Genomic DNA, 982,096 nt, shown 5'->3' with positions numbered 1-982,096 from the left:
CTAATTTATAATAAATAAATAATTTATTATTATTAAACGGATAATTTACTTCGCTAAAGTAGTCTCCTTCGTATTTAATTTTACTATAGCGGGCGTAAATATTATTTTAATAGTAAAATTTTATTATATATCTAATTCCCTAATATTTAAAGTATTATTAAATATTATTCGAAATTTAGAACAGTTCGTATAGGTATACGCCGCCGTCCTAGAGAAAGAAGTTATTCTAAAGGAAGTATACCGCTAATATAATAATAACTTCTATAAAAAGTAAGCTTCTACTCTCTCTATCTCTTCTCTTCTATAGCCGAACTCTAATAATAAATACCTCCGGATTCCTCTCCTTTACTATATTTGAAATAGCTTTTACTATAGTATAATTATTAATATTATTCTAAAGTACGCCCCGAATTAATATACTTATAGTATTTATAATAATAAAAATATTGGGGCCGAAAACTTCTTTAGCCTATATTTAATTTTACTAATATTAAGTACGTATAGATTCGTTGAATATAATTATATAGTTTCTAGTTGTTAGTATTTTAATAGTTGTACGGATTATTAAATTAAATTTCTTCTTATTTAAATAAATAGTTAGGGTCGTTTTTATATCTTCGTTCGAATAATTTATAAATTTAATAGTAATTATCGCTCCCTTAATAGTAAATTACTATTCGAAATTGGAGGGGACAAACTTCTTAATAATAGTAGGTAATTATTGGAGGGTAGTACCGATTTTACTCGGGTTAACTTTTACTATAATATTGGCCTAATACTTCGGTACTTTTTAGGCGCCCTTCTTAATTTCTTTTAAAATATCCTTCTTTAAATTATTGAAATCCTTCCTAGTAATAAATTAGTCGGTTTTAACCTTATTAGCTTCGGGTTGCGTAAATCTATTTTTTCTAACGCGTACCTTTACGAATTCGAGAAATAGTTTTCGAATTTAATAATAATCTTCGGTTGAGATAGTATTGTAATTTATAAATTTATTTACTTTAGCGATGAACTTCTTTAATATTTCGTTGTCTTCTTCTATTTTATCTAAGGTCTTCGTAGTAAGTACGGCTTCGGGATTATTATATATTGAGATTTCCGCGAGCGGGTTGTAGACGCTATTTTCGAGTTTACGAGTACCGCTATCGATAGCTATCGGCAATAACAATACAATACTATCGCTGCGCTCGTCGCAGGATATTGTAAGGGACGTAAACAACCCTCCTGAGTCGATTACCGTTATTAGTTTTCGTTTTGGAGTACTCCTCGACTAGAAATCGGCGTTTCCGGTTTCAAAGCAGTTTTTTATATTTGATTATAATTCGGTAGAGAAAGTTAATGTAGAATTTAAGAAATTTACTATAAAGACTATAGAGCGCTTCTAAAATTTTAAAGTTAATTTCGTCCGATTGGCTAAATAAATTGGCGCTCTCTATTACTATTAGAAACTAATCTTAAAGCCCAAACTCCCTTCGCGCTTTCGTAATCCTACTACGTTAACTTACTTAAATCCTAAGAAAACGTTCGAATAGTATTATACTTTTATTTAATTTTTAAATAAGAGTTATTAGTTAAATTCTTCTATTTCTAATAATTATTTAAAGAAGTTATACTATAGCGAATTCCTAAGCTATAAGTTAACTCTTACTATAATTTGCAACCAATTCTTAGGAAATTTATTTTTTTATAAGAAGTTAACTTTAGAGGAGTCCTATAAATTATAAGTAGAAGGTAAATACTTTATTTATTTCTAGGAGGAATATTATATAGTAGAGTACTTTCGGCGCCCTTAAGTCGAAAAGGTTATAGAGAAGTATAAAGTAGCCTAATTGAATATATATTTATTTACCCTCCTAGATATCTCCAATGGTATAATAATCGAGGATTCCGATTTAGAGAATTCCTTGGAGGATAATAAGGATAGCGATGCCGAAATTGATACGTTTAATAATAAAACGAAAAACTAGTACCCCTAGGGAAAGTTACTTCTATCTTAGGAAAAATATTAATTTATAATATATAAAAGGAAAACCTAATATTTATTTTTATATAATTAACCTTCCGGTTAAGGAATTACCTAAGTAATGGAATATCCTTTTTAACCTAATATATTATAGTTTAAAATAGATTATTAATTTCTATTAAATAAGCCCTAATTAATATAGGAATAGATATATATCTTATTGTAAGTGATATTTTCGTAGAAAAATTATAGTACTTATAGTTTGAAATCTATAATAATTTTAAGCCTAGTTATATAACCCCCTATTGTAATATAAAATCTAACGTTATTAACCGAGCTTTTAAAGGCTATATCTGAATTTAAGGGTATAAATTCTTTAATAAATAGATAATTATTTTACTTAGAATGAAAAAAGATATAATTGTGGGACGAATATAGCTAGCCTATTACTACGTGCTATTCGATTATTATAATTGGATATTGTAGTTTTTAGACTCCTTAATCCTAGACCTATATATTTGCAATTTATTAATAAAACTAATTAAGTTATTAAGCAATCCGGACTTTTAGTGAGATATAGAATAGTACGAAGCGCTAATAGAAAAGGAGGATAAGTAGTAGGCTAACGGAGTATTGTTTTAAGTCTGCTATTTGGTTCTGTAAATTGTTGTTTTTAAAGGAGTAGAGGAATTCGATAAGGAATTAGAGGAGTTAAAAAGCGAAGGAATAGAGGAAGGTGCTATAAAGATTGGTTTAAGAAATGCTTTGTTGGAGGAACGAGCTTTATAGGTACGAATTATTAAATTAGAAAATATATTAAATGTTAATTAGTTAGAATGGTTGATTATATTATTTAATAACCTTCTAGTAGACTAGTGTTTTAAAGTATTATATTTTATAAAGTATAAAATTTGAGGTATAATAATATTCCTAATTAAGTAGATAGATTGGGAGTTATTTAATAGAATTAAGTACAAATATACGTCCGAAGAGGAAGTGGGCTAGATAGAGTACGAAGCGCGAAAATATTAAGTAATAGGATAAGACCCTTCGATATTTCTATTCTCTAACAACTAAGGATTTTATTAGTTACACTAAATATTTAGCTAGGTAAAGGAGCGCTCTAAGGATATAGCTATTATTAATACGGTTATTTTTAATTATTATATTTACTATAGTACGAAGGTCGAATTTACTAACTTATATAAAATTAATAGTCTAATTTCTAGTATGAAGGAATAAGCCGACGTCTTGCCTATAGACGATGAGGAGTATAGAGCCTTAATATTAGAACGGCTTCCTTAGAAATATTATATTTATATTAATATTTTTAGTAAATTCGATTCCGATACTTTACTAGAATATTAAGATAAAGTAGATTATAGAATCCTTTTCGAAGATAGTAAATTACTTAAAAACCTAGGGTACAATTCGTTATATAAAATAATTTTAAAGGAGCTAGAGGAATATAGGAAATATATTACCGATAACCTATAGAAAGGTTTTATTAAGGCTAACTTAGCGCCTTAGGTAATACTAGTATTATTTATACTTAAGGCTAACGGCGGCCTACGCTTTTGCGTAGATTATTGGAAATTAAACGCTTTATTTCAAAAAGACCGATACCCCTTACTATTAATCGACGAAATTCTTGTTCGTATTAGTTAAATTAAGGTATTTACTAAAATCGATATTCAATAAACTTTCTATTATATTCGCATATACCTAAATTACGAAGATTTAACGACGTTTAGGACCCGATACGGTACCTATAAATATAAGGTCCTACTGTTCGGTTTAATAGGCGGCCTATCCTCTTTCTAACAATTTATTAATAAGATTTTAATTAATTATTTAAATATATTTTATAGTATATATATTAATAATATTCTAATTTACCTAGAAAATTTGGAAGACTACGATAATTATATCCGTAAGGTACTTAATTAATTGCGAAACGCCGGCCTCCAAATTAATATTAAGAAATGTAAATTCGGCGTTACTAAAATAAAATTCCTCAGCTTTATTATTAGTACTGACGGGATTTCAATCGACCCTAAGAAAATCTCGGCTATAAAGGATTAAAAGTAGTTAATAACAGTAAAAAGAATATAGGCCTTTTTAAATTTCTATAATTTTTATTGGAAATTTATTAAAGAATTTAATTATATAGCCCGGCCGTTAATTAACCTTATAAAAAAGGATTTACTATTCCAATAGATAGACTAATATTAAGAAGCGTTTGGAAAGTTTAAAGAATCCCTTTTAAACGCCCCCGTACTCTCCTACTTCAATTACAATCGAAAAATAAAGGTCGAGACGGACGCTTCTAATAGAGTATATACTAGAGTAATGAACTAGAAGTAGGAAGATGGAGAATAGTATTTAATTACTTTCTATTCTAAAACGATAATTCTAATTAAATTAAATTACCCTATTTACAATAAGGAATTATTAGTAGTAATAAGAGCCTTCGAACAATAGCGCCCGGAATTAAAAAGGGTAATTCCGTTTATAGTAATTACCGACTATTAAACTTTAAAATATTTTAGGAATAAAAGGGTACTAAATAGGCGGTAGGTAAAGTGGTTGGAGATCCTCTTAGAATATTAATTTCGTATAACGTACCAATTAAAAAAGGAGAATATTATTACCGACGCCCTTTCCCGCAAATTAGAGGATTTAAAAATTATTAAAGCGAAAAAGGAAGATTAATATACACTACGAATATTAAAGCCTAATAAAGAAGGATTCCTAGTATTTATAAGGGATAAGGAAAATACTAATCCAACGGAACTATACGCATTACTAACCGCAAATATAGCTACTATTAAAGGGGTTATTATAATTAGGGTAGTGCCTATTAAAGAATCTTTAGGACTAATAAGGACTTTAATAGGTATTACCTTAATTAATAAATTATTAACGCTAAATTAGGAAATAGTATTACTAACTATATATAGGGAAAAGGCCGTACAGCCCGGTATATTATTTAATTTAAATAACGAACTCCTATACTATAAGGGAAAATTAGTTGTCCCGGAAAACGAAAATATCTGTATGTATTTTATTAAGAATATTCACTCCTAAATACCCGTTACCTACTTAAGTAAAGTAAAGATAAGGAAGTTAGTATAGAAGTAATATTAGTAGCTAGTAATAATATCTAATATCAACCGGTATATAGTTAATTATTGGGATTGTAGAGTATTTAAGTACCTTCGAAATAAAACGCTAAGATAATTATATTTAATACCTATTAGGGATATTAGGCCGTAGTAAAGTATAGTAATTAATTTTAAATTAATGCCGGTAGATAAAAGGGGGTATAATAATATATTAGTAATAATCGATCATTTCTCTAAAATATTATAGTATATCCCTTATAAGGATATAGTAATTACTAAATAAATTACTACTATATACTACTATAGACTATACTAAATCTTTAGCTACTTTAAAGAGGTTATTAACGACTAAAGATTTTAATTTATTTTTAATTTTATATAAGAATTAGCCAAATTGCTAGGAATAATTTAGAAGCTCAATACCCCAAGTTATTCCTAAACAACAGGCTAAACGGAAATTATAAATTAGTATATCGATTAACAACTTCGTTTATTTATTAATTATAATTAAAATAATTAATTTACAATTTTACTAACGTTAAACTCTACTTAAGTAATACTACTCTATAAAAATTTAGATAGATTATTTTCCTATAAAGTAGTTATAGGGTATTTAATACCTATATTATTTAATTAGTAGAGCCGCACCCGCTTAGTAGGATTACCTACTTACGAACGATTTAATAGGATAGAAGCCTAAATAATAGTTAAACGTTTAGAAAACCTAAGGAAAATAGTGTTGGAGGCTATTAATAAGGTATAAGAATATTAAACAACCCAAACTAATAGGTATTATTACGTCCTAGATTTTAGTATAGGGAATAGGGTTTTTATTATTAAAAAGAACTAGTCAACGGACCGCCCTAACAATAAATTTAATTTTCTATAAACCCGAATCCTATATTTAATTAAAGTAATAAAAAATTATTTATACAAATTAAATTTCTCCGTATTATAGCGCAGGAGGAAAGTTTTCTATGTAGAAAGGCTGCGAAAGGATATAAATAACCTATTGCCCAATTAAATTTAAAAGAACCTAATAAGAGAAACTTTTACCGAAGATAGATAAGAGGAGTAAGAAGTATATAAAGTACTATCTTCGAAAGTAATTAATAGTAAGTTATAGTATTAGGTGGAGTAGCGAAGTTAGAATTCCGACCCTAAATAGTATTTTGTAAAAGGATTTAAGATTATTATAGAAACCCTATAGGAATTCTATAATAAATACCCGGATAAACTTAACCCCCCAAAGAAATTATAGTAATAGTTATAAGGCTGTATAATAGACTATAAGGATAATAATATTCTTATAATTATAAGGAAGATAATAAGGAGGAAATATATTTAACGACTAATTATTTCTATAGAAAGAAGGGAAGTATAAAATAAATGGAATTATAAATAATATATTAGTAGAATATTTCTAATAATTAAGTTAGTAACGATCGTAGGACTGGTAGGATAGTATAGTAGTAGTTATAATACTCCCTACCCCGAGGGTATTGCTACACTTGGAAAGTAATACGTTGTAGGTTTAAAATAGGCTTATATTAAAATTTTTATACTTTTACTTCGGCTCTAGGGCTAAGCCTTTAATTAGGGAGGGGGTAATGTTATAGCCCGCACTATAATTGCCCATGGCCCGCACTATAACTATCCAGAAGCTGCACGGGTTGTAGTTACGTGACGGCGCGCCGCCTTCGCAGTACGCTATACCCGATTAAATAAGGCTGCACGTACGCACCTATTTAATTGCGTGCAACCTTCCGACCTTTGTACTTTTCCTCTTTCTTTCTTTAGCTTTAATTTTATATTTAATTTGCGTTACGATCCTCCTTGAGCTGGCTTTCTCTTGTGATTGTGCGTGCCCTCACAAGCGACGCCGGGAATCCTAAAGGAATATTAATATTGGACGATGTTTGGGAGGATTTAGTTAATTACTTCGAGGATATATAGTACGCTTTCTCCGAAGCCTAAATGGATCCTAAGCTTTATAAGGAATATATAGCCGCTTACGTATTAAATAAGAAGTTTATAAAAATTTTGGAATATTTAAAATAGTGTAGGAAGGTTATTAAGGACGGCGATATTGTTTTTTCTAAGTCCGGCTACCCCTTCTTCTTACGTAATAGCCTTATTTATAATTAGTAGGCCGATGTAATTAAGAATTTTTATATCCCCTATAAGTTTATAAAAAGTATATTAGAGGTAGTTTATGACGAGAAGTATTACTTTGGGAGAAATCGAATAATATATAATTTATAAGGTATTTTATTCCCTAATAAAACTAGATTGGTTAGGTAATATTTGGAATATTATTCGGCGTATTAATTTAATTAGACCGATCGTAATTTACTTATTAGGGATTATTAATTTATTAAATTAAAAGAAGTACTCCTTATATATATTATTTTAATTAATTCTATTATTAGTTTGCCGGAAGTGTCTTTAATAGATACCCTATAGTAAATATACAACTATAGTATATTTAACGTATTAATACCTATTACTAATAAAATATTTAAATAATTTCTATTTATCCTTAGCTATAAGAAATATACGGTTATAGAATAAGGTATTATTACTATCCGGATGTTTTTAATATATAATTGGGGATTTCTAATTGGTATTATTTCTAATTATAACTAAAAGTTCACTTTAGTTTATTAGTGTAGAATGTAGACGGCTATAGGTACTAAGCTTCTTATAATTATAATATATTATCCCCCCGGAAACGGCGCTGCTGAATGAAAAAACTAAATTATTAAAATCGCTATTAGATTTTATACTTTCTATTATAATTTCGGATATAATTAGTTCCTAATTATTCTATTATTTTAATAGAATTTTAATAGTATATTTATTAAAGGATTTAAGGCGTCCCTTTACAAATACCTTTTCAGCTATAAATTGTTAGGACCCTTAGATATTATTATAAATATTTATAGCTCCTTTTATTTGTTTAAAAATAACCCGGCCGTTCGAGACTATATTTGTTAGGAAGCTTAATTAGCTATAGACTTCGCTATTGCGGACGTTAAAATTTGCTATAATTCTAGTTATTATTAAATCGATTTAAATGTAGGAAATAAAGTATTTCTAAAATTTAATTATAATTATTATTTATTAGGTCGCCCTTTTCGTAAGACTTCGTAATAGCGCTCCAGTTTGTTTACGATTATTTAGAAGGTTGGCCGCTTAGTATATAAATTTGATTTACTTTCGAATATAAAGATTTATCCTATTATTTCCGTTATTTACTTTAAACTAACCCCTAAGGATAACGACCTATTTGGCCGAATAATACCCCCGCCGGGTCCGGTAGAGGATTTGTAAAGTAACTTTAATTCAGGTCCCCGATACGAATTTGAGAAGATCGTTACTTATAAATAGGTCGATAGCAAAATTTGGTATTATGTTAAATGGAAAGGATATAGTTATTACGATAACTATTGGAAGGATATTAAGGATTTAAATAATACGAAGGAATTGGTAGAGGACTACTAGAGGTATTACCCTAATAAGTATAAGCCTAGAGCCCCTTACTTCTATATTAATAGTTAACGAAAGGTTAAATTTATAAATAAAAAGAATTAAAAGGAATCCGAGAAGCTTAAGCGTTCGCTTAGAAGGAAATAAGGCTATTAAGGACAATAGTGTTCTCTTTATAGCGCCGGGACTTAATGCGGGAAGTATCCTATATATAATTAATTTAATTAACTAAAATAGATTGGGTATAGCTCTCGATATACCCACCCCCGATGGAGGTACTAGTATGCCTAGGTACGTGCCTAAGTACGTGCCTGGCTCGCCCAGTCGTAGGATCTGTATGTAGGCCAGCGATAAGATAAGGGAATTCCTATAAAGGGATTCCCGCGCTGGGCGGCCTTCGGCTACGCCTTTCTTCCTCCATTATCTTCTTCTTTTACTTCTAATACTACGTATGGCACCCATTGCATCGTGGTATCTGGAAGCACCCAGGTTACCCTATCAACCAGGCACCCTATGGCCTTATCTAATCTATATACAATGATACGGCTGTCCGGTATTATATAGGATATATAGAGTTTTCTTTTATTTGTTATATTCAATACATATTAAAATAATATAATAAACTTAATTAATAAAAACAATTAAGGTATAACAAACAGAAAGAATTTTGAACTTATATATCTTTTATAATATTTACATTCTTACTAAGTCCCAAAGTACAATTAGTATACCTACAATTTCAATCAAATCGATTAAAGTTTTATCTTTCTTATCTTATTAGGCATCTATAATCTTGAAGCCTACGTTGACTCTCTTTGTTCTTGTTATCTTCTGTTATATTTCAGCGCGATCCAAGCTGTGCGTCGCGCTCTTTGTTCCTGACGCAAACATATTCGTCAACCTCGCTCTCCCTTGAAAGTTTTAATCACAACTTTATTCATCTCCGACAAGGTGTTCCTCGACTTCACTTACGCGCACACCTGCAGTCTCATCGTCTTCTTACCGCACTGATTCGCCACCCTCCATGTTTATATACCTGCCTGTGGGAGTATCAAACTGATCCTTCACCTAAACAACGGTCGCTTCGAGCACCTATTCTTATTCCTTCAACTCTCGTAGCGCTTCGGTGCGATTGCCTCATCTTCACTAGTGGCTCACTGCGGAGTGTAATGTCTCCTTGTCGGCTTCGAGCTACATTAGGCACAATTACTCTGACAGACGGCCAGGACACCAGTTCACTGTGCCATGATACATGACCCTGCATATATGTCAATACCAAGCGGTTGAGCCCTCGGGGTGTGACTGAATTGGGTCTCATCCCGGGTATCCAACTACCATGTGCGTGGGAAACACTGTAGGGTCATATCAAGTGGAACATACAAGTGTGCTACTTTTCCAAGGTCATAGCGCGACTGGAAAGCCCTTGCGCACTGTCAAAGATGAAGGGTATCGTACCCCCTTTATATCTCGGGCCGTGTCATAGCAACCTAGGAGGCATACACACGGCTAGGCAGCCACGACATCTACTTTACACTAGGCCTGCTTGAGTAACGCATGGCAGATGGACCCTTTCAACAGATTCCCGTTAATCCGTCACATATAGAATTGGAGTATTTACGCATCAACCTCGCGATGCCATACCATGCTACAGCCGCCGGAGATCTGGAAGCTCCAAGTGAGTGATGATCCATCCGACAGTATCGGATGTCGGCTCAGTTTGGCGATGACCAACGTATTTCTGGCTCACGTTCTTTTGTTGATCAAGAGACGAAGAGCCTGCACTCGGAACTACATTCTGCTTTGAGAAAAAAAAAATCGTGACAGTAGTCGGGACCCCCAACCGCATGTGAGAGCCTTTGCCTCATCCGCTTTCGGGAGAGGCGATTGCACCATAATTGTGATGGTCCCAGTCTAGTGCTGGTTGTGCGATAGCTTGGTTTCGGCCGAAACGATCTGCATGACTCTGAGGCCGCAGACAAAGAAAGGGAATGCTTTGTTTTGTGCCAAAGCTCCTTGGAATGCAATGACTCCAGCCGATTGTTATTAGGCCTTGGTGTTCAGGAAAAAAACACACAAAGGTCATCAATTGACATCCAAGAACATCCCGAGGTCCCCATAAACAAATCCGCCGAGAGATTACGATATCGGCCAGTACGTACTTGCGTTCGATATGTCATACAGTAGACATTCATCGCAGAGGGGCTTACTGCTGGAACTTGGGCTCAACCAATCAGACATCTAAATGTTTGATTCGGTACCTTATTTCCCGATATCTGGATGTCAAATATGTTGAGCCGTTCCAATCAATCAATTATGTGACCCACGGACCTTGACCGTCGCTAGTCATGCATAACAATCTACAACAGAGCCTCTCTTTGGCCGCTTCCCGCCTTCGATAGGACCAGTCACCACAAAATTGAACCAGGACTAGCACGGTTGTCAACATATCCCACTCAAGACGAGTAACCCCGATGCTCATACTTCGTAGTGTCACTTGCATGGTCACGATAATACGGCTTCTCAGGTTTTCGAAAACGTGTCCCGGTCCACCTCCGTCCTCCAGTAGGTTCCCTCCGAAGGGATGGAATAGGGTCATGAGTATCGTGGGGGTAAAATCCGGGGTTTGGCGGAGGCGGTGTCCACCAGTAAGACGGGTGTAACGTCTTCAAAGGGATAAAGCCGTTGGTGTTGGTCATCGTCGGTCTTGGCTAGCTTCTTTGAGCGTGGTTCTCCCGTGGTTGCGCTTTTCAGTTCATCAGAGTCCTGATCAGTCCCTTGTGCTCCCGCCGCCCCTTTCTCTGATCAGCACGGCGAACTGCCGAAACGACTCGACTCTTGGATGACATGTCCCCCAACCCGTCGCTTTCACATTTGAAGTTGGAGAAAGAGACGAAAGCCTACAAGCGCACCTATCATGGCCCCGGACCGTCTCCGCATCCCCGCATCCCCGCACCCCGCAATTCTCGTCTTGCGGCCCTGCTTCCGGTCGGCTAACCATGCTCGAAGGGCAGGGTGGCCTGGACTCACATGCCCTTGATTGGAGGAACATCCAACTTCCTCTCCTGTCTCTTACAACGACAGTGACCAGCGACCAGCCGCCTTGGCTTGTCTTACAGTCTCACACAACCTTCCCACTGCCTTTTACTGCCGCCGTACTACTTGCCCCCTTCCTTCGGTCCAATCGAACCAATATCTTCTCGGCCCTACCAGCGCCAGAACACAGCATGGACCCCACTTCCCCGGTTCCATTGCAGGCCAAACTCAACCCCCTTCCGGGGATGCTTGCATCCTTCGCGCGAGTGATGCAACATGGAAACGATTCCAGGCTGACGGTCCTCCTGGGATGGGGACTTGCTGGTTCTGTCTCGGGGAAATCATATGTATAAGGGGGGGCTCCCAGTTCTCTCGCAGGATGGAAGAGACCAGCGTCTCTGTTCCAGGCTTTGTTTCTCTTCAACTCCTCGAGATATCCGTAGTCAGCGCAACTGCTACGGCAAACAGTCAGGATGGGGCTCGGGCTTAAGCTACCGACAATCTACAATGTCCACCTTGTGGCTATCATTGCCACCTTGGGTGGTGCACTGTAAGTTTTATCCCAATCTTTCTTCTACCCAACTGGGCTGTCTGGCTACACACAAGAAAACAAAGGAAGAAATGACTAGATGGATGCTGACCACTCTTGATACTCCAGCTTCGGCTTTGATATCTCCTCCATGTCCGCCATCGTCGTGACCGACCAATACCTCACCTACTTCAACAACCCCCATGATATCATCCAAGGAGCCATCGGCTCTGCCCTTGCTGCTGGCTCCGTCGTCGGTTCCGCCATCGCCGGTCCTCTTTCCGACAAGATCGGTCGTCGTGACTCCATCTTTTTCGCCTGCTTCTTCTGGCTCATTGGTACCTCCGTCCAGGTTGCCTGCAAGAACTATGGCCAGCTCATCGCCGGCCGTGTGCTCAACGGCTTTACCGTCGGCATCACTTCCTCCCAGGTTCCCGTGTACCTTGCCGAGATCGCCAAGGCAGAGAAGCGTGGTTCCTTGGTCATCATCCAGCAACTCGCCATCGAGTTTGGTATCTTGATCATGTACTTTATCGGCTACGGCTGTGCGTCGATCGAGGGCCCTGCTTCGTTCCGGACCGCTTGGGGCATTCAGTTTATCCCTTGCTTTTTCCTCATGGTCGGTCTTCCCTTCTTGCCTAGGTCGCCCAGATGGCTGGCCAAGGTCGGTAGGGACCAGGAGGCCATTGCTGTCCTGGCTAACATCCAGGCTGATGGCAACGTTGATGACCCGAGAGTCGTTGCTGAGTGGGAGGAGATTGTCACCGTTATGAACGCCGAGCGTGAGGCCGGTAAGGGATGGAGGAAGTTTGTCAAGAACGGCATGTGGAAGCGAACCATGGCTGGCATGACTGTACAGGCTTGGCAGGTACGTTCTTCTCTGTTTTCCCCTATTTCCTGTCCCAACATTATCACCAACAAGTGCACTAACATCCTCTCTCTTTTTCTCTCAACAGCAACTCGCCGGCGCCAACGTAATCGTCTACTACCTAACCTACATCGCCCAAATGGCCGGACTCACAGGCAACGTCGCCATGGTAACCTCGGGCATCCAATACGCCGTTTTCATCATCTTCACCGGCGTCATGTGGCTCTTCATCGACAAGACCGGTCGTCGCACCCTTTTAGTTTACGGCGCCTTGGGAATGGCCTTCTGCCACTTTGTCGTCGGCGGCGTCATGGGCGCGCACCACGACAACGTTCCGGACGGCGTCGGCGGCAACGCCAACATTGTCATTAGCGTGCACAAGGGCGCGCCCGCCAACACGGTCATCCTGTTCTCGTACCTGCTCATTGTCGTCTACGCCTTGACGCTCGCTCCCGTCTGCTGGATCTACGCCGCCGAGGTCTGGTCGTTGGGCACTCGCGCTACGGGCATGTCCATGGCTGCCATGTCCAACTGGGTGTTCAACTTTGCGCTGGGCATGTTCACGCCGCCGGCGTTTGTCAATATTACGTGGAAGCTGTTTATCATTTTCGGGGTGCTTTGCGTCACGGCGGCGGTCTGGTTCTGGTTGTTTTACCCGGAGACGTGTGGTAAGACGCTGGAGGAGATTGAGATCCTGTTTGGTGATCAGGGTCCTAAGCCGTGGAAGACGAAGAAGGGCGAGTCGAGACTTACGGCGGAGATTGAGGCTGTCAAGGCGAGGAAGACGGTGGAGCACGAGATTGAGGTGCATGAGCATGAGAAGGTTTAGAGTGTGGAGGAGTCTGCAAAGTGTGGTGGTGATGTAGTGTTTGAGGGTGAGGTGGGGGGAGCAAATGTCAATGTGGTTGGTTTTTCGTTAGTTAGCAAGATACCCGGAGCAGAGTTATGGTTAATGCGAACTATACGCATACATGTCAGCACAATTTCACCAGTGTCTTGCCACTGAATCGTTGATTGTCGAAATCAGTTACTTCCTTGCTTTACTACGCATACATCTACTGTTGCCGCTGCCATGCTTTCATCACTACCTTGGGGGATTGTCAACGGCATGTAAGCCACTGTCTGCTGCACGTTCAAGTGATAAACCCATATGATGCCTCCATGTGGCCAGGGCCGTCATAAGTCGTGCTGAATATATTTCTAGGTGACTACCCCCATTGAAGGGCACTCCCAGGCACTGGGCTGTGACCTCAAAAAGAGTTGATCCAAAGCAACTGGATGTTTCGTTCACTAGTCATAATCTCATACCAGCCCTCTAAAGAAAGGAAATTAAAAGATGTGTAGCCGCCGTTACCCCCACCAACTCCCACCTCCAACCGTGACCACTATAGTGCGCTCAGTGCAACCGGAGACGTCCCTTCCGCACTACTTCAGCCGCCGTGCGGTATGAGATCGAGGTTCACGGCACTCAATGCAACTGATGTACGTTCCATGTCATTGCACGAACGAAGGACCAGTGTACAGAAAAATGTAGTCGCGGCTGACGAATAGGTTAGGAGGCCGGGGGACGATGAAACCTTCCGTGCGGAATGAGTGATGAGACTGCGGTGTCAGTCTATCAGTCGACAGTTTGCAAGTTCCTGTCAGATCTGTGACGCGCCCTTCAACACAGCGAGCCGGCAGGGTAGCCGAGAAGGAACGAAAGTGCAACCATTCCATCGTTTTTTCTCACGATTAGTTGCGGTGATTACCACCATGGCCCAAGTGACTTGACTGTCAGAGTGATGGCAATGGTAACTGCTCAGCTGCAGGTACTTAACGTTGTACTGTTGAGGTTGCCGCTTGTTGGAGAACCAGAATTGCTCAGGTGCGACTCAGGTGCGAGTTTGGATTCCGTGCTCGTCCTCCGGTTATTAACACGGCACAATACGGAGAGGCTAAAATAAGAAGTCGGGATAATCTAGGGTAGGTAACCAGTGAATGACCGGCAGATTAATTTCATGGATGGGTTTTACCGTCGTTGACTTTGGAACGATCAAGTGTTTTGATCCGCGTATTGAAAGTTTATCGGCAGAAATTGTCCGTCAGACATCAGAAGAATCTCAGAGAGAAGCTTTAAAATCCTCAGGTTAGCCGCAGAACTGACTGTATTACACAATCGACTTCTTTCCACTGCATCCACCGCTACCCGTCCATCAATCCAAAAGAGTGAAATCCCATTTTACACTCGCCCAAAATGCTCTCCCCTCCCCTCCTCACCATAACTGCTCTCCTCGCCAGCCTCACCACTTTAACCACCTCCTCCCCCGTGCCCCAAAACAGTCCCCCGCCCATGGCCACCTCCATCCCCACCCCCATCACCTTACAACCCGGCGCCTACTGGATCCGCGCCGTCGTCCCGCCCAACTACCACAAATACCTCCAAACCAAACCCGCCAACCTGCCCGGCACCGCCATCCTCGACTCGTACACCACAGCAGGGCAGTTCAACATTGTCGATGGGCAGCTGGTCAACAAAGTGTCCAACCCGCCTCTGTATCTGTGGGTGGAGGAGCCGCCGGCCGACGGCAAGACCAATCCGCCGCCAAGGACGCTGGCGACGTGGTTCAATACCACCAGGAACCCCTTCGGTACGTTTGCCTGGCAGGGGGACACGCTGACGTGGAGCGTGGCGAGCATAAAGAGGCAGAATGTCGCGGCTTGGTTGGTGTGTGATAAAAAGGATCAAGGCGCGCTGTTTGTGAATACGGGCGCTTATGGGTATCAGACGCCGAGCGGGTGTGCGGATCAGACGGTAGGTTTCGAGATTATTCTTCTTTTAATCTTTTTTTTCCCCAGACACTCTCTTGCTCGATGCATGATCGTTGTTAAACGTGAGTGGATAGGGCGGCTAACAGATGGAATAGATACACTACTACAACGACAAAACTGCCAACAACTAGGAGACGGCAAAGGAATAAAAGGACTTGTGTATGTATGGTGGTGGGAGATGAACGCAATTTTTTAAGACTTTTGGAATATTTCGTAACCATGCCACACCAGATGTAATTATCACTGCCTCAACCTTCAGTTGACGTGACTTCAATAGGTGAAGAACCAGAGGACAGGCCTCCATCTCCTCCGCCTATTGATACTAGCCGATGTCCAACAGGCTAAGGATTGGACTTTGGATAAGTTTCAACAGAAAAGGGTCAACTATTCCTTTCCTTCGACTCGAACACTCCCGCAGTCAGTGATGTGCGTAAGACAACTCATCTTCGATGGGTACTAATGAAAGGGTAGAGGTAATGCTGAATTTCATTGCAATGTGAGAAACTGTCACGTTTGTTCGGTTGGAAGAAGGATGTCTCGAATCGATTCCCTCGAAGCAGAGAATCCTGCAACATGCACACCCCCTCTCCCTCCCCCAACAATGTACATTCTCTCAGTTGAATCGCGACTTTCTCAAGATGGGAAATAAAAAAGCACAAATTAGGAGCCATCAGTCGAACAAATGTAACACAAAACATCAGAGTCCATTGGTCAGGTCCGATGAGTTTACGATCAACACGGTATAATTTTGATATGCCTTTATGACCTTTTTAATTGTGATGTCGGCTATGTTCACGAACCGCACGAACAGACTCTCTGTAGATTTGTTATTCATAGCGCATGACAACCCCCAATACTACTACCCAAACGCCGACGCTCCATATATCCTGCAACCCAAAAGAAAATGACAAAAAAAAAAACACCAACGACATCAAACCATGAACATGCTCCAAATGAATGCCCCACACAATCAACAGTACCCCAAAGGTGTAACGCCCAGCCTAAATGGCCTCTGCGCTTTCTTGATCCTCTCCAAATCCGGCTTCCACACCCCCTTCGTCCGTTCACTAAGCAACTTCAGCCCCGTCCCCTCCGTTAACCGATGAAAGACCTCATGTTCCTCGGGCTGCACGCTCTTGAAGAACAGAGGCTCCCACACAATCCCCCTCTCCTTCTCCTCAACCCTCATCCTCCTCTGCGCTTGCTCGATCCTCGTCTTCTCATTCAACACCATGCGCATATCCCCCTCCGCCATGCCCCTGAACACGCCGTCCCACGCCCTCCTCGACTCCCACGGGTCCTGCTCGGCCAGTGAATCAACCACAATCGGCACCGGCTGGTTCTCGGGCGCATCGATATCATACACCTCGACCGTCTCGCCCATGCGCGGATCGCGCACCGTCCACCCTCCTTCGCTCCAGCACCCCTTGACTTCATACAGCGTCTGTTTCGAGGGATCATCTCTATGGAACACGCGCGCTTCAAACGAGTTGCGCTTCCCCCGAATCATGCCCTCCCCTGTAAACTTGACCTCGGCCTGGTACCCGCTGCTGCCAATAATGGAATACGTGCCCAGCACCTCCGGGTACATGCACCCGGACAGGATCCCGCGGACCTTGGCGTCCAGCAGCGGGATCAGGTAATCCTCGTCAAACCGATCGATGTGCAGCACGGCGTTGCCGACCTGGCGGATGTTGACGGTGCCATTGAACGTCATTTCGACGCGCGCGTACCCCGTCGAGCGGATGCCGTGCTCGGCGTCGCTGACGTGCATGGCGGTGATGGGCGGGTGGTGGCTGACTTGCTCCGAGACGAGCGTGGTGGTGCATTTCTTCTCGGCGTCGGTCCAGGACGCCAAGAAGAGCTCCCCCAAAAAGGCGTTGAGCGGTTTGCGGATGCTGCTGCTCTTGGAGCCAGTAGAGCCGATGTAGAGCTGGCTACGCAGGGCGATGAGGAACCAGCGCAGGACGAGGAGCATGCGCTTTTCGGGGTCGGACTCGAGCGAGGGCGCGGCGAAGACGGAGGGCCGTTGGGCCCAGCAGTGGCCTACTTCGACGACGGAGGATGGGGCGAGAAGGTGCGGCGGGCCGGTGATGTTGGAGAGGTCGCCTTTGACTGTTGATAGGAACTGGAGTGGAAAAAAGGGTGTGTGTTAGTGATGGTGGCGTTGGAACAAACAGTGCTGGCAAGCAGGTGGGTAGAGAGAGGGTGGGAAGAAGTGGAGGAATGCGTACCTTGGCAAGGTCTCGTACTCGAGACGAGACGGATTTGTGATCCATGGCGAATAATTGAAGTTTTGAGGGTAGGTTGATTACTAGGCGTTATGGTGCGCAGCACAAAGGAATTGTTAGGTTCGATGGGGTTTATATTAAATCAAGTGATCGGCTCGTCGTTGACGTGTTGTATTCTTCTTCTTCCACTTGGGCCTGCCAAGAGTTATCGCCTGCGCTTGTCAAGTGATCTTGATGGCTTAGCCCCGATCTTATTGTGCTTGTTGATTGCTATGGTATCGGTTGGCGGAAACGGTACAGTGTGGACGAATTAATGTCCAGAGAATGGTGCTATGAGTTGATGTCGTCTTCGTTCAGTTGCTGGTGATTCGCCAAGACAGCATGTGTAAGTGATGTGCAAGTCGATCTTGGCAGCTATTCCCGATTTTGGTGTAAGTGCGGGTGGTGATGCATCGACGTTGGTGCGAAAATCGAAGGAGTCGGCTGCTCAGCAGAATTGCAGAGAAACAACACACCAAAGACAACAGAACTAAAGAGAAACAAGCGCTGTGATTTTTTTGAAGACAAGTCTCTCGAACAAAAATCAGTCCAGAAAGAGTTTCAACGTAGAAATATGAGATCTAGCTAGGTAACTTTGCTCCTTGGCGACTCGTGGCTAAGGGGGATCAGATCGAGCTTGTTTCACATCTGTCGCGACATCTGTCGCAGCTCGGACACACGACAGTAAGGAATTCCGTTGTACCGACCTCGAGATACTTTTTGAGAGATCGGGATCCCTAGCCAAACAGTTCAATATCTAAGCGTTTCGTCTTTTGCGTTGTCATTTATACACTGCAGTAGGGTGCGTAACGGTCATCCATAGTCTTTGATCATTTGAAGTCCAGATGACTTATGCTAACAGTGACAACGATCCGATCTCGACATATGTACTATATGTACCTAGGCATATTGCCTTCAACATGACACAACCGTCGGCATATCGCTTATTCTCCTGCTCTCTGTACCATGCGCTGTGGTATTTTGACAGGCGCCCGAACGTGTTTCGGAAACCGTTTTGCAACCTTTCCCGGATCGTGGGAATTCCGGGCGCATCGTGCAGATGTTGTGGTTGCTGATAAGATACACTGCATCCATGCATGCATGGCATGCACCACTGATATGAGTGCCGCATGGGCTCTCGCTTGTGTGGTGGTGGCCTGTACACTACATATGATACGAGAGAAGCACCTCGGGTCACTTTATGAAGAATGAAAAAGGGTTCAAGATGCACTCATCGTATTCTGAAGCGATTCCTTTTATCGGTTCATCAATGTTGTTTTAGGCTGTCTTAAACCCCCGGCGAACGGCGCCCCCGATAGGTGTAGTAGGTATTCGGTACATTGGCTTAGTTGTGCCGGTCCGGGCGTGATACATCCGCCGTCATCCATCCAGAGCGAAGATCTCCGGAATTGACGTCATCAAGGTTGGACCCTGACTCCCCCAAAAGCTTGAACGGAACCATTTAAGCCCCTGAACGCTAGGAACTAGACGTACACCATGCGACAAGTCCATTCAGTTGCTACGCCTCAGGGGCAGAGGGACACCGACCGACCCGAGCACAACTTGAAGCTCGAGAACAACCTCGAGGAAACGGAACACGGGAGTTTAACGCTGAAACAACAGCTTCACCATGTCGTGGGTGGGGAAGTCGACCAAAGTAGGGAGCACAAACCCATAGTACAAGAACTATGTAACGAGTTTTGTTATTGTTTGTACTTGGGTGATTCCGAGGATCCAAAGGCAACTTTGTTCGTTCGATTCACCAGCCGCCATCCGGATGCTCCGGACATATGTCGTTGTTTGCGTTCATAAGGTCGACTAGTAGCTGTGGTTTCTGACGGTGCCCATCTCGCTAATCGTGTTGGTTCAATCTCATCCCCAACCGCCCGCCCGCCCGCTCGCCTGTTTGGGGCCGCATATTGAATAACCACCCTGATCGTCTAACCTAATATAAAATGATTCGGCACTGTCATCATTGCTTGGTGTTCTTCAAGTGGAAGAAGAATCAGGAAAAAAAAAAAAGAAGATGTTGTTGAACATCGGGAATTGAGCCCGACGTGGGGGTCGAACCCACAACCTTGAGATTAAGAGTCTCACGCTCTACCGATTGAGCTAGCCGGGCAGCTGCGAGCTGCCATTGGATGTTGACATCCTGCCCAGTCGTACTCCTTAAGAACCAGAGACAGCCTCAGTCGGTTCTACTTGGATGTCAATTGAAATAACACGACTGGACCTTAGAGATGATTAGTGTATGATTATGAACAAGTTTATTGGTTCCAACGATCTTTTGATTATCGTCATCGTAATGCAGATGTGTCCGACGATGCGCTATATCCGCTTGTGCTATCCGCTTTCCCATGGTAAGAGTAACCCCCCAAAAGCACCATAACGCCCTCTATCCCTCTTGTCCATGATCTCCCAAGTCCAAGCCAAGTATTACACATTCGAAAAATCCTTTTCATGCCCAGATTATCCCAATCCGATAGTGTTATAAGCGGACTTCTTCCTTACTTGAGCAAGTATACCTTAACGACGCTCGTGATCCACATTGTTATGCAACTGCTGCGGACCAAGTTCCAACACCCATTCTTTTCGAAGGTTGCTTCATAATAACCAGTTGCTTGGTACCGCCACATTGTAAAGGATACCCGACGTCGAGATCAAACCAACCATAATTGTCGATACCCTTCAAGTGCAACATCCGAGGAATGTTGTGCATGTGCTTGCGCGCCTTCGCACCCGAGAAATGCGTGTGTGGAGTGACGGCCACTGAAAGCCAGCTTGACGCAGGTCATGGGGCGATGGCCGCTATGATTCAAGTATGATGCTGTTTTTTTTTTGGTTTTTTGCTTCGAATGTGCCCATTTAGCTAGAGAGGTTCGGCCACTGGATCTTGTCGCAGACCTTCTCCCTTTCGGTCCACTCCTTGATCTTTTCAACATCCCAACCACTGATGCTTTGCTTGGCCCCTTCTTTCTTCGGTACCGGCTTCCCCAGAATGAAGGATCTGTGCATGGCGCACTTTCCATCCTCGTACTTGTATTGCACGCAGTCATCGGGAGGCAAGCTCTTGCACGCCGCTTCGCAGTCGGAGGCTGATCGGTGGGCGACCTTTTCGAGCTCGTTGTATTCGTTCGCCGGCTTCATGCGATGGAGGGTGCCCTCGTCCCATTGTTTTGCGGAAATGTCGACATAGAAACGGTCGTCGGACTTGTTATCCCAGTCAAGCTGCTCGCGCTTGAGCTTGGGTTCGAGATATTCGTGGTAGATGTCCTTGATGAGAAGGGGTCGCGGCTTTCCTGATGCAATTTGCTCTCTGCGGAAGCGGCGCTCAAACTCCCAAAACGTGTTGATCTCTTCGCTGTTCATGTGATGCATCGTCACGATAGGGTGGCACCAATGCCAGGGACCAAACGGGAGCGTTGCGGGCTTCTCGCCGTTGATGGTCGGCCACTGTGAAACACCTTGGTTAGTACATTGAATCTGTTCTCAATTCGCACGCACAGAGAAACTCACCATTTGTTCGACAGAGACATCAGCGTTATCTTTGAGCGCCAAGGCAAAAACGTAGTCTCCGCAGCATTCACGCTTCGCGCGCAAGTCGTACTTTTGTGCCACGCCCGGATTCCCGTCGACGAGCGCCTTCATCGACGCCTTGCTGACGATATAACCCGACCCGCCATGACCGAATCTGAAGCCCTGAATCAAGGTGACACTGCCAAGGTAGTGCTTCTTGTTCGGGTTCAGTTTGCCTAGCCAATGTACCAGGTTGGGCCACAGGACATATGTGTCGGCGTCTACGAAGACGTACCAGTCGTAGCCTGGGCGCATCTTGTACGTTTGCTCCGCCATGTGGACATTTTTATACTTGTCGAGATTCCAGCCTTCGGTCGCGGGGTTGCCCTGCTTGTTGCAGCCCTCGACATCAACAGGGCACGCCTTTTGGCGACGGTACAGGTCAAAGTCCGAGTTCCCCTCCATGGCCTCGGCTGACACGTTGGACAAGCTGTCGTACACGGGGTATCCGCCAATCTTCTGTTCCATATCGCTAAAGATGAGGAAGTCGGGTACACATTTGAGCACCGTCATAAGTTGAGTGGGCACGCGGTTGAAGGATTCCGACGCGCCAGTCTTCATGATGACCAGAATGTTGTCGGGAATCGGGTAACCGGCGCAGTCTGGGTTCTCGGAGGGATGTGGCCTGGGGCCAGGACCATTGTGTCCCGGCGGTGGGGGAGGGTGGTGACCATGGCCACCAGACTGGTAGAGAGGGTCATCAATGGCAGTCCAGCCGCCAAGACGTCTCGAGGAGGCCAGAAGAAGAAGCAGACTGATTGCCGCACATAGGGCGATGGTGATGGATTTGCGCGTGAACATCCTGGGCAGCGTGGGGATGAAGCAGAGGCTGTCTTGGCCACGACGGGGCGACTTGATCATTTGAAGGGAAACAGTTCAGGTCGCAGGCGTAGAAAAAGAAAGATTCATTCGCGATCAAGAGAGAGTGCAGACGTCATGCCACTCTCGGGTTCCCCATGGAGCTGAATGATCCACCAGGTTCGACGATCGCCTGGAGAATCACGAAGAGGTGGGTGGAGGTGTATCTTTAGTGCCTGGAGTGGAGGGCAGCAGGGGCAGCGAGTGGAATCGGGATCAAGTCAGTCTCCTGTGATCGCGTAAGCCAGGGATCCCTCAGGTGGGCTCGGCAAGGTTCAAACCTCTGCGCCGGACTCGCGGAATGCAGGGTTGGTTGCAGGGCGGCTAAAATAAGGAATGGAGAAGCGTGGGAAAAGGTGGCAGGGTAGACGCTAGACAGGGCTGAAAGAGGAATTAATGAGCGACTAGAGGTACCAAATACGAGCCCACCATACCGGGACCCGTTCCTGAGTGGTAGCAAACGTTGGGGATATCAATGGCTCAAAGACACCAGCTAAACGGATGGGGAAAAAAGAAAAGTCCAATGTTAGGGGCTTTCACTCATGCCGCCATGTTGCTTGTTCGAGATGGCAAACCAAACAAATGTCAATCGGTAAGGCACCTAGCTATCTACCTCAGGTAGGTGAAGCAGACTCGCAGGTACATAGAAGGACCTGCAACGGAGGAGGAGGCAAAGGAGTGGAGGGAGGGGAGGGAGGGGCGGTGTCGACTCGAAAGGGCTCTGACATGTCATGTCTCTAATCGGAGGTTGAATGGAGCACACGGTAGAGTAAATGAATCAAGGTGTTTTTGTTCTGTCTCATCGCATTGGGTCGTGGTATGGTGGCTCTTCCCTGCTAAAGCCTGAACGGGAATCCCAGGGCAGCACGGGACGCCATGAGATGGGATGAGTCGTCCTTAGCTATCGAACCGACTCGCCGGTACGTCTTGCCCGGTCTGTGGAAGATAATGCGCACTGGAGGCTTCGTTGCGATAACCCGATCGTGACTTACCTCTACCTACCTACTCGGAGATTCTTGGTTCTACAATAGTGTACTACCTATCGTGTTCTGGTCAATTTGTTGAGAAATTGTAGTAGTGAAGGGAACGACTGAAGATGGAACTGGAATCTCAGCATGGGCGGGCGTGGGATTGAGCCGAGGTACCTCTACTACCTAGGTAGCTAGACTAATGCCGCAGCATTGCCAATCAAGGCATGGGCAGCAATGTGGCTGCCGTTTACTGCTATGATTCGCATGCAATCGCCAGATACTTGGATGATCCCCTCTCGATCCACCAGAATTCCCGGGCAGACTCTCAGGGGAAAGCAAGGCAAGATGAAGATCCCGATGCCGTTTTAAACCGAGTGCTTGTTTCAGGACGAATGTAACTGTTGATCGTGTTGATGCTCATCAACTCGATGTTACACTCTTTCATTTAGAATGACAATTGCGCGATAAACCGACCTGATGATATTCAGGGAGCTCATATTCCATCCTCTTCGTCCCTTCTCTCTTTTGGAGATTGCCCTGCCCTGGTGCAATGGAGATGGATGTTCCAACGCAGATGCAACCGTTCCTCGGCAGGCCCAGGGTCCACACCCACCCCGCGGCCACTCCTGCCAAGCAAGCCGCCAAGCTGTCAGACATCCGTGGGTTTCTTTTCCACTTCAGGAACGACCCAAGAAGGGAACTTGGTATCCATATCGTATTCCGAGACAACTACGAGTCCAGAAGAGCATGAAAAGAGGTCTTAAGACATGATACTCTTCAACTTGAGACAAACATGATGCCTTGATCAACGCTTTGCGTTATGTGAGTGTCTTCCAGCTTCGATAATTTCCACACCAGACATTTGTGAGGGAATATCCCTGCAATTGGCCAAAGCCGGAGAAGGTCTGGACTGCACCAAAAAGGGGGCACATATGCGCCATCATCTTGATGGTCTCAAGTGGCTGCTTCTTCCATCCATCACAATCACAGGACGCTACCTAGGCCTAGAGGTAGTCCAGTCAGGATGCGATACCATCCTCACAAGAATACATACATTAGTAGGTAGGTATGTACGAGCGGTAGAAGCACAACAACGATCAACAAGTTTCCACCCACATCAGCGAGGTTCATCGCCATCAAAACCTGTCGTCTGCAAGAAGGGATTGGGAGGCCGTGTCAACAACCTCCAAAGACAAAGGCGGGCGCTAAGCTGCATCAAGTTGGATACCAACACAACTTCATGACCACCGCCGCCGCCATGCTTTTGAGATCGATGTTGGAGCGGCTTGGCCAGGCAGCCACATCTCCCGTCGAGACAGTGAGGAACCAACTGATTGGAAGAGGCCCGTGCTAGGTACCTAACCGAACTCGTTAGTGGGCAGCCTAGACCGTCATGGCCCCAAGCTTCAGGGCAACGCTAGTGACGCTGGGCAACTCTAAAATCCCACACCCCAACGACACTTCTTGGCTTTATCCGGTGACCATGATGAGGATGTGATCCAAGCAATGGATTCCTAACCTGTTTTCTATGCTGTGCAGAAAATGGTTTCCCAAAGAGTTAGAGGGTTTGGGCGAAGATTGTCCTTTGTTGTATCGTCGAAGCAGCATTTGCAGAATGACCGACGGTCCCTGATGCGCCAGCTAACCACATCCCGCGACAGCAATGACAACGAGGACGGCGACAAAATAGAAGAACATGAATCGACACTACTTATCACCATCACAATCACACTCCTTGGTTTGCCTTACAAGCAATAGCTGAGCAGCGTCGAGATTCCATTCCACCCATGTAAGCCCGGTCTTGGGTCATCGAACTACAAATCGATTTAGATGGCGGTTACAACACCCGTCAAGACAAGGGCAACTATCAAAGCCCACATAGACTTTCCCCTGCCCATTCCTGCATTCTTCGCAGCTATCCAATTCGTATTGTTCGGCGCCTTAACGCAAGACAGCCAGCCAGCGCTATCATGAACCTCACCGCTAGAAGAGAAGTGTGTCCACGTTATCACCACCGGCCATACCACGCGCTCCATAGCCACAAGCGCCGAGGCGTTGTCTTTGCCAGCTGGAGCCGAAGCCCCCGCAAAGAAGGAATATCGTCGATTGCTTTGATCAAAGTTGCTGCTATCGATCTCTTTCGTCATGTTAGCACAAAATCAGCATCTAGTATAGTCCATGGTATATCTCTCGACGCGCACCACCAGGTCCACACCAGTGGACATCAAGCACATCATCCTGAGATGGAAAACTCACCATACCCAACCCCGATCGTCCCCCCAAAGTACTCCAAACACGCATCAGGAACCGCCAAACTCCCACACGCCCCTAGATCATCCTTGTCCTTCCCGGTGTTATTTGCAACGCTATTGATCTGTAGCCCCTGAATACACTCACTCGGCAACAACGCCGCACAAGTGCCGTCCAACCTCGCCGTCTGCGCCGTCTCCGTCGTCTCATCCGATAACCCCGCGGTAAACACGATGGCGCACACCCTCCAGCTTTCGGCGTCTAAGTATAGCCCTTCCTGTCGGTGGGTAGACGTAGAGGGAGGCACAAGCGATAGGACTGCCGCCTGGGTGAATTTGCTCTTCTTGTCTCTTGCCGATATGGAGGATGCGTTGGTCAAGGGTATGTTGGCTGCCACGCTGATGGAGAGATACCACCCGGGAATTTCACTGCCGGTGGCGTCGGCGGGGCCGGCGGGGATGGAGGTGTTGTAGCCTGTGGTTGGAAACGAGGCGTTCGAGACGGGGTGTGCGATGGCGAGGGCGAAGTCGGAAGGGGGAAGGCCGAAGGGGGGGTGGGAGGGGGAGCCGATGGTGAGGGATTGGGCTGATGATGATGATGCCACGGCCATGGAGACGTCGAAAAGGCCCAGGCTGAAGTTCAAGAGGTTCCTAGTGGCCATTTTGTGCCAAGACAGAGTTTGTGATCTTAGATGTTCGTTGACATTTTCTTGCAAAGGTATCGTGGCCCGAAATGTGTCCTGGCGGGGACAAGGCAGATTGAGGAGGTAGGTAATCACGAACGTGAGGGAGGAAATGCAAGGCGCACGCAACTAACCAGGCAAGCTTCCATAGGTAAGCTCCGTCGTGCCTGCTAGAAGCATACCTACTGCATCCCCAAGGCAGCTCACCTCGTCTGTTTTTCATACTAGACCAATGAGATGGACCCAGGATGGAACTATTTTTGGCGTTTGATGACAGAACCCGTTTATCCAAAGGGGGAAAAGGATGCGAGCTTTCTAGAACAGAGCTTTGAAATAGGAGGGTCGATAGATGCGATTGACGGAAATCCCACCTGCGAGCACATATTAGGGGTTTTCCAAGGACAGAAGGCTTGACTTATGACTGGAGTAAGTTACCAAAGATGATACGGGGCCAAGCTAGTGCTCGGTACAGCTCCGTACTCCGGGCTCCATATCCTCCGATCTCCGCTTGCACTGGTGGTCCCCACCTCTTTCTGAAATGCGAAATCCGGATCCGGAGCCGGTGCCGAATGCGGATCCATGTCTTGGCTTGATGAGACTCCGTTCCAACTCAGCCTCAAATGTCTGAAAACCTTCGACTTTGTTTTTCTTCAAGGAGACATGTTTGACCAGTTGAGATGTTCGATGTCGTCTGGTCTCCAGTTGGAAAAGAGCTAGTTGTAGCGAATCAGCCATCATTACTTACTTATGCTCAGTCTTCTTTTTCGGATCCTGTGAGAGTTGGGATACTCCCAATGTTGAAAGATGAATGACAACGCTGATCCGGTAGGCAGGTAGGTACCACAACGCAACGGAAGATACTTGGCAAATCACCTTGTATATCTTTTTAATCGTTCTCGTTCCTGTTTAGTCTCTATTTTCTCCGTTCATCTTCTCATTGTCATGTGCTGTACATATTTTCCCTTGTGTCATCACTCGGCGTATGCTTGGTGCTCCAGCCGTACGTAGATGAACAAGAGTAACAGAGCTAGCGGAGATTGGAGGTATTTGAAGATATAGGGCAGCTTTTCCAGCAACAATGTATCAATAACCAACCAGCGCCAGTGGTTTAGTGGTAAAATCCATCGTTGCCATCGATGGGCCCCGCGTTCGATTCGCGGCTGGCGCATATCTTTTGCAGTTTTTTTCTTCCTTTTTGATTTCTTCTTTCTTATCCGTATTGATTGATATATACCACCTCGTCTGATTTGCATAGATAGCATGGTACGAGTGAAAAGGAAGTCTCAAGTTTTTGTCGTGTTTTTTTTTCCTGTTGTTTACTTTCAGTTCAAAGATACATTGTAGCAAGATAATCACCTACGTATCATCTAGTATGCTTTGACATTTGGTTTATCACTCTTCAGAATTGCCAGAAATCGGACGGATGACAACTCCGTCCGCTAGCTTGAGCCACCGCCCGAGCATCTCGGAACGAACCGTTTTGTTGTGCATTGACGTTTGACATCATCATGGAGCAGTAGCTAGCATCTTGGTGTTTCCGGAGAGCGGAGGAGAGCACCGAATCACGATGACACCTGAGCTTGAGATGATGGTGTGTCTCTGTCCCAATGCAGGCAGACCATCGTGCAAACATGAAACGGTTCAGTACATGATTAATTTAGGTAATATCAAAGTGATTTTATTCATGGCCGTTTTGCTTGCGATTCCAGCGCCGAATTCTAGAAGCCCACACCCGAAAACTAGTCTATCTGGTCTTCTATAGTAGCCACCAACCGAATTCGATTGAATAGCTTTTCTTGTTCGTTTACCACTTGTCTTTGTATAGATTTTAACCAAAACCGGGTGGGACAGAGACATGAATGAGGAGAGAGAGATATATAGAAATTGAGATGAGATGAACGATCTATGAGAAAGCCTAAAAGGAAAACAAAACATTTATTGACATGACAAAAACTTGAAGCCCCGTTTGACCTTTTTCCATACACTATATCGTGGCCCATTGTCTACCACCACCTCGGCCGCCGCCGCCGCCGTTGTATCTTTGATAATACTATCATTTGGTATCACATCCGTCATTTCAACATGCCTATCCACATTAGCATCTTCCTTACTCCTGCACCGACATGTTGCGGGGAGGCCTCGCATTCGCAGCAGCCACGTAATGACCCCAGGTGATGAGCTCCTTACTGCAGTCATCCTGATCAATCGTGCACTCGATCAGCGTAGGACCCTCCTTGTGGCTCTCAGCCACCTTGATAGCGTCAGCGAGCTCGCCGGCCGTGTTGGCCAGCAGGCCCTTTGCGTGGCCGTCGGTGCTGTTGAAGGCCTCCACCAACATGGCGTAGTCCCAGTTCTTGATCTTGTTGTAGGAACCGTCGTGGATCTCGACCTCGATCGTGTAGCCGCGGTTGTTGATGAGCATGATGGTGATGGGTACCTTGAAGCGCACCATCTGCGACACCTCCTGGGCCGTCACCTGGAAAGATCCGTCGCCGACCAGCACAATGGTGTGCCTGTCAGGGTGGCGCAAGGCGTAGCCAAAGGCCGCAGGGATCGACCAGCCGATGTGGCCCCATTGCATCTCGATCTCGAACTTGGCGCCAGGAGGAAGCTTCAGCTGGATGCCGTTGAACCACGAGTCGCCCGTGTCGACGAACAGGCTGGTCTTGTCTGTCAACATCTCCTGCACCTGTCGCGAGATCTCCTTGCGCGAGAGCGGCTCCTCGCGTTCGGCCGTGTGCACGTGCGGGGGGTCGGGCTTGAGGCGCTTGTACTCGATCATGGTGGAGTCGTTGAAGGTGACCTGGGTGGCCAGGTGGCTGAGGAATTCGCACATCCGGACGCGGCTGAAGTGTGCGCCGGGGAAGGTGACATGATCCATATCGACGGTCATGAGCGGGATGTTGGGCACGGCAGTCCATCCGACCGTGCTGTAGTCGTTAAAGACGGCGCCGACGCAAATCATGGCGTCGGCCCAGTGCACCATGGCGTCTGCGGCATCGGAGCTAACTTGTCCCCAGAAGATGCCGACGAACTGCTTGTGGTCTTCGGGGAACATGCCCTTGGCGGCAGGTTGCAGGGCAACAGCACAGCCCATGGCCTCGGCGAACTCGATGAGCTCTTTCTCGGAACCGGCACGGCCAGCTTTGGGGCCAACCAGGATGACGGGCTTGAGCTTGCCGTCGAGATACTCGGCAGCGCACTTGGCGGCGGCCTCAAGAGCGCTCTTGTCGCTGGTGATGGGGTCGGTGATGGCGCTGATGGGGCCGGGGCGCACGCAGGTAGCTCCGGCGAGGTTGGTGGGGATCTCGATGTAGCAGGGCTTCCGGGCAAGGATGGCGGCGCGGAGGGCACGGTCGATCAGGCGGGGTGCATCGATGGCGCGGGGAATGGCCACAGCGCAGCAGGTAATCTTCTTGGCCATCTCATACTGGTAGGTGTAGTCCGGGTGGCCGAGGGTATGGTGAAGGATGTGATATTGACTGGGGTCGTTGGTGTTGGGCGAGCCGCTGATGAGGACCAAGGGGAGGTTCTCTGCGTAGGCACTGCCGGTGCCGTTGAAGGCCGAGAGGGCACCAACGCTGTAAGTGACAACGCAGGCGGAGATGCCGTTGGCACGGGCATAGCCTTCGGCGGCAAGAGAGCAGTTGAGCTCGTTGGCGCAACCAACCTCTTTGAGATCCGGGTGAGCTTGTAGCTTGTCGAGGAGGATGAGGTTGTAGTCGCCGGGGACGACAAAGTGGTGGCGGACGCCGACCTGAGCAAGACGCTCGGCGAGGTAGTCGCCCACCGTGAACTTTCCTTGTTGTTGGGCTACCATGATGCTCTCTCTTTAGGGTGAGATCTGGTGGTGAAGAAGTGTCAAAGACTGGAGGTGGTAGTAGTAGTGGTAGTGTCGAAGCTGTACTTTCATGACCATGCAGAAGTCCGGTACCCAAGAGGACGGCGGGCTGCGAGAAGCCTTTTATTGTCCTGTGTTGACCACGGTGATGTGATGATTGGCTCAGAGAGCTTGTCCCGATGGCCTGCCTGCTACAGGATTGCCATCGATGGCTTGAGGCCATCTCCGCGATGACATGTCCCCGAAGACGCTCCGGGCGTCTCGCCATGGGCCAAGGGACAAGGAAGGTGTGCTGATGCATGGCTGCATGGTGTCGTTCGTTGGGAGCAATGGCCAGACGGTCGCCAGTTGCTTGGACAGGGGGCCATCAGGACCAAGCGCAACCACGGTCGGCTGGTGGTGTGAACATTCTGTTACGAGGTTGTGAAGTCAGAGCATGCGGGCAATGCATCATAGACAGGAGTGGGGGACCATGGATTACGACGTTGCACAGGGCCATCCGCTGCTGGGCTCCGGTTGTTCGACGTCGGTCGAGATGAAGTGTTGTAGGGAAAGATAAGCGGCCTCGTTCGGTCCGATATGCAGCGAGCATTCGACGATTTGATCAGACCACCGCCGCAATCCAGGCACTCGCACCCAAGCCACACCGGCCCTTCCCATTGGCGGCTGGTGGGGTTGCGCCCCAGAAAAGCGGACCTTAACCGCGTCGGCGACATGCCAGACACAGATCGCCTCAGGCTGGCCTTCCGAGACGGCACCATCCGGCGGTAAATTTTCAAAACAGTCAGCACGATTCGGCTCCGTCTGCCGAATGGCAACGTGGGCTGAGCTCATGTCGGTTGTTCTGTTTGTTGAGGTTTGAGGTCGATGTGGTCAATGCTCGGCGTTGACATGAGTTCGATCACTGAAGCTATGCCTAGGTCCCCTGAGGGTGGTGGGTGCGCTCTTGAGTCTGAGTGCCAAGGGCATGAGGATAGAAAATATGGAACATGTTTTTAGTGAGGGGCGGATAGTCAGAAACGCAACCCAAGTGCTGGGAAGCCTGTTAACCAACAGACCACCAAGCTCCATTCAACCACTTCTTTGTTGTTATTTTTGAAAATTCCAAGAAACTTAAGATAAGAGCAGAAGATTCAGAAGAAAAGAGTTTGCACATCGTATCATGTCAAAGTTGTCTGACTTGGAAATGAGGATTCGCCCTACTGCGACCTAACACTTTCACCTCTGTCCCTCGGAAGTGCCGCCTCAACCAAGGCAACGGAGATGAGGGCGGCTGCTTCTTTACCAAATAGAATCCAAACAAGATCATTTGAGCTTAGGACGAGAGCTGATCATTGGAACCTCCGTCCTTGAAAAGTCAATGAGAATATAGATATTCCTGGTACAAGTTTCGTCGATGAAAGGTTTGGCGTAAGGTTGTATTTATAGTACCAAATGAGCCTATTGAGTTAAACACATGTGCCATATCTGCTATGGAGAGAGGGGTGGAAAAGCCTTGGCGCCCAGCCAACAAAAGGCACCCACCACCCCTCGTGTACCCATTTACTTTTCTGTCTGCTCAACCTCCTCCCACAACCGCGAGATGTGACAGAATGACGACCATGAGATTGACCACTTTGTTGCCTTTTGGCCTGCTCCCCGATATGCTTGTTCTACCATGACGCGCACTGTTATTCTGAGTGGGAGGCCGCGGATTGACCGAATCACCTCGCCGTCCTACGAACCAAAGCTGATGTCCCGAGACTGAACACTTTGTCTGCCTTGTCTCCTCACTTCCTCTCTGTCTTGTACCAGCGTTGGGATAACTCGCCCTTCCTTGCCTGTCAGAAGCCAGTGCAGTTCTGGTTGTTCATTGATGGCTGATAGCCAGGCGCATAGCTCGATACAGATGAGGGGGACGGTTGTGGCAGAGCCGTTCAATGGGAATACTTCGGTTCGGCATGGCATTCGCGACTGGTCAAATGGGAAGCATCCGCGGTTCAGCCCTCTGGAAATCGGGCACTATTCAGCACCGCCGCAGCCCAACAATTGGCTGACCAGATGAGTGAAATCCTAAGCCTTCGCTCACAACCGAATAAGTGTGCTGGCCGAAGTATTATCTATCGCTACCATCGCACTTTATCAGTTCGTCAACCCAGTCGATGCTCTCCTCGCTCATTCCGCTCGTCACGTCTTCCTTATGGATCCATTATCGTTCACGGCTAGCCTCGTTGCCGTAGTAGGCCTAGCAGGAGAGGTTGCAAAGACCTGCAAAAGCTACATTGACGGCATCAAGAACCATCCGCGCGAAATCCGAGTCATCTTCATCGAACTTACCTCGCTCACCTCAGTATTAGAAGGATTGAAGATACTACGCGAAGAGGATTTCGAAGACGCACAAATCATCAGACAACTGAGAGGACATGATGGACCAATACAAGGGTGTCAAGAAACGATTCGCAACTTACACGGTCTTCTCAACCTGAACTCGGCCTCTGGCACAGCTGCACCTGGAGGCAGTCGTTCTAAGCGCAGACGGTTGCAGGCGAGGCTGCCAACTCTGGATGAACTCGCCTGGCCTTTCAGAAGAGACGAAGCAGTGGCCTTACTGAAGGCGATCGCAACACACAAGCAGACCATCGGTGCAGCTCTCACTGCATCTGTATTGTACGTATATCATAATTGCAGTTATATATATGGTAATATCTAACTCGGATGAACAGATCCGAGGTTCAGTCGATGAAAGCGAAGCTCGATCGAGCGGAACAGGACAGACTGCATGCCTGGCTCGTCCAAATCAACCCTTCTTCAAATCACAACACCGCAAACAGCCTCTATGAGACGGGAACCGGTGACTGGATCTTCCGCTCCCAAGAGTGGAACCTTTGGGTGAACAAACAGTCCAAGGAACGCTCTCTTTGGATACACGGCATCCCCGGGGCAGGGAAGACCATCCTTACCTCTCATATCATCGAGCACCTCACAAATACCAAATGTTCGGGCAAAGTGGCACTCGTCTACTATTACTGCTATTACGGCCACAACCAGGATGAAACCTTTTCCTTCCTCCGATGGCTTATCAGCCAACTCTGTCGGAAGTCTGACACGGTCTCGAGCTTGACCTACGGTATTTACCGAAGCGGTCAAGATCCCAACATAACCAAACTCCTCTCAGCGCTCCTTGCGCAACTTGACAGTTTGGACACGGTATATGTCGCGGTCGATGCCTTGGATGAGAGTCAACAGCCACGAGATAGGATGCTCGATGTTCTTCGTACACTGGCTACCGATTCGCGATTCCGGAAGATCCGACTGTTGACCACTAGCCGTGAATATGCCGACATTGAGCGAGTCATGGCACCCGTCTCCCTTTCCGTGCCTACTTCACATGAGGAGGTGGAAAAGGATATTCGAGTCTTTGTCGAAGGAAGCATCAGTCGAAGCAACAGTTTCAAGCACTGGCCCGACGATCTGAAGCTTGAGGTGGTTGATGCACTTGCCAAAGGAGCAAAAGGCATGTTTCGTTGGGCGGTCTGCCAGTTGGATATTCTTCGTCGCCTCAACTGCGCAACGCACGAAGACGTCAGGGAAATGATCAAAACTCTCCCCAAGGACTTGGACGAAACCTACATGAGGATCTTGAATCTTATTCATCCAGATGATCTCGAACTTGTCCGATTCACCATCCATTGGATCATCTACACGGAAAATCTGCGCGGCTACAATCTAATTACGCTAGATGTTACCGAGGTCTTAGGTGCCTTTGCGTTGCATAGTTCAGGATCCTCAGAACGGGCTAACCAAATCTCTATCCCTTGTGACCCCGACAGGCTTAAAGATTGCTGTGGTTGCCTTGTTTCTTTTTTTGAACCCTTCGATGAGGTTTATTGCGATCTCTCCCACTACACCATTAAAGAATTCCTCACTTCCAATCGATTCAAGCCATCAGACCAGCTCAAGTGTCTCGACCTTGCAACGATGAAGACTTATCTGCCCAATGCCATTCTCCGATGGCAAATTGATCGCATCAAATGCAATGCAGAAGGCTATATAAATATTTTCAGTTATGAGTGCTTAGCCCGACAAGTTTTGTCCGCTGAAGAATTCTTGGATTACCAGCTGGCAATCCGTTTCTTCCTGATAAATGTGGCCCCAGACACCGACATACCTTATATTTCCAGCGATTCCCGGCGTCTAGTCATGTCGGTTATATATGGAATTGAGTGGGTTGGGGATAGACCGTCAGACGAAATCATTGTTTTACTCCGTCTTTTAGTCGTGGGGGCCTTCCATTTATCTCGATCTCTGCTTGAAACTGTCGGCAGTCACCTTCTTTGCTCATCCTTGGACTTGATATGGTATGACTATCACGTGTGCGGCAGCAAAGACAACCCGAAAAAGATGAAATTCGTGGGCAATGTTGTCGAGTTTCTAGCTACCATTTTCTTGACTTCACCTGCTGCGTTGTTGTTTCTACTGGAAAACTACTATGACGACTTTGTACAATCTGTCGATCTGAGTGGAATATTGCAATCTTTTCAAACCGGCCGCAGAGAAAGCCTTGACTGGTTGAGAAAAGAAAAACCATGTAACTATAGCAAATTCATCGAGGAGGAGGAGGAGGTCGCTGCGAAGGTAGTTCAGAAGCTTCAGAATATGGGCGCGGTTTCGATGAATGAGGATCCAGAGTCAGACTTGGAACCAAACGCCGATTCAACGACAGAACCGACAGTAGTAGAATCAGGCATGGAGTCGCGTTATCGGCCAAAAAGGTGGCTTGATGTTGTTTTGAGAAATGAGAGCAAAGAGGAAGTTGGGTCATGAGGTGACTGTCACCCTTCTACAGCGCAACACACCAAGAGACTGGTCAATAGGGCACACAAGATTTGAACAGAATATACCCATCAACACAGCTCAGTAATGTTTCTTCACTTCTCTACATCCTGGCCATCTCTTCCTAGCGGTACTTCATCCGCCGAAGTTGGCTTTTTTTCGTCCGAACCGCCGTCACTTCCAACCGAGCCGCGATGTGGACGAATCGTGGAGTCATCCAACGGGCGACCAACAGCATCGTGCGTGGCATCCCACTCAGACAACTTAGCAACTGGTACCTTGACAAGTCTGTGACTCTGCGCACCATCATCAAGTCGCAGAACCTCCTGACGAATGCGATAGCCCCGCAGCTTCGGGATCACGGAGATCCAGAGGTAGTAGTAGATGGCGCATGCGATCAAGCTGGTACCTGCGTCAGTTGACCACTCATTTGCTTCAAACCGCGGCGCCTTTACGAAATGAAAAGGGAAACCGAAAAACCTGGACTTACATTCCGATACCCGTGACCACATAGGTCCCGTACCAAAAGCTGACATCTCCCGCGTACGCTCCTCCCGCGGGTGGATACCACGGCATGACGATTAGGTACAGCTGCACCAAGATGTTGAACACGACTACAAGGTCCCAGGCTTTGAACTCAGGGCGGGGAAGGTTGAGCCGAGACCGTCGGTACCGGACGACGTACAGACCTATTCCCATGATCAACTGAAAGAAGGCCGAAGGCAGGACTTGGAGATCGGTAATGAAGTTGAAGGCGTCACCAGCGGGAGGCGCCAAAATCATGAGGATGGTCAGCGCCCATTTGACGAAGTACGGTCCAAGCGGAGTGCCAAAGGGGCGGGTAGAAGCCCAAAACCGTGGGAAGGGGAGCACGCCTTGCCTGTCATCACCGAAAGAACATGTGTCAGCAATTACCATAAACATGACCGGTAATCAGATTCCTCGAGACTCACCTCCCGCACTCCCTAATCAACCTCGACGACCCAATCAACACAGCAATCAGATTCCCAAACGAGCTCAAGGCAATCAGGAAATTCAGCCCTCTCACCGCACCACTCGACCCAAACACCTTGGTAAAGAACAGGCTCGCCGCAATCTGCTGGCTCTGCACCAGCTCATCCTTTGGCACGGCGGCAAAGTACGCCACATTCGCCAAGATGTACAGAACTGCGACGATGAGCAGCGCGACAAATCCGTTCCTTCTGATCTGCTTCACGGGGCTCTTCACCTCGTTGACGACGTTAAAGGCATTTTCAAACCCGGCGTACGAGAAGATGATTTTGTACAGCGCATTGGTGACACCATAGGGCGTTGCTTGACCGGAAAAGGCGTCGCGGAAGTTGATACGGGGGTCGGGGATCCGAGTGGTGGAGACATGCCCGCCTAGCACAACCAGGCCGGTTATGGAAATGAAGATGAGGGTGAGGACTTTGATGATGCCGATGCCGTTGGCGAAGAGGTAGGAGAGGCGGGTGTGGAAGGACACGACTGAAAAATAAAAGGGAGTGAGTTAGCAATGAGAGAGTGGCATAGACGTAAGAGTGGAAAGAGACGTACACAAAGCGGCGACGGTGTACCCGGCTACAGCTACGCCTTTGAGTTCCCAAGCTGTTGGAGAGTGGCCGTTTATTCTGAACAAGTACTGTGCAAGGACTGCGCGTTGTTCGCATTAGTCAGTCCAACCATTTTTTTCCCTGAAAGCTTCGGAGATGGAACAAGCAAATCACTTACCGATAGCATTACTGCTACTAAACGACAACGCCACCGACTGAAACGCAAACGCCGTCGGGAACAGCCATCTCGGTCTTGGGTACGCCTGTTCCAGGTACACCACCTCAGACCCCGATCGATTCGGGAAGTATGCCGCATATTCGAGATACACCGAGAGATTCGCAACCGACGTCAAGAAGCCGAGAGCCCAGAAGATCATGGATAGGCCCACGGATCCGGTACCTCGAAGAATGTTTGATGCTGTATAACCGTTTCCCGAGAGAACAAGATCGAGATGGGACGTAATTAACACCAGCCCATGATAGCACGGACGGAAAACGCAGAAGAAGAAGGGAAAAACTTGAGGGGTGGCTCACGAGTCGAATACACGCCTGTGCCAATCATCTTGCCGATGTTGAGCATGATGATGGACAAAGGGCCGACGGAGTATCCCAGCGGAGAGTTGACTTCGACCGGCGCGCCCGTGGCTTCTTGGTAGGCAGGCGGAGAGTCGTTGCCGCCTTTTTCGACGGTGTATTTGAGACTGCCGTCGCTGACGGTGCCGCCATCGCCGTCGATGGGCCCATTGGGTCGATAGTGGGATTCGCTTTTAGCAAGATCATCGCCTTGCCGGCGAGTGAAGGGCCGTCGCCAGTTGAAGGCCATTGGGATGTTTGGGTGTGAATACTGGAACGAATGCAAAGAAAGACTTGGGCGGTGTTGTGTTACGGCATGAAAGACAAGATAAAACCAGGAACCTGTTCTTATTGTGAAGAAAGCATCAGAACAGCCATTGGATCCATATATGAATCCCGATACTTCCAACAGTCCCATTCCTTTTTTCTTCTCGCCCCACGCTCTGGATACCTTCACACGCCTTCTCTGCCTCAAGCACTTTCGAAGCGTTGAGTGTGTGGTGGTTGAGTGCCTTCGCTCGTGATAAATGGTCGATATTGCATGTCCTTGGCGGCGGCTTGTATGGACGGTTATGGCTAGCAAAACCGACTTGCCATTATTGTTATCACATCAATCCAATCCCACGCCTGCCGGACGAGGAAGGTCATCACCTGCAGAGTCACAATGAGAAACATGGCCAAGGGCAGCGGCAGACAGCCAAAGGTGGTGGAGGTAACACTCGTCATCTTGCCTCATCGCTTTATCATTGGCAGGCTTTTGGTATTTTTGGTGTAGTTCACAGCATGTTAAACTCTCGGTGATTGTCGTGTTTTGGAAATGGGGGGTTCGAATGGCACCATTATGGCGCATATGGTGCTATAAGTGCGAGAAAACCCCACGCCGCGTTAACAGTGTGGCTTGATGGCGACATTAAAGGCGAATTTTTCCGTCTCGAGAGTATCACTTTCATGGGAAAGCCACATATGGTAGCCTTTCCATCGACGACCTCAAGGACATTCGAGAACAATTCTATCCGGTTGAACAACAGCCTTCACATCTAAAGACTACACATTAACTCGAAGAATCTAATGCCATTCAAGATCTGCTTACATTGCACACAACAAACTACCCAGATATTCAAGTCGTCTAATAAAGCTACACTCAGAATCGACGCCTCACAACCTCCCACATCAATACCCTCCCCCACCCTGCGTCCCCACGCTCTCCCCCTTACTCGCGCTCCTAATCTGCGGCTCAAGCGGAAACACCTCCCTCTCCGGACTCACCCCGCCATACACGCGTTCCCACCGTTCCTTCAACGCCTCGGGCGTCTCCCACGCATTCTCCGGATCTCTCAACCACAACCTAACCAAATGCCTCTGCTTCTCCCCCTCATCTCTAAACCCCGCCCTCGAATGGAACACACTCAAGTTATTCACAAACTGGACATCCCCCTGCCTGAAATCCAGCGCCACCGCGTACTTCTCCGCCGTAAAGTGCAGCGCATCCAACGCCTCCGCCTGCGCCTCCGTAATGGGCGGGATATCCGCCGACCTCGGTAATCCCCAATACCCCGTAAACGTGCGGCGGGCGTACTGGATGATGAGCCGTTCAGACTCGGGCTTTGCTTCCCTAGAAGCAGCAGCAGCAGTAGACTGAAAATGCAAAAGCGGTCGCACAGAAAACTTCCTCCCTTCCTTGCCAAACTCGTCCGCCACCCACGGCTCCGCCAGCGTGCGAACCAGATCGGGCCGAGTGGCTGCCAGCTCGTTGTACACCTTCCAGCTGCTGGACAGGTAACTCTGTCCGCCCTCGGCGGCCTCTCCCAAGCAAAAGAGGGCGACGATGTCGCCTGCGTCGGTGTGGAAGACTTGTTTCTCGGTGGTGTAGGCGGGTGCACCGATTTTGCTCACGTCAGAAACAGTCGTGGACAGGTCTTTGATGTGTGCTAGGACTACGTCGGCTGGGTGGCCGTTGTGCTGGTTGTCCTGGCGGCCGCGGATAGGAGCGACATGCGAGGAGACGCCGGCGTAGATGATGATGTTTTCCTCGCGTGTATGGGAGGTGACGGGGAGCCCGCGGAGGACTTTGAAGCCGTGGCCGTGGTGGAGCTCGTGGGAGAGGGAGCGGAGAGTGTGGTGTAGGCGGGGAAGGGGGAAGGTTTCTTGGTTGATGTAGCCTAGGGGCTTGTTGAGGCCTGTCATGCGGTGATGGTTAGTTGATGGCTTGATGCCCAAGGACAGGAAGGAGAGATTCTGTACTAACTCTTAAAATGACGAAGCGCGGCCTCGATTTCATCAATGGCCTCTTCTGTCAGTCTGTAGGTCCAGTCGTACGTCTCGGCGAGGGTGTTGCCGTCCCACACAAGGTCCGAGTCTAGTCTTCGAGGGAAACCTGGCGGAAGAGACGACTCCAGCTTCTCGTTTTCTCGTCGTCTTTTGACTCTTGCGAGGTACTTGTCGTGGTCAGGAGCGTACCCGATATCTGGTTGTCCAACCGGAGCTGGGACTGAAACCTGAACCGCTGCCGTGGCCATGTTGCGATGATTGGAGGCTTGATCCGGAGAAGTTGGGGTTTGATCTGTTTAGAAAGGAAGGCTTTTGTTTGGAAACTTCGGGGGTGTCGAGGGAATTGACGTTTTTGCGCTTTTCACCCGCATCCGAGGAGAACCTCTTTACATTTATGAGGTCGCTGTGGACAAGTTGGCGATGACCTCATGTTTGTGCTATTTGGCGTGATGGTGGAATGGTGGTGATGGTAGGTGACCAGCCGTGCGAAGGAGCGGGGAAGACGCATCTCACTCGCGCAATGCATTTCTCATATGTCGCCATTCCACCATCCTCCATGCCATCATAGTCTTCAAAGTTGAGGTGTTGCTCAAACCGCCATCTATTTACCACTTCAATACCTTAGCTATTGTTAACTGTTTTTCTTTGGCCTTGGTCATTTGGTCATGCAGTGGCATGAGACACTACGAACCATCTCAACATGCAACACAACCCAACTCATTAAGGTTTAGTATTCACTACCTGCGATGATTTGCATTGGCGATTTGGATGAGCGGCCCGAAGAAGTTGACGAGATTCGTAAAGGAAGCAAAGAAATAAGGAAAAAATAAGGGCAAAAAAAAGAACAACTTTCCCCTCGACCGGAATCGAGCCGGTGACCTTTCGGTATACAATCTCGCAATTACAGCCGAACGTGATATCCAACTACACCACAAGGGGATTACTTGTTGTTATTGTTAGAGTTAGCGAGTCAATTGTCAAAACTATAAGCAACAGGATATATTGTTGTTTTGCGTAATCATTTCTGTACGGTGATTGTGAAGGCTTTTTGCACACAGTATGAACCCGAACAAAATAATATCTGAAAGTGATGGCCCACAAGCCAGCCAGCTCCTTGTCAGTGGCAGGTGGGGCTTCTTGAAAGCATGACAGCTGGTTTGAGGCCGTTATGGGATTAAGGGGTAAGTAAACAAATGATTACACTGGTATCGTCGAGGACATGGCGAAGATTCACAATAGACAGATCGTAAGCTTGATTTGAACTGCAGCTTGAATATTCCCAGCTAAGAGTTTCAGAAATACCTCAAAACCAGGAGTTTGCAACCTCCCTTAGGGCAACGCAAACCTAGTTTGGTCCAAAGAATGAGGTGGTCGAAGACTTTGTAAAGGTTGTTGTGGCGCAAGCTTTCCGTAGTGGGAAAATCTGTTTCCAGACATGCATTGTAGTTATTGGACAATAACCACAATCATTGTTTAAAAAACAATGCATGTTTCTTCTAGGGGGTAAGCGCTGTAATATAGTGTCCTTGGTTTTGGAGCCGGGTCGGGTCCAAATTTCGAAATTTCTCAAAGTCTCAAAGTGTTGGTGGGTCCCGGGCATTCACTGGGCTGAGCCATTCACTGGACTAGGTACAACCCAGTCCCCACTCTGTGCCCTGCCCAGACCGCACCATATCTAGCCTTCCAGACTTTACCAGTCTCCCTCTTTCTCCTCGATAGCACACTCAATAAACCACATTCAACTACTTAATTGCATTAGTAATCCCACAAGTTATAAACCCTTTCTAACCTTCCCTATAATCGCATTTAATAAGCAATAAACGTATCCTTAAAGCACATCGTCGGCTTCAACCGCCAACTTCAATAAAGCGCTGTAGCACCGGGTTAAAAGAAGCAACACGACCTTCGTTAATTTAACGACTCGCCCACTCGCCCACAAGCTACGCAGTCTCGCCACATAAAGATTCTCACTAATACTTATTGTATAGCGACCCCTCCTTCGAATTAGTTATCGGTTTATTTATTATTGAATTAAGCGATTCAAATAATTCTATTATCGAATTACTTAAATTAATTAACAGTTAGTCTAGCGACTACTAATTTCCTTCTTTTTAATATATCCAACCCTCCTATACCTACAACGACTACTAATTCGTCGCTAATTCCCCTCCTCGGCGACTAGAATATCGCCGACTAGTAATAGGGACTTATAGCCGAATTCGATTGCTTTTAATTCGCTAATTACGTCTTTAAAATAATCCCGGAGCTCAATAAAGCGACTAAGCCCGAAAAATACAATACTTAGTAGATTAGACGTATTAACGCTAATAAAATTCTACTCTTTACCCTTAAGAATACTAATATTACTACTATTTTAAATATTAATAACTAGGATAAAACCGGTAGAGACCCTAAGGTTACATATAATTTTATTTAGTCCTATATCGCCCGTATTACTAAAGAAGCTTATAGCAAAGTTTTCGCCGAATATTTCGCTATTAAGTATACTAACTTTAATACTATAATTTCCTTTCTCAACCGCTATACTATACTCCGCAAGCGTATTAAGGATACCAAATTCACAATCAACAGTAACTTCGAAATTACTTTTCTTTATAATACTATAAAGACCGTCTACCCTATTAACGCTAAATATTAAGCAACTGCTTTAGAAGCTAATAAGATAAATATCGGCTCTTTCTTAACTAAACTCAATAATATTAGCAACGTAGAGTCCTATACTAATATTAATATTAATATCCAGAAGTCGGCCAATAATAACAATAGTACCAATAAAAATAATAATAATAGTGGTTCGATTAATAAGAAGAAGGATAATAGTAAAAGAATCGACTATACTAATTGCGATAAGAAGATTTACCCTACCTAGAAGTACGTTTCCTATAGTTATTATATTAGTAAGAAGGTTAATATCTATTGGGTTTACTTCCTTAAGAAGGCGCCTAATACTTGGAAGCCCAAGAAGGAGATTATAGCTAAGAAGGTAGCCAACACTAGTATTAGTACCTTCGCTAATAATGCTTCAACTAATTTCACTACTCCCACTACTACTATTAATTCTATTTTATTATATAGAAGTAGAATATTTATAGGTATATCGGGTATAGGTAGTAGTATAGATTTTTACTAGAGCCTTTAGCCGACGCCGTTGAGTGTGTTGACTGTATTTAAAGTAGTAGTCAATTAATCGATTATTCTCAATTATAACTTCAATATACCTATAATAATTCAATTAAAGACCAATAGGCTCTGAAGTAATATCGATAGCTAGATAGTATTCGAGATCTAGTTATTTATAACTCTAGTTGTGTAAGTAATATCTTTAATTACCTTAAATAGTTTATAGATATATAGCCACTTCCTTATCTAACAATTTATACTATCGGTGACGGGACCTTGACTTATACTTACTATATTGGTACCGTCGAATTAATTATAGCTACCCTAAATAATATAATTGTTAAAATTAGAATTAAGGACTGTATTTATAGTCCCTCTATACTAGCAAATCTATTAACTACAAGAGGTCTTTTCGATAATAGTATAGTTTAGGATATAAAGTCCAACTAGATATCTATATATAGTAAAGTTATAATACAATATAAATAGATTAATGGCCTTCCAATCCTCCTAATATTTGCCTAACTAAACTTCCCCTAAGACGTTCGCTATACTATAATAGTTTTAATTAATTACTTAATAATGTACTATCGCCTTATATATATAGGCAAAGACTAAGTTTTTAAAATTTACGAAGCGGCCGGTATTAAGTTAAATAATATTTAAGATTACTTCTATAAAGCCTATATCAAAGCGAAGGCATACAATATTATCCCCAAAATTGCTAATAAAGTTACAACTCAATTATTAGCATATATCTACATCGATATTGTTTCCTATACTTTACCTAGCTACAAAGGATATCGGTATATAATCTACTTTATTAATTAAGTTACCAACTTCTATTAGGCGAGGTTTATAATTAATAAGGGTAATACCTTCGTATAGATTAAAGAGTTTAAGAAGTGGGTTGAGCTTTAAAGTAATAGATTTAAAATTAGGGTATTTAGTCTTGACGGCGGTTTAGAATTTAGCTTCAATACTAAAGAATTTCAATGTAGCAAAATCGTTGACTAGGTACGTATAGAAGGCATCGAGCTTCTAAAGTCAATACCCTACACCCTATAGATATAAGGAAAGATCGAGAGAGCTAGCGCTATTATTATACAACGGGCTAAAGCTTTAATAATAGATCTCAATATCCTAGAGCATTTATAGCTATTTATAATAGACTATATCGTTAGAATTCTCAACCTTCTACCTTCAAAAGCTTGTAATAGTAAAAGCTTATAGGAGTTACTCGCTAATATAGCCAACTTCCCGGACGAAATTAAGAAGCTATATTTCAAATATTTAAAGTCTTACTTCTATACGGCTTACTACTTTATTAAGTTAGAAAAGCAACTACAAAGCGATAAATTTCGCGCTAGAGTTCAGAAGGGCTATTTTATTAGTTTTAATAATATTTATAGTCGTATTGTATTTATTTAGAATCCCTATACTAGCGAGATCGTTAAAACTAGCGTAGTAACCTTCCTTAAAGAAGACCCGGTTAATTATAAGGATTTAGTACGTAGCAGTAATAGTAATATTATTAAATATTATATTATCTTTTTAAATTAAATAGTCGATGAAATTAATAAGGTAGTAGATAGCGGCTACTAGATCTGGGTTAAAGTGGACGGTATAGTCCTACAGTTATATTTATAGAAGGCAGTAGGATTAACTTAATAAGTAACCGAATTATCTAAGTAGGAAGCTAAAATATAGGAGACAATAATTATACTACTACTATCGCTAGAGGTTATACCAACACCCTCAACTACTCTAGTTACTACGACTACGTCGATTATTGCGACCGTTCTAGTAACTACGATAGCTCCCCTGAATATTCTAATTAATACGGCGCCGCCGGTTTCACCGTTACCGATACTAACTCTGTTACTAATAACGACCCCGGCTCTAGAGACCTCACTAGTATACTCATTGCTAAATCCGCTATAATGTTAATTATTAAGCTCGCTAGTTAGGGAGATTATCGAGTACGACGATAACGACCTTCTTAATTTTAAAGATTTTAATAAAGAAGACCCTATACCCTGTAATTAATGTAACTAATGCGATTCTAATGAAATAACTGTATATACTACTCTAAGCACTCCGTTACCCAATAGTCTTTAATAACTAGCTTTAGTAGTTCGATTGCTGCTAATAGGCATACCGAACCCCGCTCGTACGCGATAATATACCCCGTCGCTAGCATTACGAGTTAGTAAGCTACAGCTTCAATTGAAGAATTAAGAGTAATAAGCCTCGAATTTGCAATAGGCCATCCCGAATTCGGACCCTTCGAACCCGAATTCGGAGTTCTCGACTTCGAATTCGGGCCTTCCGATCTCGAATTCGGACCCTACAACAATTCCGCTAGACCCTATAAACTAATAATTTACATAGGTACAACTAGGATAGGGAAGCCAGCCCTCTGAGTTTAGTCTATAATTAAATATAGAGGTAAGTGAAGGTAGACCTCGTTGTACTACGGTTAAATTAGTAGATTTTAAATATAGTATTTAAAGGGTAAAAGATAGTAATAGTAATATTATTCAAAATTCGGTAGATTTACCCAATAATTTTTACGGTATAATAGAGGGACGTTTCGTTAGACGTATACCTATTTACTATTTTACTACCGTTAAAGTTAATTACGATATAGCAATTATTGTTATTAATAAGGTTTAACGGTTTATACTAAAGAATTATCGAGTTGTACGTAGATAAGGCAATTTTGAATTATACTAGTTACCGGCTATAGAAAAGTAAATAAAAGTATTCGAAGATAGGGGAATCTATACCTTAGTCCCTAGATCTCTAGATATAGAAGTTCTACCTAGTAAATAGGTATATAATGAGAAGTATAATATCGATACTAAAGATTAAAAAGCTAAAGTTAGATAGGTAATTTATAATAATTTCGAATAAGGCAATTGGGTAGTACAAAATATCTATACAATAGTAGCCCACTCGGTTAGTATTAAATTATTCTTAGTAATTATAATTATAAACGACTATAAGTACTACCAATTTAATTTCAATACTACTTTCTTAAATGCTTCTATTCCCAACGACACTTAGTATTACGTTAAGTAGCCGACAGTACTTAAGAAGCCTATACCTAGTTATAATAAAGAAAACGTAGTATACTAGCTTACTAAGGTATTCTATAGTCTTAAACATTCCCTACTTTACTAATTTAATACTTTCGTACCAGTATTAAAGTAAACTAGCTTTATACTAATCTCTACAAACTCCTACTTACTTACTAACAAAATACTAGACGTACTACTAATTCTATATATTAATAACCTCCTCGTCGCTGCACCGACCGTAGTTATTGTTAATCAAATTAAAGACTAGTTGGCTAACTACTTTAAACTCAAAGAGTTAGGACAAGTCCGTACCTTTCTAAGCTATAACATTATAAAGGATTATTAAACTCGTACAATCTTTATATCCTAATAATAATATACTAAATCAATTATTGCTAAGTTCAATAACAATAGTAAGCTCTATAGTATTAAAACACTATAGCTACCGGACTATAAGATCTATAGGGGTAATAATATATTACTAAAAGAGGCCAAGTCTTACTCTAAAAAGATTAGCTCCTTAAATTAAATTTCGATAAATACCCGGCTAAATATCGCCTTTACTATTAATAAATTCTTAGAGAGTATTAAGAAGCCTACTAACCGTTACTTTGTTATTATAAAGTATTTATAATAATATTTATCCGAGTACCCCGATTTAGGTATTGAATTAGGAAGTATATTCTCGCCGTTAATAGCCCCGTCCTTCTACGTATATACAAACGCCTCCTTTACCAACAACATCCCTTTAAGGAAGAATATAGTTAGTTATATTGTATTTTTTACCTACAGCCCCATCCTATAGAAGTCTAAACGTTAGGATCTTATTACAACCAACACAATAGAAGTAGAGTTTACTAATTTAGTGCCTACGGCTAAGGCTCTCGATTGGGTGGGTGGTATATTTAATGATTTGAATGTAAATCTAGGTTTTTACAAAATTAATAAGATTCTTTATATAGATAGTAACAACGTTAAAGACTAGATTCTTAACCCTAATTTACCTGCTAGAAATAGATATATCGATATATAATATAAATGGTTGATTCAAGAGGTGGATAGGAAGGCATTCACAATCGAGTACTTACTGGGTAACGAGATGCTAGCCGACGGTCTGACAAAGCCGTTGAAACCGGATAAGTACGCCAAATTCGTTAAATTAATCGGTATAGTTCAAAAGAAGGTTCCCTGGGCCTAATCAACACCATGAAAGATATCACAATGTAAATAGTATATAGAGGTTTAGATACTCTTTGGCAGTCTTCCAATCTATGGGGGTATGTTGGTAGGTCCCGGGCATTCACTGGGCTGAGCCATTCACTGGACTGGGCACAACCCAGTCCCCACTCTGTGCCCTGCCCAGACCGCACCATATCTAGCCTTCCAGACTTTGCTAGTCTCCCTCTTTCTCCTCGATAGCACACTCAATAAACCACATTCAACTGCTTGATTGCGTTGGTGATCCCACACAAAGTCCTACCTTCCTTCACGACCTTTATTAACGGAAAGAACTAAGCATTCTTGCAGAAATAACCATTTGGCTCAGTAGCCAAGTGGTTAATGAAGTAGTTCTTTATTTTCATTCTTGTTCGTAACCTTTATTTGATTCCTATTCGTAACTAACTTTTTGAATCTATTCCGGAAGACCTTTAAATTCAAATACCGCCCTTCACCTTAAAAGGTCACTATTAAGGCCACTAGAGAATAGAAGGTTATACCCTATACTAAGCCTTATACTTTTGAATTCTAGGGGTTTGGAAGACAATCAATGTTTGGAAGACAATTAATGTCTGAAAAACAGTTACTGTTTTCTAAACATTGATTGTCTGTCAGACAACGCTTGTTGCGACTCAGGGTTTCCCGCTTCGGTTGTCCCGCACACAACCATAATGGGTGTTTGCAAAATCGAAAAGAAAATGAGAAAGATGGAAGTTCCTGCTGGCCAGGCGGGAAAAGAAAACAGATAACCGGACACTCAATCCAATACCAATGAAACAAAAGATCCGTCAAGAGCTCAAGATCATCCTTCACCTCACCCCCTTACCTGCCCGTCCGCCCCGTCCGCCACGCACCTTTCCGCTCTCTCCTTTCCCGACAACTATCCGTCCCGCCCCATCCCATCCCATCCCATCCCTCAGCCCAGCATCAAGCCCCTCACAAGTTTCAATGCTTATGTCCCCTCCGGCATGCACCACAAACCCCAGCCAAGTCCACCTGCTTTCAAAAGTTTAGGTTGACTCTCTCCCAGGTCCCAATGTCCAAATCCCCCGTAAGATAGGCAATGCTCTTCGTGGGCCCTAAACCCAATCCCAACTCCCCTGCACCACCCCCACACTCGTGCTCGCCAACACCGAAAACGCCGCCGGACTCAAATCCAATCCACCATACGGACACTGCGTACACCGATCGACCAGCGTAACCGTGACGCTCCTGCCGTTGGCATTGACTCTAATCCGGCGGCCGCACAGCGAGTTGCGGTTCGGGTTGCCGTTGGGCGTGGACGGGTCGAATTGGTCGTGGTTCAGCGCGACAACGAGCTGGCCGTCGTTGGAATAAGTGCCACAGGCGCCGAGGCCGGTGTTGTACCAGGTTATGCGGGAGGAGAAGGAGCGGGGGTCGAGGGTTTCGGTGGTTGAGACTTCGCGGATGGCGATAGGGGTGCCAGGAGCGGGAGCTGGCGCGGCAAAAGTGAAGCCGAAGGAGAGGACGAGAAGGGAGAGGGCGCTAGTCAGGATGGGTTGGAAGAGCATTTTGACCTTGCTTAAGAGTGCTTGGCTGCTTGAGAGAGACTTGGTGTTGGTGGATCAGAGTTGCTCTTTTGGCTTCACCTTCAGGAGCAGGCTGAACTTGGCTCTGGAGGTGTGTGCCTGTTTTTGGAGCTCGAGTTGAGAGACTCTGGGTGAGGTCATCGTCATGGCTTTATATGCATCTTGAAAGCACTTCGACTACGACTCATCGACAGTGTCGTTACCCGAGAGAGTGTAGTCGTGATAGCTTGAGCTTTCAAGATCCAAGCCACGAAACAGTCTGTCAACGCCGGACGGCACAAGGTGAGGGGGGGAAGAAAGGGGTTTTCGACCGTCATCACCAACGAGCCGCGCAAATATCGTTTCCCGAAGCTGCACATTGTTTAATAGCACGGCTGAGAGCGGAATCTACCTAGCTTGAAACGCCGTCGAGAAGTTGGATATTAAGAAGAGGGGGAAGTGTTCCGCAATTCTACATCACATTCCTTTCCCCGGATGCGAGAGTAATCCATGCTTGCTCACATGGGTGGTTTCTATGCATCGCCGGGCGTCTTGGGCCGCGGCACGGGTGGCCATTCAATGCGGCCGGTAACTGGTTGAGCTTAAGATACCTAAGGAACAAAAGCGGCATGTTTGCATCTCGTGATTGACAATAAGCACTGTGGACGATGTCAGTCTCCAACTTACACTTAGATGAGCAGCAGCAAAGAATACCTGTAAATGTGAATGACTGCCCGATTGTTAGCCAAGATGTGAGCTTCTAAAATCACAAGACGGAATTGGGAAGCCTGCTGCTTGGTAATGGGCTAGGATCTGTATGGGTCCAAAGGTGTTTGTTGAAAGAGAGAACAGGGTCATACCATGAGCAGGGTGGCTCGAAGTGTGTATGGAGAGCGGCAAACGTTCATAAACATCAGGCATTACAGTCCCTGACCAGGAGCGGGAGCTACATCAAAGGGCTTCTTGACTTGGGGAGACTAGACGTTTTGAGGAGTTTGTGCATAATAATTGGCATCAGCCGCCTTTTCGAGTTAACACTATTGAGACAGAGGAAGGGGAGAGCGAGAAAAAAGCAACCGAGGGCGTGGCCATGTGCCACATATCCGACTAAAACATAAATGTGACTGACCATGCGAAATGGACTCGGGAATTTCCCCTTCGGTGTACAAGTACGGTTCTCTTGATTAGGGTAAAACTGCAGACATACTACAACCTCATAACCATCACTCAGCGCGCCTCAACCCTTCCTTTGTTCATGGTGCCTAGCCACATGCCTCAGTTCTAAACTTTCTCAGCCCAACCAAGCGTGCTACTCTTAGCATTCCAACCCGTGTAATAAGCCTTGATTAAAGGGCTTCCAAACAACCACACCCGACGGCCCTCAATGGGCTCAACCAAGGGAGGATCCCAATGAGAAAACGCCGCCTGACAGACCCCCTTTCTGCCAGGATACTCACCCAGGTTGAATGCACTCTTCGGTATAGTCACTTCAATCACCTCGCCTCTGGTCTTCGTCCCGATAGTGAACGTGATGTCCGTCGCCACTTCATCCAGCGTAGCACAACTCGCACCCCATGATCCCCTATCATTGAGGGGGACGATGTCCTTGGAAATGCCCGAGTAGAGATTCTCGGCTGCTTGTTGGTCAGGAGCCAGCATGTAGGCGGTTCCTGAGTCGATGTAAGCAACCCCCGGCACGAGTGGCTTGTTGCCGTTGGTTGAGTTGGGCCATACTCGCTTGTTATTTCCGGAGCCGACGTAGGCAGCTTGTACATCTAGTGTAAACACACCCGAGAGAGTGGTGAGCATTTCATCGACACTGACGTTCTTGATACGGCCATGATAGCGCGCATCGTCGACGCCGCCGATGGAGGCTTCAGGACCGCGCTGTTGCTGGTTCTGGCCACCATACCCGAGGGCAAGACCAACAATCCTGTTTGAAAGCTGCCCCTCACTAACGAGGTTGGGGAGAAAGGGGAGATAGGTATAGTTCCCGCTTTCGTCCCAAGTCGAGATGTCAGCAGGACCAATGCCGAGGATTCCGTCGGCAAGTTGGGAAGACAGAGTCTCGCCGTAGCTATGACAAAGCAAGAACTCCTGTTTGGGGGCAGAAAGACCCTGTATCGAAACAGTGTCGGTGACGACTTCGCATTCTGCTCGGCCGGTTTGATTGAGTGGGATAGTGTCTGCACCAGTGCCGTACTCAATAGGACGAAAAAGTGCAGGTTGGGGCAAAAATGATGTGGATTTGGATGGGTTAAAGAGCGAGTGTTTGCCGCAGTTGGTGCAGTTGTTACGAGGAAGGACAAGAGCAGTTAATCCAGTGTCTACAACGACTTTGCTATGGATGGTGACGTTAGTTGTTCCCTTGTTCTGCAGAGGGATGCTGTGTTAACTTACAACGTCTGAGGAGGGGTGCCGACCGTGATGGTTGCCATCCATTGGAGTTCGGTTTTTCCGTTATTCCTCGAGTCAACTTCCAACGGTACTCTTGTTAGGCCTTTCTTCCCGGTCTCTTGTCGACGGTCTGACGAGCGATGCTTGAGACCTCCCTCGAGATGGCCAGTGACTGGCTGGCTAGGGCGGAAAGCCGTTGTGCTTGTGAACAGCAAGCTGGCTATAAGTGGCATCAGGGACTTCATGATGATGGAATGGAAGGATAGTATCAATAAAGATGATGTGAATAAACGTAGGAGGGGATTGATAATAACTCGATGAAATGATCAAATAGAAAGTTTGTGCTCTTTTTATTCTTAGTCTCACATCTCTTTAGTCTCAGCGTAACTGAGAACTTGATGTTGATGGGATGGGACAGAAATGAGGAAACAGCGCGATCATGACTATTGCCAATCGTAAAAGCTTGCCACGTCGTGTTGGTGAAACAAGCAGCCAGGACCCGAAGCTACTGGCTAAGCCATGGCAGCAGTCAGGTTGAGTTTAGACATACCTATGGAGCAGCATGAACCATGGCGGCGATGTCGGTACCTGTGGAGCTGCCTCCTTCCTAACATGAATCAGATTGACCATGGATATCTTCTGTTGTTGGTAACCAACGGTGGTCTCGTTACTTCATTGCAGAGACCACTTTCTGCCAGTCTCGAGTAGGGATGTTGTGTGTGATGAGGCGTACACATCTCGGCTCGGGCAGCTGCGCCTTGGGGGAACCATAGTTACCGCCAAATACCAACGATCTTACCGAAGGCCAGCTCGTATGTGTAAACAGTTGGTTGTGCCGTGCCATGACTACCTAAAGGCGTCACGCCAAGGCATGTGAGCGATTATGTACGAATAATCTCTGAGTCCTGGTACGCTGTTAGTCCGAACTGAGCCGTCAGAACAAGCACGCTTAGGCGTCCGGTCAGATGGGGAAATTGTTGGGAAAGGGTTGGCTGGGAAGGCTCGTTGAAAATATTGTCTCCGCTCACTTTGTGTAAGCTAGTCGAGCAACTGAGGTTCAAGTCTTCACTTTGTGTCGGATGACCTGGATCAGTGAACATGGAAATAGAAGGCGAGGAGGGGAAATGTGACCGAGTGAAAACCGTACTTTCCTTACCTTGATCCAATCCAAGGTCTAGGCTTGGAAAGTTTGAACACCGCAACGGAAGAGAGAGAGAGAAAATCATCATGGTGGGCGACAATCTCCATCCGAACTTTGAAGCATCTACCCGAATAGTTTGGCTCCGTGCTGCCTTCCATGTTGGTGGCAATGGCGGATCACCGAGGTTCTCGACCATTCAAACACCACAAACTCTCTTGCCGTCTTGACCAAGTCACGGTCATACTGTCACACAACTCCCCCACGACAATTACAACTCACTAGTCGTACTTGCTCGCTCGGAAACAAGGTGAGGACGTCGACACCGAGAATGGCAGGTCTGACCGGTGAGAGAGGAGCCTTAAGAACAGGCTGTCGGCTTCGGTTGAAAGTTCAGAGCCCGGATCCGTGAACTTGGTATCCCGCATTGTTCGGTGCCGAACCTGATTCTCAGCAAGCCGGAAACATGATCATGAAGATTTGCCTCTACTGGTGTGTGCTGCTTCTTGTCAGCTCTACGTCCGCCTTCGTGGATCGGGATTTGAAGTTGGGCAATCAGGACCCATCGTCGTAAGTCGCTACTCTCCACGTTCGAACCCAAAGAATACCTGGGTCATCCGCTAACCAACACTTCGAGTAGGCCAGCTAATCTCGCTCCTCCGGTCCTCACATCGACCATAACCGTGACTCCGACCGTCATTGCCACATCCTTGGTGCAAAACATCTTGCCAACCACCATCACCGTCACATCGGGTGTCAGCAACATCATCCCCAACATCCCGCTCCCTTCTTCCTCCTCAGCCGGCACTCAGCAACAACCATCACCAGTCCCACCGAGCAGTCCCTCCCACGGGCCTCCCTCTCCCCAGTCTCCCGTTCAAAACGCCCTGCCCATCCCTTACAACTGTGCCAGCCCCGTGCCCGGCCTCTCCCCCCAGGACTGCACCTACCTTTCCACCATCGGCATCATCTCGCAGGGACAAAACGCCCTTTCGGCCGCCTCAGGGACCGCGGGCATCTACCTCGGCATCAACGGCCCCAACACCTTCTCCTTCATCAACGGGGCCTCGGTGCCTTTGATCCTGGTGGTCTGGTACAACCCCGTAGAAGACGCACAGTCCTCGTTCATGGACGCGCGCACCCCCAAGATCACGTACTCGCTCCCTGCGCAGGGCAACGCGGTGGTGGTGTCGATGGATAACGAGGTTCCCGGCGGCTGGTCGACGCTGTACAACTATACGACGACACTGACGGAGTACGGGCAGGTGAACAATACGTTTGGCGAATTCAACACGGGCTTGTTTGCCACGACGGATGTAAGTCGACTGGTGAACATGCAAGGACATCCGATGACGGTGGTGGTCCGGGGGAGCGGGTGTCGGTCGGACATGCAGACTTGTGTGTACACGTGCAGTGAGCCGGGGGCCGTTACATGCGGGAGGCAAAGGAGTTATATATTGGAGAACTGCCAGGGCCAGCCGGGGGCGGTGGTGAGTAATGATGCAAATGGGAATCCGACGGGTGGATGTCAGGGCTGGAGTAATGGAGGGCATGTTGATGTCATTTTCACTTGATGTGCCAGCGGAAGAGGGACGAAGTAGGGGAAAGAACTGTGAAATGTTAGACGAAGCTTCATGCCATGTAAGAAGGAGGGAAAGGTATCGGCGTATATAATGGTTGATGGGTCCAGTTAGCATGACGGGATGTCCCATACCCAGAGAAACGTTGATTTACCGTGAAAGATGGAGATGTCCCAAGTAGACTGCATCTGTCAGACATGCATTAACAGTGCATACCCGGTCCCTGCATGTAACTGAAGTCTCGTCTCGATATGGTCCACCCTCTGATCCCGTCGTCCTCCATCACTTCCATTGCACCTCACACTTAAGAGAACTAAAGGCTGAACTCCAGCCTATTCCCCGCATAGTCCCTCGCAAAGAATCTCTTTGGGTACTCAACCCCCTGGTGACCTACAACTGCGTTAGCATGAGCCCAAATACTCACCACCCCTCAAGTCAGAGAAAAAGAAAATAGATAACTCACCACTCCCCACCGTCCCCGGCTCATCACACTCCATCGGCGCCCCATCTCCTCCCCGCTTATAATGCTCCCAAATCCTCTCCTGCAGTTCCTTCAGCTTCTCCGCGTTCCCCACTCGGAAACAAGGATGTCTATCGGCTTTTCTGGCCTCGGGCGTGAAATCGATGTCGGGTCGACCTAGCGCAACATGCAGCTGTTGACCTGACTCATCCTCGGAAAAATCGAACCAAGCCAAGGTGCCTTGTTGCAAAGCCGGGACGGGCCGGGGAATGAGGCCGAGGGTGGTTCCGTAGAAAGCGGTGGCGAGGTGGAGGGTGGAAGGGGGGACGAGGATGTTTACCTATGATACTGATTGTCAGATGGAGGGGTGTTGTGAATAAGGGGGATGGGATGGGATGGGATAGTGGGAGACACGAACGTGATGGAGTCCGGTAATCATTGTGGCGGATTTGATTTGGAGAGTGTCTTCAGTTTTAGTTTAAAGGGCGAGGTTGCTGTTTGCTTAGATGAAGTTTGTATGTCAAGGAGGGAATGAATGGTAGCAAGTTGTGTTATTTTTGTGAAAGCATACAACGACCACATGGATGTCGAGGAGTGATGGTGATGAAGATGAAGATGGTGATGATGATGGATAAAGGTATCCGATTTCAGCTTCAGGTTGGACAGAGTCACACTGCGGGGTCCTCATCGCCATTGGAGAGACCTGCGTCGTGCTTTGGATCTGCACACTAGGATAATGCACGATATGATGGTGCACTACAGTCGTGGTGAGTATCACAGCGTTGGGTTACCTCCGAAGCCTTGCTTGGTTGAGAAGACATGGAAATTTGTGTTGGTGTGACCGCCCCAGGTTCGGAAACAAAGGCCTCTTTGACCTGTTTTGAAATCTCTACCTACGCTGCTAAAACGGTTTTTGGGCCCATACTGCCGGTATTAGTGAGATGTCGCCATTAGTTCTAGTAAGAGAAAGAAAAGATGCCTATAAGATAGGCAGTAAAGCGTGAAACATTAGTAACGAAGACAAGCAGCATGGTCGGACATGTCACAGACTTTTCCCTCCCTCTTTTCGCTTCATACGTTTTGCCCAGACCAGCAACACGTTCATCATCAAACATTCTTGGTCGCCGCATTACCTTTATAACGGGACCTTACGTGACAATAGGTGCTTTGCCCAGTGTCTTCAAGTCCGCGCCCTTGCCACCGTACTCAGCAGGGAGCTTGTCGCCCAACCCGTCAACCTTGGTGTTGACAAATTCCTTTGCAAGGTTTGTGCCGCTAGACATGGGATGGAACTTATTCAACGTCTTCTTGGAGACAAACATCTTCATGAGGCCGTAGAAGAAGCCCATGATGGCAGGGATGTTAAGGAAGAACTTTTCCTTGAGCAGCTCGGGGTAGTTGTCGCCCAACACCTTGATACACTCTTTGCTGGCCGCCTTGGCCACGTCGGTTTGACGCAAGAAACTGATGCCCTTGTAGTCATGAACCTGAGTCATCTTGTAGGGGTCGTAGTCGGCCGTGATGGGCTTGATGGCCCCCCCAATGTTGATTTCCATAAGACCAAGCTCCATGAGGGCAACACGCCACTCCACAAACCTTTGGAGCACCAAGCGTGAGCGACATGACAAGCGTAAAGCAGACAGCAGGGATGGAGAAAGTGGGTATGAGACTTACTCTTGAAGGTTGCCAAAGGTCTCGTCAAGAGACTTGACACTGCCGTAGAGGTTCCAAGTGAAAACCTCCTTTTGCTCGGGCTCGTCAACAGCAGGCTCGTCGCCGGCTGTGTAGGTGGTGACGTAGCCCAGACCATCAAACTTGGCCTTGGAAAACATCTTCCGGAGCAGCTGCTGAGGCTGTGTCTTTTGGCGCCAGTCGAGCGTCTTGAGCAGCTGATCCTTGGCCTTTTCGACTTGTCCCTCGTTGGCATTCAGGAATTTCTGGAAAATGATCTGGGTCGGGATGTGTCTCTCGGGGTCCGAGAGGGGGACGCCCCAAATCTCGAAATGGGCATGGCCCTCGGCGGCCTTCCACAGCTGGGCGAGGGGAGAAAGCTCACCCGCTGTTGTTGACACCGAGTCCTTGATATCGGCGGGAGAGTCGGCCTCTTGAGCGGGGGCAGCGGCGGGTTTGGGCTCGTTGTCGACTGGTGCTGTCGGCTGGGGTTCAGTGGGATTGACTACTTTCGGTTCCTCTTCGGCGTGTTTAGCAGCATCTGGTTCGGATCCGGGGACCGTTGGTGTATTCTCGACGCCGGCGTAAGTGCTGACGGCAGCCGGAGCGGCTCCTGGCTCCGCACTGTCCGAGGGTTGGGTACTCATCGTGATTGTGGATGAGATGGAGACCGATGACGTCGAGCTATTGTTGAATAACGAGCTGGCCAGAACCTCTTTTGATATTGAGAGGTGATGAGGGCGAGCCGGAGACTCGAGAGCGCGCCAAAGTTCGTGGCGTAATCACTTGAAGTTTGTGTGCTTCCGTTTGATGAATGATGTTTGAAGGGGAAAGATTGGGGGTTACTTATCGTTGGACGAAACAGGAGATAAGGTAAGCAGCAACCTCAACATGGAGGGAAAACGTGCTTCACGTGGGGGGTTGGGGGGCTACGCGGCGGTTGTTGATCACCTCTAGGAACTGTGCGGGGGAGTAACGGGCCTAGCCGCCGTTAGTTTCAGGGCAGCGCCACACTGTCACTCAGTGGGCTAGGCAGTGGCTGATGGCCTGGCCTGGGTTCCTTCCCGCCGTCTCATTCCATGTCCCAACTGCCACTTCACTTCCTCTTCCTCTTCCTCTTCCACCGTCACATTGAAAATATCACCGACCCTTCATTCTTCGCCCATCCGCACTTATATTCGTCTCGCTGGCTTCGAACGAGGCAGTGTCCCGGTGACTGACTGTTCATCTTATGCTAAAGGGCCCAGCTCCCTGACTTATCCTTCCATGTCCGCCTCAGCTGTTTCGCTTATTCAATCCAAGGCGCTGTGAGTACCTCTACGTCACCCCATACATTCTGCCAGACTAAGAAAGTCCATCAGGCTAACGACTTTTATAGTCATCTGAGCTCGGGTGATGTCTACCGGCAATGAGACCCCCGCCCTCTTACCCGACGTCTGTCTACGCTCCATCTCCGACGTCCTGTCTGTCCTGTGGGTGGCTGAAGCACATCCGACTGCATTTCACCGGACCATGACCTGTTGATACGTGCTTCTCCAAAGGCTTCCGAGCATAGAAATCGTCTGAGCCATCTCATGCATAGCCACGTTTCGGACGTCTCCGAGTTCATGACTTGAGCTGGTGACATGTGTTCGGATGATGAAGGAAAGGGCTGGCAACGCAGGGTTAAAGGCCTGCCAGTTGCATTAACAAGCACATACATACGGCCGAACGCCTATAGCAGACTTCCAGCCCTGCGTTGCCGGACCGTTCCTCGTTTTCAAGCCGAGATTTTCTTTGGTAGGTCAGAGTTACGCAAAACTCCGGTTTCGTGATCCGTCAGAATCCACCAGTGTCAAGCGAATCCAGCATCGCAAACTGATCACCACCAAACCCAAACCAAAACCCTTCTAGGTTACCTTCATGACATTATCATTGTTTGAGGCTGACAGCCTTTGCCAGATCGCGAGACCGAGTTTTGATTTACACGGCACACGTGAACAACAACTCCAGGCTGCTCAACACCCGTTGTTGTCGCGAACCCTCTTTCCTCGAGCTTCACTCGCCTGTGATGTGTATGCGACCTGATTGGCTTCGCCCCAGGGTCATGGTACAGCCTTCTCGTTCCCTGCGCCCACTATCTAAGCCTCAAGAGTGGCGTCACACCTCGTCGCCCTTGGAATCATTCTCACGAAAGAGTGCATGTCAAGAGTCACATATATTGCCCCGCTATGCCCTCCCGATGCCTTTCTCCTCGGATCAACCACTCGGTTTTCCACTCAGACGGACCAAAGGCTCCAGCAAGCGTGCGAGCTCTACTCTAGCACACAATGGCCAGGCGTCTAACTAATGTCGAGACTCGCTAGCGACCCGAACTAACACACAAGTCGGCAGATGAAGGTCCAGATGTCGCGAGGTACATGGCCCTACGTGCACTTGGTTGCATGGCCTTCGAAACGGAGCACTTCGGTAGACATCCATAAGTCAAGCTCTCATTTTGGAAATACTAGGCATACCGTGCCAATTATCAGAGCGAGCTGTCTCATGAGTGCCCGTCTCTGCACAAGTCCTTCCCAACATCACTTGAAAGCTCGGGTCCGCCACGCATTGGTCAGACATCGTGGTTTTGAAGGCACCGGCCGTTCCTTCACCGGGCTGCGCAATTCATCAACTGTCCGCGCTAGAGCAAGTCATGGTTCGCGTAGTTTCGCCGCCCTCCTGGTCACCTCGCCTTATTATGACACATGATGCGCAAATCACGCACTGGTGAGGGTAGACTGCAGGAAACAACGACCCCCTGAGTCTTGCGGAAGCGATCTCGAGTTATATGGGCTAGTTATAAACAATCCATGGGTGTTGAGCTCACTGATCCTCATGTCTCGTCCCTGTTGGTTGGTATCCATGTTACCCGCCGGGTTTGTTATATGCCTGGTGATCCTCTCCCTATCCCAGGCCCTCACCTTCAACCGACGCATCCTCCAGCAAAGCCACTATCCGCATTTTCTTACATTACGGGATGAAGTCAGCGCTTGGTTGCGTGTTCAGTGCCCTTGCGGCGAGTGTGTCTTCCTCCTCTCTCCATGCTCTACGGCAAACACCACCACAACTCGACTACAACCTCCTTCCTCGGGCCGCCTGTGACAACACAAACAAATCACGAAGCTGCTGGGGAAACTACTCCATCGATACGAACTATTATGATGAAACGCCGGACACGGGAGTCACTCGTGAGTATTGGTTGTCGGTAGAGGAAGGAGATTGTGCGCCAGATGGCTATGCTCGCCAATGTCAAACGATCAATGGGACGGTTCCGGGTCCTACCATTTTTGCCGACTGGGGTGACAGTCTGATCATCCATGTCACCAACAACTTAAAGTCCAACGGCACAGGCATCCATTGGCATGGTCTTCGTCAATCTGGTAGCAACATCTACGATGGCGTTCCAGGGATCACTCAATGCGCCATTGCCATCGGGCAGTCCATGACTTACAGGTTCAAAGTTAGCCAGTACGGGTCAACCTGGTACCACAGTCACTTCAGTCTACAGTACGCCAACGGTGTTTTCGGTGGCATGATCTTCAACGGACCCGCGACTGCCAATTACGACGAGGACCTGGGCCATCTCTTTCTCTCCGACTGGTCCCATGTTGATGTCTTTACTCGGTGGTTTGCCGCCCGGAACGGTCAGCCTCCAGCCCTGGAAAGTGGTCTCATCAACGGAACCAACAAATTCGACTGCAGTACATCATCAACGGACCCGAACTGTACCGGACGTGGAGTCAAGTTAACAACTGTGGTTGAGAAGGGCAAGAAGTATCGTCTTCGCTTGGTAAATGCGGCTGTCGATGGTGTGTTCCAGTTCAGCATTGACAAGCACAAGTTGAAGGTTATCGCTGCTGATCTTGTTCCCATCAAGCCCTACAGCACCTCTAGCTTGAAACTCACAGAGGGCCAGCGGTACGATATCATCTTCCATGCCAACCAGGCAGTGGACAACTACTGGGTACGTGCCGGGTGGTTGAACGCCTGCCAGCCAAATGTAAACCCGGACAGCATCACCTCGGTCCTTCGATATAATGCCAGCAGCACGTTGGACCCGACCTCGACCAGTGATGTCACCGTCAGCAGCGATTGCCTTGATGAACCTCTGGCATCGCTTGTCCCCCATCTCAAGATGGATGTCACCAATATCCAAAAGAGCTTTGACACGTACTTGAATATTTCAACGACAAATTACGTTCACTGGACCATCAACACAAGCAGTTTGCTCATCGACTGGAACAATCCGACCTTGAAACAAGTGTTTAACGGCGAGAGCCTGTTTCCAACCGACTACAACGTTCTCGCCATCAATGTAAGCCGCTTCCTTGTTACTTTCCATCTCTCCCTCCCATCGGACACAAAACCCCGACTAACCTATCCCCTCTTTTCCAAAGAAAACCACCACCGACGACGAATGGATCGTGCTCGTCATCCAAGACCAATCCAACCTCGGTCTCGAACACCCCATCCACCTACACGGCCACGACTTTTGGATCCTCGACCAATCCACCGGCACCTTTGACGCCGCCACCTCTCCGCAGAGCTTCAAGACCAAGAACCCCCCGCGCCGCGACGTCGCCGCCCTCCCCGGCAACGGCTACCTCGCCATCGCCTTCATGCCCGACAACCCCGGCGCGTGGCTCTGTCACTGCCACATTGCCTGGCACGCCAGCGAAGGGCTGAGCCTAGAGTTCCTCGAGCGCGAGGCGGACATCCAGGCGGACGTGAGCGATTCCGATCGGACGCAGTTCAATGACATTTGTCAGACTTGGTCGGATAACGTGGGCACGCAGGCTTTCCCGCAGGAGGATTCGGGGATTTGAGAAAAGTGGGAGGTCGGAGGGGGGGGAATGAAAAAAAAAAAAAAATTGAAAATGAAAATGCGATATCGAGGTACCTGGCGGGGACCAGTCAGTTAGTCAGTCGATGTTTGAGTAAAATTATTATCAATCTTTCCTTTCTTTTCTTTTTTTTCTTCTTTCTTCAAAGGGAATCCAAATATGAGTATTACTAGGCTGCAGCCCGGGGGGGGGGGGGGGGGGGGGGGGAGGAGCCAAAAAGGAACTTGACTTGACTTGTGCCACCGTGGCCTGTCTTGTATCTAGCAAAGGCAGAGTAACGGGACAGTAGCACCAATGGGAGTTTCATAATGAAAACAGCTGTAGGATTGGGTTCTGGTAATAATAATAATAATGAAAATAATCGTATTCCCTTGCTATGTATGTATCCATAGCGCCTTATTGGCATGGGGGTCCTTCTCCAGGTTTCTCCAGAGGGGAAAACTGTACGGCGTTAAAGCGCCGCCGGATGGAAACCTCCAGCTTTATCTCGGTCGTGGTCATTGGGTTGTGGAGGTAGCCGAACCCAGTTGGGGTATGCTAAGTAGCGATACCGGGAGGGTAATGGGCGAGGGAGAAGGGGGAGGCAAGAGGAGCATCACCTACTTGCCTTGTATCTATAGGCAGGCTTTGGATACAAAACAATCACATACGACCATACCCACTGGAAAACTCGGGATCCCGTCCGCTCTCCCATAGATAAGCCAGTGAGGGCCAGACTAGTAGTTGGGTCGGTGACGACCAGCGAATCCCTGGTGTTGTATGTTTTTATATTACTTTTTTCCTATCTTTTCCTTTCTTTTCCTTTTTCTCTTCCTTTCGTACGCTGTCTTTCATGAGAAGCAATAAGACCTTAACATGGAAAAGAAGAAAAGGAAGAGTCGTGTGCCTACGAGGTAAGTAAGACTTGGTATTGATAGTGGTAGTAATATGGGGGTGGACGGGGATAAGGAGAATTTTCCGAACCAAACGTATACTTGAGGGTCTGGGTCGAAGGGTCCCGAAGGTCTGCATACTTGACTGTCGTCGGTACCTGATGCGAAATGCTTTCAGGGGCGAAAGGCCAGCTACGGAGGGAAGGGTTGATGTACGACGCATGGGAGACTGGAAGGATATCTTTTAGAAAAAGCATGTATATTGGCAAATGCGCTGAAAGCAATACAAGCACAGTCAAGAAACAAAATACACATCCGCTATAACCCAGCTGGTTCATAGTACTCCTTGAATCGATCCGATTCCTCCAGCTCAAGATCCGCAATCACTTCCCAGCATTTGATCAAAAGGTTGGGAAAGCGAGTCGTAAAGAAACCGAGGTATCCTTCCGGCAACGGCCCGACCATCTTCCTAAGCTGGGGAGTAAGGTCCTCGTAGTGGTTCTTCTTGTTGCGTAGCGCCCGCAGGAGATCAAGCATACGATTGCCTGTATACTTGCGCTGTTTGCCCAGTGATTCAACAAACTCCCTGGGCAAGGTCTTGAGGAAATCACCGTTGGTAATCACGCAAGAGCTCTGGTCCTCTAGCAACGCAAGTGCTGGCGAAGGAGGATCACGAGGTTCCTTTTCAAAGTGATCCGAGACGTCGCAAAGGAAATTGAGGCGCTTCCTAGGACTCCAGAAGAAGGGATGAGCCATGACGCCGATCGCAGTGGGCCGTTTCTTGGGGTTGCTGTTCAGCATGCTCTCAATGAGATCTTTGGCATCATGAGCGTAGTCGCCGAGGACTTCAAGGAGTTGCAAGTCATATTTGCCTTTGCGAATGTTCGACTCGCGCATATACCGATCACCAAGGTCAAAGGGGTGATGTCCCTTGGTGAGGACATAGAAGAAGACCAAACCAAGAGAAAAGATGTCGATCGCTCGGGTGACGCGGCGCACATTGACACCAGCTCCCACAACTCCAGAACCTGTACCGGAAGCACTGTGCATGCTGGAACCAGGGTCGGTAAAAGTCATCGTGGCACCTGGTCCGGGGCCTCCATCGTCGTCAAGCAACAGTTCCGGGGCACGCCAGCCTGTTGTACCAGCCGCGTGGGCGGTAGTAGCGCCAAACGACGACTGTCCACCTTCCAGCTTCTTGCAAAGGCCAAAGTCAGAAACGAGAATGCGCGGGCGACCATCTTTACCCATGTTGACAAGGATGTTCTGGGGCTTGAGGTCACGATGAACGATCCGAAGACTGTGCAGATGGCTCAACCCCTTGGCGACCTGGTACAAAACTCCCGGCATGTCGCGCTCACCCGCCTGAGCAAGTTCACGGAACATACTGGGCCGCTGGATGACATCTGCGAGGGACGCCTGGCAAAGTTCGAGAGCAATGTATAGGAATCCGGCAGACTGTTGTTGAGCAAAATAACGGATGACTGCGACAGTTAGTAAGGGTGACATGACCGATCAAGTTCACATGCTGATACCACTCACCGTTCGGATGATCGTCACTCTCTCTCAGCAACTTGGTTTCCTGGCTGGCAATCTCATTGAATTGGACCAGCATGCGCTTCACGGCAACATCACGTCCATCCCACTTTCCGGCGAAAACGATGGTACCGTTGCTTCCTATGCCGAGCTGTTGCTCCTGGTTGACCTCCAGACTGCCCATCTTCAGAATAGGACCAGAAACATTATCGACACCGTTTGGAATGGTTATGACGTCTGGCTCCAACTTTGGCTGTTGGCCAATCTCTTGAGCCTTTTTGACGACTTCGTCCACAGTGGGCTCAGGGGGTTCGTCATCACGGGACTGGGTGTTCTCATTTCTAGGACCCTTTCGGTGCTTGATACCGCCGCGGCGACCTCTGTGAGCCTTCCTCTTCGGCTTGACAACTTCAGCAGGAGCGTCAGTGGTATCAACGGGCGGTGGCGTCTCAGATGATTTAGGAAGGTCGGCAAACGTCACTTCCTTCTTTGCCAGCCCTTCATCTGAGCCAGAATCCCCGGCGGACGAGTCTGCCAAGGAGGCATCGGGCTTACTGCTTTCCTCCTTAGCCGCCTCCAAGCGAGGCGTGATATCAGTCACGGTTGGTGTCGGCTCTGTACGAACAACGTGAATCCTGAAGCGCGTGAGGTCCACAACCTTCCTCCCGAGCGTTCTCATAAAATCCAGGAACCCTTCCAAGGAGTAGCCTTTCTTGGATGACTGAGGTATCCAGGCCCTTGTCCACACGGCAATGACAATCACGATTCCAACCAGAAGAGTAAAGGGGTTGAGGAAAAAGTCAGAGGCTTGCACAGGCAGTGCCGTAGCAGTATCCGGTGCTGGTAGGCCGGGCAGTGCCCCTGCTGACGAAGGAACCGTGGGGTTACCAGTAATAACGGCGTCTCCGGCGGGAGGAGGAGGCGCATCCAAAAGTGGCACTAGGCGGTTGATTTCCTTGGGGATTCGCCAGTCAGGCAGATCATGAGTGCCGACGAGTGCTTCGGACAATTTGTCCTCGTTCAAACTTTCCAGCGGCCAAAACTTGTGGATGGGGGCAGGTGGGGCATGGAGGATGAGGGGATACTGGGTTCCCGAAAGAGCATACCAGCTACCCTCCTCAGTATGGTTGACGAAAACCTTTGCGCTGCGAAGGCGTGAAATTGCGGGATTAACAGGGAAAAGAGGCTGGGGAAGGATGATCAAGTCGGTGTCGCTGCTGCCGGTCGGATTCCACTGGCGACGCAGGACATCAAAGACGCGAGCAACAGGGGAAGTGAGCTGGTGGGAGAAGAGCGGCCGGTCACCATTCTCCCGATCAAGGCCAAAGCCAAAGAAGGTTCCGTCTGGTTTGCCAGTGATATAGCGCTTGTCTGGTGTAGCTGAATGTTGCTGGCCCAGGTCGCCGTCCAACACATTGGGGGCCCACTCGGAATACTTGAGGGATGCAATGGGGCTGCCGTCGGTGCGATACACACCAACAATGTATTCGGTACGGCCGAGGGTGATGGTTTCTCTGTTGCTGCACTCGCTGGTGATGCTGTTTCCAAGGGCGTATTCTCTAAGACATCGCTCGGACTCGACCTTGTTGATGTTGACACCTCTGGGGCCCAAGTTCTTGATCATGGCGCCGGTCGCGGCGTTGAGAGTCACCATGTTGGTCCTCTTCTCGCCCGTGTAAACGATCCCGTTCATATGGAGGCCGCTGTAGGTTTCGACCAGCTGTTTCATGGTCATGGTCATTTTGGTCAGCTGGGGACCCGAGTCGCTCGGTCTCCAGATGTATATCTCGCCGTCTCGTGTGGGCTCCACTATCCAGATCCAGTGATCCATCTCGTGGAAGTCCTCATCGACGGGAGAGCGAGAGGTTCGGAAGTGCCGAGTTTCCACCATGGGGTGGTCGGCCTTGAAGTGCCAGCGCACCTCGCCACGAACACGGTCGGTGGCATACAGATCTCCGTCAACGGTCGCCAGAAGCACAAAGTCTTCCACTTCCCAATCCTCCAAGCTCCGCGCAATCTGATGCTGCGAGAGCTCGGCCCCCAAGGAGCCGACCTTGTTGGATTGGGTCAGAGGTGCTCGAACGGACGAGTCCGGAGCAAGAGCGTTGGCGCGCACATTGTTAGAAATCAAGTCGGCGTGGTTGTTGTTGTTGGTGTTGTCGGATTGGGCATGGTAGCTCAATCGGATAGATTCGGTTTTGGGCCCGTCGGCGATCTCGACTACGGTCCGCTTGCCACGGCCGTGAGTTCGGGGCGTCTCGATGACGGGTTGGGGGCGACCTCCTGTCAGGGTGGACAAGGTAGCAATGTTGGGGACGGCATGATCGTCGTCCTCGCGGGGGGACCTCGCATGATGGTGCGGCTGAGCATCAACGAGTTGGAGCCATTGCAAGTTAACTAGGAGGAAAGCGAACGCCAGGAGGACTTCGGGCCGGCAAGCGACGTGGCCGGACGGCCGTCGCAACATCTTGGGGACAACAATGCGGATACTGATAGTGGTAAGGCCGAAGCAGACCTAGGAGTACATCCAAGGCAAGGTATGTCTATAGTCTTTGTGGTGGTGTTTTTTCTTCTTTTTTTTCTTCTGGTGTGTGTGCGCGCGCGTAGAAATATGCAAGTCGCGGGGTGTGTTTCGGTGCGTGGAAGCCGTCGGTCGGTCGTGTTGGGGAGTGCGGTCTAGATATGTAAAGGCAGGCGGTGTCGGGTGGTTGCCGTGGAGTCCGTATGCGTGCGTCTGCTGGGCTGCGTGTGTTGGTGGGTAGAGTCTTGGTAGATAAATAATACCGGGTAGAGCTACCTCTATGTATGTACGTATTGCTTGTGGATGTTGGTTCCCTTTGGCGGAGTCGAGTTTGGTTAGGTTCGGTTGTGCGGTCTTGGCGCGGTCCAGAGCTCAGACCAAGTGTGGGTTTGTTTTGGCGGTGGGAAGAGTTGGGGGAAGAAGAGAGAGAAAGATGGTGAAAGACCAATGGAGGAAAGGGTGGCAGATGGATTTGTATGGAAGCAGCTGGATTCCGGCCCCTTTGTTTAGGTGTGCCCGTGTGTGTGACTTGTAGAAATCGGGTGGAAGGGAAGGGTTGCATGCAGTACAGGACATCCGATCATGTACATAGTACCTTTTGGCATGTTTTATACTAGCGAGATACTTCTGGCCGTGACGTCCTGCAGCGATGGGGCGGGTGAAAGGGAGAGAGGGGGTGGCTGAATAGCTAGGTGGCCGTTGAATAAGTAGATCACCCCATGCTTATAACGGAACAGATGGATGATGGATGGAATGGCTCCGATATAAAAAGCGACAATTCAACCACCATCTCCAACTTGACTCCCCACAATCACGTTCCGACTGCAGTGCCTCAAAGTTCGCTCCCGGTGCTGCCTGTGCCCTGATTACGCAGCGCAAACGACGACTTAGTTGTAAGGGAGTCCTTGATAGCGAGCCATGTGTCCGGGCAATCCGTGGATCCCTTGGTGCCTTTCCTTCGCCAGGGGACCCCTTCGAACCCCCCCATCCAGCCTACGATTGAGACCCCATCTCGGATCGGCCCCAGCTATTGAAAACAATACGACAACGAGGTTTATCATCTACACTCGTTATTCCGCGTACGTATTAAATCCATAGGGTGTCATAAGCGGCACTCAGTAATAGAGTACACGATAACCAATTTTCTCGAGGCTTCAGAGGTCACCAAGATACTAAACGGCTGATCCGCAACCTCCCGTTTCGAAAATCACCGACGGCTGGCTGGACAGAGCATCAAGATGCGCCATGTATCACACTCCTGAGGATACTGACCTATTGTGCTCTTACTGCTTGTATCCGCACATTGCCCTATGTAATAGATCTTGATTCTCTCTCAACCACAGAAAAGCAGAGAATTAAACGATGCCTGCATGACCATTTCTAAAAATTTGTGATCGATACCTAGAACTAGTTTTGCAGCTCCTGTTAACGACAAAGAGCCGAGGGCGGGATGGTGGGATGAAACGTCATTGCCCTGCCCTTGACGGAGGAGTGGTCCGGCGTACCTACAGCTGAGGCCTACCTAGGACCACAGTGAGAGGATTCGAGCTACATATCTACTACCTAAAAAAGAACAGAACGAAATCACTGCAAAGACGGGACACTGACCGCCTGAACCCCCCGCCCTCAAGTTCCCAAACCGCCGGTCCTCCGTTTTGAGTTGCGTAAGCCGGGCACTCGGCACCTTTCCCACCTTACAACTAAATCCCAGAAAATGTATCAGGTATTGATTGACTTCAAAGACAACACACATTGCACGTGGGTGTGTCAGACATATCTTTTTTTGCTTTTCAGTATTATTAAGCTACCTCTAGCCCGGTTTTCTTGATCTTCAGTTCGCAATTCATCACTCACATATTGCAGTCCCGTCAACAGTTCGTCCAAGCACCGTGACCCGACGCAGCGGGTAAGTAACAAGCACTGCAAGAACTCGGACGGTGCCCGAGCTTTTGACGGGAACGGGAGCGGGAAACGGCTGAGGAAGGAAAAAACGGGGAAACGGCTCCACAGGGAGGTTCTTTGAAAACGACCTAGATCCGGGCCGGGGACGTCGAACCCCTCGCTCTCAGACCCTCTCAACCCTTTTTCGAGTTTTGGACGGTTAGGTCGTCGACTTCTGACAGTACACAGGTTCTAGGGCAAAGGCCCGGTCGGCCACCTGGGAGGGGGAGGCTACTTATTCAACGAATCATGATCCTTCTTTTTTTTCTCCCACTTCCGACGAGACAAGGGACGAGTCGTCATCACGAAACCTCAAGCTCAAGCCCTTGCTTGCCCTTGCTCTTGTCTTTGAGTTTGCTAACTTGCAACTGCTGAGACACAGTGACCCCTAGTGACAGTTTGATGGTTTTAGTTGTAGGTGTGAGCTGTTGATCCTCACCATAACCGTTCACTCACTCTTCACCCGGGTTATTTATTCTTTGTGTTTAGCGGCCAGATATCATCATCATACCTAGCTAGATACCGTTGGGTACGTACATACACACACATACACACACACAAAGATATGTAATCTTGCAAAACTCGGAGCCATGCTCCAGTTTGTTCGTCCACTCTCTATCGAACACGCATATCAAGCGACGTTCTGCAGGTTTTAGTCTTATATGTAGCCCCGTCGAAGAATGGGAAGCGGGTCACATGTCTCATGCACATGGATGTTTACCTACCTACACCTCCTTTTCTTCTTTCGGCCTTCAGCTTTCAACTGGGCCAAGCACTTGGAACTGAGCTACACTACCTGTGTGCATGTTAGAGAGAATTGTTGAGATGCAAGACAATGAATGGCCAACCAACCAACTAAACTACCCAAACACACATGACTGAAAAAAAAAAAGCATGACTGTAAACCAATGTAGGTAGTCCCAATGACGTGACCTTTGCTTTGCTTTGATTTACTTTTGGCCCGCCCATGCTTTTAGGTACCAAAGTCGGAGAATTTCTTTTTTCTTTTCTTTATTCCGACTTGCCAGTTCGATTCCGAGACCGCTCTACCATCACAAACATTGCATCAAGCATCAAGCAGAAGCACAAGCAGTCACAAACACATGCATACCTACCTAGAGCATATACATATCATATGCTTGTTAGTAGGTGGTCACCCCACTTGAAGTATTCTTGTACCTACTTTTCACATTGCATTCATCCCATCCTCTTTTCATTCACTCATTTATTCAGTCATCCCATCCCAATTCGCTTCCTAGTCTCTTGGTTTTCTTTTCTTCTTGTCTCGCCAGTAATCGGGTCATCCAATACCACCAGGCAACACTCCACTCCACATCATTGACAATCATGATATCTTCCTAAAACGGGGAACATTTTCCATCCGATCTGATCTGATCCATCTGATCTGATTTCGACCACACACACACTCCCTGCGTTCCCTTGTCCCGATGATGAACGAAAATGTCTACATACAACTATCAATAGATGCACTATAGGTAACCTGACATTTTCCCCCCCATGCCGCCGTTTCCCCATATTCCCCTTTCCCGTCTTCCGAAACGGAAACGAAAACCTCAAATCATGGCTGATATCCCGTCCTCAAACCCTCCCCTTACACATGCCGCATAAACATACCTATCAATAACTGGCACACAATAGAAGTGAGGCATGACTCCCGAGGATCTTAGATCATATAGCGTATCGGTGTAAACAGAACGCAACACAACGCAACGGAAGTGGCTCGGGCTTAGTAGGCAGCCAAAAACTGGAAAGACCCCTCTGCTTATTTGAGGAACAAAACACACATACATACCTATCACTATTGGCGACAGTGACGTTGTGTGGTGTGACTTGACTCGATGCCCAGAGGTTGTTGGGTGGTACAACATAGTTCAAGAAAGACAGCTGTCAAGTTCTTCCTCTCCATGATCTCTCTCTCTTGTTCCCTACACTACCTTACTTACCTACCTACCTACCTACCTACCTACTTGCGTACCTACATGGGCAGACAGACAGACAGACAGACGCGCGTGTTGCATACGTATGACTGTCACCCGTCATTAAACTCGTTCCTGCATTCGTGTAATCGTAGATCCGTCATCCCTCACTTCAGTTCTTGGCAATAACGCGGTGGCCATTTCACAAGGAAAAAAAAAAAAAAAAAAAAAAAAAAAAAAAACATTACGGGGTACATCGTCGTCGGTACTATGCGGCAAAATGATTTCGTTCGCTACATGGTCCCCCGCTATGAATGGTTCTTCTTTGTTTCAAAGCTACCTATCGATGTAGGCCCTGGTTTTTGAAAACCTCCTCCGCTTCCTATACATATGTCACGTATTCCTCCAGAGTGTATGTGGTCTCAGTCTGCTTTATTGTAATATCTCCAATCGATGATACTTTGGACATCGCTTTGCTATCGGGAGTATGTATGCCTCAACCTTGAATGCATCCTCCCACTACATAGCCACTCAATCACTACCAACATTCATATCTTATCCTTCCTAAGTCTGAGGAACTTAACCCCACTGCACCAAAACCTGCTTCTTCTGCTTCTTCTTGCCCTTCCCACCACCAGCGCCATCTGCGTCGCCTTCACCACCAGCCTGTTGAGCCGAAGACGAGCCTGACGCACCGCCGCTTCCGCCTCCAGCGCTCCAGTTGAATCCCGTCTCCTTGGGCTGACCAAAGTTTCTCCGTACCGCACCTCTGCCGTACCCGAACAGAGTAGTGGTAGGCTTGGGCGCCGCAGGAAGTGCCGGGAAGGCGTCCTCGTTTCCGGGCTTCTGCATGCTGCCACTGCCGCCGGCCACCTTCCTGGCGATGGTGGTCGCCGTGCTGCCGCTGCTTCGCGAAGCAGAAGGGACAGTGACGGGAGCGGGACGAGATGATGAGGACCCACCGGCTGCGGCCGCAGTGAAGCCTGACAAGCCTGATGTGGTGGCGGGCTTCTTGGCTCCTGGAAGAGCAGGGAATGCCGCCGAGTTGTTCACGGTGGGACGAACCTGGGCGGCGTAGGCGTTGGTACCGGGCACGAGTCTGCTCGAGCTGCTGCTACTCGATCCGCCGGCCTGGAGAGAGGCGACTGTTCGCTCCAGGCCACGCTCGCTAGCGCCACCTATCCTGGTGCTATTCTTGAGCTTCAACACGTGGTTAGAATGTCGTGACTGGGCGTTTGCTAGACCTCCGTTGGAGTGTAAAGTAACTGGGGTCGCCGATGCGGCGGCCGCCCATCCGCTGCTTGCTGTTGTAGCTCCGTGCATACCACCAAGGCCAGGAAGACTGGGGTAGTCCTCGTTGATGGTGCGGTGGTTTTGCCATGCTCGGTTGAGAGATGCGCCCTTGTTCTTGTCATCGAAGAGCTCAGAAACCTCGCGCACTAGAGTACCTAGTGCATTGGATGAGGTCTCAGAGAAGAGGGCGAAGAAGGCATCGATCAGCTGATCAGCAGTCATCGAGCCCTTGTTGAAATTCGAGATATAAGATCGAAACTGGTTGATCTTGGTGGCGTCGTTGCCAAGGAGGTTCGAAGCACGTTCAATCACCGCACCGTGCCGCGTAAGACTAGCGCGCTGCTCAGGAGTAAGAGACGAGAGTTCGGAAACGCTAAGGTTTTGCATGGCATCAATAATAGGCTGTTGCTGTTGCTGTTGCTGCTGCTCCCGTTGCTGTTGGGGTCTGGATGGTCGTGACTGAACCACAGATGTCTGTCCGGCTGGACGAGTGCCGGAAGAAGGACCCGCGCTCGGACGAGCAGAGGATGCTGACTGGGCAATAGCCATTTGCCGCTGGAAAGCAAGCTCGTCTCTTCGTAGAGGCTGAGCAGTACTGACGGGCAACGCCTCGGCATTAGGATCCCGACCGCGTGCGCCTCGTCCGTCTCTTCCCCCGCGACCTCTGCCGCCACTGCTGCTGCCGCCACGCTCCTCCTGGTATGAAGACCTAAAGTCGAAGCCAGAGATATCGACCACGCGTGCGTCTCTCCTTACGTCCTTGGACAACGAGTTACCGTGCTCGCTAAGCTGGTGAGCCTTCAGATCCAGCTCGCTGTCAAAAACGACAAACTTCTTTTCCAGACATTCCCGTTCCTGGCAAATATAATGATCCTGCTTGAAATGCTCCTCCAAAGCATCGTAGTTCCGGTAGTAATGCGGTTGGCGAGAGTCGCGACGGTCACAAATGAAGCATCTCTCATGCTTGCTGCGGCAATGTTCGTAAAGCTTGTCGTTATCATAGAATCTTTCGCCGCAGAAGCCGCAGAGCGGATGTCCCTTGAATCCAGTCTGGTCAACAGCACCAGGCTTATCGTCGCCGCGGCTCATGTGGTCGCGTAGCTCCTTATCGGTAAACATTTCGTGCTCGTGCGTGAAGACCTTCTTGTTCCTCGTACACAGGTCACAAAGCTTCTTGTGGTGAACAGAGCGCACATGGCGATGCAGATCGGGCCAACCAAGACCGGCAAAGTCACACTCTCCGCCGGGGCAGTTGTACCGCAGGAGAAGGACAGTATCCCCAACAATGTGCTCGCCCGCGTACTTGATCCCGATGTTGTCATCCGTACTTGTGATCTCCTTGCTCGTGTACTCTTCAAAGCGTTTATTGGGGTCGTCGGTAAAGATAACGAAGGGAGCGGCAGTCTGGACGTTTACGCATGTCAGCAGCTACCCAAAGCAAACGGGACCTAATGTGTCTCTCGAACGACTATACTCACTCGGCAATGCGGGCAATCCTTGTTCTTATAAAGTGCCCTTAGTCGCAGGGCGCAAAGATGGCATGTCGAATGGCCGCAAGGGGCAACAGAGTGGTGGGTGATGGGGTTGGCACAGATAAAGCAGACCTCGGCGTCGTCGTCGTCTTGTGCTTCCTGCTGCTGTTGTGTCTTCCACTGGGTGGGGTTGCTGTCGCCGGATGAGCTATCCTGCGCAGGTGTAGGTGCCGCACCCTGTTGTCCTCCACCTCTGCTCTTTCCACGGCCAGCGCCACCGCGACCAGCACCATCACCACCACCACCCCGATTACGGTTGCCTCGAGCTGCTCCGCGTCCTCGGCCTCTATCCCGGTTGCTGTCGCCTCTAGGTCCCTGAGGGGTTGCTTGCTCCGCTGAAGACATGATTTCGAGAGCTTTCGACCGATTGAGAAAAAAGAAAATTCGTCACTGCTACCCTGTTGTGGTGATGGTATGCTTAGAAATGGCTCGCTGTTGGAAACTCGTTGGTATGAAGGGGGCTCTAGGATTTCTGCAGTCTTCGTGGGGGGAAGAGGCTTGCGAGATACTGTGAGAGGAAGAACAAATCCCTACAACTGTTTTTGAATAGGGATGATGTAACGATTGGGGGACAGTTGGGCCAACTTGGGTCGGTAGCAGAGAGAAGGGCCGGAATGATTGAATTGAAAGTGTTGACGTTGATGGTGGGGTCCGGGAGCTTCCAGCATTTATTCGCTTACCTAGCAAACCGCCGTGGCCCGATAATTTTTTGTAGCGCCTCCCCTCAAGTGCCGCCCTGCGCAAACCAAAACTCGTGCAAATTGCCGGGGAGTGCGACTCCGTCATCATCACAGCCGCGTACACAGTACCCCGAAAAAGCCAACATCCATGCCTCCCGTCGCGTTGCCTCCACGATGCTCGGTTCGTACCGGATACCAATCCTACCAGAAAACAAACAGTGGCTGGGCAGGGGTTGAGTTAGCGTATAGTATCTGTTTGGCGATCTTCAGGTCCATGACGGAGTGGCTCAGCTTCGATGGCATTGGCCGATTCGATCGAGACTACACTGCTCGGCAACGAGCGTCGGGGAGTCACTCCCCGGATTTGCATTATCTGGTCTCTCGCATGGAGAATGATTCATTCTGATTTATGCCGTAAATGTAACGGCGGTGCCGACATTTTGTTTCTGGCTTGGCATGCCTGACTATGGCGACCGTATAGGGGCAATCAGTACATAACATACATACCCTGTCGTCCCCTTTTTAAAGTGACTAGCTATCGGCTTCAGCCTTATGGTGGTGTTGGAAGTGCATGTGAGAAGGACTGCTGTATTTCTCAAGTACGAACACAACAAAGGAGAAAGATCGCTGATGTCTCGCCATGCCTGTTTTCCCGTTCCCTATGGTAGGTCACCATGATACTAAACACCACCATAAAATGCTAAGAGATGAGCTGATGAGGATATGCACCTCCATTCTCCAGAAAAAAGTTTGACACCAGGACGAGCAGCCCTACCCAGCCGTCGACCGCCGGTGATAGGCATGACTCAAACTCGGTCACTGTTCTTCCTATTCCTACTTGTCGGTTAGGTGCACGCTATAAGCGAGGCACGTTAACCTAACCGACGAGTAACCCTTCCGACTTACTCATAACCTGTATCTGCCTCCAAATTGGTATGACTGGGGTAAGAGAAACCCCCCTTGCGCCCCTGAGAAAGTCTCAAAGACAAACCCCAGCAAATAGCAAAACCCGAGAAAATGCGCTATCCCTTTCATACACCTCTCCTATCAACCCTCAAACCATGAAAACGAGACGTATTGTGGTATACTAGTAGTTCCGAAGCCCCAGAGATTTTCCAATGACGCCATGCACGCCCAGCCTACTGCCTAGTCCCCAATGACCCAATACCAACGTGAGGAGCCCTTTCATCCCAGATCAGAACGTGGAATTCTACTCTTCAATCGGATACAGCTGGTTGCCGAGGAGCTTGTTCATTTGGAACATGTTGATTGAGCTCTGCTTGAATACCGCCTGAAGTTTTTCGTCGCAAATAATCTGTCTCTTGTCGCTGGGATCCTGCAACTCGTTCGCTTTGATATGCTCCCAGAGCTTCTTGACTACCTGTGGGCGTGAGAGCTGTGATGGGGTTAGTTTTCGGTTCACGGCCTATTGGACAATGACCACCAACCTGAGCTTCTCCGCAAACTTCCTGGAGAGGGTAACTTAGGTTGAAGGGCTTCTGGAAACCGCCACCGGCCTTGCGCTTTTTGGTCCCTTCCACCTCTTCGGGCTCCATGTCACTATCATCGTCCGACTTGACCCGTGTTGCGCTCTTCTTCTTTGGTGTCTTGGCCTTGGGTTTGGACTTCTTGGTCACCTTGGCTGCGCCTCCACCTCGTGTTCGGGGTCCGCGAGAGAGCTTATTCTCCTGCGCTTGGAGTTCGGCAGCCAGGCGAGCGTCGGCATCCTCTGAGCTCTCGCGCTTTTGTTGCTTCTTAGGCCGGACCTCGATCTCGCCATCGGTAGCAGCGTCATCTTCGTCGCTGTCAGGAGTCGCCTCGGGAGTCGCCTCTTCGGGTGTTGGCTCTTGGGCAGCCTTGCGTGCTTGCGCGGCGTCGAATCGGGCTTCTATCAAGCCTTTGATGGCATGCTATACGGAGTCCAGAACTGTCAGCAGGTGATCGAACAACCGAAACCGGGGAGGGTGCTAGGAGAGCATTGGGGTTTCTATTAGAAGCAGCAAGCCAATGCAGCAGACAAGGCGGGCTTTAGCACCGACTGACCTTTTGGTCACTTAGATCCTTGTTTATGGCCGCTTCCATTTTCTGCCGAATGGCCTTGCGAGAAATTGTATCGAGGTCGGCAGTTTCGAGAATTTCATCGATGACGCGGGCGTAGGTCGCCTCCTCCTCGGGAGTAACTAGACCGAGTTAGCATAGTTTCATTCGGTAGGGGAGACCAGCTTGGGCAATGTTCCTACATTGCGCGGCCATGTTGCCGGTGGTGTAGCACAATACACCCACTGACGGGAGAAATTGGGGATGATTGGGTGCGGTGTCCACTAGAACCTTGTGGTGTTCTAAACTGAAGCTGGGCTGGCAGATGATGTAAGGGCTGGTAGCTTCAGTGGATGGAATAGCTTGCGCCCTGACGAAAAGTCCGGGTAGGAATAATTCTTGGGTGAAGGAAAGTAAACAGCTGCGATTAACAGGTCGCCGACTGTGGCCTAGTTGAACAAAGCAGGAAGTTTGCGGGCGCGACAGCTGACTTTGTTTCAACGCGACAACAGAATGGCCGTTCTTTGCTGTCCGAATTTGGACTTGAAAGACAGGATGCGTATGGGCCGCTGTTTGAACAGCCGGGGGGTCAGGACGCTCAAGATACCGGACAAGAAGCGCAAAGTAGCAGGTTAGGTTTGTCGCTCAAGTAGGGGCGCTTGGAGCAAAAGCCGGTGAAGATGATGATACGCTACGAGATGGTCGCGAAAAGGGAAAGGATGAGTGACCGATCAATGATGGATGATCGAATCATCCAAGACACGACAGAATTGGGTCAACCCTTGGGTGTTGGAGCTGGAGGGAAGAAGGAAAAAAAAGAAATATAAAAAAAAAGACCACGTCCTGCCGGCTCAATTGTGTCGAGTATGCCGGGTGCCCTGATGTGACAGGTATAGATAGAGTAGGGATGCTGCGATGCGATGCGGTTGTGTGATGCCTGCGATCGCGTACGGTGGAGAGAAGGTGTTGAGTTGAGCCTCGAGACGTGTAGGCGCACAAGCAGCGAATTGCAGATTCAGCAGTTTCTTCTTCTGATGCAGATGGCCAGCCCAAGCATGGAACGAAGCGCACGATGACCTCAGGTACCTGAACAAGTTCTGGACGGGAGTGGAGTACTAGCTGAGAGATGCGATTCCTTCAGTTTACCGTGACATTGCCGTCGCGGTCTTCTGTTCAGTTCATTGCAGGCAGTGTCTTGCGTTGCGGCGGCGTCCGGGAGTCTCAGTCCAGTGAGGTCGGTCGCGGTGTTGGTGGTCCACGGTCCGCCAACTGTCCGCCAAAACCGGAAGAAGTGAGGCTGCTTTGTGGCTGATTTGCGACGGTGATTGGTTCCACACTTGGCTTCAAGGGCCCCACCTACGGTTCCGTCTGCCGTCCCGGCTCGTCTGAGATGGAAGGAAAGTGGGGTGGTGTTCAGAGCGGCGATCCCATTTCTAGCCAATCAACGGACCGAATTGCCTACCACTTGCTCTCAGGGCAGTTCACGCTGCCGCAAATCTCCACGCCGGTGGCCGATGGCCGGAATGCGGGCAGCCACGTGATGCGGAAGCCAGTGTTCAATGCCGCCGGAGGACCCTTCGTCTTACAACTCCCAAGACTTTCCTCTTTCGTCCAACTTACACACTCGAGGGAGAGTCGACTTGATCATGTGTGATCACTCTACTAACAATGTCGATTTGGATGGCACCATGGGATGATAGGGACGAGAGATGCTATAAAACCCCTTCTCCTACGTGATTTGGTCTACCTAGCCTTTGTATCGCCCTCGTTCGTCCATTGCTGTTTTGGACGATTCATGGTCAGTTGTGGGAAGAGAATCCGAAGGGACTCCCATTTGCCAACCCCGGGCATCCGTCTATTCAAGTCGGTTAACCCACCACGCCTATCCACTCTCTTGGGATGAATATCGACGTCACCCACCACCTTTGCTCAGTTGGCACTCGACAATCCGCATCAACCAGACCACCTAGGCATATCGCAAAGTTTACGCCAAGAATAAGAAAGAGCATCGTTACCAAGTGGCCCGTCGTACGCGAAAGGCTCCAAGATGTAAAGTGGACTGGAATGTTAGATGGCCAAGTCTAGATGCAGGGACGAGTGTTGATTCAGAACTCCAATACCGAGGTGAATGTGTACGATATGCTGGAACATCCCCAGTTCAGTGCGGCGTGGGATATTCAAAACAATGTCTTGCGTTGAGGAAGGAGGGTAGGAAGAGACAAGAGAAAGCTATCCTGGAACTCTTCGCAGAGCGTGGACGGTGATGCAGTAATATATCCGTGTAGAGGTACCTATCAGCAAGGCTGCAAATACAAGAATTCTCATAGAGGAGAGGAAGAGGTTAGGAACGACCTGCATGATGCACTCCCATGACATCAAGTTGTCGTGTTCAGTTCTTGTTGCTAAACAAATGCGGTACCAAGAGTCCACATGTAGGTCAAAAGACGAGTGGCATTCCAGACAAGTTCATCTCAGCTGGAAACCCTTTCCACCTATGTACTACTGGAGGACTTTTAGCCAGTCTTTCCTCGCTTGATGCGACACGAGCCTCATGTCCTACTTACTACGAGAATGGGCGTGGATAGCCACCATCTCGGGACCGAGCCTGGTCGCCAATGAGATGCCAAACAACCCGAGCAGGAAGAGACGGAAGGAAGACTTCTTCTCTGCGTCCTTGTAGAAAGTGTTTCCATCTCCCTCACCCGAAATCCCGAATTGGTACATTTGAGCTGACATTGTCACATTATTCCGTGCAAGACTGGATCCGCGCGCTCGTCTAATACGCCGTCCCTTTATCACAAAACTCTATTAATACTCGAGCATATTTTGCGGTGAATCTTCGCACAACATAGCCATGTTTCACATACAGGTCCTCCAGTCGGTGTCAAGGACAATTCGTCCACCATTTGACTATACGGCCCGTATGCATCCAAATTACACAAGAAGACCGGAATCAATTCTAGAAGACAAGGATTTCCACGACTTACGCGGCTTCAGGCGACTAAACAATGCTGTGTCTCCGGACTCCCGAATTCATTAGCGGATTACCCCACGGCACGACGAACTCAAGGCGAGGCGTGGTATCTCAAGGGAAGAGAACAATTGGTAGTCTTGTTCGTGACTACTACTACGGCGCAGCAATCTGCCTTCCGTTCGGTGACGAGGTCTTGATGAAGCTCCGGGCTGGGCCTCCTCCATGCCGGTCCCCGGAATCATCCCATCGTCCCGATTCGGTCTTCATCATGTCCCGCTCTCCGCCAAACCAAAGGTTTCGAACCTTCCCCAAAAATACTACTGAAGCAGCCAAGCAATTCGCAGTACCTGTAAGTGAGTAGCATTTGCTGTCTAAGACAATTTGTTGCAGCTGTTTCCTTGGTCCGGGACTTCGGTCACCGGTGACAATCGTTACAGATTGTCCGACATACACAACGACGGGAACGACGACGGCTTTCCAAGCCTCACTTCAATACAACTGGAAGGAGAGCTCCAGTCATGGTCAGAAATGGCTCTCGAGTAAAGCAACGAGATATATGAATCCCCACGATACTACTATCCCAAGTACCAAGGCTTGCCCATCTTCTCTAGCAGTCAAAGCATAGAATTATAGGAACAATCCCACCAACCTAAAGCTATACCCCCAAGTGCAACTCACTACTTAGCTATCATCATGTCCACCGCCGCCGCAATCCCCATCGCTTCCTTCGGCAACAACCCCGAGGTCGCTCAAGCCATTCGCGAAAAGCTCCTTCCAGAATATGACGGTTCGTCCATCCCTTTCTCCTTTCCACTACGTTCACACCCATTCCCCATTAGTATATCTACATCCACCTTCCACGTAATTACTCACCCAAACTAACCTCCCCGTTCCCCTCCCCTACTAGTCGTCCACACAACCCTCACCCTCTCCACCTCCCTCTCGGAACTCCCCCCTCTCTGCACCGGCACCTTCTCCCACCTCCCCTCGTCAAACCTCGGCTCCAACGCCACGGCCGCCACCCCAGCCGACCTCAAGGTGCCCAAGGCCATCATCTTCGGCGGCGGCGTGTCCCCCTCGGACGCCGAGCAAGTCAAAGAAGCGGTGCTGGCCAAGAACCCAGACATCAAGTTCGTCCGACTCACGCGGGAGGATATGGTCGCCGCGGGGGCCGAGGGGCCGGATCCCGAGGTGATTGGACGCTTGTTGAAGGAGAGGTTGGCCGAGGCTTTGGCTTGAGGCTTGAGGCTTGGGGAAAACAACTGAACCTAAGTACTTGGCTCGTGTTTGGTGTAGTTCGGGATGGGGCTTGCTAGTATGCTGGATATGATGAAGGAGGATGGAATGCTCTTCAGTGGGAGTTTTTATTTCAAAGGGTATAGGTGACTAGGTCAGGTTGGGATGAAGTGTTTGAAAGGGGGGTCGAATGAAGGATTGGAGGGAGGTTTCCTACCAGAAGCTGTAGGAAGTGTGTTCCTAACGTTGACAGTCATGAAAATATGACACTCCTTCCCTGATGTTTCGTCGAATAACGTTGAATGAGGTAATATCGGCATGCATCTGAATGGACGATTGGTGGATCTCTCTCCGACACAGAAAAAGGTAGAATATTACATACACGATGAAAGGCTGGCTAGTCAAGTTAGGCGGCAGACATGAGATGGCGTGGTTATTAGTTTTGGGTCTCTGCTATATCAGTTGTGGCATCATTTGGCGCACGGCATGACATCGTGGTCTGACATCAACAAGAATCAAAGGTCGGGCTAGTATTGGGACGGCGAGACCACACACCATCAAGCATTCAGCACTGCTATGCTCAAGGTCATTTACATAGTCTGCTCTCCACCAACTCTCCTCGTCCATCAAAAAGTACGAGTTTAGTGCCTCTCCCGCCTCCTGGGGGCCGCTCTTATTATGTCGTCCACACGCAAAAGCAACTATTCACGATGGTTAGCATGCTCAAAGCCGTATTCAGCATTGAAATAGGGGTTACATACCTCAGCGGCTTCACTGGCCGAAGAAACAACAGCCTTCTTGAGCTTGTAACTCTCAATAACACCCAAGTCTCTCATATCGGCAATACCGCCGCCTGGTGTCATGAGATCCAAACCATAGGTGGTCAGACCGTCATAGATAGCCTTGCGCAAACGGGCAACAAGGTCGCCAGAATCGAGACCAGCGTTGTCAGCCAGGATGGTAGGCAGTTGCCTGAGAGCAGTGGCGAAGGCAGACACAGCGGTCTGTTTCTTGCCCTCAACCCGAGTAGCAGCACCCTCAACAGCCTTGGCCATAACCATCTCAGCGCATCCACCACCCAGTGTTGTCCTGGACTCCTTAACGGTCTGTGAAAGAACGGCAAGAGCGTCGTGCAAACTTCTCTCGGCTTCGTCAAGCAACTGATCGGTAGCACCGCGGAGAACGACAGTGCAAGCCTGGCCGGCAGCCGTGCCGGAGAATCTGATAAGGGTATCCTCGCCAATAATAATCTCCTCAATCAAGTCGGCATATCCAAGCTTGACCTGCTCCGGGTGGTCGAAGGTAGAAGCGATTTCACCGCCGGTAACGAGAGCAAGGCGCTCAATGCCATCGAAATCGGCATGCTCGATCGACATGATGCCGGCATCGGTGAACAGCTGCTCGGGCCAGTTGTAAATCAACTGCCTGTTGATGAAGCAGTTAATGCCGTGCGCCTTGATCTTCTCAACCTTGGCCTTCATCTTCTCCTTCTCGGCCTTCTCAAGCTCGGCGAGCTTGCTGGTAGAGTTGACCTTGACGCGCGCACCAAAGATCTTGACCTTGTCGGTATCCATCGATGTGTTGGCAATAAGGATCTTGGCCTTCTCGAGGCGCTTGGGCTGATTGACACCGATCTTCTTGTCGAGAATAAAGCCATCGTCGAGATATGATTCGCTGAGCTTGCCACCGGACTTCTTGATGATCTGGATGTGGCTAAGGTCGGCGGAACCCTTCAGGCGCAGAATGGCCTCGGTCGCGAGCTCGGCAAAGTGGTCTCTGTCTTGGGCAAGAATCTTGGAGCTGAGTGTCGTGCGCGCGATGGCGACAAGGTCTTTCCTGAACGCCTCGGGGTTGCTGCTGTGGTCAACGGCAGAGTCCTCGAGGGCCTTGAGCGCAGCCTGGCTAGCTATCCGGTAACCCTCGATGATAGTCTGAGGGTGGATCTTCTTGTCGACAAGCTTCTCGGCCTCGCGCAAGAGCTCGGCGGCAAGGACGGCAACCGAGGTGGTGCCATCACCGACTTCGTCGTCCTGGACCTTGGAGATGTTTACGAGGACCTTGGCAGCGGCGTTGTCGAGAGCGATAGACTTGAGGATAGTAGCACCGTCGTTTGTTACTAGAATCTCACCGGTCGAGCTGGATGTTGTGATGGTGCGGTCAGCACATGACGGCGGCGTGTCAAGCATGTAGGCGGGGGGTTTGGTGAACAAGCATACGCAGACTGGAGGATCTTGTCCATGCCCTTGGGACCAAGGGTGCTCTTGACGAGGTCGCCAACAGCAATGGCGCCGACGAAGGCGCTGAGACGGGCATTCTCTCCCTTCTCTTCTGTGGTGCCCTCCTCGAAGATCTGGGTGGGGCTAAACGAGGCCTGGAGATGGTCAGGCGGTTGGTTAGTTACGGTGAGCTCGGAAAGATGCCCAAAGTGATGTACAAATCAACTTGCCATGATGTAGAAGAAGCTTAAGTATTAGACAAAAGGTCGGGGATACGGGGTGCACAGGGGGTTGAGGTTGGAAGAGAAGAAGAAGCAATTGAAGCTTGGTAGTACTATATTTTGGGTGGACGTTATGGATACCCTGAACGCGAAGCCTCCTTTCTACAACAATCTGCCAGCAGCGGGACGGATGATGCTCTTCTGAATTCCAGGCACTTTTTGGACGGCAGGCCACGGCAAAATTCCAGAGCTTCCTGTTCCTCCTTTACCTCACCGCCTGCGACAGGTGGCATAAAATGCTTGTCACTCGCATGCCAGGCCGTCTGCCCCTCCTTTGACAGACAAAATGTCCACTTGAGGTGAGTGGGCAGCAGGGGACCCCACTTGGACGTCTTCCGTGGGGAAGGAAGAAAGGGGGGGGGAGGGGAGCTTTGGGCTGGCAGCGGCGGCGGCGGCGGTGGATAGTGGTGGACAGCGCAGCCAGCACTTTGAGAAGCGAGGAGCCCAGGGGACTACCGTCGAGGCTCAAAGCCAAGAGGAAAGGGAACCTGAGTCGGTGCAACGAACGAACCGCAACCTTCAGTCCACTTCTTGACTTCAAAGTGATGGCAACTTGAAACCTGTAAACTCTGCTGAAAGCGGACAGACGTTGCCATGGTCAATATTGGTTCCGTGCACAAACGAACAATGCTTAGCCCACTGCCTGCCGCCATCATTTTGTTAAAAAGAAAGGAAACCGAAAAAGTTGTAGTTGATGAAGAATAGAGACAGCATCGAGAACTTGACTTTCCCAGGCTGAGTGTTCATTGCGACTGTGCAATATCCATGATATCTGAGGCTCCGTCTTCTTTAACCTCCAAACTATCCACCCCATCATTGCATTCACTGACATAAATTCCCATTTTGGCGATTCCAGAGAGAGGGGATCTGGTAGGGTAGCCAATCAACGTGCATTATTGCCTCCTAAAGTGGGGCATTCCCTTCACTGTCTTCCCTGGTTCTCTGGCCGTTCTCACTGAACCCCACCACAATCTGCGCGCTGCGCACAAATTCTCACAATAATCCTGACGACCGCATAAGCCAGCACGTTGTTCCGCCCGCGGCATCGCAGAAAAAATCCGAAGCGGCCAGCCCAGAATCCCGTCATCCACCAAGTCCAACCACCACCACCACCACCAGAGGCGCCTTCCCGACCCGTACATCGCCAGCTACCACTAATCCCCGGCACCCACCAAGCATAACAGACTGCCGATTAATTGCCCAGCATGGCGCCCTCTTTCGACCACCTCCGCGACGAGGACCTCGACGAGGATGACTTCGATGTTGATGAGGTCGACATTTCCGATATCCGCGAGAAGTACGAGGTTCAGCTTGAGCAGGGCTACGATGCCTTTGTCGTTGTCGACGGCCTCCCCGAGGTCAACGAGGAGCAAAAACCCAAGCTCGTCAAGTTCCTGTTGAAGAAGCTCAACACGGTTGGCAAGACCCGGGAGGACCTCATCTTCATGCCCATGGGCGAGGATGGAAAGTCGCTGAGGTATGCAACACAGCCGCCGCCTTCAAAATGATGCGCATCTACAGACCGGCCATCCATCGCCGCGCCCGAACCGCGATGTGTCCCTATGCTGTGCATGTTGGCTCCCCGACCAGGCCACTGATATGAATTCTGTAGGTTCGCCTTTGTCGAGTACTCGTCGCCCGCCGAGGCCGCTGCCGCCTGCAGACAGCTCGACCTCGTCCCCCTCGACAAGAAGCACACCCTCCGCGTCAACAAGCTTACCGATGTCGACCGCTATGGTCGCGAGGGCCGTATCGATGACGAGTACACTCCTCCCAAGATCGAGGAGTTCCAGGAGAAGGAGCACCTCCGCTCCTTCATGGCCGACCCCAGCGGCCGCGGCAGAGATCAGTTTGTCATGTTCAGGGGAGAGTCCGTTGGTGTCTTCTGGAACAACGAGAAGGATACGCCCGAGAATATTGTTGACCGCCAACACTGGACCGAGACCTTTGTGCAGTGGTCGCCCCTCGGTACCTACCTTACCTCCGTCCACGCCCAGGGTGTTCAGCTTTGGGGTGGTCCCTCGTGGACCAGGCAAAGGCGTTTTGCCCATCCTTTTGTCAACCTTGTCGCCTTCTCTCCCAACGAAAAGTACCTTGTCACCTGGTCCAACAGGCCGATTTCGATTCCTGAGGAGGGTCACCCCGCTCTTTCTGTAGAAGACGACGGCAAGAACTACGTTATCTGGGATATCGAGACCTCCAAGCCCCTTCGTTCTTTCGCCCAGCTCGACACCCCCGCCGCCGCCGAGGGCGAGGCTCCCAAGAAGGCCCCCAAGTTCCCCTGGCCCGCCTTCAAGTGGTCTGCCGATGACAAGTACGTCGCCAGGCTGAACCCCGGCCAGTCTATTTCCGTCTACGAGCTTCCGAGGATGAACTTGTTGGACAAGACCGCCATCAAGATCGAGGGCGTTGTGGACTTTGACTGGGCTCCCGCCACCGTGCAGCGCGACGGTGTCAAGTCCTACGAGCAACTTTTCTGCTTCTGGACCCCTGAGATTGGCAGCAACCCCGCCAGAGTCGGCTTGATGAGCATCCCCTCCAAGCAAGTTGTCAGGTCACTGAACCTCTTCAGCGTCTCGGATGCCAAGCTCCACTGGCAGTCCGAGGGTGCTTATCTGTGCGTCAAGGTTGACCGTCACTCCAAGTCCAAAAAGTCTCAGGCTACCACTCTTGAGATTTTCCGTGTCAAGGAGAAGGGAGTCCCTGTGGAAGTTGTCGACACCATCAAGGATACCGTAATAAACTTTGCCTGGGAGCCCAAGGGCGACAGGTTCGTTATCATCACCACCACCGAGCCTGTCGGTGCCACCGCGGTTCCCCCCAAGACGTCGGTCGCTTTCTTCTGCCCTGAGAAGGCCAAGGGCAATGCTGTTGGAAACTTCAAGCACCTCCGCACTCTCGAGAAGAAGAACAGCAATGCCATCTACTGGTCGCCTAAGGGACGCTTTGTGGTCGTTGCCACTGTTGCCAACACTCAGAGCTCTGATCTCGACTTTTACGACCTCGACTTTGAGGGCGAGAAGCCCGAGTCCGACAAGGACCTTACCGCCAACCTTCAGCTTATGAACACCGCTGACCACTACGGTGTCACCGACGTTGAGTGGGACCCCTCGGGTCGCTTCGTTGCCACCTGGGCTTCCGCGTGGAAGCACTCTGTAAGTATCATTGGTATTAAATCAAGATGACGTGCAGCAGAAATCGCTAACGTGAAACAAAAACAGATGGAGAACGGATATCATCTGTATGACTTCAAGGGTGAGCAGCTGCGCGAGGAGGCTATCGAGAAGTTCAAGCAGTTCCAGTGGAGGCCGCGCCCCGCTACCCTCCTTAGCAAGGAGGAGCAGAAGGCCATCCGCCGCAACCTCCGCGAGTACTCGAGGATCTTCGAGCAGGAAGACGCCGAGCGCATCAGCAGCGCCGACGTTGCCGTTGTCGAGGCCCGCCGCCGCCTCCTCGAGGAGTGGTTCGCTTGGCGCGAGGCCATCAGGCAGGAGGTTGCCGAGGAGCGCGAGATCTACGGCCTTCCGGCGGATCCCGTTGCCGACCTCATCAAGGCCAAGACCCCCGAGCTCGCCACCGACCAGGAGGAGCAGGTCATCGAGGAGATCATGGAGGAGGTGTTGGAGGAGACCGAGGAGATCGTTCAGTAAATGTGCGAATAGGCGGCGGCAGTAGTTTGATATGTTGTGAAGTTACATGGCGTACCGTTTTTTCCCCGTTTTTCGAAAAGGTCATCTGAGGGTACAGTGAATAAAATGAACTGGGTTCTTTCATATCTCTGGGCCTCATTTTATTTTGTTTTTGCTCTCTTCCTTCTACGTTGTACCTGTCTGGTTGTTATAAAAGCGGTGCATGCGTAGACTAGGCGGTGGATTCCAAAAGAGCTGTTTGGTAGGCGCTTTAGTATCATTCTGGTTTTCGTAGATCGGAGTCAGACTTCTTCTAATGACCGAAAATCCCTCCTGCTTAAGTGATGGAGGGTTCGATATTTAAAAGACTATGTAACTGGTCTACCAACCACATTGCGAGATGCCTCTACACAGCAACATCAAGACCGATCCTTTGCATGTCTATCCGGGTACCACCAAGGATCGAACCCAAAGAGATCTAATGCAGGGAAGCATATGATATCTTGTCCAACTAGCCTCGCTGAACACCACAAGTCAGAGCAGCAAATGAAGACAAAAACAATCAACAGCTTGACTCGCATCCAAATACCGAGCCAAGATGCAGACCCGATACGCACGCGGCTTGGTTGTCCAACAAGCCCCCTGTGATCATGATTTTCTTGAATCCCAACGGGTAGACATAACTGTGGTGCGTATGGTAAGCAGGGGCAAAAGAAAGTGGAAGCCCAACCATCATGTCGTACTATCGATCTAATCTTGTCCTTGCACTGCATTGCCTATCTACGATGTCTAGAGCCGTATGACATTGGCGTTGTGCTGTTCTTGAACCAAAATAAAAATAAAAATAAAAATAAAAATAAAAATAAAAATAAAAATAAAAATAAGAACAAGTGAAAAAAGATTTTCATAAATTAAGAAGAATATGAGTTTGACGTTTTCCAACGGCATTTGCCATCCAACGTTCTTGGGAGGTCGCTCATTTACATTGTGCCCAAAAGAGTATGTAGAGTGGAATGATTGGAATACTTGTATCAAGGCGAGTGAGTGTCTATGTACTGTACCGACTAGTGTTTGATGAAGCGGGCCTACTAACGTACAATCATTCATCAACTGGAAGAAACGGGGGAAATGAAAGAAAATGGGAGCATAGCATCGATCTCTTCTTCAGTTGTGTGTGTGTGTGTGTGTTTTTTTTTTTTTTTTTTTCTGTCTGTGGTCCGTGTGGAAAACAACTTCCAATCTTGAGGAGTTTGGCGAAGTTAAAAAAAATGAAGCCAACGTAAACACTCCTTCCGCGTCCACTGCTTGAAGCACTTTAAGCAAAAAAGTACGCGTACGCATATTATTATTCACGCCGCGAAGGTTCGCTGTTTTCTCTATGGAAAGATGGTCCAAGTCATGGGTAGTATCTTGTTGGAAGTAACATCAAAGGGAAAGACAGCCTGAGTACCGCTTATATATATCTCTTGGATCTACGTATGATGGCTTGTCTCGTGATTTATAGGCTGGGCTATGAAACGGCAGAAGCGAACATGGGATCAAGGTCCGGGCTGCAAGAGTACTGTACTGATTTGCGTGGGTCGTTTTCGGTTGCGACACTCGCGAACCCGAGGCATCACACAGTAAAAACATCATCATCACCACCTCATGGCGTGAGCGACGGACTTTCGAGTCCTGCTTGCTGGGATCGGTCTGAGAACGAGGACATGGGTAGTGGTATCCATGGTCTTACGCTAGAGGACTGGAATAAAAGTGCGCAGGAGGGCCACGGAAAAGAAGTCGAAGATAACACGGTGATCTGGCGATATCAAGTCCATTCAAGTGGTTCGATCGTGTGATTCTGTGGCTCTTCAAGGTGATCTCGGAGCGACAAATCCCGGCAACGAGCCGTATCCGGACTGGAGGCCGGACCTCGTTCGGGGTTTCTTGTGGGGGAAAGCCGTGGGGATTGGTGACAGACAGGCCGGACGGCGTGGACGGAAGTGGTCAAATGAGCCGGGACCGCCGCCGGGTCTGCAAGTGGGTGGAGCTTTTCACAAGCCCTGGGTAAAAACGACGTGGACGAATCTCGTTGCAACTTTATCGGCTTTTGCCTCTTGTGTGGGTGTGTGTGGATGGTAACAGAAACTGAAAGCATGTACACAGTGGTACGTACAAACCTCGGGAACTGTTTTGCCCAACAAAAAGAAAAATAAGAAACGAAGGAGCTCTCCGTTCCGAGAATTCCCAACAGAAATTTGAGCGCCGACTCCGATAAATCTGTCTTGTCGCCTGAGGATGAGCGGCGCGCGACAAGCACCAAACCGTCCAATGCCATTTGGCCATCGCATCATGGCATGAACCCAAAAATGCAACCCCCACTCTGTGTGTTCCCTTCCAGCCGACGACCCGCATGAAACCTCCCCTTGCACCCAAACCTGGGAGCGGGTGGCTTGGGGGACCCTGATGGTGTGAAAAAAAAAAAAAAAAAAAAAAAGAGAAAAAAACACCATGTGAAGCCAACGTCTACAGGACGGGGAATTCATGCTAACCATCTGGGATTCAGTCAAAGGAACGAGCAACTAGTATGCTCAGACTTGTGAAAATTGAAAGGCCTTCCGTTGTTGACAGGGGCAATGGTTGAAGCGCACGTCCAGGTACGATGAAACACCCAGCCCTGTCCGAGTTGAAGTGAAGATGGCAAAACGAAGGCCAGCTCAGACGAGTCCAAGTGCTCGTCCTCTCAGTCTAGCTACCCCGCGCAATGCTACGCTGTACGAGACTAGGACCTCCACCCATCCTTGTATCACCTTATCTTGGCCTCACAGCCCCCCCGCCCAGGCATCCAAGTGGAATCCAGCCCAGCCCTGAGTGCTTATCGATAAAGCTTCTTCTTTCGTGTTGGAGACGGACGGCATCTTGAAACGATTTCGTCTGAGCACTGAAATCGAAGGCGGGAATCTCATGAGCACATGACATGCTCCTAGGCCGGGGCTGGCTGGCCTCGAACAATTGTTGTCGTCTAATCGAATATCGGATTTGACAGTGACCGGAGGAAGCAACGGAAAATTCAGCGCGCGAGATAGCTGCAGAATATGCCGAGCTAGGTGGAACGCAACATGGACGATCTCTCTCCAGCCAACCAGCCAGCCAGTGAAGTCGCTTTGCCCATGTTCTCCAAGCTTCCCGTTTTCGCCCCTCCCAGGGGAATACCCTCGACGCGACAACAAATGCTCTGCTTGTCACATGTGAAGGGCAATCAATGCATCTGCGTGTCTCTCTTTTCGTCAAAAACCGTCGTTGGCCAGTTTGTCGCTCAACCCTTTTCTCAGCTGGGTGCAAATCCCCTCAACCAACCGGACCTTTGTTTCAGCTCACAGGCTAGCATGTGAATGTGAAGGTATCTTTAGTTGGAGGCCTGTACAATAGTATCAGATACTCTGTACTTTGAACTCTACTGGCCGTCAGATTGCCATATAATGTATTGCCCGGTTTGGACCTCAATGCATCCCGATAACATTTCCTATTAGGTGTGCAGTGTGTGTAGCTTCCTACAGTGCAGTCATAAATGGTAGACACGATGCACAATAGGCAGACAGACATAACTCAACTGCATCAATGCATTGGCAGTCAGAGCCCACCAGTTTCGTTAGGTTTATCGTCGGGTCTCAATTGTTTTGAAAAGAAAAGTGCGAATGGTTCCTGGTGGTGGCCAAAAGCGGGAGGCGGTCCCTGTCCCTACTCGTTTGCCTGGACGCGTCTCGATCTTGCCTCATTGTATCCGCAGTCTGGGTGCTGCAACACTGAAGCGAGTGCATGGACACCGAAATTGGGGCGACTTTGGTTTGCTACCAAATTCTGCTGGCATCCAAGGTATCGTCGATCTTCAGGAATCGCATCTCCAATGGTTTGGAAGGTCAACGAGTCGGTAGTCTACATATATAAAACCGAGAAACAATCGGCCTCTTCAAACCCAAACGAACCCTTTCCTCTCCAGTGCCAGTCTCCAGGTTACATTCCCCCAATCCCGGACCGAGCCCCGTACCATCGGGAATCCCAACAAATCATCCCCCGGGCATAAACAATCGACCCACGTCTAGCACCCCATTTTTCCCGGGGTCTCTGCGAGACAACAAAGATCAGATTGATATAGATATTTTTTTTTTTTCTTTCTTTCTTTCTTTTCCACGCATTCTCCTTCCTAAAAGATTGGGTTTACCACCAACCTCCTCTTCCCTGTGTGTATACTCCTGTTTCGGTTGTGTCTCCAACAAGCCCTTGACGGTAAGCTTTTGCTCCATGCATTCCTTCCCGGTATCTTCCATGCACTCCTCCAGCCTCTTCCTTGAAGAGTCGACCAACACCCCGACTGTACCCACCTCGACCATTATCAACCACAAAAGAAAGACAACTTAATGAACAAAACAAAAAACCGCGAGTCTTCTTTGCTGACGCTTCTCTGATTCAGTCTGCTTTGTGACACCAGGCAGATAAAGGTTGTTGTTGTTGTTGGGATTCGTCTCGACTATCCTATTCGGTTCCTCTCCCCCCACCGATCAATTCCACCTCGCAAGATGGCGTCCGTCTCCTCTGCCCTTCCCGAGGGCAACAAGCCTGCCCTGCGCAGGACCCAAACCGAGGCCACCTCCGACTCATACCCTGGTACCGCTGATGCCTCTCCCTTCGACTCTCCCCTTGAGCGCTCGGCCTCCAACACCTCGCTTTCTTCCCAGGCCTCTGACAACGTCAAGACCGACAAGGCCGAGTTCGGCAAGCTGCTCGACACGTATGGCAACGAGTTCGAGGTCCCCGACTTCACCATCAAGGACATCCGCGATGCCATCCCCGCCCACTGCTTTGAGCGTTCGGCTCTTCACAGCTTGGCGCACGTCGTCCGCGACATCATTTACCTCACCGTCACTTTTTACGTCTGGAACAAGTATGTCACTCCCGAGTACATCCCCATGAAGGCTGCCCGTGTCGTCCTCTGGGGTCTGTACACCTTCATGCAGGGCCTTTTCGGCACCGGTCTCTGGGTTCTTGCCCATGAGTGCGGTCACCAGGCTTTCTCCCCGTCCAGGTTGATCAACGACACCGTCGGCTGGGTCCTCCACTCTGCCCTTCTCGTCCCCTACTTCTCGTGGAAGTTCTCCCACAGCAAGCACCACAAGGCCACCGGCAACATCGAGCGTGACATGGTCTTCGTTCCTCGGACCCGCGAGCAGTTTGCGTCTCGCATCGGCCGTTTCGTCCATGAGATTTCCGAGTTGACCGAGGAGACCCCCATCTACACCTTGATCCACCTTATCGGTCAGCAGCTCATCGGCTGGCCCAACTACCTCATGACCAACGTCACCGGCCACAACTTCCACGAGAGGCAGCGCGAGGGTCGTGGCAAGGGCAAGAAGAACGGCTGGTTCACTGGTGTCAACCACTTCAACCCCAGCTCTCCCCTCTATGAGGAGCGTGAGGCCCCCTGGATCATCGTCTCCGACATCGGTATCGCTATCGCCGCCACCGCCCTCATCTACCTCGGCAACACCTTCGGCTGGTCCAACATGTTCGTCTGGTACTTCCTTCCCTACCTCTGGGTCAACCACTGGCTTGTTGCCATCACCTACCTCCAGCACACCGACCCCTCGCTCCCCCACTACACCCCTGATCAGTGGAACTTTGTCCGTGGTGCCGCCGCGACTATTGACCGCGAGTTCGGCTTCATCGGCCGTCACCTCCTCCACGGCATTATCGAGACCCACGTTCTCCACCACTACGTCAGCACCATTCCCTTTTACCACGCCGACGAGGCCTCCGAGGCCATCAAGAAGGTCATGGGCCGTCACTACCGCGCTGACGTCCAAGATGGCCCCATCGGTTTCATCAAGGCCATGTGGAAGGCTGCTCGTTGGTGCCAGTGGGTTGAGCCTACCGAGGGCGCTGAGGGTAAGGGCAAGGGCGTCTTGTTCTACCGCAACCAGAACGGTCTCGGTGTCAAGCCTGCCAAGCTCCCCAAAACCAACTAAGTATTTGAAGGAAACGATAGATGGATAAAAGTTTAAAAGACCCAGGTCGAGAAAGGAGGTCGACTTGAGGCAGTGATAAGATTTTGATCGGTTCGGCATAGCCTGGTCACGCTCAGAACTACGTCCCCACAGGGGACATGCACGGATTGCTTTAGAAATCTGGAAAAGTATCATATCAACATGTTTCCAGGAAACCAACAAAAAATGAGCGGTTTGGGTCTTTGTCATATCGATATGAGGGAATGGGAATAGGAATGGGAACGGGAACCGATGGTTATAAAATCGAATCGGAAAAAAGGATACCAATCAATGACGAGATGTTTGCAAGTTTAGTGAAGACATCGTTTTCTTTCTCTCTTTTTTGCCTGTATAGACGTGAACTGCATAGAGAGTAGTAGAAAGAAATAAACCTAGAGAGAGGTCTGATGGTCTGAAATGATAAGAAACAGAAGAAGAATTATCAAGTACTTGATGATTATGAAATTCGCAGTGTCGCGTGGGTATTGGTTTATTCTTAGAATCATCGAGTATGGATGGCATTGTAAGGCATCATTGTTGGGTGATAAAGGGAAGTAGATGAAGGATAGAATTTGGATTGTTAACATTATGGAGCTGTCTGATACAGCACAGAAGTTTCGGTTGAAAAGAGAGGGAGAACAAATATGTAGTGTACATATATTTTACAACTCATGATCTTTGCTTGGCCGTTGTCATCACTTGATCACAACGAACCTCTCAACTTCAACCGGCAGAGTATTCTGGTCAAGCTGGCACGGCTGGTTATAATTTCTCGCTCACGTAATTCCAGGCGATCCGATTGGATGATTGGAGGGAGGAGGGATGGGATCACCCAAACACCACCTGAACCAAGCCCAAGCTCCAAGTAAGTCACTGGTTTTTCTTCGCTACGACTACACTACACTACACCACACTACACTACAACTACAACATTTCTTACTGGATCCCCTCGCTATGACTCTTAATTAAAAGAATAAAGTGGTGTCGTTCCCACGCTCTCCTTTGTCGCTTTGCTTGTTACTCAACGATGATTTCCCAAGTGTGTAAATCAATCAGTGCGGGGTGTGATGTCGTCCTGTATAGGTAGTGTAAAGTGGAAACCATCCAACCATCCATCCATCCATCCATCCATTTCCATCCATCTATGACCCGTCCGTCCAGTATGCCGCCGTCAAATGTTCATCATGTGACACCAGGACACCACACAAGCACAACGAAGCACAACACACAAGGACACAGACACAGACACAGGCACAGACACAGACACAGACTCGCAGATAACGACGGACTCTCAGCACACACACACCACAAACACACACCACCGGTTTGGTTGTAGGGGATTACAGTAACCTAGGTAAAGAATGGTTACATAACGTACTGGGAAATCAAGGTGATGACATTATTCCACCAAGCAGGAGAAAAATACGTAGACCTAGGTTCTAGGTTCTAGCCCAATTGCATACTGTGCCATACATACGTAGTGGGCTGTACATTACTACATACATACCATACGTTTTAGTTTTTTCTCTAGGTAAAAAAATCTATCACATTGTATCGCTATATTTATTTTGGAGAACCTGGAAATTCGCGAGTGAATACCTACCTACCTACCTACCTACCTACCTCTGGTATAACTAACATCTAGAAAGGTGACAAGGAGGGGGTTGATTACAAAGTTAGCAGTAGCTCGTACTGAACTTACAATGATTATTGGCATTGACTTGAAGAAGAGATCGGATAGACCAACCAACATCGCACACACACACCTGATTGGGCTGATACTCGATATTTCACAGATTCTCAGAATGGAAGAAGGTAGCAAGCAGCTTGTTTATTTCATTGCTCATAACCAAAGAAGTTTTCGACTCCTACTTTTTCTGCTTCTCCTGAGCCACGTCGTTCTTATTTAAGTTCGTCATTGCTATCTATGTATGGTGAGAACATACTACAAATAAAGTTTCATTCGTATTCAAATCTTAAGAAATGATTGCGAGATGAGCACGATTTGCCCAGCATGCAGCATACGCGGAGAGGTATAAACGACCATATTTATAGAACAAGGAAACGTCCTAAGTTCATGCAAAATTTCATGATATACCGCTCCAACTAAATGGGTACATGAAGATGCCTCCATTGATATTCACAGGCAGACAAAGTCAATGATCCGTAGACACACACTCACACACAGATGAAAACCAAGTATAGTCAAATCATCACCACTTTCATATTCTATTCCGCCCCATTGATGCCTGACTGGCTGGCATTCGAAAATTGTCCAAAAAAAATATTAAATATACACAATACTCAAAACCGAGGTTTTGTGGTTGTTGTTTTGTACACAAGGTACCAAAATTACTTCGAAACTGTGCCGAAGATGAGCGAGAAAGAGAGGAAAAACAAGAGGCCAGTTCCCCAGACGGTGTTGACAAGCCGGCGCAGCGCTATCCAACCTGGAGAAAAATTAAGAATTGAACAGTGAACAGAAACGCCGGTGGCCGCTGAAAAGTGGTTGGTGATGGTAAGTGGTGGTGGTGGTGGTGGTGGTTGCTTGTATGTGCGTATCGTTGTTGGGTATGTGACATGAGTAAAGACATGGTTGCTTTCTTTGTATGGTGACTTGCTTTCATGACGTATTTGCGTGCAGTTGGTCTTATGTTTCCCTCTCCTTGTGTGAAAATCCCTTCCCACCGCTTTATTCCCAAGACAAGGAAACGAAATATATATATCCGCTCTTTTTGTATGTTTGATGTTCTTTTTTTCTTCTTGTTTCTTCATCGCTCTTCAAGCTTGCGCTTTCCCGGCTTCTCTTACAGCGCGCATCCAGCGATCTTCCTCGCCAGTGCTGCGAAGAATGGGTGCCGACCTCAAAACGCCGTCAGATGAGTTGTTCATGATGGCCCTGACCTCGTGAATAGTCTTGGTACCCATAAGGGACATGCCCTTCTGTAGCAGAAGAGCAATGCCTGCACGAACGAGGACGGCGTCGCCTTCGAAAACGTACACATCCCAGAGTCGGGTGGCCTCATCCAGAGCGAGGTGGCGAGTGAAGAGGCCAGTGAAGATGTCGCCCAAGTAGAGATCGGGATTATGGTCGGGCAACTTGATCAGGTGTTCATGAAGGCTGGGCGACTTGTGTTGGAGGGTTTGGAGTAGCAGGTTGTAGGCCGAAGACATGGCGGTTCTGTCGCACGTGTGGAAGCTCAGCGGCAAGGAACGGTTCAGGACGTTGGCAAGCGCAATGAACGCGTCGGTGGCGGAGGGAAGGTTGAGAAGCAGAATAGCAGCAATTGTCTTGTTGGTCTGTTAGTGTCTTTCCTTCACACGGAATACTTGTCAGAGAACTTACATTGCAGCCCGGAACATATCCGATATCACTCCGATACATGCAGTATGCGCTGAGAACATCGACCAGGCTTTGGTGGAGGGGCCCTCCAGTCTGGAAGATGCGAAGATCCGGGAAGGTATACTCTTCCACGTCCTTCTTGATGTCGTCAAACCATGCCGCAGCGTAGGAATCGTCGGTGCTGCCTTGTCCGTCGTTCACTCTTTTCTGGGCATCATTGGCCCGCTTCAGGGCAGCCCTGAATGAAGCATCAGAAAGTGCGAGCCCGTTGCCGATCGCCTTGCTCCACACAGCACCTCGACTGCGCGGCGCAATACCACGCCACCATAGCTCTCGTGTCCTGCGCTCACGGATGGCCTCGTCCCAGCGAGGGATGATGTTCTCCTCCCAAATATGCATCAGATTGTCGGCTCTGGTATCACGGCCTTCGATCCGGGCCTTCTTCGTTGCCTCCCGTCTACGCTCGGCCTCGAGGCTCTGAGCCATCATCCTCTGGTACTCCTTCAGATGGCGACGTTCCTCGGCGGGATCCTTTGGCGGGAGCCAGGAAGGACGAGTGCGGGACAAGACAGCTTCCTTTTCCTTGGACGGCGGTAGAGGGTCGATCATGACATTAGACTTGCGAAGCGGCGGAAGCTCAGGAAGCCCCGATTTTACACGGGGCTTCCCGTCAGAATTTCTGCGGACAGACGGCGTACTGGACCGTACGCCCTTTGCTTCCAACTCTTCGGCGTGTTCCTCTAGCTTTTCCGTGAGCTCCTTGGCATCGGAGTTGAGTTCAGCCAAGGCGGCAGACCAGCTCTTGGACCTGGCGAGTTCCAGAGGGGTAACAATGGTGGAAGCAATGCTGGCTCTAGTAGGCACCGCGGTATCGGACTTCCATGTCGGCGATTTAAGGGATCCCTGGGCTACTGCCACTGGTGGAGTGCCATTTCCCACACTTCGTACTCTTTTCTCAGGAGGAGCGCGTTCTGGTGAAGGGGCTTTGGAAGAAGGTTGGCTTATTGTTCGTTCCGAGGGTGGCCTAGGCGAGATTGGCACATTATCAAGCACAAGCCCGTCAGGGATGTCGTCTCCGTCATCTTCGTCGCACTCTCTTTCCAACTGTCTGGCTGTCTTTCGCTCCCGGCTCGATTGCCAGCTACTCCTCCGTGGCTTCATGGGAAAGCTGGTCTGAAGGTTGGGGCTAATACTGCGTTGTCGTGTCGAGGAGGGCGATCGGTTTCCAAGGGAGCGCATAGGAAGAGGGGCAGTGTGCAGCTCGGGGGTAAGCCCCAAGCTCGCAACTCGGCCATTGACAGGTCGTAGATGACTCTGGATATTCGGGAGGGTCGGTCGGACTTTGCCCGTTGATGAGACATCCCGCTTCTGGCGGGTTTTGGACGGACTGCGGGAAGATCGACTGCTCTTGGAGGGTACTCGCAATTCGGAGGAAGGGTTAGAACTATACAGCATGGGCGAAGGCTTCAGGTTCTTGGTTAGCCCTCGAACATCGACATGGGATTCATCCTGGAGCCCAATGTCTTCAAAGTGGCTAGCATCAGCAAGCACGCTGTCATCATCTGAAGGTACCGAGTTCAAGGATGAAGACTTGGAAGACTTGGAATGCGTCAAGCCTGGCGGAGAGCTGGGGCCGGGGAGATCATGAACGGATCGCTCGTATAACATCATCTTTGCCACATATATTTGCGAACAAAAGCTGATAATGTGTAACGGGTTGTAGGAGGTGAGATTTGCTTCTTAGGGCGGGCCCTAGTATAGCTGGGAAGGGTCCTTGGTCCCAAGTGGCCTGGTTCAAAATGCTGCAGAAGGCGGATTGATGCAAAGCGCAGCGCAAGCGCACGTTTTTGGAGATTGAGTTATCGTCGGGGAGCTGCAGGGCTGGCTGGCAGCCGTTGGTTGGCTTACAGACGCGCGCACTTGAGGCTGGGCGGCAATTGGAGAAGAGGCGCCCCTGGAACAGACGTCGAATGTCTCAACTGATGCCGATGGTTTCGCAAAGCAATGGCCAGTTGGAGCGAGCGGGACAAAAGATGGCCTCGGGATGTTTGGATAAGAGATATAAAGTGTTGTATCTCTACAGATGAGTTCTCGGAAATAACTATGCCTCTTGGGTCATGAACGATGGTGATGGTTGTCGTCGTTATCAGAAGCGAGGGTTGAGTCGGCGGTAGTGGTGGTGTGATTATTGATGATGATGTAACGAATGTGAGGTTGAGGGGATGAATGGTTGTTTGGTGGTATTCTGGAGATGGAATAGGCAGAGGGAGGAGAAGGTGCGAACTAGCAAAAGCGAATGAAGAGTCCGACACGGAGGAGATATCCGATCGATGAAGATGGATGACGACGGTGGTCGAATGCGGTCAAGAGCGAGAGTGGTCGTGGTTGGGTTGAAAGAAAAACGAGTGTAAGGCAGTGTGAAATTGAACACACAGGCCGTGGATGTGCGACAAGGAAGACGCGAATCAATACAGGTCCCGAAGCCGAGATTGATGATGGATGATGAAAGACCAGAACGAATGACGGAAGAGACGTGGGCGGATAAGGGAAAGGAGATGCAGGCCTGCAGGATGGCTGGCAACTAGCAGGTCGGCATCGAACAGGAATCCAAGGAAGAGACGGACAAGGTGAGGTTGTGATTTGTGAGAATTGGACGAGGAAATAGCACCAGCGATGCGTTGAAGTGGGAAAATCAAGGCACGGACCATTTTTCCCTTGTTTCCCCCCTTGGCCCGCCTGCCGCTAAGAGGTTCCCAGGTTCCGCTCCAAGGCCCGCTTACACCACTGCTGCTAAAGCAGCGACAGTTCACCAACCATCCATTGCAGCTGCCGGGCGTTGCAGGCCTGCCGCCCTGGCAGTAAGTCCACTTTCCTCCACTTCTGCAAGCAGAAAAAAAAAAAAGACTCGGTCGAACTGGGACCCAAATTGGCCATTGGACCCGCGAAATGGAGCTCACCACGTTGGATCCACCTCTTTAGCTGCTTCGAGATTCGAGCCAAGTTCGATCTAGGGAGAAGTGTAGTTTGCTGTACCGAAAATATCCATAGCAAAGGAGAAGGAAGTGAGGAATATCCAAACGAGATTCCCTTCTCCATCAATGGAATTCAACCCATTCGCTCCCGGGATCTCTGTCCCGCTGTCCGGCCACTCCGGCGCATCTTGACCAAGTTGACGACTGCAGCCGTTAATTGCAAGATAACGAGATTTCTCTAGATAATTGATTAATCCCGTGGCCAGCGTTACCAACACCAGGGCCGGAGCTGCACTCCTGTCCCGGCACTGTTTGCGATAAATATGGTTCCCGATTGCAAGCAGGCTTTCCCTCTTGCCACCATTCATCATCGAGCAAGCGGCCAGCGGACGGGAGCGAGCATGAGTCGTGCTAGAACGCTAAAGATTGCAGGATCATGACAGAACCCCATCACTCTACAGAGCTCTCTCCAGGTCTCCGAGTCTGGCCCTTTGAAAAGAGACGGCAAACAAGTCTTGTCCCTGTCTAGCTGGCTAGTTGAGGAGTTGTCGGATATAAAACCAACAAGATAATGCACGTAGTGTAGATGAGGGAGGAGGATGACAAATGAGCTACAGGCTTGTTTGGCTCGATATCGTTGTGCATGTACATAACGCATACACGAGCGGTAAAAGCCAATCATGAACTTTCCTCCTCTTGTATCACCCATCGCCATCTCAGTTGCCATTATCATCCTTACAAGGAGAGGGGAGATAACGAAGCCGGAAAAACATGTCGGTTAGGCCAACTCAAAATCAAGTCATCACGGTCAGAACTCTATTCTACCACTGCTAAGAAGGCATTGAGCATTTATTCCAAGTGGGCGCCAGAAAAGATGCTTGAAGTTCAAGTTCGTAGAGCCAGCCAGCTGACCAATCAGAAACCAGCTCCCTGATGTTAATGCTTATGCCAGCGACGGGAAATGAGATGGTGGGGGCAACCGTCAATTAAATGCGGAGAACTCCTGTTTTAGATTTTCATCGTCAATGGAGCTTGCCGTTCGCCATCGCCCGGCGGCGGGATATTCACGGGAGCTGGAACCACCCCCTGGAATCTGGAATTCCATCGTGGATTCCCAAGACCACTGCCGAAAAGAAGGTCCAGCGATCCTTCGAGAAGCACCAGAAGCACCACAAGGAATGACCCAAATGTAGGGCAACTGGGACTCGTAGGGAAGAAAGCCAAGACTGGCCAAGGCGAGCCAACATCAGACAAGCCCTTTAGCCCAGGGGTCGACGACATTGGATCGAGGTGAACCTCCACGGGGGTCTGCCACGAGGGAGGCCGGCTTGGCTATGGCCTCACGTTGGGGGCGGTCCGCTGGTAGCGGTGCGGGCCATCAGGGTCACTTCAGTTGGGCAGGTCGTTTGTCGATCCATCAAGTCTCAATTATCCTCTGGCTCTTTCATTCTCCTCGATCCTCCTCACAGGCTGCCTCCTTCTGATACCTAGTCTGACGGATACCCAACATACAGTTGGCAAGATGGAATGCTTGAGCAATTCCCCAATACCTCCATAACACTCGTCATGTCACATCGAACAACGGGACGAAATGCTCCCAGTAACGCCATATTGTTTGAAACTTGAGGCCGATGAGGATGCTTATCCCCTTCGGTCATTGTGTTTTAGTCGAAGGAACAGTATGCTGGACAGTAGCATTCCATCCATGAGACAAGATCCCGCAACCGCAATCCCGCGTCCACATGGCTCTAGCCTGTTACTGTCGAGCTGTCAAAGAGATGTCCTGCCCAAGAAGACATCACAAATATAGGTACATATGATGGCAAATCTATGAACAACCTACACTTAACAAGGAGGTAATACTTACCCTGCGAGTCACTCAGACTCCAATCGCGGATCTTCCTTTCTGGTGTATCTCCTCGTCAGCTTTTGTTTCAAAGTGGCCTCAATCATAGTCTTAGTCTCGCTCACTGTCCTCCCTGCCACTCGCCGCATGGAGCTTTCTTTCCCCAGGTTTCTCAGATCGCGGGGGGAATATCTCCTGTTGCACAGGAACAGTCAGTCTTTTGCTTTTCTTGCTCTCTCGAGACGGGAGTCCTGTTACCCAAAAGCTTGCTTCGACAAACACGATATCACGCCGCTGTTATCTTCTTCGTTGAAACACTAGCTGATGATGCATTTCCTCAAATGAACAAAACAAACAAGTATCGTCATGACGTGCCTCCTTCCAGGGGAAAAGGGTGTATAGGCTGAAGTAGGTCGTCTGTAGTGCAGACAGCTTGGCTGTGACGTGACGTCTACTGGTCTCGATTCTATTTCGAGACATTGTATCCGTCTTCGTGAGACTGCATAGTATCGTCCGAAGATGTAAAATCTGACGCTGACTGACTTTGATACTATTCTCATAGTCTAGCCGGCAAGAGCAAACGAACCAGGCGCCTTCCATTCTAGGTAGACGGGCACAGACAAAAACTATCAAGGTTCTCACTCGAGAGTTTCGCCAATCCACAGGGCAGACAGCACCAAGTGCGACACCCTCCTTCATTCCTTCAGCACAATGGAGTGAAAGATAGAGCTCATCGATATCTCGCAACAGATTTTCAAAATCTTCACATACAAGTGGAAGCAACATCACGAAGTCGATATCCATCTCTCCATTTCTTCTTCAGCAATCCGTCTACAACCAACCAAGATCTCAGTCACCATCATCACATCACCATTGACGAGATCTCATCAACAACTTCCACAACCCAAACAAACATACAAACAAACAATCACCAAAAATGCATGAACTCTCCATCCTCTCCGCCCTCGGCATCTCTCTCCTCGCCTCCTTCTCCTTTCCCCTCGCCCTCACCCACCCCACAGCTTCAGCTTCAGCATCTCCAAATTCAATCGCCACACTCTCCAGGTCCTCCCTAGTCACTCCCCCCCTCTCTCTCGCTCTAACTCCCCCTCTCCCTCACAACAACAACGACCACAGCAACGACAACAATGAAATGATGATAACCGGCAACTTCTCCCGCTCCTGCGCCCAAATCACCCTCATGAACGGGTACTTCCTTGCCGCGACTTGTCGGCCTATCGAGCCGGCCGACGACGTCTTTGGTGGCCCAGAGGAAGAACATGAACAAGTGGAAGGGAATCAATCCCCAGAGGAGGAAGAGTTCAACCAGCTCGACCTAAATCTGTGTATCGGGTTCGACCAGGGGAGTGGTGGCTATATCCCTGGGAAGTTAATCTGGCAGGTTTTGTAAGTCCTTCTTTTTTTTTTTTTTTTTTTTTTTTTTTTTTTTTTTTTTTTTTTTTTTTCTTTTTTCTCTTCTTCTTTTTTCCATTCCTTTACTTCATCTCATCTTCTTCTCTTTTCTTTCTTCCATTTATGATTCTTTTTTTCCGTTTTATGAGCGCAATAGCTGCTGCATTAAAGGAAATACCTACAGGCAATAAAGCTGACAAGTCTTGAATTTCACTTACAACCACAGAGGCAAATTCGCAAACTACTGCACTGATTGTAACCTCACAACAACAACTGTCGGCCTTCCGGTGCGCCTGTCTGAACTCAAGTGTAGCTGTGTCCCGATGACGGCGGCGGCGGCGGTGGGTTCTGATGCTACTGTTATTACCGTCTTGGACCTTGGTATGTTTTTGCTTTTCCTCCTCTTTCCCTCTCATACACACACACACATATATACCGAGGACAGCTTACGTTAGTTTGATAAAAAAAGAGAAAAGAAAGTAAAGGGCTGACGACGATATTGGTCTTTGTAGACGAAGGCGTGGAAAACAGAAATGGTACACTCGTTTGCCGTGGCGGAATGGGGTCAGGAATCGGTCCTGGTCCTTTTCCTGCCTATGACCGAGGATCAGACTGAGGAGGGAAAAGTGTGGGAAGAGAGCGAGACGGACGGATCCTTCTGCCGGTTGTACCTGTGACGCAGGCGATGCAAGTTCAAACTTCTCCAGTGCATCGCGAGTCAAAGCACATTATATGCACACACACTACACAGTAGTGAGCTCCTTGAATTTTGGCGTAACGTCAGTCCTGACTAGGATCAACTCTCGAAAAGACCATTTCTGGGTCATCAACCCATCTGCAAGGTGTTGTCTACATTTACATTGAAACAAAACAATCCGTCGAACGCCGCCTTCCATGATATGATGTAGCCGTTCGGCATACCCAATGCCGCCATTCCCAACCAACCCAATGATGCCAAGCCAGCCGGCTTAATGAATTGAAATCCCGATTAATGCGTAGCCCCCAAAACTGAAAATGTACAGTCCTTCTAGATGTTGTAGAGATGAGATATCGTCTTCATATCGACCTCAAACCTCCCAAACCAACTCAATCACCTCATCCATGCTCTCGCCCACCGCCGGTCCAGCAGCTTTGTGCACATAAATCTGTCTGAACCTCTTCTTACCCTTCCTTGGTGATATCCATGCTCTGCCTTCCTTTGGCCCTCCGCCCTCTTTCTTATTGGTCGTAGACTGTGATGGTGGCTTTGACGGTGATGATGATGAATCCTCCTCCCCAACATCAACATCTACCAATCTCCAACTCTTCTTCTCCTTATTCACCTGCAACTTCCTCCTGACCGGACCATAACTAAACGCCCACTTCTCCTTCCGTTCCGCCTCCTTCCACGTTCCCTCCACCCTTGAGAGGTCAATGTCGTCGAGCCCATTGGCAAGGCCAGGGTATTGCGTAATCGAATACCCCAGACTCAGCAGACTTTCCTCCTCTTTCCTTTTCTTGTTGTCTTTAGAAGAAGAAGAAGAAGAACCAGTCCCGAACCGAACCCTCATCAAAAAACAATCTCCACAAACCTCCTTGGCCACCCTCGCCATCTTGGCCACCGGCGCGTGGTACCAACTCTTCCAATGATGCAGACTCAGCACCGGCCAGATGCCGCTCTCAAAGAAACCTGAGGGGTCCCCTTTGATATCATGCTGGTTCAGCCCCTCCACCAGCGTCAGTCGGGTTCGTGTGTGCGAGTAGATGCAATCCCGCAAGATTCCGTCGCCGGTTTGGACCGAGGCGGTGGTGATGCATTGCTCCAAGTGGGGTGCCAGTTGTCGCGCTAGGGGCAAAGACAAAAAGGAGCCGGCGCCGCCAAAGGCCATGAAGCCCCAGGCTTGCACGGCCATGAAGTCATCGGATAGAGCGCCGAGCCAGGCGGGACGGGTGTGGTCGTATCGCGAAAGGGTTTGGGAGAGAGGGGAAAGGGAGGGGAAGAAGGTGTCGTCGTCTAGGATGGCGAGCCACTGCGGAGGCTGGGGTGACTGGGACGAGTCGATGACGGAGAGGAGTTCCTTGATGACGAGAAAGTGGTGGTGCTCGACGGGCACGGGACGAGGGTCGGGTTTGCCGTCTTTGAGGTTGAGACGCTTGAAGACCTTGGGAGGGACGAAGGTGGCGATGATGCCTGCGGCGCGGTATTCCTCTTCAAGTAAGGTTAGGTTGAACGAGTTTCGGGTGCTGTCGTCTTGGTGCTCGGGAGGAATGGCGTCGGCGATGGTGCCGACCAGACGGGCGCCCGTGCCGGCTAGCCAGTGGGCGAAGGCCGGAATGGCTTCGCGCATGCGCTGATACTTGGAGGCGACGCCGAAAAGCAGGTGCGGGTACTGGGCGTCCTTGGGGTAGGGCATAGGCACCTCGAGGGCAAGCGGCTCGCAGGGGATGGGCTCATCGTGGGAGCACGAGGTGAGATCGAGGGAGGTGGTGTTGGTGACGAGTGGCCCGGCGACGTTGGTGATGGCGCTGCGGTCGAAATTGGCCTTGTAGACGGGCTTTATGCAGCGGCGCGAGTAGAGGATGTTGTCGGTTAAGCCAAGCTCGGGGCGACGTAGGAACTCGAGGTCCTTGGGACACTGGCCTGGTTCGAGCTTGGGTCTGTAAGGTCGTTGTGCGCCTTTCAGAGTGGTCTGGTCTGCTGGTGTCGGCGGGTTGCTCCCTCCTCTTCCTCTTCCTCCTCCTCCTCCTCCTCCTCCTCCTTGCCCTTTCCACTCCCCTATGCCTCCCCACTTGTCAAAGGTGGTCGGTAGTAGAGAGCCATGATGACGTAGTCGGGCGATGCTCCACAGAACAACGATGAAGACGAGGGTGACGATGATGGAGAAACCCCGAGTTGGACGCTGGAATAGTAGTACCTTCATGGTCATGGTTTCGACATTTGAACTTCCAGTGACATGAACCCCCAGTGATGTCGAGGAGTGTCGAGTCTTGAAGATGCAAGAGTGAGCGAGCGAAGCAGTCGTAACCAAGGAACGTTGGGTTCACGCAGAGGCGCGATCTTGAGCTGCAAGTAAGTAGGGTAGGGTCTGGGGTGCCTTTTGCCTTGGCAGAGGAAGGAGATAACGAAGGAAGATTAAAAGAAAAAAAAGGAATGGAATATCGGGGATGAACAGAGAAAGAACAAGAAAAAGGGAAAGGAGGAGAAAAAGGCAGGAACCCTCTACACGGACTGGTAAAGGTGTAACGGACGGTATCGGTTACAAGTCACGGTGATCCCTTTCCCATGCGGGCTTCCGTACCTACCACTTTCTCATCGTTCGTCATTCGTTCCGTCCCGCAGTTCGTATATCAGTCAACTTTAGTGTTGGTGGAGTTCAAGTTCCTTGCGTGCGAGAACAGACCTTGTCCCCTTTTCCTCCTCCCGCCTCTCAGCTTCTTGAACGCAGCACCGTTCCAGTTTCGAGCCGGGAACTTGGGATGCATTTGGCGGCAAAAAACAGGGATGGGAGGTTGAGAAACATTAGATTTGAGACAGCAGCAACAGATCCCCGGAACTCTTGCGACTCCACAAAACCTCCAGACGACGTTGCAAACCCGTTCCAGTGTGACTTGCAGTGCGTTGCATTTGCTACTTTCAACCGCCAGTCGGCCGATCGCGAACATGGGAGTGGTGGACTGGTGGACCTGGCACTTGCTGATCTGTCATATCGTGGTGCTTTAACCCTTCGATTTCCTGTTCCTGGTCAGCACCTTTTTCTATCCTCTTCCAAGGAAGATGGATGGGGATCGTTGGAGACTTGAGAGCCACTCGACTTGATAAGTTGCAATATCCACACCGCCGATCAGATCATTATCGTTAACAATTCCTGAAACAAAATCTGTTGCGCTTTCTGGAGCTCCTTCTTCCGCCATCATCTCTGGATGGTATTCAGAGAGATGAAAATGATTTTAACTGCAAACGGTCTTCTTGGTTCGGTAGCCGTTGGAAAACCCCAGATAAGCATTTCCAGGGTGACAACGGCTGTTCTTTGATGCATAGAAGTGGACTAGTATACCTAACAGCTTTACATATGAGCCACTAAGCGAGTCAGTTAGTGCATCCATCGTCCCCTCTAGGTGAACCCGCTTTTCCTTCCGCCTCCCCCACAAAGCCAAGTCCAAAGCCAAGTCGGCCAAGAAAGACGACAAAGTCCAAGGGACCGACCTCTCTGTTTTTTCACCACTCAAGGAAATGAATGAGAAAGATGATTTTTGCACACATGATAAATCCCTCAAGATAGTTGCAATATAAGGGGCTTCTTGCTCACGTCGTCAACGAGAATTACGCCCCACCCCAAGCATTATACCGGTCCTCATCCACACCACCAATGGCCGGGGGCATATAAAAAAAAAAGGGGGTGATCGACGTTACCACACCACTGCCACAAGATCAACCATGAACACTCAGAACACTACGGTGTTTACTAACCAGAATAGTCGAAAAGCCGTTTTGTAAAAGAGGTACAGTTCAAGCCTGGGAAAGCATAAACAAAGTGCTGAAGAAGATTTGCGCAGTATCCATCAGAGGTATACCGTATAGAGTAAGCCGGGAATTTAGAAAAAGGTATAGTCAGGAGAGAGAGAGAGGATGCCATTGTTGTTGCTGTTGTTATCTAAACTTCTGCAAGAGGTCCTTCTACTAGAAGGGATGATCCTGTCCCGCGTCCTTTCACCCATGTTTTGCATTCTTCGGGAATAAAACCGAAGTGGTCGTAATGATGAACCGATCGATCATGGACTGTCCAATACGGTTTGCGTTGTTTGAGAAAAGACCGCGACGAAACAATGCTGGGGACTACAGAAGATCTGGATCGCATCGGACAGAGTCCATTAGAGATTCGTTCCATTTAAAAGCTGCCTCGAATTTATAAGCTTCAAGGGTAGAGCAAAGGTGATAGATGCGTGAACGAGTGTATCCAAGATGTGTATCGTAATGTATTCGGGTCAATTTCTTTAATTTTTTTTACGACCATTCGCCTACCTATCTGATACTTACAGTCAACCTAGGATGAGGATGGGTTCAGTTCAGTTGATGGTGACATGAAATGCCTAGTCTCATTTCACTTAATCCCCGTCGTTGCAGACGGGAATCAATTTAGGTGCAACAAGAGAAGGATCTCCAAGAGAAGGAAGCAAGCTGTCTGTCAATGCTCAACCCATCCATCATCAGAAGATTTGGGTTGGTTACTACTCTCTCACCTCATCGGGTACAGCATCCCATCCCATCCGTCAGTTCGTCCGTCTGTATCAAATTACCTTGTATTTACCTACTGCCACTGCCGTGTCATTTGTCTTTGTACAACCGCTGGCTGTGTCATCTGCCCGTGTCAAACGCATGTATCTACCCGCTCCCGCTCCCGCTTCAAGTAATAATTTCGAGACAGAGAGAGAGAGAGAGAGCACAGCAATACGGAAATAAAGTAGGTATCACGACCAAAACCCAGCCAGTTAGTCGATATAACAAATATCCCGAGTGAAGCGTCAACAGTTCGTTCGTTTATTTCGTGTGTCCTATTCTAGTATCGTAGAGCACCAGCTCGGAACATGAATAGCACAATCCCTCTCTCCCTCTCTCTCCCGTCCCCTCTGCGGTTTCAACGTCCAGTTTTTTTTTTTTTTTTTTTTTTTTCCTTCTTTGGACCTCCTCCGCTGCGCCAAAAAATTTTTTCGAAACAAATCAAAAGTAATTAGCCAAATCTATATGCCCATCCGTCTCCAACAACGGAAACAGATTGAGCGCTCCAAACGTCTGATCCGCATCCGAGTCCAGCGAGCCGCCCATGATGGAGAACTCGGGCGTGCGAGGAAGGGACTCGGTCAGGCCGAGAAAAGTGGTTGCTGTTGTTGATGTTGACTCGTGTCCGCCGAAAAAGTCAAAGTGGTGATTCATGTTGTTGTGGTTGCTGTTGAAGCGGCTGACGACGGGGGAGAAGACGGTGGATGATGGTGTGTGTGTATGGGCATGGGCATGGGCATGGGCATGGGGATGATGATGGTGGTGGTGGAGGAGGTAATTGTGATGATTGTGTGAGTTGTGGTGTGTTCCAATGTGATATGATGAAGGTTTGGGTGGTGGTGGTTGTTGTTGGTGTCTGTGAGTACTACCATCGCCGCGAAGACTTCCAGGTATACCACCGAATTGTCCTCCTACTGAGGGGTTTGTGTGCTGGATGCTTCGTTGGTAGTGGGATTGTTGGTCGTATTGATGTGGATGGGAAGTGGGGGAGGTGTCTCTGAGATTTTCGTGGCCGTTGGTGATGTTGTTGTTGTTGTTGTGGTTGTCATCTGTAGTGTTGTCCCTGGAGTTTCGACGAGGTATAAGACCAAATAGTTGAGAAGAGCTCTCCGTTCTTCGAAGTCGGTCTTGCATCTCCCTCTTTTCTAAATAGACCAAGGCCGTGTTGAGCAGAGACTTGGCGATAAGTGAGTACTGCACGGCGTGAGCATCGGCTTCGGCAAAGTACTCCAGCGCTGCGATGGAGGCACGGCAGTACTTTTCGATGATACGACCAAAGCCTCCCAGAAGGCCTAGGCCCAAGACAAGCGAAGAGGCAAAGAGCCATGACCTAGATTGGGGGGTTAAGATACATAAGAGCAAATGATACAAGAGAACAAGGGCCGAGGAGGTTGGAGAAATAATACGGAAACTTACACAATCACGGGCGCCCGCCGAGCCATCAAACCTCTTTCAATCAGATCCTGGATCGGATCAACCATCAAACTAGCAGCATCAATGCAAGCATCCGCAAGTTTGGATTTGCCCGATGTCACCAGCCCATCTCTTGCTGTGGATGCTTCCGCCGGATACCCCTCGGCCAGCCTTCGCCTCAGTTCAACCATGAGGAACGGCCTCGACACCAGGATCACTGCATAATAATACGAGGCAAGCACCTGACAAGCTCCATTAACAACCATTGCCTCTGATCCCGCTACCGTCGTCAGTAGCGGCGTCTGTCTCGGGCTTGGCCGTGGTCGCTCCTCATCAATCACCCGCTTCAGCCTTTGCAACCACCTAGCCGACCACTCCCTCAGCTCCCTCGAGATACCCTCCGTCAGCTGCGGCGAGATTTTTCGCCTCGAGTACACCTCCAACACGATCCCCTCAATGATCAAAAAGATCTGCGCCGACCCGTTCAGCAGATAGTCCCCACTGAAATCCGGATCCGTCTGCTCCCTCCCTTCGCCGTCCACGGCGTGGTACAGCACCGTGCAGTCAACGTCGCTGGTCGCGGGTGGTCGGCCCATGGACGTGCTAAGGAACAGGTCCACCACGCGCAGGCTCTTCCACAGCCGGTCGCGCTGGCGGTGAATCTCGGGATTGAAGCGTGCATTAACCTCGGTGCGATGAATTCCGATGCTGAAGGCCGAGCGCGCGGCGATGCCAAAGAAGATGAATGCGCCGTTAATCTGGCACGCCCCTAGCATGTAGAGCGTGATGAGCAGGAAGGACTGCACCGAGGCTAGGCCGAGGTTGCCGCTTAGGTTGGCGAAGGCAAGGTCGCGGGCATGATCGAAGTAGGCTTGGGCGATGCTTTCGGATTCGGGGAAGGAGGATTCCGGCACTCCTGACGGTTCGGACCGGGGGGAAGAAGATGATTTGTTGGTGATGGTCTTTTGGAAAAGCAGCCCAATGGCGAGGACGAGGTAGAAGACGGCCGAAGTGGCGTCTCCTCCTGGTGGTACGCCTCCAGTTTCCATGAACGGCCTTGACCGACCAAGTTGCACCGCCCAAGAAGTAATATCCTCAATCAACTGCCTCGGCTGTTGCGCCTGATCATCAAAGATATCAATGAGCCCGGCCGTGCTTTGAAAGTACGCCGTAACAGCCGATTCAATGATGGAGGTTTGGACGAGAGGAGGTCCACGCCCACCATCACCACCATATCCACGCCCACCACCGCCACCATATCCACCACCACCAGGAAAAACACCAGCAGCAGCAGCAGCACCAGATGCCTTAGGGTAATACGCAGCGTTGTTGTTCTCCAAAGCCGAGTACCCGCTATTCTCAGGCGCAAAGGCATCGGGATCAATGCGCGACGTGATCAGTCTCTGGACGGTGCGGAAGAAGGAGAGCGGGGCGCAGTCGCCGATGAAGATGAGTTTCCCCTGAGGGTCGACGAGGAGACGGCCTTCGCGGGGGACTTCGGTTTCTTCGTTGTGGGCTTCTGTCCCTGGACCAGGTTCCCGTGGTGGTTGCTCTTGTTCTTTTTGCTGTCCTTCCTGTTCGGGCTGAGTCTCTTGATGCTGCCCCTGCCGTGACTGTGACTGTGACTGTGGCTGTGACCGCCCTACGTTGCCTACTACGCTGCCTCCAGTGACTTCCCCTGGCAGAGATCTCCGGCTTGGAATTTCCGACTCTTTTGTCACGACCGGCGGCGTCTCTTTGCTGCTGTTGCTGTTGCTGCTTCTGCTCGAGGCCCGGGCTTGTGAAGTGGAGGCCGCTGGTGCTGGATGAACAACAGCATGACCTCCCCGAGATGAGCATGATGGCTGTGGTGATACCGCCGAATGCGCACCACCTCCATCTCCATCTGCTTCATATGGCTCTTGATATCCTTCCTGTCCTCCCTGTTCCCCTCCCTCCTGTACCCCCGTCAACCTGCTCGCCCTCACCCTCGCCCTCCGTTGTCTCGGAGGCGAATAAAGGCACAACGAAGGATGTTTCCGGCTCACACAGTAACCGCATGGCGTGGCGCCGTTGCACTTGACCTTGCGGCGTTTGCAGACGTCACAGGCGTTGGCCACGCGCGGGCGCGGGGACGGTAGGAGGCCGTGTCCGTGGTCGGAGGAGACGGGGGAGGCAACTCGAGCTTCCATCGATCCAGGTCCCGATTCCCAGGGCCTCATCCCATTGATGTGTGGCTATGTTCAGCGCCTTTTGTGGTTGTGTTGGTGGTGGATTCCATCAAACTGGTTGGTTCCTAGAAGTGGAAAACGCGCCAAGAATGTGGACTTAGTGCATGCTTTCTCCTCTTTTAGGGCTACTGAAGACAGGTTGCACTTGAACAACAACAAAGATGACAACAACAGCACTTGTCTGATGTAATTCTCAGTAATTTTCTTTGTCTTCTACCACAGACAATTGTCTGTCTATGTTTCTGTCTCATTCTACCTATGGGTGCAATCAATCTGCAAGTGGAAGAAAGGAGAGCAAATCGCAACCTGACCGAAGCTCATGGACCAAATAGGTACAAGTTCTTCTGCTTGGTATCTTGATCCATGATGAATACCCCTTCTTTCTCATCTCTCCTTCAAACACTTCTGCCTTGACTTTCCTGCAACTCTTTTCCGGCCCCTTTACCAAAGCCAGCAACAAAAGCAAATGACTTGAAAGCAACCAGGGTATCATGAACTCCAAAGGAAGCCCACATAGACTCCATGCCTGCAGACATCCACACATCCATCCAATCCTTTACAAAATTCCAACAAGCAAGAAGACAAACCGAAGCACCCAGCAAAACCAAATCCGCCCTGATTCAGTTTTGACCTGACGTCCTTCTTCAAAACATCTTGAACAAATCATCAGCATACTTGACGCACAACCGTCCCTTGATCTCCGCCGTCTTCGCATCCTTTGCGGCATTCAAATCCTCCGTGAATCCCTTCAGCAACTTATCCTGATTCTTACGAGCCTCCGCAATGGCAGCAGTGCCGGCAACCTTAGCAGCACCAATACCCGAAGCCGGCGTCTCACGATGATGGCTACTGACGGTCCTCTTCCCAAGCTTGGGAAGCGGAATCGGCGTGACGCTGTGAACAGATACCCGAGGACCAACGGTCGTAGCGCGGACTGAGCGAGCCAGACCAGCGGGCGAAGAATCAGGGCTACCGTTGCTGTGGTGGCCGTTGTGGTCGGCCTGAACCTGGGCTTCACCTCTGACCTTGAGGGTGCTGAGCTTGTTGACGTCCATCGAAATCCGTTTCAGGGCATTGAACAAAATGTCCTGACGTATGGAGGCACGGAGCTCATTGGCTTGAATGCGCTGCTCCAGGGCGGCGAGGTTCTCTTTGATGGTGAACAATTCACCTTGGAAGGTCTCGGAGTGAAATGAGAGATTGTTGTTAAACTTGACTACTTGCTTGGCAATGGAGAGCAGGGGATTGGTGGTCATGGTAGCGGCGACGTTGGAGGCGGTCATGGTCGCGGCGGTGTCCTCCTGCTCGGGCTCCATCTCTGGCTCCTGAGGCTTCGGTTCGGTGGAAACCCCCTCTGTCTTGCCTACTTTCTTGGTTACTTGTGCTTCAGGTGCGGGCGAAGACTGGGTCGCAGCAGCTGTATTGGCAACCTGGCCACCCTTCGTGGACTGTTCAGGGTGGGTGATATAGATGTTGGGAGCGACAACCTCGTCGATCTCGATGATCTGATGCTCCTCAGCCTCGTCTTCAGTCTTCTTAACCTTGCGGACCTTCTTGCTCTTCTTCTTCTTGAGAGTAGAGGCGGGCTCATAGACGATCTCCGTAACTTCATGCTCAGCAATGAGCTCCTTAATGTCCTTGGGTGCCGAAACAGTCTCGGAAGCGCCGCGGTACTCAGCGTCGTCAAGCTGCATGAGTTGCAAGTCCACCTCGGCTTGCGTGGTCTCGCCAACCGCCGTGGTATCGTCGACTGGTGTCATGCCATCAAGGTCCATGGCGTTCTCGTGCTCATCCTTAACACTGATCTTCTTGGCCTTCTTATGTTTGGTTTTCTTCGCCTTCTTAGGGGTAGAGGCGGTAATGGACTCATCGTCGTCCAAGACGTTGGATTCTTCAAGGCGCCGCTTCTTGTCCTTCTTGGACTTTTTGCTCTTTCTCGGAGCAGTCTCAGCGGCTGAATATCCGTGTTGCTCATCCTTGATGATAGTGGTCATCTCAACATCCGATTCTTCACCATTAGCAATGCCTCTTTTGCCAACCGCAGGGCTGACGACGACATGCTCTTTCACATGATGCATCTCGGTATCTCCGTGCTCGTCATCGCTGTCGTTCTTTCCCATCACGCGGTCCAGAATCTCATCAACGTCAGCCGGAGTGAGCGGATCAACTTCTGTTCCAACTTCAGCCCTGAAGGGAGTGCCGAGCTTGGGAGCAGCCAGAAAACCCTTGCTTGTCGGCAATGGGACGGGGGTGCATTTGTTCGACTTGGTGGGCAAAAAGTTGTTCGGCGAATAGTCGGACTGCATCATCGTGGGCATCGGTCTGGGAGTCTTAATATTGAGAGGCGAAGTAGGCGGGAAGTTCTGATCCAGAGTGTAGTTCGGGACGGGAGTCAACTTTTGGAGCTTGTGAGGCGACCTAGCTTGCGAAGTGATGTTCTTCTCATCTCTAGCATTGATCTTGTTGACCAGTGTCATCAGGGTAGCAGGATTCTCGACCTGAAGCTGGGAGCTTGGAGAGGGTGAAGCGGATCTCTTCGCATGCTCATAAAGAGGGTTTCGCGGAAGTGGGATGTGACTGTCTGAACGAAGTGGGACGTTTTCCTTGGCCAATCCGGACTTTGCGGGGACCGGCGACTGCAAAGGAGTCGAATAATGCTCGTCTGCGACAGAGCCATCAGGTGCGACGGCCTCTTGGAAGACAGTGGCCATGGGTAGAGTCGGGCTTACAGGCTCCTGCTTGATCTTGACCATGTCTTCCTCTTGAGGATCAATCTCTTCCACGGTGACGACAGTCTCATCCTTGGCAGAAGTGGTCGGGCTCTCAGCGCGAGCCTTGGTCTTCTTCTTACCCTTACTCTTCTTCTTTTTCTTCTCAGAAACGTGGACGCTCTGGCTCGGCTTGCTGTCGGGTGTCGACGTCTTACCCTCAGGCGACTTAGCGCCCTGCTTCTTCTTTTTCTTCGTCACAGCACCTTTGAGCCAGTCAGGCGCGTAAGGAGCCATGATGTGAGTCAAGAGCGAGATCAGCTTGAGGGAGTGACGATTGGGTGAATGTAGGGAAATGGAGAGATGCGCCTGGCTCGTGCTTCTCAGGGCCCTGATGGAAGAGTCAAAGAAGGCTTCGTAAGCAAAAGACCAAGGAGATAGTTGGCGAGAGAGAGAGAAGTTGTCTTGATTTAGTCGTCAAGGCGGTGTTGTTGGTGGAAGGTTGATGTTTTGGATAACCCGTGTAGAAGTAGAGTAGACGTAGTGACGGGGGGAGATGGAGGATGGAAGGAGTGAGAGCGGGAAGGAGGGGGGAAGGTGGAAGGTACGGCGTCTCCCAGTGCCAGCCAACTTGGTGTCTGCCTGCCGGTTTGTGGACCATTCACCCGCAGGCGCTCTTCCACTTGAAGGGTTCGTCAGTCACCCGGAGTTCAGATTGGAATTACAGTGGTTGCCGGGTAACGATGGTAAGTATCCTGGGTAGGTACCTACCTACCTCTAGGCAGTGAAGCAGGCCACTTGACAAGAGATAATACTCAGCCTCTTCTTCCGCAGTCACTCCCCGTCATGGCTGCCAGAGGTCGGTCATGGAACGTGACGGGTTAATTACTAGGTATCTACACAAGATGAACGAGCCATTGCTGATGTTTTCCATTTTATTATTTCCGGAAAATGGAGTCCGAAATATCAAAGAACATCCGAGTACACACAGCCGCGTCCACATAACCACGTCGACATTCCAAAGTTGAGATCCTAAGGCACGTTCTCTCTTCGTGTGAAGGTTTCGATATTCCCGCTACGGTTGTTTCAAGTTTGGGTTCTTTGTATTCCAGTCATCCTTCACTTGCTTCAGTATGCACGTTTCCCAAGAACATGATCAATTGAACAAGTATAATGTCTGAATTTTGTATAAGCCAAACCTAGCCCAACCCGCTACCAAAAACGCCTGCAATGATGATAACTACAAATGGTATATGTGTGAAGTGCCGGCTTGATCTCGGATACAACGCCAATTGTGACCGCTCAGCCACCTTTTGCAATAAAAAAGATAAACGCTTGGTATGTTTGTACGTTTTCTCCTGCTTAGTTCTGACTTCTCATCTCGCCTATCCCAGTCGCCAAAAAGAAGTAGGTTCCCAGGATAGAGCACACCACAAAGGCAGTAAGCACTCCTGCGCCCGCCTTGTCCCTCTCGGTAAGCTCCGACATTGACATGACCGTCGCAGGCGTCCCTCCCGCATTGGGGTTGCCGCGACTCTGACCACCGGTGTTATTGGTAACCAGAGGCTTGACGGCTTCGTGCTCCTCCGTAATCAGATACGTCGTGAAGGCGGCAAGGGCGCTCATCTCCTGACCGGCAGGGCCGTTGCTCACGTCGCCGTCGTACTTTCCGACATTCCAACGGTAGCCGCATGTGCCGTCAGGCAGGCAGCTGTCGATAACACCCTCGATGTTGGTCTTGAAGGCCTTGACTATAGGCTCTCGAACGAGATCAGGCGCCATGAGGGCGGCCGTGGCTAAGGAGCGAAGGAGGTAGCCCTTGAAGGAATGCTGATCGATGTTGCAGAGAAGCCTGTCCGAGAGCTCGCAGGCGCGTTCAACCAAGATGCCCTTGGGGAAAAAGAACTCGAGGGTTCGGTTGACGAGTCCAGTAAGGGGCTTTCCCCACTGTTCAGCATCTTCGGTCTGCGGTGTTGAGGCTATGTTAGCTATCGAAGTCCTGGTTATTCGGTCATTGGCCAAAAAAGCTTACCATGTTGTACATGATGGCGACACCATGAATGATGATGGCTGCGTTAGCTGACCATTGGACCTTGTTGATGTCTGTGCAGTTTTGGGGGACATGACCACCGTCGTAGATGTTCCAGTTCTTATCGATGTAACCGACGTCCCTGATCCAGTTGAAAGTCTTCTCGGCCCATTTGGAGTAGGTGCTGTTGTCGGTATAGCGTGCCAGTCTTGCGCCGAGGTTGAAGAAACAGGCATTGGCGATGGTATTCTGAGCCATGTTAGTCACATGTAGCAGCTCAAGGTGAAGCCCGTAGCCAACCCAAACTTACCTTGTAATCATATCCAGCATTGGAGGGATAGATCTGCCAGCGTAAACCTCCGCCGCATTCGTCGTCGTGGCGGTCGGGGGCAGCTTGCGTGTTGAAGACGGCCTGGGCCATCTCAAGCCAATCAGCCTCGCCGGGAACCAAAGGGAAGTTGACTTCGGCAGCGAGCATGGCAGACATTCCCCAGAAGCCCTGGTCATCGTTACCGAGAGAGGCAGTCCAATTGGGTGACATGAAGCTGTTCTGAGGCGCATCGGCTTGGAAGACGATAGATTGCTGGGTTACGGCATTGTATGTGCTGTCGCCAGTGTAATGCCAGTAGTCGATGAAGGTCCCCCACATGGCACCAGCCTCCCACCAGTAGTATGATCCATCGGGCGGGGGACCAGGAAGAATACCGATGGTTTGCCCAGGTTGGTTGCCAGTATAGTATGATATCAGATGCTTTGCGATGGTCTTTGCGGCGGATTTCACGGATGCTGTTCTCCGGGATTAGCTACCTGTCGTCTGGTGAAGAAAACTGGGTTGGTACTGACCAGTCTTGTTCAGGTCAACCTCGAATGTTGACTGTCCTGTAGTTGTTGTTGTTGTTGTAGTAGTAGTAGTTGTTGATTCTGTCGTTGCGCCGTATACACTGCTAGCGGCAGCGAGCAGCAACGGTGCTACGCCAGCGATCCTGGTGGCAAACAGCATGGCGAGTTTGAGACTTGATCCAATTCCATCCACGCGTTTGTTTGCACGACCAATGATATGACGTTTTCAAATCGATGTTATTGTATGAATGTTTGCGTAGGTACGTAACGAAGGTAGATGCCGATTTACAGAAACAAATGCATGGGGAAGCTGATTTGGTGAGCGAGGGACAAGCGTTGGGAAAGCCAGAAAGAAAGGCAAAGGGGTCCCAGATTGGTGTTGGTCGGGATCGATGGAACTCCCTGTAGCCTTGTATGGGTTGTGACCTCCACTCTGCAATTTGAGATGGTCGTGGTCCGGGGCGGCGGCGGCGATGATGGCGGCGATGATGGCGACACACGGGCAGTTTGACGGCTGGAGAAGAAAAGTAAGAACAACAACAACAATAATAACCACCCGTCTCCTCCTCAGCCTTTCCTCCTCCTCGCTCCTCATGAAGGTTCCCGTCAAGTGACGCTCCCTCCCCCTCCCCCCCCCCCCCAGTTCGTTCTCCCCGGGCTGACCTGACGTAAGGAAAAACCGTGTTGCCTGGATCTGGAGTGCATCGTCAAAGGGGGCCGAAAGGGGCGCTCATGCTGGGCAGGGATTGGCTGGGATGCTGGTTTGCGAGAGAAAGGGGAACGAATTGGGCGAACATTATATGCTCCACTTATGAAAGCGTCCAATAAGAGGGACAGCCGTTCCAAGCCAGCGCCTGGGGTAGTAGGGGAAGGATCGGACGGATGCAATGCGCACCCTAGTGTACTGCAATGTCCTGGGCAAGTGCAATTAATCCCTTCCCTTGATGTCCCTTTTCGGCCATGATGGGATCCGTTCAAGCCTTTTCTTCCCGACTCATTCACTGCAGGCGGGCTGTCAGGTCACTGTGTTCCTGAGTTTTGTGCATCAGGTCGCTGCACGAAACGAAGATTGGAAAAGGTGTGACAGCAATTGAAACAATGGAATACATGGCAATGCAAACAAGGCTCTACACACTGCCCATCACGATGATCAAATTCCACTTATTTGGTCCCTGTTTCCTGTTTGTTTCTTCCACTTCTTGCGTTGATCTCTCTTCGTTCCATTGCTGCTGACGGTTGCCTGTTGATGGCGCCTTCACCCCTTTCAGACCCTTTTCCTCTCTCCCCCCCTCCCCCTCAGCGGGAGCCTCGGCCAGGTGCTTGTCTCCAATGGAAGTCAGGTTGTCTTTCATCGGCCCATGTGAGACCTTGTTCCTGCTGAGTGGGAAATGGGAAATGTCCGAGACCCCCCTCCCCCACTTCGGACTCCGCCTCAACGTGCGCGACATCGACCAGACGGGATTGTAGTCGACTAACCCTGAAACTTACTAGCGTCTTTGTATTTCTGACCTTACAGGACCCACTTCTGCTGCTACTCCCGCATTTCTCTCCCTTTTGCCAAGTGAGGCTCCCGTCAACATTAGCTTCTAACAACATCTTTCCACGATTCTAGAACAACGTAAAACCTCAAACTCGGGAGAAGGTAGACGTGGTAACTGAATCTGTGGCTAGTATTGACGGGCGATACAAGGTGAGGGTCATCCACGTCTCTCCATGGTCCGTACTTGTAGTCGCCATGACAGCTATGAACTAGAGTCTGGACGAAATATCGAGGGACATAGCCATGTGTATGATCTGATCACAGAGACATGGGCGTACTCAAGAGTTACCGGTAATGGATTGAATATCGACAGTATCATCCGCGCTTTATGTATATCGAGCATGACAACCTAGTGGTCGATGAGTTTCATTTTCTTACCTTCAAGTACAGCTCGATGGCCTTTATACACAACACAAGTTGGTGGACGAGTATCGGATGAACACTCCTCCCGGACATGGTTCAGAGCGAGGTGATTTCGAAAGGTAAAAGAATATATAGATATGTAAAAGTGAGAAAGCCATATCACCCAACATACCTATTCTCTGTCCGTCATCGACAGACTGATGTTGCCGAGTGACATACTCCTTTACACGAGGGGATTCAGGGATTCAAGTATACCCCTAACCCTTACATCTGAACCCTGGGGTGCCAAGTGAAAGGAAGACCCTTATCTTGTCGACCACTGCATACGATAACCAGTTCACCCCACCATGACAGTCCACACCGAGGTGAGCTGCATGGTCTGTGCATAACATCTTTGGCTTCCCGTTGCCGGCCGGCGCGCGCGCGTGAGTTCCGATTCCATCATTGTCCCGAACCACGCCGACTTGTCCGTTTTTCCTTTCTGCAACCTTAACTTCAAGTCCAGAACCACTCCGGTGCCGATCCCTTGCTGCGCGACATCCGTATCCTTGCTCTGAGAGACAGGGCGCACCCAACCATCAACGACTTCCATACCTTGCCTCGATTCGACCGTTGCCGAAATACCTACTAGAAACCGTCGTCCGGGGAAAGATACAGCAAAACATACAAAGGAAACAGTCAAGATGGCGCAAGCTGGCAGTGAAAACAAGGAGCCATGGAACGAGGAGACCAGGGCCAAGTTTGAAGGGTATGTGCTGGTCTCTCTACCACACGGCATGACCGCGGACTGTCTCAGAGAAGAAGAAGAAAGGATAAAATGGCTGACCGCGAAGTTGGATACGTACAGAAAGAGTAGAAGCGAATACCTTGATCCGTGCCAGGAGGCCGCTCAGCGGAGTATACGGTGTCTGCACCGCAACCAAGGAGACCGAACCATGTGCTCGGACTACTTTGAGGCGTACAGGGAATGCAAAAAGCAATGGGTTAGTAATTCTCCGCTGCGGGATTGGGAGGTGAAATAGAAGAAGATATGCTAACGGGTTGACGACTGGGGATACAGATCGAAAGGAGGCGGGAACAAAAGAGGAAGGCGGGTGCGCTCTTCTGAGCTACCGGACTTTTTATTTAATGGAAGGGTATAATATGAGAAACAACGGCTAGAAGGACGAAAAAGAAATCTGAGCAGGAGGAGGAAGATCAACGTCGGCAACATTGCTTTTTGCGTTTGTATAAATAGTCTTTGTAAAGCACTTGCATGGGTAGGCGTTTAGGTTACGGAAGACGCGGAGTACCTGTTTGATCGTTCATCAAACGAGGACAGGGAGGGAATAGAGAAAAAAATGGGTGATATGGCGACCGTAGAAAGGGGGCAAAAGAAATGGTCAAGTAAAACATTAAAAACAACTAAGCAAGCCGAAGTGAAGATGGTCAAGTATGTATGATATATACCTATCTATATATATTGACGGTGAGGCCCGAGCCACTCAGCTCGGTCACGGCGGGGTCCCCGGTCTCGATCGATCACTGTACATCGGGCAGGTACTTCTACATGTATGTGTAGTAAGTACATAGGAGGGTACAGTAGTAGGCACCACGTCCGCGCTGTCGCACGAGCCACTCACATTCAAGGCAACGCCAAGCTCAACCTTTAAAACCTTCTGAATCGACAAACTCACCAAGTCAACAACAAAAGTGCAGTGCAACCCGGTCGAATCTGTGGCCTACGGTAGCATTCTTTTTATGACCCTTCTTTCCCATCTCCGTTCTCTCTTTGGTCAACCGTTTTTTTATCCAACGCCGAGATCGGGCAGGCAAGCACCCTGAGCAAACATCAACAATGTCTTATGGACGATATGGGCGCCCAGCCCTCAAAAACAGCGTCGACGTCCAGTTACAGACCGCCTTCACTGACAGCAACTGGAACACCGTCATTCGTTTGGCCGACAAGCGCTTCAAAACTCTCAAGGACCCTTACTACGAGGTAGACTCTTCATGAACTGCCTCTCACTACTTATCAGCCCACTCACTCACCACTTCTCATCAGGCTATCAGAATCGCCGCCGAGTCCCAGCTCGATGGTACCACAGAAAGGTGTACGGCACTGATCGCCATCGACGAGCTCGTCAAGTCCAAGGCTGTTCCCGACTATGATACTCTTGAACTGCTGGAGTGGGCTGCGCGAGACTATCTCTACGACACCGAGTATGCCGAGACGCTGGGTCCCCTCAGAGCCCGTTGGGTGAAGGCGAACCCCAAGAGCAAGTTTTCCGTAAAATGTCTGCAATCGTGCCTGGAGTATTGGGATCTCGTGAGCGCTCAGCAGATTGCCACGACGCTGGACAAGGCCTTTGCCAACTCGGGAGATCGCCAATACATGTTCTGGAGCATTACTCTCACCTACCTCCTTTCAGTGAGTCTTCGCTATGCTATGCCCCGAGGAACCAGTACCCACAGCTGACATGTCCAGGTTAGCCCCCAGTGCAGTGAGGCCAGCAAAAAGGTGTATAGCCTTCTTGTGGTCAAGCAACTTGAGAGGGCGGCTGATATCACTGAAAACGTATGTTGCGCCCAGAGCTCCTGCATCATTCACACTTCGTCAGTCAGAAAGTGCCTAACCCCAGCTTTAGGCCGAGAAAGTCGAGTCTAAAGATCGAGGCCTGCTTCAAGAAGAGGAGATCTCTCTTTACTACCGTGTCATGCTCTCTCATGGCTCCAAAGAAGACTTCATCAGCCGCATGCAGAGCCCTAAACTGGGACCTCTTGCCCAGCTCAAGGAGGGCCGCAAGGACTTGTTCTACCAAGCCCTCAATGCCTATGAGTCGTGGGGCGAATGGGACCGCATCTATGACCTTTGCCGTCAGGCTCTCAGACTGGGCCTTGATGGTGTGACACCGACCTTTTCCGTCTGCGACTACAAGGTGTGGAAGAAGTTCGCCTTGGCTGCCAGCAAGTCCAAGGATCAGGAGACTGCCCTGGGCGAGGTGCAGAGCATCCTCAAAGAGTTCATTGCGCTGAAGACCAACACCGCCATGTACAAGAAGAACATTGCTCTCGCCCTCCTCGACACCGCATTTCGCCAGCCAGAGGTACCAGGAAGCTCTGGTAACGACTCAGGCGTGACCCCGAGAGTTATTCAAATCGGCCTATATTTGGACAGCTACTTTGACAAATTGTCTGCCTTTGACGATGTCAAGGACTTTGTCGCAGAGCTCAGCTTCGAGGAGGTCAAGGGACTCATGGAGGAAGTCCTGCCCAAGATGCTGGAAGAGGTGAGTTCCCTTCTCATACCAATTTGACATAGCACCGTCACACTAACCTTTTGCATAGAAGTCTGACAAGTCTAGTCAGGTTATTCTCAAGTCACTAATCTGCAAGCTGCGCTACCTGCTCACCACTTGCACTCAGACACTCTCCCATAACGCCTCCGTGGTGGACGGCCAAGAGCAAGACAAGCCATACCAATGCCGTCTGTGCTCCACCCTTACGTCTCTACCATGCGAGAGCTGCTTGAGGAGCGTGGTTACCGAGGCCGCCCAAATATACCAGCAGATAGTCGACGACTCGGAGCTGTTGGCAGCAATCCCCCGTCTCGACAAGGACCCCCGTATTGACTTGGCCCTTGTCATGGGCAACTCGATCCTCAAGCTCTCTGGCTTGCGTCCTCGCACTTCGGATGTTGCTCCGGCACCGCTGCGGGATGTGAACCCATCGCTGTTCCTCCAGGCGGTCCTTGTCTTGGACACCCAGCTCAAGGTTACGCCTAGTGATGTCGCACTGCGCCTCCTACTGGCCCAACTCTACCTCCTTCTCGGATGCGCTTCCTACGCCTACCAGATCTGGACTCCTCTGGAAGTTAAGCGCACCATCCAGGACTCCCTCAGTCCTCTCTTCTTCGACAGGATATCAAGTTTGTCGCCAGGTCTGTTCACCGGTACCCGCCCATTGATGGAGCCGCTGCGTTCATACTACAACAACAGTCTGCACAGCAGCTGCCCCTTGCGGATCTGGGACGCGTTTAGCTCTGGGAGCTACAGCAGTATCTTGGAGATGACCGAGTTCGACAGCAAGCTGCGGAGAAGCTGCACGCTTATGATGTCCATTGTGGAAGAGCGACGGGCAACTCGTGCTTTTGGTGGAAAGATCGAATGTGAGATTGGCGATTTGGCACTCACTGGTACGTTGCCTTGATCTTGAACCATACCTTTGCCCCCAAGCAAAACTAACTTGATACCCAGAAAACATTGACGACACAACTACCCTACTGAACAAAACCGACTACGGTTCATTCGTCAACCTCGAAAGTCCCCACGGTCCTCCCATCCAGGAGTTCCTTCGTATCGGCCCCGAGCTTTCCGTAAGACTTTTTCTCCAAACCCTCTCACCTGCTTTTTGCTCTTCCCGAATGCTAACAACCTCCCGCCAGAACGAGCGTGCTCACCTCTCCTTCCTCTCCGAGCAATACCTCGATCTCATCCACCACAAACCGCCCAAGGACCACCGCCCTTACAAGCCCAGCGAAGCGGCCCTCAAAGAGCGCGCCTACACCTTCGAGACGCTCTCCCAACTCAACAACTCGCTCACCAGCTTCATCCACCGTCCCACCACCCCCGCCGCGCTCACCTCGCCCGAAGCAACCTACTACACCATCATCTCCCTTCTCTCCGCCGCCGTGCTCACCGCCCTCTCCACCACGCGCGCCGACCCGTACCCGTCCGAGACCATGAGCGTCATCACCTCGTCCATCCGCACCGCTTTCACGGGATTACGCACCCGCTTCACCTCTTCTTCCTCCTCATCCTCTTCCTCTTCTACCAACAGCACCAACGGAGTAGACGAAACCTTCTACTCCCTAACCGACATGCACACCCTCTCGCACGTGCGCGAAACGGCCCTGGCCATGCGTCACAGCGCCGCCTTTGTCCAGGCCTGGAACGACCGCGAACTGGCCCGCGATCGCTCCGGTAAGAGTACGCTGCACAAGGACGGGTTGGCGGAACTCAAGGCGTTGGATGCCATGGCGGCCAAGACCATCACGGAGGTGAAGGGGCATATACAGAAGCTGAAGGAGCAGTTGGGCGGGGGAGGGTGGTTGGATAAGATGCTGGATTGGACTTTTGGTGGTGCTGCTGCTGAAGGTACTACTGAAGGGGAAGGGGAAGGTGAGAAGACTGCAAAAGTAAGGAAGGCGGTGGAGGATGTAGTGGGTGGAAGAGAGGGGGCGGAGGAGTGGGTTGGGAAGGTGGTGGAGAGTTGGGGGCAGGGGGTGAAGGGGTGGGGGTTGGTGAGGATGGAGTGAATCGATGGATTTGGTATAGTTTAGGTAGGGAGGGGTGTGGTAGGAGGATAGATAGATAGGTATGTATATATTGGTAGATTTGTTTGGTAGAGAAAAGTATGGTTTAAGAAGTGCCGCAAGAGATGGGAATCGTTTGTTACCTGGGAACTTGAAAGGTAGGAGGGAGGGGCTTGCCTACCTACCTAGGGAATGAAACGGATTGTTTTAGACGCATATTGCCTCGAGCTTCTTTTTTTTTTTTTTTTTTTTTTTTTTTTTTTTTTTTACCTTGCTCATCCAATATATGCAAAGCCGAGACTCTATCCAGTACCTACTAGGTAATCACGCACCCAGTAACGATATGGATTGACTAGAGGTGCCTACTTGACTTCTATCAGAACGAATACTAATAATTATAATATAACTACAAGATATCATAACCTCAGACCACTAGGTGCCCGTCTTCATTCTTGCTTGGAGACTTTTACCCATCACATGTCACTTAGTTAGCACATCACCACTCACCCTCCGAATTTTAAGTCAGATGAATACGACCTAAGAATTTCAACCTGCATCAAAGCGATTTCCAGTAAGTACCTACCTAGAGGTAGCTCCAGTTCAATGTCCGATGAAGTATCAAGCCGGAAAAATAAAAATTCACAAAAAAATCCCGAAAAAAAATAAAAATTAGCGTTACGCTCTGGTTTTTCCAGATCTCAGAAACATGACTATAAGCCTAACAAACATGGCCAAACCCAAACCCATTAATGAGTCCAAATCCAACTGAAACCTACCTCTAGGCCGAATTAGAACTAGTCTAACTACCAATGAATGTCATTCATTTTAAAAAACGTCATGATACTAGATCAAACATCATCATACCGTCTCATGAGTTGAAAAACGTGAAGTGATACCAACCAAATCCTCGTCGGAATTTTTTCACGTTTCACTACCTAGGTATCCTTAACAACCTCATATTGCAAAAAAAGACCATTCTTTCAAAACAACAAACATAAAAGCCAAATATCCGCCAATTTCCTTCCTTTCCTGTCCTTCCTTTCCTTCTTACATCATACATGTGATATGAACAACCCAGAGCCTAGAGGTAATTCCGTCATTCCAGGTATCCTGAAACCATGAATAAGAAGAATCCACCCCAGTCATATAAGGTTGGACAGCCAGATGAATGGAATAGCACATTCATGTTGGTTTCGTAAACCGGTCAGTCCCAATCCATGCTCGTCCCCTCCCTCCCTTCCTTGATCACTTGTTTGTCGTTTGATAGACGGTCGTTCGGTTATATACCTTTACCCTCTCGTCTCTTCTTCATGTTCATCCCATCCATTCATCCATTCATCCTTCCATAATCCCATCCATTCCATGGATCCCATTCCATCGTTCTTTCTTTCGTCTCGGGTCGTTTTATGTCCGTTAGGTTGATTGTTGTTTTTCTGTGTCGTTGTGTGGTGTTTATGTGTGGCTGAGCGTGTGTGTGAGCTGCAGTGGTGGTGGGTTGTAGGTATCGTCATAAGCGAAAGCAAGAAATCAAGAAAATAACATCATAACGAGAAAAAAAAAACAAGATCTCTATCAGCGCCTTTGCCCAGCCTCCCATATAGTGCGATGAGATGAAATGCGCCTCCCCCTTTTGTCCAACAACAAACCCCCTTCAAACCCGATAATCTACCGGTCTTTAGGCCATGAGCTCGCTCAAGACTCTCATACTCAATATCATGACCAGCAAACCGATCGTGACGATGATCAACAGCGTGAAGCTGAACCAGCCCAAAACCATGGCCGAGCTGCCCACGCCGGCCATGACGCTCCCGTTGCCAAAGTCCTGAGCTATGACGGATGCTGCCACCGATGCCGTATGCTGCCACAGCACCGAGACCAAGACAAAAATGGTCGCGATAAATATGATGACGAGGGCGACCTGGCTGACGGGCCGCGAAGGAAAAGGTTTGACCTCGCGCTCGGAACCCTCCGAGTCTTCCTCTTCGTGCCAGCCGGGGAAGGTGGCGAGGAGGAGGAGGCAAACAAAGGCGAAGATGATTGCGATAATGCTGTGTTTTTGTATCCCTTGTTAGCATGTCTGCTCGTGTCGCGACAAAAGCACACCTGAAATTTGTTTCTTACATCAAGTATGGAAAGACAATCATATCCTTGAACTGCGCAGCCAGCCAGACCAGGTTCAAAGGATCCTGATCAACCGAGATCTCGTTCGCTAGCGTTGTCGCATTGTTGCTGCACAACCACGACCCGCCATCGGGATTAACGCAGATGCCGAAGAAACCAACGCGCGCCTGGAGACGGGCGCCATCCACAATGTTGGCGATGGCGGTGGTGACGTCGTAGTGCACCTGCGAAGTGTCGGGGATGGCTTGGTAGTTTTCGTAGTAGAGCGACAACAGAAAGATATCGGGGATGACGGGTGATGAGGACGAGCAGCCTGCTAGGAGGAGGGCTGTGTACGGTGTGTTAGTTTTGATTTTCTACTTAGGAAAACAGACGGGGATTCTCCTTACATAGTAGAATAATTGTGATCATGATGAGAATCATCAAGACGTGGTGATATCCCAGGAACGGTAGCCACCCTAAAGATCATCATAGTGTGTCAGCTCATTCCGTTGCCTACAACATGTCTGAGGAAGGGAAAGATGGAGAGAGAGGAAGACATACGGTACCACCCTAATTGGAACCCGCTAGCCATCTTGTTGTATGTATGTTGCTTCCTTGTTTAACTTTTTTTTTCCCTAATCCCTTCTTCCCTTTCGTTATTAGATACCGCGCCTGGTACCCACACCCGCCCTCCGCGAGGTTTGCGCCAGAGGGACGGTTGGGGACGTTTTGCGCGATGGCCGACAGTGACAAGATTGCCCTCAAGGCTAATACGTCGTTTGGATTCTTTTCGAATTCGTCGTTGTCGACTTGGAGAAGGGTTGCGCCGTAAAACGATGTCTCGCTTGCTGGAATGGAAGGCGGTCTACCTCACTTGCTGGGCGAGGTACAAGTCGTAGGTAGTCGGTAGGATGGGGTCCTTGGAATGCGCGAAGCAGTCCAGAAGTCTTCGTTTTTTCCCCACGTGTTTCCTTGTCTTGAATTGTCGGTATCCGTTTCGTCTCGTCTCTTGGTGTGCTTGTTTGGGCGCGTAAGTAGCTGAGGAATGCGGGATGCGCAACAAGTTGAAGAGGTGTATGTATGAGAATGTAGGTAGGTATGGATTGGCAGGCACCGCAGTGGGTTGGTTGGTGGAGGGGACGCAGAAGACTGTGTGTTCAGGTTTCTGCCAGATGCAAAAGCAAGAAAGCAGGCGGACTGGACCTAAACAGAAACAGGCAAGGGGCCAGGCACAAGGCTCGACCTTTCGTCCCTTTGGATTCTGTCCCTTGTTTTTTTTTTCCCCTTGTCTCACTAGGTGAACCAATGCTGCAGGATGAATCTGCAAGGCACCACGACCGGACCTGAATCCAAGGGTTTATTTTTTTTCTCTCTCCCCGTGCTGCTTGGAAGGAACCAAGCTAAGTAGGGTAGAGGTATGGGGTCCCCGCTTCGGTGAAGGTCAGGTACACGGCAGCTTGAGATGTATGTAGCCTGGGCTGTAGGTGCTAGTATGGGACAAACGGTGGAGGTCAGAAAGACAGGCTGGTGGTGGTAGAAGGCCAAAAGGATGCACGATCGAGAAAAGAGGGATCGTGTATTGGGTGACGTGCAGTTGGTTTCCCGTTGGCTTGGAAAAGACTTTAGGACCGTGAATGAGGGCACCTCAGGAACGAAGGGTTGAGAACAAGCCGGCGTGAGACAAGAGACCTGTGCAAGTCAAGTCGTGCAAGAGTGCAGCTCAGTGGGACCGGCGACCTGCCTCTCAACAGGCAGCGCGCTCGCGTTCGTTGCGGAAAAGCGGTGGCTGGTTTCCGGGCAACAGTTGAAAGTCTTCTCACTTTACACTCGCTACGTAGGTACTTCTCACTTCAAACTAAACCTACCTTCCAAAAAAACTGAACAGCCCACCAGCCCACTTCGCCAGGCTACCTATTTTGGGATTCTCGTTTGCAAGTGGACAGAGTGCTGAAGCCATTCAATTCCCTGCTTTTTCACTTGGGCGGTCGGTCGGTCGGTCGGTACCTGCTTGTATCGAGCCCGTAACCGTATTGCTTGCAACGTCAGGCACGTCGAGATACATACGTATGTACCATGATGACTGGCTGGGACTGAGCGGCCTCACACACTTGGACAAGTCAGTGGAAGGGTCTCCGTCAGTCTTCCCCAACCTCCCGGTTTTATTTACTTGGAGCTTGGGGCAGAGCCCGTTGTCCGGACAGTGGCAGTAATGATGACGAAGGATTGGATGCGACGAGGGACCAAGCTCCATTTTCTTGGCAGGGCAATCGCTGTGTTGAGTTTGGCGCCGTTTCGTCTCAACTCTGAACTCCACTGCACTCAGCAACTAAGGCGGCTAAAGAGAGGATTGGACGGACTGGAGGCGCACGGCCCATCTTCAAAAAGGCACTCACTCATGACTGCACAAAGGCAGCTTACTACTCCTACCAATTGAAGTAAAGATGTCTCATCTTTTCTATTTGCTCCAAGTCTTCCCCGAGGCTGGACTGGGCTGGCCTCCCTCGCTCCATCCGATCTTTCAGCTCACCCTCCAGCTGAGAATTGAGAATTTCCAATTCCCGAAAGAGCTGATTGGGAAAAAGAAAAACTGGTAAGATACTACAGAATACCAGAAGGCTGGGAATTCAATGCAATGGAGCATGGCCCAAGCTTTTGTCCAAGCTTCGCCCGAGCGGCGCGGAGATCATCAAAGCCCCGTTCGTACCTGACACGTGCCGAGGGCGATTTGCCGATCATGGCATTTGTGTGTGGCCTTGATGAAGGACGCCGACATCATCTGTCAATGCTTCATTCAACTGTACTGTAGGTAGTGTACATACTTACCTACACTACAGCACGCCCAAAACGCCACGATGCCATTCCCCGGATTTCTTTCGGCTGGAACGCCCCCGCTTTTAGAAGCAGGTACATAGGCTTTTGCCCAACCCCTCCTCTAGGTTGTGTTGAGGGTTTGTGGTACATGAAGAAGATATGAGAGACAACGAATGTGTTGTTTATTTACTTAACATGGTCTCACAACTTGTGGAATCCCATAGACTGGAGAGAGGGCTCGAGACGACGAAGGCATTCCAAGCCGAGGTCGATTTATAAGCAGCCCCCTGTATTTCTCGCCTTCTTTACAACCCCTCCGGCTTCCAAATTTCGGGAAGGGTGAGGGGGTAGCACAACATGTTCTTTGAGTAGTATAAGTATCATAACCTCGAGGCCTACGAGCTGAAATAATCGCCAAACATAATCCTCCGACGTCAACATCGAGTATCTGTAATCCGACAACTCACTCTCCCAACCTACAACATGACACACTTTCAGATCAAAGTAGTCTCCGACATTATCTGCCCTTGGGTATGGCTGGCTACCTTGGCTTCATCATCCATCAAACGTGCATCACTTACACTAAACCAATTTCCCAGTGCTACGTCGGCAAAGCCCGTCTCGAGCGCGCCATCAAGCTCTACAAGGACGTCATCCCAGGCGGCGCAAACGACACCTTCACCGTGACCTGGCACCCCTTCTACCTCGACCCTTCGCTGCCCAAAACGGGCGGTATCGACCCCAAGGCCTATCTCGGCAAGAAGCTGGGCAGCCCCGAACGCCTCGCCATGGTCCACGCGCGCCTCAAGGCCATTGGCGAAGGCGAAGGCATCAAGTTCTCGTTGAACGGTAGGATCGGCAACACCCGCAATGCGCATCGGTTGATTCAGCTGGCGAAAACCAAGTCCAACGAGATTGAAAACAAGACTGCTGCGGCCCTGTTTCAGTTGCATCATGAAGAAGATGGCGATGTGTCGTCGAATGACATGCTGATTGCTGCTGGCAAGCGCGCGGGCTTGGATGGAGCGGAAGTCGAGAGCTGGCTGGCCAGTGATAGAGGTGGCGAGGACGTTGATCGTGAGGTTGCAGAGGCGCAGAGGAAGGGAATCCATGGAGTTCCCAACTTTACCATCAACGGACAGTCAGAACTCAGCGGGGCGCAGGATCCGGAGACATTTGTCCAAGAGTTCCTGCGTGTCAAGGCTGCTACTTCGGATGTTAGCGAAAGACCGTCCGATGGGCCGAGTTGTTGAGGATCTGGTGGCTGGTCAAGACAAACCTTGCGTAATGATATATGATATCGCAAAGTCTTCTTTTCGTCGTAGTTCGAATAACCTTGGTAGCTTCTTGCGTGTATCGGACACTCTTGAGCAGATACTGCGCTCAAAACTCCATCAATCCATTGAGATCGCGCTCCGTCGCTCGCAACCTCGCTTGCAACTCCCTCCTCCTTCGATCCAGTTCGCGTATCTCCTCCTCTTCCCTCCTCAGATCTTCTTCCGTCATGACGTCGGCAGCAGCCGCGCTCTCTCTGCCCGCCTCTTCTTCCTCCTCTTCCGCATAACGGTCCAGGTTCAACCTGTCCAAAGCCTCTTGTTGCTCTGCCACCCTGGTCTCATAGTACGCCAGCGTGTTCATCAACTGTTCGTTCTTTCGCCGCTGGGCCGGTATCCTCTCCAGCGCGCCAGGCAAGGGGTATACCGTACAGAGCTTCTCGGCACCGCGCAGTAGCACTTCGATGTCGAGTTCGCCGCCTCCACTTCCGGCAGGGTTGCGTCGCGTTATTTGTGCGTGAAGATCTCCGCCCAAGACGGCGGCCACGGCTGTGTTACGGCGCGTCGGGCCGCTGCTGCGCGTCGACTTGGCTGGTGGGCCTGTGGTGACCTCGCCGCCGGCAACGTTGAAGATGGTTTGTCGTCGGTTCGCGGGTTTTGGTGGATCGGGCGCCTGGGTGGTGGCTTTTGGGGGAGGGGGAGGGACGGAGAAGAGGGCGCGCTCGTGGGCTTCGGTGTCGCGAATCAAGGACGTAATGTCGTGGTTCGAGAGGAGGGCGTTGGTGAATATTTTGGGAGGGGGGAAACTAGTGGTGATACCCGAAGGATGGGCTGGATGTTAGAGGATCAAGACGCGATATGATGAGAGAAACGTCATCAAGACTTTGAGGAAGTGACCTACGGAAGGCTGTCGATGCTTTCGCATGACGTGGAGATTTGCTCCAAGTGCGCCAGGAGGAGCGACATGGCTCAAGGATTGCGACGCGCCACGTGTGGAATGTTCGTTCTAATAACTGTGAGGAGGTTGTATGGATGTGATAATGTGCGACCGTATAGGCGATCTAATTATCTGGTGTATTTGTTTTTTATGGCGTCGTTTGTTGTTGGGTTGGAGGGACCAAACTAAGTGAAGCTGTCGCCAGTCGGGTGATGTCCTGTAAGTTACTGTAGTCGGGATTTGGTGCACCGAGTGTAAACAAACAGCCCCACCCCCGCATTCCCGTCCAGCCAGGCATGTGGGCCTGGGCTGGGCAGCTTCCATACCTCTACACTGTCTTGAGAACCGGCTACCTACTGGCCGCGCCTTGGAACGGGTGTATCCAAAGTACTCTATACTTCCAGAAAGTTTAGGTACTCACTTGGCTTTCGCACTCATCCTCATTGTAGTGTATCTTGCCATGTCTCCCCCGCCTAGCATTTACTCGTGATAATTCTTGGCCACGAGTTTATCTGAGATCTAGTCTATTGTCCATTCTATAGCACCATCAGTCACACCTATCACATCCACTGGAATCATATGTAATCTGGTGAGTCTGGGATGAAGAGCCCGGAACGTAACCGGCAGACCCCATCCAAAGACTCCACCTGCCGTGCTGGTACACTCAGCATCCAGGGGCACCCGCCAGCCTTTCCGATTTCCGAATGGACGGCCGGCATCCCCGTCCTCCGTCGTTTCACGTTGACCGTGTCCGACTTCTGAGTTACTGAGTCTCGCAGCTGACATTCAAAGTGGACAATGGCATTCGGCGGTGTATTGTGCAGCAGCAGACTGCCAGGTGCGAGCTGCCGAGCGTAGAGGTTGTCTTCCTTCCCACGTGTTCCGCCCCCGGTGAGCGCGGCGGGAACGGGAACGGGAACTTTATCCGTTTCCTTTGACTATCACCGCTTGTCATCCCAGTGGCATTACAGTACATATGACACCTCCCGGCATTGTCCCAGTATACCTTATGTATTCGGTCCCAAACGTTTGCTCAAGTGAGCCCTCATCAAGGCGTGAAATGGCACAGTTCCGCTCCAGAGTCTGCGCCAATGCGTGCTTGTCAATGCTCAACGCCCATCGGTGGACTCACGATCTGTGATGCAACCTCAAGCCTCAAACACACAACTGAAGTTCACCACTCCCACAGCACACACACACAACCCCACAATCCACATGTCCGCATCTTCCTCCCCGCCCTTTCTGCTCCTGCACTTCCATGCGACTTTCATGTCGTCTGTACCGAATGTATAGAGGTATACATACAGGTACTGCGCGTACGGTGCTGCCTCTGCCTTGTGATGCATCCGCTACACCAATTTGTCGCCCTCATTGGCCATGTAACCTACGTACTGCTGTAGGTACGCGGTTTCTATCTTGTGTCGACCATTCCTCCCCAGGATTCGTTCCGTAATCTCCCTTGTTTACCAGCTCAACTCGCTCGCTCACCCGAGAGAACCCCTGGAGGCAACTGCGCTGGCCATGTTATCTATCACATAAAGCCCTGGTCCCTGAATTGCGCTTTCTTGCGCGTTTGCGTATAGACGCTTGACACGACTGACAAGTGGATGCAGTACCCAAGTTGAGACATTGCTCTACCAGCCGGGTACGGCATTAGCTAGACTAGATACGAGAGAAAGGGGAGTTTTCTTCTTTGTCCAAGGTACCTATCTATCACACTCCCTCTCTCCGCCGACAGTCGGCCCTATCTGCCATTGATGTTTCTCGTCTGCATTTGTTTCACAATCCCGACATGGACTCATTCGGTACAGAATCCGGGGAAGAGTCAGGGGTACCCGGAGCATTGCTGCCCAAGTGGCCGCTATTCTCCCCGATAGCACTTGTCTTATACCGGGACGCCGAGCCGAGTGGTGGCAGACGAGCACATGTTGCGGGTTTTCTAGCTCGTAATGCAATACCCAGATGTTATATGCTGACTTTCAAGAGCTCATCGAAAGCGTGGTACTGTACCTGGAAACTGAAGCCCGGAACCGAATTGTGACTAAGTTGCGTTGCAGTCCACACATGTCCAGAGTGGCAGACATACTTTCCCTTTTCCTACCATAAAAACCGCTCGGGAGATAACACTTCTCGGTATAGTGCCATTGTTCACCCTGCGGCTCTCCTGCGCCTTTTCAGGATAAGCTTTCAAGATAGCCGATCCCAGCTTACACCGTGGGCAATGTTTGTCGGCATCTTCCCATAGGCTACGGCTCCCGTCCCCGTTGGAAACAGGCCAACCGCAGGCATTACCTTGCCATCCTCCCGCAGCTCTGGGAACGGGCAAAAACGAGATTTCCATTGAGACATACATGGTATATCTCCCCATCATCCTTTCTTTACACCAAATAGCATCCGTCCTCTACTGGTTGATATTTCGATTGGACTTTGCATCCTCGCCACCCCCATGGTGAAGCTTGGGTCCAATTTACATCAGACAGCACTATCATGACCAGCAACCAAAGGCTATTTCAGTCTCCTAGTCGGAGGTTTCTTCTTTGGGTTTTAACACCCTGACTCAACTTTCACTTATACAATACTCTTTGTACTTGTGTATCACTTGTTCACCCCGGCGTCCAAGATCTTTTACCACCGGGGCGGCATCGTCATAGCGGCAATCATACCCCACAGCTACGGCGAACCACTTTCAACCAAATCCGGGCTCGTCACTTTCTTTTTAATTTTTGTAAAAGTTACTAGCAACAGCAAACATTTCACCAAACTTCACCAGCATCAACCTGCCGAGCCTACCATGTGGCCGTCAAACCCTAATATCAAAGTCATGCCCCAGGGTGCGGCGCCTTCGTCCCCACCATTGTCCCCGGGCTCGAGCCGGAAGGGCAGTCCTTGGCACGGGCCAATGCCGCCACAGTTTTCCCCTCCACCAATGCCGTCCATCGCCGTACTCCGGCCAGACGGCCTCTACGGCCCAAGCTTTAGTTTCGCCCGAGCAATAGACCCCGATCAGCTTTCACCACAGTCTCGCACCACCTCGTCGGCAACTTCCTCTGATTCAGACGACGATCCGGGTCCAGATAGTCTTCCGCGATCCATGCAGTCGTCGCCGTCGCCGTCACAATCGACGTTCCCACCATCAGCTCGCCCGGGACGCATTGTGACAAATCCCAACCTCATTATTGAGGAGATGAGCGACGGCAGCGATAATGATCATGACAACGCCGAGGTTCCTGTAATCTATCCGGATGCCATTGAGTATGCCGAATCGGAACGAAGTCGGTCTCGGTCCCGACGTCATCGAGAGGTTGACGAAAGCGTCATGTACAACCTCGGACAGCTGAACTGCAGTGACGATTCAGACTCGGCCGACATGGAAGAGGCCGAACACCGCGAGATCCTGAGGCGGCAGCGAGAGGAGCGGAGACGCAAGCGGATGACCTCGGGCAGCATTGGCAAGCGAACCTTCAGCGAGAGCATCGGAAGCGACTCAGACCGCGATGACCCTCGAGAATGCAAACGGTTCTTCAGTGCGGAGGATTTTGGGTCTTCCTGCGCACGCCGTATCTACCGGAGAGTCGGTGACCGCCGCCGCAGCAGCGTGCAAGTCTCGGATCCGCTGCCGCCGCCGAGGATCGACGAGATCGAGGAGCCAGAATCAAGCAATGAGGAGATCCTCTGTGATCAATCGATGCGATCTAGGGAAGCCCCCCACTACGAATGTGTTATGGAGATCGATTCGCCTTGATCAATGGGATAACGACAGAATTCTCATTTGTGGGCTTGAAAAGACAGCGGCTCTCAGTCACAGCACATCACGACATGCATCAACTGAAGACCGCTTTGATGACTAGATGACAACAACGAACTAATGAACATGGTATAGAGAGAAGCACTTGGCAGTTATGGATACCCGTATAGACACGAGTGATGATGATGACCATGAAGATAATACACCAAAACATAAATGAATAGGAGGCAAAGTTTGGAGCTCTTCGCTTTTCCATGAGCAGTACAAAACGGACAAGTACAAATGATCAACTTTATACAGCGCAACGGCTTTGCATTTAACAAATTGTTGTTTATGAAAATGGTGATTTGCTTCGGAGTGCGGAAACCTTCACGATTAAAGAGTTGTTTCTTGTGGCGTCCAAAGGAACTAATGGCTGCATACTGAGAGTGCACAGAAGGAATGAATCAGCGTTTGTTGAGTTTGATGGCATGTTTAGGCAACCAAGTGTGATGAGCTAGAGATCTGGGCAGCTTCGAGGGGAGTGGTATTGTACTTGGAACATCTAAGCGTTGTCTTTTTTCTCGCTGTTACAGACTCGCTTGGCATTCGGGGTATCAGTGATATTGACTCTGGTTCATATACAACATAGTCAAAGCATAGAGACATATGCTATGGCTCTTTATTCTTGCATGGTTGAACTTTCACTCAACGGTCTTTTACTGTCTCTTCAAAATCCCCTTAACAGCGCACGATTTGATTTGGTGAGCTTATATCATTTTATCTGGGTTGGATGAATATGAAGTCAACTGACATGCCAACAAGCAACCCTTTTAGACAAAAGTCACAAATGAGTCTCACAGAGTGGTCAGGCGACGTGATTGGGAAGACTGATTGACCATGACGGTGAAATTGAAGACAGAGTGGGATGAGCGTTCACTTGACGCTTGGAGGATACAACGAGACCAAATGACGATCTTCCATTAACCGAATAGGTACCAGTCTTCGTAACTTGATCATCTCTTCAGGATAAATAAGTAGCTGATGTATGGTCCAACTTAACTTTGTAACTGAGCTGAGTACTGCTCTTTGATGTCATTTGGGCTCAACTAGGTGGGAGCGCCACACCTTTTTTACACGAACTGCAGGGAAGATGCCGCGGAAATTGTGGCTTAGCCAATGAACACGTCGCGCTGCGCGCTCAACAACGCATTAATGCCTGCGTTCAAGCCACATGCCCAAAGGGTAGGTCAGTGCAGTGGATGAGTACTTAGTGGCAGAGCCGATTGAGCATGCCATTCATCCAAAGAACAACTTCAGTTCGGATCGAAGTCCAACCGCCAACAATCTCTTCCCGAGATCTTCCATCAAACTCCAAAGCCACAATCAAAAGAAGCATCCTATTCTCCAGCAGCTCGTGTCAAGGTACCAAGGTCCCGGGCACGTATTCCATTGCAAACATCTGCTGATTGCTAAGCTTCCAGGACTGTTTGTTAAATAACGTACTACCTTTCTACTACGTCGACGGGGCCACGCAAACGTATCTATATATTCGCAACTTTCGATCTTGCCATCCACCTTCGCCACCACACCACACGCCTACGCAGCAACTTCGAAACTCTGTCGTCGGTACTCTGCCCAATATTCCCGATTGTCCGATCACGGCCTGAACGAATCCGGGACACCAGACTTCGGTGCACAAAGCAACCACAATGAATCAAATGCCCGGTCAAGGCCAGCCCGGCCAAGGGACGGCGCAGCCAAACACTCAACCTCCCGGTGCTGCTCCCAGACAACCGGCACTCTTGCGGCCCGAGCAAATGCGAAGTGTTGCGTTCCTGACCGCCGAGGAAAAAACTAGCTACGAAAACGGATTGGCCACATTCTGGAAGACTTTTGAGGAATCGCCCGAAGGATCGGCGGAGAAGCTCGCGGCTAGGCGTAGCATCGAGCAGTTCGGCAAGATGTTGCAAGACAAGTTGAACCAGAAGAAGCAGGAGCAGCAGCGCTACCTGCAGCAAATGCAGCAGTTGCGACAAAAACAGCAGCAACAACAGCAGCAGAATCAACAAGTACAGCCCCAAGGACAACCTCAGGGACAACCTCAGGGACAGACGCAACAACAACAACAACAACAACAACAACAGCCACCACAACAACAGCACCAACAGCCTGGCCAACAGCAGCCCGGCCAAGTACAGCAACACCAGCTTCAACAGCAACAACAACAACAACCGCCCCATCACCAAGGCCAGGCCAAACCACCACTCCAACAGCAACAACCGCAACAACAGCCACAAATGCAGCAGCAACAGGGCCAGCAGCAACTGCCACAACAAGGTGGACAAACTCCCCAGCTCGGTAATGTTCAGCAATCGCCGATACCGTCGCAGATTGCTCCTGGCACACCCCAGAACACCGCAGGCGTTGCCCGTCCAGGACAGCCTGCTACAGCAGCGGGACAGCCAAACAAGCCCGCCATCCCTCAGGTTGTCCTCCAACATGTCACGGCACTGCAATTCAATATACCTCCAACCATACCCGCCCAGGAACACAAGAAATGGGAATCCGAAACCAGGAACAAGTACATGAGGGCGTTCCTGACCCTCAACAGCAGCAATACGACGCTGGTAAATCTCTTGAGCCTCATGGAGGAACGGAGAAACAACCAAAAGCCTTTTACGCCTGAGGAGCAACAAAATTTGCTGAACCGCAAAGCGATAGCGGAGAAGTCGTTCAATGACGCCAAGAACTATTGCAACCAACTTCGTCAGACAATAGTGAAGCCTCCTCATAACACCCCGCTGACGATTGCAATGCCGGGGTCTGGGAACAAGGCCGTCCCGATTGCGGCGAACACCACTCCGATGCAGAACCAAGCACGACCGCAACAACAAGGCCAACAACCTCAAGCGGCCCCTCAGCAAGGACCAACACAGGTTCAAGGTCAAGGGCAAGCCTTGGGTGCTGGAATGGCACCATCCACAGCCGCCATGAACGCCGCCATCCAAGCGGCCAAAAACGCTGGACAGATGGCGGGTGTGGGTGGAATGCCTCCACAACAAGGAGCGCAACAATCCCCTGCGCCCACTCATTCACCTCAAATCACTGCCAATCAGTTGCAGCAGCATCAACAGATGCAACATCAACAACAGCAACCACAGCAGCCTCAGCAGCCTCAGCAACAGCAACAACCGCAGCAGCAACAACAACCACAACACCAACCAGCGCAAACACCCATTCAACCACAGGGACAAGCTCAAGGGCAGCCACAAGCGCAGCCACATCTGGCACCTGCTACCCAAACTCCGGCCACCCAGGCTGCTATCCCGCAACAACAGCAACAGCAGCAGCCAGCCCAGAACCATATCAAAACCGAGCCTGGCTCGCAGCCCACTCCTACACCTGCACCCATCAACACGGCGATTCCTTCTGGCATGGTTGGGGTACAAGCAACTGGCACGCCCACTCAAATCTCACAGCGACATCAGACTCCGCAGCGGACACCCAACCAGCCGCTCTCACACGCGGCGGCTATGAACCTCGCTGGACAGCAACGTGCCGGTTCGATTCCCGCTTCTAACATCCCTGCGCCGGTCGGCACACCCACCACTGTTCCAGGCAGCGCGGCGGGCTCAACTCAAGGACATCCCCACGCTCACCCCAACGCTATGCCCCAGACCATTCAGGCCTCCAAGTTCCCCATCGCCAAGTCCCTGCCGGAAAAGGCGACGCAGATTCCCACGCCCGTTGCAGGCCCGCCTGGTCGCCCGACTCTGAGCGGTGGCACAGCCGGTGTCGGCGTCATGAATCAGCCCGTCTTGCAGAAGACCCCGGCCTACCAGCTTGAGGGCGAGGGTGAGAGGGTTTTGAACAAGAAGAAGCTGGACGAGCTGGTTCGGCAGGTGTGCGGTGGTACGGCTGAGGGCCAAGACGGAAATCTCTTGACACCTGAGGTTGAGGAGGTACGTTGTTTGCAACCTGATAATCCTTTGTTTTTCTTTGCGGAAGTCCGCGGTCATTCCTTAACCCCCTTTAGCAAACTCACAAAGTCATCACCACACAACCAGCTAACGTGGCATTCCTTTTCAGTCCGTCCTTGGTCTCGCCGATAGCTTTACAGAGAGTGTCCTCCACGCGGCGTCCCGCAATGCAAAGGAGAGAGGATCCAAGGTTCTTGAGATCCGCGATATCCAGCTTGTTTTGGAGCGTACCTACAACATCCGTATCCCTGGCTACTCTAGTGACGAGCTCAGGACGGTTCGCAAGGTGCAGCCCAATGCTCAGTGGATCACCAAGATGAGCGCGGTGCAGGCCGCCAAGGTCATGCCGGGCAAGGGGGATCTTTAATGGAAGGGTATTCAGACCAGAATGAACAAGAGGTTTCGGGTCTCGCTTGTTTGCATGGATGTGGTAATTCTTTTGGGGGTGGGAAATGGAAAAGGGTGGCGTACCGGATGAGACGGAGGAAATACATTCATCTCGGGATACTTGTATGCTTATCCCTGGCATGAGCTACCCATAATATGGCTTAGGTTGAAGCATCAATCCTTTATGGGTTACGAAACAAGCTCCAAATATAATGGGTTGCAAGCAAGTGCAGATTTGCCGTGATATGCCAGATGATGCAGGGTTCAGGAGGCATATGCATATTCAACCCCGTGATAATGCCATCTTGGGAATGCAGACAGAAAGCGAGGACCATATATTGTATAGGCAATGGTTGCTAACACCATCCTGAAATAGGAGCCATGTCTCCCAAGACCAACTCAGTTTGTAAAAGTCTACATTGGTGGTCGAGGTGGTAAGATGTTTTGGATGTTGTCTACCCTACACTTGTAGTACTTGTAATGTAAGGTGTACCTAAGTACCTAAGTACCCTGCCTCGAGCCTGCCTGGACGTCGTCGACAGGCAGCACATCAACAACGTCAGTGACGAGCCGCAGTGGACCCATTCAAGACAATCTGGCCAATCACAATGCCTAGATGTGTGAAGCTCTTCTGGAGCTTGTCCGAAGGCCACCATAGCACTCACTCACTGCACAGGGCGGCCCTTCAGTTGGTCGTCCGCTCTTGTATGCTGGCCCAACCGTGACCGGTAGGTACTTCCTTTCAATCATCAGCTCAACAACTCCCATCAAGCAAAACACGGGTCTGTGAAGCTTGAACTTTCCTTTCCTGCACCGAACTCCGAGTACACAGCTTGGATTGAATTACCTAGGTAGTTATCCATCGACAACGACGACGAAGCAGTTTGCCCTTGGCCCTCGCTTAACAACGCCGACGACGAAGTCACCCCCATAGATACCTCCCTCTCTACCTCTAGTGCTCCATTCCCCGCCTAGAGCTAGATCCACTGCGACTCTGCCAGCTGCTGCTGCTAAAGGTGCTTGCTCCAGGCTTGCAAGAAGGGCGCGCTTCGCGAGATCGCCCCAAGCAACTCGAACTCATACCTCTGCTCTATTAGGTTGCCCACCAAAACGGCGTCATCATCACCGCACCACAGCATTCCAACATCACCCACCGCGCCAACGCAACCGTCAACCCCCACCACATCATCACCCCGTTTCCCATCGACCATCGGGCCGTTACCAACACAGCAACCACGACCTCCAGCCCAGCCAGCCTATAACCAAACCCGGAGCCGCTCCAGATAAGGAACCACTTGAGCACGGAAGCTATTGGGGTGGAAAGGATCTCGACATGACGGACAAGGATACCAAGAAGTCGGGAAAGCAAGGCGAGGACGAAATGACCGTCGTAGTCCCCCCTCCCAAGAACAAGCAGAACTCTGCGCAACCTCCCAACGACGCCGATGGCGACATTGCCATGGAAGACGACACCAAGGCCGGCGAGGTTGAGGCCCAGGTCGACCCCGTCGCCCAAACCATCAGCGGTACGGTACCTTCCCAGTCCCCAGCTTCATCTATCTTTGTGAGCTGAACTAACCATCACTCGCTTGCGCAGACATCAAGAGCAACTTTGCGCTGCTAGACCGTGCTGTTGCCCTGTTCGATCCCAGATTCTCTCTACGGGCACTGCGATCCATCTCGTCGATCCGGAAACGCCTGACGCCCGACATCCTCGCACAAGTCGTCTCAGAAACCTTCTCCGCGTCCTCACCCAATACTCAAGTTGCCGAGCACCTGCTGCTCGCTGTCGACCGGCCAAATGTGACTCTCGGCAGCAGCTCAGACATGGAGATCGACTCGGGATCCAAGTCGCCAGCGAAGAACGGTGGCAAGAAGGACCCCAAGGAGGTGATTCCTGAGATCGACATCTTCCTAGGCATTCTGGCGCAGGTCCACCTCTACGACACCAAACAGTTCCAGCGCGGATTCGCCCTGTCGCGTTTCCTATCCGAGCGTATCCAGTCCCTCAACCGCCGCACATTAGACAGCCTTTCGGCCAAGGTGTACTTTTACTTCTCGCTCTTTGCCGAGCAGCTCGCTCCCCTCCCGCCTTCCCCCCAGTCGCCGATTGTGTCGATCCGCCCGATCCTCCTCGCCGCTCTCCGAACCGCCGTGCTACGAAAGGATATCGACACCCAGGCTTCCGTCATTGTCCTCCTGCTCCGGAACTACCTCCTCACGTCGCATATCTCCCAGGCCGATCTGCTGGTGCAGCATACCCAGTTCCCCGAGAACGCTGCCAACAACCAGGTCGCGCGTTTCCTGTACTACCTCGGCCGTGTCCGGGCTATTCAGCTACGGTACACCGAGGCCCATGAGCATCTCACTGCGGCGACACGGAAGGCTCCCTCGAGCGCCTGCGCACTTGGCTTCAGCCAGACGGCCACCAAGCTCCTGCTCGTCGTAGAGCTCCTCATGGGCGACATCCCCGACCGCGCCATCTTCCGTCAACTGACCATGGAGGCCACTCTCCACCCGTACTTCCTGCTCGTCCGCGCCGTGCGCGTCGGCAACCTCGAGGACTTCGAGACCACCATCGCCCAGCATGCCGACACCTTCCGCCGCGACGGCACCTATAGCTTGATTTTGCGTCTGCGCCAAAACGTCATCAAGACGGGCATCCGCATGATGAGTTTGAGCTACAGCCGCATTTCGCTCCGCGACATTTGCATCCGCTTGCACCTCGGCAGCGAGGAGAGTGCCGAGTACATTGTGGCCAAGGCGATCAGGGACGGCGTCATCGAGGCCACGCTCGACAGGGAGCGCGGCTTCATGAAGAGTAAGGAGGTGGGCGACGTGTATGCCACCAGCGAACCGGCCGAGGCGTTCCATGACCGTATCCGCGCCTGCTTGGCTCTGCATGATGAGAGTGTCAAGGTATGTTTCTTTTTTTTCTTTCTCCCCCTTTCAAATTCCAGAAGTTATGATAGATTTGTTGCTCACAAATTCTTTCTTTGCAGGCCATGCGTTTCCCCATGAACCAGCACCGTCTCGAGCTGAAGAATGCCCAGGAAGCACGAGAGCGCGAGCGTGATTTGGCCAAGGAGATACAGGAGGGCGATCTGGATGAGGATGATCTCGGTGGTGACTTTGAGGGCATTTAAGATGTTTAGACACACACACACACACCACACACGAGTCTAAACTACCTAGATAGACCCCGCCCAATACCTATAATTTGGTCTTGGGAATAGTCATCATCATCATCCCTGTTGTATCTAGTAATCTGGTATGGAATCGTGCTATCGCCGGCCAAGAAATAAGACGGGAAGAGAGAAGAGACAGAGCCTTATGCTAGAGAAAATACGCTACAACCGTATATCACCTACCATCTTGCCTCACTTGTTCATTAGACGTATCCACTGTGTATCGGGCACAACCACCCATCAACATTTCATGCATGCTTTTTTTCGTTTGTTCCTCATACAGGTAAAGCAACATAATTGTAAACCCCGTTTATACTGAAAGTCTAGGTTGCTACCGCCATATCAGATCATATCATATCATTACAGAAACACAAGAAAAAGAAACTGGCTACCCTAAACAACCCACTTCACATCGCTTCCATAAGTCAGTCACCCGTTCCGACTGACTGACTGAGTCCACTAAGCAGTTCAGCCCAAACTAAGCTAAGCAACAACCCTACCCCCTTCCCCCTCCAAGCCCACCCTCTCACACTCCAATACCAACGGTCCCCCCGCCGGTCCGCTCGCGTCCAAGCTCAGCGTCACCCTCGCCCGGTCACTAATGACTTGCACCACCTCTCCAAGGTTCCTATTATCTGTTTCGTAGTGTCCCTGTGGCTGTTGTGGTTGTGGTTGTTGTTGTTGCTGTTGCTGTTGTTGTTGTTGTACTGCACCAGCACCAGCCTGCTGCCCTTCGTTGTTTCTGGTCGGAGAAGTCGTCGAAGAAGAAGAAGAAGAAGAATGAGAAGCAGTGGCAGAAACAGCAGTAGCTTTGACCTGCTTAATATCCACGCTGGGATAAGGGAGGTACCCCTCTCTGAGCGGGATCAAGAGGAGGGGAATGTCGGCTTCTGTTTGTGGGGTTGAACTTTCTCTAGTACTACTACTTTTCTTTTCCCCGTCTTCTTGATCTGTGGGGTTGCTGGTAGTAGTAGTAGTAGCAGCGGGAATAACAAAGTGCCCTTTTCTCCTACCGCCCACTAACCAAGTATCAGGCGGAGCGTTAATCTCGTAGCTGAATTCGAGGTCTTCGGAGCGTTGAGGGGACGCAGGGTAGACGGTGTCCCAGATGCGCGTCCATTTGAGCCGGAGGGTGGCGGGGAGTTGTTGGTTGATGATGAAGGTTGGGTGGCCTTGGATGTTGTCCAGAGAGGCAGAGGCAGAGGCAGAGGTGGAGTTGATGGGTAAGGGAGGTTGTTGGAAGATAATGTCGGTGGTGTGGACGATGGTGATGGGAGGGATGTCGACGGGGATCAGGATGGTGCTGATTAGGGAGCTGTCGTGATTGGGAACGGATAAGGGGAGGACGGGATTGGCGAGGAGCCAGGACCGGAGGAAGGCGGCTAGTTGGGCAGCGATTTGATGGCTGTCTTCGCCTTTCAGAGAGGAACTGGAGGTGGGCCCGATGCCGGGGAATTGGGTTGCCCAGTTGACGTCGGATAGAAAAGAGGTGGAGAGCTCGCCGAGCAGAGTGCACTTCTCGAGTTCATACGCCGTTAGCCGCTTTTGGCTCCAGGCGAGGACTTTGTAGACGATCAGCTTGGAGTACTGCCGAAGGGGTGTGTCTGCGAGGTCTTTGGTGAGGGTCTTGTCGAGTAGATCCTCGATCTCGTCTTGTAAGACGCTGTACCAGAGCTTCAGGTAAAGAGTCTTCTTTGTGTTAGGGCCAACAGTCACCCCAGGTTTCTTGGTGATCTTGTACAGCAGACTGGCCGGTTGCTTGGGAAAGATGGCGACTGGGTCGCTTGGTGGTATTCCGTAATGTGACTCGAAGAGTTCCGAGGGAATAAGCTCGCTCTTGTACAGTCTCAAGGGACTGGGACTAGCAGTGGAGACGGTGAACCGGGAGAAAAGCGCCTTGTGCTTAAACACGTCCTGGACGTTGACGCCTAATGCAAGGGCAATGGAGACTGAAGAGGTCTTGAAGAACGTAAAGGTTCCCTTATCGGTTGTGTATGTTACTTCAACCTTAACAGCAACGTGGAGTACATCCTGCTCCATCTTAAAAGGGAAACTGATCTTGACGGAGCTGTCTCTTGTGATAGCGCCAAACGTAAAGGTTCCACCCTCGGCTTTCTTTGACTTGGCTGCCGACTCATCAAGGATTACAGCATCCCCCATTAGGAGCCGCAAGCCTCCCGTTGCCGACTTGATCTTCACCTCAGCACTCTTAATGTCGTTCCAGCCAGTCATGACTTCGACCTCCAACATATTGTTTGTGTCTAGGCGGATATCCTTGCTGCTGGAGAGGCGGACGTCAAGCGAGCTCGTGCGCTGGTAAAGCGTTACCACAGGGTTCTGCAGGACGGGGAATGGTTTCTCCACCACCTGTCCAAGCTCACGTTCAAAGTGCAGCAAGATATTGCTGCTCTTGATGCGGATCTGGTCAACCTCATAGTTCCCTGGCATCAACATGTTGCTTTGTAGTGGAACCTTGTTTCGACCAGGTTTGATTGTCACGGGGCCTTTGGCCTGCACCCAAATCTCCTTGTTGCCGCCAAACCCGGGACTGGATATGCGAAGGCTGACAGACTCTGCGTCAAACTCGTCAACGAGAAGACTCCTAAGCTTCAGCGAGAGCGAGAAACTATCTTGATCATCGTCATAGGTTGGCGGTCCGTCAAGCTCAACTTCACCAAAGAAGTTGGTTAATGGTATCTTGACCTCTTTCTCTAGTGTTGCCGAAACGGTCAGCATATCGGCAAGGAAGCCAGATATCGCCGAATTTTCTGGGTACTGTGCTACTGTCCCATTTCCAATACGGATCTTTGACTTTTGCTGTAGCCTATCTCGCTCAGCTGCTGCAGCCTTTGTCAAGAGCTGACGAAGGGCCTTGGTGACGTAGTCTTCTTGTCTACCCAGCTCCTTCAAACACCTGGCATACATGACGAGCATGGACAGCTCGAGCAGACTCCACGAACATCCCCCAAAGAACGGGATTGTATTGTAGAAGTAATACTCGGCCTCCTTGTACTCGGAAAGATGGAATTTGAGGACCGCGAGGTCGGCCTTGGTGGCCTGCACTGAATGGTCATACTTGGCGACAGAGTAGTGACGCATCGCCTTGTCGGTTAACGTCTCGTACAGTCGATAGAAGTCATCCTTGTTGTCCAGTGCAGTACGTAGCAACTCGTTGCCTACACCAGCTACCGAGGCTTGAAGGTCCGAGCCGACCTCAGTTGAGGGTTTGGCTTCTGACGAGGGCTCGTCGTCAAGGCTGATCTCTTGCAAGTCGGCGCTTTCTCCTACGATGGGTACCGCGGCCCAACCGTTAGTCCAGCCTCGTCTTTTACCACATTCTTCGAGAACGTTTCGAGACAGCGTGTACAGCTCAGCTCTTGTCGCAGCCAACTCTTCGAGCCCCGTCTTAAGGAACTGGGCCATGCCATACTCGCCAACGCTGTCTTTACGACCAGGCCCTGGAAAGCCAACAGGACTGGGCGGAGGACGTTGTATAGACTGGCGTAAGGGGATGGACGACGACCGCGCGGGATGCATCATGGTTTTTGGTTCTGGGATCGCGGATTTGTGTTCGCTGTCACCAGAGGTGGCCAGCATGGGGGCAGGGATTTGCAAAGACTTGGTGGAAGTTTGGGCAAGGATTTGCTGCGCAACGGAAAAGGCGAATGAGGCAACGATATTGTCAATGACCTCGGCCAGTACTGGGTCAATTTTCTGAAAATCATCACCAGCCCCGACGCCTCCCTTCACCAGTCCCAAGGCGGCTAGGATGTCCTTGCGGATGAGCATGGAGACTGCAGGAACAAACTCCAATGTCCTCCTGCAAATCTCGGCAAGCTGTGAGAGGTTTTCGGATTCATCTGATGCCTGTTTTGGTGGTGGTGCCCTGGGTGCAACGCCGCGGGGAGCCATGTCTTGTTGTTCCTTGAGTTTAGCAAGGAGTTCCTCTCTCGTTGACCAGGCGTTGCCCAGACGCAAAAGGAGGGCAACTTGCCGGGAGAAAATGTAGCATCGGAAGTCGAAGAGCGAAATATTGTTGGCAAGAATCAGTTCGCGATATGGTTTCTTGGTTGAGCTGATGGGAATAGCGCCAAAGGGATCCGTATCTTTCACCCGCTTGCTCGTCTGAAGATCAACTGTCTCCTCATCTTCGAACTCCATACTTCCTGAAAAGATCTGGCTTGCAGCTTGCTCAGCAAGAATCTTGAGTTCTTCAGTATAGTCGAGCAGAGCTCCACCGTGAGCTTCAGCCGAGCCAGAAATAGCTTGCTCCTTGATGATAGCGTCTAGGCCAATACTCAGCTCGTCATATCCAACCAAGGCGTCCTCTACAAGCCCGACACTCTCAAAGCCTCGAGCCAATCCTTCCTTCAAGATGAAGAAGGTGCAGAAGTTCCAGCCAGGCAGACCCCTTTGGGCATCTTTGTCTTTTATGTCCTCCTCATACTGGGTAACACGGATGTCGAAACTCGATAGAATCAGCTCCTTGATCTTTCCAATCAAGTCCTGCCAGGCATTTTCGCTGTCCTGCTCTGTCTCCTGGTAGCCAGTTGGCACGGCGGGAACAACGCGCGGAAGGAGATCATAGGGGACGTCATTGATGCCAATGCGGATCTGCCTCACGCGGTCAACGGCACCCTTGCCTGTGCCGTTGAAGTCGTTGCGTAGCTTCTCCAACAGAGTGCTGGACCCAGTCCGCCACTTGAGAGCTGAAGTCTTTTCGGAACTCGAGTCGGCCGCTTTGCTCCCGCTTGATCGCGGCTGGGTGGCGGCGACAGTGTTGGGTATGACAACGTGAACGATCAACCATTCAAAAGCGTCGTGGTTCTCAGCATTGCTCGCCGTTTTCCCCGGAGTCAACGAGTTAGTGTTGGCCTTGATCCATTCACGGATCTCGGATCTTGTAGTCGACTTGTATGCATCGTTGTCGTCGCACCTCACGAACAGGATCTTGAGGTAGGGAGTGCGCCGTAGACCGGGGATCTGGTGTCGTCGTTCTTTGGTGATTCCAGGTCCAGAGTGACGAATCGCGCCTGGAGGGCCGGCGTTATCAGTAGGGGTACCACGACCACCGCCAATGGGTGCTGTAGAGAAGCCATCGTCGCGGCTGCTAGCGGTGCTTTCTCCGCGGCCACGGCCTGGGGCTTTGCTATCGGGGGTGGGCGAGAGAACCGAAGACCGATCGACAGTGCCAGCTTGGTCGGCGGGAACAAGCTCGACGTGGAGTGTGTTGATGGATCGCACGGGACCTGCGTGAGACTGCCAGTTGAGGTCGCGGAGGGGCAGTCGGGGAATTAGGCCCGGCGAAAGGAGCTTGTAGACATCGTGGGGATCGAAGTACTCGACTGTGGACGTTCGACAAGCAAGTCAGCAGTGCTTCTCTATTGGTGAATATGGAATGCGCCGAGAAGCAATGGTCTGTCATGACACGACAGGAGGACAGGAAGAAGAGATGGATGGTGTCGGGGAGGGGACGGAGCTTCGAACCTGTGACCTTGGAGGACGAGAAGGGCTGTTCCATACTGGACAGCTCCGTCGTGGGGCGAGATCTATGGCATGACACTCGGGGTGTTATCTTGAGAGGTTGTTGGGTGGTCGCAAAGGCGTCGTCGTCTTCACTACTTTGTTGTTTTGTTGAAGTTACCGTACACTACTTACAAAGCCATGTCGGTACTGTAAAGCTGTCAGGTCCCCGTATCGGTGTGACGGCAGCGGGTACCGAGTTCAAGCTCAAGGTACCTAACCTCCACTACTTGTAGGTACCTTGTCGGCCAGACCTTCCCGAGCCTGCCCCGCCCTAGGATCTTGAGGTAGCCCCAAATTCGGTTTAGCTCCTAGTTATTACGCCTTACGCTGCTTTTCTTAGTGCACTTGTGCATGGGCCGTCTCGGCCAATCAGACGATGCAATTGTGCAAGCGGTTTTGGGTGGCGTCTTTTTTTATCATCAGCTTCTTGAGTGAGTGAGGACCCTGAGGAATAAGAAGACTATACAATACTTGGTGACATCTCTTCGAGGGCCTCTCTGAAGTCTCTTCTGTTCCTTTGATTATCTCTCCAGCCTATACAGTTTTCTTTTTGGTGTTTCATACACCAAGACATTCGTTTGTTTTTGGTTCCTTTCAAGCCCCAGGCCTCTTTCACTGCAATATCAACAACATGTCTGCTCTCGAAGCCATCAAGTATTCCCGGGGCAAGTTGGAGGTCCTGGACCAGCTGAGACTCCCTCATGAGCACCACTACGATGAGGTCTCCACCAGCGAGGAGGCCTTTGACTGCATCAAGGCCATGAGAGTCAGAGGTGAGTTTATGCAAAGCACTACTCTACACAGTGAAATCAAGTGACATCTGTATTGAACAAAAGACCCTAGGTGCTCCCGCCATTGCCATTGTTGCTGCTTTGGCTGCTTCTGTTGAGCTTCACAACGGCAGCTGTACTGCGACCGGCACCGAGGATGTCATCAAGTACATTGACTCCCGTCTGGACTATCTCTACGAGTCCAGGCCGACTGCCGTCGATCTTGGCAACGCCGTCCGATTGCTCAAGAAGACCGTTCGCGGTGTCAAGACGGAGGGCCTGACGGACGCTGAGGCCAAGGAGGCCATCATCAAGGCCTTCATTGAGGCATCCGAGGAGATTCTGGCCAAGGATCTCAAGACCAACAAGTCGATTGGTGCGTTTGGTGCCAAGTGGCTTCAGGAGCAGTACAAGATCACCGACGACAGCAAGATTACTGTCATGACCCACTGCAACACCGGCTCTCTCGCCACCTCCGGCCACGGCACCGCCCTCGGTATTATCCGTACCCTCCGTGACGAGGGCCTCCTTAGACACGCCTACTGCACCGAGACCCGCCCTTACAACCAGGGCAGCCGTCTGACTGCCTTTGAGCTTGTCCACGAGGGCATCCCCGCCACGCTGGTGACCGATAGCATGGCCGCCGCCCTATTCCGTCTGCGCAAGGCCGAGGAGAACATTGCCGCCGTCATCGTTGGTGCCGACCGTGTTGTTCGCAACGGTGACACTGCCAACAAGATCGGAACGTACCAGCTTGCGGTCCTCGCCAAGCACCATGGCATCAAGTTCATGGTTGCCGCCCCTACCACCAGCATTGACGTTGACACGGAGACCGGTGACGATATCGAGATTGAGCAGCGCAAGCGTGAGGAGTTGACTCAGATCAGCGGCGCTGTTGTTAACGCGGATGGCTCCATCGACACCAGCAAGTCTGTCAGAGTGGCGATTGCTGACCAGAGAATTGGTGTCTGGAACCCTGGTTTCGATGTCACTCCCCACGAGTACATCGATGCCATTGTCACTGAAAAGGGAACCGTGGTGAAAGGAGAGGATGGCAAGTTCCACTTTGAGGACTTGATGCCTGAGAGATTCCAGTAGATATAAATACACATAGACCTGGCGGTTAGACTTGGCGATATGGTTTCGGCGTTGAGTGGCAGGCGTAGGGCATAGGTACTAGAAAATTCAGGGTTTTGATGCTTTACTGGGAAATAGAAAGAGAACGCATAATATTCAACACTTGAGTCGTAAGACTCGAGTATGCTGTGGGTTCAACCAAGGTCGGTGTGCTCGGGAATCAAAACACCGTCGTCACCTGGAGATGTTTGTTTACTTTTCTTGTCTTGGCAGGGCAACGCAGGGGTCGGCGATTGGGGAATCCCCCCAAACAACGCAGGCCTCTCCACTCTTCTCCAAAGTGGAACGAAGCTCTCCCGCTGCCGCATGCGGACCCGGCCGGTGTGGGGTTCGACATTCGCAATTCCCTTGCGGTCACAGCTCGCGACTTGAGATGGAAATATTTGTCTGATAACTTTCAAGTTTCCATTCCAATTCCTTTTTTTTCTCTCTCAGGTTTCCTTCACAAGGACTAACCCGAGGGAAATACCCAGCAACGATGAAAGCAACACCGAACCTTCTCCTCCTTTGGGGTACCTACCTTCTCTCCCGCACCTCTGCCCACGTCATCGACAACAAGATTTACCAACAACAACCACTCATCGTCGATGATGCTTCCATCTCTCCCCTCCAGATCTCTACCTCATCCGCTGCCAACGATGGGCCATCCTACCGCAAGAACCTCCTCTCCCTCCACAAATCCCTAATCGAAATCCCCTCCATCTCTCGTACCGAGCAAGAAGTCGGCAAGTTCCTCCTCGATTACCTCCGTAACAACCTCGGCTACGTAGCCAAGGCCCAATTCCTCGAAAGCGACAAGACTTCCCACGGCTCTGACGGCGATGACCACTCCCAAGGGCGCTTCAACGTGCTCGCCTGGCCCAGCTCGCACAACCTGTCCAGTCCGCGCGTGCTAGTCACCTCGCACATCGATGTCGTCCCGCCCTTCATCCCTTACCACATCAACACCCCTGGGGGATCCGATCAAGTCACGTCCGACACCTTCATCAGCGGGCGCGGCTCCGTCGACGCCAAAGCCAGCGTGGCCGCGCAGATCGTTGCGGTCGAGGAGCTCATCCGCGCCAAGGAGGTCGACCCGGCCGACCTGATGCTCCTCTTCGTCGTGGGCGAGGAGATCAGCGGCGACGGGATGAAGGCTTTCTCAGCCGCTTACAACGATCAAGACGACGCTGACAAGAGCAACAACAACAACAACAAGAAGGAGTTGCCCCGGTTGCATTTCAACGCGGCCATCTACGGCGAGCCAACCGAGAACAAGCTCAGCTGCGGACACAAGGGCCACGCGGGCGGGTTGCTCAAGGCGCAGGGAATCGCGGGTCACTCGGGTTACCCGTGGCTGTTCAAGAGCGCCACCGAAGTACTGGTCAAGGCGCTCGCAAAGATCATTTCGGCGGACCTAGGCAGCAGCGAGCGCTACGGCAACACGACGGTGAACATTGGTACCATTGCTGGTGGCGTGGCGGCGAACGTGATTCCCAAGGAGGCGCAGGCGAAGCTGGCCATCCGCGTGGCGGCGGGCAACCAGACGACGGGCGCGGATATTGTGAGGGAGGCGGTGGACAAGATCTTGAAGGAGACGGATGCCGAGGCGTTCACGATGGAGTGGAACGGCGGGTATGGTCCTGTGGAGTGCAATTGCGACGTGGATGGTTTTGAGACGATGGTGGCGAGCTATGGGACGGATGTGCCCAACTTTGAGGGTGACCATGTCAGTTATTTGTATGGCCCTGGAAGCATCTTGGTGGCGCACGGTGATGATGAGGGCTTGAAGGTTGGCGATTTGGAGACTGCGGTGGAGGGGTACAAGACGCTTATCAAGCATGCCCTTGCTGCTTGAAAATTAGGTTGTTTGTGTTTGATGGGTTTATGACTATGATGAGATATGGATTACGAGATGTTGGATATGTGAACATGCAAGCGAATGAATTCGCAAATCATCTTCATTCTTTACTTTTCATTATAGATGGCACGCCAGTCGCTCAGAGGTATGTATGTACGTATATGTTTTGACCAGTGAAAGCCCATTCCATCCAGATATTCATTCGCTATTAGTACGTTTTTTTTTTTTTTTTACCTCCACGAAAAGTGCAAACTTCAACCGTCATCACCCATCTACAAACCTCAATCAATACCCACACGCTCCAAGCCACTTCGGTCTCTCCCCGCCGCTCCTCAACTCCAACCCCATCTCAACCGTGTCCAACTCCTTCCCCCCATCAACAACACCTTTCCCACCCTTCTCACTGTCAATCAGTTTCCTCCTCGCCCGCTCAATAACCCCCACCGTCTCCCTCGGCACCGCCAACCCCGCATCAAAACCCCTCACCTTGCCCCCTTCCCGCTCATCCCCCATCAGCCCCAAAATTGCCAGCCCAAAAAAACTATGATATAAATCCGGCGGACTCCCCGGGGACTTCCCAAACCCGCCGATCCGGTGCTGCATCTTCTCCAGCAGAAACCGTCTGGCGGCTTCTCTGTCTACCAAAGAGTCCAACCTCCCCAAATTGGCGAGGGCGCCGCCCACCCACCAAAAGTAACACGTGTCTGCTACCTTGTTGGTGCGGCCGTTGAAGGCTACGTGAATCTTGTCGTGGCCTTTCTTTTCGGCGGTTTGGGACAGGAGGCAGAGGAGGTCGGCGGGGGTTGGAGGTAACAAGAAGTTGGGGTCGTCGAGGTCGTCTTCTTGGTAGATGTAGGTGTCTGGGTCCTGGTCCGCAGAGGGGGGAGGCGGTTCGAGGTAGACGAAGGGGCGGGAGGCGAGCCAGTGGATCAGGCCGGGGAGGTCGCGGATGGAGGAGTGGAGGAGGGGGGATTTGTGTGGTACAGAAGAAGAAGAAGATGAAGAAGTGGAGGTGAGAGGGCGGTCGAGAAGGGTGAGGGCTGCTATGGCGCAGTAGGCGTAGCCGGCGTGGGCTTCGTCTTGGGAATTACCGGCGAAACCGCGGTCGTATGTCTGGGGGATGTTGTTAGTCACCCCGACACCAGTAGCTATGGAGGAAGTGAGGTCAAGTGAAATGAAGTGAACACATACCTGACTATTCAAGATATACCTCGCCAACGCCTCCGTGTCGAAATCCTCCACCCACCCTGGGCTTCCCTCCTCCACATCCCCTCGCAAGATCCACCTGATGGCCGTAGCAATGTAGCAGTAGCGCATATCATAGCCGCCAGCAATAAACCGCCCGTGACCCGGCAAATCACTGAGCGCCTCTCCGAAACTTCCATCTTCGCGCTGGAGACTCTTGAGGAAACGCAGCGTCCCCACCCGGTCCACGCCCTCAAATACGTTTTCCCCCGCCGCCTCATCCTCCTCGTCCGCCAAAAGGGCCAGCAGTTGCAGAGCGAACAATGTGGAGGTGATGTTGGCCAAGCCGGCATGATCTGGCTCATCGGAAGTTTTGGTGTTAGAGTTATATGTGTCGTAGCTGTGAAGCGGAAAAACAAGCGAGGATGTGCCGCAGAAGCCGCCGGTGGGATGTTGGTGGTGAAGAACCCATTTCCTCATGGCCCGCTTGTCCTCGCGGCTGATGAGAGGTTCCGGGGTTTGAGGCGTTCGTTCTGAAGGGGGCGGGGTTAGGAGGGTGACTGAGTTGACGATGAAATAAGCCAGAGCCAGGCGGTTGGATTCGTTGGAGAGGTAGACGTGTGGCAAGGGAGCTCGGATGCACATCTTCCAGTATCGAAGATGTCGGAGGACGTCGAGGTAGGGCCATTCCTGCTCGGGCTCCTCCACCTGGGCTTTGTTGTCGTTTTCCATAGTGGTGAGTGTGAGACGCACACCGGGCGACTCCAATTAGATATTAGATCAAGAAGGTTAACTATTTATTATGTAATACCATCTCAAGTCTCATGTGTGTAAAGATGAAGGCGAGTGAGTGTGTGACGTTGGTTCCAAGATGATGATGTTGTTGTTTATGAATCCCGTCCCCCTGAATGAGTGAGGGAGAGGTCAACAGCTCTATCGATAACAAAGCTATAGCTGTACCCGACCCGACCCCACCAGGCCATCAAGGTCGGGTGTGGAAATGGCATGGGGCAGCTGTATGCAGAGGGTTAGGGTAGTGTAAGCTCATTGCAGCTCTCTACCTACAGTACAGTACAGTACAGTACATCGATCTCTCTGCGATACAAGTGCCGGACGTGGGAATGTTCTAGCTTCATCAATTGGTCCCTAAAAGTTTGAAAGCTGTCTTGGATATAAGAACATTTTGAAAGGACAACAAACTAGGCTCTACGACACACAAAACAGCGGATATTATACGTCGCGTCAACGGGCTGCTGGACATTCCATACCTACAGCGACAGACACATCCCGTCTGCGCAGCATCCAGCATCCAGCATCCAACGCCCCTTTACCGCACGCAGCCCAGCCCAATACCATCCATCCTGTCAAGAAGCCGACTTTGTTGAATCGCGACAGCGAACCCATCCGTCACCATGGGGCTCTTATCCGCCAAAACGATTCTAACCTCCATCTGTCTCTTCCACATCACCCTCGCCTTCTTCTTCGTCACCAATCCCGCCACCATTGCCGACCAGGGCGTGGTCTGGCTAATGGGAGAGGCCATGGGCCTGGTACGTTTTTCCCTTTTCCCCTTTCCCCCCCCCTTCCATCCGCTTTGCGCACGCAATAACGATACATGATCCTAACCTTCGTTTGTATCTTCCTCTACACAGCCTCACTCCCGCCACTTCGACACGCAATCCCCGACCGCCGCCTTCCTCGGCATCGTCCTTGGCCTCTGGGGTCTCACCGACCTCGTCTCGCTCTCCATGCCCGAGGAGATCGCCTTGATCCACCACTGGGGCTCGCAAGTGCCCCTGCGCCTGACGTGTTCCTTCTTTTTGACGCTCTACAGCTTCTTCTTCTCGGCTTCGTCTCCGCTGTATGACTCGGCCACCCCTTCGGGGGGAAAGTTCAGCCACCCGACGACGTCGTCTTCGTTTGACGGCCAGTATGCGGCCAAGGAGGTCGCGGGCGATTGGGGCTGGGGAGGCGATGCGCTCAAGAACCGCGTGTTTTTTACCTTTATGTTTGTCGAGACGTTTAGCTGGTTTTGGGTGTACTTGACGTTGAAGGAGGAGCAGGTGGATATTCTGAAGAGGGCGGCGCAGAGGAGGGAGAAGGAGAGGGATAGGTTTTAAAAAAACAGTTTGAGGAAAAGAAGGGGTGGGAGATGGATCTTTACATCCATTGTACGGGGATTAGATTTATCAATAGAGGGGGAGGCTTCTAGGATATCAAAATGGACGGCTGGCTTTCTGGGCAAAGCTTCTGCATATTGGTGACAGGCACGAAAGCAGAGAGTGACGGGATCGGCGAACAGCCCGTCTCGGGTTATCAGTCTCTCATTGAAGAAACGAGGCAGGAAAGTTCAAGATGCGGAGTTCACAGGAGCTGCCGCCTGCCCTTGACAAGCAACAGGTCCGGGCCATCCAAACTTTCACAAAGGCCTCATGGCTCTTCAACTGGTTTCGACCAGACTCTTCAACATAATGACACCGGATCTGGGTCTGGAATTGGAATTCTGTCAAAGTTATCACGGTAATGTGGTACCTTTCCTTGAACCTGGATACTATAAAATCACGGGGGACTTTGTCCGGCCGAGCCTTAGAAAGTCAACTTAACTGGAACTCTGTGACCGCATGATTATAATAACTCTTGAAGAAGCTTCTCGTGTAACGAATGAACTAAGTTTGAGATAGGGGGCAGGTAAAGGTTACGGCATGAGACAAAGATATTTTCACCTGCTGGATGTTTACTTTCTATGTCCGTCTGGGCCAGAAACGCCCCTGGCGAGGGAGCTTGAGGATATGAAAAAGCGTTTCTGGTCCAGACGAATAGTCTGCTCTTCAAATCTAACCTTCGCCCCTTGAACTTCCCAGGTCTTGCTTAGTCTATGTCATCACTGCAGTACACTATAAGACAAAATTCCTGCCGCTGAAGGAATTGGGTAGTGACTCTTCACTTCTACCTATAACTGTTAGTCAACAAATACTGCCAGAGAGAAACACACAATCTCCGAGATGGGACAGTACCTTTTTGACCGTCGGTGTATATATGACTGACTGTCCAGCTCCAGATCTACCTGCCCATTGACATCTTAGGTCATATGTTTTGATCCGTGACTTGTACAAATACTCTGCTCTCGGAACGCCTTCCTTGCCTTGCGGTGTTTAAGTTCCGTCGTACGATTCGAAAAATAAGATCAACACCCAAATTCAGGGCAAACACTCGTTAAACCTGCCACATAGCCCAGTAGCAGTCCCGTACGCCATACTCCGCTCGTAACCGTCCTTACATTTTATAACCATATCCCCCAATTGAAAACATTTTTAACAGTTAGCTCGTCCACCATCACCACTCAGTGAGGCGTAAGCCCCCCTTCACAAAGCCTGAACACTCTTAAAGAACGGATTCCCCAACAACCTCTCATCCTTCTGTACCAACTCCTTCAACCTCGCCACCATCTCCTCTTTACTCATCCGCCCACTCTTCACCTCATCCTTCCATTTCACCAGTACGTCTTTCAACAGCGCACTACCCTCCTCCACGTCCTGCTTGCTGTACTGGACACCTAGACCCCCCCCGTTTTCCTCCTCATGCTTGCTGGTAAAGTCCTCCAGCTCGTCTGCCTTGCGCTTAGCCATGCGCACCACCTTGTCTGGGAACCGAACCAGCTCGGCGACGTGGATACCGAAGCTCTGGTCGCAGATGCCGGGTTCGACTTTGTATAGGAGGGTTACCTCGCGCTTCTTCTTTGCCTTTTCGTCTTCGTCGGTGATTACATCGGTGTCAGTGTCAGTGCCGCTGATGTGCGCCGTAACGTGCAGGTTCTTGACGTTAGGATACTGGTCCGCCAGCGCGGTCAACTCGTGGAAATGGGTGGCGAACAGTGCGAAGCAGCCAATCTCCTTGACGATGTGCTCCGAGATGGCCCAGGCGAGACCAAAGCCGTCGTACGTCGATGTGCCGCGGCCGAGCTCGTCGATGATGATCAGGCTCTCGGCCGTGGCCGACTTGAGAATGTTGGCCGTCTCCAGCATCTCGGCCATAAAGGTCGACACGCCCTTGAGCTGCGAGTCGGACGCGCCGACGCGGGCGAGAATGCTGTCGAAAATGGTTAGTTCTGCTGATGAGCAGGGCACGAAGCAGCCTATTTGCGCCATGAGCGCGATCACACCAATCTGTCGGATGTATGTCGACTTGCCGCCCATGTTGGGGCCGGTGATGATGAGGAAGGACGAGTCCTCGCGCGTGAGGGTGACGTCGTTGGTGATGAAGGTTACGTCGTCTTGGACTTCCATACACGGGTGGCGGGCTTCGGTGAGGACGGTGCGGCCGGTTCCGCGAGGGTGGATCTTGGGCCGGACATAGGAGATGGGAGCGTGGACGGAGCAGTGCGCAAAGGAGACGATGACGTCGAGGTGGGCGAGAACGGCGGCGAGCCGCTCGAGGACAGGGCAGTATGAGGCGGCCACGCCGACGACTTCATTGACGAGACTGCTCTGGGTGCGGTTGTAGTTCTGGGAGAGCTGGTCGAACTCGCGGCGGAGAGCTTGGAGGGTCTTGGTGGTGAAGTAGACACCGTTCTTCTGGGTTGAGCACTCAAGGTAGCGTGAGTTGTTGCGGATGCAGCCAGCCTCGGTGCGGGTCAGACGCATGCACCAGCCGTGAACCTTGTGGTTTTCGAGGAAGATCTTTTTCTCGCGCTCCTGGCCGAGGTCCTCGGCGGCTTCGGCGAACTCGTTGTCCATGTCTGTGCGAAGCCGGTCGAGCTTCTTGCGGATGATGCGTAGGCTATCGTCGAACTCGGGCTTGATAATAAACTCGTGATTGTCCAGGGCGTCAAGGTCAACTGTGGTCTCGACCATTTCCTGCAGCTTAACGAGGCTGTCTGAGAGCTCGCGGAGTTTGTTGGTGTAGACCTCATCAAGCGGGTCGCGGTAGGCTTCATCCATCACGCCTTCGAGGGTTCCAATAAAGCCGGGCAGGCGTATAACCACTTGATATGCCCTCACAACGTCCTCTAGTGTTGCTTTACCACGCTGGAACCGCTTGGACAGCCGATATAAGTCAGGGATGGATCGAAGATGTTCCTCCTGCATTGACTGTCGTAGCTCGGTGTCATTGGCAAAGGCCTCAACCAGTTGCTGGCGCTTCTCAATTTCCTCGGCATTCATCAGGGGCTGCTTGAGCCATTGGGACAGTAGTCTGCTTCCCACAGGAGTCTTACAGTGGTTCAATAACCCATACAGACTCATGTTCTTTGCGCCATCTCTAGCACCAGGCATGAGGTTGAGAGCCTTCAATGCTGCCGCATCCAGCTTCATGAACTGGGCCAAGTCATGCTGGTACAGTTGATACTGGCCAAAATTGGACGGATCATGCAGTATGCCTAGGTACTTGATCAGGGCCGAGGCAGATCCCATGGCGAGTTTCAAGTCGGTTTGTGGGAGCAAGCTGGCAGCGCGCTCATCCTTCAATAGCCGTGACAAATCTTGCTCAATGTCCTTGGTGCCGAACTCGCCCGCAGACCTCTCTGCTATGGCAACACCGCAGTTGTCGATGATCTGCCTCAACTTGGCCAACTCTGGGTCCTTTTCCTTCTCGCCCTTGTCCTGTGTGACGATACACTCCTTGACGCCTAGTTGAATGAGCAACGCTTCGAAGTTGGAGTATAGATCATTGTCGAGGAACTCGCTGACTCCCAGTTCCCGCACACTGGCATCGGCAAAGCACACTCCCACTGTTCTGGCTTCCGAAGCCTTTGCTGAGATTTTGACCGCCAGGATGACGGGCGCTCCCTCGAACTGGCCACCTAGTTCATCCTCCACGTCCTGCAGGTTTCCCGGAGAAGCCTGCTTGACGACCTTCCAGTTCATGCGGCCACTGGGACTGGCCCAAATCTCGATTCGCTTCCCTAGCTTGAACAGAGCTTCACGCAGGAACTGCCGGAATACGGTCACGGTCATGGTAACTGATGGAAGGCCGGTATGGTCGCTTCGACCTAGCTGGCGAATGACGGATGTTGTCTTGTAGACGGTTCGGGCAATGAAGGTGGCATCGTCGCCGTGAGCTGTGTACCAGTCGCCTCTGTCGAAAATCCTGATGGCCTCTTCGCCAAGTTGGGGCAGGGACTTGTAGAAGCGAATGAAGCCATGTTCGTCGTCGACCTAAATACATGAAGTCGGATTGTTAGGAAGTCGTCGACTATGGTCCTTTTTTTCCCATTGGAGCTGTTGACGAACCTTGAGCTCTGGTCTGGAGGACATTTTGGCCAAGCTAGGTCGCTGAAGTTTCGTCCGGTACTAAGGTGGTACAAAACTGGCGTCTCCCTGTTGCTGACCGGCACAGATTCCACAGGAAGAACAGTGGGAGGAGGGCCGAGGTTGCAGTACGGGTGACACCAGGCACTTTTTGCAGAAAGATAGGTGATGCCGCTGGCCTCGGCTGTGTGAGGTGTCTTGGGAGACGCGCCTCAATTAAAAGAGATGCATGGGGGACGCGTCTAGGCAGGGAAAGCCCGGGGGGTTGCCTGTCACATTGCCGACAGCACCTTTCACAGCACAGACCGCCTAAAAATAACCACTAACACAGAGGGGTCTTTCTACGCTAGTTTCTGTCGCCCGCTTCAATTGACATTGACACGCTCCCGTCCGCGGCCTTTAAATCCTTTCCCCACTTAAACTTTTAGCTCGTCGCCTTCCAATTCCCAAAACTCGATCATCTTTCTCGCTCTCTCCATCTTTGTCACCGAACAATATGGCGGACCAAACCCCGCAAGTCGCTGTGGCCCAAACAGAACCTCTAGCAGACACCATATCGACAGCTAATTCAAAGCGAAAGGCGGAGGAGCAGCTAACAAAAGAGATGGTCGAGCAACAACATACCGAGCAGTCGGCTTCCAGCAGCAGCGAGCAGCAGCAACCGACCGAGCAAACCACAACCACCACTACAGACAACGCTCAAGAGCCACAACAACAAGGAGATGGCGACAATGTCGATACCCAAGCAGCTGATGGCACCCCCAAGATCTCCAAAAACCAACTCAAGCGTCTCCGCCGCCAAGCAGCCCACGAGCAATTCCGACAAGAACGCAAGGAAAAGCGCAAAGAAAAGCGACACCAACAACAAGCCAAGAAGCGAGCCCTCAAAGAAGCCGTGGTAGCCGAAGCCCAAGCGGCCGGCCAGGACCCAGAGGAGGCTCTAAAGAAACTGTGCAAGGAGCCGTGGGTGGCGCACCCCGTTCCCGTGGCCTTCATCATCGACTGCGACTTTGAGGAGTACATGCGCGAAAACGAAATTGTGTCGCTGTCGTCGCAGATTGTGCGGTCCTACTCGCAGAACCGCCGGGCCAAGTACCAGGCGCAGCTGGTCATCAGCTCGTGGAAGGGCAAGCTCAAGGACCGGTTCGAGCGGGTGCTGAAGAACGCGCACCTGAACTGGAAGGGCGGCGTAAAGTGCATCGAGGGCGACTTTATGCAGGCGGCAGAGGTTGCAAAGGGTATGATGGAGGAGACTGATGTCAAGGAGGGCATGATTGATCTCCTCAAGCCGAGTGGAAATGGTGGGTTGTTGCTTCCTGAGCCGGAAGCCGAGGAGACGGAGGAGGGTGGTGAGGGTGGTGATGCTGCTGCTGCTGCGGCTCCCAAGCCGAAGCCTGAGGAAGAGGCCGAGGATGTGAACCAGTCGATTGTTTACCTGTCGGCAGAGTCTGACTACACCCTGGACAAGCTAGAAGCGAACACGTGCTACGTCATTGGCGGCCTGGTGGATAGGAACCGCGAGAAGGGCCTCTGCTACGGCCGGGCCAAGGCGGCAAAGGTGCGGACGGCCAAACTGCCAATTGGAGAGTATATGGCGATGCAGAGCCGCTACGTCCTCACGACAAACCAGGTTGTAGAGATCATGGCCAAATGGCTCGAGTGCGGTGACTGGGGTGAGGCGTTCCTGACCGTTATTCCCAAGAGAAAGGGCGGAACCCTCAAGGCAGAGTCGTCATGTGGTACCCCTGCTGCGGACAACGGCGAGGATGATGAAGAGGAGGAGAACGGCACCCAAGAAGCCAATGGTGAGGCTGCAGCTCCCGAGGTCACAGACCAGACGACAGAGCAAGCACAAGATGTGCAAATGTCTGGGTAGAACCGCTGTCTCACCTCCACCAGAATCAATCCTTCGAATGCGAAGACGTGGATGACGGCTCTTTGCTCTGTAGGAAAAGTCCAGTGAAGATCCCCCATAACATCCAGTGGCAGATTAGATGGCCGTTGTATGGTTTAGGATGGCGGGTGCATCACAGGGCATATATACCCAATTATTTTGAGCCGCCAAACAAATACCCTTCTCAGTTATCAAAAAGGGACATGATGTTCCCATGTTCAAGCCAGCCGTAGACCTGCTAAACCTTGGCCTGCAAACGATATCCAGTCCTTACCATACAACGCCAATGACCCCTTACATCACAAGATGCACAAACATTTGACCCAAGCCTTCTATGTTTCCCCTATTCCGACTTTATTTTCAATCCACCCATCAAAACTCCATACTCTCACCTCCTCCTCCTCCTCCTCCTTCCTCCTCTCGTTCCCTCTTCACCTTAACCTCCCTCTCATCCTTCATCAACCCAATCACGAAGCTTCTGAAAAACTCAATATAGCCCTTCAGACTCGTCTTCTCCCAATCCACCACATGCTTCTCCACCTCCTGCTCCTGGCGCCCTTCTTTTGGTTCTGGCTTCTTCCACTCGTCAATCTCCCTAATCAGACTCTGCACCGTCGGCACCCCCAGCGGATCAAAACTCTCTAATCCCCTCTTCACATCAATCGGCACACACACCCTCCCTGTGCCCGGGTGCACGACAAAGGGAGACTTGAGCAAATGATTGAGTTTCTTGGACACTTCGATATCAAGGCGCGGGTACGTGTACTCGAGCACAATATCCTGCTTGGCGTCCAGGAGGGACTTGGTGTCAAAGTTTTTGGCAGTGGACGTCTTGGCCACGCTGTCGATGTCGGCCCATTTCAGGGTGGACGGCCGGTCGGGCGATGAAGCCCACTTGTTGCGCAGGGCGGACACGAGTTGCTTCTGATCCGAAGGTAAAAGGGCGAGGAGCTTCTCTTGCTGGTCCTCGGTGCGCCAGGGGTCTTGGGCCTCAAGCACGTCCGACTGAAAATGCTGCTTGAGGATGTCGAGGGAGCGGACCAAGTGCGGGTGCAGCGGCCGGCGGAGGTTGACTTTCTTGCCGCTTTGCGCGCCGCCCCGGATGACTTCGAGGTAGCCGGCGATGGCGCGTCGCTTCTGGTCGTCTAGCGCCCGCGCACTCTTGTCGCATACCCATGCGTGAGCACCGCGACGACCCGAGTATACCCACATGATGTGCTTGAAGCCAAAGTCCTCGCGCAGAGCCGTGTCGACGACCTTGATGGCCATGGTGATGAATTGCCAGCACTTTTGGCATATGTTGGCTTTGTCGCAGCAAGTACGGATGTCATCGTAGTCTGTCAGATCGATATCGAAGCAGAGTTCCTTGGACAGGGGCCGGAAAGCTGACGAGTTCCGTAGCGTTTTGCGATCGCGGGGGTTGGCTGTGTAGACGGGACCAATTTCGAAACGCGAGGGCATGAGGCGGAGGACATCTTTACGGAGTCTGTTCAGGTTGGTCGGGTTAGTAAGATGGATAGCTGGAAGGGAACCGGATAGACAAACTCACAGATCCGAGGTGGTGAAGGATTGGTATCGTAGGTATGCGTCGTTCTGCAACGTAAAGGCGAATTCACGATGGCCGAAATCGTTGGTGGGTGTTGGGCTGTGGTTAAGCCACTGGAACAGGTATCGCCATGGGAAGAGGCGCTGGTAGAATGTGCGCATGACTTCGGGATCTGAGGCTTCGTGGAGATCAATCTCCATGTCACTGTGCATAGTTAGCTTCTGCTGTCTTGGGCTTGAAATGCATGGTTGTGCTACCTTTGCGAGGAGAGCAGATCGGGCGAGCTTGCTGGCTCCCTCTTTGCTGCCTTGGTAGTAGGGAACTCGTCATCGTCAGAGTCCATCTCATCAAACAGCTCTTCGAGCTTCACTCCTGTTGCCGGTTTGCTCTCGCTCGGCGCACCCGTGGCAGCCTCTGGTACTGGGGTATCCTGATTGTTTGGCGTCTCGGCTTGACTTTCAGCCTTTGACTCTGAGATATGAGTTGTGCCATTTGTCGGGGCGGATAGGACTGCATTGGAGTCTGCCATGTCAACGTCTTCGTCTGCTGGCTGTTGGGCTTCCGGAACTTGGGCCGTTGTGCTCTCAGCAACGGCATCCTCTTGCTCTTGGTCGACATTGGCCATGGGTATCGGCGAGTTCTCTGACTCTGGTGGTGATTCGGAATGAGGCATTGTGAAGGCGCTCGAATACGAAAATAGTTTTTTCTGAAATCGAGTAGTATCCTATCGTTCCGTGAATATCTGGGAGTGTTTGGTCGGGTAAGGATTGCCTTTCTTTTTTTCTTTCTTTTTTTTCCAGTGTTGATTTCACGATTCATGGAACAACCTCAATTCAGTAATAGTCGCGTCGTAAAACCGCGGTACGCGTAAAGCACTTGCAGTGGAGCGGGGACCATGCAGAGGGGCGGGCAGGCATGCAGGGGTGCACGCTGACAACAACTGCAACCTCCAACGTCCACTGACGGCCCGGAGGGGGTGTACCTTATATAGTAGATAGGTATTAAACCCTAACCCTTCATTTAATGACAATAGGTAAACTCATGATCAAAAAATACTGTCACCTCCCCCTAATGCCTAATGCACCCTATTTATTAATATCTTAATACCAACCTTCTAGAGTGTATTCTACTACTAAACTTTAATATTTTTTAATGATTCTTATTGCAAATGAAAGGCTAGAATCTAATTTAATATTTGGTATACCAGCCTTTATTCCTTCTGTAAGCCTCGAGGCGTTTGGGCATTAAGTTGATAAGGCCGTTAATGAAGTCTTGAGGGATGCGATTCTAAATGCTAATAAGTATTTCTCTAATTCGACGCTTATTTGCTTCGTTCTCCGTTAGTAAATAGAGTTCTGGGAATTCTTTTTTCAATATCCTCTTTATTTTATTCTAAACGTACTCAATGGGGTTTAAATCCGGGCTATGAGTAGGATGCGCTATATACTAGATACCGTAGTCTTCCAACCAATCTTTAGTTTACTTCGAAGTATAGATTCTCGCATTATTTTAGAGAAAAAAAGTTCCCGGACGATAATAAGGAGCTAATCCTTACTCTAAAACATCGATATAAGAATTAGAAGTATACCTATTCCTTACTATAGTTATATTACAGTTTATAATAACGAGGTTTAATTATCTACCCTTCTAAATTATCTTCTAAACTATTAAAATAATAGAAGCTTTAATATAAGCTTTAAAATTAATTAATCCGGGTTTAAATTTATTTTAAGGCCGTCGAAATACTGAATTATTGGGCTAATTGGGGGCGTTCTAGATAGAATATTTATTAGAATAACTTCCCTATATATTTTGGTAGTTAATAGTAAGGTAAGAAAAATTTGATAAAAAGATAGGCCTACCTCCAATAAAACTTCCTTTTGATAGCGAAATTCCTTAGAATGCTCTAATCTTTTTTTGGCATCGTCCTTTGAGAGAGGAATCCTCTTTATTGAAATTTATTTTCGTCGATAATCCTTCCCTAAAATCTTCTAGATAGTATTCTTAGTAACAATGATACTACTCTTATTAATAAGGGCTCTCCAACTTATCCGAGGGCTCTTTTTGACTATTCGATGGATATATCGCTTTTTTGTAGGGGTTAACTTCTCCTTCCTACCCCTTTTAGGAAGCGCTTTGAGAGTGTGGTAATTTTGGAAGTGTTTAGAGATTCTGATAATAGTTTTAATACTGCAATCGAATTGCTGGGCGAATTGGCGATACAAAACTCCGGTATTTCACGATGCAATTATAGCTGCACATTCTGGCTCTTTTAAATCTTTTTTAAACCTTCGTATACTCTGGGCATCTCCGGTTAAATGGCGACCAAGATCAGCTATTTTGGCCGGGAGTTGATGGAATTGCAAAGGTTTAAAGAAAAGGTAGTTGTAGAAGTAATGGCGGGGTGGAAGGTTGATGCAAATGCAGGGTGGGGGGAGGTGACAGTATTTTTTGATCATTACTGTACTTAGCTCATCCTGTCAAGTGATGGAACGAGTTGGGTCCGTTTGCGGTATTCGTCCCTCCTACCGGACATCAACTCTTCAGTTCCTTCTCTTCCAATTCCCATATACCTTCCGTATTCCCGTCTCTCTCTCAAACTTTCAACCAGTCTGGTTAACGAACGGGCGGGGTGTATGCGATGGGGAATCGTTGAGCTGGCGGACCTTGGCCCACGCCCCCGTCTTCCCCGTATCGTGTGTATCCGCCCAGTTCCCCCGACGCTAAACCCCCGACGTCATTGGGGACGGGAAGGCCTAAACGTCGACCACTGACATGGAGCCGAGCAGGCAAAACATGGGATCAACGACGAGCAGGCGGGAACTACTCAACACCGACCGATCATCCCAACTCGAAACTTTTTTTCCTGACTTTTCCTTGACCTTTTAACCTACCACATAATCCATTAATCCGTATACTGGTTGGTATATTGACTCTCCATTACCTTGTGCATCATTGATACATCGCCAACCAACCAGGCATATCACTGCCACCACCAACATGGCCGGCTTCCGCCTCACCATCGAGAACGGCTCCTTTCGGGACGTCCACGGGAGACAGATTACCCTACGAGGCATCAATGTCGCAGGCGACGCCAAGTATCCCAACAAACCCGAGCAGCCTTCCCATGTCGGCGAGAACTTCTTCGATGGCGACAACGTCAAGTTTACTGGACGACCATTTCCCAAGGAAGAAGCCCACCTCCATTTTTCGCGTCTCAAGCGGTTTGGATACAACACCATCCGCTATGTGTTTACGTGGGAGGCCATTGAAGCTGCTGGCCCTGGTATCTACGACGAGGAATGGATACAGCACACCATTGACGTTCTGCGCGTGGCCAAGCGCTACGGCTTCTATATCTTTATGGATCCTCACCAGGATGTCGTAAGTGGATTTCTCTCTTGTGTAGTTGTTGAGCTTGGGAAGCTAACATTTGTGTGCCACAGTGGTCTCGTTTCTCAGGCGGCTCTGGCGCCCCCATGTGGACGCTATACGCTGCTGGTTTGAACCCACAAAGCTTTGCAGCAACGGAGGCGGCCATTGTTCATAACGTCTACCCAGAACCCCACAACTTTCCCAAGATGATCTGGTCGACAAACTATTACCGACTCGCTGCCGCAACCATGTTCACACTGTTCTTTGCTGGGCGAGACTTTGCGCCAAAATGCATCATTGACGGCGTAAACATCCAGGACTACCTACAGGATCACTTCCTCAGAGCCTGCGCCCACCTTGCCCAGCGGATACACGAGGCAGGCGACATTGAGAACGATGTGGTGTTTGGCTGGGAGAGTCTGAATGAGCCGAACAAGGGAATGATTGCCTACGAGGATATTTCTGTCATACCCAAGGAACAAAACTTGAAGAAGGGGACATGTCCGACCATCTGGCAAACCATACTTACGGGGTCTGGTCGGGCGGTTGAGGTTGATACGTGGGACATGGGCGGCATGGGTCCGTACAAGGTTGGAAGGGCGCTCATTGATCCCAGTGGTGAGCAGGCGTGGCTACCGGCTGACTACGACGAGTCTCGCTATGGCTACAAGAGAGACCCGGGGTGGAAACTAGGCCAGTGTATATGGGCTCAACACGGTGTTTGGGATCCAGCCACCGACTCCCTGCTCAAAAAGGACTACTTTGGCAAGCATCCTGCGACGGGCGAACATGTCGACTACCCGTATTTCAGTAACCGCTATTTTATGGACTTTTTCCGTAAATACCGGGACACGATACGATCGATCCACCCCAACGCCATTATCCTTCTTCAGGGACCCACGATGGAGCTGCCTCCCAAAATCATTGGTACTCCGGATGGCGATGACCCTTTGCTCGTATACGCGCCACACTGGTACGACGGCATCACCCTCATGACGAAGAAATGGAACCGAGTGTGGAATGTCGACGTGATAGGGATTCTTCGCGGTAAATATTGGAGCCCTGCGTTTGGCATCAAGATTGGAGAAACGGCTATCCGGAATTGCTTCAAGAACCAACATGCCACCATGAGACAGGAAGGTCTTGATTACATTGGGAATCACCCATGCGTGATGACCGAGTTTGGCATTCCTTACGACATGGATGACAAGAATGCCTACAAGACGGGCGACTACTCGAGCCAGTCGGCTGCGATGGATGCCAACCATTACGGTGTTGAGGGGGCGGGATTGGAGGGCTACACCTTGTGGCTCTATATGACCAAGGTATGTATCAAGATATGGTCAACTCTTGCCAACTTGAAGCTAACCGACGATTGTAGAACGACCATGAATTGGGAGATCAATGGAATGGAGAAGATTTGTCCATCTTTTCGGTGGATGACAAGCTTCTTCCAGAGTCACCTGTCCCAAAGTCACATAGTCGCGATGGGTCAAGCTCTAGCATTGCGACTCCAACAGGCACTAAAGATGATGACTTGGACGACGACAGCAGCGTGACCCCAGCTAACATCAAGCGCACGCTCACCAATCCATCTATATCGTCAGTGAGCACGCAACGGCAGCCGGAATTGACCAACAGTCCCGGGTACCGCGCAGCCGAGGCATACGTGCGTCCAGCACCCATAGCCACGGCCGGTACCGTCAAGAAATATGGGTTTGACCTCCGGTCATGCCAGTTCCACGTAACAATCCAAGCTCCGGAGGCGGCCAAGCCGGACACCCCAACGGTGGTCTTCTTGCCCGACTACCATTTCCCCAAAGACGCGTGCCAGGTGGAGGTAAGCTCGGGCAAGTGGGAGATTAGGAGTGACGAGGAAGAGACGACGCCGTTGCAGAAGTTGAGGTGGTGGCACGGAGAGGGAGAGCAGACGCTTCGGGTCACGGGTGTGGTCAAGCAGGTCAATGGCAACTCGAGCGAGGGAGCCGAGGTGGGATATTATGACCAAGTCTTTAACCAGGCTAAAGGGTTTTTGGACGCTTGTGTTATCATGTAGGGAAGGGTGTTTGGGCTTTGAACTATCAAGCAAGTAATGAGACGATTTCGAATGGGAGTCTCATATTGGTACCGCTGAAGTGAAGAATGTTTTGTCGACAAGGGATTTATATACCGTGCCCTGTCGTTGATGTGGGGAGACTGGTGTAACAGTCTGGGGTGTTGAATAAGCTTTGAATAAGCTTTGAACATGGCAGAATCGGTCAGATGCCGAAACCCAGTTTCCCGAGGTCCTAGTCTATGTAGTAGGATCAAAGTGAAACAGGAGCAAAGCATATACGGGGGAAGTTTTGGGCGGGATCGCCGGTAACATGTACCTTTTTTGTTATTGGTGTCTTTACGCAGTTTCGAAAGAGTCGGTCGGTATCTGCGAAGAGGTTTAGGTAAGGATGTTTCAGATGGGTCGGGTCGGCATAGCTGCAGCCTCTCCCCGAATCGGTCCCAGGGTTGAAACAGCAGGCGACGACGGATTGTCAGGGAAGCCCGGGAGCCCGAAGTGGAGAGTGTGAGGTGAAGCACGGAGAGTTTTTTTTTTTTTTTTTTCATTGTTTTTTTTTAAGAAGGGAACGGGGCCGCCAAGTCGGGTCGGGTCTATCAGATGCACGGGCGGGGGACGGGGGCCCGGTTAACTGGGATCCTTGCAGTTAAAAGCACGGATTAAGCGGAAACCACCGGTTTTGGCGTCTGTTGAATGTTGATCACTTGGTGATATGAGCCGACAGCTTCCACATGACAGACGTGAAAAGAACATTTGAAGTTGGGTAGGGTCGGGTCTGTTTCGTTCGATCCGCTGAGTGCCCGCCCGGTTTCTTGCTGGCGGCTTTGAAATTTGTACACTACCTACCTAGATAGGTCTGAGTGCAGAGGTTCGCTTCCATGTAGTGTCGGGTGGTGTCCACGGGTACCGATCTTGGATCTGGTTGTTCCACTTCCTATATGCAGACACCTCAGCCTGTTAAACCCCAGCGAGGTCACTATGGTACCGGCCAGGCGAGCAGGGGAGCCTGGGTGCACTAGAGGTAACAACGTCAACGCCGCTACGGCACAAGGTACGTGTACACTAGGTACCTACATACCGCCCGAGACAGCTCGGCGCTGCTACCTCTACTTCTATGTAGCGGACAGTGGAGAGAGGTAGAGGTAGAGGTAGAGGTAGGTGGGTGACCCCGGCGACTGGACGGGCCACGGTGTTGGGCTTAGGTCCCTTCTCGGGCTTTGCTTGGGTGGGTAATGGGCGGGCAAAACCGTACATAGTGCGGGACAATTTTCCCCTCCCAGCACACACGCCCGAGCGACACGTTTTGGACGTGCTGCCATCTCGGAGAAAGGATCTGATCTGGATGCACAAAAAGACACTTCACCGAACAAGGCCTGTCGTATGGTGTTCTTCATGCGCGACCGGAGTCTGGCCCGGCCGCGAAAAGATTGGGAATCCATCGCTGGACATGGGCAAGGGACGGGAAGCACATATGCCTAGGGAAATCACGAGCGGGCAATTCAGAAAGGGGTCATTTCACTCGGTCATCTAATTTCAGTGTCGTCCGATACCTTCCATTTTTATCCATCGGTATTTTTTTTTTTTTTTTTTTTTATCGAGTCAATTTCCAGTCGGGCATCGGGTCACGATCTGACCAACTAATTACCTACCTTACCAACACCAACACCAAACAAACGACGAAACAAGCTGAGCTAGACGCAAGATCGTGGTCGTTGACGTTGACGTTGTCGTACCACTCACTACCATACCACACAGCAACCACACCTCCTCTTTGGTTCAATCCGTCAAGTTGTGTCAGCTCAGCCAACCACACAATAGTACCGTACCTGTTCTGTCCACCGATCTCAACCTCGATTAGGTGGTTGCCATCTCCATTCCTCATTCAGCTTCCATCTATCCATCCTGTCAGTCACACAGTAACACACACAAGACACAAGAGACTATCCCGTCGCCATCACCTCTACACTACCTACCTAGACCTACTACCTCTAGACTGTACCTCTTCTCTCCACAGCATCGTCGACCGATCCTACCTAGAGGTAGTCCAGGTACCGGATATACCCAGGTAGCTACCTAGCTAGGTATTGCCTATTTGAAGCTATCGCCCATCTAACTACCAGAGGAGGCCGTACCTCGGGACACTACCTCCCGTCTACCTACCCACACAGGCTATACCACCTGCCGCGAACCGACGGTTTTGTCGTTCCTGTCGCAGCAGTTACCCCGACCTTTTTTGTTATCTCAACTGTGCCGCAACCCAATAGCTCGAGTCCCAATCAGACGAGTCCGGGCCCAACAACCACAACACCCTCTTTTTTCAGTTCAGGGTTGTTGGTCGTCGAAGACATACGCTCGTTTGTCTCTATCCCCATCTTCGACGACAACATCCTCCACATGTCACGACAGTCTAGGTAGACTCTAGGTATCCCACCAGCAGCCCGGCCCATACCTTGCATTCGCTTTCCTGTCTTTCGTTGTTGTTGTTGTTGTTGTTATCTGTCTCTGCGCCACACGTCAGGCTGCTCTCGTCCCGTTCCAGCAGGTACTATCCAGCAAAAAACATCAGACGACTCGCGCAAAAACGATCGGCCTCAGCCTTCCCCGCCCCGCGAACCTCGATCAACCGATAGTCCGTGGCCGGCCACCCTTGCCGGCCATCACATACATATCTCTACCGCCATATACCGCCAGACCCATCCGTGGCAATCGCTTGATCGCCTTACTTTTTGTTCCCGACGACATCGCTCAACACCCGCACCTAGGTGTTGCCTCCGGCCATGTACCAAAATGGCCAGAGGGACCCTCCGCGGCCCTTTGCGGTCCCGCCGCCGCCGCCGCCCATGTCACCCCCGCAAGTCGGTTCTGGAGTTGCAGGCATCAACAGCGTCATGAACATTCCTCCTCCACCCCCTCGCTACCCGGGCGCACCAGGAACTGTGGGCGGATCCTTATTGCCGCCTCCTCCCGGCCCGCCTCCTGGGAACCCGGGTTTCCCTCCGAGCGCAATAGCCCCGCCGAGCGCCTTGGGCGCTGCACCCTGGCATGGCGCCTGGGGACGCCCATACAACGGACAAACCGCCTTCAATCTTCCTCCTCCTCCGCCTGGTGGAAATGGCGGGCTACAGGCCTACAATCCCTTGTTACATGCGCAGGCGGCTGCAGCGGCGGCAGCGGCGGCTGCGTCTGCTTCCAATACCCCAGGTCCCCCCGCTACCTCGATCACGATACCTCCCCCGCCACCGCCAAGCGAGCAAATGAGCGCGACCTATATTCCATCGGCCGGCGACACGTATGGTGAAGGTGTGGGCATTCCTGGCTTGGGACTACCTGAGGAGTTGGGTGGCCCAGGGAACTGGACCGGGGCCGAACAGCAGCGCTTGGGAGGAACATCTATGGAGGATGCGCATAGGTTGCACGCTGCTCCCACGGCGGACCGGGGCTTATCGACCACCAGCAACACCCCCAACAGCTCGTCGGCTATTCCGCCCGAGTTGGCAGCGCAGTGGCCGCTTGATAGGGTCCTGATGTGGCTTCAGGCAAACAGCTTTTCCCAGGACTGGGTGAATACGTTCAAGGTCTTGAACCTTCATGGTGCGCAATTTCTGGAGCTCGGCAGTGGTCATGGTGGTCGCGGAAACTTTGGTATGATGCATCAGCAAGTATATCCGCAGCTGGCGCATGAGTGCCAGATGAGCAAGACGGGCTGGGACCAGACGAAAGAGCGGGAGGAGGGCAAGCGGATGCGACGAATGATCAGGGGGATCGTGACGGGTCGATCTGTAGATCCATCCAAAGTTGCCGCAAGTGGAGGCGCGCAAGGAGGAGCAGGAGGAGCAGGAGGAGGAGGCCATGCCCGCAGAGAGTCCGTCAGTGCAAGCGTCCCGCCTAGTGCAGGTCCCGATTCTGCAGATTCTCCAAACGTGGAGTTCAGCAAATCTCATCTCTTTGTGCAGGAAGAGCAAGTCCAGTCCGGACCCAAGGCCCCGGGCCCGGGCTTCGCAGGCAGGAGATTCTCCCAATCGCGCGCAACGACGATGCCGCTGCTGACAAGTACCATGTCATCAGGTGAGCCAAATCACCGTAGCATGATGAGGAATCTGGATATAGACAGCGCCCGTCGTCACAGCCCGAGCACCAGTAACGTGAGCGAATCGGGCGACCTAAACGCAGGTACCTTCCGTACGGTCGGGAGAGAAAGGCAGGATAGTCCGATCGGTGGCAGTCCTAACCCTTCTTCTGCCCTCTTCCCTTCTAACGCTGGCAACACGATCTTGTCATCGTCACCACATCGCAGCGGCAGCAGGTTTGGTCATCGTTCGCGCAACAGCAGTGATTCAGTATCCTCAAACGCAGCACAGTACGGGTCTGGTATTCCTGCCGATGCCGCAGCCATGTTCAAGAACGGAAGCCTCGCCGATATGATTAAGAATAGCTTTAACTCAAACAACCCTGATCGTCGAAACGGTCAAGATGGTGGTCGGCCCTTGGGTGTCGTTGAAACAGGAGACAGGAGTGCCGGGACTGACCCTCCGAACAGCGCCAAGGGCCCAAAATCGTTCTTGTCCTTCTTGTCGCGAAACAAGAGAAAGGAAGATGGAACATCACCCGACGAGCTGGATTCCCCCACCAGTCCAGCTACCGGCTTCAAGGCTCACTCGCTTGGCAGTCGTGCCGGTCATGTCAGCGAAACCTCGCTCGATCAGCGCCCCGGTTCAAGTATCTCGACTCACGAGCACAGTGTCGGGTTCCAGAGCGGCCATAGTAGGAAGAAGAGCGTGGTATCTACTCGGGTTTATCTCCTCGCCACTCTGGATCACTGGAATTATCGCATGTTGGATGTTACTGATATCGACTCCGCTCATGACCTGAGACAGCTAGTGTGCATCAACCTGGGCCTACCTGACAGTGAAGGCGCGGCAATCTACGTGACTGAGCTGGGCAAGTTCGACCATGAGGAGCCCTTGGATGATATGAAACTACTCACGAACAAAAGGCTACGGGCGGACGCAATCGGTACACTAAAACTTTTTGTAAAACCGGGCGGTTTGACGAGTTCGCCATACCCAGGTCCCGGAACCCAAAGCGGTCAGCCATCATCGTATGTTCCTCGCGACGCCCCTCCCATGGACGAGGAAACTTTCAACAGGCTAAACGGACAAAGGCAGCGTTCTAGTTCATCGCCGCCGACGTCAAGGCAGAATACGATATCCAGCAAGGACCGGGACGAGAAGATGCCAGTGCCGGAGCCAGTCGAGCACAAGGCAGAGCCCCCGAGAAAGCACGCAATCAAGGAGACAAGCCCGATCGGAGAGACGACACCGTTCGGTATTGTCGGCAGGAAAGTCGACTTTGACCAGCCCCGACTCTCACCCTTCGAGGACAAGAGGCCCGATCACCTGTTTCCGGTACGAAAGGCACCTGCACCACCAGGGGACCCATCGGCTACTTTGAAAAAGGTCAATTCACTGAGTAAGAAAACTGGACAGGGATTCCGACCTAGCACGGCGCATGCCACCCAGCACCATCATCATAACGCCATAGATCATGGATACCACCAGAGACGAGTATCGACGGATATACGCGAGAACATGACGTCCGAAAGGCAGACGAGGAGGCCAGCCGCCATAAGAGGAACCGCCGAAGTGCCATCACCATCAGGAGGAATCGGCAGTTTGCTCATCAATATAGGGGGCCACCTGGGTGGCATCGGTCATCCTGTCGCTGGTGGTGCTCGCGCATTATCACCAAACCGTGTTGCCTCAGCGCCCGTCGGGCATGGTGGTGAGATGAGCGAACAGCAAAGAGGTAAGGGAGTCATGTCTTTAGTCGAACTAGGGCAGCACGCGAGATCGAGCTCAGATCAGCGAAGTTCTCGTCATGATCAGAACCACTTGCTTGATTGTAGAACAGATGCTAAACTGCGGTACCAAGCAGCACGCGCGCCGTCACCATCACTTAGTCCCAATGCTCGTCGGAGACCAAGCGAGTCTCATATCAGCCAGCAACAATATCAGCAGAATCACCGACCACCATCATCGCAGCAGCATCATCCACATCTCCAGCACCAGGCACAGCCACAGCCACAGCCACAGCCACAGCAGCAGCAACAACAGCAACAGCAACAACAACAACAGCAACAATACCAGCCGAGACAACAGCAGACACAGCAACCACAGCAGCAACAACAAGCACAGCAACCACAGCAGCAACAACAAGCTCCGGCTCAACACGAGGAGTCCAAGCGCAAGTCCCATGGTCCAGATGTGGATTTCAGCGATAACGATGTGCGCTTCACCCCACCTCCTGAGAGTGAATCCCTCAACGCCAGTTCAAACCATCAAGACTACGCAGACGATCAAGATGATTCGGACGACTCTGATGATGGCCTCTTCGCGGTTCCGATCTCGAAAAACAAGACAGCGGAGACGTCGAAGACCAAAGATAATTCGGGCGGGAGCGATGAAGGACTCGGCAAGCGCCCAAGCTTGAAGGTGGCGACCGATCGCTCCAAGAAGAACTTGTCCGTGGCATTCACTACTCCTCAGGCCAGCCCCAGAATGGCCTCGTTCACGGACGAAACTGAGCATGCTAGTGTGCCAGCTTCCTCGGGTCATGGTCACCGGCAGTCAGCGCCTGTTCCATCGGGGTCATCGAAGGAATGGGAACAGGATGAGACGGAGTGCAAGATTGGCAGGCGCAAGTCCTTTATCGAGAAGGATGTTTGGGCCAACCGTCCCCCGACCGACGCCCTTATCAACAACCTTGAGGACTTCTTCCCCAACTTGGATGTCGACCAGCCGGTGCTTGAGGAAGGCGGTGACACGGAGGTTGAGGTCGATGCCCCGTCACCGATTGCCGAGGTGGACGAGAGCCAATTCCAGACACGGCCGCAGCCGATGGCGGAAACCATGGCTCAGAGCAACACGGCGGTTGCCAGCAGTAGCAACAACAACGCTCCTATGCTCCCGCCGCTAAACAGGGTTTCTTCAGCTTTCAACGAGAGCGATACCCTGGGGTCTGATGAGTCTACGCTCAAGGCGCTGGAGTCACGTCCACCGTCGATGGTCTCTGGCAGTGTGCGCCGCTCTAGAGGCCTTGGCCGCATGAAGTCTATTCGTGAGGTGGCCCGTGGTGCGCACGAAGCCCACAAGCGCTATACGCAAACGTCGATGCAGACGAACGTGGCCACACCGGCAGTTCCCAACGCGACGACCAACCTCATGCGGCGAAAGAGCACAAAGATGTTCAACGCCAACATTGTGCAGATCGAACCGAGGCGGGGGTCCATTCTGTCTACCATTCCCCAGGAGACCCTTCCCACGCAAGACAACATCAACACGCTACCGAAGAGACAAACGACGTTCCGCTGGTTCAAGGGTCAGCTGATTGGCAAGGGCACCTTTGGCCGCGTCTACCTCGGTATGAACGCGACAACGGGTGAATTCTTGGCCGTCAAGGAAGTCGAAGTGAACCCCAAAGCCGCGCAAGGCGATAAGAAGAAGATGCAAGAGCTGGTGGCCGCGCTCGACCAGGAGATTGACACGATGCAGCATTTGGATCATGTCAACATTGTGCAGTACCTCGGCTGCGAGCGCAAGGAGACCTCCATCTCCATCTTCCTCGAGTATATTTCGGGTGGCTCCATCGGCTCGTGCCTGCGCAAGCACGGCAAGTTTGAGGAGCCCGTGGTTGCGTCTTTAACGCGCCAGACGCTTTCCGGTCTGGCGTATCTGCACCGCGAAGGGATTCTGCATCGTGACCTCAAGGCGGACAATATCTTGCTGGATCTGGACGGCACGTGCAAGATATCCGATTTCGGCATCTCCAAGAAGACGGACAACATCTATGGTAATGACAAGACCAACTCGATGCAGGGGTCCGTGTTCTGGATGGCGCCCGAGGTGATCCGGTCGCAGGGCGAAGGATACTCGGCCAAGGTGGATATTTGGTCGTTGGGCTGTGTGGTGCTGGAGATGTTTGCGGGCAGAAGGCCGTGGAGCAAGGATGAGGCGGTTGGGGCGATTTACAAGATTGCGAATGGCGAGGCGCCGCCGATTCCGGATGATATCCGGGAGGAGATCACGCCGATTGCGATTGCTTTTATGTTGGATTGCTTTACTGTGTAAGTCTTTCTCTCCTTGTTGGCGATGATGACCGTTTATATACTAACTATGATAAAATCCAGCGACCCAACTGATCGCCCTACCGCCGACGTCCTTCTCTCCCAACACCCCTTTTGCGAGCTGGATCCTAACTACAGCTTTATGGATACGGAGCTGTATGCCAAGATCAGGGGTACTTATTAGTTGAACAACGGAACGCCGTCATCTCTTGTATGCTAGCGGGCTTTAGTCTACAGGAGGATACATACCGCCGACAACCCCTGTGATGTGCACAAACGAAAAGAAAAAAAAACCAAACACACTTGAAGATATCTGCTTGTGTTTTCACCATGTTATCACGGACAGGAGGAGGCCCAGGAGAAGAGAACTACTGCGGGGGGGTCCTATCACCCTACCCTACCCTACTTATGAAGAGGAAAACTTGCGCAGGAAGACTTGGGGGAAATCGAAGCAGTACACTAAAAGTAAATAATGAAGTGGACCTCAAAAACTGGCCGGAGAAGAGAGAAAGAAAAAAAAAATGAAAATAATAGGGGTAATGGGACGGATACGGTCGGTCGATCGGGGTGTGGTGTCAGTCAGGGTTTACCATAGGTATTTAAAGGGGGGAGTGGGTTGGGGTGGGGGCTGTCCCCAAGGTTCGGATCGTTCAATGTCGGAAGGCAAACGAGTGAAATCTTTTCCCAGCGCGTATCTCTCTCTCTGTGGTTGGAACTGTGTTGTCTGGCGAGTGTGTGTTTGCGAGTGTCTGTATGTATTTCTGTGTGAGAGCAGAGGTGCCCCTGGAGAGGGTATTTATTGTATGTTGATGATGTTGAGCTGGTTTTCACTTTAGAGATTATTATATATAGTACGGTATCTCTGGGAAGCAATCGATCGAACAGATTTGGCCTGGCCTACCTAGGTAGAAACATGATCTGCCTCGTAGCTATTCACTGCAGTATCTGTGCGAGATAAGTAGGTATTGGATTAACTGCGAAGAGTCAGTGAGAGAGCAAGTTCTGACTTTGTGGGTTGAGGTGTTGTTGATCGTGTGATATTATGCTGTACAGGTAGAGGTAAGTAGTGGCGAGATTCCAGGTTGAGACAGTAGTGAAGTGACTCGACTCCTCTGGAACGAAATGTAGTTATCATGTTATCGGAACATTTCTTGGTTTCATTACCTGTCGTGGCAAGTGATATCTGTAGGCTGGTAAATTTTCTTTTTGTCTCGATTGTTAAATGTGATATTTAGCTCAGTTCAAGTTGTGTTGTCGTCACCTTTTCCATAAATGTTTTCTGATTTGATTTGATTTGATCTGATCTGATCTGATCTGATAGCTCGGAATCTCATCCGATCTGATTTAACTGTAAGCCGTTCGTCTCAAGAATACTTTGTAAGACATGACATGGGATGAGATGAGTATAGGCATTGAATGCAACCAACTCGTAGATGGGATGGATGGGCGATAAATAGAGGAGCTGTCTGTCGGTTGGAACCTAACTTGCTCGGCATTAGATATCCGTTGTTGCTACTATTCTCGGTATGTATCGGTGATGCAAAATGTAGTCGCTCGCATGGTTGATACTTACTGTATGTAACTTGATGTGAAGGTGAAAGGTACCTACCTATGTACCTAGCTTTGAGGCTCTTCTGATATCTCCGTTCGAACGTTGTTGTTCTTTGCGGGCAGGATATCCCAACTGATTACGGTTCTAGGTCTAACGGGTACTGTAGACAGAGTCCACCGCCAACTTCCACCGACTTGTTACACCTCTTGTTGTGTCCCTTGTTTCGGTACAGGTTTCCCTCGGAAGATCGAGACAGCGCCAAGCCGCCAGGGGACTTTTACCTACAGAAAAAGGTGGAGGGGGAGGGTCGATCTTGGCAGCTTGGCATGTAAGTCATGACCAATAGGGAAACCAATTGACTTGGCAAACGGCACATGGCTTTTCGCGGCCCTGAGCTCGTCTCCGGGGCCAAATCCACCCACTGCAAGAGTGGAATCCACTGAACGATGGACTTGACGATCCAAAGGGGGGAGGGAGGGGCCCTGGGGCCGCCGCCGTCAGCCAAGCCATTAATGGGCATTCTGAGGAAGGGTGAAAGTGGGGGGGGGGGGGGGACCTGGAGAGGAGAGAAGAGGAGAGGAGAGGAGAGGAGGGGAGGGGAGGGGAGCGACAACCACCGTCCATTCCTTTTTCGTTTCCTGTTTTCCGTATTCTCTCTCTCTCTCTCTGCTTAGTTCCTTCAGTTCTCATCTTGACACCTGACACACTCCTTTTTACGAACCGACGACCGAGACTCGGATTCTTCACTCTTTTCATTCCATAGTACACCAACCACCTTGGGTTGTGGTGGTCTACCTACCAGAAGCAGACGGACTGTCTTCCAAGAGAGACTCGGTTACAGCTTCCCTCGAGGGGACGACACGTTGGACCGTCAAGTCCTTTTACCCTCTTCTTGGCTTTCGGCTTCTAGAGATAGTTGCCGTATACATACATACATACATACCTAGAGAGGTACATACCACAATATCCATGTAGGTTACATACTACTGAAGTCCAACCTAACAACACCCTTCTCGGCATTGTTGGATATCTACCTATCGACGAGCGAAACCCCTCCTGATCAGCCATGCCATACCGTTAGATATCGGTTGTTCTCCCTTGAATCCTTCGAATCTACTACCTCCAGGTAGCTTCCAGACTACCTACCGCTTCCTGTAAACACGCGACACTTGGGGATCCAAAACCATACCTAAGCTCTCTCAGGGCACGTTCTGCGACCACGTCCCCTTTTTGTCCCTAGCCGACCGACGGTCCTTCTCGACTCTGCCCTGCTTGTGAATCTGGCCACGCCCATCTCCCGCTTCCTCGGCGGCCATTCGTCGCTACCATGCTACCTCTACGCATACGAAGATACCGCCCGTTTCTCATAGGCGCATTCATCATTCTTGTGCTGCTATACCATGTCTCCCAGAACTCGGACTGGGAGCTCTCACAATCCGCTTTGTACTCTCCAAAGAAGGCACCAGCAGACTCGGCTGCCAAAGACAGACTCAATGTTGAATACCAACCGCCACAACCGCCGAAACCTACGTCGATAGCGCGCGAGAAACAGACTACAACTAGTGCGCAACCTACACCTAAAAAGGAGACGGGGATCAGGATTCCGCAGCTCAAGACCAGCAACGAAGTACCAGGCGGCTTTGGCCTGCCCACTTCCGCCCCTACAGTCGGAAAGGCGCATGATCACAGTGCCGCCGAGGAGTCGCATGTTGCCGTGAAGCTGCCCGATCGACCCGTGCCGGAAGAACATGTTGAACCTACGTCGACAAAGGAACACTGGCAAAAACCGAGTGAATGGTTCCCTGTTCCTAAAGAATCCATCATCAAGCTGCCCACCGGGAAACCCAAACCGATTCCCACGGTTCAATTCAACTTTGGCGAAGAATCTCCCGAGGCCAAGGAGAAGCGAGTGGCTCGTCTGAACAAGGTCCGGGCGGAGGCGCAACGCGCTTGGTCCGGTTACAAGAAGTACGCCTGGGGCCATGACGAGCTTACGCCCGTCACCAGAATATCTAAGGACCCCTTTTGCGGCTGGGCCGCCACGCTTGTCGATGCGCTGGACACGCTTTGGATCATGGGGCTGAGGGAGGAGTTCGATGAAGCCGTCGAGTATGTCAAGGAGCTTGATTTCACCTACTCTGCGCACCGCTCCGAGATCCCCGTGTTTGAGACGACGATCCGCTACCTAGGTGGTTTTCTGGGCGCATATGACGTATCCGGTGGTGAAAAGACAAAGGCCGCGTACAAAATCCTCCTGGACAAGGCCGTCGAGCTCGCCGAGGTGCTCATGAGCGTCTTCGACACCCCCAACCGCATGCCGATTCTGTACTACAATTGGCGCCCGTCTTTCAACGAGAATCCCAAGCGAGCATCTACCCGCTCCGGTATGGCCGAGCTGGGCACCCTTAGCATGGAGTTCACTCGCCTAGCTCAGCTGACGGGCGAGAACAAGTACTATGACGCTGTCGCCCGTATCACGAACGCCCTGGAGGACCTGCAGAACCGAGAGGACGGAACCGCTTTACCTGGAATTTTCCCAGAGAACATCGACGCTTCTGGCTGCAACCGCACCGCTCAGGCTGCTACCAACTATGATAACCTCAGCGATGCTGGAAAGCAGCAGGTCGACGATGCCACAGACCTCGATGAGGAGCCACAGGGCTACACCGCTGGAACGACAGTCCAAGACATCCAAAGTGGCAAGGACCCTCTGGATTTGAATGGCGTCACGAAGCGAGAACTCAACCGACGAACACCCCCGCCCCGTTCTTCAGTCCCAGAGTACCAACCCCCTCCTTGGAAGGGAGCCAAAAACCAAGGCCCACCGCGCGACGCGCAAGGAATGCCCGCAAATTGGGATTGCGTGCCCCAAGGCCTGGTAGCAGGCGGCTGGGGCTCCGAGTCCTACAGCATGGGCGGCAGCCAAGACTCGGCGTACGAATACTTCCCCAAGCAGTATTTGTTGCTAGGCGGGCTCGAGGACAAGTACCGCACCATGCACGAAAAGGTGTCGGCCGCTGTAAAGAAGTACCTCCTCTTCCGCCCCATGGCACCCGGGAACCCCGACATTTTGTTCTCGGCCAAGGTGACCAGCTATGACCACACGGACCAAAAGCTCAATTACGAGTGGGAGGCCACGCACCTGACCTGTTTTCTAGGGGGCATGTACGGCTTGGGCGGCAAGATTTTCGGGAGTCCCGAGGACGTGGAGATTGGCAGGAAGCTTGCTGACGGGTGTGCGTGGGCGTACGAGGTCATGCCGACGGGCATCATGCCCGAGTATTCGATGGTCCTGCCGTGCGCCAAGGCGGATGATTGCCAGTGGAACCAGACGGCTTGGTACAATGCCATTGATACGGAGGCGGAGTGGAGAGACGAGCAGCTGAAGAAGTGGGAGGTTAGCCATGCGGAGTGGGTGCAGGAGGTGAAGATGCTCAAAAAGGAGCATGCAGAGGCTGAGGAGGCGGCGGCCAAGGCGAGAAGTGAGCAGGAAGCGAAGCCCAAGAATACCTACCAAACGGGACTAAACCCTGGTGTTCATCAGGGCATGCAGCAAGATGTCGATTACCACTTGACCAAGAGGAGGCTTTCTGAAGATGACAAGATCGACGTGGCTAAGAAAGTCAACAAGCTCGAAGATGAGCTAGATCTGAACAATAACATCGCTGGCCATGGGCCGCAAGACCAACAGCAAAAGCCCATGTCCGAACTCCTCCTGCCGCCGGAGCCAGAGAAGCCGCTCAGCCATGAGGAGTTTGTCGAGGACAGGATCAAGAGGGAAAATATCCCGCCGGGGTTTGTGTCGTTGAATGATAAGCGGTATATCCTTCGGTATGTCGACCCCTTTTTCTAATTCGCATCCTGCCCTTTCAGTATTCCCCCTTTTCATCTTGTTTACTTTCTTTCAAAACTGTATGACTAACCGCTAAAAAAAATCAACAACAGCCCCGAAGCAATCGAATCCGTCTTTTACTACTACCGCATCACCGGCTCGCCCATCTGGCAAGACAAGGGCTGGCGCATGTTTGAGTCCGTCATTGCCGCCACGCGCACCGACATTGCTCACAGCGCTATTGATAACGTTGCCATTGCCTCTACCTCTACCTCTGCCTCTACTTCTACTCCTACCAAAGATAAAGATGAAGATGACAATAGAAAGCAAACGAAGCCAAGCTTCACAGATAGCATGGAGAGTTTCTGGTTGGCGGAAACGCTCAAGTATTTCTACTTGCTGTTTGCCGAGCCGGATGTGGTGAGCTTGGATGAGTATGTGTTTAATACCGAGGCTCATCCTTTTAAACGGCCGACGTAGGCATATATGGTAGTGTTTTTGGAATAACGGAAGGGAAATGGGGAGTTGGAAAGTATTTTTGTTTTATTTTTTATTTTATTTTTTGGCATCAGTATCGAGTTGGTATTGGAGTTGGCATCGGATTAGCATTGATAACGAAGGGTTGGATAGTCGGTAACGTACGTACGTAACGTAACGTAACGTAACGTACCTTGTGGACTTTGTGGGTGTACCTAGGTAGTTGAAGCAAGCGAGTTGGATTCGAAAAGAACGAAAGATCAAAAGAGGAAGAGAGAGAGGGTCATGGCCGTGAATGAAAGACATGTTACATACTGACTTTGCTTGCTTGGGTGGTGATGATGATGATGATGATGATGATGATGATGATGATGGTGAAGGAACAGTCACCTTGACTAGGTATCATATCTGTGTACCTTATCCCTAAATGAATAGAACCTGTAGGTTTGGAAGTTCGGTAGGTAACAGTACCTCTACGCACCTAAAGCCAAGTCCATCTTCCCTATATACCTAGGTAGGTTTTTACATTCCGAGGAATTCAAGGCACAATACCTACCCCGACATGATATTACTGGGTACCTGTGCCGAACTGAACCAGACCATCCATGCAAGGAACCATCGATATGCACAACGGAAGATGCAGCACAAGAAGAACTCTTAGCATTTACATACTGCGTAAATGTAGGTATATAACACGCCTTGAACGACGGAAACCCAGAAGTAGGTACACCATAGCATGCATGCATGCATATGTACACGTTCATCATCTCTTTTTTTTTCCCCCTTCTACCTGAACTTTTCCCCAGCGAATTGTTTATAGTCAGTCAGGTTTAAACAGGTACCATACAGCATAACACAAAGTTGATATTGACATCGATCCATGACATGACATGAGTAACCTCTCTATATGTATGACCTTTGTGTGAACTTGTACAGATGAATAATTTTGAACGCCGCCCATCGACCGACTAGCCTACCGACTCTTCTTCTTCTTCTTCTTCAAACATGGCTTGACAAATCGCAAACATACAACAAACAACAACAACAACAACTTTCCCGGATGGTTAATGCTGGTATGTACATACACATGACTCGAACAGCATGGCATGGCGTCCATCAGATCTACACTACACTACCATTCCTTCATCCACCCCCTGCCTGACCTTATCGCTCGGTCGATACACATTCCTGCCTGGGTGGTAGTGCTGCTGCTGCTGCTACGCTCTAGGACACCGGGCATTTTTTTGCATCCCCGCGCTATCACCGTCCCTTCTTTCCACCTTGAAGCGCTCAAATAATAGCGGGCGCGGTGAGAGGAGAAGACAGACTCGCAGCACTACCACGTATAGCGAATGGGGAAAACTAGGGGAGATGGATACCGGGCCGGCTGCAGCCACATACCCTCTCGCTTACTGTGCAGTTTTCGTCGTCATCGACGGACGGACTAGACTAGACTAGACTCGATTCGAAGAAGCACCTCTCTAAGAGCTCTTCGACTGGGGAATAGAAGGAGGCAGGATGGGCGTGATCTTCTTGGGAGTGACAGACGTCTTCTTGGCCGCAGCGGGGACAGCGGGGGGAGCAATAGGCGTCTCGGACTTGGCCTTCTTGGAGGTCTTGGTCTCCTTGGGCTCCTTGGGTTCCTTGGTCTTCTTCGTCTTCTTGCTGGGAGCGTCCTCGGAAGCAGTCTCGTTCTTGCGCTTCTTGGACGATTTGGCAGGGGCAGCCTCAGCCATGTCGACGTCGGAATCAGCAGCTTCACCGACGGCATCGGCGCCGATCTTGCCCATGGGAACAGCCGGGGAGGCGCCGATGGGGTGGAATCGCGCCTTGAGACCGGCGGGCTGAGGGCGAGGCGCATTGCCGGTGGCGGGAGCGGAGACGGCGGCGGTGGCGGCGGCCGCGGGGTTGAGGCGGGTAACGCGCTTGATGTGCAGCGCTTGGGCGATGGGCTGCTTCATGAGCTCGTACTTGTCGCCGGACTCGGTGGGGAGGAGGACCTGGATGGAGTGGAGGGTGGTGCCCTCTTCCAGGGTGGCATTATACTCGGCGCCGTTGTGGGTAATGATGGGCTCGCCAGACTGGATCTTGCTGAGAGGGAGCGCGTGCTCCTGGATCACTTCGATGGGAATCGAGGCCGGGGCGGTGAAGTACCAGATCTGCTTGCCCTCGCTTTGGGCCTTTTGGAATGTTCGTGCGACGTCCTTGGCGTCGGCGTTGGCATCGGCCTTGCGCATGTGGAAGTTTGGTGCGATTACCTGAGGCAGTTGAGGACTGTGATGTCTGTTAGTATTGTATACGTTGGCTGGTACAAGACGCGCGAGAGAACACATACCCCGAAGTCTTCTTGGGGGCCGTCTTGGGCTGGGGAGCATCGGCCATCTCCTCGTCGGAAGACGACTCTTCCTCGGAACCTGACTCCTCGTCCTCCTCAGACGACGACTCATCGTCGGACTTGCTCACAGTCTCGTTGGACTTTGAGGTACCATTGACCACTGGCTTGGCCTCGGGGGTCTTGCTGGCGGGCTTTGCAAGTTTGGCGCTAGTGTTGGCTTTTGGTGCCGGCTCCTCATCGCTCTCGCTCTCTGAGCTTGATTCTTCCTCTGATGATGAGGGTGTGGGTTGCTTGGCAGTCTGCTGCTTGGTCTTCGCGGGCGCAGTCTTTGGTGTAGTAGCCTTGGGCGCAGGCTTGGTCTCTTCCTCGTCGTCGCTGCTGCTTTCGTCCGACCCACTTCCACTCTCTTCTTCACTGCTCGACTCGCTGCTGCTCTCGTCCTTCTTGGCCGCCTTCTTCACCGCTGGCGCCGCTGGCTTCTTCTCTTCCGCCTTCTTGACAGGCTTCTTCTTGTCCTCGACCTCCGATTCAGACTCGGACTCGGACTCGGACTCGGATGCGGACTCGGAGTCGGACGAGGACTCGGACTCCTCCTTCTTGGTGGCTACTGGCTTGGCCTTGACGGGTTCTGCCTTGGCCTTTTTGGGGGCAGGCGAGGCGGCGGCCTTGGTGGCTTTTGTTTGCGCCATGTTCGTCTTCTTCAGATTGCTGGCCCAGTCGGCGGTAGGTTCGAGCTTTGTTTCGGAGTCGCTGTCGCTACCGCTGTCGTCACTGGAGGAGCTGCTGTCTGAATCGCTGTCGCTCTCTTCTTGCTTGCCCTTTTTGGACTTGAGTTGTGATTTTTGCTGGGAGAAGACGTTGGTGGAGGTGTTGCGGGCAAGGGCAGCGGCGTTGGCGGCGTGCTGGGAAAGGGTTCCGATGGGTGCGCGAGGACCAGCCATGGGGGGTGGCTTATCTGGACTGTAAAGAAAGGGAAAAGAATTAAGGTGGTGATGGAAGAAAAATTAGGTGGAGTGAATGTCCAAGACGGAAAGGCGCTGTCTCGAACAATTGAGTGCTACGATGTGCAGGGATGAATGGTGCAGTTTGGTGCAGTTGCAAAGTGCTACTAAAAACTAGTCTGGATGTGGGGTCGGGATTTACAGTGTGTTGCAGTTGAAGTGCTTTCTGAAGTGCCTGGGCTGCTTTTGCTGCCGATGCAGAAACGATGCGCTGTTCCTCTTCTGCCCTCTGTCGTCTTTCTGTTGATGTTCACGCAGAAGACAGAAGGAACTGCGGGAGGCAGGCGGAATGATGGCCGTCGCGTACAAAACACGCTGGAATATCAGATGCGCGAGCGGGATTGGGAGTGGAGTGGAAATCAAGGGTCGCTCGAGGTTGCCGACCAAAGTCAGAAAAAATTAGGAGATTGAGGAGCCTGATTGGTTGATTGTAAGAAAGAGCGGAATGTGGGGCATCACAGCTTCGATATGTAGGGTTGACTATGATAGTGTCAGGGCAAGGGTTGCCTATGATGAGGATGGGAATTACACCTAAATGTCCGATGCCTGTGTTCGCCTTTCTTCAGAACATCATCGCTCTGACTTCACCACCACCAGACTAAGTACCAAGTCGTGGTAATATTGTTTGAACTCCAATCATCTGTGATATTATTTTCTCCAAAACACTTGATTTGATGTTTTGGGGATTTTGAGTATCTGAATCATCTCCATACATCCGCACCTCAACCTTGTGCCGTAGTACGTCTCTCGCTGGAAATTCACCATCTTCCCCAACCTTTTTTCCAATTCAACTGAAGAAATGACAACCAAAGACCACCACCATCGGGCAGTCACCGCGAGTCCAACAACCTGAACACTACCGGTGATTTTTGTGTAAGGTACCACTTTCAATGTCGAGCTTCGTGTTCACTTTGCTAATGTCCAAAGCAGTCAACCTGACAACACACACACACACACACACACACACACACACACAAAATGAGTGCATTTGCTGCTCGGCAAAAGCTGTTAGCTGCCGCTGCCAGTGCTGCCGCCACCACTCCCAATATGGACGACAACGACAACGACGGAGATATCATTGACCGCAACACATCCGCCAAGTCCTTCTTCACGAGGGACAATTTCAGAAAGGCACTACAGGCTCAGAAACAGGAGCCTTCCCATCACGTGGACGACACACCAGCAGCGCGCCCCAGGAAGCGAAAGCAGGGCCCCAAGGACCAAGTACCAGCCGAAGGAAGAGATGAAGGCCGTCAGCTGAAATCCCAATTCCCAAATCTCTCAGAACCAATGCCAACAGGTCGGAGGAGGATCATCTACTATTCATCTCAAAGGTTGAGTCAGACCAACATCCAACCAAAGGCCAATGGCCGTATGCTCCTCAAGCTCCTCGATGGAGAACGTTTGGTCATTCTTGGGAGCTATGGTATCAAGGTTCGCGAAGGCGAGCTTACCGTTGCTGGAGCCTTCTTGTCAAAATCGGACCTCGTCCACTGGGTTCATGCTCCCCAATGCCATGCTCTTCCCGTCATCCGCATCACGAACGATGCCACAATCGAGTTGCATCCACACCCAGGAGCTCAGAGCTTGCGACAGCTCGCTAGCCTGAACCCGGCATTTGGGAAGCTATGGAATGAGTCGGATGATGTTGCGCCGGGTCAGGCCAAAAAAGTTTTTCCTACCTTCCAGATCATATTTACCTCGGATGATGCCCCTAAGAGAGGCGGCATTCAGGAATTGGTCTCCCCTGCTGAATGGAACAAGCAACTAGCGGATGTCCTAGACTCTAAGAGAAAGGCTACGCCTGTTGTCTTCCTAACCGGCCCCAAGTCATCCGGCAAGTCCACCTTCGGGCGGCTAATGGCCAACCGTCTGATAACTGGCTCTGGACTCTCACGACAGCCCTGGGCTCCCGTAGTCGTCCTCGATCTCGACCCAGGTCAGCCCGAATTCGGACCTCCCTCCGTCATATCCCTCAACAAGCTATCAAGTCCAAACCTCTCTCCTCCCTTTTGCCATCCCGCTTTGGACCCAAGAACGGCTCAACTACGCGCCCACACCGTTGCCTCCGTCACGCCCAGCCTGGACCCAGACCACTTTGTTGCCTGCGCCCTCGATCTCTTCCACACTTGCAAGACCAACCCCTCACTGAACAAACTCCCACTCATCATCAACACCCCGGGCTGGATCCAAGGAACCGGGCTCGACATCCTATCTGAGCTAATCCGCCAGACAGTCCCGACAGAAGTGATCTACATGTCCCAAGACGGACCTGAGGAGACCGTTGACGGTCTCAAAGCCGCCTGTCAGGAAAAGAAAATCCCCTTCGTTGCTCTCCCCAGTCAACAGCCCCAAGGTCAGCCATCCTCGTCAGTCGATGCCACGACCCCAGCAACCTCGGGGGGAGGAGGAAGCTCAAGAACAGCCCTCCATCTCCGTACAATGCAAACAATGTCCTACTTTCACCTGCTCTTCTCCTCCCTCACTGTTCCTGTCCCCCACAGCCAAAGCCAAAACCAAAGCCAACCCCATCCCGGCCCAACCTGGTCCGCCACACCTCTCACCCACCTTCCTCCCTGGCGTGTTCGCTATCGCGGCCCTCGCCCCGGTTTCCTGGGAATCCTCTGCTACGACCACCAGCCCGCGCCGGACTTGTTGGCCGAAGCCATCAACGGGATGATACTTGCCTTGGTGAAAATTGAAGACCGCGCTGGTGCTTTTAGGGACTTTCCCGACCTTCTCGTCGTGTCTTCCCCACAGAAGCAGCAGCAGCAGCACCAACAGTCTATACAGCAATTCAAGAAGCAGTCCTCGTCCCAAAAACAACAACAACCAGAGTTATTGATCTGCAAGACCCCCCGCGAATCCCTCCCGCACCTCCCCAACCCACAAGGCAAAACGCTTTCCCCCGCACATTCGCGCGTGCTGGGGTTGGTGCTGGTAAGAGGAATTGATGTCAGAAGGGGGGAGTTGCACCTTTTGACGCCTTTGCCTGTGGAGATGCTAGCAGGAAATGAGCAGAATCTGGTGTTGGTGGCGGGCAGGTTCGATACCCCCTCTTGGGCGTATGCGGAGGATTTGCACAGGAGGCAGTGGGAGAAGAATAATGCCGCTGCTGCTAGAAACAAACAGCAGGGTTTGGTGCTTGGTGGTAGTGCGAAGATGGAGATTGATGATGATGATGACGATGGTACTGGGGATGGGGACCAGAGTGACGAGACGGAATCGGTTGGAGCGGATGAGGTTGAGGAGAGGCCGGAGCGGGAAAGGGTTCAGGCGTTGCATGGTGGGACGTCGGAGGCGCAGCCGTGGGTGGAGATGTTGCATGGGAGTCAGGGACGGGCGGCGGGGAGTAAGGTGTGGAGGGTTAGGAGGGATTTGGGAAGACGGTAGATGTGTCAGGACGTGATTAAGGAAGGATGTAGGGGAAAGTGAACGGGTATGAATTGTCTTGAAGGTATGTGGCTTTTCATCTTCATAAATCCATACGGACGAGTCCCGGAGTAGTAGGTACACCCAAAAGTCTTGATGTTATGTACTTGTTCACAGGCCCCCCTTTGATAAAGGGGGATTAACCGCTTAGAAGCGTCGAGTGCATCTCTCTGGATTACTAACAGAATACCCTCACCCACGACTACCTCATCCCGATCGCAAAATAACACCGCATTACCCAAACTCCATACCCATGATCATCTCTGTGCCAACCCTACTGGTATCATCTTCCAAGTCGTATCATTACTAACAATAAATATAGAAAACACAGAAGTTAATAGGTGTAGCGGAATCCAGGCTGGGCATCGTCCTGTTAAAAAAGAAAGAAAAAAAGTTAGTCAACAATTTCAACAACCGACAATAAGAGGAGGGTACAGAACAGATTAGAAAAGAAACACTCACATCCTCAGCCTCCAATTCCTTCTCACCCCTCTCCGCCTTCCTATTCTCCCTCCAGAAAGAGACAGTCAAGCACGCGACAAGCACCAGAGTCAACAGACTGGTCGCAATGCACGCATACAGACCCGGCTTGTAGCCCGTGAGCTTATCCTGCTCTCTAAAGACCAAACTACCAGCGATACCGCCGATGCCACCAAACGACACAAACGTAGCGCTGCAGAACGCCCTCTTCCACTGTCCGCGGATGTTGTTGGCCTGGTAGCTCATCGCCGCCGGCACGTTCGAGTTGGCACCGGCAGTGACCAGGAACACACCGAAGTAGCGGACCTTGGCACTAGCAGCGAAGCCCATGATGGGGACGCCGATGACGGCGAGCAGCGCGTTGAACGCCACAATGGGGCCGCGGATGCGGAAGCGATCGCCGACATAGGCGCCAGCAAACATGACGAAGCCAGCGAAAGCATATGGAGGCGCGACCAAGCACTGCGACTGCGCAATGTTGAAGCCCATGCCCGTGTTGAGGATCATGGGCAGGAAGAAGGAGAGGGCGTAGCTGATGGTGGTGGTGTTGAAGAAAATCATGGCGTACGCCCACACCTTCCAGTCCCGGCCGGACGACAGGTACTTGCTGATGACGAACTTTTGGGGCACAACGTCGCCGCGGTCGGCCTGCACGCGCGCGCACACCCACTCGCGGTCCCGAGCCGAGAGGAAGGACCAGGTCTTGCGAGGGGAGTCGGGGAAGTCGACTAGGAGCCAGTAGCCGGCTATTCCCAGCAGACAGGTCAGCACGCCCTCAATAATGAAGATCCAGCGCCAGCCGGTGAGGTTGGCGAGGCCGCCCATCTGCATCAGGCCATAGGCGAGAATGCCGGCGAAGGCGGACGCGACGCAGCCGGTTAGGTAGAAGACCGAGTTGCGCTTGCCGACTTCGTAGCGTGTGTACCAGGTGGAAAGGAGGTAGACGCAGGAGGGGAAGAAACCTAGTTTTTCGAAGGTTTAGTAACCGAACCTTGATATCAAACACGAAAGAAAGGAAGGAAAAAAAAAAAAAAGAAAGAAAAACTCACCAGCCTCCAAAACACCCAACACCACCCTCAAAGCCGCCAACTGCTCCCAACTCTGGACAAACCCCATTCCAATCATGACGCTCCCCCACAAAAGCGTCAACGCACTCATGTGAATCCTCGGCCCAATCTTGCGGCAGATCACCGTACTCGGCGGCTGAAACAGGACATACGTCACAAAGAACACCAGCGACACGATCGAGTACCGATTATCAATCAGCTTCAGCTCCTTGCCCATGCCGGCAATGTTGGCCGCGCCCAGGTTGGTGCGGTCCATCAGCGACACGCAGTACATGGCGCCAATGGTCATGACTAGCCGCCGGTCAATGTGTCGCTTGATGCGCTTCTCCTCGGCAGGTGACAGGTTAAAGTCCGCACCGCTGGTGCCGCTGGCGATGACGGCCGGGTTGGGGGAGGAGGAGGAGGACGCGGCTGAGGGGGCCTTTTCGGAGTGGTAGGCTGAGGCTTTGGATTCGACGTCCAGACCCCCGGTGTCCATACCACCTGGCGGATACGTGTTGGCGACCATGTTGGTGATGTGTGTGTAAGACCCTCGGTAGGTAGAAGTGGTAAGGTGATAGAGGAGGGAAGACACTCGAAAATCAAGGACCAAAGAGGAAGAGACCGGAGATGGGATAAAGCAGGTAGGTATAAAGGGAGGTGTATGAGATGGGACGGAGGGGACCCGATGATACAAGATGAGATAGATAAAGATCGAGTGACCCAGAGAGGGGAAATCAATGTCTGAGATAGCTACGCAGAATTGATCTGATCCCAACTTGGAAGGAGGCAGCACGCAGGTTGCAATGCGGGGAGAGCTGCCGGGAGATGTAGAGGTACCGAACCGTTGGAGAAGGCAATATTGTGGGTAGGGGTGGTGAAAAGAGGGCGAGATAAAGACTTTGAAAACAACAGAAAAGTAGAGATAGTCGTCTGAGTACACACCTAACTATGAGCTGGTAGGTCAAGTACAACTTGAGATTTCTTATCTTGTGTTTCCTCAAAAGCTCCCAAAAGGACCCCGATATCAACTTCAAGAAAAAAAATACACCTTCAGAAAAGGGCCCTCATCCTTCCTATTTATCATTTCTCCTCCTCCTTCACCACGACCTCCATCCCTTTCTTTCCCACTACACAACTCCCCTCTCAAGAGACAAGAAGAGACAGACCACCACCACCACACCACCAGCATCATCGACTAGTGTACCTAGACCGAGGTTTTGGTTTCCCACTTGCCTTCCTTCAGCGCCATCTTTGCTTGGCTTATATTCCATGTCAATTCGCTAGAGGTAACTCCAATATGGCATTCTCCTAAGGGATTCCCCCCCTCCTCTCTGTCTGTCTGCTTCCTTGTTCCTTGTCTTCCTTGTCTTCCTGCTTGCCCATCATCCAACAAACAACTTACAAGCTCAGCTAGGTAGGTTTTCAGTACCGTAGTCACTCCTGCCTGGAAATCCAGACCCGTCCTCGAAGATCCCGCCCGCCCGCCCGCCCCTCTTTGTTGTTGTGTTGGACGTTGTCGGGAAAGCCAAGACTTTCTCCCCCGCACGCACGCAAAAAGTGTCCAAGGGGAGGCGGGAGGGGGGATGGATGGATACCTCCAGCCCACACGTCACTACCACACTGGCGGATTCGACCCGACCAGGTCGATTTCGGAAAAAAAAAAAAAAAAAAAAAAAAAAAAGGTTGCATCGGGGACTGGGGCTTTGATCCTAGCTCTGCAATATGATATACCTAAGAAAGGGGGTTTGAAGCTTTTCGTCCTATCCGGGGTTCACGGTGAGGTGAATGAACAGCAGGGTGAAAAAACACGACTTTTGAAGAAGCTTTGAGAGGTTACGTATAGTGTAGGTTACTACTAACATTGACAGAGTAGGACTGCAGAAGAAAGAGGGGCAGGGAGGTGACGGACGACGGTGTGAAGTGCCGAAGCTACCCTACTTACCCCAGATTTTGCCCCCAGCAGGTTGGGGTAAAAGGAAGCTTAACTCGGTTAAGTTAGTTTGATCCGTGCCGCCGCGGAGGATGTGTGACAGCACCTAGCTATGTACACTACCTACACTTACAATCGGGATCTTGACCATCTCTAAATCCACTTCCCCGGATTTTGATAGGCTCCGCCCAAGCAGTCTAACAAGGGACGGACGGACAAGGGAGGGAGAGAGAGAGAGAGAGAGAGAGAGAGAGAAAGAGAGCACGTTGAAGCGGCAAATAGGGATGCCCGCGGCTTGGACTTTGGTGGGCGTCCTTTACCGTTTCTGTACAAATTCCCGAAGAATATGGGGTAATGAAGGCTTGGAAAGTCTAGACTTGGCTTGCTCTCGTCCAGTTATACGAACCTTGGCACCCAAACAGCTCGAGCCATGTCGGATGACCCAACGGGCTGAGTGGCACACGATAGGTAGGTAGAGCTTAAACCGTTTTCGAAGGCAATGTCCGATTCGTCAATGGAATCCGGGGAAATGGTTTGACACAGTTAGACTACGTACACTACAGAGTAAGCAGGTAGATTCCCCACGACGAGAAAAGACAGGGATGGATATCTGTGCTCAGTCTTCTTTCCCGCTTCTTGTTGTTGTCTCATCTCATCTTCCTGCCGTCCGATATGAAAAGTGGCAGAAGATATACTCCCACGGTGACACCGACATGTAAGGATATTGTTGCTCGTTCGCATCTTGCTGGCACATGGTCTCAGGATATCTTGAGGTCTCGGTAGTGGTTGTATGATGGTGTGCAGCAGAATGTTTTTAAGCGATCTTCTTCCGTTCATACTTCTTTATTTTTTTATTTAAAAAAATAATTTTTTTTTTGGATTTTTCTTCTTTAATGTTCTCGTTAGAGGTTTCTCCTTTACCAGCCAAGATGTTGATGTTCCTTGATCTCTAAAATGATTGGCGTCTCTACACTTGGCGACTATACCAAGCACGTCAAATATCGGACGCAGAGTGATAGACCTTGCACAAGGATCGCGTACGGTCATTGTGATGTGTTCAATCTTGGACACACACACTAGAACTGGCTGAAGGCTTCGAGCCACGAAATAATCGCCGGGATGTGCCGGCAATGTCGAAAATGAGTTTGGATAAGATGATTTTAACCTCGGTTGTCATGGATATCGAAGAAGCAACCACAGGAAGGGAACTTTTACTTGTACATTACTTGGTCAATAATTGGAACAGAGTGATTCACTCAGACGCGAGAAGCGATGCACTACTGCATCGGGCAGCCGCCGAGCAACATGGGCGTGGAAGGATATTTTGTCTGTGTTGTTTCAGTTAGCTGAGAGTTAAAAAGCAGACTATTGTCAGAAGATTTGGGAATGAACCCAAGTACTTACCCATAGCCAGAACGGACGTTTGCGCACCTCAGCTGATGGCTCGGAAGTCGTATCGTTTGCGGGTGAATCCTCTGCAACGTCAAATGGATCACCTTCCTCGCCCCAAGTTGCATCAGCAATCTCATCAGCCAGTGAGCGGCGGCGGCGCCCCTTGGTAGGAGCATCATCATCTTCAATATGAAAGTCGTTCTCGGAGAGTGTCTCCAGAGCAGTGATAAATGAAGCATCGTACTCAATGTCGGAAATGTCTTCACCCTCGCTAGCGATCGAGTCTAACATCTTCTTGGCTGGTGAGTTTAGGCACATTCGGGGGGCGGAGTCAACATCGTCGAGTCCTTGGCCAATATTGCGGGACAGGGCATCGGCAATCTGATCCTCTAGTGAGTGCAAGCGCAAGTGGAGATCTGCATCTGCTTCTGCAAATGGGTTGCCCTCTTCTTCAGAAGTTGCGTCAAAGAGCTCATCTGCGAGAGATCTTCCTTGAAGTTGGGGAACAAGGGCTTTGTGTTTGAGTGACAGACTTTCTTCCTCAGTTGGTGCATTCTGGGGGTCTCCGACAGATCCTCCATCAAAAATGGAGTTGCTGTCATCGTCGTCAGTAAGCCCAGGAAGTCCGGACGACAGCTCGTCTAGGTTATCAAAGGGCTCGATGTCCTCGTAAGCAGTGACGTCGGTAAGTTCTTCAGCAAGCGGTCGAAGGGGTCTGAAAGAAGTGGGGGTGCCATGGTCGAATGAAAGATGAGCAAGATCAATGGTGGCCTGGGGAACATCGTTAGTACGAAGCATATATCATGAGCTTTGCAAGAGACAACGTACCTCGACATATGAGAGCCCACCAGCCTTAGCAATGGTCATGCCTACGAGTTCCTCATCCTCAAAAGGGTTGCCGTCTGCATCGGCAGTAGCATCAGCGAGCTCATCAGCAAGTGGGTGGCGCTGGGGAGACTTGGTTTCTTCGTCTTTGTCCAATTCGTCACCACTCTCGTTAACAAGTGCATAGGCAAGCTCTTCAGCGAGCGACTTGAAGCGAGCGGTAGAGGGAGCTTCATCAGCTTCATCATCGAAGGCTTCACCGTCTTCATGGGCGGTAGCATCAGCGATCTCTTCAGCGAGTGATCTGTAGCGCTGGACGTGGGAGGCTAATTCATCATAGTCAAACGGATCCCTGTCTTCATGCGCAGTGGCATCGGCGATGTCTTCTGCAAGCGATCTTGATTTCTTCTCTATGAATGGATTGAACTCGCATTCGCCACTATCTTCGGTAGCTGGCCATCTGGGACGCTTTTGAGGGGGAGGAGCATCTGCATCAACAAAGCGATCACTGGATGCATCGGAGGAAGCCTCGTCAAACTCGTCACTTGAACGTTTTCGAGGACGAGAAGGACGAAATTCGTCGCGCCCTTCAACAACTGGCCATCTGGGGCGCTTTTGGGGAGGCGCTGCATCGGCATCGATGAAGCGATCAGCAGAGACATCGCGAGTGGCATCGGTGATATCTTCGCTGGAACGCTTTCGAGGATTGGGGTTGGTAGATGAGATCATCTGGTAGGCGGCGGCTTGGTGCTTTTTTTGAGACACCTTGCCACTTTTGCGGGACTGGCGTCTCTTAAGGTACTGGGCCATACGAGAAGGCAAGGCCATGGCCTTGCGGAAATGTAGGTGTGACATGATGATATTGTGCTGTCGTTCTGTTTCTATGAAGGATAATCTGTCAGTAAATGGGCAATGCTGAGAAGATGCCTTAATAAAGGATGAATTGGTGACCAGTTTGACCTACCTAATGCAAGGTGGGTTGCTGTTGCTGCCGCCACAGTCTGCGCTTCTGTGATTGTTGATGCAGGATGGTCAGAAGTGTATGTCAGCGAATTGGGTTGAGGTCCAGCTGTTGACTTGGGGTAGCAGAGGAAGAAATGGTGCGAAGTTTGAGCCGACTTGGGAAGTCTACATGAGGTGGCCATCGATTTTCGATAGTGACTGTTGATATCACCATGACAACGATACAACAAACCACGGGGAGAACCTTGACCTTCAGCTAACACCAGCCCTGTTCAGCGAAGAGCCAAACTGATGGCCCCATCGGGGGCGTCTGTATCTGAGCATTGTAAAAGCTGTGTTTCCAACTAATATGAGCAGCTATCCTGTTCAGTGAACATGAGTTGGGCCGTCCTTCTGTGGAAAGTGGTGATGTTTGGTGACGATGGCAACTTGGTGTTTTGGCAAGACAACCAACCATAAACAGAGGACGTTGGACAGACCCTAACCCTCGCTTGCTCGGCCCATCTTCCCCCGGCAAGCGCTACTGCACCCCGCATCGGGCAGCGGATCCAGTGGAATGCTGGAACTGCCAGGTGGGCCAGATGGAGCCTGTCTGGCCGGCAGCTGGCGGATACCCCCTTTAATTTGGTCCTCTACGGTGGTGCAAACCAACAACAGAACAACATCGGATCATGATCCGAGAACCACGACGCTCCTTCGTGACCACTGCCGACACGCTTACTGTATACTCCCACCCTCATCAATCCCAGAAAGACATTGGCATGGACCCACAATGGTCGACAATGACGGGACTACCCTATCGCAACAACAAGTCCATCGATCAGAAGCGTCGTCAGTTCATGAACCGTGCTACGGTCACTCCCTTGTTGTCTAGGATACTATACTGTACATGGAGTAACAAAATCAATATACAGTTTGTCCATCTCAGCCTCCTACGTAGATCGATAGTCATGCACACGATGCAGAGAAGCTTCGGCTCAAATGAACCGCAACTCCTGCGCTATCAGGTCCTAGGATGCTGACGCAAACATGAGCCACCGGAGCAAAATGTCTATGTGATCCGTCATCCACCTCGCACACGTTTCCATCTAACATGTCCTGTGTGGCTGACTTTATGTCTTCATCCGTCGCGGCACCTTGACGTCCGATACCGCGGCGAATCCAACGCTGGAACTTCAAGTGACTGTCCCGATCCGGATGTGTTGCTACCCCGGACCGCCTTCTTCCGCCCTCGCTATGCGCCGCATGGCGGCCTTGCTTCCAGCGTCCCGGTTTTGGCCCTAGGAGAGACGACCCAAAAGGAGATAATGCGACCTTGACAGTGACATTGTGGCTTCTTATATGTCCAGAAACGATCAGGACCACCCTTTAATGAGCTTTCCACATGTTCAACCTCATGCCTTCTCAGCCCTTGGAGAGAGTGGCGACCCGCCATGAAGTAGTACATATATGGACGACGCGCTTCCTACTCGTGGGATATCAATATCTGCGAGTCTGTAGGCCCCTTCAAGCTTATAAACTCCAGTAGTTCGGTGTCATTCAGCCAGACAAGATGAAGGTCCTCTCCCTCCTCGCCGCCGCCTCTGCGGCCTCAGCCCACACCATCTTCGTCCAGCTCGAAGCCGACGGCACCACCTACCCGGTCTCCTACGGAATCCGGACCCCATCCTACGATGGTCCCATCACCGACGTGACCTCCAACGACCTTGCTTGCAACGGCGGCCCCAACCCCACCACTCCCTCTGACAAGATCATCACCGTCAACGCCGGCAGCACCGTTAAGGCCATCTGGAGACACACTCTCACTTCCGGCGCCGACGATGTCATGGACGCCAGCCACAAGGGCCCTACCCTTGCCTACCTCAAGAAGGTCGACGACGCCTTGACTGACACTGGTATCGGCGGTGGATGGTGGGTGGTCCCGGTCCCCCCTACTCACTCAGTATCTGGGCATTATTTCAACCAGATTCTGACGCTCACCAAAAAAAAAAACAGGTTCAAGATTCAAGAAGACGGCTACAACAACGGCCAATGGGGTACCAGCACCGTCATCACCAACGGTGGTTTCCAGTACATGTACGTTCTCCTTAGTCCTCTCCTACCTCCTCTCCCTTTACTCACCACCCCCCCCCCCCCATTTCACCACCCAAAAAAAACTCAAATAACTAACACAGGTATCACATACACCAGCGACATCCCCGCCTGCATCCCCTCAGGCCAATACCTCCTCCGCGCCGAGATGATCGCCCTGCACGCCGCCTCCTCCACCGCCGGCGCCCAACTCTACATGGAATGCGCCCAAATCAACATCGTCGGCGGCACCGGCGGCACCGCTCTCCCCTCCACCACCTACTCGATCCCCGGCATCTACAAGGCCACTGACCCCGGTCTGTTGGTCAACATCTACTCCATGAGCCCAAGCAGCACTTATACCATTCCTGGCCCGGCCAAGTTTACTTGCCCGGCTGGAAACGGTGGTGGTGCTGGTGGTGGTGGTTCTACCACTACTGCTAAGCCGGCTAGTAGCACCACCAGCAAGGCGGCGATTACCAGCGCGGTCACAACGTTGAAGACGAGCGTCGTTGCTCCTCAGCCTACTGGTGGTTGCACGGCTGCGCAGTGGGCGCAGTGCGGTGGGATGGGATTCTCGGGGTGCACTACTTGTGCGAGCCCGTATACTTGCAAGAAGATGAATGATTATTATTCGCAGTGCTCGTAAGGAAGAAATCTTGGGCACGACGATGGTGAGTGAGGATGAGGTCGGTTGAGGTGAGACGGGGTGGATGGGAAGTGAGGGGTTGGTTGGTGAGCTATTTCTGATGCACATGATATTTTTTCCTGTAGATGTAACTGATCTGGTCAAGTTACGTGTATATACATAGTGTTATACGAAGAATGACTGCATATATTCACAAATGTCCGTGGCAGATTGATAAGTGGGAGCTTACTATAAAACTGTATGCATGATGAAGGACAGGGGGCTTAAGTATAAACAGCCGAAGGCCTCGTGGTATTAACGGTATCGGGAATAGATGCTTTCAAAACTCTTCTTGTTTTGACATTAACGATAGTCTAGTTCTAAGGCGCTCACGCTAAGTGACACCAATAGGTACGACGCAGTATCATAGCTCATCTCTTCATCACCCTCTTTACCGTTCCCTATGGGTAACATCTTTCTACTACCTCCTCCTCCTGAACCGGCTGTTATGAGCTGGCCCTCCCTTTGCCCCGTTATTCTTCAGCTTCAACCTCTTGAAGTTCGCATTTGCTGTAGCCTTGACCATGCGCGGCTTCTTGGCTGGTTCTTCATCACCACCTTCTTTCGTTCCCTTTTTCTTCTTGGTCTCTGTAGTCGCATCCTTCTTTGTCTTTTCCTTTGCCGACGGCGCCTTTTTCTTTGCGGCAGCCTTTGCAGCCTTTGTAGTGCTCGTCTCCGCTTCTTCATCTTCACCTTCTGACCCATCATCAAATTCCGATCCTGATCCGCCGGACGACAACGAATCCAGAGTGTGGTGATCATCTCCATCCAGGTTCTTGGTCGCGTCGAACTGAGTTTCCGGTATCACGTCGTTGTGTTCTTCCTCACCGTCATCCTCTTCCTCGGCAATTGGTGCACTAGGTCGTTTTGTCCTTGTCGGTCGCATGTTGACCTTCCTGGTCGTCCTCTTTTGTCCCTTCTTCTTGAACACTCGTAGTGGCTGCCCATTGCGATCCAATCCCTCCTTGCTCAGGTCCTCCTCATCTTGACTGTCGTAGAAATTTTCATCATCGAAGCCGCTCAGTAGAACCGGTCGCCTCTCTTTCTTCCTCTTTGATGATGGTGATTCGAGGAAGCTCGCTTCAACTTCAATTAGAGCTGCCTCGTCCTCCTCGAAACTGTTCTCCTCTTCTGGTACAACCTCTGCCCCCGCAGGGTCTGTTACTTGCTTCTTCTTCTCTGTATCTTCACTTGTCGATGCAACCGTCTGCTTTGGTGGTGGAGGACCCATTCCGCCCTGTTCCATCGCCTCCATTTCCCTCAACATATCCAGCTCCTCATCCAGCTTTTCTTCTTCCATCTTCCGTAGGCTGGCCACCACGCTGCTAAGCCCTTTCCCTTTTGCTATGCTGAACGGTTTTCGTGGGAGCTTCAAGGGCTCAATGTCCAACCACTCTCCATTTTCGTCCACGGGTGGTAGCGGCGCAGATGTACGACGCAAGAAAGCGGGTGTGGCAAACTGCAGCTTGGACACCGACCGCTCGCCGGATGGTGTCTTGGTGAGGTTGTTTTTCGAGGGTGAGTTCCCAGTGTTCTTGTTTAGTGGTGTGGATGTCTTGGTAGCACGGACTCCGAGGAAGCTATCGAGGAGGTTGCGATTGCGCCCGGAGGATGGGGTTCTGTCGAGGTTACGGTGTCGCGGGATGCTGGGGGTTATGAATTCCTTGCCGTCCTTCTCGTCATGATCATCATCATCCTTGTCGTTCTCGAGGTCGAGGGCATGGCGGCGGTTACTTGGCGTAGCTGTAAATCCGGATGCTCGTGGTTTGGTTTCATCTGTCGATTTGGACGGGGTATGGGATATAAGATCAAAAAGACCGAGAACACGGCCATCTTTTTGGGGGGTAGGCCCAATCGAAGATGGAACGGCGGGACTGAAGAGTTTCCGTGCTACATCTGGCGTGATGGCTTCATGTACGGCAGAATAGTGTTGTGATTTGGGGGTAGCGGCAGACCTGTTGCGTTTGGAGGGAGTCGAGGCGGATGGGAGGGATGTCTCTGGTTGCTTGCGCTTGCGTTGGCTCGGGTCTTGGTTGTTGCTTTTGGTGGGAGGAGGGATCTTTCCGGAGAGTATGTCGCGAAGTTTGTTATACTGCTTGTATTTCTGGGCTGTAAGGGACCACATGTTAGAAGCGTCAAAGAAGACCAGGCTGGATGGCATACCAATATCCGGATTCTGTTTGATGGCTTCACGGGACGGCTTCTTGCCGTCGTTCTTTTGGGCCCATTCTGCCTCGAATTGCTTCAGTTCTGCACGCAACTGTAGACTCTGGCTTTCATATTCGGCTTTTCGCTGTTCATCCATCATGGTTCTACTCTTGATTTGAAGGGAAAGAGCATTTCAAGGCGCTTGGTGAAAAGTCGAAAAGTCGAGAACAACCAAAAGCGGAAATCAATTAAAGATTCAGACAAGGCGCGTCCAGTAATAAATGGAGGACGCGATGGTTCCCTTGGTTTGATGTTTCCACCTTACGTTACCGTACATTACACTCCACCCAAGCAGCACAAACAGTGGGGCATCCGTTCATCAGAACCCACTGGCGGCAGGGGCTCGCGTGCCTAAGACCCGCTAGAATGTCGAGCATGTGCAAGCAGCTGCACTGGGGCTGTAAACTATTACATCAGCACTTCAATGCTTAGTGCACCCAAACAACCATCCCCTCACATTTTGTCCTTCAACAACTTCAACGTTGGGCGCGACAACACAGTCCATGCCCCGATACCAGTCATTCCCTGAGCCCTATGGAAGCAACTGACGAGGCTCTCGACATCCAGGCCCAAGTTCTGCAAACAACCCTCCAGGAGATCACAGCGACGCGACGGGCGAGTGCCGCCAACGTTGAGAAAGATGGCGAGGGCGTGGATGATGATGATGATGAGGTAGCCGAGGCAGACGACTGCTGTGTCATCTGTCTTGATTCCATCTCAGAACCTTGCACTGCTATGCCATGTGCTCATTCCCACTTTGACTTTGTATGTCTTGTGAGCTGGTATGTCGTCCATTTACGAATTCCCATATGCTTCGCTGGGCTAACAAAGGGACATACATAGGCTTCAAGAACATCCAAACTGCCCACTATGCAAGGCCGCCATCTACAAGGTCCGATATGTCGACTCGACCTCCAACGAGAGCTTCTATCGAGTACCTAATGCCCCGAGGCCGCGCAATACAAATGAGAACAATGGGAACGGGGACCAGTCGGGGAACCCGGCACTATCAAACCTCCTTCGGCAACGCCGTAACGACCAGCGCCGACGACGAGATCGCGACGCTAATACTCATAGTACACCCACCCCAGGGGAAGCTATAGAACGTCGCAGACACATATATCGGCACCAATTATATTCTTTACGTACGTCGTTGAAGCAAACAGAGAGTCATGGCCAGAGACTAATGCTGACACCAACTAGACGTTGGCTCAAACCGCATTTCCGGATACAAACCAACCCCAACGCCTGATCAGTTTGCCACTACACCACACCTAACAACCCGTGCCCGTCTCTGGATACGACGCGAGCTACAAGTGTTCGCCTTTCTCTCCGACCCCGAACCAACTGCTGGCCCCAGTGGCAGTACGAGTAATGCCTCCGAACGCGAACTGACCCGCCGCCGAAACAACGCTGAATTTCTCCTCGAGTATATCATAGCCATCCTCAAAACGGTCGACATACAGGGCAGCGCCGGCCAGGCAGAAGATATGCTGGCTGATTTTCTAGGACGAGATCACGCACGCTTGTTTTTGCATGAACTGAGGAGCTGGCTGAGGAGTCCGGCACACTCGCTTGTGGCGTGGGATAAGGAAGTTAAATACCCTCATGCTTCAAGCACAGGTGAAGCCAGCAGAAAGCGGAAGGCGCAAAATTCTTTAGATGTGGATGATGAAGGGGAAGATAACATTAGGCGACATGCATCTGGATCCGAGAGGAGTCAGACCCCAAGATGGCCAGAACGCAACACTCACCATCGGCAAACCGGCCATGAAAGGATATGGAGGCGCAGAGACTTTGGCAGGAGTCCTAGACGGGATGGTAACTCGGAAAGCAACCGCCAAGGGTCAGGCTGACCTCCAGTCTCGCGCTATGAGATAGTTAACCGAGCCGCATCCCTCCCTTCGACGCAAAAAGATGAAAAGTGGAGCTGATAGTCGCATAAATAAGCTGTCGATAAAATATCTGGATGCGAACATCTACGGCCGCGTTCGGGGGCCCAAGTGCTAATCGATGAGGAAATGTTGGGTACCGGCCACTTGACTCTGAGGTTACCAATGGAACCGCATGTGCCGTAATGGGGAGGCTCCAAAGCAACAGTTGCAAAGCGATGTCAGGCGTCCGTGTGCCTTGACAATCAAGCTTTCGGATATCCCGACAATTTGGATATGCTTCAGGTCCTTTCACGCACTACGCCGCCTCGAAGCATCGATCGAAATTTACCTCATCGAGCTGGTTTTCGTTATCGAAGGGCAGTGGTCAGAATTATTTCGAACTCCATGGTTCTGAGTAAGCGACCAACATGTGGCAGCACTACATGCATGGTGGCATATGGAAAGAGATGGTGTGAAGCGGCATTCAGGTGGGCCAGCCCTCCAAATCTTGCCGCAATGCCCAAGAATTTCAATCAGAAAAGAAAAGCAATGGCAGACTTCGAACCTGACCGAGAACTTCACAAGGGTTGGGTTAATCTTTAGTCCATGCTGCCACATACCGGAATCTCCTCGTGGTGCACCCTGGGCGTTCGAGATATCGACTGATGACAAGTGAAGAGGACTGGCAAAATTGAAACAGCTGGATAAAGATTGTGACATCTCCCCGAGAAATGTCTCTTCAATGACCACCGGGATGGATGGGCCATGGTGACCTGGGCATCCCGCCTTTTCGCGCTCAAGACACAAGAGCTCCAATCATCACCGCGTGTGTTTCGGCTCGAGTGTACCTTCACAACCGGCCACCCACACCATCTTGATGCACCTCAAGTCCAGTCTGCGTCAGTCTAATACATCAGCTCGTCTCGAAGTGGAAGGCATCAGGACTTCCCGAACCCCCATCATGCCAGTCACCCTATTTCACCAACCAAAGCCGCAGTCTCCAGAGGGTTGAGATTACGGAGCAAGTCATCGGACAATGAATACTAAGCCCAAAATCTTAGAACCGATGATTGGGGAATTTGTCAAGATGGTTGCCACGCCCGTCAGCACACTGTTGCATTGCACGGTGATATTTCTGGGGCAATGGTCTGGCCAACTAAACACTAACAGATTTGTGAAAGAAATACTGCATACTGTGTTAGTAAAGCATACCCACTTTTACAACTCCTAGCCCTCAACCCAAGACAGGTCTATCTAATATGTCTTTCCACTTCCTACTTCCACGTTCATCCATCCTAAACCATCTCGTGTCTTTCGCCTCAGATGCCGATGACAATCTCCATCTTGTGTTCAAGCCAGCCAGACATTGCTTCAGCTTGTTAAAAGCCTCCTTCAATATGGTGCCGTAACGCCTTCATTCATCCAAAACACCAAAAGCGAAAAGCGATGATCTGCTTCCCGCCCGCTTCAGGGTTCCCTTTAAATATTCAACCTTTGGCAAACGGCTAGTAATCAAGAAAACGACAACAGACTACAACGACGACGACAACTGGGGAAAGTCAACGATTCCCCTTCCTGGATGTGATAACAGCGCCATGACTGAAGTATACCCCATGACGGCTTCTGGGAGAGAAACTTGAGACATACTGAGATTGAAGTTCTCCACTTCATCCTCCCATTGCGGTCAGTCAGAAAAATCAAGCATCCTTTCAATTCGATAATGCTGGGGATCTTTTGTCATTTCACCATTATCGCTTCACCGACTTTCATGTAGCTACTCATGACCGTTCGGGGCTGCAGGGCAGTGAGGTTCCCTATTTCAACTCTGTTCGTCCGTCAGTTCGTTCGTCGTTCCTAAGTTTAGGCTAAGTTCGGTTCCGTTTCACGACACGGAGCGGCTCATCATATAACTTCAGCTCAAGACGGTACAATTGCGGCTTGAACTACGGCTTGAACACGACTACGACTGCGCTTTCGCTCTACCCTCTATAGAAGTGTGCGCACGCAAGTCAGTGGTTCGCGTAGTTGGGAAAGTTGGAAAGGAATAGACAAAACAATGATTCCGGTCCGAACCGCTGCTGCGCCCTTCTCCACCTCCGTCTCCGTCTCCGTCTCCGTCTCCGTCTCCATTACCGCCGTCATCTTCCGAGTTACGTGGTACCTTCTGCTGGCAACGTTCTTCTACTCAACATGTGTCGCCTCGGCTAGCATCAATGTGGTCCGCCGCGACGGCAACGGCGACAATGGCGTCATCCCGGCCGGGCACACTCAAAGTCCGACCCTCCCTTTTACGAGCAACAGCAACAGTCAAGCAGGCCGACCCCAAAAGCGAAGCAAAACAGAACACGTCATCCTCTGCGACTGCCTCTCGGCCCAAGGGATTCGCTCATCACAAATGGCCTACTACAGTGCCGAAGTCCACGGCTTACCGACAGGCGGCGTGGCAAGCGTGGAGACGAAATTCAACACGACGGCAGCATGGTACAACGACACTACATCGGCGACGTGGGCGGACACAGGCGTCACTTTCAAGGCGGCGATTGGGTACCATGTCGCTGAGAACGATTACTTGGGCAAAGGGAATAATGGCTATGGCGATTTCACGTGTTGGCAGAGGGCGAAGACGGGGTTTTCGTATGATCTGAATGAGGATGGAAATGTGTGTGCAATGATGATTGATTGTAATAAGGATACTGCGCCTTGTAAGTCACTACTTGGTTCGTGTGATGATTGGGAAACCAAGCGGGAAATTCGCAGAAGCTAACTCTCGAGGGAAAATATAGCAACAGCTCCGGCTTATGTCCCCTTGGGATCGACCACCACCGCAGACACCCCCGCCACTTCTTCTTCTTCTGCTCCTTTGTCCTCTTCCGACCCAGCAGCATCGGCCCAAAAAGACAAAGTAATCTCCAATGGAGCAGTAATTGGCATTGCCGTAGGAATCGTTGGGGCCTTCATTTTTTTCGCCGGCGGAGCAAGTTTCCTCGTTGCCCGGCGACGACGACAAATCAGAAAGCGACAGCAAGAACAAGAGCAACGACAGCGAAAGGAAGCGAGGACAGAGTCGACCATTACCGACTCGAATATCGTTTACGAGCTGGATGGGGGTTGGCATCGACACGAGATGGGTGACGATACAGGGCACTACGAGATCGACGGGCAGGTCCGGTGCGAGATGGACGGGGTTGACGGGGAGATCAAGGAGAAGATGGATGATTTGTTTGCTGAAGCAGATGTGAAGGAGGTTATTATCTCGAATGAGAAGGCCGATTCAAAGAAAGCAATAATTTATGAGGAGATTGATGAGAAGAAGAAGGGGTATGTTGGTGGTGTTAGTGAGAAAGAGGAGGAGGTGAGGAGGGATAAGGAGGAGCGGGAGCGGGAGCGGGAGCGAGAACAGCAGGAGCAAGATCCGACACAGCAGCCGGAGGAACAAAAGAGAAACAGAGATGCCGAACAGCTACCACCAGTTTCACCATTATCACCACTCTTCGGAGGGGGGGCGCCTTGGACAGAAGAAGTAGGGCAAATGCCTTTCTGCTTGCCGGCCTTGATGCCGGAGCCGGAGAAGTTCATGGCAGAGGATTTCCGAGCATACAAGGAGAAGAACAACGACAACGACAAGGATGAGACGAATTTCAAGTTCCGGTTTGAGGAGGAAACGCAGAAGTACATGAAGGTCGAAGTACTATCACCAGCAGGAGCCGCAGGCAATGGGGAGGATGCCCGTGCCCCCGAGGACGCTAGTAGCAGCAGCCAGGAGGGGAAGAATGAGGAGGAAGGTCTGCCATAACATAGTGTTTACCTCTAGTGGCATAGCATATCACCGGAGTGGGGGATCACTGCCTACATCGGCCGGGTGAGGCTCACGATTTATGATGGTAATATACCCACATTATGAATATATTCACCTCATGGTGTCCTCTTGTATCTGGGGACGAGCGTCGCGTTTCATTGTTCCTGTCGAATAGCGATGTAAAAGACTCGCATCATTGATAGGCATATACTCGGCACACGGGTACAATGAACATTAGTGTAAATTCGGAAGTTGAGAGCCGAGAGGTCAATGCTGTCGACGGAATGTATCATCTGCCGCAATGCCGCTTTGACATGACATGGAAGTGTGGCTGACAAGAGGCAGTGCAAGTGCAAGAAGCGCCTAGCGAGCCTGCGCTAGGTGCAGTGCTACCTTAGATCGGTTGTAGGTACGCAGTAGGTACGTCTAGTAGGTAAGTGAGGCGTGACCGGAGCGTCGTCCGCATGCTTCAACAGCTTTTTTTTTTTTTTTTTTTTTTTTTTTTGGGGGAACAAGGATGCAACGGACTGGCCGATGCGCCGTGGACGATGGACGAAACATGTGAAAGACTCGACTCGAAAAGAGAACGCTGATTTGATGAGACGGGGTGTCAAACAGCAGGAACAGCGCGGATCACCCACCGTTCGTCGCCGAGACCGGGGCAGCGCCGAGCCAAGACGAACGAACGTTACGGGAGAGGACCCGAAGGCGCTGCGGAAGGATGGTGGTTCCTTGGCGCTTGGCGGATGAATTGAAATGTTGCTTGTCGCGATGCCGAGTATCCGGGCCGTGAACCCTTAGGAACAAGTACATATGTACATACCGCCCGCTAGTATAGTGTATATAGTCAGATGGTCAATGTTGTAGACCTGACCTGACCTGACGAGAAACTTGAGTGTGTAAGAGGACATGTGACGTCATTAAATTCTTGGAGAAACTTGTCGTCGCTAGGTCTTTAGACTGGAACAGTTGGGGTCATTTGCGCAAACCTAGTGTAGGTGATTCCTAGGGTCGTTGGGAAGGTTGAGTTGCAGTGGGTTGTAGGACATGGTATCGATCTTGGCAGTAAATAGAAAAAGTCACCTCAAAAGCTTGGTTTTGGCCGGTCGTAGTGCCGATGGAATTCAAGGAAGCGCAGTGTAGAAAAAAAAAAAAAAAAAAAAAAAAAAAAAAAAAAAAAAAAAAGAGGAGATTAACCAATGTCATTGTACACCAGCTTCCTTCCTCGGGTGTCACAATGGGAGAAGCTGAGTCATTCACCGCCCGGCTGGGCTGTGTGAATGCCGAACCGTTCGAACGCAGGCGCAGCGGGGTGGTGGGCATGTGGAACCCCGTGGGGAGACAGGGAAAAGCTGGGCTGGGGGAACGGCCTTCCATCCCCTCCACCAAATCAAAGACAGCGACCCTGACAGCAACCCGGACAGGGACCCGACGTACAGCCGCGCGTGAAAAACCGTGCAGATACCTATCCATGTGCCCTGCTGATCCTCCCTTGAGTACCTTGGTCTTTTTCTTGCCATTCTTGGAAATACAAGTACCTTATATACCCCATCATCCCGGGCCCAGTGAACTGTCGTACAACTCCCTCGACTTCCAACTCGTCGTTCACTTCAAGATTTGACAATCAGCTCAAAAGCGCAACCAAGGGCACTTGAAGACAACGGACCTGGACTTGAATCGCGGTGGTGGAAAAAAAAGTAACAAGGGATTGGCCAACCAAACGAGCATAACAGAACACTGCACTAATCCCTACGACGACTGGAGCAGACTGATTGGATTCGGTGGATTCTTCCCGCATTGCAAACATGGCTCTCCCCTCTGCCGCAGCAGAGCACCACCTGGAGCAACCCACGTATGATGATCCTCCCGAGGACAGTTCACGCGAGCAAAGTCAAAATGAACCTCAAAAAAATGACGACAACCCTCCAGGTGGATTCGATCCTACTCCGCTCCCCGACGCTCCTCCCGGCTATACCATCAAAATCACCTTCCACAAGGCCATCAACCTCCCAGTGGCCGATATCCAGACAGTATCCGCCGATCCATACATCCACGCCACACTGACTGCTGATGTCCCCAAGCGACACCCAGAAGACCCTCCACTCACGCGCAGGACACGGACTATACATCATAGTCTGGAGCCGGTATGGGAGGAAGACTGGATTGTTGCCAATGTGCCAACCACAGGATTCGAGCTTAAATGCCGCCTATACGACGAGGACTGGCCAGACCATGATGACCGACTGGGCAATGTTACCATCAAGGTAGATCACCTGGACGAGGACTGGCCAGGGTTCGGACTGGATGGCAAGTTCTTCGAAGTCAGGAAGCGTTCAGGCAGCAAACGGGCCTATTTCCACAAGGGCATCGAGGCCCTCATGAATGGACTGAAATGGACAACACCTCAGATACACATCAGCGTTAACGTCCTCGGCCTGTCGGATCCGCCTCATGCCCAGATGTGCACTCTGGGTCCTACCTATTGGGTCAAGCACTTCAGTCCCATGATCGGGCGGCTGACAGGTACGACAGCCGGGTCAGACAGCGATGACAGCAGCAATATGCCACAAAAATACGAGTGCGTGATAATCCAAGCCCAAAGGTCGAATACGACGAAGCATTTGCTGACAGACAGAGAGCAGTTTCCAAGCCAACGAAATCCAACTTGCTGGGCCAGTTCCTCCCAAACTATACCACCGCTATGTCGAGTTCCGACCCATTATCGGCAAGATGTTTTCGCAAAAAGGTTTCAGGGGTCACATCCTGAACAAAGTTCTTCACAAGCAACACAGGCGAATCTACAATTTCGACTCTAGTACCCAATACGGGATATTTGCAGAACGCAGCAGGGAGGCTTCTGTACAGTTTCTCAAGATGGCGCATTATGCGGAAGGAGGTCGCATCTTCACCTACGTGCTCACCTTGGACGGCTTGCTGCGCTTCACCGAGACAGGCAAGGAATTCGGTATTGATCTACTGAGCAAGCACACTATGCACTCGGACGTGGCGACCTACATTGCCTGCTCGGGCGAGTTCTTCATCAGACGTATCTCCAAGCGCCACAGGCACCATCATCACCCTCACAACACGGACTCTTTAAGCCACCATTTCAACGACCAGGAAAGCGGCAATGGCGAAAGCCACACGTGCGAGAACGGGTTCGACCACGAGACACACGATCACCCAAGCGCATCATCCGAAACCTCTCGCGACCCGGAGGACTACGAGCTCATCATCGACAACGACAGCGGCACCTACCGCCCAGACAAGTGCGTCTTGCCTGACCTGCAGGCGTTCCTGCAGTCGCAGTTCCCGGGTCTGCACATCCGGGCGCTGGACTGCGGCGACGAGGAGCACCAGAAGGCCAAGAAGGAGCAGCTGGCGATCAAGAAGAAGGAGGGTACCAAGGTCCGCATGGTGCTGAACCGCAGCCCGAGCTCGAGCAGCTTCAGCTCGGATGACGAGAGTCGCCTGGGAGATTTGGATGCGATGGATGATGATACGCCGAGGTACAAGAGTAAGAAAGAGAGGGTGTTTGAAATGGTGGAGGATCCGAGCACGTGGAGGGACTGGGTTCCAGGTGTGAACAGCGGCGGGCACGGGCAGGCTCAGCACGCGAGTGGAAATGGTGAAGGGAGAGCGGAGTGACCAAGACGGTCTATTAGGGGACTTTCTCGGCTGTGTTTTTTTTTTTTTTTTTTTTTTTTTTTTTTTTTTTTTTTTTTTCTGCAAGTGATACCATGGAAAATATGAAAGTACGAGTTTGGAGCGGTAATGGATGATGTCGAGGGATGAGTAGTATTGGAAGTGGCTCAGACGAATGTGGTTATATACTTTAATGATACCGTTATGATGCATCATCCCTATGGACTCCCAGCAACTCGTACTGCAGGCCCAAAGGTAGAGGTAGGTACCTCTGTTGACAGATTCTGTATGATTACATTACAGTATCTTACCGTCTACTCGGGACAGGTTGGGCACTAGAGAGGAGAGGCACAAATAGTGTAAGTAATGTGATGCTGTACAATACACTATATGGACATCGATACCGTACACTGCTGAGTATATCACCATACATTCTTACTACCACTCGTAAGTAGCAAGCGACACTCCGACTGAAGACGCAGCCGGGAATTGCAGAGAACACTCGCCAGAAGTTCCCGCCAAGAGAAGAACATATCTACTACCTAGGACTAGTGTAGTAGTGGACGACGGACGGGTCGCATGGAAGGCCCGAAGCGACGACAGTCCGTCCGTTAGGTTGCCGGGACCTCCCCTGCATGCAGTCCGGGTTGAGCTCCATCCAGCCAAACAGCTGTGAGGTTGCATGACGGGAGTTCGTGACGAACTGGTGATTGACATTTCCTTCCCCCGTTAGCCTCCGTTGAGTGGTCGGCATGTACTACGTACGGTATTGGTATTGTACACTGAAGAACTAGGTATCCATCCTAGTGCTAACCAACCTTGGGGATGATATCGAGTGTAGGTAGGCACTGGATGCTAAGGCTTCCATTGTAACGAATGGCTGGATGGAACCTAGGTAGGTAAGGAAGGAAAGGATGATAGGTGGACGGATGATGGGAAACTGGAAAGAGATGCCCTGCCTGGTCGGATGATAGCCCGTGCGCTGAATGGTGGACTGCACTAACAAGGGAAGGGCCCCAGTTTCTGTTTTGCTAGAGATAGACCTGGAGTCGACGAAACGAAGGGGGTGGATAGGTATCTTTTATATGCATCAACGGTTGCTCCCAAAGATGAGACATATTCAGCGCGTCGATCTTCAAGGAGAAGTCAAAGTGGTAGAAAGAAGGAATTCTGTACTTGGTGAGTTACTCTGATAGACAGAAATATTTACCTAGGTAAGCACTAACAGAAGAACACCGGCATGTGCTCTGCCCGGCCCGTGGTAAATAAGCTGCCCCACAAGGCCAGCGAAACGATGCATCCTTCTCCTGATTATCTTGGTAGCGTTCCCCGGCATAACACACACCTTGGCTGTGTACCGTCTCCCGTAATTTTACATTGGCCGACGTGCCATTCCACTTGGACTCCTCCTATCCATCCGCCCTCAAGTTCCCGTCCACCTCGAATCTGTTTCAAATCATTGTCCAGGCCCTGGAACTTGGTCGCTGACCGTTCAGTTTCCCTCGTCGGTTGCCTAGAGGCAAAAAGCAAATACACAAGCTATATCCGGCTATAACCGTAGCCCATCGCATCCCATTCCCGGGCCGTGAGACAGGTCCGGTGGATGGAAAGCTGAGGATCGACAAGCAACGAAGCCATACCACGCCTGGGCAATTACACAATTACACGCCCATTATTTCGATTCTAATCCCAATTCCAATCCAAAAGTCCACCCCGAGCGAACGTGCCCCTTGTCGGCCACGGCGCAGACCGACCGCCGTTAACGAAACGAGCGAGGCTTGCACTTTCCACGCGACCAAGAGACCCCGTCCGTCTGTTACTGTGCATCCCGACTGAACGTCTCTCTCTCTCTCCGAGTCCGCTCCCGAATACATACACTACTACTACTACATACCTTGACCTACTTAGGTAGTACTTGGCGTTGAGGTGGTATTACGCGACAAGAAAAAAAAAAAAAAAAAAAAGAGAGTCCCGAACGTCGCAATTCTCCGAGACCCCGGCCGCCCCCAACGACGAACAGAATATCCCATTCCCAATTCCATGTTTGCATCTTCGACGGCAGTACCATCCTACAATCACAAAGACGCTCTTTTTGTCCGCCAATTCCGTTAATAATCTCCTTGGTTCCCTCGGTCCCCTTGTCACGGATACTACTGTCCTTCCCCCTCAATCACCTACCCATTCTCGCTTCGATAGCTTGCGCCTCGCTCCAGAACTTGGATATAATCATACCCCCGACTTCCCCCAAGGTAGTAATTGCAGTCGCTGGTGGCCAGAAGCGGATGCGGACCGGGTCCCGTCCCGACGTCGCGGAGTGATGCAGACGGCAAAAGGGAAGGCCGAGGCGCTTGGACGGAAAGCCAAGGTGTGTGTGTATGAGAGAGAGAGAGAGAGGATATGCACTTGGGTTGCGTTGCTTTGGCGTTGCTTGCCCGCCTACCTGCTTCGATCGAGCCTGCTTACCCCCCCTCCCCTTCCCTAATCCTATCCATTCATCCGTACGCTCAAGATTGCAGGAATGGGAATGCTGACACAGAAGCCTTGCCCATCACAGCTTGCGAGTTCATATCAGGAGTTGCTCGAGTAGGTTCACCAATTGCGCTCCTCGGACGAAACAAGACCCAATTTGCTAATCACCTTCTGTCATCTCTTCTGTTGTGTAGCGAGTTCTCGAGCAAAGACCTTCGATCGGTTGGAAACTATACCCTCGGACGACTAATTGGCAAAGGATCCTTCGGCAAGGTCTACTTGGCCACCCACAAACTTACCAATGGCTCCAAGGTGTGTTGCGCTGGCGGCCTCTTTCTGTTCCTTCCGAGACACTCGGGCTAATTCGTCCTTCAATCTTTCTCTTCGGTCGCATATATAGGTCGTGCTCAAGTCAGCCAACAAGGATGACACCAACCTCGCTCGCGAAATCCATCATCATCGCCAGTTCGTCCACCCGCACATCGCCCGACTATACGAGGTGGTCGTAACGGAGAACTTGGTATGGATGGTGCTAGAATACTGTCCAGGTACGAAAAAACAAATACCTTAACCACCTTTCCATCTCGTATGCGCCCTCTCTAAAGTTACATTGACGTGTTTCACAGGCGACGAGTTGTACAATTACCTCCTTCAACATGGCAAGCTACCGGTCGATAAGGTGCAGAGGATCTTTGCGCAACTGGTGGGCGCCGTGTGCTACGTCCATCGGCAATCTTGTGTCCATCGAGATCTGAAACTGGAAAACATCCTCCTCGACAAACACGAGAACGTCAAGCTATGCGACTTTGGTTTCACACGCGAATATGAGGGCAGTGCCAAGTATCTGCAGACGTTTTGCGGTACCATCTGTTACTCGGCTCCGGAAATGCTAAAGGGCGAAAAGTATGCGGGCGAAAAGGTGGATGTTTGGAGTTTGGGGGTTATTCTCTTTGCCCTTCTCTGCGGCGAGCTTCCCTTTGACGATGATGACGAGCAAGTTACCCGGCGAAAGATTCTTGGCGAAGAACCAGTTTACCCCGATACCCTTCCGGAAGATGCGCTCTCTCTTCTAAAGACACTACTATCCAAACGACCGCTGATACGACCGTCCCTACCCGATATCCTCGCCCACCCCTTCCTCGCCGAATATGCGCCACAGCAACAAGAGATTCTGAAACTCGAGCATCCACCGCCATTCTCGACGCCGTTGGAGAAAGAGACGTTGCATCGGATGCGAAGCGCTGGGGTTGATACGGAGGCGGTGATGGAGAGCGTCATAGCCCAGAAGTGTGACGCCCTTGCTGGCTGGTGGACGCTACTGATCGAGAAGGAGGAACGGAAAGCGGCGAGAAGGGAACGAAAGCGCAGGGAAAAGGAGGAGAACCGAAACTCGAGACGCTTCTCTCAGGCTTCCAGTCGACTCAATGCTTTGGCTACTGTAGAAGAGTCACAGTATGCCCCGTTCGGAGAGCACTCGCAGAGACCACGAGGGCGGAGCGAGAGCAGGAGAAGCGGGCACTACCCGGCTTTGCTCATCCCGGATATGCCCAACTTAGCCGACTATCCCAGAAGCGCAACTGATACCCGCAGTCCGATAGAAGGCGATATGCCACCTCCGCCGCTGGATAAGGACTCAATTAGGGGTAGATCTACCAGCTCCTCGCGGCACAGGAAGCCGATTCCTCCGCCCAAGGAGGGTATTTTGAGGAGTGCACGATCGAGAGGCTCAACTCTTCATTTGGTCACTACGAGTGAAGTTCTGGACTTGAACGGAAGCCTACAGCTGCCTGATGACCAGAACCAGGTGAAGAAGAGGCCGTCTAAGACCAAGATATTCTGGAAGAACTGGACACATTGGCTCTTTGAGAGTACACGGCGGCATAAGAACTCACAGAAGCGCGCCAGCCAATCGACCCCCAACCTGGCGGATAAGGCCGCCGTGCAGAGTGTGAAGGATGGCAAATCCAAGGATGGGGACATTCAACGGCCGCAGACGAGTAAGTATCCAGCGGCGAGCTCTCCGATCACATCGGGTACGGCTGGCCTACCTAAGGGTGTAGTAGCCAACGGCTACGCCAACAAAGCGTCACCGGCGCTCTCCGCAGGCTCTGCACCGTTCAAGAACAGTAACGGCTGTGTCGGCCTTTCGAGTTCGCTACCGTCCTCTTTGCCACCAGTTCCACGCACATACACGTCAGGCTCCCACAAGCGACAGTCCCTATCGCCATCACCCGTAACACCGCGCTCCACCATGCGGCGAGCGTCTGGTACCGCGGGCCTTCGTGGCAGGAAGTCCACCTCTTCCTCGGTCTCTTCCATCCGTTCAATGCACCCCACCCACCACCATACCCACAGCAAAGCCAGTTCCACCTCTTCCAACAATTCCGTTTCTACATCGGTCTCGAAATCTGCCTTACAAGCCAGCCGCAGTCCGCACCACTCCGTCAAGGTCCTCCCCGCCACGCCAACAACCGTCGGCTTCCCAAGCAACATCCGCTACGTCCGCGACCGCACCGGCCCGCCCCTAGGCATTGGCAGCATCGGAGGCCCCAGTCTCTTTGCCAACTCGCCCAATGACTACGGCTCTTCCGATGACGGCCGCCTCAACGCCGCCTTCCTCGGCAATGGCGGCGGTGGCAGAGGCGGTCTCTCCGCCCTCAACACCAATACGCAGTACTACCACATGCCGCCCGCCCCTGGCTCGCCCAATCCCTTTGCCTCGGTCAACTCGGGTGGCTATTTTGCTCCCAGGGCACCGGGCAACGGATCGCCCGTGGTTGGACCCGGTGGCCATGGCGGCGTCATGTTCGCCAAGAGAAAGAAGAATATCTTCAAGGGCCCGGTGCTCAACTTTGGCGGCAGTTCCGCTGGTGCTAGCAGTAGGCAGAGAGAGGAAAGGAGTAATAGCGGTGCGTCTGGGTCAGCTTCGGCAAGTCATTCCAGGAGTGCGAGCGCTAGTGGTATGGGACGGAGGAGTGGGGAGATTACGATTCAGGAGGAGGAGGAGCCTGGGGAGGAAGAGGAAGAAGAACAGAATGCACATGGTGGCGGTGGATATACTGGCGGTGGTGGTGGTGGTTATCACAATAGCCACTGGGGCGGAAGCAGGACGGGCGCAGGTTGGGGAGGACTAGGGATGGCGGGCATGGAAGAGGAAGAGGAGGTGGAAGAGGTGGATAGCTTTAGTCCCATTATTACCGGGCCAGGTGAAATTGTGGAGGAGAGGATCATTGAGGATGGGGAGGAAGAGGAAGAAGATGATGACGCCCAGGAGAGTGCGGACGAAGGGACGATTACTGATCAGAGATCGAGAAGGTCGAGACCTAGGTCGCAGGATTATGACGAGGAAGAAGAGGGAATGGATGTCGCAGGTGACGCAAGGCGGCACTCGAACTCGAACTCGAACTCGAACTCGAACCCGATTCAGACTCCAACGAGGCCGAGCGCTCACGGGGTGGAAGAAGAAGAAGAAGAGGAAGATCATGTCGATGTCGGTGAAGAGTTCAAAGGGCTTGGGTACGATGTCGGGGTCGCGATAACTACGGCACCCCACAGGCTGAGCGCCGACGGGCCTCCGCTTTCGTCATCGACTGTTCGGGCCGTCCCAGAACAACAACAGAAACGCGGGCACAGAAGGGGATGGAGTAATGGGACTAGTAGCAGCGGTGGCGGTGGAAGTAATAACAATGGGGAAGGGAGTAGTGGTAAGGTTAGCAGATGACGGTTAGTGAGGCGGGCCTTGCATTTAACTAATAAGTAAAGTGGTGTCGTGTATGTGTGTGTGTGTGTGTGTGAGTATAAAGAAGGGATAGGCAACAAACAGACCAGACACCGGGGCCAGGAGAACAAACGATCGATGGTGGGGGGGGAGGGGGTATTGAAGACTGAAGTGAGATGAAACAACAGGCGGATGCATTGGTTGAGATGGCTGGGAGATGCTGATCGGTTGGTTGTTTGAATGGAAGGAGGCGAGGGGGGCGGGGGGGTTGTCTGCTTATACCAACTACATCTACTTGCATTTAGTTTTTCTTTTTCTCATCTTCTTTCTTATTTTTCATTCTTATTTTCTTGCTTATACAAACTTACATATACATACAGATGTACCATACCATATCATACCATACCATACATAGAGATACCTAACTAACCTACCGCATAGCTGGTCCTGGGCTGACTCGTTGGACACGAGGAGAGCGCGATGAGAAGCAGGAGATGGGAAGGAAGGAAATGAGAAGGGTTCAAGGAAAAAAAGAGATGAGGAGGGAGGGAGGGAGGGAGGGAGAAAGCAGCTGCCGGGTAGTCATGTTCAGTTTGTCGTCTTGTTACTCTTCTTTTTTTATCCCTCACACTTGTACACTTCACTTCTATATTCTTATTATGGTTATTTTGAGCAAGGCCCGCCTCACTACTTTTTTACCTTTTTTTTTTTTTTTTTACCTACCTACACATAGGTACCTACACATAGGTACTTATCACCTCTTTACATCATCATCATCATCATCATCATCATCATCATCATCCCTTTTTTTTTTTTTTCCGAGTTTCTGTAGAAAGTCAAAGATACCACCATTTAGTTTTCTCTTTTTAAAAATTCTTTTGGTTGATACATACCTGTACATGTATGGAATTGTGAACTGCATTTGGTAGAGGGAGTGACGTGCAGAGAGAGAGGGAGAGAGAGAGAGAGAGAGAGAGAGAGAGAGAGAGAGAGAGAGAGAGAGAGAAAGAGGGTAAGGGCCAGTGAAGAAAGAGCAGACTAGGAGGCGGAAAAAGAAAGTGCAAGATGGAGGAGAAAAGGGAGAAAAGAGAGAGAAAGGGGGGGGGGGGGGGGGGGGGGGGGGGGGGGAGAGAGAACAAAAGGAGGAGAAAAGAGAGAAATCAAGAGAAAAGTGATGAATAAATGGATATCACTACATCACTACATCCATCAGCAAGACTGCGTTTAGGTAGACCTCCATCGTCACGGTATAAAACTGAGACAGGTAGACTTGGTAATTGATGTCTGCTATTGGAGTGGTCGATGATAAGTGCAACACAAAAATGAAGGAAGAGAAAAGAAAGAGCAGAATAAAAGGGACTAAAATTGCAAATGCTAAAAAAAAAAAAAAATAAAAAAAAAAAAATAAAAGACTATTTCCTCCCCAATGGTATCAAACCCTTTTTGTTTCCCCCCCCCCCCACCCGCTTCCAAATTCCAAACAACTTTAAATCCCCAGACGTATGTATGTATAGATGGGTATTTACAAAAGAAATTCTTGTTCTTCTTCTTTTTCCAACAACACACAAATTGGATCCGTGGGCCAGCCCCTCCCTCCTTAGATCAAATTCCATTCCATTCCCCAGTAAAGCTCCTCTCCCTCTCCCCCTTACCCTTTCATTGTGCATTGGTTGGCTTACGCAGCAGCAGTACCAACCGCCGGCCCATCCACCGTCATCGTCTTCGTTGCCGTGACCGTCTGCGTCTGCGTCTCCGTAACAGTCGTCATCTCATTATGAATCAGCGTATCCGTCACCCTAACCGTCGAAACCTCCTTTTTCGTCTCAGTAACCGTAGCCGTTTCCTTTGTTGTTATTGTTGCGGTGGAGGTTGCGGTTGCGGTTGCGGTAACCGTCTGGACCACCACCTTTGCTTCTTGCGTCTGCGTAGCTATCTGCGTAGCTGTAGCTGTCTCGGTGACAGTCACCGAGACAACAGAAACTGTTACTGCGCTACTACTTTGACTGGCAGCACTAGCAGCACTAGCGGCGTCAGAAGTACTGGCAGAAACAGAAGCAGCGGCTAACTTGACATTGTTGTTGTTGCCATATACATTCAACTCGTTCTTGTGGCCGGGGGAGTACTGGTACTGAGGGGGTTTGAACAGGCGGTCGACTGTTGCCCAGTATTGTGCTTCTGATGCTTCTGATGCTTGTTGTTGGGGGTCGAGAGAAATAGCAGCAGCAGCAGCAGTAGGGGCGGCGGTGACGGTGACTTTGGCGGCTGCTTTGATGAGGCCGTTGCCGGGGACAATGCCCGTGGGAGCAGAGGGAGCAGAAGGGGCGGAAGGAGCGGAAGGAACATCGATGGATTGAGTGGGAGCTTCAAAGGCATCGTAAGAGAGCAAGTCGGTCACGGTGCCGGTGACCGGGATGATTATGAGCGGGTCGTCGTCGGTGGTGCTGCTGGAAGACGCGGCGCTGCTTTCGGCGCTGCTGGTAATGATGGGTGCGCTGGTTGTGGTGATGCTGCTGCTGCTGCTGGTAACGACGCTGGTGGTAGTGGCCACGGGAGCAGGAGCTGAAGATGGGGCTGAGAGTGAAGAGCCTGTAATGTAGAAAACCTATGGTTAGGAAATGTCGTGGAACGAGTGTTGGGGGTAGTATGGTGGAGAAGGGGGGAGTGGTGGTGATAGGAGGGGGGGCTTACTACTGCTAATGGTCGAAGAGACGCTGGCGGTCGACGAAAGAATGCTGCTCGAGGAGACTAGAGGCATACTAATGACGGAGCTAAAGCTCAAGGTGGGCTCGGAGCTGCTGACGGAAGGAAAAGAGGAAGATGAAGTCGTAGCTACAGACGACACAGCCGGATGTGCTGAGCTAGGATCTATGGTGAAAGTGATCGGATAGGTGTTGCCGCCATCCGTGACAGTAGCAGTCACCGTAATGAGTGTCTTGCTGCTGTCAGTGGTAGTCGTGAGAGGCAAGCTCGCCAAAGAGGACGAAGTGACCGAAGCGGACGAAGAAACGGGAGGCTGGACCGCAATAACACTCGATGAAGATATGATCGCAGAGCTCGTCGTAGGCGGCATGGGGGCGGCAATGACCGATGAAGCTGCTGCAGAAGTAGTGATAGCGCTCGACGACGATAAAGGTACTCCTCCAGGAGGAGGAGGCTCAACAACGGTAACAGTCACTGTCACCGGACCGACGCTCTGCGTAGCAGAACTGCTCTCAGATCCATAAGGAGGAGGCACCGTCATGGTCGTCGTGCCGGCAGATTGCGTAACCACCACTGTCTGCGTGACCTCTACCTCGCCTCCTCCTCCTCCTGCTCCACTACTACTACTTCCTCCGATGGGAGCAGCAACAGACCCCAAAACCTTTGCCGCCTCATCCGGCTCGTAGCAATCAATCACCACGCCTTGGACGGTGGTCATGGGCATGACGAAGCACTTCTTGCCACTGGCGCACTGAGCCACGTTGAACTTGCCCTGGGCATTGCAGTAGGCACGACCACCCTGCACACAAGCGGCCTGGCCGGGTGTGCAGGTGGTGTCCTTGGTGAGACTGGCGAACTGCTCGTTGTAGCGGCGGGCGTCGGCGAGGTTCTTGGCGTAGATCTCGGGGGAGACGGTGGTGGTGGCGGAGGGGAGGGCGCCGGTCACGGCGGTGGGGAGGTCGTTCAGGATGTTGCTGCTGGTGACGGCGGGTTCGTTTGGTTGTTGAGTGTTCGATGCTAGAGCGGATGATGATGTTGCTGCCGCTGACGATGAGCTCGCGGAACCTGATACCGTCACAAACACTCCTCCCCCAGGCGCGCCTGCCACACCACTACTGCTAGCCACAGCCGCCCCCGTCGATGTCAATGTCGATGTCGAAGACTTTCCAAAGTCACTCGGAAAGTCCGTTGTAACTCCAATAAACCCTGGTATTGTGTAAGATACCACAATCGTCGTCGATCCACCGCCGCCCTCTGCTAATGTCGTTGTCGTCGTCCCATCCTCATCATGCCTTTTCTGCCACGCCGCCTGCCTCCGTGCCTCACGACTCCTGAGAGGACCAGCCTCAGCAGCAGTTGTCAAGAGGCCGACAAGACCCAGTATTGTTGTGGCAGGTCGCATTTCGTTGGTGGTTGTTGGTGTTGTTGTGATGCTCGAGTGGTTGTATATGCGTGTACGGGTGTAACCGATGGTCTGAGACCCGGAGTACCCGCGCAAGGTTTGAGGAAAGATGAAAACGGAACTGAATCCCAAGTTTGCTTGTTTATCCTCCGTTGAGTGAAATTATGGTGTAAAAGTGAGAGAATCGAATTGATCGACACCGACCAGTCGGGTAGGACCAAGATGCCCCTTCGGTTGTTCCTGAAGGCGTAAGGCGGGCGAAGGACGGATGATCTCGTGGAAGCGGTGGTAGACTTGACGAAAGGAGATCAATTGCTTTCTTTGTGTTACTACTCCCTTTTGCCAACGGGATCCGATATGATTTGTAATGTGTGTGGTGGGCGGTTAAATTTCCAAACAATATGGAAGTCGAATGTGTGGGGACAACGGAAGTAAACGCTTGTATAGTGAAAACAGACGCCGATGATGAGTAATGACGAGTGAAGGAAAGGAGAGAACTGATAGAAACAGAAAAAGATGATCAAGTTCCAGAAACCAAAAGTCAGAACCAGAGAATGAAGAAAATATGGGGAGAGAAGAGGGAGAAGAAGAAGAGAGAGAAACTTCAAAGCAGAGAAGATATCATGAGCCAGTCCCTAGCCCAACTCCAAGCCGCCCCAAAAGGTGCCTCTTCTTCGTTGGGCTAGCTATGTAGCTAGCTAGCTCCAGGAAAAAACCACATGGTCCTCGATGCAAGATGCGATGACAGGTAATGTCGCGTCACGAAACCCACGCACCATTCCTCTTCCGACAAAGCCGCCGCCCTATGAGAATCTCTCCAGGCCCCCTAGTCTTGATTGTCCTTTTGGATCGGGTTGCCCAGAGACTTGGGCATGGGTGTATGTAGGCATGGTAAGAGACGCTGCGCAGCATCGTGAAATCACTGGATAGCCGGCGGCCAACTTTCTCGACCAGCCAAGCATCGTGATTAATTATCCGGTATATGCCATGGATATGGACATGGGGAGGGGGGAAAGCGTATGTAGTACCGCATGGAAGAAAAAGTGCCTAGACTTTTTCGTTCGACTGGCGGCCCAGTCACTGTGAGTCGTCGTTGGTCGTCTTTGGCGAAGTCAATACTGTACACTAGGTGAATATCCACTTGCTCGGCATATCGATCCAGGCACACAACTTGGCCGTGGGGAGATAGGCATGCCCTTTGCTCACTGGATGCCCTGCTAACAAAGACGCCCTCATTCCTCGTCAGTCAGGTTCTCCGCGCATATGACTCGTATCGAGTCAGCTCTCTCTAAGTGTCCTTTTTGGGCGCTTCATGGCCAAGCGTTCTTTGACTTCGACTAGGTAGGGGGACACGGGATCAGCGAGTGACTGGTGGTCGTTCACCGTCCGTCACTCACTGGGGAGTTAAAAAGAAGAAAATCATCAACCAACGAAAGTCCCCTTGTCTTTCTCCTCCCCCCCCTTTGTTTCCCAAAATAAGCATTTTCTCTCATTTCACGAACCTCATTGGTTGAGCCAGCTTCGAACCGCCAAAACGGGTTCCAGCCGCCCGCGATTCAGGGCCAATCATTCTCAGCTGACGGGGGTGTTCCTGAGGCTCTTTTTTGGATCGAGGACAAAACCCCTGCATTGGGGTTGGGCGGATGCGGATGCGGATGTAACGTCAATACTTTTGCTTGCTTGCCGCTCACCGGACGGACACCCGCTCTTGCAGGCCTGTGTAGCGGCGCTTGATGAGGAAGATTTGAAGATTTTCCAAATTACAGGTTTTTGATATCTCCTCTCGGCGCATATATGTTGTAGAGTTGATGTTGGCTTAAATGGTCTATCTAGGTATGGTAATATACAAGACCGGCAACCATCTGGATGAGATGATAAATCCGTGATGCATCCGTTGCCTTCTTTCCTCTGTTGTTTTTTCCCCCTTCCAGGTGATGATGATGATGATGATGCTGATGGTTATCCAACCAAGACATGAACAATTTTCGATGTGGGAACCGGCGCCAGCAATAGATTGAGTTTTTGTACGGTTTCGCCCAAGACTCCCATCTGAATGAATGCTTGCCATCCAGCAGCGCCCATGCCAAACATCTACTTGAATGATGCTGTGAAATCATGCAATTGATGATTTACATTGTATCTCTTCTTCTTTTTGTTCACAACTTCATCCACACGGCTGCTTTCCAAACACACCATGCACATGCTCTCCCTTACACTCTTATCCCATACCTCTACTCATCCATCATCTGCTGATTCCCTGCTCCTCTGTCCGCACTCATCCATGCCTCCGGAACAAGCACTCACAACAGCAACAGCAGAACCGTCAAGCCACCCACGACTCCCACGGCCCCGGACATGGCGTTACCTCGTCGCACTACAACTTGACAATCGTCATGCCGTTGACCGTCATCGTTTCCGGTTCCGCGTATTCTTCCTCTTCGTCCTCCTCCGAATACTGATCCTCATGGCCACTGTGGTAGTCACCATCGAACCCCTCCTTATCGTACGTCTCAGAGTAGGACTCGGCGTCTGATTCGAGCTCCTCTGGCGCTGGAGCTTCGTGGGTTGTGGCCTTGCTGGCCTTGGATGATGGGGAGGCGGTTGGGTTCCTGGATGCTTGTCTGGATGACCTCCTAGATGCTGGTGAAGCCACTGTGACTTCCACCTTCTGCACCTTACTAGGTCGCATTCCCTCCTCATCGACAGCAGGTGAACTTCTTTTCCTCGTCACCTCCATCATCTCCATGTCGTCGTTATCGTCATCCTCCAACCCTGCTGCATTCGCCGACCCATCGCCGGCGGCCGAAGAGGTCGAAAGTACCGTTGCTGGCGTGGTACTCCTCGATCTTTCGCTCTTCGAGTCGTCGAGGTCAACCGCAGTATGAACAGGCGATCTCGACGGCCTCGAAGACTCCGTCGTGCCAATCCCCGGCTCTTCCATAACCGGTACCGTAACACCAACAGCAGCGGCAGTAGTAGCAGTAGCAGTAGCCGTAGCAACGACAGCGCTCTCGTCATACAACGTCCCCAGCCACGCCTCCCGAAACTTCAACCCAATAGCCAACGCCATATGCCTAGACACCGAATTGCCGACCAGCTTCCACTGGTCTGTCGTCCGTCCCACCAACACCTCCTCATCGAGATACCCTTGCGCCCGACGCATTTCCTGCACCGTATACGGCCGGTCTTCATCCCAGTGCAACCCAGGTCCCATGCGCGCATCACTGGGATTAGAAGTCGTCGTGACGGTAGGGAACAACGTCTTGGGATTGAGCCTTTTCCAGCCCACGGATGCGTCGCTTGTACGGGTCTTGCCTTCACTAGGGAACAAATCCCTGTCGCTCTTGCTCATCACCCCGTTCCCGTTGTTCCAGGCCTTGATGAAGTTCATGCCATATGGGTGGGTGGGAATGCAGGCATACTGGGCACGAATGTAGGGCGTGATTCCCGACGCCAACCGATGATCCGGGAACCGGACACAGGCGTCCGGCTTGCCGTCCCCGATTTTGGGTAGGTCGGCGGTGCCTTCGCCGGCGCTGACGAACTTGAAGGCAGTGGGGATGAAGCTTCTTTGAACATATGATTCCCCATTACAGAGAAAACCGATATTGCGGTTCTTGACTCTGTAATGGGAGTGAGATGGTAGCGGCGGGTCCGGAAGAGGGAGACCAGGAGCCGCAAAGTACAAGAACACGCGCTCACGGCTTTGGGGGGCACCGTGAGCCCAAGCGTCTCCGAGGATCAGCTGGGCCTGATAGCCCATGCCAACAAGTGCGCAAAACAGCTGTGAAAGGACATCTTGCTTCCGGTTCACAAACGTCTGCACAATGCCCGACACGTTTTCGAGGACGCCATACTTGGGTCGGTAGAAATCGACAAAGGAGGCGAAGGAGGCTACCAGAGATTGATTCTTGACTTGGTTGAGAACCTTTTTGTCTTGAGTGAGCAGTGAGAACCCGGGACAAGGGCTACCGGCGGCAATGAAGTCGACTTCACCGGGCCTGGGCACGTTGTCGGAGAATTTACCCTAATAGATGTTAGTGAGAATGGCCTATACTAGTCAAGTTCTTTTGGAACGAGAGGGGACATACCTCCAGGGCAAGGCGGAGGAGGTCGTCCACAGAGCCGAGAAAAGGGTTAGTCTTGTTCGGATCCGGGGTATTGGCCATGTAGGTATGGATGGCCTTGTCCCAGATATCGTTGGCCCAGCGCATCTCAACAACACCGCCCTCTTCTAGGCCTCGTCCAAAGTTACCACCGCCGCAGTATAGATCCATTCCCCTCAACTTTGGCTTGCCAAGATTCCCCAAGGGGTTGAATCCCTGACGCAAAGTGGGTGGCAACGTGTCAAGAGGAACGCATCTCCCATGATCTTGCCTATGGGTGATGAAGAACATGTTCCCCGTTCCTCCTCTGTCGTATGGACTTGGGACTCGCTCATCCGGGCGAAAGCATCTCATAATGCACTTGCCTACAATTCTCTCGGCCCGAACATCCACCAAATCTTCGGTATAGACCAGCTCGTTGGCTGGCGCATCTTGGCGATCGACCTTTCGTCGTCGCAACAGCTTTCTGAGCCGCACGAATGCCGTCTCTTTCTCCCCTTGCGTAAAGTATTCAACGACTTCGTAAGGATCCGAAAACTTGTCAGAAGGAGAAAGCGTCGCGAGAACCGTATCTCCAGGCTTATAGGGAGCTGTGGGCGGTTTCGGAGGCTGATTATGATAGCAAGTCAAATGATCTTTCTGCAATGTGATCCAACGCCGTTGCTCGCTCTCATATAATTGCCTAACGAAAAATTCCCCCTTGTTACTTTCCGGAGTGCCGAACCAGTCCACCGGGTGGACCGCAAGCACTTCGTTGCCCTTGACTCGGGCGTGATGGCCTTCCTGGCACGTGCAATGGTTGGAAAGGAAGAGTTCGTTGCGCCACTTGTATTTCATGGCACAGCATGGCGTGTCTTCTGGTCGATAAAACCAGATGACGTCGAAACTCTTTGAATTAAGGCCACGGCCGCTACTTTTGGTCTTGGCGGTATGTACTCTTTGAACAAGGCCAAACCACCTGTGATCATCCGTGTCCGTTGGTTTCCATTTGGTGTCCGTGTTTGAACTGTCATCTCGGGGTGTTGAAATGACATCCCCGACCTTGATCTTGTTGACGAGTTCCTGGCTCAAATATTTGACGTGGGCTGCATGGAGTGGTTGGGTGCTCGGTTTTGGTTTTGGGTTTGCTTTTGCTTTAGGCTTCACGCTCCCGTTCGTCAAAGGCGGTGGGTTGTTTTCTGACGGAGGAAGATCCGAGGATACAATGGATACGATGTCCGACTCAATGGGTGTGGCCTCTAGCACTTGAACTGGCAAGGACCGAAGTGGTGTCGGCAGACTTTCTGTCGCGGTATCATTCTTCATATCGTCCTTGGTGTCGGCCTTGGTGGCATTTTTGTTTTCTATCTTGAGACGCTTTGCGAGCTTGACTTCCTTCTCCTTTTCGGCGTCCTCCCCTGCCAGACGCAACACCTTTCCAAGAATCATGTGACCAAAGCACTCCTTGATGTAGGGAGTGACGATGGTAGCCGCAACAGTTCGATCGCCTTCGGTGACTACCGGCCCTGGAGGAACCTCCTGTCTGAAATACTGACCCGGCTTCACGATCATGAGTTCCCGGAAAAGTTGGTCTCCCGCTGCCCTCTTGGCGCCTGCCACGCCATTGATCTCCTTCCAGATGTACCCGATGTTGGCGGCAACCGAAGTCCGGAAATCGTCACTAGGATGCTGCGCCCGCCAGTTCTGGAAAGCCTTTGACTTCCCATGCGCCTTGGAAGCCCACTGGATGAAGTCGCTCTTGAAGCAGCCAAGGGTGACCTCGCGCTTCCTCTCCACCATGCGGGTGCAATAGTCAACCACATGTTTCCCGAGGTCTGCAATCCAAAGAAATGGCTGGTAATATCTTTGGTACTCGAATGCGGGCTTCTTGAGGAGGTAGTAAATCTCCTTCTTAGCATTGTGCTTGGATCGAACCCAGATCTGGCCCTTGACGCTGTGCAGAGACGCACCGTAGTTGCCAACAGGCAGCTCAAGCACTTGCATGCCCGTGACGTAGTGCTTGGTATTGCCATATTTCAGCACTCCGTCAAAGTAATACTTGTCGTGCAGCACCTTGGTCGCTACAAGCTGGATTGGTCGCATTTCTTGAGGGTGGTAAGCATAGTTTACGTAGAAGTTGAAGTCGTGTAGCTCGAATTCGATGTAATCTTCTTTATTCTTCCCAGCAGCCTTCGCGGCTTTCAGGAGATCCTCGACAGCGACGCGCTCAGGTGTTGACTGCGGAGGCGGTACAAGATTATCGTTTTCATCGATTCTTTGAAATGTCGACCTTGGGTTTATCAGGGTCGATACTGGTAGATCGACCGTAATGTGCTTACTACGCTGGACTACAAAGTCATCGTCTGGGCTCTCATCTGAAAATCCATCAGGGAGATCCGCCTCGTCTTCGGACTCGGGTGCGGGCGCGGGGTCAACGCCATTTAGACCGGATTCGGTTTGGAATTGCTGCTCGAGCTCGAGTTGAAGTTGAAGTTGAGGGTCGTCGGGGCTTGGGGTGATGGTCGTTGCCACCGCTATGGGCTCGAGACACTCCTCTTTGCCTGCCGGGAGTGGTTGATGGTGAGCGTAGTCACCTTCTTTAGCCAAACCCTGGCTGAGAACGGACGCGAACATGTCCAAGTAGTCTTCTTGAAAGCCCATGGTTTCGGCAGGTACGTCGATGAACATGCCCCCGTGGCTGCGATCTGGCGAATCCATGGCTTGGCTGATAACGAACTAGCGCTTAGTTCTACTCGAAGCCAAGGACAAAGTTGAGGTCAAGGGTGGACCTGTGACAAGAATAAAGACAGCCGGCTGGAGGGGAGGTATTCAGGGATGTCTTGGCTCAGACATTTGGCGACTTGTTGCGATATTGGATTTTTCGAATTATTTTATGTTCAAGTGAGGTGAGTTGGTGGTGACGATAAGGTGAGAAAATTGTGATAAATTCTAGCAATCCCCGTTTATTGATGAAAAGTAACAGATCGTGTATGAGCAACGCCGCCGGTTTGTAGAAGGGTATAGAATAAAGTGACAATAAGAGAAGTCTTTGTGTTCGTATCGTTTCTAATATGTGTGAGTTGGTGTTGTGATGCGATACGTAAAAGCAGTGGTGGTCAGATATCCATCGATGTTCAGATATTTTGGTTGTCGCGTGGGCGTAAAAGGGAAGCGAGTTGCCTCGAGAAGGAGAGTGACCGTGGTAAAAAGGAGGAGCAGCAAACCGCCGCAAACAACGACGAACTTGGATCGGATGGAATCCTTTTTTCTATTTTTTTTTTTATTTTTCTCTTTTTTTTTTTGTTCCCCTCCCTTGCCCACCAAATCCCTCTCTTCCTTCCTGTTGCGGACTGCGGGTTTGCGTGCCCAAGACTGCAGTGGAAGAAGACTGAGTGGCTCCTCGTCCGACTGGGATGTGTGTGCAGCGAACGGAACTTCCTCGTGAGGAACGCGTCCCGCGACTGTGGGTTCTTCGTCAACGGTTCAAGTTGTGACGAGGGTTAGCTGTGGGCCAAACAGCTGCCAAGCAAAATCAATTGCCCAATCCAAAATGCCACGTCCCTGCCGTTTGCGGATTCTCCAACCGCACAAACAGGACCCACCAAAGACCGGCGAAGACCCACTTATCTCCGGTCTGTTGCACCGGTGCGCCCGGAACCCAAACCGGAACTCAGGCCGACATGTCATATTCAACTCTCAACAGTTCCAAGAACAGTCCATTACCATAAGCAATCTGTACCTTTTCAAGGCGCTGCCTCGATGCAAGTTATTCAGCCCAAATTTACTAAACACCAATAAAAACACCCTAGCAGACCGGGTATTCCAAAGTGCTCCTTGCTCGCTCGCTTGCTATCTAGGGTATCTTGTTCCCAGCGTACTGTGTATCCGCATGACTCAATTAGAGTTGGGAGTAATTCCATCGCCTCTTGTCCTCCGCGGTTTATTCCATGTTTTCGGCTTCAAAACTCAGCCATGCCGGTTTCTTTAGGGTTCTGTGTGTCCCCAGAAACTCCTTGCCTAACTCTCCTAATAATTCGAGACGGTTTATTGAGCCAAGTATCGGTATGTACCTGCGTGTTGAGCCAACGCGCAGCAACGACGTAATCCGTACCCTTTACGTCTCCGTCCGTTCTCCTTGCCGGGAGGTGCCAAGTGCAGCCTTGTGTCTGCCTGAGTGCTTCGAGCTTTTGCCTCGTTCTGACCAGCATGGTTTGTAGCGAATCATTGACTGGCAGATGAGGCCACATCTCCATAAAATATGCAAACGTCTGCATCAGGACCTTATACTCGCTTTCGCCCGGCTCCCTTGCGTTTTCCAATATTCGAGGGTCTAACCAAGAGTCGACCACCCAGTTTACCAAGCTCAACATCAGTTGCGCGTTGCCCAGACATCCTAGAGCTTGCATATACCGGAATATATGAGGCGCCGTCAGCGTGTACTGTAACGTGGGGAGCTCGAAACATGCTGATGCGCCGCCGTTGGATGGGACCGAAACGGGCCTGACCATCTCTTTGAAAGTGGCATGGAGCTTTTGAGCAGCGAGCCGAATCACTGGCACCATTCTCAAATCTCCGTACTTCTCCGTTGGTGTTGCTGTAGCCATCGCTTTCCTCGTTTCAAATGCCAGTGCAACCGTCGACTTTCGTACCATGAGACTCAGTAGGTCGAAGATGGTGGTATCCAGGCCTTTCGCGAATACCGTCTGCCGATACGCTTTCATAAACACCTTGAGCGTATGCAAGTGTGGATGGGTTGTTCCTTCACCCTCTCTCACAATGTATTTGTCGGTGGCCAAAGCTCGGAGGATCGTGTACCACGGCCGCTTGTCCTGGTGGGCAGCCCTTGCGTTCCCCTGTTGGTACAGCTTGGTGATTTTGATAGCCAGTGGGATATGGTTATGGGAGAACGACTGAGGGTCCGGGTCGGGGTAATTGGAGTGCGTTTTGCACAACAGCTTGATCCACGCATCGAAGACGCGAACGGGGAGGGTATTTAGCTGCTCAACATCCTCGGACCACCCAACCAAAGCTTGTCTCGCAATCGCGCTGTACCCGCCGTCCAGGATGTATTGCAACCCGACCTCTATTGAGTTGGTGTTTCGAAGTAAAAGCTCGAGGAGACGGTCGTTTGGTCGGATATTGCGCTCCCGCATTTGTCGATACAAGTCATCAGGAGACGGGGGAGTAAGTCTCGAGATCTCATAGGCGCTGAGGTTACCGTCATGAACTGGAAAGACATAATGTCGCGAGTCACCCGGTAGCAGCGGACTATCTGGCGGCACTTGCTCTGCAAACAGCTTTTCCAACATGGCAGCATACACATCGGCAGTAGGCTGGAGGTTGGGTCGAGGAGGTCTCTGAAACTCCGTCCAGGCCTCCCTAACGTTGCGCGTGGCCTGGATGGCTGTAACCCACGTGGCGTAGACAAACATGTTGGGACTGCTCCATTTGGGTGGTCCGTCAGTCCTGGTCATGATTGTGCGCTGTCGGCCGGGCAATGAACCACCCAGCTTGGTCAATGCCTCATCAATGGGCTGAGAGGGGTACCCGTTTTCGACCATCATAATTCCTGCTTTAGCACTCCTGCTCAGATCCTCTTCACGATCGCGTTGCTCGTCCACTCCATCCCACGACAAACGGTATGGTGGCCAGGTCTTTGCCGACCGAATCATGGCCTTTTCCTCTGCTGGTGTTTTCTTCATCCCCAGCAACACCCTTCTTATGGAGCGGTAGCCGTTCTGGGTAATCAGCAAGTGAGGTCTCATTCTGACAGACGCGGCGAGAAGGACCTTCTGGGCTTCCCAGTTGTAACGGATGTGCTTGTAAGGAGCGATGGGCGTCCTCCTGTCAAGCGCACACAGAGCGCTGTTAAAGATCCGACATCTTATTCTCTGCCACCTCACTGGGTCGTTACCTCCGACATCAACGTGGCAGGTCTCGAGGTATGTCGCAACGAGATGGGAAACCGAGATCAGAGCAGCAGGCCATATGGCCGCGCAATGCCACATGAGTCGATACATCATAATCTTGAAGACGTCTGACCGAAATTCTGGACCAACTTGTTTCTGTTCAGGTTTTTGTCTCGGTTCCAGGTAATGTCGGGAGATGTAATCAAAGATGGCGGCGAGGCTCTCCGCTTGGAATATCCTTTTATCGCGCCCAAGGACCATGTTCATGAGAAAATATGGCTTGAAAGTGTCGCGAGAGACGAACCGCTGGACGATTTCGTCTCCAGTTTTTCCTTCCAAGATCCACGACCATTCTTCGAGATCGCTGGTGCTGTATCCCTTCATTGCAAGACGCTTTATGCGCCTTGCCCATTCTTGCTCTGTTTCGAGGTAGCTTGGAAGTCCTCTAAGGTGGTAGAAGGAGACTCGAGACTTGCGCCAGTGCGCTACACGCTGCTTGAACATGAACTGTGCCAGACAACCGGGCAATCGAGGAGACTTGTTGCTGGCAAGAGCACGGAGAACACACCACTTTTCGAGTGGATATTTGCGAGCTTTGCGCCTGATGAACATGGCAAGTGTTTTTGTCGGCGAAAACGGCGTGAACTTTTTCTCAAAGGGCAATTGAACCCCAGGAACCGGAGGCTCATCTTGAAGTCGTCTTTCACGGCGACTCAATCCCCCACGTGTCGCGTGCCACAGTACCACAGACGGATCGGCCGAGGTGGTGGAGGCGGCGACAGACGGAGCGGGTTTGGCCGGAGCCGCAGAGCCGGTGGGGAGGACATTTTCGGCTTCGGCGCCGGCGCCAGCAAGAGCGGCAGCGGTGGACTGTCTCCGGAAACTACCATCCGGTATCGAAGAAGAGGAGCAAGCGGACGACCAAGCGGGGAGCTGCTGCAGTTCAACAACATGGGACATCAGTCAGTGCTCGTGGCCAGCGACGACAAGGTACCCAAGAGTGGGAGAGTCATGAGGGTTCCACATATTTACCTGGCAGCACCTCGGTGTTGTCGCAAGTCGTCGGCCTGTTGCTTGCACACCTCTTAGGGCGGAACCTTTAGTACCAGACATTGATGTAGGCAACCAACCATTCTGAAAAGGAGACGGCAGGCTGGCGATGGATTGGAGGGCTTTGCATTGGCGATTTCCAACAGCGTTCGTTTGGCGGTTTTTGGGGGAAATCTGGCTGTTCCCCGAATTCTTTGGCGAGCAGGCGGCGCTCCTGTTGTCCAGATATCGCCCATTTCATTCGGAACCTGGGCTGCACTAGCGGATGCTACCCCTCATTCCATTCCCGTCCCCCCTGGTTGCGTGCAGGGGCAGCAGGTGCCGACCTAGGTAGTTATCGATAAGACCAAGCAACCTAGGCGTGTTTAGTGTACACGGGAAGGGAACCTCTCAGCTAAAATGGACGACGGGAGGTCTGTGCTCCTTCACGTTCACAGTCACTGACATATCGACGGAAAGGGGGTTTGGCGCTGGACTAAGTTCAAGTACAGGTACTTCTGTAGCCTGTGTATTGATGCGGGATACTGGGTACTCGATACCGTGTCCTTGGTCAGCCTCCCAAAGTTTCCCCAATGGACACAGCCGCGAGATCCATTGCATTGACCGTTCGTCATCGCAACAACTCCCAATTGCACTAGTCATTCCACGTCGACGATCCACGACAAAGAGGTATCCGCCGTCCTTCTGCGCCGCGCATCCACAGAATGGCCTCTCTCAAGCGAAAACGACACCGAGGCGGAACCGATTCAGGTACGAGCTCCTCTGAGGCTGCGGCGGCGGCGGGTGGTGTTGGCGCCGCTACCGCTGCTGCTCCATTGGCTTCAGGTTCCCCTGTAACCAGGGCGCGCCGAGCGACACGCCAGACATCGACCGCCCCACTCCCCGTGCTTCCCGACCCGGAACCACCCCGACGGCGCCGACGCCGGGACAGCACTGGCACTGGCACTGGCACTGGCACTGGCCTTGCCACTGACCGGCAGTCTCCCACGTCACCACCACTACTACCACCACCAGGACCACCACCACCACCACCACCGCCGGCCCACCGCGACAAGGAAAACATACCGATGCAGTCCAACTCGCATCACGGACATGCTCCAATCATCAAGACTCGTCTGACGCGCCACACCGGCTTTGACTTTGACCCGCCATCATCCGTGCCCACGCCGCCCAGTTCCAGTTCCAATTCAAACTCCAACTCCAATTCCAGCTCGCATCCTCCGCGACCCCACGCCGCCAGCTCCCACTCGTCGTCCAATTCTTCCCATTCCGGTCCCCGTGCAATCACACCCGCCCGATCAATCACCATCAAGACCTCGACATCAACAGCCCATCAATCACCCCTCGCACATCCGCACCAGGCGCCGACTGCGTCTCCTCTACGTGCTCCTGCCCCCAACCCGACTACGAAAATCCTCCCAGGCCCTCTCGCCGGAGGACAGGCACGACACGACTCGACAACAGCTCATGGCCATGGCCGCTCCGCTACGGGGCCCGTGGTGCTTCCACACCACAGTATAGTCGGGCAAAACAAGACCATCTCCATGGCACCCTCAGTACCACCACCGACACAACATCAGCAACAACAGCAACAACAACAACAACAACACACACATCGCTCACCCATTGCGAGGCCTGGCCCGAGTGGCGGCAAATCAGACAGACCCGAGCGGGCACCCGGCGAGCGGCCAGACCGTAACATCGACAAGGTCGTGTTGGGTGACATATGCTTCCGGGCATGGTACCCTTCCTACTACGGAAAGGAGGTTCTCGGTGAAGGCCCGCCTAGTGTTGGCACGACGATTGCCAATGGGACAAACCCTTCGAATCAGGCGGCACATGGACACCAACCCCACCACCAGCCGCCTATGCTCGACCGCCTTTACGTGTGCCCGTGTTGTTTCAAGTACTCCAAGGAGCTGGTTGCCTGGAGGAGACATGTCTGCTTGTGTGAGGCTCGGGGCCACATTCCCGGAACCAAGGTCTATGTGCACCCAAAAGGGCGGCGGACAGTTCTCGTACCGACAGGGCCGGCTCCAAAGCCTGGAAGAGGTAAACGTGGAAGTATCGGGCAGAAGATGGTCGAGGAGGTGATCCAGGATGAAGGGGAATGGACTATTTGGAAGGTAGATGGGGCAGAGGACATGGTAAGCACCGCTCCCATAGCCAATTTTACAAGGCATCATCATGTGAGGTTGCTGATATCTTTTCACAGCTCTTCTGCCAAAACCTTTCCCTATTTGCCAAACTTTTCCTGGACAACAAGTCGGTGTTTTTCGATGTTAGTGGCTTCCACTACTTCCTGCTTGTCTTCACTCCGCCTGATCCCCCGACGGACCCGGACTCAGACGTGACCGAGGTCGTCAAGCCTCGTGGTCAAGTCGTTGGTTTCTTCTCCAAAGAGAAGATGTCATGGGATAACAACAACCTCGCATGTATCCTCATCTTCCCGCCTTGGCAGCGCAAAGGTCTGGGTGCGCTCCTCATGGGTGTCTCGTACGAGATATCTCGACGTGAGGGGATCATTGGCGGGCCCGAAAAGCCCATCTCGGAACTCGGCAAAAAGGGGTACAAGCGCTTTTGGGCCGGCGAAATAGCCCGTTGGCTCCTCAGTTTGGAGCCGACAGGCACGACACCAGGCGAGGAAACGGTTGTCGACATTGAAGATTGCAGCAAGGCAACGTGGATAGCCCCAGATGATTGCTTAGCGGTGCTCAGAGAGATGGATGTTGCCGAAGACGCGGGTAAGGGTCCTCCTAAGCCCAAGATACACGAACCTAGCGAGGAAGAAGTGGGCACCACCCCTTCGGAAGCACCAGCACCAGCCCCAGCAGCTGCAGCAGCAGTAGTAGTGGAGGATGTGCCGCGGGTTCGAATCACACTGGAAGCTGTGCACAACTGGGTGACGCGGAACCGCATTAGCTTGGAAAGGACCTGCGATCCGGCGGGCTTTATCGACGACTTCGTCATGGAGGAGCCTTCTTCAGAGGAAGAGGGATAAAGAACCTCACAAACCAAGTGACTGCCGGTGCTGCCTAGCTGATTATACTAGGCGTCCGCGGCAGCTCTGTTTGTATAACAACATTTCAGCAGGAGACGGATAGCCTGCAAATCCCATGCGGAAAAAAATCCTGCTAACTCGGCTTCCTGCTGGACAATTATCTACCTAGGTTGCGCGTTGTATTATGGGTAAGAAGCCATTGGCTCAATTTCCAATATGCTTTACGGCTGCGCTCCTAATGGTCGATGTCTTGGTGACAGCGGCGGAGTCTCTGGTGAGGAAAGGATCACTTTGCCAAAAACGACATTTGACTATGTTTACCAGTTTGTACCAGCGAGTGAGTTTGCTTCCAGATTTGCTCCACAGAAGGACCTCGTTAACCTGACAAACCACCAACCAGTACGAACCACTTGCTCCCAGGAACCACAGCAACGGTTTCAGCAAGTTTGCTGCTCAGTTCATTGATGGACATTGCGATGTATTGTATTCATCATAGTCGGTCGGTGCATTGTACCAACAACCTCAGGAGATACAAAGCGCTACTCAAAGGACGAGCGCCAAGCCACGGGGATCTAGCATGACACATCCCGCGCACAACTAGGGAATTCATTCCAGGGGTGAAGTGCCCTGCTTTCAGAAAAAGCATTGCCCAGAAGGAAGGTGGCAGATTTCTACGTTCTATCATTAGCACACTGCTTCACGTGTGCGCTTGGTTTCCAGGGATCGGATACCGAGGAGGAGAGAGAGATAGAGAGAGAGAGACCTAAAGAACGGGTCAAGGAGGCTCTCTCAGAGTTTAGGGAACTAAGAACTACCGCTCTACTCGCTACGAGGAACAACAATATCACATGAAGAACTTCCATCTTTCCAGTTCGCGCATAGCCCGTCATGACAAGATGGCAGAACTGTCGAATAATGTGCCGGATTATCTGAAGATACAGTTTATCGCTATGCTCCGACTCTTCTGGCTTGGCTCCCTGTATCATACACTCGACGTTATAACTCATTGTATCTTTGTCGTTAAACGTTTGCGTGAGCTACTTACCAGCTCTCAGATATCAATGTCCTCTGGAAGAGTTGACACATGCGGACGGTATCGTACACAACCAGGGGGGATATGAAAGGTGGTTACCAGAGTTGTGAATACAAACAAACACTTAGATATAAGAAGACGACCCTTTTTCAATATCGATACCAAGTTAAAAAAAAAAAAGTCATGGGAAGACACCGACTGATCTGACTACTTCAGCAGAGCATAGTGTTTGGCTGTTCACATTTCTTACAGGACTTTGCTTGAGATGTGTGTACACCATCGCAACATAATGATGATGTTATCAGTATACAAGTCGATGCTAACGAACTCTCGAGACATTTGGAACTAGCCTGGCTATTCTCCGGTGTAAATGCCGTTAATAACCTCGTACGGCAAAACTAGTTTCAAAATGAATTTCGATTCTCTCTGATGATTGTGAGCCAAGTGAGAGTCATTTACCATTTAGAACTTCCCCTTTTGTTGCGTCGCGTTGCGTTTGGTGATGAAGTTCTTATATCTCGTGTAACAACAACATTTTGCTGTGGATGAACTACACTACACTACGATACGCGAAATGGGTAAAATGCAAAAGCACCAAAATGCACCATACTATTCCCCCGCGCATTTCGTTAGCATCCGCGGAGCATCCAGTCTCATCCACTGTGCATTGCCGCGGGCGGGAGTGTCCTACCTATGTATGTAATCCACTCCACTTTTGACTGCAAAAGTCCACGCAAGTGAAAAGTCAATCGGAGCTGCGCTGTGCGGTTGATGTTTGCCCTTGAATATCGACATTCTACCTACACACATTGCCGTTTGGACATTGCCCCGCGGGATTATAACATGAAGCTCCCGCAAGTTGCCAATGTGCGGCGCGGCATGTGTAAGACTGAGTAGACGACGAAGTTGCGGAGCGCAAATCAATGTCTATGGCCGTGGTTCGTCAAAAGCCATCCAAGCTTTGAATATCTGGTGACAGCTCTTGTTTCAACATATCCCAGAACCGGACACGAACAGCGCAAGCTCGAGTTTCAACAACATATCGAGCTATACCCTACCGCCCATCGAGCTTCCTGTCGCCACCGCTTCGATTTTTGGTTGTGATTATGCGCATGCATGCTTTTGTGCAAAGACACGCGGCGTAAACAGTGAGGAGCGGTTTTAGTATCCTATTCGATCCTGTCGTCATCACTACTAGTGTTTTTACAGCCGATACTGGCTGCTTTCGTTTGTCCCACAGTAGCTGTTTTCCCCAAGGTGCACTATGCGAAAGTCGAGCTTCAACCAATGGCAGTTGTCCATCACAGCTTTTTTGGGTGGGGGACACGGGTTGCTTACCCCTGTCTCGAGTGAGAGGGAGCCTCAGTGTGCCTCAGATGGGCAGCAGCCCAAAAATTTTCGGCCAGGATTCGCGGCGAGCTTTGCCTGAGAACTGTCAAGGTGTGCGTGATGGCCAAAACAACAATAGCAACACCAACATCAGCTGTAGACTGTTGACGGGGAGCTTCTAGCTGAAGCTTGGGCATTTTGCCCTGTTATACCATAGTTGGCAGAGAGCTGGGTGTGTTAAATATTGAGCTTCCCAAGCCAATAAGCTGTGCCACAAGGGAAAAAGCTTAGGCTGTATTCCGATTTTGCCCGAATAGCTGTCCCTGCTGTGCTCCCATCGTTTTGGGGGGGGGGGGGATGCTGTGAGAAAAGAGCGTCAACAACAGCATCATCAGCACGAAACAGCAGGCAAAAGCGAGCAGCAAGTCGTCACAAAAAGCAGTGTACCAACAGCCCCCAGGTTCTGCCCGTCTTGCCCTGCGTGCCACAGCAACCCAATTTTCCCCTTCAAAAGGCGAAGCACTGGGCAAGCTGGGTGGTCCGACCCACAGAATGGTGGGCACCAGAAAATGCCTCCGGCCTGAATTGACCAACGAGAGCCGGTGCTTGGCGGTTTGGAGCCGTTGCCCGGTCAAGCCCGAGGTTTCCTGCACTCGCTGACCACTTGTTCTTCCCGCACCGACGCACTTTTCCTCTCACCTCCTCTTTTTCTCTCACTCCCGTAGTCCAGCTGTCAACTCTCCCCTCTCCAGCTTTTTTCTCAGCCTTTCCCGACTCGTCCACCTAGTATCTCTTCGAGAGTATACCCAACCATAGACAAAATGGCCTCCACTCGTGTCCTCGCCTCTCGCCTGGCCTCCCAGATGGCTGCTTCCGCCAAGGTTGCCCGCCCTGCTGTCCGCGTTGCTCAGGTCAGCAAGCGCACCATCCAGACTGGTAAGCGGTGATTCGGATCTTGCGAGCGACTCTTCCCATCACATCACGACCGAGAACCAGCCATGAGAAAAAATTTTCCTTCATGTCGCTGCTGCCCGACGATCATCCATCCAAATCGCAGCGGGACATTTCGTGTGACGCGGGAATTGTTGAGATTATGGGCAAAAACCAGAGTCTGACATGTTCCTCCAGGCTCCCCCCTCCAGACCCTCAAGCGCACCCAGATGACCTCCATCGTCAACGCCACCACCCGCCAGGCTTTCCAGAAGCGCGCCTACTCTTCCGAGATCGCCCAGGCCATGGTTGAGGTCTCCAAGAACCTTGGTATGGGTTCCGCCGCCATCGGTCTTACTGGTGCCGGTATTGGTATCGGTCTCGTCTTCGCCGCCCTCCTCAACGGTGTTGCCCGCAACCCCGCCCTCCGTGGCCAGCTCTTCTCCTACGCCATTCTTGGTTTCGCTTTCGTCGAGGCCATCGGTCTTTTCGACCTCATGGTTGCCCTCATGGCCAAGTTCGTAAGTAACCTAAATGCCGCATCCGCCGCAGCATGCTCATGGATGCCCAACTGCTCCCCGCGCTTGGACGGCTCTGACGTAACCTGACCTCTAGACCTAAATGCATCCAACCATGGACGGGCAATACGGCGAATCCTAGCTGGAGCCATCGCCTGTACATATGGAGAGAGCGGACGAGCCGGCTTGTACGAAAAGGTTCATGGTCATATGCGGCATTATCCACACCGCATATCCATTGTGAGATGGGGTGAGGGAGTGCATTCGATTCGGCATAGAATTGCAGCATAGACGGAGGAAGGGGCATATAGACCTTAAAGACCGTGGAGTGACGAGCTTTGGCGATCTCTCCGTCTCGTCGGTACTGCCGGCGAACCTGTAAAATAGCCCGGAGCACTCTCACATCGCTCTCCAGGGACAGTTCCATCCACAAAAAGAAACTCTTCCATTGTCGACCAACATACGCGTTCTCCTGAGTTCCTGAAACGTGAAACATGAAATCGAGATGCATAAAATGTTTACAGTTTCTAACATCGCATCTTGGACCTGCAGGTGCGGCAGTCCTGTGACATTCCCCGCATTAGGCGCCGGAAACGCTTGTTTTGGCGCCCGATTCGAGATATCCAAAACCTCTAAAATCCGGCCCGGACCAGGAGCTCGATAACGGAGATCTTCCGGGGACTCGGACGGCCGGAGTGGATGCAAAAGAGTACGGACAGACGGGGCACCGGTGATGGACGACCACGGGGCTCTCGGGCCTTCGCGGATGGCGGGCAGGGCGGGCGGAGGCGGGCCCATCCAAGCTCCAGCCACGGGAGGTGAGCAACTTTCTTTTCGGTCGGGCGGGGCTGGGCCTTCACAACCCCTCCGCTAGCCTCCGCACCATCGACGGGCGGCGAACGAATCCGAGCTCGAGCTGCCAAGTTTCCCATCCATGTGGGCTGGCCACGATCGGGGGGTTGTCTCCACTCCAGACTTGGGACGGAGCGGACGAGAGGTCCAGAGACGGTCCGCGCTCTTGCGTCTTTCGTTTCTTCATCCGTCCCCCGCGTGTTGACTGCGACTGCGACGTGCTTGCTGCCGTGCCCGTAGTGTACATAGCTCGCTATGTAGCTGCGAGGCCAGGGTTGGGACTTGTGGTGATGTGTGGATGAGCGAGTGAGAGTACCCACATTATCGATGGCCCACTTTCAACCTTTCGTGGACTAGTGGGGTCATTTTGGGCGGCTGGCGATGTGACGTCCGATGATGTGTTGTTGGTGTTTTATTCGGGACTTGTTGTTGTTGTTGAAATGATTTGTCCATGGTTCGCGTATCTGATGTTTTGGCATGATGTTTCAATGAGAGGAGAATGCGATGAATGTGAATTGAGCAAGAAGTGACAGACACAACAGACAGCAGAATACAAAGTGATTGTCGTGAATAAACAGTTGCAATCAATGAAAGACAAATTTCAATGAGAGAAACGAAAACAACCTTCAAGTTGATGTAAGGTGGGAGTTCAATAGTCCGCAGGGGAAGTCAAGTTCAAAAGGCAAAAGGTAACTTGTGTTCTTTCCCTTTTAAAGCAGTTCGGACGAGAAAGACCAGACGTTGTAATTAAGTTTGGCAGCTGCCATGCCAGGGTTCCTTCTACTTATGCGCTTGCTTAAAGCCCCCTTCAAACATTTTTCGACAGTACACTACGAACACGGTTATGCATGCGTCAAGTTGTAACGCTTTTTCCAACTTCAGAAGACCGGTCAAGCAAGAGAGGACAGTGAGCCGTCCCGTTGCTTCCTCCCTGTGGTGTAGCAGAGTGTCAAGTCAACACCATGATTTGATTACCCCGCTCAACAGGTGTTACACAACAGCACTTGGGAATGGAACGACCCAAGCGGCCAGCCGGTTCAAAGGATTGTGGATATATTGCCGTGACCTCTTCTATCTCATAAGGTGCTCGGACCTGCCAATATATTGGCTGGTCGGAGAGAATCTCGAGTGGCAAAACAGTGGGCGTTGATGGTGCGAACAGCCGAAAGGGGTTTGTTTACTGCAAAGCTAGGAAACCCAAAACAACCTACTAAGCCAAGATGAACAGCGATGCGACCTGTCGACACCAATCTCACCCGGAGGAAGGATGTCGTTCGAGGAAACCGAGACCGAATACCAAGAACGCCAAAACTGCAAGCAAAGACAGAGTTACACAAGAGTAGGCGCTTCATAGGGCAACCTGCGAGCCCGAATCACCAATAACGTTGTCATTCCCGTCTATAATCTATGTTACTTATTTCATCACGCCATCCAATCATTACAAGTTCTACTTTAGGCCTTGACAAGAAGGTTCTGGCCAGTCATCTCCGCGGGCTGGGGGAGACCCATAGCCGCAAGGATCGTGGGAGCAACATCACCAAGGACACCACCCTCCTTCTTGAGGCTCCAGCCCTCAGGGGCGTTGGCCATGATGAAGGGCACCTTGTTGGTGGTGTGAGAGGTCTTGGGCTTGCCGTCAGGGAACTTCATCTCCTCAGCGTTACCGTGGTCCGAGGTGATGAAGAGGATGTAACCCTCCTTCTTGCAGCCCTCGAGAATCTTGCCAATGGCCTTGTCGGTAGCAGCGCAACCAACAATGGCAGCCTCGTAGACACCGGTGTGGCCAACCATGTCAGGAGGAGCAAAGTTGTTCATGACGAAGGGGAACTCCTGCTCACCGAGACGCTTGACGACCTGGTTAGCAACACCATCGGCGCTCATCTCAGGAGCCTTGTCGTAAGTCGCGACGCTCTTGTTGGAGGGAACGAGATCCTGGCTCTCATCACGGGTCTCGAGAGGGAACACCTTCTCGACACCACCGTTGAAGAAGAAGGTGACGTGGGCGTACTTCTCGGTCTCGGCAATGTGGACCTGCTTGACACCCTGCTTGCCGAGCCACTCGGCGAGCACGTTGTCCATTTGCTGGGGCTTAAAGGCAACATCGAAGGGATAGTCGAGCTTGTACTGGGTCATGGTGACGAGCTTGATGTTGGGGAAGGGGAAGTCGGGCAGGGGCGAGCGGTCAACACCACCCATGAGCTGAGTGATCTGGCGGACACGGTCGGAGCGGTAGTTGAAGAAGAAGACGGTATCGTCCTCCTTGATGCGGCGCTCATCGCCACCAACGACGATGGGCTTGAGGAACTCGTCGTTCTCGCCCTTCTCGTAGCGCTCCTTGATGGTCTTGACGGGGTCGGTGCTCTCCTCACCCTCGCCGAGGATCATGCCCTTGAGGGCAACCTCGACACGCTCCCATCTCTTATCGCGGTCCATGGCATAGTAGCGACCGACAACGGTGGCAAGCTCACCAATGCCAATTTCCTTGATGGTGTCGAGGAGCTCCTGCATGTAGCCAGCGCCGGACTTGGGGTCGGTGTCGCGGCCATCGCCAAAGAAGTGAATGAAGACCTTGGGGACGCCGGCCTCCTTAGCAGCCTTGAGCAGGGCATAGAGATGTGTCTGCTTGGAGTGCTATGGGAAGAGAACTGTCAGCAATTGTGCAGACTACCAACAATCATCTGCTGTTCCGTGGACATTGATCACTTACAACACCGCCGTGGGAGACGAGACCGCAGAGGTGGAGACGGCCGTTGCCGTTCTTCGCCCTCTCAAAGGTGGCCTTGATGACCTCGTTCTGGCTGAGCTCTCCCTTCTTGATAGTCTGGTCGATACGGACAACGTCCTGCCAGACGACACGGCCGGCGCCAATGTTGAGATGTCCGACTTCGGAGTTGCCCATGAGACCCTCGGGAAGACCGACGGCAAGGGAGGAAGCCTCAAGCTCACTGAAACCGGTGGCGCTCTTGGACAGCTCGTCCATCACAGGGGTCTCGGCGGCGGCAATGGCATCGCCGTTCTTGGGGGACTCCTCGGAGGGAATACCCCAGCCATCAATCACGACTATAGGACGATCGGATGAGCATCATGATCAACCAGGCCAGTTCCAGGTAAACTAGCATATAACACGCGACCAGCGCGTAGTCAGGACGGCGGGCGGACGTACTCAAGCAGGCCTTGTGTTCGGGAGCCATTGTGTTGTGATCTTTTATTTCGGAATATGTAGGTGTATGTATAAGTGTCGAAGGAGGAAGCTCTACCGACAAGATCTGTAGCGCAACAGTTTTCAATTAGGAATGGCAAACAGAGATGGCTGGCGAGATGGACGATGGAATTGAGGACAGAGGACTCTGATAACTAACCTTTGTACAATGGCGGGATCAATGGCAAGAGACGGACGGAGGAAAACAGGATCAGATGAGAGTAAGACCACTCGGTGCCCAGGGTGTTGAGAGATTTTGTTGGTGGGGTTACAAACTTTCGTAATCGAGCAATTGGCATCAGGCACTCGATCATTCGGTTGACTATTTCTGGATGTGTCTGCCGATTGTCCGCTGTGTGAGCTTCCCCTCAGGTCGGGTCGGCCCCTCCATTGGCATATGGAACCCCACCTGACGTCGCTGTGGCGGGGATGGAGCTCCGGCTGCCATGCCACTGTTCCCCAGCAGGTCCCCAGCAGGTCCCCAGCAGGTCCCTAGCAGCAAGCTTCGCACAGGGGCAGGAAGGACCGACTTCGCAAGGGCCCCTAGACCCGCCCAGCAGGGCCCCCCCGCGGCCGTCAGCATGCCTGATGAAGCAATCGGGCAAGGTTGATCTCCCAGGCACGCTGCGGCCGCCGCACACGATAAGCGCAGAACCCCACCGCGCTGGACGGGAACTTTTTAAGGTTAGATTACGTACTGGTACATTGGATTTCACACACTAAAACCCCCTCTATTTTACAATCAGGTTATCGCCGAACCCAAAAAAAAAAAGTCAATTGGAATTCCACAATACCGCCGGTGTTAACAATTCCGGAGTCGTCGCCATTACGTACACTGCTCTAGTTTGTTAGACTCGGCTTAGCGCAACAACAGAGCTCCTCCAGCTTCCACAGCCGTAACCACGTCAACCACTAACTGTCACCACAACAACAACAATAACAATCAACGACGTCGACGACGACAACCATCGCGATCACCACGGCATACTACCAACATATCTCAAATAGCCATCAATCACCACGACCACCACCATAGCCAACACCACGACACATCCAACCAGCTCTCCGCCACCGAACCAAAACACAGCAACCACAACAACACCAACACCAGCAGCAAAATGGCAACCCACATCCCCCCCACCCTCTCCCCCGACGCAATCGACACCCTAACCGAACTGACCCTCATCCTCACCAAATTCCGCGCCGCCCAAGCCTCCGCCCGCTCCGCTGACGCCGCCGCCGCCACCGGCGCCACGGGCGCCATCGGTCCCTCCTTATCCTCCTCCACCTCCATCAACCCCTCCCACGGCGGACCCAACTCTTCCAACAACGCTCCCATCAGCACCCCCGCCCCCGGCGCAGTAACAGGCACCACCCCCCTCCCCATCCCTAGTACTACCTCCAACCCAAACGCAACGACAGCAGGATCGTTCAGTGCCAAGGACCTCCCCCAAGCAACGGATAACCTCAAGCATAAACTCCAACGGGCGCGACAAGCGGTTTTGACGCTCCCGGATATTGGGAGGACGATTACGCAGCAGGAGAAGGAGATCGCGGAGCTGGAGGAGAGGAAGAGGAAGCAGGTTGCCATGTTGGCAAAGATACGCGACGAGGGACTGCAGTTTGCCAGGCTGGAGCAGAGTAGACGGGATGAGGAAGGGGAGAGGATGATGGTTGAGTAGGTAAGGAAGGCTGAAGGATTTTGGGGGTGAAACGCTCCGACTCACCGTTCTGCCTTCTACCCAAGTCTAGGCCTTACCATCCATCTATCACCTTTTTGACGGCTGGGATGAACACAGAAATTGGCGAGACGGTGTCCATGCCTTCTCTTGAGGGGGTTGTAAGGATGCCTACATTGGACACCGCCATGACTATCGCTACAAGGAATGTCTAACCCAACCGACGCCGGCAACGTCATGAGGCTTCTCGACACCACAATACTCTACACTACACCACTACACGATACAACTCGAGTTCGACCGCAGGAGATACAGATACCACTACCCAGCCTCGAGCTACTTCAGGTTGCGCCAGCCCCAAGAAACCTTCCGGATCGTCTTCAGACTTGATGATCTTCTAGGCTTCTACGCCTCAGCACCAATGCCGACTGTGCTCAAGATGTCATCAAGGCCTGCACCAGGATGTCCAGGGACCTTATCCTTCCAAACATCCTCCGTGATGCGTTGCTCTTCCGGCAGCACGCTCCAGTTTGGCGAATGCTCCGCCTTCAACCACTTGAAGTCATCCACCTGATCCCACATGTTGGTACTTTCGTCCTTGTCGGCCGACTAGGCAAAGAGAAAAAGGCTTTGTCAACAAAATCACTACCCAATGGAAAAAAAAAATTGAGGGAAGAGAAATAGCGGAAAAAACAACTCACATGAAACTTGGGAGCGGGTGCAAACCTCAACCCCTTGCAATCCTCAATAATCGGCCTACTGGCACAATACAGATAAAAATCCACGTTCTCACACTCGTGGATCCGCACCTGTCTCGCCACCACCAGCACCTTGCTGTCACGCAGGCCCGTGATGTGCACCGGCCCATCCACGTGGCCCGCAACGATCAAGCTGCCCGAAATGTTTTTGAGCGCCAGGCTCGCAAACGGTGCGCCGCCGGCACACACCCGCGTCGGCACCGACATGTCCACGATACATCCCTTCATATTTGTGAGCGCCCCAGCCGAAGTTGCCCTGGACGCCGACAGCGGCAGGATGATGTGCAGCTTTTCGTGGTCCGAAAGCGTAATGTCCCGCGCGGTTGAGAAGCTCGGCTTACGGACTCTCGAATCCGTCGAGTCCTTTGCAATTTCTTCGTTGTAGTTCTTGGCGGGGACGGACGGCAGGTTGCTGAGGCTGTCCTTGTGGTCCTCCGAGGATAACTTAGAACCGTTGGCATTGGCGACGGCGGTCACCGCCGAGGGAGAAGAGCTCTTATCTTGACCTCCCGCAGGGAGCATGTACCGAGCATCGTTCTTCCTATCAGCCATGGCGTCTCCTCCGGATGGCGGATTGCGGCGCTTGAACTGAAACCTGCTCTTGGGCCTGAACTGGGCTTGGGCCTCGTTGAGCTGGTCCGTCAGCTGCTTGAGCGCTTGCGAGTAGGTGCGCTGGTCGTAGGCGGGGACATAGTCGGCGGCATCGGCGACTTCGTTGGATAGCCGTGAAATGCCGGTCAGGATATGCTCGATGGTATCGTGGCGTTCGCCTGCAACGGCAGAGAGGTTGGCGAGGTGGTTGATTTGCTCTTGGAGGTCTTTAGGTCCCATCAGTTAGACTTCCTGAAGCCAAGCGGTTTTGGAAATATTAGGAGACTCACTTGCTACGGTCCCCTGGAACTGACGATAGAACGTCTCTTTGGGTGTTTCTTTGTGGGCGGCTCCTTGCGCAGACATTTTTTCAGGTGTGACGTTGTATCTGTCTGTATGTCTTGTAAGCCGTTTGCGTTATGAAAGACTAATTTAAAACTTCCAACACCAGCTTCATTTTCAAATCGCAGGCTCAAATGATCAAGAGCCCTGGATATCTCCTTAACTGGTGACTTGCGCCATGAATGCAAAGTGCACTTATCAACAACCATAAGACCCGGCTAAACATGTGTGTGCTTTTCTTCATTCCATGTCATACCATTTTCCCCTCGATGATGCAAAATGCCGACGTTGAAAACAGTTGAACGCGGAGAGAGGAGGAGGAGGAGGAGGAGGAGGAGGAGGAGGGGAATATGCTCACAAGCTGGAGATTGTCCTTTCTCGGAAAAAGGGTTTGTTTTCGTCCCTAGTCTAGTATACTCGTGTCCTTAGGGTTTAGTTCTAGGCTTCGTTGTGTTTGTGGTGTAAGAAAATAGCCAGTACAAATACAGCATAAATCTATGTGCCCGACCAGACGTATCCGTCTTGTTTTTCGGTAACAATAACCAAGAAGAGGGGATAGCAATGAGTGAATGCGGAAGCAAAGGTATGGAGTGTAGAGATATGGAGGCTGGACGGGACACAACCCGGAGGTGCAGTGGTTAGAGGTTGAGTAAATAGGTAAGGGTAAATAGTATCGATGGCTCCGTTTGTTAGGACGGCGGGATCGTGCCGCACTGTCGGAGTGACCAAGAAAAAGAGAATGAAAGTGAAGTGTGTTTGGTAGTAGGAGGAGAAGCAGTTTGTGAAAAAGGTACAAGTTGGTCCAGTCAGTCACCTACCTACCTGCTCAAACTGAAGACCAAGTATCAGGGAAGTCGCAGTCGGAAAGACATGGAGGTAAGTAACGCTTGCTCTAAGACACGAAGCTGGCTGCGGGTGACGACCTCACTGCAGCTGGTCAGGTAGGTTGCAGAAACTTGAAAGTGGTAAAGGTGAGGTGACGGCTTCCTGAATGACTTAAGAAGACCACGGCAGGTAGAAGCAGTTGTAGTACGATTGTGGTGTCGTGATACTTTCGAGTGACTGGAAGGCACAATCTTGGATGTGGAATGCTGTCAACGTCGTTGTTTTGTGTGTGGGGACCTAGAGACAAGGGGTATCACAGCGAGAAACTGGGGAAGCTATAGTGGGGCCAGGAAGGAGCTATAAATTACTTGTAAATAAGGGTCCGGTGCTGATGGCTACACCTTCCTTCCCTCGCCATATTAAACCAACACCACCTCGAGTACTCCATACTTACCTCTGTAATTTTCGAAGATAAGCGAGTTTTGACTCAAGACGAGATAGCTAACTTGTTAGTCTCGTTTGTGTTCGAAAATATCGAGAACGAACGTCCATGGGTGCGGACTCAACTTCAAAGTTCGAACAACAACACATGAATCGCTAGCAACTGACAATGACATTACGCATCCAATAAGGCCCAATATTTACAAGTCAAAATTACAAAGTACACACGCCTTCTATCGAATCGCTATCCATAACTGCGTGACCTCCCTCCGCCATAATTGCTCGGAAGCCTCCTCCCGTTCGCCAAGATAGGCACCTGTATAGGCATCGACTTCCTCTTGGACGCCGGCAACGAGTTCACGGCATCCCACATCTCCATCACCCCAGCTCTCTTGGCGGGTAACATGCTGTACTGAAGACTGTACAGGTTCCTCCTGTTGAGCGGCGGGACGAACTTGCCCGTCAGCAAACAGAGGGCCACGCGGGGCGAAAGGTAGTGCTTCCGGATCCGGTTGCCCATCTGGAAGTATTGGTAGAACATGGACTTGAAATCCAGAGGGATAGACTATAAGGCAGTTAGCTGGGGCTCTTTGAGGGGCCTTTCATGAATGGGGATTGCCATACCTGAAGAGAAATGACAGAGGTCGAGGGGTGTTGACGAAGGGGAATATTATCATTAGAGGTGGCTCCAAAATCCTGGGTGTCGCGAAGCTCGAACCGGATGCCGCCTGGATAACAGTCAGTGGTGATTATAGAGACCGATAACCGAGTATGACAACACACACCTGGAAGTCTTTTCGGATCTTTGACTCGTAACATCAATGCGAAAAGTGGAAAGTGGTTGAGACAAGAAAGTGCAGTATCGAAGCAAGCCTTGAACAGAATGATCGCCATGCGTGCAATCGCAAAGTTCAGATAGAATACCACCACGGTGGGTAAAAGGAAGAACAGGACCGTGAAGAGAATAGTCCCCACAAGGAGTTGATCGAGCCCATAGTCGCACGAGTCGATGCGGTTTCGAAGGACGTTGTGCTTCTTGCCGCGAAAGAGGTGGAAAAGCGACTGGAGGATATTCAACTGCCAGTGAAATATCCTGGCCGAGGCGAGGTAGAAGGAGTATATGTGAATCGTGAGTATGGAAAGGAGATCCGAGAATAGGGCAAGAGGCATGCTTGCCCCCGCAAAACTGGAGAAGCCGATAATCAACACAATACGTGGCAGCATGGGCCGAATCGTCTCGATACAGCCTTTGCCAATGTCAGTATGTTCACTAGGATACCAAGAGCAGACCAGAAACTTACTCGCCCAGTATTCAATAACCCACAGAAACAGATCACCAAGGAACGCCGCTAGTTCCGTGTTTAGCTTCAAGCCTGCCGGCCAGCCCATGAGCCAGGAAATGCTGCTCTGCAGTGCTTCGACGGTATAAGTGGTGAGCAGGCGGCTGATCTCGTCGGCCACCCAGCCAGCATTTTCAATAATGTAGGAACCAAACGCCATACCGATGATAACATCATTGGCAACAAGCCAGAGACTGTTGTAAAACCGAATGTAGTCTGGGTGACTCGTTGTTACACTCGCCCAGTCGTTCTTCCTCATCCGAAGCGTGACATACTGCATCGGCCAGTAGCAAAACTGTTGGAGGCGAATCTCAACTTGCTGAGCCGTCGCAGATATGTCTTTCAGAGCTGCATATCTGGGCCGAAGCCGCCACTCCAGTATGCGCAATAACATCTCGGCGACCACCCTATGAGCCATCAAGCCTAGCACAAATACCTTCTTGATGACGGGCAGCACGTAAATGGTGATCAACTCCCAAAGCCATACCAAGACCATGTCGCGAGCTGTGGTTGCCGACTCGACCACTCGTTCTGACACGCTCAAAGCCCTCTTAGGACGAGTGCCGATGCGTGAGACGTTCTGCTGCAGTAGCTTTTCGAGCTCCCATGCCCAATTGATTTGGTTGACTATTGTGGCAAGCGCTCGTTCTTTGGGCGACGGAATTCGCTTTATCACCGAATGTTGTTTGAGCTTCTCGACCAGTTTTCGCTTCGTTTCCTTGCTCAAACGCTCCCGCTTCTCGTCGTCCTCCTCCCCACTGTCGGCGAAATCTTGCTTAAATCCATCGTGTTTGTCTCCCAGTGCCAAGGCAATCGGATTAAGTGACATGTACTGCATTCGTCCTGGCAGAGGCCGCTCGAAAAGGATAATCTGGATACTAGACGCTCGAGCACAGGTGACAGAAGGCACACGCTGTTTAGGCGCTATCGTAACCCGGATCCATGATGAGTCGACCTCGACGGTGTCTGGAGTGTTTGAGACGCCCAAGACGCTTATGGACGATTTGCCGCATTGTTCGTAGATGCGGCTGACTGGGTGAGGGGCGTTACGGAGAAGGTTACCGAGCTTTAACGCGCTTTCAACACGTCGAGGCTATCACAGAGTCAGCGCTTTTGTCCACATCCATCCCCGGCCAGCTGTAGACCCGGAGGGCACAAACCTCAACCTCCTCCAGTACTGCCACCACGAGAACATCCAAGGCCGAGTTCCTCCAGCCGACCACGACGCCGTTACAGTCGGATCGCGGAAGGTCTGTGGGCCAGAACACGCGCATCAAGCCATCATCCTCTGGCATGACAGATAGCGCAATCGCAAGCAACCAATCAGAAAGAGCCCCTTCTCCTTAGTTGTTCCCTCGCGGAGATACCTGATCCTGGCGATCGCGGATGCTGGACCAGCATTATCAGTATATGGGATTCGCATATCGACTGTTGGTTGGGGGCAGCAGCAGCAAGCTGGTGGTGGTGGTCGTACCAGGTTCGACTCCAAAGTAGCAAGACGTTGCACAGGAATAAAGACGATGAGAAACACAAGGCTTAACACGCCGAAGCCCTTGGCGGCCCGAGTCTAGAGACGAATTGACACACAAGGTTAGCGATCCAGGCTGTTGCTGTTTCGGCGCAATGGTGGTTGGCCGGGGGCGGAGTGCCACAGTTTTTCCCTCTTTCCCATGGCATGTGACACTTACCACCACTCCGTAGTTCCAAGCGAATATGGCAAGCTCATATAGGCGAGTGACGAGGTCCCATCGGGCGGTGATATACCCAGCTACGAAGATGCCGAGTGTAAGAACAGAAAAGGGGTGCATAGAGGCGCGCTGCCCCTTACTGTTCGAGCATGCGATCGCGGCAAAAGTCTGGGCCGGTAGATGCTGTAGTCCGATGTCACTTTCCCTTGTGTGGGGAGAGGAAATGCGGGCGGATAGTGGGTGCGGTTATATGAGGAATTGGCGGGCGCTGTAATGGGAGGGGGAAAACAATACTCGACGGTTCGAAGAGGTTGGATTAGGTAGGTCGAAGTCGGGCAAAGCTGGTACTGACGGGAAGCACAACGGGAAGCCGAAAACTTGTTGATTTGGGACGGGGACGGGGGAGCAGGGCGATCAGATGCGTTATGTGTCGTGTCGTGGTGGACAGACTCGGCTCAGACTCGCGCTGAAGTTTATCGAAGCAGTTTAGGCAGTATTACAGGGAGTGTGGAGCGTTCTAAGTTCTAGCGCCCAGAAGCCAGAGTCCCCGAGCGCAACCCGACCTGGCTGCGACTGCACGGCACTCTGTAATGAACCGATTGGATGTTGGGGAGGATCCACTTCTCAAGGACGGGAAACCTTATTTGGAAGGGGAACATTCAACCGACTTGAAGTCATCCATGGCTTCCGTCCATAACAGAGAGCACTGAAAACAACTCAACAGAAGATATAATCAGAAAGGTACAGTCAAAGACCAGCGGGTGACACTTTTGGTACATGGGCTTTGTTCAAGACATGGAGGGTGTGCATAATGGAAAGTCCTTCCACGAATACCAGGCGATATATGATATATACGGAGAAGAGATAATTGAGCAATGTAAGGAGAATAACTGGATTGTTGCGGCTTTGTTCAAGGAGTTGGTCGACGAGTGGTACAGTAAGGTACTCAGACGTCGTCCAGCTCTGGTATTCTGAGCAAGTCAGTCATCCTTTCAACTTTGGCCATGTTCGTAAGCTCAAACTCACATTTTTTCTTGCCCATGTATGTTGAGTCGCTGTCCTTGAGTTCTTCCCGCGCCTCTTCAAGCAGCTTGTCGATGCCACGCTCTTTCAAAGCAACCTGTAAAATGCCATATGGTAAGCTATCTCGATGCTAGAGTACGGGCGCTGTATGGTTTTGCGTCCTACCTGCAGGCAAGAGCTATACTCCTTGAAGAGAATTGAACATTCGTTATTTTGTTCGGTACCATTGCCCCTAAGGTATTCTGTCCAGTATAAGTATCACACATGTCCACTGAGTTGGGGTGTCTGTTCCTGTAGACTTACTCTCACTGTACCATTTGAGAAAGCAAGTGTCGTAACGTCTACAACTGGTTAAGATGTTGTTTTCTTTCCGTATGAAGGACAAAAACTTACTCCTTGGCCTCGTTGCATTCCTTGGCGAGTGACTGGGACATCTTTAAAGTCCAGAGCTATGTTTTCAACCGTAGGTGTTGCCAACAAAACGATAGGCTTGGTACGGTGTCCGATGACTTATGGGTATCGACGGTATATCTATGTTTTGGGCAAAAGATCGTATAGAAGGGTGTTCGTGAGATACTCCAGGTGAATATTTTTGGTGGAAAAGACGGTTGTACGGAATCTCAAATATCAACGTTCACCGGTGAGTCCGCTTGGAAACCAACAAGTACCAGGTGCTATTCAACAATGGGGTTGCGGACTTCCACTTCGTCACAGGACGGATCTCAAAAGCCTGGACGCCGATGGATGAACGAACGTTGGTGGTCCAGATCAGCACAATCTTGGCTCTTGGCAAGCGCCCCCTTGGCCTTATGTAATCGGCTGCCCAAAGTCTCTCTACTTTAGTGCTTCTACTTCCCAGCATGGGCCATCAGGTACCTCTACCAGCGCAGAGCGGGAACAGCTCACTCGAGGCCCACTTGATGGCATCCATCGGGCAGCTTCCACTTTTCGAGGTCCCGTTCACTTTGGCGCTTTCTCCACAAGCCACATGCTGGGACTGTCCGCAAAAAAAGTTCCCAAAGAGCAGCAGAACGACAAACCATTTTTGGAAAATTGAACCGGGCTTCCACTTCCAGTGACGTCCACACCACAACGACTCCAGAACCACCGGCCAATATGGACGGCTCACTGGACTTCAAGAGCTTGAGGGAATCGCTCCAAGCCGCCCTGGTCGCTACGACCCGAACCGCCAACTCAATCGCCAGCGAGGATCTTCAGTTCCAGCGCACCGTCAACCCGACTGTCGGTGGTCAACTCGACAACAGCTCCGGCCGCCTTCTGTCCCTGGCCAACGGGCTCCTCAAGTCGACCGCGAATCTTACCGGCCAGAAGGTTGGCGCTCTTGAAGATGCCGACGACGTGGACATCCAATGGCGGAACATTGTCGACGTGATCGACTCGTTGCTCGAGAAAGCCGACACCTGCCTCGACGAGTACACCGGATTGATCAAGCGGAAGGATGCGCCTACCCCCGCCGACCAGGGCCGCGCCCAAAAACGCGTCAAGTCGTCTAACGATCGTCTTGACTGGTCCTTGAAGAGAGCCAACATTCTCAAACCACAGAATAACTTCGAGAAGAAGGTCGATAACTTCGCTACCGGTCCTTGGAAGCCTCTGTTGTCGTCCAAGCCTCATGCCAAGGTGTCACTGGAAGACAGCCTGACCACCTTTGTCGATGATGACAACAACACACAGTACGTCTAACCTTTCTTTCCAATATCATAAGAGCATGTCGCTAACATGAATCTCCCAGATACAAACACCCCTACGAAACCGAGATCAAGACGACACCGTACCCTGAGCATGTGTACAAGAAGCGCGAACCCAAGGAGTACCTTCCTATCGATTCGACATCCGCCATCTGGGTTGATACTTATGAGGGCGTCTTGGAGATGTTGGAGGAGCTCAAGCAGGCCAAGGAAATTGCGCTTGATCTGGAGCACCACGATTTTAGGTCTTACACCGGACTGTTGTCTCTCATGCAGATCAGTACCAGAGAGAAGGATTGGGTCATTGATACTCTTCAACCTTGGAGGCACAAGCTTGAGGTTCTGAATGAGGTTTTTGCGAACCCCAACATTGTCAAGGTGAGACACATCCTGGCCTTCTGCTTTCACTGTATTATCGACTAACTTGACCCAGGTTCTTCACGGTGCTTTCATGGATGTCATCTGGCTGCAGAGAGATCTTGGTCTCTACGTTGTAGGTCTCTTCGACACATATCATGCTTGCGCCGTTCTCGGGTACCCTGGAAGGAGCTTGGGTTATTTGCTTAGCAAGTTTGCCGAGTTCGAAGCCGACAAAAAGTATCAGCTTGCGGACTGGCGCATCAGACCTCTCCCCGAGGAGATGTTTTACTATGCGCGGTCGGATACCCACTACCTGCTCTACATCTTCGACATGATCATCAACGAGCTCGTGGAGCGCTCAACACCCGGAAAGCCGAAGCCTGACCTTCTCGAGCAGGTCCTCGAGAGGTCCAAGGATGTCGCCCTGCAACGATACGAGAACCTTAGCTACAACGTCGAAACCGGCCAGGGACCCCGCGGGTGGTATAATGTGCTGTTGAAGTCCCCAACGCTCTACAACGGCGAGCAGTTTGCCGTCTACAAGGCCGTACATCAATGGCGTGACAACTTGGCTCGTCGTGAGGACGAGAGTCCCTTCTTCTTTATGACACAGCAGGTTCTGGCCGACATTGCCCGGATACTCCCGACCGACAAGAAGGCTCTGTGGAGTATTCTGGATAGCAACGCCAAGGGCCTCAAGTCTCATTTGGATGATCTATTCGACGTCATTCAAAAGGCTAGGGAGGAAGGTGTGAACGGTCCCAAGATGATGGATATCTTCAAGAGCGAGTCATCTATCCTCGCCCCCGCCAAGATTGCTGCGGTCATCGCCGACGATAGCGACATTCCGGACGTCAAGGAGCTCAAAGCTGACCGGTCACAATTTTGGGGCGGCGTCACTCTGAGCTCAGTCTGGGACGGCACGGCTGCGAAGACTGCCAAGCTTGACGACGTGTTGGAAATCACCCTTCCGTATCCGGCCGACTTCATGGACGGATCTACGGCTGAGATGGAGGTGGATCAACCAGAAGAGGCGGTGCCAGAGCCCCAGCCGGCGCCGGAAGAGGTGATAGTCAACCAGGAATTCACTCTTAGGAACGGAGGCAAGCGCAAGCGCGAGGAAGAGTCTGAGGAAGAAGAGGAGGCCTCAGATGCCGAAATGGAGGATTCCGCGCCTCAGACCGAAACCGACGTGCAAACCGGTGGTGAAGCCGAAGGTGACGACTCCGACGAGGAAGAAGAGGAGGAGGAGGAAGAGGCAAGCGACAAGTCATCCAAGAAATCCAAAAAGGCAGCCAGGAAAGCGGCCAAGGAGAAGAAGAAGCAGGCCAAGGAAGCTCTCAAGGCCCAGCGAAGGGCAGAGAAGGCCGCCAAGAAGGAAGCAAAGAAGAAGGCGCAGGAAGAAGCTGCTGCTGCCGCTAAGCAGGCGGAGGGCGAGGAGAAGGAAGATCAGCCGTTTGATTACTCTCAGGCTGCGTCGGTGTTGCGTGCTCGCAAGACTCAGGAGGACGTCAAGAAGGCGAATAAGAGGTTTAACCCGTATGAAAACAAGTCTCAGGGAGGACCCAAGGGCGCAAGAGCGCATTACACGGCCAAGGCGGCTGGCAGGACGGCTACCTTTAAGAAGTGAGGAGCCGGCGGATGAGGAAGATGGAGGGCAAATAGGATAGATTATGGAACGATCAGTGCTGTGTTGGCCATTGATGCCACTTATTTTTTTTACTTGGACTATTATTATCGCGGTGCGTTTTAGTATATGCGACAGGAGAAGAGAAAGAGATGGCTTATGGTAGAGACATAGATACCAAGCAATAACTGATGACGGCCAAGAGACGTCGAGTTTTCATCCTGTTCTACAAAACGCTGAGCCACAGAAACCTTGCATCAAATTATACAGAGTCTCGACCGGTGTGAGTATTTATGTCTTTATATATCCTGCATGTTTGACCTCACACAATCAACTTGCACCTACACTACAGTTTGCCCAAGCTGATTACTGGTATTAGACTCAATTTTCATTTTCTATCTGATGGTATCACGAGGTACCACGAGGTGGAGGGGATCCGCGCGGCGGTCATGAGAGCCAGTTGACAGACCAATGTAACCTACCAACACCTTTTTGAGATCTCGTGGCAGGCGTTTCGTTTCATGATCAAGGCGTATATATCTCCATTTTGGCATTTGGCAAGTCATGGAATGATACTGTAGTATTCCGAGAATATACCTACCTATCTACACACATACATGCATACATACATACATACATACATACATACATACCACCACAACTATCTACAGCCTAAGGCGACATCGACACACCAGAAACGATCGAAGCGCCACCAGCGGTAGGTATGTCGTCCTGCTTTTCTCGTCTAGGATCTTATGCTGCCCAAGATAGGTATGTAGCTCAAAGCTCTACCTATCCGATGCTGGCATGCTGCTGCAACCCAGGGGCGCAGACAAGGATTCCTGTTGCGGCATGTCGCGTGGGCATTGCAGGATTCATTCTAAATAGGTACCTTGCCGGACAGATGAGCGGCCTTGCTGATACATGGTGAGGCAACCCAGGCAGTTCCTGCTGAGCATGCCATGCCATGCCTGCTAGTCGCCCAGGATTGGAGAGACCAGAGATATGGATGGCGGTCATTGATGATGGTGCTGTGGTGTCATTCGGGAAATGAGGCAGGGTTCGTCTATGACGGGGCTTGTTGAGGATTCTAGCCTTGCTTCGTTCGGTTGCAGTGCCGTTCTCGTTTCTTTTTTCATGTCGCCCTGGTCTACAGGGTTTCGACCTCTTCTCGTCTTTTGGTCAGAGGTCAAGGGGGGGTACCCCTGCCTACCCTGCAGTTGGTGTCCAACCCTCTCGGCAGGGCGGGTACAGCTCGCAGGGGGGCCCGGGACGGAGCAAGGACGGGAAGCTCAGCGCGAGCCATTCTAAGTAGGGTCCCTCCACTAACATCAGATGCCATCTGACCATAACAGGCAGTTGCGACGCTCAGCTTGGTCGTCATTTGTTCCATGCTGGACTTGAACTCACGGTCCCGTCCATTTGACAAACTGGAGGTGTCCAGCTGCCTCACTGCGTCTTTTTCCCTGGAAACTGAACAATTTGATTGTCACTCCGTCGCCGGCGAAACAAAGGCGGAATACTTTTGGCGCCCCACCCGCTTTGGCAAGATCGGCATTGTCGGTTCTTGACTTACTAGAGAGGTACTCTTACACCTTCTTGTTTGTGTTTTTCCCATGCGCCGCCTTTGAATATTGCGGCGCAAAACCGATATAACTACCGCCCTCCTCAAGCTTCCCTCTCCCGCTCACCAAGTACCACGATACCAGCCTTGAAGATCGCCGCTGGACAGCCTCGTCTTTCCAACAAACAAGAGCCATTCACTTAGTCCTAGTATTGCTCATCGTGCCATTCCATCCCATCCGTCAAACAGCCTTACAGGATCCCACCTTCGTTTTGCCCTCCAAGCACCACAGTGGACCCGACCTTGACGTGTCTGCGTGGCAGAGTCCCCGAGGCCGCCTGTGCCCTCGTCAGAAGCCTCTCTCACTTGCCAGACTCGGTCACCGCAGTAGCCTCTGGCACCGTCAACCGATTTGCACGTCGAATTACACCGTTCCTCGCCGACGTCATATTTATAGCGTCCCCACCATGGACCACTTTCCGCGACTACGCCCGCATCGGCGCAAACGAGACATCACCGCTCCCAGTTTGATCACCACACCTACTACCACCAAGTCAGAAAGTACTTCTGAGAAAACCGAGTCTCCTTCGGCTGAACTAACAACCCCCACCGCCACTCCTTCGCTACGCTCAGTCCATAAGCTCCGTCCCTTTCGAGTATTTTCACGTTCGTCCAAGAGGGCCCGCGAGTCCTCTCCCGCTTCGCACAAACAGACACCGACTGTCGCCGCCGTTATGGCTTCCAACGGTACCGCAGACCACCCTGCTTCGCCAGCCGAGAGCAAGACGTCGTCAGGGCAACAGCTCAAGAAAGATGGCCGACCCAAGATGCCCTCTTTCCTGGAATTAAGCGAGTCTGGTAAGCTCTATGGCTCGCCTTTTGGCGCTCTCACTTTTTTTCCCAAGACACATACACTAACAGGGCCTTTCACGTTTTACAGAAATTGAAAACAAGTTTCAAGAAATCATCTGGCTCGAGCGCAAGCGCATCCTAGAAGCGACACAGAACCCCTCACGAGATTTCCGCTGGGCCCGCGTAATGGGACCGCACCTTCGGCAGCTCGACAGATACGGCAACATACAACCCTGGCACAACAACCGAATCAAACTTCAGGTGCCTGAGGGCAAGATCGACTACATCAATGCCTCGCCTATTGTCCTACCCCCGACGGTCCTCACCACGGCCGATGGGGAAACAAGCAATACACAAGAACCGGATCGCTACATCGCCATGCAGGGCCCCAAACAGTGTACAACCGACCATGTATGGCGCATGGCCGTTGAGCAGCTCGAGAGCCCCGGCGTAATCGTCATGTTGACCGAGACTCACGAGGGCGACTTTGAGAAATGTTACCAGTACTTTCCCCGGACGACGGAGGATCCCCCACTGGAGATCAACGAGGGGGACGAGTTCGGCGATGGCTTCCGCGCCACAGTTCGGTGCGCAGGGATCGAGGATACTCCGGCCGGTGATGCGATCGAGCTTCGCAAGATGGTGATCCATGTGCACAAGTCGGCTGGAAGGAAGAGTGTGGACGGCAAGAGCAATGGGTCGCAGAGCAAAAGGCAAACCCCAGAGCCGGAAAACGCAACCACCGAGGAACCCAAGATCACGTCGCCTCTGACCCAGATGGCAAAAGAGACGGAAGAGAACCTCACGATCAGTGAACCAGAAGAGACGGTAGGCCGGAACTCTGAAGAGGAAGAAGTCGAAGAGCGCATTGTGTGGCACTTCCTCTACAAGAAGTGGCCCGACTTTGGCGTCCCGGACCTCGCCGATCTCGACAGTTTCTTTACACTCATGAGTCTATCTCGAGAGAAGAACGCGGGCCCCCACAACCCTCGCATCGTCCACTGCAGCGCGGGCGTTGGCCGCAGCGGTACCTTCATAGCGCTGGAGCATCTCATGCGGGAGCTGGACGCGGGAGTGTTGGAGAACTGGGATGAGCGTACCGCTGGCGTTGGCGAGTCCTTGTCTTCGCCTGTTAGGACGTCGCAGGAGGAAGTCATGTCGCCCATAGGCAGCACAAAGGGCTTGGAAGATAACGACTTAATTTTCCAGGTGGTCAACCAGCTCAGGGAGCAGCGAAAGACCATGGTGCAGGCCGAGAGCCAGTATCTGTTTATCTACCAGGTGATGCGCAAGCTGTGGCTGGATAAGTATGGAGGTGATGGTGATGACTCGAGCTCGGGAGAGAGGGCGGCCAAGAGGCTGGAGGTTGATCCTGGCGATCCCTTCTATGTGAATGGGTACTCGGAGAAGTAGAGCGACTCGTTGAGTCCTCCCATATTGCATTCGCGGACTATGTCCTCATCTTCAGGCCTCCGTGTCTGGGGTTATGGCCGGTTGAGTTAGCTGGTTCTTTCTCCTGTTGGCCTATGGCTAGGAGCGGGTGCTCAATGGGCCGCTGTCGAGGGACCATGGAATTGAGGAGGCATGATGACAATAGTCAGAGGCGGTTAGAAGACAAACAGCTGCTAAGTAGGCGCCTGGTCGTGAAGAAACGATAGACCGTAAGGGGTTACAGGAAAGAAAGGAAAAAGTTAAAGAGCAGGAGAGGAAGGAACATGGTAGGAGGTGGGTAAGGGGCAAGGTACCACCAAGTAACTCTAATCATCTCCTTGTGGACACAAGCATCCGTACGTCTTAGATACCCCCGTTGCATTTTTTCATAATGTCATTGCATTGCATTGCTTATTAGTCACTTTTTGGGGCACACATATCGCGATATCAAGTTGTTTGAGGTTACAATAATTGCGTGTGCCCTCACTCGCCTGCCTGCCTGCCTGGTCGGTGGTAGAAGGAAAGTCTTCCCACAACTCAGTTACATAGCTTGCGCGTCCATTATCTTGTGTTGTTGTGATACACGTCTACGGAACTCTAATAAGCATGCGTCAACTCACACCTCAGCACTAGGTATCTACCTTCCTGCAAAGTCCCAATTGACGAGCTCGGACATGATGACATGACATGATGACCTGCAGCGTGGATCGGACCGCCTTTGCCTGCACATATGGCGTCTGTGAGGATGGACTAGACTCGCGCATAGCTGCGGAAGTACTGATGCATGCCTATCTATTTAGAGGTCATACGCAAGGTACCAAATGCAAGATATTGATCATACATCCACGCTATGCTAGACGTACTTTTCTTTCCTCGCGTGTGAACATATATGTATATATATATATGCGTATGTACGTCTTGCTTTTGCCCAACTTTTGCTGTTGTTGTGCAGCCACTTCCACCTTCACTTTCACTTCCTCTTCCACTTTCTTGGTCAAAAAGGCTGGTGGTGATCGGCCCGGATACAGGTACCGTAGGTAAATATAACGAGCCGGATATGGATCGCATTGCTTGAAAAGAATCGTGTAGAGAAAGGGGTGGAAATAGAGAGGGAAAAAAAAAAAGAAAAAAAAATGGAGGGTAAGGTAAGTCAACCAACCCAACCCCCAGCTCCACAGTAAGTGTATAGTAATTCATAATCCATTGATCACCCTCACCCATTCTATGGTGATGGCTCGCGGATATATGCAGAACGTACCTGAACCGGAACCCGAACCCGTATGTTTTCGTTTTCAGCTACCTACCTACCTATCTATATATGTAAGATGCACCACCGTACACGGAACCAAAGAATGTACATATGTAAGTATATGCTGGTAGGTGTCGGATCGGATCGGATCAGTTAGTTAGTTAGTTCCCGTTTTATCGTCATCGTTATCGTCATCCATACCACACCCACCAACAACCACCCCGGAACAGGATCCGAGAAAAGCGCGAATCTGTGTTTTTTTTTTTTGGTTTGTGTCGGGTGTGGTAGATGTGGATGTGTGGATGTGATAGCCAATATATCAAAGCCCGTGGTTGATAGTAGCTCTTGAGTACCTTTAGGTAGGTACCTTCTTACCACGGACTGCCCGACAACGCGGAAACAGTTCCGCTTTTATCTACTTTTGGGTTCGTCAAAAAAAAACGTAGAAATTTCGGAAATGGGAAATTCGCACAGAACAAGGAATTATCGATATGAAACATAAACTTTTCCCATTCAAGACATTTGAATGTTTGTCCCCGTCAATGATGAGAGCGAAAGTATGTGTGTGTATGTGTGTGTGTGTGTGTGTGTGTGTGTGTGTGTGTGTGTGTGTGTGTGTGTGTGTACCCGGGAAAAAAAAAAAAAAAAACAAAAAAAAAAAAATAAGAGAAGAAGAAGAAGAAACGGGAAACGAGAACAGGGGGTTACCACTACGTTCTCATTTCTAGCCTGAACATGAACATCGGACCGTAGTCCGTGGCTAAAATATAAGTGTTGTTACTAAATGTTGACCGACTGACGTTGTTCAAGCCAAACGAACCAAGCTTTTGGTTTGATCGGTCAGGTCAGCTGGGCCTTGGACAACGTCGGTCACTACTCTTAAATAACGTGTCTGGACGCAGTAGGACTGAACGTGACTTTTCTTTTTTTTCTCTCGGTATACGGAAAAATGCGTCCAATAGTCCGGTACTTCACTGAGGTTTCCAAAGAGGTACGTACCAAACTTGGATCATACTTACCATATCATTATACGGGATAGAGAAAAAAGAGAGAAAGGACGTTGGACAAGCTTATCTAGTACCTTCCATGTCTTCGTTGCCTTGTGCTGGATAACAACAGATAGGACAGACAAGACACAAAGAAAGGTCTCGGAAGATGGTTTGGTTTGCTCTCTGTCTAATTTTCCTTCCTCTCGTTCCCATGGGAGAAAAAAACCTGAAACTCGCATGTCTTGCACATTTTACCAGTTAATAATGTCAAACAGACAGTGTGACAGTTCGTCATGACAGCCGCAGACTCAGGTCAATATCGGAAAGGGTGCATTCGAAACCTGAGATTGAGTAAAAAAGACTTGATCAAGTCAAAGTAATGCATGAGTTAAAGTGGGAGTGTAAAAAAAAAAACAAGAAACGTGTGAAGTCGTCAAGTCATCGATGGTTGTTGACTTCCACTTACACTCATTGTGGATAGCTTCAAAATAGTAAAAAGGTGCCAAGCCTTTTCTTCAGCATCAGGGTCATTGGTCAAGTTGGTTGAAAACGGTCTAGAACGAGTGGAGTCTCTTAACAGAAAAGAGAGAGAATTAAGAGAATATAAATCAGTGGGAAGGATCCAAGAAAACACCACCTCTCGTTAATGCCCAAAAGGCGGGATGGACGGGATGGATACTCCCCATGTGCCGTTTGGCAAGGGGTCACATAACAGTTTCTTTTTCCATCAAGCGGAAGTTCAAGCTTGGGTCGTTCGGGTTCGCAAGTGACCCTAGCTGTTATGATAGCTCGCTGAGAACAACACATGCCCAGCCCCCAACCCTGTTCAGCCGCGTGTCTGCCATGTGGTGTGGATGTGCTGAAAACGGGCACGGGTTTTGGCAGCCGAAGGCCTGGTCGATCCACTCACAGTCATTCATTTTCGACCGAGTGTAGTAAACCACGTCCGTACCTTGCTTGGCTTTGAGAAGCCCAGCTCGTGTCTGTTGTAGGCTTGTAGCCCAGTTTGGCGAGATGAATAGAGACGAGCTGGTATATACTGGGATCATTCTGCTACGTAGTAGACTAGATTGTGATGCCGAGTGCCGATTCGGCCACCACGTCTCTCTCACTGATTATCATGAGAATGAATGAATGACGGACGAACTAGTGTGCACTAGTATGGGTGGAATGGAACGATGCTATGACTATCCTAGTACTTTCGGAGAAGATGGAAGGTTTGGAAGGAAATACCGTGGACTGTGGGTGCCGTCGTCCGTTTGCGAAGAGAGCTCGTGTTGGTACGGAGCTGCCGTCGGGTCAAACAAGACTGGACAAGTCTCACCATGAAACAGTCCGATTGACGGTGATGTCAGCTGGCTTTTGCTTCAGTTCTACGGTGAAAGACGAACGAAGAAGAGAAGATGGGTTGGGCCGCAAAAGGGTGTTTGGCACTAGCAAGACGTCCGGGGCAAAGCTGGAGCATGCTCGCCGGCCGAACAAGGGCCTCGGAAATGAGCGATAGACGCCGGTCGCTGATGGGCATGGCTGGTGTGGTGGTGGTGAGGATTGTTGACAGCAGCTCGCTCTTCATCCAAGGGTTTCGGACCACGCAATGTTTTGAAAGACAACCCAGTGGTCTGTAAAGTGTAACGCAGTTGAAATCTGACGGTTGCTATTTTGGTGGGTGCACACAACAAATGAAAATGCATGATTGACAGAGTGCGGGCGGTGAAGGAGCAAAAGACCCGGATGAGTACACTACCTTGGAATGCTACCTACCCTTTCGGAGAGAGACGAGACGACGATGCCAGAGGCAGCAACCACCGGGACAAAAGCTAGATTGCGGTTGGTGAGGGTTTCTGCGGGTAACACGTATGTTCGTCGCAAGGACTCGCTTGTTGCGGAGTAAGTATGTTGTAGTGTATTCGTTCGTACACATCCTGGAGACTTCGAGTCTTGCTTGGGGTTCACCGGCACTAGTCTAGCATGTGAAATTGTACCTGTTGGGGTGAAGAGGGCGGGGCCTCAGCTGCAAAGTACCGACTTGTACGACCGTGTTTTCGCTTGCCGTTTTGTTTCAAAGTCGAACCGAAAGCAACCTGGAGCCTTGTAACTGTTCATCACGAACAGTAAGTACCTACCTCTAAAAGTGTACATACAGTAATAATGGGCCAGAACTGAAGCGCTTCGCATCGACAACACCAACAAGGTTGCAATGATGCTGGGGGCTGCAGAACGAAGCCAGAAGGATGGATGCATTCAGTGGCCGATTTGCACCTCAGTTGACGAGACCTGCCCCACCATTGCATCGGAGCGGGTCTCGGTCGTGTGGATCCCCAGGCGGGTTGATCTTGACCAATGCAAAGGGCAGCATTGGCTGGGCCGGGACACCTGGGGGAGTCTGCAACAACCGCCATCCCAGCAGACCAAACCCCAGTGGCTCGACTTCAACCATCACCATCGGCATCTCATCGGTCTTGGTATGTAGTGTAGACCTAGGTTGTGAGAAAGGACCCAAATGGGACAACACGTCGGCCCCCCTTGTCGGATGGCCCGGGACTCCGAATCCGGCAAAGCTGTGGACTAACACTGCTGCTGCTGCTGCTGCTGCCAATATCCACTCCCGGCCTTCTGGAAGCTTTCAAAAAGGACCACAGGTACGATCGGGCCTGCCCTGCATCTGGCAGAAGAGCTTGTTTGACGTTCGAGGCTCCCGCGAACTCTGCCTCTCACTGCTACCCTGCCATTCAACCTTCTCACCATATTTTATATGGGGACCCAACGACTCTAACAGGACCCGGCTGGTCACTCATCCCCTTTCCTCACCACTCATATCCATACTTTGACATATACATACATAATTCATTCATCCCATCCTCTCACCCTCACTCTCACTCTCACCTGGAGCCCCTTGGCCCCCACCATAGTCGGCAACTGCTTTGGTAATCCCGTATCCCGTATCCCGTATCCCGTCCCGACCCGCTGTCCTCGAGGCACTTCAGTCGGCAACAACAACAACAACAGACCAACAACGAACCCACGCACTACGGCGCTAGTCACTTTGCCAACCGAGACTAAAAGTCCACCCGGCGGACATTGTACAAGTTCAACGGTGTCGAAAGAGAGCGTCTTCGGCCTTTGCCTCCCACATTCTTGCGCCGACTCGCCTCCAAACGGTCTGGACCATCCACGCAACGGCAATGGCACGTGGGGCATTCGCAGCCCGCAGGTCCTTATTGTAAAGGTTAACCGCGCCCTCGATTTACATAAAGAGTAAATTAACTTTTCCGGCTAATGCGAGGCGTCAAACTTTTTAGCGACTTTCTTTCTTTTCACTGCGCCATTGCCATCACTGGACTAGTCTGCCCTCGGCGTGCACCAACGTACCTCCATTTTCACCACACCTCCTATCAATCCATCCTATATCCTCCCGGCGCAACTTGCCACGGGTTCAGGCTGTGTGTGTAAGAGCCAGTCCGGATCTGTAAGACCGGCTTACATCAAACGGCATCAACCAGATATTATCACGCGGTTGTTTGGGGGACAATACAAGACCAAACCCGGTGCCTTATTTGGACACCAGATAAGATAGGCCAGACACCATGACGTCGATTGTAAGTGAGCTTTGTTCCAGATTCACCCGAGCGCAACCCAAATCCTTGCCCCCGGGCCCCCTTTGCTACCAAGTGAGTGTGGCATGTTCAGCCTGATGGTTGTTTCCACTCCAACACCCGGACCTCCAACCTCAACTACCCAACCACAAGCCCAATCTTACATCCTCATCCTCGCTCCCACACCCACACCTTCCAACACCAACCAAGTACCTTCTCTTGATGCTCACCGCCTTGCCCGTTGCGAATCCTGCTTGTTTCTTTTTTAAATCCTTTTCTGTCCTATCCCATCTCTTCCTGACCCTGCTCACTTCACCGGGACTGTCTTGTGTTCCCCCACGTTGCTGAACCGACAGGCTGGCGCGCTTGCAATTCGAGGTCGCAACGCTTGTGCTTCCTTCCTCTTGTGCTTGCCTGGCCTTGTCTAAGCAAGTGTGGCCGGGCATATAGACTGGCATCCTTTACGGCTAGTTGAGGTAGCGGTAACACTGGAAGTTGAGCAAGTCAGAAAGTAGGTGCCCAGGCCGGGTGTACGAGCACATGATGCTTGCCGTCTCATCCTGAATTTCGCGGCGGCGCAGAAAGCATTTCTTTAATCTCTCTGTCTCGTAACGACGGGAACCCCTTCCGGCCTTTCATACAAGTTTCCGGAACACTCCCATGCCAATTAGGTTACCACCATCCATCCCTTGATATTCTCTAGGGACGAGCCACCTCTGATAATCACCACCACCATACCCTCTACTATTGCCAAGTTCCTATCACACCATCACTACCCTCTCTCTTACTGCTCATGATTATAATCAGCTCTTCATCTCTTACAAGACAATGTCGCCTCGATTCTGAAAAAGGCAATGGATCTCGAGACCGAGACTTGGACCGCGTGTCCTTTGTTCGATTTCGTTGATTTCTACAAGATGCTAACACACACTCCTCGTCTCCAGCTATGTCTGGCGCATTATTGCGACCTTCACGGGCCCACCCCCTTGATGGTCACCGAAGGACTCCCTGTTCCATGCAGCACATGTTATGAGGAGGGTCAGCAACACGACCACAGCAATGTTACCGACCAGCCGGCTCCGAGTGCCACCGCAGCTAATGCCTCGGTCCATGCCGTAGCCGCTGCCGCCGAAGCGCTACGCCGAATGGACCTCGCCGGCGGTGGATCAAGAAGCTCTTCTGCGCCTGTATCCGAGGAGCAAGCTCAGGAATATCGCGCCTCGCTTCGCCGCGTCTCCCAGACTGTTGGCACTTCCTCGGCCGTTGAAACTCCTCCACAAAGTCCGCAGATTCCAACCGGGCCCCCGTTATCGCAACAGGAAAAGCGACGCAGCGATTCAGGATTCCGCAGGACTTATGATGACTACGTCACTCGCCGCGCCGGTCCGTGCGATAATTGCGCCTTGACGCTACCCAAACGGCAAGAAAGTAGCAAAGACGCAAATCCGGAACCAAAGCCAGAGCAGGGGCCTACATTACGAACACGTGCTCCCTTTGCTCGCGTGTTCTCTGGAGGAATGGATGAACCATCACCACCAATTTCACAAACATCCTCATCGATCCCATCCGAGGATGAGTCCATCACCAAGTCTCGTCCCTCACATCGTCGTGCTGAGACCACGGCCTCCTTAGCTTCACGCTCTAGCAGTGGCTCCGCCCAAGGGGTTACGGCACATACGCATTATCTCGACTATACCTCAACGCACGAGCCCGTTGCCGCAAATTCGTTTTCCATTGTTCGCGCATCCTGTCTGCGGACGCTCTCTCTGGAAACTCTTCCCCGACCTCCCGCTACAGGCTATCCTTCCTCAGGCGCCAACCCGGGGATTACGCCGAGCGCTTCACCCAGCCCCCCGGCTTACGTTACAACGCACAGTGTCGGCGCTGCAGCATCTGGTGGGCCAATATTTTTCGGCGACCCTTCTGCCGGCTACACAACGGCCTACATATTTCGAATTCCCGATGTCCATGCGCGAGGCCACAAGCGCGTGTACGCTTTCCTAGCCCTTAGCACCCACCGTGAACGTCTTGCCATGAAGACCTTCGGATTCGTCGCTGCCGCGTTCCGTGACCTGGCGACCTGGATCCAGACACTGGCCGAGCAAGAAGCCGAAAGGTCACTCCAGGAGTCATCAGCCAACAGCCCCGTTATGCCCGGAGGCCCTGGCTACGGAGGAAGCCTGCACTCGGAACCAGCAGCACCCGCCAACCACATTCCCACGGCCGGCGGACCGGGCGGCGGTAGCAGCTTTCTCATGGGCGGCGGCGGTCTGTCCAGGAGGATGGGCAGCGGTTTTTCTGCCTCTGGAGTCGCGCTGAAGCAGCGAGGCTTGGCTGAGCTGGTTGGTCTTCCTGACTTCTTTATTGAGCTCCATGCTAGGTTCGTGAAGCTCTTGCTTGACCTGCGTGTCGTCTTGGGATCATGAAGAAGACAGGAGTCTTCCACCAAAGACGCTTACGGACCACAATCATACTTGAACGAACGATCGTTGGCACCATGTACATATATTCATTCATCCATTCGCGCGGGCTGGTATCGATCGCCACAACATCCAACAGAAACAAAACCACCACCACCACCGCCGCCGCCGCCACTGCTACTACTATAACCGAGGAGACAGTTGTGTGTAACAATAGCTTGACTTCAACGTCAATGAAGAAGAAGAAGACTCCCACTAACAAGTATAGCACTTCGATGACAGACAGACAGGCAGCGGATACGGCAGCAGTTGATATCATCACGAAATTTGCCAAACTTGTTTTACGTGTGTGGGAGAGATTAAATAATGGGTAATGAATTAATGACCTGGTAGAGAATTGCGCGGAAGGCTGGGCGCGCGTATAGAAGCAGGGTGAAGCCGACCTAGCGAGCGAGGTGTACGAGAAAGACAAGGGAAGGAGGAAGTAGAGGTAGTATTTGAGAGGGGAAAATAAATACCAACCATCTTTGCATTCGAGATCATTGTTGCTTTTCTCCTGGGGTGTACCCTATGTGGACGTGAATCAGGCGAGAGAGAGACAGAGAGAGAGAGAAACTATCATGCCTCAAGCATCACGCGTCTTCTTTTTGGACTGTTTGATTTCAACAACAAGCTAAGCTAGACGGACGGATGGATGGATGGACGGAGCACTTTTATAGGATCACTACTGAGTTGGAAAGAAGGAAAAGAGAAAAGAAGAAAAAAACGCTCCATCTAACAAGAAGAGCAACAGCGAATGGGAACGGATGGATGGATGTATGGATGGGAAGGGTTTTTTTTTTTTCTGTTGATATTCTCATGGGAATCACAAGCATGGGATATTCAAGTGAGGAGGAGCGTGTAAGTAAATTTAAGGAGACGTACACTAGTGAGCGGCGGGAGAGGGGACTGAGTGAGTGTGTTAGACTGACTACAACGATACCTACCTTAGGTACAATCCCAAGTAGGTAGTTACAAGTAGTAGTTACAAATAGTCACATGGAGGATATACACCCTTTACCCCTCAAATAGCATCGAGGTTATTTTGAAGTTTAAACAATAAGTCCTTTTTTTTTCCTTCACTTTTTTTTTAATGAATGTCAAGTGACGGCAACGATATCTAGGAACTACCATAGTGTAGACGCCCTGAGTGGTACTTAAAATTTTGAGGTAACCACTCAAGGTCCTGTTATCAATATGTATGTAGGATAGTATTATCGGATTTTACTCGCTGGAATACCCAAGTACGACCCGACCCTGGCCTCTCTTGCCATCCATAAGGGAGGACATGCTGTAGATACGGTGTCTTACCCTTTCTTATCATCTCTTCCCCTCCCTCCCCCCTGACAAGAAATGTTCTCCAAGCCGACCTTATCATTTTTCAGTAGACAAGAATCTATATTGAAGCACATTACATTTTTCCGACATATCCTCCCTTCATTTAAATGGGATTTGCTATAGCTACGGCGTTTCGGGAACGGAGAACCACCATACAGCCGTAGATGTATCTACATATGTATCAAGATAAATGGTGGCATACCATGACCTGGAGAGAAAGAAAGCGCACTGAGAACTCAATTTCGCCGAGCAAGTTGATCTGAACATGTAAATAGTATCAGCTGGGAGCCAGGGCATCTTGCTTCTTTTCGTTTGGGTGTTACTACTTTTTCAGTTGGAGCAACTCCAGAGAGGTACGCACATATATATATATGTTGGTACCGCTCTAGATTTATTCGCTAGTGTACAAATTGGTTCGCTTCTATGAAAGTCTATAGTCCCTGCTGATCTGGGGCACAAACTATATTTTCCCAAGGCAGCAAGAAGCATAGCACCAACCCACCCAAAATGCAATCTCCCACATGTTCCGTGGTCCTCGACCCCAACACAGCTAGCCCATGACGCCGATGGTTTACTTGTAGAAATCAAACTTGTTCTCGTCGCTCGTACCCTTCACTTGGCTGCTGTAGGCGTCCTCCAAATCAGCCTGGATGATGTTGTACCTGTTCTTCCGTACTGCGCGCAGACCGGCCTCCTGCATAATGGCAGCGATGACGGCACCGCTGAGAGGATCGTTGCGGACAATCAAGCTGTCAAGGTCGACCTCAGGGGCCAAGCTCATCTTGCCAGCAATCGTGGTGAAGATGAGACGGCGCTCGCGGCGATCGCGCAGGTTGGGAAACTCGATCTTGCGATCAAGACGACCGGGACGCAGCAGGGCGGGATCGAGGGTGTCGGCACGGTTGGTGGCCATGATCACCTTGACGTTGGCGGTCTGGTCGAAACCGTCCATCTGGTTGAGCAATTCGAGCAGAATTCTTTGCACCTCACGATCGGCACCCGTCTGCGCGTCGAAACGCTTGGTCGCAATGGCATCAATTTCGTCGATGAAGATGATGGCGGGCGCGTTCTCACGAGCCATGCGGAAGACGTCGCGCACCATGCGAGGACCCTCACCGAGATACTTTTGTACGAACTCGGAACCGACGACGCGGATAAAGTTCGCTGTCGTCGAGTTTGCGACCGCCTTGACCAACATTGTCTTGCCGGTACCGGGAGGACCGTAGAGAAGGACACCGCGCGGGGGGTCAATGCCGATCTGCTTGTAAAGATCAAAGTGTGTTAGGGGCAGCTCAACGGCTTCCCGAATTTCCTGCTTCTGCATATCCAACCCTCCAACATCGGCATATGTAACGTCGGGCTTCTCGTCGGCACCGAGCATAGCAATCGAGGAGTCAGCCTCGGGCGGCAAAATATCGACGACGGCATTAGAGTGACGGTGGAGCGCTACGGAGGATGAGGGCTTGAGGAGCTCGCGATCGAGAGTCGAAAGGATACGGACGACGTAGTTTGAGCCAGTACTGGATTGAACGATACCCGTGCTGAGAGGAAGGGTTAGTCTGGGCCAGTTTTGAAGACGGGGGGTTGCATTGGGCGGCCATACTTTTGATCGATAGCTTCCATGAACTGTCCAATCACCAAGGGGACACTTTGAATCCTCTTGATTTCCTCCTGGGCACGTACAAGCTCACGCTTCAAGCTCCTGCCAGATACCATGTTGTCAGCCCCTCCTCATCAAGCTCTCAGCGCGTGGAGCTTCTGTGACCATACCTCTGCTCATCCTTGATGTATTCCTCCTGCAGCTTGATGTATTCTAGCTGCCTCTGAAGCTTCTTCAAGGTAATGTAGTCATCGCCGCCCTCTGTTGACACGCCCTCGAAGGTCTCGATGTTGGGGATCGCCGAAGGGGCGGACTTCTTTTGAGGCTGGGTCACACTGGCCGGGGTCTCGACAAGGACGTCGCCCATCTTGGCGGATGTTTTCTTGTGATGGTATTAAATGGCTTGATCGATATGTTTCCGTGTGTTGTATCGCGAGCGCTCAGATGCGCGATTGTAATTGACGTGGGTCTGGGGGATCGGTCGGGTGGTATTTCTTGTTGTTCTGTTGTCGTCGTCGAGGTTCGCCTTGTGGCGCGTGTCAGTAGTAGGTTGTCGGTGCTAGCAGTCGCTGATGCAGTGGTCGCTGTTGCTAGTAACAGCAAGCTGGGCTAGCTGTGGCTCGTCATTCATCTGGAGCCTGCGTTGCCGGGTGCTGCCATAAGCACAGTGATTGGCTGGATGACCACGTTCTGGCAGTTATAGTGGACTACCAAGCACAGCTACGGTGCCTGCTTTGTACAATATAGCTTGTATAAGTGCCACACTTATCGATGACAGATGCTCCATTTTTTGTAGCCAAAAGTCGCACTTCACCAGAGACGCTCCAGCTGCAAGTGGGGCTGTTGGACAGTGTCAAGGGGTGACTGCCGGACAGTGCAGATTGGACTGAACTGAACTGAAGCGGCGGGAGCCTTGTCGGTGGCTCCCCCCTCCATGCAGGTCGACCTCCACTTCAAGTTGGGTGCCACCATCGCAGTTGAGCGACTCCAGCCTTTCTCAACCCCACATCCACACGGGTACCCTTGCTAGGCGTCACGAAGTGTCACCTTGACGGCCAGGTCGGCTTGTCGTCCGCCGTCCTCCCCCCGTAACTTGTCTCTGGCTTGACCTCTACACTATTGACAATCGTCTCTTATTTGTTTGATATGTCTTGCATGCTATCGCAATACCCGACGTGGTGTAATTAAGGTTGAGAGATATGGCAGATCCCATCGTCGTAACATCACTTCTCTGTGGCTCAACGTACACTACCGCGATAAGGGATCGAGTTGTCATTCCGAAGACGGCCGATACCAGTTTCTCCACTGTTTGGATCGAATGATGCGGCGATGATATGCTATTGTGGTCACCATACACCACCCTGCATCCCGTGTGTTAGCTAACACATCCTTGCCTGGCTCGGGCCCGTCTGAACGCATCATGGCCATGAAGCGGTGCTGATGAGGGATCGCGAGGCGTATGATGAATGAGAAGGGAGAGGGTTGCGTAGTTGGGGTTTGAATTGCGGCAGTCCAAAGGTTAAATTGCTGGCTTGACTCGATACACTATTTTTCTCTATACAGTACAGTAGAGCGTGCGTAGCCGGTGACTGTCTGAGGAACTGGGGTTGAACATCTTAAGCCCTGAAGCAGATCAGCCTGGGCTCCCGTCATCCGGCGTGTCTCGGTGTGAAGTTACGATAACGACAAAGGACGATTCAGGAACTTTATGTAAAAGTACAACATGAATTGCAGAGCGGTATACTTACTGTAAGCGCAGGAAAGTGCAGACTTACATAGACATGCAACTGAACTGAACTCCATCCACCCGTCAATCCTCGGGTCCCCTACGCAGGCAAGGAAGAGACCCCTTCAAGCATCCGGTGTAATCCCGTGCGTCCATGAATGGTGAATTCGTGGGAGCCGGGGGGACGGACCAGGAAACGCCCAACAACCCCATCCCCGTCCTAACTCAAGAGTCACCACTTTCGGATCGCCTTATTAGTTACTGTACACCTCCGCTTCCTCCGATCTGCCGTTACCTCCTGCTTTCCCTTCTTTGTTATGCTGAAAACCATCCTCATTTCACCTTGATCTCTTCATTCAGCGATACGCAACCGCCGCATCATTCGGCCTTCTTCACCTTATCTAATTGTACAAGCGCCCGTCGCCGTCATTCTCGTCGTGTTCTACAGTGTCCTCGAATCACAACGTCCTTGAATTTGATGATTCCTCTATCCCGGTGCACCTGCGCCTTCAGCACTCTGGTTGGCAACGACGGATTCCATTCATAGACAATCTTACCAATTACCATACGTTACCTGAGGTCACTTCTCTCCGCCAGCTCCCACTCGTCAGGCTCGCTTTGTGTAACTGTCGGCCAACAACACCCAACTCCAACTGCTTAAAACCTCCCAAATCGTCAACTCTTTTCAACTTACCTTCCTCCGTCACCCGCCCGCCATGTCCTCCTCAATCCCCATCCCCGCCCCGCCACCATCCGTCATGGGTATTGAACGTCGCCAGCTGAGCCAGTCAGATAATGCTGGTGGGAGCTCGCCCCCGGGGTCGTCCTATTCCACCTCGCCGGAACCGTCCCACCCCTCTTCTTCACCTGCCTCGTCGACGATGAAAAAGACACTGCTGCACGCTCGCCGTCCCAGCCTTTTGAGTAAGTATACATTTTCCCCCGATAAGCCATGCAACAAGGAAAAAATATATAGATGGCGGCATTGATTTGCGCAGTCGTGCATATGCATCATGAAGGTCACTAACCACAAAGTTTTAGGTTCGGCCATCTCCAAGCAGGAATGCACCACGATCAACATCGCTGAAGATAAGGATGGGCCGCCGGAGTTGGTAAGAGACTTTCCTTTCTTGGCCACCCAGATGATATTATGCTTTTTCCCTAATAGACCCATGACTAACGTTTTACACAACATATCTCCTACCTTTCCTCAAGCCAAGGCTTCGCATGGAACCCCGAGATCTTTCTACCATCCTATGTCGATTACGATTACATCCCCCTCGAGAACCGGAGAGATCCGATCCATGAGATCATCCTAACGGACGAAGAGATTAAGAAGATCTTGCCGCAGTAAAAGCAAAAAGCACACGACGGCACACGGCACGCACAAGCGACCACCACCAAACACAATGTATTCAGTCATGCAACTACAAGCGCCACTCTTAGACCTGTCTCTTCTCACAGATATCAGCTCCACTTCTTCACGGATTACGGCGTTACGACATGTTTTCTTCCTTTGTTTCGGTTCTAGGTGTTTGGGCGCCTACCTTTCTGGTTCTTGTCTTCTCGAGAGTTCATTGGAACCGTCGACTTCATCATGTTGTGGTCTACACTGGCGAGGAAAGATCCTAGGACACTTCAGATAACCCAGATTCCTTACGCGGTCGGGTTCGGGATACACTTTGAGCACAGTACAGTGTTGCCGAGTAAGGGAGGGTATGGTTCAAGTTCCTTTTTTTTTGGTCAATTTGGGAAGCGCGGCGGCGGGGGGAACTAATCACATCATGGTTCTGTCAAGTTTGGTATTCGGGTTTCGGGCGTATCGCTGGGTTCATCTATGTCAAGCATGACCTTCAGGCCTCTTCCGAGTCTTGGGGCAATACTTTGACTTATTCTTATAGGGTATCACCCCTCAAGTATCATTCTTCTTTGTAGATAGGCCTTCGGCAAGCTACGTATCAAATGGTAAACAACATTTGGACGAGATAGAAAGAAAAGACGCATTGTATGACGGTGGTGTGCAACACGGTAGGGCGTACAAAAATGTCTGCAGTCTCTTGAGCACTTGCATAGATGCTTTCGGTGTTGTTCTGTTACACATGGCCATGAGACTCTCTTGCTGGGATTCCTTCCTTGAGAGACCGGTTAGCTGTGTTACCGCGGCCGAATGGATGCTGGGAACAGATCAAGACTCATGTAAATATGGCAATGATTCAAGGTTGGTAAGATCTATCAGCATGCAGACATTTGTAGGTTAGGTAGGTAACTGAATGAATGTTCTCTTGATACGCAGGGTCCACGACGAACATGCCGTCTTTCTCACATAAAACACAAGCAGGAACAAGCGCGGTTATCGCATGGACTGCAAAGAAGTAGGCGCAAGGCAAAAATCTAGTCTCATAATTGTCCAAGTGCTGTGCAGTGCATAAAGTCAGTCTGACGGATCGATGTTTCGAAGCAGTGAAATGTCCATGCAACTGGCGAGCGGCGACACACCTTGTTGGCCAAAAGCGATCAGCGAATGCCGGCACTCCTGCAGCTCTTACACAGTTAAGCACCAGCCCCAGTTTTGCCCAGGACAAGCCAAGCCCCCCCATTTCGGCATTAGGGACCCCGCTCCACTAAGCAGCTGGTACATGCCAGAAAGTGGGACCGACCTCCAAATTCGGGTTAGTGCCCGCCGATGTCATGGGCTCCACACAGTTTATCGATAAGATGATGGGGTGGGTGCAATGGGGAAGCGGGCCCAAGCGGGCCCAAACGGGCGCGGACGCGGGCGCGGACAGCTTGAACTGCGTGAGGGTTGCATGGGACTGTGAACTGTCGCTGTCAACTTGACCAAAGTAAACAAATCAACGAAGGACTGGACACTTCACGAATTCATCACCACCATACCTACTCAACGAATTTACAATTGGGCATCACAATCTACGAGAATAGTCGACCGAGAAATAGACACACTCCCTCAAAAGAAATCATTTCCCATCATCCGCGACACATCACCAACCGCCCGTCCGCCCGCCCGCTCGCTCATTTGCACCGCGATGGAAATGGAATCCGCCGTCCACCGTCGAATCGAGCTTCAATCGCCCGAAGACTTCACCTATCTAATCGACAATGTACGTCGCGCCGCAGCGGATAGCATCAACGCCGCTTTCCCGCCTGTTGACGCGGGCGACAGAAACGGGGAGGACGAGGAGGAAGAAGACGAATTGCGCGTGAGGATAGAGCAGTTGGTTGATGATGTACGTGTTTTCTTCCCTTCCTATATAGACTCTTCTACTACGTAGCAAAACCCACCAACTAACACCAAACAACAATGCAGTACATAACCAAAACCTTCACCTACGTAGCCCCCAACATCTCCATCAACGGCCTTCCCGTAACCGACCCCTCCGAGTTTTTGTCCTTGTCCTCATCCCCACTCACTTCCCCTTCCACTTCCACCACCACAAAAAGAAGCAACGGCACCATCAAAAAGTCCTCCAAGTCATCTTCATCCTCAAAAATCCAAAAGACCAAGAAAAGCAAAAAGCCAAAACCCCCTCAAGAAGAATACGAACCCTTCGACCCCCGCAAACGTTCCCGCCTCGAAACTCTGGCCCGCGAAGAAGAAGATCTTCTGCGCTCCATCGCCTTACTCAAACGCCGCGTGCCCGCCTCTGCCGCTTCCGCGCTGGCTGATTCTTTGGCTCGACAGACGGACGCAGACCAAAAGGCGTTGGACAGGGCCAAACAAAGAGTGGTGGAGGAGGGGGTGGTGGCTGGACGAAAGGCTTTGGAGGGGTTGTTACCTTTTGTTACTGATGCTGCTGCTGGTGCTGCTGAAGGTGAAGATGGAAATGGGAGCGGGGACGGGGACGTAACGGCAGGAAAGGGAGGAAACGAAAAAGGAGGAGGAGGTGCTGCTGCTGCTGCTGCTGGTGCAACAATGGAAAGGCAGGAAGAAATAGAGGATGGGTTTGCAAAAGCGGTTGAGGCGCTGAGAAGGCTGAAGAGTCAGATGCCGGCTACGGTGGCGAGGATGGAGAGGGCGAGGGTTGCGGGCGGGTATGTTGTTGCTGGTGTTGGGGGGAGTGGTGTTGTTGCGGCGCCTGGGGAGGGGAGGTAGACAATGTTGTTGGTTGGGTTGGCGATACTCGTTAGTGCTGCGGGAAAAGAAAAGTGTTGGGTTTGTTTGAGCCGGCATGTTGGAGTTGTTGCTTGTTGGAACACTGTTTGCTTTCGGTAGAGAGGCTTTAAGCGATTAGTTTTTGGAGTTAGGGGCGTATTGGCATAGCCATGTCTATGGACGGGGTATCAAAGCAAATATGTGGTTACTTTTGGGAACTGAAATGTGCCAGATTTCTTGATGTCTTCACCACTCAAATACCAGGCAGATAAATTACAGGCCGCCAGAAACAAGTGATCTATTGTATATCCGTGTGTATACCAAAGAGACCACCTCCGACAAAGACGCGAGGACTCTACATACGCTAATGTAAAATCACCAGTGCTAAGTTGAAACCAGATTCACGTTTCCGATCTCGCACTTGAAAATACCCTGCAAACACAACCAACTCCTACCCCATTACGGCCACTAAGCTAGTCTGGCCGAATGATGACTTCATTACAACTGAATACTCTTTCATAGCGTATATAGACCCATGATACTTCATGTAAAGCAAAACCGCGTTAACAGCCTTCCCCTCACAGGCAAAAATGACGCCATATTCTGGGGGGACTCGGTGATGCTTTGCCCTTCGAACTGCCGTCTTTCTGACTGGAAGCCGTCGTCAAACATCCCCATTGCATCTCTTATGCGGCAGCGGGAGCAGGGGCGGTAGCCTCAGTAGCAGCGACGGCAGGCTCGGCGGCAGGAGCAGGGGCAGCTTCGGTCGCGGCAGGAGCGGCGGCGGGGGCGGCGGCGGGGGCATCAGCCTTCTTCTCCCACTTGGCGGGACGAGCCCACTGCTCCTCGCGCCAAGGACCCATGTCGCTCATGTGGCAGCCACCGGCGCACTGGCAGGTACCGCCAAACTCCTTGGGGAGGTTCTCAGGGGGCACCTGCCCGAGGAGCTCCTTGCTGTAACCGCTGCCGAGGACGTGGATCTTGGAGACGGTGACGGGGTCGAGCCAAGCCTTGATGACGTTCCAGACGGTGCTGAAGCCCCAGGGCGCGTTGATGAGGTAGAGCTTGCCGAGGCGCTCGGGGTAGTAGTTCTGCGAGAGGGTGGAGGCCTGCTTGACGTAGCCGAAGACCTGGGGGGCCTTGGTGAGGCCGACACCCTTCAGGTCCATGATGGTGCAGCACGTCTCGAGGAGGACACCGGCCTTGCGGGAGCAGGCGGGCAGGCGGGGGTCGGCAAGACGCTCGTACTCGACAGCGAGGTTGGTGAGCATGCGCTCGGCTGTTGTGATCTTGTACATGGCATTCAGATCGATCTTGCCAAGCTGCTCGATGTAAACGGGGCGGCCATCCTGGTGGAGAACCTCATGTTAGCCTCGTGTAATTTCTTTTTCTGGTCTCTATTGTCGCAGCCGATGGAATGCAAAATCCGGAGAGAACTGGTAGCCGTACCTTATCGGTCTTGTGGTAGTATTGAGGGTAGTACTTGGAAACCTCCTCCTTCTCGGGGTACTCCCACTCAGGGATGGTCTCGTCAAGCTTGGTCTCTGCCCTCCACTTCTCGCACTCGACGAACCTTGGGTTTGATGGTCAGCGCTTTGTTGTTCAAACTCGAGCGATACTGGGCAGATTTCGCGCTTACATTTGCTTGGCGAGGTTGACATCGAACTTGCGGGCGCGGAGGAAGCGCAGCTGTTTACGGAATGTGTCAGCACCTGTCTATCCCACTACTTTCCCCTCTTTTTGTTCTCCGTCTCTCCCACTCGAATCGAGCATCATATTGCATACCAGTGTAAGGGTGTCGAGGCGCTTGGTGTAGCCCTCAGACTCCAGCATCAGACGAAGCTGAGTGACCTGGGCCTGCTGCTGGGGAGTCAGATGGCCGGGGTGGCCCTCCTGCGCGTCGGGCGCGGTGGTAGGGTAGTCATAGTCGTCGTACTTGGGTTCAAGCTCCATGTTGGCGGTTGTGGTGTTGTAGAGGTCGTAGGTAGGTAGGTAGGCTGAAGCGGGGGGGTTGGGGTTGGGTATTATGAAGCTGAGGCAGGAGACAATGAAGAGACGACAATGATGTGTACAAACTTGGAAAGTAAGGTAGCGTTATAGGAGATGGATAACGCAGCTGAGTCGTGGCAAAAAGGGTTGATCCGAAGGGGAAAGGGTACACAGTTGAGTCTACAGAGTCAAGGCAGGCAGGCAGGCAGGAAGGGGAAGGAGGCCGGAGCCCGCCCGTGATGGAGATCGTTTAATTGGGGTTCCGTTGCAGAGGGCCGGGGCCCCTGAGATTCCGCCTGCCCCTGGGGGCCGCCTGCCCGCTTGGGACCCGACGTTGGGGCCCCATCCGCTAAGCTGCTTTCTGCTGTTGGCGCAGGGCACCTCATCCAGTATTCAGGTCGGGCCTGGTCTGCCGTTCGCCTGCCGCCGTACCAAACAGAGACAGAGTCAAAAGACTCGGGACCCCGTCTCCGAAACGAATGCCGTCGTCATGGCGGTCAAGACCACAGATGTGCTTCCTCACTCCCGAAATAGGGGTTTCAGTTTCCAGGGGGGCGGGGGTGGCTCACTTTTGACAAAACACTGACAGCGAAACAGACAGGTCAACGGCCGCCCGAGCGCCCTGCCTACATGCGCATTGGCCCCCCGCCCATCTGACTGTCTCGACTGGATAAGACTTGGGTATGTACACCACTTGATAAACGATGGCGACGATCGATCCGCGACTACACTACAACTCAACCAGACAAACTCGCCCCCTCAGCCACGTGATCTCCTCGGATTGGCTTTTGGTAACGTTGTAAGGCTATCTCGGTGTATGTTTGCGGTAGGTATCGTGACAATCTAAACAATGAGCCATAGCGTCGATCTCTCTTGTAGCCAAGTGATAGACAGTAACTTCCATCACAACCAAGAACCCGGGCGGGAAATATAAAAAGTCATCATCGTGCCTTGATCATGAGGCTATGGGCGTTGGAGGCCGCCAAACTCAAATTCTCTTTAATCTCTCGAGGTCGTAGCCTTGACCTAGGCCAGAGCGAACCTCATCTCGCCAGTCCCACTTCAGTCTCTCCAAAACGACAAACCGCTTGCGTGGCCCTTGTTCCTTTGTCTCGTGAACAAATGGCTACTGAGCGTAATACGACGCAGAATATCTGTGAGGTATCGTTCGCTATCATGTTGCTTTCAAATCAAGTCCAACTTACCAAGCCATCGTGAACCTCGTCTCACATGATCGCGGCCAGCAGCAACCTCGGCCGGCCTCCCTCTATTAGACATTCTTCAACCGTCGTTCGCTCCCATGGCATTTCGTGATGGTGCATTATCTCCTCGCTTTCTGTATTAGACCTAATCTCCTCTTCAACCGTCCGACGCCGTCTCGCTCTTCTTTCCTTTTGTCTTCTCCTCCTCCTCCTTCTCTTTCCTCTTCTGCACGACGTCCCAGTTGTACACTCTGGCAACCGCAACTTCCATCGTCTATGGCGCATCGTTCAGGTCAGTCAAGGTTCCAAGATCGGTAACAGAACTACCATCTTCGCGTTCTCCGCCCAACACGTACCGTAATCTGTTCTCTCAAGAAATCCAGATCCTCCTCGCAGTTCTGCAAGCTCTGCGTCGCCGCCTTGAGCTTCGAGTCAAGCAGCTGCTCGGCCTCCTCAATGGGATACGACAGCATGACGTTGGCGCCGAGCCAGATGTACACCTCGTCCGTGGGTGGGATCTTGGCCTGGGCGTAGAGAGTCTCGTTGAGCTCGAATGTGGTTTCGATCGGGTCTGATTCGTCCTGTAAAACAGACAAAGTAAAAAGGTGATCTTGTCAGCGTGTCTTGTTCGTGTGCGACCGTATCTTCGTCCATCCATCCATACATCAATCCACGTCCTTGTTGTTCATGCTCGTCCTTGACCTTTGGTTCTCAATTACCCTTTCCCCCCGCCCCGGGCGCATTTGGTATTGTGCCCGCTGTATAGCTAGCTGTATAGCCCGTATGTTCGCGTGCCCTGAAGACGGAGGTGTGTGTGCGTGTGTGCGTGTGTGTGTGTCGTACCTTTCTCATCTGCAGGAACCGCACCGTGTCCAGCGTCTTCTGGATATCCGGCATCTTATCCTTCAAGCCCACCACCCGTCGCTGGAGGTTCTGCTCCATGAATTGGTACTTGGCAATCAACTCTTGGAACCGCCTCAGGGTGGGTTCGACATCCGCGCGAGACGTGACATAGTCCTCGACCTTGTCGACGAAGGGCGCCTGGGGGATACCTCGGGGGTTCGCGGGCGTGGCATCACTGTAGGTTTGGCGGAACGCGGGAGCAGCAGGTCAGCTTGTTTTGTGTTTCTATAGGTAGGCTAGGCTAGGCTAGGCTATGCTAGCAATGAGGAATACTTCGAGCCATGTCCGACTGTTGAAGTTAGGGGTGATGACATGAGACTCGTCGTTCAAGAGGGGCAAGACGTTGCTTTGTCCTGTCACCACCAACATAAGCTCTGATGCTTGGCCAAGGTAGGGTAAGGTAAGGTAAGGTAAGTAGGTAGTTCAACTGGGACTGACTTACCGACCCGCAGTTTCTACTTCTTTTCCTTTGGTTGCCATTCTGAGTATGGACCTTACATGTCGGGTTGTAAGGGGGAAAGGAAAAGACCGATCAAGGCGGGGAGCTTCCACTTGCGTGCCTCGGTTGGCGCCGAGCTCGTTGTTTACGTAGGTAGGTAGGGCCGTAGGTAGAGGTAGGTGCGATATGGTCATGGATGGAACCCCAAGGGCTGACTTGCCCGCCCGCACCTCGCTGAGCTCGCTCCCCCGCCTGCAGCCAGGAGTCCGGTCGAATCGATTTCATTAAGGTGGGGCAGGCCCCTGCCCGCGTACAGTACAATTCACCTCTGGAAAGTTTTGTTAGGTAGTGAGAGACCTTGAGTCAAGGGAGTTTCTGGGCGGGTGAATCCAAGCATATGTGCTTCACTGGATCGGGAAGGCTTGGAATCAAAACGATCATGTGAAGCCCTCGTTTTTTGACGTGTCTTTTCCTGGATTGAGATATTTGTACATGTCTTTTTGTGTGCTATGGTACTGCTGGCGATGGCTTCATCAGAAGACCCATGCTAACAAACAACCGACCGTTGGACTGTGATGACGACCCTGATACTGTCTGTGTAGCCCGCCCAGCGTTGGATTAATCAGGGGCTTGCTGATAATGCGCTGAGGGTCTTACGCCCGACCTAGGGATCCACGATTACCGCTCGATCATCAAAACGTTCCGGCAGCGAGGCCATCGTGGAGACAACGAACCGGGACTAGTGATCGATTCACTTTGAAATCCTATATACACTACATGCCCCATCAGACCTACCACCAAGTCCAATCCTTATTTTACGGGTGCACCCGTTGCGACTGATGTCACCGGCCTTCTGCTACTACTGCGAATCGTTGATACGAATTTAAAAAAACAGGTATGTTTTTTTCTGCACACGGAGTCATCTACAAGGAAGCCAAGAAAAAAATATCAGAAATAAAAAGATGAAGAAGAAAGATAAAACCCCCCATAAAAAAATAGCCAGAGAAAAAAACCCAAAAGCCACACCGTTTGAAATCCAAACAACACTAACCCAGACGCCCCAAAAAGTCCCCAACTCAACACCCCCTCCCTCCACCCACCACCCACCACCCATGGCCGCCCCATTCATGGGATCCAGATCCCTCACCCGGCAATCACCTTCGTTGGATATCCATCATGCGTATCGAGTCCCCGAAAAGCGACAATTGCAACTCCCCTGAAAATGGCAAAAGCCAAGAACCCGCGCGCTCGAAACAACCCGCTTGCCCGCCAAAGCCAAAAATTCGAGAACACCGGTACCTGATTTCCTGACACCAGCCGCAATGCGTTCCTTTTGCTCTCGTATGCTCCCCGCGTCTTCTTCTCACATAGGAAAAATACCCACTCAGGTCTCACGAGGATGAGACGTCCTCCATCGAACTACTATAGCCACTCTCTGCCCCACCAGCGGTTGCAACCGAGCTGCCAGTGTGCAGCATGTCCACCTCTTTTCCGGTGACGGCTGCCAATGGGCTGTCGTCCCCATCCACCGCTTCTGCCCGCGGCATCATCGCCCGCATGTTGTGGCCGCTGTCCGACAAGCGATTGTCGTCGCTGTCCATCCGCACATCAGTCTCGGTATCGAACGCCAAATCGTCCTTCCGCATGTACGTGTTGTTGTCCGAGAAATGAGGATTTGCTCGGCGCGAGATCTGCCCCTCAGAGTAAGAATCTTCCTCCACCTCCTCCACTTCTTCATCGTCAGAAGCTAGATCATCGCCATCGTCCCAGCTGGAATCGGTACTGAACGGGGGATAGAAAATCGCCGGAGGAGGGAGTGGGGCTGGATTCAGCCGACGGAATTGCCCAGAGACGTATTCAACCTGCAACGGCGCGACAGTCAGCCTGTGACTGCGAGGAGGCAGAGGCGACGACGTTCTTATCGCTGCCAAGCGTTCGGCGATGAATTCGGCCGTATCTTCCGATGTTGTCGAGCGTGACAACTGCCGCTGCAGGATAGGTCTGACGACGCGGCGAGTGGTGACGAGCATCACAAAATGGTCGTCAGGAAGTACTCCACCAAGACCAGAGGGCTCCATGACTTCTTTGGCAATAGGCTGAATCCGAACCTTGGCAGGATCCTCGCACCATGGGAAGACGAAATCCTCGTCATTCGGCGAGGAACCGTCGTCGGCCACGAGTTCAGGCGGGTTTCCGGGGTCGAAATCCAACACCTCGGCCACGCGGGCCCGGTCATCACTGAGCGGCCTAATAGGAAGAGACGATCCAGACAACGTCCGCTGCAGCACATGTTCAACTTCATCACCAGATCCGGATCCTTCGACCTCGCGGCCGGCCGTCATTTGCGCTGTTGGCGACATATCGCCAGGGTCTCCTGAAAGATCGGTGCAAAATGGAGCGCCGGTGTAGTAAACGATGGCGCCATCGTATCGACGCTTCCTCCGTTGTTGCGTTGTCCCCGATCCGCTAAAATCCCACTTCGAGTTACCCATGTTGCTCTCATCGACAGCATCCTCTGAGCCTTGTGACATCGACTCCTCCAAAGAGGTCTCGATTGAGGATGAATTACGGTGTACAAACATCGGTTTGTAATGAAAGGTGTCCGAAGGTGACCTTGAGGGACCGAACCTCCCAATCTCCGAACTCGCCTGCTGCGTTTTCCGCTTCTTCCTCCGACCATTCTTATCCGAGCCATCCTCGGTATCTTCGGTCATAGGGCTTTGCTGGGACTTGTCCTCGCTGCTGTCGCTGCTGAACTTGGTTCCATCGGTTCCGCCACGCCAGCGGATTTTCCGACCATCAGCAGACAGCTGGAACTTTGTGCTCTTTTCGGAGACAGCTTGGCGAATAAAACTCGGCGTTACGTTAACCATGTGCAGCTGGGCCAGGTTACAAAGCAGATTGAGATACACCCAGCCTTCCGCATCCGGAGCAACATCTTGATAGCTGGTCCGGCTTCCCTGCAAGAATTCGGGAGATACAAGGCCCAGATGACGGATGTAGTCCATATTCTCGGATGGTATCTGGACGCGGTCCGGGTCCAAATCGCGAGGCCTGGTTGGTCGTTGGTCCGGCGCAATAGCTCCCGGGGGCGAGGTGTTGTTACCAGTGCGACCGCCGCTTCCACTTCCATCTCCGCTTCCAGTCCCAGTTCCGCCAAGTTCGGTTTGATCGCCACCCGAGTTGGATGCAGAACCATTGTCTTTGGAGGAACGGTTCTTTCGCGGGTTGTCTCCATCCTGTAGTTGGATGCAAGCTTCGCGCAATCCTTCCGGAGGGGGGCGAGGGGGGGCCATGTTGGTTCCTTCCGGCGCGAGTGGTGCATCCATGCTCGGCATCGACTGGTTGCGCTGCATGTTTCGTCCACTGATCTTTCCGGTGAACAGTTGCTCCAAGCGTCGGACAACCAGCTTCTTCTTCTCCTTGTCGGTCATGACAATATGGTGAGGAAGCAGGCCATCGGGCGTGTCGCGCAGATAGTTTTCTACCTTTTGGGTCCCGACGGATTTTGCCCTGGTCAGCGAAGGTCGTCCGAGCGACGGACCGGAAGAGTGGGGCGCATGAGAGCTACGGCCCGTCGACATAGAGTTGTATGCAGAATCGACAGGACGACTGCGCGACGATGACGACGAATCGTGTTTCGACAACGAAACCCCAGACGAGTGAACGGCCGTTCCATGTCTGCCAGTCTTTCTCCTCTGCGATGTCGATTCGCTCGAGTCCCCGAGACTGGCAGCAAAGTCGCGGAGCGTTGCCTCCAACTCACGTTTCTTTCTTCTAGGTAAGCCATGTACCTTGATCTCAAACAACTTCTCTTTCCTCATCACGTCGGAACCAAACTGCTTATACCTCTTCAGTTCCTCCTTAAGCCGCTTGTTTTCGACAGTCAAGTCGTCAATGACACTGCGGTAGTCATCGGCGGCGCTGCTGTGAGCAGCAACCGGGCGGAACCCGGGTAACTGGACACCACCGGGCGGATGTACAGGGTTTCGTCCAGGCGGATACCTGGATTCCTCGTTGGAGGAGTCAGTCTCCTTTTGATAAAAAGGAGGATCGACTTCCATGATATGGCTCTCGTCATGAAAGGCCGCGGCAGGGTTACGATTGGATTGATTAAACCAATTCGTGGGCTCGCTCTCTCCAGACGAATTCCTTCGGGTGGGCGAGCTCTTGAGTTGGGGTTGGGATTCGGTCACTCCCAGTGCGGAAGATGAAGTAACTCTGCTGCTAGTATCTCGCGCAAGGCGGTGATTTTCAAGTGTTATTGATTTGTCTGGGGAAGCACGTCGGGGAAGAGGGTGACCACGGCTGTCAAAGGGTGGTGGGCGCATGCCCTGGGATTTATCCCCACTATCCGCCATGTTCACCCTATCAGATCTTCGTCAGAAGCCTGCGATGCTACTCACGTTCGAGCAGCTTGTGGGGACTTTTCATGATACGGCTGTGTGCGTGTCCTTACGCACTTGAGTTGGGCGGATGCCCTCGAAGCCTGAGACTATGGAAGCCGCAGACCGGCAGGCAGAAGCGAGGGAGGGTGTCTCGGGTGTCTAAAGAGCGAGCAAGCTAAGTTAGAAAACTGAGCAACAACGGTGCAAAATTTTCTCGGTCAAGGCACTAATGAGGTTCGAGATTGGCAGCATGAAAGCCCCCCTGGTGTGTCGGAAGCACTATCCGGGGGCAGTCGCGCCATGGTGAAGAAGCACGCTAGAACGGGCATCAATGAGGATTAGAGTCCCGAAATCAACAAACATGAGCGGGAGAGAGAAAAGGTGGTGACGAAACGAAAGTGCTTCTGTCCAGACTCGTTGAGATACACGATCAAGCAGCGACAATCTTGGGCTACCGCGACGATTGTTGGGTATGAGGGGGAGAAGAGGAGGGAATCTCGACACAGAGGCGCAAAGATAGAGAGAAAGAAAAGAGCGACAAACAGAACGAGGGCGTTGAACGGTAGGGAGGAGGAGAGGTATTGAAAAAACCAAGAAAAGAAGAGGGTCGAGTCAGAAGCTCGCGGAGACGGACATGAACGCCGGTGAGATGGTTTGGGCAAGATAGGTGGTGAGAATGGATGAGATGCCGTGGGTAGGTTGAGAGTGTTCCTGCTTCAGGAACAGGGAGCTTGTCGGGTGGATGGGGAAAAAAAGGAACAGGTGGAAAACAAAAGGGGGTATTGCGATATGGGCAGAGTTGGGTCGGATTTACCTTTGATTTCTGGGCTTTCCTGGGGTCCAGTTGAGGGTATAGTGTTGGAAGGTAAACAGAGAAAGGCCGTTAACACGTCGTGAGAATCGGTGGTGGTGGTATGGTCGCAATAGCCAGGCCAAAATTGAGGAGAGATCGGCAGTCCCCCCCTGGGGTTTCCTTTGGAGATCAGGCCCGGGTGCTTGACTTGAGGACTTGGATAATTGCTGCTTTTTCTGCAGCGAGGGTTTCTTTGGTGTGCGAAGTGGATGCGATGCAGCAAAGACGGTTTCGTTCGAATTTGCAGTTATCGCAGGATAAACGGAGAAATGACTATACAGCCAAGTTTTTGGAACAGGTCTGTTGGCGTGGGCTACAGGTACCTTAACAGGCCAGTGTTGGGGGCCTGTCAATCCGCCACACTGCTACGTTCTGGTTCCTCTGGGGTGGATGGGACCGGACTTTAGGTTGTGTGATGGGGGTGAAGCGCTGCGGCAGGGGGGGTGAGATGGAGGTACTGACAAAGTACACGACTACCCCGAGGCAATCGACAATCGAATTCCGGATCGAAGTGTGTTTGCGGGCGGTCAGGTGAGTGCGGGTGCGGGTGTGTTTCTGTGTAGTTTGGGTAATCGAAATAATTTCATCCAATGCCGTTTTTGCAATGGAGTGTGTAAAGATTCAGACTGGGGCCGGCGTGGAAAGGGGAGGGAGGGCCAGGAGGGGACGAGGGGACTGGACCGGAGCACATACTTACGTTGGTTGCGAATAGAGGCACGCGTCGTGCTCTCTTGCTCACTTTCCCACAGATGCACAGGAATCGCCCCGATCCTCATCACTGCCCAGGTTCCAGGGGATCGAGCGGATCGAAAAGTTCAGGGTCCTCTGCGACGGCCGTCTAATTGGCCAGCCGTCGTCCGGTCCCCAGAGGATCAAGAGATACTTGTAGGCCCGCTCCCCATCCATCAACCTCCCCAACTTGATTCTCACTTTGTCCGAACCGCAAAGCCCTCACGACAAAATGCTGAGGAGATGACCAGCAGCTCTCGCCCTTCATCTCCCCAATTGACCGGTTTTTTCCCTCATGTTTCTGCCAAAAAGCCATCGTACAGGGCCGACAATGTCGGCGCCCGGTGAAGAGAGCGCAGGTGTTCTTTGTTAGAGGCCAGGAACACCTTGAATCGCTTTGTTCACCCCGCCCGGCTCGATAAAATTTGAAATCCTCTTAACCCACCATGTATTGCTATGGTGTTGTGGGTAAGTCTAAATCTGTGCTTGTCGTCTCCACCTCATGAATGCAGTTTCCTACCTACCAGCAGCTCACTTGGCCTCTCACACTCTTTGGCAACTCTGAACCAGGAGCGACGACCTCGTAACCAGATTTTCAACGCAACCCCGCCCGTCGCAACGGTCATAACCTCGTCTGGAAATCCCTTACACTACCTAGCACAATCCGGATGGTTCGCTCCAAAGCATAATCAATCAATCAATCAGCATGGTCGCCGGCAATCCGCATCAATCAATGACCGAGCGAGAGAGCACGTGCGCCTGACTCGCAAGCAATCCAAGGAAAAATGTGAGGGACGGAAACTCCGAGCGCAGTTGCTGGCCCCAAAATGCCTCCATTCGCACCCATCTTGTCGGTTATCAGGATCACAGGCTGCGCTCAGGATTGTGGGCGGCTCCACTTTGACGCCACGCGGGGTGGGCCTATCGAGCAACGTCCCACATCTTCTAACGTCATTGCTCGCAAAGGGGGTGCGCTGCAGTGACTTTCCACAACAGCCTGGCGGAAAGGTGGCACAGGAGGTCGCGGCGGTGGGGCTTCGACCGAAAGTATCTTGAGCCTCCAGATCTCAATTTTGCAGCGTCATCGGTCTTGCAGCGGCATCAGGACGCCTCGGGCACCCGTACTGGTTGTCCGGCCAAACTCTGGAACCTGTGGGGATGTGGGTACGAGCTTGACTTGAATGGCCTCACCCACGAAAAAGTCAAGGGGGAGTCACGGCAACCCGACCAACTTGCGTGTTCCCAAAATGCCTTCACAAAACGGTTTGCGCAGAGTACATGACCTACGAACCCTGAAAGTACCCCGACGTGCGACCATGGTTCCACATGGAAAACCCCTACCTACATATTGCATTTGGCGAGCGGCGGAGTTGAACCCTTAATTGTCACCTGTTGAAATGCTCCACGAATTTCAAGGGTTTTAACGGTTTTGCATAATCATGATAGGTACGTGTGTGCCCTGGGGCTGTACAGTATGGACTCTGTGGTGGTGGTGGTGGTGGTGGTGGAGAGCTCGCATTTTTAACAGATTCGAGATCCTGCGGAAGACCGCGAGCCCTTGTGTTTTTGGTGGTGGTGAGATTCAGACCACCATGTCGGCAGGTATCGCCAAGTATTCTTCTGTTTTCAGCAACAAACATAAAGAAAGCTTATTCGGCTGGCGCACCAGGTTTGTTTCTCTCACATCGTACAGGACGGTACCTGTTTTTCGCGGTTTCTCCAGTTGTCCGTCATGCTAGGTATTGAGGTTTGGATCTGATGAAGGGCAGCAAGTGGAATTCATGCAGTACAAGTTCATGTTGACCCTGACAAACATCCGCTTCTCAGCCATCCGCTATAGCTGCAGATTTTCTGGGCATATCAAAGGAGACTTTGTGCAAATGCTAGAGTACGTAGAGAGAGAGGTAATGTTGACTGATGTGTGACAAGCCATTCCCAACCACCTGCCGTCTGATCTCGATGCCGTCTCCTCATCTCTAAGAGATACTGAGACAGACTTAGTTTCGCAGTTTGGTTTTGTCAGCATTTACTTGGGAGAAACACGGGGAGTCATGAACGATGGAAACATGTCGAAAATCAAGAGAGATCAAAATTTGGAAACGTCCGTCGTTGACACTACTAGTGTAAGTGGAAAGTCCCAAAGCGCAGTTGCGAGCACCCGCGATGGTCCCTGTAACTTTCAGGTGCTAGAACAAAGTACGGGCAACAGTTCGCTCTCGACAGCGTGCGCAGGTGCTCCTCAACTGGTACTGCGCCCCTGTCACCTGAAAACAGCTGTGGCCAGCCGCGCCTGGCCAGGTCCAGACCCTTTTTCATTCGTGGTGCCAAGACGATAGTCTTAACGGTCGTGGTATGACGTCATCTTCTTGCGCGGATATAACTTGTTAGCTCGATACGTTGGCCCTCCAAGAAACAGGGGCTAGACGAGTGCCAGGCCAGACATTTCTTGTGTGGAGATTGAGGTTCTCTGCTATCCCCAATCACCACGCTAACAGGTTATCTCCATGCAGAAGTGTACACTCACGGGACGGTAGCAAGATCAAATATCAAGAATGCTAAGAAAGTCTGGCGATAGTATGCTTCAAGTTGGATTTGGATCTTCGTCTATATCAGCGGTATGGGTAGGTAGGCGTTCAAAGATGTCTTGGAATGACGCTGCAGTGAGGTCCAAGACCAGACACTTCAGTTAACACAGCTAGACTGCCAGGTATCAACACAGGGATGCCAGCACGAACAGCCATCGGCGATGCGGTTCGGAGGAAAATCCTGCCCGGGCCCGACTTCCACTTTCGACGGATGATGTAGGATGTTTTGGCGTTATTAAACTGAACGACGTCCACGGGGGCTGGCTTGACCCCTCATTCATCTCATTCCGTCATTCTTTTAGTGTACAAGGAAATCCGGGTCTTTTCCCTTTCCATCTTTGTTCGCAACAACCTCTTCCCATGTACCTTCGTATTGAATAACCCAGAAACACATCGATATACGGTCATAGCCAGCCACGCAGAGAAGTCAAGCTACGTACTTGGCTTTGCCAACTCACCAGGATCCCTACCAACTTCCATCTCACCGTCGTTTCCCCACTGGTGCATGGGTAACTCCGTCCGTATCATGAAACTCGGATGCCCCGGCCTCCCTGTGGGCATCCTTTCTGGAATCCCCTCACCTCATGGTAGCACATTGGAGTGTTTCGGAGCCGCACACTGACTGCAGCACGCAGCCGACCGCACAAAAACACCAACTGAGGAAGACCACCCTGTCGATCATTGAGGACCCTGATTTGTGCCGTGAGGATATGTAATTTCACCCCCAAAGACTTTTGCAGCGGTCAATTCCGAGCAAACCCACTTAACCGAGTGGTGTGCCCGTAGCCCAACCCGGTGCCCCGTGGCCGTCGATAGTGTAGTCTCTCGATGCGCCGGTCGTCCATTGATGGTCCGTCGATCGATCAGGATCTGCAAAGCCTACACATTGCTGTCTTTTTTTATTTTTTTTATTTTCCCCCATTGCTCGTTCCTCGTCTTTCTCGAGCATCATCGCATTACATCATGTCACCCCAACCTTTCTGGTGGGCATGTGTTTGTTTTACTCACCTCACCACGTGAGATCATACCGATGAGACAACTTGCCGCCTTCGGTATCGTTCCTGGCGAGACCCGTCACTCGGATGCTTTCCCGCCATCCTGATATCCAACTTTAGTTGAGATCCCTGAGACCACTAGCTCAAGAAGGGAAACACAATATCCTCAATGCCATTGCCGTACGGTCCATCTTCATCTACTCTCAGCCAATCAATTGCGGCCGTGGCTCCCTCCGTGAGCTGATGAGATTGCTGTACGAGTGTATACATCAACCCTGTATTGTCTGTTAGTGTGCTATCTCACTACGCACTCTTCGCACCCTGCTTTAAAAGCCGCACCTAACAAGCAAATCAGGATTGAGGTATACAGTAGTCGCCGTGCCACTATTCGGAGACATGCCTGTGTTAGTCACAGCCAATCATTAGCTCGACGATCTCCTTCCCCCGAAGTCGATATGCCTGCCCCGAGAGTTCTCGAGTTGCCAGATGAGGATGTTGGTGTGGACGGTTGAAAGATGATGATCATGGTTTTCGCCACTCGCACGTCCCATCCTGAAGCTTTGCGAATAGCTTCGTTTGCCTCATCCTCCGGAGTCTTCTATTGCTTGCAGTTGTCGATCAGCCGTTGAGTGCAAGCGACCCATGGATGTTACAGAGATTTCTGGGAATCTGGCAATAGCAGTTGACGATCAAACAAAAGCATCCTCGGCGACTGGGCTCCCAGGGCCCCCCGAACCAGCGGTTGCTGCCTGCTCCGGAAGTTCATGGCTGTCGTCTAACGATATACATCCTACAGGTATACCCGCCTGAGGAAATCCATGATTACGGACTACTCCAATGCCAACGGGTTAGCGAGGTTAAGCGCACTACACTACGCTACGCTTCCGCAGTACAGTACTGTACATACACCAGGAGACTAAGTAGTCTATACTATCTCTTTCGCATGAATATCCAAACACACATCCATACCTATTCAGGGAGACCACGACGGTGGCAAAACAAGCGGGACCCGACAATGCATGTCCAGGTGTGTAGGGTAACGTACCTGTCAGCAAGACGGACCAGAGCAGGCAGGTGGGTACGGTGAATTTAGGTTGACCTGGGTGGGTTTGCGGGAACACGTTAATCAGCGCCTGCGGATCAGGGGGGGGGGGGGGGGGGGCGTGGCGAAAGGTTTGAAAGGGGGAAGAAAAAAAAAAAGAGAGAGAGAGGGAGGAGAAAGCAACGAGACAGGAAGCGGCCGACGGACCCAACCGAACAGCGATCATTGGGAGGACGACGATTGTTGTCGGCGTTTGAACGGTACCTATGAGGGTAGCACGTGGGCGGCTCATTTCTTCCCTTTTCTTTTTTTTTGTGGAATTTCTCTTTCTGTTCTTTTCCCGAAATCCACCTCCGGGAATAGTCACCCTGATGCCAACGTTGAGTTGCGAACGGGAAGATCGTGCTGGTGGGCGGTGGCGAAATACTCTCACATGTTCCTGGCATGCAAGGGCAAAGCATGTCAGTAGTGTGGTATACCCAAAAGGTACCTCTGGATTCTATTCGGCGTGGTGGGAATGTGGAAGTGGTAACTGAGAGATCGACAGACACGGACGTTGTTGCCTGACGGTTGGGGGGCCCGAAGCGGCTCAGCGAGCCTCTTTTTCACTGAGGATTACACTAACTGCGTACACTACTGCAGGTCTAGATTCAGGGTCCAGATTCCGGGTCCCGGGGCACAGCTACAAAGCTAGGGAGGTGGTCATCCGGCACGGCTTCAAGCGAACCGGCATGGTGTGGGTGGCTGATCATTGATCAACAGTCTTCGATCTTGCAGTCGTGAAGCTGTAAGAGGCATCGTCACTGTTATTGTCACTGTCCTCATCGTCGTCGCCGGCGTTTGGCGTCGGCGTTGTCGGAGGAGGAGCAAGGGCAAGGGAGTGGAGCAAACAATCCGGTTCTGTTCGGTCTGACCGATGCTTTTCGGTCTTTTACACTAATTGATCAAACCTATGGTGGTGGTGGTGGATGGTTGAAGAAGATGCCGAGATAGCAAGGTACCTCCAAGGGTAGGGTAGTGCAGTCATCGTTCAAGTGGTCGTCTACACCACACCAGATAGTAGACGACTACATACCGCGCGAGGCGGAGAAAACAATCCGGCACGGTCGGATCTGGAACTGAAAGCGCACGTGGGAATTGGAAATCCCGTAGGGCTGATTGGAAGTGGGAATACGCTCATTGTGTGTGTGTTTTTTTTTTTTTTTTTTTTTTTTTTTTCCCGGGGGAGGTTCCCACTCGCTGCACCTCTGATTGTATTGGATAAGGCAGTTTAAGTTAATATATGCGGAGATTATGCTCCGCAAGCTAGGTTCTTTCTGCATGCGTCACGTTAGGCTAAGCTCTCTTTCATTGCGCCGTAAACACCACCACAGAGGATCTTCTTGTTCGATGTACACTAGAGTAGGCCATCCATCCATTGGTGAGTGATGTTCACTCATCTCGCTGTACGTATGCCCTGACACCTGATGAGCGCAGCGGCAGTCGCAATCCGGTTGCCCGTCACTGCCGTGAATGGTGTACCTGTACCTATACCCGCAGTTCACTAAGACCTTAAGGGACCACACTGCATTAATTCGGTTTTGAACACGTACACGTATGTACTGGGTTTTGATTGGGAACTGCCCAAACCTACTTAACGAAAGTGGCTCCTTCATTGCCCTACCTACATACCTACATCCACTGCACTAGAGTACCTACCTAGTTAGTGTATGTAGTGTAGACGAGAGTTGCAGGCAGGCAGGCAGACGCGGGGGAGGAGGAGGAGGAGCGGCATCACATGGGACAGCGGGATGCGCGGGCCGCGGGAGGGTTGATACTGTGATGGTACTGTGGCAGTGAGTGCGGTACCGTACTGTAGTGTATGTACACGTGTATGAAGGTATCGCGGGTGACGGCAACGACCACGGCACCACAGCGGCACTGTCACAGGGGGGGTGGCAAAGTATTGGGCAACGTGGGCACCGACCGACGGACGGACGGGATTTGCTTTTCTTTGCTTACCTACAGTTCACAGTATCAGTATCAGTAGTGAGCGACTACATATCTTATCAGCGGCTTAAACAGTCTGTTACATAGCTTGGGTAATTCGATAACAACTCTCAGTAATCCAAATTATTGAAAACAATGGGTTGAAAAGAAGGTGGTGCGGATATAAGTAGGTACTATGCTGCAGTGTGTCCTCTCGAAGAAATCCAGACTGTGTTATCTATGGTTGCGTTTTAGCGAGGGGACTACCTAGTAGTCAACCTAAGGTAGTTACGCTTTGGATGGGAATGTGACGACGACGACGACGCATGTGAAAAGCAATCAACAAATTTGGTAAGAAGTTATACGCTATTAAGCTGTACAATTAGGGATGATGAATGCTATTGTGTTCCTTGAAAAACTACCTAGGTACGAGTGACTGGTATGATGACTGAATTCAACAATAGTTGATCAAGGCCTGTAAAATCAATGTTTTTGGTTTGCAGTAGGGACGACGGTATGTTGGAGATAACTTTATGGAGGGAATGATTGGAAATGGAGCTATTGGATTCCGTGCACTTTACTTCGGTAGGTGCGAATGCGGAAAGAAATACTTGTAGACCGCTTGCTTGACATTAAAGCAGAACTTTGTGGTGATTGATACCTACGAATCAACGAATCAGATATAGCTCGAAAAACTGCTCGGTAAAAGAGGAGCCATTTGCGAGGCCGCTTCGGGGTCACTCTTACTTGTACAGTCTCATATGAGAGTTTACAGCAGAATGTTTACTATACAATGCTATCATGCGAAAGGTAGTGATACAGACCTCCTTGGCTGTCATACTAGGCCAATAACTTCACCCCCTTTTATATCATATACACGTATATACGGTCGGTGCCGCATCATTCAACACTCATCAATCTACTGCCAAAAACAAGCCTGTACCTATCATACAACCACCCCAGCTCTTCCTCTCCGCCTCTCTCTCAAGCAGCAGAGTAAACAGCGCTAACGTCCCGCCCGCACTCGGCGCGCTGCTCAACACTAACCGATCTTCCATCCAGTTTGACCGTCTTCCTCGGCGTCAACTGAAAGCGATTAGACTCTCCCTCCCTCTGCACCAGCCGGTTCTCCTGCGCATGGGCAGGTCCCCGACGAGTAGGCGTATCCAGCGGCACGATATAAGAAGGCGTGTTAACGTTATTCCTCTTTCCGGTACCCAGCTGGTAATGCTCGTTCCCACCCCACCACAGCACGTCAGCGCCAAAATTGGTGTCCGTGTCCGACTTGACGTTCCCGTTGAGGGGGCTGTCGACGCAGGTAAAGTTGTCCATGACGGCGCACGCGTGGTTTCCGCCGACCGACATGCGGGACAGCCGGATGGGCACCACTTGGTTCGTGGCCTCGTCGAATTCGAACAGGTTCGAGAGCGCCTTGACCTTGGTCGGGCAAACCGAGACGTGCGTCCACTTGCCGTTGCCCAGGGTGCCGTGGATGCCCTCGCCGCAGGCCCAGGTCTCGACGTTGACGCGACCGAGGTCCTTGGCGGGCACGATCTGGCCTTGGCCATCACCGCCAAGTTGGTTCTGGAAGGCGCGAGCGTCGACGGTGAAGAAGCTGTTGGGGCCGCCGGCGGCGATGTAGGTCACCTTGGGCCGAAGGTTGGTGCCGTGGTAGAGCTTGTTGATGGGCACAGGGCGGGGCGAGTCAACGTAAGGGTGTTCGGTGTCATTCTCGAAGCCGAGCTGGCCGAAGGAGTTGTCGCCAAAGGCGTAGACGCGGCCCTCGGTGTCGAGGGCGAGCGAGTGGTAGTCGCCGGCGGCAATCTCCTTGATCTTGGAGCCGCTTAGGCCGGTGACTTCGTGAGGCTGGTCGTAAGGTCCGGCCGGGCGGTTGGTCCACGTCAGGCCAGGGACTCCAAGTTGGCCCTTGGAAGGGAAATCTTCAGAGCTGGCGGCTGCTGAGAAGACACGGCCATTGGAGGTGAGCATCAGGCAGTGCTCCAAGCCGCTGCGGACATCAACAATCTTTTCACCCCATCGCAGGTTCTTGGGCGTGAGGGGGCGGTAGTTCACGGGTGCCTGGCTGGACCAGAGGGAGGAAGGCGAGGCGGTGGTCTCTTTCTGACCAGCTCTCTGATCGGCGGCGGCCACCGGGATCGAGTAAACTTCTCCGTTGGAGGCAAGACCAATGATACGGTCGCGGGAGAGGTCCAGCTTGACCAGGTCCTTGCCCTTCAAGGTGACAGTCGGCTTATAATGATCCTTGTCGAAGCCGACACCCCACTGGACCAAATTTCCCTTCTCATCGATGGCGGCACCAAAATTGCTGTCCAGCTTGAGATCGCGCAGGACCTGGTCATCAAAGTAGGCAATGCGCCTTGGGGTCTTGATGACAAGCTCGTTGGAGTCCGGGGCAACGACCTTACCGACATTCGAACCCCATGCGTAAACACCGGGATGTTCCCAGCTGTGCTTGACCTGAACGTGCTGGGGGCTCAACTGCTCGCGGCTCTCCTCGGCGGAAATGGACCGTTTCCGGGGCTCCTGAAAGATCAGCTCAACCTTCATGGGCTCCTTCTTGTTTCCACCCGTGAGCATGGGATACGCGGCCATGGCGGCACCGGCAACAAGGCCACCCGCAAGGACACCGGTAAGTATGCGGAGGGCGAGATTCGACTTGTCTTGCTGAGGCTCCGGCTCGGGCCTGAATCTTCTGCCTAGACTCCGCGTCCATTGTGTCGAGTTTATCATACGCCGGGCCTGTGGCCGGAGGGCGGTCCTGGCAAGCATCATGGGGGAAGCCATGGTGGTGGCTGGTGCTTGATATAGTTAGGTCAGGTTAGTTTGTGAGAAGGGAACTGATAAAATTTATACCGTACTTGATAGTGGCGGCAGTTCGTTCTCTATCAGAAGCGATCAACTCTTCATGCTTTGGCGGCCTAGTGATTTGTTGTCACACACGCAGCTACAGATATAAAAAGCAGTGAGATCCGAGGACAGAACACCAAAGCACAAGTTTCACGATGAGAAGCAAAAAGTAATAGTGAGGTCACTAGACTAGAAATGAAGCGAGAATCCGGGGAGGAGGTCCAGCTAAGCTTCAGCTCGGATCGACAGCTGCCCCCAGCACTGCAACAATCAACGGGCAGTTAGCTCCCGCCCGTGAGAGAGGGGCCACTGCCCACTGGACCCCATGGAAGCTTGGTTTGGAGCTTCACGTTCTCCATTCTTCCTGCTTTCACCTAGGATGAGGTCTGTGCACTTAGGTTTGCTCAGTTCTCTCGCTGTCGAGTGAGTCGGCCGGCTTAGGTAGGCACTGTGCCTATAATACAGAACTTACTGTCCATGTCTCCATCGCTGCAGTGATCCCAGGTCCCCTCCCCAAAAGTGGACAGCTCATTGCACTTGTTGCAGTGGGAGGAAGGTACCTACGTACCTTGAATGACGGGATAGGGAAACAGGCAGGCAGGGGGGGGAAACCAACACACGCGATGGACAGCATGCGATAACCTGAAGCTATCACCACCGGGCAATTTGTCCATTAATCCTAATTCCAAAAAAAAAAAAAACATGTACGACGAGCACTGGTATAGCTTCACCTCCGAGGTGCAGCAGAGCAGACCATCCGGCGCAAAGACGCGCCACCGTCGAGCCAACTCTCTGCTGCAGCAGCCAGAGGTTTGTTTGTTTGTCTTGCATTCATTCACCTTCCTTCCCCTTGTCCCAGAATGCCCCAACTGTCAGTAGTCGCTAACCCAACCATTGGCATCACCACTCGATAGGAGACCACCGACAACAACATCCCCGAAGAGCCACTCCCAGCGCTTTTCGAAGACCAGGAAGACGTCAATGCGCCCCCCGAGGCTACCGTTCTTCGACGGGCGAAATCCTATTCCGACTTCTACGACATTGCGACTGCGCATCTCGCTGGCAGCCATGGAGGACCCAAGACCAAGAAGAACAAGAAGAAGACCAATGGGCGGCGCAACAACCACAACCTCTGGGATGCCTTGATGATTCCTGCGAGCGTGGCATCGACGCTACCTGTGGAAGAAGACCCCTATGACGATGCGCTGGACCAGGAGCTGCTACAGGCTAGCCAGCAAGAATATCTCCTGTACCATGACCAACTCGCCTTGACGGAACGGCATTTGGGAACCCTGATCGACGACGCCAACAGCGCGCTCAAAACCCTCGAGACTTTGTGCCAGTCTTTCCGAGCCGTTGAGGAGCAGACGACATCCTTCAAGGCACAGTGCGACGGCTTGCTGGAGGAGCAGAAGCGTCTTCAAACTCTCGCCGACGAGGTCGGGACTGATCTGCATTACTACGCCTATCTCGACAGTGTCAGCCGGCGCCTCAATGCCCTGGGTGCGGGCCGCCTTGTGGACGACGACGCGTTTGGCGATATCCTGGCCAACCTGGACTCTTGTATCGAGTTCATGATCCAGCATCCTCAATATCGGGACGCCGATACATACCAGGCTAGATATCAGGCGCTACTAACCAAAGCCCTACACCTTCTCGAGGTCGGCTTTACGAACCGCCTGGATCAGGTGTCTGGGGAACTTGCTCGTCAAATCACCAACACTCAGTCCGAATCCGCACGACATGCCTTGGCTTATGGTCGGTTTGAGGAGATCCTAATGAACTCCTATTCGCTCATACCCAACATCCAGCGAGTGATACTGGGAGCATATGACCAGAATGGCCAGCCCAGGACTGGGCCAAACGCGGATATCTTTGCCAACACAGCCAACAATCTCTTCCACGCCTATTTCGTGGTGAGAGACCGCGACCTCAAGCCTCTGACCCAGCATGATCTTGCGACATTCCATCTCGAGTGCAAAGAATCATCAATCGACACAGCGGCAAGGAACTACGTGAAGCAGTGCTTTGAACGGTCCTTCAGCGAGGCCACGCTTTTCCGTAAAATCTTCTCTATAGAAGCACCATACTCCCCCAACCCCAAGTCGGCGTTCGCTGCCCTTAACTCGCATCAGCGGTCACTCGTCACAGGGACAAATATTTCGCCCATTGCCACCAACCTCCAGTCAAAGCTACAGGCATGCGATTTGCAAACCGTCTGCAATCTTGTTGGATGGGTCACGAACGAATATTTGCTCGTGGACTATGATGAGGACGAAACCCCTTTCGTTGCGCACTGCAGGGAACTTACCTCAAGGCTGCTGGCCGAGCATCTCTGGACATTTACCGATGGCTTCTTCGACGCCGAAATTACCAAATCCATTACCAAAGCCGTTGTTCCACCTGAGGCCTTGAAGCTTGGAGCAACCACTGCCGCCGATGGCGGATCATCAGCGGCTTTCCCGGTGGTTAAGCGAGCAATCGAGCTACTTGTTTTGTTCGACCAGTCTATGCCAAAGGAGCGATGTGTAAGTGATGTCTCATCCGTTCCTACTTTCACACCCCGAAACCACCCAGCTAACATGGACTTTCCCTCCATTACAGCAACGTAGCAGCCCAGTAATCTTCAAACTCGTCCGCGAGACCATCGCCGCCCTACAGCGCGCTGAAGTGCGCATCAAAGCCGCCAAAAACGGCACCGATTCGGACCTCTTCATGATCAAGAACCTTCTCATCCTCAAAAATGAGCTCCTCACCCTCGAGATCGGAGACGTGCGCAACGGCACCGGCATCGGTCAAGCCACAGGTCTAGGCAGCAGCATCCAGCACCTCGGCCAGATCTGGGAGAACCTTCCGACCGCCGGCAACCTCTTCGGACTGGTCTCCAGCTCCGTGTCCACTTTTAGTTCTTACATTCCCGGCTCGTCCCTCCTTTCGCGCGCAGCTGGTAGCATTACGGGTTCGAGTTCAGGCCTGACGACAACGACTACAGCGGGTGCGGCGGAGTCACAGGACGCGGGAGAGCAGTTGGATGAGTTGTTGCGCCAGAGCATTTATGCGTTTACCAGAAGGTGGGCGGCCATCTCTAATGAAGTGAAGGTGAAGGCGTCGGTGGGCGGGAAGAACTCGACTCAGTTGGAGAGGGAGCTGGATGAGATTCTGGAGGGGGCGTTTGCTGCGCAGCCGGAGGTGGTGGAGAAGTTGAAGGAGGCGATTCAGCTTGATGCTCAGGCGCAGTTGACTGGTGGTCCCAAGTCCGGCACTGGTAAGGACAAGGGAAGTGTCTATACGGGTGGCAGTAGGGCTAGCAAGGGGAGCAGTCGGAGGATGTAACGCATGAAGCAGCGCAGTTCTCCAAGTGGCATATTTCTTGAACTGTTGGACTTGGTTTATAGGATTTGAGCAAAGCCGGAAAACATTAATATCGAGTTTGATAAGTCAAACACATTTTGAATCCTCACCACCAATGCCTTCGTCCCTTTACTGAGAAAACCAAATAACTCTCGCTGTTTAATGCGGTCCGTATGCTTTTCAAACCCCTAATATCCCCAGAAATTCTGTAATTGCAACAACATGCTCGTTGAAGAGCCCATTTCCCATCTGTCCGTATATTCTTATGATCCATGGAATCCCGTTTTCCTTTCCTTGCTCATGACCAACTCACAGTCCCCATCCACAACGCCCAAGTGGAGTGAGCCTATTCCCCTTTTCTTTTTCTGCTCTCTAGGTAGTATACCTAATCCCCCTTCCACAGTCAACCGAATCCTTCTAATTAATAGCCCTCATGGTCATCTCCACCACCGCAAACGTTCCCGCACTAACCGGCATGGCCCTCAACAGCGTCGGCCCAATACCCTTCCAGAATCCTCTCATGCCCTCAGCCCTGAACGTCTGCGCAAAACAATCCCTCATGCTCTTATACTTTTGCCCTGCCCCAAACCCGTCCGTCTGCATCTTACTCTTGACCACATCCAACGGGTAACTGCCCAACCAAAGCGCCTCGCCCGCCAGTCCACCGTACAAAGCAATCTTGTAACTCGGGATCTCCTTGCGGTCAATCTTGTTCCTGGCCGCATCCGCATTCATCAACCACTCAAACGCCAAAAACCACAGGCCGTACGCTTGCGCCTCCCGCAACACCGTCACCACCTCGCCCCGGTACAACCCCGGCAGCACGCCGCCCGCCTGCTGGCTGAGCTTGCGCACGCAGTCCCAAGGGCCGGAATACAACCTCCCCGCGCCGTGCGGCTGGGCCTGCAGGCGGATGCGCACGTGCTCAATGGGGCCCGAGATGACCGAGTTGGCGACGCCCGCAAAGGCGCCGGCCGCGTAGTACTCGCCGTACCCGAGGTTGGAGACGCCCGGGATGAAGGACTTGTCGGTGGCGGCGCGGCGTTGCTCGAGGAAGCGGCGGGCCGAGTGGAAGGCGCCGAATTGGATGGAGACGCAGGCGCCGATGCCCAGGAGCGGGGTCAGGGTGCCTTTGTAGAAGGCGAGCGCGCCTTCGTGCTTGTAGATGGAGGCGGCGGCGGTGAGGGCGGAGGAGTATTGGGTGGAGGTTTGGAGGCGGACTTTGACTATGTCGAAGGGTTGGCCTGCCCGGAAGGAAAAGGAATTTGGTTAGTTTGAGTTTGAGACAATTCGGGTGGGGAAATAAATAATGATTATTTGTTTATACTCATTATAGAGATTTTTTGGGGGGAGAAACTCACCAATTAACACTTGGGCAATACCACCAACGGCGCCGGAGAAGAGATCCTTGGCCGTTTGGAGACCGGCGTTCTGGCCGTCGTGGGAGTCGACATCGGCAGCGGAGGCAGCCATTGTTTCTCTCTATCTTATATACTTCTTTATGTGTTTTTGTTGAGAAACTGTGATGGCTGCTTTTTTGATGGTGTCGTTGCCGATATCTGACCCGCCTCCAAGTGAGTCGACGATGAGAGAGAGAGAGAGAGAGAGATGAAAGAGAAATGAAAGAGACTTGAGAGAAGGAAGACCTCGGTCTGTGACTAAACTAGTGTTGACTTTTTATCTTATCAATGAGAACAACCGAATCCACGACAGGGAAGGGACCTCGAGTCCAGAAACGGTGACAGTGACCCGACAATCTGGTTCATACGTCTGTGTGTGTGTGTGTTTCTGAAGATGAGATGAGACTCACGAGATGAAATGGTGTTGCACGTATACAGTCACATTATGGACAAAGACGTCAATGCCTCCATTAGAGGATGTATAGTAGTGTACGGGCCGATGTTCGGGCCCCGGCTTATGCGTGTACCCCGTGTTAAAGTCCGTTCTAACAATGGAGCATATGCTTATCAAAGGCTACTCCGCATACGGGACCCCGAAGGCGGAGTGGGGCCGTATGCAAGCGCCCCGGTCGATGGCGTGCTTGGGAATCACACGCGGGTCGAGACCCGGTGGACTTCAGCTGATCATCATCGCCGTACGAATTTAGCCGATATATTCTTGTACAGAGGCGATTATGCTATACTATTCATAGTGAACACCGTTGGCAACGATCGAAGCCATAAACATCGACCATGTAGATTATTTCCAAAGTAGCACCACGATGCTTACACAGTCTGGGTATCACAATACTTCCATCTCACTCAGCATTCTCCACCCTCCTCTGCAAAATCTGTCTAGCATGCGGCGGGCTTAGACTCTCAATCTCCAACTCCTCCAGCACCTTTTTCGCCTCTGTGTTATCAGTGAAGACCCTATCCACCGCGTTCTTGAGCGTCATGGTGTTGCTGTTTTCTTCGGGCGCCTCAACAGGCAAGTTCAGAAGGTGGAGCGCCTCCTTGATGCTTTCGAGAGCAATGGACCCATCAGGGATGTACCGCTCGACGACGGAGGAAATGGCATCAACGTCACGCCGGAATTGGGCGGCGCCGGATGCGGCAAATTTGTTGGCCATGAGCACGTCGGACCACAGCATGTTGTTGAGCTCCTCCAGGGCTTCACGCCAGATGCGCCTGAAGACGGCTGTGCCGAGGGCGTGGGAGAGGAAGTCGAGGTCGCGTTTTAGAACCTGAAGTCATGTTAGCGAGTGCTTGTAGCCTTGATTCAAATGAATACTTACTGCGAGAGGTTCACCCAGCTCGGCTGTAGGAGCCAACTGATAGTATGCTTCGCCAGAGGTAGGCTCATCCGAGATGGTACTCCACTGAGGACGTTTAAGATAGGCGGCAAATGCCTTCTTCTGGTTCTGGATGAGGACCTGGGTGAGGAACTCTTGAGCGCGCTTCCTCCTCATGGTATATGCCGAGATAGTCTCATCGAAGAGAACGCCAGTGTCATCCTCGGTACCAACTACCGAAGAAATGCGATCCTTGACATGATCATAGCTCATGCCACCAGCAAGATTGCTCTGATCCTCGTTGGCCTTGGCTCGAGTCTGGAGCTGCTCCCATAGTGTTACAAAGAACTGTCGCATGTTAGCATCGTTACATTGAGACTTTCGAAAACAGATCTCTCTTACCTCTTCGTTGCTCCAATCATGCAAGGCATTAATGATGTGATCGGCGCTTCCATACACCTTACACAGCGTCTCAAGCGCCCCTGTACCCTCCAAAGCTGCCAACTGCTCTTTGGTAACACCGACAAAGGCCCTGCCAACTGTGGAAGTCATTGTTTGGTACGCTTCAAGTGTGCCTTTGAGATGATCATGATAATCGTCCAAAATAGCCAGCTGAATATCTATCAGGAAGCGAAGTTTGTGGGAAAAGCGTCTGAGCCTCTCATACTGCGTTGTAACCGACCGCAGCAAGTCAGCAACACGGACAGCTGCGAAGGTCGGTTTTGTTTTCCCGACGACCGCAAAGTCGTAGTCAATTTTCCGAGCGTCACTAGACGTCATAATTCCGTTGAACCTTTCCAGAGCGAATTTCTTCTCTGCCTCGAGCCATGTCCTAAAGTGTGTATTCAGGACTTCGCCCGTCAATCCCTCCCACCCGTTTTCGGCATCGCCTCCGTCATAGCTGTACCCAGATCGGATGTTATCGTCGAAGGTCATCAGCTGTCCGAGAAGACTGCTCAAGAAAGCAGGATCCTTGACGGCCTCTGCCATGGTCACATTGACCTTCTCGCGCATGACCGGTAGCATCGAGGCGATGAATGCGCACCCGGGATCCATGTAAACCATTTTGTTCGAAACCTCGGTCTGACCAAACTTGGCCGCCAAGACGGGGGCAAAGTTCTCCCTGAAGAAGATCTCCCACTTGTCGAGCAAGGACAGGAACCAGGGGAAGCAATGTGCGTTGATGCCCTGGGGGTTGCTGGTCGGCTTGTCGCTGAGGAAGTGGAACCGGAACTCCTTGACGAAGATCTGCGCCATGACATCCATGGGAAGAAGCGTCACCAGCGTGGGCGAGTATAGGACCTCGGGGACCTGGAGATCGACCAGCTTCTCGAAACATTGAATCCATTCGTCGTCCACTTCCGACTCTGGATCGACATTGGGCCACCCGCGCTTTTTCAACAAGACCTCCAGCTCGCTCCACATTGTTTTCTTCATCTCGTCCCATAGCGCCTCGGCAACAGATTCAACATGAGCAACAAGATGAACGGCGGCGCCATCGGCAGCACCCTGGAGTTCCCTCAGGCGCAAAGACAGCTGCTTCAATTCGGTGTAGGGCTCGAGCGCGGCCTTGGGGCTTTGCGGTAGGTGGGCGCGGGCGGCATTGCGCAGTTCCTGGACATGCTGGAGAAGGAGCAGATATCGGTGGGCGAGGTCGACCTTGTGAAGCTGCTTCATGGGCTGCTCCAAACGGCGAATGGCCTCATCCGGGGCGTCGGAGGCGGCAACGATCTTGAGGCGGACGTCGATGCTCTGCTGCAGTTTCTGGAACTCGTCGATTTGGGCGGCAAGGGCGGCCTGGCGTTCCGCAGAAGAGCGGCGGGCCTCCTCGAGCTCTTTGGTGGCATTGTCGAGTTGCGACTGGAGCTGGCTGCGCTGGTGTTCGACGCTGTTGAGCAACGTGTCTAGATGGTCGAAGTCGGTCGTCGATTGGAGCTTGTCGTCGAGGTAGTCCTCGACTCGGATGTCGAACTCCATGGTGGGTGTCTGGATGGTATGCGGGGCTGTATGAAGCTGTTCCTGTTTCTATGCCGGTGGTTTCTGAGCCCGCATCGGGTGCCTTGTTGACTTGAAGGAAGAATGTTGTATGTCGCCCTCAGTTTACAGTTACAAACTTGACACAGTACGGAATTGGATGATTTGGGGGGACTGAAGCTCCAGTGGATGCAGTACCTACCCCTGGCCCGGCGCTGCTCTGATAAGCTCCTTATCGCCAAAGTGACGTAGCGTCTGAGAACACTGCAGAGCGGTACCCCTACCAAAAATTAGTTTGCACCCGAGAAGCCGAACCGCGAGTAAACAGATGGATGTATCGGAGTAAATCGAACGAACCGTGACACCATCGACACCTCTTCTCCATCGAGTTCAGTCTTTTGTCCCGCCGCTCGCCGATCTGTCAACAACGGTCACCACCCCACACTAGTCACGACACACAGTCAATGGCTCCGTCATCATGAGATCTATGGTGCCGATTCAACGACCGGCCGCCGTCCGGGGCATCTCCGGCGTCGTAGGACTGGCTGGCCTCACGGCCACTGGCACTTCCACCCGACCACAACCACCTTTCCACCTCACCACTTCGCATAGCCAGCAACGACGACGCACTTTGTTCACCTCCAACAGTCTTCTAGCACAAAATGGCAATGAGCCTTCGCGACCCTCTCCATCTCCCTCTTCCACTACCACCACCCAGAAGCCCTCTCCCGCCGAAGATGCCACGACATCCCAACAACAGAAATCCTCCGCCGCCCAAAAGCGCAAGCTCCCACTCAAGAACTCCCTCCACCGCGTCGCCATCGTCGCCCAAAAGGGCGTCCCCGCCAAGTCGACTCCCGCCAGCACCGCTCCCGAACACACCACCGAGCCCGACGGCCGCTCGACCATCTCCGCCGTTTGCGTCGCCGAGTCCTTCGACATGGACGCCGTCGTCTCTCTTTTGACCAGCCACAACTTCTCTCTCGACCCCGACAACACAGGCTTCGACATCCACGAAGTGGTTCATGCCCGCGGGCTCAACCACGGGGACATCTTCGTCTTTCCCTCGGGAACCATCGTAACCTGGGCCCTTCCCCCTGATGTCGTCGACACGCTCGCGACACGCTTGCTCATACCCGCTGCCGAATCGCCTTTTGTAGAAAACAAGGAGGAGGAAGACCTCGAGTTCACCACCGACCCGACCGAGGAACAAAGTAAAGTCTCCGGCGACGTGGTCGTCCTCGGCACGCGCCGCGAGGTTGAGGCGGGTGATCGGCTGGACACCACCCTTGCCAAAATCGCCTTCTCCTCGGGTCTAGCGCGCTCCACCAAACTCGCTGTGCTGGAATCCAGCCTGACGCGCTATCTCGAATCGACACGGCACATTCCCGACCAACTCTCGCAAGGTCTCAAGGCCCCCCTTAGCAGGGAACTCATCCTCCAGAAGACCGGTGAACTGCTGAACCTCCGCAGCCAACTGAACCACTACAACGACCTAACCGACGCGTTGCCGGATATCTTCTGGGACAGCGAGGAAAAGCTGGAGACGTATTACAGCAAGATCGGCAAAGCGTTGGATGTCGGGGTGCGGATCAAGACGTTGAACGACAAGATGACGTATGCGCAGGAGGTCGTAAAGGTGGCGCAGGAGGTGCTGGACATTTCGGAAAAGATGTCGAGTGAGAAACACAGTACGAGGCTGGAGTGGATCATTATTATCTTGATTGCGATTGAGGTGGTGTTTGAGCTGAGGAGGTTATGGATGGAGAGATTTGAGACGCATGAGGATGATGTGTTGAGGGAGTTGAGGAGAATTGGAGACTCCCTTGAGGCTTTGAAGGTCGATGGTAGTAAGGCTGTAGGCTCGTCGTCGAAATGACACAGGCAGACTGAAGAGGTAGTCTAGCCCTCGGGAAAGGAGATACGTTAGACGGAAAGACGATGGTCACCAAATGATACCCAACTCATATGTATACTGCTGTATGAAACTAGATAAACTAGACAAAACCTAGATAAACAAATGTAAAACCAATACGCTTTCAAGTCAGTTAATATGGCATCACATCCATACTGTTGCTTATGAACAACACAAAGACTAATGACTTTCTCCATTCCCAGGGTTCAAGTAAACTATACTACAAACCCGACATAAACTAACCTTCCCCCGCCTAACAAAAAGGATACCCTACCTGGCCCCGACAGAAGCAAAGGCAAGACAGCGGAGTTTGACAAATTATATTGAAGAGTCTAAATGCTCATAATTCAAGATCTGAGAAATGAAAGAAAACTTCTGAACTAAATTGGAGAGGAGAAAGAAAAAAGACTGAAGCGAAGGGAAAAGGGCTTCTCAGTCACCCAATTCTAGCACTCTTTAGAGTTAAAGATGAAGGAAAGACATTATAAAGTGTGACAAGAGAAAAGAAAATGATAATGATGATACACCTAATAGTAAGCTATCCATTCATCCATCCATCCATCCCCCCTTTATTCTCCACACGACGGCAGCATATTTGTATCATTCCCCTCATTGCAAGCCTCCGACCAGCACCATAACAAATACCATACATAATAGATTCAAAATCCCCATTACTTCAGTTTCGTTCTCATTACACTGTTCCCCTTTAACTTTGATCTTTATTATCCTCCTACTATATCAAACTTGTCTTCTTCTTTTTGTCTCCATTTCTCCTCGTTCGATACACCCCTTCAGGCCTGTCTCGCTACTTTCCTGCCCCTTGTTTATACCTCCCGCTTCACGATCCCACCAACACCCATAACTTATCCGCTTTATTCTCGATATTTTTTTTTCCCCTCCCTTTCCTCCTTCCTCTCACTTCACCCAGATTGTGTGTAAGATAAAGCCTCTGTGTGCGTAAAGACAAGACAGCAAATAAGAAAAACCCAGCGCGAATATTGAATAAGCGCTTTTATGTGCGTAAGTAAGCAATCAATGTACTACTACTAAACAAGCTTGATCTAAACTTTGTCTCCCAGTCCTTTCAGCCTTCTTCTTTTTCGTATCCTTCCTCCTTCTTCCTTTCTTCTTCTCCTTATCCTTCTTCCGCCTTCGTACACTTAATGACCCCCGCCGTCTCAACATCTATCGACCGCAATTTCACCACCCATTCCTAACATTCATCGGATTCATCCACATCTGCTCCTATGCAGAAGGAGGTCTAAAACCTTGCTGTGCGGGAGGAGCCGGACTAGGTCCGCCGCTTTGGGGTGGTTGCGGCTGTTGCTGCTGAGGCTGTGATTGTGACATCATTTGCTGCTGCTGCTGCGTCTGTACCTGAGACTGTTGTTGTGGTGGTTGCTGCTGCTGCTGCACCTGCTGTTGTTGCTGTGCGGCCGGGCTAGGTGAAGGAACAGGAACGGGAACAGGGGTAACACCATTCACCGGGCTTGGCCCTCCGTGCATGGGAAGCTTGGGGCTGGGCGGCATGTTAGTTACCTGCCCTTGACCCGAACCACCGCCGGGAGGACCGCCGGGACCGCCCATCTGCATGGCCTTGGCAGCAGCAATCTTGTGGACATCAACGTTACCACCGAGGCCGATACCTGCGAGGCCAACAACCTCGCCTTGGGCGACCTTGCCCATGTGTCCACTAGCACGCTGTTCCGCATCTGCCCTCGCCCTCGCCTGTTCCATCACCTGGCGCTGTTGTACCTCGGGCATCACGGTCGCGTAGCCGGTCAGGCTGGGTGTCCGGTTCATGTTCTGCGGCGCCGGCATCATAGGAGGAGATCCGGCTCCATACTGACGCTGCATGTTGTTGGGTTGCATGTTTTGAGGCGGCATACCCTGCCCGGGGGTTCCATAGGGTCCACGTTGCATCTGCTGGTGCTGTTGCGGTGGTCCCGGCGGCGGCGGCGGCGGTGGTGTTGGGGTGGGAGTTGGGCCATAGTGGTGCGGCGTCTGGGGTGGGACTTGTGGAGTGATAGCCCGGGGCATGGGTGCACCATTAGTATAAGGCGGCGGCGCAAACCCCGGTTGTTGTGGATGCTGTTGCATGTGGGGAGAAGGATGTTGCGGGGGTCCAGGATGTTGAACATGTTGGGGGTGCATGGGCTGGTGCTGTGGGTAGCCCTGGGGCCCCGGATATCCAGGTGGGTACCGCTGACCCGGGGGCCCGGCCGGCGCCATATTGTAACCGGGGCCGGGGTGCGGCGCCATACGAGGTTGAGGTGGGCTCGGCGCATAGCCACCGGGCACATTATGCTGTCCGTAAGGGGCTGGCGCCTTTGCCAGCTGCGGCGCATATCCGTAGTTGGTCGGTGGTCGGTAGGATGCTGGAGGAGGAGGCGCACGTTGTTGACTTTGGGGAAGCACCTGGGGGATGGGTACCGCCGAGGGTGGCCGTTGTTGGTACATGGGCGGGTTAGGGCGGCCTGGGGTTTGGGGAAAATGCTGGGCATTTGCGATCGGGCGGGCCGAAGGTGTGAACTGACCGGGATACTGATGAGCGAACTGGCCCGGGCCGGAAACGCTACCCCTCTGCTGCTGCCGCTGATTTGTGGTTGCGGCTGTTGCCGCAGCCTGCCTGGCAAGACGGGCCTGTTCATCCTCCTCCATAACACCCTTGTATTCGTCCGTGCGAATTTCAATCTTTGTGCTCACATTAAGCTCCCCAAGCTTATCAGCATTGAGCCGAGCTACCGCATATGGCGGCAAGGTCTGAACAATGCTGGAAAGTTGAGCTTTCAGTGCTTGATACGTCATCATTTCCTCCTCGCTGGGTTGGTGAGACAGGTTGCCATTGCGAAGCATATCCGCGTTGACAGGATCCGCCGAATACCGATCCTGGCTGGTAGGGAGCGTGAGATTCCTGTTACGCTGGTAGGATGCCAAAGTCTCAATCAAATCCGACACCTCTTCGAGCATGTCATCCATCTCCTTTTCTTCGGTGGACTTTTTACCCAAGAGCTCCTCCAAGCTAGGGTCAACCAGGTTGTCATCCCAGTTTTCAATGGCGGACTTGACGAGCTCCTCGTCAATCTCGATATCCTCATCCGTGCCAGTCATAGTCGTGTCGACATTTCCATCTTCCGGACCATCCACATCGACAAGCTTTTCGAAATTCCTCCGCCCGATACGTTGCCACCATATGCGGCCAAGTTGACCAGAAGGAATGATGGCAGCCGAGTCATCTTTGCATGGCGCAAAACTGGAGAACGCGCCGCGAAACATTGCCTCCATCTCCGAAATTTCGAGCTCAGTAGAAGACGGCCGGTGACCCGCCAAACTCTGCGCTCGCTCTCGTTGTTTCGACCGGGCATGCGTAGTCGGTGTTGCGTTACTGTAATCTAGCCAATGCCCTGTAGCAAGATTTTGTGTAAAGTATGTACCGCTCCGATACCTGGACTTTTCGGTGAGCTCTGGGTGGTAGAAAGTGAGGACGTTGCCTTTGGTGATATTCTTTGGCGCCTTGGGAGGCTGCAGCGGGGGCAGATTTCGGGGAGAGGGGAACAGCTCTCCTAGGGTCAAAGAACGAGTGTTCTTGTCGGTTGTTGCCGTGAACTCGGGCAGTATACGCGTGGCCGTCACGCCATGCGGCAATGATCCCTCCGGAAGTGACTTTGCAACCCCGCCGGAAGCTGTCACTCGTTGAAGGCTGGTAAACAGAGGCCTGACTGTTGGTGCGGCGCCAACAGTAGTCAGGACAAGCCCACCCATGCCGCCATTCATCGCTTCCTTCAGGTCTGGTTTCGGGGCCACATGTCGAGGAACATGGGGGTATGCCATCTCCCGCCTGTAGAGCTCCAACGCCTTGGTCCGGAATGCTGCGGTTTGCGCGATGGCCTCGTCGGTTGAGCCGTCGTCGGACTCGGAACTCGCAGATTCAAGTTCGGCGAGTTGTGCCTTTGCTGCTCCGACAACGTCGGAAACGAGCTCGTCCACAGTATTATAGGCATTCTGGTTGATCTTGTCGGCGATACTGGGTTGCGCGCTTCCGTCTTCGGATTTGGGTTTCTTTGGCGGCGAAGGGTCGTCGTCGGAGTGAGACTCGGGTAAAGGGCGCTTGAGAATAGGATGGCTGCCTATATCGAAACTGTAGAGACATGGTATTGTTAGTAGTCCGCACTCAATGGCCGACTAGCAATGAGACACATTTTCAGATCGCCATCATAGACAATGGGGGACAAAGGCCATGTGGGACAGATTGTTGGGGGAAAGTGCGATCCATACCTTTGTAGAGTGGTAAAAAAGTCAGAGATGAGTACTTTGCTATCGCGGACCGTGTGCAGGCCATTGACGGTTGGTTTAGAGCCGTCGGCATCAGAACCATTGAGTTCTGGGCCGCTGTCATCGTCGACGTCGCGTTTCCGCTTGGCTGAGGTAACGGACGCAGGGGATTGTGGCCGCGACAATGTCGTGACGCCGTTCGCCTGGGGGGCGGCGACGGCGGGCGAAGCCATGTCCTCTTTTTTTTTTTTTTTTTTTTCTGGCGGGGGGGAAATACCGTGGTATGATGGTATGGTCGCCAAAGTAAAGTCCAGTACTTTAGTCGGCTGGGGTTGCGGACTGTGGTGAATGGTCGTGGCCGTCCTGGGATGCAAAATGGTTGGCCGGTGACGCTGCGCGGGTTGGTGGTGGTGGTGCTCTCTAGCTGCGGCCTGTCGAGGTGCCTGGCGATTGTCGCGCGATTCGCGTTGCCGGTCGCGAAGGGAGGGAAAGTGGAATGCTGGGCCAAAAGTGCGATTGCTGAGTGCGGTTCCAGGTTAGGTGCTGTGGCCGTGCCTGGTCCGTGGACTCTCGAAGCTGGCCCGGGGCGGATGGACTGAGGTGACTGGAAGGACGGAGGTCCGAGCCACTAGTTGGAGGTTGCGGCTTCTCTTTGGCTTTTGCTGCTGCTGTTGAGTGCTGAGCGCTTGCTGGTGTTCGCTGGAGTGAGAGTGCTCCAGTCGTATATTTGGAGGAGGTCCCCTCGGTGCGACTTCAACTTCAAACTCTCCAAAAACTGGCCGTAAAAAAAAAGGTTAAAAAAGGCGTTCAGAGATGGGACTCCATCCACACCACACCTAGCACATGAAGTTTAAACAAAAAAATGCTCGCAGTCGTTTCAAAGCTCGTCCATAATAGGTATCAAACGTCCAAACGAAAGAAAGCAGTTCACGAAATATCGCGTTCCAGGTTACGTGCAACGAGGACAAGTTGACCCTGGACAGTCTCCGGCTCTCAGATCTCTCAGTCTTCTTGTCTGTCCTTCAAACAGAACTGCACTTGGTTACCTACACAAAAAGCCAGCCGTTCCAATCTTTGCACTAGCGCGCATGAGGGAATTAGTGAGCCCAGTCAAAGGTGCATTCACGTGAGAGGCTTGGCCCGTGCCTCTTCATGCCTCTTCACCTTCTCTATCCGGCTTCAGCAGCTTCTCCCTTGGATAGCTACCTCTACCTACTTATCATTATCAGTTTGGGTGCTCTTATCTTTCGTTTTGCTAAAAAGGAATATATCTCCAAACACGCACCGCTGGCGAACCAACATTCAAGTAGTGGATGTGATCAAGGTATACATCAGGTTGTGCACTGTCAGGAGCGGACGAAGCTTTTGCATTGGCAGCCGTAGAGATACATGACCACAGTGAGTCCTGTATTCGTCCTGTAACACAATGCTCATTCCAGCCTTGGCAGTAACAGCCATCACAGACACTCAACAATAAAGACGCTCGAGGCTTGAAGTAATTCAGTTTCAATATGTCTTGTTGACGCAAGCTGACTTCAATGAGCCATTGAAACTAGATACCGATGCTGCTATTATACTGCAAAAAAGAAAACAAACCCAATGCCGCAGCGCCCTCCCATCATCATACAGTCATTATGAACTACTTGAACAACGTGACAGTCTCATCAACTTCTGCTCCCCAAGTACAGGTTACCCAAACTTCGTTCGCAAGGCTATTTAGCGCTTGGCGGTGGCGATGCCGACAGTATCGGCGCCGAGGTCGTAGATTGAGTAGTACTTGCGGAGGAAAGCATCTCCAAGGATGGCCAAGGGACCAACTGGGGCGGGCATATCCATACCCATGAAGGTCGACAGGCAGCTGCCAGAAGCCTCCAGAATGTAGTCCTCGGGACCGAGGGTGAAGTTGTAGCCAGCAAGCGTGAAGGTTACATCCTCAAGGCTCGACTTCTTGCCGCAGTCGATGGTGAACTGACCGTTCCAGCTCTTCTTGGCACCGATCTGAGCGTTCAGCATCTCAGCGAGCTGGCTGGGGAGAGCGATAAGAGAGGTGCCGGTGTCAAGGATAACACCGTGGCCCTCGAGTTCCGCAAAGTCCTTGCCATAACCGATAGCATCAAAGTCCACCTCCCAGTAGGCCTTGCGGCGAAGAGGAATAGTAGTGATCTTGCCAGTGTACCTGTCCTTGTTGACACCGCCAAACACAACCTCGGACTCGCCATCCTGGTCGGCGAGGTAGAAGGAGAAGACGGGCTCATCAACGAGCTTTTGCTCAACCATCTTGTAGAAGGGAGGGGTGATGCCATTCACGGCAATCCGGTCGTAACCGAGGCCGAGGATGCCATCAAAGCGACCAAAGGCGAAAGCCAGGCCGGGCTCGCTGGTAGCTTCGGCGAAAAGCTGGTCATTGATGGTAATGTCACCAATCGTCATTCTGTCCTGAGAGACGAAGCCGCTGAGACTACCAGAGCCGTACTCAATCTTGAAGCTCGTTCCGTTCTTCTTGTATGTCGACGACTCGGAAGACTCGTACTTGTTGTGCAGATAGCAGGCGATGGAGCCGCACTGGGAAGAGGGAACCCAAAGGTTGGAGCTGCCGGTATCCAGAACTACCTTGAAGGTCTGGGGTGGCGTTCCGATGGTGATCTCGGAGAAGTCTACCAGACGTTAGTTACTGTGCCCACGCCAACATACACCGAGTGATCAAAGAAGGGTGTGATGCTTACACTGAGCGTTCATAAAGTTGGTGATGGGAACCGGGTGGTTGCCGGAAACCTGAGCATCGGTGGCCTTGAACATGGCCTGGGTATGGGACTCGGTCCTGAGACCAGTGTACTTCTGTCCGAGGTGCTGCACCTGCACGTCGATGGGAACCGACTCCTGATAACCAACATCATCAACAAGTGTCCATAGTAGCCATCAAGGTAAACAGTCAACACTTACAAGCTGCTCCGCAAGTGGAACCTTCTTGAGCTTCATCGTGTGCACTCCGGCCTGAGCCGAGCCAAGCAGCATAGCTGCCGTCAACAAAGCACCCTTCATCGTGAGCACTGCAGTGACAAGAACGAGCGTGTAACGAAAGACTGGCGACGGATTTCGAGATGATAAGATGCCTGGTTGATGATGATGGGACAACAAGTAAGAATTGTACTAGTGGAGAGCAACAGTGGGTGGGAAAGAGAAAGAAGACGGGAAGAGAGATGTCGGTCGGAGGTTACTTATGGGTGGTGCGGGATGTTGCAGCCAGGCGAGTTGGAGGTCGACCCGGGGCCTGTTGAAGTGGCAGAAGTGGAGAGGCACCCTCAGCTGCTGCTGGCGGGTGCGGGTGTGATGTGGACGATGGCGAGGGCGACCCAAGCCGCTAGACGATTACACAGTACAGTAACAGACCACGCGGGCATTAACATACACGTTTTGTTATAGACTTGAACATCCTGTTTCCATTTCCCACCAGCGGCCCTTGCTGTTTCGTGTGTGACCGGCCATGGGGAAAGGAGCTTGGCGGCTGGTTGCCTACGACTACCTACTGGAGGCCCGGATCGATGAATGCGGACTGATGGCACTCCCGCACCTTCACTTCAGTTTGATGGTCCAGTGGCAGAAGTGGTTGCGCGTACCTTGCTGTGCCTGGTGACCCAATGACGTGTGACCCAAGACCAGGGCCGGTCGCTGCAGGCAGGGGCTTCTTGGGGTCGCGATCGCTGGCCCTATCAGCGCAGACTGGTGCAAACAAGGCGCTCCTCGCTTCCCGGCTAGCTATGAGATGATTGGATAGATCGCAAAAGTGCTTCCACTGTATCCCAGACAAACCGGAGGTGGACCCAGTCAGACGAAGGGCTAGCCACCTTTAGAAGGCATCGATGGATTACATAACGGTCTGCCATGGAGCCAGAGAGGTTCACCGTTCCTTTTCACTGAGAAGCGAAGTGCTCGACTCGACACGACTGAAACGGGAACGCATGAAGGGACGGGGAGACAGGCATGGAAGGCCATTGAGCACGGATGCGGACGGGAGCACAAGACAATGGCTGTCTGAGACTCCGACATCTGGCAATACTTTTGGCTTTGAGCTGATGAGCACTAAGCTTTAAGTACTAGCTCTCAATGGTGCATCGAGCAATTGGTCGAGTTGTTATCAGCAGTTGAAGACGATAAGGCAAGGTACATGTGATTCCGCACAGGTAGAGGTAGGGTCCATTCCCAAAGTCCATTTGTTGCGAGTTGTGGCATCCGGCAGGAACACTGCCCAGTTCAAAGAAGCACCTCAACCAGTACGCGAACTTGACGTGAAGATGCACGACGGACTGTGCCGTGTTGACGGGAAGGTGTGAGTGGTTGAGTGTACACTGGCCTCGGTGTCAGGTGAGATGTCATGCCCATGTCATCCTTCAAGCCGATAAGCTCATGGTTCATCTTATCTCCAACCGATACTACGTAGTGTACTAACCTGACTCGCCTGAATAGCATCCAGGTACCTGTTGGTACTGTTGTGGTATCACTGTCAATCTTTTGAACATGCATATATAGTCCAACCTGACTTGGCGTGGTTTGTGTGTTGGCTCGGGACTTCTACTATGTGTGTAGTGCAGAGGGCTCTTATACACTATTTGAGTTTTCAGGCTGGTAGCTGGCCAGGCGGAAGCTCTGATCTGGGAATTCTTTTTGGCTTGCTATTGCCCACTGCGAATGGCATCAAATCTGGGTGCACATGTGGCGGAACACGATCGACGGGAGTGTTGTTCGCCACAATTTTTTTTTTTGTGGTAGTTGAAATCAATGGGAGGTCCGGAATCTGATGTTTTCATCTCTGGTAGAAAGGTCCTTAAAGAACCACGCTTACATGAAAACAAACTTGACCATATCAGGGCTCAACTGTAACACTAGACAAATACGAAAAAGTCAAATTTGAACCATAGATCTGGATTTAAACACAGGCTGAGCCGACAATGAGAAATGGAAACGAAAGCGAAGAAACCTGCGACGATGAGGCCAAGACTCAGTCGCAGATCTCAAAATCTGGAGGAGGAAGAGTCATCGTCGTCGCCTGCAATGGCCCGGTAGCGAACCCCCGGTATTGCAATAACCAGGATTATGGACCGCAACAGCTCACGCCAGTGACCAATGTGGTGGAGAAAACCATGTCGAATGCGGGGCCCAGACTTTGTTCTGAGGTCCGGAGATCGGGCCCCGTCCTTGCAGTGTGCGGCGGATGGTCACGTTTTTAGCGATTTTTGGCAGTAGATTTGCAGCTGAGGGCGATTGCGAATTGGAGGAGCTGCACGTTGGCGGGGTTCCAATAATTTTTCTTTCACCCGCCCCCGGCCGCCGCCCGCGACTGGACCCGCGACTGGGCCCGCGCAGCCACTCAAGTGAATTCCCGTCAGAGGTTGACTGAGTCGAGGTCGTCCAGCAACCTACCCTGGATCTCAGTGCCCCTCCTTCTATATCTCAGTCATCAGTCCCCTCTTCTCTTTCCTTTCCTTCCCTCCCGTCTTTCCTTCTTTCCTTCATCATCCTCAATCCTCACACGGCCTCTCACTTTTTCAGAAGCCAACCCCCCCAAATCAGTCACCATGTCTACCTACTCCCTCTCCGAGACTCACAAGGCCGTACGTGGTAACCCCTCTGCTTCAGATACTTTTTGTGGCCGCATATTGAAGGGACAAACATGTTGACTCATAATCCTACGATATACAGATGCTCGAGCATAGCTTGGTCGAGTCCGACCCCCAGGTCGCCGAGATCATGAAGAAGGAGGTTCAGCGCCAGCGCGAGTCCATCATCCTCATCGCCTCCGAGAACGTCACCTCGCGTGCCGTCTTCGATGCCCTCGGCTCCCCCATGTCCAACAAGTACTCGGAGGGTCTTCCCGGCGCCCGCTACTATGGTGGCAACCAGCACATCGACGAGATCGAGGTTCTCTGCCAGAACCGTGCCCTTGAGGCCTTCCACCTCGACCCCAAGCAGTGGGGTGTCAATGTTCAGTGCTTGTCCGGCAGCCCTGCCAACCTCCAGGTCTACCAGGCCATCATGCCCGTCCACGGCAGACTCATGGGTCTTGACCTCCCCCACGGTGGCCATCTTTCCCACGGTTACCAGACCCCCCAGCGCAAGTGAGTGTCATACTAGCTACTCCAGTTAAACAAGGGCCAAACTAACCCACCTACTCTCTCCAGGATCTCTGCTGTCTCTACCTACTTCGAGACCATGCCCTACCGCGTCAACATTGACACTGGTCTCATCGACTACGATACCCTCGAGAAGAACGCCCAGCTCTTCCGCCCCAAGGTCCTCGTCGCCGGTACCTCTGCCTACTGCCGTCTGATTGACTACGAGCGCATGCGCAAGATTGCCGACTCCGTTGGCGCTTACCTTGTCGTCGATATGGCTCACATTTCCGGCCTCATTGCCTCCGAGGTTATCCCCTCGCCCTTCCTCTACGCCGATGTCGTCACCACCACCACTCACAAGTCTCTCCGTGGCCCTCGTGGCGCCATGATCTTCTTCCGCCGCGGTGTCCGCTCCGTTGACGCCAAGACCGGCAAGGAGACCCTCTACGACCTTGAGGACAAGATCAACTTCTCCGTCTTCCCTGGTCACCAGGGTGGCCCCCACAACCACACCATCACCGCCCTTGCCGTTGCCCTCAAGCAGGCTGCCTCCCCCGAGTTCAAGGAGTACCAGCAGAAGGTCGTTGCCAACGCCAAGGCTCTCGAGAAGAAGCTCAAGGAGCTCGGCTACAAGCTCGTCTCTGACGGCACTGACTCTCACATGGTCCTCGTTGACCTTCGCCCCATCGGCGTCGATGGTGCCCGTGTTGAGTTCCTCCTTGAGCAGATCAACATTACCTGCAACAAGAACGCCGTTCCCGGCGACAAGAGCGCCCTCACCCCCGGCGGTCTCCGTATTGGTACCCCCGCTATGACCTCCCGTGGCTTCGGCGAGGCCGACTTCGAGAAGGTCGCCGTCTTCGTCGATGAGGCTGTCAAGCTCTGCAAGGAGATCCAGGCTTCCCTCCCCAAGGAGGCTAACAAGCAGAAGGACTTCAAGGCCAAGATCGCCACCAGCGATATTCCCCGCATCAACGAGCTCAAGCAGGAGATTGCCGCCTGGAGCAACACCTTCCCCCTCCCCGTTGAGGGCTGGAGATACGATGCCGGTCTCTAAATGTGTTACTCACATACAGAGATTTCCTGAATGTTTTGCGTGGTAATGAGGATATACGGTATATAAGCGTTTGGGGCATTTTTCAACAGCGATGCCAATGGGTCGCGGATATGTTTTTCAACTTTGCATGAGACCCGGGATGAAGACTTGGGGAAAACTAAAAACAGGGTGGTTTAAAAGGGTCACTGGATTTACGATCTCAACGATGGATTAGGTTACGGGGAAAAAAAAGTCACTGGGAGTCGGAAAAAAATTCACCATATTGCATGCATTTCTAAAGGGGCGTTGCAATTTGGTACTTGGTCCTCAACATGATCATTTTTCAGGACTGCGGAGTTCGGTGGGGATAACTAGTTGTTTTAGACGACTGCTTCAACGCGGTTGGGGGTCACAAGTTTTGTACCCTGGATCATAATAGACGCAACTATTCTTGCGGCAAACTGAGGACGATGGCCCATGTTGTACATAGGTCGGGTTCGTGGTTGTATATGTGTGGATGATGTCTGTGCTCATGAGGGTATGCGTTACGGTATGATGATAAAAAGTCCGGACACGCTTATACCAAAAACCAGGCCCAGCGAATGTCCAAACCTTTTTCCACACCACCTGGCATGTTGGGGCTTTTGCGATGATTCCTTCTGATGTCACGTTGCTAAGGGATACTAGATGGGATTAGATACATGGGATGGATAGATCTACCCGGCTTGCTACCTTTACATACGTATTTGACTTAGAGATAATTAGGTTGAAGAAATCTGTGCTGGTCGGGATCAAGTTCGGCAGTGTCCGTGTCTATGTAATGATGCTGTCTTGATGCGTCCGGACTTTGCTCCGGTCAGTGTGCTTATCGCTACGCCGCTTATCTGTTAGTAAACATTTAAAGGTGTGTCTATACTTTTCATTTTGGTCGTTTTATATTCCATTACTTCAGGACAGCAAGATGCTGACAAGATATCAGCTACTCATCTAGAGAGACTTTCAAAAAAATCGAGGTTCACTAACTCATTGTTTTGCTCCAGTTATGATATTCATCTTTCACGGGTTTTCGGTCACGCGACTCTATCCTTCTTCCCACTGTTTTTTGCCCATTGTTCTCTTTTCTGGCTTCTTCACTGTCTATTTTCCTTCTCCTTAGTTTTTTTTTTCTTCTTTACAATCTTTCTTTTCGCTGCGGAGATAAACACGAGATAACTAAGGTAGGATTACCGCATGCGCCGAACTTAGTTGACGGTGTAGGACTTCTTCCCCAGGTTCAGATAGCGGATATTGAGTAGCCAAAGGATACTCCCCTAGTCCACGCTCAGCTTCATATGTGGGTGGTCACGACTTACTCGACCTCAATGGTGATATTGTAATGAGATGGGAAAGAAGAGCACTTTGGATACTCTCCTGTCTTGAAGGCTCAGAGATGTGACGGCCTCTGGTACTTCGACGCTGATATGGGAATTTTGTGTTCCCTGTTCTTGGTTAGGTGAAGAATAACTTGCCTGGTCTGTACTAGAATCTGAAGGGAGCTGCCGAGGGAAAACTGCGGGATTGGGGTTTTCTGCATCGGAAGTTGCCTTTTGTTTCCGAGTATCCCGTGGTTGGAACATATGAAGTGGGAAAAGGGGGGCGGAGGCAGAGAAGAAGATGGAAGGATATACAGTTGATGGTAAAGAAACGAAAGGCTGTAAGTGGGAAAGTACCTCTGGACGGTTGAAAGCCAGTAAGAGGTAGGTAGGTTTCGAGGTCCGGAATGGATGATATGTAGCTGCTGTCAGTACCTGAATATGATTTGAGAGAAACAGGAGAGGAGCTCTTTGCTTTTGAGGCGGGTGCTGGCTACCTTGAACATAGGTAGCAACGGAAATTACATTCAAGTACGCTGTCTGTTGGAAATTACAAGTGGAAGTTCCTATGTTGACGCAATCTACCTACCTTGTATTAATACACCTGTTGTGCTTTGAGGATATGGAAGGAGGAACTAATAGAAATAACCCAACGGTGCATGCCGCATGTGGTTTCGAAGGACGGCCGCGGTTACCGTAATTATGTGATTGGTATTGCCAGGGAAAAAGAAAAAGGAAAGAGACTATTTGAAGGCATTCGCGTCTGGTCCAGATTGTAGAGGTATATAGTTAAGTCCCCATCCACCATGACTCTCCTACACTCATCGTAACTCGTTACATTTCTACGGCATCATAAGCCGTGCCCAGAAATTTGCTTAATAATTCCATATTCATATTTGCAAACCAATATCATGACCGATCAACAACAACCTGAACAGCATGCTTCGGCAACATCTGCTAGTGCAACTCGGGACACCACCAATCCTTCATCGAAGCCTAACTGCGTGCAACCTGCCGCACTCATCCATTTGCAATTCACGAAGCATGACCTGCAACTTACAGACAAGGGACTCTCAAGCTGGAGATTTTTCCTGGTTCCTCCTGTCGGTCTCCTCGGACGATGGACAACACACACAACCTACAGACCAACCGGACCTGACAATTTTCTATATACATGGCCTTGGAACGATCTCACTCCCACCTTGACACTCGGGTCAACCCAGACATACGAAACCACCGAGGCGGCGGAAAGGGACACATACGCTGCTTTGATGATACTCCACTCACTGGGATTTGTCAAAGTCTCAATGCCTGACATGAAGAACATTTCGATGAGATGGGGCTTTCCGGACCGTCAGTGGTTGAACAAGACGATGCCGCAAATGGTGGAGAAACTTGGGATACAATGGGACGATGTGGGAGTTCCAGATGTTCGTTGGCTCGACTATATTCAGTGGGAAGTAGTTGGGTCTCGGGATGAGAAGCAAGTCGATGATGATAAAGGGCAGGAAACAAGTGGGGAAACGATGTGATATGGGCGAAGAAGGCTGTAGGGAGTCGTTTTTTTTTTTTTTTTTTGTTTTTTTTTTTTTTTTTTTTTTTTTTTTTTACCAGGACTAAAGTAAGCGGTATCAGAGCGGCCACTGTAGAGATGTTTCTACATAGTGCGAGGAAGACGGAGGCTGATGTTTTTTTTTTATCGAGTATCGTGATAAGGGTTAGACACAGGCAAATCGTTGCACTGTTGTGTTTGTCTTGCTACCTATTCCCGTGCTAATTATACCAACGCAATGCTTCAAGTCGGGTAATGCAATCAACAGAACATAAATGGGATAACAAGCCTTATGCACAAATCAAGAAAGACCGTTCATGTGCGTCATGTATAATGATTCACTCGAGAATGAGGATGTTGGTTCTGACAACGTCCAACGGTCCGTACGTCGCTGAATATATCTTGATAGACCATCAGTCACTCCTCGCCATCTTGCCCATGCACCGAAACTTTCCGCCGTATACAACGTCTTTTACTCTTACGCAAGAAGGGGGAAAAACAAAAAGGACCAACATGATTCAGGATTTTCCTTTTTGAAATCTTCACCGAAATTATCATCATCCCCAAATGTCCCAGAACCATGACCACCAACCACACCCAGCCTTCCAACAAGTCCAAAGAGCCTTTCTATAAAACCCAAAACCCTCAAAGTTAACCCCCCTTGAGGAACACTTTGACGAACGTAGTCTTTTCTCACCATAGAGGAGTGCAAGAAGGACCTTTCTTGGTGGACAAGCTGTCGTGGATGTTGATCGAATTGGTGACGTACGATGAGTTCTGGAGAAGCTTTTGAGAAGAAAGCCCGAGTCCGTCAGAGATAGTGACTCAAGCAACGCAAGACAGTCAGTTAGTTACTGATAAAGAGGGCGAGGAATTGACAAGTGGCGAGGTGACAAAGAAGATTAGAAAAATTGAAGCATTGTCTGAGGTTCGAGGATAACTTCGGTTTACCTTTTGAGGTGTTTAGTGAGACAGCGGCGGGTTTCGTATGAAGAAGAGGTTTCATCTGGTGTTGCGAGCGAGGCAATGAGTATTTCGTCAGATGGTCAAGGTCAAGTTGTAGTCAAGGTAGGGTAGGGATCAAATGCAAATTATAAAATTTCTCTCTTTCTGTCTCTTCTCACTGTCTCGGATCTCTCTCGCGATCAGGGATATCAATCAATCAATCAATCAATCAATCAGTCAACCAAACCAATCAATCAGTTTCGAGTACAGGGAAGTACGTGCCCGCCCCTCCTCTTCCTAAAGAAAATAACATGATGTGAAAAGAAGTTTTTAGAAAAAAAAAAGAGAGAAAGGCCTGCCACCGTAAATAGCCTTTCTGTCTTCGCGGATAAACCAAAAAGAGAAATGACGGAACCAACACATGTCCAGTCCAGCATACACAACCAGCAGACAAACAGATGGCCATCCGAATCAACCCAACCCGACCTAACCTGTTCCAACCTAACCTGACCGTAAACCCGAACCATCTCCACCAGTTCCACACTGACCCAGACACACAGAAGACAGAATACACTAGGAAAAAGCGCTTTCATGCTTTCTTTGTTTCTTTCCCTTGGGATCCTCTCCCCACTCATCTACCATCTACCGATGTCATCATCCCGTCTTCTGTCTCTTGTTTCCCGCTCTCGTGGATCAACGAGCTTCCCAGCAACCTCCATTAACCATTCGCCCTTCTGCTCTCACTTTTGCTCGAAACTTTCCGGGCTCATCATGCCCATAGCCCCGGCGTCATCTTTATCCGTGATGCTCGCATTCGTCTGGCTGTTTACGCTCCCCATTCTCTCCATAGACGGAGCAACCAACCCGCCGACATTGCCACCACTTCCTCCTCCTCCTCCTGCGGCGCCCGTACCGTTGACCAAGTTGTGACTGGTCTTGGCCTTTTTGGAGGGTGTACCACCCGCGGCCGCCCCCGCCTTCTCTGGCGAGGCATTGGCACCCGCCAGGGCCTCCTTCTTTCTCTTCTTGGCTGCGGCGATCTGCTCTCTGAGCGGCCGCTTGGCCGGGGCGGTAATCTTGCCGCTGGCGGCCAGACGAGGACGTGGCTTTCTTTGCTTGACGGGCAGATCTTCGTCTTCCACGAGCGGCTGATCGTTGTTGGCATGCAGCTTGGCAAGGAAGAAGTTCTTGACCAGGCCGATTTCCTCTTGGATGCTTTCCTTGGTGACCGGGTCGGCAGGCGGGAGCTGCTCGAAGAGGTCGGTTGTTGCCTGGCCGGTTGTTGAAGCCTGCATTTGGTATTGGTTCCGAACTCTTGATTGCAGCAGGTGTAGTGGCACTGAAAGCATTTCGAGACCCAGCTCACGGTCGAGACCAAGGGCCTTGAAGCCGAAGAAGTCATCGCCAAGTTCCTCTGCAAAGTCGCCTCCCACGAATTGCTCGCTGCCATCTTCGAATGATCCTGATCCGTCACCACTATTGTCGGTCAGTGCCGGCCGCAGTAGGTCGGCAAGATGCGCCTTCATACGATCGTGGATCTGGGTGAGCTTGTTGCCCAGGCGGTCGATATCGTCCTTGGCGTAGGCCTGCAGCGCATCCAGTTCGATGCCACTTTCGCTCAATGTGTGCAAGATGACTTCCTCGTTCGTGAATCTGGGCACGTATTTTACCCCCTTTTCCTTCCATGCAGGCGGTGGCTCCTTCCACTCGGCTTCACGGTATATGTTGTATGACCGGATAATCTTCTGGAAGTAGTCGCCAGCAATGTCGGTTATCGTATCCAGGGCGGAGGGCTGCAGTTCCTCGAAGCCCGCATGATAGAAGATCTTGGCAACGGATCGTTGTAATGCCGCCCTGCACACCTCGGGGGCCATGACGGGACCTTCGCCGGCGAGAAAGGTGGGCTCGATATCGGCTTCCACCATCGGCTCCGGGTTATACTTCGGGAACTGATTCGTATATACCTATTCATTTGCATGTCAGCATCTAAGCCGTCAAGGTGAAAAAGAATCACGCTTCATTGGGCTCGCAAAGCCTACCTGAGTCTGGATCTGCATCTGCTTGATGACGCTGATCTTGGAGCACAGTTTGCGAGTCTCTTGCATCTGCCGAATGTTGGCATCGAACTTCTTGGTCAGCCGACTCTCTGGGGCGGTGAATTGACCGGGAGGGACGAGCCGAAGGAACTCTTCATGCTGATTAATCACTTGTCCCTCGCCATCCTCGACCCATTGTAGCTTTGATGGGATATCGGGTATGATCGTTTGGGGTTCGTAATAAGCAGGGACATTCCGAATAGTCTCATCCTCCATGCCCTGGGCTAATGTCTCTGCCACCTTGTTGCCATCTCCACTACCAGGCGCATCGCCTTGTGAGGTGATCACGCCCATGGCCTCTGCCTCTTTGCGTGATTTCAGGAATCGACGCATCCCGGCTTTGGTTCGCAGTAGTGCAGGCTCGTCGGGATTTAGCTTGTTGTCCTTGAACAGCTGGAAACGCTCCTTTGCCAGAAGAGCACGATCCTTTTTCGTTACTTGTTTCCAGATCTTGTACTCTTCGTCCTCATACGCCTGCTCCTCCGCTTCTCTGAAGGCATGATTCAAGGCCATTCCGTTGAGTGATGGCCCATCCAGCTCCATGGCATCCGCGTTGCTGACCCCCGAGTGTCCACCATTTATGTTGCTGGGTGTAAGGGACCCGCCGATAGGCGTCCCAAATCCATTGCTGCCGTCGACCTCGGAGCCCTCTCTGTGAGACTTGGCTAGGATACCGTTGAGTTGCAATATCGGTTTTTGGTCGACGCTTGGTGTCCCTTCTTTTTGGTCTGTTGGTGCTTTCCGTGACTTGTTGGTCCCTTTGGTACCGGCCTTTCGTCCACGAGATGACATTATTGGCTCGTCGTCACTGTCATCGCCAGCCTCGTCCTCGCCGCCGTTCTGTTTTCGGCGTTCCTCGGCTTCGACCTCTGCCCTGGGCCTGATCACGATGTCCGGTATTAGGGGGATTAGTTTCTCAGCCTCCTTGCGCATCCCATTGGCCATCCGGCGGAGAGGATTGGCCAAGTCCTGGTTATATCGAAGACAGTTATCCCAAATCAAGTTGAGGTCCGTGACAAACTCGGCCTTGGACTTGTAGTGGAGGGTCTTGAGTCTTTTGGCCATTGTACCTAGGTCCATTGGCTGTTTGATGACTGACCACGGTGTTAGCCTAAACTGGGCGAGCGAGTGTTCCATACGTTAACCCCAAAAAAACTCACTATTATAATAGTCGTGCGCATCACGTTTGTTCACTTTGGTCAAAAAGGGAGTTGAGTACTCGGTGTGCGCCTTAAGCTCGGTCAAGACCTTGTCCAGTGCCTCGTACAACTCTTCCTGGCCGACATTTTCCTCGCTAGCCCATTTACTCCTGTTCTTGCGAACCTCGTTCATAAGCGACCGTAGTTCAGCGTCCGATGCCTGCACGCGGTCGCGCTTCATGTCTATTCGGGCAATCAAGTGTTTGAGGGTAAGACTTGAAGCGCCGAGGTTGGCACTGCTGAGAGAGCCGTGGTTGTTTTGGCTGGGGGCTCCTTGACTGTGGTTTGTTTGTCCCGACTTGTCCATCTCTGCTTGTAGTTGCTTCTCGGATTCCTCCAGTTGCTGTTGTTCGAGCATTGCTGTCCTGTCGTTCTCGAGTGTGTAAAAGAGGGTATGAAATCCGCGCTTGGCCGCCTCCTCGGTCGCATTGCGCGCCGCCTCCAATTCCCTGCGCGCATCCTCGGAGGACTTTGTCTGGGGTTGCGATCCATCTTCCTTGGCTGTTTGCCGGTCTGCTTGCCGCCCTGGCGAGGGTATCGAGTGGACGGGAGAGCTGCCGGACTTGGACGGGGAGAGGAGTGCCCGAGCCGCGGCATCGTTGGCGGAATGTTTGGATGTTAGTTGTGTGTCTGGTTTGGTGTCAGTCGCGACGGGGTGATCGCTTTCTTGATCGTCGTCGTCTTCGTCGTCGTCGTCGTCGTCGCCATAGTCGTCCTCGTCGATGACGCGCTTCGCTTTTTTGCGGGGGGGCTCCTGGATCGGCGCGTGATCGGTCGTGGGAGGGAGCAGGGGTATGGGGGGTGTCGGGGCGCGCTTCAAGGCGGCTATGACGGGAATGTTGTAGGAGCCGTCATCGGCGAACAGCAGCGCGATCCGCTCGTCGGCCTTGTGGTACTTGTCAACGAAGTGGGAGCGGCGCTGGTCGTCGTCGGGGTCGGAGGACGGTGCCTCAGGCATCAAGGCGGTGGTGGAATTATCAAAGGGAGTCTGGGTTCGCGGGGGCCCATCGTCCTGGCTGGGGTGGGGGATGACGGCCCTGATACCGTTCATGTGGGCGGCGGTCGAGGGCGGAGGCCAGGCATGCTGACCGTTGGTAATGGACATTTTCGGACCGGGTCGTGGAGTTATATTAAACGGGGCCGGCGGTCGGTCGCCATGCGCCAGAAAGTGCGCTCGTGTATATCCGGCACCAAGGCACTTTGGGGCGACCTGGTCACATGGGGAGAAAGAGGGGCATCGGTCGAGATGGAACTGCAGTCGAGAGCGGAATAGGGGCTGTGGTGGTGATGCGGCGATGGATGTCGTTGCGGCTGTTCTGCTGGGAAGTCAGACGTGAGGTCAAGTTTAGAGTGGGCTCCCCGTCGTGCCGTTTCTGGACAAGGGGCGGGCGGTTTTGGTCAGAGCAGCCCAGGTCGCGGGTGACGGGTGCAGCAGCGGCGATGTTAGGGAGAGTTATGAATTGACGTTGACTGAGGTGCTGTACACGCCCCTAGCACTAACATCTAGAGGGCGACAGGTTGTAGGTACCGGCTACCTGTACTTGGCGCTGGATTCCCTTAGGTTGCCTGTGGTAGGTGGTGTGGTGCCGTGGGTAATGCCGCACTGGAGCTGGTACGCGACGCCGCGAAGTTAGGTAGGTATGTACCTAGGGAGGTAGGTAGTTCCCGTCTAGCCGTACACTAGCAGCAGATAGGTACCTAGGTAGGTAGTGATTGCGGCGCCCCTTTTTTCGACTTGCGCCCCAATTAAGACAGGTGATGGGGATTCTGCGCAGGTGATCGCCGAGCACCAGGAAAAGTTAACAAAGCTGGAGCTGTCGGTGAGCGCGGCAATTCCAAGTTGTACAAGAAGAGTTGAATACGTAGAGGTATTTCGCTGTTCCAAGGAAGCACGTACGGTACCCGCTCTGGCGGAGTGAGAAGCAGCGCTCTGGGGAAATGCTAAAGTCACGTGAGACCTTGGCCGTGCCTCCATGGGTGTCTTTTGGTGAACCTGTCCCCGGGCTTTGGCGTAGTATCATATGGACCAGAGAACGGAGCCGCCCCCGCTGCTAAGGTAATTGGTTTCCGGAAACGCAAAGAGTCAGTCACTTAAACTAGCTTTACTATCTTGTCTCTGTGTGTCTGAGTAGGAACTGTCCATAGTAACATATTGGCCTCTCACTCCAGGGATAAGTATAGATGGTACACAGTCCACAAAACAGCAAGCATAGAGACGGGCTCGTGGAATATATCGATGTAGGAATCGTCAAGCAGGACGAGCAACGCAAGGCAGGGATCGTCATTCTTCTCCCCGGGTCCCATGGGATGATGTCCAGGGGCATGCCTTTCCCACCGCCCGCCCTAGTGCCTCCCTCTTGTGAGAGTCCCGTCACGGGCACTCCTTTTCCCTCGTGGAGTCGTGCCCATTTCGCGGAGAAGCCCCGCCCACCCCGTTCAGGTCCCATCTGCCCATTCCCCAATGCCATGCCCTGCCCATGCCCACCGATGCCCCGTTCTTACGTAGTCAATGGCAGTGAAGAGCACGTGTAGACGTCTGTAGGTAGCTGTGTACCTGGGGCTGGGCCTGTAACTCTGTGTCGTGATCAACGAGCGAACCACTCTGCAGCGATGGACTGCTTTCCTCTGACGCTGATTTGCTTCCTTTCCTTGTCCAGTCTCTTCCTCTTGAGGTTGTCCAGTCCAACAGCACGGTTTGCCCCCGTCCCTGTCGCTCAGCTCACGATTCCGTCTGCATTTCGCCGAGTTCCGTACCTTCCATACTTATTACAGTACTTAGCTACCTATGTCGAGCTTATCTGTTATCGGGTTCGATTTGGACCTCGACTGGACGCTTGGACTCCCGTTCGCCTGCGCCACAGCTCCATGTTAACTCTACAGCTTTATCCCGCCGCGCTGCCGCCCCAACGCCCGGACCTGCACACTTTCTTAACAGTTCACGCAACGGTTTCAGCCCTGAATGCTTGGCTTGCGTCGCCAGAGCTTCCCGAACCCCCCTGCCCCGCTTCCTTGCCGAAAGGTCCGACACCCTGCTGCTGCTGCTGCTGCGTGCCCTTGCCCGTTGAGTGAGTGCTGAGCTGAGACACTGAGAGGGTCGTTTCTCTCGACTTTTTAAAGTTTTGCTTCCATCGACGTTTTCTTGGCTCACGAATTGGACCGACTTGAGCCTCTCTTTCTTTTTTTTTTTTTAATACTAATCTCTTGTGTGACACTTTGCTCCAAGGTCATCAATTGCTCCAGCCTCGCTACATACCTTACCTGTGCTCTGTGCACCCCGACAATTCCCACAACCACAGTACTCGAGTCCTCACTCCATGCGAAGCCATTCAAACACCAGCAAACTCTCCGCGCAATTATCCCCAGGACAACAACAATGACGGCATCAACTATCTTGTGATAGGCGTACTCATATAGACCATTTTCGACCAAATTATCGAACAACACCCGAGACGAAGGAAAGCATTCGCGCAAAACCACACCCACAAAGACAACACATCTTCTACTATACAACAAATAACAGAAAGTAATCCAGCATGAGGATACGTATGCCCTTTGCCGGTTCGTGATCCCTCATGCCCACATGCCCTCATATCCAAATTATCCATACACCATCCATCCACTAACAAACAACCCACTCACATAACAGGCATCTTCGCCGCCCTCCTCCTTCTCTCCGCCTACGCCGGCCTCTCGTCGCTGCACATGCCCCAAGGCACCCTCCTCAACGACAAAACCCTGCACTTTTTCGTCTTCTTCCTCTTGACCGTCACCTTTTACTGGATCCTCGACACCACGCGCCGACGCATCTTACATTTAACCCTTTCGGTGGTCACCCTGGGCATGGGCGTGGGTTCCGAGTTCGTGCAGGCCGCAATCCCGAATAATGGCAGGGAGTTTGACCCCTATGATATCTTGGCGAATCTGGTGGGCAGTTTGCTAGGGCTGGGATTGTGTGGGTGGTATCATAAACGGATGTTGGAAAGGAAGAGGGTGAGGAAGTACACGGCTGTTCCTACGGGGGAGGACATCCCTGAGGGGGATGTTGATTTGGAACTTGGGGAGGTGAGGAGGAGTGGGGATCATGAGGAGGGGGTTGTTGTTGCTGCTGCTGCGGCTGCCTCTGTTCCTGCTGCTGCGGCTTCCCCGGCTGCGGGTACGGCTACGGCTACGGCCAAGAACATGTCGCTTGAGGAGGAGTTGGATAATTGGGACGAGAACGCGGTTGATGCGTGGGATGATGGTGATGACGTGGGTGATGTCGGTGGAAGTGGTGCTGGCGGTAAGAGCGGGGACGCTACTAAGGATGCTGGGGCTGCTAAGAAGCGGGTGGATTGATGTGAATAAGTGGGGACAAGGAGAGATATGGGCAAAGACATATTCATTTGGATGGTTGGATGAGAATCGTGTTGGTCTTCACGGATCATTGCTTACTAGGCGTTTTTCCACGGTCACGGTACCTTTGGGTCAGTCATCCTGATAAAAGGGGGAAAATGGGAAGCGAACTTGGCAAAATAGGGAATGCTGGAATATTGCTTACTTTGCCTTTATACCAGTCAGTCTACAAAGCATTTTACCATATGAGCACACAGCCAAAGCTACAAATCAAGCATTTTATACGTTGGCATGCTTTGTCCAAGTAACAGGCTTATCGACTGCTGAACATTATCCAAAGATATCAATATTCATGCGCTCACTAAAACCCAAAGCCCTCGTTATGGAACCACACCTCCCTCCCCTGCCTCACATACCTCCCCACCTGCCTCCTCACCTGCTGTCCCATCTTCGCCGGCCCACAAACCAAAATCGCCACGCGCTCCTCCGGTCCATGTCCAAAAGCCTCATCAACCACCTTTTTCAAATCCGGTCTGCTCCGATGATGCTCCTTTCCAGAAACAACCCTTCTATCCGCCGTCCTCCTCACCGCATCCATCTCAACAGCGACAGCACCGGCCTCTCCACCGAGGTTAACCAACGGCGAGTTCTCACCCGAGTCAATTCCACTACTAAGTCCTGCTCCTTCTCCTCTTCCTTTCTGTCCAGAAGATCCAGACCCGTTGTTCCCAGTCAAGTAAATATGCACATTCGGGTCATTCAGAATATCACGAGCATCATTCTCGATAACCGCCCACGTGGCTTCTCCCGCCGTGCGCACTGCCCAGACCATTTCCACCTTGGTTTCCGGGTTCTCGGTCACGATGGCGCGGTACAGCGGGATAGTGAAAGTGGCGCCGACGCCGCCGGCGATGAAGAGGACGCGGTCGAATTCTGAGCCGAGGGATAGAGCAGGGAAATGTTTGGCGGCGCCGTAGGGCCCTTCAATGTTGAGGAGGGCTTTCTTTTCTTCTGCTGGCGAAGAGGGAGAAGAAGAAGAAGAAGAAGTTGAAGAAGAGGAAGAAGAAGCAAAGCGGGCAAGAGCGGCAGTCATCGGCCCCGCACGCTGGCGAGCCACAAGGGTGAGGGCCCCCGAGTCTTGGTCTACGTGCGCAATGGTGAAGGGGTTGAACATGAACTCGAACAGGATCTCAGACGCATCATTAGCGGCCTTGACGTCCTTCCTGCGGAAAGCACTGCGGGTGGCAGGCGGCACGTTAACATAGACGTGGGCGCCCGGCGCCACTCGGAGGAAGTGGTTCTGACGCTGGCGCGGGACGGGCACCTGGATTTTGATCAAAGAAGTGCCAGGGATGGCCGAGATGGTGGTCTCGACCGTAACGGTGTCGCGCTTGCGGAAGCCAATGTCCACCAAAAAGACTCCCAAGGCCTCGAGCATGTACTTCCTGCTGGAAGCGGCGTGGAACCAGAGGACGACCGGCAAAACCAAGGCGATGAGCAGGTGGGTGACGAAGAAGACGCGGTACGAGCGATTGCGGAGCGGGCGAATGGCCGTGCCGATCATCAGGTTCAGACCAAAGAAGGAGAGCATGCCGTAGATGACTACGGGGGACTGTAGCTTTTGGAGGAGAATGTGGTTCTGGATGAAGTAGTTGTAGTAGAAGATGGTATGTAGACTCAGCAGGAAGGCGGTGCAGCGGGCGAGGACGCGGTGCCAGCGGTTGGTTTCCTCGTGGGAGAGCTTGAGCGTCCAGGAGACGGGGTTGAAGGATTTGAGGGTTAGCATGTACTGCATCGGGTATTGAGAGACGGCGATGATGCCGAAGCGCTTGGTCAAGTGCATGTAATCACGACCGGTACCGGCTACGCAGAGGACTAGCAGCCACATTGCCCAAACAAAGCCGCCTATCCATTGTTCCCGTTGACCCAGGACTTCCTCGAAGGCGACGACATCCTCGCCGAGCCACCAGCGCAGCTTGGACCACCAATTGCTCTGCTTCCGGGTGTTGAAGGAGTCGGAGCTGGGGACCGCGGTGTAGTCCCTCTTTCGAGACGAAGAAGATTTGTTGAGGGTCTGGTACAGCCACACGAGGCCAATGGGAATCAAAGCCGATAGCTGAGCGTAAAGAGCATATCTGTCGAGAGACTGGCGGCGGGCCTGCTTCTCGGCTTGGGAGAGGTCGAGGAACTGGTACGGCCAGTTCATCTTGAGGGGGGGATTCTCCTCGGTCGGCTATGTTTATCTGGAGATGAATCAACAGGGAAAGTTGAAAGAGGGGGGGACCCTTATCTTTAAAACTGAAGAGATTCCTTCTCTCGGTCTGAAGCCGGGTCCCGACCTCCCCGAAGTTCGAGACCGGCCCGCACCCGACCCGATGTGTGCACTTGCATCTGTGGGGGAAGGAATGGGCCCCTGCCAAGATGAGCAGGGAAATTGTCTGAACTTTGATTGGACGACAAAAGGAGCAGATCATGGCTAGCGCGGGTTGGGTCACAATGATCCCTGCTCCAAGACGGAACCTAACCCAGACTACTACAACCTTTACCTCTGCTATTTCAACGTTGAGCTCAAAGTGTCGTACAAGTTATGACCAAGTCTTGAGATATTGACTGTACCTGTATTGACCGCACGTATTGGACCTTGAATAGCCTCTCGAATCTCAAATGTTGAGTTCCAGGGTGGTACCACCGCTCGTTACTCGACCACCCGAGGCTTTCCGATGGAAACGCTTGATGCCAGCAAGGTCAACATCATAGGCTCCACTAGAGCTGCAGGAGAGCTGCGCGTTGGAACTGACACGGGATGGTGGGCGAGTGATCAGGTCCAATGAGTCCACTTTGTACGTTAGGAGTTTCATCCGGGACAAAGACATCTCATAACAACGTTTCCCCTCGCGGCTACATGCACTGCTCGAGTTGTATCCAGTCTCACTAAATCAACAAAGACACAATGGCACCCGCAAAAGCAGTCTTGACCAGCAAGGCCCCCAAGCCTATCCCGCAGCTGTCCCAGGCCGTTGTGTACAATGGCATGGTCTACTGCTCTGGCAGTCTCGGTATCGACCCCGCCACCGGAAACATGGTCGAGGGAACTGTCAAGGACCGGACGGTAATCGCCTTGTTGAGAATAAATTCAGACGCCATGTGCTAAATCGCTCTCTTTACCACATGTAGAGACAAGTCTTCAAGAACCTCTCGGCCGTCCTCGAAGCGGCTGGCAGCAGCCTCAAGAACGTCGTCAAGGTGAACGTCTTCCTTACCACCATGGACAACTTTGCTGCCATGAACGAGGCTTATGACGAGTTTATCACCGCTGAGCCCAAGCCGGTACGTGTTTACGAATAGATAAAACGAGATGAGAAATAGAGTTGAAGCTTACATACAAACATGTGCAGTGCCGCACTTGCGTTGCTGTTGCCCAGCTGCCTTTCGGCAGTGATGTCGAGATTGAGTGCACTGCTTATCTTAATGCGCCGTCTGCAAAGCTTTGAACTGAACTTTGAGTTAAGCAACTGTAATCAAGTTATACAGAAATTAAAGTTTATTTGTTTTGTACAACGTCACGGTCCTGCTGAATCAGTGTAGTGCAAGCAACTTTCTCATCCAGTACGACATATTTCAAGTTTCCACTCAGATCAGAACATCAAAAACGGAGTCATCAATCGTCACAGATCTCCATCCCGAGGCAAAGCTCGGACCACATTACTACACTGACGTAATTTACGTACTTGTCGTTTTGGAGAACCAGCTCCAATCGGTAAAGCGCGGTTGCACACTGAAAAAAAGAGGCCAACATTTCCTGTCCATCTCGTCTTCTCTCTTCAACACAACCACCAATACCTGTCGCTCAACCGAATCATCAGGTCAATTCCATACGTCAGGGAATGCAATGATATCCAGGATACCACTCAGCGCCCGGAGCGCTTGCCGTCATGCTTACAGCGCCCCCTCTCGACTAAGGTCAACAACGGGCCTCCTCTCCTTCGCACAGTCGCAGCAGCAGCAGCCTTCGATATCCCAACTCTCTACCGGCAATGTCCGCCTATTTTCGTCAACCACACACAACGCCTTCAAACAGACTCTCCCCCGCCAGGACGAGCCTAACCTCAATGATGTCCTCGAACAACAAGCCCGATCCGGCGTCAACCCGCCCTACACCACCCGCCCTCCACCTCTCAACCTGCCCGAGCGCCAGCCCGACGCCTCCACCATCTCCCACCTCTTCGCGACCGGCAAGGCCTACCTGACCTTCTACAAGACCGGCTTGCGCCAGGTCTTTACCAACTTCAAGCTCCTGCGCGCCGTCGGCAAAGGCGGCGAGGGTCCCATCGCGCGCTCCGAGAACCCGCTCGCCGATGCCGACTGCATCGACGGCTACCTCCGCTTCCGCACGCGCGGCTCCCTACTACTTTACAAGCGCGTGAAACACGACCTTAACAAGCTGCCCATTTTCGGCCTGCTGCTGCTTGTGTGCGGGGAATTCACACCCTTTGTCGTGCTGGCCGTGCCCACCATCGTTCCCTACACGTGTCGGATTCCGAAGCAGGTGGACAAGATTCTCAAGCGGATAGAAGAACGGAGGGTAGCGGCGCTGGATGAGTTGGTCGGGGAGGTGTACGAGGCCGATGATTACCAGTTGATCTCCGACGACGAGGTCAAAGAGGATTTGGAGGCGTTGGAAGGCTTCCCGGACGAAGCTGTCGAGGCTATCGGGGAACCGAAGAAGGTGGAAGACATGACCGAAGAGGAAAAAGAAGAGTACGAATCCGAAATCAGGCAGTGCGAAGAAATCATCAAGGAGCAAAGGGAGAAGCGCATAAAGGCCGGGCAGGACGTAGACCCGCGTCCGATCCGCGAGCAGGCGCAGGAGTGGGTGGAGCTAGTCCGTGCCGATAGGGAGGAGTTTGGCGACCACGAGGAGATTGACGTCTTCCCCATGACGGCCAGCGAAGCCCTGGATCAGCTCGACCCCCTCAGCGACGACTGCGAGCAGTTCAACATGCTGGATGTGCTCGCCCGCTCGTACGATATTAGGAGCTGGTGGGGTCCCGCCGGGAGGGAACGTGGTGTGCACAAGCACATGCGCTTCCTGGCTGTCGACACGGACTTGCTGGAGAAGGGCGGCGGTGTCGAGGCACTGGAGGACGACGAGGTGGTGTTGGCGTGCATTGATAGGGGTATCGACGTACGAGGTCGCAAGATTGGCGATTTGAGGTATGCGCTGGAGAAGTGGGTGATCTTGACTTCTGTGCTGGCCAAAGACCGGGCGGATTGTTTGAGGAGGATGGCGGTGTTGGGGACGTGCCCGGAGATTCTGTGGCCGGGTATCCCTTGGCCGGAGGAGGATAAGGAGGTTCCTGTGAGGGAAGGATCAGTAGGGGCAGAGGAGAAACAGTAGGGGCAGAGAGGACGGACAAACTTTGAGAGAAAGATGGGAAACATGATACCCGAGATACGTATTTCGCACTGTTCTGGTCTGGTGCTTACGATATGGAATGTTTTAACATGATGTATATGGGTGACGATAATGATAAACGCCGTGTATATTTAAAAAGCCATTTGGACTCTGACACTCGTATGATCCCATTCACTCTACAACTCCGCAAAGCTACTATGTAAAGGCTGCGGCGTAGCCATTAGCTTCTCCCCCATTCTTGCAATTTACTTTCCCTTCCTACCTGGCCTCCCTTATCTCTTGTCGTATAAGCGTTGGGTTGTCTTTCTATCTGTCCCTCACCTCTCTCTTCACCCCTTCTTCACATCTTTCTTTATTTCTTTCTCTCTTTTCACTTACCCTTACAGAGATCCGCTGTATCACCATTATATCCCTGGACGTCGACACATCGATGATAGTAAATCAGTCACCATCTAGAGGTCGATGCTCCTTCTTTGGTTCCGAGTCTGAACCTTTTCTACAGTTGCGTGCCTGCCAACCCAAACCGGACCAAACGTCTTTGTTTATTTTTTTTCCCCTTTTGTTTCTTCATTCTTAATCATTTGTCTGGTGTTTAGACAGATTTTGGTCCTTTGGTAAAGCAATTAATGTTCCGCATATCATTCCAGCCCCGTTTCACTGACCCTTGATTGTTTTAATATCGCCCACGGGAATACCCAAAAGCAACAAGCATCAGCTGCTTCTCATCTCATGCCACCCAATAATGATGATTCAAAGAAGGAGAAAATGTTATTGGATGGTATGGTACAGTTTTTCCCATTGCTCTTTTTGTCCTCCGTCTTCTGTGTCCACAGGACATGAGTATTAGAAGTCAAAGAAAGCCCATCCTGTTCTTCCCTGATGTCTGTCTCTGTAAGGCCAGTCCTGTTTCCCAAGGCCCTTGTCTCTGAAACCATGGGTCTGTATATCCCAACTTGCCTGTTATCATCATCATCATCGTCCTCATGTTTGTATCTTCAATGGTTTCGCACCTCTCAAGCAGAAGCAACGTTGGGATCCGCAGAGACGGGCTTGACCTCGACTCCGTACTTCTCAAGGAGTCTCTGGCGTCTGCGTTCTTGGTAACCGGGTGGGTAGATACCTTTGTTGGGGTTTGCTCGGTTAGCAAGTGTGCTGCTCATAGAAGAGAGATAGAGGGCTGATTAGACTTGACCTACCCCGACCCTCGCCAACTTCCGCAAGGGTTTCCTCGACCGGCCTCCTCCTGTTCAGACGCATGGCCTCTTTCCTCTCGAACTCGTCGACATTGGGGTCCCTCCCCCATCCGGTTAGCCCGCCGGAGAAGGCAAAGGCACCGACGACGGAGCCGGCCATGGCGCCGAACCCGAGGATGACGGGGAAACGAAGGGCTGTGATAGTTCAAAATATTAGTTGTTGTTGGTAGCAAGTAGCGCAGGCAAGCAGGTAAGCAAGGACATGAATCATGTCCGTCTGGGGTCACAAGTGGAGTAGTTCGTTCCCGCGTATGGGGTACCGCTCGCATCGTCATATGGAACTTGTATAAACAGGGTTGGGGGTGGTTTTGTTTTCCTTCTTGTACACGTACATCGCAAGCCCATGACGCTTCCACCGAGGAAAGCACCGATCGCATGGTTCCAGCCGTCTTCCTTCTCGCGCAGGTTCGCCGAGGCCTGTTGGGCGAATCTGTAGATACCACCGGCGAGAGCTTTTGATTGTAACAAGTCAGTCAAGTTGTTTTAGTTGGGCTAATCGCGTTGTGTCGCGCAATTGACGGGATATCATGTCGTACTAAAGCTGATGATAGTGCCTCCGCCGTGGGTGAAGACGTGCATGCTGCCGACATTGTTCTTCTTCATGGAAGTGCGGAGGGAAGCCATCAAGAGACCGGCTCCACCACTGAACAGGGCGCCACTGACGCCGGACTTGATGGCGTCCTTGGGCTGAAAAACGGTGTCGTCCCCTTGAGGCGCCATCTTGACGGTGGACGGTTGTGGTCGAGGGAGAGTGGTGGGCTTTGAGAAGTCGTCGGCGTGGCCTTGATTGCCCGTGGTGGGTTTAAACGTGATGTTCAGACTCGACGGGAGTCCTTTCGTTGTGAGTTTGCAATTTGATTGCTCCCCTCTGCAGTCACAGCAGCAGTCAGGGTACTTCTGGGATGCGCTACAGCGAACAGAGCCGCAGTTAGGTACCTACCTAGGTCGACGGCGCTTGCCCCAGCGACCTAGCACCATCCAGGGCAATTTGAGCTCTCCCGTCCCATCGCAGCTGTTGCAGCTCAATACGTCGGGTAGGTACCTACCTCTAGTAATCTGGGTGGTCCGTGCGTTTCAGCTCTACCTAGGTAGCTCCCTTCTCCCCTCCCAGCTCATGGAAGGGTGGGGTCATGAGAGTCCCAGCAACATATCGTACTGCTGGTATGCTATATGTACTATGCTTCTCTCAAGATACCTCTACGCTGCCTTCTGGTTCACATGGCGTCCATGGCTCTCTTGTCTCATCTAGCTCACATCTACGCTTCACGTCATGTACAAACAGAGACGTTGTTTTGCTTTAGCTCCTGGACTTTATTGTCTAGAAGAGTTTGACGTTTTGAAATGGCATACCTACGCTTGTGTGAACTTGATGAATTTGTTGTCACAAGCAAGAGCGGTATTGTAATTTACTGGATGGACTGCACTACGGACCTGCACTGCGGTAGAGGTACCTGGAGGCATCCACGTCACAGTTGAAACTTCAGAGAAAGTGCCCGTAGAGGTACAAGTGCTCCTTCCATCAACCTACCTACTGTTAAGCTCCTTTATCCCGACAACACCTTCCCGACCTTACCTATCCAAGATAATGCCGCCTGCCGTCACAATCCGTTGGCTGAACTGACGCAGACAAGGAGTGCTTAAAGACGTATACTTAGTTAACGACGGTCATCAAGCGCGCCATCTGTGTTTGGTCTCCCACGGTCTCAAGTCACGGCCATTCTTTGCGTTGAACCACCAACCAAACTGAAAGGTACCTCCATCATACTGTAGGGCCCATCACAAGGCGTCCACCCCCCGGCTCTCCGCCCTCATCCGTACCGCGTTGACAAGCAACGATCAAGTCCAGCACATTGCAGTGCTCTGCCTGTGAACTCACCATACTTACCTACCCAATCGGACCCGGGCCGTTTCATCACTCATCCGCAGGACACTCTGACGTCCATCCATCTGTGATTGCCTCTCTTCATCAAGGATATTACTGGAAACACCGGCCACTATCCGCGTGCTCAACACGCAATACCATCCAGATATCGGTTTGATTCACAACTAGATTGCATCACCATAGGTCATCATCGACCTAGCCTGCTGTCCTCTCCGGCATCAACACCATCACATTACACCCCGCCATAAGGGAATCCCTTCGTCAACCCTCGCCGGCAGCCACTGGTTGTACACGAACGAAGCCGCGTTATCGCATTAAACGGTGTTATAACGCTGTTCTAGGAGCCCAAAAGTATTATGATCATCCTACGTTTACCTCCCAACTTACTTCTGCGCTGATACTGACACCTTGTCATAGTGGACTTGGCCCCTACCCCGCCACTTCCCCCCAAAGCAGGTCGTCTGGCTTCACGCTGGCTTCAAGACTTGCTGCAGGGCGTCCTGCGTGAGGGCGATCCTGTCTTCGACTGCTATTCTTTGCGAGACCCTTCACGCCGTGACACTTCGTCATGCCGGCTCCATGAACTGGTCATTATTGGCTCGCAAAGCCATGGCATCGACCACGACGGTCGAGCCCAGCTCGCGCCCCTCGTAGTAAGCTGCATGTGCAAGCTTTGCCGTCACCACTTCGTTGTCAGATACACCATTCCCGAAGACGAATGCGGCCAACTCCATACCGCACAAGCTCACCACTATGTTGTTGATGCCATGGTAGACAGGCCGACCTCCCCACTTGAGGCTTCAAAATTATATCCCCGTGTCACCAGCATCACTCACGTCTGCTCGCTCTGCAGGCAGACCGTTTCTGTCGACGTTTTGCGGCCACACTTGAAAACAGCCTGGATCAACCGGATCATGGACAAGGACAGGATAAGAAACGCTTTGGCGATCGCCAAGAGGGAAGAGCCAGAACGCTACGGCGATCTAACACCAGAAAAGGAGGAGAACTATGCCAATTCGCCTTTACAGACCCTCAACATGTACATCAAAAACATTCTCGAGGACGACTGGAGCGCCCCGCAGAAGCGCATCGCCAGCCGCAACAGGACCTTCTCAGTCCAGTTTGGCCCAGCATGTGCCGACATATTCCTTTATCTTGGCTTCACGGAAGAAGTGGATGTCTCAACCGGAGACAAGTTCTGGGTACCCCCTCGGCTTCCTATTTCAGCCTTTCGAACACCCCTGGGCTCACAACGTGCTTTTCTCGAGAACGTCAGAAGCGAGGTGCAAAGTTTTCTAGCCGAGAACCCTCCGAGGCCGGACCTACCCGTCGTGGGGGCAACGGTTAATGCGATAGAGCGGCTGGACAGGGTCCTGATATCGGACTGGCTTCGCAGCCACGAGACCCGATCGGCGCGAAGCTCGGATGAGGCCCAGCACTTTCGCATCTTGGGAGCATCCGAAAGGTCGGATGAGGAGGTGCTCAAGTATGCCTTCCTCCAACAAGTGGACGTGGATCCGGCGAACAGAGACACCTACAAGACTGCGCTTGCCAATCTGGCTGGCTACAGGAGTGAAGAGTTTCAGATGTACGTCTTCAGTTTGGACGAGAGTCCTGCCGCCCCCAGCGGTCCTCAATCTCAGGAGCCTCCTTCAGACGTAGACAAAGCGTATAGGCACTTTAATATTGAGCCGAAAACGAACGCAGACGCTCGGTATTTTATCAACGTTTACAAAACCTACAGAGAGCAGTCACCAGGACAGCTATCTAGTCACAGAATTGCCCTTCTCAAAATTGGCAAGGACAGGGATGACTCGGAGATACTTGACGAGGTGTTTAACGGAGTGATGGACCACAACGAGGCATGCTCAATTCTGGATTCCGAGCCTGGCTGGTCCTTGGAGATTGCTGCTGCGGGTGCACGGGAGGCCGTTAAGAACGGCATTGATCGCAGACTGGTCATCAAAGCCTGTGAAACGCTCGCGGATGCCATGAGGAAGGAGAACGGGGCGGACGAAAACGGCTGGGCAGAATTCGATATGGTTCTCGCAGAACTCCGGGCTCCGGATTTCCTCCTACCCAATGCGGAACAAGGCCCCCAGTTTGAAGATACGACCGAGTTTATGTCACTACCCGTTGGCCTCGACAACCTCCGAAACACATGCTATCTCAACAGCATCCTTCAGTATTTCTACTCAGTCACGGCCGTGAGGAACTTTGTATTGTCAGCGGACCAGACACCTTTGGAGCCAACCCAGGAAGCTATGCGGGCTCTTCTAGATGGCCTAGATCCATCTGAACTTGACCCTGGCCGGGCTTATGTCGGATCCGAATGTAAGTTCTCACTCTGAACATTGTGTTTGTGTAAATCAAAACATGCTGACGTGTATCAAAGTTTGTCGTGAACTGGGCTCCCTGTTTCGTGACATTCAGGGCGCCGGCACCCGCTCCGTGAGGCCCAGACAGCGTCTGGCCAATGCAGCTTTGCTCAGGCCAGACAGAATACGCAGTGGGCCTTTAGATGGACCTGTTGACAATGCGTCCAAGCCGGCCACGGTCGAGGCTCCTCCATTGCCTCCCAGATCAGGCGCGGGCGACTTACCTAAGGTTACGGTTGACGCAGTACCAGAGCATTCGGAGACGGACAGCAACCTGAGCTCCCAGACCTTGGTCAACCAGACTGAAGACGACCCGACATTCATCGTTGTCGACTGCAATGCCGGTAAAGGTGAAAGCACAGGCGACGATATCACCATGACTGATGAACCTGCTCCGTCTACCCCTGTCGCCGATTCCGCCAATACTGGAAACGACAGGCCCAGAGACCTGAAACTGACGGTTGCAGAACTTGATGAAGAGCTTGGTAAGCCCAACGTTGGTTCTGACCAGATGGATGTCGACGAAGTCATGGGCAACGCAATAGACCATCTTCGGGCAGCTTTCAGGGTCGAATCGCTTAGAAATCCGATTACGTCAGGGCCAGACCCGATCAAGGAAGCCTTCTTCTCGACGCTGGTCGACAACCGGAAAAAGACTAGTGAAAGTACTTGGAACAGCTCCACAAGATCTGAACGTTGGGTGATTGCCTACCCCGGAAAGAATGAGCGGATATCGTTGTACGATGCTTTGTCCAGATCATTCGATCTGGAAAGCGTGGGTGCAGAGCTTCTAACCTATACAACCATCAAGGACCCGGCTCCCAACTTCCACATCTGCATTTCGAGGTCAGATGGCCGCAACAAAAACGCCAACCCTGTCATCATTCCCGAGCTCTTATACCTCGATCGCTTTATGCACACGGAACAGCTCGACTCGCCGCTATTCAAAGCCCGTCAAAGAAGCTGGAATATTGGAAACCGGCTCCAAGAGCTCATGTCTTGTGACAACAAGATGAAAGAGACTGAGTCTGCCATGCCAATTCCCTTCGTAGTGCAGAATGAGAGAAGCTCAGACAGCCTTCTAGAGTCCTACATTCACATAAGTGATCAGGACGTTGAGGAGCTCAGAGGACACAATGTCACATCATTCTTGACGCCCGAGCTGGACGCCACTGTCGAGAAATATACTAGCCTGCCCAGGCCTGAGTCATTCCAGCCAGACATCAAACCTGAGGCGCCGAATCTTGATCAAGAAGAGCTTCGCGATCTCAGTCCAAGTGAAATCGAGACTTTCGTCACGAGCATTGAGGCTGAAGCGGCTTGGGAAAAGGGGCAGCTGTTGGCCGAGCGTGAGAAGCTGTTTGATGGCATGCATCAGTATGTATACCGGCTTCACGCAGTCGTCTGCCATGCCGGAACCACGGCCGCCGCCGGTCACTACTGGGTCTGGATTTACGACTTTGAGGAGAACGTTTGGCGCAAGTACAATGACACCACGGTGTCTGTCCACCCGGCTGAGGAAGTATTTGAGCAGCTGAACACCAGGGGTGAGCCATACTACGTGGCCTACGTACGGGCAGAAAACGTCAAGGACCTCGTAAGCATCCCACGCCGTCGGTTCGCGGGACTTCCGGTTGGCTCTGACGAACCCACGACGGTGTGGGCTGAGACGGTGGATAAGATGGACTTGGATGCTCAGAATGCTTAGACAGCTGGATGTAAGGAAGAAGAGGAAAGGGCGAAGAACTTTCCCCCCCTTATGGAGCAGCCCAAGCCATTGCGTGCTCCGCAGCCGTTAGGCACCCGTTCACTTTTCTCAGTGTTAGTCGGAGATGCTGGACTGTCGTCCATATTCGAAGAAGAGTACGGCAACAAACATGGTGTCGCAAAGGCAAACAACTGTCTTAACTTCCGATGAGGACTCTGTGAGGCTCGTTAAAGGGGCAAATATACGTAGGTTGAGACAGCGGAGGTGGCGGAAAAGGATGAAGCATAATAAAAGAATGCCAAGAGTAATGAGGACTAAGGAAGAAGACAGAGGGCTTATTTCTCCTGGTGTGTGGCCATACGTCCTCCATACATGTCAGTACTGTCATTGTACCAAGTAGTTTGTGAATGTCATGTCTTTGTTGTAGCGTTCTCGCAACGATCGGCTCATAGCCCTTTGGTATTATTGTAGTGTAGTTGTGAACTCGTTCAAGTATGAAGGTAGTGTAGTGCGAAAATAGACCAACACACATACGTACATACACAACGTACGTACCCCCGAACTTCCTTCCAACCCACCCATTACCCACCCCCAGCCCCCTTTTCTTTCCGCTTTTCCGTAGCCGAGCCGAACTCCTTTTACAATCTCTCTGTTTTCGACTCATCGGCTTTTTTCGTCATTGACCATCACCCATCTCCCACTACACTAACTTATCCACACTAACAGCCCTACACTACATTGATAAAAGTATGGAGTCCAAAAGAATGACGTCTTGAACGACAGACTCTCATTGCCCAAGAAAAAAGGGGGAGGGGGGCCCCCGGATGTTCGGATCCCGGAACGTACGGACACAGTACATTTAAATAATGATCGACAATCGAAGAAAAAGTCCTTTTTTCTCCAGGTGCACGTAACGAGCATTGCATGCAGAGTCAGTCTGGTCTATGGAGTATCATCAAAAGTTGTGAAGGGGTTTTGGTTGATTCAACATTGCTCTTCTAATGCGATTCTTTTTTAAATAGCACTTCACAAGTGGAAAGCAAAGAATCATGAAAATGATGAAGATATGGTAGTGGATATCACACCTTCATTGTAGAGGTCTTCTCTTCTTTTCTCTATCACTCAGAATAGTATCTCTAAGAACAATACTGTCATGAAAAAAGGTTTCTTGAATATGTATATCTCCAAATCCTGATGCAGCCCTTTGCTGACTGACTGATTGACTAGACTGACTGACACTGATCATTAATGTTACTATTTCATTCATGAACATGACCATTATCCAACAACCTCCCCCCCCCCCTCGCTCGCTCTCTCTCTGCCTCTCTCATCATTGCCCAGTCGAGGACAAAGTCCAAAAAAAAAATTAACAACCAAGGTGAGGGAGAGGCCACACAATATCATCAAGTAAACTTTGTTCTTGCTTTCTCATTATTTGTCATTCCATCCCGCATCCACGTTTCCAGTCAAAACATCTGGTATTATATCCATCATTCCCCATCCCGGAGCCTAGCTATACCATTAAGCTTTAATGGATATTATTGACTTTGTCCCTTTCTCATGTCCGTTTGTCAACGAATTATTAGAACGGCCAAGTAAGTGAAGTAGTCATCATCTCTTTTTCTTTTCCCTGCCGCCTTTCCTTCCATTGCCCTCTCCCTTGCCTCCCTGCCTGCCTTCCTGCCTGTCTGCCGCCCATGGCCCGCCGGTATCCCTGAAAAAAAAAAAAAAAAAGCCTTTGTATGCTTGGTGGTATATATGTATATATATGAGCGAGAGAAATGTGGTGTGGGGTATCGCCGGTTTGTTGTTCTAATACGCTTTAAAACCGCTTTATGAGAAAAAACCGCTTTAATCTGCGCGTGCGCCTCTGTGGATCATAAGATTGTGAAAAAAGACAATCCAAGGGTGTAAAATAACGTGAAATAGTTTGCCCGCCGTGAGTGCCCCAACAAAAACGCCAATGTCGTAAAATGGTATAAGAGTAAGATTAAGTAAAAAGGGTGTGTATGGTTGAACGAGAGTCTCGAAAATTTGGGGGTCATTACAACGTACAGCGACAGACTACGCGTTCTGTCGTGTGGAGAGTGAGATTCGGTGAAGAGGGGAAATGGAAACGGGAGGAGGGATTCGGAAGCGTGGCGTGCACTGCCCTGACTTTGACCCTATGCGTCCGCAAAGGCGCGAGTTGGGTCAAAGCGGGTGTAGTGTGCTTGGTGGCTTCCGAAAACTCGCTGGCTCACCCATAGCAACATCCGGATGAAGGTGCCGAGTGCCATGATAAGCGGGAGCCACGAGGTTAGCCTACGAGTGCTAAGCTAGGACGTGTGTTTGAAGCTTCTTCATTCAGCTCAAGACAACGACATCGCTCAGCTCGCTCTCGCGGGCAAGCCTGCCTCCGTTCCAGATATCACCCTGGGGCGTCAAACCAAGCACGACATGCTTGAAATCGTCATTTGGCGTGGTGGGGCTTAGGATATCGGGAGTGCTGCTGCTGCTGCCGCATACGGTGTCGCCGCGGCTCAGGGAGTCGAGGCTGGAGCTGCTGCCAAGGGTCCACTCGTCGCTGTCGCTGGCGGTGCGTCTCTCAAGGAGACCAAGGCCGTAGGCGCTGGCGCTGCCGTACTCCTCATCGTAGGTCTTGGGGCGGTCACCGAACTCGACATACTCGTACTCCCAGCGGGTGCGCTTCTCGAGCTGGGGGCGAGGAAGCCACCTGACGCGAGAGATGTAGTAGGCGATGGCAGCCATGAGACCACCACCAACGAGATCGACGGCATAGTGGTGGTTGAGGTACATGGTGGCCCACCAGATCCAGCCAACATAGAAGATGAAGAAGTACTTGAACTTGGGGAAGTAGTACTGCATGAACAGGGCCTCAAGGACGGCGTTGGCACCGTGCAAGCTGGGGAAGGCGCCGAACGGCAAGGGCGCGGTGGTGAAGCTGGTGGTGTACATGTCGACGCCAAAGAGCTTGTCGATGCGGGCCAGACCGGCGGGGGAACCCTCCATGCCGTAGTGAGCCGGCTCCAAGCCATGCGCCTTCTCGTACCATGGAGGCGTGCAGGGGAAAATCAGCTGGATGGTGACGGCGAGCATGCACATGTAGCCGAAGGCCCGAGCAAAGACGGGGGTGCTGCCGGGCGCGGCAAAAAGGAAGAGGATAGCGCTGCAGATGGCCGGGAGCGCAAAGTGGCCGATTCCATAAGGGAACCAGGCGAGCAAATCGAGGACAGGGTGGCTGTGGGCCGAGAGAATGTTGGACAAGTTGGCTCCGTAGAGAACGTTCTCGAGCGCCGGGAGGACCTTGACCCAGATGTGAGGACGGTACTCAGGGGCAATGAATCTGCAAGGGCGAGTTGGTTAGCTTTCGTACTTCGAAGGGCTAGCAGAAGAAGCTCCAAAACACCACTTACCGGCTGGCAAAGAAGTACAGCAAGTACGTCCAGATGGGAAGGGAGGGCAAGAAGAATTGCTGGGTGATGGGCATCAGAAGCAGGCCGCCGAGAGCGAGCAGGACGGCCGTCTTGATGATGGGGGCCGAGGGCAAGATGAACAGCGAGAAGAGGATGAAGCCAAGACAGACAACATGCTGGATGTCGTAAATCTTCCATTTCCTTGTCTGCAGAGATTTTATGCTCTCCCACACGTCGAACGAGGTCTTGAGGGCGGCAACATTATCCTGCGAAGCGGTGGATTTCCTACGCAACCGCCGGCGCTGAGGTACTGGGTTGAGAGTCGAGAGCTTGAGGGCTGGCGGCCAGCCGAAGGGAAGCTTCTTCTGCTTCGGCTTGGCCGGGGCGAGGATGGGTTCGAAGTCCTGCATTCTGGGCGGCGGATGGCGGAATCACCAGCGAAACTGGGCGCTAGCGATTGGTGTGAGGTGAGGGGGGGAGGAGCGATTGAATCGAAGTCTGGTGAATCTATTGTCGCTGCATGCGCATGACAGGCTTGCTGGTCGAGGTGTTGGTCGAGGTCGCTAATAGATACTAGGGTGTGTGTTGTTGTCGGCTGGAAAGTGAAGTCTTCCTTTCTGCCTTTGTTTTCCTCCTCGAGTTCAAGTTGAATGATGGAGACAAAGAGGGCGGGCTATAGGTGATGACGGATCGGCCGGATCGCGGAAATCGGGGTTGGGACGAGTATTTGGTGGTTGTGCAACCTTGACCTTGGATTGTGTACCAAGGGAGTGTAGCGTATAAGTAAAGACGGGAAGTAGAGGTAAGGTAGGGGAGGCGGGGGTGAGAGGATGGAAGCGAGGGAAGTGGTCGTGTGGCAGCGGCTGGTTTGTCCTGGTCAGCAGTCACTGCAAAAGGGCCCCTGGTGCTGCGTCCTTTTGGTGCGTTTTCCGGGGATGGAGGGAGTGGATTGGAAGGGGAGTGGGTGCGTGAGACTGGCAGCCGACGGCGGGGACGGTCGAAGGTGGGCGACGGGTTATTCATAAGGTCCGCCCCGGTAGCTATGACGCCCACTCAGGCCCTGTGAAATAACGCCAAGCCCTATGGAAGGAACTCGGCAGCGCTGCTCGGGCGCTGTTTGGCCAAGCGCACCCACCGAACCCACAGGATCCCATGCCATCCAAGCTGGATGGATCAGGGACGCAGTCACGCAGTCGCCCGACTAGGTACGCTCGCCCTGTAGAACATGCATCTAACCGAGTGTACATTGGATTCCATTCCTCGATTTCAAAGCATGGAAGACATGGCTGTAATCGGTTGAGTTGCAAACACCATCAAGATTGCCAGGCAGTATAATCATGACTCCTACAAATAAAGCTGATGCTGACGAGCAGTGCCAAAAAACCAATACCAACACTGCATCTGATATCATTTCTCCAACTTTTCCCCAATGACAGACGGCGGGAACTGGCTGCGCTCCCGGCTGTGTAACGGAAGGCAGACTCCAGCGAAACGAATGATGACGCTGATAGGTCCCGACAGGGTCATTAGACTCATGTCGATGAATGTGGCGCATCTCACCAGCAGGAGAGAAAGGAAGAAGAAGAAGAGTCCGAAGAGATCCATGCGAATCATCAAAAAGTCCCCAAGCCACCCGCATCTTGAACCAACAAGGCGACGAGGAAGACAACGACAAGGCCGACGAAAACAACAACGGTCTTCTTGAATCTCTCCCACACCTCACAAAGGCAAGACAAGGGTCCAACAAACAAGTAGCATTGACCAAACCAGGTGATCCGTGCTATCCGGCACCAAGAACTCTCTCTACACTAGCTGCGAGCTTGCGCCATCCAGCCTTTCCAACCTTTCGCAACCGTAACACCCTCGCATCCCCCTCCCACTGGTCGGCCAGTTCCTAGGTAGGTGTGATACCGAGTACATACTACTACTACACTACTGTTAGGTTGCGGGAGTCTCGTCAGTTTGTGGCTACCGTTCTTCGCTACGCGGACTGTTGTCGTCGTCGTCGTCGTCGATGCAGGGTGTGGACTGCCGCCGGGTCGGATGGGCTGCAAGGGGTCCTTGTGCTTGGTTCACGTTAATTTCCCGTTTTCAGGTTTCAACCGCAGCGCCCGGTCTTGGGCCCCGACAGCGACGAGCTCTTGTCGCGAACAACGCGAGCGCAAAAAGTGCAACTCGCGCTGTAACGTACTACCTCGAGGTACTTGGCGTCTCGCGCATCACTATCACCGGAGGCGCCTATCCTTCTGTCCCTGCTCCTTGGCAGGATGGCTGGTTCAGTCCCTACCTAGTCAACTCACCGAAATTTACTGCGTGCGTGTCTTTGGAACCTCAACAACAATGGTATGTAGCGTGTTGTAAAGGGCCAAGGCGGTAGGTACCGTCTGCTTGTCTTGGACTTTTGTGTCCGTTACCAAGGCTCCAATCTGGGGAAACTCAAACTCCGACAAGAAATAAGACAGAGCGTTTCTTCTTCTTCTTTTTTTTTTTCTTGTGTTGTTTGTTTCTTGCCAACCGTCTTGTTCCTTTCCAATGCGAGACGAAGATCGAAACAAAAATTTATGCAAAGGCGATCCGTAGACGGGAGGACATGGATGTAACCGCTCATCACGAGACAAAGAGAAAAAAAAAATCCTCATACTCACCTCACCCATCATTTATTTGATGATCATCTCGCTTTACACTAGAAAGCATCTGGAAAAAGCGGCGAGGCAGATTTCCATATTCCAGTTTTGGCCAAAGCTCTCGCGACTCGCTCGCCCTTCTGGCCAATGTTGAAATACCAAAACCGGCGAATCAAAGCAGGATCCAACAGCCACCAACTCATCTCTCTTGTTCCTGCGTCGCACGTGGGTTTCTAGTCGGGCCTCTCAAGAAGTCTTTTGATCTTTCTTTCTTTCTTTGATTATTCCGCTCTTCTGCATAACATTACGGATTTCCAGGCCTCTTGTTGGGCCACCACCTGCCTGGCCGCCTTCTCTTGAAACACGGAGGCTTTTTCCCTACTCTGCTGTACCGTCGGCGGTTAACCCCGTGGTCCGTGGTCCGTGATCCGTGGTCCGTGGTCCCCGCTCCATTGTCCGTTCTCCGGTTCCGATCACATATGTACTTGACCGGTGCTCATTCGGAATCAAGACTGAAATCTCGGATCTCGGTCCAATTGTACATACTTACGTACTATGTACTGCGTGGATTTCAGCTTGCATTCTCACCTGGGACGGATCGATACTATTGAAGAACCAAAAACAAAAAAAAAAAAACTCTTCTCTTTCTCTTAGTTGCACACCGTACTTCACCAGCTGCATGCAGCATGAGGCTGTCAAAAACTCCGACTTTTCTTAGTCGCTTGACCAAACATGCAACTCCCGAACCCATCGACCAATCCTGAAGGAGCGGGCATCGTTAGCCGCATTTGCTTACATGGCCAACTTGCAGCCTTCCGCGCTTACATATGTAGCACGAGTGGAGTCTCTGAATGTCTTTGGGTCCTGGAGCGCTACCCGTAAGGAATTTTTTGGGGTAGAAATGGACAAGTCGAGGTTTTTTCATGCGGGAAGCTTCATTGGCAGTTGGTATTTTTTTCGTATGTAATTTTCGGGTCCGTCCGCCAGTTGCTACTCCACTGGACTGGTGATGGGTCGAACGTTTTGCAAGGAGGAGGACAAGGGAAAGGGATTTTCACATTTTTTTTTTTTTTTTTTTTTTTGGTTCGCGGAAAACTTTGATGCCGAAGATCCGCCGTTCACAAGGTTGGGAAACAATGAAAGGTACGAGAACCATGCCTGGGGGGGGGAGGACCAAAACGCGTGGGTGCGTGGGTCGCCGTGATGGAGCAAGGGACAGCGCACCGCGGTGGTGGGCGTGATGGACTCTGAGAGCTGCAATATGAGTGAGTGCCGTTCGATTCGAGAACGCATGATCGTCTTCTGTTCGATGGGTGTGTTTCCCAGCTGAACTTTTCGTATCCAAATCTTGGAATGAAACCGTATCGCTGATATAGTAGGGACTCTTGTCATGGCACCATGTATGTAGGAGGAATTTTACCTCTGTAGCGTACAAGTCTCGATATTGGTACAAAAAATAAGGGTTTTGTGCCATGGTGCCAATTGCATGCCGAAAGTGTAAAAAGACTTCATACCCCTTTTGGCCTTTTGTAACAATCAACACAATGGGAACGCCACGGGTCGCCTTAAAAAAACTTCCCTTTGTCTTTCTTTTGTGTTTTGCAATGAACCAAGCACTACGGACAAACTGGCGCCCGCCCACATCCCGCACAAGTCCCCAAATCCAGGGTGAAGTTAAAGCCGACCAGGCCATCCCAAACATTGCCGGGCGCTTATGAACAATTGACAAGCACCAGTTTCACAGCACATCCAAACTCCCACTTGGGTTTAGTGTCAAGGAAAGGCGGTCACCCGTAGCGTCTGCTCCAGGTCTGTAATCTGGAGTGTTCCCATACTATGTTATCGCATGTTCAAAGCCATATCTGATCGATCACCGTCGCCATCGGTCGGTAGGTCGGTCGGTTGGTCAATCAGTTTGATGTTCTCTTCCCCTGTCGTAGTTACGCCTTGCTGCCTGCCAGGCTGACGGTGGATGGTGGTCGGCGAGCGGGCGAGCGACTGCTTGAGACGGACGACGGACGGACAGGCTTCATCCTCCTTGCCTCTGCGCTGTCTTCTGACCTCTTTCCCATCCTGTCTTTTAGATTTTCCAGGTGGACAAGCCTCTCCGCACCCATCATTCCCTGTCGCTGTAGCTATCGTGGGGGAACCTCGTCCTCACCGGGGGTTTACCCTTTTTGTATCTCCCTTTTGGGGTTCGCGTGTTTCTATTTCCGTGTCCTGTCCCATGCCCTTTTTTGTTCCATATGGCATTGATGATGGTATAGATTAGGTTAGTGCCGTAGCGGGCACAATCGGCGGGCGGCGGCGCGGTTATCAAGAGGACCGACCGGGTCACAAGGTGACGGGTGGGTGACCTTTTGTTAATGATGATTGATGATGTTTTAAACTCCGCAGTTGGGTACCAATTTTCCGAGCGCTCAGCTGTAGGGAATATCCGTGTCATTTTTAAAACTGTTTCTAGAAAATTGAAATCGAAAGACTGGAGATTGGAAGGTTGGAAGATTGAACGGCGGTCATGGCATTGTCCTCTCTCCTTTGTTTCCCAATTACATATGAACGCCGTCAAATCAAACAATGTGCGGATCTACACCACTTTTACACTACAACCTCATACAGCTCACCATTACTTCGTGTACATAGGAGACTGCATTACTGTAACTCCAGCTACCTACCTGCTGAGCTTCTGTATGTGCATATGCCGATATTTACATACATACACAACTCCACACGACACCACACCACACCACTGCAACAGCAAATGCAAAAAGTAAATGCAATGAACAGCCGACGACCGACAGCGATGGAACTGGACCGACAGACATGCTGTTGTACTTGAAGACGACGGACATGGAAATCACCTCTTGCAAAGAGAAAAAAAAACCCCCGAAGAAAAAAAAAAAAACGTGGTTCCGCTCCGCTAGCGTAGAGGTAGCTCCGAGAAACACGGCACTCCACACCCCACCGAAAAGGCCCGCTTACGTACACAGAAAATCTCTATCCCCGTAGCGGTAGCCGTACGTGCACTAGCTACAGCGTCCCGATAGTTGCATACGTATCCCTAGAGGTACACGTACAGATCAATGCAAAGATCAGGGATGGATGGATGGATGGATGGATGGATGGGCCCGACCCGAACCTAAGAAAGGAAAAAAAAAAACTAAAACTTTTTGGGGATTCAAAGCTCCCACCTGTACTTAAAAGAGGCCCAAGGCTTGTGAAAAGGAGTGGCTGGTATTTTGACTACACTACTGACTGGACCCCCCCTGCAGGTCACGGCATTGACCCATGGATCATAACGTGTCCGTCCATCCTGTCCGTGAGGTGGTAACGCCGAGAATCTCACAAGTTACAGTATGGTGTTAATTGATCGACCTGATGATCTGGAGCATACCTACTGCGTACCTAATAAAATGGAGAAAAAAAAGAAAAGGAAGGGAAAAAAGATCATTCCAAATTCCCGATTCAATTTTCAGGGGTTCGAGGTGTGCAGTGTACCATGTTGTAGTGTACACATCAGTCCTGGTAAGTTCGTTAGCTTGGTACCTACAGACGGGGGTTTCAAGCAGGGGAGACGGGGGACGTAGCAGCCCGCTGTAAGTACACTATCAATGCCCTGTGAGAATGTGTGGGGCGAGTAAGAGACTAACAAACTTTCCAGGACTGATGTGTATGCACTCCGGTTGGGGAGTCGGTTTTACATAAATCTCTGATCTTGGGGTTTGATTCGATTTGTTCTGGGAACTCTTGCTTGGCCTTGCCTTGCCTGGGGACGGCGACGATGCCTGCCTGCCTGCCTGCCTGTATGCCTTGCCAAGATGTTCCAGATGATATTATGTAGTGTATGCGTGATGATTATTGTAAGCATGGACTACTATGTACGTGCTATGTGCTGGGGTGTAGTCAGCGACGACAACGACGACGAGTTAATTTGATTTCCTTAGTTACCTTTCAACAACCTTACTCCGTCTCGTAAACATATACGCGGAAAGTTTCGAGGAAATTGGAATTTGTGTTTGATAGGTAGGTAGCAACTTGCCAAATAAATGAATGAAAGCCACTCATACTCAGCCTCGAAGGATCAAACAAATATTTATGCGCTTTCCGCGTATCCCAAGACTTCCAAGTTGTTGTTTGGCTAGTGCTGACTAAACTTTGAAAGTCAAGTCCCAAGTTCAACAAGTGCTGTCTGTGGCTTAGATCTTGGTAAATAGTGATGTATTCCCCTTGCGAACCCCGAGTACGCGTATGGTTATGGAGATATAAGGGCAGTGCAGCATAACCGACAAAGTTTTGGGTAGGTATCGCGTGAAGTTTTACTCCAAAATGCGAACATGCGGGAGCCCCGTCATGAGCCGCAAGCAGCTCGATGCCAAGATACCCCTGAGACGTTCGGAAGGACGCGAACACCCAACGACGACAAACTTAAACAATGACGCCCCCAACTGCCTGCACAAAGAGAAAACAAAGGAGGAACAAACTTTCCATTATTGGCATGTCAAAGAAGAATAGATCGAACCAAGAAAAACAGATACGTCATGAATTATTGAAGCTAGAGCTAGAAGTAAGAGGCTGGAAAGAGAGTAAAGCCTCATCTAGCATACCTAATGATCCTTGGTCCCGGATACCTGGCAATGACCTGTCGAACTCGTACTTGTGGAGGTCCTTGATGACTTCCAGTACATACAACAAGATAAACCTCCTGATTGCTAGTAGATGCTATCTCGCTATTAACCACCCGTATCTTTTGCCACGCCGTCAGATCCATCGCCCTTGGCATCATATCTCATCATCATCGTTGTCATCATCAGCGAGCAACGGAAAACCACCGTCCATGAAGCAAACTAGTAACAGATATTCATAAAGCAAAATGCCCACCGGTTATTCACTTTGGTATAAAATCCCGAGAAAAAAAACATTCATACTAATAAGCACAGAACCCGCTGATCACAAAAAGGAACTCAAAAGATTATAACAATAGAACAAAACCAGCCCCCATTTGTCAATGACGAAAGACCCAGAAATTGATCATCGCTTAACACTAGTCCCATTCCACAAGCCTTTACCAGTCTCGACAACCTTATTCTCGATACTGCCCGGCCGTAGGATACTCGGCACTCCCGCATGCTGTGCATTCTGTGTGTTCCCATGCACCGGCGCTGGCGATGATGATGTTGGCGCTGGCACCGACGCATCCTTCATAAGAACATCGTCTCCGTCCCTAGAGCCTCCCTCCCCTTCCGGCTGTGTTGCGTAGCCGCTGTCCTTGGTGACATTGCTGCTCGCCGTTGACACCATGCTTGCCTCCTTCCCGAGCGTTGGGCCGAGCGCTACCGCCAATCCGTCATCCACTCCTGGGCCTCCTCCTCCACCTCCTGCCGCTGGGGGCACCGCACCCGCACCCGCTGCCGCTTTCTTCGCGGGCTCACGGCTCCTCCCGCCGTTCATGAACTGGCCCTCACGCAGCTTGTTAATAGCACGTACTGTATCGATAGCCGCATGCAGCGTCCTTCTCGCATTAAAGTTCTTCTTGACGGTCGGCAGCAGGTTAGCGCCCTTATCGGCCTCCGCACCATCGGTTCCGCGGGCCCAGCCAGCAACGAAGGGGTGCTGCAGCGCCTCGTGGGCGGTCATGCGCTTGGCCGGGTCAATGGTCAAGCACCTGCGAATAAAGTCCTTGGCGTTGTCCGAGACGCCGCGCCAGTACTCGAGTGGGGTGAAGGAGTAATCGGCATTGAGGATGGCCTGCATCTCCTCAAAGTCCGAGTCGCGGTCGAAGGGGGTGTAGCCGCACAGCAGAAAGTAAGTGATTACTCCCAAGGCCCAGATGTCGACGGGTTTGCCGTGGCCGGTCTTTTTGAAGATCTCTGGGGCCATGTAGCCGGGTGTGCCGCAGGTGGTGGTTAGGACATGGAATTGCTCCTCATCCATGATCCGGCTAAGACCAAAGTCGGCGATCAGCAAGTCGGCATTGTCCTCGGGCGTACGGAAAAGGAGGTTCTCGGGCTTGAGGTCGCGGTGGACGATGCCGTGGTCATGCAGGTAGGCGACGGCGGACAGGGTGGCGCGGATGAGGTCGGCGGCGTCGGATTCGTAGTAAGAGCCTTTGCGACAGATGCGATCGAAGAGCTCGCCGCCGAGGGCGAGGTCAGTGACGAGGTAGAGGTTGTTCATGGTCTCGAAGTAGTCGACCAGGGTCAGGATGTTCTGGTGGCCCATGGACACCTTCTTGAGCACGGCGATTTCATTGCGAACCTATAGTCTGCTGGTTAGGATAAGGTAACGGATCGCACATGGCTTTGGATGATGGAAGGAATGGGCGGCGTACCATGTGTTCCCGGCCGGCCATCAGGCGCTTGTTGATCACCTTGGCCGCATAGTAGCGACCGGTGTCTATGTGTACGCATTCCTTAACGACCGAGTATGAACCGGCGCCCAAAGTCTTGCCAACTTTGTATCGACACGGCTGCACTTCGGGTTGTCGACCGTTGGCGGCACTCATGGTCGCTAATATGTAAAGGGCTTTGTTGATGGTCGATCAATGCTCGGCGTTAGGGTCCAGCTGCTACACTAGGCCGTCGCAAGAAGGGGCAATCTCGTCGAAGAAGTAGGTAGTAGTTATTCGAATGAAGCTATCAAATTTGCGGATGGCTAGAGGCACCGTACTATCGGATTGAGTCGAAAGTGAGAAGCCGCGTCCGTTCTATATGCGGTCACCGATCTATTGCTGCGAGATGTGTGTAGGTGCAAAGGAAGCAGTCGGGCTGCTGTGGGTTAACCGTACTTGGTTCGAGACAAGCAGGCAAATCAATACAAGGCTCGAGGTGTGGCACGAAGAGGCTGCTCGCCCTAGACTGTCCGTTCGTAGTTTCTGTCACCGTAAGCCAACCGATCAGTCAGGATGATATACCTAGCGGGGGGTAGACCCCTCAATACGAAGGAACGGAAGGGACTGAATCTGCGGACGGGAAGGGTTCAGTTAGACCGAGACGGGGGAGGTACCTTTCACTTATCGATACGGGTACCATAGGGTTCCTTGTCTGGCTGCCTTGTCCTCGTGGTTCACGTATACCCGTCGTCTTAAGAAGCTGTTTGACAAAGAATTGCATCTGACCAAGTAAGGCTCATAATCGTAAAAGAATCCTCGCTATATCTACAAAAGTTGTGCAATGTGTTGTTGTTACCAGATTGTCTCAATGTCTGCTGTTAACCGCCGCCGTATGGCCATTTCAGCTGCCCCGCAATCTCCTTACATGGTGGGTATCTCCTGTGTCTTGGCACCGTCCCGCTTTATCCAGGAGTCCAGCTGTCGTCCAGGTCCCGTCCGGAGTCGGGGCCGGCCAACTACTCCACTTTTTTTTTTAAACAACAAGCTCCCGTTCCGCGCGGAAACATATCCGCAACACCAACGGGTCCGTTCTCCAGAGTTCCTCGCATCAACTGTCGGCCTTGGCCGGAGCTATGAGCTCGATCATGATGCATCCACAGGACTCCGTCTATCGCTGCAACCGCCCGCAAACTTCATGACCATCTTCCACCGTCCACATAGCCAGTACTGGAGCCTTGAACGGAACCCAAGCTGGCAAGAGGATACTGCGGGATCGCTATACCATATGCCAAAAATAATTCCAAAAAAAAAAAAAAAAAAAAAGCATGAATCCTGGCTCAGTTGGATAGCGGACGGCGCGTGGTAGCTGTGGGAATCATGCCGTAGACATTACCTACTCGCAGAAAGCCCGTCTTCACTTCCTCTTGTCGTGTCTGACCTTCTTGCCCTTCTTGTCACCCCTATCCCTCTTCTCAGACTTCTCCTCTTCATACACGGGCTCGGCTTTGCGCTTTTTGGTCTTGACACTGACAAGCGGGTTGGACTTTCCTTCCTTGGTAGCCTTGGCGACCCGCTTCTCAGCCTCTTTCCACTCAGCATCTCCTCCGTCGATCTCGTACTGATCCAGGGGAAGGGAGTCAATGAGCTCTCTCTGCTTGGCCCTGATGGCCTTCATGGCCTGGTCTCCACCTTCGGCAAGCTCGTCATCCAGGTTCTGGTCAAGGGGCACGAAGTTGTTCTCAATAATCTCGTCATCGTGAGCGGCAGAGGCGTTCTCGGCCGAGACGCCGATCTGTTGAGGCATCTCCTTGGCAATAGCACCCTCAACCAGTGACGCAAGGTGCGTGCTGATCTTGCGCATGATCTTGATGAAGATAGCCAGAAGCTGGGAGGACGGCAGAGTGAGCTCTCCAGCAATGGCATCAATCTCCTTGCGCTGGAGACCGATGGCCAGCAGAATGGCCTGCTGAAGACCGCTGAGCTGGAGGTTTGACCTAATACGGCCCTCGAAGAAAAGCTGTGCAATGCTGGGAATAAGATCGAGAACGACATGGTAATCAAGGAGGCCATTGGCATAACTCTCAAGACGCTTGTGGTCAAAGGGCGTCAAGAGCTTGTCCAACTCCGCCTTCTCCAACGGTGTAGGCTCGTTGGAAGGGTCCAGCTTGGCACCGACACTGGCAGACTCCTCGATGGTCAACGCCAAGATGGCCGGGAACTCGCGGAACTTGTAAGACAGCAGAGAGAGGAAACGGCGGTGGAAGTCGTTGGCGAAAGCGCCCAGCCAGCTGGGGTCAGTGCCATCACCAAGAGGGCGCAACATGACGCAAGTGTGCTCGCCGGTCAAATCGTTGGGAGTTTGCCTCAAGTATACTGGCGCAAAGGAAGCGCGCTTCCAGAACTTGTGGAGCGGTTGGGTAAGACCGTAACTGACACCAATATACTCGAGGGGTTCGGGGCGACGCTCGGCAAGCTTAGCGAAAAGGGGCGGGAGCTCGTTCATGTCGCGAACCTTGATGTCATCAAAGAGACTGGCGTTTGCAAGTTCAGCGTCCGTCACCCGGGGAGCACTCTTAGGTACGACAGTGCCAGCCTCCTCGGAAAGGTTGGCAAACTTGCCCTCGTAGTAGTCCACAAGCAGCTGAAGCGCCCTCGAGCCGTAGCCCATGGACACGTAGTCAGGATTGGTAGCGATTCTGACCACACGAGCACCAGAAAGCGAGGCGAACTCATCGTCCTGGAACTGCTGGCTGACAAGCCAGGGGATCAAATCACCCGCAGGTTGCGAGCCCCTGCTGAGGCTGTTGAGAATGCTCTGCTTGCTAATCTTACCCTCGAGAGAAACTTGGATCACACACAACGGCTCGGGTAGCCTGCCCTCAACGATAGGAGCAGTAAGAACGAAGAGCTCGTGGGCCGGAGCATCACTCATAAGCTGCAAGTCGTTGGGCGAGTTCTTGTAGTGACTGGCGACATAGAGCGCAACCATCTGCTGCAGGAATTTCTCGGAAACAGGGTGGAAGGAGAAGAGGGTGTCACGGTTGACATGGAGCAGCTCGCACTGAGAGGGATCGGGACATCCCTGAGTGTTGAGCTTGGACCTGGGCAGCGTGGCGTCCAGGCAGAGGAGAGTGTTCAACCACTTCTCAACCGGATCTCCTTGGGCGTAACGGATGGGCTCAGAAAGAGTGATCTCCTTGAGCGACCGACCACCAGTGAAAACGGTCTCTGTGTCCTTAGCCGCCTTGCCACTTGTCCTGTCGACCTCAACGGCGTCCTTAACGCCGGCACCAGTCCTCGACTGCTCCCTAAGCTGCTTGATAAGCTTGAGAGAGAGTGAGCGGCCAGTACCCTCGTAACCACTGATGGTGGAGGCCATGAAAACAAGATAAGGACCCATGAGCTTCTTGACGAGGGGCAGAGGGATAGCAGCAGCTTCATCGATGACGAGCAGTTCAGCCTGGCCAAGGACATGGGCGTCTTGGGGGCGGATGTACTGGATGGTCTGGCGATGGTTCCTGTGGATGTTGACTCTAACGATGGCCTTGTTGAACTCGGGGTTCGTCGACTGGATGATGGAGTAGTCGGCATGGTCCTTGTAGTCCAAAGCGTCGAATCCCTTGAAGACAAACTCGAACAATGTTTTCAAGTTTTCTGGCGAAGGAGACGTGATAAAAATGTTGCTATAACCGTAAGCGACGGCGGCCGCAATAGCGACACCCATCGCAGCGGATTTACCACGACCACGAGCCGCAGTCAGCGTAACTGTGTTGCGCAGAGTCTTCTCCGCAATAGCATCGACGAAGGTGAGCAGCGCTTTGGCCTGGTCAGTTGTACGGGCCAGCTGGACGAGCGATCCGATGGGCTGAGTATCCTCAAGCGACTCCTTGATCTTCTCCAACTCCTTCTTTGCAGGGTTGACCTCCTCGTCGTCGGTAGGGCGTGGTAGCGCCTTGACAGCCTTGCCGCCCGAAATGGGGAGAACGTTAAGCTCGTCGTCGACAACCAAGCAGGACTCGCAGCTGCCGAGGGAAAGGATAAAGCGCTCGTTGAACCTCGCAACAACGTCGTCGTGGGCTTCGGTTCGGTATCTCGAATGTACGTCCATGGAAAGAGTGTAAAGCTGCTTCAAGCTGTTCATGCCCTTCAGGAGCAGGATGACCAAGCCGCCACCTTCGACAGTTTCGATCGTACGGGCTAGGATATTGGGCGTCATGGCCTCAAAATCTTGCAAAATGCACATGCCGTAGGTGTTACCGAGAATCTTTTCGGTTTCCTTGTAGTAGACATATCGGATATCGTTGAGGGAGATGAAGAGTTCGAAAGGGTCTTCGGAGTTGGCCTCGCGAACGCCACGCTTGATTTCCTTCTTGATCTTGTTTTCGCGCTTCTTGCGATGACTTGTGAAGCCGAGAAGCTTGCTCTTGTACGCCCAGAGGACGGACTTGTTATGCTTCATGTTCGCATTGGAGAGGATGTAGTAAACTGGAAAGCTGGACGTCAGCCATCACCGGTAGGTAGATTATCGGGGGAAGGCAGTCGCGGTCGAGGGTAGAGGATCTTGGGACGAGGGAGTCGACATACGGTGAACAATGGCCTCCTTGGAGTGGTCGCCGACGACGACGAAGAAGCTACGCTTCTTCTCCTGCATGCCATTGCGAATGAGCGCAGGAATGCGCGAGTCACTGCACGAAAAGAAAGCAATTGGTTAGCCCCGAGACACGATGAACATTGATAACAGAAGACGAAGAACTAACATGACTTTTTGTGACATGGTGAAGACTGGTGGCAGATCCGGACTGTCACACTTGTCAAGAGGAGCAAGAGAGACCCAAGTTCCTCCAACTCAAGACGGACTCGGGTCAGACAGCAGGCAGAGGCGACCCGACAGTCGAGACGGCTGGCCATCAAGGGCCCAAAAAAATTATGCCCACCGATAATTCTGCCGGGCGGTAAGATTGTTCTGGCTGCCAGCCTTACCGCTTCCAGTCAAGCGTCCTGCGGCTCTGGCAGGGACAAGGGCAATGCACGGATCACATACGTCAGGTACGGGGTCGGGGTGATACTGTTTGACCTGCACATAACGATCAGCCATATAACGATATTCTGACTATAACGTTCAGGACCACGGTAACAGTGCAGATTTATATGGGAGTAACGATCAACCTTCGCATTACGATTTCGATCAGATTTTGACGGCGAGCTACACCAAAATCGTTATACTTGGGGGGTTTAGTTTAGTTCTGAGACGTACAGTGACAGGCCGTTACAGCTCGTAAAAGCCAGGAGTGGGTCCTTTCAGCTGTTGACGGCCTTCTAATTGGTCTAGAAGCCCAAATTAGTTTACCTGAGAGTAACGATAACCTGGCTACAACGATCAAACCCCTTGACACCCTCTTGATCGCTATGTGCAGGTCAAACAGTAATAGAAATGATAACCGACCAGAGGCGTCTCATCCTCGACCTCACCTCGAGGAGGTCACTGGTTCTTAACCACGCAAAGATATAAACTTCCATCATTCAGCCACATAGCTTGGGGTGTTTTGAGATATTTGGTTTCCGTCCGTTTGCAACACGCGACGCACCACTGCACAATTGTCCTAACACTTAGTTTAGTAGTCTGACCCTCCGCTCTTCCTGGACTGTTTCTTGGAGCTGAGGAATTTTTTCTCCTTCAGTCGAGTCTCTCTTGCAGTTTTCTTTCTGTAAGTGACTCCAGCGTCAGGGTGGATCTACAATACGTAAAGGATAGTTTGGATGGGCCGAAGAAAACATACAGTGCCTCATATTTACGTGCTTTGTCGGGACTCGACTCTGCGGGGACCGTCTTCGCGTACAGATTTATGAGTTCGTCATATAGCTTCTGGTGGTTCTCTGCTTGATTGGCACTTCTGCTGCGCTCGGTCTGTGCCTGTATAGTTATAGAGTCATTGCCCCTGGTATAGTATTTTGAGTGTCGAAGTTCGGCATGTAAGATCTTGGGAAGATGAGCGATGAGTTTCGAGATGGGCCATGTAGTTGTTGCTTTTGTCTCTGTCCTATTGGAAGTGTCAATCTGGATGGACAAATACCTGGCATGACGGCAGCTAAGTGAAGGCTACGACTAACTTGTTTACATGCTGGCCTCCGGGCCCGCTGGAGCGTGAAAAGGAGGTGTCGCCTTGTGGAAGAGTGCTTGGATGGAATGACTTGTGCCACCTGCGTGCTTCGGCTAGCTCTTCTGGGTCAAACCCAGCGTCAAATGCTTGATGTCGGACCAGCCGTCTACTGGTAGTCACTATCGCGGCACTTGGATTCAGGGCCCAAGCAGGGCGCATGCGGACCATGGGTGAGAGGCTGGCAAGGAGCCTCATCCTGATGCTGTTCATTGTGTCCAGGCAGCTATTTGCATCTACGACCCGGCGGAACCCAGAATTTGGTGTATTGGCAGTGGAGGCTCGGAATATCTTCTCACCAACATCGATCCGATGGAATTAATCAGTCGGGTGTAAGTGGTAGAGATGCCTCTGGGCCAGGTGCAGTGCCTGCCGGTTTGGCCCGGCATGCAACCCCACTGCCGGGGCCGCGGCACTAGTGTAGTGTACACAAACCTATGTAACACACGGCAAGGTGGAGCCCACCGTCCCCCCACTTTCATCAGTTTCCGTTGCTTTCCACTTCGTCAAGAATTTCTTTGGATCACCTAGCCTTGCAGAAGCCCCACCTCTCGGAGATGCCAAGAGAGCTTCCCATCCCCCAATTTCTGTGTGTCTTCTCCCGGTATTTTCAGCCTGTCGACCCGAACGTACCGTCCTTCAATCATGGGCTTCCTTATCAAAACCTGACTTCAACACTGACACATCTTTCACCTTGTCTACTCCTTCCTGTTGGCAGCTTCTTCACCTTCATCTCAAGCTCGGTCTTTGCGATTGAACAGTCAGCGATTTAACAGTGTGGCCCTCATCCGACGCGTCCAGATAAGGCTACCTCTACACAAGAAAACCTGGAAGAACAGAGAACGAAGCTCCGTCCGCCGCTCTCCGCTTTTTGTTCCTCCGCTCCCTCCCTCTTTCCGCCCCGCAATTGGAGAACGCGATCGGTTCTGACTACCGTGACTTCTTTTTCGCGGCATTCCCCTTCTTCCACTTGCACTTCTGCAAACTCGTTTCTCCAAACATTGTTATTCTTTGACTTTAGTTGCAGCTCAGCTCAACTTCTGTTTCCCATTACTTCAGGTGCATTGCCCTTCACGCAGCTACATCCATCTCGCTGCGACACTACACTACAGCCCACTCCAAGCCATCAACCTCGTCGCCCTTGCGGTGCTGCTCTCTCCAACAAAGGTCAAAACCCACTATAGCTCTTGTCCCACTTCTCCTCTCACCTACTTAGTTCACTTTCAGTTTGGTGATCTAGGCGAAACCTCCAAACAGCGTTTCAAGGTCCAAACCACGTTGCTCCATCTCACCAGTTACAAGCCCAAACAACTTGCTCTGGCCACCTTCTTCAACTTCAGGGAACAAGACCTCTTGCGATCCCAATCACTTTCCGTTATTGCCCCACGTCGCTACCGCTTCTCACCGTCCTCGCAACAAGACCCAGCCAACCCTTCAAACTATTCTAATCCCCCTTGATGCCCGGGCAGACGCCAGAAGTTGTTGCCTCTGCCGATCTAGATCCTCTCTCGCCCAAGCCAATCGCCCTCCACAGCACCTCGCCGACCCTGGTCCCAAGGCTACAGGACCACGCTGCCGCTATTGACGCGGTAGTTGAGGAATTAACCAGTCAATTAACCAATCCGACCCTTACGTCTCAACCCTCGTACAACTCGTACATTTCGCCCGCCATGCCAGAGCCGGTCCAAGAGTCTTCCGATGTGTCCGACACCATAGTAGTTGCCGGCGAGTATTCGGAAGATGATGACGACAGCCTTGATGCGTATGATGAGGACGGGCAGGAACAGGGCCAGGAGCAGGGGAACAAGCCAGAGACGGGCAGCGATGATTATGCGCACACCTTTGATTCGCCCACAGACCAAGGTGAAGGTGAGGCCGACGAGGCGCAGCCAGATGTATCAAAGGCTTCAGAAACTAAGATGAATGATTCTTCCACGCCTGAACCTTCAAAGACTCAGCCTTCCACTGCACCTGCCCCTCCTTCTGATCCTTCATCGTCTCCTCCAGCCAAAGTCACAAGCCAAACCCAGCCCCATTCTGAAGCCGAGCAGCTCCCAGCCCAGACCAACGAATCGCTTCCGTCTCTAGATGCGCCATCTGATTTCGCTCCCGCCGCCCCCCATCAGCATCTCCAAAGCTCAAATCCCGATCCTGTACCCGATGCCGCGCCCAGCGGCACTTCTTCCATGGCCGAGGTGCCTTCCGCACCAGATTGCGGCGAGATCCAAATGCCAGATGCTCCTCCTGCTCCTGATGTCCAGCCCTCTTCTAGAGACTCTGCTGCCGCTTCAAATAGCCCGACCCCGGCAAATGAAGATGATGACACTGCCGTTGATATCCAGAAGCTCGTGGACAACATCACGGCCAGAGCTGCCGCATCCCCCACCACGGCTTCTGCCTCATCTGTAGCAGCTGCTTCAGCCAAACCGCCTGCCACTCAAACTTCTCAGAACGGGCCAAGCACCTTGAATGTTTCCCATTCTGCTTCGCTTCCACCTAAACCTCAAGGCGGCCTACCTGCCATCCCACCTCAGGCCCATCACTTTCATCCCCGACCCCATAACTCTGTACATGCCCAAGGCTCATCTCCCAGCGTTGGACCTGGGACACCACGTACTGCGTACATGCCACCTGGCGGCTCCGGTATCGGCAATGAAGCCATCTCATCTCTGCCTCCCATTCCACCCAATACCTTCAATAATGCTCCAACCCAACCCTACGCATCCGCGCATAACTCCCGACATCTTCCGGGGCCTGGTAACTCTCACATAAGCAACATTTATGCGCCAGCAAGCGATCAAGACTACGAAAAGTTCCTTGCCGATGAGAGGCAGTACACATTGGAGGCTAGATGGGAGCAACGATTCCCTGAAGGCTCGCGTATCTTCATTGGTAAGTGCAACACTCGCTTGTCTTGTTTGGCGGTGACATGTCCTGACCTGTAGTGTAGGTAACTTATCGTGTGAGAGAGTCTCAAAACGCGAAGTCTTCGATGTCTTTAGCAAGTTCGGACGCCTTGCACAGATCTCTTTGAAGAATGCATATGGTTTCGTACAATATCATACCATTGAGGAAGGTCTTGCTGCTATTCGTGGGTGCCGCGACGTCGAACTCGGTGGACGTGCAATCAGTAAGTGGATTTACTCCTAGCAGTTGTTACCACCACCTTTAGGCCTAAAATTCCATCTTTTTTGTTGTGTAGGGTGTAGCGACTTGGGGGAAGATGACTGCGAGCTAACCGTCTCGAAGATTTGGAGATATCCAAGAAACAGGATCGAACTCGGAAAGAACACCCTGAGCGCGACCGTGAACGTGAGCGAGAGCGGTCGCCTGACCGCCGCTTGCCACGTGATAGCCGTGTAAGAGACCGCTATGAGGCGAGGGATCCGGGCTGGCGTAGAGATGACTACCGCCCGGGTCCTGGGCGCTCACCTTCTCCTCACCGAGGAAGCCGAGACGGCCGATATGCTAGGGGCTCCAGAGACCGTGACTTTGGCCCTGGATATGACAGCCGCCGATCCAGATCGCCGCCATCAGTCCGCTACTATGATAATGGCTATCGACGCAGAGACGACAGCCCGCATCGGCGCGTGCCATCTAGCGAAGAGCTTGACATGCCTTTCCGCTACGGAGCCGATGTTCCAGATGTTCAGCTCGTCCTCCTTGGAGACGTACATAAGGAGTTCGTCTCGTGGGTTCAGAGCGTCTTCCATTCATATGGGCTGAGGACAAATGTAATTTACGCGAATCCGCGCTTTCCCCGGGAGCCGTTGATACAACGTCAGATGGTGGAAGGCGTGCATGCGGTCAGTTTTCTTGACCCTAATTCGCCCGGCAAACAACAGCTCGACATTCGGGTGTTTACTCGGACCGCCACCAGCATCAACTTCGACGATTATAAGGTAACGCCGCATCAGGCTGCTGCGTTGGTGGTAGACAAGAAGCGCATCCAGCCGCCGCAGCCGCCGCCTACCTACCCAGTCAACAATTATGGCCACGGGTATCGCCCAGAGGTTCCACCTCCCGTCAGCTATCCATACCAACAGCAGCCCTACGCCATCCCTCCGGCTCCGGCACCTCAAATACAGCAGCTGCATGCCCCAGTGCAAGACATCTCGAGCGTGGTTGGTCAGCTCAACAACGAATCCCTCAGCGCACTCCTGGCCACTTTGACACAATCTCAAGGTACGGCTCCGCAGCCGCCTCATCCAGCCATGCCCTATGGCGCGGCCCCGCCGGCTCCTGCAGCTGCCCAAGCTGCCCAGATCGACATCAATGCTTTGCTCGGAAACCTGAGGAGCGCCGCCAATCCGGGAGCTCCAAGTTATGGCGACGTCCCAGCATATGGGGTCGGTTCTGCACCCCCGGCCCCGACGGGCTATGATGCCCAACAAGCACAAAAGCTTCTTGACCAGCTCAGACGCATTGCTCCGTAGGGCTGTCATGCTAATAATGATGCTATTCTAAGGACGCAAGTTGTCGCCTTGCACTTACTGAGAGACTCGAGGAGTTGTTATGCATCTTGACATGTGTTTTCAGTCCTTTCATAAAAGAAAAAGGAGGCTATGGATAATAGACACCCTAATCATATTCTACATATCACATTCTAGGATCGGATGGAGCGTGCGACATTAAAACAAACCCCTTCTTGTATTTGTATGTAACGTGTAATTTTTTCTTCTTCTTTTTGCAAAGCCGCCATCATGGATATGCTTATCGTTGTTCGGTCATTTCTCGTGGAGTTTCCACATCTTGCATCAAACCCAGCGGCATATTTCTGAATTAGCAGCGTTTTCATCGCTTGGCCTGTTATTTTTTTTTCTTCTTCTTCTTCTTTTCCCCTTCTTATTCCTCGCATTTCCTGGGTGTCGTGGAAGCGAAAAGCGGAAAACGGAAAAAAAGGAAGAGATAGAAGAAGTTAGCACAGTTCGGGTAGACGTGCTGCCTAGTTCGACGGCTGGCGAAGGAAAATAAAATAAAAAGTCTGTACTTGGGTTCTATTCGAATAGGCAGGCACAGGCAACGCTCAGGCAACTAAGAAAGAGGAAAGCAAAAAATAGATCACCTGTACTACTACTACTACTACTTACAAAAATACAATCTCTGCTCAAGCGGTGCTGAATTGGACTTGGTACCTAGGTTTGATGCCGCTTGTCCCCCGATCGTGCAGTGATGAATGGATGGATGGATAGGTGAGGCTGTTCGAGACATGGTGGAGATTTGAAAAAAAAAAAAAAAAAAAAAAAAAAAAAAAAAAAAAGAGATAAAAGGAGAAAGGCACAGAGATAGCGAGGTGATCAAATGGGAAGCAGAATAGCAACTGAACTCACATACTCGCTGAAACTGCATGGGATATCTCGCTGTAAATGACACTTGATTATGATTCCCTTTAAATTACGGCACTCACCTCAACTTTAAGCCCGCCGCAATGTTCCTCAGGCCAACCGCTTACCACACATACATAGGACAGCACGTACCAAGCATGTCCGTTCAACTAGCACAGGATTAAATTCAACAACGAGCCAAGAATTGTTCAATCTATGGACCCATGATAAATCCTACGAACATCCATAGATGGGAAGCACTTTGAGCGAACGATGCTACCACTTCGATTTGCTCTAAAGTAAGCAGCCTTCTGCAGCTGTGTCTCAAGCTTATCTGTAAACATACCGCATAGGAGTACAGTGTGGACAGGTATAATAAAGTATAAGAGAAACCCATGAAAGAGGAAAAAAAGCAAAGCCAAAGCAACCATTAACCCCAATATGCTTTTTTCCCTAATAAATCACACAACAAATATGATACCCCCCCTTTCCCTATCTTTAAAGCTTCATACCAGTCATCTTGGCAACGCGCAAGCTCTGCCTTATGCTAAGATCAAGCATAATCTCCTCTGAGCCACCAGGGATGGCATAAGCCCTGACATCACGGTACAGCCTCTCGACCTTGCCGCCCTGGCCGCCGCGGGAGTAGGATAGACCGCCGAAGATCTGGGAGGCCTCGCGGGCACAGAACTCAAAGGTGACGGTGGCCTGGGCCTTGAGGGAGGCGATGGCGCCGCCGAGACGGAGCATGGCCTCGGTCTCGCCCATCTTCTCGCACTGGTAGATGAGGTTCTCGAGCCAGTTGTACGAGGCCTCGATTTGCCGAGCCATGTGGGCGAGCTTGAGGCGGATGACGGGGTGCTCGATCAGCTTCTTGCCAAAGGTGCGGCGCTTGTTGGCGTACTTGACCGACTCCTCGTAGCAGACACGCGAGAAGCGCAGGCACTGGATGATGATGCCGATGCGCTCGTGGTTGAAGTTGGTCATGATGACGCGGAAGCCCTGGTTCTCCTTGCCGATCAGGTTCTCGACAGGGACCTTGACGTCCTCAAAGGTGATGTAGGTGGTGCCCGAGGACCAGACACCCTGGCAGTCCATGCGGCGGGTGGACACGCCGGGGAAGTCGCGCTCAATGAGCAGGAGAGAGACGCCGTTCATGCCGGGGCCACCAGTGCGCACGGCTGTGGTGAAGTAGTCGGACCAGATACCGTTGGTGATCCACTTCTTCTCGCCGTTGACGATGTAGTGCTTGCCGTCCTCGGTAAGCTTGGCCTCGCAGGTGAGGTTGGCAACGTCGGAACCGGCGTCGGGCTCGGTGATGGCAAGGCAGATGCGCTTGTCACCGTTGAGGATGCCAGGTAGAATGCGATCGACAAGGGGCTTCTTGCCGAACTTGACGAGGGGAGGGCAGCCAATGCCGAAGCCGCCAATGACGTTCCAGACGAAACCACCGGAGCCGGTACGAGAGAGCTCGTCGGTTACGAGCATCTCGTGGAAGAGATCCCATTTCTCGGCGGGGACGGACTTGATGGGGTTCTCGACATAGTTGCTCTGGTACTTGGTGCCCAGCAGACCGGCGAGGTAGCCGCGCTTGCCCATCTCCTTGTAGATCTCAGCAGGAACCTCCTTCTTCTCATCCCACTCGGTGACATAGGGGTCAATGGCGGTCTCGACCCACTCGCGGATCTCGGCACGGAGGGCGGCGTGAGTCTCGTTGTAGTAAGGAGAGTGGTACTAGTGGAGCAAAACAGTGAATTAGCCGAGGCACATGGAAGGAAATGGATTCCAACTTACGCTCTGGTACCAGCTGGGGTCAGCAAAGGGGATAAGCTGGCCGAAGGGCTCGAGAGCCTCGGATTGCTCATGGGAAGAGGAGGAAGCGGTTGACGCCTTGGGCTTGGGGGCGGCCTTGGGAGCAGGGGCCGGAGCGGCAGCGGGCGCTGGAGCAGCGGCCTTGGGCTTGGTATCTAGGGAGCCGATCTGGAGCTTGCCCTGGTACTTCTTGAGGATGCCCTCATTGTGGTACTTCCAGAACTGCTTGGAGGCGTCCTTGCCGCCAACTCTCTGGAGGATCTTCTTGCCGCCTGTTCCGATCCACAAACAATGGTCAGTTTCTAGGTTACGTCCTCGGGGTAAATAGAGGAGGGAGTTTCGCGCATAAACATACCGGGATGGTCGTCAGCGAACTTGGTGACATCGTAGACATCGCCATCAATGACAATCCAGAGCGAGTCCGGTTTGCTATGCGACGAGACGTCGGCCTGGGTGAAGATCTTGGACATGATGGATGGGTATAGTGTATAAGGAATGGGTATACGGATGAACGAGTTCAAGAAGAAAGAGAAAGAATAAGAATGGAGAGAGACGGGAGAAGATCAAGAAAATAAAGACATGAACCAAGAGGGCCACGAGGGCAGCTTTGAAAGCACAATCGATCCATATGGGGGAGAGTGTGGGGGAGTTAACTTGTCTCCTTGTCCCTTGTCACATCCATTCCACTGGCAAGCATCCCCGGTTGTACCACAGTATGGATTCGCGCAGCCAATGGATGGTGGGCGGCCAAAGTTCAAGTCGTCCTGCACGGTAAATGCGCCGAAACGGACTTTCACATGTGATCATGCCACGGAAAGCTTCCACACCGACGTCTGGTGTACACTTCATACGTTGGATTGCTTTGAAAGTTGGAGCACATGCGCGTGAGATCTGACGTTGGCAGGATGATAGGATTATGTCTGTACTCTGGTTGGTGTCTGACATCCGACAAGAATGTAAACATTGTCCGAATTTGTGGTTCCGACAGCTGCATGCTGCCAGTGTCAGTCTGATCAACTGTGAGTTGACATTCACCAAATCGTCTCTGCGGATGGCACGGTCGAAAACTAGATAAAGCAGCCAATTCAAAGTTCCAGAAGCCGTTGTAACCTAGGTCCGACTTTACGATTTTGGAGATTCACAGTTCGTTGTATCTTAAGTTCATCCTCGACTTCCAACAGTTCGTTGGCACTGTCCGTCCTCGACTGCCCGTCTCCTGCCCGTGGGGAAGACCCCTGCGCTATGCAATCCGACCCACCTCCGCCTTCGTTGACATGAAACCTCACAGTTTGATATTCAAACTTTCAACTGTCTTTGGGCGGCTTTGCTCCAAACCTCCGGTGCTTATCCAGAGGACAATGACGACGGCGAGGCTGGTCGTTCTCGAAATGGAATGAAATACGGGAACATGTGACACCCTCCCAAATCACTTCCAGTTCCCATTTGCAGCGAGTCTCGTTGAATGTCTCTGTTTCGGTCTCCACCGAGTCCACGTTAGGCTGATGTCATTTGTTCCAGCGGGACCAATTGGAACGGCTGGGATTACCACCCAACAATGAGCCGAGGCAAGTGTGGTGCTGCCACGGTGCGTGCCGCGGTGCGTGCCGCGGCCACAGCCTGTAGTGTAGTGCACTGCACAAAGACCGAGCCGATGCTAAATGCACGTACTGTACGTGTACTATCATGGACCTTGTCATAGCGAACTCCATGGGGCCGACTAATTGTGGAGTTGGAGATACATTAACATAACTTTCTTATTGCAGCAGTTGCTCCATGGTAGCGGTCTGTATGATCCCATCCGTATCCCATGATCATCAATCAATATATAGCTAGATGGCGGTAAATCTGTGAGGACTCAATCGTTCGCATGGCAAACGCAAAAAAAACAAGTAGGTACACATTCCCGTAACCTTGGGTTCCACGGATTCCTCGACGTGCTAAATAATACACACATCTCCGTACCCTTTTCCCTTCCGCCTTTGTAAAACTCCCATAAACTCCTGAATACCTGAAACGCCAGTACCCATCAGAACGCGGTAAGTAATCGGGCCACGTAATGACATTCCCGCCCTAAGCACCACGAGGCTTCGCCTTAAGCTTCGCCTTTTCCTTTTTCTCCTCCTTGACCTTCTTCCTCTTCTGCTCCGCCTGCTCCTCCAGTTTGCGCTTATGCGCCTTCTTCTCCTCCTCCGTCTTGGGCAGTATCTTGAAGAAACCCTCGATTCTCGCCTGTTGTGAAGTCTTCATGTTCTTCTCCAGCTTTGTGCCCGCGCTGCGGACACGGTCCTCCGAAAACCCCTTCTCATGAACCAGGAACTGGATGAGCCCCTCGATGTCGGGCTTATCCCACTTAAAGTCGCACAGCGGGTCGTCGGCGGGCCGCACGTCCGGCTCGAAGAAGAGCGTGCGCGCGTCCTCAAACGGCCAGTCCTCTGGGATTTGGTAGCGGCCCTTGGGGTCCGCCTTCATCCATTCCACCACCTTCTCCAGTGTGCCGTGCTCGCGGATCAGCTTGAGCGCTGTGCTGGGTCCGACTTTGGGGATGGGGTCGAGGTAGTCGCAGCCAAGGAGAATGCAGAGGTCGATGAACTGTAAAAGAGGGTGCTGTCAGCATATCGCAGTATTTTTTTGATAGCCCGAAGAAACAAAAGGCAGGGGGGGAAAACATACTTGCTTCCTCTCCATACCCAACCCCTCCAACACCTTCTCCAAATGGATTTCCTGAATCGGCTCCTTCCTCTGCTCGCTAAACGTCAAATGCCTAAGCAAAATCGGCGCGTTGAAGCACAGCGTATCCATATCCTCGCTGGCAGCCGCATACACCTTGCCCGCCCGCGCCAGCACTGCGCATTGCGCCTCCGCCTCGGTGGGCGCCACAATGTAGGGGATGCCCATCAACTTCAACAACTTCTGGCACTCGGCATTATGCTCGCGTGTGACGCGGACCGTTCTCCGACTGAACTTCTCCACGTCCTCGGCCGTGCCGGTTTCTTTGGCCTCCTCCAGCCCTTCGGTGGCTTCCTGCTTGCGCTGGAACCGCTTGGCTAGCTCCCCGGACTTGAGTTTGGGCGGCGCGCCGTCGAATACATAAAGCGGCTTGATGCCGTTGTCGACCATTCGTAGGGTGCGGTAGAACATGCCCATTAGATGCGACGTGGTTTCGCCGGCCTCGTTCATTAGTTGTTGGCCATCGGAGCGGACGGCGATTAGGAAGCTGTAGATGCTCATGGAGCTGTATAACGTTTAGGGAGGAGGTTATGATGTCAGCGATTATGGTACGGTAGGTTACGTTTTTTTTTTTTTTTCTCCTTCATGATCGAGGTCGGGGTTGGGGTCGGGCGGGGGAGTCGTACGCATCCTGTGAAAGGAAGGTGAAATGTTAGCATATTTTGAAGAGAAAGAGTGCATTGATTAAAATGACATAAAACTCACAATGGCAACCTTGCGACCGAACTGATTCTTGATCTCACCCTCCTTGATGGCGTCAGGCGCTTCATCTTTGATGACCGAAAAAAGCTGTTTAATACCCATCTTTGCGATTGTTATTCATGCGATTCCGGGTTCGAGATTGGGACAAGGTGGTAAGTCGGGCGGATTCCGTGCAGAAATTGGAGAAAGTCAAAGTACAGTAGGTTGTTGTTGCAGACGGGACGGAGGTATCTTGGTCTCTTGAAGGTAGGTGATGTCACTTTGTGACGGGAAACGAGAGGAGGCTTTCCGCGTCCGTCCAGTGGAATTGACGCGCTGAAGCTGCTGAAGACCGGATTGCCTGCCTGGAGACGCACCTCTTTCGCGATGGTAAATGTGGGGCACTTAGAATCCCTGCGTGTGTGTGCTCTCATATTGGAGTGATGCTCGGACAACTACGGGTTAGGGTTGGACGTTTACTCGAAGCCAAGGGGTTGAAAGATCAAGTTGTGTCTTCTTCTTCATGCTTGTGTTTCTTCCAAGGAGGACACTTTCTGATGCGATTTCAATTTGATTGCAAAGGAACACAAATATCTTATGGTTTCTTGACAACATAACGTCTTGAACAAATTTCCTAAATACCTCGAGCTTCTCCATTACCTGGAAACAATAATTGGTATAACTGGCACATAAAGAGGTGAAACAGGTAACGAGCAAATTTCGCAGTCATCGCCGTCCAAACATGCTCATATACTATGGCATAAAAGGCAGAAATGATTTAGTAGATCGTGCCTCATACTGAGGTTATTGAGTGAACAGGGTAAGGGGGACAGAAACCAGGGTGAAGTCTTAGAAGTTCTCCTTGCCCCAAACAAAGTGGAAACTAATGCAAGATGTTAGCGGTCTTTCCGTTGCAAGTCCACCACAAAAGAACCATGAACTTACCCAGGCTCACTATACTTGTTGCAAAAGATGTGCAGCGAGCTGCCCAGTCCCTTGGGACCGCAGAAGAACACGCCAGCCTCGCCCGGAGCATGCAATTTCCTGATACCCCTAAAGATCATATCCCAGTTCGGACGGCCAAAGTTCGTCGGCGACCTCAAGCCAGTAATGGTATCCTTATCGGCGTTGGCATCATTGATCATGATGTTGGTCGCATCGTCAATCTTGATCTTGGCCGTCAGGTACGTGTGGATCTCGATGCGGTGGTCGACATCTTGGGCCTCGATAGCCAACAACAGAGAGCGGAACCACTCGAACGAGCCGAAATCTCTGCAGACCCAGAAGAAGTACACCTTGCTCAGCCGCGTCTTTTGTTGCGGGTAGTTCATGCGATACCAGATCGACTTGAGGATGGAGGCGAAGGGGGTCACGCCGATACCGGCGCCGACCAGGACGGACACCTCGTACTTGAACACGTCTTCGGAGGCGGAGCCGAACGGTCCATCGACGTACACACGGGGAAGAACACGGCGGAGAGCGGGATCAACTTCGTCGTTCTCCTGGCTGACGCCAACGACCTTGGACGTGTCTCCCTTCTTCTTGTTGTCGAATTCGCACCCCAAAGTCTCGGCAAGTTGCCTGGTAAAATCACCAACGACACGTACGTGGATCGAGATGTAGTCCTCCTCTGGCGCGCTCGTGAGGGTGAAGGGATGGTACTGCCACAGGGATACAGCCGGGCAGCAAAAGAAGATGTACTGGCCGGCGCGGGTCTTGGTGTTCTCCTTCTTGATCTGGATCTCGCACACGTTGCTGGGGTGCTGGACAACCTTGGAGATGTACGTCTTGTGCTTGCCACGGACCTCGCGGGCAATGCGCTCGGCGAGATAGGCAAATCCTCCGTACATCCAGTACTGCCAGAACACACCGATGGCCGTGGTGCCGACGGAAATGCAGAAAGGCGCAAAGTCGGGCTGGATCATGCAGAAGGCACCGTGGATGGACCAGAAAAAGAAGAAGATGATGAACATGTGGTGTGTGTACCAGAACCGCTCGTAGTTCGCCCGTCTTGTCTTTTCGACCGAAGTGATCACCATACCTGTCAGCGCGATCAACATGATATAGCCAGTCCAACCGGGGCCCGAGACAAAGTTGGCCAACAGCCAGCCGTAGATACCGAGGTTGTTCTTGGCTGCAATCTGGGCAAAGTTGTTCCAGTGGGCAATGGTGTGCACCCACGACCAGAAGAAGATGGACCATGCTGTCGTGATGTGGAAGGTAATGTTCTTGTCGAATTGGATGATGCCGTTCAGAGGAGTCTGTCTTGCGAGCGAGATGAGCGTTCGGCAGACGGGGAAAAGGACCAGGGCAACATCGACGTGCAGAACCAGCGCTGCCGATCTTGCAATCATATATGTCGGTCCAAACGTATCCCGCGCTATTTGTAGGTTGTCTTTGACGGCGTAGTTAACGAAGCCAAAGGCAAAGACGATGGCGTGGAGCACCATAAAGACGAAGACGAAGCTGTAACAGTCAGCATTCCATTCTCTTCCCTCGTCCCAACAAGCCATCGGCGGTCCAAGGGACAGTAAAGGTTTGTGCTTACATTCGTCGATAGCCTTCGTTGACCATCCATCGGTCGAACTTTTCCCTTGGACTCAGCTCCTTTTGCCTTTCCTGCGTCATTTCACCCGACAGTAGCATGCGAGTAAGTGGCGTCCATCTTGACCTCTCTGACGGCTTTTCGATCGACGAATCCGTGTTCGACCTGTACAGGTCGTACCCTCCGTAACTCATCTTGGGTGTTTTGCTTTCGTTGTCGTCGCAATATTTGTGTGTGATGTTCGTATTCCAACCCTTGTCTCCGTCGAACTTGACAATTTCACTCCCTTCTCAGCCCTTCAGATGTATGTCGTCGTAGACCCCCTGGTAGGAGGTTTCGTCTTTCCGTTCCACTCAAGCAAGTTGCGAAATAGTTGTTGAATTCTGATGGATTGGTCCTCGGGAGTCAGAGCCTGCTGAACTGATCGAGAGACACGAGTATTAAGTGAGTGAGAGACGAGAATGATAACAAGATTGTCTGTGAAAGAATGTAATGGTATGAGCCTGTAACTGCCACGTTAAAGTGGTGTCGGTCAGCAATTACAAGCTCCAAGTGAATAAACCTCTGCAGAAAAGGGAAAGAGGCTAGGCGGAGCACGGGATGTGGGAGGAAGGATATGGTTAAGACAGTGCCCCAAGCGGACCAAAGTCGGAGAATCATAAAACATGAGGCGATTTCTGGTACATCATACCTGTACTACGAATGCCTGCACCTGGCGGCTTGTTTCTCTTTCACCTACCCGAGAACGGAAGCCTCAATGGCAAAAACGACCCAAAGTGTGTTAACTCAGTAGATGAAAAGAGGAAAGAGGGCAACAGAATGAACAAGCAGAAGAAATGACTCGACAGAGTGTTTGGGGGCACAGACTGAAGTGACGTAGAGTTGTATGGACCAGGGACTGAGGCTTTCCCAAGTCTGGAACCTCCCAGGGGCTTTTCAGGGGACCATCAAAGAGAAATGAGAAAAAGAAACCGAGAAAATCGAATGATCGAAAGCATGGGATCCTATGCAACTTCAGACCCAGGCTCGTCAGTGTTGAAACGAGCGACCCTGCCGAACGTGTCACTGGCGTTGTTAGCAAGCAATGGGTGCTACCACGGGAGCACCAGGCACTCTCAGTGCTTTAGTCGCCGCCACAGCGAATGAACACACACAAGTGACTGCGACCGGACGGCAGTTTTCCGTGTCTCTCCAGTCAAGTCGCTTTAACGCCGAGATCTGTTTCTGTGCCTCGTGTGGCGCCCGAGAAGACCAGTGTGTTTTGAACAGGGCATTCGCGGCAGCAACCTACAAGAGAAGTGCCTGGCGTGAAGTGGCAGGTAATATATGGCGCCATTCTGGATGCATAACCAGCTTCTCCTGTCTGAACCAATATGCTTCAGACCGTACTCTTTGGTAGACTGCCCGGTCGAGGCGGATGGGATCAAGGACGTTACGTTGTTCGGAGACGGAGACACACAGACAACTGAACTTGAAGACTGCAAAGACTCTGAGGACTTGGAGACATGGCCACATTGGCTCAGAGACCCCATAAAGATCATGCTACTGTGCTGTGATTGGTCAAAGGCTGCTCATTCGGTTCAGCCCGTGTTGCATTCCCCGTTTCGGCCAGGATCATGACACATTTGATAGGGGAGTCTTGCAAGTCTTGGCGTTCTACTTTAGGGGCTCTCTCAAGGCCCGAGCAGCGAGTCTCAACTGAAGCATTCGAATGCCCAGAAAGAGACGTCTTCGCAACCCTTAGGTTCTCCATTCAAATTTGGATTGTTCCATGATCAGATCTGGACACCGGAATCAAGAACTGGTTCGTGCTTTTGGTAAATGTCTGGTTTGGTTTTCGATTCCAAAGCGCAACAACCATGAAGGAGGCCTTGTTGCCATCGGGTTATTGTTCATTGTACGGGCTCGATCCCGTGCAACCTCAACCCAAACTTCTAAGCGCCGAACTCTCAAACCAGCCCGTTATCGCCTCAGTTCAGTTTGAGGACTTGGAAGCATGCATGCCCTGGGTCACTCTTCAGCATGACCACAACTAGCGTAACCGCGGGGAGGGTCAGCCCGATGAGCCGGGCACACAAGGTCCCAACGCCGGCAAGTCGTTGCCGTCCGGTACCATCGACTTCTTGTTGATATGCTCACATTCTCTCTGACTGCCCTTCCAAAGCCAGCCTGAGAACCTAACCTACAGATTCACTATCATGGCCTATGATGAGAGTAGTTGTCTCGTGATCCACATGAAAGATATGACAGCTACTCAGTCACCTACTAGTTCTCTGGCCAGCCTGTTGGGCCTTGAACCACATGTCAAGGAGATGACAAGTCTCGCGCACTTCGTCCGACCAAAGTTGAGAGGTACTTCGAATACCTATCAAGGTCAGTAGCGGGCTCATTAGTTGCAAACTGCCCGATACCATACTCGCACATGGAGAGCGGAACGTCATTCACGGATAGAGCACAGGCCAAACATCAGGAACGATAGAGGGAAAGACAGAATGCTATTGTACTGGAACCCCTTGGTATTGCAGACCTTTGTAAATAATGTGATGCGAGCAAAGAAACTTGAGTGCCGGTACGCAATGGTTACATCTTGCGCCTGCTGATTCCGCCCCGCCCCTTGTCGTGACATCGAAAGACACCGCTTGCTGTGCCACACCCCCATCCTCCACTGTTTCGAGCCGCTCGAATGGCATTTGCAACTTTCGCACTGAAGAGAGCTGGGAATTCCCTCTGGGCCTAGAGGAATATAGGACGCGAACCGGAACCACAATACACTCGTGCTCCCATGGTGAATATGTGGGTGCCCCTCCAAAAGAGGAGCCAAAACGTTGAAGAAACGATCCAGCGCTGCTTGTCGGCCATAAATCCATCCCATTATCTACTCTAGATAGCATACTTCCGGGTCCACTCGCGAGCCGTCGCCTCGTACCTGGCGCGGTCTGTCTTGTACACGTGCGCAATCTCGGGCACAAGCGGGTCGTCAGGGTTGGGATCCGTCAACATCGAGCAGATGGAGAGCAGAACTGCACACTTGTCAGCAGCCGAAGGACCATATGGGCGCTAGCTAGAAGAGCATGGACACAGAGAAACATACCCTTGGAGATCGTCAACGCCGGACTCCACTGATCCCTCAGAATGTCGAGGCAGATGCTGCCGTTCGAGTTGATGTTGGGGTGGTAGATTCTGGTGGTAAAGCTGACTTTGGGAGGCTTAAAAGGATAGTCGGTAGGGAACTGAATGTTGAGGAAGAAAACGCCGCCGGTGTAGGGGGAGTCGGCAGGGCCCATAATGGTCGCTTGCCAGTGGAACTATTCAATCGAGCATGTCAGTATGCCTGTTCGCGAGCAAGATGCCACGCGGTTCGATCCACGGCAAAGGTCATGACGCGATGCCGGGGGTCGAGCCGTGCTTATCGAAAAAGCGGGGTGGCTTATCCATACAAGATCTTCACCCTGAGGGCCAGCAGAGCAAGAGGAGGGCGGATCGCTACAGACAACAACACGTCAGCATCATATTCGACGACAGCAGATACGGAATGCATCTCTGGCGTCTGCGGAAGCGGTTCGAGACGGCGCGAGGGTCAGCGACGGCGACGGCAGCGGCGCAAACCCCGCCAGCGCGGCCCCACCACTGAACCTTGCGCCGGAATGACGCTTTTGCGGCATCGCGCGAGACGGCAAAGGACTAGCGGGATTCGTGTTTACGTACCGGCCGAGATCAGCGAGCTCCTTGTTAATGCGCTTCAACGCCATTGTGTGATATTAGTTGTGTAAAGGTAGGTGGTTGTGGTTGTCGTAATCGCTGTTGCGTTGACGACACGAAGTGTGGCTGCAAGTTTTAAAGGGTCAGGGTCAGCGTTTGCGGGCGGTGGAAGAGCAAAGAAGCGGAATGAATGGGCAGTGGGCAGTGAGTGAATCAAGGCTGGTGGGCTGGCTGGCTGCTGCTGCGATAATACTCGCTGGGCACGTCGGTCGTGCAAACGGGAGAAAAAAAAGTCGATCACGAATGGGCAGCGGACGAGAGCACGGCGGTCTGTTCGACTTACAAGATGGAAAGCAAAAAGCACTATATCGCTGAGTCACACCACGGTATTGGGGTGGGTTTCGTCAACAGGCGAGAAGATGGTGACGGGATGCAAACTCTGGTAGTTGATGTCGAAGTCGGTTGCAGGAGAGTAGGATGGAATGGCGGAGGGGGGGGAAATGGATCAGGATCAGGCGAACAAAGGTGGGTTCCCGTTCAGGTGCCAGCGGGCGGGACGGGAGCCTGAGGAAGCCAGTCCCCCCGGCCCAGTGAGGTTGGTGAGGTTGTCCCACCCACCCGACCAGTCCCACGGCAGGGGCAGTCTCAGGTCTCTCTGGCTAGGTACTTACCTACGGCGCGCTCTGCCCACTGCCCGCCGATGGCGCTGTCCGTGGCCGACCACTCAAGGCTCTTGCTGCATGACCGCCTGCCGATGTCTGTTGGCCTGGGCAGCATGGGCGGCTGGCAATTCAGATCGGATGCCGGCAGGGGTGGTTTGACGCCCCCCAAAGTTGACCAATCATTGAGCCCAAAAAGGACAGCGCCACTGGTTTACCTCGTCATCGTCAGTGCACCGCCACCGCAATGGCCGAGCTCATTCCGAGACTGAAGACTCCCGCCGGCAACACTTGCCGGCCGGTGCAGCTGGAAAGCCGACAACCGACGACCAACGACGAGCCCACGACGACCGACGACGACGACGACGACCACACTGGAACATTGCGATGATTCGCTCAAGACCTGTCCAAACTAGTACTGAAGCGGGGAGTCACTCTCTTCCAAATCGAAAACTTGGGTGGAAGAGGTATTGACCATGGATGAAATGTGGTTGGGGGCCGACAAGTACAGTAGTACTTGGCTAGGCTGATATGGAAGGAAGAGGGAACCGGTTATACATGTCTCTCAAAACTGAAGGCTCTGCTAAAACCAAAGGGAATGCTCCAGATATTCGCACGATGGTTGTTGAAACTGTTCTTCGGGCCAGCTTCGAGTTTGGGGTTCAGGTCTTGGGCGTACCAAATATGCAAGCAATGGTGCACCTCTCGGCCCCGGACGGCCGGACACGGAGTCATCCAACCACAAGAGTACAAACTGGCAGTGAGTATATGATGATCCGGGCATTAAATCAAGTGGAAGAGGTGGGTAAATGCAGCGGTTTTATATGAGGTGATTATGCATGAAATCCGGCTCATCCATCATGTTGCATATTCTCAGGTGCAAGTCGGACCTCCGTCGCAATGCACTCCACGAGAATGGTATCAATAAATGTGACATTATCAACAAAACTAAGTGCCTACCTAGGTAATTAGACTAACAATGTACATGAAAGGTTCATTTCATTGTGCTCGTGAGTATTCGGCTGCAGGTATCTCACAGTTGGGTGCATGATGCTTAAGGGCTTGGCTTCTGTCACGCATCCTCAAACTTGGAAATTGTCCAGAAATTATGCCTCCGCAGATGGTGTTGCATGGCCACATTTCTTTTGTCCAGTCAGAGAATAAATACTCGTTCTCCCCTTCATGTTCTCAGGGTGGCCTGTTCTTGTTCCTTTCCTTCATTCAACAGTCTTGACTTTTGTGTTTCTCACATCGACAAATTACTGAACACTCCCCTAAAGATGATGCCAGCATACTTTGGAAACCGACAAACAAATCCCATCAGAATCATGCCTCCTCATTGATTTATCAGTTAACTTGAAGGGCCATATCGAGATCACTAACAAACTGAAATATGTTACGACGACATGTCGAGATTTACGGCATACCACAGGTACAACATGTGGCCGCTCAACTGATCCCTTTCACCTATGTACCGGGTACATTAGCGACACCACGATGTTTAGGGACAGTTATCAACCCTCGGAAAGCAGGCGTACAAGGCACAATAGGGACATGGCAATTTCTTGCTAAGGAACGACTTCAATCGAGAAATCACCAGCTGACCGGCAAGAGACTTCAATTCAGAATCACGGCCCCCACCACCCATGCCAACCACTTCCAACAATACGAACACCGACTGAGTCAGAAGATCTTCTTCTTCACTTCGCCAGGACGGTGAAACACATCCCAACGAGAGCAACGAAAAAAATGTTCGTGTTTGTTCGTCAAAGACGAGAGTGTGATACCAGAAATTGTGCGGTGGCTAAACTACGGGCCCATCCCACCGAAGTGAGATCCCTGCCATGGATTCTTGAGCGCATGACAGAACCGGCAAGAAGATGGGGAAGAAAAGGAAAGAAAAGAGTTCAGAGGTCGGGGAGCAGAGAGATATATATACTTGTGGGAGCTGACCTGATACACATGACCCCATTTCACTCAAGGCAGTGCCCCTTCCGCGACAAGCAAGACAGATACGTTCGATCCGGTCAACATGGCATCACCAATTTGGCTTTCCTGAGAACTGAGGAAACAACGACTATTCGAGACCGGGATGCACGACGCAACAACAGAAAGGTACACCACAACGCAACAGCTGACTAGCAGCCGCAGGTTCTTGCCTCTATCGACAACAGAACGTTCTTGCCAGAGAAATGTTCCCGAGGGCGCCAGTTGAACCGGAAACCCAGCAGCGGTTCAGATCATCGACAAGGCAAGCGCGTTGCGACGAAGGTCCATCAAGAACGGAAGAACGACCATCGACCGAACATGAGATCATGATCATGTACTCAAACCATCGCGAGCCAAAAAAACAGTACGACTCCAACATCTCATGCTCATACGACAAAGCCATATAAGAACCGGAATAGCAAACCCAATCGACCAACCATATGCCAACAAGACGAATCATCTATGAATACACTCGTCCGTCGACTACCTGTCGAAGGTGCGGAACAAAAAACACAAGAAGGCATCAATACTAACCGGCAAGCCGAGCATTAACACAACAGCAATTGTGAGGGCATTACACATACACATGGAACTACCTTATTCTGATGTGCGGTTGGGCTATAAGAAAAGTCACACCACCGGGCAATAGGCATCGTCCTTGTCACGGCAACCGCGGGCGGATGGTGGGAAGAGTACAGTGTGGTTCCAGTCGTTGTGAAACGGAAAGATCCTTCTTTTCTCGATTCCTTCTTTCCCATCACTCAATTCCTTCGGCCTCCCTCGACCCTACCTCTAGGTATGTACTCAAAGTACCAACTCCCACTGACCATAAGCCAGGGTATTTGGTGCGGCTGCCCTCACTAAGGGAGGTAGGTACCCACGGCATCCTCCCTATTTTCTTGCTGCTTCCTCCCTTTCTTTCTTCTTCTTTTTCTCCTCGGCCTCCTTCTTTCTCTTGCAGCTCGAGCATGACTTGTCAGACTGCTTGCTGACCTCCTTGTTGTCGGCGCGGATATCACCGCAGGAGCCCCAGTATTTTGCCTTTGCGCACGTCAGGTGTTCGCTGCTGGTGGAGACTACGTCGGAGCAGTCGGGACATTTGTAGCTGGTTTTTATCTGGCCACACATTTTGTCTTTCTCTTTCTTGAATCGATCCAGATGGGAATACTAAAACTGGGTTATTGTATTTGTTAAGTCTGGATTGGTTTAGGCGCTATTGCGTGTGATGATGATGCTGGAGAAGATATAGCACTCCTGGATAGGTGGAAATCGTGGACCTTATGTAGGTCTTGAATTCGCAATGGGAAGCTGGTCACACTTGAGCACGATGGGCAGTATGCGTGAGGTAACATGGCAGTCTCGATAAGTTGTCTAAAACGAGGTCGGACTGCCGAGGCTTGGTACCAAATGACGCATCAAACGGAACATGCTTGCGAACTTGGACTCGTGATCTGGGTGGTAGCCCCATTCGACAGTCAAGATGATCTAAGCACGAGACGACAGCACACCACCACAGCTGGATTGCAACCACGAGGGCCGGGCTTCACACATGGAACTACGCTCATTCTGATGAGCAACTGGACTGGATGGAGAGCAAGTCACACCCTTGGCAATGACATTGTTCTTGTCTTTGGCAAGCGCGGGCCTTAGAAGAGCATTACTTATCATCCCATGAGTGGCTACCTAGCCTGTATGGGCCACTTCTGCTTGGTGAGGTCAGTGTCATCATTTTGGACAAACTGGCTTCTGGACCCTTTCGTGAATCAATGCCAGGGGAATAACTGAGGGGAAGGGATGCTCTGGTTTCAGTCTGGAATAATTCAGTTAAAAAGAGCAAACCAAGTGTGCAAGAGGAAGCAGTCATGACCGCGCGGTCAAATTGGTGGTATCCATTCAAACACCGAAATTTGTTACTGTACATAAAATATGACAATGCGCTCCCGTTCAATCCCACACAACAAACCTCGCTAAAATGAAGAAAGCTGATTTTACACCGTCTTACACGAAAGCCTGAACACCAGTGATAGCTCTTCCCAGAATAAGACCTAAATTAATCAGTCAGCATCTCCACTTCACCTGCCTACCCATTTGGAAGGTCAAACTTACTGTGAATATCACTCTGGCCCTCATATGTCTGCGTTACATACAAGTTGGCAACAACACGGCCAATATGGTACTCATCTGACACAGCATTACCACCAAAGATCTCCTGCAGCGTGCGGGCGTGGTACAGGGTGCGATCACAGTTCTGGCGCTTGATCATGCTGATCATCTCGGGCGTGGCCTTGCCCTCGTCCTTGAGGCGGCCGACCTGGATGGCAGCCAGGGTACCGTAGGCGACGTCGGTGGCCGCCTCGGCCAGCTTCTTCTGCACGAGCTGGTACTTGGCCAGCGGGTTGCCCTTGAACTGCTTGCGCTCGAGGGCGTAGGTGCGGGCCCGAGCCAGGCAGTCCTCGAGCGCGCCCATCATGCCGAAGGCAATACCGAAGCGGGCGCTGTTGAGGCACGTGAAGGGGCCCTTGAGCCCTTCGATTTCGGGGAACATGTTTTCCTTGGGCACTGGGCAGTTGTCTAGCTGGATCATGCCCGTGATGGAGGCCCGCAGACCCGTCTTGTTCTTGATCTGGGGGGTTTCGAGCGTACCTGGTGGGCAGGCGGACCGCTCAACCAGGAAGCCACGGATCTTGCCCGTCTCCTGAAGCTTGGCCCAGACGACCAGGACGTCGGCGATGGGCGAGTTGGTGATCCAGGTCTTGGAGCCGCTAAGCAGATAGACGCCCTCCTTGGTAGGGTGGGGACGGGCGACGGTCTCCATGGAGCCCGGATCGGAGCCGTGGTTGGGCTCAGTCAGGCCAAAGGCACCGATGATCTTGCCCTTGGCCATGCCCGGCAGGAAACGCTCCTTTTGCTCCGCGGTGCCGAAGTCGTTGATGGGGCCCATGACGAGCGAGGACTGGACGGACATGCCGCTGCGGTAACCGCTGTCGACGCGCTCGACGGCGCGGGTGATCAGACCGCTGGCCACGGAGGAGACGCCGGCGCAGCCATAGCCTTCGATGGTAGCGCCCAGCAGGCCCAAATCGCCCATCTCCTCGAGAATCTTGGGGTCGTAGTGCTCATCGCGATAGGCCTGTAGCACGCGGGGGAAAAGCTGTTCCTGGCAGTAACGCTCGGCGGTCTCACCGATGGCAATCTCATCCTCGGTCAAGAGAGACTTGTGGTTGAGAGGGTCTTCCCAGTTAAAGGAGGGAGCGTTGGAGGTGGCAGAGGCAAAGGCACGGACAGGAGTAGTGGTGACGTTGGTGCGCGAAGGCGAGAAGGCCTGACGCAGAAGCCCTTGAGGGCATCTCCTGGCGAGAATCCGAGACATGCCCAATAATTGATGAGAACAGCGGGAATCAAACAGCAACTAACGGACAACTGGTTGTAACCTTCCAAGATGAATCCCAAGTCTTGTTACGTCAGTCTTTATTTATTAGAAAATCCCAATCCAAATACAGCTAAAGTGGAAGTCCGGCTTCGGTGCATCTCCGCCCGTGAGGCTAATGTTTTCCACTGTTGTTGTAGCAATCACAAGCTGCTGTTCCCGCTGTTTCTCCCCCGCTGTGAGGAGCTGTCAGCCACTGACCGCTGAGTTGGAACCCCGTCATTTTACGGCCATGGACCGCCATTTGCCGAGCATTCCGATTCCCAGGGTACCTACTTCCCGAGGCAATCCATCACCGGATTGGGTTAGGGTTGTGCGTGTACTACTGGAAAAGGGGTAACAAAACAAACCCGAGTTGGACCAACGTTGAGCCAAGAGGTGATAGAATGGTGACTAACATCAAGAACATTGATACAGGTTTACAAAAGATTTCCGCGCAGCTTCAATGCATCTCAATGCGTTTCAGATTGGAAAATACTAGCTCAAGGCAAATGACAGACAGGTCTATAATATCCGAACGTTGAAGAAGACAAAGAAGGGTACCCGCATTACTCTGCGCTGTCCGCATGAAGACGAGTTCCAGTGTTCAAAGACAGGCGTTATCGATTACTACATCCATCAGCATTTAATTGCGTTAGCTAAAGAGGATAAAAGTAGGTACTTGGTGCGTCACACATGATTAAGCCGGACGCAAGCAAGCCAAAACTGGCTCAGTTTCAAGCAAAGCAGATATCGTCCAAACTTGGTGGTTACCTAGATCTGGGTCGAGTTGACAGTCAGATTGAGTTACTAACTCGTTATATTCAGGTCGCTATAACAAATCTTTGCTAGAACGAGAAGAAAAGGGTCTTATTGGGGACATTAGTCGTGTCGCTTTGGTGGTCATGGTCCAAACTCTGTGTGCTCCGAGCAAGACTAGTAAATTGACCCATTCAAATCTGCGTAAGAGCAAGTTACATACCACTGCGGGTTTAACAGGTAACGAAGCCAAGTACCATTTTGGACTTGACAAACTTTGTGATGCCAGATTTGGCAATCTATCGTCATAACTATGCATATCACTTTGAGCAACCGAACTACCAGCTTTGGATACTTGTACCCTTTTGTCGGAAATACGATCCGGATAGTGAATTGGTCTTTCGGCGCCGCGACAGACTTCAATGCCGTGAAGGATTGGATCTGTGATATCCGAGCGCGCAATGAGTGCAAAGGGGAGACCTGCATCACTCTGCTGTGCCTCGAGGAAGACAGGAGCAGCAGTGCAGGAAGGTGCGGTATCGTTTTATTGTGCTTAGTTTCCTTCTACTGCTTGATTGTATGTCTTCAGAGAATGCAACCAACTGCCTTGGGGTAAGATGACAAATTCCTCAACCGATGACAACCGCCCTCCCAGCCTCGCGCCTTCCCCAAGGGCCTAAAGATCTAATCGACCACCTTCCCGCCCTTCACTGTACCACCTTTTATAACCTTGGCCTCCGTCCCTTCCTTCCAACACAAGACAAGCCAAGTTACCCGTCCGCCAGAGTGTTCAGGTGGCGTAGCGGTAGCGGTCTAACATCAGACCGCTACTGCCGAACTCGTCGTGGGACTGGGGACTCGCAAGGCAGGGAGTTCGAACCTCACAACGAGCACTTGTCTAGCGAGAAACCCACCCGTGTTCTGAGGGCTGAGGGCCTATTCCCTAGGATATGCGATATTCTTCGACCCTCGTGACTGTACCTAGAGCAGGCCACAGCTCTTAGTGAGCAGCTCGAGGGGATATAGGGAAACAAGGGTCCTCCTGGAGGAACGTTGCAGTTCTTCCAGTCCAGGGGGAAAAAAATAATGTCTAAGCAAGTGTAAAAGGGTCATGACCGACGAACTGGGGGGAAGAATAGAGATCGCATACCCATGATGGGTAACTGGCTTGTCACTAACCTTTTTTTTAACCCTTTTATTGCTCTGTGGTTTCCGTACCTAAATTTTCGAGGCATGGATTGCGCTGTCGGACTGGGCATTGTATGGTAGAGTGAATATGACAGGAGATCTGCCTGTGAATGGTCCGGTCGGCGTGGGTGGGAGATTGAAGAGTAAGAATCTGGCGAGAAAATGACGGGAGTGGCTCTTGCCGTATTGATGAGACTCCGCGTATCAAAAGGCAACAGCAGCAAAGCCTTTCGTCTCGTCAGTCAAAGATCTGCCACTCGATGTCCGACTCACTCTCTCTAACCCAACCTTTGCAATTCCCGCCCGCGAGAGAAACTGTCCCCTAAGCCAGCACCACGTCCCGGATTTACCTCGTTTCATTTCCTGTGCATCCTTACAAAAGCATTCAGATTGAGCATCTGCAGCCTGTCCTTCTCATTCCTTGCGCCAGTACTCCACCATTCGATGCCTCAGGATGGATGATATTTCCTCCCCTGTTGTATCCGCTTCATGCTCCCCCGGGAGCTTGACGTACGCGGAGGTCATCAGGATCCGACGAAACCTAGATCGCAACACCGATACCATGTACGACGACCTTCGCAAGAATGAGCTCGATGCCTGGGAGCTCCCCAGTCCGTTGCTCCCTCACCCGTATCTCAGGCAGTTGCCTCCTCTACCCTCAACTCTGTCCCGGCGCGGCACAGTGTCCGAGAACGATTCTCCCGCTGACGTGCCATACGTGGTGGGCGGTCTAGCAAGCGTGGCAGCTGTTCAACTTCTGCGATCCTGTTTGAGAAACACGCCCGAGTTCCACAAATCTCAAACACCCACAAGCCTCAATAATCCAGACATCAACCTCTACCTCCTTCGAAAACACGAAGCCGCGCAGTCCGACATGTCCGCACGATTGGCAACCTGCGTGTGGACGTCCAGTACCACCCAGCTGCAGACAGATACAGTGGACATTACCATCTGGGGCACAAAGAGCACAGGAACGGACGGGGCTTTCAGCAGCCGTCCTGAAAGCACCGAGAAACAGGAGGAACGACCATCCATCCGTCGCATGGTAACACCCGATATAAGCTCAATATTGCATCGTGGTTCAACGCCCAACTCCTTCAAGTCTCAAAGGTGCACGTCATCTGAAGCTTCTCGTAGCAATGGCACAGGAAAGACAGCAACATTTGCCTTCAATAGTGAATGGCAGACGCAAGATGGCCTCGTCAAGTGGAACGAGGGTGCCCCTGGCCTTGACAGTTCCAAAAGCTCAAGGTCCCCCGATGGCGACCTCGGGAGACCAGCCTCACCGGGCCAGACCCAAAACAGCGGCAGTCGCAAACAATCGCTCGACACATGTTCTTGTCCAGATCTGGGAAGAGACGAGGACGAGGAAGCCGAACGTCCAGATCTACCACGCAGGCGAACAGACGGCCCCAATGTTGACTGTCCACACCATCATTTCAAAGACGTATTCCAACGCTCTCAATCCGTTTGCCCATGTGAACCACGGCTGGACATCCACAGGGTCCGGGATCCCAGAAGTCGCCGCCGCTTGAATCGCGAAGACGTCGGGGTATTCAGGGACTTGGGAACGGGCGCGGCCGGACCACTCAGCAACGCTCCAGCGCAAGAATACTCCCCTAAGCTGCTTGCCATTGCCGGCGTGATGATCGCAACCGGGGAGCTGGACCGGCTTTCACTGGGGAGTAGCGGTCATAGTCGTCGTCATTCTCTATCTCAAGTTTCACAGATCAGTGTCAGCAGCTCGAAAGACACAGACGAAGAAGAAGAGCTTCCTCCCCTACCACCGACCAAAACTGCTGTTGGTAGACGGAAGAGGCGCGCCATGTCCATGGCGGCACCCCTTTCAAGCACGCCTTTCAGTTTTGTCATGCAGGCAGGAAAAAGCGGGCTCTCGCCCACGCCGACAAGGAGGTCTTCGACGGGGAACCAGCTCTGGGCTGGACACCGAGAAGCACCCCTTCCGCCCGTGAACTCTCCCGCCCTACAACAAACAGGCGTAGGTAAGGGTGCTACCCGACCTGGCACAGGGACGCCTACGGCTCAAGGACCGTTTGGGTCATCATTATTTCGCGCGAAGAGACCGGCGTCTCGCCGTTTGTCAGAAATATGGAACGCTTCCTGGGACAACGGCGACCAAGAGGATGATGAGGGTGATGAGAGTCCTTCCGAAAAGCAGTCGAGTTCTCCCGGTCTTTACGATTTGGAATCCCCAAGGTTTACCGGGGCTCGCGAAGATGACGTGAGTCCCGGGGGCGGCGCCAATGCGGAAACCCCCCGGCTTTCATGGCCGCCGAATCTGAATCGCGTGGACCAATGTCTCAGGGAACAAGGGGAATATTTTGGTCGAGGTCGGAATGAGGAGGATAAGAGTACACAGGAGGACGGGGGAAGTCCGGGGTGGACAGAGACGGAGGAGGGAAGAGGTGACAACCTCACTCTCCAAAATGATGGGGACTCGAGTGATGGGTACCCTTCGGACACGTCACCGTCTACCTGTGAATGCACGCATTGCGGACATGCTGGGTATTATGTCATGGTTACTGATGACGCGGTAGATCGTGGCGAGCATGAGGTGCAGTTGGACGAGGATGTAGTTGGTGGAGTGATGCAGCGTTCGGGGTCGACTCAGACTATTATCCATACACCTACAAGGCATTCGAGCCAGGAGGCAGGAGACTGATGGGCGCCTGACCGGCTGAGGACTTGACTGTTGGTTAGTGAACTCCTGGTGTGGCTGTCTCTCGGAAAGCAGATTGAAGGTTGGTGTCTGGATATCGGAGGGACGCACCTTGATATCCCTTTTAGACATTCCTATAAACCAACATTCACTAGGTCGAAAGGATCCATCAACATCTTCACCATAACGTTGTTCAACCAACAGGCCATATCAGTGAAACAACCCGACTTGACCAATGTTGGAAACCGGAATTTCCCCCTTAGATACCCAATCGACTCAAATTTAAACGCCTTATCCCATGCATATATACGGTACATACACCAAGTACACACTATCTTTACACCGTCCCTCCTCTTTTCTCTTTCTCCCACCCCCAGTCTTCTCATCCAGTCGCTTTTAAGAGACGACATCGAATTTGAATTGGATTGTTCCGGATCGGATGAACCGAAGAGCATCGATTTACTCGCGGGCCTTGAAGTCGGTGTTAACGTCCATCCTGACGGCGCCCTGGGCCTCGAGCTCCTTTAGGCGAGCCTTCTTTTGAATGTCCTGGACGCGCCACTTCTTGAAGTATGTAACCTGTTGTATGGGAGAGAATGAGAGGTTAGCTGGCGTGTGTCCTGGTGAGAGCGTGTGTGTGTGTGCGTGTGTGTATAGTATGCGCTGCTGTCTTGTCTGAGATGCCTATACTTGCGTTGCCTGACCTGGCTGGCTGGCTGTTGGCTGTTGGCTGTTTTCGTTTTGCTCTCCTGTAGGAGGGTTGATATTGTTTTCTAGAATCCCTTCCTTCCCTCCTTCTGGGCGTTGGAGATTCTCTGCTTGCAGTGCTGTTCCTTGTCGATTGCCTGTCCCAGATACCTCTTTCTCATCCTCCTCTTCCTATTCCTCCTGCCCATCTCCTCCCCAAAACCTCCAACCCCACCACATCCAGCCCCATCATCCAGCTCAGAAGTGGTCCCCCAAAAGCATCGATAAAAACAAACATAGGTCGAAAAATGCTACTCACCCACTGAGCAGCGCAATCCTTCTCAAACTCGGCGCTCTCGGCCTTGCACGCCTTCGCGGCCGCCTTCTCGTCCTTGAGGGCGTCAATGATGTTGTTCCGGTCCAGGCAAGCAAAGTAGCCGTCGCGCGCCATCCAGCACTTTTGGCGCTCGGAGCGTGTAGGCGCAACGGTGCCCGCGCGCACCTCGGCCGCGCGCTTGTCGGCTTCGGATTGTTCAAAGAGACCTAGGACCATTGTGAAATGCTGCGGTGCTGCGGTCGTTTCGGCTTTGGAGTCGGGATTTGGTGTGTTCTTAGGGAGCCGGCGGTATCGGGACGGCGGGAGACGGAGGATTCAGTTGGGTTTAGATGGAAAGGGCCGGGACCAAAGGGTGGAATTTGGGAGCGAGGTGTTGATTGCGATGTATGCAGTGGTTCCCGTTACATATGGACGTAGGTTGGAAAACGGGGAAACGGGAAACTTGGGATCGAATTCGCGAATGATTCCCGAGCCAAGCTTCTGGGATGGGAAGCTTATCGAGCTCTTGGCCCGCTATCAGTAGTTTGGTATGTACCGGGTAGGTACCTCAGTTGGAGCTTAGGTTTGTGCGGCAGGCAACTTGTGCTGGGCTCCTTGGCTGCCCGAGCTGAGCTTCCATCCAAGGTGGGTGGTCAAAATGGAAGGTACAGAAGTACATACAGGTACCTTCCTTCTTCCCTCCCACCACCACTAACCCCCGGACTTTTGGTAGGTAAATTTGGATTCCACCCCATTGATAACCCTGCACGTGCCCTGTAATCTTGCAGCGGACGGGGCGGACGCAGGGACCAGGGTCAGCCCCTGCCCGTGTGTGGACTGAATGGAGACGACATTGTCAGCTGCATTGTGATGAGTGTCTTGTGTTGTGACACGATGGCTTTCGTCCGTGGTCGCAAACCTAAACTTTGACATACTATCTTTCCATAGTCTTTTCCATTTATGGTTTCTAGGGGAGAATCATTACGAGGAACCAAGGGAGGATACAGCAGCAACAAAGAGCTGTTGCATAACCACATGCTCGAATCACCCAGGAATCCTCACACCGAACGAGGGTCCCCTTCGACCTAGCTCCCTTCGAACACCACCCTCGAATTACCCAGACAACCTCCAAGTTCCAACCTCCATGTTCAATTACTGCGCTGAATAGAAACGCCATCGAGAACAATCATAGCTACCATTCAGCCGAATCTGGCATCACATACAGCTTGAAACATCATCAACCACAATGCCCCGCCGCCGCCGTCCCCCGCGCTCCGGCGCCCTAACCGAGCTTCCGCCCCTCAAGATCCTCAGCCAGATCGCCGCGCTACAAGCAATCTACTACACTGCCGCCCTGGTGCTCATGTTCTTCACGGCGGCCGTAGCTGGAAATCCTTTCACGCTGGACTTGGTGTTCGGGTGGGAGGCGGTAAGGGGGGATAACACACAGGGGTGGTTGAACGGCTTTATCTGGTGTTTGGTCGGCGGGTTGGTGCTGTAAGTACTCTCCCTCTGTCTCCCTCTTACCTTTGTTTCTTTGATGATCTATCAACCTCGCTAACGTATCACCAAAAACAGACCCCTCTCCCTAACAGCCATCGTCCAACGCTCCAAGCTCATCCTCGACTTTGCCCTCACCACGCACTTCATCCACCTCGTCATCGTCACTCTCTACACCACGCCCGACCACACCTTACCCCGCCACACAGCCTGGTGGTTGACCATGGCCATTTCGTCCCTGGCTTCCTTCTTGCTCGGGTCATGGGGGTGTCGATACAGAGAGCTGCAGCCTATTGCTTTTGGTGGACATGGCGGCGGCAGCGGAGGAAACACCACGAACAGCACCACCAACAACAACTTTACCAACGGGGATGGAGGAGCAGGGCAAGGAGACGAAGAACAGGGCTTCATCACAGGAGGAGGAGGAAGAGGAGGAGGGAGAACCAAGCGGGGATCGCGTGGCGATCTGGGAGGAGGGGATTACGAAATGGTCACCATGTCTGGCGCCAGTGGCAGCGGCATCGGCAGTGCTAAAGGTCATGGCAGATCACAAAGCACCGTTTCCCAAGCCGGACCCGGACTAGGGGGAGGCCCATTAGAGAAAGCCGACTAGAAGTCACGGTTGTGGGTATTAACCAAAAATGCACTACGATCACTACTACCCCGCGCCGTTTGGTTTCATTCCCCCAAAGTGGCACTTGCTTTTGCGATGGTGGCGTTTTGGTACTACGTGGGGAGGGAACGAGTGGCTGTTTGGGTTTACATCTGGATGGTGGCCTTCTACCTTTGCCTTGTTACCATCGCCCTCGCTATCATCCGCGACACGGTCCTTGTCTTTTGTTTTCTTCGACGACGAAGAAGACGGCGACGACAGCAAGCGTTGTTGAATTTGGACTTGGAACGAGGAAGAGGAGAAGTGGGGGGATTATAGTGAAGGGGTAGTAGGATATGCTGGTATTAGCTCGTCGGTGGTGCTGCTGGTCGTGCTATACAGTTTTCTCTTGGTATGGTTAGGTCTCTTTTGGGACCTAGTAGCATCGGCTTTTGGGTCTGGAGTTTTAGGTGTTCCGGCATTTGGTTTCAAGGTTCTCTGGTTATAGACTTATTGGTACGGGGAGAGCGATGGTTTGATCGGATGGATACATGGATATATATGTATACATGGATGGATGGATGAATGAATGAACATCCGGGTACGAGATGAGCGAAAAGGTCAGGTCTGACGACGAGCGAAGTAGAAAATATTGGAGGAAATGGATAGACGCTGGCGCGAGACGCAGGCATAGCATAGCCGCACAAGTAGTACCAATTGCAATTACAACTTGATTCCCCATGGACAACAGTGAAAATAACCTAGGTACCTATTGACATTTTATAATCTTGATATCTGTCTGATCTGATTTTGGTTTTGGGAGAACACTAGAGAAAGATCCTCCGCCTCAACTCCCCCATGCTCTAATTGGCTAAGCTCAACTCACTTCACTCACACACACAAGTCCCTCCTTTCCTCCCAAGACACTGATCCGCTGACTGATTCGATCAACAAAAGAAACAAGTAGGATGAAAAGCCAAAGGGAAAGAAATATAGACAAAAAAGGGGTCAAGTAGAAAAAAAAAAATAGTTGACAACAGGTCTAAAAGAATAGTCAATGCTTTCCCTCCTCCCATCCTTCCTTCCTCTCGTTGCTGTCGCTCCGATCGATGCTTCCCCCCCAAAAAGAAAAGAAAGAGAAAAAATATAAAAAAAGACAACGCCAAACAGTAAATATGGTGTGGTATCATGGCTTATAGTTGTTTGTTGTGGTTTCCGGTGTGGTGATGTTGAATTGCTGACTTGTTCGTTCTTGTCGTTGTGGCTTTGCCTCCCCCCTTTACCCTTTTTGTACTGCCGCTGCCAACCAATGAAGTGCACTCAAGCAGTCAACCGGGGAGCGGGAAGGAAGGATACATAGAACAGGGAGGGAGGGAGGGAGACCGAGCGATATTTGATGGAAGAGAAATTCGTTGCGAAGTTCAAGAGGAAATTGTGGATTAGGTCTTCGTCGTCTTCCGTATCACCTTCCTTTCATCCTCGGCTCCGTCCGCACTAACACCCTGTCCTTCTCCTTCCTTCTCTTCCCCATCATGCCGCTCTCTCGCCCGTCCTTCAACTCTAGTAACCAAGCACTGAGGCTCTTTCTCCTCCGTCTACAACGTCCCGCAGGAACCTTTCCCTCACCGCCTCCCATTTCCGTCGCGCACATTTCGTCGGTGACTCCTAGGAACCCGGCGAACTATCCATCTCCATCTCCAGCTCCAGCGCCGTCGTCGTGCCCTTCGCCTCCGTCATAGTGTTGTCGTTCTATGACACGCCTTGGGGCCGAGTCTGTGCATCGCCGAAGGGAAGCGGGGGCAGGGCCTTATCCAGGCTTTCCCGACCAACAATTTGGTGACCGCCCTTGTTGGATCTGAGCGAGCCACTGGAGCTCTTCATGTCGACGGATTTGCCATTGCTATTGCCGTTCATGAGGCCAATGCTATAGCCGCTATCAGCGCCGTCCTTCAGGGACTGAGGTGATCCGTATCCATACCCTGTCTTGGGCGGTGTTGGTGGTGGTGGCCCAGGGTCTCGGTAGTCGCGAGCATGACCCCTCAGGAGCGGGTTGCCAAACCCGGCCTGTCTTTCCTCGCCGTCCTTGGCAGGGGTCATCGGGCGGTACTCGCTTTCACCAGCCAAGTTGCTAACTCGGCTATTGTGGACCTGTTGCTCGGTGGATGACCGACCCTCTGCAGCCTCTTCAACCACCGGTAAGATGCTGGTTTGGCTAGCTATGTTGTCCCTCCGCTCGAGGCTGCCAGGGGAGAGCGTCGTCCGGAGCGTCTTGGTCGGTACGTCCTCCTCTGACACGCCAGTCTTGTACGCCTCACGCTCCGCCCTCTGCATCGTTGATTCGGCTTCTGGTGACTGAACACCAGAGGGTAGAGGTGGTACTGTCGTTGAAGAGCGACCGTTGCGTGCGCCAGCTCGCTGTTGCTCCTGATCGGCCAGGGCTGCTTCTGCTTGCATCTGTGCGTCTCTCTCCTGGGCTTCACGAATCGCCTCCTCGCATGACATGGTGATACCCTCAATGAAATTGATGAACCGCTCGCCATATTCGTGAGGGGGGAGGGCAGAAATCTGAGTACGATCGCCCGACAAGCCCTTCCAAAAGTTTTCCAGTTTCTTGATGATGCCGTACTGGAAATCACGTTAGCACTCGTCATCAGCATACAGACCAGATAGAGCATGAACCTACATGTGTCAAGCAGTCAATCACTCCGAGGTAATAGATCTCATCCGCCGGGGTGTTGTCCTCATGGGTTGCACGGAATCCTCCGTCATCCTGGTTGAAAACAAAGCCCACGCGGCTCTGATTGTGCTCAAGTTCGTCGGGCATCCGGCTGCTCGTCTCTCCCATAGGAACTGGCCTCTCGGATTTGACCATCTGCCTCAATTCCCTAGCCTTCCGCGCATTCTCCAACTTGGATGGAGTCCGCAGCAAGACGGAGGAAGGGTCCTCGCGTGAATGTTCACCGCCAGGGTTGAACACACGTAGGGTCTTGTCCCGCAGATTTTCCTCGTTTCCTCTCTGAAGATCATGGATGCCGACAAGCAGAGAATAATCCATTATCTGTAGCTTCTGAAGCAACCGAACATCCTTCTGGAGCTGCTCCAAAAACATCTTCTTCTTCTGAAGTCCAAGTTCGAGATGTCGGTGTCGTCGAAGCCAGTTTAGGTCCTTTAGTGTTGCCCTTGGGTTCTTGTCAAGATCTTCCTCCTTGTAGTCGCGACCAATTGTTGAACCCTTCAAATCGAAGGTCTGGTGGATGTCCCGGTGCGGAGGGAAGAGGTTGTTCATGACGACAAAGTGAATCTTTTTGCCATAGGGCATCTTGACCCGGTGTAGGCCGTAAAATTGCGAGAGAAGGGTGTTGGGGTTTTCGGTAACATGCTTGAAGTAATCCTTGAGGATCTTGCGAAGAAACTTATGCTCGGCATGGTGAATGGTCTTGATGATGTACTTGTAATCGCGAGAAAAGTAAAAGAAACTGCCGCTCTTGCCAGGAGAACCTAGCTCGGAAAGTATATACTTGCCTGTCAGTGACATGAGATAGTCTGCTGGATCCAGGCCGAAGCGTGCGCGGAGATGTCGGAAAACCCAAGGCGCATAGTCCTTGAACTTGAAGTCATACTTGGCGGATGGCACCAGCTCGTTTCCAGCACTTCTGAGGGGTTAGATACCAGATGTGTAAGAGGAAGGAAGTATCAAGAAATGCTTACATGTCAAAGGTGGATTTTTGCTTGGCCTCGAAGTCAGCGTCCGTCAGCGGGCGGTCAAGCTTGGCATTCGTTCGCGATACCGAGACTCGAATGCCGGTCAGCATGTTGTAGGCTGTGACCCAGTTGGCATGTGTCTCGTCGACCTTGGTGCCAACCACAACCCGGTCGTCGTCTTCGGCATCTCTCTTCCTCCTCTTGCTGGCCCGTTTCTCCCTGTAGACTTCGGCCCATCGCAATGCGTCGTCATCTGGCACAACTTCGTCGCGAGGCATTTCCGAGTGGAGAGATCGTGTGTTCCTTCTAGCAAGATTCAGCGACGCCCTACGCACGCCAGCAACGCCAGTTGGTGAGAAGCGACCGGTTGCATACGTAGCATCGGAGCCGTCCTTGGATCCACGAGGACCCGAAGGTCTAGGGACTTCGAGGGTATGGCGATGTTTAATACCGGGACCGGGTGGCGGTGCGAGGGCACTGGTGGAGGCTGAGATGGGTGCTGCAGGGTTGTACAAGGGCGGCGACGAGTAACGATGCGGTGAAGAAGGGCTGCTAGGTGCCGAATCACGCCGCTGAGCTGGTGGTGATGATGGAAAGTATCCGTTGGAAGTCTGGTGGGCGGAGGGCGTGGGCGTCCCGTTCTCGGTGGTGCGAACGTCTCCCGTGTTGGCCGGGGGTGGATGAATTGAAACAGTGTTGGCAGAGCCCAGGGAGGCACCCTTTTGGTCGTGTGTCGCTTGAGCGTCCGGAGTTGGACGGACTGTCCGGTCCGGAATTGCAATAGGAAACCTGCCGTTTGGGTGCGGCTTCCCGCTTTTCGTGACTTGATGGCCGCCCAGCCTGGCGCCCCCGTCGGCCCTGTTTGCCCCGTTCAGGTTCATCCCATGTAGTTTCCCACTCATCCCGTCCACATCGCCATCAACACCTCCATTTGGCGAAGAGGTCATGTTGGGATGTCGTCGCAGACTGTCCCCATTCAATCGTGTGCTGATGTCCAAATCGTCGGTAGAGGTGTGTGTCGATTGGCTGGAACCCTCGTCGTCGAAGCTCTCGATTGACGTGTGAGAATGAGAGTGACGAGGAAGTGGGTGGTCATCGACCTTGCCGTTAGGTTGCCCGTATTGACCGGCAGGGTTGAGGTGTACGACGGCGGGGGAGTGCTGGTAGATTGGCGAGTTCTGGTCGGGTGCGAAGGAGGGCATCTCGGGTGGATAATGGCACCCGGAAACTGGGCAGCTAATGGCTACTCGGTGAGCAATGTTTCGGTATTATTGTCGGCTGGCGGTAGCGGCACACATGCTTCGACGGCGAGAGAGAGGCCCAGGATGGCAACTGCCAACTGCGTACCAGCCCAGGGACGGATGGCTGATTGATTGTGGATTGTTGACCAAGTCGGTTAAGGGGGTTCCGAGATTGGCGCTGGTCCGCGGTCGGCCCCGTTCGGGATCGAGAAAGGGGGTCGAATTAAGATGATGGGTATGGCAGATAGGGAAGGAAGCGAGACAGGAAATGACGAGAAACCGCGGAGACGAGACAATTGCGTCGCGTTAATATCGAGTGGTGGTGGTGGTGGTAGTGGTGTTGATTTGAGTTGGTGTTGAGAGGTGTGGTGTGTGCAGTGTGCAGCTCAGCTGCCCCGACGTTGAAACGAGTTGGAGTGGTGGGTGGTGGTGGTAACAGGATTGGAGGTTGGGAGTGAATGAAGCTGGCGGACTACTGGTAGGTGTCTGGGGCTGGGTGCGTGCTGCTTGCTGACTGACTGACAGTGACGACGGGCCCAGCACCTAGCGACGGCCACCTGTTGGGGAGGGACGATCGGACAGGGCAGTTTGGATCCCAGCCAGGTACCTAGGGGAAGCCGGACAACCAGTGGCGGGCAGCCTTGGCACTACCCAGGCCGGACTATCAACGGAAAGCGAGAAAGAAGCGACAAGGGTTGGCTTGGCCCGATTACTGTACAAGTAAAAAGGTGATGGGACGGCTTAGAGATGAGGACGGATGATATCAAACTCGTGTTATTGTAGTATCATTAGTCTAGGTCGTTGGGTCTTTTCATTCAATGGCGTGTCGTGTAGTGTAGTTAGAGGTAGTGAGTGCTGTGGGAGAGTGGGAGGTGAGTTCCAGGTGTGTGCTTCAGGTTGGCGTACAGCGGCCGTGAGTGCGACCAGAGCAGAAACCGGGAAGAGAGGACCAGACCAAGGGAAACCAAAGTGGAATGTCGCGCAGGCGGCAGTGACAAAAAAAGGCGGACGAGACAGGCACCGGTCAGAGACGGAGTAAGAGCAATGTGGGCCTGCAAGGAAGATAAGTGGCTTGCGCGAGAGAAAGCAAGATGAAGAATAAAAGAAAATAAAAAGACGCAGAGAAAATGAACGTTTCCAATCAGATTAAAGACCCTTGATTTCGGCACGATAGTGATGAGTGGGAACAAAATCGATGGAGGGATTCCCCGGTGTTGATGTCGCCGTTGTTGCTGCTGTTGCCAGAAAAACAGGAAAGATGATGATGGTGGTGATGCGGAATTGGAGTACACAGGGAACTGAACACAACGAAACGGTGTGTGGACACACCAAGAAAAAAAAAAACACAGCTGAAGTGACTGCAACAGCGAAGGGGGGCGACACACCTTCACACCTCACTCAGCACCACCACCCAACAGCGAGCTAGAGGCGGAGACACTGCACTGTGAGGCTGCACTCCAGAGTGGACTTGCAGGATCCACGACAACATGGGCATGGCTAGCCTCCTGCAGCCAGTGACAGCCTCCAGCTTCGCCCAGGGGGGACGAGGCCAAGACATCCCAGGAAAACTCCAAGCCACCGTCTCACTGTCACCGAAGGCCGCGAGCGAGCATCCATGAAGTGAACATGGAAACAAAAAGCGAGAAAGGGCTTCCCTTCATCTCTAACTCATTGTGGGCAGGTCAGGGCGGACAGCATGGAAAATCTTGTAACAAATGATTGCCGACAGCCGAACACGCCCAGCGGAAATATGGCTTGGCGCTCTTCCTGGGGGATACACTACCTACCTCTACACTACGCTAGATATCCTCCACAGGGCAGTGGCAGCTAAAAACTCTCCAACAAGCCCGCAATTCCGATATTTTTAGAGTTTGCACAACTCATACGAGGTTTGTTTGTCTTTGCATTACTTTTTGGCATAAGGATTTCGATGGGAGGTTTGATGTTGAAACTTTCTCGGGCTAAGCCTTTGTTTTCAGCTCTCATGCTCCCCCTCCAGGGCGATCCATCTCCATCCATCACGACCCCCGCCGCACGGCAAAAGCCGTAGAACATCAGAACATTTGAAGCTGTTCGGGCAATTGTCACAGAGAAAGTCTCGAACACACAATCACACACGCACACGAGACTACAAAACCCACCTCGGCTACATGCTCATCTCAAACAGCACCAAGGGCGAAAAGGAAGGAAAAGAAAAAGCCTTCGACCGAAGATCTCAGTTCTTATTTCCCCGTGCCGACACAAAATTTGCCATCGGACCCCGTATCTCGATACCTTCAATTCAGTTGCTGTCGTCCCCAACAACCCACCACGACTTTGAACGCGAGATTTTAACTAGATGCCAAATTTCCTTCTCCCTCCCCCGGTGGTTTCGTAAAATCCCCGTGACCGATTGGGGGATGAAATGATCTTCAATCCCGTCGCTTTGCGGGCACCATCTTGTTGTTGTTCCCTTGCAGTCCCAGACACGCCGAGTCGTCACAGGTTACAAAGTCCCAGTGCAAAGCCACGTTCCCACCCGCTGGCCCCCACATCTCATTTAAAGCGCTGAGCGGGCGGAGACGGGCTGGACGGGGAACCGGGGTTGGGCGGGAGTTTTGGAGACCTCTCTTTGATTCCATCCATTTTCATTCCTTCATCAACGTGCCCACGACCGAGGGGAGCTCTTGTGTGTCATGCCACCATGCTGACAAGGTCAAGTTTGGGTGTTACAATCTTCCGGGGAAGGTCTGACGAGAATGACAATTTCTCAAGCGGCGGCCTCTCGCTTACATGCCTACCTACACTACACAGTAGGTACATGCCTGAGTTTGATGATCGGTGATAAGATAAAGAATAGGTATGATGTCTTCGTCGTTTTACATTCCATCCGTCCTCCTCTTCCACTTGTGGCTTATCAGTCGCCAGTCAAGCCAGCTCATCATCATGGCCCATCTGGACGGACGACCATCACACTACACTACCCTCTATGGAATTGATTACTCCCACAAAACGATCAATTGAACACCTAGTGACACGACCAAAAGAAAGCAAGGAAACGTAACTCGAACCCCCTCCATACAATCATAGCAGTCGGTTTACCAGATTTGAACCGGGGGCAATCTCACTTGACCGGCGAGAGAAGCCAGAGAGACACCCCAAGAAACAAATCAACCAACGAGAACCCCCGCTTTTCTAAATCTTGCCTGATCATCATCATTAAGATGGGAAGGATCCTGAAACAATTGTCGAGTTGGACAAGATGGAGACCCGCCATGCAGATTACTACTTAGTGAACTTTCAAAACCGATCGCTCGCCTCACACTGTACATAGTTTCGGTGTGAAGTGAATTTTGAGGTGGCCCCATTGACTTGTCAAGTGTAAGTTAAGTAAGTACACTAGTCTACTGTGTAGTGTAGGACTGTGTATGAGAACCACGCATTCAACACTCAGGTTCAGATCATGTGATACTGAGCCAGCCCCTCATCCTCCTTCTCCTCCTCCTCCTTCTCCTCCTCCCACCGTCAAGTAGGTAATCAATCCATCACGAAAGAGAGGGAGTGATTGGCGGGGATCACAAGGTTTAGTTCGTTGAGGGGGGTAAGTAAAGTAGCTTTGCTACTAGTCTAAGTAGTGGAAGTTGTACATAATATCAAAATTGGGGAAAGAACGAAACGTCGTCAAATCAATGTCTGCATGCTTGGCACCAAGCACAATTGGGACTTTCAGTTGATCACGACAATCACTCTCGGGATGGTCTAATCGCTTCTTTTCTTTTTCTGGATTGCCTTTTTCGTGAATTGATGACAGACAGAAATCTTCATGACACTTTTATCTTTGACCATCCACCGACCGACCGCGTCTCGATCGAACTTCTGCCGTCCTCTTCGTTCGAAGCAACTGACAATTACCCCAAATGCCGAAGCATCGCATATTATCACAGTCATTTATCATTCCCATCACGGCGCATCAGAACCAAGGAAAAGAAGAGGGATCTGAGATAAGAAGCGCTTTACAAAACGCCTCGTTGAATTTGATGGTATAACCGCGAAACTCGCTATGGATAAAAACCCCCAGGAAGCCATGACCCGCCAGATACCCCTTATGTAATATGCTGCAGCCAGACATGATACAAAACCAGACCCGAAAAAGAGATGCTAACAGAATGCGATGCTAAAATCTTCATATCCTCATCCTCGCGTCTTTCATCCATCAACTGGTCCCTCAACTAACCCAAACCCTTAAACCACCCTCCTCTCCGTAATAGCCTCACCAACCGGCACCCCACTCACGAAGCCCCCGTTACCCCCACCAAGCTGATAGACCTTTGTACCCCTCAGCCACGTCTCCCGCACGCGGCCCTTGAACTGGTGTCCCTCCCACGGACTGCACTTGTTCTTCCACTTCATATCGCCCGCCCGCAACACCCACTCCTCCTCATCGTCGAAAACGCAAACGTCGCCGTCCATGCCGACCTTGAGCCCGCCCTTGCGGTGTGACAAGCCAACCTGCTTGGCCGTGGCCTGGCAGCATAGCCGGACAACGTCGACAATCGACAACGGAGCGCCCCGGGTGGTGGCAGTGGTGTGGAGGATAGGCAGGCCGAGACCGACGGAGGAAATGCCGCCCCAGGCGGCGAAGAAGTCGCCCTGGCCCTGGGGTCCGGCAGCGGCGTCTTGCTGGACGTAGGACAGCTCGGCGGCGTGCTCGTGGTTACCGCAGCAGTCGGTCTTATTGGTGTTCTGCTCCTCCAGGTCCTCGGGGAGAGTGACGTCGATGCCAGAGTCGGTGAAGCGGAGGCTGGGGCGACGGAGCAAGGCGCCGTTCTGCTCGTCGAATTCGGGCTGGACGGACAGGTGGTCGGGCAGCAGCTTGAGCTCGGGGGTGCAGGGGCTGTGGTCGGACACAACGGTGCGGATGCAGCTGTCGTCGCCGGCGGTGAGCTCGGCCCAGAGCTTGTCCTGGTTGGACTGCTCGCGGATGGGCGGGCAGCACTTGTGGCGGGTGTCGCCGTCCTCGATGTTGTCCGAGGCCAGGCCGAGGTAGTGGAAGCACGTCTCGGCGGTAATGTTGACGCCACGGGCGCGGGCGTTGCGCAGGATCGGGATCGCCTCGGTCGCCGACAGGTGGACGATGTGCAAGTGCAGCTGAGGCGCAAGGCCGGCCATGGAGAGGATCTCCTCGATGGCGTAGGTCTCGAAGGCGGGCGGGCGCGACTCGAGGAAGGTGGAGTAGCTGGTGAGCTCGCCCTTGGGGGCCAGGGGCGGCTCGGAACGGGTGACGCCGTCGCCGACCGAGTCAGTGATGGGCGGGAGCATCTCGGCGTGGAACATGAGGGTCGTCGGGGTGTCCTTGAGAGTGGTCATGGCGAGGGCAATGTCGCTTGAGGAGACGGCGGGGAACTCGTCGACTCCGGACTCGATAAGGAATCCCTTGAAGCCACGGACACCGGCCTCAACGAGGGGGAGCAGCTGGTCGGCGTTGCCGGGAATGACACCGCCATAGAAGCCAACATCGACCCAGCATTGACCCTGAGCAGCAGCAAGTTTTACCTTGAAGCCTTCGAGTGTGGTGGTGGGAGGAATGGCGTTCAATGGCATGTCGATGACGGTAGTGACGCCGCCCGAGGCAGCGGCCCTCGTGCCAGTTGCGAAGCCTTCCCATTCTGTACGGCCGGGCTCGTTGAGGTGGACGTGGGCGTCTACGAGGCCAGGGAGTATGAGCTTGTTGCCATAGTCCACATATGTGCTCGACGCGGGGAACGCTTCTTTCGACAGGACGGTTGGGGCTACGAAGACGATCTTGCCGGTGGTGGAGGAGATGGCGATGGTAGCGGGTGTGAGGAGGAGCGAGTCGTCGGGCTGAGTGAGAACGGCCCTGTTGGAGACGAGTACGACAAGCGGCTCAGCTGCCGCGTCCGGGAGGAAGGCTAATACCGTCATTGTTGCGCGTTATATGTTGTGGGCGTGGTTTGAATTTGGCTAGGGCGCTCCCTCTGTGAAAACCGACAAGGCCGCGAGTTCTAGGAGAGGGAGAGGAAGCAAAAGCCAAAGGGAGAATGAGAGTGTTCTCGTATTCCTCTTCTTGCTTGGCTTGTGGTAGAAGCTCGCGAGCTCACAACACAAATGTTCACCGGGATCCAGGGATAAGACGTATATTCACCAGGATGCGGGAGCTTATCTGTGTTCGGACTTTATCCTGTGGCTGTGTGTGTGTGTGTGTGGAAGGGGGTGTGCCGTGCCGGTGTAAGTTGTTGGTTGATAAGAGGCGGGATACGATATGTAAGACGCCGTTACGGTAAACAATAAAAGATCGAGTAAAGCTGATAAGAGATTCGGCTGTTTGTGTTATATTTCAAACAAAGAAAGGGGGGGTATTGTGTAGTTTCTAGTAGGCACAAGATAGTAGGTTTACCTAGAACAAAAGATGGGAAGAAAAAGAAGAAGAGGTGAGAAGGGACGGGTTCTCGAGATAAAGAAAGGGTCCGATAGTAATATCCATGGTGATGGAAAGCCCTTGTAAAGTGCCGTTTGCCGCGAGGAGACTCCACCGCCCTACTGGGACTGCGTTGACCTCCCGAGCTGGACGGACCGATCGAGGCATCGTGAATGTGTGGGTATGGGGTCAAGGATCGTGAGGCTCCGTTCCGCGCCGTGAGGGAAAAAAAAAAAGCGAGCTCCACCGAGTCAGCTAGCGTTTCGAGACCTTTTTCTTCCCCATATGCTGCCCCATGCTTCCCGAGGGTCCGTTCGGGTGGTCCGTATGGAGGCGCACTTGAGCCTCCATCCCTCACCCAAAGGATCTCGAGACGTCTTCCCCAGAAATCACAGTTATCAACAAGCGAGCCATTAGCATGGTGGTGATGGTGGTGATGACAAGGCGTTACCGGTAGAGGTTGATCGTTCCCCATCCATCCATCTCCATCCATCATACCCACCCACACATAAAAGACGATAAGACTACTACATCATCGGCCGGCGCTCCTTTCCCCAGAAAGTTGAGATGAAGCTGTCACACGCTCTCCCGCTTGGTTTCGGTCAGGGGTGCCGCGCGTAGTGCCAACATGGAGATAAGAGAGAGAAGCACGTAGGGTAGAGAGGTAGATCCCGGGCCGCTTGGCTGTGGGAGAAATTCACCTCGGCTGGGATATAATTTGTTAGCGTTGTGTTTTTTCAAGGTGGCAAGCAACCTTGATCTGAAAGGCACATGGAAAAGCCGGTCCGTCATCGGCCCGCCTTATGTTTCTTGAAGTGCTACCATACTTAGGGAGCTAGCAGATTATATCCCGTACCATGTAGAGATGTACCGATTGCTGATCAGGTTGAAGTTTAAGAGGACGGAGGGAGATAACAGGAGAATACCATTTGATCCCATCCTATCAGATCGGACCGTGACACTGAACACCCAATTGGCCGAATTCTTTCCTTACCAAGAGCTTCAGTTGTATGTACGCAGTAGATGGCGGACTGATAGGGAACATATCGGAAGGGAAAGGGACATGGAATTGGAAGGCGAATATGGAATGGAAGGACGGGAGTGGAAGGAGAGAGAGACAAGAGACAATCGACAGAAACCTCGATTCTGTCTTGCAGTTATCGGCGGCCGTTAATTGGTGCGCGCTGCAACAGTCCGCAGTTTTCCCATTTGCGGCTGCTGCCCGGTTTGTTAGTCGGAAGCAGCCGCTGTCCGATGCAAACACACCCCACCAGATAAGGTTCCAGACACGCCCCCCACTGGCAAAGGAAGATTGTCCAATCATGAGAACGACTGAAAAAGTAGGGCAATGGTAAGGAAGTGGTTTTGCAGGCCAGGGTCCAGATGGAGAAAGTCACCGCCTGCCACTCCATGCCACAGTGGATCGCAACAATCATCACTTGATAGCAGCTGAGTGAGTGTCAATTGCAGTGCAGTGTGAGGACGGGATCTGAGTGTTTCTGTTTCAACTGACTGCGTCACTGATGATAAGGAAATCAACATGACGACAACGGTAGAGCCTCCCTGCTGCTTAATACGACAATTCCCAGACATCACAGCCAAGCTCTATCTCAGCGAAAAACAAAGTGTCGCGGGAATGTTGATGCAGGACTCGTATCGGTGAGAAAATACATACTCTCTCGTCGAGATTCCGGATTTAGGAGGCAAACCCGAGGTTATTCAGTGACCTGACCGACCCAACCTACCATGGCTTGCATGGCTTGCATGGCTGGCATGACACCGTCAGTCAGTCGTTGTGTAAAATCAGAGTGAAGAAGAGCGGAACCTTCTGGCGGATAAGAAAGTGAGTTTTGATCGAGTAACAATCGAGTACTAATCGAGTAAATATCGAGTAACACTTTCCCACCCACTGCTTTCTGATTCGTCCAGACCACTCAACGTTCCTTCGTCGTTGTCGGAGATGTCTTCATGGTCTTTTGGTTTCCGCCGGCGTCGCTCGAATGGATGTCGGCATGGATCCTCAATGGTGACTGCAACGGCAAGTGCAGCTGCAGCAGGACCATGCATCGCTGTACAGAGTGTACACAGCAAGAGCGACTTTAGCTTCACGCCGAAACACACAACCAACGCAAGGGGCGCACCTGCAACTTGTACATATCCAATTCTTATATAATTATTGCATATGTACTTGGTTCAATGTGGTGGATATTGTGTCCTGACCCGGTCGAGTCCAGTGATCCCCCCGCCACCCACAATCCACATTGTCCTCGACCGACGGACTCCCAAAACCGCGCCAACACCAAAGACGCATCACGCTTACTTGACCCGCGAGAAGCCGGGCTTCGGGTACGCCGTTAGTTAGGCGAAAAGAGCTTGACCGACTCGACTATTCTGTCCCAGCTCATTTGGTCTCCCGTTCTCAAAATAGAGCCCACCACCGACTGTTCAGTCATGACATTCATTGATCGATGAACAGGAGGACAACAAACCCGAACCGAACCGAGCTGAACCCATCACCACGTCGGTGAGAATCCAAAGGGTCTGGAAGCCCAGGAGACATCCCCGATGCATGCTTGGCAAGTTAAGCTTTGATCGCCGTCTCCTGCTCCTTTCCTTCGAAGCTTCGACCATGCCATGCTGTCCGTGCTCAGCTTTGACAGAGACAGGACTGCATGGACAATGCGTTCGGTTCCTTCGCGATGGCGATGACGAAAGCAAAGAACTCCCCGACAAAAAACCAACCTAGCGAACGGACGGCCCGATGTGGACGCTCAACGGATTACCCGAGACCATTGCTGTCCCCCTGAAGGAATGCCGAAACCGAAACATCCAGACCATGAGAGGCTTGAAAGACCGCGAAGTCGGGGTGTTTCTGTTACATAACGGCATTCGAGGATAACTGTCGATCTTTGGCGGTTCCTGCATATCACTATTCGCTACAAAGGTACCTGGCCACAAGTACAGTGCACTGCTGTACACTCTAGTCTGAGAACACTTTGCGTTTTCCCGAACAAGCGAAGCTGAGCTGCTGAAGATGCTGGATGCCATGTGTCGAGCTGGCATTTGACACACACGCACATACGAACTGAGAGGGATCATCTTGGGTCCGGGTCGAAGGTCGGACCAAGCGGCCAAGAGCTTTTTTTGACTTTTATGTTCTCTTCACCTCCTTCCCCCCCTAGACCTAATGCTTTGTCTGTCGAGTTTTGTGCTTTAAAGAGGAGGAGACCGGCTGCTGCTGCTGTTCGTAAGCTTCCTCAATGACATTGTATCGGCAAGTTGCTGGATAAAAGCCGTGGTGATGACGATGCTGTCAGGTTGACATGTACCAAGTGCGCGCGCCCAAAGCTTGTTATCACCTCAAGCAAGACGTTGTGGGGCAACTGACATGTCAAGCTTGTCCGTGATGCTCAACACGTTTCGACCTTGACCTCGTCATCTTCCTCGTGCGAGGCTTTCGGGAATGGACAGGGACTAGTGTCTTGATGCTACTCCAAACGTGGGACTTCAGACATCGGACGAACCAGTATCTTGGCGTGTCGTTGGTGTCACGGAGAAAAGGGTCGAAACCGTGACGGCTGTGGCAAGGACAAGGGCCATCTGAGATATCTTTGGTTTGGTATGTGAAACGGTTCTGCTGCTGCTCATCATCAGTATCGTACTCGAGGTTGTCGAAGGACTCGAAACAGTCGTCTTCAGTGTCAAGAATTGCGTCATTGCCGTTGCCCTATGCTCTTGTTAGCAGCGCTGTTGTCCTTTTTCTTTCCACTCTTGTTTCTATTTGTTCTTGTCGTTCCATCCAACGCAACAAGAACACACTATCAAAGGCTTGGCCATCCCAAGCCCTCCAAATCCCAGCGACAGCGACAAGAAAAACCCACCCTCTTAGAGAGAGGAGGAGGAGGGTAGGTCGGCGCTGGTGGACGGATAGTGGCTTTTGGATCTGACGACGGGAATTCCATCGCCTTTGTAAGCAATGGGCAGTGTTGCTAAGAATCGGCTTCACGTCCTCGTCGTCGCTGCTGATGTCGATGACCTCGCCAATGGGCCGCTGCTGGGAATAGTCACAAAGTCCGGCACTAGGAGCCGGGCGTGTAGCGACTAAGAAGAGTGACCTGGTAGAACGATATGTCGAGGTTAGTGTACTTGTAAGTGGACGCGTTACTTTGTGCTTCCTTTTGGCTCGGTCAGCATAAGGCCAGCTAATGTCCAGCTCGTTCTGCTCTCACAGGACTTGCAACAAAGCCGGCGAGCACGGGCTTGAGAGACCCGTCACCATCTACCTCCAGGCTACCCGGAACTCAGATGCAATTTTGGCGGTTCCGAACTCTGGAATTCATTGAATGGTCTGGAGAAAGCGTTCACTGGATGATGGGGAAACGTTGTGAGCGCTGGTTTCCTCCATACTTCTCTCCTCCTCTCCATCACTATGGTCGCCGCAGACTTTGCGCTGGCCTGATTGCTCAACCACCTCTGGCCCGCAATCCCAACCAAACCAGAGGCCTCAGTCTTGGCAACAAGCGACTGGAATAACTTGAGCAAATGGAAAATATCAGCTTGGTACCATCAACACCATCAATCAATGCTCATTGCGTCAGCCATGACTCCCATCGCAAGCGGGAGGATTACGACCAACATTGGCAGTAGTCACAGCAAACATGTGTGCCGTGAGCAAGTGGTAACATCACGAATATTTGGAAGTGTCCTTCCCCCCTATCCACATGACTGACTTCATCAATATTCCTGCCTTGCACCATCTGTCGCCTCCGCCGTCTCTTCCTGTCAAAGTCTACAACGATTATATAAATGCGCACTTTATGCGCACTTGATTACCACCACATGCCTACCCCTTCTTAGCTCGAAATCGATCGGACCCCTTTCTGCTCGAGCCGCTTCACACAAAATCATTTGGATGGCGTTCATTATCCTCTGCAAGGGTTCTAAGTTCTCGTGGCCCGATCTCAATCGTTAACTCCCTGGTATTGGAATCGCATGTTGTTGATGAGAGTTGCTAAGTATGAGTCCATATCCACGCCGCTTCTCCGCAAGGATCGTCAGAGACTATATTATGGGTCGGTGTTCTAGGTGCTGGCGATGTTATGGTAACACTCAACTATTTCAAGCGTGACAGTAATACTCTTCTTCAAGTTTTGAGATACACTCCTTCCATTGTTGGTGAAGTTGATCTTCTCATGTCCTGTTCCTGATATGTCTACTTATTTGCTAAATGCGTTTCTGTTCCTACAGCCTACTACAAGACCAGCTTCTTATTTCGAACCCTCATGTGTGCACAAGTGATGCTCTCAAAATACTGAATGGGTATATACATGGCTTTATTATGACCGGGACGAGAAGTAGCTGCGTACTCGGGTTGACGATAGAGAGAACTCCCTGCCTTAAGCTACTCTCGCGCTCTTTTCATTGCAAGACAAGTGGGAGCCCACGAAGCTTCTGTAGAGGACTTCAGCGCACGGAAAGAGGGCTACCGAAAGGCCCTGGATGCCACAGACTCCGCCTTTTTGTATGTGAAACCTGCAGCAGAATCTCATCGCTATTTTATCGCTGAGGTCGCAGAACTCGGCCTGTTGCGCCCGGAGCAGAAGCTGGAGGAGAATCAGAGCTCGATCGTGGAGAACAACTGGAGCTTGTTATTCCGATGAACTGAGTAGCTGCGTTGGGCTGTCTCTTAGTACTGAAGCTTTCCGCCAACAACTTTACGTTACAAAATGTTTGTGTGCACAAGTGTTGCACGCAAAAATGCTTGCCAGCTTTGCCACTATTCGAAGTGACAAGTGGTACCTGGCTACGGCCCCTGATCGGAAAGACGTGGATCTTGACCAACTTCATCATGCTGTTTCCCTAGAATGATGCAATGATTAATCTTCTAACTATTTCCTTCAGAGGTTTCCAAAACCTTGCAGGAAGCCACCTTCGCCCAGCTCGTGCTCTCTCCGGCCAAGAGAAGCAGATCGCTGACACTGACGACAAGACATGGACTAGGGAATAGAACACTGGAGATGTAGTGGTTGGAGCTCTTCTATACCTTGAGATGCCGATATAAAACTGGACGCTGGATCGCCACTACAAGATGTTCAGAGCCAACGGAAAGGGGACTCGCACATCTATGGTCCACACAACACCAGTTCCTTATCAGCAGAATCAAGGGCATGGACAATCCCATCAACTTGATTACCATATCATTGGCAAATGATTTCAGGTCTTGATATCTAACATATATAGATAGACGCGAGGTACGCTGGCAGGATCGACACCGACAATGAAAATGCGGAGCTATGCGCGGTCTCGAAGCTGGATGCTGACCTCAACAACATATCTCAGAACCGCAACCTTCTTCGGATGGGAAGAAAGCAAGGACCATGGAAGCATTCACCCCTCGAAGGGACACTCATTTCCTCGAAGGTAGAACAAGGTTTGATTCTCCACGTATCCAAGGTTTCAGGCTTGACAGCTAACCCAGTGAAGGGATCATTATCTCTCGTAGTATAATGGACATCGTTCTCCGTTGCCCTCTCGCACCATTTTTGCCTTCTTGTTTTTCTACTGCTATCATATACATCCATGGTTATCTAGATTGCGAACACACATTTGCAACCGGACACCTTGCGTACCCCAAGACTCTTCAACACCTTCAACGGTATCTCTACACGCATCTACCAGGCACTTTTTACGTCAATACACTGACGAGTGTTCACCTCTTCTCACCGCGCCCCATAGGTAAAGACTCCCTACAATACTTATCTGCCTACACGGTTGGTAACGGGTAATGTCTAATGTATTTATTCCTAGGCACCACGTCCGGCCATGAATCATCTGGATTCTCCACCACACATCCACGGCTGGCATCGAAATAACCACCGATCTCGGGATGGACGTAGGACTCGCAGAGAGCTACGCGCTTGTCCAGCGGTCACACGCCGACATCTGGACTTCTTTATTGCACTGTATGAAAACACTGTTTGGGTTCAAGATGTCGATATCGAGCGGGAACTTTCATCGGACACCGGAAGGAACGACAACTCTCCAGAAGACGAGCAAGCAGTAATTCCTAACGAACTAGAGCAGACGGAATGGCCCTATAGCTCCACAATGGGGAAGATGATTGTGGACATATCTCCTTTAACTCCGAGTTCCACCGGGGCTTCCACTACGACCCAGCCTAAGTCCATCACACCGGCCAAAACCGACATGAGCGGCCATCTCGCACGAGACCAGCGCCAGAGTGCTCACGACGAGATCATGGCCATCATGACGAGGAAACTTGACATCAAGACCCATGAGATTCGAACCAAGAATAGTACTCCTCTTACCATCACGGATAGTACCCCTCCTACTCCAACTTCTGGTACTACGACTCAACCCGCATCCGAACCGGCGGGAGAGTCTGGGCAGACGGAGTATAGGCCAGAACTGATGTCACTGTTGGACTGGTTCATGAAGAATAAGGAGGAAATAGGGAACAAAAATGTCCCTGGGGGAAGTAGAGGGAGTGGTTAGCAGACATGGAAACGCCAAGTACCTCTAACCAACCGTCAGCGGTGCGGTACTCTGTTTAGAAGGTTGATGGTCGAATAGGGGTTCTGGGTGCGACAGTGGCCAACTGGCGAGAGTTGGCTTCTTGCTGGCTCCAAAGGCGGCGTGGTCTCATCTTAGAAGTTAGAGCTGCCCTGGTGCGGGTTTAGTGGCTCGGTTGGAGGAGAGGGGGATGTACGGGAGTGTCGCAGGCATGGTTGAGCTGTAGGCATCGAGATGAGGAATAATAAAGTTGACTGAATCTCGAAGATACCTGCATCCACGAGGTACCCTTGCATACCTATGTTGTGACGTAGGTACATCTACACAAATGATGAACAGGTTCCTCGAGTTGAAGGAATGAATAAGTGCCAGATGACCTAGTATCATAACAGAATAGTCGAAGACCGACTCGGGGTCATCAAGGTACGCCCGTAGAAGTAGGTACGTGGTTCTCAGACATTTGCCTACTTCGTAAAGATGGATTTAGACTCAGACAAGTGCAGCACATTGTTTACTTTGTTATCGGCTTGATGTTTCTGTAATAATTTTGTCGTCCGAAAATGGAAATTGTTGCCGGGGGCCTCGGTCCAGGCTTAGGTTGTCGTGGGTGGTCCGGCAGAAAGAGTGGGGCCCCGTAAGAGGCCTAGCATAGCGGGCCACTAGCACGAACGCGAAGACGGGACAGCTGATGATGTCCTCCTTGCCCCTGTCGCTGTTGCCCTGTTGTTCACTGCGCCCCCCAAGCAAGCAACGACACTACCATACACTACAACCTCACCTCCTCCACAACACTGAACCTCGGCCCAATTCCGACAACACCTAAACCTGGGGAATTGTCTTTCTAGAACTCCGCAACCCATCATCGAAGATATCTTCATCGCACATCCAACCGAGAAGAGGTCTAGGTATTTGAACGGAGTTCCAGAGCCCCTTGTCCTTCAGCGCCCATATTTGGCAAGTTAAGCGAGGCCCTCTGTGAAACAAAAGGGAATTAGGGAAACCGATCCAAGCTGAACAATTATTACTGGACATCTTCCCATACGCCAATCACTAAAATACAACTACCTACCTAGTAAACGCCGTTTACCAGCCACCTGAGATATACCTACCTACCTAGGTAACTTTATCTCAACCTCACCTCTTTTTTTTTTTCCCATTCAATACAACACCCCCTTTCATTTCCTTCACCAAACAGTAACAGACACACACAGAAACCGCCAATATGTTCCACCACACCCACGGCTACAAATCCCACTCCCTCCAACTGGAGCTTGTCCACCGCCCCTCGGGCCCCATCATCCCCGGCCACACCTTCCGCGTGAGCGCCGTCCCGGCCCCTGTCCCTTCCGACCTCAACGAAGGCGACCTCCTCCTCGAGACTCTGTACATCTCGCTAGACCCCGCCATGCGCGGCTGGCTCGACGACGTGCGCTCCTACGTGCCCCCCGTGCAGATCGGCGAAGTGATGCGCGCCTTTTGCATCTGCCGCGTCTTGGCCTCGCGCAGTCCCAAGGCCGCGGCGGGGGACATTGTCACGGCCATGAACGGGATCCGCGAGATTGGGATCCTCAGTGACAGGCATATCGAGAAGCCGGCGTTTTTGCCGCCCGGGGGAAAGACGACGGATCTGTTGGGTGTGCTGGGCATGACGGGGCTGACGGCGTATTTCGGCATGATGAAGATTGGGAATGTGAAGAGGGGGGATACGGTGGTGGTGAGCGCGGCGGCCGGGGCGACGGGGTCGGTGGCGGTGCAGATTGCGAGGATCCAGGGCGCCAAGAGGGTGGTGGGCACGGCGGGCAGTGATGAGAAGTGCAGGTGGTTGGTGGAGGAGGGAGGTGCGGATGTGGCGCTCAATTACAAAGATCCAGAGTTTCGGAGAAAGTTCAAGGAGGCGACGCCGGACTTTGTGGATGTTTATTTTGACAATGGTGAGTTTCCCACTTGGAGTAATGTGGGAGTGTCTGGTGTTTGTGGGGAAAAGGGGTTGGTCCATTTGGGTGGGAGGACATGGTCATGGAGTGGATAGATTTGACGAGATGGGCACGATGAATGGGGACGATGTGTGAATACGGCTAACACGACATGATCAAATCAGTCGGCGGCGAGCAACTTAATATGGCGTTGGCTCGGGCCAATAGAGGCGCTCGGTTCGTCATGTGCGGTGGTATCAGTCAGTACAACGCCGAGCACAAGCAAGGGCCAAAGGTGGGTGGCTTTCATCTTCTCGGGACGATAAGCGCCATGGAGTGCTCTACTGACAAGTTCCAGAACATCAACAACGTCATCACCATGAGAATCAGAATGGAAGGATTCATCGTCTTCGACTACAAAGATGAGTACCCAACCGCTCTCGGTCAGCTCGCCCAGTGGCTGGCTGAAGGTAAGCTGAAGAGAAAGGAGACCATCCTCAAGGGAGGCGTCAGAGTTGCGGATGAAGGCATGGTTCAGCTGTATAAGGGTGGTAACATTGGTAAGTGTCACTCTTTCTCTTCAGGCTCTGGTTGTATCAACGTTCTTTTCACTGACAGCGGAATGTTCGAAACACAGGTAAATTATTAATCGAGGTCAAGAACCCGGACGAGGAGCGACAATCAAGGCTCTAGATGGTAACCTAGTTCGTGGCGTGTTCGGTTGTAAAACTAATGAATGAAAGTACAGGCGGGGGTCCAATATTCAACAGCTATGTGTTCTTTTTTCCATCTTATATCAAGAGAAGTGTCAACCATGTTTGGGACCAGAAGCTTAGGTTCCCCAGATAGTCGTGTGTATGTGTGCTAGTTACATGACGTTGACCCGAAGTACCACCCAGCAGAGATTTCCTAGACCCTCGCCCTCTCATGTGTATGAATCGAAGTCCGAGCTTTCGTCGTCAGAATACCCAGCAGTTTCACGCAGATCGCGCAAAGTTGCCTGGCTCGGCTTCCAGTAAATCTTGAGCGCAGGGGTAGTCGCGGAATTGGTGAAAGAATCGCGGAACCGCCCCCAGTTCCACTCCTCGAGCCGGACACAATTGAGATTTCCATATTGACCCGACCCCAATTGAGTACGATGCCTTACGTAAAACACCAACTCTCGGGGTCGGGCAAGAAAGCCAATTTTTTGGCAAGCCATCACCTTGAACTCTTCAAAGCTCTCAGGCCTGGAAATTCTAAAGATTCTAGTATCACGATATGGCCTATGAAGCCGTACCGAGATAAACCCGGTCTGAGACGGCGTCCGGCGCCTGGTCGCGGAACTCCCATATGCCCCGAGGGCATACAACGGAAGGGCGTGGTTGTTCGAGTTGTCCGACATCTTTGAGGCGTCGAGGTTGACCGTGACTTATATTGGCAGTAGACGAGCACCTTGAGGTACTTCGTTACTTGCTATGGTATGGAACATGGGTCAGAGTCCGATGTCATGGAGTGGTGGGGATTTTGAAGTATGCGTTTTACTCACGAGGTTTTGATGGAGGTATACCGCCGCTGCTATTTCTGGCTCGGATCACGAGAACGGTACTCTTGCCTTGTAGAGGTAGTTTGGACTCGAGTTGGATGGTGCCTGCCAAAGTTTCTCTGGTGGAAGAACAAATGGATGGTGGGAGTGGTGGTTGAGAGTGATGACGAGAAAGAAGGACTGAGGGGAGATTTATAGGGAAAGATGGTCGAGCACTTTGGGGCTCAACAGGCCATGATCACAGCGGACACCCGGTTGAGGTACTCATTGCATTGCATGGCCATATTTTTATTATTATTTTTATATGGATGTCCGGACGAAGCATTCTCACACTTCAACAAGGGACGGAGGCCGGGGTCGGGCATGATAAATATTAATTTCATGCTTCCAGATGGCGATATCGAGGTGCACATGGCTCAACATGCCTCCATCCAGGCATAGGACGAGGGACAGCTCACCAGATGGCCTTTGTAACAGTCGACGAGAGAGACATCTGCGTGGAGGAATTTTTTTATGTCCGTACGTATGTATTCCTTTACCGATGTGGCAGACCACTGCATACAGACATGAAGCATCACTTTTGCTTGGAAGCCACGTACGCAAGTATCAAGGAAAAGAAACCCGAGGATCAACTTCGGCGGTACGCAATAGTTCTATGGGGATCCGCATTTCATGACAAATGCAAAGCTCACCGTCGTGATAGTGCAGACCAGAATTGCCTACCTGACGGACGGTTGCTTGTTTGGGCTTACTGGAAGGCATCATCATCCTTTGCGTCAAGGTCACTTGCAAAATCTGGGAACAGGCCGCATATCTAAGGGTCCATCTGGAAAACACGTTGCAAGGACGAAGAGAACATTTTACTACTCGGGGATGTAGGCAATCAAGTCTGGGACCATCAGGGAGAGAACGAAAAAAATTCAAAAAATTTCAAAATCCTTATAAAACAAACTAATTTTTATGATATGAAAGGCATCACCACGAAAGTTGTTGGGTTGCTTCGAGGCAACTGGCAACAGTGCGACGTTCACTCGAGGGTTTGGTGTAATCAACATGAATGGCACCAACGGACATCAACTTCATATCTAATATTTATTCGGGCATATCAAACGCAGGAGCCACTCAATGCATTGTTTCAGTGTATGTAGAGGTAGGTGCCTTGAATCTGCATTTCTTTTTTTTTTTTTCTATTTCGTTTCCCTCCTACAACGGCACACACTGCAACTCCATTCGTCATCGTTCCTCCCTCTGTACACTTTACTGGTAATGCACATTACAGCGCACATGAAGCAGCTGCGTCGCCTGATAAGGCAAAGGCAATGCACGACGGAGAATATATTTCCTCGCCCCAGCTATCGAGGCTTCCTTCAACTTCTTTCCATCATCACGCAAAATGGAAACCAGCACCAGCATCGATAACAGACATAAAACCACCGTGTCATCAACTTGGAAACACACCACGGAGGGCAAAGACCCAACCAAGGCAAACCAAAGACCTGACTAGACATAGACAGGACACATCACCTAATCATTTTTATTGCACGCGTGTTGCCTGCTTATTCTCACTGCTTATCGCTACTTGCCCGTACATACCTACCTCTACCGAAACCGGACACTCCTTCACCTTTTGGCCAGCAGACCTCCAGTCCAAAAATAACGACTGGCTCGTGATCCGCAGGTGGCTGGAGGCGAGCAAGTGTGGTACGAATGCACAAGTTTTACGGTGTAGGCCCATTTTCTTTCTTGTGGTATCGTGTACGATCCCATGGCGATTTAATTCCATTTTTTTTTTCCCAACGTAGATAGAGTTCTAGTGCCGATGAGATAGATATCTTGGTCTAGGAAGAATGCATTGTGGTGCTGATCCTGTTCATGGTTGCTAGCAAGTGCAGTTCTATTCCTCTGTATGAAGTCGGGAACTTCCAGTGGCAGCGGAGTAAGTAGAGGTAGTGACGGAGTTACCACTATCAGATATCGACCGGAACTCTTTCTTCGGCCCGAGCCGACTCCCATTTCAGATTTACAGCACGAATCACCGTAGGTTGACAGAATTCTTGGGCGACGAAGGCTCAAGGCCGAGGCATATGACCTCAAGGAAGTCAGCAGTCCGCTTGATGTACAGCCAAGCCATTTGTTCAAGTGTTGTCCGTATAGTAATTCTTACAGTAAACGGTGAGGTAGTCAAGGCACTTCCGGGAATGTATTCAGTTGTGCTCGTAGCAAGTCATCTACCTTCTTCCCTTTGTGTCAGCTCAAGACTGAAAGAGTCTTGATACAGGTAGTATCGTCAAGGTGCATGTTGAGTCACAAACGTATCGGATCCGCAGGTTCATCGCTCGACAAGAACTCAATATATATCTGTACCTAGCGAGCTGTATTACTCTACAAACTATGGTATGATGTGGTACATAAGTAAACTTCCAGCACCGCTCCCTCGTTAACTAGGTACCTGTATAGGTACTTTCATAAACGTTCAGTTGGAACAGTTCCTCGCGTATGTCCCTTATCACGAAGTCCGGCACCAGTACTACAAACTGAAGCGGTCCTTGAACCCAGTCAAGTGGACGGAGCAGATGGTACATGTAGAGGACAGCGAGAAATACCTACGGCGAAGATTTTGAGGTCCTACCGATGAAGGATACGAACGACACCACGACTCTACTCCAAAGGCCGCACATGCCTTGATGTATTCCCAAACTACCTACCCCAGATACCTACTTATGAGGTAAATAGAGCCCAGGATCTATGTGCCCAGGCTCAGAGCTTGCCATGACGGACAACGATGAACAAAGTCATTTTTTAGTATATCTACCTATCTCAATGACAATGCCTCGTACCTAAGTAAAGGTACCTTGCCTACCTTACTTGTCTTTACGTAGGTCAGAGGATGTTACATTTACTGTGAAGCTGTTGCTCTACGATGTTCGTGCTTGTCATTTCGGCACCGGCTGGACATAGGAAAGGTTGGTAACAACAGGACAGTTACCTAACTGAAAGTATTCGAGTGCGTTTTACCTGGCAGGCTCAACTGTCAAAGCGAAGAAAGGATTGAGATTAAATTTAAGTACGAAGGGACAGTGCTCAGGTCATAATTCGCGTTTTCTTTTCTTTTCTTTTTTTTTTTTTTTTTTTTTTTTTTTTTTTTTTTTTTTTTTTTTTTTTTTTTTTTGGTTGCATCTAACCCTAGGCAAGTTTTGGAAGTACTTGAGATCACAAAGCTGGAACCACGCGCATGTCCCGGATTCTCTTTCTTACCAGTGAATGATTTAATCTTTCCCATACTTCAAGTTTTGAAAGGCCGCTGTAAGGTATCAAGGCAATTTCGCCATGATTGTTAGGGAATGTGGACATGAAGCTAGGGGTAGGTAGATACCGCGTCAGAAGCTGTTGCTTGGGACTTGGTCTGGTTGACATGCGATGGATGGCTGGCACCAGCGTTGGTGGTACCTCTAGGTGGACTGGGTAGACGTGCTGCTTCCCCTCTGAGTTTTGGGTGCCGATGGAAATGCGAAGTCTGAGGGCAAGGGTGACCCGACAATTTGGTTCAGATGTGTTAAGTTCAACGGGCAGTAGTACATTGATGACATGACATAAGCGAGCTGAAGTGAAATGAGAGATCCTTCTTCAAGTTCACAGTTTTCGTTGGACGCATAGTAAGGTACACTACCTGTTGGAAGGAACAGGACCGGTCCATCTTATATAAAGTTACCGGACAGATGAATGCAAGGTATAACACGGGTTTACCTGGTTTTCTACGGTATTATTCTTCTATGTTCCGTTTCATGTTCGGCATTCCAGAAACTCATGGATTTTCACATTGAAGCAGAGCAAGAATCAAGTTCATGTTGTGGGCAAAGAGCAAAATTTGATTTCCGTTAACGCCAGTGTAGATGATGCTTCGCTCGATGTCTGGCAAACAACGCTTGTAGGGTATCCCATTCGAAAAAAAAAAACCATTCCGTCCCAAATGCATCTCAGTTTCCTCGCTGAAAGTCCTTGAAAGTCCCTAAAAACGCCTGATATCCAATCATCAAACCCATCACTGAAATGCTGTTGTTTTCCTCCTGATCCTCCAAGCCTGTCGTAATCGGATATGCTCAGCTCGTCAGGTTCAAACCCCCTTCGAGTCCCACTCTTCTTTCATTATATCCATTCCAAATCGCTCCCAGCAAATCCTTCTCTCCATCATGACAATTCCTTCGATAACTTCCTCCTGCATTCCTCCTGTATGCTGAAGAGCACCCATCATCAGGTTCAAACCCCCTCCGAGTTAAGCTCCTACAATTCAACACACACTTCCCGAACAACCCTGCTCTCTTCATCCTTTACCACCACCACTGAAATCCCTTCTCCTCCTCCGTCACCTCAAGCCATTCCACCGACAAAAACTTCTCTCCGCCCGGATATGCAGCTCCCAAGACCTGCACCTTCAATCCATATCCACCACCCAACCCTTCCTCCATCTTCTTGTGCCATCTGACCTTCTCTGGGTAATGGTTGCGGATCAGAAGCAATCTTTCGTTAAAGATCTCGAACTCGGGCTTCGTCATCTTGTCGATAAGGATGTCGACGATTTCTTCAGCTGAAAGCAGGCTGGCACGTGGCGCTTCGCGGTCGAGGATGTGCAGCTGTTCGTACCAGAACCGAAGGGCGTACACCTGCTGATCGTTGTAGAGGCGGTGCTTTTCGCGAATGAACTTGACAATGGCAGCAACTTCGTGCGGATCGTTGATGTTTTTGCGCATCTGCTGCTTGAGCGAGGCCATGGTTTCGGCTCTCATCATGATGGTTTCGGCTCTCATCTTTTCGATGTCGCGCTCGTTCTCGAGCTTGTTGATGTGGTTGTTGAGGTCACTTTCGACCTTGTTGATGATGTCGTTGATCTGATTGTAGTTCGACATCGTGATGATTGTTGATCACACAAAAAAAAGTCTTGAGACAACTCAAGGTAGGTAGGTAGGCTTGCGTAGAGGCTGCGCTGAATTTGTTGATCAGGCTTTGATGAACGATGTTCGAGATGAGCTGTTGAGCTGTTGTTCTGCAGTAATGGTTGCAAGGAGAGTGGGTAGGCAAGCTGGTTGTCTGAATCAAGAGTGTGTGTGATGATGATGAGAAGAGAAGAGAAGAAATCGAGCAGGAAGAAGCGGGGGAGATGAGTCTTTTATAACGTTGGAAAAGGCTCCCAGAAGCTTCCAGTGCCCTTTACCACAACGTGTCCAGTTCCATCCTGCAGCTGTTGTAATGTGAGTTTCTGGAGGAATGTACCTGTGCTGAGGTGCAGTGAATGTGGCAAATGGTCACCACCAAGGTTTCCGCTGCAGGAAACATGAGGGAATGCCCAGCTGGTGACTGTTTCCTGCGAGCATCTGTAGCCATAGCGAGCAGCGCGAGTGAGTGTTGAGACCACGCAGAGAATGTGGCCGAAGACTACAAGACGCTCAAGAACAGATAATGTCTCACGCCGACTGGGATATACGGTATGACTGCACGTGATTGGGGATAGATATGTGTACGTAGCGGTATATAGGCTCTGCCGACGGATCCGAATGAATGTAGTCCTTAGAGGTTAGCTTTACCTACCGGAGATATACGCATCACCGAAGGCTCCTCTTGAAAGGCAGGTATCTGGAGGAAAACAGGTTGCTGGCACCGACCGGCCAGATTTCAGAAGCGAAGCGAAGCAAAGATACTGTATGACTGCATCTAGTGAGTCAACGGGATCAAACAAGCCTGGCTGGCAAGCTGGGCAAAAGGACAGATTGTGCATTAACCGACATACACGCGTACGTACCATCATTGCTCTCAACCAAGAATGTTGCTTGAGCACAAGCACTTTTGCTACCCCGACTCCCTATCATAGAGATACCGAGCCACACTCTTGCAGGCACTTCCCATCCCTCACTCCTCAACAGCACACAACCTCGCCCTAACCGGTACATTCTCCTCTCTCCCGACCTTCGGGAAACCCTTCAGCTTCTTGCCCACATCCTTGTTGAATATCAAACAATGCGTTGACCCTCCAAAATGGAACGTGCCTAACTCATCTCCCTTCTCCACCCTCTGCCCCTCCTTGACCGTGATCTCGCACGAACTGACCTCGTCCATACCCACTCCAATAAACACCATCAGCCCAATCTCCTTGGCCTCCGCCTCAATATAGATGATGGCCCTCGTCGCCAACGCCGTCAAGTATCCCTGGCTCACCGTGATTCCCTTCTGCAGAATCTCGTACTCACGTGTCCTGCCCGTCCTGTCCCCCGACAGCTCGTCCGACGCATCCTCGACCGGGAAGAGGGGTACAGAGAAGTAGGTCCCGTCCTGGACAAACGCACGCTTGATAGTTCCCGACACGGGCGCGTGCCACCGGTGATACGAAAGCGGGGACAGAAAAGCTTGGTAGACGGTTCCGCCGGCAAAGTGCTCGCTGAGCGGGTCATGCGCGAGCATGTCCAGGACCGAGTACGGCTGGCCCTTGATCCAGAATTTGTCACGCAGGCGAACGTCGTGGGACAAAGCATAGGGTTTGGACTCGCACGCGTTGGCCACCACCAGATGATCCTCGGGCGAAGCGACGGGGCGGGCTTGGGGAACGAAGCGCCGGGTGAAGAAGTCGTCCCAGGATTTGTAGCCGCGTTGGGGCGCCGAGGGATCGCACTCGTACATTTCTTCGAACTTGTACGAGGTGCTGGCGGCGGCGTTGGCGACTTCCATCAGGTCTTTGCAGCTTACTTCGCCGAACCAGCCGGCGCTGTGGTCGCCGAGAACGGAGGCGGACTCCGGGGATGTGAGGTACTTGCCCCACTCGTTTAGGATCTTCTTGAGCATGCGGTTCACGTCGGGATCTAGAAAGGCAGCGTGCCCGCTGGGTGTGGCGGAGGCGTAGTCAAACATGGCGGCGAGAGGGACACCAACCAGGCCGACGCCTGCTGCGGCAGCAGTCCACTCGGGTGCCCGGCCGAAGATGTGGTTTAGCACCTGGAGCATGTGCTTGTAGTCCCGGATTTGGCTTTGGCCTGTGACGTCTGTGTTGTAAGGGGGTTTGCGAGGGACTTCATCCCACATGGAGCAGAAGTACATGCGGATGCGGGTGTTGTTCTCGATAAGATCCTCGAACTCCTTGAGAACGGGAATCAGCTCTTGCTCGCCGACCTTGTCGACGTGTTTGACATGGTGGCCGAGCCAGTGTTGGACGATGCGGTGGTCTGCGGGCAGCCATGCTCCAGGCCTGACTCTGTTAGAAATCAGCCCATCCTGTATGAAGACTTAGTTGTATGCTTACTTGTGCACCCGATACTCGTCCGGAATGTGGTGGTGGTCCCCGTGCTGGTAGACCATGTTGTCGACTTTGTAGGCGCTTGATTGTCTTAGATGACCGTGATACTATGTCCTATTGCCGAGGCCTGTCCAGCCGGAACCATCACGATCATTTTATAGTTTCCCCAAAGGTCTTGACAAACAGAAACACAGCCGAAATTCCTGGAGCAAATGATGCAACAGCCCCAGAGTGGTGATGAGCGATGAACTGTTTCTTTACAGGAGTTTCATCGCGTAGCCAACTCGACATCGACAGATCATCCAAACTCCACAGGGTGCCGCGAGATCTGACAGATATTATTGACAGATCTATTCCACTTCCTTATTTTTGCTCCGGATATAAGCCATGTGCACCCTCTTGTGGTCTTTCCGGTCTTTGTCATTGAGATGGTTGTAGAGCATACTGCATTCTTTGCAAACAATGAACTGGGGCCGGGGCTCACCAATTGCGAGGCTTAACGTGGTCTGCACCATTTCCTTTCTTGGGGCCTTGGCTGTGCGTTTCTTTTGGGTAACAAGCTGTGTCGAGATAGTTATTGCTGTCGAATCGGTCTCAGTTATAAAAGCTGAAGATGTGTTGATTGGTGTCCCATCTCTCGCTTCTGGCGTCTCGTCCCCACTTTCCTTCCTTCTTTTGCCTGCTGAACTGTCGTCAGCAGCAGCATCATCGTCAAAGGTCGGACGGGTCGTTAGTCTGCGGCGCTTTCTCTGTCCGGAGCCAGAGGGCGGTGGTGACGGAGGTGTCGATGTCAGCTCGTCGGAGGCAAGTGGTGCGGGTGTAGTCGCTTCACTGGTGCTGGGTGCGGGTGTCTTGGGCTTTGCTTTGAAGAAAGACAGGATCGAGCCGGACTTGGGCGCGTTGGGTTTCGGGCAGCATTCGACAGCGGGAGGAACGGTAGCAGCTGAGTTGGGCGGCGGTAGCTGTGGTGCTGGCGTGTCTTCGGGACTCAACTGTTGCGGCGTCGACGGTTTTGCGTCTTCTTTGGCGGCTGCGGCGGCAGACCGCCTCCCATATGTTCGGATCGGCTTTTTGCGTGGTTGCGTGGTAGGACCCGTCTCGACTGCTTCTGCCGACATTGTCGACTTGATCGCCTTGTTGTTTTTCTTCGACTACTGTTGCGATTCTGGTGTCGATTGTCGAGGTCGGGGGAGAAGAATGGCAGCTATAAGTTACCTTGTGAAAGCTTCAGTTTGTTGTTTGTGTTTACTTTCAATAAAACATTTCTGTGGTTTTGCGGTTGCGCCCCGCGTGAACTTTCCGTCTTCGCAGGGATTGGGATTGGTAAATTACAGTGAACTGCGACGCGTTGGGCACACGAGTTCACGCTGCCAAGCCATCCCCAGGTACAGCGCTCAATGACGTGGGGCTCAGCCACTTTGGATCCGCCAAAGTAAACAAACCCCCTGAATCGTCTCTTTACCATGCTCTCCACTAATAGATGAACGGATTGAATCTATCGACTGGAGCTAGAACTCAATCTACAGCTACTTTTTGCGTCTTCTTAGATTTGTGTCCTCGGCCGCAGACTCCTTATTATTGATGGCAATCAGCTTGTCTGCTGCCTCTTTGTCTTCTGGTCCAACAACCCACGTCTGCACCACTTCCTTGACCTCCTTGAAAGTCTTGTCCTTCTTCTTCGCCTGGCCGAGATGCCACACGTATCCCGAGTACAGAGCTACTTCAGCAACACCTGCGATGATACTGCCTCCCATGGTGAGGAAAATTCTAGCCGGAGTGCTCCACCAACGCGCCAAGATCCAAAGAGTAGCTGCCACGCCTAGAATGGTGACCATGAAGTTGAAGATGAGCATTAGTTGGCGGTGCACCTCGTCATACGTCACATCATCGTCGCCCATGTCTTCCTTCCGTGTAGGTCTGTTGGCTTCGGCGAATGCCCGAGCCATGCCCGTGCTTGAAGGGAATCGTTGCGAGAAGGTCTCCATGGGTGGAACGGGGTTGATCATGCGTTCATAGACGCGTTCCTCTTCTTCACGGCGAAGTCTGGCCATCAATTCTTTGTATTCATCGGACTGTTTTGGGGATTAGCTATGCCTCCCCAGCTAGTGCAGTGAGGTGAGTAATGTCCACTTACCGGCTCAGGCTTCGGCGGTGGTGGAGGCACATAAACCCTGGAACCTCTCAACAATACCTCCAGGCTGTACTCTTTATGGTGACCGGCGGCTTTGAGTAGATTTCGCAAATCCATGATTTGACCATGTGAGATGGGTGAACCAATGTCGACATCGGTTAATGACGGCTCGCCATCTCGCTGTAGTTTACTTGGGCCATCTGGAACTCTTTGTAGAGCTTCCAAGATGGAAGAGGTCACTGTGAGGAGGACCATGATAGCGTAGTATGATTTGGGTGCGTAAAGTGTGTGATATTTATGCTTGTTCTGATGTCATGGAATGATGAAACGTCGCGAGGGAGCTGTTCCTGGTGTTGTCACTCGATGAGATAAATGCAGTGGAGTCATCAGGTGCACCCAACCCCGAAAACCCCGTTTCTCCAAATTCAGGTCCCTGTACCTGGAGCTCTCACACAGCTTGGATCGATTCAAGTCGAGCTTGTCTGAAAAGAGCAAGATCCGCACCACCAGCCTCAGATCACTCACAAGTCCCCCGAGCTTCAGCCACGTGAAAGCCACAAGAAATGGGACAAATGCCCGCAATGCCAAGCTTTTGGACCTGCAGAGAGGGGCTTATCTGCTGCAGTGAGAATGGAAGGTGACGGATGATCCGAGCGCCAAATTTTTGGAGGATGGAACTTTTCGGGATCGGATGAAGAGGAGCAGTCGCCGTTGTCACGGTACAGTTGTATATTGTAAAGGTCAAGTAAGCCGCGCCCACCAGAGGGAAGACTGCTTACATACCCACCACCGTCCACCGACCGCCGACCACCACACCCACCTCTTCGCCATCCGGATGGTTGGACTGAGCCTCCTCCGAATTCCATAGTGCCACCACACGACCACAGAAAAAAAGTCCATCTACTGCTCAACCCGTGACCCGTCACACCCGGCGACAAGCAAAGCGAGAGCTGTTTTTTTTATTTACTTTCACAACCGACTTCCTGCCACCACCCGATCGGTCCTCAACAACCCCACGACAGTCGCATCCCAGCTCCGAATACACCCTTACATGCAAGAGACACTTGCCAGCTAAACAGTCAACAGTCAATTGGTCCTTCTCGGCAAGAAGGACGTGCGCGGGAAACACGGGAAACATGCAGCTCCGGACGGGAGCGGCTTCGGTGGTTCGGACGGGTCTTGGTCTTACACAGTCGAGATGTGCCGTACAAAGCCTTACAGCAGTGCCCCTCGAGCGGAGGATACGGCAGTCCAAGGCCTTCTACCACAACACCAAGAAGAACGACTCGGCATGGGCTGCTGCTGTCTCGGTGGCCGGCAACATTGTCAACAATGCCGTGACCAAGGCCATCAAGGGCACCGACGGTCTGCCCACCATTGACCCTCTCCGTCTTGTCGCCGGCGAGATGAAGTTCCTAACAGGCAACATCCGCAAGCTCCTGGGCTCTGGCCACCCCTCGCTCGACCGCGCCGCCAAGTACTACACACAGGCCGAGGGCAAGCATGTGCGCCCATTAATCGTCCTTCTCATGTCTCGCGCCACCGCTTTGTGCCCCAAGGCTCCTCAAAGGCAACAATCGACTCTCCAGGCCTCGGCCGCCATTGATACCTCGATCTCGCCTCTCAACATCCTCTCCGACTTCAACCCTTCTGACGCCACTCCCGTCTCCATTCCCGCAGATACCGACATCCTCCCTTCCCAGCGACGACTTGCCGAGATCACCGAGCTGATCCATACCGCCTCGCTTCTTCACGACGATGTCATCGATCACTCCGAGTCCCGCCGCGGCGCTCCCTCCGCCAACCTCGAATTCGGAAACAAGATGGCCGTCCTGGCTGGTGACTTCCTTCTTGGCAGAGCCTCCGTCGCCCTTGCCCGCCTCCGCCACGCCGAAGTCGTCGAGCTTCTTGCTACCGTCATTGCCAACCTTGTCGAGGGCGAGTTCATGCAGCTCAAGAACACGGCTCGCGACGAAAAGAACCCCAAATGGTCCGAGGAGACTCTCACCTACTACCTCCAAAAGACCTACCTCAAGACCGCTTCCCTGATCAGCAAGAGCTGTCGCGCGTCTGCGCTGCTGGGCGGCGCTGATGCGGCGACGGTGGATGCTGCCTACTTGTATGGCAAGAACCTCGGCTTGGCCTTCCAGCTGGTCGACGACATGCTGGACTACACTCGCAGTGAGAAAGAGTTGGGCAAGCCTGCCGGTGCTGATCTTGAGCTGGGCCTGGCGACTGCCCCTCTACTGTTTGCCTGGAAGACGATGCCGGAGCTTGGTCCGTTGGTTGGCAGGAAATTTGAGAAGGAGGGTGATGCTGCTAGGGTATGTTTCTCCTGCTCTGCTAGCTGTTCGATCTCTCTCTCACACACACACTCACACAAATGCTAACATCGTTATGAACAGGCAAGAGAGTTGGTTCTCCAGAGTAACGGCATCGAGCAGACCCGTGCTCTCGCCCAGGATTACGCCGAAAAGGCCATCGAGGCCATCAGCGGGTTCCCAGACAGTGAAGCCAAGGATGGCCTAATAGAAATGGCCGTCAAGACGCTAAAGCGCAACAAGTAAAGCACCACCAAAAAGCAAACAAGAAAAGGGCGACTAACGGCGGTTATTGTGACACCTCCTGAACGATAAAAAAAAATCAGATGGAGAAATGCATACATATGCTACTATGTAGTAGCCCCTGGGTAGAGTGGCACAAGAGTCGAGATCAAGCATAGAGTAGAGGTAGGTAGCCACATAGGTATGTTTGGCTATGGATGTACAGCAACAAAATATGTGGCTACGGGTGTACAAGCACAGGGGGAAAAAAAGGGAAAACGGGAAAGACAAAAAGGGGCCGGCATGACTACCATAGCTAAAGCAGAAGGCTTTTTTTTTGTGGACGTGGATGTGGTTTTGGGCGGACGACACATACGCGGCATACATACATGTACTATCATCATCATCATCTTCTATGATTTTATAAGGGCGCATTTGCGGGAGCAATGGGAAAGATGAATGGGATTGTTGTAAGAAGGAACCTTTGATTCAGCTCAATACCATGCGGGTTTTCAAGGCATCTTGACTATCGGGTCTGCCGCGTGAACTTTGAAACGGGTCGTATTCCAGTTGGGGATTGATCTGCAACAGTTGATTTTATGGTTATCACCTTGGGTGATGTACATTAGGCTAACCATTCCCTCCTTCCATATCCTCCTCCATTACCCACGTTCGATTCGAACCTCATCTTCTTTCTCTCTTCTACCTAGAGGTATCCTGCCCACTAGGTACAACTTTTTTTTTCTCCTTTCTTTTTTTTCAAACAGCTGCAAACTTTCTTTAACCCCCGATAACGCCTTGACCACTACTTCCCCTCTGAGGTGTGGCTGTCGGAATTCTCGATATCTGCGCCGGCGCCGATGTGAGGAGGTGTGGAGGGAGGAGTATTGTACGGCTGGATAACGGGAGTCATCGTGATGATGACGGTCCCGGTGGCGGTTTCGGTCATAGTGACTTGGTAGCTCGATGCAATGTTCTGTGGGATTATGGAGATGGTGATCCCGGGCTGGTTGGCGCTCATTGTAATAGTCTTTTTTTTGGTGCTTTTATAGGTAGCACTATGTACCAAGTATCCAAGCGGTTGTGGTGGTGGTAGGTACCTTGGGTATGGAGGAGGACTGTGGAAAGTTTGTTAGATTTATATATATATCTAGGCGTATGTAGTGTAGGTGGGTGAGGGACGAAGACTGCCCTGGATGATCAACTTCGCAAGAAGAGACAGGGGAACTGGCGTACTTTTGTATTTGCGCTTTTACGGGTTGAATGAGGTGTTCATTACCTCTCCAGGTGTTCTGGGTAATGGTAGGAGTTTGATATTGTCGTTGAAGATTGCTGTTACTGATGTCGGTATGGGTGTTTTCCGGTTAGAGGCTGTCAGTGATGGCTGATCGTTTGTCAACTCTCTGCAAAATTGGTGACAAATGGGTCAGAAGGTGAGTTGTTTGGTCGAAGTTGGACTTTCTGCTGATTAAGATGATAATGGTGATGATGATGATGATGATGATGAGAGAAAGAGTAAAACTGCATCAGAGAAATGGAGAGGGAGGGATCTTATACTCGGGACAAACAGCAATTTTCGCTACCGGGGCGAAACTAAGGTTATGGTCAGGTTCAAACACGACCCTTCACCATCCTGTATATGAGCCAGGTCTGAACAAGACTTTTAACCACCCGTCATTGGACCATTCAGTCTTTCTTGTCCGAGGACCGAATCGGCTGAATGTCAAGGCACCAGAACCCGCCCGTTGATTAGACCCGTTATAGCCTCCTCCATATCGATCTTGACTGCAGCGCGGCATTCACCCCGGTCCGTCTCCTTGGACCAGATGGTCTTGTGTTGGTGAAGGGTCTTATCCAGAACCAAACCTTAGCCGAAACTCCAAGTCTTGTCATTTCTCTGTGGCCTTCTACCCCTTCTCCCACTGCCATCGTCATCTTGATCGCCAGTAATATTTTGACCATAACTTGCTTCGGCCGAACAACAAAATCCCCGACCTCTCTGCCATCGCCTGTTAGCCATGGAGTTGACAATCAACCATCACTAATAGCCTACAATCGGAAAACAACAATACCTACTACCTACAGCATCAACCATGACAACGCCAGCAATGACAAAGCTAGTAACAAGACAAACATAGGTACCAACAGCAATACCATCAGCCGGTGAAGCAATACCTGACTAAACAATAACAAACACTACCTACAAATTGGTCGCTTTGGATCAGAAGCACGGCCAGGAGATACTGTACCGCCGCCGACGCTACACCCAACAAGGTCGGCACCGTCAACATGATGGCTCACCAGATGGTCAAGGAGGATAACGTTGAGAATGTAAAGTGGAAGTGGCACCCGCTCGTGAAGTGAGTGAAATTAGGACTCAAAATATGTCACTGTAGATGGATGGGGACTGGAATGGCGGTTGAGACCGTTCACCTGGTGGTTTAGTGACAATTGCGACACGTCAGTATTCCGCTTTGGATTTGAATGTGGTAGCAAGAAGCAGTCAGGGGTTGAGGAAGGGACGATGTGTGGTTAAGAGCCCTAGAAGTGATCAGTAACTGAAAGTTGCTAGAGGTACTTGGCTGTTCGGCTGCCCAAAGCAGGCACACGCAAACTAGCACCTTCCCTCTGCATACCACTACCATCACCGATTACTATAATCGCACTCTCCCCAGTTTACTTCCAACTTCCCTCCTCACTCACGCACCCCCCCTCCCTCCCAAATCACCGCATCCCAACTCCCATACTTCCACAAGAGGCAAACAGATCATGCCAACATTTCTCACCAGACACGGGGCATTAAGCTGACGATAATGGAGGACCAGGCAGTGGCAAGAGATAACACGTTCACGAGTAGAGAAGAAATCATTATTGATCCAACGAGAGAAGACCATCATATGATTCATTTCGTGTCACGATATTGCGACGTGACGCATCTCAAGTCAGCGAGTGATTCCCATCTTGTGCCCATGCACATGCCAATTCCCAAATGGGGCCTCTTCCTCTGCAAATATTCCCTAACACCTTTCCCCGTAGCGCTTCAAAAATGTACCAGCGAGCGTAAATATCCAAGAAACGAAAAACCCCTGTGGCACCCGCCACTCGACCATGGCCAAATGTTTTTTTAAAAAGTCAAATCCTAACGAGAGAACGCCATTCCGATATGTCTCTTGACCACATTTTCCCCTATGCTCTTTGACCCCACTCCCTTACCACAAAGCCCCTATGATCCGATGCACCTGTACCTTCAGCCAAATCAAACTCCTAACCGTCTTCCGTTGTCTTCCCGCGTCCCTCCAAATGCTTTTTTTTGGATGTAGTTAAGTGCATGCTTTGATTTCCTGATCCGACCAAGTTTCGCCATCGCCCTTGGGTACATGTTGATATTTCCCTTACAACACCTTTCCATGCCATCTTTCTGAAGTACCAAATCGCCATGAATGAGAAATATGATGTTAGAAGCCAAAAAATGCCCGGTTCACTCCACGCTTAAGCGAATGACTGAAGGAAAATACATGACCCAGTATTCTTTGTTCCGTAACACCACCCGACATGATAAAAGAGGATATAGTGCGATGAAAAAACAAAATGAAAAACAGAAAAACATGCGACAAAAATAAACACAACCTCAAAGAAATCAAGCGGCATGTAGTTTGTTAGTACATGGGAAGGTGATCTTGGCAGTCTTGCTGCCTGAACCACGAGTCTCGAAATTCAACTCACGTACGACCCAAGGGGTTTAAGCAGGAATGAAATCCAGACCTAACCCCTGAGCAATACGAGGCCAATCCCATACTGCGGCCCAATCACCACTCTCCATAAGCTGCCACACATGCTCCAGAACTTCCAAGGCGCGGTCAGCGTTTCTAAGACCAGTGTATCCCTTGACCGTTTTTACAGCAGCCCGAACCCGATCCCGGTGGGTGGGTGTGAAGCATGCCGTACCGATGATAAAGCATGGGAGGAGGAGCAGGGTTTGGCACGGGTCGCTAGGCTTGAAAGATTCCATGATGCCTAAAGACTCCTCAACAGCCACGGTAACCCGCGGGTCATGCTGGAGTGGCTTGCGAGATGGTGGCGGCGACTCGGCTCGCAAAGATGAAGTGGTGCTGAGGAGAGGGACGGAGCCCATTCCATAGTCTGAACCCTCCAGCTTGGGCGACGAAGTGCAGCTTGGTGATGCTGACATAGGCGGCGTAGTAACACCAGGCGCAGCGATTCGACTATGGTAGGCATGGGACAGGGTAGACAACCGGAGATCCGATGACTTTGTTGGAGGCAAAGGAGCCGAAGGAGACGGCGGGTAGACGGTCCGAACAAGGTAGATCCACATCATGTGCTTGTACAGGAGTCCTACTCGGTCACGATGGTCTCCTTGAGGCCAGTGGGGAGTCCAGTCCTTGATAGCTGCATCGATCTCAGCCGCCCGATAAAGGCTGACGTAGTCAACCACTGGATCGACTTGAGTGACAATATTGTGCCGAATGGTGTTTCGAATCATGGTAATTTGAGGAAGGTACTCCAAGAGTCCATCGGCGACACCAATGAGCCGGGGGGGATAGATGGCTGGTGTGTAGTTGGCATCGTTGGGAACCGCACGGTGGTGAAGAGTCGAAACGGAATGAATCAACTCATCAGCAAAGATATGGTACTGGAAAAACTCGGCAATGAACGAGAAGAAAGCCGAGTCTTCCGGCGGCGAGCTTGAAATGAGACTCTTGTATGCCGAAAGATGGAGCCGGTGCTCACCACGCGGGTTGCCCTCAGCCAATGCCTCGAGGAGGAAGCAAAGCATCTGGCCGTAACGGGCAGACACGCGGAGTTTGTCTTGAGGGTTCATTGCATCGCTGACTTCCACGTCCTCGTAGAACTTTTGCCTGGCTTGATCATGATGATACAGAGACCGTTCGTGGAGCTTGTGGACAGATGTCGATCGGTTGTTCTTGAGGATATTGAGACCGTAGGGTGTGTCATAGTCGATATGTTTGCTGGCCAACGAAAGGATGGAGTGCATGAGGCCCTGATGCTTGACTGCAATTGGCACCATCATGTCCTTGAAGGCATTCTTGTGTTCTCCCTCAACGGTCAACACCGTGCTGAGATGCTCGTTATAATGCTTCCAGAAGATCCTATCTTCGACCGTCTCGAGCCCGTGGAACAGTGGCTGCATGGTAATGGACGGCAAACTGTGGGACTTGAGGCGTTCTGCATGCATGGGCATGTTAGACGGTCCTACCACGGGTGTATTCCCAAGGCTGCTGTGCTTACCCTCCTCGGCCCTCTCTCTGCCACTCTTCCAGATCTGTTTCTCGGGGTACCCTTCACAAACCACGGCATTCTTTTCACAGTTCATGCCTATACGGGTTTTAGAACAGAACGACAGCCGATTGGGGTTGAAGTTGCACTTACACCGTGGCTTTGCCTCGTCACACTTCTTCTTGCGCTTCCGACAAGTGAGGCAGCCTGTCTTGGATCGGCCCTTTGTGATCTTGTTCGCAGGGACAGGAGGCGCAATTGGATGCTTGCGGGGCCGACCTCGGGGCCGCTTCGCCTTTGGCTGATCTAGCATCGAACCGTCACTGTTTGGAAGTGCATTTGCAGGAGCTTCCTTGATATGGTCCATGCAAAAGTCGTCATCGTCCAATGGCTCCATCTTTGGCAACGGCAGCATGTTGTCGTCCGAGTCCGGGTCCCACGACAACTCATAATGGTGGCCGTGGCCGTGGCCAGAACTGCCATGGTGACTGTCGAGTGCCATTTCCCAGTTCTCCATAGAAGATAGAGAAGCCGCCGACTGGGTCAATTCAGGCGAGGCAGAGGCAGAAGCGGAGGAGGAAGAGCAACAAGAATTCCCTGACAGATCCGTGCCATGATAGGACGCATCCATGCCATTGCTGATGGGTGAAAGCTGGCCAGTCTGAGCAAAGCTCATGGCCGAAGACATTGAGGCAGAAGTTGAGGTTGACGAAAGTGAGGTGAACCAGGACGATGATTGGGGAAGACCCTGGATATCATCCGAATCCATGCTGTGGCTATCCGACCAGGCAAGGTCTCCGTCGTCCGACGCGGCAGGAAGTGAAGAGTCCATAACCCGTCACTAACGAGACCATACCAAAAAGGTGAAAACAAGGGTACTTGGAGGGAGGGAGGCGCCCCTAAATGCTTTAAACTGTTGCTCGAGACGGATTGGGTAAAACAAGGCTGGCCGATGGGCGGGCAGCCAAGAAAGGCCGAGATGAGGTGTGGAAGGTGTGTGAGGGGGGCTGAAGTGACAAAGTAGAGACCTTGTGGCACTAGTCAGCCTGGCCTTGAGCAAAATGGTCGATCAGTACACTGTCCAGGACTATTCTGTGAAATGGGGAAGGTCATGCATACAGCTTTGGCGTATCTCTACACTGTCGGAAATCGAGAATTGTGGAGAAAAGATGAAGAACTCGAAGGCGTTTAGCCGTCAAGGAGGGGAATGGGGAGACACTTCGGACCGGCGAGGAACAGTAAATGGTGTAGATCAACGGCAGCGGGACGATCTTGTCCTGTCCTTCATACGTGTTGGTCCTTTGCAAAAGAAAAGGTCAGAGGTAGAGGTAATAAGATGAGGCTAGAGGACGGTGAGGAGGACGAGTAGGAGGGAGGGAATTCGTCGCGATCTGTCGACAAGGGTCTTTGAGATGTGTGTGACTGGTGATGAGAGACACTGGGGACATGAAGGAACAGGGGGAGGCAAAAAATTGGTGGAGAGAGGGACGTCCTTATTTGCTTCCGATTCGACTTGTCTTGTTGTGCTGCAATGAACTTGACGGATCGGGGTGGGTGTGGACGGATGGGGTTGTTTATCACCCACCACCACCTCCTTCTCGTTAACCCAGCCGAAGAGACCCATGTCTGCTTTTTTTTTTTCCCAGTCTGCCATTTGTGCAACCTGACCATCCGTCGTCCTAACCTAATCTCTGGGGAAGCTGTGAGTAGGTACACTACGGGTGAGAAGCGTAGCACTCGGCTTCTCCACAGTCTGGCGGTCTTTCCCTGTAGAGGCTATTTCTTCCGTTTGATAGGTGTCCGACTTGGAGCACTTCAGCCTCAGAGTCCAAGCCAAGCAACGAGATACTGAAGGCGGATATCCGCTAAGGTACCTCCAAGCAGGCAGCAGAGGAAAGAAAAAAAATAGAAAAAAAAAATGAAAAAGACAGATGGCCATGTGAGCCATGCCTACCTCTAGATAGACTAGTCAGTTTCTAGTGCCATCTTGATCTTGGATAGCTTCCATGCTTTGGTCTATGTTTTAGATCGCTTCGTGGACTTGGTAACGTAGTATGAGTGGAGGAGGACGCAGAAATGGGACGATTGATTGACGCTGCGTCGATGCCAAGATGGGATCGGGATGTTGGGTGCCGGTGGTGGTTGAAGATGGTACATGTCCGTATGTACTTGGTGTGGATGGAGGATTGGGAGATCGGGATAGAGAGAGGGGGGGGTTGGAGGGACTGAGTGAGGATGAGGGAGGGAATGGAACGAAGCCAAGAAGGCCAGCATGGTGAAATCGATCTTACCTTGCTTACCTCTACCTAGGACGGGAGTTTTTTTTCCAGTGGCTGCCCCTGGTGTATCACACGGGCTTTCCTGTTCAGAAACCTCCAGCTAACCAGCTAACGGAAGTGGTAGATCGTGCCTGCCTCTAGTCTAGTGGTGTTCTTGCCCTCATCGGAGACTCCAGTCGCAGTGCAGCGAGAGTGGGAGTGCGAAAGCTGGAAGCAACCCAACAGGAAACAACAAAGGGCAACTGCGATAGATTCATCGTTGACCGCACGACGGGAAGTGATGCGAATGGCAAGGAAGGACCCTCTCACGCGTGCAAAAGTGCTGCCACTTCCACATTTGCGATATGCGAACGTGCATGAAGGAAGTGAGTGTCGAGGTATCCTGCGGGCGCTAGCGAGGTCGGTACGTACCCCAGAACTTGACACTTTTTCGCTTTTTGGGCTGATCACTGCAGAGTCGCCGACAGTGTTTTGTGCCGATTTCCTTTGAACTTCCTTGGCCCAAGCCTTGTCGGCGGGGATTGTCGCTCTGAGCAGTGCAAGAGAGAGAGAGAGAGCTGGCGGAAAGCACGAGAGAGAGCTCCAGCTGAGATACGACGCACGCAGTTGCCATCGATTGGATCCATGTAACCGTGACCTCTCGCTACACCGGACGTTGTCCTTGAAGCCGAGAGAGATGGAGCGCTGCCGAGAGTGAGGTTGTTTGCGGGAGAGAAATCTCTTCATCGACTTTGGTCGGATATGCAAGATACGTGCAAGGCGCAAGTGCCCGATGCTACTGTCTCCTACATGTCAACTCTCGCTCTTTTCCAATCATTGTGGATGATGGACATCTTGAGAAGCTTCAACGTTGGTACATTTTCGGCGGTTTACATTCAAGACATTATGATGGATCTCAAGCGAGTTCCACTTGTTAGAGACTTCAGTTCCCTTGTGTACCCGACAAGCCCCGCTATAAAAGGGCACTGCAAAGCACAAGCCAGCGATCACATGTTATGATTGGCTTGAACACGACAGAGAGACCCTTGCTGCTTTTCGACAACTCCTCTCCTCCATGGCGTCTGCACATGGGCTTCCGACAGCGACGTCAACACCGCAGAAAAAGTTGCGCCGCAATAGGTTCCATCGTCAACTTGATCAAACGGCGGTTAGTTTTTGCTTTGGGATGAAGGATACTCGGCAACGAGATCAACGTCCAAGACAGCCCCGGGCTCCACTCTGTTTCCAAGTCCTTCATGTCATTGCGATGGCGATGGAGAAAGGTGGACGGTGGAGAAAGGATAGACAAAAGATGGGCATGTCAATGGCAGCCATGCGCCCTCATCACTCGCCAACTCAACCCGTATCTGGCCTTCTTCCGTCATTACGGGGGGGTCAGGGTCTCGGAAAAGACGACAAGGGGTCATTTAGACAAGCTCGAGTCAGCAACGGGGATGAGGATGGGGCCGAATTAGCTCCCAAGGGACCTCGCAAGCCAGGATCCGAGACGGTTGTGGGTAGGCTATATCATAGTTTGTACTACATGTCCAAGCCCTCTTCACGATCGCAGCCATGCGCCGCCGGCGTCTAAGAGACCGCCAAGCTTACAGGACTCCGAAGAGCTTCCTCTCTGGATGTCAGTTGGTACCCAAGTTCTGCCGAGATTGTACTGATGGTTCTCAATATGTGATCAATCACTAGGAGCCAAGAATACTGACCTTGCAACTTCTCTCTTCTTTTCAAGCGTCAAAGACCTGATTCTGCATCTCGGTGATCATGGCCGTTCACAAGACTCTTTCTCGGAGAGGGTCTCGAGAGAGGAAGTCGGGAAAAACTTTGGCAAGGATGGCACCACACTAGCGTCAAAGGTAGGCGAACCTAATCCACGACTACACTACAGCCGAGCGGAGGACCGCAAAGAGCCAAGTCGGACGGCTCTTATTGGCATTACACAAGAATATCTGCACGAGGATTCCATGTGCCATGATATCATGACAGCTTGCTATCCCACGCACCGCCTTTTAAGCCTGGGGCCAATGGGCCCTTGATGCATATGCATTGAGCACCTGTCTGCGCAGCAGGAAACGGCGCTGTTTCGACACTGCAACAATGACCGATGGGCCGGGAAAACAACCGGACGACTGTCCTGTCCTGGCCGATGCCGACGGGACCGGTATGAGATCGGACTCATCCCCATCTACCCGGGTCCCCCCAAAATCACAATCAAATCCAGTCTAATGTAGGCAGTATAACGTGATCATCTTGACCCCATCTCTCTGAAACACACGCTGACAATCGCAAATTCACCGTGGGACTCGCTAGCTCTGAGACATGGAGTAATAATCCATAGATAGCGTAAACCTTTACTCATCTTGGCAACCAGATAGACCGTCGGCAGCATCTTGTGATGATAGCATCCAAACGCTATGCTCATTCGGTCGACAGCCGTCTTCCAGCATGGTGGTGAGTTGCAACGGGTCTTGGACAAGGGAGCATGAAATCTGTCAGATACTAGCTATCCGGACTTTCAGTCCTTGACATCCTCGATCTTGCTGTCGGTGACTGCATGTCTACATGTTGTATCACCACCTTTTTGGGACTGTTGCACAGACACAAGTCCTGGACGCAGCCAGACACGCGGGAACAGATGAACACTGCAGTGTCTCGCGTCAGGTAGATATGCCACACGTGCAGAGGAAGAACAAGCCCTTTGATCTTGCGCCGGGCTGTTGGGCACTTACACATTGCGGGGGGGAACTTTTGTTGGTTTCATATGTAGTAGTGTTTCCTTTCTGGTCGAGGCGGCCCATCGCAACCCGATCCAGTCTCAGGTCATCGCAGTCACCACGTTTTTTTGCATTGTTTACAACCAGAAAAGAAGGAACAAGAATCAAAGTGTGGGTATGCGACATGGCAATGCTCGTGATTAGGGTCCAAACTCGCAAACTCGGAGATGGAATTTGCACTCATACCACGCTACGCTAGCGCCAGCAGCAGCAGCAGCAGCAGCAGCAGCAGTAGTTACCCCTCACTGCTTTATCTTCGTTGCACTAGTAAAATCAACACCACCACTGCAGCCAGCTCTTGGCATAATAGCCCCAGGTAGAGTTTCCAAGACTGTCTCGCGAGGTACCGGCTACCTGTCGTGGCACCCTCGTGCACCGCAACCTACTCTAGGGACCTCGGGCTGAACAAGTCCTTCTACTTGCAGCAGGTAAGCACCCATCTCGGCGTGGGGCCGGCGATGTTGTGCGCCCAGGTGGCAGGTGCGACTCCCCCTGCCCATTCTCTGACATTCATCCACATCGATCCGTCGTCCACCACATCACCGGCATTGTCTGATCAGGTTGCGTCATCCTCAACCTATTGAAAAATTTCCCGCTGTTCAGCAATGGAGATGCCAACTGAACTGAATGGTGCCAATAGGGAGATGTGGAAGGAGCGCCATGGATGTTGCTGAGCCTCCTCTTCTCTTCAATTGTCAGGTATGCCTTGTTCCCCCTTGTTCCCCCTCCTCCAACCTGAACTCACCGCCTTCATGCCAACATGACCACCACACCACCCGCCAAGAACATGATCCGTCCCTCGCAACATCCAAATAAGGCCACCCGCTGCACCACCACGTCTACGAAGCTTTCCCGTAATCGAGCGCACCGCAGCTCTTCGCGGCATATGCTGGACCAAAAACTCCGGGACCGAGCCGCACATGAAGAGCACGGCAAGGGCCTTTTTTTTTTTTTTTTTACGGCCCAGCCTATCTCAAGACTATACTGGATTCGACTCGCTTACTATAGCACTTATAGCCCACTCGGAGCCCAGCGTGTATCAACTGAACTGCCAAGTCGCTGTGTCGGGAGCAAATTCCGTCATGGACTTGAGTCTCTGTAGAGTACGTAGCATTCATTCGGCATCCCGTCTTGACGCTGGCATCCCTGTTACATACTATGTACAGGCAGTTACACAGAGCTCAACTTGACGAGAAACCGACTGGACGGAGACACGTCGGTACATATTTGGTCCGCTCGTGAGATGTTTCCGCAACGGCTCCTACCATCTGACCACTGGACCATGGCGGTTGATGCTCCGCTTCGAACTTTCAAGCGCTTGTCATTTGTTCGGCCCCGCCTCTGTCCTTGCCTTTTCCCCTCTCCCCAATTCAAGACACATCCAGCCATGGTTTCGGGGCTCACTCCCCATCCCGTCTGCACTTTTCCAGATGGTCATTCCAAGGGTCATCACGTGGCCTGTGGTCCTTCGACGGACTTCGCTGCTCCAGAGACATGCTGCGCTACCATTGACCATTTTGGTGTGCATGATGGCGCGCATGTTCTTGACGCACACTATCTGGTCAAACATGACATCTCGACCCTTCCCTTTGTTCCTCGTTCCACGCTCTCCCTTCACCGTCTTGAGGTCACGCACTCCAATGCCCTTACTTCGTCTCGAAGACTCTTTTCTTGTTCTGCGTCAAGATAAAAGACAGGAGCGTCAAGAATGACCAAAGCTGACATCAACCCGTTCACCCGTTACTCCACTCAAACCTTTTTCTTACACCCATCGAAGGGTCGAAAGAGTCATCACTCACTGGAACTGGTCCCGGTTTCCCAAGCGCCAGCCTGGCACAGCTTGTGTCGAATCTCCCCGATAACCACTTGGCACATTGGCAAATAGATGGCAAAGTAGCGGTACCTTGATAATCCCCATGTCGGTTGCAGTGCTGGACATGGCACAACAGCTGAGGTGCTTCGGCGATTTGGGACTTCACACTATCTTCCCTAGCTTCAAGAAAAAAGAAGAAAAAAGGAAGAGAAAAAAAAAGCCCTTGAGTCTTTCAGCTGGCCCAGCTCCGACACCCCGAGTTTCTTCTTTCGTATTTGACCGATCTCCCAACTCTTTCCTCACGTTTGATCCCTGATAATGACCCGAAAGGCGTTTGGATACCCGTTCTTCCAGTCCGATGTTTGCAGAGCATGGTTGGAATGAAACCCATGGACGGTGAATGATTGTCGTGGGAGCTGGCATTTGACCGACTCACGCCATCTTTCCTTTTTTTTCTTTCTTTTTTTTATCTTTTCTTTTTTTCCCTCCTCGTCAATCTTAAAGAATTCGGAATCTCGCATGAGCTAGCCCCAGATATCCCCAATACGTCAACTGTGCTACTTAATAGCTCGGCATGTATTGCGCCCTAGTACGCCACAGCTCACGGATGGTTCGTATGTAACCATTTCGCGCTTGATCGGGTATTGAAGAATGTTTTCCGCCCTTTCCGTCATGGCTGCTCAATACACTTTGCTCCTCAGTCTTAATCGAGCTTCAGATCATCATATTGCGGAATGAGAGTTGCGCTCAAGCACGCTGGATGGTCACCATATGCCACTAGTAGATCGAATAGTGTCTAAGCAAGAGCATATCGATGTGTACAACTTTGTACAATGCAAATTATGGAAGCACTATGAGAGGTTCTAGTGGCCGATCTTCTTATGTGTGTGTCACAAATCTGACTCGGCCCCCCACACTCTCAACCTCTAATGTGGATAGGATGTGAGACAGCATGCGACATGTTGGGATATTCTCTTTGAAGCACCCTGCCTCCCTTATCTGCGTGCTTTTTAACGGTCCCCATCAAGTAAGCATATGAACGCATGTTAACCATTGGCTGGCTTCGAATCAGTGCGCTCGCTCTTGCTTGCCTCTTGATGATTGTCCAATGGCAAGTTTCCCTTGACCTCTTTTACTAACGAATGTCTCTCTTACTATCTATCTCAAGTTCCCTTCAGTCGACAGGACGCGGACGTAGCGCCTACTCTCTTTCCTGGCTTCTCAAAACGTGCTGACCTAGTAGTTCACGAACCGTTATTGCTACCAACTCCCGTACTCCCGTTGGAAAACAGTGTCTGACGTTCCCACATTCATGATATTTGACAGTGGGTTTTTGTCTTGCATCATGCTGCTTTCTACAACCTATTTCACATACGGCGCTCTGTCACAGCTTGTTGGCGCCTAGCTACACTTTTCTAGAGACATGGCGCCTTCTATCCACAAGCCTCCCGCTCGTTCTTTATTTTGTTTTTCAAGCCTTTCAGCTGGAATTGTAAGTGCCGACACGGTGCGAGAGCCGACGTGGTTTCCGAGACAAGATATAAGCAGATTGTCTCGGTCGGTCAGTGACTGCGAACGGCCCGATGGGCTATGGTTGGACGCTTTCCGGTCTCTTCGAGAATAGACAAGCCTCATGCCAAGATTATACGAACTAACAAATCTATTGAGCGCTTGTTCGGCCATGGTTGTGTCCGCTCTCTCTCTCTACAAACGCAAAGTCAGCTATCAACCGCCGCGTAAAGTCACGCCGGTTTCACGGCTTGGCGCCCATCTCAAGACGCTTAGAGCGAGACCTACAGATATAGGGCGTGCGTGGTCACCTACATCACTATCGAAACGCCCAGCTACGATGTCATTAAACGAGGCTCGCCTTGTAACCACGTTCTTACGTCTTTGACTGGGTGGCGGAAGGGGCCCTGGCAAGCTCAAAACAATGGAAGTGAGGCTAAAGCATTCTATAGACTGGGTGATATCGTCAGTGCCCAATGATACCGCTACTAATATTCTTTTCGTTCAACTTTCCCATGTCAACGTTTCTTTTTCCTGTCTCGAAGATCAGTCGACCTTGAGTAGAACTCTTAGCGTACCTCTCTCTATCTGCCAAAGGACGCCACGCGAACCATCCGACCGGCGGGATCCGCTTCACTGGTTTGAATATTTACAGCAGGTCTATCTCGCTCTGTACACCGTGGAATTCTAGTGCATACTCACCATCGAATGCGCCTCAGACATACACTGCATGTTGGAAAACTGCTTGTCGGATGTTTCTTACTGTACCATTCATTCCCCAACCGCTGTTCTACGGACGATACACATACCTATCTACAGGTTGTGACGACAATTTTAAAATCCCATTCCTACTCCTTCGACTTTTGCCTTTTTCATACAGTCCGTTCCTTTATGCATCGGGAGTGTCCTCCACGGGATGATACCCTCTTTGACACACCCCTTGCTTAACCTTATCCATTCCCCTTGCTCGGCCAGTCCTTGCAGTAGATCCCGCGCGCTTTTGTTGATCCCGTCCAGTCCCGCTCAGTTTTCCCTTTTCTTTCTTTGCTTTTTTCCATCTTGGTCAAAGAACGGACAAGGGACATGGCAGCATTCATACTATACCCGTGGACTTAAGCATCATTTCTAGAACTATACAGTGTGAGTGTCGAGGACGATTACTCTTTGAAACTAACTCCACGTTAGTAACAATAGTCCTGTTCAAAAGGGTCTTTTTCTGAGTCGATTAGCGTTGGCACCTACAGGTAGTTTGGTCATATTTCTCGTCATCATCTATTTGTTCTTTCTCTGTAAATATGTTTTGCAAATTGTCACTTGCTAGTGGTCAATGGCTTCTACGTTCAAAGTGAGGGTATCTTCAGATTGCGGATCTCCCAAGTGGCAATGTGCGTGGCAGCGTATCAGTAATATATGCAGATGGTAGCTCGAGTCTCGTGTACACAATTCCTCGGAGCTTGGGAGTATATTCTCTATGACGGACGCATCACCTTCAAAGCGCCCTGAACGGTAGACATTCCTCCATCTTACATGTACCATCTTACATGTACAGCCGCAAAAGAGAGACGAGCTGGTGGGCAAGATTGGAAAACAAGAAGAGGAACAAGACCAAGAGGCCTGGAGTCCCACGCTTGGAGCAACGCAAGTCCTGGTCGGCTTCTGAAGGTTTACTGCGTCTCGAACGTTCTTTCCGCGGACTCCCGGTCCTTCCTCCGAGTGCAGGCTTAAGGCGCCCGCTGCAGAGATGAGACGAAAATGTGCCCCTCATAGGGACAAACTTGCTGCCCTCCTTCCAACAATAACAACAACAACAGCCACTCTGCTCTCCCATATAGTGCAGAGGTTTAGCATATTGGATTTTCAATCATCCACGTTGAAACCTCCAAAGACCCGGGTTCGAACCCCGGTGTGGGAAACGGCACCTCTCTTTTTCGTCTTTTTCTTCTTTTGGGTCGTTGTTTGTTCAAGTGCCGACATGCGTTGCGTACCTGCACTGCGGACCACGACGTGTGCCTGCCTTTGCGATGGGAGGAGGATTTCACGACGTTTGTTTGCTCGCTTGGAAGCAAATACCTGGTCGCAAACTACCTTGAATACCAAAAGCAGAGACGTAACATTCCGTCCTTAGTGATAACAACAGCAATTCGTGAGGGAGTGTTGGTGAAATTCAACCTCTTTTGAATTCCCAAAAATTGCAGTCTCTTATATATCATCAGATAGCTCACGCTCATGGAGTGTTATCTCTACCTCTATGTCCTGGCCTTGGGCATCCCCTCGAAAAATTACCGCAACCATCGAATGTAGGTACTTAGGCTGTCGCAAACATACCTGCCTATCTGACGCTCTACTCCATGGATCGTAGCTCCTTCACCAACAAACTCCGTCCGGTTCAAACGTTCAAGATACCCACCTACCGCTTCACACAATACAAGGTTAGTCGTGATAAGTATTCTGTGACGGCCGATCGACAGGCCTCGCAGCCGATATCTATACCTAGGTAGGTACATACCAAGCTCGGGCTACCAGTCGTTGCAACGTCGCAAAAGAAAGAAGCCGTACTCCATCAATCATCAATGTCTGACCTTGCCACAACCAAGCCTGGAGGCGATGTATTCAACAAACGTCTTGGTGAGCCACCCACTTGTGCTCCATGCCTCCTTAGCTGGAGTCTCGCCCTCGTAAAGCATTAAAGATCTTGACTGCTGCGGTGATGTAAGCAGCAGTTCGGCTAGGTAGGTACATGTAGTGACGAGACACTCAGTTGAGTCCTAACTTTGGGAAGGAGCTCTTTCAACTGCAAGATTTAAAAAGCTGTAGGGACAATGGGGGTAGAAAATGGCAAGGCGGGGACGACGGTGAGAAAGAGTGCGAAGCGGTGATTACCGTTGTAGAGGTAAGTAAGGTAGGTACATGGGGGAGGACTTCAGTGGAAGAAGGGAAGGTGCTACAGTATCTGCATGTGCTTGCCTCATGCAAGCAAGCGGACATGCCTGTACTGTATCGTCATTTCCTAGGGAGCTAAAAAAAAAAAAAAAAAACAAAAAAAAAAAACTTTGTTATTGAAGCTCACTGCATCTAGATTAAATATCACCACCACCACCATCAATCATCATCATTATCATCATTAGCAGCAGCAGCAGCAGCAGCAGCAGCATCAACGCACTAGACTTTCCAGACTGTGGGGTTTCATCGTCTTGCTACCTAAATTCTGTCTTTTGAGGTTTGGGATGCTCCGTCTTCAGTTAGATCTCGCTCTCGGTGTTGGACTGTCCACCTTCGGTTAATTCTTACGATCACTCGTCTGGCTTCCAGTCATTGGCCATTCCCATCCCCCCGTCTTTGGTCGGTATTCGTAATCTATGAAACCCCTACACCCAACCAACTCGATCATTCTCAAATTGATGACCACCCCGCTTGGAGCAGGTATCAAGAGAGTAGCATGGCTTTGACCTTTCCTTTTTCCATTTTTTTTTCTTCTTTTTTCCTTTTTTTTGTTGCTGTTTTTCTGGCCTTCTTCCTTTTTTCTTTTTTTTTCTTCTTTTTTCTTCGTGTGGCACTTAGTGAGCAAGCAAGCCGTCACAAGACCATGCTGCTCAGCACAACCCCATTCATTCCACACTCGTCCCGCATGTGTTCATCGGCAACTCGAGCATTGGGTTCTCATCGTCCCTCGGACTCTCTCCTCAGTCAGCAGGCGGACCTTGTCTCTTCTCTGGGGCACTGGGACCGGCCGCGACAATGAGTGTCCATTCTTGATGAATGGTACAGCCGCGACCGGCCCAGTCTTGGAAACGAGACTCGACAACGAATACGCACCGGACTGAACCAGGCACATTGCTAACCAGTTGGGATCCTGGAGGTGTAGCAACAGAGGAAACCGCTCGTTGGAGTTTGCCAGATGCGAAACTTGTCATCGGCCGCCAACTCCCATGCGAGTTCCTGGGGCACTGGGACCGACCGCGGCAATGAGTGTCCATTCTTGATGAACTGCATAGCCACAGCCGGCCCAGTCCACTCTGGAAACGAGACTCGACAACCTAACGAATACGGACCGGACTGAGCACATGCTATCCAGTTGGGATCCGGGAGGTGTAGCAACAGAGGAAACCGCTCAACTTGTCATCGGCCAGCGGACTCCCTCGCGCGTACTTGGGCACGGGCGGCCGGCCGCGGCAATGAGTGTCCACTCTTGATGAATAACACTGCCGCGGCCGGCCTACGCACAGTCTGGAAATGGCTCGACAACGTAGCCGCCCCCCTTCGAAGAGTGGGATCAATCTTCGCCCTCCTTGCGTAGGACGCCTCGTAGGACATTTCGACCGTCGCAGCAGGAGCGAGCATATGTGGCTGGAGTCCTCAACAGCTCCTCGTTTGTTATCAGACTGGATTGATTGTTAGTACAATGTTCACACCAGATACTCACGGCTGGAAGGCACCTCAACACTTACTTGGGAGCTCCAGCACCAACCATCTCATTGAGGCGTTCCTCCTCGTTCTTATCGTCCTCGTCGGAATCACCGGCAACTTGAGCAATGGGGTCCTTATGATCCCTCGGGACTCCCTCCGCGGCACTGACTGGACTGACCCGAGCCCCAAAAACGCTTTGAATGGTACACTTCGAGTCGCCGCCTCGGACAGAGCGCATGGTAAGCGAAGACGCCAGGCAATAGTCTGGGTTCTCCTTGGCGACCTGGAGAATGAGATCAGTAACTGACCGTAATAGGTATAATGAAAAGGGTAACACGTACGATAGAGAGACCCATGTCATGAGTCGGGTCAAAAACCGTGAACTTCGCAACCCATCACCATCCATCTCCATTCGTCTTCTCTCCGCTTATACCCATCTTCCGCCCTCCACTAGAGGTACCTTATCCATCTCCTCCAGATTTTTGATCATGTCTTTGTAGAAGTAGTCGTCCTGAGGAAATCCCACCAATTAGTAAATTGGGCTCAGTCATGATCAGAAGAAAAGATGGATGAGACTGAAAAACTAATCACATACCTTGTTTTGGATGGGAACAGGCTTGACCACTTCCGGGCCCTGGCCAGTGTGACCGCTGTTGTTGGTCACCGAAGCTGTGTCCACGTCCTGAACGGCGCCACCAAGTTTCAGGTCGCGGAGCGCGAGGAGACAGTCGAGCTCCTTCTGGGTCAATTTGTCCATTTTTGATGACTTGGAACTGGTGGCCAAGCAATAAACGACGCAAGATCTGTTGTACTGCGAGTGTCAGAAGCGTGACCATGTGGAGGGCGAGTTAGGGTGGGATGTTGCGATCAAAACAATATACATCGTGCAGTAAGAGAGCACGCGGCGACGTTGACGTGATCTCACCAAAATGAAGAATAGAGCAGGGGTTTTGAGGGCGAGAAGTATGTAGAGGTACTCACATGGTGTGGACAAGCGCTGTTGCCTGTCGATGATCCCCAGATCACCTGTCTCTGCGTGATAGCTTGGGAGAATGAGAGAGTGCTGTGATGTTTTGCGTGTCAGATACATGTACGTCTCTTGACGACGTGGTGAGACGCTGCGACAATAGCCATATATATATGACTGGTAGAAAAAGACGCGCGGTAGAGGTGGTGCCTCGCGCAGATGTAGAACACGAGAAACAGGAGGGGGAGGGGACGGTTATATATGAAAGGGTTTACTTACAAGCTGTGTGACTGTGTGTGAAAATGTGTGGTCGTTGCTGGCGTGGCGATCACTTCGCTTTGCTTGGTAATTTGCGAAGTTTTCAAGCAAATGGCGAGAGGTCAAGTGGATGAGGTGAGCAAAGTATGACTCTCGTGATAAGGGAAGAGATGGTAGTGGAGGGAAGTTTGGAAGAGGAGATGGAGCAAGTAGAAGGGCCACTCTGGGGAAAAAAATAATCGTGGGCTTGACTTTGTGCGTGCCTGAGACAAGGCTGAAGGGGAAGCACAAACGGAGGCAGCCTAGGGCTAGTACGAATATGTAGAAGACAGTTTATCAAGCTGGAAGGCACAGCGCCTGCCGGCGACGGAAGCGCGGACAGTGAGTGCGCGGCAAGGGCTCGGAATTCCAACGGGCCGGAAAGAAAGCCATGGAAGGGGAGGGAGGGGGGTGAGAAAGACAGTACAAGTAGAAAGGTACTTCCTTTCCAACTAAACTGACCATTGGTAAGGGGAGAATACGCGTTGATGTATCGTGGACGTGGTTTCAGCCCCTCTTAGAAACTCATCTATATCTGGTTACCCCGTTGGGGTATTAGCCACTACCAGCAGAGCCACCGCTGGAAGACTACCTCAAAGCAAAGAAATAAAAACCCAACTTGAATCAGGTCACTTTGTATACATATCTCTAGTTTTCTTGTTTTCAACATACGTACGGTCTTGAACGCGAAGGGTATATATACGCAGCTTAAATATCTTCACGGCTAGACAATAGAGAGACGTGTAGAGAAACTGTTGAGCTTTTGATGTCGTAGCTGGGTTGCTATCACGAGTACACTTCCATGTAATTCCACAAAAGTTGATGGTCATATAAAGTACGAAGGGATAACAGACAAGTTACTAGCTTTGCCTGTCTGGAACTGCCACGCCTCCAGTTTCCTAGTTGTTGTTATACATCTTGGTCTGGTGTTCCCAGCCATGGTTGATAACAGATGGAGCTGGACTGCTCGTTGGGAAGATTGATTACCTCCGACATCTCTTTCCCTTGTAGCTTCATCAATCAAGACCAAACGGTAGCGGGGAAAGTGTTGATTCTCACGTATAAGCTCTCAGCTTTGTTAGCCAGTAGTTGGACAGGTCTTGAATTCGAGGAGATAACAATAGTTTGTCCCTCAACGTGAGTATTGGATCATCATGCAGAGGCCATCCAGCTTTCTCGTTGACAAAGAGAGTAGCCTGGATCATGTAGCTCCCTGCACGCCGGAACCGTTGTGTATAGAGATATGGATCCTGGCGCAACAGAATTGATGATATTGAGGGGCAGAAGGCTTCAGTTCCACTTGGTAGGTTAGGACTTCCATTCCACCCAGGCAAGGTACGGGCAGGTACCTGCCGTGGTTGAATGGAAGGTCTTGGTTCAGTTGTCGAACCTGAAGGAACCACTTTCCATGTCTGAACCGGTCGGCACTCAGATCATACCTAATGCATTGCACCTTCCCTCCAGATTCACCAGGTGATTACCTTGCAGCCACTTTGAGCCCGGTGATGTCCGGCGGGGACACTTTCAATTCACCGAGTGGACAGTCCTCCATTGCGTATTTCCACTTGACATGCATATTCGACCCCCATTGGAAATTTGCCCTTGTATGATATATCCGTCTTCTTTTTTCACCTTGGCTTTCCACGACCGAGTGATTCGGCTGCTCAATGTCGACGACAGGACTGGAGTGCTTGCTGGATGTTGGTCCTCCCATAGAGCTAAGCTTGGCGCACAATGCTGGCAGCTGGCCGACAACTGCCAACCTAAGCTCGGGTACCTTTTACCGCAAAGAGATTCCCAGTTCCATGGCGGGATTCGACCCAGATTCCAGGTTCCAGGAAGCGAACTACTAAACAAAAGCCAAGCAATTGTTTCAGTGGACATCGTCACTGCTTCAGCTGCACGACAGGGTGACACACAGACACCTACAGACAGCAGACCCGGGCCCCCTACCCAAGCGATCGGGGGGAGATAGCGTATGCCAAGGCGGGCCAGGCCCAGAAACCAACAACGTCAACCGCGATTTTGTTGCTTCCCGTCTCTCCTGTTTTGCATGCTCCGTCTCCCCTTTAGTTGTCTCTCTCATCCGCCGCATTGGCTTGGACCTCACTGCAAGACACTTCATCGACGTCCGAAGGGAAGACACGCAGCCCCCGAGAGCGGCACATTTCCTTTTCTGGCCTTTATTCAACATCCAACTTATCCAATCTTTGCACCATATCTTCTCCTCTCTCTCTCTCTCTCTCTCGCTAACTATCCTTCCCTTCTCCCGTCATTCGCTTTTGCTAACTACCCCCTTTTCTTTTTTGTTTGTCTCTCATCTCAATATTCAATTCCCCAACAGATTTCTAGACTTTTAGACTTCTAGACGTCATCACCATCATCATGGCATCCAGGATACCCGCTGCCTGGCGTATCCGAACCGCCAAGTCCACCAACACCGGCGGCCTCAACTTCAACCATGTCAACAAGTCCACCCTCGCGCTGGCGCGCTGGACTCCTACGTCGTCATCAGCATTGGCATCATCACGATCCACCACCACAACATCCACACCCGCAGTTGCTGCATGGCCCCCGAGATTGCGGCTGGGATCTTCACGCACAGTCCCTCCGGCGAGAAGCTTATTCCAACGTCAGCAGCACCAGCAGCGCAGATCTTTCGGTGGGTTCAACTTTCTCCTTATCCCTATGTGTTATCCACCACCCCCCGGTCTCTGTTGCATTTCATGGACGGTCAAGCATTGTTCAAGCATTGAGGTGGCATCCCCACTTCGGTTCCCCCCCCCTTTTAACACATGTTGTTGGTTGATTTTGCTACACGAAAGAAAAAGAAAAAGAAAAAAAATGTTGTTGGAGGAAAAAGATTCGAGCGTGGCTTGTGCTGGCTGTTGTGCGCTGTGGTCCACTACCACGTTATATACATCAGCCTCGAACCCGGAATTGTCATGACTTGGCTTGACAAGGGGGTAGATTTGGAGTGTGAACATTTGCCATCGAGAGCTTTGTTCTCCATTGAATATGGCAATGGGGTTGAGGATCTGAACAATGGTCGAGGGTTGCCCAGGACAAGTGTCATGTCGAGGAAGGGTATCATGCAGGGGTATGCCTCTGTCTTCGAATTCAGCCACGTACAAGAAAGACTCGACTTGGTTGATGCAGGGTCCAAGACTTGCCGGTACATGCAGTCTGCAAGGCACTTTGGCGTTATCAACGGGCTTTCGGACGATGCCTCGCAGTTTTTGATCGTACAGCGACTTGGGCCCGCCTTGCCGTCATGTTGTCAGCCAGAGATGGTTCTTTATCCTTGGATGGTGCCTATTTCTACCAGCAACAAGGTTGCGAACCACACGTCGAACGGTCATGATCAAGACCGCAAAGGCTCTTCTACCCGAACCATCAATGTTACAACTCCTACAAATCTCTGGAAGTTGTCTTACTATGGTCATTCTTTCATCCCCGGAATCTTCTCCTAAATCCACCTCCTGATCGGGACGATTCTGACCTTGTCTTCCAAGCCTTGCTCCCCATATTACTCTCCTCGTGCCGTTCAGAATGACGTCTCCCCAAGTTCTTTTTCCTACATAACTTAGATACTACTTGACAACAAACTAACCCCCTCTAGCTCGCACTACCCCCCGCCATGGCTCCGACGATCACCACCACTGCCCACCAAATGAGAACCCCTCGATCCTCTACAAGATGCTCGAAGCAGCCGCCACCTCGTTCGCCTCCATACTTGTGCTCGGCGCCGGTTTCAGTATTGCTGCCTACGTCTACCACAAGACCTATAAGCACATCGTCTTACAGAAAATGGCCAACGCTTTTGAGCCCGGTGATCCCGTCCTCGACCTCGCCGCCATCGGCAAGAACATACCGCTCTCCAAGACTGCTGCCGCCACGCATTGGATCGCACGACCCGAGCAGGACATCGTCGATGATATCGTGGCTGGCAAAGAGATCGGGCACTACCACCTGTTCATCGGCGACAAGGGCACGGGCAAGAGCAGCATGCTGTTGGAAGCCATGCGCAAGATCGACGGTGACGGCGTGGCCATGTTTGAGGCGCATGCCGACCTGGAGATCTTCCGCATCCGCCTGGGCAAGGCGCTCGACTACGAGTTCCACGAGGATTACATCGGCAGTTACTTTAGCGAGCGCGGCCCGCGCGACACCACGGCGCTGTTGGATATTGAGCGTGCGCTGAACAAGCTGGAAAAGGTGGCGCTCAAGCGGCGTGCAAAGATTGGAAGGCCGCTGGTGGTTATCATCAATCAGATGCATCTGATCCGCGACGATGAGGACGGCAAAGATCTGATTGAGCTGCTCCAGCAGAAGGCGGAGCAGTGGGCCGCCAGCAACTTGGTTACCATGGTGTTTAACAGCGACGATTACTGGGTGTATGAGAGACTGAAGCAGTTGGCCACGCGCATGGAGGTGCTCTCGATCACGGACTTGCCCAAGAACCTGGCGACGGCGGCCCTCAGAAATTATCGCCACCGCTATTTCGGAGAGGATCTAAGCGACCAGACCTTGGAGCAAATCTACGATCGCGTGGGTGGTCGCCTGAATTTCTTGAATAGGGTCGCCAAGAGCAATGACATGCTGGCGACGTGTGATGAGATCAAGCAAGTGGAGAAGACGTGGTTCTTGAACCAGTGCTGGATTCTGGGAGAGGAAATGGATGATGATGTGATGGATCAGCAGAAGTGGGCTGTGAGTTTCTGTTTCTTTGTTCCCTTTTCTTTCTCTTCCCACTCCCTATCTCCCTTAAACCCCTTCTGCTTCCTCATCTTCCCTCCAATCTGCTAACACCCCCCTCCCCATCAACAGGCAGCAGCAGTAGTCCTAGCCACCGCCCTCGTCGATAAAGAAGCCATGATGGAAGCCGCCGGCTCTTCCACCTACGACCCTGTAGTCGGCCACATCCTGCCCTCGTACGCTCTGCACGAGGCCCAGCAGATCATGACGCGTTCCGACTTTGTGCGCGCCCTCGACCGCCTCAATCTTTTCTCGATCACCAAGAACGCCCAGGTGCGCGCCAGCTCCGTGCCCATGCACCTCGCTTTCCGGGAGATCGTTGCCCAGCCCGGCTTCCGCGAACACCTGCAGGCGACCATTGACAGAATTGCGGCTATCGAGAGCTTGGGACGTACAAGGGAATTGGTGGCGAAGGATCTGGTGCTTGGAGGTCATTATGAGATTAGGAGGTCGGAGAAGGGCAAGGGCGTAGATGTCAAGTTGGTTATGCCGGAGGCGGAAGAGGAGGGCGAGGAGAAGGATGATTAAGATCTTTGACTTGCCTCGGGGAAAGTCCTTATGCCCGTCCAGTCAGAATCCAGGCGGTCATTGGACAAAACGGAAAGGAAAAAAGTAAGAAGACGAAAGTGAGAAGAAAAAGATGGGACCATGCTGGTACCTCGAGGCATGAAAATATGGAGTCCAGGCGGGCATGGAAAGATAAAAGAAAAAGCGTTCTGTTTTCTTGGCTCCTTTGAAGACTGGAATCATGAGGGAAAGAGGCACTTGCCATGAGCTTCAACCTTTTCCACGCACTTTACACAAGGTACTAGGGCCCGTGATGGCTCAGACCAACACTCATTCATCACCCCATACGTTCTATTTCTTTCTGTTTATCTTCAGCATGATTTTTCTTTTCTTATCGCGAGTTGGTTCGGCGTTCACAGAGAGTGGTGGTAGTGGTGGTACTCGATACCCACCTAGACTATCACTGTCCATGGTTTTTTTTGTTTTTATATTTCATGTTATGTAGCTTTTTATATGGTACCCCTAGTTTCGATTCAGCTCTTTTCTTCCATATTCTCTTACTTGATATGTCATTGTACGTACGTAGTAACTCTCTAGGAACTTGGAGATTCCACGTCACAGTTGGTGAATCATTGGCTCAGTACTCACTTACACAACATGTTGCGGTAGTTCGTTCTTCTCTAACCCAGAAGAGTTGATGGTAGTTATTTGTTCACTCTACACAATAATGACTTGCAATCAACCACGTCTCCTTCCAAGCATTGGGAAAAAGCAAAACATCTCGTGCTACCTGGAGGTATGTACCGTACAGATATTTCATACGGTCCGCTAAGCCCCCATCTCCCTACCTCTAGCCTTCAAAGTAGGCTTCACCACACGACCACTGCGTGTGACCGTTGTGTTCACAGTAGCGGCCGGCGGTGGCGCTGAATTGGACCTTGTAGCTCCTCCCTTGCCTCCTTTTCCACTCCTAATCCTGGTTCTGATCCTAGTATGTGTACGTGTAGCCGCTTCGGTGCTGGGTTTCTTCTTATCCATCGCCTCGTTCATCCCTCTGGTTTTCCGGGTGGGCTTCACCACGCGACCGCTACGTGTTGTAACTGAGGTAGTAGCCTTGGGAGCCATGGGAGCCTTGGCGGCCATGGGAGGAATGTTGTTGGCGGCTGTAAGGTTCTGCTGGACGTCTGCTGGAGATTCTCGTGCTGCTGCTTCATGGACGCTGGCTCCATGTCTCTTCAGGCTACGGATAGCCGCTTGTGCTTGGTTTATGTTGACTTCCTGTTCCACTTGGACTGTAGACAGGGACTTCACTGGACGGTCCGGGGTAAGGGGACTGGGGGGGTTTTCGTTGTCTTTATCTTTATCTTTGCCGCTGTCCTCGTCCTTGCCCTGCTTCAAGTCGTTGCTCTTCATGGCAAGTGCAGCCTCCACTTTAGCCTCGGCCTCGTTCTCGGCCTGGTTCAGGGCTTCGAGGATCATTGTCTTCCTCATGATCAAGAGGGAGCGGCTTGATAGAATATGTTGAAGCATTCTGGCGGCCGGGGTGAGGTTGTTGTTGGCGGGGGGTTTGGTGACTTCTTTGGCTGCCGCCGTGGACTTTGCCTGATTGGACTCTTCATCATTGGTTTCTGCCATTTTGACTTGGTCTCAAGGAATAACTCTAGAAGAGAGTAATATAACAGCCGATACTGGAGGTAGTGGAAGTTCCATGTTAGTAAGCGGCGGTTGTTGTCAAAAGAAGTAGTGACGTACAGTGGGAAATTTGAGAAGTATGATCTGATACAGGGGAGTGGACAATGGTCGTGTTGTCGACTTTTTGGAGGTGGGAAGTCGAAGATGTGTGCTTTGGTGTTTCGGACAAGACTGGAACAAGTTCAGCGAGCTCCGAGTAGAGGTATCACTAGTGGGATTTTTATAGTTCTGGAAGTCTGGTGGAAAAGACTAAGAACCTGATTAATTGACAGTGAAGGGATTGGAAGTAAACCTGGATGGTATTCAAGGTTTGAAGGTTACCTGCGGGCGAATAGGTAGGTAGATTTAGGTAAGTAGTCAAGGTCCTCGACGATGGGGAGGTTAGCGGACGATGGTGAATGGTATCTAGTACCTACCTCTATGGTCCAAAGCCTCAAGGTTCCATTGCCTAGGTATAGGTACCGAACAAGGAGCTGTGACATTGATAGTGAAAGATCACCTCCAGAATTATGATGAGGGCTGTGTGAAGGAGAGGTTCTCTTCCTCTACCTAAGGTGTAGTACCAGCTAACTTCCACGTCTATATACAGGTCGGTAGGTACGGTATGTACACCCCACCTCGAGACTGAAGATGTTCTCCGTGGCCTCCATTTCTGAAAATTCGCTACGAAACTATCGCCTCCTGCTTTTCGATTTCCTTGGTGGAGGCGGGTGATTGTCCTGGGTGCTGACTTGCTTTTCGGTTTTAGAGTGTTGGCCAGCACCCTGGACAATGGCAAGTCGCTCGGTTTCGGCTTTTTCTTGTGGCTCTTTGGGAAAGGACACGCGGATGGAGACGTGTAGTAGGTCAATATTATCCCCAGGTTATGTACAGAAATTCTGTTGACCACTTTGGGGCTCGGGTCAGTGTCGAGGAGGGATCTGGAGACAGAGGGACGATGAGAACCCATGCTCGAGTTGCTGATGAACCCGTGTTGGCCAAGGTCGCTCAGTTCGCTGTAGATTGTCTGCTTTTCGGGACAAAGAACAAAAGGTGTGGTTAGTGGGAGGATGCCTGGTATGGACGTAGAGATAGCCGAAAATTAACTGGGTGATAACTTCGTTGGAAGATGGTTAAACTCACCAACGGTGGCGTGGCCGGCGCGGTCGGTCAGAGGCCTTGTCAACACGGACTCTGCGACCTCAAATCTATGTTGGAGTGTGTGTCAGCATCCGCTCAATGCCAGTCTTAAGATGAGGGGATACTTACTCCTGGCCGTCCATGGAGCAGCTGCGGGCTATGTGGCCGACCTCGCCGCACTTGTAGCACTCAGCGCCGGAAGGCTGGCCACCGGACTGGGAGCAAAACTTGAGGATCGTCGTGATGAGGGGGCCACGGAGGGAGATGGAGCTGATATCGATCTCGCAAAGTGTTTCTCTTGTGATGTTCCCTGCGCAACAGGGGGTTTGCTGCAGCCGACGGGCTGAGTCGCGACTTTTCAATTCCAGCGAAATTCCCAGTATGGAAAATTTTGACTAGTATTGAGCTGCTGTCTCGTCCCTGGAAGTTGAACGTTCCCGAATGAGGTTAGGCAGGAGGAGGAGCAGGAGGAAGAGATGTAAGCTTGTGGTAGTGGTGCTCACCTTGGCTGCCCGTTGTTTGAGAAAGGACCAGGTGGTGAGGGGGGCCTTGTTTGGCAAATGTACGTCGATGAAAGAAAAGAGGGAGAGAGGAGGAGAAAAAACCTATTCAGAGATCGTAGCGGGGGGGCCTTGCTTGATATACCTAGAGGTATGTAGAGGTACCGAAGCGGGAAAGCCTAAGTCGCAACGACCGTTGTCTTCCAAACCCTAGACGTGTACAACCCATGTCTGGAAAAAGGGTTTCCCACTACGGTACTCTTAGCCCCGCTACTCGCGAACTGCAATGGAAGCACCGACTTTATTTTCGTTGAAATTAGCAGGCGTTCACTTCGATATTTCTTGACCACGCAAAAGATGTTACTACTTACGAATCTTACAGAGTACCGCGGTATGTTCCCTGGCCGAGACTCAGGGAGCGGGGCAAGCAAGTACGAGTCCCGGGCCTCGTTGTTCAAGGGGAGCTTTTGATTTTATGCAATGTGCACCGACTGCTGACTCGACGACTTTAACTTGGAAGCAACAAAGGCACAAAGAAGGAGAACGCCAAGTAAATTTGCCTGAAATTGAGTGTAACAAGCAATGGTTTTCAAGCCGGCCATATGTTGTGTTGACCAATTCCAGAAAGACACATAGTTTTCGAGTTTCAGCGTCCATTTCGTGTGAACAGTCGACTCCCCATTAGAGATATCTGAGGCACCTGATTCCATATTTCACGAGATTGGTGCTTCTGGCGTAAAATCGTCATCCGCTCAGGAAGGATGTGTCTACCTCTACCTATCTTAGCCAACTCCCTCAAAGACGCTATGACCGACTTGAAACAGACAACGTGTGCCTTCCACTCTCGATAGTCGTCACGCTAGCTCGTAAAAGTACGTCTACAAACGCAGTCAAAGAAGGGAAAGGGGAGCCTGACGACGTTGGTTCCAGCATAAACACCTGCAAATGATGTACGCCGCTCCACTGTCGAAGTCAACAAACGATATAGGATAGAAGTACACCTTGGGAAGGGAGCTCTGTGAAAAAGAGCAAACCATACCTGTGTGATATCTCGGATGGATGATGTGAGCTCGGTGGATACACTTGTATGTAGTATCTCACAGAATGACTTGGAAGCACGATAGGAAGTTGTCATCTGAAAACCGTCTGGCCTTCACCCTACTGAGCAAGACCAGAACCCGTTGAGTGACCTGGGTGAACAAGACGAAAGATGCCGTTGGTAGCAAGACCAGCCTCGCCATATCTCAGCTTCCACTCCTTTGCTCCGAAATCTCCAGCTCCGTGTTGAGCCAGCCGCCCACGGAAAAGGTGAGTACGGCAGGATCAGCCTCAAGTCGTCTTGACTTTTGCTTTCCAGCCTCACAGCCGTTCGTCCCAAGTGGGCAAAGCAAATCTGCTCAACAAAAGCCCAGTCTGGTGTCGTCCGAACTCACAGTCCAGGTCCTCTCAAAGGACCGTGCCCCGTCCAGTTGCCCTCCCGCCTTGCTCCCTCCTGGGTCTTAAACTCTTCCGCCCGCACTCGCTCGAACTTTTTCTTGTCCACAACACCATCAGCCAAAGCTACCATCGCGTCGAGTAAGTACCCAGTGCCCAGTTCACCATCATCAATCCTGCCCTCAACCAAAGAAAACTTCCATCGTTTTCAAAGGTATAATCATCCATCACGCCCTTCCCTGCTTTGCCTTTTCTTCCTCCTTCACACACATCTTCTCCCCTCGTCGCCAAGGCAACTCAGTCAGGTAAACCCACCCGTCACCTTCACCCGCATCTTCACCTGAGACCGCGATGCGAGAGAGTCGAGTGACTCGATCGCAAGAGTCTGGGAGACTTTGACGTGGACTTCAGAAGCTTCAAGCGCGAGTATACCAAATCTCTTGACTTGATCTTCACTCCCTTTGACTTTTACCCCTCCACATCACATCACCACCCATCAAATCTTGGACACTCCTCCCAAGCATCGTGACAAGAAGCCTTCGCGCACTCTGAGAAAGCAGGTCCTCGTCTCCTATTCTGAGATCATTGCGATCACTTCACAACTTTGCGGTCGCACATCAGAAACAACAGTCCTGACTCCAGACCTCACTCGAGATTGGAACACGACTCCAACTGAACCACACTTGAAGCAAGAACTTGAGCTAACCATTTCATCATCGCAGTCGTACCAAGCTCAAGACCCTTTTCTCGTTGCCGCTGCCCAGCCTTCAAGCAACTTTTCGCCGTAAGCTCCATATCTTCTGACAAAACCCACATCCTCTCTCCTGAACCTCTTCTTCATGATCTGGGCGTCCTCCCACATAGACCTGGGCCATCATCGCATAGTTGATCTCGTCATACTGCTCCTTGGCAGTTCTGACAGTACCCTTTTTGTCTTCACCCTTGGTCGGCTACAAGGAGCTTGTGCCAATCACGACTCCAAACGATCGAGCTAATCACCAACGTACCCAAGCTCGAGATTTTCTTCGCGTTGCTAACTTTTGTGGCAGATTTCAAGCTTTTCTTTACCGTACGTTTTGGTTATCTTTCCTTTTTCTTGTTGGTTCCAAACCTTGGATTCAATCAAGCAATCCCGCCAACGTGGTCAACCTTGAGACTGGACTCCCAAGGTTGATTGCAGCCACACAATAACGTCGCCAGAACTGGGGCAATGGAATGGTGTGGGAAGATCACAGCTTACCAGTACCGAACTCGACCCATTCGCTTCACACTTGTCAAACACCATCACCGTCATCATCTTATCACCTTGACGCTTTTGTTTTCTCTTTGCCTTTAACCCAGCCACTAACAGTCCCTTTGCCCTCAGAGTCACCACCAACCTCTCCTCGCCTTTCTGTAAGTAACACCTCTGTCTTTGGCCCTCGCTTCTCTCCAGGTCGTGTGCCATCGTACATGGGCACTCCATCCGCTTCCACCACATATCACTGGCTCCAGTCTTCAACTTCGTTGCTAACAGACAGCAAGCAGCTACCTCAACCAAGAAGATGTCTTCGTCCCGCTCTTCTTCTTTCCCCTCCTCCTCTCCCCTCGCCTCGCGCTCGCGCTCGACGCCCGACGACGGCACCAGCGGCCGCCCCCGCAGCCGCATTCCGGTACCCGTCCGCCTCCGCGCCCGCGCCCGCGCAGGCACCACCACCAGGACCCGACCCGGGCAGCTGGTCGCCTCGTCGTCGCCTTCGGGTGGCTTCTTGGCGTCAGTCCTGGAAGAGCCCCTCGGTGATGGCAACATCGTCGAGGGTGCTGGTAGCGGGAGAGGTGCATCTTCGGGTGCATCGCTCCCTGACGAGTGGTAAGTGCAGTGAATTCTAGTGAATTGTTTCGAGGACTCTCCCTTGATGAGTTGTGGGGGGTGAAGGTTTTTGCGGTCTAGCAAGGCTAGACCCGGCGTGGGCCCTAGTATTATCTGCCATTGACGAAGATGATGAATCCGCGTCTCTTTCGGAGCAGGATGATATCTCTTGGGAAGGGCAGGGTAGTCGTTTGAATGTTGTCGTGTCCAGTGTTTCCCGTGGGTAGTACACGGGGACTTGGGACGACAACTGTGTTCGTCTGGCCTTTCAAGCGAAAGCATGAAGCATTTTCACAGCATATGAATAAAACAACTAACGATTTTTTCTTCTTCATGTCAACCAGGCACGAGACGACCAATGCGGCTCTCGATACCTTCTTCGAGGCGGATGACGAAGAAGACCAGGAACAACACTTGGAGGAGGTTGTTTCTGGACTGTCCCCTTCTTCCTCTCTCCAGACCTCCATGCAGGGCCCCGCCACAGCCCTTGCTCCCATTCAGCAGCAGGAGCAGCTGCCCCAGCAGCGCCGGGGGCCTTCGGGTCACCAGCAGCCTGCTAGGGGTTTGGGACACCGCCGCCAGGCGGCTGTTTCGTCCTTCGCCCGAGTCGGCGACTCGAGCTCCTTTGGAGTCCGGGTCAATGCCGAGGAGGGAGTCAGGGGGACGATGAGGACCCATGCTCGAGTTGCCGATGAACCCAAGTCGGCCAAGGTTGCTGATGACAAGGCGACCGATGACGGCCCGCGGGTGAAGGTAGCCCCTGCTGCGACGGTCGAGGTGCCCTACGCAAGTAGGGCGAAGACTGCCCCCACCGGTGGACTCGTTGCGAGGGAGTCGGCGGCCGATGACAAGGTCGTGTCAGGCGAACTCTGGCGAGCGGTTTCCTCTGTTGCTACACCTCCAGGATCCCAACTGGATAGCAGGCCCGGTCCGGTCCGTATTCGTACGACTACGGCGGGCAGACAGATCTTTGGGGCTGACGCTGCGGTTGGCACCCGTAGCCGAAGCAGCACGACAACCGTGGCTGGCGAGCGGCCCCTCGAGGCCACCGCTTCCAGACCACGTCCCCCTCCTGTCCCTCGCCTGGATCTGGCGCGCCTCACGGCCATGAGCCTGAGTGAAAAGCGCAGGATGAAGGCCGAGCGAGCCCAGGAAGGCTGTTCCCACGGCCTCAACTCTTCTCGGACGACTCCGGATCTCGTCCCGCTCAGCTTGCCGGCGGTTACTGGCTTGAGCGGGCCCGTTGTCGAGGACATTCCGCCTGTCCCTCCTCTTCCCGCCAACCTCTCCCCATCGGTAGTCCCAGCTGGCCGTAGGGCGGGTTTACCCCTCTACACCGGAAGATTTGCCGACCGTCCTGGTCCCCCACTGCCCAACAGGCCGCTTCCGCCCATTCCGGGGCAAAGCGTTGTGCCATTGGGCACCCAGGTACAAGCAGAAGAGGTTGGTGGTGATGTGGAGTACGAGGGAGATGTGGAGGAGAGCGACTATGAGGACTCCGACAGCAGGGAGTCGCAAGGTGGTAGCCGCCCCCGGCTGTATGCCCCGAGCTTGTCCACCATCAGGGACAGCTCGCCGGTGCCACGTGCTTCTTCCGTGGCTGTCGCCTCGTCCTCTTCTTCAGCGGGAACAGCTGACCGGTCCTTTATTGCCTCGGACGATGCGTCGTTTTTGCCTCGCGGTGATTACGAGTATGGTGCCGCCCAGGCCAGAGAGGAGTCACCCGCCTTTCGGGGTGGTGATGACACAACTCTTGTGGCCGACACCACGTTCGTCCAGGGCAACCAAAGACGCTGGGGGATGGTTCCCCACATGTTGGGTGACGAGGTCCGGCTTCGGCTGGCTTCTTCCCCGACGCCATCCTCTGCCGATTCGGAAAGGACAGCTCGCCCGGCCACGGGTGAGGGACAGGGGGAGGTTCTCCCCGCCAATTTGGACCACGACGAAGCCCAGATGGACGACAGCAGCCTCTCCTTGACCTAGTTAGCCGAGGAAGCTGGCTTCGCCATCGACAACAGCGCCATTGTCACCGACTTTGACGAAGGTGTGCCCTCGCGGGAGGAGAGCCCGACTATCCCGGGTTCTCTCGTGGAAGACCCGGCAGACGGGTTGACCACCACACTGCCGCCATTGCTCGCGGACCTTGAGCCGCTACCCCTTCGTCGTGCGCCCGCATTAAGACGAGGCTCAGCAGCCATCACGAGCCCACGCCCCCAGCCGCAGCCCGCACGCCCTGCCCTTTATGTCTTCCCCCACCCGCCGATGGGTTTAGGTTTGCGTCCTGACCGTGGTTCAAGCGCGCAGAGGCCTGGTGCAACCTCTTTGTCTGGTGATGGTGGTCTCGCCGCTTCCGTTACCGTTGGTGTTCTCCCTCGTCCTCATGTTGCGATGACAGTGCCTTCAGGAGCCGGGGGTGTGGTCCGTTCTGGTGCAATCTCTCCTGGCCTCGCTTCTCCTGGCGTGAGCAGCTCTGGTGCCGGGCTCGGCCGTGGGCTTCCGCGGTCGGTGACCCAAGCCATTGCTCCTCCGCCACCTATGCCGGTTGGTTCGCCTCCTCGTGGTTTTGGCCGCTCCGTAACTCAGGCTCTCCCTCGCAGTGATGGTGCCCTTGGCGGTAACTCTCGTTTTGGCACGCGAGCAGTGTCGGCGCCCAGGCCAATGGGTGCTCCGATTGGCGACGAGGATGAGCTGGATGCAGAGCTCCGACAGATTGTCTCGCGGACTCGAGATGGGTACCAGGACCAGCGAGCGGTGTTGCGCTCCGGACTTCGCATGCGCACCCAGACGTTGGGCACGTTCAGCCCATCCACCATTTCGGGTTCGACTCCCGACATGACTTCGCCCCCAACGAGCTCTGGCAGGGACAGCGGCTCCCGCCACCTCAGCGGTTCCTCGACTTTCGTAGGCTCCACAACCTCGCCGGCAATGATGAGTTCGCCAACCCCGATGACGCCGGACGTTTCCAGTCCTTCCTTTGCTTCGGGTTCTGGCGGTCGTGGTCGTGGCCGTGGCCGTAGTTCGCGTGGTTCGGGGTCGAGCGCGAGGTCCAGCCAGCCTCCTCCAGCTCAAGCTCAGCCGCAACCTCGACCGCAACCTCGACTGGCTGTCGAAATGCGCGCGAGAGGTCCTGCTCTGGTGACGGTGAGAGACAGCGCAGACTCGGGGACGCTGAGCAACGAGCCAGCAAAAGAGCCCAAGTCACATTGGAGCTCAGATAGCGATGATGAGCCTTCGACTATGGGAAGGGTGAGGAACGCCTTCAGCAGGTTGAAAACGAAGTCCCGGGGTAATCTTCGCCGAGAAGCGTCCTCTTCCTTCTCAACAAGTACCAGCCTGAGCCCCGTCACCACTAGAGATGCTCCTCCACGCCTTCCGGATATCCCTCCTGTGCCTCCGCTTCCCTTGATTCCGGCGCCTCCCATTCCTACCGAAGATGACAATGATGCAGCGAATCAGGCAGGATCACAGAGACAAAAGCTGAACAAGAAGAAGTCGCTGGCCAACCTGTTTAGCAAGAAGAGAGAGGAGTAGAGGATCAGACCAAAGCCGTTTGGAGGCATACATAAGACCTCCCAAGATGCAGGCAATGCATTGCTGGGTGACCACGAGAGCCCATGTCCGAGTATACACGCCTTTTCAAGATTTACCTACTTTTGCTGATGGAAGACAAAGATGAGACGCATGAGACAATTGACGAAGAAAGATAAACATGAATGAATTCACAAGGAAAAAACTCTTATTTTATTTGTTGCTCTTGGTGAACTCGGGAATATGATGTGGTTGACATTGACATGTCGTCGTTTATAAGTTGGAGGGAGATGTCAAGTGGAGACGGCCAGCCAACACAAGGGGATGTCGTCGAGTCCAGCCAAGGCCTGACTCGGGGGTTAGGACGCTTTTTCCTATTCGCTTATGTCTGAAGATCTGCCTGCCGAGACTCGGGGATGCTATGTACTTCAGTGAATGGTGCCATTGCCGGGGGGATCATGCATATGGATGGATGGATGTACCTAGGTGGCTCGTGCACACTCCCTCCCTCCCTCCCCCGCAATCTCCAATTCACAGTGGGACTTTTGGGTGCCTGGTGTGGTGGGTCTTTTCCCAAAAAGAACGCGGCGCGTTTACAGCAGCGAAAAACGCACATCACCAATTCTCCGTCGCCTACCCTTGACCTCTCTCGCTGCATCACCAAAACACAAGCAAACCACCACCACACCACACCACACCATTCCCTGCCTGGAGGTCGCCCTCTCGACGCCCGCCTTCTTGCCCAACCCCAATCGGCCCAGACCATGTCAACATCATTCTGAGCACCTTGTCGTCTCTCTGACCAGCACGTCGATCCGAAATAACAACACAGTCAAAGATGGGCAGTCAACAAAGTGTGCCGGAAGGCGAAGAGGGCGACGTCAGAAGCCGGTCAGCCTCGCCCTTGGTCCAGGAAGACAACCACTGGGGTAAATACGAGAACAACGAGAGCTACGATGATGCCATTCCCGACGTACCCTACGGCCAGCAGTTCAACGATCAGCCCCAATCTCCTGTCGCGCCCGAATCCGGAGAGCGCAAGAAAAAGAAAAAGAAGAAGAGCAAGCACCGTCGCTCGCGCTCTCCTGCTGCTGAGCCCGAGGTGAACGGCGATTCCCACGACCAAGACACCACCTTCGCAGACCCAGAACCGACCGCGGCTGAGGAACATGCAGTTGAAGTTCCAGAGGCTGGCAAGAAAAAGAAGAAGAAAAAGAAGAGGTCCAAGCCTGAGCCTCAGGTCGAGGAGGAAGGGGAGGAGGAGGAGCAGCAGCAGCAGCAACAACAACAGCCCGAACCCGACCATGAGTTGCCCCTTGACTCCCCTGAACTTCACGAGTCACCCAACCTCAAGTTCGAACGCCCTGAAGTCGCCGAGCCCGAACCACAATCTGCTGCTCAAGCATCTGCCAAGTTCAAGAAAAAGAGTCGCAAGTCGAAAAAGGTCACTGTCGACATTTCGGACGATCCCATTAGCGATGGCGAGGACACTGTCGGACGAACCGCAAAGATTCACAGAGGCGAAGCTCCGAGTTCCGATGCTCATGTCAAAAGGCGAAGACTGTCACCCGAGCCTGTTGCCGACGAGGAAGACGAGTACGACCATGGAGAGGTTGATGCTTCGTTCGTCAAGAGGGAGCCTGGTGCCGACGAGCATGAGCCAAGCATGGTTGCTGGCCATGAGCATACATCCCCGCTCGTGGCCCGTGAGCGACGGAGGGCTCGCTCTGCTTCGCAGCATCCCGTCGAGGTCGCTTCAAGCGCTCCTCTGGGACCACAATTTGCTACTCAACAGTCCTTAAGCTTCCACGACGAAAGCTTCAATAGCACCCGCATTCCTGCTTCGATTCACCCAATGGACTTGGACGATCACATCAATGGCCTTCCCAGTACCCAGGATTTCGCCGATGGTCTGCCCCCGAGCTCTCAGGCCCAGTTCAATGGCTTTCCTCACAGCTCCCAGCGACCTCGCACTGACGGTCTCCCGGCTATGAACAGCAGCATGTGGGAAGACAACATGCCCCATGATGCCATGGACGGGCCAGAGGATAGCCATGGCCACGAGGGGCTCAGGCACGATGCGGACGAGGTCGAGCGAGACAACGCTGACATGGACACTGCTTCTTCTGCTGGCGATCCCAAACCTGACTACCATTCTGACCACGAAATGGATATCGACCAAGAAGTTGCCAACAGCGAAGAACCAAGTCCCAAAGTCGATGCTGTTGCCGAGGTCGAAGATGACCAAGATCCTGTCCCTGAGGTCTCGGTGGCCCAGACTCCAGCCCCCAAGGCTCGCAAGTCTAGTGCCAAGAAAGCACAAGCTCAACCTGATGTCGAGCCTGAACGAGTCGAGCAACCTGGGGAAGCTACTCCTGCACCAACGTCTACAGCAAAGACGCCGCGTTCCAAGGGCTCAAAGCGAAAGGTAAAGGTTCCGTACTTTGAACGTGAGGAGGTTGAAGCACGCGATAACGCCGAGACGTCTGCTGAGCCTTCCGTCAAGGAAGTTTCCGCCACCCAAAAGGACCAAAAGCGGGAGAAGAAGCGCAAAGCACGTGCCGAGGACGAACAAAGCACTTCCAACGTTGAGCCAGCACCTAAGAAGGCCAAGGTCAGCACAAAGAAAAAGCCTGCCAAGAAAGCAGATTCCGAAGAAGACAATTCTGAAGTGGAGGAGGCAGGCGACAACTCCAATAAGGCAAATCTACAAGGTCGGGTGACGCCGGCCGAACATGCTCGCATCAAGGCGGTAATCGACTCGTTCAGGGATGCTCAAGGACTCACCAAGTATGAGGTCAATGAGATGATTCGTCAAGACCCACGAAAGGACCCGAAGAACAGGGAGCTATGGGCCCTAATTGTCGATGCTTGCCCCAACCGGCCACGAAGAAAAGTGGTCACCCACTGCAGGCAGAATTTCCACAACTTCCCTGCCCGTGGTTCATGGACCAAGGAGCAAGATGAGGAGTTGGAGAGTATGCTGAAGCTGCACGGCCAAAAATGGACACTAATCGGTGGTCTCATTAATCGCTTCCCGGACGATGTTCGTGATCGCTACAGAAATTATCTCGCCTGCGGGGGCAAAAACAAAAAAGATTACTGGTCCGAGCAGGAGGAGGAGCGTTTCCTCAAGGTCGTTGCGGAGGCTATTGACAAGATCAAATCCGGCATGTCCAAGTCCAAGAAAAAGTCCGACGACGAGTCGCCAGAAAGCCTCATCAACTGGCAACAGATCAGCACGGCCATGAACCACACCCGATCTCGCCTTCAGTGTTTGCAAAAGTGGAAGACCTTGCGCAAGAATGAGGCTTTGCCCGACAGCATCATGGTCAAGCTTCCCGATGGCGAATCTTCTCGCCTGGATAAGGCTCGCAAAGACTTGCGCAAAATCACGCCCCAAGACAAGGCCCTTTTGGCGCGTGCCATCCGAGACTCTGGCGCTGATCGCGAAGCCAAAATCAAATGGAATCAAATCCAGGAAGATGTTTTCGACAAACAGTACGCCAAAACTGCTCTGAGAGTCACCTGGGGTCGTTTGAGGCAAGCCGTACCGCAATGGGAATCCAAGTCTACCCAAGAGTGTGCCAAATACCTTTGCGACATGTACGAGCGCGATGCCGACTGGAAGGGCGATGACGAAGTCGGTGGGGACGATGCGGAAGATGACGCTGATGCCAGATCTACCGTCAGCAGACCTGCTTCCGTGGTGGTCTCGTCCACGCAGCAGACCAAGATCTACCGCACACCAAGAGTCGGCCTGTGGGATCCCCCAAAGGGAACCAAGACCAATCTCAGCAATGTGTTTGCCGAATCGTCAGACAATGAGATGCGCGGTCGAGCTTCTCAGCGTGCGAGAGAGCGCGCAAAGCGGTTAAAAGAGTCAGAAAAGGCGTCATCCAAGTCCAAGAAGTCACAACTCTCGGAGGCCATTGTCCACGATGAGGATTCGGATGAGGAAGAGGTCGAAGAGAGCATCAACGGAGACATTACTGCTGTCAACGGCAATAACAACCAAGATATCGAACTCGACGACGCTCCCGAGACTGATGCCGAAGAAGATGACGAGGAGTCGGAGCCACCACCATCAGCGCCCGTCGTGCGTAGCCGCGCCGCCAGCGTCGACCTTGGCGAACCCTCCTTCATCTCAAGTCCACAACTCCCCACTTCCGCCCAGAAACCTCAAGATTCTTCCGATGACGAAGATGACGATGTGATCGCTACCGCATCCAAGGCCGCCCCCTTCAAAGCCTCCAAAAAGGCAGCAGTCCGCACTTACGGCAAGGCCTCAAGGTCCACCAAATCGAAGCGCAAAGAAAAGGAGCTCGACCTGGACGTGCCTCTTGTCCTCGGCGCTGCCGTCCCCTCTCTCCCGCCGCCATTTACTTCTCTCTCCACAGCAAGTCATCACCATCCCCAGCTAAGCCCCAAGCGTCCCGCCGCCCACCGGCCATCTTTCAACGACGAATCTGACCACTCCGATGCTCCGGCCAACAGTCAAAGTCAACATAACAAGAAACGTCGCATCCTCACTCGCCAGCCATCTGTCCGCACAACCGAGACCATCATCAAGACTACCGCCTCGGTCGCCAAGGCTAGCAAACGGAGGAAGGCATCGGACGACTCAGCCGCAGCAGACTCTTCGGAGCTGGCGGTTGCATCGGCCGTGCCAGATCACTTACTCCTCGATCTGGTAGAGATGGACGGTAATCTCGCCGATGACAGCCTGGTTTCCTTGGATAGACCGGGTGATGTGGTTGGTGGGGTGGACAGGGAGAAGAAGGTGGCTACGAAGGCGAAGCAGGTTCGGAAGAAGTTGGCTGCTTCGACGGCTGCTAGTGTGGCGTCTACCCCCGCGCCGTTGGTGAAGACTCGGGCTCCTTCTGTTTCTGTGATTCAGGTGGATAAGATGGACAAGGACACAAGGTCGTATAGCGTCATTAGCAGCGATATGGATGATATGGAGGATATTCCGGCTGTGCTGCCTGCTTTGGATGGTACACAGGGTTAGATGGATCATGGACGGATCGTAAATGGAGTTCAATGGATTGTGGCTGATGTTGTTGAACGGTGATGGACTCAGGTGTAAAAAAGAGAAACGAATGAAAGAAGAAGGGTCATGGTTAAGCATTATTGCATTCAAGACGTTATAAGTTAGGGGTTAGGGGAATGGTATGTTTTCTTTGGGGCTCAAAAACTTCAAAAGAGGCGTTCTGGTTTCAGTTGTTGTTGCATTACATTGCATTCATGGGTGTTTTGGCTTTTGATCGGAAAGTGAAATCGGTAATGGAGGTTGAGAAGTTGGAGCGGAAGGAGCTTGTCAGGTCCATCGAGCTAGCGGTGGCATGGACACATGACATGATTTGGAGAAGTTGGTGATTCATATACCATTTTTTCCCCAGACTTTTTCATGTCCAATATCTACCTCGGCTGTTCTCGATTATCTATTTGAACATGATTGACTCTCGAACGCTGCAGTGATGACCAGAGCACCTAAGCTTTCGTCGGTATAGTTGATACATTTCAAACCTTTATTGAAGCTCAAGTTCAACATCAAGTTCAGTATAAGGTGACTTAAGATCTCTGATATACGGAGGTTGAGTTTTTCCATTCCAGACTCTTATGTACTTTTATGTAAAGGTAGGTAGGCAACTTTCGATATCCCGTCGATTGAGTCCATCCAGGTAGGTAGGTAGGTAGGTAGGTAGTTGTCCACCACGCCACGGATATTCTCAGTTGTAACAATGTATCGTTTTGGATCACTGGATTATGGTTGGAAGTTCGTGCCTTGATTGTTCACTGGACTTCTCAGCATTCAACCTGCCCTTCCGTTGAGTATTCGGACCTGATTGTAGGGATGCTGCCATAGTTTCCCTTTCTCCTCTACCGTTACCTCTACAGAATCAAGCCCCCCCTTTTCTCCCGTCGCGTTGCCATCTCCGTCGATTGTTTGGTTTGTATGACCCAGTATTTCCCATCCCTTCTAGGAATAGTAATGGTACGTGTCTACCTCCTCTCACTCTGTAAGCTGAGAAGGCTGTGGGTGTCTTGAAGCACGTGTGCTTCTCATGGGAACAGAAGAGGGAAGTTTTCTTCTTTGATGATTTATGACTCTTCTGTGTAATGCCAAGAGCACGAAGGAGGAGAGAATTTGTGGAAGCTGAACTCAGCGCACGCACCATTCCTTCAGACTTTATGCAGCCCCTACAGTAACCTCTTTCTAGCCAACTCGGAGGTATCTGTGTGTCCTCAACTCAACTTGCCATCGATTTCATTTTAAGATGATTCCATCTCCAGGGTAGATGCCGCCAAAAAAGCCAAGTTCGCTCGCTCTTCTCCGTTCTTGGGGATTGGAAATTGTATGAAAAAAGTCAAAGTAAGTTATGAAATAGAGGTAGGAAAAACAAATTGTGGAATAGATGGTGTTCATTGTGGTTGTTTCTCATTTTGTTGAAAGGGGAAAAAACAAGTCAAAGCACCAAGTTGTAAAAGTACCTCTACGGTATATAACACGGGTGAGAAAAAAGCATTGAGGAATAAAAGGAATAGGAACATGGAAGACAGCCTCCATCCCTGACATACCGAACAGGCAAAGAATATACATAGACGTGTGTCATTCCAACCGTGTACAAGAGACAACCAACCCACGCCAAGCTTCGTCCGTTTCTCAAGTCAGGCGATGTAGATGTGCCCCGTGCACCCCTGGTTTTAGTCCCCATTTTAGTGTTCAAGTTGTCCATCCGGCCAATCCGCGTCAAAAACGCATTATGAGGTGGAGAGAAATGACGGCAGAAAGGGGAGAGGGGGTAATCGGCAGGGGTACGCCAAGCCTTTTTTTTGGAGCCAGCAAGAACGGGTAGATGCCGGGTAGAAAAAAAAAAAAAAAAAAAAGAAGGTCGGAAAAAAAGAAGAAAAAAAGAAAGAAAGGAACAAAGGGGAGAAAGGGAGAACAAGGAAGAAAAAGGGGGGGTTCCAATTTTCCATGAAATTCTCCAGTTTTGTCTGCTTTCTCTTCCTCACACCCACCATTCACCATTCACCAGCAACAACCGTGAGCCTGGAACCACCAGTGAACGAACCTGAACCTTGAACTGTCGAGGTACAAACTAGTGTACATCGATCAAGGTCCCTTACTTTTCCGTACACACCCCGCCTTTTTTTCTGTCCCGCTCCATATTGGCCATTTCATCCTGTCGCATTCTTCCCATTTTTATTTTTTTTTCTTTTTGTTATTTTTTTTTATTTCTCTTCCTCTTTCTTTCTCCGTTTGCCCACTTTCTTTCTTTCTCTCTCATCGTCCCATTTTCTCAACACTTTACATCACCACCGCCACTCCACGTTTGCAACAACAACGACAACTACCTTTCACTTGCAATCATCTCATCAACATCTCCACGTCAAGCAGGCGTCTATAACAGTTGCATCCGCATGCAGCCTCTTTTGCTTGTTTCTCCTTCTTCTTTGTAAACAACAACTGGTGATTGCAATCAAGCCGGAACCTTGGCCACACAACACCACCATTTCTCACCACCAACCCACCAGCAACACCCTCGCTTTTGGCTCCCACCATCAACCACCCAACTTCAGTTATTCGCGACAATGCCGCCCAAGAGAGGCCGCCCGTCAAACGCGCAGAGGGAAGCAGAGCGCGGTACTGCAGCGTCAAAGGGAAAGGTGGGCAAATCAGCGATCCATTGATTTCATTGATTGTTTGAGTGATTGATGCATCAGATGCAAAGTGAGAGAGAGAGAAAGGAAAATAAAATGTCAACATGACATTTGCAGTTTGACTTTCTGCATCCATCCCACACCGATATCGATCGCATGGACGACATCAACATCGAACATGAAAAAAAAGAAGTAGACATATAATTAGCCATTGGTATCAAGCCAATTTCCCATGTCCTTCATTCACTCACCAACCCCCGTTTGGTTCATGATGAAGAGCAGCCTCACATGTGCATCTCATTTTGCTGAACACTTCATACTAATTCATCGACCATAGGCTGCTGCTGCTGCTGCTGCTGCTGCCGCTCAGGAGCCGGCGCACTCTCCCAACGGTTCCATCACCGTGTCTGTCGGTGGTCCATCTGCCGCTGCCGAGCCTGAGACGGCTAAGCCTGCCAGCATGATCACGCCTCGGACATCCGCCAGTGCCTCGAAGAAAGGCAAGGGCCAGGCACAGCCGGAGACTGCTGCAAATGCCAATGCAGAAGAGCCCGACGCCTCCAGCACACCTAATGCCGTGGACGCAACGACCAACGGCGCCACTCCCATCGCCACCACCAAGGAAAGCAAATCAAACAGCAATGGCACCCCAAAGAAGAACGATGAGACAGCGCTGGTTGTCACCAGCAACGGTAACAGTGACATGATCATCAGCAAGAACAGCAAGCACAACGACACAACAGCCTTGACCCGAGGCGGTGCATACACTGCAGCCTCACGCGTCATCGGCACTGGGTACGAGAACATTAACAACATCGAAGAGATTCAGCTTCGCCAGCTCCACGAGGACATCGACGCCTACCAGCACGACCTAGCCTTCTGCACCGCCACCCTGGCTTTGCCCGACCTCACCCCCCAGGAAACCCGCACTTTCCAGCTCCGCCAGCTCGATCTCGGCCACCAGATCCGCCACAGCCAGCACAAGATCGAGAATCTCCAGGTCCAGATGCGCCGGCAGGGAATTCCCTTTACCAACTACAGCGCGTCGAGTGGTGGACGGGCGTACACGGCCTCGCTGCTTGCCGGATCGGGTCAAGTGGCGGGCGTGAAGCGGAGCGGTCCGTCAGATGATGACGACGACGGCGGTAAGACCACGGGATCGGCCAAGAAGGCGAAGCTGACTCCCGATGAGCCGCAGTTGTTGGACGCAGACGGCGACGAGGCGATGACCAATGGCGCCAGCAAGGAGGGGGAGAGGGAGAGAGGCAGCAGTCCTAACGGCAACTCGTCTGGCTCACCCCCACCCCTTCCTCCTTATGGCACGCCCGGAACCTGGGAGTACAACGTCCCTCTGCACCCTACCTACCAGCATCCGCAAAACGGTGGCAGCGGCGCCTCACCAACACCATTCGACGAAGAAACCCAGCAAAACACAGCACTCCAGCGACTCGGTTATTGGAAGTGTCGCCTGTGCTCAGCACCCAAGTATCTTTTGGCCGGAACCGGCCGCTCCCCCGCCGCCCCCTGCAAGTGGCCGCTCAAGGACATCTCCAAGATGATTACGCATTTTACGGAAATGCACACGGAGCATAGTCCGGCCGAGCGTTGTTCGGAGCTGGGTTACGCACTCGCTAAAAATCGGGGACCTTTTGAGTACTGGCTGCGTCGCACGAGGGCGCAGAACGTGGGCGATGGCGAAATTATCGATGAGATCATTGAGACCTTGATCAACGGCGTGATGCCACTTACGTTGAGGAGGTTGAGTAGGGCGGCGGCTGGGATGCCGGCTTAGGTTGGACTTGAGTTTCTTCCTTATGGGCTGGTTGATGAGTGAGCAGCTTGAGAATCAAGGGGAAGTACATGAAAAGGACAATAGTGAATGGAACACACATATTTGTGAACCAAGTCACCCGTTCCAGCTTCCATTCTGGACAGCCCAAGTCTCTTTTTGAGGAGAGAACTAGATTCTTCCAGCTACATGGAAGGAATTCTTCCGTCATCACTGTGAAGTCAGGGAGGCGTGTGAGACCCCTCTTCAGACTATTGGAGTAGACATGGTCTTCAGATTCTTCGTACTTTCATTCTGTTGGCCACAAAGGGTTCGTCCGAAATTTCGAAAGTGCGATGCGATGGAACGAACTGAGAGGACTGCGACTCGGCTGGGATGTACCTATGGGGAGCGGAGGATGCGGACACAAGTCCAACCGACACAGGGACGTTGGTGAGGCTGACCGGAAAATGTTTTACCTACCCTGGGAGGTTTTGTTGTCAGGCAGCCTGTACATGATGACGAACTATGGCATGGCGTGTGTACATGTATTCGAACATCGGGGGTTCTGTTGTAGATACCATCTCTTTCGGAAGAGCCAAGCGACCATCAGCTATGAGCTATCAAAAGCAATGAAGTATAATCAGACCAACGTAACCAAAATATGGAAAATTTGCTTTTGAGTAAAAATATCGTGAGTATAAACTCGCAAAGCCAAAAGGGGCTACTGACTGAGGCTTGCAACTATACTGGCTGGCAGTGCAAGTGATGATTGGTTGTTATCTCGGGGATTCGGACCAGGTTGTATGCCTTCTACGGTAGGTATGTATACATTACCCCTGATTTGTTGTTAGCGCGGGACTTCATTGCGCACTCTTTCCAACTCTGTCGCAGGAACCTCGCTAACAGACAATCGAGGGTTGAACTAAGGTTGGTTAGATAAATCGATGTGGTGCAAGTGAGAGCCCCAAGCTGGTTGACCAACAACGGATTGGAATTTGTATATACATGAAAGAACTGTCTCGACTTCTAGATTAGCTAGGTAGCTACATGATCGCCGGTGAATGATAGCTGATGGTTGCCCCGGGAAACTGGACTGTTCCTTTACGCGAAAAGCAAACAAAAGCACGGGACTCTTGTGTTGTTCGTTAATGATGCTGATGCTGATGCTGAAGTGATGTAATCAGCATGGGACAACCAAAGGGGGGAGGAAGGAACAGACCGGACTTGTACAAATGTGAGTGACAGAAGAAGGGAGCTCGAGCGCACAATCGAACTCGCCGTATCTCACCATTCGTTATATCTTGCACAAGCTGCTCGCTTCCCAGGCCTGCCCTGCCCGATATATGATATTAAGATCATACTGCATATCTCAACCTCTCGCCTTGAACTTGACGACCATCTACTCGACTTCCATTGCCAGAGAACTTGAATTGAGCATTGTGCTTACCTTATTTACCTATTAATTTGCCTTACCGAAAAGAAAAGGACACAAACAAACATGGGTATCGTCCACGTCGAACTCTTTGAGTTCAAACCCCTGGCGACACAGGAGGAAGTTCAGCAGGTGAGTACGATACTTAGTTGCTTAGCTTTCTCCTCCCGACTTAGGCAACCCCCAAACCACAATACGAACAACGACGGACTCGAATCATATATATGTGCAGAACAACATGGAAGCGACGATGTGCAGAAGAAGATCAGAGCTGACTGATAATCCTTTTTGATGATATACTAACAAAGAACAGGTCTGCGACAAAATGATGTCTCTCAAAGACCGCTGCATCCACCCGAAAACGCACATGCCGTACCTCAAGACGGCGATAGGAGGAGCGGATGTTTGTCCTGAGGGGTTGAGGGTGGGTTTTAGGTTTTCACTTGTTACTTATTTCCTTGCCTTCGTTCTTTTCCTCCGTCGCGTTACTCCCTTCTACTGCATCAGTCCTTTTCACTTGCTTAGTTCTTTTTTTTTTCACCCTTCATCCCTTGTTCTTCAGTTCCCTTCCTTTCAGTCTCACCGACAGACCTCAACCACGGCGATTTCTTATTCATAACTGGATGAATCTGCTCACCGTGACGCGGACTTTGATGACACTGGAACAAACAGGGCCGCATCTCCCACGTGTTTGTGAGCGAATTCGACACACCCGAAGACCGCAAATTCTACCTGGAGGAGGACCCGGCGTTCCGGGAGGCTGTGGAGAGCATCGAGGGGATTGTGGAGAGGAGGCAGGTTGTTGAGTTTAGCCCGGGGGAGTTTTAATGCTGGTTGGGATTTCTTTCATTTTTTTTTTTTTTTCATATTTTTTTCCTTTCTCTTTCTATTGGTCATTTGGTGCTGCAAGACAACGTGGACATGAAGGTTAAATGAAGAATGAGATGGAGATAGTGGGGAAAGGGTCCTTTTTTTTGCTTTTTCTTCTTTCTTTATCTTGGAGGCTTTGATGTTTTGGATTGGTTGGTAAAGTATGAAGCCCTGAATAGGTAGCAAGGCGAAGAAATAAGGCGGGCTGAATGAAGATGGGTGGTACATAGCCGTCGACGACCGAGGTGCTTAGGAACATTATAGCATGGTCTATTTAGTCGACACTCCAAGCATAAATCAGCCCCGCACATGTAACATCAGTTGCTGAGCAGCTGGCTACAGTGTTTGAGGTGCGTGCACCAGGTGCAGCTCACTGAGGGAAGCACCCCACACGTGCCGGGCATCAAGGTTCTCGTTTGCACTGTCTCAGCAGCACAGCCGGACTCCTGGCAGTACCCCGACGTCATTTCCCTTCCACCTCTGCTCTCCTTCTTTTTAGTGTGACAGCCGTTGTCGCACTGGATTCCTCCTTTCAACAACAAAAACTACTGAAGCACCTGACACGCCGCACCGCACATCCCAACACACCACGCCGATCACCAGCGCTTGTGTTGTAGCAAAGGCGTGTCTTTTCCGCTGTTTCTGATACATCATCTATCTGCGTGCCGAGACCTACCGTTCGTCGCGACGTTGTGATATCGAGAAACGTTGCCTGTGTTTACTGTTCACGGACCTCACCGTACGATTCCTCCCACCCGGACGCTAGTATTGTTCGGATCTCCCGAACGCGACAGCAACAACGACAGCCATTTAAATCACTCTCGCGCGATTGGCGACCAAGAATCTCAGATCAGATCAGATCCAACAATCATGTCGCAACAACAATCATATCCTACGGGTACCTTGGCAAACCTGCCCCAACCGCCCTCCAATCCCGACACCCCGTCTGAGATGCCGTGAGTTTGCTCGAGTTCTCGGCCAAGGCCCACCGTTCTTCTTGTCTGCGCCATGTCCGGTGCTTCTATGCCTCTCTTCTTCATGTTTCAAGCAAATATCCAAGATGCACGATAGGCTTACAGTCATATACTTCCAGTGGCACCCCAACCAGCACCACCACCTCGCTTTCCACCCTCTCCACAACCGCCATCAAGGATGGCCACCGCGGCCATGTCCATCATGGTAGCGGACCACATACAAGTAACCGCTTCAGCGGCGACTACACCCGATATTCCCCTTCCAACCCCGAAGCCGAGCGCAACGATCGCATAAGCCGTCTCCCGGGCATGATGTCCGCCCTGCGCGGTGTCCAGTCTGCCGGCTCTACCGGGACTCCTCAACAAGGCATGAACAACCCCTCATATGGCCAGTCGTCATTCTACCAGCAGCAGCAGCAACAACAAATGGAGCAAGGCAACCCCAATGTACCGGTAACGCCAGCCTACTTTGACGCAGCAGGCCAGCCCAGAGCCGCAACCAAGATGTCCACGGTCGGCTCCGCCTCGGCCACCGATTCGGCATACGAGGGCACCACCACCGCCTCGCTTTCGGTAACCTCGCACACCGGGACTAACACCGAGACCGCCCCCGATCTTGATGACGGCGATGACCAGAGCATGACCATGAACCTAGACTCGCGTGACAACGACACGGATATGCCGACGACGAGTCGTCCGGCCAGCGGGTACGCCACCGGCCCCGACGCCATGATGGATGATGATGAGGAGAACCTGGCTATTCGGAGTGTTGGCACGTTTGAGGACAGGATGAGCGACTACGATGATGGCCGGGAAAGTTTGGTTGGCTTTGGAGAAGGTGCGGGAAGTACGGTTAGTGGACCGATATACCACCGACGTCCGTTGCCTGGACAGAACATAGCCGGTGGTCCTTCTGGATGGGGCCTGGAGAGGAGCAGCTCCGGGTTGTCAGATACGCTCGCTGGCAGCAGTGGTTTTCCCCCGACGAGCAGTGGTAGTGTAGGCAGAGGAGGAGCTGGTGGTGGAGGAAGGGACGTTATCCGCGACATCATCCGTCGGGAAGGTGGTATGCTCCAGGACCGCGAATACAGCATTGGTGGTGGAAACGACTCGACGCCCGCCAACCAATCGGCCGTGTTTATTGAGCGCCGTGATGCCAGAATGGTGGATGGCGTCGCCCTTGACCGCGATCACAACCCGGCTGCTGCTGCTGCTGGTGCCCGCGTCCGGAGCCAGTTTGCGCCGATGGATGAGGATTTTGTCGATACCACGGCCACCGGCCCCTTGCCTCTTCCGCAGAATTTTTCTCCTACTTCGGCTGGCCGTCATTATCGCGAAGAGAGGCCGAGGTCGAATCAGCAGCAGCAGCATCCGTACCCGTTCCAGCAATATCAACATCATCTCCAGCAACAGCAACGTCAGCAGCAACAATATCAACAGCTTCAGCAGCAGCAGCAGCAGCAGCAGCAGCAGCATAGCCAGACTCAATCGGAGTTTCAGCTGCGGCCGATGGAAGTGTCGTCAACGATGACGCGGCCAACGGGCGAAGCAGATCCGAGGGAGACGGCGGAGAGGATGCTGGAGGATAATCTGACTGCGCATGACTGGAAGAATGTGTGAGAGGCGGAAACATTGCCAAGGGGACTTGTCTCCCCGAGAGTAAGGGAGTGGGCACAGGTAAGTCCTTGAGAGAGCGTCTCGGTTCTGAAGTTCTGCCGCTCATGCGTCCTGGCTTTTCGCTCGCTCCTTGTATCTTCTTTTGATTTCCTTTGCGCCAATGTAAAATGACCTTCGGGATAAGCTACGGATGGTAAACATGGGTCTGGAGGAGCACTGAGGTTGAAATATCAAGGGATGGATATACGGTAGGGAACGGAAGGATGGATCGTGGGTAACAAGGTTTATTTTTTTGGTTTGATGTCGGCAGATCGGGATCTGCCCTCGACTATGGACAGAGTCTGTTGTCAACAAGACGACTGAGCTGAAAAAAAAAGGTTATATATACAAACCAACGGCATGCTCTTATAGTAGCGATGTCGAAGTCGGGCTCATATGTTCCAGTTCTGGCTGATGACGGGACATCAACAGTTGCTTATCGCGTATATATACACGTCTCTACGCAGAAAGGGTTCAGGGTTATTATCGGAGCTGAAGGTCGACAGTTATACATGATCAATATCACATGTAATCTCTGATTGATTGTCTGTCACCGAAGAGGAACAAGTTGAATTCCACTCAGAGAATTATGGCCAAGAAATCCGTTCTTCTCTCGGCATTCTAGATCCGCGGTTCAACAGCTGATGTGGACCTACGTTACGCGCTAAAAGCGGGACATTGACAGTGACAAAAGTCAGAGCTCTGGACGGACCCACCTTGGACGCATGAGGAGGAGGGAAAGCAGGGGGAGCTCGACTCTGGACATTCTTCCCGCCTTCCCTTCTTGTCCTGTTTCCCGAGCAGTCAATGTCCTCAATTGGCAGTTGCCTTGTGACCTTTTTATTTCCCTCTGTCTTTCATTTTCATTACCCAATTGTTACCTAGGTACCCTGACTACCAATCGATCTCTGGATCGGATCCCGGCGACACAACAACTGAAGCTGACATTGAGTGAAAAGTGGAATTGAAAAACAGAGAAGCAATCCACCACTCGGTACATCCCGACCGACGCAAACCGCAGCAGCACATTTGATAACGAGCTTTCAACTCACTGAATCAAACGGCCTGATCCCAGTCTGTCATCCAATTGACTATCTGCTCTGTGTCTTGCGGTGGGGTTTATACGAGACAGCTGAAGAGAAAAAAAAAAAAGAAAAGAAGAAAAAAAAAAAAGACCAATAAAGAAACACCGAAGTGAAAGTGGAAGCTGGTACATAGGTACTGTGGGTTGAGTTTGGTGGGCACAGCTTTGAAGTCTTTCCAGGGTTGAGCTTTCGAGAACACAGCACAGTGCCCCTGTTGGACAAGACAACAGCAACTGGACACAGCTGAGAGCTACCATACTTACTACTTAGTTTGCGTGTCTGTGATCATCATCATCTTTATCGAGGAATTGGAGATTGGATACAAGATGCATCTGGCGGCGGTAAGAACAAAGACCAATGCAGTTGCCATTGGCAGGTGGAAGACTCGCTCTTTATCAACCACAACAACAACAACAACAACAACAACACCACTATCCCGCAAATCATCATCACCCCGCACCATCCAGGCGATCATTGCTGCTGGTGCTCGGCCAAGCTGTACCCGCATTGCAGCTTCCCGCCCGCTGCTAGCGTCCTCCTCCTCCTCCTCCTTCTCCTCCTCGTCCACGCCGGCTTCTTTCGTCATTCGTCCATCTTCTGTCACTACTAGTACTACCCAGCACGTCTCCCGGTTCCACTCTGTCTCGTCGTCGTTGTTGTCGGTCCCCTCTTCTTCTTCTTCTTCTTCTTCCACTTCTACTTCTACTTCTGCTACTTCTTCGCCCAGGACTTCTACTTTTACTACTTCTCGCCTTCGCCCCAAGCTTCAGACTTGCGCTGTTCCTCCTCCGTTTCTTGTTCTTGGATCCCGCTACTGCTCTGCCCACGCAAGAGCCAAACGCCGCGAAAACATGACGGACCGCGACATCCTCCCCGACAACTTCAAGCCCATCCACTATGATCTCGAGATCCGTGATCTTGACTTCACCTCGTGGTCCTACAAGGGCACCGTAAGGTACGCTTGAGATTCCCATCTCCCCGAGTCCCTTCGTTTGGCGCCATCTGACTTGCGACAACAACTCCCAGGATCGACGGCAAGCTCGTCAAGCCCACCAAGGACATTGTCCTCAACACCCTCGAGATCAAGCTCCTCAACGCCAAGTTGACGGCCGGCCCGCAATCATGGGAGTCGACCCAGTTTGCCGAGGACACAAAGGCCCAGCGCTCCACCATCTCCTTCGCCGAGGAGCTCCCCGTCGCCGACAATGTCTCCCTGACCCTCGACTTCACCGGTGAGCTCAATCACGACATGGCCGGTTTCTACCGCTCCCAGTACAAGCCCGCTGCTCCTGCGGCCGCCAGTGTCCCCCGCGACGACGAGTTCCACTACATGCTCAGCACCCAGTTCGAGTCCTGCGATGCTCGCCGCGCCTTCCCCTGCTTCGACGAGCCCAACCTCAAGGCCACCTTCGATTTCGCCATTGAGATCCCCGACGACCAGGTCGCCCTCTCCAACATGCCCGTCAAGGAGACCAAGCCCGCCGGCCCCAACAAGAAGCTCGTCTCCTTCGAGCGCAGCCCTGTCATGAGCACCTACCTCCTGGCCTGGGCTGTTGGCGACTTTGAGTACGTCGAGGCCTTTACCGACCGCGAGTACAATGGCAAGAAGCTCCCCGTCCGTGTCTACACTACCCGCGGCCTCAAGGAGCAGGGCAGGTGGGCCCTTGAGCACGCCCCCAAGATCATCGACTACTTTTCGGAGCAGTTCGAGATCGACTACCCGCTCCCCAAGAGCGATATCTTGGCTGTCCACGAGTTCACCCACGGTGCCATGGAGAACTGGGGTCTCGTCACGTACCGCATGACCGCTATTCTGTTCGATGAGAAGCTTTCCGAGGCCAGGTTCCGCAACCGTATTGCCTATGTCGTTGCCCACGAACTCGCCCATCAGTGGTTTGGTAACCTTGTCACCATGGACTGGTGGGATGAGCTCTGGCTGAACGAGGGTTTCGCTACCTGGGCTGGTTGGCTGGCAACCGATCACCTCCACCCTGACTGGGAGGTGTGGCCGCAGTTCATCAACGAGGGCATGGACCAGGCTTTCCTCCTTGACTCCGTCCGCGCCTCACACCCCATCCAGGTCGAGGTTCGCGACGCTCTCGATGTGAATCAGATTTTCGACAAGATCAGCTACCTCAAGGGTTGCTCCATGATTCGCATGTTGGCCTCCCATCTTGGTATCAAGACTTTCCTCAAGGGTATCGCTCTCTACCTTCAGCGCCACGCTTACGGCAATGCCAAGACCGAGGCGCTCTGGAATGCCTTGAGCGAGGCTTCTGGTGTCGATGTCAACACCATCATGCGTCCCTGGATTGAGGAAATTGGTTTCCCTGTAGTTAGTGTTACCGAGGGCAAGGATCAGATCTCTGTCAAGCAGGCTCGTTTCCTGTCTACCGGCGATGTCAAGCCTGAGGATGACAAGACCACTTGGTGGGTTCCTCTGTCCCTCAGGGGTAAGATTGGTTCGCAGGATATTGAGCCACTGTCTCTCCAGACCAAGGAGACTACCATTGACGGCGTCAGCCAAGACTTTTACCAGCTCAATGCCAACGCCACTGGCTTCTACCGCGTCAACTACCCCGAGTCTCGTCTCAAGACTCTGGGTACTCAGCTCGCTCATCTCACTACCGAGGACAAGATCTTCATCACTGGTTCCGCGGCCGATCTTGCGTTTGCTGGCAACTCCACCACTGCCGCTCTGCTGTCTTTCGTCCAGGGTCTAAAGAACGAGACCCACTACCGTGTTCTTAGCCAGGCTTTGGACTCGGTCAATACTCTCAAGTCTATCTTTGGCGACGACGAGGAGGTCAAGAAGGGTCTTGAGAAGTTCACTCTCGAGCTTATTGACAAGGCTCTCAAGGAGGTCGGCTGGGAGCCTAAGCAGGGCGAGAACTACAACATTCCTCTCCTTCGCAAGCGCCTCCTTCTTACTGCGGTGGCCAACTCGCACGAGGAGGTGATTAATGAGGCCTTCAGGCGCTGGAACGAATGGCGCGCCAACCCTACCGGTGCTCCCATCCCTGCGGATCTCCGTCTTCCTGTCTACCGAGCTGCCCTCAAGAAGGACCCCGCCAACGCCGTTGCTGCCATCAAGGAGGAGTGGTTTACCACCCCCGCCATCGACGGCAAGGAGGTCTGCCTCCAGGCCCTCGGTCAGGTCACCGACGAGACCCTCATTGAGGACGTCCTCCTTCCCTTCCTCTTTGACTCTGCGCCTCCCGCTCATCCCAGAGACTCGGTGCCCGGCGCTGACATGCACATTCTGTCTGGCAACATGGCCGGGAACCGCATCGCTCGCCCCCTCCTCTGGGCCTACCTCCGCGACAACTGGGACAAGTTCAACGCCAAGCTTGGCGGTAACCCCATTCTTGTCGACCGCATGGTCAACGTCAGCTTGCCCAAGTTTGCGGATCTCGAGACGCTCAAGGAGATCGAGGACTTCTTTAGCAAGGTCAGCACCAAGGGCTTCGACAGGACGTTGGAGCAGGTCAAGGATAAGATCAGGGGACGGGCGGCGTACAAGATGAGGGATGCCGAGGTTGTTAAGAGCTGGTTGAAGGCTAATGGGTACTGCTAAAGGTTGGATATTTCGTGTAGCAATGTATGATAGGTAGGTAAATTCCGGTATTTGCGAAATGCATCCTGGTATAGATTTCGTTAGCGGAATGTGGAGGTTTCATGTTTATTTCTTGGAAGCACCGGCTTGGCCGCACGTGAAGTTTCAGCGGCCATCCTGTTCGTCTGATATTTTCGTCCTGAAGATTTCATCCCGTCACGTCCCCAACCGCCCACTTCAAGTGAATGACGCACTGTTGCAACGTGGAAGTTACGATGGGGTGTCTGAGCAGTGGGGGGCACCAGGGACGGACTGTGGCAGGTTTCAGCCTTTCAAGTTCTTCGTCATTGCCCACACTGGGCAGAGGCAGACTTGGACTCCAAGAACTAACTCAACTCGACCTTTTCCATCCTCGTCATTGAGCAATTCTGTGTCTTAAATTGCTCGATTTGATTGCCCTTCGATAACAACGCAACACGGAGCGACAGGTGAATGCTTATAAGTGGCCCTCTAGGTATTCGCGACCTATTCCTCTTCCCTCTCAACAGCGGAAGCAGGTTTCCTTCAAACTATCGCAGCCCGTCTCAGCTACCTAATCGCCCTGTCGGTCTCAAATTCCAAGTTGATCACCTTAACCCTCCCACCACTTCGCGGGGCTACGAGCCCAGGCTCGCAGGAGGCAGGTGACGGGCGACAGGCGAGAGGCGACTAAAGGCAGGCGGCAGGTACGCGATCACAGCCAAAGTCATAACCATGGCCGGCCCAACTCCCACCAACACGATCTCTGGTGCCGACAGTCACGCCACGCCCATGAGCGCTATTACTTCTAGCCATATCTCCTCTTCTCGATACCAAACACGACCCCAAGCCCAAACACCGGCACAAACGACAACAGCCTTCATCTTCCACGTCTCAACCCTCGTCTACCGTCCCAGGAGCGCTGGCAGCCCGCCTCATGTTGGTACCAATCGTGCCAACAGCAACAGCGACGCAATTTGGTCCCCCATCTCCTCTGTCTGCGATAGCAACTCGTCATCCATCTCCGGGTACACTAGCTATGACTCCCATTCCAGCTCCACCTGGAACCAGAATATCAACATCAACATCAACATCAACCCGACAAATTCACAGCCACAGTCACGGCACCACCATCACCACCACCCCGACCCCCTCCGCCAGCATCAAGTCAAGCTGCTGCGTCCCCTCCTTCCGCGGCCGTCGGCAGGCGAGACTGTAGCGGGGCTACAGGCGGTGGGTATACCGTTTGTTATTGTATGGGAACCTACTGAGCCGTCGGAATCTGGAGCGGCTTTGGGGCATGGACTTAAGTGTGGATATGAAGACGACGACAGACTCGACGACGAGTTCACCTCAGAGGAAGAGGTGGCGAATACCATTACCAAGGTACTGGGACTGGAAGTGCCGATTGGTAGCGAGAGGGTGGTGGGTAGGTGGACGCTTTTGAGAAGTGTTGCTGCTGTACAGGGTCGACAATCTCAGAAAGGTGGAAAGGATGGGAAAGATGGGAAAGAGGTGGCGGGGACCTTGGTGATTGGGGATGATGAGGAGAAAAACAGGGAGATGGCGAGGATGTTGGGGTTTCAGGCGGAGAGTGTGGTGAATTCGGAGGAGGTGGAGATGATGTGGAAGAAAAAGAAGGAGGTGGCTGGGGAGGAGAAGGGGAATGTGGAGGGACGAGGGGAGAAGATGGTGGAGAAGAGGGAGGACCGGAAGGAGGAGCAGAAGAGCCACGAGCTAAACCCACAGCAGAATCAGTCCCAGCGACAACACCTGAAGCCATCGAAGCCGACTTTGACCTTGAGGAGCAGGTTAAGCTGCCCATTTGATGACATGAAGATCGTGGAGGGACTTTGCTCTTCCCCGGAGGATAAGGTCGACGAGGAAACTACAAACGATAACCGCGATGGGTCAGAGAAGCAAGGCGGGCTCGTGGAGGAGAAAGGCGAAGCAAATGAAGGTCGTCCTACAGAGTCTCCGACGCCCACAACTCCTTTGAATCCCGATACTGTCCAAGGCCTGTATATCCCGGTCAAGCATGGAGAGCGGACCGTGGCATATGTTCCTGTCAGCCCTACCAGCACCACATGTTCAGAGAAAGGTCTCGAGTCTCCGGTCACTCGCATTACTTCCGTTATTTTCTTCTCGCCGCCGTCCTTAAGGACCTGGGACCGCGATGTTCGCGTTGTCAGCAAGTTGTGTCAATCTCAGGGTGGTGGAGAAGATGCACCCAAGCTTTACATCGTTCAGGAGCCGGGAGAGTTTGGACATAGTAGCCCGTCTCTGGCATCTGCCTATTCCTCGTCCACATCATCCTCGACATCATCAAACATCCCTTCTCCGACATTTTCCACAGCCCCTTCAGAGGCCAGTCTTGAGACCCTGGCTTCCACTGCCTCTACCGTCTTTTCTCGAGCTTCCACGACCTCGACAGCAGAGTCCGCGCCGTCTAAGCGACAATTCAGATTGACCATGCCTCACAGCGCGTCGGACTGGATCCGCGAGGTTACCACTCAATGGCGAGCCACCAGCCCCAACCTTCCCGACAAGGCCAAACTTTCTTATTACCTCATCGACCCCCTGACCTGCGCCCTCCAAGTTCTCGAAATCGGCCGTCAACGAGCACAGTCAACCATCTGGGCGAGGGCCAATCTCCCCGTGCACTTGCGCCAGGTACTCCGTCTGGAGACGCTTTATATCGTTGACTCGGGTGAGCACCCGTCGCGTTTCTTCAATGACTTGAGCAGTGCCAGCGGTAACAAAGACAAACATTCCGCTTCCTCGGACCCTGATCCTGATATGTCATTTCAGCGGTATTTGGCATCTCTCGGCGTGGATGCGATTCCTGCGAAGCGGTGCAGAAGGATTGGGATGAGCAATGTTCATGCCTTGGAGAAGAGGGTGCAGAAGTTGGGGTATGTGTGTCGCCCAATCTGTGACTCTTTCAACAGACTTGAGCCTCTGCGGGACGAGGATGAGGACCAGGACCAGAAGACAAAGAAAATCCATGAGAACAAAGACAGCGGGGATGCAAGCGCCCGCCAACCCACTGCCCAGGCGCACCAAAGACGCACATCTTGGTTCCGCCAACTAATCACGAGAGGCCAACCCCGATCCAAGTCTCGCAATCCCGGTGCCAGTGACCAGAGTCAGATTCAACGCCCCTCTACCTCTACCTCTACCAACAAGACTCGCAACAAGTATACCAACCACAGCAACAACAGCACCACAAACCTGACCATCAACTCAACCAACATCCCCACTTTCCCTCCCTCCAGCGGCATCCCCCGAAGCATGACCACCCCCAACTACCCCAACTACCCCAACACCACATACGCTCCCAACACCAACCTCAGCACTGAAACAACAGCAACAGCCAAGTTTTACTCTCCCAGTGCCTTGGACATGGTTTCGCACAGTCCCACACAAAAGGCGAGAGACATGAATGCTATCACGGCCTTCTGCCATAGTAACAATATTGAGACGGCGGTTCAATACGCTATCAATCGCGAGTACTGGGAGTGTGTGGATAAGGGGTTGAGTCCTGTTTGGCCGACTAGTGGTGGTGGTGGTGGTGGTGATGGTGGGAATAGGACTGGTCGGATCTGATCTAATTTGATCTGGTAGTAAAGTAGGTACCGTTGTACCACTACAGCAACATGTGGTGGTTCAAAGGGTTCAGCCCAGTCTTGACGTTGGAGGTTGCAGTTTGCCGGGAACCAAAGAAGTGGTCCGAAGCAAAGATATAGAGTTTGTGAGACTCGAAAGAAAAAAACATAGCTGGGACTTGGTAGTTGACCGTAGGGGCCGTACTGGTGCGTGGAACGTGGAGCTAGAGAAATGATAAGAAATGGTTCCCTATATTTGACGAGTCTCTTTTGCCAATTACGAGGGGATTTTTGAAACCGCCAGATGCGGCATCGAGGGTTGACTACCTGAGTGTACATCTGATGTAGTTGTATGTATATGAGCGCGATGAATCTATGCTGGTAACACTATATGTAGGCAGTAGAATAGGCTCGAGATATCAAAGCCATTGTTATCTACAGACAGGACCTTCAGGGTGATGGGGATTGTTTACTTCTACTGAATTACTGCCTAGTCAAGTATCGTGGAAAGCATAAAATGATGCCAAATCTTGACATAGGTCCCCCCCTCCATCAAAGTTACAACAACAGCAACAGCCTCCTCTTGCTCGATAATCCCAAAAACACCAAGAACACCAAAAAAGTAAAAAAAAAAAAAGAGGAAAAAAAAATGAAGGGGAAAACAGGCAAAAAGAATCTGATGTTGTTCTCAGATGAGAAACATCGGGAATTGAGCCCGACGTGGGGGTCGAACCCACAACCTTGAGATTAAGAGTCTCACGCTCTACCGATTGAGCTAGCCGGGCAGCTTTTTGACGAAGCTGCCATTTTGATTGGTTGGTCGTCTGGTAATGTAGGATTTGTAACTTATAGAGTCATTGCTGAATCATTACTAGGTACCTACATGAATGAGTACCTTGGTCGAGAAAGAAAGAACAAACTCAAGATAACTACGAGTACATTCTTCCGGAACTTCGTTCATTTCCTTTCCCAAGATAACAAAAAGTGTTCTGAAAAAACGACCTGAAATAAGAAGTAGAAAATTACATGAATAAAACAATAAAAGAAGAAGATCAAGAAAAAAAAACACAAAAAAACTACCAAGCCTCCCACCTCTGCCCGCCCATCGCCACCAACCGATTAAACAACTCATCCCTCAACGGACACGCCGTCACTCTGAACCTCTTTCCCTCCATCGTCACAATCTCCAGTCCATCCTTGACCTCCCTCTCCATACTCCAGTCCACCACAATCTTGGCCTTCCATCCATACCCGCCCACTTTCTTCAGTTCCATGATATCCGCCACTGCCACCGTCCACATTGGCTTCAGGTCCTCTCTCTCTTTACCCGCAATCACCGTCGTGCTACTCTCATCCTTCTTCGCAACAAATGCCACGCTGGGAATGGTCGCGGCGGTGGAAATGTAACAATGTCCCTTCTTGCCTTCGTAGCGACAATCAAATCTGACTGGACCCGAAACGGGGATCTCGTCCTTGGGCGGAACGACACCCAGGCGGTCCTTGGCGTGGTGCGCGCCCAGCTTGGCGCGGACGTGATCGGTGGCGCCGCCGGTGTGGACTACGCCGGCAGTGACGTTCTTGATCCAGCCCAACACCTTGTGGGATTTTTTAGTCTGCTTGTTCTTGGGGTGGGAGTCGACGTCGAAGCCTGCGTCTCGCAGGTCGTCTTTGGGATCGGTGTGCGCTGCTTCGTCTAATTCCGAGGGAGAAGCTTCAAGCGGGTGGGCGGCTGCCTCAGCGCGCATTTGGGCTTCCGAGTCGAGGGGTGCCGGGCCGTTGGCTGGGTCTTGGACGGGTTGTTCAATTACCCGCGGGACAGGGGGGAGAGGTGCCTTGTTGGCTTCGCCGATGCGTAGAAGGGTAAGGGTCAGCTGGGCGTTGGTGGGGACGCCCTTCAGCAAAGTGTTGCGCAACTCGAGGAGCTTTTGCCAGTCGGGGACGACGCGATTGAGGTATTCCATGCCGGGGCGAACGACGGGGTCGCCAAACATGCCGAAGCCGAGGAAGAAGGTGAGGGATTTAACAAACATATATGAGGTCACGAAGAGGGAGGCGCCAAAGAGGGGGATTACGAGGATTGCTAGACGTAGACGGTGCGTGTCCTTTGGGAAGGGAGGGGTAGGGGATAGGGCGCTGTTGGCCGGTCAGTAAATCCTCGGTTGAAAGAGAGATCGAGACAACGTACTTGGCCAATCGCTCCCAGTTGTCACTGATGTTACCAATTACTTGCATAACAGGTCGAAGTTTGGCCCACATGGCCAGTTCCATGGGTTCCTTGGTCTTATCCTGGACTGTATCCTCCATGTTAGTAGTTGCGGGTCAGAAAACAAGAACAAGATGCCAAGGAACTCACCATCTCCGGCAGGATGTTTACCAGCCGCACTGCTCACAGCCAGCTCTGCAAGTCCGTGGACCAAGTTGTCCGCTTCCTGCTCAACCGCCTCACCCTTGTGATTCTCAGGGGCACCCGTAGCACTGTCCTTGCTACCGACAGTGCCTGCCCACGGCTTTTGCACGCCACCCGTCTTGGAGTCAACAAGGGCAATGGGTGCTGGCGGGAAGAGCAGCTCGCGCGTAGGGGGATGGACAATTAGCGCAATGATCACGCCGGTAATGAGGGGCATGATAAAGTCAAACAGCCAGGCGACAAAGTAGACTCCAGCAAACCAAGCCGTTCGCTCCTTCTCGCGCCAGGACCGAAGGCGGGCAATGTGCTTGACGGCAGCGAGGATGCCGACAACGACGGTGGTGTAGAGACGCTCGATGTTAGCGCGCATCTTGTCGGGGGAGAATTCCTCCTCCTCCGCCGTGTTGAGGTCCAGGCCACCGGGCACGGGAGTGAAGACTGCCTTTGTGTGGATGATTTGCTGTTACAGTGTTAAAATGCGTGTGCTACATAGCTAGACATACTTGTAAGAGATTTACTTGCCTTGTTGAAGCGGCGGACGAGCATCCATAGCTCTTCATTGTCAATGCCGCCAACCAGAGGGGCCGCGATCTCCCGCTTGGGTTCGTTCCAGCCCAGGTTGCTAACTTCCTTTTCGGTCTTGAGCTGGGCGGCGCCCTTTAGCTTGTGGTCCTCGGTGGCCAGCGCATGAGAAAGAGTGTGGCCATCTTCAAGACCGCCCGCTGACTTGTCAAAGGCCTTTTTTGATTGCAGGATATCTTGAGCATCTTCGGCGGGCAGAGGCAGGAGATCCTGAAGCCCTGTTCCAGGACCCGTGTCGCCGGTAATGGGGTTTTCTTCCTTTTCCCCGGTGAGAGGATCGGTTCGCTTTTCCGTCAAGTTTTCGTACAGCATGATGGCGAGTTTCGTCACCACATGTGGTGATTGTTGAAGGGGCTGTTAACTTTCCAGGAATAATGAAGAAAGGAGTCGTCTTGATGTTGGAAGCTTGGGAAGCCTGTTGGGGTCTTTGGAGGGGGAATGTGATACTTGGATGGAAAAGTCCAAGACACATGGACGGGGTCCAGCCGATGAAATGCAACGAAGTAGTTCTAATGGGTGGGGGATCAGCCGTCAATTATCCCAGCATTCCGACGGGGAGAGAGACGGGAGGGAGGTCCAGGCATGCCATGACGACGGGGGTCTGGAAGCAGTGCTGTACTAGTGTAGGGTTGGACACCTCAGTTACGTGTAAGTGAAGGACCTACGACTCCCGCCCGTCCGAAAGGGAAAGGGCAGAGGTACCTCTACTCACTAGGTCGACCTGACTCCCACTTCAGTTATGACATCAATGGCGCCAAGAAAGGGGACCGCTGGAACCATTATGGTAAGGGACCTGCCACTGCCGTGTGACGACGGGACGCGCGGAGGGGTGTTTGTTAGTGCAAAGCTGGCAAATTCCCAGGGCTCCGGATCTGCAATGCCAACTTCGATTCAGCTTCGTATCCCAACGGCTTCTCCATCGATCCGGATTGCTTGTTTTTTGGCCCATGTATCCACGTGGAATTATGTTTGAAGCCTTTTATAGACTCGTAGATGCAATTCCGGGTATGTTTGTCATCCCTCTTGCCTGTCCGGTGCAGTGTACTGGGGCAAGCAAGCATCGGCTGTGCTAACACTTATACGTCATGCAAAGCCGCTGCATCAAGTGGCCGCCAGCTGCAAGGAACCATCCGTCAACAGGGCACTACCGCGTTCTACACTAACAATCTCCTGCGGTAGACTGACATTGGCAAAACAGCACACGATGCTTTGTTCTCGTTCGGGGGTGAAATCCAAATTGACAATGGGTGATTAGGCGCCAGTAAAAATTGGTTGTGCAGGCTACGGCTCGCTTAGCTGCAACCGCCCTACTACACCATGAATTTCGTTATAGATCTTTGTTGATAACGTAAATATCATTAGATTCTCGTCGTTTATTTGAATCTTTTATACTTTTGAAGCTATCGCCAGAATGCCCATCTCTTTCAATACCCCCACGAAGGCTCATTTGAAGGGTTTCCTTCATTTTGCTCATTTTTTGGAGAAGAATGAAGGCCGTATATATACCGACGGTTAGTTCGTTAAGATATATAGTTGTTATCGAAATACCGTTAACCGCATACGTTACGACTGCGACTTCCGAACTTCTCCGTTGATATATAGGGAGAGTTGCGGTAGAAAACGCAAATTAGGACCGGAGGAGACCGGAAAGATTATTCAGATGTATAACGAGTATCCTAATGAAGCACCTAATCTACTATGGACCGCCCAGCTAGCTAACGCTTACAATATTGAAGCTACTAATAATACGATTCGGTCGGCAATAAAGTAATTAGAGTAAGTAATTCGTTATTACTTAGAATAAGTTAATTTTAATTCGGATTTAGATATAGGAAGTTCGTAGCCGACACTGAAGAATATATAACGCCTAAGAAATACAAAGTCAGGGTTAGCGAATATCAACAACGACTTAAAGAATTTGATTAAGAGGATTTTCTAAAGATACGATACTAATATAGACTGCTTGTGCCTCAAAGAACAACCCTGCTTTGATGCAAAAGCATTGATATTATTCCTGTGTAAAGCGTGATGCAGAAGGAAGAATCAGGAAGAGTGGGAGCCGCACGCAGATGGATTGATGTAATTTATTTGGGCGGACCCACCTCCTTATCTTATCGCTCAGACCCACCCTGCAGCCCGGCAGGCGGGCTGGGCAGGGCGGTCAAGCGACCTGTATGCACTGTCAATTACTGAGCTAATCTACATATATGAAATGGACCGTATCAGATACTCTAATAAGTCTCATTTCAATTAGAAGTAAAGATCTATAGGTCGGTAGTATATCTCGAGGAAGCGGGGTAAACGATACGAACCTAAAAATATTAGGGAATGTCCAGCTCCGGATGAGGGTAATAACTATAAAGTATACGTATAGGGCGCTATCGGTCTAGGATTTAAATCTAAGCTAGTTAGATACTAGACAACGAACCAAAATAGAAAGATAAGCCGGAGAGTATACCTTAATCAGATCTTAGATCCGGTTATAAAGACGTAGCTTAATGAAGGTTATAATTTTATATTCGAGGAAGACAACGATAGTAGCCATTGTGGGGGTATTATTACGATGTAGAAGGAAGAAAACGGACTTCGTTATTTCTTTAATCCGCTATACTCTCCCGACCTTTCTCCTATTGAAAATTATTAGAGGAAGCCGGACCAGTATATCTATTCGAATACCCGGTTCTCGGAAACGGCCGATGAGCTTTTTAATTGGGCAAGGGAGGGGTAGGAGGAGTTGAATTAAAATACGATTAATAAGTAGGTGAAATCGGTCTGTTAACGGTATAAGGATGTAGTTGAGTTGGGGGGTAAAATGATCGGTCGCACGATGCCAAAGAAGGATGACGAAGGGGAGGAGGATTAAGACTAGTATAAACGATAGTAGATAGCTTCATTTCTAAAATACGATAATAATAACGAACTTAATACTTTGAAAATTATAGTAAGATGTAGTGGTTTAGGTATGGTGGGGTTGGTTGCAGCTAAGCGAGCCATAGCCTACACAAGCGATTCTTACTACCACTTAGTAATTGTTAGGAACGTAGGCGAAAGGTAGGCTGAGGTGACTACGGTCGTAGCCACACGTAGGGAATAGCAATTTAGGGGTCAATCTAAAAATATATTGATAACTACCGACTATAATAAACTACGCTCCGTTAAACCTCTTTTATACCTATACAAACTCTATCCATCCGTTAACGAGTACTATAGAACTTCATACTAATCTAGCGCCTTAGCGCAATACCGGATTATCCTTTCCGCAAACCCAACCCGATATAGGCATTATTATTAATAATCCTACATATTAATTAACAAAGGGGAATAGTAGCCGTTGAAGTACTTCTATATCCGAACTCTTAGCCTCTTAATACAACCCCCCCCCTTATAGGTTCCATCCTTAAAACCTTCGCAATTTAAAGTAAATTCTAATTAAATAGCGGAGGGCGTTAATATTATATTATTATAGCGTTATTAAACTATATTACCAGTGAAGGTACAATATCTTTACCCCTTAATTTAGGTGAACTATTACTCGTAATAACCGCCAACGCCGTATTCCGAATATTATAGCCGCTTCGCTACCGGCGAACCGTCCACTAGAATATTAATATTATAATATTCCTTCTCTTAAACCCCATATACAAATACGAAGCCGCCCGCCAGAACATCAGCATCGTAATATCTATTCTTACGAATTCCAAATACAGATACGAAGCCGCCCGTTAGAATATCGGTATTATAATATCTATTCTCCTAAATTCTAAATATAGCGAGTTATCTATTAGAATATTAGTATTATAATATTTATTTTTACGAATTTTAAATGCGGATACGAAGCCGCCTACTAAAATATTAATATTATAATATCTATTCTTATAAGCTCTAAATACAGCAAACCGCCCGCTAGAATATTAGTATTGTAATATCTATTCTTACGAATTCCAAATGCGGATACGAAGTTACCCGCTAGAATATCGGTATTATAATATCTATTCTTATAGGCTCTAACGCGGATATAAAACCGATATTAAATTTAAAGTACTAGCGTTCCGCCTACTAGAATATTAGTATTGTAATATTTATTTTTATAAACTCTAACATAGATACAAAACTAGTATTAGATTTAAAAAATTAGTTAGGTTCCCGACTATTACTAAAACTATTATCCTATAGGCGTATAAAGTAGTAAATATTATTTTTCTTAACGAGGAGTGCTATATTAAACTTAAGAGCGTTAATAAGTACCTTAGAATACTAATATAATTATACCCCGTAGTTCCTTTTACCGGATATTCTTTATTATCCGCATTCGTAGCGCTACCTAATACTCTTGTAGGGCACCCTCTATTATTTACGCCTACTATATAATATTTATATAATTAAATCCCGAAACTCCTTTCGTAGGTTACTTTCCTATATTCGTACTTATTACAACCTATTATAATATTTAAATATAATCCCCCTCCTTATAAATTCTATCCTTAGGACTTTCGTTTCCTTCCTTCACTTTTTATAATTTTATATACTATTTCCTCTATAAACCTCCTTTACCCGCATTATTCCTTCTTTATTACCTTCCCGTTACCTTCGCTTTATTCTTTATATTACTCCCTTCGTTTTAATAATACAATTCCTAACTACTATCTCTACTCTCCTTACTACAATCCGAATTACACACCTTTTTATTTTCTATTTTTTTCTCCTACCTTTTTACTACCGCCGCTATTACCTACTCGTTCTATCCTTCCCCTTTTAATTATCGCCTTCGTCTTATCCTTCTATTTACCCCCTTTTACTATTTATATAACTATTTAATACTCTTTTTACCTTACGTTATTCTATATTTACTTACTTAAAATTATACTCGCCTACTTCAATTTATATTTATATAAGGACTTCCTTCTTTATTTATATAACGTCCCTTCCGTCTACCTTCTTTACCTCTCCTCTCTTCTTCTTCCTATCCTTACTTTTATAATTATATTTACTACCCCCTCCCTTAGTTCTATAGCTACTTCAATTACCCCTTCGCCTAAATTAGCCCCCGCTATAGACGTATATATTTTTACTATATACCTACATATTAATCCCCACCTCCCTTATAAATCTAATTAATATATTCGTTTTTCCTCCCTATTTTTTTTCTTTTCGCTCCGTCCTTTCCTTCCTCTCGCTTTATACCTATAATTAACCTCTATTCAACTACTCCTTTTTTATCCCTTAATAATATCCGCCCCCTCGCCTACTTAAAATATAATATTACTCTAACCTAAACATTTACTAACGCCCTAACTTTAAACCTACGCGAAGTATTCTAATTAATTAATATATATACCTACTAAACTAAAGGTACGCTATTTTCCCCCTATCGTCTTTCTTATTTTTTTTTTTTTTTTTTTTTTTTTTTTTTTTACTAACGTTTTCTCTATCCAAAATTCAACAAAAAATTGCAATATTCGCTATCGCTACGCCGCTATATACTCGAAGTCCCTTATAGTATTCGTAATTTTTAGAACAATATATAGGATATAGCGGTTAAAATTATACGCCTTACTAATACCGGTAGCCCCCTACCTACCCCCCTCTTACAATAATTACATCGGTCCGCAACAGCGTTTTAAATTACAATATAGGCGCACTTTATTAATAATAATCTCCCTACAACATTACTTAATATACTCCAAGCTAGGAACTTTAATTGTAAGGGCTACTTGAAATTTAGTTACTATAGTATCGGTAATATTAATATTAATATTAATCCGGTAGCCCCTATTAGTAATCCTATTACTAATAATAGCGGCTCTCCTATAAATATCTTTACACTAAATACTCCTACTTATATCCCCCTTTCCCCCGGTTATAATTATAGTCCTTAGTATTAAATAATTAATAGGAGGCTAGCGTCTATAAATAGGAAATTAAATAAATTACTAGAGTTTATAAAGGAAGATTATAAATAAATAATATAAAGTAGTATTTATAAATATTATTAATAGGCGTAGTAGCGCGTAGGAATATTCCTCCTAAGGTTATAAGTTCTAATTCTATATTAATAATAGCGGACGCTACTAAGGATTTTTTTATTTAGGGCGATAATAGAAAATACAAGCTATATTCTACTTAGCGTCTTATTAATATCTTACATTAAATTAAACTACCTTCCCCTCCTATTTCTCATCCTATTTAACATCTTTACTTTATATCTCCGCCTTACATTTCTATTTTTACCTATCTACTTTACATCTCTACTCTACCTCTCTACTCTTATATTTCTACTTTATATTTTATATTTACATTTTTACATTTACATTTTGCACTTCTACTTACATTTCTACTTTACAACTTATATTAGCATTTAGCGTTTCTACTTACATTTCTACTTTACAACTTACATCAACGCTTTATATCTCTACTTACATCTCTATTTTACAATTTATATCAGCGTCTTACATTTCTACTCTACGCCTCACATTTACATTTTACGTTTACATCTTACATTTACATCTTACATCTTACATTTATATTTTATATTTATATTTTATATCTTATATTTATATCTTACGTTTGTATTTTATATTTTACGTTTGCGTTTTATATTTTACATCTACGTTTTATATCTTTATTTTATAGCTCTAATAATTACTATTCTCCTTCTACTATTTAGCTAACCCTTATCAATTTAGTAATCGGCTTACTACTAGTATACTACCGCTATATTTTCTTAGTTTCGTATTTTTTAAGTAGGTCCGGGTAATTTATATCCTCTTATAAAACCTACGAATTTTCATTATCCGGATACCCCTTCTATTTAACCTAAAATTAACGTTAGTAACTAAATTTACAATATTTTATAATTACTTTAATTTTATACTAAATATTATCCTTTTTAATATTTACAATTTCTCTTTACAGCGCCGCTGTAGTAGGATCCCTATAATATAATTCTAATAGAATAATAGGGAATACTAAGTAAATTTAGTAATGTACGGGGAGTATAAATTAGTATACTATCTTCTTCTTTCCAACGACCTTAGTAATTTAAAAGGGTCCTAAAAATTTATTTATTAATTTAGTACTTAGGTAGCATTATTTAATATACTTCGTATTAAATAAAACTTAATTTCTAATATTAAACTCCTTTAACTTCCGAATTTTATTATATTATTTTATATACCTTTAATTAATAACCTCTAAAGTTACTACGATTTTTAACTATTTACAAAGTAATTTATTAATCCAATTAGTAATTGCTATTGGAAGGACTATCCTCCGCCCTCGCTCCGGATTTGCCAGTCCCTAAAGATAATACCCGAAGAGTAGTTTTAAAGGGGATTTTCTAATAGTAGTATAGAAATAATTATTATACGTTTATTATATTAGTATAATCTTTTTAACCCAATTGATTTACTCTATATTATAGAAGATTTAAAAGTATAATTCTAAATTCTAATTTTACCTCTCTATTTATCCGTCCGTTTAGGGGTACTAAACTATATTAAAATATTTATAGATATTTAGGAGTTCGTAGTAAGTCTTTTAAAATTAGTTTATAAAAAGGCTACCTCTATTTAATATAATAGAATCTAAGAAATTAAATTACTAAAAAATATTTCGTTAGAAAAGGAATATAAATTACTAAGCGTCGATCGTTTTCTACGTAGGGATATATAAAGCGTATTTAGTAAAATAGTTAATAATAATAAAAATTATATTATAGGTCCGATTAAATATAGGATTAAATAATTTTAGTACTCTAGTAATAAAATTATACGAAATATCTTACTAAAGGATAGTAAGGATAAATAACAACCTTAATAGCCTATATAGTTAGTAATTGCGAGGCTTAGCCTTCTAGTACGTTGGATATTCGTAAATGTATAATTTAACGTCGGTTGTAATAGTAGGCTAGTAATAGAATTAATTAATATATTTTAATATTTTCCTTTAATTTAAATATCCGGCTATTATTGTATTATAATAGGCGTAGAATAGTTCGGCTTATATTTATTCTGGGATATAAATTTAGTATTAATATTATAAAGTTCTATTTTCCCCTATCTTCTAATTCTTCGCTTATCTCCCCCCTTTACTATTCTTCTATATTTCCTTAATAATAAATAAGTCCTCCTTCTATACTTCCAATAATTATTATTTTAATAATAGTAACTACTCTTTATCCTTCCGTACCTTCGCTACTATTGTATATCCGTTTAAATTTCCTATAATAATACCTTTATTTTCCCTTTTTAATTTAGCAACGGCCTTATTTATAAACTTTACCCTCTTCCTTACTACTCTATCCTTTCTACTATTACTTTCAACTTCCTTTTACTTCCTTTCCTCCTTATTTAATTTACCCTCTTTCTATAAATTCCGCCTTTCTTCTTATAATTTAACCCCTTTATCCTCTAACGCTTAACCTTCTTCTATTTCGCTTATATTCTATTACTATTCCCTCTCTTTTACTACTATTCTTTAAACCTCCTTTCTAATTAAAATTATTTGTCTTACTAGTACTCTTAATACCCAACTTTCCTTTATTACCTAACCCTTCTCTTCGCCCTCTTTAATAACCTTTATTAATAGGTAATCGCCCCCTACCTCCTATTCTTCTCCTTATAATTATAATTTCCTTAATAGCCTATTTACTAAATTTAATTTTCTTAGATAATATTTAATCCTAAAATTATACGCTACTAATTCTAATACCTATTAATTCTACTTTACGTTAGCCTACTCCTTCTTTCGAAAATATTATAGGTTTAAATAATTTATAATTATTAAGAATAATTTATTTATATATAATAAATATTACTTTTACGCCTTTAGTACTCTTACGATTATTAATAATTCTCTATCCCTAATTTTATATTTAATTTCTTCCGGCGATTTCTTCCTCGAAAAGAAAGTTATTAGGTACTATCTATTACTATACAATTATATAAGAACCACTCTAATTGTAAAATCTAATACGTCCGTCTCTATTCGGATTTATAATACTAGGTCGAAGTAGTATAATATAGGGGCTTCTTAAAATAATTTTTTAAATTCTACAAATACTTCTTCTACTTCCTTAATAAATTCGAATAACTTCTATTTATTCCCCTTTAATAATTCTATTAAAGGTATAATTACTTTAAAATATAATATTATAAAACATTAATAAAACCCTATAAACCCTAGGAAAATTTAAATATTATAAACGTTTATTAGAACTTCCTATTTTATAATTACTATAACCCTCTCTAAATCTATCGATACGCCTTCCGGGGAGACGATATATCTTAAGAATAATACCTGCTTTATATAAAATTCGTATTTACTTAAATTTATATAGAGGTTACAATTTTATAGCCGTTAAAAAATTTCCTTAATATAATTAATATAGTTTTCTTTATTCTTACTATAAATTAAAATATTATTAAAGTAAGTAATATATATTATATTTATTAGCCCTACTAATGTATTATTAATATACGCTTAAAATATTACTAGCGTATTCGCTAATCCTATTAATATAATTAAGAATTTATAGTACCCGTACTTCGTACAAAATACTATCTTCTCTTCGTCTCCCTCTCAAATCCAAATCCTATAATATATATTCTTTAAATCTAACTTTATAAAAACTTTAATCGACGATAACTAATTTAGAATTTTTTAAATAAGGGGTAATACTATTCGATTTTTCTTTATAACTTTATTTAGCGCCCTAAAATTGACATAGAACTTTAATTTTCTACCCTTCTTTAGAACGAAAATAATAAAAGCGCCCGCTAGGCTAATAGAGGGACGAATTTACCCCTTTTAGAGTACTTCCGCTAGCTATTCGTATAATATTTCTAATTCTTTAATATTTAATATATAAATCGGTTTTTAAAGTGCCAATTCCCCTTCAACTAAATTAATATAATATTTTAGCCGATTGTATTAGGGTAGGGGTATAATTAAGGCTTCGAATACCGATTGGAACTCTTTATACTCTAGTGGAATAATCGGCTTAAAGATAGCAAGCTTGCCTTTTATTTCTTTTAGTAATTCTAGGGGTTATAGTAGTATTAGTTCTACGGGGGGTATTAGAGTAGGGTAAATATTATTAAGGGTTATTCGAAGAATTTTTATTAGGGGGGTAGGGATTAAAGGCAATTCAGCTAACTCTATTATAACGAATAGGGTCCTAAGCTTTAATATTAAAAATAAGAGGATTTTAAATAGAATATTCGTATATACGGGAAGGTAGAAACCCTCTTCTACTTTTACTATTTCTTAAAAGTTTAATAGTAGAATTAAATTCTACTATAGCCCCGCTAAGATAATTGTAGCGTTATATACTTCCTTCGCTAGTACTATATTTAATACGAGATTACTAGCTTTAATACGAAATTGAAATGATTATCGCTGTTAATTAATATCGGAATTCTACTTACAAAATTAAAAGTAATTAAAGATAACTTCTACGGCCGGGGATTTAACTATAGTAAAAGTAATTTACTTTATCCGCTTAGTATTATAGGAATTACATATTTTAATAAAATAGGTAATTATATTATATATAGGAATAGGCCGAAGGGAGAAATTAATAAAACGATAGGGTATTAAATTAATTTTTATATTCGACGGGAATAAATACTTACTAATTAAATTTAACTCCGCATCCGAATTTATTAACCCTCGTATACTCCACCAATCTCTATAAATCTTTACTAATAACTTTATTTTTAAATATATTTACAATCTACTTATATTATTCTAAATAATTATAGTTACTACTCTAACCGCAATCGGTTTAACGTTCGCTCCGTATAAGGGAATACTTATAGGGATAAAATAATTCCGTACTAAATAGCTAACCTAATTATAATTATAATAAATTTAATTTAGGTATATTACTATAAAATAGCCCGTTATACTATATTCGTAACAAATATTTAATAACTTCGGTTAGGTATATTAATTATATATATAGCCTTTCTAGTAATAAAGGGAATAAATAAAATTAGGATTTATTTAATAAGTAATAGGGGGGCGATGGGGAAAATCGGAGGGGTTATTACTATAGAATAATTAAGAAGGGACGTTCGAAGAGGAAGTAGAAGGGTACGAAGATAAAGAAAACGACGGATTATACTTTAAAAATATTTAATTTTAATAATATAATATAAATAGTTTAATACTCTCTAAGCTTTTTAGCCGTTCTATATACGCTACTATTTTATTTATTATATTAATACTAGCCGTCGAGAGGATACTTTATTTAAAGAGAGGGCGTAACCGGTTAGCCTAAGTAATAACCCGAATATATTTTAGTTAATTGTATAATAAATTAAGTTCTTTAATATAATAGCGGTTATAGAAGTTACGAACGGTTTCTAAAGCGCTTTACTATATATATTCGAATTTATTAAAAGTAAATTATTTAATAGCTTAAGTATTACTATTATATTTAGTCTTTAAGAAAGTATAGAGGTCGTTCTACGTAAGCGTATTACAAACTGTATTGTACTTAAACTTACTATAGAGAGTTAATATATATTTAATTTATACGTTCTTAGGATTACCTTCGATATAATTAATAGCGAATAAGAGGGAAGTATAAGGGTATTTTTAAAAATACGTATCGATATTATAGAAGTAATTCCGCAATTATAAGAAATTTTCGCCGGTAAATTTAGTAATATTATATTTAAAATAATATTTAATACGGGCCAGCGTAGCTATAGTTAGTAAGGGAGTAATTATAGTAATAGCTATTAATAAAGGAGTAGTAAGGGGATTTATAGTAGAAATATAAATTTAATTATAAAAGAGGTAGTCCTAATAATAAAACCTAGCGGGGATAGGAGGGTAATTTCCTACGGAATTTTATTCAGCGAGGCCTACGAAAGCGAACTATTCCTATTAGGATATATATAAAGGGAAATAATTAAAGAGAAGTTTAATTATAGTGAATTAAAATTCGAATAATTATTATTTATATACAAATTTATCGGCTTTAGAAATTTAGAAGTACAAATAGGGAGCCTAAGGCAATATAGAGGGGTAATTTTTATTATTATCTTCTTCGACGGATTTTATAGTAGGTTAGTATTATTATAATAAAGGCGGAGGAGGTTGAATCGTTTTAATTATAGTAATTATAAGGGTAGTAGTACGAAAGGGACAAAGAGTAATTTTAGCGGTATAAGAAATAGACCGGCTACTATATATATATATTTTAATAGTACCGATTTAATTCCTAGAGGAAGAACTATTAATTTATTAGGAACGTAGGCGAAAAGTAGACTAAAGTAACTATAGTTGTAGCTATACGTAGGGGACGGCAATTTAGGGGTTAATTTAAAAATGTATTGATAGTTACCGACTATAATGAACTACGCTCCGTTAAACCTCTTTTATACTTATATAAACTCTATCTATCCGTTAACGAGTACTATAAAGCTTCGTACTAATCTAGCGCCTCGGCGCGGTGCCAGATTATCCTTCCTACGAGCCCGACCTAATATAAGCGTTATCGTTAGTAATCCTACGCGTCGGTTGACGAAGGGGAGTAGTAGCCGCTGAGGTACTTCTGTGCCCGAGCTTTTAGCCTCCTGACAGTGATCTAGTTGGAGAATAGAATTTATGTTAACGCGAATGTTTTTCGGATGAACGCCAAACAAAGCTGAGCATAATAGACCAATGGACCTACAGTTCATCTGATGATGTCAGGTACAGACATAATTGTTAAGGACTGATCCTCGGGCGGTCCCACTTACAATGGCTGCTGGCAGAAGTGATGACGACATACATTTATCTTGTCCGTTAACAGCAACAGCAACACCACGCATGCCTCGATATACCCGTTGAGACGAGACAACTACTCCATTGCAGTCTTACAATTCGACTTCCTGCATCCAACTCATACTGCCATTCCCGCTGAAAACGCCATCTAACCCGCAGCACCGTCACCTACGAACCATGACCGCCACCACCACCACCGCCCGCGTCTTCCAGCTCACAGGCTCGTGCAACAACTACCCCTGGGGCAAAAAGGGAAGGGATTCGCTCGCCGCTCAACTATGCGCAAAGACCGACAAGAGCTTCCAGATCAAAGATGATGACTTCTACTCGGAAATGTGGTTCGGCGATTATCCCGACTTTCCAGCAAAGAAGTTCGATACTGGAGAGCTTTTGAAAGACATCCTCGAAAAGAACAAGGAGACGTTACTGGGAAAGAAGGTCATCCAGAACCTCGACGGCCAGCTTCCCTACTTGCCAAAGGTATGGTTTGGATGTCCTGCTTACTTCGACCTCGTTTTGATATTTTGTGCTAACTTCCAACCCCCTCCAGATCCTTTCCATCGCCAAAGCCCTCCCGCTCCAAATCCACCCCAACAAGGAGCTCGCGACAAAGCTCCACAAGAAGGACCCCGAGAACTTCACCGACCCCAATCATAAGCCCGAAATCGCCGTGGCCCTGTCCAAGTTCGAAGTCTTTGCCGGATGGAAGCCTCTTTCCCACATTGTGCCTCTCTTCCAGCTTTCCTTCCTCCGCCAGTTCGTTCCTGCAGGGACCACCGACACCTGGACCGACGCTACCCTCCGTGAGATCACTCGAAGTTTGCTCAAGGCCGAAGAGGGCACTGTCCAATTCATCGCCCAATCCCTCCTCAAGACTCCCAAGGAAGATCTCGGACCCAAGAATGACTACATCCCCGATCTGATTCCTCGTCTACAGGACCAGTACGGCCCCAAGGACCCCGGAACTCTCGTCGCCCTTCTCTGTATGAACTTTATGGTGCTTCAGCCCGGTGACGCCATCTACATCCCCGCCGATGGAATCCATGCCTACCTGTCGGGTGACATTGTTGAGTGCATGGCCCGCAGCAACAACGTGCTCAACGCCGGCTTCTGTCCTCCCGCCGACCGCAACAGCTACGATCTGTTCGCCGAGACACTCACGTTTGAGGGGCACACCGCGGCGGACATGTTGCTGCCGAGCAACAAGAGCGAAAAGAGCAAGGAAGGGCACACAGTGGTATATAAGCCGCCCATGAGCGAGTTCGATATGCTCAAGGCTGACCTAGGAGCTGGGGAGAGCGACGAGATTGCGCCGAGCGACGGGCCCGGTGTGCTGATTGTTACAAGTGGCCAAGGGACCATGTTGGCCGGGGGCAAGACATTTGACTTGAAGGAGGGATCCATCTTCTTTGTGGCACCGGATACGACGGTTGTCTGGAAGACCGACAAGGGGATGCAAATCCACATGGCAGTTGTTTGAGGAGCTCAATTCTTATATACTGTAAATATCTTGTTTTTCTACCCTGTTAAGCCCAGGGCAGAGACCTTTTGTTTATACCACTGGTGCCATGTACCAAATCTTCACCTTTGATTCGAGAAAACCGGATGACTCGATGTACTCGCCGCTGTTTTTCGCTTCTTGGATGTTCTATACTCTCCTGTTTTCTTGATATCACTAGATTTTCTGTAAATTTGTTTTGGGCTTGATTGGATACATGTTCGTTCTCAGACACCAGAAGGAGCTATTGGATACAAGTTGAGTATCACCAAGCAACTATTACTGCGGTGAGCATGTACTTCTCAAACATGCCCTTGCTTCTCCCTTCGCCTTCCCTTCGAAGTCAAATTATCCAACCACAGTGGCAGGAGACACCTGTGGACACGATAAGATGCTACAGTTACGATGATAGGAGCGAGCAAAGTTGTTCATGACGTGATTGTCGGGTGGATCTGCTCCTGTCATGAGAGACGGGAGATATAAGAGTACAACTTCCCGGGGCGATGACCCAGATTCTAGATAACCTTTAACCATCATTCTTCTCAGGTTCCCAATCTCATCAGCGGGCCATATCCCACCCCAACAGTCGTTCTACCGTACATTTTACATTTTACCTATCTTCGACCGTACTGGTCCAACTTCTTTGACAGCGGTCAATTGCTACCCCCGCGAGATGTCTCAGCATCCGAGCCATGACCCAGCGGGGTCTTCATCCGGCCAGCAGCAAAGGAACAGAGATAGAAAGAAAGCACCACCATTCTTCAGGAACTACAATCACCAGGATCCGAACTTCCTGGTTTTTGAATGGCCCTTTACAACTAGTCATGATGATCCAACCAGTTCGTCGTTTGGCGGATGGCCGAGGCAATCAGGAGTCCAAACTCAACCCACAGCCGATACGTCTTTGACTTTTCCAACCCAGGATCGCTCCGGTATGGTAGTCAGTGGCACCGGAATTGGTAGCCTGATTGATGGAACAACTCCTAGCAACAGCATTTGGCCTACGAGTAGCGTTTCCCAGGCAGCTCACCATGTGCAGTCACCGGCACAATCATATGTGAAATTTGGGGACATCCATCCGTCAGGTGCTGGAGCAGGAATGAGGACCGGACAAATCGCGGGGGATGGCCAGAACCCACACTTTCATCATGAGCAGGTATCGCCCGAAACATTCGTTCCTCAGTCACAGTCGCTAGACTCCAGTCCGTTCTTATTTCCTGCAATGTCCGAAGCGCAACAGCAACATGGCGATATCGGACAGAATCCGAGTCTTGGATACCAGCAGCCTCGGACACCAACTGCCGAGGGGAAGGGCCCATTTTACAGCAACCAAGAATACGATGCCTCTTACGGTAACGAACGTGGCCACGATCTGGAACCAAAACATAACAATTCCCAGGAAAGACACGTGGCAGGAAATAACGTTAATGGTCAGGTGCAGAACACTGTGGCCTAGGAAGGTCAACTCGACTGTCCAAGCAATAATGGAACTGCTGGAGAAGGCTTACCTACGGAGCCATCTGACGTGAGAGATCAACACGACGACAAGGCTTCTAGGGCTGAAACAATTGTCGACACAACCGAACAGGATACTCAAGGCCACCAAACCGGAGCAACAAATGCCGGCTTGGATAGCACCATTCCTCAGTCTAGGCCTAGACTCTGGTATTGTGTAAAATGCGGCAAGGATTTCTCAAGTAGAACTACGCTATCAAAACACCTCAAGTGGAAATGTGGGAAATGTGATGCAGCTTACGGATGTGGCATCCATCTGCGGCGTCATTTCCAGGTGGAGCACCCCGGTCAGAGGAGAGTTTTGGTGAATGTGGCCAGGGTACAATTTGTATGCCGCTGGTGCACCGATAAACCCTGCGAGGGATCGAAGTCCTTGTCCATTCACACGCTAAAGTATCACTATCTTGATGATGCAGTTCGCTCAGATGCTCCCTGTGTGTGTCCAGAAGAGGGCTGTACAGAAATCCAAGATCCATTACCAAGGGATACAGTATGGATGCACATGATTTCGAGGCACGACCACGTGTATTTTGATTGCGATCCTCTATGGATACCAGAAGCACCTGACAGGATGGGCTATATGTGTCCATTCCGACACTGCTCCAGAAGAGTTTATTCGTTGAAGGAGCTAAGAAGACATGTGAAGAGCCACGAGAGCCGTAAAGCCATCACTCAAGGGGCACAAGTGGCGCCCGTGTCACAGCCCGAAGATTCGGACAGGCTTCGTAATGGAGAAGAAGATGAACGACTTGTATCAGATAGTGATGGAGCAAACAACGGTCCGGAAGACGAGCCTGAGCAGCATCCCAGCCGAGAATTGCAACATCAAGAGATAGAGTCGGTCCCACTCTCTGAGTCTTCAAATGCTGGTACCAACCAAGCAGGCACACAAGCCCAGGAGAGCACACTAGAGGGAGGACAAGCCCAGCCACAGAAGCAAACACCCGTCAACTCTACGTCTACCGAGTTCAGATGCCCAGCATGTGGTGTAGTGTTTTCTAGCAATTTGCGACGATCTGAGCATATAGCCTGGTTGTGTTCGGCGAGCCCTCGGACCGAAAGACGTAACTCGCCAGTTGGGGTGTGTTGTGAGCAGAGTTTTGGCCACCGAGACTGTGAGACTTTCATTCCCCACAACATGGAAGCGATACGGCAGCATCTGAAGAGTCAACACGATATATCCGACGCAGAGTTGGCAGAGGTGGTCCTGTGTCCTTTTGAATATTGTGGGGAGCCGTGTATGGGGAAATATGCAATGAAGCGGCACGTTGCTGCTGAGCATGATAAGCTGGACATGGGCATACCCGAGGGCTGCTCTCTTTGTCCCTTTGAAGGATGTACAGATTTCCCGTTTCAAAATGCCGAAGAACTACAGAAACACCTGGACTGGTGGCACGAGGGCAAGGGTCCGGTTGTCTGAACGGTGTGCTTTGGAGCTATAGTCCTGGAAAACATCTCCTCCCACGAGGGGGGACATGGAGGGAGTCAATGGTTGGCAATGCTTATCCAGCGAAGTATGATGTATTTTTCTCCTTTACTGTTCTTTGAGACGTCAAACCTGGGTTGTTGACAATGGGCTGGGGTTGATGATGTCTTGGTCCGTTGGAGGTGGAAAGACGGGACTCTGTCCATGACGGAAAGCGAAGACTGGCCTCGCTGTATACAAGGCATCCAGAACTTTTGTCTTTCCAGATTCTAAACCTTTTCCCTCACATGATAGCGTATTAAGAGTACAATCCATTGGTGTTCAAGTACCCCCAAGCTATGTGCGATGTGGATAGACGATACCTAGGTATTCATATGTTGACCTGAAGGAGGAGATTTCAAGCATACCCGCACTTTCCTTTTTGGGCGATGTGATGTAGACATGGACCAATGACATGAGCGCATGCCATGTACCTGTCGCCGACTCGAACCCCACCTGTGATCCACTCATTTTTGAGTTCTTGTTTTTTTCCACCTCGGACATCCAAGGCACTCGCCTTTGTTTCCCAAGAGTGAAGTAAATAAAGAATCGCTTTACCATCCACTCGCTTACTTTGTTCCACACTTTCTATTGTTAAAGTTACTCGACGATACCTCCAGCCACCGAAATGCCAAATCCGGAAGAAGAGGGCCAGGCGCCCCCATTCAAACAATAGCGACCACTGCCATCACCAAAGCCACAAGGTTCAGCAGCGCTGTCAAAGACAATGGCCGCCATCTTTGTTTGTCATGGACCTGGACGAACAATGAAACACACCTACCCAGAAGATGGGATGGTGAACAACGCGGGGGAGCCGTCGCTCGCTCCAGTCAACCTCCCGATACTTAGGAACAAAACATCGCAACCACACCACGTTCGGTGAACAGCCTGCTTCTTGGGTGAAATTGCCTTTTTCGAACTTTTGCCTTCAATTCTCCTGTAGCATACGTTCATACTGACCTCGTCAGGCGCGATCCGAATCCGAATCATGCCGCCAAAACAGTCCGCCGAAGGGTCGCAGCAGTCCGACTCCGGCGCGCCGAGACCTGCCACGTCCCGGTCGTCCGCTATGTCCGGCAGGAGAATAGAGGAATTGTATTTCAAACCGTCAAATGAACACTATCGCAGAGAACTCCCGAAAATCATCTACTACGAAGAACTCGAAACGATCCGACAGGAAAACCCGATTGTTGATCCGATAAACGCTGCCGCCCCGATTGCAACGGTCGAGATTTGGGAGCGCCCGGAGGCTTTCAGGGAGGCTGATGTTGCCACAATTGTCGACGACGATGGAGAGGGAAGAAGTATTAAATTCAAGCCGCTTCCGTTCAAGACGACGGCTGCTGTTCCTAGGAGCGAAGATAACCCGACGACGTCGACTACGCGTACACGAGGGAATAACGAACCGGTCAGACTAACCTCAAACCACGACTTTACAGAGATTAGAAAGCGACTCGGATATAAAAGGTCCATCGATGACCACTTTGGCAGATACAAACTAGCTGCAACTACCAAATATACCGACCGGTATTCTAAGTCTAATCTTGCAAATCCAATTTCCGATCCAGACCTGGCGACTATGCTCGGAGACTTCGATTGGTCGGGATTTTTCAAAAACCACAAGCGATATTTCAAAAACAAACCAAATCCCCCCGCTGTCCTGTACAAGGGCTTTCCCATGGTCGAAAAGGTGGTCTTTGTGATGCATCCAAATCGGTGGCACTCGGAGGACAGGGATGGCAAACACTTGGAAGATGGGCACTGTTACTGGACTTCTGTCGCGCTGCTGATCTACGGCAGTGCCAGCTTCTGGCTACTCGTCAAAGCGGAACACCTCTGGTATCTCGAGAGCATCCTCAACAACCCTCATCATCCTCGCCACGATTTTTATAAGAGCATGATGGAAACCAAATTCAATACCAAGGCGGACGGCATACGAGGCCAATATACAGAGATACAAGGAGACTTTAATCTCTGGGAGGCACTGCACATTCCGGGCCTTTGGGTGAACCACGACCCGTGCTATTTGACTGCGGATCTGTACAAAGTCTTTCTCGTGCTTTACAAGTACGACTCGAATGTGGATGTTCAGTTTATCAACAAGGTCTACGACATGAAGACTTTTGGGGCCTACAATAGTCGGCACGTATTTCTTTGCTATGCTGTACGTCCACTCACACCTTCATGTTCCCCCCAGACAATGTGACCTTTGAGAAACGCGAGCTGACACTGCTGTGACCAACTATAGCACGGAAATCACTATCGACCCATGCTTCCGAACGACTATTTACCGTACGAGTTTCGTCTCCCACGCCCCACGCTGGCAGCAACAAAGATGTACAAGCTCCAAACGGCAGAACACAACAGACCGGTTGACGGCTTATCTCATCACTGGCGGGCACCATTGAACTCGATTCCATCTTCACTATTGCTTCCTCGAGGTCCTCATCAAGATTCGGTAACGGAAAGCCACATCTACAGAGTGGTTGGGTATGATCCCCCGGATTTACCGCCAGCTAGGCCAAAGCGCAAATTTATAGTTATCGATGACGATGATGATGACCCCAAACTACCAAGTCCAAAGAATGCTAAGGTTGAAAAGACAGCGACTCAGACGCAGAGTGCAGAAGCGATGAAGCCTAGATCGCCAACGCCAACGCCAACGCCTGCACCCAAGGCTACCACTCCGGTTAAATACACTCCTCGGTATGTATCCCTATCTATTGCAACCGCCGCGGCGACTACCACTGATAACACTGCTTAACCAGAAAATAGAAATCACAGATTGCCGAGTCCAAGGGTTCTACGACCACCTAGACCTCTTCCAATACCCAATTGTCCAGTCGTCATACCCCCGGTGGGCAAGGCCTTTGAAGCATTGTGCGGCGAATTAGACGAAGCAGAGATGACCCAAGGCCAAACAACGTCCACAGCTCTGATCTCTCGAGGGCCATTCGGCCTTACTGCCCTCTCCTCTCGACCTCCACCCGATCTCACCAAACTGTACACGTACTTCCCCCATCACGACCGCCAACTGCTCGACAGCTTCTACGCCTGGCTCATCCAACCCGAGAATATCGTGAAACCAGTCTACCAAGTCCTAGACGCTCTGGAACTAGGCAACCAGCGATTCGAACAAGCCAAGAACCCTGCTCTCGCCATCCGTAGTCTTCTCGGTCCAACAGCCGACGTCGCTGCTGTGGTGACCTTACTCACCCGCTACGACTTCCGCCTGCTCCTGGAATTTTACTCGTACGAGATGAAAGTCGAGAACAAAGCAGGCAAAAGCGCTGCTCAACTGCTCGACGAGCTAGAAAAGGGACATTGCAAATGGACCAAGGGTATCACCGCCCCTACGCACAGAGGTGTGCACCCGGGGATTATCTACACCCTCGAGATGATGCTCAATCGGTACGACCCCGTGTTGCTGGCCGACATGGCGCAGTGGGCCAAGTTGTCTATGTCGGCTTGTGCAGAAGCAAGCCAGTGCCAGGGTCTGGGAACCGAGAAGAAGTGGAGTAATGCCCAGCTGGTGCAGTTGTTAGAGGGAAAACATCAGCAGAGGGAGGAGGAAAAGAGGGTTGAGCGGGAAACAAAGGAAGTGAAACGGAGATTTATGGACCGACTGGAGCAGCAGGATAGACTGTTGGCGCACCGAAGAGAGTGGGAGGCTCGGTATTTCAGGGAGCAGTTTTGGTCTACGTTTGATAGTAGGACCATGGAGGTTGAGATGACGGGGCGGGTGAGGGGAGAGAATGAGATGAATCTGGATGAGCCCGACATGGGTAATCTGGACATGATGGGGATAGACTCGTTTGCGCCTGGACCACCGCCAGACGGGACCCTTCCGATGGATATGGGCCCGGATATAGACATGGACGCAGATGGGGATATGGACATGTGCGTTGATCAGGAGACTGAAAAACGACGGGAACGCGAGAGATACTTGGAGGAAGCGAGGCTGAAGGTTAAGGACGTGACGAATAAGGAGAACTATGCAGACCTGTTCATAAAGTCAAGGAAACCCCAACATGGCCGTACAGAGGAGAAGCAAGCGGAGAGAAAGGTTGACAAGACGAAGCCGGAGGAGAAGCCGCGAGAAGCCAGGGAAAAGGGCGCCGACCAAAAGGGGAATGATAAGATGGACAAGCAGCTCCATGAGGCGCAGAGAAAGAGAAGGGAGCAGTACGAAAAGCAGAAACGGGAGGCGGAGAAGGAGAAGCAGAAACGGGATGGGGAGAAGCAAGAACGAGGAAGGTCTCGCGCAGGTTCTGCCTCTGGCTCCAGTGGTCGTCGGCGCTCCGTCTCTCGTCCCGGATCTAGTTCAACCACTGCATCTGGCACCGGACGACAGCGTCGCACATCCCTCTCCAGAGCCCCTAGTACAGGTCCTGGGAATCCGAGCCACATGCGCGAGGAAACAAAACGGCCTCAACTCGAGAATGACACTGTCGTCGATGACAATCCCATGGCTCTGGTACTGGCAAGACCTCCACCTCCCACTCTCAAGTTGCGGCCGGCTACACCTCCCAACTCTTCGACTCCCGCAGGTGATGACCCTTTTGGACCTGCACCTTCCACAACCACAGCGAAACTCGATCCAAAGCGTACAGCTTTCTCTTCTTCTACTTCAAATGCCCCTTCTAGCTCCATGGCTCCTAGACTCGATCTCGGGCCTATCAAACCAGCCAGAGGCTCCAGTTCTAACCTTGCCTCCAATGCCAGCCTCAACAAACCCACCGCGCCAGGTAAACAGCCAACAAAGCCTATGCAGAGATTCGACCCCAACACAGCTACGAGACACAGCAACTTTAACCCCAACGTCGGCACCAAACCCAACACCCCCGGCAACACGCTCAACCCAACATTTAATCCCCAACCACGCGGCGGTCCTTCAGTCCCAGCAGGTCCTAGCCCAGGCTCCAGCTCCGGCCCTAGTCCAGCCTCCTCACGCTCTAGTACCTCTCTCCTTGGCTCTGGTTCTGGCTCTAGTTCCAGTACTCGACCCCGTTCTGGTTCTGGTTCTGGTTCTGGCGCTGGTCGTCCTCGCGCTGGTTCCGGTTCCGGTTCCAACGGATCCCCTACACGAACCACTGGCAGACGATTAGGAGGAAGAGCAAGATCGTCGTCCAGCTCATCAAGTTCAACTTCCAATAAACCATCCATGTCAAAAATCATGGACCAAAATATGAATAAGGTGACGAATGCAAACGCGAATATCAACCCAATGGCACTGGCGCTTCAAGGAGGAGGAAGCGCGTTTGCGAAATCCGGGTTTGCGGCCCTTGGTTCCTCTACTGCCTCTACGGATAGTTCTTCTGAAAGTATGTCACCTGTGAGGACACAGAAGCCCGTAAGCTCAAGCTCGAGGAGTCTTTCGAGGGTGGAAAAGAAGAAGGATGAGGGAAGAGGTGGTGGTGGTGGTGGTGGTGGAGGGAAAGTGGCGAGGAAGCCGTGGTTGTCGGATGTGGCGGAGGTGGATGAGGATTTATATGGGGAGGAGATTGGGATGGGGAGTGGGAATAATGGAGAGATAAAAGTGGAGGTGCAGGGTCAGGGGGACGGGGAAGATATGATTGATGGGAGTTTGAGGATTGAGGAGTTGGGGAGTGATGATGCGGATTTTATGGTTGATGATCCATATTGGTGAGAGGATTGATACTTAGGTAAGTATCTAGAGGCAGATTTTCCACTACACTAGTAAGAGGGTTGATGGGGAGTCAAGCGGCGTTCGGAGTTTGTGGTTTTATCTACGTGTCTGTGCTTTTGGTCTATAGGCTTGGCTTCATGATGGTTTGAGAGTTATGTGAATAGAAGTGCGCCGGTTAGAGGAGTACTATGACTAGGTAGTTTTGAGTAGGAATAAACAAGCACATATGATCTCCATGACTCAAATATGGCAATTGGCACAACACACATGGCATGAACACGTGAATTCTATTTCATTCCCCATCTGTTTTACTCATGGTATCTTTCATTCATTTCCTTTCTTGCAGACGTTTTACTTTTCCAACCTTCCCGCTAGACCAAAGACCCGCTTACTCAAGCTCAATAGTGCCAGGAGGCTTGCTGGTAATGTCATAAGTGACTCTGCACACACCGTTGACCTCGTTGACGATCCTGTTCATGACGCGCTGGAGGAAGTCCCACGGGAAGTTGAAGGCCTCAGCCGTCATGAAGTCCGTGGTCGTCACGGCGCGCAGAATGATAATGTAGCCATAGACGCGCTTGTCGCCCATGACACCCACAGCACGGCTAGGGTCAACCGCCGCGTACGCCTGCGAGATCTGGTCGTACAGACCGGCCTTGCGGATCTCGGAAATGAAGATATGATCGGCCTGGCGAGCAATGCGCACCTTCTCCTCCGTCACCTCGCCCAAAATGCGGACGGCAATGCCAGGACCGGGGAAGGGGTGGCGCATGACGAGTTCCTCGTGGATGCCCAGAGTGCGGCCGAGCTCGCGGACTTCGTCCTTGTACAGGGAGCGGAGCGGCTCGATGAGCTGGAGACCCTGGCCGTTGGTCATGCGCTCGGGCAGACCGCCGACGTTGTGGTGGGTCTTGATGGTGGCCGAGGGGCCCTTGAAGGAGAGCGACTCGATGACGTCCGGGTACAGGGTACCCTGAAGGAAGAAGCCGATCTTGGTGCCCTTGCCGGACTTGGCGGCGGCCTCCTCGATCTTCTGGGCCTCGGCCTCGAACACGTCAATGAACTTGCCGCCGATGAACTTGCGCTTCTGCTCGGGGTCGTGGAGACCCTTGAGGCCCTCGAGGAAGTCCTTGGAGGCGTCGATGACGGTCAGGTTGATGCCCAGGTGCTGCTTGAGATCGCGCTCGACCTGCTCGCACTCGTCCAGGCGCATGACGCCGTTGTTGACGAGCACGGCCCAGAAGCGGTCACCGATGGCCTCCTTCATCAGCTTGGCGGCGACGGTGGAGTCGACACCGCCCGAGACGGCACCGAGGACTTGGCCCTCGGGGCCGACGAGGTCGCGGATACGGGCGATTTCCTGGTCGAGGAAGCGCGCCATGGTCCAGTTCTGGGCGCAGCCACAGATGTCGACGGCAAAGTTCTTGAGCAGCTGGGTGCCGTTCTGCGAGTGGGTGACCTCGGGGTGGAACTGAAGACCGTAGATGGGCTTGGTCTTGTGCGCGATGGCGGCGTACTCGGAGTTGTCGGACACAGCGACCGTGTGGAAGCCCTCGGGCAGGGCGCCGAGCTTGTCACCGTGCGACATCCACACGCGCATGGAGTCCTCGAGACCGGCGAAGAGGCGGTCGACGTGAGCGTCGTCGCCCTTGAGGGCCTTCAGGTTGGAGTGGCCGTACTCGCGGTGAACGCCGGCAATGACGTTCTCGGGGCTGGCGCGCCAGGCGATCTCCTGCATGCCATCTGTGAGAGTGTCAATGATGCCCCGGTGATTCGAGGTGAAGGTGGATAGACCGTGGTGACATAAATCACCATGAGATATCACATACAGCAAATGCCAAGAATGGGAACACCTAAGCAATGAGAGTGTTAGTAAAGATCCCAGCAGCCCTTCAGGACAGAGGTGATGCATACCAAGCTCGAACACGGCAGGGTCGACGTGAGGAGCACCGTCCTCATAGACGGAGTAGGGGCCGCCGGAGAGAATGACACCCTTGGGCTTGTAGTCAAGATCGGCAATCTTGGTGGTGCATGGCAGCATCTCAGAGAGAATGTTGAGCTCTCTCATACGACGGGTGATCCTTTGGGAGTCATTGGGTTAGTGTGTCTGTTGTCTACGCTTGGGGGCTGCAGGGGGGGGTGTTGAGAGGGTGAAGGCAGTCTGGGGTTCACAAGTAAACAAAAGCAACCACGACACGACAGAGCCCTAGAGTACACTAGTAACTCATCTCTCGCATGAGTGAATGTACAATGGAAGAAAAAGAAGAGACCTACAAATGAGTGTACTGCGATCTGTTATGAGAGAACGGAACGGCTTGTTAGCACTGGATGAACACATGCACATATATCCTTGCATATTGCAGTAACAACAATTAAGCACGCAGAGCAGGAGGACCAACGCACCCGAAATCCAAGGTCAGGATGGTATCGAAGGCCTTGGTAGGCACCTCTCCGAGGGTAGCGGCAGCCATGGTGTTGGAATTGGAGGTTATCGACAACCAAGATGCGAATGTGCGACTTCGAATTTTGGATGCCGGATCTCAAAACGAAGACGGAAAGAGAGAAAGAGAGGGTTTCAATTTTTTTCTGGGCCCTGCAACAACCACACCCAGTTTCAGGCGGCTCGGGTGGGGGAGGAGTCAGTGTCCATAGACGAGACGGGGACTCTAGATCTCGGATGACTCAGCTGCCGATAAGCTGATAAGAAGGCTCTGCAGCCAATCAATGGAAGCCCCTCAAGACGGGACAGAGTCATTGATACCCCACTCCACCCAGTGAGCCCGCCAAAGTTGGGTCCCACCCATCTGTCACTGCAGTCTGGGTGCTGCTCCACGGCCTGGAATTCCCCAGGTGTTCCAACTGAACTCTAATTCCACTTCATCCGCACTTGAACTCTCTTCATCTGTTTGCCACACTATGCCATCATCAATCAAACAAGCGAACAGTGACCATGTTACTTATTATCACAACTGACGTGTCTCAACCGAGTGCTCACCGGCTCCATCGGATGCTCTTCCGCGGGACAATGCCAATGTTACGGTTTCTTTCAGCCTCTTCCTCGCCCAAGTCTTTGTTCAGCTTCTCTGTTCCGCGAATGTGTGCTTCCTTCGTCGTCCTGTCCACAGCCTGTCTATAGGAGAAGCATCTTGTTCACCCGAAGCCAGTTCGACTTAAATAGACCCCGAGATCCAGTGTAACCATGTTGTTGTTGTTGTCTCGATCCACATCATCAGCTCAAACAAGCAGCCTCAACCTTGCCCTCACGACCACATCAACAGACACTGACTCACCAGAAAGCGACGCATACCATCACCATCAGTCACCACCAGTCATCCAAAATGGGTAGGGACACCAAGATCGTTGAAGAATTGCTCACAAAGCCTTTCAGCCAAGATTCGGATCTCGACCATGTCCCGTTCCGGGATATGGAAGCCTACGTCCACAGGCCCGTCGAGATAAGGCACAAGGAGTTGGGCCTTGGGAAGCCGAAGAGGCCTTGCAACCACTTCGTTCTCTACCTCACCGCCAATTATGCCCGCGCCAAGACATGGAGGGACGCCCACCGTACCGAACTTCCAGAAGTATCTCATCCCACGCATATGATATCAACCATCCTCTCGCGGAGCTGGTCTCTCGAGCCTCCCTCGGTCAAATCAAAGTACCAAGCTCTTGCCGTTATTGATAAGCAGATGAACGCCAAGGCCTTTCCTAACTACAAGTACCATCCTAGACGCAAGCAGGACAAGTCCCGCACCCTTCCCTCCACTACTGATGCCAAGCAGGCCCAAACTAAGGCGGTCGTTATGCCCCAGCCTCTGCCCCCTCACAATCTAGCTTCTCAAGACTTCTTCTCCTCGCCGAGTACTCAACAGAAAGATCTGTCACCCCACATCTTTCAACGCCTAGCCGCACTTAGCAGCCATGCTAAAGAGCTAGAGAGCTTCCTGACTCTCTGCCAGAAATCTGAAGTCATGCGGGCCGCCTACTGGCCCACTGACAAAGGTCTGGACTATGAACTGGCCTGTCTCGAATACAATAGCTTCGTCGCCTCCACTTACGAGCAGCTCAGAAACCACGTTCGCAACACCCAGGTGCTCGAGCCCTACGTGCCCAAGGTTTTCAACCTTCAGTGGTCGTATGATGAAATAATCGGTATGTACAAGGTCGCCCTGCCTACATATACTTGGCCATCTCTGGAGCTTACCATGCCGGCAAATTTTAGTATCCCTATGCCTATTCCCATGGAGATCGATCAACAAGTGCCCTTGGATGGCTTTGAGAACGGCTTTTCTGCTGACATTGGTGTAGTCCCCTCCATGGATACCAATCACCCACTGATTGGCTTGGAGGACAGCCTTGCTAACTTAGCCGATATATCGGACTCGGATATCGAAAGGGCTCTCCGGGAGTTCGAGGTTGCTGGTGCGAACACCACTGCCAGCGAGCCCGTTGTCAACGAACCTGCTCAGGTGGAGCAAGTGCCCCTACCTGACTTTACTGGTACCGAGGGTCTTACCGATGCAGATCTCTTCTTGGATCAACAGCTCTCAGAGGCCGTCGATCAAAACATGAACCTGAGTTTCCAGGACATGATCAACATGGACATGGTCATGCATGAGAGCGAGATGCCCCTGTGAAGAATACTTGAACAGGAATAGTTTCGGATATTCCCTTTGTGCTACGTCTACTTTGTCTCTTCTTTTGCATTTTCTTTTTCTTTGTTTGCTTGGCATTCTTTGCGTCAGTCCGATACTCTCATAGATTAGCTGTCTTTTGTCTTGTAGCAGTACTACCGGACCAACACTAGCACAATACATTTTGTTTAACATGCATGCCAACTCTCGTAAAGTGATGTGTACCCGTTAAGTGACTCTGATCCTTTGCTCTTGCACCCCGTGTCCGAAGAAGGTCGTGTCTCCCTCCTGACATATACGGCCTCCAATACAGAGACCCTTTCCATCAATCGCAATCTAGCAAACACTTTCAGCCCGCCTCAACTTAGCTACACGGTATCTGTGCCTCTATGATAATGAGTGTCTGTTAAAGTACCTACTTAATCCTCTGGGGAAACCTGGTCGCCGCAGTCTCTTAAAAGCAAAACGCTTCTCCTCCTCTTCACCATCAACAGCATTTCCCCGTCATGGAATTTCGAAACGCGTGGGGACTATCCTATTGAGATTAATATATTGACATTAGGCCTTTGGCTACCTACCTAGGGGCAGGAGTTGTTCTTGTACTTGGCAGTCCATAAACCCCAGGTACCTATTCTTAGACTTTAACGACTAGACATGACAGTGTACGGCAACCTCATTTACAACCAAAATGCTAGGAATATGTTGTTGTTCTTGGATCCCTATTCCTGATGCCTCCTGAAGAGCCTGTGGAGGAGTCGATGTACCTTGTTGTGGGTGAACCTGGTCCTCCTTTTAAAAGCGATGATATGTAGCCCCCCAGTTTTGCCTCGAGAAATTGCTACGTGTAGGTAGCGATTTGATGGTCTCGATGGGTGGGGATGTAGGGCTGCCGAGTACACTAAAGCAAAAACACCCCGGGCGGCGGGCGAATTTGACATTGGTAGAGGTACCAAGAAGTTGTTTCGATACCTCCCCATATGAGGGAATGGATCTCTCTCTTGAAACGGCAACCTCCAGTCAGGTCCGAACGGCAACTTCAAAGTCGGACCGCATGTTGACCATAATGCTGATGACGGATAAAGGAGAGAGACGAGAGACGGAAAAAAAAAACTTCACGTCTATAGGTGGGGGAGAACAACGGAGTGTACCGAAGCCATCACTACTAGGTACCGTAGAGAAGGAACAACCCAACATTGCTCCTTCAGGTGACTACCTCGCCGCCACCGCCGCCGCCGTCCAGTCCTACGTGTCGAGTGCGCAGACCTCGGTCAGCGGGAGACAGCGGAAGCTACCTATAGCCCGCGCAATCTGGTCTCGGTCCCGGGCGCATCACATACCAGGTAACGGCTCCGGGGATCATGATGGGTATCTACTATCCCGTGCCGAAGAGTTATACTCCGCCGGCACTTGCGATTGAGAATTGTTAAAAACGAGGATTGGGATTGTGTTTGAGAAGGGGAAAGGAGGGTGTAAATGGCTTCAGATTTCCATCTGGTATTCATCGTAGGGGAGGGATGTATGGGTTGATGATGTAGTCGAGGAGTCCAGTAAGAGGGAAAGGAGGGTGGTAGGGGTAGAGAGTCGGGGGCAACGAAAAAGGTGCAACAGGTGTAAAGAGACGAAGGATGGAGTAACAATAAAGCCGAGAATGAGGAAGGAGCCATGCCGGAGTAAGCACCGCGCTGGCTTCTCCCCTACCTACGTACATAACCACCTTGTCTGACACTAACTTTCAACAATTGGCAGCTTCGTCAAGCTGCCCGGCTAGCTCAATCGGTAGAGCGTGAGACTCTTAATCTCAAGGTTGTGGGTTCGACCCCCACGTCGGGCTCAATTCCCGATGTTCTCATCTGAGAACAATGTCCCTTTTTTCTCTCTTTTTTTTTTTTTTTTTTTTTTATTTCCTGTGTTGGAGAATTTTTCGCAAACTTTTCTCGCTAGCGCCCCACACTTGCTTCAGTGGCGAGACCCACTTGCCTTTTTGGTTTGGCGAGGGCGATCTTATTGGTTGACTTTTCTAGGTACCTTTGTGGTTTTGTCACCCAGACAACAACACCAACTGGAGGGAACAGGAGATCGAACGAGGATTGTGTACCTACTAGTCATATAAAGGAACAGTTTGGGGAATGCAAATAATCTAATTTTGAGCCTTGCGGTCGGGTGTCTTGGGAAGAAAGGAAAGAAAAAGAAGCCGAAATGCGATAGCTGTGGCACACCACAGGTCGATGTCTTGACGGAGATCCTGCTGACTGCGCCGAACCCAGCATGAAAAACAAGGAGAGACAAAGGAAGAAAAACAAAAGAAATCAACGACGCCTTTGACCAAAGAAGCGAACCATCCGTTCACGAAACCAATCAATTTCAAGCCCACCCTCCCTCTTTTGCTCAATACCCCCATCTAAACAGCAGCCCACCTAGTAGCAGCTGTCGTCTCCCCTCCAGACTCACTCACCTGGTCATAAGCAACAGTTACAGATCTAGTCTGCAAAATCCCACCGTCATGTTCACCGTGCTCGCCCTCCATTTCATCCCTATGATTCCCCAGCCCCGAATCATCTTCGCCATTGTTACTGTCTTTCTTGTTCAGATTCTCCTCACTCTCCTCCTTAGCATGCATCGTGAACCCGTACTGATCCACCTTTTTTTTTCTTTTTAAAGGTACTTCCCATCTCGAAGGCGTCCGGTCCGGTCTGCTTGCTGCTTTTGCTCAAACCAGGATTTCCTGTGCCTTCGGCATAGTGCTCGTTATCGTCATTGTTGGAGTCGGTCTTGTAGCCCCGGGAACGCCAAATGCTGCGGCCTTTGGCTTTTTCGACCAAGGGTTGGAGGAGGGGGATGCAGGCTGCTATTATTATTAGGTTGCCTTCGACTCTGTGGGTCGAGGATTAGTTGAGATTCTTTAGCGGTGAGGATTGGAGGTGATGATTGGGGTTAGGATCTCAGACGGTGAGTGGCTAGGTAGATTGGTACTGTAGAGGTAGTACTTACGAAGTCCAGTATAAGGGATCGCAGAGTTCGTCTAAAGGTGAGCCCGCTGGTTAGTTTCCTCCTTGAAAAGGGGACTGCCTCTTATTCGATTGGGATGACGCCTGACACCGAGGGAATACTTACAGCTAACATCTTGGTTGGACAGAGTCGATACGCCAGTTGCCTTGATGATACCTACAGCACCCGATCTAGTAACACGTTGTCATGTCAGTCAATGCGAACGTGGCATGGGGCAAACAGCGGAGATTGCAAACGTCAACATCATGAGAGGTACTTACACGAGACCCATGCCGAGAGCACAACACAGAGCTAGCTTCTTTTTGGTGTGCATTTGTAACTTCCACAGGACGGTAGCTGGGTATATGGCCAGGTAAAAGTCTAGAAACGCGGAGCATGCTGTGGAGGTGGGGTGATGATGTGGTTAGCCGCGTCTTGTTGGTCTTTGAGCGACGAAAATAAACTTACTACTAGCCCAATAAGCTAACCCCTCCAACAATTCCGGAGCGAGACAATTATGAGGCATGGTAAGAGTCCAAAGCGCCTGGGTTGGCGTGCACTGCAAGAGCAAGGTCATAACCATGGCCGTGAGTGATAGACAGCAGATGGTGCCCATGGACCACAAGACGATAGTATGCAGCCGACTGGGCACGAGCAGTCGGACCAGGAGAGCAATGACGGCCAGCTTGGGGAAACCGAGTGTTTCGATTCCGGGGAAGTAGGCGGCCATCATCCACTTGATGGTGTTTTCCTTTTGCTCGAGGTTGAGATCGGCAAAGTGTCGGCCGTTGCCCCAGGAGACGGATATCGTCACGAAAATGTTGGAGAGAACTGCGCAGAACTGTGAGGACATGGTCAAGTCGTGTCAGCTGGGGAACTCTCTACGGCTCCAGAGGTAGGTATTCAGGTTATAACCGGCGGTTCGACTGGGTGTGTACCTACACAAGAGAAGATTATAATGTAGTCATCGAAGCCGAGCTTGTCGTGCACTACGGCTCGGACGTAGAAACGAGCGCTGACAAAGAGAAGGGCGAGTGCTGTGAATACCCAGCATACGGTAAGCATCATTGGCCCTTTATCGTCCATTTCGTCTGGGTAGGCGGAGCAATACTGCCGCCTAGTGTTTTGAAGGGAAAAAGTGCACTTGAGAAAACCCAAAACTGCTGTACATACCGAAGAGCAGAGGTACAGATAGATATCAAAGATCAAGGAAAATGGCATGCTACACAACACTCACGTGTATTTACTCGTCTCCAGCGTTCAGGGTCATCAACTTGGGTAGTAGCAACGAAATCTGTAGTAAGCCTCCAGACCAGGAAAGATAGAAACCGCCCGCTAATGTCCGGGGATCTTGACATTTGAGCCCCGTGAAACCATGAACCCTGAATCTCGAAGCAGCACCCAAGCCAACGAAGGAGCTGGGATTTTCTTCTTTTGGAACATCTACCAACAAGTGTCAGTGTTCTCTATTGCAAAACTCGTACTGGGTCGCTTGCAGGCAGCAATCAAGGGTTGAACGGGACGGGGCTTGATGCCACCTTGACCCAAGCCGTCGGGACTCGAACTCTCTTGATTCTAAATGCAAATGATGTGCAGGCATACTCCACCCTCGGTTACGGTACTCTCATCATTCTTGACTGGCTTACGAAGATGAAAGGTTGATAGATTCGAGCAGAAGGTCCAGTGACCTGTCATACAATGACATGGTTCCTTGCAGGAGTAAGCATAGCCCTTGGGTGGCCAGGTCGGAACCCCCTTGTCTTCAGCGAAAGCAGCAAAGTCCAAAGGGGGGAGATTTCTTTGAATACTTGTACAGTGTCTGGGCTGGTTGGAGAGAAGCTGTTGGAGAGGGCGTTACGAGGTCAAGATTTTCCAGATTGGTGTGTCGTGAAATTGGAAATCATCATGAGGAAGGCTGGCGATGTTTGTCCTGAAATTGGTGGTTGCCGGGGATTTGGTGATTGATGGCTGGGAAGTTCCATGTCTGGTCAAAACATTTGAGGCGGAACGAACCAGGTACGTACGTAAGGTACCGTAGGTTACACCCATCGGAGAGATAATCACGACTGAGTGTCCATGCTGGTGGGAATTGCCATCCCCGCCTTCTCCCGTCGTCTCGGCACCGTAGCACCTTCCACTTGCAGGGCAACGAACCCACTCCACGCATCCAGATGTTCATGATACGGGGCGTTCGGTGCATGCTGCACAGTGATGTTTTGACGCTGTTTTGGCCCGGAACAGCGAGCCGGCAGTGCCTAAGAGGCTTGCTAGGCGGGACTCGGTTAGTGCCGAACCGCTGTCAAGGCGTCAATGGTGGCGGTCCGACTAACAGCCTCATCCGGTGGGTCCAACCCGACATCTGGCACAGTGCAACTTCCGTGCATCCGTTCTTTCCGTCTTCACTGCAGTTCGTTCTTTCTACAACACTCGGTCGTCACTACCTCTTTTCATGATTACCTCTACTATGAATGCAATCTTCATGACCGCCGATGGAAGGCAGGTGACTCAGCGAGTTATTCCCGGGAAAGCACCACGCACACTGCGGAGGGAATGTGGGCAACAGCGGAGATGGCTGGAGAGAATCCTTAGTAATTCATACTTTATGCCACCATTCCCTTACCAACGGCGGGAGTCAAGAACAGCCAGCTCGAGCCTCGAGGGCTACCCCCACCTGTATACAAGCGAACAGTGGGTGGCATCATCGTGGTACGTCTTCCCCCCATATCGGCCCCGCGTTAATTAATGCTAATCGATATCTCTGGCTAGGTACCTACTCCGACCCATATCCCCGAGCTACTAAACCCGTTCTACCACCAAACCATAGCGACCACCGCGTTCAACTTGCCAAAACGGTTACTCTGTTTGCTCCATGAAACATTTCTCCGTCACCACCGAGTGCTTAGGTGTGTTGCGCCTGATCGGGGTTTGATCTCTCCCCGAGGAAGTAGGGGCAGCGGAGGAGCCTCACTTGAGCCCCACGTTGTACGGCTGACCACATCTATGTCGAGATAAATTCGACGCGAGTGACACTTAGGGGTAGGCCTGTTGGCGTCGTCGACTACTTGGATACGCAAGCTGTATTGTCTATATAAGTAGCGGCATACATCTCCCCCCATCGAGCTCGACGACCTCTTCCCCATTCTCCAAGTTTCAGTAGCACATAACACATACAGCCAGCATGTCCACAGCAGTTGATCTCTCGCTCGCCACTCGGCCAAGTGATGCCGATGCTGTGCCGGGCTTGATCGAGGATCTTACCTCTCTCAATGGAAACTGGACAGAAGACGATGAGGAGACGCGCCACAAGATGGTTATCAAGGCACGGAGTCTTCTCCAGTCTCTCATGACACCCCGCGAGCAAATGTTGCAACATACATGGGCTGATGTGAGTGGCTGACTGCTTCCCCCAAGCCATCTCTGTCGGCTTACTAAAACCATGTTCGAATACAGCCCGGACTTGATGCTGCTTTGACCACCGGTGTTGATGTCGGTCTTTGGAAGCTCATGGTCAAGAATGGCGTTGATGCCGTTCACAAGGTTGACCATCTTGCTAGGTCTTTGGGCATGGATCCCGAACTTCTCGGTTAGCGACTCGATTTCATACCCACCCGACAACTCAAGCTAACAGATCATATAACAGGCCGCCTGTTGCGCCATGTGTGCGCCATGGGCCATCTTGTGGAGGTTGCTCAGGATGAGTACAAGCTCACAAGCTTTACCAAATCGATGAGCCTCGATGTCATCGGCGACAGTTATGTTTGCCTGTGAGTGTTCCCCTTACTAGCTTCCTCGAAGTCGATGTTGTTAACCATTTTTTTATTTATTTTTTCACATTCTACAGACTCGGTGGCATCGGCCGCAGCCCAATCGACTTTTACAAGTTCCTTCGCGAGACCAACTGGCAAAATCCCGTCGATGCCGCCCACACGGCGTTCCATGTGTCATACAACAGCGACGTGCCAAACTGCATGGTGTATCTCGGGTCCATCGGCATGGGTCCTCAGATGAACCACCATAGTAAGTCATGCGCCGCCGAAGGATATATCCTGCAATAGTACATGGGAGGCAGCATTGCTAACCTCGCGTTTCACACTCATAGTGGGCGGTTACAGGCAGGGCCGCTTGCCGTGGCATCATCCCAAGATCTATCCTGTAGAGAAGGAATTGTTCCCCGGTACCGATGCTTCGTCCGATGCGCCGCTGGTTGTCGACGTTGCTGGCGGCCTCGGCCATGACATCGACGAATTCAAGAGAAACTACCCCAACCATCCCGGCGTGAGTAGCCCCATCTATTTGTCATTCCTGACATGACAAGAAATTGGGCATGATTTGACTGACTGGCCATGTGTAGAAACTGATCCTACAAGATCGTCCGACTGTCATCGAAGACATCAAAGACATCGATCCCACGATCCAGCGCATGCCCCACGACTTCCTGACCGAGCAGCCCATCAAGGGAGCCAGGGCCTACTTTATGCACTCCATCCTGCACGACTGGCCTGATGATGTCTGCCAGAAGATCCTCGCCCGTCTGGCGGAGGCGATGAAGCCCGGATACAGCAAGTTGCTCATATTCGAATGCGTGATCCCGCGAACCGGTGCCTATTGGGAAGCAACCGCGGGTGACATGCTGATGATGACGCAGCTGTCGGCTTGCGAGCGGACAGAAGACCAGTGGCATCAACTCATCGAGGGCAGCGGTTTGGGCCTCAAGATCGTCAAGTTCTGGTCGAGTGGACTTTCTGCTGTTGAGAATGTCATTGAGTGCGAGTTGGCGTAAGTAGGTAGCTACATCGGTCGGACGGAAGGTAATCTGGTAATATTTAATCCTCTCACGATATCCTGACTCGATCAGATCAGCATGTCAACGCGCTCAGTGCTCTGTTCTGTTTCAATGTTCCGCTATGACCACCCGCCCAATCTTCAGTCCTGCTTGTTCACTTTCCGGATCTGACCTCCGACTATCAAATGAGATCATGTCAAAGCGCTCCGTATATTCCCAATCTCCAACACGGCCAACCGTGAGCCATACATCCTTGATCTACTGTAGTCTTGGTCTTTGGCTGTTCTCTGTCGCAAGCACTGAAGAATCATGATTGGTACCTCACCATTAGTGTTGACCGCGAAGCTACCACCTCCACTTGCATCATGGCGGTCTGGGAAATTGGAGGACAATTTGTCCACACAGGTGAGGTCCCAATCATAGCCTCTTCCACCATGCCCGCGGGTTGACTTGGAAGATCCTCAAAACTTGGATGGGGACAAGGCGCTTGGGATCATTTGGCCGATTGTTGGTGGTGACCCATTAGAAGATTGCGAAGTTTCACTATATAAGCAAGTAGTCAGCCATCTTACTATAGTTTAAAGAAGATACTGTGAGATAGGATGAGGTGAACGAAATTAAACAAAAATCACAGTCTGCAGGTCCAGGATGTTGAGACGGGCGCGTCGTCACGGTAGCGGAATTGCAAGTGTCGGGGACGAGTGATATCGAGGAAGTTTTGGGAAGAAAAGGGAGAAGAGAAGAAGAGTCTCATTACTGTAACCTAAAATACCCGAGGAATGGAAGACGATTTACAAAATACGAGTTCTTCAGACCTGTGTCTATGACGGTGCATCGTGTACAAACAACCTAATCCATATTGAAGTCGTGCAATCTCAATGACCACTCTATACACCGAGTTACTCTTACACATAAAGTTGTGATACAAATTGCAAGCACATGGAGCCCTCACCACTAATGCCCATCACATAGGTACCCATCGTCTATTCCCCTGAGTGCCACCACACCTCGATACGGGACCATATCAACCATCACGCTGCAAGAAACGCTCCAAGTAATCCACCTTTCCAATCGACACGCCCTTCATCCGGAAAATCGCATAAGCGGTCTGCAAATGGAAGAAGAAATTGGGCACCGCGAACTTGGTGACATAATGCTGCGGCGTCATGTTATACACCTGAGCCAGCAACTGCAGGTTGATCGTGTTGAAACGCAAGTGCGCCTCATCCACCGTCTTCTTGTCCACCTTGTTCAGAAAGTCAATCGTGTGCTGGCACCGCTCAATGAGCTGCTCGATGGTGGTCTCGTCATCGGCAAAGGCGACGCCGGTCTGACCAGTAATGATGTCGACAAACTTCTTGGGCGTGTTGCTGGCACATTGGACCTGGAAGGTCAGGGGCTTCATGTCTGGATGCAACGTCCAGTGCGGTATCTCATTCAGTGAAATGTCGTTGACTTGGGCGTGCTTGGTGGCGGTGACGAGGAGGTGCTTGAGGGTGTGTTGACCCCGGAGGAAGGTGGGGATGCTGACGTCGTAGAGGGAGAGACATCCCGAATGGTCAATCGGTACGATTTGTTTGTCGGCCATTGTGACTTGAAGGCAGGGAGGAGACTCTGTGTGTGATAATTTGATGTCTGGTGAGGTATGTGGAAGGTGGTTCCTGAAGATGATTAACGGGTGCAGTTGTTGGTAAAGGGGAGTGCGCTGAATGTTCCTTTATTCAACACGTACACAATTACCTAGACAGGTCGAGAACACATCATAGCATCCAACACTCACCTCACGCGACTGTGCTTATGACGCCAGAGCTCTGACAATGTGGTCTTTGAACACGGCGGGGGAAATAGCACATTTGCGTCATCATGAGTTCATGTTGCGGACCTGAGAAGGTCCAACCCTCCGGCATCACCCTTCACGGCACCAGACCGCCCAACAAAATGCCGCAGAAACATCGTCGCCAATCCTACAGTTCAGTCTGCAAAACTCCAGCAGAGCCCACCTGAACACCGAGTTAACCTTGCCGTTCAAAACTTCATCAAATTCTGCATATCATGGGCGTTCGAGATCTCAACTCCCGACCCCCAACCCCACTATCAACAAACCTGAGCGTCGGACGATGTGCCGGATCAGGCGCAGAAGAGGTTCGGGTTCAATCGCCTCCCGGGAAGAGTCGAGCTCCATCTTTATCTCTGGCTTCCACTACTGATCAGACTCCAGAAATCGGCGACAAGGGATTGTCCCCGGAGGCACTGTCTGGTGTCGAGACAAATTCAGAGGTAGTCTTTCAGGAACTGCTGACGGCACATGTGCCTCTGACCAGCAGCGCGGCGACGGAGTCTGGGCGACAAAGGGAGTGACGTTCTAGCGCCCACTCGAAGAGATGATTCAATCCTTGTCTTGGACAGACACTGGCCGTAGTTGATGGAGAAGTCTCGGCAATCATATAGGTGAGCATCCATCTTGGGGATTGAATGTTTTAACTCCGAATCTGACTGGACTTGGGCACAGCAATCGCAACGATACACTCGGTCGTTCCTCAAGACACAACCGTCACAGATGACGGAGATCTTCCGCCCACGCTCGAATCCTACGTCGAAGCTCAACGTTGTTTGCGTAGAGCGAAGCAAGTGCGATGACACAGACGGACGCAGCAAAACAATTTGAGAGATTTCAGCTCCGATACTTCGCCGACACCGAGGTCCAGACCCAGATCCATACACATCCACGAATGAAAGGAAACATGCAAAGCGGGAAATTGAATTAAGCCATGCACGCAACCATCCAGATCTCGTTTTCCCTTCATTGGCTTTTCATTGGCTCTCCCGATCATGGACGGGACAGGAGATGTGACCATGCACCCCTTCGGCTCATCGTAGCATTCACCCGCCTTCCCGGTTAAAGTTCTTACACTGATTGAGCTTATTCTTGCTCGGAGAGTTAGCGTGTGCCCTTCTAATGGCTGGGTTAGTTCTGTTCTGTTCTAGCGGCATTCCATGCAGTCATACGCTGGTATCCTCTGGAGCCAGACGAGTTTGGATCGGCGTCGTGCTATCCGCAGGTTGTTGGAAAGTATGGTCTGTGTCACCTGGAGAGGGCAAGTGTTACTACAGATCTCCGAATAGAGGTCTGGCACACAGAAGTTCCGCATGACAACATTTGAGTTGCCACTTCCAACATTCATTTAGTATTCAATACCTTATGTAACGGTTTCAACCTGAGTAGTGTACACTACAACTACCTCGTGTAACGCTTTTGGATGACACCTGCCACATGAATGTTTACATGTCTGCATGTCCTCATTTTATTGTGTGTTTCTCTCCACAACCCCTATCGACACAGGCAAGCCAAAAAGGCCGACGAAGTATGACGGACGCCAAACATTTCTTGCGGGGAATGTCTCGAGCTAATTTTCTTCAAGGAACTATCGCATGTGGCAAAAAGTCAGGAGTGCTTCCGGGGAGGATACCATGACGATTTAGGGGGAGAAAAGGCTGGAAATGAGAACACGAATGGACAGTTGCAGCTCTCATTGAGCATCGAAGACTCCTTGCTTCCATAAATCAAGATTAACACGGGAAGAGACCGTACGTCGCAGACATCTTGAGCTAACACCATCAAATCATCCAATTCACCTGTCAAGTTCATGCATGGTAGATAACTTCATGCATCCAATAATCATCTCGAGATCCATCACTAAATAGACTGGCAAAGCCAAGACGGAGGAATGTAGCGATATTGCTTACCTCTCCAGCCAGCATCGTGTAACGCAAACAGTGGTATCCAGGGTAGCAGGGGTTGTGAGGGAGACATGGGCTTTGGCTGGGCCTGGAGATTCACAGACCTGAATGTCTAGTACCTCTTGAGAGATTCTAGAGTCGACGAAACCCTTAAATAGCCCTCACGAGTTCCTCTCTATTCATCAACTACTTGATTATCTTCATCCGTTACCCTGAGATTCTTAGACAAGCTTCAAACCACATCAGAGCGTCCCACTATCTTCTCATCCAGGCCATTTTCACCAACTTGACCACCAAAGGTAGGTATCTGCATACCCTCTACGCCTCGTTGACAAACCATCCAGCTACTATTCCTTATCCCACCCATCACCACCTCAATATATTCTCCCTCCCCATAGATACCCCGGTACATACCCAAGCTAACAGTGACATACCCACCCATCAGATCAAGTCAAGATGCGTCTCACAACCACCCTCTCCTTCCTCCTCAGCCTCCTCGCAATTGGCACCGTCACCGTCACGGCCGAGAAGTGCGCCTGCAAAGGCGGCACCGACCACTCCAAGACGGCCTGTGACCGCATCGGAGCCAGGTACGGCGTCCTAGGCTGCGGCTTCACGGGTTGCTGCGTCAACCCCGGCACACAGCACAACCGGTTTGTGCAGGCGTGCAAGGATTTGGGCTATGGGTTCAAGAGGTGTGATGATTGTGCTAGTTGTTAGGTACCTACCTACCTAGGTAGGCGGTTTTATCAAATGTGGGAGAGAGGTGTTGATGGGGGGTTTTTGAGGGGGAGTTGTAGGGGGGAGTCGTAGGCGAGGAGGGAAATGGGGATGATGAACTTGGGTAAATCAATGCAATGGTGGATGACGCTGGGGTATTTCTTAGCAACACGACTGAGCAATGGTTGACATAATCTGTCTTGTTTCTTGTGGTTTTGGTTGCTGGTGTTGTTCAATTTGAAAGTGTCGTTGCTTCTTCGTGTCGGCGTTGCTTGACAAGTGGAAGGAGGCATCATGCAGCGGCAGACCTGTTCTGTAACTGGCCAAATTCGACACTTTAAGCAATCTGGATTGCCTCAGGAAGTATTTTCTGAGAAAGTAGAATAGAAGAAGTGTATCAAGATCACAAGAGAAAAGTTTTTATCGTGGATGGATGGCGTGATTTAACTTCTAGTCTAGAAGAAAGGGCGATGTTGTCACTGTCATATTGAAGATTTTATCTTGGCACCCAATAAAAAAACCATGAGTACCTTATAGACCAGACATTTGTCGCTGATTTGCATCAAGGAATGATTGATAGCCGCTTGCCCGGCTAGCTCAATCGGTAGAGCGTGAGACTCTTAAGGAGTTCCTCCGTAATCTCAAGGTTGTGGGTTCGACCCCCACGTCGGGCTCAATTCCCGTCGTTCCATATCCTTTTTTCAAAGTTCGTTTTTTGCCTGCTTTCCATATTTTTTTCCTCGGGTTTCTCTCACTGTTGGGTTTCTTTTGTTTTTTCTCTTTTTTTTTCTTGCTTCATCATACACTTGATGAACCTGGTCGCTCACACCGATTAGTGAAGGAGTCCTGCTCGCTTTGTAATGTGGTAGAAAATGCAGGCTGGCACGCTGTATACACCTCTGCCGGCATCTGAATTGTTAGCGTGGTACAGCCACCTTTCAAAATTCAGGGAAATTTCGAGGTTAGCCAAGTAACCAGTTTTGTACGGGAAATCAAGTCATCGCCACTTTGCACCTCGCCGCGCCAACCCTTTGAATGCCACGGGAGGTGTTGAAGTGAGTGTCTGATTTATGGTGGTGGTTGGAGTAAAAAGCATTCAACTTCCGCTCCAAACTTTCGGTCTCTCTGTAACGAAAAGGGTGAAATGGCCAGTGTCGAACGAAAAATTTGAGGATAGTATAATCGCTAACGATCAGGATTTCAGTTTAAGGAAATCATCAACTGAAGCTCGCTCCAGATACCGGGCCAACAAGTCTTGTTGACGAGAAGGTAAGAATGCTGTAAAAGACATCAGAAGCATTGTTGCAGGATGGTGAAAACAGTAGGATATAATGCTCAAATTTGAACCCTGCTATCAACAAGGTCCGCTGGCTCAATGGCAGAGCGTCTGACTACGAATCAGGAGGTTCCAGGTTCGACCCCTGGGTGGATCGAGTTATTTTCACTTTTACCCGTGGATCCCATGATTAACCAGATCTCTACGGTGCTTCTTTTTTTTTTTTTTTCTTCCCGGTATTTTTGTGCTCCTCGGAAGATAACTCGCCTGCAAACGTAGGCTGCACAGGCAATGGTCATTCTCATGTATTATTCATGATTTCCCATGCGCCGCGGGGCAGTCGCTTCTGATATAGTTATCAACTCGGAAATTCTGTGTAGGAATGTTCTCTTCACACACGACCATAGCCTTTTGCCGTTACGACATAACCCCGAAATCACGAATGTGTTTACACGGACCAACGAACAACGACTATCAACACTCGACAGCAGAGAAAAGAGCAACAAAAGGGAGAGGACGAAACGAATAAGAAACCACGAAAGCTAAGAGTCGAAGGAGTGCATGCATGGATCAAGCACAAACCAAAAAAAACCCATAAAAATGTAGATGTTGTTGAACATCGGGAATTGAGCCCGACGTGGGGGTCGAACCCACAACCTTGAGATTAAGAGTCTCACGCTCTACCGATTGAGCTAGCCGGGCGGTGTTTAACCGCCTGTTTGTTGTTGGAGACGGCGCTCGCACGTACTCCAGAAGAAGCCATTCCCAAAAGCTTGGTGGCTTGCTTCGGACGTCGAGTGAAGCATGTGAATCTGATGGGATGTGAGTCGCGACGCAACGTAACTCAAGCACTCAAGGCGGAGGACGGGTGGTAAATGTCGAGACCTACCAGTTGAGGATGGAGTTCAAGCTTCTGTTATAATCCAGCGGTTGCTTTGCTTTGTTCGTTCTGAAGTCTTTGCACTCCTTTGTCTCTGCGGAAGGACTTCGGATCGGGTATGAAGGATCAAGGTGTCACATCGGACGGTGGTGCGTAGATAGTGAAGCGATGTTCTCTTGAGGTTGTGAATGTCCGAAGATGCAAGTCGGTTCATCGCGGCTTACTTGAAATTCAATCGACAGAGTTGGGACATTTTCAGATGGATAACACTGCACCAGGACTTGGGGTAGCTGACCTCGGGGCGGAGTCTGCGCATCTTCCGTACCTGCCCTGCGTTCATCTTGGTATTGGGGAAGGCCCGACCGCTGCATAATCGAGGTCCGGTCTGTGCAGCATCTACCTCATCCCATGCCCGGTGTCATTCATTCCTGGCAGACACAACAGCAGCTGTCTGGGATGTAGACACACGATCTACGACGTTCAACCGGACTTGCTGCTGTCAAGTCCGGCACTGTCGATGGCTGGGGCCAATGCTTCCACCAAGTCCGCCACTTATTTGCCAACTCTAAGCGGACTCGATGCTACAGATCATGAGTTTGCCCGGAAATATCCCAGCTCTGATTGTAGCAGATATGTTGCTGGATGAGAGAGTCTGCAAAAACCTGGCACGCCTTGGTTACGCATTGCTCGAGAGTTCACTGTCTGGCAGTCTCGTTGTCCTGCCCCAAGGTGAGGCCATAAACTTCCGTCCTCTTCCAAGATTTTTGACCGGCTTCCCAACTTCCCAGTTTGCCTTCTCTCCTCACAGGCACACCGCCTGGCACCATTGGACACTGCCATTTTCCCCATCACCCCTGAAATATTTTTCAGTCGATATATGACAGGCCTACCCCCCCTCGTTGCGATTCCAATCAGTCCCCTGCGTTCACCTTCCACAATGTAGGATAGCTGCAATAATATCCTGAGTACCAGCGGGTTACCGTATTTTAGCTGTCTTTTTGGGGTTTTGTCTTAGTCTTCTTCCTTTTTCCTCCAATCAACCACCCTCTCACACTCCATCCAACCCTACCGTGAGCACCACGGTCTGGCTGCAATGCGCTTCCCCAGATTTTTCCAACATTTCACCACAGCTTTGCTCTGCGGGGGGCTGCTTATTGAAACCACACTCGCAGAGGGAGGAGGCCAGCCCAATATAGCTGTCCAAACCCTGATACCTCAAGGAGTAAGCAGACAGATACTTCCACTTATCAAGCTCTTTTTATCCCAACTTAACACACCTCCCTCCATTCCATACCTGCTCAAAAAGCTGACTTCAGTCTCTCTCTCTCACACACACACATTAGGATCCTACCAACACAAACAAAGTCACCGGTATCGGGGTCTCCTACTATCCAGCCGCCTCATCAATAAAACACAAGAGCAGCGGCAGCATCATCATCATCAACAGCAAAGATGAAGGATACGAGACTGAAGTCCCCTGTCTCTACGTCACCACAACAGCCATCACACTCGTCGATATTCTCGTTCTTCCCGAGAGTAGTGAGGATGATGATGAGGATGATGATGATGAGGAGGGTGACCGCGGGAGCAACACGGAGATGATGCCCACGGAGATGCCCACATGGACGGTCTTCTTTTTTGCAGCAGTGCTGGACGTTGTTATTCGAGGGGCTTTTGTTTGAAGTTGCTGACCCGTGCAGCGGCCCGTCGTTAGTAGGGAATAGGACATGACAGGAAGTGACGAGGTAAATAGAGGTAGGCTTTTGGGATAGCGGGGAGCAAATCGGAGTTTGGGATGGGTGTTCTTGTATAATATCTTGCGAGGTGTGTGTGTGTGTGTGTGTGTGTGTGTGTGTGTGTGTGTGTGTGTGTATATGCTCAGACGAGTTAATAGCTGTTTTTCGATAGCAGCATGCCTGCAGTACTGGCTCGATTTGCAACGGGGAAATATGACTGAAATTGGCATTGATAGTCGTACTTATGCCAAATTTTGAACCCCCTTAGTTCGATTCTAAAAAGCGCGGCGACATTGACTGATGGTAAAGCAGCATACTTGTGTACTTGGAGATACGCTGAGCGACAGCTGGAAGGATACACAACAACAATATGAGAGATGAAATTTTCACCCAAGTGTGGTATCTCCCCTTACATCAAAAATCATTTTCTCATCCTTATATCGTACAGTAACATGATCTTTATGTAATCGCCTGCCGCCTTAGTGTCTACCTATACAAATGTTTTGTCCTCTAGCTCTAACAAAGCCAGCATGGAAGCAGCCGCTATTCTTCTTCTGCTGTTTCTTCTCACTGCACAAGCTCATATCACATCCCAAATTTCACTTCTCCCAAGCGTATTTGATAGTAGGGTCCCCCCCCCCCCCCCCAGACAGCCCCGATATCTCTAAAATTCCGGACTAACGCCCCCAAACTTCGCTTCCTCCCCTTCGGCTTCCACATACTCATCCGACAACTGACTAATCAAATCCTGCAACGCTGGTCTGAAGGGCCACTTCATCCACTGCTCCAACACATCCTCAAACTGCCACGCGCTCATCCCCCGCACCGTGATCTCGGCGGCTCCGGGAAAGGGCACACCGCCCCGATCCGGGTCCACCAGGCTCTTACACATGGGATACACAAACTCGCTCGCTCCGGGCGCCAATCGATCCAGCACCTTGCTCATGGACGAGTTGGTATACGCCATGATGCTGCGCATCAGCACTTCCGCCATGTCACCACTCCGATCCGTGTTGGGGCCCATGGACCGCAACACCTTGTGCGCGGCCTTGGGTTGGATATCGAGCAGGGAAAGCGGCACATGCGGGAAAAACTCGTCACTCTGAATCACGAGCGGCTCGATGGCCCTGCGGTCCCAGTGCATGCTCTTTTGCTTCCACAGGTGCAGGTTGTCGCGCTGGACGAACCAGTCGCCGCAGGCGGTCGAGCCCAGGGCGATAAAGGACTTTTCCCATTCCTTGTACCGTTCCATGATGGATGCAATTTCTTTGTCGTCATTGGCTGCCTTGGCAATGCGCCATTCGTCCACCAGCCGGTGGAAATTCGCCATGTTGTTGTGGATATTGCTGAAGCGCTTGTTGGCCGAGTCGATTTGGATGCGCATGCGGATCATGGCCTTGTATTCTTCCGAGGCGAGGGCAATCTTGCCCTTTTCAAAGTCTTTCAAGAGCTCTTCATATTCGGCCTGGTGACGGAAGTCGTACGTGATGGGCGTCTCGCCGGCGGCGACTACGCTGTCGGAATTTTGCGAGACCTCGCGGAGGATCTTGGTCTCGCGCCCAGCGGGGGTCTGGATCCCGGCTTCGCGCATGCGCTGCAAGGCTGCCAGGGCGCTGCTGCGGTCGATGTTGATGTCACGACTAAACCAGAGACGCTTGGATGGATCGATGTTGGAGTAATCGGGGCCCGCCACGTGCGTAATGGATTCACAGTTGAGTTCGGCGTCGACGGCCACACGGCGGCGACGCTGAGCCATCCGCGGAAGAATGGCGGCCTTGTCCTCGTCGTCGAGCCAGAGCAGCATGCGTACCAGACCGTATTTCTGGAAGAGGGCGCCGCTGCGAATGGCGTGGTTGAACTGGTATAGGATCATGGCCGTGGCGCTCGCGAAGCTCGCGTATCTTCTCTTGGGGTAGGAGCCAAGATTGGCGGTGACCAGGAGTGTGTCGTTCCGTTCGGGTACGTCGTCGGCCGAGTAATGGTGCTCTTTCTGGTGCGGTAGGTACTCGGGCGTGAGTACCGACAATAGCTCCGCCCAGACAAGGCCGTCCTTGGCTATTAGTTTGCTACCGTCTCGGGCAAGCAACGGTTCTAGCATGGGTTCGTAGAAGCCCGCGTCTGGTTCGAGCAGCAGGTGGGTGCGAGGCTTGAGCAGGTCGTTCAGCTTGGTGCTCCACACGCCAGCTCCGGGGTTTAGATCGATAATGTCGCAGCCCTGGTGGCGCGTCAAGGTGGGCTTCATGTATTCGAGGACATCGTCAACCATCTTCTCGCTGGTGACGTGGACTCGGGTCCGGTCGTATTTTCTAACGGCTGCGGGTGCCAGTCCCTTCTTGGACGTGCGCCCATAATCGAGCCAGCTCCAAAGCTCGGTGTCGTATAGTCGCTCTTGCATGGGGTCCACACAAGGCCGCAGCATGCTTTGCTCATCGCTCCTCGATATTTTGGCGGGTTTTAATGAGGGCCTCTTCTTCGCTGCTGCTGCAGCTTCTCGTTTTGCCAGCTTCGCTGCCAGCTTCAAGGCCTCGGCACTACCGTCTTCGGGAATGTGTATACGTGGCCGCCCCGCCCTCTTTTTCTTGGGTTCTTTGTTTTCCACTTTTGCTTCTTCTCCATCCTCGGCACTGTCAGCAGCCTTCTTGCGCCGCGTTGGTTTCGGTTCTGCGGTTTCGTCTTGATTTACAACGTCCTCCTCAGCCGTCTTTGCTTTGCGCGTCCTCGTCCTCTTGGGTTTTGCTTCTGGTGTTTGGTCTGCAGCTCCGACTGACTGGAGGATTCCCATGGCTTCCCGCATCATCTGGCCGGCAGAAGGCTTCTTAGCTTCGAGAGCTTGTGTGGACCGGTATGCCCTTCGCGCGTGCCATTGTTGTACGCGGGAGTTGGCCGATAGGCCAGAGGTGCTCGGGCATGTGACGGTTGTAATTATGGACGATATACATGGCGCTTGGCCCAGGCCGAAGTTGCGGCGCACAGCATTGTTGCGCACCCTGGAGAGCATCGGTCGTGGACGGGAGAGGACGGCGGGGGAGGTCACGTTTGTCCGGAACGGAACGGGTTTGCCGATGATATAAGAACGAGAATGAGTAAAAGAAGATAGCGGGGGACGGGACGTCGAGATGGCGCTGCCGTGCTCCTGTCTGTCTGGTGGTGGGTGGTATGTATTTCGATGTTGATGTTATGTTACACTGGATAGTTGAATTGCCCCGTAAGAATCACGTTTACTTTTCCCATGCAACCAGCTGCGACAATTATTTCTGCCCTTGTATACCGCTCATTGATAAGGCTTATCGTCGGTAGTATCTGACCCGACGTCACAGCGGCAGCCATTCATGCAGGTCCGGTATCTTAGCGTAAGTACCGTGCAAATCAGTGAGTACCTCTATGGCCAACTCCATTTCTTTGTACCACTCGAACAGTTACTGTACACACCATTACATAGGAACGTATTTCAGAGACACAGGCATGAATGTTTCTGACTTCCACTTCTTCATGATGACTACCATATCATATTGATTCATAGAGTCGAGCTTTGATTGCCTATTCAAGTCACATATGATGTCGTCATAGAATGTACATATGCTGCTGCCCAAGCGAGGAACAAAAAATACGGGGCCGGGGGCTATTATAAAATGGCAGTCAAGCCACAAAAACAACAACACCATTCACCAAGGAAAAGGGGTAGTAATAGTGGTAGTAGTAACAATGTCCGTCTCCATACCATTTGTCTAGACCTGACCAATAGACCCATGGCCAAACCACAAAATAGTGAACAATAACAGGTGATGACTGAAAAGAAAGAAAAACCAACAACGGACCTACAACCTCTCTCTCCTCCACGACTCTACTTGTACGTCTTCGACGCCAACCAACCTTGTCTTTGATGCAAGACAGACCATATTCCCTGTCCGCAAACTGATGAACAAACACAACAGGTCCAGAGCCAGCGTAACCAGCAACATCTAATATGCTTCCATATCCTATGAAGAGGGAACTCTTGACTCGGCTGCTGTGGAATATCATTATCCGGCTCCCGCCCTAAAGGAAGCCCCGGCTACGGTCCATACCATCTAGGATCCCCTTTCGCCGTTGCCCATTCCGCTACCCATTCCCCCAGCCCCGCCGCCACCGCTTAAACTCTGGACACTCTCACGCTTCCTCCTCTTCTCCCTCTCCAGATTCTCTCTCAGCGCCAGATTCTCCGACTCGCTCGTACTGATCCTCTTGAGCGCCTCGTTACGGTCCAAGATTCTCCCTTCCCTCTCCGCCTTCAGCTTGTACTCCAGGTCTCTTAGGCGGAGCATCCACTTGTTGTCGGTGCTCGTCGTTGACCCCCCTCCTCCACCTGCACCTCCACTTTGGGAGAACATACCAGGCGTAGCAGGGTTGTTGGTACTACTTGTTGACCCCGGACCGGAAGGAGGGGCGACTCCCCTTTCGCTTGATGTTTGAATCCCCCCACCTCCACCACCGGGGCCAGTGTAGGAGGCTTGGGATTGCACTTGGGGGTGCTGGTACTGGTGCTGATGACTCTGCTGCGACTGGGTACTCTGTACTCGAGACAGGGGCGGTTGGGACGATCCCGGTAGTAAAACATCGTCATTGTGGCCGTCCATGTCATTGATCATGGACCTGCGACTACTACTCGCTGATCGCTGGGGTATAGCGATAGAACTCGGCCTGCTACTGACGCCCTTTCTGGCGTCGACTTGGCTGTAAATAGACATCCTGTCACTGGGCATTCCTTCCCTGTCCCTTGGCCCTGCAGATGGCAGGGGACTGGGGCTTTGTTGGTGACGGTCCCCTCCTCCCCGAGAAGGGTGGGCAGCAGCATACGCGGCTCTAGCACGAACTTCGGCTGCTGTCCGAAGAGTGTGGTTTTCCACCTTGAGCTGCCTGTAGGCTTCTTCCAGCCGGGCCAGCCTGCCCTGCGCTTCAGCAGCGGTTAAGACGCCGTTGCCTGTGGTGCCGGCTGCGATGCTGTTGCGCACAATGTGCTCTAGACGATCCATCTTCTTGGCTCGCATCTCCAGGTGGCTCTCCAGTGCCTGATATTCTCTCCACAGGTCACGCTCTACCGACTTCACCTTGGTCTGGAAGCTACTGACCATGGTTTCCAGAGTCTTGACCGCAGCCAAGAGGTTCTTGCTGAAGCCAGGGAACATGGTGGCGACCGACTCCAAGCTAGGCAGAGCGCGGCCATTGATGAGACTGTTGTCGTGAGCCCAATCGCTGCCGCAGAGACTGGATAGCCTGGTCCAGAGGTTGAGGAGCAGCGTGTTGCGTTCGGTAAGCTGCTCTTTGTAGGTGGCCTCGAGCTGAGCGATGCGTTTCTTGTCTTGGGCTTTGCCAGCTTCCAGCTCGGCAATGCGCGCCTCTGATTGAGAGAGTGTGCGCGTAACATGCTGGTGCGTCTTCTGGAACGTCTCAAACTGGTTTTTGGTGTTCCGATGAGCTTGGCGCTCCTTATCGAGCATCTCACCAACCTTGCGGGACTCGAGAGCATGGGATTCAAGAAGAGCGTCACGCTGCTTGATGATGCGGTCCTTCTCAGCCAGTGACGCCTTGGTGGTGTCAAGGTCGCGGACAGCTTTTTCGAGGTCCATTTGGAGCTTGGCAATAGACTGTCGTGCTTGTTAGTTTGCAGTCCAGGTTGCAACGCAGTTAGATGCCTGCTTACCTTGAGAAGGCTAGACCTGGTCCCATTCAGGTCACCTAGAGCCTCGCGAAGGTTGTTCTCCAGCTCCAAGAGCCTCTCCTTCCACTCTGTAGCCTCGACCTCCCTGCTTGTCAGGCTCTTGCGCAGTCGTCGGGCTTCATCCTTGGCTGCTGTTGCTTCCTTGTTGAGCTCGTTGATGAACTGCTGTACCTCCTCCTTCTCCCTGTTTGCAACAATCTCTCGTTGCCTCCTCTCCTGGGCCAGCCGGTTCTCCAGCTCTCTGACTCGGTCTTTTTCATCACGCACACCTTGCTCGGAATTCGCCAGTGCCGCTTCCAGATCGCCAATCCGGATCTTGTCGTTCTCCTGTTCTTCCCGCAAGAAGGCAATCTCCCCTTGGCTTGACTCTTGCTGGACTGACAGACGGTTGGCCTTGTCGTTTGCCTCAAGAAGCTTGAATTCGAGCTCCTCTAGTTCTCTGTTGGCATCATTCAGCTCTTGTTCAAGTGTTTGTATCCGTTTGTGCTTGGCTTCCTGCTCATCCTCCAGGCGAACAAGGGCATCGCTCATCTTGCGCATCTCCTCCTGTAACGCTTCGAAATTCTCGTTACGGTCATTCAGATCAAGTTGGAGGCGTTCAATCTCAGCACTACGGAGATCTGATTCACCTTCCAGCGCATCGATCTCCTCTTGGGCTTCTTTGCGCAAAGCTTCAAACTCTTGTTCGAGGTTCGCGTGTTCTTGAAGTGCCTCGTCACGCTCGGCCTGCAGAGCGACAAGATCCTGCATTGCTGCCTCCAGGTCATCTTGCAGGGAATGGGAAAGCTCTTCAGCCTGCTTCTTCGCTTCGCAGAGCATTTCAAAGTCCTCCATACAGGCCGCCAGCTCGCGCTCCAGATCTTGGTTTTGAAGACGAAGTTCGTTGTTCTTATCTCTCATCTGAGATATCTTGTTCTCGAGCTCTTCGCGGTCGGCGTCGTCTAGTCCCGTCATGCCCGTTCTGCCACTAGCTCTCGAGTGTGACCTCTCATGGGCACCGGCACGGGATGCTGACCTCTCCAAGAGACTGTCAATGGTAGACGGAGCAGGGCCACCGCGACGCTGTGCCATTTTCAAATCCTCAATTTCTTGGTACAGACGTTCCTTCTCACGGTTTCGAGAAGTCAACATCGAGGTCTGTGCGCCTACTTCACGACGAAGTTCGGCATTTTCGTGGCGCAACTGTTCGCTTTCCCGACGGAGTTCTTCAATCAGAGTGGTAGCCGAGCTGGCAACGTCCTGATCAGCTGAAAATGAAGTGGTAGGCCGACTGGAAGCGCTCCCCTGCTCGCGGGACCTTCGGCTGAGGTATGACATGTTGGAACCTTGCTGTTGTTGTTGTTGTTGGTATGGCCCGTTGCCGTTCGGCTGCATCGCCAGCTCCTGCTTGAGGCGAAAGATTTCTTCACGCAGCTTTCGGTTGTCCTCGTCACTCTGCTCCCTCCTCGCCGTCTCTTGCTCGAGCAGATCCTTGTAAACGTCGGCCTCTTCTTGCCGATCCAAGTCTCCGCCGAACCTTTCGCCCGTCTTTTCGCTAAGGGTGCGAACCATTTCCGCCATTCGCCTCTTTTCCGCCTCTTTGTGAAGATTTTCATTCCGGAGCCTCTCAATCTCGACCATGTGCTCTTCCAGCTGATCCCTGAGGTACATCAGCTCTTCTTGTACCTCTTGATTAAAGGCAGCATTCTCCTCATCTGACTGATCGCTGCGCGCAGTACCTGGCCGCTCATCCTCATCCTTGACTTGCTTCTCCAACTCCTTGACCCTTTTACGTAGCATTTTGTTGTCCCTTTGCAACACGGCTAGCCCAGTTTTGAGCTCCACGTTCTCCGAGATCATTTCCTTAATACCCTCTTCAGAGAGTTTGTCCAGGCGATCACTCAAAAACATTACCTTGAGTTTCAAGTCAAAGTTCTCTTTGCTCAATCGCTCAATGGTGCTACTTTGCTCTTTTAGAGTCAAGCTCCTTCCGCCAGCGCGAGTCGGAACCACCGAAGCGCCCAGCTTGTCGGGACTCTTAAGATCGGCGAGGTTGAGGGATTTCGATGGCGTCGTCAGACCTGTCTTCGCCCTGTACTCTTTCGCCAGAGACTCGGGCACCTGCACATCTCTAACATGCCGGGCGAGAACCGTGTCAGATGGGGCAGCGAGCGGAGGGGGCGTCTTGCGGGGTTTCGGTGTTCGCACCCCGTCATCTTCATGATCCCGAAGCTGGCGCATGACCGCCGGTTCGGGGGAGATGGCATTGTAAGCTTCGTCGAGAGGAGTGAGTCCAGAAATGGGTCCCGAGGGATCTGGGTCTTCGTAGCCACTAGCAAAACTGCCCATACTGGTGGTCCGCGTGAGGCCGTTCGTATCTCGCGGTCTTTCTGTCGAGGAAGACGCACCTCCGGAATGCAGCGCGTAGTCTGTTTCCAAACCAATCGTATGATCGCTGTCGGGGTCTGGATCACTAGCATAGGATGACACGGAACCACGCTGTCCAGCCTGACCTCTCTTAAGGTACTTGGGGCGCTGGGGAAGCTCGCTTCTCTCTGCTTTCAGAGGCTGCTGGTGATCCTTCTGTTGTTGCTCTTGGCCTTGCTTTCTACCCTCCGGCTGCTGGGAAGCCGGCTCAGGAGTCTTTTCCGGGGTCAGGTTCTCTCTCGCAAGGAATCTCCTGGCGCTTTGGGTGGAGGGTGCATGCTGCAGCTTCGAATTATTTCCGGGGGTCAACCGTGGTTTAGTGGGAGTTTCGTGCCAATAGTCAGACTCGTCAGAGTCGTCCTGGTGCTCTTGTTCGTGGGACAACCCATTCCCGTCATAGTCATCAACTTGTCGGTCCAGGTTCGGTTGCGGAACGACGCGAGATGCTGTCGTCGCGGCAGCCGCAGCAGTTGGGGGAGATGGAGAGAAAGCTTCTAGAGACGAAGTTGTGTTACTTGTCATTGATGTGTCCGCGGCTTGCTGCTCGTGGGCTTTGTTCAGCTCGTCCTCTCTGCTCTGGCTCTCTTCCCCACTTCCGCCGTCTTCCTCTTCGTTGTGGGACCTCTGTATGGTGGTCTTGTCGGCATCCTCGACTGTGGCTACACGCATTTTGGAGCGGCTTTGGGGGAGATGTTGTGTGTCGTCGCCCGAGTCATTTTCGGACTCGGGCCTTGATTCTTGGGTGTCTCTCTCTGTTTGTAATCGTACGTCGGCATGCGCTGGTGGGGGTGGAGGAGGAGTCGCAGGTGCAGCGGTCGCTGTCGGCCCGGCAGGTGCAGCTTCTCTGGACGCGGAGTCGAAGAGGTCATAGGTATCGTCGATGCCTCGGTCTGAAGTCGGAAAGGGTGAAATAGGGGCGGAAAAGCTGGATTCGATCTCGTTTAGGTGTTGATGGACGGCAATTTCGGCTTGCGAATCAGACTGCCTCAACTCAATACTCGGCCCTTCCAAATAGCTGGTTTCGGGAACTGCTAAAAGGGAGGAAGCAGAGTTGGCGGCGTGCAGGGGCCGTATGTCATCGGGTCTTAGCGATGTACCCGGACTTGCAGTTGAGGTTGCGGGCGAGGGATAGGGGCGGTTGTTGGTGTCGTTGTTGTTGCCGCCGCCATTCATTCGCGTCGAAGGTTGAGGGTCGGCATTGCTGTCGGGAACTGTCGCTGTGGATGGCCGCGACCGACGGCCTCCTCGCTCTTGGGCTTCTTCCTCCATGATTATCACCTCAGTCCTCAGCTACCTCTCCCCGTATGCTCCCGGCCTGGGTTTCAGCCAGCCCTAGAGGTAGGGTGACGGTGCTGGATCGCGTTGGGCTAAGCGCAATTGCGCTGCGGTTGTTTTAAGGGGCTCCTCCCTTATCCCGTGTCTGCGTCAATCGCCGTGCTGTCGTCCTGGGAGTCGTCGCCGTACTGATGATGGTCGCGTCGTCCGGAAGTCGAGGTATTAGCGGACTACATCCGCGATTATGAGGTCAGAATTAGTATGATTTAAGGTGTTAAGTTAAGTCGAGGTGTCATAAGTCGTAGCAAGTACACTAGTGTAAGAGGTGAATTGAAGAGAGATGTTCCAGAAAGTCCAGATTCCGCATCACTATCCGCAATCTGTAGTGTAGTCTTTTTTGGGGGATAGTAGGCGTTTGTTGAGTGGAGAGGTTGGACTGCAGGTCCATGTACCTGGAAATGGTCTAATAGATGGCCTGGCAGGAAGTACCTTACCTTACCTTACCACTTGTGAGCTGGCTGGTGGCTGTCGATGTTATGACCTCCCGCTAGTAGAGGTAGTGTACCACAGTAGACGAGAGGTACCTAGGTTCCTACCAACCGGGCCCGATTGGCCAGGGTTCGTAAGGGGTTGCAGTAGATTACAAAGGGACTGACTGTACTGTAGCTGCCAGCTGTAGGGGGACCTCGAGGTAAGTAAGATCAGTCTGGCTAGGTAGGTATGGAGGTAGGTAGGATCATGATATGTCGCGTATTGCCTTTTGTCGTAAGTTTGGCTGGATCGTGACCAACAACAACAACAACAAGATCCAAAATTTTGTTGATGGAAAGGTACTTGTGATCGTCCGTGCAACCAGCAGCTCCCAGCGGGAGATGATGGTCTGGAGTCCAGTATGACGGAGTTGTCCTCATGCAACGAATTGGGTGGGCGGAGGATTCACGCGGTCCCGTCGCGTGGTTGGACCGTGCACTATGTCCACCCGACCCAACCACGGTCAGGATCCCAATTCCATACACACTAACAAAGTATGGTAGACACCACGAGGTCCTTTGAGAATGTCAAACCCAAAAACTGAACAAAGCGTAATATCTCACATGGGAAAACGTGTGTTGCTGGAAACACCATATTCAGGGCTACCGAATTCAGGCCATAGTTGGTAAAATGGGTTTCCCATTGTGCGCTTTAGAGCACTTGCGGTATCACACATGATCAACGAGTGCTACGACGGGTGCTACCGTTGGGGGGACATCCATGTTTGGTTACTAGGAGAACCAGCATCCCGTCTCGTCATGGTATTCCCAGTGTACTGAATTCGGATGTGGTCGACGATGGGCCATGTTTCGTTTCAATCTATGATTTCGAGATTTGACCATCATTTTGCCTTGATTTGGATTCTTTGAGTCGGGCAATGGATGGCAGGCGTATCGGACATTCTGCCTTACTTTATTCGGGCTGTGCACCCAGATCAGATCAATACGAAGTCCAACAGACCATCTCCAGCTGACATGACATGGTGATTTGAATTCAGAGCACAGCACGTTCACGTTTAATGGCATGTGCCTGACATACTCATCTGCGCCCCATATGGCACACGGAGAGAGACTATTTATTGTGTTTCAGCATGTTCTTTCTCAGCTTCGCATCCCGCATTGGCATCACAATGCTATTGAATCATCACAACAACCAGCTAGGTCTGGCTTCGATTGTCCAGTCCTTGAGCTCGAAGAAAAGCAATCGAAGCGCAACAAAACCGACAGGAAGACTGTGGTAGGCACAGTAGTCTAGATCGTCACCTTCTGTAAGGGAACAAAAAGAAATAAAAAAGAAGAAGAAGAAGAAGAAGACGTACGTAAAGAGGCGAGAGAGCCATTTGAGTATCCAAAGCTTTCCAAGGAACAGCTGTACTGCTCGTTATGGCACTTCTGGACAAACAAAATCCTGATCTAGCCTGCAATATCCCAAGATCATGACGGAACGAAGTGCGTTCTTTCAGCGGTGGATTTCATAGTACAAAAAGAGGGAGATGAAGAAGATGAAGAAGAAGATGAAGAAGATGAAGAACTCAAACATCAGACATCGACTTCCAATGAATTGTTTTGCCGACGTTGGACCGATATAGGCGGCGTGGAAATGGGACTGACAGCAAGCCTCGGAGGAACTGCCGTTAAAGGACGAGCAGTGACGACGCTTCCTAGTCCACCCGGTCACCTCTTTTGTGAAATTATATCCCGCATTTCTACTACAGCAGAACATCCGGAGTATCATGGGAAGCCCGAGGTTGCTCAGCATCTCTGGATCTTAACTCTCAGCCATCATAAACCCAATTTTTATCTGATCATCTGATAACTAGGTACGGTGGGAAAAGGAACAGACAAATTCCATCTCGTGTGACGTGACTACCGTGTAGAAGTTCCCCCCAACACAGCGACAAGCGACAAGGATATCTAACAAAGTACATAGAGGTACCTCGCTGTGAGATAGGCATAGCGCAAGCTTATCCGCTACCGCACAAGCGCGTCCAACATAGCAAACACCGATCTCGCATTAACAAAAACCTCCAGGAGAACCTGAAGAGCGACTCGAGCTTGCCGACTTCCGGTCCTGTCGTCGAAGGTGTCATGGCAAATGCCTGCATCCTGGGTAGAGGTTTTTTTTTGTGCTCGAAACCATCCTCTGACAGACCGGGGTATGGCCGGGACGGTCAATTGGACTGCTCGTATCCTGCCATGTGGGCCGGATAAATCAACTATGTGACATGATAAATCACCAAGGGCCACAGCATCAACTTTCTGCGACGGCAACTACCATTCGTGTACCAACTGAAGTCCTCACTCAAAGTCAAGGTTTCAATTGAAGACAACGAAAGAATAGATCGGTCTTTTTCAAAGCCCTCAGTTATCACGTTTATGCGGGACTATCGATATGTATTGCGGTGGTCCTTTGCGTCTTCGAGTTCCTGCTACCATACATCCCGTTTCTTACCATAATTCTCTTGAGTTGGCTCCCGGAATTGATCTTTCTAGACAATTCATCTATTGCTTTGGCCCTATGAGATCTGTTCCTGCTTTCGTTTCCTGATCTCTTTTCTCTTCTTCTGGAGGGGTAGTTATGGGGACGTCTTGTATCGTGAGACGGAGAACGGCGAACGCTGGTGGTTGAGCCGTCAAAGGAAGTCATGGCCCTCATTGGTTGCACTTTATCCACAATGGCGATTTATCATGGCGCATAGTCGAGTTATCTGGCCCGCCGCTTTGAGTCAGAAATGGGCAAAAATGGAGAATTGGAAGTTTTCTAGAACTTCAGATAACCTCCACTCGGACCTGTGGCAGCCATGAGACGATGGGCCTTGACCCTCGATGCCACCACTGGCGGGAATGCTCCTCCACAGACTCTCCGTCTCCAACCACCTGCTCTGCTTGGCCGGGCTGATCCCTCGCGATCGCTGCCACAAAGCTGACTCGGCTGACAAGCTTTGCTTCGAATGTCTTTGCTGTCAAACAGGATGCCCCTCCACTCTCTGATCAACCCCTCGTCGGCCCTCAAGCAAGGAGGCGCCATCAGGGCCCTCTTATTGGCGGCCTTGACACATGGCCAAGATCACCGTACGTAATACTGAATCCTACCCTCACCTTCTTCCACTGCCAGATGCCCAGATCTGCTCTTCGGCTCGGTGAGACAAGATGCAAAAATGCCAGGGTATTGTCGGATAGTACCGGCAATAGCCGTCATTTCCGACTTGTTGGAGCCTTGGGAACGGACTCCATCCCTCCTCGGGGCGGGATGAGGATAAAGTGATCCGTGGTCCGTGATTCGGATCCGTTCACGCCGAGACCAGTACCGGGGCATGAGCGGTGGGAATCTAGGCATGTCGAAACTTCCTTGCTAGGATGGAGAGGTCGGGAAGGTAGGTGAATATGTCATGGCGTGGGTTTCAGAAAAAAAAAGCTATCTGATTTCTCTTTTCTTTTTCTATTTGATTTGATTTCTCTTCTTCCTTCTCTCCTCAACAACTTCTCATTCTCTTTGTAACACCTACTACGTACTACACTACACTGCACTAGCCTTCTTCCGATCTTGGTCTTGTGAGATCTCTTTGGTTGCATCACTAGCTCTAGCCCTCGTCTACCCCCACTGCTACCCTACCTCTTCGGCACCATTCCTTCTTTGCTAATGTCTCCCTCCCTCGTCGATAACCACGCAGCGGCTTATATAGCTGCTCCCTCGTCCGCAAAGGCACCAATGATCCAAAAACCAGGCAACACTTTCGGCATGTCTTCCCCAATCGAGTCCAAGTTTCTCTCCCAGCCAAGGGACCTCGGCATTGTTGCCGTAGGCTTCTCCGGCGGCCAGGTATGTGATGCTCTTTATTTTTTTCTTTTTTTCTGACGCGTTTGGCATCCATTGACACGACCAAAATTCTAGTGCAAGCCTGGTGTCGACGCCGCCCCCTCCGCCCTCATCGAGTCCGGCCTTCTCACCCAGCTCCGCGAAGAGCTTGGCTACAGGCTGCACGGCGATGACGAGGTGCACCTCTACACTGACCTCGTTCCCAAGGAGGACCCGCCTCACCGCAACATGAAGAACCCGCGCGCCGTCTCCAACGTGACCAAGCGCATTGCTGAGCAGGTCCACTCGCACGCCAAGGAGGGTCGCCTGGTCCTCACTCTCGGTGGTGACCACAGCATTGCCATTGGCACCATTGCCGGCTCGGCCAAGGCCATCAAGGAGCGCCTGGGACGCGAGATTGCCGTGATCTGGGTCGATGCCCACGCCGACATCAATACCCCCGAGACCAGCGGCAGCGGCAACATCCACGGCATGCCCGTCAGCTTCCTCACAGGCTTGGCGAGCGAGGACAAGGAGGAGTTCTTTGGCTGGCTGAAGCCCGACCACCTCCTCAGTGTCAAGAAGCTGGTCTACATTGGCCTCCGCGATGTCGACCCGGGTGAGAAGCGCATCCTCAGGGAGAACGGAATCAAGGCGTTCAGCATGCACGACATTGACAAGTAAGCCTAGTCCCCGATGAATGACATGAGTATACCCGGAGCATCTTGCTAATCATTACCCCTTTCGTATCAGGCACGGCATCGGTCGCGTCATGGAGATGGCCCTCGGCCACATCGGCAACGACACCCCTATCCACCTTTCGTTCGACGTCGATGCGCTCGATCCCATGTGGGCTCCCTCCACGGGAACCCCGGTCCGTGGCGGTCTCACTCTCCGCGAGGGCGACTTCATCTGCGAGTGTGTGCACGAAACGGGAAGCCTTGTCGCTGTCGATCTTGTCGAGGTCAACCCTACCTTGGCGGCTCCCAACGACGTTGGCGCACACGAGACTGTTCGCGCTGGTTGCTCCTTGGTCAGGTGCGCTCTCGGCGAAAGCCTTCTATGAGTGTGACACCTGTCCAAAGGGTAGTCAATGGCGGCAGTAAAGGCAATATTTAGGGGGTGAAGAAGAGAAGGGGGGCAGATGAAGAGCCGAACACAGGGAGGCCGCAGCAACGCGGCGTTTTTTTTTTTTACATATACGACATAACAGGACAAATAACGGCAGCATAATGATGTCTCCTATAGATATGGGATGGGACGTCAGGTGTTTTAGGATACCATTGGGGGAATACTTTTGTCTTTTTTCTTTCTTTCTCAAGAGCTAGCCTGTACATAGACGGCTTTCTTGCGGGCCTGGCCAGTCTTTGGAAGTCAGCCCGGGATTTGATGTCTTTGATCATGGAGAGCATACATCGATCCCCTTTGAAACGCAAAAGAACTTTTATTTGCGCTTCTACTTTGTTGGCTCCATCTCTGTCGTTGTCTGTCTTTGAACAATGAAGCTATTGCAGTTTCTCTGCACTCTACACCCCCAATTATGCTGCACAGACATTTAACTCGCAGATGGCCGACATCGGACTCTTCGGTCGGGCACCGCACCATTTTAAGCAGCATGTCAACGGCGCCGCCACTGCAGTGTCCGGGCTCCTGCGCCGAAATAACATGACTGAGCATCCAACGACGAGTGTGCGAAAAGGTAAAAACACTGAGGCGGGAGGTTATCTTCAGTTCCTCGCTGCAATGGCGCGTCTCATCCCTCCCACCTCAAAGATCGGACGGACCTAGTGTGCTGTTGTGGTCCTTCATTATCGATAACGCTGCCCCTCCAGACGGAAGCCAAGCCAAGTCTCTTTTTAAGCGCCGAGATCACCGTTCCCGTCCGCTGTCACTGCGCTGCCCTGCCGCTGTTCCGAACGATGGAGCCCTTGACAACTCAGTGATCACTTTCGAGTTTTGACAGACAGACGAAACTGGGGACTGAGGTCGGTGGAAGGTTTCATAGCTGCATATATCATGTATATCTGGAATATTATGTGTCATGGATGCAGGCCAACAATAACATCCATCTTCATCCCCTCCCAGCCTGCTGAATTTAGTTGTGATTCGGCTCGCTAAAGTCTCCCAGCCACGGGAAACCGGCCGTAGCAAGTTTCGATTTCTACCCCACTGTCGTACCAGGCAGGCTGGCTGCAAGGTCCCAGACTCACAGGACAACAACAGCAACACCATCGTCGACGACTTCAACAATAGCTTTGTTCTAACTGATGGATATACCATCTTTTATACCAGAGACAATAATTTGTTACTTCAACGACAGACGACTAACTGATAACCTTTACAATCCGGATCTTGTCATCGTCTGCCAAGCCCAGTTCTCAACTATAGTTGAGGGCTAACAACAGCGTCGATTTCACGGAATTACGCTACAGAGGCATCCTAAAGCAAAGCTGTCGCGCGTCCACACATCGACAAAGTCAAAAGTGCATTGATACGACGTGAGAATTGGTTGTGCGCTTCCGGGTTTAGACATTGACCGCATACGCCTGGCTGGCCCCTTGCGGAAAGATCTCTGCAGAAGAGCTGGAAGTTGAAGTCTTACAGGTGGAGCTGTGTAAGGCAAAGTCAGAGTGTCTAAGGAAGGGAGTCCGTTTGGAAGTTGGAGAATCATCCTCAGGGCGTGCAACACACCGCGGCGGTTGAGTGGGTTACTGTTTAGTATCGAGGGGTTCCGGGCTGGCGACCACGGAAAAGGTTCAAGAAAAGAGGATATTGACGTCCAAAGTTGCCGGTATTGTTGAGGGAGAAAGCTCGAAGTGAACCAACATCTTCACATTCAGTCGACAGCCCATCCAACTCCCTCTATCAGTCGTCGGTCCCCAGACTCAATTCTCATTCAACTCCAAGGCCGTCATTCTAAAATAAAAAAAAATAAAAAATCATCAGCGAGCCCAACCGTTCGCCAACCATGGCATCAACAGTAACGAGCGATTCACTCGTCTACGACCGCTCCCGCGGCATTGGCGGCGACGGCGGCGTCGGCGTCGAGCGAGTACACAAGTACCACTGGCCAGCCATCCAACTCAACGTGTGGATGCTGATCATGCTCATCGCGGCTTGCACCATTATCGGCGTATTCGCGACGTTTATTGATGTGCAAAACATCCTCTTGTTACCTGTACCTTGGTACGTGCGTTGTGTCCAAGCTCCCCTCCCTCCCTCCCTCCCTCCCTCTCTCTCCCTCCCTTCATTTATCCAGCCCATCCCAAATCATCACTAACATAGGTAACCAGGTACTTCCCCTACTTCATCACCGTCTCGTCTCTCACCATCCTCTTTATCGCCTTTCTCCTCGCCCTCATCTTCCAGCGCCGCTTGCTTCCGTCCATCGTCATGATCGGCGGCTTCATCCTGTTCGTCCTCTGGCTGGTGGGACTGATCGTCATCAGCGTGCAGCTCTGGGGTCCCAACGGCAGCGTCAATTCGAATTGCAATCTGTTTGTCTTTGGCGCCGACCCGCAACCGACGGGCCAGAATCTTGTCACGCTCGCCTGGCTGGAGCAGAGGAGTATTTGCCAGAGTTGGTATGCGGTGTTTTCGTTTGCACTGGTCGGGACGGTGTTTTTGGTGTGGATTATGGTTATTGCTTATCAGGTTTTTGCTGATGATAGACGGTAAGGGGGAGGGAGGGAGGTAAGCCAGGTGGGTGGATGAAAAGGGGGTCTGGGATGTTTTTTGTTATGAAGCGAGCGAGCTATGGTGGTTTTTTTTTTTTTTTTTTTTTTTTTTTTTTTTTTTTTTTTTTTGGTACATGTTTGTGTTTTCTCGGGCGCTCGATACGTAAGAATTGGAGGTGGGATGACGACGGATACGAGGTTTTGGCTTCAAATACGGACATGATGGAAATGATTACGACGGAAAAATACGAAGATTCTAGTGTAATGCACCAGAGATACAAAACGAAAGCTTAAGACGAGCCCCCATCCGTTCTCCTCCATCGCTGAACCCCTCTCAACTCCTTCCAACTCAAGCCAAAAGCCTCCCTCCATCCGTGCCCAAGCACCTCCCCGTAACATAGCGGTCCCTCATGAGATAGATATACGCCTCCGCCACGTCCTCGGGCGTGCCCACCGTCCCCGTCAGCGTCTGCTTCTTGAAGCCATCCAGCAGCTGCTCCAACTGCTCCCCTTCACCAAACGCACTGAACAACTCCGTCTTCACCGCGCCGGGGCTGACCAGATTGACCCTCGTAGGCTTCAAGTCCACCGCCAGCCCTCTCGCTAGTCCCTCGATCGCGCCGCACACGCCCGCTACCACGCTCCACCCAGGCGCGGGTTTCTCCGAGTTGGTGCCGCTCGTGAAGGTGATGCTGCTGTAGACCGAGTGGTTGAAGTACTTTTCCGTAGACAAAAGCTTGGACAGGATCAGGGGCGCCGTGAAGCGCACGGCGGAGGCCCTCGCGTAACCCTCGGGAGTGATCTGCCCGATGGGCGTCAAGGCCAGCGCGTCGCCCGCGGTGAAGACGACATGGTCGAACTTGTGCCGGCCTTCCAAGGTGGCTTGGTCGAGCAGTTGCGTGAGGTTGGCCTCGACGGTGGAAGGGTTCGAGAGGTCGCAGGTGAAGCCGGTGAGGCGGGGGACGCCGCCCTCGGCTACAGAGGTGGAGGAGGGCACGTAGGCGGGGGAGGAGCGGAGACGGTCCAAGGCTGTGGAGAGCTTGGGGGCGGATGAAGAGGAGACGGTCACGAGCAGACCGGCCTCGAGAGAGGCCTCGGAAACGGCGAAGCCAATGCCAGAGGTGCCGCCGAGGATGAGAACGCGCTGGCCGGCGAGTTTGGAGGCGTATTTGAGGCCGGAGGCGGAGGGGGCTGCCATTGTGATGGTTTGACTATGTAATTATGTATTTTAAGATGAGTTATTAATATATCAAGATGGAAGGAAGAAGGAAAGGTTGTCGAGGCGAGAATATGAGATGAAGATGTATACTGACGGGGACCAGCTTCAATATATACCAGGTATGTATAATAGTATATACCAGGACACCCCCCAAAACGGAAGTCCCGGTTAGGATGTCTCGGTGTTAGTGCTCCTCGCAGGCGGGACCCATACAAACCCCGCATGCACTATATTGTACCCCAAATCATAACGCAGGGCCCAGAACTTCACTTTTTCGCCCGCAAGTGGAAATCAATTTTGGGCTCACCAGACTTTCATAGCTTTAGTTTCCAGCTTCTCACCAAAGAAATTCAATGATTGAAACCTTATATCTCACAATCCTACTCCTCTTCAACCTCCACGGTACAGCTAGCCTACTTGCTTATATGAATGTGGTTGTCAGACGGCAAGTCAACTTCGTTCAGCTCGGCGTCTTGGGGGAGTTGAGGGGCCAATGCACTCGAGGGTTGGGGTTGGATTGAAGCTGGACGGCGTTAACGGACATAGGGAGGAGTATATTGTATATCGAGTCGCCAACAAGGGTTCAAATCGTGTTGCAAGTTCGTGACAATACTGGTTCACCAGCGGGAACAACATCATACCCCAGCCCTTTGCCTCTTCAGCTTCTTGAATCGGGAACCTCGGTATCTCCACTCCTTTCATTCATCAGCGCGGCATTAACTCCCCACGCTTCATTGTATAACACAGCAATAAGTAGGTCCAACGTCGACTGGGCTGACTAATCATTCCGCTTACAAACACTCGGTCGGTGAACATTGTCGTTCGGTTTTTCGGTGACCTCAAGACATTCGGCGATCTTTCGGTGGTCTATTCGGAACCGACATGTTTGGGGAAATGTGAAAAACACATTCGGCCCGCCACATATAAATGCCACGGCCGCTTAGAATTGGTCAGGGGCAGACATCGTTTCGACGTCCGCGCGAACTGCTGGTTCGACATGTATCCGAACACTGGTGACAGCATATAATCGACCGAAGACCCTGATCTGCTTGATTAACCTACTAAAACATTTTTTTTTGCCCACGAACAAATCTAACTAGCTTGGGAAGTGAACTTCAACATGACGACCACATGACTCATTATAGTATACAGAGGCGCTCCATCTCTCTTCCGCAAAAGGGCCCAAGTATCTGGGCTGTAGGAGGCATATTCCAAAAGAAAGGCTGATAAGAGGAAATACCAGCTAAATTCCAACTCAAGCATCAATCTCGGTCTCAGCTGCCGCCTATTGTTGCTTCGGATTGGCGGCACCAGCAGTCTTGGCACCGGTGCTACCCATCAGGTCACCAACCCAACCCATGATTTCTCTATCATCAGCTGATAACCGGGCGTACTCGAGCAGCAATCGAAGGACATAAACTTGCATGTCCTCCTTTCGGAGCGCCTTGTCGGCCCACTCCTTTCCAGCCATAGCAATGGCCTCGGCAACCTGATCATGGCCCTTGACCTTGTCACCATAACCAACAAAATACTCCATGATGCCGAACCAGTCGCTATACCGGTTATCCATGGGGACAAAGTGCTTCCAGGCAGTCAAACGACTGTCGTGCCACTCCCTCCAGACAGTGGCCTTGATGGGTAGAGATGTTGACCTCAGGAAGCCAAGGTATCTGCCCGAGAAGGAGTTGCCGTCAATGTCGGGAAGGTACTTGTAGTAAAACTGGGCCGCCATCTTCATGCCCGGCGTGACAGTGTAGTGCGGGTCGGTGTAGTTGCATCCGAGGCCCTTTTCAGGCGCGGGGGTGCAGAAGAGGTCAACGAAACTAACGTTAGACCATCCCTTGACCCAATCGCCCAGCTTGCCATCCTGTTGGGCCTTGAGGCCATATTCGGACGGGGGCAAGTCGAAGTTCTCTGGGAGCTCAGTCCATGAGACTGCGCGCTCGAGCTTAGTGGCGTTGTTCATGGCCACGAAGCGGTGGCGCTGGAAGGCGCGCCAGTTGGTCTCGCGGTTCTTTCCTCCCGTGGCGACACCACGCCAGACTACGGCATCCTTTTTCTCAGCCCAGGGTACGTCAGCACCCTCTTCGCCCATGAAACGCTCCTCTTCATTCCAGTACATGGGCGCAGGGAGGAGAATCTCATTATTGACGGCCAGCTTGGAGCCGCCGAACATGGGGAACAGCGTATCGGTAGCAGAAATAGAAAGAGGCTCGACAAAGATACCATTGAGCCCCTGAAGATCAGGCTGGTGACAGACTATGGTGCTCAACGTGTAGTTCGACACATATCCCTTCTCGGTGTGTGGAATGGCAAAGTTGTTGTTAATGGTCGGGCGGCGGTCAAAATCGGTCATGAGAGTCGATGTACGGGCCAAACTGTCGGGGGGGCAGCCGCGGCGCGCGATGGCCCAATAACTTGGGATACCTGTCATCTGAGTATTAGATTGATCCATCCAGTGTCTGATGTGTGAGCCTGCTGGTGGACATACCGGTTTTGTCTTCCCAAACCTTCTTGGGCGTAACTTCATCCTCAGAAGGGTTTACATCAAGATTGGGCAACTTTGGGTACTTCTCAACCACAATTGCGGCATCCTTAACGGTCCTCGTCTTGTGCGCCGCTGTCATGAACTCGTCAATCCTTTCCCAGGGCACCACCATGCGGGGTTCATCCATGGCATTGAGGGCGATATCCAGATCAGGAACCAAGTGTTGGATGGTTTTGATCAGATCCAGCCAAATTTTTGTCCAGAACCAGTCGCTCCCACTCGAGGCCTGGCCGTCACGGACAGAAATACGCATCTCAAAGTCATAGGCATCATGACGGATACGGGCTGGCTTGAGTGCCCAGAAGGGCTCCAGATCGTGGTAGATCTGATCCCAAAAGTCCTCGACAATGATAGCATCTTTTTCCTTGGCGAATTCGTACCATTTGTCGAAGCCGGGTGGGGGGTGGCGGCCGCGACGCTCACGGTAAGCGGCAGCAGCATCAGCGAGCGTGTGTGTCTGCTTTGCTAGTCTGTCACTGAACTCCTTCTCGGCAGCTCGGACGCGAGCGTCGATGGGGTGGTCACCGGTAGCAAAGTCGGCAGGCTTCCATTTCAAAGAACCCTTGTCAGAAGATGCAGGCGCGGTGTTGGAGGTGGTAGGCGGGGTGCTGGAGGTGGTGGAGGTGGCGGAGGAGGTCGCGTCGGCAGGAGAGTTGTTGGCAGGAGTGTTATGAACGGGAGGCTCGTTGGAGGGAGGCTTAACAGCGGGGGGCGGTGATGTGTGATCGATTATGAGCTCTTCAATGTTGCCATTCCCTTGGGGTACTCCCACGGGCTTCTCTCCGGTTATGGTGCCTTGCCTTGGGGGGGCGGCGACGTCAACACTAGGCAGTACGTTGTCGGTACTGCTAAGGTAGAAGAGACATAGTATAATGGCGATGGCGGGTAGGATGTACCGCAACAAAAATGTTGGTCGTGGTATCATTATGGCGAAGAGGAGATGGAGAAGCGTTTAGAAGCCCCCATCTACCTTGATGGCGCGATTGTAATGCTCGGTCGCGACGCAATGTTCGGCGGGTTTGTCGAGATTCTAGGTCGAGAGGGAGGACATGGGATGACACAAGCTGGGCAAGCGAGGTCGAGATGTCAAACAGGTATTCGCCGCTTGCTGAGTGTGTCGCACAGCAAGACGGGTATCGACGCTGGCGTGGCTCTCTTCGGTCCCGTGGCGGGGGAGAGACAGGATGCGTTGCGCTGGTAGGACGAGGTTCGGGACAAAATGTCAAGCGAAGCTTCGTAGGCCAAGAGATTATAGCCTGCCGAGTGCTGGGTGCCGGGTCTTCTCGCGATGTGGGATGGGTCAGGTAAGGGTGGCCAGTTGGATCAACGTCGGGGAAAGGGAGTGACTGGCAGGACGCTTTTTCCTGAAACGAGGCCCGCTGTACGTGGAATTAGAGTCGGCGTGATCGGCAGGAGAATCGACAAGCAAGGCACGGTTGGTGTAGTATCGAGTGCCGAGCAAATAGGCTATGTAAGGAGAGAAGACTGAAGGGATGTAAACACAAGAATCAAGAGCACACAAAAGTTGCCACCACCGACCCGACTTGGTGTTTGGCTATGGAAAGTACACTAGTGTAGACCAGAAAGTCGGGTGGAAGCTGAAGAAGGAAGGGTTCGAGAAGACTGGATCATGGGATGAAGCAACCGTGAAGCGTTGTTGCAGATTCCGGGTGGGTTGCGCGTGGTCAGTAGCCGTTGAGGTAGCAAGGGCCCTGGAGAGCTGTGGTCTGTCTCAGTCCAGGCAACCATGCCTTCGCGCTGCAGAACCTATGTCAGGGGAAATGGCACCCAGTGGTGGAGTCGATAGTTCGTCAAGATTAGCTACACTAGAGGCGACTTGGTCAACCAATCAGAGAGACGCATTGGCCAAGAATGTGGCACCCGAAGCTGCCTCGGTGCTAGCCGTGCGCACGTAGCTGCCGTCCTGGATGCGTACTTCCCAGCACAAGGGGTAAGTATTCGGGCTGGACAAAAAGGCCACAGCGGCCGCAGCAACACGGCCACACCACCAGGGACAGAAGACGGGACGGGACCCCCTCACCCAACAATTCGGGCAACGATCGATGACGGGGCAAATTGCAATCTCCCTCGGACTCGACGCTCATCACATGAGAGCGAGTCGACTATATCTGGATCTGCGAGTCAGAGATGCTTCAGCTGTGAGTAGTGTATGGATGCGCACTTACTGTCTTGTCAGCTGCTAGGTTTATCTCGGGTTGCTGCAGGGTGTCGGCATTGCAGTGCAGTGCATCGTACAACTCCAGCGTGGCAGCGACACCACAAACAAACAAACAAAACACTGGCTGTTCGCCACGATTGCATGTCAAATGCCCACCATGCTCGAACTATTGGAACTAGCTGAGCCAAACTATCGACATTTCCAGACATGAGGTTCTTGGTGTCTACAAGCCTGTTCCATGTTTCGAGCCTTATGCCATGCACCATGTGTTGTTACCATCTTTGAAAGCTGCATACTCGGTTGCTGTCTGTCGGCCTTGGTGAAATTCTACATCAAGTATTGCAGTAGCACGTATCGGGATGGGTATTGTACTTAGTGTTAGAGAAGTTCGCTGCGGACTGAGGGTATGTGTGCGATATATATAGAGCAAACTGCTTCCTCACTTCCGTCAATCAGCTACGACAGATGTCAACATCTGTGAGTCTTCCGTAGTATAGTGGTCAGTATGTGAGCTTGTCAAGCTTGAACATCAGTTCGATTCGCTCGAGACCCGGGTTCAATTCCCGGCGGGAGAGACCTTCTTTTTCAGTTTTTTTTTCCGTCCTCGCCATTGAATTCACCTCTGCCTCTTTTGCATTGCAAACATTGTAAAGCATCTCGAAAATTTATGTTGGTTTCTTGTCCCACTCTTCTTATGTTCCTAGTTTTAATGTTAATGCCAATCCTAAGCCAGTTCATTCCTTTCCAACCATTCTGGACTTGAACCATCAAGCCAACCAATTCGCACCGATCTCGACTAGCCACTAGCTTCAAGAATGTTGTGACTGACAACATGGGTTGAGATCCTATTTTCCTTGTTCTACTCCTGGGCTCTATTAGACATTCATCATTATCACTTTCTAGACTTGACTGTTCAAGTTGAGCTTCAAGCACCGTCTTACTCGGGTCTCTTACAGCCCCCTTAACAATGACTACCGCCCATCAAACTTCCTTTCCAGGGTATCGCCTCCCACCGTCTCAAACAACCTCCCTCCATCACCAGCAGCACTACACCAATCCACCTCCACATGATGTCGGAGCCGATCATAGAAGAGAAAACAATTCACAACCAACAAATGGCAACGATGTCAAGTACCTAACCATGCACTGCCTGCCAACAGCAAAACACCAGAAACGAGCCCACAAAATAACGCCCACCCATGCCAGTCCAAAGTCCGTGTACATAAGACCAGTACTCACTTATAAATGGAAATCTGTTGAAGATACAAGTCTATATTCCCACGTGCCACACCTCTATTTGAGGAGGATATCATAGCCATCCCGATTGATCCTGACCTGCTCACCTCCAAACCCGTATTTTCTCCTGACCAGCTCAAAGATAATCAGGCCCGCGCTCGTGCTGGGCACCTGGCGGATCGTGTTCCACCAGAAACCTCTGTACAGCCAGTTTCGCATGTTCATGCCGGCTCCTTTGGCGTCGGCAGCACAGGACGCCCACATCTCTTGGTAGGCGTTGTAGTACGTCTTCATCATGCGCCATCGGAAGCGCGCCCGTTCCTCGGCGGGAGGCAGTAGCCTCTCTCTGTCTATCTCCTTCAGCTTGCGCGCTTGCGCATCAATCTTTTCCAGCCTTTCCCAGTGTTCGGCTTGGATGATGGTGAGCGGGTGCAGTATAAACTGCTGCAGGATTGAGGCGCCCATGCCTGCTAGCAAGAGGAAGGCCGGTTCGATGGCGTAGTGCGGGCGGATGATGGCAGGCATGCGGGGGTCGTCGCTGTCTTCTCTCCCTGACTCTGAGGATGGCTGCTTCTCGGAGAGGAGAATGATGGATTCCTTGTTCAGGGAGCCGTAATACCAGGACACAAAGTTGTAGTAGCCCTGGGCTTTGAGATACTCAAAGGTACTAAAGAAGATGGCGCTTCCTAGACTGTCTTTGAGGAAGGAGAGGGTCCAGCCGGCAAAGATTCCGCGCACACCGATCTCCTTGATCTTTTCAAAGCTAAAGACCCACATGCTCTTTGGTCGGACAGCATTGGAATTGCCGCTCGTGGACGTGGTTGATGTGCCGGTGTATTGGCCAATGTCGTACCTTGCCTGGACGGCGTCCAAAGGGGCAGCTATCACACTCTGCAAAGTGCCGGCCAGGAAGCCAGCAGTGAAGGTCTCGAGAGGCGAGGGAGGCGGATACACACGTTTGCTGGCGAGTCTGCTTTCCGGATGAAGATGGCCGAGAATGTGGAGGTAGCTGGTATACAGGACAGCTCCAACAGTCACATTGGCGATCAAGGGAGGGAGAACCTGGTCCGGGACGACGCGCCAGCCGTAGTGCTTCACAGCGGAGGCAATCACACCCGGCGTTGTTGCCCTGGCGCGCACCCTAACCCATTCCCATATCTGGCTGACAGCAGTCGGGGCGCCAGCTCGCGCGGCTGTGGTAAGGACCTGGGAGGGAACATGGAGCTGACTGAGCAGCATAGCCTGCTGCTCCTGTAGGGCGCGCGCATAGGCGAGGTAGTCGACTCTGGTTCGGAAGAAGGCCTTTGCGGGTGCGCGGAAGTAGAAGGTCAACACCTGGGAAGCCAAGGCCCTCACGCCGGCAGCGGACGCGCCCGTGGCGGCATTGCTGGAGGGGGCCTTGTCCGGGAGCTGGCCATCGGAGGGGATGACGGGAAGGATGCCGGTGTTGATGCCGCCGGGGTAATTGCCAATGCCGCCCAGGGCATCTCGGGTGTGAATGTTGTTGTTCAAGTTGCTGTCGTTACCGAGGCCATGGGAGCTGCGTGGTGTCATGGTTCGGGCGCATCGTTGAGACAGTTAGCTGTACTGGGTGAGGTAGAGGTAGAGAGCACCTTTGGTAAGTGAGATGACCATCAAAGGCCAATAAGATGGATCAAATGGTGATTTCTAGAATTCCCATTCATCGATCCAAACTCCAGAATCCGGATGCCTTTCGTCTTGGCATCCATCAGCTTGGTGGAGCTTGGGCATTCGTCCTGTCTGAACATTCTACCGACGAGAGTCAGCGGCAGGCAACGCTGTTACTTACAGTAGTGTACTTAGGTACATATGCGGGGCTGGGTAGGGTCAGCTGCTCCCCGAAGCATAGCAGTTGGCAAAGTCGCTGTTTCTGACTGACAGCTGACAGATTATGGGTCCGTGTGAACGACACCTCATGATGGGAATGTCAACTTCAAGCATTGCTTTCATCGCTTCACTCTTTCATTAGAACGGACGTGATTTTTCCATTTGATCTGCTGCTTGCTTCTCTCTGTCCGCCCTTGCCTAAGAAAGCCCATGACAGTTTTCTCTTACTTTCTAATACAATATGGATGTCACTCTCCTAGGCTCACCTCCACCACCGTCCTCAGCGATCCATTTCGTGACAGTTGCCGCCTGATAAGTAATTTGTCTGATACTGGAAAAAAAAAAGTCATCCGTCCTTGATTCCTTCCAGCTGCCATAACCCGATCATATACTTCCGATCATGAACTGACTTGCCGGAAGGTTACCTCCCACGTTCAAGGCGTCACATCAGGTACTGGCGAGTGGCCTTCTCGGCACGAACATGGTGGTTTTGTCCTCCAATGGCTGACGGCGGCCAGGCCATGGCATCGTCGTCACGGCCGCTCATTGGGCGGGGAACCCTGCCCCTGAATCTGGTCCAGCATCACCTGCAGCTTCATTCTCGGTCGCCCATTTGACCTTTCGAGTCTGCAGCTCGTGCACCCTACACCCCCCTTGCTCTGCTGTATTTTCGCCAATTCTGCCCGTGATTCGAACGTCAAGTCAACATGTGGAAATTCACCTCATCCAACATCGGGGAAAACGTGCCAACACCATCATGAACAACAGCCGAGAACCTGAGACGAAATTTCTCTTTTCGCAACACCCCTTTCCAGAGACAATGTTCACGACTCGATGACAACATGACTGATCTGCTCCCATGCCAGTATGAAACCGCTCATGTTCACTCGATATGGTTTCACTCAACCAAGAATAGCGCCGGGTGGTATATCTGGCTTCGACCAATCTGCTAGTGAGTTGATGAGGACCATATCGAGTGAGAAACGGCGGTACATACTCTGCGCAAGCCAACGCCCGATGCTTCATCGTATTCTTGTGGTTGCAGTCGGATGGGTATCCTTGATCCCGAATAGGAAGGTTGTCGAACCCTTGATCTGAAAGCTGTCCGGTTATCGCACCGCAAGTGCCGTCGATGGATATCCATATAAGATGGATCGAGTGTCTCGTTCGATCGGACTTCAAGTGAAGAGCATTCGGCCGGGCATCCCTCGTTTACCGCCTCAGAAGCCGCCAGACCAAGTCGTCAACATGGCATTCCGTACCCTCTTCTTTGCGGCCTACGCTTCGGCACTCACCGTGCCCAGGAACACCACCTTTACTCCCCCTTCCCCCTCCTCGTCCACACTGGATGATGTTCACCTCTGGGGAGTAGCCATCAACCCACCCACCGCCCTACCCCAAGCCGCCACCGCCAACGACCTCCGGTGGCAGCCCTCTCTCGACTTTGACACCGACGGCTGCTACAACGTCCCAGCCATTGGCGCCGACGGCACCATCGCCCAAGGCCTCCCTCACAACTTTGTCTCTCCCTCCTCCGACTGCCGCGACCCGTCCGACCTGGACAACAACAACGTGTACTCCCGACAGCGCTGCAATGCCAACGGCTGGTGCATTTATCTCTATGACTACTACTTCGAGAAGGACGTAGCCATCCCCTACCTGCTGGATGTGGGCCATACACACGACTGGGAGCACATCGCCGTCTGGGTGGACGCAAACAACAAAGCCCAGTACGTCGCCGCCTCTAAGCACGGCGGTTACCAGATCAAGGCCGCCGCTGATGTCAGGTGGGATGGGGAGCATCCCAAAATAGTCTACCACAAGGATGGGGCGAACACGCACTGCTTCCGGTTCGCGGACGCGGCGGATGATGCCATTGAGAATGCTAAAGGCGTCTGGTTCAGGGGCCCATTGGTTTCATATAATGGGTTTCCGGCGGGGATTAGGGACCTACTGTATGCGCACGATTTCGGCAAGGCGAATATTGCGCTGAAAGACTCGGCGTTTCCGGGGAATATCATGAGTGCGAAGCCGACTGCTATCACTTTCGATGCATCTGTAGATGCCTTGGGGTCGCCAGGGTACCCTTAGGGGATCGGCTGGGAATTGTGAATCATTGGATGATGGTTTTGGTCTCCTTTGCGTGGCATATATTACCATGGTATTGGGTGGAAGTCAACATTGGATACTTCTGGTCGATCCAGAACGTGTGTCACCTGACAAGGAATGAGTCTTTGAGTCTACATTTTTGTACATAGTGCTTTGGTACTTGTTTCCATTTCATACCTTACCTAGGTTCCCTTACTCCTGACAACAGGTGACGGACAGAAACTTCCAAGTATGAGCGATGTTAGTTCCCCACATGGTAGGTTGTAAGGGAACTGTATAACACATGTCAGCTAACAACGGAAAAAGCGAGACTGCAACTGGACACTAGGACTGCATTTCTCAGCAACGAGATGCAAAAAGAGCTAATATGCTGGCATACCACGAGACAAACTGTGCAAAGACGTTACAACTCTTTGAAATACAACCGCAAAAAGACTACACGCGCTGGTGCAGGGGTAGCTGAGCGGATTACTTCCCGTGTGAGGAAAGAACGGCGATCTTTTTTCCTTTGCACGCTTTGCTAACACGGCTGATTACCCAGATGTTTCCAGAAAGAGCAGCACACCCGCCCCCGCGAGAATAGTATGTAGGCGAACCCAGCCAGCGACTTAGGGCCCCGAGGGTTTTCCATCCGTCGTATCGTCCGGGTGCGGCCTTACGTCTCCTCGTTGATAGCTTCGATCGGATGTGTTGTTTCTGTCATCGGAACAACAATGAGGTTCAGCACCCGAGGCAGTGTACGGATCCTGCTTGTTTGCGTGTGCGAGTCATGGATAACCGGGAAGGGGTAAAGCAGGGGCAGAGAAGGAGAGCGACAAAGGGGTTGGTTTATGGAAGAAACAGTGAAATAGCAGGAGTCGAGGTGTGTCCGGATTGCTCGTATGTAGCTTATAGTTAGCTGGATGGGAGGAGACAGCCGGTTTTGAACGCAGAACCCGTTGGGTATGTCCCCGAGGAGTGTATGCTGTGGAAATGGGAGTGGGAGATGAGCTTGATGGGTTCGGGACTGAATCAGAGGGACGGGGACGAAAAACATTGGTGAATGTGAGGTTGGATTTTTACAGAAGAAAACTAAAGTCACAAAGGGAGTCAAAGTCTTGGTAATTTGGGGAGCATTAAGAAAGATGCACTAGGTATACGTAATGTCCAAGTCATTGAGAGGTCATTGGGTCTTTATCTTCTACGCTCGCCTGATACCTCTTCAGCTCGGAGCGACCTCGCAGAGGTAAGATGCATCATGCGTGTTGACGATACCTGCGTAGGTATCCTGTCCTTGATGCACTTCCAAGTGACAGTAGATGCAGATGCCAGACAGCCAATCTGGGCCAACTCGACATTAGTCGACTCACGGATTTCTTTCCATCTGCAAACACTTCTACTGAAAGGCACATCTCAGCTGTCGCGGTTATAGCAGCTTGTACTACTGCATACGACACCCCATTTTCCTGAGATCTGCCCTTTGGCTAGTTCTATTTTGGCATCACATTTTACTGCCACCCCTTTTACAGGCTCAAGAAGGATTACCAAGGTCATTGAATTACGGCCTTTCCCCATCACATACACGTCACCATTGGCAATTGAACTTGCGCAAAGTCTCTAGGGGGCTTTGTGAAGATGACCCTAACTGCAAGATGGGAACAATTCTGCGCTCCCTTGGAGAAAAATTCATTGCAGGATCACTGGTGGCGCTGACGCCGCTACTCTAGCCGCTGTAGGAGCAGAACTGTGTTGGGACAACGAACCATGGTGACGGGAGGCTACTATTCTAATCCCACGATGGGCAGTGCCATCCGCCCATTAGTCTTCAACTCAGTAGGAGAGATTCGGGATACAAATAGGCGACGACTCTGATCATTTTCGAGAAGATCCAACATGACAGCAATCATCCAAAACAGCCAGCATTTGTTTCTCAAACTCTCTCTCATTATTCTTCCACTTAGACACTCAGCGACCTGCATCGCAGACATCACTCACCATGGCATTCTATTCCGTCTACGAGTCCATGGCATTCTCTTCAATCTACAAAACCCAGGATGTGCTCGCCGCCAACAACAAGGGTATTGAAGAAACCGATCTGTTTCATACCCATGAGCTGGAAAGCATCGACGGATGCACCATCATCAAAGTTCCTCGTCGCCTCAACCTCGAGAAAAACAAAAAGTTCACCGACAACCAAGTCCTCAAGATGTACCGATTCCTTGAAGACAACCACGCCAGTCTCTCTGAGCTTTGGAAGACACTCGGGACGAACGGAGAGCAAGAGTCCATGAACCTCTTCGTCGCCAAGGCCTATAACGCTACCATCGAGTACCAGCAGCGCGAGATTATGAACTTGCGCCGTCACCAACAAAAGCCCTTCACCTTTGCCGACGCCGAGTGCTGGTGTACACGCAAGTTCGACGAGACCTGGGACCCGGACATGTTCTGCGACCTCGTCGGCCCAGTGCCCGCGCATGCTTTGGGATGTACCGTTCCCGAGGGCAATGCCGACACCGACGAAGCCGGTTACCGAGCTTTGCTAGCCCAAGCCCGGCAGGACCTGAACGCAGGTTGCGATCTCAACACACCGTGGCTGCCAGGGCAGACAGAGGTTGGCGTGCCCAAGGTTGCCGCTGTTAGGGTACACGACATTCTCCGTTCGGTTGCCTCGACCGTGGACCCCTCCAACAACGAGAACGGATTGCCCTCGTACGAAGCCAAGTTTCTCGCCATGGACACCATGTACAAGATCTTCCACTGCCTGCTTACCGAGACGGAAACGCCCGTTAAGCGGTACATCAAGGCCAACAAGAAGCTGTGGAGGGATCTGGAGAACTGCTTTCTGCAGGTGTTTGGAAGCTGCAGCAGGGACGATCTCTATCGGATTGCGACGGAAGACGGCGGAGTGTGGCGCGACAAGTTCTTTGAACTGAAGGATCTGGTTCAGAAACAGGAGCCCTTGTCGAAGCTGCTTCATGCGGGTGTCGTGCTCTATACGGCGGACGAATTTTGTGGGAAGTCCGAGGACGAGGTTGCGTTTGTCATTGATGGCAATGGAGCTGCTGATGGAGAGCTGGCGTACTGGTAGGCGGTAATGGGTTAGATGGGTATCTTGATATCCACGATGGAAAGAGTGATTGTGGGAGGAAGAGAAACACTGATATTGTACACGGAGTCATTGGTGGGAGGGCAGTAAACTACTAGTACCTAGAGGTACTTACCAGCATGTATTCATTACCACTAGTAATGACAAATCGACTTAATCAACTTCTCTCTCATTGCTCCATTACGGCCACCCTCACCTTCCTTGCATGCCCCATCATGCAAACAGCAAAGTGCGGTTACGAAGGAAGGAGTCAGCATCTACACGGAAGGAGCCTTCTGTTTTGGAAAGACATCACCACCAGCCAAGGAAGGACCCTTTGACTGAAGGAAGGAGTTCACCGCCAGCCGAAAGATGGTTCCTTGGTTAGGCAAGAACAGAGAAAGACATGTTCAGGATCTGGGCCTTTGCTTGCCTTTACTTTGAGGCCGTTTCTTGTCCTCTCTGAAATCCAGCATTTGCCCAGATCTTTGAAGCTCTTCAACTATTTTCCCTCAGAATCACCCTCGCGGTTTATCCATTGTTCCCCCACCACCGGCCACATGTATCAGCACCATCATTTCTGAAGTATGCGGCCCGTACTGCGTCAACATGAGGTACATCTACTTTATTACAGGACTTTCGTCGCTAGTGTTCACGTAAGATCAATCTCATAATCAGATAATGATGAGTCTCTTAACTGGCCTTGAACATTGTGGTTCTAATTCACCATTGGCTTTCGTTTACGATAAGAATGGTCCCACGGTACGCCACTTGGTTCCTCATATTCGTACATCCTCTTACTCCAGTTTCTCAACCACCCTTCGCACTCCGCCCAGAAGCAACAAACACAGCATAATGGCATCCGCTTCGGGAGACCAAGTCCGAGTGGTCTCCAGCTCCGCTTCCACCAACAACGAAGAGTGGACAGAACTGGAATACACACAGCAAATGGGACGCATGGATGATACCCCAGTCATCAGAATGCCTCCCCGGATAAAGCTCCACGAAAAGCACTACCCAAGCTTCACCGGTCACCAAGTCCTCATGATGCGGCAGTTCCTCAAAGATAACAACACCAACCTCGGCCAGCTCTTGACGACACTTGGAACAGACGAACATCAGTCCATCGATATGTTCATAGCGAGGGCGTATAACGCTACCATTTCGGACCAGCAGCGCAAAATCATGAGCAAGCATCAGGGCATTCCGTTCACCTTTTGCTATATCAAAGGTGAATGCGGCCCTACTTGCAAGTTTCGAGTGCAAATTAACGGCGACGCTGGCCTTGGAGTCGTCACAGGCTGTGTTACTCACGACGTCGTCAAGACCTGGTTGAACGAGGACCCCAACTCTGGCTACCCCAGTATGTTGGGAGAGTCGCGAATCGTACTTAACTACGGCCCCCATCCCGCATGGAGATCACGCCATAGTTTTGATGAGTGTGTCCAGTACGTCCAGGAATGTGTACTTGATGCCATGGACGAGGCCGCTGGATTGTTGGACGCGTTTATAGCGTGTGTTCCATCACGCCCACCCCATACACACTTCGATGAGAAGTTCCTGGCTCTGGACGTCCAGTACAAGATCCTGCACTGCTTGCTCACACATGAGAATCCATACAAACGAGCAATCAAATCAAAAAGGGAAATGTGGAAAGACTTAGAGGACTGTTTCATGGAGGTCTTTAAGCGGTTCGACAAGGACGACCTTCATCGACTCAAGACCGAAGACGATGGCGTCTGGTGTGAAATGTTCGACCTTGTTTGCCACTGGGCTAATGAGGAACACATCTTGCCGAGATTGAGCGAGGCGAGACAGGCTATTGCTGAAGCATCCTGACCAGATGAGGAAACTTGCGAGATGGATCATAAGGATGAAACGAATTGGATGATTATCCTGTTAACAGGGTCAATAAAAAGCGGAATTCAAGCAGTATTGTGACTTAATATGGACTGCTAAGGAGCACACCGTGGCCAACAATGCCCGGCTATCGCGTCATCATACATGTACTTGCAAATTTGACTTCAACAAAAAACAGTCACAACATATAGTTTCTACCACAAGCGCATCCAAGTCAAAGATCAAAAGTCCAATCAGACACCACGTACAAGCAGCGCATTCTTCACATCGGCATATCCATACCAGGAAGCTTGGTAAGCCCTATATTAAAAAGCAAGACACGTTAGCAACCGCAGTCTAACCCATCAAACTTCACACAAAGTTCACGGCGAAAAGTAAGGTACTCACAGCCATCATATTCCTCCTTAGCCAACTTCTTGACCGCGCACTTCCTCGCATCCTCAATCTTCTGCGTCTTGAGGGAAGCACACCGAGCGCCCATGCACCCGGCCGTATCCATGGCCTTTTGCAGGGAATCGCCCTTCCAGCCAAACACGTAATCGGCGTGCTGGCCTAGCCCCGTCGCGTCGCCCGTGCTGAGCACAAACGGCTGCGACCCGTCGGCCGGCCACTCGGCCTTGTTGTTGAACTGGGTCGTGTCCCAGACAACCTCGTACATGAGCTGCGGGATCCGGACTGGGTGCGTGGACGGGCAGGAGCCGCCCAGTGATAAGAAAGTGGCAGGCCCGGAGGTCGGGTAAGCTACGTGGTCTCGGTGATTGGGGGAGTCGAGGTTTTTACCGTCCCAACAGCTGTTTCCGGGGGCCATGGGCGTCAGTATCTTGTAGGTAAGTATCTAATGTAAGGGAAATTCATGTCGGGGAAAAAAACTCACGTTGGGAAGTGGATGTTGGATCGGATCCCGCCCGGGCAGGGCTTGCTGGGGAGAGCCTCCGAGTCCACTCGGTCATCCTGGCACGGAGCGCCGACGTCGCCGCCAAAGTTGGGACCGGTGTAGCAACGGTAGCAGTTTTGTCTCTTCAACTTGGTGTCGGGTCTCGACCGCATGTTCGGGTCGCCGACGAGCATACGGAATCCCTGTTTTCGTCGTCGTGAACATCAGCCGGCCGGCCGAATTAGTCATATGTACCTACCTACCTAGGTACCTACTGCCGGATACAACGACTAGAAAAAACGGGGAGGTCATCATCACTCACAGGCTTAAACGCCGTGATCTTTCCCGGATCAGCCGACACATAATAAACTAACACCCCGCCATTGATCTGCGTGCTGAACTGGTCGTTGAACTGCAACGCCGCACCGCCCTGCGGCACCCGCTTGTAGGTCCCGTTGCGAGCCTTGAAATACAGGTTCGCCGTCCAGTAGTTGGAGAAGTCCTCGGAGAACTGGCAAGTGGTGCAGCTGGCAAGCTCGGAAATGTCCGTGTGAGGCATCGACACGTTGAAGCCGTTCCCGCCCACGATCTGGTGCACATGGGGAGAGGGGATCTGGCCCGGGTTGACGAGCGGATCGACCCGGTCAATGACTACTTGGGCACAGCCGAATCGTAGCATGGTGACGCGGTTGCCGCCGCCGCCGCCGCCGCCGAATTGGGGCAAAGCTTTGGCGCCCGCGAAGAGAGCGAGGAGGGCGGACCAGAACATTGTGGAGAAAAGGTTGATGATTTTTAAAGAGCTATGGGGGTTGCTTCTTGGTGGAGTGGCTGTTCGAAGGAAGCCTCAAAGCCAAAGAGGAGGAGAAACTCGGATGTCCGTTTGAGTTCAACAAGACAGGGGCAACGGTTGGGACAACGGAATCACCGTCACCTGGAACCATGGGGTTGGGTTTATAAGTCTTCGACGTTGCACGGCATATAGATCCAGAAGCCATGATGGCCCGTCCACGGTTCACTTGCCGTGGCCTGCACAACTGCCGTTTAAATTCCACAATGTAGAAATGCCGATGGTCATCGAGGCTCCATTTGATATATTGTTTGATATTAACATGTCACCCTTTGACGTTTGGTCGACTTGTGCAGCCTATGGGAGACGTTGAGTAGCATTGGGCGGACAGGCCAAAGCCGGAGAACAGATGTATGTGCCGTTGTGGAACCAAATGTGTGGCCTGGATAATTTGGGAATGAAGTGGACGACAAGGCCCAATCTATCGGTAGATCTCTTCTCCCAGATAAAATACACCTGTAGAGGTTGGGGCTGTTGGCGGCAATTCCTGATAGGATGATAACAGAGAAAAGAGACAGACATCAGACGGTCCATTCCCAACTCGAGAACGTCACCATGCAACCTCATGTAGAAGAGAGGAAATTCATCACTAAATGAGGCTCTTAAAGCTACAGAACCTAAAGGGAGGGTACTCAAGGAAACCCTACCCTCTGAAACCATGTCTGTAAGAAACGAGCGCTCGACCCTGTTTGCTCTTGTTCTGTACACGGGGTATCTCCAACATAGTCGGTCACTTGCTCCGTATAATATGGGTAGCAAAGTGAACCTGAAAGCCAACAACAATGCAAACCTTGTCCGGAACCTTGTCCGGAACCTGGTTCGGATGGGAGTGATACTGATTGACCACTTCGTAAAACTAAACAAACGGAAGCTGCTGAGAGCAACAAAAAGCAACAGAAATTTACCGGGAAGTTGTAAGTCGTGTTGCGTGGAAGCGCAACACCATCGATGTTGCATTTAGTATGCACCCACTCACTGGGCCGGTGATATGTGGAAGAACTGCACCTCGCAGCAATGACCACAATGAGCGCCGCAACAAGGCCTCAGATAGACGTACGTCCCTCTTTGTTCAGTGCTTAATTCTGCTCCCTCCAAACATGATCAAGCCAGCGTCCAATCTCGCGGTCGACATTCAAAGAACCCTCAGGTTCGTCGCGGCTGTGCTTGGTCTTCACCACATTCTTCTTCAGCTCATTAGCGACAAAGTCACCGAGCCCTGTACCGACAGGGTTTTTGCTGTTTCGAGAGGTGATGACCTTGTCGTTCTCGTTCTCGCCATCGATGTCCATGGCATCCGACATGACGGTGTCCTCGCGGTCAAGACGACCCAGACTAACCCAACCCCCGTCGACAATGACTTCCTTGTACCATCGCGCGGTCAACTCCCAGCCGACTTGCATGGCTCTTAAGACAGGCCAGGCGAGACCGTCCGTTTGGGATGTGGAAGGTCGAAGCTGCAGCTTGTGATAGGTTGGGGTACTAGTCTCGCGGCCCGCGATTTGAGTAGGATCTGAGTGAAACAGTCTCGCATTGGCTTGACTTGATCGTGACTTTTTCTTTCCGAGCTGCAGCGGCGTTACCTCAAATCGGACGATGTCAGGAACGAAGTATCGCTTGGCTCGCTCCAGCTGCGCGGGAGAAACGAGATGAAGTGAGTGTGAGGGGATAGGAAGTGCGAAGTGACCGAGACGAGATTGGTCGGGGGGTTGACGCTGCTCGAAGCACTGCTTCCAGATGATCTTGAGATCGGCGGCGGAAAACAGGTCGCCTACTTTGCGTTTCTGGATAGAGCGAGTTGATGCTGGGTCGGACTTGGGGTCACGTTTGTTCTCGGGCCTGGATTTGTTGGGAAGCAGTGAATCAAATGTCGAGGGTAGAGTAGGGCGATGAACGCTCTGCTGTAGCTCCTGACATACAAGTTTGTCGCCTCCTGAGGTTGTCCTTCTGCTCGGGAAGGAAAATGGAGAAAATCGGCTTGGCTCCTTTTCAATGGTCAAGGTACTGGGGACTCGAGGGGCGGAACTGCTAGAGTCATTGTCTGTATCGAGGGGAACAGGGGGCTTGGAAGGCATGCCAGTGCCAGACGTCAATGGACCAGCAGCATTCGAGAGAGCAGCAGCCTTCATAGATGCATCAGTCTTCGGGGGAATCGGTTTTGATGAAGCGCTAGGCTTGGATGGGGTACCAACGGGCTTCTTTGAGGCAGCCTTTGGTTGGGTGGTCGATGCCTCAATTGGAATGTTGGAGGTCGATATGTATCGAGGCTTGAGGACGTTTTTCCCAGTCTGGGAAGAATTGGGTTTGGCCGTCAAAGGCGGTAAAATTGGCTTTCCCCTAGCTTGAAAATACATGCCAGAAGCTATACGTGAGGCTGAGATTGGTTTTGGACGCCTGTGAAAAGCGTCCGGAAACTCTGACTGTCCATCCTGAATTTCCAGTCGCATTGTCGGAGGTGGGCGGGGAAGAGGCTCGGGCTCGGGCTCAGCGTAGTCCTCGAAAAACTCAGGACCTGGACCATCACTGACGAAAAGTGAATCTTCATCGTCATCATCATCATCGGGCGACCTACTCCGATCAGGCCTGGCCCTGGGGCTTGGAAGGGGAGACCGATTCGTGATTTCTCCTAATGCTTCGGAAGAGGTCTCTCTACCATGTTGATGTTCATATCGAGACGCATCCTGCTGGTGATAACTCCAGTTAGGAGCAGAAAAGTTTCGTCCACTGTGATTCCATGGGCGACTCGCTGCAGGACCTCTAGGAGGGGATGCTTGCTGAGAGTTAGATCTACGTCGAGTTCTGGATCGAGATCCACCACCTGCAGGGCGAGACGAGTCACGGCCGTTGCTGTTCTGGCGTTCCCTCGGTCGGTAGGAATCCGTTCGCTTGAATCCCATCGCTGATCAGATGGAAGGCAAGGTTAGGTGCTCCAGGAGAAAAGAGAAGCAGAACCTTGGTCTGCTCTGTTTAGATAGACGCAAAAGCTGATTTCGCGACGTGTGCCGTCGTAGCACAGCGCGATCAAGGAGCGCAAAGACTGAAAGGGGGGGGGGGGGGGGGGGGGGGGGGGGCGGGGTCCGTGATGACTGCACTTCGCAGGTGTTTTTGTGCCCTTGAAAGGCGAAGTTGCTCTGTCGACGTTGAGGTAAAAAGCGACAAGTTCAACTGGAGAAGTTGATGCTTGATGTGGGTAGACCTATAGACACTCGTCTAGTAGGTTGAGGACATGACGAGAAATGAGACAGAGGTACGTTGCTTTGACTTGATATACTCCGAGAGCATGGTGGTGTTGTGGTTGTAGGAGAAGAGAACCTTGGTGGGGAAAAACCGCGGACTCATGTTGTTTTTGTAGTCGAGGGTCGCGTTGTCGGGCCAGCGAGATTTTGCAAACGGAAGAAGTGAAGAGTCGCTCCATTGGGTACTGCTTGTCACCTCGTTTATTTATTCATCCGATGTAAGTCCAGGGCCTGCCAAGGCGTCATGTGTATCGTAGCCTGCCTGTTGAGAAATTCCGATTCTCCATCATTCTTTGGCGCGACATTCAGTGTCGATTGGTCTCTCGAAAAGGAGGGATGACGAGTAGAGGGAAAGCTGAAATAATACACTCGAGCAAAGGCAAGTGTATGTCTGTGTCTTCAAGGCTCAGAACTTGACGCTCCATTAAGCATGTTGGCATTACTAGCTCTGAGCAACCATTTAGCTCCATGTTTATGAAGTGTTGAACCGATTCATCGAGAGCAATGAGAATGCCACGAGACAATGAAACTCATGGATTCTAAAGAACGAAGCAGGTGACAACTCGGCTCTGACACAAGGCCCTTGATGCCATTGGGGTGACGGTTGCTCAGAGATCGTCAAGCCGATGGATCGTCTCTTTTCCCTGGTTGAGTGGTGCACCGTGAAATCTAATCGTGATGAGAAAAGCTTGCTTGGAGCGTTGAGCATGCGGTTCTACTTCAAGTGGCCAATGTGCGCACCTAAAAAACTACGAAGACGATCCGAGACATTGATCTTGATGACTTGTAGATTTTTGATCAAACGGCATTACAGCTGTTTCTTCCAACCGAACTGACGGTGTTGTAACCTAACCAGGCATGTCGCAAGGCAACTCCGTGAAACCACGCCAATGCTCCAACACCCGGACCAAAATGGGGTGTATAATGTTGTTGGTTTTGTGTATCGTATGCATGAACCATAGTCCGATGTGGCGAAATTACCCAAACTAGTGCCGCAGCAGTGTGCTTCATCGCAACTCGCATCCCATGGATTGCATCACCATCTCAAATCAAATGTGCCAAGGGCGCATATCATAGACCACTCCTCTCCGTCGCGGCTTGCATAATGCGGTTGCGTTGGAGCCGCCTTTCGTAGGTGTAGTCGGCCGTGGATAATGTAGGTAGCATTGGGCCCAAGTGGATCTTTCGAGGTCCATCATTCTCGCCTGTTGCGTATGTTTTGTCCGTCTTTCTGAATCTTGAATCATGATCCCAGCTCTCTCTCGGTCCATCCGTATCTGAAACATCATGATGGTATGTGCCGACCGGATGAATGGGAAGCGTCAGGTTCGCAGGGGTTAGGTACGGCAGACAGGATCACGGTCGCTTCTTGGGAGGTAAAGGCTGGTTATCGATGTCGGTTGGCGTTCCCCGCGCCTGGTTGCGCATTTCTTCGATAAAGAATTTGACGAAGCTCTGCACTTGTGGCTTCTGTAGATTGGGATCCTCGGTAGCCTCGCCTTCGCGCAGCGGCTCGTTGGGATCACGACCGTGACGGAACTCTTCGACGGTGCGGTGGATTTTGCGGACGCCATGGTGGAACTGGGGCATTTGGAGGATTCGAGCGACGAGGGCGTCCTAAAGAAGTGAAAAGGAGGATGTGTCAGTACCCCGACGATGGTATGGAGACTGGTGGTAAACAAACCTCGACCTTGAACCACATCATGGTGACGATTTTGGCGATCAAACTCATGTTGATGGACTCGTTCAAATGTCGTATTGTAAGCCAACGGATAGTAATCACATCTAGATGTCCTCTTCCTTCCCTCGGACAGCAGCGGCGTGTGGTGGTGCGGATCGTGAAGAGTGTCCAGCTGCGATTTTGAAGTGAACGGGAAAGCCGTCGAAGTTTCGAGTCGAAGTTCACTGGCGTTTGGTTAGTGTAGAGGTCAGTACAGGCACCTCTACGGATGGACGGGGCCGCCACCTGCAGCGGACTGTCAGATCTGCAGATCTACTCAGGCCCACTGTTTGAATGCGGGGTCTTGGGTAGGAACTTTCAGCTGTTTACACTGTCTTTTTAGCCTCGCTGCTGCTTGTTGGTGTTCGGCAACTCTTAGAGTACACTACAGGTACCTTTCTCTCTCAAGACACACCTCACATTACTGCCCTGGACACTTCATCACTCGCACTTCGACCTGTCGCTGACATTCGCCAGCTCAAATGCCAATACGGGACCATCACTTTATCGCTATATTCTTGTGACTACACGATGGCGCATACATTATGCGGTCACGCGTGGCATCTCAAGGATATCCTTCCTCGAATCGCTACTCCAAGGGACAATACGCCCAAGATCTGATTTACATCCCCGCCTGGGTCCTTGTGGACTTTCATCGAGCTCTTCCTCCCAATGCGCTGGCTTCTGCCTTTTTTTTTCCCCCATTGACTTCAGCCTCACTGACTATATCTTCGTTACATATCCCCTGTCCCTACCTACTATTCCAATGGTGAGCAGCCAAAGCCGCTGGGATGGCCCTTGATCCAGGACGTGCTGCCAGTGAAAAGCACATGGCAAGCGTAATTTTGATACATCACCTTGTGCTGTGAAGTCTTTTCTTTACAATCCAAAGTTGCCGTTGAGGGACTCCACAGTGCGATGAGAATCGGAAGCTTACTAGTTGTCAAAGTATCTGGATGGCTTTCCTTGATCGCGGGAAATGGATGGGCATGGTTGTTGGCAAAGAGCAGGCTATTTCTTCAGCATGAGAAGTGGTCGAACAGATATACCTATCTGAATCCCGTATTTCATCTGTCCTGTTGATTCTTGTTCATTCTGACGACCACTCCATATCCAGCCACACCCCAAAACCTTATCCGTTCCTCTGTCCTATTGCAGACCGCGAATGACAGAACTTTGTCATTTCCGAGGATGTTAGTTGAACGTTCACGGCTCCCATTGGGGCGCATATTGACACCGCAACCCATCACCGCGTGTCGCTCTCGGCTAAGTATATTATCCGGTAGCGGTACCTGCGGACCGTGCCCATTGCAACCTTAAATCGACGAAGTAGTGATCAGTTTTACGTACAACCGGCCTTTATCCACGAATAGTCTCCTCGCGCTTATACGTTACAGGAAGTTGGAGAGCCCAAGAACCCGTGGAAGGGCGGGGAAGAGCCATAAGCGACCATCTCCAACATCATCATCGAGCATCTTGTCGCCATGTTCTGTTCGACTGGTGCATGTGACTGTTGCGGCGCGTTCGTCATAGCACCGCAATACGGACGCGGCCAAGACCATCATCTGGACCACAGGATGATCAGGAATGGATATGCCCAGACGTTCGGTACCGGCAGTTCAAGAATGAAACCAGCTCTGACCCGATGCCTTCGAGTATATACTTCACGGACGAGCCTAGATGAAAGACAAATGTTGTCGGAAGCTGTCGTGTTTCTCGAGCCATCGTCAGCATGGTACACTTTCACCTAAACCCCAGCCTGTGGGCAGTTCTTCTGGCTTTCACATCCCTACAACCATGTTCTGCCGACAAGCGCGTTGATCTCATTGTCCGGCCCGATGGCGGAAATGTTTCCTCGCCGATTATGTATGGACTCATGCACGAGGTACTTTTTACCATCCTTTGCCTCTTGACCGAGCGGGTGTAAAGATAGTCTCGCTCACAAACACTACAGGACATCAATAACTCCGGCGATGGCGGCATCTACGCCGAGCTCATCCGTAACCGCGCTTTTCAGTCCGGCGACGAGTCCCGTTACCCAGTCACTCTCGACGGCTGGTCGGCCGTCAATGGTGCCAAACTCAGCCTGAAGAAGCTTTCTCAGCCGCTCTCTGCCGCTCTCCCTTACTCCATGAACGTAGCGGTTCCATCATCTTCGAACAAGACGGTTGGCTTTGCCAATGCCGGGTATTGGGGAATGGATGTCAAAGTCCAAAAGTACACTGGGTCGTTCTACGTCAAGGGCGCTTACCAGGGAAAATCCTTCACAGCTTCGCTCCAGAGTGCTCTGACTGGCGAAGTGTTTGGGACCACCAAGGTACCTGTCCAGAAGGCTGGCAACGATTGGGTAAAATATGACTTCAACTTGGTTCCTGAGAAGGCTGCACCCAACAGCAACAACACGTTTGCGATTACATTTGACGCTGCAGTAAGCTACCTACCACGACATCATGATCGTGATACAAGGGAGCAGTAGACGCTGACAAACACAATACAGGGCGTTCGTGGTGGTTCACTAGACTTTAACCTTATCAGTTTGTTCCCGCCGACATACAAGAACAGGCCAAATGGGCTAAGGGTCGATATCATGGAGGCTTTGGCCGCACTCAAGCCGGTAAGGTGTTGTTCAATACCCACTTTTACCTCGAACATGATCTAACATCGAAGACAGAAATTCCTTCGCTTCCCTGGCGGCAACATGCTCGAGGGCAACACCCTCCCAACTTGGTGGAAGTGGAACGAAACGATCGGGGATCTCAAGAACCGTCCCGGCCGAGCTGGCGTCTGGGGATATCCTCTGAGTGCTGGACTGGGTTTGGTTGAATACATGCAATGGTGCGAGGACCTCAACTTGGAGCCAAGTCAGTTTTCACCCTCCTCTATTGTCAAACCCTGCAAACCCCTAACAATCTAGTCCAGTTCTCGCCGTTTGGAGTGGCCTTGCTCTCGACGGAGGCGAGCTCCCTGAATCTCGCATTGATGAGGCCGTCCAAAGCGCACTCGATGAGCTTGAATTCCTCACCGGCGACGCTTCCACACACTGGGGTGGCATTCGCGCCTCCATTCTCGGCCACACGCGCCCCTGGAAGATCCGATACGTGGAGATTGGTAACGAGGATTGGCTAGGCGGCGGCTCTACGGGCTTTGAGAATTACAAGAAGTATCGGTTCCCCGCCTTTTTCAAGGCATTCCAGGAGAAGTACCCAGAGATCCAGCTCATCGCCTCGCCGTCAGTCTTCGATGGCATGACTATTCCCAAGCCGGCTGGCGGAGATTATCACCCGTACTTGACACCAGATAACATGGTGTCGAGTTTCAACAAGTTTGATAGTCTGACGAGGGATAACTTGACCTTGATAGGTATGTTCTACTACATCTTGGAACCCTAGGACATTAGACGTGATACTGACTTTTTATCCAGGCGAGGCAGCATCAACACACCCCAACGGCGGTATCGGTTGGAGTGGCAATCTTATGCCTTTCCCTTGGTGGGGAGGCAGTGTCGGCGAAGCCATCTTCCTGCTCGGACTGGAGCGCAATGGTGATAAAGTCATCGGCGCCACTTATGCTCCTGGTCTTCGCAACCTCAACCGCTGGCAGTGGGCCATGACGCAGATTCAGCATGCTGCTGATCCAGCCTTGACCACGCTGTCAACCAGCTACTATGTCTGGAAGGCAGGTCCATCATCTTTTTTTTTTTTTTTTTTTTTTTTTTTTTTTCCTGTACAGATAGATGTATGACTGACAATGATTCTCATATCAGCTCCTGGGTACCACTGCCATAACCAAGACGCTTCCCGTCACCGCCACGACCGGTGGTATCGGACCGCTCTACTACGTCGCTGGAGAGACAGAAAGGGGAAGCAGCGTGTTCAAGGCCGCTGTCTACAACTCTACCGAGCCAGTTGCAGTCTCTGTCCAGTTCGCGGGACTTGGTGAAAAAGTAAAACAGCCGCACAAGAAAACAGCGACCGCTACACTGACGGTCCTGACGGGCCCGACCAATCCGTACGAGTACAATGATCCGTGGAAGCATAACAACGTGGTGAAGGAGACCAAGACCAAGTTGAATGCGAAGGAGGGAGGGATCTTTTCTTTCACTCTCCCGCAACTGAGTGTTGCTGTTTTGGAGACGGATGGTGAATGAGACAGGTAGAGAGTGCAGTGGCGCAGGTCAGTTCGTTTACCAAAGAGAATGTATACATACTGCGGCTTTTGAAATACCATCATACTAGACTTTTACACAAGCGCTGCTGAAAAACCCCAGTAGAGAGAGGTAGGCGCTTCGGCCCGTGACAGACTCGTGAGAGAGCCTCATCAGTCATTCGCAAAGATACATTTTCATCTTTCCTAGTTCGGCACATGGATTCCAACGTGGTCGGCTTCTGCATTCTTTTCTTTTTACCGCCCGCGTCCATCCGATCCGCATAACGGCATCCCCGTACGATAGGCTTGTTCCTGCCAAGAGTCAAGGGCAACGGAGGGGATCAGGGGACGAACGATTCCCGAAATGGACATGATGGAGTCGAGTGTTCCGAGGTTTCGTTTCACAAATGCTTACCCGCGTTCCAAATACTACGCTACCAAACATGTTTCATCCTCTTCGATGGATACCTCTAGGTACTACATTTGTTTGCACTTTGTGGGTGTTTGGAATTAGGGGATCTGGTGCACAGACCACAAAGTACATTCTAGCCACCAAAGAGCGCCCAAGTGCACCAAAAGAGGGGGCGCACTTTGGGGTAGTATTTGCAATTTGGGGGTTTGCAGTTTTAGGGGGTTGATGATACTGTATCCCTGGTTAGGGAGGCGCCTAGCTCGGATCTCGACAACACCACCGCTCGGAACATCGAGCCGCATCGACAACTACAATCTCGGTTGAATGCTTCCTCTTCCCTAGCTTCTGGCAACAAAGCTAGCTGTAGTGAACCACATCGCACATATTCAACGATCCCGGCTCGGTATTGCAACACCTCGCAAGGCAAGGTCTACGGGTGTCTTGCGATGCCACCTTTCCGGTCATGGCTTCTCCTGACGACGATGTTGAAAGTTCCTAGAGATGTGTGAAGAATATCAATTGCCGACTTACATACCATTTTCAAGCGCCATGAACGTTCACCCCCTTTCATGGAAGTTCGCTGGTGCTTCTCACATGCTTCCGCCGAGTGTTACCTTACCCCTGTCGAACAGGCTTCGCTTCCATGGCCATGGTCCGGACCGCTACCCTTGAATTTCCCTCCAGGCAGAGGAGAACACCGATCGGACCATGTCCCCCCACCCATCCCCCAAGGATTATCGACACGCCCCATGCCTCTGCTACGATGAAAACAAAACGTCGGGTACGATCTCGCGAACAGACATGGACTTTATGCCGCCGGATGGAAGGCTAAGGTAACATTTCATGGATAAACACCATCGGGAGTCGAGGGGAGTCTTCGACTCTGAGATTGCAGGACCCGTAATCTGTAAGCGGTCTTAACGAGTACGGGTCTTTAGGGGGATGGTTAATGGTGCGAGAGGTGAAAGAAGTAGACAATGTCTAAAGATTATAAAATCACATCTTCCCGCTCTTCTTCGTGGTGCTATTCCTATCATCAGCATCAGTCGTTCCTTCTTCTACTCTCGTTCACACAATCTTTACCTTCGTTCCACCACAGTCTTTACTATCCACCATCACCATGAAGTTCAGCAGCGCTCTCGCTTTCCTGGCTGCGGCCGGAGCCCAGGCTCACTGTGAGTTATCTTTTACCTACCAACTGGAACTTGGTATCCAGGTTGTCAACCTTTTCTTTACTAACACCTCCTGCCAGACACTTTCCCCAAGGGCTACTCCACTGGCGCCGTCTCCGGAGAATATGAACACATCCGCATGACCGAGAACCACTACAACCGCGGCCCCGTTGCCGACGTCACCTCGGAATCCATGACCTGCTACGAGCTCAACCCCGGCAAGGGCGCCCCCAAGACTTTGTCCGTCGCGGCCGGATCCAACTACACGTTTGTCGTCGGCGACAACATCGGCCATCCCGGTCCCTTGCACTTTTACATGGCCAAGGTCCCCGAGGGCAAGACGGCTGCCACTTTTGACGGCAAGGGCGCCGTTTGGTTCAAGATTTACCAGGATGGACCCATGGGACTGGGAACCGGCCAGCTCACGTGGCCCAGTGCTGGTATGTCTTGACATTTTCCCATCCCTCCCTCCCCTCATCCCATCCCGAAAGGCCCCTGACCTACATATGTATCAATGATGCTAACCGGAACCCCTTCCTTCTCCCACAGGCGCCACCGAGGTCTCCGTCAAACTCCCCTCCTGCCTTGAGTCCGGCGAGTACCTCCTCCGTGTGGAGCACATCGGTCTGCACAGCGCTGGCTCCGTCGGTGGTGCGCAGCTGTACATTGCGTGCGCGCAGCTCAACGTGACGGGCGGCACCGGCACCATCAACACCAGCGGCAAGCTGGTTTCCTTCCCCGGCGCGTACAAGGCTACCGACCCCGGCCTCTTGTTCAACCTCTACTACCCTGCTCCTACCAGCTACACCAACCCCGGTCCCGCTGTTGCCACTTGCGATGGTGCCTCGGCCCCGGCTGCTCCTGCTCCTGCTCCGTCCTCCGCCGCCCCCAGTGCTCCCGCTGCCTCTGCCCCTAGTGCGACGGTCCCTGCTGTGAGCGCCACCAGCGCTGCTGCTGTGGGCAAGGCGAGCTCTACTCCCAAGAAGGGCTGCAAGCGCGCCGCTCGTAAGCACTAAGTGGCTAAAAGGCGGAGAAGAGAGTGAGAGAGGTTGAGTTGCCTCGCTTGTTTGAAAGATGTGGTGGGCGATGGTGTTTTTTGTTGAAGGACGGGTGAGAGCTGTTGATCAGTGATGGGGGGGTTCTCTTCTTTTCTCTGGTAGATATTTTATTATTGATCGACCTTGCATTGGGAGCCATTGTTGCTCTATCTGTACATAGCGAAGCATAGCATATAGAGTCAAGTTTTTGGTCGACTTTTTGTCACTATGCTTGTCATGGCTCATTGTAATCTGTTGTATACATGATGCCTCTTTGATAAGACTTCCGTCGGTTTCGTCATCATGCTGTGATCTGGGCAAGTCAGCTCAGTCTCCAAGTAAATTGTGCCCTGGTCCGGCCATCTCGTCTTTTGAAGCTTTCTCTGCAACATGTTGCAGCTTCTTTCAACTCCCACCTAGGTGATGACCAGAGCCTGGGAGATGATACGATTTGGGGTTTGAAGTGACGAATGATGGGTTGAGGATTGAAGTTTCTCCTATCAAGATTCAGCGCAATGGTCTAGGAGAGGTCTTGGTTGAGGAAGTAGGTAACGGATGACAAGAGGCTGAGGCCCGGCCCGGGCCGTGCTCCCCTAAAGGGGAAATATTCAGTTACTGTACCTCCAGTCTACACAGTAGTCTAGACCTAAGACAGCGTGGGTGCGTTTGCAGGTACCTACCCCACAAGGGTCTTTCCACTAACCAACGCTAAGTAAGACCCCGCTGTGAATGGCGCTAGGCGCAAACAGTAAGGAAACACATGCTTTTCATTGTTACCTTAGAAACGGAATGATGAAGCTTTTGTTGATATTTGCATCAAAGACCCAACAGCTTCCTGTTCCTCTCTCTACAGCTCCTGGACTACGGAGCCAATTCTCTTCTCTGTCTTCACCATAACATTTTTCACCGACCTGATGTCATAGATCTCCTGCTATCAGACGATACATTCCACCCGGTTTTCGAAATCCATCCCAGATCGCCCCGCGCACACCATGGGCCACGATATATCAAAACCTACGGGCGAGCCAGTCTCATTCCACCACACTGGCTCCCCTATGACTGCCGCGGGTATGCCGAACTTCGCCGTCCGGAAGCAAAGTTCAAGGAAACCTCGAAACCAGAGACAAAAGAAAATCAGAAACCGACGCGCCCAAAAAGATGAAGGCCCTACGAACCTCGGCGCACGTACACACCCCTCCATACCTATGCTCTGTCCGGACTGGGTGTGGTCGACCATGTCCAACGTAAGGTATGTGCCATTGGCCCTCCTGGACCTCAGTCCTCTCTGATCCCATTCGCAAATTGTCATCTCTGACCCAATCTCACCGCACGCGACTGACCTCTTCTCTTCTCGCCCAACAGTGTAGCCAAAGACCGCGAATGGTTCACCACCTACACACCCTTCAAATCTACCGTCTGTATCAGCGGTCAAGACCTCGCCGTCCGCGGCATCGGTACCGTCAACCTCAACGTCAAACGCCACCCAGCGCGCACCGGCCGGCGAAATCAAAGCATCCTCCCTCTCAAAACAGTCCTACACGTGCCCGAAGCGACCTGCAATATCCTCGCCAAGATCCCAAACATCGATGGACAGTCGTGCTCCGTGTACATCTTTCCAGCCCGGGGCGAAAGTCGGAGCTACTCAGTCATGGACGGTGAAGAGGTAGAAGGCCACCACCACACGGGGCAGCAGACGCAGCAAAAGGAACTGATGAAAGGCTGCATCAAAGACCACACGGGAAAAATGGTTGCCTACTTTGATCCAGACCACGTATTGTTCACGCTGAAACTGAGCGGGCCGCCGATCGGGCCGATAACGCGGGAGTCGGTTCTCAAAGCGTGGCCCGAGAGTTTACCCTTCAGCATCTTTGCGCAATGGGCCGCTGACGAACTGGACAAATGGAGTTTAAAGCGGGAGATGCAAAACTTGCTCGCGGATAGAGATGTGGAGAAAGACAGCGAAGATGATGCCAGCAGCGCGACGCTCGACACCGGCAATGAGGATGAGGACGATCCGGACTTTGGTGTCGTTGCCCAAACCAATGTCGGTCATGGTTCTGAGATGAGGCGAAAGCAACACCCGGGCGACGGGCGATATACTCAGGAGGAGAAGCAATTTCTCCAGAGAAACTGGAAAACGGAGTGGAAATTCCTAACCTTATACGGACTCGACATGACTGACGACAAGGCAAGGGACTTGGGAAGAGACATTCTGAGAACCATGATGGAAAAGGACAAAGTTGAAAAGATGAGTGCCAACAGGCGGGCGGGACGCGGGGCCTCGAGACCCCGGAGACGCAGCAAAGTTAATAAGCGCAGCGGACCAGGAAGAGCACAAAGAGCAAATAACATAAAGAGCGAGCCACAACAACAGAATAGGTTTTTGACAGCGAGACTGGGCAATTATCGGGTTACACGGGCGCCACAACGCAGGCTGGGCAGCGGCAGATTGACTGTTATCAAGGAGGAAAGTCCGTGATACAAGCAAACCGGGCTACACAGATCTGGATTGTATTGCATTTTGAACACTGGAAGGAGCATGACGGACGGATTGGTTAGGCGTTTTTGGTGGCGGTTAGGGTGAGTTGGTCTACTTTTGTAAAAATAAAGTTTCTGGGTTTTTACTTTGGATCGGATCGGATGGATGGATGGATGGATGGCTTCGGGTTACCATTTTTTGGGGCATGAATAACTACCTACCCAATTGTGTAATGGACACAGGTACCGTATGTATAGCATGACATTTTCTTTTTGTTTTACCTCTTTCAACTTTGTCAAGTCATCGCTTGCTGAGATGGGTGTAACTATCCTAGATACCTAGACATGGTGGGAGGATTGGGGAAGCAATCAAGACTGCCCGACGAGTCCATCAATACCTACCAATCTACTAGAATAGTAGGTAGGCACCCATGAGCCAGCCACACGCGCGCTTGAGGTATCCAACCAGTCACTCACTACCGCGACGAGTGACTTGTACTGTACAATCCAATATCGCGTGGGTGTCTGTCTCATGGCGATAGCGGGTACCACACGCATCCTCGGAACAAACTCGACCAATCCCAAGGCTGTGCGGCTCAAGTATATATATCCGATATCTGTACGTTCTGTCCCCTTTCCTGTTGGGTGACACGACGTCACAGCAGCCTTGACATCGACACCATCGTGAGAACAGCGGCGTTTCGTTCACTACTATTCGGCGATGTTGCTGATGGACTTATTCCAAACGAACATATTAGTCGGCTGAGCAGCTTTATCGCCTTGGAAGGTACCTAAGCGCCTGATATTCGAGGAAACGAAGAAACTGACAAGTTTATGATACCATACAGAACTTCTGCAACTGAAAGTCCATCTCGTACGGAACAGCCGTCCATCTCAGATTGAACCGTTTGACACAAGCAACCACGATGGTATAAAACAGCTACAGCGCCCTATAGTTATGGTTGTGGACACCAGGCAATCCCGCTTCGCTGAGTTTACCTAAGGTCATCGGCCGTTCAGGTTCTGCGAAACATGCTTCCTCAGGTTCAGTAGCGAAGTGAAGGATCAAGGTCAGCCACTTCACTTGCACATATGTAACTTGGCGCCGCAGAACCTTGATCTCGCAGACCGCAGGAGAGTGCAGGAGGACATATACCGGACATCTCACCTCCGCTTCGGAGTCGATTACCGTTGCGGCAGTGCCCTTCACTTCAAACATATGTGACATTTCTAGGGTTCTCCATGCCAGCATTCTACTTTTTGTCTCCTCTCGAGACCTACCACCGAGATCAGATCGAAAAGCTCTTCACCAGAACTGCCATTCACCAGGACCTGAAAGTATCGAAAATCGTCAAGTGTCAGGTTCGTTTAAACCTCAAGGTTCATATATCAGCTGTCAATCACCTCTGCCACCAGCTGTCTCCCACACGTCCTATACCTACCTTTTACAAGACAACAGACCTTACCATATCCAGGCTTCTTCCGTCTTGTTCTCTTGATCAAAGACGCAGCCATCCAAAGACTTGATACGACTCTATTGCTTCACCTCAAACATTACCTCTTCCGGTGCCCTCGGGCAATTTTGTCGCTCGCTTCTTTGACCTATCGTCCGATAATCGGTTATACCATCATGTCGCTCTCTGAAACTATGTTCGTGAGTAGCAGCGATGGCACTTCTGTGCCCAGCTACGCCATCAACAACAGCGCCGACAACACTCCTGCCCTCAGCCGTCCCATCGACAACAGCGTCGATGACAGCGCCGAAAACAGTATTACGTCCAGCAGCCCCATCATTGCACCTCGACTACCCGTCGAACTCCTCATGTGCATCTGCGACTTTCTCCCCAACCGCAGAGATATCGTCAACTTGTCAGCCACGTGCCAAGAACTCCGCGGTGAGCTGTACCACACGCTGTTCGACCGGGATCTTCGCTACGGCCGCCTTATCACCCTGAAATATGGCCTCCGAACCCACAACATAAGAGTCATCAAGCCATTTCTGAACCGCTATCGGCATCTGATCACGCGTCTCACCGTGACTCCCAAAAAGAAAGAGGTGACGCCGAACAAAAAGGCCATCACCGGCGAGGTTCCTGCCAGGGAGGTCGTTCCCAAAATGGTCAACGACCCACAAAATGACACTGACAAAGCCAGCATCATCAACCAAACCGTTCTCCCAGTTCGCACAAGAGCACCATCTCCCACCAAAACCATCATCTCCTTCCGCGATGAGTACCTCCCCTCCCTCCGGCTCATCCGTCCCCTCCTCACCTCCGCCCTCGAGAAAGCCCTTCTCGCCCACGACTTGACCTTTGCCGAGCAACTTCTCTGGCACGGCAACAAGGATCTAATTCCCAGCCTCACGCCCGTTCTGGAATCCGTGCTCTGGGCGGCCTTTAATCCCAAGACCAGTCGTTGTACCGGTGAAGCTCTTGACCATCGCCTAGACCACATGTGTGCAGACCCAGGTCCAATTAGCCCTATCGTATGGACCTGGAATACCTGTCCTGTGGCTGCTGTCAAGCTGTTGATGAAGTTTGGAGCGAAGGGAAATCGTGCTGGTGTTTTGGCAGACGGCATGGAGACTCGGAAGAGGAGGAGGGTGTGGTTTAGCGGGAATGGTGGGAGTATCAACAACGACTCTTCCTTATACTCTCCATCCGAGGAGGACGAGACTCCCGAACCTACTGACGTCTACGATGGCTACTTCCACCCCCGAACGCAAACTCATGCCGCTCACGTTCACCAGCCGGCCATGCCGCCTGACCGGTTGTGGACAGGCTTGGAGCTGGTTGCGTACCTTTATCAAGAAACGTGTGAGCGCGCGGCGGCAGCACAAGCTGCTGATGTTGATGTTTCTGTTGCTGCTCCTGCTACTGCTACTGCCGGTTCTGCTGACTCTGGTGCTGATGTGGGTCCTGCTGCTGCTTCTGCGGGTGCTGCTCCGGTGGCTGAGAATAGGGGCATAAAACGCAACTTTTCTGGTCGCTTTCGCAACCCAAGTTCGGGTGGCAAAGAACATGGCTTCTTCCCGGTAACATGCGAACGTCACGTCGAGAGAGGAGAAGGCGGCTGCTTCAAGCAGCTTGTCGAAGTCTTGAGCGATAGCGTCGCTCACGATGAGATTCTCCGAGTTACCAGCTCGAGCAGCAACGGGCATGCACGCGTACCCAATGCTCCCCATCTAGAAGACGATCTCGAAAACATGCTCAAAAGAACCGAAATCACCGTCCCGTTCGTCAAGATGCTTATCAATGAGCAAGCAGGGAAGCTTTTTCAGGAGATCTTTGAGGAAGCTGAGAAGAGAATAGTTGAACGGCTCGATGGGTTAATGGAGAGGAGAACGAGGCTCGAGAAGAACAAGAAAATGAAGACGGAGAGCATGACGGAGACCCAACTTCCACTTGGGGGTGGAGAAGAGGATGAAGACTTTTGGCTGGAAGAGCAGGAGTGGGATCTTGATGAGGTGGAGCCAAAGGAGGGGGGGTCAGAGGAGAATGAGGATGACGAGGAATGAGCAGTGTTGTCTCGAATAGAGGCACTGCCGTTTGAGGCTGTAGCAGGGATGCACGTTCGGGATTGTTTACAATGCCGCGTCCAGTTATTCAACCAGGGAGATCTTTTCGCCAATTTGGTATCTGATGGAAAACGAGACTCATTCTCAGCTGTATTTCGTTGGTGTTCGTCTCAAACCATGTTCAACGCTGAACCGCGATAGGAGCCACTGACTGGCTTGAAGACGCTAAGCATGTATGAAACCTGGGATTTCCATGCTCTGTTGGGGGCAGGCATATGAGGCGTGTGGAAGATGTTGATCACTCTACCAGCGCAGTAAAGCCGTGAGCTTTTCTTTAGCATCATCAGCTTCAATAACGATGGGATGCTGGGCAGTGAATGCCGGTCGAGGCATGGAGTTCTGATTCATTCATAAATGTTTGTGAAGTGCAGATATTCAGCGATTATAGATCTTGGGATTTCCAACCGTGACCAGGCCTGTGTGTGCATCTGCGATGAACGAAGAGCTCAATGACATGGCGAGGATGATTGTAAAAAGAGAAAGAAGATTAAGTGTCGTGGATGTTTTCAAGACGGAAGAAAAAGGGAATGCCCCTCCGCCTGGCAGAGAAAAAAAAACAGACGGTTGGATGACGACTGCCACAGCTGGAAGGAACGAGGCTCGTCATTTGTCGAAAGGGAGTCACGGACTTCGATATCATAGAAATGTACAGAGGGAAGGAACCAAGGCCTCTGTTTGGGTGTTCTGTTCCTGCCACGCAAAAACATAACGTTGCCTTGTGGAAGGAACGAAGTGACATGCACTTGTACCTTTTCTGCATACCAAGTGCAAAACCACCACCACACTTCACAACAAGCGTATCATCACCTTTTCAACATCCCATTCAACCGATATAAAAAGGAAAACATCAAAAGCAACAAAAAGGAATCATTTGGACATCACGAACATCAAAAAAAAACTAAAAAAGATGACGTCACCTGCAGGATTCGAACCTGCGCGACCTAAGTCACAGCCTCGCATATTACGTAATAGCAGGGCTGCGCGTTAACCACTCCGCCAAAGTGACTAGTCGTTGTTGTTGAAACAATGTTCTAAAGACCTAGTCTATATACCAACCAAAACGGGTCTGACCTTAATTTTGTGGTGGTATCTTCCACAAGAGCTTCAAGGTGCAGGACGAACACAGTCTAGGTATGCATGCTTTCTTGCGTATAGCAGGGCTGCGCGCTAACCACTTCGCCAAAGTAGATAGATAGTTATTATTATGGTTGAATTAGAGGGTCAACAACTAAAACTAGGTATAAACCCAACGAAGGGCACCTGACCTCCCTCCCCTCCCCAACGGGCATACATAGCTTGCAGGTTGTGGTTGTATGTACAGGGCCGGATGCTTCAGGACAGTGTAGACGATGTTGTGGATAACAAGACAGATCTCTATACGTTGCGACTGAATGAATTCAATGGAATCGCCCAAGCTTGCTTGTAAAGTGACAGCTACTGCGTTAACCACTCCGCCAAAGCGACCCGTGGTTGTTATTTGATGCATTCCTTCCCAAGTCTATGTGCCGCTTAGAGGTAGTAGTGATACTGAGAGATTCAAGCTACAGGATGTTGTGGATCATTCATACGGGATTTCCGCATCTGCATTGATGCTGGCGGCAGGCGTATAGTTCATTGGCTAGGTACCAATGATAAACCACCGCAAAGACCCGGATCGTTCCTTTGGGGAACTGGCCTAATGAATACTACAGGTACACACATATATGCCAGCATGCTGCAACATTTGTAAACATTCAAGACAGTAGTTTTGAATGTCCCTACCCTTCAGCGGCGTTGAAAAGTCAAAGGAAAAAGACAGGACACAAGACGAATCGGATTTACAGTCCCCCGGGGCAGCAGGTAATAACCCCAAGCATTACCAAGACCTCCTTTTCCCAGGCAGACCACCAACCCTTGGCCCAATGAGATTCAGATGTTCAGGTTAAGCCTCAAGAACTTGGGTCCATGTGGGACCTCAGAGCCACAAAGGACTGAAGTGCACAGGATTAATTGGGAGTTCGAAATGTCGTCGAGATATTGCAGCGACGGAGAAAACAGAGAAAAAAGAAACAAAAAGTCCACAAAGGGAACGTGCACTGACGAACCACAAGAGACGAATGCTGTTGAACTGCGGGGCTCATTTCTCATCGCCCGCCATCATATAGGCCTGAACGGCATGTGATATGCATAGGCTGATCAGTCTTGACTTGGTAAGTGGACGGAATGTGTCAAGTGGCTTCGATAGAAAATTGCATGCTAGGCATTTCGGTCGGCGAGTCGTTTAGTCGCCTGGAGATAGATATCGGGCTGGGGCTAAATATGGCGACGATCTGATGATCCTAGACAGAGTGAAAACGTGGCTGTCCAGCGTCCTCCTGATGGTGCCAGGTGTGTGCATGGTGGATGATTTTGCTTCGTGTCGAGCGTTAAAGGTGGAGGTCACCCACAACAGCAAGGGCACATCAGTGGACTCGCTCGGTATAGTGGTCGGTCCCGTGTTTTTCTTTTCTCCAGCGCTTTGTTGTTTAGGTCTGCCTAGCTAAAGGTAGCTGAAGTTTGAACCACATCAGGAGATTGCCATGACATGCTATTTTCATTGCCCTCCAGATGGTTGTACAAAAGCTGTTTTTCTCTGTCTACCCTGTCCCGTCAAAAAGGCAATTGCCTTGTTGGACTTTGTATCTGACAGCTCGGAAACCTAGTAACAAACGGATATAGGAAAAAGAGAGAAAGAGGCAGACTTTCCAAAAGGGTCTATCGGATATTGCAACCCCTGAGAAGACCCCTTAGTGTACGCAGTAGTAAATAGTTCCAGGGGTAGAGACAGGGCTCAAAAACTCGACTCGTCCGAGCGCGGTGGTAAATTTCGGTGGGCCCCCAGGTTGCGACGCTTGGGGCTTGGCGGAACCCAAACCAGGAACGCGGTTGATATCGATCCTCTCTCTTCAAGTCCATGCCTGTTTCAGATACATGCTTGGATCAGGAAGATCGGGCAAGGGGAGTTGAAGTTATGACGGAGACAAAAAAGCATTCAGGGTCCGGATCGATGGAGGCTGAGGAGAGGAGGTTCTTGGAGAGACGCTCACTTGAAAGTCAGATAACTGCCGTGAAGGAAAATACCATGGAATCAGTCTGATGGATTCGACAACACTCACTGGCCCTTTGGTCATGTGCACGGACGGCATCAATCTGATGGGTACCTCTACCTAGTGGGCACTAAAGTTTCATTTGGCAGTACAAAAGGGGAAAGCGCAGTTTGTGTGAGCCAACGAGCGTCCAAGAGGCCATGCCGGCATTGTGACTTGCATTTAGTACATATCCGAAAAAAGGGGGCCTCTGCATCGAGGGGACGAGGGGGCATGTCACTGCTTCGTTCCATCTGGTCTTCTCCAGATTTCCTGTCAAGACTTGAGTTAGGTGAGTCCAGGCTTTGAAGCAGTTGTAAACTAGAACAAAAGACTCGCGGCGGAGATTGGTTGGAGACAGACTTATTTCCGTTACTATGTGTTGGTCCGAGGAAAGCTTTCATCATGGAAGCATTTGTGCCAGGGAGGCGCGCGGAATGGACTCAAAGGCCCAGGAAAGTCCCTGGTTCGTTGCCCGTGGTTCTGGGCTGGTACCTGAATGAGTGGTACCTTGACCGTGCGGAGCGAATCCCCGCACTCCCGCACAGGATCTGAGTTCGAACGCCCCGTCCCGGTCAGGCACTGCAGTCCATTCCCCTTGAGACCAAGTTTTTTTTTTCTCTTGTTTCATACTTACCTTAGGTACCTTACTTCACCTCCGTCAAGTCGGAGCTCGAGTGCGGCTGGCTCAATTCACCATCTTTGGTGGCCCGGCAATTATCTCCTGTCGGTCTCTCGCTCTCCCCGTCAGCGCAGCTTTTATGGGAGGCACAACTGAAGGCTTCCACTTTCCAAGGAGACTCCAGTTCCGAGTCCGGGGAAGTGAATCTGAAGTTTCCATGCCAGCGATACCCCACTTTCAGCGCCGTGCTAAGGTGTCATGGATTAGAGGATCAGCCTGACGTGACCTTTCCAATCCAAGTTTAATTTCAATTCCGTCCGACCACAGTTTGTCAGGAATTGACACACAACGAACGAACCGGAGGAGGAGCGTAACTTTAGGCAAGTCGCCCGGGTACTCCAACTACATGTAGATAGGAGGTATACTCAGCAACACTGCGACGAACCGACTTGACCTAACCACACACACCCTCCACGCGCCGGCACCCCACCGATTGTCGCTGTGAGCCGCAGTCCCTTGGGGAACAAGTCAAAGTCACACATTCCTTTCATCCATCCCAGCCGGGCAGTTCCTCCCGTGCTGCCACACCAACACAGATTACATACACATATTACCTTACTAGTTACAGGGCGGGCACTCACCTAGACGTACCTAGTGTCGGTACACACTCGCATATCTGCCGTGCTGTACCTACTCTTTACACGCCCACTACACTGCCCGGTACCTACCTCTACATCCGATCCATCCACATTGGATTCTGCGCAGCGGGTTCCTGTGTCGTTCCTCGATCGTCGTCCGTGGATGCCCCTTGCACCGCGCCAATAATCAGCCCGTTTGATTGCGCGCAACGGGGATTGGCTTGGGCGCGTTCCAGTCTCTCCAGTTTCGCTCCAGTGTGGATGGCCTCGGTAGCCTGTCACTGCTTATCCCAACCTAATCCATCCCGGTCTCTTTACTTTTTTTTACCTTCTGAGTAAAGGTGTGTCTTGGGTCCTGCTTGCCTCCAACTAGACCAGAGTGGCTCCGGCTACTGTACACCACAATGCATTCTCCAGATACGGCGCGCCGAAGTGCGAATGCGAGGCGGAACCACCACCAGCACCCTGACCCAAGGTTAGACTTGAGGATCAACACCAGAGATACTCCGACTCCCCCTTCCCATCTCGGCCATCACACGAGCCATCACAGGAGGCACAGCAGCGACGACTTTCTGCAAACCACGCCCGCGCAGCACCCCTTCCTCCACCCGTCCACGCCCCCCAAGCGCAAAAGTGGAAGGTCTCCCTCTGGTGCCCGCTCGCTGAGGGACCCTGTGCGGAACGCCGCCGATATCGAGTCCTTTCTTCAAAGCCTCAGACCCGTCGACACGAACATGTCGAAGGAGTCCGATCCCTCCGAACACCCCTCCGAACCCTCCCCCGAATCGACGCGCCCGCCCCATCGCGACTCGCACGACCTCTCGCTCTCGCCCCGCCAGTTTACCCGCGATTCCCTGGTCACAAACATGCTCCTGGGACTCGACAAGCTGTCATTGGAGCAGATGGGCACCTCGTTCGGCGGGTCACGGAACGCCTTTGACGATTCCAACATTTACTCGTACGGAAACGACACCGGTCGCACAATGTCGTTCAACTCGAGGGCAGGTCGTGGACATGCGTACACTTACAGCTCGGATTATGAGGCAGAGGATAGGTCGTCGCGCAGGCGCCGGAGTAACAGCAGTTCGGGCTACCAATCAGGCCTGGGTCGCATCAACAGCATGCGCGAGCTGGGTGGCACGCCACGGGCGATACATTCGAGAGGCGGCAAGGGCAGCAAAGGCAGCAGCACTAACAGCATAGACCCAGGCTATGCGCAGGTCCTTGGCAGCCAGCGCTGGGCCCGAGGTATTGGCAGATCATCCAGCTTTGATTGCGGCGACGCAAGGCCCTCCACCAGTCAACAACAGCCTCCGTGGCACATTGAGTTTTCAAAATCCCTTTTTGACAACGGCCACGAGCACGACTACGATGCCGCGCCTACCCCTCACGTCCCCGCCGGCCCACGAAGGCTGACTACCGTCCCGTCATTGCCCGTTCTTGCGCCCCTAGACACAAAGAGCAACTCCAAATTGACGCCCAAAGCCCCGGGTATTGATCGCCCACGCAGCATGAGATCTTCAAAGAGCGCATCGACGGTGCGCCAGTCCGAAGTGAAATACAATGCCCAGCGCGATGTTCCCTCGGTTCCTCCGGTGACCATTCCTCCCTTTGACGTGGACGCAGCGCCTGCTCCCCATGTCGGCTATGAGAAGACCAAGGACACAATGCTTGAGAACCCGATAAACGCCATACACCAAGCCATCCAACAACCAAAGGAGAAATCTGGCTTTTTCCGCAAATTGTTTGGCTCGTCCAAGGCCAACTCTCAAACCCCGCCCACGTTCCCATACCTATCATCGACAGCCAACGACGGCTCGAGCAGTAAGGTGAATTCGCTCAAGTCGCCAACCCTCCCACCTGTTCGCGAGCCACCCCAGACCGTCACACATACGCTGCAAAAGAAGACTTCGTCCTTTTTCAAGAGGCGGAAGCAGTCCATCACGGAACTGGAACTACCGCCGATCCCTCATTTACCGAACAAGTCGCCAGCCAGAATGACTCTGGGCAACCGAGACACCCTGATGGCTAGGCCGGAGCCGAGTCCCATGGGTGGCAACTCAAGGCGGGCTATGGATCCGTTCTTGCAGGATAGCCCTATTATTGAATCATTTGCCGACGCCCCTCTATCGTCGATAGAGGCTTCTGACTCGGGCGCGCCATACAGATCTTTGGAGGATTCTCCCGAGATCAGACGGAACAAGGATAGTTATCAAAGAGGATTCTCTCCCGACTACGAACCGAGTCCAAAAGCCGTGATACGCGCCATCGACCCTAACTCTTCTAGCGACTCGGTTGAGGCCAGACAGCCTCGAATAGAAATGCCAGGCAGGCCAGCGCTCGATCGAACCATGACTTCACCCCCGAGATCATTCTTGCGCGATGATAGCGAGAGCGAATACAGTCCCGAATCGAAGACAGTTTCTCGCACCGAGTCCCGTAAACTAAGCCTGAGGCCGGGTCAAACAAAGGAAAAGAAGAGACGATCCTCTTCGCCGACGGTGTCCAAGTCGAAGAGCTACCCTAGCCTTGGCAAGTCAAAGGAGGACTTGAAGGCTCCTGCTCGTCAGAACTCCAAGATGTCCTCCAAAGCGAGCAAGAAACCCAGCTTGCCTAGTTTACGGGTAGATAATACCGAGCCTAATTCGCTGGGCTCGGGCGCAGGTGGCTTGAAGTCTGCCGAATCAATCAAGCCGGCCAGCAAATCAGAACTCGACGAGCCCGAACAATTCGTGGTCGGCGACCCCACCGACGATGACCGGCAGAAGGCGCTCAAAATTTACGAAGGTAATGAGGACTTCATTGCCAGAGACAAGGCGGCCGCATGGATGGGTGAGGAGGGTCCTGTCCGGCAACGCACGCTCCGGGCGTACATGGAAAACTATGAGTTTGAGAACATGAGTGTTTGTGCTAGTTTGCGACAGCTTTGCAACCGCCTCCTTTTGAGGGCGGAAACCCAGCAGGTTGATCGGATTCTGGTCGCTTTCTCCAACCGATGGTGTGAATGCAATCCCAACCATGGGTTCAAATCAATGGGTAAGTCCTGCTTGAAATGCAGTTGAAGTGTTTCTTGCGCTGACAATCTACGTTACAGACATCATTCACACCATTTGCTACTCCATCATGCTCCTCAATACGGACTTGCATATGGCTGATATTGAACACAAGATGACCAAGAGCCAGTTCATCAAGAACACCATGACCACGATCCGACAGGCACTCGAGGATTCGAATCCAGAAGCATTTGAACGTCCCAGTATTCTACCTGGCAAAGGTGCCAGTCTTGGCGTTGAGGGCAACCGTCGCAACTCTAGTGAAGACAACAAACACAGTTTCAGACATTCTTTCAAGCCGCCAGCACGGCCGACGTCCGGCTTTGGTACAATAACAGATTCGTCTACCGCTGACAGTTGCGGACCTCTCGTAAGAGCGCCCTTTGATGGGCCCTTGAAGGGATGGGAATCGCAGGTCGAAGCAGTCCTCAAAGACATCTACTCATCCATCCGCGACGAAAGCCTACCGTTATTTGGCGGTGCCACCAATACGACGGGTCTCTCAACAACCGCCCAAGGCAGCTTATCGGTTATGGGTGTGCTCAAGCGGAGCCCTAGTGTACTGAGTAAAGCGCCATCGGAGGGTATGGCTTCCACTCGGGGTAGGATTCCCGAAGGGCCCAAGGCGAATTCATCCAGATGGAACTCAAAGAGTCGGTCGAGGCCAAGAGGCTTTGGAACTAGCTTTAATTCGAGCCGGACTAGCTTTGACGACGGGAACTCACTTTGGAGCCCCACCGAATCCTCGGCGACCTGGAGCAAAGCGTCGCTGGGTAGGACCCACACGACCATGTCCATGGACTCTTTTGGTTCCTCCTTCCGTGGCGACTATCAACAATCGATTGGGTTTGCAAATGCGCTTAGTCAGGCCATCATACGCGAAGACAACACACTTGATCTCGCGATCAGCAAGACGGAGGATTTCAACGCCGGGGAGCTGCTGGAAGACGAGTCCCTGGAATTAGCCGGTCCTCCATGGGTCAAGGAGGGTATTGTTACGCACAAACACCACATGGAAACCGTCGACAAACGGTCCAAGGAACGTACATGGAACGAGGTTTTTGCAGTCATCCAAAAGGGACAGCTAAGCTTGTTCTCCTTCTCTCCAAACAAATCAACGAGCAGGAAAAGGGGAATGCGCAGTAACGCACCAAAGGGAGGAGTTGTTGGTGGTGGCAACTGGCAAGACAATGCGGTAAAAGTGGGCACGTTTTCGCTGCGCCAGACACTGGCGACGATTATGCCGCCACCAGGCTATTCGCGAGCCCGTCCGCACGTCTGGTGTTTGTCGTTACCTAATGGGGCGCTCCATTTGTTCCAGGTCGGAACGGCCGAGATTTGCAGGGAATTTGTGACTACAGCCAACTATTGGAGCGCGCGGTCAAGCACCCATCCCATGATAGGCGGTGTCTCCAATATCGAATACGGCTGGAGTGATGCGGTCATCAACTCGACCCGGGTGTCTGGCATCCAAAGTAATGGCGACCTGAACAACACAGGTGGCGGCGGCGGCGGCGGCGGTGGAACTACCGGGCGTCCTGCTAGCAACAGCGTCAGCAGCAACTACAAGGGCCATTCACGCCCTGGCAGCGCAGCAAACGCGGCATCGGCAATGGCAGCGATGGCGGTTTCCAGCACGATCTCTGGCAGCCGTGCCTCGCTCCATAGTCGACGCAGTGTTAGAAGCTCTTCTTTCGACTTTGGTCGGCCGGGAAGCTCGGCCAGCAGCGGCGCCCTCGGTGTCACATTCAGCGGCCCCGGCGCACTCCCCCGTCCCAACCACGCATCATCGTCCTCGAAGCTACCAGGCGATAAGATTCACATTGCCGAGTGGACACCGCCCTCGCAGTCCCTCCGGCCCAGCACCCTTTCGGAGCGTGAACAGTTTGGGCATCTCATCGCCTACGTCAGGAGTCTTGAAGAAGATTTCCAAAAGCATAATTCGCTCAGGAGTCCTATGCTTCTGGCATTCTCGCCTCGATCAGTGAACGCGGCCAAGGCGATGACCAACTGGGAGAAGAAGAGCCAGCATCTCCTCAACGAGATTGTGAAGTACAGGACGTATGTAGACAGCCTGCGCGAGGCAGATATCAGGAGGTCGGAGATTTACCGTGAAAGGGAGAACGCGAGACGCGCGGCAAGGGGTGAGGATGTGGTTGACAGTGATGGAGAAGGCGAACCTTCACCTGGTGAGGTCATGGATGCGTCGCTGGAAAGGGAGGTCAAGGGCTAAGGGACAACATAATGGATGGATGATATGGTATGTCGTGAAGAGCTTGGGAAAGAAAGAGAAAGAGGGGCCAAAGGCGTTCAAGGTAGATTTTGGCGAAGATGACAAGCGTGACTTTATGGGGACGGGGATCTTTTATCGCTAAACACCACAAACACACACACACACACACTTCCTTTACGTTATACCATGGCATAGAGCAAGCGAGCATGCATGCACGACAAATTCTGTCTATCGTTACTTTCTGGGGTGCTTACGACTTGAGAATACATATTTAATACCTTCCTGGCACTTGTCGGTCTGGACCATAGGTCTCACTGAGGAGCATTTGCGAATGCCCTCAACATAGAACGACGACGACGGCATTGTTAGGTGTGACAAACAGTGACCAATCAGACGAAACTGTGGATGATGCAAAAGTGGAGACGAACAATCAAGGGTTAGGATTGGCCACACACTGTGCATAGTACTGCGTAGTCACCTACGTAACTACTTAACAGGGAAAGCTAGCCAAGATCATGTGATACCGTGTGAGGAAGGCGCGATTCGCCCCCCACCCTTCCGATCTTCGCGTCCAGTCTGTGTTTAGTCAACATTGTTAAGGTAAGCAGGCGCCAATCGCCATCTTCCTGCCTGGAGCCCGCTTCTCAGTCTTTTTGCGGTGGTTTTTTTTTTCTTCCCCCCTCATTTGCCTTCCGGATTTTTCGGTTGTTGTTCTTTTGAGTGACGGGCGTGAAATAAAAAAACTCCCAAATAGAGAAACAGGTCTAGCGTTGTTCCTAGGGAGCTACCGAGGCCGTTGTAACAAAGCCCGTTCCTTACAGCGAAGATGTAAGCAGACACCGTAACCTCCCCATGTATTCCTATTACCATTGATCACCAACATCACCACTCTCAACATCCGGCTACTAAGTAACACTCTGGATCTCGATAGGTCAGCATCCATGGTCTCAACACCCAAGGCCGCCTCCAAGGACAACAGCACCAACAGTCTCGCTCTCACTCAACGCAGCAAGTTCCCCACACCTCAATCCCTCGACAAACTCACCAAGCCGTTCAAATGCCCCGGCTCCGCGACGCGCACCGTAGCCGTCGACCGGCCGGCACGAAAGCGCAGAAAGATCGATTATAAAGGTGCTGGTGGCGAAGACGACGAGGATGGCGCCGACAAGCCCTACACCAACGCCGACCGGCTCGCCCTCGCCAACCGCGACGCCAACAAGTTCCCCGTGTTCGCGGTCAAAGACAAGTCGCAGGTATTCCGCAAGGCGTTCTCCGTGCCGCTCATCAACAAGAACACGACCGCGTACAACCCAAACCGCCCCCCACCCACGCTCGGCCTGAGACAGGGCGCCGTCTTTGTGGCTAAGCCGCTGCATGACCCGTGCGACGAGTTTGCTATTGTGCTGTATGATCCGACAGTGGATGATAAGCCCAAGGATACGGCGCCAGAGGCCATTGAAGAAAAGAAGGAAGAACCAGAGGTCAAGGTTGATGCGCCGCTGGTGCACAAGAGTCTGGCGGAGATTCTGGGCATCAAGAAGAAAGTCGAGGGTGAGCACCCTCGTGTCCCAGTGGTCATTGATCCCAGGCTGGCCAAGGTGCTGCGGCCGCATCAGATCGAGGGTGTCCGGTTCATGTACCGGTGCGTGACGGGCATGATTGATGAGAAGGCGAATGGTTGCATCATGGCAGACGAGATGGGCTTGGGAAAGACGTTGCAGTGCATCACGCTACTGTGGACGCTGTTGAAGCAGTCGCCGGATGCTGGAAAGTCAACGATCCAAAAGGCGATTGTGGCGTGTCCATCAAGTTTGGTCAGGAATTGGGCGAATGAGTTGGTCAAATGGTTGGGCGCGGACGCTATCACGCCCTTTGCCATTGATGGAAAGGCCTCGAAGGAGGAGTTGACGAGGCAGCTGCGGCAGTGGGCGATTGCCAGTGGACGGTCCGTGACGAGACCGGTGATTATTGTCTCGTACGAGACGCTAAGGCTTAATGTGGACGAGCTTAAGGGGACTCCCATTGGGTTGATGCTTTGCGACGAGGGCCACCGCCTGAAGAACGGAGACAGTCAGACGTTCAGTGCCTTGAACAGCCTGAATGTTTCGAGGAGGGTCATCTTGTCGGGTACACCCATTCAGAACGACCTGTCAGAGTACTTTGCTCTGATCAGCTTCGCCAACCCGGATCTCCTCGGTACTCGTCTCGAGTTCCGCAAACGCTTCGAGATTCCGATTCTACGCGGCCGCGATGCTGACGCCTCGGAAGCTGAGCGGAAGCGTGGTGACGAGTGCCTGGTTGAACTCCTTGCCATCGTCAACAAGTTCATCATTCGTCGTACCAACGACATTCTTTCCAAGTACCTCCCCGTGAAGTACGAGCACGTTGTCTTCTGCAACCTCGCTCCCTTCCAGCTTGACTTGTATAACTACTTTGTCGCCTCCCCCGACATCCAAGCTCTCCTGCGCGGCAAGGGCTCTCAACCTCTCAAGGCCATCAACATCCTCAAGAAGCTCTGCAACCACCCAGACCTGCTCGACCTATCGGCCGATCTGCCTGGCTGTGAGCAGTACTGGCCAGAAGACTACGTACCAAAGGAAGCGCGTGGCCGTGACCGCGACGTCAAGCCATGGTACTCCGGAAAGATGCAAGTGCTCGACCGCATGCTCGCCCGCATCCGCGCCGACACCAATGACAAGATTGTGCTCATCAGCAACTACACCCAAACGCTTGACCTCTTTGAGCGTCTCTGCCGCAACCGGCAATACGGTTGTCTCCGACTAGACGGTACCATGAACGTCAACAAACGCCAAAAACTTGTCGACAAGTTCAACGACCCGGAAGGCGACGAGTTTGTCTTTTTGCTCTCTTCCAAAGCCGGTGGGTGCGGCCTCAACCTGATTGGTGCCAACCGGCTCGTCCTCTTCGACCCGGACTGGAATCCAGCAGCGGATCAGCAGGCGCTGGCGCGTGTGTGGCGTGATGGCCAGAAGAAGGACTGTTTTGTCTATCGCTTCATCGCCACGGGTACCATTGAAGAAAAGATCTTCCAGCGGCAGAGCCACAAGCAATCCCTGTCGTCGTGCGTCGTCGACAGCGCCGAGGATGTGGAGAGACACTTTTCTCTGGACTCGCTGCGCGAGCTGTTCACTTATAGACCCGGGACCAAGAGCGATACCCATGACACGTTCAAGTGTAAGCGGTGTAAACCGGATGGGAGGCAGTATATGAAGGCGCAGGCCATGTTGTATGGCGATACTAGTACTTGGAATCACTTTGTTAACCATTGGGAGGGCGAGGACGCGGCGGGTAAGAGTGGAAAGGGCGGCGACCCGAATGGTGGTAGTGGAGGGATGAAGAGCATTCATGATCATTTGTTGAGGCAGGAGGTTGGGGAGAGGGATGTTAGTGCTGTGTTTCAGTATATTTCTCATTGAGTGGGTGGTTTGTCCTTTCTTCTTCTTTTTTCTTTCTCTCTCTTTTCGAGGAGGGTGGGGATGCTGGGTAAGAGGGTGCGTGCAATCAACGCAGCCTGATGGAGTTTTGGGTGTCGTCGGATGGTGAGATTCAGCTGAGAAACAAGTATCATGTAGCGTACGGTGTTTTGGTGTTTCGGGTCTGTTATGTTATGGGACGATTTACAAATACACATATCGCTAGACATCGTAACAATCATCACACTACGTAAACTATCAGTAGCATTCATCCTTCGATCAGCTGCTGGGGTTAGTGAAGACTCCAGTGGCGGTTTACTGTCTATATAGCGCAGTATTTGATGTTCATGACCTTCAGCTGGTTGTAAGAAGGACCTGAGAAGTAGGTTATATATCATCTATCAAATGTACTTACTATAGGCGCACGCTACATTAACAGGACTAACTAACACCCACCCATGCCATGACACCTCGCTTTGCAGATCTACAACTCATCAATGACATGCTCCTTCTCCTCATGTTTCTCCTCCACAATCACTTGCTCCTCAACCTTCTTCCCCTCCAAAACTTCCCCAGCCTTCTTTTCTTCCTGCTCCCTGACCCTCTTAGCCAACGCCGCAACCTCCTCGTCATAAACCGTCCACTCAGGCACCTGCCTCCTCGCCCTCTCCAACTTGGGCTCCTTCGTCATTGGATTATTACACAAATCAATCGTCCTCGCCTTCGTCAGCGTCTCATCAGAACACCACGTCTCGCACCACAACCACTCCTGCGGCAGACTCTTGATCGGGATCTGGAACTGCATATGATTCGGCAGATCCTGGTCCAGATTCGCCAGACTATTCGGGTCCGCGCTCAGCGTATGATACTGCTGCCTCAACCGATCGCCAGCGGCCAGCTCCCTGAAGCGGCGCAGATCAACCACGTACAGCGCCGAGATGTGGTACGGCTGGCCCCGCAGGTAGTTGGCCCAGTAACCCGTCTTCCAGAAGCGGAAGCCTTCCATTTCGGTTCGCGAGTCGCACATGGGCGTGAACCCGTAGGGCGCCCCCTCCAGGTCGAGGCTGACGAGGTCGTACATGTCCGTACGGACGACCTGGTCCGCGTCCACGAAAATGACCTTGTCCAAGCTCAAGGGGAAGAGGACGTCCAAAAACAAAATCTTGTAGCCCCAGATTTCGCGCTGCTTTTCCGATTGGTGCCGTAGCCAGTGCGGCCATTTGTAGGCGACCATCTCGTATTTGAACCCGTATTCGGCGGCCAGGTGGGGGAGGAAGGATTTGAATGAGGGGGAGAGAAACTGCTCGATGAACCAGAATTTTACCGAGTGGTCTGTGTGCTCCATGACGGAAAGGATCATGATGGAGAGCATGCGCTCGTACAGATGGCCGGAGGCGACGGAGAAGATGTTGATTTCTGCGTGTTCGGTCTCGGATACGGACTTTTCGGTGGGCTTCTTGCTTCCAAAGAGGCCCTCGGCGAATTTGAGACCCTTGGAGACGAGCGATTCGTCTTGGGGTGTGGTCTCGTCCTGAAGAACGTCTTCGCGCTCCATGCCTGGCTTGCGGGTCAGGCGGGGGTAGAGCGTGGCGCCCTGGAAAGACAGCAAGGCGACCTCGGTGGTTTCGTCGCCGGGGACGGGGGACCAGCCTTGGGCGCCGACGCTGTCGAGCGTGAAGATGTCGGAGCTACGGCCCTCCATGAGGTGGATGCTGTACATGCCTGGGTTGGCCTTGAATTGGAAGTAGCCGAGATTGGCCATGATGATGGTGTCGGCGAAGTGGGGGTGTTTCTCGGTTGCTAAGACGAGCTGCACGCCGCGCGGAGGTGAGCCGGACGGGAATTCCCGGGAGTGACCCTCGATCAGAATGTTTTCCAGTTCGTAGATGGCTTCTACGTGCTCTGTGTTTCTCTTGGCTTTGATGTCCTTGAGACGAAGGTTGTCGAGATCGTCGACGGAGACTTTGGAGGCGACGAGCCAAGCAGGCGGGACATCCATGCCGGCAACGAGGAGAGTCTCTGGTGGCACTCCGTTGAAGGTCGCCGACAAGGCTTTTACCTTGCCGCTTTCATCGAAGCTGGGAGCAGATTCCAGGACGTAACGGTAGAACCTCTTGACGGGGAGCTCCGATAGTTCAGTCTGTGGATTGACAAATACTTGCAGATGAACACCCTCAAGTTCGGAAAGGACCTTGAGGATGGGAGCCCACTTCTGGCCCATCTCACTGGCAGGGTTGATGACCGCAACAAAGAAGATCGTGGCGGTCTCGGGGTTACCGACATGGAAGGAGGTATACGTGGTGTTTAATCTGTTATAAGCCGTTGTTCTGATGGGCGGGGCAGAGTCAAAGATACCCTGAGGAGTATCTGAAATGCCCGAGAGAGCAGTGACCGAGGTCAGCTTGGCAGCAGCCAGGGGTCCAGAGACCTTATCAGTCAGTCCGAGATCCTCGATTGCCTTGTAAACCGGAAGGATGCGGTTCATACGTTCTGTTCGGAGGAACTCAGCAAAATCCTCCTTTAGGAAGTCATTTGCCGACGCAATAGGACCAACAATGCGGCCATTGAGGATGAGCATATTGTCTCCAGACTTCAAGTTAAAGCCAGAGAGGAAGCTAGCAAGGTCGGCATCAAAATCCGGATCCGCCTCAGGCTTACCCTCCTCGAGGATAGTCTCAAGGTCAACAAGGCGGGTAACCTCCAGCAGGCTGCTCTCCTTGGCCTTTACGCGCTGGTTCATGATAGAAGGCGAGTTGGCCAGGTCAGCGGGGTTATGAACGATATCGAGGCGAACTCCTTGATGTTCCTGTCGGAAACGCAGCGCAAAGTAAAGGAGTTTCTGGCCCTCAACGCTATTGAGGTCTGTAACAACTGTAAGTACTGCCCAGTCTTCCTTGGGGGCAGTGTCATCCGCTTCAACCACAGGCACTTTGCTGAACAGACGTTGGTGCTCGCTATACACCTTGTTGACATTCAGGACCTTGACGGCGTTGGCATCTTCGGGGTATATGAAGGTATTGCGCCGGGCAATGGCGTTCTCCAGGAAGAAGGCCGGGACATTGGTGTGATCATTGACCTTGTTATAATAAACCGCCTGTTGCAACATCTGGAGGTCCACCATAAGCTTATGGTTCATATTCCGTAGCCAGTCTTCTTCACGTGGGATGGCGAAGCCGTTTATGAAGGCAGGAGGAATGTCGGTATCAGCCCTGAGGCGTTCACACCAGTGCTTCGCGCGGTGGACCTGCTTTTCCAACTCCTCGGAGGCAGAAATATGCTTGAAAGGTAGCGCCTCATGGTCTGGTCGAATCTCACGGTCCTTGGTGGCCAGACTGAAGATATCCTCGTTGGGCTTATCGGTGCTGGAGGCTTCAAGAGACTTTTCCAGGTAGGTAGACATGGCAGCCAACCCATACGTGTTGAGAAGATGGTACAGGACCTTTGCCTGTTCTACGGCCTCGCCTGTGGGAGTTAGGGGGACAAGGCCAAACCGGACAGGAATGCCTCGCTTCATGAAAGCAAGGAGCTGTCTGGTGACTAGCGTGACATCCTCGGCCCTGGAGAAGTCTACAGGAACAACAAGGTTGAAAAGGTTCTTGCGAACTTGAGGCAATCCTTGTCCAAAGTGCTGAATCAAGGCCCAGACCGACGGAGAATACTCGGCGTACCGTTTGTCCTTTTCAATGTTGTTCAGCCAGATAATGACCTGACCACCCTCGGGCTCATCCCGCCAGTCGAACCTACGAGGCTCTTCCTCGGTGGCCTTTGCCGCGGCAACCTCGTCATGACCCAAAAGGGAAACGGCTTGCTGGCCAGTCAGGCCCAAGTCCAGGGCACCGTTAATGAGTTTGCGTTCCCGGCGAAGCATGTCTACAAGCCCAAAGGGCTGGACCTGTCTGTCTACCATCTGAACACCGTTCATCCACAGAACGTTGGCACCTGGTGGCACCAGCAGTTGCCTGTTGTACTCATGTTCGGCCAAAAACTCCTTGGACACGTTGTGCTTTCCAAGCTTGGTCGAGTACTTGGGGAAGTCCTGGGTAAGTTTAAGCAGGGTATCGAACGGGGATTCGTTCTGCATAACGAAGGATGCCGCCTTGACAGCAAGGGGCGAAAGCTCGGACTTTTCAAGGGGTTTGATGTCTGCGACCTCTTCATCTTCGTCCAGGACAAGCTCGGAATCCGATCTAATGGTCTTTTGGGAGTCATCTCCGGTGGCCTTGTCACCACCAGTATCCCTGTCATCAATGACGATGTAGTCTGTCCTTTTCAGCGTAAGCTCAACGCCATAACCGTTGACCGCGAGCGCATCATCTGATTGTCCAAGGCTTCTCTTGTAACGCAGCCGATACGAAGCCTCTCCTTTCCGAGCAAGTTCCATGGCGGCCTCGTGATATTTCCCAAAGGCAGGGGAGGTGATGTCGGCATAGAGCACGATTTCCTGATGGCCACTACCGAATTGTCTGTCAAAAGGCAAGGTACGCTCTCGGGAGTTGCTGTTGACATGGTCCGATGAAGCTTGGAGGCTGGCTTTGCAGTATTGCTTCCCGTTGAATAGGAACCACAGATCACATCCGTCCTCATCGGCCACTACATATGGCTCAACAGCAGTGGTATAGTACTGATAATGAGCCTCGACACGGGGCGCAGCGGACCGCAACGAAAGAGCCAGCTTGAAGGTCGACAGCGCCTCAGCATTCACATGCCCATCTTCTTGAAGAACCTGGAGGAACTTTTCATAGAGCTCTTTGTCGGACTTGGCCTGGGCAAAGTCTCCCTTGGCAATGCGGTCCAGCAGTGGGAAGTAGGCAGTAGCATTTTCGGAAGCCGCGGTTTCGCTGGATTCGGATGTGAGAATGGTCCGGTGCGAGTGAAGGAGGAGGGCCAGGGAACTTACAGGAGCTCTACCAGATACGGAGGCGAAGGAAACGCGGCCTTGAGTGCGACGTCTACAGAGGGAGAAGCTGCAACGTGGTGCGAGGGAAGCCATGTCGCCGTGACAATGGCTGCCGCTAGACCCCACGGCAGCTGGGAGAGACGGATCATGGTTGTCTGGACCAGGAAGCAGGTTTATTTATGGTGACGCAGGGAGGTAATGCGGAGTTAGAAGATTGCTCGATGAGATGGCTGCCTGTTTTCAAAGCTCAATCATGAGTGGGATGAGAAAAGGTGCCACGTTGGATGTCACCAACGTGAAACGGCACAGCTCGAATGTGGTGGTGGTGGTGGTGTTGGTGTTGGTGTTGTAAATAGAGCTATACAAAACGGGACAAGTAAGAGGTCACCGGTTTACTCAAAAGCGTTCAAACAAAATAACAACCTCGGTAATCTGGCAAAGTCACCAGATACACATGGAGTGGTGAAATTGGGGATAGCTTCACAAACAAGTGGGCGCTGAGGTTCCTGCCGTGTGAACACCTCGCCCCGGCTGTTCAGTTGTACACTAGTGAAGCAACAGAGCTCGCCCAGTTCGGTCTAGCGTCTGAGGGAAGCTGTGTACAGGTGGCCGCCAGGGTTCATCCGTCTCACATGGGAGGTTGTGGCTGGTGCGACCCTTGACTTGCGGCCCCTTAAATGAGGCTTACGCATGCCGTAGCCCCTGAATTGCGGATCCTCTGTGTGTTTATGGCGTGGCGGTGCACGACTAGGTGGAATCGATGAGTGCCGCTGCCCGCTGAGGCCACGCCAGTCGTGTCTGCAAGGCCCCAACTGCAGTGGACAGACAGGTGCTGTGCGAGTGGCAGCTGCAGCGCCCGCCAGCACTGAATGGGGAGGTGAGGTCGGTGCGATGGAGATGCCACGCTTCCCTACCACACAGGTAAGGGTAGTATGGATCCTAACAAGTGGAATTGAAGCCGCCGCCCGAGACCGTCCTGTCCACTCCAGCACCTCAGCTCCGTTAGTTGATTGTGAGTGCCTGGCATCCATCGCGGACCTTGTTTCGAACGACTGGTCCTACACTGAGCACTCAGCTTGTACCCGACACTCAGTCTACCTCGACACTTCCTTTCCACTTTGGCTCCGTTCATTCCCCAAACCACCACGCCGCCGCCGCCACCACCACCCCTCCTCCTCCTCCCACCCTCCGAACGGCAATCCCCATCTCCCATAGTATTTTGCGACTTCACGGCGTCTCGGCTGATCGCGTCCTAATTCCCCCCGTCTCCCACTTAAATACTTAATCCACCTTTCCCACGTTGATGCCGGGAGCTTAGGCTGTGCTCCCCTTAAAGCCACTGGCAAGATGCAGGCCTCCTCGGGAATGCTCACCAAAGTACGTTGCTTGTCGTCCACTCTCCATGTGCCTTCTCCCCAGCTCGAGCGTGTCTAACATCTTACCTTACCCCTGTGCGCAGTTCGAGTCCAAGTCGTCGCGAGCAAAGGGCATCGCCTTCCACCCCAAACGGTCAGCCTCTCCGTCCCCACGAAAGAGCAGAAGCTCCCCCGTCACTTGACCTGGGTCTTGATGTCTACGCCTGTCAAGAAAACCAAACGCGAAACTAACATGGCCTTGCCTCCAGACCATGGATTCTCGTCTCCCTCCACTCCTCCACCATTCAGCTATGGGACTACCGCATGGGTACCCTGATTGACCGATTCGAAGAGCACGATGGCCCCGTCCGCGGCGTTGATTTCCACAAGACACAGGTGAGCTCCCTGTTCCCTCGATGCGCCGAACCCGAGTTATCGACAGCTAGCTTACACATCCGTTACAGCCCCTCTTCGTATCTGGCGGTGACGACTACAAGATCAAGGTCTGGTCTCTCCAGACTCGGCGCTGCCTCTTTACACTCAACGGCCACTTGGACTACATCCGCACCGTCTTCTTCCACCACGAGCTTCCTTGGATTGTCAGTGCTAGTGACGACCAGACGATTCGGATATGGAACTGGCAGAACCGCTCCCTGCTCTGCACCATGACGGGCCACAACCACTACGTCATGTGCGCCCAGTTCCATCCCAAGGAGGACCTCATCGTTTCCGCCTCCCTCGACCAGACTGTTCGCGTTTGGGATAGTACGTGGTGCCTTAGCTGGGAAAGATGGCATGGATATCTGCGGAATACATGGATGGCTGACCATTTTGTCTTGTCACAGTCTCGGGCCTCCGCAAGAAGCACTCCGCGCCCACGTCCATGTCCTTCGAGGACCAAGTTGCTCGCGCCAATGCCAACCAGACCGACATGTTCGGCAATACCGACGCCGTTGTCAAGTTCGTTCTCGAGGGCCACGACCGCGGTGTGAACTGGGTTGCCTTCCACCCCACCATGCCCTTGATCGTGTCCGCCGGTGATGACCGCCTTATCAAGCTGTGGCGCATGAGCGAGACCAAGGCTGTACGTGTTGTGAGGATTTGTGCATCTGATGACAACTTGCTGACTGAACCAACCATCCATAGTGGGAAGTCGATACCTGCCGCGGCCATTTCCAGAACGCCAGCGGCTGTCTTTTCCACCCCCACCAGGACCTTATCCTTTCGGCCGGCGAGGACAAGACGATTCGCGTATGGGATCTTAACAAGCGTACCGTAGTCAACACCTTTAAGCGGGAGAACGATAGGATCTGGGTCATCGCTGCTCATCCGGAAATCAACTTGTTCGCTGCTGGTCACGACAATGGTGTTATGGTGTTCAAGCTCGAGCGCGAGAGGCCCGCTTCCGCCGTTTATCAGAACAACATCTTCTACATCACCAAGGAGAAGCACGTCAAGATGTACGACTTCCAGAAGAATGTCGAATCGCCCACGCTTTTGTCGCTCAAGAAGCTCGGAAGCCCTTGGGTGCCCCCAAGGACGCTCTCCTACAACCCCGCGGAGAGGTCAATCTTGGTCACTTCCCCGGCGGATGGTGGGTCGTACGAGCTCATCACCCTTCCTCGCGATGGTTCTGGAGCTATCGAACCCACAGAATCCAAGCGGGGCCAGGGCAACTCCGCTGTCTTTGTGGCTCGCAACCGTTTCGCTGTTCTTAACACTGCCACCCAGACCGTCGATATCAAGGACTTGACCAACAACACCACGAGATCGTTCAAGCCCCCTGTTGGCACTACCGACATCTACTTCGGCGGCACCGGCAACCTCCTCATCATTACTCCGACCGCTGTTCACCTCTACGATATCCAGCAGAGAAAGAGCACTGCCGAGCTGGCTGTAACTGGCGTCAAATACGTTGTCTGGTCTAACGATGGTCTTTACGCCGCTCTGCTCAGCAAGCACAATGTGACAATTGTGACCAAGACCCTGGAGCAGGTTAGCACTCTACATGAGACTATCCGTCTCAAGAGTGCTGCGTGGGATGACGCCGGTGTTCTGCTCTACTCGACTCTCAACCACGTCAAGTACACGCTTCTTAATGGCGATAACGGCATCGTTTGCACCCTCGACCAGACTGTTTACCTCACCCGTGTCAAGGGTAGAAACGTGTACTGCCTTGATCGTGCTGCGAAGCCCAAGATTTTGCAGATTGACCCCACCGAGTACCGCTTCAAGCTTGCGCTTGTCAAGCGTAACTACGAGGAAATGCTACACATCATCCAGAACTCGAGCTTGGTTGGCCAGTCAATCATTGCTTACCTTCAGAAGAAGGGCTACCCTGAGATTGCGCTCCAGTTCGTCCAGGATCCTACTACCAGGTTCGAGCTTGCCATTGAGTGCGGTAATCTCGAGGTCGCTGTTGAGATGGCCAAGCAACTAGACAAGCCCAAGCTCTGGACGAGACTTAGCCAGGAGGCCCTCGCCCATGGTAACCACCAGATCGTGGAGATGTGTTACCAGAAGCTCAAACACTTTGACAAGCTTTCGTTCCTCTACCTCACCACCGGCGATCATGACAAGCTCTCGAGGATGGCCAAGATTGCTGAGCACCGTGGTGACTTCACTTCGAGATTCCAGAACGCCCTTTATCTGGGAGAGGTCCAGGACCGAATCCAGATGTTCAAGGAAATCGATTTGTACCCCCTGGCCTACATGACTGCCAAGTCTCACGGGCTTGAAGACGAGTGCCAGGAAATCCTCGAGGCTACTGGTCTCACAGAAGACCAGCTTTCGATGCCCACCCTGGGTGAACCCCTTACACCGCCCAAGCCCGTGGTTCCCACATACAAGGCTAACTGGCCAACAAAGGCGGCCTCGCAGTCCTTCTTCGAAAAGGCCCTGCTTGGCGAGGTTGAGGGCTTGTCTCTGGAAGACCAGCCCTCTGCCGCTCCCAACGGTTTAGGTCTTGAAGAGGGCGGTGCCGATGAGCCTGCGACCAAGAAGGCCGGTGCTCTTGCTGAAGGCGATGAGGACGAGGATGCTGCGGGCTGGGACATGGGCGATGACATTGTTCCGGAAGTCGAGGAGGGCTTCGTCAACGTGGAAAGCGCGGATGCCGGCGGTGCTGCAAGCAGTGAAGCGGATCTGTGGTCCCGGAACTCACCGCTCGCAGTTGATCACGTCGCTGGTGGTTCCTTTGAGTCGGCAATGCAGCTGCTCAACCGCCAGGTTGGCGCTGTCAACTTTGCTCCGCTCAAGCCTCGCTTCTTGGAGGTTTACCAGGCATCCAAGACTTATCTCCCCGCCGCGGCTAGCCTGGACCCTCTCGTCAACTACGTCCGCAGGAATCCCGAGGAGACGGATCCCAGGAAGGTTCTCCCTATCATCCCCAGGGACCTCGAGTACCTTGCTTCTAATGACCTGCAGCGCGGTTATGACGCGATGAGGGCGAACAAGCTCGAGGATGGTGTCAAGATCTTTAAGGGCATTCTGCACTCCGTCCTTGTCAACGCTGTAGGCAGTGATGGGGAGGTGGCTGAGGCCAAGAAGCTCATCGCTTCAGCCTGCGAGTACTCGGTTGCCATGTCCATTGAGCTGGCCCGCAGGCAACTCGGTTCTCCGGACCAGGTCAACAGCGATCCCTCGCTCCAGAAGCGGAGCTTGGAACTGTCGGCCTACTTCACCATTCCCAAGATCGAGGTTCCCCATCGCCAGCTTGCCTTGCTTAACGCAATGAACCTGGCTGTGCGGAGCAAGAACTACAGCTCTGCCCTTAGCTTCGCTAACAGGATATTGGCCAACGGAGGAGCCACCAAGATCACCGAGAGTGTAAGTGATAACCTACATAACCTTATCCTTTTGCTCCTTTGGTAGAGACACTGACATATTTGAAAATAACAGGCCAAGAGAACCAAGGCGCAATGCGAGCGCAACCCCCATGACGCCGTGGAGATCGAGTTCGATCAGTTTGCCGAGTTTGAGATCTGCGCTGCCAGCTTCACGCCCATCTACAGCGGTACCCCTTACGAGGAGTGCGCATTTGACGGAGCCAAGTACCACACCAAGTACAAGGGCACGGTGTGCACAGTCTGCGAGGTTTGCGAGGTCGGAAAGCACGGTAGTGGCCTGAAGCTGTTTGCTTAAAAGGGGTGGGTTTGTATGCGGTTGGCGCTACACGATGATGGGGGTTTTGATGACAAGTAAAGTAGTAGTTAAAGTACAGTCAAAGTAGGTATAATGATCGCGTTTCTTGCTTTCTTCTGCAGGAAGAACAGGGGAGAAGAGAAAAGGAAAGACAAAACCATTTTGGACGCGCCTGTTGCATAACAATTACTGCCTGCTACCAAGTAAGTTCGTGTGCTATAATCCGAACAGAAAGTCGTGGTCGCATGAATTGTCAGTTAGATAATACCATGCCAGACGCAAGCCGTAATATTATGTATCATGTTTTTGTATACATATAGGCGACACATGGAACACAATGTTAAGTAGTGTATCTGTACGTGGCCTCTGTTCTGCCTATGTAGCTAGATCTCTAAGGACCATCGTTTAAGAACGCTTGCATAAACCAACCCAACCCAACCCATACCACACCGGCCAGCCACTTTGTTGTTTTTCTACTGTTTAGACGATCGTCTCCAACTCCCTAGCATAGCCCAGCGTATTCTCAATGATCAACCGGCTGAAGGGCTTCTCCTGCTCGGCACCGGCCTCCTCCGTCGTCGGCTCAGCAGACGGGAAGTAGATGTGGCCGTCCTTGAGTACCCAGCCGCGGGAGCGGGCGAACTCGACCACTTCGCCCTCGGACTCGAGGAAGAGGAGCGACTTGGTGGAGGAGATGGGAAGCGAGGGGTAGGCGCGCTCGGAGGAGGAGGCGATTTCGGAGCGGATTTGGAAAGTGAGGATCTGTTGACAGTAAGATGCGGTGGTTAGTGATTGATGTGGTACAGATAGTTAATCGTGATATCGTTGCTTGGGGGAGAGCGAGAGAGAAGGACCTAGGGGGAAAAGGTAGAGAAAGCAAGACGCAATAAAAGAAAACCCACGAACCTCGGAAAAAACTCCATACTCCTCACAAGGAACCTCGCCCTTCTTCATTGCCTTCCACACACGATCATAGCTCCCCTCCATCAGCCACCTCTCCAGCTTGATGGGATACCCGAGATATCTATCCGCCTCCAGCTCGCGCGTCGCGCCACCCAGCCTCGTGCTCAGCGCCTCCAGCTCGCTATGGAACTCGGCATACTGTCCCTGCGTCAACAGCAGCAGCAGATACAAGCCCGTGACCTTGTTCTTCTCCTCCCTGTTTGCGTCCGCACCGGCAATCCTGCCACCAGCGGCACCGGTACCGACAGTACTCTCGAGCTCGTAGAACCCTTGGAGCTGGCTGACGTAGCGCAAAAAGGCGTCGGGGTTCTTGGCGCGGATCGAGGCCAGGGCACCTTGCTCGTAGACTTGGCGGGCGAGAGAGAAGAGGGAGGGGTTGGAAGCGGAGCCGGGCGCGGTCGGGGTCAGCGCGTTGAGTTGGAGGAGCAAGAGCTTGGCTTTGGAGAGGAGGGCGGAGGAGTCGGTGTAGGAGAGGGAGGAGGCGGAGGTCTGGAGTTGGGTGAGGATTTGGGTGAGTTGTCGTTCTGCCATGTTGGGCGGTTGTGGTGTCTGGTTGTGGTGTTGTGGTGGTGATAATCTGGGGTTGCCGCACGTCGAGGTTCGTTTGTTGTTTTAGCTTCTAGGTGGTTGTTGAAGCTATCGCGGGCGGCAAGTGGATGTGATGGTTGGGTAAATGCGTCGCGTATGTGTATTCTGATTCCGAGTGGATATTGTTGTGGTACTAAATAGACCGGCGATGGTTTATGGCTTGTCGACGGGATTTTGTTGATAGTTATGGCTTGTCATGGGAAACGAGGCAGTGGATGTAGGTACGTAGTTTGGTGTCGAGGCTGAAGGTTGGATGCTCGCTGTCTTGGGGGCGTCACGTTCCCACCGCCAAACGCCAGACCCTCGTATCCACCGCCAAACGCCAGACCCTCTTTGCACCCCCATCATCTGGCTAGCTGTCGAGTCGCTGGCGAGCCTGGTAGATAGTCAAAATCAATTAATTCTATTAACAACGAAGCTATTTATACTTGTGCGCCCGTAATTACCTGCTGTAATTTATTATATTTTGTACTACTACTAAGAAGACCGACCCCCGGGTTGCCGCTACCGCCGCCGCCGTCGTAGCGTTCGGTAGGAAGTATTATATTAGTTAGGCGGTGGATATTGACCGGGATTGTAAAGCTGTTAACGATTTATAACTTCTATTATCCTCTCTTATAAGGAAGAACCCTCTATAGTAATGTAAAAAGAGTTATAAAGTAGCGGACTTTAAGTCCGAGCTGGAGGAAGTAAGGCTTCCTACTGTTAATTCGAAGGGTAAAAGTAAGGCTATTACCCCCTCCGTCGAACCTATTCCTACTCTAAAGAAGGTTATTCTTAAGATTGTAAAGAAGGTTGCCCTTGTTGTTCCTACTTCTAAGCTAACTTCTAAGGCTGCTCTTATCCTAAAGAAGCTGCCTTCTAAGAAGAATATTGTTGCGCCTAAGCTGTTTAGCTCCTGTAAGATTATATTAAAGACCCTAACGCCGACTTCGAAATATAGTCTAAGGATTATTCTATTTAAGTTTAAGCGCCCTCCCTTAAAGACGATTAAAATTTTTAATATTTATTTTAGGATTAGTTTGGATGATGGATAAGGGTAGGAGGATGAGTAAGAGTAAGAGTTTGTAGAGGATAATAATAAGGAGGATGAGTAAGAATAAGAATTTATAGAGGATAATAATAAGGAAGATAAAGAGGAGGATAAAGAGGAGGATAAGGAGGAGGATAAAAAGGAGGGGGATAATATAGGGGATTTATTTATAAATATAATAATTAATATAATTAAAAATAATAAGGATAAAGAGATACGAATATCTTCCGTTTACCGGCCTACATTAGTATAGAAGGTAAAGCGGTTATTCTACTAAGATTGTCTATTTTTATTTTTATTGCTTATTAATTCGTTTATTAAAGTGTCTAATATTCTATTTCGGGCAACCCCTATAGTCCCTTTTATTATAAAATTATTTTTAGTAACAGTACCCGCTATTACGAAGCTACTTCGGGTAGTAATAGTAATTGTAAGAAAATCTTAAATAATTTATATAATCTCCGCTATTATTGAGCCCCCTCCTTAAAAAATATTTGCCGGTCCTAATTTAAATTCGTCCTTAAATTATTCTTATAATAACTTTATTCTTATTAATATTATAATAATCGCGAGCGTTATATATATTATTAGATTACTTAAAATTAAGCCGCTTCTATTTGCGAATTGAATTACTATAATTAATATTAATATTATATAGAATAAGTATAATTATATTAGTTTAAATTTAACCTTTAAATTCGATATTGCTCTAAATTCGGTTTAAATTAGATTCCGGGAGGCTATTTACAACGATTATTTAGTAGCGTAGATCCTTAATAAGGTTATATTCTATATAGTTGAATATACGGTTATATTCGCCGATTAGAAGATGAGTATATTTAAATAGATATTCTATTTGTATTGAATTAATATATTCGAAGACCCGAAGTATTTGTATAGGCAATTCGATGTGGGCTACGTACTATATACCTTTGCACGTTAGAAGTTTCTAATTAACTATTGCTACTTTAATATAACTTATATATTTCGCTTTTTAGAAGTTCTACCCGCTTTAGTTCCGCTAGTTTTAGTACTAATAATATTAGTTCGAAGTATTTATAACCCTCTAAGGTTTAGTAATTTATATTTTAATGTATTAGTAATTATAGTCCTTCCTCCGCCGGTAGTTATACCGGCGAAAATACTAGGTTCCAGCTGGAAATTAATTTCGAATATAATACTATTAGAGATTATAATACTAAATATATTTGATAGTTATAAATTGCGGATAGTGTAGGCGGAGGCTGTGGTAGTATAATATAGTAGAGGGGGTATTATTAGAAGTATTTATAGTAGTACTATTATAGTTAGTAGTATATCCGGTATTGCGATGTGTGTTGGGGGGTTCCGAATTTTTATTAGTATTTAGATATGTAAATTGGGGTATAAATATAAGAATTATAATAAGAATATTAATCTTTTATTGTACTTCGTAATAAATAAGAGTAATACGTATTATTATTTTACCCCTAACGAGGTTGGGAAGTGGGTGAAGGAGATTGAAATAGGCTTAACGACGGTATATATACTACCTTTTTAATTAATAGAGCGGTTTATAAAAATAGAGGAGAATAAAGTTAATAATAATAGTAATATTATAATAAGTAGAGGCTGGGGTAAAGGTAAAGGGAAGGCGTCTGTATATATTAATATTATTTAAAATAATATTGTACTTAGCGATTTGTTTAATATCCTAACTTAATTAATAGCGGTTAGGGAGAGAGATTTAAGGGAGGGCGCGCTTTATTATTAATACCCTTCTTATTTACTATTTTTATTATTTTTATACTAATTCCCCCCCCCTCCCTCCTTTTATATTATAATTGCTAGCCCCTTATTAGCTCTATTTTTATATTTTAATTATATATTTTATAGTTATCCCTAAGTCGCCGGTACTAGAAGCGCCCTCCCTTTAATATTATTATTAGTAATAGTACTAATAATAGTACCTTCTATTGTACTATCCTTACCGCCGTTTATAGCCCCGCCCGGTTTGAGTAACAGCAAATTCGTCGATTAGTAAATGGCCGCCTTCTACGTACAGTATTATACCGGTCGGACTAGCGAAATAAAGATTGCGAAGCGCGTATAGGGTAACCTTCAATTAGTATTTATTACGAACCCTAAGCTAGGGGCGCTATACTCCTTCTACGAATTGAGAGACGTTAGCGCCGAATTCTTCGTATAAATAGGCTACTCTTTTACCCTATATTAGACCATCCGCTAATTAATAAAGCGATTCCTTATTACGTATTACAATTTTATTAATAAAGTAGTAAATATATTATTATTACTTTTAGGTTTAAGTAAGTAATATTACTTTAATTTATATTACTAATATTCTAATACTAATAAATACCTAGGATATAGTAGCTAACGATATTACTACCGCCGAGGCGCTAGTAATACTTTTGCAATAATAATTTAAATAATATAATATATCCTATTGGTCGAGCGTAAAGAATACGATATTTTTTAGAATAACGATTAAATATATATTAAAATGTAAGGGAATATATAAAAAATAGGTTTTATACATTATTTAGGTATAATATTACGAGGCACCTATTTGCCTTGTAATATTATACTTAACTATTAAATTGTATATATTTAATAAAAAGAATATATTTATTTTATATATATTATATATAATATTATATTATTTACTTCTATTATAGTAGATTGCTATAGTAATTTAATTATTTATTTGCTTATCTATAATATAATATTATAATTATATTATAGAATTACCCTTCGGTTTTTATTCTATCTCGCGTTTCTATATAAATTTAGTATATAATTAAATCTTTTGCCTATTCCCTTCCTCTCCCTCTTCTTCTTCTTTTATTTATTTTATTTAACCCTCCCTATTCTTTATCCGTTTTTTGTCCGTTACTCTTCCTTCGGCCTCTTATTAGCTTCTTATTAGTTATTTTTTAGTTATTTATTTATTAAGCCCTACCTAAATTAATATTAATTTGTAATGCCCTTTAAATTTAAATTATCTACTCCGTCCGTCGAGGTTTTAATTTGGAGTAAGGACGGTTAGAATATATATAAGTGTAATGCAGAGGCGAAGGTAAAAGAGGATAAGAAGAGAAGCGATAGAGAGAAAGACTTTTAGAAAATATTGTATTTTATTATTGCTAATAAAAATAAGTAGTATATTAAATATATTAAGCTTTTATATAAGAAGATTCTGGGTATTATTATTGTAACCTTCGTTAAATTTTGTAAGGGGTTATAATAAGGCCCGCTATTTTTAGGAGCCTGGTATATAATTGTTCGTCCTCTATGTTTATTTTAATTTTAATATTTATATAGTTAAAGTTTGGGGTACTTATTGTTATTGTTAGTTGGATTATATTAATAAGTAGTATTTTAACGGTAATTTGGTTATTATTGGCCGTAAATTTATAATAGCCGCTATTTACTTCTATAACGTTATTGCTTTTAATATAGAAGTATTTAATATTTATTATTTAGAAATAAATAGAGCTACCGCTGAGTAGGATTTGGTGTGTATTAACCCCTTTATTCCTATTTACTTTAGTTTTCTGTATATTGCTAATTCCCTGTTTAGGGACGATACCTTTTCCCTATTTAAAAAATATAAAATGTTGGGGCCCCTTAGTATTACTATTGCTATTATTATTAGTAAATTTACTATTATTTATTAAAATGTCTCTTTCTTCCGTACTATTTCTATTGTAGTTAAATAGACCCTTAATACTTATTCTAGTTTATTAAAGAAGTTGAATAAAGCTATTGAAGATGTTTTATATATATTGTTTAATAATTATGTTATTTTGGCGATAGAGATTGTTGAAGTTAAAGAGTTCTTAAATAATATTTAATTTATAGTATATAATTATTCCGCCCTCCGATTGTGCTCTGTTTTAATTTAATTGCTTATAGGTTAATAATATTCGCTACGTCCTTTATTTTTATATTAGCGGAAAAGGTTTTGTTACCTCCTATAATACTTCCGATAATAATTTTAATTATTATAGCTTCTAATTAGCTACTTCTTTCTATATAGATAATAAAAATATTGGTATTATAAGTAATAGCGATAGTAAGGAGGATTATAAGTAGTTTAGCGAGCTGGAGTTTAATATTACGAACGAGGATGGTTAAAGAATTTATTAAATATATTTTCGGGGGTGGGGCTAATTATTGCGCTACCTGGTTGGCCTCCGTTCCCCTTTCTAGTTTATTCGGATTTTGATTTATATATTAATTTATAGGTTTTTTAATTACGTATCGATTACTGCTTATTTGCTATTATTTCCTTTTTCTACTTTTATCCGGGTTAGACTTTTTAGGGTAGGGTTAATTATTATATAACCCGGTCGGACTCTGCCCTATCTCCGGTAGCTACTTTTTTTATATTTTTTTATATTTTTTTTTTTAGTAGGTAGGTAGTATTGTTAAATGTTAGATAATTATAGAATTTAGCTTTCGGAATTTTTTTAGGTACGAATAGGATATATTACGGACTTTAAAATAAAATATAAATAGTATATATATTTAAATAATTGTATTATAATAATAAAAATTCTTATTCCTATTCCCTACTCTATACTTATAAATATAATTAAATTGCGCTTAGTAATATAACCGCTAGCTGTATATTCTACTACTTTATTTGGATAAAGGGTATAATAATCCTTCTTATTATTAATATCCTCTATATTTAATTGCGTGTATTTAAAATACCCCTATATTTATTCTACTTTCGTATTAATTTCCTATACGGTATTACATAGAAAGTTAGGAAAGTTTTTATTTAGGATATTATTATTGCTATATATTCGGTAGATACGTTTAAAGTACTATTTGAAATTACCGAAGTATGCTTCGATTAAATTATATTCGGGTAAATATAATAATAAATACTAAAGGAGAATACTTATATTACGGTATATTGTAAGGATATTAACGTTATAATATTATTTAGTGTTATTTATTATTAATATACTATTATAATTTAGGAATAGGTTTATTTTGGGTAATATACAATTCCTTAACTATATAATAAAACTATTTTTATCTATCTATCCTTTGAAAACGAATAATTCTAAGAGGCTATTTATTATAATTGTAGGTAAGAAATAGTATTGGTAGCTGCGAGTAAAATAGTTAATAATAATAGGAACGGCTCCTCTCGGGGTTTAACTAGTATAGTAAATACTATTTTTATGGTTAGTACTAGATTTATTATAGAATACGAATATTTCTACTATAAAAAGCGAGCTCTAGTATAGCTATTCTACTATTAATTTAGGTATTTATTAAATTGCCTTTATTTTTAATTTCTTTTTATTTTAGCGCTCTTCCTTTAAATACTTCAATATAGTTTATTCGGATACATATATATTATATTCGGTTGCGAAGAATCCCCGAATTTTATTTAGGTATAGGTCCAGCTTTAATATTAGTAGCTCGAGTATTTCCTTTATAATAGTTAGTAACGCTATATTAAAGTAGGTAATACTAATATATATATTTATAGTTTACTTTAGGAGTTTCCTAGCGTTTTGGCTACTACGACCCTATATAAATAGTTCGCCTGTAAGGTTGGTTATATTGCGAAGTTTGCAAATATATCAAGGAGTAATCCCCGTAGCGGCTATAATACTAGTGGTAGGCTTATTGTTTGCGACTATTATACGAATAATGTCCTTCTAGGTACGATTTGTATATCGCGGTATAGCGCTGCTCGAGGGCTTTAATTGTTACGAGCGACGTGGTTACAAGAGGCAAGCTAATACGTTGATTCCAGGTCTATAGTAGAATTACAAAATAAAGAAGAAAAGAGGGAAACGTACAAAGGTGTCCCCGGGATCTGGGGTTTTAACCCCAACAGCCCAGGTAGCCAGTATACGCTTTAGTAAATAGCGGTCCCATAACTTCGGTATTAGGCACCCGAACCCGTAGGCCGTACCTACCGTAGTCCATCCGCCAGTACCGTCACATCACCCCCCCAGTAGAAAAAAATTCGTCCCGAATTGTATAAAAATATACCTAACGCTAAATATATATAAAGTAGGTCCTCTATCCCGGTCCCCTAATTAAAACGTATAAAAAAGTCGCCGTTACCTTAGTTCAAATATAGTCGCTTTCTAAATAGAGGGGGGGTATCCTCGGGCCTCTAATTAATTCAATTAATTCCGGGCCCCCGCGCTATTCCTAACTACGCTAACCTTCCGCCGTAGTATATTAAATAATCCTCCTACTATATTATTTAAATCGATTATTAATATAGATCCTTACTTCCTTATACTAATAACCTATCTTATTAATCGTACTCCCTTCTTTAGGGCTATATTATTATCGTTGTAATTAGAGTTAAATTCCTCTATTTCTATTACCTTTAATTAATCCTCTAATTACTTAGGTAGGCTTGGTTATTCCGGGTATTAGTTATAGAATATTTTAATAAACCAAACCGAATTTTTAAAGCTCTACGCATTATAATATACCGGGTCTAAGTTACAACCCCACTAGCTTACTTAGTATTATAACCGGCCCCGGTAGGTTTTAAACGCTAGAATTTCCTTAACTTCCTATTCAATATCATCTCCCATATATTCCCCGGCGGATTCCTCTACGTATTGCCCTAATAGTAGATTATTAAAATATTTTCTCAACCGGTTTATATAGAAGACGTCGGTACTACGCTATCCCTCCGGAATTTCGAAATAATAAAAATACTTATACTTTTCTTTAATCTTAAACTATTAGTTAATTATTAGAAAATCCAACTTATAACTAAGTCTATCGGATAATTTATTCCTTTTAATAATTAGTACCTTATTTCCAACGTCAAAATCCAATATCCGCCGATATTAGTTTATTTATTTAATTATCCGCTTTTAGGCAGCCGAAATAAATTCCCTTACTTTAGTAACATAGCCCTAAATTCGTTTTACTACGCTTTATACTTCTTCTTAATTAAATTGCTCCTATACGGATATCTTTATTAAATTGGACTATACTTCCTAATTTAATATTCCTAATATAGGAAATCCCCTTAGTATTTTATAGGGCTATATACCGCCTAAACTCTTATAAGGTATACCCATCTATATAATATCTATAATTAGAATTACTTCTAACTAATTATCCTAAAAGTAATTTACAAAGGGGTACAACCGTTAGTCTAAGTATTTATTTATAATCTCTACCTAGCCGGCTATTTAACTATAACCTACTAAAGCTAATTTCTATTTAATATTTAGGATTTTAGCGAGTTCGTTCGTAAAGTCGGTAATGAATTAGGGTCCCCAATCGGACACTACCTCCTAGAGCAAGCTATATACCTAATATAGGCCCTTATAATATATTCTAGCCGTATTTCAAACCGTAATACTAATATAATAAAGTATAATCTATATTACCTTACTTAAATAATTAATAATTACTAATACGTTATTAAATCTCTAATAATCTTTTAATATAGATTTAAAGTCTATTATAAGGTAATACTAGGACCTTTCTACTAATAATAAAGGATATAATTCACTGGGTATCTTATTGTAAAAGACCTTTAAAATATAGTAAATTAAATAATTAGCTACGTATTAATTAATATTTCCCGTTATTCCTAGCTATTAGTACTAGGCGGCGACTAATCGTCTTATTTTATTACAACCGGAGTATATAATTATAATTTTCGTATAGAACTTTTATATTACTTTAATGCGTAGGACCCTTAGTAGGACTACGAATTTACTATATCTTATTAATAATTTTTTATACGCAACGAATTTATACCCATTTTCCCCCCTACGAACCATATTTCAATAAATCTCGAATTCGATATAAATCTTATTTTCTAGGATTAATTAATCTATTAGAATATAACCCTCTAGGAGTTCCTACCGTAATTTCGGCTTTCTAACTTCCAAATCTACTTCTATAACTATTATATTAATAATTATAATTACTAAGGGTATACAAGTATTAATAGCGGCGATCGAAGGGGTATTATCCGAATAAATTATAATACTATTATCGAGGGTCTTAAAAATACGAATTATATAATGCACTTCTTACTTAGCCTTCTACATCTTTAAATCCTCCGATTTTTAAAAAAATATATCAGCCGCTCTATTATCTTTACCTAACCGGTATAAAATTATAAAGTAGTATTAAACTAAAAACTTAACCTATTCTACTTATTGAAAATTAAATAAATATTTAGTACTAAAGTATTTCAATACTTTATAGTCCGTAATAACTAAAAACAGAAATTACAATTCTACGAGTTCCAATCTCCAATATTAGAGAGCATAGACAATAACTATTAATTCCTTATTATAAATAGAGTAATTATATTCTATACCGTATATAGTTTCTAAAAAGAAGGCTATAAGCTTCTAATCTCCCTATATCTCCTAAGATAGTACGCCTACAATAACCCCGTCGGAGGCATCCGTCTCTACCCGTATAGGGCGGTTATACTTAAAATAGGTTAAAATAGGTACATTAAGAAAGTAAGCCTTAAGATTTTTAAAAGCTATTTAATAATCTTTATTCTAATTATATTCCTCGCCTTTTTTCGTTAAGGCTATTAATAGTTTAGTAATATAATTGTAATCCTTTACAAATTTTCAATAAAAGTTACAAAAGCCTAGGAAGGATTGGATACCTCTTATATTAGTAAGGACTTACTAATCCTTAACAACGGCGATCTTTTAAGGATCGACCGCAACGCCGTCTTTACTAATAATAAATCCCAAGAACTTTATTCTTTCTACATAGAATTCGCACTTATTTAAGTCAATTTATAAATTAATTACCTCCAAGCGTGCTAATACCTTCTTTATATAGACCTTATATTCTTCTAAGCTATTAGAGAAAATAAGGATATTATCGATATAAGTATTATAGAAATTGTTTAAATAATTTATTAGGGTATTATTAATATAGTATTAGAAAGTAAATAATTTATTAATTAATCCGAAAGGTAGTACTTTATACTTATAAGCCCTATACCGGGTACGGAAGGTAATCAACTCCTTATTATTAGGGTATATTTATATTCAATAGAATATTTACCGGATGTTAATCTTTATAAAGATTTTAATTTAATTAATCCGAACAATAATTTCTTCGATAAGGGGTAATAGGTATCGATCCTTCCGTATAATTATATTCAATTTCCTATAGTCCACGTAGAAACGCAGTCCCCTATTAGCTTTAAGTGCGAAAAGGATAGGTATAACCTATAGTATTGAGCTATTTTTAATAAAGCTTTTCGCAAAGGTTTTATTTATATACTTCTAATATACCTCTAACTTATTAATAGTTATTTTATATAGCGGGCTATAATTAAATTCTTTTAATTTTACTCCCTCTTCTAATTTAATTTTATAATTGCTTAAACAATATTAGGGTAAAGTATTCAATTACTTCTTACTAAAAACGTTGAAATATTAATAGGTATATTCAAGTACTTCTTTCCTAACCCTCTTTCTTAATTCCTCTTCATTCTCAAATAAAGCTTAATCCTAGCGATATTAATCTTCAATAAACCGGTTTAATTCGTACAAACTAATAACGCCTATATATTTACGCTTAGTAAATTTTAAGAAGGCTTCCGCTCTTACAATTGTAAGATCGTTATAATATTTATACTATCCTATTCCGTCCCTCTTAAAATAATAATAACTATAAATATCCTCGCCCTAATAGAGGTTATCTTCCCGTTCTTTATTTAATATAATAATATATTCTTATTTTATAAATAATTTAGGTTCGTCCTATTCGGGAAGGGAATATTAATTATAGAACTCCCTTTCTATTTTAACAAAATCTTCGTTCTCTCCCTTTTTAATTAATTATATTTTAAAGTCTATAAATAATTCAATAAAACGACTTAATAGCTCCGGGTCCTTAGGATCTTCTAAAGTAAACTACTTTAGCTCCCGAATACAGCGTTCAATCTCTTTTAAGGTAGCAACTCTTATTTTCTCTACTTTTTCCTCCGCTTCCTCTTCTTCTTTAATTTAGGGAAAGATTAAATATTATATAACCGTATCAACTAGTACCCTATATCTTTACATCCAATACTTCCCTAAGATTAGATTGTAACTGGAGTTAATAATTATTATTATTTTATTAGGAAGGATATAATATTAAATCCAAATAATACTTCGTAAATATAGGTTAATTATTTCATTATATTACCCATTGTACCCTCCTACCGTATAGGGTTTAAAACCCTATAATTATTCAATTTATAGTTAATTAATTAGTTATTTAACAAATATTTTACTTACAAAAATATTCCTATTTATTCCTAAATTAATAAGTATATCTTTAATATCTAAAGTTTTTCTATTACTAGCTATAATATAGAATATAAGTAATACTTCCCTACTTAAATATACGTTTAGAAAATCCTCTTCTACCTTTATTACCCTTACTTCTATAATCTCTACCTTTACCGGGCAGATATTAATTGATTTATACCCTAGGAAGGAATCTACAATACTTAGGGTAGTTAGTTTTTTAGTTCCTCTACATCTTTCTCGGCTTTACAAGCGAACTACTCCACTAATTTATTAATATAATTAGAGTTACTACACTTATTAGGGCAATCTCTAAAACGATAGCCAATTTACTTATAAATAAAATACTTATTTTCTTTTAATAATTTGCAGGCTTTATCCTTTAATATATTAGGAAGACGCTAGTAACCCGAATTAGAGCCCGAACCCTTAATTATAAATAAGGATAAGGACGAACCCTTAGCCTTATTAGAAGTGTTCGATAAAGAAGAAGGGTTCTTAGTATCTCTATCCTTACCTTTATTCTTTTATTTAAACTTCTATAAACGCTAGTTATTTTTAATATACTTCTTTACTATACGTACAAAGGTTATAAAATTAATTATATTTTCCCTATAACCGAAAAGGAGAATATTCTAAATATTAGTCAGAAATTTCTAATTAAACTCTTACTTCTAAATATCAGCCAGACAGTTACATTCGCCAACTAAGTATACGAAGGTATTACAAAAATCTTAGAAGTTTTAACTTATTTTATACTACAATTCGTTAAATTCAAAAATAGCCTTCTCTTTATAATTATAATCGTAATACTCATTTTTAAAGTAATTTAATAGTTATTAGGATATTTTAAAGTAGTACGGACCGTTTTCCAAGTACGGTTCTAGGTCTTAGGCCGCCTTACCGGCCATATAATTCTCAATATACATCTTCTTAGCCTCATTATCCATAAAATAGTTAATATTAAACTTTAACTTATTCTAAATATAACAATACTATATATTAAAAGAAACAGTATCCTTATCCTTTTCGTTATAAAAGTATAGCGGGTCCTTTTTTTTAGCTAATAATCGGCTAGTATTGAAAGTAGAGAGGTTTAAAGCTAGAATACCTTTATACTTATTATTATTATCCGAATTATTATTGCATTACTTAGTAATTTTTTAAATAATTAAATCAATAGTAACTTTCTTCTTTTACTTCCGTAAATTTATATTCTCTTTAATAAATCGAATAATAATAATATTTAAATCGGCAATCTCTCTTTCCTTTAAAGCTACCTCCATTCTTAATTCTTCTACTTAAACTTTAATAATAATAAATATATCCTTAACTATTAATAGTTTACAATAAATTAAAATGAGATTGTACTTAACCTTATTTAACTCGGTTAATAACTTAGAGCACTTACAACATTCTTCGGAGTCCGACTAATTATAATTATAGTTACAAGGACGGTCGGATAACAGACTCCGGTCATTATATAAACTTTAATAGTTAGAACAGGAGTAATTACAATCCTCGGGGTCGCTACTATCTTTATCGTTATTATTTTAAATTTAACCGCCTATAATAGTATTTAGTTTAACGAATCCGAAGTAGAGTTCTTCGGTTAAATCGGTATTCTTTTCGCGTAGCAATACATTCTTATAACGCAACTTCTATAATTCATTTTAATACTCTATAATTATTACAAGAGTGCCAGAATTAATTAAAGTATTCTTAAGGAGAATTACTTTCTTCTTAAACTCGAAGTTCTTGTCCTCGGCCGTCTTCTAATAATTAAGGAAATTTATTATATACTTATATATCTTACTTAAATTAGTATTAAAGTTAATAATAATAATTTAATAATTATACTACTAAATGAACGTTACTTCCGCAAAGATAGTATATAGCTTAATCTCTTAGAAGATCGCTTTTAGGTTAGCGGAGTCCTAATAAATATTTTAGAATATTAAAAGGTTTACTAATAAAGGTCCCGCGCGTAATTTATCGCAATATAAATAATCCGACTAATACTCTTTACTAACGGCCGTTAATAATTGGAAGGCGAAGGAGGGACTATCGCCCTTCTTAAAATAGTACTTTACAATTATACTAATCTTCGTATATAAAAATTCGTATAAATCTTCTTTTTTAAAAGTATAACGAACGTTAGCTATTTTATTAGTAACTTCCTAATTGAAAAACGCGATCGCCTCTTCTACGTTATTAAAGGCCTCTTCGTTATTTAAATTAAATATATTTAGGGTCCTAAATTAAGCGTCCTATTTATCCTTAATAATAATAACGTTTAATAAATATTAATAGAAAGTATTATCCTATTCGACTACTAACTCGGAGGTAATAAAGATATCGTCGATATTAAAAACAACCTACTTAGCAGCAACCTTATCTTTTTAGGCTCTAATAACCTACTTCTAAACCTTATTAACTTAAATACTTATAGCGGTAGACACCTTTAACGTAGTATTCTACTTCTTCGGCGAGGCTTGGGCCGTCGCCTTCTCTTTGGGGGTATATACTATCGCGGGGTAATTTTCAGCGATACAATACAATCAAATTACTTCTTTTTCGAAATAATGGAATATTTGGTTTCCTCCCTGGAAAGTGTAAGATTGATCTTATGATTATTACGAGCGACGTAGTTACGAGAGGCAAGCTAATACATTAATTCCAGGTCTATAGTAGAATTATAAGATAAAGAAAAAAAGAGGGAAACGTACAAAGGTGTCCCCGGAATCCGGGGTTTTAACCCCAGCAGCCCGGGTGGCCGGTGCACGCTTTGGTGAATGGCGGTCCCGTGGCTTCGGTGCTGGGCACCCGAGCCCGTGGGCCGTGCCTGCCGTGGTCCATCCGCCAGTGCCGTCACATTAATTCGGTATTGTTTCGGGTTTGGCGCGGATAGATTTGCAATGGGAAATGGCTAATAAAAGTCGAAAATATCGCCTTTTTACAATTTCTGACCTAACCTATTTACCCAGATAATGGGGGTCTGAAATGCCCAATGCCAAGAAATGCCAAGATAGGGTCTGGCGTTTAGCGGTGGGAACGGCGGCAGGCTGACGGGGTGACGTTTTGGTAAGTGGGAGCTGTAGCCAACTTGCTTGGCATGCGCCCGCTGAGTGCTGGGTCGAGCTCCACGACCCCGCCAGCTGCAGGCGATTGGAGCAGCTGGCTCGTGCACGGGTTTGTTCCTTCTCGGTGGAATACCTAGCTTATCGATAGCGTGTTGTGATGGCGGCTTTAGTTCCTGTACCTTGATGGCCATTTTACACTAGTGTACCTACACTACACTCTTTTTGCGCAGAAGGCACGAACGAGTTTCACTCGACGGGGTCGTGTTACGCCTTCAGTTCCGCTCACAGGGCTTGTGGCATGTACCAATCCACGGGAATCGATAGGTTCACCTGACTGATGCGGTTGACGATATGCGCACTTGCCCGGAACAGGTGAAGAGAGCTGGAAATTTCTTCCGGTGAACTTTCACGATCGGATCTAAAACATGGTGAACTCCCCTCGACTAGTCATGTTCCAGAATGTCATCCCTGGACACGACCTCCTACTTCGAGACCTAGATCCATAACCTCGATATCTTTACTCGCTCCTCCTTACAGGTTTTTTCTTCTTTGTTGCTTCCATTCTACTACAACCTAGATCTTGCTTCCTGTCAGATCTACTTGTACCTACTGCCGACAGTGGCGGTTCAGACGCAGAGGTCGACGATATCACAATGGCGTCCCGGACAAAACGGATTTCAAACCTCCAAGAGGCTAATGTCAAAGCCTCGCGCTCAAAAGGTATGTAGATACTCCGCCTTGGAGCGCTATTCTTATAGTGTTTGCATCCGTCATGTATATGAGGGCGGACAACAAGCGTGGGTGTTCGGACTGGCACTGGGTACCACCCACCTACTTGTAACTATGGGAATGTGGAGGTCTCACATGCACCGAATATTCGACGCACTTGACCAGTCAGGGGCCGAGAGCGTCGAGCACAAACTCCCAGCGGCCGCCAAGTTGCCATCGACAGAGGCACAGCAGGGCAGAGTCACTCTATCGCCGCATGTACGCGGTACGTCGCACAGTACACTGCTTATACACCTCGCTCCAGAGTTGAGTTGAGTTGAGTTGAGGCTCTTCTCCAGTTGTGAGCAAACCAGGCAAGGTAGTGGGCAATACCTCTATGAGAAGTGCAAAATCTGCGACCTTCACTACCATTACTCTCGATACACTCTAGGAGGCGATTCAAAAATAGAGTCAGGCACCAAGCCACACTGTTGCCGCTGGATTCGGGCTGGTCCGCTGGGCCATGAAATTGGACGTTGGTCGCATCCCGTGCGAGACCCGGATTTGGCATCCGCAACATACACTCGCTACACACACCAGCACCCATAGAGCACTCTGGAACGGCATACTGCCTGTCCCAAGGGGCGTAAGCCAAGCAAGCTCTTCGAGACCTTCACCCTTGCTTTGTTCAAGATATGGGTACCCTACCTTACCTTGCTCCGTGCTATTCCATTTTATTATGCGGGTCGCCCTGCCTGGCTGTGCCGAGCTGTCGAAAGATCACGGGCGCTCCCTTCGAGACAAGAGACCTTTTTTCTTGAGACTTGCTTGCTTGCTTTCGTATAGGAAGCATTCTCCTCCGTTCTCGACATACCAAGCTTCTCTTTTTTTCTTTGACTTTTTCAGTCATCGCAACCATCGACATCATCAAAGACACCGGACGACACCAATACAATCGCAGCATCCCACGTCTACCTCTAGTAGTGGAAGACTACAGTACACTAAAGCTTCAACTTGGCGCCCCTCCTGACTTGCTAAAGTTCCCCTGCAAACGTCCCCGCAACCCCTCTCTCCCTTTCTCTCTTTGCGGCCGTCATAACGACAAAGCTTGAACCCACTACGCTACATACCTCTACATATCTACATACCTTACATTTCTACCACGACACCGGAAGTGGGGGACCGGCTGCTCACACTACTACTACTGTATGCTTTTGGACGGGACTTACTGTTAAAGTTGTCAGACCGGACATTCTGGACATAGTGGGCGGATGTGCTGACGAATACGTTTTCGGGAACTTACACAGTCGCGGCCAAGCCATTGGAGCCATTGTCACCACTGTTGCCCCTGGCCCTATTTACAGAAAAAGACTCCCCCGAAATGCCTACCTTGGGCGCAACGTTTGTCCCTGGAGGCTATGATGACTATTTCATGCCCGAAGTCGTCGCACCAGCCCCGCAACGGTAAGCCACTTTCTTGCCCGCCCTACAAGTGCCTCATCAATTTGACCGCAAATTATCAACTACATTTTGCGCCGTCGGGTCCGATCTACATAGTAATATTGGACCGGAGTTGCATGGCCTGCGAAATGACGAATCTGCTACAAGGCTCCGCCAGCAGGTGGAAAAGGGCTGAGTGGAGGGCTGAGCCGCTGAACGGCGAGCGCTGAGAGGCTAACGGACATGTTGCGATATGTTTCTACAGGGTAATGCCAGAGGTGCCTCAGAACATGCAAAAGGACATCCAACGCATGGAACTCGAAGCTCGCGAAGTCGATCCTCAAAAGAACAACGGCACCATCGGTAGTGCGAAGAACAGGGACCAACAACAAGACGAAAAGACGTAAGTCTATACCCGACCCTGAATCCCACCGACCGACCTGTCCAGGGGAGGGGATCCATACCGGTACGCTGGCTTCCAGCAGAGGGGGAGTTCCAGGATCCCTCCGTTCGGGTGGGGCGTTTATGCGCGTATGGCACATGTCGATGCGCTGTATACCGCAATCTATAAATGCAAGGTGACCTGCTGCTGACGGCTTGCCCAACCTTGGTGGGCAACAAACAGGTTCAAGCCTTTCCAACAACGCTCCGGCGCCCGGTCGACAGCCATGGACGCACCCTCGTTCTCCCCTTTCCCCAAGGTCAAGGGCGAGAACATCCCTCCGAGCGACGAGGAGAAGGAAGAGATCCTCTACCAGGCCCGCACCCTGGTCCTTCACTCCAACAATGTCTCGATGCAGGTGACATGGGCGCGCGACTCGTTGATTTGGGTCGACATAGCCCAGGAGGCCGCCGCCAGAGACTGGAAGCGTGACGGGAAGGGAAGGGAACGGCCATCGACGCCTACGACAGAGCACGAATTGCGCGTCGACGCTCTCAACATCATCGAGTACCTGGCAAGCCAAGATCATCCCGAGGCGAACTTTATGAAGGGAAAATGGCTGGAGTTCGGCAAGTTTGGATATCGCGAGAACAAGCGGGAAGCCTACGCCCACTACAAGAGGGCGGCAGAGAACGGATACGGTAGGGCCGAATACCGCATGGGCATGCTCTACGAAAACTCCAACGACATCCCCAACGCCATCAAGCACTACGAGGCTGGCGTGAGGATGAAGGATACCGCCTCCAACTACCGATTAGGCATGATACACCTCATGGGCCAGCACGGCTTCCACAAGGATATTCTTCAGGGCCTCGACATGATCCAGCTTGCGGCCGACACGGCCGATGAGGACTCTCCGCAGGGCGCTTATGTGTACGGCTTGCTTCTTTCCCGAGAGCTTCCCGACATTACCATTCCCGAAGACATTCTCCCGTTTGATTTGGTCGTCGCTCGCCAGTATATCGAGAAGGCGGCATACCTCGGCTTCCCCAAGGCACAGCTAAAAATGGGTCAGGCGTATGAACTCAGTCAGCTCGGGTGCGACTTCAATCCAACCTACTCCCTTCATTACTACGGCCTTGCCGCCCGCCAGGGGCAAAGCGAAGCCGCGTTGGGTGTTAGCAGATGGTTTTTGTTTGGCTTCGAGGGTGCCTTTTCCAAAAATGAGGCACTCGCGTACAAGTACGCTCTGGATGCAGCCAACGCCGGCTTAGCGACAGGCGAGTTTGCCATGGGATACTATCATGAAATAGGTATTCATGTACAAAAGAATGTCATCGAGGCACGAAAGTGGTACGAAAAGGCGGCCGACCATGGAAACAAGGATGCCATGACCAGATTGGATTCACTGAGCCAGTCCAAGACGCTGACGAAGCAGGACCACGAAACAACCACACTTACGCGTATCAAGTCTCAGCACGGCTCGCAGCGCGGCAAGCGTCCTGAGCGGTTCTCAAGACCCACGGAAGTGTTGCCTACCCTGAGTGAGGGTGATCCCGGCGACAACGTGCCTCCAGTTCCCGTCAAAGCGTCTCAGGGATCGGCAATCGGCCATGATCAGATTGACTTTCCGGATCCTGCACGAAACGCGAATAGACCGCCTGCCTTTACGGTCAATTTCGATTCGAACCCGAACCTGAACCTGAACCTGACCTTGCGGTCCAAGTCCACGGCACCGTATCCCGAGGACACTAGGCCTCCGCCGCTCAGAGCGCGTACTAACACGGCACCGTATCCGGAAGACGATATGCGTCACCCGTCTCCTCCACCACACATGCAGCAGAACTATCTGTCTGCGAAACCCCTAGCACCTCATTTCAACCCGGGAATCCGCCCGTCATCAAGCTCGGGTGGTCCACATGCCGACCGGCCAATGAGCGCTTTCGGGATCCGGCCTAACTCAGCCAACGGTCCTTCTGCACCACAAGGCCCCGGGCCTCGAGGCCGAGTTCCTCCCGGGGCAGTTGGTACTTGGGAACCACAGGTCTCACCTGGGTACAGACAACCCAGTCCCGGACCTGGCCCCGGCCCTGGCTCCGGCCCTCGACCTGATTACAGACAAAACAGCTATCGTCCTCCACATGATGTCGGTCCCGGACCCTCGCCACAGCGGATGAGTGGAGGTGCTGGTCCCGGCATTCCGCCCTCCGCTGCACCCATTGGCGATCCTATGAGACAAAGACTGCAGAAGCCCAATCCGAATGCTGGCAATTATCCTCCGGCTCAGCAGGTTGGAGGTGCCATGCATAGTCCTCAACAGAGTCCAGGCCTACCGCCCGTGATGAGTGGTGGCGCGCAACCAGGCTATGGCTCTAGGACAAACAGCAACAGACCAAACAGCGATGCTTACGGTCATGGGCAGGGTGCTCCTCCTATGCCTGGGCGGTTCCCGACCGGCACTCCGACTCCCGGGAACGGTGGTCCCATGCCAAGGCCAGATAGATTGGACAGTCTAGCTACGGGAGGCAGACCGGGTTCGAATGGAGGCCAAGGTCCATCTGGAGCTGGAATCGGAAGGATAGCAAGCGCACCGCCAGTACAGCAACACCAACCGCCTCACCCACATAGTAAACCTACCCATAGTCCTGGACCTTCCGCGAGTCCGACGCCGAGCGCAGCCAGCACGACAAGGCTGCCGGGGCACGGGGGCGCTGGTGGGAAATCCAACAATGAGCATCCCGATGGCAAGACTGTCGGAAATGGACCGGCTACTTTTGAGGAGATGGGCATCCCGCAGGGGAAAAACGACAGCGACTGCGTAAGTTTACTTCTCCTGGCTTTTGCTTTCCTCTATTCTTTTGGACGGATTCTAACAAGGGTTACAAATAGGTTGTAATGTAAGGTCGCGGTGTGCGCGCTTCTCCTACCTTCGCGTCGATAATGCTGGTAGGATCTGATACCCAGCCTGTAGCTCCAGGATCATTGCGTTGAGTTTGCAGGGAGTTGGCGGAGTTGTGCGTGTATGTTTAAGTAGGTGACCTATTTGCTGGTTTACTTTGGTCAGCTCAGCGAGACTGTTAGATGGGGGGTAGGAGCTGCCGCAACTATGTTCGCGTGAACTCCCGCTCGTTTAGAAATGAGTTGTAGTCCTCTTTATTCCGGGCACAGTGGGAGAGAAGCGATAGCGACTTGCAATGAGGAAAAAACATGGAAGTACAATTAAGTAACACGACCTGTGCAAGATGGTAACGATATGTGGGCGCTCTACTGTCGGGACTGATTGCTGAAGGTCTGCATCATGCTTGCCTGCACGGCCAAGATAGGAGAAGGCACTGGTCTATATAGTCTAATGCACGCTATGTGCAGTAGAAGGAAGCGATCACGACGATGGCTGACGCACAAGGAGTTCAGGACTAGTGAGGAAGTCATTTCCAGGCTCAATGGCTGGTTGTGTGCCGGGCTGGTACGTAGAGGTGAATATAACGCAGCCGCCCCTGAACAAACGGTTTAAGTCAATGTGTCATCCTGTAAAATCAAGTTCTTTTCTGGACACTCTTTGATCCCCTCAGATATTTTGCCTACTGTTTGACTGCACATGCTTGGTAGGAACGTTCCGGCTGCGTGGCTGAAGGGAAAATGACATTTCCATCTGATCTATGGCGGCGCCTCAAGCAGCACCCATCCCAGCAAGCTCGCCGCCTCCCAAAGTTTCCGCTTCGACACCGCCGGTGCCCGATGCCTTCGCCCTCCTGCCCTGCCCAAGTTCCGTCATGATCCACTCATACATTGCCCACTGCACAGCATTGACGATGAAAGCCCTGACACTACAGACCGCCAACCCCCTAAAGAACGGCTTGACCCCGCCCTCTCTGTAGGTCAACTTGGCGACTTCCCAAGCTCCCAATGGCCTTTGCTTCCGCTGGCTCGCCGTCCTGTCCAAGAGTGCAGTTTGCTCCCCTTGGGTTTCGATAACACCCGAACCCGAAGCAAGTGGAAGTGGAAGGATCCCCTGGGTCTGCACCCGTGTCTTGATCACGTCCAGGGGGAAAATGCTCGCCCAAGTGATGATTCCCGCCAGTCCACCGCAGAGAAGGACGCGGGTTGCTTCGGAGGTCAAGATACCTCCGGCCTGAGAAGAAGAAGAAGAAGAGGAAGAGGAAGAGGAAGCAGCAGCAGCAGCCACCATCCATCTCGAACTCAACTCATAACTCCAAAAATAGAAACCGTACCCGATACTATCCCTCAGCGCCGTCACCGCCCCGCCAAAGTAAAGGCCTTTGATTCCTTGGGTGCGGAGGACGTGTTTGGTGACTTGCCATGATGATGATGATGACCCTTTTTTCTCTGTTCCTACAATCCCTATTCCCCCCCTCCTCCTCCTCCTACTACTACTACTACTACTACCTTGGATTGTCCCCCTCCTCGATCCTTGCTGCCCCTGCTGCTGCTGCTGCTGCTGCTGCTCCTCTGCTGCAAGTTGAACCCGACACTTGATCAACTCGGTAGGCGTGCTCACCACCCACGTAGCCAACCCGCCTACGGCGCCCGCGATCCAGGTACTCCAGAGGTTGACGCCCGTTTGTAAAGGTAGAGAGGGGTCGATTCCGAAAACAAAGTGGTTGATGGCTGATTCGGTTCTGTTGTAGGAGACGAATAAGAGGGCGTTGAGGGCGCCGTAGCCGAGGACCGGGGCAGCAGTGCCCCTGAGGAAGGGCCGGATCCACGAGGTTGTTGATGGTGTGCCTGAGGTGGTTGGCGGTGCTGCTGCTGCTGCTGCTGCTGCTGCTGCTGCTGATGGTGGTGGTGACGGGGTTGAGTTTGGGATTGGGGTGGGTAGTAGGGAAGAAGAGGAGGAAGACGACGACGAGGAAGAGCCGCCGCCGGCTTGGAGGCGGACCTTGAGAATGTCAAGCGGGTTGCCGATGACGATGCCTATGGCGCCGGAGACGTATCCGGCCCAGAAGTCGGCGGACATGGTAGTACGCTATGTACCATACCACTGCCGCCGTAGGGCCGTTCAAGGTTTAGCCAATGGTGTGTCCTGAAACACTGGGCTGACTGCGCGGGACACCTGGCCTGCAGCGCTTCAGCTTCAGTTCCGCGCTCGGGCTGGCTTTGGTTTCTGGCTGTCTGTCTGTCTGGGACGGTGGTGATCCGATTGGTTGTCACTCGTCAGAGCACATCTGCTGTTTCGGGCTGGAGTAGGTATTGATTCTTCTTCAACACCAGGAACCAATCCGACATCCAGATGTTTGAGCGCGAAGTTGGTGATATAGAATGTCGTAAGCACTCCCGTTGGTGTTGGGCCAAACAGGTCCTACCCTAGTAGAGATATCTAGCTGGAGAGATGCCGAGGTAACTGTGACGAATTTTGGGCTCGGCCTCCTGTCCGGTGCGGTTGATAAGGTAACAGCTGGGTTCCGTTGACCTGGTCTGCACATATTAAACTTCGCTGGACCGACTGAACACGACTTGAGATAAAAGCAAGTTAGAGTCTGGGATTCTTCCTTTTTTTTCCTTTCTTTGTGACCATTTTCACGCCCGGAGATGGAAGGATTCGACACGGTACGTAGCATCAAATAGTGGGTCCCCCGGCGGCGCACACCGTAGGCACCCCCGCCCCGCCGTTTCCCCGGATTCTCGGGTCTCCACTCTGTGTGACGTTGGTGCGGGATCCGAACCGGGCGGCAGGACGTGCACCGACGGACATGGCATAGCGCGGCGTAGATGGGGGGATTGGGGAGTACTACTATGTATCTATGCCACCAGGAACATACATGCAACAAGTGAAAATGTCAATCGGCAATCATTATGTACGAGACGTAGGTACAAGTGTGATTGTATATATGAACCCCTTGGAGACCCTCAACATTCGGCTTCCGACAGCCTCACCCGGCGAGTTCCCGCGTTGTTCACATCGCCCCCCTTCCATCATCCCCTTCACCTTTCTTGCCCCGTTCCTTGTCCATTTTCGCTTCTGTCTTTCTTCCTTCCTCCCTCATCCTCACTTAATCTCCATCTCCCCAAACCTCCCATGCCCCGTCTCCCTCTCATGCTTCGCCGCATCCTTCGTCCCCTGTCCAATCCATCCACACCCATCCATCTCACACTTGATCACAAAATCCGTCGTGTCCGTATAATAATGCATCCGCTGCAACTGCTCCGCCAACTTTCTCGCCTTATCCAACACTTCCTCGTCCTCCGTGCTCCACTTTGTCACGTCCACCTCGACGGGATAACTCAGATCCATGGCAAAGGCGATACGATCGTAGTGGATGCCCGAGTAGAGAATCAGGATTCTCAGGCTCTTGCCCTCGCCGAACCGGTCAACCCGGAGAGACTTGACGTCGATCGAAGAGATTTCAATGTTGTAAATGTCCGAGAGGATGGACAGCTCAATGGCGCCGCCCCAGACGTCTGACTGCAGCATGCGGGAGGCGTAGACCGAAGGCGGGGAGCCAAGGATCGCGGCGGTGTACTCGGTGGGGTGGGAGAGGATGTAGTTGGATACTTGGCGACGGAGGACGGCGGACGGGTTGGCGATGGAGAGGGCGCCGCCTACTGCTGTGACTGTTATGGTTGTCAGAGGCGAGAAAGTGAGCGAGTGAATGAGTGGGATGAGTGGGATGAGAGAGTGAATGAGTAAGTGAGTGCGTGCGCAAGGGGGCGGACGGGCGGTGGTGAAATGGGTTATGAATGGGTGTGAAGGGTGTGAAGGGTGGTGAAACTTACACATGCAGCTGTTGTCATCGGGCATTACGCGGAGGACTGTGTCGTGCAGGGCGGGTTTCTCCGTTAGGATACACTCATCACAAGTTATACGAACAATCGTATAGGGTAATCAGGATTTGCTTGTAGAGTGAGCGCTCACCAAGATATCCGCCTCTTTCAGGCCACTCAATGGACGTCTCATCCGGCTCAATGCCCTTTGGGGTGAACTTGGGCTTTTCTGGCTCTGCCGCAGGTAACGAAGCAGCGCTTTCCAGAGGAGCCACGACAATTGTCTCTCCGCGCAGCTTGAGGTCCTTGAGCGGGGTGACTTTCTGCGCTTCATTGCTGATATCGAGATCTTTTAGGGGGTAGCCATATTTCAACGAGAACTTGTCGATCTTGGTGGCCGTCCTTATCTGGACCACCAGGTCTTGCAAGATGGACTCGTCGTCGACTTCAAGGCGGGTTTGGCCGCTGGGGGTCCTGAGGCGTAACTGAATTTGCGGCATTGGTCTCACTTGGCGTTGGTGATGGTGTGCTAGTGTTGACAACAGTATACTTTGAGGATAGGTGATACGGTCGATGTCCTGGATAGAGATCCGCCGTGAGATTGGATATGGTGGATAATTTATCTAGGTTTGGGTGAAAGTCGAGAGTTATATTCAAAGCTGGCCAAAGAGGTCGACGCAAGTGCAGAGACCATTTGGTGGGTATATAAGAGCTTCCGTCAGGTTCCTGTCCTGGTTCGGATAGTGATATGGTACCTCTATGCGCCGATGTGAACGGAAGGAGGGCTGTACCGGCGGTGTGGTGCTCTGTCTGCGCAAGTTAGGATGGATGGTAAGCTCTTCCTTGTAACTACGGTTTCCCAAGACTCAAGGTGTACCTTTCCAAGAGAAAGGTTATGGGTCTTTTAGTAGTCAAGTGGAGGAGGTGGACAAACCAGGGGTCAAGGTACACACAAGCGGAACAGTTCATGCAAGCGCGGCCAGATCGAAGTATGTCACGATGTCAACCCAGATGGGACGAGAGCAAGCTGCAACCTCAAACTGCCCTGGTTGGTTCGTCCAACAGTTTGAAAGACAAGGAGTCCAGGTGACAAGATTGATGTTGCTGATGAGGTGTCATTCTTACAGCTTACGGTACTAGTAGTGTATCAATAAGGGGGGAGAGGTACAATGCGGGAACCGTTCAAGCTGATGGGGGGAATTCCCACAACGAACGGGGCGTGAAACGTCACTGTGGGTTGGCGACATGATTAGCGCCCATGCCCGTACACTAGAGGTACGTGACACTTTGACCTGAGCTGTATGGCACAGCAGAAACACCACGCGGTCCGGTTCCTCTTTTTCGGACTGCCATGTGGATGTTGCGTCGACACGATCTGAAGTGTACAACGGATGACACACGTACGTAGAGGTAGTACCTATACCTCTAGTTACCCCTACTTGTATGCAGTAAAGTCCTCAGAGACAGAGGAGCCCTACGTATAGAGTCCCGGTCTTATAAGATCGATATATGTAATGTAATGTAACAGGCAGTCCAAGCATTTAAGCCCCGCCCAAGCGTTGAGCAAGGCGCTAAGCAGCTGCTCTGCCCACCGGGGCTCACCCCCTCCTCCCCGCCCGTCGCGGGGCTCGGGGCCGCAGTGGATCGGCCTTTCCGGGCAATCACGCACGGTCCAGCCCACACAGCATGGAACCTTAGCTAAGTACATAACAGATGGTCAGGGGTCATGCATTCGTGGCAGGCGATCAACTGAACCCGTTACTGTCAACCTACCTAAGCAACTAACGAGGGTTTGGCGCGTCTAATAGCACGTTTAAGACGTTAAGGTGCGGTTAAGGTGGACTCCCAAGGGAACTGAAGTGCTGGAGGCGACGGACAAGCGACCCAACCAGCCAGTCACTGTCAATGCCGCAATCGACACCAATTGGACCCTCGTCTTGGTTTCGCGTGTTTCCCCAGGAAGAGCTAGCCATCACTACACTACACTACACTACTTTCTACACGAGGTATCCTTGGTGGGCATCTTTTAGGAGATCGTCGTCCTCTTGGTTTCTGCCATCGACGCACACAGACTGACTCGCGGCCCCGGCAACGGTACCCCAATCAACACCCACCAACAAGAACAACAGAGCCAACACGCCAACCAACTACTACTTCTACTACTACTGCTACTACTACTGCTACTACCACTACTACTGCTACCTTAGACATAGGGTGTGGCTTGGCTCCAGCAGCGGGCGTCTGAACCTGTGTCTGTGTCTGTGTTCTGGACTGCGCGTGGAGAACCGTGTATGTGTGAGGGAGAGCACCTGCTGCTGCTGCTGCTGCTGCTGCTGCTGCTGCTGCCGCTGCGTGTTTGGTTTGTCTGGCGGACGGAAACACCTTGGAGAAACACAGACAAACCGACCGGGGAGAGGAGTCTAGGAGTCCACCCTTGCGCTACCGTCCCAGCTCTCTACACTACAATCTGCCCTCCCGTTACCACATCCCCGTAGCTTGCGTACCTACACTAGCTTGCGTAGCCGCGATGCCCACTTTGCGCGAGCGCCCCAGCAGAGGCGACTCCTCCCCCGCCAAGAGGAACACCACTTCTTCAGCTGCTGCCCCGACCAGGACAGCCGCCAGAACCACCCCCAGAACCACGCGACGACAGTCCAGCAACACCAATAGCAATATTATGGCTGCTGCCCCGGCCCGTGACGCGATCGAGGTACGCGAGTCCATCGAGGCCAAGGGCGACGTCGATGACGATGTAGACATGGAGGATGCCGATGCCAAAGACGACGAGCCGCGCAAACCCACCGACAAAGACCAAGATGCGGACATGGCCGATGACCGAGAAGACGACGAGGACGAGGACCACGATCAGGACGAAGAAGACGAAGAAGAGAGTGATTCTGCCAAGGATCTCTTACAGCTAATCAGAGACACGTCCGAGTACCTGTGTCGGTACACCATCAAGGTGGATGGAGAGTCAGTCACCCTCTGCCCCCTGCTGCGCTCAGGTACTCATGCTGTGCCTCGCGAACCTATCGGCACGCTAACCATCTTGTCTGTAGGGACTACGAGATTGCCTCTGGCTTCCAGAGGTTAGTCAACAAGCGGAGTCTTCCCGATTACTTTGAGGTTATCAAGACCCCCATGGCCTTCAGCACCATCAGGGTAGGTTGACATGTTTCGCTGCCCTGCACTCATGAAGCCAGAGCTGACCATGTTTCTTCGCAACACTGCAGGGTAAGCTGGGCAAAAAGAGCTACACAAGCTTCAACGAATTCGTTCAAGACGTGACGCGCATATGCCACAACGCACAAGTTTACAATAGACCCTCCGCCCCCATCTTCTCCGACGCCGGTCGGTTGCTCGAGGTTTTCAAAGGAAAGCTTGCCGAACTCGTCCGGAAGGGGGACATTACCGAAAAAGACGCCGAGATCCCCGACTACGGTCCGTTACCCGAGTTTGAAGATTCGCCAACCCCCGAAGAGGAAGAGGATGAGGAAGAGGAGGAAGAGGAGGAGGAAGAATCAGAATCGGATGACTCGGATGCTGTCGACTCGGATGGGCGGCGCCGGCGTGGACGGAGACGCGGTGGCCGGTCTCGAAGAAGGAAACAAGATGACGACGATGATGAGGCCCAAAAGAAGCACACGAGACCCCTCAAGGTCCTCACGCCGCAAGAGGCCAGGATACAGGCCCTACTCAAGGGGCTGCGGAAATTCAAAAACGAAAATGGCCATGTGCGCATCAATCACTTTCAGAGGCTCCCTGACAAGTCAGAAAGCCCGGGTTACTACGCCGCCGTGCGCAACCCAATTGCGTTGGATATGATCATCAGGAAGCACAAGCGTAAAAAGTACCAATATCTCGACCAAGTCCTCCAGGACCTGGAACTCATGTTTGAGAATGCCAAGCTCTTCCACGAACAGGGGAGTGAAGAGTATGAAGATGCGGTTGAACTACAAAAAGAGGCGCGCGCCCTCACGGAGCAGGAAAAGGCCAAGCCCGACGATGACTTTCGCGACGCAGATGGAAAGCTGCCCTTGGACAGCATTGAGCACGGAGGCGAGCTGTGGCGAGTGGGTATGTGTTCATGCATCCGGGCCCCAAGGAAAAGCGCCAGCGCCAGCGCCAACCATCTTGAGTTCAGATGACTGACTATGACTATAGGTGATTGGGTTCACATCCGTAACCCCAACGATCTTTCCAAGCCCATAGTCGCGCAGATCTACCGCATGTGGTCGGACAAGTCTGGCCAGAAGTGGGTGAACGCCTGCTGGTTCTATCGCCCAGAACAGACGGTCCATCGCTATGACAAGTTCTTTTACGAGAACGAGGTGGTCAAGACAGGCCAGTATCGCGACCACCGGATCGAAGAAATCGAGGACCGATGCTTCGTCATGTTCATTACCCGCTACCCCAAGGGCCGCCCTCGCGGATTGCCCTATAACAAGATGGTGTATGTCTGCGAGGCGCGGTACAACGAAGAGAAATGCAAGTTCAACAAGGTCAAGACGTGGTCCAGCTGTCTGCCCGAAGAGGTTCGCGACCAGGACTATGAGATGGATCTCTGGCCTGTGCCGCGCACCATGAGGAAGATCCCCAGTCCCATCAAGCATCTGCTGCAAGCCGACGCCAAAGAGACGGACGACTTGCCGAAACCGACGTGGAGAAGCCCGAATGCGCCTCCCCTCATTGGGGCGGTCCATCGTCGCCCTCGTGAGCCCAATGTAAGCGAAGCTGGTTTCTTTGAGCGTCATTCTCTGAATTGTTTTCTGTTGCGAGGTGGTTGCCAGGCCCATAGGAGCCGCTCCCTCCAGAGAGGAGCAGGAGAGCAAACAAAGTGGCTCTCAATGCGTGCTTTTGAGAATTTTCCCAACCCCACATTCATCCATCCCATTCACCTGTTCCTCAGTGCTTCTTCCTGGTTCTGTCATTCCGTCCTTTATGTTTGATTTCACTCCTCGTTCGCAGCCTCACTCTTCATGACTCGACCCATCCCGCTCTCCCACGTCCGGGTCATCCCTCGTTTCGTTTCCGTTCGAGACCGAGGCTAGTGCCAGAGTCAACCTGTCAGTGCCTCCCTTGTATTGGTTTTTTTTTTTTTCTTTTTCTTTTCTTCTTTTTTTTTTACTCTCCCTCTTTCAACATGTGTTTGTCTCAGTTTTCTCCCCTCCTGCCACTTCCTCTACTATCCCTTGAACTGGGTTACCCTCTTTCAGTTCTCTTTCACTCATCCTTGTCAATTTTTTCTCGTTCCCATTGCCTCTTGCCGCGCCATCGATCCTCGGCACACACAACGAAGTTTCCCTGCGCGCTTCCGTCAAACCTTCTTTGCACTAGACAAAAGCTTGTCACACCTCCCTGCTCCTCCTCTACCTCCACTGTGGGACAGACTAGTAAGAAAGCGTTGGAAAGGAAGCGTGTGAAGTAGTAAGCTGACGACAGATCTCTCGAACAAGGAGTCGCCTCCGCCAGAAGCTCACCCAACATTCATCGCGCCTGTGCCGCTGGCTATTGGTCCTGGCCCTGGCTCCGGATCATCGCACCGTCAGTCCTTCTCTGGTGGTGTTCCAGGAACACCAACATTCCATCCGTCTGTCGCTCCCGCGCCTGGACCTGGTGGACACGTCGCGTTTGGAGGTCAACATTACGTGCAGCATTTTGCACCACGGCAACAGCAGCAGCAGCAGCAGCAGCAACAGCAGCAGCAGCAGCCGCCACCCCAGGGTCACGGCATCGCTCCTCACATCGTCCAGATTCACGGTCATCCGCAGTCGCACCCGCCGCCGCCGATCCATCAGTATCAACCGCAGCTGCAACCACATCCCCATCAGGGTCTCCATCAGCAGCCACTAGGACCCCAGCACCAGCACCAGCCAATGCCCGGCATGCCCATGCACGTGCAGCCCCATCATCCCGGGATGCCCCCGATGCAGCCAAGCCCCCATTATTACCCACACCAGCAGCCTCCTTCTTACTCGCACCAACAACCTCCTCCGTACCACGGTCCCGGGCCACAACACGTCCCAATTCCTCAGCCTCCACACCAGCCGCCGCCGCCGCCGCCGCAGCAACAACAACTTCAACAACAACAACAACAACAACTTCACCAGCCCTACCAGCAAATTCAATACATTCACCACGGCCCCCCGACCACACAAAGCCAGCTCGCTCCGGCGCCGCCTCCCGGGCCCCAGTACGACCCCCATCACCCACATTCCAGGCCGGTGCACGCGCACCCGCCACCACCACCACCACCACAACAACAACAGCCCTTTGGAGTCGGTCTACCGCACCACCCTGGTGTACCCATAGGCTTGCCGGTAGCGCATCACTCCCATTCTCATCCGCAGCCGTCGCCAATAGCGCCCAATTTCCCCACGCCCAACAGGCACCACCAGCCACCTCCGATGGGAACTCCCATGCAGCAGCACCCACCAACCATGCCACAGCAGCTCGCCCCAGGTTCGGCCGCTGGTAATGCGTACAACGCGCCGCGTGCCCCCGAGGTCTACACCCTTGCCGAGAACATCGACAGTGAGATCCCGGAGGAGGTGAAGAAGCAGTTTCAGACGGACGACCAAGGACGTGTCCTCTTTTTCACCGCGCCGCCCCTTAACCGGGCTTCTGTTCGCAATGGTGGCGTGGCGGAGCAGTACGCTGGGTTGGGTCACAGTGTTCACTGGGAGAGCATCAAAGCTCTCAAGGAGGAGCGGAGGCGCAAGAGGAAGGAACGGGATGAGGCGCTGCAGGAAGAGGCAAACAAGCGCAAAGCTGCCAAAACAGCCGAGGCCAAGGCGAATGGCGAAGGGGATGAGCACAAAAAGGCACTGAGTCTGCTGGAGGAGGGCATCCTCCAGTGGTGCGAGCAGATGCAGAAGGGGACGAAGCATTTGGAGGAATTGCTAGGGGGCAGGGAGGGGTGGGAAGAGATGATGAGGCAGAGTAAGGAGGAGAACAAGGGGCTAACGGAGGCGGAGATTAGGAAGAAGAGTTTAAGGTGGTGGCTTGAGGATCAGATCAAGAAGGGCTTGGTCACGGAGGAGGAAAGGAAACAGATGGAGGAGGCTTTTCTGGCCGATGCAAAGGGTTTGACGAGCGTCAAGGCAACGGGGTTGAAGGCTTAAAAACATTCGGATCCCAAGCCAAGTTGAGGTTGAGGTCACTTGTAGCAAAGGAACGGAGTAGGTTTGCCGTACTGGAAGCGTTTATGATGGATGGGGTTTCTGGTTGGGACGGCGCCGTCTACTTGGGTTAGCCCTGAAGTCTCTTTTGTCAGTACTACTCAGTAGACGATATCTCGGCCATCACATGGTTTCATTTTTAGCCTCGATTCTGCATGTTGTTAACTGTTGGGAATCAAAAGGAATATACGGAACTCGGATGTTTGGCAGAGGGAGTTGTCTGGTTAAAACTGGTGAATATGCTTGGGAGTACATCGTTAATTACAATTTCCAAACTAGCTGGCGGAGTTTTGTCGGCTTCAAAAGTTTTTCACTATAGAGTATCACCAAAAAGCATAGGTATTCCCCCCTGGATCAATGAGGATGTTGATGCTTGCTGAGTTAGTGCATTGTCTCCAACGTTTAACAAGGCAGCATAGGTAGGTAATCAGGATACAGCGGGGCCCTTTCGAACCTTGATCAAGCTGCTAACGATAAATCAATCCAAGCAGCAGCAAACCAAAAAGCGTCGTGAATCACATTAAACGGGCCCGATAACGGATAAACCTTGACAGCTTCATTACAGATGGGTTACGGTAGTATAGTGTACTCAGCACTCTTCGTATGTATGTATCCAGTCGCAGCGATCTGATTCAGCCATGCCCAGTATCATCGGCGCAATCTTACTGTGTACTGTGCTATGTATGCTTGTGACAGGGTAGCTTGTGAGACAGCCTAGGCTAGACAGCGATCTATAGCGCAATGGACCCCTTCTGCCGACTCCGCGGGAGGCCATAATGAAGTTGAATTCTTCAGAGGGGCAAAGGGTCCCTTGGCAAGCAGATCTGGGTTCACACGGGATTATCACAGAATCATGACACTTGGACGGAGAAGGACGGCCATGTTCAGCCTTTGGATGCGGTACACTTCTGCTGCGTGTATACCTAGAGGTATCAACGTGCGAGTGTCCAGTCTACACTACAGGGGCTTTTGAGGCTCTGCGGCCTGCAGCGAGCTTGGGCTTGAGCACCTTGAAAAGGGTGCAATGGATCGAGAGAACCATCTTCCAATCAGTTGGCCAGACACTCTTGTCATCAACCTCGACGGTCCGCTTTGCAAGCAAACAGCCAACAGCTCACACGTCTGCCAGCTGGTGCCGGAGCCAGCTTCCGTCTGGCCCGATCCCCGGCCGGCTGGGCCTCTTGCTGTTGGGGGCTTGGGGCGGGGTCCACCCACTCATTCACTGCCACTGTATCACCGACGGCACCTTAACTCAAGAGTCACCACCGATAATTTGCCCCCCCCCCCTCTTCCATTCCCCTCCTCACTGCACCATCTTTGCCGCCCCGGGATATCTGGAGAACGAGTCTTCAGCCGAGTCAGTCTTCCTGAAAAAAACCCCCCCATTGAATTCTGGTGAACTCTGAACTCATACAATCTCAGATATCCGGCAAGCAAGTCAAGCACTGCAAGCAAGCATCCGTCCTTTTGTCACTCACTCACGCACGCTACCTTACGCCACGCACGCCGCGGCTTGCCTCTGGTGTCTTTCCCATCTTGCGTTACGTACCGTCAATCGAGCCTGCGCCCGCGCCCACCACTGCAGCCGCTCTCGCCTTCCTGTCGTCGTCCTTTCTCAACTTCATCTCACCTTTTCCAGTCGCGCGCACGTCGACTCTTTTGGAATCCAAGTCTGGGACTCACAACTATACAAATACAGACTTCCCGCCTCACCACCGACTGCTTTCCTCCTTGTTTCTGATGCGCTGCATTTCTGGTGTTCATTAGGTAGACACCTAGGTCGCACGCACTCTCTTTTTCTGATAGCATGGGCGGTGTCTTTACAATGCTTCTTGTTCTTCAGCATCATTCTCCTACCCTCGATCACCCTTCTCTGCTCTAGAAGAGAACCCGACCGACCCCCGTGATTCGTCTTCTTTGTTGTCCACCAATTCGCCGGTTAACCCCCGACAAGAAGCCGGGTCATCTGGCCCCTCCATTCGACCTCATCATTTAGTTTTCTCCTTGGATGTGCTCGCGTCACCAGTCCACCAAAGGCTATCCTTACCCTATCTTCCAGTATTTCAACAATAATTCGGGTTTCACCGCGCCACATCAGCCCAACTGGATCTCAGCCAATCATGGCGACTTCGTTCTTTGGCCGCAATGAGCCTGAGGGCCGACGGCTCGGGTCTGATTTTTCTCTGATTGGCAAATGGGGAGAATCATATACTCAGCGTATTTCTTCTCACGCAGTTCCCGTCGCTCGACTCTCGCTAGCCGATCAAGAAACCTTGTTCTCCAAGACCAAGTGCGAGTTCCGCATCTGCGAGCAGCCCGACATGACTGCCAAACTCGAGGCTATTCCCTACTCGACGGTTTTGGAGCCTACCAACTGGGACGATTTCCAGAAGACGGCCGATCCTGAAGTAGTGGCCATGATGTCCCACCCCAACTACGCCAAGCTCGTACGCATGCAGAAGGAAATGAACAAGCTTGTGGATGACTCTGAACCCGAAGCCGCCCGCAGATATTGGGCTGTCCGTAACAAGGCTTCAAGTGCCGGTTGCGACGTCAAGATTGCGGACGCATACGCCCAGCAAGCCGCTGACGATTACATTGAGAGAGTCGGCCATGATCTCAAACGGAAGTGGAGGGAACGAAAACGGGCCGATCAGCGTGGGAGCGCTCCATCTCCCAGGGCCACCAAGCAGTCTGAGAAAACTGCGAGATGCCCGATGAGTGCCGATGAGATTGAGGCTGCCATGATTCAGGCGATCAAGGAATCCAACCACGCTTCTGCGAGCACGAATTCGCGCAAGAAGGATCTCAAGATCGATCCACGAGCGACAGCAACTGTCAAAGACCAAGGATTTCCCACTCCTACGACGAGCCCTACACATGGCAGTGACACTTCCGCCCGCTCCGCCCGCTCTTTTCTATCAGGGAGCCCGCGATCCTCCCACTCGACCCCTTCACCCACGCTTCTTCCGAAACCCGCAATAACCATCTTGAAGAGACCGCAGCCGAGATCTGAAACCAAAGCTATGGATATCGGCGGGAACACTGCATCACCCATCCCGCTGGCTGCGGTCAACACACCCAAGTCTGCACCTCTACCAGGCATGGGAAACACGGCTGGACTTACTTACGTAAATTTCAACGGGCCCTTCAGCGGAACGCAGCCCTTGTTTGGTCCTGGTAGCCTGGCACCTCCTGCCAACTCTTATTCAATCATCTACGCGAACAACGTCTATTATGGGCCTGTAGGTAATGGCCACGTGACGGCCAACTACACCTTTCCATGGGCGTCGCCTTCCACTCCCATCGTTGCCAAGCTCGAAGATAACCGCACTGATAGTCCGAGCACCGCAATCAGACAATCCAAGGGGTCAGCTGAGGCAGCTGTTGATACCATAGCTCAACGCCCACAGAATCAGTGCCAGGTGGCCAAGTCTCAGCCGTACAGTGGCATCACTTGTTACGAGGTGAAACATCCTCTCCTCGGCACTGTCGACATTCATCCGGCTTACTGGACAACCAAGGAAGACAAGGCTCGTCTTTTGTTCGACAAGCTCTTGGGTCTGAGAGCCAAAGATAAGGAGGTCCAAAAGGAACATGCGTCTGGAACAAACGCAGTCCGATCCAAGACCGTCCATATCTTTGTCGATCTGTCCAACATCGTCATTGGCTTCTACGATACCATGAAGAAGAGCCGTGGCTTTTCGCCACAGAAGCGGCTTAAGGTGCCATTCTCGTTCAAGAACTTTGATACCATCCTCACTCGTGGCCGAAAGGTTGAGAAGAGGGTCGTTGCAGGTTCTGTGAGTAATCACAGCTACAGGCGTCCAGACTACATGACGGAAGCCGCGGAGCTCAACTACGAGATGTGCATTCTCTCACGTGTTACGAAGCCGTCTTCTCTAGATCTGAAGAAATCTAAGAAATATGGTCGCCGCTCTGAAGGTTCGGGAGAGGGCCCTGAAACGCGCAGTGAACAGTGCGTTGATGAACTACTCCACCTGAAGATTCTACAGAGCGCTCTGGACGTTCCGAACCCCGGTACCATGGTTCTCGCTACAGGTGATGCTGCATGCGCCGAGTATTCGGACGGTTTCAAGAAGAACACCGAGCGGGCACTAGCTCGTGGCTGGAAGATCGAGCTTTACGGCTGGAAAAACAACATTGCGAAAGATTGGCGGGACCCGGAGTTCACCTCCAGATGGGGTTCTCGATTTAGGATCATCGAGCTTGACGACTTCTGTGAAGAGCTTTTGGACCTCACCGTTGAGTCGTTGTGGGCAAAGTCGCAGTAAAGGAGTCCATGGAGATTTGACTGGGCTTTTGGGAATTCTTGTCAACAATGACAAGCAAGCGTTGAACGCTTGTCGCTACCGGTTTTTCGACACCGGATCTGCATACTTGCATTTCACTTGTAATTGCATCTGCTACAAGATCTCGTTACCCTCGAGTTGTTGAGCTATCATACTCACTTCTCATCTTCCTCTTCATCCTTCGTTTTCTATTATCGCGGCATCGTCTCCGGTTCCCATTCGGCGCATATACAAGCGGTCTCTGAGACACTACTTTCTCGGCTTCTTTTTTTCCCATACAGCTAGCTGCATTTTGTTCACTCATTCACCATGTTGTTTACCATGTAAATGGTATACTGGCGGATGGTGTGACCTCAGCATTGTTTCTTCTCATACTCTTTCTTTTGATACCGTTCGAACAACTCACATCAACAAACACCAGACACAACAGGAAGCGATTTCGCAGATCGCATTCTACATCAATGCTGTCTTTGAGCAGCTGCATCGCAATCGAAAGCCTCTCTGGAACGAGAAGCGCAAAGAGTCATATTTGACTTGACTGGGCCAACACACCGGCATGGGTATGGACGACATCCTCTTTGATCCACATTACACTCCTTCTGAAAAGACAGGCTCGTTTTATGTGCTGCTTAGACAGCGAGTTGCGAGACATGCTCTTCATTTCCCCAGGCGGCAAATTTCACATTCATTGCCGACAACAACCGAACCCATATTTTTTTCATCATCCACGGGCATTCACTCTTCCACCAGGCTCTTCTCTCCCCATCTACTCCGGTTTTCTTCTGACCATATATTGTCTGCTTCGCAAATGAAACTTGCGTGCATGTGGTAAATGGTATCAGTCAACCCTGGTTGCTCAGGCTGCAGCGCTAGCTCTGGACATCCCTTTCTCTTTATTTTTCAAAACAGCAGCGACGATAATGATTCCTACAATCATGACATAAACTTACGAATGGCGCGGGCTGTCTATTCTTGGGATGGTTTGAGCCATCTGATGGGCTGAATCTGGTAAGAGGGTTTTCATGAACAAGGGGCGAGGCGTGGAATTTGAACCTACATATACAGCACAGCTACCACACGGCGTGCTATGCTGGGACTTGTGGTGTGTGGGATCTGTCCTTTAATCTCGTCACGATTTTCCCTTTTTTTTCCCCCGATTCCGGGTTACACATCACATCACATCATGGATACAAAGGAGTTGGGAAGCAAGCTTTGGCATTGGTTGGGTGGGGCGTTCTCTCTGGATGGGGGGGAGGGGGACAAAGTGGGCGTTTTCTCTATCCTACTGCAGCTGCATATTTGGTAACTCGTTGCATACCCATTATTATTCACACATACATCATGACACGCTGTGTCCATCGGTCTTGTCCTTTTTTCTTTCTTTTTCCATTACGGACCGTAGCGCGGTCACAACTCTGTCCAAGTACACATGGACCATTTATTTGGCTGGAGATCTCTCTATCATCACTATCGACTTTCTTCTATGTGGGACGGGTGGACATGCGAGATAGATAGATAGGTACACAGATAGATGGAGTTTCACCGGCTATGGTGGTGGTGATGGTGTTTGTTGGTGTTGGCAGATATGGTTTGGCATTGTTATCTCTTTTTCTTCCCCCTTCAAACAAGGGAATTAGTTGGGGAGTTAGGGAAAGGAATATTGAGCGCAAAGTGCAAGAAGCGGAAAAGAGAAATGGAAAACTGCTGGATGGATGGATGGATGGATGGATGGATAAATGGATAATACCCCGCTCAATCATTTCGAAATGCAACATGCAACAAATTATAATTATGCAGGTTAACAAACACTATTAGTAGTAGTTAGTTAGTTGCCTATAACAATGGGAAAGAGCGTCGTTTCGCCATTATGGTCGTCGTAAGTGACTGAGGTTGTTGTCAAGGTTTGCAATGTCAGAGCATAAAAAGCAATGCTGTGAGTCTGGTAAAGGCGGTGCTTTGTAGAAGTGAAATAAAGCGTACAGACAACAACTTAGCTTGGGATGAGATGATTATTTCGCTCAAAGTAAATACACTCATCGACACATGAAAACGAGCAGAATGAGCCTTTTTTTTTTCTCTTCTTTCTTTTCCGCTTCCAGACCACGACTGGTCGGTATATGGTTACGATTACGGCCTGTCCTACCATGCATGGTCTGTTTGCTCAACCAGCAAGATAGCAAAGGGACAACAAACTGCCTTCCTCCCATTGCCATGCCCACTTGGTTCAAACATATTCTCCATCTGGAACGTATGCCACCAGTGCAGTCAAAGATCAAGATAACGACCATGATGAAAGAACTACATCAATCAGATTGAAGCTCAAGAATGCATATTTGAATGCAGGACATAAACGACCTAATCAAAACCAACTATGATGATATATATGTATATAAAAGCACATCCCAAAAAAAAAAAAAAAAAAAAAAAAAAAAAAAATTGGAAAACACAATGTGTCAAGCCAGCAAGCAGCCGATTTCTAAAACGCTCCGGCTCCTGTCAACCAAACCAACCAACCAACCAGTCTTACTCAAATCAACCTATCCATGCCCATTCACCAATCCTTGTCCTTCCTTTCCTTTTTCCTACCCTTGTTGAAAATACTCCATCCTTACTAGCTCGTGCCACTTTAATGTAAAAGTCTACACTATACAGGCCTTCTTCTGTTGAATAACCCTCCACATACAAAGAAAAGAAAGAGAAAACTATCATGACATACGTATACGAGTATGTGTGCATGTATGTATATAGGTCTGGTATGATCCGAAGTTTGCAAATCTCTAGTAAGATTGCTCCTTTTTCTCTCCGACGACCGCATGGGCCTCAAGCGTTTTCCCATCGTCCGTTCCGGGAATGTTGGTTGCCCGTCTTCCCCTCATATTCTACACACCCTCTCTATTGTATTGAAGCCCAGGTAACGTATAGTAGCTGCGAGTAGAGACAGTGGCCATGAGATGGGCCGCCGAGGTTATTGGTGTACTCAATATCGTCTTTCGGTCCTTCGGTCGGTGATGATGGGCGTAGTTACTCTTACAGCTGCTCCTGCTGCGGCTGCGGTATTTGCATTTGCTGCCGCTGTTGCAACCTCTTTTGCAGTTCTACATGATGTTGTCGTTGCTGTGAGGCATAAAGATGCTGCTGTTGGTGTTGTTGCTGCCATTCCCGCGAATCATGCAACTCATGGAACTCACAAAGCTCCTTGTGTAACCGTTGCCTCTGGGACGGTAGACTCGTACTACTATGTTCTTTGTGTTGTTGTTGTTCTCCTTCTTGTTGTTGTTGTTGTTTTTGTTGTTGTTGTCCCAGCCTATGAGTCTGACAGCGGCCTTGATCTTGTAGTTGTTGCTGGGGGTCAGTATGGTCACCGACTTCCACTGCAGGCAACGACAGGTTTGAGACCGATGAGTCATAAGAGGTCGACGATGTAGTCAATGGGCCGAGTGGTTCCTATACACTTAAGCCCTGTTGATGTTCGCCCATCTCTTCCCTAATTGAGGTCATCTCCATTCCGCTTCCACGGAAACCGCTTCCGCCTTCCAGGAGTGGCTGGCTTTGTGGAGGGTTGAACTGATGCTGCTGAAGCTGTTGGTGCTGCTGTTGATGCTGCTGTTGATGCTGCTGTTGATGCTGCTGTTGATGCTGCTGATGCTGCTTATGCTGGTGTACACGCTGCATGGCCTGGGCGTTAAGGTGTGTTCCCTGGAGATGAGGCGGAAGATGTTGAGCCGGTGAGCCGCCACTGGGACCTGTCGCAGGAGGGCCCAGGGCGTTGACGGTTGATGCAGCAGAATTGGCTGAAGTAGCTATAGTCGTACTACCGGTTCCACTAGCGCTCGATGCGACTGCTGGTCCGCTGTCCGTTGTGATCGTACCGGGTGCAGTGGTGCTACTTCCTCGAAGAGAGGGTGAGTTCTTGGTAGCGGTGGTAGTAGACGGTGAATCGTTGCCGACTTCTCGATGAAGGGGCGACGAGTGACTAGGTGAATTGCTCTTCTTGCTCATCGAATCACCATTCCCACCTCGGGATGAGGTGCGCGGCGATACGCGCCCAGTCTATCCATTTTTCCACATTAGTAACGTGGGGGGCAAACAAATCCAAAGAAGGAAATTGATAGCTTACCTGCTTTGCCCATCTCAACCCACAACTGTTGCATAGATCTCGATTCCCGCTTGGCCCACGCCGCCATTCGGGCGTGTTCCTCGTATGGCAATTTGCACAATCCCTCACCATGTTACCTCCTCCCTTTCTTCGTTTCCGTTTTTTCTTGTTAGACAAAAGCTGCGCCAGCTCTTCGGCCAACATGCGATTCACCTTCTCCATTTGCCTCAGCTCGTACTGCCAGCTGGTGCAACGCGTTGTCTTGAGTTCGTCAAATATGTTATCGGCGTCCAAAGCCGCATCCTGGCCGGGTCCTGCACTGCTACGAGCTGAGACCATGGCCCCCGTACTATCGCTGCTTCCCGACTTCGACATCCCGCCCATGAGAGTGTTGCTATCACTGTCGGTCTGGATCCCTTTCATTGGCGACAAAGGAACACCGCCCGGAGACATATTCTTGACCGTTACGGTCGCGGGAGCTAGTGTCCTTGATGACGCCTTCAACAGCTTTGTTTGCGCCAACAAAAACGTTGGCCTTTGACCCTCACCACCATCTCCGGGGTAGAATGTTGTATAGGCCTGGAGCACCTGGCCACGCTTGTTTTGCACCTCATGCTTGCAGCTCGCGATCTTGCCCTTTCTAGCTTTCTCTATCGTCCTCCCAAACTCGGCTCTGGATTCCTTGCGCATGAGATCTTGCATGCTGGTACCTTGGAGGTTCTCCGGGAGCAAATCCAGGAGCGACCGGACATTCGACGAAACGAACAAGAACATGCCTGATGTCGAGACCTTGGTCCAAATTTCGCTGTCACCAATACCGCCGTTGAGTTCGAGGTCCTTTCTGTGTAGAGCAAAAACGGGGCGTTTTCTCCCCACAAGAATGATACACTTGCGACCCTTACCCTGTTCGTTGAACAATGTTCCGTGGCTTTCAAACCAGGTATAACCACTGTTCTTTCTCCGAATTCTGAAGACTATATTGACTGGAGTGTGTTGCTGGGCCTCTTTCAACTCCCTCGTCACCGGCACGATGTCGGACGGGTGGCAAATCGAGGACAGCGAGGTCCCAACGAGGTCGCTGGCATCGTACTCCAACACTTTCTTACAGGCCGGAGATAGGTATAAGAAGAGACCCTTGAGCGACAACACATGGACAACATCGTCTGCGTTCTCCAAAAGCATCTTATCCCAGGATTGTTTGTGCCAGTCGGATGCAACACCCTTCGAATTACATTGCTGCAAAAGTGTCGAAACATCATCAACGCCCAAAGTCTGGCCGTCGGCAGGCTCCAGTTGCTTCTGGGTAGGTGGCGTCCAGATGTACTGCCCGATATCGCTGTGGGTATAGTTGACCTGCATGGGCCCATTTCCTTCCTGGCCGATTATGGCATCAGGGCATTCCACGAGATCGATCTGAAATCCAATGAAATAACGGATTTCTTCGGTATCCCAGGGAATGGGAATCATGGTCAACAAATTCAGGAAAGGCTTGCCGCCCTTCCGATAATTGATCAGACTCTGCTGAATCTCCTGGCCCTCCGCGATGGTCTTCTTGAGCGTATATACGGCGTTGTTTTCGACAAATTCGCGCTTGGTGCCAGCCTCCACATTACCGTCGGGGGCCTGCAAGAAGCGGCAGTTCCGCCCGACAATCTCGTGGCGACTATAGCCCGTGAGGTTTTGGAAGTTATCGGACACATAAATGATGGGGCAATCGTTGAGTGTTACATCACAGACGACAAATGCACAAGACATGTCCACGGCACCGAGCTTAAGCTTTGGGTCCTTCCTCGATGCCACATACCACAACGCCCTCAGCATGTCGAAACCGCTTTTGGAGTAAATGCTCTTTGTCTGGGACGCTCCTCCACCTGACGGCGTCGAGGTAAATGGCGCTGGGGTGGGGGCATTGGTGACGCTCGGCGGTGGCGGCGGCCCAATTCGTATTGTCTGTGTTGTTGCGGATAAGGACGGAGACTGGAAGGTTGTCGCGGGTGTGCTTGCCGCATCCTGTGAGACTGGTGTAGCCATGCCTTGTGCAAAGTTGCTGACACCCGGGGTCATTGCAGGGGTCATGGCCGGAGTCATGGCCGGAGTCAAACCGCCCATGTTTTGTTGGGCCTGGTGAGAGGCGTTGGCATCGTCACCTCCACCAAAGCCCTGCTCCATGGTCATCATCTCGTCGTCCTGCTTATTAAGCCCAGGGGTGGGATGTACGCTGGCTGCGCTGACGGAGCCACTATCCATGTTCATGTCCATGGAAAAATCGGTGCGAATAGTGTCGAGTCCGGCCGAAGAATAGGGGTTCTCGATCGGGGGAGAGTGGTACATGTTGAGGTTGGGGTAAGTCATCATGTTGCCCATAACATTGGGCGACATGTGCGAGTATCCACCGCTGTGGTCCGACATGGCCATGATGTTCTGCCCTGCATACGGGCTCGAGTGCCCTGACATGCCCATGCCGCCAGTCATGTCCCCGTAATTTCCTGACATATTATCGAGTTGATAGTCCGAGAAACCATCGTTGGGGTTCGCGTAATCAAACATGGACAACCTCCTAGTCTGGCCCCCATAGGGCTGGGGGACACTCCGCCTTCGATGCATTTCGTCGAGGTTCTGCTGGATGATTTCATCAAGAGAGTCGCTTCCTCCTGACATGGTTACATCTGAAGCGTGAATCGTGCTGTTTCCTTGATTTGTAGTTGGAGGCGTATTCATCATGCCGGCATTGCGATGCTGATTGGTTTTTTGTTGCTGCTGATGCTGATGCTGTTGTTGCTGTTGTTGCTGTTGTTGTTGTTGCTGCTGCTGCTGCTGCTGTTGTTGTTGTTGTTGTTGCTGCTGCTGCTGCTGGTGCTGGTGCATTTGATGCTGAAGCTCCTCAGGAGACAGCGGGGAACCGTAGTAGTTGTTGTTCATGGTGGCTGCATCGGTCGCCCCAAGCGATTCGTAATGGGTTGACAATAGAAACAAGCTCTTAGCTAAGAAGCTCTCTCTCTCTCTCCTCTCTCTCCTCTCTCTCCTCTCTCTTAGGATTTGGTCGTAGTATAGGTGTGCTAAAAGGTGGTGCGCCAGGAAGGGCCGGGTCGGGTGATCACATTGAGGGACCGTGGGTGTCGTTGCTGCATCGATCAATAAGCCGTCTGATACTGGTACCTGCTTGTCGGTACGAAGCTGTCACTCAAGCAGACGGGAAAGGAAGCTCAGACGTGGAGACGCAGACGGAAGGGGAGGTGGGACGGAACGTGCGGAGATGTAGTGTGGCGGCGGACCCAAGCATAGGGTTGGAAGTTTGTTTGGCTGTCGGAAAAAAAGAATAAAGTATATCTGTATCCGTGTGCGTATTCAAGGCAGCGCCAGTTATCTAGGTGACCAGGCAGCGGTTAGCTGTATGAAAGAGAAAGAAAATCAGGGCCTTCTTGGCAGGGAAGGTGAAGTGTGACTCGGGGTAGGTAAGCAAGGACGAAGCAGCGCAGGGGGGGACTGGGAATGTCCAGGAAACCGGCATGCGGGCACGCGGTGCAGTTGTGTGGTGATTTGGGTAGACGGAGCGGAGCCGGGCGATCGAGTGTTACGCGTACAGTGCGCTCGTCCGTAGCCTTCTTGCCTTGGACCCAAACATGGAAGAAGCCCGCTTGAGCGACACAGGGGATCGATCACCTCAGCTTCTTTCTAGGTACGCGATGGATGGGGGACGACTCGGAGATGACCAGACGCCGCCGGATCACGGAAGCAAGCGCAGGCTGCAGATTGCAGAGGGGACGCACGTGGAATGCGGACGTACTGGGGGAGGACCCTGAGCGAGCCCAGGAGGGGAAAAAAGATGAATGGAGACGCTATGCTGCACCAATAAGTGGAAGGAGACGAGTGTAATTAGACTCGAGAGGCTGAGGAGGGAAGGGTGGCCGAGGTGGCTTGCAACGAGCCCGGCAGTGTGTATATGGACTAAGCGTGGAAACCCTAACGAACAAGGGCCGGGAATAGGTGAAGAAAGAAAGTATGGACTATCTAGCTGAATGGCCACCAGGATAAGGTAGATGTGATGTGGTAGTGAGTGTACTGTAGGTAGTGTCAAAGTGTATAGCAGTAGTGGGTGTTTCCGGGATGGATGGCATCGATGTGGTGCGTGGTTCTTGGCTGGCAGCTGAGCTTCGCAACGGAACGTGGAGAAAAAAAGAGAGTTCCAACATACGGGATGGGAAAGTGGAAGACGGGATGGAGGAATCGGAATCCGGCTCTGCCCTAACAGCAAAGACGATGGGAGCCCCTCTGGCCGTGGGTTTGGCAGGACTCGGTCTTGATTGGTGGCCCAGAGACGGGACGGTCGACGAGTGACGTTGCGTCTATCGAACGGCGTGTGTCCCGAGGGCTGTGAAAGGTGAGAAGAGGCGAAAAAGAGAGGCCTTTCTTTCTTTGCCCAAGCTGGAGGGAAGCGTGTGAGGGAAGCCTGGGAAGCCCCCGGGTCGTCTGTCAAGTCCAAAAAAGAAACAAAAAGAAAAAAGAAAAAAAAGGAAAAAAAAGAAAAAAGAGGGTAGTATGAGGTTGTTGCCCAAGGAATGGGTCGGGTATCACAGGGACGAATGTTTTTGGGAAAGCAATTCGACGCAGGACTGGACCATGGTTGACTTCAGTTCGTTGTGTGATGCAATGGGCATGGAGGTGGCCGCACCCACGTCTTACAAGTGCAGTGCACCACAAAGTGCAGTCAGTCAGTCAGTCAGTGCCTTTGAACTCTATGAATGAGAATGAACCGCAGCCGGCCGTTGGTCCCACGGTGCAGATTCACTGCAGCTTCATTCACACGCGAATCCACACTTGATAAGTAACGCTTCCGGATTAGGTTGTAGCCACTGGCCCTTCCTCAGGAAGAGAGAGACCTGATAGGGCGGGGCCCCTTTGTACTCGCCGTTCCCCTCTTGGCGGCCCAGCAGCCGACGAACGGCAAACCAAGTGAAGGAAGGCTCAGGAAGCTCACAGACACCCCGAGCGGCCAGACGAAGTGGAAGGTCGGCAGACGGGACCTACACTGCACTACACTACACTAGCTACATATTTGCGCGCCCCTCTTTTTTGAACAAGTCTTGTCTTGGCAGCCACTCACACCAAGTCACCACCACTTCTCGCGGTCGAGAACATCACAGGGGCCTGCCAATCCCGCACCGCTTCCCCCCGCCGGCCCCGCGGCCCCCGGGTTTTCCTTGTGCCCATTGGCCCTCGAGAGGGGTGTCCAATGTTAGCTAATCCACCCCGTGCCCCATCTCCAGCGCCGCAAAATGGGAGAAAATGCGCCCTTTTTTGGGCCCAAAATGAGGGCATTGCAATGTGTGCTGCCCTGCCTGCCCTGCCCTGTTTTCCACCGTCGCCCATGATCCCGGCCCGCCATCTCGGGGTTACGGACTCATCGCCGCTCGGCGCGCCCCGTCCACGTCGTCGCCAATTTGTTGGGTCAGAATGATATCATATGCAAACATGTCGTGACCTTCTTCACAGCCTCCCCCAAATCCCATCCGCTTTGGGAATAGGACCCTGAAAAAGTTGAAAACCCCATCCAGAAAAAAAGGTGCATACGTATAACCCCTCGCCCCATCATATACACTACAGTTCGGTACATGGCGCCACATGCTGCACCCTATGTACTGTGTAACCTAAAGACTTGGCAGCATTTAAAGCCGGCGGAGGCCCCGCGAAGCCGACGTCAGTCACCATGCCAATCCCTCAACCTCCCTCCCCCCAAGACGGCGTCTCTTGGCAGATTCCGACATGATGACCTCAGCACAAGACACACCGAAAAAGGACATGAAAGATGAAGTAAAAGAATATGAAAGCCCATATTCCCCCTTCCCATGACCCTTTGTCCATGTTCACGACACACCCGGATTATCGGACATTGACCATGAGGTTGACTCCACAGCAATGATGCTCCCTTGGTGTGGAGTGAACATGATCCTGCTAGCACACACCCTGCTACTGTACCCTGGCATTGCCCTGCCCTGCCTGGCAAGGAAGCGCCAGCCGAGCCACTCAGCTAGAATTTTCTGGCAATTACGCTGCACCCCGAACTTTTTCGGACTGGCTTTTGACTAGTCGCATTCTGATAACGGACGGGAGGGAGCGTGTGTGTGTGGGAAAGTCGAGAACGTGAGGCTCCTCCGAAAAGAGGAGTGTCGTTTTTGAACGACGGGTCTCATGAGGTTCAGTTAGGTGTGCCCGACTTTCGAACGAAGGGGTCCCGATTCTTTTCACGTACACTATTTGTCAAAGCCCTCCCCACCTTCACAGCCGATCGACAGAACCCTAGCATGGAAATCGCGATCGCCCTATGCTCTCTTTTCGTGTGCTTACATATACGAAAATATCCTCTCCTTCGTCCACTGGCTTTGCTTCCTTTTAGTGTACTTTTCCACAGCATCTTCGCACTATGACTAAGTATGGAGAACAGTTAGCAAACCAACCCCCTCGAACCTGCAACCCACAACTGCCACCGTACGCAGCAAGACATGCGTTCGCATGAAAATCTATTGTTTGAAATATATTCAGCGCCTTCCGCAGTCTCGAAATGGAAACATCAGCCCGACTCGCTCTGGACGGAATTTCAAACAACCATGGCGCGGAATAGACTTACAACAATCGTGTGTGACGAGACACACTTTGCGCACACCGTCGTCCACTAGCCCAAAATTGAGAGCTTGTCTCGGTTCGGCAAAAACGGCCCTCGATTTCGCAGCGCGTTTTGCTCCTCTTGCATCAACATATTTCCCACCATACCCGCCATGTATCTTCATGTTATAAATTCGAGAACACTCTATGCATGGAACATTTTTTTTGATACCCGCCACTCGCAAGATCAGTCAGCATGGACGGTTTCAACCATTAGCTTGTTCGTTCCTAAGCTACCTCTAGGTAGGTAGCCAGCACCCAAGAGTCGAAAAGCTGGGCCAGCCCTGGACGAGCGAGTCAAAAGTACTTACTTAGTCTACACTAACACACCGAAATCCCCCCGATGATCTCCCAATGCTCCCTTCCCTCCCCCGGCCCAAGCAGTGGGCGATGGCCCAAAGCATTACAAAACATGGGATTTTCTCCCGATTCGCATACCAGCGATCGATTTCCCCCATCTGCTCATTACCACTCTATTTTCTTCGAATTTGCAATGCAAATCCAGGAAAAGAAAAAGGGATGAACAGAAAAAGAAACACTACACACGTGTACACCGTCGATCTCTCTCTCTCTCTCTATCTTTCTCACCCTTGTGATTGTGATTGGAAAACCAGCACACAAAGCAGGACAGACATTCAAAGCCCACCCCCCCTGATTGACTCCTTTTCGAACCAACAACATCTTGACCGTCTCGACTGACTGACTTTCTTGACCCTTTTTTACGTCGACCCTCTTTCTTTCTTTCTTTTTCTTGCCCTGCCCGCCTTCAACCTATCATTTGCCTCCCCACAAAAACTCGTAGCACACCTGAGACGGGCCGCCGCCGGTTCGTCCAGTTCCCGTCCTTCTTTCTCGCTACTATTACTCATCAACACTCCCACTCCCTCCTCCCGTCCTCCGCTCACGGGAATTGCTGCCAAAGACTACTCTACACTACACTACACTACACCACATACACTACTACACTACTTCTAGTATAAGTACTGTCAGAAAAAAAAAAAAAAGAAAAGGCACATTGCGAACCCACAATGTCCACGACGGGGGGGCCCGACCACTTAGGTACCTAACCAATCGGTAGGTAAACCAAACAATGATAAACAAGTTGCTCCACCAAATGACGTCGATTGTCGCACTTTTTGATTATTTCTCAAATAGACTAGGTAGAGAAAGGTATAATAGCCTCACACCCCCCTGGATGGACACTTGCGTATTATAGTGTACAGTACTAGGGCAAGATGATGTTTTTGGAGTACACCTATCGGATGGCAATAGACCTCGAGTACATAACCTTGCCGGTAGCGTAATACAGACATATGTAGTGTACACACACAAACGTAGAAAACAGCCAAGGTACAGATAGTGTCAGAGGGATGATGATATGACCATGGCACACAATTGAAAGTTGTAGTGTCCTATGCACCCATTCCCGTTCAGAACGGGGGACCCGGACCCAAGGTTTGTAAAATTGGTGTGGCTGCTTTAGTTGGACCCCAAAGAAAAGACCCCTGATCAGCCTCCATCTGGGTATGTATCGAGGGTACCATGTAGACTACAATGCCATACTGCAGATACCCGCCGCTATCAGATGCTGGTGGTCCATCAACTCCATTGTATTCTACCTATTCAAGGACCCTCGAGTACCTGTGAGCTTTTCCAACCAAAGACGCAACACATGTGCTCATGTAGCAGTAGCAGAGATCCAACCCTCCGATCTCTCCTGTATCCCACCCAAACTACTGGTAAAAGGCAAGATTGGAACGATCCATGTTACTTAGGTATCCTAGTCATTTACAAGTGTTTATGTGATTTTATACGTGTGTGATAAATGGTTACGTGCGCCGAAGGAACGTTATGGTGTGCATGGTATCTCCATCAAATTCACATTTCCGCTTCGACTCCTCTCGCCTTCTTCCCTACATGACCAAGGCCATCAACAGCCTGATTGCGTGCTCAAGTATTTCTCCACGCTCTTACCATGATTTCCCTACCAGTTCCTGTCGATCCCTTCTGGTTCCATGCCATCTATATCCTGATTTCCAAGTAGATCACCATCTTCCTAAGTCGACGTTTTGCTTTTCCTTCTCCTACGTCCATCAGCGATGTCATCTCTCTTCCACAGCCACTACCTCCGACACTTCTTAACTGCTAAACCGCTCCCGAATCAACTGCTGAGATTCGGGGCCAAATTGCTGCAGTACGGGGTCGGGCGAAGTACCGGTTGCTTGCAACAGGCTCTTGACAGCGGCAATCACGCGCGCGAGGGTCTGTCCGCTCAAAACGTCCACCTCAAGCGCCTGTGCGACGTAGTAGAAAGCTTTAGCGGGTTGCGAAATAACGACAGGATGTTGCCTATTTGCGGGTCAGTCGTTTCCAGTTCGCCATGTCAGGACAAGAGACTTACTTTTCAATCAGCTGGGTCATGAAAGCATACGCATAGGGCGCCGCTTCCTCGTCGTTCAAGACCGGCAGAGTCTCAAACCACTGTGTCGCAACCTGGTCGGGGTTGGCGACTTGAGAAGAGTTGAAATGCAGAATCTTGGCGATGGCAGCGCAGGCATTCTCCGTAGCGTACACATTGTCCTCGTTGCGCGCATCTGGGATCTGCGTAGCCTTGAAGAGAACTTCGACGGCTTGGCCCACCAACGGCGCCCAAGCCTGGCCGCCATGGTGGGCAGCCACACCGATGCCATACGCAGCCGCTTGACGAATAGCGGGAGAGGCATCCTGGCAGCCGAGGAGCAGAGGCTCCGAGATATACTGGGCGTAGTGAATGCTCTCAGCACCACAGTATTCTAGAACATCATCCATAATGCACAGTCCCCACTGTCGCTGGGTGGTATCATTCGAGCTCAAGAAGCTGCTGTAGGTGGGAAGCAGGCGGCTCCAAGCGCTCAAGAAGCTTGCGCCGTGGTACTTGAAAACAGCATGGAACGCCTTGTTCATGTCCGAAAGGAGAGTCTGGTCATCCTCAATGGCCATCTGCATCTCTTCCGACTCGTCCTCGCCATCTTCACCTCCTTGCTCCTCCTCACGAGCGGCTGCCCGATCCTTGTAATCCTCAAGAGTGGAGTGGACACCGTCGATGAAGCGGCCCATGTGCGTCTCATCGAGGCAGGCAGTGCCGATGACCTCGATGGACTCATAGAAGCATTGATACATCTCCGCGAGCGTATCAATGGCAGGCTCGGCGCTAAGAACGTCGAGGAGCTGAACGACGGTGCTGGTCCACAAGCCCTTGAGCTCGTTGGAGCCGGGACCGTACTGCTTCTTGTATGAAATGAGCAATTGCGGAACTAGCTTCGCAGACATGTACCTGACAGGATCGTGGAAGAAGAAGGCCAGACCAGGAAGAGCAATCTTCTCCATGATGTCTGCGACATAAGGCGCAAAGTCACCCTCAAGGACCTGAGCGTACACCACGAGCAGCTCGATGGCCATGTTCTTATCGTCCATGGTGCTGGTACGGATACCAATAGTCTTGCCACGGAGCGGGACAAGCTCCCACCCTTCCTCGGTCTGTAGCTGCTCAATCTGCTCGTCGTCTTCCAGAAGCTGGATATCGGCCTTGGCGCTAGCAAGCTCGAGGAGTGGCGGCATAACCTCGGGCAAGTAGGGAAGGAAATCCCTACCCAACACACGGCACATTCTTCCCCAGCAGTGCATGAGGTACTGGGCCTGAGGATCGTCGGGATCAGTGATGTTTTGCTGGATGCTGGCCAAAAGTTGCACTAGCGCCATGGCATCCGCACCGAGACGCTCCTTTCCAACCGCAAGGGCGATCAGGGTGGCGCACTCCATCGCCTTTGCACGGAGGAGGCGGACCTCCTTCTCATTCTCGCGCTGCAACACTCCCATCAACAGGGGCATGAGAGTATCATAGTACTTGGCAAATGCCTGCTCTGCGGCGTCAGCGATGGTGGCGATGGTAGACAAAGCCTGCTCTTGGACGTAACGCTTTTCATTCTGAAGAAGCTGGAACAAGTGCGACAAAAGGTTGTCGAGATAAGGCTCAAGGACACTCTTGTCAGCCTCCTCACAAAAGTTCACAAGCGCCGCAGCAGCATGTGACTTGACCCGTGCCTCGGGTGCGTTAAGGACGGGCACAATGGCCGACAGCACAATATCGTAGTACTGCTTCTGCATAGTAGGAGCAAAGTCGGTGCTCATCTGGCCGAGGGCATTGCAGCCAGCCCAACGGACACGAGGATGGGGGTCCTTTAACGCCGGGACAACCAAGTCAAGGACCTGCCTCAGTTCACCAATCATCTCCTCGCGGCAGCCTTCTGAAATGGCGGACAGAGCCATCAAAGCAGCGTGACGGTCTCTCCAAGCCGGGGAGTTCATCATGCTAGGCAACCAGCCGAAGATGGGACTGAGAATAGCGGCACCTCCGAGCTTATTAGCCAGACGATCGAGACACTGCTCACCTGCGACATGGTTGGAGTCACTCTCGTCGGTGTCGAGCTGCATAAACGCCATTAGCACAGAGCCAATGTATGGGCCCCACAGAAGTTACAAGTGACCCAACAACTTACATCGTCGCAGCTAAGCCATTCGGCCGCATCATCGTCATCCTCACCAAGATCCGTCATCAAGCTAAGGCACTGTGTGATCATATCCTTGGTATAAGAAGCATCCTTCTTGCACATGGACGGAGCGTAATCGGCAAAGGTGGCCATAAGTTCCAGCGCATTTTGTCGGCAGAGGTCTGTGAGCTCCTTGTCTTGAATGACCGAAATGCTGAATCCAACAAGAGTCGAGAAGACGGTCTTGAACATCTTGGGGGAACTTTCGGCCAAGTCGATGAGAGCGATGAGGGCCTGGCTAAGGTCGTCCGAATCTTGCGAGTCCTTGATAGGAGGAAGGATGTTGAGGAGCTGAGGAAGGAGCTCGAAGTACTTGGCCTGGTTCTTCTTTCCCAGGCTGCGGAAAAAGGCCGCAAAAGCCTCCATAGCAGCAAGCCTGACGGCAACCGACTCGTCCGTGAATGCTTTGGCAAATGCCATGGCTACGGCATCCTGATGTTGTTTCTCAATGATGCTAGGGGTAGCGTGGAAAATGCGGAAGGCCGTCTCGCGCTTGCCAGCATCGGGTGCTTGGCTGAGGTTGAAGAGAGTCTGAAGTAGTTCTGGCCAATTTTGGTCATTGTCATAATATTGCCTAGCAACCTCGGCAACCGCATCACCAATCTTGTTGCGAACGTTTCTGTCTGTCTCGGCAAGGATGGCCTCGAGAATCTTGTTGCGGACAGCGACGGCCTCGTGGTTGTCAAGGGAAAGAAACATATCGGTAGCAGCCTCGGAGGTCGGCGTGGCTTTGCGAGTTTTGAGTGTTATCCGGCGGAAAATGACGGCGGCGAAAGAACGGACCTGCAAGGTTCAAAAACGAGTGAGTTATATGTGAGCAGTGACACGCTGAGGCGACCGGCCCAGCAAAAGAGGGTTGCGAAGAAGCCATACCGAAGCGTCGCTTGATCCAGCAATCTGCTCAGCCAAGCCCATCAAGAGGAGGCCAGGCCGGGAGCTGGTCCAGTTGTTTTGCAAGTGCTCCTCAGCCTGAGAGCGAATGTTGTTGTCGGCCGACTGAAGAGCCTGGAGCAGCTGGCTCAGCTCGGCCGTAACATCGGCGGGAAGGACCGACATGATGAATGATGTATGTTGCGAAGTAGAGTGCTAGTTGTGTCTAGTTGGTGCCGTGGGGTCGGGGAGCAGAAGAGTGAATCGCAAAGCACACTGCACTCCTTACACACAATGTGTGACCCTGGGTTATCGTCGGTTGGTGGGCTCTGGAAGAGGCGGAACGTGGTTAACGATGTTGGCCCAACAACAACATCAGAACTCTCGCTAAAGTCTGATACGGATGAGGACTGGGAAAAAGGCGGGCCAGGGAGGACGGACTTGAGGTGGACACGGCAACGGTGCGGATGGAGAAGCAACTCGAGTGCCAAGTTGATGATGGATTGACGACAGGCGTCGACGGTGACCGTTAGTGATACCGAGACTTGAATGAATTCAAGTCGCGATAAAGGACGCGTCCGAAACTCGACTTTGCTCCAGTCAAAGGTGGATTTGGATTGTCGAGAATTGGTGATTTGATGGCTCTAGACTGGCTCGAAAGGGTCGAGGGGAGTGGGAGGGGGGGGGGCATGGACCGTATGAAAACCGAATGGACAATATTTTTTTTTGATTGGGTCTGGGTCAACCCGAGCTCATGAATGGAGGGGGCCGAGGGGCACACGGCACTGTAGCGTACAAAAGTAGGTGCCTCTCGGCATACCTAAAGGTAGCATAGGGCAGGCAGACATTCTACCTCTACCTCCCGTTACCTAGGTAGGTAGAGGTAGGTACCTACCCCATAAGCGCCCAGGTTCCCCCCGCCGCGTCGCTAACATCCCGTTAGAGCACAGCACCGTTTGCTATGTGATCACCTAGTAAATAACTATCAAGCGGCAGAGGTCCGCTAAAACTACGGAGTGGGGCAGTGGCATCTTGAGATGGCCACCGGTTCTGGCCGTTCCTTCCTCCAACCTATGGAAAGCTCCAGGGCGGCCCCAGCTTCCACAACTTGTGTGCCCAGGCTTCCACTGCCGGGTGGGTAGGGCGTCTGTGATGATCATGATCAACAACATGGAAGGGAAGCAGGACTCGGAGGTGAAGGCCCAGATGAAATGTAGGTGACAGAAAATGGTGGATAGGCCTGATCTAGGTCTAACCCCATGGAGTTCCCTCCCCCACTGGATATGGATGGACTTTCATCGACAAAAACCTAATTGCGCCAGGCTGCCTTCAGTTCGCACCTCAGCCTACCTCTACTTGCCTACCTGATCGCCTCTGGGTGCAGCGCAGCAACGGTCAACAGGTGACAGCCTCAGCCCTGTCCTGCCCTGCAGGTGACCTTATCGCCGGACACTACCTGTGTACAGACTATCCGCACGCCTTAGTGTGAGAGTAGCCTGACAGTCAGTGACGAGAGGGAGGCTAGTGCTTCCCGCGCATAGGCTAGACAGGGGCAACCCCGCACCATCACGTTAAGGTAGGTATGCTCAGGATAGGTACGTGCCGCGGCTGGACCATCGTCATTGCTCTCCCGTTTCTGGACTTGAGAATCAGGCGGACGTTTCCATAGGTTCCTGTTGCTCTCGACTGGTCAATGCTTTTCTTGCTTCGTCAGTTTCGTTGGCAGTCGCAACAAGCCGATCTGAATCTTTCTCGTAGTCTTGATCTCGACTTTACCTATCACTGAGTGTTTGATTCCCGCCATACTACCTCTACTACACTCTCCTGCCAGATACTTCAGAATTTCAGATACACTTCCACCATTACCTACCACATACTCGGTTGCGCAAAGACGGCGGCGGCAACGACCCCGAGATTGCAGACAAGCTCAAGTGAAACGCTATCTACATCTACATACATACGAAGCATACCTGTACCTTCCGAACAGCGGAACCGACTACGACGGCAGCGGTCACCTTGAACTTTCGGCAAAGATACAGTACCAGTAGTAGCTTCTCTCCGCGCATCGATCTGTCGTGAACCATCTCCAACTGAACTACCCTAAGCTCTCTTCTTTCTTCGGTCTTATCCGCATCATCGCCGTGTCCGCCGCGGGTGCTTCAAGTTGCGTGCATTATTACCCGAGAAATCCAGCAACAACAACATCAACAATAACACCATCACCACATCTCGGAAGCTTCGATGGAGTCCTCATCAGAAATCACAAAATCGCCCTCTCCTGGCACATTGGCCAACGCCAACCCGGGCTTACCGGTCTCTGACACTGCGCTGTCCGGCGCCTCGCTCCCGTCTCCTCCAGAACGCTCCAGCTCTCAAGGCGGCAACCCCTTGTCCAAAACAACGAGCAATGTTTCGTCACATTCGCATCGCCAGAGCTTCGCTGAGAACCAACGTCATCCGCCCCCCTCGCCACGTACTCAGAGACACCCCTCCTTCACACAGCAAGCAATTCAAGACCTGATGAGCCACCCACCGCCAAACCGCCATCAAAACCCTCGCTATGTCGGCCGTGACTGGCGGGACATTGCCATTGGCGAGTTATTGCAGCCGGATGAAGTCAAATGGGCGGAACTGGACACTAGTATCCAAGAGGCCACCAAGGTGCGACAGTGCCTCTGTGCCAATCTTCGTCGTTGGTTTGGACCTTGCTGATATCGTTACTTACTGTCCAGACCCTGTTTCAAAGTAGTCCGAACAATGTGGTCCTTGTCCGCCAGAACTCGTCTTCGAAGGAAGCCGTTTCTACCTTTGACCACAGCGATCTCAATGCCTACCTTTTGGCCGTCGTAGGCCTGGCAAAGCCCGAAGAAGAACAGGTCGCTCTATATACAGATATTTCGGTCAAAGCGCAGTCTCAGGAAGAGATCCCGTTACGTACCCTCCAACCCATCTTTCGCCACGAGGAACTGGTGAAGCTCCCAGCCGATTCCACTCTCGATAAAGCCATTGAAGTGTTTGGAGGCGGCATTCACCGCGTTCTGGTCACCAATAAGGACTCAGAAGTGGTGGGTATCTTGAGCCAGTTGCGCCTACTCGAGTTCTTCTGGTACGAGGCCGTCAATTTCCCCTTAATTGATCGTCTTTACACGATCCCGCTGCGTGATCTTCAAATCGGGACGCAGCAAATCATCGCCATCAAGTAAGCCACCTCCGCTTTGTGTACCTAAATCGCCCGGTGCCCTGAAGTCGCTTGGCTAACATCTCCTAGCGCTGACGCTCCTCTTGCCGATGCTCTCTTTCTTATGAGCTCCGAGGGGCTGACATCTGTCGCGGTTGTGGATAACGGCCACAACGTTGTGGGAAATATTTCCACCGTTGACGTGCGCCTCCTAACCAACGCCAACAGTCTGCCCCTGCTCAAGGCTTCATGCATGCACTTCGTCAGCGTCATTCTCTCCGAACGTGGTGTCGAGCATGGCCGTGACTCCTTCCCAGTTTTCTACGTCAATCCGTATTCTACCCTAGCTCACACGGTCGCCAAGCTGGTCGCAACGCAGTCTCATCGTATGTGGGTAGTCGAGTCCGCTTCGCCGTCGCCTAGCGCCCCGGCTACACCTTTACTGCAGGCTTCCAGCTTGCCTCCCCTTTCAACGTTATCACCTCCGGTTGCTTCGCCCGGCAGAGCGGGCAGTCCTGCCCCTGGATCGGCAGCTGTTGTCGTTCCTCCACCAGGTGCCATCACAACGTCGACGCCCCAGTCGCCGCCAGCACAGGGGCCATTCACCTCGGTTCCGGCTTCGGCGCTGCCGGGTGCTGGACTGTCAGGGCGCTTGACAGGCGTGGTGTCGTTGACGGACATCCTAAACTTGTTTGCAAAGACAAGTGGCCTGAGGCCGTTGGATCCTAGTGAGCAAAGGGCTAGGAGAAGACGGAGCTCGAGCTGTTCAGTCCGACCTACGCTGGATACTGGGAGAGATAATGGAAGAGGAAGCATTGATTTTCGAAGGTGATGTCCTGTATAAGCAGAAATCAAAGTTAAACACATGGACAGCTTCAGGTAGATTCGATAATTACTTTTGTAGGTAGCAAGAGGGTGGAGTCCGATCAAGACAGCCCCGATATGCATAAAACGGAACAGCTATGGCTTGAAGCAAAAGGGGATGCATTCTACTGCCTTCCCTATATCTACTTGGTAAGGCATTCGTTGTGGGTGGCTAGCAAGATTGGGATGGTTGCTGTGTTCATTCTCTATACGGGGTTCCATATATGATGCCGGCCTTTCAAAGCTGCAAACTAAACCGAAATACGATACTTTTCGACTATGCAATGGCGCCATTATCGCGCTGATTTCTTTCTAGCTAGTAGTATGGTTTTCCATGACTTACATGTCACAGACTAGCACGCCATTTAACCTGAGCTTATGGCAGGGCTGCTCCCTCTTTGCTCCTAGACGGTGATACCTTTCGCTTCACCTACGTCCGGGTATCCAAACACACTGCTTCTCTACCTCTCCCGTGGTCTTGGCCTCAACCTTTGATCCCCCTCTCCCCACTTTTAAACTGCCTGAGCCTTAATATCCACCACCTATTGAGAGGGACATCGAAACAGGGTATCTATCTATCCCATGCATACCCAGGTTCCCTGAAAACGCCCCCCTCCCTTTCCCTCTCCATTAAAACACCGAATTATAGGAACAAAGCAGTATTGGTACAGGTACAACAACCCTTTCCACAATTGTGTGGGCTGAGGGGGGTTTGGTTGCTAGATATAGCTCCATCTTATTCAAAGCAATCGCAAGATGCCGAACCTCCACGTAAGCACACCATTTAATCCACTCCCATGCTCTGGTTCCAATCGAACTGGGGATCGTCTTCTGGTCCTCCAATCCCGGCACCATCGAGCCTCGACCCATCGTCGGCTTTGAGAGCACCGTTTCGTCGAGCTGTGGGCTCATGAGAACCATGTGAGGAATCCGAAGTGCTGCCGCCATCGCCATCGTCGTGCTCGCCCTCCTCATCCGATTCCGGGAAACTCCCCGCCATCTTCAAGCTCATCCCCCTTTCCCGCCCGCGCATATGCGGGGGCAGGTGGTCGTCATCATTACTCACATGAGAGACACTCCACCTTCTCACTGATGAAAACAGCGTTGTCGCTGCTGACGATTTCCGTTGGGGGAAACTGCTGGTGTCCTCCGTTTCGTCCGAAAGATCCCACTGCACGGGTATCCTCTCGCCTCCCTCGCCGGATCCCAAGACCGCGCCGCTCTTTTGTCCAGCGGTGATGCGCGCCGCAACGGTGAGCATGAGGCTCATCAAGTGAGTGGGAGGCGCCATCAAGATTTCGAAGGATTTATTGATGACCGTCATGGGTAGCTTGCGCACTACTTCGAGCTTGCTGGTAGAGGGCGCCCTTCGACGAGGCGCAAACAAATCCGCAGCACGTGGTAGGGGTGAAAGCGCTCTCCTACTGGGGGATATGCTGCTGCTTGTTGTTGGGCGGCCGCGGATGAGAGAGCGACGACTGCTGACGGAGGGAGATCGGGAACGGGAAGTCGGTGATGCGTTGGGCGACGGAGTAACTAATATTAGTCCTGTTGTTGTTGGGCTACATGGAGAATCGGTGTCATGGGTAGACGAGGGAGCTGTGCCGTGAAATGTCGAGCTGGAGGTGGCGCTTCGATCAATTGCTACCGGGCTGGTATCCGATGTCTGGGAAATGTTAGATCGATTTGCCCTATCTAACGTGAGGGTGGATGAGTCTTCCGCTGGTTTGTTCTTCTTTCCAGGTGGACAGGAAGAGCCTGAAGGAGACGTCGGCTTGGACAAGGGTGGGGAAGGGGGGAAAATATGAGAGTTGCATGATCGTACACTGTAGAAAGAGTCGCGGGAGGTTACCGAAGACAGTGATCCGGGTATTTCTGGCGCATGGCCGTCCAGTTGATATATGGATGGCTCAGTAGAGTGCGATGCAGTGACCAACGTTAGTTGCGGGGGTGCGGCAACAGAATGACTAGTTTGCTGGCCGCTTGGTATGAGAGGGGTCCTTGTGAAATTCCGCGAAGACAACGACTCTGGCTGCTGTGGTTCCTCCTCGGGCTGACTTGAGAGTGTAATGTCGGGTACCGAAACGATGTTATGCTCCTGTATTCTAAACAGATCATCGCTGGTGGGTAAGGTTGACTGGCTTGTGGTACCAGTCGCTCTTCTCTTGCGCACTCTGATGGTGTCATCTTTAGGCGGACCTCGGTGTACACGGGCAATCTGGGCGGGTATCGTGATCGCGCTGACCGGGGTGGGAATGATGGATTCACTAGATCTCCTAGCAGGAGTCCACGGTTTCTTGATAACCGGCGTCTGCGGACGTTCGGGTAGCTCGACGGTAAAGGATCGCTGAAAAGGGCATTCAGTCTTTTCGAATTGTAGGATTTGGTCGAAAACCTCACGCAGAAGCTGCGCGCGTCGTACATCCTCCGGGTCGTCAACAGGCACCTCGATGCGCCAGTACTGGGGCCTCCGGATTTGTAGAATGAATTTGCTCGAGTCCTCATCAACACACCAAGCCTGGCTTTTTGGAAATATCGGTTGGAGGGCAGAACCGCAGTTGAGGAAGGTTATCGAGCCAGGGGCACGGTATATTCTGAAGTGTCCTGTAATGTGATATTGTCAGACTTCCGAAACCACACACGCTCCAGTTTACGGACATACCGACTGCAATGGTCCTCTCCAGATGGGAAGACCACGGCAGAGAGCCTGGCTCGACGCTGGTAGGGGTATTAGGAGGAGTGGGACCGAGGGTCGGGGGCCGGTTCCCAGCAGTAAAGGATATGATTTTGACGGAAGGGTGACTGTAGAGCGTATCGACTAGGGCATGGCTTGTTTCTCCTGCTGATGTAGACGGTCTCTGGATCTGAGAGCCCATAGGAGCCGTAAAGTTGCGGCGCGGAGCCGTATCGGCAAAGGGATTCGAGAACTCCATTGTTCGCAGCTCTATGATGTCGCGGAGAGCATCGTGACGCGGAGGAAAGACGGCTAGACCCAGCACATGGAGAAGCTGCGGTCGGAGGAAAATCGGACAGTATTATACGGTACTGGTCGTCGGCGCGTGGGTGTTGTTTCCGGTCAGAGCGAGTCGCTGAGGCTGTCACAAGATGGCACGATTTAGTTCTCGATGTCTGACCAGCCGACGTCACAGTGCTACGCTGGGTCAACGCGAAGCGCTCAGCGTCGTCGCTGGGTGGTAATGGCTTGGTTGCAGGTAGGTTTCGGAAAGCAACGACATCAACAACAACAACAAGTGGTTGAAGAGAGCAAGACGGGAGTCTTGACAAAGGAGATTCTAGGGGTGGGAATCGTGGGAAAGAATTATTTCGATAAATTGGACGGTGACAGTGTTTGCACCAGTGATAGACTAGACACTAGTCCAGGTAGGAGTATCCACGCAGGGAAGACGCAGCGGGCATAGGTCGGCAGGCCGGACGCTAACGCAAGGGGGAATTAGGTTGAATAATTGGAGGGACCCGCTGAGTAACAGACAAAAGCCGATTCTCGGGCTGTTTCTATCCGTTCGCTCTTTTCATAATGTTAAAGCATTACTGTACAGCACCCAGGTAGCAATGCCGCCGTACACTTTGTGTTCCGTCCGGTCGGGTCATCCGATGGTTGGCGTTTATCGCGCTTGATGAGGTTTATTAGTACCATGGAAGTCATTACTAAGTACTTGTACCAGATTCCACGGCGGTTGTTAGGTAGTGTAGATACCTAGGTAGCCATCTGCTACCACTTCGTGAAGCCTGCAGTGTCCTTAACAAAGCTAGGGGGAACAGTGTATGCCGTGCGGATAACGTCTTTTTTTGGCTTAGCGCAACGTCGCCGGAGCCTCCGAGCACGGTCCACAAAGCGGGCACGGTGGGCTGTTGACATCATATTTTGGCATGTGCAAAGACCGGGGGCTCGAGGTGTCAGCTCCTCCCGCCGCGCATTCCCAGGTCCTCCCCTCCACCAGGCGTTTGTCGCAATCAATTTCATCCGATCTAGGAAACACTTCAAACGACTTCAGTCATTCTCCACGCGAACGGGACACATCCATCTATCTACACCCGATAGTCCATCGATCGCCATGGCTACCGCCGACAGGCTCGAGAGGCGGCAGTCCTTCGACGTTGTGGCCGAACAAGTAAAACGAAAGTTCGACATGTCCCACTTCGACCTCAATGCCATTATCAGAGGTGCCCAGCTGACGCTTGTTGGTGGTATGTTATCATCCCGTGATGCGCCTGTCTACCGGGTCTGCCCACATTGCCTACCTAGGTACTGACATCTTGCGCCTACATAGCCCAACGGGCGCTGCAGAATCCCGGCATCTTCACCTCACGACACTACAAACAGGCCGCCATTGCTGTAGCTGCTGGCATTCTCATCCGCTTGCTCATATCCATACCTGTATGAAGTTCCTCTCTCCCCGCCCATATAGGTAGCTTGCGTATGCTTGCTTGTTCTGACACTTCTTTTCTTAGATCATCGGCATCCGGGTCCTACTCTGGTTCCTGTCCTTTGGCATCGATCTACGCAATGCTACCTGGGACGACAAGTTGGTGGGCGGGTTGGGCTTCGTTGAGGAACATGTTCTCCAAGCCCCCCTGTTTTTCATGAGTTTGATGCGATATGTCACTCCCACGTTGGATGATCTGTATGTTCCTTTATGGCGTACTTCCACTTCTCAGGAGAGTCTGCTAACCCGTCGCCCCATAGATTCATGGACTCAATCCGATGGGTAGATACAACTTATGTCAACAAGCATAAGCATGACGAGGACCCTAGCAAGCTTCGACCCATGTACTACCCGAACCTGCGCCAGTACTCGGTCAGAGACGGCACCACGAACTCGACGAGCACCGCTGAGAATATCTCCATGTTTATCTACCGGTTCGCCAGGAAAGGCGCCATTTCGCTCGCCGTCTTTGCGGCCTCATATCTGCCTTATATTGGCCGTTTCGTCCTTCCGGCAGCCAGTTTTTGGACTTTCAACAGGGCAGTAGGTCTTGGCCCTGCCTCCGTCATCTTCGGCACCGGCATCCTCCTGCCCAGGAGATACCTCGTTATCTTCCTGCAGAGCTACTTTTCCTCAAGGAGTCTTGTGAGGGAGCTGTTGGAGCCGTATTTTGCCAGAATCCGGTTCACTAGTGAGCAAAAGAGAAAGTGGTTCCGGAGCCGTGAAGGTCTCCTGTTTGGGTTCGGTATTGGATTCTACATCCTCCTCCGTGTTCCTCTCCTTGGGGTCTTGATTTATGGCATTGCTGAAGCTGTGAGTTATCCCACCTCAAGCCCAGTCATGTAGAATGCTAATTCGATGATGCAGAGTGCCGCCTATCTGATTACCAAGGTATCCGACCCGCCTCCGCCGCCATCTGAGTCGAGCGGGTTCGCCGAGAGCCAGCTCGAATGGAGGAACAAGCAAAAGTTCCTCAACTTGTCATTGGCAAACATGGACAGCATCCATGACAAACCGCCTCCGTATTCGATCCATGACCCGAACCCCAAGACGGAACTCTGATTTGTATCTTGGCGCCTTTGCCAGGACTCACACCTAACACCACCGGCGTAAGTTGGCATATGAAACTACAAAAGCGACTTCCAATCCTATACATCACAGCCTGCCGAAGCATAACTTGAATTGTACCATTACATAGATTTTTGTCCCTTCTTGTCATCTTGAGAGTGCACGTAGTTGAATTCCGTCAAGGAACGATGTAAGCAAGAGTAAACTACACATTCCATGTAGGCCTATAAAAGGGATTCCATGACAAAAAGCATACACTCACATGTTCATGGGTCCATAGATAGGCCAAGACTATTACGACTCGCGCAATATCTGAAAGTCTGAATGTCTCTATCGCCATGCATCTTCCCTATCTTATCGCAAATTGCCGTCCATAGTAAGTGCCGGGTCAGGACGGGAGTAGCTCGGCTTGGATTGAGGGGCGAGCGGGGCACTCTTCAAGGTCGGGAACAACGCGGGTGTCATTCGGGATATGATAAGGTCATCGACATTTACTTATCTCCAATGGACTCTCCTTTGGCTCGACCCAACAATAATGGTGACACCAATCGCCCTTTAAGATTTGGTAATTGCGAACATACTAGTCCTGTTGATCAGCGTTTCCAAGAGGAACTATCGAAACTGCGGAGATATCATCTGGAAGCCAAGTACCGCACCGATATCGCCAACAAGATGCGGGGGTTTGGCAAGGAAATCGTCTATGACCTTCGGAGCCATTGGCGATGATACGTGGGTAGGTGATTATGCTAGAGGAGAGGCACAAGATTGTACATATAAATACGACATCCTCTCTACGGGATATGAGCTTACCTTTTGTTACCTGCTTAAAATTCTGCCCTTAAATCCCATCTTCAACGTCGGGTTCCCTGCGAGCACTTTATGCCAGATACTGACTCGTCACTCTCCAGTGTACTTACCAATTTTCAGTCAGCAACAACAAGGAAACAGACAGACAATATGGGCAAAACCGAGATCCGAAACGTCTGCAAAGTCGACTTTGACAAGCCCGCCTCCGAACAGCCTCAACTTCATGTTAGTCTCCTTCCATCCAAATCTTGTCAGACATGTCAAGATCCAAAACTGACAAAACCGTTCTACCCTCTCCCTACCCTTAAACAGAACAGATGGCATCCAGATATCCCGTTCGCCGGCTTCATCAAGGACGGCGAAACCGTGAAGATCGAGTGCGTCGACTGGACAGGCGGACAAATCGGCAACAATGATTCGGCAGACGACATGAAGAACGTCGATCTGACCAAGATCCACTACTTGTCTGGCCCCTTTGAGGTTGAGGGCGCCCAGCCGGGCGACTTGTTACTGGTAGAGATCATGGATGTGCAGCCGTTCCAGGACCGGCCATGGGGCTTTACGGGTATCTTTGATAAGGCGAATGGGGTATGTTCCTCTTTCTCTCTTTTTTCCCCTTCCCTCTTGGTGTTGGTGGTGGAAAAGTAAAACTGTTGCTGACCGAGAGAGCGGCACAGGGCGGCTTCCTAGACGAAATCTACCCCTCAGCGGCCAAGGCCATCTGGGACTTTGAGGGCATCTACGCCACCTCGCGCCACATCCCCGGCGTCAAGTTCGCCGGCTTGATCCACCCGGGCATCATCGGTTGCGCTCCCTCGGCCGAGGTGTTGGCCACGTGGAACAAGCGTGAGGGCGAGCTGGTGGCTGCCAACAAGCTCGCCGATCGCGACGTGGCTCATCTGCCGCAGCCCATCAACACGCACGCCGGCGCGGCCAGCAAGGAAATTGCTGAAAAAGTGGCCAAGGAGGGTGCAAGAACGGTCCCCGGAAGGCCGGAGCATGGAGGAAACTGCGACATCAAGAACTTGAGCAGGGGATCCAAGGTGTACCTCCCCGTCCATGTGCCCGGGGCCAAGTTCAGTGTGGGTGATTTGCACTTCTCGCAGGGTGATGGCGAGATTTCGTTCTGTGGCGCTATTGAGATGGCCGGCGTGATCACCATCAACTTCAAGGTGATCAAGAACGGGGTGGAGGGTATGGGGCTCAAGAGCCCCATTTACATCCCGGGTCCGGTCGAGCCTAGCTTTGGACCAGGCAGGTATATCTACTTTGAGGGGTTCTCGGTTGATGAGCATGGGAAGCAGCGTACGTTTTTGTTCCCTCCCTTCAACTGTCCTAGTCCCACCCATTACCGTCATCAAACTTCGGTGCTGACTACGCATGCTTTCAACAGATTACATGGACGTAACAGTCGCCTACCGCCAGACCGTCCTGCGCTGCATCGAGTACCTCCGCCGCTTTGGCTACTCCGACTACCAGATCTACCTGCTGCTCTCGTGCGCGCCCATCCAGGGCCACGTGGCCGGCATCGTGGATGTGCCCAATGCCTGCACAACGCTCGGCCTGCCAATGGATATCTTTGACTTTGACATCTCCCCCGCCGCGGCGCTCAAGGCCGGAGAGACCAAGAGAGATCTCGGTACATGTGCGTTCGAGACGGGCGTTACTGAGGGGAAGGTCACAAACGGAGGAAAGAACAGTCAAATTAGCTTTGGTGGTGGGTTGACTTATAAGGAGTAGAAAGGAGGAGGTAGGGGTGGTGCGAGAGAGAAGTTTTGGCTGTAGGATAGGTAAGCATAGCTAGGTAGTTGATGAAAATGAGTGGGTGAATTTGAGTTGGAGCGCATTTTCCGAACGACTGTTTTCATGGCTTCTGAAAGACGAACCGTGTATTAGGGTGTAAGTACACACATGATGATTGAAACGAAACAAATCGCGACCAGGTCTTTGTGAAAGTGCGAAGCGAGCGGGAAGAGAAAAAAAAAAACCGCCAGAAACCGTGGTGGAAGGAGGCAGATGAAACGCAAGAAACAGGTACATTCATTATGTACCGTAGTTCCTGTCTCCACGATCTTCGCTAGCGCCCGAAGGGAATCCATTCGTGTGGACATTTGACAGAAGAAAGTGGGGATTGATTAACCAGGGACGGGAGGGATCAGATGTTTTGAGAATGCAGAAGCCTGGAGTTGTCCATGTGCGACATCGATTCATTCTTCCTTTCCTCCTATGTACTCGACGACATTTTCCATTTCTTGACCTGGCCATCTCCCAAAAGTCAATTTGTAAATCCCTATGTATTCTACAAATCATCCTACCGACTGTAGATCTCTACATTACTAGAGGTCGTCTCGAACTGCTTAGCTTGACTGTGACCGAAGGAAACTACTGTAGACATAACATCAGTCTGTTCTCTTCAGCCCTGCCGATTCGACAGTCCACGTGCCTATCTACGCAGGGGAGACACGAATTTTCAGACGAGGACATCAGGGATACTATTTGTACTGATACTAGTCTCTCGTATCTCGATATTGCCTTTCAATGCAAGACATAACTAACTACCTATCAAGCTACCCGACGGCGAGGAGGTGCAGCTTCGAGTTAAGCCTTTCGCCTGTGTCTCGAAGTTCGGGACCACCACCGCTGGACACCAATGGACACTTGACTGGACTTGGACTGGTGGAGGCGAATGGGGCTAGGCAACACAATTCTCTACCCTTTGATACGCCATTCGGCCCAGGTCCGGTCCCTCCCTTTCATTCATTGTTGCGTAGTACAAGTTATGAAACAATGAACATGATGCTGTCTACCAAACGCCCAGTGGCCCACCAAGGAGGGCCGTGTGCGCCGCAGCTTGGCTTGGTTTTCCTCCCAAAGAGCCATGGTGATTTGATCTCGGTCGACTACCTTAAATTCATGACCGTCAAACTGCCCTCGTAAAAAAACAGTGCTTACTCACAATGGTTAGGCTCAGGATGACATGACGGTTGTTATGTTTCCTAAGATGTGCTGCCATCCCCTACTTTTTTTCTTTTTTTCTTTTCTGTGTTGGGCGTCGATATTTAGGCTTCATGCGGACTAAAATGTGGATCGGGAGAGGGGGGTGGCAGTGAAATGACATGGTGATGACGGACAAACCCGGGGCCTTCTCCCCTCCCTCTTGCGAGTATGAGATGTGATGGGTACGAATAGAGATGATGATAAAAGAAATTCAGGAAAAAAACTTTGAAGAAAAGGAAAAGAAAGAAAGGGAGAAGACGAAGAAGATGAAGAAGAACGCATCATTTTTTCTTGATTGAGCGCAGGAAAGAACATAATATTGCACTCTTCCGGATCTAGCTACTGTTTCCCAGTCCAGCTTCGAATTTACACGGTCCCTTGCGTTGACGACCGTGTGGAAAAGTGTCCGGAAAGAAATACCAATAAAGGTGTAAGGACAGCAGGAAAAAGGTATGCCAAAACGCCTAACCATGAATAACCATCTGTGATTACAGTCATTTTTTCCCCCACTACAAATGCTCAAAGGCCCAAGCATATCTCCATTTGTAATACTTGAGTGTGTCCTAAGCATTTACTCCGTAAAAAGGCTCGTTCCTGCATTGCTCTGCTCGTTAACGGACCCCTCAGCAAGACACGTCGGAACACCAAATATCATCCACACAAATCCCTGGTAGTCAACCATAACTCCTCCGACCTTGTCGACATCGAACGGTGAAGCGAATGGTGAGACTGTGGTGAATTGAAGGCTAGTGTCGAGTACTCAGAAAGAGGCGAAACAATGTCGCCTGCAGCGATACTAGGCATCGTACCGGGTATCTCCTCCAGCGGTGACGTACTGTTGCTCTTCGCTACCGCCCAGCCGAGTGATCTTGCGGAGATCCTTTTGTCGAGGGATGGCGGTTCTTCGGTTGGAGCTGGTAAGATCATGCTTCGACGTTGCCCTTGATTCCACCACTGGTTCTCAAAGCCGTTGTCCACCGTCACCATTGCTGCTGATAGTTCCTCTAGATCTCGTACACTGCCCGGCTCGGAATCTTCGCAATCTTGTAATTTGCTTGGTCCAGGCGAAAAAACAGAGATGCCCGTGACAGGGCTAGCTTCGTAGATGGACGCTTCATTATCCGGATGGAAACTAGGTATGCTGTGCTGACGGTGATGGCCCGATGGGTCGTCAGAGACATCATCATTCTGTGAACCCGCCCCTGTTTCAAAGGCCGTTGGTGAAGACCATGGCATACCGGCCTCTCCGAGACGAAACCGATTTGGGGCCGCTGGTAGGGCTTTCCAAACATCCGACGGAGGACGTGGGGACAGCTCTGATACTGAATTCGATGGTCCCGCCGCTTCTTCCCCCGCCAATCCTACACCCCAGGGGTTATCACCGGTAGGTGGTGGTGCCGATTGACCCCTCTCCCCAACGGGTCTCGACCCGGACCGGGACCGTCGTTGCTGCTGCCGGGGTGGCGTTGATGGTTGAGCTGGACCATAATATCCGGGTACTTGATAGTACTCCTGCATTTGGTGATGGGGACCAAGACGAGTGCCTGGTATCGAAGCAATAGAGTCGATCTGTGAAAGTGGACGAGCAGCTTTCCGGCTTTCTCGGGTCCTCGATTGCCTTTGCTCGAAATCATGGACGGCGGCTAGGTAGGTGGGATCAGGGGCGGACATTTGACGGGGAAGCTTCGGACCCGGACATTGCTCTTTCTCGCGCACAGCCTTTGAACCTCTTGATCCATATGTCACTTCATGGTGCTTGTGTTGTTTCTTTGAAGTCCACGAGATGCCAACCTCCAGATGAACATAGATATGCGGTCCTCGGCGTTCGCGGTATGATGGTGATGAAGGTCGATCCATGATGTTGTCCAGACCTCGGCGAACTGTACCAGCTGGTGAAGCAGTCGGATTGACGAGGAATTCAAGATTTGAGGGGGATATTAAAATATGTGTAAGGGAGTGACCAAAGCCTCAGCAAGCGTCGTTGAAGCCGGGGTAAGGGGGTGGGTGAGTTTAAAGAATGGGAGGAGGAGCAAAGCTAAAGCCAGCGGCAGGTCAGCTAAGCCGCCCGCGACTCACAAATACAACAAAGAAGGTTTCTGTTGGGTTGGTGCCGTGGACCCGATTTATTAGTCTCCTGTGATGGTCAAGAAGTACTCCGAGGATAACGGGCAGGCGGCGGTCAGGGCAAGGATTTGTCAATGAGCCAGGGACAAAAGTCCATCAATCTGTATTATCAAGGTATGGCTGTGGGGAGTAGTGTAATCCAGATCTTGTTGCATGCACCGCCCAGATCCCGTAAGATGGAACGGAGCTAGAAAAAGCGGCAGCCTAGACTAGTGATGTGGATGTCGGACAATTCCCGGATAACCGAACACTGCTTGTTGCCGCGTCCGAGCGGACGGGTCCAATATCGGGCAATTGTTGCACTTTTTTCTTTCTTTTCTTGCTGTTCCTGGATCAAGACTTGGATGTCGAAAGCTTCTTTGTTGCGGTATCGCCGTGTGCTCTCCGGGAAACTGTGCCGTCCTGGTGATAGATAGTACGCGCTGCCAGGATTCGCGGGGGAGTGCCAACTGAAGCTCCTCGGCCTGGTGAACTGTGGCTACCTATGAGGAAACCTAAGTAGGTAAGTACTAGTACTTAGTTATAAGACGACTGCGAAATGGCCACCCGTGACAAGCACAGCTCTTGCTTTGTGTTTGCTTTTTGCTGGTCCGAGATAGTGGCTTGCTTTAGATAGCGGAAGGAATGATGACCTGGACCCCGCCCTCTTCCACTCAGCTCTAAACTCCTTCCTATTTGCGAGCACGATTTGGCTGCGTCTCGGGGGGATTCAGGTCGTTACTGAATGCGGGGCAAATTGTTGTATTTAAGTTGGGAGGCACGAGAAAGGTAGTAGTGTGTACACAGTAGGTAGTGTCGGGTTCGCTACCTGGTTTCTTCCATCCTTGAATACCCGCCCCACAGTATCAAAACAGAAATATCATCCCTGACCGACAAATTAATGGACATCGACCCGACGTTTGCAATACATACCCAAGTGGCCAGGGTTCACTCGAATCTGTAATGCCACAAAAACATGGTCGTCGAGACATGAACGTGGTACCTATCGGCCACTGCCGAATGTCCAATCAATACTCGCATTCAGCTCGTAATTGTGGGGTGGGGATCGCTTCCCCTCCCGGACGACCGGCCCCCAACACCTCCGACGCTCCCCCGTTCTCTCCGGCTTTGCTCCACAGTTTGTCTCGAATGGCCGGCAACCCTCCGGATCGACACTTCATCTTACCTCCATTTAGGTACCTATATTTCATGCCGTATATGGAAGGCTTGGCTAGTATGCTTTGTCCCTGATATCCTAATCGTGTACCCCTACATATATGTTCCTCACCATGCTATGCTGCAGTTGGTTCTTGATTTCACGTCACAGTCGGCATTGCTCATTTCAAGTCCCTTACACTTCACACTTGACTCCAGACTGGAAACGGAATCTGAGCTCTGTCTAATCAATGTTTCGTAACTCGGTTACTCTTTGGGAAACAATGATCACATGCAGTTGATCATCTCGGCAACGCGTGAGCCTTGTAAGTGATTCCCTCGATGCCTTCAGGTATTCCTTCGTTTTTTTTTAGCATTAGGCCGATGCGGAATGTCCCGATAAAGGCATATTGGTCGCGACGAACGGCCGGAGAAAGCAAACGATTCATTTAGATCCCACGTGAATGCTTAGCGCTAGGAACGATGAGTAAACATTGGCACCGTTGAGCTGGGCGGGGTGTGGCGTTCGCGGCATGGCTATGTGCGGTTGCTGACTGTTTCATGATAGGATTGGGTAGAGAAATCTATCTAGAGACAAATAAAAACAGAAAACGACAATGGCCTCCACAAAGCTTTTATGCCAGAAATCTCGGACTCGACCGATTGACGTGCTCATCGTGCCGCTTCAACATCCCCATTGACATAATCCTTCGCCTTGACCTTTTGGCTTTCCAGCTTGTCAGCTTCGTGCCCGCCATCCTCTTCCTCCCAAAACTTTACGTTACCATCCCCTTTTCCCCTGATCAGCCCTCCCAGATTGAACGGATCAACTAGCGTCAACAAGAACGGTCTCGAGTCCTTGTATCCCGGCCCAGTGACCTCGGTCTTGCCGTCCCTTGCCGACAAATACGTCTTTGTGCTTTTGGGCAGGTACCTCCTCGGATGCCTGACGTTCATCAACACATGGTTCACAAGCATCAGACTCGCCTCAAACACGTAAAAGAACCACTCGTAACGGATGATGGGGCTGAGCGACATCGGGTCCAGAGATTTGTCGTCGTAATGAAGGTCCGCCACGCTCCAGTACTCGACCACCCGGTAGATGGTCCGGATGGTGAGGAGGCTTGTTGATGCGTAGAGCGTGTAAAGAACGTTCTCGAGCTTGGCGCTCCTAATGCCGCCTCGACGGCACCGCCTGTGGAATGTACCGGCTAGGAGAAGGAAGAAAGCGATAACGACGAGCTGGATAAGGAGCGCGGCTTTGAGGAGGTTCCGACCAAGCTCTTGTTTCCAGCGTGGAAGAGACTGGTTGGCGCTTAGCGATGCACCGTTGCCGTTGAGTGCCTCGACAACGGTGGAGATGAAGGCGAAGGTAGTGATAACGCGGCCAGGATGGATCGGTGAGTGGTAGGGGACGTAGTACAGAATCCTTCCGAGAATGTTATAATTGGCTAATTCGGCGATGGGTCTGATAAGAGGTTAGTAACTTGTCTTGACAGCAGCTCTTGTGTTGATCGTTGATACTCACGGCGCTGCGTATACCAGACAGGTGGTGACGATGAACTTGACCAGGTCACCATAATCAAAGGCACCAAGTTCTCTAACAATGAAGCCGGCGGTGAAGAGGACAGCGCATGTTACGTAGAAGGTGGTTAATCTCCAGCTTTGGTAGTGACTAGCGCGGTCAAAGTAAGTAACTTGTTTTTCTCCTGCGCTGTGTGGTATCAGAACATAAAAGCTTACAAGCACTGATAGATATGACAGATGCCAGATACCGCGAAGGCAACGGCAAAGAATACTGGAGCGCCCTTATTGGGGGCATAGAAATAGATACTGCCGTCAACTTGAAAGAGATCCTGTCAGCTGCGCTCTTAGCAATAGTACATGGGACATTTGGTAACAAACCGTATCTTCCGTCCGACATGGTGAGGAAAGTTTCCAAGCAAAGTCCGAACGTTGGCAAGTATTTCTTCGAATGTTCACTAGGGTTATTGTAAAAACACATCCATATCAAGAGCAATGCGAAGACTTTGCAGCCTTTTAATGGGTTTTCGCCGTGGGTTTCGCATCTCAAACTGCACATATCTCGACCTCATCCTCAGCTAACCCCCTGGTCGGTTTAGTCGATTTAGTCGCTTTCGTCGCTTTCGTCGCTTTGCGCCCAAATTCAGCCATCAGCACAGCCTTACCGTAGGTAGTCATCACATACGTCGCATCGGTTCTTCATGTTGGACGAATGAGGTGATCACCTTGCAAACCAGGGGGTGAGATTTCCCTCCGCAGATTGTGGATTCCTGTGGCTGTACAAGGCAGTTGAACATACCTAGTGTAGTGGTTCCGTGCTTACTTACATGCCCTTTCCGCCTTTTTCGTTCGCAGAACCCCGTCAATTCTTGTTCGTAATTTGTTCAATTCCGGCTAACGTTGTAAGCAATTGGTTAGTGGTTGAATGCGCGGATGCGCTGTTCGTTCGACAACGGTTTTTTTCCTAGCCATTATGGAAATTCTATGGGCCAGCTAGCACACAGCCTGGATAAATCGAAGCGTATGGTCCCTTGTTGGATGAAACGAAAAGCGGTCTGAGGTAGTTCTGGATGTGTTGACGGAAGATAAGAAAGAAAATCACCTTCAATGTTCGCAGGCATGCCTCTAGGCTCGGCAATGTGACGGGGCAAACGAGCAATATCACTGAAACGTTTACCTCATGTCAGATGCCTGACCGAGAACTGGCTCAATGAAGACCGTCGTTGGCCTCCTGAGTTGCCAAATAGGCTAGGTGGACGGCGCAAGATTCTGAAAACAGTCCTCGAGTTATACCGTCCTTCAAACGACAAAAGTCTTCACTATCCAGATTCTACAACAGCCCTGCATGTGAAATGGGAATAAAATCATCTAAACCACAAAGCCCTACTTGATGAAACGCCGCCCATATAGCCCTTGTGGTAACAAACAAACGCCTTTGCCCATTCTTCGACCATGCGGAATAAATCGGGCAGTAAGTAAGAAATAGCAACGCAATGTGAAAACCGCCTTAGCGTCCATGAGTTGAGACTGGCCTGCATGCAATGTTGGAAGAAGTAGCCGCTTTCACATCATATCAATCTCAGTGGTCGTGTTCCGCGGACGACCATTGTCTGTCCAAAGGCCCACGGCAGCATCGGCCTCCTTGTGGGTGTAGGGACCCTCCTTGAGCTCCTTCAACCTGTTTTGAGTCCAGCCACGTCAGTTTTCAGACCGTTCAATGGCTCATATCAGAAAAAAAAAAAAAAAAAAAAAAAAAAAAAAAAAAAAAAAAAAAAAAAAAAAACCAAGAGAACTCACCTCCTCTTGTGAGGCTTGCCCTTGGTGTGCTTGACAAGAGTCGATTCCATATCGAACCATTTGGCGCACTCGACGCAGTAGTGTCTTCCCAGACCAGGCAGATCCTCCACGGCCTTGGTCTCCTTGTAAAGCTCCAAGTGTCTGGCATTGATCAAATCCTTCTGGACCTGATCGACATCTCTGTTTTTTGCACGACGTCAGTTATCCAATCGACGCAAAGATGTGTGTAAACAATAAAGTCTGTCACTCACCTCAGACGACGCCTCGTCTTGCACTTTGTGCGCTTAGCAAAGATGCCCATTTTGAATGGTGAGTGTCCTCGGTTGTACCCGACTCTAAATGTATCAGGATGGAGTTGGAAGTCTAGGTTCCAAGAGCGATTACTGTGACGGCGTGGTGGTTGTTGTCGTCGTCGCAGTGAAGGTCTCGACGACGGCGGCGATACATAGACATGAGAGAGGCTCTCATACAGAAGGGGTCCAGCAACGAAGCACAATTGACAAAAAAGTGGAGAAAAAACTCAGCAGCACAACCTACCCGCGAACGACGGCGGCCGCCTGCCTTGCCGCCCACTGCATTGGAATTGACAATTTCTGGGCTTGGCAGCTGCAAAGGCCAGCTGTCAGCTCACGACACCTGGCACGGGCAGCTTACACTACTGTACACGTAGATGCTTCACTGACAGTATCCATCATGTGAAACCAGATCGGCTCAATGTGGAAATCCACGGAGATCCGGTCTGGACTACGTACCGACCCTAAAATGCCGTGAACAGCCCACCGGCGCGCCGAGGAACGGAAACGGCACGGCGCTGGCACCCAACTACTTTTTCTCGAAATTCCCATCTCTCGACGACTTCTTCCGGTGGTGTTGCGCCGGTCCTCACTCTTTCTCGGAGCGCCGCCCGTTCTCCGAACCAGGGAGAAGGAGGGGCGCCGCCGCAGCGCCGGAGCGAAACGCAGCGAACCGAGCGAACGGAGCTAACAAGCCTTATCGCCCTCGAATCTCCTTTCGCGGCCGAGAGGAACCAGCGAGCTGGCAAGGGTTCTGGATTTTCTCCATTTCCCACTACCTTCGCCGAGCCGGCCAACGAGCCGGGGACCCCACCCTAAGGACTGTCTCCAGATTTGCAGAATTTTTATCATTTTCAGCTGGTCCCTGGCGCCCAAAGACGGTTTATGAAGTTGGTACTTGGACAACTAACAGACGATGGAAATCGCAGAGCCGACGCGTTGAGCCTTTGGGGCTTGGGGATGAATGGTCCAAGGTTGCGTCTTCTCGTCAACACCTCGTAACTGACCCTCTGGTTCGCGGGTCATGTTGTGCCCCCCCCCCTTCTCCCCCCCTTTCCTTTTGAGATGGCCTTTCTTTGAGGGAGAGCTCTCGGGTCTTGACTCGTTGACCTTTGATGGCGAGCCAATCACAGGCCGTGGAAGATCGGGTGGCCGTGTGTTCTGTTAGGATTTGCGTCACTGGTTGGAACCAGCCTTGCAGTCCACATTTGTTGTTCAAGCGTTCGAGGACGTTCCATCCCGTCTGCCCCACGTCAGGATGATCGAGGCGGGGACAGCAATTATAACACGGTGACCCTGAGCGAACCGGCATTGGCGAATGAGGCATTTGCTGGATGAGAGATCCATCACCGTGCGATGGAAATAGCAATGAGGAGATTGGCTTTACATTGCCTGGCACCATCGGCTGTATATGATGAAAGGAAAGGGAAGTAACACCATGGAAACGTACATGTATGCGAACAGAGGACCGGCGGGAGATGGAGTTTTATCATTGACAGCAGCAGCTCGGCGGTTGACATGGCTGCCTGTGGCTGCAGAGTGTAAAGCCAGCAAGCACATGCCATCCAAGCCGAGCGGCAGTCCCGTCTGGGGTGGCACACACGACAGCAGGTCAGGTACATGCACAGGAGGCTACTGTACCTCTCTACATTAGTTTACCATCTGTTATTACTGGCCAGGCGAACGTCCTCTCCTCCTTGGCCACGAGACGGTGAGGTTGAAGATTCGGGATTCGCAATCTAGTTTAATCCCCGGACGGACCGGTGAAGACGAGGATTCTGGGACAAAGAGATCCTGAGGTCCGGATGCCCAGGAAATAATTCAGTATCGATCAGCAGCAAACCATGGCTGCTGCCTCGGCTTCGACGGTCAACCCACGCGCGGCTTCTCCTTGACATGTACACTACATACATAGGTATTTTTAACTTTGTTCGCTGGGGCCCATCGTTGGGCCCTGAGGGGTCCGGGGGCCCCGTTTACAAAGACAAGTGTATGTACATACATCTGTATCGAAGAAGTGTAGGTAGTCGCCGTGAGGGATGCACAGTCCAGGGTTACCTATCCGTCGAAAGGCTGAAGGCGCTCCGTGAAAGCATCCCGGCCCAACGGTCGTGACAGTCGACCCCCTGAGGTTGCTGGAGTTGCTGGAAGTGCCTCTGGGCCGCGAGGTCGGACATCGATGCGGTGACGGTCGGCGGTAGGCGGCGGATTTGCAGCGGATTCCCGGAAGCTGGATCGTGAAACCCGAGGAACGACGGACGCTGCGGGCGCATGGCCTTTGATGGGCCAGCATGGTTCTCGGCATCAACGTCAAAGTCAAATTGAAACAGGCTAGCGTCGCCTTTCACTGCCTTGCACCCGATGTCATCTCTGGCTCCCCCACACTGCAAAAGTGGTCAAGACTTAGAATCAGCCGCCTGCTGATTGGTCGGCCGCGCGATCCATTCGGGCGAGCCAGGTACTTGTTCGGCTATGACGGTGGGAGGGGAGCTCCAGCGGGTGGGCAGCAAGTATGCTAGGCTCGAAGGCAGGGGAGTCGCATTACTACCCCCGGTGGTTGACACAGCAAGCAGCAGCCCGCGCCCGCTCGGTCCATGTCGCTCGCTGCCAGTCAGGTCTGTGGTTGGCATTCCGACCTAAAATCCCGCCCGCTCCCGTGGACCGCTTGAGCCAGTTTCTTGTTATCTACAAAACCTCTCCACCCGGCCGTATTTTTTTCCCTCTTTCCCCCTCTTTGCAGACGTCCATCCCTCTGCTGAAGAAAAAGCCCGTTCTAGTTTGGGGAGCCCGTCTTTCCATTCTTTTTTTCTTCTTCTCCTAATTTGTCCTTTTGCGCAACTCTCCGCTCCTGTTGTTATTCATCCCCTGCTCTTTGAGCTGAAAGTCAATATGTTGGCCTCCCGTCAGCTCTTGGGCGTTGCCCGGAGCCGTGCCGCCGCTGGCCTCGGCCGCCGGTGCATGGCTACCGCCACCGAGAACCCCCTCGACCGCAAGGTGAGTCTCCCCCAGCGCCGCATAGAGCGCACACAGGGCGAATAATACACTCGCAACGAGCGCAACAGGGCGCTGACCGGGCATGTTTGTGGGAAACAGGTTAAGCAGAACCTTCTTGAGGAGGGTAACTTCATCAACTACAAGAAGATGTCCGAGAACCTCGCCGTTGTCCGCAGCCGTCTCAACCGCCCCCTCACCTACGCTGAGAAGATCCTCTACTCTCACTTGGACAACCCCCATGAGCAGGACATTGAGCGCGGTGTCTCTTACCTCCGCCTCCGCCCCGACCGCGTTGCCTGCCAGGATGCCACCGCCCAGATGGCCATCCTCCAGTTCATGTCCGCTGGCATGCCCTCGGTTGCCAACCCCACCACCGTCCACTGCGACCACTTGATTGAGGCCCAGGTTGGTGGTGAGAAGGATCTCGAGCGCGCCATCAACATCAACAAGGAGGTCTACGACTTCCTTGCCTCCGCCTGCGCCAAGTACAACATTGGTTTCTGGAAGCCCGGCTCTGGTATCATCCACCAGATCATCCTCGAGAACTATGCTTTCCCCGGTGGTCTCCTCATCGGCACTGACTCCCACACTCCCAACGCCGCCGGTCTCGGTATGGCCGCCATTGGTGTCGGTGGTGCCGATGCCGTCGATGTCATGGCCAACCTCCCCTGGGAGCTCAAGGCCCCCAAGGTCATTGGTGTCAAGCTCACCGGTGCTCTTAACGGCTGGACTACCCCCAAGGACGTCATTCTCAAGCTCGCTGGTATCCTCACTGTCAAGGGTGGCACTGGCTCTATCGTCGAGTACTATGGTATGTTTCACTTGTCCAATCACGTTTCCCATTTGGTTGGATCCATTTTTGGGATTCCAACAATGCCCTGAACATTCCGCCAATGGCCTCATTCAAATTCGTCAATGCTTTTGCAGATTATTCAGTGGCATTGCGATTTTCTCGCATTGCATTGACTGGTCTGTCAAATGCATCTTGACTTTGTATGGATGTTATTGGTTGGGAAGTCACGGGGCTTGGCAGTATAACCTACCTTTTTTCGTGGGGCGAGCTGCCAACAGTAACTATCGGCCCCAAAACACCAAAACGTCATCCCCGCTCAACACGACGATGCTAACAACTACGCAGGCGAAGGAGCTTCTTCCATGTCCGCCACTGGCAAGGTAAGCTAACTCCGCCAAAAAGCTTATGTACTGATCTTCGCTAACACCTATTGCTAGGCTACTTGCGGCAACATGTACAGTTCTTCCCGACACTTCTGTTGATGAGCTTTTGGATGTTTACTAACTCTTCAATAGGGGTGCTGAGATTGGTGCCACCACCTCCGTCTTCCCCTACGACAAGGCCATGTTCGACTACCTGGTCGCCACCAAGCGTTCCGACATCGCCGAGTTCGCCAAGACTTACCAGAAGGAGCTCCAGGCCGATGAGGGTGCGGAGTACGACCAGCACATCGAGATCAACCTGAACGAGCTCGAGCCTCACATCAACGGTCCCTTCACTCCCGATCTTGCCACCCCCATCTCCAAGTTCGCCCAGGCCGCCAAGGAGAACAACTGGCCCGAGGAGCTCAAGGTCGGTCTTATCGGCTCTTGCACCAACTCCTCTTACGAGGATATGACCCGCGCTGCCTCCATCGCCCGCGATGCCCTCGACCACGGCCTCAAGGCCAAGGCTGCTTTCGTCGTCACCCCCGGCTCTGAGCAGATTCGCGCCACCATTGCCCGTGACGGCCAGCTCCAGACCTTTGAGGAGTTCGGCGGCACCGTCCTCGCCAACGCCTGCGGTCCTTGCATTGGTCAGTGGGATCGTCGCGACACCCCCAAGGGTACCCCCAACTCCATCCTCAGCTCCTACAACCGGTAAGAAACTCTCCCTCTTTCCTTTATTGTGAGAACGAGGAATGCTAATTGCAATTCATAGTAACTTCACTGGCCGTAACGATGGCAACCCCGCCACCCACTCCTTCGTTACCTCCCCCGACCTTGTTGTTGCCATGTCCATCGCCGGCTCTCTCTACTTCAACCCCTTGACCGACAGCCTCAAGGACAAGGACGGCAAGGAGTTCAAGCTCCAGGCCCCCACTGGTGCTGGTCTCCCCGACCGTGGCTACGACCCCGGCCAGAACACCTACCAGGCCCCTCCTGCCGACCGCGCCACTGTCCAGGTTCAGGTCTCCCCCACCTCTGACCGTCTCCAGGTCCTCTCCCCCTTCAACGCCTGGAACGGCAAGGACGCCACCGACATGCCCATCCTCATCAAGGCCCAGGGCAAGACCACCACTGACCACATCTCCATGGCCGGTCCTTGGCTCAAGTACCGTGGTCACCTTGACAACATCTCCAACAACATGTTGATCGGTGCCATCAACGCCGCCAACGGTGAGGCCAACAAGGTCCAGAACTTCACCACTGGTGAGTGGGATGCCGTTCCCGCTGTTGCCCGTGACTACAAGGCCAAGAACATCCCCTGGGTTGTTATCGGTGACTGGAACTACGGTGAGGGCTCTTCCCGTGAGCACGCTGCTCTCGAGCCCCGTCACCTTGGCGGTCTCGCCATCATTACCCGCTCCTTCGCTCGTATCCACGAGACCAACCTGAAGAAGCAGGGTATGCTTCCCCTCACCTTCGCCGACCCCGCCGACTACGACAAGATCAGCCCCGAGGACAAGGTCGACATCCTCTGCACTGAGCTCGCCGTTGGCAAGCCCATCACCATGCGTGTCCATCCCAAGAACGGCAAGGACTTCGAAGTCAAGCTCAACCACACCTTCAACGACGCCCAGATTGAGTGGTTCAAGAACGGCTCTGCCCTCAACACCATGGCCAAGAACGCCAAGAACTAAGCAGTAAAATATGCATAAAAATAATAAAAGTGAGAATGACAAGAGGGACGAGTAAGGACGGGACTCTATAAGGGAAAGTCGGGATGGACGGGCGGCTTTCAGGGATTTTTCAACTCGGATCGGCGTAATACGCAGACATCGCGCTTTTTCTTGTTTGTATGTATACAGTCATGGCCCTTGCGTTTCAATTGATTTCTGTGAAATTCCCCAAAGCTTGCCATGGTTTCTGTCCCGCGTGCACAATGCTCTAATTTTTTTCTTGATACATGTGCATATAGTCTTGGTCGCCCATCTCGAACTTCAATGTAATGCATCATGATCAAGACCCAAAACGCATGAACTGCGCTCAACACATCGCGACCTTGATAAGAACTATGCAGTGTACTTGGATATCTAACAAGGGAGTTGTCCCGTTCACTGTTTAGCCGTAGATCCGCAACAAGATATATATTGCATAACTATCGGGCGCAACTGCAGCTAAAGTCACCAATACTATATAGGTAAACAGAATAGGAAGGGATCGAACATGCCCTTGTCGTAGGGGAAGCAGAGGTAGCAGCACCGATTTCTGCACCTTTATCTAAAGAGCCAGTGAACAATCAAGATGGCGATTGAGGCTTTCAGCAAGCGTTGTCTCGGGACCTCAGATGTGTCTTTCTTTCCTAGCTTTGCCTTGTGAGCATTTGAGTTAACCCAAACCCCTGTATTGTAAAGTGTCGTACACAGCAACCATGGCGTTTGCTGGGCAACAACCTATGATATGCGATTATGCGCTAGAGGTACTTTACAGTACCCCTGCTTATCTTATCGGGTGGCTGATGTGCGACCCGTCGCAGTTCCCAAAAATGCGGCGCGTCAGAGGTAAGGTATGGTTTCAGCAACAACAGCAAACAGATGCTATACTGCAACAACAATTTCCATTCAAGTTTTCTCCTGAGACTGCAAGCATTCATCTCGGTGTTGGATTCTCGTCAGCTTTTGCGCATGTCACAACCTCTCCCCCCAGTTGCACCCAAAGCCATGATGGCTTCGTCGGCATTTTCAGTGCTGAATGGCTCTGCCCAAAGTCAAGCGTTGCCTAGCGGTATCCCCAAAGGACCAAAGGCATCCCATCACTCGCATGGTAAAGCTGGCGGCGCCAAAGCCAATGGTGGTGGTGCTGCGGCGGCCCAAAGCGTGAATGCCGTCCACACTCACACGGCCATGGGCAGATGGTCCATCTTGCCCAAGGAGCCTCCAAGTAAGTTGCGATTACATCATCTGTTTGGGTTAACTGCAATCGTTAACCATGTTCGGTCTTCAATAGAACCTGATGCCATCAAGGCAATCCACGTCTATGACTTTGACAATACATGTAAGGAGAATATACCCCAGCTACAGTCATAGCGGTTTGGTTAACCCGGCTCTCTCAACCAGTGTTCTCGACCCCTCTTCCGAACCCCAAGCTCTGGATAGGTCCTACAATCGGTACATTATCGAACCCTGATGCTTTTGTCAACGGCGGATGGTGGCACGACTCTCGCATTCTTGCCGCGACAGGGGAAGGTCTCGCAATAGAGGAGCCCCGCGCATGGGATGGGTGGTGGAACGAAAAGATTGTTGAGCTCGTTGAGCTTACCATGAAGCAGAAGGATGCTCTTTGCGTTCTGCTGACAGGGCGCGCCGAGGCTGGGTTCAGCAATCTGGTTCGACGCATGGTGGAAAGCAAAGGACTCGTGTTCGATATCATTGCACTCAAGCCCGCCATCGGGCCCGACAACCAGCGCTTTTCTAGTACGATGAACTTCAAGCAGGCGTTCTTGGAGGCACTGATGGAGACATACAAGCATGCCGAGGAGATACGGATTTATGAGGACCGCGCCAAGCATACACAAGCCTTCCGCAATTTCTTAGCGGACTACAACAGAAAGCAGACTGCCACGCCAACTCGGGGGCCCATTACCGGAGAGGTTGTCCAGGTCGCCGATATATCTACCTTCTTGGATCCCGTGGTTGAAATTGCTGAAGTTCAGCAACTCATCAACGAGCACAACTCCGCTTTGGGGAGGCCGCGGCGCGGTCATCGGAACGACCGCCTCATGATCAAGAAGAAGGTTTTCTATACGGGCTACATGATTGGAAGCGCTGACACAAAACGCCTACTCAGTCTCGCACAACTGCCGACAAATTTATCCGATACCGAGCTCAAGATACACGGTAACTACATCTTGATCTGTGCGGGGCCATGCTCGCAGGACATCCTGGACAAGGTGGGTGGTTTGCGTGCCAAGATGACCTGGGAGGTGACGGGAACGGCGTGCCTTGATAATAAAGTCTGGGCGGTCTCTGTTAAGCCAGTGCCCCCTACTGCGGACTTTCACACGGACAACCCGTCACCGCATGTCGTGTTGGCTATCCGTGATCGTGCCCGTCTCCAAGACGCCAACAGGATCCAGAACTGGCAGAAACTACCAGCGGATAAGGTGTTCAGGTTCGAGACGACTGTTGATGAAAAGATCTTGCTCCGCATAGAGCCCGAGGATTCACATGGGAGCTCATATGAAAGTAGGGGAAAGAAGAGGCATCATACAAGCCATGAAGATGACTTCCGGGCGCGGCCAAGCGCTCCTGGTGCATTCTCGGGCCAGAGTGGCACATATGGACAGGGAGGTCGAAACGTCCACCACCAAGGAGGCTTCCGTGGCGGAGGCAACCAAGGCGGTAGCGGTGGTAGGTTCAACCGCGGCGGAGGTGGTCAGGGCCAACGTAATTTCAGGGGCGGAAGAGGAGGCGGTCCAGGTGCTAAGGGTCGTGGCGGTCGCGGCGGTGGTAATAGTGGCGGCGGTGGCGGTCATCACTACAAGTCGCTCGATGATCTAGGGACGAAAGACAACTCTGGCGTCTCTTACGAAGACGAAGCAAATTCTTCTCACCAACAACCACCAGGGAGAAATAACACATTCCAGCCGCCTACAGCACCGGCAGCGATGCAGCAGCAGCAGCAGCAGCAGCAGCAGGGCGGTGGAGGGTTCTACAACAACAGCAACAACACTAGTAACAACAATAGCCAGTACCAGCCACCATATCAGCAACAGCAGCAGTATGGTGGTGGCGGCGGTGGCGGTTGGCAGCAGCAACAAGGATATCAGAATCAACCACACCAAGGCGGAAGGCCAACAGGTGGCGGGAGTGGAGGATTGGGATATGGATCAGGAGGACCGGATATCAACTCCTATTACTAGGGGGTACCCGCCGCGGTACAATTTGCTTGGGCCTTGATGTTAGCACGACACTTGGGTTCTTTGTCTGACATGAGTGAATCGGAGATGTAACGCATCTGCATAAATATTGTATGTTACAAAGCGCCGGTTCTTGGATGGTGCTTTTCAGCGACTTATGGTAATGGTCAACACCTTCATGAAGGTCTCATCACTTCACAGACTGAGAGATAGAGAGATGTTTGTTGAGCGAATACAACTAGCGTAGGTATTGTAAAAAATCCGTATCCTCGGCTTGTGGCTCATGAACTTTGACGCTGTGTAAATTACCGTAATTCGCTATGGGCGGGGCCATACTAGGTAGTTGCATACCGTTGCTATCCGAACCCCTTTTGCACGATATGCGTACACTGGAGCAGTCAATGTAACCAGAGGTAACTGTAAGTTATTACTGTAAAACCTCTCCACTGGGTACCTCGATGGCAACCCCTGATTACCATAAGTGACACGGGGAGCTTCAGCGACATCATTGGCACCGTCAACTTCCTCGGCCTGCTTCCTGTCACAACGCCTTCCTTTCCGGCTGGAGTTGTGGATAGGCAAGCTTCAAGATGCCACGTCTATTAGGTACGCTTTGCCATCGTCTGTCGAACAAACTTTGGGACAATTGACTGACCTTCAATTGCAGCTAGCGCATTGAGCCTGCGGCGCGACCCGCGGTTGCTCAAGCTCCCGCCCTACCTTTCTCTGCTGTGCATCGTCATTGGCGTCGTCTGGCTCTTCCTTCTTCCACTCGACGACTATTCCCGACGAACATACATATCCGAAAACGCCCTATTGCCGGGCCAAGTCCATACGTACTTTGGTGGCAGCGATCAGAATGTCTTCCGCGCGTACAAGCACGAGACTGACGAGCTGGCTGGCAAGGGAAACATCGAGTACGTCCCTCATCCACCCTCAATTGGTTGGTGTTGTATTTGTTTCCCCCCGATTTTTCTTCGTCTTCCTTTGGAGGAGGAGAAGGAGGGAATGGGGACTTTGTGAAACATGCTGACCCAGATCTACTGCATTCAGGGTCAACGACAAACTCGAATCCATTGCGAAAGGTCTCGGTCTGAAAGTTGGCCGCCAAAACTTTACTTACAGTTCCGCCGGCAACACACATTCCGGCCAGAACATCTACGCCATCCTCCAAGCCCCACGCGGCGACGCCACCGAAGCCATTGTCCTCGTCGCTGCCTGGAAAAACGTCAAGGGGGAGTTAAACCGCAGCGGCGTGCCCCTCGTCCTCACCCTCGCCCGCTACTTCAAGCGCTGGTCGCTCTGGTCCAAGGACATCATCTTCCTCTTCACTCCCGACAGTATCGCGGGTCCCCAGGCTTGGGTCGATGCATACCATGACGCCCACGACTCGTCGCGCGTCGCCAGTCTACCTCTCAAGAGTGGTGCGTTGCAGGGCGCCATTGCCCTAGACTACACCCGCGAGACCCGCTTCCAGAGCGTGCATATCGTGTACGATGGGGTCAACGGCCAGCTTCCCAACCTGGACCTGATCAACTCGGTTAACCATGTTGCTGGCGGCCAGATGGGCATGGGCGTTGCGATCCAGGAAATGTGGAAGCACAGCAATAGCTACCATGACCGGCTACAGACCATGCTGCGTGGTATGCTCAAGCAGGGTCTGGGGCTGGCGAGCGGCCCGCACAGCAGTTTTATCCCGTACCATGTGGACGCGGTGACATTGCAACCATTTGGTGAGGGTTGGCAGGATGAGATGGCCATCGGAAGGGTCATTGAGGGCACTTTTAGGAGTCTGAATAACCTGCTGGAACACCTGCACCAGAGCTTTTTCTTCTACTTGCTCATGCAAAGAGAGCGGTTCGTGAGTATCGGCACGTACTTGCCCAGCGCCATGTTGGTGGCAGCCAACTTTACAATTATGGCGATTGCTCTTTGGGTGAAGAGCGGACAGCCCGATGTGCAAGAAATCATTACGGAGAAGACCAAGACGGCTGAGGAAGCTGAGAGAATCGTTTCGCCTAACCCACACGTCGCATCGGAGAGGGATCTTTTTCTTCCTCTGGTTCTCGTGGCCGTTTGCCAGTTTTTGGGCGTGGTGCCTCTCTATCTGTTCAACCACCTCTCAGAGAGTGTAAGTGTTTTACCCCCTTTCCACAATTCCTTGCTCATTGATTGCGTGCTAACCAAAAACGCAGGCCTTGATTCCAGCCTTCGTCCTCTTCAGCGTCCTTTCCTCGATCCTCCCATTCCTCCTCTCCAACCTTCTACATACCTCGACAACCTCAACCACAACCCAACAATATCACCTCATCCGCTCCTTTTCTCTCCTCCTCCTCGGCATGTTTCTTTCCTCACTTGCAACCCTCAACTTTTCTCTCGCCTTTTTCGTAGGCGTCTTCAGCGCTCCGCTGACCTTTGTCCGCCCTTGCCCCAACTCTTCCACCCTCAAATGGCTGTCTATGGTCGTTTTGTATGTCTTGTCTCCGACTACGGTGGTGTTGGTCGCCAGCATGCTTCCGGGTTTAGACGAAAAGGTGGGATGTGGGTTGGGAGAGGTGCTGAGGCAAGCGGCGTTTGCTTGGGATGTCACGGGGACATATACGCCTGTTGTGGTATGGTGTGTGTGGTGGCCTGCTTGGATTGTTGGAGTCGTATCTGTCTTGGGACGACCTGGTGCTGGTGATAAAAAGGTGAAGAAGGCTTGAGAGGTATGTTTTCAATGTCATATGCGGGGTTCCTGTAGGAGTCTCTTTTAGACGGCATCGCTTGGTACACATTCAGTCCAAGTTTTGGTCTTTTTCATGGCTTTTGGGACAAGAAACTAAATATGATTGCTCAAAGTCTCGGGACATATCCATGACCCATACATCTATCTATCTAACACCACGCGCCCGACGGAACTCTCAAGCACTTGGAGCTCTTCTTACCACCCTTGACATCAACTTGATTCCATTCAAATTGCTTACAAGATCCATCGCCGCAGTTGATGAAGATGTTAGTGCCAGAGGACAGAACATTTCCCGTCACGTTGGAAAGTGTAAACCCGGTGATAGGCACACCATTAGTCGGCGACGCGTTCTTAGAGGAAGAACCGTAGGACTGGTCAACCATGATGCCGTATTTGGTGATGTTTTGGAGCTTGACATTGCGGTAAGTAATGTTGGAGACGAGACCCGTGGTTCCGTAATTGGTCTTGATACGGGCGCCTGAGGTATCGCAAGTCGGAGCGTTAGAATCCATGCCTCCTGTTGCCAAGTGACGGTGAAGCCAAGGAGAAAAAGGGTGCTTACCGTTCTCTGAGTTCGCAATCACTGAGTTCTCAAACAGGACATTCTTGACGGTGTTGTCGCTTCTACCGCCCACGGAACCAATGGACAGACCATGGCCCCCCGAGCAAAGACCATTGCGGAAAGTAATATCCTGGTTGAAGCAAAAACCTTGGTTAGCCGAAGGTACCCCAGAAAGAAAAGGAGAGAGGGGAGGGAAAAAGCTTACCGTGCCCGAATTAATAGCCACACAATCATCCTGGTTGTACACCTTCGCGCCGTCAATCACTATGTTACTGGATGACCCAATATCAAACGCATCCGTGTTTCTTCCTCCTTTGCCAGCCTTCCAGTCTCCATCACCCGCCTTGTTGTCAAGTGTGAAGCTTGTCACCGTCAAGTTCTTGCATCCGTTGATACTCATCACCTGCACTGGTGCATTGAGGATCGTGACACCCTCGATCACGGAATCCTCAAGATTGTGCACCTGGAAGAACTTGGGTTTCTTGATGGGTCCCTTTTGTCCCAAACCGTCCCAGTACTTTTCGCCGCTGCCGTACAACACAGAGGAAGAGAGGCCGCGGATGGTCAGCTTGGAGGAGGAGGAGATGGAGAGGAGGGGGCCCGCGAAGCCGGAGGAAGTGTAGGGGAACGTGGTTTTGCCGGAAAAGGTAACTGTCGTTCCTGGATTGAGCTTGTCCAGGCTGAGAGTCTTGCCCGCGGGTACTTGGAGGTCGGAGATGACGATCTCTTGGCAGGAGCTGTGTCCTTTGTTGAGGAGGTCGAAGCCAGTTGAGCCGCTGAAGGTGCAGGAGGACGACGCTTTAATGTGGTTACCAGATGTTGATGGGATCGAGGCTGCCATCGCACTTCCGAGGAAGGCTGGCAAAAGAGAGGCGGTGATTTTCATGGTTGTTGGAAGCTGGTAGACTTGACTATGGTACCCCTTTATCGGTATAGGCACAACAAGAAACAATGAGATGAATGCTCCCAGCAGATGAATAAACCAAACATTAGGCAAGACCAGATTTATATATACTTCTACTCAGCTGTGTGGAAAAAGCTGCAAGATCATCTCATTTCCAAGACCGGGGGTTTGAAACGTAGCGGTGTTCGTAGCGAGGATGAAAACACGAGAATACTACGCTGGCGATTATTAAGGTAAACAGACGAGTGCCACCCACTTAGTAAGTTGCAGGAGAAACGGCGCTTTTGTTTACTATGGATTTACCTGCGTTCGGCATACATTTGACCGAGCGGACAAATTCGAGGACTGGTTATGGATTCAAGTCGTCGTCATCCATGGGCGGTGCCTCCGAGGTGGGAGGGAGTAAAGGAGGAGGAGAATGAAGACAAGGGGTTGTCCTGAGGGAAAACCCGCATGTTGTGCTTGCGGAAAATCGACTGATGTGTTCTTTCCCCTCCTCCTGCAATGTTCTTCCTCCAAATCTTTGCCCTGTGATCTTGTTTGGTCCTGGTGTTGAGTTGTCAATCCCGTCTTGTCGTCGAGCAGCTTGAAGTCAAAAGTGGGGCAGTTGCACGGTGAAACTTCACCTTGGGTTCACCGGACAGTGCCCACCGAATTTTTCTCCTTTAATAACATCAGCACGAATTACCAAGCGCTTTCGCAACAGACTTCAGAGCTTTGAAACAACATCTTGAGCTTGGCCTATTTTAAACGTCCCGACTTTTCGTCCTCTCATTTCTACTTCCACAACCACCAACCAACCAATCATCCTTACAAAGAGATCCTTCAACATGTCTGACAGCAAGCAAATGAGCCAGCAAGAGGTTTCTGCCGAGTTCACTTCCTACTACCTCCAGCGAGCAACCAAGGAGTTTGCCGAAGACCTGGACAAGGTGCGCACGGCTGACGACTTCAAAAACGATGCGATCCACCTGCTCGTGAACGCGCTACAGCAGGGTACTGCGCTTTTCTCTCCCGAAGAGCAGAGGAGGATAGTCGAGTCTGGGGCGGAGAGGAAGTGATGAGGACGAGCGACGCAAGTTTTGAAGGGAAGGGATCACGGAGGTTCAGGGGAGTTGGAGGTTATTTCTTGCGTGATTGCAGGAAGATCCGAAGATGGGAGGTCGTCTCTCGATAGCGGGCATCGAGCCGAGCAGTCCATCGGTTCAAGACGAGAACTGAAGGCTTCGACGGACGTAATCTTTGAGAGGCCACGCGAATCCTTTCCACGTCAACCTGTCTATCGACATGACACGACTGGGGAGAGACTGATTGGTTGAAGCAGGAGCTGTTCACCCACACGATCACCCGCAGTCGGTTCTACGACCATAGTTGGAGAGTAGAGTCAGGCGCAAACCTCAAGGCCGCGGAAGATAGGCATGGAATACCCGTAAAAGCATAGAACATGCGACCAAAGAAGAATGATATGCTGCACAAGATTGATAACCTGATAAATGAAGTCAACCGGTTTTAAATATGGCTGGCTGTTGTACAATTTCTATCCAACAGAGGCCGTTCATACTGAAACGCGCATTCCGATGCCTGGCTGTTTCTAGCGTTATCATTGTAACTGTAAGTAATCATAACCATGACAACATGGCCGAGTGGTTAAGGCGACAGACTTGAATACCGCCTTTATTCAGCTATCTGTTGGGTTCGCCCGCGTAGGTTCGAACCCTACTGTTGTCGAATTTTTTCGCCTTTTGAACCATTTTTTTCCTCCTTCTGTTGGCTTCAACATGTAATTTCACTGATGTATGTGAGATAGATCTCGTTTTCAATTTATTTTTTGGGCTTTGATTGCTAGCTAGACCCTGGACATACAAAAAAATGCCCCTTGGTTTTCCAAAGATAAAGACCCAAAAAGTCTATCGATGGGAACACCTTCCACACGTAGACACCAACCTGCCAAAAGAGACACTGCAGTTTACGCGGTGATAATGTACTTCAAAACCAGAAGGCACGGCGGAACTGAGAGTGGAATACTGAATGGTAACTGACACTCCCGCCTCGACTCTCTACATTGCTCAATGTATAGATATGTACCTATGTACTTTATAATAGTATGTTTACCCTATCCATGTCCCTCCCGTACGGGTGGTTCGGGTTGAAGCTCTGCCGAAGTACGGTGCTTCAGATACACCCAGTATTACTTCCAGTCTGTGTACAAATCAACACTGCTAGCTGGGCAGGTCATTTGATGTCTCAAGTTCAATACCTTTGAAAGGAAGAATAATTTGGACTGGATCACTGCATAAGATTATGGACGGTGAAGAACTGCCGGTTATGGTAGACCCCTCCACTCCACTTCCGACCAGCGACTTATCCAACACGGACGGGGCCAGGGCTGACCAACGCTCCCCACGGCCGCGACGGAACCCCGAGAGCCCGCCTGTCAGCTTTAGTCAACGCGACTACACAAGCTTGGGGTCGGACCTTACTCCTGACCGACATTCGACGAGGGGCCGATTTTTTTTTTTGATTTTTTTTTTTTTTCTCTGAAAACGTTGGATCATCATCTACCCAGGTTACGTACCTTGCAGCCATAAGACCGATCAGGAAGCACTAAACGTCGGTGCTTGCGACAAGGCGGTCATACATACCTGCTACGCCCACGACCCCCCCTCCGCCTTCCTCGTTCGACAGGACAACAACGCCAATTGTCCATTATCCATCAACGGCCCGAGTCCTCGAGACGCTGTATGACATTCAGAGACGATCGGGTTCGCATACAACGGGCGCTCGCAAGTTTAACATTGGACGTGGAGACACCCTCTCCTCCATCGACGGCGCATCTTATCTGGGTTCTTCCTGAACGCAGACCGACCGCGGACCAATCTACCACCCGGATCACGACCTCACACACACACACGAATTCGCATAATGGCAGCCCAGACACTGCCCGCCTCCGGGGCTGCCGTGACGTTCAATACCCAGCGCACGCGTGCATATCTCCTTAAGCTGCCACTTTTCACAAGAGCCACGGTGCTAATCATTGTCCTGACATGGGTTCTGACGTTGGTCGGCAAGTCATGGAACTGGGACGTCAAGACGTGGGGCGCGTTGATACCGGACGAGATTGGTATTGCGACATGTAGGTTCTATTCGGTTTTTGTTCTTCGGTATGGTCATGCCAGGGAGTGGCCAAAGTGGAGGACCTCGCTGAAGGGAATGGGATGGGAGGGAATCCTCAATTGGACGCAGAGCACGCGCTGGTAGCGGACACCGCAGATACCAGACAGCAGTCCTGCGGGATGGCAGGAGGCTTCACATTCTGAAATGGGTCATGCCTCAACGCTGGCCTGTGACATGAGACCTGCCCGAGCACACCTGCTAACACTCTTGGCAACAGTATATCGCATCAACACATTCCCCTTCATCCACCTAAACATCTTCCACACAATACTCAACATTGTCGCCTTTACACCTCTTCTCGAGCGGTTCGAGCATGAACATGGTACTTTAACCTCTGTGGCGCTCTTCTTTGGCCGTAAGACACCCCCCTCTCATCTCCTTGATATTACCCGGGGCCACAACTCACACGTTTGTTCTCCTCTAGCATTCGCAACGATACCGGGCCTCATCTACGTCTTCGTTGAAAGGTTCATCCTTCACGCCAACACGCCAGTCATGGGAGCCAGCATGTGGGTGTTCCTGCTGCTGGGCATGGAAGCTATTCGCACCTACAAGACCAACCCCTACTTCACCATCAGCACCTACAACATTCCTACGTGGATCACTCCTTTGTTGTTGGTGGTGGTTACTGCTGCGTTGCTGCCGAGTTCGAGCTTCCTCGGGCACTTGGCCGGTCTGCTTGTCGGTTATGGGTGTACGTGTTTCAATCCCAACTGCTCCCCTACCTACGTTCATGTTGAGGGGGGGGAAAGCTATATTTGCTAACATGGATGATAAACAGTCGGCCTAGGATACCTCAAGTTCCTCGCCCCTCCTGAGTGGGCGTTGCGGTTCATCGAAGGAAAGCTCAACCTCTTGGGTAGACTGCCTCACTACGTCAGCGTGGATCAAAAGACTTTTGGCAGATTCGGTGTCCTCCCTTCCTCTGCCTCATCAGCCGAGGCTGGCATTCCGTTTTCCGGGGTCTCTGGTGGCCAGCGATTGGGACCTTGAAAGAAATACGGGTTCCCGAAATATGGCGTACATTACGTGCATGAGTAGAAGAGCATGGAAGTTTGAATTGGTGCATACGAGGCATGCGTGTCATGAATAATGGATATAGAAAGGAATTTTACTGTTAATGTATGATGCTGTACGACTAAATACAGGGCCGGGGGAAAATGGAGATGGTAGTTGCATGGCGTTCTCTGGATATGAATCGAATTTCCTCTTGGGATTTGAAGCCTGCAAGTCGAGTCTTATTAGATTTGATGAGTGCCAATCATTCAGCTTGAACACGTCCATGGATGATGAGTACGGGGTCTCAATGGTCTTCAAAGTTTCGTAGCGTCATAAAGAAGCTCGAGTCATTATGGCAAAGGTCGCGAGTTATCCAGATGTAAGAAATAATATGTTATCACTTTGCTTTTCCAACCCTTTTCACGCTTACAACAAAGAAATTTCTATTCATCAGTATACTTATTCCCCTGTACGGTAGTAGCGCCGTCCCAAATAATGGCCCAAAAATTCCCTTCCTATCCCCAATTTCAACCTCCTTCCCCCCCCAATGATCAGCCTAGCCTAGCCCACAGCCTCAATCAAGCAGCAGCAGCAGTAGCAGCACCCTCCTTTTCCTTCCACCCCAACTCCCTCAACGTCCAACCCTTCCCCTCTGGCGTCTCAGCCCCCGCCCCCTCCTCCGGCTTCACCTCAAAATTAGCATAGCAATAAAACTCATTGCTCAACCCCCTCGCGTGCTTAGGCTCAAACGTAGTAGTCCTCAGGCCGTAGCTCTTATACAGCTTCTCCGTGACCAGCGTCTCCATGCGCTCGCCCGTGCAAGCAATGATTCTGGGCTTTTCGCCCTTCTCCTCCGATTTGAGCATCCACCTTACCGTCAACGCAGCCTTGGTCTGGCAATCCTCGCTCAAAAAGGGAGGATCCACAATGACGCGGTCAAAGGCGCCCTTGAGGTGGCTTGGAAGCTTGAGCGGCTGGGCGAAATCGTAAAAGACGAATTCGTCAGCAAAGACGGCGAAGCGGTTGTCGTGCTCGAGTAAGGTGAGTTTGGGCTTGGGCTTGTCTTTGTAGGCGTCGCTGTTCAAAAGGTTCTTGAGCTGAACGAAGACGGAGGGGGCGGAGACGACGGCGATGGAGGTGGTTGGAGTGGCGCCGGCGAGGAGTTGTTTGGCGAGAAAGGTAGCTGTTTCATCGGAGTACTGTTGAGTGATTCTCATGTCAGTTGGTTCGTCTTCGTCGGTTGAACGTCTCTTTATAAGCCATGTGTGAAAAAAAATTAAATGAAAATGGTATCACTCACCCAGAACTGGCTTTCATTCCAATCCTCGGTGAAAGCATCCATAGACAGCTTGACGTTCAAAGCATGCCTCTCCTCAGCCTCGGCCTGGAGCTTAGCAAACTGCTCAGCACGGGCATCGCGCTCGGCGTAGAAAGATTTGAGGGCATCGAGGGTTGAGGTAGAGAGTTCGCTTCAGATAGTCAGTATACTGTGGATTACGATTATTAAAATAAGTTTCTGGTAGTGAGGCATTACTCACAGGTCACTCTCATCATCAGAGAATTTGTCGATGATGCACGCCATTTTGGACCCCAAGTCTAATCACAGTATGGCTCGATTCGATATGGTTCGGGTACAAGTAGGAGCGAATCGATTATAATCGGTTGTCTAAGTGGGCAGCGAGTGACTGTAAGGTTGTGAGTGTTGGGGAATGGTGTGCTCTTGGCACTAACAGTCAAAGTTTAACGGGAGTGTGCAGCATCGTTCGGAAAAAATTTGTGGATGCATTGATGCCATTTCCCTTATCCGTTCCCCTTTTTGGTCGCATCATACCAGTAAACACAACCCCGTCGAGTTGAAGGCTTCAATTTCACCCCAGATCGTTCAAACGCTTGCGCAAATCTCTTGATTGCTCTAATTCTCACCACAGCATCCAGTCTGGACGTTCTGTGTTCCGTCGACTCACCAAATGCTCTACGGTGGATTTCTACAATCTACATGCATCCCTGTGCAACCCCAAAGATACTCACAGCATGTGAATGTACTCCCTGTCCTCCCTCCTCTCCTTTTCGGTCGCTGGCGGAAGGTCGTAGTAGGCATTGCTGCGATAACTTTGCTGCATGGGAATCAGTCATCATACTTTTGCACTCGAATGTGATGTGGGCAACTTACCAAGTAATGGTAGGTGAAGTTGGCGATATCTGCAGGCTCGATGCCGAGGTCCTTGAAGGTCTTGGCCTCCGGATCGATGACCTGGTCGTGGAACTCACGCTCAATCTCATCGGCAGACATGATGGGCCACCAGAGGGCCTTGTTCAGCACACCGGCGATCGGCTTGAGGATCTTCTTGGGCACATTCACGTGGCGCCGCCTCTTGTAGATTTCGCGGTCAACCATCTCGGAGATCTCAGCGGTAGTGTAGGTCTTGGGACCGTAGAGCTCAAAAGTCTCCGAAGCAGTGTTGTCGTCCCAGAGCATCTGTTCAAGAGCCTGGCCAACATCAATCACCTAAAACGGCTGTCAGATGCTACCGTCCGCGCGCAAAGGGTTATATCGTGGGGGAAGACGTACGTGGACAGGGTTGTACTTCTCTTGCATCCCATTGGATGTCAGGATATTCTTGACGCTGGCAAGCTTGTGAAGCAACCTGTCCTCGAAGCCAAACATGGGAGCTGGCCGGACAATGGTGGTTTCGGGGAAAATGCTCCTGACTACTTGCTCACCGCGCGCCTACAGATCCAATCAGAAACCCATAACGATGCGACTCGCTGGAAGAGGCTGTCTTGTAATCGTACCTTGGTGGCGAAGAACTCGCACTCCGAGTTGGGGTCTGCATTGTAAGACGAGACGTGGATGAAGCGGTCGACATCGTATTTGGCGACAGCTTCGGCGATGCGCTCAGCACCCTCGATATGGACGTCCTCGAACGAGAAGTTCCTGGGACCCAGGTCAATACTCGTGCATCTCCACCACAACCTTTCCCAGTAAATCCAGACTCACTTGGTCGGGTAGTCGCGACCGATCAGGTTGTAGACGACATCGGAGTGTCGGACGCTCTCCTCGATGGATTGGGTGTTGCGCAAGTCGAACTCCTGGAGTGGTGGTTATGCTTAGTAGCTGGATCCTTGCGCGTACGTGGGCCTCGACTGTGTGGACATGACTCTTGTTGTGGGGAAAAGCTCACAATCATGACCACCTTGCCCAAATCACCCGTAACTTTCAGATGGCGCTTGTTGTACTCGTCGCGGAAGGGAATGACGACAGTGCATCCTTGTCTCGCTGCAAATGTTCTTGATATAAGCCATGGTGATCTCTATAGAGGCCTACGCCACAAAGTCGCCAGATCGTACCTAGTCTGTTGACGATGTAGCGGCCGAGTTGGCCGGTCGCACCGAAGACTGTCGCCGTATGTCCACCGAGGGAGGAGCTGTGGAGGTAGACGACGTGTTAGCAATCGCCCATTCTACCCAAGCAGAGATATAGCAACAATTACCGGCCACCCTGGTTACGGATGATGGGCTTGCCGGTGCGGGTGATGGTCACGTCGGAGATAGCTCGTCGCTGAAAGCCAAAGGCATTGGAAACGATAATTCTGGGAGTCGACCGCATCGCGGCCGTCAAGGGAGCCATCTTGTGAGTTGGGGGGTGGCAGGGCTGGCCGGATCCCGTTCAATTGGTGATGGAATCAGAGGCTATCCGGAGCTTCAAGCTGCCGTCTTCAATATCGAATCCGGGACGTCGAAGCCGGCTCTCGCTGCCCGCCTGCTGCCCGCCTGCCGTCAGCACCCCCCCCCCCCCTTCAATGTACCCAGCGACCAAACTGCTGACGGGAATCACGTGTGCCAAGCTTCCTCACTTACACTCAACGGCAGTACGTACCTCTGCCAGATAGACATGTACCTTTTGGGCTCCCGCCTCCAGTACGTACCTTAGCTTCACCCAGCTTCCACTTGGCAGTGACTGTGGGGGCCTCCACAGTGCTGGGAGAGCATCCACAATGACCGACCGTAGCTGGCTGCACGCCTAATGCCGCGTCAAGGCTTCACTGCAAGACGTCAACCAAGACAACCTCAAAACAACACTTCCACTTTCATCCCGTCCTCCATTGTAGACGTACCACTGCATTGTTCCGCCGGGATTTTCTACAACGAGCAACATCCCACGATAAGTACGCTGGTTTCCATCCGCAGCAGACTCACCGACGTTTCCACCAAAGAGACCGGATCCTCGAGAATCTGCCTACCTCCCCAAGGACTGGACAGCAAGGATCGATAGAAGACTCAGACACACACACCCACACCCACACCCACACCCACACCCACACCCACACCTAGACACAACACCACAGCCATGAACGTCGACACCATCTCCGACTTCCTCGCCGAGCAGCGCGACCAGGCGCCCGAAGAACTCCAACCCCTCGTCCTTGAGTTCGAGACACTATGGGAGCGCAAGCTGTGGCATCAGCTCACCAACCTGCTGCTTGAGTTCTTCAACCACCCCGGCAGTGCCCCGCAGAGGCTACAGTTCTACAAGGTCTTCATTCTCAAGTTCGCCGACAAGATCAACCAGCTCAAGCTCGTTGATCTTGCTCTCAAGGCCGCCACACAATGTAGAGGTGCGCAGACGGTCTTCATTTCCTCTGCTTCCAAACATGCATCTGGCAGCTAGCACTAACCACGCCTGGGTGCGCAAACCGTAGACAACCAAGAGCGCCTCTCCTTTTTGGAAGCCGTCGTCAAGAAGGTCGACCACGAAGACTCTCAAGACGCCTATGTATTCGCCACGATCGCCGTTGCCCGCGTGAAGCTCGACCTCTCCGACCTTGACGGCGCGCGCAAGGACCTGGACACGGCCGAGCGAATCCTCGACAACTTCGACTCGGTGGAGTCGGTCGTGCACGCCGCCTTCTACGACACCAACGCCAAATACTTCCAAGCCAAGTCCGACTGGGGCTCCTACTACAAGAACGCGCTGCTGTACCTCGCCTGCATCGACGTCAAGTCACTTTCACTCGAGGAGCAGCGCCAGCGCGCCTACAACCTGGCCATCGCGGCCCTCGTCAGCTCGAGCATCTACAACTTTGGCGAGCTTCTGCTGCACCCCATCCTCGACGCCCTCACCATCGACGACCGGCACAAGTGGCTGCACCAGCTCCTCTTTGCCTTCAACCGCGGCGACCTTGCCGCATACGACCTACTGGCCAGCCACATCAGCTCGGACCCGCTGCTGGCGCAGCACACGCGCCAGCTGCGCGAGAAGATCTATCTGGCGGCGCTGACCGAGGCCGTGTTTCGCCGCCCGCCCCATGACCGCGCCATGTCTTTCTCCACCATTGCGAACGAGACCAAGGTACACCCCGACGAGATCGAGCACCTGATCATGAAGGCGCTGAGCTTGGATCTACTGCGGGGCACGATCGACCAGGTTGACGAGGTGGCCCACATCAACTGGGTGCAGCCCAAGGTGTTGGACATGCAGCAGATCAAGAACATGAGGCAACGGCTGCAAGAGTGGGATTCCAGTGTTGACAAGCTGGGTAACTGGATCGAGGGTGTGGGCCAGGATGTTTGGGCTTAAAGGGTGGACGAATCTACGGACGGTGTGAGGAGATGGGAACAATTCGGGCGTTCAAACGGATGGCATCAAACCTGGAGATACAGGAGTAAACCTAATGCTTAGATCAGGGAACAAGGCCAGCTAAAGGCATGATGTTATTCCGCTGCATGAGGCAGACCGACTTTGCATGATACATATGAATACCCATAACGCATGACAACGCCCACGGCGTACGTCCTCCATTCTCTAAAAATCCAGGCCCATGCTTTGGCCTGAGTTATGTCTATGTGAATCCTCTCCATGTACGCTCCATGAACAAAGGCAAATCCAAAATACGCCGGCAAAATATGCTTCCTTGAACGCCGCAAAAAGATCAAGTAGTGTACAAAACGTAAATGAGCCATCTGGCACGTGTTTACTGGAAACAACATCATACACAGGAAAAAAATATTTGCTGCTTACTTGCCCCTACTCGTACACCGTTTATCCGAGCTCAAGACAGGGACCGAACAATGTAAAAGAGAAGATAGGCCTTTGCGTTTAGCACATCAGACTTCTGGGCCAGTTCAACTTTGTGATCGTTAAATGCGAACCACTTAAATAAATGTGCCAAAGGCAGCGGGTCAGCAAGTCTAACCCTTCAGGAACTAGATGTGTGTCATGGTTCACTAGTCAGACTCACCTGGTCGCCAACCCGGCAATAAGAAATGTAGTGTCCGGTATCCATGTCGCCAACGTGCACAACAACGCATAGAAGATCGTAAGTGCAGGACCGCTGTAGCTCGTAGTTATCTTTGAGATCCTGTGTTCGTGCGCGTGTCGTATAAGGCAGCATGTTGAGTTGTAAAGGAAACTGGACAGGTGTCTCGATCTTCTGGGCACGATCATTACGCCCTTGTTTGAACTCGAACCTCTGTTGGCAACTGTCAGCTTCTGTTGTCTCCAAGCGAAGCCAGCGGTAACGGCCAGTAAGGAATGTGCATGAGGAAGGATTCCGGTAATCTGACCTTGAGCTGGATAGAAAGAACGTTGGGTAATTTCTTGATACTGGTCTGTCTTCTTGCTTGCTGTACTGAATTGCAGTTCTGACACCGATACTCGCACTTATCGGATTTGATGTATTCTTCGTCCAAGCATTCCTGGAGAGTCACGCTGTTTTGCGTTCTTGTCGATGCGACCCCGTCGCCATTCGTCAAGTTCTTCTTGCCCCTTTTTTGCGTCAAATTTTCCAAGGGAACACTGAGATCCAAAAAGCTCTGGGCTTGATTGGTGACGCCCCCACAGTTTTGGCACGTTGTGGACGTCTGTAACTTTCCGTAGTATGTTTGGTGGATGATGCAGTTGCAGGTATGCTCACTGCCAATTTCCGGTCTCTTGCCGTCGCCATTTCTCTCGTGTAATTCCTCAGCCATGAACTGGAAAAACTCATGAGCATCTTGCTCCTTGTTGGCTACCAAGTTCTCAAACGCCTTGTTCTCGCTGATCCAGAATCCGGACAAGATATTTGCGGCGGTATAACCGTTCGTCGTTTCGCTGGCATAAAATTCCTGGAACATATCGTCCATGGCACAACTGAGGCAATGGGGTGTGTCGCAACTGCCTGACTGATGCCCATCACTCAGGTAGAAGTTGCGTAGTATGGGATTGTGGAGGAATGATTGGAGGACAACGTTTTGATAGCAAGTTGCTCCGGCATTATAGATACCACGGAGACCGTTAGCCTTGCAGGTGGCGAGGGTGGTGTTGGTCGATATATACTGGGGAGCGTCTTTTACGGGATCAGGGGCGAAGAGTTCCTCATGTTTACGCTTTCGGCCTGTGATAGAAATACAGATTAGTAACAGCCAAGGCTCATCGACATAGGAGAAGGTACCGGGCATAAGCCCCCATGGGTAAGACGGAGAAAAGGACAGAAAAACATACTACCGAAAAACGACCCTGTGCCGAGCTTCTTTAACCTCAAATCCTCAAAGGTAGGGTCCCACACAATATCATCACACATTTGGCAATACACCGCTCCGCTCCTCGACTCAACATCTGATTACAACTGTCAGTTTCCTTGCCCCATGATTTGGCTCCTTCTGGCAGAGGCAGCGAACGTACAGAAGCGATGTGATTTTTTGTTGCCGTGTTTTGTAAGGTCATCGTCGGTGAGAGTCGAGGGGCATTGCAGACAGAGGTAGGTTGGGGTAATGGATGTTACAACCTGGCCATCTACGCCCTTGGCCGTGTGTGACAGGATAGGGTTGATGTCGAAGATGGCTCGCAGAATGGTCTTGTAATGTTGTATGGACATGTTGATCGTCGCTTGATCTTGGTTAAAGAGACGGCCGACATGCTCTAGAAGAGGTTAGAAAATAAGGCCGTGTAGCAGGGACAAGAATGGGCCATCTTACCACATCCATACATTGGCTGGCCGGGCTGGGGCTCCTTGACCTTGTGGTCCTTGGAGGACGCAGCGTTGGCCGACATGGTGATGTGATTGTTCGCTCGTCGAAAGCCCCAAATGTGAAGCCCGTGTGTGCTAGTAGTTCTGAAGGGGAGGAGCTGTGTTCGAATCCGCAGTGGTTGGAGCGGTCCGTGACCGGGTTAGCAACGAGGACGAGTGTTGCTTCAGACGCTGGGGATGATGTTCCTGGACTTTCGGCTCGTAAGAATCGAAACAATGGGTGAATCTAGCTGCAGAATTGGCTTTATTGAGCCTGGCTTTTCACCAGTTGAGATGGCTTGTAAGGGTCGTGGCGAGGCCGGCAAATCGCGTTCCGCTCGGGAAAGAGCACAGTTCCCGGCGGTTCGGTCCAAGTACCTGGAATAAGAGGACTTGTTAGCAGCGATGCACGTCAATTAACGGTCGCGCTTTTTCTATTGGCAACATTTGCTGGTGATTTCCGTCTTACCGTCTATCAAAGCAACGTGTACAAAGCCGGTAAAGTAGCAACAGGGATCTTCTCTGGTTGTGTTGGTTCTCCCGAAGCAAGATGGGTTTGAAGTTGTTCGGGGTTGGAATCTCCATCCGATTTCCGCGGCGTCAACATGGGCAATCAATCAATGGACGCCAACTGCACTTGCATGGACGGCAGCGACATGAACGGCTTATCGAACGCTACCTACGCAAGGCTTATCGATAACGAGAAAGGGGACAGAACCAAAGGGTGGAACCTTTTCAACGCATATAAGTACCTAGGTATGTAACTCTTCGTTGTGTCTGATTGGCCCGTAGCACTCATACAGAGCGTGCAGCGAGGTACCTGAGACGGAGTCTGAGGATCTCTGTACATCTCAACCGAGGTGTCTGCCAGGCCTGCATTTCACTTCACAATCAATTCTCCCAACGACAAGGCAACCTCCAGCGCGAGCCATCGTCATTTGAGAAGCTAGACTTCAGAAAATCAGAACTTTCTGGAGGCTGATTCGGCTCTCTTCCGTGCTTCATGGTCCAAAGGGTTGGCAGCACATCTAGAGGTATCCTCTATCGTCTGTATCGATTCATTGTGACCGATGATGTAGCTGTGTGTCAAATGCCCCTGTCATGACAAAATCCACGCAGACAACAAGCCGTTGATACAGTCTCTAAACTCATCAGTTATAGCTAAGTATGTCAAGAAATTGAAGCGATTCGGACAAGCACGCAAACACCATCAAAAAGGTTGCGTTCCTGGGAGATGTGGTATCAACAGAAAAGGGATTCTTTAGGCCACCACTTGCAACACGTTCTCACAACGGACTTGAACTTGGCGAGCCCGGCCAGCAAACCATCCACCCCGAGTCCGGCTCATATGGCCGATTCGCCAGGTGATCTTCGGAGCTTGCGTGGGTGGTAGCCGGACATTGATTATGTGCGATGGTATCATTGCCGACGCCTCGGCTCGGCAGTACCCCGCAGTCTGTTAACTAGCTCTCTCTCTCTCTATACGCGGTACTCCCACCTCACCAGGACGCAATATCCCACCGTGTTTCACACCAAGTAAGGTTCTCATTCGGAATTGTCACTACTTCCTGTGTGTCGTTCATTTTTTGCCCGTACTACTCCTGGTCCTGGATGTCCTCACCTGTCATCCCGCTCCTGGGACTCTCAACCAGGCCATCATTGTATCGAACTTCATCATCATTTAATACTCGGCTATCTCGCCTTTCCAAGATCCCATATCAACATCTGAAAACAGATCACAAGCATAACCGCAGTATCACCATGTCTTCATCTGCAGTCCAACCGCGAATTACTCCTCTCCCCGAAGTCACCCGCCTCAGCCCAACTGTCATCCGCATCCTCGGCGGCAACCCCGGCAAATTCACCCTCCAGGGAACCAACACCTATCTAGTCGGCACCGGCCCCCAGCGTCTCCTTGTCGACTCAGGCGCCGGCGAGCGCTCCTGGATCTCCGCCCTACAACGGACCCTCACCGACGAGAAAGCTCACATATCAGCCGCCATCATCACTCACTGGCACCACGACCACACCGGCGGGATCCGGCACCTGCTCGACTGGAACAGCAAGATCAAAGTCTACAAGAACCAACCCACCTACCTACCAGGCTACCACGGCAGTCCAGTCTCGCTCGAGCAAATTGGCACTCCACTTCTCCCCATCGAAGACGGGCAAGAGTTCAGCGTGGAGGGCGCCACGCTTAAAGCGGTGCACACCCCAGGCCACACGGTCGACCACATGGTTCTCCACCTGGCCGAGGAGGACGCGCTCTTCACGGGAGACAATGTGCTGGGCCACGGGACGGCCGTGTACGAGGATCTGGGGGTGTACCTGAACAGTCTGGAGCAAATGCGAGGGCTGTTTAAGGGGAAGGGGTATCCGGGCCACGGACCGGTGGTGGAGGACGGGCCGGGCAAGATTGGAGAATATATTAGGCATCGGCAGCAGAGGGAGGACCAAGTTATTGCAACGTTAAAGAGAGACAGTGAAGATGGATGGACGCCGATGGAGTTGGTCAAGGTTATCTATCAGGGCGTACCGGAAACTTTGCATATACCGGCCGCTGGAGGGGTGACGCAGATCCTTTATAAATTGAGGAAAGAGGGGAAGGTGACGACGGCAGATGGTGGCGATCGATGGCGGCTGACTGATCGATCGGCCCTGTGAGAAGATGGCGCATGGCGCTCAGGGTCACAACGTGGGAAGAACCAGCCAGCCGGTTCTTGGGCTGAATTGCGCATGATGTATGTATGAGGGTGATGATGATGATGATGATGATAGTGATGGGTGGAGTAGAACCCATTCAGGGTTCGGAACTGGTGCCGTTTGTCGCTTGTCGCTTCGCTCTCTCCCCAGAGCCGCGAGTGTGATGTGCATTGCACTCGAATCCTTTTGGGGCACTGTACTATGTATGTACACAATGATCGCCCGTAGCCTTGACAGCATGCACGGTGCAGTGGATTTATGACTGGCGCGCCAGTTCATGACACCAAGTTCGCCTGACGAGGTTCCCGTTTTCGTACGGATCCTTGTGTAGTAGCCAGCACCCAGTCAACCCTAGTAAGCGAAACGGCCCGGGGACGGTCCAGCGTACATAGTATATACTAGACTAGGTTTCAAGACATTGTTACCCCGTCCCTAGCTGGAGCGCCTGGAGCACAGGAAACGACTGTTTACGCGGTTCGTGTGCAATGCACATTTCCGGCTCTTAGGTTGGTACGGATGGAGTCGGGTGCTATGTTGTATGTAAGTAGTGTACAACGAGTGGGCGTGTAGTTGAACCATATGTGCACTACAGTGACAACCGAAACCACCATCATTCAGCCCTAGCGTGCCCGTGACGTCAGTCCATGACGGAGCTGAGTGGATGCCGCTTTGGGGTAGCTCGCTTTCATCGCAGGAGCAGAGCCTCAGATGACAACCGACGACCGCCCGTGTGGGACGGCTTTCAGTGCCAAAATACACATCTCATACCGCTCGAATCTCATGCCGGCCGTTCAGGTTGGTGCCAGCCGGCGCACGGTGTTGTGGTTCGGCTCGGCTCTCGGAACCGGGACGTCGGTCTGTCTGCCACAGAAAATGGAACACAGGGCTGGCTCATCGGCATTCGATGGATCCCGGCGATGCGGTCTCACCGAGTTTCTGCAAGGGTGGGTTCCCGTCTCTTTGCACTCCAGTATGGATCCCCCGTCGTGCCACCCGAGTTATCCCAACCCGAGCATGAGAGAGGACCGCTCCGGCCCGGCCGTTAGTGGATTCCGAATACTCCCGTTTTGTTTATGCGTTCGAAACAGAAACGTTTTGCCATCCCATGTTTTGTGTTTGTGTACATAGTAGGTATGGAACCTACAATACAAATAGTTTTGTTGTTTTGCGATGTGCCGAAGCCAGTAAACATATCTGTCAGCATGTGATTGATTCGCGAGTCTATGACCAGTACGTAGATTCATTTGTTGATCAACGCGGTCTCAGTAACTGAGTACCTAATGGCTCTCGCGAAGCCGTAATGTCTTTTGGGAGTTATGTATGTACGACTCTTCAGCGCGAGCCATGGCATAATCTCGGGCGTCCCCACATCGCGGGACGGAGAGAGAGAAAAAAAAAAAAAAAAGGAAAAAAAAAGGTTTTCTGCTTCGTCGTTTTCCTGGATTTCCGAGACGTCCGCCCACATGTGGATTCTAGTTGGATCTCGTGCGATACACTTACAAACCACTGCAAGGACGCTAGGGGACAGTGCCCATGTGGCTGAATTTTACACGTTGATAGGTACTGTCGATCCAGGAACCACACCAATCATGAGACTGACCAATGTCACTGATACATCATTTCTGTTATTCAGCGGAAGTAATGGCTCCCAAACTCCGATATAAGCGGCATACATACACACTCCACGAAAAGGGAAGCATGTTCGCGCCTTGTTGCTGACAGGGACCATGGGATGAGATAAGCGATTGACGTTGCCGACGGCTCATGTCATCTGTAGTGTAATACATCACCGAAGATGCGCATAACTGTCAAAGAGGCAGCTCCGGTCCCTTGCTGGCCGAAAGGAACCGATGCGTATGCGGGGTAGATACTGGCAATCAGACGATAACGGTTTTGTTTGGATCATGAGAGGCCATCTTCGTACGATCTCGAAAGGGATTTATGAACGAGCCAACCGGGAATAAAACAAGAAAAAAAAGGACACACAAAAAAAAAACAGCAGGCTGGGAATTTTAAGCGATGTTGGGTAGCCTTGCCGAGTGGGCAGCAGGTGGGTGGAGTTATCACAGTGCAGTGCCGTGCAGGATAATGACAGGGTTGGTGAGGTCCGGTAGAGGTTTCGTTGGCCAAAAATCCCAAAAGCCGATGTAAATGTGAATCATTCTGAAAAGGGTTTCGTGAAAGCTGCGGTACCGCACGGACTTAGGGACAAACATAGCTCCGGGCCACAACAAGAGTGTACAGTAGAGGTAGAAGTGAAGGGGAAAAAAAAAGAGTTTGAATCAGATGCGGGGGAGGAGAAATGTTTCACTTCTCGTGAAACGAACTGGAGACGTTCGAACTCCTGGGGAGGGGATGGTCGATGAGAAGGAACACTTGGGCCTATTCTGTCTGTGCTGTGAAAAGGTTTCAAAGGTACTTGTTATACACTACAGTAGAGTACGTACCCAAACCGCGACTTATAGGGCTGCGATGTGAAAGATCTCGATCGACATCAGCGTCGGGGGACTCAAGAGTCCGAGAGATCCGACAATACATAAGCATCTAGACCCTGAAAGAGCAACACCGAGGGGAGGAATAACAAATCAATGGCGTGCGTCTTTTTGATACAGTAATTACCCCTGTCTGTGCAAGCACCCTTTCGTGCAACTTACCCTCTAAATGCTACAAGGTCGCAGTCCGCAATTAATTAGTATGGCTAACTGCTAAACTGCTAATTGCAAGTCCGACAGGCTATCAAATAGGTGTAGTTGCAGTTATTGGGACATCCTTTGCAGTGCTTAGCAGTGGGGCTAACAGCCTAAAGCCCCACAAAATCTCCATATAAGGGCGGCCAGGTAGTCTTGGCGTGGCCTTCTAAATGCAAGTGCTATCTAACTGCAACTCGAGTGCCAGCCCGGATTAGTTGCACGAACAGGGGTAATTACTGTACTTATGTAAGAGACGCCCGGTGGGTAATGTGAGTTACATACCCAGAGGTAGCATGGGCGCTCAGTGGCTGCAGCGTCCCCGGCCACGCGCGGCCACGGGACTTGGAGGCTTTTTGTTGCTGCTTTGCGTGCCCCACTTTCCATGCAACCTCGCGATGATGATGGCCCTTGAAATTCAAATTCCTTTTGCAGTCAGTTCCTTTGTTGGACGCTTCTTCCCGATTCTGTGTACTGCTGTAGGTACTTTGAACACTACACTACACTAGATGAATCATGATGTGTAGATGCCTCTTACCACCTCAGACGGCATCGCATTTCCGCGTGCTGACCACCTGCAAAGATCAATCCACCTATTTCGGTGCTGTCCGATGGTCGGTTGGTGAAACGCTTGCGGCGCCAGGCAATACGTGCCCTGGTCGATGAATCCCAAACGAAGCGTAGTAGGGTTGCAAAACGGCCATGATAGTTGCAACCGCGTTCTGATTGCACTGGACTCCTGCGGCCACAGCTTGTATGTATGATGTTTGTTTCGAGTGATGGTGCGAGCGCAAGTGCATGCCGGCATCGAAGTACTGTAGTACCTATGTACCTACGTGAGAGCTCTGCTGGGACCGTACGTGTTCCACACAGTCCAGGTACATGTCCACTGCCAGGGCGGGAAGAGCGACGTCGGTCGGGCTTGTGCTTGTGACGTTTCTCGCTGCAGTGAGACTGCAAGGAGCGACCAACATTTTGTTACCGTACATGCCTTACAATATGGTCCGTAAAGCCCCAGCTTTTGAACCCAAGCTTCGGATGGCTCGGAGTCGCGAACACCTCATGATCCCGAACATCGATCGGAACCTTCTGATGTATCAGGAACGACATCGCGTACCATGAACCGTCAGGTACCATTGGCACAGCATTAGTGTATCACTAAACCTCCCACAACGGCAACCGGGCAGCAACAATGGAGACGAGCTGGTCACGGTTCCGGGGGTCGGCTGGTCTGACTCGACGCCGTGCCGTCCGTGGTGTTGAAAAAAATGGAAGAAAGTCTTGGATGGCACCGGATGGTCTTGTCGTTGCCCTGGGCCGGCCACATTACCAATCAGTGGGGACCGGTGAAGATTCTATACACAGACTTGTTCCATGATGGAGGCCGAGCTTTGCTACTAGGTATCCTCCCTTCCCGATCTGTGATCCCCTACCACATACCCTTGACCATGCACAAGCTTCCCTGCTCTTCTACGGGGTGCCTCCATGGAGCGAGCAAGATATATCATTCTCGTCACCATCATGTTATGTTTTTTTTTTTCTAGCCCGTCTCTTTTACTTCCGATCCTGATATGTCGATAAAAACCCAAAAACCCCCCTGTTTGCTGTCTATGTTTTGATAGCCACTACTCGACTCACCTTTGTCCACATTGTCCCTCCATCACATTCACCCCAGTAGATTGGGAAGACCGACCGCTTCCGATCTGCTCATCCTTAACCTTCTCTGTCACCACCTCGCCAGCCTCGCTCAGTTGAATGTGCTCATCTTCATTCCATCTCAAAAACTAGACCCAAGTTTCTGCACTCTGACGTCGTTCGTCATAACGACCGAAAACTAGACGGATTTGGGCCAGATGAAGTCCGTTACTACAAGGCCGCTGCTTGCAGCGCTAACTGGCGCCGCGGTTTTCGGACTGCTCGTTCCGACTGTCCTTGCGCACGGCGGCGATGAGGGCGGCCATAGCGGTCACGGGGGCATGGAAATGACTGATGCCGACAAGCCCCGGCCCGAAGAAGAGTACCCTCTCACGTACTTTGCGCATCCCGATCACAAGACCGCCATCTACGCACATATCGCCCTGATGGTTCTTGCCTGGGTGTTCATGCTCCCAGTTGGTAAGGAACACACTGGGCGTGCTTAAAGGAAAGGAGAGCTGCAGAATGCTGACCGAAGCGACCCATAGGTGTCATGCTCTCTATTGCCCGTTCACGGTATAGGCTTTTGGCGCAATTCGCTTTTCTCGTGACCAATGCGGGCGGCATGCTCATTGGTATCGTCTACAATGCCAGCACACCGGATCTGTATCCTAACAATGCCCACCACAAGCTCGGGTGGGTCGTCACCTGGCTCGTAGGGGCCCAGTTCGCCATTGGCCTTTTGGCGAGTGTTGCAGGTGTCTTCAAGAAGCAGCAATCCGACGGCAACAGCAGGGAGCGCCAGGGCTTCATGCCCGTCTCGACCCAGGCCATGGAAGAGCACAACAGCCACATCAAGCCCGCCCATAACGACGCTTACCGATTCTCCAACGACAGCGGCCAGGGAACCGAGCTTTCCAGCGATGCCCCGCGGAGCCCCTCCCTTTCGTCTAGCTCCGGTGCCGTTTCTCGACAGCCCCTCGCACTCCAAGATGTCAACCTGCATACCAAGGAATATGATGACGGCGAGGACTCGTACGATGTCAACTCCCACAGCGGCAGCGAGCCTCTTGGACCCATCCTTCCTGCTTCCGGCAAGGCCGTCTCTATCATCAACAAGATTGCCGATAAGATTTCTGGGAAATTCTGGAAGGTTTTGATCCTAGCGTACAATGTGGTTGACCGGGCTATTTTGCCCCTGGGTTTCGTTGCATTGTGCACTGGTATCGTGACTTATGGCCGTTTCTTTGTTAGTCTTCACCCCCTTTCCCTCGGTCGGTTTCATAAAGGTGCTACAGCAAGGTGCTCTGTGATTAGAGGCTAATATGTTGTTCTGATTGTAGGAGGGCTCCGGTATCTTCTCTGGTCTCGCTCACTGGATTAAGGGCGGCATCTTCTTCTGGCTGGGTATTTTCACCCTTGGCCGTTGGGCCGGCTGCTTCGGTGAAGTTGGTTGGGTACGTATTTATCCCCTGTTGATTCCACAATATCTGCAACAGTTGAAATTTGCTAACGATACCCCAAGGCTTGGAACGTGCGCCCCAAGCAGGCAGGCCAGAAATGGCGACCCTCTGCCGAGTTTGTCGAAAGTGCCTTGATCTTCACCTACGGCGCCACCAACGTCTTCTTGGAGCATCTCGGCAACTGGGGCGGCGCATGGTCGGCTCAGGATCTGGAGCACTTCTCCATCACCATTCTCTTCATTGGAGGTGGCCTGTGCGGCATGCTCATCGAATCTGTTCGCATCCGCGACCTACTCAACACCACCGTCACCGAGGAATCCCGCCAGCAGCATCACTTCCATGACGCGGAAGTCGAAGACTCCGAAAGACGCGAGCCCGAAACCTACTCCTTTAGCATGAACCCCATCCCTGCCCTAGTCATCCTCCTCCTCGGCATCATGATGTCCTCGCACACCCAGGACAGCATGATCTCCAGCATGGTGCACAAGCAGTGGGGTAACCTGCTCACCGGCGCCTCCTTCGCGCGCGGTTTTACTTATGTAATCACCTACCTGAAGCCGCCCCGGTCCGTGTACCCTTCGCGCCCGCCGACGGAGCTCCTTACGGCCTTTGGGTTGATCAGCGGCGGCATCATCTTTATGGCTAGCGCGGGCGACACCGTCAGCGGCATGATCCATTACCAGCTTGATGCCATGTTTACGTACACCGTCACTATGGGCTTGGTTGGGCTGCTGATGGCCTGGGTCATTCTGTGTATTGCGCTCAAGGGATGGGCGGTTCGCAAAGAGGCGGGGCGGTATCGTAATTGAAAGGGCGTTGATCAAGCTCGTTTCACGCGACCCAGATTCTTTTTTTCCGAGAACACCGCTCGCGCACCCTACTTCAATGCGGTGCGATATACAACCTTGCAAGTAGGGTGAGTCCACCGGACCATGGGGACTTTTTTGGTTCTTCCCGTCTAAGTGCCCTACATGGCTTGGTTTTGCCAGACGCGGCGCGTTTGCTCCTTGACGAGTTTATTTCGAGGAATGCAGCGCCGAGTGGATTGGTTAACGAGGGCGTTGACCAGAACAAGACAGTTGTGGAGATTGATGAGGATGGTGCATGATACCCAGGTGGTGTTTTGAATTTTATATACCAACGGGGTCGCATCAGATCGGTGTTTTTGTTTTTGTTTTTTTCTTCTGCATTTCCAAAGAGAGATACCCACCCCCCCCTTCATACCCATTTTCCTTCTTTTTGTGCGACATACACATACACATTCGCAGCAACACACACATACGATCATTTACGACACTCGCTCAAGGGAGGATTTTACATTGCAACTACAACACGGCGAGACAACATCAACGATAGATGAGGGCCCAGAATCGGAATTGGCATGGATGGGGATGGACTGAGAGACGACATTATGGTAATGCGATTAATGACAAGGGAAACAAGGCAAAAATAATTGGGATGAAGCCCTCAGCAATGGACGGATGGATTGGATGTAGAGTGGTAATATCCATACGATGCTGGGAAGGGCAGTCCGAGAGATGGAAGGAAAAGTACATGGTGCAAGTAGACGTAAAGATAAAGCATGAAATGATAATATGTTGTATATGTACTTCAATTCCCAGGTCATCATTGATCCATACTGTGTCCCTCTTGACCATTCTAGTAGGTGATGTAAACAAAAAGACCGAACATCCAAACAAAGGGGCACTGGCCGTATGTACTCGGAATTCGTCTTAGTCAGCAGCTGATCTTGTTGGTCTGATGAATCTTATTTCGACCGCTACCAAACAAAACCTTCAATACTCGGAAAATTTCACCAAGTTCGAAAGTGATACTGCTCACTTCGGAGAACATATTTGACAGTTTCCCCAGGTCGGAAATCCAGTGCCGAGGTGCTTACCAAAAGTGCGGTTCATGCATTGACAGTTTCTATGTTGATGTGAGCCGTGTTTAGACTATTTCTCACACCACCTAACCAACTACTAGTCTGGCAGTTCCCGTCAATTCTTCAATGTCATTGTGATAGTTGCTTTGCTGTTGTACAAGGTATACATATATTTCAACAACGCTGCGGCTCCAACATCTCTCTTATTGTACAACATAATACATGCATCTCCCGCGGCTCCCCCTTTTGCATCCCTCAACATCTTTTTCCATTATCTCCTCTGCAGGATCCAAAGATCACTGAACAGATTGACTCAGAGACATCTAGTCGTCGGGGTACGATTCCTTAATGTTCGATACGAAAGTGCAGGTTTTTCTGTCAAACCGCTTGAAATACTTGCCCGCCAGGAATTTGAGCGATTCGGGAATGAGGTTAGGATCGGTGATAATCTCGATGCTGTTCTGAGCCACCCGCAAGCGGTCAATCCTAGGTCTCTTGGAACTCCTGTTGTGACTCCAAGTGTTAGTGGAAGTTGACAATAAGACAAGCATTTAAACAAAGAAAGAGGAGGGAAGAACATCAAGGGAACGACATGGCCACACGTACATGCATGTATAAAACACTCTGGCCAACTGAGGCCTTAGCTGACCTTCTGAGTGCAGCCTGTCCCCTGAAGATCTGGGAGAAGTCGTTGGAGACTGGACTTCATCCTCGTAGCCATCGAGGTAGTGCGGAACCGGAAGGCCTGCAGACCCAGCTGCCCAGCCGTTGATGATTCCGATCCATCCGTATCTCTTGTGACGGAAGACCTGGCCGATCCTGTAGCGCACGCGCTCCTGCATCTCCTGCGTGTAGCGACGGGTGACGACCGCCTCCCTCCTGTCGAGGTTGTCTAGCATGTTGAGAATCTCGCGGACATTTTCCCATCCAGCCCGGTTGCGCACGTGCGGTTGCGATGCGACGAATTGTTCGTACATCGGAAGAAGATATTTGCGAACGATCCAGGCGTCTTCGCCCCACGACATGGCAAATGAGTGCAGAAAGGTCTCAAGGTTATGGTCCCAGTGAACACTGGAAACCGGCTTGACCATCAGTTCGGCCCACATTGAGGCGTACTTGGCCGCCTCCACGTTGATGTCTGGATGACCCGCCCGCAACCGCTTCGCTTCGACCTCGATGGGCTCCCCTGATCGGTCGGCGAGATTTTGAATTCGACTCGTGGCGGCTTTGATATTGGCCGCTGTTCGGAGGACGATGATTGGCACAGGCGACGCCCTCAGAAACACCTCTGACCCTTGAGTCCAGCCCAACTCGACCAGTGCCCTCCTAAGCTCATCAAGTGTGACCTCCCCATCCCACTTGTAAGGGTTCAGATACATAGTTTCCGGTTCGGCTTTGGGGTCCTCTTCCACATCACCATCCAAGGTCATACCTGGAGGAGCCTTCACAGACGCGTGGACATGGCTCGGGAATGCACAACATGCGCTTGACATGCCGAGGCGTTCGGCAACCGAAGCAAATATGGCGCTCGAGATTATGGGAAGTGACGGATGCTCGTCGTCAGACAGGGCGTGCCCTAGAAGGCAGTTCCTCAGGTTGTGGTAGTTGACGGTCTCGTTCTCCATCCCCATGAGATTCTGGGCCCTCAGCCAGCGATTCAAGGCTAGAGCCTTCTGCCTTGTCGACATGATCTTATGTTCTGGGTGCTCCAGCATAAATCTCTGAGCGAGCGTGTCTAGTGTGCTTAGTATCTGTGGAGGAAAATAAGTGTGAGCTAACATGCATCCGCCGCGAGAGATGGCGTTCAACATACGTATTCAAGGTCTTGGGGCTGGTCGTGTAGAACGAACAGGTCGAATGCGCCGAGAGCACGGTCGAGCCCCGAGTACGGATCGGTCCCCGTTTCATAGCACTTAGACCATACCTCTACAGCCATGCCTCTGTGGATACTGTCCAATGCTGAATTCGCATAGTACCTGGATGAACATTTCAGTAACCGAACGGTCTTTGGATCTAGACAAATCCCACTTGGGCCGAGCATGAATGAGATGCCACCATCAGAGGGGGATCAACTGATACACAAGACCCTTGCGTGCAGTGTACGTGAAATACCAAGCTGCATTGCCGTAAGAGAGCTGCCGCGTACCTTCTGGCCAGAACGTCATCGTGGGATTCATCGACGTGACATTGCTCCAAAAGAAAGTCCTTGGCGTCGTAACCGAACTGACAGATGCGCTGGAGATTCTTCAGCTGGTGGTATCTCGTTGTGAGGATCTCGTCCAGGAGGCGTTTAATCAAGTGGTTCTGCCTTTTCCTTCGAAGCCATAGCTTCTTCCACTCGATAGTAGTTGGTCTCGGGTCCGACAGTTTCGCGAAGAAGCAGTGTTCAGGCTCCCAGAAAGTAAACGAGTTTCGGCAAAGATATCGCCATAAGAGCGGTTCGTTGGCAATGTGGTAGAAACGCCGCGAGACTGGCTGAATGTTCAGGACGTTGTCCTCGGGCGAGACATATAGAAGGATGTGGCGGATGAGCTCATCGGGAAAACGGTCCAGTGAGGAGGAGGACGTCATGGCGCGGCTCGCCAGGTGCACACCCAAGGTGTGTTGGCTGCCAATATATGTGCGCGTCTCGCAACTGCTGGTCCGGATCCTGGACGCTGAGTTGTCGGGAGCTGATTTGTTCAAGACGTCAGAGGTATGGAGAAAGAGTTCAGCTCTGGGATTCGGGGTCCAGAGTCGAGGAGACTGTCGAGCGGAAATCCAGCGATGTGCTTGTACTGGGGGCAGATCGGCACAGGGAAGAGGGACGGGAGTGCAGAAGCAAAGTGGAAGCCAGAGAGGCAGACGGTAACCTTTTTGTTCTTCTTCTTTTTTCTTTCTCCGCGTGCCGGGATGAGGTTGAACAATCAATGTGTCATCCTTCCCGTCACTTCTGCTCCGGCGTCACATTAGTGGTAAAGGCAAAACTTAGTTAGAATGGGAGGCGTCTCGGTACCTGGAATTTGAATGACGGCACCTTATCTAATAAATTTGGCTTTTATTATCGCGAGGTCAGGCAGGCACCTATGACTTGCGGCCCGTATGGTAAGGTGCCAAAAGTTCAAAGTTGGGACGGCGCAACGGCGTAGAAGAGATGGCCCGAGCGTCTGCTCTTACTGTGTATACACTATGCAGTACCTTGCGTACTGGTGTAAGTACTTGCAGTGTAAGTGCCTCTACTGCCTTTACGCGCACTTGATGTTTGTACATATGGCTCGCAGGTGTTCGTTCAATGTTCAAAAAATTAGAGTGCACGTGTCTCGCTGCTGTCTGGGCTGCTCCGTCTTGTTGAGTGCCTGTCCGGGCGGCCGCCATTGAGGTTGCCAAACAGTACCTAGGTGCCGCCCTGTCCGTGTCATGACTGCTGCCCTTCCGGGTCTGATATGTACCTATGCGGCTTCCACCTCGTGCTCGCAGCAGAAGTGACGCCTGTACGCTTTGAAGCACCCCACTTTTGCCCTTAACTGATCTGGACCGCGGGGTAAAAGTGTCCCAAAATTTCCCCTTGCGGTCGGTGTCTTTGCGCCGCCTTCGTTCGTTCCGTTCCTCGTCGGTCCAGACGTCCCCTTCTGTGCTGCTATCGTGTCGTGTCAAGAGTGAGTCTCACCCCCCCTTCCTTTCCAACATTTCGTCCCTCTTCGGGCTATTGCGACCATACACGTCTAAAGTGAGTCACAGCCCGGGCCTCTGACACAACCCGCGAAATCGTTATCTTTAGGAACCCTTCAATCGCAACCGAACACCCCCTCCGACGTTCTGTCGACACATTTCAACATGGAGCAGGTTACCGAAAAAGTTACCGAGACCCTCAAGAAGGTCGCCATTGGCGGCGACAAGCCCCAGAAGGAGAAGAAGCAGAAGAAGGAGAAGGGTGCCCCCGCCGCTGGCGGCGATGCCGGCCCTCTTGAGATGAACCCTCCTCCTGCCTTTATCCAGGAGCGTCTCGACCTGTTCGACAAGCTTTACAAGGAGCAGCAGGAGGAGCTGGCCAAGCGCCCCCGCGATGACATCCTCATCACCATGCCCGACGGCACCACCAAGACCGGCAAGGCCTACGAGACCACCCCCGCCGAGATCGCAAAGGGCATTTCCAACAGCCTCTTCAAGCGCACCGTTGTCGCCAGAATCGACGGAGAGACACTATGGGATCTGGAGCGTCCTCTCGAGAAGAGCTGCAAACTAGAACTCCTCGACTTCAACGATGATCAGGGCAAGTTCGTTTTCTGGCACTCGAGTGCCCACATCCTCGGCGAGGCCTGCGAGCGCAGATTCGGCTGCTCTCTGTGCATTGGCCCCCCCGTCGACAACGGCTTCTACTACGAAATGGCTCTTCCCGGCGGTGCCGCTGTCCAGTCTAGCGACTGGGCACCCCTCGAGAACATCGTCACCAAGATCGTCAAGGAGAAGCAGCCTTTCCAGAGACTGGAGATGAGCAAGGAGGATCTGCTCAAGATGTTCGCCTACAACCCATACAAGCAACACATCATCAAGGACAAGATCCCCGACGGCACCAGAACCACTGTCTACCGTAACGGGCCCCTTATCGATCTCTGCCGTGGTCCTCACGTCCCCGACACCAGCAGGATCGAGGCTTTCGCCATCATGAAGAACTCCTCTTCCTACTTCCTTGGTGACGCCAACAACGACTCCCTCCAGCGTATCTATGGTGTCTCGTTCCCCGACAAGAAGCAGATGGCCGCTCACAAGAAGTTCCTTGAGGAAGCTGCCAAGCGCGATCACCGCCTCATTGGCAAGCAGCAGGAGCTTTTCTACTTCGAGGAGTGCTCGCCCGGCTCTGCCATGTGGCTGCCCCACGGCATGCGCATCAACAACGCCATCATGGAATACATCAAGGAGGAGTACTGGAAGCGCGGTTACGACGAGGTCATGACTCCCAACATGTTCAACGTCGCTCTTTGGGAGCAGTCCGGTCACTTGGCTCACTACAAGGATGACATGTTTATTCTCGACGTTGACAAGGAGCAGTTTGGTCTGAAGCCCATGAACTGCCCTGCTCACGCCATGATGTTCCGTCACCGTGACCGCAGCCACAAGGAGCTTCCCCTCAGGCTTGCTGATTTCGGTGTGCTCCACAGAAACGAGGCCAGTGGTGCTCTCTCTGGCCTTACCCGTGTGCGCAGATTCCAGCAGGATGACGCTCATATCTTCTGCCGTGAGGATCAGATCAAGGCCGAGGTTGCCGACCTCTTCGACTTCATGAAGTCCTTCTACGGCATGCTTGGCCTCACCTTCAAGCTGAAGCTCTCTACCCGCCCTGAGAAGTACATGGGTGAGATTGAGACCTGGGACCGCGCCGAGGCTCGTCTCAAGGAGGCTCTCAACGAGTTCGTCGCTGCTACTGGAGGCACCTGGGAGCTGAACGAGGGCGATGGTGCCTTCTACGGCCCCAAGATCGATATCGCTGTTTTGGACTGCCTCAACCGCCCCTGGCAGTGCGCCACCATCCAGCTCGACTTCCAGCAGCCCATCAACTTCTCTCTCGAGTACATGACCGCTGATGCCCAGGCCAAGCAGGATGAGGACAAGGCTGCCTCCAAGGCTGCTAAGCCTGAAGCTCCCAAGGAGGAGGAAGAGGCTCCCAAGGAGGGCGAGGAGAAGAAGAAGAAGGCTCTTCTTGTCAAGAAGCCCCTTACTGCCGGCTGCGCCCGCCCCGTCATGATTCACCGTGCCATGGCTGGTTCCATCGAGCGCTTCACTGCCATTCTTGCCGAGCACTTCGCCGGCAAGTGGCCTTTCTGGATGTCGCCCCGCCAGGTCATGGTCATTCCCGTTGGCATGGGCTTCCTTGATTACGCCAAGGAGGTTGCCTTGACCCTCAAGAAGGAGAAGATCCACGTCGGTATGTTTTCCCTGACTCACCCCCGTTATTGGGCAAACAAAAATCGAATACTGACACCAAAACCACCACAACAGATGTCGATAGCAGTGGCAACACCCTCCAGAAGAAGATTCGTTCTGCCCAGCTTGCCCAATGTAAGTCGCGAGCCTGTTCCCCTTTACCAAAATTGCCCCTTCTAATGACGCAACACAGACAACTTCATCTTTGTCGTCGGCGACGACGAGAAGACCAACCGCAAGGTCAACATCCGTTACCGTGACGACACCTCCACCCAGGCCCGTGACGTGCCCTACTCTCTCGAGGAGGCCGTCGAGAAGCTTCGCGCGCTCAAGGCCGATCGCGGCATGTACAACCCTTTCCCTGCCCATAACCCCAAGAAGGAGGAGGCTACCAAGGAGGAGGTCAAGGCTTAAAGCTCCAGCTCAACTTAGGGAGTACATGAAGCAAAAGAAATAACAAACTCAAATTTAAAAGTTCATGTTGGCAGCAAGGGGGCGGCGTAGGCAGGAGTATGGGTTATAGTCATCTAGCATATGCTTGTTACAGAACGGTAGAGAAAGAGGCGAATATTTTTGTTAAATCTTATACTAAGGAGCCTTTGATATTCTTTGGAAATGGTTTGGTGGTCTGTCGCTCGGGCGCACTGGTGCTTCTGCATAGACCTAAACACTGCATATCAGAAGAAATGATTTCGCGTAGACAGGATACGGACAAGAAGGCGAAGACGGGAAAAAGAGAGAGGGTATTTGTATTCTAAAATGGAAAAGCGTGTACACACTCGCACTACACAATGCAGCCAACCGGATAGTGACCAGAAAGGAAAATGGCAGGAAAAAAAAGAGAGCAGGCATGATAGTCATTTCAACAATTCTCAGAAACCCCCCAGACCCACGGCTAGTTCCTTCTTCTTCTTCTTTCACTTTTTAAGTTTTCTTTTTGTCTCCGCTTTCCATCTGTTAAAGAATTCCCCGTCTTTTGCTTTCCTGCCCAAGACCTTTCTGTCTCTCAATCTTCCCTTTCTCTTCACCGACGTTCAACTCGTAGCGGGCTTCTTCCTTATTGAAATCCAGGCCTTTACCTTTCCATAAACCAACTCAATCATCCCCGTCCCTCGTTCCTTGCGGCACAAGTTCGTAGACCCTAGTCCGTCTTTATGCTTTCAAGGCTTGGGAATATGAATGGTCTTGCTTGTCATCAAGCAGCCGTGGAGCATGAAGATGAGGACAATGGGGTGGAATTCGAGCGCGGTGCCCTGGAACATGGTACCCCACGGAAGTGAATCATGAATCCAGCCTTGCGACACCCAGTAGGCCATAATGGCGTCCAGACCGAGCGTCGTGGGGATCGGCGTGCCCTCAAAGTAGGCAGCCTTGCCGTTGGCGTCCTTCGGGATGGCGGTCGCGGTCACGTTAAAGCGGGCGAGGCGGGTGAGGCCACAGAGGATGAAGAAGCCAAGGCAGAGATGGTCGAGGGGGGTACGGATACCGATGGCGAAGGCGACGACGGCGGGTGCGACGCCAAAGGAGATCTGTTGGTTGGATGGGTTGTGAGTTAGAATGCTTGATGTCCCGGAGAGGGTCGGGGTCGAGGAATTGGGAAAGCGTGGGCAATAATGATGTACACGTACCAGATCAGCCAGCGAGTCCAGCTCTTGGCCCATCATGCTGCTCTTCTTCCTCCAACGCGCGACCTTGCCATCCATGAAGTCGAAAAACAAGCCAAAGGGGAGGAAGGCAAGCGCATAGTAGATGTTGGTCTTGTCGGCGGGGTCACCGAGGCAGTACCGCAAAGAAGAGAAGAGGGAGAGGATACCGCAAAGGCCTAGTAGAGTTGCAAAGGCGTTAGCATTCTGTGACCACGTCTTCTATGATATGCCAACTCGCGCACAAGTTGTGCGTCGATATCATCCTTGGGGAAAATCGCGGAGGTTGTGACGGTCTTGCTGCTTTGGCGCTTATAGCCCCAAAACCCAGCGTCACAAGCTATGCTAACCAGACAGAATGCGCGAAAGGATACAAGGAGACAAAAACTAACCATTCAATTCAGTAATGAGATCCGCGAGATGCATCGCGCGAATGAGAGAGAAGTGCCCCGCATCTGTAGAGAAGAGAATTTTTTGCTTGTCGTGAGCTACCGATTGACGCGCCATGTTAGCAACAGTTGTCTACCTTAAGCGCTCAAGGGCTTGCTCCTTTCAAACAGCGGATGGTAGATGATATCGAACAGGTTCGCATAAGGAAGGAAAACATACAGCGATCGAACTCGGCAGCAGCGGCGGAGGTGGAGTCGTCTTGGGTTGCGGCGCCATTGGCGACCGACGCATAGCTCGGCCGTTTCGACATGGTTGCGGTCGTAGAGATGGAGTGGAAAATTCACTTGGAATCTCGTGAATGGGAGAGATCAGATGGGTGTTGTCTCGTCGGGCGCTTGTCGTGTCTTTTATTTTTTCTCGGTTGGTTCTTGAGGGGGGAAAGTCGCCGGATGCAAGGAGGGTCCTGTAAATAAGAAGAAGAAAAAAAAAAAAGTTGATCAGCTGGTGCTCTGAGAGAAGGTGCAGCCTGCTAGTATTCAGTCGCCTCTGCATGCATGTGAAGATGGGATACCAAAGGGACAGCGGCAGGAGATGCTCACCAAAAGACTAGTTGAGGAAAGTTACTTTTACGGCCTTTTTCTTGCAAAGATGCAGAAGATGGGGAAGAATGTTTGTTGGTGAGGGGCTGGGACGAGTTTGAATGCCTCTACGTGACCACCTAGACCACGGCAGGACAACAACAAGGTGGTGGTATCCAAGTGCTTGTTGGTCACGGTGCCTTTCTGGTTTCGAGGTTCCCCCCTACGGGCAGTCCAGGTCAATGCTTCTCTGGAGGTCTGGATGAAGGGAATGACAGGGTCCTGCTTTTGTGGCAGGGGTCATGCCGTCATTCTGCGCAGCGAAATCTGGCCTTGGCGGGAGCCGGGGCGTCGACCGACTCGAGACCGCCTTCTCAAATCGTCCTTGGGCTGTTTGGCGGCCGCTTCTCTGCCGGCACGACTCGCTACCTTTACTTGACCGCCTGCCCTTCTCGTCCCGGCCGCGGGGACATTGTCCAAGATTACGTCACAAAAAAAGACGTGGTGATACAGACTTGTTAACCAACAACTTAAGCAAGGCTTCGAGACAATCGTCGATCGAGAGACCAGACGGATGGCGCGAGTCCTGCGCGTCATGACCTCCCAACACGTCTTTTGTCCTTGTTTCACTTTCAGTTTATCTTATTAACCTTTGTGTGAATGTGCTGCTTGGTTACTACCCGGCTTTGTCCAAAATCGAAACCCACATTCCGATCTTTGAGCCGTGACAAAGTCCTTTCCCCCTAACATCAAAACAGTTCGTCGCTCTACACTACGCACCCCTGGGAAATGACTGTACTGCAGAAACAACCCCAAGTACCTTCCCAGTTGACGGCCAGTCCACGAAGGGATGGATGTCTATGAACCGTTTCGCGATTTCACCTGTTCGTGTAGCTCCCTCAGCACACCACGCTCGGCAAGCTTCGTCACCCATTCATGAATTGCTGGCGTGTGGTCTTTTCTTCGACCAGGGTCTTCATTCTGAGCATCGCCGTCCTCGTCACCCTCCGGCCCAGACGCGACTTCTGTGTAGTACTCCGCCCGAATTTGCTCCTGCTTCTGGCGGAGCTCTGTTCTAAGAAGCAACGCTTCAGCCATCTCCATCCCACCCGTTTGTATATCATCTTGCAACCGACGAGCTTCTGCTGAATTTTTGATCATGAGTTTAGCTTCGTCAGTACTGAGCTGGAATTCGTCCAGCTTACTCTGATCGTTGAAGTTGCTGATATGGTCCTTGAACGAAGACGAGTCATTGCCTTCCTCGAACCAGGCCGATTCGCTTCGGAATGCATCATTGAGCAATTCCGTGCAATGGATGTTGACAGCGAGTTGACGCCGCAGTGCGGCCCGACGGTCTCCGCAAAGAGCGAGAAGGCTAAACGCCAACTGATCGGCCTCGTACTCCATCATCTTTTCTTGGATGACAGGTTGCGCTACACTCGTCCAGTGCGCCCCTTTCTCAAATTTGCCTACAATATTTGTTAGTCGCATCGTGTCTGAATTCTTTCGTTGAGTAGGAGAGACACACCGACGTAGCGGGGGTTAAACTTCAGCCCATCGAGTTCCCACACGCTACGGTCCCCGTGGTTTGGCACATATGCAACAAAGTGGTAGGCATCCTCCATCTCCTGCTCCTTCTTGCGGCGCGCTGTGGTTCTAGCCCGCTTTTTTTTGCTGTCCTCAACCTTGTTCTCGAGGGCCAAGGCTGCATTGAGAAGGTCCAGACGCCTGTTGAAACGTCAGCTCAAGCCGTTTATGCTCAGCCCTTCTGGGAAGCGGAATGCCGTACGTACCTTGCGAAATGATTATGAGCTACCCTGATCCACGAACTGTTACTGAGCAGGTGACCACGCAATGGCGGAGATAGCGGTCCAGATTCCTCCTTGAATTTGGATAGATTTATGTCCAGTGGAAGGTCTTGGGCGTTCATGATGATGTTGAATAAAGCGACTGTCGCACACGCGTTGTTGGTCGTCTGCCAACCAAGGTTAGCCACAGTCGAAAACAGAGGGAGGCGCCAAAGGACAAACTAATGACTTGCCTGGTTGGCGAACCATAACCCAAACTCCTCATCTGGCTCCAGATCTTCCTCCTCCTCTTCCATGACCTGGAATAGGAACACTAGGCCATACAGAGGTTCCCTACGCGCAGTCAGTACCTGTTGATACCCCTTGATGCAACATGGGAAGCGCCATCGACTCACGGGAGAAGGAGGAGCGATTCCTCGTCAACAGACAATACCTCCCTCACTTTTGCCTCCCGTATGCCGAGTAGTCTGAGAATACGGTTGAAGAAGACTGGGTCAGACTCTACGTCCGTCCAGCTTGGCCATTCTGCCAGCTCATTTTCTTGCCACGGTCCTAGCGAAGCCTCCAGGACGTCCATGGGCACGTCAAAGACTTCAGGGGCTGCCTTGCGCTTGGCACTTCGTCGGGGTCGAACAGCTGTCGTTGGCTCCTCTGAAGCGGGCGACTCCTTGAGCATCGATAATCGCTCGGGATCGGCTGACTCTTCCAGCTTTGCTGAGGCCTTCGAATCGAGTGACGCCCTCTTCCGGCTGGCCTTCACACCGGCAGACGAATTGAGTTCGTCGTCAGAGCTGAGTTCCGCATATCTTGTGTTTGGCTTGCGGGCACGCCCTGAGCGACGGGTTGTCGCCGGCTCACTATTTGGATCCATCTTTCAAGGAAAGTGTCGTGGAATGTACTTGATGGGTTCGACAAGCAGTAACCCAATCAAGCTGAGGGATGTATGTTGATAAGGCTAAAGAGGGGGGGGGGGCAGGCTGCTCGTCTTTTCCAGCTCTGGTTTTAGGGACAGTCGCCGTTTGGAGATAGTGTAGCGTGGGATCTTGCCTTGTGACTTGTAACCGTGAGACTCGGGATATGACATGCCGCGAACATTACAGGGAAGTCTGGTATGGAGGCTGTTTTGTTCGCTCCCAAAGTCGATGGGTGAATAAGGTAAATGATCAAATCTGAGAGGCAGTTCAAGTTGATGGAGGAGAGTACGCCGGGGATGTTGTAAGTGACTGCACCAATAACTCGCTTGCAATCAGTCCGATGAAAGTTTGGTGGATCAGCTCTTGGGTCGAGCCCAAACCGGCAGACTAACGAGCAGTGGATGTAGTGACGATCTCATGCGATCAGTAGCGACAAGATGGTGAGGTTGTAAAGAGAGAAAGAAAGACGGCCTTGATGGAGGTCGGTGTTATGTGTGTAAGTGCCGTCGCAGGCGCACACAGACACTTGGGCAGCTGCTACACTACATCCGGCCGGATACTGTGTAGTGTTAAGTATGTAGAGCCAGGTAGGTAGTAGACGGGAGGTACACTACCTACCTACCTGATGGCGGACCACCACTCCTGCAAGTGTCATCAACCTACCGTAGCATTTGTGCACCCCGGGTTTCACGGGAGCAATTTGAGCATCAGGTTCAAGTCTAGACACGTTTCGGATCCTTAAAGACGGCTACGACGATCTTATGATAAAGTGCTGCCCATCTTTGCCCGGTGAGCTACATGTTGCTCGACCTCTTTTGTTTACTTCCCCCTCCACTTTCGCTCAATACCTGGGTACCTACGTATTGTCCCATGCACTGTCTGACTGCTTGAAACAGCTGAAGGCAGGGGACCAGGTAAGCTTCAGAAAGCACTGACCAACAGAAAGATGGGGAAGGTTTCCCCATTTCTCCAATCACAATCGTCTAAACAGCCATTGGCACACGCTAGTAGGCCAGCCAAGCAGCACTTGCAGTGCGGGCAGCGACTGCAAAACCTCAAAGAGACCACAACCGCGTCTTTGACGTGACTTGTTAGTTTCCAGAGTGTTGGGAAATTTTAGGCCTGTCTCTGCCTGCCCGCAAACAGGAAGAACAAGAGGAAGACTGAGAATGCCTGTTTTGATGTCGGCTCTCCATATCACCACTACTGCCAACGACTGATTAACCACGCCTCTCTCTCCCCTCGTGGACCATTCATTCCTTCCCGTCCTTCGGCGATTGATAACAACGACAACGACGACGACGACGATAGCTACGAAAATCACGACGACAACCACAACGTGCACATTGTTGCGCCCCGTGGCCACTACCAAGCCGTCAAGCCTTCACAGACTCGGCATGCCATGGCAGGCAAGGACTCTATAGGCGGCTTTCCCATGGCCGGACCACGACGACCCGAAGCTGCTCCCGCGAATCGCGCCCGAACAGCAACGCCCAATGCCCTCCCCGTCGCCCCCCAGAGAAATGCACCAGCACCAACAGGCCCAGGGCCAGTGATCCCGCTTCACGTTATCGATGCGCCCACACAGCGCCTCTACGCCGTTGCCGTCTACGCGGCTCTTTTTGCGTGGAAGGTGTACGACTGGACCCAAGTGGTGGAAGAAAATACCGAGTCTTTCTGGCTGTTCCTCAAGTGGATCGCCCTAGACCTCATCTATCTCTTCGGCCTGCCCGAGCTTAGGATACCATGGCTCGAACTCTCCCAGTCCTTCGTCGTCTTCGCCTTTGTTGCCCACGCCTTGGTTGACTGGATGCTCATGTTCAACATCGGCCTCCCGTGGCAGACATGGCTGTTCGGATTTGTCAAGGTCTTTTACGACCGGGAGCTTGCCATTACCGAACATCAAGTCAAGGTGTCCAGCATCCTCTACAATCACTCCCTCCTCATGGGTAGGCAGATTATCAACATTCTCCCAGAAGGGTAAGTCATACCAAGCAAGAGCACTAGTGAAAAGGCCCGGCAAAGCTGACCATTCACCAGCTCTGTGGTGCTCAACCCCGAAAACACCCCGTACTGCATTGGAGGGGACACCAAGGTTGCCTCGATCCCTCTGTTCTTCAATGCGACAACTCCCATCGATGTCGAGATCATCCGCACCGACCTCGAGACCAACGAACACGAAGTCATCAAGTTGACAAGAAACCAGCTCAAGGAAATCAAGAATGAGGTCAAGAGGAACGCAGATGACGAGATCTTCACTGTTAAGTACAACTTTCCCGTCAAGAAGCCTGGTGCCTATCGATTGGGCAAGGCGCTTGACGAGTATAAGCTTGAAGTTCATCGCAGGACTGCCCTCACCTTTGTGGTCCCTTGCCCTCGCGCTAGCGTCGAGGTAGTCTCCTCGCCAAACCGCTGTGTCGGCGAGTTGTCTGATCTCAGCCTCTTGGTTGATGGCACGCCGCCACTAAAAGTCATCTATAGCCGCACCATCAACGGCAAAGACCACAGCTTCAACATCCAGAGCTTGCAGCCAGAGGGCTTCTCTTCTCCGCTCCTCGGTGCTTCGCGTAGTCTTGCGAGACTCATTGAGGATGATGACGTCTCCTGGGCTCGAGCTCAACGGGTCCCCGTCAACCTCAATGAATCCATGAACGCTGGTGGAGTCTGGCAGTATTCCGTCGATGAGGTCCATGATGCGTTCGGAAACGTTGCTAGGTACACCGGCCATGCTGACGACTTGGATCCCAAGACAAGGCCAAAGCATCTGGTGCAGAACCTCTTCGTCAAGGAGCGACCGCGTGCGCGTCTTGAAGGGTGCGACGTTAGAAATCCTCTCAAGGTTGCCAGGGGCGGTTCCAAAGATCTTCCAATCAGATACGAACTTCCTGGCCCCGTACCCGACGACACTACGTACACCATCAGCTGGCTATTCTCGCCGATTGACACCCTCACCAAGAGCGGTGACCATGGGGATGTTGTTTCTGTTGGCACCTACGACACCAAGAATGCCAGGGACCGGCCGAGAATCGCTGCGCCTGGTTTGTATACCCTCAAGTCGGTTGTTGCCGGACAATGCGAGGGAGAGGTGCAGGAGCCGTCTTCTTGCTTGCTGCTGAACCCTCTCGAGCCCAAGCTCACGCTGCGCTCGGAGGAGATTCCAGATACTTGCGCTGGAAATTCCATTGGGTTGCGCGTCGACATGGACCTCATTGGTACTCCACCCTTCAACGTCAGATACGAGGTCATTTCCAATGGGCAGCGTTCGGTGGAGCGTATCAAGGTTAATGGCCTACGTTTCCAGCAAGAATTCATCCCTAGAATTGCCGGACATCACAAGTACGTGTTCACACATATTGGCGACTCCATCTACGAACCTCAAAAGCTCAGCGGGCCCGAGTATATCCTCGAACAAGATGTCAAGCCAGCAGCTTCTGCCAGCATCATTCACAGCACTGGTAACATGGCCGCTTGTCTTAACGACGATGTCTCGGTGGATGTGCAGCTTCAAGGCGACGCACCATTTACGCTGGAATGGGAGATTATCCATGACGGCAAGAGAAAGCAGTACAAGGTCAAGGATATCCAGACGAACAAGTATCAGATCAAGACGGGCTCCCTTGCTAAGGGCGGCGAGTATACTCTGGCGTTGACGAGCGTCCAAGACAAGAGAGCATGCCGTAACTTTGTGCAGGATGAGGTCAAGGTCTCAGTGCGCCGCCAGAACCCAAGAGCAGCGTTTGGTCTTATCGATGCCAAACGCAGGACCATGGCAGTTGAGGGCTCGACGGTCAAGCTGCCGCTTCGCCTCACTGGAGAGGGCCCATGGAAGGTTTTCTACAGCAATGTCAACGATACCTCGAGAAACGCCCCCCGGGTCCTGGAAAAGACGATCAAGCACGACAATGACTTCCTTGATGTTCGCACCAAGGGTATCTTCCAGATCACAGATGTCTGGGATCGACAATGCCACGGCATTGTTGATCCGAAGGCATCGTCTTTTGAAGTCGACTGGTTCCCTCGTCCAGAGCTCGCCATTGTACAGTCTGCGCACGTTCAGCCAGATGGCACCAACAGCTTTGTTGTGAGCGATGTCTGTGAGGGCGACGTATCTGGATTTCAAGTTGCACTCAAAGGTAAATCTACTATCAGCCGCCCCATCAGGCACATTCCTTGGTTTCCCCACAGCCTGCTAATGTCTACACAGGAACGCCTCCCTTCCATGTCGAATACCAGATTCGCCATCAACCTGCGTCTGGGCCAGCTTCTATCAGTAGGAAAGATTTTGAAGCTGCCCTCGGCAAAGCTTCCGTCCCTGCAGACACCTCCAGGGCGGGCCAGTACACGTACACGTTCAACTCACTTTCTGATAACCTCTACATTAATGACCGGACTTTCAAGCCCGTGACTGTTAAACAGAAGGTTAATCAAAAACCCACTGCCGCCTTCGCCAAGCCCGGTCAAACCTTCAAGTACTGCAAGACGGACCAAGGTGAATCCGAGTCGATTCCCATCACTCTCAACGGCGTCCCTCCCTTCAACCTCGAGTTCGAAATCAGACACCAAAGCAGCCCGATTCCGGAAGTGTACCGTACGCCTGCAATCAACTCCAACTCGTACGAGATCCAGATCCCGCGTCACCAGCTGCGCCTTGGAACCCAAACGATTCGCATTCGCAGCGTTCGCGACGGCAGCGGCTGCCACTCGATCTCCGATTACACATCTGCCCACAGGGATACTCCCGATGGCAAGGCCCACTCGGTTCAAATCCAGCTCTTTGAGGCGCCCACCATTTATCCTCTCGAGACTCGCACCGACTACTGCGTCGGCGAACGTCTGGGGTACTCCCTTGCTGGTGCCGCTCCCTTCGAGGTTTGGTATACCTTCAACGGCGAGGAGTCAAGGGCCAAATCTCCCACCACGACTTTCCGCCGTATCGCCGAGCACCCCGGTGAGTTCACGATTACCTCGGTTAGTGACCGGGCATCCGAGTGCCGCGCTCCTGTCAACATCTCCAAGACTATTCACCCTCTCCCCGCGGCCCGTATTTCCAAGGGCAAGCAGGTGCAGACGGACATCCACGAGGGTGGCGAGGTCGAGATTCTTTTCGAGTTCTACGGAACCCCTCCGTTCGAGTTCACGTATACTCGCAGCACCAACCCCAAGAAGAAGGGTGAGCGTGCGACGGTGTTGGAGACCAAGCACGATATCAGCGAAGAGTATAGCAAGGTCATCAAGGCCAGCCAGGAAGGTGCATACGAGGTCGTGGCCATCAAGGATCGGTTCTGCGCGTTTTCGACGCAGATGCTTGGGGTGGAATATGTGGAGGGTAAGGATGGGCGGTTGCTGAAGTACCAATGATCACCTTCTTTGTGAAAATCAGAAGACAAAAAGGAGTAAGGCATGGGAGGTGGCAAGAAACGAAAAGGGGTCGGACATGAAGGGAGGAAGGCGGAGGAAAGAGAATCATGCAGGGAGTCTCAGAGAAACAATGCTGGGTGACACGGTGTGCTCTGGTCGGCTGGCCATGGCCACGTATGGCATGAAGTGGGCTGTTGCACAGCTGGAGGAAGCAAATCAAAAAAATTAACGATGGAAAAGAAGATGAGAGAGATAGGGTTCTAGGGATGGAGATCTGGTTTTCGTGTTTTCGTTTTTCTCTTTTTTTTTTTGTAACGAATTACTACCACTACTCTACATCCACTTATGTGTTTTTCTGTAGACTAAGAACATAGCATGGCGTTTTCTGTCTTTATGGGGAACGAACAATTACCACAACTCACGAGAATGAACGGAATAGGATATGATGGGAAGGCAGAAAGGGCGGGCGGCAAGGAAAAGGATTAATGAAAAGACTTGAAATCATGCTGAATCAGTGTTTCTGTTTCCGTGCGTCCATTCCTTGAAATCGAAAAAAAGTGTTGCAGTATTTCAAACGTGTTGTGTTGTCATATATATACCTTTCCATATTTCTATCCAATCCGTATCTTATGCAATGCTCTCTCTCTCTCTCTCTCTCTCTCTCTCTCTCTCTCTCTCTCTCTCTCTCTCTATACTTCTTGCTGAATTTTTGAATGGTCCACTTTCCTAAAAGCGACCAACTGCGCGAATGCGGACTCCATCCAGACCGGCCTATCCCATTCAAACTTTGTCCCGTATTCCTTCTCCTCCTGGTCTCCATCCATCCATCCATCCCCGGGGGAGTCTGTGCCTTCTTCGCCCTCTCCCCAGCTTACTTCATCCCGGAAGTCCTGGTTAGCCCCGTCACTACCCCCTCTCCCCATCACTAGCACTCTTCGCCCTCTTCGCAGGGCTCATATCTCCACTCGGTCGATGATGCAGCTTCTTGTTCGCCAGCACATCATCCCTACTTCTACTACCACTACTACTGCTACTACCAATAGTACTAATCTCCTGCAGGCCAAATAATAACGACCTAGCACCGGCTACCGGTGAGGAGCAGCTATTGCTTGCGAGGAGGGTTTGCTTCTTGAGGGAAGATGGCACAGGTACAGACAACACCGAGATCGGTGTAACCACTGGCACAGCAGCAGCACTCTCCAACCTATTCAGCGCCTCGGTGAGTTTTCTCCGAGCTTCGAGCTCTCTGTTGGTACTTGGAGAGCTGGAGAAGGATGAAGGAGGAGGAGGAGGAGGAGGAGAGGAGGAGCAGGTAGTAGTATTATAGGGGGAAGGTGACGATCGAGGTCGATAGAACTCTTTGACAATGCAGAGCGCGGCGTGGTAGACTTGGTAGAGGAGGAGGCGAATGCCGGCGTTGGGGAGGTCTTCGATCAGCGAGGAGATTATGTCGTTGTCGCTGTTGCTGCTGGCTTCTGTTGGTGGCGGAAGGCTGGATATTGTTGGTGCAGGTGCACGAGTAATGGTGGTTTGTTCGGTGATGGCTGTGATGGACATGACTCCTGTGTTGGTGCTGTGGGTGCTGGCACTTGTGTTTCTACTGCTGCCCCCGAGATGGTTCGCATGGGTAGAGGCAGGACCGGTTTCGAAACCTTCCATGAAGGATTCCGAGACGCCGTCGCTGAAGATGGTAGCTAATAGTGGATCGCCAAAGACGCAGTTACTCCAATCTTGAAGGCCGGTAAGCGTTAGTCGTCGTTCTGTACCGATGTAGTTGTCTGACGCGGATGATGCCGGTTGTGGTGCTGTCGTGTAGTTGCTATAGCCGTTTGTACTTGTCGTGCTCTCCACGGTGACCAAGGTGTTTGTGTCATCAGCCACGTCAATAACCACTAATCTCGGCGTCTTGACCTCGTTGAGCAAGTGTTCAAACCGCCTGAAATGTCTTCGTATCTGCGAGTAAGCCATTGTGACCGCCATGTCTTCGCCGTCTCTTAGAACACCCTCCAATAACGACTGAAAGGCAGTTGACCAATTCCTTGCTCCGTCGGCTGCCACCAAGCCGCCTTCTCCAAGCCCAGCCACCTTGTCCGAAAGCTCTATTCCTGGCATTTTAGGGATGACGACCGCCACGGGGCCGAACCTGCCCGACGGTGAGGTCATTGACGAGAGGGATCGGTAAAGTTGGCCGAGATGCTTATCCAAACGTTTACGCTCCAAGTGGCTGGGGGGAGAAGGTAACAAGGCAACAGGAATGCCATGTTGATTCTCGAAGACGTTGTAGGCTGACCCTAGCTCGACCGGACCGTGACTTGAAGTATGTACGAGGGCCGGGAGGAATCTCTGAAGTGTTGGGCTTGTAAAGCTAGTCAAATGGTTTCTGGCAAGAGCATCCCTGATCCATTGAACTGTTGCCGCTTCGAAGCCTATTATGAATTGTTCGTGCCTCAGGCGTCTGAAGAGGACTTGTGGCGGGAGTGAAAGGAGGAGTGTTTTGCCGTCAGAAAGACTGACTTCGAATATCCTTTGTGGTCGAAGGGAAGCAATGGGTCGCAAGCTATCGACCTTTACGTGACTGGGTATGGTCGCGCTGAGGGCAGCCTGTACCGATTGTTTCGACGGTTGTCGACACATAGTAAGACTGTAGGGAAGGATATGTCCTAGGAGTAAGAGGTTGTGAATGGGAAAGATGTGATTTGGAAGGTCGACGGAGGGGACGACTTTCAAAAGACAGTCATATCTCTCTTGATCCAAGAACAATGCGGCCAAAAGGATCCCTTTAGGACCCTCGCAGCTAGATGACTACTTGGAGCCTGAGTACTTGTACCCTACCTGTGATGTGGGGAGATGTATATAGAGACTGAAGGGTACTGTGGTACTTTCAGGCTTGTTTTGATTGGGAAAGGGGGCGGAAATTTCCGTTCGATGATGGGCATCGACAGAGCTAGCCAAGCATGTTGGATCTCTGTATACTAAAACTCAGCAACTTGCCGGCAATTGGTATTGTAGATCGAGACGGTAGGTGATGATACCCGATGCTGCTAAAGATGGGAGAGGAGATCAACCGTCGTCTGTTCGAACTCTTTTTTTCTTTTTTTCTTTCTTTTTCTTTTCCTTTGCCTTTTGGTATGATTGACCGCCGCAAGGATAGGAACCTGGAGGATGAAGGAAGGAAACAGGCTCTGTGGACTCTTGGCTGCCCACTTAGATAAAGGTAGGCGTGAAGCTGAGACAGAATCCGTTTACACATGCTCTTTACGGACAAGATCCATATGTACCCCATATGCCCGTCAGCTCGGTAGCAGGCCAGGATCAGGATGGGTTACCAGGCCGTTCCGCATAGGGGATGCGGCCCGGACGAGGAAGGACCCGGAATAGACTGCTGGACTGACTAGCAGAGGTTCATTATCCGCTGGACCCTATACCTGGTAACAGATATGGTGTATAGAGAGGATGGCAATCCCGCCGATACATGGAAATCCCATTCCGCATACCTTTCTTGTAGTGTAAGTCTATGTGTTGTACAGTATGAATACGAGCGTGCTTTGAGGAGCATGAGAGGATACCTCTGCGGACCACACCGGGCCTTTTTGGACTTGAAAGTTTGGTGGCCGTGACAAGTAGTCTACATAGTAGGTAAAGTGGTGGAGGGGGGGGCGATCACAACGCCAGTGAGCACTTTAGAGGAGTGCCGGAAGGTGGTGATAGACGGAGCATCGCCAAGCACAGTTCTGGTGGAGCACTAGTGTTGAAGTGACGAATGAGGCGTGGAGAGTAGCGAGAGCGAAGAGTTTCGGCGCACAATATCGACGGGAAATGGTTATAAGAAAAGCCGGAGTGCCGGAGTCCCTAGACTACCATGGCATCGGTACGTATATAGTGTACCACGATGAGATGAGGACGGTGAAAGTCCAGTTCTTGCTCATATCCGCTCGGGTGCGGCTGACAAGTTGATAGAAGCCCAACCCATGGCCAGCTACTTGCTAATATGTACGTGTACCGTACTATGTTCCTCGACCTGTTTCGCTTGAAAGCCCTTGGGGGATTTTTTGATGGCTGGGCAGGAGAGGCGGCGGATTCGTTGTCGACGCCACCTCGCTCTGAGACGACGTCAACTGGACGATCCGGCACGATGCATGTGGCTAATAAAGAGGATGCCAAGGAAGTGAGTAGCAAGCGAAACCACAGGGTCGGGCCGGGACAAAAACGTGGTGGGGGAGAAGAAAGAATTGAAGTTTGGACGGAGGTTATGAGTGAAGGGAGGTGACTGGTGAGTCGATACATACCTAGGTATGTACCTATGGTAGCCCAGTGCAGTGGGGGGCGGGGATAGGACGGACAGAGTGTCATTCAGTCTGAGAAGGAGGAAGGGAAATTGGAAACAAGCGAGCCGGGAAATTGCTGATTGGCCAGCAGCAAGCGAAACACGCCGGATTGGGAAGGGCCACGAGCCACGGGGGATGGACGACGAAAGCACGTTACACCAAGCGCGGGAGGGAGGCTTCCTTCTGTGCTCGCTCTCGCTCATCAGTTAGACCCATTCTAAGTACCAAGTACGAGCAAAAAGCACCTTCCTAATGTGGTTGTGTGATCTGGGGGATATTGCATCCATGCCACTGACCCATTACACACAGGCTACCAACCTCAAGTCAGCCACGCCTTTGGGTCGCAGACAGTAGTTACCTACTAGGTACTGTAGTCCAAGGTCTTGATGTTGTTGGAGATACTACCTATCGATCGATATCGGACATGCCCCTGCCCCGAAACAGTGGACAACAAGCGAGGCCATTCCGGTCGCGGTCTCCATTCAGACAACTGAACCCCAACATGTCCACGTTTGCCGTCAGAAAACGAAACGAATGGAATGCGATGAACTGGAGGCAGGCCCAATACCCGTAACGCACAAATCATTCGTTGCGTTGCTGCCACTCGTCAATTTTATCTGGAATAGGGCTTAGCGTCCGTCAAACCCCAGGCCCTGCCTTTCTGCATTTCACTGTAACTTGCACTTTGTGTGATTTCCTGTTCAACGGACACAACTACAAGCGCTGAAGATCATGAATGGCATCCTGCAGTGTAGCCTCACTTGGCGGCTGTGATTGATGGCATACACACAGTACTTTTATTAGAGATTACAGGTGCCGGGCCCTGGGGAAAGTGTTGCCCTATGTGTAGGTAGTGTACACAGCTTGATTCCACGGCAGTAGAGACAATGGATGAGATTGACAGTGAAAGGACAACGACTACGCAGTAAACAGATTGCAGCATGACCGTGGAATTGACAGGCAAGGGTTTGACTTCATCCGGCCCCAGATCTCGCTCCAAACCCATTCCGAAGTCCAACTGCCGATACACAAGCCTTTCATACTACAGTCTGCACTACTAGGCACACCCTTTCAAGTCAATCGGATGCTACTGTAAGACATGGTCATGTCATTCACTGCACCGTGCAGTAGTGTACATGTATAGTCGCACACCTCACACTCACATTAGAAGAAAAAAAAAAAAAAAGGAAAAAAAACCCCCCCCCCCCCCAGCCAGACCGACGCGCTGGATAAGAGGCCGCGGTTTTCACCTTGATCGCTATAACTCTCGCTTGTTTTCACCTTCCCGGGCAAAGCATACCTAGATAGACATCCCTCTCCCATGCTGCATTTCACTAGTGTACTACTCATGCATCTCGCCAGAAAAACAAGGACCGCTACTTATACGGCAAGTACAGGCCTACGGAACCACTGCAGTCCCCGCCCCGCCCCTGCTGCCTGCCGCCACCACCACCACCAGCGAAATGTCTCCGGGGCCGGTCCATGCCTCCATCACTGGCCCCTCTTCCAAATCCTCAAGTCTCAACTAAGCAGCGGTAGAACTAAGCAGGCTCCTATTCCTGCTCCTTGGTGTCTTTGGTCTCCTCGTCCTTGACAGACTCGGACGTCTTCTCATCTTGCTTCTGATCCTGCTGCTGCTGCTGCTGCTTCTTCTTCTGCCCAACCGTCGTGATGCCAGCAGCTTGGTTGTATAGCTCCGTCATGTTGTACTTCTTCAGCTCATCCCAATCTCCATCCACAACACTCAACCCACAGACCGTCTGTGGTTGCCCCGTAAAAAAAAGTTCAGTGTCAGCAAGCGGATTCTCCACCATTAAAAGGTACAGTACTTTGAGAGTGAAGTGAAGCAGTGCGCGCGAGGTGTTTGTGGGTCAAGGGGAGGGAATCCCCCAAGACTATTATAGGGCTGTCTTACCTGAAAGATGTCCACTAAAATGACCTTGTCCGGCTTGGTCAAATCAACCCTGTGACGCTCATCGTTGATAAGATTGGCAATGGTGTTGATGACCACGTCGCGCTTCAGGTTACTGTGATTACGAATGGTGGGCCGGATGGCGTAGGTGTAGGGCTTGTACTCCCTCTTCTTGTTGTTGTCGCCCTCCTTGTTTGTCTCTGCCTCCGCACCACCATCTCCTTCTGTCTTCTCGCCCTTTTTCCCGCTCAAGTCAAAGTGCTCCTCCAAGACCTGCCTAGCCGTTTCGGCCAGGCCCTGCTCCGTCGCCTTGCCCATGACGCTCATGGGCGTCAACCGGTTCAGATAGCGGCACTTGATCTTCCTAATGTCGGTGCACTCCTTGGTGTCGACGACGATCCTCTTGACGAACTCGACCGGCTCGATGGGGTCCTTTGTACGCACAAACAGGAGACAGTCGATGTTGAGCTTCATGGCCTTGAGCAGGGCCCTGTCTTCCTCTTGCTTTTGCACATCAGCCGTCTTGTTCTCCTTCATTGCGCCGAGTTCCTTGGCAATGGCGGCCTCAATATCTAGGTCCGCATCGTCGTCATCTCCCACTTTGGCTTCTTTGCTGGCGGGCTTGATGCCGTACATGGTTTCAATGTACTCTTCAAAGAGGTTGATGACTTCCCGTGCAGCCTTATTCTCCTGGTGGCGTGCGCAGGTCACCCAGATGCCGCGGTCGCCGATCTGAGGGATGGAATTGCGCTCGAGGGCGAGCTTATTCGCTTGGTTAGGTGTTGTCCATTTGCCGGCGCCGCCAGTCTGTTCGATTTGGGTATTAGTCACCAAGCAGCTGACTTGTACAGGCAAAGGAGGAGGGGGGAGAATTGCAGACGTGATCAGTTGCTCAGGCCTTTGGTCACGTCCCTGACAACTCCAATAACCAAGTTGAGTGGGCGAAAGCACCCATGAGACAACTTGTCAAAGCACCTCAACCGCACGAGGGTCTGAGGATATTTAACTGTGTAATATTTGTGATGCATGTTCGACCAACCCGGAAACAGCTTGAAGAGCATACTTTCTCATCCAAGCTTTCCAAATAGATTCATGGCCAGCGGATCATCCCGGAGCGAATACCTTCTTCTTCTTCTGTTTCTGGCCTCCATCACCGCCGGGGGCGTTCTTTCTCTTGCCCTGTTCACCTCCCATGTTGACTTCAGAATTCTCCTCTGGTGGGATTTTGATGGTGAGTTCGATAGTCTGGAACTAGCGCTCTCTCCACGGTGGACATTAGTCTTTGATATACGAGAGAGAGTGGGATGTATCTGCTTTGTACGCTGACGAGGACTGCAATGGCATTTCTGACAAGCACTGGAGATACGTGAGGATTTTCTGATGGAAATACCTGTTATTGTGAGTATAACACTAGATGGCACGGGCGATCGGTGGTCGCATGTGAAAGAGGTACGATGCGGCGCGTGTTCACATCAAAGTTACGATTGATGAAAGTGAAAAGAATATTTCGTAAGGACGTTTTTTTACACGTACATACATCCCTGTCAGGTCACGTGGGTCCTTCAACAGCCCCTTTTGTTTTGTCCTCGCACATCAACACTCGCAAGAAGTCCAGTCTTCGATATCAGAGATATGCAAGATAACTGGCTATATTATTTCCTTATGTATGTGGTAGGGCTTTGTGGTTATTCCATTATATTGGATCTATATCCGTGGACTTTCCCGGGGCGCATGTAAAACCATCGCCTCCACATCACAGGCCCCAAATTCCCGGGAAAATCCGTCCAAGTCCTCTCATTCAAACAGTAAGCCACTTTCTTGCAACAACCATGACCTTCTCCTCCTCTTCCCGTCTCTCCTCGCTGTTGGCGTCATTGTTCCCCATTCGCTCAGACTTATTCGTGGTCTCATCGTATCGTCCCTCCTTTCCTGCTACACCAGTCGCTTTTGCCAGCAGTTCTTTCTTCTTCAATTCCATAAACTCCATTTGCATCCTCTCTCTTTCCTGTATCGGGTTGAGCGAGTATCCCGGCTGGATCGGTGGTGAATTCCTCGCCAAGGAGATAAGAGATTGAAAATCTTGGACATTGGGGTATGGTTGTGCCATAAGACCGTCGCGGCGGATGAGCATTGACGGGATGCGTACTTGTAGCTGGAATGGGGTGAGAGCGGATCAGTACGAACGTCGGGTTTTTCATGGGGCGTATAAAAAGCAAGCGGGGATGATGGCATCAAATAAACCAAGAACCCAAGACTCCAAACTCACCTGCGCCAGAATATTCGCATACCGGATCCCCAGCTCCTGACCGATGTACCTCAGTCTCCCCCTCACCCACGTCCTCTGATCCTCCGTCAAATAATCCTGCCCCATGACACATGCCAACGGCCACGTTAAAAAGTACCCAGACAGTCCTTTTATCCCATCATCGTCCTCACCACATCCAAATCCAGACAACTGTTCCTCTTTTTGTTCATCGTCTTCGCCATTCTCCTCCCCCTCATCCTCCTCCTCCTCCTCCTCCTCCTCCTCCTCATCATCATCATTCCAATTTCGATTCCGATTACTACGATCCTGACCTTGCCCCTGACCCTGCTGCCTCCTCTTCTTCGTCCGATAATGCCATCCTAAATGATACGGCACGCTCGCTAGCACATCGCCAATAACCTCAGCACACACCCTGGCACTATGCGCGTACTCGGGGGTGGTCCGGTAGTCAACGGGACTACACGCCCATGCTGCGCAGCGAACCGTGATGCTAGCGAGAATCAGCCGCGTGACGCGCGCCATATTCCATACCGAGGCGATCCAGACGTCATTGTACACGTCCACGCGGCCCGGGAATACCTCGGCGTGGGCATAGTCGGTGTTGGCAACGTAGTTTTGCCAGCACAGGGTGCGGTAGTGCCAGTGCGGCGGAAGGCAGGCCATCCAGTCGACGACGGCGCGGTCGAGGTCTTGGGAGCGCCGCATTAAGGAGAGTATTTGGGCGGTTCGTTGTTCGTAGGTGGAAGAAGGTGAGGATTGTGCTGAGGATGAGCGAGGAGAGGAGGGAGAGGAAGGGGAGGTACCGGCGGCGCTCGCGGCAATCCCGTGCGTCATCAAGCGAGTTACTTCGGCGCGGAGCTCACTGGTTTGGAGGTTAAGACGGCAGCAGTGGGCGGCATAGGAATCGTTGACTGCATTGTCAGGAAGCCACCAGTCGACGCCCATTATCGGGGGGCAACCGGAAGTCAAAGCGTGGATGATCTATAGACGTCGTTAGTACACTCTTGTGTGATGATCCGTCTGCAAACTTGTTGTCCTTGCCTGCTGTGTTCGCACGGCGATGAACAGCTGTAGTCCGGTCTGAGTCGCGAGCTGTTTCTTTCCCCGGGCCTTGACAAGTTGAATGGCCCCTTCAATATGAGAACCCCACGCAAACTCGCCCATTTTCTTTGCCGTAATGTTCTCGTACATACCCAAAAGTAACACCGTCGCCAATACCGAATCAGACGTGCACTTGACCCGATCCACCAATGCGGCCTGAGTGGCTCTCAAAGCCTTCGCATACTCTCCATGTGCGCTCGCAACAAAGTCGATCCCGTCGCTCTTGACTCTGTTTCCCAGCGAAGCCAGTGCACAAGCATTAAAAGCAAACTGGAGATGGGGTGCCGATGACATCGTCTCAGTCTTCATGAGTGGGATCAGATAGTCCATGAACCCTCTCGTCGTTCCCTGGCGGGGAATGAGCACAAAGTTGGATACAAAGTGACATGATGCCTGTGTCTCGGTGGGGATTTGAATGGCCGGTATGACCGCAAGCTCGAAAGGTGACCTGACTGCCTTCCGCGCCGTAGATGTGAGAGAAAAGTGCCGCTTCCCGTCGACGCTAGATGATGACGATGATGCTCCTGGACTTGAATATGACCTTGGAGCGCCTGATCCTGAGCTGGAGCCATCACTCCCTGCTGATATCTTTTGCTTTCCCTTCTTGTTGGCTCTCTGGACCCTTCGTTCTGTAGCTTTGGTAACATTCCGGAAGACTAGGTCGAAGTCATCCTTGTACCCGGGACATTGTTTCCTTGCCCTGAGACACTGATTACATGTTGGTTTGGTTTCATCGCACTGGATAACGCACGAACAGCAAGTGATTGTGCCGCGGGTCAGCTATTGCTGTGGTGAAGTACATCGCATACATCCCGGCTTACCTTGATTCTTCGTGTGCGACACACTTGACAACCATTGGAGGGCTTTCCAAGATATACCATGGTCACAAGATTCGTGGGAGCAGGCGCTTCGCTAATGAGCCCTGGAGGATGGAGAACCGCAAGGAGCAATAGGGCGATGCTTCGTGTGGGCAACAGTCCGAGTATAGTGCGGCTGGGTGCCGGATCAGGCGGTGGGTAAGTGTTTGATAGAATGACGACACTCGCTATGGTTGGTAATTGTTGAAAGGTCACGGTGGTCGATGATCCTTTGGCCCTTAAAACAGATAACGTAAGTGAGAATCGCGCTTTTCGAGACCTCAAGAGTTCCAGCAAGGCTATCCTTTGTATCTCTGAGGGGCTAGTAGTAGGTAATCTGACTCACTACATGAGACAGTGATGAACGCCAGGAGAGATGACAAGGACAAGGGATAACTATAACTTCAACGTTGCTGCCGCCTTATCTGCTCTAGATGTGTATTAGCCGCTTTACTTTCAAGGGGAGACGGAGATAGATATGGCGACAATTTGAGCATATACAACATGAACAGACAAATATCCAAGGGGTGGAAAATAGTATCGTGCCGTTTATGTATTCAAAAGATGTTGATCGGAAAGACCTAATTCCCCCTTCTACTTCAGGGTTGAGTGTCATTCGTAATTCCACGCCACAACGCCAAGTCTGGCTCGACCTGAGAACCGGGTTGTTTCGCAACACAACGGCGCTCGATGCCACCTGAATGCTGAAGAAACTGTTTACTCTTGCCTTATGAAGAACTGAGATTTGTTGAAACTGCGTAAACCGTCTCGTTTGAGCGTAGTTTGATGCCTGGATGGTATCACAGGCGTGAACTCTCAGACTACCAAGACCATCATCTCACCGTCATTGTTCCGACAAGGGTTGTGCGGGTGATAGGTTAGCTGGTTGGCATTAGCTCTTCAGGGGGTGGTAGCACGATCTCCATGGTCTAGCCCAGTCTTGCCTGTTTGGAATCACGCTGCAGGTCGCCCCTATGTGTTCCATTAGTAAACGTAGTATAGTGTAGTACAATCCAAGCCCTGCTTTATTTATTTGCTATTTTGATACACAAAAAACCAGCGCTCATCAGATTGGTAAGCGGCCAAAATTCTCGCGGATAGATGCTGTAGATTAGTATCTTGACGTTCTGATGGGGACGGAGAGGTGCTTCTGTAGCGTCAAGAGCCCTAATCATTGTCGAAACATAGAATGGGAACGAGTTGTTCTCTTCCTAAAAGCAATGAGGTCTCTAGATTGGCTTGTTTTGGCCCGTCACAACAACCAAACTAACAAACAACCTAACATTGTGGTGTACCGTTCCCCGGGATGTCGGAAGTATTTTGACATGTTCCTGCGTGATAGATGTAAAAAAAGTTGTGTGCCAAAAGACCGGCAACACTGACCATGACATTGTGTTAGACATCAAGGGGTCAGGTTTTCCATCGAGCTAAGTTGAACGGGCACCCTAAAACTAACGTCAATCCACTACATTCTAAGTCAGCCAACGGAGGCTCTTTTCCCGAACCCACGGTCGCTTTTGTTTCTCTATATACCTAAATTTTTTTCAGCTACGCCGACGTCTAGGAGTCAAATCCCGACTGGAAATTTACATCAAGGGAACGGCAGTCCGTCATGCCAATCATCAACCGTGCTATCGCCGTAGCTCTGGTCTCCGCTGTTAGCTTTCATCAAAGTGCCCTTCAACCCATTCTCTTCCCAAGCTTTGATTTTCGCTTTACATGCAAACTCCTAGATCAAGCCTTAGCCGATGTTTCGAGTTCGCGACTGTCATTACCCCAGATAAGGGAGTGAAGTATTATCGAGTTCATAGCAGAGAACAGCGGCATCGGCAAGCGAATGTGTTGCGTCCGACTGGCATCGTGGCAACTTCATGCGCCACACGGTGAGATCCATCGATCTCGCGGTGCGTATGAAGGTTCAAAGTTATTGCGAAGCAGCCAAGAACCGCCCAGAGCCCCCCTGAGGAGCAAATAGGAGATCCTAATCCTAGAGCTTTTGTGTGCCATTGCCACCTGAATTCAGCAGTGTAGCGCTGAAAGCCCGAAGTTGATAAGAGCAAATGTAACAAGCCGCTGACACTCTGTGCTCTTGCAGGTCTAAACATCGCTCAGTGACCTTCGTCGAACATACCGGCGACTCCTTCTAGATCAGGAGTCGCTTGCCTCTTGCCAGTTCCCTGTTCAGTACCAGTCACGGAAGTATCGGCGCCCTGCTGAGGCGTCATGAACTTCTGGGCCATCTTGCTCCTCTTAGGAGCCTTCTTGACAAGATCTTCTCTAGGGTCCTTGAGCTTGCCCATCTCACTAATGCTCACACTCTTGACATTTCTCAATAAATCGAGCACAACAGCGCGCTGTTGGCGCGAATGTGTCCCGGGGCGTCGCAGGAAAGTAAGCGTCCTATCCACTTCCTGTTCCTTAATCCCGGGCAGTGAGCAGAGGATTTGGCGGGGCGCGGAGTTGCCTCCCGAGAAATCATCGCCGACGCAATAGTGAGAAAGGATTGTTGCGATCAGTGTTGCAAGGTCCTTCTGGGTGTCAACGAAATAAGGATCGTTCATCGAGGAGATCGCGGCTCGCATCACGTCGGTGCAGAGGAACTGGTGAATTTCCGCTTTGGTAGCATCGGGAATAGGGTAGTTCTCATCAGGTAGCACTGGATGAGAGGGTTCCTTTTGCTCTCTCGGCTGACCCGTCTGGATCTGGAACTCCGGTACGATGGATCGGAAAACGCGCAGGACGACGCCACAGCACCTGGTATCACGCATGTGAATCGCGTGGCAAAGGAATAGTAGGAGAGGGCCAGCGATTGACGTTTGCATGAGACAGAATCTCCGAAGTGATGGATACCTAGATTCCGGAGTGGTGCCGTTGGGAGAGGCCGGAAGGTTGCTAGGTGGTCCTAAGTAGGGTCAGTAAAACGTCAAGGACGTACCAGTCAGTGGTGATATGAAAACTTACCGGTCCTTGCCGGGTCAAGGAATTCAGCCACCATGATGGCTGCGGTATATGTCAGTTGCCTGAGTATACTTTCCGCCTTCATCTCCTCCGTTAGTTCCTCATTATCTGCCACCTGCACGGTTTGCTTTTGGCCCAGCTTCTCCCATTCGCTGCTGATCTTGGCATCCATCTGCTGGAAGCACGCGGCCAGGATGGGAGGTAGGAAATGATCCCTTAGCTCCACAGGACAGTGATCAACGAGATACCTCACCAAGTTCAGCAGATTAATAAGCTGATGAGATGAGAGGCTGAACGAATCGGCGAACAAGGCGTTTGCCAAAGGCCCAGGAAGTTCCGTGAACCCATAAAACTGCACGTCAAGTCGGCTCATGCAGTAGATAACGGCGTAGCATGCCTCGCGGACAAAGCGCACAGTTCCACGAATGGTGGAGGCAAGCCCTTCTAGCGTGTTCTTCTTGTCTAGGACTCGCGCATAGAAGTCGTCTTTGCTGCCTTCCGAAATACCGGCTTGCCAAAAGCGGTCGGTCAGGAGACGGCTGACAACAGGACGCATATCTTCTGGGAGCAAAGACCAATTTTTCGGATCATGGCACGCATGTGCGTAGCTCAAAAACTTGAGCAGTTCTGGTAAAATAGTCGGGAACCCGTCCTGCCAGAGGGCGCAGGATGCTTGATAAGCAGGAGAATTTTTCTCCAGTTTCTCGACAGAGTAGGTCAAAAATGACTTGGTTGAACGTAACGGAAGGAACTGAAGGTATGTCAGCAACTACAAAGTAAGTTGGAAGCAATGGTTCCCAGGGAAATATACCGTTTGTCTCTGTTCAAGTTCAGCTTGAAGCGCCAACCCTTCGGCATCAAGTTCCACCGCACCCCAATCACCAACTTGGTGAACACGGCGCTGTGCAATGTAGTTTTGCGCCTTGTCTAGACCGATGAGCTGGCAGAATCCCTCGAATGAGCTGAGTGATTGTCGCAACGGGGCTTCCTTCCACTGGTTTTTGACCGGCTCGACGAACTCAGCAAGACGTCTGATCCGCGTTTCTTGGTCTATGCGAGTTGCTCGGTGGCTATGGGTTTTCCACTTAGTAAGGTTTGAACATGGTGAACTGTAGCTTTGGGTGGCAAGCCATCTTCGGAGGTTCATGGGGGGCTAATCGAGGAGTCTTACATGATGATAAAGAGGAAACTGCGATACGCAATCTGGCGCTTCTCATCGAGAGTTCCAGAGGCGATCATCTCCTTGACCTTAACCTCAAGTTGGTCGTAGACGTCCTAGACAAACACATGGTAAGTTAAGTAGGAGGCTAATGAACATGGCATACGACAGGCTAGCACCACTTACCAGTAAATGATCAGGCATCTTGGAGGCGAGCCTTTGCAATTCAACCATGCTTTCAGTTTGGAGATCCCTGATGGCATCATTGAAGGTCTTGTGCTCAGGCTGCAATGCAGGCCATGTCATAAGGATATGCTCGAGCACCCTCAGCATGAAGTTGGCTTTGGTGTCAAGAGCCGTAGTGGAGAAGGCGACAAGCAGCTGGAGGATACGTTTACGGATCAGAGGGTCCTAACGGTTTGTCAGTCTTTCGTCTTCATTGCCAACTACTCAGCCAACACGTAGATGACGGCATACCTCAATATTCATTTCCAGCAGCCTACTACACCACTGCTCGAGATGTGTTTCGATACTCGAAATTTCCTGGTCCTGGTGCAACTTGTCAGCTATTCATCATGAGTAGTACAGCGCAGTAAGATGATCTTACTCCTCCAGGGAGTTCTCCTTGTCTTGCCCTCCACTTGACGTAGCCTTTGAGGGCTGCCTCAATGACCGTGGCATGGGCGTCAACTCTCAAAACGGGCATGGAGTTTTTGAGGTAGGTTGCCGCTGAGTTCCGCATTAGTCATCGGTCCCGTGTGTTTTACGGCTTAAGCAACTTACGATTTAGGGGTGGCTGTCCCTCGTATAGAGTTTGCAAAGCATTCTCTGCCTGGCTCAAGATGTACTGGAAAGCATCCGTGAGCCTCAGCTGGATGATGCTTTCGATAATAGAACAACTGTATCGCCTATAGTTACCCAGGAAAGCATGTCTCTCCGGGATGGTATCGGTATCCTCCATGAGAAGAACAAACGTAGGATCTTCCGTATCTTCAGGAAGGTTCTCATAGCGCAACAGCCGAGAGCTACAGACGTCCAGTAGGGGGAGAACCATGTCAGTTTTCCCTATAGCGGGACCTAGCGAGCGGTGGTTAAGAAGGCGCGTCCAGGTCACGAGGACGGGAATGGAGACAACGAGGCTCTGACTCTGCACCACTGCTATTAGAAGCTTCAGGAAGTCCTGAATGTCAACCTGGGGAGGTATGGAAGCGTACTTCCGGTCAAGGTAGTTTCCAACACACGAGATCATCTGCGATTGTCAGTAATAGATCTAGGGAAACAATGCCGGCGGGTTTCCCCAGCGGTGTAAATGTAGCAACTTGCCTCGGAGAATTTCTTGGCAAACTGGTACTTGTCGTCGTCAATGTCCTCAGCGTCCACTGTCGACCATTCAAAAAGTCGTCTGCAGAGGTCGACCGACTCGGGGCTGTACATGGGAACAACCAGATCGACGAACTCTTCGCTGCTGAATGCTGACCGGGAATAGAGAGAATGCAACGCCTCCAAAGCAGCCTGTTTCAAGAGATAAGAGTCAACAGCTGGAACTCGAGCAGATATCAAGAGCAATCGCACAGATGGAAAAATGGTTGGACGAAGAGGGAAGGCAAGATTACCCTTTGCACGGTCACGTTTGAGTTGGCAAGGCCATTGCATATAACAGGACGGCAACCGGTAGCATGAATGGCTTTTGGTATTGCCCAAGGCATCACGGAGTTGAGAACGGCCAAAGCTTTGACGACACAGGCCCGGACGTCCTCATTACTGTCGAGGTTCTCGTTCAAACAGTCTCGGACGAGTTCTGTTACTCTACTGATCCATCCGTCGTCACCGAATCGCACCTGGGGTTCGTGTTGACGGGTTGGGAAGGCTTCGCTGAGCACTGCAGAAGGGGTGAAGATCTCAACGCACCCCTTGCTCAGCGCTCCCTCTCTATGAGCAACGATGGCGTCTTCTCCGTTGAAAATCTCCTCGGACAAGATTTCGAGAATCAGGAGCACGAACTCCTTGTGCACGGATGAGCCCGGAACCTGCCATAGGCGGTTCAGCAACTCGTCCATATCCATCCACTCCGCAACCCAGCAGCGCTTAGCTATCTCGACCCAGAGCTGGGCCATCTTTGTTCTGAGAAAGGGCGGATCTGATTTTGCGACACCCTGTGCCAGTTGCAAGATCCAACCGCGGAGAAACTCGCGTTGGTTGGTGTCATATTCGGACCACTTGTGCTTGACCGCATATTCGAGAAGAGACAGGCCGTAGTGGCGAACGACGGGTTCTTGAGAGCCTCCGGAAGCAAGGCTGAACCCGTGCGAGGGCGCGTCACCGCGGGTCTTGACTTCTTCCAGAAATGCCTGAGCTTCCTGTCGGGCCTGGTTGGGAGAGTAGGGGCTGTGGACAATGTTGAGCGCTTCGTGAATCCTCGCGATGACGGGATCGGCGCCGGCACCGGCGGCCCCGTTGGTGTCCATGTCGCAAACAGGAAGAGTCAATGGCTAGAGGTATACTCGAGGGTCGAAGTAGATGTATCTTGAGGACGCAGAGGTCGGGATGATCGAGCCTGTTCGCAGCGATACGGAACGCGGCGGAAATCGAGACCGAGAGGGTGTAAAAGATATGTGCTCAAAAAGAGGCGATCGTGGACATGGATGGGATTGCTGTACCGGGTCACGCTCGATTAGACTGGGAACCGTGGAAGACTATGTAGGTACAGTGTAGATGCACCGTAGGGTGTGTTGTGTTTACCTCAACGGCAGCGAGATCGCCCAAGGTAATGTTTGGCGGGAACCGACGTGATGGTACAGACGATCAAGCTGGAGGGAAGCAGAGCTAGGCTAAGTGGTGAGCCTGATGGTATGACCTAGTCTACACCGCAACCGTTAGTGGGTAGCCTGGTGCCTTGAGTAATATGTGAGCGAATGAAGCAAGCCAGCCAGCGTTCGAGGCTGGAATAGGATATTAGAGGACAGGTAGAAGGTAGGTAAGCAAAAGGCGCGTCGAGGAGTCTCGCTTCGCCGGCGATGTATCCAAGAGAAGGTTAGGTAGGTAAGTACCTCCAAGAGGCACAAGTGGAAGGTGGTGACGGGAAATTGGAGTTGTGAGCCTGGCGGGATGTTTTGGGCCCCGGGCACCTAGCATGCACGAAATTCCACAGGCCGGGGAAATGACGGAATTACCTCTAGTTCACTAGGTTAGTTAGGTTGGAAGTCCACCGTGACTTGCTGTTAACGTTGTCCACGGAGGCTTGACCGCCGGGGCCACAGGTAGGTCCACTATGTAGGTAGAGGTAGTGTACACAGGCGACCAGGAGCCCGGTCCTTACAACTCCCCTATATTTTACAGTGGTAGAGGCAGTGCCGTTTCGCGCGCAAGGAATTAGGTGAAGACGGGAGGTACCTCTAGGGGTGGCGCTGTAGGTAATAGTACGAGTACCCGCGATGGGGCCGCGTTTCGTACCTTGGGTAGAGGTAACGGAACCTTACCTACCTACAGACGCCAGACCTGAACTAGTATGTAACCTACCCACCTAGAGGTACCTACCTAGAGGTACCTACCTAGTGCATGGAAGTCAAACTGAAGAAAGGTACAGTTGTACATCATATACAGCATATACCTCTGGTAATTAGTGTAGTGTACCATACATAGTAGTTTACATTAGGGTAGGTGGACAGACACGCTTCAGGCTGGGATCGGAGCGGGCGGGCTGCGGATCCATCGCCGCAACCTGAACTTCATCGATCCAAAACGCCACAGCACACCCACCTCACAGGGAGGGGCACCTAGGTGGGTACATTAGGTAGGTACCTCCAGGACCTTGGGTTGGCTTCCATACCTCTAAACAACGAGGGATGGAAAAAAAGAAAGCGGTCAGCTTATCGCCCCTTATCGGGAGGCATAAGTAGTAGGTGCCTAGGTACTTACCTACTGTACATGATGCCTCCCGTCCCGTCCCGCACAGGGTGCTTGTACAGAATTACCTATGCATGCACCCCACTGACGGAATGAACCTACTGTTCGCTTGAAAATAGCTGCGTCACGACGAACACTCGAACGCTGTTTCGTTCTTCCGCGGTCGGGACATGTTCCTGAAAACCCCCCGACGTGCTTTCAGCCTTCGAATCCTTCTGGTTTACTTTGCTGTCGGCACTGACTTCTCCAGTGCGGCCGTATCTATATAGACATGTCGTGTCCTCTGTCTAGGCACATTGTTGGCCTTTGCTCTTCAAGCTCCAAGCTCAAGCTTCCAAAGACACAGCAGCTTGTCATAGAAACTCGTCGACACAACCGCGAGGGTTCCCTCCGCGCTCAGCTGACAATCACTGCCATAGTTCATGCTCTTGTGCTCCTCAAACCTCCCAATCACTAGGAACTCATACTCCCCAGCGCCGCTCTTGGAAAGCTCGACAACCCGCGTACCCGCATGCATACACGACACCAGCATCGTCAAGCGCCAGCCCTGCCCATCCAAGAGGCCCATCTCTTTCTTGACAATCTTCAACCTCCATACGCCTCCTCCGAGGTTGCTTTCTGCTAGCTCGACGGCCCGGCCAAAGCCGTAGGCCGGGATAGAAAAGAGCCGGATGTGATCATCGTAGCTTCCCGTGACAACGAGCTCAGACTCGCCGTCCTTCAGCCCCAGGGGCAGTATCGCCGTCACTCCAGCTCCATGGCCTCGCACGTTGACAGGCGGACGGAGCGCCTCGATAGTATAGGGGCTTTCCGATTCGTCGTCCTCCATCGCATGGACGCTCCGAGTGCGCTTGCATACTTGGTAGCGCAACGCCGAGTCGTCACCTCCTGATAACAGCAGAAACGAGTCGTTGTCTTCCTCTTCAGGGGGGCTGAGAGACGGGGAGATGGATACATACCAAGCCTCGAGGGTGTGGGTGAGGATCGGCTCAGGGTGCATCACCCAGTCGCTGCCATCAAGGTCTCTCCCGAGGTAGATTAGGTGTACATAGCCGGCAGTTGTGGTTACGGCAACCATATCCGGCTTCGTAGGATGCCAGCTGAAGTGGGTGAAGATGACCTCGTCCTTGTCACCTAGCCAGTCCTCCGCCGTTTTGCACATACTTGCCATGTCCATGGTCTTGAGATGCTTCAGGGGTTCTGCTTCCCCAGCACTTAACCGGAACAGAGCTAGGGTGGCCGTGCTGGAGACGGCGGCGCACATGTCTTGCTTGCCTGGTGCTGGGTTGAAATGAAGGTCGAGGATGGCCGATGGCTGCATCAGCGTCTGGACGTGGACTCTGATGGCTTGTCAGTTTCCGTTGGTGTGCTCTTTGCTTGCTTGACAGTGGCTAGACTTACAACTGGTCAGCCACGAGCTGAAATGTGAGAATGCTGCCATTGCGGTTTTGTGGCCCCTCCTTCTCTCCTGTCACCACAGCCTCGTCTTTGTCGATGTCCTCGTCCTGCGCCTCGATCTCCTTCGCTTCAGCAGTTTGCGCAGCAGCGGGCCCTTCGTATCCCTCCAGGTTGTACGTTCCGATCAGAAAGTATGACGGCGCAGACGGGCAAAATTCGATGCAACTGGGCGGAAGATCAAGCTGCATTGACTGAAGGGAGGAGACCGGCTCCGGCCACTTTTCACTGGAATCACCCATTTTCTCAGTGAAGCCACAATACCATGCCGACTTCAGATCAGGAGGCACGATTTGGCGCGTAAGAAGATGATCGCAGAAGCTACGGCCGTATAATGAGGGGGGGAAATGATGAGGATAAAATAGTTGTGACTACGGTCGCTGTGCAGGAGACTATTGGTCGGTTGGTCGTGACGTGATTGTTGTGGTAGTGCGTGCTAATTGTTTTGATTGCTCGGCTCTTTTCTCATGTTTTTGTCGTCTTTTTCGATCTTGGGGGTTGTTTGAAAATGATTGAGAAACCCACACTCGCACTGCAGCAGCAACGGAACCACCCCCACATTTCCATCATCCTATTCTTGTTGTTGTTGTCCGCTCTCGACAACGTCCAGCTTATGGAGGAAAAAAAAAAGTTGTCGTGTTACAACTGTACACACCAATATAATCAAGCCAAATGATACGTTCCCTACTCCGCCCATCTCCGAATCCGAGCCACGCTTCTAGTGCGGCTCGGTGTCTGTTTGCTGGTGCATCATCCCATACCTCAACGACACACGAACGCCTCAGAAGAGGCTTCCACAACTCGCCGGCTTGGCATAACCAGTCACAAAGGTCACCGTCCAGCAAGACAGTAATCAGATGCGATAAATATGATAAAGTCATGCGAAAAGGTTACGCAGTGTCCTCAATTGAAAGTCAATGACCCCCCCCTCTTCCTTGTTGTCAATGCATTACCAGGAATCCATGAGTCTGCTAACACCAGTACAGAAAAACATTCAAATAGAACAGTCTCTCAGCCAGTGACTGGTTTAGAAACATACGACGTAGAAGACTGGTGGGAGAAGTGGCACCCCATCGCACGAGCAGAAACCAAGCCACCTTGCATATTCCGCAAGGATGCGCAGGGCCGTTCCCTCTACAACCCTTACACTGGTAGTCTGGTTTCCTGGCAGATTCGCGAGACCGTTGAAGGTTTCCTAGCACGCACTAAAAACGTTGAGAAAGGTTTCATCCGGGTCGCCAACCCTTATGCGCCGCCACGCTGGAAGCCAGCCTGGGAGACCTACAGCAAGGCCGGCGAGGAGCGACTGAGGATGTTTACCGATTTCATCAAGTTCTACGGCTACGGCAACGAGGCCGACGGAAAGCGAGATTTGGGCAACATAATAACGGAGCGGGCGGAGGTTATGAGGAACCTCACCCGTCTGGCCGACGCTTGCAAACTAAGGGCCGGCAAGTGGTTACTATACATACCGCCTGACCGGGTGGAGGAGGTCTGGAGGAAGATCGCCACGGCCACGGTGAAAAACGAGCTGGGGTCGGAAGCGGGCCTGAGGCGCGGTGGCATGACAAGTAGGCCACAATTGGAAGGCGGGCTGGTGAAGGTCTACTCCAGAGACTTCCGAGACAAGGCGGAGGCTGCGAGGCTGCTGGAGAAGCTTGAGAAGCTCGGGGCCCTCGATCCGAATAAAGAATATTATTACAAGTCTGGTGCGTTCCGCTACATGACATCTTATCCCAACAATCATTTGCGGACTACTGCGTAGGAGAGGGACTGACCAAATGATCACACTACGTAGATGCCTTGTCGCATCTGAATCTTTATGCCCATAATCAATGGGGTCTGAAAACTTCACTGGTGAGTATTGGATATCCATGGAACCTGGAATGGTGTTACATGCCTTCTTCCGGGGCATTCTGTCTAATCGTGTTGTGCTTTGTTGCTATAGCGGAAGTACTAACAGAACTGTTGTGCTCACAGTACACCTCGACTGAATGCTGGGAGCTACTAGAAGCTATGAATAGAGAACAGGATGTGCCGGTATGATAGGTAGCTCTCGAAGTATTTGTTGGACTGATGGCTGGCGAGGCAACGATAACTGGAGATATCAAGGCTGAACAAGCGTTATTGAGCGAGACAACAGTGTCAAGGGGCCTAACTCTTTGATGGCAGTGGACATGAATATCTGACAATCTGATGGGTAGTGCATGATGCATTTGTTCGTTGCACGGTCAGGTGCTTGAGAATAGCTACCAAGGTAACATAATAGCCCATCCAGAAGCAGACTCGAGCGTAGATTCGACAAGCACCCACCTACCCTCGGGACCAGTGGCATGCTTCTTCGAGTCATCCAGCCTGAGCATAGTACTGCTTGTCTGCTCTCTCACATACTGGCACTCTTTGCCCATTACATCTCTTTCTTGTCTCCTTTCTCGTTGGGCTTTACATCCACCCCACTAAACACCCCAGCTACCCATCCCTCAGCGACATTCTAAGCCGCCTTTCTGAACGTTCCCTTCTTTCTCTTTTTGTTCGCGTTCTCCTCCTCCACACCTAGCTCCCACGCCTTTACAAACCAGCTTTGCGTCTGGTCCAGGTAGGTTTCGTCGCTGACGTCCTTGACACTTAGGCGCAGACCGCCGTCTTTGGAAAAAGCAAGGTTCTTGCGTTCCATGCGCTGAGCCGTGTAGTCGCGGAACTGGAGAGCTGAGAGGTAAACTTGATAGACAACGAAACTGATGCCGGCCACTACGACTAATGTGAGTATGAGGGGAAGGATCTGGCTGGTTTTTGTTAGCCTCCGTTGTTTGGTTTTATTGCTTGACGTTGTCTCGCGCAAACGCGAAGTGAGATATGGTGTCATACCTCCAGGCAGATGAAGGTGCCATTTTCGGACTCCTGCGATTTTCAAGGTTGCGGCGTGAGTTTTGTTTATGGCGAGTGTTGTCGAGCTCTACGAAGGCAAATAAAGGGAATATTCCGGCAAACTGGGTGCCGTTCGCTACTGTATATACTTCGCTTTTGGGTGTTTCTCGTCGAACACAGAGTAGTGGAGCACGTAGTGTGAGGTGTGTAGTTGCCAAATGGGGAAATCGTCTGACTTATCAGTGGTGGCCGGGTCCCAAGATCCTGAGGTCTCGCTCGAAGAAGGAAGGAGGGAAGATATCTCGATATGTTGATGATCCGAGTAGAGTCTTACCAAGCTGATAGTAGGTAGGCTGCGAGTAAGATGTAATGTTTTGATAGAGGCAGAGTCGAAGCAGTGGTACTCGGTGAAGAGGTATCCGTGGCACACAAGCTAGGTGGGATGAAGATGACGAAGTGGTGAGTGAGAAGCACAGAAAGGGTTCAGGTCACAAAGTACTGCGGAATCATAGATATACATAGTATCAGCCCCTGAAAAGTGCAACCACCCCCAAGTGTAAAACTCCCCCGAAGTGCAAATAATCCGTCATGGCCGCCGGAATTATCTCCGCATACAACTCCTGCCAACTGCGAAGACTACTTGGCCCCGGATTTGCACTTGCAGGGGTCAAGACTTGGTAGTAGCAAAGGACATAGCCGACTGGGCACTGGGCTTTGAAGTGAGTCATGCCGGCTTGTTATGGTAGAGTGTTCGGGCATCTCCTAGTGGCACGGTGGGAGCTTTGGAGGCAGTGCAAATGGTAAAAAGTACATCGGATGCGGAATGCAATAACCATATATATATGATCGCACGTACCCCTAAGGAAGGTACATACCTCTCCCAGATATCCACTGTGCCGATATTGCCGAGATTCACTGGATTGCGATGTTCATACCATGTATGTCCCCGTCTCGTCCGTTAGGTTCCTCCACCCCTATAGGAATGTTCGGCACGTTGCTGGGCACCCTGAGTGGGTGACCAGTGATGTTTGGGGACGTGCGACTTGGTTGAAGTCTTGGTTTCCTCAAAACGCCGTGCCCACCGTCCCGCTGAAGCTCCCTCGAGGTCCCCAGCCGTCCGTCATAAGCTCAACCTCGCGTTGGGGAAATTTGTCTGTCTCCAGCTACAGATACAGGAACAAGCAACAAATGAGGGTGTGCGAATTTGAGAACCCTCTCGGTTATTACTTGTCCAAGGGGTTAGGTGAAACACATAATGACCTCCATCGGAACTTGGGGTGTAGGGAATTGCATTGGTGTATGAAGTTAGAGGTGGTTTGATTATTGAAGTGTACTAAGTACTACGATGTACGCAGTAGAGGCCTGAGCGTCACGTGCTGCGTATATCTGGAGATGAAAGTATGTAAGTTACCAGTTTTCTGACCTTACCGTAACATTCCGTTCTATGGGGCAGTGGTGTACCTCGAGCTCTATGCGTTTAACGTGCAGCGCATTGTCCAACACCTTCGATCCCGCTGTCACTCTTCAGAGGTGCGGCAATACTGACTTGATACCTAGGTAGGTACGAACCATTACCCTGGCTGCCTAGCCCCAGCCTGTGTGGATACTCCCGTTGGTACCTACTCCGCCCAAAGCGAGGCAGCTAAGGCCAGTCTGGCTTCCCAGTACCTACCTCTAGCATAGCTCCTGTCCTCCTGATTGATAAGTCTGATAGGTGGAGAGGCAGCCCCTCGCCGCCCGGCGCCTGATGCTGTCTGTTGTCGTAAGTCGAGAGCTGTCAACTTCGACTCCCAACTAAGCGCGCCTCAAAAGCTCCCCATCACCAACTCCACCGTCCGCCGCTACGCAACACCCACGACTTGTCCCCTGACTCCTTTCGCCGTTCCTCTCGCGTGCCACAAGCGTCGTCGATATATCCATCAACAGGTCCCGGCCATTAATCTCTCCCGCCTCGTCAGAGACCCAAGCAGCGGGCGACAAACACCATGGCGGCTCCTCCTCCCAACGATGGCTACGGCCAGTATCCCCCTCAGCAGTACGGCGAGCAACCCCAATACCCTGTCGAGCCCGCCCAACAAGCATATGGTAGCCCGGCCTCTCCTCCGCCGGCGGCCGCCTCCCAGCACGGCGCCGAGCATGGCAAAAAGAAGAAGAGAGCATACGCCGCCCAGGCCTTCGAGGTTGCCACAGGAGGCAATGCCGTAGTAGGCGGACAGCCAGCAGCAACACAATACGGGATCCCTCAGCCAGCAGCACCGGGATTTGGTGGATATCCGGCGCAAGATGCCCAACAAGTGGCGTACGGCGCTCCGACAACACCGTACGGCGCGCCTCAGCCTGCCGTGCCCGGAGTCGGAGGCTATCAGGCCCCTGATCCCTACTACTCCCAAGGTGTTCCTCCGGCCGCCGTTGGCCCTGCCCCCGGGGGTGTTGCCGGTATTACCGCCGGCATCCAGTCTATGGGCTTTGGAGGACAGCCGCAGCAGCCGCAGCAACTTCCTGCCCAGACGAGGGGTCTTGTGAACCAGCTTTATCCCACCGATCTACTCAACCAGCCCTTTAATGTTGCCGAACTAGAGCTGCCGCCTCCCCCTATTATTCTTCCCCCTAATGTAAGCTCTCTGGCTTCTCGACTTGTGTTACGTGCACACTGCTTACTTTTTGCTGCTAGTCTAGCGTTACCCCTTCCCCAGATGCCAACTGCGCGCCAAAGTATGTGCGATCGACCTTAAATGCCGTACCCACCACCCACTCGCTGCTCAAGAAAAGCAAGTTGCCCTTTGCGCTCGTTATTCAGCCATATGCAGCTCTTCATGACTTGGACGATCCGGTTCCAGTTGTGCAAGACCAAGTGATCTCGCGCTGCCGAAGATGTCGATCCTACATCAACCCATTCGTGACCTTCCTTGACCACGGTCACAGATGGCGTTGCAACATGTGCAACCTAACCAACGATGTTCCCCAGGCCTTTGATTGGGATGCGGCGGCCCAGAAGAGCGTGGATAGATGGCAAAGACCTGAGCTTAACCATGCGGTGGTTGAGTTCGTTGCGCCGCAGGAGTATATGGTCAGGCCTCCCCAGCCTCTGGTCTATCTTTTCTTGTTTGATGTCAGCTACGCGGCTGTCTCCACAGGTCTCTTGGCCACCAGTGCAAGGACAATTCTGGATAGCCTCGACAGGATACCGAATGCCGATCGCCGCACCCGTCTTGGATTCATCGCCGTGGACTCAAGCCTGCATTATTTCTCAGTCCCGAGAGATACGGAGGAAAATGGCGAGACGAGCATGCTTGTGGTCAGCGATCTGGATGAGCCATTCCTCCCGGTTCCGGGCGAGTTGCTGGTCCCCCTCACCGAGTGCCGCCAAAACATCGAAAGCTTCCTCAACAAGCTGCCCGAGATGTTTGCGAACAACCAGAGCAATGGAAATTGCATGGGGTCAGCTCTCAGGGCAGGTCATAAGCTTATCGCCCCTCTCGGCGGCAAGATCGTGGTGCTGAGCTCATCTCTGCCCAACGTGGGTTACGGAAAGCTCGAGATGAGGGAAGACAAGAAACTTCTCGGCACGTCCAAGGAAAGCGGGTTGCTGCAAACCGCCAATTCGTTTTACAAGAGCTTTGCCGTGGAATGCTCCAAGAACCAAGTGTCTATCGACATGTTCCTCTTCTCTTCCCAGTATCAGGATGTGGCCTCCCTGAGCAACCTCCCGCGGTACACTGGTGGTCAAACATGGTTCTACCCGGGATGGAACGCCGCTAGGGCCGAAGACGCCGTCAAGTTTGCGTCCGAATTCAGTGACTACCTGTCGTCTGAAATTGGCCTCGAGGCCGTCCTCCGTGTTCGCGCTACTACTGGACTGCGGATGAGCACATTCTACGGCAACTTCTTTAACAGAAGTTCCGACTTGTGCGCTTTCCCGGCTTTCCCCCGTGATCAGTGCTATGTCGTCGAGGTTGCTATTGATGAGAACCTTACCAAGAATTTCGTTTGCTTGCAGACAGCGGTACTACATACAACCTGCAATGGTGAGCGTCGCATTCGCGTCATGACTCTGGCTTTGCCGACTACCACCAATCTTGCCGATGTGTACGCCTCGGCCGATCAATGCGCTATCGCTACCTACTTCAGCCATAAGGCGGTTGAAAAGGCCCTTGGAAACTCCCTGGATGCGGCAAGGGATCTCCCTCAGCAGAAGCTCACCGAACTTCTGCAGACCTTCAGGAAGGAGCTGGGCGGAGGCAGTATGGGTGGCGGCCTTCAGTTCCCGTCCAACCTCCGTGGCCTCCCTGCCCTCTGCCTGGGCTTGACCAAGCATGTTGGTTTGAGGAAGTCGGCCCTCATTCCTTCGGATATTCGCTCTGCTGCCCTCTGCCAGCTCTCTACCCTTCCTTTGCCACTACTTATGCAGTACATCTATCCCAGGCTATACTCACTGCACGACATGCCTGACAATGCCGGTATTCCTGACCCGGAGACGAGCCAGATTGTTCTCCCACCACCCATGAACCTCTCCTCGGAGCGGTTCGTTCCATTTGGCTTGTACCTTATCGACGACGGCCAAACGCAATTCCTCTGGGTTGGTCGTGACGCTGTGCCTCAGCTCATCCTCGATGTTTTCGGGGTGCAGGAACGCACTCAAGTCGCTGTTGGAAAGGGTACTCTGCCTGAGTTGGACAATGACTTTAACGAGCGTGTGAGAAACGTGATTGCCAAGAGCAGAGACCACAAGAGCAAGGGCGTTGGCAGCATCACATTGCCCCATCTGTACATTGTCAGGGAGGATGGTGAACCAAGCCTTAAGCTGTGGGCTCAGACTCTCTTGGTGGAAGACCGGGCGGATCAGGGGATGAGCTTCCAACAGTGGATGGGAATGCTGAGGGAGAAGGTGAGTAACTAAAGCTTGGTTGGCATTGTTCTTGTTGCTGCTGCTCGTCTGTTTCACTGCCAATGGTCGGAAAGCGGATCTGGGGCGCTAACAGACTTGCAAACAGGTTGTGCAGTAATCGCATTCACACCATCCTAGCCGGCGAGAATGGGACCTTGATAGTTATGTGTGACGACAAGTGAAGGATGCCGATGGCAGGATTCGGTTAGGGAATGCTTATCTTGAGGCCTTTGAGCGGGTGTAAAGAAAAGAAAGACAAGGGTGCAAGTGGCGGAGAGACGCAGAAGCGGACTGGCATAAGACACTGTAATATTCTAAGAATGGTTATTTTTATACAATGTATCCGGAATAAATCCCATCGTGGCCGGTGAACGGGCTACCTTCCCTTAGACTAGACCACCTCAAACACGGTAGAATCCCAGGATGGTTTGCTAAGGCTTGCAAACTACATATGTCAAGCGAAAGTCTCATTGTGTCATCCATTGTTTCAGAAAGAAAATGGACAATTCACCAGTGGCTTGACACGCTTCTCAAGTGTAGTGCCTCCTCCACAGCTTGTTGCGCATACAATCTGGAGTACTTGGACTCCCATCCAGGCGCTAATGCGTATCAGATGGTTGTATAGTGTAGCGGTTATCACTCCGGATTCTGAGTTGAGTTTCAACCCATCAGAACATTCCGGCAACCCCGGTTCGATTCCGGGTACGACCTCTTTTTATGGCTTTTTTCTTCTAATCTCCCAGTGACATTTTTGTGATTTGTCGAGACTTGGTTCATTGTCGAGGTTGTTTTTTTTTCTTCCCCTTTTCATCCATTATTGTATGCTTCTTTTCTAGTTCCACTGGCTTCAAGTTGCAACTGCATGTCTGGCAATGGAGTATGATTGTTTTACCACGTTACATAGGTCCCGTCGCCTAGGACCTGCGCCCGCTCCTTTCCCTCCCCCATGTTGCTTGTTTCACTGGTTGTAAAGCTGATAGATTGAATGCAGCTAGGTGTCTGTCTTGATCGATTTCGTCCCACGATATGTATCTCTAGATACTACTATCTAGCACCTACCATTGTACTAATTAACTAACGACTTGGTCAGAATTCCCGAACCGGTGCACTCGCTTGGCTGTAACCGCCCAGGCCTCTTTTTTGAAACGAACGGCGGGGAAAGCTCTCCCCAGGTCCGGGTCCCTGGCGCCTGCTTGCACTATGATGGAGGGGCAGCTGGGACCTGAGACATAGGCACGCCGAGAGCTCTCTCTGGTTGTTCTGTTCGGAACAGAACTGACCGATCAGGGTCCCGGGGTTGGACCTACTACTTAGCCCGGGCGCTTAACTGGCATGTTGGGTTGTGGCCCTATAATCTCGTAATGTACGCTTTATGCCCCTCCCACCAACCTTTTTGACATTCAGTTGTTGATGAAAGGGAGAAAGTTGTGAGCAAATGAAGGACGTGGCAAATGAGTTTTTTGTATTGGGGCGTACTTATATTACACTGCAAGTGTTGAGTCGCCTAGGGAGCGGATACAGGTCCGTGGTGTTGATGGGATTATGCTGGCTTGGGAGAATGAGACGGGCCCACTGAATGGGTACTTGTTCTGGAAACTCGATTTGAGGTTCTCGACGTATCCTCACAGGGCTGCAGGAGGTCGCATACAGACTGGCCGCGGCGGGCTGGCGCTGGCCAGGAGAAGAAGAAACATTCAGGAGCCAGAGTTAAAAAGTGAGGATGAACGGAAAGGGCATCCAAATCTTCACTCAAGCTGCAGTGTGATATCTTTAGATGTACCGGCGCCCAGGCTCTAGAGGCTGCTGGCACGGCTGATTAGCCGCCCAGGTGTTGATACCGTGATGCGTTTCCATGCTCTTGTACGACGTGTATGTGAAACCATAGACTTGTGGGCACATCAATCCGCTCGTCGTGTTACTTACTGTACGCGAAGCACGAGGGTGCATGCTGTATCATCGTGCCTATTTACATATGTAGAATGGAATGTGAAGGGGAAGAAAGAAGACAGACGGGGATTCCATTTGTGTTAATGGTTGTGCCCCTGGCCTAGCCGACCGTCAGCGAGCTGAACCCCGCTGGCGAAGGAGTCCCGCTCGGACTCCTTGATGCGTTTGACGATTCTGAATGAGCCCCACCAACAATGACAACGTGGGCTGAGCTTCCCGCTGGGGATTCCTTGTTGCACTTTGTTCCGGCGTCAACATGCTCCAAGAAGGGGAGCTGTGTGAAAGGGTGAAGTAGTTGGGGTCTCGATCCCCGTGTCATTTTCTCCTGTTTAATCCTCATCAGCTCGATAACTTCATGGTTTCCATTGACCCATCCTTTGTCAGTCTTGCTGCTGAGCCGGGCCCTCGTTGTTCTCTGACACCATTCCAACCACCAAACACCACGGTATTATTGGGTGGGTGGCTCTGCACCGAGGTACGTCCAAGTGTCGACAAACGTCTCGTCTAGACTGCCCGGTCCCGCCAAGGCCGCTTTCGTGGTTCACTTGGTGCTCGACTGCGCACCACCTGATCGTCCATCTGATATTCTTGCTTTCCGGCTGGCTCTACCCGCAGTGTTGAAGGAGCCGGACCTTGGGTTTCAATGACAGCCCCTGGACACTGACATCCACTCAACTTGATCATCCTGGGATCTGAGGTGCGCCGCTTGGCGGCGGTCGAGGTTCGCCGAAGAGTGGAAAGGGAAGCCAGCAACGCAAGCCCAGTGGGTTTGCTCTGTTACACTGCATCCGTTCCAATTGATCCCTCATAAATCGATTGAATACCTCACCCTGCACCCTGACTTGTGTTGCCAACAGCTAATCATAGCAAGCAGCCCAGGTACTAGACAGGCCGGCATATTGAGGGTAGACCAAATTCGCGCCCAACCCCTCCGCCACCACCTCCCGCTACAACTTGAAGCGCAACAACGCAACCAGCACCAACCGTCCAAACCCCCGCATTTCCACGCCCATCACACATCCCCTTGGCGACGGCCACTTCCTTTACCACCTACACTCTTTCTACAAACAACAACAACAACAACAAAAACAACAAGGTGTTGAGCAACTGAGTACTTGGTTGTTCTTCGATCGCAACCACCCCTCGACTGCGCGGCTCGACTGGGATCTCGGACAACCCCACTCCAACAGACGAATCCCCTCATTCGGTAGCGCCCCGTTGACTCGCGATCAACGCCTCCGTTGTCACACAAGAACACAAGTATTTTCAATCTTCGAGTCGGCGAAACAACCGAACCGCTTACTGTTTCTGGACAGTCTTTGTTTCCCGCAAGCAACTTTTCGGGACACGTCGAAATGAGCAGCGCACAAAGAGGCGGAGCTCGCAAGATCTCCTTCAACGTCAGCGAGCAGTACGACATCCAGGATGTCGTAGGTGAAGGCGCCTATGGTGTCGTCTGGTAAGTTGATCACCACAGATAGTCCTGGCCCATATGGGAGAACCACGAAAGCTGACAGGTGATTGGAACAGCTCTGCAGTACACAAGCCTTCGGGCCAAAAGGTCGCTATCAAAAAGATCACCCCTTTTGACCACTCCATGTTCTGTTTGCGGACGTTGCGCGAGATGAAGCTGCTTCGGTACTTCAACCACGAAAACATCATCTCTATCCTCGATATCCAAAAACCACGGAGCTACGAGACCTTCAACGAAGTGTATCTCATCCAGGTATGATCGCGTGCTGGCTCGGTCCTCCAGAATGTTATCATGTTCCTCACTAACATGGCTGGACATCCTAGGAACTGATGGAGACTGACATGCACCGCGTCATTCGTACCCAAGAGCTCTCGGACGACCATTGCCAATACTTCATTTACCAGACGCTGCGCGCCCTCAAGGCCATGCACTCTGCCAATGTTCTTCACCGCGACTTGAAACCCTCCAACCTTTTGTTGAACGCCAACTGCGATTTGAAAGTATGCGACTTCGGTTTGGCTCGCTCGGCCGCGTCGCAAGAGGACAACTCGGGCTTCATGACGGAATACGTTGCCACCCGTTGGTACCGCGCCCCCGAAATTATGTTGACGTTCAAGGAGTACACCAAAGCCATTGATGTCTGGTCTGTCGGCTGCATTTTGGCCGAGATGCTGAGCGGCAAGCCACTCTTCCCTGGCAAGGATTGTATGTGTCATGCCATCCCAAATTCCAACATATGGCAGCTCTACGGGGTTGAGACTAACGCGCGTTACTTGTGACAGACCACCACCAACTGACCCTCATCCTGGACGTCCTCGGCACGCCAACCATGGAGGACTACTATGGCATCAAGTCGCGTCGGGCGCGCGAATACATCCGCTCGCTACCCTTCAAGAAGAAGGTTCCCTTTCGCACGCTGTTCCCCAACACGTCGGAGCTGGCCCTGGACCTGCTAGAGAAGCTCCTTGCCTTCAACCCTGTTAAGCGCATCACGGTCGAAGAGGCGCTCAAGCACCCGTACCTGGAGCCCTACCACGACCCGGATGATGAGCCGACCGCGCCCCCCATCCCCGAGGAGTTCTTTGATTTCGATAAGCACAAGGATAACCTGAGCAAGGAGCAGTTGAAGCAGTTGATCTACCAGGAGATTATGAGGTGAAGTGTCTACCGATACAGGCAGTTGCAAGAGAATACAGTGAGGTGAGGTGATCTGGACGGCTTTGCAGGAGAGTATTGGAACAACGTCAGTTTACTCGGTCCGATTGGGACCGTAGGAGATATCAGGGAGAAGTGGAACATGCTTTTTCTAGCATTTGATGTCGAATGTTGAAGGCTAGGGGGTGTATGTGAACAATGTTGGACTAGATGAGTGTGGGGGATGTCGATTACTTTACGTTTCCTTTGCGGTCTGATACGCTCTTATGGCTTGCTTAAACCGGATCCTGTTTCCGTACCGTCATGAATTTGAAGCTAGATACTCAAACTGCCTGAGCTTTGATGATGTCTCTTCTATGGTGTTGTTCTTTTGGCTGTGGCACTTATGGCTAGGCGTTTCGGTTTAAAGGAATGAAGTTAAGCAAGAGTTCCATTCCGCGAGTAGGTGAAGGGTATTATAATACAAATACTGGCTAAAAATGCAGACCCTATCACAAGGCCTAAACCTGGTATGTATGCCCATCCTTTTCCTTTTGACTTGGTCAAGTCGAAACCCACGCCAACATAACGCCTTACACCAGAATATTCCCATATCCATACCCAGTTCAGTAATGGCCACAAAGCCGTGTTCGAAATGATAGCATATCAGTCTCAAAAGTCATCCCAGCCTCCTCTTCTGGCTAGCGAGCTAAGAGGCATCATAACCCCCCCGACCCAATTACCCAAACCTCAACCCCCAGAACAGAAAACTTCTCACCCTGATCGCTAAGCTGCTCATTCCCAAACGTCTGACTTGTAGAGCTCACCCCCTTCTCCAGCCCATCATCCAGCCACAACCCAAACTTCCCATCGCCAGCGCCCACACTCAAAAAATGGGACTCGCACAGAATGTAGTAGTCGTTCACGCCACTGTAGGGAAACGCCTTGAAGCGGATGGTGGTTTGGTCAACGGTACCGGTCAAGTCAGCAAATAGATCGTCTGCGCTGTCGTTGTGGGGTGGGGTGGCTGTCGTCGTGGCTCTCAAAACGGTACATGAGGCAAGATCGTCGCCGCTGTTGTGGTTCGTGGCCGTGTTCGTGGCCGTGTCCGTGCCCGTTCCGACTGACGAAATGGTGGATGTTCGGCCTCGCAGGTTCGTGGTGTCGGCGGAGGGAGGAGGCGGGAGGGAGGCCATGACGGAGGCGCGCCAGAGGAAACATTCACCTGTGCCGAAGTATTTGGGGGCTGGGTGGGGGAAATCGGAGAGGTAGGCGCCGAAGATCTGTAACGTTGGGGGAAGCGTGCGCGAGGTAAGCGACTGGTCTGTTTTTGGGACGTGTGTGTATCTTTGAGTGCCGAGTTTCGACAGTGATAGAAGGTGGGGCGGGGGAAAGGCCTGGACACAGAGTGAAGAAGAGAGAGAGGGAGGGAAAGAGAAGGGGATAGGCAACTTACACCACCCTCTGCATCTTTAACAACCAGCACGAATCCCACTCGTCGTCCGGAATACTTTGCACACTTATCGTAAAGCGTTCCCAGACTTGCCCCATCCTGGTCCAGACTGTAGACCAAATTCCACTCATCCACGATGCTGAGTCTCGTAGGCACCATGATCCGTATCTCTTCCGCGATCGCCTGTGTTAATATCCTGGCCGACGCGGGTGTGTCTGGTGCAAACCCCTTGAGCTGCACGGGTTCCAGTGGAGGCGGCTGCATTGGTGACGCCGTTCGTTGGATAGTTTCATGGAATCGAGGGGGAACGTAAACTCCGTCGACGCCGTTGTTGTCGTTACTGTTGTTATAGTTGTGGTCGTCGAAGTGTGAGTGTGAACTGTCCGCTGGGTATGACTGTGAGTGGGTGAGGGACGGTGTTTCGGCGGAGAATCGCCGAATCAGACCTCCCCAAATACTGGAGACAAGCCCTGGCAGCTGAGAGCTGCTGGCCCCCGACCCTGTCGGTGTTTGGGCGCCGGAGCCCGGGGCGGACGAGGAGTACTCCGATTCGGGCCGGAAGGTTTGGATGGGATGGGGGTGTCTGCGGCGAGCATCGTGGTAGCTCATGGCTTCAGGTTTCCAATGACCCGACACCCGAATTTCGAGGGCTTATATCGAGGGTGGTGTACGAATAACCTAGGAATGACTGAGAAAGCGCGTAGGAAGCTTTGCAGGTGGCAGATTACGGATTATCGATTGCCGGTACCTCTAGTTAAAGTAGGTGCGGTAGAGAAGATGTATGCACATGAGTTTGCAGATAGGTTCAGTTGATGGACGGCAGGGATGAACTGGATGGAGAACGCATGCTAGGTAGCGAGTAAGTTGACAGTCTCGGCGGGCTGCGGGTGAGATTCGTTGGAATTGGGTGGTCCATCTGTCGACTTTGCGTACAGTCCGGGTGCCGTAGCGTGCGTGCCCTGACAAGCCGAGCTCTTGGTTACTACCTTAGACCCCCTCTCCCCGCACGACCTATGGCTTATGTTTATGTTGTGAATGACGACGCATGCCCCTGGGAGCTTCCGTAAACGAGAAGGGTTGACGTTGCTTTCCGTGCACATAGCGTAGCCCAGGATCCGGGGGGCTAGTAGTGGTGTGCTTTAGCAATGCCGATACCCCATACGAGCCCGTTGTACCTACAATACCATGCCGTTACGTATTGCGGTACGTACTAGGTATTTCACCAAAATTGAGTACCGCCCGCTAGGTAGTCAGAGGGTCGGTTTGAAGACCTGACGAGTATAGCGCTCTATGTAGTGTTTAAGGGGAGACGTGTGCGGAGTCATGCTTGCTGCACGTCCAGGTAGGTAGGTACCTCCTACGTTTCAATGTCTGTTACATAGCAGTGCATGCAGCCTCTTGGTAATCCGGGCGTTGTGTAGAGGTAGCCCGCTGGGAGGTAGTATAGTCCACGGTTCCCTTTTAGGTGGCTTTAGTCACAAGCAGCAAGAATCTACTCTTATACCTACCTAGCTAGGTACCAAATTTGAAAAGGGCGTGATATGCTGAGCGAGGGTTTCCAACTATGATGGCTTTTGAACATAACGGCTGGATGGTCCAGGTCTATTTCTTTGCTTCGTTCCAAAACCTACTGATACCCTGCCAAACCCCTTCCGGGCTGGGTTGCTCCGCGCAGACATCAGGCTCATAGCCAAAGTTCTTGACAAGATGAAGGCGAGTTGTCGGTCCGATGGTAGCAATGTACGTTTTCCTATCCTCCTGTTGAAAGTCGTCTCCCACTCTGCCGCTACTCTCGTTCAGCCATCCCAGGGCACTAAGCATGCCGTCGCAGCCACTTGGGGAGAACACCACGACCCATCTCGCCGGCCGGTCTTGGGTCTCTTGGAGAAGCTTTGTGAAATCTTGTTGGAAGGATTTCATAACACCGGTACCATAGACGACGACCTCTTTGATGCGAATGAACTTGTCTGATGGTAAAGCAGGGTCCATCAACTTCTTGGGAATTATATCCCGCCTTTGCTCGCCAACCAGAAACAACAGCGGCGGCTTGATGGACCGGTCTTTATACCATTCGCCATAGTGTTCGATGATGTAGGGTGCCAATGTTTCACCGTTGCCAGTATGCTCACCAAAGACTTGGAGCGGCGGTCGTTGGGGAACTGCCTTTAACGCACGGGTTGTCGCAGGGCCGACGCTGTAAACAGGGATATCTTGGAGATGGGGCCACCTGTCATCGCCTACACAGCTGTTATGAGGTTTGGCCTTTTGAAATGGATGCAGTACGTCTTACCTGTTACTTCTTGGACGAGGTGGGTGAAGGCTTCAACGGCACGTTGGGAGGTGAAGACCAGACCTCCGTAAGCACAGTCGAAGCCAGTTCCTATAGCTTTCGTCTTGAGAAGATTGCGCACCGTAGCTAAGCCCTCGTCCTTGAATCGATGTTCCAGAACGGGAACAAAGAAAGGCTCGAAATTAAAGCCATCCGTCTCGGAAGAGAATTGCTCCTGGTACGAGTCCCCAGGAGTGGATTTTGTCTTCAACAGAAAGACGGGGGTCTTTTGCGACATGTTGACTCTGCCTTGTTGCTTCCCGCAATATGACACACAGAGTCAAGGGCACGAGAGAACCTTTCTTCTGGTCTACCGATTTCATATCTTTACGTATGTGTAGTCACGGAGTGGGGCCCGCGACCGGCAAGAGCCGCCCCACTATTGCCGGCCAGGTGCGCCGGCATGGCGACATAGCTTTATCGATAAGCAGAGAGCAAGGATCACGCCGTTATACGGTTCAAGTCGCTGTTCCGATCGAGAACCGTCATTTGGTTGATTTCTAATCCTCGAGGCGGGTTCGATACAGTCAAAAACACATATCTGCGTGCCTCGAAGAGAGCGTTCACTCGTGCAACCGTTGAGCCTCTATACCACCGCTCATCCGCTACCTGTGGATACGTTTAACAAATGCCAACGAACGTCACAGACAACGACCCTGCGCAAAGCGGCGCAACAGCGACGGCTCCGGTCGATGGCAGCGCAACAGAGCCACCCAAGAAATTCCCCAAGGGTGTTGTACTGGGCAAGGATGGAAAGCCGTAGGTTCTATCCAGAGTACGGACTTCAAGGTTCACCATCATGTCACTGATGCGACTTCTTAGTTGTCGTTCTTGCACCTCCTTCGGTGCCTGGGCGTCCCAGGCCAAGGCTACCCTAAAGACGAGTCACGACATGTCCTCAACTGCGCCTTCTACGATTGCGTCGGCAGCTACATTATCAACCCGGAGAACAGACTGCCCAGCTGATGTTGAAACTCTCGGGCGAAGCTCTTGGACTCTTCTCCACTCGATCGCCGCGACCTACCCTCCCGCCCCGACTCCAAGCGAGCAAAATGATTTAAAGTCCTTCATGAGCTTGTTCGCAAAGCTGTACCCTTGCTGGGTATGCGCCGAAGATTTCCAACAATACATAAAGAAAGAAGAACCGAAAACAGGCAGCAGAGACGAGTTTGGAAATTGGCTGTGTGAGGCGCACAATGAAGTCAACAGGAAGTTGGGCAAGCCAACGTTTGACTGCTCCAAGTGGCAGGAGAGGTGGAGGACTGGGTGGAAGGATGGAAGCTGCGATTGATCCGCGACATCTCTATTATTATAGCGACCTGAGAAATCTCAGCCCGGTGACAGAAGGTTGTATACAAATGTCTGGTTGTTAGATGGTGGTGGCGATGGTGTTTTTTTTGCATACGCAGCATGGCGAGGCGCATTGGCGTTGTTGTATGTCTTTTCTGCCTACCTAGAGGTAAGGTAGGTTTCTTATATCCTGTCTTTCTTATTCTCTGGCATAGGTAGTCGCAATGGCATACTCCTGCTCAGGTTACCGGTTATTACATGACTGAAGAGAGCGACAAAAGAACCGAAGGGAGCAAGGTGCTTCCAGTGCAGTGGTGCGACACTCAGGTAGCGAGCGGGCTGCAGGTACCTACTACTAGCCTACCGTACTTACCTCAACTTGCTATGCTACTCGTACCTGCTACTCCACCAAGCGGCATGTACCTACGTACTCCCGTCCCCCTATGTACCTATGTACACAATGTACTTCACCCCACCACCAACTTCAACTCACATCCATGACATCACAGGAAGCAGCTATCGCCGACACTAACTCGTGGAAAGGACGAACAATCCCATGCCCGGTATCCGGTCCCTTCCGGCCCCTCGAATCGACAATGCGTCTTTGTCATACTTACATAGGTACATATTGGTAGATGCTTCCCCTCATTCAACAAAACAGCTCCAGCCAGCTCTTCACCTTGGACTCTCTTACCTCTACTTATTCACATCACTTCTCGCTGCCCTGGCTTATATCCTGCTGCTCCGATATCACACCTTCACACGCCATCCTCTTGACACAACACTCGTAATATACCCCATCAATACATCGCAAACAAGCCGGGCCGGGTCTGACAACCTACCGCAACACACGAGATTACACGATAACTTCCATATAACCCACCCAAAAACATGTCAGACATCCGGACACAGAGTCTGCAGAAGCCCGTGACAGTGGCTGAGTATCTCTTTAGAAGATTGCATCAAATCGGCATCCGCTCAGTCCACGGCCTGCCAGGAGACTTCAACCTGGTTGCTCTCGACTACGTTCCTAAAGCCGGTTTGAAATGGGTTGGTAGCGTGAACGAGCTCAACGCTGGTATGTCTACTTCTCTATTCCCACCAGCATGATCGCTGATATCAAACAACTTTAGCCTATGCCGCCGACGGCTACGCCCGTGCCAAGGGTATCTCTGCCCTTGTAACCACCTTCGGTGTTGGCGAACTATCCGCCATCAACGGTGTTGCCGGTGCTTACTCTGAGCATGTCCCTATCGTCCATATCGTCGGCTGCCCTTCGACCATCTCCCAGCGCAATGGCATGCTTCTACACCATACCCTCGGCAACGGTGACTTCCACGTTTTTGCCAATATGAGCGAAAATATCTCTTGCGACGTTGCCAAGCTAGTTAAACCTAGTGAGATCGCCTACCAGATTGACCATGCGATCCGGGAGTGCTGGATCCGCAGCCGGCCCGTCTACATTTGGCTACCTACCGACATGGTTGAGAAGAAGATCGAGGGCGCTAGATTGGACACAGAGATTGATCTCTCCGAGCCGGAGAATGATCCCGACAGAGAAGACTATGTCGTCGATGTGGTCCTCAGATACCTCCATGGAGCCAAGAATCCGGTGGTCCTGGTCGACGCATGCGCAATCCGCCATAGGGTTACCGAAGAAGTCAAACGGTTCATCGAAAAGACCAAGCTTCCGGTGTTTGTTACACCCATGGGCAAGGGTGCCTTCGATGAAACGTCCGAGCACTACGGTGGTGTCTATGCTGGCACCGGCTCTCTTCCCGAAGTTGCTAAGCGCGTTGAGGGCTCTGATTTGGTTTTGTCCATTGGCGCGATCAAAAGTGACTTCAACACTGCTGGCTTCTCGTATCACACCTCACAACTGAATACCATCGATTTGCATAGCGACCATTGCACTGTGCGCTACTCCGAGTATCCTGGTGTTGCAATGAGGGGTGTGCTCCGGAAGGTCACTGAGCGCATCGACATGTCCAAACTCTCGATAACCCCTTCTCCCCCGGTCGAGAATGCTGTAGCTGAGAACAGGGATGACTCGCAGGCCATCACTCAGGCGTGGTTCTGGCCAAGAGTAGGCGAGTACTTCCAGGAAGGAGATGTCGTTGTTACCGAAACGGGCACAGCCAACTTCGGCATCTGGGAAAGCAGATTCCCCAAGGACGTCATGGGGGTGACGCAGGTACTATGGGGAAGTATCGGCTGGTCGGTAGGCGCTGCCCAGGGCGCGGCACTGGCAGTGAAGGATCTTGAACAAGATAGGCGAACAATCTTGTTCGTGGGTGATGGCAGTTTTCAACTGACTTGCCAGGAAGTCAGCACGATGCTGAAACATAACTTGAGGGTCACCATGTAAGTGCTTCCGTTTTTTATCTCTCGTATCTTGTTTAGGGTTAGCTTGACGAGCTTCGACTAACTGGATTGCCTCAAAGCTTCCTCATCTACAACGAAGGCTACACTATCGAACGTTACATCCATGGCATGGACGCGGATTACAACGATGTCACCCGCTGGAACTATACCGATATCCCCGCGGTCTTTGGCGCCAAGGAAGGCCAGTCTCAGAAGTTCGTTATCAAGACAAAGGATGAGTTGGAGAGGCTCCTCAAAGACAAAGATTTCAACGAGTATAAAGGCCTGCAGTTTGTAGAGTTGTGGATGCCAAAGGATGATGCGCCGCGGGCGTTGAAGCTCACGGCTGAAATTTCGGCGAGGACCAACTCTAGGATTGAGGATGAGCAGTGAGAGGCAATAGCATGAGCTGCACACATGTCCTGCTGTGGAGAGGGGTTTATGAACTTATAACGAAGTGGAATACTGTAGCGGGTTTGGATTACCATTATGAGGTTATGCTACGATGGTCATAAGAGAGAAACTCTCATTCATGGATTGAAGTCAGAGAAACAAGTAATTACGTTAGAGGTACAGCTGAATAAAACGTGCTCTGTCCGTGTATATATAAGATGATTTAGGTAATTCCATTCAGTTGGTAATTATAGTATAATAATACTGGGTGTTGGATGAAAGGCCGAGTGATGAAGTAAAGTGTCAAATGGCAATGCCAAGATCGGAAAATATTGACGAGAGAATGGAAGAAACAAAAAAAAGAGGATAAACTGATGGAGAATTTAACAGAATTAAGGAAAAGAAACCAAGAGAGATAGATGATCAACATCGCTAAAGAAACCCAGAAAAAGGAATCTCATCTGAGATTTGGTTAAGGGGGCCCTGGGGATGTGCAAAAAATAAGGTCTCTCCCGCCGGGAATTGAACCCGGGTCTCGAGCGAATCGAACCGATGTTCAAGCTTGACAAGCTCACATACTGACCACTATACTACGGAAGATGTACAACTGTTGATCAGCTGTCGTAGCAGTTTGACGGAAGCTGTTGCCGAAGCCTGTATCTATATAATCAGATATTCAACTTAACCTTGCACACACACGCCCTTGTGACTCGCGATTCTGTATTTTACTTGCTCACCTGAACGCATCACTATAATCGAAGCAATAAAGTTGATACCATTCTTGCATTATACTCAAAGAAGACAAAAGGAAATAGACGTGTGTTACGTGGAGCTTCCAGATAGGTTCGTGTGAGTGGCAGAGCGCAAAAGCGGCCAAGGAGACGAGATAAGAGTGAACATTATTCTAGAACCTTGAGATGGCGACGGTGGATGTTGAATAACGCTGCTTGGGATTTTCCCATCAAGGATGTATGTATGCATTTACTTATGTCTCATGTCACGTCTTGATATCCCATCGTTTCGTACGATAGATTTCCGTTCCCCAGTGTCATTTATTCTGGGGATATGCTGCACCAAATGGAGTCGCATCGCTGCGTTTCCCAGACCGAGACTGACCTTTAACGCCTGAGAAATGTGCAAGACCAAAATGAACTGTGAAGAGGCATAATGATCAAGGAGAGAATATATATATATATATATATATATATATACCTACGTTCAGGACACCAAGTCCAATTGTATTTCACTGCGATGCTAACGAACCAAATCCTTTAGATTGCCCGTCCCAAAATGTTTTGCCCTCCATCCCTTCCAACACTCACACTTGCACTCCTCACCCTCCCATAACCTCTAGTATCCCCAGACCCGGCAGACTTATAACCCACATCCGGCCCCGGATCACTCCACTCATCCAAACTCACGACACCGCTCGAATACGAGTACCTCATTGAGCCGCCCAAGCTCTCCTGGCGGGTATGAGCACTGGGTGGATGTCTAGGGCCTGTCACTGCTGATGGCGTCCCTTGGCTTGCCATGACTTGCGGAACACCGCCCAGAAGCTCAGGGCGCTCCAAGTCAAAAGGGTCTGACCGGAATTTATTGCGATGGGTGGTGAACGAGTCGATGCTTTCGCGGTAGGTGCGGGTGCTGGGTTGTCGACTTGGGTTTCCATTTGCCGTCGTGCTGGCAGAAATACTGATTGGATGACCGCGTGACTGTCGGCGGCGGCGGTCCTCGATGCCGTAGTTGGTCGCTGTCGGCGGTTTGGAGATTGTGGTGGCGTCGTTGTAAAGGTTTCGAACAGGATAAGGAGGGTCGCTGGCAGGGTTGTCGGAACGGCCAAGACCGGCGGCTAGGGGCGCTGGTATGGCTGATATATGGCTGAGCAAGTTGTTGTCTCTGAAGGGGTTGTCGCCCTCGTCGAGGCGCAGTGGCCGTGCTGTTGACACTTTGTCTCTGCTTCCACCACCACTGTCCTGGCGCGTGACGCTCAGACGTTGCTGCCCTTGGCCTTGGGCTTCTCGGCCGAGATCACCATCGTCCATGGCTATCAACGTTAGGAAGTCGGGTTGGTACTTGAGTCTGGCCTTCCGTTCACTTGTGTTTTCCGCGTCAAAATGTCTGTCTCGCACAACCTCATCGTTGCGCATGTTGCGTAGCCACTTGTTGATACGCATGTGGGATGCCATTCGGGACCACCAATTCGACGTGCTGCCTTTGACCGACCCCGTTCCGTTCGCCTTGTCGGTGAAAGCTAGCGATGGGTTTCGACTGTGTGTGTTGAGTTCCTCAAATCGAGGGCCCCGTTTCAAAGGCGATAGTAGGATGCTAGGTTCGGAAAAGGCTTGACTGATGCGCTCTCGGATTCTTTCGACCTTGTAACCTAGGGCGGCCTTTGCCTTCACGAACCCCGGTGTTGGGCCAATGCTGCGTCGACTGATGATATAAGGCGTCTTCTCATTTGGGTTTGTGCCAGGACCAGTACCCAGAGGTGTCAAAAGGGTGCTCCTTCTCTTCTGCAATCTCCGTCGTCGCCACAGCCATAAGAAGAGTCCGATGAGACTGAGGACCACGAGACCACTGAGCACACCTCCAGCCACCTTCGCAGCTTCGCTGTTATGAGCGCTTGGAACTGAGCTTATAGTGGGGAATAAAGTTGGGTTTTCCGTGGCCTGTACTGCATTGCTGGTGGAGGATGGCTGGAGGTTTGCGCCTGTGCTAGCAAAAGGCGTTACTACCGCATCATCAGGGAATATTCCTGACGCTGTTTCTGTCACGATGCTTGTCTCCGCTGAAGTCTCAGTCTCATTGCTCACAGAATATTGCTCGGCTTCCGGTGATGATGTTGGGAGCAAAGACGAAGAGGTGCTCGTGACGGGTGGGGTAGGTATTGTGGTCAATATGCTCGTCGAACTTGTTGAACTGGGGATTATACTGTCTTCGAGCGGCGGAGGCGGGCTCGCACTGGTGTTGACTGGCACCGTATTCTCATCCCTTGTTGTCGCTTCTGTCGTTGTTGTCGTCGTCGACCTCGTTGTCGTTGCCGGCAACCGAGAATCGCGACCTGTGGCTGTTGGGACATTGCTGAATTGGACGGCTTTGAGTATTGCTGTACATCGCTTGCCTCCGGTGGTTGTGAAAATGAACGACCTTGCTGATGAAGGAAGATTGGGTGATGACATGCTGGAACTCGATCACTGTGCCTCCGTGCCGGCGAATCCAGTCGCAAAGCATACGAGGATAATTAATATTGGTATGATGAATAAAAGGACACGCCAGGTGAACGAAGAGAATAGTTGGGCCTCGCGGGCCTGTCTATGTCGGTATAATCATGAACCCTTTGCGAGTGGTGAGGAAGATGGTCCCTAAACAAGCAAAGCTTGGGGTGTCGTAAAGCAGATCATCACTTGATAGCTCAAGGACGACAGAAATAGGAGCCGCTCCAGCAGCCCACTTCCCTCGGCAGCGCATTGGAACCGAGCCAGCCTCCTCATGGCTCTTCTGATGATGGCATCGGGGGCATGGTGAGGTAGGAACAGCATAGGCGTGTGTTTGAGAACAGGACCCATGTACTTTGATTGGTAGATGGGAAGTGTAATAACGACGTGATGTCCGAAATGGAACCAAAGCAGGGCTCACGAACACCGAGAACACGGTCGAGACGAACCACGGCTGTCTTCAACGCGGCTCTAACATCAAGGGGTAAGCGCATGTTGGTGTCGCTTAGACGGGCAAATCCCTGTCTTGCGACACTCCTGAAGCACACTCCTTGGTGTTGAGAGTAGCATCGTGAATGTTTCAAGGAAATATGTTTGGGCCCGGAAAGCCACCCGTCAGCTGCTACCATGGCACCTCGATTGTTGTTCGCTACAGAAAAATAGCGGAGGCGACTTGAGGAGGTAGCAGGTCTGAGAGAGCTCAAGCATGCACAAACCGTGCAGTTCAGACGATCGATTGCGAGGCCAATTGCAACAGTCTTCTTGACCGGGTCTGAAGCGGGGAGTTTGAAGCACCGACTTCAAAGCCTCGGCGCCAGTTGTATCTTGTTGTCTTGTGTTTTGCTCAATGATGATGCCGAAGGAGAGATCCGATCCACGGTCAACGGTGGGCGGACAAGGGACGGGGCAGATGCACGGCGCCATGACGCTTTTGGTTGCCTGCATTGCTTGTGACACAGTGGTGGGTAGAATTGCGCTGTTCATGTACCCGCCAGGTCTGCTCAAGAGGAGCAAATTCCATCGAGGGGTGGGACCACCAACCAAGTTAGAGGTACCTTCCAATATGCAACTAAGTTCCAAGTATGTTCTGCAAGACCGGGCGTCCGGTAGCCGAGCCGGAAGCGCAGGTGGACGGCATCTCGGGGCGAACACACTCGTCTGGAGGAATCGGGTACTGCCCTGTGGTAAGTAGAGGTAGGTTCCTCTTTATAGTAGTAAGGTAGGTAGGTGCCTTAGGTCGGGGTGTCCCGGGCAATGGGCGGGCGGGCACGGGGCTCCGAGTAGGTGGTTTACCGTCTAGTATACCGGGAACGGGCAGACTCCTTGTAGGCTGCCGACGTCCGCCGTCAGCCCAGTCCCAGCACTGTAAACCAGGTAGGCGAGTAAGTACCTACTACTATGTAGGGTACACAAGCGGGCGGGGTTGCAGGTCCGTTGCAGGCGGAACATGGAAGAGCTCCCGAACGGTCGACGCGGCGCGTGATCCCTGTGCCCGGCCACCGCCAAAACAGGCAGGCGCTGTGACCCTTGAACCCCTGACTTGCAAAGGCATGCGGGGTCGTCTCTGATGGGAACGGCGTGGAAACCCTCACCGTCACCTTCTCTTCGACGGAATGGCAACGAACGAAGAGAAGCGTTCTCTCAGACTTGGGCCATGATCACCCAAGGCAACGTAACGGTAACGGCCCGCTGCGCTAGCGGAACGGAGACTGGGTGATTGTGGGCGACTGGGCGGCCCAACCGAGCTTCCCAAATCATTCGACCACGAATTCCGTCCGAACCGGCTTGTCCCCGTGGCGGCCGCACAACCCCAGGCCATCGGGCCAGACACGCCAGAGCTTCCTCGAACACATCGATATCACCCAGGGTTGGCACGTTGGCTCCAGGGGCACCAGGATCGGGCCCAGGGGCGACCCTCTCTTCCGTGATCTTCTTCCATCTCAAGGCTGTCTCTACAACATCCCCTCCTTTCTCCACAAACATCTCCTGTTACCTGTTTCCCGCCGCCGCTCTTGTGCAACAAAGAGCACGACATCCGCCTGAGTCGGCGGTTCACTGAAAGTCCCGGCTCTGCGTCACGGTGCCCGCCGCCCATCCTACCTTGTCGGTTGCCGGCGCAACGTCTTCCGCTTATCACCGACGCCGAACCCCTCGGTAGTACGGTACCGTTGCCGTGTCTTCCCACTGCAGTAGCCATCATGTTTGGGAACTTTGCCCACTTGAGTGTGTTCTTCAGTCCCCCTGTTTTGCTGTACATAGACTGTCTGGCCGAGCTGTGCTAACCATTCCGTTTAGTTCCCTTGGCCACAGCGCCTCAAGGGCCGCCCAAGGACGTGCCTCCACCCACGCCCGTCAACTTTCCGCGCTTCTATCCCCAAGTTCAAGATGACCAACAAACAGCACCGGGAGCCGCAGACGAAACACCAAAGTCGGTTGTCACCTTGTTGCAGGGCATAGTCCGCCCAGCCCAGCTGGCCGTTGCCCATTTTGAGGCTCTCGGAGTCCATGTAGTGCCAAACTCTACGGCGGCGGACCTCATCCCTGATCCATCTTATATCCCGGATTTCGCTGCTTGGGATGAGCTCTCATCCGATGCAGCTCACGAGGTGAACGAGAGCACCAGGGTCCCACTGGTTTCGGGAAACCGCTCTCCCGGCTGCAATACTTACCTGGAGCGTAAGCGTGAGCTGATGTTTCCTAATGAGACCGGCTACCGGACTGTTCGCCGCATCCAACCTCCGAAGGGCCAGAGCCACGCCCGGCTGGGAAACTGCTACGAGTTCTTCCGTCAGCTCGACACACTATCCAATTATTGGGATGACACCTCGGTAACAGAACAGTCAGCTCCGGAAGGTGAAGAAGAAGACAAGGACGCTCTGGCCTCCAAGCCTCGACGTACCGGCGCCGGCAATCAGATGCCCCCTGACTTCCGCCAGCAGATGGTGCAAACCTTCTTGAAGCTTGTCGCGTACGACTTTGGGTGTAACACTGCGCCGGCTCGTGCTGAGCCGAGGCTGCACATCACGTCTCGCAATTGTGGATCTGCCCGTAGCTCCTACTTCTCTTCCGGTTGCACTTTCATGTACAAGACCCCGACCACTAGGGAAGAAGCCCGCGCCGGTATCGTTGAAGGACCTGTGGCGGCCGTAAGTGCTAGACATTCCACTGGCTTCCTACCCCCACCCGAGGACCCGAACGAGTCTTCCACCGATCCGGATGCCGTCTTTGATTTGGGCCGCGAGTTGGTTGCCGCGCTAGTAACGGCCCAGCATCGAGCCCGCGAGGGTCGCACCGAGAAGCGCATCGGCGAAGGTGCCTGGTGGTGCACCAAGCCTCGATGGGGCGGTGGCCCCGGTGGCCCCATTGGCCGTGAGATTGAACAGCAGACCAGTGGCGACGACACACTTGTTGGAGACAAGGACGCGCCCCCTCCGGCTGCTGCTCCTGCCGAGAAGCCCACAAAGGTGGCCATCTCTGCCCGACTTGCATCCCGCGCTTCCCCGTTTGGCCCCTTGCCCAGCACACGTCTCCCAGAAAGAGAGAAGGAGTCTAGCACGGGACCGGCCAAGGGCGTCAAGCGCCTGAAGAAGTCGGGTAATATGGCCATGTACGACAACTACCGCATGGTTCGCCCTCCGGCCCTGACTTGGGACAAGAAGGCCAAGTACGCCGCCATTGGCAGAGCCGCAGGCGCAGAGTACGATGACATCTTTGTGGTCAGTGCCTTGTATCATCACATCAGCATTGTAAGAGTGCGGGTGCCCGATCAGCTAATGGCGGTTTTGGAGGGCCGCGCCGAGCACGAGTTTGAGAACGGGAAGCGAAGCTGGGGAAGGCTGGAAGTGAGGAGGAGCAAGTGGTTTGACCTCTTCAAGCCTGAGGACAGAGTGGAGGCCATGAAGCTCGTCTGGTGCATGATGAATTGGTTGATGAGGGCCGTGCCTAAGGATGAGGATAAAAAGGACGAGACTGATCAGTGCCAAGAGGAAAAGAAGGACACGAAGAGTGAAAATGCGGGAACTCCTGCTGCAGCGACACCAGCAGGCAGCCAGAATGCTAATAAGCAAGTTAAAGACGAGGCCAAGCAGGAAGCGAAGGACGAGGTCAAAGAGGAGAATGCTGATGTGAAGATGGAAAATGCATAGACTGAGAAAATTGGCGTGCGTACGTACGGTACGACTACTGTATTTCCCTTTCTTCGTTCTGTCTTCTTCCCATTTGGCTTCTTGGATTCGGCCTGCTTTGTTATCAAAGGGGGAATCCAACATCTATTGTACAGTATATTGAAAATGCTAATGAGTTTTCCAAGAGCATTCTTTGTGCTGAGCGCGATCGGTCAAGTGCAAAAGCTTGGCAAGTACAAGTCCTTCACTGAGCTTGGGCTATTATTGCCTGGAGCGCTATAAGTTAACTTGACACTTGCCGCCAATGTCATGGGTCGAATCTGATTAAAAGGTAATGCGAGACATCTTGTCGTTTATTCCCCATGCGAGGTTTGCCTTTTGAGCGACATGCTGCTCACGCATTGCAGAGATGATATAGGTTTCAAAACTCCACCTCGTTCAACAACTTCGAAATCCCCTTGTGGTGTAGTTGGCTATCACGTTCGGCTGTAATTGTATAGATTGTATACCGAAAGGTCACCGGCTCGATTCCGGTCGAGGGGACATGTACAATTTTTTTGTGTCTTTTTCATCTGTTACCTTCTCCCCGCACCAAATTTTTGTGCTGATCTGAAGCGAGTCTTATCTTTTTGATCTTGTGATCCCAGCAGCTTGGTGGACTCCGTTGCAGAAGACAGTGTAATCTTGGGCTTGGCAATCCTATGGGCAAGGGTCATACATAGTACTGCGGGAGTGCGGCTATTGGGGATCGTTTTTAGGACTCCCTGCTGAATGTTGAAGGAGGTCTGGCAGTGGGACATCAAGACTTGTAGACTGACTTGCCTGGCATTTTGGAGCTACTGCATAGTATAGTGAAGAGGAGGATAACCTACTTGATAGAAATCGATTTTAGGTTGGAAAATCCAACCCAGGGGTTCTTCTGAGCATTGCAACCTAGTCAACGTAAGGAAATTTTGGAAGATCAACATTAACATAGTAGTTATGTCAAAGATCCATATGCAGTTATCACTTGTTAGGATGAAACTTAAAACTAAGATCTAACACCCTTAACCTGTACCCTATATTGAGCCTGGTCTAGTATTAGATTACCTATTGTCAAGGCATTATGTAGCTAACCTTTGTTATAGTAAAGACATTAGTATGTCACACTCTGATATTTATCCAGTCCTATGTAACTTTTGCCAGCATAGCCTCTGTTCACATTAGCGTTTGAATTCCTAGTATTGACTAAACCCATGAAGAGCTGGAAGTCTGGAACTATAGTACACAATATGGGGGGTGTGTGTGAGTGGAGACGGAAACGAAACTGCGGGCTAATTTAAACGCAAGCATTTGGTATGTACCTAGGTATCTTTTGGAAGTCGAATGTCACCGAGTTCTCGGTAGCAAGCGACTTGTAAATTCTTTTGCAATACTTAACCGTTCAGGTTACCGCAGATCACTTACCCAGCGCCTTTGAGCCTCACCGACCGACGACGATGATGAGCATGGAATTTGGCTTGAAAGGGCATAGCCCACCGGCCACCCCATCGGGGTACAGTGTCAGTCTGTCCCAGACAGAAGGCATGGGAATGCAGGGCGCTGCTTTTGCTTTTGCGGTCGAGGGTTCGATTTGAAACTCCAGGGACCTGCTATGGTCACAGCCTCATTCTACGTATGTAGTGATGGCAGTACAGCATGACCAAAGACTAACGACTGCCGCAAAAAGGATGAGATGTTGTTCAAGCGGGCGTCTGATCTAGCAGATGCAGCACGTCGTTTGTGGCCATGCTCTCTCGGCCTGTCCCTTGTTGGCCCACGTACCCAAGAGATTTGGGCCGTTCGTCTTCGGGATCCAGCAGTCTGCGGCAGAATGCGTCGCTTCCAACGAATGGCAATTACACAAAACAATCAAGTCCATTGGGGTTTGGACGTCTAAAGACACTCGAGCATATCTGCCATGCCGAACATATTACCCTTGCTAGACATCGAAGACAAACGGCCCAAGTCTTTTTGGTCGGTCGGGGGGATAGGTGTGTATGAGCTAAGGGAAACCGAGACTCGCATGTGGTAGGGTTTGGCGCGCGCCATCTAAGATCGAGAACTAGATGTTCCCCAGGATCTAGCAACGAAGAATGCGATTTCGGTTCGCTAACCTGCAGGACTCTGATGTCGAAGTGCCACATCTGGATACCTCGACTGTGGTGTTGAGCTTCGATGTCGGTTGATCGAGCCCGTCTGTTTTACTCTATGTAGTAGTTTACGCAGTATGTAGTGTAGATGCGATTTGGTTTTCCACTTGGCTGTCCCTATCTGCAGAGAGGAGTTTCCTTCGATTTATGGCGCCGGCGATTACAGTTCAGCAGCGATCACACGGTAATTTGACCTATCATATACTCAACATGCTGTCGAGCTAGCTTCACTCGGCTGCATGCATTCGGATACCGGAGATATTGGAGACCAGCGAACCTTTCTGCAACCGGGAGACCCGGCCAGCCAACCACAAGAGCTGCGGAACTGACACTGACCGAAATGGCCTCGGTCGTCCCGAAGCTTTGATGTCTGGAAGCAAAAGCCGAATGTCGTACGCCGCGCGCGGGGGGAGACAAGTCTGAGAGACTGCCGGGCCGGGGATCGTGGCAGCAAAAGAACGCCTTCGGTTACAAGCCACAATGACCCGGCGGAGGTAACCTTCGTTCACCGTCGACTTTTGCGTTTTGCGTTGTGGAATACAGATCCTCGGTTGTGATCACAACAGACTGGGTGTCCTGGATTCCAAGTATGTCCAGCTTGCGGATTTTCCTACTGCGTTTCTCACTACCCTTTTCTAATTGTCCCCACTCGAGTAACCGTGGATGGGCGATAACACCTTTCAACTTATGGGCTTGCGTCTGCGATATTAGTTTCTTTCCTTTTTCCATAGGGCATTGGAGTTGTGTGGTCCATGTGGAGGGAATTTGCTGGATGCGATACGTTCAGTTACGACAGCCCGGGGCGGGACCCTCAAGTGGGCTAGACCCCCGAGTGTCTTTTTTCCCCGCCAGCGGCAGCAGGTAGAGGCGCACTGAGGGCTAGACTTAGTGGGCTGTAGAAAAGAGCTGAATAGCCGTTGTGATATCTAACCGTCAAAGTGATTAAAGGACTTGCCGATGGTGTATGACGACCTGGAGAGAAGGCCAGCGACGTTGATCGTTCGATGTTGCTCTTCACCATGCACCGGTGATTGCGACTGTGCGGAAGAGGTTTGCTGTTGCTCAGTCTTGCGCCTCCATCCCTCTACATACCTACAGACATGCACTCCGTACACTACAGGCAACAGGTCTGTACCTCTATACATACTCCTTTGTATAGCATAGTAGGGATATGGATCCAAACATGACATGAAGGAGCGCCCGGTCAAAGAAGGTATGGAACATTTGCTAGTTTATAGGACTATTTGACCTCCTAGCGCAACTCCATCACAACTCGCTGTTGTGGTGTCGCAGAGGTAGTGTAGATATGTAGCTAAGTATGTAGGTAAGTATCTCGTCACTCCTCGTCTTAACTTTCAAGGGTTTCGATCGCTTCTTCTTCCCAGATTCGGGATCCGCACTCCACGTTGCTTGGCGTTGATCACGGCAAAAGTGGAAGAGAAGCTTTTCTTTTCGTGCTGCCCCCGCTTGAATTTCGTCCAATCATGACTTGGAGCGTTGCGCTGCTGATGTATGTATCTGGTCTATCAATAAACGTGGCTGTTGATATGGTCACAGGCAGCTTGGGCGTTGAGGCAGCATAGTGAGATACTTAAGTTCCAGTTGCAAACACAGACGCCACCCAACGACTTGGAATCCATGGATGGATGTTCGCAGTGGCACCTTTTCCTCGAGTGAGGTGGGGAGTGCAGGTGGAATTCCACTGCACGTCCAGTAGGTACGGTAGGTACCCTCCTTTGGTGCCCTGGAGCACCTCCCCTTGCTCCCCCCGCCTGCCGTCTCAACCTGGCGACAGCAGCTAGGTTGCCCGCTCTTGGCCGGGCATCCCCGTCCACACAGCGGGCAATCCATCCGGATCCCACACGCTGCACACATTTAGTCTAGGTTGCTTGCCCTGCGGTGGCCTTGGTTCCAGTTGACCTCAATCCCCGTCCGAAACATCGCGACGAACCCATCCCGTCACCCACCTCTTTCCCACTCTTTCCTGCTCAACGACCCCGGCCCTTGCGACCCAACATCACCAAGCCTCTTCGACTCCCTGCATGTGAGTTGTCCCCAAATCAGCCTTTTGACCGCTCTCTCGGGTACATGTCCTGCACCCTCAGACCCTCTGTACAGTCGGGCGGAACATTGACTCCAGTTTTGGTTCGGTCATGGTTCTCGACTTGCGCCATCCCGTGCTTCTTCCCTGACCCGGCCCGTCTGCCTGCTCCAAATCGGTTGTATCCAATGCATCGCTGCTCCCATTACTGACCTGGTGCCTGTCTTTGAAGAATCTAGCCTCGCTCCCCTCCAATCCATCATATACCGGCCTCACTTCATCAACGCCGCCCTCCCTCGACGCTCCACCCTGTATTCAATCTCGTCTTCACGCCCGTCTGATCCCAAATCCAACCGCGCCCTCCAGCCTCTCTGCCACTACACCAAGACCTTAGTCTCCGGATCCTACTTATAAAAGCCACGACGGGTCACGTCGCCGAGCCTCCTCGATCTTGCACTACCTGTCTCTAATTCAATCCAGCCGCCGATCATGTCTGGATACCCCGGCGCGGGTTACAATGGAGGAGGCTACGTCCCGCCGCCTCAACCACAATATGGCGGCTACTACCCTCCGTATGTTTATACAACTACACTCGTAGCCTTGTTCTTCAAACTGCGGTTCTAACTTTGGCAGCCAACCTGCCTATAATGCCTATCAACAGCCGCCTCCTCAGCAGCAACAGTACATGGTTTACCACCAGCCCTCGCCTGGTCCCCAGCAACACCAGCACTGGAATCCACAGCAGCAGGTCCGTCTCAAGCCCATTACCACAACCAACATCCACGTAGAGGAGTACTAAAGACGAGTCGCAAATAGACGCCTGCACCACAGGGATATGGCAATCCTCCAAACTCCCATTACGGCAGACCTGGTGAGTGCTAGCTAGAATAGCCTCCCCCCCCAGGCTGGAGTGTAGCTTCTGACTATGCCTTTAGAGGCGAACATGCCCACGGTGAATTCGAATTCGTACGCGCACGGGAACCACCAAGCACCCCCACCTCCTCCCCAGGCGCCTCAGCAATTTGGATATGGCGCTCCAGCGGACTACGCCTTTCGATATTCGCAGTGCAATGGCCGACACAAAGCTTTGCTCATCGGCATCAATTACTTTGGTCAGCGGGGCCAGCTGAGAGGATGCATCAACGATGTCAGGAACATGTCATCATATCTCGTCGAGCATTTCAGGTACAAGCGCGAGGATATGGTGATTCTTACCGATGACCAGCAAAATCCTATGAGTCAGCCTACCAAGCAAAACATCCTTAGGGCAATGCACTGGTTGGTCAAGGATGCCAGGCCCAATGACTCGTTATTCTTCCACTACTCCGGTAAGCACCTGAAATGATCTTCTCCTAAATATCGTAAGGTTTGCTTCTGACGGTCGAATTTGCTAGGGCATGGCGGCCAAACCAAAGATCTCGACGGCGACGAGGAGGATGGGTACGACGAAGTTATATATCCAGTCGATTTCCGACAAGTGGGACACATCACCGATGACGAAATGCACCGAATCATGGTCCGACCGTTACAAGCCGGCGTTCGGCTGACCGCTATCTTCGACTCATGCCACTCGGGAACTGCGCTCGATTTGCCCTATATTTACTCAACCCAGGGCATTCTCAAGGAGCCCAACCTGGCCAAGGAAGCTGGCCAAGGTCTTCTTGGAGCCATCTCATCCTACAGCCAAGGCGACCTCTACGGCGTGGCGAACAACATCATGGGGATTTTCAAAAAGGCTACCGGCGGTAACGATGCCCATGCAAGAACCTTGGCTACGAAGACGTCACCCGCCGATGTTGTTATGTTCTCCGGAAGCAAAGATGACCAGACCTCGTTCGTACACCCCTCTATTATCGTTTCTTGCTCTTGAATTATTTTATTTCTGCTCTCTTTCTCTTTTGGCGCAGGCATAGTATGTTTGGGAGCAAGAGCTACTGGGTATTTGGGATTTTAGTCGATGCCGTCAAGTGGGCACAGCAAAGGCGTCACTTTAGCATACTTTTTGTACATACATTCAGCCCACGCTCTAGATGCAAAGTACAACCATCAGTATGGTTGTGACTTTGCGTCTAGGGCGACGAGTCACGTTGGATTACCCCCTCCATTTCCTCCCCGAGACGTAATTATCTGTCCCTTGTCAAGATTCACTTGCTAACCTCGATGTCTCTCTCACAGAGCCGACGCCACAATTGCTTCACAAGCTACAGGGGCTATGTCCTGGGCCTTCATCAACGCCCTCAAGAAGAACCCCCAGCAGAGCTATGTCCAGCTGCTCAACAGCATCCGAGACGAACTGCAAATGCGTTACACACAGAAGCCTCAGCTGTCGTGTAGCCACCCTCTTGGTGAGGCTTCCTCCTCTTCCCATTCCTCGTCATCATTCTACAACCCCTCGTCAAGCCGTTATCTGGTGACCACGTTTAAGATTTGAGTTGCATATATACCCTTTATAGGAAACTCGAGGAGAAGTGTCTGTTTGGGTTTCTTTTACCTGCATTGCGTTGCGTGGACCGTCTTTTTGCGGGGCTGGCTGGGAAAATTAGACATTGTAATGGACACACAAAACACACAATGATGACGAGCAAAACGGCCCAAGATAAGAAGAACAAGCTGACTAACTTTGGTGATGCAAACTATAAAGATACGAATCTCCTGTTCGTTATGTGAAGCAATCGAAAACAGTGTATACCATCGATTGGTCGCTAGGAACTAGTTTCTGTTCCACAGAAAGGCGAACCGATTTGCGGTCGACTGGTCGACACGCCTGGGTAGGGTATCACTAGGGGAGAATGGCAATCGGCTTGCCAGGTCTTTCGTGGGGTGTTGGGCATGACCAGGACCTGAAGTGGATGTTAATATGAGGGATGTTGGACCGAGGTTGTTGGTGGATTTCTCTCGTCTGCCATTTGGTTGGCAGGCCAGGGATGATGGGGCAATTGAGAGGACTGTGTCTGGGTCTTTGTGCATCTGGAAGGTCACCTTGTCTCTTCGATTTGGACATGGACACAGATAACCACTTCCAGTCTTATTGTGCAGTCATGAATAATAGCGAAGAGCCGCTTCAGGCCTTAAGGTCTGTCTCTTCAACGACACACAGTATCGCAGGTTAGGGGGAGGAGGTAGGCCAACGATGTCTGGTTTCAATCTATGCGTGGTTCAATCTTGAATACCTCGCTGTTAAACGAGACTATCGTCCCTCTCCGCCTATCGACGCTCAGTCTTGCGGCTGGCAACGAGCCATTTGCTCCATCATCAAATTCCTTCAAAACCCACGATCTACCTGCAATCTATCATTATCTGAGAAGGATGTTGTTGAAATTACCAAGATTCCCTTCATGATGGGCATCCAAATATCTAGTCCACCAAGCACTGACAGATTGCATTTGCTTCTCCTAAGACTTGCCCTCTCCATCAGAATCCTCTTCATCACGCGGCAACGTCATGCCCATCAAGCCAAGCAAATTGCCCGTTGGACCTGCCATGCCCGCCTGGCTCTTGAAGCTCTCCAGCAAGTTCTTGGCTAGATTATAGTCAACGCCGACCTCATCACCTTCCTCTTCTCCTTCCTCGTCGTTCATATCGTCATCATCATCACTCCTACCACCCCCCGCGGTCTTGACTATCTCTTGAACTGATGAAGCCTCGTGCACACCACCCTTCAATGCTCTCGCGGATCTAGTCTTGGCTTTTTGAGGGTCCAGTTGTAGTGCGCCGTAGGAGTTGAGTTCCTTTTCCATCTGAGCCATAAGAGCTTCGAGTTCCTCTTGCTCACTGTGGCCCGTATCCATGCTCTTGTCTTCGTCCTTGTCGTCATTGACGGTAAAAGAAACCTTTTCCTTGCCTTTGCCATTGCCCTTCGTGCCAGGCTGTCGCGGGGCGCTCTCGGGTCCTGTGGTTGATGACGGTGGTGACGATGTTGTTGCCGCCGTTGTTGTTGTCGTCGTCGGTATCCCCATCATCTCTCTCATCATTTTCGAGAACTGCTCTTCGTCGAAACTCACTTCCTTGTCTTCGTCCTCGCTGTCCATATCAACATCCGAGTCCTCCAAGTCGTCATCATCGTCATCCTGATCCATCTCATCGATTTCAGCTCCGTCAAGACCTGCTGTTTCGTCATTCAGAAATGCCTCAAACCGGGAGACGATCTTGCGTAGATCGGCTTGTGTCGTGGCATCTCCAAAGGTCGGTACAGCGTGCCCTGCTGTATCTCTGCCTTCACCAGCTTTGTTTTGTTGTCGCTGGTGCTGCTGCTCCGATTCTCCCTGCACCCCACCGCCGCCAGCTAACTCCCTCTCAAAATCCGCAAAATCGATATCCATCCAGCTATCATCATCCTCCCTATCCACATCCTTCCACTTCTTGATCTCCTCATCAGTCGGGAGCGCCGCCTCCTCGCCATCCTCCTTGAGATCCTCAAGCAATAGCGCCACCTCCCTCGCAACCCGACTATCGCTCTTCTCAGCGCCGCGAGCAAGGATCTCAAAGCCCGTGGTGAGCTTCATGCCTATTTCCAACCTGGCGAGCGTCTGCAGCTTCTGCAAGGCTTGCTGCCGGGCCTCGCCCTCCGTTTCAGACGCAGACAATTCTTGGACTTGCGCAGTCTGGACAAAGTGCTCCCTCCAAACCAGTGGCGGATCAAAGTGCTGGGACTTGAGCTGGGCGTAGAGGACCTTGGTGAGGCGGACGCTGATGGTCACAAGGTCCTGTGGTGGAAATAGTAAGGAGTCCGGAGTAGCGGAGAGCAGCGGTTTAAGTGAGATGGGATCGCGGAGGTAGAAGGCTTCGATAGCGGGTGCGACGGCCTTGGGGCGCTTATGGAGGATGTAGGCTAGTTTACGAGGAATGGTAACAAGGGCATGATGGAGGGAAGAGGTGATCTGGTCGGGATACTTCTCTAGTCGGTAGAAAGCTTCGGCTTCGATTAAGGGGGAGTGGATGAGGATGTTGGGGGTGGTTCTGATCACGTAGAGGGCTTCGTGGAGGGAGATCTGGTGGGCCTTTGATGAAGATGGCGAGGATGAGGAAGAAGAGGGAAGAAGGGGGATGATGCGCAATTGGCCGCGGTTGATCCATACGCGGTTGGCGTCCATCTCGGGGCTCAGCCATTTAGGCAGGACTTTGGCTGCTTCGATGAGGAGGAATTCGCCGTCGCTGTCGAAGATGCGGATCCATAGGTTGGGAAAGGAGAAGCTCAAGGTTCGGAGAAAATAAACTATCAGCCACTCGTCTTCCACATTATCACCGTAATCAGTACGACCATGAAGGTAAACTAAGCCTGCCGTTGACCGTTCGGTTAGCATGAGTGCGAGGATTATAGAAAGCGACTGAGAGCGCGGTAGCAAGGCGAGGAGACGTACCATTCTCGATCCTCGTTTCGAGCTTCAAAGCCTCACGTTGCCAGATATAATCCTTGGTGAGCTCGTCAAGCCTTTGAAGGGCCGCTTTCCTGATTGTTTCCAGGCTCGAGAGGGTGGTTCTCTGGGCTTCAGGCTGATCGTTGATGAGGAAGAGCATGTACTCAACACAGTTTTCTGGGAGGCTCATTTGGAAGCCATTGAAGGCGTCGTCTCCGGGCCTTGGCTCATTGGTGGATTCCATCTTTGATTTCAGTCTTCTACTCAAGGGGGTTTCTTGCTTCTCAACTTTCAAGTGTCTAGAGGGGTGTGAGTGTCCCTTTACTGCGGATTGTTGACGCCTCGGGTCACTTGCGGTTGATTGCACGTGTACGTTATACTTGAAGAATGACACAATCGAACCAATCTAGTCCAGCCAATGAGCCTTCGAAATTGTAATTCAATTCGGCAGGGAATTTGTGGTTTTCTCGTGTGTTGAGCAGGTCCGTGTTGTTTGATCGGTGTCTACTCGCAAGGAAGTACATAAGGTACCTACCTACACCTACCTACGTATCTGACTTTTTGGTAAACCTCCGGACCCCCGCCGCTACCTAGAGGTACCTCTGCACTACGCACCGAGCAGGTGGGACAGGGGGGGGGGGGGTTTGACATGACCTTTAGGTCGGGTACCATGGCTACCTGCCCGATACGCGATCCCGTGACTTCGCTCGTAAGCCGACGCGCCTGTGTACCTTGAGCGAAGAAGCCCGCTAATGGGACTCCGAACCATATGCGCCAAGTGGGGCGACCGGGCCCTTGAGTTGTGGTAAAGACCTGACCCCCCGCGTTGGAACGCGTTTCCGTTTCCACTTCCACTTATCCATGTCCACCTAGGCTGAGTGACACAAACAGTGGACTGACTGCCTGTGCTTGCCTGTTGATGGCAGATGCGTATTCCCTTTGGAGTTGAGGGTTGAAAAAAAAGCCTCCCAAAGCAGATTCGAAAAAGAGGGAGTGACAACATTTATCAGTATCGACATTCCTCTTGAAACAAGCTTCTTCCATCCTGGGTTCTTTTTTTCTTCCTCCACCTTCTCTGGTACTTGCGCAGGATCCTACCTCCCCAGGTACGTACGGCTGGGTTCAGCCACTCAGAACTTCTGCCATGCCAGCGCGAACACTATTCGAAGCTGAGGCCAACGCCGAGTCCTCACGGAAACGTCAACGGCCGGCGCCCACGAGCGATGACAGCGAGGCAGAAATTGCCGCGGTAAGTCGTACAAACCATCTCTATCTGCACGCCGACTTCAATATATCTACACAGCCGCACGTTTCCTGAAACCCAGAAACCTACATGCTAACGTGCTACACAGCGCCCAAATGCCAACCAGGCTAAAAGAGCCCGTGTAGATACCGCTCGCCACGCGACTCCAGTCGATGACGACGACGTTGATGTCGACGATGAACGAGGTCATGCAGGATCACCGCACTCGCCCCCCAAAACACAATATGAGTTGATGCGTGACAATAACTTTGAGCATCTGCAACATCAGGATGCCGACGACCAACGAGCCACTCAGAGACTGCGCTTCAAACCTAATCAGTTGGGCGACAACGCGGTGGCCGATAATGGCATTTTGGAAAGCATCACGTGCATCAACTTCATGTGTCACACTCGACTACACTGTGAACTCGGCCCGCTTCTCAATTTCATAGTGGGTGAAAACGGAAGTGGAAAGAGCGCCATCTTGACCGCTATCACTCTTTGTCTTGGTGGCAAGGCCAGCTCAACCAACCGCGGAGGAAGTCTCAAGAGTTTCGTCAAGGAGGGCACCGAAAAGGCTGTTCTGATCGTCAAAATCAAGAACCAGGGCCAAGATGCCTATAGACATGAGCTTTACGGGGATTCCATCATCGTCGAACGGCACTTTTCCAAATCCGGCAGCAGCAGCTTCAAGGTCAAGACGGCCACTGGCCAAATAGTGTCTACCAAGAAGCAGGAAGTCGAGGAGATCGTCGAATACTACGCCCTCCAGGTGGATAACCCCTTGAACGTGCTGTCTCAGGACAATGCCCGTCAGTTCCTCAACTCGTCAACCAAGCAGCAAAAGTACAAGTTCTTCATCGAAGGTGTACAGCTGCAACAGTTGGACAATGACTACAGGCTAATCGCCGAGAGTCTGGAGCTCATGGAATCCAAAATTCCCGACCAAGAGGAGCGGGTCAAAGCAGCCGCGGAGGAACTCAAACGAGCAAAAAGCTTCAAGGACGCCATGGACGGAAATCGCAAGCTGAGAGCCAAACAACATCAGCTTCGAAGCCAGATGTGTTGGCTCCAAGTGGTTCAAGAAGAGGCCAAGCTGACAAAATTGGACGAGAAGATTGCCCAACTTGCGGATCAAATGGCTGAAGTAGACCGTCAGAGAAATGAAAAGGGCGTCGATTTGGAGCGCGTCGAGAATCAGATCAGGGCCTTTCAGCAGAGACTGGAAGAGGCTATCCAGCGAAAAACCGAATTCGAAGAGCAGGTGGACGAGGGGAGGAAGAAAGCTCAAGCAATCAGGGACGAACTTGCACAAATCCAAGCAGATGAACGGGCAGCCCACCAAAACTTGAGAAGTGCAGCCACGACAGTAAAGGACTTCGAAGAAAAGGTTGCGGCCGAAGAAAAGCGACTTGAGGAAGCCACAGGAGAGGCCCTTCTTTCCAAAACTCGGGAGCTTGAAAAGGCAAAGGAGTACGTCACAGAGGTCGAGGCCAAGATTTCCAAGGCCAAAGAGGACGAGAAAGACCTACTCAACAAGCGAGACGAAGCCCAGAAAGCCCGAGATGCTAAGGCTGTTGAATGCTCTCTCAAGCGGGACGAAATTACCGTAGCGGAACAGGAGTTGAGGACCTCCGAAAAGGATCAAGGCTCTATCTATGCAGCTTATGAGCCCAAACTTCCTGAACTGCTGAAGATGATTGAGAAAGAGACCAGATTCCAGAAGAAGCCGGTGGGGCCGCTTGGCGCCCACATCCAGCTGCTGAAGCCGGAGTGGTCTTTGATCCTGGAAAAGACGTTTGGAACCGCCCTTAATGCATTCATCGTCCAGAGCATGGCCGAACAAAAATTGCTTCAGGGCTTGATGAACAAGCTCAACATCCGCCAGTGTCCGGTTTTTATCGGCAATCGACATCCCCTAAACACAGATGGCAAAGAGCCTGATCCTTCCTTTGACACCATTCTCCGTGTGTTGAAGATCGACAACATGATGGTGCGCGATCAGTTGATCATCAACCACATGATTGAGCAGGTCATACTGATACCACAGCGTACCAAGGCTGAGGACATCATGTTCAGCGGAGCACGACCTCGAAACGTCAAGGCTTGTCTAAGTTTCCATGATAAAAAGAGAGACGAAGGTCTTCGACTGGTTGTCAACAACAGCGGAGGAATGTCGACTTCTCCTGTGCCGCCCCTCCGTAACCAGCGCCCACGGATGAAGGCGGATATCGGCTCGCGGCTTGCTTATCAAAAGGAGACCCTGCGGCAGCTGGAGCTAGAGTACTCTGTACTTGATCGTGAACATCGTCAACTGCAGCAAGAGGTCCAGAAGATCATCAGCGACCTCACCAAGCTCCAGAGAGACAAGAAAACCCTTGACAGCGAATTACGGCATGCTAGAGTTCAAGTCGAGCAAGTGCAGTATCGACTTGATGAGTATGAAGGCGGTGATTCTCGCCTTACAGGCTTGAAGGCTGAATTGGCTGCTGCCAAGGAGAAAGAGGAGGCTTGCGGGCTTCAGTACGGCAACCTTCGGATAAGGAAGGATGAGAAGAACCAGGCATCTACAGAAGCCCAGGCTCAGCTCACGGAAATCAGGAAGGAATCGGAGAAATATGAAAGGGAGGTGAAAAAACTGCAGGAGAAGAAGGCTAGGCTGGAAGATGTTCGGAAGATTAATCTCACCGAGGTTAATGAAGCTCATGCCTCTTTCGAGATATTCAAGGGGGACAAGGAGGAGGCCGAGAAGGAACGTGAAAAAGGTGCCGAAGACGTCGCCACTTTTACAAAACAGATCATTGAAGCATTAGGGAGTGAAGAACGAGCCCATGTCAACCCAACCGACAAGTACGAGGAGCTGGAAAAGCAGTATCAAAGCATTCAGAACCAACTCGAGAAAGAGCGACGGAAGAGGGGCATGACCGACGAGGAAGTTTATGCGAACCTCACGAGGGCGAAAGAGACGTACGATGATGCCAAGAGATCTCTTGAAGGCATCAAGACGGTCAACTCTCGTCTCCGTCGGACGCTGACCATTCGCCTCGAGAAGTGGCGCAAGTTTCAGCGGTACATTTCATCACAGAGCCGGGCGAACTTCATCTATCTTCTCAGCGAGCGTGGCTTCAGAGGCAAGTTGCTGCTGGACCACGAGCGGAAGGCTCTGGACCTAGTCGTCGAGCCTGACAAGACCGAGAAGAGGGCAGCGGGGAGAAACACGAAGACACTATCTGGCGGCGAAAAGTCTTTTTCATCAATCTGTCTGCTGCTGAGTATCTGGGAGGCCATGGGAAGCCCGCTCAGATGCTTGGATGAGTTCGACGTGTTCATGGACAATGTCAACCGTGCAATCAGCACGAACATGCTGGTGAGTTTTATTGATGACGGCAACGATGGAGACAAGCAATGGTATATCCATGAACCGTTGCTAACGTGGCCACAGATTACTGCTGCTCGTCGGTCCGTAAATCGGCAGTACATATTCATCACACCGAATGCCATCGAGGGGCGGAACACTCTTGACAAGGACGTCAAGATTATTCGGTACGTATCCTTCCCTTCCTTCAGAATAATTTGTGTTTGAACTAATAACGTCTTTCTAGACTGACGGATCCTCGGCAGAGGACGTTGGCCGACTACTGAAACTGAGTACTCTTTGCCTTCATTTCGTTTCTGTTTTTGAGTTTTGATCTCCGTGGGTGTGTATCTGAACAACTTCTGTCGAGATATAGACAAGCGTCAAAGCGGCGCAGAGTGGTGTTGGCGTTTTGTATGGACTGGTTGGAATGTCACTGCGCGTTTGCAATTTGTGTTTTTATAGCGTACCCATTTTCTTTTTGTCTGTGGCAGACATGTTGGGGGGCACATTAAAGCAGATGCTTAACCCTGCGTACCTGGAGTGTACAAATGTTGTACAATCTCTGCATGGGACGTCACCTTACAATGAAATATTCTACCCGGGATGTAACCTTTCCCTTCTCCTGCATCCGTCCATTTGTCGTCTCTTTTTATGATTTATGGAGGGTAGATCCCATTAGTCCTTTGGAGGCAATCATCGCTGAAGCTCACTGATATGCGTACGCGGCGCGCCCTCGCTATGGACTTTGGATCTAAGCATTCTATATCCTGACACCCTTGCTGCGCAGAACATTGACACCCGCCGTGGCAGTAAACCCAACCCACTCCCGCAAGTTTCTGAATACACCACCAACCTCATTCACTTCCCTGAGCCTGCGGTTCAAGAAAGCCCGGGTATCCATGAACTCAGGGGAGTGATCGTTGGTCATGAACAATTCGGCAGCGGCGTAAATAGTAGAGAGCGAAGCGCGCTTGGTATACCACGACGGGTCGACCGAGGAGTCGCCGGCGAGGAAAAGAATCTCATCCGAGAGCAGGGCGAGCTCCTTGAGCGAAGGAGGGACGTAAGATGGTTGTGCCATGATTGCTAGAGCCTAGACAGAGAGTGTGGTAACGTCCATCAATGTAAGTCAACGTAATGATATCCAAGCCAGCAAGCGGCCTTTTTTTTTTTTTCCTTCTGGTTCTTGAAGAAAAGGCGAATGCCTTTCGGCAACGTGCATTGCAGGGAAATGGGAAAACTAACCTCCTGCCACCGCCCGATAACCTGCGCATTCGCCGACAAGCGCTCCCACGTAACCGCCTCGACGCGCCCCCGGATCTCCCACTCCGACAGCCCTGGTCTAGCTCCCACGTGTCCCTCGCCCCCAAAGAGTTCGCTTACCCGAGGCGCGAGCTCCTCCCGCTGCTTGACCAGGTGATACCGGATCAGAGCGAAGGCGCCCTCGGGCAGGATTGTCGGGCTGATGTCCAGGTATCCGGCATCGCGGGCGCCGGCGGCGAGCGCAGAAGGTGTGAAGCCGTGACTAGGGACGTGCTGGTAAGCGGCGCTGAGAATGGATTCCTCGACGGGCGTGAAGGCGGCAGAAGAGGATGGGTGGTCGTAGGAGTGGTAGGCGTTGCGGTGTTGCCGTTGCTGCCGTTGCTGCTGCTGCTGCTGGAGTTCTTGGGTCTGTTTTACTTGGGGGCGTCTGCTGCCGTTTGCACATGGGCAGCCGGAGCCGGTGCTGGTGCTGGTGCTTAGGGAACGATGGGTGGCAGTAGTCGGGACGGGTGCCGCAGCTCGGATCGTGGAGACAGAGGAAAAGAGAATTTGCCGGGCGGGGCGGCGCAGAGATATCGATGATGGACGCATCATTACGGTCGATAGTTCGTCCACCCTTCGAGGCAACGGAGCGCAACTTGTTTGGAGTTGCCGGCTGGAACTATTGCGACTTCGAATGGCATGTGTCAGTTGCTTTGCTCGCCGGGCCGTGGGACCTTGTGCGATAAAGCTACTATCCTCACGTGTTGTTGCCCCACTTCATCACTGCTCTGTCTCCATGTCTACTGTACATGTAGTGTACAAGTGAATGTCACTGGTTCCTGACAAAACCACAAAGGGCGGGCACTGCAGCTTGAAGGCAGCCTATTCACTTCACGTAAGTAGGTCCTGCCCCGGTATTGACGACACTGTAGATTCATTCTTGGACGTTGTCCCCAGCATGGTGTGCAACGATCTGGGGGTGTACTATGGTTAGAGCAAAAAATACTAGTGTACTTGCCGTTAGATCGCACATTTTCTGACAGTGATGGGATCAGCTTCCAGAAACGATGTCTACCTAGGTTCACTGTAGTTTGAAGCATATGCAGCCCAAGATCAGTTTGGGGGGGGGGGGGGGGGTAAATGGTACGTGCCAGGTATGTTGTCCTTGCCGTTTACACAGTACACTGCCATCTGAATAAGGAGAATGATTAGCCAGGAGGGTCTGGCCCAAGCAACACCAATATAACGTGTGCATTCAAGCGGAACCAAGAGGAGAGACATCGGGCGTCGTGCGGGAGGTCGCGAGATGCAACCAGGGAGTTGGAGTCAAAGTCTGGTGTACGATGTAGAAGTCAATGGAGGACTGAAAGTGCCATCGGCTGCTGCAACAGAAGCAATGAGGCATATGACAGAATGATTGGTTGCTGTCCTTCTTCGAGTATTCGATAATCAACATCGGAAATGGGGCATTATTGGCTGCTGACTCGATCTCTTCTTTCAATAAAGCTGCCCGAAATGCATTGCCAAGTCTATCCATATGGCATGCCATGGAGATGCCATATCTCATGATAATTATCGATCCATATTTAAGCTTGCCTGTCCGTGGTGGCCCTCTCCTTTTGCAGTGCTCTCTGGCACCTGGCGAGCCTCCGCGCTGAATGCAAATGGCATTTCCTCGTGGTCGAATTCCCCAGTATACCTAGATCGTTGGACACTCCCCTCGTTCCTGGCCTATGCATGGGTGCTCGGATTCGCTTTGCTCCGACACACGGTCACTCTCGCCCGAATTCAGGGCATCTCCCTCTTCGGACATGGCCGCGTGGCCGCTCTTTTTCTCATCCTGGTCCCCGTTGACGCAGCCGAGAGACGCCGTGGTCCAGACCCTTCGGCTTACGCAAGGCTTGGCTTCCTGGAAGCCGTTCCCGCGCCGTGTGTGGCAGTTTGTGCATAGTGCCTTAATTAGCCGACCTCTTCATGCATTGACCGGTCTCAGTTCAAAGTGGATGGCCCAATGGTGAGTGTGGGGGGCCAGGCCTGACAGAACTCTCCCTCGAGAAGCAACTATTCCGAGTGAGTCTTTTGGCAAAGTCGATGTTCGTCCCTACGGCACTGTCAAGGTCCCCGCAGAAGTACACGCTTGTTGAGGTGTTAGGCAAGGAGGGGAACTCCAGATTGCTCATACTGGCAAACTTGCCGGCTTCTTTCAGCTGTTCCCAATCCTCCCGGCTTGCTTTGATATGCATGACGGGCAGTGCTTTGGCATCCCCGAAGAGAATGTTCGGCAGGGCGTGGTGATCATTGGTTGTTTTGCTTCCCATGTGCCGCGCTGCCGCTGTTGTATTACGGCATTACAGGCGGCTCGAAAACAGGACTGCTTCTTGGAGGGCAGTCAGTCCCACGGGAACACGAGCACCGCAAGAAGGGGCAGCTGTCCAGATCAGAGGGGTTGGGACGCAGGCTGGTAAGATATCGACACCTGGCCCAGCCGCCGAACCGTATTGAGCTTATAATTCGACCAGCTTGTCCAAGGGATCTCGCCAGCTTTTGCATAATTCAATCCACTTCTTGATAGCTGTTAGCGGATTGAGGAATCGACCATCAAGATTCCCCCTGTCCCCGAGTCCGAATGCCATGTACTGCCATCTGTGGCCGCAAGAAGATATCGGTCAGGTGTAACCGAACGTGGATGGGTTGCGGACAATCTACAAACTGATGATGACGTCAACTCTGAATAGCCTCCAGCTCGGCGCGTCTGACTCTTTGAGAAGACAGGTGGAGATGCGGGGCCTGAGGATGGCCTGGAAGGGAATCCGAAGACTAGCCAAGTGGATGGAGTTGGGGTGCTTGGGGTAAGGTGGGCTCAACTGGGTGGGTGCCGAGGACAATGTATGGTTGCTGTAGGGTTATCTTGTTTGAGAAGAACGGCTACATTGAGAGAATCGAGGTCGTTTACAAGATGTGAACGCGGTCCGTACTTGTACAGAAAGAAAATGCCCGGCCCATCATGTAGGCGTTGTCAGGCTCGGAGGCTAGATCTTTATTTGACCTGCATACCGGGTTATCTCATATATATAAACACGAAAGCGCTTACAGGTGCTCTCACACATATCTTCCTATTCTGGACTTGAGCAAGCAGAACAAGGATTCCGCACATTGGACTCGACCAGCAAACCTTTCTTGCGATGACAAGCTGGAACTGAAGTTTAGTGAACTAGTTTCGGATTCTGTGAAAATTTACCCTTCAGCACTGAAATACTTTTCCATCCTCCATGATTTGAACTCCCAATCGCTTGTATCAGATGGAAGCAGCTCCAGAAAGACAACTACCACGGTACAGCTTTGGCAGTGAACACGTGAAGCGCCGTTCGTGGTTTTACTCGAGACAAGCCAACCTGGGTTAAAATCGAAGCGTGAACTCATCCGTACACAGCTGTGATCGATCTTGAACCAATAACCTGCTACGTCCTCGAGTGAGGCGGCGGACTTTTCGCGGAGGGTCAAGTTTCGGGAATTGACGACAGCTTTTGAGCTTCAACACCTGTCAGGTTCCTCCAGAACTGAGGCTAGGTAGGCATCGACCTGCAAGTAGAACTGAACTTGGTGTAGCACTTCAAGTCTACCTGGCCCATGCTGTTTGTCTCTTGGACTTCTACATCACCAGCACTACGAATAAGAAGTTGAAGGGTTGGTAAAGTCAAGCCCGAAAGGAATATGAAAGCGAGGTGTAAAGCCCGTACAACTAGGCTGGAGGTAGAGTAGCAAAGGCTGCCTTGTCGGCTTCATGTATCGTCGTTGTTATCCCGCAAACCTGGAACAAGCGAGGCAGGGGAGAGTACAGAGTGGATCCAGGTATAGAGGTATGCTTGTAGAGGTACCTGTACCTGACGTGCACTGTCTGGTCTTACTCCCCTCCACCGTAGCACTACTGCATTTGGTTTGCACCAGGCTGTACCTAGGTACCGCTACACAGGCAGCGACAGCTAAAGGGTCCACCGATGAGAAGTCCGTGCATTATGAGTGGGCAACAAGGCCAGCCATCGAAGGAGGAGCGTGCTTCACCCATCCATCCCACCGCGCGTGGCCTGGCTGCACATCCACACAAGACACAAACAACATCACTGGTCAGTCAACCGGTCACGGCATCGACACAACTTCCTGCGGTCCAACTTCCACCGACCTCAACTTCTTCTTGATTCCGTCCGGAAGACCATCCGCTACCTCTACCCTCTCGACGACTGCGTCCACGGAAACTCACCCCACAGTCCACGTCGAATCCTTGGGGTGCCAGCCTGCGTGTTTCCAAAAGTTGCAGGTACGTAACTCTCTTCTACCCAAAGCCTCGAGGTGACGCGGCGTGAATGCGATGCGCCTTGTTGCCTCTATCCATTCATTGCATTGAAGGCTGGGCCTACCTCTACTACTTAGCCGGTTCCATTCTGGTACCTGCGACCAGTACCACCTCACGGTCTGGCAACCTCGTACTGGACCCTCTGCCCTTCAAGTGACTCTCTGGCTCCCGTCCTTGGCTTGTGACGAACAATTTCCTGACCTTTCGGGCTCTTTGCCTGTCCAGCCCGCCTCCGTCTGCCCTGCCTTGTTCCAAGCATCGCCCTCGGCTACACTCGTCCACGACCGATCTCCCGCGCCGCCCCAAAGTGCGCGAGCCTGCGCAGATTCCCGTTCGGCCTTGCAGCCCACCACCCACTCAACCTCCCTCGACATCTACCCTACCTACTGCCTACCACAGCCAACGAACAGACGCATATCTGCCCAAATCGCATCTATCCTCCATTGCGCCAGAGTCGCAGTGTACCTCGACTGAACCCGTTGTCCCCCAACAACGTTCAAGCGCTGCTGTAGCGAACAACATAGCACCATACATCAGGACAGCACCAATCGTCGCGTTCCCGACGACCTCGTCCTACTCGAGCGGCTAAGTTGCCCGAAAATTTTTCTCGATTCTTACCGTACCTGCCTCGAACAGGACAAGTATCAGACTCAGTTGTCATGGGTAAGTTCCAGTCTGACACCAAGCCGGGTCTCTTCTTGCTGTCTCCAAAGTGTCCTGGAGCTGGCTGCCGTCCGCTTTTCGGCTTTCTCCATATCCTCCTTCTGCCATACCATAAGTATCCTCCCCTCACACAGCTTGGTCTCAGCCGATCCATCCCACCTTGGAGCTCTCTTCTGGTGGTGGCGGCCGAGACGACTCCTCACTTCACGTTGGACTCTGTTTGTTTTCCCCGGCAATCTTACCCGAACACATATCAATCCCTCACCACTCGCCCTTTACCCCTCCTCACCACTCGGGATGGCTGGTCGCGTCTACAGGCATCAGTCTTCTCGATAGCAAGCCTTCTCGGTCCCATCTTGCGTTTGTATGAATCTCGTTGTCGGGAACACCAGGCGATGCGTCAATGGCGTATCACGCCAGCTTTGTAACCCCAAGGAGAGCCTTCAGTCACAACGGCATTTGGTATTGATCAAAGCCACTTGTGCGGGCCCGGTTTGCGAGTTGTGGTTGGGTTGTGCTCCGAGTCCTCTTGGCCAAGTGGAAGCTCGCGTTACCCTTCCCACCGTTCGTAGACGGGAGCTGCAGTATTGCTGCAGTGACGTGCCCGCGTTTCTTTGCCTTGCGTCGCCTTGTCCTGCCTGGCTCCCAGGCTACATATACACAATTGACAACCCCCCCCCCCTCTCCTCTCTCCCCCTCCTCCATCCTCCTGCACGTTTTCCCTTTCCGGTCCACAGTGGTAGGAATCATCAGGTTATTCTCACCCCGCCGCGTCACAAGCTTTCACATCCCCTACCTCTCTCTACCTTTCCTACCTACGCCCTGTGTCAATCCCTTGCGCGGGCTGCTTTCCCCCAGTTGCCACTGGTCACTTCATTTCTCCCACATCATTCCCATACTGCCTCCTCCTCCACCTTTCCTTCGTTCTCTCGTCTCCCCACTTAACCACTTACATCGCTCTACTTTATTTTATTCACTTGGTCTAACCTAGTTCCTCTTTCTACAGCCGACGCAGCAGGAGACACTTATCGCCCTGTAAGTACCACGCATTCAAATTTCTCGTCCCCTTTGCCTTGTGTTCTCAGGGCCGGCGTATTTCAGTCGGCGTCCACAATCATCTCACCTATCCGTCACGAGCGTGACGCACCCCTCCTCTTTCTTCATATGCTGCGCGAGGGTATAGTTTGGTCTTCAAGCCCCTGCCTCGATGGATTCTCGTCGGTCTCTTGATTTGTGGCATTTATCAACTAGTCTCGTCTGATCGACTTGTCCTGGCGATCTCTGGTCAAGCTTCCGTCCTCGACTCGCATAAGCTAGGAGCTAGCAGTGGGGAACGAGTACCCTTCTGGCCGTCACAACACGCAACTACGTGCAGACCCGGTCACCTGCAGTTCACTTTATTCCCCTTGCCCTTTGCCCTCCAACTTCCACACACTTTTCTTTTTATCTCCCTCTCTGCAGACCTTACACCTGTTCATTCGCTGACGACGACTTCCTCGAAGCGTGAGAGGTCCCGTTCCCCCAGACGTGGACGTTCCAGAAGCCCCACTACTCGCCGTTCATACTCGCCCCGTGACCGTTCGCGGAGTCGCCATCGGAGAAGAAGCCGCACCCCTATGACTGGCCAAGGTGCGCCTGCTGGAGGACAAGGAATTGGCTACACCGGACCACCTCATCGAACTTTCGAAGACCGCGCCGCTCATCGAGAACAAGTCATGAACAACATTCGGGAAACGTCGCAGCAGGACCGCCGCGTCTACGTCGGCAATTTGTCCTACGATGTTAAATGGCACCACCTCAAGGATTTTATGAGACAGGGTATGTCGTGAGACAAGGATGCGAGGGTCAGGTTCCATGTGTTGCTAACCCATCATTAGCTGGAGAGGTGCTCTATGCCGATGTGTTGCTGCTTCCTAATGGAATGTCGAAGGTGGGCTATTGAGTGATTTGCGTTCGGCTACTGGTTCTTTTGTGGCTCCCTTCCTTTCGGTTATTTTTGATGGATTGTTGGATTGACGGGTTGGGACATCTTTGTCCATGGAATTTGTAGGGATGCGGGTAAGTCAAACTTTGAATCCCTCAATCGGTTATTTTGGCGACTAGATGCTGACATCACGTTGTTGACTAGAATTGTGGAATATGCGACCAGGGAGCAAGCTCAAAACGCCGTTGCTACCCTGAGCAACCAGAACCTTATGGGCAGACTTGTCTATGTTCGCGAGGCAAGTTCACCCTTGGATCATCGCTAGCATAATCATATACTAAACTGGTTTTTAGGACCGTGAGGCCGAGCCTCGTTTTGGACCTCCTGGAGGAGGTGCTAACCGCGGTGGTTTTGGTGGCGGCATGGGCCCCAACGGATATGGAGCTGTTCCCGGCCATGCTGGCCCCGGCGGCTTCGGTGGTGGTCCCATGGCTGGTGGCGGTGGCCGCCAGATCTACGTGTCCAACGTTTGTTCCATGCCCCATTCTTGCTCCTTGTCATCTCGAAATATACTAATCAATCTTTGCTACAGCTGCCGTACAATGTTGGCTGGCAGGATCTGAAGGATCTGTTCAGACAGGCTGGTAAGTTGGATCGTTTTATACATTAACGTGACCTACAGCTTGCGATACTAACTTGCTATAGCGCGCAATGGTGGTGTTATCCGCGCCGACGTTCATATCGGACCTGATGGCCGCCCGAAAGGATCGGGTATCGTTGTCTTCGAGACCCCAGATGATGCTCGCAACGCCATCCAGCAGTTCAATGGTTACGATTGGCAGGGCCGTATGCTGGAGGTTCGCGAGGATCGCTTTGCCGGTGCGAATATGGGTCCTGGTGGTTTCGGCGGTCGTGGCGGCTTCGGCGGCGGCCGTGGTGCCTTCGGCGGTTTCGGTCGCGGCGGCTTCGGTGGTGGCCGCGGTGGCTTTGGAGGTGGCTTCGGCGGTCGTGGCGGCTTCGGAGGAGCTCCCGGTGGTCCCCCTAGCTTCGATGCCAACCAGCCGGCCGCTCAGCCCAACCCGTTCACTGACTTCGCTACTTCTGGTACTGAACGGTCTGAGATCATTTACGTCCGGAACGTAAGTCAAACTTCATCTTGTACCCCCGAGTATTCGACTTCTCTGACTTTCCTCTTCTTCATCAGCTCCCTTGGTCGACCAGCAATGAGGATCTCGTCGAGCTCTTCTCTACTATTGGTAAGGTAGAGCAGGCTGAGATTCAGTATGAGCCCAGCGGTCGCTCCCGCGGCTCTGGCGTCGTTCGCTTCGACAATGCCGACACCGCCGACACCGCGATCCAAAAGTTCCAGGGTTACCAGTATGGTGGACGTCCTCTCGGTCTGAGTTTCGTCAAGTACCTTAACCCTGGTGCTGGCGGCGACAGCATGGATACCGACCCCCATGGTGGCCTGACACAAGATCAGATCATGTAAACTGATTACCGACCATCGCGTCAGTCATACTGGTTGAAGCAACAGATTTCCTATGATAGTTTGGGATTTTCCATTTGGAGGTTGTATTATATGACTGGATTAAGCCTGTCTTCGATGTGGCGCTCGGTTCAATCTTTCCAATTGCACTACTTGTCTACGGACAGGTGGCTATGGTCAGGGATTTGGTGGCCATGAGCATTGGCCTGGGATGGGGCAGTAGTCTGAATGGCCGCATGACAAGCATGTGAAGGATGGTGTCGGAGGAAGGAGATTGAGGAAGTTGAATTTGCGACATGCTTTACCTTGCCCAGTTCTAGCACATGGGACAAGTAAATCCCACTGAAACTTGTTGCTCTTTTTGCGGCTGACATTTGGCTCTTCGGCCTTTCTTTCAGCAAGTTGTTTACGGTTCGGACCCTCAAAATGGACAGTTGATCTTGTTTCACCTACATCCCCCCACCTTTAGACTGTACTCTTGAAGAGAACATGCAATTATCTCGGTTGACCTTAGGATTAAGGTCGAACATTGGAACTGCGACTCTTGGTAACCTGAATCAAAGCCAATCAAGGTGAAGCCAACGTGATGTGACGTGTTCGTGGTGTTTCATAATGGTGAATCGAGTGGAGAACGGGTGAGCCGGTTGCCCTTCAGCTGATGCTCATAAGTGCGGCTCAAATATATCTACGCTTGACGTCAGGGTACGGTAGCTGCTGCTCCACCCGGGCAGTCTTGTTATTTTACCAAATGAGAAATGTTAACTTTGCTAATAGGACCGTTTAGATCGAGTCACCTGGAGATACACGCTCTCCCGGTGATCAAGTTCACACCCAAGACAGGATCGTGAAGGCCAGCCAGCAGATTTGGAACAAGCATATGAACGTTATCAATTCGGCTCGCTCTTACTCTCCCCTTCGTTCAACAGCTTCTCTGTTGAGGCACAGCAGTCGTTCTCTCACGCTTCTTCCGTCACTCATTCATTTCATGTTCCTCTCTTTCCCTTCCATCTCCATTTCCACGAAGGGCCGCATACTTCCTGCGGCAGGACTGAACATTCTCCAGAACGGGCATATGATCCCTTTAGTTCGCACCTTTCATTAACTCCAGTAGCTCACGTAGATAGTAGATGTGCGCTGCACGCTAGATAGGCAGCTGAGCTTTTCATATTCCCCCTTCCCCCCCTCTCCCAACACCTTTTTTTTCTTCCCTTCCTTTCTCGCTAGTCGTCTTGAAGGGTAATACCAACTACGAGCAGGTGAGTCGAGAGGTAGGGTAACCGAGAGTGGCAGATTGAAGGCTATGATGCGGTACTACTCACCAACGCTTTCCTTACCATGCGTACCCACTGACTTGAACCAGGGTATTCCACCAAAGCTTGGGAATATTACAAAATTTAATACGGTACCCTCATACAGATCCCTCCTTCCGTTAGGTCATGTACACACAAGAAGACAGAAACAGCAATGGTGTAATTTGCAACGCTTGTTTCGAGTCCAATCAGGGAATAGCCATCATAGAAGTCCCACCAGCACCAACACCAGGACCTCCAGCGGCTGCAGGACCTGTCTTCTTCTTCCTCGACTGCTTTTTCCTCTTGGTCCTGTCTCTCGGCTTCAATGCCCCCATGCCCTTCTTGCAAACATCGGCGTACCTCCCGTAGAAGGTTTCCAGGTCGGCTGGCTCGACAATGGTGGACAGCTTGACCTTTTCTGTCCTCTTGTCCTTGCCCTTGGCGTTGGTGGCGCGGATGAGAACCGGGAGCGGGGTGGCAGGGTTGAGGTCAGTGAGAGGGTCGGTATCCGTGGATTGGGAAGGGGTGCTGTAGGATACTGTGGGAGGGTTAGCTTTGGTGACGGAGCTTCACTCTACTTAGCTCATCGTGGGTGGATGGAGATGGAGTTTAAGCTTGGAAAACAGCGGAAATTGGGAGGATTGTCGTGACGATAGCAAAGCCGAGTGTGAAGTTTCCTGTCTGCGCTGGGTTGGTGTAGGTACACGTACGCCTCTTTTGTACTAGGTTGATGGTTCCGTGATCTTGGTTCTTCCTATACTCGAACAGATTGGTGAGCTTGGAGAAGAACTATATACCATAGTCGGTTGAAGTCAGATTAGCATGGTCTCCTCAGGACGGGATCACAGCAGCCAGTCACATATAACATTACCTCATCGTGAGTTAAATGACCCATGATATCCAGTTGTTTTTCGTCTTCTTCTTATGCTCGTTTGCAAAAGGCAAGACAACAATTCGGCTGAGGAGTGAATGTGAAGGCAACCTAGAATGATTGATGAAAGTCAACGAGAGTGGCAGCTTTCCCCACTGCTGTTGGCCGGGCAGCTCCCGTCTGTCTGGTAGGAGTGAGCTTCCCCAGCGTAAAACCAGCCGGGTGGGGTCCCAAGCAGCGGAGGACCCGCTTCATCTCTTGGCGCTCTTGGCCCCGCAGTCGACATGCCTGGAACCCTGCACCGACCGATAACCAAAAAAACTATCTGATAACGATAGCAAGGTCCCGATCCCGCGCTCTTCCATGCAGCGACGGACGAGAGAGCCTTGCAAAGTTTGGAGGTCGTGCCAATCAATCACATCTACACCTCCGCACGCGCATATTACAACATGGCACCCTCCATGAGGATAAAGGCTCCAAAATTGCCTGACAACCTCCTGAAGGAGCTCGGCGTAGAAGGTGAGCGTGCCTCCGTTCATGCGCCCATACAGCCATTGTCATTCCTGCCTGGCAATCAGGGTTCTCCGACGAAATCCTAACTCTTGCAGGACAATCTCACGGAGGTCGCAAGAATCAATTTCAGTCTAGAAAGGATCGCCGTAAAGCAGAGAGAACACAGAAAAGGATTCACCGCACCTCGTCCACAAGAAGTTACCATACCGAGCGCGCTACAGCCCCAAAACCACAGAAGAAGGTCGATGCCGCATCGTCAAAGGAAGCAAAGGAACCCAAGCCCATCTTGAAGAACGGGAAGAAACGATCATTGGAGGATGAGGATGAAGATGTTGCCCTCGAAGAGGACGATGATGAGGATTTCGATGACGAGGGCGATATCGATCTTGACGAGGACGAGGACGATGAGCTAGACCTCGACGAAGAAGACGACAAAGACGGCGAAGACGTGGACGATGAAGAGGAAAGTGATGTCCCAACACAAACCATATCGAAGTCGCAGCCCAAAATCTCAAAAACTGTCATGGAACGATTGGCGCAAGACGACAAGGAGATCGCAGACCTCGAAAAGAAGCTCGGCATCAAGGGACGCAAATCGCTTCCCAAGTCCTTCCAGGAGGATGGTCTTCTTGATCTACTAGAAGGCCTTCCTGGCGTAGACGACGAAACAGCCGAGAAAAGGAAGCGGAAGTCCGAAGCGGATGAGTGGCTTGCGGCGAAAAGGAGGAAAGCGGAAGAGGCCAAGAAGACGAAGGAATTCGAACTAGACGAGGAAGAAAATGAAGTCTCCGAACTGGACGAAGAGGACGATGGCTTGGACGATCTCTTAGAGGGATTGAACTCGGACGAAGACAACGACGTTGACCAAGACGAAGACATGGTCGAAGGCGATTCTGATGAAGATGGAGAAGAAGACAGCATCTTGGGCGAGGATGAGGGGGATTTTGGAGGATTTGACGAGGACGACGACGAGGACGACGACGAGGACGACGGCGACGACGACGAATCCGACAACGACGAAGAAACGCTACAAAAGCCGCCAGAACGGGTCCGCGAAAACCCATATGTTGCGCCTACAACTGGGCGGACTGTAGTGAAATACGTGCCACCATCGAAGCGACAGGAGGCGGGCTCAGAAGCGGAGTTGGTGGCCCACATTCGCCGTCAAACACAAGGTCTCATCAACAGGATGACAGAGTCTAATCTTTTATCCATCATTATGGACTTTGAAAAGCTTTACCGCGACAACCCGCGACAACATCTTACGTCGAACATTGTCGATCTCCTACTCATTCAGGTGTGCGAGCCAACGACGCTGCCTGATACGTTGCTCGTGCTTACCGCGGGTTTCGCTACGGGTATCTTCAAGGTGATTGGCATGGACTTTGGCGCACAGTTAATTCAAGAAGTGATCGAGCGATTTGATAGGCATTATGAAGAGGCCAAAGAGGCTGCAAAGGAGCGGCCAGACGTGCCGAAACAGACATCCAACCTCATCACTTTCCTATCCGAACTCTATAACTTTCAACTCGTGGGCCCTAACTTGCTCTTCGACTTCATTCGAATCCTTTTGGGTGATCTTTCGGAGCTGAACGCGGAACTTTTGCTCAGAATTGTGCGCATTGCTGGCCCAGCCCTCCGACAAGATGACCCCATGTCTGTCAAGGACATTGTTACCCTTATCCGCCCGGCTGTTGCCAAGATCGGAGAGAAGAACCTCAGCGTCAGAACTAAATTCATGATTGAGACCATCAACGACCTGAAAAACAACAAGATGAAGACGGGTTTAGGCGCTTCCGCCGTTCTCACGGAGCACACAACCAAGATGAAGAAGCTTTTGGGCACCTTGAAAACCATCAAGACGGCCGAGCCCTTGCGAATGACCCTTGCCGATATACGCGATGCCGACAAGAAGGGCAAATGGTGGCTTGTAGGCGCTAGCTGGGCAGGCAGAGATAAGGACAGTGACAAGAAGCCATTGACCCAGGACGGTGTCATACAGGATAGCGTTGACTCGGACGACGAAAGCTTTGTCTTGGAGGATGTCGAGGACATGCCTGACCTCGGAGAACTTGCCAGAGAAAACCAGATGAACACGGACGTGCGCCGGTCCATCTTTGTGTCGATAATGTCCGCCACGGACTACGAAGATGCCTACTACCGCATCCTCAAGTTGCGCCTGAACAAGGAGCGACAGAGAGAGATTCCATACGTGGTCATCCAGTGTGCCGGCGCAGAGCAGGTCTACAACCCATACTACACCTTGGTGGCCAAGAAGCTTTGCGGGGATCGCAAAATCCGGTGGTCGTTCCAAGACGCGCTCTGGAAGCTATTCAGGCGTCTCGGAGAGTCAGTTTTTGGCGATGACGCGGAGGATGAGGAGGATGTAGATGCGATGGACATGCGGCGGCTTGTCAACATTGCAAAACTGTTTGGGGCCATGGTGGCAGGTGGATCGCTAGGATTGGCAATTCTGAAATGCCTCAATTTGCCTTATCTACAAACCAAGACGCGGGCGCTAGTGGAGATCCTGCTGATTACTGTGCTTCTTGAAGCCGGAAAAGGCGGCGACAAGGATCGGGATGAGACGATTACTTCGGTGTTTGTGGCTGTGGAAGGGGTCCCCGAGCTTGCCAGAGGCCTGCAATGGTTCATCAAGAAGGTGGTCCGGAAGTCGGATCTCGCGGGAGGGGCGGCCAACACCAAGCTCGTCAAGGAGGGTTGCAAGACGGCCATGGCGGCCTTGGAGCATGCGCTGCTCGCCGCCGAAGGCTTGGTGGAATAATTTTGCTTTGTTGGATACCTGTATATGGATCGGATATCTTCGGGAATAGCAACATAATGATCAGGGATACAAGTGTGCCGGGGTCTATACAAAAGGCCATTGACCAATATCATGACAAGTTCATGGAACTAACCCAAGCATTCTCGCTCGAATGTAGTTACCTACTTTGTAGATATTAGCGTTGACGGCGGGACTGGAAAAGTTGGGGGTAGCTTTAAGTTGGGGAACTTGTTGTCAGGAAGGGCGATTTGCTACTAGGGATCCAGGGAGCAACCGACTCGAGTGTGCGGGAGCCCGGAAATATAGTGGTCTGTGAATAGCACTCAATGATGTCATTTCGTCTTGCAACGAAGGGACAGGGTTTCATGAGGGTCGGGCGGGACTCTTGATTGTGGACATGAAGAGGAGGCAGATGGTTTGAGATGAATTGCCTGCCATGTGTCATGTCGTTCGACAAACAACTAACCTCTAAGACGGGTTAGGGACAGGTTATGCTTCTCCAATTCGGCAGCTGGGCAAGCTGGGGTTATTTGGCGTTGACGGGCGGAGTAAAGAGGGGAGCAAAGAGGGGATCGCGCCAAGGAGCAAGATGAATGTCAAACACAACCTAAGCTGTCAGAAAAATGGCTACAATACATAGCGGGAGTGCAGAGATGTCAAAATTTTGGAGTCAGCTGCTGCACGCCAAGTTCGTCTTGACCAATCACAGGACGCAATGGAGCGTACCTAGTACCGTACGTATTTGGGGACGGGTTTCTTCGACGAAGCAGTCAGGGCAGCAGCGACAGTAAAGTAAGACGGCGAAGAGCGCGCTGCCCGTCCCGCCTAACACTGGCATCATAGTACTTTTACTTCCTGTAGCACACTACCTCTACACTACTAACACGATCAGGCAGTACCTACCTACCTATTTAGTGTAGCGTACGCGAGATTAGAGGTACCTACTACCTACCTAGGTAGTGGTGTTCCTACTCCGCTCCGTTCGTACCTACCTCTACCTACTCCGCTCTGCGCTGTCTCGAGCGGGCCAGCTTGGGGACGGGCACGGTGGAAAGCGGGTGCCCTTTGAGCGATGTGAGCCTCTGACGGGCTGGCAACCCGAACAAGTGGGACTGGACATTTTTCGCTTGCCGTGAATAGCTTCCGCCTCGAATCCCAACAATTGTCTCTCCCGCGGCGTTTTGCAGTTCAGTACACACTTTCGACGTCTCACCATCGAATCGCATTCCCTGCTTCCCCGGGCATCTCTCTGCAGTGCGCTCGTTCCTTCGAATTTTCCCTGTTTCCATTTCTGGTTTTTCCATTCAGCACATACTTTCACCATGCTGTCCCAAAGATTAATAGGCCGTGCTGCCGTCCGGTCCGCCTTCAAGCCCTCGGGGTAAGCTCACTGTCCCGGTTGCCGGCGGATGCCCGACACACTGTTTTCTCATGCGCGTACTGAGGCTGACCTGACGACCACATACAGGCTCCCTGTCGTCGTTTCTCCCAGGTTGAGGAGGACCTATGCGACCGAGTCTGGTCTGTTTGCCAACATCAAGAGCTGGTTCTCGTCAAAGGATTCTGGTCGGCTGACTGTTGATGTGCCCGTAGAGGAGAAGGATCTCGTCATCATTGGAGGTGGCGTCGCTGGCTATGTTGCTGCCATCAAGGCCGGCCAGGAGGGTCTCAAGGTGCGTCGCATCGCGAATCAACTACACCGCAACACCGACGAATGACGACAATATCTGACTGCTATCTCCCATGTTGCCTGGAAATAGGTCGCCTGTATCGAGAAGCGCGGCACCCTCGGCGGTACCTGCCTGAACGTCGGCTGCATTCCCTCCAAGTCGCTCCTCAACAACTCCCATCTCTACCATCAGATCCTCCACGACTCGAAACACCGCGGCATCGAGGTCGGCGATGTCAAGCTCAACCTCGCCCAGCTTATGAAGGCCAAGGAACAGTCCGTCAGCGGTCTTACCAAAGGTGTCGAGTTCCTCCTGAAGAAGAACGGCGTCGAGTACATCAAGGGTGCTGGCGCCTTCGCCGATGAGCACACCATCAACGTCAAGCTCAACGACGGCGGCGAGACCTCCGTCAAGGGCAAGAACATCCTTATCGCCACTGGCTCCGAGGTCACCCCCTTCCCCGGCCTCGAAATCGACGAGAAGCGCGTCATCAGCAGCACTGGCGCCATTGCTCTTGAGAAGGTCCCGGAGAAGATGCTCGTCATCGGTGGTGGCATCATTGGTCTCGAAATGGCTTCTGTCTGGTCCCGTCTCGGCGCCCAGGTCACCGTCATCGAGTTTCTCGACCAGATTGGCGGCCCCGGCATGGACCTTGAGGTTGCCAAGTCCATCCAGAAGATCCTGAAGAAGCAGGGCATCAACTTCAAGACCGGCACCAAGGTCGTTTCCGGTGACAAGACTGGCGAGACCGTCAAGCTCGAGGTCGACTCCGCCAAGGGTGGCAAGCCCGAGACTGTGAGTGGCCCATGATACCCTGCAGGCTATCTGTTCGTTGTCGTGATCTTCAAAGCTGACATTGTTCGAACACAGCTCGAGGGTGACGTTGTTCTTGTCGCTATTGGCCGCCGTCCCTACACCGAGGGTCTCGGCCTTGAGAACATTGGACTCGAGAAGGATGAGCGCGGCCGTGTCATCATCGACTCCGAGTACCGCACCAAGATCCCCCACATTCGCTGCGTTGGTGATGTCACCTTCGGCCCCATGCTTGCTCACAAGGCTGAGGAGGAGGCTGTTGCTGTCGTCGAGTACATCAAGAAGGGTTACGGCCATGTCAACTACGGCTGCATTCCTTCGGTCATGTACACCTTCCCCGAGGTTGCCTGGGTTGGCCAGTCCGAGCAGGAACTCAAGAAGGCTGGTGTTCCCTACCGCGTCGGTACCTTCCCCTTCAGCGCCAACTCCCGTGCCAAGACCAACCTTGACACTGAGGGCATGGTGAAGATGATCGCCGACCCCGAGACCGACCGGATTCTCGGTGTCCACATCATCGGTCCTAACGCCGGTGAGATGATTGCTGAGGGTACCCTTGCCCTCGAGTATGGCGCTTCCAGCGAGGATATTGCCCGCACCTGCCACGCTCACCCTACCCTCGCCGAGGCTTTCAAGGAGGCGGCCATGGCCACTCACTCAAAGGCCATCCACTTCTAAGCAGCTGGAGCGTTTTGGCGTTGAATGGCTCTAAGCACGGAAAAATGTGCTGTCTGGATTTCTAGCATTGGGAGTATGGAAAGAGGATGGGAGGAGGTGTGTACTTGTACTGTAGTCACGGGCTTTCCCTCGAGGGTTTAATAGGGGATTTTCACATGACATGCTAAATAGACGCCGCTTGTTGGTTGGACTAGGGCTATTTGGCCTTGCGGGTCCTGGTTGGGCTCGAGACTCGATGAATACACGAGATTTTAAGAGATACAGAAAAGCTACCTTGGTTGCCAGATGGGATGGCAGGAAGGCTGCTGGTTATTTTATGTTAACATTGCCGAGTTATCAGAGGGCTGTGGGTTTTGGATGATTCTTGTCTGTTCTCCATGCTGGTGCAATTACTTCTTAGTCCGAGTAGCAGTGCCCATCAATGCCGGTCTTCAACTTCGTTCTGGTGTTAATGTGTATTCTCGTGTACAGGGCATGTTGCTTGGCATGACGTTATTTGTTTGATAAGCCATCGCTCAGGGACCCTAACCCTCTGAATATCCTTGGGACCCTTTGTTCTATTCTTCCCCTATGTTTCAGGGACATGCAGGCAGTTGTTACCCTGAACACCCAGGGTCCAAAGACGTCGTTGGCGATCAGCAATGTGGTTTAATTTCAGACGCAAACGTTGGAGTGGCAAGAACCCTTGCGTGACATCTGGTATTGTATGACCCCTATGTGGTGCAGCAAACGCCAAGCGGGATAGCCTGGAGCTGGCAAGCTGGGTAGACGCGCCTGTGTGGACAGCGGTGAGGTTTCCACTCGGTCAACCCCTCCAGTAGGAATGATCTTATCCAATGTCACGTCGTCCCATGCCCGTTGTTTTGGGTAGCCATGTCCACTGCCTAGGAACAGCGCCCGCATCAGAATCGACGTATCGAACCACTCACCAACCTCTGTGGCCCTATCCGTCCCACCTTCAAACGTCCACCCACCTACTAGTATCAACACCTTGGATCTCTATCAAAACTGACCTTGGGTTTCCTGAACTGTTGCGAGGACAACACCACAACCTTTCCCTGTCCACAGACGGCGGGTGTTTTGTTCCATCCAGTAGCGAATCCCTCCATCTTTTTCGTTCAAAACACAACAGTCTTGCGCAAAGACAACAATGGCTTCTAAACCCCCACCACCATCACGCGCCGCTGCCGAAGATACCGCAACGGCTCAGCAGTCGACAGTTAAGACAGCAGAGCGGACATATCCCTTCATTTCCCGCCGTGAGATCGAGGCCTTGATTTCAGAAGGTCGCCATATCATCATTGTCGATCAATATGTCCTGAAGGTAGACGCTTGGGTCAAGTATCACCCCGGAGGTGACAAGGCCATCAAGCACATGATTGGGAGGGATGCTACCGATGAAGTGAACGGGTGCGTACAAAACACAATATCATGCACCAACCGCGACAGTCTGGATCCAGTCCGGTGTATAGTTATCGGACCCCGGTGAAGAAGGAGATGCTGACTTCATAGCGTGTACTTTTTTTTGGAATCACTACAGGTTACATTCCCCAGAAGCAAGAGCTCAGATGAACAGGTACAGAGTGGGTAGGATATCAGGGAGATGGAAGAATTTCTTGCCGCCGATACAAGGAGGCAAGTTCAGGCCAAGAGGAGAAGAAGGTGAAGAATGGGAGGAGGAGTCCCCAGAAATCAGGGCCAGAGCTGCGAACTACGATGAGGATACTAGCTTCGGATCGTCATCATTTGCGAGTCAGGCTGCCTCTACTGAATCCGAGAGCTCACGGACCCCTTCGCCCGCCCCTTCCCCGGTCTTTGATGATGGAGAATCGGCGCCGGAATTGAACCAACTCCGCGCCCGTTCTAACGCCCGGTCAAAGTCGGCTGTAAGCCGATCCGATTCCTTCACCTCGATTTCCTCCATTGAGGATGAGAAGGCCAGTGCCAAGGGCGCCGATGGTGGCCCTAGGGATGGCATGGCCCATCTCGACGCTCTAACAAGGCAAGAGATCAGGCTCGATCTCGACAAGTACCCTCCGCTCGATGAGGGAACGCAAGACACCGTCATCCGAAAGTATCGTGAACTCAACGAGCGCATCAAGGCGGAGGGACTCTATGACTGCAACTATGTTGCTTACGCCATCGAAGGATTCCGCTATACTCTCCTCTTCTGCGGGTGTCTTCTGTTCCTAAAATGGGGTTGGTACGTTCCTAGTGCGTTCTGTCTCGGCTCTTTCTGGCACCAGCTAGTCTTCACTGCCCATGACGCCGGACACATGGGCATCACGCACCATTTCCATGTCGATACTGTCATCGGCATCATCATTGCCGACTTCATCGGTGGTCTCAGTCTAGGTTGGTGGAAGCGCAACCACAACGTTCACCATATCATCACCAACAGCCCTGAGCACGATCCGGACATAGAACACCTCCCCTTCTTCGCCATTTCCCATCGTTTCTTCACTAATCTGCGGTCCACATACTATGACCGTGTCATGGAGTACGACATCTTTGCCAAATTCTTCGTCTCCCTCCAGCACTACCTCTACTACATCATCATGATGTTCGCCCGCCTGAACCTCTACCGTCTCTCGTGGGAGTACTTACTCAAGGGCCAGGCACCCAAGCACGGTCCTGCCTGGTGGCACCGGCATCTCGAGCTTGTCGGTCAGGTCTTCTTCTGGTGCTGGTTCGGTTATGGGATCATGTACAAGGCAATCGATGGCAACTGGAACCGCTTTGTTTTTTTCATGATCTCCCACGCGGTCACCAGCCCGTTGCACGTGCAGATCACTCTGTCACACTTCGCCATGTCCACGTCTGATCTGGGCCCTCATGAGTCCTTCCCGCAGCGCATGCTGCGCACCACCATGGACGTCGACTGCCCCGAGTGGCTTGACTTTTTCCACGGCGGCCTCCAGTTCCAGGCCATTCACCACTTGTACCCGCGCATTCCTAGACATAACCTTCGTAAGACGCAGAAGCTAGTCCAAGACTTCTGTAACGATGTTGGGATCCCTTATGCGCTGTACGGATTTGTGGAAGGCAACAAACACGTCATCGGGAGGCTAGCTGATGTAGCTAGGCAGGCAGCTATCTTGAGGAAGTGCCAGCAGACTATTGTTGATGGCAGCATCGGACATTCTCATGCTCACTGATTGTGACGCTTTCGAATGAGGGAAACGTATTGCACATGGAACTTTTATAAAAGGAGGGGATGGTCACAGGCGAGCGACGAGATATGGTAGATGGGCTACACGGGCTACAATGGCCCACAAGTCTGGATTAAAGACAAAGCCACGCTTTGTTCAGTATATATATATTTTTTTCTCTACTCTAAAAAAATTGTAAGAAAAATCGGTATTCGGGCTATGCATACCTGTACTTTCCTTGAGCAGGCAGTTTTGCACGTACGTCCTAGAGCAAGGCCATTCAAGAGATATCACTACGTCTGGTCTGACTGTGAATCAAACTATAAACGACACTCTGGGACCTGAGCTTTCCGGGGGTGTCCTTGTGATTGGTTTCGACCCACCGGACGGAAGGATGTAGTTAGCACCTGACCTGCCATATGAACTGTGTACAAAGGTTGTTGACAAACAAGTCCAGAAGTCCAGATTAACGGAACGGGAGCTTGAATGAAGGTGTGGATGATGGAAGACCGGGATGCTTGGAGCAGCACAATGACGAGGTAAGAGAATATGAAGGTGACACGAAGCAGTAAACATTCGGGAGGTGTAACAAGAGACAATCACATGTGTCTCTTCGGCATATACGTAAACAAAAAAGAATGGAATAGCCCAATAAGGTAGAGACGTCGAGAATAGAGACATGGCCAGTGGAAAACATGACCGTCACGTTATAGAAGCAGTTGGATGGTAACCAAGCAGTCTTGTGGCCGGGGCAAGAGGCAAATAGAAACTCGATTCTGGTAGTCTCATTCACTCAGCCTGCCTACCTGGGCTACTTACGCAGTACTTCTACAGACCCACATTGAAGCTTGGCTCTGCCCTCCCCCCCCCCCCCCCCCCCTTCTCTCTTTCCTTCTTCTTTTTTCTAATCTTCTCTTTTGAGAACGCCTGTTTTGAGAGACTAAGTTCTACCCTGTTACAAGAACCAAACTGATAAGCTACCTAGTCTTCTAATACATAGCTGAAATTGACATTTACCCACGTGCCCGCTCAAGGTAAACAGCACGACCAAGAGCTTCCAGTGTACGGCCTAAACGACGACGTCACTGCCACCACTTTTCTCATCAGTTCTTATCAGCGGGCGTATGTGACCCGTTAGGTTTCGAGCACGTTGGAAGGCCGGTAGTACTGCTAGTACTAGTCTTTGCAGACAGGTTGGTTGGACGGCAAGAAAGACTGGCGCTTCGGTAGCTCGGGTAGGTACAGGTACTAAATTGGCTACACCATACGTCTACCAGGCAGGACAAGCTGTTCAGGCTGCGCTTCAGTCACCACCACCAAGCAGCCTGACGAACCTCTCAATCATCGACATCCCGCATCCCATGTCCCATCGAGGCCAGAGTTTGGGAAAGCGTTTGCAGATCGCCGCATTCACATCACCTTATAACCGTGCATTGGATCTGCATCAGAATAACCACTTCGCGTCTTGTTTTTCACATTTTCATATTGCCAGTTTACCTACCTAGAGGCTCCAAGGCTCCATCCGGCGCCGCAACACCATTCAGCCTCATCCAGCTTCGCGTGCTAGGCGGTCGAGGGCGTACACGATACATACGACAGAGCCAGAAGCATAGATCGTATGTCGGACCGAGTTGGTGACAGGTTGGACTAGCACGACAGCGCCTATCTATGACATATAGCCACTTACTAGAGGTACGCTGTTTAAAACCCCCTCGGCCTTCCCTGACCATTGTTTTCCGTCAACCACCGACGCACACAGTCAACGTAAGCGTCCTCTCCTGTCCCGTCTCGGTCGCTAACGGGCTTGGAGCGGTGCCATAGTAGCATGTGCTTGGTTCTCCAGGCCTACAAGATTGATCAACAAGAGCACGCCCGACAAGACCTGAGCCATGGACCTGAACATTCAGCGCTTTCTCAATGACAAGCTATATGACAAGCGCAAGATCGGGGCACTCGAGTATGTCTTTTTTTTTTTTTTTTCCCCTCCCCTTCTTCATCACCGCTTTCCTCCACTTTGCCAATCCGTGGATTGATATGGCCTTGGCTCCCGGATCCGCAGGCCAGTCTTCTCACGGCATTGACCTTTTCGTGGATGCCCTTCATCGGTCGAGATCCTAGACTTACACAAGCTCGCTCTTCCAGCCTAGAGCGTACCATTCGTGAGCTGATTGCCGCCAAGGACTACGCCAAAATCGAAGCCATCCTCGACCAGCTTTGCAATGACTACGCATATGCTGTTCATCAGCCTCATGCACGCAACGGTGGCTTGATAGGCCTGGCTGCCGCCGCAATAGCACTCGGCCCAGTATGTTAACGTCTTTCCCCGTCTTGATGACAAATTGTCCCTTTCCCTTACTCACTCTTCCAAGCAGGAGCTTCCCAAGTACCTCGAGGTCATTGTTCCTCCCGTTCTAGCTTGCTTCACGGACCAGGATGCTCGGGTAAGATATTATGCCTGTGAGGCTATGTACAACATAGCCAAGGTGGCCAAGGGTGAAATCCTGGTCTACTTCAATTATATTTTCGATGCCCTCTGCAAAGTAAGTCACATTCCATTCGTCTATTCTGCCACGCCATGTTACTCACATGTTTACCACGGCGCCTAGTTGGGCGCCGACTCTGAACTCTCTGTCAAAAATGGTGCCGAACTTTTAGATCGCCTAGTCAAAGATATCGTTTCCGAATCGGCCGCGACCTATGTTTCGGTGCTGGAGCAGCCTCAGGAGTTCGACGGAGACGATAAGAACGTCAATGACGAACAGTTGGACTTGCCCACTGCATTTTCCTTGAAACGATTCATCCCCCTGCTGCGAGAGCGCATCTTCGCCCTGAACCCCTTTAGCAGAACCTTCTTGGTTGGCTGGATTACTCTGCTCGACTCGATCCCTGACCTTGAGCTCGTCACCTACCTGCCAGAATTCCTCGGTGGACTTTTGCGTTTTCTGAGTGACTCCAACCGAGACGTTCATGTTGCTACCCAGGCTTGCCTGGACAAGTTCCTGGCTGAAATCAAACGCATCGCTCAAGTCAAGAAGGGGATAACCGAGAGCAAGAGGTCTAGAGATGCAGCAAGGCGAAGCAGAAAGGACTCCATCGGTAGCCGCGGTGGCCGCTCCCTTGAGGATGGGGACGAGGTCGACTCCATAACGGCAAACGAGGAGGACGACGATGTGAGCAGCGAAGATGACTGGGTCCCCGGACAGGACGTGCAAATCAACTACAAGGCCATCCTGGAGATACTAACCGCCACTCTCGATTCGCCCCTAGGTATGTCTACCTCTCACCCTCGGACCAATCGCCAGAAGAATCTGATAGATGTTCCAGAAGAGGACGGACTTCTAGAATCGCTACGCTGGATCGTCGAATTCCTCGATATCTGCCCGGAAGAAGTATTGCCATTTACACCCAAGATACTGGCGCATTTACTGCCGGCTATGGCTAGCGGTGTTGAGTCTATTCGCCAAGCCGCCGCCAGAGTCAATAACTCGCTGATGGACTATGTGGTTTCTCTTTCTGACGAAGCAGATCTCGTATCCGCCCCGCCGGCTCCTAGTGAGCAGCTGAACGGAAACGCGAGCAATCGGGCGTCTTTGTCTAGTTCACGAGACCTCGACCTCCGCAGTCCGACACCAGCTCAGGGAAGGCCAAACGAACGCGCCCCTACTCCCGCAGTCGCATCTCAGGCAACACCTCAGGCAATACCTCAAGCTGACCTTGACTATGTTGCTGCCGTAAACTCGCTGACACTGTTGTTCCTGAACGATCACGAGGCGACCCGTGTTGCTGCCTTGACATGGTTGATCATGCTGCACCGAAAAGCACCCAGAAAAGTGTTGGCTTTCAACGATGGGACTTTTCCAGCCTTGCTCAAGACCCTGTCCGATCCTGCGGAAGCAGTCGTTACCAAGGACTTGCAGCTTCTCTCGCAAATTTCGAGAAACAGTGAGGACGATTATTTCTCCAACTTCATGGTTAACCTACTGCAGTTATTTTCGACCGACAGGAAGCTTCTCGAGACGAGAGGCAACCTAATAATCCGTCAACTTTGCACAAGCCTCAGCGCCGAGCGGATCTACAGAACATTGGCTGATTGCATTGAAAAGGAGGAAGACGTCGAGTTCGCGAGCATAATGGTGCAAAACCTTAACAACAACCTCATTACTGCGCCTGAATTAGCGGAGTTGCGAAAGCGACTCAGGAACCTTGAAACTAAGGTATGGCACTATGAGCGCTGTTTTTAAAGGCAAGGTACTCACACAACTTGTAGGATGGCCAAACATTCTTTGTAGCGCTTTTCCGATCATGGTGTTACAATGCAGTAGCAACTTTCTCGCTCTGCCTGCTGGCGCAGGCCTACGAACAGGCTTATAATCTCTTACAGATATTGTGTGTATTCCCCTAGATCCTCGAGTATACATACGCTGCTAAACTATTCGACAGTGCCGAGCTCGAGATGACGGTCAATATGCTCATCCAGATCGACAAGCTGGTTCAACTACTGGAGTCGCCGGTTTTCACTTGTACCTTACCTTCCAGAACCCACCCTTACACGTATTGGCAGCTGGCTAACAGTGACCAGATCTTCGTTTGCAACTACTCGAGCCGGAAAAGTACCCACACTTGTATAAGTGTCTCTACGGGCTTCTGATGCTTTTGCCGCAATCCTCGGCCTTTGCGGCCCTAAAAAACCGCCTCAACAGCGTCAGCTCTATCGGCTATCTTCACATTGCGCCTAGACCGTATGTCAACTCTGCCACAGGGAATGGTGTTAGCGGAGGAGGCGCCCATTTGTCTCATTCGCGACATGGCTCAGTCGCCGAGGCGTTTGCCGGCTCCCCTTCTTCACCACCCTTAGCGTCCCCAAACCGTAAAAGCACTTCAGGAATCGATGCTCACATGTTGTTGACCCGCAGCACTGCTACTACGCCAAGTGCGTCCACCTTTGACCGCCCCAATCGACTCAAGGGGAGAGACGACAGCATCATCCGCTGGAATGAATTGCTAGAGAAGTTCCGATCAGTCCAGGAACGTGCCAGGCGCCTTCAACGAGGAGATGAAGACGACGCGTCATCAGCGTTGAGTGATCTTAAGATAGGAGGAGGCGAGACTGCAATGGATGCCAAGGGCACTGGGAGGGAAGGGACAGGAGGGCGAGCGCCTCCTGTTCCGGCCAAGGATCTGCCCGCGGCGGCGCCTCCAGCAAAAACCCGAACGCTTGGAAGGCCTTTTGGGAGACTCGGAGGGGCAGTGGCAGGTCGAGGCAAGCGAGCCCAGCAGTGAATGCCTTTAAATTTGATGTTCTGATCTGTTTGGTTTCACACGCGTCTTGGTCTTTGTGGCTTCGGCATGCATGCGTCCTTTCGTCGAGTTTGTCTCTGGCGCTCAGCCATTTCAATGCATTTGATAACAGCTGACAAGAGCAGACACCATGCTTGCGTGTAATGTAATGGTACCCCCCGACGACGATGCGGACATGGAAACAACGAATTGGAAAGATTACGAAAGTGAGCCTGACGTGATTTACAGAAGAGAAGATGGGCTCTGGTCAGTCTGAGAGGCAAGAACAAGAAAGGGGTAGTACGAATGTTTGAGACAGGTTCACGGGCATATTGCATTATGGAGGGTGAAGAGCGTTGTCGATACACAATAGAACTAAACGAATAAGCCAAAGACCATGCCATTCTCCCGCAGTTACTGTCGCGAGTTTCCCGTCATCCCCTTAGTGCCGGTCTCTCTATGCGGCGATAATCCCCCTTCGACCAATCCCTCAAATTCCTCATCCCTCCTGCTCGTCAATGACCTCAACCCCTCCCTCAGCAGCTCCACGGCCCGTCTCGCTTGCTCTATATCAGGCGGCAACCCTTGAAACGCCCGGACCTTCACATCCAATTCGTGCTTTCGTCTCAATAACTCCAAATAAGCCTCCTGCTCCCTCCGTACCTGCTCAACCGTCACCATGCCTCTTCCCTCCTCCTCGCCACCACCACCACCACCACCATGACCCCCAACAACAGCATCCGCCAAGTTCGCCATCTTCTCCTTCAACTGCGGTAATGTCTGTCCCGCTAACATTCTGATCCGTCGCTGCACTTCCAGGTTTTCCTTGGCCAATCCCGCAGCTGGGCTGCAGCCGAGGTGCCTACGGAGCCGAACGAGTAGCTTCTCGATGGAGGCTGTGGCGCAGGTGATGTGCGAGCTAAGCAGATCCAGGCGCTGTCGGGCCTGTTCGAGATTGTTGAGCTCGGCGGATAGGGAGAGGAAAGAGGATGCGAGGTGGATGGGGTCGCCTTGGGTGACTGGGAGGGAGAGGGTTTGGGACAGGTAAGAGAGGGAGGTTAGGGATTCTTGGCCGGCAGGTGTAAGGGAGGCGGAGAGCAAGGAGAAGATGGATTGTTTTGCTTCTTGGTAAGTCAGTGACGCTGAGGGAGAGGGAAAGGAGGGGGTGATGTCGCCTTGGGCTTGGGCAGCGGTTCGTCCCAGAGACGTGGCGTTGCTGGTGTTCAGCTTCACCTGAGTGGCAGATTCCAGGTCAGCGATCTGCTGGCGCGGATCGTCGGCAGCTTCGTTGGCGGTGGCTAGGGCGAGGAGTGCCTTCAGCGTTTCGGGGTTTCGCTCGAAGGATGGCACTTTGAGATGTAGCGGGGTATATTTGGCATGAAGCCAGGAGTCGACGTAGGACCAGTCCTTGGCGGCGGAGGCGGCGGCGCGGGCAACGGAGGGGGAAAAAATCACGGGCGCGGAGGGTGGCAGGTGGGAGGACATGGTCAGGATGGTGGTGTGTATACGTAGCAAGTGTTCCGTTCTCTTTTCCGGACTCCGGGAGAGAGGGTTGGCTTGGTTTCTGTTCTTTTGTTATTCTCTCCTTGTTTTCTTCAGCAGGGGTGTGTTTGTTTTGTTGATGAGGTGTGCGCCCCTTCACAGGCAGTTCGTCTCTTCCTTCTGTTGGACCGTGTTTACAGCAACGGTCGGTGTCTTGTCTCGAACTGACCGCCGCGGAATTGTCAGTCCGGTTAACTGTGTCTCGAGGACCTTCCCACCGTAAGGTACAGGTTTGCTTCGCCAGTGGAAACCGTAGGTAGGAGCAACAACGGCCATGCGGCGAGCGAGGCAGGTTGGGTTGTCTGACACGTACAATACCACGGAAGTAAAAAATGCCCACTATGAGAAAGCATTCGAAGGTACCTATGCTTACCTACCTCTAGTTATACGTGAAGATGTAGATATTTATTTAGCCCCTCCCTAGCTACCTACTTATGTAGTACCTAGTGGTTGCGCTGCCCGTGCGTTGTCTCATTGGTCAATATTGTGCAAGTAAACAAAAGCTGCGCTGGCCGCGCAGGGCCCACTGTCGCAACGCGCTTTCACTACCTACACTACAGGGAGCGCTGTACCGCACCTGAACGTGAAGTGTTGGTAAATCTACCACCCGCCAATACCATGCCATACCATGTCCCCAAGTTGTGTTTTTTTCAACCCCCATCGGTTCTTCTATCTTTTTGAATCTTTTTTTTTTTTTTTTCTTTTTTAATTTCTTTCTTTCAACACCCTGCTTGCATCTTGTCTTCCATTCACCAGTGAGAGCCCGTCCGGCTGCTTTTGATAGCTGAGTTGTGACAAGCAGCAGCCAAATAACAAAGAACCACCACAGCACCTCGACCATCATCACTACGACCACCGCCACAACGACGACAATCAGACAATCTATGAGGAATACATACCCAGCAGTGAACACGACATTGCTACCTAGGGCCTGCCGCCATAATGGTCCAGCCGGGCGTCGAGGGCCTGGGTACGCCGCGCACCGCCGTCGGTGACGCGACTTTTCTCGACCGCCAACCCGACTTCGACTTGTCCCAAGAGCTCTCCTTCCACTCGCCCTCCAAAGATGCAAACATTGCCCAGCAACTCCGGAATGGCAACCGACCGAGCCTGTCGACACCACGGGGTACCCGCGCTCCCTTCACGAACCGGCGCAATGTCCAAGCCAACGGCAACACCAACGTGGGCGGTCCAGAATTCACACCCCTCCTCAAATCAGCCACGAGAAACAGTGCAAGGCGCCTGCCCGGCAAGGAGAACGGCCGGACGACACCGAATTTTCTGGAGAGGATCGACGAGGATATCACGCCGTTGCCCAAGCTCAACACCTCGGTTTACAGCTCCCATACACCTTTACCCAACGATGCGACCGTTTCCAGTACAGAAGTGACGACACCCATCACCATAAGGCGGCGAGGTGGCACCAAGGGTCCTCTCGACGACGGCAACCAACTGTCACTGCGTGAGCAAGAGAACGTGGTCAACAAGATTGAAAAGGAAAACTTTGGGTTGAAGCTCAAGATTCACTTCCTAGAAGAGGCGCTTCGGAAGGCAGGACCTGGCTTCAGCGAGGCTGCGCTCAAGGAGAATACGGAGCTCAAGGTTGACAAGGTTACCATGCAGCGAGAACTGCAGCGTTACAAAAAGACCCTTAGCACGGCGGAGAAGGACCTCGAAAAGTATCGAGCCCAGATGATGGAAATGCAAGAGAAGGCGGCCAAGAAATTTTCAGATGGGAACCAGCGTGCCGAACTGGACCGCTTGCGCCAGTTGGTGGAGGAGAAGGAAGCCGAGATACGGCGCCTTCAGCAACTGCTCGAGCAGGGCCAGGGCGAGAACGAAAAACTTGAGGAGCTACAGGAGCACATTGAGGAAGAGGCAGAGGAGTTGAGGGAGAAGGCCGCTGAGTTTGAAGAACAACTAAAAGAGGCTCAGGTGCGAATCGCCGAATTGGAGGACAAGGCAGCCTCTAGCGACGTGCTACGGGAAGCCCAGGAAACCATCGAGGATCTTCAGCACGATGTGAGGCGTCTCGAGCAGCAGCTGGACGACATGAAGGACAAGGCGGAGGAGGCCATTTCACAGAAGGACAGGGCGGAGGCGGACCTGCAAGAGCTGCAGAATGAGATGGCGAACAAGTCGGTCATTACCAAGGGCCTTTCGCGGCAGGTTGAGGAAAAGGTTGCCCGCCTACAAAGCGAACTGGAGACTGCTCGGCAAGAATGCGTGACGGTAGCACAACAGCGCGATGCGCAATCCGCCCAGGTTGAGAACCTCAAGTCGACCCTTCGCCAAGTGCAGCAGGAGCGGCAGTCACTCGAGCAAACCCGCGCATCCATGGCAGCTAGGCTGGAACGAGGGCAGGCGCAACTCGATCAGCTTTCCAGCGAAAAGCAACTTTTGCAGGAGCGTCACGATGCCATGGCAAATGAGTCCGCCTCTTTGCGACGCGAAATGTCCGGATTGCAGACTGCAGTCTCAGCGCTCGAACTGAATATGGAACGCGAACGGCAGAATGCGCTGAATATCGAACAGAACATCCGGGCACAGTACAAAGACGAGATGGACCGTCTAAACAACCATGCCCTCAGTGTCGAACAGAATCTTCGGGCTCAATACGCCGAGGAGATGAAGCGACTGAACAATGAAATCTCGGATCTCCAGGCCGAGTGCCGCGAAAAGGATAATCTGTACGATAACGACAGTGAGAAGTGGGAAGCTGAGCGTCGAAAACTCGAAGCGGAGTTGAACAGGGCCCAGGAGCGGGCTTCTGGCCTCCAAGTGTCACTTGATCAGCTGCGGCAGACGGAAGGGAACCTGTCCAACAAGGAGGCAAGGCTACAGCACGCTCTTCAGCTGGAAAATGAGCGGCACAAGAGAGAAGAGGCACTTCTGAGCCGGCAAATCCAAGAACTGCAACAGAACCTTCAATCTCGTCAAGCAATGCTCGAGGACCTCCGAAAGGAAATGCGCCAAGTGCAAGACCAACATCGCCAGACCCAGCTGGATTATCAAGCGCAAACGGACAAGATTGCGGCGTTGGAGGATGAAGTAGAGGTTCTGCAAGCTGCTCTGGATGAGGAGTCTGAGAGAGCTGGCCAGGACCTCGAAAAACTACAAGAAGAATGCATGGATCTGAAACAGAAACTTGCCTCTGCCCAGGCCACATCGAGTGCTGCCAGAGCTTCGATGAATACCTCGAATTCCAATGCTCCGACGTACAATGAAAGTCAAGCGAGTCTAAGAATCCAGCTGGCGGATGCCAACGAGAATCTAGCCCGCATCATGAAAGAGCAGAAAATGCTACAAGAACGGTACAACAATCTTGATGCCGAGGCGCGTTCACTGAGGATAAACCTATCCCACGCCACGGCAGAGCGTGACGAATTAGAGGCGGAGCTTCAACAGCATAGGGACCAAGGTCCTGATCAGGACACATTCCAGCTTGACCAGGAGAAGCTTAATTTGCGCTCTGCGAAGACAAGGCTGGATAATGAAATCCGTAGGTTAAGAGAAGAAAATCGGTCCCTGCTTGAGCGACAGCGCTCGATGCAGAAATCGCTCGAAGAAGAGATTGAGAAGGCGTCTGCTGAAGAAGAGCGCCTCAACCAGGAAATTCTTCAGCTCCAAGCCAAGGTTCGCGATTCGTCATCGTCTGCGCCGGGAGAGCTGGTGACAGCTCGTCGAACTATTCGCGAACTCGAGCGCCGCATTGCAGAATTCGAGACACAGCAGGCCACTTCTTCTCTGTTCCCTAATCTTGGCGGAGCTGAAGGCAATCATGAAATCTCCCTCCTGCAACGCGACCTCACTGCTGCAAGGAAGAAGGAGATTGAGCTTCTTCAACGCGAGGCCGCCCAAAAGGAGACGATCAAGTTGCTCAAGCGACAAATCGCTGATCTGGAGCGCAGAGTCCATGAAGCGACAATCAGCAAACTTGCAGTGTCTCCTTTGTCCTCCCATGGCGGCGACTCCGCCCAAAAGAATGAGATCTCGGAACTTCGGCAGCAATTGACCACAGCACATCAGTCTATTTACGACTTGAAGACAGCTCTCCGCGAAGCCGAGCGCAAGGTCAGTACCTCAGCGGACGAACTTCAAAGACAATATGAAGACCTCGAAGATGAGAAGATGGAACTGGAGCAGCTTCTTGATGAGGCGCAAATTGCCGCTGAAGAGGCCCAACGGGCACATGAACAGGCCCTCAAAAAGTACAAGCAGCGGAGCGAGAAGTACAAGAGTGAACGCGATGGCCTCGTGGCGGCTTCCCTCGAGGACCAAAAGCGGCGGGCTAACAAGCTCGGCAAACACCACCCAGCTGATCTCGACAATAGCCTCTCAAGCGATGTCTCCATGTCTCTCGGCGAGCGTCGCGACCTGCACAACATGCTGAAGGAGTCACAGCTCGCTGCTGATAAGCTTGATCGCGAGGTAAGGGAGTACCGTGAGGCACTAGAGGAGATGATGGCTATAGAGGTTGCCTTGCGCAAAAAGCTCGAGCGGGCGAGAAGCGAGCGAGCTGCATACAGGGCTAGCGCAGAGAAGCTACATCGAGACGTCAAGACACTCACATACGAAAAGGAAAGGGCTGTCAGGGAAGCTAAAGTGGTGGTCAACGAAGCTGTTAAGGAGATCGCAAAGGCTAAGGGTCACGACCCAAAGGCACTGGTATATACCCCCAAGGCTAAAATTGCTGATGGGACGTTTGACACGGATACGGAAGCCATCATCCGCGCGGCGGAGGCGGCGGAAAGGAGGCACGAGAAGGAGATCAGGGGACTGGTTATGCAAATGGAGTGGATGAAGGCATGCTGGGATCGCGAAGCAAGGTTGAGAAAGGATGCAGCGTTTGCCAAGAGGTATCTGACGTTGGAGGTCCAAATCCGCGATGCTTGGTATGTCACTTTTCCTCCCTCCCCTCCCCTCCCCTCCTGTCCTGTTCGATGCATGAAACATCAAACTAACCTCACCACCCCCCTTCCCACCCCTTAACACAGCAACAAGGCAGATCTAGCAATCATCAACCGGATTCGCGCCGAACTAGGAGCCAACAACAACCCCTCTTCCCGCAAGGCCCTCGGTCAACTCTCTTCCATCAAAAAGACCCAACAGCAACACGGCCTCCTCACACCCCCTGCGAGTTCGAAGAAACAGCAACCAAGGCCGCGCCCTGGAAAACTCCTCAAGATGGCACTTACGGCCGTCCGATTCGTTGTCCGGATGCGAATCGAGGCCAAGAAGTTTGCAGAAAATGACAAAGTGCGCCAGCGCCTTGCCGATTGTGTGGAGCAGATGGAGCGCGAAGATCGAATCCGTCAAATGCGCGATCAGTGGAGGGCGAAGCGGGCCGGGCCCTTAGGCTCTTCGAGTGGTGGTGAAGGTGATGGCAAGGGCGGCGGTCATCATGGCCATGGCTATGACCATGACCATGACATTATTGGGAAGGGAAAAGGGAAGCAGAAGAGTAGTGGTGGTAGCAGCAAAAGGGATCTCCTAATGATGAGGGGGGCTGCTATCTGATCATGGTCATGACAACGTACTTACTCCAATCACCGAATCACTGGGTTTGATGTTAGTCGAAGGAAAAAGATGAGAGAAGAAACGTCAGAACCTACGGAAAGTCCATGGAATGGCCTTGGTAGATAAAGAGGAGTTTGGGTATGGGAGACATCACGGCGTCATGGTTATGGAATAGTAACAGCAATGCATGACAAGGACTTGTTTGAGTGACACACCACTATGACTTAATATACGTATATCCTGTTGGCTGCTGTTTGTTAGGTTTCACGGCGGTCTTTCTTGTTGATTGTGTGAATATCCTGGCATCTCTCTTGTTTTGCCTCTCGCCGTCTATCCTTTCTCTTTTCATTGATACCTGCTAAGTGGATAAGGGATGTTTAGACTTAGTACATGTGCAGGGCGGGGGGGGAGGAGGGAGGGGTGGCCAGCGTCTTTGAGATGTCTGATTGACAGCGGAACTGTATAGTAACCTAGGCGGCATGCGCTGGATTGATAGACCCTCGGCCTTCATCTTAAGATATAGATGCTGACCCCAAGGCCTTATAGTCCAACTGTCGTGAGGATCAGCTATATATAACCACCAACCCACCTCACAGGCGCTATAGGGTTTTCTCTTTTCTCCTAGTTCTAGCCTATCGACTTGACTGCCAATCATTCACCAAATCTGCATGGATAGATGCATGATGGCTGCGCCTCAATATTAACTTTCACGCCTTGTCCCTAAATTTATTTATCTATTTAAAAAAAAATTTTTCTCTTCCATGTACACTTAAACGAGGGGTGTATTGACGGAAAGGGAATACAAACGAGGCAGGTCAAACCTGCTGGTGTATAGAAGCAGACGTGATGGGAGAGACTCAATCAACAATTCTTGTTTAAAGTGGGCCAGTATTCTGATTTTAGCTCTACAAAACCGTACCCCTACTTGTTTCGTGTGCCCAATATGTTCGTCACACGTTCAATGACGCCGCGGTGAAATTGTGTGCCCTTTGCGATTATTCCGACACCGCACACCCTGAAAAGAAGACTCGGTATTTTGACTTTCAATTTCGCAGCGCTTTCGTACCTCATAATTTCGTCGCCCCTTTCAACCATGATTTTCAGTCCGAAAACCCAAATTCGACACCACTGGCGAACAAGCCAGCAGAAGAAGAAAAGCAAGAAAACAGGTATGGTAAAAAGGTACCCAACACCAATAGTGTAGACAAAGAACTCCATACAATTTTGCCCCCTTTTTTTTTCTTGGTCGGTCATAATGAAGCATCCGCTAGGGTTACGAATCCCCTTTGTCCTCTTCATCGGCCCTTACCCAGCCTGTGTCAATCGACGTCGCCTTCCAGCTTTGCGGCCCTTTGGGGTTCCTTACGACCACTGACCGGAGGTGAGAAAGGACTGGTGAAGAGGACTATGAAGAGTCTAGGCCATGAAAACGATACAAAACTCCGAAGCTCCAGGCAAAACTCAGACCAGGACCTGCAAGTTTTTCAGATCTCAATAATAATAGTGTAAGAGATACCAAAAAAAAAAAAAGAAGAAAAGTCGAGAAAGGGAAGCACTCGCTGGCGCGCCCAACAGGTATCGTAGCGAACCGACAAAGGAGGACGGACTATGCGACTACGAGGGTAGATGACCCAACATGTGACGTAATGGTATTTTTCGTGAATAGAAAAGAAAAAAAAAAAAAGGGGGGGGGGGGGGGGGGTATTGGACCTGAGAAAAAGACAAACCAAGAGAAGACCAAATAAAAAAAAATAAAAAAATCGTAAACATCAAGACTGTTCATCAAACGTGAGATGCCTCCGTGAAACACTAAGCGGCGTCTTCCAAGGCTTCTGCGCCGGACTAGGCGTCATGTGAACGAAATCAGAAAAGTCGAAGCCAAGGCCAGGAGTATTGGGGAACGGATTTCCGCCCCCAGGTGTGGTCATCATGGACGAGGGCAACGCCAACCTGTTGCTGCTCAGAAGGCCCAAGTGCTTGGGTGGTGGGGTTGATGGCGGCTCCATCAGGAAGTGGTGGTTGTGGGTAACATGATTGTTACTGTCGAATCGTCTCTTGGTCGGACGGGCAGGAGATGGCGAGGCTGCCAGATATAAAAGCAAATCCGCACCCTCCTCGTTTGTCTTTTCTTGGGTTTGCTGGCCTCCCATCGACGTATTCGTCCCCAGAGGCCTTCGAATGGTGGGCAAGGGCGGTTTGTTTTCCTTCTTTCTTGCGCCGAGAACATTGCGAGTGCGCATCGGCGGCGTCCTTGGCGGCGATACCCGCACGTGAGAGCGTGCAAACAAGTGTACGGGGGGGTCGTCTTCATCGTCCGAGGGATTGGCACCGTAGCCAGGCGAGGCCAGAACATTGGTCATTTGTCTCGAGGTATCAAACAAGGCCACGTTGGGGCCTGTTGAGGTAGTAAAATGCCGTTGTCGCTGGGGTTTCATGGGCGATGACTGAGTCAAGTCGTGGTGGTCTTTCCACGATGAGTGGCTGCCATACGTGAAAGAACGGTGAGCGGTGGGTGACTGGCGGAACCTCTTGCTCGGACTCGACATGTTTGGGTCGTACTCGAAGGATGCCAGATACGAGCGCTTGCGATGACCCGAGCTACCGTTGCTGGATCCGATGGCATCAGAGAAGACGGGAGCCTTAAGTGGTGAGCTCATCAGGGCTCGCGTAGGGTATGGAAGATCGGAAGCGCTGGAGGAGGAGTCGGACAAGATATCACCATCGAGGAGCCTGCTTCGACGCAGCTCCTTTTCGAATCTGGGCTCGATACTGTCGAGGGTAAGGTCTTCGAGGCCATGTTTTGTCTTGAACTGAGCTAGGGCAAGGCGGTTCTGAAGTCTTCTGACCATCTGACGGGCAAAAACGGTTACCAACTAGCCTGCTTGGAGCTTGTAATGCGGTGGAAAGCAAGGATGGAAGAGCGGAAGAAGTTGGACGACGACATACCCTACTGATTTCGACCCTCTTGAGCACCCTATCGGCCACGACCTCTATCTCATGCTGTTTCTTCGACGGCGACGACATGATCCTCGAATCGGAAATGGCCATGCACGATGCGGAGTGCCGTCTTTCGCGGAGAAGTGACGCTGCAGTGTTTGTTTGGCGAGCAATTGCAGGTGGGACTTTACAAAGAGATTGCAGGTCTGGAGATGATGGTCAGTGGTCCCTGGTGAGGGAGGACTGACTGGCGCCTAGCTCAACGCAATGGCAGGGCAGCTTAACACGGACACATGGAAGATGCAGGCAGGAGCTGTGCAACGCAACCGCACCAATCTGCCAGTGGTCTTGGTAAACGGCCTCAGTGGAGGATCCGGCGGGAACTTGGTAAGAGAGTGAGTGCCTGGCGGACGTCGAAGGGTCGAGCGCGAGGTGCGAGATGATCGGTGGTGCCTTCTCGTGGCTGCCGCGAAGCTATGTCGGTTGCAACTGAATGGATAGATCGGAGAGCTGGTGTCAAACTGATTATCAGACTTTGGGCCTTTTGCTTTCCCCCCAAAAGTGAAAGGTTTGGCATCAGTCTATCAGGGAGGCTGCGCCGAAAGAAGCGGGAAGTGAGGAATTGGTTGTTGGTAGGCAAGGGATCAGTTCGATCCAATGTCCAGGCCAACAGCGTGATGGAAGGGAAGAGAACGAGACGGGACGGAGTTGTTTACCATCCATGTCAAGTTCAAGATTCGATACTCAGCTTGCTTAATTGGTGCCCTGTGTCCGCCACCCCCATTGCCCAGTGGCCAGTGCGCTGGGCTCTTCCAGCCATGCCACGACTACCACTATATCTTTAAAAGCCGTACAAACAGATACAGAAAAGTGTAAAATGTTTCTACAGTACTTTCTACCTTTGCTATTCTGATCATAGTTTCAGATGAAGGCTAGTTTCTCATCTTGTAGGTTCAAAGAGGTTTCAAGCTATGGCTGAAGAATCAAACTAACAGACTACCCGGCTGCTTGAGAATTGTAAATTTTATGACGTACAGATTCAGGCCTGGACAATCGCCCCTGTAGTCTGAAGAGAAATCCTCGAGTCATCTTTATCCGTGACAGGTTACATATCTCCTCCTCATCATCATCATCATCGGACTGCCGCAACAACGTGGGAGACCCGTTCTGACACTCTCGGGTTGCACAATGAATGACTGGTGACAGAGAGCTTAGGATAGGAACCGGGGAGGAGTATCCTTGACGTAAAAGCAGAAAGATAAAAAGGACACCAGGGCCAAGACAGGGTAGCGGGTGAACAATAGAAATAGGAGTCGCGGATATGGCCAGTTATAAGAATCTGGAGGGCGCGGAGGCTGACGAAATGCTCCGGATCCCAGTATCAATTCTGGATGCGGACTGTCTGTGCTCGGCAGCCAGCTGGCCCTAGCTACACCTGCATTCCGTGCCCAATTTCCGGTCCGCAGTTGGCGCCCGAGCTGTTGCCGATCGGCCAGGCCCCAGCGTGAAACGGAACCGCAACGGCGGAATTGCGAGTCTCTTTGATGGCCTGGATCAGATAGACTGGGGTTTGTTGAGGGACGGGCAAAGGTAGATTCCATGGCAAGATACCTATGATTGTTCTCTTTTCTCGGTTGTACGGACATGGAGTACAATATCTCGAGCCAAACTATCGTCAGTATTTACGCTCTTTGAGGACCAAGACAAACACTGTCATGCCCACACATACACATATATACTTGGGTGGGCGCGGCACAGGAAGTCCCGATGCTTTGCAGTATACCCGGAGGTAGTGGGTTTCACGGTAGCCAGGATCCGTTTTCCTGAATGCTGCCTCTTGACCTCACGTACACAAAACGACTGGGTAGTGTACTACTCCATAAACGGCCTGTGAGCCATGGACGTACACTACAGTCACTGGCTCTGATAGCCAAGACCCTGAAGCTTGGCACCTTTCTCGCGCGCGTACTGTCGGTGTCGAGTTTGATGAATACCATCACCCAACTACATTCCCGAGACGTCTTGATAGATATACTTTCGAACGTAAGAGGATATATCGTCACGCGGGAGCCTCCTGCCAGCCCCCTACATTCTCCAGAACTGACCTTGTCGTCTTACCTACCTTATGTACTATACTAACGCCTAACCCTAAATCCTTCAGGCGGCGAAAATGACTCTGCTATTGGTCAGACGGGTTCCACACAGGCCGCTTAGGATTGCGCACAGTCGCTTGAGCCAAGCTGCCCTATCCAAGTGAATGTTGCACTCGATGTTGATCGATACCAAACAGGTCGTGGCTTGCGCACCAAATCACAAGTGGATTGAGGTACAGCTCGAGAGCGTGGGAATAACTACAGCTGTACGTGAATTGCTTCACTGCTGGCCTACTGTATTTACACTACTGCGTAGCCGACGTCCAGCTTCAGACTTCTGATTTCGTCTCTCTCTCTCTCTCTCTCTCTCTCCCAGCTACGTACACAGTATGCTCGCTTTATAAAGAACCTGAAGGCAAAGTTGGGACCGAATTCAAAAACTGGCAAGACTTGATACTGTGCATGACGGTGCACGTGGCGCCGTTTCACGATGGAGATACTTGCACAAGACTTACTGCGCCTTGCTCACAGGGTGCATTGCAGTGTTGGGACACTATTAGGAAACTCAACCAAGTTGCCACTTTTTTTTTTTTTTTTTTTTTTTTTTTTTTTTTTTTTTTTTTTTTTTTTTTTTTTTTTTTAACGTCTTGCTCCGGGGACTGCGGGGCTATTTCGCCAGCAGACGTCGGGTCTCTCATGTTCACGGACCTTCCAAGATCAACGGGCCGAACCCCGCTCACACTTCTCCTACAATGGAGCCTCCTCTGCTATAACAGTACTGAAGACTTTACAACCAGTTTTGCCATCCGAAATTCGAAATATTGCCATTCTATGAAGGACGGTGAGGGAGCTGTCCCTGATCTTCAGCCCAGCAGCTTGCGGGTCACCCAAGCTCAGTCATGGTTGGCTATGTGTACTGATGAGCGGACGATAGCTGGTTGGACTTCTGTTGAAAGACTTCCCTCCTCAATCGTCGCGCCACCAGGTTGTTGTGGGATCGACGTCGGTAAGGGTCAGTTACGCAGTTGGTGTTCTGGCATGTCTGGCCTCGCTGGCTCGCCTTGCTTGCCGGCTTGCCTGCATGTATCTTGTCGGGCCCGTGAACCAAGGAAGCAAATAGGACTATTATCGCCAAAAGCACAATTTGATGTTAAAACGAGATCAACAGCATGTGTTCGAAGCGAATTACTCATCTTCCAGCGGTGCAGCCCGATATACAGGTCCAATGGCATTCTGTTTTCTTTTCCATATGTACAGGTCGGAGAGATGGTAAAGCGGTCATGAAGGCCCCCAAGCTTATACCAGCGTGGTCAAGCCAAGCCTTACGCAACCGCACATGACTGTACGTAAGTACCTAAATACGTAACTTACTCCCGTTCTGGCTCCTCACATGCCACCGATGTCATGTATTGTGATGTATTTATAGGTGGTTGTATCTTTGGCGTTGTCCAATGTATTGACGCTTGCGGTTGGCTTTGGTAAGGGACGTAACCGAAGGTACCAGACAAACAAAACGGTAAAGATTGGAGTTTGGATGACGTCCCGGCCGATCGTCTTGGTCGTCTGATTCGTCAAGATAGCTCCGTTTTGGCACGGGACTTTCTCCGCAGCGTGTACAACTTGAAATAGATACTATAGTACTTGCCCGACATGGAAGACAAGATGTCCTCCTCGCCTGGTAGGTTTCAAACTTTGCGTCCACTTCAGCACTAGTAAAAGGTAGGGGTCCGAACTTTATGTCCACCGGCGCCGCATCGAGGTTCCATTCTTACCACAACCCAGCCCCGGTTCTTCCACCTCGCGAGTCTCAAGTTTCCACGGCAGCGATCCTACCGTCTCTGGCGTACTGTCGAGACTGTGTACTGGCGTACCTCTACCAAGCGAACAAGGTTTGCTAGGCTCACCAAGGCAATTGATGTTGCCGCTCTCGCTGGCTACTGCAAGTTTTTCGCCTGCTTTCCGGAACTTGATCAATCATACCGTAGCTTGCCAGTCCTGACAGTCATATGTACTCCCCAGTCCCGTCCGCGCCAGCTTCGGTCACCTCCAATCCACCGAGGGGGCACGCAACTCGCAAAACTAGGTACATACCTACCAGACAACACAGGTTCAAGGCGCCAAAAAGCACTCGCCCCTAATAACTGTCCCCCAATTCCTAAACATCGACTGGGTCCACGGAAGAACGCACCTCCATCATTTTTCATTTTTTTTTTATTTTTTTTTTCCACCAGCACCGTGTCCATCCGCCGGTCAAGGTCCCTTGTCCCTGATCCTCTGCCTTAAGACGGTACCCTGAACTCGACCACAGTCTCGACCGTTTTCGACTCGTTCAACCCTCTGGACCTTCTCTGAGACGTCGAGCCCCGAATCCTCCAGCGACACCGGTCACAGCCTGAGATGGTCCGTACGCCCATCGCCTGTCTGGTCGTTCTCTCGCGCTGAGCTTCAACAACCGTCCCCCATATCGCATCTCCAGCACGCCTGGCTTGGCCGTCTGCCATAGCTCTTTCGACTACTGTACCGCCTTCTGTTTCATCCGCTGCGTGAACCGTTTGAGTCCCCCGCCGCCTGGGTGCATTACGTCGCGAAGCAGCCGCGGTTCGACCACCTGAACGCTCGACCCAGAGCATATGCTACGTGACCTTGGGAAAAGTGGAAACAACTGTTGGCTCGGACCAGGAGACCGCATCACGTCGTGTGGAGATGAGAAGAGGAGCAGAGCGTGACCAGTCCATCAAACTGTGCTCTTGCTTGGGAGAAACTCGTGCCTACTAAATTGGACTGTTCTTGATTCTCGGTCGCAGTTCTTATCGGCCGCTGTTATCGGATCGGACTGCTTGGGCATTCGCTTGTCTAGACCTCGTGTCCCGACCCACGCTGAACCACAACAATCATGCCGCCTCCCGAGGGTGACTCGGCCTCTGTGCAGGCTGGTAATAACTCCAGCGACTTTGTGAGCTCCTCTTCCAAACCTTCCCCTTTCCACTCTCCTCTCTCTCTGTCTGCCAGCGACCGCTAGTTCTAAGATGGGTGCTAACCCGTACTTTGTCTCACCTAGGTGCGCAAGCTATATAAGTACGAAGCCTAAATCCCCCGAAGCCATCTTGAGGCGCCAAGTCCACGCCTGTAAATTGCGAAAAGTGCGTTCTGACCAGCTTGTAGGATGCTCGAAGACCCCACGTATAATTCCGTAGTACGATGGAGCGCCGACGGTGACAGTTTCGTTGTTCTAGAGGTATGCGCTGAACGGCATTCCACTTGGGGAAGACACTTCCCCCCTGCTTCTGCTGACATGCTCATCAACAGAATGAAAAATTCACCAAAACCATCTTACCCAAACACTTCAAGCACAGCAATTTCGCAAGCTTCGTGCGGCAGTTGAACAAATACGATTTTCACAAAGTGAGGCACAATGAAGAAAGTGGCGAAGCGCCATACGGAAGAGATGTGGGTGGTCCAAGTCATCGGTCCTGCAAAGGGGATTCCTTCAACTGACCGTATCCAGGCATGGGAATTTCGACATCCCGAGTTTCGTGCAGATAGGAAAGATAACCTAGATAATATCCGCAGAAAAGCGCCCGCCCCGCGTAAGCCAGCGCAAGCTGAGGATACCTTTGGCGCGTCGCAGCAGATTGTCGTCCTAAGCGAATCGCTTACTGCGACCCAACACCAGATCCAGGCGTTGCAAGAACAGTATTTCGAGCTGGCGCAGACGAACAAAGTGCTCGTCAACGAGGTCATCAGCTTGCAGAAGATGGTCAGGGCCCAGAGTCAAGTCTCCAACGAGTTGATCACCCACCTCAGCAACATCGAGGACCGTCGACGGAATAGCAGACACTCGGCGCATTCTAGCCACTCAAGTCATTCAGGTCCGACCTTCCACGCAGGATCCCTTGGGCTACTACCAGACGGTGCTGATGAGCCGGCAGCCGAACTTAGACGAGCGCGCGAGATACTCAATGGCGTTTCCCCCGACTCCCAGGCCGACCGGGAACTCGAACGGTTATCGGTCGCCTACCATCAAAATGGGTCTCCATCGGAATCGGCGACCTCGTCAGTCATGTTCACCCAGAGCGGCCCTGGCCCCATGCACATGTTGCATGACCCCCTCAACGACCCTAGACACATGGTCTATCCGGTAGGGCAGACAACAGGCATCGATCCATTCCATTCCGACCACATCAACAACATCCCTTATACTCGTCCCTTGAGTAATCCGAATGCGATGGCAGACTCTGCCCAGATCACGCCTCCCCCAAAAGATCAAGGCACCTCCATGTGGAGCCACAAGCGGCCACGTATCCTACTCGTCGAGGATGACAAGACATGCGCAAGGATCGGTGCCAAATTCCTACATGTACTCGAATGCTCGGTAGATATTGCTGTAAGTTCTAGGTGTCTCGCCTTGGGAATTCGAATTACCCGAAGGCAGCCGTCGCTAACATTGTAGCAGAAGGACGGGCTGGAAGCTGTCGAAAAGATCAACAATCCGGAGAATAATGAGGGCTTCGACCTCATTTTCATGGACATTATTATGCCCAACCTGGATGGCGTATCGGCGACGGCGATGATCAGGATGGTGACGGCAAGAGTACCCATCATTGCTATGACGTCGAATATTCGACAAGAAGATATCCAGACCTACTTTCAGTATGGTAAGTTGGGCCCATCCCAGTTCACCCCGCCTGCTTCTTTCGATGTTCTAACGTTCCTTCCTCCAAGGTATGAATGATGTGTTGGCAAAACCCTTTACGAAAGACAGCATGATCCGCGTTTTGAGGAAGCATCTGGCATACATGCTCAAAGACCCGCTCCAAGGCGGCCTTAACGCGGATGATACAGGACAGACAGTCGGTGCCCCAGGACCGCCGGGCCAGAACCAACAAGCTTACAGCAACAACCAACAAGCGCAGGCCAACATGATGGCGGCGGCGGCGGCGATGGCAAACTCTTCGATGGGCAGCAGCGCACAGGTCAAGTTTGAACAGACGCCGATACCTTCGCCTGCCACCACGTCCTCATGGCATTCCCCAGGGCAGATGAACCAGACGTCCCCCAACATGGACGGTGGGGGATACATGAATGCCGGAGGGAACGGGCCGGGAGGGATGGTTCTGACGCCGGGGGGCACACAAAGACCGCCGCCGCCACCCTATCAAATGATGAATAACCAGGTGAACAACCAACTAGCAGGCGGATCGGCGGGTTTCCAAGGCGGCGGCCATATACAGGCCTCCGAGGGCATGGGAATGGGTGGATCAGAAGAGAATCGGCCAGAAAAGCGCCAACGGTTATACGGGCCTGGCGCGAACCACCAGAGGCCGTTTGTGCAATAGAGAGTAACCGTCGACGAAGCGACGATTTTGATTGTAGATCGAAGAGGGGATAGCGAGCGACGAGATCGGTAAAAGCACGGATTGGAAGGAATTACGCATTCGGGGCGGCAGGGTCGGCTGGCGTCGATTTTTTTTTTATTCGTAGCTGATTGTTTCGATGTCGATCTCGTGCCGTTGCATGCTCGTCGACGAAGGCAAAGAGCTGCTCAATTCCCGACTAGGTGTTGCCGCAGAGTTGGCTAACCTCTACTGCAATTCGAAGCTTTAGAAACTCGTACCAAAGCCTGATTCGTGTGTGCCGGCTGATGTAAACTTTGTTCCTCTTTTTTTTTTCTCTTCTGGGGGGATGGATATTTGGCGGTGTGTAGCGTGATTGGTTAAGTAGAGAGGTAACGTGGTTGGCTCCTCATTCCGCGCATGTGGGTTAAGTCTGAAGTAGATGTCGTTGCGTCCGGTCTGCAGTCCTTTCCACCTACTAGACTTGAGCATTAACGGTAGGCGAGTGCTCTGTTCGAATGGTTGCTGTCGAACTAGCAGTTGGTCGCCAAATGAGCATATGTGGTAGTGACGCTTTCCAGGGTGAGCCAAGATTGTTGGCACAATGTTGATGAGAAAATGACTGTAGGGGGTCGTAGAAGCAACAAGCAGGTGGGAAAAGTTTAGGAAGATGGAAAGAAAATAAAAGGACGGAATCTGGTGTTGGATACATGAGCTCAGGAGCAGATTGAACTAAGTACAGTAGATAAACTGTCAGCTGTAAGTGAATGAGGATAACGGAGAGGGAAGGGGGGGGGGGGGGGGGGTGAAAGGTTCATAGATGAAGGTAAGAAGGCGAGTATCGCGACGGGAGCCTGGGGTTTCGTATAAGATGTATCTGAAGGGAAGAGGAAAGAGGGATGAGGCGGGTGAGAGGAGCACAGCTACCATTCGGTACAACCGCTCGTACTACAGCGCAGAATGGTTGGTGGGTTCCAGACGAGCCTAGACCTGGCTAGGCGCCAGGATCGTCGGGTACCTGCTACATATTCACGCACCAACTGTGGTGCAGTGCAGACGGGAGTAAGCATTGAAAGGGCCTGGTTCGAGAACATTTGGGGGAAGAATATCCCCTATAGCGAGGCACGGGTAGTGTATATGCATCTCGATCGGTCCCAGGAGACGGCTGGGATGAGTCAATGCTGCTGTTGCTCAGCCGGCTCCTGACCAACCGCGGAACCGAAGAGGACTTGGATGTTTGTAAAAACCAAGTTCACGAAAGTGCAAAGGCCCGCTGGTTTCCCTGTCAGTATGCGAGTCAAGAGTCGGTATTAGGCTCGGTACTAGTGGAGGGCACTTGTAACCCTGGAACTTGCAGGATGGGGGAGTGGACCGAGGTTGATACCTCCAAATGTAAATACCTCTTCAGGATAAGGATCTGGTGCCGGAGCGGATGAGCCCTGTTGAGTCCGTTACAAGGTCCGTTTGAAGGTAGAATCGTTTTGGCTGTTTGCCTGCTTGTAAGTCGTGACACAAAGAATGATATTGGATATGTAGTCTGGGACACGGGTATGAAGGATGAAGAGTGGTGTTGTTTGCTCGTCTCCATAGCAAATTGTAGTGTAGCCTGATCCTTCCTTCTCATCCGGGGTTCTTGACGGAGCATGAGAATTCATAGCCGCGGGAGGTAAGACAAGAAACAGATGAGGAGACTGGGACGCCAATATAAAGTGAAGGCTGATCGGAGATACGGCGTGACGGCGGATTTCCGGGCTGGTTCCAGTTGATAACACCGCGGACCAATATAATACATAAAGGAAACGAGGTGGAGGAGAAAGAAATAGCAATTTGGGGGCCGGGAAAGGGGCATTAAACCGGGCCGGAGCCGCCTTCTCTGACGGCCTTGGGTGCCAGACTGTCGCGGAGAACGGGACCAAGCGAGGCCAAGGACACTTCCCGGCAATTTGAAGCAGAGTGGCCTGGTGTTGGAGAATATTAAAAGTACCTTCGTTGTTACGCATGGCGTCGTGCTTGCCTGGCAAGACGGGCTCCTGGAACCGGGTCCGCCTGAGCCGCTTACTAGGATCCACCAAGAAACCTCAGATGCGGTATGCTGCATGTTCGATGGTGGTCTAGAACTCTTTAGTCCCATATAGTGCGGTCCGCCGTTATGTGTAGTGTAGTGTAGTTGCCTATGTACCTGGCGCCGTGACGCTCGGTTTATGTATGAATGGGAGGAGACGGTGTTGGATTCGATGTAAGGATCTGCAGATCAGACGAGATTCATTCCATTATCGTTCCGACCCTCGTTAAAACGTGAACTAGCACGTGGCGAGGCTGGTGAACTATGTATCAACGGCCAGGTGTTTTCCCCATGCAGTGATCCTCCCGAGGCGCGGTCCTGCGAAGCTTTGTCGGCACAACATAGGTGCAAGAATGTAATAGGTAGGCTGGTAGTTAGTTACATATGTAACCGAACGGTGAGTCGGCACTTTGGGAGATGGGTTTGGCATGCCGCAGTTGGGTTTCGTCAAATCGAAATCGGCTAGCATCCGACAGGCCATCCTGGGGTATCTAGTGTAGTGTCATGTAGTGCTGTGAACACTACACTACATATGTACTGCGTATATACCGGCTCCTGGCGCAAATTAACATTTGGCTCCACCGGGAGGGTGGGATCGCCGATCATCTCTCGGCACTCAGCTGAGATTGGAATCTCGCAACGTCTCGGTGAGCTGCCCGGATGTTCCAGTTCTTGCCCACGGATTCAGGGGCAGTTACGTCTGTTAGAATTCGCCCTGGAGCCAGGAAAACCGCCAGACTGCGTGCACGGCAAAAGCTCGGATCTTGAGTTCTACATTATAGCCCTGGAAAGTTTGTTAGCGTGGTTCAAACCCCATATTTTCTTACAAGGGGGTAATAGGGGTAAATGCACGGCAGGACCAATCTATCTACGCATTCTAATTGGTTAAAATCACTTAATCTTAAGGTGAGAATCGCTTGATAGCGCTTACAGCAGCGCACACACACAAATCCCCTTTATACTGGCTTAGAATTACTAGAATCACCCAAACTACTATTTTACTACCTTCTATAAATAGTAAAGTTATAGCGTATTTATAGGGCACCCCAACGATTTTAACTAATTAAATTTTAGGATTACTCGCTAAAATAGCTAATAAATAAACGATTTTTCTAAAAATCACGATTCTAATTAGAATTACACAGATTACCTAAATAGATTCAAAAAGTAGTGCAAATGCTGGATTTCGACTGGAATCGACCGAAATTTGAAACCTTAAAGTGTATGTTTGCTTCGCGCACATACTACCCTCTAGTCTGTATATAGGTAAATACTAGTAATTAATTAGTAATTAACTAGTTAGTCACATACAACCCTCTTTTTTAAATCTATTTTTATATATACAACCCTCTCTTACCTATACTCTTTTAAATTTATATTTTTACCCTCTTATACCTACTCTTTTATCTATCTTATTAATTATTTTTAATCCTAGTACCTTATTAATTCTTATAAATCGTTAATCCTCAACCGCTTTAAAAAAAGGAAGTTTAATACTAAGAAGATGATGGCGATCCTATTACCGACGACAAGGAGAGCTTCGTTTACGCGGGCGATATAGATTATAATTGTAGTAAGTGTACTATTAAGGAAGGGAATTTACGTAGTTAGTAGCGCTTAGAGCTCCTCCCTTTTACCCCACTACGCCCCCCCGCTATTATTAGCGCGCTTAGTTAGTATATTTGCCTTTTAGATTAATACTATACGTTAATTATTATTAATTATTATTATTAGTACTTCGGTTACGGTTATCCTTATTTGGATTCGAAGGTCCTACCCCGCTTTAACCCTAATAAGTCCGCAACGTTTATAATAATAATAATAATAATAACGGCGGTAGGTAAGACCCTTTATTGTTACCCTTACCTAGTGCTAATACCTCCTTCTTATTGTCGGTTAACCCCGCCGAGTTATTTTTTATATTTCAACCGTCCCTTCAATAACGAAAGTCGGTACTAACTATATACAAGGAGTATATTATTTATAAGGCGCTTCGGACGTATACTAAGATGGATTATAAAGAGATTGCTGCCGCCCTCAATTTTACTATTAAATAAGTTCAATATACTTATCTCGTTAAGGCTATCCCTTATTACAATTCGGGGGGTAGACCCCTTACCATTCCGCCGGCCGTTGTTAATATTCTCTTTTAGTATATAAATACCCCTATAAAATCGAAAAGATTCTTATTGTAGGTAAAATTGGGGAAGTATATATTTAAATTTAATAGCTACGGTTGCGAGGCTATTTAAGCTGCAATAGAGATTTAGGGTGTCCGTTGCATTGAATAACTAATTTATCTTCCTCTAAGCGATAAGACCTGTCGTTTCCACTTTAAATTTGCTTTATGGTACGCCGGCTTTACCCTATTGGAATAGGAGATTTGGATTTAGTTTAATGAGACGTAGGTAAATAGCGTTACTTAAAGCTGTTATTTCGTTACCCTTTTTAAGGATGAGAAGGTTAGCGACTTCGTTAAAATTAAAATTAGAGTTCGGGGATGGATATTTTAGATTTACTTTATAGGTAAAAAAAAGGGTACATTCCTCTTTTGGAATTATAAGGATTGGGGTACGATTACTAGCGATATTTACTAGAAGTATGTCTTCCCTTTTCTGCGGTAATTTTGGTAAGAGAATTCGTTTTTTGTCGTTATGTAAGACAATGCACTAGCTTATAGTTCGAAGTTAACGAAGGTATTTATAAAGGATGCTTTTGTTGGCGCTACTATTGTCGATTGGCCGCCCTACTCCCTTGATTTTAATTCTATTGAGAACGTTTGGGCCTTTATGAAGAGATGGATTGAGTGTGAATACCTAATTAGACTGATTGGGAATAGCTTTAAATTGGCTATCGAGAAGGCTTGGGAGGTTGTATTAGAGGACTACTTACTTTGCTTAGTATATTTAATGCCTAGAAGGCTTGAGGCGGTTATTAAGGCAAAAGGCGGGTATACCGACTATTGATTTGGCTGAGGTTACGGTTACAATTGTGGTATTTGAGAATCCCTGGTTTTAGTATGTGAAATTGATTGATTTACGGTAGCTTTGTTGTCCCTGTTCTTCCTGTGCGGGCCTCGTATGCGTAATTTGATTGGATTTATCCCTAGTCGCCTCCCTTGTCAAAACCCCTGTATGTACCGAGCTAACGAACTTTCCAGGGCTCAAGTGTACTATTCACACTACTTAGTACCTTCCCTTTCATACATGTTGCCGTTTTTGTGCGGCCAAGGGAGATGCTAAGCACTATCGTGTTGTAGTGTACACGACTAGGACACGAAGTACTGTTCAGTGCCGGTGCTATGATGTGCTTGATGCGGCTACTTCAGTTGTCATGATCGATATGATGGGAGCCCAAATGCGGCTAGTGATTTCCAACGCCACAATTTTCCACTGATGAAAGTTACCACCTGTAAGGCTCAGTGCAGTTGGTACGCGGTACGGTAAACTTAAGGCCCCGATGGTACGTACAAGCCACAGGTGATAGCCCTGCGCCCCACCTCCAAGCATGCAGTACCTTACGGAAAACACAATGTGAAAGTTTGGACAAATTGGGTCACTGCGTTGACTCATCATTGCAAGGTTTTGGTACCGCACGGCGGCCGAGGCAGGCGCATCATCAACCCCAGCTTTGAAGTTCAAACGCGCCGTTCTTGACATTGTGCAGCCCCACCTTTTTCCTTCTACCACAGTCTTCCCCGCGCTTCCCGATCCGCGGCCACTTACTCAACCAGGCCCTCGTCGACCCATTCCTGTAGAGTTCGAGCTGATAAATAGACTTCAGTTGGCAATGTCGGGCAAGCAAGTCAGCAAGGGCGGGGCTGCCAATAAGTCCAAAAAGCCCGCCAAGGGCGGCGCCGAGGAGAAGAGAGAAGATGCTCTCCAGGCCGTCATCCTCGCCGATTCTTTCCAAGATCGCTTTCAGCCTTTCGCGCTTGAAAAGCCCAGGGTAAATGCCTTCATGCTTCGTGCTAAATGCTTCGTGTCCCTTGTCCCTGGTGACCTCTGAGTACTGACGGCCTTCTCCTGACAGTGTCTCCTTCCGTTGGTCAACGTGCCCGTTATCGAATACACGCTCGAGTATCTAGCCTCCAACGGCGTCCAGGAGGTCTTCATCTACTGCGGCGCCCACTCCGAAGACGTCGAAACCTACATCCACGACTCTGACCGATGGAGCCCTGAAAGCAATCTCTGCCCCTTCTCTTCTGTCGACTTCATCCGCGTGTCCGACGCAAGCTCCATCGGTGACTTTTTGCGAGATCTTGACAAGCGCAGTCTTATCTCGGGTGACTTCATTCTGATTCATGGCGATGTTGTCGCAAACATCCCCCTCGATGGTATTCTGGCTAGGCACCGCGCAAGGAGAGAGGCCAACAGAGACGCCTGCATGACCATCGTCTTGCGCTCAACAGGAGACAGCCCTCACCGGACTGCAAAGGCCCGGGGCATTACTCCTGTCTTTGTTGTCGACCCCACCAACGGCCGTTGTCTGCAATATGAAGAGATGCACCCACTTCAGAAGGACAAGTATGTCAAGTTGGACGAGTCGGTATTCGAGTATGCTGAGTTCGACTTACGCACCGATCTGATCGATTGTGGCATCGATATTTGCACGCCAGATGTTTTGGCCTTGTGGTCCGAGAGCTTCGACTACGAGCTTCCCCGCAAGAACTTCCTTCACGGCGTACTGAAAGACTGGGAGCTCAACGGCAAGATCATCAGCGCCGAGATTCTTGAGGAAGGCTACGGGGCTCGCGCCAGCAACCTTCAGATGTATGATTGCATCAGCAAGGATATCCTCCACCGCTGGGCGCTACCGTATGTCCCCGATAGCAACCTTCTTCACGGACAAACTTACAAGTACAAACGGGGTCTGTGGTTAGAGGATGGCGCACACATCGCAAAAAACAGCACAGTAACCAAATCCGTACTAGGGAAGACCGCCTATGTCGACACCGGCAGCACAATCTCGAGCAGTATCATCGGAAGGAGGTGCCAGATCGGAAAGAACGTGAGGATAGAGAACAGCTATATCTGGGATGACGCGGTCATCGAAGACGGTGCTACTGTTCTGCATTCCATTGTAGCCAACGATGCAGTCATTGGTAAGCACAGCTACATTCCTCAAGGCTCTCTCATCTCCTACGGTGTGCGGATCAGCGCCGGAACACAACTCTCATCCAAACCCCTACCGAGAATATCCCTCTTTACCAGTGAAAGAGAGCCGGTCAAGACCGACATCAAACTGGTCGGAAACGATGGCAAGGGAGCCCAATATAAAGAGCCAGAAGACGACGAGGATAGTGACTCCGAGGATGAAGGCGATGCGGACCCCGCAGTTCTCCAAAGCTCTCTCATTTACTCTTTGGCTGGCCTCAACATTTCAAGCGAGTCCATCTCCACATTAGCGACCCATGACTCCGATGATGACCTCTCGGATGACGAGTACGAGCAAGGCCTCCAAGCCAAGACCAACCGGGAGCGCCTATCCTCCTTCGCGTCTGACGATTCCGCTGCCGCCGTCATGAAGCTCGACCAGTTTCATGGTGACGCTGTTCACGGACTTGTAGATGCCCTCCGTGCTGACGACAACGAGGATTTCGACTCTGCGAAGCTGGAGTTCATGGGTTTGAGACTGGCCAATAATGCTTCGGACAGCATGATGCGCAAGGCCATTGCCGTAGCCTTTGCCACTCGCGCCGCCGAGCTCATGAGTCCCGAAAACGGCGGTCTTGAGCCTACCAAGGCCGCTGGCCGGGCTCTTACGTCCAAGAAGGGTGCCGTCAAGTTCATTACAGAGGTTGGCGTCGGCGGAAACAAGGTCGATCTCCACGCTGAGTTTGCCCTCGCGTTGCAGAAAGCTTTGGCAGCCATTAAGGGGCTTGATTCTGCGCGCGCAGGAACGCTACTTGCCGCCATGCTGCAGCAGCTTTATAACTTGGACGTTCTCGAGGAGGAAGGTATTCTCGCCTGGTGGGCGGATGCCAGGGCTGCAGAGAATGATACACTCTCCAAGATCAAGGAGAGGAGTCGTGTGCTGGTCGAATGGCTGGAGAATGCAGATGAGGAGGATAGCAACGAAGACAGTGATGAAGAGGATGAGGATAGTGACTAGATGGGTTATCAATGGAAGTGCATGCTCAAGAGGGATGGATTATTTGGAAGAAGGAAGCAAGGGTGGAAGAACGAAAAGGGGGAGGTGTAGATGAACTTATACCCGCAGCACCTGCGACCTCGAGATATTGCTTGTGTTCTCTTTTTGGGAAGGGGAGAATGGATGGACGGGAAAATGAAGGAAAATTTGACATCCGCATACTCCTCGCTCTCAACACATCTTCCTTTGTATGAGCACGAATGCCTGTGATAATTTTATGAACTACACTGAGCAGCCTTACTAAAATGATGGCCTGAGTGCTCTCAGCATACAGGTTGTATAGGTGAGCGTCGTCAAGAATACTAGGTCGCAACAGTCAGAACCACCCATGCATGCTCTTTGCTTTCCAACTTTGGTCCTTGCTTCACACTCAACTTGCTATCTCATCATACGTACATCTTGGGTCAAAAAGTTTGGTGATAATGTGCACAATTATCTTACTGCCCAAACTCATCACCGAAGGACATCATCCTCACCATGAAGAATGCACTTATCAATCCGAAGGGCAAGTCTAACCATAGATTCATCCAAGCTTGTTGGCGGCATGAGACTTGCTGGGAATAGAAACGTCAAAAGGCCAGGAGTCTTCATGGACAGCCGCATTGATGTTGCCCACATTGTTACACCGTAGACCGTCCTCGTTTCACAGCGCAGTGGCTTAGTTCCCGTCGGATGGCTCCATCTGTCACTTGTCCTTTTAAGTGCTGAGTCATGGTCAAAGCAAAGGCGGATGGGAAGTTGGGTAAGGTGTAGTAGATTAACGGTTAGAAGATGGATATATATGCTTAGGCAGGGATGTGATAAGGGATATCAAAGCGACAAAGGAAGTTTGCTGATGACAACAGAAAACCCGTCAACCCAAGCGCCGCATGACCCAGTTACCCCCACAATATTGAAACCCCTTGGGGGTATTAATGTATGGCTGTACAGCAGCAAATTTGATTAGCATGACTTTTTCTTGGGCTTGGAAAATAGAATGAATAGGTTTGCCGGTCGCACACAACGTACCCAGAGCCACCATTTGGCTTGCCGTAGACTGGTGATTTCCTCCCCAAGCTTGTGAAAATTTGGATGCCATCGATCCAGAAGCCGGCTCTGACATAAAAACCGGTAACGTATTCGCCTCGACGGATATCTGGCATCAGTCAATTAATCAATGAACAGTGTTGGCTGACTTCAGCATCGTACTTACCCATTTCAAAAACGTCACCCCCTGCTTTGCCCCCTTTTTTCCCAAAAAGCTGCGTTGAACTATCATCATACACAAACTCCAAACCATCCAAGGCCATCCCATGGTAAACAATAATCCTCGAGAGAACTATGCCTTGTTTCACTGCACTTGTGAACACAACTTCACAGGGCTCGCTTCCTTCCAATTTGGATGCCCCCAATGTCTTACCGCGATACGCTGTCTGTGCCAAAATGGGTACTCCTGGTACCAAGCCCATGGGAAGCTTAAAGCTGGATTGCTTGGAGCACAACTGACGGAAATCTTCGATATCCAAAGAACCGCCGCCATGTGATCGGACACTAACCTTCAATCTCCGCTTCCTTTTGTCCTCGGCCAGTTCCTTGCGTAGTTCCTGCTCATTGAGTGTGATCTGACGTTGGATGCCCGAGCCATTACCGCTACCGCCTTCGCCGAGATATTCGATCCATTTGTGACAAACATCGTCATCTTCTCCAAAGATCTCGACGTACATTATCCCTGAGGCGGCCGTTATCATTACTTCGCCTCCTCCCACAGGCCATGCCTGTACGCTGTCATCCGGGCTTGGAACTGAGTCGTTGGGCAGTCGAAAACATGGATGGCTCCGAAACCTGAGGCAGTCCAGACGGTGCCAGGTACATTCATCCTCCTGTGATACCGGACCACCTTTGGAGCGCGTGCGTGTCGAATATGCTTCACGAACCATAAAAGTGCGATTAAGCTTCACATAGTCCCTCAACATGACGCCACTTTCGCGGTGAGGTAGGCCGAACAAATGACCTGTCTCGTGCAGATGAGCTCCAATGCCGATATTAGCTGCCTCCCACGAGCTCCCAGCCTCATTGCAATCGTTGGCAACATAATTCGTGTCTGTAGGCGTACAATCACTGAATGCCGGGACCACTTCTTCGAAGCTTGTCGGGTAGCTTTGCAGGCAGTGTGACCCGAACATGGCAAGTTGCAGATTGCCGACCCCCCCTCCGAGCGCGGCGTGCGCGGTAACGGTTTTCAGAGTCGTATCCCAGTGCGAGTCTAGCAACAAGACAGAAACGTATAGTTTCTGCCCCGGAAGCGGCTTGAAGTGGTCTTTGACCGCATCTACAGCAATGCCAAACAGAGCATCCTTTTGGTTGGCATCTTTGTTTTGCTGCGCCTTATTCATGTCGCGGAGCTCTGCTAGGGTATGGTTCGTCCTGATAATGTGGATGCGTGCTTCAGACCGTAGTGTCCCCTGCTCTCTATCCCTCTGGTTTGCCGAGCCCGTAGTCCACTCCTCTTCGAACCGAAACACGCGACGACCGAACTTGTTGCGCCACATCTGTTCAGCCGTAAATGCCTGCCACAGATACGCAGCCATGCGGAACTTTCGAACTGCCGTCTCCAAACCGTTTCCTTCTCGCTCGATCCTGGCTGGAACGGCATCAAATGTAGCGGGAGAATCCCTGGCGAGCAAAATGGCGAGTTGGAGAGGAGGGGCGTTGGTCGCTGGAAGCATATGTATTGTTAGATAGGAGGCGTGAATGGGATTCGTTGATCTGCTGTTGGCGAGTTTCGGGCTGGCAAAATCGAAGCGTAGTCGGTTTGCGCCGGGGTTCATGTAGACTAGAGCCTTAAACTGGGAGTCGCATACCGGCCAGCTGAGAGGGGGAAAGCTGTCATCAAGTCGACTGACAGTCACGGTCCCGTCAAGGGATTGCTGAGAAGGCTCCCCAACGGTACCGTAAACAAGCAGGACCTTTTGGTAGACCTGTGATGGTTTGATTAATCGAGGCAAGCGGTGAGCAAGTGGCCAGGCACAATCAACTCCAACTCACCCATGAGTTGTCTTGAATACTGGTGATGCGTGGAGAGTATTGCGAGACGGGCAAATTGGGGCCCCTGCCGTTTGGCGTTGGCGATCCTAAACCTGTCATACCCGAGACGCTATATCTGTTTGGGTTTCCCGTGTACGGATGTGGCGCCGGGCGCGAAGGGGCAGTAGCAGGAGGAATTGGCGATGTGGACTGGTGGTTGTTAACGTGGATATTGAGAGCCGGGTCCGACTGGTGTGTGGAGAAGGACGGAGGAGTCAAGGAGCCGGTGGTGTGCGCAGTGCCATTGCTTGCTTCACTCGAGTTGTCGGTCGAGCGTTCCGTCTTGAAACTGTTTCGCGATCGCCGGCGAATGTCCTTGAAGTTTAAGAACGATGGAGACATTGTTGTGCCTGGAGGCTTCTATTTACTCGTGGAGCCGGCAGAACCAAGGAGGCGGGAATGCCACCTTTGGAATCCAGTTAGTATGCCAGCACATGCAGACCGCCGCGATACGAACGAGATGGGCCAGATGCCGTGAAAATCGGCTCGAAGCCTTGGAAGTACCCGGATTGAAAATCTAACAGAGTGAGAGGACAAAATTCTCTGGCTGTAAGTGAGGTGTGGAAGTGAAGTCTTTCCTATTTGTGTGCGGTATTCGATGTAGAACTCAGGTAGGCAAAGGGATGAATGGGATGAAGGGGAGCTTGGCCTGCAGCTCTGGGGAATTGCATGGAGCTAGTGGAGAGGAAATTGACAGGATAAAAACATGTGGAATGAACGTTCTAACACGCCGGTCTGCGTACTGACCGGAAGAAGGTCGGGACCCTGGAGATGGATCTCTGAAAGGCCAGTGTTGATTACCCACTGAGAAGTCCACACCCCAAGATTACAAGATGGATGGCTGATGAGGTCGGATAGGTACCTTCTTCCCTGATTACATGTATCGTCATCCATGTATCAATACTATCGCTTACCCTGCAGGTGACTTTGTACCTTATGGTAGGTACTGAGCCATATATAGATACGTGTAGTGTAAGTCGGGGGTAGAACCGCATGGTGGAAACGGAGAAGAGCCGATCTTAGCTTTAGTCTCCACTCGACTACCGCCGGGATAGATGATACTATAATGTGTGTGTCTGTATATGCATTTTCGAAACGGGGGGACATAGACTAGTACTAAGAGAATATGCTATCGCGAAGTTACGTGGTATATAACGTAGAACTAATTTGTTTGTAAATTGAAAGTTTAATTCCTGGAAATATAGTATATGATAACTTAGAAAAAAAATTTTTTTTTAATTAGTCATACTATTGAGTAACCTATGTGCCGTATTTAATTACTCTTCATAAATTTCAACCTTTTCTACATATTTAAGAATATTACTAGTAATAAAATCCTCAATTGTATCGCCTCGACCTGCCGCCACTTTAAGAATGTACTCGTTTAGATTCTGCCTTCCTAGAATATCCACGTGATCCGCCGTATTCGGCCCTCCTCTCGGATTGAACCGTTCTGGTTCATGCGGCATCTCGACCACGGTTATTTTTGAGCCCGCAGGATTGTATCTCTTCATTTTCCACCCCTTATTGCACATGTACCCCAGACTCATAAGGTTCACTGTGCCATCGCCTTCGCCCAAAATCACACCGTGGTCAATGTGCCCCTGAGTCAAAGTCGTATCGATCGTCATCTTAAGATGCGTTGTCGTTCCCGGATCCGGCGCCCGATAGAAGTAGGCTCGCTCCGTCGGCTTCCCTACACCATAGAAACAGTAGACCTTGAGGCTTGGTGCCAATGGTAGTCGTGTCTCTAGAGGGTTGATCCATTTCCGAGGGTCATTCTCGTTAGCCTCCACTTCCGCCCTCGTCTTCGCCACCCCGTGAGAGTAACTGCCTTTCACTTGATCGCGGTACCAGTCATCGGTTGTGTCAAGTATATAGTCCATCGCGTCTTCGATCGTAAAATTTCTGTCCGGCGTTGTCGATACATTTTGCCCGGCGCGGAAATTCAGCAACGATCCATAGCTATGCCCTTGGCCTGGCTGGTCATCTGGAGCCCAATCCAATTCTCCCCAGACAGCGTTACCGCCCATGGGAAGCATGGATGATATTCCAGGCATAGCACGGAATATCTCGGCGCGTTCCTCCTTGCTAAGGAATTTCTCGAGACCGTAAACCGCGAATGCATTCATCTGCGCCGTATCCCGCATTTCACCGGAAAGGATCGCTGTTACATCTTTAACAGCTCCCAGCATGCATCCACTGATATTGATCCATGAATCAACATGTCTTTCCACCCAGTCTTGGCCGCCCTGGCCGCCTTTCTTGGAAGCAACCCAGTGAAAGAAGTAGAACAGAACCTGACTGCCCATGCTGTGAGAAGTCAAAACCACCTTCTTCTTGTGTATGAACACGGCTTGCTCAATGTAAGACTTGAGCCTGGAAAAGTAGTGATCGCGCACCTCAAGGTTTGCGTATGCTAATCGCCAGTCGTAAGCCGCTGTGTATGAGTTGGTTGGGTCGTAGCCAAGAGATGCTAGATTCTCGAGGATCTTATTCCATATCCAGTAACCCGTGATAAAAAAGTCGGTTGCATCGAAACCCTGGGCGGCGCGTAGCTTGATACCCGGGGGATCTAATCCGGTTGTCTTGTCGAGCATGATGTGCCTCTTCCACGCCTCTTTATCCATGACAAGAGCTCGCATCATGGTCCAGCTTCCCCAAAGCCGCTTCCGAAAATAAGGCAACGACAGCTCAGACGTGCTCCATGATTCTAGACCAGTAGAGATGACCCCGGGGATCATGACTATAGGGTGGTCGGCCGATAGGCCTTCGGCGCGCATCTTCATGCCTACCGAGAAGGCATCATCGCTCTCTATCAAGTCTCGTTCGCCGTTCTAGAGGCCGGCAGGTAAGGTCAGATGCGTCAACAGCAGCAAAGCTCCACATGCGCTATTGTTTCCACTCACCATCAGGTCACGCATCTCTTTGACAAAGCCGGCAGGCAATACCTCGAACAAGCTGTCCACACTGAGCTCTTTGAGCTCGGGGAGAGGAAGATCGATCAGATCATTGCTTTTAGCAAAGAAGCCAGCTGCTATAATCCCAAACAGACTCCCCAACAGGAATATTGCTGTCGTCTTGCGCTTTCGGGTCTTGGAACGTTTGTGTATGGCCTTGAAGATGGAAGTGACTTCACGCTGCTGATTATCGGGACTCGGTTCGCGGGATGTTGCGGTCTCGGAGGCAGTTTCCGACGCAATCTCGCATTCGATGTCTTTGCCGACCAGCCTGCGCCGCACAGTTGTCGCCATTTCTCAGGATGCCGTGGCTGTTGCCGCCGCCGTAAGTTGCCGTTACAGCGCGAGGAAGATAGGTTATCGGAGGGCAAAAGAAAATCAAGCTGGAGCAAGTGCGGATGAGCCGGGCTGTCGGACCGGTCAAATAAGCGAGCCGGTCACCGGAAGGGGCGGGCGTGATGTTTTGAATTGGCGGGCCTGCTCGAATTGCGTGATGTAGTGTACGTATCGGGTTCTGATAGTGGGCTGGCTGTTTGGCGCCGCCTCCGGTGACGCTACGGTCGTAGGGCTGGAGCGGGGAGTGTGGCACCACGCTTGGTGTATGGATCACTTGGGTCATCGGCGATCTCGCCCTCCGGATGAGTCGAAGCTGCGATTTCGCACCTCACGACAGGAGTCGAGGGATATTATTGCAAGATGTGTGAGCTACTAGAATACAATGCAGAATGTATCAACGGAAGTAGCGTACTAGAACGTTAATCCGCGCCTACCTTCAGAAACTTGCGTGACACTGACATGAGGCCGATGAATTAAGCATGGGAGGAACAGGTGTGGGCGGACCAAGTAAAAATGTTTAAAATGGATGGCTTCGAGTGATGGGGTGTCTGTGATAAATAGGCTATCCACTTACAAGGGAGATGTTGACACGCAACTGTTAATGGCCTACTGGATTGACTGCACAGTAAGTTCACTACAGCCGTTCGACTCTCATGCAGAAAGACATGTGAAATCAGAGCTGCCCCTCCGTACTACCTAACCACCCCAGCTCGCCCAGCTGAGACAGAACCAGGTAGGGACTTCTGAACAGCATATTCTCCATCTTAATCCAGCCGCGTGCCCCCCTTTTCGTCTTGTCGAACGCAGCAAAAAACGTTTCGGATCCAGCTTCCTATCGACATGGAAACCACAACCGAAAAGGCGATAGTAGGAACGGAAGTACCGCATGTCGAAGAGCTTCCACAAGAGCTTCAGTACATCAAATATGAGCATAAGCTGGAGGCAGAATACCTCCCAGCTATCCGCGCGCTGATATCAAAAGACCTAAGCGAGCCTTACAGCATATACGTATATCGGTACTTTCTTTACCAATGGGGCCACTTGTGTTTTATGGTATGTGGACGTTCTCGACTTGTTCAGGTTTGCGTATGGGCATGGGGCCAGGTGAGCTGACCGCTCAACAAACCCAACAGGCCTTGCACCCAGTCGACTCTTCTCTTATAGGCGTGATCATCTGCAAACTCGAACCGCACGCTTCTCACTCTCCGCCCACTCTTCGCGGATACATTGCTATGCTTGCCGTCTCTTCTCAACATCGCGGACACGGAATTGCGACAGAACTGGTTAGGAGAGCCATCGACGCCATGGCTCAGCGAGACGCCGACGAGATTGTCTTGGAGACAGAAGAGACCAACATCCCGGCCATGAGACTTTACGAGCGCCTGGGCTTCGTCCGCTCCAAAAAGCTTCACCGTTATTATCTGAACGGAAACAGCGCATATAGATTGGTCCTCCTCCTCAGATCTGTCGATGCGGATGCGACAAACGACTACGCCCCTGACGACCGAGACATTGCGCTTCGATGAATCTGCTAGTCAAAGACTGTCCGAGCCGTTGCTGGGAGCAGCAGTGCGCCGCCATCAAAACCCCTTTGGTGCCTGTCCTTCCCTTCACCATCGACGCACCACGGCTTGGGGGCCCAATGCTGGAGGCTTCGGGTGTAAGATGGACAGGATAACAAGGAATGTGGATCGTGGCTAGCGCCCTGAATATTCGTCTGGTTTCTATAACGGTACCTCATGACGGAAAGAAAGATGCCTGTCGAAGAATGTGATGATGATCAGGTCGAGGTATGGAGCCATAGCTTGAGCATATTGGCACCCCCACGGGTTCACCCCAAATGAGGGTTTTCACCTCTCCGCATGCTGCGTGGCCCGAACGTTGACAACCATGAATACTGAATAGCCGGTCTCATGGTATCTACCTGCCCACGAGGCCTGGGGCGTTAAGAGGTTTTTAGATGTAAGGTGACACTGCGGTGAAGTGTAAGGTTCGTGGGTTGTGGACCTTAAGCTCAGTCATGAGTTGAGATGTTGGCAGACACATATGTTATAGAGTCAAAGAAGACTTGCTTGAGGACGTTTCGGAGGCATGGACTGTTGATGTATTAGGACAACGGAATCAACTCGACCACTTGTCTGCCGGCCAAACTGGCCTAGTTCGTTGAATACATGATATTGAAGTGGTTAAAGCTTCAGTCGTGAACACTGCCGGCGTGGTGTACCAAGTTTAGATGGTAGAAGTATGGAATGATGGCCTACAGAAAGGCCCCACTTGCTCTTTTTGCAGGTTGGGGTCTAGGTATGTTACCAACCTACTTAGGCTCTGCTGCCGCCTGGGATTGCAATATACATACATGTGCCGTACGGTAGAGGTACATCGCTGCATTGCCTGCCGTACACCGTTTTGAGTGGCAGTCTTGCATCACAAGTACTTGGAGGGACGGTCTACCCACCTTCAGACGTGCGCAGGACCTGTGTAGGTACATATGTACTTGGCGATGGAAGGTGAGTGGCGTAGAGACCTCTCCACGTGTGCAGGTGGTATGTACTATCTAAGGTAGGTAAGGCAGCCCCCACAACCCCGATGTCACTACTGGGGGGACACTACAGCTTTAAGTACGGAACTCCCCACAGCCTTGCATGGACTGCACCCTAGAACTATACCGAGCAGGCCTCTCCCTAAATCCGCCGCATTTAACTGCCCGTTTTCTTCCCAAGTAACGACATCCTCCCGCGCAGCCTCGATAACCCAGTAGATCCAACGCGGCGGATCAGGTCGACAAAGGTACACATTGCCTATGCGAGCGATACCAGCACGCCGCCTTTCGTGATGCCCAGTTCATTGGTTGCGACGACAACATTGGTGCTGCTCGCTTGAGAACATGGCGGACCTCGAGGTCACTGAGCCTGTTGAGAACGAGCAGCAGTTTTGGCACGGTGAGCAAGCTTGCTAAATGGCCCTCCCCTTTTGTGGTGCGCTTGTTTCAATTGCTGAACAAAGACCTTTCGCAGCCCTGAACAGCATCCTTTCCGCCCCCTGCCCTACCCCCGAGTCCCTCGACGACGTTCTGCGATCATGGCTTGAACTGGTCGCGACCGGCCGGGACCGCTATCTCGACGATGAAGACGACATCGCGACATGTTCCCAACAGCTCCGACTTAGCAGCATCTTCAGACAGAACGCCGACTATGTCCGTACCCAGATCATATACAGCCTATTGCAGGAGGACGAGTACGGGCCGTTGCATGTCATTTCCAACTTCCTCCTGCTAGATGGCCGTGCCGAGGAAGAGACATTTCGGCGCATGGTCAACGAAGGATGTTTTTTGCGACTGCTCGAGCTCATCAAGAGTTGCGGCGCGCACGATGGCCGTCTTCACCGGCTACTTCTCGAGTTGATGTATGAGATGTCTCGCATCGAAAAGTTGCCGCATCAAGACTTGGCTCAGGTAGAGGACGAATTCGTCATTTACCTCTTCCAACTTATCGAGGCCTTCTCTGACGACGTGGATGATCCGTACCATTACGCCGTTATTCGTGTCCTGGTATGTTGTTGTGCCCCAAATCCGCTTTATGAACCTAACCACTAACGTTGGCCATGGGTAAGCTGGTCATGAACGAGCAATACATGGTTGCGTCAGCGTCCGGAGCTGTTGACCCAACTGCGCCTGTTACTCATATCACAAACCGAGTCGTCAAAGTCCTCAGCCTCCATGGCCCGTCTTTCCGAACTTTTGGCGAGAACATCATCTTGCTTCTAAATCGAGCAACCGAAACATCACTCCAGCTGATAATATTGAAGCTGCTCTATCTGCTATTCACCACCAAGGCGACTTATGAATACTTTTACACCAACGACTTGCGCGTCCTTCTTGACGTCATCATTCGTAATCTGCTCGACTTGCCAGTGGAAATGAATACCTTGAGACACACATATCTGCGCGTTCTCGCTCCGTTATTATCGCACACCCAGCTCAGCCAGCCGCCACATTACAAGCGCGATCAAATTCTTAGCTTGCTTGAAATACTTCGTGGCTCAGGAAGTGCGCACTTCCTACCGCCCGAGCCAACTACCCTCCGCTTGGTTGAGCGTGTCGCAAATATTCCATGGCTAGTGGACGATGAGGGCGTCTTGAGTTCTGTTCCCATGAAGAGCCTCACGCAAGCGCAAAACGGTAGTACCGTTAGCGTCATTGCAAACGTCCACGAGAAGCCAGGTATAGAAACACCAAGCAGAAAATCAAATCTCGCTCGTGAGCTCAGGCATGAACAGGAGGATGCGGAAGACGCCGTGAGGTCAATAATTGCCGTCGGTCCCGCGAGTGATACGCCAGAAACTACAACCTCAAATCTCTCGGTATCGAGTACCACCGAAGGGCACAAAGCAGCAGGCCGTCGAAAGCCGTCACCACCGCCGGCAAGACGGCTGAGGGCCCAGAAATCGCTTCCCATTGTTCCAAAGCATCGCCACGGTGTGCCGGTCTCCCCGCAACCACCACATACGCCAACAAGGATGATCGAGAATTCCACATTTGCCCAAGGTGACAAGCACGGGGTTGCTGCTGCTAGCAGCTCATCACCGACAGCGGCTTCGGCTGCGGAAGCCGTATCTGGTGATGGCAAGGTGAGTGGACCAGTGGCCAAAAAGCAGCCCCCCAAGCTCCCCCCTCCACGGCGCGGCAAACTCAGGGCTGTCAACAGTTTGTCGACATTACATCCGGTGACGGAGTCGCTACCCCAAACTGGGTCGACACCGGTAGCTTAGTCAGCGCCTTGTACGGTAACTGACAAGGATCTTAATTTGCGGGCCGGATTTACTGTGATGTCGAGCATTCTATCAAACACCAAGGTGGCTCGCCCCAGCAATGCGATTATTGCGAACATGACATTCTGTAGATACAGTCACAGGAAACGTGATAGAGCCCTGAATTGCCCTGGCATGAGGCACAAAAAAAAAAAGGGGGGGGGGGGGGGCGGGGAGGGGAGAGGACAAAAGGTTGCCCAAGTCACAAGTTTGGATCGGCTTGCAAGCCTTCGAGGGTTATTTCGACGAACACTATATGGGGTATCTTGTCAAACTCACCTCGGGTTAGCCGGCGGATCACTATTCCAGTTGTCACTCTTACTGGACGGCAGAGGTTTCGCTGGTTCCTAAAATGGCCAAGTGATATTAGGTAAGGCGTTGTATCAGAGGAGGTTGAGAGGAGGTTATGTTAGAAGGTGTTGGATAAGGGAATCTGAATGTTGTGTGTCATTTTCATCAGAGAGAAGCAAAGCGGGCAGCCATAGGCTCCGTATATCCTTTGTAGGATGAAATGTAACGGCTGCCGTAGCATTCTTACCACAACCAAGCGCTGTCCCCAGTAAGGTTGAGATTATACAAGCAATGCCTATTCAGGAAGACAAGGGCAGGGCAGCTTGGACTGAGTAGTAAACGAAGACCAAAGAGGAGTTGCAAAAAGGCTGACAGACGGGAGTTCCAATAGGACAGCGGTATAAGTGTATGAGGTAAGTAAGTAGAGAGGTCAAGTTGCATGGGACGACGGATGCAGGGGCAGTCAATTGACCGGGTGAATGAAACTACCCGTTTCAAGCCCGTCTCCCCGTCCACTCCCGTCTTGGCGGTGCAGTGGATGGCGGGGCGGCGAGGATCCACGTCCCGAGCCGGACCCCGGTCTTTTCTCGGCCGGCTCCAATTACTTTTCGGGCGGCCGACCGCGCGCCTGTGCCTTGCAGCATTGTCTCGCTCCTAGTGTTCCCGCCCATAGCAGTGTCACCTTTGTCACCACCGCCCACACGATCTCAGATCCTGCCCCGACTCTGTCCGGAAGTTCTGAACTGCGCGCAACTAGCGACCTTTGCGCGCACACATCGGCAAATCTTTCCCTCACGCGACTACTGTGTTAAGGGACCGAAACACCGAAACGACCGAACGCCGAATCGTCGCATCAAATTCGACCGGCCACCCGAACGCTGCCCCGCAAGTCCTCAAGTTCATTCGAGAAGGACCCTGCCAGAGGCCGTGGATACGAGATCAACCCTCAAAGGGTAGACAGCCACCAAACAACAAAGAAGGAAACAGGAATCAGAGTCAGCAAAAATGGCCTCGACGATAGCAGCGGCTACGAAAGTCTCCCGGAAGATGTTCCGTGAACTTCACGGTGTCGTCGTGACCTCTGGCCTGATTGATAAGACGGTCAAGGTCAGGGTAGGCGGGCAGAAGTTCAACAAGTTCCTCCAGAAGGTGTGTATGCGAACCCACGGCTATTCTCCAAGACACGGGGCATAGTAGGAGAGTCGTCAGCTAACCTCTTCTTCCTTTCTTTTTTTTCTTTATCACCCATCCAGCACTTCGACGACCCAAAACAATACCTGGTCCACGACCCCAACAACTCTCTCCGTGCCGGTGACGTGGTCGCCATCATGCCCGGCTTTATCACTAGCAAATCCAAGCGGCACGTGGTCAAGCATATCATTGCGCCCGCCGGCACGCCGATCGAGGAGCGCCCGCCCATCCCTTCACTGGATGAGCTCTGGGACGCCAAGGACGCGGCAAAGGCGGCCAAGAAGGAGCGCAAGGTGCTGCGGGAAAAGATGCAGGCAGCTGAGGAGGCGATTGAGCTTGCTGAGAGAATGGCTCGCCACGCCGTGAGGGAGATTGCGATGCGCGAGAAGATCATCAGCTTACAAAAGGTTGATTGAGGAACGCAGTGTGGACAAGCCGAGTGACGAAGACGAGGGACCAGGATTGGAGCGAGATGCATTCCGGCATACGTCGGCTCATGCACGCCCTCACTATTTGTGTCTTTTGCTAAAGGATGGTGTTGACGTTGGGGGAGGAGAGAGAAGGGGGGGTGGTGGTGGTTGGTTATGGTCCGAGGTGTCTAGACTTGCGTCAAGGATTGTGTCGAGAAGGCATAAACAAACTTCGAGCACAAGCTGTTGGTAAATACGTGCAGGATTATCGACGTAGACACGCTGTACGATATAAAGGACAACGCTAGATGTCAGAAAAGGGATGGGAAGCATGGTGTCCGGAAGTATTCGTCAACCTCTCGGAGTGAACGACGGGCAAGGGCACAATGGATGGAAGGGTGATTATACCAATTGACACGTGGACAGCAGTGTGCGAACCAGCTTCAATCCGCGCTGAACGATTTATTTGGCCAGCAAAGCGGAATTCTACTTGGATTGCTGTGTGATGGACTGCGATCACCTCCGCCCTCTTTGCTGCCCCATATGGGTGCTTTCCGAATGCGCACCGTTACTATTTCCGCTCTGCCCGCTCCTTGCCCTGACAGCTTATAGATACCTATAGTTGTGATGCCTGTCACACTCTTTGATTTGTGTCACCGAGCAATACCCTTCTTCGAAGTGGTTTCTACAGGCTTGCCAGACCCAGACATTACCCATTCCCTGACAGCCTGAGTACCTTACTCTGATTCGTCGCCTCGTGGCCTACTCCCTCACTAACCGCCTCTTTCTCCGAAATCTCTTGCCCAATCTTCATAAAACTTCAGGTTTGCCTTGCTAACGCTAGGCCGAATGGTAGCCAGACTGGTGACGAAATCCTTTAGCTCTATTGGGCGTATTTGGTCCATGGTCGTTTGTAGTAACGCTTCACCTAAAGACCGCAAAGGACCCATGGCCGCATCTTTAGCTAACGCTGTGATATCGGATCCGGAAAATCCTGCGAGGTGCACGTGCTTAGCAAAAGGTACCTGGCGGGCAGCCCGGCCAGGGAGTTAATTGGCTGGCGAAACATTCACGAACGGGTAGCGCCACTTACCATCGGTCATATCCACAAGCTCATTGATATCCTCGTTGGTCAGTGTATGCTTTTGCTGACTGAGGAGCGTTTTGAACTGAATTGCTCTTGTATCAGCTTCGGGAAGTGGGATATACTGTCTCCTCACGAATCGTCGTCTTGCAGCCTCGTCGATAGCCCACGGGAGATTCGTGGCGGCAAGCACCAAGACTCTGTTCACATCATCATCGGTGCCGTTTTCCTTTGTTCCTGTTGCTGCAGGTTCTTTGCCGGCAGCAGCTCTCTGAAGATCACTCCATTGAATGAGGAACTCCGTCTTAATCCTCATCGTGGCCTCGTGTTCCCCAGAGCCAGATCTCTGCGACAGCAGCGAGTCAATCTCATCAACAAAAATGATGCTCGGCGACAATACCTTTGCCAGCGTAAACAGTGCCCTAACAAGTTTCTCTGATTCGCCGAGGTACTTACTTGTCAGACTACTAGCAGAGATGGAGAAGAAGGTAGATTTGGACTCCGTGGCCACTGCGCGCGCCAACATAGTCTTTCCTGTTCCCGGTGGCCCAAAAAGCAGCATGCCTCTGGCCGGCTCGCGAAGACCCCTAAATAGGTCCGGTCGGAGAAAAGGATAAACTACGGTCTCCCGAAGTGCATTTTTGGCTACCTCGAGGCCGGCTATGTCATTCCAGTGAACTTCATCACCCTGAACGACGATTTCGTTTAGAATCTGTTTTGCAGCATGTTCATCAACCCCTGGAGGAAGACGGCGCAATATCTTTGCCTTTTGCTTGTTCCACTTGGCAGCTTCTGACCTTTGTTGAGCCGCCCCATCGTTGCCTTCAGATTCTTGACTTTCGGAGTTGTGGGCCGGTGTATCGGCAACCAGGGAAACATCCCTCTGCTTCAGTATCTGTCTTAGGTGCTGTCTTGTTGTCGGCCGTCGGGGAGTTCCATATTCAGAATCCTCAGAACTTGACGAAATTGGGACTTGTTCAAGCTTTTTGCCCCTTGCCTTAGCGCTCATCCGAGGTGTATCAACATCCTGTGTCGTTGCCGATCTGCCCGACGCAGGCCTTGCCGTGCTTGTTAGGTAAGAAGTTCGGCTGATGGGCTTCCGTTGGGCCAGCGTTGGATCGGACATCTTTCTGTTCGATTTTCTGGTCGTTGTTGCGCTTCCTTTCGCAGAGTATGCAGTGTCTTCCTCATCTGTGTTCCCCGTCGCAGGCAGAGGCCTCCTCCTTGGTGTCTGTAGCGGAGCTGTTCTTAGCCGAAGTCCTTCCCCCCCTTCCAACGGCGAGCGCTCGTTGTTATCCCTCAAAGTCAATGCGTTGAGTGCACTTGATGCGGCAGCAGCGCTGATGGTGAAGGAGGATTGGCGAGTGTGTGTATGCTCATCAGAACGGCGGGGTGCCGATGATTCCGGAGTAGGCCGTGCATGAGGCGGTTTGGATTGGCTCCGAGGACGACCCATGACCAGTCGCCTGGTATGCGTGTCCCATTGCTGCTGCCGGCCTGCCAACGCTGGACTTTGACGTCGCCTTTCCACTAAGTAGGGAGAGGTTGCGGGCGGTACCGAACTCGTCTGATCAGTGGTGCCAATTCCCCCACTATTACCGCTGGCACTCCCTGACGGACTCGATCTTTCTCTTTTCCCAAGATAGCTCCAGGCAAGCGAGGCTGCCTTACTGGCACCAGGGCGTTCTGAAACCGAGGTTGGAGGTGTCTGGCGATGGCTAGTTCTCTTGTCTCCCAAACGTCCGGTCCGCAGGGTTGTGCGCATGGTATGCTTCTCGGGGCTGCGTGTCCCTGACGATGTTCCCTCCTCGAGCGAAGGCCTTGACGCCGACGGTGGTGACGGTAACACTGGTCGTGTGCATGCAAAGGGAAACTCCCCGCCTGGCGTACGCACCTCGGCAGAAGGCCCAGGTGTAGGCATGGTATGTTCTGAGATGGACCTAGACCCTACAAAGGGTCGCTTGGCGGGAGTTGGTCGGGAAAGGTCTGTATAGGTTACGGCTGGGATTGTTCCGTCACCTATCCAGCCCTTGGGGGGTTCTAAAAGGTTCGGCAACGGTGACAAACGTGACGCGGATGGTGTAGCGTCATGCTCGAGAGATTCGAGGCGCGAAAGACGCAGGGCCTCTAGAAGATCAATTCGTTCCTTGCACTGTACCTCGAGTTGCCGAAGACTGTCCACCAGCGCCTTCTCCGTCTCGGAACGTGGGGTGAAGGCTGGCAAGATTTTGTTTGCTTGCTGGTCATAGATTTGCTCGAGTGCCTGTTTCCAGCATCGCATAGCCTCATCCTCATTGCCCTAGATGACCGCGCAAGATTAGCACTTGGTTACTGACAGATGGGAGAAAAGGGTGACGATCACAGAACGTCATACTGACCTGGCCTTCGTAATAGACAGCAGTGGAGCATGTCAGGTAGCTTTCATCATATGTCTTTTGCAAAACTGAAGCGGCTGATCTGTTGCGCAGCATCGTAAGAAGTAAGACGTATACACATCACGGAATGTCTGTGTGCACTTTTCAAAAGGGCGTAGCGGACTTTCGCTCTCCAAGGGCGGCCTAGGTAGACGGGAGTGTCCGGTCAAGAACAGGATCTCAGCAGATGCTGTGGATCGGCCTGTACCCTACAGCTCTACGCGCACAGACGGCATCGCCGTTGCGAAGGATGTTGGAAAATCGGGCGGTCGCAAAACGTCCCGAAGGCAGTTGCCGAATGGAAGAACAGGTCTAACGAAGGGCCCCCAAGGAAGGCTCAGGTCCACGTTTCTTGAGGCGTAGAGGTACCAGCGCGCTTCTGTAGGCCAACCGGAATCCGGAGAGGAGACGTATTGGCGGTGCAACGGGACGTTGACGCAATCAATGTGCGTGGTTGATTCGCGACCAAGACGTGCCAACTAATTGAGTGTCTTGAGGTTAGTATCAAGGTTTTGTATACCAGGTAGGTATCCAGGATCTAAGCTTGCACACCAGTAGACCTACATATAGGATCGATGGTATCTTTGTTTAAGTGTAGTTATCGATGTTGCCTTATGAACGTTGTTGCAACCGCCTGAATGGGACCTACTAGCTCCCTAGCTGAAGACGTAGTGGGGCAATTGGGGCGGGAAGGCGGGGACCTGGCAGCCCGACAGTGGCAGGTACCCAGACCAGGCCTTTCTCGCCTTTTTCGTCTGTTTGTCTGCCTTGGCCCGTTCCACCTGTTTGTTACCTTTTGGCCTCTGGATAGTAACGAACAGGCCCAACCTGAGGGGGAGGCCGATAGCACGACTTGTATCGTTCATCTGAGCTTCCATCGGGACCATCAGCATCCCGTCAGGCGCGGCCCGAAAATGACGTTGATATGCGATATGTACCTATTCTTGGGCATCGGAAATCGGGACGGCCGAATGGGATGCCCCGCACCGCCCAATAGGTATTCAGCAGCTTCCAGATCCTCCTCGTCCGCGGCTCCGCGCTTGAGGGGACTCACAGGGCTGTCGGGATTCAAGCTCAGTCTCATCGCATGCAAGAGTGCTGTCAGTCTTGTATTTCCCTGTAAAGGTACCCAAGTTTGTCACTACTTGAGGGCCGTTTTTCAGTCATACGCCGACGACCACACCAGTGTACACGTACACACTCGACCGGGGTTCTCGGCTCCCGCTACTTCCCAAGGTTTACCTTACCCAGCAGTCCACTATGGTGAGATTTATATGAGATTGAAACTATTTTGACGAGAACATGGCAGACCTGGGTCCCGTCAGTAAAAACCATAGCTGGCTTCTCCTGCCTTCGCCGTTTCGCTCACGCTACGACAATAGCACGCGGATCTCGCTCGATGTCCTTGGGAACAGCGCCCGAAAACTTTGGGAATGTTCTTCGTCGCCGTCCTCCTCAACTCTCCTTTGCTCCTCCAATTCGTCAGCCGACAGCAACATCTCCTCCACATGTTCAAAATCCACGCAGAATCTTTCGGCTGCCTCCTCAATCACACTGCTCGCCAGCTTGGAATCCTGCAGATTCTTGAGCTTTTCCGTTGCATCAATCAGCGCCGATGGCAAGAAATCGTCCAGCTTCTGACTTGACTGTCGCAGTGCTTCAGGTTGAACCTCCTCTAGTGTCGCAACCTTTCCAACATCATCCTTCTTCCGTATGTCTAGCCCATCCAGCGCTTCAATGAGGGAATCTAAACCGGACTCGGCCCTAAACAGCTCGTACTGTGCAATAACCAACCGAGCCTTTTCCTCCTCAATTTTGGTCTGTATATCTGCAGCATATTTGCGAACAAAAGTGAAGCCGGAGAGCGTTGTCCGCGCAGCCACGAAGCAGTTGATCAGGAAGATGGATTTGGACGGCGGGGTGGCATGGTTGGCCATATTGATGCAGCCAGCCATGAATGGGTCGAATGCCTCAGCCATGATGGACGCGAACTCTGCTTCTGGATCATCACCCGATGAGCTTAGTGACGTTTCGTACGTTTTCATGATTGCCGATAGCTGTTCCAACGCATCCGTAAGGAAGTCGGGAGGCCGAAGGTCTGGTGGAGTGTGCTGGAACTCAGTTTGGAGAGTGGCGACGTGGTCCCGAGCCAGAGATCGGAATTGGCGCAATGCTTCCGTTTCGAGGGTACCCATCGCTTCAACGAGAATCGACGCCGGGCCCACCAACCTGGAGAAGGTGCTCTTATAAAAGTTGATGAGGTTCGCAAGTTTGAAGGCCAGAATGGTCTCCTCGTTCGTCTGAATAACCTGTTCGACCCTCTGTCGCAATATGCGGACTGCACCAGACATGTCTCTATCTACTAGTTGGTTCAGGGCCACGACAGGATCGAAGATATTCATTTCCTCCCCATCCTCGGCCACGAGCCGCCAGACTTCAGCCTCTCTGCCCACCTGGATGCCTTTGGCGATCTCGTCACCCTCGGATATGAACAAGACTTCGAGTGCCTCTCTTTCGCCCACTGCGGCCGAGTGAGACCAGGCGAGCATGTCCCCCACATATCTCAAGGGGTCATGTGCTACTAGCTCAATGGGCTTAACCGAAGGGTCCTCCAGTCCAGCAGCCGAGCTGCCTGTCAAGGCAGTGTAGAAAGCCTCGGAAAGGACGTGCTCGCGGGCTTCGGCGAAGAAATCTAAACAGTTTTGGAAAAGGGTAGGTCTCTCGGCCAGGACGCGGAGAGCTCGACGGATGGCCGAGCCAATTTGGGGGTTCTCAAGATTCAGCGATTTAAACTCCCTCTGGATCCATCGGTAAAGCTTCTGGAACCCGTGATTCAAGTTCCGTGTGACCTGCTCCATGATGCCCAGCCCTAGCGTCTGATCCTCAAAGCCCAAGAGAACCTCGCAGTCACGGCTGATCTTTTTGGCCTTGGCGAGGACTGTGAAAAAGAGGTCGTCTACAGGCTCCGAGGTCAAGGTCAAGGCGTCAACTTCGTCCTGTGTGAGAATGAAGTGGGTCTTGAAGGTCGAGAGCAACTTTTGCTTGCTTTCGATCTGCCGCTTCTGCGTCATGAGTTGCGAGGCTTCGCCCAAGGTGGATGCGGTGGATGCGTGAGCTGCATGGATCTGTGTTCTCATATCATTATAGCTTTCGTTGAGCTTGCCGATGGTGTAGCCGATGCGTTTGAGTTGCTAAAAGTGTATCAGTGTGCGGCTCACTCGCCTGTGATCAGGACTCGAGTGGTATGAACAACAACACATACCTCGGCGACTTTGCCGAATTCATGAATGATCTCTCCATTGCTGTCGATGACTTCTTTCTGGAGATCCAATCGAAGCTTGCGACGGTTCTCTGCTACGTTCTGAAGCCCTCGTTCATCAAGCAAGAAAAGGGCCTCACGGAACTCGGTGTCGGCATACGAGGTAGACAAGACGCTGGCGATCTTGGAGGAGAGGGCACTTGTACCCGCACCCTTGGTCGATGCTGGAGTCAAGGGGCCTGTTGGCGACAAGAGCTCCGAACTGTCTCGCGGCGACAGTACCAAAGACCGTACCGGAGGCGCGGATGTCGAACCTGTGAGCATGATTCCAAGCTTATCAGGAGCGGGAATTCTTGCCCTGTGTCCAGGGAAAAAGGTATCTGCTGATCTGTCACAGAAACAGTAGTTGTAGGAACGGCTTGTGCCGTTGGCTCAGGGCACCCCGTATTGCCCCGCTATCCCGGGCGGATCTGTCGTCTGATGGGTTGATGAAGAGCCCTGCAGGTTTTGTGTCCTTACCAGAATCGATCTGGACCTGAGGCACACTAGAGGTACACTTTCAATCGTTCGTCTGCGACACACAGTGATTTTGGAATCCAACCCGAAGAACGTACACTAGGTATAGAGGTATGTAATGTAGAAGGATCCCTCTTTTCGGAGCCCCTGAGTGGTACCTTATAGAAGGTGGACTGTTTACAGAGTACACAGCCCATGGAGACGAGACTCTCTTGGCGCCATGTACCACCGTCTTTTAGAGGGACAGTGCCCAGAGGGCGGGAGGGAACTCTGTGTACATAGTATACGCTACGTACGCTAGGTACTGTAGTGCACTTAGAGGTAGGTACCTTCAGCATCACATGGGAGGCACGTACTGTAGTGTAGATGTAATGCGCTGGCTGATAACATTCACGTGTCCTCTCGCATTCACCGCCTGCCTAGGTAGCATGTTGGTTCTGGAGGTACCTACCTAGCGTGGTCCATGACCTAACAGTAAGACCCACTAAACCTAGTAGTACATATCAGTCCCTGTAAGTTTGTTAGCGTGGTTCCTGCCCCATATTTTCTCTGAAGGGGGGAATTGCAAGGCGGGACAGGTCTATTGACGACTTCTTATTGGCTGAAATTGTCTGATCTCAAGGTGTTCCAGCACACACACACACAAACCCGCTTTATACTGGCTTCAGATCGAAATCATTGGTTTTATCCCCTGCTTCCTTTCCTGTTCAAAGCCCCAGTTTGTACCAAGCTAACGAACTTACCAGGACTGAAGTGTACCTATCCATGTACCTATCTCTGGTGTACCTCTATGGACGTCCGTCCGTCATTCCCGCTTTGGAGTGGAGGTTGCCCGGCTAGGTAGAGGTACACTAGAGGCGGGGTGTAGTTGTAGATACCCGACGGGAGCGGGAGCTACGCAGAGGTACCTAAGTACCGTCGCACCCCTCGCAATCGGCGTGTCCTTCTGTCACCTGGCCCCTCAGCAGCCCTCTCCCACCTAGCCGACTGCCTGGCGGGAGCCTGTTGCCTTTACCCCCAATACCTACCTACCGCGCGCTCCAAGACATCTACCCCTTCACACTACATGAGGTGATTGATAGGTACCTTAGTCGAGGACAAGAATACTCGAGAACCAACAACTGCGATTCAATTCCCCGTTTGCATAGGGTGGCTTCAGAAGACACGCTACTTATGTATAACAACTTGCGGGACAACACTATTTAGATATTCATCAGGTGTGCCTCGACAGTCTCGCCTTTTGCCTTCTTCACAATCAACACCTACCTACCTATACCCGGCCCTGTCAGCGCCGCTCTGTCAATCGCCTGTCCAGCCTCCATCTCAACGATTTGAACATCACAGAGCCGAGCACGCAGTCCATCTCGAACCAAACAAAGCGGCCCCCCGAGGCACATCCTTCCTTGAGCGCCGTCTCCGAAAGCCCCCGTCTCTACCGACTGCTGTACGATACCCGATCGGTGATCATTAGCCTGGATGCCCACTCGCCTTTTCCCAACCGAGCCACCGTAACTTCGGACAGTCGCTCCAGTACAAAGACCAAACGTCGGCTAACGAGCTCATGGCTGACGGGGTCATTGCCAGGCTCATGTCAGGTGGTCGTGGCGCGCGCTCTTTCTACGAAGAGTTACGTGGCCGCGACAATGTCTCTGATGTTGACGATCGTGCTGGGCTCTTGGATGAAGAAAATCTCAACCAGCATTTTAATGACTACGATCTTGAAAATGCAGAAGGCCTAAGACTTGAGGACAGTAGGGCCACTGTCGACGGCCGGATCCCACGAGGCCGAGCCCAACTTTCCGGCCGTCCACCACGTCCAGCTGCTACCACACATTGGGGTACCAGCCACGATGACGACGGTGACAATGACGTACCCGCCTCCCTGCTTGTTGAACGTTATGATAGGGGAGCTGCTCCCTTGGGCTCGCCGGGGAAGCCGAGAAGTCAGCATGCAGGATCGCGTGCACATCCTGCTCCAGGGCTGTCCAAGGGCCGTACGCATCAACAAAGGCCACATATCGACCAAGAACTTCAGCCCCCGCTGCATAGCGATGCCGCGCCTAGCTCCCTTCTGGCTGGTGCTATAACAGGCAACGCTAAGAAGATGGCGGAATGGAGATGGGCTAATATCACTAATCTTGACAGCTTCATGCAAGACGTTTACAGCTACTACCGGGGGAGTGGAATGTGGTGTATTGTGGTTGAAAGGGTGCTTCACTTGATGTGAGTGAGCCTTGTCCCTCGCACATCTTCAGGGCAGAAAGAACTGGCCGCATGAGTGAATACTGACAACAGCAACAGCAAAGTCGCCTTTGTAGCTTTCCTCTTGACATTTCTCTCCCAATGCGTTGACTTTAAGAAGATTCCGAGTAACCAGAAGCTATCTCAAGTCCTCGTTCCTCAGTGTACTCGGAATATGTCCGGGTTATGGAACATCGGTCTGTGGCTCTTTGCCTTCTATTTCATGTGGAAATCAATACAGTACATCCTTGATTTGCGCCGGCTGACGCATGTTCGGGATTTTTACATCCATCTGCTCAACATTCCCGATGAAGATATGCAGACCATCACATGGCAGGAGGTTGTAGCCAGGATAATGGTACTCCGGGATCAGAATGTAAGGACGACTAGGACCATAACACCGCAAAATCAGCGCTGGGTCCTTGGTAGCCAATCCAAGGAGAGGCTGGACGCTTCCGACATTGCGAATCGACTGATGAGACGAGAGAACTATATGATCGCCATGATAAATAAGGATATACTCGACTTGACGATCCCTCTGCCGATTCTTCGCAACCGTCAGCTTCTTTCACAGACGCTCGAATGGACTCTGATGTTCAGCATTCTCGACTTTGTCTTCGACCCCAAGGGTCAAGTACATCAGGAATTTCTCAGGTCCGATCGCCGGGGCATTCTCAGCGCCAAACTTCGGAGCCGGTTCATCTTCGCCGGCGTTATGATTCTCATACTGTCGCCTTTCGTGGCAGGGTACCTTATCATCGTGTATTTTTTGGAATATTACAATGTACGTCAACTTGAGCGTGGTTACATGGTAAAGATGCCATCACTGACACTGTTTTTTCTAGGAAATCCAAAAGAACCCGTCGATATTGTCCGCGCGAAGCTACACACCTCTTGCGGAATGGAAGTTTAGAGAGTTCAACGAGCTTCCTCATCTGTTTAAGAGACGATTGGACATGTCTCACCCCTTTGCCAGCCATTACATTGATCAGTTTCCCAAAGCCAAGACGTCCATGGTGGCCAAGACTGTGTCATTCATAGCCGGCTCGATTGCTACGGTCCTCGCTTTAATTTCGGTTTTCGACCCCGAAATGTTCCTCGGCTTCGAAATCACGCACGATCGCACCGTGCTTTTCTATACGGCTGTGTTTGGAGCTATATGGAGTGTAGCTCGCGGGAGTGTGTCCGAAGATAACGCGGTATTCGATCCTGAGTATGCGCTTGGCAATGTGGTGGAATATACGCATTACCAGCCGGAGCACTGGAAAGACCGGTGGCATAGCGCTGACGTGAAGGCTGAGTTCGAGGAGCTTTACAAGTTGAAACTGGTTATCTTCATCGAAGAAATTCTCAGCATCTTGACAACTCCCTTTGTCCTATTTTTCAGCCTTCCCAAGTCAGCTGATCAGATCATTGACTTCTTCCGTGAATTTACGATTCACGTGGACGGTCTTGGCTACGTGTGCTACTTCGCCGAGTTTGACTTTAAAAAAGGCTCCAAAAGTCAAGCGCCAGCGGCGACCGCAGGCGAAGGAGATGTACGAGATGACTATTACTCTACAAAGCATGGCAAGATGGAGGCGTCCATGTATGGTTTTATCAACAACTATGCTCGAAACCCAAAACATCTCCCGCCTGCGATGCGCCAGCAATTTCACTTGCCGCCGGTCTTCCCCGGCATAACTTCGCCAACGTTGGCAGGTGATTTGGCAGCTTCACGTATGGGCCGCAGCCAGCGAGGAAGGAGTAAAGGTCCCCTCCCTTCGCGTACGCCGCGGCCTGGGGCGGTAATGGCAGAGCCTTCGCCTATGGCGTCCATCCTCCTGGATCCGCGCCATCAGCCAATTTTCCCTAACAACATGAGCTTTGTCAACACGGGACACCAGTTCCGTGGGGGTAATCAGGGCGATGGTCACATGATGGGAGGAGGATCGATGGAGGAGGATGTTAAAGGTGCTGCACGCCACGGTCAGCAAACGCACGACGACGAGTCGGAAGACAGCAGGGCAGGACTGGATGAATCAGCATGGCAGGTATCGCCAACCAAAGATTTGAGCAGAGAAAACAGCGGGCGGGGCCTGGACTCGGTTGTCGGTGAAGAAGCGGGAAATGGAGCTGGGGTGGTACACATGCTCTATCAGTTCAACCAGGCGCATCTGAATAGAAGGCTTGGTGGTGTGAGATGAAACGACCAAGACCCTCACGTCACGGGTCGGGGACTTGGATAAATCTAGAGGAAAGCGCAGGCATCACGGGACGAACATATGATACCTGCCAGGTACTTTGGCATGACACTGGAGAAAAGTGTTGGGAACACCGGGTACTGTAGCGTACCAGACTATGCGACATTCTGAAGTTTCCTTTCTGACTTTCAGATCGGCAGTTTTTTGGCGATAAAGTGGCGCGACCACGGTAATCGTACTGGGGAGGGAGGGGACTGTGCCGTCGAGTTTGATCGAATCGGAAAATGCTTTCACTGTACTATGTACGAAAACAGATACACAGTACTAGTAGTGTATATACACTATGCTATCCGATACTCGGATCTGATAAGGCAAAATCCTTGATCTGATAACGGTTAGATGGTCCTGGACGCCGGCTGTGACAGCTGCAACCCATCAAGGTACGCACAGTCGGCACAGAAGGTACCTACTTGACTAGCCGTCTGCGCATGGCATTCATGGTAGCTATCGAACCATTATGACGGCGCGAAAGCATTCCTGCAAAAGCTAAACTCAGCGCTGATATCTTGGACGCAAATTTTTTCAAAGTGCAAGTACCTACTGTACATACATTCCTATCCCCACCATACTCCACCAATCCCGTCGTTACCGGTGGCATGCCACCAAGCCCAGGACTGCACATGGCTGCACAGGACCCTAAAATACACAATGGAACACGGGGTCGTTAGGCTTTTTTTTTTCTCGGTTTTTTCTTCTTTTTTTTTTTTTTTTTTTTTTTACTTTTTTTTTTTTTTAAAGAACTGTGTCGAGCCATCGACTTCGGCCGGTTTTTTTTTTCCAGCAGCAACTTAGTATACTGAACCAAAGTGTAGGTGATGCGGTGGGACATGAATCAGTCAAGCTTGCACCGAGGGTGGGCAAGGTTGTTGGTTTGATTGGCTTATGGGCCTCGGGACTTGTAATCTGATAAGCCCGGTAGGTTGAAGGGCGCTCGAGAGAGAGAGCTTGAGAGGAGGGGAAGGGATGGAAAGACAAACCAAGCCGCTAGCGGAGACGGACCCAGCGCGAACAATCCCCTCAACCACTCCGTCAATTGCGGGGTTGCTTGACAGAGGTTGTAATTGCTACACTAGTAGCTACACAGTACACAGTAGTGTAGACATCTGCTTGGCATTATGATGGTAGTAGTGAAGTTGGGAAGGGGGGCCCGATTGGGGATACGGGTAGATGTCGTTTGACGCGAGTAGGTTCTTGATCGTTATGATCTACTTGATCGGATGCCTTCCTCTCAGTGCCTGGTTGAGGTTGCAACTGAATGCTCGATTGAAATTCGAGGTACCCTCTTAATGGAGGGATGTATATGCTGGCTGAGTGAATCCCTGCGTACATATTATGGGAAAGAACTGTGAAGCTATCTGGCATCAACGTCTTGGGCCTGGGTGGATTAGTAGCAGCAATTCAAGGTACCTATGCACTGCCGAGCCTGTCCAAACATTGTGCCGGAACGGCTCTGCGGACGTCGGTTGAGCGTGTCTGTTAAGCTCGATGCGTGCCAAGCAGATTATTTTTAACAATTTTTTTCCTTTTTTTTTATCCTTTTGGCTGCAAGGCCGTGCCGACTACGGGTCAAGATTTTGACAAAACCGACGCCTCATCCGTCAATCCTCCCCAAAATTCCCGTCCTTGCTTGAACCGCCACCACGGCAGACGCCCCTCCGCCCCCCCTCCTCCGTTCCGCGCCCTCCGTTGCGACGACACCCACCGCCCGATACCGACGACAGTACTCTTGGCCGACACAATCGATTCCTTTGGTGTGAAGTTCGATTGATACACAGGCTTCGACCCGCGGTGTTGCGCAAAAAGGCTAGGGCCAGGTCCCAGACACGAGGAAATAGAGCAACTGGCTACATTTATATCGCAGCCGCCGTTCGCATTGCGTCACCTCGCTGCTGCCCTTTTTAATTGAACCGCTCGGTGTCTGTGGAATACACCTGTATTGGTCCGCATCGCCCGTCGCCGACCCTTCCTCTCTACCCTGCCGTCTTTTCCAAGGACGGTCCCAGGAGCCCTTCAAGCTGGCTCTTAGCGCAGGAGCATCGGAGGCTGTGGCTTCCAAAATGACCCAGCCAAACGCTATCGATGAGGAGGATTACGAGTACGTGGCGGCGACTCATGATACAATACAACGAACACCTCGGGGCCCGCTGACACGACATCTATCCATATAGCTATGAGTCGCTCCCGCCCAACTTCTCGCTCATCCAGAATATGGCCGCCGGCGCCTTTGCTGGCATCGCCGAGCACTGCGCCAGTATGTTCCCCTTGTAGCCGATGTGTTCCATCGGGACCATCTTCGATGGGCATTGAGCTAACTGATTCTCCCATAGTGTATCCCATCGATGCTGTTAAGGTGGGCGAACGGCCCCTTATCCGTCCACACGCGAGACCTCAACAAGTCACTGACTGGATTTTATCAGACCCGTATGCAAATTGTGAACTCGAACCCTTCCGCGGTCTATCATGGCGTCATCCAGAGCACCTATCGAATTGCTTCGACCGAGGGCATCTTCAGCTTGTGGCGCGGCATGTCCAGCGTCATTGCCGGAGCCGGTTAGTTCGCCTCTCCGTCTCTCCGGATCTCGCGGCTACCAACTAATGTCAATCTGATAGGCCCTGCGCACGCCGTTTACTTTGCGACTTACGAAGCGGTCAAGCACTTGATGGGCGGTAACAAGGTTGGCGAGCATCATTTCCTCGCTGCTGCCACTAGCGGTGCTTGCGCGACCATCGCCAGTGATGCCCTGATGAACCCCTTCGATGGTATGCCCACCCATATATGCCTATACACTCTGCGGACCCATACACGTAAAAGCGTAGTTCTAACGCAGTCGCAACACAGTGATCAAGCAGCGCATGCAGATCCAGAACTCCGCCAAGATGTATCGCTCCATGCTCGACTGCGCCAAGTATGTTTACCGGAACGAGGGTCTCGGGGCTTTCTACGTCTCGTACCCCACCACGCTGTCGATGACCGTCCCTTTCACCGCGCTTCAGTTCCTAGCCTATGAGTCGATATCAACCTCGATGAACCCCACCAAGAAGTACGACCCAGCGACACACTGCCTTGCTGGCGCCGTAGCTGGCGGCTTCGCAGCCGCGCTTACGACGCCTATGGATGTGATTAAGACCATGCTGCAGACCAGAGGCGCGGCTCAGGACGCTGAGGTCAGAGCCGTGAACGGCTTTGTGGCGGGGTGTAAGCTGCTGTACAGGAGAGAGGGTGTCAAAGGCTTCTTCAAGGGCTTGAAGCCCAGAGTGTTGACCACCATGCCGAGCACGGCCATCTGCTGGTCGGCATATGAGGCGTCTAAGTACGTTCATCCCGATTCTGCTACCAAAGTCTTAAAAGTGTCCCAACATGCTTCTAACACATGAGATGTTTCAGGGCCTACTTCATTCACCAAAACAGCCAGTCATGAAATGCGGCTGACCTACGGAGCGGAGGCCATTTGACAGGTGAGTGCAGCTGTCTGCATAGCTCTCTTGTGTTTCTTCTTATTCCGAGCATGTTGCCGCTGTATTTGTTGGTGTTAACTCGCTCGCTGCAGCCAGGATCAGCAAAACTTGACATCCTCGGATATTCATGCACGGCGTTAGAGGATAAAAGAAAGACACTGCCTCCATTCCAGCGTATGAAACCAATCAGACGCGAGGTGGAGGAAGCCCAACACCACTCAAACTCGCTCACTTGCGGGGATTCAATGTCCATTCATTCGCCCTTGGCGTCCGTCTGAGAACGGGCAAATGCCTGGGCGCGTTGGCCACGACGGCGCACTGCGGAACGGGGTACTCAGAGGCTGGGACGGGCACAAGGTGTCCTTCACCCTAGCCAGGAACAATGGGGTTTTGCGCAATTACAAGCGACTACGAGGATACAAAGTAAAAACAAGGAACACCAAATCCAACTATGCACGTAATGTAACTTTGTTTCCTTGTCTTCTGCTGTTTTATACTCCTCGCACAAATTGTTTCCAGGGGTTCCTTTGTTCACCCACAAAGGCATGGGTTGTACCGAACCTGAGAGATGCAGGCTGTTAGTGCGTTGTGCTTTTGGTGGTGTGATTGGTGAGGCAAAAGCAAAGCCTGGTGTGCTGCTAGTCTGTCCTAGGTCTTCAACAACCAGATCGCAGTTATGTATTGATGGCGAGGTAGTGTGGAATTACGGTGGCTGTGTGTAAAAATCAGTTCCTTGGTCATCACGGGTGTTCATATCTTCTTACCGTTTATATACCACATACGAGTTATGGCTTAGGCTTGTATTGTATGACATCGGAGACAACCATGATTTGCATTTGGCCAAGATTTTTTTTTTTGGTGGGAACTAAATGGCCAGCTGTACCTATCGTCTTCCATCTGCATTCTAATAACCACCTGCAACAAAATGAGGAAGATTAAGACATTGTGATGTCGCAAAATACCGAAAAGCCGGTCAGTTAATACTCAATGTTATGAACAATAATCACTGCGTGTTCTCTGCCCGTTCATTCGTTGGGTGATGCCTACGAATAGAAGCCTCAACTTAACTCACAAACTCCTGAATCAAAGCTTCCCAACCTTGAAGTTTCAAATGCGTCGCGCGCCTGACACTATAATGAAGAACAACATGGCACTCCACATGCTTTTGGTATCCACCAATGTACCCCGATGAGCTGTCCCGCGATGTTTAGCCACCAAACGGAAACCCTCCAGGAAACCCTCCACTCCCGTACTGAAATCGGAATCCGCCTCCCGGTCCGCCCTGCTGAAACATGTACTGGTTACCACCATGCCCGCCGAAGGGCTGTCCTCCCTGTTGTCCCTCGTGCGAATTTGGGTCGTCGCCTCTGTCGAACCGTGCCCGTAATTCGGGGTCGCTCAGTACCTCGTACGCCTCGTTGATCTGAGCCATCTTCTTCTCGGCCGCCTCCTTGGTCAAACCTTGTTTGGCTGCCTTGTCTGGGTGGTGAATCTTGGAAAGCTTGCGGTAGGCAGACTTGATCTGTCTCTCATCCGCATCGTGGGAGACGCCCAATACCTTATAGTAGTCCTTCGTCTTGGAGCGTTTGAGTGCAATCTGCGCCTTCTGAATGAGGGGGTTAATGACGTCTGATTTGGCAGGGTGTTCCTCTAGGGCCTTTTGAAGGGTAGCGATGGCGGCGTCGTACTCTTCTGCCGCCATCTGAACTTGCGATTGGTACAGGAGGGCATAGAGGGCAGTGGGATTGATAGCTAGCGACTCGACGCAGTAGGTGGAGGCTTTTTTGCTGTTTGACTGGTGAGAAGGAGCTGGTGTTAGCTACCTTGTTCCATGCTGATGTTGACTTGGGGGGCCGCTTGAGAAGTCGACTTACTTCAAAGTATGCCTGACACGCTAATTCTACTAGTTGTCCTACCAACACATTACCCGCAGACTTTGGAATCGTCCCGTCCGCCCGAAGCTTCTCAACTTGGTTCTTGACCTCCTGAATGAGGCCTTCCCCTTCTCGATTAGGGATCAGGTTCTTTACGGCCGTCATTGGTTGTTTCTTGTCCAACGCCTTGATCGCTTTCTGGACCAGCTTGTCCGTCATCTTCTCTTCCTTCAGCAATGCTGCGCATACCTTGCTGTCTGGATCCGAATGTAGACATTTCCTGATTGCTGCCAGCCCCCCTGGGAGATCGCCGAGGGCGTAGAAGGATATGGCCGAGATTTTGAGATGCGGGGTTGTGTCGCCAGGCTTCATCTGCAATATGTGTTGTAGGTCGCTCATGCCCATCTCCAAGTCACCTCGCTCGAATAAACACTTGGAACGTAACTGGCGCAGCGCAACAGCCCGGTTCGCAACCATGATGGCGGCTCCGGCTTGCGTAACACATTCCTCCCAGTCCCCGCTGGCTGCTGCCTTCTCGGCAAGGCCGGCAGCATCAGCGGCACCCTCCAGCGCAACTAGTTCGTTCACTTTCTTTGCCTTCTCGTAGTGCTCCCTCGCGGCGTCCCAGTCGGCGCTGCGTGCCTTCAACTTGCCCAGCTGGATGTGGGCACCTTCGAAACCAGGTTTGAGCGCGAGCACCTTGTTGAAGTCATCGGTCGCTTGCGAGGTACGGCCAAGCGAAAGGTAGGTGGTAGCACGCTTGAAGAAGGTCAGATAGTTGGAGGGGTCGCGAGCAATGGCAGCATCATAGTAGACGAGCGCATCACTGGTCTCCCCTTTTGAGAGATGGCTTTGCGCCGAGGCGAGGAGGTTGGAAAGTGGCAGATCGGAGGGTATGTCGGCCGGAGAAAGGCCGTTCACAATGGAAGCGGCCGCAACGGCAAGGGCTGATAGCCGGATCAGCATCTTAGATGATGGGGAAGGCCGAAAGCCAGTCGTCCACTCAACTCGAGACGCAGGTGGCTTGTTTATCGAATCGTTATTAGGATTGCAAAGACTAAATGACAGAAATGGCCACGATTAGGTTTGTGATCAGGAGAAACCAAAGTTCCAAAGACCTAAGAGATTGATAGGGTGAAGAGTGAATGAAAGGTGATATGAGCTTCCACAAACTGGAGAATGGAGGTTGATGGAGCCAAGTTGTCCTTTGACGGATGACAGCGTTAGCGGCACGGCTAGCGCCCGGTATATGTAGTGGGTGTACGTACCTTGCTACCACGCTAAGGGCATGCACGTGGCACTGAATGGTAGACGAGACTCCTGTCACCTTATTCGAGTGTCAACTGCGTATATTGGAAACCCCTGCAACTGCATCCCCCGTGAACCAGCAGTATAAACACACCGGTTAGTGCATAGGATTTAGCTGGCTGAATTTACTTCAGCTGAACCATATAACTATATACTGCATCCTGATCTCGGACGATTTCCTTGATATGTATGCACTGACGGGCTCGGTCCTAAGCAGTAAGTTTTTGGTAGAGTATCGCCATCTGGTATGTAGAATGCCCTGGTCTGAATCACATGCAGCTTCAGGATATTCTACTGTGCACTAGTAAGTATCTTACGCATTATTCTATACTCCAGGTACTTCCTCATTCGGTACCCCTGTCCCTGACGCTTTCATGTATCGATGCGAGGGTGCGAGCCAGGCGATTCCTTTCTGGCCGCCTATGTTCACACTCGCTACCACTTCTAGGCGTTGTCTACTATTTGAAGCTAACCACCCGTGTACATCAAATAAGGCATCTCACAACATGTACACCGCGGCCATGTCTTTTCGAGGTAGATTAGCTGGGCAGACGACTTGCATCTCTCAAAAAAGTCGTGGCCCAAGGTGGAAAAGATGCCCTCAAGTTGCTTCGAACCAGAACGCATCATTCTGACGAGCTTTCAAAGTTGACTCTCAACCACCAACTATCACAGTCATTTCCGATAACCTGGCGACGACGTGTTCCACGAGGTGTCACCGACCTTGCTTCATCGACCATCGATTGCTTCTTCGGCCTGTTCGGACCATACAAACTGTTTAGAACGCACTGTGTTGTCCAGAAGTGGATCGCCCGTTCTATGTGTTATACAGTTCACCCCTGATTCGCTCGTTAGCGTGGTACTTGTAGAGGACTCTGGTTTTTTTTTTTTTTTTCCCCTCCCTCGCTTTCAGAATAATTGGGCGGGACTACTAGCGAAAATAGCATCCAGTTGGCTATTGCTCGCTGTGAGGCGATCGCCTATCGTTCTCGATCTTAACTTTGTTTGGGAACAATGGGTGTTCCAAAATCCCTTGTCTTCTTTCTTGTCCGAGGAGGTCGCAATCTCGGTCTAACAAACAAGCAAGCATAGATATGTATTATCGAATCACGTCGTCGTACACACACGCCTGCCTAGGTACATAGTAACCTTGAGTTCTTATAACAAGAACCTGAAAACCACATTTGGAGCAACACAAAGAGAAACTGCCAGCATGTTTAAAGGGAGAGCCGGTGATTATTAGCGGCATCGAAAGATCCAAATGCACACTTTGACACTAGGCTCCAAGCTACCCATAGACGGAAGATTAGAAGAGCATCCCCATAAAACGGCCAAAACATGTATTCTTCGAGACTCGAAGATCATATCACCCCCGGATCCCCCACTTGTCCTCCTTGCCGTCCATACCGCCACTATCACCCCCACAACCACCTTGACAACAATTAGGAGAGTATCCTATACATAAGAAAGCCGTGGAATCACAGTGTTCCTATGCGCAAACAGAACGAAAGTAAAGGAAAAGCGAAGATGAAGCCACTGACGACTACCAACCACAATTGCTTTATGTCAACGTTGAATATAATGTGTCCTAGAAGCCGCCCAAGCATGCTTGATAGGTCGATTGATAAACAGCTGGGATCAACGGAAGACGTATAGGCAAGCTGAGACTACGAAGAGCTCTTCGGATATTCACCAGGAATATGAAGGTGGGATATGGTTGGAACGCTGTCATTGCGCATTCCTCCGATAGTTGGGCGTGTTCGATCCTGGAAAACGTCACCACCACTGTTACTGTCCATCTGCCCGACCATAACTGTTCTTGGCATTGTATGGCTGGGATGTTGAGCACTCGCAGATGCGATATCGTTGTGCATGCCTCTCTTATCCCCCAATGGGGACACTGCTTGTAGGGCACCCATGGAGGCTGGGATATCTCTGATATCAGAAGCTACCCCTCGCTGGCCGTGACGAACGTTTTGCTCGTCCGCATCGTGGTCCTGTCTAGCAAGTAATGTCATATCGGGACTGATTTGACAACCATCAGTCTGTTCGCCATATTCCCGGAGAATGACACCATCGCCTTGGTTTCCAACAGTATGATGCATCGACAGGGGTTGGCCGTCAATTTCGTTGTGCACGCCATGAACTTGATTCCGGTTTGGGTTGGCATAAGTGTAATCGCCCTGATGTACTGTAAGAGTGGGCCCCTCGCAATCCGGTGGAGTTGGTTTCCGTGTTCTATCGTGTTTCTCTGTGGCGCTGTCTGGCAATGTGGTGGTAGCCGCGGTGGCATCGACAATGCCGTTCTCGTCGTTTCCGGAACTCACACTAAGCGGGGAAACGGGAACCTGTAAGCGTTTTTGTGCATTTACCTGGAGATCAGATGGGAATCGCCCACCTGAAGGACGTCGCGGCAGAGCGTCTTGCCTCAGCGGCTGGTTGACATATGCCACGTTTGCAGAAAAGGGAGGCTCCTCGTCGTCATTGACTCCATCGCTACTAATGGAAGACCGCTGAGAGGACCTGCTGTAGCTTCTTCCATGGCCGCGAAGGAAATTGGTGCGTTCTTCCGGGGTCCGCTCAGTGAGCATTTTGATGTCCTCATACCATGCCATCATCGTATCATGGCTTTCGGCGCGGAATACCCACGTATGGCCACGGTGCATTGTTCCGGTTTGGCGTCCTTTAAGGATGAACTTGTTGGACGAACTGCCCTCGGTAGAATGAGACCCAAGCTTTTGCTCCGGAAGGTAGAGCGACATGACCGGCCCTTGTCCCTTATCGGCAGACTTGAACTCGTGTAGGTGGGTAGGCGATAGTACGTACCTGCTATTGTTAGTAAGAGAACAGAATTTGCACTGTCGGGAAGAAGCTTCTTTTAGTGGCTCGGATACTTACCATCCTGCCGAATAGCTTTTCAAATATTTGCTTTTGCGCTCCAAAAGACCCGCTCGGATTTCCTGACAAGCGTGATGGTCACGGCCCGGATAGTGAATGAACTCAGCCGATCGCATGGGCACGTCCGGATCCACGAACTGATCATCTTTTCGAATGAAGGAGTTCCATTCGGTATCTTTGGGCATGGAAACTGGGCCAATTCGAAGCTCTTCAATAGCACTGTAAGCAACATCCGACTCTCTCTTGAGAATACCAGCATAAGCGTTGTAAGATTTTTGTATCTCGCCAACGACAATGGACTCGAGCTCCCGTCCCGAATTCTCAAGGTTCAGGTAAGCCTTTGGGTACGGCAGTTAGCTGTGAACAGGACTCCCCCAACGAGGCACATGGTGAAAAGTGCGTACCTGATGCAGATAGTTTTCCTCGTCAATTTGCCTTTCCAGCTGGCGATCCACCGCTAGTCGTAACAGATATGGATCTTCTTTGCCTGTTGTCAGAGCTGGGTCGAGTTCGGTCTTGCCAAGAACTTCCTGAAGACTATTCACAGCTCTTCGAGTGGCCTCCATTTCCTTGTCAACGGAGTTCTTGAAATCGCCAGAGAGATTTTTGATTTCCTTGATCTTCTGATGTAGGTCACTCCGTAAACCCGTGAGTGCTAGGATAACATCCTCTTCAATCTCGCGTGCTTTATTGGACTCGGCAATGGCTTGCTTGTTGTAATTTCGCAGAACCTGGAGGGCATCGTCTAGCCCACCATCTGAAAGAAATCCTGGGGGAGTCGACGTATTATTCAGTACATTCCCCAATCTAATGAGCGATTTGGAACGGTGCTCATAGTGTGTCTGGATCTCCTTGAAAAAGACAATAAGGTCTTTGAGAATCTTTCGCCATGCTAAGAAACAAAAACATGAAGGTTAGGCGCGGACTCTGTTAGCAGACAGGTATGAACTCATACCTTGAAAACGGTTGGCAAGGACGTCGGTGGGACTGCCTGCCGTCGGAACCGGGCAGTAAAAGGCACTGTTCATTCCTTCTTGGTCGGAGTTCTGTTGAAGTGCCAAACTCCGAACACTCCCCGCTTTCATGCTGCGACGACTGCCGCTCCGTTTGAGGCTCCCACTACGTCTAAGAGACGCTTTTTTCTTGAGAGTGTTGCTGCGGGACATGGAAGCGGCCCCATCCCCGTTAAGGCCATTCACAGAACCGGCGTACGAGTTCGTTCGGTACATGGTGCTGTGAGGTCGCGTGCCGTCGACGATCGAGCTTCCTCGTCGACCGGCATCCCACTCCTCGTTGAATCTGGCTAAGTGAGGAGCAGTGGCCATGTGTTCATGATGAGATTGCATCAGGTGAGTATTGGCCAGGGTGTTTGACGCGGTCTCGGCATCAGGGCCACCGGAATAGTACTGTGGTTGTTGTGGTGGTGGGTGCTGCTGCTGCTGCTGCTGTTCATGGATAATTTGCTGCTGGTCGGGAAAGTAGCTGTGTCCGCGATCAAAGTTCATGTTGGGGGAGGGGGCCCCGACTGGAGATCTAGCGGTCATCATGGTGAGTGTCGGCGCGCGCCGCAGGACACCTCACCCAGTACTGGGATAAGGACAGAGAGTAGGCTCGGAAGTTGGGGAAGTAGAGCGGCTGGTTGGGTCGTGGTAGCGGCAGCGGGAATGGTCGACTAGGATATCTAGTCGGCAGACCTTGGGCTGTACGAGAGGACGAGAAGACGGATAGGCAATAGGTTTTGGAGAAGGGCAGCGTAAATGAGAGCCTGGATGGACGCGCGCGGGTGTTGAGGATGGCAACCTGGATATGCTTGGATGATGAGGCTGGAACCAGACCAGTAGACAAACCGAGTCGGGCGATCCAGACTGGAAATTGAAAATAAGATATTGCTACCGCTACCTAGGTCTGGGGTTGTGACTGGACGGGAAGACAATGACGGCGCATCCGAGACTAGAGGTAGTAGGAAATGTGGGCGCGTGGAAGGTGCTCGTGGTAAAGGTAGCGAGGCGGTTTAGAACTAGAGGAAGAAGGCGAGCAGGGAAAGTGGTAATGTTGATTTGGTGCCTTGGGCCGTCTGGGAGACAGGTATGATGTCGTCGTCACCGGGGGCAGGGCAGCAACAAAGAACGCTGGGCAGGGTCTGGGCTAATTGTGCTGCTGTAGCGTGCGCTATTCCGGGCATATGATGGAGCTGTTGATCGCCCCCCGCAAATTACGGACCGGGGCCTCGACGGAGGTTCAGTTGCAGCTTCAGATGAAGTGACCCCACCCAATGGCACACCATAGTTCCCAGACAGGTCGCGCTTAAGCTTACCTATTGTTTGACCCTTTTTTTGGTGGATGTGGTTCTCGTTCTTCTCTCCGGAGTCAGTCTGGGATTATTCCTCAAGCAATGAAGGTCAGTCCTAGAAGTACTCTGTGAAACGCAATCTTGGCTTGGCACTCAGATAAGCCTAGTGCCCCTGTAATGTACATAGGTGACATTGGTAGCTGAGCAGAAAGAGACGTCCGGCTAAACCGAGCGAGCCCGTTCAGTACGAGACGGGAGCTGGTGGTTCCAAATTACAGGTTTTAGTTGTCATATCACAAGACCTTGCATAGACACGACGGCCAGAGCAGCCCATGGTTGACCCATTACATCATCAAGAGCGAACACCACGTCGAGCTATCTTGTGCCAGGTGAGCCTGGCCACAACAGGCACTGTCCTACTGTACATAGCTCTAACAGGTAGAGGTAACCTGGGTAGGTAATCTGCCGTGAACTACCCGCAACCAGGCGCTTCACATAACCCGTGGTCTTGCTGTTTCGATCGAGGTCCAAGACGATCTCCAGGTTTGCCAAATTGGGCAATCTTACTGCAAATCAAGTGCACGTTGAATCGCAAAGGTGGCCGTTCTTTGTGCCACCAACTAGTATCCGCCCGGCGGGTGACGTATTGCGGCCTTGGTTTTGCATCGTCCGCCCAACGAAGAATATCTCCCATCCCTATTCAAAACCTCAAGGTGCTGGATTTGATCATTGTCTGGGAATGGCAGGTCAAAAGACGACCAATTGCGTCAGTGGGAACAAACTGAGCAGGTGCTGAAATGCCAAGCCACGTAGTTTAATCACCGTACAACTTGAAGGCATCTCACGTGTGAAGGCTAAGCAGGTACTATTCGAACACGATCGATGCAAGGTTGTTTTTCTTATTCGCATATTAGTACAAACCGTTCCCTAACATTAGTCCTTGAGAGGTTCATTATGAGGTAGTCTTCTACGCATCCCACAACTTCTCATAAAGGGACAATATAGTAACGTTTCCTATTATTACAATATAATTCATTGCAATTAGTAGAGTATTTGCAAAATAGGAGGCTAGTGTATAGACTAGTAGTAGGTATTCAAGATACTAGAAGATACTAAGGGGCTAAAAAAGTAGGTTGCTGAGCTCCAATATGAAGGTATAAGTGTTCATTCTTCTAAAATTTGACCCTTGTTAATGCAAAAGTTTGACCTTTATTATTCTAACTAGCAGTTAGCAGTTCTAGTATGAATTGGTAACTCTTACACTTAACTGACTATATAATAAGTAGGGTGCTAGTATTTATAAAAAAAAAAAAAAAAAAAAAAAAAAAAAAAAAAAAAAAAAGGGGGGAGAGGTTGCAAAGGGAGGGAACATTACTTAAGGATGGCTGCAAGGCAGAACATTACAATTCACACAATCTAATAGGCTAAAACTACCTACTTTCAAGGAGAGAAAGAGCTAGCAGAAGAGATCTAAACATCTGCTAGTCTCAGTCAGACCCACTAACCTCCAAAACTACCCCACCCCACCCGTTTCACAAAGTTCGAGGAGACCCACATTTTATGTGGGGCGGGGGAACGGAGGCAGATGGGGTCTGTTCAGAGACTAACATCTGCACACAACAAAAACCTCTTTTACAAGCTCAAAACTACTAGAATCACTCAAAGCCTCCTCTACCTTCCCCACTATCTAATGCCCTCGTTTGAGTACCACGCTACTAACGAACTTACCAGGACTAATATGTACGGTAGGTAGATGCAAGAGTCGTCCTTGTGCGTGATCTGTGTAGACACCAAGTCCAATGCAGGGACGCCGTTGAAAGCTCCGGATGCCGACTGGCGTTCACACTCGCATTAAATAAGCTTTTGCAGGATGTCCTGATGAGGTGAAACTGGGCGTATCTATGTAGCTCGTCTAGGACAAATAAACGTGGACTCCAGAACATAATGTCATCGGCAACTTGACAAGACACTAAGGAAACTGTATGGCTTTAAATGACTATTAGGGACCATAAATAACCCAAGAGGACGAATGAAAGGAATAAGAGTAATTGGAGGAATCATGCAACTCGTCTTAGTGTTCAAGGCAATGACATAGTCTTAGTAGTCTAGCCCGGCTGCAGTCTTTGTTAATTTGTCCTGGACGAATTCAGTCTCACTTGTAACTCCAGTGGCTGCGCAAAATCCCACCGAGCTTATCGTGGTGTTGTCAAGGATCTGCTGTCCTGGACTCCCGGTAGGGCTCTTAATCGCGAGACGGCCCGCAGCCCTACCTACCTAGTGTGCATGTCCACTTCCATGTGTAGCGGCGCTCAGCCGAGCTTCTAAGATCGGGGTTGAGAGAGCAGAATGATACGTAGATCTTCAGGTTCGCATAGCTTGCATGTAAAAGTGCAGTACGCCGCCCATGTAAGCTGCCCTTCCCTTCTGTTCTGTGGTCGGTCCCGGGTCCCACGAAGCCGAAGTTTGACACTTTGCAGCCGTCTCAGCGGTGCTTGTTACGGGCCGTGGTTCTTGGAAGGCCGTACGCAGTAGTAGCGTACAAATAGGTAGCGCTCCCTGACCCTCTAATGTTAAATGGTCCCTTGCGATGCCGATTGATGGCAGCTGGACCAGGGTGCCTCTCCAGAAACAACCCCGACGTCGGCCGAGGAGTACCTACCTTAGGTAAGGTACCTTACCTATCCCCAATCCCCGCCATATCCAGGCAGAGCAATTGGAAAGGCGCGCTGTGCGCTTAATAGGGAAGCTATGATAAGAACTTGGAATCTTGGGGCTTCTGGTAAGTAGTTACCTACCTAGATAGTAGGTAGCTTAAGAACCCCTTATCCTGCACGAAGCCATTCACAATCCCGAACGTCGGGCCTTCCCCTGCGTACCCGTGCCTCGCCCCCACTTTTCCTGGATCTCGCCAGCTCTCCGCCAGCACTCTCCATTGGGCGTTTGCTCGTGCACAATGGCCAGGCTTGCCGGCAATTGGCTGGCGTGTTGCAGAGAGACAAGATGCTAAAACAAGATCCATAAATCCCCACGGATGAATGATATGTATAGTTCAAGATTGTGCAGTCTATTTGAAAGAATTATTAGCCCGTAAGTTTCCATGTTACTTCAGTAGGTACTGCGTGATATATTCATAGTATAGTAATCAACCTAGAAGAGCTACAGGCATAGTCGGACACAAGGCATTGGGTAGGGCGTGAGAGGTGTGTTTTGTGCAATATGTGCAATTATTTTGTCCCTTCGCGTCACTGGTAGTTACGAACGTGGGCGCAGGATTTTGAAATGACCATTAGGGGCGGATAAACCGACTGTAACTCCATTACATACAACCCGCCTGTGTGGGGTTCAGGTCTCCACGTATAAATCACCTGCTAGCAACCCAGATTATAAAAAAGGTAATTTTGAGCTCTCCTTGTCATTGTTTCAAATGTAGTCTCTGAATAGACCCCCTCTGCCTCCGTACTCCCGCCCCACATAAAATGTGGGTCTCCTCGAACTTTGTGAGAGGAGGTCTGTGTCAATTTTGAGCATTTTGGCCGTCAAGCGCTGTGGATCCTATATAAACTAGAGCTTTTACTTTTTATATATCCTTTTATAATAAATTGAATAAAAATAGTGGAGTTATAGATAATATACTCGGAAGATAGTCTTTTTAAGCTCTTTCTAAATATATTATTTCTATAAAGCTCGGACCACCTATTATAATAATACAACCTCAAAGGTAAACCTTTGTCAAGAGTAGTTGATACGGGTAACTGGAGCGCTCTGCAAATAACAGTATAATGATATTTGAAAGCGTTGTGAAAGATGATGTAGAAGGAAGAACCAGAAGCCAACGGCTGGCCTAGAGGGCAAGCCTTATAAAGCTTCCTTATCTTATCGCAGTCCCATTTAATTGGGACTGCGGCTTGCCGGCCGGGTATAACCCGGGTACGGCAACCTTCATACACGACCGGCCGGGTAGATTAGTTACACGTAACTAGGCACCCTATGGCCTTATCTAATTTATATATAATGATACAGCTGTCCGGTATTAAGTTCTGGCTTATAAAAATATTATTAGTATCCTTATTAGAAGCGCCCTTACGATACTTTAAATTAGCTTTAAGTAATACGTTTAGTACGATATTTTTCTTGCGTACTACATCCTCCTTTCCGTACCTAATATTCTTCGATCAACTCCTTCGTATTATATAACTCCTCCTTAATTTTCTATTGGTTGTATTAGTAATTATAATTAAATTATTTAATATAATATTAATACGTTCCGTCGCTTATAAATTTATAATCCAATAGGACTTTGATTTTATAGTTGGCGCTGTTTTTATTGTCGGAGTTTTAGGAGTCTTCGATGGGGCCGGACGGTGGAGCGGTCCGGTTAAAAGGATCATCTCCTTTAGGGGTAGGCTTTAAATATATAATAGAAATAATTGGATAAATCTTTATTTCTTTAGGGAGTTTTAATTTGTATACGAATTTTCCTACTTTGCGAATAATTTTGAATAGTCCTATATATTATTATAATAGTTTTCTTAACGGGCGACCTAGTAGGTGGTATTTTTTATGCAATTTGAGAAATACTTTATTGCTAGCTTCTAATTCGAATTGTTGGTAATTGGAATTATAGTAACGTTTGGCGTTGGTGATGGTAAAGTTTATAGTAAGGCGGGTATTTTCTTGAATATAGTTGCTAAGAATTTTGTAGTCTTATGCTTCCTTAGTAGTAGTATTGCTAATAATTAGATTGATAGGGGCTGTTAATTTATAGTTAAAAAGGTATTTATACGGGTTGGCTTTAATAGTTTTAATATAAATACTATTAAGGTTCTATTGTAAGTAGATAATTATATTAAACTATATTTTGTTTGGGTAATAAAAGATATAGAATTGTAGTATTACTTCGATAATTTGGTTCTTACGTTCTACTAGCTTATTTCCCTGGGGGTGATATATGATAGTTATTAATAATTTAGTATTTATAATTTTCTATATACTTTTCTATAAAATTAATGTAAATTTGTAGTCCCAGTTAGAGATAATAGCAATTAGTATTCCCTAATTATATAGTAATAGTATACGGATGAGGATTTTTCTTTAATCCTCTATAGTATATATAGAGTGTCCGGGAATGAGTAAGGATCGTTTAGAAGATTTATTAGTTATAAGCGCTATATAATTAAAGGTATTGTATCCTTCTAAATACTAGGGAGTATTAATAATTAATATTTTTGGGAGGTTAATAATAAAGTCTATAGCGATTATTCGTATTAGTAGGGTGTTTTCGGGTTGAATTAATTGATAATTGCTAATTGGCGCGCTTCTATTAGTTTGGTTGAGGTTATAGGCTGGGTATTTCTAAATATAATCTTTAATTAGTTGGGTTTTATTGGGAAAAGAGAAAGCTTTTAGATTGTATATTATACGATTTTTATTAAAGTAATACTTTTTATTATATACGAATTAGAGGATTTCCTTAATATAATTAAATAGTATATATAGATTTTTAGATTTATTATTCTATTGGTTATAAATTAAATTATACTTATTTATAAAGAATGGATACCCGGGTTGGCGAAAAAAATTGTTGTTTTCGGTAATATAGTTTTTTAAATCGTTAATAACGGTCGGGAATTTTGTATCGGATTTATAGCCGTTAATAAGGCGTTTGTGCGTTATTTTATTTATTTGGGCCTTAGTATAGGTATAAAAGATTTCAGTATTATAACGTTCTTTGTTTACGTACTAAATATCGTTTAGAATTACTTTTCCTTTAGGGTTATTATTATTATTTTTCGTTTTTAAGCGATTTAATACGTCTAGTAAAAAATTAAGTTTCTTAGGCAAGTGGTAGACCTTAATATTGTATTATAATAGGTAGATTAATATATTAATTAGGCGTTGATTCGCTCTATTTGTTGAAGATGTTTGTAGATTAGTTTGTTCGACAATTCCCTTTATTACTAAGTAGTCGGTAAGAACGATAATTATTTTATTATAAGAATAGATTTGAGTATATAGCTATTTAACGGCCTAAATTAGGTATATAACTTCTAATTTTGATGGTCTATATTTAGTCTCGGTTGAAATTAGTATTTTGCTAAGAAATATAATAGGTAGGATTTGATTGGAAAGAATGTTTAATCCGGGGGCTTAATTGTAATCTTCCTTAAGATAGAATATTATAATACTAAAGCCCCTTTTAAGGGATTTATTTATTTGTAAGAAGGCTTATCGGTCCGGGTCGAGATAGTTAAGTATAGTTGGGTTGTTGCAAATAGTATTTTACAATACTTCGAATATAATTAGTTCGTATTCGGTAGGTTCGAAATTGGTTTTCGTATAGTAAGTTACCCGCTTCTTGTAATTATTTATTTTATTTATTTTCCTACTTTTAGTTAGTAGTACGATTTTTCTATTTTATAGCAGTTCAATAAATTAAGTATAGTAGGGTATTAAATAATAGAGGAAGTTAATTTTACTAATATATTATTCGAAGGCTTTTAATTATTTTAGAAAAGCTAAGTTGTGTATAGTAGTAATTTGTTCCGTCGTAGTAGATAGCCCTAAAGAGTCTACTTAGAAGTTAAGGAGCTTAATATTCGGGTAATTGAAGTATAACTTCTTAGGCAATAGTACGATATTTTTGCTTGTGAATATTTTGAAGATTGTTGTAAGGTAGGTAATATACTTATTAGCTATATTGGAGGTAATAACGATATTATTAATATATACCCGGTAGTATACTTTGTAATTTTTAAATAGTATATTTATAAACTATTATATATATATTAGTATATTTTTAAAACCTATTTAGGTTATTGTAGGTTATTCTAGGCTTTAATAAATAATAAGGGTAAATTAGTTACAGTATTTCTATTATATATTAAATTAGTAGAAGAATAATACTATATTAATAATAGTAATAAAGAATTTACTTCGGATAAATACAATAATTTTACTTTAGAGTAGGAGAGGGTAATTATTAGGTACTATAATATTATTAAGCGCCCTTAGGTTAATAACCGGCCGGCCCTTCGGGCTAAATTTAATTATTTTCTAAATTATAAATATTGGGTAGGCGAATGGCGTAATATAAAGTATATATTCTATTTTACTTTATTTATAGAATATGTTAAAGATTTTGTTAATTATAGCCTAGTCCTTCTTATTTAACGGGTACATCCTTATTACGACCCTTTGCTTTTATTAACCCTCTACGAGTAGGACTTTTATTATATTTTTTAGCGGTATATTGACGATTCTTCTTTCTTTCTATAGATTGGGGAAAGCGGTTACGATTTCCTCTAGTGCTTTGGCTAGGGCTGGATCGGTTGTATAGATGTGTATACCTTTATTAGTGATGATTTTTGGTGTTTTTTTTATACGGATACCTAGTATTGAGTATTTTTCGGGAACGTTTAGCAATTTTAGTATATTAGACGCTAGGTTGTAGCGTTATTCGGTGTATAGTTTATTAGAGAGGAGAATTTTAGCGTTTAGTAGTAATAGGAGGTTTTTAGTAATTTATTTTATTACGTCTGCGGGTATAGTATTAGGATTGTTTTCGAGGACGGCTAATATTTATTTAACGATTGTAGCGGCGTTGAAGTTGGCCTATAAGGTTGTGAAGAATTTATTATCCTTATATTTACTAATAGACCTAATATAGAAGTTTTTTAGGATATTAATAATTACCTCCAATATATTTTTTATAGGAATTAGTCGGGGAGATTTAGTATTAATAATTATATAGGGAATTGCTACGTATTGTAATATAAAGGTGAAAGAGCGATCTTTTAGTAAGGGTTTGTAATAGATTGGTACTATAGCTTACTTGCTTAGTAATAGAGAAATTTTCTTGCCGAATGTGACCTTCCTATTGTATTTATTAGAATACTTAATTATTGAGAAGCTTATTATAAAGCCGTCTTTTGGGAATTGGATTAGCTTAGCCTTATAGTTAATATTAATTTGTTGTAGGTAGAGAAAAGAATTAGCGAATAGGATATTTAGTATTAGGTTATCTATTACTTAAGCGTTTACTTTAGTTTTTAGTAGGGTATTATTACTATTTTAATTAATATTTAGAAAGTAAATTATAAAGGTAGCCTATTCTTTTAATTTAATTAATTTATTACCTACCCTTCGGATTATTGTAGAGTAGTTCGTTGAAATAGAATATTGAAGTCCGAATAGTATCTTTCGGTTAATAATACTATATTCCGCGCTTAAATTGAAGTAAATTTTAAAATCCTTACTTTCTAGTGTAGTCCTTGCTTTAACGCGCAAATAGGTGTAATTTAATAGCAGGTTGCTAGTTAGATCTTCGTTTAGGCAAATTATCGCCTCCTTAATTTTATAATTAGTAAAATTATTAATATAGTATACGACTTTTAGTACTAGCTTTTTATCTTTGTAAGTATTTATTAAAACGTATTTATATTTCTTAATATATTTAAAGATAGCGTTTTGCAATAGGTATATTAAATAGTATTAATTGTATATTCTCTAAATAATAGGGATTTTAGAGAGTAGTTGAATAATTTTACATTTGGTTGCTTTGTAGGGTGAATATTGCTTTATATAGCGTTTTTTTAATAAAGTAGAATTAAATTCCTTAAAGTATTTATAATAAATTAATTTTCTATTATATATATAGTAGATATTATTATTATTATTATTCGAGTCCGAATCCTCCGTAAAAGTAGCATTGTCTTATTTAACTTTATTAGGATTGTCTTCTCGCTCCTTAGTATCTTCGGTATAATGAGCGCGGTTGTTTGCTTTATTATTTCTACCTCCTTTAAACTTATCGTTGCAGCGGGTATCCTAACGATTATAGGTATTTTATTAATTATTACAGTAGTTATTACGCTAGTTATTATATTATTCGTTATAGTATTTAGTATATTAATTATTATAGTAGTCAGTTCGGCGGTTACAGTTATTGTAGTACGATTTACGGCTAGCGGCCTTAGAATTACAATTATAATATTAATAGGAATTGTTATACATTGCATTATTAGTTATACGGTTAGTAGAATTAATAGTATAAGTAGATTTAGGGAAAATATTAGAATATTTATCCTTAATTATAAATACGAAGAGTTTTCTAATATTATTGACTTCTGTTATATAGTTGGTTAAGAAGCCTACTTTACGTAGGGGGCGTAATAGAATTTTAATACAGGTATCTATACTATTCTAAATATATATTGTAATACCATACTAATTATCCTCTATTTTAGAGAGTATACCTATTATGCGGGCTAATTATAGTTTTTTTATAATATATATTGAAATTGTATTTTCGTCCGCAGCAACGTCCCTTAGGGTAATAGTTCCTTAATTGAACTTTCGAATAGCGGTAGCGGAGTTTAATTTAAAGCGAATAATTAATCCGTCGTACAAACCGTTAAGTCCTTCGCTTTATATCGCTTAGCGTTAATTTAGTTTAAATTGGTTGTACTACTATAGGAGTATTACTCCTTATAGTAATTAGGGAAAGAGATAGATTAATTGAACTTCGGTTTCGGTTTTAATAGTAGGGAAATCTTCTATTATAAATAGAATACAGTCTATAAATATTATTATATTTATATAAATAACGTCTTTACTATTTTATATTACACTAAGGTCGTTGGGGTTAAAATAATAAGGGTTGAAATATCCGACTTCCTCCTTTTTAATTTTAATATATTCCCAAGGATAGTTTCTATATATTCTAACTACGGGTTTATTGTTAGGGGGAAAATTACCGCCTCCTCTACTAGGCGGGAAGCCTCCTTTACCGGGCGGGAAGCCTCCTCTACTAGGCGGTATTAAGCGATAAGGATTAGTATTATCTTTATTATTGGAATTATTACTACTTAGGACTCCTACGGCGACTACTCCTATTAATACAATAGGGGGGGTATTACTTCTACGATTAAGCGCCGTACTCAAACTAAATATAAATAAAATTTATAATATTGCTATTTAAGTACTAATATCCTTTTTTATAATTTCTATATCCTTAACCACTTACTTAAAATTCTTCTTTAATTCTTCGACAAGGATATTAATAGTACGAACCAATAAGGTTATTTTAATAATACTAGGGGTAAGTACTAAGGACCAGTAGGGTTTTAACAATATTAGGGTAAATTCTAAACCTTAGGATTATACGGGAATATATTAGAAAAGCGTAGTATAAACTATAGCTAGGTTAGCAGATAGAGGTTTTGGGGTATCCTACTTATCTTTAACTATAGGTTTAGGACGTATAGTTTTATATATACCGAAGTTAGCAGTAAGGAAGGCGGGTTTAATACTAGTATTATTAATTAGAGGACTTTTAGACGTTGAGTACTTATACTAGTCTTTAATTAATATTAAACTAGGGGGTAATTTAATAAATCGAAGTAAGGGACTATTAGTAGTAGGGGTATAGTATTGGGTAACTACCCGTTTAGAGGCTTTTTAGGCTAGCTTTATTTTTATAGGGCGTAATTCTTCGTTTAAGATAGATTTTAAGTATATATTGGGGATAGGGGTAGGGGGGGTCCTATTACTAAGTATTTTAATAATAAATGAGAGTTAGCCTTTAATACGCTTATTGAATTTATTAGACTATTTAATTACTACTCTAAATATAACTAAATTTGCTTATATTATAGTGATTTTTTTACTTATTATATTAAAATTAGTATTAATTTATAATACTTTAGTACCTATTATAGTTACCTTACTATCAATTACATTAACTTTTATTTGGACGTTATTATTAACTAGACAAATAGTTTTAAAATATTTATTTACGAAGTCGGTTAATCCTTTAATATTATAATTTATTACAATAATTTAATTTAATAAGGTAGTAAAATTATAGTCTTATTAGTTATTAACGAAGGTTATTTTATTAATTAAGTATTATAGAGTTCTTATATCGATTCTAAGGTATTTAGGAGTATTGGGTTATTCTAGGTTAGATATAGATTCTTTTGTTTTATATTTAGACTCTTCGGGGGCATTCGCATTTTCCTCAGTGTAATTATAAAGATTATTATATCCTATAGTTATTAAATTACGGTTATAGTAGGTTGAGGGACGGTCTTTAGTAGGGCGGTACTTAATATATAATATACTATTATTATCAAGGCTTGCTTTAGGAGGCGTAGTTGGCTTAGCTCCCGTAAATATACTTTTTATGAAATTTATAATATTTTTAATTTTGGAGGGAGAAACGGGTTTTTTCTTAGGAGCTTCTTCGGTCGCTAGTTTAGTAGGGTTATTGGGGGTTATTAGAATAAAAGCCGGTTTTATAGGGGATTTATTAATTATAATTAGTAAATTATTTAGTATAGTGAAAATTATTTTGGTTAGAGAGGTTGCGGGGAGTAGTTATAGCTTCGGAGGTAGAAATGGAGGTTTAGGCAGTAGAAAGAGCGACGGAGGTAGTAATAAATTTAATAGTTATTAGAATAATTCAAGAGAATCTTATTTAATTGAATTTAGTTACTTAGAATTAATTGTATTTAATTATTTAATTTTATTAGACTAAGCTATTAATCTAGGAGGTAGTTGGATTAATTTAGTAAAGGGTAATTTACTATAGGTTGAAGGATAGTTCGTTTATCCGACGATAGTACTATTATAATTAATTAGGTTATTAAAGTTATTAGTAAAGTAATTTTCTTATTAAAATAAATTATTATATATTAATAAATTATTAGGCGGATTATTAGCTAGGCCGGGGTTAGTTAAATTATAGTTAGCTATAGTATTGAAATTAGCTTTTAGATTATAGTATATTTAATTACAATTATTAATGAATAATAGTATTGAGAATAAAGAAAGTACTTAGTAGGAGTATAGATAAGAAGTAGGAGTAGAAATACGTTTAAGAATTGAGTAATTGGTAGACGGGGTTACCCTTTATATTGAGGTCTGTAGGTATTCGGATTAGGGTAGTATAATATAATATTTTAATTAATACGAACCAATACAAGTAAATTGGTATAGTATAATTAGGAAGCGCGGGGAGAAGGTATAAGGGAAGGATTGGGAAGGATTTAGAGATATAATAGTAAAGGATTGTTATTATTGTTTGCGATTGCAGGGTTGGTGTTGAGCGATATAGGGTCTTTGCGATTAGAGGTTTAATGAACCGTTTGAAGATTAATTAGTTTACTTAGTTAAAGGTTCTAATTGAAAGGGGTTTAGTTTGGTTAATTAATTTTTAATTGTAGCTACTATTTGATACGGGTAATTGGAGCGCTCTGTAAATAATAGTATGATGATATTTGAAAGCGTTATGAAAAATGATGTAGAAGGAAGAACTAGAAGCTAACGGCTAGCCTAGAGGGTAAGCCTTGGGAAGGCGGTTCTGACGGTACCATTTTTATAAAGCTCGGACCACCCATTAAAGTAATGTAGCCTTGAGGGGGTAAAAGTCCAAAAGTTCAAAGCCTTGTATTTCGACGATTTTTAGTCGTATGAGGGAACTAAGGCTACCATTGGAATCAGAATAAAATGTTCTATATAAGAGTAATTTTTATTTATCTTTACTAGCTTCCTTGAATTTATAATATATAATAATATATAGTTGGGTCCTACAGCGGCTGACGGCCGAAATGCTCAAAATTGGCTCAGACCTGCTACCGCAGAAACGGGTGGGGTGGGGTGGTTTTGGAGGTTGTGGGTCTGACTGAGACTATTTCAAACGATGCTTTCTTGTGAGGACTGATGGTTGCCGGCGCGCGATATCAATGCCAAGCTTGGGGTAGGGGCTGACTGCTCTCAGTTCGTATGGCCCCACACAGTCGGTTTATCCAGGTCGTGTTATCGAGCTTCGTGAACATATAAAAGGGCACGTGCGCCCGCGCACCCGCGCTCTGGGCTCTCGTCTCGTTCTTCCTCCAACTTTTCCGCTTCAATCTTGCTGCCATCAAGGGTCCATTTGGTTTTCCATCGTTGTCTTTGCTCCGTGCTCCCCTGCCACCATGTCGTCCGGATCATCTTCCCCAGAACACCCCCGTGCTGGCAAGCGGCCTCGTAAGTACCCTCCTCGACCTTTTAATCTCTTCTATGTCAGATAATCATTTTGGTTTGGGCCCTGAATGCGAGGTGTTGCGGCGCTCGAGGTATGAAGTTTTTCGGAGGTTTGAGGGGCGGGCTTGAGCGTTCCCAAGCTGTATTGCTGCGTGTGTCCCGGTTCCGTTGTTGCCAAGCATCATAGCGCATGCGCAGCGCAGAGGACCAAAAAAAATCAAACAAAAAAATCGACGGGAACACCCTGACGGGAAAGACGCCGCAAAGACGTACTACTACTGTACACGGAAAGAGGGGCCCGGGAAGCCTGGAACTTCGGTACCCCACTCTCTTTTGACTGATCGCCAATGGTGGCCAATGCCATTTCGTTTTTTTCGCTCGAAAACTCGAAAGGCCGTCTTGTCTCCATTCTTGCGTTCTCTTGGCTACACATCATCCATCGTCCCGTCCCTAGCACCATCACGACGACCATATCAGCAACTATCATCAAACCTACCGTTTCTACCAGCGCCGCCGCCTGCCATTTCTCCTACCTGTCGTTGCCCCCGGACATTTGGTTATTCGATTATTGAGTGAGCTTCAGGTTTTCAACATGTCTAACCACGACGTGACCATGGCAGGCACCCAGTCGCTCCCTCCTCCGGCACTGCCCCAACTCGTTGCTGAGCAGCACATGCCCATCCCACCTACCGACAAGGATACTAAGAGGCTCATCGTGGTACTCTCCAACGCCAGTCTCGAGACCTACAAGGCGTCCCACGGCGGCTCTGGCCGCATGGGCATGCAGCGAGAGGAAAAATACTCGCTCCTCAATAGCGATGAGCACATTGGTGTCATGCGCAAGATGAACAGAGATATCAGTGACGCTCGCCCCGACATTACTCACCAGGTTGGAAACACTCCCAGTCTGCATTCAACATGCGGATACTGCTACTGACACTCGCCATTTGTGTACTCTAGTGCCTCCTCACGCTCCTTGACTCGCCCGTCAACAAGGCCGGCAGGCTGCAGATCTATATCCAGACCGCCAAAGGGGTCCTGATCGAGGTCTCGCCTGCTGTCCGTATACCCCGCACTTTCAAGCGCTTCGCTGGTCTCATGGTCCAGCTTCTCCATCGTCTGTCCATCAAGGGAACCAACTCACAGGAAAAGCTCTTGAAGGTGATTCAGAACCCTATTACGGACCACCTGCCTCCCAACTGCCGCAAGATTACGCTCAGCTTCGACGCCCCCGTTGTGCGCGTTCGCGAGTACATCGACGCTTTGGGCGAGAATGAGAGCATTTGCGTCTTTGTAGGCGCCATGGCCAAGGGCGCCGATAACTTTGCGGATGAGTATGTCGATGAGAAGATTTCCATCAGCAATTATAGCTTGTCAGCCAGCGTAGCGTGCAGCAAGTTCTGTCACGCCGCTGAGGATGCGTGGGACATCATTTAATCGACAATCAAACCGTGGTGAGGAACATGGAGGGATGGGTGAAAGGTCTGTTTGCCTTTCTCACGCGTGAGAGAGGCTGCGGGGGCTTTGGCCAGCTTCGTGATACAACATCGCGATTTTGCGGGCTAGAGCCTCCGGAACTTGGGTCGCCTGTGATTGCGCTGTCGCTGTTTTTGCAACCAAAACATGGGGCGTTCAACAACGGACTCAAGACGCTTTCATCGTCTACGCAAGACCATTCAACCTGGCCTGCCTTCCCTCCTCTCCTTTCGTCATATACTCTTCTTCGCCTCTTCCTAGCTCTTTCATACGTCCAGCCTTAGCTAGTCAATACTATCTTCTTGCGGATACAAAGTTCTCGGGTCAAGTGAAACGCAATTTTTTGTCGAGCGAACGCTTGCCATGCGCCATTCCAACTCAGACATTGCCATGACGGAAAGAAGGGCAAGTAGCGACTTGCCCAGTTAGTATCAGTGGTAGAGAATGGGAAGTGACGCACTGGAACCATGTTTTGTCATCCTTCTTTTTTGCTTACACGATATCAGCACTACTACCTAGTAGCCATCTACCACAGGTCAGTGTTTTCGTGGGTTGCTCGTTTTTCGGACTGCGACGCCTCACTACCCTCCTCTCCTTCCCAATGCCTTTATTCTCCCAAATAAAGCATTTGCAAAACAATGTGTCTCCCTTGCTGCGTAAGCTCGTTTGATTTCATTTTCACGTGCCTGTATCTCTTTCCATGGCCATTTGAAAGCCTGACGAATAGTGCCGTGTACTCGCAATGTACAAGAAGCGTACAGGCCTTGATGTATCTCACATGGCATTCTTCATTCGGCCAATAAACCGCGGAAAGTAACACCCTGGGCATTGGCGTTTGGCCACTGGGTCTTCAGACCGATTGGATCATGGGCTGCAGGACCATATCACCTGTGGATATGAAATGGTTATCCCAGTTGCCGTCAGCCTGGCATTTACTCCCGAGACTGTTCGTATGAACGCGCACTGGAGCACTCCCCGCCTTTGCTGTGCCTTGCAAATTTGTGAATTGGATCTTTTGGGTTTGAATGATCTACAATGCTTGTGCTCCAGGAACACACAACCCAGTGGTAACAGGAAAGATGTGTAAAATGTAGTGTTGCTAATATTTTCTTTGAAATTTTTTTTTTATAAATGAAAATATGATGATAGTTTGATATTCTTCATACATGGAAAGCCCAAAAACTTTTTGTAAGACTTAAGACCGAGCACGTCGTTCAGTTTCCGGTCTAGTTGGGTTTGGTTATTGGGCCTTTTTTTTTTTTTTTTTTTTTTTTTTTTTTTTTTTTTTTTTTTTTTTTTTTTTTTTTTTTTTTTTTTTTTTTGGCACCGTTTGACATGCTAATTTTACACTCAGGCTGATTCGGTTACGAGAAGCCTTACATTGCACTACATACAAGCTTTCGACTTGGGCACCCCGGCACCCAGGCACCGAAGCGTTTACCGCAACCGTGGCGATGCATACCAGACCATAAGGATGGCTTGTCAGGCGGCGGCACAGTCGTGACCGTCAGTGAGCGGCAATGGCCAGCAGTTGTCCACGGAAAATCCTGCAGTGCGAGTGCAAATCAGTTCCCATCAGATCATCAAAGGGGAGAAGCTGGAAAAAGTAGGAATGTTCTTGCAAGGTTGCATTTGCCTAAAAGGGCGGAGATGGGTTTTCGCCAATGGAGATTCTCCCGCCCTCGATCGCCAGTCAGCCAAGTCAGGCCGGTTGGCCGGGTCGCGTTAGGTTCGCTGTCTTGCCTCCCATCACCACCAACCACAGGACTGCATACTTTGGCAGTTCGGGATGCTCTTTTACACTATACGCTGCAGTGACTAAATATCTCCACGGATGAGCCCGAAAATAGGCGCCTGGGACCCACAATTACCATGAAACTGCCATTACCGCCTCATGAGAGGGGAGTTGAAGCGCATCAGCCCCAAAGGGGATATGCCTTTCCACTTACCTACACTTGTGACCTGCTCTGCCACTCTTCCTCCTACTTGCTACCAACATGACTAACTGCTGAACATACGTGGACGAATCCAACCGCTATCCGACCGTCAAGTCATTTCGCCAAGCAGCAATTGCTATCTGGCCGCCCTTCTGCCCACCACTGGACGTCGCTTATCCCGCCCTACACCATCTGTTTATGACAAAACCCGGACCGGTGAGAAGGGTCTCTGCTTCACAAGTCACTTCCTCCAACACGTCTTCGATCTCCTCGCTTTGTCCATAACGTACCCTTGCGGCGGTACTTGAGAGTACAACTAGACCTACCCACCACGGATACGCCTCACAGCCCCTGGCCTAAGTGCTTGGATTCGTGAGCCGTGAGCGGCAGCACATTCCTCCCTTTCTTGATCGCCTACTCGCGCCGCGGTACTCCAGCGGTGCCTCAATGGTGCTTGGAGGGTTCTTGTTAGCTCAGCGACCTTCGATACCTCGGACCCTCAAAAGATTGTCACACATTGACTTCATCTTCAACACCGGGGCTGTACATCAAACTGAGGGGTGGGCATCAATCAGCAGTTTTCAAACGTTTGGGAGCTGCACGCCTTTGCTCATTCCGTGGGTGGCCAAATGTTCAAAAACACATCAGTCAAGATGCTTCCCTTCCTCGAAGTCTCTCATCTCTCATCCTCCGCACCCTTTTACGCGGCCATCATAAAGAATATTGGCCTGAGATATCTGAGTGAGGAGGACGGACCCCTACCGTCCATCACCTACGGCCATCCGTCACGCGACAAACCTGTATTTCAGATTCGTGAAGTTGACCCACATCGGGCCTTGAGACTCTCACATATTTCCCTTTCTGCCCCTTCTGCGGTCGCAGCCGACGAAGCTTTTAGTTGCGCGCGCCGAGCTTCACCAGACGCCAGTGAGAAACCACTACGGCACCCTGCTGATTCCCGATCAGCTGCTACAACCCCCAAGGCCCATAGGAGTGTAACTCGAGCTGGCGACCTCAAAATCAACGTCACTGACCCTGACGGCAACACCATGGAGATCGTATATCAGCCTTTCGAAAGCTACCCGTCCCATCACGGTGGCACAGCTACACGGTACCAGCAGTCAGCCGATGAAGAACCAAGTCGAGTCCTCCTGTGGAAATACGATACAAGAGGTTTAGAGCAGCGCCCAGGTGTAGCGTCGAATCCATCATACCCGGGATCAAACCTTCCTTCGTGTCACCGGCGTTCGGCTGAGGTTGAAGACGATGATCGACATGCTTCCAGGTGGGGTCACGTGACGAGGACGGCCTCTTATGCTCCCACTCTCCCAACCAGGCACAGCTCCGGAGGCGTTAGTCCAAGTACGGTTGTGAGTACCATTTTGGGCGCCGCAGCCGCCGGTGCGGTGGGAGGTGCTTTGTACAGCATATCCAAGGCCGAACGCTCTCGCTCGTCGCGTGATGATCATGAGCCGCCATCGTTTTCACGCCGCTGTAGCCATCAGGAGGGGCATGTAGAAAAGTACTCTGGAAAACTTTTGGAGCCTAGGACACGTTATGTGGAAGTGGACCGGGCAGTGGACAAGGTTCGCTTACCTGATGAGCATCTGCATACCTCTGGCAGTGCTTCCCGGGCAGGACCGCGGCCGGAGTACATTACTAGATACAGCAGTTATGCGGGCACTTCGCGAGGCAGAGATGTGGACGACGGCTTTGGAGATGGCTTGGAGGACGTTCGAGGCCGTCATATGACCCCGCGGTCTCGCGGCTCTCCTCGGGACCGCAGCGAAGCGGAATACGGACGACGTCCCGTGGGTATCTCATCGGATCACCACCACCTTCAAAGCTCAAGAGGCGCAAAACACCCGCCAATGGTGCAGCGAAGCTACACTTACGACACGAGTACGCCAGAACGGGATGGCTATGCGTCAACAAAGAGTCATCGATCATCAAGTATCATCCGCGGTTCTCCGGTTGAAGAGGCCTACACAGTCAGACGCTCCAAGTCAGGCACCCGCATGAAAACGACCAGTGTCAAAGTCGGTGGCAGTCCATTGGGAAGGTCTGGCGCTTATGGTTCAAGCCGTGATGGGGGTTTGCCTAGAAATGCTTCGGGTAGCTTGAGCGAGCTCGTCACACCTCATGAGATTCTGCTACCGCCCGACACCTCGGGTGTTCAGTCCACAAAGTGGGACAGTGAGGTAGAGGACCAAGAAGATGCCGATAGTATCGTACCCAGCGACAGCATCAGCTGCGTGGGGACTCGCAGGAGCGGTCGCGCATACTACAATTAAGCCGCGCGCCGGCAGGTGGGTTCACAATGGACAACCTAAGCATAGAAGAATGTCATAAGTGTCGACTTGCAACGCACAGGGAGCATATCCTGAAAATAGAATAAAAAGCTTCTGTGTTCATCTTGTATCGGTCATCGTCTGCGGCCCTACGTCTATGGATGCCCAAGATGTAGGGCATGTGAGATAATGGTATGGCGATAGGCAGACCATGGCCAGTCATGCTCGTAATGGACAATAGGGCGGGCGAACCAGCACTGCGACAAATCGCAGGGAACAATCCGTGATATGTAAAACATAGAAAGGCTTTTACCATTGCCCAGAACCGAGTTGGCTAGAATGTTATATATATATATATCCAGTCCTGCTCGACGTACCTTTGTTTCATCATGGGAGCGCCTCGCGTTTGACGGGTGGTTGGAAGTCGGCTGGTCGGCAGGCAACGGCCGGCAGGGGCAGAACAGAAAGATACTCCCTCATCTTCCTTGCATCTTCCGTCACCGATCTACGGCGTCAATGTGTAGTGTAGGTCACAGTAGGCGTTCGGGCGGGGCGTAGACTCATCTTCTAGGGGGTGGAGACTGTGGGGATTCCGTCATGTCGGTTTTGCGCCGCGGCCCGGGTACCTAAGTACCTACATACATTGACCTTGTAGGCGGAGGGTATGAACGTATGCTGCATGATATAACAATGCAGCGTTATGGACAATAAGAATCTCCTGCAGAGCAAGGTGTATCCGGTAGAATAGAAAAGACTTGCAAGATATAGTTTAGGCCGTGAGAAGGACCAGTCTATCAACGAAACGTCAAATGCGACCGTCTCTGCCAGAAACATTCTTCATACGATATACACAGTACTGGCAGTAGAGAGAGTACTATGTACATACTAAGAACGATCGTCACCGCTAGCTTAGATCTAACTCCGTGATTGATTGGATACAACCACAAGTACAGATACTTGAAAGCCTCCGATACTCGGCATCGACGAGTCACTCCTTAGCGACCAAATTCCGTCTCAGAACTCGCTCACTTGGCTCACTTGGTTGCTCACTCAACATCTCTCTTTACTCATTCCCTTGCTCAGAACTAACAGGGAGGCAGAGATAAGTTAGGTCAAATTATCAAGGACACACCTAGTTTTATGTTAGCCATGTTCTTGGAGCTTGCCCTTGCCTCACTATCTTAAGCGGTAATTGTGACCCAGCTAACGGAAAGACAGCATCTATTAGGCCAGGAACCAATAGGGAAGGTCCTCACATCCGCGCGAAGCAAAAGTATAACATTCACGCAGCATCACCACTCATCTTACTACCTATCCGCACTCATCTGGCACTCAGTCACGTATACCATGCCTCCCTTCGAGCTTGGGGACCCTATACCCTCGGAGACCGCTCATGTATGCACCCATTCCCCAGCACATACAGTTACCACCATTACAATGCCTCTTTCTGACCTCAAGTTGCTGTCTCTAGGCCGTGAGCGTCTCACTCCCAACCTGGAGTGCCAATGTTGGCTATGAGGAGGGCCAGGATTGGGTGGTTAAACGCATGGCAACGGGTTATCCTCGGTATGTGGGCGCCTGTCCTCCAGACATCATGATCACTACAGTCGTAGTATCTCGATGAGCACTACAGTTGTACTGACCGACCTGTGTCAGCTTCTTCATCCATCGGACCATTCAGGCCTTTGCTGCGGACATTGTGGCCACGCATGTCAGTACCAAGGCCAAGCGAACTAGTGATATCACAGCCATGCTTTTCCCGACGCCGACCATTGCCTCTCGCTGCGTTGATTTCATCCGCTCGCGGGCACCTGCTGATGTCTGCAGCAACATTGAGGTCGTCAACCTCGTTCTTGATATGTCGGATCCCGAGGCGCGTGCCCTGGAGCCCCTTTGTCCATCCATCTCTGCTGTGATCATGCCACAGGACGGCTTTCCATTCGCAAAACAGTACTGGCAGCATAGTGGAGATGGCGTTTCTAGCCGTCGGGCTGAGTTCTGCCACGGTTTGTTCAAAGACGGCTTGCTGCGTCCTGATACTGAACTCCGTAATGCGGCTGTCTCTGCAGCAAAGCCGTGTCGCGGTCCCAAGCGCTATCAGCGGCAGGCTTCGCTTGACGCTGGAGGAAACCAACAAACGATAATGCACGGCCATATCCACAGGGCTACCGGAGAGACTGCGATGATCCAAGAGACTTCCCGTTTTCTAGAAGAGCGTTTCGGCAGAAATCTCGACCTCTCCTTTGTCCATCCCGCCAAGTCCGCCATCAAGAGACGAATTGCCGGAGCACTGCGAAGTGCCGACCATGACCTTGGAGGTTCCCCTTCGCTGTCAGAAAAGCAGATGAGTTCCAACACCCGCGGCATCGCCAATCTTCGCGAGGAAGATATCTATCTCTTCCCATGCGGAATGAACGCCATTTTTCATGCCCACAGAGCGCTGTATTCCATTCGAACCCCGCCGGGCAGCACGCCGCTAAAGAGCGTCAACTTTGGCTTCCCTTACGTCGATACGCTCAAGATTCTGGAGAAGTTCAACCCTTCTGGTGCGTTATTCTACGGCCACGGTTCCAAGTCCGACCTCGACGACTTGGAGACTCGACTCGAGTCCGGAGAGCGGTATCTCGCTCTTTTCTGTGAATTTCCGGGCAACCCCTTACTCACTTGTCCCGACCTGGTCCGTATTCGGGAGCTGGCGGACAAGTACGAATTTGCCGTTGTTGTAGACGAGACTATTGGCACTTTTGCGAATGTGAATGTCCTCCAGTTCGCGGACATTGTTGTCAGCAGTCTCACAAAGATTTTTAGCGGCGACTGCAACGTCATGGGTGGCGGTGCTATATTTAACCCTAATTCACGATACTATTCAGCCCTGAAATCCTTCGTCCAGCAGCAATTGGAGGACACCTACTGGCCCGAGGATGTCATTTTCATGGAGCGCAACAGCAGAGACTTCGTCGCGCGCATAGACCGAGTCAATGCAAATGCCGAAGCCATTTGCCGTGTCCTCCAAGATCATCCGCTCGTCAAGACTCTCTACTACCCCAAGTACAATGATTCACGGGCCAACTATGAAGCGGTCAAACTGCCACAAGGAGGCTACGGTGGCCTTATCTCAGTGGTCCTCAAAGGGAAGAAGCAGGCTGTGGCCTTTTACGATGCGATCGAAACGGCCAAGGGTCCGAGCTTGGGAACCAACTTCACATTGACTTCGCCCTATGTGCTCCTGGCGCATTATCAGGAGCTTGACTGGGCTGAGCAGTATGGTGTTGACAGGAATTTGATACGGATCAGTGTCGGGCTGGAGGGAACAGATGAGCTTATCAATGTGTTTACCAGAGCACTGAAAGTTGCCGAGGAACAATCTCAATATCCTTGAAAGTAAGGACAGGTAGCGAATGCTTACAGATGTAAACATGTTAAGATGGGTCTGTGGTAGGAAGAGGAGTGAAATGATACAAACCTTGTGTTCTCTTCGCATGTCACACATTTGTCCTTTGCCGCTAATACATACCTACACTTTGGCAACTATATACCACTCGACTGGGTCCCATCTGCCTAGAAAATCGGATCTCAACCTGCTGAACATCAGCCGAAATTTCCCGCATCCATGTAAGGCCGACCAGCGCTTCACACAATTCAAATCATATACAATCAACGCAAGCCACCCTGTAACCCAGTAAAACAAACCGAGCACTATAACAACGCAATTTTGAGGTCAGATTTGATTTATTTAATCTGCGTGTCTGTTTCGTCAGAGGCGTAAGATTTGTTCAATGATATAACTCTTCGATATATACACGATGGTTTTGGCTGTAGGCGGTCGGATGTAAGTATTATAAAACTAATCAAAGAAATATCCTATATCAGTAAAGAAACCGGGAGACTCTGAAGTATGGTGAGGAATCTTGGTATTATTTTACCCAGTTTATGTGGCTGGAAAAGATGATAATCCGAAGCAAAGACACGTAATTCAATTCAATTACACCCCCAACAACGCAAACCTGACTTCAAGATATCCCAAAATAATTCAAATTATACCCCAGATTTGAATTGACTTGCTTTGTGTGAAGCGCTGACTGGCCGACCAAGTTCCCACGCGTATCACGTCCAAATCATCATCAATAGTAAAGTAGAAACACAGAATGGCCCAACTCGAACGAATTTCAACATGATTGAGATTCGATGATAAGGCGTATCCCATAAAGGCAAGATAGCCAGCCAAGCAGATAAGGTACACCGTCTACATCACGATGCATGGCCCATCGTTTGTATCAACGTAAGCCTCGCCCAACAATTCCCTGCGTCTCTCTAGTTCGTTATAACGCTGTTTTTCTTTTGTTTCCTTAGGAAACCACTTCTCCATATAGGACATCAATTTCCAGTCGATGTGGGCTGTAGTTGGCGAAAGCGACGCATGTTAGCTATACGTGCTCAATACTGCTTATCAAGCCATGTTGGAATTCATCATTACCTTCAGTCGCAGATAGCACGGTTTTGGCCCGACAGAGGGGGCACAGCTCTTTTTCCCGGGTTTGCATCTTGATCATGCACCGGATGCAAAACATGTGGTCACAGTCCAGTCGCACGGGGAGCCAGCAGATCGAGTAACCTACAACAACCATCATTGTCAGCTTAAATATACCACCACGCAAGGCTGTGGGGGTGGACGGGGTCTAAATTTTGACGTAGACCTGCCGGCATGCGTACAGATTGTGCATGTGTAATCCACAATTTGGGGAACACGGCTGAGCACTTCGCAAGCCATCTGTGAGCAGATGTCTTTGGCAATACTCCCAACGATGAAGGGGGCAGAGCTCATGACTTTTGGAAACTCTGCCTTCACACCCAATGACGTCTGTTTATCGAATTCTGCTGAACAGTTAGCATATGGTCATGTCATAATCCTGTACGCTTAAAATGACCTGCTCTTGATCATAACACGCAAGCTATTTTCTCGCTGATACCCCTCCTCTCGCTCGCTCTTCTCTATTTCTTCTTTCTGCCCCGCATCTTCGTCTTGCCCTTTTGTCGTTGTCATCCACCACTCCGTTCTGGGCTGGACTCACTCTTGATGATTTTGGTAACCGCTGTTCGGTTAAGCTCTTGGAACTTGAAATTTTTCAGGAGGGTTGCGTTGAGTTCGAGGAAATGTGTGTAAGCTTCCGCGCTAGCCTTGAGTTTGAATTTTTGTAAAAGCTGTCGTTTGTTGACCTCATCCTGGAACCAAACAAGCTGCTTCCGCGCCTTCTCACTATCACGCGGACCCGTGGCTGTCTCGGCAGTCGAGAAGAATACCTGGGCGGCCAAGTAGAGTTCAAAAATCTCACGCCAACGGTAGAGGTCAGATTTTGCTATATGAATGACTCCCTTGCGGGGCCGAGCCAGACGTGCAATCTCATCACCAAGCAGCTGTATGCCGTCATTCATAGATTGACGCTCTTGGGTTTGCAGCGAGTCTAGCTCAACCACATCTGTTTGTAGGATGTTGAAGAACTTTGCGTCCGAGTCCAGAGGAATATCAACCCATCCAGCATCCTGGGCTTGCGCCAGACTCGGGGGTGACGAGGTGGGATTTTCCAGTAGTACAGACGACGAGTTGAGAGGTGCGCTGGCGGACGTGCTAAGCTCTCCTCCCGTGAGGAGCTTCGGAACCGTATCGGATCGTAGACAAATGGTACTGGCCGAGGGGCGGACCACCAGTTTGGGGCGGAGGATGTGGGAATTCTCTACCCTTAGCCTGTACTCTGCGTTGTGGTCGGCCAAGAGCCTGTGAAGAGTATCGGGGTCATAGCCGTTGCGAGTAAGTTCTTCTCGCACCTTGCCCAGGAGCTTCTTGAGCTGACCGTACGGAATGGCTTTGTCTACCCAATGCTGAGGGTAGCTCTGGCCTTGCAGGGCCTCCTTGAACGAGTGACCGAATTTCATTGTAGCGACATGGCCATGCAAAAGTCCTGGTATTCGTTCGGAGGCGTGGTCATGGCGAGTAACTGTAGGATTGGGGAAGAACGAGGGGCAATTTTGCGAGTCGCGCGGTGCGACAGCGATGACGACTAGGTTTAGGTCTAGGTCGGGTCGTGAATCGGCAATAGCTGAAGAGAGGAATCTCGGAATCTCGTTGGGATCGAGTCGGGACGTTGACACGCGCGGACGGTTTGTTTGAAATCACTCAACTAAATGCGCACCAGTGATGTTGGACATGAGTGTGTGTGTGTTTGCTCTTTTGAAGGCAATGGCAATGAATGGCCTGTTTGTTGGTCGCACATGGCCACCCATCCTCAGTCAATGTGGCACTTCCATGGTATAAGGGTAGAGGAAGCGCTGCACTGCACTAGACTTACGTACTCGAATGGACGGTCGCTTCTTGGTTCAGGTACACCTCCAAGCAACGAAGTGGCCGGCGATGGCGACCACGATTGAGGCGCGCAGGTACTATGTGATTATGTCCCTGGTGCTGCTGTGGGCGCGCCGAGGCCAGTCGATATATTCAAATCTGCGAAAGCACACCGTCTTCTCTTACCATGCCATCTACCTCTTGTTCCGTCGACACGGTTCTACTACCTATGTTCCTCCGTCTCCCCCGAACCCTCTACACGACGAAGGTGGTGGCCATGTGATGGTTCATGTAAGTGGAGAAGGCGAGGGCTGCTTACAATCGGAAGGGCCGATTCTGTCAAGTATTCTAGGCAACTCGAGTGGAAGGTCTGGACCGGTAGAGTACGTACTAGTAGGTGTTTAGTTACCTACCGCCTAGACTAGTCCCGCGTTAACAGACAGAAACTAGGGGTGGACTATACACTATATACCTGCTCGTCAGGGCTCGAATCGCCTACCTTGAGGTTCCCAATGGCGAGTATGCTGCAGTCCGCCCCACTTCAACTTTACTGCACCCACCGCCCGACCCGCCTCAGCATCTAATCATTTTTTTCTTAGCAGCGCCGCCGTCACAAAAGCACAGATGTGCTGTGTATACTAGAGGTAGCAATGCTTTTTCTGCCGATTCTTTCTCTCTCCATCATCCTCATAGAACGCCATCTGCTCACTACCGTACCCACGTAACTCATTGCGCCAGCAAGCTAAGATTCCCATATGGGTGCCGAGCAATCAGCCCCGCGGTCCGGCGGACAGGCCTCTGCTGCCGTACTAGAGCGCAAGACATGCTATTATGAGGTTCTGGGGGTAGATCGCCAGGCTGCCGATACCGAGTGAGCTCATTTCCATCTCAGACGTTGCAAATTCGCATACGGTACTGACGAGTTCAGGTAGGATTCGAAAGGCATACAAAAAGAAGGCCCTCGAGCTGCATCCTGACCGCAACTTCAATGATGAAGAGAATGCGACCAGGAAGTTCGCCGAAGTACAGACGGCGTACGAGATCCTGTCGGATCCTCAGGAGCGCGCCTGGTACGATTCCCATCGTGAGGCCATCCTCACAGGCCAGACAGATCTCTCTGGCGCTGAGCCATCTGGCCATGACGGAACTAGCTACACCTCCGCAACAGCCATCTTTACGCTGATGGGCCGCTTCAACTCGAGTGTGCACATGGACGACAGCCCTAATGGTTTTTTTGGTATTCTCAACTCGTTTTTTGACCAACTCGCGGCCGAAGAAACCGCAGCGGCAGATTGGGAAGGCATCATGCCCGTAGATTATCCAGCTTTTGGCCGGGCCGGCGACGACTACGATTCCGTCGCGAAGCCATTCTACAAGATCTGGTCAGGCTTCTCTACCAAAAAGACGTTCAGCTGGAAGGACAAATATCGCCTTAGCGATGCCCCTGACCGTAGAGTCCGTAGACTCATGGAAAAGGAAAACCGCAAATTTCGTGAAGAGGGCATCCGCGAATTCAATGATGCCGTCTTGTCCCTCGTGTCGTTTGTCAGGAAACGTGACCCCCGTTATATTCCAAACAAGCAATCCGAGTCTGAACGGCAACAGATTCTACGGAATTCCGCCGCTGCCCAGGCGGCGCGATCACGAGCCGCCAATCAGGAGAAGCTGGCCGAGTACGTGGTGCCTGACTGGGCTCAGGCGCGGGATGATGAAGAGCAGCCGCTTAGCGAGTTTTCTCTCACTTCTGAGGAGGAGTCCGAAGTTGAGGTCCTCGAATGCGTTGTCTGCAACAAGACATTCAAGAGTGAAAAGCAATTGGAGGCGCACGAGAAAAGCAAGAAACACGTCAAAGCCGTTCAGCAACTGCAAAGGCAGATGAAAAAGGAAAACGCCGATTTTCACCTGGGTGTAGAGAGTCCTGCTATTTCGACGCCCTCACCTCAGCCGCAAATTCCCCGAAAGACTCATTTTGAAGGTAGTGATGATACCGCAAGATCCCCCTTGGGCGTTTTAGGTGGCAGTTCACAAAGTCACGAGGACATCTACCAAAGCGCAGAAACGCGAGAGGAGTCGGGCCGAAGTGCAGCGGATGACTCGAGCACGGAAGATGACGAGTATGCACCTCGATCAACAGTCGAAAATCGATTCATTGCTGGAACTGCCTTCAGAGAACCACGGCCCGACAGTCTGGCCACTAATGAAGGCGTCGAATCTCTGACTGACAACATTCTCGGCCTGGAAGTTGGTGGGACGGAGTCTGGCTGTGCTGGTAAGAAGTTGGGTAAAGCGAAACTAAAACGCGAGAAGAAGGCTGCGCGGCAAGCCGCTGAAGCAGGTGAACAAGGCACTGTAAGTTGTAACTCACGTACACTTTGAAGAAATCGCGCGTATATTATATTGCGTATATCGCATATCACTCGACTAATAGGAAGTAATAGCACCTTTGCGCCTTCTGCAAAGAAACCTTCTCATCTCGGACTAAGTTATTCGCGCACATCAAGGAACAAAATCATGCGGCCCCTGCACCTAAATCCACAAAGGGTGATAGAAAAGTGAGACGGTAGATAGTTCTGTGTACTACCGTCACACCAAACGATCATAACATGCGTCCAAGACTTTGTACAACATAGCGTTGGTACCGCCACCTACCGTGTGTGCCTCAACGTCTCTTTTCGTCGGTCTCGTACTGTCTTGAAGTTGAGTAGTAGAAGCGAGGCTCCGAATACATCATGCCCCGTTTCTTGAGTCATTATGCTCCCAAAGCGGGTTCTCCATCATCATCACTCTCTAAAGTTTCTACTTCATCAATGGCTTCGGCACGCCCTCCACCCTGCCCCCTGGCAGGGTCGTACGGGGAAACACTGATGATGGACTTGCCCTGGACATGCTTCACGGAGCTTTTCCACGTGTCCCAATCGTCCTCATCCTTGATGAGAAACCCGATAAGCATACTAGGATCCATATCGCCAATATGAAGCTGTCGCAGCCGTCGAGTATGACACGTATCCAGTTCTTCTGCCGTATATCCTCTCGGATCTTCGCGATAAGGAAGTGCAGGCCGTGGGTGATGAGGGTCCAAATAGAAGAGCCGTTGGCCTTGGACGCCGACAAAATAATGGGACGAGGAAGGACGACCGCTAATGTTCACGTTAGGATGAGTAAATGCATAGTGCCACGTCACATATTTGGGTTCAAAGACTTACCCGGCTATACCTATTGACTGGGGTAACTGCAGAGTTGAGATGAGGGCCTCTTCGTATACTTGGTTGATTTTGTCAATGCCAAGTCTTGTGCATACGAGAATCAGTGTTGGCTGGAAGCCGCGCCCATCCGGATTCGCAACCGCCATAAAGCTGTCTTCGTAAACATCCGGTAGGTCACCGGTTGAGTATACCCGCAAGCCCGACTGCTTCTCGTCCGCCAATGCCCTGCACATTGTAAGCCATACTGTCACATTACTCACTCTCTTTGTCTTCACGAGTCAAGGAGGCTCCTTTTGTTTGCCCGGAGGACCATAACCTACTGTATGCATCGTGCAGTTGCCGATGGACCAAACCATTCACCCGGGTATTTGCCACACGCCGTGGCACCGTATTTGACAAAGTTGTGTAGGGAATATGGGGCGCGAGGGTCGTCTGCAAAAAGGGCAATGATGTCCTTTTCCGCATCTAAGTCTGTACCTCGCCTCCATTCTATACCAGTGCTATTAGTTGTCACGCCTGTTGTTTATTTTTGTTGTTGCGAGCGAGCATGCTGAATAGAGCAACTTACCACGGCCAAGGCGAGCAATAAGTATAGCGTTTGCTAGGAGGCTCTGGCCTGACCTTATCATGCACCCCCAGCCCGTATCGGACGAGAAGCCCGTCAAGTCTGAAAAGGTAGTCTTTATCCGCATCGCGAAGGACAGGGCAGAAGACGCTTGGGGGTCGCTCGATCTCGGAATGAGTGCAAAGTCAGTGCGGTACGTCATCCATATACGAGACTCGAAGTCGTCGAGAAAGGCAGGCGGCCATCCACCATCTTGCCCAGGCTCTTCGTATGCTAAAGCCGAATCATAACCACTCGTTACAGAATCTGGGACCGTGTCGAAGGATCCCAGCTGGGAACCTGTCGGTGCTGCAGACATTGAGGTGTCTGATAGACAAGTTGCCGTGGCAGTTGTCCGGACGCCATTAAAGTCTTGGTGCTGATGCGTGGCGGCAAGCTGTGACTTATCCAAGGGTGGTGTGTCTGCTGTAAGCTGAGATAGCGACGACGATGACAAGGGCGAGCCGTACTGCTTGATGTCAAGCGTGTACGAACAGCCGAGACACCACACGGGCTCATTAATAGTGCGATTGTTGACAGGCTCCCAGTCCCATATTCGGTAGAGGAAGCGGCGGCCTACGCGTCCAACTTCGGCAGCGCCGGCTCTGGCAGCCTCCATTGCGTTAACCAGCTTCGGAGATGTGTTGGACACTGTCTCTTGCCAGCCAGTGCTGTCCCTGCCGCTCGGTCGCGAGGAAGTCATGAATGCGTCCCCTGAGTGCCCAGAGGCGAGGTGGGCTTGACGGATAGAAGTGGATGCCGGCAAAATTCCAACTTGAGCCAGACACGCAACGCGTCCTGATGGACAGAATAGCTGGAGATCGCTAGACGACAAGATCAAACTGAAGATGCGGGTGTCGGCTTCGGATATGTCGATGGTGGGGATGAGAAGGTGGCGGGGGTGATGACTGCTGTTAAGTTCTCGTGTGTGCGGATGGCATCCAAGTTTGGAGGCCGGGAGAGAAGACGGAAGCCGCGTTGTGATGCTAAATGGAAGGTTTGTATGTTGTCTGTAAACTGCCCCAGCCTGCCAACGAAAGAGTGCACTGGCGCAAAGAGTTGGAGGATTCAGGCATAAGTCGTAAGTAGAGAGAGAGCGGCAAGGTAGGTAGGTAGGTAGGTAGGTAGGTAGGTAGGTAGGTAGGTAGGTAGGTAGGTAGGTAGGTAGGTAGGTAGGTAGGTAAGTAGGTAGGTAGGTAGGTAGGTAAGTAGGTAGGTAGGTAGGTAGGTAGGTAGGTAGGTAGATACAAGTGTAAATCAACCTCCCTCCTATAACGATTTATGTAGGCAAATAGGTGGTCCCCATTGTTTGAGTGCTCAGCCGCGATAAGCGGCGCGGGGGGGGGGGGGGGGGGGGGTGCGAGGTGAGATAACGATGTTATCTGAGTCCTCCTGTTAATTAAACTAGAGACCCGAAGCCTATAAAGTTCCTACCTATACTCGTCCCCCGCCCCCACTTTTTTGGACCTCGCCAGACTCGCACCCTATAAAGTGGGTGCTCACGGGTACTACGGCTACACTAGTAAAACGGCTAGGTTAGGGTTAGAGGTGTAGTTTTAAGGCTTAATTAGCAGAGTAAATGAAAACTTTTTAATATATAGAGTTTTTTAGATAATAAAAGGATAAATAAATATATTACATTACTATAACTATCCCCCTACTCCTTATTTACTTTTAATTAGTTAATATAATACATTGTAAACATTTATTATTTTAGTATTATTTCTATAATTTGCACCTCTAATCCTAGTGGCCGTTTTATTAGTATAGCCGTATTAGTTGTAAGCACCCACTTAGGTAGTGGGGGTGTAGTACGAGTAGTTGCTTTCTCCTCTTTACTAAAAGTAGGTTTACTCTTGTGTACTTAAGTTAGTCTCTGTTACATTAACCCTCGGGCCCGTCGACAACCTTCGGTAGACCCGCTTTATAAATATATACTAGGTAAGTCTTCTCTTACACTATTTGACTAAATATAACGGGAGCGGCACGGTTAATATAGGTGCTAGTTATATAATTTAATTAAGGTTCCATAAAGAAGGGAAAGTCTATTTAAAAAATGGATCCACTAGCACTAAAAGGATCTTATTAGGGCTACACACTCTACGCTACTATAATTAATAATAGTTCTAGTTTTAAAAAACTAAAATTTATAACCTAAGCGCCAGCTCTATAATTTACCCCCTTCCTTTCTCCCCTCCCTACCTCTCTCTTACTTATTTTTATAATAGGCTCTCAATATATTCGTAACTTCTATTATAATTATAAACTCATTTCTTATCCTACTAACTAATATACTCGTACCTTCCATTTAATATAATAATTATTATACTAAATAGTAAATAGTAATGAATACTAATAAATAATAAATAATAATTTTAATATTTATACTCTCTAGATTTATATATATAATCCCTCTCTCCCTTACTCTTTAAACTTCTCCCTCTTCTCTTCTTTTCTCTAATAATAATTTAATCCCTTAAAATAAATTATAGTATTCCCTTCTCTACTTAATACTTATCCGTTTCTCCTAATTCCTCTAATACTCTTAAATACCTTACTATATACTATTCCCCTCTACTACTATAATTATAAGCCTAAGCTCCAACCTTTAAGCCCTTCGCTCTACTAATAATAGTTTATTAACCCCCACTGCCGCCTACCCTAATACCTTGCCTATTACCCACTCTAACGCCTTACCTACTAACCCCCCTTTTATTTGCCCTAACGCTTCGCTTCTTAACTCTCCTTCCTACTACTCTTTCCTACAAGTATTAACCTTCTTTACGCCCCCTCCCTAAACCTTAATATACTCCCCTCACCTCGCTGCTACCTTTAGCCTCCGCTATACTACTACTATTGCAACCCTTTTAAATTCGTAGCCTATTGAGAAATATTAAGATAATATAAATTCTTTCCCTGTTTTTTTATATACTATTCTTTCAAAATCTTTACTATATTATTGATCAATTAATAACATCTTTATTATAATTTAATTACCAAAAATTTACTATTTTCCATATTACATACTTAAATACAAAACGATCTTATTGTACAATAATTAATTGTATAATATATATCAACTATTATAATAATAGTATATAATATAACCAAGCATCGTCCTTAACCCTATATATAATTAATATTTAAGAGGCTATAATGAATACTATAGTTAAAGCGGTAGTAAAAGGAAACCTAAACTGGTATATAATTATTTAAAAGAATATATATAATCAAGTATTCATTAACCGGTATATTACTCTTACCCCTTTCTTTTATCCCTCCTCCTACTTAGAAACTTCAATATTAATTCCCCCCCCCCTTTTTTTTTAAAAAAAATATAAATACCTCTATCATATTAAAGTATTTTCCCCCTCCCCCCCTCCTTCCTATTAATAACGCCCCCTACCTATAAACTATATATAATTTGGAATAGAGTAGCGGTATTAAAGGTTAGTAATAGAGTTAGAAGATAATTATAATTATAAAATTTAAAAGAAATAGCAAAACTTAATATCAATATTACTCCCTTCCTCCTTTTTCGTAATTAATATTATTATTTCTTGTATTCTATAATGAAATATTCCATTAAATCGTTATTAGCAATAACTAAATTACATTTAACTATAAAATAATTAAATACTATAATATTGATCATTATTTATAAAAGTTTCTAAATTTGTTTTACCTATTCTAACTATTTTATTAATGCTTTTCTATACTCTTTCTTTATTTGATAATATAGGATATCCTCCATAAAATATTCTTTTCTACTATTAATTATAATAATTAAATATTGGGAGTTAATAATAATTTACTTTAGTAGGAAATTATCTTAAGTATATGATAAGATATCTATATAGAATTTACTAAAAACTCTAATAATAAATTTAGTAAACTCTATAATATACGGGCTAAGAATTCTTAAAACTATATATTTAGTATATACCTAATCTAACTTTTTCTTAAAGTGTTCGGTGTTAAAATTCTTGAAATTTAATTATATTTTATTCCCCTCTTCAAAAGCCTTAATTAATTATCTTTCATAATTCGCAAAATACTTCTACTCTTACGCTAAAACAGCTATCATTAATAATCAAGAATCCGCAATTTACTATAACCGTATAATATAACCTTTTACTCTCTTCTATAAATCTATAAGTTTAGCTTTTAAGATTTAAATGACAACCGCTATAAGGAACTACAGGTAGTAATTATTAGTAACAAAGAATAAAGATATTCCAAATATAGAGTTTATTCTACTATTAACTACTAATTATATAATAGGGTACTCACAACCCTAATTATTCTATATATGATTTATAAAGATTTTTCAAAACGCCTATAACTCTTGATTTATATGTTCTAGTCAGCCGTTAGTTTAAAGGTAAAATACTATACTTAATTACTATTCTACTTCGAGAAGATTATGGAAATATTTCTAAGAATTTTGATTTTGATTAGGATTTCTATTATTAATAATAAATTAGAGTTAGCCGTAGTAGCATATTAAGTATTGTGAAAAGCCTTAATGACTATTCCTACTTCTATAAAAAGTATAACTTTTGAGATTACTATTTTATTAATCCGGTCCTTAATAATTAGGAGGTTTATATAGCCTTCTAGGGTAGGAAGATAATAATAAAATATATTTTAATAATTCCTAAAGAATTAATCCAAAATTAGTAACAATTTAAACAACCCTTTCTTTTAATCTCTTTAGTCCTTTACCCTTCAATAAATATTATAATAAACTTCAAACTAACAAATATAAATACTTATTAGCAGCTAATAATAATAATAATAATAATCTATTCCCTATTCTATTTAGAAGGGCGATAATTACTAAGGAAATTATAAAAATTGTAAATAAGGAATATAAGCTTTAAAGGTAGGACTATAGGGGATATAGAATTTAAGAATAAATTATAGGAGGGACTTTTTATATTAGAGGTTAAATTAATTGGGTTAGAGCGATAATAGCCAGAGGAAATTAAGTTAATAGAAGTTACAATAGGGAAGAAGAAGGAGGAAGATTAAAAAGGGGCGTTGTATAAGGGATTATATAAATAAAGGAAAAGGGTCTTTATACTATTATAAATAGAAGTATAACTATAGGGTAAGGAAATAAATAATAAGGTAGAAGTATTTATGAATAAAATAAGAAAGCGGAGAAGTAAGGTAGTAAATAGAAAAATAGGATAGGGAAGTAGGGTTAGGGTAGAGGAAGGAACGGTAAGGGGTAAAATAGAGAGGTAGTAAAGAAAGTAGTATATTAGGTTTAGTCCTATTCCTATTATCCTTATTATTTTAATATTAAGATAATATAGCGATAGAAGAGCCGAAATTAATTCGCTATAGTAGTGAGTAAGAATTATTATAGTTGTAAATAAAGTAGAAGCAATATGGAGAACTACGGCTAAGATAAAGTTGGGGGTTTTTATCCGGCGGCGCTTAACGCCGTACGGTTTTCCCCTCTAGAGAATTAGAAATAGACCCTATGCTAATAAGGCGCTATAGTTATAGCATAAGGAATAAGACTATTAGTTAATTACTTTAAATGTTAAAATAAATGTAATGGAATTAAAAGATAATTATAAGTATAAAGTTTAAAAGAAATAAAAAAAGTTTAATATTAATATCGTTCCCTTCTCTTTTTTTCGTAACTAATATTACTACTTAACATATTCTATAATTCTATAATAGAATATCTTATTAGTCCGTTATTAGTAATAGTTAAACTAAATTTAATTTTAAAATAGTCTAACTCTATAATATTAATTATTCATTATAAGAATTTTTAAATCTACTTTACCTATCCTACCTACTTTATTAATACTCCTCTACGCCCCTTCTTTATTTAATAGTATAAAATTTCTTTTACAAAAATTTCTTTTCACTATTAATTATAATAATTGGGGGTTAGGAATCATTAACTACTTATCTTAGTAAGGGAATATTTTAAATATATTATAAAGGATTTATATAGGATTTATTGAAGACCCTAATCGTACAATTAGTAAACTTTACTACGTATAGGCTAAAAACTCTTAAAACTATATGTTTAATATATACTTAATTTAACTTCTTTTTAGAGTACTCGGTTTTAAAGTTCTTAAGGTTTAATTAAATTTCATTCCCCTCTTTAAATACCTCGGGTAATTATTTTTTATAATTTATAAAATACTCCTAATCTTATATTAAAACGGTTGTTATTATTTAATAGAAATTTATAATTTATTATAGCCGTATAATAAAACTCTTAACTCCCTTCTACTAGTCTATAAATTTAGTTCCTACAAATTAGGTAGCAATTACTATAGGGGATTGTAGGTAGTAACTATAAATAGCAAAGAAGAGTAATATTTTAACTACAACGCTTATTTTACTATTAATTACTAATTACGCAACAGAATATTAGTAATCCTAATTATTCTATACGTAGTTTATAAAAATTCTCAAAAATATTTATACCTCTTGATTTATATATTCTAGCCTACCGTTAATTTAAGGGTAAAATACTATACTTAATTATTATTTAACCCTAAGGAGGTTATAGAAATATTTCTAAAAACTATTAAATTAATTAGGACTCTTATTATTAATAATAGATTAGGGCTAATTATAGTAGTATATAAAGTATAATAGAAAAGCTTTAGTAATTACTCTTACTTCTATAATAGGTATAGACTTTAAAATTATACTTTACTAAACTAATCTTTAATAATTAAGAGGTTTATATAGCTTCTTAAAGGTAGTAAATCGGTAATAAAATCTATTTAAATATCTCTAAAATATTGATTCAGGATCGGTAACGGTTATAGTAACCTTCTTTTTTAATCTTTCCAATACTTAACCCTTCTATAGATGATAAATTTAATTATAAACCAACGAATATAAATATTTATTAATAATTAATAAAAATCTCAAATAGTACCTGCTCTTTCTAAGTACGTAAAGGCAATTAAATTATATATTCCTTAAATAAAGCGTGTACGTAGGACGTTTCTTTCTAAATCTTCTAATAATATATAAAGGGCAGCTACTTTTATAATAATTAGAGTATTAAAAATTTAAACGTACCCTTAATAATATAACCTCCTTAAACTATTAATCGAATATTTACTTAATTATATTTTTAAACTTTAGGTTACAACTAGTAGGCTTCGGTTACTATTTATAATTTTTTAAAAAATACTTAGTAAATTATATTTTATTAAACTACCTTTTCGTATAATTATTATAAATCCGGATTCTTAAATACTTTTACGCCCTGGCCTATAATTATAGAAGAGGCTACTATACAAATATAATTCTTAAGAACCTTCCAAAGAATTAATTATATTTTCTTCGCCTCTATATCCCCTTTATTAAGCTTATCCTAATCCTACTATAATAGAATATTAAGCATTATGATAAACTTGCCTAAATAGTATTAAATCTCGAAATTGAATTTCAAAAGGAATTTAACCTAATATAGTTAGCATTTAAAAAGCTTTTACCTCTCTATAAAATATTTAAAATTCTAATAGTTAATTATAATAACGAACTTCTTACAACTCTTAAATTCTATTAACTACTCCTCTAAATACTTAATAATTATTAGTATTTCTTCATTATAAATAGAGTAAATACACTCCGCTAATATAAACTTCTATAAATAGTATACTACTATAATCTTCTTACTATTCTTCTTTTATATAAGGATACTACCGAATTTATGGCCGTTATAGTCCGCTTCCAAAAACGTAAATAAATTAGGGTCCTATTGTATAAGGATAGGACCTTCAATAAATAATTTCTTTAACTATCGGAATATAGAATTATATTTAGTAGTTTATTCAAAGGGGACCCCCTTCCTTATGAATATTATTAAGACGCCCATGCTTTCAGAGCTTGCCCGGCCGTTGTTATAAGCCCCAGTAACATAGAAGATCCGCACCAAAGGTCGTAGTCCATGGGCCCACTCCAACGCCGCAAGCGAGGAAGGCGCGGCGTATCTGTCTACAGTCGAACCCCCTAAAACTGCATTCTCTAAATACTGTATATACGCTAGTTAGAGCATAAGAATCGGCGGTCTAAATTAATTCCCAGCTACAACTGTATAACTACATACTACATACGAATCTCGGACAATTTTTGGTACGTATATACTTACAGACTTGGTCTTAAGTGGGAAAATCTATAGTATAGGGTCGGATTTTAGTATCTCGGCCAATTGTTGGCTGCCTATTTAGGCCTAGCTCCAATTTAGAAACTATATAGATGCTACTTAGTGTATAGAAATCCCAGGTCTGAATTACATGTAGTTTCAGGGGGTTCGACTGTATAATAGGCCAGAATGCAGAAAATTACCCGTCTTGGCATGGCCTTGGCAGGCCCAAATAGGAAAACTTGGCGCTAAGCAAGACACGGTTCCAATAGCAGCTCTAAAAAGCTACTTTTTCCTTTACAATGCAGATTGCTCTACGACCATCGCGTGCACTAAAATGCACGCAGTGTCAGATTGAAGAGAAGAAAAAGGCAATTATTTTCGTACCGGTCGCATTGTGGTGCACGCCCTGGTTGTTGAAAAAAATATAAAAGAAGTTAAAGTTAAAAATTTTGTTGCGACCGTGAGGTATGAGAAATAACCAAGTCCCAGAAATGACCAAGTCCCAGAAATGACCAAGTCCCAGAAATGACCAAGTCCTAAAAATGACCACGTCCTAGAAATAACCAAGTCCCAAACCAGACCTTTAACCCTAAGGGAGCCTTGAAGAGGGTTAGGGTCAGGGTTAAAAGCTGTAAATTTTAGGGAAGCGAAAAAATAAAAAAAAAATTCAAAATTTTGCCTTTGAGTTTTTTTTTTTTTTGGAGGGGTAGGGGGAGGGGGGGAACGAAGTTGGTAATATAGGGTAGATAATTCAACTACTTATTCAAGAAACCATTACAGCTTATAGTTCAATGGTTATTATTAGTGTTGTCTCTTTTAAAGGTTACGTGTTCAGTTCAGCTTTAAGTTTTTTTTTTTTTTTTTTTTTCTTTTTTTTTTTTTTACTAAGTAATTTCTAAGGGCGTCTCTCTGTCTCCCCTGGACATTGGCTCCGCCCAGGGGAACTGTATTTTTAATATTCCTACTACCGTAGAAAAATCTTTAATAAATATATAATAATAATTTATAAAGCCTAAACAGTTCCTCACTCACTTCTAAAATATCGGGGCTTACTAATTTATAATTCCCTTAATCTTTTTAAGGTCTATTTAAAAATCAATACTTATAACGATTATAAAACTAAAGTATTTTATACTTTTAATAGCGAACTTATATCTCTTAGGGTCTAAATAGAATCTAATTACTAATAACCGTTCTACTACTTTATAGACTTTTTCTAAATAGTCTTTCTTCGACCTCAAAAACAAAATTAATATATTAATTATATAGGCTAAAGCGAAATCGTTAAAGAAATTACTAAAAATATCATTAATATATTATTAAAAGGTCGTTAAAATTTTTAATAACTTAAAGAGTATTATAAACTATTTAAAAAGGCTATATTATATATAGAAGGCCATTTTCCCTTCTTCTCCTTTGGTTATACGAATTTTATAGAATATTTATACTACATTTATCTTAATCAATTACTTCGCTTCAACTATAATATAGAAGATTTTTTTAATAGTAATTAACTCTTATAATAGTATTTAGAATTTAATAATTATAATAGAATTGTAACCCCCTATCTAGCTTCCGAATAAAGAGGATTGTGGCTGCAGCCGAGGAATTACTAGTACAGATAAACCCCTTATTAAGAAAGTCTTTAAATATCTTCTTTAATACTAAAAGTTCGTCTTTTAATATATTATAGGATAATCTATAGGGGAGTAGTATCTCTTTACTATATTCGTCCTTCTTTACTTCTACCCTATAATTAATACCCGAATAATATAAGTTTACTTTATTAGCCTCTAACTACTTTTAGATATAAAGTAAATCGTATATATTAGTAAAAATCCGCTTTTCTAGTTTATTATTAATTAAATCAATTTTAGGCTTAAAAGCTTTCTTAATATTTTATAGGCTAATAGCAAATATCGTTACTTCCGCCGTTTCTCTACCGTTTATCTTCTTAATTCAATTTAAAGTAGTTATAAAGGTAGTAATTAAATAATAAATAGTTTCTTTAATTTCTATAGTATGAAAGGAAAGCCCTTCGAACGTATATCTTAAATACAGGATTCAATATTTAATTACTTTATATTAGAATTAATATTTATATAAGACTGAGTAGGCTTTTATTACAATTAACTATAATTCTTCTAATATTACTGAAAATTCTAATTTAGGGACTATATAAATATAGACAATTAATTCGTAGCTATGGATATTTGCTTTAAAATAGACAATATTCTTAATTTTTATATCCTCTATTTTAATAAAAGCGCTTCTAACCTATCTATAAGGGATTAGGATTATTAAAATCTTTAACTTCTTAATAATTCCTTTACTAATAGCAATATAGTACTAACAACCTTTATTAACGAGGGTATAGAATTAGTTTTTATTATTAATAGTAATAAGGATTTTAATAATATCTATTTCTATAAGACCCGGGAAGCTCGAAGCTCCTATCTCTTTGTTTAATACTCTTATCTACTCTTACATCCAATTTTATATAGGAACTATTCTTTTCCCGACCCCTCCAAAGAAGAATTTTTTATATTTTTTAATAATAGGTCGATTGAAAATTTAGTAGCTCTAATACTAACTCTATTAGATTATTAAGCCGGTCTATATATATAATTATTAATTATATACCTATTAACCCTATAGTATAAATATAATCCGGCTAAATACTAATTATTCCATTCCTCTTATAAAATATATTTTATATATTTAATATCCTTACTATAATTCTTACTTTTAGTTTTAGTAGCGCTTATTGTTATAGGTATATTATTATTAATATCTTTGAATAGTAAATTTATAACTTATTCTCGTTAGGGAAAGGACCTTTAGCAATAGTTAGTAGCCCTCTTACTACCCTTATTAAATTCGTAGAAAGTTTAATTTATTTCGAACTCTAACATAATATTTTTCAAATCTTTTATATATTAGTCGTAAATGTTAAGTATATAGGCCGAAATTAATTAATCGTATAGTATATCAAATATAGAGGTATTTAACCAGGCGAATTGGAATTTATTCTCCTATACTAAATTTCTTACCTTCGTTAAGTTCTCTTTAAAAACTAGGAAGAAATCTATAAAATTCTAATTCTTAAATTAATAAATAGTTCGTAGGCGAATTAATACGAATTATTTTTGATTTCTCATTACTGAAGATTAATGCCAAGTAATTAAATTAATTAATATAATAGTAAGAGTCGTTAATATACCCATAGTAATAAAAAGCCTCTACTTTGATTATCTTATTACCAAGGAATATATTAAATAGTATTAACTATTCTAATTTATTATTAGAGATTACTTTAATTACTTTCTCTTCTTTATATATAAAGCGTAGTTATATAAAGAATAAGGAGAATGTCGAGATAAATCCGTCCTATTTTGATTACTAGATATTTTTAGATTTAGTACTGAGAGCGGCGATAAGAGTAATTTCCTAAATAATACTAATTATAATACTAAGAGTAATAGTAGTTATATAAATAATTATTCAAACGGACGCTTAAAGGTTACTCTATATTTTTTAAACTATAAGTAATATATTAATAATAATTTTAATAGCGTTAACGAACGCTACGCTCGTAAAAATACTTTTAATAAAATTATTTCTCTCTCTTTCTATTTATTAAACTTCAACCCATCGTACTTCTTCTTCTATACTCGATATAGTATATTACTACCCTTACTACTATAGCGGCAGTATATTTTAATCTATCGGTTCTATTAGGTTAATAAAACCTAATATAATAGGGATAGTACGGTTAATACGGGTACCAGTCGTATAGCTTAATTAAAATTCTATAAAGGAGAAAAAGATTTATTTGAAATACGGATCCACCGGTGCAGAGGTTTTCATCGGGGCTGCGCGCTCTACGCTACTATAGCTAACGACAGCTCTGGTCTCAGAGACTAGAGTCCATGACCCGGGCGCCAGCCCCATGACACTTTGAACTGTAAAGCTTTTATACTCTTAAGGTTGCATTACTTTAACGAGTGGTCCGAGCTCTATAAAAGTAGTACTGTTAGAACCGTCTCATTAAGGTCATCCTCCTCATTTAACCCTTCCATTGAACACATTAATATCAAGGCTGAAAATAAAAGAAATCTGAAAGTAGAAAAATAAAATACTACCCCCTCGAGGTTGCAGCACTTTAACGGGTAGTCCGGGCGCTATAAAAGTAGTACTTTTAGAACCGTCTCATCGAGGCCATTCTCAGCATATATTTACTTTGGTTATAAACCTACCAAGAATGTTAAAAATAAGGAGTATCCAAAATCTTGAAAGTAATTACTGCTAACAAAAATTTACCTTTAAGGTTGTATTACTATAATAGGTTGTCCGGGCTCTATACAAACTATATATTTAGAAAGAGCTTAAAAAGCTCATCCTTTGAGTATCTTATTTGTAATTGTACTATTCTTTCCTATTTTGTCATAAAGAAGTATATCAAAAGAAAAATCCTTAGTTTATATAGGATTTACTGCGCTTGACGGCTGAAATGCTCAAAATTAACACAGACCTCCTCTCACAAAGTTCGAGGAGACCCACATTCTATGTGGGGCGGGGGTACGGAGGCAGAGGGGGTCTGTTCAGAGACTAGGTTGGGGTCACAACGTATAGGGCGTTACATACTGTAAGACCCTCTTGCGCGCACGACGACGTCCATCTGATTAGGTAGCCTAGAGGTACCTACCTCGCTACCTACCTACGCTACGCCCAGTGGCCCAGGAGCACTGTTTCCGGAAACGGAAAGCAGTTTTGGCTACGTCGACACGGCAAACGAGATTTTCCTCCACCGCGCCGGAAAATCATAACAGGTACCAGTCTTATTCTAGGCTACTGCTTGATATCCAATTTGCCACTGCCACAGGTTCTAGTATAGACCTTCTTCTATGCTGCTCCTTATCCGTCTCCGCCAGCATCCATTTCCAAAGGTGAACGTCTTTGACCAGCATTGACCCAGACACAGCATCATCATCTACGCCCGCCATGGCGCCTAAGAAGGGTAAACGGCCACATGCGGGACCCAAAACTGCCCGTATGCGAGCTACAACAGCACAGAAAACTATACGAAGCGTTGCAACCGCAGAAAGTTTGAACACCGGGATAGCCGCGAGCAATCATGGTAGAATTCCCTTCTTCCACTTTCATGCAGTCGCCCATCTGACACCGACCTTAGGATTCACCATGCGAGATGAGGCCAGAAACACGACATCCCATCAACTACTTTTGGGTACGAGTCTCAGGACGAAGCCTGTCCACTTTGTGAGTGCCGGCTACATCGAGCCGCTCAAGCAGCCTGAGTTGTTACCTCCTGCATCCCCAACCTTGGTTGGGATGGATACCGCAGAGGAGATTCAGCTTCAGCTCAGTGAGATTCAAGAAGCTACGGTTGAAGCCGTTGGAGAAAAATCAAAGCCGCTAGGCATCGATGTACAAAAGTCCGAGCCCAGCCGCAACGATAGCACTCACGACGAAATCGACCCGGTTGCGAAGACAGACGGGAATGTTGAAGCTACCGAGCAGCTCTTCTTTTTCGACGTAGCTCGGGACGAAACTGTGGTTGGCACAGATCAACCGCCCGTGCCGATTCCAAATCGCCAGCCGCTTGCTGATCATTCCGACTCGAGTGAGGAGATTATTCTCTTCAGAGGCAGAACCACGCATGTCCAACCCACAGTCCAGCCGGTATGCGAGCCAAGAAACCATGCTACCAACATGACTCGTCAACCCATGGTTGGTAGTACCGGAACTGCTGCAGCCTCCACGAGTACGAAGGTGGTCATTGCAGCCAGGCCTACTTCTGCGCAAGGAGGCAGGCCCACGTCCGCATTCAAACGAAAGAGCCCCAAGCGGGACTCGAAGCGAGATTCGAAGCGGGCACAGAAATACATGGAGGATGATGACGAGGATGAAATCCTGGCTGACTATATCGCCAATCTTGCGGACGACTCCGATGGAGATGACATACTCACTAGCCACCTCAGGACTTTCGCCAACCGCAGGGACCTAGGTGGAAATGAGAACTCTATCAACTTTGGGGACGAATCGGATGACATGGACGCCATGTCTGAGACAGGTGGTAGCAACGCCAGCGACGATAGTGATGAAAACGAGCAACTGGATATTGATGAAGAAGACATCGACGACGAGACACTTGCTCGTCTCTTCGCTAAACAAGAGGAACTGGGCATGGGAAGCAACGAACTGGTCTTGTTCTCAGAGGAGGCGGCTTTCAATGTCCAAAAGGCCAAGAATAAAAAGCGTGCAAGCCGAACCGAAGGGTTTCCCAGTGCCACTGCAGTGGCCGATGCATTTGACGGTCTCGAGTTGAGTGATGGATGGGTCAACCCCGGGTTTATCCCGCCAGGACGGAATCGGCGCAATAAACAACCTCCCAACTTCAATGTGTCAGACTCTGGGATTGAACTAGTTTTGAAGACTGCATGGCAGAAAGACCGAGAGAGGAAAAAGCAGCGCAAGCTCGAGCGGGAGGAATTGCGTGCCCAAGGCCTTTTGGGTAAACGTGCCAACCCAGACGACTTGCGCGTTAAGTATCTCACTGGGATGACACTTGACGACATCAAAACTGAGCTTGTGGCATTTCTCCTCACCACAGAAGAAAGGTATGCAGTTCGGAACGGTTCATCTATCATCTTCATTCCGTCCTCCCTCATAAGCCTCGCGTGCATTTCAACTAACATGACTCCTGCTTTTCCAGTCTCCAGTTTCCCCCAATGGATAAACAGGCTCGCAAGGTTCTTCACGAATTGGCCAACAAGTTTAAAATCAAATCTCAGTCCACGGGAAAGGGAGACCAGCGCCGTCCGATTCTATACCGCACGAAAGCCACCTTGAGATACAAAGGACACCGAAGTGAAGAAGTGGTCACTCATGTGGACCAGGCAGCGGTACGAATTAACCGGAAGTACTTCCACCGACTTGATGCGAAGGGCAAACCCTCGTACAAAACCCCGTCTGGTGGCGGCGGTGGGCGTTCCGGTCACCAAGCCGTCTCAGTACGTGAGGGTGAAATTGTGGGAGCCTCAGCCCCGGAATTAGGCCAGGAGAACAAGGGCCGCGCCATGCTAGAAAAAATGGGATGGAGTAAGGGGATGGGTCTCGGTAGCTTGGATAACAAGGGAATCTTGGAACCTGTGAAGCAGGTTGTCAAGCGATCCAAGGCAGGTCTTGGATAAGTGCTGGGTACCAACTTGTGAGCAGGAATGCCTGGGCTGAACGACCTCGAGGTGTACCGCGGCAAAGATGTAAGTATCAATATTCGACGGGAGCCAGATCCTCCACTGTGCATACATATCACCTGGCATAGTCTACGCTTGTACACAGGAAGGGCGAAAATGTGAAAAGAGGGAACCAAAGATGCCAAAGAACAGGAAATCAAAGGGGGGTTCTTTTCTGGTGTAAGCAGTGACTGGTTATAACTAGCTCTCCCATCACGACGTCGAGATGCATATGCCGGAAACAGACTGTCGACCGTTAGGTCTTCACCTCCTGCATCACACCTCTCTCCTGCGTAGCCCGTTACATAATATAGAGCATAAACGCTCGGTTCGGTGCTCCAACCGCAACCCCCTCTCTTTTTGCCTCAACGATCACCATAGGCAACAGTGGCTCGTCCACGAGAAACGACTATTTCTTCGCCAAATCGGCCCAGCGCCGAACCCTCTCTTTGTGAGGCCAAACCATGGGCTTGACTAGTTCTGACGAACGTACTCACTAACCATGCCCAGTGACATCGGGCCAAATTCCGTTTCAGAGTTTCAAAGCCGCGATGGTGCCCTTGGGGTCATGGCAGTTATGGTTGGTTTCGTCGGTCAAAACAGGGCCATTCATTTGAGGGCCCTTGCTGGGTGTTCATTTTCTCCCCCCCCCGGTGTCGTTGAAGCGAAGGCGCCATCACTGATCAAGCTCAACCACGCTCTGTTCTTTGATCATGTGCACGATTTCATTTCGTCCGAAACCCTGATGTCAAGGTATGTTATTGTACAATCGCAAGAACCCCATAAGCCGTGAGAAGACATTGCCCCCAAAGATAATAAAAAAAGCAGACCATCCGTAACGCATTGCAATTAGAAGAGACGCCAAGCGGATTGTGTTGGAACCTCTGGCCAAAAGTCTCCTCGTAAGTGACACCCAAATGCCAACAAATCCTAATGCCCTAGACAGAAAATGAGAGGAAAGACACGAAACACCCCGTCACAGAACACTTATTTCGTGCTGGAAGAGTACTTGGTAACGGCCTTAGTGCCTTCCGATACAGCGTGCTTGGCAAGCTCGCCGGGGAGGATGAGGCGAACACTAGGTGTCATGTTAGAAGATGCGCAGTTCCCCCCCCCCCTTTTTTAAGATAAGAACGGAAGACATACGAGGTCTGGATCTCACGAGAGGAGATGGTGGACTTCTTGTTGTAGGCAGCAAGCTTGGAAGCCTCGGTGGCAACGCGCTCGAAGATATCTGGTCATGTCAGAGACCTGTACTGGATCATTGATGCGTGGAGGTTTGATCTTACCGTTGACAAACGAGTTCAGGATAGACATGGCGCGGTTGGAGATACCGGTATCAGGGTGGACCTGCTTGAGGACTAAATTTGAGTGTTAGCTAACTCTGAAGGGCCCATTTTCCCAAGAGCAGGAGGGCCTTGACACGTCACAGATTGCATTTCGCAACGCGATCCCATTCTTCGCGCTGAATGACAAGGGAAAAGGTGTATATGGCAACTCACCCTTGTAGATGTAGGAGGAGTAGGTCTCCTTGCGGGCCTTGGTGCGCTTCTTCTTGTCGCCAGAGGCGGCAGTCTTCTTTCCGGCATCCTTCTTCTCGGGGGCCTTGGAGGCAGTAGCGGGGGCCTTGGAGGCAGGCTTCTTGTCGGCGGGCTTGGGAGGCATTTTGGTGATTTCGATAGTTCGAGAATGAAAATTCAACAGATGGATATGCGTAAGCGGGCGTTTTTGCTTCGGTCGTGAATGGTCGCGGACAAAAGTCGAGAAGTGGTTGTTGGAAGGAGAAAATTGAGGTCGGCGAGGGGGGATGTGCCTTTTTGTAGCTGGACGCGCCGGGCGCTGGCACGGACTGATTGACTGATTGATCTGGGCGGTGCGCGAAAAGTGGAGTAAGATACCTACCTGATTTGGTAGAAAAAAAAAAGTCCCCAACCTACACTAGGTACCTATGTACAAAGCCAGGTGCACAACACTGAAGCACTTGGTGCTTGGCGTTTCCAGGCCCATGCCACGTTGGCTCGTGCGCTACGACAGCCCACCTGGAAGGGGCCATCATAGGGAATTTGAGAATCGATACAGGAACTCGCAACGGTACATGCATGCATGTCGCTGTCCAAAAACCCGCAAGGTCCCCCGGGCTCTGCCGCCGCGTTTTGGAGTCCGTGGCCCTACACTACCAAAGAACCCGGCTTGAACCGCAACCCCCGACCCACTGGCCCGCTCCTTTCAACAACATCAAGCTGCAGGAAACGGATGGGAGTCGCTGCTCAATTTTCCTGCGGTGGGTAATGATCTATGGGCAGTTTAGAATCTGCACATGGTAAGGACACGAACAGGCTTTTTCCTCATGTTATCGGAAAACACTGGCTGGGCGCGCGATCCCAATCTGTCCGTGATTATCACGTTCCGCTGGCTGTTGATGACGACGGGACTGCCCTGGTCGGGTGTCTCTTGTGGGGGGGAATAGGTGTGAGGAGACACCACTTTAAGAATCCTGTCCGGTCCCGGGCAGAGTACCCATCTCGGTACCCATGGAGCTGGCGTACGTAATCAGAGGCTATAGGGCAGAATGCACGCCAAAATCTCTAGCAACACCATCCCCATTCAATTTCTCAATACTACGCCACGGGCGCACGATATGATTGGTTCTAGTGATCCCAACTCCATATTGTCCAAAGTCCGCGTCAGGGCGAGAAGGCAGACTGAACCCCAGTGGCACATGACAAGTGCGGAGGAAGCTGGATTCGAACATCCGGGGAAAGTGCCGATTCTTCGGGTAGGGCTTAGATGGGGACACAGGATCCGCCTGATCGCTGATGGGATCTGGGTGTGCATTGCCAAGTGCATGTCACTCACCACTGGTGAGCAAGGTTTGGGGTCTTAACGATATATGTCACGAAGGTTTTGAAGCACATTGCACACGTGGGGAAGACTACACAGCTCGAAACCACAGGTTTGTAAAGATGGGTAAGAGCGAACTTGATCCAAATATTTGCGAACTGGAATGTCTCATGAGCGAAAGAACACGATAAAGATCCTGGTAGATGAGCTGCATTCCGTTATCAATCACACTTACTTGCCTCCCCAAGTTGACAGCAGAAATGCGGCAGATTTGGCATGGCCCAAGGTTCACTACAAATTTCGAATCTGAGCCTCAAGATTTTTCCCCCTTCAGAAATGAGGCAATTTCTGAGTCGGATCGTGGTCTGCGGTGTCCGTAAAAGAAGGGGAGAGTGAGTTCCGTTCGATATATCAACCAGTCAACCAGTGCGGTCATTGCACGAGAGTCGGCGTCGCTGGCTGTACTTTCAGATGAAATTTCGACGAAGAAGAGCAAAGCCGCTACCAGGTATCCAAGATCAGCCAATTGACAGGTATAGTCAGTAATGGTGAGAACCTTCCAGAATCGTAATTGGTGTTAAAGGTGTAGCAGAGGACCTGACTCGTTTGTTGCTGGGAGATCGCGATAGCGAAAGTTTGTGTTCCCGCCCCCCACAGAATATACCAAAACCAAGACACAAATGACCACGAATGGCATATTGACTTGCGATGCCAATCAGCCAACATGCCTTGTTGCCCCTTCTATGCGCCTCGGTGAGGGTAAGGACCACGGTGGAGGGAGAAATAGAGAGAAAAAAAAGTTGCAAGATGAGACTCCAATAAAATGAACAACTGATAAAAAGGGCCTCAGCCAAAATAGCTGGTACTGGGCATAGGAATATTGCAGTTGGCTGATTTGAATTTGACAGTTTGGTGGCCACGGCAATTCGTCAGTCGCATGGTTGGTGAGTGTTAAGATGGTTAGCGAATGTCGCGTGCAAGGGCATAGAAAGAGAAGCTGACGAAAGCCCTGACTTGTTGGGCGGGCTTCCCTTAATATTTGTAAAATCAGGGTAGCTCCATTAGTGCTATATGGAATTTGGAGCTTTTGATTGTTGTCAGCAAGACTCCACTTCTCTGTCTGACCAATGGACGGTCCAAGCCAATTTTTGCTTACTACCCACAATCGCGTCGTGCAGCCCCATTTTGGGATTAGCCCCAACGCCTCGATCAACAACCTCCGGAAAGCGTGGCTGATCCGTGTTTGCAGCGCCCTGACGCGAAAACTACTTAATATGCACATCCCCCGCCAGCCCTCGTTCTCGTCCACCTCAACTACACTTCCCAACAAACAACTTCTGCTTTCTACGTCAACCGAAACGACGCGACTTCCGAGTCTTACCGCTTCAACGAACACCCATTTTTTCAACCACACCCAATCAAACTATCAAAATGACTGGAGGCGGCAAGTCCGGCGGCAAGGCCAGCGGTTCCAAGAACGCGCAATCGTGAGTCAGCCCCTGTTTGCGCGTCGCTTCCTGCATCGCCAACCTTTGGAGCTGCGTTTTGAGCTTCAAGACGGAGCCAGCGCCGCTGTGCCGCTCATCACGCTAACCTGTGTTCCAAACAGCCGTTCTTCCAAGGCTGGTCTCGCTTTCCCCGTCGGTCGTGTCCATCGTCTCCTCCGCAAGGGCAACTACGCCCAGCGTGTTGGTGCCGGCGCTCCCGTCTACCTCGCCGCTGTTCTCGAGTACCTCGCTGCCGAAATTCTTGAGCTTGCTGGCAACGCTGCTCGCGACAACAAGAAGACTCGTATCATTCCCCGTCACCTTCAGCTCGCCATCCGCAACGATGAGGAGTTGAACAAGCTTCTTGGCCACGTCACCATTGCCCAGGGTGGTGTTCTCCCCAACATTCACCAAAGTACGTGCATATGGCTACTCGCTTCAATGTCTACATGTGTCCTAACATTGTTTTCCCATTGTAGATCTCCTTCCTAAGAAGACCGGCAAGACTGGCAAGAACGCGAGTCAAGAACTTTAAAGCCGGAGCTTAGTTTAATTTCTGTTTTCTCTTCCCTTTTTTCTGGTTGGCACGTTGGGTTCATGAAATTGGGGTTCACGGTCTAGGGTCAACGGTTGCTTTTCATCTTTGGGCTGTACATTATCCCCGTCAACGGCGATGGGTCATGAATGCGAATATCTTTTGAGCATCAATCAAAAGTGCCGTTAATATCTCCATGGTTTCAGTCTCACTTTCGTTCATTCGTTGTGACGAGTATGCTCAATAGCTGGCACTACGCCATGCTGAACCGGCTGTAGTCTGCGCTCATGTTCAACAGCTACCCCGCTATTTTGTCTGCCTGGTTCAGATTCCCGCTTCCGAAAGTCATGTACGGGACATACCAAACCCATGAATTCTTTGATGAAAACCAGCTTGAACGTGTCTATTCGTGACCATCTGTATAAAGTAACGATAGACGGTTGGCAACATGCGGTCCAATTTCTCAGAACCTGAGCGGCGGAGGAGCTGTGATCAAGGCCAGAGATATTAGCGGCTGGCAGCGTGATGGATCAGATGGATTACATGGATGCAAACTTACGGTCCAGAACGTGAGCAGACAGGTTCCTCTCGTATTTTGAACCTAATTGACATTAGCAAGACTTCTACCTGTACTCGATCGCAAGTGGAAGACTGCTTGCCTCCGGGAGAAAGTGGAGGAACAAAGGGGTCGGGATGTTTCCAATGCTCCAGGAGCTTCTCCGTCTCTCTCAAGAGCACCTAAGGCGATTGGTCAGCTAGGGCAGACAATTGTATCCTGTGAAAAGCGCTGCGCACCCGTAGTTGCCTAGGATCGTGGACGTCGCGGTTCTTTTCGAACAGGGAGCGAATGTAGAGGGCCTGGCCGCGCCATAGTTGGCGATTGACAGCCCAGTCGAGCGAGAGCTTCAGTGAGCGTCGGTAAAGGGACCTGTCAACAGAAGGTATAAGATCCTTGTTCTTGTCGCCATAATGGAGGACATGGATATACTGACAAGACAGCCGGTCGCGTCGACATGGTGGATTAAACTGACTCGTTCACCGTGGGTCCCGCTCGTGGAGCTCGACGAAACGTACGTTGTAGGCGTATATTCTTTTTTGTCCAACAGCTTAGCACGTACCTCTTTGGCTACGGTAGAGACAAGTGATAATCGGCTGTCGTGCGATTTCGGGCTGAGGCGGTGAATGGTAGGATAAGATTGGAATGATGGGGGAATCCGCAATTGCGCAATTGGGAAGAGGTACGTTGACACCGGGGGCTCTACACAGGCGATTTGGATGGGCTTGCAGGACGCGCTTCCGTACTGGAGGGTGGCTGCCTAAGGCACAAATCATCACTTCAGCACCTGGCGATATACATTACTGGGTTCACATTTCGTCTACTTGTGTACGCAGTTCACTCCACTAGGTACATACCAAGAAGGGAAGTGATCTTTGCTTTGCCGAGTCTTACAAGCCTTGCGTCTTGCTTGGCTACCCAAAACTAGTCAAATCTGTGCTTTGGACACTGCCATTGGAGGCACATGCAGCTACTACCTATCTTTATAGATTACGATGACGTCCCTATTCATTTGCTATTACATTCATATAGTAGGCAAGAGTAACTTAAACCTGATCGATTGAGATTGCTTAGGCAAATCGCTAATTGCCTACGAGGGACGTGATGAATACCAATGCGGTCTAAAAGCCTCGAGACCTGGGTGATCCGACACCCATATTTAAGATCCGTTACTCCGACGGTGTAAACGGTGACCCGGACGGATGAGCGAACCAGAGGTCCAAGCGTCTACGACATGCTAGCCTCGAGCTAGCGCACATGCTGGGGAGGGGGTCCAGGGTACTCTGAGTACGGACAATAGGATAGAAAATGGATGAGCACTTGAACGCTAAGAAAATGGTGCCCAGTATGGGATGATAGGAATTGTACGTCTATACGTAGATTGTTAGGTTTGCTGTCTTTCGGGTACCTTTCACACTCAAGCGTGATGCTTGACAATAAACCGGTTGCCTGAGGGGAACATCGATCCGTCCATAGGGTAAAACCTAGGGAGGCTTGTTTGGAATGATAATTTAAGTGCTATGGAGGTGTTCGGTGCAGGCTGATCCCTGGACCGTGCAGGCTACCGGGTCGCACCCCGGAATGATTCTTGCGATAGCTCCTTTGGTTTCCAGAAGATGTTCCCCGTCCCAGCAAACTGCGAGGCTGACCCCGTGACGCCGTGAAGGACGGCCAGATAGGCTTACCTACTCTAGGTAGGCTGGTAGGGGACTCTACTTAGTGTAGTTTCTTCTTACTCAGTTTACAGGTGTGACATGGACACTACACTACCTAGAGGTAACAGGTACGGTGAGGCTGGTGTGCTGCGCTGCCGTGCGGTGCGGAGAAAGCGCAAAAAAAAAAAAAAAAAAAAAAAAAAAAAAAAAAAAAAAGGTCGCGTAGAGCTACTGTGTGCAAAACATATGCTGGTGCAAGAACTTGTTGGAAATGCGCGGGAGTCGCTTATTATGCGGGAGTGAATTTGACAGCTTATACGATATCTAAAATGCAATTGAGTTAATGTACCCTTCCTCTGGGTCGCAGACGATCTGACCGTTAGTTTTCCGGTTGTCCCGGCAGATTTCTGTGCTGGGTGCTGCGTCATTGTCGCCGAGTCAGAACGGGACCTGTAGCCTCACGACAAATCTCATCACAACCGCCAATTTCGCGTTCTTCATCCGACGCTGTTCCCCCCAACCTTGGTCCTACAAAACCTCTCAAAAGGCACATCTTTATCTTGCGTCCCTACCAACTCCTGCTCCTTTGCCCGACATCCCGCTACTATGCTGTACAAAGGTCTTCGTCTTGCGGCTCGCGCCGCTCCCAAACTCGCGCTCTGCAATGCGACGCCCGCACTCCGGCAGCTTCCCCTGCAGTTCCAGCATGTCCGCACCTACGCCGATCAGGTCATCAAAGTCCCCCAAATGGCCGAGTCCATCAGTGAGGGTACCTTGAAGCAGTGGAACAAGAAGGTTGGCGACTATGTCGAGCAGGACGAAGAGATCGCGACCATCGAGACCGACAAGGTGTGTACGACGCTTCCTTAGTCCCGTGCCGGTGTCGGAGCCTAGACCGCTTGGAGCACATGCTGTCTGCCCCCCTGTCCTGCCTCTTTCTACGGTCATAGCTCGCCAGCGGCACATATATTTGCTTTCTAACTGCTTCTGCCACTGGGTTCTAGATCGATGTTGCCGTCAACGCTCCCGAGGCCGGTACCATTAAGGAGTTCCTCGTCAATGAGGAGGACACTGTCACAGTCGGCCAGGACATCGTCCGGTTAGAGCTTGGTGGTGCGCCCAAAGAGGGCGGTGCCGAAAAGCCGGCCGCGTCCGAGAGCAAGGAGGCTGCTCCCAAGGACAGCGCTCCTGCTCCTGAGAAGGCTCCGGAGCCTAAGAAGGAGACCAAGCCCGCCGCTGCTCCTGCTCCTACGCCCGCCAAGAAGGAAACTCCTGCCCCCAAACAGGAGAGTACTCCTGCGAAGGAGGCCCCGGCTGCATTGGGCAATCGCGAGGAGCGCAGAGTAAGTAAACGGCTCCTGAGCAAACGGAGTGGTGAATCGGTCAAACTAACACCCTCCAGGTCAAGATGAACCGCATGCGCCTCCGCATCGCCGAGCGTCTCAAGCAGTCCCAGAACACGGCTGCCTCGCTTACCACATTCAACGAAGTTGACATGTCGGGCCTGATGGATTTCCGCAAGCAGTACAAGGACGAGATCCTTAAGAAGACCGGTGTCAAGCTCGGCTTCATGAGTGCCTTTTCCCGCGCATGTGTCTTGGCCATGCGCGATATCCCGGCCGTAAATGCCTCGATTGAGGGTCCCAATGGCGGTGACACCATTGTCTATCGGGACTATGTTGACATCAGTGTCGCTGTGGCCACCGAGAAGGGTCTTGTCACTCCCGTAGTCCGCAATGTTGAAGCCATGGACCTCGTTGGCATTGAGAAGTCCATCGCTGATATGGGCAAAAAGGTACGGCTTCCCGCGCCTATGGAGTGCTTATATTACCTTACTAACTGTTATCGCAGGCTCGTGATGGTAAGCTCACCATTGAGGACATGGCCGGTGGCACTTTCACCATTAGCAACGGAGGCGTTTTTGGCTCCTTAATGGGTACCCCGATCATCAATCTTCCTCAGAGCGCAGTTTTGGGTCTCCATGCTATCAAGGAGCGACCTGTTGCTGTTAATGGAAAGGTTGAAATTCGCCCCATGATGTACTTGGCTCTCACCTACGACCACAGGCTGCTTGATGGCAGGGAGGCTGTCCAGTTTCTGGTTAAGGTGAAGGAGTACATTGAGGACCCCAGGAAGATGCTTCTTTAGGTTGTTGTAGTGGCAAAAAATCAAAGATCGTGTGTATTGCACCGGGCTTCTAGTGCTCCCATATCATATGGGTTGAACAATGATAAGAACAACAGAGTATTGAGAGTTAAGTCATTGGGATGTGAGTGTAATGGGTCTGGCGCCTGGGGATATGATGCCTAGCCGCAGAGCCGAGGCACGCTCCCTAGTTGGCCGATGCCTTAGGCCACCTGTTCTCTTCTAGTACTTAGCTTCCGGGCTGTAGGCCTTTCCCAGCCTACAAACCTTTTCCGCTTTGTTAATAACATTAAGCTTTAGTATACCCTAGGTGCTGTATTATATTTAGTAGACCCGTAATATATCACGAGAATCCCTCCTCGCACCTACCCTATTCCTTAGAGGTACTTTGTTTCTACTAGATAACAGCTGTTATATAATACTGGCCGTTTTGTCTAGTAATCTTGAATTTTCCAATTCAGGTTATTGCTATAAGGTGTAACGGGGGCAGCACAGTTGATACGGGTACTGGTCGTATAGCTTGATTAATATTCTATAAAGGAGGAGACGTTTATATAAAATGCGGATCTACTAGCGTTAAGAGGTTTTTATTGAGGCTGCGCGCTTTATACTACTATAGTTGATAATAATTCTAGTTCTAAAAACTAAAGTCTATAACCCGGGCGCTAGCCCTATAATATTACCCCCTTCCTTCCCCTTTTCCTACCCCTCTCCTACCTACCCTTATAGTTGGTCCCTAACGTATTTGCAACTTCCATTTGAATTATAATTTCATTTTCTATACTACTAACCAACGTACTAATACCTCTTATTCTATATAGTAATTATAATACTAAATAGTAGACAGTAGTAGGTAATAATAAGTAGTAGATAATAGGAAAGCCTCCCCGCACCTTGTTGAATCCTACACGTACCCTCCCCTACAAAGAAAAGTGGGACTACAGCTGGATGACACCTAATATTCAAATTCCCGTTTTTGCCCACTAAATCGAATTTTTTAAATATACGCAATATCCCCTCTAACTTAATTGTTTCATTCACTCTTTTTCACACGGCTATTTACACACAACACACACAGCGCAACGTAGTACAGCTAGCGTATGCAATACAATACACACACTTTCTTACTCTATTAATAACCCTTTTAAAATATATAATTTTACTTAAATTAATTAATTTTATTTACCTTTAACTACTAGTAAGTATTTTAAATACTATTTAAAGCCCCTCTATTAATACAACCCCTCTCCCTGGCGCAACTTTATTACTATTACTAGTATGATTTAAATACTTTATCCCTTACTTTTACTAATAATACCTCCTTTAATTCTAATACTAAGTAGGAAGTACCTACTAATAATACTATATTTACACGCCCTTTCTAACCTACGTTCAATACTATATATTTCGAAGTTATTAAAATATACTGTTATTATTACTTTAATATTATTATTTAATTTAATTATACTTATAATAAACTATATAACCTGGAGTTAAATAAAAAGTAGTAGAAGGTAGTACTATATTATAACTATATCAAATTACAAAAGTACTCCAATATTAACCTATATAAACTATATAACCTCGAGTTAAATAAAAAGCAGTAGAAGGTAGTACTACATTATAACTATATTAAATTACAAAAGTACTCCAATATTAACCTATATAAAAAGTAGTATACTAGATTATAAAAGATTGTATACAGTTGCCCTTTTCGGATTATTGTCACGGCACCACATAATAATAACTTGGCACCCTCAGCGTTCCGGCACCGAAGCCCAGCCGTCCCTTAGTTATACCTCTACTTAACTTATATATATAGTCCGAGAGCAGAGTTTTCGCTACCCTCTTCCGATCTTCTCCTCTTCGTACAATATTACGTCCTTTCCAAGCCCCTTTTAGTCGGTATTATAACAATATATTATACCGTTTTTACTAATCGATAGCCCAACAATCAAAATCGTTTCGCTTTAATTTACCTTAAAATTAGTACCGACCTTACCCTATCCTAGCCGAATTACACTATATTTACGAACTAACCCTACCCTACTATAATTACCCTCTAAAAAACCCTTAGACTTGCTACCCCAACGCTATATTTATATTATATTACTATTATACTACCTATAGGACAACCCTAACTATATAATTAGTCTAACCCTAATAATTTTAGTACCTCAACTCTTACCCTATACTACCGACTATTCCTATATTGTAGCCCTATATTAAATAATAAACGACTTTATAGGTTTTTTAGGTATAGTTATACTTATTTTTAATATAGTACCTACCCGTAAGGCGATTACCCGTACCCTTTTCTACTTTAATACCCTCCCCTTTATTTATAAAGCGGTAATAAATATTTTTAAGGACCTCTCTAGCTTCGCCTCCACTTTAAAAGCAAACCTTGATATTCTTACCCAATTTTAATTCTACTTTATAATTATTAAAGAATACTTTGGTAGGGTATATAGCGAATTTTATATTATTTAGTAGGAGGCTCTAGAAGTTTAATAGGCGGTTATTTAAATTTAAAGCGTTGTAACCCAAAATTTTATAGCTACTTCTTAAATACAATAGGACTTCGCTAGGGCTATAGTAGAAGCTGCTACTGCAACTGCGTAAGCTTAATAGGTATAGTAGCAGCTTACTAAAATTAAGAATTATACCTAGCGCCCAAACAGCAATATTATAGCGCCGATACCCTAGGCTTAATATACTACGTATACCTCCGTTACTACCCGCTTACGAAACGCCGAACCCCCTATATTTAGCGGCGCTGAAATATCGCTATCTAAGTACTAGGAAGAGTATACTAATTGGCGGTCCTAATTAATTATTAAATTTATATTTAACTTTATTATTTACCCGACCTTAACCGACTATATCTTCTATATTTCCTAGCGCTTCTCTAATAATGTTTATACTTATATTCGGACTAAAATTGATATTATAATATTTAACCTTTATAATACCTTAGCTTAATTAACCGGACTCTCCGATTTTTAAAATATTTTTATTTACCTCGACTTTTATTATATTATTTTAAACGTTTACACTGAGGTAGTACGGAAAATAGACTATTTTAAATAAGGTAGTATATTATTTATTAGCTTTATTATTACTTTTATTAAATTAATTAATTAGTATAAGTTTAATAGCCGTCGCTATATTAATACGCTTAAATTTAAAATTAGTGGCCCCCTCTAAAACGCCTTAATTAATATTATAGTCCGCCTAGTAACCGATAACTCTATTACGTAGGTTGAACTCTTCCGGGTTATAATTAATAATATTAATAATTACCGGTATTGAAGCGGTGGCTTTTTAGTACTATTGCGCCCCCCCCCCCCTTTTATAGATGTTAGTAACCCTATAATCCTTAGAAAGGTTGGCGCCCCCTAAAAGGGTCCTATCTCCTAAATTGAGAGGGATAAACGCTGGAAGTTTAATTTATATATATATTATAACGCCCCCGGCTATTACACAATAATATATATAGTAAAGGGTAAGCCGAAGCTTATAGGCCTTGCTACTATTTTAATTTCCCCTTAGGAAATAGGAAAAGCTTAATTTTTAATAGAAGTTACTACTAGAGGTTTAATTTGAAGGATTTAGAGGACTTATATTTATATTCTATAGGACTTAATATTAATTTTTCTTTTCTAAATTCGCTTCGTTTTGGCGCTAATTTATTGGTCCTTTGCCTCACTATAATCGATTCCGGCCATTCCCTAATAGGTTTTATTAATTCCGTTTTTATATACTATTATAATATTTCTATAACGCTCTTCCTCCGGCCTTAAACCCTTTGGTTAATTAACAGCCGGGAAGGAAGCGAAATTTTATATATTTATATTTTATTATACTCTATTAGTTTATTTATAAACCGCCTTATTTTATTTATTTAATTATTCGGCAGCCTAAATATAATCCTTAGCCTCCTTTAATTAAGGAAGTATAATCCGGCGATTAATTAGTTTACTAAGTTTATAGAATTACTAAATTTTACTACTATAGAGGCGCCGCTCCAACCCGGCCCTACCTAGTACGTTACCCTAAATTTAATACCTATTATAATAAACCTTTTAGTAGCTATAAGGTTTATAACGCCTACCCTCCGTAATAAGTCCCAACTTACTTTAAAATTAAAATTATTATATACTTATTCTTTAACTGCGGGTAAGCCTCTTCCTCCTAATAAACTATATTTAAACGGTTATACTTAGCTTTAGGATATTTCTATTTGTATTTTATCTACTGCTAATTTCCTCCTCTTATATAAAGAGTCCGGTATAGAAGTTTACTATTATGCGTCGAATTAATTATATTGCTTTATAGAGGAGTAAGTAAGTAAAGCCCCTAATTCCGGACCTGGCGATTTAACTGATTCTAATTAATTTTTTTAATTACTTTAATAAAATTATATTTTAAGTAATCTTTTAAGGATAGCTGATTGTATAGCTCTTTTCTCGGTTAATTATTAGCTATAGAGATTAAGTAGTAGAATAGTTATAGTTCCGAATTATTTTAATGGAGGATATTTGGAAGTATATTAATAGTAAATTATTACCGACCCGGTAAGAAATTCTTGCGGCCCTCTCCGAATATTTTTAAGGGAAGTAGAAAGCCTTCAACCTTAATACTACTAAAATAATACTATTATATTACCCTTTTGATTATAAAATTAATTTACTTCTAGAATAGACCCCCCTTTACTACTACCTCCGCCCTATATCCTAAGAAGAGTTCCGTACTATTTATAAATATTTAAATAATTATTTCGCTATTAAATTTATTTGCCCAAACTCCTCCTCCGCTGCTATTTTAGTTTTACTTGCTAAGAAGCTAGGCGGAGGTGTTTATATTTATATTAATTATCGGGGGTTAAATAATACTACTATTAAAAATAAGTACCTTATCCCCCTTATTAGGGAAATAATCGACGCCCTCCGGAAAGTAAAATAATTTAATAAATTTAATATAATAGTAGCCTTTAATCGGCTATAGATTACCCCCGGGGACGAATAGAAGACTGTTTTTGGTATTTAATTCGGACTCTTCGAATATTTTATTATAAACTTCGGTATAATAGGCGCCCCCGCCTCCTTCTAATACTATATTAATTATATACTTTTTAACGTCCTTAATAAATATATTATTACTTACTTGAATAATATCCTTATTTATAGCGAAACGAAGGCGGAATATAAGCGCTACCTCGAAGATATTATTTCCCGCCTATATAAAGCAGGCCTTACTATAAATATTCGAAAATACGAATTCTATAAGTATAAAATAAAATATTTAAGTTTAATTATTTCTAAGGAAGGCCTTCGTATAGACCCGGAGAAAATAAATACTATATTTAATTAGGGCGCCCCCGAAATGTTTAAGGATTTTTAGCGTTTTATTAGGTTTGTAAATTTTTACTACTACTTTATTAAAGGTTTTTCGAAGATCGTCCAACCCTTTACTATACTTATATTAAAGGATAAATAGGCTTTACCCTTAACTTTAATAATTATAATTATATTTAAATAGTTTAAGGCCACTTTTATTTTAGTATTAGTACTTATTTATTATAATCTTAATTAGAAGACCGTCCTTAAGATAGATATATTAAATTAAACTTCTAGGGGCGTACTATCCTAGGTCGACGAGGAAGGGAAATAGTACCCTATTACCTTCTTCTCCTTTAAGTATTGTGCGGCAAAATATAATTATAAAATTTATAATAAGGAATTGTTCGCTATCGTTAAAGCCTTTAAAGAATAGCGCCCCAAATTCTAGGGCGTTAAGGAATTGGTAGAGGTTATTACAAATTATAAAAATTTATAGTACTTTACTTTTATAAAATTCCTTAATTAATAATAAATTTAGTAGTCCGAATTCCTTAATAACTTTCACTTTAAAATTATCTACCGCCCTAGAATATATACCGCTATTCCTAATACGCTTTTACACCTCCCCGGTAGTATTCTAATTAATAAATAGAATATAGGCGACGATTATATTACTAATTATATATATACCCTCTTACTAGAAGAAAATTAGGTTATAGGATAGGGTTTGGGTAAGGACCTAAATGAATTAATGTTAATAAGACTCCTTATTTTTAACGCCGAATTTCTTATTAATAATTATATTAATACGGCCTACTTAACTTCGCCGGAATTTCTAGTAGTCCTTATAGTACTCTAGGACCCCGGTTGTAGCGTATTCCTAAAATAATTCTAAAAAGTTATTAGTACTATTATAACCGACTATAAAGTAGCTTAGAGTAGGATTTTAATTAAAAGTAGGATTTTTATTCCCTCCTATTTTAAAGCCCGACTATAAATTTTATAGCGTACCTACGTTTTTACCCTAGGGGGATACTTTAGGCGGTTTAAAACTTATAATTTCATATAACGGACGTATATATAGCCGAACCTCTCCCGAAATATCGCTACCTTTATTTAGGGTTGCTATTTCTATATATAAATAAAGAATTTACACCTCTCGCCTCCCCGCCTACTCGAACTAATGCTAGTACTATTTTATAATTAGTCTAATATTTTATTAATTTTATCAGCCCCCTCCTAGTAATAAAGGTAAGTAATTATACTTATACTTATATAATAATTATCATCGATTATTTTATAAAGATATGCTATTATATTAGTATATATAGCCTATTAGTTAGGGCGACTGCTATAATCTTCCTATACGAAGTTTACTGCTTTTATAGTACGCCGGATTTTATTATCTCCGATTAAGGTACTTAATTCGTTACTATTTTCTAATAGGAGTTCTACTACTTATTGGGCGTTTAGTAGAAGCTTTCCTCCTCCGTTTACCTTAAAACCGACGGCTAAACGGAGATTATTAATATTTATATTATTATTATTAGTCTTATACACGCTAACTATTTATATAGTTCGCCCTATAGGTATACAGTACTACTTCGTTCGTAGTTGGTAGGAAAAACCGTACTGTAATAGCCGGATAAAAACCCTCTACTTCACTATTGCTACAGCACCGTATCGGCTCTATACCGTCCCGTTTTCCTTCCTCTCAGTATAACTTTACTATTATAACCGAAGCTATAAACTTTTATTATATATATAACCGACCTTACCTTAACTAATCGCCGCCCTCCTTCCGTTTTTTCGCTGTTACTTCCTTACAATCGGTAGCCTTTTATTCTATTTTTCCTTAATTACATTATCCCGGGTCGCCTAATTTATCTATAAAAAAAACTTTAACCTAACTTTCTCTTTCCTTCCCTCTTTCCTTCCTTATACTATACTACCGCCTCTATTATATTATATCCGTATCCCAACTAAATCCGCCGCCGTCCTATATCCGTATTTAATCCAAACCGGTATTACTATTACTATATTATATTGTATAAGAAACCTCCTAGTACTATAAAAAAAATATTTATTTCAAAGGTATTAAAGGCTATAACCCTCCCTAATAAATTAGAGGGCGAAATTATAGCGGAGGCTATAATAATTAATACTAACCTTACTAATTCGCTTTATAATAATACTCCGGTTAAATTTATTACTTTTAAGAAAGTTAAAAAATAATTATCGAAGGAGACGTAAAAAAAAAAGGCGCCGCTATAGGATACTTCTAACCTCCCGAATTTTATAAATAGTATAATTCTTATACTTATAACTTATAATATATTCTTCCTATAATTTATAATAATTTAACCGGCTTCTAATTTACTTTTAATTAAGCTTAATACCTCCAAAATCCCTATAAATCTCTATTTTATTTCTATAGTATCCCTATATTTAATTCTCAAAGCAATTCGCCCTAATACCCCTTATTATAAATATTAATCGTAAAAGAGGATGAAAGAATACTTAAATACTAAATTTACTCCCTTAATACGTACCTTTATTAGGTCTACTATAGTATTATATAGTTATAATACAGCTTAAAGTAATTTTAAAGTTTCTATTAATAAAATATAAATTATAATTACCGTATAAATTATAACGGATTATATTAGCGCTAATCCTTCGTTTATTAGTAATTATCCAGCTTCGAATTCTATTATAATAATCGAATTTCCGTTAAAGAAGAAGAAACTTACTTATATTCCTATTAATACCTTTGTAGATCTTACTCTATTCCGCAATAATATTACTATAATTTATTTTTATATCGTAAGGGTTAAGGAAACTATCCGCACTCTTTTTAATAAAATTAATTTAACTACTACTAATATTAAGCGTATTAGTAAGGGTATAATAACGATCTACGTTAAGTAAAATAATTTTAATAATTACCTTTCTATTATAAATACTCTATAATATCCTTATATTAGCCCTATTACTAATTCTCTTTATAAAGCTTTTTAATATTAAATAAACTATCTACAATATTTATAATTATATTTTAAATATAAATTCAATTAATAATACTACTTCTATTCAGCCCCGCTACAATATAAAGACGGTACTTAATAGTATTCTTCCCGAAGCTAATAAAGAGAATTCTAATATAAAGGATAAATTTTTTAGTAAGGAAGGTAAAATTAGTAATAATACTAATGCAGTATCGGTCGTCGGCAATATAGAATAGTTAGTACCCTATTATCTTCCTAATTTAAGTATAATTTAATTTTCTTCTAGGGTTATTATTTATACGTCTAATATACATTTAATCGGCTTCCTATCGGTTCTAATACAATCCTATTCCAATTAGGTAATTTCTAGTTTCAGCTAGGTCTTTTATATATATAATTGAACTATTCTAATCTATACCTCTTAATACTTCTTCCATTTCCCTTACTCTTTTAATTCTAATTACCAACTTATACTCTTATAGCCTCCCTAACCGTAGGGCCCATTGTAGAATCCGTTTAGCGTTTGTTTCGAATTCGTCATAGAGTTCTTCCTCGTTAATTGGCTACGTAGAGGCGTTCTCGCCCTATAGCCAGGTCTGCTCCGTCTCCCGGCACTCTAGCACAAAGTATTCGAACGTCTCCTTCCCTATACCGCACTAGCAGTACAGCGTCGTTACTTCCGGAACAATATTTATATTAAATAGTACCTCCGTACCTTCTACTCCTATTATTAGGATAATTAGCTATAGTAGTTGCCTTTAACGGAATTTATAGTTAATAATTATATTTCTAAAATTATTAGCCTCTCTCCGTTTTTTACTAACTATAAATAGCACCCTAGAATAAGTACCGAATTGCTATATTATAGGGCCGGTTTAATATTGCCGGTATAGTACTAGGAGTTATTAGATATATGTAGTATTAAGGAGCGGGTAAATAGAGTTACCGCTAGAGTTTAGTTATTTATAAAAGAGGCCTAAAAATGCTACTAATACTATACCGATATATATAGGTCGGATATATTTAAATATAAAGTAGGTAATAAAGTTTAAATTAATATAAGGTACTAAAATTAGGGTAAGTTTATTATTAAACTCTCTAATAAATAGGCGGGCCCTTTTACTATTAAAAAGGTATACCCCCGAATTGTTGCTATTACTATAAACGCTTCGTATAAGGTTTTTCCGGTTTTCTATATCTCCCTCGTCCGCCCTTATTAAGAAGGCCTCTTAAGTTAGAATATATTTAATAATACTTTAGATTAGCGAGTCCGTAGTGTAATTACTTCCTTTATTAACCCTAGGGAAAAGGAGTAGTACTTCGAATATATTATAGATTCTTGTTAGGATAAAAACGGTAACTTAAAATATAAGATTAAATAGCCGAAATTATACCGTCCTAATTAGTATCCAATTAAAAATTTCTAAACGAACGTTAATAGTATTAAAGATTTCTATTATCAAAACCCAAAGAAGCCCGGCCTCTAATTATAGTAGGACGGAATTAAAACGCTAGAGGAACTCTAAAGTAATACTATTTATTAAAGGAGCCCTTAGTTGCGCAATTAAAGTTGCCTTACCCCTAACTTAAGGAACCTTATAATTATTTTTTATAATTATTCTTGATAGTTTTCTTTTTTTTATAAATATTATATTTTTTATTAAGGGATAATATTATTTTCGGCGTACTTAATAGCAAATCGCTACAGCTTTACTACCTTTCTATTATTGTTATTAAAGTACTTTAATATAATTACCCTAACTAATTTCTATAATTAAGACCCCAAAACCCAAATTCCTATTTCTATAATACTACTACTTCGGAATTGATATAGTAAAATACTATAAATAGAATAGGATTGTTAAATTTCAAGCCTAAGTAGGATAATTAAATATAATCCAACTAATAAACTCCTTTATATCCTCAGGGGTAGGGTCCTCGATAGCGGAAGCTACATAAGAAACTTCCGCCTCAATACTAGAATGGAATTGGAATTTAATTATTAATTACTAAATAAAGTTAAAGTTACCCTCTAGTAAGCGAAGCTTTATATTTTCGGCCTAAATACAATACTCTCTTGCAAGCGTATTGTAAGCGGGGTATAAATTGCCGGTAATTACTAATATATTATAGTATAAATTAATAGCGATTTATATTTCGGTACGTTAATATATTATTAATATTTTAATATTATAGCCTTAGTAATACTCTACTAGTACTCCCCCTATTACTTACAACTTTCTTAATTACCTTCTTAATACTAACTAAATTACAATTACTACGAATATCCTCTTTAATAGTAGCAAAATTCTTAAGCAATTTCTTCGTTTCGGTGGCGATAGCTATACGAATCGCCTCCTCCCAAATAAACTCACCGTCCTCCTTCTCCTAGAAGGAGGCGGCCTAGGTAATTAAGGAAGTAGCGTTGGAATAATCGCCGGTTATTAATATAATAGCCTTATTTCGTTAATAATACGCTAAAACTAGGATATAATAAAATAATTTATAAAATTGTAATTATCCTTAAAGACGCAATAGCAGTAATATTTCTTCTTCTTACCGAAAGGAAGAAGGTACTAAATCTTTAGTAGTTTAATACTATTAATCTCAATATTAAAATTATAATAACGTAGGTAGGGTATATAACCTAGTCTAAGTATAAGAGTTACTAAAGTAGCCTCTTAAGTAATAATATAACCCTTAATTATTTTAGTACTGTAATATACGATTTTTCTTTTAAAAGTTCTAATTCTATTTATAGTAATAATATAAAAGTAATACTTCTTTAAAAGCGAAGCGAAGGGGTTTTAGTAATAGTACGCTAGTAAAAAAGGAAGTAATAGAATATAGTTATTATTAAGGTAAAGAAAGAACGAAAGAGAAGAGGAGGAGGGAAAGAGAAGGAAGGAAGAGGAAGGAAGTAGGAGGTACGTATAATATACGGGCCCCGTATTACTAGGAACGGATTAGGACTAATATACTACTATTTTAAGGGCGTGTTACTACTATAATTATTACTAAGGGCAACGAATCCTAGTAAGCGGCGTACAAACCTAAGTACGTTTTAGCGCCTTACAATAATAATACCGCTATAGCGGCGAGGGAATATAGGGCCCCCAAGGGCTTATCTTATTTGCAATTGAGGTTAATTGTATTTTGGGGGCCCGGGTACTATTATAGTACTATATAATAATAATTTAGCACCCTTAGCGTTCCGGCACCGAAGCCTAGCCGTCCTTTAGTTATACCTCTACTTGGCTTATGTACATAGTCCGAGGGTAGAGTTTTCGCTGCTCTCTTCCGATCTTCTCCTCTTTGTGCAATATTACGTCCTTTCCAAGCCCCTTTTGGTCGGCATCGTGACAATTATAATATTGAATCTTAAGAGTAATAGTTACAATTGGACTATTAAAAAGTTAAATTATATATATCGAAGGTACCCTCCTTCTTAAGATCTCTCTATGTATCTGATTTTCGAACGCGAGGTACTAATATAAATATATAGAATACTATTATAAATCTACTTAACCAATAGAATCTAATAGTCTACTCTATTTATACTACTATTTACTAGCGCTATTCCAAACTCTATTTTATATTTGAAAATTCTAATAATATACAATAAACGTTATACTCTAATAATGAAAATAGTTATAAAGATACTTAAGCCTTTATTAAGAAGCTTAATAGTAATTAATTAGTAATTCTAAAGTATACCGATTTTAATTACTATAGGGATGAGGAGGATAGGAAGGATAGGACTATACTACAATACATTCTATAATCAATATATACCTAAAAGAGAATATAGGTATAGTACCTTTATATTCTTTGACTTAACGCAACGTATAAAACTAAGTATTACTATACCCCCTTAATATAAAGAGTAGTATTTATGTTGGTGGGTCTCTGGCATTCACTGGGCACAGCCTAATCCCCACTCTATACCCTGCCTAGACCGCACCATATCTAGCCTTCTAGACTCTGCTAGTCTCCCTCTCTCTCTATAGTACATTCAATTAACTATATCCAACTGCTTGATTTTATTAGTAATCTTACAGGTTATAAGCCCTCTCTCTAACCTTCCTTATAATCGCATTTAATGAGCGCATCGCCAGCCTCAACTTCAACAAAGCGCTAAAACACCAGGTCAAAAGAAGCAACCGCAACCTTCGTCCTCAATAATTCGCCCGCTCGCCTATAAACTAGCTTCGCTATATGAAGATTCTCGCCAATATTTGTTGTTTAGCGACTCCGCCCTCGAATTAGTTATCGATTTATCTATCGAACCAGTTATCGGTTTACTTATCAAATCCATTATCGAATCAAGCAATTCAAGTAATTCTATCAAATCAATTAAATTAATCAACGGTTAGTCTAGCGATTACTAACTTCCTTCTTCTCAATATATTAAACCCTCCTATATTTATAACGATTACTAGCTTATCGCTAATTCCCTTCCTCGGTGACTACAATATCGCCGACTGGTATTAGGGACTTATAACCGAGCTAGACTATTTTTAATTCGTTGAATACGTTTTTAATATAATCCCGGAGCCCAATAAAGCAACGGAGCCTAAGAAGTATAATACTTAATGGATTAAATATACTAATGCTAATAAGATCCTAATCTCTACCTTTAAGAACCCCGATGTTAGTATTATTTTAAATGTTAATGGTTGGGATAGAACCGGTAGAAACCTAAAGGTTACGTATAATTTTATTTAGTTTTGTATTATCTATATTACTAAAGAGGGTCGTAGCGAAATTCTCGCCGAGTATTTAGCTACTAAGCGCGCTAACTTTAATACTATAGCTTCCTTTTTTAATTATTATACTTTGCTCTGTAAGTATATTAAGGATGCTAAGTTTAGAATCGACGGTGACTTCGAGGTTACTTTCCTTTATAATACTATAAAGAGTGCTTACCCTATTGACGCTAGATATTGGGCAACTACTTTGGAAATTAATGAACTGGATGTCGGTTTTTTTTTTTTTGGTTAAATTTGGTAATATTAGTAACGTTGAATTCTATATTAGTATTAACGTTAGTATTTAGAAGTTAATTAATAAGAATAATAATAATAGTAGTTCGGTTAATAAGAAGAAGGACGATAGTAAGCGGATTGATGATACTAGCTGTAATAAGAAGATTTATACTACTTGAAAGTATATCTCTTACGGCTATTATATTAGTAAGGAGGTGGATATTTATTGGGTCTATTTCCCTAAGAAGGCGCCCGATACTTGGAAGCCTAAGAAAGAGATTATAGCTAAGAACGTAGCTAACGCTAGTACTAATATCCTCGCTAATAATGCCTCTACTAATGTTACTACTCCCGCTACTATTATTAACTTTACCCTATCATATGGAGGTAGAATATTTATAGGCTTAATTAGCTTAGGTGGTAGTAGTATAGATTTTTACTAGAGCCCCTAGCTAACGCTGTTAAGCGTATTGATTATAATTAGAGTAGTTAATTAATTAATTATTTTTATTAATTTTAATTCTAATATACTTATAGTGATTTAGTTAAAGACTAATAGGCTCTAAGGCAATATTAATTTCAATAACTAGATAGTATTCGTAATTTAGTTATTTATAATTCTAATTACATAAATAATATTTTTAATTACCTTAAATAGTTTATAAATATACAACTACTTCCTCATTCCGCCGTACACACAGGAGGTAATAGAATTTCGATTTACACTTACTATATTAGTACTATTGAATTAACTATAGCTACTTTAAATAATATTATTCCTAATGTTAGGATTAAAGATTGTATTTATAGTCCCTCTATATTAGTAAATAGAAAAAAGCTCGCGAAAACGTTGAAACACGGGTACTTAGTCGACGACAGCGACAAAATCGTTTTTAATATTAAAATCGTATTTAGGACGTCCGATTACCCCCCTCTATAATACCGTATTAATTGCGTATTAAAAGCGCAAATATTAGGGCGACCGGAAATATTAAGGGCGGGTTAGCATCGAACCAATACGTACCCAGGGTAGCCGGAGCCAATATAATACTAATAATACCCTAAACTAGTATAGAACTAGTAGAAACTTCGGAAATTTTAAACCTATTTTAGGAAGAACAAAAAAAGTTTATAAAGGAGGCTATAAACTTTCCTAGCGTCGATAGCCCACTTACTACCCGGGCAGCGTAGGTTAAAAAACTTTTTAAAATTGTAGTAGCTACCTTATACGTCCGAAGCTAGAGCCCTTAAACTACTAATAATAATACAAAATAATTCTAGAATAACGTTAATAAATTAAAGAAAATAATTGCTAAAATTATAAAGATTTAGAAGTCCCCCCCTTCGAAATCCTAGGCTACAATCGCTATAGGCCCGAACGCCCCCCCTACGAATACAAAAAACCCTATTTCGTACTAATAGGCACCTAAACTATAATAGTCTTATTTCCTATGTTATAACTATAGCGCCTTATTAGTATAGGGTCCTTCTCCAATTCTCTAGAGGGGAAAACCGTACAGTATTAAACACCGCCGAATGAAAACCCCTAATTCTATCTCGGTTATAATTCTCTATACCGCTCCTACTTTACTTATAATTATAACGGTTCTCACCTACCGCTACAACGAACTAATCTCGTCTCTCCTACCGTTATATTATTTTAATATTAGAATAATAAGGATAATAGGAATAGGACTAGACTAGGCGTACTACTCCCTTCACTACCTTTCTATCTTACTCCCTACCACTCCTTCCTTTACTTTCTTCCCGCTTCTCTATCCTATCTCCTTATTTATTACTCTATATTTCCGCCTCCTTACCCTATTTATAAATACTTCCTCCCTATTATTTACTCTATTACCTTATAAATTTACCTCTATTTATAATAGCGCAAGGACCCCTTTCCCTCATCTATATAAACCCTTACATAACGCCCCTTTTTAATCTTTTTTCTCCTTCCTCCCTATTATATCTTTTAATAAAATAGCTTCCTCCGGCCGTTATCGCCCTAATCCGATCGACTTAACCTCCAACGTAGAGGGTCCTTCCCCTAATACGTCCCCGGGCCCTACGTCCTTTATAATTGTACCTCTAGAGCCTACGTTCCTTATTCGTACCCTTTGCAATTTCCTTAATAGTTATCCTCCCCCGAACCGGTACAATTTCCTTCTTCGTTCTCTTCGGCCCTTATATTAATTTAACTAGCATCGTTCGTAAAATTCCTTACCTTTGCCACACTCTAGATCTCGCCTCCGTCCCGCGCGGCAATAAGCTTAGCTCCCCTAACAACTTCCGTAAAGTTATCGCTAAGAAGATTTACCTTATTTCGGCGACTAGTGAGTCTATTATTCTCCGTATTTCCTTTCCTTCGTTATTATCTAACTTCTATCCTAGCCGGCGGTGCCTAGAACGCTACCTGCTCCTACACAGGCACCTAAACTATTATTCCCCTCCGGGCCGAATAGTACCTAATAATAAAATTAAATAGGAAACCCCTATTAGCCGATAAAAAACGACAAATAGCTGTAAAAACTATTAATACAATTAATAAAAAATACCTTAAAGCTAAAACTAAAGTAATAACGAAATTACACTTTAGCGGAGATTATATAGTAATATTTAATAAAGAAGGTAAATACTGGAATTTTAAAAATTAAATTTAAGTAATAGATATTTTCTATTAGAACGCTATAGTTACCTTTAGAACAAGTTTAATAATAGTCCACAGCGTACTATAAGTATTTATTAATAATCTAGAGCCTAAAATACTAGTAAAGGGCTTATCCGAAAAGAATAATATTAATATTATCCGGGTAAAAATATAATAGAGGAAATATAGAAGCGAAAAAGGCTTTTTACTATTTGAAATACTAATAGTAAATAATAAAATACGTTTAACGAAGGACTCCTTCCTCTAAATAAGTAATACCTTTTACTATAAACCCTTCGAAAGAGATATAATCCCCTAATAGTACTACAATTACTAAGAATTTAGTTACTTAAACCGCTTCTACCCTAATAAAAAGGAAGTACAATACCCTTATTATATTAAAAAGAAATACTCGAATACAACTATAGTAGAATCCGAAGCCAACTACCCTTTTAATTAACAGCCCGAATTTAAAAAGTACCTCTTTTACAACCGCAAAGGATATACTATAGTATCGAACGAATATCCGTTCGTAAGAACTATATAAAGCTACACTATAATAACGTTTATAGAACGACTACGAGAATACGCCCTACAATTTATACCAATTATAATTGATAAAATATTAGCCCTAAATTAGAATTAGAACCGCTAAGAAACTACCTAAAAGGCCCCTACTACCCCCCAATAAGTTTACCCTAAAGTAAATAATAGTAATATTAATATCCCTAACGCTTTATTTAAAGATTTAAAAGTTTAATAGTAAGAAGTCCGATCTATTAAAAAGTATAATAATTATAAGAAGGAATACCGGTTATTTAAAGCCCACTTCGAGAAGGTACGTATAAAGCGGTAACAATGGATTATTAGTATAATTAATACTATACGAAGGTCGAATCCTTAATTACACTAAAAATCTACCAAACCCCGACTATTAATTTAATAAATTTAAAAATCTTCTATTAGAATATAATAAAGTTATATAATAGGATAAAGATTGTACTCGAAATAGAAGACTAATATAATATTATAGTAATATAGGAGCTAGGCCGAAGCGTAACTATAGGAGGTATACTTAATATTAGGACATCCTACTATTAAGCGTTAAATAGCGCTAACTAAGGACGTATAATAATATATCTTAATAAACGCTTTATAACCGAATAATAAGACTATAAGTAGAGAAATAATTGGGTAATAATATAATTTAGAAAGGGAATTAAAGAAGTACGGGTATAGTTAATATATTCGCCGATTTGGAATTTAAAACCCGAGGCGAATTAGTAGATACCTATAAAAGAAATTGTATTAAGGCTAAAAGGAAGGGATATTATTATAAACAATATAAACCTCTATTATCCGAATTAGAATATCTATAGGAGAGAGAATTAGGGTAATAGAGTACTCCTAACGCTAGCGGCTAATTATTAACTAACTTTAACGATGCTACGCAATAAGTTAATAAGGTTAGGGAATATAATAAGAAGCGAACTCTATAATACGATAAATTACACTTAAATTATAAAATTACTATATACTATATACTAAATAGTAGAAGACGAAGCGCTAATCGGGTCCAATTATTAAATGCAATTAGTAATTATATATACCGAAATTGTAGAGGAGCCGATAAAAACTAACGCAAAATACAATTAAATACTTATAAAGATTAGGAAGGTTAAGGAATTTACTAATAAATATATTATAATCCTATAAATAATTTTAATAGTAGAAGAATTAAAGGAAATAGTAAACCGGCTTATAGTTTAATTAATTAAAATTGTAAACGAAATAGTACCGAGAAAGAAGAGGAGTATTAGTAAATAGGCAAATTAGTAGGATAGAAATATAAAGGAGGCGGTTAAATATACGAAGAGGATAGTTTATATTCAAAAATTAAGAAGGATACTAATAAGGAAATAGGAATTAAATAAAGCGAAGTAGAAATAGAATAAGGCTATACAATTCGTATAAATAAAAAAATAGTATATATTTATAAAAAACGTATTAAAGGATTCAAAAAAATTATAAGTATTAGAACAATAGGAAAGGATTCGTAGCCACCTACTATTAGAATTACCTAAAATACTAACACTATACTACAAAGGAAATAATAAAAAATTAAAAAGCTATAAAGATAAGGCCGAAGTTCTAGCGGAAAGGTTCTTCTTAGTAATTAATATACTAATAAGCTACCTACCGGACTGATATATAAAAAGGGAGTTCTAATTAATAATAAATTATATAGTTAGCGCTAATAATATAATAAGAACGCTATAGTATATAGTACCTAATAAAGCGCTAAAAAGCAATTAAATTTCTAATAAACTTCTTAAAGTATATGGACAGAAACTAGCAAAAGCATTAACTATAATAATAATAGGGAGCTTTATATTCGGGTTATTTCTAGCGTAATAGTAATATACTAAAGTAATAATCCTAAAAAAACCTAGTAAAATAGCGGTACAATAAAAAACTATAGGCGTATAGAAGCCTATTATACTACTAAATTATATAGGAAAGGTACTAGAAGCTATAATTATAAAACGGTTCACGTTCGCAATAGAGGAGTATAAGCTTCTACCCGAGGGCTAAATAAGGAACTGGAAAGGAAGGTCAACGGAATTCGTAATAAAGGTAATAACGGAAACGGTACACACAACTTAGAAAGTAGGAGCAATTACATCGCTATTCCTCCTCGACTTTAAAGGAATATTCGACTAAATAAACTATAAGTAGCTCCTATATATATTTTAGGAAAAAAGATTACTAATATAATTCTTATACTAAATTATAAATTTCTTATCGGATAGAATAAATAATTTCTACTTCAATAGAATAACGTTAAAAGAATTTTATATAATTACAGGAGTACTATAAGGATCCTTCCTCTCCCTAATCTTATTCCTCCTCTTTATTACTATATTATATAAAATATTAAAAAAGCTTAAAAGCACTATAATAATAGGGTTTTACTAATAATATTAATATCATCGCCTTCTCGAAATTAATATAGGAGAACTATAAGAAGTTTATAGCTATATAGAAGATCTACTACGAATAAATAACGGAAAGAGGAATAGAATTTAAAGTAATAAAATCGGAACTTATTTATTTTATATAGATATATTAATTAAAATAGGAGATAATAGACTTAAAAGACTATTAATTAATACCTACGGAGTCGGCAAGGTTCCTAAGCGTATAGTTCAATTACAAATTTACTTATAAAGTATACTTTTAAATAGTAAAAAAGAAAATATCGATGTAAATATTCGCCTTAGTACGGATTATAGTAAAAATATAGGGATATAGCTTTGTACGTATATAAGAAATCTATATTAAAGTAATTCGAATAATAGTAGCCTATAATGTATTAACCTATTATACTCCAATAAAATTAATAGGAGAATTACGCAAATTAATACACAATTTAACTATAACTTAGAATAATTGCCTATAAGTAGTATCTAATACGTATAAAGCGGTATTAACTTTTAACCTCAAAATAAAAACCTTCTACCCCCCTTTTAACCTTTATTTTACTAAGAAAGTTTAGGCCTTCGAAGAATATTTAATATACTTCCTAATAATAGCCTTCGTACAGGGTATATTAATATAAATAGTAATTAAAGTCCGGAGTTAAAAAGTGCAATAATTATTATACTTAACGCCAATTAATAGTAGAATAAAAGTTAAATAAGCTATATAATAAGCCTTAATTAAAAATATACCAATACTATAAAGGGAAGTAAGAAAACCTACGCTAGGGGAGAGGGAGAAATAGTTAGAAGAAGTAATAAAAAGGGAATAGGTAGTAAAATAGTATATAAAAATTATTAAAATAATAAGGAAGAGGAAATACCTAAGCGCTACAGAGGCGTACGTATAATTCAATAGAATTATACTATAGTACTATATATAGTCTAATACAGACGAAAATCTTATATTATATTATTTATCGAAGGCTATAAGCTTCCTACTAATATAGGTAAGAACCAGGAAGATAAGCCTACGGGCATTTCTTTTTAAGAGAAAAGTTCTAGAAGTAATAATATTATACTACTAGTACAATATAAGGAAGGAGATATTCGAATACCTTATCTTAGAATACCGGAAGACGGAATAAATTTAGCTATAGGGTAAGAATGCCTCTATATAGCTAATTAACAAGAAAGAATTCTATAACGAACTCGAAACGAATACTAAACGGATTCTATAATAGGCCTTATAATTAGGAAAGCTATAAAAGTATAAATTAATAATTAAAATTAAAAGAGTAAGGGAAATAGAAAAAACGCTAAAGGGTATAGATTAGAATAATTTAATTATATATATAAGAAACTTAGCCGAAATTAAGAGTTATTTAACTAGAATAGGACTATATTAGAACCGATAGGAAGCCGACTAAATGTATATTAAACGTATAAATAATAACCCCGGAAGAAAATTAAATTATATTGAAATTAGAAAGATAATAGGGTATTAACTACTCTACATTACTAATAATTAATACTACGTCGGTATCGTCGCTAATTTTACCCTCCTTACTAAAAAACTCATCTTCTATATTAGAATTCTCCTTATTAACTTCAAGAAAAATACTATTAAGTACCGTCTTTATACTATAGCAGGGCTAAATGAAAATAGTATTATCAATCGAACTTATATTTAAAATATAATTATAAATATTATAGACAATTTACTTAATATTAAAAAGCTTTATAAAGAGAATTAGTAATAAAGCTAATATAAAAACATCGTAGAATATTTATAATAGAAAGGTAATTGTTAAAACTATTCTACTTAGTACAGATTACTATTATACTTTTACTAATACATTTAATATTAATAGTAATTAAATTAACCTTATCGGAAAGAGTACGGATAATCTCCTCAACCTTTATAATATAAAAATAAATTATAATAATATTATTATAAAATAGAGTAAAATCCGTAGAAGTATTAATAAGAATATAAATAAGCTTTCTCTTTTTTAATAGAAATTCGATTACTATAATAGAATCCGAAGTTGGATAATTACTAATAAACGAAGGATTAGTACTAATACAATCTACTATAACCTATATAGTAGTTATAACCTATACCTTACTAATAAAAACTTTAAAATTACCCTAAACTATATTATAACTATATAATACCGTAATAAACCTAATGAAAATATATATTAAAGGAATAAATTCAACGTTTAAGTACTCCTTAGTCTTTTTTTATAATTAATATTTATAATAAGGGGTATTAGGGCGAATTACCTTAAAAATTAAATATAGAGATACTATAGAAACGAAATAAAGATTTATAGGGATTTTAGAAGTATTAGGCCTAATCGAAGGCGAACCGGAAGCCGGTTAAATTATTATAAATTATAGGAAGAATACGCTATAAACTATAGGTATAGGAATTATACTATCTATAAAATTCGGGAGGTTAGAAGTATCCTATAGCAACGCTCTTCTTTTCCTATATTTCCTTTAATAAATATTTTCTAATTTTTTCGAAGGTAATAAGCTTAACCGGAGCATTATTATAAAACGAATTAGTAGAACCAATATTAATTACTATAACCTTTACTATAACTTCGCCCTCCAATTTATTAAAGAGGGCTGTAGCCTCTAACGCTTTTAAAATAAGTATCTTCTTTATAATATTAAGAGGTTTCTTACGTAGTATAATATAATAGTAATAATACTAGGTTAAATTAAATATAAATATAGGATGGCGGCGGATTTAGTTAGGATATAGATATAATATAGTAGAAGCAATAATATAGTATAAGGAAAGAAAGAGGGAAAGAAAGAGAAAATTAGGTTAAAATTTCCTTTATAAATAAATTAAGCGACCCGGGATAATATAATTGAAGAAAAATAGAATAAAAGGCTACTAATTGTAAAGAAATAATAGTAGAGAGACGGAAGGAGGGTAGTAATTAATTAGGGTAAAGTCGGCTATATATATAATAAAAATTTATAGTTTTAGTTATAACGGTAAGGTTATACCGAGAGGAAGGAAAACGGGACGGTACGGAGCCGATACGGCGCTATAGCGATAGCAAAGCGGAAGGTTTTTATCCGGCTATTACAATACGGTTTTTCCCACTAATTATAAACAAAGTAGCACCGCATACCTATAGGGCGAACTAAGTAAATAATAATAGTCTTATTCCCTATACTATAATTATAGCGCTTTATTAACATAGGGTCCTTCTCTAGTTCTTTAGAGGGGAAAACCGTACGGTATTAAGCACCGCCGAATAAAAACCCCTAGCTTTATCTCGGTTATAGTTCTCTACGCTGCTCCTACTTTATTTATAGTTATAACAGTTCTTACCTACTACTATAGCGAACTAATTTCGTTTTTCCTACTGCTATATTATCCTAATACTAAAATAATAAAAATAATAAAAATAGGATTAAACTAAGTGTACTACTTCCTTTATTACCTTTCTATTTTATTCCTTACTACTCCTTCCTCTATTTTCTTCCTACTTCTCTATTCTATTTCTTCGTTTATTACTCTACCTTTCCGCCTCCTTACCCTATTTATAAATATTTCCTCCCTATTATTTACTTTACCTCCCTACGGATTTACCTTTATTTATAATAGTATAAGGACTTCCTTCCCTTATTTATATAAACCCCTATATAGTACCCCTTCCTAATCCTTCTTCTCCTTCTTCCCTATTGTACCTTCTAATAAAATAATTTCTTCCGGCTATTATTGCCCCAACCCAATCGATTTAACCTTTAATATAGAGGGTCCCTCCCCTAATATATCCCTAGGCCCTATATTCCTTATAATTATACCTCTAGAATTTATATTTTTTACTTATACCCTTCGTAATTTCCTTAGTAATCGTCCTCCTCCAAACTAGTATAGTTTCCTTCTTTATTCTCTTTAGCCTTTATATTAATTTAATTAATATTATTCGTAAAATTCCTTACCTTTACTATATTTTAAATTTTATTTCCATTTTGCGTAATAATAAACTTAACTCCCTTAATAATTTCCGTAAGGTTATTATTAAAAAGGTTTATTTCATTTTAGTAATTAATAAATTTTTTATTCTTTATATTTCCTTTTCTTCGTTATTATTTAACTTTTATCCTAATTAGTAGCGCCTAAAATACTACCTATTCCTATACCTATAAGATATATATACTAAATATTCCTATAGGTTTATACGATACCTATAATACTATTTAAGTAATAGCCATTACTATAATATTAAGTAATTAGAATAGGTTCGAACGTAATTTGGATACCTTCGTTCGTATTATTAACGATTTTACTTATTGTATATATATTCGTTTAAAGTAGGATAAATTGCCTACTAGCTACGAGCATCTTCCTTATATTATTAGTTATAATATCGCCGACTTTTAGCGAAAGGGTTACTATAAATTAATTATAAGAGATATCTATTACGGTCGTATCCCTTCTTTTCCCGGCGGTAGTACTATAAACCTAGTTCGGATTGTATTTAATTCTAATAGTAGTATTATTATTCTTATACGTATTATATCCGGCGGTAGTAGTTTTATTACTCCTACTTATATAATCTCCGGTTTTAATAGTAGTAGTTTTATTCTTAGTAACCCTATAATTTTTAATACTCCCGGCCGCCCCCTTATAAATAATAATTAAATATAGTAGCGCTATAAAGTTACTACGAATTAAGTTTATATAATAAAATTATTCGAATAATTTCTTAAACGTAATTAAATACTCGTTAAATAATATTTTTCGGTTCTTATTATAATTATAGTTTAGATAGTTCCTATAATTAGTATAATTATCTCCTCCCTATTCCTATTCTTTTATTTTAATATTATTAATATTCTATATTCTTTTTAAGAGTACTTTATAATCTCTTTACGTTACTCCTCCTCTAATTTAATTACTAAATAGTATTCTTTTAATTTCCCTAATTTTAATACTTATAATAGACTTTTTTCGGTTTTAATTCTATTATTTAAGAACTCCTAAAGTTCCTCCTTTATTAATAGCTAAACTTTTAGATTATTTTAGAAATTAGTATCCGTATTAAAGTAATTTAAAATAATATAAATAAAGGTTTCCTTTTTAAATCCGTAAGCATAGATAGGGGTTAGAACGTTTAATACTTTCCTTTTATAGAGGAAGGCCTAGAGGCTAATAATTTCCGTCCTAATTTAAATAAGGAGGGAACTCTTCGCTTTAATTAATAAGTACAATTCTTCTTTATCTTCTCTTAATTTTCGGCGTCTTTCTTTCTTCTTTTTTATATTAACTATATATTGCTAAATAGTTTTTCTATTAAATTTAGGGGTAAGGTTAATAATAGTAAATTTATACCGTTACTTTAATTTTACTACCGCCGCTACTAAGTAGTAATTATAGTACAATACCTATTCTTAATTCGTTATATCTTTTAGTTATTCTTCCTAGTTAGCGGTTATTAATTTTAAAATTTATAATAGCGGTAGCGGGGTCCTTAAATTTAAAGGAGGACCGGTTACTATTATTAGTAGTTTTTCTATTAGTACCTATTCCTCGGCTTATAATACTTTAACTATACTGCTTTCTAGTTTGTTAGTAGGTAGCCGACCTCTCGACTATTATACCTAAATATAATTAAATATTTAAGTTACTATCCCCTATATGAATTAGGTTTAGTCCGTCTGGGCGAACCTTTCTTCGAAGGCCCGGACCCTTTTATTAAAATAGAAATTAAACTATAGATAGAATATTTCTATTTTTAAATTTCTTATTAGTATAGCTTTATACGCCTTAATAATAATTTTTAAGTATTTAATTTAGTATTTTGCTAATTTAATTACAATTCTTTATAATTTCCTATAGATTTTAATTAGTTAGTAGAATGCTAAAGCTCTATATATAATAGCACTACGAATATATTTGGTATATATTTCCTTTACCCGAGCGAAGGAGTAACCTTAAATCTTCGCCGCTAATTTCGTAAATATATTTATTTAGGTCGTTATCTTTTATTTTACTACTTCTACGTAAGCCTTATAATTGAATTTATAGTCTAACTATACTCCTAGGAATTATATTAATTCTATCGGTTGAAGTACAATATCCCCGAATTAGAAAATTTCCATCCTTAGTACCCTTATCCGTATAAAATATATTAGCTCCGTTTTAATTACTTTAAATTCTATACCTTTTGCCCCTACCTATTTCGAATATACTTCCTACGCTATTTATAATATTCGGTAATTCTTTTTAATAGTACGGACTACTACTATAATATTAATATTATTTATAAAGCCGATTATAATTATATTCAGGATTATTACTAGCTTTTAGTATAATAAAGTAATAAAGAAAATAAATAGAATAAAAAAGAGGGGGGAGTTTTGTAGTATATTAATAGTAATTATATAGGGGTAGGATATTTTATTATTAAAGAAGAGGGAACTTCTCTTACCGGTAACGAAGTTCGTTACTTATTTAATAATTTATATTAGGAGTTATATTTCCTATAGGGTATATAAAAGCTACTTATAATTAACTTTATTAAATACTCCTTTTAAATTTAGGAGTATAAAGGATATTATAGCTCCAAATTTCTAGGCCGTATATACTATATTAATAACTATCCAGATTGCAAACTCTATTGAACGGCCTGCCTAATTACTTATTTAGCCTTCTAGTAGGAGGTTAAACTCTTCGGCTACTTATATAAATCTTTTAATTATAAATACCTCGAAGATTTTTCCTATATTATTAAATAGTAATATTAATTTCTATATATTTACTAATTTTTATTAGGCAGTATTCTTTCTAGGCTTTTTAAGGATAATTACCTTCGTATTTTTAAATTATTATAGGAAGTAGCCGAATTGGAGGTTAGCGGATACTAAATATATTATAGCCTATTGGAATAGTTACTTATATAACTTTAAAAATCTATTTAAATATTAATCGACCCCGGGGGCCTTATTAAACGCTATTTGGGAAAGTATATTTTAAACGTCCTCCTCTTTAATTAGTTTGCTAATAATTATTGGATTAATACCCTCTAGTAGCTTAGTGTAATCCGGTAAGTAATCTATTAGGACCTTTACCTTTAGGAAGAAGTAGTCGGTAAAGATTTTAGCCTTACTATTATAGTTTTTAATTTTTACTACCCTTTTATAAGTTTAAAGGGCTAATAATTTAGACGGATTTATTAATTAGTAGCTTTAGGTCTGGGCCTATAGTTCTAGTAATTAGAATCGATTTAGGTTCTTTAAAGCTTCGGCAATACCGTCGCGCTATGTAGCCTATTAAACCTTCGTAATAATCTTCTTTTTCTTTATTATAACTTTAATAAACCCCTTCTAATTTAATATTATCTAGTATTTAAATTACTTCTAATATATCCTCCGCACTTCTTTTATAATTATTTTATATTTTAATATCTATTAATTTACTTTCCTCCCTCGACCTTTTTTCTAATACGGGACAAATTCTCCTATAATACTTATAAATTCTCCGTCGAATTTACAAAAAGCGAATTTAAAGTCCTCTACTATATTAATCCTTTTTAGGACCAATATTTATTTCTCTAATACCTCCTTTACCTTTTCTATATTTATAAAATTCTAATTATATTCTCCTTCTTCTTTAACTTTCTTATTTTTCCTTCCTATTTAAACTTAAATTTCCTAAGGGTAATAGTCCAAACCAATTTATTCGTATTACTATACTCCCTAATACTTAACCTCGACCCTAAGTAATAGCTATATATAATCGATCGTTCTATCCCTTTCCCTTTGTATTATATTCCCAAATTTAATCGGTTTACTACGGGGGGTAAATAAATTAAATTTCTAATATTGTACTTATATAAGGAGGCGAATAGCCCCTAAATTAATCCTATTCTTTAGATTATTATTAGGATAGTAGAAATTGAAGTCCCCGATAATAATTAAATTTCCCGTTAGAAGTCCGGCTTTAATAAATTCAAAGAGCGGTAACCTCTATAAATATTTTAGTATTCCCTATATAAGAATAAGAAAGTAAATAGAATAAATGGTTGTTAAATCCTTTGAATTTTTAAATATAGTTATAGTCTAATCCTTTCCGGTTTAGAAATCTAAATCCTTTAAATTCTATTTTTTATTTATATATATTACTACCTTTCCTTTCTCTAAATAATTAACCCTAAAATACCTTCCGCCTCTAGAATAATAAATATTCCTATTTAAATTTCTACCCAGCTCCTAAATTACTATAATATTATAAATCTCCTCTTATTCGAATAAAAATTTTCCCTTCTTATATAATTTCCCTACATTCTAATAGAATATTTTTAATTAAATTATTAATTACCCTAGGATAGGGTTCCTTCTAATCCTTCGGTAGAGGATAAGGGTATTATTTCCCTAAAGGGGGCTATAATTATATAAATACTATTACCGTTATACAATTAACTACCCCCTATATTCTATAAATATATATAATATCTATCTATCGGACCTTATAGGGTTATAGGCTTCAGCCGGGTAAATTAACTAATTAGCTTTTTTAGCCGTCCCCTCTTTATATTTCCTCTAATATATCTCTCTAAGGTAGTAATAGTACGGGAATTAAAGAAGGCGTCTAATAGAATACCCTTATTTATAATCTCTATTATTAGTTCTAATACCTTTCCGGTTAGGTTTTTACGGAAGGCGAATATCCGTAGCCTTTTAATATATACAATAAACGCCTTTATAATCGCCTTCCGGAGAATAGGGTATTCTTTATAATTATATACGTAATACCCCTTCTTTCTATATAATTTATAATAAATAAATAATTTATTATCGTTAAACGGACAATTTATTTCATTAAAATAGTCTCCTTCGTATTTAATTTCATTGTAGCGGGCGTAAATATTATTTTAATAGTAAAATCTTACTATATATCCGATTCCCTAATATTTAAAATATTATTAAATATTACTCGAAGTTTAGAATAATTCGTATAGGTATATACCGCTATCCTAAAGAAAAAGGTTATTCTAGAAGAAGTACGCCGCTAATATAATAACGACTTCTATAAGGAACAGTCTTTTATTCTCTCCGTCCCTTCTCTTCTATAACCGAATTCTAATAATAAATACCTCTAGGTTCCTCTCCTTTACTATATTCGAAATAGCTTCTACTATAGTATAATTATTAATACTATCCTAAGGTACGTTCTAAATTAATACGTCTATAGTACTTATAATAATAAAAATATTAGGGCCGAAAATTTCTTTAACTTATATTTAGTTTCGCTAATATTAAATATATATAAATTTATCGAATATAATTATATAGTCTCCAATTATTAATATCCTAATAATTACGCGGACTATTAAACCGGGTTTCTTCTTACTTAAATAAATAACTAGGGTTATTTTCGTATTTTTATTCAAATAATTTATAAATTCAGTAGCAATTGTCGCTCCCTTAATAATAAATTATTATTTAAAATTAGGAGGAATAAACTTTTTAATAATAGTAGGTAATTATTAAAGGGTAGTACTAATTTTATTCGGGTTAATTTTCGCTATAATATTAGCCTAACGCTTTAGTACTTCTTAAGCGCCTTTTTTAATTTCCTTTAAAATATCCTTCTTTAAATTATTAAAATCCTTCCTAGTAATAATTTAATTAGTTCTAACCTTATTAGCTTCGGGTTACGTAGATCTACTTTTTCCAATACGTACCTTTGCGAATTCGAAAAGTAACCCTCGAACTTAATAATAGTCCTCGGTCGAAACGGTATTGTAATTTATAAATTTATTTGCTCTAACGATGAATTTCTTTAATATTTTATTATTTTCTTCTATTTTATTCGAAGTCTTCGTAGTAAGTATAGCTTCGGGATCGTTATATATTGAGATTTCCGCGAGCGGGTTGTAGATACTATTTTCGAATCTACGAGTACCGCCGTCGATGGCTATTAGCAACGATAATACAACGCCGTCGCTACGTTCGTCGCAGGATATTGTGAGGGATGTAAACGACCCTCCTAAGTCGATTGCCGTTGTCAGTTTTCGTTTTGGAGCACTCCTCGACCAGAAATCGGCGTTTCCGGTTTTAAAGCAGTTTTGAACTATGTAAATAGTTAGCGTGTATAAGACTAATAATAATAATATATTAGTAATTCTATTAATTATAAGAGGTTTTCTCGATAACGGTATAGTTTAGGATATAAAGTCTAATTAGATATTTATATACAGTAAGGTTATAATATAGTGTAAATGGATTAATAGCCTTCCAATCCTTCTAGTATTTACCTAGCTAAATTTCCCCTAAAACGTTCGCTATACTATAATAATATTAATTAATTACTTAATAATATACCGTCGCTTTATATACGTAGGTAAAGACTAGGTTCTTAAAGTTTGCGAAGCGGCTAGTATTAAGTTAAATAATACCTAAGACCATTTTTATAAAGTATATATTAAAGCTAAGGTTTATAATGTAATTTTTAAAATCGCTAATAAAATTATAACTCAATTATTAGTATATATCTACGTCGATGTCGTTTCCTATATTTTACTTAACTATAAAGGATATTAATATATAACCTACTTTATTAATTAAGTTACCGGCTTCTATTAGGTAAGGTTTATAATTAATAAGGGCGATGCCTTCGTATAAATTAAAGAGTTTAAGAAATGGGCTCAGTTTTAAGGCGGTAGGCTTAAAATTAGGGTATTTAGTTTTAACGACGGTCTAGAATTTAGTTTTAGTACTAAGGAATTTTAATATAACAAAATCGTCGATTAGGCACGTATAGAAGGCATTGAGCTTCTAAAATTAATACCCTATACCCTATAAATGTAAGGAAAGATTGAGAGAGTTAGCGCTATCATTATATAATAAACTAGAATTTTAATAATAAATTTTAATATCCTAGAGCATTTATAGCTACTTATAATAGACTACGTTGTTAGAGTATTTAATCTTCTACCCTTTAGAACTAACGTTAAAAGGAAAAGCCCGTAGGAGTTATTTACTAATATAATAAATTTCCTAAACGAAATTAAGAAGCTATATTTTAAGTATTTGAGGTCTTACTTTTATACGGCTTACTATTTTATTAAGCTAGAAAAGCGACTATAAGGCGATAACTTTCGTATTAGAGGTTAAAAGGGTTATTTCATCGGTTTTGATAATATTTATAGTCGTATTGTATTTATTTAGAATCCCTATACTAGCGAAATCGTTAGAGCCAGCGTAGTAACCTTCCTTAAAGAAGATTAGGTTAATTATAAGGATCCAGTCCGTAGCAATGACGGTAACATTATTAAACATTACATTATCTTCTTAAACTAGATAGTTAATGAAATCAATAAAGTAGTAGATAGTGGTTACTAAATTTAGGTTAAAGTAGATAGTACGATTCTATAGCTATTTTTATAGAAAGTAGTAGAATTACCCTAATAAGAAATTAAAAAGATATAGGAAACAACGATTACACTACCACTTTCGCCAGAGGTTACACTAGCACCCTCGATCGTTCTAGTTATAATTACGCTAGCTACTATAACTATTCTAGTCAATGCGATTGCTTTAATTAATATAACTACTCTAACAACTACGACAGCTCCTCTAAATATTCTAATTAATACAACACTACCGGTATTACTATTATCAATACCGACCCTAACTCCGGCTTTAGAAACTTTATTAACGCGCTTATTGCTAGATTTATTATAATATTAACCGTTAAATTCGCTAATTAGAGAAACTATCGAATATAATAATAACCTTTTTAATCTTAAAGATTTTAATAAAGAAGACCCTATACTCCGTAATTAATACGACTGACGTAATTCTAATAAATTAATTATATATATTATTCTAAGTACCTTATTACCTAATGATTTTTAATAACCTACTTTAGTAGCTCGATTACTACCGATAAGTATACCGAACCCTATTCGTATACAATAATATACCCTATTACTAATATCGTAAGTCAATAAACTATAGCTTCAACTAAAGAACTAAGAGTAATAAACTTTGAATTCGCAATAGGCTATCTCGAATTCGGACCCTCTAAACCCGAATTCGGGCCTTCCGATCTTAAATTCGGACTTTATAATAATTCCGCCGAACCTAATAAATTAATAACTTACACAAGTTTAATTATAATAGGGAAACTAGCCCTCTAAATTTAATATAAAAGTACTAAATATAGAGGTAAGTGAAGGCAAACCTCGTCGCTCTATAGTAAAGCTAATAAATTTCACATATAGTATTTAAAGGATAAAAAATGGTAACGGCAATATTATTCAAAATTCGGTAGATTTACTTAATAATTTCTACAGTACAGTAGAGGGACGCCTAGTCAAACGTACGCCTATCTACTACCTTACTACCATTAAAGTCAATTACAATATAGCAATTATTACTATTAGCAAAATTTAACGGTTTATCCTTAAGAATTATCGAATTGTACGTAAATAGAGTAATTTTAAATTATATTAGTTACTAGTAATAAAGAAGTAAGTTAAAGTATTCGAGGATATGAGAATCTATACCCTAATTCCTAAACCCCTAAATATAGAAGTCCTACCTAGAAAGAGAGTCCCTCGGCGGGCAGTGTCACTTTCCTCCGCGGGCAGTGTTATAGTAATATCCTATAGTATGTTTTATAATAGAGATATTTGAGACTCTAGTAAGCTCGATACTCTGGTAGTAATATATATATATATATATATATATATATATATATATATATCCCAATGGTATGAATTACGTATAATATTAATAATAATAAGTAGAAATCTAATTCAATTACTACTAATTATATATAATCTCTACCTCTACCTGATATTAGGAAGCTACCTCTACTCTTCTAGTTTCCTCCTTAAAAGTTTAACAGTCCGCCCGCTTCTAGTTACTACTCGAAGTGCTAATAACCGTGCTGTAGTACGCTTTTTGCGGGCAGGCTGTTCGTTAGAGCTTAAAAGAGTAAGGAGATCGCTTAAGGGTGCAGTAATTTGAAGGCTATTATTTAAAGTAAAAGGATCTAGCGAACTTAGTACTTGTACTTCAATAGTAAAACTTATAGTAGAATCGCTTTTACCCGTACTAACCTTATCAATTATTTTAAAATAAAACTATTACCGCCGGAGTAATAGTTTTAGTATCTAACTACTCTTTACCCTCTTTTTTACCCCTTTCCTTCTTACCTTCTCCTTTCCCTTCCCTTTCGTACTATTAGGAATTTGCTAGTCATCGGGTAATTCTATTATATTATTCTTAGGCCGTCCTCTAGTTCTATTGGTAATTTTAGGGTCTTTTATACGGGAATAGGGATCTCGTTTACTCTAATACAGATTATTAGTTAAGGAAACGAATAAAAGTAATAATAATATTACTTATTAAAGGTGCCCAGATATAATAGTAGTAATAAATATTCTAACGGCTAAGTTAATTACCGATTATAAACTTTATTAATATCTTATAATAGTAGAGTATACTATATTACCTTTAAACTATATAGTTATACTCCCCCAAATTTCGTACCGGCCTTTTCCTATTGCTTAAAAGCATTCTAAATTATGTAATACGTAGTTAATAACGAATAAATTTAAGGCTACAATATATAATCCGTTGGGGTAAATCTCCTAGTACCTCTATACCTCCCCTAGTAAATTCGCCCTATATTTTTATATCCTAAGTAGTAACGTCCTTATACTATTAATTACACTTTTGTTCAATTATAGTATAAATAAATAAGATTAGAGTAAAGACATCCATCTTCCCGTTAATTAAGAATCCCTTTATCCGGTAATTAATTATTTTATTGGGGGATATAACTATTAACCTAAAATTGCAGTACTAGTAGGTATAATAATGCGCCTACTAATAGCGGTATAGTATATATATATCCTCTAAATATAATAAAATTTTTAATTACTAAAGTCTATAATTAATTAGGGAAAGCCTACCCGCACCCCAACCGTTCCTAGGCGCACCCTCCCCCACCTAGAAAAGTGGGGCAGTTCAGCTGATGACACCTGACATTGTAAATCCCGTTTTTACCCGCAAAATTTCGTCTTTTCAATGCACGCAACATCGCTGCACCTTAGTCATTTCTTCTCCCTCTTTTTCACACGGCCAGTTGCACTAGCACTCTATACGCCATTGCACCAAACAGAGTAGAGTAGACTGTATTATCAACAGATTTAGAAACCTCAACTCTATAGAAATATTATGAGATTTGAGTTATAGGTGTGTGACCCAGCTACGAATGTTACCAGACATTAAAAACATGGAATTTTACCGCCAAAACCAGATAACTTACATGTCGGCTGACATGGGGTGCGCCTAGGAACGGTTGGGGTGCGGGTAGGGTTTCCCATTAATTACTTCTACTATTATATAAAAATAATTTTATTAAGTACAAAGACTATTATCTTCCAATATTCAAAAAGACTACGGTATATATAGTCAAAAACTTTCTATATCTCTAAGCTTATAACCGTTTGTAAGATTACTTTATTACCCTAGCTAAGAGTAACGGGCTCTCTTCTTTTAGACTCTAACTCTAAATCGCTACCCTCGCCGCCAGCCCACTTCCACTTCTTCTTTGCCTATAAAAGGATATTGCAGTTAATATAGAACATATAGATCTATTATTAAGCGTTTAGGAATACCATTATAAAAACAGTCTTTAATTGATTATTAAAGTCTATAATAATAACCTTTAATTTAATTGCCCTTACTTTAATACGTAATTTCTTAAATACGCTAACTAACTAAATAAAACTATTAACTCTCTTATTATCAATTAGACTAAACGCTATAGAATAAATAGAATTAGTATTTATTAACCTAGTAACGATAGTAAGCGGGTAACTATACTAATTAGTCTTATAAATATTATTTATACCCAAATACTCTAAATAATTTCGCTATTACTCTAAATAGAATTACTATAACTAAATAATGCCCAAAAGGCGGTTAGGGTTATCTTTAGCCCATTCAATAACGTAAGGAGTACTAACGTCGTCAAAGAGTTTAATAATAGTAGTAGTATCCTAATAATTGTAGCGTTGTAACTTCTTAATACGCTAGCACTAATTATCAATATCCTTATAGGTATATATAGTAATTTTAAATTTACGTTCAATAATAACTAGAATATTATATAGCTTAATACTAAGCTAGTAAAATAAAATAGCTACTCGTTTATACACCTTCTTAATCCCTTTCTAGTATTATAAGTAAATAGAGAAGTATAAAGATCCTTTATAGTTATAAGTATAGTTAGTAGAATCGGTTGATGGCCGATAAATCTATTGCCAATCATTCTTTTAAAGAGTAATTGCTACTCCAAACTATTAGTAACTATATTTACGGCTTTTTATCTTCCTAAATTTAGTAGTAGAGGGACGAAGTTAATTATAATAATTTTACTTTAAATAGTAATATATTAGCTACTTATTTCAATAGTTTGAAGTTTACGTACGGTTAAAGGCTATACTATAACGCCGTCCCCATATATTAAGCGCATCCTATACTACCTTTATAGACAGTAGTAGCTTAAGCGTAATATCTTTAGTTATTAAGTTGGGTATATCCCTCTCGTTAACTGAACTAGCATTTAACAATCCCTCGTCCTCAAAATTAGATAAAGTAAATACTACTATAGGGTTAGCGGCGGGAGCGGGAGAAGTAAATACAAATTTATTTCTACTACTTGCGTGGTGAGAGTTGGAATTGCTACTAATTTCAATAGCTGAAGACATTCTACAATAAAGATTAGTTAGAATCTGAAAAAGCGTATTGCAAGGGGCATACTAACGTCAAAATTGTGTTGATACGACTAGTTTTGGTAGATTTATAGTAGTGAGTACTGTTAGTTTCCTGAATTTTATTGATTCTACACTGCAAAGAAATCGCGTAACTCTAAAATCCGGATTTTACGATGGTGGTTACAAATAGCTAAATTCAACGTAGCAACTTCTTTTTACCCGGGTTAGGGTTTAAGGTGGCACTGCCCGCGGAGGAATATTAGGGGGCGGTTACCTATATAGGTAGTGATACTGCCCGCGGAGGAAAGTGACACTGCCCGCCGAGGAAGTCTCCCTAGAAAATAAGTATATAATAAGAAATATAATATCGATACTAAAAATTACAAAGTAAGAGCTAAATAGGTAATTTATAGTAATTTTGAATAAGGCAATTAGGCAGTACAAGAGATTTATATAGCAGTAGTATACTCTATTAGTATTAGACTATTCTTAACAATTATAATTATAAACAACTATAAGTACTATTAATTCGATTTCGATATTACTTTCTTAAATACTTCTATCCCTAACGATACCTAGTATTATATTAAGTAACCAATAGCGCTTAAGAAGGTTATACCCGGTTATAGTAAAGAAGACGTAGTATACTAACTTACTAAAGTATTCTATAGTTTTAAACGTTCCCCACTTTATTAATTTGATACCTTAATGCCAGTACTTAACAAAGCTAGATTTATACTAGTCTTTATAGATTTTTACTTACTTACCAATGGAATATTAGGAATATTATTAATACTATACGTAGACGACCTTCTTATTGTTATACTAACCGTAACTATTATTAATTAAGTTAAAGACTAGTTGGCCAACTACTTTAAGCTCAAAGAGTTAGAATAAGTACGTATATTCCTAGGTTACGATACTGTAAGGGACTGTTAGACTCGTACGGTCTTTATATCCTAATAACAATATACTAAATCGGTTATTACTAAATTTAATAACAGTAAGCTCTACAATATTAAAACACTATAGCTACCGGATTATAAGATTTATAGGGGTAATAATATATTACTAAAAGAAGCCAAGTTTTACCTTAAGAAAACTAGTTCTTTAAACTGGATTTTAATAAGTACCCGGCTAAACATTGTATTTACTATTAATAAACTGTTAGAAAGTATTAAGAAGCCTACTAATTACTACTTTATTATTATAAAGTATATATAGTAATATTTATCCGAGTATTCCGATTTAGGTTTTAAGTTAGGTGGTATATTATCGCCGTTAATAGCCCCGTCCTTTTACATATATATAAACGCCTCCTTTACCAATAATATACCTTTAAGGAAGAGTATAGTTAGTTACATCGTGTTCTTTATTTGTAGTCCCGTCCTTTAGAAGTTAAAATAATAGGATCTCGTTACAACTATTACGATAGAAGTAGAATTCACCAATCTGGTGCCTACGGCTAAAGTTTTCGATTGGGTTAGTAGTATGTTCGATAATTTGAACGTAAATCTGGGACTCTATAAAATTAATAGGATTCTTTATATAGATAGTAGCAACGCTAAAGACTGGATTTTCAACTTTAATCTACCTACTAGAAATAGATATATCGATATATAGTGTAGATAGTTGATTTAAGAGGTGGATAGGAAGGTTTTTACAATTAAGCATTTGCTGGGTGATGAAATGCCGGCTGACGGCCTAATAAAGCCGTTGAAGCTAGATAAGTACGTTAGATTGTTTAAGTTGGTGGGTATGGTCCAGAAGAAGGTTCCTTGGGCTTGAAATATTGTTAATACTATGAAAGATATTATAATGTAAATAGTATATAGAGGTTTAGATACTCTTTGGCAGTCTTCTAGTTTATAGGGGTGTGTTGGTGGGTCTTTGGTATTTATTGGGCACAGCCTAGTCCCTACTCTGTGCCCTGCCCAGACCGCACTATATCTAGCCTTCCAGACTCTGCTAGTCTCCCTCTCTCTCCATAGCACACTCAATCAACCACATCCAACTGCTTGATTTCGTTAGTGATCTCACAATTTACCCTTCAAAAGACTTTAATACTAGTTTTTCAAATAGTTATTAATGATAAGAGGGACGAGGGATCTACGTAATTAGTTAATAAAATCGATAAGATAATTAAAGTATTAGGTATTCCGCTGCTAAAAGTTATTATTATTAATAAAAGTATTTAATTAATGATAATGATTAACTATATTTCTCTGAATACTTATAAATGATATTATATATAGTATATTGATTATAATATTATTAAATACCTTCAAAAGGACTAAGTACATATACCTCCCAGCAATAAGGACGATAGGGGGGAGGGGGAGACTACCGCGCTCTAAGAGGAGGATAATAATAAGGGGTCTAGTAGAGAGGAGTTTAATAGCGATAACACTGGTATATTATTGTTATAATCTTCTAATAGCGAGGCAGCGGTATAGTAATTATATAACGAGGCAATTACCTAGTAAAAGAAGGAAGACCTCAACTAATTACGCTATTTATATTAGAAAGTTAAAACGGTAAAGAGAACCTAGGCTAACTTGGGCCTATTACCCTAAAAGGTAGCTAATACTAAACTAGGGCTATTTTATTTATAGTAATATATAATTTACAATATTATAGTACCGGACTTGAAACCTACTTAATTCCTCCTTTATTATTAATTTAAAGGGTCTTAGGAAGTTATCGTTAAATAAATCCGGCTAAATTCAATACTTTATAAAACTAAATAGGTAGGGTACTATATAAGGAACTATTTGAATTACAGCTAATATACTATATTACTATCACGAGGCTGGCGCCCAAAGTGTTTGCCTAGCGTATAAGCCAGGCGTACCCTCTAATTGGGTACACGGTCCAGTCGGCTATCGGCAGCCGTCTTAGCGCCGGATATATTGCGTATTATTAGGTATATCCCTCGGGGCGCGGCACGGGCTATATTTCTAGCCTTAGCATTTCTAGCACCTTCAATACCCACGCATTTCGTATATTTAACTAAAAGCTCTATACCTTACTAGTATAAACCTCCCTTTTCCTCTTTATCGATTATTTCAAATTCTTTACAAGGCCTACCTACATTTACACCTCGTAAATCCCTTACATTATAATTGACCCTCTTTTCAATATTCCAACTCCCTAGCGGTCTCTAATATACTTACTGCACCGGCTCCCTTTCGGTTCCTCCAATTACCCGAAGAGTATTTCAACCGCCAACCTTTTTTTTTACTTTACTATACCGCTATAGCTTCGATTCCTTAGGCTTGGAATAGTTCCGAATATTAAAAATAGTTCGCTATAGCTATTTAAATACTAATTAATAAGCTAACTACTCTAAAAGCTTCCGGAATCAAATCCTCTAATACTCCAAAGTTGATACTCCTATACTTTAATGAATATATTAGCAATAAGAAAAAATTAAATTCGTAAATTTATACAACCAAGGTTAAACTTTATATTAATAGCCGTACTATTAATAATTTGGAGGCCTGATTTTACTACCTTTATTTCAACCTTTCGTCCGCCGTCTACCGGACTCTCTTCTCCTTCATATCGTCCTTAACAAACTAAACCCCAACCGGACTTCTTAAGAAGCTCTAAATTAATTATGATAAAATCAAATAAAACGAAATAAAGAGCTAATTTTAAGCTCTTTACTTTACAATAGAAATTTCGAGAATTTATATCCTACTTCCTTATCTGTTTTAAAGAAATCCTCTACTAAACTAAAATTAATACGTAATTAAATTAGACTATTATCAATTTATTGATATACTCCTTGAACAACAAATCATTCGGGCGATTCTATAAATAGCTAGAAACTTTAAATTCGTACCCGGAACTATACGCCTTTTTAAAACGCTTTAATAATAATAGTTTTCTTAAGGGGAGTACAAAGCACTCCAATACTACTATTATTAATAAAGGGGAACCAATAAATATTACCGCTACTTAAACTTCGGAGAATTCTAATTCTAGGCTATTAAATACCTGATAAAAGAAGTAAAGGAAGAAAAGTATTCATATAACGTACAACTTACTATCCTATTAGGCCAAAGATTATTCGAATAAATAGAATGTCTAACTCCGGTATATCTAAGCTACTCCAAAATTAGTTAGGGGCCCGGAGGAACATAACGAAATTAATAATAATAATAATAAATACTAAGGAGGTATAAATATTGGCTTAATAAAACCCGAAGGGTATTAGGGCTCTATATAAATTCAATCGGATTCTAGAGATTCCGGGCCTGGGAAGGCCGTATATACCCTACCTACGCGTTAGTAGTAGCGAACTTCACTAAAAGTATATATATTAAATACCGCTATAGCCGTTGGGTATTAGAAATAATAAGGTTACTAGAAATAAAGACATATAAATCCTATAATAAAGTTGGTAGGGCGGTAATCTTTATAAATGAATAGAACTAATCATTATAGGGTATTTAAAAGGTACTCGGTACGGTAACTACTATATAGTCCGGGGGTATAACTGACACTAGCGTACGCGTAGATAATAAGTATTAAAATAATAAATAGGACTTTCCTAAGGAAATATATTCGAATGACTCGGCCGTTGATTATTTATTGAATCGTTTTCTCTTAGAAAAACCCGGGCAGCAAAGCAATCAAAGTATTCGAGAATACTAGGGGTATTAAAGTACTTAAATTCTTTTTTATATATAATATTTCTAATTATTTTTCGAAGGGAGAGGTGGAAAGTAATATTATAGGGCTAGCGCCCAAAATATTTGCCTAGCGTATAAGCCAAACGTACCCTCTAATTGGGTATACAATCTAATCGGCTATCGGCAGCCGTCTTAGCGCCAAATACATTACTTACTATTAGGTACATCCCTCGGAGCACCGCACGGGCCACATTTCTAGCCTTAACATTTCTAGCACCTTCGATACTCATGCATTTCGTATATTTAGCTAGAAGCTCTGTGCCTTACTAGTATAGACTTCCCTTTTCCTTTTTATTGATTATTTCAAGCTCTTTACAAGGCCTACCTGCGTGTACACCTCGTAGATCTCTTACAATTACTAAATAAATCTAATAATAGTTCCTTAAAATTATATAATCTCTCTGCATATAATAGTCTTATCGATCTTTCTAATACTTATACCGCTTATATAATTACCTAATACTTACGCTTTAAAGAGAAATTTAATACTTCTACTCTTCATATACGGGTTAAATAGGTAAGTAATAAATAAATAGGTATAATTCTATTAAAATTAACTACTTAGGGGTTAAATATAATTAAATAGTAGTATTAAAAGTGCAATACGAGCTTCCCTACTACTAAATACCTATTTAGTACTCTACTAGGATTATATACTAATAGTTTATATACTTAGTATAGCCTTCTTTGTATATACAAAATAGAAAAAATCTTTAATACAAATAGGGAAGGTAGTATTCTAATTAAATTAGGAAGATATTTATCTATTTTAGTATTTCTATTAATAACGTGTGAACTCTTGTTTCTTCTATTTTACTCTCATTATCTTCTTATATTAATATATACTATGGAATATAGTAGATAGATATTTATAATTTTATTCAATAATTAAAAGAGTCCTTAAAGGCCGCCTTTCTAAATAAAGTAGCCTATTTGGTAACGAAGCTATATTACCAATACCTCCAGCACCGCTAGTACCTTATAGCAAACTTAGGAATACCCAACTAATTAAAGTATTAGTATAGTATAATTATTTTTAACACGAATTGGAACTTAGTTTTAAAAATATAAATACCTATAATACCAGTAATACCTGTAATGCTTATAATACCGGTAATGGAAGCAAGGTATGTAGTTGTATTAAGGTAATCGACGATAATAATGAGGAGCAGGATAAGGAGTTGACGAAATACTGGGTAGAGAGAGTTCGAGTAGTACGGGGAAAGGAGAAGGAGAGAGAGGCTATAATTGAAGCGCCGGTTGAAATATCCTTATCGGCCTTATTTAACAAACTATCTAAATTATTAAGAATTAGTATTTAGACTATAGACTGTAATACAAGAGCCTCAATACTATAATAGCATTACTAGATTATTCCCTTCAAGAATATATATATAAAATATCGCTATTCTAAAGACTAGTATTTTTAGCAATATATTTGAAATATTAGAAATCCCCAAATTACCAACTAAAACGGCCGGTATTATATGGAGAAAGCCTAGATACACCTACCCCAAACCTTCCTATACCCAGAAACCCAAAAGAAGTGGATCTGACAGCTGGATGACACCTGACATTGAAAGGCCCGTTTTTACCCGCAAAATTTCGCCTTTTCAATATACGCAATATCTAGTAACCTCGACTCTAACTTAGTTATTTCTTTTACGCTTTTTCATACAATTATTTATACCTATTTTATACTGCCAACTATTATACGTTACAACCACACCGCAATATAATACAATACCCTTAACGTATGTAACTTCGCTTAAATCAACTGATTTCAACCGTTTGCAATCCCCCTTAATTATATTCAATTACTAATGATTAATATAACTAACCCCTACCGACGCCCCTCCATCTACGCAACCTCGCTGCCGCAATTCAATTGCCTCTTCCGTTACCTTTATAAGCAATACTTTATTTAACCGTAATACTAAATAAGTTATACCCACCGACAACCCAATCTTTACCCTACTTCCTTAAAATTCCTGTAGTAGCGCGTACCTCGCTATTATTAATATATATTATCGCTATTGCTTTAATACTTTAATAGAGCGTACCAATTACTTCCTTAAGAACTTTGAGAGGTAGCGAGCGGGTACAAAAATTCCTTAGTACGTAGTATTTTATTGTAATTATACCCAACTATTAAAATTGGTAGTTATAAACCTATATAAGAAGCGACGTATAATTAATAAGAAGTTCGTACCTAATTGCCTCTTCCGTATTATTATCCAGTCCCTTAAGAAGAATAATTACTATCATACTATACGAGTAAAGGATTATATATATAAAGGGCATCCTCTATTGCGTAATTTAGACGGTTATTTAATATTCTATATTTGGTTTTTAAATAATAAAGAAATAGATTATATCAATAGCTTTCTTACCCAGCGGGAGTTAACTATATATACTATCTATACAACGGTTAAAGCTAAGCTTTTATATTGCCTATTTATATATAAAAACTTAGATAATAATCGCTAATAGTTACGTAGAGTAAAAAAAGGGGGTTATTAAAATACCTAAGTATTCGTCTATCTATTCGATAACAATAAGTCTATCGTATTCAAATATATAAAGTTCAACTACTATAATTAAGAAGATAGTGATAGGGATAATAATGAAGATAAGAAGCTTAGTATATTACAGTATACGTTATAGCTTACGGGAAAGTAATAGAGATTATAGAAGTAATACCTATATTATTTACTCCTTAATATGATATATGAAATTAATTAGTATTATATACCGATCATATAAAGGGTTATACTTACTTCCAAAAAGTTGTTAATACTAGTCTTTTAAGTAGTAATTAATAATAAAAGGGATGAGGGGTTTAATTAGTTAATTAAATATATTAAAAAGGCTACCGACGAATTTAATATCCTACCCTTAATTGTAATTATTACTAATAGTAATGCCCAACTTATTAGAGCTATCGGTTGAATATTCCCGATTACCTAACGTTAATAATATATATAGTATATCAATTATAATATTATTAAGTACTTTAAAGACGATTGGGAGCGTATAGAATAAGATGATAATAACGTTGTTAGGTAATTCGAGGAGGAATAGAGTAGCAATAAAAAACCCTTTAATTCTTTAACTAATTCTACTTGTAGTTAAGTAGCGGTATAATAATTATACTAAGAGGCTATAGATTAATATAATAAAAATAATTTCAATCGAATTCGCTATATATACAAGAAGGTTAAAATAGTTACTAGGATGTAGGCTAGCTTAAGTCCGCTTCCTAGGAGGATTATTAATATTAGGTTAGGGTTCTCTGACGTATAATAATATATAATTTATACCCCATCAATACTAGAATTTAACAGCGCTTTATTACTTCTATATTATTAATTTTAGGAAATATAAGAAAGTATTACTAAGTAAATTATAGTTAATTTACTTCTTTATAAAATAGAGTATAGGTAGAATATTATATTAGAAATTACTTTAATTGTAGGTAAAGAACTATATTACTAATTAAATCTAATAACGGCTCGTTTAAATTGTATGGTTTATCCGCTTGTAGGGGGTTAGTAGATTTCTATTAGGTATATACCCAATATATTAATTGCCGCTATACTTATTTTAAGAAGGTTATTACCTCCTTATTATTATAAGTGTATATAGATTGGATTGGGCGTCCTTAGGTAGATAATACCCCCCTTAATATTATTGTATAAGTATATAAATTACTTAATTATTAATATCAATAGCTTTAAATTAATTAACCGACTACGAAGCTTCTTAATACTACTCTCAAGCTTTGTACAAAGTAATTCAAATCCTAATATAGACTACCTTATACCTATAAAATAAAGGTTAAGAAGGAAGGGGGTAAGACGGTCTTAACTAATAAAATTAATTATTACCTAATTTAGTATTTTATTTAATAGTATATAAGTAACTCTACTACTTTGCCCGATACTTCCCTATACTAATTATTATATTAGAATACGGTAGATAAGTATCTACAACTTTATTTTACTACTAAAGGTACATTAAAAGGACGTCCTCTTAAATGGGGTAGTCTATTTAGTAATAAGGCTATTCTTCTTGGTAGGTTACCTACCCGAGTAATCTAGGGGGGTAAGAAGGCTAAGCGTAAAGCTTCCTAAGGTAAATTTAAAAATACGGCTCCTATATGAGCTTTAGTATATTGTAGTTATTCTTAGTACGAGCTAGGGGATAGTATTAAAGAGATAAATAACTATAATACCCAGAGTAAAGCTCGTAATTGTATTATAATTAACGATAACGATAAGGATGAGGATGAGGATGAAGAGTTGGGTCGATATTGGGAGGGGAGGGCACGGGAGGTACAGCGGCGAAAGGAGGTGAGAAGGGAGGAAGCTGTTGAGATATTATTAACTACCTCATTTAACGAGCTTTCTAGATTGTTAGACGTTAGTATTTAGATTGTAGTTACAAAAGGGGATTAATACTATATATATATTACGAGATTTGAATTATAGGGAGATAGTTAGATTATAGTAATTTATATGGGGGGGTGATTTAGATGTTGTGATATATTTAAAACGGTTAGAAATACCGCTAAAACTCGATAATTTACATGACAGCTGACATTGGGTGAAATTGGGTATGGGAAGGTTTGGGGTGGGTGTATCTAGGCTTTCTCATTATATATCAACTGTCATTATGTGGGGGAGGGTACGTGTAGGAAACGGGACGGTGCAGGGAGGCTTTCCCTAGATAATAATTTTATGATTTATATTCTTTACATCTATATATATAATTCCCCTCTCTTTTATTTCTTAAATTTCTCTCTCTTCTCTTTTTTTTCTAAAGCGGTTTAATCCTCTAAAATGGAAAATACTATCCCCTTCTCTACCTAATACCTATTTATCTCTCCTAACTCCCCTAATATTCTTAAATATTCTACTATACGCTATCCCTCTCTATTATTATGGTTATAACCCTCAATTCCAGCCCTTAAACTATTTGTCTCACTAATAGTAGCCTAATAACCTCCGCTACCGCCTACTTTAGTACTTTACCTACTAGCTTCCCCTCTATTCGCCTTAATACTTCGCTTACTAGCCCCCCCTCCGTCCACCCTAGTACTTCGCCCCCTAACCTTTCCTCTTGCTATTCCTTTCTACTAGTACTAGCCCCCCTAATACCTTCTTTCTATACCCTAAGGTACTTCTTCCCCTTACTACTACCTTTAATTTCTACTATATAGTTACTGTAAGAGCGCACCCAATTACGAGAGTAAGCCAGCTCAAGAGGGTTGTAGTGCAATTGAAATACAATATTAAAGCTAAAGAAAGAAGAAGAGGAAAGGTATAAAGGTGGGCTAGCTATACGGCGTTTTATAGTGTACGCGCTGAGCCTTGGGTGGAGTGGGGCATATATTACGGAAGCGGCACGCGGCTACGTAACCCAGATATTACGTATTATAAATCTAGGCTATAATATTACCCCCCCTCCCCTCTCCCTCCTTCATTAAAAGGCTCAGCCCTAGAGCCCAAAATAAGAAAAAAATTTATAATATACAAACAAGAACGTAAAAAGGAAAAAAATTTGCCTGAAGCCTATTTTAAACCTATAATACTTTATTTACCAAGTACGTCTACCCTCGGGGTAGAAATAATAATTATATTATATTATCCTACTAATCCCGCGATTATTACTAATTTAATAATAATAATAGTCTTATTCCCTATACTATAGCTATAGCGCCTTATTAGCATAGGGTCCTTCTCCAATTCTCTAAAGGGGAAAACCGTACGGTATTAAATACCGTCGGATAAAAACCCCCAGCTCCATTTCGGTCGTAATTCTCCACACCGCTCCTACTTTGCTTATAGCTATAACAGTTCTCACCCACTGCTACAATAAACTAATTTCATTTCTTCCACCGCTACGTTATCCCAATATTAAAATAATAAGGATAATAGGAATAGGACCAAATTAAGCGTACCGCTTCCTTTACTACCTTTCTATCTTACTCCCTACCGCTCCTTCCTCTACCTTCTTCCTACTTCCCCGTCCCATTTCCCTATTTATTACTCTACCTTTCTACTTCTTTACCCTATTTATAAACACCTTTTCCCTATTATTTACTCTATTACCCTACGGATTTATATTTATTTACAATAGTATAAAGACCCCTTTCCTTTATTTATATAATCCCCTATATAGCGCCCCTTCTTAATCCTTCTTCTCTTTCCTCCCTATTGTACCTCCTAATAAAATAATTTCCTCCGGCTATTATTGCCCCAATCCGATCGATTTAACCTCCAATATAAAAAGTCCCTCTTCTAACGCATCCTTAGGCCCTACGTCCTTTACAGTTATACCTTTGGAGCCTACATTCCTTATTTATACCCTTCGTAACTTCTTTAATAATTATCCTCCCTTAAATTAATATAGTTTCTTTCTTTATTTTCTTTAACTTTTACACTAATTTAATTAGTATTATTCGTAAAATTCCTTACCTTTACTATACTTTAAATTTCGTTTCTATCCTACGTAATAATAAGCCTAATTCCCCTAACGCCTTCCATAAGGTTATTACTAAAAAGATTTATTTTATTTTAATAATTAGTAAATCTCTTATTCCCTATATTTCCTTTCCTTCGTTATTATCTAACTTCTATCCTAACCGGTAATACCTAAAACGCTACTTACTCCTACACCTATAAAATATATATATTAAATATTCCTATAAGCTTATATAACGCCCGTAATATTATTTAGACGGTAATTATTACTATAGTATTAAGTAATTAGAATAAGTTCAAATTCAATTTAGATATTTTTATTCGTATCGCTAATAATTTTACCTATTATATATATACTCGTTTAAAGTATAATAAATTATCTATTAACTACGAACGTTTTTTCTATACTATTAATTATAGTATCGCTAATTTCTAACAGAAGGATTATTATAAGTTAATTATAAAAAATATTCGCTACAATCGTATCCCTTCTCTTCCTAATAGTAATACTATAAACCTAATTCGGATTACGTCCGACTTTAGTAATAATACTATTATTCCTACGCATATTATATCCGGCGGTAATAATTTTACTACTCCTATTTATATAGTCTCCGGTTTTAGTAATAGTAATTCTATTCTTAGTAGCCCTATAATTATCAATATTCCTAACCGCCCCCTTATAAATAATAATTAAATTTAATAACGCTATAAAGTTATTACGAATTAAGTTTATATAATAAAACTATTCAAATAGTTTTTTAAACGTAATTAGACGCTTATTAGATAATATTTTTCGGTTCTTATTATAACTACAGTTTAAATAACTCCCATAATTGATATAATCGTCTCTTTTCCACTCCTATCCTTTTATTTTAATATTATTAATATTTTATATTCTTTTTAGAAATACTTTACAATTTCTTCGCACTACTCCTCCTCTAATTTAATTACCAACTAATATTCTCTTAACTTCTCTAACTTTAATACCTACAATAGAATTCTTTTAGCTTTAACTCTATTATTTAAAAACTCCTAGAGTTCTTCCTTTATTAGTAACTAAACTTCTAAATTATCCTAAAAATTAATATCCGTATTAAAGTAATTTAGGATAATATAGGCGAAGGTTTCCTTTTTAAATCTATAAATATAAATAGGGGTTAGGACGTCCGGTACTTTCCTCTTATAAAAGAAAGTCCGGAAACTAATAACTTCCATTTTAACTTAAATAAGGAAGGAACTCTTCGCTTTAATTAATAGGTACAATTCTTCTTTATTTTCTCCTAGTTTTTAGCGTTTTCCTTTTTTTTTTTTCGTATTAATTATATATTATTAAATAACCTTTCTATTAAATTTAGGAGTAAGGTCAATAATAATAAATTTATATTATTACTTTAATTTTATTACTATTACTATTAGGTAGTAATTGTAATACAATACTTATTCCCAATTCGTTATATCTTTTAACTACTTTTCCTAATCGGCGGCTATTAGTTCTAAGATTTATAATAGCGGTAGTAGGGTCCCTAAATTTAGGGGAGGGCCGGCTACTATTATTAGTAATTTCTCCGTTAATACTTATTCCTTAACCTATTATACCTTAGCTACACTACTTTTTAATTTATTAGTAGGTAGCTAACCTCTCAATTATTATATTTGGATATAGTTAAAGACCTAAACTATTATCCCCTATACGAACTAAGCTTAGTCTATCCGGGCGAGCCTTTCCTTAAAAGTTTAAACCCTTTTATTAAAGTAGAAGTCGAGCGGTAAATAGAATATTTCTATTTTTAAATTTCTTACTAGCGTAATTTTATATACCCCAGCGATAACTCTTAAGTATTTGGTCTAATATTTCGCTAGCCTAATTATAATCCTTTGTAGTTTCTTATTAATTTCGGTTAATTAGTAGAATATTAAAGCTCTATATACAATAGCGTTGCGAATATATTTAATATATATTTCCCTTACCCGAATAAAGGAATAACCTTATATTTTTATTACTAATTTTATAAATATATTCGTTTAGATTATTATTTTTTATTTTACTACTTCCACGTAAGCCCTATAATTAAATTTATAGTCTAACTATACCCTTAGGAATTGTATCGATTCCGTCGATTGAAATACAATATCCCTAAATTAGAAAATTTCCGTCCTTAGTACCTTCGTCCGCGTAAAATACATTAATTTCGTTTTAATCGCTTCGAACTCTATACTTCTCACCCCTACTTATTCTAAATATACCTCCTACGTTACTTATAATATCCAATAATTTTCTTTAATAATATAGGCTATTATTATAATATTAATATTATTTATAAAGCCGATTATAATTGTATTTGGGATTATTGTTAATTTCCGGTATAATAGGGTAATAAAAAGAATAAATAGAATAAAAAAGAGGGGGGAGCCTTGTAGTACGCTAATAATAATTATATAGGGGTAGAATATTTCGTTATTAAAGAAGAGGGAGCCTTTCTTCCTAGTAACGAAGTTCGTTATTTACTTAATAATTTATATTAGGAGCTACATTTCCTATAGGGTATATAAAAGCTACCTATAATTAACTCTATTGAACGCTCCTTTTAAATTAAAGAATATAAAGAATATTACGGCTCCGAATTTCTAAACTATATATACCGTATTAGTAACTACCTAAATTATAAATTCTATCGAACAACTTGCCCGGTTGCCTATTTAACCCTCCAGTAGGAGGTTGAACTCTTTAATTACCTATATAAATCTCTTAACTACAAATATTTTGAAGATTTTTCTAATATTATTAAGTAATAATATTAATCTCTATACGCTTACTAATTTTTATTAGGCAGCGCTCTTTCCAAGCTTTTTAAGAATAACGACTTTCGTATTCTTAAACTATTGTAGGAAGTAGCCGAATCGGAGGCTAGCGGATACTAAATATACTATAGCCTACCGAAACGGCTATTTATATAATTTTAGAAATTTATTTAAATACTAATCGACCTTAAGGACTTTATTAAGCACTATTTAGGAAAATATATCTTAAACGTCCTTTTTGTTAATTAAATTACTAATAATTATTAGGTTAATACTTTTTAGTAGCTTAATCTAATTTAGTAAGTAATCCGTTAGGACCTCTACCTTCGGGAAAAAGCAATTGGCAAGGATCTCGGCCTTACTACTATAGTTTCCAATTTCTACTACCCCTTCGTAGGTTTAAAGGGCCGGTAGTTTAGGCGGATTTATTAGTCGATAACTTCGGGTCTAGACCTATTATTCTAATAACTAAAATTAATTTAGGTTCTTCGAAGTTTTAGTAATACTATTATACTATATAGTTTATTAGGCCTTTATAATAATCTTCTTCTTTTTTATTATAACTTTAATAAATTCCTTCTAATTTAATATTATTCGGTATTTAAATTACTCCTAATATATCTTTTATACTTCTTTCGTAACCGTTTTATATTTTAATATTTATTAATTCACTCTCCTCCTTCGACTTTTCTTCTAGTATAGGACGAATTCTTCTATAATATTTATAAATTCTCTATTAAATTTATAAAAGGCGAATTTAAGGTTTTTTATTATATTAATCCTTTTTGGGACTAATATTCGTTTTTCCGACGCCTCCTTTACTTTTTCTATATTTATAAGATTCTAATTATATCCTCCTTCTTTTTTAACTTTTTTATTTTTTTTTCTTATTTAGATTTAAATT

General features: G+C 49.8%; 260 protein-coding genes and 20 non-coding genes across 322 annotated transcripts; 141 read left to right on the top strand and 139 right to left on the bottom strand.

Annotated features, from left to right (window-relative positions):
- Positions 1-11,713: 11,713 nt before the first annotated feature.
- Positions 11,714-13,994, top strand: NCU02188 (sugar transporter). The gene is made up of 3 exons (XM_954489.3): positions 11,714-12,166; positions 12,275-13,013; positions 13,102-13,994. The coding sequence occupies exons 1-3, from the start codon at positions 12,090-12,092 to the stop codon at positions 13,840-13,842; spliced, it is 1,557 nt and encodes a 518-aa protein (XP_959582.3). The 5' UTR covers positions 11,714-12,089; the 3' UTR covers positions 13,843-13,994.
- Positions 13,995-15,249: 1,255 nt separating this feature from the next.
- On the top strand, positions 15,250-15,955 carry NCU02189 (hypothetical protein; the record flags this gene model as incomplete). Its single annotated transcript, XM_954490.2, has 2 exons — positions 15,250-15,807; positions 15,920-15,955. The coding sequence occupies 2 exons, from the start codon at positions 15,250-15,252 to the stop codon at positions 15,953-15,955; spliced, it is 594 nt and encodes a 197-aa protein (XP_959583.2).
- Positions 15,956-16,578: 623 nt separating this feature from the next.
- Positions 16,579-18,198, bottom strand: NCU02190 (oxysterol binding protein). The gene is made up of 2 exons (XM_954491.2): positions 18,059-18,198; positions 16,579-17,952 (listed from the first exon to the last, which is right to left on the bottom strand). The coding sequence occupies exons 1-2, from the start codon at positions 18,101-18,103 to the stop codon at positions 16,795-16,797; spliced, it is 1,203 nt and encodes a 400-aa protein (XP_959584.1). The 5' UTR covers positions 18,104-18,198; the 3' UTR covers positions 16,579-16,794.
- Positions 18,199-20,143: 1,945 nt separating this feature from the next.
- On the bottom strand, positions 20,144-20,216 carry NCU15295. Its single transcript has one exon. It is a non-coding gene; the product is annotated as a tRNA-Lys (tRNA).
- Positions 20,217-20,290: 74 nt separating this feature from the next.
- Positions 20,291-22,862, bottom strand: NCU02191 (hypothetical protein). The gene is made up of 2 exons (XM_954492.2): positions 21,611-22,862; positions 20,291-21,547 (listed from the first exon to the last, which is right to left on the bottom strand). Exons 1-2 carry the CDS (start codon positions 22,529-22,531, stop codon positions 20,960-20,962), a joined length of 1,509 nt encoding a protein of 502 aa, XP_959585.2. The 5' UTR covers positions 22,532-22,862; the 3' UTR covers positions 20,291-20,959.
- Positions 22,863-25,268: 2,406 nt separating this feature from the next.
- NCU02192 (hypothetical protein) lies at positions 25,269-26,410 on the bottom strand (the record flags this gene model as incomplete). The annotated part of the gene is made up of 2 exons (XM_954493.3): positions 25,269-25,636; positions 25,756-26,410. The coding sequence occupies 2 exons, from the start codon at positions 26,408-26,410 to the stop codon at positions 25,326-25,328; spliced, it is 966 nt and encodes a 321-aa protein (XP_959586.3). The 3' UTR covers positions 25,269-25,325.
- Positions 26,411-27,528: 1,118 nt separating this feature from the next.
- Positions 27,529-27,599, top strand: NCU15296. The gene has a single exon. It is a non-coding gene; the product is annotated as a tRNA-Gly (tRNA).
- Positions 27,600-28,057: 458 nt separating this feature from the next.
- On the bottom strand, positions 28,058-30,808 carry cfp (cellular filament polypeptide). Of its 2 annotated transcripts, XM_011396808.1 has the most exons (2): positions 28,619-30,449; positions 28,232-28,517 (listed from the first exon to the last, which is right to left on the bottom strand). In XM_011396808.1, the coding sequence occupies exons 1-2, from the start codon at positions 30,249-30,251 to the stop codon at positions 28,504-28,506; spliced, it is 1,647 nt and encodes a 548-aa protein (XP_011395110.1). In that variant the 5' UTR covers positions 30,252-30,449; the 3' UTR covers positions 28,232-28,503. The 2 variants fall into 2 exon arrangements, with proteins under 2 accessions (XP_011395109.1, XP_011395110.1); XM_011396807.1 differs by having other exon boundaries at positions 28,058-30,808.
- Positions 30,809-31,392: 584 nt separating this feature from the next.
- NCU02194 (hypothetical protein) lies at positions 31,393-37,432 on the top strand. The gene is made up of 2 exons (XM_954495.2): positions 31,393-32,918; positions 32,975-37,432. Exons 1-2 carry the CDS (start codon positions 32,452-32,454, stop codon positions 35,073-35,075), a joined length of 2,568 nt encoding a protein of 855 aa, XP_959588.2. The 5' UTR covers positions 31,393-32,451; the 3' UTR covers positions 35,076-37,432.
- On the bottom strand, positions 35,180-37,460 carry NCU02195 (high affinity methionine permease; the record flags this gene model as incomplete). The annotated part of the gene is made up of 6 exons (XM_954496.1): positions 35,180-35,486; positions 35,575-35,964; positions 36,038-36,572; positions 36,642-36,737; positions 36,816-37,055; positions 37,172-37,460. The coding sequence occupies 6 exons, from the start codon at positions 37,458-37,460 to the stop codon at positions 35,180-35,182; spliced, it is 1,857 nt and encodes a 618-aa protein (XP_959589.1).
- Positions 37,461-38,284: 824 nt separating this feature from the next.
- On the bottom strand, positions 38,285-40,108 carry NCU02196 (taurine catabolism dioxygenase TauD). The gene is made up of 2 exons (XM_954497.2): positions 39,456-40,108; positions 38,285-39,387 (listed from the first exon to the last, which is right to left on the bottom strand). Exons 1-2 carry the CDS (start codon positions 39,724-39,726, stop codon positions 38,381-38,383), a joined length of 1,278 nt encoding a protein of 425 aa, XP_959590.1. The 5' UTR covers positions 39,727-40,108; the 3' UTR covers positions 38,285-38,380.
- A 221-nt stretch (positions 40,109-40,329) lies between these two features.
- Positions 40,330-40,417, bottom strand: NCU15297. Its single transcript has one exon. It is a non-coding gene; the product is annotated as a tRNA-Tyr (tRNA).
- Positions 40,418-47,833: 7,416 nt separating this feature from the next.
- Positions 47,834-48,555, bottom strand: NCU02197 (riboflavin aldehyde-forming enzyme). Its single transcript, XM_954498.3, has one exon. The coding sequence runs from the start codon at positions 48,453-48,455 to the stop codon at positions 48,003-48,005; it is 453 nt and encodes a 150-aa protein (XP_959591.1). The 5' UTR covers positions 48,456-48,555; the 3' UTR covers positions 47,834-48,002.
- An 896-nt stretch (positions 48,556-49,451) lies between these two features.
- On the bottom strand, positions 49,452-51,173 carry NCU02198 (hypothetical protein). Its single transcript, XM_954499.2, has 2 exons — positions 50,853-51,173; positions 49,452-50,793 (listed from the first exon to the last, which is right to left on the bottom strand). Exons 1-2 carry the CDS (start codon positions 51,092-51,094, stop codon positions 49,734-49,736), a joined length of 1,302 nt encoding a protein of 433 aa, XP_959592.1. The 5' UTR covers positions 51,095-51,173; the 3' UTR covers positions 49,452-49,733.
- Positions 51,174-52,453: 1,280 nt separating this feature from the next.
- On the top strand, positions 52,454-53,561 carry NCU02199 (hypothetical protein; the record flags this gene model as incomplete). The annotated part of the gene is made up of 2 exons (XM_954500.2): positions 52,454-52,557; positions 52,628-53,561. 2 exons carry the CDS (start codon positions 52,454-52,456, stop codon positions 53,559-53,561), a joined length of 1,038 nt encoding a protein of 345 aa, XP_959593.2.
- A 78-nt stretch (positions 53,562-53,639) lies between these two features.
- NCU11253 (glyoxalase) lies at positions 53,640-54,489 on the bottom strand. Its single transcript, XM_001728301.2, has 3 exons — positions 54,446-54,489; positions 54,031-54,367; positions 53,640-53,957 (listed from the first exon to the last, which is right to left on the bottom strand). The coding sequence occupies exons 1-3, from the start codon at positions 54,464-54,466 to the stop codon at positions 53,881-53,883; spliced, it is 435 nt and encodes a 144-aa protein (XP_001728353.2). The 5' UTR covers positions 54,467-54,489; the 3' UTR covers positions 53,640-53,880.
- Positions 54,490-54,831: 342 nt separating this feature from the next.
- NCU02200 (phosphatidylinositol transfer protein sfh-5) lies at positions 54,832-56,656 on the bottom strand. Its single transcript, XM_954501.2, has 2 exons — positions 55,702-56,656; positions 54,832-55,623 (listed from the first exon to the last, which is right to left on the bottom strand). Exons 1-2 carry the CDS (start codon positions 56,343-56,345, stop codon positions 55,176-55,178), a joined length of 1,092 nt encoding a protein of 363 aa, XP_959594.1. The 5' UTR covers positions 56,346-56,656; the 3' UTR covers positions 54,832-55,175.
- A 159-nt stretch (positions 56,657-56,815) lies between these two features.
- On the top strand, positions 56,816-60,642 carry NCU02201 (laccase). The gene is made up of 4 exons (XM_954502.3): positions 56,816-57,005; positions 57,077-57,477; positions 57,640-60,031; positions 60,114-60,642. The coding sequence occupies exons 3-4, from the start codon at positions 58,694-58,696 to the stop codon at positions 60,540-60,542; spliced, it is 1,767 nt and encodes a 588-aa protein (XP_959595.3). The 5' UTR covers positions 56,816-57,005; positions 57,077-57,477; positions 57,640-58,693; the 3' UTR covers positions 60,543-60,642.
- Positions 56,909-57,445, top strand: NCU14149. Its single transcript, XR_897993.1, has 3 exons — positions 56,909-57,005; positions 57,077-57,170; positions 57,240-57,445. It is a non-coding gene; the product is annotated as a ncrg28 (non-coding RNA).
- Positions 60,643-61,208: 566 nt separating the features above from the next.
- NCU15680 lies at positions 61,209-61,324 on the top strand. Its single transcript, XR_897992.1, has one exon. It is a non-coding gene; the product is annotated as a 5S ribosomal RNA (ribosomal RNA).
- Positions 61,325-61,441: 117 nt separating this feature from the next.
- On the bottom strand, positions 61,442-66,205 carry stk-14 (serine/threonine protein kinase-14). The gene is made up of 2 exons (XM_954428.3): positions 62,975-66,205; positions 61,442-62,916 (listed from the first exon to the last, which is right to left on the bottom strand). Exons 1-2 carry the CDS (start codon positions 65,433-65,435, stop codon positions 61,751-61,753), a joined length of 3,627 nt encoding a protein of 1,208 aa, XP_959521.1. The 5' UTR covers positions 65,436-66,205; the 3' UTR covers positions 61,442-61,750.
- Positions 66,206-69,638: 3,433 nt separating this feature from the next.
- Positions 69,639-72,949, bottom strand: NCU02203 (C2H2 finger domain-containing protein). The gene is made up of 2 exons (XM_954429.3): positions 72,139-72,949; positions 69,639-72,064 (listed from the first exon to the last, which is right to left on the bottom strand). The coding sequence occupies exons 1-2, from the start codon at positions 72,535-72,537 to the stop codon at positions 69,947-69,949; spliced, it is 2,517 nt and encodes an 838-aa protein (XP_959522.1). The 5' UTR covers positions 72,538-72,949; the 3' UTR covers positions 69,639-69,946.
- A 556-nt stretch (positions 72,950-73,505) lies between these two features.
- On the bottom strand, positions 73,506-76,153 carry NCU02204 (SWIB/MDM2 domain-containing protein). Its single transcript, XM_954430.2, has 4 exons — positions 75,113-76,153; positions 74,916-75,052; positions 74,321-74,782; positions 73,506-74,268 (listed from the first exon to the last, which is right to left on the bottom strand). Exons 1-4 carry the CDS (start codon positions 75,123-75,125, stop codon positions 74,083-74,085), a joined length of 798 nt encoding a protein of 265 aa, XP_959523.1. The 5' UTR covers positions 75,126-76,153; the 3' UTR covers positions 73,506-74,082.
- Positions 76,154-77,138: 985 nt separating this feature from the next.
- NCU02205 (hypothetical protein) lies at positions 77,139-77,645 on the bottom strand (the record flags this gene model as incomplete). The annotated part of the gene is made up of 2 exons (XM_954431.1): positions 77,139-77,311; positions 77,474-77,645. The coding sequence occupies 2 exons, from the start codon at positions 77,643-77,645 to the stop codon at positions 77,139-77,141; spliced, it is 345 nt and encodes a 114-aa protein (XP_959524.1).
- A 796-nt stretch (positions 77,646-78,441) lies between these two features.
- NCU02206 (hypothetical protein) lies at positions 78,442-79,398 on the top strand. The gene is made up of 2 exons (XM_954432.2): positions 78,442-78,670; positions 78,791-79,398. Exons 1-2 carry the CDS (start codon positions 78,577-78,579, stop codon positions 79,120-79,122), a joined length of 426 nt encoding a protein of 141 aa, XP_959525.1. The 5' UTR covers positions 78,442-78,576; the 3' UTR covers positions 79,123-79,398.
- Positions 79,397-81,816, bottom strand: NCU02207 (T-complex protein 1 subunit beta). Its single transcript, XM_954433.2, has 4 exons — positions 81,566-81,816; positions 81,336-81,490; positions 79,881-81,255; positions 79,397-79,820 (listed from the first exon to the last, which is right to left on the bottom strand). Exons 1-4 carry the CDS (start codon positions 81,566-81,568, stop codon positions 79,761-79,763), a joined length of 1,593 nt encoding a protein of 530 aa, XP_959526.2. The 5' UTR covers positions 81,569-81,816; the 3' UTR covers positions 79,397-79,760.
- Positions 81,817-82,594: 778 nt separating this feature from the next.
- On the top strand, positions 82,595-85,662 carry un-10 (unknown-10). Its single transcript, XM_954434.3, has 3 exons — positions 82,595-83,093; positions 83,229-84,771; positions 84,838-85,662. The coding sequence occupies exons 1-3, from the start codon at positions 82,822-82,824 to the stop codon at positions 85,264-85,266; spliced, it is 2,244 nt and encodes a 747-aa protein (XP_959527.1). The 5' UTR covers positions 82,595-82,821; the 3' UTR covers positions 85,267-85,662.
- Positions 85,663-86,613: 951 nt separating this feature from the next.
- On the top strand, positions 86,614-87,302 carry NCU17252 (hypothetical protein). Its single transcript, XM_011397077.1, has one exon. The coding sequence runs from the start codon at positions 86,724-86,726 to the stop codon at positions 87,081-87,083; it is 360 nt and encodes a 119-aa protein (XP_011395379.1). The 5' UTR covers positions 86,614-86,723; the 3' UTR covers positions 87,084-87,302.
- A 1,906-nt stretch (positions 87,303-89,208) lies between these two features.
- On the top strand, positions 89,209-91,808 carry ods (delta-12 fatty acid desaturase). The gene is made up of 2 exons (XM_954435.2): positions 89,209-89,508; positions 89,693-91,808. The coding sequence occupies exon 2, from the start codon at positions 89,799-89,801 to the stop codon at positions 91,242-91,244; it is 1,446 nt and encodes a 481-aa protein (XP_959528.1). The 5' UTR covers positions 89,209-89,508; positions 89,693-89,798; the 3' UTR covers positions 91,245-91,808.
- A 1,481-nt stretch (positions 91,809-93,289) lies between these two features.
- NCU02211 (hypothetical protein) lies at positions 93,290-97,316 on the bottom strand. The gene is made up of 2 exons (XM_954437.2): positions 94,609-97,316; positions 93,290-94,553 (listed from the first exon to the last, which is right to left on the bottom strand). The coding sequence occupies exons 1-2, from the start codon at positions 96,274-96,276 to the stop codon at positions 94,044-94,046; spliced, it is 2,178 nt and encodes a 725-aa protein (XP_959530.1). The 5' UTR covers positions 96,277-97,316; the 3' UTR covers positions 93,290-94,043.
- Positions 97,317-98,307: 991 nt separating this feature from the next.
- Positions 98,308-99,124, top strand: NCU14150. Its single transcript, XR_897991.1, has 2 exons — positions 98,308-98,384; positions 98,504-99,124. It is a non-coding gene; the product is annotated as a ncrg29 (non-coding RNA).
- Positions 99,125-100,309: 1,185 nt separating this feature from the next.
- NCU02212 (hypothetical protein) lies at positions 100,310-101,618 on the top strand. The gene is made up of 3 exons (XM_954438.3): positions 100,310-100,830; positions 101,063-101,217; positions 101,349-101,618. Exons 1-3 carry the CDS (start codon positions 100,361-100,363, stop codon positions 101,450-101,452), a joined length of 729 nt encoding a protein of 242 aa, XP_959531.2. The 5' UTR covers positions 100,310-100,360; the 3' UTR covers positions 101,453-101,618.
- On the bottom strand, positions 101,594-104,161 carry NCU02213 (hypothetical protein). The gene has a single exon (XM_954335.3). It carries the CDS (start codon positions 103,740-103,742, stop codon positions 101,904-101,906), a length of 1,839 nt encoding a protein of 612 aa, XP_959428.3. The 5' UTR covers positions 103,743-104,161; the 3' UTR covers positions 101,594-101,903.
- Positions 104,162-106,531: 2,370 nt separating this feature from the next.
- Positions 106,532-109,730, bottom strand: tah-2 (tall aerial hyphae-2; the record flags this gene model as incomplete). Its single annotated transcript, XM_954336.2, has 2 exons — positions 107,507-109,730; positions 106,532-107,420 (listed from the first exon to the last, which is right to left on the bottom strand). Exons 1-2 carry the CDS (start codon positions 109,702-109,704, stop codon positions 106,532-106,534), a joined length of 3,087 nt encoding a protein of 1,028 aa, XP_959429.2. The 5' UTR covers positions 109,705-109,730.
- Positions 109,731-109,892: 162 nt separating this feature from the next.
- On the bottom strand, positions 109,893-112,718 carry NCU02215 (hypothetical protein; the record flags this gene model as incomplete). Its single annotated transcript, XM_954337.2, has 1 exon — positions 109,893-112,718. One exon carries the CDS (start codon positions 112,716-112,718, stop codon positions 110,358-110,360), a length of 2,361 nt encoding a protein of 786 aa, XP_959430.1. The 3' UTR covers positions 109,893-110,357.
- Positions 112,719-113,286: 568 nt separating this feature from the next.
- On the bottom strand, positions 113,287-116,020 carry gh76-6 (glycosylhydrolase family 76-6). Its single transcript, XM_954338.2, has 4 exons — positions 115,294-116,020; positions 114,761-115,236; positions 114,454-114,699; positions 113,287-114,386 (listed from the first exon to the last, which is right to left on the bottom strand). Exons 1-4 carry the CDS (start codon positions 115,448-115,450, stop codon positions 113,784-113,786), a joined length of 1,482 nt encoding a protein of 493 aa, XP_959431.1. The 5' UTR covers positions 115,451-116,020; the 3' UTR covers positions 113,287-113,783.
- Positions 116,021-117,624: 1,604 nt separating this feature from the next.
- Positions 117,625-118,628, top strand: NCU02217 (cytochrome c oxidase-assembly factor cox-23). The gene is made up of 3 exons (XM_954537.2): positions 117,625-117,941; positions 118,041-118,176; positions 118,254-118,628. Exons 1-3 carry the CDS (start codon positions 117,877-117,879, stop codon positions 118,299-118,301), a joined length of 249 nt encoding a protein of 82 aa, XP_959630.1. The 5' UTR covers positions 117,625-117,876; the 3' UTR covers positions 118,302-118,628.
- A 246-nt stretch (positions 118,629-118,874) lies between these two features.
- NCU02218 (hypothetical protein) lies at positions 118,875-122,655 on the top strand. The gene is made up of 7 exons (XM_954538.2): positions 118,875-119,174; positions 119,238-119,603; positions 119,661-119,750; positions 119,821-120,462; positions 120,521-121,367; positions 121,429-121,547; positions 121,617-122,655. Exons 1-7 carry the CDS (start codon positions 119,031-119,033, stop codon positions 122,487-122,489), a joined length of 3,081 nt encoding a protein of 1,026 aa, XP_959631.1. The 5' UTR covers positions 118,875-119,030; the 3' UTR covers positions 122,490-122,655.
- Positions 122,656-123,328: 673 nt separating this feature from the next.
- NCU02219 (hypothetical protein) lies at positions 123,329-126,404 on the bottom strand. Its single transcript, XM_954539.2, has 4 exons — positions 125,151-126,404; positions 124,997-125,065; positions 124,608-124,935; positions 123,329-124,534 (listed from the first exon to the last, which is right to left on the bottom strand). The coding sequence occupies exons 1-4, from the start codon at positions 125,179-125,181 to the stop codon at positions 124,162-124,164; spliced, it is 801 nt and encodes a 266-aa protein (XP_959632.1). The 5' UTR covers positions 125,182-126,404; the 3' UTR covers positions 123,329-124,161.
- A 625-nt stretch (positions 126,405-127,029) lies between these two features.
- On the top strand, positions 127,030-128,848 carry mig-7 (menadione-induced gene-7). Its single transcript, XM_954540.2, has 3 exons — positions 127,030-127,179; positions 127,424-127,931; positions 128,000-128,848. The coding sequence occupies exons 2-3, from the start codon at positions 127,884-127,886 to the stop codon at positions 128,651-128,653; spliced, it is 702 nt and encodes a 233-aa protein (XP_959633.1). The 5' UTR covers positions 127,030-127,179; positions 127,424-127,883; the 3' UTR covers positions 128,654-128,848.
- On the bottom strand, positions 127,652-129,835 carry NCU02221 (hypothetical protein). Its single transcript, XM_954541.2, has 3 exons — positions 129,576-129,835; positions 128,680-129,480; positions 127,652-128,606 (listed from the first exon to the last, which is right to left on the bottom strand). The coding sequence occupies exons 1-2, from the start codon at positions 129,638-129,640 to the stop codon at positions 128,784-128,786; spliced, it is 762 nt and encodes a 253-aa protein (XP_959634.1). The 5' UTR covers positions 129,641-129,835; the 3' UTR covers positions 127,652-128,606; positions 128,680-128,783.
- Positions 129,836-132,184: 2,349 nt separating this feature from the next.
- NCU02222 (hypothetical protein) lies at positions 132,185-133,499 on the top strand. The gene has a single exon (XM_954542.2). The coding sequence runs from the start codon at positions 132,403-132,405 to the stop codon at positions 133,351-133,353; it is 951 nt and encodes a 316-aa protein (XP_959635.1). The 5' UTR covers positions 132,185-132,402; the 3' UTR covers positions 133,354-133,499.
- A 1,143-nt stretch (positions 133,500-134,642) lies between these two features.
- NCU02223 (hypothetical protein) lies at positions 134,643-138,007 on the top strand. The gene is made up of 3 exons (XM_954543.2): positions 134,643-134,760; positions 134,820-137,300; positions 137,428-138,007. The coding sequence occupies exons 2-3, from the start codon at positions 135,048-135,050 to the stop codon at positions 137,683-137,685; spliced, it is 2,511 nt and encodes an 836-aa protein (XP_959636.1). The 5' UTR covers positions 134,643-134,760; positions 134,820-135,047; the 3' UTR covers positions 137,686-138,007.
- A 364-nt stretch (positions 138,008-138,371) lies between these two features.
- Positions 138,372-141,145, top strand: rpn-3 (regulatory particle, non-ATPase-like-3). Its single transcript, XM_954544.2, has 3 exons — positions 138,372-139,231; positions 139,303-140,624; positions 140,708-141,145. Exons 1-3 carry the CDS (start codon positions 139,039-139,041, stop codon positions 140,849-140,851), a joined length of 1,659 nt encoding a protein of 552 aa, XP_959637.1. The 5' UTR covers positions 138,372-139,038; the 3' UTR covers positions 140,852-141,145.
- Positions 141,142-146,596, bottom strand: NCU02225 (hypothetical protein). Its single transcript, XM_954545.3, has 2 exons — positions 146,381-146,596; positions 141,142-146,238 (listed from the first exon to the last, which is right to left on the bottom strand). Exons 1-2 carry the CDS (start codon positions 146,412-146,414, stop codon positions 141,377-141,379), a joined length of 4,896 nt encoding a protein of 1,631 aa, XP_959638.3. The 5' UTR covers positions 146,415-146,596; the 3' UTR covers positions 141,142-141,376.
- A 352-nt stretch (positions 146,597-146,948) lies between these two features.
- NCU02226 (methylthioribose-1-phosphate isomerase) lies at positions 146,949-148,458 on the top strand. Its single transcript, XM_954546.2, has 2 exons — positions 146,949-147,192; positions 147,263-148,458. Exons 1-2 carry the CDS (start codon positions 147,051-147,053, stop codon positions 148,285-148,287), a joined length of 1,167 nt encoding a protein of 388 aa, XP_959639.1. The 5' UTR covers positions 146,949-147,050; the 3' UTR covers positions 148,288-148,458.
- A 58-nt stretch (positions 148,459-148,516) lies between these two features.
- On the top strand, positions 148,517-150,398 carry NCU02227 (acetylornithine deacetylase). Its single transcript, XM_954547.2, has one exon. The coding sequence runs from the start codon at positions 148,805-148,807 to the stop codon at positions 150,161-150,163; it is 1,359 nt and encodes a 452-aa protein (XP_959640.1). The 5' UTR covers positions 148,517-148,804; the 3' UTR covers positions 150,164-150,398.
- Positions 150,233-152,266, bottom strand: NCU02228 (geranylgeranyl transferase type I beta subunit). Its single transcript, XM_954548.2, has 2 exons — positions 151,358-152,266; positions 150,233-151,279 (listed from the first exon to the last, which is right to left on the bottom strand). Exons 1-2 carry the CDS (start codon positions 152,081-152,083, stop codon positions 150,452-150,454), a joined length of 1,554 nt encoding a protein of 517 aa, XP_959641.1. The 5' UTR covers positions 152,084-152,266; the 3' UTR covers positions 150,233-150,451.
- A 208-nt stretch (positions 152,267-152,474) lies between these two features.
- On the top strand, positions 152,475-153,969 carry NCU02229 (hypothetical protein). Its single transcript, XM_954549.2, has 2 exons — positions 152,475-152,901; positions 153,004-153,969. Exons 1-2 carry the CDS (start codon positions 152,764-152,766, stop codon positions 153,469-153,471), a joined length of 606 nt encoding a protein of 201 aa, XP_959642.1. The 5' UTR covers positions 152,475-152,763; the 3' UTR covers positions 153,472-153,969.
- A 229-nt stretch (positions 153,970-154,198) lies between these two features.
- Positions 154,199-157,823, bottom strand: msh2 (mutS ortholog 2-like). The gene is made up of 3 exons (XM_954550.2): positions 157,579-157,823; positions 154,366-157,503; positions 154,199-154,297 (listed from the first exon to the last, which is right to left on the bottom strand). Exons 1-2 carry the CDS (start codon positions 157,600-157,602, stop codon positions 154,714-154,716), a joined length of 2,814 nt encoding a protein of 937 aa, XP_959643.1. The 5' UTR covers positions 157,603-157,823; the 3' UTR covers positions 154,199-154,297; positions 154,366-154,713.
- A 207-nt stretch (positions 157,824-158,030) lies between these two features.
- Positions 158,031-159,847, top strand: NCU02231 (tRNA (guanine-N(1)-)-methyltransferase). The gene has a single exon (XM_954551.2). It carries the CDS (start codon positions 158,093-158,095, stop codon positions 159,470-159,472), a length of 1,380 nt encoding a protein of 459 aa, XP_959644.1. The 5' UTR covers positions 158,031-158,092; the 3' UTR covers positions 159,473-159,847.
- Positions 159,523-161,884, bottom strand: NCU02232 (DNA primase small subunit). The gene is made up of 3 exons (XM_954552.2): positions 161,294-161,884; positions 161,040-161,240; positions 159,523-160,976 (listed from the first exon to the last, which is right to left on the bottom strand). The coding sequence occupies exons 1-3, from the start codon at positions 161,707-161,709 to the stop codon at positions 159,863-159,865; spliced, it is 1,731 nt and encodes a 576-aa protein (XP_959645.1). The 5' UTR covers positions 161,710-161,884; the 3' UTR covers positions 159,523-159,862.
- Positions 161,885-163,530: 1,646 nt separating this feature from the next.
- Positions 163,531-166,772, top strand: NCU02233 (glycosyl hydrolase). Its single transcript, XM_954553.2, has 3 exons — positions 163,531-164,420; positions 164,483-165,736; positions 165,793-166,772. Exons 1-3 carry the CDS (start codon positions 164,037-164,039, stop codon positions 166,465-166,467), a joined length of 2,313 nt encoding a protein of 770 aa, XP_959646.1. The 5' UTR covers positions 163,531-164,036; the 3' UTR covers positions 166,468-166,772.
- Positions 166,773-168,056: 1,284 nt separating this feature from the next.
- mik-1 (MEK kinase-1) lies at positions 168,057-175,453 on the top strand (the record flags this gene model as incomplete). 2 transcript variants are annotated; one of them, XM_011396810.1, is made up of 4 exons in its annotated part: positions 168,057-171,869; positions 171,951-172,269; positions 172,399-174,586; positions 174,650-175,453. In XM_011396810.1, the coding sequence occupies 4 exons, from the start codon at positions 169,242-169,244 to the stop codon at positions 174,768-174,770; spliced, it is 5,256 nt and encodes a 1,751-aa protein (XP_011395112.1). In that variant the 3' UTR covers positions 174,771-175,453. The 2 variants fall into 2 exon arrangements, with proteins under 2 accessions (XP_011395112.1, XP_011395111.1); XM_011396809.1 differs by having other exon boundaries at positions 169,242-172,269; positions 174,650-174,865.
- A 1,298-nt stretch (positions 175,454-176,751) lies between these two features.
- gh47-6 (glycosylhydrolase family 47-6) lies at positions 176,752-180,765 on the top strand. 2 transcript variants are annotated; one of them, XM_011396812.1, is made up of 3 exons: positions 176,752-177,109; positions 177,220-179,969; positions 180,084-180,765. In XM_011396812.1, the coding sequence occupies exons 2-3, from the start codon at positions 177,466-177,468 to the stop codon at positions 180,448-180,450; spliced, it is 2,871 nt and encodes a 956-aa protein (XP_011395114.1). In that variant the 5' UTR covers positions 176,752-177,109; positions 177,220-177,465; the 3' UTR covers positions 180,451-180,765. The 2 variants fall into 2 exon arrangements, with proteins under 2 accessions (XP_011395114.1, XP_011395113.1); XM_011396811.1 differs by having other exon boundaries at positions 176,752-179,969.
- Positions 180,766-181,270: 505 nt separating this feature from the next.
- Positions 181,271-184,121, bottom strand: NCU02236 (hypothetical protein). The gene is made up of 2 exons (XM_954402.2): positions 182,783-184,121; positions 181,271-182,721 (listed from the first exon to the last, which is right to left on the bottom strand). Exons 1-2 carry the CDS (start codon positions 183,721-183,723, stop codon positions 181,929-181,931), a joined length of 1,734 nt encoding a protein of 577 aa, XP_959495.1. The 5' UTR covers positions 183,724-184,121; the 3' UTR covers positions 181,271-181,928.
- A 638-nt stretch (positions 184,122-184,759) lies between these two features.
- Positions 184,760-189,347, top strand: NCU02237 (GRC3; the record flags this gene model as incomplete). Its single annotated transcript, XM_954403.2, has 2 exons — positions 184,760-187,240; positions 187,538-189,347. A coding segment is annotated over one exon (2,417 nt), but the record flags the coding sequence as incomplete, so codon positions are not given.
- Positions 187,179-189,739, bottom strand: NCU02238 (pantothenate transporter liz1). Its single transcript, XM_954404.2, has 3 exons — positions 188,745-189,739; positions 187,678-188,657; positions 187,179-187,585 (listed from the first exon to the last, which is right to left on the bottom strand). The coding sequence occupies exons 1-3, from the start codon at positions 189,268-189,270 to the stop codon at positions 187,550-187,552; spliced, it is 1,542 nt and encodes a 513-aa protein (XP_959497.1). The 5' UTR covers positions 189,271-189,739; the 3' UTR covers positions 187,179-187,549.
- Positions 189,740-191,878: 2,139 nt separating this feature from the next.
- NCU02239 (hypothetical protein) lies at positions 191,879-194,142 on the bottom strand. The gene is made up of 4 exons (XM_954405.2): positions 193,856-194,142; positions 192,895-193,772; positions 192,079-192,837; positions 191,879-192,002 (listed from the first exon to the last, which is right to left on the bottom strand). The coding sequence occupies exons 1-4, from the start codon at positions 194,034-194,036 to the stop codon at positions 191,952-191,954; spliced, it is 1,869 nt and encodes a 622-aa protein (XP_959498.2). The 5' UTR covers positions 194,037-194,142; the 3' UTR covers positions 191,879-191,951.
- Positions 194,143-194,530: 388 nt separating this feature from the next.
- Positions 194,531-196,750, top strand: gh61-1 (glycosylhydrolase family 61-1). The gene is made up of 4 exons (XM_954406.2): positions 194,531-195,765; positions 195,850-195,930; positions 196,045-196,659; positions 196,719-196,750. The coding sequence occupies exons 1-3, from the start codon at positions 195,407-195,409 to the stop codon at positions 196,571-196,573; spliced, it is 969 nt and encodes a 322-aa protein (XP_959499.1). The 5' UTR covers positions 194,531-195,406; the 3' UTR covers positions 196,574-196,659; positions 196,719-196,750.
- A 139-nt stretch (positions 196,751-196,889) lies between these two features.
- NCU02241 (DNA replication regulator sld-2) lies at positions 196,890-199,014 on the bottom strand. Its single transcript, XM_954407.2, has 2 exons — positions 198,776-199,014; positions 196,890-198,721 (listed from the first exon to the last, which is right to left on the bottom strand). The coding sequence occupies exons 1-2, from the start codon at positions 198,918-198,920 to the stop codon at positions 197,034-197,036; spliced, it is 1,833 nt and encodes a 610-aa protein (XP_959500.2). The 5' UTR covers positions 198,921-199,014; the 3' UTR covers positions 196,890-197,033.
- A 261-nt stretch (positions 199,015-199,275) lies between these two features.
- On the top strand, positions 199,276-201,705 carry NCU02242 (RING finger domain-containing protein). The gene is made up of 3 exons (XM_954408.2): positions 199,276-199,602; positions 199,664-199,965; positions 200,024-201,705. Exons 1-3 carry the CDS (start codon positions 199,355-199,357, stop codon positions 200,674-200,676), a joined length of 1,203 nt encoding a protein of 400 aa, XP_959501.2. The 5' UTR covers positions 199,276-199,354; the 3' UTR covers positions 200,677-201,705.
- A 305-nt stretch (positions 201,706-202,010) lies between these two features.
- NCU02243 (hypothetical protein) lies at positions 202,011-204,739 on the top strand. Its single transcript, XM_954409.2, has 2 exons — positions 202,011-203,396; positions 203,478-204,739. Exons 1-2 carry the CDS (start codon positions 202,751-202,753, stop codon positions 204,485-204,487), a joined length of 1,656 nt encoding a protein of 551 aa, XP_959502.1. The 5' UTR covers positions 202,011-202,750; the 3' UTR covers positions 204,488-204,739.
- A 1,274-nt stretch (positions 204,740-206,013) lies between these two features.
- Positions 206,014-208,185, top strand: NCU02244 (C2 domain-containing protein). Its single transcript, XM_954410.2, has 2 exons — positions 206,014-207,068; positions 207,133-208,185. The coding sequence occupies exons 1-2, from the start codon at positions 206,296-206,298 to the stop codon at positions 208,136-208,138; spliced, it is 1,779 nt and encodes a 592-aa protein (XP_959503.2). The 5' UTR covers positions 206,014-206,295; the 3' UTR covers positions 208,139-208,185.
- Positions 208,186-209,465: 1,280 nt separating this feature from the next.
- Positions 209,466-214,868, top strand: stk-19 (serine/threonine protein kinase-19). The gene is made up of 5 exons (XM_954411.2): positions 209,466-210,500; positions 210,690-210,718; positions 210,799-210,916; positions 211,005-211,152; positions 211,231-214,868. Exons 1-5 carry the CDS (start codon positions 210,453-210,455, stop codon positions 214,323-214,325), a joined length of 3,438 nt encoding a protein of 1,145 aa, XP_959504.2. The 5' UTR covers positions 209,466-210,452; the 3' UTR covers positions 214,326-214,868.
- Positions 214,869-215,786: 918 nt separating this feature from the next.
- NCU02246 (hypothetical protein) lies at positions 215,787-219,360 on the bottom strand. Its single transcript, XM_954797.3, has 2 exons — positions 217,011-219,360; positions 215,787-216,908 (listed from the first exon to the last, which is right to left on the bottom strand). Exons 1-2 carry the CDS (start codon positions 218,422-218,424, stop codon positions 215,998-216,000), a joined length of 2,325 nt encoding a protein of 774 aa, XP_959890.2. The 5' UTR covers positions 218,425-219,360; the 3' UTR covers positions 215,787-215,997.
- An 868-nt stretch (positions 219,361-220,228) lies between these two features.
- dim-2 (defective in methylation-2) lies at positions 220,229-225,915 on the bottom strand. The gene is made up of 2 exons (XM_954798.2): positions 222,516-225,915; positions 220,229-222,451 (listed from the first exon to the last, which is right to left on the bottom strand). Exons 1-2 carry the CDS (start codon positions 225,225-225,227, stop codon positions 220,799-220,801), a joined length of 4,365 nt encoding a protein of 1,454 aa, XP_959891.1. The 5' UTR covers positions 225,228-225,915; the 3' UTR covers positions 220,229-220,798.
- Positions 225,916-226,179: 264 nt separating this feature from the next.
- Positions 226,180-229,378, bottom strand: NCU02248 (hypothetical protein; the record flags this gene model as incomplete). Its single annotated transcript, XM_954799.1, has 2 exons — positions 226,180-226,260; positions 226,580-229,378. 2 exons carry the CDS (start codon positions 229,376-229,378, stop codon positions 226,180-226,182), a joined length of 2,880 nt encoding a protein of 959 aa, XP_959892.1.
- A 570-nt stretch (positions 229,379-229,948) lies between these two features.
- On the top strand, positions 229,949-233,667 carry hat-5 (histone acetyltransferase-5). Its single transcript, XM_954800.2, has 3 exons — positions 229,949-231,615; positions 231,684-232,806; positions 232,870-233,667. Exons 1-2 carry the CDS (start codon positions 230,173-230,175, stop codon positions 232,467-232,469), a joined length of 2,229 nt encoding a protein of 742 aa, XP_959893.1. The 5' UTR covers positions 229,949-230,172; the 3' UTR covers positions 232,470-232,806; positions 232,870-233,667.
- A 751-nt stretch (positions 233,668-234,418) lies between these two features.
- Positions 234,419-235,359, bottom strand: NCU14151. The gene has a single exon (XR_897990.1). It is a non-coding gene; the product is annotated as a ncrg128 (non-coding RNA).
- oli (oligomycin-resistant) lies at positions 235,319-236,742 on the top strand. The gene is made up of 3 exons (XM_954801.3): positions 235,319-235,767; positions 235,960-236,282; positions 236,377-236,742. The coding sequence occupies exons 1-3, from the start codon at positions 235,653-235,655 to the stop codon at positions 236,380-236,382; spliced, it is 444 nt and encodes a 147-aa protein (XP_959894.1). The 5' UTR covers positions 235,319-235,652; the 3' UTR covers positions 236,383-236,742.
- A 169-nt stretch (positions 236,743-236,911) lies between these two features.
- NCU02251 (hypothetical protein) lies at positions 236,912-237,497 on the bottom strand (the record flags this gene model as incomplete). Its single annotated transcript, XM_954802.1, has 2 exons — positions 236,912-237,356; positions 237,475-237,497. The coding sequence occupies 2 exons, from the start codon at positions 237,495-237,497 to the stop codon at positions 236,912-236,914; spliced, it is 468 nt and encodes a 155-aa protein (XP_959895.1).
- A 379-nt stretch (positions 237,498-237,876) lies between these two features.
- emp-6 (embden-meyerhof pathway-6) lies at positions 237,877-240,518 on the bottom strand. The gene is made up of 3 exons (XM_954803.3): positions 240,295-240,518; positions 239,839-240,191; positions 237,877-239,762 (listed from the first exon to the last, which is right to left on the bottom strand). Exons 1-3 carry the CDS (start codon positions 240,320-240,322, stop codon positions 238,584-238,586), a joined length of 1,560 nt encoding a protein of 519 aa, XP_959896.1. The 5' UTR covers positions 240,323-240,518; the 3' UTR covers positions 237,877-238,583.
- Positions 240,519-241,448: 930 nt separating this feature from the next.
- NCU02253 (hypothetical protein) lies at positions 241,449-242,012 on the top strand (the record flags this gene model as incomplete). Its single annotated transcript, XM_011396813.1, has 2 exons — positions 241,449-241,722; positions 241,756-242,012. The coding sequence occupies 2 exons, from the start codon at positions 241,449-241,451 to the stop codon at positions 242,010-242,012; spliced, it is 531 nt and encodes a 176-aa protein (XP_011395115.1).
- On the bottom strand, positions 241,549-244,800 carry NCU02254 (tubulin folding cofactor C). Of its 4 annotated transcripts, none has more exons than XM_011396815.1 (5): positions 244,519-244,800; positions 244,059-244,143; positions 243,649-243,750; positions 242,711-243,585; positions 242,125-242,618 (listed from the first exon to the last, which is right to left on the bottom strand). In XM_011396815.1, the coding sequence occupies exons 3-5, from the start codon at positions 243,722-243,724 to the stop codon at positions 242,415-242,417; spliced, it is 1,155 nt and encodes a 384-aa protein (XP_011395117.1). In that variant the 5' UTR covers positions 243,725-243,750; positions 244,059-244,143; positions 244,519-244,800; the 3' UTR covers positions 242,125-242,414. The 4 variants fall into 4 exon arrangements, with proteins under 4 accessions (XP_011395119.1, XP_011395117.1, XP_011395118.1 ...); XM_011396816.1 differs by having other exon boundaries at positions 244,523-244,800; XM_011396814.1 differs by lacking the exon at positions 244,059-244,143 and having other exon boundaries at positions 244,523-244,800.
- Positions 244,801-245,119: 319 nt separating this feature from the next.
- NCU02255 (N-acetylglucosaminyl transferase component Gpi1) lies at positions 245,120-248,486 on the bottom strand. The gene is made up of 7 exons (XM_011396818.1): positions 247,995-248,486; positions 247,781-247,873; positions 247,467-247,695; positions 246,268-247,399; positions 245,752-246,213; positions 245,591-245,694; positions 245,120-245,531 (listed from the first exon to the last, which is right to left on the bottom strand). Exons 3-7 carry the CDS (start codon positions 247,599-247,601, stop codon positions 245,211-245,213), a joined length of 2,154 nt encoding a protein of 717 aa, XP_011395120.1. The 5' UTR covers positions 247,602-247,695; positions 247,781-247,873; positions 247,995-248,486; the 3' UTR covers positions 245,120-245,210.
- A 122-nt stretch (positions 248,487-248,608) lies between these two features.
- NCU17251 (hypothetical protein) lies at positions 248,609-249,771 on the bottom strand. Its single transcript, XM_011397076.1, has 5 exons — positions 249,411-249,771; positions 249,321-249,358; positions 249,183-249,259; positions 249,021-249,114; positions 248,609-248,965 (listed from the first exon to the last, which is right to left on the bottom strand). Coding segments are annotated over exons 1-5 (252 nt in total). The 5' UTR covers positions 249,452-249,771; the 3' UTR covers positions 248,609-248,963.
- A 229-nt stretch (positions 249,772-250,000) lies between these two features.
- Positions 250,001-252,964, top strand: NCU02256 (exosome complex exonuclease Rrp6). The gene is made up of 3 exons (XM_954807.2): positions 250,001-250,711; positions 250,771-251,104; positions 251,160-252,964. The coding sequence occupies exons 1-3, from the start codon at positions 250,134-250,136 to the stop codon at positions 252,714-252,716; spliced, it is 2,469 nt and encodes an 822-aa protein (XP_959900.1). The 5' UTR covers positions 250,001-250,133; the 3' UTR covers positions 252,717-252,964.
- Positions 252,965-253,896: 932 nt separating this feature from the next.
- On the top strand, positions 253,897-257,016 carry NCU02257 (protein-tyrosine phosphatase 2). Its single transcript, XM_954808.3, has 2 exons — positions 253,897-255,135; positions 255,218-257,016. Exons 1-2 carry the CDS (start codon positions 254,745-254,747, stop codon positions 256,540-256,542), a joined length of 1,716 nt encoding a protein of 571 aa, XP_959901.3. The 5' UTR covers positions 253,897-254,744; the 3' UTR covers positions 256,543-257,016.
- A 3,568-nt stretch (positions 257,017-260,584) lies between these two features.
- On the top strand, positions 260,585-263,368 carry NCU02258 (hypothetical protein; the record flags this gene model as incomplete). The annotated part of the gene is made up of 6 exons (XM_011396819.1): positions 260,585-260,685; positions 260,864-260,909; positions 261,015-261,437; positions 261,575-262,024; positions 262,098-262,394; positions 263,336-263,368. 5 exons carry the CDS (start codon positions 260,585-260,587, stop codon positions 262,266-262,268), a joined length of 1,191 nt encoding a protein of 396 aa, XP_011395121.1. The 3' UTR covers positions 262,269-262,394; positions 263,336-263,368.
- On the top strand, positions 263,246-264,817 carry NCU02259 (hypothetical protein; the record flags this gene model as incomplete). The annotated part of the gene is made up of 1 exon (XM_954810.3): positions 263,246-264,817. The coding sequence occupies one exon, from the start codon at positions 263,246-263,248 to the stop codon at positions 264,815-264,817; it is 1,572 nt and encodes a 523-aa protein (XP_959903.3).
- Positions 264,818-266,066: 1,249 nt separating this feature from the next.
- Positions 266,067-268,539, bottom strand: rpt-3 (regulatory particle, ATPase-like-3). The gene is made up of 3 exons (XM_954811.2): positions 267,959-268,539; positions 267,792-267,890; positions 266,067-267,729 (listed from the first exon to the last, which is right to left on the bottom strand). Exons 1-3 carry the CDS (start codon positions 268,153-268,155, stop codon positions 266,760-266,762), a joined length of 1,266 nt encoding a protein of 421 aa, XP_959904.1. The 5' UTR covers positions 268,156-268,539; the 3' UTR covers positions 266,067-266,759.
- A 1,120-nt stretch (positions 268,540-269,659) lies between these two features.
- On the top strand, positions 269,660-271,524 carry NCU02261 (hypothetical protein). Its single transcript, XM_954812.3, has 3 exons — positions 269,660-270,438; positions 270,556-270,626; positions 270,730-271,524. The coding sequence occupies exons 1-3, from the start codon at positions 270,231-270,233 to the stop codon at positions 270,820-270,822; spliced, it is 372 nt and encodes a 123-aa protein (XP_959905.2). The 5' UTR covers positions 269,660-270,230; the 3' UTR covers positions 270,823-271,524.
- Positions 271,525-272,323: 799 nt separating this feature from the next.
- On the top strand, positions 272,324-273,889 carry NCU02262 (hypothetical protein). The gene is made up of 2 exons (XM_954813.2): positions 272,324-272,759; positions 272,840-273,889. Exons 1-2 carry the CDS (start codon positions 272,559-272,561, stop codon positions 273,623-273,625), a joined length of 987 nt encoding a protein of 328 aa, XP_959906.1. The 5' UTR covers positions 272,324-272,558; the 3' UTR covers positions 273,626-273,889.
- NCU02263 (Sec14 cytosolic factor) lies at positions 273,749-276,278 on the bottom strand. The gene is made up of 4 exons (XM_954814.3): positions 275,411-276,278; positions 275,265-275,314; positions 275,075-275,198; positions 273,749-274,974 (listed from the first exon to the last, which is right to left on the bottom strand). Exons 1-4 carry the CDS (start codon positions 275,576-275,578, stop codon positions 274,312-274,314), a joined length of 1,005 nt encoding a protein of 334 aa, XP_959907.1. The 5' UTR covers positions 275,579-276,278; the 3' UTR covers positions 273,749-274,311.
- A 111-nt stretch (positions 276,279-276,389) lies between these two features.
- On the bottom strand, positions 276,390-278,379 carry NCU02264. Of its 2 annotated transcripts, none has more exons than XM_011396821.1 (4): positions 278,162-278,379; positions 277,481-277,894; positions 277,173-277,397; positions 276,390-277,090 (listed from the first exon to the last, which is right to left on the bottom strand). In XM_011396821.1, the coding sequence occupies exons 1-2, from the start codon at positions 278,350-278,352 to the stop codon at positions 277,528-277,530; spliced, it is 558 nt and encodes a 185-aa protein (XP_011395123.1). In that variant the 5' UTR covers positions 278,353-278,379; the 3' UTR covers positions 276,390-277,090; positions 277,173-277,397; positions 277,481-277,527. The 2 variants fall into 2 exon arrangements, with proteins under 2 accessions (XP_011395123.1, XP_011395122.1); XM_011396820.1 differs by having other exon boundaries at positions 277,660-277,894.
- An 868-nt stretch (positions 278,380-279,247) lies between these two features.
- frq (frequency) lies at positions 279,248-284,072 on the bottom strand. Of its 3 annotated transcripts, XM_011396822.1 has the most exons (3): positions 283,361-284,072; positions 282,565-282,705; positions 279,248-282,379 (listed from the first exon to the last, which is right to left on the bottom strand). In XM_011396822.1, exon 3 carries the CDS (start codon positions 282,220-282,222, stop codon positions 279,550-279,552), a length of 2,673 nt encoding a protein of 890 aa, XP_011395124.1. In that variant the 5' UTR covers positions 282,223-282,379; positions 282,565-282,705; positions 283,361-284,072; the 3' UTR covers positions 279,248-279,549. The 3 variants fall into 3 exon arrangements, with proteins under 3 accessions (XP_011395124.1, XP_011395125.1, XP_011395126.1); XM_011396823.1 differs by having other exon boundaries at positions 279,248-282,862; XM_011396824.1 differs by having other exon boundaries at positions 279,248-282,705.
- Positions 284,073-291,447: 7,375 nt separating this feature from the next.
- NCU02267 lies at positions 291,448-293,791 on the bottom strand. 2 transcript variants are annotated; one of them, XM_011396826.1, is made up of 2 exons: positions 293,598-293,791; positions 291,448-293,537 (listed from the first exon to the last, which is right to left on the bottom strand). In XM_011396826.1, the coding sequence occupies exon 2, from the start codon at positions 293,521-293,523 to the stop codon at positions 291,703-291,705; it is 1,821 nt and encodes a 606-aa protein (XP_011395128.1). In that variant the 5' UTR covers positions 293,524-293,537; positions 293,598-293,791; the 3' UTR covers positions 291,448-291,702. The 2 variants fall into 2 exon arrangements, with proteins under 2 accessions (XP_011395128.1, XP_011395127.1); XM_011396825.1 differs by having other exon boundaries at positions 291,448-293,791.
- A 373-nt stretch (positions 293,792-294,164) lies between these two features.
- NCU02268 (hypothetical protein) lies at positions 294,165-297,061 on the top strand. The gene is made up of 3 exons (XM_954819.2): positions 294,165-294,396; positions 294,501-296,114; positions 296,191-297,061. Exons 1-3 carry the CDS (start codon positions 294,289-294,291, stop codon positions 296,917-296,919), a joined length of 2,451 nt encoding a protein of 816 aa, XP_959912.1. The 5' UTR covers positions 294,165-294,288; the 3' UTR covers positions 296,920-297,061.
- NCU02269 (mitochondrial carnitine/acylcarnitine carrier protein) lies at positions 296,937-298,779 on the bottom strand. Its single transcript, XM_954820.2, has 2 exons — positions 298,299-298,779; positions 296,937-298,181 (listed from the first exon to the last, which is right to left on the bottom strand). Exons 1-2 carry the CDS (start codon positions 298,408-298,410, stop codon positions 297,355-297,357), a joined length of 939 nt encoding a protein of 312 aa, XP_959913.1. The 5' UTR covers positions 298,411-298,779; the 3' UTR covers positions 296,937-297,354.
- A 247-nt stretch (positions 298,780-299,026) lies between these two features.
- On the bottom strand, positions 299,027-301,790 carry NCU02270 (hypothetical protein). The gene is made up of 3 exons (XM_954821.2): positions 300,074-301,790; positions 299,675-300,019; positions 299,027-299,623 (listed from the first exon to the last, which is right to left on the bottom strand). The coding sequence occupies exons 1-3, from the start codon at positions 301,646-301,648 to the stop codon at positions 299,195-299,197; spliced, it is 2,349 nt and encodes a 782-aa protein (XP_959914.1). The 5' UTR covers positions 301,649-301,790; the 3' UTR covers positions 299,027-299,194.
- On the top strand, positions 301,788-303,693 carry NCU02271 (YagE family protein). Its single transcript, XM_954822.3, has one exon. The coding sequence runs from the start codon at positions 302,124-302,126 to the stop codon at positions 303,522-303,524; it is 1,401 nt and encodes a 466-aa protein (XP_959915.3). The 5' UTR covers positions 301,788-302,123; the 3' UTR covers positions 303,525-303,693.
- Positions 303,694-304,328: 635 nt separating this feature from the next.
- Positions 304,329-308,740, bottom strand: NCU02272 (hypothetical protein). The gene is made up of 2 exons (XM_954823.2): positions 307,836-308,740; positions 304,329-307,698 (listed from the first exon to the last, which is right to left on the bottom strand). Exons 1-2 carry the CDS (start codon positions 308,063-308,065, stop codon positions 304,806-304,808), a joined length of 3,123 nt encoding a protein of 1,040 aa, XP_959916.1. The 5' UTR covers positions 308,066-308,740; the 3' UTR covers positions 304,329-304,805.
- Positions 308,741-309,020: 280 nt separating this feature from the next.
- Positions 309,021-311,381, bottom strand: pep4 (PEP4 homolog). The gene is made up of 3 exons (XM_954824.3): positions 310,773-311,381; positions 310,556-310,709; positions 309,021-310,486 (listed from the first exon to the last, which is right to left on the bottom strand). Exons 1-3 carry the CDS (start codon positions 310,869-310,871, stop codon positions 309,549-309,551), a joined length of 1,191 nt encoding a protein of 396 aa, XP_959917.1. The 5' UTR covers positions 310,872-311,381; the 3' UTR covers positions 309,021-309,548.
- Positions 311,382-313,127: 1,746 nt separating this feature from the next.
- for (formate) lies at positions 313,128-315,767 on the top strand. Its single transcript, XM_954825.3, has 3 exons — positions 313,128-313,438; positions 313,527-313,942; positions 314,006-315,767. The coding sequence occupies exons 1-3, from the start codon at positions 313,403-313,405 to the stop codon at positions 314,994-314,996; spliced, it is 1,443 nt and encodes a 480-aa protein (XP_959918.1). The 5' UTR covers positions 313,128-313,402; the 3' UTR covers positions 314,997-315,767.
- A 1,471-nt stretch (positions 315,768-317,238) lies between these two features.
- NCU02275 (hypothetical protein) lies at positions 317,239-317,859 on the top strand (the record flags this gene model as incomplete). The annotated part of the gene is made up of 1 exon (XM_954826.1): positions 317,239-317,859. The coding sequence occupies one exon, from the start codon at positions 317,239-317,241 to the stop codon at positions 317,857-317,859; it is 621 nt and encodes a 206-aa protein (XP_959919.1).
- Positions 317,860-318,955: 1,096 nt separating this feature from the next.
- Positions 318,956-323,501, bottom strand: bdp-2 (bromodomain protein-2). Its single transcript, XM_954827.2, has 3 exons — positions 322,081-323,501; positions 320,864-322,014; positions 318,956-320,788 (listed from the first exon to the last, which is right to left on the bottom strand). Exons 1-3 carry the CDS (start codon positions 323,222-323,224, stop codon positions 319,565-319,567), a joined length of 3,519 nt encoding a protein of 1,172 aa, XP_959920.1. The 5' UTR covers positions 323,225-323,501; the 3' UTR covers positions 318,956-319,564.
- Positions 323,502-325,056: 1,555 nt separating this feature from the next.
- Positions 325,057-326,741, top strand: NCU02277 (VanZ domain-containing protein). The gene is made up of 2 exons (XM_954828.2): positions 325,057-325,677; positions 325,766-326,741. The coding sequence occupies exons 1-2, from the start codon at positions 325,653-325,655 to the stop codon at positions 326,452-326,454; spliced, it is 714 nt and encodes a 237-aa protein (XP_959921.1). The 5' UTR covers positions 325,057-325,652; the 3' UTR covers positions 326,455-326,741.
- Positions 326,659-328,710, bottom strand: NCU02278 (hypothetical protein). Its single transcript, XM_954829.2, has one exon. It carries the CDS (start codon positions 328,655-328,657, stop codon positions 326,813-326,815), a length of 1,845 nt encoding a protein of 614 aa, XP_959922.1. The 5' UTR covers positions 328,658-328,710; the 3' UTR covers positions 326,659-326,812.
- Positions 328,711-329,309: 599 nt separating this feature from the next.
- Positions 329,310-330,015, top strand: NCU10226 (mmf1). Its single transcript, XM_954830.3, has 3 exons — positions 329,310-329,560; positions 329,626-329,778; positions 329,847-330,015. The coding sequence occupies exons 1-3, from the start codon at positions 329,402-329,404 to the stop codon at positions 329,940-329,942; spliced, it is 408 nt and encodes a 135-aa protein (XP_959923.2). The 5' UTR covers positions 329,310-329,401; the 3' UTR covers positions 329,943-330,015.
- Positions 330,016-330,161: 146 nt separating this feature from the next.
- Positions 330,162-332,126, top strand: NCU10225 (hypothetical protein). Its single transcript, XM_011397010.1, has one exon. The coding sequence runs from the start codon at positions 330,341-330,343 to the stop codon at positions 331,847-331,849; it is 1,509 nt and encodes a 502-aa protein (XP_011395312.1). The 5' UTR covers positions 330,162-330,340; the 3' UTR covers positions 331,850-332,126.
- A 268-nt stretch (positions 332,127-332,394) lies between these two features.
- Positions 332,395-334,113, bottom strand: nuo21.3b (NADH:ubiquinone oxidoreductase 21.3b). The gene is made up of 4 exons (XM_954831.2): positions 333,657-334,113; positions 333,453-333,572; positions 333,064-333,255; positions 332,395-332,987 (listed from the first exon to the last, which is right to left on the bottom strand). The coding sequence occupies exons 1-4, from the start codon at positions 333,838-333,840 to the stop codon at positions 332,881-332,883; spliced, it is 603 nt and encodes a 200-aa protein (XP_959924.1). The 5' UTR covers positions 333,841-334,113; the 3' UTR covers positions 332,395-332,880.
- A 546-nt stretch (positions 334,114-334,659) lies between these two features.
- NCU02281 (hypothetical protein) lies at positions 334,660-339,523 on the top strand. Its single transcript, XM_954832.2, has 3 exons — positions 334,660-335,353; positions 335,420-337,336; positions 337,398-339,523. Coding segments are annotated over exons 1-3 (3,609 nt in total). The 5' UTR covers positions 334,660-335,352; the 3' UTR covers positions 339,089-339,523.
- An 860-nt stretch (positions 339,524-340,383) lies between these two features.
- On the bottom strand, positions 340,384-343,497 carry NCU02282 (aureobasidin-resistance protein). Its single transcript, XM_954833.2, has 2 exons — positions 342,505-343,497; positions 340,384-342,434 (listed from the first exon to the last, which is right to left on the bottom strand). The coding sequence occupies exons 1-2, from the start codon at positions 342,912-342,914 to the stop codon at positions 341,435-341,437; spliced, it is 1,410 nt and encodes a 469-aa protein (XP_959926.1). The 5' UTR covers positions 342,915-343,497; the 3' UTR covers positions 340,384-341,434.
- Positions 343,498-349,643: 6,146 nt separating this feature from the next.
- Positions 349,644-352,271, bottom strand: camk-2 (calcium/calmodulin-dependent kinase-2). The gene is made up of 3 exons (XM_954834.3): positions 352,131-352,271; positions 351,457-351,999; positions 349,644-351,383 (listed from the first exon to the last, which is right to left on the bottom strand). Exons 2-3 carry the CDS (start codon positions 351,628-351,630, stop codon positions 350,157-350,159), a joined length of 1,401 nt encoding a protein of 466 aa, XP_959927.3. The 5' UTR covers positions 351,631-351,999; positions 352,131-352,271; the 3' UTR covers positions 349,644-350,156.
- Positions 352,272-352,652: 381 nt separating this feature from the next.
- On the bottom strand, positions 352,653-356,317 carry NCU02284 (nucleolar ATPase Kre33). The gene is made up of 3 exons (XM_011396827.1): positions 356,214-356,317; positions 356,041-356,141; positions 352,653-355,941 (listed from the first exon to the last, which is right to left on the bottom strand). The coding sequence occupies exons 1-3, from the start codon at positions 356,228-356,230 to the stop codon at positions 352,871-352,873; spliced, it is 3,189 nt and encodes a 1,062-aa protein (XP_011395129.1). The 5' UTR covers positions 356,231-356,317; the 3' UTR covers positions 352,653-352,870.
- Positions 356,318-356,750: 433 nt separating this feature from the next.
- On the bottom strand, positions 356,751-357,912 carry NCU02285 (hypothetical protein). Its single transcript, XM_011396828.1, has 3 exons — positions 357,565-357,912; positions 357,234-357,494; positions 356,751-357,159 (listed from the first exon to the last, which is right to left on the bottom strand). Exons 1-3 carry the CDS (start codon positions 357,822-357,824, stop codon positions 357,069-357,071), a joined length of 612 nt encoding a protein of 203 aa, XP_011395130.1. The 5' UTR covers positions 357,825-357,912; the 3' UTR covers positions 356,751-357,068.
- A 336-nt stretch (positions 357,913-358,248) lies between these two features.
- Positions 358,249-362,717, top strand: NCU02286 (hypothetical protein). Its single transcript, XM_954837.2, has 3 exons — positions 358,249-360,503; positions 360,562-360,741; positions 360,861-362,717. The coding sequence occupies exons 1-3, from the start codon at positions 359,069-359,071 to the stop codon at positions 362,045-362,047; spliced, it is 2,802 nt and encodes a 933-aa protein (XP_959930.1). The 5' UTR covers positions 358,249-359,068; the 3' UTR covers positions 362,048-362,717.
- A 385-nt stretch (positions 362,718-363,102) lies between these two features.
- On the bottom strand, positions 363,103-365,371 carry acd-1 (acyl-CoA dehydrogenase-1). The gene is made up of 3 exons (XM_954838.3): positions 365,103-365,371; positions 364,730-365,019; positions 363,103-364,669 (listed from the first exon to the last, which is right to left on the bottom strand). The coding sequence occupies exons 1-3, from the start codon at positions 365,215-365,217 to the stop codon at positions 363,434-363,436; spliced, it is 1,641 nt and encodes a 546-aa protein (XP_959931.1). The 5' UTR covers positions 365,218-365,371; the 3' UTR covers positions 363,103-363,433.
- A 1,113-nt stretch (positions 365,372-366,484) lies between these two features.
- Positions 366,485-368,469, bottom strand: NCU10776 (DNA-repair protein rad2). Its single transcript, XM_001728303.2, has 4 exons — positions 368,180-368,469; positions 368,101-368,105; positions 367,418-367,979; positions 366,485-367,336 (listed from the first exon to the last, which is right to left on the bottom strand). Exons 1-4 carry the CDS (start codon positions 368,276-368,278, stop codon positions 366,818-366,820), a joined length of 1,185 nt encoding a protein of 394 aa, XP_001728355.2. The 5' UTR covers positions 368,279-368,469; the 3' UTR covers positions 366,485-366,817.
- Positions 368,470-368,648: 179 nt separating this feature from the next.
- On the bottom strand, positions 368,649-372,128 carry nox-2 (NADPH oxidase-2). Of its 2 annotated transcripts, none has more exons than XM_011397013.1 (4): positions 371,392-372,128; positions 370,704-371,203; positions 369,101-370,621; positions 368,649-369,038 (listed from the first exon to the last, which is right to left on the bottom strand). In XM_011397013.1, exons 2-4 carry the CDS (start codon positions 370,892-370,894, stop codon positions 369,005-369,007), a joined length of 1,746 nt encoding a protein of 581 aa, XP_011395315.1. In that variant the 5' UTR covers positions 370,895-371,203; positions 371,392-372,128; the 3' UTR covers positions 368,649-369,004. The 2 variants fall into 2 exon arrangements, with proteins under 2 accessions (XP_011395315.1, XP_011395316.1); XM_011397014.1 differs by having other exon boundaries at positions 368,673-369,038; positions 370,704-371,209; positions 371,392-371,859.
- Positions 372,129-373,142: 1,014 nt separating this feature from the next.
- NCU02289 (ubiquitin-conjugating enzyme E2) lies at positions 373,143-375,129 on the bottom strand. Its single transcript, XM_954840.3, has 5 exons — positions 374,743-375,129; positions 374,406-374,525; positions 374,138-374,183; positions 373,792-374,005; positions 373,143-373,720 (listed from the first exon to the last, which is right to left on the bottom strand). Exons 2-5 carry the CDS (start codon positions 374,447-374,449, stop codon positions 373,581-373,583), a joined length of 444 nt encoding a protein of 147 aa, XP_959933.2. The 5' UTR covers positions 374,450-374,525; positions 374,743-375,129; the 3' UTR covers positions 373,143-373,580.
- A 1,176-nt stretch (positions 375,130-376,305) lies between these two features.
- Positions 376,306-377,034, top strand: NCU17250 (hypothetical protein). Its single transcript, XM_011397075.1, has one exon. It carries the CDS (start codon positions 376,452-376,454, stop codon positions 376,776-376,778), a length of 327 nt encoding a protein of 108 aa, XP_011395377.1. The 5' UTR covers positions 376,306-376,451; the 3' UTR covers positions 376,779-377,034.
- A 642-nt stretch (positions 377,035-377,676) lies between these two features.
- Positions 377,677-378,898, top strand: NCU17249 (hypothetical protein). The gene has a single exon (XM_011397074.1). The coding sequence runs from the start codon at positions 377,728-377,730 to the stop codon at positions 378,037-378,039; it is 312 nt and encodes a 103-aa protein (XP_011395376.1). The 5' UTR covers positions 377,677-377,727; the 3' UTR covers positions 378,040-378,898.
- Positions 378,899-378,904: 6 nt separating this feature from the next.
- NCU02291 (glutaryl-CoA dehydrogenase) lies at positions 378,905-380,571 on the bottom strand. The gene is made up of 2 exons (XM_954842.3): positions 379,154-380,571; positions 378,905-379,092 (listed from the first exon to the last, which is right to left on the bottom strand). The coding sequence occupies exons 1-2, from the start codon at positions 380,415-380,417 to the stop codon at positions 379,046-379,048; spliced, it is 1,311 nt and encodes a 436-aa protein (XP_959935.1). The 5' UTR covers positions 380,418-380,571; the 3' UTR covers positions 378,905-379,045.
- A 2,391-nt stretch (positions 380,572-382,962) lies between these two features.
- Positions 382,963-385,083, top strand: NCU02292 (hypothetical protein; the record flags this gene model as incomplete). Its single annotated transcript, XM_954843.3, has 1 exon — positions 382,963-385,083. The coding sequence occupies one exon, from the start codon at positions 382,963-382,965 to the stop codon at positions 385,081-385,083; it is 2,121 nt and encodes a 706-aa protein (XP_959936.3).
- Positions 384,853-386,625, bottom strand: NCU02293 (hypothetical protein). Its single transcript, XM_954844.2, has 3 exons — positions 386,087-386,625; positions 385,192-385,659; positions 384,853-385,098 (listed from the first exon to the last, which is right to left on the bottom strand). The coding sequence occupies exons 1-2, from the start codon at positions 386,318-386,320 to the stop codon at positions 385,540-385,542; spliced, it is 354 nt and encodes a 117-aa protein (XP_959937.1). The 5' UTR covers positions 386,321-386,625; the 3' UTR covers positions 384,853-385,098; positions 385,192-385,539.
- A 334-nt stretch (positions 386,626-386,959) lies between these two features.
- NCU02294 (hypothetical protein) lies at positions 386,960-388,919 on the top strand. Its single transcript, XM_954845.2, has 2 exons — positions 386,960-387,580; positions 387,662-388,919. Exons 1-2 carry the CDS (start codon positions 387,330-387,332, stop codon positions 388,194-388,196), a joined length of 786 nt encoding a protein of 261 aa, XP_959938.1. The 5' UTR covers positions 386,960-387,329; the 3' UTR covers positions 388,197-388,919.
- On the bottom strand, positions 388,834-394,479 carry mss4 (mss4-like). Its single transcript, XM_954846.2, has 3 exons — positions 391,884-394,479; positions 390,859-391,825; positions 388,834-390,800 (listed from the first exon to the last, which is right to left on the bottom strand). Exons 1-3 carry the CDS (start codon positions 393,077-393,079, stop codon positions 389,925-389,927), a joined length of 3,039 nt encoding a protein of 1,012 aa, XP_959939.2. The 5' UTR covers positions 393,080-394,479; the 3' UTR covers positions 388,834-389,924.
- A 2,613-nt stretch (positions 394,480-397,092) lies between these two features.
- On the bottom strand, positions 397,093-399,746 carry aln-1 (allantoinase-1). The gene has a single exon (XM_954847.2). It carries the CDS (start codon positions 399,038-399,040, stop codon positions 397,340-397,342), a length of 1,701 nt encoding a protein of 566 aa, XP_959940.1. The 5' UTR covers positions 399,041-399,746; the 3' UTR covers positions 397,093-397,339.
- A 2,977-nt stretch (positions 399,747-402,723) lies between these two features.
- On the top strand, positions 402,724-403,638 carry NCU02297 (hypothetical protein; the record flags this gene model as incomplete). The annotated part of the gene is made up of 2 exons (XM_954848.2): positions 402,724-403,438; positions 403,518-403,638. The coding sequence occupies exons 1-2, from the start codon at positions 403,263-403,265 to the stop codon at positions 403,636-403,638; spliced, it is 297 nt and encodes a 98-aa protein (XP_959941.1). The 5' UTR covers positions 402,724-403,262.
- Positions 403,639-406,640: 3,002 nt separating this feature from the next.
- Positions 406,641-407,048, top strand: NCU02298 (hypothetical protein; the record flags this gene model as incomplete). Its single annotated transcript, XM_954849.1, has 1 exon — positions 406,641-407,048. One exon carries the CDS (start codon positions 406,641-406,643, stop codon positions 407,046-407,048), a length of 408 nt encoding a protein of 135 aa, XP_959942.1.
- An 821-nt stretch (positions 407,049-407,869) lies between these two features.
- NCU02299 (NADP-dependent leukotriene B4 12-hydroxydehydrogenase) lies at positions 407,870-409,942 on the top strand. Its single transcript, XM_954850.3, has 4 exons — positions 407,870-408,997; positions 409,165-409,274; positions 409,338-409,539; positions 409,617-409,942. Exons 1-4 carry the CDS (start codon positions 408,289-408,291, stop codon positions 409,670-409,672), a joined length of 1,077 nt encoding a protein of 358 aa, XP_959943.2. The 5' UTR covers positions 407,870-408,288; the 3' UTR covers positions 409,673-409,942.
- NCU02300 (hypothetical protein) lies at positions 409,905-410,363 on the bottom strand (the record flags this gene model as incomplete). Its single annotated transcript, XM_954851.1, has 1 exon — positions 409,905-410,363. One exon carries the CDS (start codon positions 410,361-410,363, stop codon positions 409,905-409,907), a length of 459 nt encoding a protein of 152 aa, XP_959944.1.
- A 4,466-nt stretch (positions 410,364-414,829) lies between these two features.
- Positions 414,830-415,424, bottom strand: NCU02301 (hypothetical protein; the record flags this gene model as incomplete). Its single annotated transcript, XM_954852.2, has 1 exon — positions 414,830-415,424. The coding sequence occupies exon 1, from the start codon at positions 415,403-415,405 to the stop codon at positions 414,830-414,832; it is 576 nt and encodes a 191-aa protein (XP_959945.1). The 5' UTR covers positions 415,406-415,424.
- An 832-nt stretch (positions 415,425-416,256) lies between these two features.
- Positions 416,257-418,089, bottom strand: NCU02302 (phosphatidylserine decarboxylase). Its single transcript, XM_954853.3, has 2 exons — positions 417,784-418,089; positions 416,257-417,729 (listed from the first exon to the last, which is right to left on the bottom strand). The coding sequence occupies exons 1-2, from the start codon at positions 417,837-417,839 to the stop codon at positions 416,403-416,405; spliced, it is 1,383 nt and encodes a 460-aa protein (XP_959946.2). The 5' UTR covers positions 417,840-418,089; the 3' UTR covers positions 416,257-416,402.
- Positions 418,090-418,095: 6 nt separating this feature from the next.
- NCU02303 (hypothetical protein) lies at positions 418,096-419,014 on the bottom strand. Its single transcript, XM_954854.2, has one exon. It carries the CDS (start codon positions 418,893-418,895, stop codon positions 418,128-418,130), a length of 768 nt encoding a protein of 255 aa, XP_959947.1. The 5' UTR covers positions 418,896-419,014; the 3' UTR covers positions 418,096-418,127.
- A 231-nt stretch (positions 419,015-419,245) lies between these two features.
- On the bottom strand, positions 419,246-420,342 carry NCU02304 (hypothetical protein). The gene is made up of 2 exons (XM_954855.2): positions 419,912-420,342; positions 419,246-419,849 (listed from the first exon to the last, which is right to left on the bottom strand). The coding sequence occupies exons 1-2, from the start codon at positions 420,161-420,163 to the stop codon at positions 419,304-419,306; spliced, it is 798 nt and encodes a 265-aa protein (XP_959948.1). The 5' UTR covers positions 420,164-420,342; the 3' UTR covers positions 419,246-419,303.
- A 225-nt stretch (positions 420,343-420,567) lies between these two features.
- Positions 420,568-422,969, top strand: NCU02305 (decaprenyl-diphosphate synthase subunit 1). The gene is made up of 2 exons (XM_954856.2): positions 420,568-422,232; positions 422,314-422,969. The coding sequence occupies exons 1-2, from the start codon at positions 421,045-421,047 to the stop codon at positions 422,473-422,475; spliced, it is 1,350 nt and encodes a 449-aa protein (XP_959949.1). The 5' UTR covers positions 420,568-421,044; the 3' UTR covers positions 422,476-422,969.
- Positions 422,964-423,472, bottom strand: NCU02306 (hypothetical protein; the record flags this gene model as incomplete). The annotated part of the gene is made up of 2 exons (XM_954857.1): positions 422,964-423,033; positions 423,261-423,472. 2 exons carry the CDS (start codon positions 423,470-423,472, stop codon positions 422,964-422,966), a joined length of 282 nt encoding a protein of 93 aa, XP_959950.1.
- Positions 423,473-425,338: 1,866 nt separating this feature from the next.
- Positions 425,339-429,592, bottom strand: NCU02307 (hypothetical protein). Its single transcript, XM_954858.3, has 4 exons — positions 428,827-429,592; positions 427,861-428,753; positions 427,720-427,806; positions 425,339-427,656 (listed from the first exon to the last, which is right to left on the bottom strand). Exons 2-4 carry the CDS (start codon positions 428,537-428,539, stop codon positions 426,191-426,193), a joined length of 2,232 nt encoding a protein of 743 aa, XP_959951.3. The 5' UTR covers positions 428,540-428,753; positions 428,827-429,592; the 3' UTR covers positions 425,339-426,190.
- A 1,448-nt stretch (positions 429,593-431,040) lies between these two features.
- Positions 431,041-432,013, top strand: NCU02308 (hypothetical protein; the record flags this gene model as incomplete). The annotated part of the gene is made up of 2 exons (XM_954859.1): positions 431,041-431,482; positions 431,667-432,013. 2 exons carry the CDS (start codon positions 431,041-431,043, stop codon positions 432,011-432,013), a joined length of 789 nt encoding a protein of 262 aa, XP_959952.1.
- Positions 432,014-433,865: 1,852 nt separating this feature from the next.
- NCU02309 (hypothetical protein) lies at positions 433,866-434,669 on the bottom strand (the record flags this gene model as incomplete). The annotated part of the gene is made up of 3 exons (XM_954860.1): positions 433,866-433,897; positions 434,156-434,427; positions 434,551-434,669. 3 exons carry the CDS (start codon positions 434,667-434,669, stop codon positions 433,866-433,868), a joined length of 423 nt encoding a protein of 140 aa, XP_959953.1.
- A 3,226-nt stretch (positions 434,670-437,895) lies between these two features.
- On the top strand, positions 437,896-437,985 carry NCU15298. Its single transcript has one exon. It is a non-coding gene; the product is annotated as a tRNA-Glu (tRNA).
- A 2,358-nt stretch (positions 437,986-440,343) lies between these two features.
- NCU10231 (hypothetical protein) lies at positions 440,344-441,234 on the bottom strand (the record flags this gene model as incomplete). Its single annotated transcript, XM_001728306.2, has 4 exons — positions 440,344-440,452; positions 440,519-440,760; positions 440,938-440,988; positions 441,073-441,234. 4 exons carry the CDS (start codon positions 441,232-441,234, stop codon positions 440,344-440,346), a joined length of 564 nt encoding a protein of 187 aa, XP_001728358.2.
- A 2,527-nt stretch (positions 441,235-443,761) lies between these two features.
- Positions 443,762-447,679, top strand: NCU02310. Of its 2 annotated transcripts, none has more exons than XM_011396829.1 (3): positions 443,762-444,403; positions 445,364-446,454; positions 446,572-447,679. In XM_011396829.1, the coding sequence occupies exons 1-3, from the start codon at positions 444,127-444,129 to the stop codon at positions 447,025-447,027; spliced, it is 1,824 nt and encodes a 607-aa protein (XP_011395131.1). In that variant the 5' UTR covers positions 443,762-444,126; the 3' UTR covers positions 447,028-447,679. The 2 variants fall into 2 exon arrangements, with proteins under 2 accessions (XP_011395131.1, XP_011395132.1); XM_011396830.1 differs by having other exon boundaries at positions 445,257-446,454.
- A 155-nt stretch (positions 447,680-447,834) lies between these two features.
- Positions 447,835-448,641, bottom strand: NCU02311 (hypothetical protein; the record flags this gene model as incomplete). Its single annotated transcript, XM_954381.1, has 1 exon — positions 447,835-448,641. One exon carries the CDS (start codon positions 448,639-448,641, stop codon positions 447,835-447,837), a length of 807 nt encoding a protein of 268 aa, XP_959474.1.
- Positions 448,642-449,361: 720 nt separating this feature from the next.
- Positions 449,362-451,884, bottom strand: NCU17247 (hypothetical protein; the record flags this gene model as incomplete). The annotated part of the gene is made up of 5 exons (XM_011397073.1): positions 449,362-449,432; positions 449,821-449,885; positions 449,947-450,087; positions 450,698-450,763; positions 451,751-451,884. The coding sequence occupies 5 exons, from the start codon at positions 451,882-451,884 to the stop codon at positions 449,362-449,364; spliced, it is 477 nt and encodes a 158-aa protein (XP_011395375.1).
- A 1,411-nt stretch (positions 451,885-453,295) lies between these two features.
- On the top strand, positions 453,296-457,332 carry NCU02314 (hypothetical protein; the record flags this gene model as incomplete). Its single annotated transcript, XM_954384.2, has 3 exons — positions 453,296-453,600; positions 453,945-455,517; positions 455,584-457,332. 3 exons carry the CDS (start codon positions 453,296-453,298, stop codon positions 457,129-457,131), a joined length of 3,426 nt encoding a protein of 1,141 aa, XP_959477.1. The 3' UTR covers positions 457,132-457,332.
- A 443-nt stretch (positions 457,333-457,775) lies between these two features.
- Positions 457,776-462,653, top strand: NCU02315. Of its 2 annotated transcripts, XM_011396832.1 has the most exons (2): positions 457,776-461,527; positions 461,626-462,653. In XM_011396832.1, the coding sequence occupies exons 1-2, from the start codon at positions 457,967-457,969 to the stop codon at positions 461,638-461,640; spliced, it is 3,576 nt and encodes a 1,191-aa protein (XP_011395134.1). In that variant the 5' UTR covers positions 457,776-457,966; the 3' UTR covers positions 461,641-462,653. The 2 variants fall into 2 exon arrangements, with proteins under 2 accessions (XP_011395134.1, XP_011395133.1); XM_011396831.1 differs by having other exon boundaries at positions 457,776-462,598.
- A 1,669-nt stretch (positions 462,654-464,322) lies between these two features.
- On the top strand, positions 464,323-467,231 carry NCU02316. Of its 3 annotated transcripts, XM_011396833.1 has the most exons (3): positions 464,323-464,802; positions 464,868-465,010; positions 465,134-467,231. In XM_011396833.1, the coding sequence occupies exon 3, from the start codon at positions 465,257-465,259 to the stop codon at positions 466,586-466,588; it is 1,332 nt and encodes a 443-aa protein (XP_011395135.1). In that variant the 5' UTR covers positions 464,323-464,802; positions 464,868-465,010; positions 465,134-465,256; the 3' UTR covers positions 466,589-467,231. The 3 variants fall into 3 exon arrangements, with proteins under 3 accessions (XP_011395135.1, XP_011395136.1, XP_011395137.1); XM_011396834.1 differs by lacking the exon at positions 464,868-465,010; XM_011396835.1 differs by having other exon boundaries at positions 464,323-465,010.
- A 548-nt stretch (positions 467,232-467,779) lies between these two features.
- Positions 467,780-469,161, top strand: NCU02317 (hypothetical protein). Its single transcript, XM_954387.2, has 3 exons — positions 467,780-468,131; positions 468,313-468,423; positions 468,672-469,161. Exons 1-3 carry the CDS (start codon positions 468,066-468,068, stop codon positions 468,825-468,827), a joined length of 333 nt encoding a protein of 110 aa, XP_959480.1. The 5' UTR covers positions 467,780-468,065; the 3' UTR covers positions 468,828-469,161.
- A 223-nt stretch (positions 469,162-469,384) lies between these two features.
- On the top strand, positions 469,385-472,034 carry NCU02318 (hypothetical protein). Its single transcript, XM_954388.2, has 2 exons — positions 469,385-469,825; positions 469,963-472,034. Exons 1-2 carry the CDS (start codon positions 469,740-469,742, stop codon positions 471,461-471,463), a joined length of 1,587 nt encoding a protein of 528 aa, XP_959481.1. The 5' UTR covers positions 469,385-469,739; the 3' UTR covers positions 471,464-472,034.
- A 245-nt stretch (positions 472,035-472,279) lies between these two features.
- NCU02319 (aminopeptidase) lies at positions 472,280-476,329 on the top strand. The gene is made up of 2 exons (XM_954389.3): positions 472,280-473,539; positions 473,611-476,329. Exons 1-2 carry the CDS (start codon positions 472,911-472,913, stop codon positions 476,159-476,161), a joined length of 3,180 nt encoding a protein of 1,059 aa, XP_959482.1. The 5' UTR covers positions 472,280-472,910; the 3' UTR covers positions 476,162-476,329.
- Positions 476,330-476,777: 448 nt separating this feature from the next.
- Positions 476,778-480,154, top strand: NCU02320 (hypothetical protein). Its single transcript, XM_954390.3, has one exon. The coding sequence runs from the start codon at positions 476,894-476,896 to the stop codon at positions 479,765-479,767; it is 2,874 nt and encodes a 957-aa protein (XP_959483.3). The 5' UTR covers positions 476,778-476,893; the 3' UTR covers positions 479,768-480,154.
- Positions 480,155-480,478: 324 nt separating this feature from the next.
- NCU15299 lies at positions 480,479-480,551 on the bottom strand. Its single transcript has one exon. It is a non-coding gene; the product is annotated as a tRNA-Lys (tRNA).
- Positions 480,552-480,734: 183 nt separating this feature from the next.
- Positions 480,735-483,423, bottom strand: NCU02321 (hypothetical protein). The gene is made up of 4 exons (XM_954327.3): positions 482,696-483,423; positions 482,120-482,633; positions 481,952-482,057; positions 480,735-481,899 (listed from the first exon to the last, which is right to left on the bottom strand). The coding sequence occupies exons 1-4, from the start codon at positions 483,065-483,067 to the stop codon at positions 480,843-480,845; spliced, it is 2,049 nt and encodes a 682-aa protein (XP_959420.3). The 5' UTR covers positions 483,068-483,423; the 3' UTR covers positions 480,735-480,842.
- Positions 483,424-495,414: 11,991 nt separating this feature from the next.
- Positions 495,415-497,148, top strand: NCU02322 (mannose-6-phosphate isomerase). Its single transcript, XM_954655.2, has 2 exons — positions 495,415-496,015; positions 496,086-497,148. The coding sequence occupies exons 1-2, from the start codon at positions 495,713-495,715 to the stop codon at positions 497,013-497,015; spliced, it is 1,233 nt and encodes a 410-aa protein (XP_959748.1). The 5' UTR covers positions 495,415-495,712; the 3' UTR covers positions 497,016-497,148.
- Positions 497,149-497,583: 435 nt separating this feature from the next.
- NCU02323 (hypothetical protein) lies at positions 497,584-498,489 on the top strand (the record flags this gene model as incomplete). Its single annotated transcript, XM_954656.3, has 1 exon — positions 497,584-498,489. Exon 1 carries the CDS (start codon positions 497,707-497,709, stop codon positions 498,487-498,489), a length of 783 nt encoding a protein of 260 aa, XP_959749.3. The 5' UTR covers positions 497,584-497,706.
- Positions 498,490-501,691: 3,202 nt separating this feature from the next.
- Positions 501,692-505,663, top strand: NCU02324 (hypothetical protein; the record flags this gene model as incomplete). Its single annotated transcript, XM_954657.1, has 3 exons — positions 501,692-502,177; positions 502,262-502,719; positions 502,789-505,663. 3 exons carry the CDS (start codon positions 501,692-501,694, stop codon positions 505,661-505,663), a joined length of 3,819 nt encoding a protein of 1,272 aa, XP_959750.1.
- A 151-nt stretch (positions 505,664-505,814) lies between these two features.
- Positions 505,815-508,284, bottom strand: gua-3 (guanine-3). The gene is made up of 5 exons (XM_954658.3): positions 508,067-508,284; positions 507,938-507,955; positions 507,578-507,744; positions 507,493-507,516; positions 505,815-507,406 (listed from the first exon to the last, which is right to left on the bottom strand). Exons 1-5 carry the CDS (start codon positions 508,132-508,134, stop codon positions 506,052-506,054), a joined length of 1,632 nt encoding a protein of 543 aa, XP_959751.3. The 5' UTR covers positions 508,135-508,284; the 3' UTR covers positions 505,815-506,051.
- A 343-nt stretch (positions 508,285-508,627) lies between these two features.
- NCU02326 (hypothetical protein) lies at positions 508,628-510,300 on the top strand (the record flags this gene model as incomplete). Its single annotated transcript, XM_954659.2, has 1 exon — positions 508,628-510,300. The coding sequence occupies exon 1, from the start codon at positions 509,002-509,004 to the stop codon at positions 510,298-510,300; it is 1,299 nt and encodes a 432-aa protein (XP_959752.1). The 5' UTR covers positions 508,628-509,001.
- A 1,755-nt stretch (positions 510,301-512,055) lies between these two features.
- Positions 512,056-512,128, top strand: NCU15300. The gene has a single exon. It is a non-coding gene; the product is annotated as a tRNA-Lys (tRNA).
- Positions 512,129-512,569: 441 nt separating this feature from the next.
- Positions 512,570-515,241, bottom strand: NCU02327. 2 transcript variants are annotated; one of them, XM_011396836.1, is made up of 8 exons: positions 514,885-515,241; positions 514,225-514,725; positions 513,751-514,123; positions 513,564-513,663; positions 513,409-513,473; positions 513,286-513,316; positions 512,960-513,168; positions 512,570-512,871 (listed from the first exon to the last, which is right to left on the bottom strand). In XM_011396836.1, exons 2-8 carry the CDS (start codon positions 514,501-514,503, stop codon positions 512,696-512,698), a joined length of 1,233 nt encoding a protein of 410 aa, XP_011395138.1. In that variant the 5' UTR covers positions 514,504-514,725; positions 514,885-515,241; the 3' UTR covers positions 512,570-512,695. The 2 variants fall into 2 exon arrangements, with proteins under 2 accessions (XP_011395138.1, XP_011395139.1); XM_011396837.1 differs by having other exon boundaries at positions 512,570-513,168; positions 513,564-513,681.
- A 488-nt stretch (positions 515,242-515,729) lies between these two features.
- Positions 515,730-518,306, top strand: NCU02328 (O-methyltransferase). The gene is made up of 7 exons (XM_954661.2): positions 515,730-515,988; positions 516,049-516,667; positions 516,733-516,865; positions 516,923-517,046; positions 517,124-517,299; positions 517,382-517,557; positions 517,634-518,306. Exons 2-7 carry the CDS (start codon positions 516,461-516,463, stop codon positions 518,060-518,062), a joined length of 1,245 nt encoding a protein of 414 aa, XP_959754.2. The 5' UTR covers positions 515,730-515,988; positions 516,049-516,460; the 3' UTR covers positions 518,063-518,306.
- Positions 518,307-518,797: 491 nt separating this feature from the next.
- Positions 518,798-519,824, bottom strand: NCU02329 (hypothetical protein). The gene has a single exon (XM_954662.2). It carries the CDS (start codon positions 519,651-519,653, stop codon positions 519,090-519,092), a length of 564 nt encoding a protein of 187 aa, XP_959755.1. The 5' UTR covers positions 519,654-519,824; the 3' UTR covers positions 518,798-519,089.
- Positions 519,825-519,986: 162 nt separating this feature from the next.
- Positions 519,987-521,311, top strand: NCU17244 (hypothetical protein). The gene is made up of 2 exons (XM_011397072.1): positions 519,987-520,513; positions 520,575-521,311. The coding sequence occupies exon 1, from the start codon at positions 520,118-520,120 to the stop codon at positions 520,421-520,423; it is 306 nt and encodes a 101-aa protein (XP_011395374.1). The 5' UTR covers positions 519,987-520,117; the 3' UTR covers positions 520,424-520,513; positions 520,575-521,311.
- A 1,798-nt stretch (positions 521,312-523,109) lies between these two features.
- NCU15301 lies at positions 523,110-523,197 on the top strand. The gene has a single exon. It is a non-coding gene; the product is annotated as a tRNA-Lys (tRNA).
- A 687-nt stretch (positions 523,198-523,884) lies between these two features.
- On the top strand, positions 523,885-523,956 carry NCU15302. Its single transcript has one exon. It is a non-coding gene; the product is annotated as a tRNA-Arg (tRNA).
- A 472-nt stretch (positions 523,957-524,428) lies between these two features.
- On the bottom strand, positions 524,429-524,501 carry NCU15303. The gene has a single exon. It is a non-coding gene; the product is annotated as a tRNA-Lys (tRNA).
- Positions 524,502-525,772: 1,271 nt separating this feature from the next.
- On the top strand, positions 525,773-526,361 carry NCU02331 (hypothetical protein; the record flags this gene model as incomplete). The annotated part of the gene is made up of 2 exons (XM_954664.1): positions 525,773-525,901; positions 526,023-526,361. The coding sequence occupies 2 exons, from the start codon at positions 525,773-525,775 to the stop codon at positions 526,359-526,361; spliced, it is 468 nt and encodes a 155-aa protein (XP_959757.1).
- A 452-nt stretch (positions 526,362-526,813) lies between these two features.
- On the bottom strand, positions 526,814-529,592 carry NCU17240 (hypothetical protein). Its single transcript, XM_011397071.1, has one exon. The coding sequence runs from the start codon at positions 529,411-529,413 to the stop codon at positions 527,080-527,082; it is 2,334 nt and encodes a 777-aa protein (XP_011395373.1). The 5' UTR covers positions 529,414-529,592; the 3' UTR covers positions 526,814-527,079.
- A 349-nt stretch (positions 529,593-529,941) lies between these two features.
- NCU17239 (anucleate primary sterigmata protein B) lies at positions 529,942-536,240 on the bottom strand. The gene is made up of 2 exons (XM_011397070.1): positions 532,093-536,240; positions 529,942-532,036 (listed from the first exon to the last, which is right to left on the bottom strand). The coding sequence occupies exons 1-2, from the start codon at positions 535,783-535,785 to the stop codon at positions 530,483-530,485; spliced, it is 5,247 nt and encodes a 1,748-aa protein (XP_011395372.1). The 5' UTR covers positions 535,786-536,240; the 3' UTR covers positions 529,942-530,482.
- A 3,231-nt stretch (positions 536,241-539,471) lies between these two features.
- Positions 539,472-541,874, top strand: aga-1 (arginase-1). 2 transcript variants are annotated; one of them, XM_011396839.1, is made up of 4 exons: positions 539,472-539,695; positions 539,993-540,141; positions 540,214-540,797; positions 540,871-541,874. In XM_011396839.1, exons 2-4 carry the CDS (start codon positions 540,031-540,033, stop codon positions 541,181-541,183), a joined length of 1,008 nt encoding a protein of 335 aa, XP_011395141.1. In that variant the 5' UTR covers positions 539,472-539,695; positions 539,993-540,030; the 3' UTR covers positions 541,184-541,874. The 2 variants fall into 2 exon arrangements, with proteins under 2 accessions (XP_011395141.1, XP_011395140.1); XM_011396838.1 differs by lacking the exon at positions 539,472-539,695 and having other exon boundaries at positions 539,744-540,141.
- Positions 541,875-542,302: 428 nt separating this feature from the next.
- On the top strand, positions 542,303-543,879 carry NCU02334 (hypothetical protein). The gene is made up of 2 exons (XM_954667.2): positions 542,303-543,303; positions 543,411-543,879. The coding sequence occupies exons 1-2, from the start codon at positions 543,086-543,088 to the stop codon at positions 543,793-543,795; spliced, it is 603 nt and encodes a 200-aa protein (XP_959760.1). The 5' UTR covers positions 542,303-543,085; the 3' UTR covers positions 543,796-543,879.
- Positions 543,880-543,928: 49 nt separating this feature from the next.
- Positions 543,929-545,185, bottom strand: NCU02335. 2 transcript variants are annotated; one of them, XM_011396841.1, is made up of 2 exons: positions 545,108-545,185; positions 543,929-545,005 (listed from the first exon to the last, which is right to left on the bottom strand). In XM_011396841.1, exon 2 carries the CDS (start codon positions 544,990-544,992, stop codon positions 544,144-544,146), a length of 849 nt encoding a protein of 282 aa, XP_011395143.1. In that variant the 5' UTR covers positions 544,993-545,005; positions 545,108-545,185; the 3' UTR covers positions 543,929-544,143. The 2 variants fall into 2 exon arrangements, with proteins under 2 accessions (XP_011395143.1, XP_011395142.1); XM_011396840.1 differs by having other exon boundaries at positions 543,929-545,185.
- Positions 545,186-546,001: 816 nt separating this feature from the next.
- On the bottom strand, positions 546,002-549,312 carry NCU02336 (capsule associated protein). Its single transcript, XM_954669.2, has 2 exons — positions 547,505-549,312; positions 546,002-547,440 (listed from the first exon to the last, which is right to left on the bottom strand). Exons 1-2 carry the CDS (start codon positions 548,484-548,486, stop codon positions 546,299-546,301), a joined length of 2,124 nt encoding a protein of 707 aa, XP_959762.1. The 5' UTR covers positions 548,487-549,312; the 3' UTR covers positions 546,002-546,298.
- Positions 549,313-550,222: 910 nt separating this feature from the next.
- On the top strand, positions 550,223-550,315 carry NCU15304. Its single transcript has one exon. It is a non-coding gene; the product is annotated as a tRNA-Asp (tRNA).
- A 235-nt stretch (positions 550,316-550,550) lies between these two features.
- On the bottom strand, positions 550,551-552,731 carry NCU02337 (mitochondrial carrier protein). The gene has a single exon (XM_954670.3). It carries the CDS (start codon positions 552,528-552,530, stop codon positions 551,034-551,036), a length of 1,497 nt encoding a protein of 498 aa, XP_959763.1. The 5' UTR covers positions 552,531-552,731; the 3' UTR covers positions 550,551-551,033.
- A 396-nt stretch (positions 552,732-553,127) lies between these two features.
- NCU02338 (secreted protein) lies at positions 553,128-555,148 on the top strand. The gene is made up of 2 exons (XM_954671.2): positions 553,128-553,169; positions 553,245-555,148. The coding sequence occupies exon 2, from the start codon at positions 553,974-553,976 to the stop codon at positions 554,913-554,915; it is 942 nt and encodes a 313-aa protein (XP_959764.2). The 5' UTR covers positions 553,128-553,169; positions 553,245-553,973; the 3' UTR covers positions 554,916-555,148.
- A 1,679-nt stretch (positions 555,149-556,827) lies between these two features.
- On the top strand, positions 556,828-558,196 carry NCU02339 (hypothetical protein). Its single transcript, XM_954672.2, has one exon. The coding sequence runs from the start codon at positions 556,909-556,911 to the stop codon at positions 557,998-558,000; it is 1,092 nt and encodes a 363-aa protein (XP_959765.1). The 5' UTR covers positions 556,828-556,908; the 3' UTR covers positions 558,001-558,196.
- Positions 558,197-558,929: 733 nt separating this feature from the next.
- On the top strand, positions 558,930-560,064 carry NCU02340 (hypothetical protein). Its single transcript, XM_954673.2, has one exon. The coding sequence runs from the start codon at positions 558,946-558,948 to the stop codon at positions 559,834-559,836; it is 891 nt and encodes a 296-aa protein (XP_959766.2). The 5' UTR covers positions 558,930-558,945; the 3' UTR covers positions 559,837-560,064.
- Positions 560,065-560,119: 55 nt separating this feature from the next.
- On the bottom strand, positions 560,120-561,500 carry NCU02341 (hypothetical protein; the record flags this gene model as incomplete). Its single annotated transcript, XM_954674.2, has 4 exons — positions 560,120-560,157; positions 560,245-560,648; positions 560,732-560,934; positions 561,054-561,500. 4 exons carry the CDS (start codon positions 561,498-561,500, stop codon positions 560,120-560,122), a joined length of 1,092 nt encoding a protein of 363 aa, XP_959767.2.
- A 647-nt stretch (positions 561,501-562,147) lies between these two features.
- Positions 562,148-564,857, bottom strand: NCU10304 (hypothetical protein; the record flags this gene model as incomplete). The annotated part of the gene is made up of 2 exons (XM_001728307.2): positions 562,148-564,474; positions 564,827-564,857. The coding sequence occupies 2 exons, from the start codon at positions 564,855-564,857 to the stop codon at positions 562,655-562,657; spliced, it is 1,851 nt and encodes a 616-aa protein (XP_001728359.1). The 3' UTR covers positions 562,148-562,654.
- Positions 564,858-565,080: 223 nt separating this feature from the next.
- On the bottom strand, positions 565,081-566,711 carry NCU02342 (hypothetical protein). The gene is made up of 2 exons (XM_954371.3): positions 566,496-566,711; positions 565,081-566,428 (listed from the first exon to the last, which is right to left on the bottom strand). The coding sequence occupies exons 1-2, from the start codon at positions 566,541-566,543 to the stop codon at positions 566,168-566,170; spliced, it is 309 nt and encodes a 102-aa protein (XP_959464.3). The 5' UTR covers positions 566,544-566,711; the 3' UTR covers positions 565,081-566,167.
- Positions 566,712-567,650: 939 nt separating this feature from the next.
- On the top strand, positions 567,651-570,778 carry NCU02343 (alpha-L-arabinofuranosidase 2). Its single transcript, XM_954372.2, has 7 exons — positions 567,651-568,416; positions 568,486-568,959; positions 569,029-569,145; positions 569,203-569,392; positions 569,451-569,891; positions 569,953-570,206; positions 570,295-570,778. Exons 1-7 carry the CDS (start codon positions 568,264-568,266, stop codon positions 570,676-570,678), a joined length of 2,013 nt encoding a protein of 670 aa, XP_959465.2. The 5' UTR covers positions 567,651-568,263; the 3' UTR covers positions 570,679-570,778.
- An 876-nt stretch (positions 570,779-571,654) lies between these two features.
- Positions 571,655-573,510, top strand: NCU02344 (fungal cellulose binding domain-containing protein). The gene is made up of 3 exons (XM_954373.2): positions 571,655-572,264; positions 572,342-572,701; positions 572,811-573,510. Exons 1-3 carry the CDS (start codon positions 572,210-572,212, stop codon positions 573,275-573,277), a joined length of 882 nt encoding a protein of 293 aa, XP_959466.1. The 5' UTR covers positions 571,655-572,209; the 3' UTR covers positions 573,278-573,510.
- A 592-nt stretch (positions 573,511-574,102) lies between these two features.
- On the top strand, positions 574,103-576,161 carry NCU02345 (hypothetical protein). The gene is made up of 2 exons (XM_954374.2): positions 574,103-574,547; positions 574,661-576,161. The coding sequence occupies exons 1-2, from the start codon at positions 574,291-574,293 to the stop codon at positions 575,775-575,777; spliced, it is 1,374 nt and encodes a 457-aa protein (XP_959467.2). The 5' UTR covers positions 574,103-574,290; the 3' UTR covers positions 575,778-576,161.
- A 1,245-nt stretch (positions 576,162-577,406) lies between these two features.
- NCU02346 (hypothetical protein) lies at positions 577,407-579,293 on the top strand (the record flags this gene model as incomplete). Its single annotated transcript, XM_954375.1, has 1 exon — positions 577,407-579,293. One exon carries the CDS (start codon positions 577,407-577,409, stop codon positions 579,291-579,293), a length of 1,887 nt encoding a protein of 628 aa, XP_959468.1.
- A 971-nt stretch (positions 579,294-580,264) lies between these two features.
- On the bottom strand, positions 580,265-580,359 carry NCU15305. Its single transcript has one exon. It is a non-coding gene; the product is annotated as a tRNA-Ser (tRNA).
- A 3,194-nt stretch (positions 580,360-583,553) lies between these two features.
- Positions 583,554-589,291, top strand: NCU02347 (Sec7 domain-containing protein). Its single transcript, XM_954376.3, has 2 exons — positions 583,554-586,753; positions 586,812-589,291. Exons 1-2 carry the CDS (start codon positions 584,122-584,124, stop codon positions 589,001-589,003), a joined length of 4,824 nt encoding a protein of 1,607 aa, XP_959469.1. The 5' UTR covers positions 583,554-584,121; the 3' UTR covers positions 589,004-589,291.
- A 297-nt stretch (positions 589,292-589,588) lies between these two features.
- Positions 589,589-592,891, top strand: mus-25 (mutagen sensitive-25). The gene is made up of 2 exons (XM_954377.2): positions 589,589-589,831; positions 589,935-592,891. Coding segments are annotated over exons 1-2 (2,508 nt in total). The 5' UTR covers positions 589,589-589,829; the 3' UTR covers positions 592,441-592,891.
- NCU02349 (UDP-glucose:glycoprotein glucosyltransferase) lies at positions 592,785-597,867 on the bottom strand. The gene is made up of 2 exons (XM_954378.2): positions 597,335-597,867; positions 592,785-597,275 (listed from the first exon to the last, which is right to left on the bottom strand). The coding sequence occupies exons 1-2, from the start codon at positions 597,481-597,483 to the stop codon at positions 592,922-592,924; spliced, it is 4,503 nt and encodes a 1,500-aa protein (XP_959471.1). The 5' UTR covers positions 597,484-597,867; the 3' UTR covers positions 592,785-592,921.
- A 383-nt stretch (positions 597,868-598,250) lies between these two features.
- Positions 598,251-603,245, top strand: NCU10066 (coatomer alpha subunit). Its single transcript, XM_952788.3, has 7 exons — positions 598,251-598,711; positions 598,794-598,843; positions 598,959-599,085; positions 599,154-599,454; positions 599,535-599,773; positions 599,836-602,517; positions 602,590-603,245. The coding sequence occupies exons 1-7, from the start codon at positions 598,682-598,684 to the stop codon at positions 602,830-602,832; spliced, it is 3,672 nt and encodes a 1,223-aa protein (XP_957881.1). The 5' UTR covers positions 598,251-598,681; the 3' UTR covers positions 602,833-603,245.
- On the bottom strand, positions 602,998-604,681 carry rpn-12 (regulatory particle, non-ATPase-like-12). Its single transcript, XM_952789.2, has 2 exons — positions 603,739-604,681; positions 602,998-603,594 (listed from the first exon to the last, which is right to left on the bottom strand). Exons 1-2 carry the CDS (start codon positions 604,324-604,326, stop codon positions 603,313-603,315), a joined length of 870 nt encoding a protein of 289 aa, XP_957882.1. The 5' UTR covers positions 604,327-604,681; the 3' UTR covers positions 602,998-603,312.
- A 13,472-nt stretch (positions 604,682-618,153) lies between these two features.
- NCU02350 (hypothetical protein) lies at positions 618,154-618,994 on the bottom strand (the record flags this gene model as incomplete). The annotated part of the gene is made up of 3 exons (XM_954678.1): positions 618,154-618,247; positions 618,450-618,649; positions 618,983-618,994. The coding sequence occupies 3 exons, from the start codon at positions 618,992-618,994 to the stop codon at positions 618,154-618,156; spliced, it is 306 nt and encodes a 101-aa protein (XP_959771.1).
- Positions 618,995-620,260: 1,266 nt separating this feature from the next.
- Positions 620,261-624,912, top strand: NCU02351 (chitin synthase regulator 3). Of its 3 annotated transcripts, none has more exons than XM_011396842.1 (5): positions 620,261-620,717; positions 620,819-620,975; positions 621,217-621,354; positions 621,577-624,151; positions 624,223-624,912. In XM_011396842.1, exons 2-5 carry the CDS (start codon positions 620,893-620,895, stop codon positions 624,232-624,234), a joined length of 2,808 nt encoding a protein of 935 aa, XP_011395144.1. In that variant the 5' UTR covers positions 620,261-620,717; positions 620,819-620,892; the 3' UTR covers positions 624,235-624,912. The 3 variants fall into 3 exon arrangements, with proteins under 3 accessions (XP_011395144.1, XP_011395146.1, XP_011395145.1); XM_011396844.1 differs by having other exon boundaries at positions 620,261-620,747; XM_011396843.1 differs by having other exon boundaries at positions 620,261-620,975.
- Positions 624,844-626,855, bottom strand: NCU02352 (solute carrier family 25 protein). The gene has a single exon (XM_954680.2). The coding sequence runs from the start codon at positions 626,306-626,308 to the stop codon at positions 625,001-625,003; it is 1,308 nt and encodes a 435-aa protein (XP_959773.1). The 5' UTR covers positions 626,309-626,855; the 3' UTR covers positions 624,844-625,000.
- A 209-nt stretch (positions 626,856-627,064) lies between these two features.
- NCU02353 lies at positions 627,065-629,210 on the bottom strand. Of its 3 annotated transcripts, none has more exons than XM_011396847.1 (4): positions 628,988-629,210; positions 628,205-628,863; positions 628,066-628,101; positions 627,065-627,903 (listed from the first exon to the last, which is right to left on the bottom strand). In XM_011396847.1, exons 2-4 carry the CDS (start codon positions 628,551-628,553, stop codon positions 627,338-627,340), a joined length of 951 nt encoding a protein of 316 aa, XP_011395149.1. In that variant the 5' UTR covers positions 628,554-628,863; positions 628,988-629,210; the 3' UTR covers positions 627,065-627,337. The 3 variants fall into 3 exon arrangements, with proteins under 3 accessions (XP_011395149.1, XP_011395147.1, XP_011395148.1); XM_011396845.1 differs by having other exon boundaries at positions 628,205-628,859; XM_011396846.1 differs by having other exon boundaries at positions 628,205-629,210.
- Positions 629,211-629,961: 751 nt separating this feature from the next.
- pbd-1 (porin-binding domain protein-1) lies at positions 629,962-635,587 on the top strand. The gene is made up of 5 exons (XM_954682.3): positions 629,962-631,026; positions 631,113-631,215; positions 631,287-632,130; positions 632,218-632,777; positions 633,510-635,587. The coding sequence occupies exons 1-5, from the start codon at positions 630,581-630,583 to the stop codon at positions 635,175-635,177; spliced, it is 3,621 nt and encodes a 1,206-aa protein (XP_959775.3). The 5' UTR covers positions 629,962-630,580; the 3' UTR covers positions 635,178-635,587.
- Positions 635,588-636,533: 946 nt separating this feature from the next.
- NCU02355 (hypothetical protein) lies at positions 636,534-641,411 on the top strand. Its single transcript, XM_954683.2, has 2 exons — positions 636,534-636,591; positions 636,657-641,411. Exon 2 carries the CDS (start codon positions 637,355-637,357, stop codon positions 639,527-639,529), a length of 2,175 nt encoding a protein of 724 aa, XP_959776.1. The 5' UTR covers positions 636,534-636,591; positions 636,657-637,354; the 3' UTR covers positions 639,530-641,411.
- A 454-nt stretch (positions 641,412-641,865) lies between these two features.
- On the bottom strand, positions 641,866-648,319 carry wc-1 (white collar-1). 4 transcript variants are annotated; one of them, XM_011396850.1, is made up of 3 exons: positions 647,411-647,737; positions 643,665-647,007; positions 641,959-643,597 (listed from the first exon to the last, which is right to left on the bottom strand). In XM_011396850.1, the coding sequence occupies exons 2-3, from the start codon at positions 646,560-646,562 to the stop codon at positions 642,992-642,994; spliced, it is 3,504 nt and encodes a 1,167-aa protein (XP_011395152.1). In that variant the 5' UTR covers positions 646,563-647,007; positions 647,411-647,737; the 3' UTR covers positions 641,959-642,991. The 4 variants fall into 4 exon arrangements, with proteins under 4 accessions (XP_011395151.1, XP_011395152.1, XP_011395153.1 ...); XM_011396851.1 differs by having other exon boundaries at positions 642,826-643,597; positions 647,428-647,451; XM_011396848.1 differs by lacking the exon at positions 647,411-647,737 and adding an exon at positions 647,225-647,248 and having other exon boundaries at positions 642,826-643,597.
- Positions 648,320-652,047: 3,728 nt separating this feature from the next.
- Positions 652,048-656,443, bottom strand: NCU02357 (importin subunit beta-3). The gene is made up of 4 exons (XM_954685.2): positions 655,760-656,443; positions 654,836-655,669; positions 652,702-654,764; positions 652,048-652,649 (listed from the first exon to the last, which is right to left on the bottom strand). The coding sequence occupies exons 1-4, from the start codon at positions 655,940-655,942 to the stop codon at positions 652,439-652,441; spliced, it is 3,291 nt and encodes a 1,096-aa protein (XP_959778.1). The 5' UTR covers positions 655,943-656,443; the 3' UTR covers positions 652,048-652,438.
- A 954-nt stretch (positions 656,444-657,397) lies between these two features.
- NCU02358 (SDS23) lies at positions 657,398-660,183 on the top strand. Its single transcript, XM_954686.3, has 3 exons — positions 657,398-658,417; positions 658,489-658,955; positions 659,025-660,183. The coding sequence occupies exons 1-3, from the start codon at positions 657,998-658,000 to the stop codon at positions 659,764-659,766; spliced, it is 1,629 nt and encodes a 542-aa protein (XP_959779.3). The 5' UTR covers positions 657,398-657,997; the 3' UTR covers positions 659,767-660,183.
- NCU02359 (hypothetical protein) lies at positions 660,018-663,124 on the bottom strand. Its single transcript, XM_954687.2, has 3 exons — positions 662,461-663,124; positions 661,624-662,402; positions 660,018-661,464 (listed from the first exon to the last, which is right to left on the bottom strand). Exons 1-3 carry the CDS (start codon positions 662,729-662,731, stop codon positions 660,583-660,585), a joined length of 1,932 nt encoding a protein of 643 aa, XP_959780.2. The 5' UTR covers positions 662,732-663,124; the 3' UTR covers positions 660,018-660,582.
- A 582-nt stretch (positions 663,125-663,706) lies between these two features.
- On the top strand, positions 663,707-665,449 carry NCU02360 (transmembrane protein UsgS). Its single transcript, XM_954688.3, has 5 exons — positions 663,707-664,004; positions 664,088-664,194; positions 664,269-664,441; positions 664,504-665,056; positions 665,111-665,449. Exons 1-5 carry the CDS (start codon positions 663,872-663,874, stop codon positions 665,303-665,305), a joined length of 1,161 nt encoding a protein of 386 aa, XP_959781.1. The 5' UTR covers positions 663,707-663,871; the 3' UTR covers positions 665,306-665,449.
- A 373-nt stretch (positions 665,450-665,822) lies between these two features.
- On the top strand, positions 665,823-667,987 carry NCU02361. Of its 2 annotated transcripts, XM_011396853.1 has the most exons (5): positions 665,823-666,044; positions 666,220-666,343; positions 666,431-666,706; positions 666,796-667,423; positions 667,512-667,987. In XM_011396853.1, exons 1-5 carry the CDS (start codon positions 666,034-666,036, stop codon positions 667,856-667,858), a joined length of 1,386 nt encoding a protein of 461 aa, XP_011395155.1. In that variant the 5' UTR covers positions 665,823-666,033; the 3' UTR covers positions 667,859-667,987. The 2 variants fall into 2 exon arrangements, with proteins under 2 accessions (XP_011395155.1, XP_011395154.1); XM_011396852.1 differs by having other exon boundaries at positions 665,823-666,343.
- A 1,376-nt stretch (positions 667,988-669,363) lies between these two features.
- Positions 669,364-671,989, bottom strand: NCU02362 (hypothetical protein). Its single transcript, XM_954690.2, has one exon. It carries the CDS (start codon positions 670,970-670,972, stop codon positions 669,767-669,769), a length of 1,206 nt encoding a protein of 401 aa, XP_959783.2. The 5' UTR covers positions 670,973-671,989; the 3' UTR covers positions 669,364-669,766.
- Positions 671,990-673,045: 1,056 nt separating this feature from the next.
- Positions 673,046-674,297, bottom strand: NCU02363 (RTA1 domain-containing protein; the record flags this gene model as incomplete). The annotated part of the gene is made up of 4 exons (XM_954691.2): positions 673,046-673,841; positions 673,902-674,048; positions 674,117-674,216; positions 674,279-674,297. 4 exons carry the CDS (start codon positions 674,295-674,297, stop codon positions 673,046-673,048), a joined length of 1,062 nt encoding a protein of 353 aa, XP_959784.2.
- A 518-nt stretch (positions 674,298-674,815) lies between these two features.
- On the bottom strand, positions 674,816-676,233 carry NCU02364 (C2H2 finger domain-containing protein). The gene is made up of 3 exons (XM_954692.3): positions 675,946-676,233; positions 675,695-675,874; positions 674,816-675,575 (listed from the first exon to the last, which is right to left on the bottom strand). The coding sequence occupies exons 1-3, from the start codon at positions 675,993-675,995 to the stop codon at positions 675,461-675,463; spliced, it is 345 nt and encodes a 114-aa protein (XP_959785.1). The 5' UTR covers positions 675,996-676,233; the 3' UTR covers positions 674,816-675,460.
- A 218-nt stretch (positions 676,234-676,451) lies between these two features.
- NCU02365 (hypothetical protein) lies at positions 676,452-677,013 on the bottom strand (the record flags this gene model as incomplete). The annotated part of the gene is made up of 2 exons (XM_954693.1): positions 676,452-676,729; positions 676,899-677,013. The coding sequence occupies 2 exons, from the start codon at positions 677,011-677,013 to the stop codon at positions 676,452-676,454; spliced, it is 393 nt and encodes a 130-aa protein (XP_959786.1).
- A 1,489-nt stretch (positions 677,014-678,502) lies between these two features.
- tca-3 (tricarboxylic acid-3) lies at positions 678,503-682,213 on the top strand. Its single transcript, XM_954694.3, has 6 exons — positions 678,503-678,981; positions 679,081-679,792; positions 680,120-680,154; positions 680,212-680,228; positions 680,290-680,853; positions 680,915-682,213. The coding sequence occupies exons 1-6, from the start codon at positions 678,877-678,879 to the stop codon at positions 681,834-681,836; spliced, it is 2,355 nt and encodes a 784-aa protein (XP_959787.1). The 5' UTR covers positions 678,503-678,876; the 3' UTR covers positions 681,837-682,213.
- A 476-nt stretch (positions 682,214-682,689) lies between these two features.
- On the top strand, positions 682,690-685,327 carry NCU02367 (hypothetical protein). The gene is made up of 3 exons (XM_954695.3): positions 682,690-683,076; positions 683,143-683,190; positions 683,253-685,327. The coding sequence occupies exons 1-3, from the start codon at positions 682,731-682,733 to the stop codon at positions 685,055-685,057; spliced, it is 2,199 nt and encodes a 732-aa protein (XP_959788.3). The 5' UTR covers positions 682,690-682,730; the 3' UTR covers positions 685,058-685,327.
- Positions 685,328-685,501: 174 nt separating this feature from the next.
- NCU02368 (rhomboid protein 2) lies at positions 685,502-688,151 on the top strand. The gene is made up of 4 exons (XM_954696.2): positions 685,502-685,660; positions 685,722-685,971; positions 686,108-687,185; positions 687,250-688,151. Exons 1-4 carry the CDS (start codon positions 685,645-685,647, stop codon positions 687,757-687,759), a joined length of 1,854 nt encoding a protein of 617 aa, XP_959789.2. The 5' UTR covers positions 685,502-685,644; the 3' UTR covers positions 687,760-688,151.
- Positions 687,858-689,419, bottom strand: gh28-1 (glycosylhydrolase family 28-1). The gene is made up of 3 exons (XM_954697.3): positions 688,550-689,419; positions 688,345-688,474; positions 687,858-688,260 (listed from the first exon to the last, which is right to left on the bottom strand). The coding sequence occupies exons 1-3, from the start codon at positions 689,228-689,230 to the stop codon at positions 687,932-687,934; spliced, it is 1,140 nt and encodes a 379-aa protein (XP_959790.3). The 5' UTR covers positions 689,231-689,419; the 3' UTR covers positions 687,858-687,931.
- A 507-nt stretch (positions 689,420-689,926) lies between these two features.
- On the top strand, positions 689,927-690,816 carry NCU02370 (hypothetical protein). The gene has a single exon (XM_954698.3). It carries the CDS (start codon positions 690,079-690,081, stop codon positions 690,307-690,309), a length of 231 nt encoding a protein of 76 aa, XP_959791.2. The 5' UTR covers positions 689,927-690,078; the 3' UTR covers positions 690,310-690,816.
- Positions 690,817-690,877: 61 nt separating this feature from the next.
- Positions 690,878-690,976, top strand: NCU15306. Its single transcript has one exon. It is a non-coding gene; the product is annotated as a tRNA-Ser (tRNA).
- Positions 690,977-691,627: 651 nt separating this feature from the next.
- Positions 691,628-693,826, top strand: NCU02371 (rhomboid protein 2). The gene is made up of 4 exons (XM_954699.2): positions 691,628-692,381; positions 692,640-692,777; positions 692,847-693,116; positions 693,204-693,826. The coding sequence occupies exons 1-4, from the start codon at positions 692,171-692,173 to the stop codon at positions 693,413-693,415; spliced, it is 831 nt and encodes a 276-aa protein (XP_959792.1). The 5' UTR covers positions 691,628-692,170; the 3' UTR covers positions 693,416-693,826.
- A 16-nt stretch (positions 693,827-693,842) lies between these two features.
- Positions 693,843-695,144, bottom strand: NCU02372 (N(6)-adenine-specific DNA methyltransferase 2). The gene is made up of 3 exons (XM_954700.2): positions 694,960-695,144; positions 694,722-694,890; positions 693,843-694,620 (listed from the first exon to the last, which is right to left on the bottom strand). Exons 1-3 carry the CDS (start codon positions 695,001-695,003, stop codon positions 694,000-694,002), a joined length of 834 nt encoding a protein of 277 aa, XP_959793.2. The 5' UTR covers positions 695,004-695,144; the 3' UTR covers positions 693,843-693,999.
- Positions 695,145-695,308: 164 nt separating this feature from the next.
- On the bottom strand, positions 695,309-697,227 carry nuo40 (NADH:ubiquinone oxidoreductase 40). The gene is made up of 8 exons (XM_954701.3): positions 696,913-697,227; positions 696,770-696,846; positions 696,604-696,698; positions 696,420-696,511; positions 696,215-696,356; positions 695,991-696,149; positions 695,592-695,927; positions 695,309-695,535 (listed from the first exon to the last, which is right to left on the bottom strand). The coding sequence occupies exons 1-8, from the start codon at positions 697,047-697,049 to the stop codon at positions 695,446-695,448; spliced, it is 1,128 nt and encodes a 375-aa protein (XP_959794.3). The 5' UTR covers positions 697,050-697,227; the 3' UTR covers positions 695,309-695,445.
- Positions 697,228-697,394: 167 nt separating this feature from the next.
- rpn-9 (regulatory particle, non-ATPase-like-9) lies at positions 697,395-699,248 on the top strand. Its single transcript, XM_954702.2, has 2 exons — positions 697,395-698,037; positions 698,122-699,248. The coding sequence occupies exons 1-2, from the start codon at positions 697,770-697,772 to the stop codon at positions 698,997-698,999; spliced, it is 1,146 nt and encodes a 381-aa protein (XP_959795.1). The 5' UTR covers positions 697,395-697,769; the 3' UTR covers positions 699,000-699,248.
- Positions 699,103-702,016, bottom strand: NCU02375 (ubiquitin carboxyl-terminal hydrolase 2). Its single transcript, XM_954703.3, has 7 exons — positions 701,876-702,016; positions 701,375-701,784; positions 701,082-701,318; positions 700,902-701,015; positions 699,986-700,794; positions 699,661-699,891; positions 699,103-699,573 (listed from the first exon to the last, which is right to left on the bottom strand). The coding sequence occupies exons 2-7, from the start codon at positions 701,448-701,450 to the stop codon at positions 699,472-699,474; spliced, it is 1,569 nt and encodes a 522-aa protein (XP_959796.2). The 5' UTR covers positions 701,451-701,784; positions 701,876-702,016; the 3' UTR covers positions 699,103-699,471.
- Positions 702,017-702,862: 846 nt separating this feature from the next.
- Positions 702,863-704,600, top strand: NCU02376 (metallo-beta-lactamase domain-containing protein). Its single transcript, XM_954704.3, has one exon. It carries the CDS (start codon positions 703,018-703,020, stop codon positions 704,068-704,070), a length of 1,053 nt encoding a protein of 350 aa, XP_959797.3. The 5' UTR covers positions 702,863-703,017; the 3' UTR covers positions 704,071-704,600.
- A 2,214-nt stretch (positions 704,601-706,814) lies between these two features.
- Positions 706,815-707,770, bottom strand: NCU02377 (hypothetical protein; the record flags this gene model as incomplete). Its single annotated transcript, XM_954705.2, has 4 exons — positions 706,815-706,842; positions 707,082-707,263; positions 707,335-707,547; positions 707,633-707,770. The coding sequence occupies 4 exons, from the start codon at positions 707,768-707,770 to the stop codon at positions 706,815-706,817; spliced, it is 561 nt and encodes a 186-aa protein (XP_959798.2).
- A 398-nt stretch (positions 707,771-708,168) lies between these two features.
- NCU02378 (integral membrane protein) lies at positions 708,169-711,523 on the top strand. Its single transcript, XM_954706.2, has 4 exons — positions 708,169-708,911; positions 708,980-709,680; positions 709,775-709,888; positions 709,957-711,523. The coding sequence occupies exons 1-4, from the start codon at positions 708,650-708,652 to the stop codon at positions 710,701-710,703; spliced, it is 1,824 nt and encodes a 607-aa protein (XP_959799.1). The 5' UTR covers positions 708,169-708,649; the 3' UTR covers positions 710,704-711,523.
- Positions 711,524-711,879: 356 nt separating this feature from the next.
- Positions 711,880-715,018, bottom strand: mus-10 (mutagen sensitive-10). Its single transcript, XM_954707.2, has 4 exons — positions 713,926-715,018; positions 713,593-713,755; positions 712,386-713,530; positions 711,880-712,283 (listed from the first exon to the last, which is right to left on the bottom strand). Exons 1-4 carry the CDS (start codon positions 714,348-714,350, stop codon positions 712,103-712,105), a joined length of 1,914 nt encoding a protein of 637 aa, XP_959800.1. The 5' UTR covers positions 714,351-715,018; the 3' UTR covers positions 711,880-712,102.
- Positions 715,019-715,250: 232 nt separating this feature from the next.
- On the top strand, positions 715,251-718,518 carry NCU02380 (threonyl-tRNA synthetase). 3 transcript variants are annotated; one of them, XM_011396855.1, is made up of 4 exons: positions 715,251-715,414; positions 715,537-717,678; positions 717,753-717,812; positions 717,871-718,518. In XM_011396855.1, exons 2-4 carry the CDS (start codon positions 715,593-715,595, stop codon positions 718,089-718,091), a joined length of 2,367 nt encoding a protein of 788 aa, XP_011395157.1. In that variant the 5' UTR covers positions 715,251-715,414; positions 715,537-715,592; the 3' UTR covers positions 718,092-718,518. The 3 variants fall into 3 exon arrangements, with proteins under 3 accessions (XP_011395157.1, XP_011395156.1, XP_011395158.1); XM_011396854.1 differs by having other exon boundaries at positions 715,391-715,414; positions 715,497-717,678; positions 717,871-718,454; XM_011396856.1 differs by having other exon boundaries at positions 715,393-717,678; positions 717,871-718,454.
- NCU02381 (phosphatidylserine synthase) lies at positions 718,404-720,527 on the bottom strand. Its single transcript, XM_954709.3, has 5 exons — positions 720,310-720,527; positions 719,930-720,173; positions 719,713-719,808; positions 719,306-719,499; positions 718,404-719,206 (listed from the first exon to the last, which is right to left on the bottom strand). The coding sequence occupies exons 2-5, from the start codon at positions 720,018-720,020 to the stop codon at positions 718,838-718,840; spliced, it is 750 nt and encodes a 249-aa protein (XP_959802.2). The 5' UTR covers positions 720,021-720,173; positions 720,310-720,527; the 3' UTR covers positions 718,404-718,837.
- A 381-nt stretch (positions 720,528-720,908) lies between these two features.
- On the bottom strand, positions 720,909-723,053 carry NCU02382 (hypothetical protein). The gene is made up of 5 exons (XM_954324.2): positions 722,492-723,053; positions 722,330-722,429; positions 722,082-722,263; positions 721,817-722,016; positions 720,909-721,757 (listed from the first exon to the last, which is right to left on the bottom strand). Exons 1-5 carry the CDS (start codon positions 722,965-722,967, stop codon positions 721,147-721,149), a joined length of 1,569 nt encoding a protein of 522 aa, XP_959417.2. The 5' UTR covers positions 722,968-723,053; the 3' UTR covers positions 720,909-721,146.
- A 1,011-nt stretch (positions 723,054-724,064) lies between these two features.
- Positions 724,065-728,877, top strand: NCU10747 (hypothetical protein). The gene is made up of 3 exons (XM_001728308.2): positions 724,065-724,990; positions 725,051-727,143; positions 727,215-728,877. The coding sequence occupies exons 1-3, from the start codon at positions 724,413-724,415 to the stop codon at positions 728,366-728,368; spliced, it is 3,825 nt and encodes a 1,274-aa protein (XP_001728360.2). The 5' UTR covers positions 724,065-724,412; the 3' UTR covers positions 728,369-728,877.
- Positions 728,878-729,274: 397 nt separating this feature from the next.
- On the bottom strand, positions 729,275-731,002 carry NCU02383 (hypothetical protein; the record flags this gene model as incomplete). The annotated part of the gene is made up of 1 exon (XM_954610.2): positions 729,275-731,002. The coding sequence occupies one exon, from the start codon at positions 731,000-731,002 to the stop codon at positions 729,275-729,277; it is 1,728 nt and encodes a 575-aa protein (XP_959703.2).
- Positions 731,003-733,952: 2,950 nt separating this feature from the next.
- On the bottom strand, positions 733,953-736,089 carry NCU02385 (hypothetical protein). Its single transcript, XM_954612.2, has 4 exons — positions 735,996-736,089; positions 735,728-735,856; positions 734,609-735,412; positions 733,953-734,453 (listed from the first exon to the last, which is right to left on the bottom strand). The coding sequence occupies exons 2-4, from the start codon at positions 735,797-735,799 to the stop codon at positions 734,247-734,249; spliced, it is 1,083 nt and encodes a 360-aa protein (XP_959705.1). The 5' UTR covers positions 735,800-735,856; positions 735,996-736,089; the 3' UTR covers positions 733,953-734,246.
- Positions 736,090-736,204: 115 nt separating this feature from the next.
- NCU02386 (hypothetical protein) lies at positions 736,205-739,596 on the bottom strand. Its single transcript, XM_954613.3, has 5 exons — positions 739,176-739,596; positions 738,794-739,067; positions 737,913-738,710; positions 736,872-737,852; positions 736,205-736,757 (listed from the first exon to the last, which is right to left on the bottom strand). Exons 2-5 carry the CDS (start codon positions 738,851-738,853, stop codon positions 736,404-736,406), a joined length of 2,193 nt encoding a protein of 730 aa, XP_959706.3. The 5' UTR covers positions 738,854-739,067; positions 739,176-739,596; the 3' UTR covers positions 736,205-736,403.
- A 511-nt stretch (positions 739,597-740,107) lies between these two features.
- On the bottom strand, positions 740,108-746,050 carry NCU02387 (nuclear import and export protein Msn5). The gene is made up of 11 exons (XM_954614.3): positions 745,686-746,050; positions 744,560-745,597; positions 744,270-744,458; positions 743,730-744,195; positions 743,554-743,675; positions 743,424-743,495; positions 743,133-743,357; positions 742,959-743,062; positions 742,599-742,857; positions 741,791-742,538; positions 740,108-741,731 (listed from the first exon to the last, which is right to left on the bottom strand). The coding sequence occupies exons 2-11, from the start codon at positions 745,409-745,411 to the stop codon at positions 740,938-740,940; spliced, it is 3,831 nt and encodes a 1,276-aa protein (XP_959707.3). The 5' UTR covers positions 745,412-745,597; positions 745,686-746,050; the 3' UTR covers positions 740,108-740,937.
- A 517-nt stretch (positions 746,051-746,567) lies between these two features.
- On the bottom strand, positions 746,568-748,909 carry NCU02388. 2 transcript variants are annotated; one of them, XM_011396858.1, is made up of 3 exons: positions 748,251-748,909; positions 746,862-748,189; positions 746,568-746,774 (listed from the first exon to the last, which is right to left on the bottom strand). In XM_011396858.1, exons 1-2 carry the CDS (start codon positions 748,544-748,546, stop codon positions 747,163-747,165), a joined length of 1,323 nt encoding a protein of 440 aa, XP_011395160.1. In that variant the 5' UTR covers positions 748,547-748,909; the 3' UTR covers positions 746,568-746,774; positions 746,862-747,162. The 2 variants fall into 2 exon arrangements, with proteins under 2 accessions (XP_011395160.1, XP_011395159.1); XM_011396857.1 differs by having other exon boundaries at positions 746,568-748,189.
- Positions 748,775-750,504, top strand: NCU02389 (hypothetical protein). The gene is made up of 4 exons (XM_954616.2): positions 748,775-749,217; positions 749,291-750,013; positions 750,103-750,161; positions 750,285-750,504. The coding sequence occupies exons 1-4, from the start codon at positions 748,977-748,979 to the stop codon at positions 750,348-750,350; spliced, it is 1,089 nt and encodes a 362-aa protein (XP_959709.2). The 5' UTR covers positions 748,775-748,976; the 3' UTR covers positions 750,351-750,504.
- NCU02390 (hypothetical protein) lies at positions 750,333-751,753 on the bottom strand. Its single transcript, XM_954617.2, has 2 exons — positions 751,170-751,753; positions 750,333-751,087 (listed from the first exon to the last, which is right to left on the bottom strand). The coding sequence occupies exons 1-2, from the start codon at positions 751,190-751,192 to the stop codon at positions 750,796-750,798; spliced, it is 315 nt and encodes a 104-aa protein (XP_959710.1). The 5' UTR covers positions 751,193-751,753; the 3' UTR covers positions 750,333-750,795.
- A 989-nt stretch (positions 751,754-752,742) lies between these two features.
- NCU02391 (protein transporter sec-24) lies at positions 752,743-756,608 on the top strand. The gene is made up of 3 exons (XM_954618.2): positions 752,743-753,781; positions 753,841-756,054; positions 756,161-756,608. The coding sequence occupies exons 1-3, from the start codon at positions 753,155-753,157 to the stop codon at positions 756,170-756,172; spliced, it is 2,853 nt and encodes a 950-aa protein (XP_959711.1). The 5' UTR covers positions 752,743-753,154; the 3' UTR covers positions 756,173-756,608.
- Positions 756,609-756,669: 61 nt separating this feature from the next.
- Positions 756,670-756,765, top strand: NCU15307. The gene has a single exon. It is a non-coding gene; the product is annotated as a tRNA-Gln (tRNA).
- Positions 756,766-758,250: 1,485 nt separating this feature from the next.
- Positions 758,251-761,114, top strand: mak-2 (mitogen-activated protein kinase-2). Of its 2 annotated transcripts, XM_011396860.1 has the most exons (5): positions 758,251-758,476; positions 758,876-759,460; positions 759,532-759,727; positions 759,799-760,180; positions 760,258-761,114. In XM_011396860.1, the coding sequence occupies exons 2-5, from the start codon at positions 759,357-759,359 to the stop codon at positions 760,632-760,634; spliced, it is 1,059 nt and encodes a 352-aa protein (XP_011395162.1). In that variant the 5' UTR covers positions 758,251-758,476; positions 758,876-759,356; the 3' UTR covers positions 760,635-761,114. The 2 variants fall into 2 exon arrangements, with proteins under 2 accessions (XP_011395162.1, XP_011395161.1); XM_011396859.1 differs by having other exon boundaries at positions 758,473-759,460; positions 760,258-761,092.
- On the bottom strand, positions 760,988-763,016 carry NCU02394 (oxidation resistance protein 1). Its single transcript, XM_954621.2, has 2 exons — positions 762,066-763,016; positions 760,988-761,892 (listed from the first exon to the last, which is right to left on the bottom strand). Exons 1-2 carry the CDS (start codon positions 762,669-762,671, stop codon positions 761,329-761,331), a joined length of 1,170 nt encoding a protein of 389 aa, XP_959714.2. The 5' UTR covers positions 762,672-763,016; the 3' UTR covers positions 760,988-761,328.
- Positions 763,017-763,532: 516 nt separating this feature from the next.
- On the bottom strand, positions 763,533-764,689 carry NCU02395 (uroporphyrinogen-III synthase). The gene is made up of 2 exons (XM_954622.2): positions 764,353-764,689; positions 763,533-764,299 (listed from the first exon to the last, which is right to left on the bottom strand). The coding sequence occupies exons 1-2, from the start codon at positions 764,627-764,629 to the stop codon at positions 763,665-763,667; spliced, it is 912 nt and encodes a 303-aa protein (XP_959715.1). The 5' UTR covers positions 764,630-764,689; the 3' UTR covers positions 763,533-763,664.
- A 178-nt stretch (positions 764,690-764,867) lies between these two features.
- Positions 764,868-765,955, top strand: NCU02396 (mitochondrial FAD-linked sulfhydryl oxidase ERV1). The gene is made up of 2 exons (XM_954623.2): positions 764,868-765,150; positions 765,214-765,955. Exons 1-2 carry the CDS (start codon positions 765,020-765,022, stop codon positions 765,680-765,682), a joined length of 600 nt encoding a protein of 199 aa, XP_959716.1. The 5' UTR covers positions 764,868-765,019; the 3' UTR covers positions 765,683-765,955.
- Positions 765,956-766,164: 209 nt separating this feature from the next.
- ilv-5 (isoleucine-valine-5) lies at positions 766,165-768,707 on the top strand. Its single transcript, XM_954624.3, has 3 exons — positions 766,165-766,759; positions 766,815-768,045; positions 768,126-768,707. The coding sequence occupies exons 1-3, from the start codon at positions 766,573-766,575 to the stop codon at positions 768,436-768,438; spliced, it is 1,731 nt and encodes a 576-aa protein (XP_959717.3). The 5' UTR covers positions 766,165-766,572; the 3' UTR covers positions 768,439-768,707.
- A 238-nt stretch (positions 768,708-768,945) lies between these two features.
- Positions 768,946-769,038, bottom strand: NCU15308. The gene has a single exon. It is a non-coding gene; the product is annotated as a tRNA-Asp (tRNA).
- A 624-nt stretch (positions 769,039-769,662) lies between these two features.
- Positions 769,663-772,813, bottom strand: NCU02398 (hypothetical protein). Its single transcript, XM_954625.2, has one exon. The coding sequence runs from the start codon at positions 771,618-771,620 to the stop codon at positions 769,710-769,712; it is 1,911 nt and encodes a 636-aa protein (XP_959718.1). The 5' UTR covers positions 771,621-772,813; the 3' UTR covers positions 769,663-769,709.
- Positions 772,814-773,247: 434 nt separating this feature from the next.
- On the top strand, positions 773,248-775,969 carry NCU02399 (hypothetical protein). The gene is made up of 2 exons (XM_954626.3): positions 773,248-773,879; positions 773,952-775,969. Exons 1-2 carry the CDS (start codon positions 773,855-773,857, stop codon positions 775,799-775,801), a joined length of 1,875 nt encoding a protein of 624 aa, XP_959719.3. The 5' UTR covers positions 773,248-773,854; the 3' UTR covers positions 775,802-775,969.
- A 265-nt stretch (positions 775,970-776,234) lies between these two features.
- NCU15309 lies at positions 776,235-776,323 on the top strand. The gene has a single exon. It is a non-coding gene; the product is annotated as a tRNA-Tyr (tRNA).
- Positions 776,324-779,891: 3,568 nt separating this feature from the next.
- NCU02400 (metacaspase-1B) lies at positions 779,892-784,403 on the top strand. The gene is made up of 8 exons (XM_954627.2): positions 779,892-779,995; positions 780,225-780,564; positions 780,626-780,740; positions 780,809-780,863; positions 780,928-781,320; positions 781,387-781,825; positions 782,168-782,337; positions 782,634-784,403. Exons 2-8 carry the CDS (start codon positions 780,482-780,484, stop codon positions 782,657-782,659), a joined length of 1,281 nt encoding a protein of 426 aa, XP_959720.2. The 5' UTR covers positions 779,892-779,995; positions 780,225-780,481; the 3' UTR covers positions 782,660-784,403.
- Positions 783,104-785,849, bottom strand: NCU02401 (regulatory factor Sgt1). The gene is made up of 2 exons (XM_954628.3): positions 785,350-785,849; positions 783,104-785,267 (listed from the first exon to the last, which is right to left on the bottom strand). The coding sequence occupies exons 1-2, from the start codon at positions 785,588-785,590 to the stop codon at positions 783,385-783,387; spliced, it is 2,124 nt and encodes a 707-aa protein (XP_959721.3). The 5' UTR covers positions 785,591-785,849; the 3' UTR covers positions 783,104-783,384.
- Positions 785,850-786,209: 360 nt separating this feature from the next.
- Positions 786,210-790,551, top strand: NCU02402 (hypothetical protein). The gene is made up of 4 exons (XM_954629.2): positions 786,210-786,595; positions 786,699-789,956; positions 790,032-790,132; positions 790,192-790,551. Exons 1-4 carry the CDS (start codon positions 786,491-786,493, stop codon positions 790,229-790,231), a joined length of 3,504 nt encoding a protein of 1,167 aa, XP_959722.2. The 5' UTR covers positions 786,210-786,490; the 3' UTR covers positions 790,232-790,551.
- On the bottom strand, positions 790,369-792,008 carry NCU02403 (ubiquinone biosynthesis protein COQ9). Its single transcript, XM_954630.2, has 2 exons — positions 791,193-792,008; positions 790,369-791,040 (listed from the first exon to the last, which is right to left on the bottom strand). The coding sequence occupies exons 1-2, from the start codon at positions 791,802-791,804 to the stop codon at positions 790,708-790,710; spliced, it is 945 nt and encodes a 314-aa protein (XP_959723.1). The 5' UTR covers positions 791,805-792,008; the 3' UTR covers positions 790,369-790,707.
- An 879-nt stretch (positions 792,009-792,887) lies between these two features.
- NCU17232 (hypothetical protein) lies at positions 792,888-794,314 on the top strand. Its single transcript, XM_011397069.1, has 2 exons — positions 792,888-793,653; positions 793,712-794,314. Exons 1-2 carry the CDS (start codon positions 793,430-793,432, stop codon positions 793,866-793,868), a joined length of 381 nt encoding a protein of 126 aa, XP_011395371.1. The 5' UTR covers positions 792,888-793,429; the 3' UTR covers positions 793,869-794,314.
- Positions 794,315-795,264: 950 nt separating this feature from the next.
- Positions 795,265-800,199, top strand: NCU02404 (RNP domain-containing protein). 4 transcript variants are annotated; one of them, XM_011396863.1, is made up of 11 exons: positions 795,265-795,504; positions 795,766-796,203; positions 797,210-797,238; positions 797,706-798,021; positions 798,081-798,133; positions 798,254-798,261; positions 798,332-798,425; positions 798,481-798,654; positions 798,720-798,771; positions 798,833-799,266; positions 799,332-800,193. In XM_011396863.1, the coding sequence occupies exons 2-11, from the start codon at positions 796,200-796,202 to the stop codon at positions 799,617-799,619; spliced, it is 1,452 nt and encodes a 483-aa protein (XP_011395165.1). In that variant the 5' UTR covers positions 795,265-795,504; positions 795,766-796,199; the 3' UTR covers positions 799,620-800,193. The 4 variants fall into 4 exon arrangements, with proteins under 4 accessions (XP_011395165.1, XP_011395164.1, XP_011395166.1 ...); XM_011396862.1 differs by having other exon boundaries at positions 795,618-796,203; XM_011396864.1 differs by lacking the exon at positions 795,265-795,504 and having other exon boundaries at positions 796,181-796,956; positions 799,332-800,199.
- Positions 800,200-800,514: 315 nt separating this feature from the next.
- NCU02405 (hypothetical protein) lies at positions 800,515-801,957 on the bottom strand. Its single transcript, XM_954440.3, has 3 exons — positions 801,780-801,957; positions 801,619-801,697; positions 800,515-801,446 (listed from the first exon to the last, which is right to left on the bottom strand). The coding sequence occupies exons 1-3, from the start codon at positions 801,801-801,803 to the stop codon at positions 801,115-801,117; spliced, it is 435 nt and encodes a 144-aa protein (XP_959533.3). The 5' UTR covers positions 801,804-801,957; the 3' UTR covers positions 800,515-801,114.
- A 198-nt stretch (positions 801,958-802,155) lies between these two features.
- On the top strand, positions 802,156-805,345 carry NCU02406 (nuclear protein). Its single transcript, XM_954441.2, has 2 exons — positions 802,156-802,298; positions 802,388-805,345. Exons 1-2 carry the CDS (start codon positions 802,229-802,231, stop codon positions 805,075-805,077), a joined length of 2,760 nt encoding a protein of 919 aa, XP_959534.2. The 5' UTR covers positions 802,156-802,228; the 3' UTR covers positions 805,078-805,345.
- Positions 805,346-805,931: 586 nt separating this feature from the next.
- Positions 805,932-808,675, top strand: NCU02407 (dihydrolipoyl dehydrogenase). The gene is made up of 5 exons (XM_954442.3): positions 805,932-806,458; positions 806,546-806,598; positions 806,671-806,750; positions 806,838-807,542; positions 807,618-808,675. The coding sequence occupies exons 1-5, from the start codon at positions 806,400-806,402 to the stop codon at positions 808,233-808,235; spliced, it is 1,515 nt and encodes a 504-aa protein (XP_959535.2). The 5' UTR covers positions 805,932-806,399; the 3' UTR covers positions 808,236-808,675.
- Positions 808,676-808,868: 193 nt separating this feature from the next.
- On the top strand, positions 808,869-811,831 carry NCU02408 (fatty acid desaturase). Its single transcript, XM_954443.3, has 2 exons — positions 808,869-809,645; positions 809,776-811,831. The coding sequence occupies exons 1-2, from the start codon at positions 809,386-809,388 to the stop codon at positions 811,391-811,393; spliced, it is 1,878 nt and encodes a 625-aa protein (XP_959536.3). The 5' UTR covers positions 808,869-809,385; the 3' UTR covers positions 811,394-811,831.
- Positions 811,832-812,461: 630 nt separating this feature from the next.
- On the top strand, positions 812,462-817,074 carry NCU02409. Of its 3 annotated transcripts, none has more exons than XM_011396867.1 (10): positions 812,462-813,079; positions 813,209-813,344; positions 813,530-813,692; positions 813,757-813,927; positions 813,994-814,654; positions 814,712-815,601; positions 815,655-815,773; positions 815,828-815,907; positions 815,967-816,126; positions 816,301-817,054. In XM_011396867.1, exons 2-10 carry the CDS (start codon positions 813,277-813,279, stop codon positions 816,665-816,667), a joined length of 2,679 nt encoding a protein of 892 aa, XP_011395169.1. In that variant the 5' UTR covers positions 812,462-813,079; positions 813,209-813,276; the 3' UTR covers positions 816,668-817,054. The 3 variants fall into 3 exon arrangements, with proteins under 3 accessions (XP_011395169.1, XP_011395168.1, XP_011395167.1); XM_011396866.1 differs by having other exon boundaries at positions 813,198-813,344; XM_011396865.1 differs by having other exon boundaries at positions 812,639-813,079; positions 813,760-813,927; positions 816,301-817,074.
- On the bottom strand, positions 816,978-818,565 carry NCU02410. 2 transcript variants are annotated; one of them, XM_011396869.1, is made up of 2 exons: positions 818,520-818,565; positions 816,978-818,370 (listed from the first exon to the last, which is right to left on the bottom strand). In XM_011396869.1, exon 2 carries the CDS (start codon positions 818,147-818,149, stop codon positions 817,079-817,081), a length of 1,071 nt encoding a protein of 356 aa, XP_011395171.1. In that variant the 5' UTR covers positions 818,150-818,370; positions 818,520-818,565; the 3' UTR covers positions 816,978-817,078. The 2 variants fall into 2 exon arrangements, with proteins under 2 accessions (XP_011395171.1, XP_011395170.1); XM_011396868.1 differs by having other exon boundaries at positions 816,978-818,565.
- A 260-nt stretch (positions 818,566-818,825) lies between these two features.
- NCU02411 (hypothetical protein) lies at positions 818,826-823,987 on the top strand. The gene is made up of 3 exons (XM_954446.2): positions 818,826-818,961; positions 819,036-823,101; positions 823,204-823,987. The coding sequence occupies exons 2-3, from the start codon at positions 819,149-819,151 to the stop codon at positions 823,724-823,726; spliced, it is 4,476 nt and encodes a 1,491-aa protein (XP_959539.1). The 5' UTR covers positions 818,826-818,961; positions 819,036-819,148; the 3' UTR covers positions 823,727-823,987.
- Positions 823,988-824,582: 595 nt separating this feature from the next.
- Positions 824,583-825,401, bottom strand: NCU17231 (hypothetical protein). Its single transcript, XM_011397068.1, has one exon. The coding sequence runs from the start codon at positions 825,023-825,025 to the stop codon at positions 824,648-824,650; it is 378 nt and encodes a 125-aa protein (XP_011395370.1). The 5' UTR covers positions 825,026-825,401; the 3' UTR covers positions 824,583-824,647.
- Positions 825,402-825,418: 17 nt separating this feature from the next.
- Positions 825,419-827,362, bottom strand: NCU02412. Of its 2 annotated transcripts, XM_011396870.1 has the most exons (3): positions 826,955-827,362; positions 826,673-826,869; positions 825,419-826,575 (listed from the first exon to the last, which is right to left on the bottom strand). In XM_011396870.1, the coding sequence occupies exons 1-3, from the start codon at positions 826,956-826,958 to the stop codon at positions 825,496-825,498; spliced, it is 1,281 nt and encodes a 426-aa protein (XP_011395172.1). In that variant the 5' UTR covers positions 826,959-827,362; the 3' UTR covers positions 825,419-825,495. The 2 variants fall into 2 exon arrangements, with proteins under 2 accessions (XP_011395172.1, XP_011395173.1); XM_011396871.1 differs by having other exon boundaries at positions 826,673-827,362.
- Positions 827,363-830,778: 3,416 nt separating this feature from the next.
- Positions 830,779-834,626, top strand: rrg-2 (response regulator-2). Its single transcript, XM_954448.3, has 7 exons — positions 830,779-831,709; positions 831,815-831,831; positions 831,919-831,991; positions 832,063-832,203; positions 832,262-833,140; positions 833,210-833,411; positions 833,479-834,626. Exons 1-7 carry the CDS (start codon positions 831,650-831,652, stop codon positions 834,090-834,092), a joined length of 1,986 nt encoding a protein of 661 aa, XP_959541.3. The 5' UTR covers positions 830,779-831,649; the 3' UTR covers positions 834,093-834,626.
- Positions 834,627-834,894: 268 nt separating this feature from the next.
- Positions 834,895-835,839, bottom strand: NCU17230 (hypothetical protein). Its single transcript, XM_011397067.1, has 2 exons — positions 835,490-835,839; positions 834,895-835,362 (listed from the first exon to the last, which is right to left on the bottom strand). The coding sequence occupies exons 1-2, from the start codon at positions 835,732-835,734 to the stop codon at positions 835,281-835,283; spliced, it is 327 nt and encodes a 108-aa protein (XP_011395369.1). The 5' UTR covers positions 835,735-835,839; the 3' UTR covers positions 834,895-835,280.
- A 3,879-nt stretch (positions 835,840-839,718) lies between these two features.
- Positions 839,719-842,684, top strand: NCU02414 (translation initiation factor eif-2b epsilon subunit). The gene is made up of 2 exons (XM_954503.2): positions 839,719-840,099; positions 840,184-842,684. Exons 1-2 carry the CDS (start codon positions 839,941-839,943, stop codon positions 842,263-842,265), a joined length of 2,241 nt encoding a protein of 746 aa, XP_959596.1. The 5' UTR covers positions 839,719-839,940; the 3' UTR covers positions 842,266-842,684.
- A 125-nt stretch (positions 842,685-842,809) lies between these two features.
- On the bottom strand, positions 842,810-846,199 carry NCU02415 (zinc metalloproteinase). Its single transcript, XM_954504.3, has 4 exons — positions 845,329-846,199; positions 843,497-845,261; positions 843,313-843,439; positions 842,810-843,226 (listed from the first exon to the last, which is right to left on the bottom strand). The coding sequence occupies exons 1-4, from the start codon at positions 845,707-845,709 to the stop codon at positions 843,115-843,117; spliced, it is 2,385 nt and encodes a 794-aa protein (XP_959597.3). The 5' UTR covers positions 845,710-846,199; the 3' UTR covers positions 842,810-843,114.
- A 384-nt stretch (positions 846,200-846,583) lies between these two features.
- On the bottom strand, positions 846,584-849,259 carry NCU02416 (Phospholipid:diacylglycerol acyltransferase). Its single transcript, XM_954505.2, has 2 exons — positions 848,277-849,259; positions 846,584-848,204 (listed from the first exon to the last, which is right to left on the bottom strand). Exons 1-2 carry the CDS (start codon positions 848,619-848,621, stop codon positions 846,645-846,647), a joined length of 1,905 nt encoding a protein of 634 aa, XP_959598.1. The 5' UTR covers positions 848,622-849,259; the 3' UTR covers positions 846,584-846,644.
- Positions 849,260-849,306: 47 nt separating this feature from the next.
- On the top strand, positions 849,307-850,864 carry NCU02417 (L-A virus GAG protein N-acetyltransferase). The gene is made up of 2 exons (XM_954506.2): positions 849,307-849,716; positions 849,797-850,864. The coding sequence occupies exons 1-2, from the start codon at positions 849,504-849,506 to the stop codon at positions 850,187-850,189; spliced, it is 606 nt and encodes a 201-aa protein (XP_959599.2). The 5' UTR covers positions 849,307-849,503; the 3' UTR covers positions 850,190-850,864.
- A 465-nt stretch (positions 850,865-851,329) lies between these two features.
- NCU02418 (hypothetical protein) lies at positions 851,330-854,142 on the top strand. Its single transcript, XM_954507.2, has 3 exons — positions 851,330-851,602; positions 851,678-852,210; positions 852,273-854,142. The coding sequence occupies exons 1-3, from the start codon at positions 851,548-851,550 to the stop codon at positions 853,428-853,430; spliced, it is 1,746 nt and encodes a 581-aa protein (XP_959600.2). The 5' UTR covers positions 851,330-851,547; the 3' UTR covers positions 853,431-854,142.
- A 151-nt stretch (positions 854,143-854,293) lies between these two features.
- NCU02419 (mitochondrial 37S ribosomal protein S17) lies at positions 854,294-856,093 on the top strand. Its single transcript, XM_954508.3, has 2 exons — positions 854,294-854,909; positions 855,014-856,093. The coding sequence occupies exons 1-2, from the start codon at positions 854,766-854,768 to the stop codon at positions 855,365-855,367; spliced, it is 498 nt and encodes a 165-aa protein (XP_959601.1). The 5' UTR covers positions 854,294-854,765; the 3' UTR covers positions 855,368-856,093.
- Positions 855,760-859,687, bottom strand: NCU02420. Of its 2 annotated transcripts, XM_011396872.1 has the most exons (4): positions 859,424-859,687; positions 858,824-859,338; positions 856,455-858,744; positions 855,760-856,355 (listed from the first exon to the last, which is right to left on the bottom strand). In XM_011396872.1, the coding sequence occupies exons 2-4, from the start codon at positions 858,914-858,916 to the stop codon at positions 856,135-856,137; spliced, it is 2,604 nt and encodes an 867-aa protein (XP_011395174.1). In that variant the 5' UTR covers positions 858,917-859,338; positions 859,424-859,687; the 3' UTR covers positions 855,760-856,134. The 2 variants fall into 2 exon arrangements, with proteins under 2 accessions (XP_011395174.1, XP_011395175.1); XM_011396873.1 differs by lacking the exon at positions 859,424-859,687 and having other exon boundaries at positions 858,824-859,414.
- Positions 859,688-859,725: 38 nt separating this feature from the next.
- Positions 859,726-862,732, bottom strand: NCU02421 (hypothetical protein). The gene is made up of 2 exons (XM_954510.3): positions 862,122-862,732; positions 859,726-862,050 (listed from the first exon to the last, which is right to left on the bottom strand). The coding sequence occupies exons 1-2, from the start codon at positions 862,440-862,442 to the stop codon at positions 860,230-860,232; spliced, it is 2,142 nt and encodes a 713-aa protein (XP_959603.2). The 5' UTR covers positions 862,443-862,732; the 3' UTR covers positions 859,726-860,229.
- Positions 862,733-863,666: 934 nt separating this feature from the next.
- On the top strand, positions 863,667-867,492 carry NCU02422 (ATG9 protein). The gene is made up of 3 exons (XM_954511.2): positions 863,667-864,857; positions 864,936-865,659; positions 865,721-867,492. Exons 1-3 carry the CDS (start codon positions 864,196-864,198, stop codon positions 867,059-867,061), a joined length of 2,727 nt encoding a protein of 908 aa, XP_959604.1. The 5' UTR covers positions 863,667-864,195; the 3' UTR covers positions 867,062-867,492.
- A 1,083-nt stretch (positions 867,493-868,575) lies between these two features.
- Positions 868,576-871,547, top strand: NCU02423 (mitoferrin-1). Its single transcript, XM_954512.3, has 8 exons — positions 868,576-869,213; positions 869,287-869,369; positions 869,446-869,468; positions 869,536-869,668; positions 869,729-869,878; positions 869,958-870,429; positions 870,504-870,574; positions 870,667-871,547. The coding sequence occupies exons 1-7, from the start codon at positions 869,176-869,178 to the stop codon at positions 870,535-870,537; spliced, it is 933 nt and encodes a 310-aa protein (XP_959605.1). The 5' UTR covers positions 868,576-869,175; the 3' UTR covers positions 870,538-870,574; positions 870,667-871,547.
- On the bottom strand, positions 871,388-873,656 carry NCU02424 (DnaJ and TPR domain-containing protein). The gene is made up of 2 exons (XM_954513.3): positions 872,449-873,656; positions 871,388-872,369 (listed from the first exon to the last, which is right to left on the bottom strand). Exons 1-2 carry the CDS (start codon positions 873,412-873,414, stop codon positions 871,782-871,784), a joined length of 1,554 nt encoding a protein of 517 aa, XP_959606.1. The 5' UTR covers positions 873,415-873,656; the 3' UTR covers positions 871,388-871,781.
- A 1,237-nt stretch (positions 873,657-874,893) lies between these two features.
- Positions 874,894-878,800, bottom strand: NCU02425. Of its 2 annotated transcripts, XM_011396875.1 has the most exons (5): positions 877,610-878,800; positions 877,059-877,546; positions 876,655-876,992; positions 876,155-876,582; positions 874,894-876,084 (listed from the first exon to the last, which is right to left on the bottom strand). In XM_011396875.1, the coding sequence occupies exons 1-5, from the start codon at positions 878,199-878,201 to the stop codon at positions 876,080-876,082; spliced, it is 1,851 nt and encodes a 616-aa protein (XP_011395177.1). In that variant the 5' UTR covers positions 878,202-878,800; the 3' UTR covers positions 874,894-876,079. The 2 variants fall into 2 exon arrangements, with proteins under 2 accessions (XP_011395177.1, XP_011395176.1); XM_011396874.1 differs by having other exon boundaries at positions 874,894-876,582.
- A 13,042-nt stretch (positions 878,801-891,842) lies between these two features.
- Positions 891,843-894,086, top strand: NCU02428. 2 transcript variants are annotated; one of them, XM_011396876.1, is made up of 3 exons: positions 891,843-891,976; positions 892,594-892,862; positions 892,934-894,086. In XM_011396876.1, the coding sequence occupies exons 1-3, from the start codon at positions 891,925-891,927 to the stop codon at positions 893,408-893,410; spliced, it is 798 nt and encodes a 265-aa protein (XP_011395178.1). In that variant the 5' UTR covers positions 891,843-891,924; the 3' UTR covers positions 893,411-894,086. The 2 variants fall into 2 exon arrangements, with proteins under 2 accessions (XP_011395178.1, XP_011395179.1); XM_011396877.1 differs by having other exon boundaries at positions 891,843-892,862.
- Positions 894,087-895,188: 1,102 nt separating this feature from the next.
- Positions 895,189-898,044, top strand: NCU02429 (hypothetical protein). Its single transcript, XM_954341.2, has one exon. The coding sequence runs from the start codon at positions 896,016-896,018 to the stop codon at positions 897,678-897,680; it is 1,665 nt and encodes a 554-aa protein (XP_959434.2). The 5' UTR covers positions 895,189-896,015; the 3' UTR covers positions 897,681-898,044.
- A 628-nt stretch (positions 898,045-898,672) lies between these two features.
- met-7 (cystathionine gamma-synthase) lies at positions 898,673-901,344 on the top strand. The gene is made up of 3 exons (XM_954342.3): positions 898,673-899,072; positions 899,149-899,243; positions 899,334-901,344. The coding sequence occupies exons 1-3, from the start codon at positions 899,025-899,027 to the stop codon at positions 901,054-901,056; spliced, it is 1,866 nt and encodes a 621-aa protein (XP_959435.2). The 5' UTR covers positions 898,673-899,024; the 3' UTR covers positions 901,057-901,344.
- A 233-nt stretch (positions 901,345-901,577) lies between these two features.
- NCU02431 lies at positions 901,578-904,411 on the bottom strand. 2 transcript variants are annotated; one of them, XM_011396879.1, is made up of 5 exons: positions 904,023-904,411; positions 902,747-903,924; positions 902,388-902,549; positions 902,152-902,289; positions 901,578-902,072 (listed from the first exon to the last, which is right to left on the bottom strand). In XM_011396879.1, the coding sequence occupies exons 2-5, from the start codon at positions 903,603-903,605 to the stop codon at positions 901,921-901,923; spliced, it is 1,311 nt and encodes a 436-aa protein (XP_011395181.1). In that variant the 5' UTR covers positions 903,606-903,924; positions 904,023-904,411; the 3' UTR covers positions 901,578-901,920. The 2 variants fall into 2 exon arrangements, with proteins under 2 accessions (XP_011395181.1, XP_011395180.1); XM_011396878.1 differs by having other exon boundaries at positions 902,747-904,405.
- A 124-nt stretch (positions 904,412-904,535) lies between these two features.
- Positions 904,536-906,837, top strand: NCU02432. 2 transcript variants are annotated; one of them, XM_011396880.1, is made up of 3 exons: positions 904,536-904,882; positions 904,944-906,360; positions 906,450-906,837. In XM_011396880.1, the coding sequence occupies exons 1-3, from the start codon at positions 904,767-904,769 to the stop codon at positions 906,573-906,575; spliced, it is 1,659 nt and encodes a 552-aa protein (XP_011395182.1). In that variant the 5' UTR covers positions 904,536-904,766; the 3' UTR covers positions 906,576-906,837. The 2 variants fall into 2 exon arrangements, with proteins under 2 accessions (XP_011395182.1, XP_011395183.1); XM_011396881.1 differs by having other exon boundaries at positions 904,940-906,360.
- Positions 906,383-908,944, bottom strand: NCU02433 (ATG4 protein). The gene is made up of 4 exons (XM_954345.2): positions 907,783-908,944; positions 907,535-907,703; positions 907,215-907,439; positions 906,383-907,148 (listed from the first exon to the last, which is right to left on the bottom strand). Exons 1-4 carry the CDS (start codon positions 908,519-908,521, stop codon positions 906,761-906,763), a joined length of 1,521 nt encoding a protein of 506 aa, XP_959438.1. The 5' UTR covers positions 908,522-908,944; the 3' UTR covers positions 906,383-906,760.
- Positions 908,945-920,741: 11,797 nt separating this feature from the next.
- Positions 920,742-923,859, top strand: NCU02434 (SQS1). Its single transcript, XM_954346.3, has 3 exons — positions 920,742-921,110; positions 921,165-922,611; positions 922,707-923,859. The coding sequence occupies exons 1-3, from the start codon at positions 920,975-920,977 to the stop codon at positions 923,182-923,184; spliced, it is 2,061 nt and encodes a 686-aa protein (XP_959439.3). The 5' UTR covers positions 920,742-920,974; the 3' UTR covers positions 923,185-923,859.
- Positions 923,377-925,104, bottom strand: hH2B (histone H2B). The gene is made up of 4 exons (XM_954347.3): positions 924,729-925,104; positions 924,516-924,587; positions 924,373-924,460; positions 923,377-924,304 (listed from the first exon to the last, which is right to left on the bottom strand). Exons 1-4 carry the CDS (start codon positions 924,889-924,891, stop codon positions 924,214-924,216), a joined length of 414 nt encoding a protein of 137 aa, XP_959440.1. The 5' UTR covers positions 924,892-925,104; the 3' UTR covers positions 923,377-924,213.
- A 691-nt stretch (positions 925,105-925,795) lies between these two features.
- On the top strand, positions 925,796-926,197 carry NCU02436 (hypothetical protein; the record flags this gene model as incomplete). The annotated part of the gene is made up of 2 exons (XM_954348.3): positions 925,796-926,053; positions 926,180-926,197. 2 exons carry the CDS (start codon positions 925,796-925,798, stop codon positions 926,195-926,197), a joined length of 276 nt encoding a protein of 91 aa, XP_959441.3.
- A 63-nt stretch (positions 926,198-926,260) lies between these two features.
- Positions 926,261-927,030, bottom strand: NCU14153. The gene has a single exon (XR_897989.1). It is a non-coding gene; the product is annotated as a ncrg178 (non-coding RNA).
- Positions 927,031-927,272: 242 nt separating this feature from the next.
- On the top strand, positions 927,273-928,520 carry hH2A (histone H2A). Its single transcript, XM_954349.3, has 3 exons — positions 927,273-927,554; positions 927,677-927,969; positions 928,034-928,520. Exons 1-3 carry the CDS (start codon positions 927,499-927,501, stop codon positions 928,087-928,089), a joined length of 405 nt encoding a protein of 134 aa, XP_959442.1. The 5' UTR covers positions 927,273-927,498; the 3' UTR covers positions 928,090-928,520.
- NCU11258 (LYR family protein) lies at positions 928,152-929,451 on the bottom strand. Its single transcript, XM_001728312.2, has 5 exons — positions 929,082-929,451; positions 928,885-929,017; positions 928,749-928,827; positions 928,649-928,690; positions 928,152-928,575 (listed from the first exon to the last, which is right to left on the bottom strand). The coding sequence occupies exons 1-5, from the start codon at positions 929,102-929,104 to the stop codon at positions 928,553-928,555; spliced, it is 300 nt and encodes a 99-aa protein (XP_001728364.2). The 5' UTR covers positions 929,105-929,451; the 3' UTR covers positions 928,152-928,552.
- A 1,059-nt stretch (positions 929,452-930,510) lies between these two features.
- NCU02438 (dihydrolipoamide succinyltransferase) lies at positions 930,511-932,808 on the top strand. The gene is made up of 4 exons (XM_954350.3): positions 930,511-931,149; positions 931,305-931,643; positions 931,703-932,095; positions 932,152-932,808. The coding sequence occupies exons 1-4, from the start codon at positions 930,907-930,909 to the stop codon at positions 932,446-932,448; spliced, it is 1,272 nt and encodes a 423-aa protein (XP_959443.1). The 5' UTR covers positions 930,511-930,906; the 3' UTR covers positions 932,449-932,808.
- Positions 932,809-982,096: the final 49,288 nt, after the last annotated feature.

Source organism: Neurospora crassa, linkage group VII (genome assembly GCF_000182925.2).
Source record: "Neurospora crassa OR74A linkage group VII, whole genome shotgun sequence".
Taxonomy (NCBI): Eukaryota; Fungi; Ascomycota; class Sordariomycetes; order Sordariales; family Sordariaceae; genus Neurospora; species Neurospora crassa.
The sequence above is the reverse complement of the archived record's forward strand: the minus strand, read 5'-3'. Positions and strand labels throughout refer to the sequence as shown.

Bases quoted from the DNA above. Each gene is read 5' to 3' on its own strand.
- NCU02188 (XM_954489.3), top strand. From the start codon at position 12,090: ATGGGGCTCGGGCTTAAGCTACCGACAATCTACAATGTCCACCTTGTG. The intron at 12,167-12,274 runs GTAAGTTTTATC...TTGATACTCCAG, and splicing joins GCCACCTTGGGTGGTGCACT to CTTCGGCTTTGATATCTCCT. The intron at 13,014-13,101 runs GTACGTTCTTCT...TTCTCTCAACAG, and splicing joins TGACTGTACAGGCTTGGCAG to CAACTCGCCGGCGCCAACGT.
- NCU02190 (XM_954491.2), bottom strand. From the start codon at position 18,103: ATGGATCACAAATCCGTCTCGTCTCGAGTACGAGACCTTGCCAAG. The intron at 17,953-18,058 runs GTACGCATTCCT...TTTCCACTCCAG, and splicing joins GAGTACGAGACCTTGCCAAG to TTCCTATCAACAGTCAAAGG.
- NCU02191 (XM_954492.2), bottom strand. From the start codon at position 22,531: ATGATCAAGTCGCCCCGTCGTGGCCAAGACAGCCTCTGCTTCATCCCC. The intron at 21,548-21,610 runs GTGAGTTTCTCT...GGTGTTTCACAG, and splicing joins ATGTCTCTGTCGAACAAATG to TGGCCGACCATCAACGGCGA.
- cfp (XM_011396807.1), bottom strand. From the start codon at position 30,251: ATGGTAGCCCAACAACAAGGAAAGTTCACGGTGGGCGACTACCTCGCC.
- NCU02194 (XM_954495.2), top strand. From the start codon at position 32,452: ATGGATCCATTATCGTTCACGGCTAGCCTCGTTGCCGTAGTAGGCCTA. The intron at 32,919-32,974 runs GTACGTATATCA...TCGGATGAACAG, and splicing joins GCTCTCACTGCATCTGTATT to ATCCGAGGTTCAGTCGATGA.
- NCU02196 (XM_954497.2), bottom strand. From the start codon at position 39,726: ATGGCCACGGCAGCGGTTCAGGTTTCAGTCCCAGCTCCGGTTGGACAA. The intron at 39,388-39,455 runs GTTAGTACAGAA...ACCGCATGACAG, and splicing joins CGCGCTTCGTCATTTTAAGA to GCCTCAACAAGCCCCTAGGC.
- NCU02197 (XM_954498.3), bottom strand. From the start codon at position 48,455: ATGCTCTTCCAACCCATCCTGACTAGCGCCCTCTCCCTTCTCGTCCTC.
- NCU02198 (XM_954499.2), bottom strand. From the start codon at position 51,094: ATGAAGTCCCTGATGCCACTTATAGCCAGCTTGCTGTTCACAAGCACA. The intron at 50,794-50,852 runs GTAAGTTAACAC...CACCATCCATAG, and splicing joins GGCACCCCTCCTCAGACGTT to CAAAGTCGTTGTAGACACTG.
- NCU11253 (XM_001728301.2), bottom strand. From the start codon at position 54,466: ATGATTACCGGACTCCATCAC. The intron at 54,368-54,445 runs GTTCGTGTCTCC...TCAGTATCATAG, and splicing joins TGATTACCGGACTCCATCAC to GTAAACATCCTCGTCCCCCC. The intron at 53,958-54,030 runs GTGAGTTATCTA...ACGCAGTTGTAG, and splicing joins GCCGGGGACGGTGGGGAGTG to GTCACCAGGGGGTTGAGTAC.
- NCU02200 (XM_954501.2), bottom strand. From the start codon at position 56,345: ATGAGTACCCAACCCTCGGACAGTGCGGAGCCAGGAGCCGCTCCGGCT. The intron at 55,624-55,701 runs GTAAGTCTCATA...GGTGCTCCAAAG, and splicing joins ACCTTTGGCAACCTTCAAGA to GTTTGTGGAGTGGCGTGTTG.
- NCU02201 (XM_954502.3), top strand. From the start codon at position 58,694: ATGAAGTCAGCGCTTGGTTGCGTGTTCAGTGCCCTTGCGGCGAGTGTG. The intron at 60,032-60,113 runs GTAAGCCGCTTC...TCTTTTCCAAAG, and splicing joins ACAACGTTCTCGCCATCAAT to AAAACCACCACCGACGACGA.
- stk-14 (XM_954428.3), bottom strand. From the start codon at position 65,435: ATGTTGCGACGGCCGTCCGGCCACGTCGCTTGCCGGCCCGAAGTCCTC. The intron at 62,917-62,974 runs GTGAGTGGTATC...TAACTGTCGCAG, and splicing joins GAGTGACGATCATCCGAACG to TCATCCGTTATTTTGCTCAA.
- NCU02203 (XM_954429.3), bottom strand. From the start codon at position 72,537: ATGTCTTCAGCGGAGCAAGCAACCCCTCAGGGACCTAGAGGCGACAGC. The intron at 72,065-72,138 runs GTGAGTATAGTC...GTAAACGTCCAG, and splicing joins AGGATTGCCCGCATTGCCGA to ACTGCCGCTCCCTTCGTTAT.
- NCU02204 (XM_954430.2), bottom strand. The intron at 74,783-74,915 runs GTCAGTCGGTGC...GACTCCGTATAG, and splicing joins AGGATCTAAGTGACCAAAAG to CATGCCATCAAAGGCTTGAT. The intron at 74,269-74,320 runs GTTGGTGGTCAT...ACCCCATCACAG, and splicing joins AAGTTTGCGGAGAAGCTCAG to CTCTCACGCCCACAGGTAGT.
- NCU02206 (XM_954432.2), top strand. From the start codon at position 78,577: ATGTCCACCGCCGCCGCAATCCCCATCGCTTCCTTCGGCAACAACCCC. The intron at 78,671-78,790 runs GTTCGTCCATCC...CTCCCCTACTAG, and splicing joins GCTCCTTCCAGAATATGACG to TCGTCCACACAACCCTCACC.
- NCU02207 (XM_954433.2), bottom strand. The intron at 81,256-81,335 runs GTATGCTTGTTC...CACAACATCCAG, and splicing joins GACAAGATCCTCCAGTCTGC to CTCGACCGGTGAGATTCTAG. The intron at 79,821-79,880 runs GTATGTAACCCC...CATCGTGAATAG, and splicing joins CGGCCAGTGAAGCCGCTGAG to TTGCTTTTGCGTGTGGACGA.
- un-10 (XM_954434.3), top strand. From the start codon at position 82,822: ATGGCGCCCTCTTTCGACCACCTCCGCGACGAGGACCTCGACGAGGAT. The intron at 83,094-83,228 runs GTATGCAACACA...TGAATTCTGTAG, and splicing joins GAGGATGGAAAGTCGCTGAG to GTTCGCCTTTGTCGAGTACT. The intron at 84,772-84,837 runs GTAAGTATCATT...AAACAAAAACAG, and splicing joins CTTCCGCGTGGAAGCACTCT to ATGGAGAACGGATATCATCT.
- NCU17252 (XM_011397077.1), top strand. From the start codon at position 86,724: ATGATGGCTTGTCTCGTGATTTATAGGCTGGGCTATGAAACGGCAGAA.
- ods (XM_954435.2), top strand. From the start codon at position 89,799: ATGGCGTCCGTCTCCTCTGCCCTTCCCGAGGGCAACAAGCCTGCCCTG.
- NCU02211 (XM_954437.2), bottom strand. From the start codon at position 96,276: ATGATGTTATACGAGCGATCCGTTCATGATCTCCCCGGCCCCAGCTCT. The intron at 94,554-94,608 runs GTAAGTTCTCTG...CAGACCAACAAG, and splicing joins GATATGTTCCGGGCTGCAAT to ACAATTGCTGCTATTCTGCT.
- NCU02212 (XM_954438.3), top strand. From the start codon at position 100,361: ATGCATGAACTCTCCATCCTCTCCGCCCTCGGCATCTCTCTCCTCGCC. The intron at 100,831-101,062 runs GTAAGTCCTTCT...TTACAACCACAG, and splicing joins AAGTTAATCTGGCAGGTTTT to AGGCAAATTCGCAAACTACT. The intron at 101,218-101,348 runs GTATGTTTTTGC...TGGTCTTTGTAG, and splicing joins TATTACCGTCTTGGACCTTG to ACGAAGGCGTGGAAAACAGA.
- NCU02213 (XM_954335.3), bottom strand. From the start codon at position 103,742: ATGACCATGAAGGTACTACTATTCCAGCGTCCAACTCGGGGTTTCTCC.
- gh76-6 (XM_954338.2), bottom strand. From the start codon at position 115,450: ATGCTGTTTGCCACCAGGATCGCTGGCGTAGCACCGTTGCTGCTCGCT. The intron at 114,700-114,760 runs GTAAGTTTGGGT...AACATGGCTCAG, and splicing joins ATGCTGGATATGATTACAAG to AATACCATCGCCAATGCCTG. The intron at 114,387-114,453 runs GTAAGCTTTTTT...TCAACACCGCAG, and splicing joins TCGCCATCATGTACAACATG to ACCGAAGATGCTGAACAGTG.
- NCU02217 (XM_954537.2), top strand. From the start codon at position 117,877: ATGGCGCAAGCTGGCAGTGAAAACAAGGAGCCATGGAACGAGGAGACC. The intron at 117,942-118,040 runs GTATGTGCTGGT...GGATACGTACAG, and splicing joins ACCAGGGCCAAGTTTGAAGG to AAAGAGTAGAAGCGAATACC. The intron at 118,177-118,253 runs GTTAGTAATTCT...CTGGGGATACAG, and splicing joins GGGAATGCAAAAAGCAATGG to ATCGAAAGGAGGCGGGAACA.
- NCU02218 (XM_954538.2), top strand. From the start codon at position 119,031: ATGTCTTATGGACGATATGGGCGCCCAGCCCTCAAAAACAGCGTCGAC. The intron at 119,604-119,660 runs GTGAGTCTTCGC...TGACATGTCCAG, and splicing joins CTCTCACCTACCTCCTTTCA to GTTAGCCCCCAGTGCAGTGA. The intron at 121,548-121,616 runs GTAAGACTTTTT...ACCTCCCGCCAG, and splicing joins GTATCGGCCCCGAGCTTTCC to AACGAGCGTGCTCACCTCTC.
- NCU02219 (XM_954539.2), bottom strand. From the start codon at position 125,181: ATGGCTAGCGGGTTCCAATTAGGGTGGTACC. The intron at 125,066-125,150 runs GTATGTCTTCCT...GATGATCTTTAG, and splicing joins GTTCCAATTAGGGTGGTACC to GGTGGCTACCGTTCCTGGGA. The intron at 124,936-124,996 runs GTAAGGAGAATC...CACCGTACACAG, and splicing joins GATCACAATTATTCTACTAT to CCCTCCTCCTAGCAGGCTGC.
- mig-7 (XM_954540.2), top strand. From the start codon at position 127,884: ATGACACACTTTCAGATCAAAGTAGTCTCCGACATTATCTGCCCTTGG. The intron at 127,932-127,999 runs GTATGGCTGGCT...CCAATTTCCCAG, and splicing joins CCGACATTATCTGCCCTTGG to TGCTACGTCGGCAAAGCCCG.
- NCU02221 (XM_954541.2), bottom strand. From the start codon at position 129,640: ATGTCGCTCCTCCTGGCGCACTTGGAGCAAATCTCCACGTCATGCGAA. The intron at 129,481-129,575 runs GTAGGTCACTTC...TATCACCACTAG, and splicing joins GAAAGCATCGACAGCCTTCC to TTTCCCCCCTCCCAAAATAT.
- NCU02222 (XM_954542.2), top strand. From the start codon at position 132,403: ATGTGGCCGTCAAACCCTAATATCAAAGTCATGCCCCAGGGTGCGGCG.
- NCU02223 (XM_954543.2), top strand. From the start codon at position 135,048: ATGAATCAAATGCCCGGTCAAGGCCAGCCCGGCCAAGGGACGGCGCAG. The intron at 137,301-137,427 runs GTACGTTGTTTG...ATTCCTTTTCAG, and splicing joins TGACACCTGAGGTTGAGGAG to TCCGTCCTTGGTCTCGCCGA.
- rpn-3 (XM_954544.2), top strand. From the start codon at position 139,039: ATGACGGACAAGGATACCAAGAAGTCGGGAAAGCAAGGCGAGGACGAA. The intron at 139,232-139,302 runs GTACGGTACCTT...TCGCTTGCGCAG, and splicing joins CGTCGCCCAAACCATCAGCG to ACATCAAGAGCAACTTTGCG. The intron at 140,625-140,707 runs GTATGTTTCTTT...CTTTCTTTGCAG, and splicing joins TGCATGATGAGAGTGTCAAG to GCCATGCGTTTCCCCATGAA.
- NCU02225 (XM_954545.3), bottom strand. From the start codon at position 146,414: ATGGAACAGCCCTTCTCGTCCTCCAAGGTCACAG. The intron at 146,239-146,380 runs GTTCGAAGCTCC...GAACGTCCACAG, and splicing joins CTCGTCCTCCAAGGTCACAG to TCGAGTACTTCGATCCCCAC.
- NCU02226 (XM_954546.2), top strand. From the start codon at position 147,051: ATGTCTGCTCTCGAAGCCATCAAGTATTCCCGGGGCAAGTTGGAGGTC. The intron at 147,193-147,262 runs GTGAGTTTATGC...AAAAGACCCTAG, and splicing joins CAAGGCCATGAGAGTCAGAG to GTGCTCCCGCCATTGCCATT.
- NCU02227 (XM_954547.2), top strand. From the start codon at position 148,805: ATGAAAGCAACACCGAACCTTCTCCTCCTTTGGGGTACCTACCTTCTC.
- NCU02228 (XM_954548.2), bottom strand. From the start codon at position 152,083: ATGGAAAACGACAACAAAGCCCAGGTGGAGGAGCCCGAGCAGGAATGG. The intron at 151,280-151,357 runs GTATGTGTTCAC...AACATCCCCCAG, and splicing joins GGTATATCTTGAATAGTCAG to ACATACGACCGCGGTTTCGC.
- NCU02229 (XM_954549.2), top strand. From the start codon at position 152,764: ATGGGGCTCTTATCCGCCAAAACGATTCTAACCTCCATCTGTCTCTTC. The intron at 152,902-153,003 runs GTACGTTTTTCC...TCCTCTACACAG, and splicing joins TGGGAGAGGCCATGGGCCTG to CCTCACTCCCGCCACTTCGA.
- msh2 (XM_954550.2), bottom strand. From the start codon at position 157,602: ATGTCCTCCAGACCAGAGCTCAAG. The intron at 157,504-157,578 runs GTTCGTCAACAG...TCATGTATTTAG, and splicing joins CCTCCAGACCAGAGCTCAAG to GTCGACGACGAACATGGCTT.
- NCU02231 (XM_954551.2), top strand. From the start codon at position 158,093: ATGGCGGACCAAACCCCGCAAGTCGCTGTGGCCCAAACAGAACCTCTA.
- NCU02232 (XM_954552.2), bottom strand. From the start codon at position 161,709: ATGCCTCATTCCGAATCACCACCAGAGTCAGAGAACTCGCCGATACCC. The intron at 161,241-161,293 runs GTAGCACAACCA...AACTATGCACAG, and splicing joins GATCTGCTCTCCTCGCAAAG to TGACATGGAGATTGATCTCC. The intron at 160,977-161,039 runs GTGAGTTTGTCT...CAACCTGAACAG, and splicing joins TCCTTCACCACCTCGGATCT to ACTCCGTAAAGATGTCCTCC.
- NCU02233 (XM_954553.2), top strand. From the start codon at position 164,037: ATGGCCGGCTTCCGCCTCACCATCGAGAACGGCTCCTTTCGGGACGTC. The intron at 164,421-164,482 runs GTAAGTGGATTT...TGTGTGCCACAG, and splicing joins TGGATCCTCACCAGGATGTC to TGGTCTCGTTTCTCAGGCGG. The intron at 165,737-165,792 runs GTATGTATCAAG...CGACGATTGTAG, and splicing joins TGTGGCTCTATATGACCAAG to AACGACCATGAATTGGGAGA.
- gh47-6 (XM_011396812.1), top strand. From the start codon at position 177,466: ATGCTACCTCTACGCATACGAAGATACCGCCCGTTTCTCATAGGCGCA. The intron at 179,970-180,083 runs GTATGTCGACCC...AATCAACAACAG, and splicing joins GATAAGCGGTATATCCTTCG to CCCCGAAGCAATCGAATCCG.
- NCU02236 (XM_954402.2), bottom strand. From the start codon at position 183,723: ATGGCTGGTCCTCGCGCACCCATCGGAACCCTTTCCCAGCACGCCGCC. The intron at 182,722-182,782 runs GTATGTGTTCTC...CAGACATCACAG, and splicing joins GCCCCCAAGAAGACTTCGGG to TCCTCAACTGCCTCAGGTAA.
- NCU02238 (XM_954404.2), bottom strand. From the start codon at position 189,270: ATGGTCGCCAACACGTATCCGCCAGGTGGTATGGACACCGGGGGTCTG. The intron at 188,658-188,744 runs GTGAGTTTTTCT...TCGAAAAACTAG, and splicing joins GTTGGGTGTTTTGGAGGCTG to GTTTCTTCCCCTCCTGCGTC. The intron at 187,586-187,677 runs GTGAGTGTTTCT...CTTTTTTAACAG, and splicing joins AGGAATTGGAGGCTGAGGAT to GACGATGCCCAGCCTGGATT.
- NCU02239 (XM_954405.2), bottom strand. From the start codon at position 194,036: ATGGCCACCTCATGTAGACTTCCCAAGTCGGCTCAAACTTCGCACCAT. The intron at 193,773-193,855 runs GTAGGTCAAACT...TATCCTTCATAG, and splicing joins AGCAACCCACCTTGCATTAG to AAACAGAACGACAGCACAAT. The intron at 192,838-192,894 runs GTACGTTGTCTC...GATGTTCCCCAG, and splicing joins GTGGGCTCTCATATGTCGAG to GCCACCATTGATCTTGCTCA.
- gh61-1 (XM_954406.2), top strand. From the start codon at position 195,407: ATGAAGGTCCTCTCCCTCCTCGCCGCCGCCTCTGCGGCCTCAGCCCAC. The intron at 195,766-195,849 runs GTGGGTGGTCCC...AAAAAAAAACAG, and splicing joins ACTGGTATCGGCGGTGGATG to GTTCAAGATTCAAGAAGACG. The intron at 195,931-196,044 runs GTACGTTCTCCT...CACATACACCAG, and splicing joins AACGGTGGTTTCCAGTACAT to CGACATCCCCGCCTGCATCC.
- NCU02241 (XM_954407.2), bottom strand. From the start codon at position 198,920: ATGATGGATGAACAGCGAAAAGCCGAATATGAAAGCCAGAGTCTACAG. The intron at 198,722-198,775 runs GTATGCCATCCA...GGTCCCTTACAG, and splicing joins CAAACAGAATCCGGATATTG to CCCAGAAATACAAGCAGTAT.
- NCU02242 (XM_954408.2), top strand. From the start codon at position 199,355: ATGGAAGCAACTGACGAGGCTCTCGACATCCAGGCCCAAGTTCTGCAA. The intron at 199,603-199,663 runs GTATGTCGTCCA...GGACATACATAG, and splicing joins TTTGTATGTCTTGTGAGCTG to GCTTCAAGAACATCCAAACT. The intron at 199,966-200,023 runs GTACGTCGTTGA...GACACCAACTAG, and splicing joins GCACCAATTATATTCTTTAC to ACGTTGGCTCAAACCGCATT.
- NCU02243 (XM_954409.2), top strand. From the start codon at position 202,751: ATGATTCCGGTCCGAACCGCTGCTGCGCCCTTCTCCACCTCCGTCTCC. The intron at 203,397-203,477 runs GTAAGTCACTAC...GGGAAAATATAG, and splicing joins TAATAAGGATACTGCGCCTT to CAACAGCTCCGGCTTATGTC.
- NCU02244 (XM_954410.2), top strand. From the start codon at position 206,296: ATGGCTCTCCCCTCTGCCGCAGCAGAGCACCACCTGGAGCAACCCACG. The intron at 207,069-207,132 runs GTGCGTGATAAT...GACAGAGAGCAG, and splicing joins AATATGCCACAAAAATACGA to TTTCCAAGCCAACGAAATCC.
- stk-19 (XM_954411.2), top strand. From the start codon at position 210,453: ATGCAGACGGCAAAAGGGAAGGCCGAGGCGCTTGGACGGAAAGCCAAG. The intron at 210,501-210,689 runs GTGTGTGTGTAT...TGCCCATCACAG, and splicing joins CGCTTGGACGGAAAGCCAAG to CTTGCGAGTTCATATCAGGA. The intron at 211,153-211,230 runs GTACGAAAAAAC...CGTGTTTCACAG, and splicing joins GGTGCTAGAATACTGTCCAG to GCGACGAGTTGTACAATTAC.
- NCU02246 (XM_954797.3), bottom strand. From the start codon at position 218,424: ATGCGACCTGCCACAACAATACTGGGTCTTGTCGGCCTCTTGACAACT. The intron at 216,909-217,010 runs GTAAGCCCCCCC...TCTACATTACAG, and splicing joins CTCTTCGACCATTAGCAGTA to GCTCTTCACTCTCAGCCCCA.
- dim-2 (XM_954798.2), bottom strand. From the start codon at position 225,227: ATGGATTCGCCAGATCGCAGCCACGGGGGCATGTTCATCGACGTACCT. The intron at 222,452-222,515 runs GTATGTCCCCTC...AACATCTATTAG, and splicing joins TCCTCCGCCTTGCCCTGGAG to GGTAAATTCTCCGACAACGT.
- hat-5 (XM_954800.2), top strand. From the start codon at position 230,173: ATGGCCTCTCTCAAGCGAAAACGACACCGAGGCGGAACCGATTCAGGT. The intron at 231,616-231,683 runs GTAAGCACCGCT...ATCTTTTCACAG, and splicing joins TAGATGGGGCAGAGGACATG to CTCTTCTGCCAAAACCTTTC.
- oli (XM_954801.3), top strand. From the start codon at position 235,653: ATGGCCTCCACTCGTGTCCTCGCCTCTCGCCTGGCCTCCCAGATGGCT. The intron at 235,768-235,959 runs GTAAGCGGTGAT...ATGTTCCTCCAG, and splicing joins CAAGCGCACCATCCAGACTG to GCTCCCCCCTCCAGACCCTC.
- emp-6 (XM_954803.3), bottom strand. From the start codon at position 240,322: ATGGCTCCCGAACACAAGGCCTGCTTGA. The intron at 240,192-240,294 runs GTACGTCCGCCC...ATCGTCCTATAG, and splicing joins CGAACACAAGGCCTGCTTGA to TCGTGATTGATGGCTGGGGT. The intron at 239,763-239,838 runs GTAAGTGATCAA...CTCTTCCCATAG, and splicing joins TCGTCTCCCACGGCGGTGTT to CACTCCAAGCAGACACATCT.
- NCU02254 (XM_011396815.1), bottom strand. From the start codon at position 243,724: ATGTCTGCGCAAGGAGCCGCCCACAAAGAAACACCCAAAGAGACGTTC. The intron at 243,586-243,648 runs GTGAGTCTCCTA...TGGGACCTAAAG, and splicing joins GTTCCAGGGGACCGTAGCAA to ACCTCCAAGAGCAAATCAAC. The intron at 242,619-242,710 runs GTGAGTTGTTTT...CTCTTTGCCTAG, and splicing joins CACCCGCTCCCAAGTTTCAT to TCGGCCGACAAGGACGAAAG.
- NCU02255 (XM_011396818.1), bottom strand. From the start codon at position 247,601: ATGCCAGAGGATGATGGCTTGATGCGCGTGTTCTGGCCCACAGACCTT. The intron at 247,400-247,466 runs GTTTGTGCCCTC...ACTCTGTGATAG, and splicing joins CAGTACTGGAGGAGGTTGAG to CCTCGACGTGTTGAAAGCGC. The intron at 245,532-245,590 runs GTATGGCAATCC...ACTGCCTTATAG, and splicing joins CCTCTGTCATTTCTCTTCAG to TCTATCCCTCTGGATTTCAA.
- NCU17251 (XM_011397076.1), bottom strand. From the start codon at position 249,451: ATGTCCCAGTCACTCGCCAAGGAATGCAACGAGGCCAAGGA. The intron at 249,260-249,320 runs GTAAGTCTACAG...TATACTGGACAG, and splicing joins TCTCAAATGGTACAGTGAGA to AATACCTTAGGGGCAATGGT. The intron at 249,115-249,182 runs GTAGGACGCAAA...GGCATTTTACAG, and splicing joins AGTATAGCTCTTGCCTGCAG to GTTGCTTTGAAAGAGCGTGG.
- NCU02256 (XM_954807.2), top strand. From the start codon at position 250,134: ATGGACGGCTCACTGGACTTCAAGAGCTTGAGGGAATCGCTCCAAGCC. The intron at 250,712-250,770 runs GTACGTCTAACC...TGAATCTCCCAG, and splicing joins GATGATGACAACAACACACA to ATACAAACACCCCTACGAAA. The intron at 251,105-251,159 runs GTGAGACACATC...AACTTGACCCAG, and splicing joins CGAACCCCAACATTGTCAAG to GTTCTTCACGGTGCTTTCAT.
- NCU02257 (XM_954808.3), top strand. From the start codon at position 254,745: ATGGACCACTTTCCGCGACTACGCCCGCATCGGCGCAAACGAGACATC. The intron at 255,136-255,217 runs GTAAGCTCTATG...CACGTTTTACAG, and splicing joins CCTGGAATTAAGCGAGTCTG to AAATTGAAAACAAGTTTCAA.
- rpt-3 (XM_954811.2), bottom strand. From the start codon at position 268,155: ATGGGCGACGTCCTTGTCGAGACCCCGGCCAGTGTGACCCAGCCTCAA. The intron at 267,891-267,958 runs GTATGGTCACAG...GGTATCTGGCAG, and splicing joins TACATCAAGGATGAGCAGAG to GAGCTTGAAGCGTGAGCTTG. The intron at 267,730-267,791 runs GTATGGCCGCCC...CCTTCCTCTCAG, and splicing joins ATGGAAGCTATCGATCAAAA to CACGGGTATCGTTCAATCCA.
- NCU02261 (XM_954812.3), top strand. From the start codon at position 270,231: ATGTCCTCCTCAATCCCCATCCCCGCCCCGCCACCATCCGTCATGGGT. The intron at 270,439-270,555 runs GTAAGTATACAT...ACAAAGTTTTAG, and splicing joins TCGCCGTCCCAGCCTTTTGA to GTTCGGCCATCTCCAAGCAG. The intron at 270,627-270,729 runs GTAAGAGACTTT...CCTTTCCTCAAG, and splicing joins AGGATGGGCCGCCGGAGTTG to CCAAGGCTTCGCATGGAACC.
- NCU02262 (XM_954813.2), top strand. From the start codon at position 272,559: ATGGAAATGGAATCCGCCGTCCACCGTCGAATCGAGCTTCAATCGCCC. The intron at 272,760-272,839 runs GTACGTGTTTTC...ACAACAATGCAG, and splicing joins TAGAGCAGTTGGTTGATGAT to TACATAACCAAAACCTTCAC.
- NCU02263 (XM_954814.3), bottom strand. From the start codon at position 275,578: ATGGAGCTTGAACCCAAGTACGACGACTATGACTACCCTACCACCGCG. The intron at 275,315-275,410 runs GTATGCAATATG...TTCCGTAAACAG, and splicing joins GCCTCGACACCCTTACACTG to CTGCGCTTCCTCCGCGCCCG. The intron at 275,199-275,264 runs GTAAGCGCGAAA...ATCAAACCCAAG, and splicing joins GTCAACCTCGCCAAGCAAAT to GTTCGTCGAGTGCGAGAAGT.
- NCU02264 (XM_011396820.1), bottom strand. From the start codon at position 278,352: ATGACCATATCGCACCTACCTCTACCTACGGCCCTACCTACCTACGTA. The intron at 277,895-278,161 runs GTAAGTCAGTCC...CCAAACCTACAG, and splicing joins GAAGTAGAAACTGCGGGTCG to TGATGCCACGCCCGCGAACC. The intron at 277,091-277,172 runs GTACGTGTTGGG...GATGCGCCATAG, and splicing joins TCTTGAGAGAACAGATTACG to ACGATGGAAGTTGCGGTTGC.
- frq (XM_011396823.1), bottom strand. From the start codon at position 282,519: ATGGCGGATAGTGGGGATAAATCCCAGGGCATGCGCCCACCACCCTTT.
- NCU02267 (XM_011396825.1), bottom strand. From the start codon at position 293,523: ATGGCTTCCCCCATGATGCTTGCCAGGACCGCCCTCCGGCCACAGGCC.
- NCU02268 (XM_954819.2), top strand. From the start codon at position 294,289: ATGTACGACGAGCACTGGTATAGCTTCACCTCCGAGGTGCAGCAGAGC. The intron at 294,397-294,500 runs GTTTGTTTGTTT...ACCACTCGATAG, and splicing joins CTCTGCTGCAGCAGCCAGAG to GAGACCACCGACAACAACAT. The intron at 296,115-296,190 runs GTAAGTGATGTC...CCTCCATTACAG, and splicing joins CTATGCCAAAGGAGCGATGT to CAACGTAGCAGCCCAGTAAT.
- NCU02269 (XM_954820.2), bottom strand. From the start codon at position 298,410: ATGGCTGCCTCCGCTGCCGATGTCGACTCCCACGACGGCCAGAACGCC. The intron at 298,182-298,298 runs GTGAGTTTCTCC...CCTTCCGGGCAG, and splicing joins TATTGCCCAAGTGTTAATTG to GCCAACCCTTCGACATAGTC.
- NCU02270 (XM_954821.2), bottom strand. From the start codon at position 301,648: ATGGAGTTCGACATCCGAGTCGAGGACTACCTCGACGACAAGCTCCAA. The intron at 300,020-300,073 runs GTAAGAGAGATC...AACATGCGACAG, and splicing joins ATGATTGGAGCAACGAAGAG to TTCTTTGTAACACTATGGGA. The intron at 299,624-299,674 runs GTAAGTATTCAT...ACATGACTTCAG, and splicing joins AGCTGGGTGAACCTCTCGCA to GTTCTAAAACGCGACCTCGA.
- NCU02271 (XM_954822.3), top strand. From the start codon at position 302,124: ATGAGATCTATGGTGCCGATTCAACGACCGGCCGCCGTCCGGGGCATC.
- NCU02272 (XM_954823.2), bottom strand. From the start codon at position 308,065: ATGGCTTCGCCCGCCGTCGCCGCCCCCCAGGCGAACGGCGTCACGACA. The intron at 307,699-307,835 runs GTATGGATCGCA...ATGTCTCTACAG, and splicing joins TTTTTTACCACTCTACAAAG to TTTCGATATAGGCAGCCATC.
- pep4 (XM_954824.3), bottom strand. From the start codon at position 310,871: ATGAAGGGTGCTTTGTTGACGGCAGCTATGCTGCTTGGCTCGGCTCAG. The intron at 310,710-310,772 runs GTAAGTGTTGAC...GTTGGTTATCAG, and splicing joins TTCCACTTGCGGAGCAGCTT to GAGTCGGTTCCCATCGACGT. The intron at 310,487-310,555 runs GTAAGCATCACA...AACGTCTGGTAG, and splicing joins CAACTTTATGAACGCTCAGT to ACTTCTCCGAGATCACCATC.
- for (XM_954825.3), top strand. From the start codon at position 313,403: ATGTCTACCTACTCCCTCTCCGAGACTCACAAGGCC. The intron at 313,439-313,526 runs GTACGTGGTAAC...TACGATATACAG, and splicing joins TCTCCGAGACTCACAAGGCC to ATGCTCGAGCATAGCTTGGT. The intron at 313,943-314,005 runs GTGAGTGTCATA...TACTCTCTCCAG, and splicing joins TACCAGACCCCCCAGCGCAA to GATCTCTGCTGTCTCTACCT.
- bdp-2 (XM_954827.2), bottom strand. From the start codon at position 323,224: ATGTCCATTACCAACGGTCAGCATGCCTGGCCTCCGCCCTCGACCGCC. The intron at 322,015-322,080 runs GTGAGTTTTTTT...CACCGTGGTCAG, and splicing joins TGCGCACGACTATTATAATA to TCATCAAACAGCCAATGGAC. The intron at 320,789-320,863 runs GTAGGCTTTGCG...GCAAATGAATAG, and splicing joins AGATGCAGATCCAGACTCAG to GTATATACGAATCAGTTCCC.
- NCU02277 (XM_954828.2), top strand. From the start codon at position 325,653: ATGAGGATACGTATGCCCTTTGCCG. The intron at 325,678-325,765 runs GTTCGTGATCCC...CTCACATAACAG, and splicing joins GATACGTATGCCCTTTGCCG to GCATCTTCGCCGCCCTCCTC.
- NCU02278 (XM_954829.2), bottom strand. From the start codon at position 328,657: ATGAACTGGCCGTACCAGTTCCTCGACCTCTCCCAAGCCGAGAAGCAG.
- NCU10226 (XM_954830.3), top strand. From the start codon at position 329,402: ATGGCACCCGCAAAAGCAGTCTTGACCAGCAAGGCCCCCAAGCCTATC. The intron at 329,561-329,625 runs GTAATCGCCTTG...TACCACATGTAG, and splicing joins GAACTGTCAAGGACCGGACG to AGACAAGTCTTCAAGAACCT. The intron at 329,779-329,846 runs GTACGTGTTTAC...AAACATGTGCAG, and splicing joins TCACCGCTGAGCCCAAGCCG to TGCCGCACTTGCGTTGCTGT.
- NCU10225 (XM_011397010.1), top strand. From the start codon at position 330,341: ATGATATCCAGGATACCACTCAGCGCCCGGAGCGCTTGCCGTCATGCT.
- nuo21.3b (XM_954831.2), bottom strand. From the start codon at position 333,840: ATGGCGCCTCAAGGGGACGACACCGTTTTTCAGCCCAAGGACGCCATC. The intron at 333,573-333,656 runs GTACGACATGAT...TACAATCAAAAG, and splicing joins AGGCACTATCATCAGCTTTA to CTCTCGCCGGTGGTATCTAC. The intron at 333,256-333,452 runs GTACGTGTACAA...GAACTATCACAG, and splicing joins AAGCGTCATGGGCTTGCGAT to CCCTTCGTTTCCCCGTCATC.
- NCU02281 (XM_954832.2), top strand. The intron at 337,337-337,397 runs GTAAGTTCTCAC...CGTGTATCAAAG, and splicing joins GGCTTATGTCGGATCCGAAT to TTTGTCGTGAACTGGGCTCC.
- NCU02282 (XM_954833.2), bottom strand. From the start codon at position 342,914: ATGCAGGACTTCGAACCCATCCTCGCCCCGGCCAAGCCGAAGCAGAAG. The intron at 342,435-342,504 runs GTAAGTGGTGTT...TCGCCCTTGCAG, and splicing joins CTGTACTTCTTTGCCAGCCG to ATTCATTGCCCCTGAGTACC.
- camk-2 (XM_954834.3), bottom strand. From the start codon at position 351,630: ATGAGTGCCGCCAACGGTCGACAACCCGAAGTGCAGCCGTGTCGATAC. The intron at 351,384-351,456 runs GTACGCCGCCCA...AGCAGACTATAG, and splicing joins TGGCCGGCCGGGAACACATG to GTTCGCAATGAAATCGCCGT.
- NCU02284 (XM_011396827.1), bottom strand. The intron at 355,942-356,040 runs GTATGTCGACTC...CCAGCTTTCCAG, and splicing joins CAAGGAGGCCATTGTTCACC to TTTACTACATCCTCTCCAAT.
- NCU02285 (XM_011396828.1), bottom strand. From the start codon at position 357,824: ATGAACAGCATCAGGATGAGGCTCCTTGCCAGCCTCTCACCCATGGTC. The intron at 357,495-357,564 runs GTTAGTCGTAGC...CACTTCCAATAG, and splicing joins GGAGGCCAGCATGTAAACAA to GACAGAGACAAAAGCAACAA. The intron at 357,160-357,233 runs GTATGTTTTCTT...AGTCACTTACAG, and splicing joins GCACGTAAATATGAGGCACT to AAAGAAAACTGCAAGAGAGA.
- NCU02286 (XM_954837.2), top strand. From the start codon at position 359,069: ATGCCCGGGCAGACGCCAGAAGTTGTTGCCTCTGCCGATCTAGATCCT. The intron at 360,504-360,561 runs GTAAGTGCAACA...CCTGTAGTGTAG, and splicing joins AGGCTCGCGTATCTTCATTG to GTAACTTATCGTGTGAGAGA. The intron at 360,742-360,860 runs GTAAGTGGATTT...ACCGTCTCGAAG, and splicing joins ACTCGGTGGACGTGCAATCA to ATTTGGAGATATCCAAGAAA.
- acd-1 (XM_954838.3), bottom strand. From the start codon at position 365,217: ATGTCCAAGATCTTCACCCAGGCCGACGTCTCGTCGCATAGCAAACCG. The intron at 365,020-365,102 runs GTATGTTTATGC...GGATCGGAACAG, and splicing joins GTTCGCTGACGACCATCCCG to GCGGCAAGAAGATCCTCCAG. The intron at 364,670-364,729 runs GTAAGTTGGAAT...TTGCTCCACTAG, and splicing joins ACCCCAGCTGGTACCAGAGC to TACCACTCTCCTTACTACAA.
- NCU10776 (XM_001728303.2), bottom strand. From the start codon at position 368,278: ATGGGTATTAAACAGCTTTTTTCGGTCATCAAAGATGAAGCGCCTGAC. The intron at 367,337-367,417 runs GTATGTTTTCCC...CCTCTTTTACAG, and splicing joins TGGGTATGGAGAGGAAGCAA to TTCATCGACCTCTGCATTCT.
- nox-2 (XM_011397013.1), bottom strand. From the start codon at position 370,894: ATGAGTTACGGAGGGTACGACCTGTACAGGTCGAACACGGATTCGTCG. The intron at 370,622-370,703 runs GTAAGCACAAAC...TGACTGTTACAG, and splicing joins AACGAAGGCTATCGACGAAT to CTTCGTCTTCGTCTTTATGG. The intron at 369,039-369,100 runs GTAAGTTCATGG...ATCTTGCATTAG, and splicing joins AACAAGTATAGTGAGCCTGG to TTTCCACTTTGTTTGGGGCA.
- NCU02289 (XM_954840.3), bottom strand. From the start codon at position 374,449: ATGGCGTTGAAGCGCATTAACAAGGAGCTCGCTGATCTCGGCCG. The intron at 374,184-374,405 runs GTACGTAAACAC...TGTTGTCTGTAG, and splicing joins GAGCTCGCTGATCTCGGCCG to CGATCCGCCCTCCTCTTGCT. The intron at 373,721-373,791 runs GTATGTTTCTCT...ACAAGTGTGCAG, and splicing joins GGCGTTGACGATCTCCAAGG to TTCTGCTCTCCATCTGCTCG.
- NCU17250 (XM_011397075.1), top strand. From the start codon at position 376,452: ATGTTACGACGACATGTCGAGATTTACGGCATACCACAGGTACAACAT.
- NCU17249 (XM_011397074.1), top strand. From the start codon at position 377,728: ATGGTGGGAAGAGTACAGTGTGGTTCCAGTCGTTGTGAAACGGAAAGA.
- NCU02291 (XM_954842.3), bottom strand. From the start codon at position 380,417: ATGTCTCGGATTCTCGCCAGGAGATGCCCTCAAGGGCTTCTGCGTCAG. The intron at 379,093-379,153 runs GTAAGTTTGACC...TGATTAATTTAG, and splicing joins GGGCCAGAGTGATATTCACA to GTCTTATTCTGGGAAGAGCT.
- NCU02293 (XM_954844.2), bottom strand. From the start codon at position 386,320: ATGGTCCTAGGTCTCTTTGAACAATCCGAAGCCGACAAGCGCGCGGCC. The intron at 385,660-386,086 runs GTGAGTAGCATT...CCCATACAACAG, and splicing joins AGGATTGCGCTGCTCAGTGG to GTTACATACTTCAAGAAGTG.
- NCU02294 (XM_954845.2), top strand. From the start codon at position 387,330: ATGCCCCGCCGCCGCCGTCCCCCGCGCTCCGGCGCCCTAACCGAGCTT. The intron at 387,581-387,661 runs GTAAGTACTCTC...CACCAAAAACAG, and splicing joins TTGGTCGGCGGGTTGGTGCT to ACCCCTCTCCCTAACAGCCA.
- mss4 (XM_954846.2), bottom strand. From the start codon at position 393,079: ATGCCCTCCTTCGCACCCGACCAGAACTCGCCAATCTACCAGCACTCC. The intron at 391,826-391,883 runs GTAAGCATTTCT...ACCCCTCAGAAG, and splicing joins CAAAAATCCACCTTTGACAT to TGCTGGAAACGAGCTGGTGC. The intron at 390,801-390,858 runs GTAGGTTCATGC...CGTGATTTCCAG, and splicing joins TGATTGACTGCTTGACACAT to TACGGCATCATCAAGAAACT.
- aln-1 (XM_954847.2), bottom strand. From the start codon at position 399,040: ATGACGGTATTAGCCTTCCTCCCGGACGCGGCAGCTGAGCCGCTTGTC.
- NCU02299 (XM_954850.3), top strand. From the start codon at position 408,289: ATGTTCCACCACACCCACGGCTACAAATCCCACTCCCTCCAACTGGAG. The intron at 408,998-409,164 runs GTGAGTTTCCCA...TGATCAAATCAG, and splicing joins GGATGTTTATTTTGACAATG to TCGGCGGCGAGCAACTTAAT. The intron at 409,275-409,337 runs GTGGGTGGCTTT...GACAAGTTCCAG, and splicing joins AGCACAAGCAAGGGCCAAAG to AACATCAACAACGTCATCAC.
- NCU02302 (XM_954853.3), bottom strand. From the start codon at position 417,839: ATGGTCTACCAGCACGGGGACCACCACCACATTCCGGACGAGTATCGG. The intron at 417,730-417,783 runs GTAAGCATACAA...TAACAGAGTCAG, and splicing joins GACGAGTATCGGGTGCACAA to GCCTGGAGCATGGCTGCCCG.
- NCU02303 (XM_954854.2), bottom strand. From the start codon at position 418,895: ATGTCGGCAGAAGCAGTCGAGACGGGTCCTACCACGCAACCACGCAAA.
- NCU02304 (XM_954855.2), bottom strand. From the start codon at position 420,163: ATGGTCCTCCTCACAGTGACCTCTTCCATCTTGGAAGCTCTACAAAGA. The intron at 419,850-419,911 runs GTAAGTGGACAT...TCCCCAAAACAG, and splicing joins CACCGCCGAAGCCTGAGCCG to TCCGATGAATACAAAGAATT.
- NCU02305 (XM_954856.2), top strand. From the start codon at position 421,045: ATGCAGCTCCGGACGGGAGCGGCTTCGGTGGTTCGGACGGGTCTTGGT. The intron at 422,233-422,313 runs GTATGTTTCTCC...CGTTATGAACAG, and splicing joins AGGAGGGTGATGCTGCTAGG to GCAAGAGAGTTGGTTCTCCA.
- NCU02307 (XM_954858.3), bottom strand. From the start codon at position 428,539: ATGGACTCTTCACTTCCTGCCGCGTCGGACGACGGAGACCTTGCCTGG. The intron at 427,807-427,860 runs GTAAGTGCAACT...AAACCCGTATAG, and splicing joins TGACGAGGCAAAGCCACGGT to GCATGAACTGTGAAAAGAAT. The intron at 427,657-427,719 runs GTAAGCACAGCA...CCATGCATGCAG, and splicing joins CAGAGAGAGGGCCGAGGAGG to AACGCCTCAAGTCCCACAGT.
- NCU02310 (XM_011396829.1), top strand. From the start codon at position 444,127: ATGGCATCCAGGATACCCGCTGCCTGGCGTATCCGAACCGCCAAGTCC. The intron at 444,404-445,363 runs GTGGGTTCAACT...AACCCCCTCTAG, and splicing joins CCAGCAGCGCAGATCTTTCG to CTCGCACTACCCCCCGCCAT. The intron at 446,455-446,571 runs GTGAGTTTCTGT...CCCCATCAACAG, and splicing joins TGGATCAGCAGAAGTGGGCT to GCAGCAGCAGTAGTCCTAGC.
- NCU02315 (XM_011396831.1), top strand. From the start codon at position 457,967: ATGGGCAGTCAACAAAGTGTGCCGGAAGGCGAAGAGGGCGACGTCAGA.
- NCU02316 (XM_011396834.1), top strand. From the start codon at position 464,728: ATGCCGCCCAAGAGAGGCCGCCCGTCAAACGCGCAGAGGGAAGCAGAG. The intron at 464,803-465,133 runs GTGGGCAAATCA...CATCGACCATAG, and splicing joins CTGCAGCGTCAAAGGGAAAG to GCTGCTGCTGCTGCTGCTGC.
- NCU02317 (XM_954387.2), top strand. From the start codon at position 468,066: ATGGGTATCGTCCACGTCGAACTCTTTGAGTTCAAACCCCTGGCGACA. The intron at 468,132-468,312 runs GTGAGTACGATA...AACAAAGAACAG, and splicing joins CACAGGAGGAAGTTCAGCAG to GTCTGCGACAAAATGATGTC. The intron at 468,424-468,671 runs GTGGGTTTTAGG...TGGAACAAACAG, and splicing joins TTTGTCCTGAGGGGTTGAGG to GGCCGCATCTCCCACGTGTT.
- NCU02318 (XM_954388.2), top strand. From the start codon at position 469,740: ATGTCGCAACAACAATCATATCCTACGGGTACCTTGGCAAACCTGCCC. The intron at 469,826-469,962 runs GTGAGTTTGCTC...ATATACTTCCAG, and splicing joins GACACCCCGTCTGAGATGCC to TGGCACCCCAACCAGCACCA.
- NCU02319 (XM_954389.3), top strand. From the start codon at position 472,911: ATGCATCTGGCGGCGGTAAGAACAAAGACCAATGCAGTTGCCATTGGC. The intron at 473,540-473,610 runs GTACGCTTGAGA...AACAACTCCCAG, and splicing joins TCCTACAAGGGCACCGTAAG to GATCGACGGCAAGCTCGTCA.
- NCU02320 (XM_954390.3), top strand. From the start codon at position 476,894: ATGGCCGGCCCAACTCCCACCAACACGATCTCTGGTGCCGACAGTCAC.
- NCU02321 (XM_954327.3), bottom strand. From the start codon at position 483,067: ATGCTGTACGAAAACTTGACGGAAAAGCGAACCGATCCTCTCACCGGG. The intron at 482,634-482,695 runs GCAAGTAAATCT...ACACTGTAACAG, and splicing joins TCGTCCGCCGCTTCAACAAG to CAAATCATCCACACAAAGGC. The intron at 481,900-481,951 runs GTACGTTGTCTC...ACCGGCCAACAG, and splicing joins AACTGGGAGCGATTGGCCAA to CGCCCTATCCCCTACCCCTC.
- NCU02322 (XM_954655.2), top strand. From the start codon at position 495,713: ATGACCGCCACCACCACCACCGCCCGCGTCTTCCAGCTCACAGGCTCG. The intron at 496,016-496,085 runs GTATGGTTTGGA...AACCCCCTCCAG, and splicing joins AGCTTCCCTACTTGCCAAAG to ATCCTTTCCATCGCCAAAGC.
- gua-3 (XM_954658.3), bottom strand. From the start codon at position 508,134: ATGGCTGCCGCTACCCTCGGAGAGGTGCCTACCAAGGCCTTCGATACC. The intron at 507,517-507,577 runs GTATGCATCACC...CTCATTGCTTAG, and splicing joins CCCTGCCGTGTTCGAGCTTG to GTGTTCCCATTCTTGGCATT. The intron at 507,407-507,492 runs GTATGTGATATC...ACACTCTCACAG, and splicing joins TCCCATTCTTGGCATTTGCT to ATGGCATGCAGGAGATCGCC.
- NCU02327 (XM_011396836.1), bottom strand. From the start codon at position 514,503: ATGCCATTTTCCTTGATCTTTGATATCTATCTGTACCTCTGCTCTTCG. The intron at 513,664-513,750 runs GTAAGTTTATTT...CCGCGTTTCTAG, and splicing joins GTTAGCTTATTGGGCTAGTA to ACTTTTACCTGGCCATATAC. The intron at 512,872-512,959 runs GTACCTTTAAAA...TGAACAAGAAAG, and splicing joins GGACGCCTTCGAGATGGGAA to ACAGTAACAATGGCGAAGAT.
- NCU02328 (XM_954661.2), top strand. From the start codon at position 516,461: ATGTCCACAGCAGTTGATCTCTCGCTCGCCACTCGGCCAAGTGATGCC. The intron at 516,668-516,732 runs GTGAGTGGCTGA...GTTCGAATACAG, and splicing joins TGCAACATACATGGGCTGAT to CCCGGACTTGATGCTGCTTT. The intron at 517,558-517,633 runs GTGAGTAGCCCC...GGCCATGTGTAG, and splicing joins ACTACCCCAACCATCCCGGC to AAACTGATCCTACAAGATCG.
- NCU02329 (XM_954662.2), bottom strand. From the start codon at position 519,653: ATGGCCGACAAACAAATCGTACCGATTGACCATTCGGGATGTCTCTCC.
- NCU17244 (XM_011397072.1), top strand. From the start codon at position 520,118: ATGGGCGTTCGAGATCTCAACTCCCGACCCCCAACCCCACTATCAACA.
- NCU17240 (XM_011397071.1), bottom strand. From the start codon at position 529,413: ATGCTCTCCAGGGTGCGCAACAATGCTGTGCGCCGCAACTTCGGCCTG.
- NCU17239 (XM_011397070.1), bottom strand. From the start codon at position 535,785: ATGGAGGAAGAAGCCCAAGAGCGAGGAGGCCGTCGGTCGCGGCCATCC. The intron at 532,037-532,092 runs GTAAGCAGGCAT...CAAGCACGACAG, and splicing joins CCAGGTCTAGCCTTCTCAAG to TCTATTGCCAAGCTCCAAAT.
- aga-1 (XM_011396838.1), top strand. From the start codon at position 539,962: ATGTCTCCCTCCCTCGTCGATAACCACGCAGCGGCTTATATAGCTGCT. The intron at 540,142-540,213 runs GTATGTGATGCT...CCAAAATTCTAG, and splicing joins TAGGCTTCTCCGGCGGCCAG to TGCAAGCCTGGTGTCGACGC. The intron at 540,798-540,870 runs GTAAGCCTAGTC...CTTTCGTATCAG, and splicing joins AGCATGCACGACATTGACAA to GCACGGCATCGGTCGCGTCA.
- NCU02334 (XM_954667.2), top strand. From the start codon at position 543,086: ATGGCATCAACAGTAACGAGCGATTCACTCGTCTACGACCGCTCCCGC. The intron at 543,304-543,410 runs GTACGTGCGTTG...ATAGGTAACCAG, and splicing joins CTCTTGTTACCTGTACCTTG to GTACTTCCCCTACTTCATCA.
- NCU02335 (XM_011396840.1), bottom strand. From the start codon at position 544,992: ATGGCAGCCCCCTCCGCCTCCGGCCTCAAATACGCCTCCAAACTCGCC.
- NCU02336 (XM_954669.2), bottom strand. From the start codon at position 548,486: ATGATACCACGACCAACATTTTTGTTGCGGTACATCCTACCCGCCATC. The intron at 547,441-547,504 runs GTATGTCCACCA...CTCAGATGACAG, and splicing joins GGTTTGGGAAGACAAAACCG to GTATCCCAAGTTATTGGGCC.
- NCU02337 (XM_954670.3), bottom strand. From the start codon at position 552,530: ATGACACCACGCAGCTCCCATGGCCTCGGTAACGACAGCAACTTGAAC.
- NCU02338 (XM_954671.2), top strand. From the start codon at position 553,974: ATGGATCGAGTGTCTCGTTCGATCGGACTTCAAGTGAAGAGCATTCGG.
- NCU02339 (XM_954672.2), top strand. From the start codon at position 556,909: ATGGCATTCTATTCCGTCTACGAGTCCATGGCATTCTCTTCAATCTAC.
- NCU02340 (XM_954673.2), top strand. From the start codon at position 558,946: ATGGGACGCATGGATGATACCCCAGTCATCAGAATGCCTCCCCGGATA.
- NCU02342 (XM_954371.3), bottom strand. From the start codon at position 566,543: ATGAGTTTGATCGCCAAAATCGTCACCATGATGTGGTTCAAGGTCGAG. The intron at 566,429-566,495 runs GTTTGTTTACCA...TCACTTCTTTAG, and splicing joins TGATGTGGTTCAAGGTCGAG to GACGCCCTCGTCGCTCGAAT.
- NCU02343 (XM_954372.2), top strand. From the start codon at position 568,264: ATGGTACACTTTCACCTAAACCCCAGCCTGTGGGCAGTTCTTCTGGCT. The intron at 568,417-568,485 runs GTACTTTTTACC...CAAACACTACAG, and splicing joins TGTATGGACTCATGCACGAG to GACATCAATAACTCCGGCGA. The intron at 569,393-569,450 runs GTCAGTTTTCAC...AATCTAGTCCAG, and splicing joins GGACCTCAACTTGGAGCCAA to TTCTCGCCGTTTGGAGTGGC.
- NCU02344 (XM_954373.2), top strand. From the start codon at position 572,210: ATGAAGTTCAGCAGCGCTCTCGCTTTCCTGGCTGCGGCCGGAGCCCAG. The intron at 572,265-572,341 runs GTGAGTTATCTT...ACCTCCTGCCAG, and splicing joins GGCCGGAGCCCAGGCTCACT to ACACTTTCCCCAAGGGCTAC. The intron at 572,702-572,810 runs GTATGTCTTGAC...CTTCTCCCACAG, and splicing joins GCTCACGTGGCCCAGTGCTG to GCGCCACCGAGGTCTCCGTC.
- NCU02345 (XM_954374.2), top strand. From the start codon at position 574,291: ATGGGCCACGATATATCAAAACCTACGGGCGAGCCAGTCTCATTCCAC. The intron at 574,548-574,660 runs GTATGTGCCATT...CTCGCCCAACAG, and splicing joins TCGACCATGTCCAACGTAAG to TGTAGCCAAAGACCGCGAAT.
- NCU02347 (XM_954376.3), top strand. From the start codon at position 584,122: ATGCATTCTCCAGATACGGCGCGCCGAAGTGCGAATGCGAGGCGGAAC. The intron at 586,754-586,811 runs GTAAGTCCTGCT...TCTACGTTACAG, and splicing joins CCATGGGTTCAAATCAATGG to ACATCATTCACACCATTTGC.
- NCU02349 (XM_954378.2), bottom strand. From the start codon at position 597,483: ATGATCCGTCTCTCCCAGCTGCCGTGGGGTCTAGCGGCAGCCATTGTC. The intron at 597,276-597,334 runs GTAAGTTCCCTG...ATCCGAATCCAG, and splicing joins CCGTATCTGGTAGAGCTCCT to CGAAACCGCGGCTTCCGAAA.
- NCU10066 (XM_952788.3), top strand. From the start codon at position 598,682: ATGCAGGCCTCCTCGGGAATGCTCACCAAA. The intron at 598,712-598,793 runs GTACGTTGCTTG...CCCTGTGCGCAG, and splicing joins CCTCGGGAATGCTCACCAAA to TTCGAGTCCAAGTCGTCGCG. The intron at 602,518-602,589 runs GTAAGTGATAAC...TGAAAATAACAG, and splicing joins CCACCAAGATCACCGAGAGT to GCCAAGAGAACCAAGGCGCA.
- rpn-12 (XM_952789.2), bottom strand. From the start codon at position 604,326: ATGGCAGAACGACAACTCACCCAAATCCTCACCCAACTCCAGACCTCC. The intron at 603,595-603,738 runs GTTCGTGGGTTT...TACTGTCAACAG, and splicing joins AGTATGGAGTTTTTTCCGAG to ATCCTCACTTTCCAAATCCG.
- NCU02351 (XM_011396842.1), top strand. From the start codon at position 620,893: ATGCCTACCTTGGGCGCAACGTTTGTCCCTGGAGGCTATGATGACTAT. The intron at 620,976-621,216 runs GTAAGCCACTTT...ATGTTTCTACAG, and splicing joins GTCGCACCAGCCCCGCAACG to GGTAATGCCAGAGGTGCCTC. The intron at 621,355-621,576 runs GTAAGTCTATAC...GGCAACAAACAG, and splicing joins CAACAACAAGACGAAAAGAC to GTTCAAGCCTTTCCAACAAC.
- NCU02352 (XM_954680.2), bottom strand. From the start codon at position 626,308: ATGTCCGCCGACTTCTGGGCCGGATACGTCTCCGGCGCCATAGGCATC.
- NCU02353 (XM_011396846.1), bottom strand. From the start codon at position 628,553: ATGCCGCAAATTCAGTTACGCCTCAGGACCCCCAGCGGCCAAACCCGC. The intron at 628,102-628,204 runs GTGAGCGCTCAC...TGCACGACACAG, and splicing joins TGAAAGAGGCGGATATCTTG to TCCTCCGCGTAATGCCCGAT. The intron at 627,904-628,065 runs GTAAGTTTCACC...CAACCATAACAG, and splicing joins CGATGACAACAGCTGCATGT to TCACAGCAGTAGGCGGCGCC.
- pbd-1 (XM_954682.3), top strand. From the start codon at position 630,581: ATGCCCACTTTGCGCGAGCGCCCCAGCAGAGGCGACTCCTCCCCCGCC. The intron at 631,027-631,112 runs GTCAGTCACCCT...TCTTGTCTGTAG, and splicing joins ACCATCAAGGTGGATGGAGA to GGACTACGAGATTGCCTCTG. The intron at 632,778-633,509 runs GTAAGCGAAGCT...CTCTCGAACAAG, and splicing joins GTCGCCCTCGTGAGCCCAAT to GAGTCGCCTCCGCCAGAAGC.
- NCU02355 (XM_954683.2), top strand. From the start codon at position 637,355: ATGGCGACTTCGTTCTTTGGCCGCAATGAGCCTGAGGGCCGACGGCTC.
- wc-1 (XM_011396849.1), bottom strand. From the start codon at position 646,562: ATGAACAACAACTACTACGGTTCCCCGCTGTCTCCTGAGGAGCTTCAG. The intron at 643,598-643,664 runs GTAAGCTATCAA...AAAAATGGATAG, and splicing joins GGTTGAGATGGGCAAAGCAG to ACTGGGCGCGTATCGCCGCG.
- NCU02357 (XM_954685.2), bottom strand. From the start codon at position 655,942: ATGTCGGTCCTTCCCGCCGATGTTACGGCCGAGCTGAGCCAGCTGCTC. The intron at 654,765-654,835 runs GTAAGTTGTTGG...GCGTTTATGCAG, and splicing joins AATGGCTTAGCTGCGACGAT to CTCGACACCGACGAGAGTGA. The intron at 652,650-652,701 runs GTAAGTCTCTTG...ACCCGCAAATAG, and splicing joins ATGACCCAGCTGATTGAAAA to GCAACATCCTGTCGTTATTT.
- NCU02358 (XM_954686.3), top strand. From the start codon at position 657,998: ATGGAGTCCTCATCAGAAATCACAAAATCGCCCTCTCCTGGCACATTG. The intron at 658,418-658,488 runs GTGCGACAGTGC...CTTACTGTCCAG, and splicing joins GTATCCAAGAGGCCACCAAG to ACCCTGTTTCAAAGTAGTCC. The intron at 658,956-659,024 runs GTAAGCCACCTC...AACATCTCCTAG, and splicing joins CAGCAAATCATCGCCATCAA to CGCTGACGCTCCTCTTGCCG.
- NCU02359 (XM_954687.2), bottom strand. From the start codon at position 662,731: ATGGAGTTCTCGAATCCCTTTGCCGATACGGCTCCGCGCCGCAACTTT. The intron at 662,403-662,460 runs GTATGTCCGTAA...ATCACATTACAG, and splicing joins GGAGAGGACCATTGCAGTCG to GACACTTCAGAATATACCGT. The intron at 661,465-661,623 runs GTACGATCATGC...AACATTTCCCAG, and splicing joins CCCGCGACTCTTTCTACAGT to ACATCGGATACCAGCCCGGT.
- NCU02360 (XM_954688.3), top strand. From the start codon at position 663,872: ATGGCTACCGCCGACAGGCTCGAGAGGCGGCAGTCCTTCGACGTTGTG. The intron at 664,195-664,268 runs GTATGAAGTTCC...TTCTTTTCTTAG, and splicing joins GCTTGCTCATATCCATACCT to ATCATCGGCATCCGGGTCCT. The intron at 665,057-665,110 runs GTGAGTTATCCC...TCGATGATGCAG, and splicing joins TTTATGGCATTGCTGAAGCT to AGTGCCGCCTATCTGATTAC.
- NCU02361 (XM_011396852.1), top strand. From the start codon at position 666,191: ATGCCAGATACTGACTCGTCACTCTCCAGTGTACTTACCAATTTTCAG. The intron at 666,344-666,430 runs GTTAGTCTCCTT...ACCCTTAAACAG, and splicing joins CCGAACAGCCTCAACTTCAT to AACAGATGGCATCCAGATAT. The intron at 666,707-666,795 runs GTATGTTCCTCT...AGAGCGGCACAG, and splicing joins TCTTTGATAAGGCGAATGGG to GGCGGCTTCCTAGACGAAAT.
- NCU02362 (XM_954690.2), bottom strand. From the start codon at position 670,972: ATGGATCGACCTTCATCACCATCATACCGCGAACGCCGAGGACCGCAT.
- NCU02364 (XM_954692.3), bottom strand. From the start codon at position 675,995: ATGGGCATCTTTGCTAAGCGCACAAAGTGCAAGACGAGGCGTCGTCTG. The intron at 675,875-675,945 runs GTGAGTGACAGA...TGCAAAAAACAG, and splicing joins AAGACGAGGCGTCGTCTGAG to AGATGTCGATCAGGTCCAGA. The intron at 675,576-675,694 runs GTGAGTTCTCTT...GACTCAAAACAG, and splicing joins GGCAAGCCTCACAAGAGGAG to GTTGAAGGAGCTCAAGGAGG.
- tca-3 (XM_954694.3), top strand. From the start codon at position 678,877: ATGTTGGCCTCCCGTCAGCTCTTGGGCGTTGCCCGGAGCCGTGCCGCC. The intron at 679,793-680,119 runs GTATGTTTCACT...ACAACTACGCAG, and splicing joins CTCTATCGTCGAGTACTATG to GCGAAGGAGCTTCTTCCATG. The intron at 680,854-680,914 runs GTAAGAAACTCT...TGCAATTCATAG, and splicing joins ATCCTCAGCTCCTACAACCG to TAACTTCACTGGCCGTAACG.
- NCU02367 (XM_954695.3), top strand. From the start codon at position 682,731: ATGCTATACTGCAACAACAATTTCCATTCAAGTTTTCTCCTGAGACTG. The intron at 683,077-683,142 runs GTAAGTTGCGAT...GGTCTTCAATAG, and splicing joins CTTGCCCAAGGAGCCTCCAA to AACCTGATGCCATCAAGGCA. The intron at 683,191-683,252 runs GTAAGGAGAATA...TCTCTCAACCAG, and splicing joins CTATGACTTTGACAATACAT to TGTTCTCGACCCCTCTTCCG.
- NCU02368 (XM_954696.2), top strand. The intron at 685,972-686,107 runs GTACGTCCCTCA...TACTGCATTCAG, and splicing joins GCTGGCAAGGGAAACATCGA to GGTCAACGACAAACTCGAAT. The intron at 687,186-687,249 runs GTAAGTGTTTTA...CCAAAAACGCAG, and splicing joins TCAACCACCTCTCAGAGAGT to GCCTTGATTCCAGCCTTCGT.
- gh28-1 (XM_954697.3), bottom strand. From the start codon at position 689,230: ATGAAAATCACCGCCTCTCTTTTGCCAGCCTTCCTCGGAAGTGCGATG. The intron at 688,475-688,549 runs GTAAGCTTTTTC...TGCTTCAACCAG, and splicing joins TGGCTATTAATTCGGGCACG to GATATTACTTTCCGCAATGG. The intron at 688,261-688,344 runs GTAAGCACCCTT...GCGATACCTCAG, and splicing joins GATTGCGAACTCAGAGAACG to GCGCCCGTATCAAGACCAAT.
- NCU02370 (XM_954698.3), top strand. From the start codon at position 690,079: ATGTCTGACAGCAAGCAAATGAGCCAGCAAGAGGTTTCTGCCGAGTTC.
- NCU02371 (XM_954699.2), top strand. From the start codon at position 692,171: ATGGCAGCCCAGACACTGCCCGCCTCCGGGGCTGCCGTGACGTTCAAT. The intron at 692,382-692,639 runs GTAGGTTCTATT...TCTTGGCAACAG, and splicing joins CGAGATTGGTATTGCGACAT to TATATCGCATCAACACATTC. The intron at 693,117-693,203 runs GTACGTGTTTCA...GATGATAAACAG, and splicing joins TCTGCTTGTCGGTTATGGGT to TCGGCCTAGGATACCTCAAG.
- NCU02372 (XM_954700.2), bottom strand. From the start codon at position 695,003: ATGGCGTGCATCATCGACAAATTCTCTGATGATGAGAGTGACCT. The intron at 694,891-694,959 runs GTGAGTAATGCC...GACTATCTGAAG, and splicing joins TCTGATGATGAGAGTGACCT to CGAACTCTCTACCTCAACCC. The intron at 694,621-694,721 runs GTGAGTGATACC...ATCACTCAACAG, and splicing joins GGAATGAAAGCCAGTTCTGG to TACTCCGATGAAACAGCTAC.
- nuo40 (XM_954701.3), bottom strand. From the start codon at position 697,049: ATGGCTCCCTTGACGGCCGCGATGCGGTCGACTCCCAGAATTATCGTT. The intron at 696,699-696,769 runs GTACGATCTGGC...GAACATTTGCAG, and splicing joins CTACATCGTCAACAGACTAG to CGAGACAAGGATGCACTGTC. The intron at 696,150-696,214 runs GTACGATTACAA...TTGGATCTGTAG, and splicing joins GCGAGTTCTTCGCCACCAAG to GCGCGCGGTGAGCAAGTAGT.
- rpn-9 (XM_954702.2), top strand. From the start codon at position 697,770: ATGAACGTCGACACCATCTCCGACTTCCTCGCCGAGCAGCGCGACCAG. The intron at 698,038-698,121 runs GTGCGCAGACGG...CGCAAACCGTAG, and splicing joins GGCCGCCACACAATGTAGAG to ACAACCAAGAGCGCCTCTCC.
- NCU02375 (XM_954703.3), bottom strand. From the start codon at position 701,450: ATGTCGGCCAACGCTGCGTCCTCCAAGGACCACAAGGTCAAGGAGCCC. The intron at 701,319-701,374 runs GTAAGATGGCCC...AACCTCTTCTAG, and splicing joins CCAGCCAATGTATGGATGTG to AGCATGTCGGCCGTCTCTTT. The intron at 699,574-699,660 runs GTGAGTCTGACT...CATTTATTTAAG, and splicing joins ATTGCCGGGTTGGCGACCAG to TGGTTCGCATTTAACGATCA.
- NCU02376 (XM_954704.3), top strand. From the start codon at position 703,018: ATGTCCTCACCTGTCATCCCGCTCCTGGGACTCTCAACCAGGCCATCA.
- NCU02378 (XM_954706.2), top strand. From the start codon at position 708,650: ATGAAGTCCGTTACTACAAGGCCGCTGCTTGCAGCGCTAACTGGCGCC. The intron at 708,912-708,979 runs GTAAGGAACACA...AGCGACCCATAG, and splicing joins GGTGTTCATGCTCCCAGTTG to GTGTCATGCTCTCTATTGCC. The intron at 709,681-709,774 runs GTTAGTCTTCAC...TTCTGATTGTAG, and splicing joins TGACTTATGGCCGTTTCTTT to GAGGGCTCCGGTATCTTCTC.
- mus-10 (XM_954707.2), bottom strand. From the start codon at position 714,350: ATGACGTCCTCCTCCTCACTGGACCGTTTTCCCGATGAGCTCATCCGC. The intron at 713,531-713,592 runs GTATGTTGAACG...TTTCCTCCACAG, and splicing joins AGCCCCAAGACCTTGAATAC to ATACTAAGCACACTAGACAC. The intron at 712,284-712,385 runs GTACGTGTGGCC...GAGTCACAACAG, and splicing joins AGAGTGTTTTATACATGCAT to GAGTTCCAAGAGACCTAGGA.
- NCU02380 (XM_011396855.1), top strand. From the start codon at position 715,593: ATGGAGCAGGTTACCGAAAAAGTTACCGAGACCCTCAAGAAGGTCGCC. The intron at 717,679-717,752 runs GTATGTTTTCCC...CCACCACAACAG, and splicing joins GAAGGAGAAGATCCACGTCG to ATGTCGATAGCAGTGGCAAC. The intron at 717,813-717,870 runs GTAAGTCGCGAG...GACGCAACACAG, and splicing joins TTCTGCCCAGCTTGCCCAAT to ACAACTTCATCTTTGTCGTC.
- NCU02381 (XM_954709.3), bottom strand. From the start codon at position 720,020: ATGTCGAAACGGCCGAGCTATGCGTCGGTCGCCAATGGCGCCGCAACC. The intron at 719,809-719,929 runs GTATGTTTTCCT...GTCAATCGGTAG, and splicing joins TGCTGCCGAGTTCGATCGCT to CTCACGACAAGCAAAAAATT. The intron at 719,207-719,305 runs GTACGTGTACAT...TCCAACCAACAG, and splicing joins TGGACTCGCTGGCTGATCTG to ATCTCCTTTGGCGTCGCACC.
- NCU02382 (XM_954324.2), bottom strand. From the start codon at position 722,967: ATGGATCCAAATAGTGAGCCGGCGACAACCCGTCGCTCAGGGCGTGCC. The intron at 722,430-722,491 runs GTGAGTCGATGG...GACTGCGCGTAG, and splicing joins GAATCGCTCCTCCTTCTCCC to GGAACCTCTGTATGGCCTAG. The intron at 722,264-722,329 runs GCAAGTCATTAG...CTTGGTTGGCAG, and splicing joins GGTTATGGTTCGCCAACCAG to ACGACCAACAACGCGTGTGC.
- NCU10747 (XM_001728308.2), top strand. From the start codon at position 724,413: ATGGCAGGCAAGGACTCTATAGGCGGCTTTCCCATGGCCGGACCACGA. The intron at 724,991-725,050 runs GTAAGTCATACC...ACCATTCACCAG, and splicing joins ATCAACATTCTCCCAGAAGG to CTCTGTGGTGCTCAACCCCG. The intron at 727,144-727,214 runs GTAAATCTACTA...ATGTCTACACAG, and splicing joins ATTTCAAGTTGCACTCAAAG to GAACGCCTCCCTTCCATGTC.
- NCU02385 (XM_954612.2), bottom strand. From the start codon at position 735,799: ATGGGAGGTGAACAGGGCAAGAGAAAGAACGCCCCCGGCGGTGATGGA. The intron at 735,413-735,727 runs GTATTCGCTCCG...CAAATCGAACAG, and splicing joins AGAAACAGAAGAAGAAGAAG to ACTGGCGGCGCCGGCAAATG. The intron at 734,454-734,608 runs GTAAGACAGCCC...GGGCAACCACAG, and splicing joins TTTTAGTGGACATCTTTCAG to ACGGTCTGTGGGTTGAGTGT.
- NCU02386 (XM_954613.3), bottom strand. From the start codon at position 738,853: ATGGTATATCTTGGAAAGCCCTCCAATGGTTGTCAAGTGTGTCGCACA. The intron at 738,711-738,793 runs GTAAGCCGGGAT...TGCGTTATCCAG, and splicing joins GTCGCACACGAAGAATCAAG to TGCGATGAAACCAAACCAAC. The intron at 736,758-736,871 runs GTGAGTTTGGAG...ACCCCATTCCAG, and splicing joins ATGCGAATATTCTGGCGCAG to CTACAAGTACGCATCCCGTC.
- NCU02387 (XM_954614.3), bottom strand. From the start codon at position 745,411: ATGGACACCAACGGGGCCGCCGGTGCCGGCGCCGATCCCGTCATCGCG. The intron at 743,676-743,729 runs GTAAGTTGCTTA...TGCGGAACTCAG, and splicing joins GGGACAGCCACCCCTAAATC to CGGCAACCTACCTCAAAAAC. The intron at 741,732-741,790 runs GTAAGTTTTCAT...GACCCTACTTAG, and splicing joins CCTTGACCCGGCAAGGACCG to GACCACCTAGCAACCTTCCG.
- NCU02388 (XM_011396857.1), bottom strand. From the start codon at position 748,546: ATGGGTGATTCCAGTGAAAAGTGGCCGGAGCCGGTCTCCTCCCTTCAG. The intron at 748,190-748,250 runs GTAAGTCTAGCC...ACAAGCCATCAG, and splicing joins CAGCTCGTGGCTGACCAGTT to AGTCCACGTCCAGACGCTGA.
- NCU02389 (XM_954616.2), top strand. From the start codon at position 748,977: ATGATACGTTCCCTACTCCGCCCATCTCCGAATCCGAGCCACGCTTCT. The intron at 749,218-749,290 runs GTCAATGACCCC...ACACCAGTACAG, and splicing joins CGCAGTGTCCTCAATTGAAA to AAAAACATTCAAATAGAACA. The intron at 750,014-750,102 runs GTGCGTTCCGCT...CACACTACGTAG, and splicing joins AGAATATTATTACAAGTCTG to ATGCCTTGTCGCATCTGAAT.
- NCU02390 (XM_954617.2), bottom strand. From the start codon at position 751,192: ATGGCACCTTCATCTGCCTGGAG. The intron at 751,088-751,169 runs GTATGACACCAT...AACAAAAACCAG, and splicing joins GCACCTTCATCTGCCTGGAG to CCAGATCCTTCCCCTCATAC.
- NCU02391 (XM_954618.2), top strand. From the start codon at position 753,155: ATGGCGGCTCCTCCTCCCAACGATGGCTACGGCCAGTATCCCCCTCAG. The intron at 753,782-753,840 runs GTAAGCTCTCTG...TTTTGCTGCTAG, and splicing joins CTATTATTCTTCCCCCTAAT to TCTAGCGTTACCCCTTCCCC.
- mak-2 (XM_011396860.1), top strand. From the start codon at position 759,357: ATGAGCAGCGCACAAAGAGGCGGAGCTCGCAAGATCTCCTTCAACGTC. The intron at 759,728-759,798 runs GTATGATCGCGT...TGGACATCCTAG, and splicing joins ACGAAGTGTATCTCATCCAG to GAACTGATGGAGACTGACAT. The intron at 760,181-760,257 runs GTATGTGTCATG...TACTTGTGACAG, and splicing joins ACTCTTCCCTGGCAAGGATT to ACCACCACCAACTGACCCTC.
- NCU02394 (XM_954621.2), bottom strand. From the start codon at position 762,671: ATGAGCTACCACGATGCTCGCCGCAGACACCCCCATCCCATCCAAACC. The intron at 761,893-762,065 runs GTAAGTTGCCTA...CCAACGTTACAG, and splicing joins TTAAAGATGCAGAGGGTGGT to ATCTTCGGCGCCTACCTCTC.
- NCU02395 (XM_954622.2), bottom strand. From the start codon at position 764,629: ATGTCGCAAAAGACCCCCGTCTTTCTGTTGAAGACAAAATCCACTCCT. The intron at 764,300-764,352 runs GTAAGACGTACT...ACAGCTGTGTAG, and splicing joins CCTCGTCCAAGAAGTAACAG to GCGATGACAGGTGGCCCCAT.
- NCU02396 (XM_954623.2), top strand. From the start codon at position 765,020: ATGCCAACGAACGTCACAGACAACGACCCTGCGCAAAGCGGCGCAACA. The intron at 765,151-765,213 runs GTAGGTTCTATC...GCGACTTCTTAG, and splicing joins CTGGGCAAGGATGGAAAGCC to TTGTCGTTCTTGCACCTCCT.
- ilv-5 (XM_954624.3), top strand. From the start codon at position 766,573: ATGTCAGACATCCGGACACAGAGTCTGCAGAAGCCCGTGACAGTGGCT. The intron at 766,760-766,814 runs GTATGTCTACTT...AAACAACTTTAG, and splicing joins CGTGAACGAGCTCAACGCTG to CCTATGCCGCCGACGGCTAC. The intron at 768,046-768,125 runs GTAAGTGCTTCC...ATTGCCTCAAAG, and splicing joins CATAACTTGAGGGTCACCAT to CTTCCTCATCTACAACGAAG.
- NCU02398 (XM_954625.2), bottom strand. From the start codon at position 771,620: ATGTCATCACCCAATCTTCCTTCATCAGCAAGGTCGTTCATTTTCACA.
- NCU02399 (XM_954626.3), top strand. From the start codon at position 773,855: ATGTTTGGGAACTTTGCCCACTTGA. The intron at 773,880-773,951 runs GTGTGTTCTTCA...CATTCCGTTTAG, and splicing joins TGGGAACTTTGCCCACTTGA to TTCCCTTGGCCACAGCGCCT.
- NCU02400 (XM_954627.2), top strand. From the start codon at position 780,482: ATGTCTGGATACCCCGGCGCGGGTTACAATGGAGGAGGCTACGTCCCG. The intron at 780,864-780,927 runs GTGAGTGCTAGC...CTATGCCTTTAG, and splicing joins CTCCCATTACGGCAGACCTG to AGGCGAACATGCCCACGGTG. The intron at 781,826-782,167 runs GTTCGTACACCC...TCTCTCTCACAG, and splicing joins AGCAAAGATGACCAGACCTC to AGCCGACGCCACAATTGCTT.
- NCU02401 (XM_954628.3), bottom strand. From the start codon at position 785,590: ATGGAATCCACCAATGAGCCAAGGCCCGGAGACGACGCCTTCAATGGC. The intron at 785,268-785,349 runs GTACGTCTCCTC...GGTCAACGGCAG, and splicing joins CGAAACGAGGATCGAGAATG to GCTTAGTTTACCTTCATGGT.
- NCU02402 (XM_954629.2), top strand. From the start codon at position 786,491: ATGCCAGCGCGAACACTATTCGAAGCTGAGGCCAACGCCGAGTCCTCA. The intron at 786,596-786,698 runs GTAAGTCGTACA...CGTGCTACACAG, and splicing joins GCGAGGCAGAAATTGCCGCG to CGCCCAAATGCCAACCAGGC. The intron at 789,957-790,031 runs GTGAGTTTTATT...ACGTGGCCACAG, and splicing joins CAATCAGCACGAACATGCTG to ATTACTGCTGCTCGTCGGTC.
- NCU02403 (XM_954630.2), bottom strand. From the start codon at position 791,804: ATGATGCGTCCATCATCGATATCTCTGCGCCGCCCCGCCCGGCAAATT. The intron at 791,041-791,192 runs GTTAGTTTTCCC...CTCTCTGTCTAG, and splicing joins TTATCGGGCGGTGGCAGGAG to GCTCTAGCAATCATGGCACA.
- NCU17232 (XM_011397069.1), top strand. From the start codon at position 793,430: ATGCATGACGGGCAGTGCTTTGGCATCCCCGAAGAGAATGTTCGGCAG. The intron at 793,654-793,711 runs GTAAGATATCGA...TAATTCGACCAG, and splicing joins AGGGGTTGGGACGCAGGCTG to CTTGTCCAAGGGATCTCGCC.
- NCU02404 (XM_011396863.1), top strand. The intron at 797,239-797,705 runs GTAAGTACCACG...ACTTCCTCGAAG, and splicing joins CAGGAGACACTTATCGCCCT to CGTGAGAGGTCCCGTTCCCC. The intron at 799,267-799,331 runs GTAAGTCAAACT...CTTCTTCATCAG, and splicing joins AGATCATTTACGTCCGGAAC to CTCCCTTGGTCGACCAGCAA.
- NCU02405 (XM_954440.3), bottom strand. From the start codon at position 801,803: ATGGGTCATTTAACTCACGATGAG. The intron at 801,698-801,779 runs GTAATGTTATAT...TATGGTATATAG, and splicing joins GTCATTTAACTCACGATGAG to TTCTTCTCCAAGCTCACCAA. The intron at 801,447-801,618 runs GTACGTGTACCT...ACCCTCCCACAG, and splicing joins CAACCTAGTACAAAAGAGGC to TATCCTACAGCACCCCTTCC.
- NCU02406 (XM_954441.2), top strand. From the start codon at position 802,229: ATGGCACCCTCCATGAGGATAAAGGCTCCAAAATTGCCTGACAACCTC. The intron at 802,299-802,387 runs GTGAGCGTGCCT...TAACTCTTGCAG, and splicing joins GAAGGAGCTCGGCGTAGAAG to GACAATCTCACGGAGGTCGC.
- NCU02407 (XM_954442.3), top strand. From the start codon at position 806,400: ATGCTGTCCCAAAGATTAATAGGCCGTGCTGCCGTCCGGTCCGCCTTC. The intron at 806,599-806,670 runs GTCTGTTTGCCA...ATGTGCCCGTAG, and splicing joins GACCTATGCGACCGAGTCTG to AGGAGAAGGATCTCGTCATC. The intron at 807,543-807,617 runs GTGAGTGGCCCA...GTTCGAACACAG, and splicing joins AGGGTGGCAAGCCCGAGACT to CTCGAGGGTGACGTTGTTCT.
- NCU02408 (XM_954443.3), top strand. From the start codon at position 809,386: ATGGCTTCTAAACCCCCACCACCATCACGCGCCGCTGCCGAAGATACC. The intron at 809,646-809,775 runs GTGCGTACAAAA...GAATCACTACAG, and splicing joins GCTACCGATGAAGTGAACGG to GTTACATTCCCCAGAAGCAA.
- NCU02409 (XM_011396867.1), top strand. From the start codon at position 813,277: ATGGACCTGAACATTCAGCGCTTTCTCAATGACAAGCTATATGACAAG. The intron at 813,928-813,993 runs GTAAGTCACATT...CACGGCGCCTAG, and splicing joins TTTTCGATGCCCTCTGCAAA to TTGGGCGCCGACTCTGAACT. The intron at 815,774-815,827 runs GTGTGTATTCCC...ACTATTCGACAG, and splicing joins TATAATCTCTTACAGATATT to TGCCGAGCTCGAGATGACGG.
- NCU02410 (XM_011396868.1), bottom strand. From the start codon at position 818,149: ATGTCCTCCCACCTGCCACCCTCCGCGCCCGTGATTTTTTCCCCCTCC.
- NCU02411 (XM_954446.2), top strand. From the start codon at position 819,149: ATGGTCCAGCCGGGCGTCGAGGGCCTGGGTACGCCGCGCACCGCCGTC. The intron at 823,102-823,203 runs GTATGTCACTTT...CCCTTAACACAG, and splicing joins GTCCAAATCCGCGATGCTTG to CAACAAGGCAGATCTAGCAA.
- NCU17231 (XM_011397068.1), bottom strand. From the start codon at position 825,025: ATGAAGAGGACAAAGGGGATTCGTAACCCTAGCGGATGCTTCATTATG.
- NCU02412 (XM_011396870.1), bottom strand. The intron at 826,576-826,672 runs GTATGTCGTCGT...TTTGCCCGTCAG, and splicing joins AGAGGGTCGAAATCAGTAGG to ATGGTCAGAAGACTTCAGAA.
- rrg-2 (XM_954448.3), top strand. From the start codon at position 831,650: ATGCCGCCTCCCGAGGGTGACTCGGCCTCTGTGCAGGCTGGTAATAAC. The intron at 833,141-833,209 runs GTAAGTTCTAGG...ACATTGTAGCAG, and splicing joins AATGCTCGGTAGATATTGCT to AAGGACGGGCTGGAAGCTGT. The intron at 833,412-833,478 runs GTAAGTTGGGCC...CCTTCCTCCAAG, and splicing joins CCAGACCTACTTTCAGTATG to GTATGAATGATGTGTTGGCA.
- NCU17230 (XM_011397067.1), bottom strand. From the start codon at position 835,734: ATGCTCCGTCAAGAACCCCGGATGAGAAGGAAGGATCAGGCTACACTA. The intron at 835,363-835,489 runs GTATTTACATTT...CAGGGAAACCAG, and splicing joins CAGATCCTTATCCTGAAGAG to CGGGCCTTTGCACTTTCGTG.
- NCU02414 (XM_954503.2), top strand. From the start codon at position 839,941: ATGTCGGGCAAGCAAGTCAGCAAGGGCGGGGCTGCCAATAAGTCCAAA. The intron at 840,100-840,183 runs GTAAATGCCTTC...TTCTCCTGACAG, and splicing joins TCGCGCTTGAAAAGCCCAGG to TGTCTCCTTCCGTTGGTCAA.
- NCU02415 (XM_954504.3), bottom strand. From the start codon at position 845,709: ATGTCTCCATCGTTCTTAAACTTCAAGGACATTCGCCGGCGATCGCGA. The intron at 845,262-845,328 runs GTGAGTTGGAGT...AAACCATCACAG, and splicing joins GTATTCAAGACAACTCATGG to GTCTACCAAAAGGTCCTGCT. The intron at 843,227-843,312 runs GTACGTTGTGTG...GCTGCTGTACAG, and splicing joins AAGCCAAATGGTGGCTCTGG to CCATACATTAATACCCCCAA.
- NCU02416 (XM_954505.2), bottom strand. From the start codon at position 848,621: ATGGCGACAACTGTGCGGCGCAGGCTGGTCGGCAAAGACATCGAATGC. The intron at 848,205-848,276 runs GTGAGTGGAAAC...GCCGGCCTCTAG, and splicing joins AAGAGATGCGTGACCTGATG to AACGGCGAACGAGACTTGAT.
- NCU02417 (XM_954506.2), top strand. From the start codon at position 849,504: ATGGAAACCACAACCGAAAAGGCGATAGTAGGAACGGAAGTACCGCAT. The intron at 849,717-849,796 runs GTATGTGGACGT...CAAACCCAACAG, and splicing joins GGGGCCACTTGTGTTTTATG to GCCTTGCACCCAGTCGACTC.
- NCU02418 (XM_954507.2), top strand. From the start codon at position 851,548: ATGGCGGACCTCGAGGTCACTGAGCCTGTTGAGAACGAGCAGCAGTTT. The intron at 851,603-851,677 runs GTGAGCAAGCTT...GACCTTTCGCAG, and splicing joins CGAGCAGCAGTTTTGGCACG to CCCTGAACAGCATCCTTTCC. The intron at 852,211-852,272 runs GTATGTTGTTGT...GCCATGGGTAAG, and splicing joins ACGCCGTTATTCGTGTCCTG to CTGGTCATGAACGAGCAATA.
- NCU02419 (XM_954508.3), top strand. From the start codon at position 854,766: ATGGCCTCGACGATAGCAGCGGCTACGAAAGTCTCCCGGAAGATGTTC. The intron at 854,910-855,013 runs GTGTGTATGCGA...TCACCCATCCAG, and splicing joins TCAACAAGTTCCTCCAGAAG to CACTTCGACGACCCAAAACA.
- NCU02420 (XM_011396872.1), bottom strand. From the start codon at position 858,916: ATGCTGCGCAACAGATCAGCCGCTTCAGTTTTGCAAAAGACATATGAT. The intron at 858,745-858,823 runs GTCAGTATGACG...GCGGTCATCTAG, and splicing joins CTGTCTATTACGAAGGCCAG to GGCAATGAGGATGAGGCTAT. The intron at 856,356-856,454 runs GTAAGTGGCGCT...TGCACCTCGCAG, and splicing joins GCTTGTGGATATGACCGATG to GATTTTCCGGATCCGATATC.
- NCU02421 (XM_954510.3), bottom strand. From the start codon at position 862,442: ATGCTCACAGGTTCGACATCCGCGCCTCCGGTACGGTCTTTGGTACTG. The intron at 862,051-862,121 runs GTATGTGTTGTT...ATACACTTTTAG, and splicing joins AATTCGGCAAAGTCGCCGAG to CAACTCAAACGCATCGGCTA.
- NCU02422 (XM_954511.2), top strand. From the start codon at position 864,196: ATGGCTGACGGGGTCATTGCCAGGCTCATGTCAGGTGGTCGTGGCGCG. The intron at 864,858-864,935 runs GTGAGTGAGCCT...CAACAGCAACAG, and splicing joins GAAAGGGTGCTTCACTTGAT to CAAAGTCGCCTTTGTAGCTT. The intron at 865,660-865,720 runs GTACGTCAACTT...TGTTTTTTCTAG, and splicing joins ATTTTTTGGAATATTACAAT to GAAATCCAAAAGAACCCGTC.
- NCU02423 (XM_954512.3), top strand. From the start codon at position 869,176: ATGACCCAGCCAAACGCTATCGATGAGGAGGATTACGA. The intron at 869,214-869,286 runs GTACGTGGCGGC...CTATCCATATAG, and splicing joins ATCGATGAGGAGGATTACGA to CTATGAGTCGCTCCCGCCCA. The intron at 869,879-869,957 runs GTATGCCCACCC...GTCGCAACACAG, and splicing joins CCTGATGAACCCCTTCGATG to TGATCAAGCAGCGCATGCAG.
- NCU02424 (XM_954513.3), bottom strand. From the start codon at position 873,414: ATGCTGATCCGGCTATCAGCCCTTGCCGTTGCGGCCGCTTCCATTGTG. The intron at 872,370-872,448 runs GTAAGTCGACTT...CCTTCTCACCAG, and splicing joins CGTGTCAGGCATACTTTGAA to TCAAACAGCAAAAAAGCCTC.
- NCU02425 (XM_011396874.1), bottom strand. From the start codon at position 878,201: ATGATGACCGCTAGATCTCCAGTCGGGGCCCCCTCCCCCAACATGAAC. The intron at 877,547-877,609 runs GTATGAGTTCAT...TTTGTTTCTTAG, and splicing joins CCTTGCCAACCGTTTTCAAG to CATGGCGAAAGATTCTCAAA. The intron at 876,583-876,654 runs GTAAGTATCCGA...TAACAATAGCAG, and splicing joins AAAAGCTATTCGGCAGGATG to GTACGTACTATCGCCTACCC.
- NCU02428 (XM_011396876.1), top strand. From the start codon at position 891,925: ATGTCGTCCGGATCATCTTCCCCAGAACACCCCCGTGCTGGCAAGCGG. The intron at 891,977-892,593 runs GTAAGTACCCTC...TGACCATGGCAG, and splicing joins CCGTGCTGGCAAGCGGCCTC to GCACCCAGTCGCTCCCTCCT. The intron at 892,863-892,933 runs GTTGGAAACACT...TGTGTACTCTAG, and splicing joins GCCCCGACATTACTCACCAG to TGCCTCCTCACGCTCCTTGA.
- NCU02429 (XM_954341.2), top strand. From the start codon at position 896,016: ATGTTCAAAAACACATCAGTCAAGATGCTTCCCTTCCTCGAAGTCTCT.
- met-7 (XM_954342.3), top strand. From the start codon at position 899,025: ATGCCTCCCTTCGAGCTTGGGGACCCTATACCCTCGGAGACCGCTCAT. The intron at 899,073-899,148 runs GTATGCACCCAT...TGCTGTCTCTAG, and splicing joins TACCCTCGGAGACCGCTCAT to GCCGTGAGCGTCTCACTCCC. The intron at 899,244-899,333 runs GTATGTGGGCGC...GACCTGTGTCAG, and splicing joins ATGGCAACGGGTTATCCTCG to CTTCTTCATCCATCGGACCA.
- NCU02431 (XM_011396879.1), bottom strand. From the start codon at position 903,605: ATGAAATTCGGTCACTCGTTCAAGGAGGCCCTGCAAGGCCAGAGCTAC. The intron at 902,550-902,746 runs GTGAGTCCAGCC...ACTGTTCAGCAG, and splicing joins GGTTACCAAAATCATCAAGA to AATTCGATAAACAGACGTCA. The intron at 902,073-902,151 runs GTAATGATGAAT...CGCCAACTACAG, and splicing joins CGTGCTATCTGCGACTGAAG to CCCACATCGACTGGAAATTG.
- NCU02432 (XM_011396880.1), top strand. From the start codon at position 904,767: ATGGGTGCCGAGCAATCAGCCCCGCGGTCCGGCGGACAGGCCTCTGCT. The intron at 904,883-904,943 runs GTGAGCTCATTT...GAGTTCAGGTAG, and splicing joins CGCCAGGCTGCCGATACCGA to GATTCGAAAGGCATACAAAA. The intron at 906,361-906,449 runs GTAAGTTGTAAC...AGGAAGTAATAG, and splicing joins AAGCAGGTGAACAAGGCACT to CACCTTTGCGCCTTCTGCAA.
- NCU02433 (XM_954345.2), bottom strand. From the start codon at position 908,521: ATGACTTCCTCGCGACCGAGCGGCAGGGACAGCACTGGCTGGCAAGAG. The intron at 907,704-907,782 runs GTAAGTTGCTCT...GCACTGGTATAG, and splicing joins TATTGCTCGCCTTGGCCGTG to AATGGAGGCGAGGTACAGAC. The intron at 907,149-907,214 runs GTAAGTCTTTGA...CGTGAACATTAG, and splicing joins CAGTCAATAGGTATAGCCGG to CGGTCGTCCTTCCTCGTCCC.
- NCU02434 (XM_954346.3), top strand. From the start codon at position 920,975: ATGGCGCCTAAGAAGGGTAAACGGCCACATGCGGGACCCAAAACTGCC. The intron at 921,111-921,164 runs GTAGAATTCCCT...CACCGACCTTAG, and splicing joins GATAGCCGCGAGCAATCATG to GATTCACCATGCGAGATGAG. The intron at 922,612-922,706 runs GTATGCAGTTCG...CTGCTTTTCCAG, and splicing joins CTCCTCACCACAGAAGAAAG to TCTCCAGTTTCCCCCAATGG.
- hH2B (XM_954347.3), bottom strand. From the start codon at position 924,891: ATGCCTCCCAAGCCCGCCGACAAGAAGCCTGCCTCCAAGGCCCCCGCT. The intron at 924,588-924,728 runs GTGAGTTGCCAT...ACTCAAATTTAG, and splicing joins CTCCTCCTACATCTACAAGG to TCCTCAAGCAGGTCCACCCT. The intron at 924,305-924,372 runs GTATGTCTTCCG...CATGACACCTAG, and splicing joins TCTCGTGAGATCCAGACCTC to TGTTCGCCTCATCCTCCCCG.
- hH2A (XM_954349.3), top strand. From the start codon at position 927,499: ATGACTGGAGGCGGCAAGTCCGGCGGCAAGGCCAGCGGTTCCAAGAAC. The intron at 927,555-927,676 runs GTGAGTCAGCCC...TGTTCCAAACAG, and splicing joins GGTTCCAAGAACGCGCAATC to CCGTTCTTCCAAGGCTGGTC. The intron at 927,970-928,033 runs GTACGTGCATAT...TTCCCATTGTAG, and splicing joins TCTCCCCAACATTCACCAAA to ATCTCCTTCCTAAGAAGACC.
- NCU11258 (XM_001728312.2), bottom strand. From the start codon at position 929,104: ATGTCGACGCGACCGGCTGTCTT. The intron at 928,828-928,884 runs GTGCGCAGCGCT...CAATCGCCTTAG, and splicing joins ACGATCCTAGGCAACTACGG to GTGCTCTTGAGAGAGACGGA. The intron at 928,691-928,748 runs GCAAGCAGTCTT...AATGTCAATTAG, and splicing joins TCCTCCACTTTCTCCCGGAG to GTTCAAAATACGAGAGGAAC.
- NCU02438 (XM_954350.3), top strand. From the start codon at position 930,907: ATGCTGTACAAAGGTCTTCGTCTTGCGGCTCGCGCCGCTCCCAAACTC. The intron at 931,150-931,304 runs GTGTGTACGACG...ACTGGGTTCTAG, and splicing joins CGACCATCGAGACCGACAAG to ATCGATGTTGCCGTCAACGC. The intron at 932,096-932,151 runs GTACGGCTTCCC...CTGTTATCGCAG, and splicing joins TCGCTGATATGGGCAAAAAG to GCTCGTGATGGTAAGCTCAC.